The sequence below is a fragment of the Nomascus leucogenys genome, chromosome 8, assembly GCF_006542625.1.
Source record: "Nomascus leucogenys isolate Asia chromosome 8, Asia_NLE_v1, whole genome shotgun sequence".
In the NCBI taxonomy this organism is placed as follows: Eukaryota; Metazoa; Chordata; class Mammalia; order Primates; family Hylobatidae; genus Nomascus; species Nomascus leucogenys.
In genome coordinates this window covers 60988097-62011384 of record NC_044388.1, presented here as the reverse complement: position 1 = coordinate 62011384, position 1023288 = coordinate 60988097, and the positions used below count along the sequence as shown (strand labels likewise).

Genomic DNA, 1023288 nt, shown 5'->3' with positions numbered 1-1023288 from the left:
GTTCCCAGGCTAGGCCACCTAACCTCGAACGCAATGACGAGTGCACTCTGCTGAGCTGAGAGCCATCGTGGCTCTGGGACCCGGTGACTCACGTGGCTCTGCATGTCCCCGTTCCCTTAAAATCGGAGTCTTTCCTTTTCTTGGATTCCGGCTTGCCACCAGCACCACTTGGCAGAATGGAATTGCTTGCGGGCATGTCAGTGGACTGGAAAGGGAAGTAAGTGGTCTCAGAACTTGGGGGCCAAAAAGTTACATTAACATTTTTTGCCTACCTGAAATCTCAGCCACTTCCCACAGTTTGACTGGAAATTCAGCCCATATTGAGGCCCTTCTCACTCCTGCAGGTGTTACCAGCAACTCAGGGGTTTATGGAGTAACGAAATGGGGGAGGGCCTCACATCCGGCTGCTGTTTTTTCCCCTAACGTGTATGGTGCTTATTCTGAGCCAGACACTTTTAAGAACTTCACATTATCAACCAGTTTAAATTGTCCCCACCACCTGATGAAATAGGTACTGTTATCCCCACTTTCTGGGTGGGGAAACTGAGGCCCAGGGAGGTCAAGGAACTGCTCAAAGCACAAAACTGTTGAGTAGTAGTGTTACTAGGGCAGTCCTGGAGAAATCGCTCAAAGGGCAAAACTGAGAGCTCATTATTTTCCTAAACAGTAGACAGCTGAAAATGCTCATTGTTTCTTAAACCGTTGTGTTTGTGTGTTTGTTTTTTCTTAGTGTCTTTATGTATAGGGAACTTAGCTTAAAACAACTGCGGTTGGCCCTGGAGCTTCACTGCCCTTTGCCATGTACCAGAGAAAGATAAGGCCTACTAGGAACCAGAGAAAACCAGAACCAGCCACCCCTTGTTACTTATAGATCGTTAATATACCATTATATGCTCAACTCCCGACCCATAGAAGAGAATCGCCGCCATTTTCTGATAGTGCATTGTATGAAGAGGCATGTTTATGAAATGCACCTGTGCGTCTGGAGTTCCTCCCGGCATATGCTTGCATAGCTCCCCTCTCCACATCTAACGCCTTACAATTCCCCAGCTTCCCAAAGCTCTGGAAGAAGGGGGTCTTTAGAGTGAAAGTTTACTCCTTCTCTATTCTTGGCCAGGAATGAAACCCGCTTGCCTTTTTTTCCAGTTGGTGTTCTTTGCAACTGATACAGAATAGGAAAAGAACGCAATTTACCAGTAACAGTAGAGCTGGGATTTGAAACTAAGTGCTTTGACTTCAAAGACAAGGTTCCAAGCTGCTACACATACCAATTCTCATTAAAGTGTATTCCATTTCTTTTGTGTTTTCATATTGACCATTGTGTGTTAATCCTTTCAATTGGAAGAAGAGGGAGACAGTGCCAGTTATTGCAAACTTTCACAGTCCACAGGCCCGATATGTAGCCTTCACCACCCACAGGTTCTGCCATTTCTGGGGCATTGTATTCCATCAAGATCCAAGCATCCGCCATCCACATACCAGCCCTGGAACTCATCCCTTCTCCCAGACTTGGAAATGCCAACTCTCCCTGACCAGTGTCGAGCCACTTCCTCATCTTGATATATCAGCCACTATCCTTTCCATCTTTCAGGCAACTCCAGCTTAATGTCTCGATGGCCTTGCCCTTCTAAAACAAAGGCTATTCTCTTTTCCCAGATGACTTTTTCCTGTTCCCTCCACAGTAACTCCCCTCATCCTTCCAGTCTCAATTCAATTGTCCCTTGGTGGGGTGGGGCGGGGGGGCAAGCCTTCTTAAACCCTCCTCCCTCACAACTAGGTGAGGTCCCCTGTCTCTAATATAAGCTCCTGTAGCACCATGGCACTTATCCCAGTTGAGATTTTAAATATATTTCTGTGTATTTGATTAAAGTTTCTCTCCTCCACCAGGCTGTGAAGGTGGCTTCTTGTTTTGTTTTGCTCCCCGTGGTATTCCCAGTACCTCAGGATCCCTTATAGTAGATGCTGAATTAGTAAATACATATTAAATAAATGAATGAACAATCTCACAGGAAAAGCAGCCTCAAACTCAGAGGATAATGGCTTGGGCTATCTTTACTAAAATTTAAGAGGCGAATGACCTTTTCTTTCTGCTTATGAATCTGTCTATAGCAGCACAAAATTAAAAATAAACAAGCAAGATAGAGTTCATTGATAACTCATCCTATTTACGGAGGTTTTCCTGGGACATGTGGGTAGGTGATAGAAGAGTTTAGAAGCACCTACACTGGAAAATAATTTTGCCTATTTCCTTTGGTGAGATTCAGACATGTCAAGCTTTAGTTCTGGAAAGACAATCTCTCTCCATCCTGAGTTTTACATCCTCTTGGGATCTCTCACTTTACTGGTTATCACTACTGTCTCTCAGGGGTGAACTGTCATCTTTAAGCTTCTAGTGCAAATACAAATATGGAAATAAATGCCTAGGGATTTATTTCCTAGAATGACCCTGCCCTGAGATGGAGCGTCACACACAGCACCATGAGTTGTGACTCTAACCTCCATCAACTGGTCAGTGCATCTGCGTGTAACATGTAGCCACAGCATTCTCCCAACCCTGCTACACACAGCAACAGTGCACACAGCACATCTTAAGAAATAAAATTGACATAATAACTGAGAGGTGGCAGACAGGAAAATGGGGATTGCAGGTGTTTGCATGCTCTGCATTGAGGAAAGCTAGGTTGTCAGGACAAGTCTGCAACAGAAGGCAGTCTGGGGCCATGAGAGCAACACCCTGTCTTTGGATGGCTGGATGGTTGGATGATGAGCCCATATTCTTTTCTTTTTTTTTTTTTTTTTTTTTTTTGAGACAGAGTCTTGCTCTGTTGCCAGGCTGGAGTGCAGTGGTGTAATCTTGGTTCACTGCAACCTCTGCTTCCTGAGTTCAAGCAGTTCTCCTGCCTCAGCCTCCCAAGTAGCTGGAACTACAGGCGCCTGCCACCATGCCCAACTAATGTTTTTGTATTTTTAGTAGAGATGGGGTTTCACCTTGTTGGCCAGTCTGGTTTCGAACTCCTGACGTCAGGTGATCCGCTTGCCTCGGCCTCTCAAAGTGCTAGGATTACAGGCGTGAGCCACCACTGACCAGCCAATTAGCCCATATATATATATATATATATGTATATATATATATTTTTTTTGGCAGTCTTGCTCTGTCACCAGGCTGGAGTGCCGTGGTATAATCTCGGCTCACTGCAACCTCTGTCTCCCGGGTTCAAGCGATTCTTCTGCCTCAGCCTCCCGAGTAGCTGGGACTACAGGCGCCTGCCACCATGCCCAGCTAATGTTTTTGTATTTTTAGTGGAGACAGGGTTTCACCATGTCAGCCAGTCTGGTTTCGAACACCTGACCTCAAGTGATCAGCTCGCCTCAGCCTCTCAAAGTGATAGGATTACAGGCGTGAGCCACCACGCCCAGCCAATGAGCCCATATTCTTTTATTCTTTTCTTTCTTTCTTTCTTTTTTTTTTTTTTTTTGTGAGACGGAGTTTCACTCTTGTTGCCCAGGCTGGAGTGCAATGGCACGATCTCGGCTCACCGCAACCTCCGCCTCCTGGGTTCAAGCAATTCTCCTGCTTCAGTCTCCCTAGTAGCTGGGATTATAGGCATGTACCACTATGCCCAGCTAAATTGTTTTTGTATTTTTAGTAGAGACGGGGTTTCTCCATGTTGATCAAGCTGGTCTCGAACTCCCAACTTCAGGTGATCTGCCTGCCTCCGCCTTCCGAAGTGCTGAGATTACTGGCGTGAGCCACCGCACCTGGCCCCATATTCTTAATATCTAGGAGCTCTGTTCTTCCTTTTTCACATTTGTACCACCCAGTTTGTTGTTTATGTTTGTTTTGGTGGAGGCAACAACGTTGATCTTTTTGAAGATATTTAATGGAATAATGACAATGCGTCCCCCACTGCCCCAGTGGAAGAGAATATCTTAAGTGGTTGTTTTTGTTTCCACCTTTATCAGCAGATGTGGTTCTCCTTTCATATCTGCTGTGGTTTGAATGTGTCCGCTCCAAATTTATGTTGAAACTTAATCCCCATTGTGGTGGTATTGAGGTGGAGCCTTTTGGAAAGCGATTAAGTCGTCAGTGCCCTGCCCTTATGAATGGATTAATGCCCTTATAAAAGAGCCTTCAGAGAGAGTTCACTTCTCTTGCCCTTTTGCCTTCTGCCGGTGAGGATACAGTAAGGCACCATCCTGGAAGCAGAGAACATCCCTCATCAGACACCATTGTCAGTGCCTCCTTGATCTTGGACTCCCCAGGCCCCAGAAATGTAAGAAATTTCTGTTGTTGGTTTGTTTTTTGAGAAAGAGTCTTGCTCTGTCACCAGGCTGGAGTGCAGTGGCACGATCTCAGCTCACTGCAACCTCCACCTCCCAGGTTCAAGCGATTCTCCTGCCTCAGCCTCCTGAGTGGGTAGGACTACAGTGCCACCACACCCAGCTAATTTTTGTATTTTTACAGAGATGGGGTTTCACCATGTTGGCCAGGGTGGTCTCGATCTCTTGACCTCGTGATCCACCCTCCTCGGCCTCCCAAAGTGCTGGGATTACAGGTGTGAGCCACCACTCCTGGCTGAAATTTCTGTTCTTTATAAGTTACCCAGTCTGTGGTATTCTGTGACAGCAGCACAAATGGGCTAAGACAATACCCCAATCCATCTCCAATGAGGTGTCCAAGTTCTCTACTCTCCCAGTGTTTACCATTGGATGGAAGGTTGTCCACAGTTATTGGGTGGGGGTAGGAGGGAGTTTAGTGGGGAAGGTCCATGCTTGAGGACCTCTTGTCTCTGATACCTTTCCACCCTGGTCCTTGGTCTCTACAATAGTTCAAGGATAAGGATCAAAGTCCTAGCAGTTTCCAAATGCTGATTCTTTCTCTGATGAGAGACCTGTGTAGTTTGGGGGGATTCTTTTAACCTTAGCTCCCTTGACATCGTTTCCTTAGCTTCTGCATTCTGGTCGGTTTGGATCTTTTCCAGCAGAGGGCCCTTCTCTTGGCAGAAAGCTGGTAGAACAGGATTCTTTCCAAGAAAACTGAAAGCCAACTCCCTTTCCCATGGGGCCGCATCAAGTCCGTGGAAAACGTGCCTGAATCTTTTCACTGCTGAATCCTGGAAACAGAGGCATTCCTAACACAGCCCAAACTCTCTTGGGTCTGTTCCCTCAGGCCCACCTAGCCACATCTTTCCTGTGGGTTTTCACAGGTACATATTGGCTACCAGTCCCTGAGGTCCTCCAGCTCCAGGGACACAGGTCAAGCTCTCTGGGTGGCTTTCTGAAACCCTCCTCACTTGTCTTGAGGTATAGGGAAAAGCTCTGTTCTCCTCCCTGGTGAGAGATAAGAAACATACCTGCATTTTAACAACGATAGCCAGAGAATTATTTTCCTTTTACGTGTCTCTGGGTGAGTGAGGGACAAATAATGGCATAATGGTAACAATAGCTAATGTTTACTGAGCTCTAAGCACCAGCACTGTTCTGAACATTCCCCATGGGTTACTGTATTCTTCAATCCTCACAATGACCCAGTGAGGTAGAGGCTTTGATTTTCTTCATTTTACCATATGGACAGATGAACTAACCTGCCCCTGGTCACGGAGTTGCTAACTACAGAGTCAGAATTTGGACCTGGCCTTCTGGCTCCTGAGCCAACTATGAATAGTCTAGCACCTCTCTTTCAAAGGTGGGGTGCTTGTCACCTCTTTTCTTCTCAGCCTTCTGAACCTAAGCAACATTCTGAGGCAACCAGGGACATTGCGTATAATATCCTGATACATGAAAACATATATATATAATGTTGAACATTATATATAATACATAAAATGTGCATTTTTTTCTTTTGCTCCCTACATTGTCTCTATTTTCTCCTGCTTCCTTTTGTGTTTGTTTTGGTCTCTCATGTTGGAGGCTTTCCTCAAGTATCTGATGATCCTTGACTGTCTGTTTATAGCAAGACACCAAAAATGGATAGGATGATCCCGGGTCAGGGTGGGCGTTGAGGAATGGCCTCACTGTTGGGCAAGGATAGAGCTAGTTCATTGGAGGACACAAAAAATGTCAGTCTTTGAGGCTTTCAGGTATTTAAAGAAGCATCATACGTATCCTATTGGTGAAAGGTACGTGCCTGTTTGCCAGAGTTTTCCTGACTGAGTTGTGGAAGAGGGTTTGGGATGGGGTGGGAGGTCCTTAATATTAAAATGTGGACTTTCTTAGTCCTCTTTTTTTTTTTTTCCAGTGCAGCATCTCTCCCTCACTCTCCTCTGCTTGCTGTCCCCAGGTTGTCCCCAAGAGTGGTGCAGTTTTTCCAACGAAGAAAACTTTCGCTTTGTATAAGCATGTGGGAGGCGAAGGAGAGGAGAAGATGGGAGGGAGGGGAAAGGAAGCAGAATTTTTTTAAAAGCTATGCAGCTCTAGAAAATGAATCCTACTGATATTTTTGAAGGGAGCGAGTTAAATGTATAAATTGCTTTAAGGAGAATTAACAGATTTATGATAGTGAACTTTCCTATTTAAAAACAATGTTTACCTTTCCATTTATTCAAGTCATCTTGTAAATCTCTCAGGGATGTTTTCAACTTTCTTCATATGAATTTTCCACATTTTCCTATTTAATTTATTCCTAAATATTTTATAATTAAAATTAAGTTGTGGAAGTTAACCAAAGGATGTGTTCATTTTGAAAAGTCATCTTTACATGAAGAACTGAACAAAACAAAAGATAAGACAGTAGGTCGAAAGCTAAGAAACATGAGAATAAAATCCAATATTCTTCAGATTGACTGGGTAGATGCGGCTACCTCTAGTTTAATTTCATCCATCCCTCCATCTATACATCCATCACAGCATCCATCCATTTATATACTCATTCATCTATCCTTTATGTGCCAAAAACTGGCTAGGCCTTCAATGTAGGCTCTGTATGAGTACTGATAATATTAGCAGTGCATGGATGAAATAATAAAACTCTACCATAAAGCATACTCTTTTTATTTTTTTTCTTTAGCCCCTCCTCAAAACTTTAAATACTGAAATTTAGTCTTTGCTTTTTCTCCCTTCCTTTCTAATACAGAGCTCTCTACAGGGTACCTGTTGTAAATATTAACATTTTCCTTAGGCACATAAAGCATTTAAAAAATTTTTTTCATCGGAGTCTTTAAGAAGTTTAATATAATCTGGTGAGAGATCAAGGCAAAAGATTGAAGTTGAGGCAAAACTAGTGCATCGGCATTGTCTCTAATCACGACACTTTACTAGAGCGGTAGGAACAAAAAACGCCCTCAGGAAACACACAGAAGAGAGCTTGGGTTTTAGTCTACTTCAGTGGACATTTGTCCATTTTATTACATATTCGATCTGTATTTATTTCATAAACAGATTTGATCACTTACTCCACTGAGTGTGTGATAAACACTGGAGTGCACGTAGAAGTGTGTTGTAGGCAATGTTCTGTGGGATTGAAAAGCACAGGATTTAAGAATCCAGTCTTCACCAATTCTGTCTTAGCATCTTGAACCTCAGCTTTTTCACCTTTCAGATGGGGCTAATAATGCTCATTCTGAATGCATTGTTGTAAGGATTAAATGAAATCAGGTATGAAGAGTATTTAACATAGTGCCTAGCATACAGTACCACCCAATAGGCAGTTGCTGTTCATTTGCTACTTTCCAGGACTAGGTTATGAAATTACTTTATACATTTCACTTTGAAATAACATCTGAGTAGTTATTAGCAACTATCAACCCCCTCATCTTTGTACTGCTTCATCAATCTCCTTGAAAAAGAAACCATATATCAACCCTCTTGGAAAGGCATAAAATGAATATTAACCAGATTCTGAAATTTCCGTCATGTCAAACAGGTGTGATTCTGAAACAAGCAGCATCAGCAACACCTGGAAGTTTTTTAGAAATGCTGAATATAAATCCCTACTCTCAAATGCTCCATCAGGATCTGCATTTTCAGATCTAAGGTGACTATGCACTTTACAGTTTGAGAGTTACTGCCCTTGTTTACCTACCAGTGGAAGTTCAAGAGGGCATTCACCTGATGATTTTTGGAAGCAGAGGAGGAGAATTAGACATAAGATGAGAAAGAAGCAGTGGAAACTCTTGGGACTTTCCATACGTCCTGGCCTCACCCAGGTCCACAGGCCTTTGAACTTGCTTATCCTCCCCATGATGGATATGCGGGGTACAAGATACCACCAAGGCATATGTGGTGAACTGGCAGGGAAATGGGGAAGGGGCTCTCTAGAAGACAGAGCGTGGACTACAGAGACGCTGGAAGTGAATTCATCCTCAGGGAAGAAACAGGAAGGTGTGTTGAGCTGGTCCCAACAATAGGTCTAAGGTCTGAAGCCGGGCAGCAGGTCTAAGTAGACAGAGCATAGTGGTCATGACCCAAGCCTGCCCAAGCCAGTCCCCTTGACACCACCTGAGCTTTAGAGAGGAAAGAGCTTATGTAAAAGTAAAGCATTTGGCTCATTAAATTCTGTGATGCCTGGGGTCTAAGGATCTCTCCTAGGAACTCTAAGAATATAAACCAAGAAGAGCAGGATTCACAAGTCATTACCCATCACACAGCAAAAATGATCTGTAGGCAAAGGCCCAAGGAGACTGTTGAACAGTGGATGGGGATGAGTCATCCTGCTGACATGGGCACTGGCATAAGGGGTTTGAAGATGCCCCTTCACGACAAAAATCAAAGCAAAACAATACCTGGGATACTGTAGTGATGTAGGTATGGAATATTTGACCAATAAAATAAGTAAGTGGTAATGAGCTTATTTATACTCTTAGCAAGTGACATCTGTGGATGTTCCAGTTATAGAGGAATAGCCATTTGATTCTTAATTGCAAACAACAGAAACCAACAGGCTGACTGAACTATTAAAAAATGAATTCATTAAAAAAGACTAGGGCCAGGTGTGGTGGCTCACACCTGTAACCCAACATTTTGGGACGCCAAGGTAGGAGAATTCCTTGAGGCCAGAAGATCAAGACCAGCCTGAGCAATATAATGAGACTGTCTCTAGAAAACAATTTTAAAATTAGCCAGTTGTGGTGGCCTGTAGTCCCAGCCACTCAGGAGGCTGAGGCTGGAGGATGGCTCGGGCCCAGGAGATAGAGGCTGCAGTGAGCTATGATCACATCACTGCACTCAAGCCTGAGTGACAGAATGGGACTCAGTCTCATTAAAAAAAAAAAAAAAATTCTAGATAGCAACTCTATTCATAATCTCCCCAAAATGGAAACAGCCAAATGTCTATCAATAGGGGAATGGATGAGAAAACGGTAGTACATCATACAACATAATACTATTCAAAAAAAAGCAATGGACTACATGAAACAATTTGGATGAATCTCAAAGACACCATGCAGACATAAAAGGCTGCCTACTATATATTTCAATTTATATAACATTCTAAACAAGGTAAACTCTAGGGATGGAGAACAAATCAATAGTTGCCAGAAGTTAGGAGGGGGAAAGGGTGTGATTATAGACAGCAGAAGGGAGTTCTTTGGGGTGATTAAAATTGTCTGTATCCTCGTCATAATGGTACACAAATTTATGCATATGCCAAAATCCACTGAACTGTACACTAAAACAAAACAAAAATGTTTTGTTTCCGTCATGTCAAACAGGTGGGATTCTGAAACCAGCAGCATCAGCAACACCTGGAAGTTTTTTAGAACTGCTGAATATAAATCCCTACTCTCAAATGCTCCATCAGGATCGCATTTTCAGATCTAAGGTGACTCTATGCACTTTACAGTTTGAGAGTTACTGCCCTTGTTTACCTACCACTGGAAGTTCAAGAGGGCATTCACCTGATGATTTCTGGAAGCAGAGGAGGAGAATTAGACATAAGATGAGAAAGAAGCAGTGGAAACTCTTGGGACTTTCCATATGTCCTGGCTTCACCCAGGTCCACAGCCCTTTGAACTTGCTTATCCTCCCCATGATGGATGAACAACTGAGTTGTTCAACTACAATGTGTGAATGTTATGGTAAGTAAATTATACCAGGAGGAGTAGGGGATGAAGAGCTAGAGAATGGGTAAAGTGCATTCATTATACTATTCCTTCTACTTTTGTATATGTTTCAAAATGTTCATATTAAACAGTTAACAGCTGGGCGCAGTGATTCCTGCCTGTAACCTCGGCACTTTGAGAGGCTGAATGGGGAGGATCACTTGAGCCCAGGAGTTCAAGACCAGCCTGGACAACATAGGGAGACATTGTCTCTACAGAAAATTTTAAAAGTTAGCTGGGTGCTGTGGCATGTGCCTGTAGTCCCAGCCACACAGGAGGCTGAGGTGGGAAGATTGCTTGAGCTGGAAGGTTGAGGCTGCAGTGAGCCTTGGTCTCGCTACTGCACTCCAGCCTGGGTGACAGAGTGAGGCCCTGTCTCTAAATAAATAAATAAATAACAACGACAACAACAAAAGGAGGCTAGGTATCTCAGAGTCACTGAGGCCAGGTCTAGGACCACCTGGCAGGAGCAATGCTCAAAATTCCACTGCAGAACTGCTGCAGAAGGAACACCTCAGTGGCAACTACCAGGATCAGATCTGAGCTTGAACCATGGATGCGGTGCATTGTGGATATGGAGGTTACCCCAGGCACACTCTCTCTGCTGCCCGAGAAGCTGAATTTCTGAATTCTCTGCCATTGTCAGTGAGTTATTTTTGGTCCCTTCTTTTCGTCATTTTTCTAAGTCAGGGTGGATGCTTCTGCAGAACATCAGTCCTGTGGCTGTTACCTGGGAAAGCAAGCATCTTGCATTTTCACCTTCTGGAGTGGAAGACTGACTCTGCTTCCCACCAGAGCTCATAAGGTGGGAGAATTCCCCAAACATGGGAAAGAGGTACAGGTACTAAGCAGCCAAAAAGAAGGACAATGCCCATGGCAATCGCAAGTACAACCTTCTTACAAGTGTTGCCTTATATTGACCTCTTTGGGTCTGGAAATGCTTCATATTACAGCAGCAGACTTACATCTTTTCCAAAACATGAGGATGAGTGAGCAGGTATCCACTTGCCTGTGTGTCTCTTCTTTCACATACTCCACTACAGTTTCTAGATAGACCCTTACACACTCCAACCCTGTTAGCATTTTCTGCTCCAGCATGCTTCACAGCACAAGCCTTTCTTTCTGCCTCCTTGGCCAATAAAGGCCAGAGGCAATGAGGAGAGCTCAGGCTTTTTGACGCTTTATAAAGACAGATTTGAATCACACATCACGTCCTTACAGTACACCCAGAGGGAAGTGGGTAAAAGGTAAGTTTGCAAGTGTCCTTTACTTTGATGTATTTGTCACTTGGCAAAAGTTCCGTGGTGGAGGAAGGATATCCTTCATTGTCTTAAATTTCACTGAATGCCAAAATGGTACCTATACAGCTCATTTCCACCATGGCAGCTGGCTACCATGCTTCACTTAGGCTATCCATATATTATTGAAGGAGAGATTTTTATAGCACACTATAGGTCCTAAGTGCTTTCACATCATTAGTAAGATATTCTTCCCTGAATCTTCAGGTCAATGTTAACATCTTTTGTTTTAAGTGCAACTACTTGGACATAGAGGTTATGTGATGGGCCTAAGGTTAGGGAGTGAGGCACTGTCAAATCTGGGATTGTGTGATCTCAACATTGTATCATTCATTGGTAGAAGGCTGCACTAAATCCAGGCTACTTTAAAAGTCAAAAGCAAGAGAAGAATTAACTAAGCGCTGAGCTAATTCTTTTCGAAGCTTGGCTTAGGGAAGTGCTGGCTTGAGAAGGGTCTTAAACCTTGCTGCTGTAAGGCTTCTAAATCAGTCCAGCTCAGCGCCTTAACCACAGACACTAAAACTGTCACTAGAGATATCTCTCGCTGGGTTTTTGCGTATTCACACTCATGTTCCAACATGACCTTCTTAGGGGTTAATGGAAGAGGTGGTTTAGACCCAAAGTCACTAAACTTGATACAAAGAAAATATTTACCTAAATAAAGCAGTCATTTCTTGCCTGTTAGCCAAGCTATCAGTTATTCACAGTTGCTAGCTAATGTTTTATTATTCTTTTCTTCATAATCAGTTTAAAATATATTTTACAAAAATACTACACTTTTTTTTTTCTTTTTCTTTTTGAGACAGAATCTTGCTCTGTCGCCAGGCTGGAGCTGGAGTGCAGTGGTGCGATCTCGGCTCACTGCAACCTCCACCTCCTGGGTTCAAGCGATCCTCCTGCTTCAGCCTTCCAAGTAGTTGGGACTACAGGCGCGTGCCATCATGTCCAGCTAATTTTTGTATTTTTAGTAGAGACGGGGTTGCACCATGTTGGCCAGAATGGTCTTGATCTCTTGACCTCATGATCTGCCTGCCTCGGCCTCCCAAAGTGCTGAGATTACAGGCGTGAGCCACTGCGCCCAGCCAATACTACACCTTTTTTAGGACTCTCGGTCAAGGAAAGGTTAAAAGCACCGAAGTGAATCCTAGGGCATTGCCATGCAAAATCAATAGTTGCTACCTCTGGGCTTCAGCACTAGAAGAGTGCTTGTCTTTCAATTTTTAATTTTACCTTCCTCAAAAAGGCTGAAGGAAAGCTCTAGAAGGGAATTCAAATTCAGTTCTCCTTGCATTCTAGAAAACCCTACAATTAAGCAATAGTAATCTAATAAGAGAATCCAAGAGAGTCGATCATTCTTCAGCCTAGTAGAAAAAGCTTCTGCCTAAATGGTCTTTTTTGTTCACTCTTGCATTCTATCATCTCAGCATCAACTAATTTTCTGAGCTCTTCACTGTCAGCTATTTATTTCTGAGGCAGCATAATGCAATATTGTAGAGAAGGCAAGTATTTAGTTATTTGACCCGGCCCAGGTAGGAATGGAGTCTGTTGAGTGTGGAGTAACAAAACCCACCAGCCAAACTATTGAAATGTCATTTCCAAATCGACCATTGAGTCATCCTGCTGCTAGCTCAAAAAGAAAATGAGTGACTTTTGGGCCTGCCACATGTCAGTGTTCAGGTCACAAAAGGTCAGCAGAGGCGAATGTGGGAAAGAACACTTAGCTGGAAGTTCAGGCCGAGCACAGCGAACCAAGCTCACTGGCACATTTCCTGTTTGGTTAAACTGGGGGAGATTGGGTATATCATTTTCAAGCTTTTTTTTTTAAGATGCAGAATATTTTCTTCAAATGTACCCTTCACACAAATCTGATGGGCAAGATGTTCCAGATTTAATGATGTATGTAAACAGAAATGATTACAAAACAGAAGCCATGCAACATTAGCAATACAAGTTGAAGATTCCTTCTTTTAGGGGCTACGTTTAGCATGCAATGAAGCTGACATAGCTTCATTTAATTAGGCCATATAAGTGCTTTCCCTTTGACAAAATATTAAACTGGGAGGTGGTTGGAAATTGTGCTTTTCTTCAGGCCAAATAAGCAAAACAAAAACAAACAGTTCCGATTTTTTAAAATTTTGTGTACACTTTTGAGAACATTGTTTTGTTTTTTTTTTTGAGACCGAGTTTCCCTTTTGTTGCCCAGGGTGGCGTGCAGTGGCACGATCTCAGTTCACTGCAACCTCTGCCTTCTGGGTTCAAGCGATTCTCCTGCCTCAGCCTCCTGAGTATAGGATTACAGGCGCGTGCCATCACGCCTGGCTAATTTTTGTGTTTTTAGTAGAGACGGGGTTTAGCCATGTTGGCCAGGCTGGTTTCGAATTCCTAACCTCAGGTGATCCGCTCGCCTTGGCCACCTAAAGTGCTGGGATTACAGGCGTGAGCCCCCGCGCCTGGCTGAGAGCATATCTTAATAATAACAAACATTTATGGAAGACTTAACAGGTGTCAACCACTGTGCTAAGCATTTTACATATTGCTTTAATCAGAGCTTGTGTTGCAAGAGGCAGAAACCTACTCCACACTGGCTTACGGAAAAGAGAGAATGTATCACATACAGTTGAAAAGCCCAGAAGTATAAGAAACTTTAGAAATGCTGAAATGCAGAAACTTAAGCTCTTTTACTCTTTTTATTCCCAGGCAGACTCTCCCTAGGTGATGGTAAAATGGTTACCAGCAGTTCTAGGTTTACATTCCCTTTTCAGGAAGAGAATGCCTCTTTCCCACTGGGGATCCTAATAGGGGCTGAATCTCATTAACTTGACTTAGGTCATGTGACCACCTAAAACTAACCACTAAGCCAGGAGGCTGGACTATCCTGATTGGCCAGATTTGGGTCACATGCTCTTCCATGCAGCATGGAGAAGTCAGTCAGCTTCATCTGTGCTGCGTGTACTAAATAAGAATTGAAGAGAGTGATCATCCCAGAGAAAATTAATGTGCCATTAGAAGTCAAGGAAGAAATAGATTCTGGGCAACCAAAAACAACAGATGTCACTGCAAAAGTCTATTTTATACATCAGATAAACGAAGGCTCAGAATTTTTTTTTTTTTTAATACTTTAGGTTTTAGGGTACATGTGCACAATGTGCAGATTTGTTACATATGTGTCCATGTGCCATGTTGTTTTGCTGCACCCATTAACTCGTCATTTAGCATTAGGTATATCTCCTAATGCTGTCCCTCCCCCCTCCCCCCACCCCACAACAGTCCCCGGAGTGTGATGTTCCCCTTCCTGTGTCCATGAGTTCTCATTGTTCAATTCCCACCTATGAGTGAGAACATGCGGTGTTTGGTTTTTTGTCCTTGTGATAGTTTACTGAGAATGATGTTTTCCAGTTTCATCCGTGTCCCTACAAAGGACATGAACTCATCATTTTTTATGGCTGCATAGTATTCCATGGTGTATATGTGCCACATTTTCTTAATCCAGTCTATCGTTGTTGGACATTTGGGTTGGTTCCAACTCTTTGCTATTGTGAATAGTGCTGCAACAAACATACGTGTGCATGTGTCTTTATAGCAGCATGATTTATAGTCCTTTGGGTATATACCCAGTAATGGGATGGCTGGGTCAAATGGTATTTCTGGTTCTAGATCCCTGAGGAATCGCGAAGGCTCAGAATTTTTAAGTAATGTGGTTAAGGCCACATAGCTGGTGGTTCACTAGGCTTCACACAAACTTAAGTAAAGATTAACACCCTAAGCTTTGGGATCAGGCAAGTTTGAGTTTAAATCTTGCTCCCACTGCTTATTGGCTATATGGTCTTTGTTAAGTTATTTATTAATAGTTTCTCTGAGCCTTAGTTTCTTTATCTGTAAAATGGGAATAATAATAGTACTGTTAGTAATCAATGGGCTGCTTTTCCAACGCATGTAGAGGCCAATACCATGGCACTGACTTTTGAGAAAAGAAATGTTTAATTGTGAGTTGACTGGCAAGCAGACAGGAAGAAACATTCAAATCTGTGTCCTCAAGCTGGGGCTGGGTCAGGTTTTATAAGCATGAAATAATAAGATGTGATCTGATTGGATCTTGCAATGAGGTGACACCAGAGCTTGATCTGATTGGATCCTGGATCCTGCCATGCATTGTCTGCTTCTTAATTGAGACCCCACTCCTCTATCCCATCTCTTAGATTCCCCTGGTGGTTGCACACTTGGTTCACTGAGGCATGCTCAGATTATGTCACCTTCAACCTGGGAGTCTATGGCTATTGAAAAGCAATTTACAACATTGTTACATAAAAATTGAACTGGAGTGGTCTGATGTGATTACAATATCTGTTTCACAGAATTAAATAAAATAACATATAAAGCATTTGCTATGTTGTTCAGCACATAGTAAGCTTGTAGTTATAATAAAGTTATACTAACAGTAGTAATTTTAATATTATAACAACTCATTATTTTTGGCCTTGCTTCAAATCCCATAACTATCTAAAGGTATCAGTCTATTTTGGCAAGAATTATTAGTAAATTTAGACATGTATAACTAATTGATGTTTTAGGGTTATAAGACCCTACATAAGTGAAAATAAAGTTTAGAAGTTTCATTAATTCTGATTATATCCTTCCTACTATTTTCTGGTGGCCATCTTCCTGGTGGAAATACTATCTATCTTTTGCCCTATTCCACTTTTAAACCTTTAAAAAAAAAAAAAACTGGCATCTTCCTATTCTGTCGGTGAGTGGCCCTGACCCCAGAGCAAAGCTCTGGTCTCTGTTTGGCTTGTGTTGGTAACGATTTTCACCTGTGAGTGAGGATTTTTGGCACAGCCTCTGAGCCCTCATTTTACTCATTCTCAATTCAGTTTGAGTAACAACTAAGGTTGTCAGACACGGAAGGAGACACTTATGACGATTTAAAATTCAAACCACACACATTCAGTTTTGAAGCAAAACAATAGACATCAGTCAAGACTTTCCCCTTTTCCAAACTGTAGCTCTTTTATTCCAAAGTAATAACGATGACCTCTGTCATCAGATTACTCAGATATAAGGTAACCTAGAAGCCAGGCTTATAGCACTGTTATTTTTATTAGTCTGACTTTTCTTGGGAGTGTTTTAAGGACTGGGGAACGTATGCTGTTCTCAGAGAAAAAGGGAAATACCTTAATCATGTCGAGAGTTTACATATAGGACTGTCTGTTGGCTTTAATATATTGTCTTGTGATAATGATAGTTTCATTAATAAGAACAATATGTTATTGTTGAAACTGGCTAATCTTCAATCCAGTGTCAAGTTGTGAGCCAAATTAATTCCTCCCTGTGCCTGGCACTCCTGTGCCTGACAGCCCAGCTCTGTCCCAGCCCTGTTTCCTGCGGCCTGCTGTCTGCATCTCAGCCTGCATCTCTGCCAGAGGAAAGCAATGCCTAACAGTCGTCCACACCACTTCTCCCACTGCTTTTGGGTGGGCCAAACTGTTGCCAAGGGTGCTACCAGCCCACGTCTGGGAGGGTTCTGGGGCAGGGGTGATAGGACCAACTCTTGTGTGTCTCAGCTTGGAGACTATATACTTCAAGAGGACCTTGAGCACCTGGCAGCACCTGGAAGGAAATCAGAGAAATACAAGGATGATCAAAGGGTTAAAAAAAGAAATGGTAGGGTCAGGCGTGGTGGCTCACACCTGTAATCCCAGCACTTTGGGAGGCCGGGGCAGGCGGGTCACTTGAGGTTAGGAGTTCGAGACCAGCCTGGCCAACATGGTGAAACGCTGTCTCTACTAAAAATACAAAAATTAGCTGGGCGTGATGGCAGCTATTCAGGAAGCTGAAGCAAGAGAACGGCTTGAACCCGGGAGGCAGAGGTTGCAGTGAGTGGAGATTGTGTCACTGTACTCCAGCCTGGGCAACAGAGCGAGACTCTGTCTCAAAAATACATAAATAAATATATGGTTGTTAGCTCACTTAACTTGGAGAAAGGTAGCCCGAGAGTAGTTCTAACTAGATATTTTAAGTATCAACTTTAATAAAGAAATATTTATTAAGAGTCCACCATGTCCTGGGCAGGTGTTATACATGAAGAATCATCACCTGGAAAACAATGGCTAGCCACTCTGTCTCTGCTGAGGATGGAACAAAAGCCAATGGATTTGCATAGCAGAATAAGAGTTTCAAATTAGCTGTAATGAAGAATTTTCTACATCACATAATGAGAGCTATTAAATGCTGAATGGCTTGCCAAGGAAATGGAGCAGCCAGGAGGGGGCCTGGGGCTGGCTTTGCTAATCAGTTCTGGGTGGGTTGAGACCCACAGCTCACAGCAATCAATTGTCCAAGTAAAGCTGGGGTTGTGTTGTTTATCTCTCTGTGTTATTTTGAACCATAATTTTTATAAATATTACTGAGTAATCTCTCAGAAGTGTTAAAAACATGTTACTCAGAGAACAGAGAAATGAATATCTGAACTCTACATGTGAAATCTCACAATAAAAACAGCAAGAGGTTTCAGTAAACATTTTCAAATATGTAAAAAAAAAAAAATGTTAAAGGGAAATAGCAACCTGAGGACAATACTAAGTCTATAACAAATGACAAATATTTGCTATCAAATTATTCATTCAAATTGATTAGAAAAACATTAACTCCCCAATAGATAACTGGATTAAAACAAAAACAATCCATAAAAGGAGACTTATGTCTGGCCAACAAATGCATGGAAAAAAAAAATCCATAAAAGGAGACTTATGTCTGGCCAATAAACGAATGAAAAAAAATCGTTGGACCTGATTACTTATAAAATACAATTAAGTCCAAACAACTCACTAATTCTTGATTTTAAAAATTAACTATATTTTTAAGTAATAGTTTTTATTGCTGATGAAGATAGAAAGGGGTCTAGTTGGACATTAGTATGACTCTATATATAAAGCTACTTGAAACATTTATAGCAATTCTATTTTCAGTTTTGGAAATCCATCTATCCTAAAGAAAATCTAAATCTAACTATAGTTTTGCTCAAAGATGTTCATTGCATTATCCACAATCACAAGTTCAACATTATCTATAACCAGAAAAAATGGGAAGTAACCCAAATGTCCATTAATAGGTGAATGATCTTATAAATTGTGATAAAGCAACTCAAAACATTGGACAACAGCTACAATTATGTTTAAATAGAGTTAACATGGTAAAGGTCATGTTTAATATTAAGTGAAAAATGCATGATATGCCTGGTTGTGCCACTTTCTAGTTCTGTGGCTAGTAAGAGACTCCATTTCTCATCTGTAAAATGTGAAGTAACAAAACTGTCTTTCCATCAGTTTGTTTCGATCATTAGGTAAAATTATCCCAGCACTTTGGGAGGCCGAAGTAGGAGGGTTGTTTGAAGCCAGGATTTAGAGATCAGCCTGGGAAACATAGCAAGACCCTCTACGAAAAACAAACAAAAATACAAAAAAATTAGTAGAATTGGTGGTGCACGCCTGTAGTCCCAGCTACACAGGAGGCTGAGTTGGGAGGATCACTTGGGCCCAGCAGTTTGAGGCTGCAGGGGGCTATGATTGTGCCACTGTACTACAGCCTGGGACAGAGCGAGATACTGTCTCTAAAATATATATCTATATGGATATATAATTATGTACACAAAGTGCTTAGCAAAATGTCTGGAAAATATCAAATGCTCAATACATTATAGCTTTTTTTTTTTTTTTTTGAGATGGCGTCTCGCTCTGTTGCCAGGCTGGAGTGCAGTGGCACTATCTCGGCTCACTGCAACCTCCGCCTCCTGAGTTCAAGCGATTCTCCTGCCTCAGCCTCCCGAGTGAGTAGCTGGGACTGCAGGCATGCGCCACCACGGCCAGCTAATTTCTGTATTTTTAGTAGAGACGGGGCTTCACCATGTTGGCCAGGATGGTCTCGATCTCTTGACCTCGTGATCCACCTGCCTTGGCCTCCCAAAGTGCTGGGATTACAGGCGTGAGCCACTGTGCCCAGCCAGCTTTTTTTTTTTTTTAGAGTTAGATATAACCTTGCGTTTAAGGAGTCATCACAAGCATTTAAATTCAAAAACTAAGCCTACAGGACATCCTAGAAAGAAACAGGTCAAAGTCAGGGGTGGTGTCTGTAAGTGATTAACTATAGGTTCAAATATGTTTCAACTATTATATTCTCTACTTTTTACTTTTTTTGAACTTTCCAAGTTTTCTTCCCCCTTCTATATCTCCACTACTTTTACAATGGATGAAAAAAGCCAGGTTCTTTTCTTTCTTTTTTTAAAAACTTAGTTAAGTTTATAACAATAGTTTCCAAAGATGAGTGGCAGAAATAGATCGCCACTAAAGTTCAGGTAGACATTACAAACATTATTTGGCAGTAAACTCAGTGACTTCACTGGTCATGGAAAAGGGAGGGGTTGCCATCCTCATGCCCCCAGCTCCTCTTCCCCCACTCTGCTATCTAGGCCATGACAGGACACAGCTGAGCCTAAAAAGGGCTTTTCTAGTGTTTATAAAGCTGCCTCCACGGCCTGTCTTCTTGTGCTTCTTGAGTTCTTTTCTCCCGCAAGCAGAGAACTGCAAAGACAGATTTTCCATAAAAAGCCGAGCTTTTATATAACCAAAAGCCTGATTCATCTTGCTTTACTTAATGAACGCCCAAATGGATTTTTATTTTTACATTCTCAGAAAAACTCCCTTCTTTATCCTTGAGTTAGAGGTAAGTGGTATTTTTGTTTTTGTTTTTAAGTTGTCATATTCTTTACTGAGAAATAAAATATAGGGAAAAACTCTGCTAGTCATACTTTTCCCAAGGCCATCGTCTACAAATTTTGGGGATAAGGGTGCATGCTCACTCTGTTTGCACATATCCTCACAGGTGTGATGTGGAATACAGGGATCTGTGGGGAGGGAAGAAAATGGGGGCAAGTCATTGTAGAAAAGTCACGATTCTCCCTGAATTCTAATGTTCCAGTATTCATTTCAAGGACAACTGTGAATAAGGCTTGGGATAAATATCCTCAAATAACCTCCCATGAATTTATACACATCTCATAACCAGAAAACATTCAGAACTTTCTCCACCCATTGCTTCCTTCCTCTCCAGTCTTTTTAAAAGTTGTTTGATTCACAGCCATGTCATACGGTCCCCACCTAGCGCTGCCTGCTCCCCTCCACCCTGGCGCCTGCAAAGAAAGCAGCTCTTCATGGAAAGGCAGCTGCGTGTGGCTTCCCTCCCTCCCATGGGCTGGGAAGGTAGGACTCCCGCCTGGAGGAGCTGGGCAAGCCTGGCGCCAACCCCACCCCCAGGCCAGCTCTTCCCAGCTGCTTGGTGAGGCAGGCTCTGAGCCTGGGATTTACCAGGAAAAGGCTCAAGGAGCATAGGCAGGCTGGCCTTCATGCCCCTGAACTTGAGATAAATGCTGTCCCCTCTTGGCCAGCACGTCCTTGCAGTGCCTATTAGATAGAGAGGAAAACTAACAAGAAAGACTATTTCAGTCTTTGCTGTGACCATGGAAAAAAGATCATGCTGAGATTTAAAAAATAGATGAATGTGCCCCAACCCAGGCACAAGAGCTTTGCCTTAGAGTGGGGTTTCACAACCTCGGCACAACTGGCATTTAGGGCCAGATAATTATTTGTTTTAAGAGGCTGTTCTGTGTGTTGTGAGATATTTAGCAGCATCCCTGGTCTCTACCCACCGGATGCCAGTAGCAACCCCCACCCCAAGCCGTAACCACCAAAAACATCCCCAGACATTGCCAAATGTCTTCCGGGAGGAAGATAAAATACAACGTGCCCAATTAAATTTGTATTTCAGATAAATAATGTGATATTTGGAACGTACTTATGTAAACAAATTTTCTCTTGTTTTCTGAAAGTTAAATTTAACTGAGCACCATGTATTTTTGTGTGCTAAATCTGGCAACCTTACCTGGGGAACAAAATCATTCCCAGTTGAAAACCACTGCCTTAAAGATACCAGGAACTGGGGGGACAGTCTTGGGGCTTGGGTTTCTCATCAGCGGGATTGATCGTCTGCCCAATCTAATGATTCTGAAAGCTGGAGATTGGAATAGTCTGATCCCCGAGCCCCTCCATCTTGCATGCTCCCCAGCCACCCCTGCCCCAAGGCAGACCTGCAGTGAAGAATTTCTCTCTGGAGAAACTGACTGGGGACACAGAAACCACCTCAGCACATTGATATTTGGAATTCTGCAAAAAAAGAGGGCAGACCCTCTGGTCGATCATCCTAGCAAGAGGCCGGCCCTGCAATAAGCCTCACCCAGTGGAAGATTGCTTCCTACTAGCAATTTTTGATGCCTCACTGTTGGATAAAAATGGACAACCAGTGATTTAGGAGGGAAATCTCCCAATATGACAGAGATAGACTATAGCCTATCCTGCTGGTCTTGTTTCTTTCTTTTAACAAAGCCCTAAATGTATTCAAGGTAGTAATGCGCCCAGTTCTAGATGATGAATCATCATTGGACCATGCCAGAAATGGCTGGCATTCCCTTTTCCATTATTTTTTCTTGCTATGAATGCAGATGTGATGCTTGGAGCTATGGCAACAATCTTATGGTCATGAGGAAAAAGCCAAAAGAACTCTAGTGCTACCAGCCAATATCTGGTTGGCATTAACCAATGGCAATATCTACCTATTACTGTATTTCTTGTGATAAGAGAAAAATAAACTCCTTTTTGTTTAAGTTTTTTATAACTTGTAGCTGAAAGCATTCTTAACTGATACAAAGACCAAAGTAAATAATTCAGGACACAGAAAAACAAAAAACCCACAACTTATTCAAATCTATGTAACATCCTTAGAGAAATCAAATATTGATTAATCATTCCTCTGAAAGAGTATTTTTATGAGTTTCTCATTTCTAGTATTTCTTTAAGTACAATATATATTCTTATTTTTTTTTTTTTTTTGACACAGAGTCTTGCTCTGTCATCCAGGCTGGGGTGCAGTGGCACAATCTCAGCTCACTGCAGTCTTTGCCTCAGCAGTTCTCCTGCCTCAGCCACCCAAGTATCTGGGACCACAGGCATGCACCACCATGCTTGGCTATTTTTTTTTTTTTTTTGTATTTTTAGTACAGATGGGGTTTGGACATGTTAGCCAGGCTGGTCTTGAATTCCTGACCACAAGTGATCCACCCACCTTGGCCTCACAAAGTACTGGGAATACAGACGTGAGCCACCACACCCAGCCCAAATACGATATATATTCTTATTCCCTCCTTTTTACACTAAAGGTAGCATACTATATACATTCAATCAAATAATATTCTGTACACTGTTCTGAATTTCGCTTTCATCACTTAACAATACAGTCTGTGATCTCTCTGCATCAGCATGAGATCTACCATATTTCTTTTTACAGCTCCATCAAATTGGTGTACCCTAGTTTGTTCAGCCAGTATTTGACTGCTCAATGCCTGGGTTGTTTATAATCTTTAAATTTTACATATTATGCCACAGTGAACAGACTCATACATATGTTCTTTCATACTTATGTACAAGATTGTGTAGGATATATTCTCAGAGCAGAAAATATGTCTGTATTTTTGGTAGCTGTTGCCAGATTCCCCTCCATAAGGAGTTGTATGATTTTGCAATAAGAAAATACAAGACCAGCCTGGCCAACATGGTGAAATGCCATCTCTACTAAAAATACAAAAAGTAGCTGTCATGGTGGCAGGCACCTGTAATCCCAGCTACTCAGGAGGCTGAGGCAAGAGAATCGCTTGAACCCAGGAGGCAGAGGTTGCAGTGAGCCGCTAAGATCGCACCACTGAACTCCAGCCTGGGTGACAGAGCAAGATTCAGTCTCAAGAAAAGAAAAAAAGAAAGAAAGAAAGAGAGAGAGAGAAAGAAAGAAAGAAAGAAAGAAAGAAAGAGAAAGAAGGAAGGAAGGAAGGAAGGAAAAAGAAAAAGAAAGAAAGAAAGAAAGAAAGAAAGAAAGAAAGAAAGAAAGAAAGAAAGAAAGGAAGGAAGGAAAAGAAAATACAAGACTGCCTATTTCTCTTCAGCCTTCCCAACAAAATGTGATGTCAAATATTTAGGATTCTTTTCCCCTGCACCATATTAGGGGAAAAATGGCAGCTTGGTATAGTTTATATCTACATTTTTCTTATTATAAGTGAAATTGTTCATATTTTTATATGTTTAAGGGTCACTTGTAGTTCTTTCTTCCACGAACTCTCCATTGCTTCTGCTTTTTATTTTTGTCTTGATTTCTAGGAACACTATAAAGGGAGATTAGCCCTTTGTAATACGATTTACAAATATTTTCCTACTGTCTTTTGATTGCACTTTTGATGTTTTTGCCACGTAAAAGTCTTTGTTATTTTATGTGGTTATCAATCTTTTCTTTGCTGACTTCTGAATTCCAAATCATAATTAAAAATGCCTTCTCTGTCCCTTAAAGAGGAGTTTACCCTATTCTCTTTTATTAGGTATTCATACATTTTGCAGTTTAATTACTTACCTTTAAATCTTTGATCCATTTTGAGTCTACCTGGCCATGCCATATGGTGTGAAGTGTGGATCTAGCTCTATCTTATTTCAAATGGCTGACCAATAACCCCAATACCTTTTGCTAAAAAGTTGGTCTTTATTCCATGAATTGGAGATGACACCTTTGTCATATATTCAATTTCTCTGTAAGGTTCAATCTATCTCTGGGCCTTCTATTCTACTCCATGTTTTTATTACTAAGTCTTTGTGTGTTTTAATATCTGATAGGACTTGTCCTCTCTCAATGTGTTTCCTCTTAGAATTTCTCTGGCTTTTCTTGCTTATTTATTTTCCCATATGAATGTCAAAATCAACTTCAATATTTCCAGAAAAAAATGGTTATGTTTACTGAAATAGCATTAAAAACAAATTAAGAATGTTGGCTGAAATAAAAAAATTAATGACGAAGTTTGAAAATAACCAAATAAATCTTTCAGAAAAAAATGGACAAAAAGAAAATTTGAGAGAGAGAAAAAATATCTGAAAGCTCAATTCAGGAGGTCAAATGATCAACTAGTAGGCATTCCAGAAAGTGAACATAGAGAAAATGAAGGAAAGGAAATTATTAAGGAAATAATTTTTTAAATGGTTAACATGAGCTTCCTGACTAAAACAGCCCAGTATATTCCCAACACAATATGTAAACACATATTCTCTCTCCCTACTTATTCCCACCCTCTCCCCAGGAATAATTTGAAAACACCAGAGATAAAGATTATAAAACCTTCCAGAAAAAATAATAGGTCACAATCAAATTAATGAAAATTACAATGGCATTAGGCTTCTCAACAGCTCCACAGGGTTCTTGAAGAATCTCTAAGAACAACCCAGGATTCTTGAGCAACGCCTTAAAATTCTGAAGAATAATTATTTTCTACATAAACTTCTATGCACAGGCAAACTACTAGTCAAGAGTAAGAATCAAATAAAGACATTTTAGTTAGACATTTAAGGACTCAGAAAAATTTATATCTGATGCACACACCTTTCTGAGAGGGTTACGTGGAGGATGTTCTCTATCAAAATGAAGAAATAAACCAAGGATAGCGAAAGATAAGGAAGTCAGTGGCTGCAGCAGGCCTCAGCAGGCCTTATGGTTCTTAGATGTGGCTGTACATTAAAATTGACTGGGGAAACCTATTAAGCATATGACTATATCCCTCCACTTCACCCTCCCCATCTCCAAATTCCAAATTTAATTTCTCTGGAGTGGAGCCCAGGTATTAGTGTTTCTTCAAAGTTTCCCAGGTAATTCTATTGAGCAGCAAAGGTGAGAAACACCAAATTATGAAGAAAAGTATCTTTCTGTATACAGACTTTTAGTCATCATGGATGGAACAATCATTTGCTGCTTTTATTGTGTTTTTCAGCCAGATCTGCAGGTCAGAACTTTAAACCACAGGTGAATTCCATGTATGAGACAGAGTATTTATGTATTAACTACTAGCTTTAAATGGTTAATATTCACAGGGGAAATACAACAGGTTTCTAGAGTTTGTCAATATATCAGAGAAAAAACAAAAAAGATAAGAAGGCTGGGCGCAGTGGCTCATGTCTGTAATACCAGAACTTTGGGAGGCCGAGGTGGGCGGATCACGAGGTCAGGAGTTTGAGACCAGCCTGACCAACACAGTGAAACCCCATCTCTACTAAAAATACAAAAATGTTAGCTGGGTATGGTGGCGGGCACCTGTAATCCCAGCTATTTGGGAGGCTGAGGCAAGGAGAATCACTTGAACCTGGGAGGCAGAGGTTGCAGTGAGCCAAGATGGTGCCACTGCACTCCAGCCCAGGTGACAGTGCGAGATTCCATCTGAAAAGAAAAAAAAAGATAAGAATAAGATGCAATGATTGGGGGGCAGTTTGTAAATTTCTAACCTTTGTAAGAAAGTAGGGATGTCTTGAATGCTACTCTTTAATATTCTTTAAAAGAAACAACAGACATAAGTAACCCTCTCCCTTGGTAAATAGAGTGCTCTCATTAATTTCTTGGTAGGAAGAGTCTCCCAATTAAGCTAAAGGGCACAAGTCATAGATCCTGTATAACTAGGATTAACTAGCTTTTGCCTGGTGTGGCCAACACCAAGACTTTCTCTGCCTTCTCCTGCTCCACTCAGCTATCAGTGTCTTTGGCAACACCAAGGTATTGGTTTCTAGAGCATAATTTTTGCCTGGATGACTAAGGGCCAGAGCCTGACTTGGTTTTTTGTTTTTGTTTTGCCAATTAATAGATACAGGACCAGTGCCACCATAGCCTTGCCTCTTGTGAACACTTCAGATGTTCTGAAAAGTGATCGGATGAATGATGTTTTGGGGCATCCTGAAAGAACATGATCGTCCCAGGCCGGGCTTCTAGATGAGCACCTCCACCTGCCCAGTCACCCACAGCCCTCTGGTGGGAAATGAGTAGAAGAAATTGGGGAAGATTTTAATTTCTTTTCTTTCTGTGTTAGTTTGTTCTTGCACTGCTATAAAGAAATACCCGAGACTGGGTAATTTATTAAAAAAAGAGGTTTAATTGGCTCACAGTTCGGCAGGCTGTACAGGAAGCAGGCTGGGGAAGCCTCAGGAAACTTACAATTGTGGTGGAAGGCAAAGGGGAAGCAGGCACATCTGACATGGCTGGAGCAGGAGAAGAGAGTGAAGGAGGAGGTACTGCTACACACTTTTAAACAACCAGATCAAGTGAGAACTCACTCATTATCACGAGAGCAGCAAGGGGTCAGTTCACCCCCATGATCCAATCACCTCCCACTAGGCCCCTCCTCCAACATCCCACCAGGCCCCTCCTCCAACACTGGGGATTGCAATTCGACATGAGATTTGGGCGGGAACACAAATCCAAACTATATCTCTTTCTTTCTTTCCTTTTTTTAGAGAAAGAATCTTACTCTATTGCTCAGGCTGGTCTCAAATTCCTGGGCTCAAGTGATGCTCCTCTCTCAGCCTCCCAAATAGCTGGGAGAGCATGCGTGTGCCACCTTTAGTTTCTTTTTTAGTTAACCTGAGGGATTTGGACTTTACACTTTAATTCACAAGGGTAAACATATTGGATTAATTCCTTTGAACTGTAACATAAAATTCCTGGACTTTCACTTCTTTGAGATTTTAATCTTTGAACTTTGAATCCGTGGTGACTTCATGACAGGAGGCATGTGTTGTTGGCATTTTATTGTCATTATGATGTCATTTGAGCTCACTGCAGAACCTTTTGTAGGCTGTACTGAACAACATGATGAACTTAATTTGAGATGGAAAATAGAAGAGGAAGTAGATTTATAGCTTTTTAGTACCTCAGAGTTAATTTGATTAATGTGGGGGTGGGCGGATGGATCTAGGTTTTGTGAGGCCTGATGTGTATACAATATGAGGGAAACTTTTAAGAACAAAATTATGAATATCAAATTATATATGAAAGTGAATATTTGTTTAGACTGAAAAGAGAGGGCCATGCGCGGTAGTTCACGCTTGTAATCCCAGCACTTTCGGAGGCCGAGGCGGGCGGATCATGAGGTCAGGAGATCAAGACCACGGTGAAACTCCGTCTTTACTAAAAATACAAAAAAATTAGCCGGGCGTGGTGGCAGGCGCCTGTAGGTGGGAGAGGCTGAGGCAGGAGAATGGCATGGACCCGGGAGGCGGAGCTTGCAGTGAGCCGAGATCGTGCCACTGCACTCCAGCCTGGGTGACAGAGCGAGACTCCGTCTCAAAAAAAAAAAAAAAAAAAGAAAAGAGAAATCACAGCTGGGCACGGTGGCTCACGCCTGTAATCTCAGCACTTTGGGAGGCCGAGGCTGGCGGATCATGAGGTCAGGAGATCGAGACCATCCTGGCTAACACGATGAAACCCTGTCTCTACTAAATATACAAAAAATTAGCTGGGCGTGTTGGCAGGCGCCTGTAGTCCCAGCTACTCAGGAGGCTGAGGCAGGAGAATGGTGTGAACCAGGGAGGCAGAGCTTGCAGTGAGCTGAGATGGTGCCACTGCACTCCAGCCTGGGCAACAGAGTGAGACTCCGTCTCAAAAAAAAAAAAAAAAAAAAAAGAAAAGAGAAATCACAACAAGTTATGACTTTATAAAACTGACAAAGACCACAAATACTGCTCATCTAGAAATTAACATGTTAATATTATTTTAACCAAAAAATATATTTATTAAATACATATTAATAAATATTGTCGCTCTTCTACATTATTTTGAAAGCTTCTTTGAAGGTTCTAGCAGGGGAGCGCAGCTGCTTGTATACCCTTGACTGAAGACCAGTCCTCCTTTATCGGGGATGGTTGTCCTCTTCGACTGAGTGCGCAGCTTCAGGAGGGACACACACAGAGTGGTGAGGGAGGAAGGGGACACCCACCTAGCCAGCCAGATCAGCCGAATCAACCCTGGCGATTAGTGGGGTGACAGATGTCACAGCCAGATTGCCCTCACATCCTCTCTACATTATTTTGGCTGCATACTCTTTGATTACCCCTTCACAAAACAATGGTTTTATAATATCATTTTATGTAGAAAGAATAGAAGACAATTCAGTCTTCTAGCATGGTTAAATAAAATTTTCCTCAATTGCACAACATTTTTCATTAGCAACAAAACTTTACTTGGAGATCTTGAGCTTGATCTTAAACCAAATATAAAAGGGATGATGACTTCTGTGTAAATCATCTTCCCAAAGAAAAAGACACAAGGGGATTACTTGTATCAAATTCACCACTTTGCTGAATGACTTCCCTTTCCTGAGAGTCAATGAGGAAGGTGTGGCAAGACTGTTTGGGAAAAAAATCCCTCTTCACAGTACCAGAAAAATGGAGTTAAAGGATTGTCTCTCCTACTGTCGAAGAAAAAAATTAAACTCTGTAAAATATTTGATAAGATTTATTATGAGCCAAATATGAGTGATCAATGGCCTGTGACATAGCTGTCAGGAAATCCTGAGAACATGTGCCCAAGGGAGTCAGCCTACAACTTGGTTTTATACATTTTAGGGAGACATAAGACATTAATCAATACATATAAGACGTACATTGGTTTAGTCCAGAAAGGCAGGACAACTGAAGGTGGGGGCTTCCAGTCATAGGCAGATTCAAAGATTTTCTCATTGGAAATTGGTTGAGTTATTATCTAAAGGCCTGGAATCAGTAGAAAGGAATGTCTGGGTAAAGATAAGGGGTGGTGGAGACCAAGGTTTCATCATGCAGATGAAGCCTCCAGGTAGGAGGCTTCAGAGAGAATAGATTGTAACCATTTCTTACCAGACTCAGAGTCTCTTCTATCACCCTTAAGATGTGTTTTAATGTTACTGTTGATCAGATGTGTCTGAATTACAAAAGGGAGGAGGGAATAATGAGGCATGCCCAACTCCCGCTTCCTATCATGGCCTCAACTAGTTTTTCAGGTTAACTTTAGAATGCCCTTGGCTGAGAAGAAGGGTCCATTCAAATGGTTGGAGGGCTTAGAATTTTATTTTTGGTTTACATTACCTTCCCCAGCATTTTGCTCCAATAACTTGTTGGGCATAACCATTAAATCTAAGGTCAAAAGAATGCTGTTGGTCCCCATGGAGGAGAAGACCACAGTGGATCAGGGAGGTCCTGCTCCTACCTTTCTTCAAAACCAGGCCCTGCTGTTTTGCAGCAGCTGTTGGCTATATTGGTAGGCAGCATTGATTTTTGTCCTCAGAAAAGTTCTCAAAGTGGCTCAGAAGCCCAGAAGTACATTTACTTTAAAGCAAATGAAATTTAAATTCTAGAGCTCCTCCACTGTGCAGGCCTCTTCAGAGGCTCACTGTATTCCGTAGAGAAAAAAGCTAGGTCTTTATTGCCTTCTGCCACATCACCAAAGATCTGGGCCTCAGGTGGCTCAAGCCGTCTTTCTGCCTGGGGAGAAGTGAAATTTGTTAACACCAATAAGGCAAAGAGAAAGGTAATTCTCTGCTTCTGACATGGAAAACAGGATTATGCAGCAAGATTTCAGCCATGGGAGGCAGGCTATAGTGTTAAAAAGGGATTTTCTAAATGCCTTTATCCACCCTCCTTTTCTCTCACCCTGAGACCAAGCATGCCTTTTTCCCTGCTAAATCCCTAGTGCCTCCAGAGCTCCTGGGACAAAGTTGGCACTCAATTAATACAAGTTGAATAAGTCAGTGAATATATCCAGAATCTAATCCTGTTATGCATCAAAGGATACTGTCAATAGAGTGAAAAAGCAACCCACAGAATGAAAGAAAATATTTGCAAATCATATATCTGATAAGGGATTTATACCCAGGATATATAAACAACTCCTATAAAAAACAAAAAACCTAAATTTATAAAATGGGCAATGGACTTGAATAGGCATGTCTCCAAAGAAGATACATAAATGGTCAATAAGCTCATGAAAAGATGCTTAACATCACTAGCCATCAGGGAAACACAAATCAAAACCACAGTGAAATGCCACATCATACCCATTAGGAAGGCTATTATGAAAAAACAAAAAACAGAAAATAACAAATGTTGGCATGGATGTGGAAAAGCAGAAACCTTCCTGGGTTGCTGGTGGGAATGGAAAATGGTGAAGTGCTATGGAAAATAATTTGGCAGTTCAAAAAAATTTAACAGAATTAACATATGATCTAATGGTTCTACTCCTAGGTATATACACAAAGCAACTGAAAGCAGGGGCTGGAACAGATACTTGTACATTCATGTTTATAGCAGCACTATTTACAATAGCCAAAAGGTGAAAGCAATGCATGTCCAACAATAGATGATTGAATAATGATCATGTGGTATATGTATATATGTATATAACATCATGTGGTGTATGTGTATATATGTATATTGTAATATGTATATATGTATATAATAATATATATACGTGTGTATATATATACAACAAAATATTTTTCAGCCATAAAAAAGAATGGAGTTGTAATGTTAACAGTGGTGAATTCATACCAGTCTGCAGCAACCTCAATGCTTGCCTCCTCAGAAGAAAGAATTCGACCGAGGGGCATAAAGCAGAGGGAGAAACAGAGGCAAGTTTTAGCGCAGGAGTGAAAGTTTATTAAAAAGTTTTAGAGCCAGAACGAAAGGAAGTAAAGTATACTTGGAAGAGGGCCAAACAGGTGACTTGAGAGATTCAGGTGCGTGGTGTGACCTTTGACTTGGGATTTTATACATTGGCATTCCACATGTGCAGTGGCCTGCCAGCGCTTGGGAGGGGCCGCATGCACAGTGTGTTTACTGGAGTTGTACGCATGCTCACTTGAGGCGTTTTTCCCTTACCAGTTGAATGTTCCTAGAGGAAAGTCATACACCGGTTAAACTCTGCTATTTTGCCTCTTAGTGCAAATGCTTGAGTCCCATTTGCCTAACTCCTGAGATCTTACTGGGAAGCTGCTGATCACAGTTTCAGGTGTTTCTATCTATTGGGAGACTGCCTTTCCCTGGTACCGGCTGTGACCCATTATTGTTTTAGAGAAACAGTATGACAACTGCCTGGCCATTGTCTGCTGGCTCCCTGACATTCCTGATGGGGGTAGGGGAGCCCTCTCCTGCCCTGCTCATGTCTACCTAACAACCTACTCTAACAGTGACACATGCCACATGGATGAACTTTGAAGACATTATGCTAAGAAGCCAGACACAGAAAGATTGTATGATTCCACTTACATGAGGAACCTAGAATAAGTATATTCATAAAGACAGAGAGTAGAATAGAGGTCACCAGGGGCTTGGGGAGGGAGGAATAGGGGTTGTTGTTGAATATGGGTACAGAATTTGTTTGGATAGATGAAAAATTTCTGTGGATGAGTGGCACTGAGCACAATGGTGTCAATGTCCTTAATGCCACTCAACTGTACTCTTAAATATGGTTAAGATGGTAAATTTTATGCTATGTGTATTTTACCACAACAACAACAACAACAACAAAGAAAATTTGGGAGGCTGCTGGGGAGAAAGGTCTAATCCTATTGACTCGCCTTACCTATCTCTCAAAGAGCTGTGTGCTCTTTTCTGTTCTCATTGCTACTGGCATAGTGAGTCCAGCTCCCATGGCCTGTACCTAGATTGTTACAGTGGCCTCATCTGTCTTCTGTGTTCATTCTTGCCCTTTCTAATTGATTCTCCGCAGAGCAGCCCGAGGGGACCTTCAAAACATAAATGGATTGTGTCAGCCCTCTGCCTAGTAAGTGCAGAATGCTGGAAAGTTCAAGCCAGGAGTGCTATGATTAGATTGACCCTATTTTAAAAACTGTAGCTCCTGTAGGGACATCAGATTTATAAGAAACCAAGAGAAGTGGTTCTCAGACTTCAGTGCTATCAACTCGAGGGCTTAAGACCCAGATTTCTAGGTCCCAACCCTAGAGTTCCTGACTCAGTAGGTCCGGGGTGAGGCCTGGAAATGCGCATTTCTAACGAGCTCTCAGGTGATGCAGTTGCTTCTGATCCTGGAACCACAGGGTTTTTTTTTTATTTTAAATTTTTATTTCATTTTTTACTGCATATACTTAAGGCGTATCACGTTTTGATGTACACATACATGGCAAAATGATTACTAGTCAAGCAAATTAACATATCTATTTTCTCACATGTTCTTTTTTGTGTACATGTGGTTAGAACACCTAAAATCTGTTAGCAAATTTCCAGTATACAACACACCATTATTAACTATCATCCCGTGTGTGATAGATTTCAAAACTCATTCCTCCTAACTGAACCTTTTTTTTTTTTGAGACAGGGTTTTGCTCTGTCACCCAGGCTGGAGTGCAGCGGCATGATCTCGGCTTACTGCAAACTCTACCTCCTGGGTTCAGGTGATTCTCATGCCTCAGCCTCCTGAGCAGCTGGGATTACAGATGCCTGCCATGACACCCAACTAATTTTTTTATTTTTACTAGAGACGGGGTTTCACCATGTTGGTCAGGCTAGTCTCGAACTCCTGACCTCAAGTCATCTGCCCTCCTCAGCCTCCCAAAGAACTGGGATTACATGATGAGTGACCAGGACTGGCTTGAAACTTTGTGCCCTTAGACAAACATCCCATTACCACGTGCCCAACTTCGGGCCCCTGGTAACCACCTTTCTACTCTTGTGTTTCTATGTATTTAACTTTTTTTTTTTTTTTTTGAGACGGAGTCTTGCTCTGTCGCCCAGGCTGGAGTGCAGTGGTGCAGTCTCGGCTCACTGCAAGCTCCACCTCCCGGGTTCACGCCATTCTCCTGCCTCAGCCTCTCCGGGTAGCTGGGACTACAGGCGCCCGTCACCACACCCGGCTAATTTTTTTGTATTTTTAGTAGAGACGGGGTTTCACCGTGGCCTCGATCTCCTGACCTCGTGATCCGCCCGCCTCAGCCTCCCAAAGTGCTGGCATTACAAGCGTGAGCCACCGCACCCGGCATATTTAACTTTTTTAAATTCCTTATGTGGTGAGATCATGCAGTACTTGCCTTTCTGTGCTCAGCTTGTTTCAGTTAGTGTAATATTTTTTACGTTCATGTTTTTGCAAAGGACAGGACTGCCTTCTTTTCAAAGGCCAAATAGTGTGTGCAAAATCTCTGGGTTCTTGGTCTTACCGACTTTAAGAATGAAGCCACGGACCCTCGTAGTAAGTGTTACAATTCTTCAATGCGCCATGTTCGGAGTTTGTCCGTTTTGATGTTCAGATGTGTTTGGAGTTTTTTCCTGCTGGTGGGTTCATGGTCTTCCTAGCTCAGGAGTGAAGCTGGGGACCTTCATGGTGACTGTTACAGCTCTTAAATCGCTACATTTGGAGTTGTTTGTTGCTTCGGGTGGATTCGTAGTCTCGCTGACTTGAGAAATGAAACTGCACAGCTTTGTCACAGCCATTACAGCTCATAAGGGCAGTACGGACCCAAAGTGAGCAGCAGTACAACTTACTGCAAAAGGCATAATATCAAACCTTCCACAGCGTAAGAAAGAAGCCAAGCTAGTTACCACTGCTGGCTCGGGGAGCCTGCTTTTATTCTCTTATCGGGCCCCATCCACATCCTGCTGATTGGTCCATTTTACAGAGAGCCCAGTGGTCTGTTTTGACAGGGCGCTGATTGGTGCGTTCACAATCCCTGAGCTAGACACAAAGGTTCTCCACGTCCCCTCTAGATTAGCTGGATACAGAGTGTCGATTGGTGCATTCACAAACCCTGAGCTAGACACAGGGTGTTGATTGATGTGTTTACAAACCTTGAACTAGATACAGAGTGCCGATTGGTGTATTTACAATCCCTTAGCTAGACATAAAGGTTTTCCAAGTCCCCACCAGACTCAGGAACCCAGCTGGCTTCACCCAGTGGAGCCCGCATCAGGGCTGCAGGTGGAGCTGCCTGCCAGTCTGGCGCTGTGTGCCTGCACTCCACAGCCCTTGGGTGGTCGATGGGACTGGGCGCCGTGGAGCAGGGGGCGGCGCTCGACAGGGAGGCTCGGGCCGCACAGGTGCCCACGGAGAAGGGGGAGGGTCAGGTATGGCAGGCTGCAGTTCCCGAGCCCTGGCCCGCAGGGAGGCAGCTAAGGCCGGGCGAGAAATCGAGTGCAGCGCCTGTGGGCTGGCACTGCTCGGGGACCCAGCACACCCTTCGCAGCTGCTGGCCTGGTGCTAAGCCCCTCATTGCCCTTGCCGGCAGGGCCAGCCGGCCGCTCCGAGTGCAGGGCCTGCCAAGCCCACGCCCACCCGGAACTCCAGCTGGTCTGCAAGTGCCGCGCGCAGCGCCGGTTCCCGCTCGCGCCTCTCCCTCCAAGCTGAAGGAGCCGGCTCCGGCCTTGGCCAGCCCAGAAAGGGGCTCCCACAGTGCAGCAGTGGGCTGAAGGGCTCCTCAAGTGCGGCCAGAGTGGGCGCCAAGGCCGAGGAGGCGCCGAGAGCGAGCGAGGGCACATGCTGTCACCTCTCAATATGACATTAATGTACATACGACAATTTCTTTATTCATTTATCCAACGACAGACACTTAGGTTGATTCCATCTCTTGGCTGTTGTGAATAGTGCTGCAATGAAAATGGGAGTGTGGAGAGCTTTTCAATGCACTGATTTCAATTCCTCTGGATACAAATCCAGGAGTGGGATTGCTGCATCATATGGTAGTTCTAGTTCTGATCCTTTGAGGAACCTCCGGACCATTTTCTGTAGTGGCCAATTCACATTCTGGGACCACACTTTGAGAACTATTGTCCTTACATGTAAGCAGGGAGAGCACAGCTCTTTGGCCTGGTCTTACTGTCTTAATTCTTGCCCTTCTGTCCCTCAAATAGAATATTTGCCAACGTATCCATTTTTTTTCATGTTCCCCAGGCCGTCATCTAGTAAGTTCTGTCTCCTGGGAACACTCTTATTTCTCCATTCTTCCAATCTCTGTACCCCCGTGTTCTGCCTGGTTAATTATCATTCATCTTGCAGGTGTCTATTTGGGTGTATGTGCATCTATTTTTAAAAAGCAAATTTATTGAGATAGAATTCACATACCATACAATTCACCCATTTAAAGTACACAGTTCAGTGGTTTTCGTAGTCACAGATATGTGCAGCTATCACGATCGTCCATTTTAGATGATTTTCACTGCCCTGAAAATAAATCCCTTAGTTTTAAGCTATCACCTCTCTGCCTCTCCCTTTTCCACTCCCAACCCTAAGCAACCAGTAATCTACTGTCTGTCTCTATAACTTTCCCTGTTTAGGATATTCATACAGACTGAATCTTTTAGTATGTGGTCTTTTGTGACACTTCTTTCACTTGGCATAATATTTTTAAGGTTCATCCTTGTTGAAGCATGTATCAATATTTTATTCCTTTTTATAGTGGAATGATTTTCCATGCTTTATTTTGGTTCTCCATTTGTCCATGTGTAACCCTGGACAATTGGGTTGTTTTCGTCTTTTGGCTATTACAAATAATGCTGCTGTAAACATTCTTTTTTTGAGATGGAATTTCACCTTGTAGCCCATGCTGGAGTGCAGTGGCATGATCTCGGCTCACTGCAACCTCTGCCTCCTAGGTTCAGGCAATTCTCCTGCCTCAGCCTCCTGAGTAGCTGGAATTACAGTCGCCCGCCACCATGCCCGGCTAATTTTTGTATTTTTAGTAGAGACGGGGTTTCAGCATGTTGGCCAGGCTGGTCTTGAACCCTTGACCTCAGGTGATCCACCTGCCTCGGCCTCCCAAAGTGCTGGGATTACAGGCATGAGCCACTGTACCTGGCCCTGTAAACATTCTTGTACAAGTTTCTGTGTGGACAGATGGTTTTATTTCTCTTAGATATATATCTCGAAGTGGAATTGCTGGGTCATATAGTACCTCTGTTTAATCGGTTGAGGAACTGCCATCTGTTTTCTAAAGCAGCTGCACCATTTTACATTCCTACCAGCAGTGTGCAAATGTCTAATTTCTCTACATCTTGCTAACACTATCTGCCATTTTAAAAATCATAATCATCCTAGTGTGTGTGAAGGATTATCGTGGTTTTGGTTTGCATTTCCTTGGTGTCTAGTGATGCTGCGCATTTTGTCATGTGCTTTTTGGCCACTTGTATATCTTCTTTGAGGAAGAGTGTATTCAGATATTTTACCCATTTCTAATTGGATTGTCTTCTTAAGAGTTCGTTAAATATCCTAGATACAAGTCCCTTATCAGATGTATGATTTGCAAACATTTTCTCCCATTCTGTGGGTTATCTTTTCACTTTACTGGTGGTGTCCTTTGAAACATAAAAGCTTTTAATTTTGATGAAATTTATCTATTTTTTCTTTTGTTTTTCATAATTTTGTTGTCATATTTAAGAATCTTTTGCCAAATCTAAGGTCATGAAAATCTACCTCTATTTTCTTCCAAGGGTTTTATAACTCTTGCTCTTACATTTAGTTCTTCAACCCATTTTGAGTTAATTTTTTGGATATGGTTTGGGTAGAGGATCCAACTCCATTCTTTTGCATGTAGCTATCCTATTATCTCCACACCATTTGTTGAAAAGACTGCCCTTTTCCCATTGAACGATCTCAGCACCCTTGTCAAAAATCAATTAACCATGGGTATATGGATTTACTTCTGGACTCTATTCTATTCCATTGATTTATACATGTCTCCGTGTGCCAGCACCACATTGTCTTGATTACCCTTTCTGCTTAAATGTTGTTACAGTATTTCATCAAATGCATTGTGATCTTGGAGATGTTAAAGTGTAAAAAGGAAGGATCAGTGTTTATTGTATCCCAACGCCTGAGATGTTAAGGTCTTAGGATTGATTAAATGCATGTGTCTGGGAGAACTTTCTCTATCCCCATAGACTAGATTAATCCTTTGCTCTGTGCCCCTGTTTCACCCAGGACTCATCACAGCATTTATCATACTATTGTGACTGTTCCTCTTAAAGCCAGCGGTTCTCAAAGTGTGGCCCACAGACCAGTAGTATCACCCTCACTTGGGAACTTGTTAGACATGCAAATTCTCAGACCCCACCCCAGCCCACTGAATCAGATACTCTGGAGGTGGGGCCCAGCCATGTATATTTTATCAAGGCCTCTGAGTGAATCAGACACACACCGAGGTTTGAGAGCCCTTCGATTCAGAAGGTCGGTGAGGGTAGGAAGCACACCTATCTGCCCACCATTGTGTCCCTAGCACCTGGCATAGTGCCTGGTATAGACTAACAATCAATAAATGTTGAATAAATAAATAAATGAACAAAGTGCCGTGACTTGCCCAAGGTCACATGGACAGTAGGTGAAAGCTGAGAGCTACATCACCTCTTTCTGTCTTGGTTGCTGGGCTTATGGTGTGAGGTTGACAGGAATATCCTAACTCATTCAACAAGCATTTGTTAAAGAATTACTGTGTTCTCAACGTTTTGCAAAATTTGGCCAAATGCTCTAGCTTTGGTAATAAAATGTGAGGCATCAGTAGATAACTTCGTAGGATCATTAGACGCACTTCAGGTTCAGAAAGAATTGGGGAAAGTTAGACTTTATTAAACAGCAGGGGGAGCTTTGTGAAGAAGAAAGCAGCCCATGTTGTAGGGCAAGCCAACCCAGCATAAGGACACTTATTTATTTAAGAATAAATTGGTTCACAGCTGCTTTTACACTGAATTCCTATAGACAAACCTTTCTTCCTATTGGATTTCAGTATCTGGACATTCTCTTTACACAGGCTTAATAAAATCACTCTTAAGATAACAACAAACCTTTAAATAACATATTTGTGAAAAAACAACAATATTTTACTATTCTGAAATAATAAAAAATTCAGTTAATCACAAAATAAATGCATGTCACTAGGGTTATATATGTTTTGCCTAATAGTTTTAAGTTCTGATGAGGCAAAAAAGGTGAAAGGTTAACTAAACAAAGGACATTGTTCTCCTTGATTTTTGAATGGTTATATGGATGCTGAGGATGTGTTTTAATAATTATTAGAACATCGATGCTTTTCTTTTAAATCTTTGAGAGTATTTCAAGTGCATTCTAAACAATGTTTGGCACAGTAGTAGGAAACCACTCCTGTGAATTTTATCAGATTGCTTTGGGAAGGTACAGGTTATCAGAACAGAGGAAACCGAGTTACGCAGAAGACAAAACACACTGTTTACGGCCAACTTCTGCATCCCCACAGAGTCTCATTACTAAGCAAAAGCCTTCCTCAATCATCCAACTTTAATTTTATAATACTGTTTTAATAGAAATCCACATTGTATCCTGCTTTATTGGAAGTGGATCTCATTTTGATGGAGCCAGTACTTTGCACAACGTTTCCCCGAAACCTCCTGAGACTTTTATCAGTGTGCAAAGGCACAACCTACAGCTGTTTTGTGTGAATTGGCTGCTGTTAATACAAGACAGGCAATAAAAAGAGAAGGCAAATTTAAAGCTGTAAAGCAAAGACTTTGAAATCAGAGTGCAGTGCCAGCCAGTCATTCTGGATACATTTTAATCATTCAATAAGAAAAAAAGGTTTTCTCTAGAGTGGATGATTTTACAAAAATTTTCAACTATAAGCTTTCAACTTCAATGGAGATGGAACAAATGAGTGGATTTATTAGTCATATGACTTCGAACAAGTTATTTAGCCCATCCATGCCTCAGTTTCCTGATTTTTAGAATAGGGATAGTAATCAATAGCACTTACCTTGCAAGCTGGTTGCGAGGGCCGCACATGTACAGAGCTTTACAGAAAGCCTGGCAAACATTCACCGTCCAATAGATGTTTGCCACTATGTGCAATTGTTTTCTTTGATGCTCATGTTCACAATCCCTTATCTGCATTTCCCAAATCCAAAAAAAGCTCTTTAACCCCCAAACTTGCTGGTACGATCTGTTCTGAATTGACAGGAGGCTGATGGGAGGCTTTTTTTTTTTTTAAATCCCATTTGGGATAAATATTTATGTTTCGCAGTACAGATATTAATGTATTTACCCTTCTAAAATCCAAAATGTTCTAAATTCCAAGCCACTCTAGCCCCAGGGGTTTCAAATACCTGATTTAGGGCCTATTTCTACAAGATGCCAATGAGACTCAGAGAAAAATGAACAAACACTGGATTCATAGATACCTGGATTTGAATCCAGTTGTGGTCATCTACCTTGTGGCCTTGGGCAAGCTACTTAACTTCTGTAAAGCCTCGAGTGATTGATACACAATTCCTATTGCTGCACAGGGTGCAAACTTCATATTCTTGCACCTCCACTCACAAAGGTATCTTTCCCTTCATTCATCCTTACAACCAACCACTTTTGGGGATTGCCACATGCCTGGTTTGTTCAAGGCCACTCTCCCACTGCACCCTTAGCTAACTATACCACAAGCGAACTGCATATGAGCCAATGAGAAAGTTCTGTGGATTCCAAGAAGGGAGGGAATGATTCAGAGGAAGGAATTGGGTGGATACTTTTCTGATACCAGCTAACAATCAACTGGGATAAATTCCCAAAGGGCTGCTGCCCCACAGGTAATTTGCATCAAGGTAAAAATGGTTAACAGCTCAAGGTGGTGATGGGTTTAATTCACTTGCAAATTAGAGAGGGAAAAAGTAGTTTCACCTCACCCTATCATTGCTGGCTGCCAAAAGATTGGAGAATGTGGGAAACGCAAGATCCAGAGGTGATTCATTGGCCTGGACTGATTTATTAGAGAGGTCGCTTTAGGCCAGAGAACCTCAACCCTGACTGCACAGTAGACTCCTCAGCCAGCACCTTAAACAATGCCCATCCAAGGCGAGCAGATCGCTTGAGCCCAGGAGATCAAGGCCAGCCTGGGCAACATGATGGAACTCCATCTCTACAAAAAATACAAAAATTAGGCGGATGTGGTGGTAGGTGCCTGTGGTCCCAGCTCCTCAGGAGACTGAGGTGGGAAGATCGCCTGAACCCAGGGAAGTCAAGGCTGCAGTGAGCTGTGATTGTGCCACTGCACTCCAGCTGGGGTGACAGAGCGAGACCCTGTCTCAAAAAAAAAAACAAAAAACAAAAAACGAAAAGCCAGGTCCCTGTTCAGATCAACTGGATCAGAATCTCTAGTGTGGTGTGTGCGGGGGCGGCGGGGGCGGCGGGGGTAGGGGGTGGGCTGGGGGCGTGCAGGCAGATGTCAGTAGTGTAAAAAATCTCCAGGTGATTCTATATTCAGCTTGGTTGCCACCTGCTCACTGAAGACACCTGGGAGTTTTAGGAAATAAATACTGATGCCCAGGTCCTCACCCAGAGATGCTGAGCCAACTGGCTTGCATATAAATAGGCTGGAGTGTGATGGATCATCAGGATTTTTTTTTAAAGTCCAGAGGGATTCTCAGTGATCCAGGTTATCTCCCAATGTGCAGTATTCATTTTGCCTCACAACTAGGTTTCCTGGAATTTTTATCAAGAATTCCAGCTACCGTAACAATAATGTTCAGATAATACAATTTGAAAGTTTAGGCCGGGCACGGTGGCTCACGCTTGTAATCCCAGCACTTTGGGAAGCCGAGGCGGGCGGATCACGAGGTCTGGAGATCGAGACCACGGTGAAACCCCGTCTCTACTAAAAAATACAAAAAATTAGCCGGGCGTGGTGGAGGGCGCCTGTAGTCCTAGCTACTCGGAGAGGCTGAGGCAGGAGAATGGCGTGAACCCGGGAGGCGGAGCTTGCAGTGAGCCGAGATCGCGCCACTGCACTCCAGCCTGGGCGACAGAGCGAGACTACGTCTCAAAAAAAAAAAAAAAAAAAAAAAAAAAAGACAGTTTATTTGGTTCTTTACTAAAAATTCACCTTTTCAGGAAAAGATTTAATTTTTGAAGTGCCTTAAATAGGCTGGGCATAGTCTGGTGAAAATTGAAAACACAACTGACAGCCATTGAATTGATTACCTGCCTGGGTATTTTTCTCATTACCAAGAATTACTATTATCAGATGAAGGAATGGAGAATACAGAACATGATTCATGATTGTTTTAAGTAAGTCTGCAAGGTTAGTGTGTATCACATACATAATGTACCTTTACATACTATTATATGTTTCATGTTTGAGAATGTCTTATTTTTCACTGGCAGCTAAATAGTTTATTGACATTCCTGCCTTTATGGCACTTTGCCAGGTACCTGAGACTCTAGAAGTGAGGTGACAAACCCTGCCTCTCAGAGCTGAGCAGTGACTGAGCAGTGGAGACTGAGCTCACTTTCTCTGCACTTTCTCATCATTCCACGACTTTGCTTTGCATCTACTGTTGGCAGCTGGAAGGGCCAAGGGTCCTTGCGTTGCCCTGACCTTCAAGGGCTCCGGATTTCCTGTGAGAGATGTTCAAGCTCCTTATCTGGGCATGCATGGCCTCGTTGGATCATCAGCCTCTTCTCCTGCCCAGCCCCAACCATGCCAGCCACGTCGGACTGCTCCCTGCTCCTCCAAGGCCTCTCCTGGCCCCTGCACCTTTGCCACTCTCCACCTGTGGTGCGTATAAATACCTCTCTGGGGAAAATAAGAATTAAAGCCCTAGTCCCTCTATGATCCGACAGAAGTGTACTCAGTTTGCTTAAGAGAGCCCTGGTATGTATCAATATATGTCGGCACTTTAACTTTCCTAGCACAGGAGTGTTTTATATTTATTTTGAAAAAAACATAATTCAGAATATTAGGTGAGCCTTTTAGGAAGCTTCGATTTATTCAGTGCATTGGTGCATTGATTTATTCAATGCTTTGGTGAACTCCAGAGTTGACATAAATATGCTCTTTTGGGTGAGAACTCATCCTGCCTCTTGTTTACCGGACCTAATAAGATAGAATTATAATGTAATTTTTTTTTAAGACAGAGTCTTGCTCTTGTTGCCCAGGCTGGAGTGCAATGGCATGATTTCGGCTCACTGTAACCTCTGCCTCCTGTGTTCAAGCAATTCTTCTGCCTCAGCCTCCCAAGTAGCTGGGATTACAGGCACCTGCCAGCATTCCCGGCTAAGTTTTTGTATTTTTAGTAGAGACGGGGTTGGCCGGGCTGGTCTCAACTCCTGACCTCAGGTGATCCGCCCACCTCAGCCTCCCAGAATGCTGGGATTACAGGCGTGAGCCACTGCTCCTGGCCAGTGTTTTTTACATAAAAGAATCCTTTCCATCGGGTCAAAACTCTAACACTCACTGAATGGTCATTGCAGAGTTTGAGAAGGAAATCCACTTAGAGCATGAAGGACTGGCCTGATAACCTGGCCCTTCTGATTTCTGGTTTTGAGACATGTTCTTTGCAGTGAGTACTCACTCCTTCTTCCTCTGTCTTCTCCTTGACTTTATTTCTCTCTGTGGGCTTTATGTCCACTAGATCAGGCTCCAAAATCCCCAGATATTGCTTTATTTTAAAAATAAAACGTAATTGGTGGTACACATGAACATAAAGATGGAGAAAATAGACTCTGGGGACTCTAACGGGATGAGAGGCTGGGTTGAAAAATTACCTACTGGGTAAAATGTCCAATATGTGGGTGATGAAGACACTAGAAGCCCAACTCCCACCATTATGCATGTAATACCCATGTAATGAACAAGCACATGTACCTCCTGAATCTGAAATAAAAAAATAAAATGCAACTGGTATTTCACAGGCAGTGTGGTCAGAATACAACTGGTATTTGACAGGCAGCGTGATAGGCAGTGACAGGCGATGGTAAGCACACAGAGCTGAACTCAGCCAGTTTGGGTTCACAGCCTGGTTCTGCCACTGACTAGTTCTATGATTGTGGCAGTGAACTTAATTTCTTTTTGCTTCAATGTGTGTGCGTGCATGTGTGTGTGCGTATGTGTGTGTATGTAATGTAGGCTTCAAGCTCTAACGAATTGAAAGTTCCCAAGGTGGAGAGTGGCTAAAGGCTTGTCTTTCTGGGTTCTGAAATCGTGCCTGGTCTATCACTCACCTGTCCCAAGAGACACACCACCACCAGGTATTCACTCTTTATTCTGAAACCTAGCTCCTGCCCTGAAACTCGCTTTCTTTCTCATCTGGTAATTGAGTTGAAAAACTAGAGCAGCCTGAGATGTCCACTTACTGGTTCCTTATTGGGGGCCCCACCTGGATCCCTTTTGGTTCCTGAAAGTATAAGTCATTCTATACCTTGAAGTGGACCTCCACCCTAGAACAGTTTTCAAAAGACTATTGCCAAAAAATCCTTCCCTAATATCTATTAGCTGTTATCATATGTCTCTCCTTTCAAATGTCTTACCCTCAGCTCAATCATTAATTCATTCAACCAACCAACCAACCAACCCACCAACCCACCAACTAACCAGTATTTCCTGAGTTCTAGGCACTCTGTGGGAAGCCCATTCCCATTTGAAGTTAGGTATAAGTGATATATGATATGTTATAAGTTAGGAAGCTCTGGTGACCTGGGAGCCTGCAGGAGAGACAGACAGTCCAGCTGAAGGGTGAAGGCATAACCATGGCAGGCTTTCTAAAAGAGATCACACTTTGAGCTGAGTCCTAAGGGCAAGTGGGAATTAGCCCTGGGAGAGGCTGGGATATGCAAGAAAGGCTTTTCAGGTGGAAGACAAAACAACCAGGTTGGGAGAGGGTGCAGCAAGCCAACTCCCATGGCTCCTTCTGGGAGCTGCAGAGCCTGCAGAAACTGAGTTCAAAGCTTGGTTCCACTCCTTTCTTGCCATATGAGCTGAGGAGTGGAAGACAGAATAACGGCTCTCCAAAGATGCTGCCGTCCTCATCTCTGTATCTTGTGACTATGTTACCTTACCTAGCAAAGGGATTTTGCAGATGTGATTAAGTTAAGGATCTTGAGAAGGGAAGATTATCCTGGATTATCTGAGCGAGGCTAATGTAATCACAATGGCCCTTAAAAAAAGGAGGCAGAAAGTCAGAAAGGAGAGGAGGAAATGGATGATGGACTCATAGGTCGAGTGATTGTAGCCTTGTGGCGAGAATGCAGGCAGCCCTAGAAGATGGGAGCGGTAAGAAAATGGATTTGCCTCTAGAGCCTCCAGAATGAATGCAGCCCTGCAGGCACCTGCATTTTAGCTCAGGGAAACTGACTGTGGACTTCTGACTCCAGAACAGTAAGATAACAAATTCGTGTTATTTTAAAGCACTAGGTTTGGGCCGGGTGCGGTGGCTCACACCTGTAATCCCAGCACTTCGGGAGTCCGAGGTGACAGATCACTTGAGGCAAGGAATTTGAGACCAGCTTGGCCAACATGGCGAAACCCCATCTCTATTAAAAATACAAAAATCAGCTGGGTGTGGTGGTGCACACTTGTAATCCCAGCTACTCCAGAGGCTGAGGCAGGAGAATAGCTTGAACCTGGGAGACGGAGGTTGCAGCAAGCCAGGATCGTGCCACTGCACTCCAGCCTGGGCTACAGAGTGAGTCTCTGTCTCAAAAACAAACAAATAATAATAATACATAAATAAATCACTAGGTTTGTGGTAATGTGTCACAGCAGCAACAGGAAAGTCACATACGGACAAGTTGAACATCCCAGTGCCCGACTGCCTCTCGTATAATGGGGCTAGAATAGCATTTCCATGGGAGTGCTGTTCTGAGAGGTAAGTTAAATAACACAGTAGACAATGCTTAGAATAGTGCCCTGCATGTGGGAAGTACTAAATTATCATCTCTTGCTAAAAAGTTTGCCTTTTTATTCCACATGAAGTAACGCTACAGGAGCATTTTAAGCAAGAAAATAACGTGAGGAGATTTGCATTTTAGGCAGATCCAATGGGAGGGTGTGGAAAATGGGTGCAGGGGGTGAGAGAGAGCAGGAGAGAGCAGGCTAGTAGCTGGAAGACCAGTCAGGGTGCTCCTGCCATAGCCCCAGGCACTGGCAATGGGGACAAGATCTAGGGCAGCCTTTCCTGAGCCCTCTGTCTCATTACCCTATTGGGTTTTTAAATGCCCTCTTAGTGTTGTCAATACCGTTGGCTGCCAACCCAGAATTTGTTTCCCTCTTCTTCCTCCTTAAAGGAACCCTAATTCTGGTCAGATTTCATCTTCCTACATACCTCCTTGGGGCAGAGACTCCATCCTGTTTGATCAAAAGTTAATTCGATTCCCTCTGCCAGTTTTTGGTTCTGGGATGCGCAAGTGACCCAATTCTAGTTAAGGAGACATGAAAAGAAGTCTGTGAGATCTGTTAGCGAACAGTCCCTCTCTCCTTGGGGAGCCACAGGAAGAAAAGGCCTCTTCTCCCTCTGGCTGTGGTTATACCTGAATGGATGCCTGGAGCTGCTGCAGCCATCTTGCTTCTAATCTTAGGATACAGCAAAACAAGAGGTGGAAAGAACTCCAGTCCTTGATGACACTTTTGAACCACTAAGCATAACCCCTTGTAAGTCTTTTCCATAGCTAGAATTAAGCCAGTTTCTTTTACCTAACAGATAAGAGCAGGCTTATGTATAATTGGAGGGAATTTTATTTATTTATGTGCTTATTATTGTCTCCCCTGATAAGATTGGAAACTCTTTGACGGTGAGGCCCTCATGCCTGCAATCCCCCAGTATCTTTCTCTCTTTTTTTTTTGTTTTTTTGAGACGAAGTCTCGCTCTTGTCCCCTAGGCTGGAAAGCAATGGCGAAATCTCAGCTCACTGCAACCTCCGCCTCCTGGGTTCAAGCGATTCTCTTGCCTCAGCCTCCTGAGTAGCTGGGATTACAGGTGCGTACCACCATGCCCGGCTAATTTTTGTATTTGTAATAGAGACAGGGTTTCACCATGGTGGCCAGGCTGGTCTCAAACTCCTGACCTCAGGACATCCGCCTACCTCGGCCTCCCAAAGTGCTGAGATTATAGGCGTGAGCCACTGCACCCGGCTGCAATCCCTCAGTATCTTGATTCTTGCTGCACATTAAATTTTTTTTTTTTTTTGAGATGAAGTCTCACTCTGTCGCCCAGGCTGGAGTACAGTGGCATGTTCTTGGCTCACTGAAACCTCCGCCTCCCGGGTTCAAGCGATTCTCCTGCCTCAGCCTCCTGAGTAGCTGGGACTACAGGCGTGTGCCACCATGCCCTGTTAATTTTTGTATTTTTAGTAGAGACGGGATTTCACCATGTTGGTCAGGCTGGTCTCGCTACTCCAGACTTCAGGTGATCTGCCCGCCTCAGCCTCCCAAGGTGCTGGGATTATAGGCGTGAGCCACCACGCCCAGCTGTAAATATTTTTTATTTGACTTTTAAGACATATCTGATGATTTGGATGCGGAGTGGTGAGGAAAGGGAAGAGTCCAAGATGACTTCGTGGTTTGGGGCCTGAGTGAGCAACCAAGTTGAAGAGTGTGCCAATAGCAGAGGGAAATTAGAGGTGGGATGGCCCAGACCTATGACCCCACTGGGCATTTTTATGGTGATCTTTTTGACTTCTCTCTCTACTGAGTCCCTGGTTGTTACCATGGATGCTTTGTGAAAACAGTGAGTAAGGAAAAACATGTGGGACCCCAAAGACAAGTCTAAGAAACAAGGATTTGGCCATTTACAATTACTCATCCCACCTTTTCCCATACTCCAGTGTTTTGGGGACATGCTAGTCTTTAAATATGGGCCTCATCCTGATTTGGCACTTCGTGAAATCGTTCTTCACTTGAGAGAAGTTCTTGTCAAACAGTATCAGGATTTTGATGTTAAAGGTGCCTTGGGAGATGAAGCTGACTGACAAGTGATACAGGAAGCAGGAAAGCCCCCCCCCTCCAACCCCATTCAAGTTAAATAAAACCCATTTTTATTGCTAACTGTATATATAAATTCCTCTTCCAGTCAGCCCCCCTCCCTCGCCTGCCCAAACGTTATAGTCGTCACTTGGACTTTTGAGATTCTCAGTCTCCTAAATGGCCCAGCAGGCTGGGAGAGCCACCCCAGGTTGCTGCAGGCCTCACGGTTTGGCCATAAGCAGGCCCTCCATTGCCTTGGGGCCCTGGAAGTTGCTTTTTGTTTTCAAGCTTGCTTACCTCTACTCTCTCTGTTTTCCTGATTATCAGGAGAAAGCCCTTCCTCTCCCCCTTCCATGGTGACAGCCTGAGCTGTGTGTGCGTTTCCCGCCCTCTCCTTTCCTCCTTTCCCACTCTAAATGCTTGGCAGGCAGACACAACTCCCTATCAGAGGTGTTGGTGCAGTTGTCACCTCTGCCTACATTGACAACTAGACACTGTCTGCTCCAGGACTGTGTAAGCACAGCCAGTCTGGAAATTGATTTGCTCTGTGTTACTGCCTTCCTCTTGAATTACATTTTTTTTTAAAAAAAGTGAGAGAAGCTGAAAGTAAAAAGACAGATGCAGAAGAGAAACACAGCTCTCAGATCTTGCTTCGACTCATCTTTCTTTTGGGGAAGCGGATTTTTTTCCCTTGGCTTTATTGAAATATAATTGACAAAAAATATAAAGGCATACAACACAGTAATTTGATATAAATATATATTCTGAAATGACTACTAGCATCCAGTTAATCAACACAAATGTCACCTTAGTTACTGTTTCGTTCCTTGTGATGAAAACACTCCACTTGCTCTTAGCAAATTTCAAGTATATAATACAGGATTATTAAATATAACCACCAGGCTGTTTGTTAGAGCCTCAGAACTGATTCCTCTTACAACTGCAGGTTTCTATCCTTTGACCACGTCCCCATTTCCCCTCACTTCCCAGCCCCCCAACCCCATTCTACTGAGTTTGACATTTTTAGATTCCACATATAAGCAAGATCATGCAGTATTTGTCTGTGTCTGCCTTATTTCATTTAGCATAATGTTCTCATCTATGTTACATTTCCTTTTATGAATACTAATATATACACATATATATGCATAAAATGTGTGTCCCATTTTGTTTAACCATCCCCCTGTGAATAGGCACTTAGATTGTTTCTACATCTTAGCTACTGTGTGACTAATGCTGCAATGAACACAAAGGTGCAGATATCTCTTCCACGCACTGATTTCACTTTTTGTGGATATATACCTAGAAGTAGGAATGCTGGATCATTGTGTCCAGAATCTGTGGGTTCTCAGTCTCACTGACGTTAAGAATGAAGCTGCAAACCCTCATGGTATTACAGTTCTTAAAGGCGGCGTGTCTGTAGTTTATTTCTTATGATGTTCAAATATGTTTGGAGTTTCTCTCTTCTGGTGGGTTCATGGTGTCACTGGCTCAGGAATGAAGCTACAGACCTTCGTGGTGAGTGTTACAACTCTTAAGGTGGTGCATTTGGAGTTTTTCATTCCTCCCAGTTGTCTCCTGGTCTTGCAGACTTTAGGAGTGAAACTGCAAACCTTGCAAGTCAGGGCTATAGCTCATAAAAGCAGCGTGGACCCAGAGAGCAGTAACAACATTTATTGTAAAGGGCAAAAGAACAAAGCTTCCACACTGTGGAAGAGGACCCTGGCGGATTGGCCCACTGCCTCGGGCAGCCTGCTTTTATTCTCTTATCTGGCCCCACCCACATCCTGCTGATTGGTAGAACCAAGTGGTCTGTTTTGACAGGGTGCTGATTGGTGCGTTTACAATCCCTGAGCTAGACACAACGGTTCTCCACGTCCCTACCAGATTAGCTACATACAGAGTGTGGATTGGTGCATTCCCAAACCCTGAGCCAGACACAGGGTGCTGATTGATGGGTTTACAAACCTTGAGCTAGATACAGAGCGCCGATTGGTGTATTTACAATCCCCGAGCCAGACATAAAAGTTCTCCAAGGCCCCACCATAGTAGCTAGATACAGAGTGTCGATTGGTGCATTCACAAACCCTGAGCTAGACACAGGGTGCTGATTGGTGTGTTTACAAACCTTGAGCTAGATACAGAGTGCTGATTGGTGTATTTACAATCCCTGAGCTAGACATAAAGGTTCTCCACATCTCCACCAGACTCAGGAGCCCAGCTGGCTTCACCCAGTGGATCCTGCACCAGGGCTGCAGGTGGAGCTGCCTGCCAGTTCCGCGCCGCGTGTCCGCACTCCTCAGCCCTTGGGTGGTCGATGGGACTGGGCGCTGTGGAGCAGGGGGTGGTGCTCCTCAGGGAGGTTCGGACCGCACAGGAGCCCATGGAGGGGGTGGGAGGCTCAGGCATGGCGGGCTGCAGGTCCCGAGCCCTGCCCCGCGAGCTAAGGCCTGGTAAGAAATCGAGCGCAGCGCCGGTGGGCTGGCACTGCTGGGGGACCCAGTACACCCTCCGCAGCCGCTGGCCCGGGTGCTAAGTCTCTCATTGCCCGGGGCCTGCAGTGCCGGCCGGCTGCTCCGAGTGTGGGGCCCGCCAAGCCCACGCCCACCCGGAACTCCAGCTGGTCCACAAGCGCCACACGCAGCCCCGGTTCCCGCTCGCGCCTCTCCCTCCACACCTCCCTGCAAACTGAGGGAGCCGGCTCTGGCCTTGGCCAGCCCAGAAAGGGGCTCCCAGAGTGCAGAGGTAGGCTGAAGGGCTCCTCAAGTGCCACCAAAGTGGGAGCCCAGGCAGAGGAGGCGCCGAGAGTGAGCAAGGGCTGTGAGGACTGCCAGCATGCTATCACCTCTCAATATGGCGGTCCTATGATTATTTTTTGAGGAACCAACCCATTCTTGATCAAGGTGGAGGAACCAAGAAGGAAGTCCTGTTTAATATATGAGGCCAGGCAGTAAGGCCCTGCAGTCACTGATTGAACGCCACAAGAAAGGGAAGACGGCACAGCCTCTGGGAAGAGATATTGGTGCTCCTTTTAATGTTTGGTGTGCTTAACACATTTTTTTTTTTTTTTTTTGAGACGGAGTTTCGCTCTTGTTGCCCAGGCTGGAGTGCAATGGTGTGATCTCGGCTCACCGCAACCTCTGCCTCCCAGGTTCAAGCGATTCAGCCTTCTGGGTAGCTGGAATTACAGGCATGTGCCACCACGCCTGGCTAATTTTGTATTTTTAGTAGAGACGGTGTTTCTACGTGTTGGTCAGGCTGGTCTCGTACTCCTGACCTCAGGTGATCCACTCACCTCGGCCTCCCAAAGTGCTGGGATTAGAGGTGTGAGCCACCACGCCCGGCCCACAGTTTCATTTTTAGAGAAAACATGAGCCAGAGCATGTTGGTGCTGAAACAACTAGTGCTCAAACACCGTGTGGCTTCAGCTAAAGCCCTTGTGTGGGCAGGGTCAGGATGAGAGGGGTCATCCCCCTTCATTCTCCACCTCTCTCCACCCTGACTGTGGCCTAGGAGATGCATCTCTAGGGACAGCTTCACCAAAGCTCTTTGCCTGATAGCTTCTGGGCATTCCTGGCTAATGGGGGCACCTGGCAGGGATGGAAGGGAGGAAGGCCGCCCTGGCAGTGGCTTTGTCCCACAGCTCCTGGGAAGCAGTCCCTCTCCCAGCTCTGGTGGTCACTGGGCTGCGGTACCACATTCTGCCCCTTTGCCCCTGCAGTGCTAGAGGGGGTAACCACTCCCAGCGTTTGTTGTCTCTGGTGCCACACCGCCCCTGGTAAAGTCCTTTCATCCTGCCTGCACTTCCGTAAATAGTCCCCTCATTACATTTTTTTTTTTTTTTTTTTTTTCAGTTAAGCAATTTGGAGTGTGCCATCTGTTTCCTGCCCGGCTGTGGCTGATACTGTGACTAACCTTTTCACTGAGGCTTAAAATAAGTTGGTGACACCTGTTTACATGGATTTAGTAGCTAACACCTGCAGCTTGCTGTTTTAGGTCTGAGCTTGCAAATGAGCCCCTCTTGCCAGGGTCTTAACTGTTGACTCTGTACTTTCCAAATTTTCTGTTGGGGTGCTTATTATTTTGTTTCCTAGCCTGAGTTTGCAGTTTGCAGTGAAGTAGGAATAGCAAAAATTTAGGAAGCTACAGGATAGAGTGGTATAGCTGCGTTACCTCAGCAATTGCTTAACCTCCTTGTGCCTCAGTTTTCCTCATCCCTAAGATGGGCATCATAGTAGCACAACCTTATCTTATAGGGTTTTCCTGAGGGTTAACTAAATTTAAGTGTGTAAAGTACATAGCATAGGGCATGGCACATAGTAAATGCTCAAAACAGGTAGTTATTATTATTATTTTATTGGAGGAAGGATTTTACGCAGAACTGTATGATAAGGTTAGAATCCCAGCTCTGCCATTGAGTAGTTGGGTGACCTTGGAACTATTGCTTACACTCTTAAACTCTTTGAGCCTAAACATCTACATGGGATTAGTAATACTTGTCTCACTTAGTGGTTGTCAGACTAAAATGTGATCATGTGTGGGAAAGTTCTTTGTAAATATTTGTTTTGTTTTGTTTTGAGACAGGGTCTCACTCCAGCGCCCAGGCTGGAGTGCAGTAGCACGATCTCAGCTTACTGGGTTCAAGTGATTCTCTTGCCTCAGCCTCCCGAGTAGCTAGGATTACAGGCATCCGCCACCATGCCTGGCTAATTTTTATACTTTTAGTAGAGACGGGCTTTCACCATGTTGGACAGGCTGGTGTTGAACCCCTGTCCTCAAGTGATCTGCCTACCTCAGCCTCCCAGAGTGCTGGAATTACAGGTGTGAGCCACCATGCCCGGCTGGTCTTTGTAAATTCTAAAGCACAAATATGAAGTACAAATTGAAGATACTCTGATCTACACATTGTAGAAGATTCCTTTTTGTCCTGCATGGGTCTTTGCTCTGGTTCGTAAGTTAGGAGGGTTTTCTGAAGGAAAAATGGGTGTTTGTTTCTCATCTAACCATTATGGGGAATGTAGTTTAATACGGGGAAGAGAAGAGAAAGGCAGTGTGGTGATTTTGGAGGGAATTTGTCATGGGGATGGAGGAGGAGTGAGCATGTGTCAGGGAGGTATAATTTCCTTTTCAGCTTTCTGGAAGTGTGATGCTCTTCAGAAGCCTGAGGCCAGCACTCCCTGGCTAGGAAGCAGGTGTGCCTAGAAACCTAGGTGACAAGGAAGGATAAGGCAGGGGAAGACCTATGTTAAAACTGGCACCATGTTGGCCAGGCTGGTTTCGAACTCCTGGCCTCAAATGATCCACCTGCCTCCCAAAGTGTTGGGGTTACAGACGTGAGCCACCGTGTTAGCTGGGCATGGTGGTGGGCACCTGTAATCCCAGCTACTCGGGAGGCTGAGGCAGGAGAATCGCTTGAGCCCGGGAGGCGGAGGTTGCAGTGAGCAGAGATTGCGCCACTGCACTCCAGCCTGGGCAACAGAGCAAGACTCTGTCTCAAAAAAAAAAAAAAAAAAAAAAAAAAAAAAAAAAAAAAAAAAAGAAAAACTTTAGACAAGGTGAATTCAATGGAGTTTAATTAAGCAAAGAGTGATTTGCAAATCTGGCAGCCTCTGAAATCAGAAAATGTTTGGAGAAACTGGCAATTCCGCGTGGTCGGAGAGGATTTAGGGACAGAAAAATGAGAGGGACAGTGACTACTGAAACAGCCAGATTGGTTACCACCTGGCTTCTGCCTTATTTGCACACGGTGTGAACAGCTGGCTGCTTGTTGTGATTGGCTGAGACTCCACTACTTGTTCCTAGAGTAATTTACAGTCTGTTTATACCTCTATTGGGTTACAGTTCACTGTGTATGGAGACACCTCTAAGCTGAATATAAACTATGTAAGGAGGCAACTTCAGGCTAAACTAGAATATTCAGCCATGAGAATAGAGACAGTGCAGCTGGGCTGGAATGGACGGCGAGTTGAGGGGCTACAGAGACCACCACTGCTTATTTGAAGGGCCCAGCGTGGGAGTGCGACACTAGACTGCATGGGCACCTAAAGCTGTCCCAGGATGTTTGTGTTTGCATTTCCTCTTAAGTGGGCCTCCCTCTACGGGAGCCAGTATATGGGATGCTGCTTAGATAGATCGTGCTCCCCACTCCCAAAAGTGGTCCTTGTCCACAACTCCGGCTGTTTTTAGCACAGAGGTGCAGAAAAAAGGTTGCTGTTACAGTTTCTCACTCTGGGCTCCAACCACCCACATATAATTTGCTCTGGTCTTCTTGCCCTGGGTGATTTCTGGAAAATCCTGCCGGCTCAGCTCCTCTGTGATCTTGCTGACTTTTCACAGCATGGCCTGAGGCCCATAGCATGCTCAGAGCCCGCAGCCCTCCCTAAGCCTGGCCAGCTAGCAGCAGGGCCTTGATGGCCTGATGCAAATGCCACCACTACCCAAAGGCCATTTATGAGACTCTCCAAGCAGCTGCCTCCTAAAGGCCATCCTACCAGCATTTAAATGACCCTCATACAAGTTTTCTTCATCTCGGGGCTCTCCTGCCCGCTCTTGCTGCCTTTTTTGTTTGTTTGTTTTTTTTCTGGCAAACATATTCTTCTGTGACTTTCTCTTGATTGACATGGGGTGATGGGATGTTTCTATGCTCCTGTTTGGGTATTTTTAGAAGCTGACTGACTGACCTGCTCCTCCTTCCCAAAATGGTTTGGTTTTTTGTGTCACTTGGCAGAGACACTGCAGGGCACTGTGTGGTATCTGTCTGGTCTGTTTGTCAAACACCAGCTCGGGGTCACGGCTGTCAAGTCTGGAGGGCCCAGAGCGCAGGCGGCCTTTTCCTGCAGCACAGGTGAGTTGACATGGGACCTGGGCTCTCGCCGGGCTCAGCCCACACCTCTCAGAACAGAAGGCAGTTGGAGGAGTGGAATAGCAGCCTGAAATGTTAAATCAGGGAGCCCAGTGGTTCTCTACCAAAAAATTCATGCACCCTGATTCCCACTTCCACCTAGAAACAATTCTGCTTAGTCCCGTCTTTCAAGCTCACTGGGCACCACCTATGAATTATCAGGGGCACCAGACAGATGAGCAACTCTTTCTTTCTGTCCACTCCAACGTGTTCTCTGACCCAGCCCTGGCTGGGGTGACATTTTTAAATGATTTTTTCACTTGCATATTTCAATATGGCCTATGAGATTCCTGAAAATGCCTATGCTTAAAATAATGAAAATAAATAATTAAAAATAATTAAAATGCTTCAACCTTCAAGGGTGCATTTATTATTAGATAAAAAGGCTCCCGTTATTCTCAAGGAAAAAAAAATCAAAGATCCAAAATAACAACTTTGGTTCTGGTTGTTTTATAGATAGATAGATGATAGATAGATAGATAGATAGATAGATAGATAGATAGATAGATGATAGATAGATAGATAGATGATAGATAGATAGATTTTTGTTTGTTTGTTTTGTTTTTTTTAAATGGAGTTTCACTCTTATTGCCCAGGCTGGAGTGCAATGGCACAATCTCGGCTCACTGCAACCTCTGCCTCCCAGGTTCAAGTGATTCTCCTGCCTCAGCCTCCCAAGTAGTTGGGATTACAGGCATGTGCCACCATGCCTGGCTAATTTTTTTGTATTTTTAGTAGAGAAGGGATTTCACCATGTTGGTCAGGCTGGTCTCGAACTCCTGACCTCCTACCTCAGGTGATCCACCCTCCTCGGCCTTCCAAAGTGTTGGGATTACAGGCATGAGCCACCGTGCCTGGCCCGATAATAGTTTCTTTTTTGTTACGGGATGCATATGATAATGTTGTACACTATCAAGGTCTTTGGAAAACAAATCTCAAAACGGTTTCAGTTGCAGAAAACTGTGAATGACACACTCTGCCATAGGAAGGGAATTTTTTTTTTTACAGTGTTCTTCCCACTGTGTGATTTGATGATCATTGCAATGAACCGTATGTCCTTGAGTCATATCCTAATGAGAAATTGCTTGCTGACTAGGAAAAAGGAAGCTACAAATCAGAGCTGTACAAAAGTACTTTAAAATTTTTATCATGAAAACATTGATCTTCCAAGGATACTTGGAAGAGGATGTATGAATTCTTCCTGTCATTGTTGGGTTGGAACACGATGGTCTCATGAATGTTTATTTTAAGTGGTTTATGATAGATAATTTCAGATGATAATGTAATGAAACTCCACCAATCTGTTGGCCAATTTTAACAATTATCAACATTCTGCCAATCATGTTTCATCTACCCTCCTTGTTTTGGTGTGGTTTTTTTTTTCCAGTATTTTAAAGCAAATCTCAGCATATATAAATGCTTTGATACGTATCTCTAACAGACAAGGCCTCAGGAAAAAAAAAAAAAAGACCCATGCACAATTATACCTAACAAAATTAACAGTAACTTATAGTATCATCTAACGCAGATCATGGTCAATTTGTTACATTTTTTCAAAAAGTCTTTTTATCAGTTGCTGTGTTTTAATCGGGGTTTAACAAGAGCTACACATTGTGTACGGTCGAAATACTTCTTATTTCTTCCTTCCACTCCTTCTTGCATTAAAAAGATTTTTTATTATAATGAAAAATTTCAAACATACACAAATGTAGAGAGAATAGTGAAGTACAGCCCCAAGTGCCCATAACCCAATTTCAATTTTTTTTTTCTATTAATCATACCACATTATTTTTAATCACGTACAAAGATCTGACATGTCACGCAGGGACCATTTCACCCAGTGCTCTGTTTGGCCACCAGTCTTTTGTCTCTGTCTTCAGCAATGGTGAGGTGGATACCCTTTCCTCAGGGAAGAGAAATCCATGGTTTGTTGCCCTTGCCAATAACAAAAATATTGGAAAGTCGAGTGGCAAAGCTGTGGCCATTGGCATCTTTCACATGAACCATGTCAAAAGATCCAGGGTGCCTCTCTCTGTTGGTGATCACGCCAATTCTTCACAGGTTAGCACCTTCAGTCACCATACCCAGGTTACCAGTGTAACTTGATGAAATCAAGTAATCTTGCCAGTCTCCAAATCCATATGAATGGTATCATTCACCTTGATGAAGGGATCAGGGTAGCGGATGGTGTGAGCAACGTGAGTCACCAGATGAGGGATTCCTTTTGTGCCCACAAAGATTTTTCTCAATTTGCACAACTTGTACTTGGCTTCCTCAGGTGTAATACAATGTACAGCAAAGCGACCCTTGGTGTCATAGATCAGACAAAAATTCTCTCCCGTCTTGTCAATGCTGAGGACATCCATGAATCCAGCAGGGTAGATTTTATCAGTGCAGACCTTGCCATCAATCTTAATGAACTGCTGCATGCAAATAGTCTTCATTTCCTGTGAGTGATGAGGGGGAGACACTCTCTCAACTTGTGGGGACTGGTGGATGGACGAAGAGCAAACACACCGGTCAATTTATCCAGCATCCAATGCTTTGGAGCTGCTACCCGCTTTAGATGCTTCTTGGGACCATAAGCCATGGCTGTGTTAGGCAAGGAAAGATGGCCTCAGTCTTCTGGTGCATGTAGAAATTCGTTGTTTTTTTTTTGTTTTGTTTTGTTTTATTTTGTTTTTTTGAGACAGGTTCTCATTCTGTTGCCCAGGCTAGAGTGCAGTGGTACAATCACAGCTCACTGCAGCCTTGACTTCCCAGGGCTCAAGCAATCCTCCCAGCTCAGCCTCCTAAGTAGCTGTTTCTACAAGTGTGAGCCGCCACGCCCAACTAATTTTTATATATATAGTTTTTAGAGACTGGGCATCACTTTGTTGACCTGGCTGGTCTAGAACTCCTGGGCTCAAGTGATCCACCCACCTTGGCCTCCCAAAGTGCTAGGATTACAGACATAAGCCACAGTGCCTGGCCTTCAATAGTTATTGATAGATGGATGATCTAGTTTCATCTATACCTCCTTTCCAACCTCTACTCCTACCCCTAATATGTCATTTTAAAACAAATCCCAGGCTTTATATAATTTCAAAGGTAAATACTTCTGTATGTGTCCCTAAGAGATAAGGAATTTTAAGAAAGCAACCACAACATCTGTGGTATATCTACAAAAAATTAATGATTCCTTACTATCATCCAGTATCCAATAGGTGATGTTACCATTTCCCTGATGAGGCTAGGTGTAGTGGCTCACACCTGTAATACCAGCACTTTGGGAGGCCAAGGCAGGAGAATCACTTGAGCCCAAGAGTTTTAGACTAGCCTTGGCAACACATGGAGAACCCCTCTCTACAAAGAAAAAAAAAAAGAAAGAAATTAGCCAGGACTGATGGTGTGTACCTACAATTCCAGCAACTTGGGAGGCTGAGGTCGGAGGATCACTTGAGCCCAGGAGTTTGAGACTGCTGTGAGCCATGATTACACCACTGCCCTCCAGCCTGGATAACAGATGAGAGCCTATCTCAAACAACAACAACAACAACAACAACAATAATTTCCCTGATTGTCCCATAAATGTCTTTTTACAGTTGGTTTCTTACAAGCAGGATTCAAACAAGGTCCATACATGGCACATGGCTGATACATGCTATGGAATGAATTGTGTCCATGCTAAATTCATTATGTTGAAGTCCTAACCTCTAACGTGACTATATTTGGAGACAGGGCTTTTAGAAGGCAATTAAGTTTAAAATGAGGTCATAAGGGTCTTAATCCCATAGGATTGGTGGCCTTATAAGAAGAAGAGAGAGAGAGAGATCTTGCTCTGTCCACGAGCATGCACTGAGGAAAGGCCATGTGAGCACACATGAGAAGGCAACCGTCTATAAGCCAGAAAGAGAGCCCTCACCTGAACCCAACCCTGTTGTCACATTGAGCTCAGACTTCTAGTCTCCAGAACTATGAGAAATAAATTTTTGTTGTTTAAGCCACCCAGTCTGTTGTATTTTATTATGGCAGCCAAACCAATACAATATGCTTCTTAAGTCTCTTACATTCCCCCACTGTCATGTCCTTTTTATGCCATTCATTCATCAGAGAAACTGGTCCACTTGTCCTACAGAAATTCCCACATTCCAGATTTCACAGGTTGTATTCTCCCGGTGTCACTTGTTTCTCTATCCCTGTATTTCTTGTGAACAGATAGATAGACCTTGGTTTGATTTAGGTTCATTTTGGTAAGACTTAAAGGTGGTTTGTTATGCATTCTGATTGTATCATATCAGGAAAAATATGATGTCTGATTTTTCTACCTTTACAGGTTTAAGTTGATGGGTTAGTGCTAGGTGTTCTCAGCCTGATCCATCCATAATAAAGATCCTCATCAACCTATCATCTAATGGTTTTTGCAGCCATTGCAGTTCATTGCCAGAATCCATTAATTCAACAAGGACTTGAAAATGATAATTTTCTAGTTCTGTCATTTCTTTTTCTTAGCTGTGATCCTTCTATAAAGAAGAAATTTCTCATATCAACTACTCCGTTATACTGAAATACAGTTTATACAGAAAAAGGCAGGATAAGATCCTTTCCTTTTATTTATCAGCCTGTCAGGAGTTGGTGCCCTTCCAATCTCCATGGGTGACCACAGATTTGTTTTTAAATTATCATTATGTGAACGACTGGATTTTTATATATTTGATGTGTTTCACTCTATTATCTTTTTCCACGAAACTGACCCAACTATGGCCAGAGAGAACCCCTTCAAATTAGCCTCTGCATTCTTTTGCTGTCATCCCAGGATTCTTTCACAGTGCCTTTGCTTTGGGGCATAATAAGATGTTCTAGCTTTATATCGAAAAACTCCTGTTCCAGATCATGACTCAGTTGTTTTTCCAAGGATCCCTGGTGTCTTTTTAGTAAAAAGTAGTATTTAGAAATCATATCTGGTGCTAGAGTTGCTCGTTGCTGCTGAATTGTCATTGCTTCTAGGTCTGATGGACAGTGCTGAGGATTGCAAATATCTTCCATCACCAATGAAACTGTAAATATCTCTTTGAAACTTAGTAAATTGCTCAAAAACTTTTTTTTTTTTTGAGACGGAGTCTCGCCCTGTTGCCCAGGCTGGAGTGCAGTGGCACAATCTGGCCTCACTGCAAGCTCCGCCTCCCGGATTCACGCCATTCTCTTGCCTCAGCCTCCCAAGTAGCTGGGACTACAGGTGCCTGCCACCACGCCCAGCTAATTTTTTGTATTTTTAGTGGAAATGGGGTTTCACCGTGTTAGCCAGGATGGTCTCGATCTCCTGACCTCGTGATCCGCCCATCTCGGCCTCCCAAAGTGCTGAGATTACAGGTGTGAGCCACTGCGCCCAGCCAACTTTTCTGTTTTGACTCAGGGTCTTACTCTCTTGCTCAGGCTGAGTGCAGTGGTGTGATCACGGCACACTGCAGCCTTGAACTCCGGAGCTCAAGTGATCCTTCTGCCTCAGCCTCCCAAGGTAGCTGGGATACAGGAGTGTGCCACCATGCTTGGCTAATTTTTTATTTTTTGTAGAAATAGGCTCTCGATGTGTTGCCCAGGCTGGCCTCGAATTCCTGGACTCAAGTGATCCCCGTGCCTCTGCCTCCCAAAGTGCTAGGATTACAGGCGTGAGCCACAGTGCCCAATCAAAGACTTCTTAAGAGATTTTTCATTTTACTAAGAGAAGAGGGCCAGGCATGGTGGCTCACACCTGCAATCCCAGAACTTTGGGAGGCCAAGGTGGGCAGATCACCTGATGTCAGAAGTTCGAGACCAGCCTGACCAACATGGAAAAACCCCATTTCTACTAAAAAGACAAAATTAGCTGGGTGGAGGCGCATGCCTGTAATCCCAGCTACTCAGGAGGCTGAGGCAAGAGAATTGCTTGAACCCGGGAGGTAGAGGTTGCAGTGAGCTGAGATTGCACCATTGCACTCCAACCTGGGCAACAAGAGTGAAACTCCATCTAAAAAAAAAAGAGAGAGAGAGAGAGAAGAAATAAAGAAATAGTAATTGAGAAAACTGAGCACTGGTAGAAAATAAGTACTAAAAGAAAAAATCAAAGTATCAACTTGGACAGATAAATGTTGGATACAAATGATGGCACAAATATTAAATATATACATTGCTGAACATTGTGTTTTTCATGTTATTTTACTCTTTCTAATAATGGTGGTTTATTCAATATATAACAAAATGTTAATTATTTATACTTGTTAGTAAAGGCCCGAGAATGACAGTTAAATTCACAAACGACGCTCATAAATCAGGCTAAATTTCTTTGTCAAGCCGTGTGTTCTGATTTGGGGTTCAGACATATGCTTACCTCTAGTGGAGAATGGTGCATCAAAACGACCATAGCTGGATTATTTGACCAGTAGCCCTTGTTCCAATTCTTTACTCACACATTAACCTTTTGATCATCATTTGCGTTCCCCTACAGATTGCTTCATAGGGAAAGGAATGCATTGACCAACAGACGTGAATATTTCAATCTGCTAGGCAGTCGTATTTCCTGTGTCAAAACTATACATAGGCATTTTGATTTATACATCTGTTTTCTGTGACTTTGGTCAGGGTGAGTCAATCCTCTGAATCTAACTGATCAGATGAACTGGAAAAACTGGATTTTTGGACATTCTCAAATCAAACTCTGACAACCCCACCAAGATTCCACCATCCTGGGGAAGTCCTGCCTATGAAGCCAGCCTGCCTCTCTTTTTAAGGTAGTACATTATTTTGGTCCTTTTAGGAGAGGGCGCTGTCACCATTTAGAACAATGGATGGAGCATTAGCTTTGTTTTCTTTGTTTCCAGTGTGTTGACTGTAACTGCGTGTGCTGTGGTCCTGCATTCTTCTGCCTCATTCCTCCATGGTTCTGCCTCAGTCTTTGCTTTCTTTGGCCTGGAGCCATCCACGGCCACCTACAACATACACTCTAACACAGCCACCTCCTGGTCACTCTCCAGGTCTTGGCTCGATTATCCCTTCTTGGGGAAAACTTCCCCTACCCTCAGACTAGGCGATGTTCTATGTTCTCGTGGCATGCTGCACCTTTCCTTCCCACCACCTGTCACAGTTCATAATTAAACATTTATTTGTGTGATAATTAGATTAGGGTTGAGAGATAGGGACGCCCTCTGTTGTGTGCACCTTTTATCTTCTGTGCCTATCATAAAACCTGGGATGATAGTAGGTGCCCATTACCCATGTCAGTACCTGAATGAATGACTGACGTCTGCCCAAGAGAGGCCAGTGAGTGTGGCACACTGGGAAACCAGCTCATGGGGGCCCACAGGAGGGGCAAATTCGGCCTCACCCACATTCTCTTTTCCTCTCCTGTAGCTCAGCACCCCTTAAGCCTGGGCCAGAAGTTCATTAGCATCCTCAGACCTACCAGCTGGCTTATCCAGGGGGCGTAATCCTTCATCCTAGTTAGTCCTGTGCTGAGGCTGGGATCGAGTGTGTTCTTGGATGCTCATTACTCTTACCTCTGCCATGTTGGCCCCTGGTTTCTGACAGAGTTCCCTCCTTAAATCCAGTGTTCTTCTGTGACAGGCACCCTGCCCCAAATGTCAACCCACTCCATGCTCTGCTCAGCATCCTCTCTCCTGTCCCTCCAGGGGATTCCTCCACTATCATGTGACTTGGGTTTTAGTCTGTCCCTTATTTATTGTGTGATCTTGAACATACTGCATTGGCTCTTGAGCCTTCATTTCCTGAATTAGAATACTGTATAGGGCTTACCGCGTGCCACTCCACTACCATGCCCTGGCGCTTGAGGAGCTAACTAGATAATATAGCAGCTCTTCTTCACTGAAGGTGACAAAAGAGTGCCTGGCCAGTCTATATTTGGGGAAAGCATCTCTAAAGAGGGCACCTTGGAGGTGAGAGCTGAAGGACAAACAGGAGGTACTTTAAAAGGTGTGAGGTGGCTATGATGACAACTTAATCCATTTCAACAAGTATTTAATGGAGTAACGTCTGTTTCTGGAATTGGGTTATTATCCAATTTGGAGAAAACAAAAAGGCACATTATACTCCTGGGCTTCCTGCTGCTGACAACTGAGCTCTAGAGACCACATATACACACAGCTCCGTGGTTCTCAGCCACGGGGGGTTCTGCCCCACATAGGAAGAAAACTTGGAGACATTTTTGGTGGCAGGGGTGGCATGCCACTGGCGTCTGGGGGTGGAGGCCAAGGATGCTGTTAAACATCCTGCAATGTGCAGGACAACCCCCCCATGACAAATATTAAGTGTTGAGGCTGGGAAACCCTGACACAGCCAAAGCAATGAGCCAAAACCATAGCACTGAACATCAAGGGCCAAAATCAGGGCTGCAGACATTTCCACTCTTAAAAATTTTTACTCATTTTCAAAATTTGTCTCAAATACTCTCTCACCCTTGAAGCCATCCACCAGTGCCCCTAGTCAGCCTTCCTAGGACCCGTTGTTTAAGAGCACGGGGCTTGAAGGCAGACACAGCTGGGCTCACATCCCAGCTGCAGAACTGATTAGCTACATGGCTTTGGGTGAGTTTCCTCCCTCTAGAAACCTCTGCTTTCTCATCCATAAAACAGAGGCAATAGTGCGTCCGGAATTGGTGGGTTCTTGGCCTCACTGACTTCTAGAACAAAGCTGTGGACCCTCACAGTGAATGTTACAGTTCTAAAGGTGGCATGTCAGGGTTTGTTTCTTCTGACGTTCGGATGTGTTTGGAGTTTCTTCCTTCATGGTGGGTTCGTGGTCTACTGGCTTCAGGAGTGAAGCTGCAGACCTTTACAGTGAGTGTTGCCACTCATAAGAACAGTGCAGACCCAAAGAGTGAGCACTAGCAACATTTACTGCAAAAAGCGAAAGAACTAAGCTTCCACGGTGTGGAAAGTGACCGGAGTGGACTGCCACTACTGGCTCGGGCAGCCTGCTTTTATTTTCTTATCTGGCCCCACCCACATCCTGCTGATTGGTAGAGCCCAGTGGTCTGTTTTGACAGGGCGCTGATTGGTGTGTTTACCATCCCTGAGCTAGACATAAAAGTTCTCCACCTCCCCATCACATTAGTTAGATACAGAGTATCCACACAAAGGTTCTCCAAGGCCCCACCAGAGCAGCTGGATACAGAGTGTTGATCGGTGCATTCACAGACCCTGAGCTAGACACAGGGTGCTGATTGGTGTATTTACAATCCCTGAGCTAGACATAAAGGTTCTCCACATCTCCACCAGACTCAGGAGCCCAGCTGGCTTCACCCAGTGGATCCTGCACCGGGGCTGCAGGTGGAGCTGCCTGCCAGTCCCCCGCTGTGCGCTTGCACTCCTCAGCCCTTGGGTGGTCGGTGGGACTGGGCCCCATGGAGCAGGGGGTGGCGCTCGTCAGGGAGGCTTGGCCGCACAGGAGCCCATGGAGGGGGTGGGAGGCTCAGGCATGGTAGGCTGCAGGTTCTGAGCCCTGCCCCGCGGGGAGGCAGCTAAAGTCCGGTGAGAAATCGAGCGCAGTGCTGGTGGATCGGCACTGCTGGGGGACCCAGTACACCCTCTGCAGCCGCTGGCCTGGGTGCTAAGCCCCTCACTGCCCAGGGCTGGCAGGGCCGGCCAGCTGCACCGAGTGGGGGGGGGCCCGCCAAGCCCACACCCACCCGGAACTCCAGCCGGCCCGCAAGCGCCGCACGCAGCCCAGGTTCCCGGTCGCGCCTCCCCTTCCACATGCCCCTGCAAGCTGAGGGAGTCAGCTCCCACCTTGGGCAGCCCAGAAAGGGGCTCCCATAGTGCAGCGGTGGGCTGAAGGGCTCCTCAAGTGCCACCAAAGTGGGGGCCCAGGCAGAGGAGGCGCCGAGAGTGAGCGAGGGCTGTGAGGACTGCCAGCATGCTGTCACCTCTCAATAGCACTGGTAATACCACAGTGGTATTACCACACAGTGTTCGAGTGGTGATCACATGTAAATCACAGCATCTGACGTCCAGTGTGCATCCAAGAAAGGGGAGAATTCTTTCCTTTGTATTCCCACAGGGGCTTTGCCTGTAAGCTGCTGAGGTGACTTGGCTAATTTCACCCTGTACCGGGTATTGCTCCAGTGCTTAACATATTTTAATCCATTTAATTTTTATAACAACTGTGTGTTCCCCTCCAAATTCATATGTTGAAGCCCTACTCCCAATATGATAGTATTTGGAAATGGGGTCTTTGGGAGGTCATTAGGTTTACATTAGGTCATGAGAGTGGAGCCCCCATCATAGGATTAAGAAGACAAACAGACACTAGAACCCTCTCTCTCCTCTGTGAGGATTTGGCAAAAAGGTGGCCATCCTCAGACCAGGAAGAGAGCCCTCATCAGATATCAAATCTGCCAGCACCTTGATCTTGGTCTTTCAGTCTCCAGAACTGTGAGAAATAAACGTTTTTTAAAGCACCCACTCTACGGTATTTTTTTCATAGCAACATGGACTAAGACAACAGCCTCATGAAATGGGAAGCATTTTTATATGCTTTTTACAAATATAGAAACCGAGGGCAGGAGAGATCTCATGGTCTGTAACGTTCAGCTAAGAGAGATGCAGGATTATCGGTATGGCTCTTCCTTTCATTCTTTCAGGAGCCTTTTTTAGCATGTGCTATTTATCAAGGACTTTACTAAGGATTGGGATTTAAAATCAAAGGAGACCCTTCCAATTTTCACCATCTAGTCAGGGAGTCATGCAAATCAATGATTACAGGATCTTGTGACAATTCAAAGTTACAGTCACACAGGGGGCTGCTGGGGTAAAAGAGGATGGAGAGTTAGGTCATACGGCCACGGGATGGGTACAAGACAAAACCCGACTTTCAATCTCACCTCTGCCACTAATGTTTTAGCCTTCTGTGAACCGCTTAACCTCTCCAAATTTCGGTTTCCTCCCCTGAAGAAAGCGCACAGCACTTACTGGCACCTGGTGAAGATTAAATTGTGTATGTAGAAGGTCTCCCTAAAACACCAGAGTGAGCGCCCTGGGGCCTTGTGTAGCTGGGAAGGCTTCCTGAAAGAGGTGGTGTGTTTGGCTGGGAGAGGACGGATTGCTCTAGGACGTGAGGACAGCACCTGGGTAGAGGGTTGTGAGTCACCAGAATCCAATTGCTAGAGTAGTACTGAGTTGAAGTTGCCTCTATGAATGGACATGGTCTAATGTGGCCTCTTCACTGGCCCACAGCCAGGCCCACTCTGCATAGCGAATCGCCCTCTGCCTACTTCCCTTTGCCCAGCAGCTGTGGTGAGACCAAACGCCCCTTTAGCTGGCTAATGAGGAAAAGTAATAAACTGCTAGATGTGGTGAAAAAAAAAGCGGGGGCTAGGCCCGGTGGCTCATGCCTGTAATCATGTAATCTTAACTGAGAGACCGAGTTGAGTGGATCACTTGAGTTCAGGAGTTCAAGACCAGCCTAGCCAACATGGTGAAACCCCATCTCCACCACAGATGCAAAAGCCAGCCAGTTGTGGTGGCACATGCCTCTAAACCCAGCTACTCACTGAGGCAGAGAATTGCTTGAACCCAGAAAAGAGGAATAGCAGCAAGCCCAGATTGTCTGGAATTGGTGGGTTTAGTCTCATTGACTTAAATGAAGCCACAGACCCTCACAATGAGTGTTACAGTTCTAGAAGATACTGTGTCCGGAGTTTTTGTTTTTTGGTGAGTTCATGGAGTTACTGACTGCAAGAGCAAAACTGCTAATCTCCAGTGTTACAGCTCTTAAAGGTGGTGCATCTGGAGTTGTTCATCTTTCCCACTGGGTACGTGATCTGCCTTACCCTGTAAGAGTAAAGCTACAGGCCTTCCCAGTGATGGTCACAACTCAAAAACGTTGCCCATCTTAAACCGTTCGCACCCATCTATGCGAAGTCTCCTCCCTCCAAAACAGTTCATGGCCTCACTAGCTTCAGAACTCAAACCACAAACTTTCACAGCAACCACCACAGCCCATAAAGCCAGCACAGACCCAACACGCAAAACCAACACAACCGAGGCCTCCACAAACTGTGTAGTAGTATCCAACTGGGTTTGCCCTACTAGCGTGGGTGGCCTGCTTTTATTCCCTTCTCTGGCCCCACCCATATCCTGCTCATTGGTCCATTTTACAGAGAGCTGATTGGTCCGTTTTACAGAGAGCTGATTGGTCCATTTTTGACAGTGTGCTCATTGGTGTGTTTACAAACCTTTAGTTAGACACAGAGTGCTGACTGGTGCGTTTACAATCCTTTAGCTAGACACAAAAGTTCTCCAAGTCCCCACCAGATTAGCCAGACACAGAGCACTGATTGGTGAGTTTACAAACCTTTAGCTAGACACAGAGTGCTGATTGGTGCACTTACAATCCTTAAGCTACACAAAAAATTCTTCAAGTCCCCGCCCATCCCAACCCAGCGAGCTTCACTTCTCACTGGCACTCGCCAGGGAGCTTTGCAGCACCTAGCCCGGGCACTCCAGCAGCCCAGAGAGAGCTCATGCCAGACAACCAAGAGGGAAAGAGGGGAAGTGAAAAAGAGAGGGAGACACTCTCCATCGTGGCTAACGATCTGGTGAAGAGGGAGGGAATGGCAGTCCACGCACGCGACCCAGCCGCCAATCAAGCCCAGCAGGCACTGGCTGGCGAGCAACGCGTGCAGCCGCGGCTCTTGCCCGCGCCTTTCTCCATACCTCCTCGAGAGCAAAGGGAGGCGGCTCCGGCGTCGGCCAGCCCCAGAGAGGGGCCCCCACAGCGCAGCGGCGGGCTGAAAGTTTCCTTGAGTGCTGCCAGAGTGGACATCGAGGCGGAGAAGGCGCCGAGAGCGAGCAAGGGCTGCTAGCACGTTGTCATCTCTCAAGATCACGCCACTATACTCCAGCATGGAAGACAGAGCGAGACTCCATCCGGAAAAAAAAAAAAAAAAGGACCTAAGGTCTCTGCAGCACCAGTGAAGAAGGCAGCCTTGCCCCCCACCAGTCATCAGATAAGACATTGCCGTGGCATGCTTGGCCTTCTGAGTCCAGCCCTCTTCAAGATGGCCCTGGATGTTGAGTTTCTGCAGGAGGTTCCTCACAGTGGGAAATAAAGAGCGCTGGGCCCTCACAGTGGAATTTTGTCCCACTAGGACTTCAGGAAGGAGCCTGGGCTTTGGAGCAGATGTTGGCTAGCTGCCTAGCTCTGGGCAAAGGTTAAACATCTCTCAACTTTATTTATTTATTTTTTTTTGAGAGCTGGGGGCAGTATTAGCTATTTTGAGTGTCTGTTGTAAGGACTGGAGTTTATGTATTGGACCTAACAGCCCAATATACAGTTGTTATGCCATAAAACGGTAACCATTCTTGCTAAAGATTTGAGGATGCTTTGTGCTCCTGAGCAAGGAATGGAAATCTGTCCAGGCACAGTGGCTCACACCTATCCCAGCAGCTTGAGAGGCCGAGGCAGGCAAATCACCTGAGGTCAGGAGTTGGAGACCAGCCTGGCTAACATGGCGAAACTCGGTTTCTACTAAAAATACAAAAATTAGCTACTCAGGAGACTGAGGCAGAAGAATCGCTTGAATCTGATGAGAGGTGACAGCGTGCTGGCAGTCCTCGCAGCCCTTGCTCGCTTTCGGCGCCTCCTCTGCCTGGGCTCCTACTTTGGCGGCACTTGAGGAACCCTTCAGCCCACCGCTGCACTGTGGGAGCCCCTTTCTGAGCTGGCGAAGGCCGGAGCCGGCTCCCTCAGCTTGCGGCGAGGTGTGGAGGAAGAGGCGCGGGCGGGAGCCGGGACTGCGCCCGGTGCTTGCGGGCTAGCGCGAGTTCCGGGTGGGCATGAACTCGGCGGGCCCCACACTCGGAGCGGCCGGCCTGCCCACAAGCCCGGGGTAGTGAGGGGCTTAGCACCCAGGCCAGTGGCTGCGGAGGGTGTACTGGGTCCCCCAGCATGCCGGCCCACCGGCGTTGTGCTCGATTTCTCTCCCGGCTTTAGCTGCCTCCTCACGGAGCAAGGCTCGGGAGCTGCAGCCTGCCATGCCTGAGCCTCCCCCGACTCCGTGGGTTCCTGTGCGGCCCAACCTCCCCGGCGAGCGCTGCCCCTGTTCCACGCCGCCCAGTCTTATGGACCACCTAAGGGCTGAGGAGTGTGGGCGCACGGGGTGGGAGCGGCAGGCAGCTCCCCCTGTGACCCCGGTGGGGGATCCACAGGGTGAAGCCAGTTGGGCTCCTGAATCTGGTGGGGACTTGGAGAACCTTTATGTGTAGCTAAGGGATTGTAAATACATCAATTGGCACTCTGGATCTAGCTCAAGGTTTGTAAGCACACCAATCAGCACCCTGTGTCTAGCTCAGGGTTTGTGAATGCACCAATCGACACTCTGTATCTAGCTACTCTGGTGGGGACTTGGAGAACCTTTGTGTAGACACTCTATAACTAGCTAATCTAGTGGGGACATGGAGAACCTTTGTGTCTAGCTCAGGGATTGTAAATGCAGCAATCAGCGCGCTGTCAAAGCAGACCACTCGGCTCTCTGTAAAATGAACCAATCAGCAGGATGTGGGTGGGGCCAGATAAGAATAAAAGCAGGTTGCCGGAGCCAGCAGTAGCAACCCGCTCAGGTCATTTTCCACGCTGTGGAAACTTTGTTCTTTTGGTCTTTACAATAAATCTTGTTAAATCTTGTTACTGCTTACTCTTTGGGTCCGCACTACCTTTATGAGCTGTAACACTCATTGTAAAGGTCTGCAGCTTTGCTCCTGTAAGCCAGCGAGACCACGAGCCCGCCGGGAGAAATGAAACAACTCCAGAAGGGCCTCCTTAAGAGCTGTAACATCGCAATAGGTCTGCAGCTTCACTCCTGAGCCAGGGAGACCAAGCCCGCTAGAAGGAAAAAAACGACATATCTGAACATCAGAAGGAACAAACTCCGGGCACACCGCCTTTAAGAACTGAAACACTCACCGCAAGGGTCTGCAGCTTTATTCTTGAAGTCAGTGAGACCAAGAACCCACCAATTCCTAACACACTGGGAGGCGGAGGTTGCGGAGAGCTGAGATCACCCCACTGCACTCCACCCTGGACGACAGAGCGAGATTCTGTGTAAAACACATTTATATATATATATACATAACAGGAAAGTGCGCCAATCATCACACCTTGGCAAACTATTACAAAATAAATACACCTGTGTGACCAATATCCAGATGAAGAAACAACGTGACCAGCACCCCAGAAGAGCTCAAAACCCCTCCCAATCGGCCCTGCCTTTTAGCACGTGATTCTGACCCGAGTCGACATAAATTAGTTTCCTATAAATGAAATCACACAGTATACACTCTTTTGTGTTTGGCTTCTTTCACTGACTGTGAGATTTGTTTGTATGATTTCTAGTAGTTGTAGTTCATTCATTCTTGTTGCTATGTGGTATCCCACTGAGTGAATACACTTTAGTTTATCGCTTTTAATCACAACTCTTAAAATGTGAGGTATCAGGATAATTTTCTTAACTGGCTATTTAACTTTGTACTTGTACATACAAAAAAGTTAATATCTTAACCATGGGACCTTACTAAACTTGGTAAGAAATAGGTTAAGTAACCCAAGGGCGCTGGTGAGCCCATTCTCTCTCACGATCCTGCCAGAGAATAAATTCAAAGCTTTACGGGGGTGAGAAATACAGCCATACACGGAAAACTCAAGTTTCTGGCGGGGAACAGCCCCAGTGGGTATTTTAGTATCCTTTGGAAAACTTACCCACTCTGTTTCCAACTACAATTGCTTGTTTCATATCAGGAAGAAGGAAGCTTCCAACCTTAGATACTGTGGTGGTTTATTTTTTATTTTATTTTATCTTTTTAATCTTCAAACCTGTCCTACTTCTTGGTGGAACTATGGGAACTATGGTTATATTAAAAATGTTTGCTTATTTACTTAAGCTCCAGTGAGTGACATTGCTTGATAGTGTGAGTCTAGCTTCTCTCAGTATTTTGTTTGTTTTATTGAAATCCCCATGATACAAGAAAGTCAGAGGTTGTCCAGCCCTGCTGCGAATTATTTGAGCTTAGCATCTGGAATTCCTTTTCTGCTATTTTGGCAACAAGGAAATCCCCAATGTATTTTACCCCAAGCACTTTTGCACTTCTTTTTTTAAAAAGTCTGTAGTTTAGAAAGTAATTTAATCTCAAAACCCCTAATTATAGTGTTTTAAACTTACTCATTCAAATGGTGTTTGTAAAAAGATACTTGTTCCAAAAAACCTGTAAGACATTAAAAATCCTACTCACTCGACTTTCCCTTGCCAGAAATAAAAAGAGTGGCTGCCAAGAATAAATGAAGCTGTACAATCACTTTGTAAAACTATTTGGCATTATTTCTCAAAATTGAACATTCGTATAACCTATGACCCAGCAATTTCATTCCTGGGTATCCACCCAACAGAAATCCATGCAGAGATATGCACCAGAAGACATGTGCCAGAATGTTCATACCAGCACAATTTGTAACAACCTCCAACTGTAACCAAAGCCGAGTATCTCTGAATGGTAGAATCAATGAATAAATTGTGGCATAGTCATACGGTGGAATATTACACAGCAATCAAGTGAATGAAATGCAGCTGTGCATAGCACACTGAAATTTCCAAAACATCATGTTGAATAAAGGAAGTCATATGAAACAGAATACATATTATATCATTCCATTATATGATGTTAAAAAAAACCTTTGTCATTAGAGGTGAGAATAGTGGTTGCCTTTGGGGAGAGGAGAACAGATAATGATAGAGGGGCTAGAAGGGGACTTCTTGGGTGCTGATAATGTTCCATTTCTTGACCTGGAAGGTGGTTACACAGATGTGAGCACGTTGTGATAATTCACTAACATCACTTTTGGTTAGTGTACTTTTTAATAAACAAGTTTTTAAAAGTAAAACAGAGAATAAATGCATGCTAAACCTCATGAATTTTAATATTTTTGAACAGCAATCTAACTCTGAGAAAATGTATGTATTCCCAACCCCCCCATCTCATCTTCTTTACTTCATCTAATTAGAAGGTAGCCTCCATTATAAAGTACATAGTTATGCACCTTAATCATTTGCAATACCCAAATGCACCATCAGTATAACAGTTTAGTTATAACAAAAATATCTCATCAATTGGTCTCCTGATTGGAGCAGCTAAAGATCCTTACAGCTCTCTTTACAAATAAACTATGGTTTTCTTATAATTCATTAAAAATACTTCTCTATTAGTTAAAAAATAAAAACTAAAAAGAATTCCACTACAGACAGCTCATCTCTAGAGCAATATGGTTTTTTGAATCGTGACACAATTTTGACATGGGATTATATGTATAGAAATAGACATATAGAAACTTTCCACGTCTCCAGATGATAAAATATATTCTGTGCATATCATTTGCTTCCTGATGAGTTACATGCTCCTGCTAAGAGTAACTGTGAATTGAGTTCTTGAAGGATTAAAACCAACCACCCAGATTTTCCTTCAAAGCTCCTGGGTCTTTGGTCAGGTCATGAATATTAATGAGGTTGGCATAGTGCCCAGCATGGGTATATTTAGGTAGTTACGTCTCCATGTAGTGGATACAGTGATAAGTGCTTCCACTGTTCTCAGAGGAAAAAAAAAATGTGGCCACTGCATTTTGGAGCCAGCTTTCAGGGATCATTCTGCTTAACCACAAAGCCTGTGCACACACAGGTTTTATAAAGAATATGCGATGGTTAGAGGGAGTGAGAGGGAAGAAAAGCGAAGGCAGCCTTCTGCTTTCCGGAGCAACATCTAGACTGATCTGAACTTCCACTACAGACCACTTATTTCTGTGTATATATATATATATTTTTTTGAGACGGAGTTTCAGTCTTGTTGCCCAGACTGGAGTGTAGTGGCGCAATCTTGGCTCACTACAACCTCTGCCTTCTGGGTTCAAGTGATTCTCCTGCTTCAGCCTCCTGAGTAGCTGGGATTATAGGCGTCCGCCACCATGGCCAGCTAATTTTTGTATTTTTAGTAGAGACGGGGTTTCACCATGTTGGCCAGGCTGGTCTTGAACTCCTGACCTCAGATGATCTGCCTGCCTCAGCCTCCCAAAGTGCTGGGATTACAAGCATGAGCCACTACGTCCAGCCTTATTTCTTTTTACATTTTTTTTTTTTTTTTTTTTTGAGACGGAGTCTTGCTCTGTCGCCCAGGCTGGAGTGCAGTGGCGCAATCTCGGCTCACTGCAAGCTCCGCCTCCCGGGTTCACGCCATTCTCCTGCCTCAGCCTCTCCGAGTAGCTGGGACTACAGGCGCCCGCCACCACGCCCGGCTAATTTTTTTGTATTTTTTAGTAGAGACGGGGTTTCACCGTGGTCTCGATCTCCTGACCTCGTGATCCGCCCGCCTCGGCATCCCAAAGTGCTGGGATTACAAGCGTGAGCCACCGCGCCCGGCCTTTCTTTTTACATTTTTAAAAAATTGATTGAGTCAGTGACTTTTACAGTTTCTCTTTTCCCCTATGGCACAAGCTTGGATTTCCAAAATAGTCCAGCATGGTACCTGGCAGGTATTCACTGTTCATGGAATGAATGGATACAAGGCAGGGGATACTGGGACTGGACGGGACCTTGGGCACCCACTAGCACAATTCTCATTTTTCAGATAAGGAAACTGCGGCCAGAACAGCCTTGAGGATAACTGGACGTACAGGTGCAGAGAGGCTGTGGGTTTCCCTGCTTCTTGTCTACTTCTCTCGCTGACCCCCTGCCTGGAAGAGTTGGGCATGTGTCTGTTACACTATTTAGCAGAACTTTGGCTCGTGAAGCCGATCAAAGAACCAGGACTTTTCTCCCCAGCACTGGGCACTGTGCCCAGCCCGTACTAGGTTCTCAATAAACACTTGACTAATGAATATGTGTGGACTTAAGAAGTACATTCTTGGCCAGGCTTGAGGGCTCATGCCTGTAATCCCAGGGTTTTGGGAGGCAAAGGTGGAAGGATTACTTGAGGCCAGGAGTTTGAGACCGGCCTGGGCAACATAGCAAGACCCTGTCTCTACAGAAAGTTCAGAGAAAGCAACTGAAAAAAAACCCTCCAAAATACAACAACAAAAAAAACTTAGCGAGACGTGGTTGTGTGGGCCTGTAGTCCCTGCTACTTGGGAGGCTGAAGTGGGAGGGTCACTTGAGTTCAGGAATTTGAGGCTGCAGTGAGCTATGATTGTGCCATGGCACTCACTCCAGCCTCGGCAACAGAGTAAGACCAGGTTATATATATCTATGTATCTATATATCTATATATCTATATATATCTCATATATAATAGATATGTTCTAACAGGTTAAGGTCACAGCACAGGGATTCTCAGCCCTCGTCATCTGCCGCCCACTCATACTTGGTCTCCCTGCCTTTAGAAACCTCTCCTTTTTTTTTTCCTAACTTTTAAGTTCAGGGTACAAGTGCTGGTTTGTTACATAGGTAAGCTTGTGTCATGGGGGCTTGTTGTACAGATTATTTCATCACCCAGGTATTAAGCCAAGTACCCACTAGTTGTTTTTCTTGATCCTCTCCCTCTTCCCACCCTTTGTCCTCCGAAGGGTCCCAGTGTGTGTTGTTCCCCTCTATGTGTCCATGTGTTCTCCTCATTTAGCTCCCACTTATACGTGAGAGCATGCAGTATTCAGTATTCTGTTCCTGCACTAGTTTGCTAAGGATAATGGTCTTCAGCGCCATCCATGTCCCGGCAGAGGACACCATCTCGTTCTTTTTTATGAGAAGCCTGTCCCTTTGGTCTCACTCTTCCATCCCAGGGCTCTACTCTGTGCTTCTATTTCCAAAGCTTGGCTTTCAAGTCACTGTCTCAGATGTTGCCAGTAAAAGTCCTACACTCTTATCTCTACTGAACATTCTAAATAGATGCTGTGATTACCATTCGACTTTGTACCCGGTTTCATTCTAGTGAGTGTTTTTTCCCTGCTACGCTGAACTATTCCACTGACCCTTATACAATAAAACCGTGGCCTCATTGTGTTTCTGCAACCTGGGCAAGAAGAGACAGGTCACCTGCTTGACACTAAGTCTGAACAGAATCCTTCACAAGTTGAAAATCGAAAGCAAAACTTATCCAGAGAAGGAAGAGATTCTGTGCAGTTGAAGGGCCAACTAATTACAAATAAAACTGGTGCTTCTAATTCCGGAGTCCCTTGAATAAACAGCATGGAACGCCACCCCTGGGGCAAGCTCCTGCGTTTAGTCTGGGGGCTCAGTGGTCACTGGTGTACAGCCCTGGCAGGAGCCAGGCCAGGTAACTTACACAGAGGATGATGTGAACACCTGTATGTCCCGTGACCTCCACAAATGCAGGCCTCATTTCAAAAGGAGCCAGAATTTGGTTAGCAATTCTGAGTGCCTTCCAAGAGTGATTGAAATGAAAATATGTGGCTCCTAAACAAGAGGAAATTCTGTTAGGCTAAGGAGAAATGGGACGTTAGGACCATTGAGAATACATATAATTAATGCAATACACATTTACTCAATACACATCCATCCATTCTTGAAACATATGTGTATTAAAAATATAAATTAGTATTTTAAAGATTTTTCAGGTTGGTGTTGGTACAAACAAAAACTATGTTATTGGTTAAAGATTTGAGATTTTTATTAAGAATTCCAGGAAGTTAGATGCTTCCTAAAGGTAATACAAAAGCCACAGAGATGTCGGTCCAGACAGTGTTGAAAGGTCTAGCTTTCGGTGTTGGCGAGGGTGTGGGAAAGTATAAATTGGGACAACCTTTCTGGAAGGGAGGGTAGCTTGCCAGCGTGTTTCAAAAGTGATTAAAATGTAGATATTCTTTGACTAAGCAATTTCACTTTAAGAATCTGATCTTAAGGAAATAAAAAGATAAAAATGTGTATATTTGAGGATTTTCATTGCAATAATATTTATTAAAGAAAAACCCAACAAACAAATCTAGAAACAACTAAATTAGCTATAAATAAGAGATTGGTTAAATAAATTAGACTTTCAACCATTCTCTGAAAAACATTATTCAGTGTTTCAAAATATTGATGTGGAAAGATGTCTGTTAAGACTTTTTAAAAATTATTATTTTAAAATTATTATTATTTTTTAGAGACAGGGTTTCTCCATGTTGTCCAGACTAGTCTAGAACTCCTGGGCTCAAGCAATCCTCACATCTCGGCCTCCCAAAGTGTTGGGATTGCAGGCATGAGCCACCGTGCCTGGCCTTGTTAAGATTCTTGATTGATAAAAGCAGGCTATAAAACAGCTATTTTTATAAGTTGGAGGGAATATATATATATATATATATGCAGGTATGTCCTATGTGTGTGTAAAGAAAAGGTCTAGAAATATATACGCCAAAATGTCAACAATTGTGGAATCATGAGTAATTTTTACTTTCTGCATTATACTTTACTTTCTGAAGCAGTTGATTTCTTTTTGGAGAAATTTCAAAAATAGAGTGAAGTATGAAGAATGATATAACAACAGCTGTCAATCCACAACCCAGAAATGATTATCATTAGCACTTTGTTACATTTGTTTCAGCCTTTTTCAATAATAGAAATGAAATATTGAAGTTTAAGTAGCCATTCCCATTCCCCTTTCCTTATCTGAAGAACCAACTGCTACCGGGTGTTTAGTGTATGTACGGAGGACATACACTGAGATTGGTCAGGGTTTTACAGAGGGAAAAAACAAATAGAACTAATATAACAAATAGAACTAATAGAACTAATATAAACAAATAGAGCTAATATAACTAATATCATATATACATTATATATACTAAGGTATAGTGTACATGTAATTGTCTATAATAATGTGCAACGTTTATACATTATATATACTAATGTATACTACATATATACTATATATACTACATATATAATACTACTAATATGTACTACATATATACTACTAACATATGCATCTATAACTGTAGTATATTCTTTTACTCTGGTTTTATGTATACTAATGTATATATGTTGCACATTAGTATATATAATGTATATATACATTTCACATTTGTTAATTTTTGTCAATCTGATGGATGGGAAATAGAATCTCACCCTGGTTTGACTGGCATTGCTCTTGTTACTAAAGATGGCTTAATGGTCATTTAGGTTTCCTCTTCCATGGATTATCTATTTATTTATTTTACTTGTTTTTCTATTGGGCTGCTTATCTTTTACTTAATAATGGATTCTTTTTATGTTCTGGATGTTGTATGATGCAAATATACAATATACTAATGTATATATAGTACATATATGTTGCATTATAATGTATATACATATATAATATATATACTAATTTACTAATGTTATATGTATATTTTATATATAATATATATAATATCACATGATTATGCAGGTGGGAAAGTCCCAGGAACTGCAGGGTGAGTTGGCAAGCTGGAGACCCAGGAGAGCTGATGGTATAGTTCCAATCTGAACGTGGCAGGCTCTACACCCAGAAAGAGATGATGTTTCAGTTTGAGTCCAAAGGCAGGAAAAAAGCCAATGTCCCAGTTTGAAGGCAGTCAGGGAGGAGAAATTCTCTTTTACTCAGGGGAGAGCTGGCTTTTTTGTTTTAGTTAGGCCTTCAAGAGACTGGATGAGGCCAACCTCCACCTCTACCAGGGTGAAGGCAATCTGCTGAATTCAGTCTACAGATTCAAATGTTCATCTCATTAAATGTTATTCTTTTATTCAAACATCCACAATAATGTTTGACCAAATATCTGGACACTTTCTGGTCCAGCCATTTTTACATTTGACATATAAAATTAACCACATTTGACATATAAAATTAACCACTGCTGTCTTCCCAGTCTATTTTTTAAGCCATGTATTGAAGTTTAATTTACGTACAGTTTTAGCACACAGTCCTATGAGTTCTTCCAATTTACTTTAAACAGACAGACACACACACACATGCACACACACATATGTATTCATTAAAATGCAGAATTGTTTGCATGTGATTTTAACATCAATGTAAAAGTAATCACATTTTTATTTTAATCAATGTTATTTTTCTGAGACCAATACATATTGACACATATAACTGTGGTATATTCTTTTAGTCTGGTACAGTATTGGTTTAAATATACTATCTTTTTTTTTTAAGTTGTTCTTTTTTTGAGGCAGAGTCTTGCTCTGTTGCCCAGGCTGGAGTACAGTGGCGTGGTCTCAGCTCACTGCAACCTCTGCCTCCTGGGTTCAAGCGATTCTTCTGCCACAGCCTTCCAAGTAGTTGGGATTACAGGAATGCACCACCATACCCAGCTATTTTTTTGTATTTTTAGTAGAGACAGGGTTTCATCATGTTGGCCAGGCTGGTCTTGAACTCCTGACTTCAACTCATCCGCCCGTCTCGGCCTCCCAAAGTGCTGGGATGACAGGCGTGAGCCATTGTGCTCGGCCTTGAATATACTGTATTTTATTTATTCATTTTATAAATGGACATTTAGGTTGTTTCCAATATTTCCCTACTGCAGTCAATTCAGCAATAACTACCTTGTATGGGTCTTCTTGTGCTATTGTTCCAGAAATGCTCGATGGAATCTCTGGAACTGCTAAAAGTGGACTTGTCAGTTCACAGAGTATGTACATATTAGGTTTAACTACATACTGCCAAATTGCTTCCATAATGGCTATAACAATATGTATTCTCACCAGAAATGTCTGAGAATTCCCATTTTCCCACATCCTGATCAACCCTCGATATTTTTATATTTGTTAATTTTTGTCAATCTGATGGATGGGAAATAGAATCTCACCCTGGTTTAATTGACATTGCTCTTGTTACTACAGATGGCTTAATGGTCATTTAGATTTCCTCTTCCGTGGATTATCTATTTATTTTACTTGTTTTTCTATTGGGCTGCTTGTCTTTTACTTAATAATTGATTCTTTTTATGTTCTGGATACTGTAGGATGCAAATATCTTCGCCTTGTTTGTCATTCATCTTTTAACCTTGGTCATCTTGTCTTTTTCTTTATTTCATGTGTCTACGTGTATGTGGATATGTGTCTGATTTAAGGAACATTTTCTACAACCACAGATATTCTCTTACTTTATTTTCTAAGAAGTTCTAAAGTTTTTTGTGTAAGGTGTGATCCAATTTTACTTTGTTTTAGGGATAAGGCAGTATATTAGTTATCTACCGCTGCATAACAAACAATCCTCAAATTTAGCAACCTAGAAGCATAAACATTTATTATCTCATAGTGTCTGAGGGTCAGGAATCTGGGAACAACTTAGTGGGTGGTTCTGGCTCAGCAGTTAAGCTGTGGGGCAGAGCTGCAGTCATCTTGCTGTGGACTAAATGTTTGTGTCCCCCCAAATTCATGTGTTGAAGCCTTAATCCCCAGTGTGATGGTGTTTGGAGGTGGTGTCTTTGGGTGGTGATTAGGTTTAGATGAGGTCATGAGAATGGAGCCCTCATGATGAGATTAGTGCCCTTATGAAAAGAGAAAGAGACCAGAGCTCTTTCTTTCTCTGCCATGTGAGGACACAGCCAGTCAAGAGACAGGTCCTCACCAGTCACCAGATCTGCTGGCATCTTGATCTTGGACTTCCCAGTCTCCAGAACTGTGAGAAACAAACGTCTGTTGCTTAAGGCATCCAGTTTGTTGTTACTGTTGTTGTTGTTTTGTTTTGTTTTTGAGACGGAGTTTCACTCCATCTTTTTGCCCAGGCTGGAATGCAATGACATGATCTTGGCTCACTGCAACCTCTGCCTCCTGGGTTCAAGCGATTCTCCCGCCTTAGCCTCCTGAGTAGCTGGGATTACAGTTTGCTGCCACCACACTCAGCTAATTTTTTGTATTTTTAGTAGAGACGGGGTTTCGCCATGTTGGCCAGGCTGATCTTGAACTCCTGACCTCAGGTGATCCGCCCACCTCAGCCTCCCAAAGTGCTGGGATTACAGGCGTGAGCCACCACGCCCAGCCTGTAGTTTTTTTTTTGATAGCAACCTGAGCAGACAAAGACACATCTGAAGGCCATGCTGGAAGATCTACTTCCAAGATGGCACGTTCAGATGGTTGTTGGTGGAAGGCCTCAGTTCCTCCACGAGGTTGCCTGAAAGTCCTCATGACATGGCAGCTGGCTTCCCCCAGAGTGAGTGAGGCAAGACAGAGAGAAAGTGTGAGTAAGTAGGAAGCTGCAGTGCCTTTTATGACAGTTTCTAGAGCCACTCACTGTCCCTTCCACTTTATCCTGTTCATTAGAAGTGAGTCACCAAGTCTAGCCTACAGTCCATGGGAGGGGAATTACACTCCATATCTTAAAGGGAGGAGTATCAAAGAATTGTAGCAGTTGAAATTCATCATAGGTACAAAGTATCATTTATCCCACCCCTACTTTTAAAAGTCTATCCTTTCCTTACTGATGTATAATGACACTTCTTGCATCAAGTTTCCACATATGCAGACATGTTTCAGGGGTCTCTGTGCTGATCCACTGACTGACTTATCTAGTCTTGCACCAACACTACAATGTAACTTCACAAACACTACACTGTAACTTTACAAATCTTGGTGGGTGATAGGCCCCTGGTGGCAGATTCAATGATGAACACACCTCCTGTATACAAACCTTTGTGTAGTCCCCTCCCCTCAAATCTAGGTGGGCCTTGCGACTTGTTTTAATCTTAGGATGAACTAGAAGTAATACTATGTCAGTTCCTGATCTAAACCTTAGGCAAGGGGCCGGGCCTTGTGGCTCATGCCTGTAATCCCAGCACTTTGGGAGTCCGAGGGGGGCAGATCCACCTGAAGTCAGGAGTTTGAGACCAGCCTGGCCAACATGGCGAAACCCTGTCTCTACTAAAAAAACAAAAATAAATTGGCAGGGTGTGGTGTAACCTGTAATCCCAACTACTAGGGAGGCTGAGGCATGAGAATCGCTCGAACCCAGGAGGTGGAGGTTGCAGTGAGCCGAGATCGTGCCACTGTACTCCAGCCTGGGGGATAGAGCAAGACTCTATCTCCAAAAAATAAAAAAAAAAAATAATAATAATAATAATAAATAAATAAAAATAAAAAATAAACCTTAGGCAGGGCCTTGCATTCTTGGAGTCCTGAGCTAGCGTGTGAGCAGTCTGGCTACTCTGCTGGAGAGACCCACAGGAAGAGACCACAGGCCCTGAGATTTCCTAGGCAAAGAGAGGAGCGCCCCCATCTTAGCAACTCAGCTGACTGGTCCCCAGCTAAATGTGGCCACTTGAGTGACCGCCTGCAAGCACAACAGCACTGCAAAGCTGAGCCCATTCCAGACTGCAGAATCATGATGGTTGCTTCAAGCCATTAAGTTGCGGGAGGTTTGTTATGCACCAATAGATAATTGAAACAGCTTTTTTCCCATCCTTGTACTTCTTTTTCCAAATTACCTTTATTGAACTAATGACTCATCTGGGGAAAGAGTATTAAGTCTTTCTTTTTATTCATGTATTCAGCTTTTCTTTTTCCTTTTTCAGCAACTTTTGATATTTTCCCTATAAAGCCCTGAACGTAATTTGCTTAACTTATTCTCAGGATCAATATCATTTCTGTTGCTATCATGAATGAGAATATTTTCTTTACTATGTTTTCTAATTGGTATCAAGGAATGCTATTGATTTCTTTGTGTTGATCTTGTATCCAGAAACTTTGCTGAATCCTCTAATAGTTTGCCTGAAGATTCTCTTGGGTTTCAAGTAGACAATCTGGAAATAATGGCCATATCGGCTGGGCACGGTGGCTCATGCCTGTAATCCCTGCGCTTTGGGAGGCCGAGGTGGGTGGATCACCTGAGGTCAGGAGTTGAGGCCAGCCTGGCCAACATGGGAAACCCCGTCTCTACTTAAAATACAAAATTATCTGGGTGTGGTGGCGCGTGCTTGTAATCCCAGGTACTCAGGAGGCAGAGGTTGCAGTGAGCCGAGATCACGTCACTGCACTCCAGCCTGGGCGGAGTGAAACTCCGTCTTCAAAAAAAAAAGAAAAAAAAAAAATGGCCATATTATCTTTTCCTCCGTGATTCTTTTGCCTTTTCTTTTCTTGTCCCTTTTCATTGGGAAGAACCTCCAGTGTGATATCAGGTAGTAGATATGATAATGAGTACACTGGCTTAAGTAGAAATGTGTTTGAAGTTTCATCAGTTATTATGACATTATTACAGGTTTTAAAAAAATTTCCATCTATTCCAAGTTTGCTAAAAGTTTTACTATTTTTTAAATAAGTGAGTGTTGAATTTTATTGCCAACAATTTATGGCTGTCCTCCCTTTAATATCTTCATATTTTAAAGTAACTTAATACAGGTTTCTGATGTTGAGTTATGGATATTTTTACAGGATAAACCCCACTGAGTTATGATTACTTTTATATACTGCTAAATTAGATTTGTAAGGTTTTTATTTAGAATTCCTTATATTCATAAATGATATTGGCTTATTCTTTTCCTTTCTTTTCTTTTTTATTTTCTTTCTTTTTTTTTTGAGACAGTCTCACTCTGTCGCCCAGGCTGGAGTGCAGTGGCGCGATCTCGGCTCACTGCAAGCTCCACCTCCCGGGTTCATGCCATTCTCCTGCCTCAACCTCCCGATTAGCTGGGACTACAGACGCCCGCCACCTCACCTGGCTAATTTTTTGTATTTTTTAGTAGAGATGGGGTTTCACCGTGTTAGCCAGGATGGTGTCGATCTCCTGACTTCGTGATCTGCCTGCCTCGGCCTCCCAAAGAGCTGGGATTACAGGCGTGAGCCACCGCGCCCTGCCGTTTTGTTGCTTTTATTAAAAAATACATACTTTTATGTCTATAGTAACCTCAAAAAACGAGTTACATAGCTTTTCCCTTTTGTTCTATTATCTGGAACTGTTTGCCTAAAACAAAGTTGTCTGTTCTTTGAAAGTTTGGTTAAACTTGCCTGTAAAGTTGTCAGAACATACTGCCTTTCTTGAGGAGAGGTATTTGACTAGCCATTCAATTATTTTAATAGTTATTGGCATATTAAGATTTTCTATTTCCTTTTGAGTCAGTTTTATAATTTCTATGAAGTTGTCCATTTCAGGAAAGTTTTCAAAATTATAGGCAGAGATTTCTTTATAGTATTTTTATCCCAAATATTGTTTTTAGCCTTTTCTCTTTTTTCTAATTGGGTTTTCCAGAAATTTATCTACTTTATTAGTCTTTTTGTTAGCAACCTTTTGGTTTATTAATAATATTTATATTCTTGGTTTTAGATTCTTTTTATGCTTTTATCTTTATTTCTCTTCTAGTTTTTTCTTTCTAGATTCTTTATTATTGTTTCCTTCTAGATCATTAAGTTGAATGCTTAATTCCTTAAATTTCAAATCTCTTTTGTTATCTAAAAAAATGAATTTAAGCTCCAAATTTCCACTTGGGTACAATTTTAGCTGTACCTCATATGTTTTTATATGGGTGCTTTTATTGTGTTTCATTTCTAAATATTTTCCATTTTCATCATGGTTTATTTTCTAATCCAGAAATTGCTTAGAATAATATTTTTAATTGTCAAATTTATGGGGTGAGGGGATACATTCCTACTATTGGTTTCTATTTTCAGTGCCCTGTGGTGAAAGAACACGACCTAATGACCTCATTCCTTTGGAATTTGTTGTGATTTTCTTTGTGGCCCAACAAATTGTCAAGTGTGTAAATGTTCTGGGTGGGTTTATAAAAAATGTGTATTCTTCGTTGAGTAAAGATTTTTTTTTCTAAATATCTATTATTGTTTCTAAATATAATGTAAATTTATTGTTTGCAAAAGAGGAAGAGAAAGAGTCTACACCTCAGGAATCTAGTCTTATCAGAAAGGGAAGAAGGACTGCAGAAGCAGAACTTGAATAATATCCTGGGAAACCAAGAAAGCTAATGGTTTGCAGTGTGTGTGTGTGTGTGTGTGTGTGTGTGTGTGTGTGTGTGTGTGAAAGAGAAACAGAGAGGAAGCTCCCATAGAACTGTAGCTTACCTCTGTGATTGTACTTCTCACACACTATATTGCAGTTATCTGTTTGCTTGTTTGATGCACAAAGCCATGAGTTCCTTAAGGGACAGCTTAAGGATGGAGCTTTTAGCTCTGTATTCTCACTGAGCATCTCCAGGACTCAAACACAGCAGGCAGTAAATGAACAGAAGGGAAAGAAGGTAGGGCTGCTGGTCAGCTGGTATACAAGTACCAGGTATGATTATGCTGCTTGGTGAAATATTCAGCTGCTGCCCTGAGCTTTGAGTACAGCTTTGCCACCCACTGCCTTGACCTCTTCCCAAGATCCCCCAAGCCTTACTGTGATCTAGTGAACAAAAGTGTTGAGCCTTGATCTACCAAGGAACCTCCAGGACTCTGCTCCAGAAATATAGATATTTGTTCTGATTGGTCAGTGCCCATGGCATACCAGTTGTTAGATATTTTTTCTATAATCTCTGGTTGAAGAAATGAATATTTTTGGTTTCCCTCTACTCCTTTTTTACTGAGTTGTGTGATGTGTTCTCTCTGCCATCCTTCTCCTAGGCTGCACTTTGGCCCTGGTTACTTCTATCTAAAAACAGACCCAGTGTCTCTCAGCCTTTTGAGTGGCTTTCTTTCGGACCTTATAATTACAAGGCCACAGCCTACATATGGAGTTACTGCCTAGATACTTCTAGGTCAAGTGATCTATCTTGGATTCTGCATGTTGCATCTATTAATAAATAGGTGAGATGTTTGAAATGGAGCATGTATTGTTTTATACATCTACTCTTTAAACCAGAAACTAAGGGCATAAAATAGTGCTCTTAATTTGAATTGCAGATGCCATGTCATTCTCCTCTCTCAATTGGAAATTAAAAATTTAAATAGTATTTACTTTCTGCCAGCCTGTTATAAAGGTTATTTTTCTGGTGTGCTAAATCTGTGTGTATAAGCAGCGTGTTAATGATTTGGGATGCTAAATAGTTTTCCTATGTGCTTATTGATCTGCCTGGAAAGGGCACCATCCTTGCTGTCTGTTTATTTATAGCGCAATTATATCATCTGCCCTACACACCTTAATAGGCTGACAGAGGCAGCAGAAACATACACTGAACAGCATTACTCCAGAGAAGTTGTGTGCATGAAGACACCAAGCACCCTGAGACCTTCACACACCAAAAAGAAAAGTTCTGTATTTTGCACAGAAGCTTCTGTGATGCCTAAACTCCTATGCATTGACGTAAGGGCATTCCCACTCTCCAAGAGCCACGGATTGGCTGGTGGTAAGTCAGAGAGTGTCTAGGCTTCTCTTGGCCTGGTGGGTGACACAGATAAGGAATGTGTTGTAGTACAACCTACTTGAGTCAACTATTATTTTTGGCATTTCAGAAGACTGGTGACTAGCTAGACACTTTTAGATCTTGACAAGTTCATGTACTCAGAATGGGAGAGGAAAGAGATACTTAAGCATCTGACCAGAACTGTTAGTTCACTTACACATTTAAATGATTTCTTTTCCTTATTATGACTGTAAGAAAATAAAAGGAAAAACCAGAAATATAGACAAAGGTGTATTACTTTTCATTTTCTAGGCTATTTATTCTTAAAATTTTATAGTTGTATGCACGAAAATGTGAATTACTTAATGTCACTGTACAGTTAAAGTAATTAAGATGGTAGCTTTTGTATATTTTATCATATACATATGTATATTTTATCATAACACAAAGACAAAAATAGGTAGTCGTGATCATATTATATATACAGTACTGACTGGACTTGTAAACCCAACGTCATGCTATAAGCATTTTGTCATGCTATTACATGACATTAGAAAATGTTTTCATGGCCAGGTGCGGAGCTCACGCTTATAATCCCAGCACTTTGGGAGGCCGAGGCAGACAGATTACCTGAGGTCAGGAGTTCGAGACCAGCCTGGCCAACATGGTGAAAATCCTGTCTCTATTAAAAATACAAAAATTAGTAATCCCAGCTACTTGGGAGGCTGAGGCAGGAGAATTGCTTGAGCTCAGGAGGCAGAGGTTGCAGTGAGCCGAGATCGTACCACTCACTGCACTCCAGCCTGGCCGACAGAGCCAGACTCCGTCTCAAAAAAAAAAAAAGTTTTCATGCCTTTGTGGCTAATTTGTTCATTCAACAAGTATTTATTATGTATTAGTGAGGTACTGAGTACTGTTTTAGGCCCTGGGATATAGCAATAAATAAACCAATAATATTCCTTGCTCCAGTAGGCTTACATTCCAGCCGGGGCCAAAGAAGCGAACTCAAAGCAGACCGTGGTAAGTGCTGTGAATGGAATTAAACAGGGTGGTGTTGGAGAGAAGCAGCAGGGGTTTGGGAAGGATGGCTACCTCAATAGGGTGGGAAGGATGCAACATGCGAATTGAGCCCAAATGGCCTCTCCAGCCAGGAGAATGAAGGGCTGAGGGAAGAGCACTTCCCAGAAGAGAAAACAGAAAGCCCAAGTGTCCTGAGACAGGAAAGATCCAGGCAAGACCGAGGAACCAAGGGGAGGTGAGTGTGACTGAGGCAGAAGGGGCATCAGGTCAAGAGTGGGTGGCACTAGAAATGCAGAGGACAGAGCCACCTGGGTCATGCTGAGGGGTTTAGATGGCATTGTCAGTGCAGCGCAGGGAGCAGGGGAGGGCTCTAAACATGTCAGTTTCATGAGCAATGCTTTTGAAAGCTCTCTGATTACCTATGGATTGCAGAAGGCAAGAGAGTGACAGTGAGTCCTGTCAGAAGGCTACTGTGGTAGTCCAAGGCAGAGATTATGGTGGCCGATACTGTTCCATGCCTCTGTCCCCAAGGAGCAGCACCACAAACACAGTGTTGCTTTTCCTGACCTGGACGGCAGCTCTAGCAACCCCCTGCTTAGGGAGCCTGTTGACCTGTGTTAGAAGGGGAATTAAGTGTGCTTCCCTTCCCTACAGGGAAAATAGGCGCTGTGTACCCTATTGTACCACAATGTAAGTTCAAGGGCAGCATACTCAGTGGTCACATACTCTGATTTTGAAGTTAGGTGATTTAGTCCAAACGCTTGCCTTTGCGATCTCAGGAAAATTACTTAGCTTTAAAAAATCTATCAGTTTCTTTTGTAATAATGGGGATAATTGTATCTTCCTGAAAGAGCTAAATGTAAATATATGCAAAGTGCTTAGCTTAAAAACAAATTGGGCCCGGCTTGTTGGCTCGTGCTTGTAATCTCAGCACTTTGTGAGGCTGCAGTGGAAAGGTCACTTGAGCCCAGGAGTTCGAGACCAGCCTGGGCAACATAGTGAGATCCCACCTCTCAGAAAAAAGAAAGGTGCTTAGCTTAGTGCATCATGTATAATGAACACTTAGTAAGTGGCACCTATTATTAACAACAAAAAGAACAAACAGTTGAATATATAATGATGAATGGGTGCTTTTAAAACTCTCCTAATGAAAACTAGTTCTGGAACATATCTCAGTGCTATGAATATTAGACCTGTTTATAGACCTGCTGAAAGATCCTCAGCAGTCATAACTATTCAAGTTTTTCAACCTGGCAAAGCTATAATTCCACAAAAAACAAAAGTATTTCATTCCACAGATATTAAGATTTATAAGAACACTGGGCATTTATGGACAGTCAACTAAAAAGAATCAAAGCTGTTTCTACTTTGTGTCATAAAGAACAATAAACAAATCTAAATAAAGAGCAAAACTTTTCTATTTCATTGAAATAGTAACATATTTCCAATATTGTGGAAGCAAGTAAGCCAAACTATTTACAGTGGCTGTGTAAGGATAGAATGATTAAGGCTGACTTCATCTTATTTTCTAAAATGTCTGTAATATGTACAAATGACTCTTACGTGAAAAATACCTTAAATTATCATTAAATTAAATTAATATGAGAAGAAATTCCATTTTATCATCATCTTAGAGATACGAATAAAATTATTTCATTTATTTTATTTCATTTTATTATTACTATTATTATCATTTGAGACACGGTCTTGCTCTGTCTCCCAAGCTGGAGTGCAGTCAATCATAGCTCCTGCAACTTTCAACTCCTAGGATTATGCAATCCTCCTCCCTCAGCCTCTCAAGTAGCTGGGACTACAGGCATGCACACCATTCCTGGCTAATTTGAAAAAAAGTTTTTGTAAAGACAGGATCTTTTTATGTTGTCCAGGCTGGACATTTATTTTCAGTGACATTCAAGTGGGCCTAAAATCTTCACACAAATGCAAATAGTAGAGCCTGGCAGCTAAATCATGGATGGAGGGAAAGAAAATTTTAGGCTTATTTTCAGAACTGTCTTAAAATGTCAAAACCTCAGGTTGTGTTACAGGTTGGGATTCAGGATCCACGGTTTAAGAGGGTTTCACGTGCGCCGGGCACGGTGGCTCACGCCTGTAATCCCAGCACTTTGGGAGGCTGAGGCGGGCAGATCATGAGGTCAGGAGATCGAGACCATCCTGGCTAACACAGTGAAACCCCATCTCTACTAAAAACACAAAAAATTAGCCGGGCGTGGTGGCGGGCGCCTGTAGTCCCAGCTACTGGGGAGACTGAGGCAGGAGAATGGCGTGAACCCAGGAGGCGGAGCTCGCAGTGAGCTGAGATCGCACCACTGCACTCCAGTCTGGGCGACAGAGGGAGACTCCATCTCAAAATAAATAAATAAATAAATAATTAATTAATTAAAAAAAGAGGGTTTCACATGAAGAACTTGAAGAATAAGACTCGTCTGTGGGGACCATGTGCACAGGCACTGTGCGTGCAAAGGTCTGTATCATCAGAACCTCAGAATAGATGCATGCTCAGAGTAATCCTCCCATGCCCAGGATGGATGAAGCAAGACCTGCCTAACTAGTGAGGACACAAGTGCACGCCCAGCTTCTGCACTAGCCTCAAGCTGAGAAATCATGCCAACATTTTTTTACTCTCCTCCCATGTCCAATTAGCTGCCAGACCCAGGAGACTTCATTTCCTTTTTATCTCATGATATCTCTGCACTGGTATCTTCATTCCCATAGCTGCCACCTTTCTTAGTCCTCTTTCCCTCACTCTGGGGTCACTGCAGTGGGCTCCCTGCAGGGCTGGGTCTAGTGGCCCCTCACGAGACACCCTCCGTACTGGAAGTTGAGTAATGGCTCTAAAACACCAATCTAATTATTCATTCTCCCCATCATGTTCTGGCCTCCACATACACCTTTTCACCTTGAGTTAGCCTGTTCATAGCTTTCCTCTGTCTAGACTATTCACCTCTCTTTCTTCTGGCTAACTCCAGCAAGTCTTTCAAAACCTGGGCCCAGTCCACTTCTGTTAGTGCATGTCTTCACAGTCTTCCCATTCAGATTTCAGAACCCTCCTCTGCTCTCAAATCAACCCATGCAGACCAGTCTTATGGGTGTGTCATGCTGTGTTGCCATGGCCAATTCATGTCATCAACCAATGGGCTACCAGGCGTAAGCAACCTGGGGGCAGGGGCTCTGTCCTACTCCACTGTGCATCTCCATTGCATGCGCCATTCTTGCACATGGCACTTGGCACGGTTCTGATGACTTTATAAATATTAACTCATAACAACGCACGATTGTTAGAAGAATGCGCAAGCATTCATTCAACAAATGGGTACTGAATGTCTAGCAGGTGCCAGTACCATTTTAGGTGTTGGGGATTCAAAAGTGAATGAGACACCCAAACTTCTTGTCTCAGTGAGTTTGTAACCTGTCAAGGCAAATGGATGATAAACAGATAGGCAGGCATATAATATAATGTGAGGCAGTGACAGGAGGTATAAAGAAAAATAAAGCTGGACAAAGGGATGAAATATGACAGAGGTGTCATTTTAGATGAGATGGTCAGGCTAGGCAGTCTGAGCAGAGGCTTGAGCAAAGTGAGTAGAGAGCCCTGTGGATTTGTGTGTGTATGTGTGTGTGTGTTAGGGGGAATGGGGTGTCAGGCAAATGAAACAGCAAGTGCAAAGGCCCTGGGGCAAGAACAAACTCAGCCTGTAAAGAGCACAGCAAAGAGGCCAGAGCGCTGGAATGCAGGGTATGGGGCAGTATGCAATAGGCCTATGAGATGCAAGGCACTGTGGGTTAGGCCAGGTAGAGTCTTTCAGGCATGCTAAGGCCTTTGGAGTTGATTCGAAGTGTGATGGGTATTCACTGGCAGGTGCCAAGCATGACGGGTGATGATTCAACTTATCTTTTATGGGATTTATGGACTACGAGGGGCATCACTGGAAGCAGGTAGACCAGTAAGGACAGTGGTCCTGATAGTGATGACGGTGACTTGGACTCCCCAACCATGGCAGGGAGAGGTGGGCATACTCTGGATGCATTCTGCAAGTGGAGCAGACAGGATTTGCTGATGGTTGGCTATAAAGGATATGAGGACCAGATGACTCCAAGGCTTTTGGCCAACCGGTGAACTGGTGATTTTATTTATTGATGAGGCAGGAATGGCTTGAGAGTAAGGTTGGAAATGAAGTGTTCTGTTTTAAACCTTTAAATTGGACTTGCTAGCAGGATGTAGTTTTGCCTTCTATGAAATGGAGATAATAATGTTTATTTATAAATTTTAATGAGAATAAAATGTGATCATTTTCTTTGATATTATATAGATGGAAGGTCTCTTTTCTTTCTTTTTTAGAGAAAAGGTCTCTCTCTGTTGCCCGGGCTGGAGTGCAGCGGCATGATCAAGGCTAGGCCCACTGCAGCCTTGAACTCCCGGGCTCAATCCCACCTCAGTCTCCCAAGTAGCTGGGACTACAGACACACAACACACCACCACGTCCAGCTAATTTTTTAATTTTTTAGGAAATGAGGTCTTGCTATGTTGCCCAAGCTGGTCTAGAACTTCTGGCTTAAGCGATACTCCTGGTTAGGCCTCCCCAGTCAGTGGGATTATAGGTGTGAACCACCACAGCAGGCTTTAAGTTCCATTTTTTACTCACACTCAAGCTAGGGGTAGAGTTCCCTTTAAAATAACGCAAAATTCTGTCTTATTAGCTAGATATTGCTGCACTGTACAATGGTCTCTCTCATCAAGAAATGACATCCGTAACAGACCCATTCTCTATATTTATTTATTTAACATTTATATAACACTTGCTATGCACCATGCCTTATTCTCAGGACTTTGTAAATATTAATGAATACGATCCTCTAAAACCCCTTGTGGTATATACCATTATTACCTACCCATTTTACAGATGAAACTATGCCGCAGAGAAGTGATTTGCTCAAGGTCCCACAGCCAGTAAATGGCAGAGCCAGAAGCCAACGCCAGTGGGTCTGGCTGTGCTCCGACCACTACTGCACATCCTCTGCTCCCTGAGAGCCTGGCCATCTCTGACATGTGACAAGCCTGTGATGTATCCAGTCCCTTGGGTCTGACACCACTGCCTGCCCCTGTGCCCAGATAGGCGTTCCTGCCTTGGTTCTTACAAAACCCCTGCTCAAAAGAAGCCTGTTAGTGTTGAGGGCAACACCCCTCTTTGTCTCTCAGTCCTCCCCAGGCTGCTGCCAGCCACCCAGCACTGTGTCCTTTGTGCCTTTCTTCTAATGCCCTAGGTCAGCCTCCACCCTGCATTGCCACACACAGCTTTTTTGGTATCCTGCTTTCTCCACGCGCCCCGCCTCACTGCCAGTTGTTACAAGTTGTTTTAAACTCTTGCAAGTATCACGTTTTCCACTCGTGTTGCGGCAGACCATGTGCTACATTGAGCCCAGTGCTGAAGACAGGAGATGAACATGACCTGACCCATGACCTCTCCGGAGACCTTCAGCTAGAAGACGTGCCTTTCAATTTTTAGTCCCCTCTCCTGGCACCAAATGGGTGCGAAGCGGGCATTCGATGAATACGCATTCATTTATTTAGCAAATGTTTATTGAGCGCCTACTACATACAGGGCAGGCAGTGTGCCAGGTGCCAAGGATATGGCGGAAAACCAGACAGACGCAGAGTCCCCATGGCTCCAGAGTTGCGGGGCCAGCCTTGGCCAGTCACCCTCGGTGCCCCCTCGAGGGCCTGGGAAGGGTGCAGGGGGGTGGAGGTGGGGGCAAGCTGGGAGAAGTAAAGGCTGCGTTTAAGTGGCGACGGCAACAGGAGCCGAAGCAAGAGGCAGGCGTGGCATCTGGCCAGGGCGACATATCCGTCTGGAAACCTAGATACGAGACGCACGTGCCGCAGCAGCCTCGGAGAGCCCTGCCCCGCTGCGGCCGTGCACACCACAGCGTCTACGCGGGGGCGGGCACGGGCCTAGGGGCGGGGGAGGTGGGAGGCAGATGGGAGCCCGCCAAGACTGGACTGTCTTGGAAGAAGGCGGCCGAACCGTGCGTGCGCGGCCGGAGCGGGGGCGCGCGATTGGAGCAGGCTAGCTTGGAAGGAGACCGTAGAAGTCTGCGGTTCCGTGCCCAGACTCTGGGGCCTGGATTCCAATCGCGGGCCTGTTGCTTACATATGTCACCTTGCGCAAGTCCCTTAGCCTTCATTGGGGCTCATTCACATCACTGGTAAAATGGGTTTCCAATAACCTTAGGTTGCCGCGAGGACTAAAAGGGACAATGCCTGGAAAGGCGTTAGTATGATGCTCAGCACTCAGGAAACGCTCCCGGAGCCGAGGTTATTATTACCGGCTGTTCGCACCTCGCCGGGTCCCCTCACCTACCCCAGGCGAAGGCGCCCACTGCTCTCTTCCAAGGGACAGGCGACTAACCTATTAGGGCGCGCCCTGCCTAGATAGACGTATTTGCTTGCTTGGGGAGGGGTTTGGAGTGAAGCAGGGAGGAGAAGGAGATGGTGAGGGCAAAGAAAGGGAAGAAGCGGAGGGGCAGGAGGCGAGCGAGGCGGGGCCGGGGAGGAGCTGGGCTGGGCTCCCGGGGCCTGGCGCAGCGCGCACCCGGAGCTGGCGGCGGCGGGGGAGGGGGCGGCGAGCGGCGGCCAATGGCGCGCGGCGCTGTAGCGAGGGCGGTGCAGGAACACCGGCCGCTGACAGCCAAACTCGCCAACTCCGCCCTCGTCCCCGCGGGATCCCGGAGCCTGAGCCGGCCTGGGGCCGAGGCCGCCCGAGCCGCGAGGCGAGCGAACATGGCAGCAGAATGAGGAGGCTGGCGCCGGGTCGTGGCCGCCGCTGCCGCGCTGCAGCTCGGGATCCCAGTCCGGCGCGCTCCGAGCCGAATCCTTAGCCGGCCTCCTAGCGGCCACGGGATTATTTCATTCCCAACGGAGGGCGAGGGAGAAAGGAGACTCCCCAGCGGAGCGGTTCTGTGCTCTGGCAGGGTGTAGACGTTTGTGTGCGCGATTCGCCGGCTGCGCAAACGACGCGGGAGAGAGCCGGTCCCGGGCTGCGGCGGCGCGGCCGCGGGGATGAGCCGGCCATGGAGCGGCCTTGGCGGGGCGCACGCAGCGGACTGGCGCTGGCGCGGGAGCGCAGCCTGAGCCGGGGCTCCAGGGGGCTTCGAAGCCTCCGGCGGCGCCCTGGGGGGGTCCCTGCCGCCGACTCCGGGAAGGACGCGAGTCCCGCGTGGCGGACACTGCCGCAGTCACCGTTCTGAGGCGCCCCGAGCTTGCTCCGCCTGCAGCTCAGTGCGCTCTGGGCACCCGGGCGCCTTGCCCGGTGCACGGCGGCTGGCGCACCGCGGCTAGATTGGCTGCAGGAGCCCGGTGCAGGACTGGCTAGAGGTGGGTGTGTGCGCGTGTTGGACTGGAGATCCGAGTAGAAGCAGAACCAGGCGGCTCTGAGCAGCCATGCTTCCCGGGGTGGGCGTGTTCGGCACCAGCCTCACGGCCCGTGTCATCATCCCGCTGCTAAAAGACGAGGGCTTCGCGGTGAAGGCGCTGTGGGGCCGCACGCAGGAAGAAGCAGAGGAGCTGGCCAAGGAGATGAGTGTCCCCTTCTACACTAGCCGCATTGATGAGGTGCTGCTGCATCAGGACGTGGACTTAGTGTGCATTAACCTGCCGCCGCCCCTCACCAGACAGATCGCTGTCAAAACCCTAGGTGAGCGACCCCTACCCCACATCCTCGGTCCCACCCCCGCCCTTCAACCTTCTCTGGGTTCCTTCCCCGCTGCCTTTCCCTCTCCGCATCCCAGAAGTTTACCCTGCATCTACGCTGTTCCGGGGATCTGAGATCCCAGATCCGACTCAGAGCTCCCTCCTTCCTCGTCCCCGGCCTTCCCCACCTTTGCGCTTCCCTCCTGCCTCCTGGCACCACTTGGACGCGCTTCCCCACGTGTTTTGGCTTGCAGGCTGGAGAAGGCGTGTGCTCCGGGGATCCGAACTAGGAAGATCAGATGCCAATAACAGGGGATGGGGTGCTCCGCAAGAAAAGGAAAGTTAGTCCTCAGGTGTGTGTGTAGTGTCCAAGTGTGTGTGTGTGTGGAGGGGGGGGAGGGTTGTGTGCGCGCGCGCCTGGGAGAGGCGGGTGCGCGCCCAGAAACGCCTGAATAAAGGGCCGCACACGTGTCTCGGGTTTTCTTGGGTGCGATAGAGGACCTGCCCTTCAGCAGCTGTGGCGCCCTGCTAGGGTCGTTTGTTTCTTTCTGCTGTGAGTTAGTTTAGCGTGAGATTGAAGATGTGACCATCGGCAGGAATTATTTCGTCTGCGCTGGAGGCAAGGATGGTGGGAGTTGTCGGATGGGGGTGATGATGTATTAGAATGTTTTCGGAGGCGTCATAGGTTAGTAAAGACTGATTTGGTAAAACCAGGGGGTTTTAACTTTTGACAGCAGCCTCCCGGGAAATGTCTTCTGCCCCAGTTTGGAGTAATAGATTTTAAATTTTTAAGAGGATGGGCGCAGTAGCTCCAGAGGCATGGATGCTTTGCATCAGAAAAGGCCCTCCCTAATCGCCTTCAGGAATAGTTTCTGAAGGCACAGTGTTGACCCTCGGGGTGGAGATGAGTTCAGGGTGCCTCACCATCTGGTCCATGCGCCCCTCAACTCCCAGGCAGTCTGAACAATCTCTGAGGACAGAGTAGCAGCCTCTCAGCCTATGCTCAGGGGAAAGAGAAGGGCATGTTTTGTTCATCATCAGTTCTTACACATAACCTAAAACAATCCCAGGAAGCTTGCTTGATCTTACAATTCCAAGAAAATTAGCAGCTCATCTTTGAAAGCTGAAGTTTCTATTGGTGAGCAAAAACACAAAGCTTATAAAAAGAACAAAGCTTATAACCAGATGAAGCGAATAGTAGAACAGATTAGAAGGGAGGAGCTGCGAAGGAACAGAGACAACATCCAGAAACAAACCGGAAGTTATGTAGTCTTGGAAAGACTGTTTTATTTTTTTAAAATAGGTATGGATTCAGGGTAGGTGAAATATACGTGTGTGTTAATTCCGTCTTCGAAGAGCTATGAACAGAATATAAAACTCTCCCTAGAAAGGCATTTTTATCAGGCCGTTTGGCTATTGACTCAGATGCAACATCTAATAGAATACCTAAGTAGGCTGCCCACATTGTCAGTTTTGTCAGTTAATTTTATTAAGTGTCTGCCCTTTGTGGCCTGTTTCTTTGGCCTTGAACTGAATGCCATTGAGTCTGGCTAATATTTATTTTCTGTTTAATGGAACATTGTATGTTGGGTAGATAACTCCCTTGTTTACACTGGCTCTTTGCATATCAAATATTTTATAACCATCTTATGGTATAATTCTATTAGTGCAATTTGTACAAAACTGGTCCCTCATGAGCCCTGCGTATACTGGAGAGCTTAGGACTGGTCATATCTGAAAGACTATGTTGTAACATCGTTTCTCCACCATAAAGATGGCGGTTCCTGTCCTGGGTTCAGACCCACAGAGCAACCCTAGAGCAGGAGGGTGGCAATTTGGGGAACAAGGATGACCTTGTTTTCTGGCTGTCTCTGGGACCTTGGCCATGAAAGTGTCTGGGGGCTCTGGTTTCAAGAGATGTGACACAAATTAGACATTTCTGGATACTTCTTCTGTTCTTATTTTTCAAATATCCCTGTGACTTTAATTAATAAGACATGTCTGTTACCTCTTCAAAACCAACGATAAGAGGCATAATAGACCTAGTTTAATAATGATGATGACAGAATAGAGTTTTGTTCATGTTTTTAGGGTAAGTTTTGAGCTTCTTTCTTCTTTCTTTTTTTAACTCCTTCTTTTGCAGGGTGCCCCTGCGAGTGCACAGTGGGGTGGTCGTCTTGGTTTGCTTTACAGTCACTGTTGAAGGTTCAACACATACAACATAGGAAGTGAAAAACCCCAAACAGTCATCAGGCTGATCTGGCTGTTGGGAGTGTATAGATACGAGTGTTTGCCTGGAATTGAAACTAGCTACTCTGATTCGTCCTGGTAAATTGTCCTTTTAGCAAAGGCCTGGGCTTTGAATTACTTCCCAGTGAGGGTGACAGGTCTGTGGCCCTCGATCCACACTCATAACTGGTCACAGGCCTGTCAAAGTAAGGGGCTGGTCTAGGGACCACAGTGAAATGAAACTTCAGATCAATTGAATCACACACATCCTCCTTTGATTTTTAAAAATTTCCTCAAAATCCCTACCTTAGTGAATGAGGCATTCCTCTGTTGTAGAGACATTTCTACCAAGTGTACTTTCTGCACTGTCCAAGGCTGCCTCTTATTAAGTACATACTGTGTGCCAGGCAGCATGGTAAGTGCTGTGTATAAAGCATTTCATTTCATGACTAAAATAATCCTCTAAGATAGATATTAGCTCCATTTCACAAATGAAGCAACTGAGATTCGGAGACCTGAGTCACATTGCTCCTGGACCTACGGCTAGAGATTTGAACCCAGCACTCTACCTCCCCCAGAGTCATTTCTTCCTCTTCCATCAGCTGTACCTGTTCCTCTGCCATAGATCATGGCAGCCCAGGTCAGACTGTTGGAGTCGTCCTTTATTCCTTTTTCATCCCAGCCCTGGAATCGGTTCCCAAACCTGGTTGATGCCATCTGAAACTCTCTGTATCTGTTCCCCATAGAAGTCAGGTCCTTACGTAGTTTCTGAATTAGGTTCCAGTCCACCCCACCCAACCCTGCCTCTAGCCACTATCCACACTGCTGCCAGGTATGGAGTACCTGGCAGTGCTAGAGACCTGGTCATGTCATTGTTTCCCCTTTCAGGAAAAGCCCCAGCTGATTGGCATGACATGCCCAGCCTCACATCCTAAAGAAGTGAGCCCAGCCTCACGTCCTGGTGGCCATTCCCGAAGCCAAGAGCTTCAGCGAGCCCACGCTGCTGGGGTTTCCTTGAATGGGCCCTGTGGGCACGCATGTCCAGGTCTCTGTCAGGAAAGCCCTTGCCCCTTGAGGTCTCCTTCCATGTTCGCCCTTCAATACTCAGCCCAAGTGTTACCGCTTCCTCTCCCTCAAACCCCCCACCCTACATACCCTTCTGTTGTCTCAGCACTGTGTGCCCCCATCTTGCCTAGCACCTATTTTAAGGCATTCATTTAACATTTAAATTTTATTTAGTTATTTTGAATTGGCTATATATTCATGTAGTACAAATTTCAAATGCTATAAAAGTACACAGTGAAGACCGAATGTCCCCCAGTCCCTGTCTTTGGACAGGAGGCAATCATTATTACCAGTTGTTTATGTCTCCCATTCAAGGCCATATATATATGTATATATAACATATAATATATATACATATTTTACATATACACAAATATGTGAAACTCTGTGAAAGTATTAAAAATAATATGTATTTTTCAAGGTATATCCTGGCAAGTATATGTATGGGAATTTAATTTAATTTAATATAATTTTATTTTATTTTTTGAGACGGAGCCTTGCTCTGTTGCCCAGGCTGGAGTGCAGTGGCACGATCTTAGCTCACTGCAACCTCCACCTCCTGGGTTCAAGTGATTCTCCTGCTTCAGCCTCCCGAGTAGCCGGGGTTACAGGTGTGTGCTACCACAGCCAGCTGATTTTTGTATTTTTTAGTAGAGACGGAGTTTCGCTATGTTGGCCAGGCTGGTCTCAAACTCTTGACCTCAGGTGATCTGCCCGCCTTGGCCTCCCAAAGTGCTGGGATTACAGGTGTGAGCCACTACGCCTGGCCTGTGTGGGAATTTTAAAAACCTTTTACGCAGTTGGTAGCATGCCATTCATTCTTATGGACCTTGCTTTTGTCATGCAACAATATCAGCTTGAAATTTTATGTATGTTAAAATTTAAATATTTAAAAATATATTAAATTATTACATAAATTTAATATAATATAATCAATGTTAAGCAATATAAATATTAATATAAATTAATTATATTTAATCAGTTAATATGCATTATTAAATTTATGTATATTATTTTATATATACATATACAGCATATGCATATACAGATTTGCATATATACATATATTAACATATTTATAGATATACATGTATGCACATTTTTATATATATTATGATATATAACATATATACATATATTTTACATATATTCAAGTATATGAAACTCTGAATGTGAAAGTATTATTGTTCCTATTTTTGGCTACCTAGTATTTCATTGTATGGATACATCAAAATTTATTTAAGCAGTTCCCTGTTACTCAACATTTAGGTTGTTTCCAATTTTTGCTTATACAACCATGTAATGAATAATCTTGAGCATATGTCATTTTGCACACATGCCAGCTTGTTTGTGGGATAGATGCGTAAATTGCTGGTCAGAGAGTACATGCTGATTACATTTAACAAAGATATTGCCTAATTAACTGGCACCTAAAATGACACTGTATTTTTGTCAGTTTCCTTGTTGCCTCTCCCAGCAAGCGTCTTGACGGTCAGGACGCAGACAAGGCAAAGAAGCCTCACTCACCTTTGTGTCCCCAGCAGCACGGGGCTCCAGGCCAGCACAGGCCCAAAGCCAGCCTGCCTGGGTCCACTCTTGTTTCTTAGGCAGTCTACTCTGTACAATGGGGAAAGTGAGCACATGTGCACGTGTGTGTGTGTGTGTGTGTGTGTGTGTGTGTGTAAGGTATCACTCTCCACTTTCAGTGGCTCCCACAGCACCTAGAATAACATCCAAGCTCCTTGGCATGACTTTCTTGGCCTGAAATGGCCCTGCCTTGTCCATCTCTCCCACTTCTTGGATGGCTTCACACACTCCTGGACGCTATATTCCGGCCACCTGGCCTCTTTTCTATTCCTCACATGCCAGTCCCTTTCCTGACTCTTGGCCTTTGCACCAGCTCATCCCTTTGCCCAGAAGGTTCTTGCCTCACTTTTTGGAATGGCTAGCTCATTCTCACTTTCAAGTCTCAGCTTATATGTTACTTTGGGCGAGAGACCTTTCTGGATCCTCCCCTCCCAATTACAAGGTTCTCCTCCAACCTCAGTCCTGCCTCTGTCACCTTCTTTCTCTTCCTGGTAACACTCTTCATGGTGTGTGATGATCTCTTTCATTTGCTTGGTTGTTTTCTTGTGTGCTATTTGTTTCCCCAGCTAGAATGTGAGTTATCTGAAAGTAGGACCCTCGTCTGCTTGGTTCACCAGGGTACCCTTATCTCCCTTAGACAGTGCCAGACACTTAGTCACCTAGTAGACACACTATAAATATTTATTGAATGACAAATGAATGCATTTTCATTGAATACACGTATGCCTGGGGGAAGGCAAAAGGTTCTAAACAGAATGTGTCAGTTAACACATAGTATTCTTATCCTCCTGTATGCAGTAGCCAAGTGCCTCTCAAACTTTCATGTGTGGTTGCATCACCTGGGGATCTTATCAAAAAACAGATTCCAGGTCAGGCACAGTGGCTTACACCTATAATCCCAGCACTTCGGGAGATGGAGGCAGGAGGATTGCTTGAGCCCAGGACTTCCAGATCAGCCTGGGCAACATAGTGAGATCCTGTCTCTAGCCAGGCATGATGGGGCATGCCTGTAGTCCTAGCTACTTGGGAGACTGAGGTGGGAGGATCACCTGAGGCCTGGAGGTCAAGGCCGAGATCATACGACTACACTCTAGTCTGGGTGACAGAGTGAGACCCTGTCTCAAAATAAAATAAAAAACAGATTCCTGGGTGGGACCTGAGGTTCAGAATTTCTATCCAGCCCTCAGGCAGTGTAGATGCTGGAACAGTCAGACACTAGAGATGAGATAGCTCTCTGCCTTTGGGAACAGAAGACATACCCTCCTGTGAGTAATTAACCTGGCAGGGGAACCGTGCTAAAATACCTGTTGCCTTGTGTGGAATGTGATGACGTCTGTTTTCATGATCTCTGTATTTGGAGACAGCAGTGCAGACTCTCTTGGTGAAGTTTCTCCATGGGAGTGCAAGGCTCTTTTGGGGTGGTGAGTAAGGCCACAGGGTTTCCTTGAGCTTTGATCTTGTTGCACATTGATCTTGTCCCAACTTGTTTGGCGTCATGAGCTGAGGACCTGGAGCAATTGGCCCTTTTCTGTCCTTCTTCGTGGTGTCAGCAGTTGCTTCATGTTGAAGAGGGCTGCCAGGAGCAGAGGTGAGGGAGCGAGGAGGAAATGGGGTTGAGAGAGGACTTTGCTGGCCAGCATCGCCATGCCAGCAGAAATAAGGCTGCAGATAATGCTCACGATGCACTTGGACTTGACAGCAGCCATTCTGACATCCTAGCAAACCTTGCATTTCCAGTTCTTGCTTGAGGTCTCTTCTGGATATATGTGAAAAAGGTGATTGCATTTTTCTCTTTGGGTTCCTGCCCCTGAGCACTGAGTGAAATGATTTTTGGTCTATCAATTTGTTGTAGGGCCGAGGAAGCCCTTAGGCATTATGTAAATGAAAGAAATCACTCTCTTTATTGTTAGGAAAAGTCAAGCATCACCAATCTCATTTCATCTAACTGAAATTAGGTGCAGTTGAACGATTATTTTGTTGATGATATCTGGCCTTGATAATGTGCAATTCTGCAGAAGTTTCCATTGGAGGGAGAAGAAGCTAAATGAAGAAGTTGGACATTTTGATACCTTAAACTGGGGAAGAAGAAGAACAACAAAAAGTGGAAGTCAATAGCATGTTTTAAGGGTTTCACCAAGAATGAAATATACAGGCACTTAGTTATATATTTGATTCAGGGCAATCATAGCCCAGTAAAGAGCATCATTATCTAAGATGTTGTGCTTCATAACACTCATCAATGAAAGGAAAGGTTGACAGGTTACTACTGTTTGACTTTGGGAGTCGTAACCATCCTTCCTGAGCCTCAGTTTTCTTGCCAATAACACACAGCTAACACTATCATATAGGGTTGGTGTGATAACTAAAATGAGAGGGAAAATATAAAGACCTACCTGGTGGCTGCCCTCATCTCTCTGCATCAAGCTCAATAAACAGTAGTTTTTACTTTGCCCTAAGGCAGTTAGTTCTTTTTAAAAATTTTTAAAATTTTTAAGTGAGTAGTTCTTTAGCTCTTCCAAATGGTGCTTTTGAAGATTTTTTAAAAATATTTTTTGAAAAGATGATTCCTTCCTGTAAGACTCAGAGAATATATTTAAATTTTTTCTTTTTTTTGTAAAGGGACGGTACCTAAGCCAAGCTTCAGGTGTCATATTTGCTGCAAATCCAGTACTTGCTTCACAGCTACGTGATCACTCAAAGGTACTGATGGGGTTACCAAGAGCTCACCATGCTGCTGTGAAGACTTACTATCCCTTGCAGTGGGGGTGCTTAGTGGGGGTCCCACATGACGCAGGAACAGGGCTGCAGCAGGGCTTTGGTGGATACCTGGAAACCAGAAACCCTCTGAATTTTATTCTGCTTCTCTCTGTGTGTCTGCTTCCTCATTCACCCCGCTCTACACCAGCCTCCTCTGCTTCACAGGCTCATGTGCTGGGTGAAAAATTATCCACACGCAGCTCCTAAATATGAACATGACAGGTTCAGCCACCTGAAAGGTGCAGCCCTGCCCCCGCGCCCAGCTCTCTCTGTTTGTACCAGATGCTTTCTCCCTGCTCAGTCTTTCCTGTGGTTACCCACAGTGTGGGGGATACATCACCAAATGCTGCCGAGACCACCCTGCTGGAGGGGTGGAGGGATTGTTAAGAGCAGTCATTCTGATCTGGGCTGCACTGTCCAAAAAAAGTGCTGATTCTAAGAATATAGACGTGGAAGTTATTACAAATATAGACATTTTGGCCAGGCCTGGTGGCTCATGCCTGTAATCCCAGCACTTTGGGGGGCCGAGGTGGGTGGATCACCTGAGGTCAGGAGTTCGATACCAGCCTGGCCAACATGGTGAAATCCTGTCTCTACTAAAAATACAAAAATTAGCTGGGAGTGGTGTTGTGCACCTGTAATCCCAGCTACTCAGGAGGCTGAGACAGGAGAATCACTTGAACCCAGGAGGTGGAGGTTGCAGTGAGCCGAGATTGCACCATTGCACTCCAGCCTGGGCAACAAGAATGAAAAAAACTCCGTCTCAAAACAAAAACAACAAACCAAATATAGACATTTCTTGATTGTGTAGGTAGGTTTTTTTTGTTTCTTTGTTTTTTTTTTTTTTTTTTTTTTGAGATAGATTCTCACTCTGTTGCCCAGGCTGGAGTGCAGTGGCACGATCTCAGCTCACTACAACCTCCACCTCCCAGGTTCCAGCAATTCTTGTGCCTCAGTCTCCCAAGTAGCTGGGATTACAGGCATTTGCCACCACGCCTGGCTAATTTTTGTACTTTTGATAGAGATGGGGTCACCATGTTGGCCAGGCTGGTCTCAAACTCCTGGCCTCAAGTGAACCACCCGCCTCGGCCTCCCAAATTGTTGGGGTTACAGGCATGAGCCACCACGCCTGGCCTGATTGTGTTGGTTCTTTATCCACTTTGTGAAATACACATTTGGCATTTCACTGCGTTGATAATAACCATAGCAAAACAGTGAAAGAAATAATAGAGGTGATAATCTATTAATGCCAACCTTGTTATTATTATTAAATTATTATTAAATTTAAGACATATATATTTTGAAGAGTGTGATGGGAAAGTAGATAAACATGACCAACTGCATGGAGTTCTGTGGTCTTGGTAGGTTTGCAGACCTTTACCAAGAGCCTCCTGGGTAATGTGTGCAGCAGGTCACAGGAGTGCCACGAGACTTAGTCCCTTTCTGCTCAAGTATTGTCTTAGGAGCTTGAAGGAGCCAGGAGTCAGGAAAAGATTGAGGGAGAAGGATTTCTGCCTCCAGACTGCCTTTGTACTGGAAACTGCAACATCGACTCTTCCCTGGGTCTTCAGCCTGCCTGTCTGCCTGCCCGCCCTGCACATTTTAGACTTGCCAACCCCACAGTTGTGTAAGCCAATTCCTTAAAACAAATCTCTCATCTATATACACATGCACACACACACCCTATTGGTTCTGTTTCTCTGGAGAACCCTGACTAATACAGATTTTGCCCGGATCAAGGCCACCTGGCTAGGCAAGCTGAGCAAGGAGACACCTGGAAGACGCGTCAGTGGAGAAACAGCTCTGGTTAGTTCTGCTGGTGGGTGTGGGCCCTCTAGGAGAGCAGCAGACCTCTGAGCACTTGTCCTCAAAGCAGGAGACCTGGAAAGCCAGCGTTCTTTTGGGTTCAGACTTGAGCTAAGGAGAATGTTGGGAAAGAGGCTGTCACACTCACCACTGAGAGCCGCAGTGACACTTCACCCTGACCAATTCTATACCCGTCTATAGGTCTTTGACTTCTAGGGTTTGGGCAAGTGTGGGATGCCTTGGGGTTTAGACTTTCCTTGAGAATTGTTGATATCCTACTGTGGAGAATTAAAAAATGCAGGAAAAATAACTTTACATTAAAATGTTATGATTTAAAAAAATTTCGCAATCTCTAATTTTAATAGCCCTTAGAGTATTAAGATGCTTCTTTGATTAATGTCCTTAAACTGAAACTACAAATTTCTCCAAAAAAAATCTCTTTTTTTTTGAGACGGAGTCTCGCTCTGTCGCCCAGGTTGGAGTGCAGTGGCGCAATCTTGGCTCACTGCAAGCTCCGCCTCCTGGGTTCATGCCATCCTCCTGCCTCAGCCTCCCGAGTAGCTGGGACTACAGGCGCCCGCCACCAAGCCTGGCTAATTTTTTTGTATTTGTTGTAGAGACGGGGTTTCACTGTGTTAGCCAGGATGGTCTCGATCTCCTGACCTCATGATCCGCCCGCCTCGGCCTCCCAAAGTGCTGGGATTACAGGCGTGAGCCACCGCACCCGGCCAAAATTTTAAAGCTCCAATTAAGTTGGTTTGTAATTTTAACGCTACTTTTAAAAAAAATAGCTTTATTGAACTATATATATACCATAAAATTCTTCATTCTTTTTATTTCACAATATTCACCCATTGTGATTCCATTATTTTTAGTAAATTTATATATTTAGAACATTTTCAACACACTAAAACATTTCCTCATGCCAATTTGCAGTCAATCCTCACTCCCACTTCTGGCTCCAGGTAACTACTAATCTACTTTCTGTCTCTATAGTTTGCCTTTCCTAGAACTTTCCTATAAATGGAATCGTGAAGTACATAATCATTTGTGCTTGAGTTCTTTCACTTAGCATAATGTTTTTCATGTTCAGCCATGTTGTTGCACGGATCAGAAGTTCATTTATCTTTATTGCTGGGTGATACTCCATTGTGTGGATATACCGAATTTTGTTTATCCATTCACCGTCTGATGGATGTTTGTATTGTTTCCAGTGTTTAGTGATTGTGAATAATGCTGCTGTGAACATTTGCGTATAAGTCTTTTGTGGAGCCATGTTTTCGTTTCTTTGGTTAAATACCTAGGACTGAAATTGCTCAGTTGTATAGTGTGGATATACTTAACCTTTTAAGAAACTACCAAACTGTTTGCCAGAGCAGTGGCATCACGTTACATTCCCACTAGCAACATAGGGGAGTTCTAATTTTCTGATATCATCACCAACTCTTGGTATTGTCAGTCTTTTTTTTGAGACAGTCTCACTCCATTGCCCAGGCTGGAATGCAGTGGCATGATCTCAGGTCCCTGCAACCTCCGTCTCCTGGGTTCAAGTGATTCTCCTGCCTCAGCCTCCCAAGTAGCTGGGATTACAGGTGTGCACCACCATGCCTGGCTAATTTTTGTATTATTATTATTATTATTATTATTATTTTGAGATGGAGTCTTGCACTGTCACCCAGGCTAGAGTGCAATGGCATGATCTCGGCTTACTGCAGTCTCTGCCTCCAGGGTTCAAGCAATTCTCCTGCCTCAGCCTCCCGAGTAGCTCAGATTACAGGTGCCCACCACCACACCCAGCTGATTTTTTTTTTTTTTTTTTTTGTATTTTTAGTAGAGACGGGGTTTCACCATGTTGGTCAGGCTGATCTCGAACTCCTGACCTCATGATCTGCCCGCCTTGGCCTCCCAAAGTGCTGGGATTACAGGCGTGAGCCACTGCACCCAGCCTAATTTTTGTATTTTTAGTAGAGATGGGGTTTCGCCATGTTGGCCAGGGTGGTCTCGAACTCCTGATCTAAAGTGATCCGCCCACCTCAGCCTCCCAAAGTGCTGGGATTACAAGCGTGAGCCACCGTGCCCAGCCTTGTCAGTCTTTTTGATCATAGCCATTATAGCTGGTATGTAGAAGTGTCTTGTTAGGACTTTGATTTGCATTTTGTTAATAATAATTAATGATGTTGAACAGCTTTTCATGTGTTTATTAGAAAGTCACATTTTTCTTTCATAAAATGACTATTCAAATCTCATACCCATTTTTAAATTGGGTTGTTTGTCATTTATTGATTTGTAAGCATTGGTTTTGTGATTTTCTTATTTTGTTGAGGTAGCAGACTTCACTTGGGGGAAGGGGTAGAGTTTTTGTTTTTGTTTTTCGTGTACTTCCTCTTATTTTTGATTTTGGAACTAGTACAGCGGAACGAATTCTCCAACCCAAGTAAAATTAGTTTTGCCAAGTATTCATTGAAATCGTTCATAGAGTAGAAGAGCAAGACTACCAGGTGAAGGGTGCTCATGTTTGGGGCTCTGGCGTTGCCATGGGCTGTGAGAATGCACTGAACCCTCTGCCAGGGGGCGTTTCCAACTTGAAGATTGTCTTCCAGTAGGGTTTTCTAACCACCTGTTCTGCCCAGTGTCTGGAGGGTGTTTCTTTTTTTCCATTTATTTTTAGTTAGTAAATGCCTTTTGAATCCCTCTAGCACTATGTTAGCTGTGGTGAGAAATGCCCTATAAAGTAAGACATGGTCTTTGTCCTTGAAAGAAGAGCCCATAGGCAAACATGGAGCAATGCAATGAGATACATGACTAAGTGCAGAGTGAATGGTTATACTGCAATGCCAGGAAGAGCTTGCTTGAGGCAGTTGAGTAATCCCTAAAAAATCATTATTGGATTAAGAGTCGATCACCGGGGTGAGCTTCCCAGTGCCAGTCTACAAAAGGCACTAAGGCAAAGGGGAAAAAAAGGCATTCTTATTTTTATTTTATTTTATTTTATTTTTTCCCGAGATGGAATTTTGCTCTTGTTGCCCAGGCTGGAGTGCAGTGGCATGATCCCAGCTCACCGCAACCTCTGCCTCCCAGGTTCAAGCGATTCTCCAGCCTCAGCCTCCCCAGTAGCTGGAATTACAGGCATGCACCACTACAGCCAGCTAATTTTGTATTTTTAGTAGAGACGGGATTTCTCCATGTTGGTCAGGCTGATCTCGAACTCCTGACCTCAGGCGATCCACCCACCTCGCCCTCCCAAAGTACTGGGATTACAGGCTTGAGCCACTGCACCTGGCCGCAAAAATGTTTTAACAGGATCCCCCTCATAAAATGTGTTGTGTGTTTGAATGAGACACTCGCAGCACAAGGGGCCTGGAAGGGGCTTCCTCTAAGAGCTGGTGAATTATTGCTTCCAGTTTACTGCTGCACATTTGTTTTGTTGAGTGGGGAAGATGAGCTTGACATCAGAGATAAAATGAGTGGGGCCAGTGAGTGGGGCCCCACTTGTCCCGGGCACCCTTCCCCTCTTTGGTGGGTTGCTGAGAAGGTGGCACCGCAGAGAGTGGATGCTGCCTGAAAGCTGAGGAAAGGGGCATTCCTGAGAGCTGGAAGGGTCCCAGAAAACCTCTTGGAAAAGGTGGGTTGGTCTTCAACTGGGCCCAGAAGAGGGAGTAGGATTTAAATAATTGAAAGGAAGACATGGGAGGCTCTATGATGTAAAGTCCTCCTCAAGAAACCACTGGTTCTGCGAGATAAACTGTGTGGCTTGCAGTTGACCTCCTAGGGCAAAGTTAGAGTGGTTTAAGAATGTCTGAAATTCTACAAATACTTTTCTTCATCAGCAGTAAGTGTCACTTGCATCTTTCTCTCCCTTCATATCTCAAATGGTGACAGCCACAAATGACAGAGCTCTGGGGTCAGTCAAGGCAAACAGCTTGCTGAAGTGTTGGAAAGGACCCTGTTGAGAGGAGCCCAAATGGCCGCCTTGGAGGGCGTGGGAAGAACTGCAAAAGTTGATTCAGCTCGTAATGCTGTCAAGACAGCTCTGTGTCTGATGGAGTCAGGGGCATGCTATGGTAAACAGAGTCAGCTGTTGAGAGGATGCCTTGAAGGGTGCCCTGCGCCTGGTTTGGTGCTTACATCTGATGGTGGTGGGAGCGCATGTTCTCTTGTTATACAGTTGAGACCTGATGGTGCAAGGGTCAGGGCTGGCTGCAGCTATAATTTACTAGATGAGCAAGGATGCAATAATCTCTTTGGAAAAGGACATTTGCATATGACATGTGGACATGCCTCTCCCATCTTTCATGGTGGGTGGGGCTACAAACTCTAGATTTAGGTCACTGGTGTTTCAAATCCCTTTCTCACCACCCTTTCTCCTCCTTTCTCACCTCCCTTTCTCCTCCCTTTCTCACCTCTCAGCATTCAGAAGTGAGAGCTCATGGAAATGATGATTGTGACGCGCTCTCAGTGTAGTCTGCCATCTTGGGATGGTTTGAGGAAGAGGCCACAGTGGTGGAATGAATAGTTGACTCTTGACTTGGGATCCAGAAATCAGACAACAGAGCCTTGCAAAGTTACTACTCTGGCTAGGCTTTTAAAAGATCCCTAGATTTGACAAAAATTGTCTATCTTCATTTTTTCTATTTCAAAAGGAAAAGTTCCTTGGCTAATTTGATGTCATTCTGGTGAAAGTAAAGTGATGCTCCTGAAGGCTTTTTTTGGTCAATGGAAAAGGCAGTTTGAAGAAGCTGTCCCATCAGACTTCAGAAAGCTGGAGGCACTGCAGAAATGGGTGTGTGGGCACTGCCCGGGGTTGAGTCCTTGGCTGGCCATGTGCTATGTGGGTGTGGGCTCCTCACTTAACTCTTTGAAGCCCCAATTTCCTTATCTGTACAATGGGGATAATAAAAGTACCCATCTCAGAAGGTTGTTGACCTAAACAGGGCTTTGTTTAAAATGAGGACTCAATAAATATGAGAATCCTGCTTAATCAGAACTTATTATGGTGAACTACTGTCCATTTATGATTTTCCTTGAACAGAGATTTATTGAGTGCCAGCTACATACCAGACGCTCTCTGGGTCTGTGCTATGCAGTACGGTAGCCATTAGCCACATGTGGCTGCTTAAATTTACATAAAACTAAATAAAATGAAAAATGCAGTTTTGATGTGGTTTGGCTGTGTCCCTGCTAAAATCTCAACTTGAATTGTATCTCCCAGCATTCCCATGTGTTGTGGGAGGGACCCAGGGGAGTTAACTGAATCATGGGGGCTGGTCTTTCCTGTGCTATTCTGGTGATAGTGAATAAGTCTCACGAGATCTGATGGGTTTATCAGGGGTTTCCACTTTTCTGTCTTCCTCATTTTCTCTTGCCGCCACCATGTAAGAAGTGCTTTTTACCTCCTGCCATGATTCTGAGGCCTCCCTAGCCACATGGAACTGTAAGTCCAATTAAACGTCTTTTTCTTCCCACTCTTGGGTATGTCTTTATCAGCAGCTTGAAAACAGACTAATACAATTTCCTCAGTTGTCCTAGGCGCATTTCAAGCACTCAAAGGCCACATGTGGCTGGCTGGTAGCTACCATATTGGACCATGCAACATAGAACATTTCCATCATTGCAGAAAGTTCTACTGGACAGCATTAATGGATATAGCAATGGGCTAATCACTCACTTATGTGAGATCCAAACATGGATTTTCGAGCAACCCCAACTTGTGGGTATGTTTCATTTTCTCCTGGGAATGTGTTGATAGTCTCCACACTGGGCTATGGGTGTCTCAAAACTAATTAGTAGAGGTTTAACAAGGTCTGGGTTCTGCTTTCTGGATTTATTAGTAAGGACTCTATTATTAATGAGAAGAAGATGTGCCGTGGGAAGTTTCCTAAATTCTTTATTAGACGTAGGGACTGAGCAACGAGATAAATGACAGTGCCCCTCCCTGCTCCAGCCGCCTTCCCTCAGGTTTATTACAGGACTTTAGGTAGCAGATGGCACGGACCTGGGTAGGGTGATGCCAGGGCAGGAATTCTGCTTTTGCTCACAGGTAGCATCTTCCTTAACCCTCTCAGCCATCCTCTAGGGGAGGTAAGAAAGACGTTTTCCCTCCTCAAAGCACTAAGAAGCAAAAGGTCTTAGTAGATGGCTCAGGAAGGTGGTGAGGGGAAGGAAGTATATTCCAGGCCTCTTTGTCCTGCAAGAACCTTCGAGAACACCCGGAAGCTAGCTCCTGAGGACCTGGGCCAGGGGGAGGAATTTTGACTTCAGAGTAAGGTGCTTTCTGCTCTACTGCCAGCATGCTGTGCAGTTCCATGGGCAATGGGGTTTCCGACTTTATTCCTCCTCTCTCCACTCCCTCGTCCTTTCCTTCAGCCGAGGGAAGAGGCTACATAAATACTAAAGCATGAAACCTCAACTAATACGTTCTTACTGTTTTGCTAATTATTATGGCCTTTTTTTTTCTTTCGAGTCCCATTAACGTTGTGAAAGCCACATCCATCTGTGTGAGCAATCTTTAGGGAACTGGGGCTGCTAAGTTCCAGCTTGTGGGGGGTTGGAGGGAGAGGTGAGTGTGCATTTGTGAGAGTGTGAGTGCACACACACTACAGTGTGCTGCCCACTGAATGTCTCTTGACTGTAGTCAAGGGCAAAGTAATGATTTTAGAGTACTTGTTATTTAAATGTGTCCCTGGCAGGCTCTTCTTATCTCCCACATGAATATGAATAATCAAAAGTGGGTGGTGGAAAATGAGATGTGTTCCTCTTCTCTGTCTCTTCTCCCTTTCCAGCAGAACCGGGACATCAGAGGAAGAAAATCAGCAGGCAGAAAAATATTGGGGAAAAAAAATGCCACGTGGTTCTGTTCAGCTGAGCTTCTGCTCCCTCCAGCATCCCCACGTGGGACATTTGTTTACCCCCCACGATGCTGCTGTTGGAGAGTCCCAGGGGACAGGTTTCAAGCCCTTGGGGATGCAGCCTGTCTAACTTAATATGCACAGCCGTTCACATCCAGGGCACAGAGGCAGCCTGGCTTTCCCTGGAGGCCCACGGGAACCACAATGCTGCATTTGTCTGTGGAACTGAGATTTAGCTGCACATTCTTGCCTGAATGCAGCAGGCCTCCAGCCACAGCCTGCTGGCATGGGGGATTCCAGGAGGGATGTGCTTCATGAGCCGGCATTTGCTCTTCTTTCCAGTCTCCAGACCCAGCCAAGATTATAGATAGATGTGCTCGTTGCACACAGGTGCTGGGGAAGCCAGTGGGACATCACTGGTTACATTCACCAACAGGATTTTCCAACTTCAGTATTTATTGCTTTTTCAAACAAATTCAACATCTGTATTCCTCACCCATTTACTGAGTGGCTACAATGTGTAAGGCAATATTCTCAGTCATGGGGAGTTAGAAAAGGTCAAAGGCATATCAAATATGGCATGTACTCTGAGAGAACTCATAATCTATCCAGAACCTACTCATCACATGTGGAAAGAGAAGGGAAACTAACATTCTATGGAGTACTTACTATGTGCCAGATCTGGAGTGAGGCATAGTACAAGTGTTACTCATTTACATCTCATGGCCAACCTCCAACATGGACATTTAGCATCTCCATCTTACAAGTGAGAAATTTCACTGTAGAGAAGTTAAATATCACATGTCACTGATTCTGTGACATGTATTATTTTCACATTTGAACATCTGAAATATAGATATGTCTAAAAGGGCTTTTCTTTCTTGGTAGTAAGATAACTGTTGGTCTTTGCAGTAGTGTCTTAGATTCTGTGAAATATGGTATTTTGGCAAGTGTACATGGCTAAGAACAAGTGGAATCAGAATTCAACTTAAGTTTGCCTGACTCCAAAGCTTATGTGTTTTCCAGTATAATGTGCTGCAGTATCAATGGTCTGTATGAACAAAGGCCATATCATTTTTATTGACAAAGTATAAAAAGGGGGAAATGGTGACTGAACTGGAACTTGCGTCATCTAATTCCATAGCTGAGGAGACAATAGCCTGGGGACTGCATGTATCCCACAGGATGTTAAAAAATTGAGAAAATGTTATTTCATGATCTTCACTTCTCTGTTGATTATAACTTATTTTTGAAGAGGCCAAAATAAATGGCAAACTCTTGTATGGATAAGATATAAAAGGCGAGTGTGATGTATTCCTCCATCTGTTCTGGCATGCTCCAGGTTGAGTGTGGTGCTGTTACCAACAGGGATTCTTTAGGGGATGTGACCAGTGGCCTCTTTACTGTTCTGGAAGGCCGTAATAGGAGACACAGGCGGACTCCCTCTCCTACATAACTGAGTTCTGGGAAGTCCCCAAGAGCAGGCCCATGTGTGTTTATTATTGTCACAATGCCCTGTGGCCAGCACTTGCAGAGAAGAAGCAAGGTCTATTGAGTTCCACAAATGACCTGGATTCAGAAAGCGGTAGCAAGGGCTCCATAGGGGAGGAAACAGCCAATCCTGCTGCTGGCTTTTGCACACCATAGGCTTGATCTGCCTGGCTCCCATATGCTTAAACACATTTGGTTCCATAATGGGCTTTGATTAAGTCATTTTCCCGAGCAGCTGATGTGAAAAGCAGAGAACTGGAAGGGGGATTGGTCAGGGGCCTTGATATCTCAGATGGGAGGCTGTGGGGAATAGTGGAAAGAGAACACCACTGGTAATCAGAACACCCAGGACAGGCTGGAAGCTCCCTCTCTCCTAACACCGAGGGGAAACCAAGTCTCAGAGGAACTGAGTGGCTTATCCGGGTTGTCACAGCTGGTCACTGACAGCTAAGTCAGGACCAAACCGAGGTCTCTGGAGAGTGTGCCTATTATCTTATGAGGTTGTTTAATCACTGGGGAACTGTGCTTTTCCAACAATGAAGAAAATGAGGCAGTTGACTTCTTGCAAGTCTCTGAAGGAAATAACCTAAAATAACAACAATGAAAACACCTACATGCACAATAGTGTTCAGTGAAGCCTTATTTATGATTACTGAAACACTAGAAACAACATAAATGTTCCACAGTAGGAGAACAGTTAGATAAATATGATAAATATAATTGATAAAATACTAAATAGCCATTATAATTATGTGTAGGAAGACTAGCAATATAGGAAATTTTCTTATGATATAAGTAAAGAAAAAGGACACAGAAGCATTTGTATATTATGATAATAGCCTTGTTTAAAATCACACACACACACACACACACACACACACCCCTAGAAAATTAAAGTCTGGTAAAGGAGCCCAAATCCTAATGATGTTTGTTATCAAATAATGGGATTATAAATTTTTTTCTTCTCTAAATTTCTTGTTTTAAAAAATGTCATAATGAAAACATGTATTTTTCAAAAGAAAGAGACAATAAGATGGGAAAAAATGATTTGGTTGGGGTGACTCTCCAGTTCTTATATTCTGTGATCCTTTGGCTCTGGACTGGCTGTTCCCAGCTGCAGGTACGTGTTTTTCATAGGGCAAAAATAAGTTTAGCCTTGTCCAAAGGAAAAAGGCAGTCTTCTAGGAGGTGGAAGTGGTTGAATCAAGGTCTAGGGACTGTCCCGTTGTTTAGGAGAGTAATTAGGAATGACTCTGAATTTGGGGAGAAACCATAGACTCTTGGCTGCAGGGTAATTTATTTGTATTTCTAACCTTGTGTGCCAAAAACCCAAACATGGCAGAAACAGCTGGAAGAGTCCTATCATTTTTCTCTGCCTCCTGAATTTGCCCCAGGGTGGGAAGTGAAGCTCTTGTTGGCTTCATTCAGCCTTCCAAAGAAAATGTGCAATTCAGCCTTCCAAAGAAAATGTACAATTGCAACATTTCCATTTTTTATTTCCCCTTTTCTTTGCAGGCAGGTTTCTTTTCAGTCAAGCCTGTGTTGGTGTAAATGGTTAGCAGTTTTAGAACCCTGGGCCTGAGAAAATTCACCACCATCTGCTTGAATCTCTTTATGGGCTGCGTGTGTGGTGGTGTGCGGCCAAAAGGGTGTTGGCCAGAGAGCCTGGACAGGCGGTTCTTGTCCTGACACCATACTAATTAGTGGTGTGACCTTGGGCAAGTGACTTCACCCTGCTAGACTTTCATTTCGTTACCTATATAATGCAGGCACCAGAGTCAATTTTTAAGAGTTCCTTTTAGCTCCCACCTTTTATGTTTATTCTAATAACTCACTTTAAAAGCTTGGTATTGACTTAGCCAAATTATTTAATTTGGTAATTTGGTAAATATTTTTATGTGCTGTTTTATTACAACTGCTGTCATATGGTTGGTTCACTTGGCTTCTGCTATAGCTTCTTGTTTTTTTTTTTTTTTTGAAATCAGTTACACAAATATACACAGCTCTCCTTTATACCAGGAAGCATTCTTCCTTTTATCTGTAAGGGAGGAGATGTATTCCAGGGCAAAGTAGCATGGCTTATTGTGGGTTAGTGGGACGGCTGCTTGCCGGTAGTATGTGTGTATGTGTACGTGTGTGTATGTGTGCATATGTGTATGTGTGTGCCCATGGGTGTGTGTACACACCTGCCCAATGTGTCGTGCCTTGTTTTTTTCCCCTCTTTAATGGCACTGCTGAGAACACATCTGCATGAATAACTGCTAATACCAACTGTCAAGCTAGCAAAGCAGTGGGGTTGGGTATAATTTTCTAGCACAAATTTATCAGCACAGTGGGTGTTTGGGGTTAGCTCCTTCTGCAGATGCTTCATGAAGCAGGTTGTGGTCCACTGCACCAAGGAAAGATGTAGTTTTGCCAAAGAAGAAGTACTGCGCCATCAGCAGCAGATCAAGGGGATATCCATCCCAAGCAACTGCAGGTCAGAAATTGTATCATGGACAGTTCACAGGAGGCCACAAGGAGGGAGGCGATTGAGAATGTCACCCTGTCACACTTGAGTCACTGGCGGGTACAGCCACTTTTTATGTGGGTGCCTGCCACTGACAGGCTCCCTCGGCATGTAGTCATCCTTCTTCAAAGGCAGAGGATGTGACATTAATAATCTCTGTGGGTGGAAAGCCTGTTGTTACTGGTCATAACCCTGACGGAAGACTTAGTGGACCTCACCGGGCCAGTATAAATGTAAAACCCAGAGAGGGTCTTGAAAGGAAAAGAAATCTGTTTGCTTTACTTCTCTCATCTTTTCTATTATCTTCTAACTCAGATCAAAACTCCATGCCATATGGCAATAAAGAGAAGGCACTATATCATCATCTTGTACCTTCCAAAGAAGTGACATAACCAAAGCATCCCAGGATCAGCAGAGAATGAAGGAGCCAGTGGAGACTTGCCTGTATCCACATGGGACATTTTTGGGTCCTCCGAGATCAGAGGTGGCACCCATCTGCCCTAGCAGTAACTTTACCCTTGGTGTAAATTTGTCAAATTTGGTGTTTGACAGTCATTTTAAATGAGAAGTGTTCCTAAGATCCAACCTAGGCTGAGTCATTTCTTTTATTTCTAGAGAACCCTGCTGGTTCCTCCCTACAGAGGAGATATTTGGTATGATGACAGTTTCCTGTGTCAGCTGGGTGTTGGATGACCCAGGTTTCATTACAAATGTGCTGATAGTGCACATGGATCTTTTTCCTCTTTCCTTAAAACATTTTTAGGGGGACAGGAAACCTTGGTAGGATTCTCATTCCTGATACTAACTCACTTTATGACCTTAACAGGGGTCTCTCAGCTTCACCGGGCTCAATTCTCGTTCTAAGACAAGGGGTTTGTTACAATGGTTCTCAGGCTTGGCTGTGAGTTAGGAATACCTGGGAAGGTGTCAAACATCCTGAAGCCCAGGCCGCGCCCCAGACCAGTTACATCCGTGTCTCTGAGGGTAGGAACTAGGTATATCTATTTTTTAAATCTCCTCAATGTTAAGAAGCACTTGTTTACAGCAGTGCTGCTTAAATTTTAATGTGCGTGTGAATCACCTAGGCGTCTGTTGAAATGCAGATTCTGATTCTGTAGGTCTGGGGTGGAGCCTGAGATTCTGCATGTCTAGCAAGCTTCCAGGGCATACTGATGCTGCTGGTTCACAGAGCAAGCTTTGAGCAACAAGACTTAGAATCTAAGCTTTAGATCAAGCTTGTCCAACCCCTGCCCGTGGGATGCATGTGGCCCAGGACAGCTTTGAATGCAGCCCAACACACATTCCTAAACTTTCTTAAAACATTATGAAAATTTTTTGCATTTTTTTTTTTAGCTCGTCAGCTATCGTTAGTATATCTTATGTGTGGCCCAAGACAGTTCTTCCAATGTGGCCCAGGGAAGCCAAAAGATTGGACACCCCTGCTTTAGATGATCAATTAATGATAGTACAAAGCATAGTAATTGCAAAAATGTGGCACAAGAAATATACTATGAGAATGAGCACAGAAGAAGCAGCAATTATATCTGGCAGAGGAAATCAGGTGTGGCTGCACAGAGGAGGTAGCATTTGAGAGAGCCTTGAATGACAAGGAAGGTAGTAGTCAAGGAAACTTCTGTTTCTTCAGAGAAACAGAACCAAAAGGATACACACACACACACACACACACACACACCACACACACACACGCACGCACAGAAAGAGGAAGAGAGGGTGCAGGGAAGCCCTGCAGGGTAGACCTGGCCAGTGGGCTAGAGACCTAAAGAAGAGTTAATGTTGCAGTTCAAGTCCAAAGCAATCTGCTGGTGGAATTCCTCCTCTTCAGAAGAAATCAGTCTGTTTCTCATAAAGCCTTCAACTGATTGGATGAGGCCCAGCACATTATACAGGGTGTCTGCTTTACTTAGTATCTACTGATATAAATGTTAATCTCATTTAAAAAATACTTTCACAGAAGCATCCAGAAAAGTGTGTGACCCAATATCTGGCTGTTGTGGCTTAGCCAAGTTGACATATTGCAATTAACCATCACAATGAGGGAAAGAGTACTTCAGTTTCTTCTGACCTCTAAGAACTATAGAACTATAGCTGGACAGGGAGGGGCTTGTGGTCCCAGGGAGCAAGAATGATTTCTGGACACTGTTGACATTCTAACAAGTCTTTGTTCTGTGGTAAGGTCAGAAGAGCAGGACTTCACAAGCGCTAGCATGGACGCTGGCTCAGCTGTGGTCTCCCTGCCCACTGCCTTCTGCCCTTACTTGTGCTGGGGGCACTGGAACCCAGATGAGCGTCTGGAGCCTTCCACTTGCCTGGCTGTGTGTCCAGAGGAAATGGATTTACAGGGAAGAGTGCATGGAAAATCAGGTCTGCAGTAAAACCCATGTGTGGTACTGTGGAGCAGACACTTTGCCTCACTCTCTCGTGATCTGAGTCATTTGGGAAAGGGGAAAATGTGTGGGGGTGAAATTACCCAAACATCTGGGGGCCAGCAGAGTAACTTTTTCTAACCTGACTTACAGGGAGAACAAATTTTATATTATGATCCAGTATATACATATATATGGTTTGTTTTTTGTTGTATGTTGTTTGTAAAGCCAGTGATTAAGTTTGAGGTTTGGCAGATAGGATTTGTTTAAATTCCAGCAGATGGAACTAGAAAAGACCCATGATTTCACTGACCTCAGGACCCTGCTGGATAGATATATATTTATCTTTGTATTTATATACTGGATCATAATTAAAATTGTATATAGTATACATATATAGCATATATATACTGTATCAGCGTTAAAAATATTTACAGATAACCTACATATGTATGTATGAATATAAATAATAATGAACATAAGGTTTATGACATGATGCTTACCCTTGTTTCATTGGCACGTGAAATGCTATTGTATTTTCTTTCTTTCATTTTATTAACAAGAAGAGGAAAAGCTGGCTGTGACCCACTGAACTGATTTCACAATGCTTCATGGATGGATAACTGGGGGTTAAAAAAAAAAAGACCCACACCCTGATGACATGGAAAGAGCTTGTGATCTGGAGCAGTCTTGTCCATAGAAGTTTCCAAGACAATGAAAATATTCTGTTTTGCGCTGTCCAACATGGTAGCCACTGGTCCCGTATGGCTACTGAGCATGTGAACTGAGGCCAGTGTGAATGAGGAGCTGGATTTTAAATTGTCTTTCATTTTAATTAATTTGTGGCTCCTGTGATGGACAGCACAGATCTTGGTTGCTGCCCTGTGCCTGCCCCTAACTCGCTAATTGGCAGTGAGACCCCTTTTTCCAAGTGCAGCATCTGTAAACTGGGAGGCCAGACTCAGTCATCAACCCAGGGGCTGCCAGCCCCACCCTTCTGCATTCCGGTGGTCTGGAAAGCCAGGCTTTGGGCTTTCATCTGGGCATGGAGTTAATTAAGTACCCTGGGCGGTGTCACAGATAATGTGCTTTGCATTTTTAAATGCTCTTTAAGAAGCCAGGTCCTTCCCTTTCAGCTGACTTGCTGAGCTCTGGGATGGCATTTGCAACCTGAACAGGAGATGCTTCACTTTTATCTCTCTGTTGCTTTCTTCTCAAGGATAAGAACTCTCTTAGCAGAGAGGCGGAATGTTCCGAACGGAGATGACAGTGGGAGTTTGGTGCATAGGTTAACCATCGGGTTGGGTTTAGTTTGTTTTTGTTGTATGTTGTTTGTAAAGCCAGCAATTCTGTTGGAGGTTTGGCGGATAGGATTTGTTTAAATTCCAGCAGCTGGAACTAGAAAGGACCTATGATTTCACTGACCTCAGGACCCTGCTGGGAAAATTAAGGGGCCCAGGAAAGGATGGGGGAGGGGTGGTTTCTTCCTCACTGTCAGCAAGAGGAAAAGTAATGATAGTCAATTTTGACAGAGGAGGTGGGTTTGGCAGACTGTATCACTTGGCTTATTTGACTTCTCAGAAAGCAGTTCCTTCTCCCAGGTGCTCACAGTTGACCAGACTGAAGATGAATTGGGCGTGAGACTCACAGCCCATTGATTTGTGCTGAGCCCAGAAGTGATCTGAGACGTTCTGACAATTCCTTGTGGCTCTGATGGGTGGGGTACAAATAGGGGCAGAAATCCTAGGAAGAACCCTAATTTATGACACTGACAGATTGGGAACAAAAATATCCATTCCCTGATTAGAATGAAGCGGTCCAAGATCGCGAGGACCTTGTTTGCTTCTTATTCTCTCTGTATAGAGATAATGAGGGGCATTTTAAAAAACAGTGCAATAGCATTGAAGACATGCTATATCAGATCCTTCCTCACCCCCAGCATAAATGCAAACCTCATGGTATTTGCCATGTGCCAAGCATCTCACTTAATTCTTACCACTACAGTCTGAGGAAGTGACTCTTCACTTGTACAAGTTTAAGGACCTTGTCCAGCATTACACAACTGGGAGCTGGTGGTGTCAGAGCTTGGCTCCCAGCATTTGTGCTGTTGCGCTGCTGTGCTGCCTCTCAACTTGAGGCCTGACCAGCTGGAGGTGGCCTGCTCTGCCCCAGGGCATTGGTGACTCATTGCACCATGCTTGGTACACAGGGTGCAAGTGACGTTCTTGGCGCCCATCACTCTGAGAGGTGGGAACCCTGGTCCTCCACAATCCAGCTCTCTTGGTAGAGGCTGAGCCTGGCTAGTGTGTTTTCTGGAAAGAGCTGAGCCTGGATGAGGTGGGATGATGGAGAAAGAGCCTCCTTTCCCTCTGAAGTCAGAGGCAAGGAGTTCGTGTGAGGGAGAGAGTGAACCCTGGTACACACCAGCTTAAGGGAAAAACACCAGCACACCACTCACAGATGCAGCTGACAGCAGACAGTCACAGAGGCGACTGGGCAATGTGGGAGCAGAGTGCTGCCGCCCTGCTGCGGAGGGTGGAAGGTATGAGCTGACAGTGGATGTAACAACAAGCGGGGGCTGGTGGCTTGGGCTCAGCCAACTGAGGCCACGGTGATGGTGACAAGTCTGCACTGGAGGAATCCCAGCTGTGGTAGTTGACTTGGGAGCCCCAGCATGTTTCAGATGGCACTGGAGCAAGGGTCTGTGTGGGGCTGGGCCTGTAAAGGCTGGATGCCTCCCTTCCCCTTCAAACTCAGTGTCCCTCCTTCTCCCTAGCAGCTCTGGCTCAATGACACTACAAAGAGGGCCAAGGGCTGCTCCTGATCAAGAGAGCAGCACACTTACTGAGGACCCACCATGTACAAGATACTCCACCAAGGGCTGTGAAGGAGACTGCAAACATGGTGAGGTGGACTCTGGGCTTCTAGGGAGTCGGTGTGGAAGGTTAAAAGTAGACAGTACACACACTCATAACCCATGCCAATGGACAAAGGTACATCTTAGACAGTCTTGTGCTGCTGTAACAGAAGAGCACAGACCAGATAATTGATAGCAAACAGAAATGTATTTTTCACAGTTCTGGAGGACTGGAGTCCAGGACCAAGGTGCCAGCATCTGGTGTCTGCTGAGGGCCTTCTTGAGGTGTCCTCATGTGGCAGAATAGGGAAAAAATTGGCAAACTCTGTGTCCTCACACGGTGGAAGGGCAGAAGAGAGTGGAGTCACTCCTGCAAACCCTTTTTTAAAAAATGTTACTTCATTTTAAGTTCTGGGATATGTGTGCAGGACGTGCAGATTTGTTATATAGGTGAATGTGTGCCACGGTGGTTTGCTGTACCTATCAACCCGTCACCTAGGTATTAATATGCATTAGATATTTATCTTGCATGCATTAGATATTTATCCTGATGCTCTCCCTCTCCCCGCACCCCCGACAGGCCCCAGTGTGTGTCGTTCCCCTCCCTGTGTCCATGTGTTCTCATTATTCAGCTCCCACTTATAAGTGAGAACATGTAGTGTTTGGTTTTCTGTTCGCAGGAACAGAAGTTTGCTGAGAATGATGGCTTCCAGCTCCATCCATGTTTCTGTGAAGGACATGATCTTGATCCTTTTTATGGCTGCATAGTATTCCATGGTGTATATGTACCACATTTTCTTTATCCAGTCTATCACTAATGGGCATTTGGGTTGATTCCATGTCTTTGCTATTGTGAATAGTGTTGCAGTAAACATATGCATGCATGTACCTTTATAACGATGATTTATATGCCTTTCGGTATATACCTAGTAATGGGATTGCTGGGCCAAATGGTGTTTCTGGCTCTAGATTCTTGAGGAATCGCCACAGTGTCTTCCACAATGGTTGAACTAATTTACATTCCCATCAACAGTGTAAAAGTGTTCCTATTTCTCCACAGCCTTGCCAGCATCTGTTGTTTCTTGACTTTTTATTTTTATTTTTTGAGATGAAGTCTCACATTGTCTCCCAAGCTGGAGTGCAGTGGCACGATCTCGGCTCACTGTAACCTCTGCCTCCCTAGTTCAAGTGATTCTCCTGCCTCAGCCTCCCCAGTAGCTGGGATTACAGGCACACAACACCATGCCCAGTTAATTTTTATATTTTTAGTAGAGATGGGGTTTCAACATGTTGGCAAGGCTGATCTTGAACTCCTGACTTCAGGTGATCCGCCCACCTCAGCCTCCCAAATTGCTGGGATTATAGGCGTGAGCCACCATACCTGTAATGAGCCTCTTGACTTTTTAATAATCACCATACTGACTCACATGAGATGGTATCTCATTGTGGTTTTGATTTGCATTTCTCTAATAATCAATGATTTTGAGCTTTTTTTCATATGTTTGTTGGCTGCATAAATGTCCTCTCTTGAGAAGTGTCTGTTTATGTCCTTTGCCTGCTTTTTGATGGGGTTGTTTTTTTCTTATAAATTTAAGTTCTTTATAGGTTCTGGATATTAAACCTTTGTCAGATGGGTAGATTGCAAAAATTTTTTCCCATTCTGTAGGTTGTCTATGTGCTCTGATGATAGTTTCTTTTGCTGTGTAGAAGCTCGTCAGTTTAATTAGATCCCATTTGTCAACTTTTGCTTTCACTGCAATTGCTTTTGGCAGTTTCATCATAAAACCTTTGCCCATGCCTATGTCCTGAATGGTATTGCTTAGATTTTCTTCTAGGGCTTTTATGGTTTTGGGTTTTATATTTAAGTCTTTAATCCATCTTGAGTTAATTTTTATATAAGGTATAAGGAAGGGGTCCAGTTTCAGTTTTCTGCATATGGCTAGCTAGTTTTCCCAGCACCATTTATAAAATATGGAATCCTTTCCCCATTGCTTGTTTTTGTCAGGTTTTCAAAGATTAGATGGTTGGAAATGTGTGGTCTTACTTCTGAGATCTCTATTCTGTTCCATTGGTCTATGTGTCTATTTTGGTACCAGTACCACTGCAAGCTCTTTTGATAGCGGCATTAACCCATTCATCAGAGCACAGCGCTTGTGGCCCTAGCACCTACCATTAGACCTCACCTCCCAACACTTTTGCATTGGGGATTAAGTTTCCAATTCATGTATTTTGGAGGGCACACAAACATTCAAACCGCGGCAAGATAGGACAAAATCTCTGGATCCGTTCTGCATGTGCCTTTCTCCTTGCTGTCCACCTGCCTTTGATAAACACAGGCATTATCTATCAGTTACCATTCTGGCTGTTCTTTAGGCTTCTCTTCTCACTATTCCATCATCACTTCTTACAAGAAGTTATGCCCCAAATGCTCTTCATCCCCCTCTCACTTTTTTTTTTTTTTTTTGCCCAAGGGGAAATGGAGTCATTTTGCTGGCTGCCTTAGTGACAATACCACCTGCACAAAGCACTTTCATATCAGCTTATTTTTGTCCCTCTAAGGTCCCAACAACCTTATAATGCAGGTATTAGTACCATTTTGTAGAAAAGGAAAATGGGGCTTAGAGAGTTTAGGTCACTTGTTGAAGGTCACACAGATAGTACAGGAAGGGCTCTGGGACTGAAATCAAGGTCAGTGTGCCTCCTCCACCATGTGAGATCACCTGATGAGTTCAGTGGAGAGCATTATTGATTACATCTCCATTTCAAAGGGGTTTGGAAATAGTATATAAAACATTGTATAATACAAGCCGGACATGGGGGCTTATGCTTGTAATCCCAGCACTTCGGGAGGCCAAGGGGGGCGAATCACGAGGTCAGGAGTTCAAGACAAGCCTGGCCAACATGGTGAAACCCTGTCTCTACTAAAAATACAAAAATTAGCTGGGCATGGCGGCAGGCGCCTGTAATCCCAGCTACTCGGGAGGCTGAGGCAGGAGAATCACTTGAACCCGGGAGGCAGAGGTTGCAGTGAGCTGAGATTGCACCACTGCACTCCAGCCTGGACAACACAGCTAGACTCCGTCTCAAACAACAACAACAACAACAACAAAAATTGGATAATACAAAGAGGGTTTAAAATTATGGATGAGGAAAACAGGGCTAAGGGACTAGGAAACAGTACTTTTGCATTTTAATTGTCATTAGTTCAAACATGAGCTTTTGGATGAGGTGAGACTTCTGGGTTGATGAGAAGGAATGAAATAATCCTTTTGAGCCACTGCCTCCAGTCAGAGCTCCAGGCATCGCACTGGGACCTGTGCCGTTGGCTGGATAGAAAATGCTTCTTGATTTCAGCTGCAGGCTGCTGCTGGAACAGGTCAAGCGAATGATGAAGAGCACGCTGAGCCAGGCCAGTGGAAGCCCCCAAGTTCATGTTTCTTACAAAAAGAGGCCGGCAGCCACTTTCAAAGAACATTTGTCATAGAGTCCAGTTTAGAACTGCATTAAGGATGACCTGCTTACTCGGAATCACATCCAACTGCAGAACTTTGTTATAGATGGTTGTTGGCACTTAGAAATACCCCGTCTCTATCAATAATCAGTCATGCTCTGGCACAAGAGAAGCAGCACTGAGTGGGGCATTATCCGACCACGTTCTAATCCCAGCTCCATCATCCCTGGGTGTGTGACATGTCGGGATCAGTGTCTCTCAAAGGGTATCTGAGGACCACTTCACGAGGACCCTGGGTTGGGGGTAGGAGGGAGACTTTGGCTTCCTGCCCCAGAATATTGGGTGCTCCTGGTGCTGTGTGAGCCAAGTTTCTTGGTTGGCTCTCTGCTTATGGCAGGCTGATTTCTCATCATCCCCAAATGTTTATTGAGTGTGTGTTATCTACAGGGCACAGTTTGGGATATTGTAGAACTTTCTAGACACCATCCCTCCATTTTAGACTCTGAAAAATTTCGGAAAGTCCAGGTCACCTCTCAAATTCCTAGCCGGTGCCCATTTGCTTCTGGCAAGGTCTGACTCAGGATCCACAGGAGGGCTTGTTTTCTGGGAAGGCTGAGCTCCTTTTGCAGTCTGTTTTCACTTTCCATGTTGGGCAGTTGTGGACCTACTCTGCTAGCTGTGGGCTGTGGGCAGCATTGCCCATTTGCTTCCTGTTTATGAGAGAAAAGCCCCATCTTTGATTTTCCCAGGTGGGCCACTGAAATCACCCGAATGCTCTGAAATTGTCCCTGACCTCTTTGCTCAGGTGCCCCCAAGTTGCGGAGTGGCTTAGCTCAAAGCCTCCTGCAGGGCACCACAGTCTCTATGAGGTCTCTTGTTCTTATTTGAAAAGTTCACGTGAACTTTCTGTTCTACTCAATAACATCCCTGTGATTGTCTGAATAGGAAGGTTTTCATTCCCAGGAGCCTCAGACCTCCTGGCTCCCAAGACAGATCTGTGCAGGGCCAAGACGAGCAGTGTGCAGGCCGCCCACTCTATATGGTGCAGCTCCAGGAGGCTGTATGTCAGGACCTATCATCTGTTCAGGTTTAATCACCTGCAGTAAGAGAGCAGTCCAATCTGTCTATATATTTATTTAGATTCTTGCTTTAGTCTAGAAAGGATTAGAGGTGACCATGATGGGTAGTTCAAAAATTAACCTGAATTTAATGGGCAAAAGAAAGTGGAATAAGCTTGCATCTGTAGTCATGACAATATTCATGAGGAATTTTAAAAAGCTAAAGGAGGCCAAGTGTGGTGGCTCACACCTGTAATCCCAGCACTTTGGGAGGTCGAGGCAGGTGGATCACATGAGCTCAGGAGTTTGAGACCAGCCTGGGCAACATGGCAAAACCCTGTCTCTCCAAAAAACACAAAAATTAGCCGGGCGTGGTGGTGGATGCCTGTAGTCCCAGCTACTTGGGAGGCTGAGGTGGGAAGATTGCTTGAGCCCGGGAGGTGGACACTGCAGTGAGCCAAGATTTGCCACTGCACTCCAGCCTGGCATGAGAGAGGGTGACAGAGCCAGACCCTGTCTCAAAAAATAAAGAAAAAATAAAAACATTAAAAAGCTAAAGGAGTCTCTTGGAAGCCTCATTTCCTTTCAACCTTTTGAGATCTTGCTTTGAGATAGGGCTGTTGCACTTTAAAACCCACCTCTGAGACCCACGTCCTTCTTGGGATGATGGAGCTTAGCCAAATGAGGAGACAGCCCCCAGCCTGTTGCGCCTGCTATAGCAAAATCATGCCCCGCAATCTTGTCTGAATAAGCAGCAGTCAAGATAGAGGTGTACATCTAGTAAACTCCCATCCTGTCTATTGGACAATGCTGTCCCAAGAGGGCTGACGAGGCCAGTGTTAAAACGTGACCGGCTGGGAGTTGAGGATGCTCCAGGTAATGAGTCCCCCTCCCTGTTAGTAGAGTTCCAGTAGGTGGGTATTCCAGCACCTAAGTGCAGGCAGGTCACGGGGCAAGCTGACCTTCTGTGCCTGTCATGATCTAATAGAGCTCTTTGTGTGGGTGTCTGTGCTTAATTTGGCTGAAACATGTATTTGTCTTCTGAATGGGCTTCCTTGTTTCACACAGAAAGTTGGCCCATGTGGGGTGCTGCTGACAGGCAGTAGGAAGGTGTCTGGTGGGCTACCGTTTTGGCTTAATGTTACTCCGTTGCCTGCAGTTTTAGGCGTCCCTCTGTCAAACTGTCAACCCTTGGTGAATATCATAGGATTTTCTCTTTAGAATAACCTGTGTTCATGTCCCAGATGTTTCTATAACTCAATTCAAACCAGTGACAAGGTGGCTTTCCCATTCCTGGTAGCCACCCTGCTGGGGACCATTCCCCACGGTTTCTGTGAGTCCAGAGTTGGCTTCACTCTCAGGAAACAAAATCCCTGATGGGCGTCTGGAATTACCAAGGTGATTTAGTGATAGGGACTTCTCAAAGAACTAACCCCGAGCGTAAAACTCAGTTCGGGTTGGGTCAGAAACCTGACCCACCCCGCACCTCTCTGGGTGTATCGCTCACTGCCAGGCTTTGGAGCTCTCTCAGGAGGCTATGTTCTTGCAGGGACAGGAGCCAGTGTGTGTGTGTGTGTGTGTGTGTGTGTGTAGAGCCCTGGTGTGTCAGGCACACGTGCAGAGAGATTTAGATGAGGAGACCTCAGATGACGAAACCCTAAACTCTAGTGGAAGCAACTGCATCAGATGGTGGAAAATCTCATCCAAATGCCTTTACAGTCTATTTGAGGTTTTTGATATCAAGGCAACCAGAGATTTGCTGTGAGTGACAGCCAGGGAGTGATGCTAATATCCTGGGGTCTAAAGATTCCTCCCTTCCCTCTACGAAACTCTTGCTCTGGTGTCCATTTGCGGGGTCACCTCTCTCTCCCTCTTGCAGCCCACAGAAGGACTGGGAAGCATTGACAGTGGTCCCCAGCTGCCACCTGCCGTCTCTGACTCATGCACTGTCTGTGGGAGGGTGGAGAATATCATCAGTGGGTTGCAGGGCAGGGAGTGGGAAGTGTCTGCTTTGTGGCTGATGTGTGAGTGTGGGAACGTGTGTGCTCCTGGACGGGAGTGGTGGCATTGCTCATTCTGAGGAGCTGGTGGGTAGCATGGAAATGTGACTTCACTTGGTTTTTTGGGTTTCTAGTTTCCTTTTTTCTTTTTTCTTTTTTTTAAAGACATAGTTACTGAAAGGCCAGGAAGTAGGACTTGGGGGCATGGCAGTGAGTTAGAAGTCCCATTAATGTCCTGTATCTTTAGCTCTTCAGTCCAACAAGGGTGCGATTATTATGTTATGCACATGCCTTCTGCAGGATTATGTATTGGCATTGCTGATTCCAGCTAATGTCTTTTAGCAGTTTGATGGACTCATATTAGTTTCCAGGAGTTGCCATAACAAAGTACCATCAGCTTTGTGACTTAAACAACAGAAATTAATTTTTTCAGTTCTGGAGGCTGGAAGCTGGAGGTATCAAGGTATGGGCAGGGCTGGTTCCTTCTGAGGGCTGTAAGGGAGTCTGTTCCAGTCCTGTCCTGGCTTCTGCTGGCCTGCCGGCAGTCTTTGATGCTCGTTGGCCTGAGGATGCATCACCTCATCTCTGCTTTCATGTTCAGTGGGGTTCTGCCTGTGTGCATGCCTGTGTCTGAATTTTTCCTTTATATAGGTGGAAACACCAGTCATATTGGATTAGGGCCAACCCTCATGACTTCATCCTGACTAATTACATCTGCAACAACTCTGTTTCCAAATAAGGTCACATTCACAGGTACTGGAGGTGAAGACTGTGACATCTTTTGGGGAGACACAATTCAACCCATAATGAAAGCAAAAGGGGGTTTTTTGTTCCCCTTATGTGAGAGGTCACGTGATCATAGGTTATGGAGGCCGATGGCCTGGGATTGACAGCTGCCACTTACTAGCTGTGTGTCTTTAGGCAACTTGCCTGTCTTGTTTCCATATCAGTAAAATGAACAATTTTTAAACTATGGTTGACAGGTTATAATTTAATACACATAAAGTTCTTTAAAGAATACTTGGCATATTGTAGCTTTCACTAAATCTATGTTGCTTCTGTCACTTCTACTACCTCTATTTCACTTGCTTGTTTAAAGTTATGGGAATATAGTTTTATCGAGGATGTTTTAAAAAGGGTGAATTGAAAGGAATAAGGACATTGCCACCTGAATTTTTAGATTTATATATCTTCAAATGACTCAATAATTGCTCACTCTAGGAAATCTGCAACTATTCATTGTGTTTTGAATACTGAAAAGAAATTATCTTTGAAACCACATTTATTCATTTGATAAACATTTATTCAAGCCTCGCTGTACATGAAACACTTTGCTAGGTAGTGAGGTGCATACAAAAATGACTGTGATAATAGCTCTGGGTTTTAAAGAGCTTGCAGCCCAGTGAGAGACAGGGACATAAACTGATGCAATAATAGAAGGTAGCAGGCATTCTTCAAAATGCTGCACCTGGATCGACCTGGAAGCAGGATGGAAATTTCAAAAGAACCCAAGGAGATAAACACAGTTCCTTATCTTCAATTCTGAATTTGAAAAACAAAACGAAATGAACCTTTGAAAATTGAATTCTTTCTTTGATAGGTTTGGTGCAAACTCAATTGCTTACAAAACCTGAGCTGAACTGATGCAAGGCAATAGTTTTATCTTCTTTCCCAGCATGTGAATGTTCACAAAGTTTGCTGAAAAACACCAGGGATGATACGTAACATCCAGTAAATGCGTCACCAGATTCCCTTTCACATCTGGCCCAGAATCCCTGGAAAAGGGATGGTGGGACTGTCTAACTAGATATTTCACAGCCAAGGAACACTGAGCTTCAGAGGAGTTAGACGGTATGCTCCGGTCCCAAAGCTTGGGAGCAGTGCGATTGTGTCTTTAGTCTCCTTTCATCTGGAACACTTCCACAAGCTTTATTTGTCATAAAGAGTGAAGAAGCTAAGTCTGCCTGCTTGGCTCAGCCGATCCTAATGGTAAATGTTAGCGCTGCTTTGCTTACAAGTCACAGAAGCCTGCTTGAGGAGTAGACAAAAAGGGGGCAAGGTGGGTAAGGTATGATTAGGATATGGGGTGCTCTGGTTGGAAAGTTTGTATCCTCGCAAAATTTATATGTTGCCGTGAGGACACAGTGAGAAGGCGCCCCCTGTAAACAGGAAGGGAGCGAGCCCTCACCAGATGCCGAATCTGCGGGCGCCTTGATCTTAGACTTCCCAACTCCAGAACTGTGAGCTACAACTGCCTGTTGTTGATAAACCACCCAGTTTGTGGCATTTTGTTATAACAGCCAGGATGGATGCCATTAGTCCATCCATTAGTCTGAAATACTTCAAGTGTGTGGTTCCTAAGAACTGGGAGGTTTTCTTACATAACCACAGGAGAATGATCAACTTCAGTGATTTTTAATATCGATGCAATGCTTTTATCCAATTCACTGTCCATATGCCAGTGTCTCCAGCTGACCCACTGCAGCATCCTCCCCTTCTCAATATGATCCAGTCTCAGGTCAGGCATTGCATTTGGTTGGATCTCATGGAGGCCCAGACAGAGCCGTGGCTTAGCCTCAGGAAGGATCAGAATCAGAGACACAGGGAACCCGGGAGTTTTCTCCCTTTGCCTCTCACCTGAGCATCTCTCTTTGACGATTCACTTTTTCTGCTTCCCAGTCCATGTGATAGAAAACAGCTACTACCCGCCAAACCTGACTTTTTATCTCCTCAATTTAAGACAGTACTGAGCTGAACTGGAGTCTTTTAAATCCAATCCAAATCCCCATGTGTCTGCTTCCCTTTTGCATGAGGATGGAAAATTGTGGTGGTGAGTGGGGCCCTAGTAAAAAAAAAACATGACATGGAACACGCACATGAATGCAGTGGAAACCCTCCCTCCCGTGGTGCATTTGACCCAGGATCATTCATTTGCCGACCTTAACCTGGTGTCCAGCGTGTCTTTGGGGTGAGCATTCCCAACCCTGGTTCTTACCGCTCAGGCTGCCACCTTCTGCAATTGCTGACTTGCTCGCCTGCTCCCCTGAGATGACGGAGATGAGTTTGCCTGGGACCAAGGCAAGCTGCTTGGCCTTTGGCCGCCCCTCTCCCCCAAGCTACTGGTTTCAAATTGATGGACCCCTAGAGCACCCACGCCACCACCTGCTTGACAGCTACTCAGAGGGCTTTGCTGATGAAGTCTCAAGACACCTCAAGGTGACCCTGTGTTGATCAGAGTGGACTGGCCCTGAGCCTGTGTTCTCTACGAGCTCTCGACTATCATGACTGAACTGCGGGCAATTGCTCCCTGACCTCACCAGGCCTGATTGCACAGCCAGGCCACTCCCTAGGCTCGGGCCTCCGTGTTGCTGGTCTGTTTCCCTCCTCTCAGGCCTGTGGGTCATGGATGAAGGCCTCATCAATGTCAAAGCCCTTCCCATGTTTGGAGCCAGTGGAGTCTGGCAGAAGAGGAAGGTTTTCAAGGCCATACTTAGTCTGGGCAAGTCACTAAACCTCGCCACATCTGTATTCCAAGGGGAGTGAACCAAATGTTCTTTCAGGGCCCTGTGGCTCTAAGAAATTCTGTGATGTCACTAAAAACTCCGGCAGGAGTTGCCCAAAGTGTACAAAGAAGGAGCACCATTGCATCATATGGGCCAGCCCAGAGGTGAGGACTACTCTAAGGTCAAGGTGTGGTAGGAAACCTTGACAAGGACAACCAATCACACAGCAGCTGAGGCCTGGGATTTTCATACCTCACCGGAGTCTTGGTTTATTCATCGTGCAGGCCCTAGGCTGCTGTGCTTCTAAGGGCCTGCCTGCAAAGTTGACCCTTGGCTGGTGTCTGGCAACTTAACTGATAAACAGTTTCCTTCGCCAATATACAATTTCCCCTAAATCATAAGATGGGCTTACTGTGCTGAAGCTGTTTGTGCAAACAGTTTGATTTATACTGAACACTTGCTTTCCATTTGGGAGCCTGGAATTTTGGGACATGGTAGGCAGAGGCTGCCTACATCAGCAGCCCCATGATAAGGTCCCTGGGTGATGAGTTTCTACCGAACTTCTCTGGTTGACAACACTTCACGTCTGTAGCCACCGCTCTTTGCTGGGGGAGTTAAGCACGTCCAGTGTGATCCACCGGAAGAGGACTCTTGGGAGCTTGAGCCTGGTGTGCTCCGGTCTTCATCCCATGCACCTTCTCTTTGCTGGTTGTGCTTCATCCTCTTTCACTGTCATAACTCTTAGCCATAGGAACAGCTGTATGCTGAGTCCTGCTACCAGATCACCTCTTACCAAACCTGGGGGTGATAAGATTTGGAGACCCCAAACACACTCATGGATTTTCAAAGTGACTAAGCGCAAGTGAAGATAAGCCCCGTGTAATTCCCTGGTGCTAATTCATGCTACAGAGGATTGGGCCCCTCTGCCTGTGCTAAAAGGAGCTTTAGCTTAGTTAACATCTGCAACTGTGGCGTCATGATTACTTATGTCCCCCTTAGCGCCACCTAGAATCCAAATGTTGTGCTGTCCATTGAGAGGCCAGATCATTTGTGGTCTAGGAGTAAAAAATCACAGAAATCTTGGCCTGGTTTGACATTCTGGAATATGGAGGAAATTCTCAGGAACAGAATTTAGCTGGTGTGCCTTCTCACCTGGGCAGCTCTGGCAGCGTGCTTCGGGAAGAGCAGCAGCAGCATTCCGTAACTGAATGGTGGTGACAGTTCTCCAGAACCAAGTCAGGAAAGCCAGTTAGTCTTATTGAAGTTGGGAAAATTTACTGCTGGAGGAAATATTATTTGAGAGGAAGTACAAAGTCTTAACTTTAGTGTATTAGTATGCTTTCATGCTGTTGATAAAGACATATCCGAGACTAGGTAATTTATAAAGAAAAAGAAGTTTAATGGACTCACAGTTCCATGTGTCTGGGGAGGCCTCACAGTCATGGTGGAAGGCAAAAGGCATGTCTTACATGGTGGCAGGCAAAAGAGAATGAGAGCCAAGCAAAAGGAGAAACCTCTTATAAAACTATCAGATCTCGTGAGGCTTATTCACTACCACGAGAACAATATGGGGGAAACCGCCCCCATGATTCAATTATCTCCCACTGGGTCCCTCCCACAACACATGGGAATTATGGGAACTACAATTCAAGATGAGATTTGGGTGAGGACACAGCCAAACCATATCACTTAGCATACTTAGAGTTTCTATGAGCTTTGAATAGAAACCACATAACTTTTTCTGAATGCTTTAGGTACCAATAGAGTTCTGTTCTGTGAAGGCAGAGTTTTTGCACCCTTCATGGCAAGAACTCTGGGTCTGTAACTAAGGAGAGGAGAGTATGCACTGTCATGCTTGGCTGTCGCATCATTTATGGACCATGAGAATGCAGCAAAGGCTGTTGTTTGTTCTTCTTTGAGATAGGGTCTCCCTCTGTCACCTAGGCTGGAGTACACTGGCACAGTCATAGCTCACTGTAGCCCCAACCTCCTGGGCTCAAGCAATCCTCCTACCTCAGCCTCCCAAGTAGCTGGGACTGTAGGCATGTGCCACCATGCCTGGCTAATTTAAAAAATTTTTTTTGTAGAGACGGTGTCTCACTAGGTTGCCCAGGCTGGTCTCAAACCCCCGGTTTCAAGCGGTCCTCCCAAATCAGCCTCCCAAAGTGCTGGGATTACAGGCACCAAATCAGTTTTTGTTTTTTCGAGTAGCCCTTTCTTCTTCTTTCAGTTGCCCTGGGTTGCCCAGGTGGCTCTCCAAGGACAGAAGGAGTTACTCCACCTCTCTGTATTCCAGCATTAAAATTAGCCCCTGTTTTAGAGAGACTTTTGGTTCTGTCTCCAGAGCTAGGGCTGGAAGTCAGCAGCTTTAAGAACAGAGCATCTCAGGAGGTACAGCCAGATCTCTGTCCACCAGGTTTCTAGAAGGATGACCCTCAGAGGCTGTTTTGGAAAAGTTTATAAATTCCTTGGTGGTTTAATGGTGCGAGACACTGACTTTAGCTGTATGCCCAGGAGCTGCTGCAAACAACATGCAGGCAGTAGGCAGATATTGTGCCTCTCTTGACACTTATGAGGAAGACTGAGTGTTGCAATGGCATTTGGAAACTTCCATTTTCTATTCAAAATTGTTCACCAGATCCTTATCAGGTGGAAGACTAATAAGAGCACAAATAGTGAAGGGAACCTGAGGCCTACCCTTTCCTTGAGGCTAAAGCAAGAAAAGGAAACCATTAGCCAGCCACTTTTGTCAAGCACTTCCTTTGTGCAGAGAACGTGCTGTGCTCTGTGCCTTATAGGGGTGGAGGATAAACAATTGGAAGGAGGGGCTCCCTTCCAGAGCATCCCATGGGCTGCATGAGAGGGCAACACTGAAACCCTGACCATCACTTGCAATAAATGACTGATGGGCACTTACAAAACAACAGGTAAACGAACGAGTACATTAGCGTTCCATGTATAAGATGATTGTCCCCAGAGTCAGGTGTGGCCAATTAGAGAAGTTGCTAAGAATGAGGTTTTTGAAGGAACTGCTAAAGCCAGACCTTTATAACAAGCATCGTCTTGTTCCCTGCTGCGTCAGCTTGCTCCGCTCCTTTCTTCCCTGCCTCTGTTCAGGGCACCACGAGTGCCCCCTCCATCCCTCCACCCAGGCACACACCAGAGACTTGGAAGCCATGCTAGATGTCCATCTCCCTCCTCCCTCCAAATCCACCCCAAATTCTACCCCCTCCATTCTCTCCATTGTGGCCAGTAATGCCCAATGCTTCCGGTGGCTCCATTTCACCCTCAGGATAGAGTTCCAGCCCTCCTCAGCCCTCTATGCCTCTTTCATCCTCACCTCCTACCCTCAAATGTTTGAGGCTTTATACCTTTGTTCTCTTTACTTTTTTGATTGGTGCCTTTTCCCTAATGACTTTGACTGGAAAAATCCTATGCATTCTTTTTTTTTTTTTGAGACGGAGTCTTGCTCTGTCGCCCAGGCTAGAGTGCAGTTGCACAATCTCAGCTCTCTGCAACCTCCACCTCCTGGGTGCAAGTGATTCTCCTGCCTCAGCCTCCCAGGTAGCTGGGATTATAGGTGCTCGCCACCATGCCTGGCTAGCTTTTTTTCTATTTTTAGTAGAGATGGGGTTTCACCATGTTGAACAGGCTGGTCTCAAACTCCCTAACCTCAAGTAATCTGCCTGCCTCGGCCTCCCAAAGTGCTGGGATTACGGTCATGAGCCACTGCACCCAGCCTCAGACTATCTTAAGTTAATATTTTAATATCTTAAAGGTAAAATGAGTTCACTAGGATGGGCCCTGATCCACCCTGTCGGATGTTCTTATAAAAGGGGGGAAATTTGGACACAGACACACATAGAGAGCACCAGCACCTGGCTTGTAGGCTGATGCATCTCCCAGCCGAGGAATGCCAACGATTGCTAGCATACTACCAGGAGAGAGGAGAGAGGCCTGGAGCACATTTTCCTTTCCAACCTTAAGAAGCATCCAGCCCTGCCCACACCATGATCTCAAATTTCAGCCTCTAGAGCTAAGACAGTAACTCTGTTTTTTGAGCCACTTGTTTGTGGTCCTTTGTTACAGCAGTCCTAGGATACTAATAAGCCTTCCAACACTGATCTTCTCTGATCTTTTGGGATGGTGGTGAAATCAGTGGATTGTTTATTTTAACATCCAGGAGATCAGATAGGTTCCAAAAGCATCCCTTACAGATGAGCCCATTTTTGCCAATACTCTTGGTTACTTAGAGCTGGATGGACTCAGAACTGGGGAAACCATCTCTGTTTTGGACACCTAGAAGATGGGCAGAGAAATGTCTGGTGGGGATGAAGGATGTGTTGCTGCCAGTTGGTAAAAGGAGAAAAGGCTCAGATATGTGCTTCTCATCTCTAAAATTCCTTTCCACCATCAGCAGGACAGATGAGTGGGATCACATCGGCCCTTACCCTTTTTCTTGGGACCCCTGTTTCTGTGCAAGGCTCCCCTTGCTGTAGCTGACGGCCACTTGCATACGTGTGCTTGGGGCAGTGGATGTGGCCTACACATGTGATTCGCTGCCAGTGTCAGGGGTGTGTTTGCTGGCATTGCTTGATAGGCCACTTTAGGATTAGCGGGTGGCCAGAGTGGGCCTGGTGTAACCCTTGGCTGTTGCTTAGACTCACCCAGCTTCACCATGTCCTGTGTCTGAATCCCAGGCTCTTTCCAGGCTTTTCAGGATGTGGATCCTCCCCATGCTGTAACAACCTCCAACCTAGAGATCACAGCCACCAGTCGATATAATTAATGACCCCAGTGGTCCCCCGGGTTCTAACACATACAGTTCTCTGTCTTGATGCTTTCCTCCTCATTCTCCTGGGGCAGCCTGGGCATGGTGGTTCTTAGGATTCAGTTTTGGGAGTTGCAAGTGAACAGGCCAGTGTTTGGAGGTTTTAAAGGTGATTTGAAACAAATTCCATTTAATGATGTGGCTATTTCAAAAGCCTGTCCCTGTCACGTTGGAATCCCCAGAGCTGCAGCTTTGTTAACTTTCAGTTTGTTACTGGGCTAGGAATGGGCTGTGATTATTAGCAAAGTGGACAGAACGATTGGTTCAGACTCCAGCATGGTGGTTTTGAGATCCCGTCTCCCTCTGCTAGTCTATTTTTGACCCTGCCAGCATCATTTTTTTCCTTTTGAGGTTGAACAAACAGACATTCTCTAACCTTCCTCCTGCCACCCAGCACACTCCTTCTGATCAAGGTTGACACATTTAGCCCACTCTGTGGTGTGATGCTCTATGAAAAGATCAGACCTACATTGTGGCATCCACCCAAGAGGTGTAGGACAGCTGAGGTTGGATGTCTGGACGGTGCAACCCAGCAGGACAAGCCTGTGTCACACATGGCCAGAAGCTATTGATCTCTTAAAGATTAGTCCTGAGTTTTACCTGGTTTGTGTGTCTTCTAAGTGGCAGCATTAAGCTTTCTTGTTTTAGAGCAAACCTCTTGATTCTGCAGAAATAAGGGAAAAAATGTTGCCTTTCTTTTGAAAGCAAGCCTGTTAGGAAGAACAGAGATGCCAGACCCAGCTGTCTTTTCCTCCTGGTTCTTTGGCTGTAAGAATCTTCTTCCCACTTCAGAACCATACTCGGAGGGGAAAGAAGCCAGGCATTGCCAAATGATGAGATCTGTTTGTCCTTGGCTCTGGAAAATGTGAAACAAGAGCTTGTTTCCCTAAATAGTTTTAATTCTATGGCTATTCTGAAAGGGAAATGGTAGGATAGGATCTTGGTCTCTTCAGATTGAGGGCCCAGTACAAGTGCAGAACATTATTACTGTGATCAATAGGAGATTATAGCCATGGGCAGTCTCTGGAACTCATTTAGATGCATATTATTTCTTTAGTATTCAAATATGAATATGAGAAGTGGTGCTCAACGAGCATCAGGAAATCTGGCTCCTGATGAAGACAGGAGTTGGTGAACATCTGCAAGCTTGGAAGGCTGCCAGCCGACACCTTCACCGGAATGCTAACTCCTCCCTCCTCCCTGTTCAGCCTCGGCACCTGTGGCTGGCTGCTAAGCCCTCTTCCTTTGCCATGTTTAGTCCCCACCAGTGTACGCAGAAGTTGGTGTGTTACTGATTATTAATGTGGTGTTATTGCCAGACTGGTATTTGTATTCTCAATCAATTTCCTTTAGAAGGGGATTCATTTAATACTTAGAGGGGGTTGATTTTTATGGTGGAGCTGGGGAGATGAAAAGATACATATTTAATTTTTATGTTTTTAATTAACAAATAAAAATTGTATATATCGATCATGTACAATGTGTTGTTTTGCAATATGTATAGGCTTACTTTGGAGAATTGTGGGTGCGGTTCCAGGCCACTGCAATAAAGCAAGTCAGACACATTTTTATATTTCCCAGTGCATATAAAAGTTATGTTTACACTGCACTGTAATCTGTTAAGTGTGCAGTAGTATGATGTCTAAAAAATAATGTACATACTTCCATTAAATTTTTTTTATTTTTAAGTTTCTAGTTACTTAGACATAAAATGTTCTATATTAAATAATTGAAATTCAATTCCAATAAAAATATTGAACATAAGTATAAAGCACTATCTTAGATGTGAACATATATTTTCATTAGGGTAAAGAATTTTCCAGATTTTTTTTTAAACTCTAGGGAAATTTTTTTTTTAACAGGAGTATATGTATATTTGTTAGGTAAACTCATGTCACAAGGGTTTGTCATACAGATCATTTTGTCACCTAGATACTGAGCTTAGTACCCAGTAGTTATTTTTTCTGCTTCTCTCCCTCCTCCCACCCTCCACCCTCAAGGAGGCCCCAGTGTCTGTTGTTACCATCTTCGTGTCCATGAATTCTCATCGTTTAGCTTTCACTTTTAAGTAGGAACATGTGGTATTTGGTTTTCTGTTCCTGTGTTAGTTTGCTAAGGATAATAGCCTCCAACTCATCCATGTTCCCGCAAAATACACGATCTCATTCTTTTTTATGGCTGCATAGTATTCCATGGTGTTTATGTACCACATTTTCTTTACCCAGTCTGTCACTGATGAGCATTTAGATTGATTCCATGTCTTTGCTGTTGTGAATAGTGCTGCAGTGAACATTTGTGTGCATGTGTCTTTATGGTAGAATGATTTGTATTCCTCTGGGTATACCCATAATGGGATTGCTGGGTCCCAAATATTTTAATTTGCTCCAAAATGCTAATGATCATCTGAGCCTCGAGCAAGTTGTAATCCTTTTGCCGGCAGAGGGTCTTGTCTTGATGTTGATGGCTGCTGACTGGTTAGGGTGCTGACTGCTGAAGGTTGGGGTAGCTGTGACAATTTTTTTTTTTTAAGACAGCGTCTTGCTTTTGTCACCCAGGCTGGAGTGCAATGGTGCAATTTTGGCTCACTGCAACCTTCACCTCCTGGGTCCAAGCGATTCTCCTGCCTCAGCCTCCTGAGTAGCTGGGATTACAGGTGTGCGCCACCACGCCCAGCTAATTTTTGTATTTTTAGTCGAGACGGGGTTTCACCATGTTGGCCAGGCTGGTCTTGAACTCCTGACCTCAGATGATCCACCCACCTCGGCCTCCCAAAGTGCTGCGATTACAGGCATGAGCCACTGCGCCTGGCTGGCAATTTCTTAAAATAAGACAACAATGAAGTTTGCTGCATTGATTTCCTTTCAAGAAAGATTTCTCAATATCATGTGATACTGTTTGATAGCATTTTACCCACAGTAGAACTTCTTTCAAAATTGGAGTCACTCCTTTCAAACCCTGCTGCGCCTTTATCAACTAAGTTTATGTAATATTCTAAATCCTTTCTTGTCATTGCAACAATGTTCAGAGCATCTTCAACAGGAGTAGTTTCTATCTCAAGAAACCACTTTCGTTGCTCATCCATAAGAAGCAACTCCTCATCCATTCAAGCTTTATCATGAGATTGCAGCAATTCAGTCACATCTTCAGGCTCCACTTCTAATTCTAGTTCTTATGCTATTTCCATCACATCTGCAGTGACTTCTCCCACTGAAGTCTTGGATCCCTCAAAGTCATTCATGGGGATTTGAATCAGTTTCTTCTGAACTTCTGTCAATGTTGATATTTTGACCTCCTCCCTCGAATCACTAATGTTCTTAATGGCATCTAGAATAGGGAATTCTTTCCAGAAGGTTTTCAGTGTAGTTTGCACAGATCCTTCAGAGGAATCCCTATCTATGGCAGGTATCATTTGACAAAGTATATTTCTTAAATAATAAGATTTGAAAGTCAAAATTGCTCTTTGATCCATGGGCTACAGGCATGAAAATAACATTCACCTCCTTGGACATCTCCATGAAAGCTCTTGGGTGACCAGGTGGATTGTCAATAAGCAGTAATAGTTTGAGAGGAATTGTTTTTTCGGAGTACTAGCTCTCAACAGTTGGCTTAAAATATTGTGCTGTCATCCAAGCTTCGTTGTTCCATGTGTAGAGCACAGGTAGAGTAGATTTAGCATAATTATTAAGGACTCTAAGACTTTTGGAATGGTAAGTGAATTTTGGCTTCAAATTAAAGTCACCAGCTGCATTGGCCCCTAACAAGAAAGTCAGCCTGTCCTTTGAAGCTTTGAAGCCAGGTATTGACTTCTCTTTAGCTATGGAAGTCCTAGATGACATCTTTTTCCAAGAGAAGGCTGTTTCATCTACATTGAAAATCTGTTGCTTAGATCACTATGTTTCATAATACCAGTAATGAAAAAGTCTGAAATATTGTGAGAATTACCAAAATGTGATAGAGAGACATAAAGGGATCACATGCTATCGGAAAAATGATGCTGATAGACTTGTTTGATGCGGGGTCGTATAAACCTTCAATTTGTAAAAAAAAAAAAAAAAAAAAAAAAAAAAATGCAATAGCTGAAAAGTGCAGTAAAGCAAAGCACAATAAAGTGAGTTGTGCCTGTATGTACTGTGGAATGGCTAAGTCAAGCTAATTAACATAAGCAGTACTTCACATACAATGTTCAGCATCCTTTCATTATAACGATTAGAAAAAAAATTGATTCCCAGCTGTGGCCACTGTCTGTGTGGAGTTTGCATGCTCTCTCTGTGTCTGCCTGGGTTTTCCCCAGGTGCTCTAGTTTCCTCCTACATCCCAAAGCTGTGCTATTAGGAGAATTGGCGTGTCTACACGGTCCCCATCTGAGTGAATGTGGGGGTGTGTGTGTGGGTGTGTCTGGCCATGGAATGATATCCTGTCCAGGGCTGGTTCTCCCCTTGTATCCTGAGCAGCCAGGACAGCCACATGTCCTGCTCTGCATACATTCTCCACTGCTCTTCTCCTCCTACTGTTCCTCCCCACAGGCAGAAGGAACTGCTGCAATTAGCTGTGTATTCAGATGGATGGGAATAAAAAGAATAGGGTTTGGCCTATTACACTGATTACTTCATCTGCTAACCTAAAAGTCCATCAGATCATCGTGAAGAAGTCATCACACAGTCCACATCTATTAAGATTGATATAATTTGGTACAATAAGCATTTAACAGTAAGATCTCCTTCCCCAGCCCTTCCCACAGAAGCTAGGGTAGTGCGGTGCCCACACTGAGCCCAAGTTTATTTCTGGATTCTGAGACCTCCCTCCACCTCTGAAGGTGCTGCCACACATGCTCCTAAACTGGAATAACTGGGTAAATAATTATCTTACTTGTTTTTATTACTCTTTCTTAAATATGTGTCTATCTATCTATCACATTTACTTCAGTATTCAATATTATAAGTGTTTTGGGTGTTTATTTAGAAGTTTGGTGATATTTTTGTGACCAGAAATGTGCCATAGGAACTTAACTCTTGTTTGTATCAATTAGTCTGTGTGGAATTGGTTTCACATTGGTATGTTGTTATACCAATACAATATACTCAATATACTTTAAGTGCAAAGTTGCAGTTTCCAAGAACATATTGATGAAGGGAGAACTTACTATACGTACCATTTATTTTTGCAGTGAGAACAGTAAAAATCTACTATCTTACCAATTTTCAAGAAAAGATACATTTTTCAACACAACGTATGAAATCGGAGAGAACTCTAGATTCAGTTATTTTCTCCTTTTTGTTGAGTGTTTATCTATGTGATGCGTAAGTTACGTGTGCCACATTTCATTTGAAAGAGATTTATCACTTGCAATGATCTCAGATTTGTCATTTTATAGGGAGCTTTTCATCCCAAACCCCACTCATTTGGAAAGAAGAAAAGTCAGAGCCCGTAGGTGTGTGGTGGCAGCGTGGATGTGGGAGGATGAAGAAGGGCAGGCATCCATGGTGGGCCTCATGCACCTTCAGAGCTGGAGGGAGGTCTCAGAATCTAGAAATAAACTTGGGCTCAGTGTGGGCACCGCACTAGCCTAGCTTCTGTGGGAAGGGCTGGGGAAGGAGATCTTACTGTTAAATGCTTATTGTACCAAATTATATCAATCTTAATAGATGTGGACTGTGTGATGACTTCTTTACGATGATCTGACTTTTAGGTTAGCAGATGAAGTAATCAGTGTAATAGGCCAAACCCTATTCTTTTTATTCCCGTCCATCTGAATACACAGCTAATTGCAGCAGTTCCTTCTGCCTGTGGGGAGGAACAGTAGGAGGAGAAGAGCAGTGGAGAATGTATCCAGAGCAGGACAGACACACACCAGGGAAATTTTGGCAAAGCTGGGGCTTTAAAAATAACAAAATAAGCACTATTTTAAAGTATTTAAAGAGCTCTGCATTTCTTGAAGTGAACTAGGGATGTTAGGGTAATTACCCAAGTACTGTTTACATTGAAAGCTGTTCTCTGATTTAATAGGAAACATATCTGGTTTTGATTTCTGAAAACATTTGTTAGCAAAATTGCTGCCAGGAGACCCAGCCAGTCCTGAAATGGGAGGAAGTCCAAACTCTTGGTTTTCTAGAGATGAGGAGTGCTGCCCAAGGGTAGGGCTCTGAGAGCAGTTGTCGTAGATGGACTGATTACAGTCCAGGAGATGTACATGGTTCACAAATAAAGAATTCATGTTGGCCACACATGGTGGTTCATGCCTGTAATCCCAGCACTTTGGGAGGCTGAGGCTGGTGGATCACCTGAGGTCAGGAGTTCGAGACCAGCCTGGCCAACATAGTGAAAGCCTGTCTCTACTAAAAATGTATAAAAATTAGCTGAGCGTGGTGGCGGGTGCCTATAATCCCAGCTACTTGGGAGGCTGAGGCAGAAGAATTGCTTGAACCCGGGCAGTGGAGGTTGCAGCCAACTGAGATCGTGCCATTGCACTCCAGCCTGGGTAACAAAAGCAAAACTCCATCTCAAAACAACAACAACAACAAAACAAACAAACAAACAGAACTAATGTTAACCCTTAAATGGAAAGACCTGGCACTCCATGGAAGAACTGGGCAGCCTGGAATGCTAGGATTGGTCAAGCTTAGATTTCCTGTAACAATTATCATTGATTGCCAACATCCAATATTCTTAATTTCAGCTTTAGGGCAGTATAGGGCAAACAGTCAAGGTCTCAGGTTCTGGGATTAGAGAGGCCTGGGTTCAAATCCTGTCTCCTCTACTGACTTGCTTTTGTGCAGTGGTTCTTAGTCTTTGCTGCACATTAGAATCGCCCGTGAAATTCTTAAAACTCTGGATGCCGAGGCTGTATCCTAGAGCAAGGATGTAACAATCTCTAGATTGTCTCTAGACACCAATCAATAGACATTGGTGTCTTTGAAAGTATTCTCCCTTCTTCTCACCCTGGGTAAACATGTTGAGAGCCACTGTTTAAGTAAGACTTGAAAAGTTTCATAGCTCAATAGTGGAGTTTCATCATCTAGAAATTGGGGATAATATTATCTAACATACATGTTTCCCATGAAGGTTAAAAGAGATAATACATGCATGGTGATTAGTCCACTGCCAGGACATAGTAAATGCTCAATAAATGACAGCCAACATCCCTAGCTCAGCTTCTTGAACTCCTGGCCTCAAGCAATCTTCCTGCCTAAGCCTTCTGAGTAGCTGGGTTACAAGATGAGCTACTGTGCCCGGTGAGCTCAGTGTCTCTACCTGCAAAGAAAACTTCTGAAATGCAAATGTGGTGGTTCCCACATATGCTAGAAGGGAGGCAAGGGAATGCAATTCTTGCATTTGTTTGACAGAGACAGTCAGATACTCTAAGCCTATGGTGTTGCAGAGAAGCATTGAGGGAAATGGCTGAGCATCAGAGCCTCTTCTGACAACTGTGCCACTTTCTTAGACCTACAGGTACACCCAAATCCACTTGAAATTACAGAAACACATGATCTTCTTTCAATTTTCAATTGTTTGTTCCCAGATTCTCCTTCTTCTTATTGTGATAAGTTTTTAAAATGTGACTTTGTTGTAGTGTTAGACAAGGGGCAGTCTTGAGAAAATTAAATGTGAGGAAGGTTTGGGGAATGTATCTCTAACCTTCTATCTAGCTCATCTAGACCAGTTAATTCCTGAGTACCCTGATTGCAGAGATGAATGGTTCTAGAAGTCAATAATGCAAATTGGCTTTCATTTCTATGATTCTGTTCTCATTCACTGGTATAAAATCATGTCTACTTATGGGATATCAATTTCTGTCAATGTTTCATAAGCATTAATTATAAAATCCATTGTGTCTGGATTAACAATTCTGCTCTCAGAACATTACCAGCTAACACCTTCACCTAAGTACCAGCTCCAGTACAGATTCACTTATTCAGGGGTTTTTACTGGCATTTATTAGTGCTAGGATGTTCACCACTGGGCTGGAGTATGGACTTCAGACCTCAGAAAGTTTGGGTTGAATCCTAGAGTACTTCGTCACTGAACCTTGGTTTCTTTATCTATAAAATGTTAACAGTGGGTGTTCATTTTACAGGGTGATGGGTGATGACGATTAGAGATGATATAAATAATATATATGTCGGGTCCATTATAAGCACTCAGCAGTGTAGATGAATATATATTAATATTAATATATTACTAATTGAGAGACTAGTCATTCATGTTTTCAAATTTAATTTTTTTCATTCATTTTTGAGGAGGTATAATTTTACATTCAGAGATGGTACTGAATTTTCTGTGAGGCTTGGGAACTACTTTTGAGCAGTTACAGGCTGTAGTAAAAGTCTATGTGTGATTACAATTGGCTGTCTTTGTAAAGAGGGTAATTGCATCCTCAGTTCCTCAACAGTTTTGTTGCCTTCTTGCCTTCCATGTTGAAATGAACTTGCCTTTCTCTTCATTCTTATGTAAACACAATGCACACAGCTTTTGTATCCTAAGTTTTAACAGAATGATCACAACTGTGCACTGGGGGTATTCAGGGCTGGGTTCATCAATCCTAAATCTTCAAAATCTCACTTTGGAATGGAAGAGGAGGCTCAAATTAGTGTATGCCCTTCGATCCTCCCAGAGTTCTTTGTGTGTAGCCTACTAAACCCTTCATCACATAACATGGCCATTTAGCATTTATATGTCTCATCCACTAAATGAAATAAATGAAATAACATGTTAAAAAGTGCGCACCGAATGCTAACCACATAGTTTATATTTTTCTCTCTTTCTCTCTCTCTCCATATTTTATTTTTTATTTCATTTTTCTTCCTTCCTCCTTTACCCATTTTCTCCCTCAGCATTTTATTTCTCTGTAACCCCAGGGCCCAGCACAGCATAGCTGAAATAGGTGTTTGCTGAACAAAGAATGAGTAAAGTATCTTTACTCTTGCAAACTCAAGTGCACCAATAATGATTTCTGTCTGGTATACGGCAGTGTGCTGACCAGACATAGCAGTGACTGCCAAAGGTCATGATCAGTATTTTGGCCCATGGTGTATGCATTGCTGTATATCTGTACACATCCATCTGTTACATGATTGCTAGAGGGTGGGTTTGTCTTTTTGAATGGGCTGATTATAAGAGGTTTGAACTAAAAAGGCACCTGTACTTTAAAAACAATGATAGCTGTTCTGCCCAACACAGTAGCCACTAGTCACAAGCAATTATTTACATTTAAATTAATTAAAAGAAAATAAGATGAAAAATTCAGTTCCTCAGTTGCACTAACCACATTTCAAGTCCTCAGTGGTCACATGTGGCGAGTGGCTTCCATGTTGAACAGCACAGATAAAGAGCAATTCTAGCCTTGCAGAAAGTTCTATTGGCTGCATGTGAGGGAGTGTGAAGGGATTTCAGGTGACTTTTAGAGTTGAGAGGGTCCTACTCAAGCCTGTCTCCTGCATTTGCTGTGGTTAGAGAAAGGATGATTTCAAAGATAAAATCTTCAGCGAGGCTTGGTGTGTCATCAAGGGAACTTGATGATGGAGCAGGGAGAGGCAGAAACCCAATACCAATTCAGGGCTTTGAGGGTGGAACTTCCTGGCTTTTCATCATTACCTTCACCAAGACCCACCTCATTTGGGTCAGCCTTTCCCTTTCTCTCATACCTTACGCACACTTTCCCTCTGAAAGTGGTTTTAGGAGGTAAACACAACTTGGCCATGGGATATCCAGGCCCTGCTTTCCCAGGGCCTCTGAGGCTGGTGCTGTTGGACCAGCAGGTTGGCCTGGGGCTGTCCATATGAGCTGGCTCTGCACAAAGCTCTGAATTGGAGTTCTGAATGAACACAGTGCCTTTGACAGAATGTCACATGAAATGATCTCGCTTCATATTTCTCAGGCTAGCCAAGCCTTTTATAGGAGTAATTCGATAGCTCATCAATAATTTTCTGATATATGAAATGGAGAAAATAAAGCCACAGAGTGATTAAGTACGTGCCCAGCAATTCAGCAGTAGAGGTCAAGGTGAAAATCATCACCCTTCACCTTTGCAAATCTACTTGTGGGAATTCATTTAGCTATATTAGCACAACTATTTATTGCAGCATTGGTTATGATACTGAATAACTGGAAATACCATATGTGTCTATGTAAATAGGGGAATGGGTTAAGTGAATTGTGTCATATTAATACAACACACTATTATGCAGCCTATAAGACCATAATTTAGATTTGCATATGCTGATATGGAAAGATCTCTAAGATACAGTAAGTGAAAACTTAATATGTGAAATTGAATGCAGAGCATGATCCACTTGTGTTAATTGTGTTTAAAAGATAGATATTCCAGGAGAATATACAAGAAACTTTTACAACTATTTTATTTGGGGAATGGGCAGGAGTTGGCAAGGGAAAATCTTGATTTCATTTCCTACTATAGTGTCAGACTTTTTTTAACAAGGAACATATTCGTGTTTTACTTTCATTTTAAAATTAAATTTTATTTATGTACTTTCAAAATTTAATTTTTAAAAACATGTTTGTATACTTTTAGCCCAGGTAATACACACATGTGATTCAAAATTCAAAGGTACAAAAGAGTAAAGTATGAAATGTTAATCTTCCTGTTTCTCCATCCTCTGGTCACCCAACTCCCTTTCTTGGAGAAACCACTGTTACTCCCCGATAACAGAGATGAATGTTGCTAGAAGTCAGGAATGCAAATTGTGTTTCATTTCTGTGATTCTGGTATCTTGCAAATCCTTCCAGACATTCTACTCATGTAAGAGAAAGTTCCTTAAGTTAGTTTCTAATTATATTTGTAAACACGAATGTGTGCTAAAATCTCCTTTGACCATCACTCCTAACCCCTGTCTTCCATTCCTGTATTTATAATGTTAGGGCTTTAAAAACATAGCTAGCTGGAGAAGAAACCCAACTTTTCCAAGTTTATTAGTCAAGAACAGCAGGCAAAAGTTCAAAGTTCCCAGCTAGCATGTTACTTAGGGCCCACACTTTGTGCACAGGAAATGCTATGAAACCGTATTATAAAGAGTCATTGCATGGTTTGGATCGAGTCTAGCTTCTGGGGAAGGCATGCAGCAGGCTTGGAGCAGTAGCTGTTTACCAACCAGCACAGAAGTTTCTCAACCGTGCAACAACCTGCTTGGATGTACTGGGGGTCTTACTGGGGCAAACCCATCTGGAGGGATGGTGCCCATGACTGGTACAGGTTCTTTGGAGCTAACAGTCTAGTACAGGAAAACACACCATTGATTATTTAATTACAATTATAATAAGAGAGATGAAAGAGAAATAACAGCGTATGCCAGGGGTCTGAAGTAGTTCGTGAGTAAAGGAAGTCTTATTTGAGAGGAGAGTATGAATAGGAAATTAGAGAGGGAGAAAAAGTGTATTCCCAGCAGAAGGAACAGCATGTGCAAAGGTAACTTGTTCATGATGCAAGTAGGGAATTAGCACTCTACCACAACCAATATTTTACAAGTCAAAGATACATTCTTCAAGGGTTCTCTGCTGCTCTGTGTTTGAGTTCCATTGCTTGTTGTTTCTTTATTAGCACTCTATTCCCAGGTAGGTAAATAGAGACGAGACGGCAGTTGTAGCTCAAGGCTGCAGTCCCCAAACCCCCTTCTGTAAGGACATGAAGGCTGTGATGTTCGTGAGTATAGCACAGAATGCGCTTGGAGGTGCTCAGAAAGAGAAAGTTCTAGAAAGAAGCAGGTCTATGGTTGCCCTGGAGGTATTTGGTTTGAGACATGTGCCCCTCAAGATGTGTGAGTTTGTGCAGTGACCTTGCTGCTGCAAGTGGCCTGTTGAAGAGTCAGATGCTGGTTGAACATGTAGCAAATTCTCTAGGCCTCTGATTTTCCAACCACATTTTGCCTTGCTGTTTTTGGTTCTTCTGCTGTGTTCTGGCCTGTAGCCTGCTGTTCTGAAAACCTACTATGCTTCTATTTACTCTGTCTTCAAGGAGTACCTTCTGTGTTTCATTTGCCTGGCTGATTTTTACTGGTCTTTTATGTTTTGCTGTTCTGGATGTCTACTTCTTCTTCCAGTTCAAGAGTTAGGTGCTTGACTTCTGTGCTCCCATGTACCCTGCACTTAACTTTTGTATTCCCATAATGCTCTGCACTTGACTTCTGTATTCCCATAAAGCCTTGCACTTGACTTCTGTGTTCCCATAATGCCCTGCACTTGACTTCTGTGTTCCCATAATGCCCTGCACTTGACTTCTGTGTTCCCATAAAGCCCTGCACTTGACTTCTGTGTTCCCATAATGCCCTGCACTTGACTTCTGTGTTTCCATAATGCTCTGCACTTGATTTGTGTTCTCATAATGCCATGCACTTGATTCCTGTGTTCCCATAATACCCTGCACTTGACCTCTGTATTCCCCTAATGCCTTGCACCTGACTTCTGTGTTCCCATAATACCCTGTACTTGACTTCCCTCTTCCCATTTTGCCCTCCACTTGCCCCACACAGGCTGTAACACCGGCTGTGACTCTGATGCTCTCATAGGTTGTGGTGCTTCTCAGGACTATGTTTACTTCCTCTTAGTATTCAGGGGGCCTGGTGCAGGCCTTACAATAAGACTATGAAAATGTTTGTTGAGACAGTAGTCTGCAGATAAGTGCCTTTGGGAACTGGAGCAGGTGATCTGTACGGGCTGAGGGAGCCTTGATGGAAGAGTTGGCTCTCTAACTGACTCTCATAGTTTGGGCAGAGGAGAGAGGAAGTTGTAGGCATTCTGGGCGAAGGTGCTGGCAGTGCACTGAAGAGAGAGGGAATGCAATGTGGTGTGGTGGAGGACAAAAGAAAACTCCCCATCCCCCAACCCCACATGAAAACTCCCCTCAGGGCTTTCTTCCATGAAAGTCCTCCTTTAGCTTAACCCAGTGATGTTCAACTGGGGGATATTTTGCCCTCCAGGGAATATTTGGCAATGTCTGGAGACATTTTTGGTTTTCCCAATTGAGGAGCTATCCGCATCTAGGAGTAGAGGCTAGGGATGCTGCTAAATATCCTATGATGCACAGGACAGTCAGCTCCCTACAACAAAAAGTGACCCAAAGGTCAGGGGTGGTGGCTTACGCCTGTAATCCCAGCACTTTGGGAGGCTGAGGCAGGTAGATCACCCGAGGTCAAGAGTTTGAGAGTAGCCTGACCAACATGGTGAAACCCCATCTCTACTAAATACAAACAATTAGCCAGGCGTGGTGGCAGGTGCCTGTAATCCCAGCTACTTGAGAGGCTGAGGCAGGAGAAGTGCTTGAACCCTGGAGGTGGAGGTTGCAGTGAGCTGAGATTGTGCCATTGCACTCCAGCCTGGGCGACAAGAGCGAAACTCCATCTCAAAAAAAAAAAAAAAAAAAAAAAAAAAAAAAAGACCTAGCACAAAATGTCAGTCATGCTGCCATTAAGAAACCCTAAATTAGGCAGACTGTGGCTTAGCCACGTGTTAATCATGTAGACTAGGGCTGCACGAGTAGATGTTGGATGTTTCTAATTAACTTGTACATGTGACCAGTGATGTTCTATGGGCAGTGTCATATGACCAGAGATATAGGAGAGGAAGCTGGTTTGGGGCAAGTTGCTGCTTTGTTTATTGACACTCTGTCTTCTGTTACTGCATGGATGAAGGTTTGGTGGGATATGCAGTCGTGGTGTAGGAAGGGGCGATAGATGCACAGGAGACAGAGCAAGGTGTGAGGACAGGCTGCAATAGCCTCTGTGCTGCCTGCTCAGGGTTATATCAACCATAGTGATATGGCAGGATGTGCACAGGCCACAGGCTGGAACCTCAAGGGAAACTGTGTAGCTGGGTGTTGTGATAAGAGGAAGGTAAGGGACTGGATGGGGTTACTTTCTTTTTTGATGCCCTTTCCTGAAGTTTCCCTCTAGCAGAAGTGTCACCTTTGGCTGACATGGAAATAGGAAATTCACCCTGTCTCCCTCTTCTGTTTTCTTCCTAAGGTTCTTGTCTGTTTAGAATATCATTAAGCTGGGCATGGCAGCTCACACCATAATCCTAGCACTTTGGGAGGCCAAGGTGGGAAGATCGCATGAGCCAAGGAGTTTGAGACCAACCTAGTGAGACGCCATCTCTACAAATAATAATAATAATAATAATAATAATAATAATAACTAGCCAGGCATGGTGGTGCACGCCTGTGGTCCCAGCTACTTGGGAGGTTAAGGTGGGAGGATCACTGGAGCCCAAGAGGTCGAGGCTGCAGTGAGCCATGATCTCATGACTGCATTCCAGCCTGTGCCCACATCTCAAAAAAAAAAAAAAGAAAGAAAAGAATATTACTTAACCAGGAAGAAATCTGGTGATTAGTTGTGTGGAAAATGGCTGTCTTCTGTTTCTGAATGGACCTGTGCTGTTACACCTGTTGGTTTTTTGTTTTGATGTTTGCCTGCTCAGAGTGGGTTCAGAAGCCATGTGGTGTGTGACTTGGGCCATGCTGGGGCTGAGTCACTGGGGAATGAGAACCCTCTCCTCCCTGAACTATGTTAACAGAGCAGAGGCAGAATGCTGCTGAGGAAATGGTCTCTTAGTGATTTTGAATACCGAGGGTGGAGAGAATTGCTTTTTTCATGAAATCTGCCATTAGAGGCACAGGCTCTGAACAATCAACTGTTTCTGCCAAGCTTTGGACGTTGAAGGCAGACAAAAGGAAGGAGGGACTTTGGGAAAATGGCTTTAATTAGAGATTTTTAGCTGGTGACATTTCATACTTGGTGCAACCTGGGAACTAAATGTAAGTGGCCATTTAAGTTTGTATTGAGGTGCTGGGTCCTTTATTGCTTTGGGTTCTTTCTCATCACAGATGAAAAGCTTCATTCTTGAAATAAAATTTGCATAATGCTAATTAGAGTAGGGCAGTTCAGAGAAGAGAGTGGGTGCAGTTTTTTAGTTAGAAAAGTGCCACCAAGCTCTGTAGCTAAAAGGGCATTTGGCCCTATTGGTGAGTGTGGAATTATCTGGAGGGAAGGCTCTTTCAGCGTATGACTTTAAAGAAAGATCACAGAGAAAATGAAAGTCCAAATGAACCTGTGTGAAAGTGCAGCTAGTCAAGACAACGTGGGGCCATCATTCTCCTTTTGGACGAGGAGAGAATATGAGTGATAGAGTAGAAAGAATAGGAGGTCTAAGATGGAATCTTGACTCTGACTAAATGACCTTGGAACAATCGCTTAACATTTCTGAGCCTCAGTTTCTTCATCTGCAAAATGGGCAATAATAATAATCTTACTTGCCTAGAGTGGTGAAGATTGGACACCATGACCATGTGGTACACAGCACAGACCATGGCAGAGCAGGCGCTATCATCATAGTCCCCACCACCACTAACCTCAGGCCCATAGATTTCAGTTTCCCTTCTCCAACTCATTCTTCTTTGCAGAATATAGCATAGTGATTCAAAATAAGCAATGCAAAATTCAATGGCCCTAATTCAGTCCCAAACCCAGACTTATTAGCTGTTTGACCTGAGACGAATGCCTTCACTGCTTTCTTCATGCCTCGGTTTCCCGATGTATAAATATGGCTGTGAATGTCAAATGAGATGAAGCACATATAAGACATTTGTATGATGGCTGGACTGTAGAGAGGGCAGGAGAAGGTTACCTGAAAAGTTGGAGATGGAGTGTCCTCAGGTAGGTATCCTGATGGGAGGAGTCCTGGAGACAGAGAAGGTGAGGAGTAGAGTTTGGTAGCGAGCCTGACAGGAGGAGGAGGGAGTGGGGCAGGCCACCCGAGACCCACAGATAGCCCTGGTTTCCACTGTCTGGAGGCTGTGCTGGAGGCCACAAGGATACTTTTCCCTACCCGCTGTCCCACTACTCCTGCCATAGGTGGACTCCAAGAGCTTCTTTCATTAAGTCTTCCCCATTTTACACAGCTGCCTGTCTCTATGGGAACCCCATAATGGGAGTGTTGAGAATATGGACAACACTGTGGCCAATCCCTTCCCTCTGTTTATGCTTGATGCCATCCTGTATGTGGCTTTGGTTTCTTCACAGTGCAATGGCTGGATTTTATTTTTTAATATTTATTTATTTATTTATTTGGAGACGGAGTCTCATTCTGTCACCCAGGCTGGAGTGCAGTGGTGTGATCTCGGATCACTGCAACCTCTGCCTCCCAGGTTCAAGTGATTCTCCTGTCTCAGCTTCCTGAGTAGCTGGGGTTATAGATGTGTGCCACCATGCCCAGCTAATTTTTGTATTTTTAGTAGAGAGGGGGTTTCGTCACATTGCCAGGCTGGTCTCAAACTCCTGACCTCAAGTCATCCACCCGCCTCTGCTTCCCAAAGTGCTGGGGTTACAGGCATGAGCCACCACACCTGGCCTGGCTGGATTTTAAAAGCAAGCATTCCTACAGAGTGCAGCTACACGGAAGCTGTGATCACCTTTTATAGCTGACCCTTGGAAGTCACATGGTGCCATTTCCACTGCATATTTTTTCATTAAGCTGGTCCCAAAGACCCATCCAAATTCAAGGGGAAGGACATATATTTCACTTCTTCATCAGGAAGTGGCAAGGTTCTGGAAGAACATGTGAGATGAGAAGTAGTGTGATCACTTTTGAAAAATACAACCTGCCATACCACTCTATATATGCATGTGTGTGTATATATATGTATAGTAGCATATTTGTATAATAATGTATATATTACATATCTATCTGTATGTAATATTCATACATATGAATATATAAAACTTAAATGTTTTACAAAATAATACTTCCCTTATTACCTAGGGTACACTCTATGTCCTCTTCTATTCTTTTAAGAAAGATGCTCTTTGCCAACCCACCCAGTTGATTTCCTGCCACACTATTGTGTTGTGCCCTGTTGTATTTCTTCCAGATAGCCTTGGGCAAAGAGCTGTTTCTTAGAGCGCCAGTGTCTAAGCTGTGCTCAGGGCACTACCTGACTACATTTCTGGCCAAGCTTTATGACGTCAGCAGTTCCTGTTGCACTCCTGGTTTTTGGCTAGCAGTAAACCCAAACTTTTCTGTCTGAGAGGACCATGGAACTCACCCTCTCCCTGTGTCTGAAGTCCCCTGAGGTCTTTGCATTCGACAGGCATTCAATTGCATTCAATAGTTTGTCATTCTTAAAGCAGCAAGCTGGCAGAGCATCCTGGTTGATGGTATATAAACAAACCAATTTATAAGTACAGCCATTATTTCATGTTAGGGCCACACAACCCTTTGACAGCCAGTGTCTGCCGCACAGGGGACCAGCTCCTCCAGGCAGCCTGTGGCGCTGTTTCCCTTTACTGGCAGCTATGCTATGGCCAGCCAGGGCTTCTCAGCCCAAAATGAGATAGCTCCAGTCTTTTCACTCTCATGGAAAGAACAGATTCCCACCAATCTTGATTTCTGCTGGGGTCTTTCCTCTTTGTGCCATTTGAGAGCCACCTGGGAGCACATCTTAGTAAATATATGACCTGGGCTCATGTTTGTAGGGTCCTGTCTGAGCATCTAGCAAGCTGGCTCACGTGCTCAGGGACTTGGTACCAATTAAGATATTTATTTCCACTTTTCATATGGTCGAGAAGATGTATGTCCAACACAGTGCTTTTAACTAGGTCAGAGAAAAAGCAGGCGGGAAGCTATACATTTTACAATACTTAGTGGACCTTCTTACTAGAATTAGTGAATGGTCAGAATGTCCACTTCTGATGGAGGGCCAAAGGGAGTTCTTTCAGCTCACAGCTGGGCTGTGGTGTTTAGGGAGGGAAGTTTGAAAGTGGCCGCAGAAGTACAGATGATCAAAAGCAGTACTCCTGCCCCCTGCCCTAGGAGGGGGCCTGGACTCCCTCAGGGAAGGCTTTTTGGTGCTTTGGGTAGAGAAGCTGGAGACAGCAACTGTTGAATTTCCCCAGGCTTCGTGATTTAAAGCCCTTAGCCTTTTTCCATTGTTATTCTTGCAGGGGCCTTTAATGTGCTGGGTGTGAAAGGGAGTGGAAATGAAAAGCCAGCGCATCACACTGGGGCCTGAGATCAGAAGGCGATGGAAAATGGAAATGTCAAGTTTGCGTTTCCACTGCTGGCCGCAAGGGCCTCAGGCGGCACCCCCTCCTCCGGCCTCAGCTTTTGCATCCTTCTCACTTCCTCCCCAGCCCCCCAGTTTTCACACGGCCCAGTGATAAGTGTCACTCTGGGCTGAGTGAGGCTCGTGGCTTGTCAAAAGAGGCACTAGGACGAGAACAGAGAAATTCAGCATGGGCTTGAGAGGCACAGAAAGGAACTAGCCTTCTAAAGACACCGCAGAGAGACTGCAAAGTGGGTTGGTTTTCCTTTTCTAACACTGAGAAGAAAAGGAGTTCAGAATTCACACATGGTTGATAGAAAAGGCGATCTGTTTCCACATGGACTTTCCTATCTCTGTGGTGCCCAGGATGCTTAGACCTGTGAGTCTTTGAACCCAGCTTGTGTTGATGTAGCTCGGGGCACTGTCAGGCCTTTGTGCCCAGCCAGGCTTGGAGGTGTTTGAAAAGAGAGCCATCAACACCTTTCTGTTGGCGACTCGCCATTTTTCTCTTTTGGTTGAGTCAACTTTGAAGTTTAGTAGTTCCTTCCCACGCTTGGTGGCCACAATGTCACGAGGCTCAGCCTGGTGTCATGGGGCTGCTAAAGATTCCATAGAGGCTGGAAAGCTGCCTGTCAGGGGCACCAGGAATTATGTACAAGTCTAAGGAAGCTCCAGGCATAGGAAATAGTGGGATAAACCTTCCTTTATTATCGCATGGGATAATCACATTTGTGAAATGTAGATGTCTCAAATTTATACAAATTCAATTCTGAAAAACATCAGAAAAGTTTATTACAAAGCCTTTTTTTTTTTTTTTTTTTTTTGAGACAGGCTTTTACTCTGTCACCCAGGCTGGAATGCAGTGGTACAATCACAGCTCACTGTAGCGTTGAACTCCTGGGCTCTCGCGATCCTCCTGCCTCAGTCTGCTGAGTAGGCGGGACTAGAGGTGCACACCACCATGCCGGGCTAATTTTTTGTAGCGATGGGGTTTCACCGTATTGCCCAGGGTGGTTTCAAACTCCTGGGCTCAAGGGATTCGCCTGCCTTAGCCTCTCAAAGTGCTGGGATTACAGGCATGAGCCACCGCGCCTGGCTGACAAAGTCCTTTTTTATCATCATGTTTTTAACTCTTCACAGTTTTCTATGTCTGTTATCTCACTTGAGCCCAGTTGGATTTTTGACCATTTGGATAAGAGTTATTGGATTTTTCTGGAAGTCTCTACATGCATGTTCTCTGTTCAAAGGCTTGAGGTGGACAAATTATGCATGGCCTTCAGTTTTGGGAAGACTCTGTATGATCCTGATAAATGTAATTTCAAGATGATTATATCAAACTGAAAAAGGTGCATTGTGATCCTCTGTTACCTCAGTTTTGTCCCGTGAGGTCCAATCACACACAACATCAGAGCCACTGCCAGCTTCCTTGTAGTTTACAAAAAATGCTTTGCCACGCTCATCACAATAACTGTGAGATAGATATGATTATATTTCTGCTGTACAGAGGAGAAAACTGAGGCCCAGAGAAGTTAAGTAACCTCCCCCAAGACACAGATATGAGAAAGAGATGAGACTCAAACCCCAGCCTTCTGGCACCAGGGGCATGTTCTTCCACCAATAGACACTGACAGCCGTTGCCAGAACAAGAGAAAGCTGGGCAGAAGTTGAAACCTTTGGCAAAGGGTTCCCTGTCCTCTGGCCTTGCTGGTTCTTAGCCCCCCTTCTACTCAAAAGGTCCTGCATTATCCCTTGCTCAGGGGTTGCCTTGCAATGGGCCTGGTCACTCTGCTTCCGCATCCTCAGGGGGATTGTTCCTTCTGCTTGTCTCAGGCACTCCCTGGACCTCACCTATCTCGGGTGCCTTCAGAACACCAGCAGGGGATTCATTCACCTTCTTAGGGGGCAGAGGCCACCTCCTGGGCTTTTAAGGGATAGGCAGTGGAAGTGGGATCCTTGAGAGACCTAAGGACAGTGAAGGAGAGGTCATAGTTACTTTCCTGGGAACAGGGTAGGTTCATATCTGGTTCCTGGTCCAGCTCCACTTCACTGCTCCCATTTCCCTTGTGACCCAGATGACACAGTAAGAGCTGGAGTCTGATGAATCTGGGATTGTGTGTGGGACACCAAGCCCCATTGACGGCTGTTTCTGTGGCTTCCTGGCTCTCACATCTTCTGTATTGTAGGACCAGGCAGTCTGGGCTGTGGCCTGCCTGGGGGCGTGTGTGGCCTTCTTGGCCCAGAACTCCCTCCTAGGAGGCACAGCCAAGCCAGGGGAGAAGGGAGAGAGCTGGAGACTGAATCGTAGCCTGACTAACCTGCTTTCCATGTCTGCTGGCTGCCTAGAAAGCTCTGTGATGTTTGCATCTCGCATCGTATGCCCTGGAGACCTGGAGGTAGAGCTACTTTAGAAACCCAACTGGCACTCCCTGGCCGGAGCATGCTTCTGTGTGAGCAGCATGGCAGAAGACCAAACTTGTCCAACCTGCAGCCCAGCACGGCTTTGAATGTGGCTCAACACAAATTTGTAAACTTTCTTAAAATGTGAATTTTTTTCTTTTTGCGAGTTTCTTTTTCTTTCTTTCTTTCTTTTTTTTTTTTTGTCCTAGCTCATCAACTATCATTAGTATATTTCATGTGTGGCCCAAGACAATTTTTTCTTCTTCCAGTGTGGCCCAGGGAAGCCAAAAGATTGGACACCCCTGGCCTAGACCCTTTTCCTGAACCTGGCTGTCATCATCATTTCTGTCAGAGCCGGATGGGAGACTATTTTTAGTTGGCTTTCTGGGTGAGATTTGACAGAGGCCAGGGTGGGAGATGTCAGACTGTGTATACTGGTGAGGAAGCTGCATGGGATGAAGATCTTGAAGCTTTCAGATCTGAATGAGGACTGCCCATTCTGGTTTATCTCTCTGAGCAACCCCATGAGGGACTTTAACAAGCTCACAATTTTCAAATAGGTTTTTGAGCCATTTCCCAATCTTCCTAATCCTGTCTATTTTAGCTCTGGCATGGGGAACATCAACCCCAGGCTAGTGGCGAAGAACACAGGACACCTGGGGCCAGACTGCCTGGATTTAAGCCTGGGCTCTTCCTCTTACTAGTTCTGGGACCTGGAACAAGTGACTTAATCTTTTCGATCTCAGTTTTCTCATCTTTAAAATGGTGGCAACAATGGTAACTAACTCAACAGGTTGTGGTGAGAAATAAATGTGTTAGGCGAGGCTCAGTGGCTCATACTTGTAATCCTAGCACTTTGGAAAGCTGAGGTGGGAGGATTGCTTGAGCTCAGAAGTTTGAGACCAGCCTGGGCAACAGAGTGAGACCCCATCTCTACAAAAAACAAACAAAAAATTAGCCCAGTATTGTGGCATGTGCCTGTAGTCTCAACTGCTTGGAAAGCTGAGGTGGGAGAATAGCTTGAGCCCAGGAGGTCAAGGCTGCAACGAGCCTAGATTGCACCACTGCACTCCAGCCTGGGCTACAGAATGAGACCCTATCTCAAAAAAAAAAAAAAAAAGAATTAAATGTGTTAATATATATAAAGCCCTCAGAATACTGCTTGACATATGCTAGGTGCAATATAAATTTTGGAGCTGCTAATTATTGTTATTATTATAATGTTTATATGATTTGTCCTCTCATGAGAAGTTCTCTAGATTGGATGGATAATATCAAATTTGTTTTTAAAACCTTTGTAAAATTTCAAAATGATGCAAAAATATAAAAGGAAGACTTTTTGAAAGAAAAAAGCCCTTGTATCAATGAAGAATAACCACTATTAATATTTTTGCATTTCTTCCTATATTCTATACATTTTTATACACACATAGTTCTTAAAACAAAATAATGATTATTTTGTTTTTCCAATTTTCTCCTTAAGAGCGTGTGGGTATCTTTACATGGTATGGAGTCTTCTTTGAAACCTGATTTTAATAGTTTTATGATGTTCCATTATTTAGGATAAGTATTATTCTCTTGTTCACCTCCACATGCCCAATATGTACTCAATGGGGTAAGTTTGAGAGGGAACCCCTTGACATATGGCTTCTCTGTTTAAAGAGGATTTAAGATAAGCATTGATGTGATCACCGTGGTCACCATCATCATCATCATCATCATCTTCCTAACGTTTGGCAAATCTGTTAAAGAAATGAGCATACCCAGAACCAATGCATCAGGGTTATGTGAGGGCAGCCTCCAACCCAGTGTAGAGGCAAAATTTTTGGCCACTAGACCTGAGCTCAGCGATGGAGTGGTGACTCTCTGAGCCCATTATAATTATTTTTAAAAAGGGTGAATGACCAGGCCAGTCACAGTGGCTTATGCCTGTAATCGCAGCACTTCGGGAGGCCGAGGTGGGTGGATCACGTGAGGTCTGGAGTTCAAGACCAGCCTGACCAACATGGAGAAACCCTGTCTCTGCTAAAAATACAAAATTAGCCGGGCATGATGGCACATGCCTGTAATCCCAGCTACTCAGGAGGCTGAGGCAGGAGAATCACTTGAACCCAGGAGGCAGAGGTTGTGGTGAGCCACGATCACGCCATCACACTCTAGCCTGGGCAATAAGAGCAAAGCTGTGTCTCAAAAAAACAAAAAAAAAAAGAAAAAAGGAAGGGTGAATGACCATCTGCTGAGGATGCTCCTGCTTTGGGCGGGAGGTAGATCAAAAAGGATCTCTAAGGAAGGACTTATCTCTGAAATACTTCAAGTGAAGGAACTTCATGTAGGGCCATGTACTGGGAAGAGGATGCCTTCCATATCAAAGTGGGCCCAGCCCCCGTTCTGCTACTGACTCACTGAATGCCCTTGGCTCAGTAACCTGCATCCTAAACACGCTCCTCCTCTGTATGGTAAAGTGGACCTGACCACATTCTCAGGGCAACCTGTGACACTCGTGGAGAGCAGCTTGCCTCGAGCTTTGCGCATGGCAGGTCCTCAATGAACAGACCAACTATCATATATTTCAGGTGTGTCGGTGTGTGTGTGTCATGGTGCATGAGTTTCATCTGTCATTGGGAATCTGGCCTCAATGCTGGGGTGAGGAGTTTGGGTATTTATACGTTGCTTCCTGTGTGTCAGGTATGGTGTCAGGCATATTACACAGATAAATGCTCCTTGACCTAAGATGGGGTCAACATTCTAATAAACTCATTGTCAGTTAAAATATTGTTAAGTTGAAAATACATTTAGTATCCCCAATAAAACCATCTTAACATCAAAACGTTGTAAATCAAACTGTTCTTAAGTAGGGGACTGTCTATATTTATCTTGAAATCTAACGCTGTCTGGGGTTTCATTCCCTTATTGTCTTTTGGAAATGAGACAGACTTTCAAAGGCATTCACTTGGTTGGTTTTCAAGTAACCCAGCTGCAAGGGGGTGTCTCTGCCACCCTTGGACATGCAGCACTTTGTAAGTGCCCTGTTCATTCCTGGACTTGCTCTTCTACCTGGAGGATGTGTGTGTAAAATGAGGTACATGTAGGAGAAATAGCCAATTAAAGCAAGCTGGGTTTAAAATAGCTCCTTGGGTGAACCTGCTAGTCACACACATTCCCACAAAGCCTACCTCACCACACTGAATTTCCAGAATTGTCAAACCAGGCCAAGACATTCCCACCAGGACACTTCCTGTTTCACTAAGAGAAAATTCTTGCTAAGAATTCCTGCCCTCTGGTTCCCTGCAGCTTTCAGGAAAGCTTTTGTTTAAACAAAGGAACCAGCCTACTGGTATCTGGGTGAACACAGGCTTCCTACTTAGATGGAAATGATCTGAATGGAGGGGGACACAGGTTTCTTTTTTCTTTCCTTTTTTCCCTCTCATCCACATGAACGCTAGTGATCTACTTGCAAAGGATTGGAGTAGAGACACGTAAAAGACATCTTGACTTTTGGGGAAGTGACTTTCTGCTTCTGTCTTGTCAAGGCATTATTTTAAATAAATTGAGTAAGTAGGAAAGTGGAGGATGAAGGATTTGTTGAATGAGATTGAAGCTGGGGAGAAAATGGACACTCTCTGTGTAGCATCTTGGGGACACTAAGTGTCACTTGGTTGACCCTAGTTTCCTCCACGGGGTGGATGGGGTCTCAAGCCCCCTCCAGCTATGCCATTTTCTGCATTTGCAGAGTCAGATTTTCTCTCCTGAGAATCCGTTCGGGCAGCATGTGTTTTAGGGTTCTTTGACTCCACTTGGGGTTTTTGCAACACAACAAAACATACAAATGAGCTTCTTGTTCATTTTGTTGTCACCAGAACCTAAGGATTGAATGGCAGCCTTAATTGGAAAAGGGCACGATTAGAAGAAAGGGAGAGAGTGTGTGTTTGTGCATGTGTTCTTGTCCTGTGTGTGTGTGTTTGTGAGTGTGTGTGTGAATGAAGGTGAAAAAGGGGAGGGGACCCAACCAACCCCTAGTTTTCTGAAAGCCTGTTGATTTATTTTCTTCCTTCCCTGTGGATATATTTCTCCCCCAAAGGAATTATATAGCTCATGATTTCAGATTTTGGCTCAGTGGTGCTTTCCAGAGAAAAAACCCAGCCGTTGCTTTATTCATCACAGATTGTTGTGCCTGTTTGATTTGCAGCCCCCGGGAAAGGCCTTGCATGCCCGGCAAATCCTCTGCTCCCTCACTAGAGATCCTCCGTAGGTGGGAGGAGCTTCCGGCCTGATCTTCTCAACAGTCCCTTCTGTGATGTTCATCCTAGTCAGGCCTTAGAACATAATAGATCCTAAAAATGCTGATTGAATTACAGAAGGTTTTTTTTTTTTTCACTTGCCTCTGGGAGGGAAGGCTAATAAAGATTACAGTGGTAGGGTGGAGAGAGTATCTGGTGGGTGACATATGCCTTTTGTGCAGTTGTCAAATATAGAGGTTGGGATAGTATAGAAATATTGATGGTTTTTTTAAATATGGATGGATATCCTGCAGAAAGTATAATGTTTTAAGCTTTTCTTTCTTTTTTTGTTTTTGAGACAGGGTCTCACTTTGTCACCCAGGCTGGAGTGCAGTGGTGTGATCACAGCTCACTGCAGCTTTGATTTCCTGGGCTCGAGTGGTCTTCCAACCTCAGCCTCCAGAGTGGCTGGGACCACCAAGTGCATGCTACCATGCCTGGCTAATATTTGTTTTTAACTTTTTATAGAGATGGGATCTTGCTCTGTTGCCCAGGCTGGTCTCAAACTCCTGGGCTCAAGCAATCATGCTGCCTCCACCTCCCAAAGTGCTGGAATTACAAGCATGAGCCAGCATGCCTGGCCAGTTTATTTTTTACTCACATTTTTATATGCATATCATAACACCAACAGAGAAACAAAAGCTTCAAAAATATCCATCATATAAATGTACCATACTCTCTTTAATTATTCAAAATAACAATGTTATATCTACCCCTTATTGAATACTCACTGTGTGCCAGGCACTGGGCTAAGAATTTTACATGCATTATTATTATTATTTTTAGACATTTAGGTGGTTTGTGGCTCCCCCTCACCACTATAAATAGTGCTTAGATGCATATCTTTGCAGATAATATTTTGTCTGATGTATGACATCCTGTTTAGAGTGAATTCTTCTATGTATAATTACTGGGCATGGAATTTTTTTAAATACACTTGAAACACATCACAACCTGCTTTAGTGCCATGTTATACTCCCACACAAAGGAAGAACGTGCCTAGGCCTCTCAAAGACCCGAAAAAAATCGGTGCATTGTTGAAGTAGAGCCATTGGCCTGCTGGATAACTAGAAGTCTTGTTAATTTAAGATAAATACCTGGCAGTTTATTCTAGAGACTTAGGAAAAAAGACAGCAGCTCTTGACTGGGTTTTCCACTGGATGCATTTCGAGGTACTGCACAGGAAAGAGAAAATGTGCCTTTTGTCTCAGGGAGGTCAGGAGTTTTCAGGAAGGCTCTGGGATCCATCTCGATTGGTGACAGCTTTTCTCTTTCCCCTGCTTTTCTCTTCCGCTCCGAATTCCCTTAGTGTTCCACTCTCAAGCTAGCTGTGTCTAGGAAGTGGGTGGGATGAGCTCTTCCTTGGAAAGATGCCCACGAATTGGACTACACTTGGGATCTGAGAGTAGGATGCCCTCTTCCTGCCGGAATTCAACTGCTGTTCCCTCGCCCTCAGACCCCTGCCAGGCCTCCATGTGATGTGTCCTGAGGCTTGGTTGTCACTCTTTAAAACAGGGCTGCATGGATAGATGGGAGGATATCTATTTGGAAACAAATCTGTGTATACAAAGAAACTAGAGGGCCCACTGGCCTTGGGTTTTCCACTAGAAACTGTGTTTTCCCCATCCAGACCTCATTCAAAGGCATGGATCCCATGCGAGCCAGAAGATATGGACTGAGCCCCTTCTCTGTGCTGGCCATTGTCCCAGACACCGGAGGGAGACAGGGCAGTGAACAGGCAGACCACGTCCTGCCTGCATGAAGCTCACACACCTTCTCGGAGGGGAGAGAGATGACTGCATCCCCTCGGCAGGTGATAAGCACATTGCCCCAAAGCCCGGCCAGCGGGGTACAGGGGTGATGGGGTGAGGGGTGAGCAAAGTGCCAGCCTCCATGGGGTGGGCAGAGAAGGGCTGTCCGAAGAGGGGACGTTTAAGTAGAGATTTGGAGGAAGCAAGGGAGGGAGACATGAACATTTACGGACAGCGGGTTTCAGGTGGAAGCAACAGTGAGTGCGAAAGGGGTGGGAGTGGGTTTCTGTGTCCCGCAACGGTGAGGAGGCGGTGAGCTGGAAAGAAACGAGCGAGGGGAAGAAGTCAGAGGAGCGGCGGCGTGGGCACTGCAGAGGAGGAAGCAGATCGGGGAGGGCCCTGCAAACCACGGGAGTGACTCCCGGGGTTCTACATCAAATGTATTCAAAGCCATCGGAAGGCGGGTAGCAGGGGAGTCACAGGATCCAATGCCCTGTTTTAAGACGTTGGCTGTGGCTCTGGTTTAGCCATCGGCAGGGATAGAAGCAAGGAGACCAGCAGCTACTGCCACAGTCTGGGAGAGAGAGGATGGCGGTCTCTGTGGAGAGTGAGAAGTGGCCCATTTAAGAGCACATATTGTAGGGCGATCAATGTCATTTGCTTTCACTCATCCCTTGGGAGGAAATCTGTGGCCTTTAGAGGCCTCTGGCATCCTTCCTTCCCCCAGGGAAGAGTAGAAACTTTAAAAATAGTCTGTTCCCTCTTTGGAATCTTGATCTCCAGATCTCAGTCATAGTTTTTAATAATCCTTGCCTCCATCTCGTTTTGGAAAGACGCTCACCTCTCAAATGGGCATGCATCTTCCAAGTTCTTTCATCAACAGGAAATGCAGTGGAAGTCCAATATGGCAACCTGGACTTCAGCAAGAACCATCTGCTTCTCCTCCTCCATGCCAAGCCTTCTGGTTAATGGGAACTTGAGAAAAACACAAAGCCAGGAACCACCTGCTAGGGCTCCCAAACTCCATGATCTGACCAGGAAACACCGACCGGACAATTGGCAGGATGCATTTGAAATCTGTTAGCTCCAGCACCTGTTCGACTTCCTTCTAGGGCTTTGCATTATTGATTATATTCATGAAAAGGACTGAGAAACACTTCCCAGTGTGGCAGGAAGGCTCTCGCTGGACCAGTGCTCAGGAGACCTTCTGTTTTATTCCAATTCTGCCGTTGGCCAGGTGTGTGGCAACAGGCACCCATCCTTGCTGGGACTGCTGCTTTATCTTCAACATGAGTCCCAGACAGCTTGATTTCTAAGATGTGTGCCAGCTTTAACATCTCACAGTTCTAAGCTAAGAGTATGAATAAGAAATGAGGAGCAGAGGTGACAGATGACACCAATACGCTGGGCTTCGGGTGATTCCTTAAAGTGGTGTCTCAGGTTCAAGTTCAGAGCAAGCTCCTATGTGTCACCTTTTAGGCCTCTGCATTCATTATTTTCACAGGCTGCATAACTTGATTCATTCCGTTAAAGGAAACATGAGCAAACTGAAGGCTGAGATAAGAAAATAAGACTTCTTCATGTAAGGAGAATCATCCCTGATGGCTGCATATTCTGCAGACGGACCTAGTTTGATCAGTCATGTGTCAATCAGACCATGTGCCCAGATTGGATTTTTGCAGCTCCGGAGGGTGATTAATGAGAATGGGACAATTCCCCTTCCAAGAGGTGGCTGTTTCCTCCAGGTCCAGCCTTCATTTTTCTTTTGTCCCTTCTCCATCTTGTTATGATTTATAACCCTGCCTGTCCCCTGCAGTGGCTTCGGTGTAAGATTTTTACTAAGTAAGTGAATGGCTAGCTTCCAAAAATGACAACCTTTGTCCAGGTCTGGGGCTGAGGCCAGGTCAGATAAGCATGATACCTTTCTCTCTTCTTACCTGCAAGTTAACACATTCTTTCCAGGTACAGGAGGATGACAGACCCAAGGCATTCAGCTTTAGAAAGTGTTTTTCTCCTCTCACTTTGTTTGTGCTTTCTCACTTGGACTGCTGCATATTGTTTTGAAATTCACCCATGCATTGATGAAAATGGGCAAGGTTTTCAGAATGCCTGCATGAGCGTATGTGCTCTCCATGGTGAGGGGTGGGTTAGACCCTTTCAGCTTAATCTTTTCCCAACAGGTTCTGAACCCAGACATGCATTGTTGTTTCCACAAAAACATGGCAATTGATATTGTTACTCATGCTATGGTTGAAAGAATCCATGTTCCGGGAATTATTTTCCTGCTGCACTTATGAAAAGCCATTCCTGGGCTCAAGGCTCCGTGACTGTTTTGAGCCTGATGTTGTTCTGCGTCTGTGCCTGACAGGCTGTGTGACGCAGTAAGAAGCCCTTTGTGCTTGGTTATACCGATTGTACTAGCAGCACTGTTGTAGTTGGTAAATAGCACTAGGACTTTGGGTCTCTAGGTTAATTCTCTGGTTTTGTCCTTGGAGCTGATTTAAGTCCATTGGCTCATTTAGCAATTGTCAGATTCCTTTGGAAAATATTCCTAGACTCAGCCATTGGAAATAGGTTAATAAAAAGTCCCCAGCCTGTAATCCCAGCACTTTGGGAGGCCGAGACAGGCAGATCACGAGGTCAGGAGATCGAGACCATCCTGGCTAACACGGTGAAACCCCATCTCTGCTAAAAATACAAAAAACTAGCTGGGCGTGGTGGCGGGCACCTGTAGTCCCAGCTACTCAGGAGGCTGAGGCAGGAGAATGGTGTGAACCCGGGAGGCGGAGCTTGCAGTGAGCTGAGATCACATCACTGCACTCCAGCCTGGGCGACAGAGCAAGACTCTGAAGTCCCCAAGCACGGAGTACTAGAGTTCTCTAGAGTACAGAATAACCTAGCATGTGCTTCTTACTTAGCACATTGTGCAGTGTTTATAGTGGTTTTAAAGAAGTTGACTAATTGATTTAATCTTGTCTTGTTCTTTGGTTAAATGATAGTTCTGATAGGGATGTGATAAGAATGATGATGATGGGATAGCTTGAGAAGCCAGCGGCAGTGTCTGAGCCGGGCTCTACCCTGGGTCCTCTTTACTCTGTCAGCAAAGCCTGACCACTTTCTTTTCCTTTATTCACTTCTCAAATCTCTGCACTTTTCTCCATCCCCATCTCCATCACTCTAGTCCCCATTGCTACCATGCCCTGCCTGAATAATGCGTGCACAAATTTTAGCCTAGAGCCTAGCACACAATGAGTGCTCGATAGAAGTAAATAGGAATTTTTGTTGTGAATAATTAAAGAAAGTCTGGTACATCTATATGAGATACCCTCTCTTGGTTAAAACCTTTCAGAGACTTCCTGTTACCCTTAGGATAAAATTTAAGCTTCTTACCAAGGCCTACAGACCTAGCCCCTGCCCAGCTCTCCCCCTCACCAAATGACATTATCCCTTTTGTGATGGCACAGCAGCCATACTGACTTTTTCATTTCTTGGACCTATCAAGCCCCTCCTCTCCACATGGCTAGTCTTCTCATCGTTCCTTTTTAGCTTAAATTTCACCTCAGAGAGGCCTTCTTCGACTGCTGTTTCTAAAGTAAGTTCCTTCTTGTTATCCTCTGCCACAAACTCCACTGGTTTCTTTCATAGCATTTTCACAATCTGAAATGATGTTTCTTCCTTTCTTTGTTTTCTGGCTGTCTCCCTGTATTAGTCCATTTTCAAACTGCTATAAAGCACTACTTGAGACTGGGCAATTTATAAAGGAAAGAGTCCGTTTGTAATTGACTCACAGTTCTGCATGGCCAAGGAGGTCTCAGGAAACTTACAATCGTGGTGGAAGGCAAAGGGGAAGCAAGGACCTTCTTCACAAGGCGGCAGGAGAGCGAGAGCATGAAGGGAGAACAGCCAAACACTTTTAAACCATCAGAGCTCATGAGAATTCACTCACTATCATGAGAATGGCATGGGGGAAACCACCCCCTTTATCCAGTCACTTTCCACCAGGTCCCTCCCTTAATGCATGGAGATTACAGTTTGAGATGAGATTTGGGTGGGGACACAGAGCCAAACCATATACACTCCCCAGCTAGACCATAAATTCCTCGAGGGATGGGATCACGTTTGTCTGTTACCACTGTGTGCCAGAAACATGGTTGATGCTAGAAAAATATGTCAATGTTCGTTGAATGAATGAATAGAAAACTAGACGCCAATCACCATAGGCATATAGATAATAATGGTGGTCAGTTAGGCGGATGGCCATCATGGCTCAAACTCTATGTGCTTTGCATTCGTGATCTCATTTAACCATTTCTACATATCCATCTGATGAGTAAGTGGATGATCGAAGAGGTCAGCTTGCCCAGCTAGTGAATCCGGACACATAGAAGGTCTGCTGTCACTGGATGCCCTGTGGAACTTAACACAAACATCCCCCTGACCCAGGCAGATGCCTCCTCTTAAGGAAAAATGAGAGGTAGGAAGGCTTCTGAAATCTGCAGCCACCCCTAGGACTGGACTTTGCCCAGTAGCATCCACTTTTTGAGAGCTGTGTTGTGTTCTGAGCTGGAGAGGCCAAGGCAAGGTGGGTGGAGGAGGTGGAGGTGACTCAACGACCCCTACTTCATTCCCATGATGACAATGCCCTCCCTCAGAGGGGACATTGATGTTGAAAGGAAGGGGGCAGAAGGGCAGGCCAACTGGAAGGCAAAGAAAGACTGTGCTTCCCACAGTCAAGCATGTTCTAGAACTGTCCCATGTGCTCAAGTTCTGGAAAAAGTGGAAGAGGGGAGGGGATTGGCTTTAGGAGGACCTGAGAAAACTTGGGTGTTGGTGTCTAGTCTGTGAGGAATATTTTAAGTGTCCTCCCCACACAGGGCATGAGTGCTGGGGAGGAACCTGGATATAGCAGTGAAGGATGAAGAGGGGGCCCTGCCAGCAGGGAGTTGGGCTTGTGCCCTGCTGCTAGCTGTTCTGGGATATCATGGCTGATGTGCTTTCTCACTGGTGCCTAATTCCCTTCCCTGCTCGGATGCTACAGCTGCTGTTCCCTGGCAGGAAAAGCAGGCCTCATTCTGTTTCTAGCCCTTGCATTTGTTGGGATTACAATGGCCTTTACCTTGAGTCACAGTCTCTTTTGACTTATGCCATGTTCATAGGATTCTAAGGCCTCCCCCACTACCACCCAAGAAAATCTAATTTAACATGAAAATTACTTGGAGCTACATAATCTGTCTTGGACTCAGAGTGGATATTCTGATTCCTGCCATAAACAAAAGGGAACCCCTTTAGAAGTTTAGGTCCAGGATAATAGCCAACATTTATCAAGCATTTCCTACGTGCCAGGCACTGTGCTGACATTTTTCCCAACAAGCCTATGATATGCATGCTGTTTATTGGTCTCCATTTTACAGATGGGGCTATGGAGGCACAGAGAGATCACATGAGGGACCTAGGTGGCCATGCCAGGAATTGAACCCAAGCAGAGTAGCTCTTGGACTTGATCTCATCAACTCTGTGCTGTGCTACATGCCTGGCCAGAGATAGCTGTATTCACCCTGGGCTACCAAATGCATCACACTCCCGACATAAGACAAACAGCTCAGCTTCTCAGCCTCTTAAGCCTCTGCTGGCTAGTTTTGTTCTGTTGGTTGGATTTGCAGGGGGCTGGCTGACTCTGCCCAGTGCTTCCAGCACTCACAGACCTGCGTCACAAGCCTGGCACTCCAGCCAGTGTGACTGCACTGCCATCTCAAGTCATCTCCAAATATGCGCATCTTTTCTTGCCATCCACATTGCAAGATGCTAAGGAACAGGGCCCATGCTTTCTTTGTGTTCAGTTTCCCCAGGGTACCTAGCTTGTTAGTGGGTACTTAGAAGTGGTTTAATGCCAGTTAGCCTGACTGGGGAACACGATAGTCTCTGCTGAAGAGGCAGCCTACTAATAGTAGATAAAAACCTGCTTTTGATTGGTATGAGCAAGCCCTGATCTGTTTTTAGAATAAACGTGGTTTGCTTTGGCAACTGTAAAGCAGATGGAAAGCATCATCTGTAGAATCTAGAAACTGATTTCTGGGAGAGTCTTAGGGGCTTGGCCCTATTATGCGTTCTATATTGGCCTCTGTATATCAGGCATCTCTGTGCTGCATAATTCCTAAGGTGACTCTTGGTCCCATTAACCTGTGCAAGGGATGGAACCAAACTAAGCTTTGAGATTGAACCTGGTTTGCTTGGTAGAGCCTTGGGGTCTTATCTGCCAAGCTGTTTGTTTGGCTTTGCTGTGGGTTGCTTTGCACACATGCTTGTTTGGACAAGGCAGCACAGGCTGTCCCATGGTCCAGGGGGTGGTGGCTGGGGAAGCCTTGGAGGGCACGGTCAATTCTAGCTTCAGAGTGGTGCTTTTTTTCCCATCTTGGCCAGGGAATGCTCATACATTCTTTTCATCCTGCCTCACTCTTGGCTTACCTTGGGTAAGGAGAGTACAGAGCTAAACTACAGCCAGCTGGAAGTTCCCTGCCCTTCTAGAGCTGAATGCCACTGTGGGGACCATTCATTAGAGAGGATCACGTTGGCTTTTCTTGGATCGGACCTCTTCTTTTGATTATGCTTTGGACGAGGCATGTGTGCTCATTACTTGTCATTGTGCATGCTGACTCCAGCTGTGCTGATGTGCCTTGGTGGCAGGAGAGAAAACTGGAGGCCAATGACAGGCTGAACAACCCCTCACAAGTGGGTGGCCTACTCCCCATAGTGCCAGTCCCCAGGTAGATTTTTAAGACTGGCAGGTCACCTCTGTTCCTTCTTCCTGCTACCCAGGAGAGTGTGGAAGGGTCAAGGCCCTGCAGGCAGATGCAGTGACAAATTGTATGGCTGATAACTTAAAAAAGAGGGCAAAACATCAGGTACGAGTGGCCCCTCAGTCTAGGGTGCAGGCACTCTAGGGGAACATGTTGGCAAAGGCTGACTCAGTGGCAGAGTCAAGAGGGTGGGCCATCTGCCTGGGCAAAACTTCATTCCCGGTTCAGATTTCCTTGGGCCTCTTGTGTATACAGTACCTGCCACTGAGACCACTTGAAAGACTGAATGATGCTGGGCAAACAGGATCATGCTTATCGTCATAGCAACACACACACTCTGAGGCAGACAGGATCCCCAAGGCCTTCTCAGATGGGCATTTGCTAATAGCTTTGCTCAGAGGAGCCCCTCCACCTCATCACTACACTTGGTCATTACAACCTTTGTGCTTCAAAGGAGGGCGGGGGAAGTGCTCAGAGCACAGGGCATGCTGAGTTGTGTTGGCCCAGAAGGGAAGGCAAGAGGAGGGAGCAGAAGGCAGGCCTGTTGCCGCTGATTTCTGCAGCCCACGCTGGTTCTCCCACCCCAGGGTCGATACCCCTGGAGTAACACTAACAAGTGGGGGAAGGGAGTGGACATTAAAGACATTTGAAATATTTCATAACTGATACCGCCAACCAGAAATGACATTGGCTTTGCTTTCACACTGGTTGAACATCAGTTCTGCTAAAAATACCAGTCAACCTTTGTATTCGTTTGCTAAGGCTGTTTAGGCTGGGTGGCCTAAACAACAGAAATTTATCTTCTCATAGTTTTGGATGCCGGAAGTTCAAGATCAAGGTGTCAGCAGGGTTGGTTTCTCCTAAGGCCTCTCTCGTTGCCTTGCAGGTGGTGTCTTCTCTGTGTCCTCACAGGGTCTTGCCTCTGTTGTGTCTGCGTCATCTCCTCTTCTCCTAAGGACACCAGTCATAGTGGATTAGGGCCCACTCCAATGACCTCCTCTTAACCTAATTACCTCCATAAAGAACCTCTCTCCAAATATAGTCACATTCTGAGGTCCTGGGGATTTGAGCTTCAATATGTGAATTTTGGAGGGACACACTTCAGCTCATAGTACTTATAATGTGCTAAGTGGTAGTCTAACCCTCATAGCTAATATTGGAGCTCTTGCTAAGGCTGGAATTGCTCTTAGCACTTGCTGTGGATTATTTCCTTTAATCCCTGCAATAGCTCTAAAGTAGCTCTTCTTATTTCCCTCATGTTTCAGTTGAGGAAACAGAGGCACAAAGACGTTGAGTAATTTGACCGCAACAGCTAGAAAGAGGCAGAGCAAGAACTTGAACCAGGCTGTCCTGTTCCAAAGCTTGTGCTCTGGGCTTCCTCCTCTGGTCTCTGAAGTAAAGGCTCTCCTCGGGCTTCTCACTGGAAATGCCGTCAATGAGCGGGTTGTAGAAAGGGACCATCCTAATTCCTTGAAGAGAAGGAAAAGTTAAGGTGCTCCTTCCCGCTTCTGACTGGCTCCTATCACAGACTGGATGGCAGGCCTTCATCAGTGCAGCCACTGCACGGGAAGGAGGCCTTCCTGGTGACACAGTGTGACTGCATCTGAGGAAACCAGGCTGCAGGGTACAGCTGGATGAAAATGGACAGCTGAGGGCCAGGTGCGGTGGCTCACGCCTGTAATCCCAGCATTTTGGGAGGCTGAGGTGGGTGGATCACTTGAGGTCAGGAGATTGAGACCAGCCTGGCCAACATAGTGAAACCCCGACTCTACTAAAAATACAAAAATTAGCCAGGCATGGTGGCATGCACCTGTAATCCCAGCTACTCAGGAGGCTGAGGCAAGAGAATCACTTGAACACAGGAGGTAGAGGTTGCTGTGAGCCGGTATCGCGCCACTGCACTGCAGCCTGGGTGACAGAGTGAGACTCTGTCTCAAAAAAGAAAAGAAAAGAAAAGAAAATGGACAGCCGATGTCTTTGTGGATGCTTACTTGGTAATGAAGGAGGCAGGCCCTGGAGCCACAGGTTGGATTCAGTCAGGGTTTGGAGCCCTCTGTCTTCACAGATGGCTTCTCTGTTCTCCTCTGTGTTTCAAGGTGTCCTTTTGCCTGGAGCCTTCCTTCTGTTTTTCACCCTTCCTGCTGACAGTCTCATTTGTCCTATAACGCAATGACAGCATACTCAAAGGTTTGCATGCATGCTGGCTGTTTGCAGGAGCTGGACTCCTCCTAGTGAAAGCTCAAGTTTACCATACAATTATGTGAGGCTTCCTTGTTACTTTGAAAGCTTTCCTTCTGCATCCGTGAAATTAAACTCTGTATTGCTGTGTGGGTAATTATGTGGCCCTTCCGTGCTGAGGCAGAGGGCGAGGGGTAAGGTGTTAAGGGCAGGTAAGGTGTTGATTCTCAGCGTTAGTGTAGGGAGTCAGGTCTCTCTCCTCTACCCTCCTTCTTCCTCTTTCTCCTCACTTTTTCTCCTTCCATCCAAATTGGTCAGACCTATATTGGTCTGTCCTGGGATCCCATGACACTGATTCTGAGCTTACAAATTGTTCTCCACTTTTTTCTGCCAGCATATTGGGTAATTAATGCCCCTTCTTTCCTTCCTTCCTTCCTTCCTTCCTCCCTTCCTTCCTTCCTCCCTCCCTCCCTCCCTCCCTCCCTCCCTCCCTCTCTCTCTTTCTCTCTTTCTTTCTTTCTTTCTTTCTTTCTTTCTTTCTTTCTTTCTTTCTTTCTTTCTTTCTTTCTTTCTCTTTCTTTCTGATGGAGTCTCACTCTGTCACCCAGGCTGGAGGGCAATGGCACAATCTCAGCTCACTGCAACCTCCACCTCCCTGGTTCAAGCAATTTTCCTGCCTCAGCCTCCCAAGTACTTGGGATTACAGGCATATGCCACCATACCTGGCTAATTTTGTATTTTTAGTAGACAGAGGGTTTCACCGTGCTGGCCAGGCTGGTATCAAACTCCTGACCTCAAAGTGATCCACCCGCCTCCACCTCCCAAAGTGCTGTGATTACAGGTGTGAGCCACCATGCTGGCCTGTGTTAATTTTTAAAAACTGTCATTTTTCTAAAAACAATGGAGTCATTCCAAGATAAGTGACTATAGAAGTGAACAAATCCATCAGCCCGACTATTCCCTTAACAAAGCTGTGTTACCCGGGTGAGCACAGAGTACCTTCAGACATGAAATCGCTGAAGGCAGAGGGGCCCGGGCATCAGGTGATCTCCTGTTCATTAACTCTTTTGTTTGCTCGTGGCTGGATTTTATTTTGACCCACTGGCCTACTTTCCTCAGGTCCTGAGTTGTTCACCTGAGCTCCTCATTGTCTTTTCTCCCTGCCAGGTCACATGGGGAGGTCCTTGCAGGCAGACATTTTTATTAGAAAAGCAGCCATCAGTAGAAAAGCTATTCTCGCTTCACAATTAATGTTGTTTTTTAAGCAAAATGTGCCCCTCCTCAAAATTCCACTGGAAACCACAAGGAGGAACAAGGGGAAGCTTTTACCTCGCTGCCCAAGATAAGGAGCTTGCTATATTGTGCGGAAAATTGAGTTAGGCAAAGCGAGGCAGTTGGAACTAGGTCCTGCCCTAAGAAGGAAAGGAAATTAACCTTTGCCTGCCATAGTCTGGCCCAAGGCCACATTCAGTTGTGTTCTGATCAGGCAGCAGCTATTGCCTGAGCTGGAGAGAGAAGGTGTCAGTTCATAAAGAGTCTCTATGTGGAGGATAGATGCTACCGTGGCCGGGCTCCCAGCCACCTTCTTCTGCAGTGTGCAGTAGGGAAGGGCACATTTCTCACATGCCTTCACCAGATTATAGTTTTCTGGGAGCAAAGCCAAGTGCTCCCACCTTTGGGTGCTGACCCAAGAAGAGATATTCTGTGAACTTCTGCTCTTTGGTTGGGCAATCTCTCAGAGTCGGTTGGGTGAGTACCGGGAGGAGGGTGGTTGAGATGGAGTCACCCTATTTATTTCATCACTGTCTACATTAAACAAAGGGTTTGTGTTTGCAATTCTCTTCTGATGAAATCCAGTGGCTCAAGAAAAGCCATCTGACTGAGGCCTATTGTAATAGCTGATCCTCTGAGCCCCATTTGATCTTAACTTTACTCCAAGTTTGCTGCATAGAACCTCAGAACTGGGCAGAAGATGACGTTTGCACAAATCCCAATTCCCGCTTTTGATTCAAAGATAAGCCCTTTGAACTTGGCCATCTTAGGCAATTTTCTCGGCCATTGTAACAGGGTGTTTTGAAGACACTCCCTAGAGACATAACAAAGGGCTGTATTTTAATGTCATCCTTTATTCCAACTGTCTGGGCCATTCTGGTCAAAGAGTGCTGCTCTGTGCCAGCCTGAGAGTAGGCAGCATACAGAAGAAAATGGGGACAAAGAAAGGCGAGGAGGAAGATGTAGTCTCCAAGGCCCAGGAGCTGGTAGGGATGTAAGATTCTTCGTCAATAAGAAAGGTAGGAAGAGCTGAGGCTGGCTTTTCAATGTGAAAGCCAAATGGTGGGGTCATCTATTTTAAGGGTATCCTCCTTTCTTCTCTTCAGCAAATAGATCCCAAGCTTACAATTTCAGCTGCAGTAACCCAGATCCAAAATAAAAAGTTCTTCCTCCCATAGCAGTCCCTCTGTAAGCAGTCTGGCAGCTCTACAGTGTTTGGGATCCAGGATCCTCTGTCTTGCACCACCATCCCTAGAGTATTGTATTTGCCTACATGGCCCAATATGGTCTCATGCTTGTCACACAGGAAAAGGGAAATGGAGGGTGCACCATGGAAGGTTTACACAGCTCTTCCATTCACATCCCACTGGCCAGAACTTAGTCACATGGCCACACTTAATGGCAAGGGAGACTGGGAAATGGAGTTTTTTATTCTTGGCAACCATGGGTCCAGCTGAAATGAGTGGTTCTGCTGCTGGAGAAGGAGAGAACTGACAAGGGCAGAGGAAGGACAGCTAGAGGTCTTTATACTTGCTATCACGCTGTGTACCAAATGCCAACATGGGGATAAACACAGGCAGCCAACCAGAACACGACTGTCAAAGAAAGCTTCCCAGTCACCTACCATCAGACACTTTAAAGGCCCAATGGATGAGAGTCCACTTTCTTAAACCCCAGTTTCAGCTGGACCTATATTTCCCCTTCTTTGTCAGGGAAATTCAATTTGGAAGTTGAGGTTTGATGAGCTACTCTAGATCTTTGCACTTAGCATCAAGTAAGGAGATGGAAAATATTCCTGGAAGCATGAATTTAAAGCAAATAGAATTCTTCTCTTCTCGCTCTCGATTGTGCTCTCACTCTCTTCTTTCTGCCCTCCCCTCCCGTCTGTTTAGGATTAAGGAGTTGTACAGTCCTAACATGAATACAGGTGCCCTTTCTGAAGCCGTGTTGCCTTGTACTTGTAGAGCGCTTGCAGGCTTTGCACAAGCTGTCCTTCAGAGGGTTTCAGGGCAGGGACCAGGGGAGGAGGGGTGGTACAGAGAGCTCTTATGTAATGTGGTAAACAAACAGCAAACGGGCGTTTCATTTTCCATTAGCCAGAGAGGCATTTTATTTCCACTAGAAATGGGAGCAGACGTGAAAGCAATTAGTGTTAGTGGGTTTATAGTGACGTCCCTGGAGCCAGCAAAATCCTGGGGCCAGATGTCTGTACTTTACTGGTTCCTTGTTCTGAGAACATTCGTGGGTTCTTTCCACCCCTGCCCATCTCCACCTCCTGCCAAAAGGACCCAAAATATCACAGTTGGGAGAACATAATATTCCCTGAATAGCAGAGGCAGGAGGCCTGTTCTTTAGAGATAGAGGATGCTGCCTCAGAAGTTGGGGTGGGGAGGCCAAGAATCAAAGGAAAATCCTTGCCAGCGTCCCCAGGCTCCTCCTGGTCCTGGAACCCTTCAAGCCACTGATGAGTTGAGGCTAGGGCTTGCGAGTCTCTCTCAGGAGTGGCAATGTCTCAATCCTGTCTTTTATGCTTCTTTGTTCACTTTATCTTCAACTCTGCCCTATCCCACCCACAATACATATAGAGCGGGAAAGACAGAAGGAGAAACAGCAGCAAAAATAGAAGCCATGAATGTCCTCCCCTCCTCCTCTATGCTGAAATAATATGATCTAAAGTTTCATTCCATCTCAAACTTTACTATAGCCATGGTCACCAGCAAGACCACCAAAGCCCTGGAATCTGCCACTTACGTATTTTCTAATGCAGAGGTTCTTTTCCTGTGTAACCTCACATCTTCTTTCAAGGCCTCATATTGGATGATTGATCACTGGTCGTCTCAATCTGTGCTGTCCCATTCAGAGCCACTAGCCACTTGTTGGCTATCAGCACTTGAGCCAGTCCAAATTAAGATGTGCTGTAAATATTAAACATACACTGGATTTCAAATACTTTGTTTGAAAGAGAAATGTTTATACTGATTACATGTTAATAAAATTTTGGATATATTGGGTTAAGGAAAATATATTATTAAAATTAATTCCACCTGTTTTTTCCCCTTAATTAACGTAGCTGTTAGAAAATGTAGAACTCTGCAGGTGGCTTGTATTTGCAGCTTGTATTTTTCTCCTATTGGGAAAGTACTGGTCTATGTTATGTTTTAAAATACTGTAGCGCTTTTTTAAGTTATTGAAAATATTTAAATGAACTTTTAAAAACCTTCTAAAGCTTGAAAAGACTTCAAAAGAAAAGAAGAGGCTCTGCAAACCTTTATAAGAGGAAAGTTGGATAGCCAACAAGGAGAGTTCCTAGCATTTGAGATAGAGTCTAGAAACTTAATCGCCTTCAGGGACCAGCTACTGATGTGAGGTGAGATGGGGTTGAGGATAGACAACAGAGAATGGTGGGGCTTGTGGTGCACTGGGGAGAGAGGTGCCCTATATAGAGTCATTTAAATTCAAAAATTTTTAAACACTGGGTGCCCCATAAAGCAATGGTGGAATTTGACCCAAAGGTGGAATTTGGCACAGAGGACTCTAGCATGTTATTCTTGGAACCTTTGAAAACAAACTATTTTACATGGCAGATCCCATGAAAATTACTCATGCAGACAACTCCAACCAGGTTTTGTAAATGAGAATTTCCTCTTGACATCTTGAAATGACATTACTTTAAATTTTGCACCCAAGTCTGCATGCAGGCTCCACTGTGTAGTTCACATGTTCTTTTGCTAAGAACGTGGCTAACAGTTAACTCACACCGAGTTCCTGTTCTGGGAGATGCTGGGATAGTGTTGCCTCATTTATTTCTTGTAACACCCTTTTGAGGCTGCTGGTGTCTTCATTTTTATTGAGGCTCAAGGAAATTAAGCCACCAACTTGGCCGTAGCGAGAAAGCGGCAGAACTGAAGTTCAAGCTCATGTATTTCACATACTACAGTTGTAATCCAAAGGATTTATAAAACTTCATCATACACATTGTCTCATTTGATCCTTAAAAGAATTTTATGAAAGGCAGGAAGCTTAGGCAAGTTCCTTAGTCTTCCTGGCTGGCTGCAGTTTCTCTCAATTCTAAGAAGGGGCTGGACTAGATGACTACTTGATGAGTCCACGGCTTTGTGACTTCCTAGTGCCAGAAAAGGCTGAGCCTGGATCAGACTTGGACCCTTGGGACCACTTAAATGGTTCCCCATCTCAGAATATTTTGCACAGTCTTTTCCAGTAATTTTCTATGTGCATTAAAATGGTAGTCAATATTTTAGACATCACAGAAATGTATTCCAAGTTTCATTTAAAATTAGGCTGATTTCAAACTATTGTTGTTTACTTTTTAACTTTTAAAAATATATAAACATTCAAACATTTTGCTATTCATATTTCATCTATAACTTCCCACTTTTTTCCTGCCAAAAATGCCATGTATTCACAGAGTTGTACAACCATCTCCATAATCAAGTTTAGAACATTTCATCACCCCAGAAATAAACCATATATCCATTAGTAATCACTCTTCCAACATCCTTCCACTGCAACGTTAGGCAACCATTGATTTTTCTGTTTGTATAAATTTGCCTGTTCTAGAGATTTTATATAAATGAAACCATAAAATAAGGGGTCTTTTGTGAGACTTCTTTCACATGTCATAAAATTTTCTTTTTTTTTTTTTAGTGTCTTAAACATTTTTCACTCATTTGCCACACTGACAGTGCAAACACAAATCTGGACTAAATGTACAGACTCTCAAGCAACAATGTACAGCTTTCTTCGTCCTCCATGCTAAGAGATGTAAAAGTTTAAGGGTCAAACAATACCAAACGTATAGGCTTCAAAAACCATCTAAGTTAGGGCATTCTCTAGTTTTAGCTAAGATACACCTGGAACACTGACAAGTGATCACTTACATAGAATAATGTGAAATAAATATTTTAAAAAATAAATTTTAGTGCAACAATCCTGAAGGATAACACCAGAGGAAGAGCAGGTTACCAGTAAGGTGTCAGCCAATTTGTTCCAGCCACTTTTGAATCCATGTTCTATAATCTAAAATTTATTCTCTTTCCCGAAGCTGAGAGCTTCCTATCATGTCAGTATCTATGTTAACATGTTATAATATTTTCAAGGTTCATCCATGTTGTAGCATATATCAGTACTTCATTCCTTTTATGGCTGAATATATTTCATCGTATGGCTATACAGTCCTGCAACAAATAACAGTGTTTCAGTTAATGATGGACCACATATGTAATGGTGGTCTCATTTAATATAATTTTTACTGTACCTTTTTACAGATACACAAGTACTTACCCCTGTGTTATAATTGCCTGCAGTATTTAGTACAATAACATGCTATACAGCTTCGTAGCCTGGGAGCAATAGGCTGTACCATATAGCCTAGGTGTATGGTAAGCACATAAAAACCTATCATCAGGCTGGGCACGGTGGCTCACGCCTGTAATCCTAGCACTTTGGGAGGCTGAGGCAGGTGGATCACCTGAGGTCAGGAGTTTGAGACCAGCCTGGCCAACATGGCGAAACCCTGTCTCTACTAAAAATACAAAAATTAGCCAGGCGTGGTGGTGCATGCCTGTAATCCCAGCTACTTGGGAGGCTGAGGCAGGAGAATTGCTTGAATCCAGGAGGTAGAGGTAGCAGTGAGCTGAGGTCGTACCACTGCACTTCAGCCTGGGCGACGGAGCGAGACTCCGTCTCAAAACAAAACAAAACAAAAAAACACAAACAAAACAAAACAAAACAAAAAAACCCTACCATTTAGGTTTGTGTAAGTACACTGTATAATGTTTGCACAGCAAAATCGCCTAATGATGCATTTCTCAGAACATATTCCCATGAGAAAATGATGCATGACTGTACCACCTTTTGTTTATTCGTTCATCAGTTGATGGACATTTGGGTTCTTTCCACCTTTTGGCTATGGCGAATAGTGCTACTATGAATATTTATGTACAAGTATTTGTTTGAGTACCTTTCTTCATTTCTTTTGGCTATATACCTAGGATTGGAATTGCTGGGTCATATGGTCACTCTATGATTAACTTTTTGAGGAGTTGCCAGGATGTTTTTCAAAGTGGCTACACCATTGTACATTCTTATGAGCAGTGTTTGAGGGTTCCGATTACTGTACAACCATGCCAACACTTGTTATTTTCTGTCTTTTTTGTTATACTCATCCTAATGGGTATAAAGTAACATCTTATTGTGGTTTAGATTTGCATTTCCCTAAAGACTGATGATGTTGAGCATCTTTTCATGTGCTTATTGGCCATTTATATGCCCTCTTTGGAGAAATGTCCATTCAGATCCTTTCTCATTTTTTATTTGAGTTGTCTTCTTCTTACTGAATTGTTAAGTTATTTGCATGTTATAGATACCCTTTTTCTTCTCACATCTATCATTGGCAAATATATTCTGCCAGTCAGTCGGTGGTTTTATATCTTGATGATGTCCTTTAAAGTACAATTTTTTTGTTTTGATGAAGTTCAAGTTATGTATGTTATATATAGTCACTTGTCTTTTGGTATTATATCTAGAGAAGGCTTTGCCGAAACCCGAGATGTCAAAGTTTCACTCCTGTGTTTCCTTTGAAGAGTTTTATAGTTTTAGCTTTTACATTTAGGCTTTGATCCATATTGAGTTAATTTTTGCATATGATGTGAGATAGGCCTCCAACTTCATTTTTTTGCATGTGGATAGCCAGTTGTTCTAGCACCACTTGTTAAAAAGACTATTCTTTTCCCATTGAATTTTTTGGCACTTTTGTTGAAAATCGGTTGATCGTAAGATAAAATTTATTTCTGAACTCTTAATTAACTCTTCTCATTGATCTATTTGTTCATCCTTATGCCAGTGGTACCGTCATGATTACCGTAGCTTTGAGGTAAGTTTTGAAATCATGAAGTGTTCAAGTCGTCTTCCTACTACTTTTAAAGAGGATATTCTTTTAAGATTACGTTTGCTATTCTGGGATCCTGGCATTTTCATGGGAATTGTAGGACCAGCTTGTGAATTTCTACATAGAAAGCAGCTGGAATTTTGGTAGCAATTGTTTTGACTCTGTAGATCAATTTGGATAATATTACTGTCTTATCAATATTAGGTTTTCTGATCCATGGATGCAGGATGTCATTCCAGTTATTAAGATCTTCTTTGATTTTTTTTCAAATATATTTTTTAATTTTCATAGTACATATTTTATACTTCTTAAATATATTTCTAAGTATTCTGCTTGATACTGTTGTAAATGGACTTGTTTTCTTAATTCATATTCAGATTGTTCATTTTTCTGCAAAATTTTAAATAGTGCCCCATTATCCATAAATGCTTCTATGACATTCCATTTGTAAATACCATAGCTAGCATCTCTAACTAATAAGGACTGGTTCTTTCCCTTTCCCTTTTTCCCTTTTTCCCTTCCCTTCCCTTCCCTTTCCATTACTGGACCCATGACAATTAACAAGGATTCCCTGCTCTCATCTACTACACGCCTCAGATTCAGATATCCTGGATTATCTATAAAATGTCTTCTCATGATTGGCCTTCTGGAATAGGGATCCACACAGGCCCACATCTTATGCCTCGCAATTAGAACTTTCAAGTCTTCTTCATTTTCTAAGAGTCCCTCTTTTTTCCTTTTTGTGCTTAAAGGGTTTAAATTCATATTATTCAAGTGCAATAAGTCTGTCACCTCACATAGGCTAATATCTATAGTCAGACATCCTCCTTAAATGGGTCTCGGCTCTCTCGCACCTCACTTTATGGAAAGGAATTTGAAACATAGACTTATGGTCTTCACAAGTGTGTGATGCTGTTGTTGGCTCTCCAGGCACCTGTTGAGGGGAAGTAATCGTTGCTGAGGATATTGACAGAACATCATTGTTTCCTGTCCCCATCCCCTGTACTTGAGAGTCAATGACTAATAGTGATAAAGAATGGTGGAGAGGACTCTCATGCCTCTTTCTTCAATAGGGTGGAGAACCAGTCTCCCCTGCCCCACAGAACAGTTTCTCATTCAGGGCCTCCTGTGTTCCCTCCCCATCTTTAGTCACCAGATATGGTGTTCTCTCTGGTCTCCCAAGACTCTTCCCTCTTGCTTTGAAATGTTCATGTGCATGTGAGACATGAGTCTGTGACTAGGGTCCAAGCAGAGCTCAAAAGTGGAAAAAGATTCTCCCACTTTTATGTATTTTTCCATCAGCAGCACTTCATTCTGACGAAATGTGTGCTCTTTTGATCACTATCTGCTTCGAATTACTCTTAAATTAAATTGTTCTCAGGAGGAGTGGGACATCTGAAATATCTTTTTATTGAGTATGGCCAGGCACCAACCCATCAGCACAGAGTTGCCTTGGAGCTGGAGTGGGATCTTGGTGGCTCCCGCAGTGGTAGCCACCAACTCTTCAAGTTGCTGGGCTTTGGAGAGATGGGGAGGATTCCCAGATAATGGAGAGATATTCAGGCATCTCAGGGCAGTGGCTATTTACCAACTGATAAATAGGTATTTTAACATTTATCCCATCTTCAGTGTGACTGCCATTGTGTGCTGGCTGAATCCCTGCCCAGTCCTGCATATCTTCGTGTATTGGCCTGCACTATGTCTATTTTAGAGCTTTTCCCATCCAGGAAGTCTTTATTTTCTCTTCAATATGTCAGGAGGCCAGAGGCCTCTTAAAAAAAAAATAAAATCAGTATCCCCACAGTTTTATAGATTAAAACAGCTTCTCAGTGACTGTGTGACCACGTGGAGGATCTTAGGAGAAACAAATGATGTATTGGCTTCCACAAAAGGGAGCACCCCTCAGAGACATCAGATCACCCTTCTCCTCCCTGCTACTTTTGTTGAGGTAACTTACATGCAATAAAATGTACCTATTTTAAATGTATAGCTTTGTGAGTTTTGGTAAATGTATATACCTGTGCAATGCCACTGCAATTTCAAGATAAGGAAATTTCCATCATTCCGGATAGTTGCCTTACTTGACTTTTTGGTGCATTCTCTACCCTCCCAGCCTCAGCCCTGTCCCAGCCCTGGTAACCACTGCTGTGCTTTCTGCCCTGATAGCTCACTTTGCCTATTTTACAATTGCAGATAAATAGAGTGTCTACATCCTTTTGCCTCTGGCTTCTTTTCACTCTGCATACCGTTTTTGAGATTTCTCCATATTGTTGCATGTCTCAGCAGTTCATTTATCTTTACTGCTGAGTAGTATTCTATTTGATGAAGGTATCACAATTTATTTATCTATTCAGCTGCTGTTGGATGTTGAGTCGTTGCCAGTTTTTGGCAATTATAAATACAACTGCAATGAACATTGACATTTGGTTCTTTTGTGTAGATATATGTTTTCATTTCTCTTCGGTAAATTTCTAGAAGTGGAATTGCTGGGCTTTAGAGTAAGCCTTTGTTTTACTTTATTAAGAATCTGTCTTGCTGGGTGCCATGGCTTGCACCTGTAATCGCAGCACTTTAGGAGGCCGAGGCGGGTCAATCACTTGAGGCCAGGAGTTCAAGACCAGTCTGGGGAACATGGAAAAACTGTCTCTACATGCCACCCCCCACTCTCCCACCGCCGAAATTAATCCAGGCGTGGTGTTATGCTCCTGGAAGCTGAGGTGAGAGAACCACCTGAGTCCGGGAGGTTAAGGCTGAAGTGAGCTTTGATTGTGCCACTGCACTCCAGCCTGGGTGACAGTGAGACCCTGTCTCGGAACAAAACAAAACAAAAAAATCTGTTTTCCAAAGTAGTAAAGTGCTTGTCTAGCTCCTGCCTTTTAAACGCCCAGTGTTACTGTAACTGGCTCATGATTTGTGCTAGAAGAAATAACAACAAGTCAAATCAACTGGTGTCTGTGGCATCCTTGTCAATAGAGAGCTTTCAAAAGCAGCTGAGCCCCTGGATGTCCCTCCCTACCTCCTGTTCTGGGATGCTGCCCCGTGGTGGCCACTGACTGGTCTGAGCCCTGACCTGCAGGGAAGTGGAGTCACCATTTATTGAGAAGCCCAAGAGGCTGAGCAGGCGGCAGTGAGGTGCTGATGGCTCAACAGAGCCTCTTTCTGCCTGCAGGCAGCTGGGATCCTAAATTACTTCCTTTCCGAGTCCAGGAAAGCCCATTAATCAAAACTAGACGCCCGATGTGGGCTCCTTGGATGCTGCATTTGTGCACTGGGGTGCACATTCTGGGTTAAATATACAAAATAGGTGTTTAAGGACAGAGGAGCAATTTTTTTTAGAAACAATTTTTTATTCAGGTAAATTTACATACTGTGAAATAAGCAGATAGTAAGTGTATACTTTAATGAGCTTTGCTAAATGCATACACTCAAATCACCACCAATTAAGATTTGGAACATTTCAAAAGGATAAACTCAAAACGGAGGTTCTACCTGGTCTTGTATAAGCATTTTCCTGATCCCTGCTAAGGAAGTGAGCCTCGTAACAGATCCACGGTAGGTGTCTGTGAACGGTGTTAACAGTAATAACTGACTAATGCGCAAGGCATGTGCATCGCTGATCTCATTTAATCCTCAGAACAGCCCTATGAGGTAATAGTTCTCATTTCTATTTTGAAGATGAGGAAGCCAAGGCTCAGAGCAGTAATTGACGTTGTACATAACATAATATATGGCATAGTACAGTAACTGACATGAAACAGCTCATGCTGGGAGCCCCCGGAGTCAAACCCAGCAGCAGAGGCTCCAGGTTTGCACTTTCCCCTATACACAGCTTCTCAGACTTCCTTCTGCAATAGTGGTTAAGGACAGGGGAAAGAAGATGCATACTTTGGAAGATAGAGGGAGTATCTGGGGATGTGGCCTGTAGTCGGAAATGTCTTCTTTTAAAAATTAATGCAAAATTTGTTTTCAGTTCCAAATGTGCCAGTGTTTATTTTCATATAAAATATGTTTCATTTGCAAAGGCTTGCCCCTGCCCCCATTCAAATTGTTAGTAATAGATTGTGCCAGGATAATGCCACGTGGGCTGTGTGTTATTCCTGGTATGCCCACTGCAAGACACCACCATCTTCTGCTCATTCCTAAGACTGAATTGGTACTTGGCCAAATATTTGTCCTGTTCCCCACCCTGCTCTCCTGTTTTGCATTGGCTTCTAATGTGCAAGCAGGTGGAGGCAAATGTCTTCCCTCCCAGGTGGTATCAGGGCCTTCTGTTCTCCCCAGTGGGCCAGCCCCTGGGTTTTATGATACAAGGTTGGGCCTCCACCCTTCCAGGTTGTGGCAGAGGCTGCCCCAGAGATGATAGAGGGCCTGGAGGTAAAAGAGGGAGTGAAAAGTGAAAATGCAGATCACTTTCTCACGGCAGGCTCAGTCCTCAAATGGAGAGACAAGGGGCCTGAGCTGGACACCGCTTTTCATTTTGAGGGTGGCTTCACATTTGGATCTTTTGTGTAGATATTTGTTTTCATTTCTCTTTAGTAAATTTCTAGGAGTGGAATTCCTGGGCTTTAGAGTAAGCCTTTGTTTTGCTTTATTAAAAATCTGTCTTGCTGGGTGCCATGGCTTACATCTGTAATCTCAGCACTTTGGGAGGCCGAGGCGGGCCAGTCACTTGAGTTCAGGAGTTCGAGATCACTGTGGGCACCCACAATGGGTCTGCTCCTGCTCCCTAAGCAAAGGCTCTGGGTGCTCTTGTCCCTTCTCTGGGCACTGTCTCCAACATCTGGCCTCTCTGTGGCTCTGAAGGTGTCGGTCACTGCACACCTGTGATCACCACCACTCAGGAAGCCCTACCTTCCTCCTGGGAGGTGAATATCCCTTCCTCTGACTTGAAGCCTCGCCAGGTATATGAGTTTCCCTTGCTGTTGTAATAAATTGTCACAGATTTAATGGCTTAAAACAATACAGATTATTCTCTTCACAGTTGTAGAGGTAGAAAGTCTAAACTCAGTGCGCTGGCAGGGCTGTGTTCCTGCTGGAAGCTTCTGGAAAGAATCCATACCCTTGCCTTTTCCAGCTTCTAGAAGCTGCCTGTATACCTTGGCTCACGACCCCTTTCTCAAGTCCCTCCAACCTCTTGCTTCCAGGACACATCTCCCATGACCCATTCTGATCTCCTGCTTCCTTCTTGTAAGAGTGGTGCTTACATCCCACCCACCTGGCTAATCCAGGATAATCCTCCCAGTTCATGATCCTTAACTTCATCCCACCTACAAAGTCTCTTTTGCCATTCTATAAGAAAACATTCACAGGCTCTGGGGATCGGGATGTTGACATTCAGTCTGCCACACGGGGACTCAGAGTCCTTGGCACCAACTCCTAGGAAAAAGCCACCTGCCCTGTAGGTGATGATGCTATGGGCACAGCTCTCTGTAACTCAGTGTGGCACTCACTTTGAGAGGTGCATTGGAAAGCACATGGCCCCTCAGACCCAAGTTCAAATCCTGACCCAATTGTTAGCTCTGTTGACCTGGCACAGATTCAGTATGCTATCTCAGAGCCTCCATTTTCTGATCCATAAGATGGAGGTAGAGATCTGCAGGGAAGATTGAAGATAAAGCATCTAGTACTGTCGCTGGCAAAGAGTAGGTGCTCAACAAATGCTGGCTATAATTGTTTGGAGGATTTCTAGTGAGCTACATAGAAGCAGAAGCGACACTGTTCCTCAGCTTAGTTCGCATGGGTAATTACATGATTACTAAAAACAAACAAATGAAACATGTAAATGCATTCCCCAGGCCTCCAAATTCTAAAACCCAGAGCTACAAGTTTGGAAAGGGCAGATGATAGTGACATACAAGGATGACATTCCTGCATCCCCCTTCTGCCTGCCCTCTGCTCATCCCAGGCTCAGATCCCCCACGGAGTGAATAAAGCGCAGCTAGACTAGAATTGCCTCAGTTCCCTGGACCGGGGCTACCATGGCCTGAGTGGGACCCTCAGGGTCAGGTCCTCAGCTTCTGTGCTCATGGCTGGGAACTAACTGGTACACGGTGGAGTGGCTGTAGCGTTGATGCCAAGGAAGTTTCTTCAGTGGGAACAAAGACCAGGGAACTCATAAAGCCTCTGGGCTCTTTATCTCAAGTGGAAAAGGGCTAACATTTCTGACCGAGTCCTGGTAACCAGTTGCTTTACATAACTTATCTTTATTTGATCCATCAGGATATTGCTGTCTACATTTTACTGATGAAGAAGCTGGAGCCCCGAGAGTTTAACTCCCTTATCTGAGCTGACACAGCTAGGAAGGGGCTGGCATCTGTCCAACCTCTAAGCCAACCAGCCCATGACACAGCAGTATCTGGATTTCTGGCTAATTCATGAATCTCTATTGTATTGCAAGAAAGGAAAAACAAGATCCCCTTATCAGAGGGAAGGCAATGATATATGAGTTTTATCGGGTGGTTTATAGGCTCTTTATCGTGGATTCAGCCTCTTGGGAGACGGCCATGCCAAGGCCATGGCTGTCATGCTGATGGATGTGCCATTCCTTGTTTAATCCAGCCTGCCCCTCCCTCCTGAAACTTTAGCCCGCATTTCCCATCTAAGGGACATTGTGAGGGCAATTTTTTCATTTTTAAATACAAATTTTAATTTTATCTATGTATTTTTGAACTGGCAATGTAGTCACCTTGTTCAAAATTAAAAGAAGCCTGGGCAACATAGCAAAGCCACTGTCTCTATGAGAAAAAAGAAAGAAACCCAGCCAGGCACAGTGGCTCACACCTGTAATCCCAACACTTTGGGAGGCTAAAGTGGGGGGATTCCTTGAGGCTCAGAGTTCAAGACCAACCAAGGAAACACAGTGAGACCCTATCTCTACAAAAATTTTTTTTAATTAGCCAGGTATGAAAGGCCGAGCACGGTAGCTCATGCCTGTAATCCCAGCACTTTGGGAGACCCAGGCTGGTGGATCAGTTGAGGTCAGGAGTTCAAGACCAGCTGGGCCAATATGGGGAAACCCCATCTCTACTAAAAATTCAAATATTAGCCAGGCGTGGTGGCACATGCCTGTAATCCCAGCTACTTGGGAAGCTGAGGCAGGAGAATCACTTGAACCCAGGAGGTAGAGGTTGCAGTGAGCTGAGATCATGCCACTGCACTCCAGCCTAAGCAACAGAGTGAGACTGTCTCAAAAAGAAAAAAAAAAATTAGCCAGGTATGGTAGCATGCACCTGTAGTCCCAGTTACTTGGGAGGCTGAGGCAGAAGGATTGCTTGGGCCCAGGAGTTTGAGGCTGCAGTGAGCTATGATCACCTCACTGCACTCCAGTCTGGGCAAAAGAGCAAGACCCCATCTCAAAAAAAAAAAAAAATATTCAAAGAGTACAAAAGGCAGATATGCTGAAAAGCTCCTTCCATCCTTCCCCACCCAGACACCCATTCTCCTGCCCAGAGACAACCAAAGTTATCAGTGTTCCTTCCAAGAGATATTTTACATAAATTCAAGCAAATATGTATTTATTCTTTTTTCTGCACAGATGATAGTATACCATGCACATTCTTCTGCATCTTACCCATTTTTGTCTAACTTGTCATATAATACATGAAGAACTTTCTCGTTTTTTCATGTGAAGTACAAATTTTATATAAAATTATGAAAAAGATAATGTGTGACTAACAACAAGGTACATCTTTTTAAATGAGTCTATTTATCAGTTAGCTAGCTAGCACAATAACTATACATTATTTAACAAATTGGCCAAGGAGCCAGGCGCGGTGGCTCACACCTGTAATCCCAGCACTTTGGGAGGCCGAGGTGGGTGGATCACGAGGTCAGGAGATCGAGACCATCCTGGCTAACACAGTGAAACCCCATCTCTACTAAAAATACAAAAATTAGCCGGGCGTGGTGGCGGGCGCCTGCAGTCCCAGCTACTCGGGAGGCTGAGGCAGGAGAATGGCGTCAACCCGTGAGGCGGAGCTTGCAGTGAGCCGAGATTGCGCCACTGCACTCCAGCCTGGGCGACAGAGCGAGACTATGCCTAAAAAAAAAAAAAAAAAAAAAATTGGCCAAGGAAAATAATGTACTATTTTGTAGAGTCCATATCAATTGAATAGGTAACAACTCCCTCTCTGAAAAAAAAGTTGTTTGTAATCAATGATTTTTTAAAAAATTAAAAACTCAAGCACTGGTTGGCACTATTGAAAAGGAATAGTTCAGCAAGTGTTGTTATCACCAGACTTGAGAAATGAGAGGAGGAGACTCTGTTTTTAGGAACCTGTTATGGTACCATGATGGAGAGCTCTACAGGAGCTGCCCTGTTGCTGTGACTGCAGGGTCTCTCTGGACTGGCCTGTGGTCCTTTCTACAAGGATGGCAAGCAGGGGAAGGGGCGTGAGTACAAAGGCTTTTGTCACATCTTCTCACTTCTTTCCTTTTTTTTTTTTTTTTTTTTGGTTGTTGTTTTTGAGATGGGGTCTTGCTCTGTCACTCAAGCTAGAGTGCAGTGGCATGATCTCCACCCACTGCAACCTCTGCCTCTCAGGTTCCAGTGATTCTCCTCCCTCAGCCTCCTGAGTAGCTGGGATTACAGGCATGCACTAGCACACCCAGCTAATTTTTGTATTTTTAGTAGAAACGGAGCTTCACCATGTTGCCCAGGCTGGTCTTGAAATCCTGACCTCAAGTGATCTACCCACCTCGGCCTCCCAAAGTGCTGAGATTACAGGCATGAGCCACCACACCTGGCCCTTTTTCTTTTTTAGATAAGGTCTCACTCTGTTGTCCAGGGTGGAATGCAATGGCACAGTCATAGCTCACTGCAACCTTGAAGTCCTGGGCTCAAGCAATCCTCCTGCCTCAGCATCTCAAGTGGCTGGGGTTACAGGCACATGCCACCATGTCTGGCTAATTTTTATTTTTATTTTTTGTAGGGACAGCATCTTGCTATGTTGCCCAGGCTGGCCTCAAACTCCTGGCCTCAAATGATCCTCCCGCCTTGGCCTCTCAAAATGCTGGGATTATAGGTGCGAGCCATTGCACCTAGCCGTTCTTACTTCTCTTCTTCTCTGGAAATCTTCCTGACTTCTTTGTTTCTACCTACCTAGCTCATCTGCTTACCCCCTCTGTCCCAATATGAAATGACAAGAGTCAGTTATATGAGAGGATCTGCAGCAGCAGCTACAGGCCAGCTCCTGCAGGCTCTCTCTCCATCATGGTACAGCAACGGGGTCTGCTGAAGACAGGCTCCTCCTCTCTCATTTCTCCAGTGTGGTGATACAAAAACTTGCTGAAATATTTGAAATACCAAAACTCTTTTCAATACTGCCAACCAGTGCTTGAGTTTTTAAATTAAAAAAAATTTATTAAAAACAACTTTTAATTTTTTGGTAGAGGAGTTGTTACCTATTCGAAACACACTGACCAGAGGAAACAGATTTTCTTTTTTTTCTTTTCTTTTTTTCTTTTTTTGAGAGAGGGTCTGGCCTTGTCACCCAGACTGGCATGCAGCGCAACCTCCGCCTCCCATGCTCAAGTGATCCTCCCGTCTCAGCCTCCCTAGTCGCTGGGACTACAGGCATCCAGCACCACATCTGGCTAATGTTTTAATTTTTTGGTAGAGATGAGGTTTCACTGTGTTGCCCAGGTTGGTCTCAAACTCCTGGGTTCAAGGAATCCTCCTACCTCCGCTTCCAGAGTTGCTAGGACTACAGGTGCATGCCACAGCACCTGGCTATTTTTTGTATTTTTTTAGAGACAGGGTCTCACTATGTTGCCAAGGTGGGTCTCAAACTCCTGGGTTCAAGTGATCCTCCTGCCTTGGCCTCCCAAAGTGCTGGGATTACAGGCCTGAGCCACCATGCCTAGCCCCTATTTATATAAACAACAACAACAACAACAAAATGGAAGCCCAGAAGGTTTGGAGAAACTACCTCACTGTAATAGAGTTTACAAGTGGTTGGGGACCTCAGTATTCCACAGGAAAATATGCCTAAAAATTCCAGATGTCATATGATTAAGGCTCGGAAAGTCGTAACTGGCTCAGGCAGCAAATATTAAAGAAGGAGAGATACCCAAGGCTTGGGGTCCCCAGGGGGGATGTCCCAGAGGTGGTGGGACTTAAGTTGGACCTTGGAGAAGAGTGGCACAATGGGGACTGGAGAGGCAGGGAGCAAAGGAGGGAAGGTGGGAATGTGTACGGGGGGCTGAACTTGTTTGAACTTGATGACTGAGCAGAGGAAATGCAGGGAGTCCTTTTGGAGAGGTAAATCATGGTAAACGTGGGAAAGTAAAAAATGCATATCATGGGCAATGGCAAAGATTTAAGTTCTAAACAGAAGGGGTGTGTGTTTGTGTGTGCACGTGTCAGTATTTGGAAAATATTAATAACGTGGTAGTTTGGATGGGGCGTTAGATTTTTTATTGTCATTATACTTTAAGTTCTAGGGTACATGTACAGAACATGCAGGTTTGTTACATAGGTATACATGTGCCATGTTGGTTTGCTGCACCCATCAACTCATCATTTACATTAGGTATTTCTCCTAATGCTATCCCTTCCCCCACCCCGCACCCCCCAACAGGCCCCAGTGTGTGATGTTCCCTGCCCTGTGTCCATGTGTTCTCATTGTTCAACTCCCACCTATGAGTGAGATCATGTGGTGTTTGGTTTTCTGTCCTTGTGATAGTTTGCTGAGAATGATGGTTTCCAGCTTCATCCATGTCCCTGCAAAGGACATGAACTCATCCTTTTTTATGGCTGCATAGTATTCCATGGTGTATATGTGCCACAATTTCTAGTCTATCATTGATGGACATTTGGGTTGGTTCCAAGACTTTGCTATTGCGAATAGTACTGCAATAAACATATGTGTGCATGTGTCTTTATAGTAGCATGATTTATAATCCTTTGGGTATATACCTAGTAATGGGTTCACTGGGTCAAATGGTATTTCTAGTTCTAGATCCTTAAGGAATCGCCACACTGTCTTCCACAATGGTTGAACTAATTTACACTCCCACCAACAGTGTAAAAGTGTTCCTCTTTCTCCACATCCTCTCCAGCATTTGTTGTTTCCTGGCTTTTTAATGATCGCCATTCTAACTGGCATGAGATGGTATCTTACTGTGGTTTTGATTTGCATTTCTCTGATGACCAGTGATGATGAGCATTTTTTCGTGTGTCTGTTGGCTGCATAAATGTCTTCTTTTGAGAAGTGTCTGTTCATGTCCTTTGCCCACTTTTTGATGGGGTTGTTTGTTTTTTTCTTGTAAATTTGTTTAAGTTCTTTGTAGATTCTGGCTATTAGCCCTTTGTCAGACGGGTAGATCACAAAAATTTTTTCCCATTCTGTAGGTTGCCTGTTCATTCTGATGATAGTTTCTTTTGCTGTGCAGAAGCTCTTTAGTTAAATCCCATTTGTCTACTTTGGCTTTTGTTGCCATTGCTTTTGGTGTTTTAGTCATGAAATCTTTGCCCATGTCTATGTCCTGAATGGTATTGCCTAGGTCTTCTTCTAGGGTTTTTATGGTTTTAGGTCTTACATTGAAGTCTTTAATCCATCTTGAGTTAATTTTTGTGTAAGGTGTAAGGAAGAGATCCAGTTTTAGCTTTCTACATATGGCTAGCCAGTTTTCCCAGCACCATTTATTAAATAGGGAATTCTTTCCCCGTTGCTTGTTTTTGTCAGATTTGTCAAAGATCAGATGGTTGTAGATGTGTGGTGTTATTTCTGAGGCCTCTGTTCTATTCCATTGGTCTATGTATCTGTTTTGGTACCAGTACCGTGCTGTTTTGGTTACTGTAGACTTGTAGTATATTTGAAGTCAGGTAGCATGATGCCTTTGTTCTTTTTGCTTATGATTGTCTTGGCTATGCAGGCTCTTTTTTGTTTCCATATGAACTTTAAAGTAGTTTTTTCCAATTCTGTGAAGAAAGTCATTGGTAACTTGATGGAGATATCATTGAATCTATAAATTACCTTGGGCAGTATGGCCATTTTCACGACATTGATTCTTCCTATCCATGAGCATGGAATGGTCTTCCATTTGTTTGTGTCCTCTTTTATTTCGTTGAGCAGTGGTTTGTAGTTCTCCTTGAAGAGGTCCTTCACATCCCTTGTAAGCTGGATTCCTAGGTATTTTATTCTCTTTGTAGTGATTGTGAATGGGAGTTCACCCATGATTTAGCTCTCTGTCTGTTATTGTTGTATAGGAATGCTTGTGATTTTTGCACATTGATTTTGTATCCTGAGACTTTGCTGAAGTTGCTTATCAGCTTAAGGGGATTTGGGGCTGAGACGATGGGGTTTTCTAAATATACAATCATGTCACCTGCAAACAGAGACAATTTGACTTCCTCTTTTCCTAATAGAATATCCTTTATTTCTTCTTGTTGCCTGATTGCCCTGGCCAGAACTTCCAACACTGTGTTGAATAGGAGTGGTGAGAGGGCATCCTTGTCTTGTGCCAGTTTTCAAAGAGAATGCTTCCAGTTTTTGCCCATTCAGTATGATATTGGCTGTAGGTTTGTCATAGAAGCTCTTGTTATTTTGAGATACATTCCATCAATTCTTAGTTTATTGAGAGTTTTTAGCATGAAGGGCTGTTGAATTTTGTCAAAGGCCTTTTCTGCATCTATTGAGATAATCATGTGGTTTTTGTTGTTGGTTCTGTTTATGTGATGGATTACATTTATTGATTTGCGTATGTTGAACCAGCCTTGCATCCGAGGGATGAAGCTGACTTGATCGTGGTGGATAAGCTTTTGATGTGCTGCTGGATTTGGTTTGCCAGTATTTTATCGAGGATTTTTGCATCGACGTTCATCAGGGATATTGGCCTAAAATTCTCTTTTTTTGTTGTGTCTCTGCCAGGCTTTGGTATCAGGATGATGCTGGCCTCATAAAATGAGTTAGGGAGGATTCCATCTTTTTCTATTGATTGGAATAGTTTAGAAGGAATGATACCAACCCCTCTTTGTACATCTGGTAGAATTCGGCTGTGAATCCGTCTGGTCCTGGACTTTTTTTGGTTGGTAGGCTATTAATTATTGCCTCAATTTTAGAACCTGTTATTGGTCTATTCAAAGATTCCACTTCTTCCTGGTTTAGTCTTCCTGGGTGTATGTTTCCAGGAATTTATCCATTTCTTCTAGATTTTTTATTTTATTTTATTTTATTTTTTTGACAGGACGTTTTGCTCTTGTTGCCCAGGCTGGAGTACAATGGTGCGATCTTGGCTCACCGCAACCTCCGCCTCCAGGGTTCAAGCGATTCTCTTGCCTCAGCCTCTGGAGTAGCTGGGATTACAGGCATGGGCCACCATGCCTGGCTAGTTTTGTATCTTTAGTAGAGATGGGGGTTTCTCCATGTTGGTCAGGCTGGTCTTGAACTCCCAACCTCAGGTGATCTGCCTGCCTCGGCCTCTGAATTTGGGAACAGGCTATTTGCATGCCTGGGTGCTAAAGATTTTTCCTGAGCGGCTTACCACACTTCTCATTTCTACTTATTCAGCTTTAAGGTGTGTGGAATGGGGAGATGGGTGGCACCCGCTCCACAACATGTTCTTAAGGTGCTTTCATATCCCCACCTTCCTTGAACTGTAGCTTCTAGAATTGCTGGGAGTTCTAGATATAGAGTGCTATTCTCCCTTAAGGCCATGTGCAGGCCCAGCTGGTGGGACCACAGATAGCCCTAACTTAGCATCAAAACCTTGCTGGCCCTCCTGTCCCTTCTCTGCTCTCATGCCCCTGAAACAAATGCAGATTGACCATTTAGTTAACAAGGCATTGTATGGATAATAGATATCATGGGATGTTATACTTGGAGGGACCCCGTAGAACATCCAGTCCAATCATTATATGCCCTTTTCTCATGAGCATTCTCTCCAACATTCCCTTGACTATGAAAAGGAATGGTCAGATCATCTGGGCATTGCTCTATGTTGCTGCTTGGATGCTCATGTAAACATGAATGGCTCTGAGAAGTATTAATACTGTGCTGCATTAGAGAAGCCTCTTCCATGTGGGAAAGCTACTTGCAATTGCAATTTCTTGTGTGTATGCCTATGTAACTGAGTGTTTAAAATTGCCTCAAAAACTATCAAAACAGAAGCACACAGAAGTACACCTATGAAGCGAGGGTATCGTTGGTCTAATCATCTATCCTGGGACTGTGAGAAATGAGGTGGAGGCTGGTAATGGGGATGGAATGCAGAATTGATGCTTTTTAACATTTTTCACCAGCATTTCCCAAACTTCTTGACCCTAGCTTCTGTTTTTTATGCATGGCACAATCTTGAACCCTCTGTAGGGCCGCTTTTCCTCAGAAACGCTTTGGAACAGCTGTTGTAGTCCCGTCCCCTTGCTTTGCCAATGAGGAAATGGAGTCCAAGGCCACACAGATGGTGGCTGAGTTGGAACTGGGACATGGGACCAGGGGTGCACATGAAGTCTACACCTGCCACTTGCCCGTATATGCTGAATATTCAGCCTCTGAAAGTAAAGGTGTGTGTTGAGGTGGGCACCACCCATTGAAAGCCCCCAGGAAGAATGGCAGAATGAGGGTCGTTGGGGAGCAGAGCTTTGTGGGTAGCTGGTGCTCACTGGCACAGGAGCCAATGATGGCTGGGAAGAAGAGATTCTGCCCCAAACTCTAGCCCACCTGCCTGCCCACCTGCCTGCACTGGGCAGCACTTCTGCTGACTCTGGCTTCTGGCAGGGACAGCCGCATGTCCTCCCAGGTACGCGAGTTCCTGCTCAGTCAGGCCAGGTGCTGCCTGGAGTCAGCTTTCACCCATGTGGCGTGTATCCAGTGCACAGGTGTATCAGTTTGCTTGCTTATATATGATAAAGGGTATTTGGACCTGACGGATAGGAGGCTCCTTAGAACAACTCGACATCACGATCCTTTAGGATCTGGAAATACAAGGGAACTTAGGATTCTGAACACTGAGGCTGTTGTTTAAAAAAATAATTCAGGAAGCTGAGGCAGGAGAATCGCTTGAACCTGGGAGATAGAGTTTGTGGTGAGCCTAGATCGCACCATTGCACTCCAGCCTGGGTGACAAGAGCAAAACTCTGTCTCAAAAAAAAAAAAAAAAAAGGAATTACCCAAACTCCCTGGCCTGGGGCAACAGATAGGATAAAGGAATAGTCTTATAAGCTCGTGGTTGAGGGAAAGATGGAGTGAAAGGAAATCTAAAGAAGAGAATTGCTTAGACCTGAGTACTTTTTCTGTTCTGAGTACTTTTTTGTAGAGCAGAGAGTGAACTGAAGGGGAATAGTTCACTGGCTTTATCCTTAGAAGTTGGGATTTAATGTACTCTGTAAGTGCTTTGACTTCCACAGACTACAATCTGTGGGCTTTAAGCCCTTGAAGAAGGCAGGTAGGAAGAAGGCAGGTAGCTTTGTTTTAGTCACTGTGTTTTACCTATACCTCACCTATACTCTATTTAAATAAATACTTACATTTCTTTTTATTCTTCACATAGAAATTAACCTGCATGCAAAAGTTGTTCAATGAGCTAACAGAATAATTTGGCAAGTTCTACTCATAAAACCCTTGATAACTGGCTCGTCTTGCTGCACTGAGAAAGCAGAAAAATGATTCTGTGATTTTCTTCCCTGGTCTAGCAAAAATACAGGACAAGAGTTCTCTTTGGACCCACGTTCCTTCTTCTGTCCACAGCCCCAGCAGAGCAGCCAGTATTCCTTGTTGCAGATTGGTTGGTCTTTAAGGGAGGCTCCCACCGTAACTATTTGCCAATGTTGAATGATAGTTCCATTAACTGTGTCACATGGTTCCCAGTGGCACTTTTATGTTACGGATGTCATCTTGCAGTTTAGTAGGTCCAGAGCTCCATGGGAGCAGGTACCTGGGTGGAATCTCTCCTGCCTGTCCTGTCTTGAGATACCTACACGGAAGGCTGGCACATGCCCGAGATTAGACTGTCAACCTCACACTGGACACACACCTCCTCTGCTGGCCCCAGTATTGGATGGCAGTGGTTGCCAAGCAACCAAGTTATCTGCACTCTCCCGGTTAGTGAGCAGATACAGAAGACAGGCCTGCAACTCTCATTGGTAGAGTCCAGCTGTGAGATACCCCAGGGGGCTGGAACTTGAACTCTGCTGCCACAAGCTAATCCTCCCCTGTGACCTAAGGGCCTCTGCCTTCTGGATCTGTGGGTCTGCCTTTTGAGACTGGAAATAACCATCTAAATAGATGAAATGATAATAGATTCAAGCTTCAATAAAACGGAGCCCCAACCTCATAGGCAAGGAAGTCTCCTAAATCCAGAGGAGTTTAAACTGATTTATACCTAAATTTTCTATCTTCATTTGTATGCAAAAGCCCTTTAAGAGGCAATTGATTATTTTAGAGTGCATCAGAGAGCTCAGAAAAATGGATTTATTCTCGAGGTCAGAAAGGCACTGTGCACATCTCTGCCTCCCAGCCTGTGCAACCAGCAAATTAGTGTGTCAGTGGTCTCCCTGTAATCACTCACACCTCACTGTGCTGCTGTGGATCATTGAGGGCCTCTCATGGCCACACCCTATTGTAAATCATCAACGAGTACTAAAAAGTCTCTACAGCAAGTGAAATATGCAGAGGAGAAACCAAATTATTGACCAGTATGAGAAGGCTCCTGCCTTTCAGGAACTTATAATTATGGTTGGGAGTAGGAGGATGCAGACATTCTGGAATAGAGGTGCCCAAACATTTTCCATGCACAGTGCCTTTAATGTCTCAGTAATTTTTTTGATGGTGCTCCTAGGCCAAAAGAAAGACTTCATGAGTTCATACAGTAAGTGACTAAGTCCAAATAATAAGTATTAATCCTAATAACTTAGCAGGTGCTTTAAAAAATAACTCATAAATCAAAAGAGTAAAAATATGTTTATTTTATTTTATTTTCATTTAGTTTAGCTTAGTTTTTGAGATGGAGTCTCACTCTGTCACCCAGGCTGGAGTGAAGTGGCGCGATCTCGACTCACTGCAACCTCCACCCCCGGGTTTAAGTGATTCTCCTGCCTCAGCCTCCTGAGTAGCTAGCTAGCATGCCAGCACACTCAGCTAATTTTTGTATTTTTAGTAGAGATGGAGTTTTGCCATGTTGGCCAGGCTGCTCTTGAACTCCTGACCTCAGGTGATCCACCTGCCTCGGCCTCCCAAAGTGTTAGGATTTACAGACGTGAGCCACCGCACCCTACCAATATGTTTATTTTGTTCTTAATCACAGTGTTAATAGTGTTAAAAAATAAAGGTAGGCCCATTAACATTTTAAAGCGCTTACTTGAACATTCAGCAATTCATGAGTCCAGCAGTACCAGACCAAAAGTGGTTCAGTGCTCCACCCAGGGGTGTGAAGAAGCAAGTCAAACAAAACATTTGATTGGTTAAAGTGGAAAGTCCCTATTAGATGTTAGTTGGCATTTCTAATTGGTTAAGCTTAAGTTTCATTTTACTGTTTACATAGGGTTGGGTTTTGATTCGCTTACACAGGAACCCAAGGTGTGAGAGCCATCTCAGCCTAATGGCCTTCCCATTAATTATTTTAACAATGAGATGTGTATGCCTGTGGGGCACTGCACAACTTCTCAAACTTGGAATCAGATAGAACTCTGCCACCCACAGTTCCATCCCACACCTTGATTTTTTCCTGGTGTGTGTTTGTTCTAATCATAGCAACCGCCAAAAACTCAGCTTCACAGAGATAGGCTGTCACTGAAAGGAATCTCGTGTAACCCAGTGTTGAAACTGTGAACTTTCTCCAGTTAGCAGTTCCTGCAGTATCCAATAGATGTCAAGTAACAGAATGTTTCCCTCTAAATTTTAAAACACACTGCAGTTACCCTGAGTTCACCATGGGACCCCTGGATGCCTTAGGTTGGGAACCATGGTTTTAAAGCACAGAAAATAGTTGTGGAAAATACTAGATCTGATGGCAACCTGGGTGACCCCCCATCTCTTCTTCAATAGGCTCTTAATAAATGTTTGTGGGATTACAAAGAAATATAAATCATTATATTACAAAGATACATGCTCCCATATGTTCATTGCAGCACTGTTCACAATAGCAAAGACATGGAATCAACCCAAATACCCATCAATGATAAACTAGATAAAGAAAATGTGGTACATGTACACCATGGAATACTATGTAGCCATAAAAAGGAATGAGATCATGTCCTTTGCAGGAACATGGATGGAGCTGGAAGCCATTATCCTCAGCAAACTAACACAGGAACAGAAAACCAAACACCGCATGTTTTCACTTATAAGTGGGAGCTGAACAATGAGAACACATGGACACACTGGGGCCTGTTGGGGAGTAAGGTTGGGGGAGGGAGAGCATTAGGAAAAATAGCTAATGCATGCTGGGCTTAATACCTAGGTGATGGGTTGATAGGTTCAGCAAACCACCATGGCACACATTTACCTATGTAACAAACCTGCACATCCTGCACGTGTACCCTGGAACTTAAAATTTTTTTTAAAAAGTCTATGGGGTTGAATGGTTACATGAAAATCCACAATTCCAGCTTGTATTAGTCTGTTCTCACACTGCTAATAAAGACATACCTGAGACTGGGTAATTTATAAAGGAAAGAGGTTTATTGACTCACAGTATCATATTGCTGGGGAAGCCTCAAAATCATGGTGGAAGGTGAAGGAGAAGCAAAGTCACATCTTACATGGCGGCAGGCAAGAGAGTGAGTGCAAGAGAACTCCTTTTTATAAAACCATCAGATCTCATGAGATTTATTCACTATCACGAGAACAGCATGGAAAAGGACTACCCCCATGATTCAGTTACCTCCCACCAGGTCCCTCCCATGATACCTGGGAATTATGGGAGCTACAGTTTCAAGATGAGATTTGGGTGGGGACACAGCCAGACCCTATCACAACTTGATTTATTCGCCATCATATTTGACTGGCTGCCAGATTGCATTCAATATTGTAATATATTATAATCAAGATGAGCACAGATACACAGAGCCAGATTATGGGGGTTTAGATCCTGGCTCAACCACTTACAAGGATGTGAACTTGGGCCTCGACTCTGGAGGGTTTGGCTTTGTGTGTGAAATGGGAAGGACAATAACCTCTTCAGGTTTTGGGAGGATTCACTGAGATGATTCTTACAAAGCACTTCGCAGGTACTTGGTGGTAGTTACTGCTTCAATCAGCAAGTTGTGTGTGTGTGTGTGTGTGTGTGTGTGTGTGTGTGTTTTATTTCTCTTACTCCAGGGGGCACTTTTAGACTTCAGTGTGGTTGAGCATGGTGACCTGTCTCAGGAGGAGGTGTTCATGAGAGGAGGGTGGCTGAGGGCTGAGGGGGAGGAGGGGAGGGGATAAACCACCTGTCCACGCCCCTTCGCACTGGAGCACAAAGCAAGCCACACTTGGGCCTCTGTCCTTGTTCTCTGCATCTGACACACCTTTAGGGCATTGCTGTGTCTGAGACATCTAGACACCTCCCACATGCTCCACCCAAGTCCTGTGCAAGTGGGATGAGTGGCTGATTGTCCAGGAGCCCCAGGCCAGACTTGTTCCAGCACTGTGTCCATGCAGAACCCTTTCCTGGGAATCAGTGAGTCCTTTCCATATGGAAGCATCCCCAGGATGTAGAAGGGAACATTTTCAGCTCTGCTGGGACCCTTTTCTCAGGGGCTGGAGCCTTTATTACCTGTATCCTGGCCTCTTCTAGGGCCTCACAGTATTATGTGGAAGAGAAAATATGAAAACTTAACTCATAGCCCATTTCTTTGTCTGTAAAATGGGGCTGCTGCCACCTGACATCACCAAGCAGGCTGTGGGCTTCCAGCTTTCCAGATTTTGAACGAGTGTTGCTGGGGTCAACACAGATTCAGGTGCGCCCAGTTTTCTGGGAGTTCTTGCCAACTGAGTTTCTGTCTTCAAAAACAGTCTGCATTATTTTTGCATATTGTTGCAAAAGAAAACAAAGCACCAGGACTCAGCCCAGCCAGCACCAGGGGCAGCATGACTGCTCTCCACCCCCAGGAGTGAGTAGTATTTCAGCCTTTCAGCCTTGGATGGCTGGGCTTGCTGAAACCCCATCTCATTCAGCTCCGCGGTTGTCATTGGGTCCCTAGGTGAAACATTAAGCACTGTCCCTTGGAGATAAGAGGTTGTAGGAGGGAAGAAATCCGCTGGCTTCTGGGCTGCAGGAGGAAGCCTTGGCTCTCTGGGGTCAGATGCTTTGTAAACATTCCTTTACACTCCCCACTTCTGTGTCTCGCCTTGCCCATTTCTGAGGTTTCTGAGCTCTGTTGATAAGACGAATTTCCCAGCAATCCTCAGCCTAGTGAGGATGGTAGCCTAGACCTATGAAAATATCAGCTTGCAACCAAAAGTGAGGTTTTGTGATTTGGAAAGAGGAGTTTTAATCTACAGCCTTCCATAGCTAGCTAAGCCTTCCTTATTTCCTGGGAGCAGTTAATAATATGTGCAGCTAAGTGCTCAGGGAACTTCTACCCTCCATTTTTCCAGCCTTGACTCCCTGTGGCCACCCCAGCCAGCCAGCAGTGCCAACACAAGTCTCCGCCAGGGGTGTGTGTATATGGCATAAATTGAACTTGACATTCGCTAAGCTGCTCCCGCCAGCACCCCATCACGATATTCACGTGGGCAGATCTGGGGGCTGCAGTTTTGCATTTTGTTTTCATTCATAAGAGCATCTGCCCAGGGATCCCTGGCAGAGAACACTACAGTAAGTGTATTCTTCGGTTTTATTTGGAACTACGTCTCAGTAATAACTTTCTTCTTGCAGTAGGCTTATTCCTTCCAGCAAACTTCCCCATATACTATTCATTTCATACTGTCAGCAGTCTTAACAAAGCTGGCAGGACCAGAGATCAGCTCTGCTTCACAGACGGTTTTTGCACATGAAATGAGTGGCAAAGCCAGATCTAGAACCCACATAATTTTTGAGTCTGTATCTTTCCCACCCACTGTGCTGCCACACACTCACCTCCCTGCCACCAACTTGTTTTGAATTCTTGCAGCTCTAAGAGCTGACCTGTGTAGTTTTTATTTGGGTCTGTTATTGACTTGAGCAGACATTTATGAGCACTTTTCATGGGTCAGGACAGTGCCCATCTGTCCTTTCATCCTCAAAGCAGCCTTTTGAAGAAGGCGTTATTATTCCAATTTTATAGGTAAGTGAACTAAGCTTCTTTGGGCCACATGGCTTGCAAATGCCAGGTGAGAATTTCAATCCACGTCCCCTGACCCTCATTTCACTTCCCTGTCTGACAAATCACACTAGATCTTGGGCTGCTTTATTAATAGGCACTCAGAGCTTCCTCCATGTCCAAATCAATCTTTTCAGAAAGGGGTCCAGAAAGCTTGGAAACCTGTTGTGCTCAAGAGGCATTTAAATTGCCAACAACAGGAGCTACCTGGCTGATTTCAGCAGAAGGGAATTATTTGAAAGGACCTTAGTTCCTCATGGAAATGTATGAGAGGCTAGGGAAGTCGGCTTGCAAAACACAAGGAACAAAGAAAGGCTTGGCAGCTGGAACCACAGTCCAGATCACACCAGAGAACCCATCTGGTGTAGACAGACTCGGTTGCTTGCAGTGGTGCTGGCTCTGGGTGATAGAAGCTGTCATTGCATCACGGGCATCACAGCCCTAGAAACTAGATGCTGCTACCCCCACTGCCAGCACAGATCTCCACCTTCCTCCATTCTCATGTACCAGGCCAGAGTGGTGTCCTTGGTTGGCCAAACCTGGGTGTGTGCCCATGGCTTTGCTGCAAAGGCTTCTGGGAAAGCAAACAGCTGGTGTGCCTTTTATGGGAGGAGGCTGTACCGCCCACCAAGACTCTCAGGTGGGAAATTTCCCAATCACAGCAAGGAGATTCAGGGGCTGGGCAGCTCCCCAAAATCACACATCTCTACTATCTTTCCTCCCCCAAACACACAAACACTCAATTATTGCACTGTAGGTTACTTGTCAGTTTTTATGGTTACAATCTTACCACCACTCCCTGGGCCTTGGCACAGACTGTGTCTACCATGTGGAGGTGGTGCAGGTGAAAGTGCTCTGGGAAGTAGCATTTAATCATGCTCACCACCTGCTGTGGGTGGAGCCCTGGAGCTGGTTTGCCTCCTGGCTGCAGGAGGGGTTTATTGCCTCTGTTAGGCCACACCAGCAGCAGATGGGGTTCTCATAAGCTGATGGTTTCCCTCTGCTTCTGGCTGAAGCAGGAGGATCTCTTGTTTCTTGGGGAGGAAGCATGGAGCATTGGGCTGCTTTCCTTTCTTGGGCAGGCTTTGGCCACTCTAGGTGTTTTTATCCCTCCAAGGACGTGTGTTCCTAGGCTGCAGGAGGTGAGGTTAGTGTGGTCCCACAGTGGCTTTCCTGCTGGCACCTAGGTTCGTAGAAGTGGAGTATGTGGCATGCCCATCACTGCCTGGTTCCTTTGGCTGAGATGAGAGGTGCCCACTTGCAGAAGGCTGGGGCCCTGGGAGGGCTTCCTTTATTCAGCTGTGGGAATCCCATAGGAACCCCAGCACTATAATGGCTGGTTTCCCCAGCCTCTCTCTTTCTCGATAATAATCTTTCCATTGTCCCGGCAGGTTCACTGCCATGGATATGGAGTAACCAGCTATTCACCTTCAAAGAGCAGAACCACTGTGTTCTCCCATGTCAAGCCTCCAGCCCTTCTTGCTTTCCAGTTCTTTCATCTTCAAGCTCTAGACTCTGCCCTCCTTTCATTGATTTCCCAAATCTTCTCAATACAATGCTGGGGCCTGCTGGGGGCGGAGCCTGAGGGGTTGGCACTTCTTTTATTAACCCACCTGGTAGTTCTGAGGCTCAGTCGTTTCATCCTATCCCCCATTCCACTCATGTGAAAAATGGGAAACGCGGGGCTTTGGGACCACAGGACTGAATTTGCACCCTGGATCTGCCCATATCTCTGACCTTGGGCAATCATAATCTCTAAGCCTTAGTTCCCCATTTTCTACAAATGGGGGTGATGGCGCTGGAGTGGTGCTTAAGTGAGCCAAAGGGAAGCCCCTGATGCCAAGTGGATACATAAAGTTTTAGCTCCTCTTCTCTTACTTGTGCTCTTTTCTGCCCCAAGACTGAGGCTGTGGCCCTGTTCTGCACCTGTTTCTGTTGCTACTGCCTACAGGGAACCCAGAGCTGGGGACACAATCTCACTGATAACAAGGGACTAAAAATAGATTTTAAAAACCCTAGAGCACCTCACTGAGTCTTTCTTTTTGATGGAGTAAAAACTACTGAAGGAACTCAGAAACAAAGAGAGGTTTGGAAGGAAGGTAGGCATATGTCTGAGAATACTTGAGACTTTTCCTCTGTGGGGGTTTCTAGAGCTTGCAGGCAGGTAACACAATAAGTGGACAGGGCTGGAGGAACTGTGGGAGGTAGAATTCTAAGAGGACCTTTGCCACTTGGTGTTACTTCTGTGATTAGTTCTACAGCAAAAAGGGGATCATCTGGGTGGGCCTAATCTAATCACAGGAGCTCTGGAAAGGTGGCAAATTCTCTCTCACTGGTGGCAAAAGAGGAAGTCTGAGGGCTTCCAAGCATGAGAAGGATCCAACTTCCACATGCTATTGCTGGCTTGAAGATGGCAGGGCACACAGCAGGAAAGTGGGCACTGTAGAAGCTGACAGCCAGCGAGGAGATGGGGACCTCAGTCCTACAGCCACAAGGAACCAAGTTCAACCAACAGCCTGAATGAGCTTGGAAGCAGATGCTTCTCCAGAATGATTGTGTGAAACCCTAATCAGGGATCCAGCTGAGCCCACCTGGACTTCTGATCTAGAGAACCGAAAAACAGTAAATGGGTGTTGTTTTAAGCTGCTCAGTTTGTGCTGGTTTGTTATAGCAGCAATACAAAACTAATACAGGACAGCAATGCACTAGGGGCTGGTGAGGACTATGGTATACTGGAGATGTACATGCCGTCTAACTGTGGAAGCCACTAGATAGCTACAACTGAGTGTTGTCATGAAGGAGGCTCTGCAGAAGAAATCCAGTGTTTCTGGATTTTTGCATTTTTTGAGACCAAAACTTAGGACTGTGTGAAATATCTTGGCTTTAAAAAAAAAAAAAAAGTATCTGCTGGGTAAATGCACTTGTGATCCCTTCACTAAAGCAAAACCTGCCTTGAATAGAGAATTTCCTACATTTATTCTGAGATGTTGCCTAGTTTAAAGTATCTTGCCTTCCCACTGTACACACAGTGAGGATAGTGTTTCTCTTGAAGTATTGACTTGCAATCAACGAGGAGATTCTGAGGTTTTGTTGGGGACTACGTGGGGGCTTTGGGAGATGACAGGAGGTTCGCAGCCTTTTGGATGTGTGATGAGGTTTCACACCATACTCGTGAAGAGAAAGCATAGATTGCTTTATTTCTCAACAGCCAGGCTGACCGCCATTCTAGGCCTCCATCCTGTTCGGTGGGTGAGTAGGAAATGGAATTGTAGTTCAACCCGGCAATCTTACCCAATCCAATCATTTGTGTTTTCTTTTAAGTATCTCAGCCTCTTTTAAATGACTCTGGTGACCCAATGTTTGGCATTCTGCTTTTTCCTCTTCCACTCCAGAAATTGGCTCTTTCTATGGGGATAGTGTGGCTTATGAGACTCTGGCTATGTCCCTTGGATCCGGGGGGTATACTCTGAATCCTGGCTTGTCCAAGCGTGGAATGGTGGTGTAGGCTCAAGAATGGCTGTTCTAGGCCACTCTCTAGAATAGTGACCACTGAGGTACAGTGGTTGTCATTTGGCTATTTTGGACCAATTATAGCAGGACTCAACTGCTGGAGTTCATGGTCCTGGCCATTTTCCTCTGTCCGCAAGTCCCTGACCACTGTCACCACTGTATCCAACTCCAAGCCTCTGTTCTCCCATGGGCCCTCTTGCCCTCGTCCCACTTCCCTGCCCCCTCACACTCTGGTCTGTATGTGCCACCAACAGGAAGAGGAGGGCTGCCTCAGGCCTCCCTGCATGGGAAGCTGGCCACTAGCTTGGAAGGTCTCTTGGTTCTACATACCTACCTGTTGTTTCTAGACCTCTACCCTTGGTCTCCCTTGGGCTGGAAGTAGCAAGCTTTTCTTTTCTCTCCTGGGAAATGCGCCTGCTGGAAGGAGCTGGCTAGTGACTCCCCAATATCATATCTGCATTCTCAACTGTAGCCTCCAATATAAGCTGTAGAGATGGAGATGTATGGGATTTACCAATAACAGAACATTGGAAACAGAAGTTGGAAAGTGTTTCAGGAATAAATGCTCGTTACACATTGATAGTTTCCGTCATTAATGACCAAATGCACACGAAGCAATCTGAGAAAATCCCTGTGCTGATGGGGGTTCCTGGGCAATAAGAGGGCCCAGGCAACAGGCTTGAGTCATGGGGGAAGGTCCACAAAGGGGTTGGTGGGATACGGGCTTGGCCTTATGCAGGGATTGAATGTAGAAAGCACTTGAGCAATTAATTCAGTCCAACACCAAGTCCCATCACCATCAGCCATCCTGACTTCGTTTCATTGGCTGTGACCCTCTTTCAGAGCCCACTGACAGCCCCAGGAGCTTTGACACAGGAGCTGAATATGAGTCACTCTGACCCATTTCCATTTCAAGTGTGAAATTAGGATGGAAACTTAATCAAATTGCCCTGAGACTTCAGATGTCACCCAGCAGAACATCGGGCCTCCCATCCCCACCACCCTGGTTTCTGAAGCTCACTGCAGTCAGTCGCATGATTGTCTTCAGAGCCCTCCTTTTGTGCTATGTGCTGCAGACATTGCGCATATGTGCACAGGCACGTGTAGCCAGCAAGAATGGGAGCGTGTATCTCTGGGTGACATGGATGCAAAGAATAACCTAGCCAGCCTTAAGAGAAGGGTGGTCAGAAGGCAGTAAAAGTGCAAAAGTTCAGATCAGACCCAAAGTACAGCTTGATGGGAGGAATAAGTCCTAGCATTCTATAGCACTGTAGGGTGACTGTAATTAGCAATAATTTATTGTACATTTTCAAATAGCTATAAGGAGAATACTGAATGTTCCCAACACAAAGAAATCTTAAAGATTTGATTTCTTTGGCATGGGTGCGGTGGCTCACGCCTGTAATCCCAGCACTTTGGGAGGTCGAGGTGGGCATATCACCTGAGGTCAGGAGTTCAAGACCAGCCTGACCAACATGGAGAAACCCCGTCTCCACTAAAAAATACAAAATTAGCCGGGCTTGGTGGCACATGCCTGTAATCCCAGCTACTTGGGAGGGTGAGGCAGGAGAATTGCTTGAGCCCGGGAGGCAGAGGTTGCTGTGAGCTGAGATTGCACTATTGCACTCCAGCCTGGGCAACAAAAGACAAGAGTGAAACTCCATCTCAAAAAAAAAAAAAAAAAAAAAAAAGGTTTGAGATGATGAATATGCTAATTACCTTGATCTGATCACTATACATTATATGTATTGAAACATCACTATATACCCCAGAAATATGTATATTTATTATGAGTCAATTAAAAAAACTTATTTTTGGATGGGCATGGTGGCTCACACCTGTAACCCCAGCACTTTGGGAGGCCGAGACAGGTGGATCACTTGAGGTCAGGAGTTCAAGACCAGCCTGGCCAACATGGAGAAACTCTGTCTCTACTAAAATTACAAAAATTAGCCAGGTGCTTTACAGGTGCATGCCTGTAATCCCGGCTACTAAGGAGACTGAGTAGGAGAATGGCTTGAACCTGGGAGGCGGAGGTTGCAGTGAGTTGAGATTGTACCACTGCACTCCAGCCTAGGCGATAGAGTGAGACTCTGTCTCAAAAACACACACACACACACACACACACAAAACATATTTTTAAAAAGACTAGGCTGGCTTTGTAGCTACACAATCTGGGTTCAAATTCTAGATTTGACTCTACTACTATTGAGTTGTGGAATCAGAAGCAAGTTGCTTACCCCTCAGAGGCTCAGTTTCCACGTCTGTAAGATGGGAACAGGACAAGTACCTGGTTGTGTAGACTAAAACATGAAAATGCGTGCAAAATACTCAGGCTCCTCTGGCACAAAGTAAGTACTCAATAAATGACTGTTGTTGCTATTTGAAATTGTGCCATTTGTGCTATGAGCAGATCAGACTAGTCTTTTGAGTTGGGAAGTTGTATTGATGTTAAGAACTTTCATGGGGATTGAAAATCGGGGATTTAGTCTCTCCAGATGGCCTCTTTTAATGTATATGGAGGAAGGGACAGAGGGAAGAGTGGAATTTAGACAAGTCAACCCTGATGATACTTCTACTTCTCTTGCAGTTTCTAAGTTAAAAAAAAAAAACGCGTAGAGTGTGTGTGTGTGTTTGTGTGTGTGTGTGTGTGTGTGTGTTGGGGGAACAGGAAGGAGATTAGCAAGAAGAAAAATAAAAGGGGAAAAAGAGCTGAGCTAAATGGTGTGTTGCAGTAAGTGAGTGAGAGAGTGAAAGTGACTAAATGTCCCATGTCTCAGGGTGCAGGGATGGAGGGATTATAAATAGCTCTGTCTGTTCATATGCTTAGTTCTGTGGAAACCAGAGATTTGTCTTTGACCTGACTTTTTTCTTTTTCTTTACTCTAAACTCTAATTCTGCTTAATCTTTCTTGAATCACAGTTTATTTTAAGAATCTAATGAACCTCTCAGAAAATTGTGCATCAGGATATACACACAACTTTTTTTTTTTTTTTTTTTTTTTTGAGATGGAGTCTCGCTCCATTGCCCAGGCTGGAGTGCAGTGGTGCGATCTTGGCTCACTGCAAGCTCCACCCCCCAGGTTCACGCCATTCTCCTGCCTCAGCCTCCCGAGTAGCTGGGACTACAGGCACCCGCCACCACGCCCTGCTAATTTTTTGTATAGTAGGGACAGGGTTTCACCGTGTTACCCAGGATAGTCTTGATCTCCTGATCTCGTGATCTGCCCGCCTCGGCCTCCCAAAGTGCTGGGGTTACAGGTGTGAGCCACTGCGTCTGGCCATACACACAACAGTTTTTATAAACAGTCCAGTATTAGCAGTTTCCCAGATTCCACATTAAACACCATTAATCTTATTTTAGACCATTTTTTATACCTGACCCAAACTTCTGAATGATGAATAGGCAAGCTCCTATGCATGCTTCAGAACCCAGCTCAAACATTCCCTCTCCAGCAGAACTTTCTTCCGTGCCCAAATTGGTTGGGCAGCCCTTCCTTTATGGTTTCATCGTTTATCACTTTCTGAGATCTGCATTCCATAATCACGCCTTTCCTGATTGGTCTCCTCTACTAGACTGTGAGCTCTTATTCATCTTTCATACTCATTTTTTGGTCCCAGTGCCTAGCACAGAAATGTTGAAGGAACAGAGTATAAATGAAGATAATGAGTTCCCGACTTGAAATGCAAAGCAAGCCGTCTCTACCTTCTGCAAATGCGAGGAAAAAATAGGAAGCCGTATCTGATGAGACTTCTTTCGGGGACTCTGCCAATCTGCTGGGACAGCTGCAAGCTAGCCTGCAGAACTAGCATCCGTTTTGGCTTCGAGAAGATAAGGGGCTGTCAACACAAGTGGAATGATGGGGAGGAACTCGTGGAAAGTAGCATTGCCTCCGAGATTTCCACCATGATTAGATCAGGAAGTGTGTGATTGGAAACGTGCTCATGGGGAGGGATGCTTGAGGTTCCAGGCTGATTATGTTAGGGAACAGCCCTGGTCCCTGGGTGGCCAGGTGTCAGCCATCCTTCAGGTACCCAGGGATAACTTCCCCGATGAAGGACAGCAACAGGTACCTGCTCTGTGGGACAACAGAGCTCCATCTTTCCCTAGAGGTGTGAATGGGAAGCCCCTTGCGCAGACTCCCCGGGGTACCATTTGGATCAAGTGTCAGCCCCACCAAAGCTCTGATCTGTCCTGAGATAGGAGCAGAGACTCAGCCATAACTTGGAGACCCTGAGCTTGGAGGATATAAGGGGAGCAGCTGCCTGAAGGGCTTTAGGGTCTCTGGGCTGGAAACTCTTCCCTATAGCACGGATTTCTCAAGAGGGCCATGAATATTTTGGCTCGGTTACAGAGAACACATTCAGCAGGCTTCGGAGGGAGCTGATTTTCCATTTCCCCATGAGGGATCTCAGGAGGGCAGTAAAGCTCCTTCTGAAATTATTTAACTTAAAAGCTTCTGACGAAGAGCAGGCACACTGCCTTGCGCATAGCCCTCTAACCCGTCGGAAGTTTCCCACGGATCTCATTTTGCTCCTAACTGCAGCACAGCGACATAGGTTGGAAGGTATCTCTCAGCTCCATTTTAAGGACAGATAGCTTTGCTTTATTTGCTGCTGAGAGGATCTCGTCTTAAAATTTTAAGTTGGTTCAAGCCCCAAAGCCTCCAAAAGACCCAGCTTTAGCTCTTTGTTCTCACACAAAGGGCTGCCTGGTCTTTGTGGAGTGAGTTGTGAAGGCCTCCCCAAGACCCAGGCCAGTCCCCGTGTGCTCTCTGCCACTCACCCGTGGTCACACTGCATCACATTGACAAATGCGGCAACCCTCCAAGACAGCCATTTCTGGATGCAGGGACAGAGCCCTCAGTGGGGCAGGCTGAGCATGGAGCCGTGGCATGATGGCTCACAGTCCTGGATGGACACAGCGGAGTGACCCTCATCCATCATACCTGCATGTGCACAGAAAGCCCCTCCCGTTCCTCTGCCACCATTGTGAGCACCGGGGGACTTTGCCAGACCTCTCCCACCACTCGGGAAATGTTTGGGGCTTGGCAGAACACAAAACATACTTTCTCAGGCACTTCTTGTTTTCATGTTTTTCATTTTTCACTGCCTGTTAATCTGGAGTGAAATAGAATCCATATGTTCCAAGTCCCTTTGCCTAATTCTCTGCAGCATGATTTTTCTCTCTAAAATTGTTTGAAGTCCCAAAGTTTTTGATCTTTTTGCCTTAGAAAGAGGGCACCACATTTTGCCGCAGAGGATGTAAACCTGAGACCTAAAGAACGTGTGTTTGCCTGGTGCTCCCAGAGGTGTGTGGACGCAGCATGGGACAAGTGGCTCCCTCGTCCTTTCAGGGAAGTTGTTCACCCAGGAGTAAGAAAGTGCAGACGGCCTCCTTAGGCTGTGCAGAGTGACCTAGGGCAGTATTCTTTTCTCGTGGCAAAAGAGGGAAAGGCTTTGTAGGTTTCCCCATTAGGAAATTAGCCATGGCTGTAAAGGGCTTATAAAAAAAGGGCCTCTGCCTCTGCCTGAACCCCTCATTTTCTGTCTCCCCGGTAGAATCTACTTACCCTCAAGTCAAAGAAATGTCATAGCCACGTGCTTAGGGAAGACTGCAAGACTGCCTCTACTTATTTCCTACATTAAATGGAGAGAGAATGCTTTTCTCTAAAGAGCCATTTTGGTGCTGTCTCCTATGCTAAGACAGATGATTGTCATGAGAACATCAAAGACTTGTGGTGTTTGTTGGATAGCTGAGCCCAAAGCCCAGGCTGACAGACAGGCAGTTTGCAGAACAGGTATCTGTGTGCTTTCTTTGGGAGAAATCCCAGCATACAGTGAATGGCATCTGACACACCCAGGATTGTGGGGTACGTCAACCACACACTCAGACAATGCAAGTTCCCTTTACATTGCACGTGGTTTTAGGGATGAGGGGAATGCTCTGTGCCACACTAATCCACCTACACACACACACACACACACACACACACACACACACACACACACAGACACAGTGTCTGACTAGAAGTCTATACTTAGAATTGTGCTCCTTTAGCAAGAACCTTCTGATAGTGAAGATTTGGGTGGGGAAAAACTGGAAAAAGAAAAAACTTGAGGATCTTGAGGATCTCAGAGTGGGCTTCTCAGAAGCCCCCCGAGAGAGGTAGGGTAAGGGAAGACTGTCCAGAGTGCAGAGAAAACAAACCTTGCTTAGCAATTTGTGAAGGGTCTGCTAGCTCTGCCTTTTGGGTTCCTTTTAGAACTGGAAGGATTATCTTATTTTTAACAATATGTCCCAAAGCCTTTAAGAAGTTATTGTACAATGTGTGGTGATGCCTGGGCCTCAGAACCAGAGGGGATCCGTGCATGGGTTTCAGGCTGTGGCAGAGTTTTGTGCGTCTGTCTGAGTTGCATGTTTTGGAGAGAGAGTCTACAGCTTTCACTAAGAATCATAAAGAGGTCTTGAGCAAATGGAGCAAGAAGACCTGGCAACAGAGCCCGGGCCTCTGAAGCTTTCAAGATTCAGGGTCAGCAGAGCCTTCTACCAGCTCTCCAGGGCTCAGGAACTGGGATGGGTCCATGAGAGCTGGGACCTGCCAGCTCCCCTAGACTTTGGAGGACCCTTTTCCCAGTATTGTGAGTGCTGTCTTCAAAGCTCTTCCTGTCTCTTTGTGGATTTTTTTAGTTAGCTTTTTTTTTCTGACCATAAAAATACAAATTTAGAAAATGTGGAAAAATGTAGTGAAGAAAATAAAATTAATCATAATCCTACTAATCCAACCACTCCTGTTAATCAGAGTAAACCTCCTAGGGTTTTTCTTTTTCTTTTGTCATTTTAGAGAGGGTTGAGATCATATATGTCTATGAATAGAGCCCTTTTCATTTAACATTACATCATAATCATCTTACTTGCCACTGAAAAGTCTTCAGAAGCATCATTTTCTATGGTTGCACAATATTCTATTATATGGCTGCATGACAGTTGACTTACCCCTTTTTCTGTTGGGTATTTGCGTTGCTCACAGTTGTTTTGTTTTTTGTTTTGAGGCAGGGTCTCACTGTCACCTATGCTGGAGTGCAGTGACACAGTCATAGCTCACTGTAGCCTTAAACTCCTGGGCTTAAGTGATGCTCCCACCTCAGCCTCCTGAGTAGCTGGGACTACAGGCATGCACCACCACGCCTGGCTTTTTTTAAGAAATGGGATCTTGCTATGTTGCCCAGACTGGTCTCAAACTCCTGGCCTCAAGTGATCTTCCCAAAACTCTGGAATTACGGGCGTGAAGCCACTGCATCCAGCCTCTGTTCTCATTTTTTTGCTGTAATAAATAATGCAGTCAAAACTATCTTTGGGCAAGAAGCCATGCTTGCATATTGGATTAGTTCTTTACGATAAATTCCTAGAAGTCTCGTTTGACTTTTGAAGTTATTGTGTGATAAGATGTTGCTGAGACCCATCTGTAAAGCGTGAATATTGCAAAAGACTGTGGGCAAAAAGGTGGGGCAGGCAATAAGGTTTGCTGAGTTCCTGCTGCACATTGGATGCACCACAAGGTGCTGTGGGTATTAATGGAGACTTAAGCATTAAAAGACCCAGCCCTTATCCTCAAGGACCTTACTGTATAATGTGGAGCTGTATCATATATATTAGGTTGGTGCTAAAGTAATTGCAGTTTTACCATTAAAAAGAGGGCACCACAATTACTTTTAGTGGCAAAACCACAATTACATTTGCACCAACCTAATAAATAGCCTGAAGAGATGTCTGTATCTCAGATCCCTGGGGAATCCACACATGAGTCTCAGGATGGAGTTGCATTTTTGTGTGTCATGTCATGTTCATTTTACATCTTCTGGAGCTTTCATTGAAATCTCTTTATGGACCTGCAAAGAATTCCATGCAATCATTATTTTGGGTGTGTAGGGAAGGGGTGTGGATCATTTTTCTCTAATTATTCTTCTTTTATTATTTTGTACTTTTTATAATAGAAAAAAATAAAAAACTTTTCTTAAGTACCATTAATATGACCAATAGTGTATACTGAGGAGATGGCAGTCAGGATCCTGCTTTTGGGGACCTTGAAATAGGGTGTAGTAGAGGCCAGAGCCTACACCCAATGGGTGTGAGGCAGATTTTGGCAGTATTTGTCACCTGTCCCTTCAGTGACCTACCACTGCATTTACATATAAATCTGTTCCTGGTAGCATGAGCTGGTGTTTGATGAGCCTTATGCCTACAGGATCATATTGTCAGAACATAATGTTAAACAGGTGTGTTTAACATTTAACTTTTGGTGATACAAACCAATGTTATCTCATCTCTCTGCCGGAGCCTCAGTCCTCATCTGGTTGCTAAGCACTAAAAGAGCTTCTCACTGCTATTTCATGGCCATCAGGGGGACCAGCCCAGCTCTGCCAACACAGAAAAAAGAGCAAGGAGGTGTGGTCATTCTGTAGGCTCCGGGTTTTTCACTCAGGGCCAGAACTAGATGTGCACGTGGAAACTGACAGCCGTCGTTTGTATTTCCTTTCTCCTGTCTGCACTGACCAGTTCTAGGATTTGGCTAGCTCTTCCAATGGGAAAATGAGAAAGCCATGTGCCAGGCTGTGGCCCTGGACAGACATCTGCAATCGCACGACTTCTACAAAACCCCATCTTAGCTCACCATGTTGTAAGTGTTCGTGGATTTTGTCAATTGAGTGCCTGTAGTCAGGACAAGTGGGATAGGGTGGCATGTGTCTCATCACCCCATTTCTCTTGGGGTCTCTCCCACATCTGCGGCTGGAGTGCCTAGGTCTCCATTAGAAGGTCTATGGGTGAGCATGCGGAGACCACAGAGACCTGCCCCAGGACAGGTGCTTTGACTCCCAAGTCTTTTTGCCTAGCGTCTGTTTTATCTGACTTGCTAACAAATCTGTGTCATTCTTTTTTTTTTTTTTTTTTTTCTTGCCCTCCAGTTGGCTGTTTCTCCAGGTCCGGCTGAGTTGTTTTTCTTCTTCCCTGACTCTTGGCTTCCATGGAATAAATCCCTTTCTCATTCCCTGCCACTCTTCTTTCCTTTGATCTTTTGTTTTCCCCAGACCCAGAACCACTTAGTCTTCTAAAGGGCTCAGAGAGGCATTTTGGTCTCTGTGTAATTTATACACACATTAGAGTCATCACATAAGACTAAGTCTTATTTGGCCTGACCTCCACTGGCCAAAAGCAACATACCCCACCCTGAAGCAGATGGGGGTCGGGGAGGAAACAGGCACTGCCAACTCCTCAGATTTAGGTAATATCCGCTCTTTATAGGAAAAGAAAAACTTTAAACGAACACATCTGTGACCACTGCCAGCCCTAATCCGGAATGCAAAATAAACAAGCATGATAATGCTCAAAATAAAATCCTGGGGAATTGTGGTGGGTGGAGAGGGGAAGACGTCAGCCAAAAGCTTAGACCTTCAAAGGGTATCATTAAGAAATTCTTCACACTTAATTCGACTTACCTTGGCTAGGATTTAAGTTTATGTGTTCTGATTCTGTCCAAATACAGGCACTCTTCTCCTTTCACTATATGATTTTTAATAATAATACACTTTTACTAAAAATGATATTTTAAATATAAAATATAACATATAAAACATTTTATATATAAGATAACTGTAATAATATATTTTGTATGTAAAAAGATTATGTTGTGTACTTTAATAGTACTATCTTATATTTTGTATTTAAATAATATAAAAGCAAAATCTATTTCTGTTTAAAATGTTATAAATTTATATAAATAAAATATAAAATGAAGTATTTTATACTACCTTAGCAAATATTGTTAAACATTTCTAAAATATAGGTTACTTAAATATCTTAAAATAAACCTTACTATTTAAATGGCAATACCAGACATTTAACATTAAAATTAAGTAATTCATGGCCTTTTGGGACCAGGACACCTGTAATCCCAGCACTTTGGGGACTTAGAGGGTAGGGGACCACTTAAGACCAGGAATTCGAGACCAGCCTGAACAATATAAGGAGACCCCTGTCTCTTAAAAAAAAACTGGAGACCCCATCTCTTTAAAAAAAAAAAAAAAAAATGGCTGGGCGCGGTGGCTCACGCCTGTAATCCCAGAACTTTGGGAGGCTGAGGTGGGCGGATCATGAGGTCAGGAGATCCAGACTAGCCTGGCAAACATGGTGAAACCCCGTCTCTACTAAAAATAGAAAAATTAGCTGGGCATGATGGCGGGCACCTGTAATCTCAACTATTCGGGAGGCTGAGGCAGGAGAATCATTTGAACCCAGGAGGTGGAGGTTGCAGTGAGCCGAGATGGTGCCATTGCACTCCAGCCTGGGCGATAGGGTGAGAATCCGTCTCAAAAAAAAAAAAAAGTTTAGCTGGGTGTGGTGGCACCTACTGTCTTAGCTACTCAGGAGGCTGAGGCAGGAGGATTGCTTGAGCCCAGAGATTTAAGGCTGCAGTTAGCTATGATCACACCACTGCAATGCAGCCTGGGGAACAGTGAGATTCTGTCTCAAAAACAAACAAACTAAAAACAACAAATTAAGTAATGCAACATAAATATTTAAAGTAATATTGAAATATATAGAGTATCTTCTTTTTATTTTCATTATTTTTTATTTTTTGAGACAGAGTCTTGCTGTCCCCAGGCTGGAGTGCAGTGGCCAGAACATAGCTCACTGCAGCCTCGACCTCCTGGGCTCAAGTGATCCTCCCACTTTGGCCTCCTGAATAGCTGGGACCACAGGCGTGTACCACCACGCCCGCCTCATTATTATTATTATTATTATTATTATTATTATTATTGAGACAGGATCTCTCCATGTTACCCAGGCTGGCCTCCAACTCCTGGGCTCAAGGTCTCCTCTGGCCTTGGCCTCCCAAAGTGCTGGGACAACAGGCATGAGCCACCACATCTGACCTTCCTTTTCTATTAATGTGAAATATTTTAAGATATGACCCAGGGACGCGCGCTCGGACATGGTCGTGCCCCGCTGACCGCTGTCTTCCTCCCACCCGCAGGCATCGGCAAGAACGTCATCTGCGACCGTGCGGCCACGCCGCTGGACGCCTTCCGCATGACCTCTGCCGCCCACTACTACCCCAAGCTCATGAGCATCATGGGCAACGTGCTGCGCTTCCTGCCAGCTTTCGTGCGCATGAAGCAGCTGATCGAGGAGGGCTACGTGGGTGAGCCGCTGGTGTGCGAGGTGCAGGTGCACGGTGGCAGCCTGCTGGGCAAGAAGTACAACTGGAGCTGCGACGACCTGATGGGCGGCGGCGGCCTGCACTCCGTGGGCACCTACATCATCGACCTGCTCACCTTCCTCACCGGCCAGAAGGCCGTCAAGGTACACGGGCTGCTCAAGACCTTCGTGAAGCAGACTGACCACATCAAGGGCATCCGCCAGATCACCAGCGATGACTTCTGCACCTTCCAGATGGTGCTGGAGGGCGGGGTGTGCTGCACCGTCACCCTCAACTTCAACGTGCCCGGCGAGTTCAAGCAGGATGTCACTGTGGTGGGCTCAGCCGGGCGCCTGCTGGCCGTGGGCACCGACCTTTACGGGCAGCGCAACAGCGCCCCAGAGCAGGAGCTGCTGGTGCAGGACGCCACGCCGGTGAGCAACTCCCTGCTTCCGGAGAAGGCCTTCAGCGACATCCCCTCGCCCTACCTGCGCGGCACCATCCAGATGATGCAGGCGGTGCGCCAGGCCTTCCAGGACCAGGACGACCGGCGCACGTGGGACGGGCGGCCCCTCACCATGGCCGCCACCTTCGACGACTGCCTGTATGCCTTGTGCGTGGTGGACACCATCAAGAGGTCCAGCCAGACGGGCGAGTGGCAGAACATTGCCGTCATGACCGAGGAGCCGGAGCTGAGCCCCGCCTACCTGATCAGCGAGGCCATGCGCCGCAGCAGGGTGTCCCTCTACTGTTAGCACAGACTGAGAACCTCGGGGACTTGAGCCTTCTGCAGGGGGTGTCCACAGAGAGGGAAGGGCCGAGGGGAGAGGGTGGCCATGGGGAATGTGGGGATCAGGGAGGTGGAGGGACAGTGTGAGTAAATGGCATCTGGGAAGGTAAACTCCAGTCCCGGTGACCGACCCCAAACCAGACTGTTGGTGGGCTGAGCTCCTAGCCTGGAAGCATTCAGGAGAGCCTGCCATTCCTGGGGTGATCCCTGCTGGGTATTTGCACGAGAGTGGTTTGGTTTAGCTGCCTCTGCTGCCCTTTACTGTGACAAGCAAGGAGGGGTTGCTTCCCTCCCTACCTCATCCATCCCACACACCTTGGCCTTCTGCAAGCCAAGTGGTTCTGCGAGGTCAAGGAACTGGTATCAGATGGCAAGCTCAGTGCCCGGGACACCCACTGCTGGCAGGAGAAGGCCCATTTTCACAGTCTGCAGAAGCCTGTTAGGCTGGGGTTGGGGGTGGGATGGGCTGGTGAGAAAGTTCAAATTCCAGGAAGCCACTTTTTATTGGATGTGAGATATCTAAAGGCAAAAGTACTTAGTAGCAAAGTGGCCACCTTTTGATTGATTGGGCTTCCTCATAGGAAGCACTGGGGGTGTGTCTTTGTACTTGGTTCATTGCCCTTCACCTGGTGGAGAAAGAGAGGTCAGAAATAGCAAGCAGGACTCCTAGAAGCCACAAGGAAAGAGCACAGGCTGCACCAAAGCAGGGGCAGCAGAGAATAAAATATCTCTTTGAACTTGTCAACAATTAAAAAACTGCAAGGAGTCACCTTATAACACTGTTTCCAGTAAACGTGGAATTGAGTATCAGAGGGATTACTGAGGTGTTAAGGTAGCCCTGCCACATGGCTCTCCAGGCAGGGCCAAGAAGACAGCACAAAGTATGGGTTTGACCATAAGCTCATATGCTGCCCCCAAAGACTGGGGACAGCTGTGTGCCTCAGTGTTGCAGTGTGAATTCCTAAACAGAGGGTAAAGTGAGCCTAGCCAGGGAGGTGTTTGGGGCTCCATCACCCATCTCTCCTACCAAGCTGGGCAAGAGCTTTTAGGAGATTCATCCAGCTTTGTGGGTTTAAAAAGGAAGCCTTCAGTTCCAATCAGAATCCTCTTTCCTTAAAAAAAAAAAAAAAAAAAAAAGGTATTTTCCTTAGCTCCAGCATTTGCTTTCAGGATTCTGACACCTGAGAATTTGGGGGTAGGTACGAAACAAAACAAAACAAAAGGACAACAAGAAGCATTATTTCTAGTGTTTCTAAAATGGGGGTTTAGAACCCCCAAGGGGCCACACTTAGGCTTGAGAAGGCTAATGTTGGAAAAAACATGTTCTTCTAATTGGTCTCCTGTCTGTCTTGTCCTTGCACACTCTGCTTACAGAGTTTTGTTAGAGATGCTGAACTGCAGGCTGGGAGCAGGCAGTGCCAAAAGGGAACAGACACACACACACACACGCGCACACACACACACACACACAGATTTTTGAATGCTTGCTACCGACAAATGTCGCTGAAACCATTCTTAAAAAATTCAGATCTGGTCTTGAAAGAAAGATCCAATCAAGTGCATTCAGAGAACAGGGAATTATCCTGTTATCTTTGTTTAATTCTTCACCCCATGTAAGACATTTATCAAGGGTGGACGTGGAAGCCATTCCTCATAAGTCTATGTAGCTTTTGTTCACAGGCCCACTGAAGTCCAACAGGTGTCTTTACATGCAACTGAGGTTTAGAGTTCTTTTCAGATAGTTGCCATTAGAACTAGAAGGGAATCTAAGAGGCCTGGAGTCCACCCCCAGCCTGTGTAGGCAAAATCTGAGAATGAACAGTCCAATCAGTTGCATCCTTCATTGTCCTCCCTAGGGTCAATATTCTTTGAAGCCCAGGCTACTCATAGGTTTAAGTGTGGTGTGTCCAAACACGAGGGGAATGCTGGGCATTTTCTAGAACAGAGAAGTAAGTACTGCCTTCCTGCAAAGAGTCACCCTGCTTCCTGAGGCATTGCTACAGCACTGCAGGGTGGGTCAGCTGAAACTCCATGCGTGGTTCATTGTGGTCCCTGACCTGTTGCTGACAGACTTCATGGTCAGCATTCCAGCTCTTGCAGCTATCAGTTCCAAACCAGAGATTTGCTGGAATGGAAGTCTCCCAATAATAGTTTGAACAGAGGCCCATGTCATGGACTGCTTTGGTTCTCATTCTTCTTTTCTTTTTTTTTTTTTTGAAATGGAGTCTCGCTCTGTCACCCAGGCTGGAGTGCAGTGGTGTGATCTCTGCTCACTGCAACCTCTGCCTCCCAGGTTCAAGCGATTCTCCTGTCTCAGCCACCCGAGTAGCCGGGACTACGGGTGGCTGCCACCACAGCCGGCTAATTTTTTGTATTTTTAGTAGAGACGGGGTTTCACTGTATTAGCCAGCATGGTCTCGATCTCCTGACCTCGTGATCTGCCTGCCTCGGCCTCCCAAAGTGCTGGGATTGCAGGCGTGAGCCACCACACCCAGCTGGTTCTGGTTCTTCTAAATTGCTCCCTGGGAAAGTAGTTTTTGGGGAAACATTGGAATTTATTATTATTATTATTTTCTAGCTAGCCTGAAGGGCTCCGATTAAGGATGAAGGGAAAGCAAACAAAATGATTCAATGGGTTTCATTTTTCTAAGTCATTCATAACCTAAATAGGGATATTCCTGGGGTTTCAATTGTATGTTTCTGTACTATACCATAATACTTGGGAAATCTTTTCCCAATACTTGGGGTTTTGGAGAGAGGTCCCCACAAAGGCCTCTAAGCTCTGTAATAAATATTTAATGTCTAAAACAAAAACTCTCATTTGACGCTGGGGTATTAGAAAGAACATACATTCTTTAAAAGAGGCATGAAAAAATATTTTAGTGAGTGTACTCAAATTTTATCTACTGAAATGCATGTAGTAGGTAGATGAAGGAACAAGAGAAAGAAAAGAACTGGATAGTTCATTTTCTTTAAATATAAAATGTAGCAAATGGGTTTGAGATACTCCTTTAGTGCTCCATTTGCCCTTATCCCACCACATGCAAAGACTTGATTTGGGGTAGCTATATGAAGCTGAAATCTCTGGCCTTCAACAGCGTTCTGCAGAAGGACTTTGTTTCAGCCCAGCACCGTTCATCATGCCCTTAGGGGTCTGGGTACCCACAGCTGACTTTGACCTAGGACTAAAACCCAGCAATCTTTTGGCTCCTTTCTGCTTTGTTTAATGTACGTCAAGGGCCTTGATGTAAGGAGGCAGTGCTTTAGGAGTCTTCCCATTTAGTTCCTGCACGCCTGTTTCGTTCCCATCAATGTGCGAATGGCCTAGATTCCAAGTTCTGAGGGAGGGTGTGGGTCAGGGTTCTTAACTGGTATCTGAAAAATGTTTGGGAGTGCCCTGGGCCTATTTGAAAAGTTTGAATCTGTGATCACTGTCAGCTCCTCCAAGACTTCTCCTCTCAACAGACAATTGCACTGTAGGGCACCCCAGACTCCCCTTAGCCTACATGGCAGCAAATACCACTGTGCCAGGTATATCTGGACTCTAGGGTAGTCTTGGCCAACTCCAAGACTGGCCAACTCCAAGACTTGTCCACTGTGTGCAGAGTATTTTAAGTATGTTATCTCATACAATCCATAAAAAAACCCTATAGTGTTGGGTATTGCTATTTCTTTTATACACATGAGAAAATGGAGGCAGTAAGAGGAAGAGGAACTTGTTCAAAGTCACACAACTGTTAGGCAGAAGTGAGAGATCATTCAAATCCTTAATCTTCTCCTCCAGACCACACTGCCTCCCAGGAAGAGACGTGGGCACCTCCTGCTCTTGCCAGGCAGGAAACCGCTCCTTATCAACGTCTACAGGGGTCTGCTGTCACACCCAGGAAGGACTGTGACAAGCATGGACTGGCCTGCAGCTCCACTCAGCCTGCTGTCAGCACCCTCCAGTTCAGCAGGATGCAACCTCTGATGTTCTGCCAGGAGACTGTAGAGCTGCACATAGAAGTAGCCAGTGTTTCTTCCCCTTCCAAAATGGAAATATCACTCAGCCTCTTTTAAAATTGACTTCCTGTGTTGATTTTGATTGTAGGTGATGCAGCAGGCCTCAGGGCTGGGGATTTTCAAAATCTTGTTGGCTATTATAGATGGCCTTGGAATTTGCTCTTGGGGGTCTGAATATAACGTAGGTAAATGTCCTTTCTCAGGGAGTGGGGCTTTAAAGTTCATTTGTTTGTCACTCAAATGTTAGCTGTGCACTGCACCTTTACACCCTTACTCTCTTCATCTTGTCTCATAGCCACAGCTATTGAATTTGACCTGTGATCATAAGTTGGGTTTCTGATCTGATCTCTTGCATTCTGGTGGGTACTGGGGGCAGAATCAGCTTTGTTAATGATTTTCTGGGCAGAAGGTAAATTCAGCTGCATCTGAAGGGGCTTCACAGTCCAATAGCTGTCCCTTTGTTTTACATAACAGAGAGTGATGGTCAAGGCCACCCACATCTTTAGTGGTAGAGCCAGGACGAAAAGTCAGGTTTTCTGCCTCTTAAGTCTCATGCTGCCTCACACAGCACCTCCAGAGCTCTAGGGAAAGGAGGCTCAGAGAGATGAAGTGACTTGTCTGAAGTCCTGTGGCTAGTGGGTGGAGAAGTTGGAATTAGACCTGCATTGCACCTCGATTCGCTGAGCAGTTGCAGGGAAATCCGGAAATCCTTTTTCTTTGTTTGTTTGTTTGTTTGTTTTGAGACAGAGTCTCACTCTGTCACCCAGGCTGGAGTGCAATGGCATGATCTCAGTTCACTGCAACCTCTGCCTCCCGGGTTGAAGCGATTCTCCTGCCTCAGCCTCCTGAGTAGCTGGGATTACAGACACGGGCTACCACGCCCAGCTAATTTTTGTATTTTTAGTAGAGACAAGATTTCACCATATTGGTCAGGCTAGTCTTGAACTCCTGACCTTGTGATCTGCCCGCCTCGGCCTCCCAAAGTGCTGGGATGGCAGGCGTGATCCACCGTGCCCAGCCGGGAAATCCATTTTTTAAAATAAACTCAATTATGTCTTGAACCTACTCAGAAAACAAGCTGTTTAAAATGTCCCATTGTGACTGTAATGTGATAATGATCTCTAACTTGTATTTTATTTGGCAAGGATGGGGGATGTGCATCAAATCTTCACCTCTGGGATTTCCTGAGGCTTGCTCCACTTGGCTCACTCTCCACCTGTATCCCCACCCCACTCCTAGATATTAATACAAATCTAGCCCTGACCACCGCCTACTGCTCCACCACCGCCCACTTTCGTTGGCCTTCAGAGCCTTGGAGTTTACAGAGCAGAGGCCATGACATTGGGGAGCTTGTTTAAAAATCAATGATCAGAACCCCACATTTTAATTTCCTTTTGGGGAGAAAGAGGAGGGCCATGGAAGAAAAGGGGTGTGCAGCTGGAGCGTTATAACAGTCTTTCTCAGCGGCAGGCATGCCCGCCCCTCCATCTTCTCCCCACCAGGCACAGGAGCCAGCAGCTGGAGTGTGCTCTGAGTTTCAGGGGACCCCCACCCAGTCTGACTGGGGCTTCTGGGACTTCTCATAAGAGGAGTCAAGACCTCCTGCGCTTCTTTAAAAGGTGATGGGCTCAGTATTCCCATTGGCATCTGGAGGTGAAGCCAGTACTCTCTCAGGAGTGGAAGGAAATGGCCCACTGGCCTTTTTCTCCCCCACGTCACAGTCCCCATTTGCTGGAGCCCTTGAGGGGGCCACCGAAACTGTGGCTCTCATTCAGCCTCCTAAAGTGTTGCACTACTGAATCCTCCTTTCTGTTTACACCAGCAGTGAATAGAGTAATGAAAAGAACATATTATATGCAATGGCTTGATGCTTAGTGTGGCAATCAAAGCTTGCCTGGGCAGATGTAGGCAGGGGCTAGAAAATAGTCATGGAGTTGTCACCAGGTCACTGTCTCTCTCCTTCTCCTTCCAGGTCTCTACTGTCCCCTGCAGCCACCACAAGGGCTAAGCTGTTGAATGAGCTCCTTGGTTTTTCCTTATAAATGCAATGACTTATTTGTGATTCTTAGTCTAATCCCAGGCTAAGAAACAAACAAAATCTTGTGACCTGACCCATTCCTTTGCCGCCTTCCTTCTCTTTCAGGCACCTGGACGTATTTAGTATTCTGCCCTGTGCCTTGCCCAGGGGAGGGAGAAGTTTCTAGCAAACATGGCTTTCTGTCTGCTGCCTGGTGCTTTTATAGAACTTCATCTGCTTTGTATTGTTGTTGTTGTTTTTTAACCAAAACAGCATTTGTTTGGCTGTCATTGTCGAGTATATATTTATTGTGTTTTACAAACATGAGTATATATGTATGTATATGTATAAAACCAAACTTATATATATAAGAAGTCAAGGCATGTATACTAGATATTTTAAAGAGTTATTTATCAAGGGAAAAAGATGTGTGTTATAAAGTAAACAGAGTCTATATTTTCTATATAATGTAGATAGTCAAACATAGCTTATAAATTATAGGAGGTTTTGGTTTTCTTTTTTATTATTAAAGGAAAAAAAGAAGAAAAAAAAGACAATGAATGCAACTGTTCTTAGTGTTTTTAAGGCCAAACTACTGTGGAAGCTGGGAGGCGGCCCTCCCTGCGGGCCTCCAGCAGCCCTGTGTCCGCCGCTAGGAGCTCCAGAGCTGATGCCCATTGTGACCTCTGCGATGCTCAATGCTCGATGCTCGATGCTCGGAGCCAGCGGTCAGCATCACTCAGCCAGCTGGCCTGTGCCGCTCCGACGTGGCTTCCAGCTGTTCTCCGCAATTTGCATTGGTGGGATAAAGGAATGAAAAGGATAAATAAAGATTTAAAAGAAAATAAAATTCCAGCTCTCTGCCTGTTTTTTACACCCTGCTGCTCTCAGTATAGGCGCCTGATCAGTTTGTGGGATCTGAAGCATGAATGGGTGCATCCAAGGTAGAGGGGTGTGTGTGCCTGTGGTGTTTGTGCGTGTGCTGGGGGAGGCTGTTCATGAGTCAGCATCCATGAAGCTGAACAATAGAAATCAACAGACCTACAATTTTGATTGAAAACCAAAGCATGTGAGAACTGGAGGCACTTCAAAGCCATCTGCTTCAAACCCTCATTTTGGAAATGTGAAAATGAAAGGCAAGTAACCTACCTATGGCCTCTGGGTATGTGTTTGTGTGTCCAAAGCTAGTGTGGACAACCAAAGCTAGTGTAGACAAGAAGAGGATGAGAACATAGCTCTTAGATTGGGGGAGCAAATTTTAGAATTCTCTAGAATTCTCTAGTATTTTAACACTGTAACCTAATACTTCACACCAAGCACTGAAAGGCACTTTTTTTTTTTTTTTGAGACAGGATCTTACTCTGTCACCCAGGCTGGAGTGCAGTGGCACGATCACAGCTCACTGCACCCTCTACCTCCTGTGGCTCAAGCGATCCTACCACTTTAGGCTCTTGGGTTGCTGGGACTACAGGCACATGCCACCACGCCCAGCTAATTTTTTTTTCCTGTGTTTTGTAGAGATGGGGGTTTCATCATGTTGCCCAGGCTGGTCTCGAACTCCTGGACTCAAGCGATCTGCCTGCCTCAGCCTCCCAAAGTGCTGGGATTACAGGCATGAGCCACTGTGCCCAGCACTGACCATTTAAAAGAGCATCTTTGCTCACTTCCTTCTTAGCAGTGTTTAAGGGCAGCCGTCTCAGATTGAGCTCAGCCTAATTTCAAATTTGCATGACATAGAGTATTTTATGGAGGGGCTGACCTTTCCTTTCTATCTTTTGCTGAGTCTTAGAGAATGCTCATGAATGTTCCTTCTGGTCTATGGTTTCCCCTTCACTTAAAAATAAGAATTAATACTACAAAATCTGAAATCTCATTGACTCCTTCATGAGCAGGTCCTGATATAAATACATCCAGAATTCAGTCCATCTATTATGCTAAAATTGTAGCAACCCCCCTGTATCCACATAGATTATTATCTTGAACATATGACATTCTCATACCACATGATTCTGCAGTAAATCTAAGAGCAGTTCTAAATAAGGCCAAAAAGGAGAGTGCTTTGTCAAAACTAAAAGCACCATCCACCCGAATGTGAGGTGTCATCACGATGGCATCCATTCCCCTAAGTTTCTTTCAGCAACGTGACCTGAGAACCAACCCTCAATGAAAACTCGAATCTCCTCACCAGTTATATAAATTTTAAATCTAGGAGCTAGTTCTTCTTTCATGGGTTTTGGATTCTCTTTGTGATGGTTTGTCTCAATTTAGTCCCATTTCTTGCTTTGTAGATCTGGGATTATGTGTCTCCTAGTAAACCACATGATATGATCAGCGGTGCTTTCATAGTCTCTGAACTGTTGCTTAAAAAGAACAGATATAATGGCCGGGCGCGGTGGCTCACGCTTGTAATCCCAGCACTTTGGGAGGCCGAGGCGGGCGGATCACGAGGTCAGGAGATCGAGACCACGGTGAAACCCCGTCTCTACTAAAAAAATACAAAAAAATTAGCCGGGCGTGGTGGTGGGTGCCTGTAGTCCCAGCTACTCGGAGGGGCTGAAGCAGGAGAATGGCGTGAACCCGGGAGGCGGAGCTTGCAGTGAGCCGAGACTGCGCCACTGCACTCCAGCCTGGGTGACAGAGCGAGACTCCGTCTCAAAAAAAAAAAAAAGAACAGATAGAATTGCATGGTAAGTCATTCAGGTTGCTCTTTACTGGTGAAATGAAGAGAAACCTGGGTGTCCTCTGATGTCTGTCTACACACTCCACCTCCCAGATTCACAGAACCATTTTCCGGTTTCACTTCCTGCTTCTTTTATCTTGTGCATTTTTAGCACCTGTTGTGACAAGCCTGGGTGACTCGATCTAAAAAATGAAATGACTGTTACAGTTACTGTAAGAATGAATTACAGATACATGATGTATGCAGAATTCTGTATAGAAATGAAAACAAAAATAACTTCACCTCACTCTAATTCATAGGCTCCCATGTTATTGACTCTTATTTACCTAACTTTTGCTTAAGCAGGAAAGATCCCTCTGCCTAGATATCTCCTAGGCTTGGTGCCCTCACTCCCCCACCCCAGCCCTTATGCATTTGGCAGTAGCAATGACCCCTGCAGGGAATGTTGTCCAAGAAGTCTAGATGATAGAGATGAAGAAGGCACATCACTTCAGAGTTTGTGCCAAGTCACTGCCAGAAGCGCAGTGTTACAATTTACTTGAGCCAAGACTGCTACAAAAAGCTGAAGCAAATGGAAACTATTCAAAATCCTTTGCCTTGTGCATTCAAGTTGAGGCTCCCTTTTGAATCCTATCTCTGAGTCTACATCTGCTAGGTAAATTCCTGAGCGAGGACTTGAGCTGTGACAGCTTTCGTAGCATTGCTGTGGTCCAACCACAACTCTGTAAGATAAACTCCAGCATACCTAAGCTGTTGTTGGACTTCCTCTAAAGTGTCATTCTAATTATAGACACACCTTTCTCTCCTGATTTTATACAGATTCTAATCACCTTAACTGCTTCTCTTCAGCCATGAATGAAAGTGAAAGATTAAGTCACTTTTAGAAGCCTTCTTGGGCAATTATAGATTAATTCATTTCTCGCTCATTGAAGGGACTCAATCCTAGAACAATAGTCTGGAATACATGTGTATGTATGCCCCTTTGTCTCTGACCTACTCATCATTGGCCATCAATGCCCTGGGAAGGAGGGACCCTAGGAAGGCCTGAGGGGCTGCAGCTGATGTGCAGATCATGTGCACAGACCCCACAGGTTCAGGCTCAGTGTTGAACTTCCCCATGTCACTAACTCCCTTGTAGGAAGAACGAAAGGGTCTAAATCCGATTTAAGTCAGACGTAGGCTGTTTGAGGCGCCTATGGGAATGGCAAATCACTCCAGACTCCTCAGAAGCAAAGGCCAAGCAGGACTGAGAGCTAGTGAAACTCCAGGGAGAGGAGCAAGACCAGGATCTGCGCTTTCTCAGCTTCCCAAAGCTGCCTGTCTCGGAGCTAACAGATGAGGCTGACTCTTCAGAGTTCTAGGCCAAGGGATCTGGACTTGACAGTCAAGTTTCCGCCGTGAAGCAAAAGACAGAGCTAGCCTGGAAAGAGCAGCTCTGTATCACTCCGGCGGTGAAGTGCTAAAACTCGACATCTCCCTGAGGAAACAGGAGAGAGGAAAGGATGGGGAGAAAAAAAAGAGAGGAAGGAGCTGGCATGAATGGACCAGCAAGGGAAGGAGAGGGGAGCAGGAAAAGTGGTAGTTCACGTAGGGTAAATTAGATGAAGGGGAACAAACAGACGAAAGGTCAGAGGGCTCTGCACTTAAAATAAGGAAGGTTGTGAAGATAAGTAAATGTTGCCTGAGATATCTGAAGTATGGTTCCTCTTTGGCTGACAAGCCTTAATCTGCACTCTGGAAACAGCTTGTTTGAGGAGGAGGACGGCAGACAAGGAGGAATGAGGGAGGAATTCTTACAGGAACCATCTGGCTGAGTCACTTTTAGGGCTGTTCGAAGCTATCAAACTGTTGACATTTCCTGGAACTTCTTTAATGCCAGCAACTGTGTTAAATGAGCAACATCCCTAAGACCCCGAGTGCACCTTGGATCCCCTCCTCCTTTCTTGTTGCTTTTGTGATTTGCAAATCCCCCAAACCTGAAGTCTTCAAGGATTTAGCATCTGCCATTTCACCACCTTTAGAGGGACAGAAGCAATGGAATATGTGTGTGTGTGTGTGTGTGTGTGTGTGTGTGTATGTGTGACTATATATACATCTATATATATATATATATATACATATATAAAGGGGAGTTTATTAAGTATTAAGTTTTTATAAGTTTATATGTGGCCAGGTGCGGTGGCTCATGCCTGTAATCCCAGCAGTTTGGGAGGCCGACGCAGGTGGATCACGAGGTCAGGAGATCGAGACCATCCTGGCTAACACGGTGAAACCCCATCTCTACTAAAAAAAACATAAAAAACTAGCCAGGCATGGTGGCCGGTGCCTGTAGTCCCAGCTACTCGGGAGGCTGAGGCAGGAGACAGGCATGAACCGGGGAGGCGGAGCTTGCAGTGAGCCAAGATCGCGCTACTGCACTCCAGCCTGGGTGACAGAGCGAGACTCCGTCTCAAAAAAAAAAAAAAAAAAAGTTTATATATGTGTATATACATACACACACACATATATATTATATATATATATAAAGGGGAGTTTATTAAGTATAAACTCACATAATCACAAGGTCCCACAATAGTCTGTCTGCAGGCTGAGGAGCAAGAAGAGCCAGTCTGAGTTCCAAAACTGAAGAACTTGGAGTCTAATGTTCGAAGGCAGGAGGCATCCAGCACGGGAGAAAGATGTAGGCTGGGAGGTTAAGCCAGTCTCTCTTTTCACATTTTTCACCCTCCTGATTAGATTGTGCCTACCCAGATTAAGGGTGGGTCTGCCTTTCCCAGCCCACTGACTGAAATGTTAATCTTTTTGGGCAACAGCTTCACAGACACATCGAGGATCAATACTTTGTATCCTTCAATCCAATCAAGTTGACAGAATTATCCATCACAAAGGGCAAGAGCGTTTGTGCCAGCTCAGGGCTCTCTTCTTTGTCTCATAAAGCCACCAGTCCCAACATAAGGAGCCCACCCCGATGAACTTCTCTAATCCCAATTACTGTCCAAAGACCACAACTCCAATCAAAATATGAATTTGGGGATTAAGTTTTTAACAGATGAAATTTGGAGTACACATTCAAATCATAGCAGTAAACATGGCACACAAAAAGTTAAGAACCTCTGCGTACTGTAGAAATTGCCTTGTCTTGATCCTTACTCCCAACTATAAAATTTTTCCCATGCTTATTGATTATGATTTGAATAATGACATAATTCATTTAAAACAGATATTCTGACACCAAAGACTCCTCTGGGTATCCAAACCTTTGTCTGGAAGATCTTGTTCCAAAGCGGTGTTTCTAAACATAGCAGTGTGTCAGAATCAAAAAGGCATCCCAACATGAGCAGGTCCTGAGGCACTGCCCCATACTATCTGCATCGATTTCAGGCAGAATAGGTGGCTGGAAAACTTTTAAATGCAAACGCCACAGGCATCTATTAAAATGCCTAAACTGTACAAAAATAAAAGTATACAATGAAAGTTAAAATCCCTTCCACTCCAGAGCTTCATTCCCATTTCTAGAGGTTATCACCATCAACAATCTGTGTTCTCCTCCTAGTCATCTGAGTGCATACACACCCATTATATGTACTATACACACTGTTCTGTGGCTTGCTGTTTTTTTTTAAAAAAAATAAGGATTTTTAACATCTCTCCACATCAGCACAGAAAAACCTCATTCTTTTTCAGTGGCTTTACTGAATGAAATCTGCATTAAAAAATTATAATTTAAAATATGTACTGGGCCGGGCATGGTGACTCACACTTGTAATCCCAGCACTTTGGGAGGCCAAGGTGCACAGTCACATGAGGCCAGGAGTTCAAGACCAGCCTGGTCAACATGGTGAAACCCCATCTCTACTAAAATTACAAAAATTAAAAATTAGCCAGCTATGGTGGCACACACCTATAATCCTAGCTATTCGGGTGAGTGAGGCATGAGAATCACTTGAACCCAAGAGATAGAGGTTGCAGAGAGCCAAGATCACACCACTGCACTCCAGCCTGGGCAACAGAACAAGACCTATCTCAAAAAAAAAAAAATTCTGTGGTTCTGGTGATGGACAGTGGTCATGGTTGCACAATCATGTGAATGTACCAAACACTACTGAAATGTACACTTAAAATGGTTAAAATGGGCCACCTACACTGGCTCACATCTGTAATCCCTGCACAGATGTGAGGGATCCACAAGCTGAGGTGGGTGGGTCGCTTGAGCCCAGGAGTTCAAGACTAGCCCAGGAAATGGTGAAACCTCATCTCTACTAAAAATATGAAAATTAGCCAGGCATGGTGGTGCGCACTTGCAGTCCCAGCTGCTTGGGAGGCTGAGGTGGGAAGATCGCTTGAGCCTGGGGAGTGGAGGTTGAAGTGAGCCGAGATTGCACCACTGTACTCCAGCCTGGGCAACAGAGAGACCCTAGCTCCAAAAATATATAAATAAATAAAATGGTTAAATGGTAAATTTAATGTTACATACATTTTACCACAATTAAATAAACAAAAACAAAAACAAAAAACAAACTTTTTGAAGCTGCCCAGGTAATTGAGCTGCTTTGCTCCTCCTGCCGCTGGTCCAGTCACCAGCCTGACATTTTGGAGACGCCTACTCTCATTTTGCCTCTTTTGCCACCATTCTGAGTCCACTCCTTCTAGAGAAATTAAAAGCAAAAAGACGAGTTGTATTTCTTCATGGAAACAATTCCCTCCTCTCCACGGGCGGCTGCTGACACGGAGCTGCAGTGGTATGAAAGGGCCCCTCCCTAAGCCTGTCAGGAGTCGGCAGACGGCTGTTATGCTGTTGGTGCCACCGACAGCCCCAGTACTCTGGGAGGACAGAATCCCTTTCAGCTCCGGAATGCCTTTCATCCTCTGTGTTGAAAAGCGCTGTAGAAATCAGGCCAGGGCTTGTGAAGCGATTCAAGCCCAGGCCTAAACAGCCCAAAGAGTCCGCTGTGGCAGAAGTCTGCATGGAAACCTACCCTTCCCGTCCCTGCTAAAGCCTCCTTGTATTTTCTTTCACTTGCATTTCCACATGCTTGACCCAGCTACAGGGCTCAGAAAAAGCCTTTTCACACGTGATACGTTCAGATAAGTCAAACCCCCTGAAATTCTGCGTGACGTGGTGTATCTGTGCCGTTTAGTGTCATTCCATTGATCCACAGACTTGGGAGCAGTTCAGATCTGACGGAACAAAAGCTGGTCCAAGGACATCATTGTCAAATCTTCAATCCACAGGCAGCCTCTCCCAGCACCTCGGGAACTCTGAGTCCCAGAAGTCCATGAAGTATTGCCTTGGCTACAGGCAGACACTTCACAAAGAGGATTTTGTGACCTGGACAAGTTACTGTGGTATGCAAAATTCTTGCATCTGCCTGTTAAGGAATCACTGAATGTCTGGGCGGATCTGTCTTGATATTTTCCACATTCACGCAGCATGGCTGTAAGGTCTGTCTGAGTCTCATCAGTTGGGTCCTGGCAGGGAGACGACTCCACTGGAGGCCCAGGATTTTCCTCTCCCCGGCTGGTTTCTCCCAGGTCACTGCACATACCAACATTTCATCATTTCGTGGAAGTTTTCTTAGGTGTGGTGAGGCGTGGCTCTGACCTCATCTCACAGGTTCATTCGAGATTCTTCTCCATTTTCTCCTTCCTACACAACAGCCACTATACTAAGAGTCGCTTCCCTGGAGCCTCTCACCGTGCACCACTGCCACCCACTGCACTGCCAACACTGTGTCCACGCATTCAGGAACTGTCCCTTCGGTTAGGGTTTTACCTGCTCAAACATCATTCCTTTCAGCTATGGTGGCCTTGCCTGGCAGGCCTGGTTCATGTTTAAGAAATGGAATCCAGGGAGTGGTGAGACCTGGCTGTTCTCTTTGGAGAACTGGGGGCCGCCACTCTCAACGTGTTTTCGTTTTCCTGCTGCCTTTCTTCTGAGATCAGACATTCTCAGACCCCATCCTACGGCTGAAATCCTGGCAATTGCCCTATAGTGAGGTATGGGAGTTGGGAGCAAGCCCTGTGGAGGTCCAAACAGGCCCCCGAGCTCCTGGCAACTGGGTTTCCTAAGATAAAGGTCTTGCTCCTGGTTGCTGGTTTGCCATGGTGCCAAATAGGCCCTTTACAGCCTTATTATGGCATGGCTGTTTTCCAAAAATTAACCAGTTCTAGTGTGTGTTTCAAGAAACCTTACTTTCAGCACAGGAAACAAATACCAGCTTCTCATTCTGGTTTTCATGCTCTGGGTTGCTAGCTGGCAACTTTTGCCTGCCCTGAGACTCCTGAGAGATGTCACACCCTGCACCATCAGAGTCGTGTGTTCTGTAATCGGTTTTGCTTGGATTCTCAATCAGAGCTACCGTCTTCCCCACCTGTGCACCCCAAGTCCACCTGGGTGATACTGCAGTCTTTAAGGATGGGGACCAGACAGGTGTGGTGTGGAAAGTTACCTCTAGGTAACTTTCTCTAGGTCGGCACTTCTCCAAGTATAGCCCCAGGTCAGCAGCATCAGCATCACATAGGAAACTTGTTATAAATGCAAATCCTCAGTCCCACCCCAGCCATGTCGAATCTGAGGCTGGATCCAGCAACGCCCCCAGCTGAGTCTAATTCACGCTCACTGGGGCCACGGCTCTAGGTGAGGCTTGTTTGCCCTCCACCTGTCCCTTATCGCAGGAGTCCACAACCTCCAGGCCACGGACGGGTACTGGCATTATACTCTCACAGGAGTGCAAACCCTATTGTGAACTGTGCATGTGAGGGATCTAGGTGAACGCTTTTTATGAGAATCTAATGCCTGATGATCTGTCACTGTCTCCCATCACCCCCAGATGGGACCATCTAGTTGCAGGAAAAGAAGCTCAGAGCTCCTACTGATTCTACATTACGGTGAGTTGTATTATGATTTCATTATATATTACAATGTAATAATAATAGAAATAAAGTGCACAATAAGTGTAATGCACTTGAATCATCCTGAAACCATGCCCTGGACCCCTGGTCCATGGAAAAATTGTCTTCCACAAAACCTGTTCCTGATGCCAAAAAGGTTGCAGACTGCTGCCTTATAAGAATCACAGTTTTAGGCTGGGCGAGGTGGCTCATGCCTATAATCCTGGCACTTTGGGAGGCTGAGATGGGAGGATCACTTGAGGCCAGGAGTTTGAGACCAGCCTGGTAAACATATCGAGACCCCATCTCTAATTAAAAAAAAAATAAAGAGTCACAGTTTTAGAACAGTGGCTGCCAGCCCTGGCTGCATCTTAGGATCACCTGGCGAGCTTTTATAAAGTATGGATACCCTGACCTCATACCTAGAGGTTCTAATTGAATTCATCTGCTGGGTCACAGCTCTTCACGTGATTCTAATGTTCAGATAGGTCTTTAAGAACCATTCACAGCCAAGTGCGGTGGCCTACGCCTGTAATCCCAGCATTTTGGGAGGCTGAGGTGGGTGGATCACCTAAGGTCAGGAGTTGGAGACCAGCTGGGCCAACATGGTGAAACCCCGTCTCTACTGAAAATACAAAAATTAGCTGGGTGTGGTGGTGCACACCTGTAGTCCAAGCTTTTCTGGAAGCTGAGGCAGGGGAATTGCTTGAACCCGGGAGGCAGAGGTTGCAGTGAGCTCACACCATTGCACTCTAGACTGGGCTACAAGAGAAAAACTCCATCTCAAACAAACAAACAAACAAAAAACCACTCACAAGCTTCTCCATGCAGTTTGGCAGCCTTGCGAGTAACCACCCATTTGTTCCTCACCACCTCCTCCCAGCATAGAAGTAATTTATTTTTTTGCAGTTCTTCATGATCACTCGTCAGCCAGAGAGGTAACAAAATGTAGGACAGAGCATTGCCAGGTTCAGGAAGAGACTTGGATTTCTAACCCGACCCCTCACTGGCTGTAAGCCTTTGGGAAAATTAAATCAGCTAATCTTTCTAGGCCTCAGTGGCTTCCTCTACAAAATAGGAATTATATTAACATTTATTGGATAGTCTCTTAAGGTCTTTTCCAGGAAAAAAATAAATCTTTGGTTCTAAGAGCTTTTGAAAGGTCTGAACTTGTCTTCAGCATAGAATTGCTAATATTGAGTTTTCATCCTTCAGGATGAGCAGAAAATATTGTGAGCCAGTCCATTTTGTGTTTTTTCCAGTATTCACAAATATGGGCCAAGCCTAAAAGGGACTGGCACTCAGCACCCAGATGCCAAGAAGGAAGCCATGACAGTGGTATGTTTGTACTCCTGCTCCGTGCCCTAGAATGTTCCAGTGGGCACTCTGCGGCTGCTCAGGAGAAAGACTTCCATGCTTAGTGTGCCCCCCACTGCCACCCTCCGTATTCACAGACATCCTCGTCCTTTCACTGCCACTTAGCTACCCACCCTTCCTCCTGACTCCTCTTCACTTTCCTTTTATTTTTTTTGAGGCGGAGTCTCACTCTGTCAACCAGGCAGGAGTGCAGTGGTGTGATCTTGGCTCACTGCAACCTCCACCTCCCAGGTTTAAGTGATTCTCCTGCCTCAGCCTCCCGAGTAGCTGGGATTACATGTGTATGCCACCATGCCGGGCTTATTTTGTATTTTTAGTAGAGATGGTGTTTCGCCATGTTGGCCAGGCTGGTCTCGAACTCCTGACCTCAAGTGATCCGCCCACCTCGGCCTCCCAAAGTGCCAGGATTACAGGCGTGAGCCGCTGTGCCGGGCTTCTCTTTGCTTCTCTTTTTGGCCCTGCAAAGACTACAATAATCAGCCTGTGATTATCTTCACGGAGCTCATCCATCCAACCCTACTAACGTGAAGACTCCTATGAAAAACAAGTCGAGTGTTCCAGGAAGGAGAAGGTGAATAGGTCAAGTGTTTCCTGAGTCAATTGCTTAAATAAAAACAAAAAAAATTTTTTTTTGCATATTCACTTTCTTCCCTGAAAACAAAATAGTTTGGTATTCCCCTTCCTCCTATAGCCCCACCTGAGGAAGTCATGGGATTAGAAGGCTGAGAGGAAGTAATGGGATTAGAAGGCTGAGAGAAGCTGGTAAGTTGTTTCAAGCTGATAGTGTGTCCTCAATACTATGTTAAAAGTCAAGTAAACCTGTAATTTCTAGGAATCTCTTCACAGAGGGAAAAAAACTATATAAGGACCCCAGGAATTTGGCTAGAGGACACAGCCAAGCCTTCCCATTGTCGGGGTCACCACGGAGAGGCAGGGATGGGTTCCACATGCTGGTGTCCCAACTTCAGTTCTTCTGCCCACTCTGGACTCCATTTCTGTCATCAGGGAACACCCATCCCTTCTCTGGAGGAGAGGTGCAGGACAGGGCTTCAACAGGCACTGGGCTGTACAAGTTCTAATCCTTTTCCCCGCCTGAATTTGGGAGATTCAAGTGCAGTGGGCCAAGAATGACAGTCATGCTTTTTATCCACAGGGGATTAGGTGTGTTCTGATCAAGATGAGAGCCTTTTATTCTCTTTTCCGGATCCTTCCCTTGCTACTGGCAAGATTTATGCATATTCCGGATCCCAGGTCTGTTGTCCCTTTATGCCATGTGGAAGTTTCCCAGGACTATAGAGAAATGTCTAGATGTGCAGATGCCACACACTAATTCTTAGAGTTTCTACAGCCATTATGACTAAAGGGGTTTTTGTATACTGTTTAATTTTTTGGTTGGGTCTTTGTTTCATTTTTTCTAATTGAGGGGGAATTTTAAATTGTAACCATTGTTACATCCTGAGCAGACACAGTACCTTCAAGACAACTTCTCTATCCTTTTGGTTTTATAATATATGCATCCTAAGGCACCCTTTTCAACATTACTTAGGTGTCAACCTCAGTGTACAATTCTACAATGAGTAGAAACTGCATCACAGTGAAATAAACTGGTCCAGCTGGTATGATTCGATGGTTCTGGCACTTCCCGCACAATATTCCTCTCTCCCATTCTGTCATTCATACCTGAAACTCCACCCTACTGATTAATGACATATCCATCCTAAAGTACAAATATCTCAGGAGAAAGCAGCTTATTGATGTTGCCTGAGTGATACTTTATCAGATCCTTTTCAATATGGCATCCACTTGAGAGCTGGGTTACAAAGTGGGGAAAAGTGGGCAAGAGCATGATTTATGCAGAGATGGCCTGAGATAGGGCCCTATTCAGCCAGGGGAGTGTGACCATGCCCTCATGTAATCCTCACCACCATAGCAGCTATTGTTTAGTGCACCCCCACCCACCAGCCCCTGCTTTTGTTTTTTTGTTTTTTTCAAATTCAAAGCTCAGACAGGTTAATTAACTTACTAAGAGTAGCACAGATGGCAAATGATAGAGGTGGTGTCTAAACCCATATCTCAACAGGAAGCCAGATTCCACCGTGAAATGCCAATTAATTCTGAGACAATCCTACCTTTTTCTTATAACATCACTCATCTAATCAATTTCGAGAGTTTCCCACCGTCCTGGTGATGAGGCAAAGGGCCAAGAAACATGGAGCTTCATGCAGTACCTGAGAGATCACAGCCAAAGAAAAATTACTCCAGTGATCCAAAGAAAAGAAGCTTCTTCGGGATCTCCAACATGCAAACTGTAGTTTTGTATTGTTTGTTTAAAATAATTAATCAGGTCAGTTTGGCTTCCTGTTGAACTTACTTGAGGTCTGTAACACTGCTAATGAAAGGAAATAAGTGAATGTTTGAGGATGAAGAGTACGTGCTAGGGTACTAGCATGTAGATTTCCAGAAATGTTTTAAGTCCTAAATTAGTTTTCCTTGATGGATACCTGCCAACTACCTGTTTGAAATTAGACTTTAATTCTTTATATTGTGTTGAAGTTCTGATTCCATCCTATGAAGAAAGAGTTTTTCCCATGATCATTTATGCTTTGCACTTGCAGGGGCGGGTGTCTGCATAGGTTAGAACCTGGTATGATCCCTGGAAGAGAATAAATAAGAGCCTAATACATGTTTGTGGGGAGAGGAAGATAGGGTGAATGTGTATTAGGAAAAAAATGTCTGTCGGTTTAGGAAATAATTTCGGGGCCCTTCTGGGAACTCCGCACCAGAGGAATCCAAATCCAGAATAGTGAGAAGATGCAGAGGAGGAAATGAGTTGAAAGTTTTTCAGGAGACCAGAGTTGAGTTTCCTCTGATTTAAACTCAGGATAATTGAGTCAAGTATAAGAACGGAGGAATGGCTGGGCACGGTGTCTCATGCCTGTAATCCCAGCACTTTGGGAGGCTGAAGTGGGCAGATCACGAAGTCAAGAGATCGAGACCATCCTGGCCAACATGGTGAAACCCTGTCTCTACCAAAAATACAAAAAATTAGCTGGACGTGGTGACATGCGCCTGTAGTTGCAGCTACTAGGGAGGTTGAAGCAGGAGAATCACTTGAACCCAGGAGGCGGAAGTTGCAGTGAGCCGAGATTGCACCATTGCACTCCAGCCTGTCGAAAGACCAAGACTCCATCTCAAACAAACAAAGAACTGAGGAATTAGATTGTGTTGCTGGCATTCTGAAGGTGGGATGGCGGCAAGATAGCTTAGGCATGAGTAGAACAATGAAGAAAGTATACGTTTCTCAATGAAGAAGGGAGAGGAGGATGAGATCAAGAATGAACACAACAGTACCAGAAGGCCAAAGATGCCCAGGATTGGGGGAGCAGGGCCTCTCTTGAATTCTGTTTTTCTTAATTGGCAAAGAGCTGGGCTCTCTGCCCTCTGCAGCTGCACTTTCCTACGAATGTAAGATTGGCACCTTTACATCTGCTCACATCTCTGTTCTAGGGGTTTCATGGCATTCAAAGAAGTGGTCCTGCAAGCATATTTTTATGGAAATCAATTTTTTTTGGATTTAAGTTTGGTTGCATAAAACAGAGTCTCAAAGTAATAGAAACGTAATCAAGATGCAGGTCTCCTTCTCCTTCGTGCAGCAGGGGAAGCTAGAATGGCGGCTGTTCTGACGAGCTGCCGGGGGTTGGACTTATCTATCTGGTTGTCCCATTTTTCCTGTGGAGTCGTCTTTGTCTGGATGGTTCTGGATGGTTCTGGATGGCTCACCCCTGTGACTGTATTCCAGCCATCAGGAAAAAGGAAAAGGGAGTGTCCCTTCCCTTGAAGAGTATGACCCCAAAGTTTCACGTAAAACATCCCTTTCCCATCCTTTGACCAAGACTTAGTCTCATGGTCACAGCAACCTGCAGGGCAGGCCGAGAAAAGAGGTTGACCTGGCTCACGGTTCTGCAGGCTGTACAGGAGGCACAGGGGCATCTGCTTCTGGGGAGGCCTCAGGAAGCCTTTACCCATGGAGGAAGGCAAAGGGGGAGTGAGGCACTTCACAAGCCCGGGGTAGGAGGAAGAGAGGGAGTGGGGAAGTGCTACACACTTTTAAACAGCCAGATCTCACGATAACTCACTCACTCACTATCATGAGAACAGCATCGAGGGGATGGCGTAACCCATTCATGAGAAACTGCCCCCATGATCCAGTCACCTCCCACCAGGCCCCACCCCCCACACTGGGTGTGGACACAGATCCAAACCATGTCACCCTATTATACCCACAGGAGGTTTCCCCACTCTGGGCCACTTTGACCTAAACTTCCACGTTATCAGTTGCTACCATACTTGACTTTCCGTTTAGATCACTCCCTAAAGACCCAACTTCAGCTATCCTAGTATAGAAATGGATATATCCCACTTAAAAAAATTTTTTTAATTCAAATAAGACATTTTTGAAAAAAGAAACTAGGCCAGGTGCAGTGGCTCATGCCTGTAATCCCAGCATTTTGGGAGGCCGAGGCGGGTGGATCACTTGAGGTCAGGAGTTCGAGATCAGCCTGGCCAACATGATGAAACCCCATCTCCACTAAAAATACAAAAATTAGCCAGGTATTGCAGTGCACACCTGTAATCCCAGATACTCAGGAGGCTGAGGCAGGAGAATCGCTTGAACCCGGGAAGCAGAGGTTGCAGTGAGCCAAGATCGCACCACTGCACTCCAGCTTGAGTGGTAAGAGCAAGACTCCATCTCAAAAACAAAGCAAAACAAAACAAACAAACAAAAAACAAAGAAAAAGGAAACTAAAACTAAAGGAAAGGCAACATTAAAAATACTAACTGGTATGATCTAGTGCTCATTATTTATATAGTGTCAGCTACTGTTCTACGTGTTTTAGATACTTAACTCATTTAATCCTCACAACAGCCTGTAGTGCATGTATAATAATTATCAAGATCATTCTTTATAAGTGAAATAGAAAGAAATTTTGTTTTGTTTTGTTTTGATCCTTTGTCATAGAGCATGCGAGAACAGAGATGTGATTCAATCCCAGTGATCTGCTCTGGAGTCTGTACTCATTCTCCAGGTCTCCATTCTCTAGGTCTCATTCTCTCCCTGTTCACCAAAGCATGAAGACAGGCACTCACAGGGCATGCTCTCCTTGGCTAAGCTACCTGGTCAGTAGCTGTAGTTGGCTTGGAGGGCATGGCTTCCTGGCAATTCTGCTCCATTCCCAAGTCACACTTCCCTTTGTCTGGGCTGTCTCCATCTTTGGATAAGCCCAACTTTTTCTTTGGTTGTTTCAACCTGGCCTTTGGGCAGACCTCGAAGGCCCTGTGTATCATCCCTTCACTTGCACTCCTGATTCTAGGCCAACCATCCTCTACTAAAAATGAGGCTCCAGCATTTCTCCCCCTTCTTGCCAAATCAGCAATTATTCCTTCGCTACCAGACCGTTTTCATAATCTCAGAGACGTGCTGATTCTTCCTCTTGGCATTACCTCCTTATGCCCCCCACACCCAGCTACCACTCATTTATTTGCTTTTATTTGCAACAAAACTTCTCAAAAGAATTTCTAAAGGTCTCTGTCTCAATTCTTCCCCTTCCATTCTCTTTTAAAAACACCTCCATCAGTCTTCTTCCTCACTGATATTGTCAAGGTCACAATGGTGTCCCATTGTCGTCTCTCAGAACTTTTACTTGATGTATCAGCAGACTTTGACATGGTGGATCACTCCCTCCCTGATACACTTTTTAAACTTGGTTGCCAGAAAAATCTCTTGATTTTCCTCCTACCTTACAATTGCCCCTCCCCTGTCATTTATGCAAATTCCTCATTTTTTCCTTCATCTTTTAATGTTGGGGTCTATTTTTTCTCCTCCTCCATCTGTCCACTCCATTAGTGATCTCATGGCTCCATGTGCCTTTATTTGCTGACAGCTCCCAAGGATATACATACTGCCTGAAGCTCTCTGCTGAACCCCAGATATCAGCCAGGGTCCACTCAGGAGGCAAAAGCCACAGGGTAGTTTGCACAGGAACAGTTTAATATAATTATAATCAGAGACTGGAGTAATGGATGATGGGCTAGCAATCGGTAAAGAAAATGCCAAAGGATGCATAAATAGCAGATAAAGGGAGCTTCTGCCATCCATAAAGCTGAGATAGAGTGTTCAAGAAGAGAACAAATCTGGAAGAGGAGGACCTCCACTCATACTCTAGGGCTGAAATCCAGACCTTATTGGAAGGGGTGCAGCTGTGGCTCAGGGGAAGGTGGAAAGGTTTGCTGAAGTGCTACACTGATGGTACTGACAATCGGCCCTCTCTGGTGCTGGGGGAGCTGCCTGCTAGTTGGTGCTACACCTTGGAACTTGCTGCAAAGTCTGCTGATTGGTGCTGTGCTTCGGAACTTGCTGCAAAGGTATGGAGGGAAGCCATCCATAAGAGGTGTCTTATGCTGCCAGCTGCCAGGTACTGGCTGCAGCTCACTGTAGGACTTGGGTGCTGCACACACTATGCACACTGCAGGGGCCTGCCATGAAGCATTCACCAGGATTGGGAAGAGAATCCTTTCCTCCTGCTGCATCCCTCCAATGCACTCTGCTGAGAAACTTTCACATCATTCCAGAGGGCAAAGTCAAGATATTTACATGGCCCAGCTCCATTTCCACAGAGCAGATAATGAAAGGTGGATCTGGAGCTGAGAGGCAGTTAATTGATAACCGGTATACTCCAGAGTTGGGACCAGCCATCTACTCGACATTTCTACTGGATGTCTTATAATCTCAGAAGCACCAAGTCCAAGCCTGCTGTACATACACCTTTCCCCGTTCTTCTGGCTGCTTAGGTTTGATATAAGAGGTCACAGTTGACTCCCATCTTCTCTCACACCCCACCTGTAAATTGTGGGGAATGCCTATTGGCTCTACCTTAAACATATATCTATAATACCACTACTTGTGACTCCACCCACTGCTGTCCCCCTGGTCCTGGTCGTCGTCATTATCCATTGCTTGAATTGCAGGAATAGCTCTCTGTCTCTGTGTCTTCCCATGTGCCCTGACATCTATTTTCCACATAGCAACAAATGCAGTTCTTTGAAAATGAGTCATATTGTATCAATTCTCCGCTTAAAACTCCACATTTCACTTAAAGAAAAGGCCAAAGTGCTCACAGTGACCAAAGTGATCTAACTTCTCTCTCCCACCCTGTAACCCTTCTGCCACCACACATCTACTCTGTCCTTCTGTGGCTCCAGTTCAATACTGGTGCCCTTGTCATTCCTGAAATAAATAGACATGCAACCTCACCCCCAATCAGCATTTCCCTGATCAACTCTTTTCTTTCTGAAAAATAAATGTCCTTATTTATTATATCCATTGTTCATTGCCTGTTTGCCCCACTAGACTATATATCCCTACACTCCATAGGGCAGGGATGTTTTATGTATGCATTTGGACATACCCAAGCACTTAGAAAAGCCCCTGGAACATAGTGGGAGCTCAGGAAACATTAGGTGAATATTGAAGATCTAGCTGTGTATCCTCAACAGAGGATGGTGTCCTGTGGCCACACCTCCTGCCAGCTTCCTATATGCCTGAAGGAAGTTACTTTCTCTTCCTGTTAAAAGCTTGTGCTTCTACTGAAGCGTCTTCTCAAGTGCCTGCTTCTGATTTGGGAGCACCTTTGTTCCATCCCTCTGTCAGTGGCTCCAAGCTCTCTCTGTAGACCCATTCAGATGTTCACTTGCTACTTCTTCCCTTCAACCCTCTCATCCCAGCCCCTCTTATGCGCAGTGAAAAGAGGCCTTCCCACCCCAACAGCCCCTCAGGTCATCAAACCATCAGGCGTGAATTAGCAATCAAAGTAATCACAGGTGCTTTACGGGTTTATTTATTTTAATCCTCATGATAACCTTGTGAGGCAAATAGTGCCAATATGCCCATTCTACAGAATAGACAAGTGAGGCATTAAGAAGTTAGTATTTTGCTTAACTAGCACATTGAGTAGGTGGAATGTGTCTGTGCCCTGTTGCCAAAATGCAGTTTTATGTCATGAAAATCACAATGACTAATTTGAAGGGAGCTAAATCTGACTTGAACTTGAATTAAACATTGGTTTTGAGCTGAATTGTGAAGGGATAGAAGTCAAAATGTGATTTTCCAAAGTGAACAGTCCTTAATCAGTCTTAATAGGCTCCAATGGGAGCCCATCAGAACAGCCTGACATCATCCTGGGCTTCGTGTCCACACCCCCAAGACTAGCTGGTGTACAGGGTCTTAGGTTCCTATTTTTATTCCAGTTGTACCACCTCCTGGCATTATCTGAGCAATGGCTTCCCATTGCTCTGAAATCCCCCATGTATGCATTAGCGAGTTAATTCTTTCTCATTTTCTACTACCTCTCACAGTCTGAATGCATTCTTCTCTAACCCTTATGTAACCACCTACTGTGCACATAAAAGTGCTGGATGTTTGCATGGTTTTCTGGATTCACTCACCTCTCTTTCAGTAGATCACAAGCTCCTTGAGGGTAGGGGCATGAGTTCCCAGTGCCTGGCACTTAGGGACTCAAATGTTTGCTGAAGAAGAAATGTCCGGAGCCCCCTCCAGTCCCCTCTATCCCTCTTATCAAATGAAGCTCTCTGGAGAGGATCTGGTAAACTCATACCAAATGATCCATTTGGTTGAATGTATTACTCCTTCCTTCGGCTTTTTAATAGTGGAGAGAGCCTTAAGCCAAGGAAATGGTATTAAATACAGAGGAGGGGCAGGGAAGAAAGATTTGGGGGCAACTGGGGAAGACTGCCTGGCAAATCATATTATATAGTTGGACATCTCCTTTATCTCTGTGCACTGCTAAGCAAGTACTCCAGAGTCAAAACCGAGCCAGTCATTTTTCAGTTTATATCTTCAGAGACAGAAAGTGCCTGCATGTGAACAATGCTGCTTCCCCTGACTTCTTCACTCTAACAAACTCTCCCTCCCATTTTAAAATTTTTCATTTGCTGTGACAAGTTCCCTTATTGTTTTGATTTTTGTTTTTCCCTAAGACATGCTACTTCTCCTAAAAGAACTTTTTTTCTTTTTCATTCCTAAATGGTGACTTTTTTTTTCTTTCTTTGAGACAGGGTCTCACTCTGTTCCCCAAGTTGGAGTGCAGTGGCGCAATCACAGCTCATTGCAGCCTTGGCCACTTGGGCTCAAGCAATCCTCCCATCTCAGCCTCCTGAGTAGCTGGGACCACAGGAGTGCACCACCATGCTCAGCCAATTTTTTGTATTTTTTGTAGAGACTGGGTTTAGCTATGTTGCCCAGGCTGGTCTTGAACTCCTGAGCTCAAGTAATCTGCCTGCCTTGGCTTCCCAAAATGCTGGGATTACAGGTGTTAGCCACCTCACCGCACCCTCAATGGCGACTTCTGACTTGCAGCTTGTTGCAAATCAAGTATTGATTTGTATAAGTGAATGGAATAAATGATTGCAGAAGCTTGGCCTAGTACATGGACTTCAGGATCACTTGCTGTATCAAATGTATATGCAAAAGGTGCAGCAGTCATATCTAAGAGCAGGGTTTTCTTTTGGTTTTCATTTTAGAAAAAGTATTCCATATTCCATTTGCTTCTTTTTAATTTTGTGCTTTTCCTGTACTCATCACAGTGATGTGGCCCAAGTTCTCCTGCGAGAGTTGTCAAGACTGTCCCTCCTTGTGTCCCTCTTCTCCATTCCTCTCTCTCTGCCACTTTCTCTCTCTTTATTGTATTTTAATCTTGACAATCAGTGAAGCTGTTGGAGGATTTAGAGGAGCAACCCTCCATGTCTTAATAATGGTGCTGGGTTTCATTTCCCCTGTGAAAGGAACTATCTAAAATCCTCTAGACTTTTACATGTGTGTTATAAATTCAACTGCAGCGCTTCTCGAGCAATCCTGTGGGCAAGGAACTAGCCACAAATTACTAGAAAAACCAAATGAAAAAGATATATAAAATACAAGCCCATAATTGTTATTATGAGATTCAACAGACATAAAATGAATCTGTCAAATTGCTATCAAAGTATCTAAATGCTCTCGGTTTCTGTACTTACCTCACAGGCCCCTGACCAACAGCTCATAGACAGCACCAGAGAGGGGGCTGCGCTTGAAACCGCACTGTTCCAGCAAAGTATGTTGTTCACGCCTTACAGTGTTTTGGTTTAAAAGAAGAGATGAAGACTGGGCGCAGTGGCTCATGCCTGTAATCCCAGCACTTTGGGAGGCTGAGGCAGGTGGATCACCTGAGGTCAGGAGTTCAAGACCAGCCTGGCCAACATGGTGAAACTCCGTCTCTACTAAAAATACAAAAATTAGCTGGGCATGGTGGTGGGCACCTGTAATCCCAGCTACTCAGGAGGCTGAGGCAGGAGAATCACTTGAACCCAGGAGGCAGAGGTTGCAGTGAGCCAAGATTGCACCATTGCACTCCAGCGTGGGCGACAGAGCGAGACTCTGTCTCAAAAAAAAAAAGAAGAGATGAAAACATGCATAAATTCTTCACCTTTCCCCCAAATCTAAATAAGCTAACAAAAACTCTCCGTGCAGCAGAGAGCATGTATGCACATACACACACTGGAATAACAACACTTTGTAGACAAGTAATACAGTGGAAGGGATAATTATACAATGGACTCAGGAGTCGGATATCAACCATTTATAAGTTGCTTCCACTTAAACTCATTTACAATACAATGTAATAATAATGCCAGATTCTCAGGGTTAAGACAATTAAATGGCATAGTATGCATGCAGCTCTTAGAAGAATAGGCACTCAATACCTTGAACTATTCTTTTTTTTTTTTTTTTTTTTTTTGGAGACAAGTCTCACTCTGTCACCCAGGCTGGGAGTGCAGTGGCACCATGTCAGCTCACTGCAACCTCCGCCTCCTGGGTTCAGGCAATTCTCCTACCTCAGCCTCCGGAGCAGCTGGGACTACAGGCACACGCCGCAACGCCTGGCTAATTTTTTGCATTTTTAGTAGAGACGGGGTTTCACCATATTGCCCAGGTTGATCCTGAACTCCTGACCTCAGACAATCCGCCCACCTCGGCCTCCCAAAGTGCTAGGATTACAGGCGTGAGCCACCGTGCCAGGCCTATTATTATTCTTTTTGCTTCGTGGAATAAAGAGATCCCTCTTGCTTTGCTCAGTGTTTCCATCTGGAAAGTGTAGATTAAACTGCGGTTTACTTGGCAAGCCAGGGCCATTCGTCTCTTCCCCAGCATCTGGAAACAGCTACCGTCAGTGGGTGGAGGCAGAATCCCAAACCTCATTAAGGAATGAAGTTTCCCTTAATTCGGTGTGAGGAATATCCCAACCGTCTACTGCTGCTGCCCTCTGCTGCTGCCATTGAGAATTACACCAAGCCGAGTTTCTGCCACAAGACCAGCAAAATCTAACCTCATACGGAGGGAATTAGCAGTACAGGCTGAGTATCCCGTATCTAAAATGCTTGCGACAAGGTGTGTCTTCGATTTGGCATTTTTTAAGATTTTGGAATATTTGCGTATACACAATGAGGTATCTTGGGGAAGGGACCCAAGTCTAAAAATGAAACTCATTTATATGAGTTTCATATACATCTTGTCCACATAGCCTGAAGGTAATTTTATATAATATTTTAAATAATTTTGTACTTTTGGACTTTGTTTAGGATTTCATTGAATATCCCAGAATTCAGTTTTCACAGTGACTTTAACATAATAGCACTGCATTTTTATAACCTATAACTGTTTCTGGACATTTTCATAGAATACTTTCTATTTTCCATTTAAAAAACATTGCATTATTATTTTAGAGACAGTCTTGCTTTGTCACCAAGGCTGAAGTGTAGTGGCATAATCATAGCTCACTGTAACCTGGAACTCCTGGGCTCAAGCAATCCTCCTGCCTCAGCCTCCCAAGTAGCTGGGACTACAGCCATGCAACCACCATACCCAGCTAAATTTTTTATTTTTTGTAGAGACAGAGTCTCACTCTGTTGTTCAGGCTGATTTCAAACTCCTAGCTTCAAGTGATCCTCCTGCCTTGGCCTCCCAAAGCATGCTGGGATGAGCCACTGTGCCCGGACATCAAATGTTGCTCTATGTTACCTCAAGCAGGCTTCTGAACATGGCCAATTCTCAAAGCTACTTTTCTCTGACTTTCTCATTTTGGTTTTCTGTACCCTCGTATCCCAGAGACTTAAGGCCCCCAGTAGCTGTGACCTCTCTTTTTTCACATCCTCTCAGTGGCTCAAACCAATCCCTCCCTCCCTCCCTCCCTCTGCAAGAGCTTCTAGCACCTTGAGAGAGGCATTCCTGCCTCCAAACCTCTCCCTTTTACAGGTTATGGAGATCCATCGTTCAAAGGCTCTCTCTGCTTTGAGTCAGCTCTCCACAACCCGAGCTTGGCCCACGCTCCTTGGGCCTCCTGCAACCGACTTTGCCAGCTCCAAGCCTTATCTCCCATGACCCCACCACAGCTGCCAGGCCAGCTCCCATCATCCACACACACATTGTCATTTCCTGCCTTTGTATTTTAGTGATTGCTCTTTCTTGTGTTGAAAAGGCACTCTTTTCTATAAAAATTATTCACTGCTCAGCTCAAATGCTATTTCCTACATAGTGCCTTCTCTAAACACTCCTTAACTTCTGTGACATTTCTTGTGTCTTACCTGGGTTGCCCTTATCAAATGCATTGTTACTTAGGCACATTTCTTCTTAAAATTTTTTCTACTGTCATATGACCCAGCAATCCACTACTGGGTATATATCCACAGAAATTGAAACCAGTATGTTGAAGAGCTGTCTGCACTCCTATCTCCATTGCAGCATTAATTACAATAGCCAATGCATGAAACGACTCAAGTGTACAGCAACAGATTAATGGATAAACATCTACTGTCAGTTGGTGGAGGCAGAATCCCAACCACTGTTTAGGAATGAAGTTTTCCTAAGCTCACAGTGTGAGAAATATCCCAATCATGGGTATATTCGTGGGTAAAGAAAATGTGGTACATATATGTACAGCCTTTAAAAAGAAGGAAATCCTGCCATTTGCAGTAACATGGATAAACCTGGAGGACTTATTATGTTGAGTGAAATAAGCCAGGCCCAGAAAGAGAAATACTGCATGATCTCATTTATATGTGGAATCTTAAAACATTGAACTAATAGAAGCAGTGAGCAGAATGGAGGTTATCAGGGGCTGGGGTGGGCAGGTGTTAGAGAGATATTGGTCAAAGCGTAAAAAATTTTAAACAGCAGGAATAAATTTAAGAGTTCTATTGTCCATAATGGTGACTAAAGTTAATAACAATGTATTGTGTTCCTGAATTTAATGTAATACTCTTAGAAACTTAAATGAAATGGAAACATTTCTTCAGAGACCTAAACTACCAAATCTTTTTATTTATTTTATTTATTTATTTATTTTTGAGACGGAGTTTTGCTCTCGTCGCCCAGGCTGGAGGGCAATGGTGCCATCTCAGCTCACTGCAACCTCCGTCTCCTGGGTTCAAGCGATTCTCCCACCTCAACCTCCTGAGTAGCTGGGATTACAGGCAATTGCCATCATGCCTGGCTAACTTTTTAAATTTTTAGTATAGACAGGGTTTCACCATGTTGCCCAGGCTGGTCTCCAACTCCTGATCTCAGGTGATCCAACCACCTCGGCCTCCCAAAGTGCTAGGATTACAAGTGTGAGCCACCGTGCCCAGCCCTAAACTACTAAATCTTAAGAAAGAAGAAACAGATCTCCTGAATAGCCTCTATCTATTGAAGAAATTGCATATATAGTTTAAAACCTTCTCACAAAGAAAACTCTAGACCCAGATAGTTTCATTGGTGTATTCTACCAAACATTCAAGGAAGAGACAATACCAATCTCTACATACCGCTCCACAATACAGAAGAGGAGGGAATACGGAACCTGTTCACTTTCTACCAGTTCCATCGCCCTCCTTCTCCTCTTGCCTCCACCTCCATGACTGGGAGTTCCTGTGCATGTGTACAGGCACCCCAGACCGCAGGCCCAAGCTTCAGGCACAGCCCCTGCAAACAACCACCACATCCCCAGGGCCAAGGGGTGAGCCCACCGGTGGCTTTGAAAATGGGAAACTTACCTGGGGCTGTTCCATTCTTCCAAAGCTCAGCACCCCACAAGAATCTACCTGCTCTCGGTTACACTAAAACACCTGCAAGTACGTGTTTTTTATATTTTGTCCAGATTTTATCACTGTTATCTTCAGGAGAGTGACCTGTTTTTTGCATCACAGAATCTAACTTGGTTGTGAGATGCCCTCATCACCAGCCTGGTTGTTCCATTCCCAAGACGGCACACAACAGAAATACATATTGCTTCTCAAGGTAAACCCCTCACTTTTGAGAAGTGTGTGTGTTGCTGGCTATTTCTGAGATCTGCAGCTTTGGACCTCTCTCTTGTTCTCTGCCTTTTCCTACACATGCCCTGTTTGGTTTCCACTGCTTTTGGAAACTTCTCCACCTACTCGACATATTATTTTCTAGTTTCATTAAAAATAGAGCTTGCTTTTCTACCCCGCTGACTGTACCTACTGTTTTGACACTAGAACTATCAAAGATTCATGGAAAAGAGAAGACAGGGCTGAGGTCAGACAATTATCAGTGGTTAATGGAATCATTATTTGTTAAATGACCCCATACGCACTAGGAAACCTATGGCTGTAACCAGAGGTTTCTATATACGAGGACAGTATTGGAAATCTATAATCACATCTACATAACACATATGCCACCCGTTTTGACAGGTGAACCAATGTCTCCTCTCTGTAACAGGACATTTCTGGGGTACAGTTATGCATGCTCAGGAAGGGCCATGAAAACACACCACCGTGTTAAGTGATACAGGTAGAAGTTTGGGTTTATTAGAGGAAAAACATACAAGCAGAAAGTAGTAGAGTTCATGCCATCCCTGGAATCGAATTATCTCTCAGCTTAGGCCAGGCATAGAGGTTTACATGCGCTGTGACCAACATTCCAATAAAGGCTGATCTCCAAGCCCCAATATTGTAAAGATTTATAGCGATGAGGTGGTTCTGCCTATCTGACTGAGTTAACACAGACCTGCTGAGCCAGTTTTCTGCCAAATTACCAAAATGAGGGAGGAAATGAGTGTCCAGGACCATCCAGGTTTGTCTCTCTTCGGATGTTTTGGAGATGTGGTTTGACCCATGAACTATCTGAATGTATATGTTCACCAATTATGCTGTGATGGGATTTTTACTATATTCACTTTAATGGCTCCTCAACATGAAGACAGCTGTCCTACAGGCATAACCTCACTCCATCTCCATTTCCTTATCTCTAGAAAACGAGGCGCAAGGATTGAGGCCAGTGGTATGTGACAATTACTATTCTGCCAAAGTAAATTTAGAAGCTGAAAGACAGGATGCCACTTCCAAAGATAGGCGGCTGTTTTTATGCCCTGAAGCTTAGCTCTCTGCACCACATTTAATGGGACTGGCTGACCTTTAAGTTCCTTTCAACCTTGAGATTTGATTCTGTAACTAGCAGTACGGTGCATTTTTGTTTTTTTTTTAATAATTTAGCAAAAAAGGCTAACCACTAGAGGGCAGAAATATTACAAGTAAGAAAGGAGCGATGTCTGCTACAGTGAAGTACACCTGTGACTTTTACAATTCTTATTTCAATTAAATTCCACAAAATTTTATTGCCTGACAACTCCATTCTACAATCTGTGTTATGCTAAGAGTCCAGTGACCAATAATGCTATCAGTTCACAACTCAAATATGCAACCGTAAGAACGAATGGCCACCCATTCACATTGTGTGATAGCTCTTTTCATTTGTTTAGAAGTCTATATTAAGCACTTACTGTGTGCCAGGCGCTGTTCTACGGACTCAGGATATATCAGCTACCCAAGCAAAGATCCCTAACCTTGTGAAACTGACATTCTGGTGGGAGGACAGATCCAATAAAAACCAGAATAAATAAGTCAATGATGCAGTGTGTTAAAAAGTGATCGGTACTGGCTGGGCGCCGTGGCTCAGGCCTGTATCCCAGCATTTTGGGAGGCCGAGGCAGGTGGATCACCTGAGGTCAGGAGTTTGAGACCAGCCTGGCCAACATGGTGAAACCACATCTCTATTAAAAATACAAAAAATTAGCTGGGTGCAGTGGTGGGTGCCTATAATCCCAGCTACTACAGAGGCTGAGGCAGGAGAATCGCTCGAACCCGGGAGGCGAAGGTTGCAGTGAGCCGAGGTCGCACCATTGCACTCCAGCCTGGGCAACAAGAGCAAAACTGTCTCCAGAAAAAAAAAAAAAAGGATCATTGTTGTGGAAGAAGGAAAAAGTAGAACTGCATACAGGGGACTGAGATTCAGGTAAAGTGTTGCAATTTTAGGTAGGGTGGGGAGAGTAGCCTCAGGGATCCAGACGGAGGTGAGTGAGTGGGCCATGCCACTAGCAGAGGATAACGTGTTGCAGGCAGAGGGAACACGAGAAGGTCCCAAGGCAGGGGAGTCACTCATAGTAGTTGAGATTGAGGTAAGAGGAGGTAGACCATGAGGAAGTGTTGTAAGCTGTTGTGAGCACTTCAGTTTTTCCTTTGAGAGAAATGGGGAGCCACTGAAAGATTTTGTGTAGATGAGGGATATTTTTAGATTCATTCTGACTGCAGAGTTGACAAAAGTCTCAGAGTGTTATCTCTTAGGGAAGCTTCCACATATTCTGTTATCAGCTCATCAAAAAACAGAATGAAAGGCAGTTGAAGGCACCCATATTGCTGTCACCATTCAGTGAACAGCAGCCTTGAAAACTGATTATATGAATTGGAGTTATCTTGTCATACCCAGCTAAATTAGAGTCCAGAGATGAGGGAGAAGAGAAAGCAGTTGGGGCACGAAGTGCCTGCCCAGGAATTATATTGAAAGCCAGCTGCCAAGGTGACCTGCTATAACCTGAAGACCAGTTTCACCCAGTAGCTGCTGAAACGAATTCCTGCAACTCTAAGACTAGTTTTACTTACCACCTTCTCTCACAAATTAGAGCTTGCTCGCTCCTAAAAACTTTGCTTAGGGTCAATGAGCTATCTTTCAAGGCAATACATAACATTTCTCTAATGAAACCTCCAACCATCTCTTTGTTCTTCTGAAGACCACCCCAGTCTGTGTGTATGCCCTGAACTGCAATTCTGTTTTCCCGAATAAAATGATTCAGAGACTCATCTTTGCATTTTTAATTGATCTTGACACAGCCATTTCACATATATCCCTACTGTGCCACATGCTAGGCACTGTGCCATGCACTTTACATACTTTCTCATTTCACCCTTCCCACTTTCTATATAATCGCCACTATTGGTGATGATTTTATTTTATTATTATTTTTTGAGACAGAATTTTGCTCTTGTTGCCCAGACTGGAGTGCAGTGGCGCCATCTCGGCTCACTGCAACCTCTGCCTCCCGGGTTCAAGCCATTCTCCTGCCTCAGTCTTCTGAGTAGCTGGGATTACAGGTGTGTGCCATCACGCCCAGCTAATTTTGTATTTTTACTAGAGACGGGATTTCACTATGTTGGCCAGGCTGGTCTCGAACTCCTGACCTCAGGTGATCCGCCCGCCTCGGCCTCCCAAAGTGCTGGGATTACAGGCATGAGCCACGGCGCCCCGCCCTGGTTATTATTTTAAAGATAAGAAAAGGAAATTGTAAAAGTTAGTGACCGGCCCAAGGTTTAGATGAAGTAAATGGAACTTGTGTAAGGTAACTTGAAGAACTCTGCTTACTCATGTGAACGCTACCCAGGTAAGGTTTAGTACCCCAGTACTGAGGAACTAAAGATGGTGGTGGTAAGGGGGTGGGGAGGGACATCAGTGTTTGAGTTCAACCACCACACGTTTCTTCATTTTTAAGTTCTGTCTAGCCATTATACCACATATTTGTCTGCACTATAACTGGACTTCTGCACTGTTGATAGTCCTAAGTTTCCTTTAAAGCTTGGCATCTGTGTGGCTTATTTGGTAGAGATTTGGACTTTCAAAGGGACGATACCCATCACTGGGGATTTCTCTCAAACCCCGTCGGTTTAAAAACCTAGTTGGGCACTGCCGCTCAGCCGGCCCGAGGACCAGGGAGGCAAGCACAGAAATAGAAAGCATTTGTAAGCGTTAGTAGCTACTTTAAAGAGTAACTGTTCTGTTAGACCTACTAATAACAAATCGGGAGCTTGTATTTAGCACATCATTTTTAAAAAAAAAAAACCTTCATTTTTCTTCTATTTTAGTGTTTTACCTGAGAGGCTGAATATACTAAGACAATGGCCAAATCTAATATAAAAATAGACCTCTAATCCACAACCTGCAGCAACCTGCCCAGAACACCAGTCGGTCACCTACAATAACCAACCCAAGGAGCCTGCCTGCTCTAAATCAGACTTGCACTCCTCTGCCTGCATTTTTTCTTCTCGTTCGGATGGTCTTCATTTATTCCCACATACCTGCGGTGGGGAGGAAATTAGCAAAAGCAAAACCCGGGTCCTGCACGCAGGTAGCTGAACTACGTACGGCCCTAGGGCTCGGGTCTCCCCTAAGCAAGAACCTCGAGGGCCGGAGACAGGAGTGCAGCCCAGGCACGCGCGTTCGGATGGCCGGAGTAAATGATCGCGAGATTTTGCGGGGTAGCAAGGGGCCGGATGCCCATGGCGGGAGAAACTAGTCTGGAGACGAGCCTAGCTCTTCATCCCGTCGGGTTTCACAAACGAAGCCCGAGCTTCCCGGAGTGAGGGTGGAGCTTCCTGCCCGCGCCCTCTGCGCATGCGCCCGCCCGGTGCCCGCCCCCACGACCTGGAGTTGATGTCACGTCCGGCGGCGGCGGCAGCGGCGCTGAGTTTTGTCTCCCGGGGCGTCGGGGCGCGCGCCGGTGTCCCAGGTGTCCCGCCGCCTCCCTCCTTCCAGCAGGACTCGCCCCTCCTGGCCCTGGGCCCCAGGCCCCAACGGTGCCCGCCTGCCCGGCGGTCGGTCAGCGCACAGGGCACGGCTTCCTCTGCTTCTCCCGGACCACTTAGTCTCAACTCGGGTGTGTTTCCACTACTAGAGGTGAAGCATCCATCATAGAGAGAATGGGACCTGGGGTCTTGGACCAGGGTGTTTTTGCTTTTCCCATCAGGTGGTTGCGCGTGGGCAGGAGATATTATTTGCAGCATTTCCTCCTAGAGAACGCCTTTGTCATTGTAGTGCAATCTAAGAATGGGTGTCCTTAGACAACAGGGACCGACCAAATCGTCATGCAGCTGTTCGGATGCTTTAAAAAAATAAATCCCCACACTCATTACGCGTTTTATGCTGCTGACTTTTTTATTTTTAAGACATCTGCTCCCGAAAGCTCAGAGCCTTTAGCATTTCATTTTCTAAACGAATCCTAATCTTACCTGTGACTGAATCGGTTCAGAGGATATCTTTTCAGTAAGGAAGGAAGCCCTCCCCTGCTCCCTGGGAACGTCACAGGATTTTTAAACCTAAAGATTTACTCTTTTGTGCAAAAACACTGGAAGCATTTGGGTGAGGCAGTGCAGTGCTTTTTGGCAAATGCATCACATCTTTTCTGTTCTTGAAACGCCAAATCTAACTTGGTCTTTTTTTGGATGAATTACCGCCGGTATTATGAAGGTTACTGTGAAGGAACCTGAGACCACTGAACTTTTTGAGTTCTTGCGATAGATTTTAAATCGTTTTTCTGTCTTCAACTCTGACTTTGGGATCACTATCAATTGGTTACATTCTTTACCCTCTTCTAGTTATAATTTAACGCGATTTATTTGTTGTGGGTTTTGAATTTTGATAGCTACACTTAATAGAATTGTGTTTAGAAGAAAGATAAGTGAGGAACTCGTGGCTTTTTACTTTTATATAACTTAATTTTTCATTTTACAAAATGCCCATTTAAAAAAACGTAGCTAAGCAAAAGAAAGGAAATTAAAATCATCTAGAATCCTACTATCTAAAGATAACCATTGCTAACATTTTGGAATAGAGTGTTAAGTTTTAAAATACATGAAATTTGTAAAAAACAAAAAATGAAATCATAGTGTGTACTGTTCGAGTATAATTTGCTTGACGTATCTTGCCTGGCTTCCATTTCACTTATTTTTTTTCTTTGCGCATTTATAATAGCTACAGAATGTTCTATTGTGCTAGGCACTCGTAGGTATAGTGGGAAACCTAGTGCATAAACCTTGTGCCATCTATTTTAGCAGCTCAGAGAACTTTTAACTTATATCTTGGTTTTTAGCCAAGATGCATAGGTGAGATGGTTGTAGAACTGAGTAAAAGGAAAGATTTAATATTGGGTCCTATGCAAGGGTACATCACATTTATTGAAAAGGTGGAGAACATCATTGAAAATTATTCTAATTCTTGGCTGTTTGTTTCTAGACTCACTTTTCCCTTTCGTCTCTCTCTCTCTCTTTCTGTGTCTCCTCCAAGAACGAAATATGACTGAGGACTCTCAGAGAAACTTTCGTTCAGTATATTATGAGAAAGTGGGGTTTCGTGGAGTTGAAGAAAAGAAATCATTAGAAATTCTCCTAAAAGATGACCGTCTGGGTAAGTACTTTTTAAAATTAATCTCATTGGTTCTCAATCACTCCACATGTTCTGAAGTAAATATTTTCTTAAAAGACATCCAGAAGCATTGGTTACTTGCTGTATTTTTTAGTGATGTGGTGAAGCAGAATGGTGTATTTTGAGAAAAGTTAAGATTTTTCAAATTCATATTTCACTGAGCGTCAGAAGTTTTTGAAAGGTTTCTTAAGAAAGTCATTAGTATTTTTTTCTTTTATTGAACCCATATGTTTTCATGTATTATCTAGGTAAATTTGCTGCTGGGTAAATTTGTGATAACTCTGGTCATGATTTTCTTTTTTTTTTTTTTTTTTTTTTGAGACCAAGTCTGACTCTGTTGCCCAGGCTGTAGTGCAGTGGTGTGATCTCAGCTCACTGCAACCTACGCTTCCTGGGTTCAAGCAATTCTCCTGCCTCAGCCTTCCAAGTAGCTGGGATTACAGGCATGCACCATCATGCCTGGCTATTTTTTGTATTTTTAGTAGAGACAGGATTTCACCATGTTGGCCAGGCTGGTCTCAAATTCCTGACCTCAAGTGATTCACCCACCTCGGTCTCCCAAAGTGCTGGGATTACAGGCATGAGTCACCGTGCCCAGCCCATGATTTTCTTTTATGGAAATACTAAGAGTGCATTGTATATTGACATTTTAGTTTATTTTAAGCCAGTCTGAATAAGGTCTGTTGTTGACTAAAGTAAAATAAACTGAACCATAGTTAAAGATAATACTTTATTTGCATAGAGTCCTTTTAAAGTTTCTGAAACATTTCTCACCTTATCTTTGATCTTCAACTGTGCGATCTTTGCTTTAGTATGTCCGGTATTCTCCTTTGATAAGTAGAGGAACTGAGGGTCAGGGAAGTCACTAATTTATTGGAAAATGTAGGGATTTGAAGGTGGACTGTACCACTTAATAGCTATGTTACTTTGATCAAGTCATTTAACTGCTTTGAACTTCAGTTTCTGCATTTTTAGAACAAGAACTACCTAACAGGCTTGCAATGTGAATTAAATAAACCCTGTGATTAATAACTACCACTGTTATAGGGAATGTAGTAATATATGCAAAATGCATCTGCAATGCTGTAAAATGCAAATTGTTTTTAGTTTTGTTATTTTTAAGACAGAGTCTCACTCTGTTGCCCAGGCTGGAGTGCAGTGGCACGATCTTGGCTCACTGCAACCTCTGTCTCCTGGGTTCAGGCGATCCTTCTGTCTCAGCCTCTTGACTAGCTGGGATTACAGGTGTGTGCCACCATACCCAGCCAATTTTTGTATTTTTAGTAGAGATGGTGTTTCGCCATGTTGGCCAGGCTGGTCCCAAACTCCTGACCTCTAGTGATTTGCCCACCTCAGCCTCCCAGAGTGCCGGGATTACAGGCATGAGCCACCGTGCCTGGCCGCAAATTGTTTTTAAATAACTTAATTGGCAGAAGTCTTGGGCTAGAAATCAGACTAGTATTGCCTCTCCTAAACTTACTGACCATATGGTAGGCTTCCCCTGAAGAAATGTCTTAACTATTCTTTGAGTTTTAAAAAATGAAATGTGCTTTGACATACTGTGATCAGCATGAAAAGCTTCTAACAATTGTTTTCTTCTTCCTCTAGATACCGAGAAACTTTGTACTTTTAGTCAGAGGTTCCCTCTCCCGTCCATGTACCGTGCATTGGTATGGAAGGTGCTTCTAGGTATGAGACCCAGGAGTTGGAAGATTTATCTTAAAAAATATTGAATAAAGGGATCATTTGCTGTCTTATCAGTCAGAAAAAGGAGAATTTGTTTAGGCCTTTTACTGAATATTGGATCTTCCCCAGGAGGTTCAACTACCACTCATTATTTTCTGTTCTATTAATGATACTATAGAAGAGAAAATAGTGTGTGTTCCTGAGACAAGATCTGGGAAGAGCATTAGACTAGGAGAAATGAGAATTGATTTAGGCTTTGCTATCAGCTGGGTAACCTGGAGGAAGGCGACCCCTCTGGGACTCATTTTTTGCATCTATAAACTGAGGCTTTTGAGCTAAATTACTCCTAGTTTTTAGCTCTAAATTTGTAAGATTTTGTGATTCTCAGCTATAGAGGTATAACTTCCTAATCTGTCAAAGAGGAATTGGAGACTTATTATTCCCTAGAAGTGTGAATGACTAAATTCCAGTGGTGTGAGTGGCTGAATGAGAAGGAAAACTGATCTTACTTAGTTTCTATGGAAGAAAACGTGAATTAAGTGCCATGAGTAACTGGCAGCATCCCTTTTGAGCCCAAGATTTTCTTTCCCCTATCATTGCTGAGCCTGCTGGAGCATATAATTCCTATCCATTACCATCCTTCTTTTCTTTCTTAAAAAAAGTATTTTTGGCTGGGCGCAGTGGCTCACACCTGTAATCCCAGCACTTTGGGAGGCCAAGGCGGGCAGATCACGAAGTCAGGAGATTGAGCCCATCCTGGCCAACACGGTGAAACCCCCTCTCTACTAAAAATACAAAAAATCAGCTGGGCGTGGTGGCACGTGCCTGTAGTCCCAGCTACTCGGGAGGCTGAGGCAGGAGAATTGCTTGAACCTGGGAGGTGGAGGTTGCCTTGAGACGAGATGGCACCACTGCACTCCAGCCGGGGTGACAGAGCGAGACTCTGTCTCCAAAAAAAAAACAAAAAAAAACTTACAGTTTGTTAACTATGAGATAGTGGTAAGGACTAAATTCCCTGAAGAATATAAACTATGATTGCTCCTTATTGGGTATCCCTGTGTGCCTGTCAGTAGGCTGAGTAGTTTACATAGATTATACAGAGTAATCCTAGAATCCTGTGAGGCAGGTATTGGTATCCTAATTTTGCAGGTGGGGAAAAAGACTCTCTGAGGCTAAATAACTTGCCTAAGGCATTACAGCCTGTAAATGGCGGAGCTAGGATTTGAGCTTACGTTTGTGGAACTCATTTGAAGGTAAGATAGATTGTGGACCTCATTTTCTTTCCAAAATGTAGGATCTTTTCAGGGCTTGAGAAGCCTGCAGCCCCGTCTGGTTATGTAATATGGAGGCAGCGGTACTAGGAAGCCCTGCAGAATGACTTGTTTCTTGTTCATCCTGGCAGTCTCCGTGCACTTTTATGTCTGGTAGGTCAGTGTGCAGTTACAATCTGGAGAAGTAGTGACAACTATTTTAGTTTCTCCTAGAGTACTTTCTTTAAATGTTACTGTTCTCAGTGCCTTCTGGGGTACATTTTAAGTGGTAATGTCAACAGTGTCGATTTCTGGGAGGTGCTGTGTGTCTATTAATAATTCCAGTGGATTAATGGGAGTTGTACAGTTGTGTGTTCCCTCACTTCTTGAGTGCTACAGCCTATCTGGCTTATTCCTCACTTCTACTCTTCTTAACCTTTCTTTCTTTTTTTTTATTTTGAGACGGAGTTTTGCTCTGTCACCCAGGCTGGAGTGCGGTAGTGTGATCTTAGCGCTGCAGCCTCCGCCTTCCGAGTAGCTGGGACTACAGGCGTGCACCACCACGCCCGGCTAATTTTTTTATTTTAGTAGAGATGGGGTTTCACTGTGTTGCCCAGGCTGGTCACAAACTCCTGAGCTCAGGCAATCCACCTGCCTCGGCCTCCCAAAGTGCTGGGATTACAGGCCTGAGACACCCTGCCCGGCCCACCTTTCTTTATCATGTCATAGTTATTTTTTGAGGACAAGGCACTGGAAGTTTGGGGCTGTCGCGCTGTGTAGGACACAGCCTGACTCTTCTTAGCACAGAGTTTTGATTACTTAGGGATCTTTACTTCAAATGCCTACTTCCTGATGCTATTTTAGTTAAATATCAAAAAGAGACTTTTTAGGACCAGCTGTTAGAAAACAAGGGTTAACGTGCTGCCTCTAGCAGTGTGATGAGGGTTTGGTCACAGCTGTTTAATCTGTATTAGCCGAGGTGTAGGAGACACTTTAGTGTGTTCCCTTGGCTTTTCTGGAAGCCTGGCACACAGTCTCATAGCTACCATGAGTAAAGATTTATTTCAGGGAAAAGAACATTTAAGCAAGTTTTTTTTCTAACATTAACTGGTATCATGTTAGCTACTATTGTTTTTGTTTTCTGGGGTGTTCTTTAGAATACTAAACCTGTGGCATTTTGCACCAAAGAGGGATTCATAGTCAAATGTACTAGCTAACACTTATACTAGCTTAGTGTTTGCTGAGTACTCTTCTGAATGCTTTGTGTGTATTGATTTGTTTATTCATCTCAACAACTGTATAATATTAGGTATTATTATTCCCATTTGTCAGATGGGAAAGCTAAGACATAGGGAGATAAAGTAATTGCTAAAGGTCACCACCCAGCCAGTTAATTGTAGAGCTGGATTTAAACCCAGGAACTTTGTTCCAGAGTCTATGCTTCTGTAGAGCCTCATTAGGTTTAATGAGGCTTGAGCAAATAAAATGTGTTTTTGTTTTTTTTTTTTCTTTGAGACAGGGTCTTACTCTGTTTCCCAGGCTGGAGTGCAGTGGCACGATCACAGCTCACTATGGCCTTGACTTCCCAGGCTCAGGTGATCCTCCCACCTCAGCCTCCCAGGTAGCTGGGACTACAGGCATGTGCCACTGGACCTGGCTAATTTTTTGTAGAGACAGGGTTTCTCAGATACCTTCACCCAGTTGCCCAGCCTGGTCTCAAACTCCTGGGCTCAAGTGATCTGCCTGCCTTGGCCTCTCAAAGTGCTGGGATTACAGGCGTGAGCCACCATACCTGGCCTAAAATGTTTTTCTTTATGGCAAAATTTAGAGCCCTTAAAATTCATTGTCACCATTTCCCAAATCTGTTTGACGAGGGCATTTTTTTTTCTCTTGGGGTTAGCAGTCTGTAGAGAAGCATTTGGTGAAATGCTTATCCCATTTCCTGACTCTGACAGGTGGGGAAACAAGTGCCCAGAAAGACAAACACATTCAGAGTCCTAGTATTATCCAATCTGAGGCTAGAATCCAGGATGGCTGGCCTGTTTAGTGGTCTTTCCGCTATGTTTTCTCAGAGCCATTTGTTTGTAAAAAAGATATGACACCATGTTTAAATGGGTTAATGAGCTTAATATGTCATAGAAGTGTCCTGTAAGGTGACCTCACCAATGAAGATTAAGGACTTTTTGACCTGGAGGATAGGATACTTAGTGAGCAAGTTTTAACTGTTGAGGAAGAGAAGAATTCAGTGGGCTGTTGGTGGTTCTGAGATGTAGGGGCCAAATACAAAGACTAGGGTGAGACCTCTAGGAGCTAAAAGCAGCCTGAGGCTGCCATAAATTAAGTTAAACCATTGTTAGGATTGATGTGGTTGTTAATCTTGAATGTATGCAGCACACTTAATCAAGGGGTTTGCCAGTGTTGTTTCATTTCTCTCTCATATCAATGATGCATCAGCATTCAAACACTGATAATATTTCACATTTAAGATTGTTTTATAGTGAAAATTTCTAAAAGAGATTCTATATGGTACTTGAATATCTGTGTGAATTCTAGCCTAATTGTCTTGATCGATTCTTGCAGCATCCTCTTTCATAGATGAGGGATTTGGAGTGATGGCTCAGTATCTTGTCCTTTTTTCGTTTTTCCTGTTCTCTCTAGGAATCCTGCCTCCACACCATGAGTCCCATGCCAAGGTGATGATGTATCGTAGGGAGCAGTACTTGGATGTCCTTCATGCCCTGAAAGTCATTCGCTTTGTTAGTGATGCCACACCTCAGGCTGAAGTCTATCTCCGCATGTATCAGCTGGAGTCTGGGAAGTTACCTCGAAGTCCCTCTTTTCCACTGGTTAGTGGTCACTTTTGTCTGACACTAAGCTGAACTCTAGACTGTCCCATCTTGCCAGCCTTTGATTGTATCATGTTTTGCCTTAAAAACTTTTGGTGGCTCCCTATTGTTATTAGAATAAAAGTGACACATCTTTACTTGGCATTCATGGCCATGCACATTCTGACCCAACCTTCTTATTTTTTGTTTTTCTAAAATACGTTTTATTTTGAAGTAATTTCAAACTTCTAGAAAAGTTGCAAGAATACTACCAAGAATTTGCATATATTTTGACATTTTTGAAGGGCATAATCAGGTGCTTTGAAGAAAGCCCCTCCATTTAGGTTTGTCTGGTGTTTCCTCCTGATTAGATTCAGGTTATTCATTTTTGGCAGGGATACCAGGTAGGTGATGCTGTGTCCTTCTCAGTGTCTCCTATCAGGAGGCACATAGTGTGGATTTGCCCCATAAGAAGTAGTGTTAACTTCGATCAGTTGGCAAGGGTGGTGCCTACTGGAATTTTCCACTGGAAAGTTTTTATTTTTCCCTTTGTAATTACTATTTCTCTTTGTGGAGAGACACTTTAAAACTGCTATGTAAACATCCTATTCCTTATTAAACTTTTGCTCATGAGTATTCTCATTTGACGATTTCTAAAAAATTTTCATTTTTTAACTTTTTAAATAATGTTGGATGTAGAAGAAAGTTGCAAAAATAGTAGTGTTCTCAAATACCTTCACCCAGTGTCCTCAAATATTACATTTCATACAACCATAATGTAAAGATCAAAACCAGAGAATCACAATACTGAGAGCTACTCTAGGCCTCCCTGGGATTTTGCTGATGTCCCACTGATGCTCTTCTTCTGATCCAAGATCCAGTCCCAGATCACACATTACATTTAGCTGCCACGTCTTAGTCTTTCATCTGGAAGAGTTCTTTTTTTTTTTCGAGAGGGAGTTTTTCTCTTTTTGTCCAGGCTGGAGTGCAATGGTGCAATCTCGGCTCACCGCAACCTCTGCCTCCCGGGTTCAAGCAATTCTTGTGCCTCAGCCTCCGGAGTAGCTGGGATTACAGGTGTGCACCACCGCACCCGGCTAATTTTTTTTATTTTTAGTAGAGACGGGATTTCTCCATGTTGGTCAGGCTGGTTTTGAACTCCGGACCTCAGGTGATTCACCCACCTTGGCCTCCCAAAGTGTTGGGATTACAGGTGTGAGCCACTGTGCCCGGCCTGGAACAGTTCTTCAGTCTTTGTCTTTCATGACCTTGACACTTTTGAAGAGCCCTGGCCAGTAGAGCATTTCTCAATTTGGGTCTGTCTCATGTTTCTCCATGATTAAAGTCTGGTCACGCATTATTGGCAGGAATACCACAGAAGTATGGGACTCATTACTGTTGCTGCTAACTTTGATCACTTGGGTAAGATGGTGTCTGCAGAGTTTCTCCACTATAAGGTTACTATTTTCCTCTTTGTAATTAATAAGTAACTGTGGGGAAGTACTTTGAGACTTGTAAATAGCCATCCACTAATGATTCTTGCCTGAACCAAGTTTTACTATGCTGGGTGCCAAATGGTGATCTAACTTCCTCATTCTTTCTGCATGTATTAGTTGGCATTCTTCTCTAAGGAAGAATTTTCCCTTCTCCTTCTTTATCAGTATGAAATTAAAGTGTTATTTGTTTGGCTAAAACAGTGAATTGTTCAAATGGATTTGCTGGAACGTTCCTATTTCACAAAATTTATTTTTATTGCAGATCTTATTTTTTTTTGAAGTTAATGATGGGGTATCCATGGACAAACCTTAGAGCTAATAAAGATCATTTATATTTATTATGTTTATCGAGAGAGAAGATCCCTAAAAAATAATTGGAATAATTTAAGCAATCATCTTTAAATTTCACTTATTGGCAAAGTGAAGTTGATAGTACACACAAGTTCTTAAATTATATATAAAATTAAATTAGATAATTTGTTAGTTCAAAGAATTGAGATGTTAGGGTATAGGCTCCCCCTCACCACTACTCAGCTTGTCTGTGTTCCAAGCTGAGACACCTTTACTGCAGTGTCAGGCAAACGTGCTTCTGAGTGTGTGTTTTGGACTCTGCCACCCCATGTCTCCCCAGTCATGATCCTCATTATGTTAGTCTGTTTTTGGTTGCTTATAACAGAATACCTGAAATGGGATAATTTATTTAAAAAGGGAATTTATTTCTTACAATTCCAGAAGCTGGGAAGTCGAGGATTCAGGGGCTACATCTGGTGAGGGCCTTCTTGCTGATGACTCTCTGCAGGGTCCTGAGGTGGCACAGGCTATCACATGGCGAGGGGGCTGAACGTGCCAACGTGCTCACCCAGGACTCTCTTCCTCTTTGTAGGAAGCCACCAGTCCCATTCCTGTGATAACCCATTAATCTATGAATTGACCCACTGATGAGGGCAGAGCCCTCATGATCCAGTCACCTCTTAAAGGCCCCACTTCTCAATACTGCCACATTGGGGATTAAATTTCAACATAAGTTTCGGAGGAGACAGATAATTGAACCATAGCACCTACTTAGCGCCCACTCTGCCTCATTTTTTAATCCGTTAATAAGAGGGTGCAGCATTGCTCGGCACAGGGCCAGGAAGGACGATATGGGTCCTCTTCCCTTGACCTGTCAGTGGTCAGGAGCAGTCAGTGATATGCCACCTTTGGGGGTGCCAAGTACAGTGCACAGAACTGCACGGGAGTCCAAGAAAGGAGATTTTCCTTTCCCTTTTCTTCCTACTTATTTTCCATTCTCCTCTGACACATTAATAAAATGCTTAGAGAAAATTTATTCCCTTTTATTTGAATTCTGTTTTTCTTGACATTTTATAGAATATTAACAAGTTGAAAGAAGGGCTTAGAATGAAATAATACATTAAAATAACAATTTTGATTTAAGTCGGTACTTTTTAGGGGAAATTGTGATACTTCTTAGTTTCTTTTTAACATTAAAATCCTTCAGCTATTAAATCCTAGATGAAAATTTAAAGCTTTTTGTATATGATATGGTGTTTGAAAACAGAAGAGGTTTTCAAATAAGGTCCCGGTTTTTCTAAGATTTCTCTGTTGAAATTTACTTGAGAGTTTACTTTTGCATTCTGAGTATTGACACAAGGTTTGAGAAATGCCATTCTTTTGATTCCTAAAATTCTGATTCTAGGAACATTTTAACTTTTTTACTGCTTAAGATAGAACAAAATTCTGAAGGTATGCATGAATGCTTTGAAATAAAGCAAATGCTTTATTAGTCTTTTTGGAGCTCTTCAGTATTGCAAATTACTGTGCTGAAAAATGTCTCCAGTTACTGATGGTGCTGTTTATTACACCCTTTTCAAAGACTTTCTCACCTAGTACTGAGAATATTTTTGGGTGGAGAGAGTCAGTGACTTGCTTATGATTTATGTTGACTCTGTGAGGGGCTTAATGTTAGAAGCTGGAGAGTCTCTGTACACTCAGCCTGAAACCTCGTCATTCATAAGCAGCACTGACCCTGTAGTTACTCATCCTTTTCTCCCCCTTGCTCCCAGGGATGGACTCTGTGCTTTTTGATCCCACTTTGATTTATTAATGTAGCCTTTTCAAAATTTAGGGAGCAAGGTTTCATTTTTTATTAAAGAAATATGTATTCCTCTCTTTCACTGCCTTCCTCTTGAGATTTATTATTAATCTTTCAGGAGCCAGAAGATGAAGTATTTCTTGCCATAGCTAAAGCCATGGAGGAAATGGTGGAAGATAGTGTCGACTGTTACTGGATCACCCGACGCTTTGTGAACCAATTAAATACCAAGTACCGGGATTCTTTGCCCCAGTTGGTGAGGGCTTTTTTTTTTTTTTTTTGGCTATTGGAGAGTGAACAATGGTAGTGGGGGTCTTCAGGGAGTGCTCTTACCTCCTGGGGCTGCTACAATTATGAATAACCCTTTATAGTAGGACTCAGCCAGTGTTTTCTGTAAAAGTCTGTATAATCTAAATATTTCCAGCTTGGTGGGCCAGATGGTCTCTATTGTAACCACTCAACTCTGCTGTTGTTGCACAAAAGCAACCTTAGACAAAGCATAAAATAATGTTCCTGGCTGGATTTGCCCTGCTGCAGACTATAGGTGGCCAGTCCTGCTCTATAGTATTCCTTATTCTGGTCTAGAATCCGCTGGTCTAGAGTAATCCCTCTGTATAAGTTAAGGTTTTCATTTGGCTGCATATAATGGGAAGCCCAAATACCCAGAAGCTAAGAATCCAGTTAGTGCAGAGCTGGTGCTGCAGAACCACAGTATGGAGAGGGCTGCAGACTCCTGCCATTCTGCTCCAGTATTCATAGGAATGATCTTTCCTCTTGTGCTCACAAGGTGGCTCTTGGACCAGTGGCCATGACATCTGTGTTCTGGGCAGGAGGAAAGGGAAGGCAAAGGTAAACACAAAGGAATAAGAGGGACAAGCCAGCCACATCTGTGGCCCATTAGGCCTTCCCTCTGCATGTACAGCTGTACAGCTGAACTTTGAGTAGTGTAGGGTTAGGAGAACTGACCCAACCCCAGCATAGTTGATACTCTGCATATAACTTTTGACTCCCCCAAAACCTAACTACAAATAACCTACTGTTGACTGGAAGCCTTACTGATAACATAGATTGTCATTTAACACATATGCTGTACACATATTTTGTTTCCATTTTTGTTTTTTTGCGATGGAGTCTCATGCTGTCACCCAGGCTGGAGTGCAACGGAGTGGTCTCAGCTCACTGCAACCTCTGCCTCCTGGGTTCAAATGATTCTCCTGCTTTAGCCTCCCAAGTAACTGGGATTATAGATGCCTGCCACCACACCTGGCTAATTTTTGTATCTTTTTTAGTAGAGATGGGGTTTCATCGTGTTGGTCAGGCTGGTCTCGAACTCCTGACCTCAAGTTATCCGCCCACCTTGGCCTCCCAAAGTGCTGAGATTTACAGGCATGAGCCACCACACCCAGCCACATATTTTGTTATATGTGTATTCACTATATTCCTGTAATGAGGTAAGCTAGAGAAAAGAAAATGTTAAGAAAATCATAAGGAAAATAAAATATATTTTCTATTTATGAAGTGGAAGTGGATCATCACAAAGTCTTTATTCTCATTGTCTTCACGCTGAGTAGGCTGAGCAGGAGGAGGGAAGGAAGGATGGTCTTGCTGTCTCAGGGGTTGGCAGAGGTGGAAGAAAATCCATGTTTAAGGGGAACTTTGCAATTCAAACCCATGTTGCTCAAGGGTCAACTATTTGTTAGTGACCAGGACTGTGTCACTTGGCTGCCCTGTCTGCAGTAGAGGCTGGGAAAGGTATTCTTTTTTTAAAAAAAGCCTTGTGATCTCCTACTAAAACAGGGGCTCTGTGAGTGACATAGGAAGGGCACATGAGAGTGTGGCAGGCAGCAAGCTGTTTCTGTCATAGCCTGGCTTGGGAAGGCAGAGAACTGAATGGTACTTGCTGTGTTGCACAAGCTAGTCTTCCTTTGCCATTTTCTTTTCTTCTAGTTTTTTCCCCTTATTTAACTCATTTATAAAAATAAACCTTATTTTCTTAAATTATTGGGTTATTTCTTTTTAAAATTCTACTGAAAGTGGTAACTGCGGTACAGGGTGCAAAATCAGATGTGGGGGCAGTGATGATGGTTGGATGAGCATTGAGGATCACTGCAGTTAATTATTAATAAGGCAATGTGCAAGACCCTTCAGCTTCTGAGAACACTTATATAAGAGCAGTTTTTATATACTTCAACTAGGTAAAATTTGATTTTTAAGATTTTGAAATTTGATCCACTTTGTTGATTTCAATAAAAATAATTTAAGCCTAGAAATGGAGCTTAAGTAAATATGTCAGTTGCCTGATCAAATCAGGAGATCTCAGTTATATCATACCATGATCTAATTAGCTTTTCTTATTTAATATTCGAGTAAGTCAGTAGCATTTTGATAGTTTATGCTGTTCTTTAAAAATTCATCCTTTATTTTTCATAACATAAGCGGTGAGTGCATTCTCAAGAGAAATTAAGCAATTCAGATGAATCCATGTTTCCCTAGACCTGGACTAACCACACCCCATCCCTGCAATTCCCCACTTTCCCTTCTAAGAAGTAAACATTTGTCATTAGCTGGGTGTGTATTATTTAGGACTCTCTTATGTGCATGTATATATGATATGATTTTTCTTTCTTTTTTTTTTTTTTTTTTTGAGACGGAGTCTCGCTCTGTTGCCAAGGCGGGAGTGCAGTGATCCCATCTCGGCCCACTGCAAGCTCTGCCTCCTGGGTTCACGCCATTCTCCTGCCTCAGCCTCCCGAGTAGCTGGGACTACAGGCGCCCGCCACCACGCCCAGCTAATTTTTTGTATTTTTAGTAGAGATGGGGTTTCACTGTGTTAGCCAGGATGGCCTCGATCTCCTGACCTCGTGATCCGCCCACCTTGGCCTCCCAAAGTGCTGGGATTAATCACATTAAGTAGTAGTATACTGTACATATGGCTCTGTGGTTCTATTTTTGTTTTTAACTTACTGCCTTGGAGAACTTTCCAAGGCTATAGACAAATCGCTAGTTTTCAGTCCTGACTTCCTATTAGTACCACCTGGGAGCTTTTAAAAATTACCATCACCTTTCCTCCACCTAGACAAGTGAAATCTGAATCTCCGAAGGTAGGGCCCTGGAATTCTAATTTAAAAGCTCCAGGCAATTCTGAAGTGTAGTTAAGGGTTGAAAGGCATTCATTTAGAACCACCTTTTAAAAAATATTTACTCCTAGCATTTCCTGTTACGAATTTGCTGTGTTTAAACATAAGAGATCCATACTGAGAGTAAGCATGCCCTTGTACAGGCTCCCTGTGTGTATGCGTATCTCTCTAGGCTTGGTACCTACGAGCAGAGGCTCAAGCGGAGGGGAGACATATTTAACATCTATTCATTTATTTTTGACATATTTAAAATTTAAACTGCCTGGCTGCTCATCCCAAGGCCGTATCAATTTATGCTCCCACCAAACAGATGATGAGATTTCCCATTTTCCACCCCATTGCCAATACTTGATAGTAAAAAATGTCTTAAATTTTTATCCATCTGATAGTGAAATGGTATCTCATTTTAATTTACCTATCCTCAGTTTCTAGTGAAGTTGAGTATGTTTGCATATGGCTATTATTTTGTTGACCTTTTTTTCTTTGTAAGAGTTATTGGTATGTCATCACTCTTGGATCTGTAGGGGATTAGTTCTAGGACTCCTTGAGACAGTAAAATTCATGGGTGTTCAAGTCCCTTACATAAAATGGGACTTGCAAATAGTATTTGCATATAACCTACACATCTCTTCCTGTATACTTTAGATTACTTATAATATGTAATACAATGTAAATGCTATGTAAATAGTTGTTATACTGTATTATTTAGGGAATAATGACAAAAAAATCTGTGTCTGTTCAATACAGACACAACTATCCATTTTTTATTTCCCAAATATTTTTGGCCCATTTTTGGTTGAGTCCATGGATATGAGGGTCGACTGTACCCTGGATATTTATCCTTATCCCTTATGTTTGTTGAAAATAGTTTGTTGTACAAAATTTTAGGTTTTGATACAATGAGATTTGTCAGCATTTTTTTTTTTGCTTTTTTGTGTCTTACTGGTTAATTAGCCCTTTCCAACCCCAAGATTAAAAAATATATATCTTTTTATTTTCTCCTAACTTTTTTTTTTTCCTGAGATGGAGTCTTGCTCTGTCACCCAGGCTGGAGTGCAGTGGTGCGATCTCAGCTCACTGCAACCTCTGCCTCTTGGGTTCAAGGGATTCTCCTGCCTCAGCCTCCTGAGTAGCTGGGACTACAGGCATGAGTGTGGCACCATGCCTGGCTGATTTTTGTATTTTTAGTAGAGACGGGATTTCACCATTTTGGCCAGGCTGGTCTTGAACTCCTGACCTCAGGTGATCTGCCCCCATCAGCCTCCCAAAGTGCTGAGATTATAGGTGTGAGCCACCACGCCCGGCCTGTTTTCTCATAACTTTTAAAAATGCTTAAAGATTTTAAATTTAGCTCTTTGTCAGGGATTTATCTTTTGGATTGGCATCAGACACATACTGGATTTCACTCTTAGGTTACCTGCAACACCACTACTTCTACCAACACATCATTCCTCCGCCTGTTCCTCTTCACCCCATCTGGTTTGTGTGTTACGGAGAATGTACTTCATGTCAGGCAGTGCTAAATTTACATTGTTAGTGAGCTACTTCATTGAAGCATATTATCTTTGTTTTTACAGATGAGGATACTGAAGCACAGAGAAGTTAAGTAAGACCAAGGTCTCAGTTAGTAAGCAGTAGAACAGCACTTACATTGTGTATTTGTCAGTTCATCTTTTTCCACAGATTTGAAATGCCACCTTTATCATATACTGGATTTCCATATGTGTGTGTGTGTGTGTGTATGTGTGTGTGTATTTATATTTATATCTCTTTCTGGACTCCTTTTTATTCCATCGAGGTATTTGTCTATTCCTGGGCCAATATCACATGATTTATTTAATACAACATTCTAGCGTGTTTTGATAGCTGATAAGGAAAGTCTCTTATTGTTGCTCTTTTTCTTTATTTTATTTTATTTTATTTATTTTTTTTTTATTATTATACTTTAGGTTTTAGGGTACATGTGCACAATGTGCAGGTTTGTTACATATGTATCCATGTCCCATGTTGTTTTGCTGCACCCATTAACTCGTCATTTAGCATTAGGTATATCTCCTAATGCTGTCCCTCCTGCCTCCCCCCACCCCACAACAGTCCCCAGAGTGTGATGTTCCCCTTCCTGGGTCCATGAGTTCTCATTGTTCAATTCCCACCTATGAGTGAGAACATGCAGTGTTTGGTTTTTTGTCCTTGCGATAGTTTACTGAGAATGATGTTTTCCAGTTTCATCCATGTCCCTACAAAGGACATGAACTCATGCTTTTTTATGGCTGCGTAGTACTCCATGGTGTATATGTGCCACATTTTCTTAATCCAGTCTATTGTTGTTGGACATTTGGGTTGGTTCCAAGTCTTTGCTATTGTGAATAGTGCCGCAGTAAACATACGTGTGCATGTGTCTTTATAGCAGCATGATTTATAGTCCTTTGGGTATATACCCAGTAATGGGATGGCTGGGTCAAATGGTATTTCTAGTTCTAGATCCCTGAGGAATCGCCACACTGACTTCCACAGTGGTTGAACTAGTTTACAGTCCCACCAACAGTGTAAAAGTGTTCCTATTTCTCCACATCCTCTCCAGCACCTGTTGTTTCCTGACTTTTTAATGATGGCCATTCTAACTGGTGTGAGATGGTATCTCATTGTGGTTTTGATTTGCATTTCTCTGATGGCCAGTGATGATGAGCATTTTTTCATGTGTTTTTTGGCTGCATAAATGTCTTCTTTTGAAAAGCATCTGTTCATGTCCTTCACCCACTTTTTGATGGGGTTGTTTGTTTTTTTCTTGTAAATTTGTCTGAGTTCATTGTAGATTCTGGATATTAGCTCTTTGTCAGATGAGTAGGTTGCAAAAATTTTCTCCCATTCTGTAGGTTGCCTGTTCACTCTGATGGTAGTTTCTTTTGCTGTGCAGAAGCTCTTTAGTTTAATTAGATCCCATTTGTCAATTTTGGCTTTTGTTGCCATTGCTTTTGGTGTTTTAGACATGAAGTCCTTGCCCACGCCTATGTCCTGAATGGTATTGCCTAGGTTTTCTTCTAGGGTTTTTATGGTTTTAGGTCTAACATTTAAGTCTTTAATCCATCTTGAATTAATTTTTGTATAAGGTGTAAGGAAGGGATCCAGTTTCAGCTTTCTACATATGGCTAGTCACTTTTCCCAGCACCATTTATTAAATAGGGAATCCTTTCCCCATTTCTTGTTTCTGTCAGGTTTGTCTAAGATCAGATAGTTGTAAATATGCGGCATTATTTCTGAGGGCTCTGTTCTGTTCCATTGATCTATGTCTCTGTTGTGGTACCAGTACCATGCTGTTTTGGTTACTGTAGCCTTGTAGTATAGTTTGAAGTCAGGTAGCGTGGTGCCTCCAGCTTTGTTCTTTTGGCTTAGGATTGACTTGGCGATGTGGGCTCTTTTTTGGTTCCATATGAACTTTAAAGTAGTTTTTTCCAATTCTGTGAAGAAAGTCATTGGTAGCTTGATGGGGATGGCATTGAATCTATAAATTACCTTGGGCAGTATGGCCATTTTCACGATATTGATTCTTCCAACCCATGAGCATGGAATGTTCTTCCATTTGTTTGTATCCTCTTTGATTTCATTGAGCAGTGGTTTGTAGTTCTCCTTGAAGAGGTCCTTCACATCCCTTGTAAGTTGGATTCCTAGGTATTTGATTCTCTTTGAAGCAATTGTGAATGGGAGTTCACTCATGATTTGGCTCTCTGTTTGTCTGTGATTGGTGTACAAGAATGCTTGTGATTTTTGTAGATTGATTTTGTATCCTGAGACTTTGCTGAAGTTGCTAATCAGCTTAAGGAGATTTTGGGCTGAGACAATGGGGTTTTCTAGATATAGAATCATGTCATCTGCAAACAGGGACAATTTGACTTCCTCTTTTCCTAATTGAATACCCTTTATTTCCTTCTCCTGCCTGATTGCCCTGGCCAGAACTTCCAGCACTATGTTGAATAGGAGTGGTGAGAGAAGGCATCCCTGTCTTGTGCCAGTTTTCAAAGGGAATGCTTCCAGTTTTTGCCCATTCAGTATGATATTGGCTGTGGGTTTGTCATAGATAGCTCTTATTATTTTGAGATACGTCCCATCAATACCTAATTTATTGAGAGTTTTTAGCATGAAGGGTTGTTGAATTTTGTCAAAGGCCTTTTCTGCATCTATTGAGATAATCATGTGGTTTTTGTCTTTGGTTCTGTTTATATGCTGGATTACATTTATTGATTTGTGTATGTTGAACCAGCCTTGCATCCCAGGGATGAAGCCCACTTGATCATGGTATATAAGCTTTTTGATGTGCTGCTGGATTCTGTTTGCCAGTATTTTATTGAGGATTTTTGCATCAATGTTCATCAAGGATATTGGTCTGAAATGCTCTTTTTTGGTTATGTCTCTGCCAGGCTTTGGTATCAGGACAATGCTGGCCTCATAAAATGTGTTAGGGAGAATTCCCTCTTTTTCTATCGATTGGAATAGTTTCAGAAGGATGTTGCTCTTTTTCAAAAATGTCTTGGCTATTCTTGAACTTGCCTTTTTCTTTTCGGAAATGAATTTTAGAATCAGCAAGACATTTCATGTCCCTTAAACCTTAGTTTCCTCATCGTTAAAAATGGGGCTTGTTTTAGCGTATGCATTAGAGTTCCTAGCAAGTAGTTTTAAGTGGTTATGAAGTTCTCAAAAAAGTTATCCAGAATCTATACAAAACTTAAATTTTCTTGTGTTGCTTGCTGTTTGATTTAGGCATCAAGTGATTTGCTTAAACTTTTCTCTCTAGTGAAACCATCTTTAGTCTATCTTATAACACACAGTTTAGGTTGCTGCTTAGTTCTGTGGAAATGTGTGTATGATGGACAATGATGGGCTCAGAAGAAGATAATGATGCCCCTGAGTGGTGATATGTCTATTCTGCCATATTATCTTGATTCGTAGGATTGCATCATAGCCTCTCTCCTTACAAGCTTTTCAAATTGAATTCTGCTTTTTGACAAGGTCTCTCATTGTCAAGGAGAATAGAGGCCAACTTCAATTGTATGGCATGGAAGGTTTTTCTTAAACCATCTTAAACTTAATTGTGTTAATCATTAAAGTAAGTGGTCTTTGTTTTATTGCTATTGACACAGTTTTTTAAAGCTCTGCTAAAGAGGTTTTTTTTATAAGCACTATTAGCAGCTTCTTGCTAAGTTTAATATAAATTCCTCTCAGAGTGATTAAGTACATATTTTTGTCCTGTTTTGCCTTCTGTTGATGATGTATAGTTTAGTGTCTTCATGAAGTAAGAATATGGGGGTCATAGAAATATTGAAAATAACCAAAATGTTTAGAAGTAAAACCTAATTATGGTTTTAATAAATCACATCTGTCTACAATGAATCACATCTATGTTATCTATCATTTGCTAAGTATGAAAAAGGTCAGGCAATATAAATATTAGCTCCTTCCGTTAAAAAATATATATACACATATGTATTTGAATTCACCTTCTTTCTTAGATGAAGCAGTAGCATACAGTACACATTCTTCCCCTCTTGCTCTTTTTACCTGCTATGTGCTGGAGATCATGCCATATTAGTATACAGAGATACTCCTTATTCCCTGTCATGGTTTCATACTACTGTCCTGTGTATATTCTTACACAATATTCTTTTTTTTTTTTTGAGATGGAGTCTCGCTCTGTCACCCAGGCTGAAGTGCAGTGGTGCAATCTCAGCTCACTGCAACCTCTGCCTCCCAGGTTCAAGTGATTCTCCTGCCTCAGCCTCCCAAGTAGCTGGGATCACCGGCACATGCCACCATGCCCAGCTAATTTTTGTGTTTTTAGTAGAGATGGGGTTTCACCATGTTGGCCAGGCTGGTCTCGAACTCCTGACCTCAAGTGATCCACCCACCTCAGCCTCCCAAAGTGCTGGGATTACAGGCGTGAGCCACCATGCCTACCCTACAAAATATTCTGAGGTTAGTATATTCATGCTGTTCTCTTGTGAATGTAGTTTATTCAACCTGTCTGTATTGTTGGCTATTTGGGATGTTTTCAGCCTTTTGCTGTTATACACAGTGTTACAGGTAAATAGACTTGTGCATGCAGCTTCTCACGTGTTTACTAGTATATTTGAGTTGGATTCCCTAAAAATAGATTGGCTGGATCAAAGGGTAAATGCATAAATTACTTTGCTAAATATTGCCAAATTCCCCTTCATGGAGCTCATAGTCTTTTGCATTCTCACAACCAGTAGATTGTTTCCCTACAGCCTTGCCAACATGGTATGTCATCAGTCTTGAATTTTTGCCATTCTGATAGGTAGGCAGTGATACTTCAGTGTAATTTTATATTGCATTTATTTTGTTGTAAGTAAGGTTGAACATGTTTTTATATGGGTCAGAGGCAGGTGCATTTTTTTTCCCTATAGAGTTCTTGGCTTTTTTCCTTCTCCATTTTAAAAAGCTCTCTTTAGGTAGGGATATTAACATTTTAAGATTATTCATTAACCTGGGAAAATGTTCACAATTTGTTGAGTGCAAACAGCAAAATACTAAATCGTGTATTCAGTATGAGTTCAACTAATAAAAGAAAGAGAAGTGTGTCTGTATGTATGCAGGATAGACGCTCTATAACCTAAGTATTACCAGTAGTTATCATTGGGAGTGTGATTATACTTGCTGTCTATATCCTCTTTATTCTTTAATAGAGTTTCAAGATTTCTTATAATAGGCTATAATAAACCAGGAAGAAGGTTTAAAAATTAATTAGATGTTGGCAAAAAGATGTATATTGAGCGATTATTAAGATGTTGATTGATATATTCAAAACTTTATATTAATTCACAGTATTGATTTGCTCACTCAACAGTTATATATTGAGTACTTACCATGCCAAGTGATGTGCTAGGTATTGAAGAACCAGCAGTGAACAAAACAGATACAGTACCTTCCCCCCGTGAGCTTATTGTCTGATAAAGGAAAAAGACAATACATAGTTTTAAAATGTTCACACATCTCCATCTTGTTTATTATTTGTACTGACTTTTGGATGAAATTTTCTTTGCTCTGAGACATAGTATATAACTCTGTGTGTGTGTTTTCAACCAAGTCAATAGGAAAAAAGTGCATATATCCCCTTTGCAAAACCAACCAAAATTCCTTGTTTGGGAAGTTGTCTGCAGTGTTGCTGAGAAACTCTAGGAACCGTTGAGCAGTATAGGGAGGTTGGATAAACAGGAAAAGGAGATATCCTGAAACAGAAAGGGAAAAGCTGGACTGGATATTATGATGTAGGCCCCTCTTTGCCTGGCTAACTCCTGTCTGTTCTTCAGAGGTCAGCTCACATGTCACCTCTCCTGAGAAACTGCTTCTGCCTCCTGCAGCCCAGGTTAGGATTTTCTCCTGGATGTACCCAACATCTTGTGCTTGTTCCCATCATACATCACAGCGTTATAGTGTATTGTAATTACCTCTTTACTAGTATGTCTCAAGCTGTAAGCTCCTTGAAGGTAGGGATTTTCTCTTACCTTTCACTTCATTCATTGTATGTAGCACAGTCTCTGACTATAGTGGACACTGTAAAGGTGATGAATTTCCTCTTTGACAGAAGCAGGGAGTTACAGATATTGAGTAAAATAAACATTTACATTTGCTTAAGTGATGCGGGCTCTGGTTGTACTCCTGCAGATAGTGAGTGTGGACTGTAGGATTTGACTCTTAGAGCCCATTCTCAGCCAGTGGACCCTAAATATAGCAGCCAACCTAAATATAGCAGCCAATGCAAGATGGATTTGGCCAGGTTTGGGGAGCTGGCTTTATTAGCTCTCCAGTCTTCTAGTGTTGGCTGCCACCTGACCTCATGAGAGAGAGGCTACCAGGTGGAATCCACGTGCTTTGTTCCCTCTGAGTTATCCCTTGAATTCTAAGAAATTCTTGTGCACATTTATGTTGAATAGAGAGTTCACCCTCTGGACATCCCTGTTGTGTGAGCCTGCTTGGCACTGGTGCACAGTGGTGCTCAATCCAGGGCAGTGTATGTATGGTCAGTGACTGGTCAGCCCCTTCTCATCACCATCACTTTTTGGCTTACTCTTCCTAATGCCCTCTCCCCACTCTAATCCCACTCGATTTCTTTGGTTTAACCTTTCCTCTTTCCCCTTTTTTTCCTTAGTATATAATCTACTGCTCTAGATCAGCCAGTAATATAATGGGCCTTCCTTAGCTCCTCAGAACAATTGAATTTTGCTTTGGACTTTTGCCTTAGGCTGTTGAATCTGGCTAGTGAAGTTAGTATTAGGGTGACCAACCATTCCATTTTGCCTGGGACTGCCCCAGTTTTAGCACTGAAAGAGCCCTGTGTCCTGGGAAACTCCTCAGTCCTGGATAGTTTGTTACTTTAGTTAGGGCTGACCTAGGAAACTGCTGTGTCACAAGTGACTTGGATAATTCTGAAGTTTTGTTTTCGAATACTTCCTTGAATTCAGCATGTAACTTTTTTTCATCAGCGACTATAATATCAGATGATGTTATGACGCAGGAAATGAATAATCTCTGTTCTTCCTTAATCTTTAGCCAAAAGCATTTGAACAATACTTGAATCTGGAAGATGGCAGACTGCTGACTCATCTGAAGATGTGTTCCGCGGCGCCCAAACTTCCTTATGATCTCTGGTTCAAGAGGTGCTTTGCGGGATGTTTGCCTGAATCCAGTTTACAGAGGCAAGTATGTCTTTCGAAGACATATTGAAGGCTTGGCGTTAGAGCAGAGTTCTGCCCTTTCATGTGGTCATCCCTCAGAGTATAAATTTGCTTTAGAACAATACAGTAATTTGAAGCTCAGTCCTCCAGCAGCTACCATAACAGCACATGATTCTGCTTATTCTTGAATATACAATTAGAAAAATTAAGGGCCCTCAGTGCGTTAGATGCTATGAAGTAGTCACACCTCAAATGGTCTCCATAAGTTTATATAAGTGTCAGGTCCTTTTTTCCAGAAATGTGACAAATCCTCCTCTAGTAGAAATCTTAGTATTTAGTTTCATCATGATATCTTTAAAGAAGCTGAAGGCAGTCAAAGATCTGAGACTCAAACTAAGTTCTTCCCGTCAGTTTCAGACATGTCTGGGTATTTCGGAGTCCGGTGCCACCCGTTAAGACTTTGTGATGTAGTAAAATAGTAACTCTTAAAATAAGTTATGGCACTGAACAGTGCAGTACACAGAGAACATTATAAGATAATATGTAACGAAGTGTATGAAGTAGAATACCAACTTTTAGGAGTTATAGGAATGATCAGAATTATTATTTTAGAGTGGTTATAGATCAGTAACTGGCTCCTTAAGCCCTTAGAGAAGTTAAGGAGTCTGTCCCCAGAATCACTGGCAATGAAATTGAATTTATCTCATTTCATATACATCTTTTGTTGTCCCTTAGTAGGCTATAATTATATTAGCATTACGGAATATTAGCAGAATATAAACCATTAGTTTAGGGTTTTCTTTTTCTTCCTCAAAAATGTCAGGTTCACAACATGAGGGAATATGCTTTTGGTAGATTCCTCGTGGAGCAGTAATTTTTAGTGAACTTCCCTTTTTCCTTCTAGTGCTGATTGTATCTAGAATAGATTTCAGATGGCTTCTGTATTTTGTTGTTGTTTTGATGATTATTTCGTAAGAGTTGTTCTTTGAAGCTTTTACATAATATTGGAGCAATTTGATTTTATTTTGTAATTTGAGATGTCTAGGCTAAACATAATTCTCAAACTCATATAATTTGATTATATCTCCTTATTTTTGTAGGGTTTGGGATAAAGTTGTGAGTGGATCCTGTAAGATCCTGGTTTTTGTAGCTGTTGAAATTTTATTAACCTTTAAAATAAAAGTTATGGCACTGAACAGCGCAGAGAAGATAACAAAGTTTCTGGAAAATGTAAGTGTGCTTTGATTTGATTTTGAATCTGGAAATGAAGTTACCTTAGCAAGTCAGATTTTCCTGTTACATTAGATTATTTCAGAGAAATAATAATTACATTATTTCAGAGAAATAATACCTTAGAATGTTTCAGAGAATAATTATAATAATGATTATTTTAGGGAAGTTATTTGACAGAAATAATAATTTGATTTGATTTTGAATCTAGAAATGAAGTCACTTTAGCAAGTCAGATTTTCCTGTTACATTAGATTATTTCAGAGAAATCATACAGTATATTTTTACATTATAAGAAACATTTTTCCCAGAAAAAGTTTGGCCTAAAGTTGGCCTGAGGGTTAGTTTGCATCCTGTCTTTGCGAAATGATGGTCTGAGACCATCTCGTGAATGTGTCCACTTAGAACCAGAGTCTCATCCTCCATGTGACTATCAGCAGGCATGTCAGGAAAAGGAATAGGTGGGATCTGTCATTTTACAATGAATAATTTTTTTCAGTTCAAAAGGGGTTCTGTATTTTGGAGGATTTTGTAAGCCATTTCATTTCTGTTACTGTCTCTAGTGTAATCCCAGTTGGGTTTATTAATATACAGTATTAACCTAGTATATTGCTGAAAAAGGCAATGGTAAAGAAATTAACTTTTCTCTCGCTATGTATCTTGGAATACCCTTTACCAGGCAAGAAGTAGGATTAAAGAGACTTATGCCTGAATGATTTTCACAGAATCCCAAATCTATTCATTTTAAAAATACTATTAACATTTGAAAAATGGCCTGGTAAATTATAATAAAGTATTGAGTCAATATGTGTCAAATAAATGAATAATCATCATTATAACCAGAAGTGGCTAACAGTGCCAGGCCTGTGCTAAGTATTTTCCATGGGTTACCTCATGTCCTACTGTGAATAGCTCTGCGAAGTCAGTCTATCATTTGCCTCATTTTAGAGATGGGGATCTGAAACCCAGGTAGCTTAGGTAACCCGCCCGGGGGGTGCACAGTTAGTGAGCAGTGCAGGATTTGAACCCAGGCAGGCTGACACTGGAGCCCTTTCATGTCCTCAGGTAGCATGTGACGCAAGCCTTTTATGCTGTCACTTTCTGAAAAACAGTGAAAACTCCCATGGAAGTGGATTTCATGCCACAGCGAATGAGGGAAGACACTGAAGTTGTCAACACTGAAATTTCACAAAGACTGATTTGCTTGTCCACAGATTCCCCAGGACAGCTCAGACGCGATCGTGAGCAAGGCCATTGACTTGTGGCACAAACACTGTGGGACCCCGGTCCATTCAAGCTGAACGCACCCGCTGGTTGTGGACCGTCTGCCAGGCCCACCGTAAGCATTGTGTTCTTGGCATGTGATCTGGGAAACTGATTGAATAATACACTTTTCTTCCTTTGGTGCTCAAAGTGGTTTTTTTTCCCCAATGAAATTATTTAATTGAAATGCCTGGTGTTGCTGTGTTGGCGAGCAGCATCTTGCAGTTACATAGCAATGTAAAGTTCATCTCTGAATAGCATTTCAAAAGGGTTGTTAGAAAATAGCTCCCTGATTTTAAAGTGGTTTAGTCAGGGTGAGTGGGTGCGTTAACCAGCAGTGTGTAACTAAGCCTGCCCTGCCTGTCTCTAATTAGCACCAAGCTAGTTACTTTTAAGGTCTATTTCTAGAATAAGAGTGACTTCCTTTTGTTGACACCTCAGATTTGGCCTTTGTTGATGCAGTACGTGTTTAAATCCAAGCCAACTGCCTTCTGAGGCTTCATCGTGCTGAAAAGGCTTTAAACAATTACTACTCTTTTTTCTCTTTGGGCCAGTTGGAATGAAACCATTATTGAACAAAATGTGTTTGAATTGCTCCTAGGAGCAAGTACTTGTTGGATATTTTGCGGCACTCACATTTTTCTCGATGGGGCGTTAAATGTGGGATGTTAGGGAGCACTGTGCCACACACTAAAGAAGTGAGAGAAATGGCCGGTGAAGGTGAACAGCTCATCACCCCTGGGCCACCTTGTGCCACGTAAATGGCATGGCTACTCTTCACTGGATAGTTCTCGGCTTTGGGAGTAGTGAGTGAAAGGGGACCCTTTGTTTCACACTGGTTCAGCCTTCAGACCTGCAAGAGCCTGAGTGGTGAGTTGGATTTTCCACCCACTCCCTAAAAGAGGAGGCAGCTATGAACTTATAGAGGTACAATTCTGAGAATTCAGGCCCTCCCTCGTGTGTGAAATATCTGTTGAAAAAAATTTCAGAGAAAGTGTGGGTTGTTGAAATCTGCTGCTTCTGAATACTAACATATCCAAACAGTATTTAATTTTTTAAAATAAAAATGCACTCCAAAGAAAAACCTTTTAAAGCAAAATTGCTGCCTAGAGTTAAAATTTTAATAAAAAATGACTTATTGCCAACCATTTATGCCGGAGCCAGGCAGGAGCACTGGTACTCTTAGGGAGCAGGAAGGCTTAGGGGCTGAAGTTCCTCTTACTTCGCTGCTTTGGCTGGAGGCCAGCTGATCTGAAATGAAAGACTCTTACTGTACTGCTAAGAGATCTAAAAATAAATATTCTGCAAGTATATTCTGTCAAACCCAGTTTGGTAAAACCTTTCTGGCTGTAGGGTGTGGGGTGGCGATTTTTTCTTGAAGTTAGTCAATCTAAGAGTTTTTCCTTATTAAAACACTGATTGGCGGAATGATTTTTTTAAGGCCCACCCTGAGAAAGTGGTGGATGGAGAGGATGAGCATCCAGTTTCACTTCATAGCAGAATTTCACTTTGCTGAGAGCTAAGTGTTTTGAAAATGTTTGTGCCTGCTGTCTTGGGTGAGGAGCGCAGTTCCTGATAAAAATACATCCATATGCCTTTTCTTCAAAACATTTTGTCAGGATACTGCAGAATTTTTCCTTCATATATTACAACCCACGGTTCCTGTCACAAACTATTGCGGCTAAATTGTGGGATTCTTCATCGCCCTTGGAAAGCTGGAATTTAACATGATCAAATTTAGTTTCTGCTCTTTCCCTTCTAGAGATTTGCCTTAAACACAGATGAGAGAAGATCTCAGTCCTCTTGGCCAGGAGAAAGGAAGGCCAAGGAAGGTTGGAGAGTGTTTGTGTGTTGGGGGTGTGGCTTTGGCCTGCTGGCAAATCGAATGGATGGGTTGTGTAGAGGTACAATTGTGTAGAGGATTGTGTGTACACAGGCTTGTGTGTCAAGGCTGTTTCAGGAAATGAGGTCAGGGTTCATGAGAATGAAGCACTTTCTTTGTTAATGGAAAGTTCGGCTAAAAATTATGAGGCAACACTGAAATCATATGATGTGCTGAAGGAGCTCCGAGGACCTTCTTGCACTGTAGCTCTGGGTATGATGGGCACTTGCCCTGTCTTAAATTGCGTAATTTCCTGTCATGTGGTCATCACCTCCCCATGGTGACGCAAGGTTTCGATATTTTCCCTCTGAAAATGAAGAACCCGGAGGGAAGCCAGTGGGGATGAGGAGGGTGAGCAAAGAGCTTAGATGCCCAGGACCAGATCCTAAAATGAGTCACTGGCTCACATGGCCCAAGTGACAGCGCCTGCTCGAGCTCTGTGACCATAAGCAGCAGAGTGACATCCCCAAGTTCTCCAGCCAAGGCAGCCTTTGGGGAGCCTGGTGAGGGGTGTGTGGTGTAGACAGTGAATCTGCCCGGGTCACATAGGGTCAGCAGCTTTTGTCTTTAGCTGGGTGTTTTGGGTCTAGAAGGGCCAGAAGGTGCTTTCCTCTGCCCTTGACAGAGAGGGAAAGGAGTGTGGGAATTTGGGGAACAAGAGTTGGTGGCATTCCCTCTGTTGGTGGAAACAAAGAGCCATTTCTCTTTGAGACTGTGTGCCAAATGAAACTGTCCGTGGTTCTTGGCACAAGCCGTGGCCCCTAGATCAGCTGATGTTCCTCCAGAGCTGGCACCAGTTTGAGTAGGAGGGAGGGGTGAGGCATGGCGGCAAGGAGAACAGAGGGTGGTAGTGATTTCTGGGGGACCACGGTGGGAGTGCTGACCTTTCATGGCTTTCCTGACCAGTCGCCTTTTCCACTTTGGTCCCTTTGTCAGCCTTGCCTTGGGGAGGTTAAAAAGTGAGTGGACAGTTTCTAGATGAGGTGATAACTCCCTGTAAGGGGAGGCCCCTCCCAAGGGCTGATTTTACTCCAGGACAATGACAAAGGGAGTTGGAGAATGTCATCAGAGAAGGACACACAAGAATCCTGGAAGCTCATCCTAAGCACAACTCCAAATTGAATGTCGTAGCAAGCGCTTAAGGTTCACACCTCCAATTCATACCTAATACTGAGGCTTTCCTTTGCAGTTTACCAGGAACTTACAGGGCAGGCACTGGGGACTGCCAGAGCTCATGCTAAGCACTGGCTTTATCACAGAGTCACTTCTTGGTCTTCTCCATCATCCTTTCCTAGAGTCTTAATAAGTAGCAAGCTGGTACTTGCTGGAAATTTTAGCATCTCTCTTTTCCCTGCTTCTGCCTGCCCTCTGGACATAATACTAAGAAGATTTGAGAGGGGGGCAGCAAAGAGGAGAAGCTTTGGAAGATTCACTCCTAAACATTAGGTGGTTGCACGCTATACCACAGTGGGCCTGCATTCCCACCTCCCGTTTCTCCCTCTTCTGACCGATATGTTTGGTTCATTTGTCCTTTTATTTGTTTTCATTCAATCACGAAATTTATGTGAATACACTCTTAATTATGGGCCAGGTACTGAGCTTAATTGCTGAACAAGACATGGTATCTGCCCTCTTGGAGTGTACAAGCATGCAGGGAAGACATATTTAACAGATAGATGTTTTGTTCCAGACGTCTTTAGGAGAAACTCTCAACTCCTGTGCTGCCACACCAGGGAGAAGGTGGACTGAGTCTGTCCAGAAGCTCCAGAGGAAGGATAGAATTGCTCTGAGATGTGTGATTCTGTGTCCCCCTCCCTTATTAATGGAAGAGGTGACAGGAAGAGCCTTGGACCGGGGAGGGGGCATGAGCATCTGCCCCACTCACTAGTTTTGCGAACCAAGCCAGTCACTCAGTCTGTGTCTTGGTTTCCCTGTCATCAAACAGTGATTCTGTTACATCCCTTCCTCCCCAGCGTGCTTGTGAGCATCACATGAGTTGGCTGTGAAAGCACTTTTAGAAGCATGGAACTCTGTGGATATTTAATATTTTCAAGAGCATCATTTGCAAGAGTGTAGCTGGGCACTGTCTCTATTTGAATCTACTCTATGCTTGGAGGCCTAACTCAGCTCTACCTTCTCTGAAAATTTGTTAACTGCCAAGCTCAAAGTGCATTTTCCTAACTCTGAGCTTCTGTAACATTTCAGGGACCACTCATTTAGCAATAATTGTTTGGAAGTCTCTTGTTCGGTTGTCTTGAACTTTTATTAAGTGTTCCATGTGGTTTCCCTCTAAGATGCAAGATTCTTGAGGCCAGGGGCTGCCTTTAGCACACCCGAGGCACTGGCAGATTCAGTGTCTGGCGAGGGCCCTCTGTGTGGTTCATAGATGGTGCCTTCCTGCTGTGTCCTGGTGGAAGGAATGAACTCTGGTCTTTCAGCCCCTTATAAGTGTCCTAATCCCATGCATGAGGAACCACCCCAAGACCTCACCACCTTCCAAAGGCCCCACCTCCAAATACCATCACACTGGGGGCTAGGATTTCAGCACACACATTTTAGGGGAAGACAAAGATTGAGACTAATACATTGGTTTAGAATGATGTGTTTACATCCCAGATTTATGTGACCTCTTTTAGGTTAGTGATAATGACTTATTCTTTTTTTCGTTCCCCCAGTGTCAAGCACATCTCCCAGCCCACGTGGGCTCTTCATGAATATTTGTTGAATATGGGAAGGCCTGGTTCAGCATTAAGACACCTCCATTGACAAGTAATAGAGTTGTTCTGAAGCAAGCTTGCTTAAAGGAGATTTTTTTTTTTTTTTTTTTTTTTTTTTGAGACGGAGTATCCCTCTGTTGCCCAGGCTGGAGTGCAGTGGCACAATGTCGGCTCACTGCAAGCCCCGCCTCCCGGGTTCACGCCATTCTCCTGCCTCAGCCTCCCGAGTAGCTGGGACTACAGGCGCCCACCACCACGCCCGGCTAATTTTTTTTGTATTTTTAGTAGAGACGGGGTTTCACCGTGGTCTCGATCTCCTGACCTCGTGATCCGCCTGCCTCGGCCTCCCAAAGTGCTGGGATTACAAGCGTGAGCCACCACTCCCGGCTAAAGGAGATTTTATTATAGGATGCAGGGGTGAGGCTGAGAACCTAAAGAGGGAGGGCTTGGAGTCTGGGATGGGACTAAAGAGACCCTGGACCCTCTCGTCCTCTTATCTATGATCCACACAGTGTGTGGGCTGTGTCTAGAGTCTGTATCCCTGCAGTCTGGATCACTCTGGTAGAAGATGCCCCACCCTAAGACACTAAATGTATACGTTACAGGTCCAGCCTCTGGAGACAGAGTCTCGTGACGCAATTCCTAAATCCATGGGAAAGAGGCTGTGGTCTGGCTTGGGCTTGGGGCTGCCTATGGGCCAATCACGTAGAGCCGAGTGGGTGGAGGCATCCCACAGCAGATGCAGGGCCACTAGGAGCCTCCCTTGTGTCTACTGCAGTGCAGGGAGTGGTGAGCAAGGGGCATGGTGGACGGGTCCACTGTGAACTGGGAAGAGACTCTCAAAGACTCTCCGCTCCACTTAGATCTGTTGACCAGATAAATGCCCTGCAGAAGGGCCCGGGGGCAACAGGAAGCCTTCTGCCTCGACCAAGTCTCAGTGACTTTTCCTGCACCACTTCTTTCTGGTTTCTGCCAGCCAGGCAGGTGGATAGCCAGCCCTTTCTGATGGGGGCGGGCAGAGGGGTAGTATCACACCAGCAGCCTTTGTGAACTGACTCATGTGGCCAGGTGCTCCCTTTGCGAACTTTCATACCAAGTCTAATTCAGTCCGAAAATCTACAGGAAGTCGACTTTGCCCAGCTCCTTCCCCTCCACCTGGGTCAACTGTGGGGGCTTTGCTGGCAGCAGCTGTGTTTGTTTGTCTCCGATTGCTTGGGAGGGTGTATAGTTTCCCCACAGGGTGTCCAACATCTGGGTGTCCAGACCAAGTTGGGCTGTGGCCGGGCTGGGTGGCAGTTGAGTGAACCTAATAAAGGCAGTTAGGGGAGGCGGCTGCTAAGGCTGACTGATTTTCCGATCATACGGAAGGCACGTCCGGACCTGAGGGACGTCAGAGCTGGAGGGGAGCTTGCAGATCACGCCATACACAGATAAGAAAAGTGAGGTTACAGGTGGTCTAGTGAGTTACTTATACAAGGTCACAGTAGCTGAGCAAGCTCTGGAACCCAGGCATCACCAAGCTGCTCCCTCATTCGGAAACACTGACCCATCTTTCTCTGAGCCTTAAAATCTCTCCATCTGGGCAAAACATTCCAGAGTGGCAGCATCTGCTTGGACCTATTGCTGGCTGGCTGGCTGGGTAACTCAGCACCATGTCCTTATTTGTACCCCAGGGGAGGGGATGAGAGTAAGAGCTCCCACTTCACAGAGTGGTTAGAAGGATGAGCTACAGAAACAGACGTGAAATCCTTAGACCAGTGTCTGGCACAGAAGTTGGTAAATATTAGGTATTATAGTTCTGCAAGTGTTTTAATGTGCATTCTCCTCAGAGAGTGGCGCTGTGATGCAGAGTCTCACCAAAGACTAAGAGTCCTAGAGCACACTGCTTCCTGAGAAGAGGTTTTTAGGAGAGTGGAGGCCCATTGCAGACTCTTTAGGGCATTGCATTGGAACAGGGCTTCTCAAACTTGAATGTGCCTTGGGAGCCCCTGGGGTCTTGGTGAACTGCAGATTCTGTCTGTAGGTCTGGGGTGGGCCTGGCTTTCTCCATTTCTAACAAGTTCCGTGACGATGCTGATGCTGCTTGTCCAGGGGACCACAGTTAGTAGCAACGGCCCAGGCAATGCAGATTTCACCTAATGATGAAAGGTTTAATGCTGATTGCAAAAGAAAGAAATATGCCACTAGCCTGTGCCTTTTTCTCATTTTTAAACTAGTCTGACCTCGTTTCTAAGCTATTGCTAAAGTTTATAAAACAATGGAATAGTTTGTCAAATTTGGAATAAAATCTCAGTACTGAAATGTGAATGTTTTCCACAAATTGTTCCCTTTCTGTGCTAGGAAGTGGTGTCACTCTAACCTTATTACAAATCAGCTCATTACCAAGGACAGCTCTGTGGCAGCTCACCAACTACCAACTACCTTATAGTTGTCTACTCATTCTTCATCCTCTCTCTTCCTTACTGACAACACCCCAATTTTATTTGAGGCAGGAGTGTGTTAACATAACCTTATTCCCCAGGCCCTCATGCTGAAAGGAATGGCCAATAAGATGGAAGGTAAAGTCATTAGGTAGGACTTCCAGAAAAGGTTTTTAAAGAGAATTTATTCAGCTGGCAGGTAAATTTCCTCTTCCTGGTATTTCCTCTTACTTTCTGCCTGGAACACATACATAATGGCGGGAGCTTCAGCAGCTATCTTGGAATGTGAGGCAACATCAAGAATGGAAGCCACATGATAAGGATGGTGGGGCCGAAAAATAGAGCTACACATTGATGGTGTCACTACCACACAAGCTCTTTTCTGCTTCATTCCAGACTGCCTTTACATTTTAAAAAATCCCAATTTGTTTCAGTCACTATCATTTGAGTTTTTGGTTATGTGAAGACTGTTGGACCTAATGCTAACTGACACCACCAGAGCAGATGCAGTTTAGCAAGGCAGATATGGGTTTAAATCTATGTCTAAAACTATCATCTTTCTGACTGCCCTTTCTGGGATTCACTAGTGGTGTAGGGTCAAGGGAACTGGATTGAGAGTTCTTTGCTCATCTCTGCTATTTCCTAACTGTGTGACTGTTTTTTCTTGGCCTCAGCCCCTTCATCTGTAAAACGGGGATGAGAGATGAAAGTGACCAGCACAGTGCTGGGGTGCAAAACTCATTCCGCTGGTGCTGAGGGCAGGGGTATCTCAGGATGATGGTGTGGGGATGTGATGCAGTGGCCAGTGCTAATGCAGCAGGGAGGGGCCTCGTGGGGTGAAGCTTGGGTGCTGGCAGCAGTGCAGCTTCTAGTCCTTGCTTGCTTTAAAAAATTTTTTTTTGAGATAGGGTCTCACTGTGTCACCCAGGCTGGAGTGCATGGTATAATCACAGCTCACTGCAGCCTTGAGCTCCTGGGCTCAGGTGATCCTCTCACCTCAGCTTCCCTGGTAGCCGGTAGCTGGGACTACAGACACATGCCCAGCTAGTTTTTTGCATTTTTTGTAGAGATGGGGTTTCATCATGTTGCCCAGGCTGGTCTCGAACTCCTGGGCCCAAGAGATTCACCCACCTCGGCCTCCCAAAATGCTGAGATTACAGGTGTGAGCCACTGCACCCCACCTTCTAGTGCTTTCTTTAGGGGTGTCACCCCTTGGTGTGCTGAGAGCAGCAGAGCACCTTCCTCTGTTGTGACCAGAAGGATTGGACTAAGTGACCCTTTTAGCATGAATGGCCTTTGGTTTTGTTGGGAGGGAGCTGGGGGCAGCACAAGAAGCTTTCCACTGGGCTCGAGAAACCTGCCTTGGCATCTTCCTCCACCAGCTCCTAGGCGTGATGCTGAGGCCCGGGAGGCAGCCCAGGTAACATCTTGCCTCCCCGCACAGCTTTGCTGCTGAAATCTAAGTGACTCTACCCCAGCTGCTTGCTCTGAGCCAGCCGAATGTCCAGTCAACAAAGAGCGTTTGTGCTGTCCTATTGACTGGGGCCTATAGTAAGATTGAAACCACAGCAGAACTGTGCACACCTCTGCTGTCCAAATCAACTACTCTCCAAACCTGAAGCCATCATTCTTTGTCCTTCCCCTCCTCCCCACTCCAATCAGTTAAGTTCGGCACCTGCAGGGTTTCCGCTCATGCGTAGATAGCTGATTCCTGGAGGGCAAAAACCATGTCTTTACAGTGAACTAAAAATATGAAGAGATGTACTTACCTCCCCACACAGAGTGGGGTCGCTAGGGAGACCTGAACTAGGATGGCTCAATTGGAGCCTCTCACTGGCCCAGTGGGTCTCCGTTTTTCTGCCCAGCTGCTGGACAGCCAGAAACATGCCTTCCTTTCCTTACTGTGGCCAGTTCCTGGATTTTAAAATTGGATATGATTGAAATAAGGTCTGTCTGGGTGCGCATGTTACACACAAGTTAAATTTCCCTGTTCATGTTTTGTCCTGTAAAAGGCAGTCAGCCCTGTGTGCTCTTTCTGGTCTTCTTATTTTAAAAAAATAATTGTAACTAAATGTGTTGATGGAAAAGGAACATGTGCCAATAGAGGGGAAAGGCAGCCAGGACAAAAGGGTCTACAATGACTGGTGGCTGTTCTCCATGTCCCAGCCCCAAGGACCCTTCCTCAGCACCAACTCCTGGAGTCTAAAAATGAGTGTGTTATTTCAGGTACTTTTCTAGGAAGAAAGAAGGGGTTTGTCCTGCCTGCTTTGGGGCTGTCATCACCAAGTCAGTGAGATGGAATTGAGGAAAACCCAAGGTGGCTCAGCTGCCACAGGGGCTCCTGCTATGATTGCGTGGATGCTGACGAGTGGGCTGGGGGCATGGGGGAGTGGGGCTCACCCAGGTGACAGCTCACATTCTAATGGTGGCTTGGAAAATGTCCCCACCACCCCAGCAACAAAGCAGCACACAGTCTGAACAAAGCCAGTCTCTTGCCAGATGGCATTTTTGCTATTTTAACCCCAGGGCCTTGCAGAGCCAGTACGCTGGGGCTTCGGTGAGGCGGCCAAGGCCTTCCAGGAGGCTCAGGTGTTGAGCCATAAAGCCCCAGATGTGCTTCATGCATGACAGCCTCGGTCGGCACAGTGGCAGGCCTGCCGCACTGCGGGGACTGGCCACAGGGTTGCTGCGTGAGACCAAAGCCTTTACTCTGATTCCGTCCCTGGTCAGGACTGTCTGAGATAAGAAGTTCAATCCATGGGTGAAGTGTTTTTTTTACCTGTGTAGCTGGAGACTGGCTTGTCCTCTTCTGGGTGGGGGCTCTGAATGGACCCCAGGACCATGGACCCCAGGGACCCCCCTGCCACACTGGACAAGATGTCAGTGACCACTCCAGGTTGGTGATTAAGGAAGAGACAGCATTTTCCTCCCTCCCTCTGCCATTTCTGTTTTTCGTTTTTTTTTTTTTTTTTTTTTTTAATTAAAGGTAGAACAGCAATGGTATCTCCACATAGGAAACACCAAGCCTTTGTGACCACATGAGATGGCAATGTCTTCATCATGGATGAGGAAGGGAATGAGTTCTGGAATTCTGGCTCAGAGTAGATGCATCTTAATGGAAGAAGAATTAGTCAGTTCTGTTTGTGTGGTTTACTCTTCCTGTCTCTGCAGATGAATTCATTAGTTTAATTAATGAGAGCCCTTTGCCTTCCTCTGCAGTGTTGCCCATGGAAATAGTGGATGATCATGGCTCCCTATTATGAAATGTGGAGAGCATTATTTGATTAGGAGCAGAACCCTTTTTTCCCCCAGAAAATAGCTTCTAGGTAAGGGACTGGACACACACACGATGAAGTGTCTGGTGTTCTTGCCTCTCATTAGGTAGCATGCCCTTCTCTTCCTGCCTTTGCAACAGCTCTAGGTAGGACCCACACTGTACGAGTGCCTCATTCGTGACTTCTGCTTCCCTTGCAGGAAGTCATAAATGTTGGCTGACTGTCAAATGCTTGTGGGAGGTTCCCACAGAGTGGGGAAGGGGGAGACTCAGCTTAACCACAGACAAAGTTGTGCATGAGAGGCGAGAGGGAGGAGCTGGGAGCCGGGGCTTGGAGGCAGTCCATGATCTTTCCGTCTGTGATCCTCGGTGTCAGAAAACTATGTAATCGCTCAAGACAGGCAAATGGGATAACTGGATGGATGCTGAGGAAGTGTGAACTCAAGAAGGTAGAGGGAAAGCCACGACACGTCGGCGTAGCAAGGAGGTTAAGAGCATTGCCTTAAAGTCAGGCAGACCTGGGTTTGGAAGCTCCTTCGCCACTTACCATCTATGTGACTTTGCCCACGTTGTTGTTTGGGGACCTGAGTTTCCTCATCGGTGACCAAGGCGTCGTAAGGGTTAAGGAAAATGGTGCAAGAAGATGGCCTAACAGTGCCTGGGGTACGATAAGTGTTTACTGTGTGGGAGCTGTTAGCGGTGCTGTTGGTAGGAATCAAGTGACCAGCCAGCCAGAGTTAGAAATCAGGGCCGCCACCTGCCAGGTGTCAGAGGAGACAGCTATTTGTTCATACTTATTTTTTTTTTTTGTATGCTTCTCATTGAGTTCCAAGGTTGCCTACGTGAGACCTCTCTTGGACTCCTTTCAGGGAAGCTTAGTTGCTCAGTGCCCGAGGGCCCATGTTAAACCCTGGTTGTCCCTGAAGTGGTCACCACAACATGGCCACATCAATAGCATCCCTCACAGGACTCCCAGATCACACACACTAGAAGGGTCTGCTCGGGAAGCCTGAGCAGGGTGATGTAGCAGGGACAGGAGGTGAGGCTGGCGGAAGTGAGCAGGGGCCACATTGTCACTACGGATGCCACACTGCAGAGTGGGGCTTGATGGGTAAGACAGTGGGGGCCACTGCAGGTACCAAGAGGGAGGGTGGGGTGAGTCCATCTGAGTTTGGAGAGATGACTCTGGTGGCAGGACTGGATGCTGAGGCCACAGGCAGAAAGACCATGGCTGCCGTCATCCAGGTGGGAGAACCTTTTTCAAAAATTAGTATATCTGTATTTTATTTTATTATTTATTTATGTTTCAGTAGCTTTTGGGGTACAAGTGGCTTTTTATTTTTTATTTTTTGTAGACAGAGTTTCGCTCTTGTTGCCTAGGCTGGAGTGCAATGGCACGATCTCAGCTCACTGTAACCTCTCCCTCCTGGGTTCAAGTGATTCTCCTGCCTCAGCCTCCCAAGTAGCTGGGATTACAGGTACCCACCACCACACACAGCTAATTTTTTGTATTTTTAGTAGCGATGGGGTTTCACCATGTTGGCGAAGCTGGTCTCGAACTCCTGACCTCAGGTGAGCCACCTGCCTCAGCCTCCCAAAGTGTTGGGATTACAGGTGTGAGCCACTGTGTGCGGCCCCACAAGTGACTTTTTGTTACATGGATAAAGTATATAGTAGTTTATTCTGAGACGTTAGTGCTCCCATCACCCAAGTAGTGTACATTGTACCTAATGTATAATTTTTCATTCCTACCCTCCTCCCACCCTCCCCCTTCTGAGTCCCCAAAGTCCACTATATCATTTTTAGGCCTTTGTGTCCTCATAGCTTAGCTCCCACTTATGAGTGAGAACATACGATACTTGGTTTTCCACTCCTGTGTTGCTTCACTTAGAATAATGGCCTCTAGCTCCATCCAAGTTGCAGGACACTCCACGATTCCCTGCTGCTTTTTAGAAAACCTGGGCCAGGGGCTTGGGACAGATCTGAGCTACAGCCATAGACAGGGAGTCATCTGAAGCCACACCCGTGGAGGAGATCACTTAGGACCTGTAGAGAGTGAGCCAGGGAGCGTTTCCCAAGTCAAACGTGTCCTTTGGCTTAACAGGTTAAGTAGCTACATCCATAGAGCACCCTCAAGCCTGCGATGCTGTAGGGGACAACGCACTGTGTCGTAGACATCACCCGTCAAGACCCAAGAGCACTCCAGGGTGTTTTGCCCAAGGGCAGGGAGAGGCAGAAGGATGTCAGATAACCTGATTGATGGTGGCTTCGGGATGAGGCCCATGAGGGCACTTGGGAGGGTAGGTCCCAGGGCCACCCAGCTCTCCAGGAGGGCAGTGCATGGCAGGGAGGGACCGCAGGGACAGATGGCAGATTTGTGGTGACCTGAAGGAGAGGAATCTAAACTGTTAGAGAGACAGGCCTCAGCAGGACTTGCTTTAAAGTTAACTCTTTCCTAACGACTAAGTTGAATGATTTAAAAATTTCAGTATTCCCAAATCATGGACAAGTTGATGCTCCAAAGAATATTAGGAACATCTAATTCACTGTCTCTGTTTTCTATATGAGGAAATTGAGGCCCAGATAAACAGATGCGATAGACACACCAGGCTGCCCCTTCCTGCAGAGAATGTGTAGCCACAACCTTTGTTTCCTTGGGAAAGGGCTCCCTCCGTAGCAGAATTATGGCCAGTTTCCTTCCCTCTTGCCAGGCAGTCTGCTAGGAGTTTTATCGAAGCTGTTTCTTTCTAGTCCTTTCACTGCCCTAAAACTTGCAATCAAGTTCTCAGATTAATTTATCAAAAGTCAGAGAGTGGCCGGGCGCAGTGGCTCATGCCTGTAATCCCAGCACGTTGGGAGACCGAGGCGGGCAGATCATGAGGTCAGGAGTTCGAGACTGGCCTGACCAACATGGTGAAACCCTCTCTCTACTAAAATACAAAAATTAGCCAGGCATGGTGGTGGGCACCTGTAATCTCAGCTCTCAAGAGGCTGAGGCAGGAGAATCGTTTGAACCCAGGAGGCAGAGGTTGCAGTGAGCTGAGATCATTCCATGGCACTCCAGCCTGGGAGACAGAGCAAGACTCTGTCTCAAAAAAAAAAGCTCTGCAAGGGAGGCAAGGACAGAAAGAAAGAGAAACTGATGGATTTTTGAAATATGAAAACCTTTTTGTAAACTACTTGCCCCTTCTGTCACAGCCATTGCTGCTCCAGGGGCCCCCTGGCTGCACAGGTGAGAGCTCTGGGCACAGATACTCCAATGCAAACACTGCAGGACCTGAACATCCAGGAGGGCTTCACTGCTGCTTCCCAGCAAAAAGATATGAGCAGTACATGGGGGCACTCAGAGATGTCAGGCAAAGGAGAGGTGGCTCCCTTTGGGGATTCTTCTCCCAGCCTTTGGGACTCAGAAGTGGGATTCCTGGACCAGCAGCATCAGCAGGCCCTGAGAGCTTATTAGAAATGCAGACTCCCAGGCCCCATCCAGACCTACTGACTCAGTACTTGCATGTTAACAAAACCCCCAGGTGATTCCTCGGCAAGGTGGTTTGAGCAGCACGGTGCAAGGTTGCGCTTTCCCAGAACAGCCTTTCTACACTGCTGGACCAAGGATATGCTACCCAGCAACGTCCCCCACCTAAAATGCAGAGCTTCTGCTTCCGCTGAAAGCCTTCAAAGCGACAGGTTAGTAACCAGAAGGTTATGCAATGAAGTTCTTTGCTTTATAGATCAAATACTCAGGCTTCTCAAGAATGGACATAGAGGCCAGGCACGGTGGCTCACACCTGTAATCTCAGCACTTTGGGAGGCTGAGGTGGGCGGATAACGAGGTCAAGATCAAGACCATCCTGGCAAACATGGTGAAACCCCATCTCTACTAAAAATACAAAAATTAGCCAGGCATGGTGGCGCGTGCCTGTAATACCAGCTACTTGGGAGGCTGAGGCAGGAGAATCTCTTGAACCTGGGAGGCGGAGGTTGCAGTGAGCCAAGATGGCACCACTGCACTCCAGCCTGGCGATGGAGCAAGACTCAGTCTCAAAAAACAAAACAAAACAAAAAAAAGTTGAGGAAAAAAATCCTAGTACACAAAAGTCTTCTAGAAAGTTAATGTATCTGCTACAATACTTCCTTCTCCCAGTAATACCAGAGACACGCGGTTGTCCTGTATGTCCACTGACTCCCACTATGTAGTTTGCAGATGAGCTGACCTCTCCCATTCCTGCAACCTCCATTCCTGCAACCTCCCTTTCCCAGTCAAAGCATTTTTGGTGGTTTCTGCTGCTGGTTGATAACAAAACACGCAAGAGTCAAGAATTTTTTTTTTTTTTTTTAAACTTTTTTTTGGTTTGTTTGTTTTTAAAGAAACTGCATACATCATCAGAGACAAACAATAATTTAAATACCATGCAGTTTCTGTATGTACAAAACCTAGGCCACAGAGATCCAGTTTAATTTGTATTCTCTATTTACATCATTTTCCTCATACAGCCATCATCTGTTAAATTAGAACCTGGGAGATTAGGGGATTGACGGTCACCACACTCACTCCTATACAAAGACAAACTATGTACAGACACCCAGGAAGCAATTGGAAAATGCAACCGGTCTGGGAATTAACAGACAGGGAGGAAAAAGTCATTTAAGGTGACCTTTGCCCACCGGCTGTGCACAGGGAGAGCCTGAAATTCCATTCATCGAAGCAACACACCACGATTTTCATTCAGCAAATAAAAATACATGTTCATAAGCGGGAGAAAAATAAACTCAGAGCTTTTCATCACATTTACCGTCACGTTGTTTGGTTTCTCTAATCTGACATAAAGGCTAAAGTTTTAAAAGTTTTACAGGGCTTTGAGGGCCTTTGGAGATGAATATATCAGCCATTTAAAAAAAGCTAGTTGGCTGATGGCGGTCTCTTCTGTCATTGATTGGGGCAGGGGGCAGGGTCGGGCAATGTTTAATCTTTAGAAGGAAGCATTTGATTTGAGACATTTCACATTTTTCCTCTCACACTAATCCAAATGAAAAAATGCTCAACTGGGAATTTACACACATAAAATAAAACTTTGACTTGCCAGCTGCAGCTTTTTCAAAAAAGAGATGCATTTTAAGTCATCTAGCTCACCTTTTTATTTTTCCCTTAATTAATGTCAAATTGTCATCTTGGAAAGTAACACAGATTGCTGCAGTTGTCATGACATTGTAGCAAAAAAAAAAAAAAAAATTGAATAGGTCTCTAGAAAGACCTTAAGGTTTTAAGAAAGGAAAGAGACAGCAGAAGGCCCATCCTGCAGGCCACAGAGGTTGCTGAGCCTGTGTAAGAGCCACTTAAAACGGGCTTGAAATAGCCCATTCTGAAGGTGCAGGACCTGTCAATGGCAGGGGAGGTGCACCCCTCAGTGTGAACAAGTGACTGCTGGAAAAGAGGCCCTGCAGGAAGAGCAGTGGAAATTGTGTTCAATATCTCCATGCACAAAGTGGACTGCAACATGAGGGCACTTTGGGCGGAAACCCTGGGCTGTTTGCTGGCTGGCTGCAGGGAGATCCGCTTGGGCCTTATATCCCCAGGGAATCTGAAGGGCCAAGAACTAAGGCCAGCAGAGAAGCCATGGGCCTATCACGGGAGGAGTCCGGTCAATAGAATGAATTTCCTTAGGACTCCTCCTGGCCAGGGAGGACCATCATGCCAGGGCACCGCGTATGCCAGGAGCCCAGCTGCAGTTAGAGGAAGTTCAGACTCAAAGCCTGGCCGGCAGGCACCTCCACCTGGAACACGTGCCCGCCCGCCCGCCGTAGAGAAATTCAACGAAAGAACCCTACATCTTTCGTCATACCATTTGCACATTCAGACGTCAGTAAGCCTTTCGGGAAGACTGTGTTTACAGCCACACTAAAATCCCGGTCACATTTTCCCTGAACAATACCTCTCCCCACAGCAGGAACTATTCAGATTCAAGAGTTTAAAAAAAAAAAAGGATCTAGTGATGGCATCCTCCTTGGGTCGGGCAGAGGCGTGCTGGCTCCAGGTGGCAAGGCAAAGCTGCAGCTGGAGGCACCGCCCAAAGAGCTGCCCTGAACTCTCCCCAGCAGTTATCCGGCTCCTGGGTTAGTGCCTACATAGGAGCCGTTCATGCCTGCAAAAAAATGCAATGGCCTCGGTGACGGGTGTGCATCCTACGAGTAACCTGCTCCCACAGGGTTCGTGGTGGGGAGACTGGTTAACTTTTTGGAAAGGCCAAGCTGGCATCTTTCTAAATGGCATGTGTGGTGGAGAGTGTGCCACCACCTAGAAAGACTGGGCTAACGATGGAGTCACTCCAGAAGGTGAGCGAGCTCTGCGACGGAGGGCCTGCGAGCTCTGTGAGGAAGGAAAACGAAAGCTGCGATGGGCCTCGTTAGGATGCTTGTTAGGGTTTAGGAGGGTCCTGGCCTCATTGCACACCCTATCCTGGATGTCCCAGTCAGAGACAAACCCACAATCAAGCTCCCCGGCATCATGAGGGAAAGGGAGGAGCTCTCTGGATCAACTGGAGCAGGAAGGGGCACTGTGGGCAGGTGTGGCTGGTGTTGGCCTGATTCTGGCACATGCCCAACTCTGGGGCTCCTCCACAGAAACTCTTCAGTGCAAAAAAAAAAAGAGAAAAAAGAGAAGGCCATGGAGTGGTTCCAAGTCCCTCAGTGTCTGGAAAGCCAGTCCTACAGGAATGGTTTCTGGCCTGCATGCACTGGTCCTATACACAGAAGCTAGGAACTCCCAAGCCATATAATCACCGGCTTCGAGGCACACAGAGAAAATAAATGTCAGCCAAGCAGTTTCTGACCCCACAGGGTTCAATAGGGTCCTCCCACTCAGACTTATAAACAGCACAGGAGTACCTTAGCAGTGGCTGTGTGTGTGCGTGGGTCACTCATGACACTGGACTCTCTGAACACAGATGGGTTGATTATTTGAACTGAGCATATGACAACTTTCCCCTTCTAAACCAGAGCTTCCTGAAAGGCAGCTCAGCTCAGGCAGAGGGGGCAGGATGGGTGCTCAGTGCCAGCCTTCATAGCCAAGAGGCAGCCAGACTCCCCCAGAAATGGGCCCTTCCCTTTTGTTCACTGTGTGCGTGGTGGCTGCAGGGAGGGAAAAGCCAGGGGCAACTGAGAAGTGTTCCCTCCTTCCTGGCATCAACTTCAAAGGGCCCCAAACCAAATGTCATGTCTGGAGCCAGTATATTTGGCCAAGTGTAGAAGTCCAACCAGATCATTAGCTTTGCACAGTACCCCCCAAAACAAACCTACCCCTTCAGCTTTCTTTGGACTCAGGTGACAGACACTTGTGAGGAAGAGGTTTGCTGGAGATTTCATGAAGGCAGTGCCTGCTGGGCCTGGCTGGAGAGGACAAGGACCATTCCACCTGCCAGAAAGTCTTCAGTCAGGGCCCTGCCGGTGCCCTTGGCACTGCCGGGGGTTGGGATGCATTTTGGTGTTAGAAGTGGGACCAGCAGCTCGGACCGCCAAGCCATCACTTTTGCGTTTTCACACATAAAATCCTGATTGTGTTTCCTTGATTTTTCTTCTTCTTTTTTAAAAAAAGGCAGTTCAGAAGATTTACATAGTAATGGGGAAGTGAATAAATACCAGCACTTATGGTTCTTATAAATTTATGTTTTGAAGACAGCATAGCACTCAAGAGGAATTCGACTGTTAAGGTCGGTGAAACCTAAGGAAACAAATAATTACATCAAGACCAAGGGGCTGCCAAAGGTGCAGGATTCAACAGTCCAATCTCCCATCCTCAGGGAGGTTCTTGACCGTGAGAGGGAGGTGCGAGCTTCCCACCGTCATCCCCACAGGAGTGCCACTGAACACACACCTGGTTTTGAAAGTTTTATCTGGGGCAGCCCTGGTGGCCTCCACCTCCTGCCATCAGCCTGGATCCAGCAGCAAGGTGCAGAACCCAATCTGTGTCTCTGAGTCTCTAGACTAAATACTTGCTATATCCTATTTCTGTAAACGTTCCCCCCAAAAGAAAGTCAGAATTAAATCAATGGCTCTGTTGCTAACTAGCAATGAAACCTTATCCTCTTAATCACTCCATGCCTCAGTTTCCCCAAATATCATCACGATGCTGGACTGTCAGGGAGAATGTCAGGGAATAACAGAAGTGGTCCACTTTGGAAGTCCTGCGTGGACTTGGTATTTTGTTCAGGTTTGGCCTCTCCTGACTGGTTGCAAACTGGCAACAATCTTTCCTCCTTAAGTTTTCACAAAAACCCACCTTGGGGTCGTTGGTAGTCTGGTTCTTATCAGACCTTTAGTTTAAATGAGTGAAACTCAGACTTTGCAGAAAGTTGGTTTTAGCCCGGGCCATCTGTGTTCCACTTCCTTGTTTCAGTAACCTAAAGTGGAACCGCATGCCTACCTTCCTACTATCTTCCCTCCCATGGCACCTACCAACCCACTCATATCCCACAAGTGGGAGAGCTTCATCTGGAGATAAATATTGCAACTTGAGGGAAAAGAGGAAAAAAAAAACCCTTAATACTAACCTTGTTAAGTGTCTACTCAATTCATGAACTTCCATCTCAGTGCTTTTGAATTCATTGAGCTCCTTTCGGATGGCAGCCTGGAATCAACAGAAGCCCATCAATGCACAATGGGAGAGAGACAGAAAAAAACTCCCCTTTCAGTTCATTCCTAACACCATATTTCTCTTCTTCAACAAAGACAAACAAGTTTAAGATGAATTCTTTCATTGGGAGGAAGAAAAATCACCTGAGATGTCCTTTAAAACAAAGATTCCCCTTGTTCCCTAAATCTAAGTTGCAAATGATGACAGGCTATTGCCCAAAGTGTGTTTTTCTTCCTCTTTTCATAGAGCTGTGGCATTGAGGCATCAATGGTGGTGTACACCTACCCCACATTCAATGTCAGCCTCTCATCTTCCATAAACAAAGCTCAGCACAGGCACAGCGATGCCTCGAGGTGGAGACTTCCAGAAGGCATGGATCAAATTCTCCAACCAAATTAGGGGGACAGGTGATGGCCAGCTCCCTACCAACCCTTTGCTTTTGCTCTTTTACAACTTCCCTGACTCTTCAGTGATGTATTTCACCATGTGAGATACATTTTGAATAACCTCACGTGTTCTGAGATGATCCCGAATCACCCCATCCTTACAATACTGCCACTGAGGAGGCAGGGCCTGGAATCAGACAGCAAAGAGAGGGCATGAGAGGGCAGGGGAGGAGGAGGGGCTGGTAGAGGAGGCAGCTGGGGCCGGAGACAACCTCACTCCTTCCTCAAGGGTGGAAATTGCAAACGTGTGTCTTCTTGCACAGCAGCTCTGTCTACGGCCGATACTTGCTTTGATGGGAGTATCAAGGCCCCAGGAGTTTGAAGATTTCTAGAAAAGTCTTCATGTAGGATCAGAATGGCCCTCCCCAGGAAAAGAAGGCTGGCTTAGGTTTAAGTGCCTGGGTAGCAGCTTTGGGGGTGGGGGCAGGGGTCACCCCATGCTTCCTGTCTTCTGTCCCCAACAGCCATTGAGAAACTGGATATGTTTTCGGCCTAAGAGCTACTCAGAACTCTCTGAGGGTGCAAGTAGAGATGTCTGTGGTTTCCTTGCACACTTGCGAATATCCTTATCCTTGCAAGCATACCGCAGAGAGAGTGTGGACAGGAGAGGACAAGAGTGAAAGCCCCTTCCTCTTCGTATTCAGATGACACATTCCTGGGGAGCTGGGTTTGTCTGGGGCATGGCAGTGCCAGTTCCTGGGTTGCTCCCACAAATTCCCTTGCAGAGAAGATGTGAATGCTGTGTTTACAGAGGAGGGCATAGTCTTCCACACATTGTGTCTGTGGGTTACCCGCCACAGGCGAGGTCGTCTCTGGAAGTCTATCTGCCTCTTGCTGCTTCCGTCCCAGCCAAGTGTGGCAGTGTGCCTGCATACATGTTTCCTGCACCTCCTGGATCCAGGGTTGGTGATAATGTAGCCAGCCTGGGCCGTAGATGACTTCCTGCTGTATCATATAAGAAAACCCTGGGTCCCTGAAACGGACAGAGTGAAGGCAGGACTGTTGAGCAGAAGGCCCCTGACACACTCCATAGTTTCTATCGTTACCTACACATTGGGCAGAATCATTATTCCAGAATTTTATATATATATATATATATATTTTATTTTTTATTTTTTATTGAGACGGAGTTTCACTGTTGTCATCCAGGCTGGAATTCAATGGTGCGACTTCGGCTCACTGCAACCTCCGCCTCCTGGGTTCAAGCAATTCTCCTGTCTCAGCCTCCCAAGCAGCTGGGATTACAGGTGCGTGCCATCACGCCCGGCTAATTCTGTATTTTTAGTAGAGATGGGGTTTCATCATGTTGGGCAGGCTGGTCTTGAACTCCTAACCTCAAGTGATCTACCTGCCTCGGCCTCCCAAAGTGCTGGGATTACAGGCGTGAGCCACTGTGCCTGGCGCACAGACTACATTTTTAAAAAGGCCTTTAACCCTCCAGCTCCTCATGGTGACCAGACTAGAATCAGAGAGGATTACCAAACAGAGGTTCATTCTAATACCTTGTCTGGTGGACAGAGAAAATGATTTCTCATCGGCATCACTGCTTTTCCTAAAAAACAAACTGAACTTCAGATTATTCTTTTAGTTTTCTAAATCGGCGAGGGGCTAGTGCAGTGAGATATGTTTTGCGACGTCTCTTTGATTTGTGCCCTATTTCCCTCCATGCATCCACTTTGTCTTCTCTTGGTTTGGTGAATCCCCCGTTGGATGCCGGCAGCACCGTCCCCTATACGGAAGGTCTGTGATGAGCCTGGAGCCTCATGCCTTCATCTGTCTATGCCTATCCAGTGCTATTCTCTTTCTCTGGGCACAGCCTCCTAGGCTGCCGCTCCTCCTCCTGTAAAATGGGCACAGTATTATGTGCCTTGTGTTTTCTCCGATTCAGCAGCCTTTCCGCAGATTATCTGTGGCCCCTGGGGAAAGGTGTTGGGGTCCCAACACTCCATTATGGGGACCGCGGCTGAGGCCTGGCTGCAGGTCTCCCTACATGCTCCCCAGCAGTGAGCCCAGCGAGACACCCAGCAGACGGTCCTGCCTCCCACTCTCCAGCACTCCCCTCTGCTTACTTTGTCTGCAGCGGTGAGGCGGGTCCACGGCTTATCTGCCCTGCGGTCATAGTCCTGAGCGTCAGCCACCTCCACGTAGTCACTGAAGCGGATGAGGATCTTCCTTTCCCGAAGCTCTTCGACCGTGGGCCTTTGACTGAGCTGCAGGGAGGGAGAGAGATGGACCCAGTCAGCCAGAAGGGTGGACCATGGCACTTGGTCCTGTCTTTGAACTTGCAGGTGTGGAAAATAAGGTTCAGTGAGGCGATGGATGCATCGCATAGTGAGTGAGGGGCAGGGGCAGGGGGAGGGCTGGGGCAGGCAGACCCAAGTCTCCTGACTCTTGGGACTGGGACCTTTCTACGTCCTAAGAGAGAGCTTTGTTATCCCTTACATACCCTCTGGCCAAGCTCTATCTTTTTTTAAAAAAAAACTTAAAAAAAATCTTTTATTATGTAAATTTTCAAAAGAAGGAAGGAGACTAATATAATGAATTTGGTGTATTATCACCAACTTCAACAATGATCAACTCTTGACTACATCCACATGTAGATTTCTTTGAAACGAATTGCAGGCATCATATCATTTTATCTGTGTATATTTCAGTATAGAATATATAAAGATTAGGACTTCAAAGCATATTCACAATACTGTTTTTACACCTATACGAATCGATAGTAAACAGTCTCTATCTTCATAACATTGCTGAGTCCCAGTCATTACTAGAAGCTTGTCTTTCTGTTTGGCTGTGGGTGCCCGTTGTGGATTTCTTATCTGTCCTACTCCCACCAGGTGACAGGGACATTCTACAATGATTCTGTCTTATTTTGGATTTGTAAGTCCACATCCGTGTCACATCGAGTGCTTTCTGCAAGGGGGGTTTGCAGTACATTTTATGTGGGTTTTAGATGCAAAAAAGCGTATGTGCAAATGGTATGCAAACTCTGGGGTATGCAGGGATGGGAATCTGCTGGCCGAAGAGGTCAGCCCAAACACTGCTGACAGCCCTCTGCAAGAAGTTCAAGGTGAAGGTCAGTCAACAAATGCGGAGTTGAGTAAGTACAGAAAAAGGCCACATTTATGCCAAGGGAGACTCAGGACCAGCCCTTTGGATGGTCCATGATGAAGGACTGCAGGAATGAGGGATGAAGCAAGTAAAAGGAAGATTCATATGTATTTTGCCATCTGCTGATATTAGCCATGAGGACCCTTCCTCTACTTTAGCAACATAAGGCTGACATTTCTATTATCTCTTCCTGTCACCAGGTTTATTTCTCCTGGAGCAACACAGTTGCTGTCTTTAAGATGCTGTCAAATGATGTTCAACCAATGCTATTTAAAAGCAATTTTCCCTTTGAGCCCTAGACTCTGTGTAATTCTATTACTAGAAGGCACTGTCTCATAGAATCTTGCAACTCAGGCCCATAAAACAAACACAATGGAGTCCAAACCACCCTGGCAGTTGCGACTCTGCAACAGGCAGCTTCCAGACACCCTTGGCTGGTGCGAGAATTTTCCAACTTGCTCCCACGCTGGCAGAGCACAATTAGAGGATGGCTGGCAGGTATCAAATAGAGGGATAGCACACCCCGGACAGGGCCAAGGCAGGCCTGCGGCTCCCTCTCAGCCAAAGGCAGGAAGCTCTGGGGATCAGGGGCTCAGCTGCCTCTGGTGCCTAGACTGTATGTAGGCCTCCCTTGGCTTTCTTAGGCAGGACAACATTCTGGCACCAGTGTGGGCCTGTCGCGGGAACCCACAGGCTTCCCAGGCTGTTATGGCTGTGGTCACCATAAACAAAAACGGCGGTCATCCTGACTCCAAAACATGTTCTCCACAATGTGAGTGCAGGGAGATTTTGTGCCATAATTAAAATACATAAAGACATGCAACATTTGCCATATTTACTCCAGATAAACAGACTCCTACTCAGAATCCCGTCTGTGTTCCTCAGGACTTGCTGGGTTTACCCCAAGGGGCTGGACAAAGTGTTATTTTCTTTTCTTCATTTTTCTTTTTTTAGACGGAGTCTCACTTTGTTGCCCAGGCTGGAGTTCAGTGGTGCAATGATCTTGGCTCACTGCAACCTCCGCCTCTTGGGTTCAAGTAATTCTCCTGCCTCAGCCTCCCGAGTAGCTGGGATTACAGGTATGCGCCACCTTGTCCGGCTAATTTTTGTATTTTTAATAGAGAGAGGGTTTCGCCATATTGCCCAGACTGGTCTCGAACTCCTGATCTCAAAGATCTGCCGTTCTCAGCCTCCCAAAGTGCTGGGATTACAGGTATGAGCCACCGAGCCTGGCCCAAAGTGTTATTTTCTAAGTGCACCCATGATGTGAGAAAAGTTATTAAGCCCTGACTTTCAAATTTCTCTTCCTGGAAACTGACCTGGATTTTACTAGTATCCTATCTATGGCAGAGTCCGGAGTAAACCGAAGACTAAGCATAAACGCTGCAGGTCAGGGGCTGTTTCTTATGCCTGAACATCGTGGGGCCTTGGACACCGTCTTTCCAAATCAAGACGGCACAGAGCACAAGTGCTCAGAGGGAATGAGCGAGGATGCAGCTGGCTGCTGCCTCTGAGAGTCACAGTTGGTGCACGGACCCCAGCACTAACAAACGGCCACCAGGACGCTCCTCTGTGTGCATGGGCTCATGCCCCTGACCACGAAAGGCTCAGAAGATGCACCTTTGGCCCGGTGGGTGCTGGCTGTGGCCCTCGGGGCATCTGGAACCTGAAGTCCTTCCTTGAATGCTGCAAAAATAATCTTTGCAGCCAAAGTCAGGCCCGCCTCGGCCTCCCAAAGTGCTGGGATTACAGGCGTGAGCCACTGCGCCTGGCCGCAGGCATGTTTTTTTTTTTTTAAAGACAAAGCATGTAATTTTTATATTAGTCTCAGTTTGGTCAAAGAAAATGACTGGTCTGTGGCTATCAGCCTCAGTTACTACGTTTTATTTTTATTTTTTACTAGTGCATTACAATTAAATAGAACTTTATTGAAGAAGTTATTGGGCTGAAGGCAAGTCACTGTAAAGCAGCCACCATCACTGGCATCTGGTCTCAGTGTGATAAATACTCAAGAGGAGAAGAACCTACACAAGGCCAGGAAGTGATGATGTAGGTTCCCTACCTGCCGGAAGGCACCACATCTCTGCCCGCAAAAGCAGATGTGGAAGTTGCCCCTCTGTTCTTCCAGTCTCTCTGTCTTAGAAGCAGTTATCTCCTCTCAAGCTCCTTATTTCTAACCCCCGCCCCCCGCCCCCCGCCCCCCGCCGCCAGCCAGTCCCAGGGGAGGGCAAATGCTAAAATTCCAAGGCCATTTCCTTGGGAGAAGAAAGGAGAGGTGAGCAGGAACAAAGAGGCAATTATTTGATTGTGGAGACCTGCAAAAACTATGAACTATTTGGGGTCCCCATCCCTAGTGTTACCTACCCTAGGGAGATGGGTGTGGAAAGGAAGACTCTTTACTAGCTCATTGTCAAATCATGCAGTTAGTTAAGTTCTCCGCAAAATCATATCAACTTTTTTAAGAGATAGGAATTAAATAAATGTCTAAGTATTTCTCTATGACCATCTTTTAGCAAGCAACCTTAAAACTGGGGGAATTTTGGGAATCCAGCAACCAATTCTGAAAAATTTGATGAAAATCTGATTTAAACAACTTCTTTTTCTAAGTGTCTAGACCTTTCTGTATCAGAAATGAAGGTTTATCACAGTGTCTTTTTCAAGCCCCTGTCATTTCAAGGACACGATGAGAAAAAGCTAATGCATCTCTCCTGCTCTTCTCACTACTCAATCTGAGGAAAAACTGCACCCTGCATCCAAAGAGTGGGTGGGCTTAAGGATGTAAAGGGTCCAACCTTGACGGGTGGGACAGCGACTGGCTGGTGAAGTCACTTAGCTCTTGTTCTAGTCTCCACCAGGGTGACGCCAGCCAGTCATCTGGCCATTCAGGCACTTGTTTATCCTGCTCTTGCTAATTGTGTTGGCATTTGGCTTGTCACCAGGTATTTGGGATGCTCGCAGGGAAAATGTTGAGAAATACAAACCATCACCTTAATAATTGGTATGATATTTCAGGATCTCTGAATTTCTTCCTTTGTGTGATATTTCTGAAGAGAAAAATCCACTAATAAACCTTTTTAAAATTAATATTAATGGGCCTCTTAACTGTCGCTAAGATATGAGAGTATCTTTCTCTCAAGATGGTCACTGTAGGAGGCTGATTAAAAACACTTTGACTTCGTCAGACAGAAGGGAGTATTATATCTTGCATGTCATCAATTAATTAAACTTTTCAGCATCATCCAAGAATAGCCTTAACAATGCGTTTATTATTAAAGAGGACACTCGTGTGGAATGAGATGCATGCAAGGCTACAGTGCATTGCCAAACCATCTACTTTTGGTGTTAAGAATATATTAAAATTCCAGTTTTATGACTTTTATCTATGTGCTTCTCAAACATCTGCTTTAAATTTGTCAGTACTTTTGTAATTTAGCCTAATAAAGTTGCATAGTTCTTAATTCCTAGGGAAAGAATAGTGTCGAGGAAGCAAAAAAAAAAAAAAAAAAAAAGTCTATACTTTCCCAGGGTCATAGCAAATAATTGTGTAATATTTGAACTAGTAATTTTTTTTTTTTTTTTTTTTTTTGAGACAGAGTCTTGCTCTGTTGCCCAGGCTGGAGTGCCACTCGGCTGACTGCAACCTCTGCCTCCTGGGCTCAAGCAGTTCTCCAACCTCAGACTCCCATGTGTCTGGGACTACAGGTGCACATCACCATGCTCAGCTAGTTTTTGTATATTTACTTTGACAAAGACAGCATTTTAAAATGTTGCCCAGGCTGGTCTCGAACTCCTGGTTTCAAGCTATCTATTCACCTTGGCCTCCCAAAGTGCTGGGTTTATAGGCATAAGCCACTGAACCTGGCCTTTGAACTACTGATTTTGATGATGAATTTCCCATTGCTTAATGGGATTGTAGTGAATTTTTAAAAACAAAATATTTAGTATAATCAAAAATATAACACAATAGCCATCAAGTTGTTTGGGAGTAGGTGGGTGTCACAAAATCAAACAACATTGAATGTCACCAGCTGAAAGGACTGAGGGTCATGAAGCTGAGTGGAGAGGTCTTATAGAGTAAGAGAGTGGCGCTCTCTGACACAGGAGGAGAGGAACCAGGCAGTGGCGAGGCCACTGAGGCCAGCAGAGGGCAGAGGTGTGGCAGGCAGCCCACACTCTTCTGCCCCAGCTCTTGGCATGGAGAACCACCTACCTTTCGGGTTAGCCTCCTCTTGATCTCTCTCTTCTCCTCCTGTTCCTCTTGTTCATTCCGAGCTAAAAAAAAAAAATATTTAAAATGTTTTTTATTTCAGTAAACAGTGTTGTGTACAGGTGCATCCTTTGGACCTTGGCAGGCTCTAGGCCAAGCATCTCATTTTAATAAAGGGAAGAGAGTGCTCCTGTCCCCTCCCACAGCTGCCCTTCTCCTTATGGGGATTGCTTTCCAAACTACCTGCGTTGTTTCAAATTGCTACTGAGCAGGTTGACCTTGTCATCTTGCCTTCTTTACATCACATGGGGTTTCAGGTCTCCAGGCAGAGATGCTGGGTTGAGAAATGTGGCTACAAGGCAGGAAGGTAGGGTTTTTTTTTTTTTTTTTGACAGGGTCTCGTTCTGTCTCCCAGGCCAAAGTGCGGTGGCACAATCATAGCTTACTGTAGCCTGGAACTCTTGGGCTCAAGTGATTCTCCTACCTCAGCCTCCCGAGTAGCTAGGACTGCACATGCACGCCACGACAGCTGACTAATTTTAAAATTTTTTTGTTGAGATGGGGGTCTCATTATGTTGTTCAGGCCGGTCTTGAACTCCTGGCATCAAGCAATCCTCCTGCCTTGCCTCTCAAAGTGCTGGGATTACAGGTGCGAGCCACCGCACAGCCCAAGGAGGTGGGTAGGAATGTTGACACAGGGACACACAGGCATTTGGGGAGATGTGAGGCTCCTTTCTTTGGATAAGACTGGGGCTCACTCATTCTTTGTTGAGCCTCCCACACACTGAAGGAGACTCATTGTGGTGTAGTCCTTGTGTCTGGTGCCCTGTGGGGGGTAGAGAGAGCAGAAGACTGGCCTCAACCTGCTGCAGGAATAAGACAAGGCAGGAGGAATTTCAAAATGCTCACCTTTCACAAGCCTGATTCCATCGATTGTTTGAATCTTCCAAGAAGTCCACAGAGCATGTGTGAGGCCAGAGTGTGGGATACAATTGCCTGCATGTAGACTTTTTAGAAGTGGCTCAGAAGAGTAGACTGCAGAGCCTAAAAGCTCTTGGCTTAATATATGGGTGATTTACTCATCAGATTTTTAAATAGCTGTACATAGGAGAGTCTGGGGGAAGGGGGCAGATACTTGAAGGGCAGAGAATCTGGGCTTATTTCTCCTTTTAAGCTAACTGGATGACCTGGGGTAGACCATTTCCCTTCTGAACCTTGGAAGAATTCCTTGATATCTGTGGAAGCACAGATATCAGCGTAGCATTGTTAGACTTGAAAAAACTATGGAAGTCAGCTTGTATCAAAGAAGGCCTGTGATTCTCAGCCATTAAATTTCAAATGGTGTTAATAAAAGGAAACACGTTGATTTTGGCATAGGGTGCATCACGACTGCCTGGGACACTAGTTGGCTCATTTTGAAAATCACAGTTGTTGAATTCTATTTTGGTAACTTCATTAGTTTGTTGTATTGGTGCACACAGGCAATTCAGGTATGGTTGCTGATTGTCTCAGTGTGGGACAGGTCTTTAAAGGAAGGAAAACCCCTGTGCCTAGAAAGGGCTGGGGACCATCTGATAACTGTGTCACCTTTACACTGAAGGTAACTATACCTCCCACTAGCACAAGTGGTGTGAGGTCACAGCAGAACTCAGGCCCTTGAGGGCCACCCCCACGGGCCTGATTTGGCCCCCTGACTGCCTGTGGGCATAAGGCTTTGTAGAAAGGCAGCACAAGAAACAGCCACATCTTGCTGTGGGCTGAGGTCACCAGAGGTCCCTGCACCAGCCTACCCTACAGTGCCTGAAACTGTCACCATGAGTGTGCTTTCCTTGGGATTTAGAGATCCTATCTCCCTCCTGGAGTTTTGTTTTGTTTTTTAAATGCAAATTTCTCTTGAATAAAAGCCCATTAAACTAGTCAGCCATTAATAGCTCAGTATGAATTAATCTAGCAGAGATAAACTGGGGGCAGACAACAAAACCCAGAAGTAGGGAGCCCCCAGACAGTGACATTTGTACAAATGCAAATTTCAGTGGGATAAAACTAGTCAGCCATTACTATCTTAGTATGAATTAATCTAGCAGAGATAAATGGGGAGGCAGACAGCAAGAACCAGAAGGAGGGAACTCCCATTTGGAGATGCCTCAGGTGGGAAAACGGATGGAAGAAAAGGTGGTCTGGATGTTGGGTCACCAGGGACAGCTAGAGGGCACACAGTGAAAATTTACAGAAGCACAGAATACTAGGGTCATGAGGGGACCTAGTGACCACCTCGTGTCTACCACCCCTGGTTTATAACTGAGGATCTGAAGGCTCAGGGGTGTTACGTGGCTAGTCACACCCTACCTGGCTCAGTGGTTACACAGATAGGCTTTTTCCTGTGGTCATGTTTTGCTTGGGGCGGGCTCTCCTCCTCATTACTAGCCTCAGACGTCTGATCCTACAGGTCCCTTCGGAGCCTGAAGGCGGGCATCCTGTGACACAGCTGACACAGCATGGAGCCTTCATCTCCTATGTGCGTTTCTTAGGTCATTCTGAGGGGTGGGGCCACAAGCTACCACCTACGGAATCGATACCTTTAGTTCAAAGCCATTGACTGACCCAGATTCATGAATTTTCAGGCGGAAGGTACCAAGACAACCCCATTAGGCAACTGGGAAGATAGGCCAGGAAAGGCCTATGATGTCATCATTACAGCTGCCACCATCAGAGGGTTCATTATGTGCTCAGAGGTGCACAGGGCCTCACTGGCTGCTGGACAGAACAGGGGCCGCTCCCAGGACCAGGCAGGGTGGGGCTGGAAACCAACCCAAGGCTCTCAAAGCTCCAGGGCTGAACCATGGCGTCTCTGTGCCCTGTTCCCCACCACCCAACACCGAGCAGTTCCTCAAATGGCTGAAAGCTCAGAAAATCAGTTTTAAAACAAACTATTGGAGGATGTTTTCTTATACCACTAGACATTTTTTTGTTTAACAATCGCAATAGATTAAATTTAAAAAAATATTTAGGAGAACATAGTTCCAGAATACAGGGAAAAATAAGAACCCATGGGAAAACAAGTTGATTTCTGAAAAGTTTCAAAACTATGAAATGATCAACCTGTTAGAATTGGTCAAGTAGTTCTTTAATTTGCAACTATGCGGCCAGGACAAAAGGGATTAGGGAAAAGAATAAAAGAGAACCATGGGAACAATCTTTCACAACTCCTTTTTGGTCCCCTGAATCTAAGTTCCCTGCTTGATGGTGGTAAAAACCCAAGCTCAAAGGACCTGTACTCTCCCAGGGATCTGGACAAGCCACAGCGGGGATCTGATATCTTTGAGAGAACCGAGAGCTGAGCTAGGGGATTTTAGATCTCTTTCCAGAAACCGTACTCCTGGTGTGATAAGCACTATTTTCTGAAACCTAAATAATCCCCCGGAGGCTTTTAGCTTCTTTGAATTTAGGTCTCAGGTCAGAGGCCACAAAGCACAGCAGGGGGCCGTGAGTAAGCTGTCCAGGTTCACCTGGCTGTTTATCTTTCTCTCCTTTCTCTCCAACAATGGGAAGTTTATAATAGCTCAGGTACCAGACTGGGGCCGAAAGGAAGACATCCTACAAGCCAAATGCTTCCCTGACCTCGGAAATGCTTTGAAAAAGCTCTAAATTCATTATATAGAATATTCAGCTTGGAAACTTTTAAGGGTACCCCTGGGCAGAAAAAAGTAAACACACATTCCTAGAGACCTAGGCAATGCGTAGGGTTCCCCCAGGACTGAGGAAGGCTAATCCTGAAAATAACTTCTACTGAGAGTTGAGGAAGTGGTGGCTGGCGTGGGGACGGGAGGCAAGATGTTGATAAAGGCAGAGTTGACAAAAACGGACATGCAGGCGTGTCGGGCGGGGGTGGGTGCTCTAGGCAACAGGCCTCCCCATCAGAGCGGAACCCAGCACCCACCTTCAGCAGACTACGAAATGCCGACCAAGTCACAAGGCCACAGTGAGCACGGTAGAAAGGTAAAGTCAAGAATATTTTAGTGTGGTTACAGTGGAAATTCCCAGCAAACTCACACTACGGTTGCATGTGATTTACTGGGCACGGGGTGGGGCAGGGGGGCCGGGGGAGTCGAGGAGTCAGTCTGTACAACATAGCATTTCTAGAAAACTCTGCATAGGATGTATCTTTCTTTTCTGGAGAGAAATTAGAAGTGTGTTGTCGGGTAGGGGGAACAGGGTCATGAATTAAGCCAGAAATATTTGTTCACTATCTTGAGGCCAGTGTTGGTGAAAATGGTAGCAATGAATGAATAGAATGGTTTGATTTTTAAGTTATTTAATATCCACCACTAAACGGACGCATACTGGTGTCCATCAAATGCTTGATCTCTTTTAGCATTTTGTATCCTGTTTTCTCTCTTTTTTTTTTTTAAAGCACCAAGTGGATCCTCTGTACATATTCAAATATCTCTGTGTCCTAAACCAAACAAGGGGCTCATTTATTTTTTTCTGTCTGCAGCAATGGTGAAAGGCAGTTTTCCTCGAATGAGAGCATCAGACAGGCACGCCCGGGACCAACTGTGGGAATCCTGAGAGACAGACATGAAGCACTTCGCTTGGAAATGCTTTCTTAGTCTTTCAATTTAATGTTCAAAGGGATGAGGGATTTTTATCAACAGCAGCCAGCTGCAATGCAAAGTCATGCTTTCTAGTCTCAGTTCAAATGGACATTTCCCTTATTTTAGCCGCGCATATCACAGTCTCCATTTTCAAGCCAATTTTGGTTTAAAGGTGACCCTACTCTCAAAAATCATTAAATAATAAGTGGTCTCACTCTAATTTTTCAGCTTCTCTCTGACTTTACAACTCACTAAAAGGAAGGTTCTGCCTGCCGCCCGTGAGCTTCTAAAGAATAAAGTGGAATAAAATTTGCCTTCTCTTTGGGGAGGTCGTCTTTGGTGTTCTCACATGCACGGATGAAGCTTCAACCGTTAGAAAGGTTTTCAGTGTTTTCCGCAGAGGCGCAGGGTAGAAACCTTGTGGCCTACCATTAAATAATAACAAAAGCCGCCACAAACATCAGGGATTGCCATGGGCTTAGTCACTTACGTTTCAAAATGTTCCTCTGTTCCAGTTCCTCTGCAGTTGGCCTCTGGCTCAGCCGCCTACGGAAAAAATCCAGGAAAAGTTTTTGGACCATATCATAGCCTCCTTGGGTCATTAATCTCCTCGGCCCTTGCAGATACATGAGACAGTCAGTGGCTGGAGTTCTTGTTCCATCCTGTGCTCTGAAAGACTGACTCTCGCCACCACCGCCTCCTCAGTTCCTCAATTTCAAGCCCTGGAGAGGCACGTGCGTCATGTCACAGCCGCTGACCCCCGCCCTCCTCCCTGCAGCGGCCCCTCCCCAGCCCCGTCTCCTCCAGTGGCCCCAGGCAAGTGGACTGCAACTCAGACAGGACTCTTTTCTTCACAGAAGTCCTTTTCTTTCCTTGTGGCCTCCTAACTTGGGGACTGTGGCCTCTTGCCTCTCTCTCCCTCCCTTGAGGCTAAAGCCTGTCTCCTGCCTCTTCTGTGCAGACCCAGTTAGAACATAAAGAGGCCTGTGGCCCCGGGGACATGTGAGAGAGTGCGTCTGTCTACAGAGAACAACGGCTGCTCTTCTGGTCCTGCTCCTCTTATTTTGGAGGCTTAGAAGACATGAGTGGCAGAGGCACAGAAATGATACTCATGTGGCCAGGCATGAAATTTAGCCACTGTACGTGAAACATCATAGCCAGGGCATGAGCCTGCGATGACGCAATGGGTGGAGGTGGGACAGGCAGTGGATGGCATGTAGTGACAGAAGTAGCCAGGGAACGGGCATGGCATCCGAGGGGAGAATGCCTGCATTAGGTCCCAGGAATGACTGACACAGACTCAGGAGCCTGGGCAGGAACAGAGACATCTGTACCTTTGAAGCTTTTGGTAATTATTTAACAACACTGCAATTATCCAGTATTCCACTTCACCCATTGGGATGAGGTGTGTGAGAGGTTGAATCATTGTAGAGGAAATTTTAGGCTTCTCAGACTCCTCTGTTGGGATCTAAGGGGTAGAAATGATGCTGTCCTAGTTGTGGAAGTTGCAGTCCCTCCTTGGGTATTAGAAACTGGTGTCCATAGTTGGCAAGATGTTCACATCTTGAAATCTAAAGAGAGATCCTAGAGTGAAAATATCAAGTCAATGAAGTCTCCAAACCTAACTACAGTTGGTCCTCTGTATCCATGAGTTCCACATTCTTCGGTTCTACCAACTGCTGACGGAAAATATTAAAAAAATACAAACAAAAACCAATAGTCTAATAATTATTGATATGACATTTATCTTGTATTAGATATAAGTAATTTAGAGATGATTTAAAGGATATGGGAGGATACGCATAGTTTTTTGCAAATACTATGCCATTTTATACAAGGGACTTGAGCATCCTTAGATTTTGGTATCCAAGGGAGTTCTGGAATCAATCTCCCAGAAAGGACTATATTTTTAATTCAAAGCTTGTTGTCATTTGTGTTTTTCTTTATTGCGCTGGGCCAGAATCAATTGCTTCTGTGACATTCCCGTGGCACCACCACACATCCTATATAGAGAATGGGCTTCAATGTCTCATATAGTTTGGATATTTGTCCCTGCCCAAATCTCATGCTGAATGGTAATCCCCATTGCTCGGGGTGAGGCCTGGTGCAAGGTGCTTGGATGGGGAGTCCTCATGGCTTGGTTCTATCTTCTTGACAGTGAGTTCTTGCAAGATCTAGTCATTTAAAACTTTGTGGCAAAACCCCGTCTCTATTAAAAATACAAAAATTATCCGGGCACGGTGGCACATGCCTGTAATCCTAGCTACTTGGGAGACTGAGGCAGGAGAATCGCTTGAACCTGGGAGGTGGAGGTTGCAGTGAGCCGACATCGTGCCACTGCACTCCAGCCTGGGTGACAAAGTGAAACTGTTTCAAAAAAAAAAAAAAAGCATGTGGCAACTCCCTGCCCACTCTCTCTCTCTCTTGCTCCTGCTTTTGCCGTGTGATGTGCCTTCTTCTCCTTCACCTTCCTCCATGATTGGAAGTTTCCTGAGGCCTCCCTGGAAGTCAAGCAAATGCCAGGGCCGTGCTGCCTGTATAGCCTGCAGAACCATGAGCCAGTTAAACCTCTTTTATTTATAAATTACACAGTCTCAGGTATTCCTTTATAGTAATGCAAGAATGGCCTAATACAATGTCAGAGAAAGGATTTTTGGTTATATACCTGCTTATAAAGCCTATAGCACCCTGAAACTGTTGGAAATTGCATTCCAAAGTGTTTTTAAGAGTATAAGAACATTTTCATATCTATTATTCCTTTTCAAAATATCCCTGTGGTATAATATAAAACATATTTGTCTTTGACCCAGTTCCTATCACAGAGCACCTAAAACCCCTGGAATTTCTGGGGTGTCAGGAGTGTTTTTTTTTTGTTACTTGGAATGAGTCCCTTTGGATTACACCAGAGTTTATGCTAATTAGGTGACTTAGGGTGGGGCTGGCCACCAGAAAGACCACATAGCTAGAGGCCTGGAGCTTTCAGCTGGGAAGCAGGAGGGTGGGGGGCTGGAGGTAAAGTTCTATGGAAACTCTTAAACCACAAGATTAGATGAGCTTCCAGGTTGCTGACCATGGGGCTGAGGGGCACTGCTGGGAGGGTGGCACCTAGAGAGTGCACAGAAGCTCTGCCTCTCTCCCCCAGTACCTTGCCCTGTCCATCTCTTCATCTGGCTGTTTATCTGTAACCTCTGTAAGAAACTGGTAAAGTAAGTGTTTCCCTGAGTTCTGTGAGCTGTCTTAGCAAATTATTTGAACACAAAGAGGGAGTTGTGAGAACCCCAATTTACAGCTAGTGGGTCATAATATAGGTGACAACCTATGACTTGGTATTGGCATCTGAAGTGGGGGCAGTTCTGTGGGGCTGAGTCCTTTACCTGTGTGATCTGACACTGTCCCAGTAGAAAGGGTTGGAATCAAATTGAATTACAGGATGCCCAGTTCGTGTCTGCTGGAGAATTGCTTGGTGTGTGGGGAACTGCCTCACATGGGAGTGTGTGGGGTCACAGAAGTGTGTTAAGTGTGAGAGTAGAGTGAAAAAAGTTTGTTTTTTTCTTTTTTTGAGACAGAGTTTAGCTTTTGTTGCCCAGGCTGGAGTGCAGTGGTGCGATCTCAACTCACTGCAACCTCTGCCTCTTGGGTTCAAGCGATTCTCATGCCTCAGCCTCCTGAGTAGCTGGGATTACAGATGTGTGCCACCATGCCCTATGCTAATTTTTTGCATTTTCAGTAGAGACAGGGTATCACCACGTTGGCCAGGCTGGTCTTGAACTCCTGACCTTAGGTGATCCACCTGCTTCAGCCTCCCAAAGTGCTGGGATTACAGGCATGAGCCACTGCTCCCAGTCAAAAGTTTGTTTTTTTTTCTTTGCAATCCCATTAAGACATTTTTCATCCCCATTGACAAGGGCCAGCTGTGTATTTGGAAATTCACAATATTAGGGGGTCTAAATTTGGATGCAGTAGTCTTTGAATTCTTTCTAAAATAGCATTCTCACGCTGCAGGAGGAAAGTGATGATTATACAACTGAGTGAGCCGGTGTCAGAGGTCTGGAATGCAGCTTACCAACTCCATGTTGAAAGATCTTAACAGCTCTTTCTCACCTGCCAGTTAATTTTCCCTAAAAATACTTGCTTCTTTTATAAGAGATGCGCAGCCACTTTTATGGAATGGTTTGGTAATACCCAGGCTTTAAGTCAAGCTAAGTTTTGGGGGCAGAATGTTTTGAGAAAGCCTTGTAAATGTGGGTGGCGCCTACATCTTGGCGGTCAGGCCAGTGTTTTGGAGTCTCATGCAGTGTCTGCAGACTACATTGTTCCCTCATCAGCTTTGACGGTGCCATCCCATTGATCTCATTAGTGAACATGACAACTGTCTCTGTGGTGGCCCCCTTTTTTTCTTATGGGTGGTCATATTTGGAGGGGGCAAAACTGAGTGACTAGACTCTGATCAGAGAAAATTCTGTTATTAACTAGGCTGCTTTATAGTCAAACACTCATAATTTCAAATGAGTTCCTCTGTTTATGTTTCATTTCTCTGGAAAGTGACTGAGAACATCAAGACTAATCGTAGCTATAAAATGCAGCTGAGCGCGCCAGAAGGGCCTGTGCTATAGTTAGTTGTTTTGACCTTGAAAATGAGATTTGGGAGGAAAATGATATGGTAGCATTGTAAGGACAAAGCACTAAGTAGCTCAGGAGCTAGGAGGTTTGGGTTCCAGTCCTGGCTCTGCTCTGAACCTATTTACCTCGGACAAGGTATCAGATTCTGCTAGGCCTATGCTCTTTGCTCTGCAAATCATAAATACTAATTTAATAAGCTAAGGCTGATTTAATGCCTATAATGTAAGGGTATGGTTCCAAGCACTGTACATATGTTAGTTCATTTAATCTTTGTCTTAAGATGTTTAACTGAATTCCAGTTGCAAAGTCTCCTTTGCCCTGGGAGGTTACATATTCATAGATTTGGGGATGAGGATGTGGACATCTTGTGGAAGGGTGGTCAATATTTTGTTGGCTATAACCGTGATACTTTACTAGTCAAGAGGTTGTAAACTGACGCCTGGTGCACTGGATTTGACTCTATCAGTTCTCTTTGGCATGCCCAGAGGTTACACTTTTTTCTCTTTTTTGAGACAGAGTCTTGCCCTGTCGCCCATGCTGGAGAGCAGTGGCACAATCTCAGCTCACTGCAACCTCCACCTCCCAGGTTCAAGCAATTTCCTGCCTCAGCTTCCCGAGTAGCTGGGATTACAGGTGCATGCCACCAAGCACAGCTAATTTTTGTATTTTTAGTAGACATGGGGTTTCGCCACGTTGGCCAGGCTAGTCTCAAACTCCTGACCTCAGGTGATCCACCCACCTCGGCCTCCCAAAGTGCTGAGATTACAGGCATGAGCCACTGAGCCCAGCTGGTTACACTTTTTTTGAACCTGAATGCCTTTAGACAGAGTGTGTGTGATCTTATTAGCCCACTCCCCAGGCCTCACTTAGATAATACAGGTGAGCACGCTCACATCTGTCCTGCTTTTTTTTTTTTTTTTTCAGATAATTCCTGGACCCCGATGGCTTCTGAGTTTGAGATCGCTGGCTGAGATCATCAAATGATAAGAATTCCAATTTTTGTTTTCCTAAGTCTTTCATCTGCTAATCTACCCAACATGAGCCAGGGGCCATGTAGAGGGCCAGGCACGTTCTTAAGGGGCTCACAGCCTAGGGGTGCGCATCTGTGATTACAATGTGCAAGGTAAAACTGGATCAACAGTTTCCAAGGACTGGCATGTAATAAAATATCCTCAAAACAATAAGCAAGTTGGGCATGACTTAGACTTTCACTGCCCATGTAGAAGGCACTGTACATTCTTGCAGCATCTCAGTTGGCCATCAAGAGGTGAGTCAGAAAGAAACCATTCAGCAGCCATGTGGAAGTGGGGCTCACTGGGCACAAGGCAAAACTGTGAAGGAGATAAAAGTGTCTGTGGTTCTGCATTGACTGTATTCCGTGGAGTCCTCCCCTCTCGAGTTCCTAGAATTATGTTATCACTCTTGCTCTGTCTCATTCCTGTCAAGGCTTGTTTTAGAAATGGGTGCCAGAGACTCAGTTACATTCAAATGTAAACCCGTTCATTCATTTAGCAAGTCACTTGTTAGTGCCAGTGCTGTGTAAGGTTCTACATTAGGTACCAGAGTACAGTGATGAGCAAAACCAGTCCCTGCCCTTCTGGAACAGAGAAGATTGGAAGAGGATGGGGGGGTAGCCATTAATCAAACAGTCACAGAAATGAGTGCAAAATGTAGCTGGAGTAAGAGATTCCATGGTGAGGCACTTGGTGCAGGGATCTCTGGATCTGACCAAATCGGGAGGTCAGGAAAGGCTTCCAGGAGGAAGTGACCTGTGCCCAGAGCTCAGGGATGGAAGAAGGTGCTCCTTCTGGGCAGAGAGTAAGGAGAGAAGGTTGGTGGGAAGGAGGGCAGGGGCCAGATGCTGTGGGTATGATTTGGATCTGTGTCCCTGCCCAAATCACATGTTGAATTTTAGTCCCCAGTGTTGGAGGTGGAGCCTGGTGGGACGTGATTGGATCATGGGGGTAGTTTTTCATGAATGGTTTAGTCCCAACCCCTTGGTGCTGTTCTAGTGAGAGTGAGTGCATTCTCGTGAGATCTGGTTGTTTAAAAGTGCGTAGCACCCTTCCCTCTTGCTCCTGCTCCTCCAGTGTAAGACACCTTGCTTTCCCTTTGTTTTCCACCATGACTGGAAGTTTCCTGAGGCCTCACCAGAAGCAGATGCCAGCATCATGCTTCCTGAGCAGCCTGCAGAACTGTGAGCCAATTAAACCTCTTTTCTTTATAAACCACCCAGTCTCAGGTATTTCTTCATAGCAGTGCGGGAGTGGCCTAATACAGCTGCTTGCTTCTAGGACTTTGGTATTCTTTTTCTAGGAACAATGCGAGGCCACTGAAGAGTTTCAGTTTTAGGGTATGAGAGGGGAAGAGCAAATGAAATGATCAGACTTACAGTGGAAAAAGATCATGCTGGTTGTTATAGGAGAAGGGATTGGGGGAGGCAAGAGGAAACCTGAGGAGAGGCTTTGGGAGGCTTGGCACACCTGGTAAGAAATGGTGGAGGCTTGGGCGAGGCTGTGGCGGTGATGTGCAAGCTCTCAGGAAGTCATGTAGCCACAGCATACATGAATGGACAGGAAGAAGCAGGTGTACAGGATATCTCCTTAGGTCTTCTAACTCATGCAACTAGATGAATGGGAATGCTGTTCACTGAGGCAGGGACACTGCAAGAGAACCAGGGTGTTTGTGAAGGAAGAGTGGAAGAAAACCACGAACTTGAGTTCGGATCTGTTACGTTAGAATGCTCCTGAGACATATGAATGAAGCTGTCATGTAGGCAGCAGGATATGTTCAGCTCAATGGAGAGGAGAGGACTAGGCCAGTGATAGAAATCTGAGACTAGTCTGCAATATAGACAATATTTGAAGCCATGAGTATGGAGAGAGGAGAGAATGGGAAGAGGAGAGGGCTTAGGATGGAACTTTGCAGAATTCCAGTATTTAATGCATGGACTAAGGAGGATGACCCTGCCATGGATTCTGGGGAGGGGCAGTTCTTGGAGGTAGGATGAGGACTAAAATGTCATATCGTGGAAGCAACGTAATGGGAAAGAGAATACAGTAACTAATGCTAAGGCTTTCTGAAGTGGAGTCGAAGGTTGCAAGAGGATCGCACTCACACCTGCTGAACGTCAAACCAGGGGATGTTCCAATGGACTGGGTCAAACAACTGAAGTCAGCATCTGCTGGCCTTCAACACCTCTGCTGAGAGTACTCTCATTAACTAACCAATCACAACGGCTTTGTGATTTAGGATTTCTGCCTGGCCAATGAACTACTTCCGAAGATAACTTTTTATGACCATCCTCTATTTTAAAAATTCTCTCCTGCAGCCTGCCTTATGGGGCACTCTTCAGGGCTGCCCTGATCCGGTGTACCCCAGCTGCCATTTTTGTTTCCCAAATAAGTGCTATTTGCTTTGACCTGCGTGTCAATCTTTTCGTTAACAGTCAGATGATAGGTATGGCCCACAAAGAGTGCTGAGAGCTGCCGTAAGGTTAGATGAGGCCTGAAAAAAATGCCCACTGGGTTTAGCACCATGGAGGCTGTTACTGACAAGACCTAGAGCCCCTTCAGTGGTGTGGCAGGAAGAGAAGCCAGATTGGAGAGGGCTGAGGACAGGGGTGGAAAAATGGATGCACCGAAGGTGGAGGACTTAGCCACGAAGCCTGGCTTTGAAGGGGGTGAGAGAAGTAGAAGTGAAGGAGGCTGTGGTGGAATTTTATTTTATTTATTTATTTATTTTTCAGAGATGGGGCCTCACTCTGGTAACCCAAGCTGAAGTGCAGTGGCACCACCTTGGCTCACTGCAGCCTCAACCTCTCGGACTCAAGTAATCCTCTCACCTCAGCCTCCTGAGCAGCTGGGACTATAGGCATGCACCACCATACCTAGCTAATTTTTAATTTTTGGTAGAGACGAGGTCTTTCTATGTTGCCCAGGCCAGTCTCAAACTCCTGGGTTCAAGCTGTCCTCCTCCCTTGGCCTCCCAAAGTGCTGGGCTTACTGTTAGAAGCTCCCACACCTGGCCAAATTGTATTGTATTTTTTTTCTCAGACGAGGGCTCACTCTGGCCCAGGCTGGAGTGCAGTGGCGCAATCTTGGCTCACTGCAACCTCTGCCTCTCAGGTTCAAGTGATTCTCCTGCCTCAGCCTCCCGAGTAGCTGGGATTACAGGCACGTGCCACCACACCAGCTGATTTTTGTATTTTTAGTAGAGATGGGGTTTCACCATGTTGGCCAGGCTGGTCTCGAACTCCTGACCTCAGGTGATCTGCCCACCCTCAACCTCCCAAAGTGCTGGGATTATAGGTGTGAGCCACCACACCTGGCCCAAATTTTATTTTTTTAATGGAAGAAAATGGGCCATGTTTAATGGAAATAATCCAGATTAGATGGTGGGGGGTGGAGGGAGAAGCTGAATATATAAAAAGGGAGAGGCCCAGTTGATAGTGCATGAGTCTTGAGAAGGTGGGAGGGCTTGGGATCCAAGGGATGGAGGCGGCATTATTTTTGAGTAGAAGAGGAACAGCTCTTTACTGGGACAGCGGGGAAGCAGGACAGAGTGGGTTGCATGTAGATTTGCAATGTTCCATATTGGAATTATAGAGGAGTTCCCAATTGATAGCTTTTGCTTATTCTTTCAAGTTGAGATATACTGAAGATGACTTATTTTAGTTTAAAATTTTACCTTTCATTGGGAGATTTGTCTTTGAACAGAGACAAATTCACAGACCCAAAGCATAAAGCTCCAGCTTTGGAATTCTAGTCATCAAAATTTTCGGTGGACACCCAGGGCATCTTGCCATCTTCACCAAGCAAAGCAGCCATCTATCTGCTCGGCTCATTTTATGATCGATGTACCTGGTGCATCTATTAAGTATTGGTTAACATAGAAAGCTGAGCAGCAGAGCACGATGACGTGGTCACCTGTGTGAATCATCCCAAGGAGCTGCTAACTCCCAGAATCAAAGCCAAGATGCCTTCTGAATATACTGTATCTCCTTTGCTCCCACCTTGCCAGTAGATTTAACTAGTTGTATCTGATTAAAACTAACATTAAATTAAAAAAATTCCTGACTATATATCTAAATGTGATCACTTTGCTAGGTGTCAAAGGCAATAATTTTTGGAGATAAATTTTTACATATAATGAATCATCCAAAATTAAATGTTTAATGTACTTTCAAGAGATCTTAAGTAGCTTTGCTACTATATATGTGACCCTGGTTTATAAAATATGTCTGAGTGGCAAAATGGTTTCCATGCCTCAAATGGTTTTTTCTTTACCATGGACTATGGCTAAATGATTCTCCATTTACAGTGAACTGAAAAAATCTCTGGGTTCCTGTTTAAATGCCACATGCCATCAACTGCCATATGTGAGCCTTCTATTTTCTTTAAAAATTGAAGAATGGATCTTCCTTTTTTTCAGTCTGAACAATGCTGTCTCTACTGGTGACCATAAGAAATAATGAAATAAATTGAAGTTTTCTTTTTTGCATAGAAAGACTGAAAAAAACCAATAAAAGCCCAAAATAAAGGACACTTCAGTTTTGACCTTGGGAAAAGAAGACTGGTAGAGAATGTAGTGGCAAGATGCTTTAAATGTATGCAGAGCAGGCAGCACTGTCTTTGCACATTACAGCATCTCCCTAGAGAAGTGACAAAACCCTTGTAGGTTTGGTTGGTCTGACTTGTTGAGGCCAACAGAGATCAGTTCTGCTGTACAGAGCTAATGGGCTTTCTGCCGGTTCCAGAACACCAAGGTCACAGCTTTCATTAGCATTTACAACTGCTTATTGTTTTGAGGGCCTTGATTTTAAAGTCTGGATCTCTGAAACTGTATCTGCATTTCAGGACAAAGGAAAAACAGAATTAACTTGGGTTTTCTGCAACTCAGCACCAGAGAAAGGTAACTGCATTTTCAGACAGAAGGAAAGAGGAAATGCAAAAGTCCTCATAGAGAATGACAGGAAATAAGATCCTCTCTCCAAAAGTAGGATGAGATGGGGTTTTCTAACAGGTATCCTAGAAGGAAGACTGAACAAGTGTAGATGGGCTTGGTGGGATCAGGGGAAAGGGAGAAGCGCTGAATTCTATCCCCTCTACATCCTTTGGAAACTTCCTCCTGAGAACCTATGAGTTCCATGAGGATTGGGGCATTTCTCTCTGGCCTTGGTTATTACTATATCCCCAGTTCCTAAGAGAGCATAGAGAGCATAATAGATGCTCATTTAGTAACTATTTAACCCAGATCCCACCAGTTCAGATGCCACACATGCTCCTTGGATGATTCCATCAACACTCATGACTTCCAGTAGCATCAGTATGCTGATGATTCCAAAATCTAAATCTCCAGTCATATTTTTGAGTTCCTGGCCACCTTTCTAACTGCTGTCTTGTACTCCTATGGGCCATCAGACTTAAAGGGTCCCAGATAAATTAATTCATCTTCTTCCCCCACACATCTTCCCCTCCAAGTGGTCTTGCATGGAGTCCCAGTGAGATGTCCAGGCCATGAAACTGGGAATCATCCTGTCTGAACTTCACTCTTGATGGCCAATCAACCACCAAGAGTCTTATATCCAAACCATCTCTGATTCCATCTCCCACCACCTTGGGAAAGCAGTCCATCAGCATCTCTCCCAGTTGCTGCCAGCCTATCCCACTCTGGTCCTCCTCCAGCCTATACAGAATGATCTTCCTAAGGGACTGATTTGATCACACCACTCTGTGCTTGAAAAGTAAGTATGCCTTTACAGTGCTCACAGGGCAGAGTCAAAACACTCAATGTTCTGAAAGATTCTTCACGATCTGGCTACCTGCCTGTCAAGAATCTGCCCATTCTGTCCTTCACCCAGAATGATCTCTTCTTGGTTCCTTCCAGATTTGCATGCCCTTCCTCATAGCCTTACCATTCTTTTCCTTCCTCTTTGTCTGGCTAACTGACAATAATCCCTAACATTATACCTGAAAGCTTCAGTATCACTTCCTCTGTCTGCTAATCTCTTGGTTTAGGTGTCCTACAGTGTGGAACAATATTCCTGCATGTTCCATACCCCAGTGCTTGTTTTACTTTCTTTTATTGCCTGTCCTATTCACCAGACAACAAGGCTTATGCTCTGTGAGGCCAGGGCCACCTCTGCCTCACTCACAACCAGGGATAGCTTCCTGTGCATAGAAGCTGAACAGGTGCACAGAACACCCTCCTACTCCACCCCTGCACAGAAGGGCTTCGTGCTTGGGGTTTAATGCTCTGTTGCCATTTCGAACTTTTCAATATTTTTTGATCTTTTCAACAAGGAACCTCTAATTTGTTCACCATGACATCTGCAGAGCCTGGCACAGAGTCTGGTAACTGGAGATGCTTAATGTTTGTGAAATAATTAAATGGATGCTACTTAGTGACTTTCCCTTACCTTTAACCTTTACCTCTTTCTTGGTTCTTTCCTTAGGGCAAACAACTGTATTGTCCATTAGAAATAAAACTCATTAAAACAACAACAAACGAACAAAGCTGTCCTCCTACGCCAGCCTCTTCCTCCAGCTCACCCCTCTCACCTGTCTGCTTTTGGCTGCCAGACCTCTCGAAAGGGTGGTCCAGGCTCGAGGCCTCAATAACCCTCCAGTCTGGCTTCTGTTCACACAGCTCTACTGTGCTGGTTCTCAGCAGGGGTGATTTTGCCTCCTAGGATGCATTTGGTAATGTCTGAAGTTATTTTTGGTTGTTGCGATTGAGAGGGTGCTATTGGCATCCAGTAGATAGAGGCCAGGGTGCTAAACATCTTCCAATGCATGGGACAGCCCCCACCGCAAAGATCATTCAGTCCAAAGCATCAACAGTGCTTAGGTTGAGAAGCCCTGCTCTATTGAATCAATTCTTGATAAGGTCATCGATGATTTAATTGTCTAATCCAGTGGCCTTTTAGAGCCCTTGTTTTACTAAACCTTTCTCTATTATATGATACCTTTGACTAATAGTCTCATATTTTTCTCTTAATATTTCCTAGTTCCTGCTACTTAGCAGATCTCAGGTGTGATAAAAGCCCAGGGGTGCCCTATCCTTCCGAGTGGCTTTGGGCAGTATGATGCATGCCAGTCACCAGCTTGGGTCAGCCTGCTGTTTAACAAGTGGGAGATCTTGAATGAGATGGCATTCCTCTCTAAGCCTCAGCTTGTTCATCTCTGTGTGATGGAACAAAGAGAATACTTTAACTGCCAGTCCTGGTCAAAATTCCTAGTATTTTAGTGCTAAGAAAAGGGGCAGAGGAGAAGTTGGGAGGCGGGGAGGACATAGCTTGGTTGTTTTACTCCTCTGCTAACAGCCTTGCACCGCCTGACATTGCACTAAGAATAATGCTAGAATTCACTCCACACCACACCCTCGCCACTATGCCTCATTTACCTTCACTCCCTTATTCATAGTAGGACAACACAGTAGCACATTCACGGTTTAGGGAAGCTGAGATGCCTCCTCTGATTCTACCAGGCAGAGGTAGTAGTTCTGTCTATGGAGTTCCCCATTTTGACGATGGCCTTATCCATTACATTGATGATACCTGCGTACATGAAGATCTTCTCAGTTGGACGATGAATGCTCCAAAACCACCAATTACATCTTATTTATCTCTGTGTCCTTAGTGCTTAGTACAGCAGCTGGCACATAATAAGGGCTCATTTGATTTTTTATGTTAAACAAATGAATAATCTCTTACCCCTCGTGGTGTGCCCATGGGATGAATGAGAATGCTGGTTATATGAGAAGGCATTCCTGCCACAGAAGAGAGGCTGCTGGGAGGGCTGAACAGCAGTTTTGCTTTTATTCCTCAGTACTATGCCCTTTTCTCTCTGCAAACTGAGCAGAACAACTCATAATACCATTAATCCGCACGGCCAGCTCTTCCCAGTCATTTCTGTCAATGATTTTCAAATTTCTGTCATTCCCCTCAAGCTAAGAACAGTTAGCCTGGCTAGAGGAGAGAGCACAGAGAGGGGAAGATGAACTGGGGCCCTGAGGCCCACATCCTGGCCTGCCTGCACCACTCATCAGAAGGTCCCTTGAGCACATGACATCCCCTTACCCCTCCATGCCCAATTTCACTATATGACAAATGGTCATAATGACATCTAGCCCACCTGCTGTGTAGGACTGTCAGGAGGATCAAAGGAGAATTAGATGTGAAAGTCCCTTTTAAAAATAAGTACAAAGCATGAAATACTATTTTTGGTAACTTGAAAAAAAATCCCTTACCTGAAATAGATAAACAGGTTACGCTTAAAAGAATATTTTTGGCTTTATTCTCTGGAGGCTATGACCCCAGTGCAATGGCCTGTGGCTAAGATGAGATACTGTGAGATAATAACCCAAAAAAGTACTGTAATATTGCTGGTCATGTTGAGTGGAAATCACTTTTGGAGTAATGATGGGACTGTGTGTATTACTAGGCATCAAATCCATTAAAAAACAAAACAGTAAGACGGTTGAGAGCCTGCACGGTGAACATTTTCAGTATTATTAGGATTATTGGACATAAACCCCATGTCAGGATGATTGCACTTTGAAAGAGTATCTGAGTTGTTATAACAGAAATTAAGGTAGTTAATAATAACAGAAATTAAGACAGTCGTTTCAACAAGGCTATTTTTACAAGAAGAATCCATCAAAATGAGTGCCAAAACATTGTGATGCCAAAAAGCTAGGAAGTACAGAATAAAAGACAAATGTCCAGTGCTCCACCACTTTAAAGTGACTCAGGAGATTTGGTCACCTTTAGCTTAACTCCTCCAACCATCCCTGTGTGTATTATGTGCCAGAAATTGGGCTAGGCTTTCAGTTAGAGCTATATATAAAAACAACATCAGCAAGAATGACCATGCACAGATGATTTAAAAAGCTCTGCCATCAAATATAGACCATGTTTTATCTTTTGCTATTAGCTTCTCCTCACACCTTAAAAACTAAAATTTAGCCTTTGCTTTTCCCTGCTCCTTTCCAATAAAGAGCTCTACTAGGTACCTTTGGCAAAAAACTAACCTTCTTTCTAGGAGCACAAAGTATTTTGTAAATAACCCTCTGTCAGAGCCTTCAACAAGCTTAACATGATCTGATCAAGGGAAAAGACTGAGATTGAGGCAAAACTGGTGCAGGGCCACCACTGCTAATCATCACACTTCACTAGACTAGTGGGAACAAAAACCACACTGAACTTAGAACTGCAAGCCCATTGCTGGTCCTCTTCCTACAGCATTTTGTCTCTTTTCCTGATCTCTGCTGTTTCCCATGGTTTCTATGTTAGTAGTTCTCAATCCCATAGCACCTTAGAATAACCTGTGTTACCTTAAACCTGGGCCACATTCTTAAGCAATTGAAACAGAATGTATGAAAGTAGAGCTTAAGCACTGGTTTTTTTTTTTTTCTTTTAAGATGGTGTCTCTCTCTGTTGCCCAGGCTAGAGTGCAGTGGCACGATCTCAGCTCACTACAACCTCCGCCTCCCAGGTTCAAGCAATCCTCTTGCCTCCCCTAGAAGCTGGAATTACAGGCATGCACCACCATGCCCAGCTAATTTTTGTATTTTTAGTAGAGATGGGTTTTTGCCGTGTTGGCCCGGCTGGTCTCGAACTCCTGACCTCAGGTGATCCATCCGCCTCGGCCTCCCAAAGTGCTAGGATTACAGGCACGAGCCACTGCTCCCGGCCTGTTTTTTTTTTTTTTTTTTTTAAGCCTCCCAGGTAATTCAAACCTGCACTGAGGACTGTGAAGAATCCCAGGTCAGTGCTTCTCACAGTGTGGTCCCCAGCATCGGCATCACCTGGGTGCTCTTTAATCTGTAAACCACTGGGCTCTGGAGCTATTGAATCAGAAGGTCTGAGAGTGGGGCACAGCCATCTGTGCTGTTTTTACAAGCTCTCTCCAGGAGATGCACGTGCATGCTAAAGTTTGAGAACAACAGCTCCAGATGCTATCATAAAAGGTTGAAGGAGGCTGCTTCAATAGGTGGGTGGACATGTAAGCAGGTAAGGTTAGAGAGATGTGAAGATTTGGAGACAGCCTGCATATGACTCTACTGAAAAGACGGAGATCACTGAGCAATAAGGAAAGAAATAGCATGCGCAAAGTGTCAGCCTCCATCTACAAGGGAAAAAGTGAGATTTGTGTTCTATCCTGTGGAAATAAGAAGATCCCAGAGGAGTCAAGAGCTATGATTTAGACCAATGGGTTTAACCTTTATTTATTTTATTTCCATTTTACTTAATTCAATATGATTTAAGATATATCTGTTGAACCTTTTCCAGATAAGGTGCTGGATGGGTAGGAATTAGAAAGATGATTATGAGGTATAATAAAGCTCTATGAAGTTAGGGATTGATATGGTTTGGATCTGTGTCCCCACCCAAATCTCATGTTCAATTGTAACACCCAGTGTTGGAGGTGCAGCCTGGTGGGAGGTGACTGGATCATGGGGGTGGTTTCTCATGAATGGCTTAGGACCATTCGCTTGGTGCTGTTCTTCTGATAGTGAATGAGTTCTCATGAGATCTGGTTGTTGAAAAGTGTGTGGTACCTCCTCCTCTCTCTCTTGCTCCTGCCCCTGCCAGGTAAGATGCTTCACTCCCCCTTTGTTCTCTGCCATGACTGGCAGCTTCCTGAGGACTCCCCAGAAGCAGAAGCTGCTATGCTTCCTGTACCGCCTGCAGAACCAGGAACCAATTCAATCTCTTTTCTTTAAAAATTACCCAGTCTCAGGTATTTCTTTGTAAGCAGTTCAAGAAAAGACTAATACAGAAATTTGAAACTGAAGAGTAGGGTATTGCTACAAAGATACCTGGATATGTGGAATTGACTTTGGAGCTGGGTAATGGTCAGAGATTGGAAGAGTGTGTAGGGCTCAGAAGAAGAGAGGAAGATGAGGGAACATTTGGAACTTCCTAGAGACTGGTTGAATGGCTGTGACCAAAATGCTCATAGTGATATGGACAGTGAAGGCCAGGATGATGAAATCTCAAATGGAAATGAGAAACTTATTGGGAACTGGGGCAAAGGTCACTTTTGTTATGCTTTAGTAAAGAACTTGGCTGCACTGTGCCCCTGCCCTAGGGATCTGTGGAACTTTGAACTTGAGAGTGATGATTTAGAGTATCTGGCAGAAGAAATTTCTAAGCAGCCAAATTCAAAATGTAGCCTGGCTGCTTCTAACGATATATGCTGACATGCATGAGCAAAAAAATGACCTAAAACTGGAACTTATATTTAAAGGAGAAACAGGGTACAAGTAGAAACTTTGCAGCCTGGCCATGTGGTAGAAAAGAAAAGCCCATTTTCAGGGAGGAATTCAAGTAGGCTGCAGAAATTTGCATAAGTAAAAAGGAGCTAAGTCCTAATAGCCAAGACAATGGGGAAAATACCTGGAAGGCATTTCAGAGACCTTCACAGCAGCTCCTCCCATCACAGGCCCAGAGGCCTAGGAAGGAAGAATGGTTTCATGGGCCAGGCCTAGGGCCCCGCTGCCTTGTGCAGCCTTGGGACACTGCTCCCCGCATCTCAGTCACTCTAGCTCTAGCCATGGCTCAAAGGGGCCCAGGTACAGCTCAGGCTCCTGCTTCAGAGGGTGCAAACTGTATGCCTTGGTGGCTTCCATGTCATGGTAAGCCTGTGGGTGTGCAGAGTACAAGAATTGAGGCCTAGACTTTAGAGGATGTATGGAAAAGCCTGGTGTCCAGGCAGAAGCCTGCTGGAGGGGCAGAGCCCTCATGGAGAACCTCTACTAGGGCAGCGCAGAGGGAAAATGTGGGGTTGGAGCCCCCACACAGAATCCCCACTGGGGCACTGCCTAGTGGAGCTGTGAGAAGAGGGCCACTGTCCTCTAGGCCCCAGAAGATCCACTGGCAGCTTGCACCCTATGCCTAGAAAAGCTACAGGCACTCAACGTCAGTCCATGAGAGCAGCTGTGGAGACTAAACCATGAAAAGCCACAGAGGAAGCATTGGCCAAGGCTTCGGGAGCCCACTATCCACACCAGTGTGTCTGGGATGTGGGACATGGAGTCAAAAGAGATTTAGGAGCATTAAGATTTAATGACTGCCCTGCTGGGTTTAGGACTTACACGGAGCCTGTAGCCCCTTTCTTTTGGCTGATATCTCCCTTTTGGAATGGAAGTATTTACCCAATGCCTATACCCCCATGTATATCTTGGAAATAACTAAGTTGTTTTTGATTTTACAGGTTCATAGGCAGAAGGGACTAGCCTTGTCTCAGATGAGACTTTTGAGTTAATGTTGGAATGAATGAGGATGGGGATTGGTGGGAAGGAATGATTTTATTTTGCAATATGAGAAGGACATGAGATTTGGGAGGCACCAGGGGTAGAATGATAATTGTTTGGATCTGTGTCCCTACCCAAATCTCACGTTCAATTGTAATACCCAGTGTTGGAGGTGGGACTTGGTGGGAGGTGACTGAATGATGGGAGCAGTTTCTCATGAATGGGTTAGCACCATCCCCTTGGTGTTGTTCTCCTGATAGTGAATGAGTTCTCATGAGATCTGGTTGTTTAAAAGTGTGTGGCATCTTCCCCTCACTGCCTCTTGCTCCTGTTTCTACCATGTATGACACCTTGCACCCACTTTGTTTCCTGCCGTGATTGGAAATTTCCTGAGGCCTCCCCAGAAGCAGAAGCTGCTATGCTTCCTGTGCAGCCTGCAGAATCAGAAGCCAATTAAACCTCTTTTCTTTGTAAATTACCCAGTCTCAGGCATTTCTTTATAGCAGTGCAAGAATGGACTAATACAGAGATGTGTTGCTTTCCTGCCTTGGGGAGCTAAGAGGTGGGTCTTTCTCAGTTCAGAATTTATGTCTTCTCTTGACTTGTTGCATGTAAGAATTTCCTGCCTATCTATAATGTCTTTATATAAAAATAGATAAGTAGTCTATTGCTTTCTTGGCTCTTATGGAAGATGCAACTAACAGTAATCTACATGAGTCACACTGAAAAACAGGTACAGTTCATTTGTCAACTCTGGTTGGTTGGTAAAGGCAGCCTGGAGCTCTGTGTTGAGAAGGATTCTGAAGCCTGCCCACACCTTCATAATTAGTTCTGTTGTAAATAAACCCTCCTCAGGTTATAATTAGGAACCATCTGTTTCCTGCTGGAACCTTGACTGATGGGAAGATCATGATAGAGAACGTCTTCCTTTTTGATGAAGGTATTCAGATTTGAGACACTAAGGATATCCAAAGAGGAAGGAGACACGTGCTTTGATAGTCATATAACCATATCAATCCTGGTGATCAACAGTGACAGATAATGGCAATCAGATTAGATGATCTTTGCACCATTTCTCTTTAAGGATAGAGAGTTACACTGGGCCCAATACTCCAACTAAGAGGACTAAGCCAAAAAATATTCAGATGACTTATAAAAGTTTTCCATGTCACAAAAATACATAACCTCTAATGTTTGCAAATTACCTCAATTAATTCTGGGATACCCCAGTTGGGTTTTTTTAAAATTTATTTTATTTTTGAAATGGAGTCTTGCTCTGTTGCCCAGGCTGGAGTGTGGTGTTGCAATCTTAGCTCACTGCAACCTCCGCCTCCCAGGTTCAAGTGATTCTCCCACCTCAGCCTCCTGAGTAGCTGGGACTACAGGCATGCGCCACAACGCCTGGCTAATTTTTGTATTTTTAGTAGAGATAGACTTTCACCATGTTAGCCAGGCTGGTCTTGAACTTCAGACCTCAGGCAATCTACTTGCCTCGGCCTCCCAAAATGCTGGATTACAGGGGTGAGCCACTGCACCCAGCCACCCCAGTTGGTTTCTAATGTGTGTCCCAAATCAAGTCTGCAATTATCAAATGGCATTGGGCATTTTCCTCCTTTACTGTCTTAGCCCTTTAGTGAGGTCTCCCAGCAATGCCTAATCACTGCCACTGCCCAACGTGGAGGCACAGATGTCCACGTCCATGCAGCTGACCTCCCGCAGGAAAGGAGACTGCCAGTGGACCCAGGATACACCCACCAAACATGCCCACCACTGTGGGCATGCTTAGGCTCTGCTGAGTCTAAAGCAGGTCTTTTGCTGAGATTCAGATGGTGGTGGGCATCCAGATTTCCTTTTCTTAACTGAAGGCTTACCCTAGGTATCACTGTACTTATTGTCCTTACTTCTCTAAGCAGTGTTGCTTCTGATGGTTACAGAACTCTGGAGCAAGGACAGAGTGATCAAACAAAGAGAGGAAGTTCTGGCGTTCGCTATAGAGAGGGACTGTCATGGGCAATATTGTGGTTAGGTTGATATGCACAGCCCAGACAACAGAAAAATGTCATCATTCATTCATTTAGTCACAAAGTACCATGGTTCTAGATTTCTCCAATGCCTGTGCTTAGTTGGGACTCAGTAAACAACACATGCACCCACCAGTCATTTTTCAAAGATAAGCAAGGGATGAAACATTAAAAATAGGCAACAAGGTGCCTCCTTCCATGTCTTTCTCTGACTGCAACACGTGGATTCCTCCTAGGAGCTACAGAACATGTGCAGCACATGTTTTTTAAATGTCACCCGTAAAGGGCCAATCTCTCACTTTGGGGCGATCACACTTCCCAAGGAGAGGGCTGAGGATAGAGGGTGGGCAAGAAGCCAGGAGACGGGTGGCAGGAATCCCGATCCTTTCCCTCCTCATTCAATGGGGCCACAGCTATTTTCCTTCCAGCTGTCTCCCAAAGTCTCTTCTGAACTTCTGTTTCTGGAAACAATAAAACTCAAGTTCAGATGAGATCTCATGCTATTTAGAAACCTGGAAACGAAAACACAAAAACCCCAAGGAGTCTCAGATGCTCAAGTGGAGGGGAGTTTTGGCTGCATTATTTTGCTAAGTTTTCTATAATTCTCCTTTAATAAAAGTCTCATTTTCCCTACTCTTTCCTGACCCATGGTCCATAAATTTAAACATAAAGCTTCATTTTTAAGCCAATAGCCTTGTAGCCCAAAGGAATGGTATGAATATAGATACGCTCATTAATCTCTAAGTGTTTTCCTGCGGCCCGATACTCTTTCACAAAATACATTTTTCTGCAGATGTGACACAACAACAAAGAGACCCCTCTCCTGTCCCCCAAAACTTTTTTTTTTTAACAGCAGCATGGCAGATTTTAGGAATGTCTAACCAGTCTAGATTTGTATTTTTGCATTCTTTGAAAATTGGTTAATTATAATGAGATCAGGACAGATGGAATTTTAATAATGGGAATAATGGAGTGAGTTATTTATCCAGGAAAGTATCTATTTATATGGGAAAGGGAAAGAAGGAAAAGAATGGAAAATGGAGAGTCAAATGGAAGTTTCAAATAGACTTTATCCTTTTCTTTTTTGGACTTTTTTCTTTTCTTTCTTTTTTTTTCTTTTCTTTTTTTTTTTTTGAGACAGGATCTTGCTCTGTTGCTCAGGCTGGAGTGCAGTGGCACGATCTTGGTTCACTGCACCCTCTGTCTCCCAGGCGCCTGACTAATTTTTTTTTCTACTTTTTTGTAAAGGCAGGGGTTTGCCATGTTGCTCAGGCTGGTCTAAAACTCCTGGGCTCAGGTGATCCGCCCACCTCAGCCTTCCAAAGTGCTGGGATTATGGGCATAAATCACCGTGCCTGGCCTTTTCTTTCTTTTTTTTAAGAGGCAGGGTCTTGTTCTGTTGTTCAGGCTGGAGTACAGTGGTACAATCACAGCTCACTGCAGCCTCAAACGGCTGAGCTCAAGTGATCCTCCCACTTCAGCCTCCCCAGTAGCTGGGACTAAAGGTGTGTGCCACCATGCCCAGCTAATTTTTAAATTTTTGTAGAGATGGGGATCTTGCTATGTTGCTCAGGCTGCTCTTGAACTCCTGGCCTCAGGCAATCCTCCAGCCTCAGCCTCTCAATCCCCTTATTATGTATATAAATTTAAATTATTTTTCACTAATTCTTCAGCTAATCTACTCAATGGCTTGAGAGAGCCCTTGAGAGCAGAGATAACTGCTTTCAAATAGGAGATGCAAAGAGAGGCTGAATTTAGAGCTGGTATCTGCCATAGGACTGTTAGATCTCAGCCTGGCACACATTAGTCCATGTTCTCTTCCCTTCCTTATGGGTTTTTGTTTTGTTTCCTCACATTCTGGTCACATCAAATACACTCAACACACATATGCACCATGCATACATCCCCACCCTCCCCTATACGAGGTCAGACAGACATCAGAGACCACAGCACCCCCAGCACATGGGCAGGCAGTTTCTTGATGCTGAAATGCCCCAGCTGGAGGCCAGGGAGAATGTGGACAGATCCTATTTGCAGCCCTGCACCCGTGACTGTAATGTCCCTCTCAGGCAGCACCAGCCAAACCAACTCCTGCAGTGAAAATCAACACCCTCCTCCATCCTGAGGGAACGACTGACTGTGTAACGTTCCCCTCAGTCACAGGAGCCATCTCCTTCTAGGACAGCGCCCGCCTATGGCCAGCATCCCACCCGATGTGTCTCTAACAAGAGGTCACTGGGAGGCTGGGCATGCCTGGCAGGCAGAATCCTACACACAGCAGACAGGGACACACAGCCACTCGGGGGCCTGAAAGCTTGCCCTTCTCGGGTGGCTGCCACTCACGGGAGAGGCATGTGGACCACGCACAGGGACCACTGTCAGTAGCTCCTTTCACTGATCAGAAGATCGATATGTGTGTGTGTGTGTGTGTGTGTGTGTGTGTGTGTGTGTGTAAAATGGATATGTTTTCTTCATACAGTAAGTGTCATGTAGAGGATGTGTCAGCCTCTCTTCACCGCAGTGTTACATACATCCCAAGCATATTCCACGGGTTTGCAATTGGCCAGAGCTCTTGCCACATGTCTTCCTATCTGTGTGACACTCCATTTGTGCACCACCTGTCTTGAGGCTAGACCTGTCTTGCACCCAAGGAGTCATGTTGTAGTATCTGGCTCTTACTCGTTGGAGACCCTCCTTCTAGCCCCCACCTTTTCCTGCAGGACTTGGAATCTAGCTTCAGCTGCAAAAGCAGGAACACACTTTTCACGCCTGCTGATATTTATTTTCAAGCTAAGCCTGCCTGGCATGGCTGTGGCCTTCCTTTCTTAAGGACAACACACATTTTCTGCTTACACAGATTCCTTCTCTCAGTCTGTCTGTACAGCCAGTCCCTTCTTATCTGGCCGGCAGCTGAGCTGAGCTGCTTTCAATGATACCTGGTTGTCCTTGAAGTAGCTTTTCTAACTGCTCAGGTAATAGATCAAGTTTGAAAAACTGGACCATATTCCCAGCACAATCTGTATGCTATATGATGCTTCACAGGCAGATCTGGACTAAGAAGTAAAGGTAAATGGGATCATTCTGATGATTAGAGTAATGAGCACAAAGGAAATCCCTATGTGTGAGAGGATGAATTTAGTTTCTTTCTCTAATGGAGATATTTCAGGCACATGCACTTTCTGAATAGATCTAGGATAAACACTGTGAGAGCAAGGCCACATTCTCTAATGTCCTCAGTCTAGGTCCTTAAATGGCTCATTTCTTTTTTCTTCAAAGGGCCAGATAGTAAATACTTTGGGTTTGTGGGCCATACAGTTTCTGTTGCAGCTACTCAACTCTGCCATTATGGTGTGTAAGCAGCCACAGAGAGTAGGTAAATGAATGAGTGTAACTGTGTTCCAATAAAGCTTTATTGACAAAGACAGGCAGTGGGGTGGGTTCAGTCTGTGGGCCACAACTGGTGGGCCCCTACCATGGAGTGTCACCAATGTCTGAAAACTATTTCCTTGAAGCTTCAGCCAGTGGAGCAGAACCACATAAATGGCCATAACTTACAAGATGGAAATTATTTTGGTTCCCCAGTGAAAAATGAAATGGGTGATTCTTTAGTCACCATACTTTTTTTTTTTTTGAGACGGAGTTTTGCTCTGTTGCCCGGGCTAGAGTGCAGTGGTGCAATCTTGGCTCATTGCAACCTCCGCCTCCCAGGTTCAAGTGATTCTCCTGCCTCAGCCTCCTGAGTAGCTGGGATTACAGGTGCCTGCCACCACATCTGGCTAATTTTTGTAATTTTAGTAGAGATGAGGTTTCACCATGTTAGCCAGACTGGTCTTGAACTCCTGACCTTAGGTGATCCACCTGCCTTGGCCTCCCAAAGTGCTGGGATTACAGGCGTGAACCACCACGCCTGGCCTAGTCACCATACATTTTAGTGTAGTTCATAACCCTGACCAGAAAGATGTAATCTGCTGGGGCCTTTAACACACTAGACCACCTGTCCCCAACCTTTTTGGCACCAGGGACTGGTTTCATGGAAGACAATTTTTCTATGGATGGAGGTTTGGGGGCAAGGTGGTTTCAGGGGTTGGGGTGATTCCACCTCAGATCATCAGGCGTAAGTTAGAGTCTCATAAGGAACGTGCAACCTAGATCCCTCGCATGCACGGTTCACAACAGGGTTTGCGCTCCTATGAGAATCTAACGCCGCCACTGATCTGACAGGAGGCGGGGCTCAGGCAGTAATGCTCACTCCCGCCACTCATCTGCTGTGGGGCCTGTTTCCTAACAGGCCACAGACTGATACCAGCCCACAGCCTGGGGGTTGGGGACCCCTGCACGAGCATGGCCAAAAGGCTACAAAGAATAATGCTGATAGGCCACGAACAGTTAATCAAACCTTTAAAAATGGTACAGTTAGGAACTGTGGCTGGCAAGGGAGGACGGAAGACCTAACTTCTCCTCCCCTTGTTCTTCATCATCCTTATCCTCAATAAAATATCTAGAAGACATTATAGCTTATGCATTGGCTTTGCTTAGTTGGCACACGATTTTGATGTTTGCAGAGTGCTTTTTATGCCAACTTTCTCTCCGCTGTGGCTTCCAGTCTTCTGTCCCTTGCTTGTGCTTTAGTCCACACATGCGGATTAGATTTTTGGTAGCTCTGCAGTCAGATCAAGAGCTGCAGGGATGTGGCTGCAGCTGTGAGTTCCTCCACTTATGGCAGCTAAAGGCATGCTTCTCCCAATATGAGGTATTGCCCCGTCTACTAATTGGCCTTACAATGATGATTTATCTCCTCTAACACGGTCTCTCACTTTGGGGCTTTGCGATCACCTCAACATGAGGATAACCGTGATCACACACAAGAGAGCAGAATTTCCCCCTATATCAAGTTTATTTGCCAAACAGGCAGTTTGAAAGATTTTATAGAAATGACGAGTTTTCACGTTCAAAACATGTTCCATAGAATTTTACAAATACCTCGATGCTATATTATAAACAAATTAATGCATAGAGAACACTTAATATGTGATATATATTTATGATACATTTTAACTAATTTCTTAGGTAGCCTGCAGCTGACATGATACAATGTTTTTCATTGTTTTGTTTTGAATGAATGAGCTCATTTTACTTTTGCCTAGACAAAGCTATATGCATTCACGGTTTCCTCCCGGGAGCTGCCTGAGCATATCCCAGTGGCTCTGTTTGCTGACTGTGTGAAGAGAATCAGATTTCACAGGCTGTGGCCCCAGATGGCTCTGTTCATTAAGAACTGTGAAGAGAGAGGGAAACTTGACAGAGAACCACCACAGAGCGAGGGCCAAGGCTGCTCAGCAGAGATGCTTCAAGGATGTGCTGGACTGATAGATATGGCAGGCTTCAGGGAGAAGCTGCCTGCTCACAGTTCCATGAATATAAAGGCAGTGGCGAGTAACTGAAGGAGGATGTGCTGAGGGCTTCACCTGAAATGCCACATTAACCAGGCTGCTTTGGGTAGAATGGGCAGGTGGTAGATTCACTGGTTGAACCAAATTTGTAGATGGTAGCTCCTTCATAACGTCATTTAAAATTTTTGTTATTTTTTTAAAGAGGCAGGGTCTCGCTCTGTTGCCCAGGCTGGAGTGCAGTGGCTATTCACAGGTGTGATCATCGCAGACTGCAACCTCGAAGTCCTGACCTCAAGGGATTCTCTAGCCTCAGCCTCCCGAGCAGCATGCCTAGGTGCATGCCTAGCTTCCACAATGTCGTGCTAATATATAGGAAGATGCAATTATCTGTCTTGGCATCTTTTAAGAGGGAACTTGGGCTGGGCGCGGTGGCTCACGCCTGTAATCCCAGCACTTTGGGAGGCCAAGGCGGGCAGATCACCTGAGGTCAGGAGTTCGAGATCAGCCTGGCCAACGTGGTAAAACCCCATGTCTACTAAAAATACAAAAATTAGTCAGGCATGGTGGCCGGCGCCTGTAATCTCAGCTTCTTGGGAGGCTGAGGCAGGAGAATTTCTTTAACCCAGGAGACGGAGGATGCAGTGAGCTGAGATGGCGCCACTGCACTCCAGCCTGGGTGACAAAAATGAAACTCTGTCTCACACGTGTGTGAGACACACACACACACACGCGCGCACACACACACGAGGGAACTTGATAAGTTACACTGTGAAGATAAGCAAAATGAGGAAAATCCTAACAGTCAAAAGGACGGTTGGATTTACAGGAGAGGCAAACCTCTTTTCAATACACTGATGACCTGTCTACACCCACTGTTTATCTGTCTACCTATTTCTTTTCAAAGGAACTAAAGAGGCTGCCCATTTTGAATAACTATTGTTTTAATGAGTTGAAGGGCACAGAAGATCAAATTTTCATGAACACACTTCCTAAAATAGAAGTGTATTCACTTATATTTCAAAGGAATTGCTTTTAGAATTAGAGGAAAAGCGATTTTCCAGGGTTGTATCTTTGGATGCTTTTCCCTGTTTACATTCTGCCTCAAAATTACTATTTAGTTTGGCATGTATGCAATTTTTGAGGCCATTATAAAAGGCTTGGCATCCCAAGAGGAGTGAAATGAACATAATGAAGATAAATAAAATGAATTACTCCTATTAGCATTTTGCATGAGATTCGAGGTGTTTCGCCAGTAAACAAAGATACATGGGAACACGTGAAGAACCACTGTACTGCAGATTTCTCAGTTGTAATCTCATTCTGCTCTTTAAATATTCAGGTCCATGTGCAAGCTCTGTATAGGGGCTACAGAAAAATCATATCCCGTCAAGCCTGAAGCCAAATTTGGTGGGTGAGGGAGAAGGAGCACTATATGCAATGGAAATTATAGATTGGAAATGCCAACTTCACCACTGAAACAAAGAACAGATAATTCTTAATAAGTATAGATGATTAGAGTTTCATTTATCATTTGAAAGAATCACAAGAATAGGCCAACTCTAAATTAAGGTACCAGCAAAAAATTTTCCAGAGTACCTGCCTAGTTTTCAAAATGATGAATGAGACTTTGCTCAGCTGTAATGAACCATCAGCCATCCATGTAGGGAAACATCTTTTCCTCGCACATTTAACTTCAGTGTTCTTTTGGCTAAGTGGGATCAAGGAGATCATGGTGGCCGTGAAAGAACGTACCTATGGGAGAATTCAGTGATTCTTTTACATGGGCCTTTTGATAACTGAATATGTTTTTTAAAGATTTCACTCAAAACCTCCACATTATTTATTTATTTTTCTTTTGAGAAAATCAACTGAGATATATGAGTTGTTATGGTTGCTAACAAACAACTGGCCTGTTTCTTCCACTAAAACGTGATCTATTTCTCTCTCTTTTTTGAGAGATATTAATTTTAAGCACGGACTGGGTCAGAGGACTTTATTTTAAATCCTAGTTTGTCAGAAATTACTGTGTGAACTTGGCTAGTAGTGTAGCCTCTATCAACCGTTTAGCTGTAAAATTAAGGCTAGATGCAGTGATAGTAAATGTCCATTTCAGTTCTAAAATGTTCTATTACACTCTGAGATCCTAATGATACAGTTGTGAAGTGGGTGCAGAAACTCACCAAAGAACTGGGATACCTGGCTAGCTATATGCAGGAGATTGAAACTGGACCTCCTCCTTACACCATATACCAAAATCAACTCGAGATAGATTAAAAGACTTAAAACCTAAAACTAAAAAACCCTGGAAGATAATCTAGGAAATACCATTCTGAACACAAGACCTGGCAAAGATTTCATGAAGATGCCAAAAGCAATTGCAATGAAAACAAAAATTGACAAATGGCACCTAATTAAACCAAAGAGCTTCTGTACAGCAAAAGAAACTGTCAACAGAGTAAACAGACAAGCTACAGAATGGGAGAAAATATTTGCAAACTATACATCCAACAAAGGTCTAATATCCAGCATCTATAAGAAACTTAAATTTACAAGCAAAAAACAACCCCATTAAAAAGGACATGAACAGACACTTTTCAAAAACAGAAATCCATGTGGCCAACAAACATGAAAAAATGCTCAACATCATTAATTATTAGAGAAATGCAAATCAAAACCACATATCATCTCATACCAGTCGGAATGTCTATTATTAAAAAGTCAAAAAATAATAGATGCTGGCGAGGTTGTGGGGAAAAGAGAATGCTTACATGCTGCTGGTGGGATTGTAAACAGCCATTGTGGAAAGCAGTTGCTATTTCTCAAAGAACTTAAAACAGAATTACCCGTCAACCTTGCAATCCCGTTACTGGGTATATACCCAAAGGAATAGAAATCATTCTACTATAAAGACACATGCACATGTGTGTTCATCACAGCACTATTCACTGCCCGCAGTGATGACATGGAATCAACCTAAATGCCCATCAATGGCAGACTGGATAAAGAAAATGTGGTACATATACACCATGGAATACTATGCAGCCATAAAAAAGAATGAGATCGTGTTCTTTGCAGTAACATGGATGGAGCTGGAGGCCATTATCCTAAGCAAGCTAACACAGGAACAGAAAACCAAATACCACATGTTCTCACTTATGAGTAGGATCTAAACACTGAGTACACAAAGACAAAAAAGGAAGCAACAGGCACTGGGGCCTACATGAGGGTGGAGGGTAGGAGCAGGTTGAGGATCAAAAAACTACCAAACGGCGGGGTGCGGTGGCTCACGCTTATAATCCCAGCACTTTGGGAGGCCAAGGTGGGCGGATCACGAGGTCAGGAGATCGAGACCACGGTGAAACCCCGTCTCTACTAAAAATACAAAAAAAAATTAGCCGGGCGCGGTGGCGGGCGCCTGTAGTCCCAACTACTCAGAGAGGCTGAGGCAGGAGAACGGCATGAACCCGGGAGGCGGAGCTTGCAGTGAGCCGAGATCGCGCCACTGCACTCCAGCCTGGGCGACAGAGTGAGACTCCGTCTCAAAAAAAAAAAAAAAAAAAAAAAAAAAAAAAAAAACTACCAAACTACCTATCAGGTACTATGCTTATTACCTGGGTGACAAAATAACTTGTAAACCAAACCCCCACTATATGCAATTTATCTCTATAATAAACCTGCACACATACCCTTGAACCTAAGGTTTTTTTTCTTTTAAAAGAAACTCACTAAAGAGTTTCCAACAAGTCATAGGCCCAAGGTCCACACAGTGACAAAAATCTCTGAGCCAGTCTGAAAGGCCTAGACGAGATATTTGAATATTCCATGCAGTAAAATTGCCTTTTAGCCAAGGTTTAGGCCCTTATTTGAATGCTTCATAAAATGATTTAAATCAGAGTTTATTCATTGCCTCCTGGTAAGGTCACAAGTGACTGAGAAATCCTTTCACGGTAAAATTATGAGAGAAATGACACATCTCTGTGGCTGTTTTAAGCTTATAAGTGGTTAAAAGTTTGTAGAAAAGAAAAAAATAACATCTTGCAAAAAAAAAAAGTGGTCTGACAACTCAAGTTGCAGTTGTTCACATTAATGCACAAGTTTAAGAGGAAAAAAACCTCAGAATCAGATGTTTAAATTATTCAGTGTTTACATCATCAGAGCCCTGACTCATTCCCATTCTTTTGAGGGATATTTTAAAGGAAAAAAAAATGGCAAGAGAAATAATCTAAAATACATCCACACCCATAAAAGAATTTGCTACAGAGAGACCTTCACCTTCTTCACGGAACTTGCTGTGTCTTTTCCAGATGAAACCAGAAAACAGTAAGCATACCGTGACTCACTCATCTAAACCTTCTGAGAAGCATAATTATCTAGCTGCCTCTTAAATAACACCCATTACAGAGCTGTGCACACAGTTGGTGCTTAATCAGTAGTTTCCAATTGAATCAATTGGCTGAAGCTGAGGTTCCCATGTTCTCCCTTAGTAACTTGTTTCCCTGGAAATGTAACCTTAAACTCATATAAAACAAACTCACTTGAGCTCAAAGTCCACTGTTCCTTTTTGTGATTTCTCAGTTGTAGTTAAGCTAGTTTTTCCTTTAAGCAAAAGCAGTGTTGATTTTTTTGAGTCTGTTTTCTCAAATTGATATCATTTTGATTTCCATAAGTTGCTTTACTAAACTTAGCCTTAGGTGCAGATTCATTGATACAGACCATGGGCATTAGTGACCTCCATGTACTCGCCCCAAGACAGACCCCTCTGGCAATCTAGGTGATATGCTCCATTCAGATGTACCTGGTGCCCCTGAATTCCAACTGCTAAGTGTGGAAAGTCTTTCAATCAAGTCTCTTACAGCTGTGACAGTTCCTTTACACAACTGCAAGAATCGTGACCTAAAGACCTGTGTGGCAACTGTAGGCTCAGTGGAATTGTGGAAAAGGTCCTTTATGCTCATCCAACACTGCGTGTGCTTCTCTATGTTTTCCACACTCCCTTGAAGTGAGATTGGGTTCTGACAAATGGACTGTGAGCAGAAGTGATGTGTGTGCCTCCTCTACCTGCTCTTCCCTTGCTATTGAGATTGGAGCCATGTGTTCCAGAAGTATGTAATGGCTATCTGACGGATCAAGGCTCCCAGATGCACATTAGGTTTAACTGCAGTGAGAAATAAACCTTTGCTGCTTTAGGTGACTGGGATTTAGGATTTTCCTGTTAGGGCAACTAGCATTACTTATTCTTTTTTTTTTTTTTTTTTTTTTTTTTTTGAGACAGAATCTCACTCTGTTGCCCAGACTGGAGGAGTGCAGTGGTGCAAACTCAGCTCACTGCAACCTCCGTCTCCTGGGTTCAAGTGATTCTCCTGCCTCAGCTTCCCAAGTAGCTGGGACTACAGGCCTGTGCCACCACACCTGGCTAGTTTTTTTTTTTTGCATTTTTAGTAGAGATGGGGTTTTACCTTGTTGGCCAGGCTGGTCTTGAACTCCTGATATCAAGTGATCCACCTGCCTCGGCCTCCCAAAATGCTGCGATTGCAGGTGTGAGTCACTGTACCCACCCAGCATTACTTATTCTAATAAGAGTCTAGCATGATACAGTATTCAGACTCACCAGGAGAGGGAAGGAACTAGCATTCATTATCTACTACAATTGAAAGTCTTACTCATTTGGTGCTCTGGATGACCTTGTGTGGGAGGTCCATCTTACAGACGTGGAAACTAAGGCTTGACAGGGGCCCAGCTAGTAAGTGGTGAAGAGCTTTCAAGCTCAGGTCCAGCTCCAAAGTCTTTGATTTCTCTTCTTACTAGCCCATTGCTTCTCAAACTTTAGTGTGCATCAGAACCATGCTGGTTAAAATGCAGATTCCTGCACACCACCTCCCACTCAGCCCAAGAATTTCTGATTCTGAGTCTGGGGCGGGGCCTGAGGCTATGCATTTTCAACAAATTCCCAGGGGATGCTGATGCCGTTAGCCCAAGGGCCACACCAGGAGAACCACTGCATTGGACCTCTGTTCCCCACATTGCAACAGGCACAGGTATTACTGAAATGCAATAAAAAAGCCCAGTTAAGCCTGAGATAGAAGAACATCTCCTTTCCTCTTCTTCATTCCATGCCTTATCTCTCCCTTGAGGACATTTGCACGTACAAGCTTGACCCACTGCTCTAGAACTCTACAGTCCACCAAGATACCTACCAAACCACAGGTCCTTGGGAGGGAAGTTCTGTTCAACATAAAAACTCAACCAAACTAAACATTTTTTCCAGTGGGTTTGCCAGAAATAGGAAAACCCTGGGTTTAGAAGATGTGCTTCTCTTTGCCCTTTATCATCTCTAAGATCATTGGTTCAGTTTCCTCATCTGCAGAATGGGATTCCCTGTAGCGGCCGCCTTGCAGGGTTGCAAGGAGATTATTAGATAAGGTGCTGATGGGGAAACACTTTATCTATAGCAACAGGCTTTAAAGTTATATATGGCACGTATCAGGGACCTTCGCTCTGAGAGGTCTTTAAATGTAGATGGGTTGATTCTTCTTTCACTTAGCCAAACATCCTAGCCGGGTACAGTGGCTCATGCCTGTCATCTCAGCTCTTTAGGAGGCTGAGGTCGGTGGATCACTTGAGGCCAGGAGTTTGAGACCAGCCCAACCAACAGGTTGAAACCCCATTTCTACTAAAAATACAAAAATTAGCCAGGTGTTGGTGGCACACGCCTGTAGTCCCAGCTACTTGGGAGGCTGAGGCACGACAATCACTTGAACCTGGGGCGGGTGGAGGTTGCAGTGAGCCAAGATTGCGCCACTGCACTCCAGCCTGGGCAACAAAGTCAGACTCCATCTCAAAACAAAACAAAACAAAAACAAAAAAACCCACAACGAATATCCTAAGAAACACAGCCTGTCTTTCTGCCATCTGCTTAGATTAACAACAAACAAGAACAATCATTACAGATTAGGGGAAAATCACCTGAGAACAAAAAGGGGTTGTGAGTAATAAACAGCTCAGTCTTTGAAGCTTCCTCTTCATCTACCCTAAGAAGAGCTTCTTAAAATGTGACCATGCAGCCCAGAAGATTCATCCATTCCCTGCTTAGTCTGCAGTTGAGTATAGCTGTGCTCTCCCCACCCCCTGCACCCAAAATTTGAAATGCTGCTGGAATAATCAGTTGTTTAAAAAAGCTATGAAATATAAAACAAAGTAAGACTCACAACCTCCAAGAATGGCTTTTTTTTAAAAAAAAAAGAACCTTTGCAAGTTTAAACACTAAGATCGATTGTGTTCCCACTGGGTAAAAGGCAGATCTTTGTCCACCACACTTACTGTATCACTGAAAAATGTACAGACTGCCAGGGCAGCCGCAAGTCACAGATGCAGAGAACTAACGGTGCTCTCCAAGATGTGGCTCTGCTCCTCAACATGTAGTACTGGGCTTGCAGACTGGGCCTCCTCTCCTCCTGACACACAGGCATGCACAAACACACAGAGTCAAGGCTCAGAAACTCTGTCCTAGCAACAGGATGTCAAGAGTGCAGTCTTTGTTGCAGCTCTTAACAGCTAGAGGCTGGGGTGAGAGGGCAAGAGGCCGTGCACATCCCTGCAAGGGCTCTGAGACATGTTCAATGGCTATGGGTTCCTGTGATGGCCGTGACCCATGGCTCAATGCCAGAACCTCTACATGTGTGGTTTTGAAGTTTTATTCTACCTCCTTCCAATGTGTCTTGCTCAAATCTTCTTATCCAGACAGCTTTCTCACCTTCCATTGATTTTTTTTTTTTTAAATAAGCCCCAGTGAACATGTGGTTTCTTTAACTTTCTATCAAACACGTAGTGTTACAGCCTGAGCTCATCTGAGCACCTTTCAGAAGATGTCAGCATTCCCGAAGGGCTCTCAAAAAGGATTTTCTGTTGCGTGCAGTGAGTTCATAAAAGATGTCAAATTATCTGAAAGCAGCTTAGCTACACTAAGTCCATGCATTTGTGGTACAAATATTGTAGGACTCAATAAATACATTCAAGTCATGCTCACCCTGACCTGACTTGCTCCCAACACACAATTGCAGTTTGGTGACTGGCGTCTTCCTTCAGTTTTATGGAAGGTCTCAGAATCCTCCCAGTTTTATGGGAAGTCTCCCTGGCCTGAGCCACTCCCACGCAGGCTTCGTGGATCTGAAGATGAGCGAATACCAGCGCCATCTTTCCATTTCTCTCCTGCGCCCTCTAAGCTGTGCCCCACTCCCTGCTCCTCCACAGCCGAGATGAAGATGATGAGGAGGAGGATGATGATGATGGTGATGATAATGGCGCACAGCCGCAAGGGCTAGGCCTACAAGCATGGCCTCCAAAACTTCACTCCAGTCTATTTTCCTTCCTTTTTTCTTTGGAGTGGTAATTCACAGTCACATGTATCCAGGGACACTAAGTAAGTCCAAGTTGAATTGACATCATAGAGCCTTTTATTGTTATTCCCATTTTTAGAAAGTGTTTCTGCAGCAGAAGAAATTACCTAGCCCGGGGAGATGCCAGCTCACACTCAGCGTTAGTCCTTAGACTCCTGGGGAGACACTATTTGGCACTTTGGAGCTAGGTGTTGGTGTGTCACACTCACCGCACCAACCTTCCCCAGCCATAAACACTGCGCAAACTACATTTAGAAGTGAGCTAGGTGTCGATGTGTCACACTCACCGCACCAATCTTCCCCAGCCATAAACACTACGCAAACTACATTTAGAAGTCAAGATTACTGTATTTTATTGCCTGTGCTACAAGCATAAAAAATGGATTTCAATTTTCTCTCTTGAACACCGTACCATGATTTAAAGCAGCGCATAATCCTTGGTACATATTATTTCATATTCTGCTTATAGCAACAATGGTGTAAACTACTTAGGAGTATAAAATACAGATTTAGGATACTTTTTCTATCTAGCATATTATGAAATTCTAAATAAGAGTAACGTACTAGGTTTCATGGAGATGATCAGACTATTATCTCACTATCTCATTCACTATCTCCCCCTCCCCCCCCCCACCCCTTGCCAGCTTTTTAAGTCATGGTAATGATAAAGTAGTGAGGAGGAGAGAAAAGAGGAAGAATTTTGGTCCGTTACGAAGGAGAAAACTACATACCACATGGGGCTTAGTGCCAGTGGTTTCAAGCTGGTGATTCAAGCTATCAGCATCACTAGGTGCTTTAACCTTAAACCCTTCTGATTCCCAGGCTGTGGGTGTTAAGGAAAAGAAAGCAGTGAAGCTACTTCACCAGCTTCATCCAAATTAATGTGTTCTTCAGGAGTCACTTGTAGACATTCTGCAGCAACCTAACTAAATTCCTAAAACAAAGACCTGGAGCAAGTGCTCATTTTTAGGAACATGGCATACTGATTAACGATCAATCCACACAAATACGTAAAGTCACTCGCCTCATAACAACCTTTGGGTAATGGACTGCATATGGGACTGTGGTCCCAAAATATTATAATACTGTATTTTTATTCTACCTTTTCTATGTTTAGATGCAATTGCCACAGTATTCAGTACTGTAACATACCATACAGGTTTGTAGTCAAGGAGCAGTAGGCTCTGCCATCTAGCCTAGTGTGTAGTACACTCTACCATCTAGGTTTGTGTGAGTACACTTCATGATGGCCACACAATGACAAAATTGCCTGACACATTTCTCAGAATGTAATCCCATCGTTAAGCAATGTATGACTGTACATTCAAACTAATTTGGATTCTACAGATGCTAATTTTAAATTGCTACTGATACAGACATACACGTGCTCACATTTACGTTTACAACATACCTACTATTCCTGTCTCATTGTCTCCTCAGCATGTGCAGTGCACGCACAGAGACTTCGTGAATACACTATAAATAAACTACACCATCCAGGTCCAATATTTAAAACGGGTGGCCCAGGACTGAGATGGAGTCATTGGGCTGAATTCAGTCCACAAATATATATTTTTGCCTATCTCATATTTTTTTTAAAGTGGGGTCTCATTCTGTTGTTCAGGCTGGAGTGCAGTGGCACAATTACAGCTCACTGCAGCCTCAACCTCCTGGGCTCCAGGGATCCTCCTACCTTAGCCTCCCAAGTAGCTGGGACTACAGGTGGATGCCACCATGCCCAGTTAATTTTTAAGAATTTGTTTTGTCAACATGGGGTCTATGTTGCCCAGGCTGGTCTCAGACTCCTGGGCTCAAGTGATCCTTCTACTTTGGCCCCACAAAGTGCCGGGATTATAGGCATAAGCCACTGTGCCAGTCCTATAAAGTCTAAAAAAATTGAAATTGTCATTTTAAAAATCCAGATTCTATTTTTCAGAAGAGCTAACAAACTAGTCCTTCATTTTTGCAAAACAGGGGGTTGAAGCTGAACAGTGATGGCCTCTTGATGCAAGGGTGGACTTTTCATCTCGCCCCTGTTCCCAACACTCCCTATTCATCTCCTCACTGTCTGCTTCACTTCTGTGCAATATCTGTCTGTTCCCACATGCATTTGGGGTCATGGTCCCTTCTCTAGGTAAACCCACTTGACACTTCTCCAAGTGTTTTGGATTGAATTCTGTCTTCCTAAAACTTCTAGGTTGAAATCCTAATCCCAGAACCTCAGAATGTCCCCTTATTGAGACAGGGTCCTTACAGGGATAATCATGTTAAAATGAGGTCTTTAGGGTGGGGTGGTGGGCCCTAATCCAGCATAACTGGTGTCCTTATAGAAAGGGGAAATCTGAACACAGAGATACACACAGAGGGAGAGCATCATGCAGAGACGAAGGCAGAGATTGAGGTGATGCATCCACAAGCCAAGGAAGGCCAAAGATTCCCAGCAAACACCAGAGGCCAGGAGAGATGCCTGGAACAGATGCTCCCTCGCAGCCCTCAGAAGGAACCAACTCTGCTGACACCTGGATCTCGGACTTCCAGCCTCTAAAACTCTGAGACAATGCATTTCTGTTGTGTATGCCACTTGATTTGTGGGACTCTGTTATGGCAGCCCCAGCAAATGAATACACCAAGTAGCTTAAATAAAGTCAGTATCTTCCTCTGATCATTGGGAATAATCATAGGTGAGTGGTCTGCATTATTGGCTATGTCTAGCTTAGGAAAAGGACATCACAAGGAGAAATGTTCTTTCCCAAACCAAGTGGCCAGGCTTCCAAGAGCTTCTACATAGAGATGCATCCAACTAGAAGTGGGGAGTCTGCCTGCTCCAGCTCAGGTGATGAAAAAATTCTGGTCAACTCTGACTGCCGAAAAAAAAAAAAAAATGCCCATAGTTCATTCCTGAGTAGGAGGGTGATATTTTAAGTGTGAAGGGATATTTTAGGGGAAGGAGTATGTCAGGGAGGTAGATGGCCACAGTCCTCATTTACTCCCGAGCTCACTTTAGATAATAAACTCCTGTGTATATGGTGAGGCACTTTCCATTTTATTTTTCTTTTGCAGGCTTTTTCTCTCATCTGGTCCAAACAACAAAGAGGGTATGGGTGGGGACAGAGGACTTCAGTTGGAGAGGACTGGGCCACTTGATCCTCTGTTGGGTTTGAAGAGCTAGCTGTTCCCTAGGTGAGGTCCCAGGTAGACTGGCGGTTGACTGACCACAAATAGGTCATGTTTTGGAGTCTTAGTCCCTTCCTTTAAAAATGAGTAGCCCTATCAACTTACTGAATGACTCACTTTTTATAGGATGTTTCAGAATCAAAAGCACAACTTGTTAGGCACTAGGTTACTCTTTAGTTCCAGAACACCCCATACCTAGTGATCCGAAGCTCCAACCTCTGGGGGTTTCACTTCACCGATCTGTCAGTGACACAGGCTGGAACATGAGGAAGTGCCAGAGCATGCTGTCTCTGGCAGATCACCAGGTCGCCTTGACAGGGCACCCAAACTATGAACTTTGAGGAGCATGGCTCTGTGTCTAATTATTTTTGATACCGATTTTTTGGAGGAGTATGTTCAATTATATTTCAAATAAACAAAATGGAGTCCTGAGGGAATATTACTCTTGTGGGAATAAAAAGCTTGGCAAATGAACAGAACTAGAAGTAGATCTGATGGCTAAGATCCCATAGTCAGGGCACCTCCTAGGGTTCAGGATGTGGAATCCCAAGAGGAGATCTAGAGAGAATGCAGAATGGTTTCGCATGGGGCAGGGTAGGTGGGGCGAGGGATTGCCCTGAGGTCTCTGTGTGTCCACTGGAGATGAAAACTGCTCCTCATGTAGCACTGAGAAGTGACCCTCAAACCAGTGGACTCTAAGAGAACTTCATCAATACGAATCTAAGCACATGTCCCCATATGTACCATTTCTTTATGTATAAGACACAGGTACTACTGCAGTGATACACCATGCACATTACAATTCAGGCACAAATAACCATGTTAAAAAGGATGATATGAAATGAATGTAAATAGAAGCTCTATGATTTTCGCCTGGCACCCCAGTGGATGGCATCATTCACCACCCCATGGTCCTCTGTGCCATCCTGAAGTTCAAAGTCTGTATACACATGGAGGAGGAGCCATGTGAACCCTGTTGACCAACGTTCATGTCCCTAGGGCAGTCCACACGTCTCCAATGGCAGTTGACTGAAATAGTTATTTATTAAAAAATCCAGATGACTTGCTGATTGAGACTTAGTAGAGTCTGCCCAATAGCCTCAACAAGTAAACATTTTTGGAAGCACAGTAATTTTGGCATTTTTATGTAGAAACTCTGCCTTAATGCTGGGAGGTTCTGCAGAAGTTGACATCATTTTACAGAAATGGTGTTTCTGTTTCCCATTCCCCACCCTCAATTTGGGATTATTCTTAGAATGCTACACATTGTGGTCTTTTTTTTTCTTCTTATGTTATTGGAACTGTCAGGCTAAAATTATGTTTTCTATCTTGCTGACTCCATGAGGACCACAGACTTGGCCACATGCTTTTCAAAGAGCCTACGATTTCCAGTACGTTAATAGCCAGAGAATGCTGCAGCCTTGTAGCTTCAGAAATGCCAACTCTACAGCACACGTCTACATTCTTTTAGTTACTTTTTGTGATTGTAAAGCACATATTTTGCACACAGTAATCAGATGACCTAGTCTAATGCCCTCAGGGAAAATGACTAGGGAATGAAAGAATCAGAGCCAGAACCCAAACTCTTGACTCCAGAGTAGCTCACTCTCTACCACAGTCACTTTTTGGTTCTCAGATTTCCCCTTCATTCTGCCCTGGCTTCAGGATGAATGGGTGGCTAGAAGCACAGAGTTGAGCTCTCAATTCTAAAGGGAATAGTCCCTAAAACTCTTTGGGTCTGCATTAATGGCTGTGCTACCTCAAAAATGACCTTGAGGTATAGATATGGCCCATCTGCCTGATGTGCTGAACTCTGTACAACTTTGCCAATTTGCTAGGCATGCCCTGACAGTCTGTCCTTTAGGTACAGTCCCTGCAATCTGGTTAGAGCTTCCAAGAGTCTTGCCACAAAGAAAGAAACTCCCTAGTGGAAAGAGTGAAGGACAAAGTGGATTCAGAGGAAGGATGCAGGCCATCTCAACGGCTTGAATATGCTGCCTTCTCTACTTTGTCTTTCTGTCCCTAGTTGATGTGTCTTCTCCTGCTGGTAGGGTTTGGTTCTGTGTCCCCACCCAAATCTCACCTTGAATTGTAATCTCCATAAGCCCCATGTGTCAAGGGCGGGACCAGGTGGAGGTAACTGAATCATGGGGGCAGTTTCCCTCATGCTGTTCTTGTGATAATGAGTGGGTCTCACGAGATCTGATGGTTTTATAAGCGTCTGGCATTTCCCCTGCTTGCACTCATTCTCTCTCCAGCCACACTGTGAAGAGGTGCCTTCTGCCATGATTGTAAGTTTCCTGAGACCTCCCCAGCCATGGGGAACTGTGAGTCAATTAAACCTCTTTTCTTTATAAATTAGCCAGTCTCAGGTATTTCTTCATAGCAGCGAACTGAATAATACACCTGCCATCCGCCATAATGAAAGAGGGCTGGGAACGATGTATACTATGGTAAACCTTCAGTGGATGTTACAAATTCCAAGCAGTATTTAAGCATCCTTATAAGGGGAAGAGTTGGGAAAGGGCTGATTTACCAGGATAAGATTTCAGATGCAGATAACTTCTTTCAGGGCATGGATGGTTTATGTCTCTTCCCACCTCTGGGTTTTGGGCTACCTTTGCTAGCTAATCATGGTGGTGGCTCGTGGATATGTATTCAGGCAGGAGAGGCTGGGCTTGTCTCTCTTTTTAGGAGTATGCTCTGGGACAATGGTGCCCTTTTTTTACTGTGTTAGTCTAAACCAGGTGCAAGGACCCCACAGTGAACAAGCAGGTGGCCAGCCTCACAGGCCGACTTCTTATGCTTCCCATCTCTCTCTCACACTTGCCACAGAAGAGGTCACTGGGGCAGCCAGATGCTCTGACATCTCATTCCCATCTGCAGATAAATCTTCATTTGCCCCTCACATACCTGGGGCTCTCCTTGTACTGTAGCAGAGGTGGAGGAATGGGAAATAAGGGGAAGGAGCTATGATAAAAGATCTGCTCCTTCTCTTTTTTCTAATTCCCTAGAGGATAATGTGTAAACTTGAACAAGCTGGGTCAGGAGTAGCCCAGAACCACACTCACCCACCCCAACCACCCTCAGAACTGAGATCTGGTTCTATGTAACCTGAGAGAGATTGCGGAAGCCAGGATCATTGTCTTCAAGTATGCTAAAGCATGCCATGTTTTGGGGGATGAGGGTGCAGAAAACACAGAATAAGACCAATGGGTGGGAGTGGCATGGACAGATTTCAGTTCAATATTGGAAGAATGTCTAAGAATAAGGCTCTCCAACAATGGGACAGGCTCTCTAGAGAGCTGTAACTATTACTGAGGTATTAAAAGAGAAGCCCGTGTTACTTCAATCAATGACAGGAAGTATGTATGTGTGTGTGGCAGGTGGTTAGGTGTTTTCATTCTATGACTCTAAAGACTGCATAACACTAGGTCCAATCATCCATCAGTGTTGACCATTTTACAAAGCCCTGTACCATTACAACATCCTCCAAGAGGAAACCAAGTAAATTTTGAAAAAGAAGCTGCCCTTAGGTAACAAAATAAATCAGGTGGGAGGGAAGAATACTGGCATACTGTTGGATGACGCCTATGTCTACAAAACCTCTAGGCACCACCTTTCTCACTTGTACAATGCAAAGGTGATGGTGAAAACAGGTAACTGATTGCTTGCTATGGGCCAGATACCGTTTTAAATACTTCTATTAACTTGCTTAATTTTCACAACTCACTCTTTTACATATGCAGAAACACAGGTAAGGAGAATAAGTGACTTACTTAAGGCTCTACAGCTAGTAAGAGGGAGAATGAGAATTAAGCCCTGGTAGACTTCCACACATTATGTCCAGGCACTCACAACAGTATCTGGTACAAAGTAAGGGCTCAAGAGAGAGAATTGCAGAGCTGTGCTGTGTGACATTATGCAAAGTAACCAAAGTTCTCTATGCCTGGTGTTCTCATCTGTAAAATGGGTATACAAATGTGTATCTTATAGACAGGCTCAAAGACAAATGATTTAATACATATAAAATGTTTAGAGAATGGTGGCAAATAATAAGTACTCAACAAAGGTTGCCTAATGTCACATAAACATGCCCTTGATTACAAATACATACATGGGTGGCTAATATCTTAATATAACATAAAGCTATGCCTATGTCTGTAATATCCATACATAAAGGGCAATCACTCAAAAAGAGTCCCAGTGGAGTAATGAAGCATCACTACCAACCACTTAACCGTATAGCAGAGAGTGTGTTTATCTGATTGCTTTTTGCTTAATCAAACCACACCTTATCTCTCCATAGGTCCTCAATTCTATTACATGATGGAGGCTTTTCTTCCTTCCTTCCTTCCTTCCTTTCTTCCTTCCTTCCTTCTTTCCTTCCTCCCTCCCTTCCTTTCACTCTCTCTTTCTCTCTTTCCTTCTTTCTTTCTCTTTCCTTCTTTCTTTCTCTCTTTCCTTCTTTCTTTTCTTTTCTTTCTCTCTCTCTCTCTCTCTCTGTCACCTGGGCTGGAGTGCAGTGGCACAATAATGGCTCACTGCAGCCTTGACCTCCTGTGCTCAAGCCATCCTCTTGCCTCAACCTCCCATGTAGCCGGGACCACAGGCATGTGCCACCACATCTGGCTAATTTTTGATTTTATGTAGAGATGGGGTTTTACTTTGTTGCTCAGGCTGGCCTCAAACTCCTGGGCTCAAACAATCTGCCTGCCTTGGCCACCCAATGTATTAGGACTACAGGTGTGAGCCACTGTGCCTGGCCAGATGATGGAGGCTTTTCTACAGATGATTATTCTTCCTGGAAACCTGCTTCTCAATTTCTCCCTGAACCTTGAATCAAGTGAATTTTCCAAGATTTGGATAAATGAAGGAGAGGGCACTATAGAAACAACCTTGGAGACAAAATGGGATGTTTTCCATTTCTCTTTCTTTTTTTTAGTTTGAGACAGAGTCTTGCTCTGTCACACAGGTTGGGGTGCAATGGCGTGATCTCAGCTCACTGGAACCTACACCTCCCGGATTCAAGCAATCCTCCTGCCTCAGCCTCCTGAGTAGCTGGGACTACAGGCCACTATGCCTGACTAATTTTTGCATTTTTAGTAGAGATGGGGTTTCACCATGTTGGCCAGGCTGGTCTTGAACTCCTGACCTCATGTGATCCACCTGCCCTGGCCTCCCAAAGTGCTGGGATTACAGGCATAAGCTACTGCGCCCAGCTGAGACTGAATTCTTTTGCTAGAACCTGGAGAGCTAAAGGCCCACTGCCAGGGAGGCAGAGGGTGCCGCTGTCCTACCTGGTGAGCTTGGTGCCAATCTGTTGCCTCAGCTCCAGCCGCTCCTCATCCGTCTGCCTGGGAAGGATGTTCTTTTCTTCCAGCTCTCGCTTGGAGGGCCTGTTGCTGAGTTTGATGGCTAAGGAGTCCTTCCTGCAGACCTTCATGGCCAGGGAGCCTGTAGGAGACAGAAATGAGTCAATTAAGGCTTACATATCTGCCTGGGCTCCCACAGGGCCAACCCTGCGCCATAAGATACAAGGCAGGAAGGAAGTCATCAAGGTTTTAACACCTGAAAGTGGTTAATGCCTCAGTTCCTAGAGTTCCTGCCATTGCCACACACTCTACCCCTAGCACGGTGTGGGGCACACGGACAGCACACGGGGGAACCTGTGATTGGGTCTCTGCTCTCCAGGAACATCTAGCATGCAGGCGACATCACAAAGGAGGGCAGGACTGGCTGTGGGGTGCAGTGGACTGCAAAGGGGGAGACAGGACAGAGGCCTTTAGCAACTAGGGGAAGTTTCACGAGGAGGAGGGGCTGACGCCTGAAGCAGAGAGAGTCCAACAGGCAGCAGGTGGGCGGGGATCTGTCTGCAGAAGTTCAGTGGTGAAGGATACACCAGGAAGTCTCAAGAGACAGAAAAGATCAACTACACTGGAGCTGGGGGGACGTGAAGGAGAAAAAAGGTAGGTAGACAAAGTGGGGCTGGTTGGGGGTGGGAGTGAAGGTGAGGGCTTTGAAACACACAATATCCTGGGATGGGTTTTTTCTTTTCAACTCCAGGGTTTCTGAGCAGCTGAGGCAGGGCTTCCCTACATCTGGTATAAATCAGTGGTTCTCAACCAGTGGTGATTTTGCTCCCCAGGGGATACCTGGCAAAATCTCAAGGCATTTTTGTTGTCAAAACTAAGGTGGCAGGCAGAGGGTGCTACTGGCATCTAGCGGACAGAGGCCAGGGATGCCTGTAAACATCCCACAATGTACAGGACGGCCCCACACCAAAGAATTCTCTGGTCCCAAATGCCGGGAGTACTGAGGTTGAGAAACCCCTGTATAAAATATTTAATTCTCTGGCTACTGAACAGCAAACAGGGGCTGAGCAGCTTCTCCTTCCATTCATGGATCACTGAGGTCTCTGGCTGCCCTGTGTGGTTCTTTCCTTGACATCACTTGGATCCCTTCATAGCTCGCCAGGTCTCACTTGGAGGCAGCTATCTGAAGCCTGGTAAGTAGAGAGCAAGAGAAAACGCCAGCAGGCAACAAGTCTGAGGATGGCTTTGGGCTTTATTGAGTAGTGCTTTTCTTCTTTCTTCCTCCGCTAGTTTTAGAACATGGGCTTCAGAATGTGACAGAGCCTGCATCAAACCCCAGCCTTGCCCCTTAGCAGACGTGAGGCCCTGGGCCAGCGCCTTGCTGCTCCATTTTCTGCCCTTGTCTGTAAAATGAGGCAATAGCGTCCATGCCTCAGGGTTGTTGTGAGATGTAGGTGAGAGATTAAAACCGTAGCCCATTGTCAGGCACACAGTACATGTTCAATGCATGGTTGCTGTTCTCATAAGTTCATTTATTAAAAAGTTGGCCAAATATCAGGCTGTACTCACATAACTAAAATTTATTTACTGTTCATGGCCAGAGTGATAAGTTTTGAACTTGGCTTTCTTCATTTCTTCTCTTGTCTCTTAGCACATTTAAAGGTCATAAATAAGAAATTTAAATTGAGGCCTTCTAAAGTTGCTGAGGTATACTTAAAAAGTGAATTTGTTGCATACGCAGTGGGTAGTATTTGAGTGTTTGCTAGACAGGGACAGAGTTTTAAACTTCTTAAAGTTTTTTTTTGGGTGGGGGAGAAGTTGCATCCTAAGAGAAGCAACAAAGAAGCCATTTAAAGAGGCAGGAGGTGGCAGTAATTTTTAGAGCTAGGAGGGAATTTAAGGAGGGCATTTAGAGGACATTTACCCTCTCCTCTTACTGATGTAGGAACTGAGGCCCCAAGAGGTAGACTAAGCTGCCCTATGACCCAGGACCAGTCAACGCCAGAGTGGGGATTAGAACCCAGACTGCTGGGCTGCTGGGCTGCTGGGTCCGCTCTCTGCTCTCTTTCCACAATAGCATGCTTCCCCACCCCTGGTGACGAGTTAAGATGAACGCACTGGTGTATAATGAGCTGTCGTCGTCTTCGTCCTCCTCCTCTTCCTCCTCTTCTCTTGTGTACAGGCAAGAAGAGTCTTCGTAGTCTGACTCATGAGGCACATTTTCTTTATTGTCATCACATTCAATCACAACAGTTGGCACTTGTCTTATTTCTGGAAGGCCCATAGGTCCTGCTTTGGTGACTCCGTCACCCGAGTGCAACCCAGAGCTGTGGTAAGAAGTGGAACAGGGGACCCGCTGCTCAGAGCTGTTTAAAGACAAGGAGGAAAGAGGAAATTCACTTTGGCTAACATGCTATATAAATGCATCAAAACCATTTTAAAACTCAGTTGTCCAGTCCTAAGAGACAAAGGGTCTACTGGGCAAATAAAGTTCCATTGCTCATCTTACAGGGAATCATTTTAAGATGGCACGGTTTCCTGATGGGAATAGTGGTGTGGGATACGAAATAATAAATCCAGCTCCTCGTGGGTGGTGTGATGGTTGCACAATGATGTGAATGTACTTAATACCATTGAACTGTATGTATGCTTTAGAATGGTTAAGATGGCAAATTTTATGTTATCTGTATTTACCATAATTTAAAAAAAATTAAAAGCAAGGGTAAAGGATTAATTTGAGAGTGAAGCTACAGATTCAGGAAGAAAGATAATAATTGAGGTTCTAGTTTTCTAAAGCTACACAGGGCGACTAATAGGGACTGAGTGTGTGAAAGACTGAAATGCTGTGGCTGGAGACGCTGAGATAGGGAAGAGGGGGATGGACACAAGGCGGAAGACCCATGCATGACATTGTTAGCGATGACCTAGAGAAAGTTCTCCCCCACAGGGAGCCACAGGTAATGCCAGTCTGGATATTTTGCAGGTCAGTTTTCTAAGAGGTATCGAGGATGATGTTTTGGTTCTACCTCTTAAGTTGAACCAACTTGGACCAAATATCTTTGTTAACCAAAAAAGCTATACTGCTGGGAGTGGTGGCTCATGCCTGTAATCTCAGCACTTTGGGAGGCCGAGGCAGGCAGATCACGGGGTCAAGAGATCGAGACCATCCTGGCCAACATGGTGAAACCCCGTCTCTACTAAAAATACAAAAATTAGCTGGGCGTGGTGGCATGCACCTGTAGTCTCAGCTACTTGGGAGGCTGAGGCAGGAGAATCGCTTGAGCCTGGGAGGCAGAGGTTGCAGTGAGCCAAGATCGTGTCACTGCACTCCAGCCTGGCAACAGAGTGAGACTCCATCTCAAAAAGAAAAAAAAAATCTATAGAAGTTTGTTGTTCAAAAGTTACTAAATGCATGTCATCAAAAATAAAGAAAATAATTATTTTCTTAATCCTCTAGCTGAGGATTATGTAGTAACTTAGAACGCTTTTTTATGACAGGCTTTGCATGAAATCTAGTAAGAATCATAAGAATATGAAGCCAGAAACCACAGTTAAATTTTGTAATTCTTTTTCAGATTAACTGGAAGTGGAATTTATTTCATTTAAGGAATTTCTAAACACAGGAAACTCAATGCATTTTACCATCCAAAAGTGTTTGACATGCATAAGGAAATGGAGCATGAGGTTATATTATATATCAGTAAGTTCTACATTTGAACATTTTATCCAAAAGAAATCTGACTTATGACATATGAATGCATGCCTCTCCTTTGAAACTTTCAATTATGCTTTAAATTACTGCTATGCCTAATGTAAATTCAATTAACTTCCTTCCTTCCATTGTTTCCAAAGAGCTGTTTTTCTCTTTGTATTTTTCACATAACTCTTCAGTGACACAAATGGAAAAATCTAGTTAACACATTATGAGCTATGATGTTCAAGGCAATGAACTAAATCAACTTAAAAAAAGCCAACTACTGAATAGGATTAAATCACATATTTACAAAATGCAGCATCTTATTAGTGGTTTACCACATTAGTGGTTTACGCTGGTCCATTTCCCACCTAATTTAATACAAATGACAATGGGAGCAGGGAGGTGAAGTACACGATAGATGGCCTCCAGGGTGGCGAAGGGTGATGAAAGTGGGGCTGGGGACTTGGTGCCCACCCTGCAAAGCAGCCCTTTTATTAGTGACAGCCACTCCATTCCAACTGTGCTTGGATTTCCACACTGGGTGTTATAGGAAGTAAGGATGGAAGAAGCCAAAAAATGTAATTCCACGGCTCGTGTTTTGCCTGAATCCTGTCTTTTCCTCTCTCCACTTTGTGGTTAATTAGCAATGGTTCCTATAAAGGCACAGAGCTGGGGATGAAAGCAGTCAATAGATATTCTTGTTTGGTGGGAAGAATCTTTTAAGGAAAAAAGTTGGAAACCAGAGAGCATGAGTTCCTTAAGGTAGAAGGCTCCAAGTTGATTCAAGAAGATAAAGAAGAGAGAAAAATGCAAAGGAAGATAAGAAACTCCACCTCATAGGTAGTGTGTGATCAACAAGAGGCTGTGGTTTCTTCTCTTTCAAAGATACACGGGCAGCGTGAGACCTCCTTGCATAGGATGGGATTAAATGTAGGACAGCTGGCTACTTTGAAAGGTACCAGGTACCATGCTACTGGGTTTGTCAAATAGGGATTGGTCAGGTGGCCAATGACTGCCTGTTGGGGCACTAGAGAAACAGCTAAAGACTTCTGGGGCCAATCAGGTCATCTTCTTGATGTGTGAACCCTAGCATGTGCTTGAATGCCTAATTTTCCTTAAGAATGAAGGAGGTAGTTTTCCAGGAAGCTAGGTGAATCCACCAAAAGAATTGTAAAACATTCTATTAATAAATATCCACTGAATGCCAACTATGCATCAGGAAGAGTCCTGAGAAGAAGACCAACGCCCCGATAAACCCACCCCTTTTTTAACTATGGAGAACCACAAGAGAGCAAGAAAAGAAAGGAGAGTATAGAAGTTAACTGAAAAGGAGGCTGGGAAGGTTAATATGCGGCCTCAGTTTGGGGAGTCCAGACAGATATGAGTCCACGTTTTGCCACTTACTCTCTTCTTGACATTGGCCAAATTGTAGGGCTGGTGCATGTGAAGTCGCCTGTTGGCATGGCCTCAAATGAGACCCTCACTGGTTATTGACAGACATGGCCTTCCAAGTGGTTTCACAGCAGGCTCAGTTTCAGTCCAGTCTCCAGAGTTGTCGGAGTGGCTTTCTAAAACTCGGATCTAAGAGCCTCACCCATGAGAATTTTGAATACCTCTCAAGTCTACAAAACTACTGCTCTGGGAGTGATGCAAATGAAAATTCAGTTAACGCATCATGAACTGTAGTATTTGAGGCAAAGAACCAAATCAACTCAAATGCAGCATCTTATGACACGTGGCCTGTGCCCTGCTGGTGACAGACACCCAGCAGAACATCAGTCTCTGTAGCATGAGTTTTTTTTATAATATAGTTATCACCTAGATCTGCTCTAAATACAGGCTCTCATTCCAAAAGGAAGGTGAAAACCATTAGCCTGCAAAGAGTAGCTTAAACATAATGTCACGTGCCTGCCACAGCCTACCTAATTTGGCCCAAATTATTAAGCCAGACTCATTCCCACTTCTTTACTTCTGTCTCCAAACAACTGACCCCTTGATCACCTGCAACTATGCATTCAGTGCTCTTGGCCTGGAATGTGTTCCCAAACCATCTTCACCTCATTCATTCCTATTTCGCTGTCAATACTTGTCTCAGTCAATGCCTTGCCTGTGTTTACGGGAGAGTCCTCAAGTGTGAAAACCATGATCATCTGTTTACTTACTATCTTTTCTTCACCACCCAAGGCTGTAGGCTCCTTGTGGGGCAGAAGCCACATCTTCTGTTTGTATCTGGTTCCTATTACTATGCTTAGTGCCTAGTATCATGCCTGACAACAAAGTAGATGCTCAGTAATTGTCTATTGCTTCAGCCGAATGAAAGAAATACGGGCTGGAATGAGTGACATTTAGATATATTTGTAAGCAGTCAGCAAAACATATTCAAAAGGCATTAACTAAGGGATGGTTTTTTAATTTTCAGGGAGGCATCTAGTGGTGTGCTGCAGGGATGTGGTGCTCCGGACTTGGTTAGCATCTTTATCAGTGGCAATGACAAAAAGGGCATCCTCAATGAATAAGTGGAAGAATTGAAGGAGAGAAGGAAAGAAGGGAGAGTGAATAGAGAGAACATTTACTAAATGTGTAATTTTCACACACAGTGTTGCATTTCACCTTTCCAGCAACTGTACGGGACAGGTGCTGTTCTCCCCATTTTATGAAGCGGGAAATTGAAGCTCTGAAAGGGTAATGAATAGGCCCACAAGGATACAGTTGGTAAAGGAAGGGCTTGAAATTTGAACCTACTCTATTACAAATTCTGCATGCAAAAGTTGAACTGTGATACTTATGAGATGTGCCTTTTGATAAAACACAAACCCGACTAAATGTACCCAGGCAAGATGGAGGAAATATCATACCTTGTCAACAATGTGTGTAAAAAATGGGCATCATTACTTTGTAAATATTTTAAGTCCTACTAACTAGGGTAGGTAATAGTATTCTACCCTGCCATGACCAGGCCACTCCTGGGGCAGAGTTTAATACTCAGGGCGTTCAGGAGACCCATCCCTTCACCGATCACTTTGGCTACTTTTGCACCAAAATAGAAGAGTGGAGTAGTTGCAACACAGCTGAAAATATTTACTATCTATCTGGTTCTTTACAGAAAAAATTTTCTGGGCCCTGATCTGAACCAATGTTTTCTAAACCTTGATTATACTCCCACCTCCTTAATCTTTTTTGTGTATGGCATCTTTGAAGTCCATTTACACTATTATTTACTTTGTAATTTTTTAAGTCAGTATGATACTTTTTAAAAAATTTAAACACTATTGTAACCTCATCCTAAGCAAATGATATCTTTGTAATAACAGGTTTTATATGTCAATCATATAGGTTAATAACATGTTAAGATATATTTTTGTATTTGTAATACATATATTTTCAATATTGATATTATGCATAAGTAATACAATATTTGATAAAATATTAAAACTAATAAAAGGTTGTCCTAAACTCATTTTCTGTACCACCAGTGATGCAGATATCACATTTTGGTTAAATGCTGGTCAAGACCAGGCTTTTTCAACACAGGCATGACTGACATTTTGGGCCAGATGATTCATTGCTTTGAAGGTTGTCCTGTGCATTGTAGAACACTTAGCAGTACCCCTGGCCTCTGCCCACCAGATGCCAGCAGCACTTCCTCCAACTGTGACAGCCAAAACAATCTTCAGACATTGCCAAATGTCCTCTGGGGGACAGAAATCATCCCAGATTAGGAGCCACTGGCCTAGAGCATCCACAGTGGCTTTGCTGCTTGCTGCATTCTCAGCACTGTACCATGCGAGTCTCTTCAAAAGCCATTTAGGTATTATCAGGAATCTGCAGCATTCACTGAATGACGAAGAACTGTCCAGATCCTCTCATGTGAGTTCCTGACTTGTCAGGTCTGAGGCTGGCATTCTGGGGGCTGCACCAAGATGCTGATGCTCGTGGGGTTCTACTCACTCAGTTACTTGCACTCCTGCCTTCAGTTCCTAAGCTGTTACCTCATGAATGCAAGAGCTCCAGGCTGACGCTTGAGTGAAATAGTTTTTCTCATTCTGTTGCCCAGATCAGTGATTTACTGAATGACACTCAGTGGCCTGAGAAAGTCACATCTTGCAGAGTACCTGTCAACCTCCCTGAGGAATTGCTGACTTGTGTAATAAAATCTATTATAGACCATTCATGTCAAAATTCTTTGGCATTAAGCATTTAGGTGGCTTCAGATTCAAGTGGACTTCATTGCACATGGGTTGTGTTCATCCTCCCTCTTCCTAAGGGCTAACTAGCTTCTAAAACCACAAGTAAAACGTGAGGAATCTCATCCTAACCTCCGAGATGGAGCCTTTGTTCGTTCTTTTTTTTTTTTTTTTTGAGACGGAGTCTCGTTCTGTCACCCAGGCTGGAGTGCAGTGGTGCGATCTCAGCTCACTGCAACCTCTGCCTCCCAGGTTCAAGCAATTCTCTGCCTCAGCCTCCCAAGTAGCTGGGATTATAGGCGCCCACCACCATGCCTGGCTAAATTTTGTATTTTTAGTAGAGACGGGGTTTCACCATCTTGGCCAGGCTGGTCTTGAATTCCCGACCTTGTGATCCACCTGCCTTGGCCTCCCAAAGTGCTGGGATTACAGGCGTGAGCCACCTCGCCCGGCCACCTTTGTTCATTCTAACTGTATTATTGCAGATGGTGATGGAAGTTAACATTTCTAAATGCTCATGCTGTCCCATGTTTTGATTCACTTAAGCCTCACAAGGATCCTAAGAGATAGGTACTATTGTGATCTTCCTGTTTTAGATGGGAAAACGCAAAGGCACGTGGCCAAGATCACACAACCAGAGGGGTGCAGACATTGAATTCAGGCCATCAGACTACAGGACCTGATCTACTGATGTCACTATACCACTGCCGATGTAGAAGTAGTGGTCCCCCAATGGCTGCAAACTTTAATCTTCTTCCAGACCCTCCCCCTCCCCACCCACCCAGTCTACCCTCTATTCTGCTGTCAAACTGGTCTGATCATGTAATTCTCCTAATCAAAAGAGCCAGGAAAGGCCTCATTGTAAACTGGATCAACTCCACCCTTTACAGCATGGACTAAGAGGTGCCTCACAATCTGACCCCCCAACTCCTTTCAATCTCATTTGTTATTATTCCTTACCATCTCCCCAGTGTTCCAGCCATATCAGACCACTTGCCATTGCCCAAGTACACTGTGGACTTCCCTGCCTCCTCCCTCTGCTCCTGCAGTTGCTCCGCCCCAGAATTCACCCTTCAGATTTTGGCCTAGAGAGAGTATCCTGCCTATCTTTCAAGGATGACTCAAATCTCATTTCATTTGAGCATACTTTTCTGATTTTTCCAATGGAAATCAGTCCCTTCTCTGCACATCCATAGCCTCTGTTCCCAGCTTTGTTACAGCATCTGCCACATTATGTTATAATTACAGGCTAGGCATTTACCTCCACCCCAATCAACTGTGAGCCTCTCCAAGACAGAGGCTGATGATCTTCCTGCCTCTACCTCCTCATTGCACATGTGTTTGGAACTGATGGATAAGTTGATCAAATATTTGAATTGAAGTCACACAATCAGAGTACACCACATTACATTTCCAATTACTTAATTTGCTAAAATTAGGATCCCTGACCCTTAGATAGAGTCTTGCTGTTGTAGGGAAATTATCTTTGTGAAAGGAGCATTAGGATTTTTGGAAATAGTGCTCCAGAGTTCTTTTTCCTAAGAAGACAACTTGAGGAGCTAAGGCACAGAGATCCATGCAAGCAAGAGCACATTGGTACCATGTGGCCTTCATTCCAGGACTGTGTGTGCACAGAAGAGGTAACAGAGAGAGCTTATGATATTCCAATTTCCAATTCTATACTCACAGGCTGTCAGCCCACTTCAATTCAGACTGTCCAAAGTTAGGTTGCTTTGTTAGGTGATGTCATTGAGCTTGATGATATCTATACGGTTTCCTCTTATAGTAACATTCTATAATGAATTTAAACAAAGACCAAAGGCCTTAAATTATTTTCCAGGGGAAAAACAGATGAATTTCTGCTCCCTATCATCTAGGTAGCACCAAATAATGTCATTTTCTTGACAAATGTAAGAGGGATGAACATGCAGAAACCAAACAGCATTCCATGATGTTCACAAGATGTTGGACAGATGTACCATTTCGGAATATTTCCACACAATGTCTTAAAGATACCAGCGGGTTCCACAGCTCAGGATGAAGGAGCAGGAGCATCTTTCAGAACAACCACATGGCTACCACAGATGGTCCTTTAGTGCCCTATGAAAACGTGTTGTAAATGTTCATCATCTCATTTAATCGCCACAAAAACTTGCAGAGTTAAGAAGGGTATTGTTATTATCTTGATTTTTACGAATGGGGACATGAAGTTTCTGAGAACACAGTGATCACTCGGCGGTGATCACAGCAGGATGTGAACTCAGGTCTTCCCACCCAGGGCCTGTGTTCTTTCCATGAACCATGTTGCTTTCTCCTGGAGAATCAGCAAAGCCCATCATTTTTTCTGTAGATGTATATGCTGACTATGAAGTGCAATTTATACTGCAAATTTTAAAAACCATGGACTATAATATTTTTATAACAAAAAGCAAGGATAACAGATGTTCACACAATCCAGCTACTCTCTTGCTATGAATTTTGCTGTGAAGAGTCCCATGATGAGGGCTATTATGGAACACATAGGGAGGGGGTTTGAATTCTAGACTTGGGGATACAAGTTTTGTGTGAGTAGCACATGGCTGGGGCTGAGTAGGTGTGCAGAGAGAATAGGCGACAAGAATAAGGACAGAATAATTACCAGGCTGGATAATCCAGCCTTGCACAATGGAGCGCTGCTGATAAAAAGGGGGCATGCAGTGGGTTTCGTATCTATTGTGGCCACTTTAATGACACATCTCCTTGAGGATAGAGAGGCATCACCACCACGCTCCTCCCATGACCCTGCGTGATGGTTCTTCAGTGCCCCGTCCCTGCGCGACATCACATTACACACTCATAGGCTTATTACCTGTCGCTCCCCCTAACGAATAAGCTCACAAGGATGAAGACTTTGTTTCGTCCTCATTTTCCCCTAGAGGATGGAACAGCTTAAATGAACAGAAAATAATGAACAGAAGTATCCCTAAAACAGAAGACTTGCTATTTACACAAGAAACACTGAAAAGAGACATATTTGGAAAGCTTGAGAGGAAAATGGCAGTCCCAAGTCGATAAAAGGCACACATTTAAAACTGCCTTCCCCTCATCACATCTACAGGATGCCTTAGGGAGGTGAAAAGCTGTACTCTATTCCCTTGATCTTGTTCCCACCAAGAATGACCTTTACCAAGCCTTCTTTTTGGAAAACTCAACTCTTCTCTTTAACTCTGTTAAACTAAGTAGGAGATGCATAGGTTGAGAGCCTGGGTAGATCACCATTTCTGCCTCCCTTCCCTTTTTCTACCTTTTCTCTTCTCTTTCCCCCTCCTCCCCCTCCTCCTCCTCCTCCTCCTCCTCTTCCTCCTCCTCCTCCTTCTCCTCCTCCTCCCCCTCCCCCCCCCCTTCTCCTCCTCCTTTTTGCATAGCTCATTGCAGCCTTGGACCTTTGGGCTCAAGCAATCCTCCCGCCTCAGCCTCCTGAGTAGCTGGTACTAACAGGTGTCACTGCACCTGGCTAATTTTTTTATTTTTTTTGTAGAGACGGGGTCTCGCTATGTTGCCCAGACTGGTCTCAAACTCCTGGGCTCCTGAAGTTGTTAGGATTACAGGAGTGAGCCACCGTGACTGGCCTTTTCCTACCATTTCAATGGCCGAATGTTTTTAAGGGATCTCTATACTTCAAAAATGAAGACACTGACTTACCTTTCATGTTCATTACTGGATAAGGGTAAGGCCCAGACCTTACTTTCAGTCTTTCATACAGGAATGAATGCCAAGACATCTACAGTGAGTCCGGGTCATTATAAGAGTCACTCCCTTTTCAAGGGAGCTTTGTAATCATCACTTTATCTCCATTCCATGGTACAGGCTGATGAGTAGGAAACACTGTGACCCATTCATGAGAGGGGAATTACTGGCTGGCAAACACCTTTGAAACTCTTGTAGGGAATCAAGGGCAGGTCATACAATTGAAAATCACTGTCTCTTTTAAATCCTTAATCTTTCTCTAAAATAGGTGGGATCCATTTCACCATCATTTCTAAAGAAAAACATGTAATAAAGGGAATATTGCTTTCTGGTATCTGATTTTAAATGCATCCACTATTAAAAAAAAGAAAGACATTAATCTCCTCAAAGGACAGATAAAATTTATTATCTACAAATATGACACTGAAAACCAAATTAAACTTCAACAGGAACAGCTTTTGTAATTTAGTCTGCATAGTTATGAAGAGAGTTTTCAGAGGGGAGAGAGAACAATCAGCCACTTTCCTCTTGGAGACCAAAAATGTGTGAGAAATTATGCTGCAAATTGCAGTGCCTGAAGCTGAAAAATAGCAGAAATAACCAATGTAGCCTAAGAAAATAGTTAATCAGCTTCTTTTTAAGAAAGCAGGCATACATTATGTGGTTTATCATGGCCTAGGATTAGCCTTCTAAGATAAGACATGTAACATTAAAGCTTTTGTTTTTTGTTGAACTTTAGTCAGCAGGAAACTATGCTGTTCTATATATAGATGAGGGTACTGAGCCTTCCTGAATAGAAAATGTATTTTGAGGGTTTTTTTTTTTCAGCAGTGGTAATGGATTTAAATTAATTTGTTCACAGCCTCTGTCCTTTCAGGGACCAATGACCCACATTTCGGAAATATTATCTGGGATTGGGATGTGATGAACAAAACCATAAGACACACAGAGTCTGACCAAGAGCCCATACCTCCCAGCACTCTCTATTTCTGATGGAGAAACCAGTTGTGGCTTTTCTACTTGACTTTGTCCCTAGACACTGGTGAGTGTTCTAGCATGCTTGGCTGAGCATGGGTACTAAAAATGCAGGACACAGAGTCAGCAGAACGGTGCGAGTCCCAGCTGGGCCATTGCTAACCTTGTCTATTGGTGTTTGGCTCCTTATCAGTTAAATGGAGAAACCTAGGTGCCCACCTCCCAGGCAGCTGAGAAATTAGAAGGCAGTGCTGGTGCAATGTGCTTCCTGGACAACAATGCTGAGAGTTGCTGTTTTAACTAGGAGTGCATGTCAACACCAACAATTTATCATAAATTAGCCATTATAGATATTACCCACTAATTTATTAAAATATTTCCTTTAGTGTTTTAATATTTTTGATCTGCAAAACTTTCTGGACAATGGTTTCCAAGAAGATCAAAGAGTCAATATTTGTGCATTGGAAAAGGGCAGGATTTCTATTGAAGCAAAAAAAAAAAAAATCAAAAGCAGATTCCCTTTCTTTTGAAAATATACTTCCTTTTTTTAATCCTCTTAAGCCTTAAAAAGGTGTTAATGGTTTGTACAGTCTCATTTTAACTTCCTTAAAGTTAAACAACTTAGGAAATTGGTTAGACAATTTCCTTGCCAACCTTATAGGGAAAGATGGGTCTTGCTCATAATGACATTACTTTGCACTAAAACCACATCATGTACCTTGGAGTAGCAGTTAAATCTGAAAAACAACATGCACATGTCGTCAATTAAAGATGATAAATATAGGCTTTAAAATCAAAGAACTGATCTAAAGTAAGAGATTGACAGTGCTGGCTTCAAAGGGGCAAGGACAAATGTCTAACTGGAATTGCGTGAGATTTTGAAGAGATGATCATCACCATAAGAAGAGAATCTTTCCCTGGAAACATATTTCATTTAACAATGTAGGCCATTTGTTACGTCATGAAGAAACACGGAACTACAAAGCAACACCACTTCACAAGCAAATAACACCTAGGTGTTCAGAGTTTCATTCTTGCTGAGGCACTGATTCATAACTGTGTATTGTCAGGGAACACCCTAATTAGCAGGTGAAACATTGCAGACATAAGCCAATACAATAATTATTTAGACTTTTAAGGCTAAAAGAAACCCTAGGGATCATCTAGTTTAGGAGGAAGAATTATTCTTTAGAATTTCCTGTGACCCTTGAGGCAACATGAAGAAAAGTGATTGTAACCATGAAATGTATTTATCCAAGGATTATAAATTGTATTGTGCTCTTTGAAAGGTCTAAAAATAATCATGGGATAATAGAATTCTAGAGCTTGGAGGGATTTGAGGGTCTACTGATTTCAGTTTCTTCTGTCCAATGCAAAAATGATTCCTTTTTCAATATTCTTGGCAAATTCATCTCTAGCTAATATGTACATGTAAAAGGGGGACATCATAAGAAATAATAAACTATTTGTATAAACTTATCAATGTTACTGTTTTAAAGGAAAGATTGCTTTGTTGTTCTGTGCCTATCACAATGCTTGGCATGCAGTGATCAGTGGGTGTTGCTAAGAGTTCAAGACGATTCTGGAACTTTTCTGCATCTAGTTGACCATCCAGACTGGACTGGCGTATCCATGTTAACACAGATGTACATCGACTATGCCAGCAGAGGTAAAGCCATTCTACTTCTCCAAAATTTCACATTACAGTTAACCTACTTCAATATATCTAATCTGCAGTTAGAGTTGGATATGTCCTTAGCAGCTGATCTGACCTGTATGGTTTTTCTTTACATAAGTACATGAGTAAATTTGGGACTCATGTACATTTGGGATGACATAAGTACATTTGGGACTCCTGCTGGCCTGATTTTTCTTAAAAATCTTCAGTGTCCTCTCTGTTGGCTCTTGGGTTCTTCCTTATATCTGATTACAATGTTACATCATCCATCTCATTCTCTATGTTATGTCTTCTAAAAACCTGGAGAATAAATGCCAACTCCCTTTTCTTATGAAAAACCTCATTCTCTATCTGGAGACAGTATATCACCCCTTCCTCTAATCTGCCTAAATGTTCTCTCATTCCCATTTTCCTCTTCATCTGGTTATTCCTTTCTTTTAGCTTTTAGTTTAAATGCAGTTCTTCAGAGAAGACAACTCCGAATTTCACAGACCAGTTGACATTCCTGTTACACATTCTTCTCCCTCCCTGCACTCTCATTAGTACTGATCTGCCCACTCTGTACTCTCAGCAGGTTCTAAGCTGCACTGAGGGTATCTTCTTTATTTTGTTCACTGTTACATCCCCAGTGCCAAGCATGGAGCCTGGTCTAGAAAATGCACTCAGCAAAGAATTGGTGGATCTTCCGTTTGCTAGGCAAACATAGGTACCATCCTTTCTTTTTGCAGGGCCTGTTTTCATTCAAGGTTTACAAGTCAGTAATTGCCTGAAATTTTTTCCTGGCAAATGTCAGAGTTTTCTTCATTTAGCTGCTCAGGGACTTTGGGACAGGAAGAGGTAGATAAAGAATGAATTTATTAGAAACGTATTTATTTTTTTCATTTTTAAGGCCCATAGGTGGCAATTTCCATCAGAACTAAATGTATGGTACTTAAAATTTTCCTAAACTAAAACTCACTGGGTGTAAATAAGGCATCATTAAAAATATCTATTGATATTTTGCATCAGTTGATAGCATGTATGAATGATACTAGTAACAAAAACTCATTCATATTTTGCCTTTTTAGATCAAACTCAGAGATTTCAATTATTCTTCCCATGTGAACTCACCTGATCTACCAACACACTCCTTCCTCTAATCCGTCTAGAATGTACCCGCATTGCCTTCTCCTTACATGATTGCTCCTCTTTTTCAGGTCTCAGCATAAAATTCTGGAAGTTAACTTTCAGGTTTAATCTGAGGACACTGGATAGAGCCGAACTATCAAATACGATTCCCTACACCTTAGCAATCTTAGCATCTCTACCTTAGCTAAGGATGATGACCCCTCTCCCATTTTATCATTCATGAAGGATTTGCTCCAAGAGAATTAATAAGAAGGGACAATGTACTTCAATGATGGCTAAGGTTCATAATCGAAATTATAGTATCTGGAGCTCTAGTTTGATATTATCAGGCAAAGATCTAGATTTAATTTTAAGGGAGGAACTTTGTACGTTGCTTCTAACATCAAACCCAACACAACACAACAGGAATGGCCCAACAGGGGAAGCAGGCGTGGATCCACAGCAGAAGCCTGTATCTTTTCTTCCTTTTTTTTTTTTTTTCAGGGGAAAGCGCAAGCACAGTCCCCCACTACCACAAATTATGCAATCGAGTTTCCCACATTTGGGAAAATCACAGGGATCAGCACATCTGGAGTGCGATGCATAAGCCTCGCTCTGGGAAAACCACCTTCGTCATCAGGGTATCTCCACTGCCAGGTAAGTATGCAAAAGCCTATTTCTATAATGGAGACAGTTTGTAACAAAACACTGATCATAAAAGTAAGATACTTTTCTATTTCAAAGATTAGAGTAACTTTTAATGAAACCCACTCCATAAATAGTTTCAGAATACCTCCTACATGACAGGTACTATGGCAGATTGTGGCCCATTTATGCTGCTATAATAAAATACCCAAGACTGGGTAATTTAAAAAGAACAGAAATGTATTTCCTCACAGTTCTGGGGGCTGGAAAGTCCAAGATCAAGGCGCTGGCAGGTTTGGCTGTCTGGTGAGGGCTGCATCCTCAGGCTGGGAGAAACGCAGCACCCTCACATGGTGGAAGGCCAAGAGAGCTTTATGCTGCCATGTGAAGTCCTGTTCACAAGGGTCTTAATGTCATTCATGAGGGAGGAGTCCTCATGGCCTAATCACCTTTTAAAGACCCCACTTGTTAATACTATCACATTGGCCATTAAGTTTCAACTTCTGAATTTTGGAGGAGGTTCACTCAAACCATAGCAAATGGGGAGACAAGGATGGTTCCCATCCACATTAAAGAGAGAATATACAGAGAAACACATAACCTGATGCAAGTATGCAAAACGGGTGTGTGCAGGAGGGCAGAGCTCTGTATGGGAATCTGAGAAGGGATCACAGAGGACCTGGTATTTTAATAACGTCTTGAAGAACAAGAATTTTTCTTTGTGAAAGAAGCTGCCATGGGTGGTAGAGGACAGGATGGAAGAGAGTGCATTCCAAACAGAGGGAACAGTTCAAATTGTTAGAATAAAGAAAATATAAAAGGTTAAAGACCACAAATACTGCTTAATATTTATATAACATATGCCTTGTGAGAACTCAATCCATCAATAGGAAGCAGATTAATAAGCGAAAGAATATCACTGCAGCTATGGGAGGCTCTCCATTCATTCAGTTATTCTTTCACTCACTCACTCACTCACTCACTCACTCAAACCTATAAGCCAGGCCCTGTTGTAGGCACTCTGGATATAGCCATGAACAAAACGGTTCCTGCCCTTGTGGACTGTATGTTCTATTAGGTGAGAAGAGCAACAAACCAAATGAGAGGCAAATGACACAAAAGGTTAGATGGTGAAAAATGCTTTGATAAGAATAAAAGGAGCTGGGGAACAGGCTGTGTTGCGAGGAGGGTTGCAATATTGAACACGAAGGGCCTCACTGAGGATGTGACATTTGAGTAGAGACACGAGGCAGGTGAGTGTAGGAGCCCTGAGGATATTTGAGGGAAGGGCAGTCTGTCCAGGGGAACAGCCAGTGCCAAGGCCCCATCAGGAGGTGTCCGGCATGTCCGAGAATGTGCGAGAATGGTGGGAAGGCCGCTGTGTGAGGGAGGAGGCAGCAACACAGAGGGGAGCCGATGAAGCGAGGGAGACCACAGGGGCAGTCCGTTAATACTCAGGTTTCAACCCCTGAATTTTGGAGAAGAGACGCTCAAACCTCATAGCAGATGAGGAGACAAGGATGGTTCCTGTCCACATTAAAGAGAAAATATAGAGAGAAACACATAACCTGATGCAAGTATGCAAAAGGGGTGTGTGCAGGAAGACAGAGATCTGTACCAGAATCTGAGAAGGAGTCACAGAGGACCTGGTATTTTAATAATGTCTTGAAGAGTAAGTAGATTTTTCTTTGCAAAAGAACTTGGAGTGGGTGTGGGCTTCTGGGCCATGGGGAGGATTTTGCTTTTTACTCAGCGACAGGAGCATTTTGGGCACAGCCATTGTTAAGAGCTGAGCTGTGTCCCCAGATAAATTCATATGTTGAAGTCCTAAGTCCCAGTGCCTCAGAATGTGACTGTATTTGGAAGTAGGGTCTTTAAAGAGGTGAGGGAGTTACAATGATGTCAGTGGTATGGGCCCTAATCCACCATCACTGGTGTCCTTATAAACACAGATGAGGAACAGCCACACACAGAGCGAAGACCACATGAGGACACAGAGAGAAGACACCACCTACAAGCCAAGAAGAGAGGCCCCGGGAGAAACCAACCCTGTTGGAACCTTGATCTTGGACTTCTAGCCTCCAGAACTGAAAGACAATAAATTTCTGTCATCTAAGTCACACGTTCTGTGTGTGTGTGTGTGTGGTTTTTTTAACGGCAGTCCTAGCAGACAAAGACAGTCACGATCTGACTTTCCTCACACCCTGTCTCTTGGGCTGTCGTGGTGGGGATGGGTTGCAGAGCAGGTGTGGACGCAGAAGAACAGGTGGGAGAAACTGCAACAAGCCAGGCAAGGCCAACTGAGGCTCGGCGGGGGAAGAAGGAGCACGTGGAAGTGTTGATCTTATCCCTGTGTATGTACGGTGTGGACCAGATAGGATTTGCGGACGGTCAGATGTGGGGAATCAGAGAAAGGAAGGGGACAAGGGTGACTCCGGGTTTTTGGCATGAGCGACTGCAAGTGTGAAGTTGCCTTTAATTGAGAAGGGAAAGACTTCTTTAAAGTGCATTCCATTAAGAGTCTTCCTAAAATTCCTTCAGGGTCAACATGGGTCCACTTTCCACCTTCGTTTTACTAATAGGAGACTGGAACACAGAGATCAGCCAAATTAAGATCAGAAAGAAAAGGAGTCCTGATTAGGACTTTACATCTGACTTCTAGGATTGATGCCAACTAGATCATGGAGCTTACTGCAGATATTAAAAATAAAAACACTGCATCATCTTTGAAATGATAACAAAGGCATAAAAATGATATAATGGACTTTGGGGACTCAGGAGGAGGGATGAGAGGCTGGTGAGGGATAAAAGACTACACACTTGGTTGGCATTTCCCCATTATGTAAAATGGGGTGTTGGGGTGGGGCAGACTCTGCTTGGGTTTGGTTGTAAGATAAACCTGGAGGAGAAGCACAGTTGTCCCATTGAATTATTTGAGCAAAAACTACTGTAAATAACTTTTTTGTCTTTTGTCAAATAAAATTGTTTTTTTTGTTTTTTTAAGCAGAAAAAAAAAAAAAAGACTACACACTAGGTACAGTGTACACTGCTCGGGTGATAGGTGCACCCAAACCTCAGAAATCACCACTAAAGAACTTATCCATGTAACCAAAAACCACCTGTTCCCCCAAAACTATTGAAATAAAAATAACAATAAACAAATAAAAAGTTGTTCCACAACTTGGTTAGAACAAGAATGAAATCATGTTGACAGGCAACAGGGAGAATTTTTAGGCAGTAAAAATCCGGGGGAAATTACCCAAGACAGCTGGTGATTCCCTTCCCACACTGAAAAGTGTGGCCTGTGACCTTGGCCTACTCTGAGATTCTTCCTGGAGATGACTGGGGACACTCAGAAAAATCTCTCCTATCTTTGTTTGGGAAGAGGGCCTCTGGGATGGTCTTTGTTTGGGAAGAGGGCCTCTCTTTTTCTGGGGTGGTGATCTTGTCAAACTGATGCATGCATTAATCTCTGCATCCTGGTTGATCTGTTAGGACAACCCTATGCTTTGACCTTGAGTGGGAAGTGAAGGACAAAGAAGGAGGAAAAAAATCTGCGTTGGGACAAAGCACAGAGACTGCCTTGGCTCTGCTGCCGAGATCATGCTGCATACCTTGCCCCTCCACAAAAATTCCCATATCCCACTAGATCTACCCATTGGTCTAAATTAAACTGAAATATCCTGCAAATACCCACAGATGTTATAAAACTTGCCAGTTAGCATCTTTAATTGAACCTTTTAATATGGTGTTTAAGTGGAAGCATATTTAGCCATATCCTATTTATATGCTATCCAAGTATCTTTTCTGATTATTGAAGCTCAAGAGAGATATGAAAACTTAGTGGGTGCATGTAGACATGGGGTAGGGATGGGGGCGGCAATGATGTTGGCTGCTACTTGTCCTTAGGAAGCAGCTGTGTGTTAGTACAAAGAGCTCTGGACTTGGAGAGGGAAGACCAGGCTGGAGGCTTGGCCTCTCAACTTACTACCTAGGGTAGTGTTTTCCAAATGTCTACAGGGACAAAACAGTTCTTACTGTTTACTTCTTTCTATTTTCAATCCGTCACAAACCGATGCTTTTGTAAAATATAATACAAATGTAAAAATAATGAAGCCCTTTTTAATGACAAGATTCAACAGGCATGAAATTATTCTGTCATATTGCTGTAAGAGTATCTAAAAGCTTGTTCTCAATGTCTGCACTTATGTGGTTGCAGATGTGAGATAAGCAATTTGTGGGCCACCCTTTGAGAAGGTGGCTTTGGGGAACTTAGTGAACCTCCCTTAGTTTCTCCATCTACTCAGTTTCTGTAGGTGATGTGAGGATTCAATAAGATGACAATGACAGTGACGACAATGTGTATGTGTAATAGATTAAAAGGTGCCACCCACATTTTAAATTATTATTGTTCTAATTAACAACAAGAATAGTTGCAAATGATAGCAAGGGGCCAAATTAAGTTTTGTTTTTTTCCTTTTGCAGCAAGGGCAGATGTTAACACCAAGAAATCAAGTCAGAATTCCTAGACACAGCAACCTCCCAGTGAATCATTCCTTTCCCAAATGCAGAATACTCAGCTGAGAGGCAGGAGCAGAGAAAGCCACCGAGAGTCAGGAAAACACAACCCGAAGCTCCCACCTGTGCACCTCGCCTTTGGCTCTGGTGATTCGCTGGGACCTTCGGACTGCCATTTTCCATCCGTAGGACCCAGTGACCAGCAGCCACTACTATGGGACAAGCCTTCAGCTCCCAGTCCGACACACGCTTTGCACCTCATAGACACACTTTCTGCTTGTCACACCAGGGCACCCAGTCAAGCAATGTGCCTCAGAGCCCCAGTGGAAAATCCCAGTGCCTTCTTGGATGTGAGGTAGGTGGTGGTGTTTGAATACACACACACGCATGATCAAGCGTGCACACACAAGAGTAACTGAGAACCAGTTTGAGAGATCTCCCTAGGTGGTGAGGAGTTAGGGTCGTGGCTGCAGGCCTGCCTGTGGGGTCATCTTGGCAGCTCTCCCTGAAGAGCGACTGGAGGCCTACTCTGGTGAAAGAGGGAGCTGCCTTGGTAGTGGCCAAATATTAGCGGCACATGTGCATATAATCAGAGCCTGGGACTCTGTTTCCTCCATCAGCAAGAACCGAGTATATCTTCCCACCTTCCCCAGCCCTCTTACTTCCCTCCAACACCTGCCAGCCCTCATCTTTTCTTATTTTACATTTTAATTCTTTTGAGTTTCATAAAAGTAATATACACAGAATTAAAAAGTACTATAGAAAGATATGAAATATAAAAGTATTTTCTCCCCATTTCACCACCCCAGGAATAAACGCTATTAATGACTACGTATACATTTTTTCACAAAACGTTAATGCTTATAGAGACACCATATGTGCGTGCATGTGCGTGTGTGTGTGTGCATGTGTGTGTGCACGTGTGTATGTGTGTACATCCACATGTATGCAAAGATGGATATAGAGCAGGTCCTTGAATAAGGTCATTTCAATGTCATTTTGCCATAACACTTATGAGAAAAAAAAAAACTGATTCCCAGCTGGGGCCATGACCTGTGTGGAGTTTGCATGTTCTCCCCACGACTGCATGGGTTTTCTCCAGGTACTCAGGTTTCCTCTCACATCCCTAAGATGTACATGTCAGGTGAAATGGCGTGTCTACACTGTCCTAGGTCTGAGTGAGTGTGGGTGTGGGTGTGGGTGTGAGTGCGCCCTGCGAGGGGATGATGTCTGACCAGGGCCAGATCTCACCTTGTGCCTTGGGCTGCTGGGACACGCACCGGCTAGCCACCACCCTGAACTGGAATAATTGGGTAATTACCTTCTTTGTTTTTATTAATCTTTCTTTTTTTTGTTGTTGTTTTTTTTTTTTTTTTTTTTTTGGAGACGGAGTCTCGCTCTGTCGCCCAGGCTGGAGTGCAGTAGCACAATCTCGGCTCACTGCAAGCTCCGCCTCCCGGGTTCACACCATTCTCCTGCCTCTTTCTTAAACGTATGTACAGCTCACATTTATTTCAATGTTTAATATTAGAAGTGTTGTGGTCTTTATTTAGAATATTTTTCTGACCAGAAATATGCTATAGGAACTTAAGTCTTGTTTATATCAATCAGTCTATGGTTAAGTTGGTTTTGTTAGATTTTATTTTACTGAAGTTGCGATTTTCATGCACCTACTGATGACACTGATACATGTTAGTTTTTCTTTCTGATAAATGTGATTATTCTAGAGCTTTTCAATTGGCAACATTGTTTTTCTTCCATGCTTTGACCTTCAGTTTTTTGTCTCATTTTACTTTCAATGTGACCCCCTGTTCACATTCCTAAGTCATGGTCCAAATCCCTAAGCCCCCCTCCCCAGCCAACCCCTCTCCTCCCGCCTTCCCTCCTGGTGCCCACCTTTACCTTTCCAGCCTCTGCATGGTCATGGCCAGCGTTTTGTTGAGCTCGTCTATCATCCTGCAGCCCGAGGGGTGCATGGGGAGGGAGCCGGTGGTGGAGGGGAGGTGCTGGCCGTGGCTGCCGTACTGCAGCTGGTGCTGGATCTGGGAGGGCAGGACAGTGTGGTGGTGCTGAGCCACACCCTGCTGGCCACTCTTCTGGGCTGTGTAGGACACCAGTGAGAGGTCTGGCCCCCCAACAGGCATACAGATCATGACTTTCTTTGGAGGTAGCGGAGGCGACAGTTTCACTGGCAGACAAGGCAATTTCACAGGGGCGCCAGGATCTGTGGCAGAAAGAGGGCGAGAGGCAGATGTGAGTTTGGGGGCATCAGAAGAAACCCAGAACACCAGATGTGCTCACCTGGAGACTGTGGCCAATGAGTTGAGCCTCTTAGGTAAAATGTGTCAATTGGAGACACCAGCGTGATGAGTGCTACTCAGCAAGTATCCATTGACTCTTGTTTCCTACTCCAAGTGCACTTGCACTGGCCATAAGGGCCTTCAGGAACCCAGACATTAGTGGTGTCTAATGCACAGTATGCCAGAGACTTGGGTGCAGCCCAGAGAGTAAGGCAGGAGGAAGGAGGCATGTGACGAGCTCTTCTGCTCATGGACACCCATGGACCGTCAAGGAAACCTTTGCTAGGATATGCCAAACTTTGGTTTGGATGCAGTTTGTCCCTGCAAAAACTCATGGTGAAATTTAATTGTCAATGTAAGGATGTCAGGAGGTGGAACCTTTAACAGGTGGGGCCTAGTGGGAGGTGCTTGGGTCACGGGTGTGGATCCCTCATGAATAGATCAGTGGTGGGTGTGAGCGAGTTCTAGCTCTCCCAGGAATAGATTAGTTCCCAAGGGAGAGTGGGTTGTTAAAAAGAGTCTGGGTTCCTCAGTTTCTCTCCTTTGCTTCCTCTCTTGCTATGTGCTCTCTGCACACACCAGCTCCCCTTCCGCTTTCCTCCATAGGTGGAAGCAGCCAGAGGCCCTCACCAGAAGCACCATGTTTCTCATACTTTCTAGTCTGCAGAACTGTGAGCTAAAGAAATCTCTTTTCTTCACAAATTACCTGGCCTCAGGTATTGTTACAGCAACACAAAACAGACCAAGACATGCCAGTCTACAATACATGTCTACAATTTTGCAATTATGATGTGAACAGATCTTTCAAAGTTGGAACTTCCCAACAGGCATGAGATTTAAAGCCAGCCCTAGGGTCAAGTCCACCAATACCATGTCACTCTGCAAGTGCCTTTACTGCTGCCAACCTTAATTCCCTCTTCCGTCACCTAGGGACGACCATCCTGCCTTGAGAGGATGCTTTGTGAAGATTAGTTTTTGCAGACCCTGGCTTGGGTGCACGAGTGGGGCAGGAGTGAGAGTGACTGCTGGACTGGTGGGCCCACTCAAGTGTGGGCTGCTGAAACAGTAAGGAGGCTCCCACAGGGGACTCCAGGCTGCTAGAACCTACCTAGGACCAACTGCTGGGTTCCATGACAATGCCATTGAGCTTCCTAGAGATGCTCCACATTTGAGGGGCTCAGGGTCAGACTAGACCCCAGGGCATTTCTGGGGAGATGTAGTCTGTTGCTGTACCCCACATTTCTGGAAATCACCTAGCACTGGAGGGGAACCTGGTTGAACCCTGTGGGTTGCAGGCTTGCCTGGGAGAAGCATGGTCTGGAACAGCACAGCAGGGAGGAGTAGGGAGTCTCAATGCCCCACTGGCACCCCCTGTTGGGGAGCACCACACAGTTCTGACTCTCCATCTCGGAGGCCATAGATTCTTCTCTAATGATCTATCTGCCTCGAACGTGGCCTTCCTCCCGTCTAACTTAGAGTCCTGCCAAAATGACATTCCTAGAGCACAAATCTGATCACGTTGTTCCCCAGTTTAAAACCCATCCATGGACTAAACCTTCCTGATACATCATTCAAGGCCTTCCATGGGCTGGCTGCTGCTTGGTTCATGTCTTCATGTCCACATTGTACCTCTATGAAGTCTGCTCTTATTCCCCCAGTTGGAAATAACCTTACCTGCGGCACCTGAAAAGCCAGAGCAGAACCTCTCCTATGGCCCAGATCACTTTTCTCCTGTGGATTCTACTTATTTGGTGGCCCACGGATTCAGGGTCTCCACCCTCAACAAAGTTGACCAGGTGGCCTTGGCCATTCTCCCAAGAGCTGCTGCAGTCTTCCCCAGCCTCCTCCAGGATCCTCACCTTCCACAGATGCCTCTTCCTATCCCAGTAAGGAACTGAAGAGGAGCACTCATGGCTTCCCCACCTCCCTTTTAGTTCCAGCCCACTTTTCTCACCATTACCCACTCCATCCACCCTCACTCCTGAACTGCTGAGTTTCCTAAACTGCCTGATGTTTCCATAACCCTAGGCCTTTGCATGTCACTTTCCCTCAGTTTGGAATATTCTCTGTTTTGTCTTCTTGGTCAATTACTAGTTGCCCTTCAAGATCCAACTCACAAACAATCCCCCCTGAAAATATTCCTTGATCATTACATCCCTCTTCCCACTCTGTGGAAAGAGAGTGGGAACGTGGATGCACGTTATGTCCGTGTTAACCGTGTTAATGATGATAGCAGGAATGACGACAGTCCTGATAATCAAGACTTCTATCGTGCTTACCATGTGCCAGACACTGTTCTAAGGGCTCTTTGTATTCTAACTAGTTTAATCCTTACAGTAAGTCTGAGGGAGATGCCATTATTATCTCATGTTTGCAGATGATGAAACAGGGTCTCTGAAGACACAATGCTGCACTTCCTGTTTACATAACTGTCTCCTCTCCCATTGAAGAGTGATGGTGTGTAATTTATTATTGTATCTTAAACCTCAGCATCTTGTTCAGTGCCCAGCTCACATCACAAGAGATGCAAATCGTGTTTACAGAATGAGCCAAAGTTATGATGATCTGCTGTGGGATGAATTCACACCTTCCCCAGAAATAGATACTCTAGGAGGGAGATGTGAGCTTGAAATGGATTATAATTTTAGGATCACACAGTTGTGGCGTATGGACACTAAACTTCTGATCCTACTGCTAAGACACAGAAAATTCTAATCATTTCAGGGGGCCTGATAAGATTGCTCCCCAACACCAGAATGCAAACCAGTCATAACCACAGGCTTCCACATGTTCATTCCCGAGGGCTTGTCCTGTTCATTGTGACCCCTCATGCACATGGTGCAATGTCACCACATTCAGGAACTTAACTAGTGCTAGCTAGTTCCAAAGTGCTCAGACACAGAAAAACTCAACACCGTTGTCCAGCTCCTCTTAGTGAAGGGTCCACTTACACAGCTCTTAGAAGCTTCAGTGCAGGCGGGCGCGCTGGCCCATGCCTGTAAATCCCAGCACTTTGCGAGGCTGAGGCGGGTGGATTACTTGAGGCCAGGAGTTCAAGACTAGCCTGACCAACATGGTGAAACCCCGTCTCTACTAAAAATACAAAATTAGCTGGGCATGGTGGCAGGTGCCTGTAATCCCAGCTACTTGGGAGGCTGAGGCAGGAGAATCACTTAAACCCAAGAGATGGACTTTGTAGTGAGCTGAGATTGTACCATTGCACTCTAGCCTGGGCGAGTGAAACTCTGTCTCAAAAAAAAAGCCTCAGTGCAAACCTAGCAAATGCAGTATGTCCTGATGTGTTAAGGATTTTGCTCCAGGACCCTTAACCCAAAGTCCTTCATTTGAAGACTCTGGTTCTCTAAGGCAAGTAGGTGCTCATTTGCTTGGTCAGGAGAAAGAACCAGGAGGGCAGAGTGGAATTCTCTGCCTAGGAAGGGGCAGTGATTATATTGAGTTCTGCCCATCTTGTTAATCAATAGCTTCTTGTAACATTCCACCACTTCTTGTGACTACTTCCATAGCAAAACCTACTTGGTTTCATCAATAGAAAATTGGCCAAGTGAGCCCCAGCAATTCTATGAAAACAGGCAAGGAAAAAACGGCCAGCTGAACCAAGTTAGTGGAGACGGTTATTCTTACTGTTCCAGGAAAGGCATGCTGGGGTCGTGGGGAACCCCAGGCCTTCTTTCCTGCTACATTTCCTTTCTGGTTGTTTTGATGCACATAGCTATGAATTAAAGAAGGACAGAGAATAAAAGTGAATCATTTAAAATCATTTTTGGCGCAGTGGATTTCATAAAAGTGAACGAAAGTAAGAAAAGGGCTAAAATCAGGTGGAATTACCTGCTTTCTGTGAATTAGCCATGCAGTCTCTATCTTTCCCCAACATTGTGGATAACTGAGGAGAGGCTGGGCAGCTCATGTCTTTGTTGGAGTGGCAATGCCTATTTGTATATTTTTACATCTTAACACTAAGTCATTCCCCATAACACAACTAGAGGCACGATTTGCAACCAGCTGCATATTATCTGTCATTCTGAACTTCCATCTAAGCTTTTAATCTTCCTTTTCCCACTCAAACTTCTGTATTCTCCAGCTTCTTGACCACTACACCAGCCTAGGACACTCATCTCCTCTTATCATGTGGATAATGGCATCCCAGCCCTCTGATCTGTCCCCTCTGTACCAGATATCTATCTCCCTACAGCACCTGCTGCGCATGTGTGAGGTCCATGATGGCTCCATGCTCAGTCCATGCTGCAAGTCCAAGTATGACTCTGTCTGGACTCTACTACGAGTCTCCCACTTACATCTCTCTCGTCCACTCTGGCCTCTGGGTTTCCCAATAACTACGCTCCTTCTCTCTTCAGGGCCTTTGTTGTACTCACCTCCTGAAATGCCTTCCTGTTCCTTGATAATAAAAATTGCATTCACCCTTCAAGCAGCAAATGAAGACCCGCTTTCCTCTGGCAGCCTTTCCTCCCTTAACTCCTACAACCCTGGTGGTCAGCAGTTCCAGTGAATTTGGCTCTGTTTTGTGCTGGTTACTGCTGGCTCCATTTGGGTCAGCCCTGTCTTCCCAACTAGTTCCCAGATGGCTCCTCCTATACGTGCTGCAGCAGGACTCTGAGGCTGGGCAGTGATGGAATGTGCTCACTGCCCTGTGGTCCTCAGGCCCAGGGCTGGGGGTGCATCAGAATCACAATGATGCTCATTCCTCTTCTCAGGGATTCTAGGTTGGGGTCCAGCATTATATTTCTTTTTTTTTTTAAATTTTTTTTTTTTTTTTTTTTTTTTTTTTTTTGAGATAGAATTTCGTTCTTGTTGCCCAGGCAAGAGTGCAATGGTGTGACCTCGGCTCACTGCAACCTCCCCCGTCCTGGGTTGTTCAAGTGATTTTCCTGCCTCAGCCTCTGAGTAGCTGGGACTACAGGTGCCCACCACGACGCCTGGCTAATTTTTTTTTGTATTTTTGGTAGAGACAGGGTTTCACCATGTTGGCCACGCTGGTCTCAAACTCCTGACCTCAGGTGATCCACCCACCTCGGCCTCCCAAAGTGGGTGGCCACCCAGTGCTGGCCACCTGGCCCAGCATTGCATTTGTAAAAAGCCACAGTCAAAAATAACTCTTGGCCTCTTACTTTTGTCCTTTTCTCCTAACAAAAGGGCACTATTTCTTAGCACAGAGTCCTTGGAACACCTCCAATAGTTGCCTGATGCAACTTCATGTTCCTGGGCTTTACTTTGGACCTGCTGAACCAGAATCTTTGGGCCAGACATTTGGATTTAAGACGCTTCCTGGCTGGGTGCAGTGGCACATGCCTGTAATCCCAGCACTTTGACCCCGTCTCTACTAAAAATATAAAAATTAACTGGGCGTGGTGGCACGTGCCTGCAATCCCAGCTACTCGGGAGGCTGAGGCAGGAGAATCACTTGAACCCGGGAGGTGGAGGTTGCAGTGAGCTGAGATTGTGCCACTACACTCCAGTCTGGGTGACAGAGTGAGACCCCATCTCAAAAAAAAAAAAAAATTCTTCCCAAATGCTCAGCATATACAAGGAGCTGAGAATCACTGGCTCAGGGTGCTAAATCGCTTGGTGTATGCTGCTGCCTGAGGCAGGGATACTGCAGCACTCGAGGCCAGGATGCACCAATTCCATCCAGCATCTGGACCAATGTCCATCCTGGGGGGTCACTGGGATAATTTCCAGATTCTATTTCTATGCCCCCAACATGTAAAAAGTAAAAGACCAATTTTCCCTAAACCAATTTACTAAAAGCTAATTTGCCTAAAATCTATTCACCTAATGATTATCTTGTCCACATTTAGAATGTGCAATTAAAGGATACTTCTTAAACCAATTTGTCTAATGGCACTTCCAATTGAGTTTTATAAAAATCATTTGTCATTAAGCCTTTTATAAATGATGTCTTATATCGTTGTGGGTGAATTTTTCTATTTTATTTCTACCTATAGAAATAAAATCTTTTATTCTAGTTCTATCTATATCTTGTCTAAACTTTAAGGATGTTTTAGACAAGTTTGCATAAAGAGCCTTTCTTCAAAATTTTGTGTCAAGCAAGAAGTACTTCACCAAACGATTAGCTTTTCCTACGTAGTTGATTCAAAGCATTTAGGTTCTTCTGCCTTCTTGCTGATTTTTTATTTACCCTATGTGCACTCTGTAAATTTACTAAACAAACCAAGAAATATATATCTAGTACCCATTTCTGTTTAGTGAGGTGATTACATTTTTATAGTGAGGATGACAAAGGGAATTGGATAGATCAGGATTCTACTGCATGGCATCCACTTTTCAAGATGCCAATTTTTTTTTTTTTTTTGAGATGGAGTCTCACTTTATCGCCTAGGCTGGAGTGCAGTGGTGTGATCTTGGCTCACTGCAACCTCCGCCTCCCAGGTTCAAGCAATTCTGCTTCAGCCTCCTGAGTAGCTGGGATTCTAGGTGCACGCCACCATGCCCGGCTAATTTTTTGTATTTTTAGTAGAGATGGGGTTTCACCATGCTGGCCAGGCTGGTCTCGAACTCCTGACCTCGTGATCCTCCTGCCTCGGCCTCCCAAAGTGCTGGGATTACAGGTGTGAGTCACTGCTCCCAGCAGCCAACTTCTTAAAGTAGTGTTTCCATCAGCCTCATTAGGGAAGCTTGGGAGAGGCAGATTCCTGGGCCTCACTTTCAGAGTTCAGATTCAAAAAGTCCACAGTGGTGCCCAGGAATCTGCTTTGTAAACAAACTCCCAGATCACTCTGATCTACCTGGATGGAAATGACACCTGGTGCTGCAAGTTCTTATTGGGTAAAGAGGCGCAAAATCATTACCAACATTTGTTGGGCTAAAAAGTGTAAGATAAACTATAAAATCATTCACTGATTCAGTTCTGCTGGTTTCAGAAAATTGCTTAATCTCTTTGATGTTCAGTTTTCCAATCTGTGAAATAATGTGTCATGGCAAGGTTGTCCAACCGGCGGCCTGCATGCGATCCAGGACGGCTTTGAATGTGGCCCGACACAAAATTGTAAACTTTCTTAAAACATGACGAGATTTATGCATGGATCTTTTTCTTTTCTTTCCTTTTTTTTCTTTTTTGCTCATCAGGTATCGTTAGTGTTTGTGTATTTTATGTGTAGCCCAAGACAATTCTTCTTCCAATGTGGCCCAGGGAAGCCAAAAGGTTGGACACCCCTGTGTTACAGGACAATTGTAAAATTAAATAAAGTACATAAACTGTGTGGCATAGTGTCTGACACTCCAGACAGTTATTCCACAGAGAGTAACCATAATTCTTGATGCTATCACCATCCTCATTATTAATTGCCTCCTTCAGGAAGCCCATCCTCCCGAGGCTGGCTGAGGCGCCTGCCCATGGGACCCCCAAAGCCTCGTGCTTCCCTGTGTCACAGCATTGCCTATTGAGTCAATTCAATCCCTTTCATTTTTCTTAACTTGTTGCTGATTTTTCCTTGCAAGGGGTATATGTGATGTAGTATTTATTAAATTTCACTAAGTGTGGCTATTTCCTCCCGTTTTACCTGCTAGAATGAACTGAGCCTAGTGCATAGTAGATGCCCAATAAACATTTGTTTACCTTTTCATCATGTCTTCAGGGCATCAGGAAAAGGTGGAACTCAGTAACTGGTTTCTGCTATATTAAGGGTCTGCTAGTCAAAGTGTGGTCAATGGACTAGCAGGAGCCACATGGCCTGGGACCTTATCAGAAAGGCAGATGCTCAGGGCCCAGCCCAGACCCTCTGGCAAGATCTCTAGGGGACGCTGATCTATCAAGTCTGAGAAGCACCCCTGAAAGAGGGATTCCTTTCGGAAGAGGCTACTCCCTCCATAGGCAAAATGACAAATTCCCAGAGCCTTCTGGAGGAGGAGATTATCCCAGCACTGCTCTGGGAGGGCTGGGAAGGAGGTGCAAAGGCTTCTGCTGTGGGCCGAGGGCAGAATGTCCTGGTGAAACCACCACTGGCTTAGAACTCAGAAGAATGATTCTAGATCCTTGAGGGATAGCATTAGGAGATATAACTAATGTAAATGATGAGTTAATGGGTGCAGCACACCAACATGGCACATGTATACATATGTAACAAACCTGCACGTTGTGCACATGTACCCTAGAGCTTAAATTAAAAAAAAAAAAAAAGGAACTCAGAAGAGCTGGGGTTTAAGTACAGCTCCAAGACCAACAAACTTTGTTACTCTTCCTAAGACATTTAGCTTTCCTGAGTCTCAGTTTTCTCATCTGTAGAAAGGGAGTATTGCCCAGAGTATAGATCTGTAATGAGAAGTAAATAGATTAATAACTACACAGCTCCATGCAAGGTGCTGAGGGGAACTTAGGGTTGAAATCTAGCTTGAGGCCTGACCTGGCATGGGGCTGAGTCACTCTAGAGGAAGGGGCATCCTCTACAGGGCACTTTTTCTAATTTTACGAAGTCTCCATATAGGTCAGCAGAAGGCCTGAGTATAAAATACCCCCAGTACAGTCCTTGATGCATCACAGGAGATCAACAAATGTAGTCTTGATTCTGAGACAAACATCATAATACATTCCCCACCTCTGCCATAGGTTATTTGGAGGGTCAGACAGGATCACGTGAACATGCTTTGTAAATTGCAAAGTACCTTATATAGCTGCAGTGTTGCTAATAGGGCTTTCACCACACTTCTGAAAATCCACCTATCCTGATGCTTTCCAGCCTGGGGTGGGAAGGTAGAAGCCAAAAAAACAACAGAGAGTGTTTAATATGTGGTGGTACTATCATAAGAAAACAGTGGAAAAGAGCAGAGGCGATTGGAAAGTAAATCAAGTAATAGAGCAGAGAGGCTTGCAAAGGACTTCCATGGTGGTTCTCCATGCTTGCAACAAAACACCACCACAAAACGCTCCAGGAGAGATTTCTAGGTTTCAGTGTATTGTTCTGATGCACACTGCACTACATCAGTATTGAAAACTAGTGGATGGGGTCGGGTGCAGTGGGTCAAGCCTGTAATCCCAGTACTTTGGGAGGCCTAGGCGGGCGGATCACAAGGTTAGGAGTTCGAGACCAGCCTGACCGACATGGTGAAACCCCGTCTCTAAAAAAAGTACAAAAATTAGCTGGGTGCAGTGGCACGTGCCTGTAGCCCCAGCTACTCGGGAGGCCGAGGCAGGAGAATCGCTTGAACCTGGGAAGCGGAGGTTGCACTGAGCCGAGATTGTACACTGCACACCACCCTGGGCAACAGAGTGAGACTCTGTCTCAAAAAAAAAAAAAAAAAAAAAAAAAGAAAACCAGTGGATGACCTAGGAGTCTGAAAACCTGCGTGCTTTGCTTTTAACTGCCTGAGGAAGACATCTAACCTTCCTGGGATTTCGTCTCTTTACCTCTAAATATCCTGGAATAAAAATGCCTCCTTTCCCTTGATTCCTGGGATAAAAATGCCTCCTTTCCCTTGACAGCACCTCACTGAATAAATGGTTTTGCATCTATCTGATGCGTGATATTTATTAATTGTTGGAGGATACACGCTACCTCTTCCCTTTCTAATGATGATGGTGGCTGCTCCTGCTGGGACACACACAGAGCTCTCTGCTTGCTGACTTATTTCTGCAGCCAGACTGATTGAGATGCAGTGTATTCATAAAACTGTCTCTGTTGATGGAGTGGAAGAAGCAAAAACGACCAGTTCCAGAGAACAAGGAAAATAAACCCAAACCGTGAATGTCACAGAGCCATAAAACCCAAGAGGGCTGTATTTCCAAACACGACACAGCCCTGGCTTATGACTTCAGACAAGGAAAGAAAAAGCAAAGATGACTTCTAAAGTTGGTCCTCGTGCTGTATGGCTGTAGTCTACACACGGAATAAGTGTGGGCTAAATAAATACACCTCTAGCCTCTCTTCTTACCACCACAAATGACCTTTTATTTATTTATTTATTTTTTTGTGAGATGGTGTCTCTGTCTGTCACCCAGGCTGGAGTATAGTAGCACGATCTCGGCCCACTGCAACCTCCGCCTTCTGGGTTCAAGCAATTTTCATGCTTCAGCCTCCTGAGTAGCTGGGATTACAGGTGCTCGCCACCACGCCCAGCTGATTTTTGTAGTTTCAGTAGAGATGGGGGGGGGGTTTCACCATGTTGGCCAGGCTGGTCTCAAACTCCCAACCTCAAGTGATCCATTCATCTTGGCCTCCCGAAGTGCTGGGATTATAGGCATGAGCCACCGCACCCGGCCACAAATGAACTTTTTAATCAGCACCTGCCATAGAGGCCCATTTGTAACTGCTGCTGTATCGGCAGTTACTTGTCAATGAGCACAGCACTTAGTGCCTAATGAATAAAGGTGTTGCAAAATTTTCTCAGTCATTTGCCAACTGGTTGCAGTGAGTTGGAATTACTTATCTCCTTTAATTACTTAATCTTAGATATAGGTACTCCACCTGAAGATGGTGGACTATATTAAAGGGCCTACTGGCAGTGTATTTAGAACAGAAATGAGAGTCCAGCATCACTAATCTACTAAATCAGATTCCCCTTGGTGCAAGAAAGAGGTCAACAGGAGCTCCATCAGTTCCTTCAGAACACCAGGCCCGCCTAGGGATGATCACTCGCCTGGCGTTTTGCCTTGGTCAAAGGCAAAATGTGCTGACTGACCCCTTGTGGTGAGAGGGATGATGTTGAGAGAAACAAGAATAATGAAAAAATGTTATTTTTGTGAAATGCCCCAAACCTGGCTTTCCCTTCCAAGCCAGGTCAGCATGTGAAAACCACAGCAGACATCTGGCCTCCGTGAGGACCGTCCTCAGATCTGGAATCATAACCTCAAGGGCCATGATAACATACACAACCCTGGCACCCTCAGCTGACTTAGTTTCAGAGCCACTTTCCACAAAGAAACATTAAATTAAAAAAAAAATTTTACTAGACAAATAATAATTGCAGATATTCATGGGATGACATTTTGATACATATTTGTAATGTGGGATGATTAAATCAGGCTAATTAACAAATCCATCACCTTACATACTTATCATGTTTTGGCGGTGAAAACATTTAAAATCTTCTGTCTTGGCAATTTTGAAATATACAATGCATTATTAAATGTACCCTGGGAAGATGGCCATGAGTAGGGAAGGATTGGAGATGAGAGTCACTCTCCAGCTAACTGAGTCACTTAGGCACGTCACCCTTGCAGGGCATGTAACTCAGTTTTTTTTTCTTCAATAAAATTACACATTATTCGTTGCCAGAGAACTGCTCTCTTTTCTTTTTTCTTTCTTTCTTTTTTTTTTTTTTGAGACAGAGTCTTGCTCTGTCACCAGGCTGGAGTGCAGTGGTGTGATCTTGGCTCATTGCAACCTTCATCTCCTGAGTTCAAGCAATTCTCCTGCCTCAGCCTCCTGAGTAGCTGGGACTACAGGCACACGCCACCACGCCCAGCTAATTTTTGTATTTTTAGTAAAGACGGGGTTTCACTATATTGGCCAGGATGGTCTCAATCTCTTGACCTCGTGATCTGCCCACCTTGGCCTCCCAAAGTACTGGGATTACAGGCGTGAGACACCGCGCCCAGCCCAGGGAACTGTTCTCAGAGAGTCAAAATGGTAGATGTCCTTCTAATCATGGAACAAACACCTGTTGAGAGGATCGGTAAGTATTTTGTGAGAAATTATAAATCACCTACATAAAAACACATCATATTGTTTATGTCTGCAGCCATGAACTGGTGCTGCTGCTCCTAGAGAGACCGGAAGAGAAGAATGCCCTTCAATTGATCACTGTGCTGTTGAACCTGGGCCTTCTGCAGGACAGGCATAAAGGAGGGTGAGAAATGCAGAGATGGAGAGATGAAAGGAGCATTCATTCATCCAAGCGGATAGGGAATCAAATCAAAGTCACCACGTCATCAGGGTGAGCATCGACACATTCATCTGCTCTCAAAACACGCAAAACAGGAGATATACGTATGAAGTTTGAAAGTAAATTGAGATCATATAAAAGAAAATACTGAGCTGGATGTGGCAGATCTCGCCTGTAGTCCCAGTTACTTGGGAGGCTAAGGCAGGAGGATTGCTTGAGCCCAGGAGTTGGAGATCAGCCTGGGCAACATGGAGAAACCTTGTCTCTAAAAAAATTTTTAAAAATTAGCTGGGAGTCGTGGTGCATGCCTATAGTCCCAGCTACTTGGGAGGCTGAGGCGGGATGATCATTTCAGCCGAGAAATTTGAAGATGCAGTAAGCTATGATTGTGCCACTGCACTCCAAGCTGGACAACATAGTGAGACCGCATCTCAACATACACTCCCCAAAACCATATATATATATATATATATATATATATATATATATATATATATATATATATATATATATATATATATATATACAAACACACACACACAGAGCTCTTAAGAGGTAGAATATTCATGGTGACAGTGTAAGTTCAAGCTATATCCATAAATACTTCAAAGGAAAAACAAGATGGCTGCAGCTCATCTCTTACCTTGCATCTCTTGGATGTCAGATGATATTTATTCACTGTTGGAGGTCACACTCGTATTTTTTGCATTTACAATGATGTTAATGGCTGGTCTAACTGTCTGTAGTTGGTGTGTGTAAGAGCATGCCTGTTTCCTTCCAAAATTCTTAGTGCACGGCCTGAGACCTACGGCTGGACCATGAGTTTGACCAATATGGGTGACTGTCATGTTCTAACTGCTACTCTTTAAAGGGGTTGCTTTTACATCTAGGTTATCATGTTTCCTTAAAACACTACAGAATACAGGGGAATCAGGGTTCATTCATGGCAGAACTTAGAACTGGAGAACATTTTGCTAACTTCCCTAAAATGCAAGTATCCTGCTATGAAGATGCAGGCAAAAGATCATCAAACTCCTCCTTCAGCAACAGGGCTTCTCTCCCTCACAAAGCCTCCTGTCCAGCATTAGCTAAGGACTCAGCAGGAAACACATCAGATTAAATCCCTGCCCTCATGAAACTTACCCCTGGGATGTTTAGAAAATATCCAAAAGGAAGGAAGCCTGGTGCCCTTTGCAATTTCATGTTGATGTTGGACGTGCCCCAGTGAATTTATACATCCAGTTATAAATCCATTGAACAGCATTACTGTCCATCTTATTCACAGGAACAATTGAGGAGACATGCTTGGCTGAAATCAAGCAATTGCTGCTAAAAAGTGCACAAAAGATGCTAACTTCCTCCTACAAAGTTAAATCCTTCCTCGTGACATTCACGGCTCTCCACAGTTTCACCACAATCCACTTTTCAGCCCCAATTTTCCTTACTACACCACAAGAATCCTACATCCCTGCTGATTGGACTAGTTGCTATTTCTTGAACATCATAAGCCTTGTACCCATGTGCCTGTGTGTCCTTTGCATCTTGTTTAAGAACAACCTCCTTCTCCAATCCTACCTGTCAAAATCCTACTCATCTTTAAGGCTTGTCTTAAATAAATCCTCCTCAATAATGCTTTTTCTTGATTCCTCCAAAAGGATTTGACTTGTTATACTTGAATTTTTTTAGAGCTATGTTTACATCTCCTCCTATTAAACATTTTCTGTAGCTTATCACAGCCTGCAGCTCCTCCCGCTGATGGCCTTAGCCATTTTTGTACGTTGTATGAGGGCTGGCAGAACACCTTGCACATAGCAGGCATTGAAAACATAAGCGCTGAGTGAATTAAATCTCCAACCTAACAGTGCTACAAAAAAGACAGGTATTTTGCTACGATCTTTGCCCTGGTTATAGAAATCAGAGCGGAAAGCATCCTTCAAAACTGTTTTAATCAATAGATGGTCCTTGTATGCACTACAGAAAAAAACTTCTGCATTTTGAGAATAGAAACAAGACTGGAAAAACATGGAGAAATGGGTAGAAAAGTGAGTATAAAAAGTAAATTCAGCTAACTCCCCCATTCTTTCTGTGTTGTTTCCATTTTTTATTTTTTGTATGAGTTTTGCCATCTTAAAAACCCTTCTGCCTGGGGAGACTGTCCCTCCTGGGGCTGGCCAATTCTCAGAGTTAGCAAGGGCCGAGCCAGGAGCAGCCCTTTGACATGCAAACGAACCAGTCCAGAGCCAGACTTCCTCTATCAGGCCTGTCCACCCAAGGATGCATTACTCCTCTGCCTTAATCATCCCATGGCCAGGTACCAGGCAGCTATAGAACACTTGTATAGCTTAGAGCCTGCTGACACCATGCAAACTAGCCAGTCCTAAAGTGCTCTGTCTGCCCTGCTTTGCCTTTCTGTAGAAACCCCAATAAAGGCTCTGGCCTCGGCTCTCCCCTCTCCTTGCTTCCTGACTCCTGACCACCCTGAGGCTTCCCCATGTGCCCTGTGTGGTGAACCGTGCCTCCAGTCTCTAGGGCCCATGATTATAATAAACCTTATGGCTGCACTTGACTGACCATCTCATAAAGAACACAGAGCACCTTCAAAGTATCAGTTACCAAGAGAGTGTAAAACTTAAACCTCTGAGACTTCTATGCAAACATTCCTTTTTCTCTATTTAAAGGCATAGATAAAATCCAAGTTCACAGTGGTCTAATCTTTGGTTTTACTGCACAGGGATTACTGGGAGGGAAGGGAGGGACAGAGGCAGAAGTAGCCAGGTGGTTCTGGAGGGTTGGAGAAGAGGACATGGAGGGTGGGGAATGTGGGGATCAATGGGGGAGAGAGAGCATCAGAGAAAAACAGAGACACATAATGAAATTACGCAGCAGCATGTGACTGTAGAACAGTGAAAAAGTCCGCAAAACTAGAGAGACAGCTATAACCAGGAATATTGGTCAAGCATGGAGAGAGGATTCTCATTACACAGGTACACATGCTGGGGCTGAGAATAACACAGGGCATGGACACCATTTGTCAGGCAAAGCTGTAGTAGCGAATACTTTGGTAACATTGAAATGAGCAATCAACTAAGTTCTGAGAATATATTAAGTTTCTTTGTATTTTGAATTCTAACCACTGTGCAAATAAGTCCTGGGTAGGTGTGTATTATCAGTAGGACTTGTTTTCAAGGATAAGCCTCGGTTTCCTTTCTTTGCTGAAGTGTCAATAATCTCTAACTGTGGTCAGATGCTTCCCATGTGGTCTGCCCCTGCTCCTGACTCTTACACAAACTGTCTCCTTTGGGTCTGTTCTTTGAAAGCCGACACAACTGAACTCAGATCCTCCTCTTTATAACCAAGTGCCTTGAGTATATGACTAATTTTTGAAGAACTAGATAATTTTTGTCCTTGAGTCATGCTGTGGACTGAATTGTGTCCCCCCACCCCCTAAATTCATCTGTTGAAACTCTCACCCCCAATGTCACTGTATTTGGAGTAAGGAAGTAATCAAGGTCAAATGAGGTCATGAAGATGGAACCCTAATATGATAAGATTAATGTCCTTATAAGAAGAGACATCAGGCCGGGCTTGGTGGCTCACGCCTGTAATCCCAGCATTTTGGGAGGCCGAGGCGGGCAGATCACTTCAGGCCAGGAGTTCGAGACCAGCCTGGCCAACATGGTGAAACCCTACCTCTACTAAAAAAAAAAAAAAAATACAAAAATTAGCTAAGCATAGTGGCACAAGCCTGTAATTCCAGCTACTCGGGAGGCTGAGGCAGGAGAATTGCTTGAACCCAGGAGGCGGAGGTTGCAGGGAGCCAAGATCATGCCACTGCACTCCAGCCTGGGCAACAGAGTAGAAACTGTTTTTTAAAAAAAAAAAAAAAGCAGAAGAGATATCAGAGATCTCTTTCTCTCTCCCTGTTATGTGAGAACATAGAGAGAAGGAAGCTGTCTACAAGCCAGTAAAAGAGATGTCACTAGAAACCAAACCCTATGGACCTTGATCTTGGACTTTCCAGCCTCCAGAACTAAGAGAAATACATTTCTGTTGTGTAAACTACCCAATCTACATTCTTTTGTTGTGGCAGCTCAAGCAGAATAATACAACTTATAAAAACAAAGGAGCTGATTTTCTAACTTCTTAAGCAGATTAAAACATACGATGCTAAAACACAAAGAATGCTGATTTTTTTTAAGATTTGGGAATAGGCTGGGGAAGGTGGCTCATTCCTGTAATCCCAGCACTTTGGGAGGCAGAGGTGGGTGGATCACTTGAGCCCAGGAGTTCCAGACCAGCCTGGGCAACTTGGTGAAATTCCTTCTCTACAAAAAATACAAAAATTAGCCAGGCGTGGTGGCATATGCCTGTAGTTCCAGCTACTCAGGAGGCTGAGGCGGGAGGATCACTTGTGCCTGGGAGGTGAAGGCTGCAGTGAGCTGTGACTGCACTACTGCACTCTAGCCTGGAAGACACAGTGAGATCCTGTCTCAAAAAAAGAAAAAAAAAGGGAATCTTGGTGGAGAGAGTATAAACAAATGGTTATAAATGAGGATTCTGGAGTCAAACAAAATAGGTTCATGCTTATCTGTCACTTAATAGCTAAGTAACTACGATGAAGTCCTTTAATTTCTCCAAATTTCATGTTCATCTGTGAAAAGAGGTAATAATGATAACAGTATCAAAGAGTATGTGGTAAAGTTCTCAAAAAAGGCTGACATTATTATTACCCATATGTGAACATCTGACTGTGAAGTCCAACTAAATTGATTTATGCTTCATTCAACTGGCATGCCGGGGGCACCTGCCACAGGTATCTTATGCAGAAGGCATAGGTTATTCATGCGGCAGGGCATTGAACATCTGACTTCTGGAGCCAGGATGCCGTGGAGAAGTGATTGATGATGACTTAGAGAGGTAGGAGACAGGGGCTTTTGCCTTCATCACCCTTTTGGGGTCATCCATCGCCCCAAGGATTCCAAGAAGGATGCATTTCACTTCAGATCACATTCATTACACAACAAGCTCTGTCGGACACTGTACTTCTGGAAACAAAGGAGACTGATGCAACTCCTGGCCCTGTATCACATGCTGTTGCACGGTTGATGTTGGAGGAGGTGAGATGGAAGGAGATTTTAACAAGAAACGAAGCAAGACAGACAGGGAGAATGAGAGAACTTCTCCCCACCTGGCTGATGAACAGAAGAAATTTGCAAGACAAATACTCTCCAAATTAATTACATTTTCCTGATAAAGCGGAAGCAAATGCCACAGTAGAGGTATTTCTGCATGACTTTCCTTGACTGTGAATTTGGAAGTAGTTCCAGTTCAGCCTCACATTTCCTCCAGCATTCTACCAGACCATTAGCCACTGTCACTCCCCATTCATCACGCTTGGTGTCTTTCAATTGTCCTGTGTTTCCTTTCAAACATGTCAACAGAGCAGCAGACACTGAGAACAGACTAAAACTCATAAATCTCAATTTAGAGTTCTAGAATTCTTAGTTTATTAATTCCTTCTGACATGGCCCAGATGTCTTCAGAGCAATTAGTAACAGAACAGGGTTAATGTAGCTACCTCATGGTGATGCAGATTCATTATAACTGATTGCTCACTTATAAAAATTAAGCAAGTCTAATTGAGTTTAAGCCCAAAAGGATAGCACTAGATTTGCAGACCACAGACTTCTCCACCTGTCTTGCTTTATCATGTTTAAGAGGTTACCAGGTACTACATAGTAAGGATATAAGCTTTTTGTGTATTTTTATTCATTTGATCCAAGCCGTATAGAGGTGAGGCATATAAATAGAGTCTACTCTCTCAGGAAAGGACCAGGGAAGCCAGAGAGATGGGACCAATTGGATACAAGGCCACCTGAGCTCCTGGGCTCATAGATGAAACTCAAGTTTGCCTCCATTAATGAGATAACTAGATAAATCAGAGGTGTCGTTAGTTCAGAAATTCTGCTGACTCTTCTTTTTACAATGGTTTGCTCTCTCTCTTCTCACTGATAATCAGTCAGATACTTGTTAGCCCATATTTCAATGACTGGAGAAGCCTCTTCAATGGTATCCCTGGCTCAGATCAGTACATTTAACTGATCTGACTTTGGAGTGCGTGGCCTAGAGCTAGCCTCGGTGGTGGCTTCTCTGATAGGCCTTCAACCTGCTCCTCTTTCTGCTCCTTCTACATGGTGATCCAAGAAGATCTCTTAAAGGCTAGTTTTCATCATATCACTCCTCTGCTCAAAAACCTCCAAAGTCTTTTCACTGCCTAGAGATTAAAATCTAAATCTTTTTATGCCTTTTTCTAGTGAGTGCTGTCTCTCAGTATACCTCAGAATGAAGCTTCCATCCCTGCTCAGCCAACTCTCCAATGACCCAAAATGTTGCCACCTCTGAGGCTTTGTCTAGGGTCTTCTTTCCTGGAATACTCTTCTCTCATTTTCTTTTTTTTTTTTTTTTGAGACGGAGTCTCGCTCTGTCGCCCAGGCTGGAGTGCAGTGGCGCAATCTCGGTTCACTGCAAGCTCCGCCTCCCGGGTTCACGCCATTCTCCTGCCTCAGCCTCTCCGAGTAGCTGGGACTACAGGCGCCCGCCACCACGCCCGGCTAATTTTTTGTGTTTTTAGTAGAGACGGGGTTTCACCGTGGTCTCGATCTCCTGACCTCATGATCCGCCCGCCTCGGCCTCCCAAAGTGCTGGGATTACAAGCGTGAGCCACCGTGCCCGGCCACTCTTCCCTCATTTTCTATAAATGTCCTTCATGCTTGAAAAGTCACTTCAAGCTTCAGCCTTCTCTTTATCAGACTGCATTGAACTGCAAGTGTTACTGCTAACAGTAGTTATGTTAGTACTCTCTCTCTCTCTCTCTCTATATATATATACATGCATTCATTAAACCAGTGGTCCCCAACCCCTGGGGCCATGAACCTGTACTAGTCCGTGGCCTATTAGGAACCGGGCTGCACAGCAGGAGGTGAGTGGCGGGTGAGTGAGCAAAGCTTCATTTATATTTACAGCCACTCCCCATTGCTCACCATTATCTCCTGAGCTCCACCTCCTGTCAGATCAGCAGCAGCATCAGATTCTTAGAGGAGCGCGAACCCTATTGTGAACTGCGCATGCGAGGAATCCAGGTTGCGTGCTGCTTATGAAAATCTACTGCCTGAGGACCGGGCACGGTGGCTCATGCCTGTAATCCCAGCACTTCGGGAGGCCGAGGCAGGCGGATCACGAGGTCAGGAGATGGAGATCATCCTGGATAACACGGTGAAACCCCGTCTCTACTAAAAATACAAAAAAAATTAGCCAGGCGTGGTGGCGGGGGCCTGTAGTCCCAGCTACTCGGGAGGCTGAGGCAGGAGAATGGCATGAACCCGGGAGGCAGAGCTTGCAGTGAACCGAGATTGCGCCACTGCACTCCAGCCTGGGCGACAGAGCAAGACTCCATCTCAAAAAAAAAAAAAAAAAAAATCTACTGCCTGAGGATCTGTCAGTGTCTTCCATCACCCTTAGATGGGACTGTCTAGTTGCAGGAAAACAAGCTCAGGGCTCCCACGGATTCTACATTATGGTGAGCTATATAATGATTTAATTATATATTACAATGTAATAATAATAGAAATAAAGTGTACAATAAATGTAATGCACTTGAATCATCCTCAATCTTTCCCGCCCCACCTCTGGTCCGTGGAAAAATGGTCTTCCACAAAACTGGTCCTTGGTGCCAGAAAGGTTGAGGACAGCTGCATTACTTAGTACAGTATTCTGCCTATTGTAGATGTGTTGAATAAATATGTACTACATGTAGGGGTTTATTTTGTACAATGTTTAATCTTTCTTAAGGGAAATTTGACATCAAAGCCTTAAAAGGTGAGTAATCTTTGACTCAACAGTTCTAATTTTAGAAATAAATTAGAGAAAACTCAGAAGTGCTTATGAAGATATATGCAGGCTGTTGCAGTTGTTTGCTTCTGTGATTTAACAATAAGAAAAATAGAAAAACTTTAAGGGGTCAGTCAAGTAAACCCTGATCCATCCAAGCAGCTAATAAAGTCATGTTGTGGAACGCTTACTAACACGAGAATCAGTTTACAACATATCACCAAGTGCAAAAAGCAGGTGACAATACGTACAGCAACATTCAATTTTTATTCAATAGATAGACAGATGGACAGTGGATATTGCCTAGAAGGAGGCTTATGGGACCTTTTCTCCTTTGTAGTTTTCTGTGAATTTCAATTTTTGGACACCAAACTAAAGTGTTATTGATATGTTAGATGGTTCCATTAGATGGAAATTTGCTCTTTCAAGCCATACACATCTGACTTGGATGGACATACACATTAATAGATTAGTTTGACTTGAGCCCATATCTAAGATGGACTCTTATAGAACTCAGTATCACGTGAAAGACAGCCTGCTATGGAAACAACATTAGCTGAACTAGGAGTTGAGAAACATGGCATCGATTGTGCCTCTATTACAGAATTCCTGTCAGCCCTGGAAGTCACTTATTTTTCTTGAACCTCAGTGTTTCTCCTATAAGATAGGTGAATATTTTTCCCTAATTCCACCCCCATTACATGTTACAAAATGTTATAATGATTACCTAGGTATTATTTGTCAAAATACCAAGTGCTTTTCAAAAAGGCAGTTGATCAGCATCAGGTGAAACTATTATCAAAGTTGGAGAAATGACCCTCTGAAATATTTTAATCTCTGATTATACCACAGCCTTAAATCACAAAGTGGTATCTAATTCATGTGCCAAAGTGCAGTGAAGTACAATTTCACTGAGTGCTCAATTTAATACCTGTGGCTACATTCATTAAGTAACACTTCAGAAACACTGCAAAGTACGTGCACAATCATTTTAGGACAACATTGCTAAGCTTACTCTTTTTTTTAAAAGTATTTACCACATAATTTACAGATTGTCTTTTTTTTTTTTTCCCTAAGAGAACAGACAGCACTGACATGAATTTTAATCAGCGAAATACACTGGGCTTCAGATCAATAACATAAAGACAAAAAAATTAAAACCTTGACAAACTCGTATGAAGAAGGCACTATTCTTTATCTTTGCAAAAATGTTGACATTGAATCGATTTCACCTAGATGAGCAAATAATCTTGAATTAGTCACTTAAATACAATGTACACATGTACAGATACACATGACTGAAAGCTCTTAGCATATGGCTGGTAGGTGGATATCAAATGCTGCTTGACACAAAAACACAAACCTTGGTCATGACTGCAGATATCAAGACACACACAGAAACACCCAAACATCCCACAGGGCAACCTCCCCAGAGAGCTGCCTTCAGGCCTCAGTTAAAAGAACAAGAGAAAAAGAAAATCCCTTGAAGGGAAGGAGGGACTGCTTGCCCCAGATGTCTGCACTCACCTGTTAAGTGGTTGGCAATCCTGGTAGTGGGTTTGGGAGGCAGGGCCGGGGGCTGCTTGAGAAGGGGCAGCTGCTTCACTGGGGTCTCTTCATGGTCTCCAGGGAAAGCAGCAGGTTTTTTGGGGGGCAGTAGCAGGACTGGTTTGGCTGAAGGATCTTGGGACAGGAGGACTCCAGACTCACTGGCAGAGGGACTCTCTTCAGACACTGAGGGGACAACCACATGATACACAGGAGACATTACACAAACGCAGTGCAGGCGGGGCCAGCGGGGAACACAGGACAGGGACTCGGGTTGGCAACACGGCGGAGCATCGATGCTTTAGGCCGCCACGCATGTGTAGAGAGCTACAGTGAGGACACCAGAAATCCAGTGAAGCAGGAGGACAGAGAGAGGAGGCAGAGGAAGACAGAGAGTGGAGGGGGGAAGAGCAACAGGGAGAAAGAGGAGGAGGACGTTTTCTCAAAACCGTCAAACACTTGACCATTTCAAACTCAGCTTTGGTCATGCAAACCCTACACATGCTCTAAGATGGGACTCATGGGGCACAGTGGGAATCACCAGGGTGGCCAGTGCAGAAGACCCAGGGTGCAAAGCCCCTCTAAACCAAACCAGAACTGAATGCCAGCAGCCTCGCTGGGGCCTGCTTGCCCTTTGCTGAGGGGCAAGAGGGAGTGGATTCAAACAAGTGGAGGGGCTCAGTTTTGTCCACTGGGTCCGCTCTGTCTCTGCTCTCAGACCTGCGACACTGGGTACAGATGACAGCCCGGAATGCTGACACCACATAGACTGCACCCCCAGGCACTGGACGGTTGCTCCTCCAGGTTCTGGAGTGCCCGGTGCTGAGCAGCAGCCTCTCAGCCCAAATTCTGTAGTTTTAGCAACAGCATCCTGCCCCCACCAGCTCCTGTAAATTTTGACGAGGCAAAGGATGCTTTAAATCAACCTTTTAATCTTCCCCTTTCCTCTCTCTTCTTGATCACCACAACTATAGTTTTCTTTTGTCAATTCCTCCATTTCTCTTTGCACTGCACTGGACCCGCCTCTTCCTTTCCTTCATGGGGGAACCCCTGACTGGCTTTCATGAAGAGCTGTCATTGGGTGGTGGCACACATCTTCCTACCATGCCGGTAGCTTGGCTGATGACAGATTGAAACTCTGTGATTCTGCTGGAATGACAGATTTTTACTATAACAATCAAATCTATCTGACTTCAATGTCACAAGGAAGTCTGGATTCTTTTAAAAAAGCACTGCTTTCATTGGGAAACCCTCCCCGGGATGGGAGGGTGTAACCACACTGCATGTCCTCTCACCTCCTGCCACCGCCTCCGTGAGAAAGTCTGTAAGGGACTCCTCCCTTCCCCACCCTCCTTCCTCCTCCCTGATCAGGTGTTCTGTGCAGCACCAAAGCCCTGTAGAAAATCCTCATGAGCACTACATTCTCCTGTCTCAGGGACACTATTATTGTCAATGTGGCACACAGTGATGGAGCAATGACTCACCAGGTCCCATAATGAAGCATGGGAATTAACCCTGTGAAACCCTATCCCTGCTACCGTCCCACGTGACTGCCTGTGGATGTGGACTTTGCACATGATGGGCAGGAACGCCTTTCTATCTATACTCTGGATATTGCAAGAGGTTCCTTCTCCCAGACTCATCTCCTGACAAGTACCACTGCTCACTAGCTGTCAGGAGGGACCTATTTTGGGGCAAATTAGGACCACTCTGCAAACCTTCTGAGAGGATGAGTATTGGCCACTCAGCCACCTTTGGACCAAAGAAGGAGATGACAGTCAGATGGCATCAAAAATCAGCTATCAGCAGGATACAATTCAATCAGTAAATTATATACAATTTAAGAGACAATTAAATTAATTGACTCTATCCAGTAAATTGAGACAACTATTAACTGGCATACTGGGACTAAGACTAAACGACCTTTCAGACAGATGAATTAGATAGGTATCATATAAAAATGTAGGACTCCTCAGCTTTATCTTAACAGAGACGAATGTTAAAAAACAAAATAATAATATTTTAAATCATTAACGTTACAAAAATAAGCCATATCGCCTTTAAAGAGATTAAGGTAGTAAAGAGTTTTCTAAACACTGTAGGATAATAAGCGTAAGTATATTCCATTTTTAAAAGTACTCAGTATGTACTAAAAACTAATCTGTTTCACTAAATTTCCAGATCCTTATGCTCAGGATAGTCCAAAATAGAATTCCAAGTCCAGCCAGGCCAAAGATCCCTGGTGCCTGGCTGGACTTGGTGTCTGGGACCTGCTCTACAATCCTGCTGGGGCATTACCTGGCCCATCCATGATGTCTGACGGTTGGAGCACCTCATATGAACAGGGATCCCTGGGCATTGGGACTGGCTCCATTTCGGACAGGGCAGGCAGAGACAGCTGGCTGGAGCTCAGGGACTGCCCATTTTCTAGGGAGTCCTCTTCATTGGATATAGAGAGTTCCCCATCTGTCAGAGAGAAAAGGAGATTGCAGAGTTAGACAATGTCTGCCTTTCAAGAAAGAGTGGCACTTACCATCTGCTGAGTCTAGATGCTGCTGAACAATCTTTATCAAGGTCACCCTCTAAAACCAACAACTGTTCTTTTGTTTTTAAGACACTTATTTGATCGTTAGAGATATGTTGTCTAATCATCAGGGCAACCATTTCCAATGATCTTCAGCATTTTGCCTGTTTTCTCTCTGTCTTTCTATCCCAAATCCATCACATTTTCTATGTATTATTATTATCATTATTATTATTATTATTTTTGAGACAGACTTTCACTCTTGTTGCCCAGGCTGGAGTGCAATGGCATGATCTTGGCTCACTGCAACCTCTGCCTCCCGGGTTCAAGAGATTCTCCTGCCTCAGCCTCCTGAGTAGCTGGGATTACAGGCACGTGCCACCACGCCCGGCCAATTTTGTATTTTTATTAGAGACGGAGTTTCTCCATGTTGGTCAGGCTGGTCTCAAACTCCCAACCTCAGGTGATCCACCCACCTGGCCTCCCAAAGTGCTGGGATTACAGGCATAAGCCACCGTACCCAGCCATTTTCTATGTATTTTTAAAAATAAAAAGTAAATTAAAATTATTTTTTTCTCATAATTTCTAAAAACTTGGGAAAAAACTCAGCAAGCCTCAGAGATTGGAAGACCAGGATTGGGAATTCCGACTTTAGGGAGCAAAGGGCTTCATGTCACTCAACAGGCACCAAGGTCCTGTTTTCTGTTTGCCTCCACCCTCGTCCAATTTCTCTACTTTGATAAAGGATTAGGACAGCTCTCATCTGCACCTAACAGGCTGCAGCCACTCAGCGATGCTGGGAAGTGCCAGAATTCTCATGGTGCCGACCACCAATCATGCCACATAGTGCAGACTTTGATGTTGCTTAAAGCTCAGCAAAACAAGGACCACGGTGCGGGATCAAAGGCTCCCATACAATGGCCATTTGTCAAATCAAAATTCCCCCTGTGTGATTTCATCCTAGCCCAGGGGAGTCTTAGATAACTATACATTAAAGTCAAATTAATTTTTAAAGAGAACTGAAAGCTGTTCCAGTGAGATGAATAAACACCAGATGAAAGACTAAGTTCTGCCGAGTCAGAAACAGAAACCAGCAGAGCAATTACCTGACTTAAAACCAGAAGCAAGATGACGACTCATAGAAAAGAAACAGTGAAATGACTCCAAGGTGATTCTTGGGTAAATAATGCTTTCCTTTTGCTATGTGCCACCTCTAGTTTAATTTTATAAATCAGTGATCTATGGTGGCACAGAATCCCTCCATGGCCCACCCCCAATTAGAGTCCGTCCAGTGAATACCTGTTTAACAGAGTAATCAACAAACCAACAGGCCTGAAATAGCATATGATTCAAGGGCATATGGTGTTTGACCTGAATCTTCTATAAGCATAGAAAAAATATGATGAATGCCAAAAAAAATCATCTGAAGCAGACAGTGTAAAACACCAGCATTTGAAGAGTGTGTTGTTTTTTTTTTCTTTTTTAAATTCCGCTTTTTTATATGCCCAAAATGGTAGTAAAAGTTATTATACTTGGGAACAACAATATGACGATTACTCATTAATAAGAAAGCAAAAGCAGTGCAGACTGTAAGCCCACGCAATGGAAATCACACAGATGAACTGGGAGTCTTTGAGATGGGAAGGGCTGAGCATCAGTATGTCGCTATCCCATCATGGATGCTCCCCAGTCTTCTTAACGTGCCTTTACTTAGCATGTTCAAACAGATGCCGTGGGAAGTAGCTCTGTTTCAGTTTCCCAGCTGGTGGACTAATGATGCAGCTGCCATTCAGCCTAACACATCTCTAGGAAACCACTTTGATTCTTGATGTTCCAAAGTATAATAAAAGTGCTGGATGAAACAACCAGAGGGGATGGAGGTCTCAGGGCTCTTGCCAAGTTCTGCTTCTTTGGGGGAAGGATGCAATCAAATGATTGCCATATATTTTAACAGTTAAGAGTACCATAGAAGCAACATTAGAAAGAAGAGATGCAACTGTGGTTGGATGACTCTAGACTCTCTCCATGAGTCCTGGGCTTGGCTGGTAACAGAGAAGCAATATTGCTTGCTCCTCTTGGGACATATTAACTATTGAAAAATTGGGCTGTCTATAGATTAAAAGTAATGTGGCTAAATCACAAAGGCCCAAACTACTTTGGAGAGGAAATAATCTTGGGAACTCCATTGTTATAATTGCTAAATACACATTTCCTTTGAAAAAGTAAAAACAGGAGAAGAAGGTGTGAGACACTGATCATACCACCACCCAACCTAACAGAAAGGGTTTCCTCTTTTTGAACATGTTTTTCAAGATTGTAATCTTACTGTGTGCCAAATTTTGTGTCTTGCTTCCCCCATACTATTATAAGCATAACTATCATCTTAATGATTATACTGGATGACTATATATTGATATTTACTTGGCTAGCTCCCATTTGGTTGGTCACAAAGGGATAGACTTATGCTATTATGAAAAAAATGCAATGAGGACCATCATCTTGCATACAATTTTTCTGCAATTAGAATTCTCCCCCTTTAGGATAAATTCCAGTAAATGAAATTTTCATGTATTAATATTCCAATGTCTAGTGACACACATATGGATCCTGTGAAATTGTTTTATTAAAAGATTTTCCAATTTACACAATTAGAAGAAATGTACAGACCATACACATATTTTAGCTTTTGGCAATTTCTTCAACATTAATATTGATAACCATGTTCTGTCTATCTATCCATCTATCTATCTCTATCTACTTATCTGTCTACCTACCTACCTACCTATCTTCCCATCAACCACCCATTCGTCCATATATGTATATATGTATTTAGTAGAAATGAAAACCATTCAATAAGTACAAATTCATTATTAATATCATTTATGACCAAGATGGGTAGCAACAAAAGTAAAAACTATTTGACTTGGATTCATTTAAGGATGGAATAATACTGCCACTTTTAAGTAATATTTTAAATTTTTTATTATGACATTTTCAAACAAACACACACACACACGAAACATTAATGTAATGGGCCGTATATACCCATCATTAATTAAGGAATTATCTGGGAATTCCTAATGCTTGGTAATTCCAAGTGTTACGAATTTGAAGACTAGTCTCTCCATGTCCTGCTAGTATTTATCAGTACTGGGTTTTTTGTTGTTGTTGCTGCTGTTTGAGACAGGGTCTCATTCTGTTGCCCAGGCTGGAGTGCAGTGGCATGAACATGGCTCACTGCAGCTTCCATCTCCCCAGCTCAAGTGATACTCTCACCTCAGCCCCCAGAGTAGCTGGGACCACAGGCCCACACCACCATGCCCCACTAATTTTTATATTTTTTGTAGAGACAGGGTTTTGCCATGTTGCGCTGCCCAGCCTGGTCTGGAACTCCTTGACTCAAGTGATCCACCCACCTCGGCCTCCCAAAGTGCTGGGATTACAGGTGTGAGCCACTGTGCCCAGCCTATCGATAATGTTTATTAGCATCTTTACCAGCATTAAAAAATTCACATTATTAAAAAAATCTCCCCAGGGAGAATGTAACTTGCCTCACCAAGGTGGGGCGTAGGCATTATCTGTATCCCCATCTAGCTAGGTCATCGCTATCTTGTTAGTGGGGATGAGACAGTGTTCACTGAGTGTTGGAAATTATGCTGATGTTTTACATAAACTTCTGAAGTTATCTGTGATAATGGCTTTGAAAAATGGTACACAATAACCTCCAATCATGAGCTGCTTCCTATTACAATTAGTAAAATGCAAACAGCAGGAAGAAAGAAGGCAGGACGAGACATGGGTTAAGACAGTGGTTCTCAAACTGTAGCCGGCATAGCAACCCGCCGGAAGCTATTAAAACACAGATTGCTGGGCTCCACCCCCAGAGCTTCTGACCCAGTAGTTTCTGGGTGAGACCCAAGAATGTGCACATCTAACAAGTCCTTGGGTGATGTTAGTGCTCCTTTTGCTGGTCAGGGTTCCACACTTTGAGAAAACACTGAATTAAGGATAAAGAGTAAAGGAGCCAAGAGAAACTGCAGTGTAATTGTGCCTCATCCTGGTGAGGTTTAGGGCAGGAAATGCTGGCTGTGTGGCTAACGTGGGACAGAGAGCATGAGGAAGCAGGAAGTTGCATTGTCTAACCGTGAATCAGGAATATGAATTTGACACAAAGGACAATGGGGCTGGAGAGAGCAGAAGGATGAAGTGGAAAAGAAAAATGTGTTTCGGAGGCAGACACATCTAACAAGGTAGAAGCGGGTTACAGAAGCAGCAGAGAATAGTATGCAGACGTCAGTTTAGGTCAATGTCATGAGTCTTAAATCATGAGACATAGAAAGCAATGGATCTAAGATATAGAACTGGCCACCAAGATTGTGCCAGCCTTACTCGCCTCTTCTGGTGAAGCATAAGAAACAAAGATGTTAGGAGAGTCAAAGTTAACACCAAATCAGAGAGAATGAACAAACTCATTCAATAGACAAACACCTGTTGATGACAACACGCATCATCTACCAGAAACCTCCAATCCCTCACAATGACCTCATGGAGAAGCCAGAGGTTTGTTGTGAGCTCATTATGATACTTTTAGAAACAACTGCCCAGTAGGCTGCTGCCAGGGCCCTGGGGCTTACCCACACCCCAGCCTGCCACTCCTCCCATAAGTGAGGCATGAGCCAAACACCTCAAATGGATCTTGTCCAAGTGGCTTAAAAAAATGGTTTGTTGCTACATTATTGTTCTTTGTTTGGCTTTAGGGACACCCCCTGGTTTTGGGGTGATCACTATCAACTTCTGCTCAATTACATTTTCTCAAAGCTCATGGTTAACCGAAGTTGTTTTTTATAGATGACTGTCATTATGGAGAATGGGTGACAGGAATTCTTTCAGGCTCTCATGGGTACCTATGTAACAAGAGTTTTTGTTTAGAAATAGATATAAAAATCTGGTATGTGTATATATATATACACACACACACACACACACATACATACATCTATGTATGTGCATGTCTGTGTGTGTGTGTGTATATATATATATATATATATATATATATATAGAAAGAGAGAGAGAGAGAGAGAGAGAGAACACGAGACAGACAGACAGACAGCAGACAGAGAGTGTCTCGCTCTCAGGGTCTTGCTCCATCACCCAGCTGGAGTGCAGACTTTACCTCCTAGATTCAAGTGATCCTCTCACTTCAGCCTCCCAAGTAGCTGGGACTACAGGTGCACACTACCATGCCTGGCTTTTTTTTTTTTTTTTTTAAGAGATAAGGGCTTGCTATTTTGCCAAGGCTGGTCTTGAACTCCTAGGCTCAAGTGATCCTCCTGCCTCAGCCTCCCAAAGTGCTGAAATTACAGGAATGAGCCACCATATCTGGTAAAATACTGTATGAAGGAAGGACATTTTGTTCTGAAAAGGCTCAGGGTTCAGGACCCTCCGGAATTTAGGATTTTTAAAAGTGTCAACTCTAATTCTGAAACACAAAAGTACATTAATAAATGTAAGCTCACCACTAAATCTGATTTTCTATGATATGAATTATGGTTCATATTTTTGAAAACCCATGTTTAAAATGTATCTCTAGTGAGCTAAGAAATCCTTACTTAATAAATAACCATTGACTATGACTATGAAGAATTGCTTTATATCTATATATTGAACCAATATGGCAATACATTTCACGCAGATCCAAAAACTAAAAATAAAACTTTAAAACCAGAATAAAAATGCACAAAAAACAGTAGAAACAAATATATATTTATTTATTTATTCAGGTTGTTCAAGAGGGAAGCCAGATGGACAGTTCTGACTTCCTTATAAAACTTTCTGATTTTTAATTTGCAAAAGGAAATGTTGTGCACCAAACAGAAGAACAAAAGCAGCACAATGGAAACATATGTGCTACACAGAACTAATAAAAGAACAAACTCTTCCAAGTAGGAAGAGTGTTTGTTCTGGTAAAGAAAAAAATCAAGTCCCAGGTGCCACTTGTAAAATGCATAACCTTGCTAGGAATTAGAGAAATGCAAATGAAATGACCACATGAGTGACGTGGATGCATGAAATGTGTTTGAAATAATGTCAAGTACAAAAGCAGGAATGGAGGACAGTATGCACATGTGGATTACAATGACAGGAAAATGAAATATGTGTGCAGGTTGGCAAAACTCTGAACTGAATCTGGCATGATATAGAACTTAATGATCATTCACTTTTTTTCCCCTGCAAGATGCTTACATTTATTTTAAAAAATACAAAAAAATTGCATGCTGCCATGTTACATTAAAACAATAATAGTTTGGTTAGAGGGGAAACCCATTCCTCATTCCTCTGGTTTCTACATGGAGACATTTTCCTCAGGGCTCCTGATGCTTGCCTACCCTCTTGCCCCTCTTAACTGCTGCCTCATTGCTGGGGTATAAGCACTGGCCCCTGTGTCTCCACTGGGGGAGCCAATCCATCCTTTCCCTCCTGCCCTGGACCCGTGTTGATTCCAGACTCAGACTTTCCCAGTTGGTGGGCTGATTTGAGGTCAAGGCTAGGGGAGGAGCATGATCAGACCCATCAATGACTTCCTCCAGCCCAGCTTTTGCCAGTGATAAAGGAGATCCCCTACTTCGATCTCCCATTTGTCTTATTTCTCACATGGTTCAGAAACTCAGAGACAGAAGATGGTTCAGCAATTCAGAGACAGAAGAAGAGTGCTAATAGAGGGTCCCTCAAATCCTTAACAGTCTGGAGACTCAAGGGAAGAGAATGCTTTTTCCGCCTCAGGTAAAAAGAAATTGAAGGAGGCATTGACAGGTGATAGAAAGGACGGTGTTAGAAACCATGCTCTCCTGGGGGGCCTGCTAACCTCAGTTAACAGAGATGTGCTGGTGAAAGCCTCTAATTTATTCTCAGGAGAGACAGGTGGGGTGAAGCGCAGCTGCAGTGGAAAGGAGCCCTGACTCAGAGCACAGGGAGAGCCCTGTTATCCTGGCCATCACTAGCTCACAACAAGCCACTTAGCTTCTGGGGACCTTAGTGTCTGCCCCTTGAAAAGAAAAGGACTGTGTTGGATGATGCCTGGCTTCCTTGCAGATCAAAGTATTCTCTGCATGAGGGCTGGAAGAGATGAGAAAAAATGCCCCCACCCAAACTTGCAAATCATCCTGAAATATCAGATGAGCCAACACAGCACAGCATTTTATATTCAGGTTTTCTTTTTCTTGTCTGGCATACTGTTTAGACCTATTACAGCAAGAATTAGAAAGTAAATGAATGAATTTCTGCTTTATTGTTGGCTAAATAAAATTTTATATTTTTATTTTTAAAAAACTTGTAAGTAAAGTTTTCACATAGATCTAGAAATCTGTGCTCTGCACAAAAAGCCTCTGTACACAGCAGAGAGACAGGGAGGAAGAAATGAAAGGAGAAAGAAACATTTCTGGAGTGTCTTTGGTGTCCAGCATTATGTTAGACTTTTTATATATGAGAGTAATAACAACAACCTCTGGAACAATATTTCAGAGAACTTACTATGTGCCAGGCTGTGTTTATTTTTCCCTCCCTCCCTCCCTTCCTCCCTCCCTTCCTTCCTTCCTTTCCTTCCTTCCTTCCATCCACCCTATGAAGTTAGTACCAAAATCACTCTCATTGTTTAGAGAAAAGTGAACATTAGAAAGTTAAACAACTTGTGTGAAGTCCCCAGCTCAGTAGATGCTGAGCTAGTACTATAAGGTAAGAGAGAGGGAGGGGGAGACAGAGAGAGAGAGAGTGTATGTGATTTAATTTAAAACGGCTTATTTGGAAATTTTAATTTCTTAAGGATGGCAAGAACAATATAGAATCCTTTATAAATAAGACATGTACTTGCCATTAACAAAACTCAAACTCTCTTAACTGTTAGTCCTTGTAGCAGAGAATAATGAACATCATGAAACCATGGCTACATTTATGCTTCCACTGTAAAGAAACATTATGTAAGTGAAGTGCCATGCGACATTTTTAGACCAAAAATGATAAGAAGAATTAGCTACACTGCTTCTTTGTTGGTAAGGCAAATGTGTTGAGTTTACACATGCATGCTTGCAAAAATTCAAACACATTTTAATTTACTGATGATCACCTATGGCTATAGATAGCAAAATAAAGAAGTCGAGCCACCCTGCATTAAAGCAAATAATTATCCTTGTGAAGACACAGAAGAGGAGCCTAATGCAAGCATATGCTAATTGCCTTTTCTCTCTGAGACAAGAGCTGCTGTTCAGCATGTTCTGTGTTCCCATTTTAGCTTCCCAGACATGCCCTTTGTGCATCTCAAATGGAGAGTCTAAGGTGCTTCCCACACAAGTGTCATTCTGGTGTTAGTGGTCCTAACATTAGTGAGGCTGAAATAGAGACTTCGTCTTATGTACTTTTTTGACATTGATATGTTTTCTATGTGAATAGAAAAAAAAATCCACTCATTAAGGGGGCATAGCCATTGTTTTGTATCTCAGAGAGGTGTCATTTTAGCCACAAGATGCAGAGCTTTGAAAAAGCTTAATCCCAACAACCTTTTAAATCACAGCAATCGAAGCTACCAGTTGCCCTGATAGTCAGTAAAATGATGTAAAATGATGTGTTGAGTAACAGTTAAGTAAGTAATAACTTATCTAAGGATTTCCTCGATGGATTAAAAGCTCTAAGCCTAAGAAGCTGGAAATGTTTCTGTGGCATTTGTCAATCTCTGTCGGAGATATTTTCTCCAGTTTGCCTGAGTTTAGGGAGTTGGTGTCATTACATGGTGCCATAGTTGTCATTTTAAAGAATTTTAAATGTGGAGCATAGAAAGCAATATATTTTTATTAAATGTTGCCTATTTACTAATGAGTGTTACTATCTTTCGATGCTTGGGCGTTTAAAAAGACTTGACAGTCTTACTTGGAAGAAGAAAAAAACAAAAAACTATTTAAGTTGGTACAAAAGTAATTGCAATTTTTGTCATTACTTTTCATTAAAGCTGCAATTACATTTGTACCAACCGAATACATTAGTTCTTTGGCACTTTTGGACTTTTCCAAGGGAGGAAAAGTCATTTTGTTTGTGTGTGTGTGTGTGTGTTTAAAAGTCTCTGTGCACTATCAGGATTTGAGGCAGACACTGCAGCGGTCTGTAGGACCAGGGAACCTATATTTTCAGAATCCACAAGTCAGAGAATCTTCCAGTTTTTTTTACCCCTACCTGCAGCCAAGTCTTTGGATTAAGAATAAACCAGTATATATGCAAGAACAATCTTGCAAAAGCCGTGATGTTCTTTTCTGTCTCATGCAGGCATCTCACAAAATCCTTCTGAATCCAACTACCTTGAAAATCTGCAAAATTTATTTTCATTCTCAGAATTTAATTGATTCTGTGTTACTTGGAGTGGATATTTTCACACAAGGAATGAAATGGTACCTGTTTTTGTACTCAAAGAATCATCTTGCTTTTTGTTATTGTGGTTATTGTTCTGAGTTTAATATCCTATTTTGATTTTAACAGGCTTTTCCTTCTTGCTGAGAAGCCTTTGCCTAAAACATTAAATAGGTGAGATGCAATGACTTTCCACCACAAGAGTGGCAAAGACACTGACCCTGGGTAGCTTGTTTCAGCTGCACTTCCCTGGAGCTGTTTCCTGCTGGATTTATTAGTATTTGCTGCCTCTGACTGCACCTCATGGTCAATAAACCATGGCTCATGTGGAGTCTGGGCTGCTTCCCCCGCCTTCAGCCTCCTGGTAACCTGAGCGCCTCATTACATGGAATTGTGTGGTGCCTGTCTCCCGGGTATGGTTATGGCTCCACAGCAGTCTGCACGCCAAGTGCACTGGTTCTCAGATGATGTATCCTCATGAACTATCAGGGCTCTGACCACTATTTCCAAATAATGACTCTGGCTCCAAGGTTTGTAGCTGAAAGAGGAGTTACCATCTTGCTATTTCTCGGCATTTTGATATAAAAAATGCAACTGGGGCAGAGATTGAATATAAAATGAACAGAATGTCACAGTTTCTCTCCTATGGAATATGATCGTCTGAATCTCACAGAGTCAATCATTGTGCAAGGGGCCTCTTTCATCATTAATAGGGTAGCCCAACTGAGCCTAGCATCCAAGATTTTAGAAAAGGCTAGAGTTGGCCAGGCGTGGTGGCTCACAACTGTAACCCAAGCACTTTGGGAGGCCGAGGTGAGCAGATCACCTGAGGTCAGGAGTTCAAGACCAGCCTGGCCAACATGGTGAAACCCCATCTCTACTAAAAATACAAAAAATTAGCTGGGTGTGTTGGCGCATGCCTGTAATCCCAGCTACTTGGGAGGCTGAGGCAGGAGAATCGCTTGAACCCTGGAGGCAGAAGTTGCAGTGAGCCGAGATTGCGCCATTGCACTCCAGCCTGGGCAGCAAGAGTGAAACTCCATCTAAAAAAAAAAAAAAGGCTAGTGTTGGGAGAGGGAAGTTATAGGGGATGGCCATTTCAAAATTTGCACAGCTCTGTTTCTCTAGCTGGGCTCTCAAATAGGGCATTCACTAGACACATGTAGTGGTGTTCAAGTTCATTAAAATTGAATAAAATTCACAAAGCAGTTCCTCAATCAGAGTAACCACATTTTAAGTGCTCCACCACCACACGTAGCTAGAGGATACTGCATTGGCCGATGCAGATGACAGAACATTTCTGTTACTGTTGAAAGTTCTACCGTACAGCACCGCTCAAGGTAGACTTGAAAATCACAACCATGAGCCTTACATGTATGCAAAAGTCAATCCATTTCTGGAACAGAGAGGTTAAAATGATGCTGCTACACTGATCTCCACCATAATGAGTGTCTGGCTTAGTGTACTGTAGTCCTATTGGAGAAATTGCAGTTGTGGGAAACCTGGAGTGCTGGGATGGGGGATGAGCTCCAGGGCACACATGGACAGTGAGAGCAGTGAGACAGAACTACAGAGGCAGATATGGCCCTTGGAGGAGTCCTGAGCCTTCAGTGGATCTCGGCTCTACCTGGGGTAGAGTGGGGACTGTGAAGAGGACTTGAGAAAAGCATGAAAAGAGAGCAGAAGAGCAGGAAGAGCAGGGAGAGCAGGTGGCATGTGGAGACCATAGCTAACCTTGATCGAGTACCTGCCCTAAGCAGGTGATGACCTAACTTCCCACATTGGATTATGTCCTTTAAGCCGAAATAGGATTATGTCCTTTATGAGATGACAGGCAACGGCCAGAATGGAGTTGAAGAGTTCATCATTCCATGGGAGGATGGGATGATTCCCAGACTCTAGGAGGATCACCTGGTTGGTAACAGACTGCCTTCAATCAAGCAGGCTGGGGCCTGGGAATAGTGAGAAGGGATCAAAGGAACGCATGGCCTTGCTGGCAGCAGCAGTCTAGGGTCCTGGGGTTATATTCAATCAGAAACCAGAGTCTAGAGAGATGAAAAGATGCCCTGTATCATCCGTCGACAGAACATGAGGGAGCCAGAACTGGAACCCCTGGCTCAGGACTCCTACAAGAGTACTGTTCTTTTAGACATTATGAAAGGGGTGGCGTGCCCCATTGACTTGTATAACTTTACGCAAGTCTTGGGCAAAAGTATGAAATCTGGAACATTTTTCTAAGATATTTCCAGCTTTTCCTTCATCAGCTACTAGACTCCCAAAGTTTGGCTGGCTTTCCAGTTATAAAGGTCAATGCACGTCAGCGGCTGGGGAGTAATAGAGCATTGGAAGGCCGGGGACACGTGGATGAGGCATTGATGCCCACCATGCCCCACGTACCCTGCCCTGCCATGAGTTCACAGGAGGAGTCCAGGTAAGCAGTTAGAAAGGGTGGTTTCATGGTGGATATTCCAATATGAATTTACATTATGCAGCAGCACTCAGGGAGTTGACTGTACTTGCGATACTTAAGTTTATGGAAACATTTGTCAAAATTAGGGGAAAATATCTGATGGTTATCTGCCCCAGTTTTCATCTATGAGACATGAGGGTAATCCTGAAAAACCTTTGGTGCAAAATTTTCTTGCTGTCATCAAGACACCAAGAAGACATAGCCTTCGTTTGTTCCCTGTACACTGTGGTATACGCACGTGATGCAGGAATTACTGTAGCCATCTTGTCACCACGAGGAGTTACAGCCAGAGGATGGCATTCATTAGCCACGGTATACAGCTGATGAATGAACCAGCCCTGGAGCTGCCCTACAATTGGACTTTATTATGTGAGTTTCATTCTTTCATGCAATAAATATGAAATGAGCACCAACAAACGCTAAGATTGTTCGAGGCATTTGGGATATCTTAGAGGACAAACATACAAAAATTATTAGCCTGCGGACTTTCTAAATTTGCTTATTGTTTCAGGCTCTTTAACCTTTTTATTACCTGCATCCTGAGCATCTTAACTTACACCCTGCTGCCTGCATATTGGCTTCACAGGTAACTGAAGAATGTATATAACAGCATAAATGTAATCAAAAGGGCACTTTTATTCCTGATCTTTTTCTCATCCCTCGTCCTATTTAATGTGTCTGCATTTGACAGTGTGGGCCATTTTGTCCCCAGCTGAGCAACAGTCTCTTGCCTTGGCTTCCATAATGCTACACATTTTCGGTTGACCTCCTATTTTTTGACCATTTCTTAGTTTTTGAGGGTCCTTCTTACTCCTAGATCATTTTTGTACTCCCCAAACATTAAATGTGGGGTTCCATGGAGTTTTCTATCAGGGCCACCTTATTTTCCTACTCTACATTCTCTCTGAGAAATACCATCAATTTACATGACTGCAGGATGTATACACTGACCAGTCCAAACCATCCCCGGCCCAGCCCAGATCTCCCTTGAGTTTCATGTCTGTATATTTAGTGGTCTACTTAGATATTTGGATATCTGAGACTCAATGGGGACACATCATCACAATGCTTTGTGTCCTAAACTCACTTCTCTTGGGATCCCAGCTCAGAGAATGGTCTACCCAGTCGCCCACGCCCAAGTCCTGAGTCTCAGCACTGCCTACTCCCTTTCCTCACTTCCCCAAATCTAAGTGGTCACAGGGCCCTTTCGACCTCATCTCCTAGAACTCTCCAGTCTGTCCTCTCTTTTTCCCCATGCTTACTACCCTTTTCCCCACTACCCACCATCACAACATCTGAATCCCAGCAACAGTCAGCTAGGTGGTATCCCTGCTTCATATCTTGCTCTCCTTGCAAGTCAGTCTCCCTGCAGGCAGTGTGATGAGGCTGCAAATCTGATTATGTGGAAAACCCTCCCAAAGCACCTCACTGTTCTCAAGATGAAGAATAAACAATGAACATAATTTTCCAGGCTGCATGATCTGCCCTGACTCCCCCTTTCCTTACAGACATGCTGGGCACTCTTACCCCTTCTCTTCATTTATTCCTGACTCCATGCCTCCAACTGTACTGGTCCTTTGGCTTGTAACATTCCCTTACCCCTCCTATCTTCTCTAGCATGATTCTTACCCTGCAGGGTTCCTCTAAGATACCGCTCCTTCCAAGATGTCTTCCCTAAGTCCCCAGACCTGGGTGGGTGATGCGTCCATGTGCATCGGAAAATCCTATCCTTTCTCCATGGTAACTGCCAAGCAGCCTAAACCCGTCACCAGGACTGTAAGTTCTATTAGCCAGAGATGCCTGGTTTGGCCTTCCTAGTATTCCTGGTGCCCGGGATGGTGCCTGAAACACAACAGGTACTCACAGATATATAATGAATGAATACATTTATGTGGAATGCTTATTACAATAATAATTATTATTTCATGAATTCTTTAGGCTTGGGATAGTGGTTTTCTGAGAGAACAGTGTTGCTTAAGAGAATTGTTATCACAATTGCTCTTTATTCTTATTGTTTAAACCACTTTCCATTTGTCTGAATTTAACACCTTTACATTTTAAAAGGTGGATTTTGTTTAAAGAGCAAGTCCAAGTAAATGTATTGTATTAAGTGCTTAGGTGCCACACAAATGATTATAGGTTGTTGATGCTGAAAGTAAACACTCTTTTCATTTTCACATGGTTACTCCAAATCACAGCTTTCAGAAAATGCCATTTCTAGGTGAGACATCAGAAAGAGCTAAAAATGTGACAAACAACAGTGCCTGGTAAAGGTTGTGAAAAGCATTTCCTATAAACGTCAAGATTTAAAAGTCTATGCACCTGGAATACCAGATAAACTATGGCATTTAAGAAGGCTCGAGTCTACATTTGTCTCCTCTAATACAGAGAAGTTTTATTTTTATTTTTAAAATATGATGACCTTTTAATTTAAATATTGGGCTTTTTCATCTTGAATGTCAGAAGAGGAAAAATGCGACCCCTGTGTAGAACAGTTGTCCATTTCAGGAAGCTTCTGTTTGTGTTTATAATTAAAAATAACACCTTCCAACCTGATTAAGGTTGCTCCAACCTGATTAAGGAAAAAAACATACCTCAATGCACTTTATTACTTGCTGTGGCATGTTATCTCTAATTTCCAGCACACAATGGAAAGCAATGGTGCTCACTGGCATACTGTCAGTTTTCTTCTTTCCTTGCAGGATACGTGCCCTCCTTATCTCTTTTCCCCTCCCTGTGGGATTACCTCTTCCCCCAGGTCTAGGTAGGACTGCAGTGGAAACTACTAGGTGAGCTGTGGCAGCTTCAATGATCTCACGGCAGGCTGCCACATTTAGGGTGTGGAATTGTCTAACATGCAGGGAAAATGTCATTTCATCGGATGGTAGAGAAGTGGTCTTCTTTTCCCTCCCCATCCTCCCAATAAAAGATACATCCACGTGAATTAAACATACCCATTACCACACAAAGCGAGTGACACTGTGATAGAATTGAGGCTTCATAGAGAAATTCAGTGATGGAAACAGCACAATCACCACTGTTATCCCTAACATTCTACAAATACAGCATCATGTTTATTTGTAGAGATTACTTGCAACAGCCAGTAATAGGAATATTTATTAAGATTCTCAGACAACCAATGTGCATAGCTTTCCTGTGTCCCTGTAAATCCCACATGAAGAACATATGATCTCAGCAGGGGTTTTAAGAGTTCACACTCACCGGCTGTGACTTAGGTTACATCAATAACCTTTCTGGGCTTCAGCTGCTTCCTGCCTACATTGGAATAATCAGTAGCTAGCCAGGTGACTGCTTGAGATCCTCGCCAAGTGTGAGAAATATTATCACTATTTTACTAATGGCCAAACAATATACAGTTGCCCCTTGAATGACACGGGTTTGAGCTGCATAGGTCCATTCATATGTGAATTTTTTTTCAACCAAAACAGAATGAAAAACCTGTGTTTGGAGGGCTGATGTTCTGTATACATGGGTTTCACAGGGCTGACTCTGAGACTGGAGGATGTGCGAAATTTGGTATAGGAGGTGGTTCTGGAACCAGTCCCTTGCGTATACCTCGGGACGACTCTACTATTGACTGACATTGCTATATTTTTCCCATACCACTTAAAGACACTATCTGAAAGTAGGGCATTTGGCATCCATGTATACAAATATATACATAATATAATATTACCTATTTAACTGGCAATAAAGTTTTATGGACCATAAAACTGAATAACTAAGGGGGATCAGTGTTCTTAGTATTCTGGATTTCGCCGGTGCAGTGAATAAACCAAGTCATGTGAACATGCAGAAATTACCTCATGCCTGCATTCACTGCTTTCTATTAGCATTTGCTGAACATCAGTTTTGTCCCAGGCACTGCTATAGACACTTGGGCTACAACAGGGAACAAATTAGATGAAGACCCCTGCCCTGCTTGGTGGAGCTTACGAATTGAGGAGAGATGGGCAAGAAAAAATTAACATGATAAATACATAATTTACAGGCGTCTGAAGGTGGAAGGTGATAAGAGAGAGAAGAAAAAAGGAAGAAGGAGGGTAAGGGGTCTAAGAACTTAGAGAAGGCGGCAGCAATTTTAAACTTGGTGGTTGCAGAGTAAGCTTCACTGAGAAGGTGACACCTCAGCCAAGGCTGGAAAGAGGAGCTAGCCAACTGGATATCTGGGGGAAGAGGCTTCTGGAAGACGGTGCAGCCAACGCAAACCTCAAGGGCCAGGAAGCAGGGCTGAAGTGGCACCAGGGAAAGGGAGTTTGTAGGAGGGATGAAGAGAGTAAAAACAAAAGTTAGGGGTTGGAGGGCAGATCATGCAGGGCTTTAGGCTGTTGTAGAAGCCTGGAATTTCTGAGTGAAATGTGGAGCCACTGCAGGCTTTGAGCAGGCAGTGACATGCTCGGATTTACTGGGTAATGAGAGAGAAGCAAACGCCACAGAGAGGCCTTCATTGAAAAGAAACATCCCAGGGCAATCTGAAGAACTTAAGGGCTCATGAATGAAGTTACAAGTTGCCTTAAAGTCGTAGTAGGACCAAGTTTCAGAACCTGGGTGCCCATGCCCCTGTTTGAGCCACTCGGTCACTTCATTTAGGTCTCTGTGAAAATATCACCTCCTGCAAGAGGTCCTCCATGATTGCACTGACCTAAAATCACAACCCCCTCCCCTTCGCTTGACTTTATTTCCTTATCCTGCTGCTTCGTTTTTCTTCAGAGCGCTCATCACTCCTTGGCAATAAATACTATATGTATTATTTCCTATTACTGAGTAGAAGGTAAGCTCTGAAATGGTAAGATTTTGCAATTTTGGTTATCGCTGTAGCTCCACACCAAGGCAACTCCTTGGCACCGAGGGAGCACCTGGTGCCAATTTGTCGAATGAATAAATACATGCATAGCCCAGGAGCCAAGGAGAACTTTGTTTAATTAAACTTTGTTTAGTTTGTTTAAATTAAGTTCAAATTTAAGCAAATAGGTCATAAGATTGAGGAATAAATAAAAATAAACTGTTGAACTATAGATTATTTTACACCATTAATTGTTTTAACATTTTTACTGTTCATAGTGTTGGCAGAGTTCATCTTAACATTTAAGTTGTGTTCTTTATAAAACAATCATATTGTAGAAAATCGGGAAAATGGGGAAAAAAGAACCTACAGTTTTCTGTCTGTGCTACCATCACAACTAACATAATTTAAAATTTCTTTTTATGTGGTTTTCAAAGTGTGCTGCATTCTTACCTGGCCTCAATATATCTAGAGATCAAACTATTTCCTTTGATTTTAAAACTTTTATCTAAATCTGTGGATTGTAAAATTATGTGATTCAATATGGAAGCCAATAATAAAAAAAAGCTGTTGAATAACTATGCTCTTCTTGTCTAACACACTCTGTTAAATGAGGAATCTCTGTGCCGGTTCAGTCGACATTTGAGATTATTTTTCTTAGACCCAAGCTCTCATTTTGCCTGAATTAAATTCATTGACCAGTTTGGGATTTTAACCCACGAAGAAAAATGGAAGGAACTTTGAGCACTGTCAGAGTAATAAACCTCATTAATTTTGTGTGTACTCTGCCCAAATAATTATGACTCTCAAATCACTAGTTTATTTTCATGGTTTCTATGAACAAGTGGGGCATTATCAGGCAAAATCAATAATGTAAGAAGCACTGGAAGGGAAAATCCTGCCTACTAAAGATAAATTATCTTCCACCACATTAGTAGTATCATGCACACAAACAGCACAACTGCAGCACAAACAGAGGTGGGGCCTGCAGGCTGCATGCAGGTGGACGGGCTGACATAGTCATCACAAATCAGTGCGGCAGCTGTCAGGGTCCATGCATCTCTGGTGGAAACGATTTTGCTGCCGGTAACTAGCTAGAGTCATGTGTGCTAACACAAGGAGATGGTGCAAAATGAGGAATTAGCAGCCAGGCAATATGGAATGATTGCTCCAAATCTATGAGATTTATCCTTGAAATGAACAACTTAAAAAAACAAAGTCTCTTTGCCATTTGCTGTTCATCAGGTTGTGGCAATAATTTGCTTTACCCCCCGGAATCTCAGATACAGGAAGAAGAATGATATTATAGAAAGGGAAGAACAAATGACAGGAAAATGACTTGCTTAGAGGCTAAGAGGAAAGCCAGGTGGAACCGAATTCGGGTACAGAAGACTGGGTTCTCGGTGGACACTGACACGAAGGCCATTCTGAGGAGGTCATAGATCTTTGTACTTTTTAAATCCTCAGACAAAAGGGGACAGTGATGTCCACCCTTCTGAATTCTTGGGCCTGTTGATAGGGTCACCTAGGGTGAGGCACATAAAGGGTTTGAAGAAAATATAAAGGACAATGATGACGATGATGAGACTAATAACAATCACAGCATGTTAACCCTTATTGAGAATTTATAGATTGCTATAAAGTCACTGTTATAAAAAAGTCACTGTTCTACTTCATATGTGCTATCTCCTGTAATCCTTAGCACAACATCACCCCTACCTTCAGATAAAGAAAGAGAAGCACAGAGAAGTTAAGCAACTTGACTAAAGTTGCACAGCTAGTCAACAGTGGAACTAGAATTGAATCTGATTCCAGGGCTCATGCTCCTAACTCTAGATATTCTATAACATGAGGCAACGAGATTAAAATCCACAGAGATACAAAATGAACACTTTTATCAGAAAATCCCATAGAAAACAAAAACCTATACACTACTATGTGCAATGAAGTTTTCATTTTAGCCTGTCTCTTCTCCTCTTCCCATCATCCAAACAGCAAACATTTTTGAGCATCTAAACTATATCAGACATGACTTGGGGCTTGGGGAATCACAGCCTCTGAGGCCCCTGCCCTCCTACAGTTTATGTGCTAGTGAGCAAAGTCAGTCAACAAACAACAGAAAGAACAGTGATAAGTGCAAGGATCAAAGTAAAACAGGAAGTTGTGGTGACATGTGACAGGTGGGGACTAGACTGGTCCCTCCCTCTGCAATCACTTATTTATGTATGTATGTACAGATTTATTTATTTATTTCCTTTGTTGAGACAGAGTCCTGCTCTGTTGCCCAGGCCAGAGTACAGAGCGCAATCTTGGCTCACTGCAACCTCCACCTCCTGTGTTCAAGTGATTCTCCTGCCTCAGCCTCCCAAGTAGCTGGGGCTACAGGCACATGCCACCATACCTGACAAATTTTTGTATTTTTAGTAGAGACGGGGTTTCACCATGTTGGCCAGGCTGGTCTCGAACTCCTGACCGCAAGTGATCCACCACCTTGGCCTCCCAAAGTGCTGGGATTACATGCATGAGACACTGCGCCCGGCCTGCAGCCACTTACTGAGTGCAGGTCCTGTGTCAGCTCCATGTGTGCTGATGGAGAAAGAAGCAAGTGTGACAGAGGCACATCACCTGCTCTCAGGGGACTCCTAACTGTTGGTGAGGACTTGGGGCACCAACAGTCAAGAGTTCCTTGAGAGCAGCCTCAGGGGCCCTCCTGTCTCAGGGATCCTGTGTCTTTCCCCATCAAATGAGGCTTTTGCTCCAACAGTTTGTGACTTCTTTTTATAAGTCAGGAAGCCACTTAGGCAATTCTTATCTTAACCCAGTTATTAGATGTAACAGAAATAATAAATGCTCCAGAACATGCATTCTCTACTTCAGAATATTCCTGAGGGAGAAGAGGGATTGTTTAACTGGATCTGAACAAGTTTTGGCTGTAACAATAATATTTGTTTAAGCACTCGGGTGCTTATTATATAATATTATACCTTTAGTTAAACATTTTCCATCTCTCCTGGGGGGTGAATATGGGGAAAGGAGCTTATGATGAAGCATGGAGATTTAAAGTCAGAACAAGGGAGGGGCCGGGTGCAGTAGCTCACACCTGTAATCCCAGCACTTTGGGAGGCCGAGGCGGGTGGATCACCTGAGGTCAGGAGTTTGAGACCAGCCTGGCCAACATGGTGAACCTCCATCTCTACTTAAAAAAAAAAAAAATACAAAAGTAGCCGTGTGTGGTGGTGTGCACCTGTGGTCCCAGCTACTCAGGAGGCTGAGGCAGGAGAACCACTGGAACCCAGGAGGCGGAGGTTGCAGTGAGCTGAGATCGTGCCATTGCACTCCAGCCTGGGTGACAGAGGGAGGCTCTGTCTCAACAACAACAACAACAAGAACAACAACAAAACAAGGGAGGGTTGGGGGATCAGACAAGCAGCAAGACATTGAAGAAATGCAACAAAACTATGGATTCTTTTCCCGGAGAGCTTAATCCATCAAAAAAGTGGTATGCTGGTCTGGTCGTACACAGAAGTCGATGGTTAAAGCTGGCTTACCATAGGGCTTCCTTGACCCCAGGAGGTTCTGATAAATGACAGAACGTAGTTTGGAATCATGCACCTTCACATTCTGCCTCCATTATGCCTTGCCACCAGGGCAGGGCAAGAGATAGGCCACTTTTCGCTTGCATTTCAGGCCAGTAACTTGTGCTAAGAGAAAATACTTCAAAAGTACCACGGGGAAGGCCCATGACAAGAATGAAGGCGGTCAGGTTCACCAGAGGAATAAGAACCAACTCACAAAACAGTGGAGTTTGAAAGATGCGCCAGAACCCAGAAATACCACCTGCCTTCTTGTAGTGGAACACACATGAGGCATGTAGAAGACCTACAAAAACACAGTAAATGGACTGCATCGGCAGATTACAGGAGCACTTTGGCTGTCAGGATGGATCGTTAAAGCAGAATATTATGTGATTTAATAATCTGGCCCACCAGATAACACCTGCCTGAAACAATCAGAAGACCTGACATAGACAATCACTGTTGATGATTGTAACAAGATTGGAAGTGACAGTCTGTTATTTCACTTAAAGCGCTAACAGAGGGAGTGTAGTCCTCAGAGTGAGAGACAGAGATAAGAGGGAGAGGAGGGAGGAGGAAGAAGAGGAGGGAGGAGCAAGAAGAGAAGGTGCATGCATGCAAGTTCAACTGAAAATTGCAAAGGCCAGGTGTGGTGGCTCACGCCTGTAATCCCAGCACTTTGGGAGGCTGAGGTGGGAGATTCCAATTGAGCCTGGAAAGGATTGCAATAGGCCAGGTTGGTGGCACACCTGTTCCAGCACTGGAGGCTGAGGTGGGAGGATCCCTTGAGCCTGGGAGGTCAAGGCTGCAATGAGCTGTGATTGCATCACTGCACTCCAGCCTGGGCAAAAGAGCAAGAACCTATCTCCAAAATATATATATATATAAAATAAAATAAAATAAAATACCACAAAGCTCTTAGAAAAGAGGAGTGAAGGATACTTGATATGCCATGTAGATCACTGCATACATTCATATTCAAAGGCAATAATTCAATAAGCAAAGGACATGTGGTATTCACCAACAAATATCTGTGGACACATTCACAGAGCATTTGAAGCACCATAATATTATCATTTACAATATCTTAAATGTATAGTCATACATCACACATTTATCTCCTTCAATTTATTCTATTGTGGCGAGATGGACAACCAAAAAAAAAAAAAACATGTTAAGGAAATCCTAGGTGATTATGGATTTCTCGAATTTGTCTAGGGAATTCCTAGTTGCTGAAAGGGCCTAAACAGGTGACTGCACCCTGGTCGTGTGTATTTGCACACCAACAGACTCACAACCAGTGCCTGCATCATTCCTGGGGGCCACATCATTTTGCTTAGCCTCCTGTGGTTTGATTCCAATGCTCAGAAAAGGGAGTTTTATTTCCTTCGTCTCATATAATGTTGACAGCTTCAGCACTGTCTGCTATGTTCTCTTTTCTCTCCAGAACTGTCTGGAGTTTTAACGGTTCAAATCCTGATATCTGGTGATGCAGAAAATGAAATGGAACTCCAAGCAATATGCATGCAGATCCCAGACATGACTCTTTGGTCCAGGGACGGCAGACCAATCCTCCTTACCTTTATCATAGATTTCCTTCAGGACTCCTCGCTTTATCAGCTCTTCTCTGCTTTGCCTCATAGATATTTTCCTTTCCAGGGCTACAAACAAAAGACAAACAGGGAGGCAGATGTGAGTAGGTAACAAAGCTGTCTTCTAAAGGATCCTATGTTAACACATATGGCAATGTAATGTACGAGAAAGCTTCTGTAAATTGTGCTTTGCTAATGTGAGCTAATGAGACATACCAGTTAATATATTTTGATACTATCATAATAAGCCTTTTAATCAGATTATGTCATTTAAGCTTCCAATAATCTTCAAATTACCACCTATGACAGGGTAGGCATTTTTTTTTTTTTTTGAGACGGAGTCTCACTCTGTCACCCAGGCTGGAGTACAGTGGGGCGATCTCAGCTCACTGCAACCCCTGCCTCCCAGGTTCAAGCGATTCTCCTGCCTTAGCCTCTTGAGTAGCTGGGACTACAGGTGCATGCCATCACGCACAGCTAATTTTTGTATTTTTAGTAGAGACGGGGTTTTATTGTTTTAGCCAGCATGGTCTTGATCTCCTGACCTCGTGATCCACTTGCCTTGGCCTCCCTAAGTGCTGGGATTACAGGCGTAAGCCACCGTGCCCAGCCGAGGTAGGCGTTCTTATTTAATTGAACCCCAATTTACGGTTGAACCTGTAGCACAGAAAAGCTCAACAATTTGTCAGAGTCACATTGCTATTGAGTAAAGGAACTGGGATTCAATGCTAGAAACGCCACCTGGGATGTCAGCCAAACCTCACGTCTTACTGCACTTTCCTGAACATGGTACTTCCTCCCAGGAGGGACTGCTGTTTCAATGATCCAGTTCACAGAGATCACGCCTCACTGAGGATTCCGTTGCTTTCCAACTATTTTAAAAAATGGTGTGAAAATGTCTTCTGAGAAGCTCTCTGGTGTGGCCTCCCAGGGTCCGGAGGCAATACTGTCTAAAGGTAGGGTGGCTTCCATGGCGCGGCCCCTCCACTGCCTTTTTCTCTTAGGCTCCAAGCTGGAACAGCCGAGTGGAGAAGGAACTATTCAGTTACCCAATGCACCTCTGCCATGGCCCGCCATGCCCCTAGGTCAAGTGCTTGGGAAGGTGGCAGCGGGGATGGAGGAAGGAAGAGGGAACAGTGGGTGCACTGGGGGGCAAATCAAGTAGAAACAGCCCGGGAGTGGGGAAGTGGGGGGCGGCCCAAGAGGCAGGCCTGTGGCTCGAAGGAGGGACACGGGCAAACATGGGGAGGAAAGAAGGCTATTCCAGCAGCTGGCGCAGTCTCTGGTACACACTGACTCAACCTCCACAGGCTTTGAAACCATATTCATGGGAAAATCATCAGCTATAAAATAAGGAAACTACTTTATGCAGACAAATTCAGATACAGATTAATTAAACACACACTGTCCTCAACGGAATTTAGTCCAAAGAATATGAAGAACTAGGAAGAAAGCAAGCAACAAGGATTGTGGTTCTAACTCTGCCACCCTCTAAGCTATGGGACATGAGTCGAGTGACCTTAGTCAAGTCACTTTGCCACACTGGGAAAACACTGATGCCTCAGCCCAGCCACTCCAATTTCATAGGTCCGGGGTGGGACCAGGACATCTCCATTTTGATAAAAAAGCTCTCTGGGTTATTTTCAGGCATGACTCGGCTGAGAATCACTTATTATATATTTTGGAACTTACTATTTTAAAAACGTTACGTTCTAGCTCCCTCTCTTAAATTATAATGAATTAAGTGGTATGAGGGAGAAAAATAAATGTTAGGTTAGGATGCACTCACATAGAGCTGACGGAGAACATATTAATCCTAAAATAGAGACATAAATCTGTTCCCCCAGAAGTGATGGCAGGAGGGCTGTATGGGAGGACAAGGGGGAAAGCTGGGTGCAGGAAACATGGAAACAGTGTTTGTGTGGGGGTTCGAGAGTTTTGTCAAACCAGATGACATTATATGATGGCAGGAAGGCAGAAAGATGTTCCATTCAGAGCTTAGGGAAGGGCTGGAGAAGGGATGGGGAATTGCATGCAGTTAGGTTAGAAAGTTCTGCCTGACTTGGAAGGATCTGCTAAGCAGCCGGGCGCGGGGGTTCACACCTGTAAATGTCAGCACTTTGGGAGGCTGAGGTGGGTGGATCATTTGAGGTCAGGAGTTTGAGACCAGCCTGGTCAACATGGTGAAACTCCATCTCTACTAAAAATACAAAAATTAGTTGGGCGTGGTGGCGCATGCTTGTAGTCCCAGCTACTTGGGAGGCTGAGACAGGAGGATTGCTTGAACCCGGGAGGCAGAGGTTGCAGTGAGCGAGATTGCGCCACTGCACTCCAGCCTGGGCAACCCATGGAGACTCTGTCTCAAAAAAAAAAAAAAAAAAAAAAAGAAAAGAAAAGAAAAGATCTACTAAGCAGCACAGGAGCACAGTGGAAGAAGACTGGACAGGTAAGGTGAAGCAGGGGGGCTTTAAGTACGGGGTTTGTTACAGATGTTTGGGTGACAAAAAACCATCTGAATATAAACAGATGCTTTCTGCTTCTGTACTTAACCACATAAATAAAACAGATTTCTCTTAAACAAAATGAGGTTTCCTAGGTGTTCTAAACCACAGACTAAAGTGGAGAGACCTGGTCTACAGCACTAAAGGAAGATCTGCAGTGAGGTGAGCAGAACCCTGGACTTGGAGGTCCAAGATCCTGAGCTATTAAGAGAAATGTGGATGTTCTCAGGCTAAGCACTCAGTCATCTGGACATCAGCTGTCACTCAACAACTGTGGATCCGCTGTCCACAGTCAAAGGCACCGGCTGGGGCTGGAAATAATGGTAACCAAAGAGACAGCCGTTGCCGTGATAGAGTTTACAGACTCATGTGACATTCAGACCAACATCAAATGATGATATTACTTAATGTGTGACCACAAGTTGAGATCAGTCCTCCTTAAGAAAAGGGACAAGTTCCTATCAGAGCATATGGTAAATATTGTCCCTGATGGGGGTGTTGGAAACGGCTTTTCTGAAGAAGAGATCTTTGAGCTGAGAGGGGCTGGGTAGGGGCTGAGGGATATGCTCCAGATAGAGCAGCCCCCTCCAGACGGAGAAATCATGGTGCCAGGAAGGAACAGAAAGAAAGCTGGTGTGGCTGCAGCTGCCAGCATCAGATGAAGAATGTTTGAGATGGGGTAGGAGGCTGGGCCATGAAAGGCCTCATGGACCATGTTATTCTAAGAGCAATGGGAAGAAATGATCAGCTTTGAGGATACGAAAGATGAACATTCACTTTAATACAGAGAATGGATTGGAAAGAGGCCAATGACTGGGTGATTACAGGCATCTAGGCAGGGGATGATGGCAGCTGAGATGAAGATGCTGTTGACAGTGACAAAAGATGCACCCAAGACATGTGAAGGTGGCAATGTAGACACGACTAGATGTTAAAGCTTGGACAGGGATATGCAGGAAAGAGAAAAGCCAAGGAGGATGCCTTGGTTCTTGATCTGCATAACTCAATGGACAGTGCTGTCCATGACTAAGGCAGGGAATACGGGGTGAGAATCGGGGGTGGAGGATGCATGACAAGTTCAATGCTAGCCACATCCAAGAGACGTTATCAAGCATGTGCTAGGGAAATGCAGTTGGATACTTTATTAAACAGACATGGGAAGTTAAATGAGAATGTGCTACGTGGCACAGACTATGCCAGATGCTTGCGTGCACCAGTGCTTCTCAAACTTTTCCATGGAAACATTCCTTATGGCAAAGGGAGAATACTAGGGGCTCCAGGGTATGACTCAAAGTTGCCCATGCCAAGGATTAAAGAAAGTACGTTTCTTTAATGTACTAAGTTTCCTTTAAAAGTACATGTAGAAATCACATAATATATCTGTTTTAATTTAAATAAGAAAATACTCCTGCTCCATCACCACCAATTTCCCAGTTAAAGTGACATGCTAGAAAGAGATGGCTGATTTCTTCTATGGCTTTGTCCATTCCTGGTATAGAACCCTGAGCCCACAGCGAATGCACAGATCATTTTGAGAAGTGTGAGAAATTATGTTACTTAACTTAATCTTCACCACAATCCTGTAAAGTGTGATCATTCCCATTTTACAATGAGGTACCTGAGGCCCAGCCAAACGAACTTGCTCAGAGTCCCACAGCAGTAAGTGGAAGAGCAGAAAGAGATTTTAATGTTCTTCCCTTTTTCTCCATGATGCAACATCGTTGTGAGAATGATTATAATGTATAGGAAAACAGCAAGGCTCTAAAAACAGAAGGCAATCTGATTGTTAGTTCACTTGGGGTTGAAAGTCACGGTAAAGTGACATAATTCCACTTTACTCTCAGGAGCTTCTTCCTTGTAAGGAACTCTTCAGTTTTTTTTTTTTTTTTTTTTGAGATGGAGTCTCACTCTGTTGCCCAGCTGGAGTGTAGTGGTGCAATCTCAGCTCACTCCAACCTCCGCCTCCCGGGTTCAAGCAATTCTCCTGCCTCAGCCTCTCGAGTAGCTGGGATTACAGGCACCCGCCACCATGCCGGGCTAATTTTTGTATTTTTAGTAGAGATGGGGTTTCACCATGTTGGCCAGGCTGGTCTCGAACTCCTGACCTTGTGATCCGCCCGCCTTGGCCTCCCAGAGTGCTGGGATTACAGGCGTGAGCCACTGCGCCCAGCCAGGAACTATTCTCTTCTTATCATCTCTCTTAACAAGGTATGCACGATGCCTCTCTTCTGGTTTTACTTTCAGCAGCTCTTCCAAAGTCAGAGCTAAGTTTAAGTGGGGTCAAAGTGTTCTGCAGCAGGCAGGTGTATGCACACCTACCCCCCATGTCTGAGGAAGCTGAGAGGACAAAGAAAGGCTGACAAATTCATCTTCTGAATTTGTAGTAGGGACTCACAAACAGAAGCCACGGCTGGGTCTTGGGCAGCAGTGCGATGAGATAGTGGATCCCCAGGCCATTATTCTCCCAGACCCAGGGCTTATATACTATATGGAAAGGGTGTGCATGATTGAAAAGAAAGTGTAGGACAACCGAAGCATGGTAACATCAAGGTTGTTTTGACCTAAGGGCAGCACTTACGGTAAGTACATGCTCTTGCACAAAGAACAGTAGATAAATTGGAAATCTCAGAGGCCTTCTAAGACCTGGGGTTAATCAGAAGCCAATATGGTGGATGAGTATCCAACATGAAGTTGCTTTAACTTTTACACTATGACAAGCTCACCACTGCTCCAGGAAGTAAAATACTGTGGGCTGTCTGCTGCAAAGGGACAACCATTGGACCTGGTTTATGACTGACCCGTAAAACACAGGGGGAATTGGGGTTAATATGGGGAAAAAAGAAAATACAATGGTTTCCCTTTTCACAGACTGGGTATGGTCTGACCCTCCTTCCTCGATAATTTTGGCTTTGGGTAGAACAACATGAAAAAAGAAGAAAAAAGAAGGAATTATGAAAAGTTAAAGAATTTAGAAGAAGAGGAGTGAGTCACTGAGAAAGAAAGAAGGTATGATGTGTTGTGGACCAGCCCGACGGATGGCAGGGATAAGATAAATCAGCTAAAATGAGAACCGAGGTGTGAGGGTGAGCTGACTGCCTGGGAGTGTCTGGTCTTTGGGAGGTAGAAAATGAAAGCGAACAGAACAAAGAAATCCATCCCTTTAAGCAAAAATCTGTATTGCTAGAGGTGCTGGAAAAGCATGAGAGCAGATATTATTTTTATATAAAAAAATAAAGTCAGAAGGACTTATTTTAAAACAAGAAAACCTATTCTCAAATCCAAAAATCACTCTGATATTATACAGTTATTAAAATACACGGCAGTTTGGGAACGATGACTCAAGCTTGTAATCTCAGCACTTTGGGAGGTTGAGGTGGGCCTCACTTGAGGTCAGGAGTTCAAGACCAGCCTGGCCAACATGGTGAAACCCCATTTCTACTAAAAATACAAAAATTAGCCAGGCATGGTGGCCTGTAATCACAGCTTACTCAGGAGAGTGAGGCAGGAAAATTGCTTGAACCCAGTAGGTGGAGGTTGCTGTGAGCTGAGATTGCATCACCACACTCCAGCCTGGGCAACAGGGTGAGACTCCATCTCAAAAAACAAAATAAAATAAAATAAAAAATAAAATAAAATACAGGGCAGTATAAAATCCAAGTGTCCACACAAGGCGATGTTTCGGTGTAAACCACTTGGTTATAAAACTGGACTGCAGTGATGGCTGCACAACCCTTTAAATTTACTGAAATCATTGAGTTGTATACTTACAGTGGGTTCATTTTATGGTATGTAAGTTATACCTCAATAAAGTTGTTAAAGAAAAATGCCTGTAATAGCAAATGCATTAGTTAAAAAAATGAAAATAGTAAATCTAAGCAGACAATTAAGAAATTAATAAACTTTAGGCCACAGAAAGCTAGGAGGCCAACATTAAAATTTAAAAATTAGAAATATAGCATATAAAGGTAAATTTCTTTTCAGCAATGTTTTAAACCTCTAACACCTAATTGATCAGTAGAACCAAAATAGAAAAATCAGGAATCTGGTTCTCCCCAAAATGAATATGCGGCTTAGAAGGTGGCCAATGCAATTTCCTGATCTTTAGAAAATAACCAAATTTCCAGCCTGCAGTCAATGCAGAAAACCATCAGATGCTTTACAATGTGATGCTGGCAACTGAAACACCAAAACAAAACTACATAAACCAGCAAAGATGCAAAGACTACTTCTAGAAACATCTAATCTACAATTCAAAACCAACATATAAGATAGCCTGAAGAGAGAAAGGAAGAAAACAAACTGTACTTTGCTTTTATAGACCAACAATGGTAGCTGAGAAGATCCAGACATGTAAAAAAAGATATTTCGCATATCTCCCTTGCCTGAAATACGACTGGGAGAATGATTTCTCAATTACAGTGCCAAAAATGGCCCCAAGAAACTGTATTTAAAGGTTGGCATGTCCAAGGAAGGCTCTCTAAACTTGCCTTCAAACTCTGCCTTAATATAAAAACTAGGCATGAAACCTCAAAAGGCATGGCTATTCTTGCATCTTTACCACTGTGTATTCACCATGCACTTTTATTCTGTATTACTGATGCCCTGACATCTCGGAGCCTTTGCCGACCCTGGATGGACTGCCTCTCCTGTGGCTGGCTGATTCCCAGAGAGAGTGAATGGAATTCTTTGAATGTGCCTTTCACATCCAAATGAATCTATTCAGGGCCCACAGTCCTGACCACCTCCTTTAATGAGCTCGTACATTCCCAGCCACTGTGCACCTGTCCTCAGCACCCCAGGGCTGGTACTAGATGACTAGAGACCACCCCTATGTGACAGAGCCCACTGAAAGTATTCCCGCTGGCCAGTCCTAAGCCTGCTTATTCTGTCTTGCCTGTTCCTTCCCATGGAAACCACAAAAAAGGCTCATGCCCACATTTTCCTCCCATACCTCCCCCTGTGTGGCCCTGCTTGGGTGGCATGCCCCTTGCTCTTGGGATTTGGGAGTAAAACAATCTTTTCAATGGCAGTTGTCTTCTTATCTGTTGGACTCACCATACCTGAAGAATAATCAAATCTCCGGTTTAAAACACACCAATCTTTGCACTGGTTTGTAAAGGAAGGAAAAAACAGGAAGACTAGGGCAATTCTCACAGCTTTCTCTTCCACTTTGTTGTTCTGAAATCTGTCTGCATGTGAGCCAGTACTTCAGAAACGAGGAGTCTGGAGATAAAAGACCAAAGACCACCTCTACTAATAGTGACGGTAGTTCCAGTTTAGTCATTTTTTAAACTCCTCTTCTGAGCCACCATATCAGTCTATGCTGTATTTACTGAAAGCCAGTTCCCCATGATACCTCCTTAATGTATTTTCCCAGTCTCCCTCTCCACATGAATTTGTGATGACCCAGGGAATCCTACGCCTCTTTGACATTGATGAATTTTTTTTTTTTTGAGACAGAGTCTTGCTCTGTTGCCCAGGCTGTAGTGCAATGGCTCGATCTTGACACACTGCCACCTCCGCCTCCTGGGTTTAAGCCTTTCTCCTGCCTCAGCCTCCCAAGTAGCTGGGACTACAGGCGCCCGCCACCATGCCTGGCTAATTTTTTGTATTTTTAGTACAGACATGGTTTCACCATGTTGGCTAGGCTGGTCTTGAACTCCTGACTTCAGGTGATCCACCCACCTCCACCTCCCAGAGTGCTCGGATTACAGGTGTGAGCCACTGCGCCCAGCCTGACATTGATGAATTTAAAATAAGCATCTTGGATGGGCTCATTCTCCTTGGTGGAATATCTAGGTTAGATGAATTTGTTAAAAATAGGGCATTTTAAAAAATTTCTTGCACATACACACACACACTTATTTATAAAAATAATACGTGAAAATATTTTACTGTAAAAAATTCGAGAAATAAAGAGAAAACAGTCCTTTTCACTCTCTCTCCCTCCATAGCCTAACTGATCAAATCCACTACTGCCTACATCTTTTTCCCCGCCTCTCCCCTGCAACAGTCATACCTTCCCACACCATATACAAATACCATTTTAAAAACAATAATGAAATCATTCTATGCATGTTGTTCTACAAGTCTTTTTCTTCCTCTAACTTATCAAATGGTTCCATAGCTCTTCCCACCTCATTCTTTTTGGGTACTACATGCCATTTCATGGGATGTAGGCACTATGATTCATTTAACCAGCCTGCAGCTGAAGGCAAGTTAAGTTGTTCCCACATTGTGGCATACAAACATCGCTACTGTGTTCATACTTGTTCAGGCTCTCATGTAAACACATATAAGGATTTTTCTAGAATATATAGATAGATGTACAATTTCTGGGCCGGGTATTTTCTGTGTGCTCCCAGTACTGATGGAAGAAAGAAACTCTTATGTTCCATAACTTTTAAGTATTGCTTTTTTTATTAAAAAAAAAAAAGATGAAGAAGTTGGAGAAAAAACAATATTGATGTTAGAACAAGTCATTTGGTCCTGCTCAGATTACCAGAGCAGAAACTTATTTAGATTTCTCTCCAGGATAATCTATCTCTGTTGAATTCTCTGCTCAACTGCCTTTAAATTACATTCTGAAGGGAATAGAAAGTTGAAGGGGGAAAAGCTATTGAGAAATGATGAAATTTGTGGTAGCTTACTGCTGAGTAGTTTACTTGCAAGTAAAATCTATAGCTTTTATCCTTTGTAAATCTTACAACTCCAGTGAAAGGAAATTTTTAGGCTAGAAATCTACAAGTGACAAATGCAATGAGACTCCAGAATCTAGAACGTGCCTCCACTTCCCATCTGGCTTCATGAGTAATGGGAATTATTTATATGATACAATAACTGCAGCCTAGAAAGACTCAAAACATAATAATCAACCCACGTATTAGTATGATGCAACAACTATAGCCTAGAAGGATTCCAAATGAAACAATCAACCCCCATTTAGGCTATCTCTAGGGAAAAATGCTTTCTTAAGATAAAGAGATGTTTCAAAATTAAGTTTATATAAACAATATATAAAAGAGGAGAAAGGGGAGCAATGAGAAAAACCTAGTGGTCTTCCATTTCAAAAGACCAGGTGGCAAATATCAGTTAATCTTTTATTTCATAAGGAAGTTAATGAGAAAAGAAACAAGGTTGTCAATCTAATGATATGTTGAAAATGGAAAGGAATGTAAAAAAGAAAAAAGAATGCAACTCTGAATGTCTAATTTTAGACAACATGATATGCTAAACATATTCAATAAAAAGTCACATTAATCTAGAGGCAATTTGTATGAGTACCACATATTGGGTCTTTTACTACCTCAGGTATCATGAATATCTAAACATTTTGCCAGTAACCCAGTTATTACTAGGTAAGAAGGTTTTTAATTACTTGATAATCCAAGGAAAGCTTATCGAATCGCTAATTCAAAATGAAAGAAAATTTATTATTATTACTATTATTATTATTATTATTTTCTGAGGCAGAGTCTCACTCTGTTGCCAAGGCTGGAATGCAGTGGTGCAATCTTGGCTCACTGGAAACTCCACCTGCCAGGCTTAAGTGATTCTCCCACCTCAGTCTCCCAAGTTGCTAGGACAGGCGTACGGCACCACACCGGGCTAACATGTATTTTCTGTAGAGGTGGGGTTTCGCCATGTTGCCCAGGCTAGTCTCGAACTCCTGGGCTCAAATGATCTGCCTGCCTCGGCCTTCCAAACTGTTGGGATTACAGGTGTGAGCCACTGTGCCCAGCCAGAAAATTCTTTTTATATTTGGCAACTAAGGCCAAGTGATCCTCAAAAGCAGAGAGAGGCAGGTCAGTTTAGAATTTTTTTCCCCTCTAAAAATCCAAACCACATGGAACTTTTATCTAAATCAGGGATGTCCAATCTTTTGGCTTCCCTGGGTCACATTACAAGAATTGTCTTGAGCCACACATAAAATACACTAACACTAACAATAGTTGATGAGCTAAAAAAAAAATCGCAACAAAAAATCTCATAACTTTTTAAGAAAGTTTACGAATTTGGGTTGGGCTGCATTCAAAGCTGTCCTGGGCTGCATGTGGCCCAGGGGCTGCAGGCTGGACAAGCTTGAAATCTGAGGGCTCACTGTCCTTGTTGCAAGACAATAAGCATAGATCCTGATCTCTGCTCTATGTTAGCCCCTCCCCCATGATCACAGTAAGAACTTTAGCAGAGTCTACGTGAACAAAATTCTTCATTTCCAACACAGACACCCAACCACTCTACTTGAGTAAAGCTACATAGTGAGCCTGGATAAATTCTTCATGGCCCATGAGGTAGGAGAAGAGACTTTATTTACTATGGTTTGCAATTATATCCAAGTCATCTACATCAGCACTTTCTAAAGTCTGTTTTTGCAGAACAGTAACCCACAGAGATGCTCTGAGAAAAGGGTTCTGTGCACAAATAATTTTGGGAAATGCCATGTACTGCTGGAGAATCACAGTGTTCATTACCACACTGAAGGCCCTGAGAAGACTTGGAATAAAGGAAGCAGTGTAACTCAGTTTCACCATTTCTCCCCAGTTCGTTGGACAATATGACCCTTTTATGGAGTACCATGGGGCTGGTACTCTGAGAAAAAGCCTCTGGGAGATGCTGATCTAAATACCAGATTGCAGAAAGCAAATGAGGTGTTCTGTTGCAAGAAGGCACCAGGGAGGTCAGCTCGCCCAGCAGGGGCCATGCTCTTTCATCAAGAGCTTTCTGGTAAACATTTGAAACAAACAGAACCGAAAACCCTAAGTCCAGCAATATCAAGTTAGGAAGACATGATGACCTGGAAGATCCTAATAGATCAGAATGACCAACCATCTATCTACCTACACTCCTGTGGTCTTGGTAGAAACTTTGGTCAGTAGAGACCTGCATTCCAATGAGCTCCCTTGGCTGGGCCGGCCCTCATGTGCATTCCCCTAATAAAGCAAAGCTATAGACTTCCTGAAGAAGCTCAAGCAGCCCAGTACTACGGAGTTATCTCCTCAAGATAACAATTTTGGTTTTGATTTCATTTCTATTAGGCTTGTCTTCTGAAAGTAATTCAGATAGCATACTTTCCTGTGGAGTGATACAGTATGAGGTAGACCATGTCATTAACAGAGGGGGCTGCTTGTTTTCCTCTTGACTATGGGATAAGTACCTGAAGCCAGGTCCTATGGGAGCTGTGTTAACTGAGTAGATATATGTGAAAAAAAAAGGAAGGGAAACAGCCTCATTTTCAGCATGCTGTCAAAAGTGCATTCTTCATGAATTCTGATTGGATCTTAGTTTGAACAAACAAGCTGTTGAAGCATTTTGGGGTCAGCTAGGTAAATATGAATATGAACTGGGTATTACATCATATTAGGGAATTATAATTAGTTTTGCTACATATGATAATGGTCTTGGATTATACAGAACACTTTCCTTATTTTTTTTGGAGACATATGATTACAGATGTCTGTAATTTACATTAAAACACTTCAGAAGGAAAAAGCAATAGATACAGGCAAATCTTAGTTGTGTGATGGCAATGCAATTAGAGAATATATAGTTATATCATTATACAATTCTCTCAACTTCTCTTATGTTTGCAAATTTTCAAAAAAAACCAGTAAACACACGAATCTTACAAGCCATGTTGAGTGAAAAAAAAAAACTAGGCAAAAGAACACATATACTATGGTTCCATTTATATAAAGTTCAAAAACCAGAAAAACTCAATATATGGTTTAGAGCAATGTATCTCTAAGCTTTAGACCTACAAAGAAAAGGAAGGCTATGATTACAATAAAATATCAGGACAGTGGCTACCTCTGGTGGGGAGGGGAATTACAATTAGAAAGGTACATTAAGGGGCTTCCAGGTGCTGGCAATATTTAATATTTTTGACTTGGGCAGCGGTTACACGGTGTTCACTTTATGACCAACTGTTAAACTGTATATTGATGCTTAACTCATTTTCTCAATTTATATTTTATTTCCCACATAAAAAAATTAAATGACATTGTTACTAACTCTGCTTCTTTGTACTATTGCAATAGTTTCTGAGGGGGAATAAAACACTCAGTCATCATATAATAAAATCATGCAGCTGGCCAGTAAACTAACTCCTGTTAATGAAAGAAAGAGTGGTTATAAGGCAATAAATGCCACAGTAAGCCTTTTCCTGGTCATTCCTTCAAATAGGTCAGACAAGAGTGTAGAAGGGTTGCTCTTAACAAACACTTGCTTAGTCTCTTTCCAAGTCTCCAGAGAGCAAGACGGAAACTTGAAGTATTGGGGGAAGAAAGCCAACAGAAAGTTTTAGAGGTGAGTAATTTTACAGAAGTAAGGATTCTGAATTTGGAAAATAGGATTGACTATCCTTGAAGACCATGCTTAAAGTGACAAGTCAGAAGCAACTGGGAGAAGATAGCTTTTCAAGGACCAGGCTGCACATTCTTGGGAGTGCACCGAGGAAAATTTATGTTACAACTTACAGATTCCATTTTCTATCTCTCTGCACCAACCTGCACAGGGAACTTCAAATCAAATTCGAACAGAATAAATATCAGTTGTCTTTTCTGAGAACGATGAGACACAAGAGAAATAATTCCTTCTCCATTTATTGGTCCCTTGTTACGGGAACATGGTAAAACATGACTTGATAAAACTAAGATCTGAAAAATAAACTATGTTAAGCCCCATGTACAACCTTCACTTTGTCCTTTCACCTATATATCACCTATTAGGACAGACTGTTTCATTAAATGTGAAACAGGTGACCCTGCGGTGAAAGAGAATGTCATGTGATGAAAGTGTTGATGTTAGACACAAACGCTCGATGCTCTGGGGTTTGCTTCTATTACTCGTAAGAGGGTGTATCATAACATCTAATATTTTGTGATTGCGCTCAGATCCACAATTCCCATTTCCACCCTGTTCTCTGCTGCCTTTAACACTCCCCCCAGGAATAAAAAGAAAATTCATTGATTCAGAGCTAGTGAAGTGGGTTTCTCCTTCCAGATGTAGGAAGTATAATGGTGTACTGTATTTCATTCCAGACACCTAATTATTATTGATCGCTTTATGATAGAAGTGTATTGCCCAAAGCACTGAAGAATGGAAATCTGAAATCCTGCCCAGAACGGCTTAATACCCCAGCTACCACCTGTTACCTAAAAGATAATAGCGCCCTTGTTCAAAGTGTTTTGTGGTGCCAAGTTAATGGAAATAAGCTTGCCTGCTTGGCAGCTTGCTTTTCGACTCATGGTTGGATCAACCCTGCTGCAGTGAAGTCTTCAGAAGACAGTGTTAAGATAGTCAGGTTTTACATTCTTACTGCTTTGACTTTTTATCAGAGAAAGACAGCAGTGTTAGACTGAGGGTTTTTTGGTTCTTAGTATCTATGGTTAGAAGAATGTTAGCTAATATTTTTTTTTTTTTTTTTTTTTTTTGAGATGGAGTCTCGCTCTGTCGCCCAGGCTGGAGTGCAGTGGCGCAATCTCGGCTCACTGCAAGCTCCGCCTCCCGGGTTCACGCCATTCTCCTGCCTCAGCCTCTCCGAGTAGCTGGGACTACAGGCGCCCGCCACCCCGCCCGGCTAATTTTTTTTTGTATTTTTAGTAGAGACAGGGTTTCACCATGGTCTCGATCTCCTGACCTCGTGATCCGCCCGCCTTGGCCTCTCGAAGTGCTGGGATTACAAGCGTGAGCCACCGCGCCTGGCCCAGTTAGCTAATAATTTTGAACCAAAATTTAAAAAATCGTAACTATGCATAGCTATGTCAGATGTCTATCCAGACAAATATTTTGCCTGAAGGGGACATTTTGTGTGAAGACTTGATTTCTCCCCCATCATCACCATGGTAACACTTATTATGTATTAGGAACCATGCACTCTGTGCTTTCCACATAGTACTTTATGTAAGTGTTACAACAACTCTGAGAGGTTGGCACTATTATCTACACATGACAGATGAAGAAGATGTTACATGACCTGCACAAGGTGCAGAGCTGCACTTGAACCCAAGCCATGGGATTCCAGTGTGAGAACACTTAAGGATGACATTATCACTGCCTTTTTAAGCCTCACAAGTTAGGGATATGGCCCATAGTTTGTCAAGCTGATCTGCAAATGAACAAACTTGTACAGATAGGCTTTCGTGTATATACAGAAGAACTAAAGATACAATATTTTGCTCTCTGCTAGGCAGAATTTTGGCTCGATATATTAGTCTGCTAGGGCTGCCATGACAAAATACTATAGACTGGCTTAAACAACAGAAATTTATTTTCTCACAGTTTTAAAGACCAGAGGTCCAAGATAAAGATCTTGACCCTTTTGGCTTCTGATGAGGGCTCACTTCCTGGCTTGCAGATGGCTGCCTTCTTGCTGTGTGCTCACGAGGCCTTTCCTTGGTTTGTGTGCTCAGAGAAAGAGAGCTCTCTGGTGTCTCTTCTTGCAAAGACATTAATTCTACCAGATCAGGGATCCACATTTATAACCTCGTTTAACTTTTGTTACTTCCTTGCACCAAATACAGCCACGTGTGGGTTAGGGCTCCAACATATGAATTTGGTGGTGGGGTGGGCACAAACATTCAGTCTATAACATTTATAAACTGTGATCACTTCTTAAATCATTTTTATTAAGTTTAGCAGTTAATTGTCATTGAATGAGATTTCACATATGAAGACCAAGCACATTGCCTTAAACATAAAACTCAATCAGCTGTGACGGTTATTATTAACACTCTCCTACTTTAGGAAAAAATTAAACTATTCAGAGGAAAGAAGTCACAAAGGTATAATTTAACTTTCTTCTTGTATATGTATATGATAAGGTAATATCCATACTTAGGAAGGCAAATATTTTCTCAGCTACTTCTCAAGAGTCATTTCAGGTGGTGAGAACTACACAGGGAAGAAACGTGCAGATTTTCTGTTGATTCTGATGCCTATCCTTGAAATACTGAGCTATAACAAGACTTTTATACCAAAGCAGAATAGACATGCTCATGGAGGATATGCATAATAACTGCTTCTTAAAAATCGATAACCAATTGATTAAGCATCATTTATTTTACAGAGCCTATTTCACTGCAACAGTAATTTTCCCTTGAATTAGATGGTTATATATGTTTGAATTGAAATCTAGGCACTCTCTTATTTTCTACTGGTATCTTTGCCTATCCTGCACCTGTACTACATTGTTCTAATCACTGTAGCCTCATCATTAGACTGAACATCTAGTAGTATACATCCTTTAACTTGGTTCTTCAATTGCTCTTACTATTTCTGGTCTTTTGAATTTCCACACATACTTTTTTTTTTTTTTTTTTTTTTGAGACAGGGTCTCACTCTGTTGCCCAGGCTGGAGTACAGTAGAGTGGCACGATCACGGCTCACTGCAGCCTCCACTTCCCGGGCTCAGGCAATCTTCCCACCTCAGCCTCCCGAGCAGCTGGGACTACAGGCATGTGCCACCACATTTGGCTAATTCACACATATTTTAGAATCAGTTTGTCAATTTCCATAATAAAACCTATTGGGGTTTTTATTAGAATTACACTGAATCTTGAGATCAATTTAGGGATGACTGACAACTTTACAGTATTGAATCTCCTAGTCCATGAATATGCTCCATCTCTTCATTTTATTTTTATGTGGCTAAAAATAGGATTTAAAAGTTATTTTCAATATGTGTTGCTGGTATAGAGCAATACAATTTATTTTTATATATTGACCTTGTATCCAGAGATCTTGCTAAATTCATTTAGTTCTAGTAGTTTATGAGTAGATCTTATTGTATCTTGTAGGTACATAATTATGTCATTCACAAATAATGGTTTTATTTATTGCTTTCAATCTTTAAACCTTTATTACCTTCTCGTCCTTTATTGCTCTGGCTAGGTCCTCTAGTGTCATGTTGAACAGAAGAGGTGAAAACAGTCCATCTTTTCTTATTCTAATTTCAGGAGAATATCCTTCACTATTTCACAACTAAGTTTGTTATCTACTGTGAGTTTTCTTCTTAGTTTTTGTAAATAACTTATATCAGAATTTAGAAGTTCCCTTCTATTCCTACCTTGCTTCAAGTTTTAAGAATGAATGTAAAATTTTATTAAATTTTATCTGCACCTCTGAATTGATCATAAGATATTCCCCTTTATTCTGCTAACAGTATAAATAATATTGGTTGAGTTTGAATATTAAAAAAACTACGCATTCACAGGACCAATCCAAATTTAACTGTGACATATTATCCTTTTAAATATATCATCAGATTCAATTTCCTAATATTTTATATAAACTTTTTGTGTTTATATAATGAGAGATATTGGCCTATAATTTTTCTGTCTTATGGTATCATTACCATGTTATGGAACCCAATTTATGCTAGTCTTTTAAAACAAGTTGAGAAGTCTTTCCTCATTTTATTTTTTAATTTATATTCATTTTTATCACTCAAGTGTTTGAGCACCAGGGGTATCAGTATCACTTGATGGTTTATTTTAAAATGCAAATTTCCACAATTGAAAATGTAAAAACATTTTTTAAAATGCAGAATCTCAGGCCCCAGCCCGGAACTACTGAATCAGTATCTGTGTTTCAACAAGATCCCCAGGAGATACCTGCACACATAGTTTGAGAAGAAAAGGATTTACACATCTTTTTAAATTTTAAGTTTTTGTGGATAAATAGTAGGTGTATATATTTACGGGGTATGGGGGATGTTTTGATATAGGCATGCAATGTGTAATGATCACATCAGAGTAAATGGGTATCTATCACCTCAAGCATCTATCCTTTGAGTTACAAACCATCCAATTATACTTTTAGTTATTTTAAAATGTACGATTAAATAATTATTGACTACAGTCACCCTGTTGTGCTAGCAAATGCTAGTTCTTATTCATTTTCAACTATTTTTTTGTACCCATTAACCATGTCCACTTCCCTTCCTTTCTACCCTCAACTACCCTTCCCAGCCTCTGGTAACCATCATTCTATTATCTAACTCCATGAGTTCAATTGTTGAAATTTTTAGCTCTCCAAAATAAGTGAGAACATGTGAAGTGTGTCTTTCTGTGCTGGGCACTTTCCTCTTTTTATATTATCTAGAGTTAGTTTATGTAAAACTAATATTATTTCATTATTAAATATCCGGGAGACTTCGTTAATGAAGCAAGCTAGGCCTAAAGTTTTCTTTTGGCAAGGTTTTTAATTACCAATACAATTTGTTCAATAGATATAGTAGTCTTTTTTTCTTTTTTTCACACTTCTCAATTTTAATATTTACTGCAAAGCCACAGTAATCAAGACAGTATGGTACTGGCATAAAAACAGGCATAGAATGGCATGAATGGAATAGAATTGAGAATCCAGAAATAAACTCTTATATTACGGTCAATTGATTTTTGACAAGGGTACTGAGAAAATTCAAAGGGGAAAAATAGGACTTTTTAAACAAATGGTAACAGGACAACTGAATATCCTCATGCAAAATAATGAAATTGGACCCCTACCTTACATTATATTAGAAAATCAAGTGAAAATGAATCACAGACCTGAACAGTAGAGCAAAAACTATAAACTTCTCACAAGAAACAGGTGTAAATCTTCATGACTCTGGATTAGGCAATGGCTTTTTAGATATGACACCTAAAGGACAAGTACATACACATACCCAAAGTAAAACTATTGGATTCTCGGCCAGATGCGGTGGCTCACACCTGTAATCTTAGTACTTTGGGAGGCTGAGGCAGGTGGATCACTTGAGGTCAGGAGTTCAAGACCAGCCTGGCCAACTTGGTGAAACCCTGTCTGTACCAAAAAATACAAAAATTAGCCAGGTGTGGTGGCGCATGCCTGTAGTCCCAGCTACTGGGGAGGTTGAGTCAGGAGAATCGCTTGAACCCAGGAGGCAGAGAGTAGTCATGTTTTCTATTTCTTCTTAAATTTCTTTAAACTGCTTTTATTTTAATTGAATAATGAAACCTTCAACCTTAATGTCCAAGTAATTTAGAAATGTGCTTTCCCATTCTGCACACTAAGCATATTGTGTTTTGTTCAGCCTCAGCCCTCTCCCCTTGCATGGCAAGGCGTTTCAACCAGAAGCAGGGTCTGGGTTTAGCTGGATTGCACCCAAGCATTTGTCACCTAATGATAAAAAATAGTGTGGAAAATATCCATTATCTTCAAATAGGGGCAATGAATTATTCTTCCGTATGTGGGAAAAATCAACCTTTAGTAACTGCATACTATTATGGAAAAAAAAATCCCAGAATATTTAAGCAGCAGGTTTGAGAATCAAATGTTTACCGTAACTGCAATTGAAAAAAACTGAAGCCGGGCGCGGTGGCTCACGCTTGTAATCCCAGCACTTTGGGAGGCCCAGGCGGGCAGATCACGAGGTCAGGAGATCAAGACCACGGTGAAACCCCGTCTCTACTAAAAATACAAAAAATTAGCCGGGCGTGGTGGTGGGCGCCTGTAGTCCCAGCTACTCGGAGAGGCTGAGGCAGGAGAATGGCGTGAACCCGGGAGGCGGAGCTTGCAGTGAGCCGAGATTGCGCCACTGCACTCCAGCCTGGGCGACAGAGCAAGACTCCGTCTCAAAAAAAAAAAAAAAAAAAAGAAAAAAAAATAAAAAAACTGAAAAACAAAAACAACAAAAAAAAAAAAAAAGAAAGAAGAAATCTCAAACTGTGTGGAATAAAGAAAATAGAGAAGAAAGGTCTAACAGCTACTCAAAGGTCTGGTTGAAGCGTTCTTGATCTTACAGAACGCCATCATCCTCACGGTGATGACAAGGCAGCGAGACAGGGCAGGAAGCACACTGCTCCCTTAAATGAGCACCCAGACTTCTCCGCTCATTTTTTGTGACTGCAACTGATTTTGTTTTCGACGAGTATTTTTACACTTATTTTGAAATAAATGTCACATGCATAGTGGAAGCTGACAAACAGGCAATCCTTAATTCACAAATAAAAATAGCAGACATCATTTTCTTTCATTTGCTTGAGTCAGGTTCTTTAGGACATCATGAATGGAGCTTTGTTCCATAATATTGTCCAGCAGTTTCTTAGTTCTAGAGACTGACCCCCAGTTGATTTGAGTTGGGTTGATCTGAGTAAAGGTCTGAGCCAAGGCAGCAATTTAGAATTCAAATTCTGCTTCTTAGTACAATCTTGGCTGGAGTTAGGGAGGGGATAAAGGATTTGGCCATGGGGCTGATGGGAACCCAGCTGATCTCAATGCTGTTCAAAGGCAAATGCAAACCGTCAAACGCATTTTCTTTTTCTTCCTGGCATACTTATAAAAGGGACTCTGCTGGTCCTCACCATTGGGTTACTGGAAACTCTTGCCCGAGGTTATATTCTACACAATATTACAGGAACAAGTGATGAAAACAGATCAATCAACTTGATTTGATTTCTCACCTCATTAAAACATTCTGTCACCTGACAGAGCTAAACAGATAAATTAATTTCTGTGAAACCATGAAGATAGAGGCTAAACAGAAAGTTTGTCTGGACTCTGTCATGCATTATATCAAAACTATTAGTTCCGTGGTACTGACAGCTTCATTTTTTTACAAACATTTTCGTAGACTATAAATAACAAAATTTATCATCTTAACCATTTATAAGTGCACAGTTCAGTAGTGTCAAATAGATTCACATCATTGTGCAACCATCTCCAGAACTTTTTCAACTTGTAAAACGAAAACTTTGTATTCACCAAACAGTAACTCCTCATTCCCCTACAACCCAATCCCTGGCAAACACCATTCTACATCCTGTCTCCATGAGCTTGGCTATGCTAGGCATCTCATTAAATGGAACCATACAGTACTTGTCTATTTTTGTGACTGGCTTATTTCATTTAATACAATGTCCTCGAGGTTCATCCATGCTATACAATGTGTCAGAATTTCCTTTCTTTTTTAATGATGAGTAATACTCCATTGCACGTATAGACCACTTTTTAAAATCAATTCATCTGTCAACAGACACTTGGGTTGCTTCCACCTCTTGGCTTTTGTGAACAATGCTGCTATGTACATGGATATGCAACTCTCTCTCCGAGATACTGTTTTCAATTATTTTGGATATATACCCAGAAGTGGAATTGCTGGGTTATACGGTAATTCCATTTTTAATTTTTTGAGGAAATGCCACACTGCTTTCCAGAGCAGCTGCACCATTTTAATTTGATTAGCAACAGTGTACAAGGGTTCAAATTTCTCCACATCCTCATCAATATTTATTATCTGTGTTTTTAACCATCCTAGGCATAGGAAGTGATCACTTAGTTTTAATATGTCAAAATTCAGAGAGAGGAAGATCATGAGAATCTAACATTACATATATTTGGCTGTGAGCTTAAATACTTTTAAAAGTTGCCCTTTCTTCACCTCAGAGCACAGAAACAATAATATTACAAACTAAAGTCCTCCTTTCACCCTTTTGGATTATAAGAGTTTTGAATTCTCTGCAGAGGGAAAGTGGAGATTAATTTTGTCAAAAGCATGAGTAAGTTAGGAGGAAGGGTTACATTTTCTTTTCCAGAAAAGGAAATGAAGGTTTTTATTATTGTGGTTTTATTTTTAATTTCAAAATAGAGACTTAGCCACAAATTTCTTTATAATTAATGAAGAACAGTAGCTTTGCTGAAATTATTTGTATCTTCCTCTGCTGTGTGTGATGAATGTCTTTAATTATGTGAGCCAATAAAAGTTTCTAGTTTATGAGGAAACCTGCTTAGCTTAGCTTGGTATGTAACTTGACTTGACCTCTGTCTTTGAAGCTTCACTGGGGCTTGAAACAATGCTGTTCTTTCAAGTTCAGTTCCTCAGATTAAAGTTTTTTGGGAATACAAATGTGCAATATGGGTTCTGTAACCCTTCCAGTTCAAGCAGATTCAAATAGATAGAAAATACAAATATAATGGAAAAAACAATTTGTGAATAAATAGAGCAGGTGTTGGTAAACTTTTTGTGAAGAGGACCAAATAGCTGCTACTTAAGGCTTTGCAGGTCACACTGTCTCTGTGGAAATGACTCAATTCATCTGTCGCAGCTGCAGACAGTATGCAAATGGATGTATGTGGCTGTGTTCCAATAAAACTTTATTTACAAAAATAGGCGGTGGGATGGATTTGGACTATGGGTCATAGTTTGTTAACCCCTGTTGTAGAAGACCCAAAGGAAAGAACTTTGAAAACTGGGATCTTTTTTCAAAAGTAGAAGGAAGAGGAACAAGCTTTCAAACTCTGGGGCAAAAAAAAAAAAAAAAAAAAGGCAAATGGCAAAATTAACCCTCTTGATATGATTTCTCTAAGTATAAAACTGTGGCTTTCACGTAAAAAAAAATTATTTCATGGCTCCATGTCATGTTCAAGCTTCTGATCCTTGATCTAAAGAAGCTCAAGATGGATGGAAATCAACATAAGCTTATATGTGAAACCCTAAGTCCTAACTCTTCCTTGCAAGATCATATTTAACTTGACAAACAAGAAAATGTCAGGGGACAGCCAGGAAGTGCATCCTTAAACAGAAGTCACTCAACGAATGCTTTTTGGTATATAAGGAAACAACATTTTCCTCATAAACATACAATCGAAGGCTCCAAGGTCACCACTGGAAGGAAATGCACCTAGTTAGTGGGTGGCTGGGCCAAGGTGCCTCTGACAACCATCTCATTTTCCCCTTTGAGTTTCTCCCAAGGTGGTGACAAAGACTCTCACCTTGAACAAACTTGAGTCAGTCCCTCTGAGGTCTCTTTCCAACTAGGCTTCAACCTTGGCCTGTAAGAACTACAACATTCAGTACAAATGATTTCACCCACTTTTCAACACTAAGGGACTTAAACAAACACTACCACAGTTTCTAGCAGCTCAAAGCCATGTCCCTAGGAAGATAATCCCAGTAACCTTAAAATGCCTGCCTGAAAAGTTTCAACACCACCAAAAATATTTGCTGTTTGTTCTAATCAACACTTGAAAATAGACCCCTAAATTCCCTTTTCTTGGAGCATTTACTTTAGAAAGCTTACAATTGTAAATCCTTTCTCTGTGCCTTTGAGATGTACATGTATCTTCTACAACCCAGGAGCGTCTTTCCAGAGACCTGGGAGCCATCTCTTTGACATGTAATCATCGAGAAGTATTAAGTCCCCATCTTCCAGTCTCTGGGGGAGGCTAGGAACCTAATTTCAATAAGCACCAGTTAGCACACACAGATGGCCTCATCACATCCCTTAAGGCCCTTCAGTACATTTCTTTTAGTAGCTCCCAGTGCTTATGAGGACTCCTACATTTTAGTTTCCATAGAGTTGAGCTCAGTATACACTGGAGTCTCTCTCCTACTGCAGTAGTACTGGAGAAAATCCATCTCACTGCCTTTAATTAGCATCTGGCTTTCCTTCTCTTTGATAATGGTTGCTGCTCCATGCTGCCTTCAGGGGAAACTGCTCTATCTTTAATGCTCAGGACACAAGAGGGTGAGAATTCTCTCCCCTTATTTTCCTTAGCATGTCTTGAGTTATAGCATGATTCCTATTCCAGGAGGCCCAAGCCGACTTTCTGAATGAGGTTTTACAGGTGAGCCCAACAGACATATTTTTCTCTTCTACCAAGAGCTTGTCCTCTCAGTTTTGTATTTCTGGAGAAACAAGACTTTCTCCCTAGTGAGTGATGCCAGCAATGGCCTCAATCATTTCCATTCCCAGCGCACAAATGCATGGGTCACCTGTGCAGCATAAAGACATCTTAGCATGAAAGCAGTTGCATGGGATTCAAGCAATAGGAACTGCTAAACATAGAAACTTGAATGTTATTTAATCTTTATTTTAGATAACAGAGGACAGAAAACAGCACATAGATGAATTAATTCAAATAGTTTAACTTTCAAAAATTCCATTTTGAATGCAGAATTTCTGAATTAAGTTGACATTTCCAAAACCAGTTCAGTTATTCATTTATTCCGTCACCACATACTGAGTTTCTTCATAGTTAAGACATTGGAATAGGTTTAGGTAATAGGCACATTCCATTAACTCAATGCCTAGGTACATCTTGAAAAATTACGTTTTATGTTCTATAAAAAGAAAAACAGAGCAGAAACAACCAAACCAAAATCAAATGCCTCCTGTTTCTAGGCTTTGAAAAGATCCTTGCATATTCTGGGAAGAAAAGACTGTTCATTGATTAATTCAAGCTGCCTTAGTGACTAATTTGCCCCAATGCTCTCCAAACATAGCTTTCCCCCATAACAAAATACAAGCATACCTTGTCTTAGTGCTTAGAAGACAGCATTTTATACAAATTGAAAGCTGAAAGCTGGTGACAACTCTGGATTGAGCAAGTCTATCAGCACCATTTGTTCAACAGCATGTGCTTACTTTGGGTCTCTGTGTCACATTTTGGTAATTCTTGCAATTTTTCACACTTGTCATCATTAGGTCTGTGATTATGGCGATCTGATCTTTGATGTTACTATTGTAATTGTTTTGAGGTGCCACAAATCACACCCATATAAGACAGTGAACTTAATTGATAAATGAAGTGTGTGTTCTGACTGTTCCATCGAGCAGCCATTTCCCGTCTTTCTCCCTCTCCTCACGCCTTCCTATTCCCTGAGACACAACAATATTGAAACTGGGCCAATTAACAACCCTACAAAGATCTCTAAATGCTCAAGTGAAAGGAGGAGTCGCATAACTTTCATATTAAATCAAAAGCTAGAAATGATTAAGCTTAGTGAGGAAGGCATGTTGAAAGTTGAGATAGGCCAAAAGCCAGGGCTTCTTTCACCAGTTGGCTAACTGGCCAAAGTGCTACTTCGGTGAATACATGAATGATAAACAAGTAAAACAGCCTTATTGCTGATATGGAGAAAGTCAAAATAGTTTGGATAGAAGATCAAACCCAGCCACAATATTCCCTTAAGCCAAAGACTAATCCGGAGCAAAGCCTAACTCTCTTCAATTCTACGAAGGCTGAGAGAGGTGAGGAAGCTGTGGAAGAAAAGTCTAAAACCAGCAGAGTTTGGTTCATGAGGTTTAAGGAACGAAGCTGTCTCCATAACATAAAACTGAAAGGTGAAGCAGCAAGTGTTGGTAGAGAAGCTGCAGCAAGTTATTCAGAAGACCTAGCTAAGAGCATTGAGGTGGCTACACCAAGTAGATTTTCAATGGAGACAAAATAACCTTCCGTTGGAAGATGCCATCTAGGATTTCTTACGGGGGAGCAAAGAAAGTAGTTTCTTGAGATGGGAGTCTACTTCTGATAAAGATGCTGTGAACATTCTTAAAATGACAAAAAAGGATTGAGAATATTATATTAACTTAGTCGAGAAAGCAGCATCAGGGTTTGAGAAGACTGACTCCAATTTTGAAAGAAGTTCTATTGTGGGTAAAATGCTATCAAACAGCATCACATAGTGCCAAAAAATCTTTCATGAAAGGAACAGTCAATCAATGCTACAAGCTCCAATGTTGTCTTATTTCAAGAAACTGCCACAGCCACCCCAACCTTTAGCAACCCTGATCAGTCAGTAGCCATCAACACAGAAGCAAGGCCCTCCATCAGCAAGAAGATTATGACTTGCTGAAGGCTCAGATGATCATTAGCATTTTTTTTAGCAATATGGTATTTTTAAATTAAGGTATGTACATTGCTTTTTGGACGTAATGCTTAATAGCTACAGTATAGCATAAACATAACTGTTATATGCACTGGGAAACACCAAAATTCATGTGGCTTGCTTTACTGAAATACTCACTTTATTTCAGTGGTCTGGAACCAAGCCTGCAACAACTCAGTGGTCTCTCTAAAAACAGTAATCACCATCACTATGTCACAAACCATGACATCGTGAATAGACACTTGCTAAGCATCTGCTATGGGCAAGACATAGAGGACAGTGGGAGAGCACGGGCGTCTGCAGAACATGCAGTCTAACTAGGGCACAGTCTCTAGAGAAAGCTGATAAGCTGAGGGCCATATGATGAGGAGAGAGACTAGGGGCTGCTGTGGGCTTAGAGGAGGGAGCAGTCCCCACAGGCAGGTGCCAGTAGGTGAGACTTGCGCTGGAACTGGAAGGGAAAGGTTTGGCTCCACGATGACCTGAGCCAGGAAGTTCCACTAGTTGATCAGAACTAGAACAAAGACCTCAACGAGTTCTCCCACTGAGTTACTGTAACTCCTCTGAGTTACTAAATCTGAAAGATTCTTTTGAGTGGGGTAGTACTTAAAACTCTACTGTAATAGATGAATTTGATGCCTGAGATGAGAGTCAATTGTTTACAGTCATGGAGTGGGTGACTATTTGAATTTCTTCAAATTTAAAGGGGTCTAGTGCACTGTTTTACTTACAGTGGTTCTTGGAAAGGATGCTGGAAAAAAGGAGATTACGAAATATGAAGGTCAGATTTTGAATGACAGCTGAGTTTAGCTTATTTTTCTAAACTTCCAGCTTTGTAAATTCCCTTTCTACATTAATAAAATAACAGGAAAGGATTAAGGGAGGTTATGTTTGTGTTTGAGGTACAGTCAAAGGAGTGAAATGTATCCTCTAAAATGGTCTACCCAACCATTCTGAGCAAGCTCTAAAAATATTTTAACCATTTTCAAAGCAGAATGCCACATGTTATCAAATTAAAGGAAGATAAAATCTCTCAAAAATTTAAACAGGATTTTGAACTGAAGGAATTTAAAAATAAACATTGCTCTTAACTTATTGAGAGTTACAGAAATTTTTTTATTTCAATTGTTTTTGGGGAACAGGTGGCTTTTGGTTACATGGATAAGTTCTTCAGTGATAATTACTGAGATTTTGGTGTACCCATTCATCCGAACAGTGTATGCTGTACTCAATGTGTAGTTTTTTACCCCTCATCACCCTCCAACCCTTCCCCGCAAGTCCCCAAAGCCCATTATATCATTCTTATGCCTTTGCATCCTCATAGCTTAGCTCCCACGTATAAATAAGAACATACAATATTTGGTTTTTCATTCCTGAGTTACTTCACTTAGAATAATGGTCTCCAACTCCATCCAGGTAATTGTGAATGCCATTATTTCATTCCTTTTTATGGCTGAGTAGTATTCCATGGTGTCTGTGTGTGTGTGTGTGTGTGTGTGTGTGTGTATGTGTGTGTGTGTATATATATACACACATATATATACATATATATATGGTAGTTTTAATCATAAAGGGATGCTGGAATTTGTAAAATGTTTTTTCTGAACCTATTGAGATGATCATATGATTTTTGTTTTTAATTCTGTTGATGTGCTGTATCACATTTATTGACTTAAGGATTTTTGCATCTCTATTCATCAGGGATATTGGTCTGTAGTTTTCCTTTTTTGTTATGTCCTTTCCTGATTTTGGAATTAGAGTGATACTGGCTTCACAGAATGATTTAGGAGGATTCCCTCTTTCTCTATCTTTTGGAATAGTTTCAGTAAGATTGGTACCAATTCTCCTTTGAATGTCTGATAGAATTCAGCTGTGAATCCATCTGGTCCTGGACCTTTTTTTTTGGCAATTTTTAAATTACCTTTTCAATCTCACTGCTTGTTATTTGTCTGTTCAGAGTTTCTATTTCTAATTTAATCTGGGAGGGTTGTATATTTCCAGGAATTTACCCATCTCCTCTAAATTTTCTCGTTTGTGTGTGTAAAGGTGTTCACAGTAGCCTTGAATAATCTTTTGTATTTCTGTGGTATTGGTTGTGTAAAGGTGTTCATAGTAGCCTTGAATAATCTTTTTTATTTCTGTGGTATTGGTTGTAATATCTCCTGTTTAATTTCTAATTGAGCTTATTTGGATCTTGGATCTTTTCTTTTCTTGGTTAATCTCACTAGAGGTCTATCAAATTTGTTTATCTTTTCAAAGAACCAGTTTTTTGTTTCATTTATCCTTCGTAATTTTTTTTTGTTTCTATTTCATTTAGTTCTGCTCTGACCTTTGTTTTTTTTTTTTTTCTGCTGGGTTTGGGTTTGGTTTGTTCTTGTTTTTCTAGTTCCTTGTGGTGTGACATTAGATTGTCTATTTGCACTCTTTCAGACTTTTTGACGTAGGCTATGAACTGTCCTCTTTGTACCACTTTTGCTGAAGCCTAGAGGTTTTGGTAAATTGTGTCACTATTATCGTTCAGCTCAAAGAATTTTTAAATTTCCATCTTGATTTCATTGTTGACCCAAAGAGCATTTAAGAGCAGATTATTTAATTTCCATGCATTTGTAGTTTTAGGGGTTCCATGTGGAGCTAATTTCCAGCTTTATTCCATTGTGGTTTGAGAGGATACTTGGGGTACTTTCAATTTTCTTAAATTTATTGAGGCTTGTGTTGTGACCTATCATATGGTCTATCTTGGAGAATGCTCCATGTATTAAAAAAAATGTATATTCTACAGTTGTTGGGTAGAATGTTCTGTAAATATCTGTTAACTCCACTTGTTTCAGTGTATAATTTAAGTCCATTGTTTCTTTGTTGACTTTCTGTTGTGATGACCTGTCTAGTGTTGTCAGTGGAGTATTGAAGCCCCTCCACTATTATTGTGTTGCTGTCTCATTTCTTAGGTCTAGTAGTAATTGTTTTATAAATTTGGGAGCTCCAGTATTAGGTGCATATATATTTAGGATTGTGATACTTTCCTGCTGGATGATTTCTTTTATCATTATTTAAGTCCCTATTTTTTTTTAACTGTTGTTGCTTTAAAGTCTGTTTTGTCTGATAAAAGAATAGCTACTCCTGATCACTTTTGACTTCCATTTGCATGGAATATATTTTTCTACTCCTTGACCTTAAGTTTACATAAGTCCTTATGTATTAGATAAGTCTCTGGAAGACAATAGATATTTGGTTGGTGGATTTTTATTCATTCTGCCATTATATTTTAAGTGGAGCATTTAGGCCATTTACATTCAATGTTAGTATTAAGATGTCAGGTACTGTTCTATTCATCATGTTAGTTGGTGCCTTAATACCTTGTGTTTTTTTTCCATTGTGTTATTGTTTTATAGGCCCTATGAGATTTGTGCTTTAAGGAGGTTCTATTTTGCTGTATTTTGAGGTTTTATTTCAAGATTTAGAACTCTTTTTAGCATTTCTTGTAGTGCCGGCTTAGTAGTGGCAAATTCGCTCAACATTTGTTTGTCTGAAAAAAGGCTTTATCTCTCCTTCATTTATGAAGCTTAGTTTCACTGAATACAAAATCCTTGGCTGACAATTATTTTATTTCAGGAGGGTGAAGATGGGACCCTGATCCCAAATGACTTGTAAGGTTTCTGTTGAGAAATCTGCTGTTAATCTGATGGGTTTTTCCTTTATAGGCTACCTGATACTTTTGTCTCACAGCTCTTAAGATTCTTCCCTTCATCTTGACTTTAGATACCTTGATGAATATGTGCCTAGGTGATAATCTTTTTGCAATGAATTTTCCAGGTGTTCTTTGAGCTTTTTGCATTTGGATGTCTAGATCTCTAGCAAGACCAGGGAAGTTTTCCTCAATTATTCCCTCAAATAAGTTTTCCAGACTTGTAGATTTCTCTTCTTCCTCAGGAACGCCAATTATTCTTAGGTTTGGTGATTTAACATAATCTCAATTTTCTTGGAGGCTTTGTTCACTTAAAATTTTTTTTCATTCCCTTTGTCTGATTGGGTTAATTCAAAAGCCTTGTCTTCAGGCTCTGAAATGCTTTCTTCTACTTCTTCTAGAAGATTGTTGACACTTTCCACTGCATTTTGTATCTAAGTATATCTTTCACTTCCAGAAGCTGTGATTGTTTTTTCTTTATGATACCTGTTTCTCTGGGGCATTTTTCATCCATATCCTGCATTTAAAAAAAATATTTATTTAAATTGGTTTTCGCCATTTTCTCCTTGAGTAGCTTAATATTAAAAATTAAATTTCTAAATTATTTATCTGACAATTCAGATATTTTTTTGGTTTGGATCCATTGCTGGGAAGCTGGTGTGATCAGGGGGTATTACAGAACCCTGTTTTATCATACTACTGGAACTACTTTTCTGGCTTCTTCTCATTTGGGTAGACTAATTCCATGGAGAAGTCTGAAACTCAACGGCTGCTGTTCAGATTTTCTTGTCCCAAGGGGTGATCCCTTGATGTTGTGCTCTCCCCCTTCCCCTAGGGATGGGGCTTCCTGAGACGTGGACTGCAGTGACTGTTATTGCTCTTCTGGGTCTAGCCACTCAGCAGGGCAACAGGCTCTGTCTGAGCTGGTGCTGGAGGATGTCTGCAAAGAGTCCTATGATGTGATTTGTCTTCAGGTCTCCCAGCATCTGCTCTGGTAGAGGTGGCAGGGAAGTAAATTACACTCTATGAGAGTCTTTGGTTATAAATATGTCTGGTATGCTGGCTTTCTTGAATGCTGGTTATGCTAGTGGTGAAGTTGTCAAGTGTACACCCACAGGACCTCTAGTTAGCCAGGATATTGCAGGCAGTGGAATTAGATGTTGTCTTCTCCCTCCTGGAATCAGAGTAATTTTGTTCTGAGTTGCTGTAATGGCCTAAGTTGGCTGGCCTCTAGTCAGGAGGTGGTACTTTCAAAAGACTACCAACTGCAGTAGTAGTAGGGGGCTCTAAGCTTGCCCTAAGATGGCCAGGGTAAGTATTTTGGTTTCTCAGATGATGGGTGGGGCCATAAAGCTCCCAAGAGTTTCCCTGCTTTGTGTTCAGCTACCAGGGCCAGTAGGGAAATACCATCAGGTGGGGGCAGGGTTAGGCGAGTCTGGGCTCAAACTCTTCTTGGGTGGGGCTTGCCAAGGCCACTGTGGGGGATAGGGGAGTGGTTCTCAAGCCAATGGGGTTACGTTCCAGAGGGGATCTTGGCCATCTCTGCTGTGTCATATAGTTTGCCAGGGGCATGGGGGATAGCTGGTAGCAAGAGGCATCAAGAAGCCTCACTCAGCTCCCATGCAGTTGGTGAGGCCGGTCTCGCTCCCACAGTGTTCCCTTGGCACTGTGCTGTGCCATTTCTTTCAAAGCCTCTGTGAATTATTTTGGTTTTCCTGGTACATTCCTGCAGTGGTTCTTGGAGCAAAAGATGACGCGTGAGTCTCCACATGCTGTTCTGTCTATTAATGTGAGAGCTACACATTAGCCCTGTTTCCTATCTGTGATCTTCCCCTTCCTGAGAGTCATAGAAATTAAATGCAGTACCCACGTCTCTTCTCTTGTGACTTAAGTTAATTTTACAGGAATATCAGGGGCTGGTCTCGCTAGTTGTGCTTTACTTCCGTTAAGATTCAGCCCAAACAGGAGGCTGATCCTGCCCTGGTTCCAGGACTTCACATCACCCAGGAAGGGCAACCAGACCTCAACTCTCCATTCTGCTTGAAGTCAGTGAGCACATTTTGAATGAGTTGCCTTTGAATTTCATTCATTCTTTTGACAATTTTTGTCTTGTTTTTAGCACATCCTATGTCCTAGCACAGACCTAGTCCTGGAGATTGAGTGGTGAATAAGACACCTATTCTGGTATTTAAAATGCAGAGCAAATCAGGGCTAATATTGCTCTGTTCAAATATTCTGATTCTGGTACCACAGTTTCAGTAACTCAGTGTTTTTCTTAGTTTCATTCTTGAACTCCCTATTCTTAGGGACTAAGATCCTCCTATTTCTTCTATGTTTGCCAGAGATTTTTTTTTTCCTAAGGATTTTGCTTGAGAATGCAACCATGTACTTGAAGCCAAAGGCCTGTGGCTGAGTCTTTACTGGGTATCTCCCCAACCCTGACTACCCACCCACCTATATTATACTCTAATTGTTTGCATTCAGGCAACTGTCCATAATTTTTCCATTTCCCTAATCATGTAAGCACATAATTTTCTAAATTTCAATCCCTTACTGCACTGACATTGAGTGATACCCCAACCATGATGGGGAGGTTGAAAAGAGGTCTGCTTTGGGCTAGAGGTGAGATGAAGGAGGTCATATTATCTTTTGGATGAATTGGGATTTTCAAATGAAAATTTTTTATGGTCAACTGAATATATTTGAAGAAATGGCAAGAAATCAGAAGAAAAGAGACAACCAAACAGAGCTCAGTATCAAATCAGGGGAAGGAAATTAGAGAAAGAAATTAGATGAGAAACAACCAACGGGCAATGACTGAGTCTTAGAGGCAACCACAGTGATGAGGCTGGTCGAAAAACATTCAGCAGAAAGTATAGGGGAAAAAAGCTGTTGCTTTAACATATTTTAGGTTAGAATGTTATGTGTAAGGAATACTACTAACAAGGGTTGTGTAACTACTTTGAACACCTTTAGTGGGATTTACTATATCACCAGTAAAAGTATAATTTTTAGATTTTTAAATGTTCATTTTAAAGTTACTGTTACTTTCTAATTTGTGTAGTTAAGAAAAGGCACTTTAATTTTCCAAATAAGGAATTTTCACACTTAAAAACATGTATGGAGACTCCATTTATGAAAACTGCCTGCAACGAACTTATTCTGATATAGGGAAAACACAATTTTCTTCTACTACCAAGACTCCAAAGATAAGAAACAGATTTGTAGAAGAAAAGGGGGTTAAAAAAATTTTAAGACTCAGGTTATAAACCTGAGGTGGGGATTTGACAGAACTGGCTTTATTTAAAGGCATATCAGTCTTTGTTAATTTAGAATGCACCTAAAAAGTTATTTTAAAATGCACCTGTGCAAAACTACAGGTTTGATGAGTTTTTAAACAAGGTCATGAAACTATTTTCAAGCCTCATATTGTTAGTTTATGAGAAAGTTCAGTTAAAATTTTAATTTGCCTCAATGGAGTTATAAAATGTATACTGAGCTCATAATTGCTTAACAAAAATATGCAAGAAAAAAAATCCTCCACAATGTGAGCTGAAGTGAATGGAAGAAAAGGTCTTCCCTACTGAGTCCATTTTTTCCCGATTCAAAGAAACCACTGGAATAGGTGATCCAATTAATTTTGAGAATGATTTTGAAACTCAGTTAATATTTTTTCTTTTTTATTGTTGTATTTTAAATTATAGCAACTTCACTGTTATTAATAATTTGAAATGGATTTAACAAATTTTTTTCCTCTATGTGAACCCAGGAATTACTTCAGAACGCTTTCAGGAGCTTTAAGTCACCGTAGCATTCACTTGTCTAATCACATAGTCAAGTTGCTAGCTAGCAGAAAGTCAAGAAGCAAAGGAGCTGGCAGCACAAATTATGCATTAAAACTCACCTAGTTAAAGCATTTTGAGCATTTCCCCAGCTCCCAGTCTTAGCTAGTTTATTTTAATTTTAGGTGCAATTTAAATGGGCTTTGTAGTCTGGTTTCCCAGCCCATATCTACTTAGAAACGTAAATTAGAAAGCAAGAGGCTGGCTGAAAGGAGAAGCAGCAGCTTGCAGATATGAAAACGGGAGAGGCGCTTTTAAAGCAAAAAAGACAAAATCCTCTTACACCATTTATTAGTGCCTGTGAGCATCATTATTCTGGGCATGGCATGGTAAGAAACATTTTAATAAGGACCCCGAAGCATTAGGAAAATATAAAACTAGGTTTATTTTACACTAAGGAGAAATGGGAAATTCCATATTTTAAAGAGATGTCTATTGAAGATTGGAAATTTAAAAATTCTTTAATGCATTTAAAAAAGATAGTCCTTTGGTAAAAACAGAACTTCTAATTTCCTAATGCTTAATGAAGCATTATATTTCCATAATGATGTAAACTAACATAAATCATAGGGAGACATGATTATCCATAAAGCTATAAAACTGTGCTTGATGAAGTCATCAAAGAAATTAACAATTTAATAAAGGCAGATTTATGCTACTATTTTCAAAGCACTTCAACAATTTTAACACATATTCTCAGAAATTCAGAATGATGACTTTTTCAAAGTGATGAGGCCAGAACACAGTTCTCTTAATTTTATAACATTATGCCCTTCAAACCTACTTCATTTAAATCTAGATTCCTAAAGGCCAGTGGCTAAAATTTCTGGCTGCTGTCATTAGAGCATTCTACTATTTAGAGAAGAAGAGGATACTCTGGTGGGTCTCACATGGTCTCTTAATTCTTAGTCATATCTTCTTTGGTCAAACACAAGAGAATGTAAATATAGCTCCAATTAAGCCAAGATTTGTATAAACCATCCAACCCAAAGACAGGGCAAAATCTAGTACAAAAAAAAATGTCATGGCTTTCAAGCATAATATATCATCTACCCACAATACAGCATTAAAGAAACATATATGTTTATATTCTTGTATAAAAAAGTCACTTTCAATTCTTTTTGTACTTCATGTAGTGCACATCTTCATACTATATGAATATATGGTAAATATCAAAGAGATATGAAATCAAATGTTTTTCAAATAAGTGAGAAGTCAAGGATTTTCTATTCCAACCTTCTGAGCCACAAAGGCTGCGAGAGGTTTCAGTAAAGCACACACTTAAGGTTAACACTTAGCAAAGTGTGCAACTAAGACCAAAAGCTAAACTCTAGTAACCACACTGTGAATCAATCCTATCAATGTCAGATGCACACTAACATGCTGGACACAAAATTCTCTCTCTTTGCATTTTATTCTTTGAATCTTATTCCCTCAAAATAACCTGATAGATATTTCATATGGACGTTACATCATGGAGTCAGGTGGGAGAAATGGAAAAGGGAAAAGGAAATTTCCCATAGTCAGTGGTTAAAAATTTCTGCAGGTGATGGGGGTGGAGCCAAGATGGCCAAATAGGAACAGCTCTGGTCTACAGCTCCCAGCCTGAGCGACAGAGAAGACGGGTGATTTCTGCATTTCCGTTTGAGATAGCGGGTTCATCTCACTAGGGAGTGCCAAACAGTGGGTACAGGACAGTCGGTGCAGTGCACTGTGCATGAAAATCCGCTGTTCTGCAGCCACCGCTGCTGACACCCAGCCAAACAGGGTCTGGAGTGGACCTCTAGCAAACTCCAACAGACCTGCAGCTGAGGGTCCTGTCTGGGAGAAGGAAAACTAACAAACAAAAAGGACATCCACACCAAAAACCCACCTGTACATCACCATCATCAAAGACAAAAAGTAGATAACACCACAAAGATGGGGAAAAAACAGAGCAGAAAAACTGGAAACTCTAAAAAGCAGAGCACCTCTCCTCCTCCAAAGGAACGCAGTTCCTCACCAGCAATGGAACAAAGTTGGATGGAGAATGACTTTGACAAGTTGAGAGAAGAAGGCTTCAGATGATCAAACTACTCCGAGCTACAGGAGGAAATTCAAAACAATAGCAAAGAAGTTAAAAACTTTGGAAAAAATTAGACTAATGGATAACTAGAATAACCAATGGAGAGAAGGGCTTAAAGGAGCTGATGGAGCTGAAAGCCAAGTTTCAAGAACTACGCGAAGATTGCAGAAGCCTCGGGAGACAATGCGATCAACTGGAAGAAAGGGTATCAGTGATGGAAGATGAAATGAATGAAATGAAGTGAGAAGGGAAGTTTAGAGTAAAAATAATAAAAAGAAACGAACAAAGCCTCCAAGAAATTTGGGACTATGTGAAAAGACCAAACCTACGTCTGATTGGTGTACCTGAAAATGACAGGGAGAATGGAACCAAGTTGGGAAACACTCTGCAAGATATTATCCAGGAGAACTTCCCCAATCTAGCAAGGCAGGCCAACATTCAGATTTAGGAAATACAGAGAACGCCACAAAGATACTCCTCGAGAAGGGCAACTGCAAGACACATAATTGTCAGATTCACCAAAGTTGAAATGAAGGAAAAAATGTTACGGGAGGCCAGAGAGAAAGGTCGGGTTACCCACAAAGGGAAGCCCATCAGACTAACAGCTGATCTCTCAGCAGAAACTCTACAAGCCAGAAGAGAGTGGGGGCCGAAATTCAACATTCTTAAAGAAAAGAATTTTCAACCCAGAATTTCATATCCAGACAAATTAAGCTTCATAAGTGAAGGAGAAATAAAATACTTTACAGACAAGCAAATGCTGAGTGATTTTGTCACCACCAGGCCTGCCCTAAAAGAGCTCCTGAAGGAAGCACTAAACATGGAATGGAACAACCAGTACCAGCAACTGCAAAAACATGCCAAATTGTAAAGACCATCGAGGCTAGGAAGAAACTGCATCAACTAACGAGCAAAATAACCAACTAACATCATAATGATAAGATCACATTCACACATAACAATATTAACTTTAAATGTAAATGGGCTAAATGCTCCAATTAAAAAACACAGACTGGCAAACTGGATAAGGAGTCAAGACCCATCAGTGTGCTGTATTCAGGAAACCCATCTCGTGTGCAGAGACACACACAGACTCAAAATAAAGGGACGGAGGAAGATCTATCAAGCAAATGGAAAACAGAAAAAGGAAGGGGTTGCAATCCTAGTCTCTGATAAAATAGACTTTAAACCAACAAAGATCAAAAGAGACTAAGAAGGCCATCACATAATGGTAAAGGGATCAATTCAACAAGAAGAGCTAACTATCCTAAATATATATGCACCCAACACAGGAGCACCCAGATTCATAAAGGAAGTCCTGAGTGACCTACAAAGGGACTTAAACTCCCACACAATAATAATGGGAGATTTTAACACCCCACTGTCAGCATTAGACAGATCAACGAGAAGAAAGTTAACAAGGATATCCAGGAATTGAACTCAGCTCTGCACAAAGTGGACCTAATAGACATCTACAGAACTCTCCACCCCAAATCAACAGAATATACATTTTTTTCAGCACCACACCACACCTATTCCAAAATTGACCACATAGTTGGAAGTAAAGCTCTCCTCAGCAAATGTAAAAGAACAGAAATTATAACAAACTGTCTCTCAGACCACAGTGCAATCAAACTAGAACTCAGGATTAAGAAACTCACTCAAAACCACTCAACTACATGGAAACTGAACAGCCTTCTCCTGAATGACTACTGGGTACATAATGAAATGAAGGCAGAAATAAAGATGTTCTTGAAACCAACGAGAACAAAGACACAACATACCAGAATCTCTGGGACACATTCAAAGCACTGTGTAGAGGCAAATTTATAGCACTAAATGCCCACAAGAGAAAGCAGGAAAGATCTAAAATTGATACTGTAACACCACAATTAAAAGAACTAGAGAAGCAAGAGCAAACACATTCAAAAGCTAGCAGAAGGCTAGAAATAACTAAAATCAGAGCAGAACTGAAGGAAATAGAGACACAAGAAACCCTTCAAAAAATTAATGAATCCAGGAGCTGGTTTTTTGAAAAGATCAACAAAATTGATAGACTGCTAGCAAGACTAATAAAGAAGAAAAGAGAGAAGAATCAAATAGATGCAATAAAAAATGAAAAAGGGGATATCACCACCGATCCCACAGAAATACAATCTATCATCAGAGAATACTACAAACACCTCTATGCAAATAAACTAGAAAATCTAGAAGAGATGGATAAATTCCTCGACAAATACACCCTCCCAACACTAAACCAGGAAGAAGTTGAATCTCTGAATAGACCAATAACAGGCTCTGAAATTGTGGCAATAATCAATAGCTTACCAACCAAAAAGAGTCCAGGACCTGATGGATTCGCAGCCGAATTCTACCAGAGGTACAAGGAGGAACTGGTACCATTCTTCTGAAACTATTCCAATCGATAGAAAAAGAGGGAATCCTCCCTAACACATTTTATGAGGCCAGCATCGTCCTGATACCAAAGCCTGGCAGAGACATAACCAAAAAAGAGAATTTCAGACCAATATCCTTGATGAACATTGATGCAAAAATCCTCAATAAAATACTGGCAAACCAATCCAGCAGCACATCAAAAAGCTTATCACCATGATCAAGTGGGCTTCATCCCTGGGATGCAAGGCTGGTTCAACATACCAAATCAATAAATGTAATCCAGCATAAAACAGAACAAAGACAAAAACCACACGATTATCTCAATAGATGCAGAAAAGGCCTTTGACAAAATTGAACAACGCTTCATGCTAAAAACTCTCAATAAATTAGGTATTGATGGGACGTATCTCAAAATAATAAGAGCTATCTATGACAAACCCACAGCCAGTATCATACTGAATGGGCAAAAACTGGAAGCATTCCCTTTGAAAACTGGCACAAGACAGGGATGCCCTCTCTCACCACTCCTATTCAACATAGTGCTGGAAGTTCTGGCCAGGGCAATCAGGCAGGAGAAGGAAATAAAGGGTATTCAATTAGGAAAAGAGGAAGTCAAATTGTCCCTGTTTGCAGATGACATGATTGTATATCTAGAAAACCCCATGTCTCAGCCCAAAATCTCCTTAAGCTGATTAGCAACTTCAGCAAAGTCTCAGGATACAAAATCAATGTACAAAAATCACAAGCATTCTTGTAAACCAATCACAGACAAACAGAGAGCCAACTCATGAGTGAACTCCCATTCACAATTGCTTCAAAGAGAATCAAATACCTAGGAATCCAACTTACAAGGGATGTGAAGGACCTCTTCAAGGAGAACTACAAACCACTGCTCAATGAAATCAAAGAGGATACAAACAAATGGAAGAACATTCCATGCTCATGGGTTGGAAGAATCAATATTGTGAAAATGGCCATACTGCCCAAGGTAATTTATAGATTCAATGCCATCCCCATCAAGCTACCAATGACTTTCTTCACAGAATTGGAAAAAACTACTTTAAAGTTCATATGGAACCAAAAAAGAGCCCGCATCGCCAAGTCAATCCTAAGCCAAAAGAACAAAGCTGGAGGCATCACGCTACCTGACTTCAAACTATACTACAAGGCTACAGTAACCAAAACAGCATGGTACTGGTACCACAACAGAGACATAGATCAATGGAACAGAACAGAGCCCTCAGAAATAATGGTGCATATTTACAACTATCTGATCTTTGACAAACCTGACAAAAACAAGCAATGGGGAAAGGATTCCCTATTTAATAAATGGTGCTGGGAAAACTGGCTAGCCATATGTAGAAAGCTGAAACTGGATCCCTTCCTTACACCTTATACAAAACTTAATTCAAGATGGATTAAAGACTTACATGTTAGACCTAAAACCATTAAAACCCTACAAGAAAACCTAGGCAATACCATTCAGGACATAGGCGTGGGCAAGGAGTTCATGTCTAAAACACCAAAAGCAATGGCAACAAAAGCCAAAATTGACAAATGGGATCTAATTAAACTAAAGAGCTTCTGCACAGGAAAAGAAACTACCATCAGAGTGAACAGGCAACCTACAGAATGGGAGAAAATTTTTGCAACCTACTCATCTGACAAAGGGCTAATATCCAGAATCTACAATGAACTCAAACCAATTTACAAGAAAAAAGAAACAACCCCATCAAAAAGTGGGCAAAGGACATGAACAGACACTTCTCAAAAGAAGACATTTATGCAGCCAAAAAACACATGAAAAAATGCTCATCATCACTGGCCATCAGAGAAATGCAAATCAAAACCACAGTGAGATACCATCTCACACCAGTTAGAATGGCCATCATTAAAAAGTCAGGAACAACAGGTGCTGGAGAGGATGTGGAGAAATAGGAACACTTTTACACTGTTGGTGGGACTGGAAACTAGTTCAACCATTGTGGAAGTCAGTGTGGCGATTCCTCAGGGATCTAGAACTAGAAATACCATTTGACCCAGCCATCCCATTACTGGGTATATACCCAAAGGACTATAAATCATGCTGCTATAAAGACACATGCACACGTATGTTTGTTGCGGCACTATTCACAATAGCAAAGACTTGGAACCAACCCAAATGTCCAACAACAATAGATTGGATTAAGAAAATGTGGCACATATACACCATGGAATACTATGCAGCCATAAAAAATGATGAGTTCATGTCCTTTGTAGGGACATGGATGAATCTGGAAAACATCATTCTCAGTAAACTATCACAAGGACAAAAAACCAAACACCGCATGTTCTCACTCATAGGTGGGAATTGAACAATGAGAACTCATGGACACAGGAAGGGGAACATCACACTCCGGGGACTGTTGTGGGTTGGGGGGAGGGGGGAGGGACAGCATTAGGAGATATACCTAATGCTAAATGACGAGTTAATGGGTGCAGCAAAACAACATGGCACATGGATACATATGTAACAAACCTGCACATTGTGCACATGTACCCTAAAACCTAAAGTATAATAATAAAAAAAAAAAATTTCTGCAGGTAGTCAGTATTGCCAAAACCTAAAAAACCTCTAGTCAGATGGTTTACTTCTGCAGCCAACTTCCATACGATTCATTAGAAATAGTGTCAGTTGTTTTCATGATATGGTTTGGTTTTGTCCCCACCCAAATCTCATCTTGAATTGTAATTCCCATAATTACCCCCATGCTGCTGTTCTCATGACAGTGAGTGACTTTTCACAAGATTTTATGGTTTTTAAGGGGCTTTTCCTCCTTTTGCTCATACTTCTCCCTCCGGCCACCATGTGGAGAAGGATGTGTTTGCTTCCCCTTCTGCCATGATTGTAAGTTTGCTGAGGCCTCCCTAGCCATGCAGAACTGAGTCAATTAAACTTCTTTGCTTTATAAATTACCTAGTCTCGGGCAGTCCCTTATAGCTGTGTGAGAATGGACTAATACAATGCATATGTTTGAAACACTGAAAAAATACATTATGTTATGCTGCCAACTACAGCTTCCACTACAGATAGAAAGGGCAAAGAAGAATATTGAAGCACTGTGAATCAAATGGGCATCCAGAAAAACGTGTGGGTGCTGAAGGGCTTAAGAACATACCACCCCCAAAATATACCACTCTGACATATTGACTATTTTGAGTTAAAGGCACTTAAAAACCAGTAGGTACACAAAGACCATTGGTGACCTTCCTTCTATTTTCCTGTCTTTCTTTTTCACAGGGTCTCTCTCTGTCACGCAGCCCAGAGTGCAGTGGCATGACCATAGCTCACTGCAACCTCAACCTCCTGGGCTCAAGTGATCCTCCTGCCTCGGCCTCCTGAGTAGCTGAGACTACAGGCATGTGCCACCATACCCAGCTAATTTTTTTTTTTTTTTTTGGTAGAGATGGGGTCTCACTCTCTTGCCCAGGCTGGTCTCAAGCCCCTGGCCTCAAGCAATTCTCCCACCTCTGCCTCCCAAAGTGTTGGGATTACAGGCATGAGCTACCAGTCCTGGCTTCTTCCTTCTGTTTCTTAAAAGCAGGTGATAATTTCCATGTGAAAGATGTCCTTCTTACACCAGAAGGAAAGTATTCTTATCGTCAAGCAAAGGAGATCCAGGCCCAGAGAAATCTATTTAAACCAACCTTGTTAAATGAACCCTTATCTTCCTAGCCACTTCTCCACCCAATTAACTACCTTAGCCCAATCTGCTTTACCTTGTTATATTTTCATAATTTACTGCTCTGTCCAGTTCAGCATATAAGTGTTCATTTCTGTGTCTTAATTTTCATTTCTTCACGAAGGCTCCCATTGTAAAACTTGCATTAAATACATTTCTATGCTTTTCTCCTGTTGATTCTGTCTTATATCAATGTAACTCTCAGTCCCAGCCAAAAAACTTGAAAAGAATAGAGGTAAAAATTTGCCTCTCCTACGATGAATATAGTAATGTTTTGACAATTGATTAGAAGTACAGATTTCTGTAGTCCAATAGACCTGAGCACAAATTCCATATCTACCATTTACTAATTGTGTAATCCTGGGCAAGTTACTGAACCTCTTTGCATTTTAGTTTCCTTGTTTGTAGAGTAGAAAAATACTTATCACATAAGGTGGTGTGATGTTTAAATGAGCCCAGATATGCACTTAACACATGGTGGATATTTAGCTTGGATACCATGGTGGGTCACCTTTTTAAATAAGCCAAGAAATGCACTTAATATACGGTAGATATTTAGCTTGGATACCACTGTGGGCCTCCTTTTTGGTTCTAGGGCTAAGAGGCTTGTTCAAGGCCATTCTTTAGTGGGAAGAGTTTGGTCTCTTGATGCAAACCATCTCTCCATTCTGCTAAGTTGCAGAGGTTCAGCTAGCATTTAGTACACTTTCAATAGCAAGTAATATTTTATGGGCATCTGGGTTTGTCCTTGCAAATTTTAAGAAGTAAATAGTGAAATTCTTTCTTCCTTCCTTTCCTCCCCTTCTCTTTCTCCCTGCCCCTCCAGACATTTATTTGGCACTCACTAGGTTCCAGATACACTGATGTTTATTGTTACTTAAATGTGAATGCAGTACTTTTGCCAATTAGTGAACTGACTAACATAAATTCTAATTTACACACACTCACATCCAGCCAATTCAGTTGTATGATTTGAACCATTTTTCTTTCTTCTTGCATCACCATTTGGTCTGAGTCCCGAGAAGGAAATCTCACTTGAATAACATAAATGTTTTTAAATATTATTAAATTCTTAATATCAAATATTAACCAAGCACAGATGCACAATCTGGACATCTTCCATGTGGAAATATCTTCATACAAAAGGCATTTATTTAATTTGGACTATGTTTAACATTATTATTTTTTGAGACAGGGTCTCACTCCTGCTGCCCAGGATGGAGTGCAGTGTCATGATCATGGCTCTCTGCAGCCTCAACTTCCCAGGCTCAGGCAATCCTCCCACCTCAGCCTCCCAAGTAGCTGGGACTATAGGTGTGCAACACCAAGTCTGGCTAATTTTTTGTATTTTTAGTAAAGATGGGGTCTTGCCATGTTGCCCAGGCTGGTCTCAAACTCCTGGGCTCAAGTGATTTGCCTGCATTGGCCTCCCAAAGTGCCAGGATTACAGGCATGAGCCGCCATGCCCAGAAACATAATATTTTTTAAAGCACAAGGAATATACCACTAGATATTGGGGATTTTTAAATTAAATTCTTTAATTTTTTATGAATTTTTAAGAGTGACATATTTTTTTCCTTTGCTGGAGGGAGACAGAAGATAAAGTCATAGGAGTAGAAATTATAAATAACTTTTCAATAGGTTTCTTCCATTGAAGCTAGCATAAAAAACGACTAAAAGGTAAACGAGAACAACTTCAAAAAGCTGCTGGTCTTAAAAACAGATAAAATCAAGCTACATACAAAAAAAAATCCAGTGCAATAGAAAGACTACCATTGTATTTACAAATCAGAATACAAATACAAATTAGAGCAGAGCAGATATTTGAGAATTTTCAGGAAAAATCCCTTCTAAAACCATCTAAGACTGCCACTATAGCAGGAAATTATTACAGTTGATTCTTGTTACTCTTCATCTGTCCCTGGCTTCTCCACTCCTCAGCAGTTGGTTTTCAACTTTCTCTGGTTTGCTCAGTCAATTCACCTGCTTCCCAGCCGTGAAAGTTTGAAGACTTTTCTCTTTCCTTTTGCCTCTTCCACTGTTCTCATTGTCCTGTGGATTCATGCCTCTATGCCCCTTTATCATTTTACTGGTGCTTCAGGAGTAGATGGAGACAAAGTTCTGTGTTCAACACCCTACCTGGACATCTTTAGCTTGAATCTCAAGATTTGGGTCATATTAAGGACTGGCCATTTGTGTCCTCTCAAATTCCTATATTTAATATCTAACCTCCAATGGGTGATGGGATTATAAGAAAAGACATCATGTAAGACATAGAGATACTTATAAGAAGAGACACCAGAGAGCTTGCTGGCTTTCTCCACTACCTGAGCACACAGTGAGAAGGTGGCCATTTGCAAGCCAAAGAGAGAGCCCTCACCTGAACGCCACCATGTGGGCACCCTCATCTCAGACTTCAAGCCTCTAAAACTGTGAGAAATAAATTTCTGTTGTTTAAGCCTCCTATACTGTGGTATTTTGTTATGGCAGCCCAAGCTAACCAATATGGGTTTGTGTCTTTAATCAAAAGGCCTTTAGAGATAGGAATGAAACAATATTTGACTAAGGATAAAGGCAATTTTGAACTTAGTGGCCAAAATGTCCACAGGTGAGGGGGGTACCAAGGAACAATCAAACGACCAAATGACTGAGTCATGTGAGCCTGTTCATTGGACACCAACTACTGCATGTGCACACCTAAATGCTCTCGGATGATTTTGTATTATAGGGAACACACACAGTTATTTTATTGACTCATTTCAGAAAATAAATGGAAACAGATGTTATTATAGCCTTCAGTGACATGAGCCCCAGGAACACAATTTACTGGAAACTCCATGGTATGGGAAGCTGTGCTCTGTGGCATCCCAAGTTGGGTGGGATGCATCCCTCTCCTAGCATCAACAAGAGGTCCCAATGGTAGCTTCTGGTTAAAATGCTGTGGGGAGGGAGACCTGCTTAGATTTTGGAGCAGTGCTCATAACCCAGCTCTCTGCAGTTCATACTCCCACGTCCCTTGGATTCTTTTGATGAGGATCTTGGCTCAGCCTTTTGGATAGTGGGGGCATTCTATTTGCTTGGATCATCTGCACATGGGAGGACCTGCATCCCCCACCCAGCTAAGATGGCAAGCTCCCTGACTCCTTTGAGACTTGGGCTGTCTGATTTCGGGTGCAGGGTTCTTCATCCTCAAATCTGCCATTTGAAACACTGCCCCTCAGGACTGCCTGTGTCCCCAGCCTCTGCCTCAGACCACACACCACTGTGAAGCCTGAAAGCATGCAACTCCTACCTGGCCCGGGGCACAGGTAACGCAAGGGATGTGATGGGAGCCTCTAGTGTGTATGAGTGACAACAGATACAAACACAATTCATCATGGTTTTGATTTCAACCTGCTGTTCTTTTTTCTGTTTCAGAAGAATGGTTATGCACATTGGCATTCTTGTCACAACAACAACAAAACACCCCAACTATACCCCTCCACCCTCAAATCGGCAAGAATGAAAGATAGCTGCTAATTTCATGGAGGATATTAATGACTTTCATTTTCCCTCATCAAGGCTGGCTGTAGAATCTAAATTTAGGTGGCCTTCCTGTTCCCATTTTAATATACACACCCATTATAAGCCTTTAAATGTTTAATGCTTTGCACCTGGGTGAGAGAAAGGGCCAAGCTGTTAAGCTTTTTGCTCTCCTTCTTGTCCTTCATTTATACTTCTATGACAGCCCCATTCAATGCTAACTCTGCTCCTCACTGTAAGAATATACAGATTTGGAGATTCCCTCAAAACCCTTAAAATGTTCCCACTGCTAAATCTGATCCCTGGGGAGCTCAGCTGGGATCTCCCCACGCAGAGGGGAGAAAGGCAATGGGATTCTCTCCTAAGTCATTACCTACACCCAGGAGCTGGATACAGGCTGAGCTGGCTTTAGGTGAAATCAAATAAGAATGTTTATCTTCATATCCAAGCTACTTATTCTTTCACTTTTCTTCGGGGGGCCCTTTTCTCCTCCCAAGTTCTGAGAGCCACACCCTGGGAAGTTTGCTACATTCTTGATTTTTCTTTATGTTACTTCCAAATTCATCTTGTGAGCACTTCCTGAGACACTTCCTCCCTGGTTTCTAAGAAGCCAGGTAATTCAACAAAATGAAAGAAACAAAAAACACTGAATATGTGCTGCCTCGAACGAATATTTCTGTGGCACTGTGCAAGCTCATAGGTAGTAACCCTTGTTTGTCTTTAAAAGAACTAAAGACAGTAACTTTAACTCACAGAGTTGATCTGATGCTGATAGCATCAGGCTAGACTGGATAAGTGGTCCTTCCGATGGCCCTAAAATCATGCCATGTACTCTCTAAGGGAATTATACCTAAAGTATCTTCCAATTTCCAAAAGTTGAATTCTCTTTAAAAATAAAAAAGTACACATACAAAATATTTTAAGTATTTAAAAGTAGAGAGATCAGTACAATGAACCCCCATCTACTCATCCCCCATTTCAACAACTGTCACTAAAATTCTTACAAGTTTGACAAACAAATTGCCCTCGTTCTAGTGGGAAAGTCCTGTATTGGGTAAGCCAATATATCAATAGCTTGACATTGTCAGGACATGTTAACCTACAAACACTGTGCTGATGTGCACACATATTTTTAAAGCTTTACTTCTTCTGACAATTACGAAGCTCTTCTGAGATCAGGTGTGGAGGAAGCTCACCACATCTCTTCCTTTGGGAGGGTTCGACTTCACCTAATTACAGACACAAGCTGAATATGAATTTGGGGAATTAATCAGTAGCAGGTTATGCAATACCAATTAAAAATAACCTTTGAAAATGCAAGATACCTAGATGTAAAACACAAAGTCCTTACATACTGAAACTCTTAAAAATGTTTTTTTAAAACAGTTATTTCAATCCTCATTGGATTGCCTACCATTTGGAAAGTGCGGGCAAGTATTCCATTACGGAGGATGAGTCTTTATTGAAGAGTGGTGGCTGTCGGGCTCAGGAACAGACTGCCTCAGTATCACACAGAAGCAAAGGCAGTCACACCATAAATACGTGGCATGTCATAATACTGCCTATAATACTTATTATAAGACTTTATATATATATTTACACCTTCATACTTATATATGCATATGCACATGTATATATTTAAAACTCATGCAGTCCTGAACTTCACATTGCATGACGCACTTTCTGAACTCAGTAAGTCCCTCTTCCCAAGATTCCCAAACTGATTCACTGTGAAGCCTTGCTCATATGATCACCATCATTTCATGCACAGCCTGCTTTCCATGAAGATTGCTGCAGCCCTGGGTGAGGCCCTGTCTAGATTGAAAGAGACATCTGACGTGTCTTCCTACAGCCAGCCTTACTCGTTCCCACCTAGCCTTCATACAGCTGCCAGATCTATTTGCTGGAAACCATGTCAGATCATATAAAATGTACCTTGAGTCCCTTTCATGTCTCTCTGTTGCTTAAAGAATAAATTCACATTTATCAAATTGGCACGTGAGACCCCACACAAACAATGTCTCAAATAATAATAGCTACGATAATATCCTACATAGTATAATCATTAACTCCTGTTTAATAGCTAACTATACAGACTTATATGTTATAATTATATAATTAGTATATATGGTCAATAATATGAGAAGACATGACCTATCTGAAGGAAGTACTATATTACCATTTTACAGAGGGCAAAACTGAGGCAGAAAGTGATTGGGTAGCTTTCCCAAGGTCACCTATCTATTAAGTGACAGAACTGGGAGTTGGACCCAGGCAGCCTGGCTCTGGAGTCTGTGCCTCTCACCATTCCGTCTCCTCCCAGACCTCCCTTCTAAGTGCCTCCATCGCCAACCCATCCACATTCTAGTGATTCCCTCCAGGCACACTGTACTTCTTTGCTGACATCGCTTCCCCTAGCTGGAAAACGCATCCATCTCCAGCTAGTGAAAGTTCCTTCTGCAGACCACCCAAGACCTAAGTTAACATCACTCCCTCCACATGGTGGGTGACCATGCCTCCTTTACACCCTTATCTGGTTCTGTCTTGTGTAGCTGGCTGTCAGCTGCACCTGTCTGAATGCCCTGCAGACCTCATGTTCTTTAGACTAGGGTGCCAGGCTTGTTCTTTGTCATCTGGGGGTTGGCACAGAGCTCCCAATCACCCTGTCACTGAGTTTAATGATACAAATGTGAAGACATACAGAGGCATCGCACACTGCAATGCTGGGTAAAAGTTTTCTCTACAAGAGGCAAACATATGCTTTAAAATGACAACAATAATGAGGACTGCATGGAGTCCTTGCTGATGATGTCTTGCCTTTCCCCATGCCCCCGGTTTCTCCTACAAGTGGGGGTGGGGTAGAGAAGAGAGGAAGGGCAGCATGCCCTCTGCAGCCACAGCCATCCAGGCTTGCAGGATTACATAAAAGGGATGAGCCTAACAGTCTGTCAAGGAAGCAAGGAGGTCCCACACTCAAGGGCTAGCGAGAAGAAAAGAGAAAACCAGCCATCCCCACCTTCAGTCTCCTCTAAATTGCTACCATCCCAAACCACTCCCACACTTTCTCCTCCCCACCCTGTGAAGACAGAAGCGGCCAGCAGCGTGCTTCGATGACAGTCAGCCTTCCTGGACTCTGTCCTTAACTCATTTAAGATAATCATCTTCCTATTAACTCTCCATGCCAAGAAGTCCTATCTCAGCAGTGTGGGTTTAGGATGTCACAGTGGGGCCCCTTGTTATTCAATTTCACCGGGTCTTCTGTTGTCCTACTTTGTTTAAATGGAATGTTTTCCTCCAGGAAAAAAAAGGTGGGGAGGAAGAGAAGGAGAGAGGGAGGAGCAGGGAGGGAGAAGAAAGGAAGAAGGAGGAAAGGAAAAGTTAGTTTGCAAAGCTAGATTGTAGACGAGGAGGGAAGTCCTTCATATGTGGCAAGAATGAATAAAATATTTGTAAACTCTTGAGACACTGGCAAGGGAAAGCGTTTTCTCCACAGAGAAGAGGAGGCACCAGGAGAGGCATTTCCAGAACTAACGGACCATGTGTCCATGGGCCCCTTCACCACGTATTTCATCCAGCAGGTCGATTTGATGTGACAGGCAGGGTGCATATCCAGGAAGCAACTCCCTAATAAATAAAGGTGGGTTTGAGTTGGGTGTTTCCATACAAGGGAAAAACTGTGGCACACACTCTTACCACTCAGACTTTGTCTCTACAAGTTTGGATTCCTGGGAAATGACACAGGGAAGGGTGAGTGGGGAAAAAGAACAGCCGTCGGCTTCTCATGGAAACATCTGTTCTGCTGGAAGTGTTCCCGGAGCTGAAGGTGAGCTGTTGAGACCCCAGGCGCTAAAGCTTTAGCAGAAGCATTTATCCGCTCAGCCTCTCTCAGGCCCTGCCCTTCAGGGATGACCTGCTGGAGCACAGGCAGAGGTCTGAACCTCCTCCTCAGTAGGAAGCAGAGATGCAAAAACAACAAACCTGGGATATAAGTTGTAGCTGCAGGGGCTGGGAGCTCTGGGGGCCTCTTCCCCCAGCGTCTGTTCTGGGCTAGTGGGTCCCTGAGAGGCCTTCTTAGGGAACACCCTCAGCACTCCCCATACATCACAGAGCCTCACCTTCCTCTAATGTGGAGAAAATTTATTTTCCCACTAATGAGGTCAGTATGTGTAGGACTGTATGGTAGCTTTCTGACATTATGAGAAAAGTGACCAAATTATCATGAAATTGGTAAACTTTATACATGAAAAATCTCGAGTCAATTCTGAAGCCAAATGCTCTTTTCCAACTAGTGTTAGAAGCTTAAATTAATCCCAGTGGGTTTTCCAAAGTGTATTACATGACGCTAGCCTGTTTGGGTATTGCTCTGGAAGAGAAGCTTCTCTTACCATGCACAAGGCCTAATTTGCTATCTTCCACCATGGGAGAAATATGCTTGGGGAGAAACAGAAATGAAGTTTAAAAAAACTATTTTTTTATGAGGTAGAAAAACAGAGAGGCTGAAAAGAGAAGACAAGGAGAGGAGGTTTTTCGTAAGCCCTCTAATAAGGCGAGATGAAACCTTTGTTCAGGGTCTATTATTTGCTAGGTACTTTTTGACTCATAGGAACTCTCAATAGTTCCTAGCATTAGAAGTAGTATCATTCCCATTTTACAGATGAGGCAACTGAGGCTCATAGCACCGCAAGAATCATCCAAAAGTGAGTCTAGTATGTAGCTAAGTAGAGTTGCAAACCCAGTTAGTTCTAGCTGCAGTGCCTGGGCTCTTTCCACTGCACCATACTGCCCTTCTTAGAAAGGGCCCTGGGCCAGGCATAGTGGCTCACGCCTGTAATCCCAGCACTTTGGGAGGCCGAGGCGGGTGGATCACGAGATCAGGAGTTCGAGACCAACCTGGACAACATGGTGAAATCCCATCTCTACTAAAAATACAAAAATTAGCTGGGCATGGTGGTGCGCACCTGTAGTCTCAGCTACTTGGGAAGCTGAGGCAGAAGAATAGCTGGAACCTGAGAGGTGGAGGTTGCAGTGAGCCGAGATCATGCCACTGCACTCCAGCCTGGGTGACAGAGCGAGACTCCGTCTCAAAAAAAAAAAAAAAAAAAAAAAAAGGCCCTGGTTGGGCAAGCTTCAGAGCAATGAACTCACAGAGAAGCTTCACGAGGATGTTATCTGATAAGCCAGCGGGACTTGGGTAAAACTCCCAGGCAAGTGGCTTCTTGATTCCTGCTTCCCTGAGGCCAGTACAGTTCTGGCCTTTCTGAGGATGTGAAGGGATCCCAAGCATAACTGGGGAACAAGTGCCGTCTTCACATACATCCATGAAACCTAGGTGCTTCTGGATGTATGTGAACAATGGCGCATGTTCAAGCCCAGGTGCTTCTGGCAGGAACGGTGGAGGAAGCAGAAGACCCATCAACACATTCAGCTTACATTCCATTTCCATTTTGGAAAAGTTTAAAATATTTCTCGGAAGCTTTAATTCATCGGTAGAAACAGATCAAATGTTGAATTTCTTATTTGATTCCATCTAGCTTCTAGGACCAGCATTGAGCACTAAATATTGGTTTAAGGGGGAAAGTAATATGAGATTCTGTATGCAACATGAATATTTAAAATTATGCTCCGGCTTGTAAAAATCAAAAGTTGAGTGGAGAGGGTATGGTTGCATTAATTTATTTGAGACATCTGTTGCATGCTTAGCACATGCAGAGCTCTGTGTTAGGTGGGATAAAAGTGTAGGAAAGGAGACGGCTAAGGAAGGAGATTACAGTCGCCGGGGGATGATGGATTGATATGGCGCTACTATCACTGATGAACATAACGGAGACAGAAAGTGATGTGATCTGTGCAGGCTAAAATTATAAGGTGAATTACTGCAAATTATGTTACATGCCATTTTAAAAGTGTGTCTCAGTGGGATTTAAAATATGCACACATTCACATATATCCCAGCTCCTTGACTAGAGATCACATTTTTTGTGAAACTTACAGTGTGTACTAACCGGTTACACAACAGGTGCGAAATAAAAACTTGTTTGGTTGAATTAAGCAGGTCAGATGGCGATGGAAATTCAAATTTTAGCCCTTTACAAGCCAAGGATGTATTTTAATTTGACATTTCATGCCCTTTATTAATAGTCCTCTGAGATTATTCAAAGATACCCATTTCCCAAACAAATCCATGTGACATCAATACTGTCAAAGAGCCCAAGTTTCAAAAAACGACCAGATATGACAAACAATGAAAAGGATATCAACTGAAACCAAACTCTAAACTCACTAAACATGGCATCTTGCCTAGGTCAAGTCTGCAGAAACGAAACCAAGTGGTCTCTTGTCTTTACTGCTACAAATAACCAGTGACTTCTAATTTAAAGGAGAATCCAAGAGACTGGGGAAAAGAGGCAGGTTTCCAAAGAAAAGTGTCAGTGGCTCTGAAACAACATGGTGGCTGACTTCTTCCCATGGGACACCTTGTCTTTGGCATTTCTGGGCTTCAGTTTTCTGCGGATCTAAGGGTGGGTCTGAGTGACTAAGTCAGCTCAGACCTCACTCAGGTTTCGAATAAACCAAGATGCTATTGAGCACCTCACTTCAATAGGCAAACTTTCGACACTTTAAAAAGTGAAAATAACATGTCTACATATCAAGCCTTACCACCTACTAGCAGTGTCACCTGGGACAAGTAATTTAATCTATATGCCTCAATTTCCTCATCTGACGAGGATAATAATATTGTCATGTACTTCACAGGGTACTGTGAAGATGAAATGAGATCACTCAAATAAAAGGCTCAACAATTTCTCACCATTATTATTCTCTCTCCAGCAGTTATTTTTCCATTTAGTCATTAAACTTAATAATTTAACCTTCTTTAAATTGCAAAATATTACACACTTACAAAAAAGTATATAGCAAGTGGATGTATGTTTATTTAAAAGGGCATACCTCTGTATCCATCACCAGGAAATAAGAAATAGAACCCTGCCAGTTCCCCAGAAGAGCCTCACACAGCCCCTCCCCACCAATTTCCTCCATCCTCCCTAAAAGTAAACACTGTTATGTCTTCTAAAATACTTCAATAGTTTTTCAAGGCAGCCTTAAATGACTTAATGCATGGGAATGGTAAGTGCTCAACAAATGTTGGCTACTTTTTAAAAAAGACAATATAAGGTACACTCAAGAAGTTTACCACTTTCTCATTTGACATTGCTGTCACTTCATAATTGCACTTACATGCAATGCTTCTCACTTTTAGCCTGTCTCAGGGCATAAGCAGTTTGCATTTATCACTCTGCATAGGGTTGTGGGACTTTACACGATGCTGGATTTGTAATGCTGGCTTTTGTTAATTTAATGCATGTTCCTCCAATTTCAGTTCAGTTATCTGCCTACTGGTAGCCTCCTCAATAGTGTCCACGAGGACTGGAGCCATAATGACTGCATCTTGTTGATTGAATTCATCTAGAACTTTTACAGGAAAACCAGATAGTTCCAGTATAATTTTGGGAGAAAAAAGTGGAGAACTGGTGTGTCAAGAGTCAGTCTGCAGCACACTAAGCATCCCAGGGCCACTTGGTCACATACATGGCAGATCCCTGTCACACCAGCACATCTTTGTCTAGTCATCTGAAGCAGAAGATTGACAGCTTAGTTGAGAAATCCCCTACGAACCTGCTGTTCTGTCACTGGGCTTGGTGAACTTTTTTTTTTTTTTAGAAGAAATGCGTTCTCATCCCTTAGGCTTAACTCTGAATTCAGCTGAAGCTGCAGTGGACAGTTCTGTGTGAGCGCAGACACAACCTCACTGAAAGCACCCCTTCTCAAGCATGCAGTGCTCACGTGCATTTTTCCATTATCTGCCCCAAGCCCTTTATACAACCTAAGTGGAGCCTGGTAACGCATGAGTTTAAAGCCATGAGGACGAGAGCTTCGACCGTGGCAACCTTAGTAACTAAACACATCTTGATAGTGGCTTTTCTTCCTCCCTGGCTTTGCCTCATTCCTGTTTCCTGAGACCACCTCCCAAATAAACTATCTGCATACCAACCCTCATCTCAGGCTCTGTTTTCAGGCCAGTGCTAAGTAAGACATGGGTAGAAGGGAGAAGAAGGTGTAGCTTAAAAAGGAACCCCTTTAGGAGGCAGAATCAAGTTCAATGAAGACTGAAAACTGGTGTGAGAGAGAGAGAGAGAGAAAGGGAGAGAGAGTGTGTATGTTGAAGGTTTGAGAGAGGGGGTTTTTGTCAGTTCTTCCTGAACGTACTGTGTGGCCATAGGTTGGTCATTTTATGTTGAGTTGGATTGCAGTAAAATAAGAGATATACAAGTCTTCAACCAAACAGTTCTCTGGCAGTGTAAAAATAATTCTGGGCTGAGCCTGTCCCAAGTCATAGCATTTAACTGTAAGGACAGAAAGAGAAACAAACCTACGTTAAGATCTCATACAGTTCTCTTATCTATAAAATGAGGGCATCGGTCCCAACTTGGGAGGCAGTTTAGCCTAGTTAAAATTTCAGGTCCTGGAGTCAGAGCAGTTTGAATTCCAGCTTTATGCATCAGTCATTAAGTGACCTTACATAATTATTTTTAACCTCCCTAAGGCTGTTTTCTTATACGTAAAATAGGTATAAGACTAGCTCTGTGAGAATATGTATGCAGTTTACTTAGCACCAAGTCTGGGATATACTAAGTGCTCAAAAAATGTGCACTGTTATTATTGTGATGATGGTTTAGATTTATAACTTTTAAACCAGGGCTTTTCAGTCTCAGCACTATCGACATTTTGGGCCAGATATTTCTTTGTTGTTGGGGGGCAGGTCTCTCCCATGTAGTGTACGCTGTTGAGCTGTATCCCTGGCTTCTATCTACTATTTGCCAGTAGCACATCCCCTACAAGTAATGACAACAAGTAGTACCTCCAGATATTGGCAAATGTCTGGCGGGGCGGGGGAGTAGGTGGCAAAAATGTCCTGGATTGAGAACTGCTGAGCTAGAGAAATTACGTTTTTAACTCTAAATCTGTTGATTACTGATTGTTTTGAAATTTAACTTGTCACATGGTATATGTGTATATTTGTTACTTTACATTTATGCTATGTTGAAGCTCTCATCCTCTAATAGAAGAACACTTCCCGGGGGGAAGACTGGAGAGACTATCCGTTATTCCTGAGAATGTACCAAGAATATGAGCGCTAGGGATGAACTCAGACCGGATAACTTCTCTCTCCACTCCAGAGAATTAAACTCTGAGAGGTAACCAGGAAATATGGAGTTTTTAGAAAGGAAAAAAAAAAATAACTGTATTCTTTTCTGATCTTGAGCCAACTAGTGAGAGCAGCTAGAGCAGGTCTTGGCAGAGGAGAGGGAGGGAAAGTAAAAGCCATCAGAGCGTGTCTGCTTCCGGGAGGCTGGGAACTGGGGGAGCAGGGAAGCCACAGATGAAGGGGCACCAGCAATCTGTGTGCATTCAGCTACTTTTAGGACCAGAAATCTGCCCTGTGCATGGCTGTTAGTGAAATATTTTTGCAGACTTTTGTATTTTCTTTCTGGATTTTCTTAGGATTTTATGTTGCTAAAATTAATATAGTTTTATTGCTTTGTCTCTGGTTGGAATCTGGTTTTTGATACTTGCAGGTTACCTTGCTCAATACTTTTCAATATGTCTAACAACCAGCCTTACAACTTTAGCCTTATAACTATCATGGAGTCTGCAAATAATAGTAGTTGGTTCCTTCCTTTCCAGTCATCATAATTGTAAAATAGTTTTCTTGACTTACTACACCGGACAGGGCCATGGGTACATCGGTGAGACAGAAGCCCGATTAGTTGGCAGCCTTGTCTTGTTTTAAATGCTGAAAAGCATTAAAAATGATGCTTGCTCCCATTTTGTGTAGTATCTGGTTTTGTTTCTATTGTTATCAGGACGCTTTATTAAGATAAGGAATCTCCCTTTCTACTTCTGCTGCATTGGTTGGTAATCATGAGCAGGTGTTAAATTCTGTAACATAATTTTTCTGTGTCTACTGAAATGAACATATCTATGTTCTCTTTTGTTAATGTGAATTATTAATCGAGTCTAATGGAATGAGGCAGGGCGCGTCCCTTGCTTTTCCTTTCCCTGGAAGAGATTGCTTGAAATTGTAATGATCTGTTGCTTGGAAGTCTGGTAAAACTTGCTTTAAAATCTTTGATGTATTCTCCCTTGAAAGAATTCTATCTAATGATTCAATTTATTTAATGGTTACAGACTTACTCAGATTCCTATTTCTTCTTGGATCAGTTTTGACCAGTTGTCTTTTACTAAAAATTTATTTCATCTAAGTTTTTTTGTTTTGTTTTGAGACAGGATCTTGCTCGGCCACTCAGGCTGGAGTGCAGTGACACGATCATAGCTCACTGCACCCTCAAACTCTTGGGCTCAAGTGATCCTCACACTTCAGGGCACTTCATATGCAGATGACTGAAATTGGACCCCTTCCTTACACCACGAACAAAAATTAACTCAAGATGGATTAAAGACTTAAACGTAAAATCCAAGACCATAAAAACCCAGGAAAGCAACCTAGGTAATACCATTCTCGATACAAGAATGGGCAAAGATTTCATGACGAAGACACCAAAAACAATTGCAACACATGTAAAAATTGACAAATGGGATCTAATTATACTTAAGAGCTTCTGAACAGCAAAAGAAACTATCAGCAGAGTGAACAGACAACCTACAGAATTAGAGAAAAATTTTGCAACTATGCATCTGACAAAGGTCTAACATACAGCATCTATAAGAAACTTAAATTTACAAGAAAAAAACAAAACAACCCCATAAAAAGTGGACAAAGGACATGAAAAGACACTTCAAAAAATGACAAGTGGCCAACATATGTTTTATATGAAAAAAGCTCAACATCACTGATCATTAGAGAAATGCAAATCAAAACCACAATGAGATACCATCTCACACCAGTCAGACTGACTATCATTAAAAAGTCAAAAAATATCAGATGCTGGTGAAGTTGCAGAGAAAATGAAACACTTATACACTACTGGTGGGAATGCAAATTATCTAATAGGTTCGACCATTGTGGGAGACAGTTTGGCAATTCCTCAAAGACCTAAAAGCAGAACTACCATTTGACTCAATCCCATTAGTGGGTGTATACCCAAAGGAATTTAAATTATTTTATTATAAAGACATATGGACATGTATGTTCACCGCAGCACTATTCACAATAGCAAAGACATGGAATCAACCTAAACGCTCATCAATGATAGACTGGATAAAAAACATGTGGCACATATATACCATGGAATACTATGCAGCCACAAAACAGAAAGAGATCATGTCTTTTTCAGGAACATGGATGAAAGTGGAGGCCATTATCCTTAGCAAACTAATGCAGGAACTGAAAACCAAATACGGCATGTTCTCACTTATAAGTGGGTGCTAAATGATGAGAATACATGGACACATAGAGGGGAGCAACACACACTTGGGCCTATTGGAGGATGAAGGATGGGAAGGGAGAGAGGATCAGGAAAAGTAACTAACAGGTACTAGGCTTAATACCTGGGTGATGAAATAATCTGTACAAAGAACCCGCATGACACAAGTTTACCTACATAACAAATCTGTACATATACCCTGAACTTAACAGTTAAAAAAAATGAAGGCACTTAGTAAATATCCTAGAGCTAAAAAAGAAAATCATAGGGAAATATTGCAGGAAGAAAAGACAAACTATTAAACACTTCTGGAAAGAAAAAACCATGCAAGAATAGAACTGTAATGAGATGATTATTAGCTCTGTAGAGAATATCATCACACAGGCACAATGATGTGAACACTCATTATTGATTTAACTATATGCCTATATTGAGAGGATGGGGAAAGGAACACAGAGAATTGGAGTAACAGTCTAACCTAAGAGTAGGAAGTAAACATCTCAAATTAATAACCGAGGTTATGACATTATAAGATCTAATTTAGAAATCTGTAAAGAGTTAAAATTGGTTTCCTTTGAGCAATAGGTCTAAAATAATGAGGTGTGCGATAGGGAATGGCTGTTTTCATTGTAAGATTTTCTCTACTTTTGATATTAAAAAACACATACATATTTTAACTTGACAGAATTTAAATTAACAAATGCAAATAACCAGAAGACACATGCAAATTCAAGCATAGCAATAAAAATAAATGGAGTTCCAAATAAAGTTCCAACAATAAGATACAAATTTTTACTTACATTGGAAATTTTAAAAAAATGGAATATCCACTACTAAAGAGATCATTGTGGTATGCACACTGTCATATAGTGACCCTTTGAGTTTAAAATAATCTGTCTAGATGGCAATATGGTAATTTGTACAAAGAGCTAGTCAAATATCTACTTCCTTTGACACAGTAATTTCATTTTACCCTATGGATATAACAAAAATGTACATTAATACTAATGCAGTGTAACTGAGGGTCTATGTTCTTATTTGAATTGTGGGGATTCTTATGTAAATTGTGGTATATCCATTCAAAGGACTATTCTCCAGTCATTAACATGAGAATTCCTGAATATTATAGAAAAGACTTAAAATATAAAAAGACAGAGGGAAAAGGAAAAAAAAAAAAACAAAAAAAAAAACCCCAGGGCACAAAACTCTGCAGGAGGAGCAGAATTTCAGCTTCCAGCCATGACACAGTAGCCAGACCTGACCTTCGACTGTAAAAAAGTAGGAACCTGGACAAAACTTAAAAACCAACTATTTTCAGATAGTTCAGACACGCAGAACAGTTCTGTGAGACATAAGAAAAGAAAACAAATGAAGCGAGCCCTATGATCTCCCCAGTTTTCTGTCTGGAGACACTTTCCAGTCTGTGGTACAGGAACGACAATACCAAAGAGCTTAGCAGTCCTACTGAGTTCAAGAGATGGAGGTTGTAGTTCACAAGGAGACCAAGGTAACTGGAATATGAGAAACAGAGTACTAGAGAGGAGAGAGCTGCACAGAGCAGAACTACAGAAATCCTCCTGAGTTTTTAGCTGAGATTCAAAACTGTTGAGCACGTCACAACCTTTGGGGAAAGAAAAACTACCAGAAAGCTGAAGTCATTCAAATTCTGACCATTAAAAGTGAAGAAAACTCAGTGAACACATGCAGCATTCTGCACAGACCCCAGAATGCCTTTATAGAAGGGTTAAACTACGCATAGAGGAAAAGCTACCTTATATCCATCCAAAACAAACTTAAAAGCAAGCTTTGGAGGGATCATGCAAATTATTGCTAGCCAGAACAAAACTTAATACTCTATACAGAACTAAAATAAATGCTTGGATGCCTGTAATCCCAGCACTTTGGGAGGCCGAGGTGGGTGGATCACGAGGTCAGGAGATCGAGACCACGGTGAACCACAACCAGGAAAAACAATCAGTCCATAGAAACAGATGCAGAAATAACAGAGATAATGAAATCTGCAAATGAGGACTTAAAAACAGCTGTTTTATTTATGCCCAAGGATTTAAAATATAAATGTAAGAGAAACTGAGAGAAGCTTAAGATATTTAAAAAAAAATCAACAAAGAAATATAGAACTGAAAAATACAGTATCTAAATTAAAAGTTTCTCTGGATGAGATTAACAGATTAGACAGTATGAAAGAAAAGATAGCGAACTTGAAGACACAGGAATAGAAACTATCCAAACTGAAACACACACACACACACACACACACACACACACACACACTGAAAAAATTGAACAGAGGCTAAGTGATCTCTGAAACAATATGAATGGTCGTAACATACATACAATTTTCATTCCAAAAGAAAAGGAGAGACAGGGACGAGCAGAAAACTTTTGTAAAAATAATGGTTAAAATTTATAAAATTTGATAAAAACTATGTAAGTATAAATCTACATATCCAAAAAGCATAACAAACCTAAAGCAGGATAAATGTAAAGAAAATGACTCCAATGCATACCTTAATCAAACTATTCCAAATTAGTGATAAGAAGAAAATTTTAAGAGTAGCCAGAGAGAGAAAATATTAAATACTGGTGAAAAAACATAAGAATCATCTTTGACTTCTTATTAGAAATAATGTAATCCAGAAGGCAATGAATAAATAAGTTTATATTATAGAAAAAAAATCACCTATAATTCTATACTCAGAGAAAATATCCCACAAAATTAAGGTAAAATCAATAACTTTTCAGATAACAAAAGTTATAACAATTTATCATTAGTAGGTCTGCACTGTAAGACATGTTAGAGGAAGTTTTTTAGGGCTGAAGAAAATAATATCAGATAAAACTCAGATTTACATAAAAATAAAAAGTAGGATGGAAAAATACCTTTTACTCAGTTTTATATTTATTTAAAAGATAATTACCTGTATAAAAAAGTAATAATGCATTGTGAGGTTTACATGTTGAAATAAAGTGCATTTCCATAATAGCACAAGGAGTAAGGAGGAAAATGGAGGTTTACTGTTTTAAGGCACTGATATTACACATACAGTAGTATATTATCTGAAGGTAGACTGCGATAAAATTAAGGTGAATATAGTAAATCCCAGAGCAATCAATAAAATAACAAAGGAATAGAGCTACTAAGCAAACAGAGTACATAAAATGTTTTTAAAAAAACTAAAAACTCAAATCAAAAGATGGCAAAAGGGGGGAAGGAACAAAGAAGAGATGAGACAAATGGAAAATAAGTAGCAAGAATGGTAGATGAGATCCAACCATATTGATAATTGCACAAAAATAAAATCCTGAACACTATATGCTATCTACTGGAAACCAAACATAATTTAAATGTAAAGACACAGATTGGTTAAAAGTAAAAGAATGGAACAAAGGTATATTATTTAGACACTAACAGGAGAAATCTGGAATGCTATATTAACGTCAGATAAAATAACCTTCGTGACAAGAAATAGTGCCAGATATGAAGAATATCATTACATAACAATATGAGTCAATTTTTAAAGACAACATACATAATAATCCTAAACAACAGAATTCGAAAATACATTAATCAAAAACTGACAGTATGAAAGGAGGAAAAAACAAAGTCCATAATTATACTGAGAAATTTTCAGTATTTTCTAGAAAAGTAGACAAAAACACAGTAATGACATGGAAAGCTTGAAGAATACTTTAAACCAGCTTGATCTAATTGTCATTTATCAGATACTTTACTCCAAATTGCAACATGCACATTCTTTTTAAGGACACATAAAACATTCACCAAGTTATTTTATACACCGGGCCATAAAAAAAGTCTTGTTAAATTTAAAATATCTGCAATCATATGGAATACGTTCTATGACTACAATGAAATTAACTTAGAAATCAAAACAAAAAATATTTGAAAAAGAGTTATATATTACAAAATTAAACAACACTAGCATACATAACCAATGAGTCCAAGAAGAAATCATAAAAGAAACTAGAAAATATTCAGAAGTGGATAATAATGAAAATGTAAACTACTAAATTTATGAGATGCAGCTGAAGCAGTGCTTAAAGTGAAAATCTGAAAACATTAAGTCCTTTTATAATAAAGAAAATCAATGATACAAACATCCCACTTTAAAGAAATGGAAGAGGCAAAATCAAATTGCATTCCAATAGAGGAAAAGGAAATAATAAAGACTGGAAATCAATGAGAAAGGAAATGAACAACCACTAGAAAGAAAAATGAATGAAACTAAAGGCTGTGTCTTTGAAAAGAGGAGAAAAAGTAATAACTTCTAGGAAAACTGATTATGAATAAAAGATAATTTTAAAAATTATGAATATCAGGAATGGAAGAAGACCTAAGGGACATCACTACAGATACCATAGACATTGAAAGGATAATAATGGAATATTGTAAAAAACTTTTGGTTAATAAACTCAACAACTAACATGACATGAAGAGATTGTTTGAAAGACATAAATTATCAAAAGTAACACAAGAAGAAAGACAGCAAATAGTTCTGTAGCTATTAAAGATAGTGACTTTGAAATTGAAACCCTTCCCACAAAGAACACTCCAGGTCCAGATGGCTTCTTTGCTGAATTCTACATTAAAGAATAAATAATAACTAATTTACATAAACTTATTTAGATAAAAAAAGAAAGAGACCAAGGATGGTGGCTCACACCTATAATCCCAGCACTTTGGGAGGCCAAAGTGGGAGGATTCCATGAGCCCAAGAGTTCAAGCCCAGCCCTGGCAACATAGCGAGACCCTGTCTCTACCAAAAACTTTAAAAATTAGCCAGGCATGGTTGCACGTGCCTATAATCCCAGCTACTCAGGAAACTGAGGATTGCTTGAACCTCGGAAGTCCGGGCTGCAGTGAGCTGTGAGTGTAGCCCTGCACTCCAGCCTGGGCAACAGAGCAAGAGTCTGTCTGGAAAGAGCGAGAGAGGGGCGAGAGGGTAAGAGAGAGAGAGAGAAGGAAACATCTAACTCATTTTATAATGTCAACTTTCCTCTGATAACAAAACCTAACAAAGACATTACAAGAAAACTACAGGCCATTATCTCTCATGTCCGTAAACATGAAAATCCTTAACAAAATATTATCAAATTCAATCCAGTAATATATAAAGAAAGTATAATACAGTATAAACCAAAATATTTAAACTGACTGATGTTTATCTTGGTGAAACATTCAAAAGGCACTGAATTGCAATTCGTCTTTTCGATAGAAAAAAGGAGAAAAATAATCTGATTATCCCAAAAGATGAAAAAAATTGGACAATATTCAACATCCATTCATGATTTTTAAAGAAAACTAGAGATGAAAAAAATTCCTTAACTTAACAAAGGCAGCCTGAGCAACAAAGTGAGACCCCATCTCTACAAAAATAAAATAATTAGCCAGGCATGGTGGTACATGCCTGTAGTCCCAGCTCCTCAGGAGGCTGAGGTGGGAGGACTGCTTGAGCCTGGAGGTCAAGGCTGCAGTGAGCTACGATTGCATCATTGCACTCCAGCCCAGGTGACAGAGGAAGACCTTGTTTTTTAAGAAATAAAAGAATAAAAAATAAACAAAGGGCACCTGCAAATAACTTGTAGCTAACATCATACTTAATGATGAAAGACTGAACAACTCTCCTCTAAGAACAGCAACAGGGCAAGGATGTCCCCACTCACTACTTCTATTTAACACTGTGCTGTATAATAAAATGCTCTTAGAAATATCCTCAGTAGCCAGCACAATCAAGCAAGATAAAAATAAATAAATAAAAGGAATCCAGATTGGAAAGGAAGAAATAAATATTTATTTGCAGGCAATATGATTGTTTATATAGAATATCCTAAAAACAATGTCAATGGGAAAAGAAAAGAACTTTTATCTGAGGAATGTGAGACCTTTTAAATTATCAGGCCCATAGAAATGTTAAAATGAGACAGCAATCATATCCTACTTCCTCCTTTAACTATATATTCATCCTTAAAACTGTTTGCTGTTGCCACAAGTAGTCATAAATCAACCTACTAATGCTGCACCAGACACTATAACTCACGCCCTATAGCTTAACAACAGATAGCCAATCACTAATCAATGTTATTTCTGTAAACCACTGAGAATTCCTGATAAACAACTTTGTATCAGCCCACTCCCTGTCACCCTTTTATTCTTTAAAAATCCACTTGTAACTGCTGCTAATGGAGTCCATGTTCAGAGCAACTTGAATCTATGCTCCTTGTTGCAATCCTCAAGCTTGGCCCAAATAAACTCTCTATTTACATTAATTTTGTCTCAGCTTTTTCCTTTAATTAGGTGTAAGTGCTTCCCTGAGTTCTGTGAGTCCTTCTGGAGAATTACTGAGCCAAAGGTAGAAACCCTTAGATTTGTAGGCAGTCAGTCAGAAGCATGGGTGCCTGGGGGACCACTTGTGGCCGGCATGTTCAGTAAGGGCAGTCTTGTTGGGGACCACAACCATGCCTTACAACTTGTGGGGTTTGCACTAACTGGATGGTTAGTGTCAGAATTGAACTGCTGTATACTCAGTGCCAGAACTGTTGAAACAGAATTAAAGGGGGGAAAAAACCTTTTTGGAACTGGGGCATTTGTATCTCCATTTAATAGGCATACTTCCCTCCACCACCACCCCCCGCCCCCCGCCACCGACAACACACACGCCAGAGACAGTGTCTCACTCTGTCACCCAGGGTGGAATGCAGTGGCATAATCATGGCTCACTGTAGCCTCAACCCTCTGGGCACAAGTGATCCCCCCCAGATCAGCCACCAGAGTAGCTGGGACTACAGGTGTGCACCACCATGCTCGGCTAATTTTTAAAATTTTTTCGTACATACAAGGTCTCCCTATGTTGCCCAGGCTGGTCTCAAACTCCTGGGCTGAAGCAATCTTCCCTCCTTGGCCTCTCAAAGTGGTTGAATTACAGGTGTAAGCCACCATGCTGCACCAACAGTCATTCTTAAAGACAGGTGAAGTTTTGAGAATTACTGCCACATTTTCCTACCAGACCATGCTCCTGATCTTCTTGCATACACATGACTGTGGTGGTGGAAAAAGGACAGAGGATAATGTACTAAGAGTAGATTAGTTTATAAATAGTTCAAATGCTCTCCAAAATCATATTCTAGTAACAAAACTTGAAGATTCTGATACATTAAAAATCTGTTAATTTGAATATTAATTTGAAATTTATAGAATATAGGTAAGATTCAGGCTTTGGTTTATCTTTGCATAGCCAATACCTTTTTATAGTGGAATAAAAAAGATAAGATCCTTCTTAGGGAGAATATTTAAGGAAGAAAATTACTTTTTGAAGTGGACATAATCTACCACATACAACTAATACTTATGCTAATTCTAAATTGGCCTTATATATTCAATGGATCTCCTAGACAACAATGAGAATGAAAGGCTGTATCAATTAAGAGTTTTGTAAGTTAATGGAATAAAACTTCATCTATTTGCAAAATATAATTTAAAGTAAAATTCAGACTCTTTTAAAAAAACTAAATTTAGTGGCTTTTTTCAAGTAATCTGAATTAGTAAAGTTTGATGAATTAGGCTAAGTTGTCATATATCATTAACATATTGGCAAGCTCCCTGTCATATTTCTCTTAAAGCAAACAAGGATTTCAAATGTTTCCTGTTCAGTCACCATGTGTACCCCTCAACACACACACACGTATGATCTTGCATATATATTTCACCAGATAGGCCGGGTGCGGTGGCTCACGCTTGTAATCCCAGCACTTTGGGAGGCCGAGGCGGGCGAATCACGAGGTCAGGAGATCGAGACCACGGTGAAACCCTGTCTCTACTAAAAATACAAAAAATTAGCCGGGCGTGGTGGCAGGTGCCTGTAGTCCCAGCTACTTGGAGAGGCTGAAGCAGGAGAATGGTGTGAACCCGGGAGGCGGAGCTTGCAGTGAGCCGAGATTGCACCACTGCGCTCCAGCCTGGGCGACAGAGCGAGACTCCGTCTCAAAAATAAAAAATATATATATATATATATATATATATATATATATATTTCAGCAGATTACATAAAACATTTGCTTTAATAAATTTTTTTTCTTTTTTACCTTTCCTATGGTGCTGAAGGAAATTTTTTTATGAAAGAGAAAGACTGGTAAGTTGTTACAGACTACAGGAGACTAAAGAGAACGAGAAATATTAACTAAATTCAATTTGAAGTCCTGGATAGGATCTAGGAAAGAAAATAAACTTTAATGGACAAAATAGGTGAAATTCTTTTCGAAAAAAATTTATTTTTTATTTTTTTGAGACGGAGTCTCACTCTGTCGCCCAGGCTGGAGTGCAGTAGTGCGATCTCAGCTCACTGCAACCTTCACCTCCCGGGTTCAGGCGATTTTCCTGCCTCAACCTCCCGAGCAGCTGAGACTACAGGTGCGTGCCACCATGCCCAACTATTTTTTGTATTTTTAGTAGAGGTGTGGTTTTGCCATGTTGGCCAGGCTGGTTTCGGCCTCCTGATCTTAAGTGATCTGCCCACCTTGGCCTCCCAAAGTGCTGGGATTACAGGCATGCGCCACTGCACCTTGCCAATATAGGTGACATTTTAATGAATGCTGTAGTTGATAATACGGCACCAGTGTTAAGATCCTGCTCTTGATCACTTTACTATGGTTTTGTCAAATGCCAACAATGGGTGTCACAAGGTATGGGGTATAAGGATGCTATGTGCTATTTTCACAACTTTTCTGTAAGTTTAAAATTAGTTCAAAATTAAAAGTTCAGAACAAAGAAACACTTCTATCCCATATTAACAATTATATATACTTTTTGTTTTGGAAAGAGAAAAGCTCATCTCAAGAAGCTACTTCCGGTACTGGGAGATGAATTGAAATAATAGTAGTCCTGAAAATTTTAACATCTGTTATTTCAAGAATAATTTCTTCTTATAAAAGTAACATAATCACCATGCAAACACTACAGAAAGTATTTGCAAATTCTCACAACAATAACAAACCACAGTCAGCATTTTTTTTTAGCAACTTTCCTGTTTCTCCTTGGAAAAGAATTCAGATACCACCCTATATCCAAAGCTATTAGAGATCTCATGCTTAGGAGCGGTCATCTCATCTCTAATTTATAATGTGCCTCCAATTATATCTACTACTGAACACTAATATGCTTGCCAGAAAAGCAATGCAATTAACAGCATGGCATTTTTTTCCCAACAGGATGAAGTAATTTATTTTGCATGTTTCCAAGCCACATTTGTAACAAACCTTAATAGGTGGAAATAAGTAGAAAAATTTCTCTCTTTTGTTTTGATAGTATCATAAAATGAATTCCAATCAATTCAAGCCGAGGCAAACTGAGCCTGTTAAGTTCCAGAAAGAAAGAAAATAGCATGGCTTGGACTGCCTCACACTACAAAGAACGAAGCAAAGGTCGTGAGCTCCTTTTACAAGCTGGCTTCTTGGACCAAGGTTGGCTGGCCATAAAGGAAGCAATGGGGGTCTGTCTGTCACGTTAGAGATTATTTTTAAAGGTGTGATTTGCATATGAATAACATACTGCAACATCAACTACATTTTCAAAATAGTACACACTGCTATCACACCAGGATGTTTTGTGAGCTTTTCAAAATAAGAACAGTTTTCACTACTAATGTAGACATTTAGAAACTGGAAACAATGGCAACATTTTTTTCTTCCGGGGTGATTTTGTACGTTCTTGAGGTCCCACACAGTCTACCTAGGTACCTAAAAGGGATGTGGCAACAGGCTTGGTTGCTCTATGTTACCGAGCCAAAAGAAACCACACCAAAATTGACACCAAAATATGCACAATTCATAGTGGAATTGCTGTGAATGGACTGGCTATGATGTTAAATGCTAAAGTTCTCCCTGTCTTTCATTTATAATTATAAAACCTACTGTGGGGATTTACAATTTTTATTCATTGTGTTTTTGGTTCCTTGAGAGTAAGAAAATATTCCAAATTTCAGAACCATGGTTTTTCATAAGGCCAATGACCTTCTCCAAAAACCCAGAAACTCCCTTACTCCGAGCCAAAGAGAGGGGTTTTAATGAGTCTCCAGGACAACTTGGTCAATGTTGAATTCTGACGATTAGTCTGAAACTTGATTGTACTTGTTTCTCCTCCAGCCCAATCAATAGTTCCTTCCATGGGGCTTGTTAGATGCTGATTGCTAAATACTTGGCAACTCCTTTGCCCTCTGGGAAAACAAAGAAAAGTGCTATTCTAATTACAGAGGTGAAGCTCTGGGTCAGTAAGCAATGCAAGTGTTTTTTAAGTTAGCCAAATTTTGACAAGCATCCTCTGGCTAGGGAGGAAAGCCTTTTCAGATAATTTTGGGGTATCTAGAGAATGGATGTTCAGCAAGACCTCTTTGAAACCTAGTGGTATTAACCCTTAAGCAGCAAGCATGCTGTAGGGAAACCCAGTATTCTATGCATCTGGCTTTACCCACGAGGCTCCCTCCCTGAATAGGTGGGTCTCCCCTGAGTTAAGAGCTCTTCACTGATTATGAGCAGCACCACTGAGACGTACCATTGAGTTTGTGACTGGCATTCTTATTGCAAAAGTTAAGCTCCTTTTTATCTTTTCAGAAATGTCTTGTCCTTTCCTACTTATTCAGTTTCTGGCAACATACTTTTTTGCACCTGGTCAGCCCACGTGCTGCTTGTACCAATGGTGAAATACTGTCCACCACTCAATATACTGTTTTAAGTATATATCGACCACATTCTGACCACATCACTCTGTGAGTTACATAACTAGAGGTTCTTCTATATTTTTTCAGCTATTTCTTTCATTTCTTACAACACAGGTTTATTGCAAAAGTGGTAGACGGAAATCACGTGAGTCAGCTGCTCCTGTTGTTGGCTAGACTAAACCAGGTCTACTTGGTGTGGTCAGACCAGCAACATCCATATCTCTTGGAAGCATACTGCTATGGTCTAAATGTGTCCCCCAAAGTTCATGTGTTGGGAACTTAATCCCTAGTGCAATGGTCTTGGGAAGTGGGGTTAATAAGAAGGGATCAGGTCATGAGGACTCTGCTCTCATGAATGGACTGATGTGGTTATTGTGAGAGTGGACTGTTATAGAAGTGAGTTCCACTCTCTCTTGCTCTTGCCCTTACTTGCCCTTTGGCCTTTCACCATGGGCTGACACAGCATGAAGGCCCTCAAAAGATGCCAGCACCTTGCTCTTGAAATTCCCAGCCTCCAGAACCATAAGCCAAATACATTTTTGTTCATTATAAATCACTTACGGTCTGTGGTATTCTGGTATTCTGTTATAACAACATAAAATGTACTAAGACACTTAGAAAAATGAAAGTTTATGGGACTATTCAAGATTTACTAAATCAGGATCTCTGGAGGGTTGGGGGAGTTGAGCCCAGGAACATCAGTTTTAACAAAATCTTTAAGAAATTCTAATGTACTGTATACTACTATCTGAGAACTAGCTTAAACAAGCTAGTCATTGAAATTGCAATCTGGAACACCTGATCACCTCTTCTCTTTACTCTTTCCTTATTATCAGCATTATCTTAGCCTCCTTAAGTAACTGAGGAGGTATAAACAGGGCACAAGCATCAATCCTCTTACATTCTGCAGAATCCTTCCTCTAATTCATAGTTAAATAAATGCTTGTTGATTGATTAATTCAACTCCACAGAGGATTTCCTAAAGTTAATAATCACACAATTTGGTGAGAGTAATCATGCTAAAACACAACCATTCAGCTAGCTTACAATTTGGGAATTTAAGAAGCCAAGAGATGGAAATACCAAGATTTCCATTGCGAGGTAAAAGAGGAATAACTGAATAAATATAACAGTGGTACTCAGGTATGGAGACAGTGTGTGGTACTCAGGTATGGAGACAGAGAATTCTGGAGGTGAGTGAGTGGAGAGCTGGAAAAAGAAAATTTTTCCTCCACTCTTTTACTGAATGGTGTGTCTTCGTAGTTTTGTGACATACCTACTACAGGCTGAAAATCTATCAAGTTTAAGGGTTGGGTTTTATACACATGTACAAACAGTTCTTTTTTGCAAATACTAGAAAAAATCACTACAGACCCTTTTGCCTCCAGTCATATTTCCCTACAGCTATCCACTTCTTCATCAAACCTAAGCATAAAAATAACAAGTTTACCTGTTTCTTGGGGACTTTATCCCCCAAAGCTTATACTAAACTTAACATTAAATAAATTTGTATGTTCTTTTGCTTGTGAATCTATCTTTTGACTGATATAGGAGCATCAGCCATAAATCTAGTGATGGTTGAGGACTAGATATTTTCCTCTCCTACAGTATTTGGCTTCCTTTTCTAGTTTTATTGTTATTCTTTCCCTCACCACCAGGGTTTCATAACACACTCAATATTTGCTTGTTTGAATATTGTTGATTATTATGCAGTCAAGCAGACTAAAACTAGCCCTTGTTGTGACATTAAATCAACAACCCTTCCTGATTTACTATCATCCATAAGGCTTACAAGTTACAGAAGAATTTGACTGAGGCAAGTGCTAATTTTTAAATGTGTGTCTTGTTTGTTTCTCAATTGAAAAAACAAGCAAACAAACTATAAACAATCTTGGTAAAGAGAAAGCTGAAAAGTGTGTTTATGCATTAATATCTCTTGTTGAAACATTCCAAGTTAATGTAATTTTATTGGGTCAATGTAGTTATGTTTGGATTTTACCTAAGTTATCTTTCATGTTCATGTAGAATTCTTCAAGATTAAACACTCTTTAGAGGTAAAAGGGTATACACCCACATCCACACCCACACCCACAGAGTATCTCCACTAGGAGTGATTTTTGATGGAAAACAGGAACACTCTACCTCACAAGCAAGATGCACCCCATGGGAGTGGGAGCCTGTCCCATCACCAGTGGCTCTAAAAGAGCCAGTCTGCGTGACCAGCGAATTCAGTCCATTCCAGAGGATGTTCCTATTCATCATTCATTCACTGATTCACTTGACTACTATCAGTGGGCATCCACCACAGGCCAGGAATATGTGAGACTGAACAGACCAACAGCCTACAACTTGCAGTCTACTGGAGGTGACAAATATTAGATCATCAGAAGAGGAGACATATGATGGTGAATGGAGACAAGTTCGAGGGAAACTAAAAGGCATGATGAACAACTGTGATAATTGTGCCTGATTTAATTCAGAGGATGTCTGAGCAAGTTACATTTAGACAGACATGGAAGGGATAACTAAGACTTTACCCAGGTGAAGACTGGGAGGTCACGTGCAGAGGCCACAGAGCCGGAAACACAGAGCATTGAGGTGGCTGTGTGGCTGGAGTGACCAAGCCAGGGAAGCAGGCAGGGCCTCATAGGCCACATCAGGGACTTCATGTGTTGTAAGTTACTGAAGTGTATTAAAGAGGAAATGATATGACTATGTTTTTGCTTTCATACCGTTACCATGGCTACAGGGCAGAGACTTGATTGCAGGTTGCCCACGTGGATGTAGGAAGACGACAGGAGGCTGTTGTGATGGCTCAGGCAAGAGACCTTAGTGGACAGCCTTGGAAGGAGTCACTGGAATTAGAAAAAAGTGAACACATCCCAGAAATAATTAAGAGCTATGATCAGCAGGATTTAGAGACTGATTGGATGTGAGAGATGGTAGACAGGGAGGTGTTCAGAATTACTGTTTTCATCCTGAGTGAAAGAGTGGACGTCAGGCCATTTATGGAGGAAGGAGACACAGAAGGTGGATCAGGTCTGGGAAGTGAATGATGAGTTTCGTTTTGGCCATCTTGAATCTGAGGCCCTCACAACACAGACCAGGGATATCGAGTAGGGGTCTGGCGCTTAGAAGGAAATCCAGTTGGAAATATAAACTTGGGTTCTATCAGCGGGTAGACGATACTTGAAGCCAAGTGTGTGATGAAAATCCTCAAAAGAGGGAGTCCCAAAGCAAATGCCTAGAAAGCAACCCACAGGGATGTAACAGGTAGAGGTTGGGGAGAGGTGGAGGTGTAGCTAGGGAGAGAGGAGGAAAAACAGGAAGGCACAGTGAAACAGAAGCCAAGAGAAGAGGGCCTTAAATAAGAAGGACTGTTCAATTGGGTAAATATTCCTGGGATGCTAAGTAAGAGGAAATCTTTCAAGTAGCAACATGGAGGGTGCGGGCCTTACATGAGCAGTTCAGTAAAGCAGTGAGCAACTTGAGAAGTTCCATGATGAGAGGTGAAGCTACTAGTAGCCAGAGGAAAATATGAAGTCAAAGGAGTGTTTTCTAACATGGGAGGTGCTTCAGTATGTTTGACTGAGTAGAGGAAGGATCCAGTAATAAATGAAAACTGAGATCCATAAGAGAGAGGAGAGGACGTGGGATTCTGAGTAGGTGGGAGAACAGGACGCACGCTAATCTTTAAAAAGCAGCGGGACATTTCTTCTACTTCAACAGGATGAGCAACCCAGAGAAAAGGTACATTAGACGGTGGGAAGTTGGGGGCATTCCTGTCTGAGGGCTGCTGTTTTCTATATTAGGCTCCTAAGGCAAAATCATATAGTGGGGATGGGAGTAGGAAATTGAAAATGGAAAGGAGGAGATCTGGGGATACTAGAGAAGGAATAAGTCTCTGGGTACAAAAGGAAAGTGAATATTCTAGAGAAACACAGTAGGATAGCTAAGGTGGTATGGAGGCCCCACTGAGGCTGCCAAGTTTGCAGTAGGGCAATGTGCCATGGCTGAATGGGAATCTGGTTATTAACTATTCTATGCCAGGCTAGATGGTGAGCCAGGGCAAGAGGGGCATTCTTCAGCTTTAAATTAGTTTCCTTGCATGAAGTTAAATGGCTTTGTAAGGCTCAAAAGTAAAATAACTTTTCCTCTGCTCTTACAATGAAGAAAATGTCAGACTACTACTACAAATCACTCATGATCAGTGTAACAACAACAATGAATTACCACAATGAATTATTTTAGAATACAAGCATTCCTTTATACTATTTCTGGTGGAACTAGGGGCAGGAGGTGAAGAGGGGTGAGGGCAGGAGGCCAAGACATGGATTGATTTGCATCAACAAGAATAATGTTTTTTTAAGAAATATATCCACCTTAAATAAGTACAATGCTTTCCATTTTCCATAGAAAACATAAAAACCAGTAGACCATTTGAAGATCTAGAAGTAGTATTCCTTAGCTAGAATGCCAGAGCCTCAAGGGAATTCAAACTGACCCGGTCTATAACTGTGTGGGTTACAAGGAGTTAACTTTGTTCTGGAACAAGAGTGTAAACCTGACTTGTCAAAATTTGCCTTTATGTTTCCAATTATTTATCCTCTACCTTATTAATGTTTATAGTAACAGAGAGCTTGAGTCCTCTTCTTTTTTAATATCAGATTAATTATTCACTATACATTTAAAAACTTATGCTATGCTGCCTTTCTATGTCACCTTTGTTTTTTCTTATTGTACACAGATGCAATTAAAGGCTCTTTCTGTATTCCAGAAGTCACGCATGATAGGAGGGAGAAGCTACATGCGTCTTGAAACTATTCATAGAATAGATCCAATCTCTCCTTGTTATTTTTCCTGGCATCTCTAGACACACAGACTTTCCTTAAAAATGACACTTGTGAAAGCTATGCTTAATAAATAAATTTGTCACTATGCTGACATATCCAAATCAGAATGCTTTAAAGACAAACAGAAAACTAAGACCATTGGAATTTCTTCACGAGTTTCAATTCCCTGAGTCTCATCACCTCCTCAGTCTTTGCACTTGTTCTTTTCCCTACAGGACAAAATGACATATTTTTCAAGTGTCCACAGCCTCCCAAGTGTAATTACTAATATTATATTAATCTGTACTCACAGTGTCACCAACACTTGATTTGCTTTCCTAAGAAGATTCCCAAGTATGATTTCCCCAAGGTTAAAGAGTGGAAGAGAAGACATAAATGTAAGAAGCTTTGCCCGCTATGGCTGCCCAACGATTTCTAATTAGCATGTGTATTTGAAAGATCTGAAGCATTGGTTTAATCTCTAATCAGAGAAGGAATTTCTCTTGTACCTTTAGAGAGGCTTGTGAATGAGCCAATCACTTGTTTGGCTCCTAGGATACCAGAACTAACACCAGGGGGTGGAAAAGAAATGGTCAAATTTATTGCCTTTAGCTATCAATTTGATTTCTATCCAGAAAAGTCTGTTGTTTAAAAAAGGAGGGGTGAGGGGAACTGTGGTTTGGAAAGATTCTCATTTTAACCTCTGTAGGCTGTCTATGTAGACTGACATAAAACTCAAAAGTTAACAACATTTGCGGGGATGTGGTTAAAAAAACAGGGAGCTCAAAGGAAAGGAAGGTCATTCCCAGTTGCAATAATTTCAGACTCTAACTACTGGAAAGCACACAGTTAAAAGAAACGGCACACAGATCAAAAGGGACCACCCTGCTACCTTTTGGGTTTCAAAACCTGCAATTGTTCCTATCCACTTGTTTCCTTGTACTTCATGACTTAACACATAAAACGTGAAATGTGATAAGCCAATGGGTCAAAGCCCAGTTCTTCCTCTTGATAGGTTACCCAGTAAACTTTACAAGCCTGGTCTAACAAAAAAAACCCTTCACAATAATTCACTTTAAAGTTTAGTATCAATTTACATTTCTAAAGTTCAAGGTCACGTCCCTTCCTCCATCCTTTGCCTGCATCCTCCATTCACTTTAATCTTTGTATGACCTCCCAGCTGTGAGCACATTTATGCTTTGAGTCTGCCTGTTCCTATTTAGGCATGCCAGAATAAAGTTAGGAGAGTGGGAGGATCCCACAATACACATTTTTTTTTTTTTCTGGTTAAAAGAGAAACTATCAAACCTAGAATGGCTCAACAGAGGACTCTGCAAGGCAGAGACCACGTCTATTTTACTTGCATCCTGCAGACCTAGCAGAACATCACCCAAAAGTGAACAAAAGTGAGCGCTGAGGATGGTGATGCAGCCTGCCATTTACTCAAAATTTAAATCACTCACCCTGAAAAGTAATATGCTCTGTTCTCTATTTGTTTATTTTATAAATTAATAGCCCATTAACAGTGCCACATCTTCTACAGGGCTTCCTCTCATAGGGGTGACACTGGAAATGGTGTATCAGTCTGCTCAGGCTGCTGTAACAAAACACCACAGATTAGGCTGCTTCAAAAACAGAAATTTATTTCTCACAGTTCTGGAGACTGGGAATTCCAAGATCAAGTTGCTGGCAAGGTAAGTTTCATTCTGATCAGAGCCTCTTCTCTTGGCTTGCAGGTGGCAGCCACCGTGCTGTGTGTTCATATGACCTCTTTTTTAAGAGAGAAAGACACTAGGCTAGCAAGCTCTCTGGTGACTTTTCTTATCTAATCCTTCCACATCAGCGCCCTGCTTTGACCTCATTTAGCCTTAATAACTTCTTTAGAGGTACCATGTCCAAATACAGCCACACTGGTAGAAAGAGCTTCCATGTATGAATTTGTGGGAAGACACAATCAGTTCATAAAAGGGAGAAAGAAGGGGTGAGTGATGAAATAATGCTGCATATTTTTTCTCCAAACTTTGTATTATATTAGTGTAATATATATAGGTAGTAATGAAATGTACTTAATCTTATGCTCTCTTCTGCATTAAAAGTTTGTAGAATAATTGTGCCGTCAAACACACCTATCAACTTTATGCTCCCATCTCTGTCGCCTTCAGCCTCGTTGCTGGGCTCCTTAGCTGTCTCCTGCTTCCTTCTCTAAACCAGAAAGATACTTTATCACTGGGTGTGGTGGCTCATGCCTGTAATCTCAGCACTTTGGGAGGCTGAAGCGGGAGGACTGCTTGAGCCCTTGAGCCCAGGAGTTTGAGACCAGCCTGGGCAACATACTGAGACCCTGTCTCTATAAAAACAAAAATAAATTAACCAGGTGTGGTGGCACGCATCTGGGGCCCCAGATACTTGGGAGGCTGAGGAGGGAGAATCGCTTGAACCTAGGAGTTTAAGGCTTCCGTGAGTTGTGACTGCACCACTGCACCCCAGCCTGGGTGACAGAGCAAAACCTTGTCTCAAAATAAAAAGAAAATCATAATATCTGACCTTGGTGAAAGAATGGCTCTTCAAAATCAGATTCTGTCCAGCACTCAAGGCTATCTACTTACTGGACTACTTTAACTTTCACTCCTCGTGTTTGATACTCCTCCTTCTTGATACTTTTTGTCTTTGCTGAACAGAAGTGAATAAATATAATATTAATAAAGAACTGGACTAAAACCCAATATGGAGGACAAGGACTGGAACACATTTTATTCAAAACCTACAAGGAATTCGCTTGAGGCAAGGAGGCCCGGCTATCAGTCTCCTGAATACCTGATTTGTACTGAGTTGCCTATGTTAGTGCGGAGGGTATAACCACTAACTAAATTGGCCTGAAATGTGTAACACAACTGCGATTTTGCTGACACGGTGTTAGAGTGGCATGCTGGGTGGAACAGTAATAACTGTGATAAGGAGAATGATGATGGCTGTGGGAGGCTGATTGTTTCTAATAATCGGAATGATCTTTCTTACAGAACATTTGGCTCAACTCTCAATTTATGGACTTGGATACATTTGGTATTCTTCTGGCTACATACAGCTGAATGCTAACATATTTTTAAGTTGTTGCAATATATGCAAAACTACATGGCTGGCTCGGAAGATGCCTCTTTGTAATTCATATTAATGCATTAAAAACGAAATTCGATAACATTTGACTTACTTGTATCTTGCCTATAGTTCATAAAACCTAATATCAGTTTCAAATATTGTAATACCTGTTTCTAAATAACAAAGTAGATACATATCGCCCAAGATCACTAAGAATTCTGTCAACAATATGAGTACAAATCACGCTTGGACTGACCCTGAAGAGTTCCCCCAATTTGTCACTCACAGACACAAAGAAGATTATGGCTAGACCACCCTACGCCTGTGGGTCTACTGTAAAGATTATCAGACAATATTCGATAATCTCCTCTAGATGCCTGTTTTCTATTACAAAAACTTTCAAAAAATATAGAAATGTTGCTTTCCTGCCGAAATCCCTCAGGCTGGAGTTACTTTGTTCTCAGTGAAGGCAAAAAGCATCTGTCTTCATCCATGTTCTATAGCAAAGCATGTATTCTGGCATCTCTGCCAGTGTGCTAATGGGTAGAGCTCCCTTCTGCTTTTTTACTTCATCAGGGGCTTCCTACATTCTTGGTTTAGCTCTTTTCCACGTTCCCATTCCCTCACTGCCTCCCATCACTGCCAGATGGGACTGACTAGTTGTAGAAAAATAAGCTCAGGACTCCCACTGATTCCATATTATGGTGAGTTGTATCATTATTTCATTATATATTACAATGTAATAATAATAGCAATAAAGTGTACAATAAATGTAATGTGCTTAAATCATCCTAAAGCCATCTGCTGTCCCCGGTCCACAGAAAAATTGTCTGGCTTCTGACATTGAGATCTTGACGATCTCCCATTAGACTGGAAGGTACTTAACAGCAGGAATGACATCTGCCTGATTCACCTCTATATTCTTAGTACCCAGCACAAGACTTACTAAATGGCAACTGTTCAATAAATATTTGTTAAAAGAACAAATACTATACAAAAGAATGAAAATTGGGACGCCCTAAGCCAGGAGTACCCAACCCCCAGGCCCCAGGACTAGTCCGTGGCCTGTTAGGAACCGTGTGCCGCACAGCGGAAGATGAGCGGCAGCTGAGCGAAGCTTCATCTGTATTTACAGCCACTGCCCATCGCTTGCATTACCGCCTGAGCTCCGCCTCCTGTCAGGTCAGCGGCATTAGATTCTCATAGAAGTGCAAACCAGCTGGGCGCGGTGGCTCACGCCTGTAATCCCAACACTTTGGGAGGCTGAGGTGGGTGGATCATGAGGTCAGGAGATCGAGACTAACCTGGGTAACACAGTGAAACCCCGTCTCTACTAAAGATACAAAAAAATTAGCCAGGAGTGGTCGTACGCGCCTGTAGTCCCAGCTACTCAGGAGGCCGAGGCAGGAGAACCACTTGAACCCAGGAAGCAGAGGTTGCAGTGAATGGAGATAGCGCCAGTGCACTCCAGCCTAGGTGACAGAGCAAGACTCCGTCTCAAAAAAAGAAGGGCAAACCCTATTGTGAACTGCACATGCAAGGGATCTAGGTTGCCCACTTCTTATGAGAATCTAATTCCTGATGATCTGTCACTGTCTCCCATTACTGCCAGATGGGACTGACTAGTTGTAGAAAAACAAGCTCAGGGCTCCCACTGATTCTACATTATGGTGAGTTGTGTAATTATTTCATTATATATTACAATGTAATAATAATAGAAATAAAGTGTACAATAGATGTAATGTGCTTAAATCATCCTAAAACCATCTGCTGCCCCCAGTCAGCAGAAAAATTGTCTTCCACACAACTGGTCCCTAGTACCAAAAAAGCTGGGGACCACTGCCCTAAGCTATGTTCTCATTTTTGTCTCTCGTCACTAAAGAACAAACTCAGTGAATTACAGCTGTAGTATTCAAGGCCAAATGCTGGCTGACCTAAGAGGCCAAGTTTGGTCCAATATAGTCATCTTGGGGACGTTACTCTGAAGGGAAACTTGCAGGGATAAAAATGAACAACTTTAGTAGTAGTCAACAGTGCAGTGCTGGCCAGGCACCGTAGCTCATGCCTGTAATCCCAACACTTTGGAAGGCTGAGGTGGGTGGATCACCCAAGGTCAGGAGTTCAAGACCAGCCTGGGCAACATGGTAAAACCCCGTCTCTACTAAAAATACAAAAAATTAGCTGGGTGTGGTAGCATGCAACTGTAATCAGTTACTCAGGAGGCTGAGGCAGGAGAATTGCTTGAACCTGGGAGGCAGAGGTTGCAGTGAGCCAAGTTGGCGCCATTGCACTCCATCCTGGTCAACAAGAGCAAAACTCCGTCTCAAAAAAAAAAAACAAAAAACAATGCAATGCTGTTCTTCCCTTCTATTATATTACTTAGCTTCTGGCATTTCAGCTTACCTGATAGCCCGTTGTTGTCCACTTCTGATTCTAAATGACATTTCCTATTCATTTCAGGAAAATTATGTCACAAGAAAGACAAATCCAAGTGATGCAGATGCTGCAGGGCATGTGGCTGCATTTTCTCTGGCCTCCTCTCCCCAGTTTTTTCCACTGTGGTTACCATTTGTCAGTTTTATTCACTAGCAACAAAATTGGCAACATAAATTTGTCAACCCTTTCAGGAACTCCAGTGATAGGTGCTGTGAATATATAGCTAGTAGGACGCGAACCAGAAGCATCATCCGGACTCCAGAAATCTGGTTTTCTATTAACTGTCTAATGCTGACCCTGTCACATGACCATTAGTAAATGAGTTCATTATTTTTTGGCCTTGGTTTCCCCACTTAATGAACACTCTGGATGAGGCAATTTCTAAGGTCTCTTCAAGCTCTCAAATGCTACAGTTCTACCTAAAAAATGATGATAGCATATTGAGTCAGAATTTTTCAGGAAACAAGCTGACATATTCCTGGATGCACACTGAGACCCAAGAAAGCCTGCCCTGAGCCAGGCACCTAAGAAGACCTCTCCCCAGATCTGCCCTTCTATACTAAGTGAGATGTCTGGGCCAATGGAGTGCATCCCCCTGGAGCCTGCACTCTCTCAGAAATCCCACTCTGTGTACTCGTGACCCCTGGGTTCTCTGCCCAGATGGCCAAGAGCTTCCAGGGGATGGAGCTTGAGCAGATGTACTGGTAAGTGTCCCCACCTGTGCCCCAGGGGCTTCTTGCGGTGGAGGGATGGGCCCAGGGCAGGAAGAGACGGGGGCAAACCAAAAGCTAAGGGGGAGGGGACTGTGTTTGTAATCTTGTCCAGTTTGTCCTCTTCTTAGTGGAGGACCTGTAGGAGGTCGCTGTATGATTGCACGGTGACAGAGAAGGTAAAGGAGACAGAGGAGATGAAGCAGCCCCTTCCTATCACCTCTTGGCAAATCTAAAATAAATTGCTCTGTTTTCTGGATGTTTGAAGTTTTGTATAATCCATTTCTAAACATAACTGGCACCCTCTTTTTGCAAGACTGTCTATTAGGCTCAGAGGATACAAAGCTGAACAGCAGATTGTCCGTACTCTTGAAAGCCCAGGAGGAAATATTTCCATGTGCATTGCATTGTATCACTGTTTTCCTGCAGACAAGGGTCATTTAAATGTCAAAGCTGACCTTAGAAGGGCTCTTCAAGGTGACTATGGGGACAATTTGTGACATCCAAAAGGCTGAGAATCAAAGGTGAGCAAAAATAAGGAGAAAGGAACATCTTATACAGAAACTAGGGTCAAAACAAAGCCTATCTGAGCTGTGTTTAGGGGGCTCTGGAGAGCAACTGTTGCGAACAAATTTTCCAGATCTAAAAAAGAAAACCTGCTAAATAGGTGCTGGCCAAAAGAAAATGCCTGAAATATAGTCATTACTCGAAAAAAGTTTGGGAATATAATTAAATGGATCAATCAACACTCGGAGTACAGAACCACCTAGCTAGATATTTGAAGTTAGAAGGTACAAGGAGAATCCAATTTCTCCCAGGTGGCAGGATAAAGAGCCAGGTCCAGGGTGAAATGGAGAATCAGCTACAGAAACCAGAAGCACAGCTCTGAGTACTGAGGGTTTTTTTTTTTTTTTTGGAGGGGGGGTGTGGGGAGTGGTGAGGGGAAATAGAACTGTCAGGAATACAGTCTTTTAAAAAAATTATGTTTTGTTATTACTTGTAGCTGTTACATATGAATTCAATTGTTTTTAAAATTATATTTTATTCATAGCAAACTTGCCAAGTCCTACATATTAGTTCTAAATTTGTTTAGATTCTCCTGCACTCTCTGTGCAGGAATTGTGTCTCATTTTTCTGGGTCGGACCTCAAGAACAACGTTAAATAGAGGTGGTAAGGATGAACACTCTTCTCTTTTAACTGTCATCAAAGAGAAGGTTTCTAGTGTTTTGTCCTTCAATACGGTGCTTTTTTGTAGGGACACACTACCAGGTTAAAGATGTCTGCTTTTGGCTGGGTGCAGTGCCTCATGCCTGTAATCCTAGAACCTTGGGAGGCCAAGGTGGGAGGATTGTTTGAGCCCAGGACTTCGAGATTAGCCTGGGCAGCATGGTGAAATCCCACCTCTACAAAAAATACAAAATATTAGCCAGGCATGGTGGCATGCACCTATAGTCCCAGCTACTAGGGAGGCTCAGGTGGGAGGATCACCTGAGCCCAGGAGGTCAAAGCTGCAGTGAGCTGTGATCACACCACTGCACACCACCTGTACAACAGGGTGAAACCCTGTTTCAAAAAAAAAAAAAAAAAGTCTGCTTTTATTTGTAATTTGCTAATATTGTTTCTTTCTTTAAATCATGAATATTAGATATCCTCAGTGCTTTTTCTTCTTTTGAGATAACTATATGATTTTCTTCTTAATATGGTCAGGCAGTAAGTTATATTAATAAATTGTCTAATGTTAACCTATCATTGGATGCAAAAAACTCACTTGAACATGAATTTAGTTTGATAATAGTTCATCTATGTTGCAAGTAAAATTGCTCTACAAATTTTCCTTTCTTATACTATGTGCTTTCGTATCATGGTTATACAATAAAATGATTGAGGAGCTTTATTTCATTTTCTACAATAATTTGTAGTTTTTCCTCGATGGTTTGGTAGAATGGTTAAATCATCACCACCTAAGTCTTCATTTTTTAAAAAGAAGGATGATTTTAAGCTACTGTATGTAATTTTTACCCAGAACATATAGATATTTTAGATATCTAAAATATATTCATATACTGTATACATGTTATATGTAAAACATATATGTTATATATATATAACATATATATATAAAACAGTCTGAAAACTCAATAAGAAAATGAACAACCCAGTTTAAAAAATGGTCAAAATATTTAAACAAAGATATAAAAATGGCAAATAAGAATATGAAAAGATGCTCATTAGTCATTATGAAAATGCAAATTTGAATTACAGTGAGACTCATACTGATTAAAATGGCTAAAATAAGTGAATGGATAATACCAAGTGTTGCCAAGAATACAGAGCCACTGAAACTCTATCACCTTGTTGATGGGAATGCAAAGTGGTATGAACACAGTGTGACAATTTCTTATAAAGTTAAACATACCCTTACCACATAACCCAGAAATCTTACTCTTAGTTATTTACCTAGGTGAAATAAAAACATGTATGTACATAATAACCTAAACCTAGAAACAACCCAAAAGTCTTTCAACTGGTCAAATGGGTAAACTATGGGAAATCCATGTAATGAAATACTACTCAGCAAGAAAAAGGAATAAATGACAGATACACACCATAACACAGATGAAGCTGAAATGCATTCTCAAAATGCTATGTACTATATAATTCCATTCTTACCACATTCTGGAAAGCACAAAATCATAGTGGCAGAAAAGAGAGCACTGGTTACTGGGGCCTACAGGCAAGGAAAAGTTGTCTACAATGCTGAATGAAGGAATTTTTTAGGGCAATAAAACTGTTCTGTATCTTGATTGTGGAGCGGGTTACATGTCTGTATGTATCTGCCAAACCCCTAAAACTGTACATGAAAATGGGTTAATTTTGCTGAGTGTAAATTACATCTCAACAAAAAATGTTTTAAAAGAAAATAAAGATTTTTAAACTACTAATTTCATTGCACACTGGCTGGAGTTTAGTTGCCTTTTCTATTTCTACTAGCATGCATTTAGGCAATTTATATTATGTTATAGAAACTCCTTTTAACCTAGGTTTTCAAATTTTGGCATAAAGTTGTTCTCAGTTTTCCCTTTTGTTTAAAAACTCTGAGTTCTATCTGTAGCTATGTTCTTTTCCTTTTAGTTTTTTTTTTTTTTTTTTTTTTTAGAAACGTGTATCTTCTTTATTTTTAGGCAATTACTTTGCCTAGATTTTTAGCCAATTTAGAAATATTTTCAAATAACTGTTTTTAGGCTTTATGGATCTTATTTTTTAAATTGTTTTTGATTAATTAATTTTGGCTCTTTTCAATCTTTCTACTTTTCTAAGGTATACATTTAAGGTTATAAATTTACCTCTACATACTGCTTTATGCTATATCTCACATGTGTTTGACACATAATATATTTTCAGTCAGTTCTAAATATTTGTTTAATGATGAATGTATATTCTTTAATCCATAAAACATTTTAATGTTCATTTTTAAATTTCCAAACCTATGATAAGTTTTGGCTGTCTTACAGCTTGTTAACCATGCATTTTAGCTTTCTATATCCTCACTTCTTTTTGTCTGCCTGATCTGCCAATTCTTCAGAGGTATAAGTTAATAGATTTGTTCATTTATCTTTGTATTCTGCCAACTTATGCTCTATATATTTTAAGACTATAAAGTTAGATACATACGTATTTTGAATTGTTGCATCTTCCTAATAAACTGTTCCTTTTATCAACTGTATAGCTGCTTTTTTCCCGAAAATATATTTAATATTTATGTAGATAAATTAGCATTCTTCTAAAAAATATTAGTTTATCCTTTTATGACCGCCTTCTAAACTTTTCTATGTCCTTATGTTTAAAGTATGTTTTATAAACAGGATATATTTGAATTTTGTTGTATACTTTTTAATATCCAGCTTTTAATTGGTATATATTGAACACTTATATGTTTTGCAATTGCTGATATATTTGGATTTATTAATATTTCTACCCTTTTATTCTATGCTAATTACCATAATTTTCTTAGAGTTTTCATTACTTTCTATTAGAATGATAAAGTTTTCCTTATCCTGTTCCCTCTTCACTGGTTTAAGTTACATGCTCTACTTCTATTCTTTGAGTAGTTAGCCTTAAAGGTTTAATATGCTTACTTGACTCAGAAAGTTCAAAATGAATCCCTATCACCAACTTCCTCCAGAATAATACAGTGAGCTTAGAATGTCATTATTCACGCCACCTCCTCTTCTTATACGTTGTTACGTAGGATACTGGTTCTTCCTTTTAAAATTGCTCATAATAATTATTTTTACTATTTTTAAACAAGGAGCACTTATTTGCATTGATAAAAGAATGTTGCCAATTTATTTGCTCATTATTGCTTCCTCCATTCTAGTCCTTTATTACGGGTTCATTTTTCTTCTTCCTGAACTGTTTCTTCCACATTTATTTTGGGGACTATCTCTTCATGGTCAGCTCTTTCAGATTCCTATGGCTAACACATCTTTATTTTACCCGAATGCTGGCTTACCTAGGCACAAAACTGCTGGCTAATGGTATTTGCCTTCAGCACACTGAAGATATAATAATATTCATGGCCAGCCATCTCCAGCGTGTTGACTTTGAGCAAAGTGATACCCATTGGAGCCACTGGTGACTCAGTGGAGGAGAAGGAAACTTTACAGAGACCAGCACACACTCCTAAGGGTGGAAGGAAAAAGGATGAAGGCATCACGATGAGTGGAAGTAGGAGGCAGAATAACATGGAGTGAATGGGGTGGGGGGGACCAGTGAAATCCCCAAAGTCTGCACCTAGACCTATGATCCCACCTAGGCCCCTAATTGTTCTTTCTTTTAAGTATTAACATCTGTTCTTTCTCAAAAGAAAGTGTGGCAAGATTGATCTTACCTGTAATTCTTTGTGAATTGTTAACCTAGGAAAGAAACAGCAATGATGAAAGAGACACCATTTGTTCTAGTAATCCTAAATTCCCATAAATGAACTCTATTGCTGTAGCATTTACACAGGGCAAACCACGCTTCCCTTTGACTTCTTATTTTTATTGTTTTAGAGACAGGGTCTTACTCCATCGTCTAAGCTGAAGTGCAGTGGTACAATCATAGCCTACTGCAGTCTCAAACTCCCAGGCTGAAGTGATCCTCCTGCTTCAGCTTCCCAAGTGGCTGGGATTACAGGTGCACATCCGTACGCCTGGCTAATTAATTAATTAATTTTTTTTTTTTTTTAGAGATGGGGTCTCACTATGTTGCCCAAGCTAGTCTCAAACTTCTAGCCTAAAGTGATCCTCCTGCTTTGGCCTCCCAAAGAGCTGGGATTACAGGCATGACCCCAGCCTGGCTGCTTCCTTAAGTAAGCTTTTAGATAACATCATACAGTGCTTTCAAATAGTTGTAACCAGGAGCAGTGATTGGGAAGGGCATTGTGCAAAGAGATATTTTGCTAACAGAACAGATACAGGTTGCATCTATCATTTCTGCTGCTACTATATTTAAATGCAACTGAAAACATAAAATTTGACCTGTTTTTCTTAAATTTGTTGTTTTAAAATCCAAGAATATTAGGGTTGTCAGGAGCCTCAGGAGACCATCTATTCTAAACCCATCACTTCACACATGAGGAAACAGCTCTAGGGGAGTTCATCTTCTAGTAAAACCCAGTTCAGAAAGTGCAATGGAGTTATGCCAAGAACTTCAAACACTAGCAGAGCCCTGCTCAAAGCAATTACTACTATAACCCAGTGTTTTATTTTTCAACTTTTGGGGTACATGAAAAGACTGACACTTTCAGGGTTTTTATGCTCGGTGTTTTAAATACTGCGCTCTGGACTACTCTCTATTCTTATGAAGAAAAAATCCATTGGTTATTCAACATGTTCTGATTTAATGTTGATGTAACAAATTGTCTGTACTCCAAGTGCTTGCTGTGTTTTTCCAAAAGTATTCTCCTTTTTAGCTTAGCCTGAAAATTCCTCTAGTTTTCTATTAGTCATGGAAGCAAGCCATTAAAAACTTTTTTTTTCTTTTACAAAAAGTTCCTTCCTAGGATGACATAAAATTTGGGTGGAGAAAGCTCTATCATTACTGTAGTACTTAATTCCTAACACATACTTATTGTGTTTTCTACCAGGTTTTCTTTTTATATTTTCCTTCTTGTGACATCATTTATTATCCTCAAGGACAATGTAAGGGAATTTATTTGTCACAGACAGCATTCCTGGCTGCTGATCAAATGAATTCATTCCCAAGATAATTACTTCTAGACAGCAAATACAGGCCACAGAAGGTGACAAAACCCGGCTTTTATCCTATTTTGTTCACTGGTTATTTGAATTATTAGTTCTTGGAAGACCGTGTATACATTCAGAAGGTTATTTCACTTTAGAAGACTTTGCCGAAGCAAATCACATGCACCGTTGGTTTAGTTGGTTAATGAACTAATCAATGAAAAGTCTTATCCATTTTGACCCTTACACACCCCAGTTCCAATTAAACCAGCTGGGTAAAAACTTCAATAGGGTTAATTTTGCCACCGAGACGCTAGGCTTATTACAGAGCTCTGTAGACAGACTCGTCCTACAAAATCCTAAACTCCAGCACTTGAAATGACTTTTTTAAGGCTCCTAAAGAAATGCATTCAAATCTTCTAAATCAGGGTAGTTGTGCTGGGTGGGGGTCAGGGGTCAGGTGGAAAGGAGGGGCAGTGACGTTCAGAGGCAGCATCCGATGTCACAACACTGGATGACGGGGTTGCCCTAAGTGGAAGACACAGGTCCAATGTAGCATGTTTCTTATACAAAACTGGGTGTGGGTGAATTTTTTAGCCTTCCAACACACAAATCCTGTTCATGGCTAGAGAAACAGACATCAAGGGAGACTGGTTACATGCCGTTTCTCTGTATCTGTAGAAAAGAATGCTCGGTGGCTGTCAAAACGAGAGGAAGGTTAGATGTGATAAAATCTTGGAGGTGGTTTAGCCTAGGATACTTATTTCGAGGATGAAGTGAGAAGTTTCGAAGAGGTGAACTCACTTGTTCAAGGTCATATGGCTAGTTATAGCCAGAGTGGTGATCTTGCTAGTATATCACACTGCTACTTTTAATTTAACATCCAATTAAAAAAGAATGAGCAAATCACTGCACACCCTGAGATTGGTACATAATGCAACCTTCTCAGGGTCTCATGGGAACCCCATAATTAGAATGCAAGCAGGTACTGGGCATTTTATTTGTCAAAATCCCTTGAGGTATGTTTCTGTAACTTATTGCTGGATGCAGCAGTGGCCTGCCAAGCATTCTTTGGCCTGCAATACCAGTGCCGTCTATCTGTGAGTCTCCTGCAGCGAGAGGAGTGAAAAATTAATGAGAAGCTCAGAAAAGCTCATTTTCAAGGCTATAGAGATTGGGAGGGCAATGAAAACTGGAAGGGAAGGGAAAGGTTTTAAGCTATCAGCCTCAAGCTCTGACAAATCGCATAAATGGAGTGTAAATGTAAATATGCCCACATGGAAATGGAATATCGCCTAAGAGCTATTTAGGGAAGGGCTGGATCTGAATTATAAACACCCAGGGCAGAGCTCCTTGTGATTCACTCATGGGTATCTGTCCATCTCTGCAATGCCCAAACCTCCAGCCATCGCATGTAAGCAGTAAGGCCCGTGTCTCCATGAGTTGGCATTGCCTCTTCATGAGGAAGGGCCGTGATCATGATTCAAATGTGTTTTTCTCTGATCCTGCTTGGGCACAACAGCCAATATGCCTTATGAGGATGAAGGTGGATCTGGAAAAATCAAATATCTTTAAAAAATTTGCTCTTGGAAAAGTTTTTTTCTTTTCAACAAGGCAATAAAATTCATTTTCCAATAAGAAAAAACTTGAGTTTGGGTTAAAGACTGTAAACTACTTTATTGACAAAGCTAGACACCCCCCAAACAGCAAAATGGGCACAGATCTATTCCTAATAGGAACTGAATGTGGTAGGACTTTATTTGCACCTGAATGCCCTGGTCACCCACAGCTCAGGTTTTCACCTTTACTTGCTCTTTCTCTTAAGCAGTTCTCTAGCCACTGGGCATGTGCTCCTGGCTATACAACTGTTCTGGAATATGATCTCTGGGGGAAGGATTACTATTACTCAGAAGAACTCTTGAGCTGGAAAACCAGGAGGATACTAATCATAGGAACAATCCTTTTGCTGATTAAACGTATCTGCCAGTCTGGTAATGAGTTGCTAATAGACCACAGCTCTTGATAATATTTTTAAGATAATAATGAACTGCTTGCAAACCTCCAGAAAATCCCTAAGGAAACTAGAAACCTGGCTATCTTTTGAGAGCAATAGTCCTTCATCTCATTCACTGCTGTTATGGTTAGAACTACATTCCTCCAAAATTCACATGTTGATGTCTTAATCCCTAGTGTTTAGAATGCAACCTTATTTTGAATGGGGTCGTTGAAGATGTCACCAGTTGGATTAAGATAAGGTCATGTTGGAATAGTATAAGTCCCTAATCCAATATGACTGGTGTCTTTACAAAAAAGGGAAATTTGGAGACAGACAGGCACACAGGGAGAATGCCATGTGAAGCCGAAGGCAGAGGTCAGGGTGATGCTTCTACAAGCCAAGGAATGACCAAGATGGTGAACAAACCACCAGAAGCTAGGGGAGATACATGGAACAGATTCTTCCTCACAGCCCTAAAAAACAAAACAAAACAAAACCAAAAAACAGCTCTAGGAAACTGATACAACTGCCACATAGGGTTAAGAGTGTTCCCGTCCTTTCTGAGACATGGTGGAATCCAGCCTTGGCGTCCTGCACTCCCAGTAGATGACCTCTCCTTCATTGTGTGATGGGGGCCCCCTGGATCCTCTTTGGCCATGAGAGTTCCTTGTCATAAGCAGATTCCCCTTCTCTTCTCATCTTAATTCAACTCTTATCCATGGCTGTTAAAAAGGCACCCAGTCACCCAGGGTCAGAACCTCTGCGCTATCTTTAATTTCTCCTTCTCCCTCACCCCCACATTTTGTCTTGCAAGTCTTGTTATTTTTTCCTCCTCTGTGCCTCTTTTTCTTGGCTTCCTTTCATTCTGGATGCCACCACCTCATGCTGGCTCCAATGTCTCTTGCCTAGACTGTTACAATAGCCTCCTAACTAGCCTTCACGGCCAGGCTCCCACTGTTCCTGTTGGTTGTATCTGTAACTGCCAGTGAGTCACCCAAAGGCCAGCTGTGATCATGTCACCTCCTTGCTCAAAAGCCTCCAGTGGAATGAAAGCCCAACTCTGTAGCTGTTACTGCTTTCCATGATCTAAACCCAACTTATGTCTCCCAGCAGTTGCCTGTTATAACCCCTGATCTAACTGAGTCAAACTTCCAAAACACACTTCTGATCTGTGCCTTTGTTTATCCCACTGGCTGTGTTTGAATATCCTCTCCCCTAATTCTGCTGTTCAAAATCCTGGCCATTCTGCAAGGACTGTAGCTGTGGTGGTGCCACGGTTAGGTGTGCAGGCCCTGGAGCGCAATGAACCAGATCAACTCACTGAGATACGAGCTTGGCAAGTTATCAAACCTCCATGTGTTTCAGTTTCCACAAATGCAAGATGGGAGTACATAATCCCTCGTCGGGCTACAGTGAGAATTAAACAAGTCAATGCATAAACCACACTTAGACACATAAGCATGCAATCACTTTCAACTATTATTATTGAAAGCAATGACCCTCTGCCCTGACCTCTCAGAGCATTCCAACTAATCTGCTCTTATGGCACTTAAGTTCCTTCTATCATTCCTTTTGGACATGCTTCTCCTTAACTCTATGACTTTGCAGCATTTCTTCCTGCATCTGGAATGTCCCTTCTCCCTTTCCAACCTTGAACACCAGTTTCAAAAGCCCCAGGGAATCTCACTCCATCTTCTTTGCTTCGTCAGTGCTCTGTTGCCATCTCCACTCCAGCTCCAACTGGGCCACACTCAAGTCTCTCAGAGGAAGGAATTGCATTTTTTCTTCTTTGTAACCAAGGGCCTAATTAAGGGTTTAGCACTTAGTATGTACAAAATGAATACTTGCAAAACATGCAGAAAATCAAATGTTGGTGTGAATACCCCAATGAACGTAACTCTATCACATTTTTCTCTATGCAGCCACCAGGGCCAGTGTTGCTAGGTGTTCCGAGTTTGTTGCATGCATGAACAGGTGAACGGCTGAAATAACCCAAGGCATTCGTATTTCCCAATGGAGACTGAGGCCATTTCCCTGGAAAATAATTATCAATTGGGACTAAATTAAGACAATTAAAGGATTACTCACTTTGTGCTTCCAGAGCACTTTTTATATGCTTCATAATCACTTATCTTGCAGCCTCGTAATTATTGGCTGCCAGTTCTATTTCTTCCATTAGTGTGTGCTCAGTGTGGGTGACTGTATCTTATTTAGCTCTCTACTTTTTGTACCTGGCATTAAGGAGATCTTAGGTAAGTGTTTGTTGAACAAAGGAATTTGCTTAGAAAACTGAGCCAAACAATGGGGCACTATGAGCCGTTAAGTAACATCAGCCAATCAGGAAAAAAAAAAAAAAAGATGCTCCCTTGCATTGTTTTTTTCAAATAATTCATTGCTAAGAAGGTATTTCTGATCAAATCCTATTGTCAGTTCCATGACATAACTCTGAAAAGAGAAAAATTCTTAGCTGTATTAGTCTAGTTATCCTGGCCTTGGACGTAGCTTGACTTACAGTATTTTGTTTTCCAAGCTTGCTGCAAGGAGTAGGAGGGCAGAAAGATCCCTTGGCATATGACCTTGAGCTATAAAGCATTCTGCTAAGGGGTATTCAGGGAGCCCAGGCTGGGAGTCTAGAAGACTTGAACATAGCCTGGCCAACTGCTGGGCTCTCAGCATGCCTGGAAGGGATAAATCCTCTGTGTATTTCCCTTTCAGAAAGCAAAACTAGGACTGAGAAAGAAGGAGGGCTGCAAGGGGCACCTGTGGCCTTTATGTATTGGACTCATTGCCTTCAGATGAAAGCTGAGCAACTTCTGCATGGAGAAAAGAGGCACTTGTTGGAGCAGGTGCCAGAAGCAACTTTAATCCCTTACTAAATACAACTACTCACTGACCGAACTTAAAGAACCTCAAGTCAGTAACAAGTAACAGTACCAGGGTCATTACGAAGACCTTACTCAAGGGATCATCTTCCAGTTTCAATGGTGGCAAATCAAAATCATTGAGGGAAGCTGTAGTGGGCTGGGGTGCCTGGCTACTAGAGTTCAAATCCTGGATTTGTTCTTTAAGAGCCACGTGACCTTGGGGCAAGTTGCTTAACCTGTCTGTCTCAGTTCCTTCTTCCACAAAATGAGACTATATGAATAGTTCTTATCTCATATGGGTTTGTGATAATAGGAGTTAAGATATGTGACGAACTTGGAAGAGTGAATGACACGTAAGTAATATATATGTTGATAAACCAAGATTAAATTAGGCAAAGGTGATGTGTGGCTAATAGTCTGTGAAAACGTCTTTTGTACTTACTTTTTATAAAAGCAATGCAGACATATGACAATGATTCAAATAATTCTAATCTCAATACCCAATTCTATTTCCCAATGATCACCACACTCTTAAATGTTTCTTTCATGTTTTTGCAGAAAAAAATTATTCAGAAATCGACAGGTGGATATATACAATCTATCCCTTCAAATGAATAGGATCACAATATTCATACTGTTCTCCACCTCATCTTGCTTTTTCCATTAACTGTGTATCCCAAAGTCCTCTCCGTATCTGAAGATATACGTCTTCTTCATACTTTTCTATGACTCATTGGTACTCCACTGTGTAGAAAGATCATGATTTGTATAACCAGCCCCCATTGATGGCATTTACCTTGCTTCCAGCTTTTTTGTGTGTGATTATAAACATTCTGTAACAAACAACCTTGTACATCCTTCTTATTATATTTCTGCAACTATATATATGTAGGTTAAATTCCTGGCAATTTACCATTTCTTCTGGGCATGGCCTCCCTCAAATCTGAAACTTTGCAGCATCTCTTTTTCCTGCATGTGGAATGCTCTTCCTGTCTTACCATCCTTTGCCGGTGATGAATTACAAGGTCAAGGGTAAGTGCATCTAAAATTTTGATTATTTTTGCCACATCGTATTCCAAAAATCTTGCACTGACTCCTCTTTCCAACAGTGCTGTATGAGTAGCTGTTTCCCAGTCTACTTTAACACCAGCTGACAGAGTGTAGTTATCGATTTCTTATCTTTGCCAAAGTCATAAGTGACAAATGCTATCTCAGTAGTTTCAATTTGTATTTCCTTAATTATATAATGAGTGAGGGTAAGATCTTTTTTATATTTATGGGACATTTGCATTTTTCTTTGACTTGCTGGTTCATATCCTTTGCCCAGACAATTTGTCTTGAATTGAAAATATGGGCCAGGTGCAGTGGCTCATGCCTGTAATCCCAGCACTTTGGGAGGCCAAGGCAGGTGGATCATGAGGTCAGGAGTTCGAGACCAGCCTGACCAACATGGTGAAACCTCGTCTCTACTAAAAATACAAAAATTAGCTGGGCATGGTGGCGTATGCCCGTAATCCCAGCTACTCGGGAGGCTGAGGCAGGAGAATCACTTGCACCTGGGAGGCTGAGGTTGCAGTAAGCCGAGATCATACCACTTCACTCCAGCCTGGGTGACACAGCAAGACTCCATCTCAGAAAAAAAAAAAAAAAGAAAGAAAAGAAAGAAAAATAAGAAAATGTGAACTCTACTACTTCCCTGCTTAAAGCCTTTCACAGTGACCTACTGCCTATGGGATAGTCTGGAATCCCTAATATGAAAACAAGGGGCTTGTGTGTGATCTGGTCCCATCTATGCCACCTCTCTCAATGGTTTATTCCTCTTGTCTCAAGCTTGATGGCACAGAAACACCTGGCCACCTGTGGTCCCAGATCTCTTTGTCAATAAAAATTCATAGAATGGGTCAGGTGCGGTGGCTTATGCCAGTAATCCCAGCACTTTGGGAGGCTGAGGCAGGCAGATCACAAGGTCAGAAGTTCGAGACCAGCCTGGACAACATGGTGAAACCCCTTCTCTACTAAAAATACAAAAATTGGCCAGGCGTGGTGGCATGCACCTGTAGTCTCAGCTACTCGGGAGGCTAAGGCAGACGAATCACTTGGACCCAAGAGGCAGAGATTGCAGTGAGCCAAGATTGTACCACTGCACTCCAGCCTGGGTGATAGAGTGAGACTGTCTCAAAAAAAAAAAAAAAATTCATGGAATGATTGGTTGAAGGAATTCCAATTTTCATACAATTAATCTTAAGGAATTACCTAAGAAACATTCAACTATTTTCCCTCAAGTATTTTCTTTTTTTTTTTTTTTTTTTTTGTTAATCCTGTTATCAGATACCATTTGTAAATATTATGTCTTTTCAGGTTTCTGCTTGTTTATGATCCAGAGATCTTCCAGCTGGCTCTTACTAAAGTTCTCACATACTAAACTTCAGTTATTCTGATAGGGAAAATGTGGGACTACGGTGGATTGGTCCTTTGCAACATTCACAGCAGGAGTATAATAAACTACAAAACAAGAAATCAGTCTAAATAAAGGCCAGTGATCACGGCTTCCCTGAGGCCACTCCAGACAGACTGTCTAATGCTGGAACATCCTACTTCCCTACTTGATTTCTCACTAACCACCTTAACTTCACACCATTATAAATCTCTATCTTCCAGCCCTGCTGAGTGTGAAGTCATTACTCTCCATATCACAGGAGGTGTAAATTGTTACAACCTTTTTGGAAAGCAAGGGCCCATAAAACCATAAAACTATTCACACCCAGTGCACCCCAGAACCAGATCTCTATCCCAAAGAAAAAAGTACAAATAAAGGAGAAATGCATAAAGAAAAAATAAAGAAAAGAAACACATACATGTCTGTGGCAAGGTTATTTATAATGGCACACAACCAAGGGAATGTTTTAGAATTAGGAGGGTGACTACTCAACAGTGAGCTAGAGTTTCTACTATGACATAAGGTCAACTTTAAAAAACAAAAAAGAGGGGCCGGGCGCGGTGGCTCAAGCCTGTAATCCCAGCACTTTGGGAGGCCGAGGCAGGCGGATCACGAGGTCAGGAGATCGACACCATCCTGGCTAACACGGTGAAACCCCATCTCTACTAAAAATACAAAAAATTAGCCAGGCATGTTGGCGGGCGCCTGTAGTCCCAGCTACTCGGGAGGCTGAGGCAGGAGAACGGCGTGAACCCAGGAGGCGGAGCTTGCAGTGAGCCGAGATCGCGCCACTGCACTCCAGCCTGGGGGACAGAGCAAGACTCCATCTCAAAAAAAAAAAATAATAAAATAAACAAATAAATAAATAAAAATAAAAAAACAAAAAAGAGAGAGGTAAAATTAGATCTATATTTTGATTTCAACTATGTGGAATTATTAAGAAAAAATGAAAGCAAGTATGTATAAATGATCATAATGTATAAGACTGTCAGAATTAAGGGTGCATTTTTGTCTCGCTTTCAAACTTTAATATCGATTATTTATATTTTTAAAAGATTCTCAAGTTTTCCTCTAGTCAGAATCTACATACCAAATTATGACAGTAAAGACCTTCTATAGGCATGCTGTTGGTGACAAACAAGTTAAATGACTGATTTAAAGGCATTTAATTAATGTATCCACGATTAGGATTCAACATTACAAGAGCCCAGTCTTTTCAGAACTACTGGAAACGGATGTGATAATGGGCACTGGGGAATGGCACGTTACTATGGGTATCCTTGTAAATATCTGACCTACTTCTATCAAGTGATGTTTCAGCTATTCATCAGGAAAACAAAGATCATCCTTGTTGTAACAACAGATTTGCTAATGAATCTTTTCAGTTGTCCACGGATGAAATAGAGTTTTGTGCTACAACGGATAAACTGTATAACCTTTTTTTCATATAAACATATTATTATAAAATGATGCTGCTGAATTACAGTTCATAGTTGCTTCGTATAATCTTCATAGAAACATCTGGAAATATAATTAACATGAGGCTCAAACTACAGCATTAAACAACCCCTTCCTGTACGCTGGGAAGCATTTAGAAGCCCTTTTTCCCCACAATGACATGCAGTGGTAGCAGGCAGCTTCCTATATTTTAACAGAGGTTTTCAGAGAAGGTAAACCCCAACAATATGGAACTTTTGTTCCACTATTTAGAGGACCTAAAAATGTTGCTATGCCATAGAAGAGATTTTTTATTTTAGAAACTACCATTTGGTTAATTTGAGGACCAAAATAGACTGAACATTACAATAGTCTTCTACGGCCAAATCACATCTGCATCTGAACATCATTAGCGCTCTGACTTCTACTCCACACAGACCTCTCCGAGCTTCGTGCTAATTTGATTCGACAGGAAAAGTCCTCAGAGGCATTTGAGGTTATCAACCTATCCTCCTAACTCAGGTCAGAATACCACGCAATGTGGGTTCTTGGTATGCAACTTTCTTTTTTTTTTTTTTTTGAGATGGAGTTTCACTCTGTCACCCAGGTTGGAGTGTAGTAGCGTGATCTTGGCTCACTGCAACCTCCGCCTCCCAGATTCAAGCAGTTCTCCTGCCTCAGCCTCCCCTGTAGCTGGGAGTACAGGTGCACACCGCCACGCCTGGCTAATTTTTTGCATTTTTAGTAGAGACGGGGTTTTACCATATTGGTCAGGCTGGTCTCGAACTCCTGACCTCAGGTGATCTTCTTGCCTCGGCCTCCCAAAGTGCTGGGATTATAGGCACAAGCCACTGCACTCAGCACAACTTTCTTTGATTCATGTGATGTCATTAATATTCTACACGTTTTATATTCACAAATTGCCCTCACCCAACTCTCCTTCAGGGTAACAAAAAGAAGAAAGACCTTTAAACCTGACCTTCCAGAACTATTTGATTCAGTCTTTTTTTTTTTTTTAAATTATTAAGGTTACTTTATATTTGTTTTAGTCAAACAAGTTCCAAATCCTCATTAATTCATTGCCTGATGTTATTTCTCTATCTCCTTCAACTTAACAAGGAAACCACAATCAAAAAACCAACCAACAAAAACCTTGTGTGTTTTTTTGTTGTCGTTTTTTGTTTTTTTTTTAAAGCAGGCAAGTTCATATACATCATATAGGTATCTTTCTCTGCCTTGGGAATCCAGAATTAGTCACCAAAATCACCAAGTCCTATTTCCAATAGTTTGTTTTCTTAATGAGATTAGATTTCTGAATTCAAGTATGTTTAAAACTTACATACCCAGATATGCATACATCTTAACCTTTTCACTCTGTGTGTTTTCAAGTCATGGGTAACTGTGATATTTCCAAGTAAAGCCTAGAAGACTTTGGGGTGAGACAGCCTTTCAATTCCAATCCTCTAGGGCTATATCATTAACCAGCCCTGTGACCCTGGGCAAGTTACGGGCCCCTCCTAAGCCTCATTACCCTCACCTATCAAACAGGTATTAGGAATAACTAAGTAACTGCCTCAGAGGACTGCTGGGGCACTGAGAGCCAGACTGCAGCTAGTTCACACTTGTCAGGTGGGCACTCAAGCACTAGCTATTACCATTGTTACTATAGTGCTGATGTATATTAATAACATAATTATTAAGTTTTTAGTGAATAAAAGTCAAAGGGAAAAGGTCAAAGAATTCTGGGGAAACCCAAAAGACACCAATGAATAGCTAGATTAAACTGACAGTGAAGAAACGAAAGGGCACATCTGTAATTCGACTAGATATGGAAATGAAATTGAGGCTTAATTCAGAAGTGTCCTCAAAGGCAATGATAATCATCTCATAGAGTCAGGGTGCTATTGGAGGGGAAGCCTGCTAAGGTGAAAATGAGGCATTTGGTGTACACGTACTTATTTGAGGTTCTGCAGAGGGCTGGTCTCAGGGAAGAAGCTGGACCTGCCAACAGAGATCTGGGTCCAGTGCGGCCATGAAGCTGGAAACCAGCACTGTGGCCTTAGACTACAGGCTAAGTTCAAATTCCAGCTTGGTCATTTCTAACTGGCAATTATTTAGTCTCCCTAAGCTTCAATTTCCTCACTTGTGAAATAGAGTTAATAATACTATATAGGTCTGTTGCAAGATTCAAGTCCATAAGGCATGGAAAGGGTCACGTGTATTTCTTCTTCTTCTTCTTCTTTTTTGAGACGGAGTCTCGCTTTTTCACCGAGGCTGGAGTGCAGTGGCTCAACTCGGCTCACTGCAAGCTCCGCCTCCCGGGTTCATGCCATTCTCCTGCCTCAGCCTCTCTGAGTAGCTGGGACTACATGCGCCCGCCACCACGCCTGGCTAATTTTTTGTATTTTTAGTAGAGACGGGGTTTCACCATGGTCTCGATCTCCTGACCTAGTGATCCGCCCGCCTCGGCCTCCCAAAGTGCTGGGATTACAAGTGCGAGCCACCGCGCCCGGCCGTATTATTATTATTTTTTTTGAGATGGAGTCTCGCTCCGTCGCCCAGGCTGGAGTGCAGTGGCGCAATCTCGGCTCACTGCAAGCTCCGCCTCCCGGGTTCACGCCATTCTCCTGCCTCAGCCTCCCGAGTAGCTGGGACCACAGGCACCTGCCACCTCGCCCGGCTAATTTTTTGTATTTTTAGTAGAGACTTTCATATTATTAATACATAGTAATATGAGCAGAGCACAACAGAAGATTGCTCCTGCTACAGTCAATCGATATGACATTGTTGAAGCACATTCTACCTGGGAAGAAGGAAACCAAAGGAACTTAGGAGACATCTAAGCTTTAGGTGGAATAAATGAGTGTTCGAAGAAGAAAAGGAGAGGGAAAGAATGGAAAGAAAATTAGAGCAGAGGAACAGGAAGAAAGAAAGAACAATGTGTAGAACATGAAGAGAAGTACTCCAGGAGAGTCAGACATGACTCCCAGGCCTGGTCCAAGGAGAGGCAGTGGTAAGACGTGTGTGTCATGCATGTCTAGAGGGCCTGGAAGTGGGGCAGAGGCACTACACCTGGTGGCATGGGAGCTGATGACAGGAGCCATCAGAACTTTGGAGAGAAAAAGAAGTGTTAAAGGAATAGAAAATAAATTATTGGTGAAAGAAACGGCACTGGGACAGAATTTCCAGACAAGACATTCAGCAGGAGAGGTGGCAGAAACTGCGAGGACTGGGAACGAAGAAATTCAATTCTGTGCAGAAGCAAAGATACTCGACCTCCATTAATTAAGTTAATTGAGATGGTAGACAGTGGAGGGCCATGTTAATGTTCCTGTGTCTGGGGTGCAGTGATCCCTTCTGTTTTCTTTTGAAAGTTAACCGGCACTTCTTTTCTCTTTGTAAAACAGCACTGGCCTCAGGGCCTGCACTTCTGTCTCTGTGGTTTTGTACAGGGTGACCATATTCTCCCTGCTTTGCTTAGCGCAGGCTTGGTTTAGATTATTGTTCAGCCTAAGTAGTTATAGCACCCCATTTCACTCTCAGAAATGCCCAGGTTTGGAACATAAAGTAGAAGGTCGCTCCATTTAAGTACCTTCTATTTTCAAGCCTTCTGACTTGCCATCAATTTCTGCTTTTCAAAAGGATACTGTGCTCACCTTCCCTCCCAAGAACATCTCTTCCTCTATCGTGCATATTTCTGCCCGTGACATAGCAAAGGAGAAACAGGATAAAGCATTTCCTCAGTGGCCATTGTGTTTGCTCACTTAATTGTAAATTCACAGAGAAAAGGAAATACTTTAGTGAAGAAACTTGCTGGTACCCAAGAAACTACGGAACAAAACTCCAGCTTTGTGGAATTGTACAACGTGTCTAAAGGCAGGCTCCTAAACTCAGCACTGAAATGAACACTGCCTAGATCTAAGAGAAGCTTATCAGAATTGTGAAGTTATCCATACACCATCCACAGACTGAAAACAGGAAATAAACCTTTCCTTACTCTTAGATGTCTGTTCTGTTTTTCAAATGCATGTATAGAAGAAAAAACAATGGTAGATAAAACATACGTGCAAGGTACTATTCTAAGAGCTTTCCATCAATTAACTTCTTTTTGAATCCTTAAAACAAATTTATAGGATGCCAGGTTTTTTTTGTTGTTGTTGTTGTTTGTTTGTCTTTGAAGCAGAGTCTCACTCTGTCACCCAGGCTGGAGTGCAGTGGTACAATCTTGGCTCACTGCAATCTCTGCCTCTTGGGTCCAAGTGATTCTCATGCCTCAGCCTTCGGAGTAGGTGGGACTACAGGCGCATGCCAGTATGCTCAGCTAATTTTTGTAGTTTTAGTAGAGGTGGGGTTTCGCCATGTTGGTCAGGCTGGTCTCAAACTCCTGACCTCAGGTGATCCGCCTGCCTCGGCCTCCCAAAGTGCTGGGATTACAGGTGTGAGCCACCGTGCCTGGCCTAAGGTGCCAGTTTTATCCCTATGTTAAAGATGAAGGAACTGAGGCAGAGAGAATACAAAAAACTTGGCCAAGGTAACTCAGCAGTCAGGCTCCAGAGTTTGACCCCTAACCACTAGTCTATACCATCTCTCCCATAAAACTCCTTATCTTAGAAGTAAGTAGCCACACATACATTATACAATAAAAAGTTTGTATCTTTTTATAGAAATAGTTCTGTGCCTATCTAGCCCCAAATCTAGCAACCACTGAGGCCTGTGTGATTACTGTCTGATTACCTAATCTATGCATATTTTGTTCCTATATATCATACAGCAGAAAGAGATAGTTATATTGAAAACATAAATGGAATGATTTTGAAGGTTTGTTTCATGACAGTATCAATTTACTCTTTCTTAGCCATTCAACAAATAGAGTGCATCCTCCAAGTACATGGAATTGAACTAGATACTGTGGGGTTCATACGAAGATGAGTATGCTACACCTTGACTTTCCTCTTTAAAGGCTTTCAGTAAAGACTTGTATCATGGCTTCCAGTGTCAGTTTTTATTGATGAGCTTCTCTTCCTTCACATTTCTTTATAGAGATATGTCAAAAAAGGAAAGCATCTTGTAATATCACTGTTATGTGTAGAAGAATTATGTTTTAAAGCATCTGAATAATCGATTTCCACCCTCATGGATCTGAAATGCAATATAGTTGAGAAGACTGCAGGCTAAGTTCAAATTCCAGCTCTTATTTCTAACTGGCAATTATTTAGTCTCCCTAAGCTTCAGTTTCCTCGCCTGTCAAGTGAAGTTAATAATACTATATGGGTCTGATGATGCAAGATTCAAGTCCATAAGGCGAGGAAAGGGTCAAGTATATTTCATATTACATAGTAATATGAGCAGAGCACAACAGGAGATTGCTCCTGCTGTTGTCATCAGTGTAACATTGTTGAAGCACATTCTACCTGGGAAGAAGGAAACAAGGAGCAGCTGTTGTCTTGCCACACTTTGAATAATGGTAGTAGCTGGCTTCCAAAGATGGGCCCCGCTGAACCTTGTTCTGGCATCCACACCCTTGTTTAGTCCACCCAACAATGAATCTGGGCTGGTCCCATGGCTTGCTTTATCCATTAGAATAATGTGACTATAATACTAAGCCAATGTTGTACCTAAGCCTTTAAAAGGCGTGGAAGCATCTTACTTTGTGCTTTTTTTTTTTTATTATACTTTAAGTATTAGGGTACATGTGCACAACGTGCAGGTTTGTTACATATGTATACATGTGCCATGTTGGTGTGCTGCACCCATTAACTCGTCATTTAGCATTAGGTATATCTCCTAATGCCATCCCTCCCCCCTCCCCCCACCCCACAACAGTCCCCCGTGTGTGATGTTCCCCTTCCTGTGTCCATGTGTTCTCATTGTTCAATTCCCACCTATGAGTGAGAACATGCAGTGTTTGGTTTTTTGTCCGGTTTTCTGTCCTTGCCATAGTTTGCTGAGAATGATGGCTTCCAGCTTCATCCATGTCCCTACAAAGGATATGAACTCATCATTTTTATGGCTGCAGAGTATTCCATGGTGTGTATGTGCCACATTTTCTTAATCCAGTCTATCATTGTTGGACATTTGGGTTGGTTCCAAGTCTTTGTGCTCTTAGGGGCCCTCAGCTCCCTGCTGGAGAGAACATAGGAAGAAAGCACATGGAAAAGCCCTGAGACTACATAAATAGGGAAAGGGGCCCAGCTTTCCTCGCACCTTTGTGAGCCTCCAGATGACTCCAGTGCAATCTACCTGAAAATGCATGACAGACCCCAAGAGAGACCAGCAGAGGAACAATCTCACTGATCCCAGTCAATCCCCAAGCCATAAGAGATAATACAGAGGTTGCTGTTTTTAAGCCATTATGTTTTAGGGGGTTTTGTAATACAGCAATAGATAACCCAAACAATAATGCTGTCCAAACAACCTGAGCTTTTAATACACGCAGTCATTTAGCCTAACCTGTGCATAACTATGAAAAACTGAAAAACAATCATGAATGATGGCAAATTCTTCAAAGTCTGGGATCTTCCATCTTATGCATCCATAAGTACCCTAACTCCTCTCGTCTTTCAGATCTTAGTAAAGAGAGAAACTTAAAAATATATATCTGGCTGACTGTCTTATTGACTTTCAGTTCAATATGTACTTATCCGGTACCTATTCTGTACCAGGTGCTCTGCTCAACACTAGAAGACAAAAGGATATCAGCAGAGTCAATGCTATTAAGGATTTTATAGCCTGGACTTACAAGCAGAGAGTGCTGGATAAAGTTCACTTTGAGAAGAAACAATTACATCTTTTATGCAGCCCTAGAAGGTAACAGGTTTCCACAGTCTTTAGTCTGTACCTGTTAGAGATTTTTTAAAAACATAAAACAGGACCATTAAGTCTGCTTTGCTTTCTAACCACTAGATGTTCCCTTTGTGGGTCATGATGAATATACAACTAAAAATATTCCCTGCTTATCTATGCTGGATCTTTTTTTTTTTTTTTTTTAAGAAGAAATGAAATGCTCCAATCATTCACCCAAAGGGAATATGTGATCTGGCCAGATGCTGAAGGCTACTCAACTTGGTTTGATAGTTTCTTATTAAAATCAGATGCTAACTAGTGCTCTGATTATTTGCATGTTTTTCCTAGTCACGGTAATTGTCATTGCTGAAAAATGTGTGCAAATATATTTATTTGGCTTAACAGTCACTTTGCTGATGTTTCAATTTCCCTGAGAATGCCACAGCCATGTTAAGGCAAATTTTGCAGCTTGACACAATCTAACCAATCTTAAAAAACATCCCCCTCAAGCTCACATCCCCTTTTGGTGTTTACTATATATTTCTCATTTTCCCTCTCAACCAAACTTCTTAAAAGAAGACGACTACTTCCTCTCCTCTCATTTACTCCTCAACCATATGCTATCTAAATCCCAGCCATGTGGCTTCCCTAAAGTCATAATCCCAAAGGACACCAATGATGAGTTGTCTATGCCCACCGGACACCATCTTGTCAAGATCTGCCAGGGTGGACTCCTCTTTCTGGAACTCTCTCCTCCTCTGGTTCACCGAGACCACTAGTCCCTCCTGGTTTTCCTCCAAACTCTAGTGGGCCATCTGTCTTCTCTGTAGGCTCTGCTGCCTCTGTTCAGAACTCGCAGGCTGGTGGCCCTCAGGGTGTTACTGTACCCTCGACTTTGCTTCACACTTTACTTTCTCTCTTTGGAGTTTTCATCCCAGGGCTTCCATGATCATCCAGGTGCTGATGACTTCCAATCTGCATTTCTTAGACCTCTCCTGACCCCAGTTATCTGTACCCAAGGAGCCCTCCATCTGAATGTCTCAGAAGCACACGAAAGCTGGCATGCCCCCAAATAAATTCATCTTTTCCCCTCACAAATCTGCTCCTCTTCAGTGTCCCTGACTTAGTCAATGGTACAATGTGGAGGAAAAGTTAAATATTAAATTTGAACTCAATTGAACATGGACACAAACAATGGTCACCAAGTCCTGGAACAGATGAGTTGAGACATTCATCCAGCACTGTTTTGGAGAAATCTGTATTTCAATCTATTCCTATATATTAGTTATTGAAAAACAATAGAGAATTGCAAAAATCAAGTTGACTTTTTGTGTTCCTTGAGCCCAGTCGCGAAGGGCCTTCGTGACTGGGCCTCATGCCAAACAACTTGTTACAAAAAGACCTAGGGTCCCAGACCACGCTGAAGCTTCATGAGACCTCTCCTCATCTGTGCAGAAACAAGTGGCTGACTCTGGAGCCCAGGCTGTTGCTTCCCGGTCTGGTGGTGAACCCTCCATGGTCTGGCAAGTGTGGATATATATATATATATATATATATATATATATATATATATATATATATCTCTTTTCACTTCTCCCCTTCCCGTTGCAATTTATTATATTAATTTGCTTATTATACCATTTGCTTAATATATCATTTGCTTATTATATCTGCATTGCCATTTATGTGGGATAAAGCTTGTTTAGCCTTAAAGGTATTGTGTGTGTGTCTTTTCTTCTCCCCTCGTGCATCTCCTGCACAGAACATACCTCCATCCATTTAATTGCTCAGTGAGAAACCCGAGTGGTTTTTTATTCTTCTCCCCACTTCCACATCCAATCTGTAATCAAGTCTTGCTCATTCTGTCTCCTAAATATCTCTTGGATCTGTTCACAGTCTTCAGTTCCTAATGTCACTATTTTAGTCTAGGCTATCTCCCTCTCTCCCCAACATTATAATCAACCACCTGCTAACCAGTCTCCTTGTTACCAGAATCAATAAGGACACAATATGCCATTTGATGTGATAGGAATGAGGTATCATCTTAATTCTATCACAAGTAAATTTTCTCTCATTACCAACACAACATTTATAGAAGTTGTTATATTATAAACTTGTAAACACCACTTGGTGCCACTCCAAGCTTTTCCCATAATATAGAGAATAATCTTTTTAAAATGCCAAGTCCTCTCATAATTTCCTATTGCATTAGGGTAACACCCAGACTCCTTAACATACCTCATAAGACCCTTCATGAGCAGATTCTTGTCCATCTCTTCAGCCTCATCTCTCACTACTCTCTGTCCCTTCCCCCAACAATCCTTTTCAAGTCATAATTTTGTTTTTTTTTTTAGGCAGGGTCTCACTCCATTGCCCAGGCTGGAGTACAGTAGTGCAAACATGACTCACTGCAGCCTTAATCTCCTGGGCTCATGTGATCCTCCTACCTTAGCCTACCCAGTAGCTGGGACTACAGGCATGTGCCATCACACTCAGCTAATTTTTAATTTTTTTTTTTTTTTTTTTTGTGGTAATGGGGTCTTGCCATGTTGCCAAGGCTGGTCTCAAACTCCTGGGCTCAAGTAATTCTCCCGCTTTGGCCTCCCAAAGTGCTAGGATTACAGGCATGAGTCACCGTGACCGGCCATAATTTCTTTTTAAGCTGTAGACTGTTAACCTGTCCTCTCTTCCCTGGCTCTCCTACATTCTGTTCTGCCCACCAGGAGAGATTTCCTCACATGCATTGCTAACCCCTTGGTTAAACATCCCTTTCTCTAGCAAACCTTTCCTGGTAACTTGCCACTCAGTTGGGTTTGTCTCCTTCAAGCTCTCAAAGCCCCTTTGATCTCTTATCACTTCACTTCTACTTTATTGTAATTGCTGGCTTTATTGTCTGTTTTCCATTTAAGACATAACCTTTGGGAGGTAGGAGCCATGTCCGTCCTCCCTGTTGCAATGGTATGGATTTCCTATGAACAATGACAGCATCTGGCACATAAATACATTCAATATGGTAAGCTGGTATCCTTTATGAACTTCCTATAGTTTACAGAAGGCCAACAGCCTAGGCTCTGAACAAGTAGACTATATTACTCTGTTAGACTGAGAAATGGAACACCAAGGGAGCACTTAAGTTAGAGTGCAAGGCCTGTAACCCTCCATCTTTCAAGCACATAAGAGCCTATTCAAAACCATCCATTTTTTCAACCTATCAATTTTGTCTCTTTGCTTTAAGCTTCCAGCTCAAGAGCTATGCCAGTGATGGGCCATAGAGTCTTCATGGTGGACACAGCTAGTCTTATGCTGGATAAGAAGCCATGTTTCCCTTTATTAACAATGATCTTCCAGACCACACTACAAAGATGTCAAGAAAAAATGTGATGTAACTAAGGGTTTATTCCCCTACTCCAAGAATTGCAAATGTACTCTGTCAATGACATGGCATGCTAGGGTTTCCTGATAGAGAAATGAGAAATCTGGGGTTAGCATGGAAGGCAACCATCTTGGACACCAGGGACAGACTCTTCCAGAACAGCCCAGAAGACTATCACCATCAGGTCCAAAGGCAGAATCCAATGTAGACTGCCTTGACTATCCAAGGAGTTTTATTTAAAGAAGAATAATTCTAGATCCACGGGCTTCCATGGAAGTGATTCCTGGGACATAGTGGTTGTTAAAGTCATAAGCAACTCTGGGTGAATTGATGGAAGAAATAAAGGAACCCTGTGGGAAAGGGGAAACCAGGAAACTAGGCGAAGTGGTTGGCTAACAGCCCAGGGTTAAGGGCTGGCTCTTGTTGGATTGGGGGATTTCAGGGTAAGTGGAACCTATAGCAGAATAACAATTAGGCAGAGGGGGCTTAGGGAGAGGGCTGGAGACCTATGCTCACCTGAGTACCTAAGACTGTCCTGTGCATAGATACTATTATATCAGTCTTGTGTTGCAAATAAAATACATGGCAAAAGCAAGTTTCTGGGTGCTGTCATGAGTATCAGGAGAGTTTCCAGCATATTTCCTGCCCAGCCCTTCATTATTATCATCATTTAGGTGAGGCTGACACAAGCAGACTAAGGCTATGTTTCACAGGTTCCCAACTGCATGGAAGACGAACAAGCAATCAATTATTTGTATCTGAAGCTGCTGCCTGATTATCATACTACTTTACCTATATTAGGTGGGCCTGCTAATAGCTGGAGCGAAACATTCAAAAGCAAATTTTGGTTTTGATTTTCTATGAATCAATTGAACTGCAGTACTTTATTGCTTAAAAATATGATGGACCAAAACATCTCAATTTGGAAAAGGAAAAACAAAATTTTTCCAAGAAAATATCAACTCAAAATTAGTTTAATGCAAAAATCAAAGAGGAAATTTCCTTTTTTTCCTCGATTGAAAATGGCAAATTAAGTCAGTACAAAATTCAGCAAATAAGACATATAGTTGTTAGTCTACTAGTAAGTAGGATCATTTACCATGTTTTGAATAAGGCAATTTCCAGTTTCCTAACTTATTCCTCCACCTCAGCTGGTTTGAGTTTGTATCTTGTCTCCATAACTGTACCACCTTAAAAACCACTAATTCAAGAATGCAGCTGTTTACCCATAAGCTCATCATCTTCTGTATTGCTTCTGCAATTGTTCCCACTGACCAATTTAAACTTCTTTGACCTCTTTGGAACTTAATATTTATTGATTTTTCTAATTCCTCTGAACCCTCTGGACCTTTCCTTTCCTATCTAAAATTCAGTACTGCAGTAGGTCCCCTGCCAAATTTTGTCCCCCAAAAGATACATCCAAGTCCCAATCCTTGGTTCCAATGAATGTGATCTTATTTGGAAATAAGGTCTTTGCAGATACAACAAATTGAAGGATATCTGAAAGAGATTATCCTGGATATATAGGTGGTCCCTAAATCCAATGTCTGTTATCCTTATAAGAGAAAAAGAGAAAGAGAGAGACTTGAGACCCAGAGAGATGCCATGTGAAGGTACTGGCAGAGATTCCAATTATGCAGCTGCCAGCCAAGGAACACCAAGGATTGCCAGTGGCCACTGGCAGGGAGGAGAGAGGCATGAACAGATTCTCCCTCAGTCTCCAGAAGGAACCCACCCTGCCAACACCTTGACTTCAGATTTCTGGAACTGCAGGAGAAGCTCTGTTGTTTTAAGCCACCAAGTTTATAGTAATTTGTTATAGCAGCTTAGGAAACTAACCCAATCTCCCTTGCCCTCCTTTTCTTTCTACTCATCTGGCAAAACTCCAGTTCTGGATGGACCCAACTATTAGCTGTACCAGGACAGCCAAAAGCCAATGAAAAAAAGTCACCAGTACCATGTAGAGTCATAATCATCAATCTGGAATGGACTTCACCCTGTACGTTCTTCTCCTCCTCTCCCTGTTAGGAGATAACCTTGCTCATTACCTAGACAAACTCAGTCACCATTGGATGAGGTCACCAAATGTGTTATTCTATCTACTGCTGCAGCTTCCCTCTGATTGCAGTAGAGTTCATTCCTTTTCTGATACTAGCCCTTCTTTCTGTGCCTTGTAACCTGCCTACTCTTCACCTCTCAGCACCTTACCCTATCTCTTCCGTCTCATATTTTCTAACTCCTTCTACTGCCTCTTTCACATTTGCTTTTCCTATTGATCTCTCGTGCATCATAAAACAATGGTGACAAATCAGAAGGCACACATACAACCCCCTATAGACACACATAGATTTCCTCCATCACCTATCTTGTCCTATCTCTTACCCACTTAGCTGCCAAATTTCTCAAAAATTTAACCCCATCTTACCCCAGTTCCCACTAACTTCTCACTCTACACTAATCTGACATCTGCCCCAAACAATCCACCCAGGCAGCTCTTGCTAAGTCAGCAATGATCTCCAGTTGAGTGGAGCCACTAGTGTCAATGGACATTTTTCTGTACTTCTTCCACTTGACTTTATGGTATTAAACATGGTTAACTGTAGCCTCCTGGATGCCTTCTGTTCTTGGTGTCCACCACATCTTAGGCTTCTAGTTTTCCTCCTACCTCTCTGGCCACTGCCTCTCCATCTCCTTTACAGCCTCCTCCTCCTCTATCTAGTCTTAGGGACAATAATCATCCCTTGTCTATAAGACCGTCCTTGGCCCTCTTTTCTTTCCATTCTGTTCTTGTTTCCTAGCCAATCTTATATGTAGTCATCACTCTAATTATTATATATATGCAAATGACTTGAAATTTACATAGCCAGCCCAGACCTCTCTTTTTCGTTCCACATATTCAACTGCCAACTCTGGATATCACAAAGTTGACTCAAACATATCTACACATCTAAAATTGGAATCATACCCCCAAACCTGTCACTCTTCCAAAGTACTCATCTCAGGTAAAGCCACCACCATAAACCAACATTAGGGTGTCAAACTTTACACTTTAAAACCAATTTTTTTTATTTTAAAAATTGTCAACTTTACTGAGGTATAATTGTGTACAAACTACATATGTAAATATACAAGTAGATGAGTTGGACATATGCATACAACCATGATGTCATCACCACCATCAAGGTAATAAACACATCCATCACCTTCAAAAGTTTCCTTGTGCTCCTCTGTGGGGTGTGTGTGTGTATGTGTGTGTGATAAGAACATTTAACATAAAATCTACCGTCTTAAGTTTTTAAGTGCACAATACTGGATTGTTAATTAGAGGCACTGTATTATACAGTAGATCTCTAGAACTTATTCATCTTGCATAACTGAGCTTTTATGGCCATTAAGAAACAACTCCCCATTTCCCCCTCCCCTGGCAACCACCCTTCTACTTGACTCTTCAGATACCTCATGGAAGTGGGCTCATGCCACATTTGTCCATCTGTACCCGGTATGTTTCACCTGGCATGGTGTCCTCCAGGTTCACCCATTTTGTCACAAATGGTAGGATTTCCTTCTTAAGACTAAATAATATTGCCCCCAAATGTCAAAACGGAACATTCCATGCCAAAGGCGACACTGCTTCTATCTCTCCTTCTCATGTTCGACCCATTACTAAGTCATTTGTTCCTTATACAATCTCCCAAATCCATCCTTTTCTACCACCAGACATTAGTTCAGGCTACTATCATCTGCATAATGCCTCCCACTGGTCTGTCTGCAGCCACTCACACTCCTGAATTTGCTCTAAACAAGGCAGAATCAGTGGGGAGCTGGTCTTTGGTTACCTCGCCAGCCTCAGCCCGCACCACACTCAGCTCTCCGTTCTCCAGCCACTGATCTTTCTCGCTCTCCCAGACTGCTCACCTCTTCTTCTTCTACCACAGGGCCTTTGCACAAGCTCTTTCTGCTGCTCATTTTCTACATTTCTACACTTTCCTCAGACTCCAGCCCAAACCTCTCTTCCTTAGGAAAGTTTCCCTGACCCCTCAAGACTAAGTGAAGTCCCCCCTCTCCTTCTCCCAAGTACCTTTCCTTCATTGCCCTTATCACAGGTGAGATTTTACCTTTATTTTTGTAATTTCAACGTTTGACCAGCTGTCTCTCCATTATATCATGCATGCCAGGAGGTCACCGACTAGGTCTGGTTTGGCTCACGGCTGTATACCCAGAGCCAGGTGACATTCTGGCATGTGGTAGACACTCAGTAAAAGTTTTTCATGTTTTTCTCTCCCTTCCAATGACCAAGACCCTAGGTGTGCAGAAAATCTTAGAAGCACAAAGGGAATTCTGACACATTGTAGATTTCCATGGCCGACCCTGCAGCTTATGATTTTCTGTCAAAGGAAATAAAAGCATAACTCAGTGGTGTCTTCACAGTTGCTGCCTGCCAGTTCTACTTTTCTATAAGTACAGTCCTCATTTTCAAGGAATTTGGATAAGATCGCTGCAGTTGACTATTTTGGGGAGGCACTGCCTGTTCTATTTCAGAGGGGATGTTATCATCTGTCTTCATTCCTGGGGCAGGTGTGGAGATGCATTGTGGACCCCATTGCAGATTCACATAAGAAGCTGAATGTATCAGGCTCATCGGTTCACAAGCCCTGGGCAGGGCCTCGGAGGGCAGACTGAAAGGCATGTGAGGATTGTCTTCCCTGAGGACCCATTATTTTATGTTCCATCCATTCCTGTTTTCTTCCTGCCATCCTGTGATGCAGGACATCTGCTGAGAGCTACTCCATGTCTTAATAGTGCATTTACCACCATTTGGAGCTCAACCCCTGGGTCTTAATGCTCAGGGCCTTTTAAGGATGGCAGCCTTCAGCTTAGAATAGGAAGGATGTAAGAGTAGCATTCGAAGTGGAGGTCTACATTCAAAACATCCATGTAATCATTGATGTCAAAATTGAGGGAAACGTTGAAATCATAATTTTCCAATGTAGTTTTCTTATTGCTACACAACTGGTAAATAAAATTTGAGTGTCCCCTTGTATAAGGTACACCATCTACTATCAAATATTGTAATTTATTCCTTGTATAAAGGTATACCCAGAAATTTAATTACAAAGAGACACATAAGCCCCTGTAACAAGTTACAGTTAAACCACAGTATACCTAATCATGGCAAATTATAAATGTAACCCAGTCTGTAAACAATAACAAGCAAAGTAAACATTGTATTGACGTCTGTCTGTGTGTTCAAAGAAGGATATAATTTTAAATACAAGTAAATAATAAGAATATATGGGCTTATTCTTTCTTTTTAAAATGGTGGATAATATTGTACATATGAAAGGATATGATATAGACTGAGCAGGATTTTCTCATTAACCAAGCTCTACTCAGGCTCCCCTGAACTTCTTTTTCCTTTTTTTAAAAATTAATACACAATAGTTGTATATATTTTGGGGGTGCATGTGATATTTTGATGCATGTATACAATGTGTAGTGATCAAATCAGGGTAACTGGAAATATCCGTCATCTCAAACAGTTATCTTGTCTTTGTTGGAACATTCCAATTCTTCTCTTCTAGCTATTTGATATGTATAAAAAATTCTTAACTATAGTCCACTCTATTATCAAATATTATACTTTATTCCTTCTATCTAACTCTGGTTTTGTACTCATTAACCAACTTCTCTTCGTTCTCCCTTCCCCCACCCTGAACTCCTTTTCAACTGAGCCTGACTTTGGCCTTCCATGTTCTTCTTTCCATTGTCCAATTTTAGCAAGGATCCTGGTAAGTCAGTTTAACCAGAATCTCCCCATCCTCAATATCAGATAATTCTCATTATCTAATCATTAGGTTCCTCAGTCCCCACCATCTCCTAGGTGATATCTGATCACCCTGGCCTGTCTTCAGCGAGAATCCTGTTAGATTGGCTTAGCCAGAATCCCCCTTATTCCTGATGTTTCCTTTCAGTAATTTCCCACCTAGGGACCCTCACTCTGCTCCTTGATTGTAAATTCCCACTTGCCCATGCTGTATCAGAGTTGAGTCCTGACCATTTCTCCCACTGCAAGACCCTATATTGCAGTGGTCCCTATACTTCTCTCAGTGGTGTTGAATAAAGACTGCCTTATCTTCAACAAGTGTCAATGAATAACTTTTCCTTTAACAACACATACATACAAGACAAAGATAGGTATACTAGCTAAAATTGGGTAACCAATGAACATTCCCTCAATCAACCAATTCTCACATATATTTACTTAGATATGACTCTTACACACACATGGAAAAGTTTGCTTTGTGTATGTGTGAGATTGAGTCTCAGCTGGTCACCCAAGCTGGAGTACAGTGGCACGATCACAGCTCACTGAAGTCTTGAACTCCTGGGTTCAAGCAATCCTCTCACCTCAGCTTCCTGAGTACCTGGGACTACAGACATGTGTCCCCATGTTAATTTTGTTTTATAGAGATGAGGTCTCACTATGTTGCCCAGGGTGGTTTTTAACTCCTGGGCTCAAGGGATCCTCTTACCTGGGCTGCCCAAAATGTTGAGATTGCAAGAGTGAGCTACTGTGCCTGGCCAACTTTTTTAAAACTAGCATACCTTTAGTTATATCATGCACCCATCCATCTATCATGATATAAAGATATTCTGTGGTGTATTCTCTACTTTCTCTAATTCAGGAGCGGAATGTCTCTAAGAAAACAAAACAAAACTGCATACAAATGTCACATTCAACTGCCACGTTAATCAGTCTGGTCACAGAGGTCACAAGAACTTGCTATGATCATTAATGATAAGAATGATTTAAGGTTAGCAACTCTGCTTGTCACGTGTTTTCATTCTTTCTCTCAAACAAGCTTAAAACAAAACTTTTGAAGATGTTTAATAATTCATGAGTAATCTGATGCCATTGTATTTGCACCTATCAGGTGATATGTTTTCCAATGTCTTGAAGAAGTTGGTATAATCGGTCCTGTGAGAAGCCTCAGGGCTTTGCCTTGTGGCCTTGTCAAATGAACTAAACAAAGCCCTTGACTTGCCAAGAGGAAATGCATCCATCACTCCATCATTCAGGGATTCATGGTGACAAATGACAATTACCGAGATGTGTGTACAAACTATTTTGCTTAGCAAAGTCAGGAAGAGACCTTATGGCATCTTTGTTTTATATATACATACGTTTTCAATGGTTACAAAACACTCCCATTTTCTTTCTTGTTTCACTGTCTTACATCTTACTTTACCTAAAGAATATATTTCATTTAGATTTCTTCTCTCTGAGACAATGACCTAAGTGCCCTTTTCTGTCTCAGTGGAGGATACACATTTGGAGTTTTGCTCACTTGTAAATCACTCAGTTGTTTTTAAGGATGTACAAATGACCTACAGGTTTTGTGACACCTTAAGGAACCAGCACAATGACTGAGAGAGTAGAGAATGCAGAGTCAGAGTGGTGGGACTTATATGGGTAATGATTTAGAAATTTATGAAATTCAGAGATTCATTCTTATCTCAGGAATTAACAAATATAACATCAGGATAGTGGGGCTTCCATCTAAGAAACAGAGTCAGAAAACATGGCTATCATGAGAATTAAGATTTCAAGACTCTGCAGCTTTTCTATGTTATTCTCTTTCTTTCCCAAAAGTGATTAGCATTAAGATTCTCAGATCTGTGGACTGATATTCAGGTACAAGAAGCCCATCTCCTATTTCAAGGTTAGTTTGGGGGTGAGGCAAAGAGGGAGGAAACCCAAGAAATGGAAGAGGTGATGATTCTGAGCAGGCGAGCAGGCAGGTTGAGTTTTTGAGGATGTAGAGGGAAGAAGGAAATGAAAACCTTGGGGTAGCCCTGGCAATGACTGGACACGTGATTAGAAAAATCAAAACAAAGTGCCATGGAATTAGTTGTGTCCCTCCCAAATTCATATGTTGAAACTCTCACTCCCCATGTGCTGGTATTTGGAGAAAGGGGACTTTGGGAAGTGATTAGGATTAGATGAGGTCAGGCAGATAGGGCACTCATGATGGAATTAGTGTCTTTATAAGGAGAGACTCTCGACAGCCTGCTCACACTCGCTTACCTACATGCTCTCTCTGTGCACACAAAAATGAAGAGGTGATGTGAGTGTACAGCAAGATGGCTGCCACCTACAAGCCAAGAGAAGAGGCCTCAAAAGAAAACCTATCTTGCCAACAACTTGATCTTGGACTTACAGCCTCCAGAACTGTGAGAAACACATTTCTGTTGTTTAAGCCACCCAGTCTATGGTATTTTGTTATGGCAGCCCAAACAGACCAAAACCAAAGAGAATCTGTATAGCTCTTCCACTATCTGATCACAGACCCAATGGGGCAAAGTCAAAACTCTGTGTCTTTCCCTGTAGCACGTTTCCCTCTGCACACCCTTACTTATTTAAAAAATATCCACCTAAGACGCCACACAAACTCTCCACAAATATTAACACATGTAAGGTATTAGTCATACTTCTATTTTATACATGAGGAAGCTGAGGCACAGCATTAATAAACTGACCAAGATCATATAACCAGCAAGTATCAGATTTGGGATTCAAATCCAGGAAGTCTGGCTCCAGGATCTGTGCTCTTAACCCCTCAGCTGTCCTCATTTCCCCCACATTTCTCTGCTGTCCATTGAGCCACAAACCATACAGTTATCTTTGCCACTACAATGATTCATTTGTATTCTTTGTTTTCCTGCTATGTCCAAGAATCACTTATTCAAGGCTTTTCCTCCATGAAATAACCTATTCTTATCTGCCAGTAACCATATAACTTGTTTTCTGCTATGTGTTCACTTTTACTGGAATAGTGAAAATAACAATGAATATAATAAACGCATCATCAATGCCAGAATGAAAGCATTCAATTATAGCAAAGGCGGAGTTCTAAATTCAGATTATTCATAGATCAAATTAAAAGGGTGGTTCTTTAATTTAAAAACAAACAAAAAACCATGAGATAGAAGAAAACACATAGGATATAAAAGTCATTCTTGGGGGTGGAGCCAAGATGGCCGAATAGGAAGAGCTCAGGTCTACAGCTCCCAGCGTGAGCGGCACAGAAGACGGGTGATTTCTGCATTTCCGTTTGAGGTACGGGGTTCATCTCACTAGGGAGTGCCTAACAGTGGGTGCAGGACAGTCGGTGAAGCGCACTGTGCGCGAGCCGAAGCAGGGCAAGGCATTGCCTCACTCGGGAAGCGCAAGGGGTCAGGGAGTTCCCTTTTCTAGTCAAAGAAAGGGGTAACAGACGGCACCTGGAAAATCGGGTCAGTCCCACCCTAATACTGCGCTTTTCCAACGGGCCTGGCAAACGGCACACCAGGAGATTGTGTCCCGCACCTGGCTCGGAGGGTCCTATGCCCATGGAGTCTCGCTGATTGCTAGCACAGCAGTCTGAGATCAAACTGCAAGGCGGTAGTGAGGCTTGGGGAGGGGCGCCCACCATTGCCCAGGCTTGCTTAGGTAAACAAAGCAGCCAGGAAGCTCAAACTGGGTGGAACCCATCACAGCTCAAGGAGGCCTGCCTGCCTCTATAGGCTCCACCTCTGGGGGCAGGGCACAGAAAAACAAAAATTCAGCAGGAACCTCTGCAGACTTAAATGTCCCTGTCTGACAGCCTTGAAGAGAGTAGTGGTTCTCCCAGCACGCAGCTGGATATCTAAGAACCGACAGACTGCCTCCTAAAGTGGGTCCCTGACCCCTGAGCAGCCTAACTGGGAGGCACCCCCCAGTGGGACAGATTGACACCTCACTCCGCCAGGTACTCCTCTGAGACAAAACCTCCAGAGGAACTATCAGACAGCCGAATTTGTGGTCTCATGAAAATCCACTGTTCTGCAGCCACCGCAGCTGACACTCAGCCAAACAGGGTCTGGAGTGGACCTCTAGCAAACTCCAATAGACCTGTAGCTGAGGGTCCTGTCTGGGAGAAGGAAAACTAACAAACAGAAAGGACATCCACACCAAAAATCCATCTATACATCACCATCATGAAAGACCAAAAGTAGATGAAACCACAAAGATGGGAAAAAAACAGAGCAGAAAAACTGGAAACTCTAAAAAGCAGAGCACCTCTCCTCCTCCAAAGGAACATAGTTCTTCACCAGCAACAGAACAAAGCTGGATGGAGAATGACTTTGACGAGTTGAGAGAAGAAGGCTTCTGACGATCAAACTACTCCAAGCTATGGGAGGAAATTCAAAACAATAGCAAAGAAGTTAAAAACTTTGAAAAAAAATTAGACGAATGGATAACTAGAATAACCAATGGAGAGAAGGGCTTAGAGGAGCTGATGGAGCTGAAAGCCAAGTTTCGAGAACTACGCAAAGATTGCAAAAGCCTCGGGAGCCGATGCGATCAACTGGAAGAAAAGGTATCAGTGATGGAAGATGAAATGAATGAAATGAAGCGAGAAGGGAAGTTTAGAGAAAAAAGAATGAAAAGAAACAAACAAAGCCTCCAAGAAATTTGGGACTACGTGAAAAGACCGAATCCACATCTGATTGGTGTACCTGAAAATGACGGGGAGAATGGAACCAAGTTGGAAAACAACTCTGCAAGATATTATCCAGGAGAATTTCCCCAATCTAGCAAGGCAGGCCAACATTCAGATTCAGGAAATGCAGAGAACGCCACAAAGACACTCCTCGAGAAGAGCAATCCAAGACACATAATTGTCAGATTCACCAAAGTTGAAATGAAGGAAAAAATGTTACGGGAGGCCAGAGAGAAAGGTCGGGTTACCCACAAAGGGAAGCCCATCAGACTAACAGCTGATCTCTCGGCAGAAACTCTACAAGCCAGAAGAGAGTGGGGGCTGATATTCAACATTCTTAAAGAAAAGAATTTTCAACCCAGAATTTCATATCCAGCCAAACTAAGCTTCATAAGTGAAGGAGAAATAAAATACTTTACAGAGAAGCAAATGCTGAGTGATTTTGTCACCACCAGGCCTGCCCTAAAAGAGCTCCTGAAGGAAGCACTAAACATGGAAAGGAACAACCGGCACCAGCAACTGCAAAAACATGCCAAACTGTAAAGACCATCGAGGCTAGGAAGAAACTGCATCAACTAACGAGCAACATAACCAACTAACATCATAATGACAGGATCAAATTCACACATAACAATATTAACTTTAAATGTAAATGGGCTAAATGCTCCAATTAAAAGACACAGACTGGCAAATTAGATAAGGAGTCAAGACCCATCAGTGTGCTGTATTCAGGAAACCTAACTCACGTGCAGAGACACACATAGACTCAAAATAAAGGGATGGAGGAAGATCTATCAAGCAAATGGAAAACGAAAAAAGGCAGGGGTTGCAACCTTAGTCTTTGATAAAATAGACTTTAAACCAACAAAGATCAAAAGAGACAAAGAAGGCCATTACATAATGGTAAAGGGATCAATTCAACAAGAAGAGCTAACTATCCTAAATATATATGCACCCAACACAGGAGCACCCAGATTCATAAAGCAAGTCCTCAGTGACCTACAAAGGGACTTAAACTCCCACACAATAATAATGGGAGATTTTAACACCCCACTGTCAACATTAGACAGATCAACGAGACAGAAAGTTAACAAGGATATCCAGGAATTGAACTCAGCTCTGCACAAAGTGGACCTAATAGACATCTACAGAACTCTCCACCCCAAATCAACAGAATATACATTTTTTTCAGCACCACACCACACCTATTCCAAAATTGACCACATAGTTGGAAGTAAAGCTCTCCTCAGCAAATGTAAAAGAACAGAAATTATAACAAACTGTCTCTCAGACCACAGTGCAATCAAACTAGAACTCAGGATTAAGAAACTCACTCAAAACCGCTCAACTACATGGAAACTGAACAACCTGCTCCTGAATGACTACTGGGTACATAATGAAATGAAGGCAGAAATGAAGATGTTCTTTGAAACCAATGAGAACAAAGACACAACATACCAGAATCTCTGGGACACGTTCAAAGCACTGTGTAGATGGAAATTTATAGCACTAAATGCCCACAAGAGAAAGCAGGAAAGATCCAAAACTGACACCCTAACATCACAATTAAAAGAACTAGAAAAGCAAGAGCAAACACATTCGAAAGCTAGCAGAAGGGCTAGAAATAACTAAAATCAGAGCAGAACTGAAGGAAATAGAGACACAAAAAACCCTTCAAAAAATTAATGAATCCAGGAGCTGGTTTTTTGAAAAGATCAACAAAATTGAGAGACCGCTAGCAAGACTAATAAAGAAGAAAAGAGAGAAGAATCAAATAGATGCAATAAAAAATGAAAAAGGGGATATCACCACCAATCCCACAGAAATATAATCTACCATCAGAGAATACTACAAACACCTCTATGCAAATAAACTAGAAAATCTAGAAGAAATGGATAAATTCCTCGACAAATACACCCTCCCAACACTAAACCAGGAAGAAGTTGAATCTCTGAATAGACCAATAACAGGCTCTGAAATTGTGGCAATAATCAATAGCTTACCAACCAAAAAGAGTCCAGGACCTGATGGATTCACAGCTGAATTCTACCAGAGGTACAAGGAGGAACTGGTACCATTCCTTCTGAAACTATTCCAATCGATAGAAAAAGAGGGAATCCTCCCTAACACATTTTATGAGGCCAGCATTGTCCTGATACCAAAGCCTGGCAGAGACATAACCAAAAAAGAGAATTTCAGACCAATATCCTTGATGAACATTGATGCAAAAATCCTTGATAAAATACTGGCAAACCGAATCCAGCAGCACATCAAAAAGCTTATATACCATGATCAAGTGGGCTTCATCCCTGGGATGCAAGGCTGGTTCAACATATGCAAATCCATAAATGTAATCCAGCATATAAACAGAACCAAAGACAAAAACCACACGATTATCTCAATAGATGCAGAAAAGGCCTTTGACAAAATTCAACAACCCTTCATGCTAAAAACTCTCAATAAATTAGGTATTGATGGGACGTATCTCGAAATAATAAGAGCCATCTATGACAAACCCACAGCCAATATCATACTGAATAGGCAAAAACTGGAAACATTCCCTTTGAAAACTGGCACAAGACAGGGATGCCCTCTCTCACCACTCCTATTCAACACAGTGCTGGAAGTTCTGGCCAGGGCAATCAGGCAGGAGAAGGAAATAAAGGGTATTCAATTAGGAAAAGAAGAAGTCAAATTGTCCCTGTTTGCAGATGACATGATTGTATATCTAGAAATCCCCATTGTCTCAGCCCCAAATCTCCTTAAGCTAATTAGCAACTTCAGCAAAGTCTCAGGATACAAAATCAATGTACAAAAATCACAAGCATTCTTGTACACCAATCACAGACAAACAGAGAGCCAACTCATGAGTGAACTCCCATTCACAATTGCTTCAAAGAGAATCAAATACCTAGGAATCCAACTTACAAGGGATGTGAAGGACCTCTTCAAGGAGAACTACAAACCACTGCTCAATGAAATCAAAGAGGATACAAACAAATGGAAGAACATTCCATGCTCATGGGTTGGAAGAATCAATATCATGAAAATGGCCATACTGCCCAAGGTAATTTATAGATACAATGCCATCCCCATCAAGCTACCAATGACTTTCTTCACAGAATTGGAAAAAACTACTTTAAAGTTCATATGGAACCAAAAAAGAGCCCACATCACCAAGTCAATCCTAAGCCAAAAGAACAAAGCTGGAGGCATCACGCTACCTGACTTTAAACTATAGTACAAGGCTACAGTAACCACAACAGCATGGTACTGGTACCACAACAGAGACATAGATCAATGGAACAGAACAGAGCCCTCAGAAATGATGCTGCATATCTACAACTATCTGATCTTTGACAAACCTGACAAAAACAAGCAGTGGGGAAAGGATTCCCTATTTAATAAATGGTGCTGGGAAAACTGGCTAGCCATATGTAGAAAGCTGAAACTGGATCCCTTCCTTACACCTTATACAAAAATTAATTCAAGATGGATTAAAGACTTACATGTTAGACCTAAAACCATAAAAACTCTAGAAGAAAGCCTAGGCAATACCATTCAGGACATAGGCATGGGCAAGGACTTCATGTCTAAAACACCAAAAGCAATGGCAACAAAAGCCAAAATTGACAAATGGGATGTCATTAAACTAAAGAGCTTCTGCACAGCAAAAGAAACTACCATCAGAGTGAACAGGCAACCTACAGAATGGGAGAAAATTTTTGCAAGCTACTCATGTGACAAAGGGCTAGTATCCAGAATCTACAATGAACTCAAACAAATTTACAAGAAAAAAACAAACAACCCCATCAAAAAGGGGGCGAAGGACATGAACAGACACTTCTCAAAAGAAGATATTTATGCAGCCAAAAAACACATGAAAAAATGCTCATCATCACTGGCCATCAGAGAAATGCAAATCAAAACCACAGTGAGATACCATATCACACCAGTTAGAATGGCCATCATTAAAAAGTCAGGAAACAACAGGTGCTGGAGAGGATGTGGAGAAATAGGAACACTTTTACACTGTTGGTGGGACTGTAAACTAGTTCAACCATTGTGGAAGTCAGTGTGGTGAGTCCTCAGGGATCTAGAACTAGAAATACCATTTGACCCAGCCATCCCATTACTGGGTATATACCCAAAGGACTATAAATCATGCTGCTATAAAGACACATGCACACGTATGTTTGTTGCGGCACTATTCACAATAGCAAAGACTTGGAACCAACCCAAATGTCCAACAACGATAGACTGGATTAAGAAAATGTGGCACATATACACCATGGAATACTATGCAGCCATAAAAAATGATGAGTTCATGTCCTTTGTAGGGACATGGATGAAACTGGAAAACATCATTCTCAGTAAACTATCACAAGGACAAAAAACCAAACACCGCATGTTCTCACTCATAGGTGGGAATTGAACAATGAGAACTCATGGACACAGGAAGGGGAACATCACACTCTGGGGACTGTTGTGGGTTGGGGGGACGGGGGAGGGACAGCATTAGGAGATATACCTAATGCTAAATGACGAGTTAATGGGTGCAGCAAACCAACATGGCACATGGATACATATGTAACAAACCTGCACACTGTGCACATGTACCCTAAAACCTAAAGTATAATAATATAAAAAAAAGTCATTTTTGATGATATTGAAAAAATTTTAAAGACAAGAGCAATTCCAAGGCTTGATATTTTTTCTCCATTGGTTCAAACAGCCTATTGCAATTAAATTCTATTAAGATAATAGAGTTGAAGGCAACAAACACCAAATGGGAAATGAAAAAACAAATCATCTAACCTGCTGACGTGTGTTTGAACTTTTCACTTTTCTTCTTCCTCCATTTCCAAGGCTTGAAAATCCTTCCCAGGTTGGCAAACTTACTTCTCCTGCGGATGGGTGGGGTGTGGGTGCCTGGGACGAGGGAGTCAGAACGCATTGCCGCCAGCCTCTCCACTTCCTCAGCTTGTTATTTCCAAGAAAGAGATGAAAATAAAGAGAGAAAAAAAGTGTTAAAATGGGAGCCTCACAGATGGCCAACGTTTTCCATGGTTACAGGTAACAGAAACCACGTGACTAGAGTTTCTCTTTGCCTTTTGGAATGGAAGTCATACCATTGTGTTCTGAAGGCTGAGGACAGTTGGCCAAGCCCTAGAAATTCAAAACACCCCAACCAAATTTGCTCAACTTCTACATAGGCTGGAGGAGGAAGAGAAAGAGGAGGAGAGCTCTCTGGACAAACCAGGGACTACCACCCAAAACAGGGAGAGGCCACCAGAAGATTCAAATGAGAGTCAGTGTAACTACTGGTTCGGCAATTTCTCAAATAAGACTTGGCAGACGTAATCACTACAGCACTGTCTACTGAGCAAAAAGAAGGGAGAAAACATTTATCAACTGTCTATTCCAAAGCCAACGCCTCCAATACCCACTGCTGTCTACTTCCCACTACCTGGCTTTACCTAGACCTTCAGCAGCACTGAAATCTGTTAAGCAAGTGACTGTACTTTAGGATTACTGATCGATTTTAGAGTCTCTCACACTTCCATTAGATTTTACAATTGTCTTAATTTCACTAGTTTTTCTTTTCCTGGAGTCTTTCTTAAAAAAAAATTATTAGAAATTGAGAGCTGGGGGTATCTTTAGGGAAAATCTATGCTAATCCCAATAATGAAACACTTGAGCATATTCAGACTTTCAATCTCATAATGCCTAGTGGACCCTTCCTTAAAGGCCACAATCATCCCACCCTCTTTTTACCACATGAAATAAACAAACTCTTTTCCATATTTACAGATTCCAATACCCCAACTTGAATTTTTAAGAAAGGAATAATCAGAGAAAATAAGCTCTTTGGCAAAATTGAGGGCGTGGAAGGAATTCAACTTCCCAGAAAGCAAAATGTTATCTGAAGCCGTGGCAAATCCCAAACCACTTTGTTCCCTCAAAAAAATCATCCAGACTTCTGCAACCTATGCATTCCTTGCAAGTTCAACCTGCCAATGACCATATAAAAATGATAGTCTGCTTGTTGTGGTCTGAACATAGTTTTAACTCAGGAGATCCATTCATTCAATACGTATGGAATTTTGAGTGTGTGCTGTGGCAGTTGTATTGGTGACAGATGTGATAAGCTACTAAGAGCTCCTCACAGCAGGACTGAAAGAAAGTAGATGGAATTGAGAGACACGTCGGAAGCAAAGTCAAAAGAACTTAGTGACTGAGTGACCAGAAGGACTGGAGGCATATCATTGGCAATTCCCAGATTCAGGTCAGCAGAGTGGTATCCTTCATTCATAGAGACAAGGAAGACAGGGGAGGGCACAGGTTTAGGGGTGAGGGTAGTGATGATTTGGACATGCTGCAATGAAGAGGGCACTTAAACCTTTACTACCTGGTTCAATGCACTGGGAGCTCCTCTTTTCAATCATTTAATTAAGTGGCCACTTAAATCTCTGACAGATACTCTGATCATTTCTGGGGAAGACACACAGGAAAACTGGTCTTGAGCACAGAGTCCCAAGGAGGACATAGAGGGATCAGTGTGTAAGAACATACCACAACAGAGCTACAATGTAAAACTCAGTGTAAGCGAAGAGCAGAGAGCAACTAATTATGCTTCACAGCATTGGAGAAGACCTCGAGGGAGGTCACTTTCAGCTTAAGTTTTGAAAGAGGAGGGACTGTTCTCCTGGCAAGGGGAAGAAGGAGAAGTGGATCCCTGGGAGGAGAAACAGACCCAACAGGAACAGAGAGGGAAGAAGGCATGGAACGTCTAGGGACTTCAAGGAACTCAGTCAACTGTCAGCCTGTGACGTTAGGTGAGATGAAGCACTAGTGGAGAGAGACAGGGGTTGGAGGGTCTGAAACCAGATCATGTAAGCCCTTGAAATGAATTGGCATTTGGGGTTTGAGCAGAGGGACAAGGAGAATTTGAAAATGGGAAACTGGTATTATCACATTCAACCAAAATGTATTGCATGTCCACTCTGTACCAGATGCTTAGGCTATGATGGTAAACAAAACAGATAAAAATACCAACTCATAGAGCTCACAAGCAGAGGTAGGGTGAAGGGCAGACAGCAAACACTGAAGCCAAATAAATTATAGAGTATGCCAGAAGATACTTGCTTTGGGGAAAAAAATAATGAGTGGAACCTGGTAAAATAGTTCAAGAGTAACTTGGGTGGAATGGGGGTGGTCAGCCTGATCGAGACGGTACATGATGAGGATGCAATTAGATTTGTTTCTTAGGAAGATTGTTGCAGCAGCAAACGTAACCTGACTTGGAATATGGGGAAATCCTTGACAGAGAGAACAATCAGGAGGACACTGCAATCACGGTAACTAGGATTCAAGCAGGGGCATGACAGAAGGATAGGAAGAAAAGATGGGATTCAGCCAGGTGGGAGAATCAGCAGATTTGGTAACTCTCTGGATAAACATGAGGAAGTACCAGGAGGTAAGAATGGCTAACATTTTTAGTTTTCATGACTATGTCAATGTGATGATTTTACATGATTTAAAGAATTTGATGACAAAGGAAGAAGCAGAATAGGATGGCAGCTCAATGGGGACAAGAACTTTGCAGCCAGATAATTCAGTATTTTTGCAAAGGCTTTTTAGGGGTTAGAACTTTATTTCCTGAGGTAACGAAGAACTATTGAGAGGAAATTTGCCAAGGTAGGAAGGAGAGACTTGATTTGGGGGTCAGTAGGCTGAGCTGCCAGAGCCAGGGGAAAGTGAGAGATCGAAGATGTAGACAAAAGGCTGAGAAATGTATGAAACATGGTTCTTAGGAAGGAGAAGAAGTGGGATCAAAAGAGCACAAAAGTATTACTGATCAGGAGATTTTATGCTGAGTGATTGAAAGTTTGAACTGAGGTCTCTGATCACAAACGGCGTAGATCAGATGTGGGCCTCAGGGAGATTAATCTAGCAGCAGTGGTAAAAGAACAGATTATTGGAGGCTAAAGGAGGAAGATAAAAGATTCAGAAGGTTTTAAGTATGGGTCATGGAACGGCTGAGAAGAGTGGTAACAACAACAACAACAACACAGCTACGACAAGGAATAAAAAAGGAAATCAAATCAGGCAAGTAAATGGCCTCAGAAGTAACACTGAATTTGAGCATTCTGCTTTTTAAATGGCATCAGCTGCTCGAGTTGGTGCTTCTTCAACAATGTCAGCAGAGCCACCCAAGTAGTGATAATTGCGGGAAACCACAGCAAAGAGGTGTTGAGTCCAGGACAGAAGCAAAGTCACCAGAGTCCAGAGGTCTGATTCTCACAGGTCACTTCCTCTTTCATACTCATCACTTTCCCCTCATTTCTTACCTTGGTGTATAGTCTTGTTGTTGTTTTTGTCCAGATTTTACAAGTCTCCAAACCTATATTCCCAGACTTACTCTCCTACCTTCAAACCTGTATTGGATACTTTTACTAGAAGCCTGTTCCTTGTAGGAACTGCAGGTGGCTCCCCACAGCATACAGTAGGAAGTTCTAATTTCCTGTATTGGCCTTCAGACAAGGCCAAGAATCACTTATTCAAGTTTTTTCTTCCATGAAATAACCTATTTTTTATATTAAAACAACCTGACTTATTACTCTCAACCTGAGTAAACTGCTCAGAATGATTTTCTAGTACTTCTCTAAACACGTGTTATAGCCAAAATGAAATACTCCCTGTAGAAGCACTCATGCCGGGATCTCTGGATCCCAGTGGGCTTCAAGGGGATGGGTATCTGCGTTTGGTTGGAAGATTTCCTATCATTCTTTGATTCTCAAAACAGCCTAAGACACAAAATGTGAAGTTTTTAAAATATTCAGTTTGAGAATTCTCTGAGTTCAGCCAACATAAAACATCTGCTAAAAGTTAAAGAGAGATTATATACAGAATCCTTTAAAAAATCAAGATAGCAATTATTCAGGGTTGATACTGAGTTTGCTTCTTATAGTTGGCACTCAATAATGACTTATTAAACTGATAACTGGATAACTGCATTTGATTCAGTTCATTCCCTCACATCTTCAGAGGTATGAAAATATGTATCGTTATTTGTCTTTAAAAAAATGTGCCATGAGAACCAAAAGGCTTTTCCATAATCACATCTTTAAGAAATGGATACAAACTATTCTGAAATTGCCCCATTAAAATAATGATATGAAATTAGAAGTGCCTTTGAAAAACCAAGAGTGGCAAGGAACAGAGGGTATTATAAAGGTATAATTATAACTCAATAATTAAATGAATCCTTAATAAGTATTATTATGAAATTCATGATGTTTAGCTCTTAAATTCAGTAGATTATTGAGCAGACTGGATCACATTAGGTTTAGTTGATTTATATTTTAATCACCCCATTACATTTTTCTCCAATTCATTTGATGATGGGGGCTAGCTTTGCCATCAGATAATGATATTGGAGGGCTTAAGTGTGAGGATGGCTCAAGAGTGAGCCAACTTATGAACACAGTTTGAAAAGGAAGGGAAGGCTTGGTGCGGTGGCTCATCCCTATAATCCCAGCACTTTGGGAGGCCAAGGCAGGTGGATCACCTGAGGTCAGGAGTTCAAGACCAGCCTGGCCAACATGGTGAAACCCTGTCTCTACTAAAAATACAAAAATAAGCTGGGTGTGGTGGCGTGTGCCTGTAATCCCAGCTACCGAGGCTGAGGCAGGAGAATCGCTTGAACCCAGGAGGCAGAGGTTGCAGTGAGCCAAGATTGCACCATTACACTCCAGCATAGGTGACAAAAGTGAAACTCCATCAGACACATACACACACACACACACACACACACACACACACACACACAAAGACGTGAAACAAAAAAACAGGGCTCAGAATAAAGTGGTCTCCCACTGCAGGAACCAGAGAAAGAAAGGGATGAAGGCAAGTGGGAGAGCAGGGCGCAGCCTGCCATGTTTTGAAATCACAAACAGCCTTTTTCGGAAATGGAGCATGTAAAGACAGCTTCACTTTGGCCTGCTCAACGGTGGCTACCTCATGCTGTCTGGAGAAAATGCTGAGCCACACATGAATCGGCTTGAATGTCAACTGCCAGGACTAAGCATGCTGAATCAAAACGTTGGAAGCTGGGCAGCTGAGCTCCTTCAGAAGGCTGAAGTGAGGAGCGAGCCATGGGCAAGCAAACTCCTGGGGTCTTTCCTGCCCTACCATCCAAGAGAACACTCTTAAAGGACCACACAGTTTGGGCTCCCACTTATGCCAAAACTGGGTTTTGTTTTATCCACAGGGTGGAAATTATTGGGAGATGATTTTTCTTTCTCCTTAGAAAGGCCAGTAAGAAAATGTATGCATGATTTTAATGAACAAGAACCAAAGTACCCAGGCCTGATGGTGTTCTGAACCCCAGCCCTTGTGGCAGCCTGGGATTACTCTTGGTGGGCTCCTAGGTCACGCAGTGGGAGGAGCTGGGCCGGGGCTTGGGGCGCTCCTCAGGTGCACCATATTTCTCCTGGTGGTTTGGCTTTCAAAAGGCATGTGCAAGGATGGCACCACCTTGGCTTCCTGCTGGCCTAGAAAGTGCTAGTCATACAGTATCCCAGTGAGCAACCTGGAATGAAGGCAGCATGGTGTCTGTGCCATCTGATGTCTAGTCAGAGTCAGCACCAGAGGCAGGAGTGCAGACCATTTGGGATCCCAGTGGAGATCTCTCCATGTGCTAAATGCTCCTAGGGTTTTTGGAAGACCTAAGATTCTCATAGATTGGATTGTTTCTTAACCCTAAGTGAACCCAATAACAGAACGTTTATGTTGCAGGATCTGATAACCTTCACTTTTGCTTGTGATTAGAAGGGGTTATATACCCCCCTTATTTCACCATCCTAGGAATGGGAACCAAAGATCAGAGTGGAGGTAAGGTAGGCTGTCAGCTCAGTACGCTGAAGCAGCACTGCTTTTTTTTTTTTTTTTTTTTTGAGACAGGGTTTTGCTCTGTCACCCATGCTGGAGTGCAGTGACGTGATCTCAGTTCACTGCAACCTCCACCTCCCAGATTCAAGCCATTCTCATGCCTCAGCCTCCCGAGTAGCCGGGACTACAGGCGCGCACTACCACACTCGGCTAATTTTTGTATTTTTAGCAGAGACAAGGTTTCACCATGTTGTCCAGGCTGGTCTTGAACTCCTGGCCTCATGTGATCCGCCCACCTTGGCCTCCCAAAGTGCTAGGACTACAGGTGTGAGCCACCACAGCCAGCCTGCGCTGCCTTCTCCTGCCCTGCAAAATGATGCCACACAGGTGCCCAGCCATTTAGAAAGGTCCCTTTTATAAATGTACTGTCACTTTCAGAGCTACCTTATCATAAATAAATGAAGGGTTGATGTGAATTATCAGGCATATGAGGACACTATTTTTCCTTTTTCACTCTAGAAGAAGTCATGCCATACACTTAGAGAGGCTGGATCTCTTGGAAGAGTTTCTGACAACCTAGAATTGATTAACTAGAATTTTTTTGTTGTTGTTTTTTGATTTTTTTTTTTTAAAGAGTAAAACATGTTTATTCTAAAAATCGAGTGCCTACCTGGTTTCATTAGGAATGGGATGGGGACGTAAAGTGGGGAGTGGATGGGACAAGGATTGGGCATTAAAGAGGGAAAACGATGGGGACAACAGAGACTCTTTTAGCACAGAGAGGTTGCCTGGTTAAAGGAAAAATATACACCATGAACGAGTTGGGAGATAAATCAACAAGGCCATGTTGTCCAAGAGCTATTAAACACCGACACGATGCCTGAGAGAGTACTCATGTTAATATCGGTGAGTACGAGGATCACTGACCTTCACTGCCCTCACTTCCTCCTTTCAGGCTCTTCTGCGCCTCTGTGCACCACCCTCCTCCTCCCCATCCCTTAGCATCCAGTCAAAGAGGGATCCAATTTATGTATTATCACGAAGCTGTGGACACTGATACTGGCTGAGCATATGGTAATGAGACAGCAACATTTAACTAAGGGTTTATCAGTCTGAATCCAAAGACTGGATGACTTGAGTAATGCAAGTCCCGGTGGGGATGGGTAGGGGGGAGCTCTGGTGCCCCTCAGCTGCTTGGACACACAGGTGGCTATCTTTTCTACCTAGGAACCATCAGAGGAAATGCCACTTACATTCCATACAAAACAACACCCACACCCCAGACGCAACCATTCTGCCACATCATGACATTTGGCAGTCTTCCCCACTACATCTCTGGAGGGAGAGGTCAATGTTTACATTGAGAGAGTTGCTTATCAATCTTACTGCTTACAAGAATGGCAGTGCTCATGGGGGAAGAACCAATAGTGTGTGCATGCCTATATGATAGTCCTGTGGGCTGGGAGTGGTGGGAGAAGGGAGGGAGGCTGCACATACCTGGACCCAAACTTGTCAGCGGATTTGCTCAGGCTCCTGGCCAACTTCCTCCTTTGTCTCTGGCTTCTACAGAGTTCTGCCTGGTAAAGGCAGCTCTCCTCACTGCCGGGAGCAAGTCCCTAGGGATGCTTTCATCATAGGTGTACTGCTGCCTCCTGCACTGTGAACAGGCAGAGCTGCCCTTTAGTGGCCCCCTGGGAAAACACTGTGCTGACACACAATGCGGGGAGATGGGAAGGAAGGGAAACTCAGGGATCCACAGATCCAAAGATGGCCCAAGTCATGTTTCTGTTAATTTGTTCCTGAAGCATGAATTGACAGTCAAGAAGAATACAAGAGCATCCATAAATCCTGGTGCCCTAAGATGTACTAATTTTAAAGAAAGCAAGAGGGTAGCTCTATTGGTTTTGGAATCATAGGCCATTTTATCAGAAAGAGGCCACATGACTAATGTGGTCTATGGGACTCTGCGTTTCCTCCTAACAGGAGGGGGGATTGTAAACAGTACAGTGCTTCCTTAGGTATCGGTGCTGATGACTATTATGACGGTAAAGATGATCATTGATGATGACGATGACGATAACAGCATCCATAACAGCTAACATTTTTCAGTCACTAAGTCTATTCCAGACACTGATCTAAGCACTTAAAATGTGTTACCTTACATAATCCTCAAATTAAACTTGTGAGCGAGGGCTATATATTATCCCCATTTTAGAGCTGGAGAAATTGAGAAGGGACTAATGAATAGGAAAAAGTGATTCTGGAAAGAAGAGAAACACACGCTTTTAATTAAGACATTGCAAGAATGTCTCCTCGATGTGCGAGAGTCTGGCTTTTTGAATCTTTGTATTACTCACTAAAGTCATAGGAGGGCTTCAGGGATGAGGGAGGAAATGAGCTGCTGTTTTGAAAAGGCTGCAAAACAGATGCCAATTATAAATTGAACCTACTGTAGCAAGAGAAAAGAGGAGCTGTCTTACCATAAAATGTCATAATATAGATGTACACCTGTCTGTAGGTGCCCTGGAGAATACCCGCCCTAGATCACTAGGACAAGAAGAACCGGTAGGACATTATCTACTAAGGACCTGTGCTCAAGCTACAATTATGAACTCAGCGGGTGCCAGTCAGGCCTGGAATAGGCTCAGATCTGCTTCACTTAGAAAATGCTAACCATCGTGTATAGGGGAAAAATATTATGAAACCAGGACGATGTGGGTCCAGATCCGGAATCTACCACCTAATAGCTGCTGGTGGAGGTGAGTTCTTTCTGACCCCCACTAGGTGGCAAGGGCTTCCTAATTCTCCTCTGGAGAGTCATTCCTCCTCTCCTCGCACTCTGGGTGGTTCAGGAAGTTCATCTCCGTCCTGACGCCAGAGGTGGGCATGTGACCCAGTGCTGGCCAATCAGAGCATTGCATCTCCACCCTCCACCCACAGTAATTAATTCAGGGATGAGCCATTGAGCTTGGCCAGGCAATGAGACTCAATGCTGGAATTTGTTGGAACTACTGATAAACATGCTCTTTCAACTGGGATTGCAGATTACATAGGCTCTAAGCCTAGTCAAAGTAGGGGTCACAAACTAAAACATCTTCATTTAGCCTTGGTTAATATTAAAAGAATCTGCAGGTCACAATGATGATTCATAAGCGTTGAGAAGAAACGGTCCTATTATGTCAAATACTTCATATTTCCTAAGAACTGTGTTGGAAGGATGAAGATACTTCTATTCCATGAACACAAAGCAATGAAGAGAGCACATTGTGAACGGACCAGACAGGTAGGGAGGAAAGTTCCTATTTAAATTTAAAATTATAAAATTTAAAATATTAAATTTAAAATTATAAAATTTAAAATATTAAATTTAAAATTATAAAATTTAAAATATTAAATTTAAAATTATACAGGTTCTATATTGTTAGACTTATTGAGCTAATAGATGTTATTATCAAAATTCTTCCATAGATAGTCAGTACAAAATTCTTGTTTTATCTACCAGGAATGTGTCCTTCAACCACTAACATATATAATGACTACAAAAACTTATAAAACATTCTGTTGTTCATTTAATCTATAGAATACATTTGTGTTGGCAACAGAACTTATTTAAATTGTAAATAAACTCCCAAGTCTTGTGTTAATCCAAAGCAACAATCTTTAAATAACGTAGACCCTTTTTTCATCTTAAATCCTTAGACCCTAGGGTCTGATATTCTTCTTGCAGTTAAATAAATAGTGCCTTTCACAGACTCAAATCCCACCTCAACAAAGCCTGGTTTCCCCTGCAGGGGTGAGCAGACTCTTTCTGTTAAGCCAAATAGTAAGTACTTTAGGCTTTATGGACCATATAGTCTCTGTTGAAGTACTCTACTCTGCTGACGCACTGTAAAAGCAGCAGTAGACTAATATGCCCAAACGGGCATGTGTGTATTCCAATAAAACTTTATTTATAAAAATAAGCATCTGGCCTGCATGGCCATAGCTTGTCAACCCCTGTCCTATAGAGCTGCAGATAATCTTTCAGCCTCCCCAACCCCCCCACCTTTTTTTTTTTTTGAGACGTAATCTCACTTTGTCACCAAGGCTGGAGCGCAGTGGCTCCATCTTGGTTCACTGCAACCTCCACCTCCCAGGTTAAAGCGGTTCTTGTGTCTCCACCTCCCAAGTAGCTGGGATTACAGGCACGTGCCACCACCCCAGCTAATTTGAGCTTTGAGAAGAAAGCTCAAATTATTTTTAGTAGAGACAGGGTTTTGCCATGTTGGCCAGGCTGGTCTCGAACCCCTGACCTCAAGTGATCCACCAACCTCGGCCTCTCAAAGTGCTGGGATTACAGGCGTGAGCCACCATGCCCACTCCTTTCAGCCACTTTAGTGGCAGAGCCTGCCTGAGAATTGAGCCACAACAGAGACAAAGAGAACAGAGACGACTCAATGAAACTGAAACCTCATTACATCACTTGGTCTTCTGGATCCAGCCCTGCCTGAAACCATTACACCCTGAATATTTTCCTTACACGAAGTAATAAATTCTCTTTTTTATTTACACTAGGTTGAGTGGGGTTCTCTTTTACTTGCAACTAAAAGGTTTCTAACAAATTCACTGTGTGACCTTAGGAAAGTCCCATCAGCTTCCTGTCTGTAAAATGGGGATAATACAGACTTATAAAGATTAATAGGCATATACTAATAGCACTCTTTTGGGGCACAGAAAATGGGCTCAACTAAAGTTTTCTAAAAGTGAAAAGTCTCCTCTGGTATCAGTCAGACCACCTGGCTAATAAGCCTTCCACTAGGGGTGAAATTCGTTACCACTTCACCACTAGAATATCCCTTAAGGACTTACATGAATTTGAAAAGTTTTGGAGGCTCTCAACTGTGCTGTCTCTTCAGACTAGTGGATCTCAAAATTTAGCGCATATAAGAATCAACTGAAGTACCTGTTAAGAATTTTAATCCATCTCAGATCTAGTGAACCAGGAATATGAATGCATAAATAAGCAGCCCAGGTAATTTTGACGGCAGTGTTCTGAGAATCACTCTTTGAGACCTGCAGCATTCCTAATGAACCCTAGCATCCTACTCCCTTCTTCCCAACTATATCCATTGCCTTCAGGTGGCTGGCTAAGAAGAAAGATCCTTAGTGTAGAAAATTCCATTATACTCAGTGCTGCCTGGCAGTCCCTAAAACCTGAAATCACTGGGAATAATTTTAAAATGCCTAATGTTCATGTAGTGCTTCATTCTAAATGCTTTTAGATCTATTATCTCATTAGCTATCTTCACAACACCCCCATTATGTAGGCGGGGTATAACATTTCATTTGTTTCTGTATATATGACTATGGTACTATTTTCTCAAAGAATCGAATTACAATGTAGCCTTTTAATGGCTCTGAGAAGGTCTACAATAAACTTTTTAAACTCTGTTGAACCCTTTACTTTCCAAACTTAATTTAATCACAAATATGGTTGGCTGGTGTTTTTTTGTGGGACACCATTAAGGTCTCATAGACTTGTGTTCCATGAAACACAATTTATCAAATGTTGAGTATCTTTTTGTACCATTCTATAGTTAAAGGAACCGAGACACAGAGGAGTCAGGGGATTTGCCTAGAACGTGGCAACTCACACAAAGTTCCCGTGGTCCAGGACTGAGTCTAGAGACTTGTCATTCATACATCTTTTCCTGTGGATGGTTTGAGGATGCTCAAGACCAGGCAGTGCAGGCTTTTTGATTCAACCTTTGCAATGTCCTTCCCTCCATTAATACTGTCAAGGTTAATACACTCCTGGACATTTTTTCTGTCTTGAACTCATTCCAAAATCTCATGATAACAGCCACTCTGTTACCTATTAAGTGTAGGATGATAGAGAACCTGATGAAACTTGACATTCCATTTGAGAATCATTTCTTGAGTCTACTTCCTTTTAAGCTCAGATTTCTCATTTTCTCTCTCTGATGACATGACCCTGTTTCCTTATGTAGCTCCCATTACCTCCCAGACGAGTTTTTCAGTGCCATTTGTCATTTGTGTAGTGACGAGGTGAAATCCAAATAGTACTTCTGAAGTGAATATTTTTGCAAGGGTGTTGATCCTTGCTAAAACATTCTTTTCTTCTTCTCTTCTCTCTCTCTCTCTCTCTCTGTGTGTGTGTGTGTGTGTGTGTGTGTGTGTGTCTTTTAATTACCACCAGTGGCTCTAACTTGGACCTGTTTTAATTATTACTCAGAAAGTAAGGAACCCTGCTCATATCTTTGTCAAGACTTTCACAAGGAATTCTTAATTTTCCTCATCTCAGAACACAGAAATTGACTTCCATTAGTCTTTTTTCAGAGGTAAATGTCATATTATTTTTGTCCTGTTAATTCCTTTGGGGACTTTTTGTTATTCTTCTGCATGAAAGATGTTAAATTTTTAAAGAGGTCTCAACAGAGAAAGTCACCTGTTAATTTTGCCCCATAGGAAGCTCTGAATTCACATTTGATTTAGTGTCTATTTTTAAATTATTATTTTCCTTATTTTTAAGTTCTTTTCTCCAAATGTCTGGATATGTTGAGCTCAGAGCCTAGAACTGGAACTTTGAACATCAGGTTTAAATGCATTTAATCATGACTTGCTATGTAACCACAGGCAAGTTAATCAGCCTCTCAAAACTACATTTCCTTAACTACAAGAAATGGGAATAGCAATATCTAGCTCTCTGATTGCATATATAACCATTATATTAATACATGGAAACTCTAGTATAATAAGTGGCATTTTGTGGGTGCTCATTAAAGATTTCCTGACTCCAAATTTAGAGTGTTGATTGCTTATAACCGTTTCGGTCTGTACACACTCTTGATTTTTCTTGAATCTCACAGGAAGGTGGTGGCTGGTGGGCAGGGTCTTGTGTGTCAGCTGGAGGGTATTAGAAAGAGCAGCTAATGACTATCCAATAAGACTCATCAATGAAACTAACCAAGCCACCAGATCTCAGTGGGAATTTTCCCCAGGTTGAATTGTTGGCTACAATTTGGGCTTATCATCTGTCAAACATGTTTTCCTGCATTACTTGCAATATGGTTTTTTTAACGTATATAGTATCTTTTCAGTTTTCCTTTAGGCCACATAATGAAACTCATCTTAATTAAATTAGCTCTGTTTGTGCTTGTCCCTTCTTCCCTTTTCAAAATTTAAGCATTAAATTATAAAGCAACAGGTCAAGGAAAGAAAAAAGGGCAGTCACAAGAAATAGAGAAATAGGCTGACGTCAAGGGTCCTGCTCTCAGCCCTGTCCCTTCAGGACCTTTTGGGAAATACTAAGGCCCATGAGTGCAGGAGGTTATGATGTACTCATGTGGCAAAAATTAGTTAAGCATTTATTGTACATACAACTCAAATTATGAGGGTAGGGATTTTGAAGAAAGAGAAGAGGAAATTTCTACTCTTTAAAATCCTAAGATGCAAAGTACCATACAAAGGAAAATGTTATTTTATTTTTAGAGGAATTAACACATAAAGCATGTATATAATGAAAGATAATAGAAACTGCCCCGTGTGGTGAAATAATCTTAAAGGTCATTATTTAATGCAAAAGCATCATCTGTTTCTGGGGTCACGCTCAAAAGTTAAAAATATTATCAGTATTCACAGATAATTCCTGACTACCCCAGATTTATTTTAATTGGAAAAGAAACTTCATTTACTTTTATCCATGCCTGGGAATCTCTAAGCACAATAAGTAGCTACAGTTTCCAGAGTGCCCTGCTATCTTTGCATTCTGTTTCTTAATGATCATTTCAACTGGTTTCTGAATTAAGAGCCATTCCCTTAAAAACAGTCACCACAAGGGACCTTGGTCTGGAATCCTTGTTTGTTGCCAGTAAGTCAGAATTGTGAGGACCAGGTGGGTTAATGACATGAGCTGCAATCCCCACAAATAATTCTTCTACCTTATCTACCAGAAAAACTCAGGAGAGTGCCTGAGTTCAGCAGAGAGTAGGCAATATTGATGGGACTTTACTGCAGAGCTAATCAAATATCAATCTTGGCTGTCCTGAAATTGATTCTGAAGGCAAAGAAAGGCTTTGTCACTGAAATGCAAGATCTGCAGAAAAAAATTCTTATCAATCCACATTTCCTGCTTTAGACCCTACAAATAGAAAATATTTTTTAAGGTTTTCTCACTGAAAACATATTTAAGTGCTTACTGTGTGCAAGAGGAGTAAACGGTCATCCTCACAGCAACTATTTGAATAGTGTTCTATCATTTATCAAGCACTTGCCTAGTTATTATATAATTTAACCAATAAGAAAGGTGAAGTGAATATTTCAAACCCTATTTTACAAAAGAGCGAATTGACAATGGCAGAGAAAACTGGCCGCCTGCCAAATCCATTCTTCTATTTAGTGAATACATCTTGATTTTTTTGCCCTACTAAAAGAATGTTTCCCAGCCTCCTCTGAGGGTAGGTGTGGCCTATTATAAAGCTTTTACCAATGAGATATGAACTAAAGTGTTCCAAGTGACTTCTGGGAAATCTGCTTAAAGATAAGAGGTGTGCCATTTCTTTGGTTTGCTTTTCCCTTCATCCAGTTTTCTAGATCAGAGAAGTGATGGCTGGAACACGGCCGGCACTGTGAGAACAAGGGCCACTTCATAGTAATAATGGAGTTGTAAGCTAGGAGGCATCTTGGTCTTTAAGAACTTTGTGGAGCCATCAGACATAGCAGCCTTAAACTGACCGCCTCTGTGCTTCTCTTATATGAGAGAAAAATTCATCCCTATCTTGCGTTAGTTATTACTATTTTGAGTTGGTTTTATGCAGCTGAACCTAATCCTAATGCAAAGAAGTAACTTGCCTGAGTTTATACAAACTCTATAGTTTGTAAGTGGCAGAACATCAAGTGCTAACATACATGTCCATATTTCACACTCTCTCTCTCTCTCTCTGGCAGAATTTCAGAACCTTTTATAAGCTGCTTTTTAGTTTGTAAAGGAGCCAAGTCCTTCCATTTTCTTTTTTTTAACACTTGAACACTCATGCAAAAGTAGCTGATCCCCAGGGAGCCTTCCTCCCTTTCCTTTTCCTCTAGAGTACTTTTGTACCTCTCAGGCTTTGAGTTAAATTATGGAATGTCCCATGGTTCAGTTCTCCCTAGACCATTTCATTTGCACCTATGGCTCTAATTACCATTGATAATCTTAATATTTTTAAATTTATATTTCCAGCCCAGAAGGCTCTTCTCATTGACACAGTTCTTACTAGCTGTGTAACACCAGCCAAGTTTTTAACTTCTCTGGGTCTCAGTTACCACATCTGGAATATGGGGATAATAACAGCATCTGCTTCATGGGTTATTGTGAGAATTATATTATTTCATACAAAATAATATTTGGAAAAATATCTGAATTACTACTAGTCTCATCATGACTCTGCATCTCCGAATAATATTTCGTAGGCACCTCATCTTCACTTTATCTAAAATGAATTATTCTTACCCTTAACTGGATCATTCTTCAGTAATGGCAATGCCAGTGATGTAATTGCTCAGAGGGAAACCCATGAGTTGTCCTTGATACCACCTTTTCCCTTATGCCCACCAGCTCTAACTCATCATCAAAACTGGTCAAAGGTAACTCTTAACTATTTGCCAACTCTTCCCACTTCTCTCTTCATGTAGACCAGTTACCCATATCATCAGTTTCTGTGTTCTGACTTTTGTTACTTGCCCTCAAGTCTTCCACACAGCAGCCGGGAACATCTTTTCTAAAGATGAATCAAAGTATGCCATGGTTCCTCTATGAATCCCCCAATAGGTCCTCCTTGCTCTTAAGGCCCTGGAGTCTTCACATCAGCTGAGAAGGACATGTTCTGTCCCATCTCCAGTCACTCACTGGCTCCAATTCTACTCCTCATTCTAGTCTTCAAATACAAGAAACCCATCATTTCTGCCTCAAGGCCATTCAGTCTGCCTGGCTAATTAATTAGCCAGTCACTGCTGCATGCTAGTTTCCTCTGTAAAAGACAATGCTGCACCCTTATCTGTCCATCTTCCTTTTTAATATAACCCAGACTGTGCTCCAACATTTAGCTTCTTCACCAGACCATGAGCTTCCTAGAGGTTGATCCCACCCAAGCTCTAGTGGGTGGATCTCTGGTTAGGAATTGGTTAACAGGTAGGTTAACGGGGGGTTGGGGGGGTGCCTGTAGGTAGTGAGGCTTCTAAGAATGGCTTCCTCACACTTAAGAGAGAGACACCTATTCTGTATCTCTAAGTCCTACTTCTGCCTCTGATCACTATGGTGTCAGGATGTGAGGCCTGAACTATTGTAGCCACTTTGCAACTGGCCTGAGGATAGAGTCCTGAAGCAAAGGTGGGCAGAGCAGAGAATCACGGGGTAATCAGGTCTGGAGCCTGCCTCATTGACACATTTGCTATATAAGATAATAAGTGACCTTACTTTTTGGGCCAAGATGCAGGAGAACTTCTGTGACTGCAGCCAAAAGCATCCTAACTGACATGACCCTACCCTCCATGTTTGCTGTGGAGGGCAAGGACCGTTTATGACACATAGGAAGTAATCAGTGATTATTTTTTGAATAGATAAATGAATGAATGTTTCTCAGAGAAAGGATAGGCTCTGGTTTCAGTATGTATATTATTTCCCATCTCCTGGAATATTCATGGTTAGGACAAACCACTGTAGTTAAGATTTATCCTTTATTTATTTCCAGGCAGAGCCATGGCTGGAGGTGGGGCTATGGAATAAGAGACAGCATCTACCTCCAAACCAGAGGTAAGAAATGACATGTAGAGAATTTTCTCGCATGACAGGATAAGATTAGAGGCTACCATGTTTCCTTAGAAATTTGTCTTGGTTATAAGTTTATCTCGAGTTTGAACTGAGGCTGTTGTTTCAAGGTGACCATTGGCTTTTCACATGAGTTTGTCCCGTATGCCACAAGAAGATTTGCTAATTTTGGTCAAGTTTGACATATTATTGAAGAGTGACATCACAAATTAAGCTCTATTTGTATTTAATACTGTAAAAAGATAATGACCCCTATGTTCAACCATGACAGATTGATTAAATTAAGGAACAACTATTTAATGCGTGTTTATGTGGCCATTAAAAATTATAAACAGCTCTCATTATTGACATGAAAAATTGCCATAGTTTGTTGCTTAGTTTTGCCAAATATTATGTATAATTCTATTTTTCTACAAGAATAGCTTACTTGCCTATCTTCATATCTATTTATGCATAGGGATAGGATTTGGAAGAAGAAACTCAGCTGATAGTAGTTCTATTTGGGTGATAAAGTTATAGACAATTTTAAGCTTCTCTATAATTTTCTTTTCTTCGGTCTTTTTTTTTTTGGAATGTGGAGGTGGATTTAATCCCATCACTGTCAGCTACTAGCCATATGCTAAGCCTCAGTAGCCACCTTTGTATAATAGAGAAAATATGAGAACCTATCTCTTAAATTGCTATGAGGAATGAATATATGTAAACATTTAGCAATGGATTTAGCATGTTGTAGGCACTAATAAATATTAGCTATATGAAAAGTATATATCATCATTGTAATATAAATATTACGTTTGTGTTTAAGCCTAACAAATCTACAGATGGTACTTAGTGGAAGTTGTGGTCAAATGTGCAGGGCATAAAGGAATGACCAATGACCTTGAATGTGACCTTTCCTTCCCAAGGCTATCACTGAAGTATGTGCAATGCAGCATGTAAAAGCACGGCTTTGGCATGGAGAGTCATGAGTCCCATGACCTAAGGCAAATTTCATCACTTTACAATGAGAATAATAATAGTTTCTTCATAGGGCTCTTGTATTCCAAAAGATAATGTACTTAAATACTGAACACAGTTCCTGGACATAGTTAAGTGCCCAGCAAATATTAGTATTATAATTCATCATAAAATCATACTTTAAATATAACAAATTTTGCCTTGACATTCCACTAGTTTTATTTTTACCTAAAGAAGGGCTTGCATTTTAAAATAAGGTTGTAGGAATTATTTAAACAGAAACTAGAACAATGCAGTAAAATGGGTTGTTAGGTTTAAAAAAAAATCATATAGAACTTTTCTGGAATATTTATATTTTGAAAAGATAAACCCCTACCTAAAAAATGGGAGGGGGGAATAAGGAGATTCTGAGAGGACAGTATATAATAAAATAAGTTCAGGCTTAATTGGATGCCAAATTCATTTTTATCTGTTAGGATTTAATTTATGTGAAAATGGCAGTCTAATGAAAAATGGAAGTATTTATAGATTAATAACAACAACAGAGCCCATTAGCTGGTGTAATAAGACATATCTATGATTAATTTTTGTCTTGGGAATATAAAATAATTTGGGTTTTAATCTTATAGCTAAATTGACTAACAAAGCCAAGAGTAACTCAAATACATTCACAATATTATCATGCCAGGCACAAAGCAAACACCCTATGAATACTTTGAAGGCTTTAGGGCATTTATTTAAATAGAAATTGCCTGAGATCTGGTGTAGATCCACTAAGCAGAAAGAAATTAGACAACATGAAGTCAATATTTTCATAGGTCTTCTAACAGCATTTGATATTTGTTGAACTATCCTTCAAGAAACATTGAAAGTAATTTATCTATTTCCTGGCTTTTCACTACCAGAAAAGGACTTTTTCTGTGTGCCATTTATACTGCCTCAAATGCAAATACAATTGTTCACTTTGATACTTATAAAAATTAGTTGCACCTACAGGATTGAGCTGGTTCAAGAAAGATTCAATTCAGGAAGACGAGCCAGGCTACGGAAATCTTTATTTGCAAACACGGAAGCCACAGTCAGAAAATTTAAGTCTGGCAAACAAGTCCTCTCTATAACACTCAGATAACAACCCAGCCCCAACCGTAAAACCAGTAACAGGAATTTTTCTTTTAATTATCTGCAGAACTCAGCCACATGTCCACTGGGGGAGAAACAGTAGCTTTTCATCTTGAGCTCTTTCTCAGCTCACCAAGAGAGTAATAACTGAACCTCCCAGATAAAATATGAGAGGAAGTGGTTTGGAGGGGAAAAATCTATATTAAGCACTTTAACAAAAGTTGGTTTCTCCAGCAAACTGCCTTTTATGAATTTAATTCAACAACCATTTATTGAGCATCTGCTCTGTATGCAGCTTTGTGGATTAGAAAAGTCCTGTCCTTCAGAAGTACTCAAAATATTGTGGGACACACACTCATTTATTGGCTTAGACAAGACAACAATTTCAGATTTTCTTGAAGATAAGTTCGTACGGAGGTTTTAAAAGAATTATTTCTTAGGACCATTTTGCTTTATTATATTTGGTGTAAAGTATGAACAATTTTATTAAAAATCATAAACTAGCTCTTTGTTTAGGGCACTCTATGGGACAGGAAGAAAGTAAGTCAGCTCTATCTTTATAGCACTGAGAAAGTTCTTTTCTAGAATAGTTCATACTATAAAAGTTGAAACAACTTTTATGCCAGTAGCCATGTTTGCATGAATTAAGTTTCAAAATTCTGACAGATTGAATCAATCCTGTATATAGCATTTTCCTTTCTGGTTCTCAGGCTGACCAGCTAGGATAAACGGCTAGAAATAAACAGCATTATACGGTTGCCTTAAATTCTTTTTTCTTTATCTAATTGCCAATAACTGCTAAGTATGGCTGTTTATCGAAGGAATCAATGATATAATGGTGCATTTTAACAAAGCATGGCCATATAAGACAACTTGTCCATAAAACAGGCAGTAATACTCTCATGTATAATAGTAGGATGATAACCTGGTAGCTAGAATATGTCAAGTGTATGCAGTCATTGCACAGTGAAAATGAAAAGTCACTTCAAACAGTTGCATGTCTATAGTTTGGTTAGGGCTGGAAACAGGTGCAGAGGGGAAAGTAGTCTCATTTCATTCTTCCAAATCATAGCCCTGCCAAAAAGCAATGAGGAGAATTTTGTTGACATTAAAAATCTAAAGTTTAAATAAGAGAGTTTAAAGGCAATTTTGTGTAATTCCTAATTTTGGGGGGTCTGGCTGGGGTATTCTTCATAGAGTTGCCTCTTTATGTATGTAGTTGCAAGTTAGGATGAATGCCTTAGCACTCTGGAAAAACAATGAAATCATAAGAGTGGGAAAAGAGAAGTCAGGTTCATTTTTATGACTTTCAGAAATAGAGACAGAACTTTTTTTAATTTCACAAAATCGAGACTTCCTCTAACAGGAAATTCTGACCAAAACTAAAGATAACAACATAAAAGAATAACAAAACATCTCTCATATCACTGGGCACAGTAGCTCATACCAGTAATCCCAGCACTTTGGGAGGCCATGGTGAGTGGATTGCGTGAGTTCAAGACCAACCTGGGTAACATGGTGAGACCCTGTCTCTACAAAAAATAAAAATTAGGCAGGGCATGGTGGTGCATGCCTATAGTCTTCAAGAGGCTGAGGCGGGAGGATCACCTAAGCCCAGAGTTCAAGGCTGCAGTGAGCCATGTTCGTGCCACTACATTCCAGCCTGGGCAACAGAGCTAGATCCCATGTCAAAAAAAAAATCTTTCATAACATCTTCCATATTCTCAAACAATAAAAATTTTATGACAAAGTAAATATCACATAAATATATAAAGCACAGGGATATCCTGTATGCACAAATAAAAAGAATCTGGAAAACACTGCTGTAAACATAGCAACAATAGGATTTATTCTACTGCATAATCATGACCTCACAAGGACTAAGGGCTCAAAGCTAACAGAGATGCTTTGTCATTTGTTTATATAGGTCCTCTGTTACAGTAAAATGGTATAAAATAAAATAGAGAGGAGAATGAAAGCACATTATTACATATAAACAGACTCCGAATAAAATAAATAAGCTGAACTTAATGTTTTAGGATAGTCAACATTTAAAATACTATGGGCCACAATTATCTTTCAAGGTACTGATGTTTAGTATATAATGTGTCTCTTTAACAAATGGTACATATAGAATAGACTAAGGAATGAGTTGGCAAAATTATTCACAGGCTATATAATATCTGAAATATATCTCCATGGGTAATTATTCTGCAGCATTAGGTAAAATATTATATTCTAGAATTGATCTTCCTGATGCTGAAATTTGGGTGTTTCATTACACTAGTAAATTCCATAAGGGTAAGAATAGTGATACAGAAAACTACGTATGTTCTTACTGTAAATATCTTCAAGATAATTTAAATACTGACATCTTTCTGCATATCTTCTGTAAGTGACCATCTTAATACAGGTTAAACAGACATTTCCATTTAGCACTTGGTGTCAATCTAGTAAGAAATGCAAACTTTGATTTCATTTTTCTTACTACTATTGTATTCCTTGGGCAAAGGTGAGTCAAAAAGAAAAGTGGCAATTTTTAATACTTGTTTTAAAGACATTAGTAATGTCGATCTTATTTTACAAAGGAAATGCATCCTAAAAATAAATGAACTTGTTTCAGGGAATATAACCAATGTGCCAGAATTTACCTGGAAAGGTGTCCTGGTAGACAGGTAGAACAATACCTCCCTCATGCACCTAAAAACTCATCCCTTCCCAGCCACATGTAATGTGGCATATTACTGAAAACAATCAATGACCATGCTTTCATATGAGAAGAATCAGACCAAAAAACTGTATCACCCTGCATCTTAAAGTTTTAATAGAATCCGTTTCAATTAAACTAGTGGTAGACTTACATCACTCTTGGGATATAACCACATTCAATGTTGCTAACCAATATGAAGTACATCAACTATTTGTCTAAGCAAAATTCACAAAGTCTAAAAGTGAATGGTGGCACAATAAACATATTCCATCTAAGTATTCCAACTGAGTCCTGAAATAGACAAACACTGCATAGGGATGGTCACTCTATTTCCAAACTGAAAAAATATCAGAACACATGGGGTTCCAATTACATTAGATCAGTGGGGCAGAATACCCAAAATTAAGACTATCCTGAGAAACCAGGCATATATTCCAATATGAATAAGTTATTATTGCTGGGATATGTTGGACATAATGTCTCCAGGCACTGTTAAACATCAATCTACATCAGTGGTTCTGGACCAGGGGTAATCTTGCCTCCCATGAGACATTTGGCCAAATATCTGGGAATATTTTTGATTGTCACCACTGGGGTGGGGTGGGGGACATCTGCTACTGGCATCTAGTGGGTGGAGGCCAGGATGCTGCTGAACATCCTGCAATGCACCAGACAGTCTTCCATAATAAAGAATGATCTGGCCCAAAATGTCAACAGTGCTCAGGCTAATAAATCCTGCTCTCTGTATCCTCTGAACACATGATCCTAAAGAAACTAGACCTAGTTGAGTGAGTTCTGCTTTCACCTCTTCCATACATTACTGAATGATCATTGTCTCAGCACATGAATGAGTGTTTGTAATGAGTATTCTCAAGATGTAGAACAGAAACTATTCTTCACTACCAACAGACAGCTGTTTCACATGTGTGATTTATCTTGTTTCAGCTATAATACAAACAGATCATTATGAAAAGCAAATGCCTTGACTGGCTTTAACATTCCTAGCTTATGAGCAATGGATTCTACTTCAGGGAATCCCTAATTAACAAAGCCAAGCAATTAATTGATTCCAAACATGAAAAACTAAACTGTTTATGTACACTGAATGCTAAAATCTCCCCCATCAGATTTCCTATTTAATTGAAATTCCACAAGATTTCTAAGTAATTAATTTTTTTATGTTTTGCATTTTAATACATTATTTTTCAACATCTTCTCTTCCTCCCCGTTAGCTATAATATATTGAGTGCTAAGTGACAGGAAACTCTGTGTAAGTTTCTTCACATGAATTTTATACTTACAACAATCCTCATTGGTAGGAACTACAGATATTTTCCATATTATTCTTCAAACTCAAGAAATCTAGAGATAACAAGTGGAAATAAAACATCTCTTGCGCTCACAAGCATAAATTCAGTGTGAATTCATTTAATACAATGAAAATCAAGAAGGAAAAAAGGCCAGGAGTATAAAAATAATACTTGTAACCACAATAACAATAAAAGCCACCATTTATTCAGCACTTACTATATGCTAGGATCAGGGCCAAGCACTTCACATTATCTCACTTAATCCTACCACCAGCTCTAAATGTGGATGCTATCAGATTCACCATTTTACAGACGCAGAAACTGAGGCTTACTCTGAGAAGGTCACACAACTAGCAAGTGGCACATCCGGGGTCTGTGCCTGTTCTGTCTGTCACACTTGAGAGTCCACCAGGGGTGCACAAATCTGACCTTCATTTCAAATCTGGCCTGCTGCCTCTCCTTATAAATAAAGTTTTATTGGAACACAGCCATTCTTATTTACATAGGCACTGCTTCTCACTGCATTTGCACTAGAACAGCAGAGTAGAGTCGTTGCAACAGAGACCATATGGTGAAAGCCTAAAATATTTACTATCTGACCCTTTACAGAAAAAGTTTGCCAACACCTGTTGAAACTCTTCAATAATACGCAATGTCAACTCAACACTGTACTCCTAGCTACGTAGCTTCATTTCATTTCAGTATGCTCCTCCATCTATTTTTGTAGCCATCTTGAGAGCTAGTAATTACCTTTTCTTTGTATTTTGCCTGCTGAATGACGGCAATACTATTTGAGTGAAGCCCATTAAATTCTGCCATCACTAGCCATGCCAAGCCTCACTCCTCCACACCTGTACTGTAGCTTGCTTAGCCCCACATCATCTCAGTCCACTTCCCATCAATTCCCCATTCCTTCTGCACGGCTGATGCTGAGAGATGAATCCAATATGCCCTTTTCACCAAACCATTCCTCTGCTGAAGACTCTGCCATTACTTTATGCAGCGCATCCCCTGAAGTCCGGACATTTCTGTCTACAATTTAACATTCTTTAATCTTACCTGATGTTCTTTCAAATTCATATCATTTTAATACAATCTTGTAATTAAAAGAAACCTGGTTTCAAACTCTAACCCCAACACTTGCTGCCAGTGAGACTCAGGCATACTGTCTAGTTCCACTGAGCCTCATTTTCCTTTTCTACCAAATTGAGATAAATAGTATCTATCCCGGAAAGATTAGATTAATTCTCATAATTGGCACATAATAAGTGAATAAGCGATGTTATTACTGCTAATATCCAAAAAGCCAGTACACTTACTCTTCCTTCCTTCCCTCTGCTAGTGTTCATGTTATTTCCCCCACTTAGCATTTCTCCCTTCCTCACTCTACTAATCCAAACCAGCCTCTTCACCCAAAGCCTTCTCCTAGACACTAGTCCACACTGAACTCTTGCTTTGGTGAACTCACTCGTGGTCAGCAGTACCCACCTTGCTCCTTAATCAGTGGCTCTCAACTCAGGAGCAATCTTGTCTCCAAGGTGACATTTGGCAAGGTCTAGAGACACTTATGGTTGCCACAAATGGGAGGTGGGTGCTACTGGCATCTAGTGGGTAGAGTCCAGGGATGCTGCTAAACATCCTACAATGTATAGGACGCACCTGACACTCCTCAATAGTAAAGAATTATCCAGCATAAAATGTCAACAGTCCTCAGCCTGAAAAACCCTGACCTGAAATATTCCACGCATTGCAATCACAAGGTCTCCAGAAGCATCACCCTGCCCTATCATTCTGTGATACTGCCTGCTACGGAAAAGAGGAAGCTTCTGATTCCTGGATTAATTGAAGCAAAAGTATGATTGATATAATATTTTAATTTGCATTTATATCTCTGTTAACTAAAAATCACTGAAAAAGTATGTCCAGCAACAGTGGAAACATTTCTTCTCAATTACTATGCTATAGTTTCAAGCTCATAGCTTCTGGTAGAAAAGAACAAATCACAAAGGAATCTCAGTGTTGTGTGTGCTTCTTTATCTCTCACAAGTGGGAACACAGTCAATACAGTACTTTCCGTTGGAAGATTCTAACGCAGCACATTAATTTTCCTCTAGGACATTAGTCACCTGTGACACTCCGCAAAACAAACAAACAAACAAACAAAAAACAAGACATATGTGTGATAAAATACATTTGGGTAAAGAAGCATCTATACCCTGTTCTTAGAGATTTACAATGCACATTTTCACACCAGGGGTTCTGAGATAAAAACATTTGCTTAACTTTGTTCCACTCAGTTTTCCACCCTAGTGTGATCTTGAAATTTTCTATACATCAGGCCGGGCACGGTGGCTCACACCTGTAATCCCAGCACTTTGGGAGGCCGAGACGGGTGGATCACCTGAGGTCAGGATTTCGAGACCAGTCTGGCCAACGTGGTGAAACCCCATCTGTATTAAAAATACAAAAAATTAGCTGGGCGTGGTGGCAGGCACCTGTAATCCCAGCTGCTTGGGAGACTGAGGAAGGAGAATCGTTTGAACCCAGGAGGCGGAGTTTGCAGTGAGCCTAGATTGCACCACTGCACTCCAGCCTGGGTGACAGAGTGAGGCTCTGTCTCAAAAACAAAAACAAAAAATTCCACATATTATTGTTACCATCTTGTGCAGCAAGTGTTAGGTGGAACACATTTAGGAAAACATCTCATTGAAGTTGGCAAAAACCTCAACACTGAACCATAGAACTTGAATTATAGTTTCTCACAGTGTAATCAGAGCTGCTCTGGGACACTAAATAGCAAAGAAGCACAACGTAGCCCCCTTAACTTCAGAAGTGTTGGTAGGAAGAGCACTGCTTCTGCTGGTTTCTGTTGCAGTAACATGGACCCGAGGACTAGCCAGACCACACTTCCCATTGGCTTAAAAGACAAATGAAGGAACTTGTCTTTTCTGCCTTATCACCTTGGACTGGATACAACTGTACTGACGTCAATATATTTAAACACTAGGCAGAAAATTATTATTTACTCACAAGCAATAACGCTAATTTAAACTTTTGCAGGACAAAGAAAGAAGAAACTCCAACAAATAGTGACTCTGAATATCCTTAAGCAAGCAAAGTAAGAGAGCATTTGCAAGAGACTAAAGGAGCAGGTACTCGGTACCCTATTTCTCCCCACTCGCTTCCCACCCAGTCCCTAATCCTCTCTAATTCCTTATATCCCTAAGTCATAGACCCAATTGTTCATTTTTAAAATTCTGTGGTATCTATGGATTTAGCTGTATTGCAGAGGACTGAATTCTGAAGAGGATCTGCACTTCCTAGAAGACCTCAGCCCAACCACCTTTGCTTAAGACCGTGTAGACTGTTTTTTTTTTTGTTTGTTTGTTTGTTTGTTTTTTTGACAGGGGACTGGCCATCAGCAAGGTACCCTGGTGTCTAGAGCAGCCTTCAGGACATTGATCTTTAGAGCTGGCCATTACTCTGTGACCTGCACAGTCTGAAGAGGCTTGGCTGGGCACGGGGTGAGGACATGCACAGCTAGAAGCAATGTAGCAGCAACAACGCTGCCATCTGTTCCTCTAGCTCTGGGGCTCCCTCTGTGCTTTCACCTTGAGATGAAAGGGCTACCATCCTCCCACCCTGTGAATCACACATACAAGCCTGTTTGGCCCTCCATTCTCCCACCCACCACCACCATGAACAGAGAGGAGAAGATGGGAAGAAAAGAGAAATCCATCTCCTTCCTCCCTCTCTACAAGCCAGCACTATGGATATCAAAGCACAGGACTCCCTGTGTTTTTTGTTTGTGAAAAATCTCCAGATACCTCCTACATATTTTCAAGACCCTCTGGAAAAAAAGCTTGACCCTCCTATACTTGGGCCGCGTTTGCAAGAAGGAAAACAATGAATTTTAAAATATGACAGAATTTTAAAATTCAGGGAGACTGAATGACCTGTCTGAGCCCAGTTGGTTTGGAGGCTACTGGAACTGAAACTTAAGAGCCTGATTCCCAGGGCGCTCTGTTTTCCTAACCCTCCCCAGAGGCTGCTAATTCCTTCTCTCTGGTAAACACTGCCAGGAATTGCACTCTTAGATTTCTGCAATAAAAATAAGCCATACTTGCTTTCTAAAATCATGGTGGAAATTCTCCCAGTTAAATCTGACTGCGATTTAGGCTATGACATTTTCAAAGTCGATTTGTACCATTTTATTATGGCTAATTATGTATTTGGAGTTAGCAATGCACACTGACCCATCTGTCATAATTATGGCTTAAAAGCGAAATGTCATTCCTGTCTGATCCTCAACTCTTGTTTATAAAACCAGTGGTGCATTTTGGAAGCATCAACAATGGTAAGAGAGCACAGGGACTATACAACTGCTCCAACTTCATTCTGAGCAGTTGCTTTTTTTAAAGAGGTGATTATTCATGTTGGCATGAGATTAAACATTCTTTTGGAAATAATTTGAATCTAAAAATGTTATATTCCTACCAATTTCTATATGATGTAATGCAATTCTTTAGCCAATACATACGTTTCCAAAACTAACTCTGCCCTAGGACATTCCATACACACCCATATACACAGATACACACACACACACACAGGAATAACATATGACTTATCTGGTTATACCTGACTTACATCACAGGTTATTCTATTAGATGTCGTCTTCCTAGAATTAAATTTGGGATATCATGTCCACTGTTATGAGGTGATGCTTATATTCTAGAGATGCAGGTGTTTCACCCTACAATACAGTGTATCTCATCTAAATGGAGGACAGCAGGGAACAACTTTTAAACTATAGTTCTGAAAAATTCCAGGACTCTATGGCACTATGTCAGGGCAGGCCCGCCAATCTGGCCTAAACCAGAGCAATCTCCCTTTTATCTGGTTTGTATATGGGCGTCTTCCAAGATGCTTGTTAAGTTTTCTTTTTCCAAAGAATAACTCTTCTATTATGTGTTTCTTTACTTTTTATTTCTTGACTATAGATACTCTTTTTTGCTTTTTTTTTTTTTTTGAGACGGAGTGTTGCTCTGTCACCCAGGCTAGAGCGTAGGGGCACAATCTTGGCTCACTGCAGCCTCAACCTCCCCAGCTCAAGCAATCCTACCTCAGCCTCCCAAGCAGCTGGGACTATAGGCACGCACCACCATGCCCGGCTAATTTTTGTATTTTTGTAGTGATGGGGTTTCACTATGTTGCCCAGGCTGGTCTTGAACTCTTGGGCTCAAGTGATCCACCAGCTTGGGCCTGGCCTGATACTCCTTTTTGTATGAGTTCTCCTTCTTTTCCCCTCTAGAAAAACTAAAAAAATTAACCTAGGCATGCAGCCCAATGACTACTACACTTTTCAGGTATTCCAAGCCATTTCTAGTGTCTTAACACAGGAATCTGCATTGATATTCACAGATTCAACCTCAAGGACCTGGGACAAGGATGGGAGGGGTCCAGTAGCCCATCGTTTCTACTCCCATGGCAAAGGGCATTTTCAGCTGCAGATATTAAAGCCTCTTCTTTTGTATTCAGTTTTACTTTGGGTAGTGGTGTTCCGACCACAGGCTGCTTAATAGTGCATGAATAATTCATATCATGACTAGTAGAAAACAGCCACATACTATTTGTTCTGGATATGAGCACATTCAGACTTTGGGCAGGCAAAAAAGGTTCACTGTATGTTCATTTTGAGGATGATGAGCTCCTGTCTGGTGGCCTGTTTGACTTTTCAGGGGGATGGTAAAGGGATGCATAAATCAGTGAGTTACTGAAATTTGCAGATGTGATTCTTGAAAATGTAGCAGATCAGCAATGTCCCTGCAGCCAAGATCTGCTTCTCTACACATCCTCTCATCATGTGGATTAGGTTAGCTCATCAGACCGGTGACAGTTTCCAAACATAAATAAACACAATCTATAGTATCCGCTGGATATGTCAGACAAACAGTTGCCCATAAACAGACTTCAAGTCTTTCAAGAAAGAACCTAATTCTGGTAGATGCCCAGCCTGTCAGAGAGGGATGATCCCTAATTGTGCAGCAGATTTCAGCCTTCAAGTTGTGTGAGGACATACTGGTGCCAAATCTTACTGAGAACACCTTCAGAATCAGCAACATCTCCCTATAATGCATCTATCAATAATTCGAACTAATATGCAATTGAGTCTGGTAGGCTGTTATTCCCGTTTTTTTTTCTTTGAGACAGAGTCTCGCTCTGTCACCCAGGCTGGAGTGCAGTGGCTCGATCTCAGCTCATTCCAACCTCTGCCTCCGGGATTCAAGCGATTCTCCAGCCTCAGCCTCCCAAGTAGCTGGAATTATAGGCAAGTGCCACCATGCCCGGCTAATTTTTGTATTTTTAGTAGAGACAGGGTTTTGCCATCTTGGCCAGGCTGGTCTCAAACTCCTGGCCTCAAGTAATCTGCCTGCCTCGGCCTCTCAAAGTGCTGGGATTACAAGCATGAGCCATTGTGCCCGGCCCCATTTTTTTCTTTTACTTTCCATGGCCAGAAGAATTCCATTCACTTTTGCTTTCCCCTTCTGTTACTTGTTCCTCACTCTTTCCACTCATAGACATGGAGCAGTGCTACTGTTTCGAGGAGACTGCATCAAAAGAAGATGGTGCTTCACTACAGATTGCTATTGTACTTGAAATAACCTCAGAACCGAGGTAAGAGGACAAGGGAAGCAGAATGTTACAGCCCTAAAAATGAGAATGAAAGAACGGGAACTTTTTCCCCCCAAGAGCCTCTGCTGAGGTTACAGCTTGTTTAGAAGATAATTATTTGATTTTATAATTACTTTTGTGGGTTGCAAAATAATTACTGAGGAAGCAAATCTCCATGTGCCAAAATAGCAGAGGCAATTGTTCTAAAGTTCACATCGAAACAATAACAGAATCAAGATGGTTAACTCTTAGGTGGGGATTAGAAAAGCCATCCCTCTTTGTAACATGTGCCAGTCTGAAGCCCACATAAAGGTCAGGGTGGGAGTGGGAACACTAAAGATACTCCCCAAACTGAATTAAGATCAGTTATTTCTTTGTAGGCTGATTTTCATTTTAAATCTGTGCCTCTGAGTACACCACAACATCAAATAGCTTTTGAAAAGACCAACACTGCAATTCAGGTGAACGACACAGATATGTAATTGGACACTGGATAATCTACAGGGTCCTTTTCAATTCTAAAATCAGACTATGATGCTAAAATATTCAGGAGTGGTACTTTGTTTATTTATTAATTATTTTGAGACAGGATCTCCCTCTGTGGCCCAGCCTGGAGTGCAGTGTTGTGATCTCAGCTCACTGCAACTTTTGCCTCCTGGGCTCAGGTGATCTTCCCACCTCAGTCACCCAAGTAGCTGGGATTACAGGCATGCACCACCATGCCTGGCTAATTTTAGTATTTTTTTGTAGAGAGAGAGGGGTTTCACCACGTTGCCCAGGCTGGTCTTGAACTCCTGGGCTGAAGTGATCCACCCACCTCAGCCTCACAAGGTGCTGGATTACAAGTGTGAGCCACCGCACCCAGCCAGGAGAGATACTTTACAGCAACTTCGATGTCACCAGGAGGTGGCAAAGTTTTTTTTTTTTTTTTTAAGGCCAGAGAATAAATATCTTCGGCTTTGAGAGTCTCTGTGACAGCAACTTAAGTCTGCAGTTGTAACTTGAAAGGTGCCATAGTGTGCAAACAATTGTGCATGGTTGTTTCCCAATAAGACTGTATTTACAGACACTAAAATCTGAATTTCGTGTAAGTATCTTGTGTCATGAATTATTATTCTTTGTTTGGTTTTTCTCCAGCCATTTAAAATCACAAACAACATTCTCAACCTACAAACATAGGCAGAGGGCCCATGGGCCATAGTTTACTAACCCCTGATCTAGATAGGTTTTAGGCACCTCCAGCGGAATGGAAGTAAATTCATTTTACAGGTGGAAAAAACTCAAAAGCAGGTAGAGGCATTGGAGGTCCTCTTGGCCTCCTCATTCTAACCAAACACCTTCTTCATCAGATAATTTCCACCTCAACTTTTCAATGAATTGACAGTTTGCTTTGGGTGTTCATCTTTGCCCAAATTTCCCTGAATGATCATATCCACATTTAATTAATTGCTTTAAGAAGTTAAACTTCATTGGCCAAAATAAACAGTCCCTCCTTAGAGGTTCAGTAAAGTGTGAATCTCCAGGCAGCTGAAAGTGGCTTGATGGCCCGAAGGTGGAAGCCAGAGCCGGAGAGACAGCTCAGCTGCAGCAGCATGGGCAGGTGACATTCAGGAAGCCATAAGCTACTCTGACTCTCTGACCCTCTTCTCTTAAATGGTCACAAGAGTAATTCCAACTGTAAAAGGTTGTTCTGATGACCACAAGGAAATAAGATATGCAAGCTATAAAGTGTAATATAAATACATTTATGTAAGGTGTCTAAAATCACTAGTTTTCTTAAGTGGACTGAATTAACTCTTTTTCTTGACCACCAACTCAGTTAGAACCTTCTGACTTTCTTTCTTAAACAGTCCTGCAGGGTGGCTATCATCGTAAGAGATAATAACAAGTGTCGGGAAAATTGTAGAGAAACTGAACTTTTATATATTATTCATTGCTGCGGGGATGTAAAATGGGGCAGCCAGTTTGGAAAAGAGTCTGGCAGACCCTCAAATGGTTAAACATGGAGTTACAATGTGATCTAGCAATTCTACTCCCAGGTGCATACATAAGAGAGATGAAAAGCTGTGTCCATGCTAAAGCTCACGCATGAATGTTTATAGTGGCATATTCAGCAAAGCCAAAGAGTGGAAACAACCCAAATGTCTATCAACAGATGCATGGGTGAATAAATGTGGTATATCTGTACAATGAAATATTATTCAGCCATAAAAAGCAATGAAATTCTGATACATGCTACAGCATGAATACATTTTGAAAACACTGTGCTAAGTGAAAGAAGCCATATATTGCCTGGCTACCATATATAAGGTACCATATATTGCATGGTTCCATTTATGTGAAATGTCTAGAATAGGGAAACCTATAGATTAGTGGCTACCTGGGATTTGGGGACGGAGTATAGGGAATGGAATAATGAATGGATAGGTTAAGGGGAACAGAGTTGCTTTTTAGGTGTAATGAAAATATTCTAAAATTGATTGAGGTGATGGATGACAATTCCATGACTTAAACACTATTAAATTACATACCTTAAGTTAGTGAACCCTATGGTGCATGAATTATATCTCAATAAAAATGCTTTTTAAAAAATCCTCCAGGGAATACTACAACCCCCGTCATGGAGCAAGTCCCAGCTCCTTAGCGTGGTATCCCAGGCCCTTGGTATGTGGCCTGTGTCCATCTCCCCAGGCGCCCTTCTCACCATCCCCCAGCCACATCACACCACTGTCCTTACAGCCACTGTAATAAAGGGACACACATTCATCGACTAGATCCGTAATAAACGAACATGTACATTCATGTATTGAACATATCTTAAGTGGATAATACCTGTGCACTGTTCTCAGCACTAGAAACACAGCAGTCATGAGAAGATAGGACAGACCCTTGCTGGAAGAGCAGCATTCAATGCCCTCCTCTGGCCTCTTGACCTTTCTCTACCCTTGCTTTTTGTCCTGCTTCCAGTGACTCTTTCCCTCAGGTATCTGCCAGCCCAACCCTATTCATCCCACTCAATTCAGCCCAAGTACCATCTCCTCCTACATGACCTGCTGGCCTTCTCCCCCAGGGAGGAGATGGGTTCCCCACCTGTGTGTCCATGACGTCCTGAGTCTACCTGTCACAGCAACGTCCCTGGCTGGACTGTTTCTCTCAGGGCAGGAACTCATTCTTTACCTCTCTACTCACACGTTAAGTTCACTGTAGGCATCAATGCTTGATACATGAATAAACAAATGACCATGTTCTATCCTTCCTCTGGCCTTGGGTATAAAAACAGTACAACACTAAAAGCAATCATCATATGACTTCTCTCGAATGGTCTACTGCTAACCTTCTGGCTGATTTTTTCCCCTGGGCTGAAAATCTCTATAATTCATTTCTTCTTTTCCAAGCCAACAACTGGATTCTTGTTTAGTTTCTGGTTCTACTGCAACTTTTGCCTCGTGGGACTTACCTTTTCTCCCTTACAACCTGTGCGGTGAAGTAAGGTCACCTCTGCCCCTCTCTCTGGCTACCTGGCCTTCAACAAACTCACCTTTATCTCTTGGCTTTCAGCTCAGCTGTACCCCTGGCACAGGTAGCCTGTCCACCAGCAGTACCACATTGAACATCATCAATGGTGGCTCCTAACTGGCTCAATGGACCACCACCCTTCAGGCTTTTAGACACTTCTAGAAGGCCCCACAGCCTAGTCAAGTCCAAAAAGTTCTCACCATTCATATATAAGTTAGTGAACCAAAGAAATTGAAGTTTAGGGCTAGGAAACAAGTACTGATCCTTTCCACCCACCCCAATTAAAGTTTTATGGATATATTTTATCTATTACCTTTTTCAATGTGAATGTTTTTATCTCCTTTAGACAAATAAGGATATTTCAAGCTATAGATTTCACAAATTGCTTAAGTATGTCTTCTCCTACACTAAGTGACTATTTACAGATGTCTGTAAAGTGTCAGAGCAATATTAGAACAGAAGGGGAAATTATTAGTAAAATTATATGTGAGCTCAAAGTTATGTTAAAAATAAGACAAGATGACTTTGAATCGCTGGTGATTGAAAGTGTATTATTGGACACACTCTGAGCCTGAAACAGATATTGCAGAATCTTGGTCTTTTGGCTGCTCAAGGTCTTGAAACATCCTTTGTTGAGCTATGAGCAGCATGGAGCTGGGTCCTTGTCTTGTCTGGTCCTTGCCTAGGCACTAACAGCAACACCATTGTAAAAACTCACTCAAATTTGCTTTAACATGATACAAGAGTAGGGGAATCTGAGTGATATGTCTATGGGGATTAATTATCCTATTATGTCTACTTTTGCGTATGTGTACATTTTTTCATAATAAACGTTTATAAAGGGCATCTTGGGCCAGGCACTGCGGCTCACGCTTGTAATCCCAGCACTTTGGGAGGCTGAGGTGGGTGGACTGCTTGAGCCCAGGAGTTCAAGATCAGCCTGGGCAATATGGGGGAAATCCTGTCTCTAAAAAAAGAAAAAAAAAATAATACACACACACACACACACACACACACACACACACACACACACACAAATTAGCCAGATGTGGTGGTACATGCCTGTAGTCCCAGCTACCAGGTGGGAGGATAGCCGGAACCATGATTTTGCCTCTGCACTCCAACCTGGGCAACAGAGTGAGACGCTATCTCAAATAAACAAACAAACAAACAAACAAACAACAGATAGATGAGTTGATCACATCACCTCTGCTTAAAAACCCTGTGCCATCTTTGGTGCCATCTGAATTCCTTTGGAAGTGGATGCAATCTGAACTGCTTCTGCAACTGTAAGAGGCTTTTCCTGACCTTCCTTCTCTTGCCCAAGGTGGAACCTACCACTCTGTCCTCAGTCTGATCCTTACCTTATTTGTCTTGTTAGAAATATATGTTTAAATATAGAGAAGAAGTGGGTGCTCTCATCTTGGACTCAATCCAAGGAAGTTTAATTACAGAAGAGGCAAAGCAGCACAGTATAGCAGGGGGAAATGCCCAAGGCAAAATTGGACTTGGGGGGTAACAATACAAACGCTAGCAATCGCAGCTAATATTTCTCAAGCACTTTCTCTTGCAAGGCACCATGCTAAATGCTTTGTACCAAATATCTCATTTAATCCCCACAACTAATATAGTAATATTCCCAAATCACCCAGCCAGCAAGCAAAGGAGACACTGAAAACAGGCAGTACGTTTCCAGAATCCAGCTGTGAACCCCAGTTGAAAACTGCTTCCCTCTTCAAGGACAGGTTCTGTTCGCAGCCCTGACACCAAATGGTGGTTTGACCTCTGTAGACTGCTCACTTAATCCTTATGCATCTTCATTTTCTCACCTGCAAAATGAGGGATGTGACCCATAGAAACTCACAGGGCATTCTCTCCTAAAAGGCTGTCTTGATAGATGAACTCTACGATCCGTACAGCAGAGAATTAGTATGACAAATTGTTATTCCTAAAGTTCACATTGGAATCCATTAGAAAATATGCTAAATATTTCTAATCCCTAAAACCAAACTCGGGAAAACATCTAGCAAGTCCATGGATTAGTAAATTTCTATATAAATGTTTAAAAAATAGGAATCATATATAGTAAAATGAAGACAGAAGTGATCTACTGATTAATTACATGTAAAAGGCACTGAGTAGCAGTTGCAATCAATACGTCTTGTTTCTAAATCCATCATTTTATTACTTTTTAAGTATCACTATAAAATAAGACTGAGAAGCTTCAAGATATTTTTAAAAACTGTTAAAATATTTCTATTGAAATTACATCTTAATACATAATTATTAAATATATTATAATTCTTAAAATTATTCCTATTAATGGACTCAAAAGGAGTTCAAATGAAAATAGAAATGTGTTTAAAATTAAATACAGAATACTTCACTTTCTAGAATAGATTTTCTCTAAATTTGATTTTTAACTATTTGTAAATTAAATCATATTCTCCTATTAACTTCTAATATAAGTTCGGTGATGACTTGGCTGTGTTTCTTATGGCTTTACGATGTCCATAACTTCTAATCTACCAGGTTGTAAATTACTCTCCTTCTATCCCCACTAAAGTCAGCCTCTCTATCAAGTAGGTAAGGAGGGAAAAAAAAATTAAATGCAGCAGAAAATTCTGCAATTCCTTCTCATTCTTTACCATAATAAACCTAGCTTATTGAGACTGCACATGTATACATCACACATGCACACAGATATAAACAGACACCACAATACCTAATGTTCCACATTCAGTGTAGGTGGCAGAGATAAATGGCCATTAAAAAAAATCAACTTCATAGTACAGTTGAAAGCGTCTCGGTTGTTGTCGTTGCTTTTTTTTTTTTTTTTTCTTTTTGAGACAGAGTCTTGCTTCTTCACCCAGGCTGCAGTGCAATGGCACGATCTTGGCTCACTGCAACCTCTGCCTCCTGGGTTCAAGCAATTCTCCTGCCTCAGCCTCCCCAGTAGCTGGGATTACAGGCATGTGCCACCATGCTGGCTAATTTTTGTATTTTTAGTAGAGACAGGGTTTCACTCTGTTGGCCATGCTGGTCTCAAACTCTTGACCCCAAGTGATCCACAGGCTTTGGCCTCCCAAAGTGCTGGGATTACAAGCGTGAGCCACCGCGCCCAGCTGCGTCTTGGTTTTAAAGTGAAATAGATGAGGGTGTGAGTCTTTGTTCTACCCTGTATTTACTCTGTGGCTTTCCTATGTAAGCTTGTTTCCTCACCTGATAATAGATTTAGTATTGAACCAAAACAGCAAAGATGGAAGGAAACACAAACTGTCTTTGGCCATTAATGGTGAATTGTGTTCTATGGTTTCTTAACAATAGAGAATTACTTAAAATAAGTTTAGCAAAACATCTTTAATACTAGTTAGTAGATACCAGGAAAAAAAAAAAAAAACTCTTGAGTAAAAAGATAATTGCTAAAATGTAATTTCACCTTTTATATACCTCTCAATAGCCAGAAATATTTTATCCTTTAAAGTTTATTCTTTAGTTATAGATTGTCTTACACTGCAAGTTATTAAAATATGCTTAAATAACTATTTCATATGCAAAGAAATTAAGTGTGAAAGAAACTCAGTGAACAATACCTTTGTAAAATTTCATCTGTGTAAAATTTCTAGAAGGGCTTTCAAGCTGTATCAGAATTTTCTGTGGGTGCCACCAAGTGGCCTCCTCAGTGATGAATCAGGAACCAGGCACACTTATGGTACTGGACATAATACAGGTGTGCCCCACCTTAAGAAGCACCTTCCTCTACAGAGCCTGACCAAACAGGACATTGGGGAAATCTGTTTGGCTCATTATGATCTTGAGAATACAAATGTTTTAAAATAGCTGGTGCTCCTGGCATGTAGAAAACATGACTCAAATTGCAAATCGCTTCCAGAGAATTTCTCTAAAAGAACATCTACTCCCTACAGACTATCATGGGGAGGGCAATCTTGCCCAAAGTGAAATTTTATTGGAACTTCCACAGTGGGCAGTGCTGCTTTGGTTTCTGCCAGTAAAAGAAGAAGGGTTAAACTCCTGACCTCATTCCATTTTGGTGATTAAATGAGTGCACCACACAATAGATTGGCAGGATTAGCAGCACGAAATTAGGCAAAAATGAGGCACTATAACATTCGGTCTCCCCTATTTAAGAATCCTTTGAGGGTAAATAATCCTATCAGGTGATATGTGAGCATCCATACATAGCTCCTTGGAAGTGTGTGAGGCTGTGGAGATGACGCACGTTTCAAGAACTCTGTGCTGTAGGTTAAAATACGCACCTGTCTCCATTGACAGGGTATACCGCATTTACCAGTGACAGCACTCATGATGACATTTGTAAACACACTTCCTTGAGTATGGACATACACCTTTCCTTACTGTAGCAGCATTTACAGACACTAATTTAAATAAACTCCCAGTGTTGTGGAAGCAGCCCATTTGGGCAGCAATTCAGTCAAGAGAGCAACTGACATTTAATAACCATTTTAGCCTGCATCTCAAGCTCTGTTGCGTTACATGGGAAAGGTCTGGCTTCGGGTCATCTGATTAATTCATTTGTATTCCATAGGTCTCGATGTTATCAGCTGATGTAGTAACCAACACATGTCAGTCAGTGTGTGCTTCTCAGAAACGTATATCCCCACTACACCTAACAGCAGGGGCGTTCATGTGTTTTGTATGTGCGCCTTCCTCCAGTGCCGTCCCAGTTTTCCTCTTGGATGCCTGGTGGTGTCCTGCACAGCCTCTGTTGCAGTTTAATCAAAGAAAACGATAATGACGCTAGCAGGACTCTAATTTTGAAAAGACATTAGCCAAGCCAGAGTCATTTCATTACTCTGCACTTCGGAGGCCGAATAAGAACGGGAGGGATCCTAAGTAATGTTTGTTCTTCCAAAAGGAACAGCAAAACCTGCCTAGCTGATAGGAAAAACCTGCCTGCCCAAGCAGGTGTGCGTGTCAGGCATGGAGATGAGCTTCAGGCCGGCCAGTAGCTAAGGCTTTCAATGTAAAATCTGCTTCCTAAAACTTTTCCATGACCTCCAGCGGCCCTGCAGAGCCTGTTTGGTGAGCTGCTCGGGAATCGCCTGGAGGCTCGCGCGAATGCACAGCCACACAGGGGCGTCCACAGCTGCAGAGGCTTCTGCCTGGTCCGCGCCGGCGATCCCTCGCTCTGGGCTCCTCCTGCCCAGAGTCGCTGGCAGCCCGGCACCCCTTCACTGCTCTGCTTCAGACTGGATTGCGGGAGCTCTGGCTCGCACGCGCCCAGGCTCACCTGGAAGATGCCGCTGCGCGCCCCCTCCCCCACCTCTCCACATTTTGGCCTTTGGGCATCATTCCAGCAGAGACCAGCAGCGGCACTCCAAAAATCACAGCCATGTTTTACTCTAAGCAGGCGTCATTCAACAACTCCACAAGTCTCTAGGGCTCTGGGCGCCGCCGCCAAACCGCCTCTCCAAACTGATGCCACCCGAAGGAACTCCATGTCCGTAACGCAGTCCAGCAAACCCTGTATCCCATCATAATACGAGGACTGGGCAACAGTTAAGAAGCCCATGGTAGGAAAAAGCAGGAGTCAGCGCTTTTGCCACCGACAAATCCCCTAAGCCTCGGCTTCGCAAATGAAAATCCCAGACTTGCTCTTTTAACTGTTTCAAAACCCTCATTTTGGGGACCATAGACGTCAATGGGATGTGCAGGGTTGCGAGCCCGGGTTGGGCTGTGGGTGGCACTCTGCAAAGTGCCCGGCGGGCGGCTGTCATGTCTGGGTGGAGTGCGGATGTCCCCGCAGTTCTCCAGGCGACAGACACCGGTGGTGCTCCCAAACTGAAACAGCCCGAGCCACCTCCCCGCCTCCCGCGCTCACCGCCGCCGCCCCGACGGACCCCGGCACTCACCGTCCCGGGCGTCCTCCCCCCGACTGCAGTTGCTGCAAATGTGTTTGATCTCCTTGCCTAGTTGACAGTGGATCACAAAGGACACGTTGTTGTTGTTGTTGGGGGCGGGCTCCTTCAGGGGCTTCATCCTCAGCAAATAAAAACCTTTCTTTTTGGGTCTCTCGGCGCTCGCGCCTGGCACTGCGCCCTCCCTGCAGCGCGGCGAACGGAACGCAAACCTCCCCGGCTTCGCTGAGCGCGTGGGCTCCGCCATCCGGCCCCCGGGCGCCCGGGGCCGGGCGCTGCTCCGGCCCCCGCGCGCTGCCACTCGCGCCCCTCGGCCTCGCCAGCATGCCCCCGCCCCGCCCGCGCCGGCCGCTCTACATAAGCACCGCCGCGGCGGGGCGGGTCGGGGAGGGCGCGGAAAGGGTCTTGACCTCGCCGACCTCGCTGCCCGAGCCAATCCGGATCCCGAAGCTGGAGGAGGGAGTACGCAGGGCGCTCCTCGGTCCTACCTGAGAAGCTCCACTCCCACCTCTCTCGGGGTCTCACGTGCACATCCTCCTCTGGCAGCCCCACCCCTCCGGAAATCTCAGCACCAGCTACTGAGCGCCAGCTGGGTTTGCAGCTACCATCACTCTCAAGAGCTCCAGGGCGGAACGCCAACCCCCTCCCCCTTTTCTTCACGCCTAAAGCTGCCGAATGAAAGCAAAACGTTTCACACGGAAAGCGCTGCACTGGGAACCCTCGGGTGCAAGCGCCCCTCCAGGGCCACAGCAAATTACCCTCTCCGGCGGGTCCAACCCGTAGCCCTTGACTTTCACTGGAGCAGACAACCTGTTACAACATAATTGATGTTTTCACCACCCATAGAAATTCTCCGACCCGAAGGAGATTGTTTAACGGCAGGGTCATTAAAAAGGAAAAGAAAACGCTGATTTTATCAAAACTCAGAAACAATTTGCGACTTTGGGATTGTCAGCTAATTTGGCCAAATAACTCTCCAGCAGTTTTAGCACAGTGACGAAGGCTTAGCAAAGCGAGTGACATCTACCAGGATTTCCAAAGGGAGAACAGGGTCTTTTCTTTAAAAAAAAAAACAACAACAACAACAACAACAAAAAAATGGTTTTTAGAGATGGGCTGTCACTCTATCGCTAGAGTGCTGTGGCACAATCACAATTCACTGCGGCCTCGAACTCCTGGGCCCAAGCGATCCTCCTGCCTCAGTTTCCTGAGTAGCTGGCATTGCAGGGAGAACAGTGCCTTTAACAAACCATGCAGAACAAATCAAAGCTCAATAACTTGTAATTATTATTCTTCAGCCGTGGATTTGCCTTATTAAAATCATGCTGTTTCTAATAAACCACCAATTCACACAACAATCCCAAGACTCAGATATCGCGAGTTCTATATCACCTTTTAGAGAACTAAGGCTTAGAGAAGCCCTATATCACAATCATCTTGTGTGCTTATTTTAAAAATAGAGATTACAGAGCCCCAAATCCAGATATTCTGGCTTAATAGGTCAGTGCAGGGTTCAGGAACCTGTACCTTTAACAAGCTCCCCAGGTGACTTTGATGCAAAGCCTAAATGGAGAAACAGGTGTTTACAGCCAGGTGTGTCTGCCCCCAAGCCTGTGTTCTTTCCACTCTACTGCATTCACTCTGAGTCACGCCCTTGTCCTCTTTTCCAACCTACCGGAATAGTGTCAGTTAAAGAATGCACTGTCACTACCAGTTGTTTCTAGGAACTTCCTCAAAGCTAATTTCACAATTCCCTGTCACTGCCTCTTCCACAAAAGGCAGATCTTTGCTAGTCTGTCCTCCAACTGGGCGAATTCTACACAAACAGTTGCCTCACAGGTAACAGGGTCAACGATCCACTGAGGATATTAAATTACTGTATTATAATAGGCTTCTGATCACTCCCATTCTACCACTCTATCGTTTCTACTACTTCTCATCTGCAAATAGTCTGCACAAATCAGCACAATAAGAGCTTCATCTTCATTCTGCAGTTACGAAAGTCAGGTGTCCAGCTGCCATCGCCTCCCCTAGAGGGGGGATGGACTTAGAATGAAGGTCTCTGTAATTAGATCTCGATCCCTCTTGGTGCCCATTGAGGGCTTCAGCAACTGCCCCCCTTTCACTGGATTACTAGCCAGGCCAACCACAGGTGAATCCACTATGTCTGCTCATGTCAAATTCATATCACTTGGTCCCTGGCTAATTATAAGCCTTATCTTAGAGATTACAAAGGACCTGTTTGTTATACTGGTTGAGTGCACCAGGGAATTTACTGCATTGTGTTCTGAGCAAACACTTGTTATTCTCTTTTGTAATTCCTTGGGTACCTCCTCCAAACCATCACCCCTTAACTTCCTTCTGAAAAGAGGAGGTTGTGTATTTACCAGCAAATTACATGTTTCCTTAAATGTGTATTTTAAATTGCATGCCTTTTCCGCCTTACTCTCTGCCCCACAGGTTAGAACAGTGGACCTGCAGAAACCCCATCTGACCTCATTAAAGCAACTAAGACTGAAGCAATCTTTTATTCCCTTGCAGAATACTAAAGGGCTCTGTATGTTTCTATCTTAATTGGCCAACGGGCATTGTGATTGTATCATACCAAACACTGACACAGCCACCAGCTTAGCCTCAAATATTAAAGGATGTGCCCTGGGTTGTAGAGGCCCTTTGTTCAACTTAAGAGTATAAAAGGCATAAAGTTTACCTGGGAGAGTCATTTCCCTTGTTTGAGGATCCATCTTTCTGAACTGTCCTCCCTGAGTTTGCAGCTGCTAATGGTGCTGTGCAATATAGTATCCACTAGCAACATGTGGATGTTTACATTTAAATGAATTAAAATTCAATAAAATTCAAATTTAGTTCCTCAGTTGCACTAACCACAATTCACATGCTCAATGGCCGCATGTGGCTAGTGGCTACTGCATTGGGTAAGGCAGATTATAGAGTATTTCCATCACCATTGAAAGTTGTATGAGACCATGCTGTTCTTAGCAGATGTGTGCATTTTAGTATCTCAGACTGAATTCGAGAATTATTAGTTTAAGTTTCAGAAGCTAAGAAGTGCCATCTCTTATTGTTACAACAGAAGGTGCGTGAAGAAGCGCCCAGGATGGAATATAGCTTAGTATGGGCAGCGGTTTGGAAGGTGGCCGAATCTGGCAGCTTCTAGCACCACCTCCTTGCCTCAGCAGGCAGCAGGGCTGATGTGCACACTGTCCTGCATTTCCTCTTGACCCTGCTCTGTACCCTGAATGCTGCCTCGGTGAAGAATTACTACTGGTGTCCATTATTATTATTTCCTTGTAGCTTTTTTTTTTTTTAACCAAGTTGATCTAAATGAGGACAAGCTCCTGTGATCACGCTCAGTGTCACTTAGCTGTATGACAGTCTCCTTCCCATCCCTTATTTAGGATACACTTAACTTGCAGATCCCCTTCTGAAACTTGTTTGGTGCCCTAAGACCCCAAAATATGACCCCAAGGACCAGCAGATCCCAGGTACCTGAGAGCTTGTTAGAAATGCAGCACTTCAAGCTCTAGCCCAGAATCTGCATTTTAACAAGACCTCCGGGTGATTTGGATGCATATTGAGGTTTCAGATGCACACTCTAGAAATCAGCCTACCAGAGAAACACATATTTTCACTCCAAAGTAAGTCATGGATAGGACTCTTGATCTCATGGAACTTGAAACTTAATGGGAAGGGCCAGGTGTGGTGGCTCACATCTGTAATCCCAGCACTTTGGGACACCGAGGCTGGTGGATCACCTGAGGTCAGGAGTTTGAGACCAGCCTGGCCAACCTGGTGAAACCCTGTGTCTACTAAAAATACAAAAATCAGCTGGGTGTGGTGGCGTGCACCTGTAATCCCAGCTACTTGGGAGTTTGAGGCAGGAGAATCACTTGAACCCGTGAGTCAGACGTTGCAGTGAGCCAAGATCACACCATTGCACTCCTGCCTGCGCAACAAGAGCAAAACACCGTCTCAAAAAAAAAAAAAATTAGTGGGAAAGAGGGTGCACTCAATACAAGGACATATAAGAATCACAGAAGACAGCCAGCTGAAAACGTGTGGAAGTTTGTAACCAAGAGTAGCCACAGAGATCTATGCATTTAACATCAGGGGTGTGGGGTGGGGTGGGCCATGTGTAAAGGGAGTTCTGCAGTGATTATTGTGGAACAGATGGCATATATGCAGGAGGAGTCCTCTGGGAAAGTTGATCTGAAGCAGTAGGGGGCAGAGGGTGGTGGTAGTGGTGGTGGTGGCAGTGTAGGGAGACTGCAAGCTTGCAGACTAGGAGTTCATGGGGTGGGGAGGTCAAGGATGGGCAGCCATTGGCCTGGCAGGACCTGTTACAGCCAGCAAATGGAGTTTTCCAGAAGATCCCACCATTAGGGTGATGTGAGGGCAACTGCAGACCTTGAAATCCCCCAAGTCTGAATGTGAGAAGCAGTGTGTGATCTCCTGTGAACTGAGGCTTTGTTCTGCTTTCTGCTTGCCTATGCTCCTCCCCATTTTTAATGCCCAGCTGTTATGAGACTTTAAAGAAACCTACAATCAAAATTAAGGGTAGAAATTTAAAAATGCTCACAAAAGTGCTTTAACTCTTATGGAAGAAGACACAGTAGAAATACAAAATATTAAGGTCAACACAGGGCAAAGCAATGGAAGTGTACTCAAATAGAAATTACCACACCTATTTAATGTAAGAAAAGATTTTTACAAAAATCTTCTTTTCCTCCCCCAGTATTTTTTCTTTGATTTGAACTCAAGCTATTCGTTCAATTTCCGCCCTGCTTCTATGTCTCCTTTCGTGTTCCTATCCACCCTGCAGTGGGTTGAATGGTGTCCGCCTCTCCCATAGTTATGTCCCTGTCAAATCCCTGGAACATGTGAGTGTGACCTTATTTGGAAAAAGTGTCTTTGCAGGTTTAATTAAGTTAAGGATCTTGAGATGAGGAGATCATCCTAGATTCTCTGGATGGGTTCTAAATCCAGTGAGAAGTGCTTTTTATAAAAGGCACACAGAGGAGAGACACACAGACGGAGGAGAAGACAATGTGAAGATGGACTCGGAGATGGGAGTGACACCGCTGCCACAGGAATGCCAAAAGTCACCAGAAGCTGGAGGAAGGGGAGGAACGGACTCTCCCCAAGAGCCTCTGGAGGGATTTGGCCCACCTTGAACTTCAACTTCTGGTGTCCAGAACTGAGTGAGAGAATAAATATCTGTTGTTTTAAGCCGCTAACTTTGTGATAATTTGTTACACCATCCCCAGGAAACAATACACTCACTAAACATCAAAAATATGTGATATTCTTATTACGAGAATAGCATCTATCTTTTTCCAGGTTTGCTCTGGAGGGATCTTGGCCCACCTTGAACTTGAACTTCTGGTCTCCAGAACTGAGAGAATAAATATCTGTTGTTTTAAGCCGCTTTGTGATAATTTGTTACACCATCCCTAGAAAACAATACACTCCCTAAGCATCAAAAATATGTGATATTCTTATTACAAGAATAGTATCTATTTTTTTCCAGGTTTGCTCTAAATGTGCAGTATGTTAAAGCCAGAACTGCAAGCTCATCTACAAAGTGTAGATTAAGAACAAGGTTAAAAAGTACTTCTAAATGGTTCATGGACACAGAATGGTGCAGCACTGCTGCTATGCGTGTGTGTGTGTGTGTGTGTGTGTGTGTGTGTGTGTGTTGTTCTTGTTGTTGTTGTTTTGGAGGTACTTTTTGGTTTGAGGTTTTTGCTTCTTTTTTGCAGATGCTAGACTGGAAGTATGGAATGGAATAGAAGAGAAGACTGTGATTAAGAGGAGACATAGCTTCCAGGCTGTCTCATATTTGATATAATACATTTATATTTCGAGCAAGGAGATGTGATCCGAGCTTGTTGTGAATGGCTAGTGAAAATTCTTTAGGAAATCCGGGGGTTTGTTAGTGGAGGTCATATTCAGGGCCTGAGCACTGGTCCAGCTGTATGAATTGTTTATGGCTGGCGACTGTTCTAACAGATTGAATATTCTTTCTGACTCTTGCACATCCAGTTATTAAATATTTCGAAAGTCACTCCTGCATATGATTGACAAGCTTTGATTGCCCCACAAGTGAGGCTTTTCCACCGCAGTGTTTTTCTGCCAATTGTGTTTTGAAGCCTAAAGCAAAAGTTCCTTTGGCTTTAGCTTTTCCCTTATTATGTCTTGATCAAATCTGACAGACTTTTGATATAAGCTCCAGGGAGAGGTTAGTGGACAAGGAGTTTACTGAAACAATTCCGTAAAACAATCTAGTTGAAACATCTAAATGTGTGAGCAGTTTTTTTTGTGTTTTGTGGGGTTTTGTTTTTTATTTTTTATTTGTTTATTTTAGCTGAGGGTTGTTTCCCTAAAACTTTGAATGGAAAGTAGTTTTACTTCTAGACTTGTGATAATTATGCTTACTAAGGGGATTGCTCTGTGAAAATTATTCTGTGAACACTTAGCAGATAGCAACATGATGAGAAGGAAGATTGAAATCATTTTAGATAAAACAGGTGGAGAAAGAGGTGATTGAAGGAGAACTCTCCAGAATATGATTCCTGTAGTTTTTTGATTGCGGCATTATTTTGGAAGACTGCTTTCTCTTTCTGCATTACCATTGATGAGAAGAGGGCTGGGGTAGTCTACCTCTTAAGTTCAAAAAAAAAAAAAAAAACGATCTCCAAAATAGGCCATGTTTTCAGAGTGAATATCATTGTTGTGGACACGATGGAAAGAAGATCAGATCTGGTGGAAATTTTTCTGCAAAGTCTTGTAACATTAAGCATTTCTAAAGCCTGTATTGCTAATATCCAAGGAAGACTTATTCTAAGTCAAAAAAATTTAGGATCAGGTATTGCTGCTCATGTCTGGGGATAAACAGGGGATAGATTAGGTAGAGGTTGAGAATTATCAGAGATCAGTGAGACTTCTAGTTGTTCCAAAGTATTCAGTTTTTTTACATTTTGCTCCAGACTATAAATCCCATTCTAAATGAGATTTATAGACTGATAAACATAGCCTTATGTTTTCTTTTTAAAATCATTCTTCTTTTTGGCAGATTTAGACATTTCTAGATATTTGTCTTATAGACATAAAAGTACCAGAACATAAAGGTGCTATTAAGTGTGTTTACATTACAGTAAAATAAAATAAAGCAGCGGGGAAGTCCAGCAATAAAGGAATGACGGCATAAATTGTGGTATATTTATAGCATGGTGCCACTAAAAAGAATGAGTTAGACCTAAATAAGTGGACCTGGAAGGATTTCCACAATATATTGTTAAATGAGAAAATTGAAGTTCACAAAACTGACTATAATATGATCTCACTTTTGTGAAACAAATATTGTAGACATTACTAGTGCCCTCCAAATATTTCTGACTTGCTGTCTTCAGGCACATGGTAGGATTGCAGTTGGCACAGCCAGAACCCTTTGTGAGTGGGGCCATTCTGACCTATAAAAGATAACTGAAGTTCAAGATAGCAGCTATGGCTTCCCTTTGGGTTCTGAAGTGACGCGGTGATGAGCTCAGCCTATCTAACGACCCACAACAGTCCTGTACTATGAGACACGAACTTGTGTTGTGTCATGCTGCTGAAATTTGGGAGTTGTTTTCACTGCAACACAATCTAGCCTGTCAAGACTAATAAAACAATGAGAAGTGTGTGTGTGTGTGTATCATATATCACCTTATTTAATATAAGTTGCGTATGTATCACCTTATTTAATATAAGTTGTGTATATATCACCTTATTTAATATAAGGTGTGTTTGTATCACCTTATTTAAACATCGTACTAACATCATAAGATAGAAGTAGTATTTCCATTTTTTATACTTCACAAAACAGAAGTTCGGTGAGATTAAATGAATTTCCCAGGTCACACAATTAGCATTTGGCCAAGTAGAACTCTGAGTCAAAATGAGTTTACAGCAAAGCTCACCTTTCTGTTTCTAAACATTCCACTGGCATTCAGAAAGCGGCTAGGTAGTTTTTCTTCAGAGGACCCTCAGCACTATTTTAGGACAGAGCATATGGCATCATAAAACACAATCAAGAAAGGTTATCGGACTACAGGCACAGGACACAGAAACCTTGGCTGCCATGCCGAGCATCGCTGCTGGTAGTAAATAGAACAGGGATAAAAATAGGATGCATAGGTTCTTATCTATCATCTGTATTGGCAGATCCTGCTCTTTTAATCTTTAAAACACACTGCAGTTGTGTACTGGCTGATGCGATCCTTTTAGGGCTGGGATTGTATCTACATTGTGGTGAGTCCCTCAGGGCTGTTTGACAAAAGCTCACCATCAGCTAACGATAATTGGCCTTTAGGACAGAATCCTAATTGTTTGTACTGAGCAGGTGCTGGAACAAGGTAATAGGATAATGTAACACTGGCGAGAAATGGAGAGTGGAGTGGCCCTTTTTCCAAGTGTGAGAACTTTAGTTACACATCCAACATAATTGTGGGGGGTGGGGTGGGGCAGGGAGTTGTAGGTAGATTTTAAGTGGATGTCACTGGTGTATTAAAGTGGGACATACAATTGATTTCTTCCATGGAAAATACGATGTCTAATTCACCGAGGAAAACAATGGAATATGCTCTAAGACTTGTGAAGTGAATGATCAAAGGAACACCTCTACTTCTAACAAGGCAGGTTGTATCTTGATTCCAGCACTCCAGGGTCCTGTGATCCCTGAGCTTCCAAACCAGTTTTTTACAGTACAGAAGCCATGCTGAAGAGAAAGGATGTTTAGATTTATACATTATATTTCAATAGAGCTTATCCTCTGTGATACATATTATATCCACACAAATTAATATAACAGTTTGTAGCCATTTTAAATGTAAAAGCAATGTTGTCTGCAAGAATCAAAGGGTAAATCAAAAGCTAAGAGGAGTCTAAAGAGAGCTCATATAAAGGGAGCTTAAGGGTAGGACAGCAACACATGCGTGTTGTATGTATGTTGTATAGATGCATGTGGATATATATAGAGAGATATATACTGTATGTATAGAGACAGTATATGTATATACTCTATATACTCCATACTCCATAGAGATATAGTCTAAGTTCAAGGTCAGCCTAGGCAACAGTGAGACCCTGTCTAAAAAGAAAAAGAAAAAAGAGACACAGAGAGAGAGAGAGAGAGAGAGAGATTTTAAAAACCCATTCAGGTTCACAGCAATGAGTTTGCAGGGAAAGAAAGACCATTAGCAGGGAAGAAAGGGAAGGATGTAAAGGATGTATCATTTAGTGAGCTTCTGGCCTATCTGAGAAACTGCTGGGCTTTTTATTAATAAAAAATTTAAAGATTTTCATTTGTAAAATATATTTAAAGAATAAGAAATATATTAAATATATATTACCAACAAATGTTATACAGTATTGTATATTTTACATAGATTTTATATTTTTAACTGAAAATTTTATCACTTAATGCTCACAGTGGTTACAAGGTTTGAGGTGTTTCCCTTATAAGGAAAAAGCTGGCAAGAGGAAGTTGCACAAAGCTATACTGCACAGATGTGCCAAAGCCCAGATCTGAAATGAACGCAGGCCAGACATATCCACTCTCCAACACATCATGCTGCTGCCCAGAACTTTGCACATAAGAAAGAGGCAAGGGGAGGGAGAGCATTAGGACAAATACCCAATGCATGTGGGGCTTAAAACCTAGATGAGAGGTTGAGAGGTGCAGCAAACCACCATTGCACATGTATACCTATGTAACAAACCTGCACGTTCTGCACATGTATCCCAGAACTTAAAGTAAAATAAAAAAAAGAGGCTATATCAACAAAGGACTAATATTCAGAATCTACAAAGAACTCAAATAACTCAACAATAACAACAAAAAAAAATAAATAAGCCCATTAAAAATTTGGCAAAGGACACAAACAGACGTTTTCAAAAGAAAACATACAAAGGGCCAACAAAGATACGAAAAATGCTCAACTTCACTAATCAGAGAAATGCTAACTAAAATCACAGTGAGATACCATCCCACACCAGTCAGAATGGCTATTATTAATATGAAAATGTAAAAAAATTAACAGATGTTGGTGAGGATGTAGAGAAAGGGGAGTACTTATACACCGTTGATGGGAATGTAAATTAATAAACCTCTATGGAAAACAGATAGAGTTGTCTTAAGGAACTAAAAATAGATCTACCATTCAATCCAGCAATCCTACTACTGGGTGTATACACAAAGGAAAATAAATCATTAATATTAAAAAGATACCTGCACCCATATGTTTATTACAGCACTATTCACAATAGCAAAGATATGGAATCAACCTAAATGTTCATCAACAGATGACTGGATAAAGAAAATGTGATATATATATATATATATATATGAATACTACTGAGCCATAAAAATAAGAATGAAACCATGTCTTTTGCAGCAACCTGGATGGAACTGCAGGCCATTCTCATAAGTGAAATAACTCAGAGACAGAAAGTCAAATACCACATGTTCTCACTTATAAGTAGGAGCTCAACAGTGGCTACCCATGGACACGGACATAGAGAGTGGAATCACAGAGACTCAGAAGGGTGGGAGGATGTGGGAATGAGAAATGAGAAGTTATTTAGTGGGTACTATGTACTCTTAGGGTGATGGCTACACTCAAAGGCCAGGCTTCACCTCTCCATAATATATCCATGTAATAAAAAATGACACTTGTACTTCCTAAATCTATTAAAAATTTTTTTAAAAGAAGCAATAATGAAGCCAAAAATATCTTTCCAAGGCACTCTAGAAAAAAAAATTCCTGGAAGACTTTCTAAAGATGAAGGATCTATCTATCCATCTATCTATTTACACTGGAAGTAAATCTATCTTTTCAGTTTATAGACTATTTTTAAAGTACTGAAACAAATACTCTATCTCAAATCTTGTAATTTATTTTCAAAAGCATTTTAAAGCGTGCTATTTTTCTTGGCAGTCAGCAGGTGAAAAAACAGAATTATTAAACTTTGACAAAAAGAATCAATCCTTAGAGAAAGTCTGAGTTATGATAAAAAATGAATGAAACATTCTGACTCTATAGATAATAAATCAACATATATTTATATTTTACCAAGTCTAATGCACAGAAATAGTTTAAAGGAAGCTTGCAAAAATTTTAACTATGTGAAGTCCTTCCAGTTTCTCTTTTTTTAGTTCTCTTTCTCTTTCTTTTCCCAAATTGGCAATATATCAGGGAGACCTGAGCTCTCAGGTTAAAATCTTCTGATTTCATGAAGATAAACCTTCAAATCTGTCCATTTCTTAAAGGCAAAGAAGCCCTATCATTTCCACTTAACTAAATCCTACACTCAAATGTACCTTAAAAATGAAACACACTTGTTTTGCATGCAAGGTAAATGTATAGACACTGCTCATTACCTAAACCTGATGTTCAAAAGTTTAAGTTCTCAGACATACTTCAGGGCATTAATGCATATGACTTACCAGCATAACTCCTCAAGTTTTCTGTTAATACATTCATGAGCACATAGAGGGCATATTATCATGTTTGCATATTCAGATTAGCTAATTTTTCTTAAATGGTGCATATTAAGACAACTGGGAACTGTTTAGAACACTTTATACACAGTTTGGGAACTATTACTCATTATTACATCCATTTAGAGTTGACTCTCGAGGCAGGCATTGGTACAGCCAAGTTTGGTTTTTGACAGTTGCACATGATCAACCAATAGATCACACTGCTTCGATCTTATGTATATTTTCCAACAGAGAAAGAGTTTGGCCTTTTCCTCATGGTGCTTTGAAGCCTGAGGGTAATATAGAAGACACATGATAACCATAGGAAATGCTTTCTCCTAAAATTTTTCCTAGGTTTTGTTAACAAATAACGAGAGAGAGAGAGGTATTTCCACGCAGAGTACTGAAATAAAAAAAATAGAGCTGAGACATGTTCCTGTGAATAAATATTTGTAACTCCTAACCAAAAAAAAAGTGGACATGTATATAATGCTTTATAATACATACTGACATTTTGCCAGGCCGTGAAAGAAATAGGATAGCTGAGCTAACAGAGCAGGCATTTTTGCCTTTACCTGAGACAGAGTGTTGTTTGCTGAAAGAAATGAGCAATGCACCACTGTGCTCTCCAAAATGATCTTAGCTCAAACTGTATAAAAGAGGGAAAAGACAGGTGGCTCATGAAGGAAAGGGCTCATTCCTTGCAAATGCATAGTTCAATGTTAATTGTAAATACCAGCATATGCTTGGTAACATAAACAGACTGCTGAGAACTGTTTAGACCACCAAGTATTGCGGGGAGGAATGAACGAGTCAACAAAATCTTCACAGTTCAAATCCAAATCAATTTGAATCCAGGTTGATACTACTATCCATATTGCTACCCGCAGTAATCACTTGTCAGTCACCCAGACTGAAACTTCCAGTGATGACAGCCTTAGAAATTAGGGAAATTCCTCATGGATAGTCTATTAAAATCTACTTATCACTCAAGCATGATCAGGAGGATTAGGAAACACAAAGGTTTCACGCCAAAGTGAGAAGGAGGAGGGAAGACCAGAAACAAGACAGTACTTCCCCAAACTGGGGGGCACACTATTTATTGGATGTCACATTCTAGGCTGCCAGGTTTCTGTGGAGAGGTGGCACTGAATCAAGAAAAGGGAGAGATTGACCTTTTCTGTGAGAAACTGAATTTCAGAATGCTACAGAGAAGCCTTGAGAAAGACTTCTGGGCTATTGCAGGTCATGGTGGGGAGAGGACAATGAAAAAACTAGAGTTGGAATCTGTAGTCATATGCTGAATTTCAAGTCCAGCCCCAAACCATGCACGCTGTCCTCTTGTGCAAACCATCCTCCTTTCAAGGTCACCCTTTCTTCTCTGCACTTGAACCCTCTGCACTATCTTTTGGTCACTTCTTCTGAATACAGTGCCAAGACTTATTAATTTTTCTTCCCAATTGTTCTCTTATTTATGATGAAAAAACACTCAAAAGCTGAGAGTGGGATGAGATGGCATCCTTATTTCATTCTTTAGAAAATGAATTAAAGTAACAACCACTTTCATTATTGATTTTCGCAACTAAAAATCCATCAACATCATTTGTAATTTATTAAGCACCTGTCTTTCTTTATCACAACATTACTTGCATAAAATTTCCCACCAATGGAACCACTTCTGACACAGTCTAACCCCTGATTCCATCATAAACCTTTCCTAGGAATCAATTATTCCAGAAAGCCAACTAAGTTAGCTTTGATTACAAAGACAAAACCTTTCAGAGGGGTTAATCCTCAAAGTGATCAATACATTCTTCGGTTGGTAAAATGAGGGCATTGGACTAGTAGAAGATTGCTAAGGCCTTTCCAAAAATGTAATTCTTTGACTCTAACAGATGCTAAATTGCAACTGGAAGATTATCTTGGGGAAGAAAGAAACATAAATAACCTTGTTGGAAGAGGAAAAATGACACTCTAGATTGAAGTGAGAGCTTGCCGTGAGCATTTACCTTTCTAAGATATCAAATGGTGACCTGCAATCAAGACAGGCTTAATCTTCCTCTATAGCTGCGTCTTACACCACCTTTGTTTTTCTCTCCTTCCTTCCTTCCTTCCTTCCTTCCTTCCTTCCTTCCTTCCTTCCTTCCTTCCTCTTTCTTTCCTTCCTTCCTTCCTCTTTCCTTCCTTCCTTCCCTCTTTCCTTCCTTCCTTCCCTCTTTCCTTCCTTCCTTCCCTTCCTTCCTTCCTTCCTTCCTTCCTTCCTTCCTTCCCTTTCCTTCCTTCCTTCCTTCCTTCCTTCTCTTCTCTTCTCTTTCTCCCCCTCCCCCTCTCTCTTTGTCTCTCTCTTCCCCACTTTTTTTTTGGAGACTCTGCCGCTGAGGCTGGAGTGCAGTGGTACAATCATGGCTAACTGCAGCCTGAACCTCCTGAGCTCGACAGATCCTCTCACCTCAGCCTCCTGTGTAGCTGGGACCACAGATGTGCACCACCACACCTAGCTAAGTTTTAAATTTTTTATAGAGACGAGGTCTCACGATGTTGCCCAGGCTAGTCTTGAACTCCTGGGCTCAAGAGATCCTCTGGCCTCGGCCTCCCAAAGTGCTGGGATTCCAGGTGTGAGCCACAGCACAGGACCATCCGGCACCTTTGGTACCTGCCACCGCTTCAAGCTTAGCTGCTCCACAACACCATGCCTTGTCATGGATTCCCACATGCCCTTTCTTCACATCTTTCTGGAGCCTCTTTCTTGTTCTTCTGATCATAGCAGTGAGGGTGCCATTTTGGAAGACACCTGCAGCACACCCTGACCGACAGAGTACCCTGCTCAGTCCTTTGTGCCACCTTGGAACTTACTGCTAACTGAACATTTATTGTAACATCCTGTAAGTATTTAAGTTTTTCTTCATGAAATATTTCAAATACAAGACAAAAAATGATGAATATAATACTCTCCACCTGGGCATTATTTAGGTTTAGAAATGTTAACATTATGTTCTAGCTTCTTTAGTGTTTCAAAAATAATGTAAAGGAATACAAATTACAGATATAGCCAAACATCACGGATGCTCACTTTTCCCACACCTTTTCCTGGAGGCGACTAGTACCCTGAAGTTAATGTTTGTGTGTCCTGTTGTACTTTTACCATATAGGTAAGCATTTGCAAGCATTAATATAAAATATTGCTTCATCGGCTTCCAATGTCCATACATGGTATCACACTTTAAGAATCATTTGTAACATTCTATATTTAATACAACACTATGTTTTTGTTTTTTGTTTTCTGAGACAGAGTCTCGCTCTGTCACCCAGGCTGGAGTGCAGTGGTGCCATCTCAGCTCTCCGCAACCTCCGCCTCCTGGATTCAAGCAATTCTCTGTGTCTCAGCCTCCTGAGTAGCTGGGATTACAGGGACCTGCCACCACACCTGGCTAATTTTTGTATTTTGTTAGTACAGACAGGGTTTCACCATCTTGGCCAGGCTGGTCTTGAACTCCTGATCTCGTGATCCACCCACCTTGGCCTCCCAAAGTGCTGGGATTACAGGCGTGAGCCACTGCGCCCAGCCTCAACATATTTTAAGATTATTGCATGTTGGTTCATGTAAATCTAGTTCATTCATATTTCCTGTTGCATTAGTATTCCAATAGATGATTATATCACAAGATTCTTCAACCCTTACAGAGGGTTTTATATATATATATAAAAATAACCCCCTTACAGAGGGTTATTTAGTTCAACCCTTACAGAGGGTTATTTAGTTGGTATGTAAATTTTTGGCAATGACAATCCTCCAGTGAGCATCCTAATCAATTCTCTTTTGTACCCTTGTGCAAAGGTTTCTCTAAAGAATATAAGTAGAACTGCTGTGTCATGGGGTATGTGCAACTTTAGCTTAACTAGATATTGACAGATAGCTCTTAAAGTGATCATAACAATTACCCTCTCATCAACAGTGTGTGAAAGTTTTTCTTTCCACTTCATCATTACTTGGTATTACCATTATTTCATTTGGGTTTTCAGAATGCTGGGTGATTTAATTGCTGTATCTTGATTACCTTTTAGGTATTAAGGTTTCTGTGTCTACAAATTACTTGCTCATATTTTGTCCACTTGTTTATTGAGTTTTTTTTCTCATTGATTTATATAGACTCTTTTTTCTTCTAGTATATTGTTTTTGGCTTTATGCGTAGTACCAGTCTTTCAGTCATAATTTTGTTTGTGAATCCTTTGTCATATAAAGATATTTTTTAAAGTTAAACTTACCGCTTGTTGACTTGCTGTTTTGTGCTGTCTTGGGACTTTTACTTTTTCTTTTCTTTTCTTTTTTTTTTTTTTTTTTTTTTTTTTTTTTTTTTTTTTTTTTGACCAGGTCTTGCTCTGTCGCCCAGGCCAGAGTGCAGTGGCAATATCATAGCTCATGGCAACCCTGAACTCCAGGGTTCAGACAATCCTCTTGCCTTAGCTTCTTGAGTAAGTGGGGACCAGAGGTGTGCACCATCACACCTGGCTAATTTTTCTTTAAGTAGAGGTGAGATCTCACTATGTTGTCCAGGCTGGTCTCTAACTCCTGAGCTCAAGGGATTCTTCTGTCTCAGCCTCCCACAGTGCTGAGATTACAGGCATGAGCCACTGTGCCTAGACTATTTTTGGACTTTTAGATAAATTATTTTCTATGATGAGGTTATGCAATCTTCACCTATATACTCTTTTTAAAGTTTCAAGGCTTTGCTTTACATATTTAGGTTGTTAATCCATCTGGAATTTGTTTTTATATATGATGTGAACCAGGAAGCCAATTTATTTTTTACAATATGGAGGATAATTTTTTTTCCTGAGTGCTGCATATTGCAGTTTATATTTCCTATACTGATTTATAAAGCTACTTTTGTGATGTACCAATGGACTGAGTTATACTGAATATTTTAAATATATTTTTATGTATAAGTCCTGGCGTTCTTTGCACACTAGGGTAACTGTAGTTAATAATAATGTGTTGTATATTTCTTTTTTTTCTTTTTTTTTTTTGAGACGGAGTCTGGCTCTGTCGCCCAGGCTGGAGTGCAGTGGTGCGATCTCGGCTCACTGCAAGCTCTGCCTTCCGGGTTCACGCCATTCTCCTGCCTCAGCCTCCTGAGTAGCTGGAACTACAGGCACCTGCCACCAGGCCCGGCTTATTTTTCTATTTTTAGTAGAGACGGGTTTCACCTTGTTAGCCAGGATGGTCTCCATCTCCTGACCTTGTGATCCGCCCACCTCGGCCTCTCAAAGTGTGAGATTACAGGCATGAGCCACCGTTCCCGGCCAATGTGTTGTATATTTTAAAATAGCTAGAAGAGAGGATTTTGAATATTCTCGCCACAAAAAATGATAAATGTTTGAGGTGATGGATATGCTAACTATCCTGATTTAATCATCATGCAATGTATAAATGTACTGAAACATCTCATTTGTACCCCATAAATATATGCTATGATATGTGTCAATTAAAAATAGAATAAAACTTGAAAAAATGGCAGGCAGAAGAATAAAAAGACTCTCTTCTCCCCATCCCCCATATATTTATTTATATATAAATATATACAATATATATTTACTTTAAATATATATTTACTTATATATAATATAGATTTACTTATATATAAAATATATTTACCTATATATAAATATATAATATACATTTACTTATATATAGATTTACTTATATACTAATATATATTTACTTATATATAAATATATAATTTATATTATATAATAAATCATATATACATGTATTATAAGTTTATAATACATTTATAATTTTTTTTTTTCAGATGGAATTTCGCTCTCGTTGCCCGGGCTAGAGTGCAATGGTGGGTGATCTCAGCCCACTGCAACTTCCACCTCCCAGGTTCAAGCGATTCTCCTGCCTCAGCCTCCCGAGTAGCTGGGATTACAGGCATGCACCACCATGCCTGGCTAATTTTGTGCTTTTGGTAGAGATGGGGTTTCTCCATGTTGGTCAGGCCGGTCTCAAACTCCTGACCTCAGGTGATCTGCCTGCCTTGGCCTCCCAAAGTGCTGAGATTACAGGGGTGAGCCATCGCACCCAGCCATTAAAAATTTATCAAATAGTTTGCTGGCTTGGGTTAAAATATTATATTTAGAATTTCTGCATTTAATTTATGTTCATAAATTAGATTGATCGGTACGTTTTCTCTCTTATGTGGTCCTTCTCCAGTTTTTAGATCAAGGGTTGTATTACTCTAATAAAAAGATTTGTTAAACATTCCTTCTCTTCCTATTGTCTTGAAAAGTTTATATAAAATAGAGGTCACATATTTAGTCTCTGGAATAGCTTATATAAGGGTAACCCTTCTTAAATGTTTATTAAAACTCATCAGCCTAACTGATTTTTACTGTAGATCTGATTTCTTCAGTGATTGTAGTGATTTATTTTCTATTGCTTCTTCAGTCTATATTGGTAGTTTATAGTTTATCTAGAAAATTTTCCATTTTATTTAAGTGTTCCAATTTACTTGCATGAAGTTGATCATAATATTTCCTTCAGATATTTTAAAATTATCTATTAACTGGGTCCTTCTAATAGCCTATGTTTGTGCCATCTTTTGTTTTGTTTTTAATGGCTCTTGCCAGAGATTTGCCTATTTTATTAACATTTTCAAAACAAGAAACTTTGTTTTCTTTGATTTTTGAGTGTCCATTGTATCTTGGATTTTCTTTCCATGAATTTCACCTCTTATTTCTATAATTTCTTTTTTCAGTCTTTGGGATAGTGCTGCTATATCTTTTCTTATTTATTGAGTTGACAGTGTGGCGAATTCACTTTAAAATATTATCTATTTCCTAACACACACATGCAAGGCTACAGGTTTCCCTCAAAGCACTATTTGCAAATCTCATGTATTTTGTAAGTAGTTTTAAATTATTGTTCAGTTCAAAATATTTCATATTTAGAAACGATTTACTTTTGATGTATGAATTTCTTAGGTATTTATTTAATTCCAAACATATGTTTTAAGCAATATCTTTGACATATATATAGCTTTATTGCATTTTAGAGAAAATACTTTGTATATTAATAGTTTGAGTTGTTCAAATCTCCACTAAAATTACTAAGCTAACTAATGCATAAGTTACTGTGAAAAATGTGTTTTAAAAAATATTCGTTTATAATTTTGGATTAGTTTTCCCTTGTAATTTTAATCATTTATGCATTTTATATTTGGAGGCTATTTTGTTAAATTTTTACATCTTTCTATGAAATATTCCCTTTGTCATTAAGTATTAATGAAATCATTATTAATCATTTACCACTAAGTATTAATACATAATTATTTATAATCATTTACCATTAAGTATTAATATGTAATTAAGTATTAACGAGTATCATTAAGTAACAATTTTCCTTATCTTTAATAACGTTGTTAGCTTTAAAATCTATTTTATTTAATAGTAATATTGGCATGCTAGTTTGGTTTACTTTCGGTTAATATTTGCCTATTGTTTCATTGGTGCATCATTTTTTTTTCTACTTTTAGCAGAGAAGTTTAATCTATTTATAGTTGTTGTGAATCATTTGTTTCATATTATTTTGGTTTTCCATTTAACTTTGCACCTCTTGATCTCTGACTGATGGGGTTTTCTTTATTCTTTGTTTTCCTTTCCTCTAATTTGGAAGTTACATATTCTGTTTCTGTTTTTTTTTTAAATAGTTGTCATTACAACTTTAACATATTCTTATGTTTCTGGCCAGTATATCCTGAACAAGCCCAGAATGCTGAAATCTGATCACCCCTCTTTGTTACTTAGGTTTGCTTTCAGTTCTACCTTGTCTGTAATCCCACCCCTTTAGAAAATATTCCATCATTGTTTTATGTTGTTTTACTTTTGCAAACATATTTATCAACTTCACATCTGCTTCTTCAATCTCACTCCTTCCTTCTTGGTTCAATTTTCTTCTTTCTGAATAACAGGCGATTCCTTTGTTTAGCGAGGGTCTATGATTAACAAACTCAGACTCTGAGTTTACTAGCACGAATCTTTGTATATTTTAATTATTATTATCTAATAAATGTATGTAAGTAGTTAAAAATTTAAATAGTGCTAAAAGTAGTAGTCTTTTGTTCCTCACTTCCCCAGACATAACAATTTCCAACTGTTTTTTCTTTCTGAGTTATTCCGTATGGTATTTAGCTCCAAGTTTCTAAATAATATCCTTATAATACTCTCTTAATTCACTAATTTACAATACTATTCATTAACTGTATATTATAGTAGCAGACTGAGCTCTCTTAAGCCTTCCCATTCCCCTTTTCCTCCTCCATTTTTATACCATATTTTGTAAAATATTCAATTTTTACATATTTCAATTTTGTTAAAAATGGTTCTTTGGAATTCTATGATTACATTTCCTATTTTAAACAACTTTTCATTTTTCCTGGAGTTAGTAATCACTTAATTTTTTTCCTGAGTCTTCTTTGAACTGATCTTTAATTTTTTCCACACCCTTCAACAGCTTCTCAGTATAGCACCCCAGTCAGCCAAATATTTCAGACAGGGTGCCTCATTTTGGAGCTACGATTATGTGCCTAAATCCAGATGCTTTTGGATTTAACTTCTCCAAGGGGGGAAAAATCCCATCTCTTGAGGGAGTGACAGAGAAGTTGCTTTACACCATCCTCTTTTACTATCTTTTGTGTCACCTAATATATCATATTTTTCATCTCATTTCTCAGGGCTTCATTCTGACTGATTTTCTTTGATCTTCCAGTTTATTAATTCTTTCTTTGGCTATGTCCACTGTGCTATTTAATTAGTGTTTAATTTCAAAGACTATATTTTTCATTTCTAGTCTGTCTTTTTTTACTGTTGTTTTTCATAGTGGTTTCTTTTTCACTATGGTTCCTATTTATTCTCTATTTTTTTCTTATTGTAAGCATATGTATTTGATAGAAACCTTTATATTTATATCTTATTTCTAGTTCTTCATTTGTTGAATCTGCTGACTTTATTCTAATCTATTTCTTCATGTGATCTGGAGTTTTTTCATTGTGAGTTTATACTTAACAGGATGCTTTTCCACTCCTCATAGAGTGATTTTTTATTTGCGTCTATCAATATTCCAATGACTCTAACGGCCTGGAGAGGGAAAAATATGTTTGCTTTTAGCTCCAGGATTCCCAAATCCTCTGGGTACTAAAAATTTGGATCACATAGGCTTTCAGTTTCAATTTCTCATAGGGACTTTCCTGCCTCTACAGAGATCCCCTGGGCTTACAGCTCCTTCCTATTTTCCTGACTTTACAGGCAAAGTTATTGTTTTGTCCTTTTTCCCAATTTCCAGGTTTATCTATGGGCAGGACTTTGAGGAGGCTTCCCTTAATCAGAGTCTTAGCTCCGGCCTTAAGCAAATGCAACCCTGTTACATCTCTGCCCCTAAATTGAGAATTGAAACTCCAGCCCTCCGTGTCTTAGGTATGTATCCAGGTCAGACACCCGACAGTAAAGTCAGTTCAGTCTATTATGCTGCTGAAAGTTCTTCTGATTATTTCTTTACGTGTTTGTCTCTCTCAACTAATGAATGAGCATTTCAAAGGCAAGAAACAATTTATTAACCATTATTTCTCTCTGCTCTACTATCCCAACTCCTAGCAAAAAACCTGGCAGAGAGTAAACAAGAGCATGGCTAATATTGATAGAAGAGCTAGAAATAAATTGTTTAGGCAGATAATGAGGGTAAGAGAGTCCTCAGTAAGATTTCCTTTTAATAAAAAGCAGCCCCAAAATCATTTCTTTTCTAACAAAAAACAGCCTGAAAAATCAAGCTGCAAGCATAGATAAGCAAGCTAGAAGCTTACACAGGTGAATGCTGGCAGCTGTGCCAACAAGAAAAGGCCACCTGGGGGCTAGGCATATTCAACATGGAGGCTCTGTCTTCCTTTTTCTTTGTCAACCATGTGTGCAGTAAAGAAGCAGGCAACACGGCACCAGCCAGGTAAAGAACCAATTTGCATAATAAAAGATTAAGGTGGGGAGGCCAACTTCTTCACGCACTATGTAAATGGCATACCTGGTCTGACCAATATTTTGTGCCCTATGTAAATCAGAAGTTGCCTTCTCAAGCTCGTCTATAAACCGCCCTCCTCCCCACCCCGTACATTTCACCACAGAACCGGAAGACCCACTCGGGAGCCCCTCTGCCTCTGTAGGAGAGAGAGCTTTTTTCTTTTCTCTTTGTTTTGCCTATCATACCTCTGCTCTTAAACGCATTCCTTGTGTGCATCTGCGTCCTCAATTTCCTTGGCATAAGGCAATGAAAAACAGCACCGCTTCAATATTTGGTAAATGAATGAATTTAATTTAGGTGAGTTTGACATCTACTAAAAAGTTCTGTACACCTTGTCACTTGCAACATGGTGTCCAAGACACAGATAAGAGATACGTCAGAGAATAAAGAGAATTGGATAGCAATAATTGGGAGATGTCCATGGAACCTGATCACTCTGACTTCTTCTTCAACTGGTTTTCTTCCTCGCTGTTTGAAATATTGTTTAAATTAAATAATTAACACTACATTAAGAGCCAAGAATAGCATTCAGAGGCTATATTTAGCTTCTGGCTACCTGGTTATGCCGTGCAGTGAAATGAGGCAAGAAGCTTTCTGACAATTTAATGAACATCTTTCTAGATTTTCAATTTTTAAAATATGAAGCCCCATGAAGGGGCTTCATTTTCAATTTATTTACAGTGTAAGAGGAGGAAACTCTGATTTCTCCTTCAACATTTATCACTGGGGATTTGACCAGGGGACTGGAGAAGGGAGAAAGAAGGAAGAAAGGCCTTGTCTTCTATTAACCTAGTGCTCATCCTTCTCTGCAGCTTCCTTTAAGTCAGTGGTTTAACTTCGGGACATGGTAAAATAACAATGTGTGTGTTGTCAGTGGATTTGGGGTGTGAGAAAATAGCAGATACTAATTAGGATTTTGAAAGACCTTTCATAATGGAAAAAAAAAAAAGACACAGAAACATACTAATGTCAGTGCCATAATTGAGTAAGGCTGTGCATTCTGATTGGAAATTTGCAAGGCTTATCACATTGAATACTTGACATTTTCATTATCTGAGGTCTTGAGCAAGCTTTAAATGAAGTCTGTTTAGAAAGTACTGTGCACATGATCTCCTCCTCCACAAACACAAAACATTATAGTTTTATCTAATTAAACTACTTCCATTTCTTCCTCAGTGCCTACCATAAGAGTGCTGGCCTCTGTCAATAGTGGTCCTCATCATCCAGCTTATTTCTCCATATGGCAACAAAATGCTGATGAGGAAGTTTCAGTTCAGTTATAGTTATTTTTTTCTTAAGAAGAAAATGATATAGGACAGACTTGTAAGAGAAGAACAAACCAAAAAGTAGAAGGGAATATTTTTAATGACATCAGAGAAACTGCATAAGACCACTTTTCTGTATTGCTGGCCTCTTTAGAAAGTATTTAGTTGGCAGGTAACGGAATGACCTGTTGTAATCACCAAGCACTGACATATTGATCAGCTCCGTGAGGGGAAAATTTTCCAGTATGGGGCAGTCCTGTGGAGACACAAGCTAAACATGCCCATCTACTGCCCTGCAAACCAGGGCCACCCCTTGGGTGCCAGGAGAAGCAATTTGTGTCACCCTGGGTCAGTGTGTTAGCACCGATCTCACCTGATTTATAGAAAAAATGGCATCCTGGTCAGCAGGGGTAAACTGCTTGGCAGGCTACCCTCCTGGAACAAGGGACAGGTAATAACGATATGGACAGGAGGCAGGAAAATACTGGGCAGAAGAGGGTTGTTCCCTGGCAAAGGCCCCACCCTCAAGCCTGGAAACTATGGCCCTAAATGAGAAAAGTTATCCCTGTTTCCAAATGTTGCCTTTTTGGCCTGCCTTGCCCTGCTATCCTGTGCCCATATAAACCCCAGACCCCAGCTGGCAAAGAGAAAAGTGGCTGAACATCAAGAGAAGAAGCAACAGAGCATTGGAGACTATAGATAGATGTGGCTTAACTTTAGATGGATTGACTTCAGAGAGGAGCCTGGTCGTCTCTGGGAAAGATCACCTTCATCCTATAGCATCCCCTTTCCAGCTCCTGATTCTCTGAGGGCCACTTCCACTGCTTAATAAAATCCTCTGCATTTGTCATCTTTCAAACAGTTCATGTGATCTGATTCTTCTGGACACCAAACAAGAACTTGGGTATCAAAGGGGCAGGTGCAGAAGGCTGTCACCCTGACCTATCACTGAGCTGTCAACACTTAGCCATCCATAGACAGCAAAGCTAAAATTGTAGCTAAAACTGTAACACACCCATAGAATGCTGCCATGGGGCTGGAGCCCAAAAGCGCTTGGCCCGGCCTTGGCACCCACTCTCCTGTGTGCTCCCTCTTGTGAGGGTTTCAGCCTAGCGAGTTCGAGCGAGTGAAATTCATTCCTGTTGGTGTTGAAGTGGTCGGCTGGAGTGGTCGGCTGGTCCCAGAGCTGGTGCACTCCAGTTCCTGCCCACGAAAAGGTCAAGGGTACTCTTCAGTCTCAACAGGGCCCAAGGCCAACCACAGGTGGGAGTGCTGAGCTCCTTGGGACATCTGATCAACTCTCAAGGCTGGGGGTGGGTGGATGGAATTGGAAGGTTGAAGAGTATCCCAAAAAGGAGAAATGGGTGTAAGGGTGGCAGAGATCTGGTCTGGGCCCAGGGCTCCTAGCTAAGACAACTACTGCTTTGCCATCCAGGCATCTCATAAGAACTTAGAAAACTGTTGGGAAAAGGGCTTGTGGGGTGCCTGTATAAACCGGCCATAAAAATATGGGACAATAAGTTGTGGAAAGCCACAAGAGTCCTCTGAGGAGGAGAGCCTTCCAATTGCCATCATGTTCCCATGCTCAGAGTGAGACCTGCTCTCTTACCTGTAAACACTGTGTTCAAGGAGAAAGACACTCCTTTAAAACACCGAAATGTGGACAGACATACAGCCTCCTAGTTAAGTCCGCTCCCACTAGCTACTCCCCGATAAGTTAAAGATATGCTGTTTGAGCACAAAGGAGGTTCATTTAAACCACTATTGCTATAGATTACGCCTATGACACATTGCCTCCCTTTCATTGTTTCATCCTGAACATCTGCTTCTTAGATCTAAGTGATTGTACTCAATAAATACTGTGGAGACCAAAACTCTGGGCCTTTTGCAGCCTCCATTTTGCAACTGGCCCCCTGGCTCCCACCTTTATAAACTCTTAACTTGTCTCTTCTCAATCCTTTGTCGCCACCGGACTTTGGATACCCTATGGGCAGTGTTGAGACTGGTCCCCAACATAAAACATCAAGAGAAACTCTCCAAAACGGGAGTTGCAGGGGTGAGGTGCTTCTCGCCTGGGTCAGAAACTCTGAAGTTGCATTGGAATGAACAACAAACCCAACATCTATCTTGCTGGCCTCCCAGACTATATGTTGGTATAACCTGTGACTCAGATAGCACCTCCTGGATGAAACTTTCTTGACTACCCAGACAAAGTTATTCATTCTACCCTCAGTGACCCTGAAGCATTTTCTTCATGCCTCCCCTCTCACTTGGCTTTGTGAATATATGTTTATATCTCTATCTCCCCCTGTAGACTTTGCGACTCTGTGGAAAGCAATTATATATTCTTTATATTTGTGCCTTTAGTTCCTGGACACATGAATAGCAGTGATGTTTGGAAAATTAGTGTATAGATGGCTTGCCCACCTGAAAGTCACCTTTTGTATTAGTATTTCATAGGCAGATTACTAATTACCATGTATAGGATTCAAAGTTATAAGATAGGCATTATGATGCCAGGGTAAATATTCATCTTGAGTGGTTAATACAGTAATTTCCTTCTTGAATCTTTGTTGCAGCAACAGGTGGATTGAGACACACATTGTTCTAGGAGATCTGTATTCCTTGGAGGACTTTGCCAAGTTCAAAAATGTATAGGAGATTTACCTTCTAGTCACACTGATGGTACCTTGCACCTAAATCCTGCTTTCACATCTATTATCTCTTTGATCCTCTCAAAACCCCTGTGAGATGAGTGGGCTCTTACTGTGATCACCATTTTACAGCAGGAGACAGCAAGGCGGACTGGTTAAGTGATGCATCTCTGGTTCCACATATGAGGGCGGTGCTGAAATTCGAACATGACTGTTTTGGCCAACCAGTGTTTTTCCCACTATCTATTCACCACCATGATGCTGGCCAAATTGCTTAACCTCTCAGCTTCAGGTTTCTTATCTGAAAAGAGGAATAATATGCTCTACACACTGGGGAGGTAATATCAAGGAATTTAAAGGATGCTTAGATACTTTGCAAACATTATACTTTTGCATCTGGTGGTTTTCCATGATTGCCTGATGGACATATCTTCATTCATAATGCATCACCTCTATTAGCGTCGCTGATAACTTTGTAGCCAAGGATCAAAGGGGAGCCTCCGCTTCAATACTTCATTATGAATATTTAGCATGGCATCCAGACAGTTTTCACACACTTCTGCTACCTACCCATGGTAATTGGTGATCAGTGTGATGTGGCTTCGTGCCACATAACACTTTGAGATGATTTCTAGGTCAGCTCCAGCAATCAGTCTGGATGAAGACTATTTAATTTGTAATTGTTTATGACAATTCTTCCATCTTTTAAAAAGCTCTGACGGAAATGGTACTCTTATTCCTCTATGTCTTTTACCTGCCCATATGTACTGCAAATGGACCCTCAGGCATTCAATTTCCAATATTAATTCACATTGATGACCTTAGTTGGCTGCCACATGATATGTTCAAGATTAGAGTTGAAGGCCCACCTCTGCGATCAGCTAAGTTGACTTGTTCCCACAGCCACAGGTGAGCCAACCCTCTTAGAAATGTGCACCAGTGGCTGCCAAGGGGCCCCAGCAGGAGAGTGTAAGTGGTTAGTCCCATCTAGCACAAGTGCTGCAAAATTCACAACATCCAAGCAGTCATAGTGGGGACCGGTGTTGCCATTTTCATGTGTGTGAGATTCTCTGGCAATTTATAGTTATCATCAGGACTTTAGAATTCTGCTCTACAGTAGAAACACCATTAACCCTTCCCTCTTATTCTAGCAAATCTTCACCCTTCTACTGATTTTTCCATTTTAAAATGGGTTACCTCTGCTGTTCTATTCCTACTGCTTCCACTGTCAGCACCCCACATACAGACAAGTGCCTCTCCTGCTGCATCTCCCTAAACACTGCTGCTGAATGAGCTTTATTTGCTCAAGAACTATCTTTATCCCATCATTCTCCTTGAAGATCTCCACTGGATTACACAATCAAGTCCAAAGCCATCCTTTTGGAACCAGAAGCGGCCTTAATCTCCCATGGTTTCACCTGTGCATCCCCAGATCTCATTATTTCCAAACAGAAACATTTGTCTTCAGCACTTTGCTTTTGCTCATGCTTTGCTTCAGCTAAAATGCCTTATCCTTCTACCTATTACAGATTGTTCCAAGTTGAACTCTGATCTCATGTCTTTCTACAAAGCCTTTCATTAACGTTCTGGTCCGCAATGCTATTTTTCTCTGACCTGTTGCATATGTTGATGTAACATATTTTGGAGCTGAATCAAATACTCTTTTGAGCTGTTCTCTAAGTGTTTTTCAACGGATAATGTCATTCTGCTGTAAAAAGGCCTTTCTTATCTCCCACTCACCTGCAGAATAAAATGAAAATCCTTAATATTCTGTATCTTTCTAAACCTAGTCATAATAAATTATTGACTATAATCATAATCGTCCATATTACATTTCTTTTAAAATCATGTACACTTATATGTGTATACATATATAGATGTGTGGATATATATATTCAATTGTGAATACAGTACATTCCTATCGTAAAAAATGCACAGATGACAGTCTTATATAAAGAAGGAAAAATCATTTACAAATCAACCACTCTGAGGCAGCCCCTATTAGCATCTTGATAGGTGTCTTTCAGATGCGTTTCTTAGCAAACCATAGGCTTTCACTTCTCTAAACCTTTGCTTACCTTGTTCTCTCTGAACTATATTGCCCTTCTGAGTCCTCTCTGATAAGCCTATTGATGGATCAAGGACTGCTCAAATACTGCCTCCCCTTCGAAACTCTCCATACACCCGTCCTCACAAGTAAGATGGATCCTCCTCCCCACCAATCTTCCGTAGGTGTCTTCTATGCTGGCATTGTGGGGTCTGGCATGCATGGGCACATCTATCTGGCATGCACACATATCTGTCACCCAAACGAGACTGGAAGCTCTCTGATGGCAAAGCGTGTTTTATCCATCCCTTTCTTTAGCATGCTGCCTAGCATAGAGCTGGCATCAAACAAACACTGGGGGAATAATGAATGCAAGAGCATTATGTATGGTTTCTCATCTAGTGAGCTGAAGACTGAAACCATACAGTAATGGGCCCATAGCACTCCGTGAATACTTGTCAGCTGTGTTTCTAGCACATCAGATCTTTTATGTTAGAACTATTGTCTATTTAGGAATGAAAGGTCTGAAAAGACTCTAGACGATACTTTTTCAGCTCCACAATACACAACTACGTGCGTCACCAGTGCAAGGTCCTGGGATGCCCATGCAGACATCACCCAGATCAAGAAAACAAACTGCCAGCATCACTGAAGCCCCCACTGATGCCTCATCCCAATCTCTACCCACCCCCACTCCTGAAAGCTCAGGGCAAGTTGTTTCTAACATTATAGTTTAATTTAGCATGTTTTTAGGCCGGGCGCAGTGGCTCATGCCTGTAATACCAGCACTTTGAGAGGCCGAAGCAGGTGGATCACCTGAGATCAGGAGTTTGAAACCAGCCTGGCTAACATGGTGAAATCCCCTCTCTACTAGAAATACAAAAATTAGCCGGGCATGGTGGCAGGCGTCTGTAATCCCAGCCACTCGGGAGGCCGAGACAGGAGAATCACTTGAACCTGGGAGGCGGAGGTTGCAGTGAGCCGAGATAGTGCCATTGCACTCCAGCCTGGGCAACAAGAGTGAAACTCCATCTCAAAAAAAAAAAAAAAAAAAAAAAAATTAGCATGTTTTTGAACTTAATATAAATTGAATTATACAATACATGTTCTAGCTTCTTTCCCTTAATATTATGTTTAAGGGATTAATCTATATAATTGTGATTTTGTTACTTCTATTTCTTTGAACTATACCATTGCATGATTACACTATAATTAATTTATGCATTCTACTCTTAATGGACATTGAGTTGTTTCCAGGTTTTAGCCTTTATAAAAAATACTATTAACTTTCATATTCGTGTTTGTATAAGTGTGTGTGCATAACTCTCTCCCTCTCTGTATATATATATATATATATGTATATTTTATTTTGTAGTACTTTACAAACTTCTGATGATATAGTATGGTCAATATAAACAGTAGCCACATTTAAATACATTAAAGCACATAAGAATTTGGTTTTTCATTGGGAAGAAAATTACAGGAGGCACTTACTGGAATACAGGGGATACAACTGCATCTACCTTCAATCAATTTTAAACCTATGCCTGCTATTTGAGCCCATGCAAAATCTAGTCTCTACAGGTTAATTTCTCAACTGGAGTAAGACCTTAGGCTTATATTTTTCCTATGGTTTAAGAAAATTGAACCATAGAAAATTTGGATTATTGAGATAATTTATGGAGATGAGGTGTGAAATAGAGAAATTATAAACAGCACTTTTCAAAGTGCATCTTAAAGTATCAACTCAGAATGATGACGATGCCTATGAACCTCATATTCTATTAATAAAAAATAAATTTTAGTTGGTTTCAGCTGGATGAAATTGTATCTATATATACTAGTGGAATATTGTGGTTTAGATGATTTTAACTTAAGGGACAACCCGGCTTTTGCCAAGTATAGAAGCAGTTCCAAAACTTGTAAGTGAGAAGTTTCAAACTCAAAATAACTATTTTAGTCATTTGGTCTTGCTCAAATTTTGTTCTTACATTTCCATGAATGTGCTATAAAAATCTCCTGGGCTTCCTGTTTATTAAGAGCATGTTCTGAAATTGTGATTGATGAATACTCCAGTATTACAGATTCATCATTAGATGGTTTGCTTTTTCCTTATGAAACAAACTGCTCAGTTGGGGAAGGTGCAGACAACATGACCCATCCTCTCCCCAGTAATGATCCCAAAATTATTTAAAAACTAGTTTTAGCTAATATCCTATAAATGAAAGGTGTAACCAGGTTAGTACCCACGGAATGACAAAATCGAAAGTGGTGACCATATTAAAAGGGATTCTTTCTTGGAACACCAGAGGGGATAACTTAGAAATGAACAATGATATAAGTTCCTAAGGTTAGAATTGTTTATTTAAATCCAGCCCTGACGTGGCACCTTTCTAGAACCAGCCTTTCTTTCTGTTCCCACTATCTATGCCCTCTGGCTCTTCAATCTATCCAAACATCAGTTCTGGAAGGAGCTACTTTGTTGAAAGATTACATTATCTCACATCGCCTGCCTCCTTAAATACCTCCAATGGCTATCAATATACAAAAAACAAAAAAAAAAAAACAAAAAAAAACAAAGGCCACACTCTTGACTATATGGCCCCAGACTAGTAATGTTTTAATCTGAATTCTAAATACATCTCCTTACCATCTCATACCAGTTAGAATGGCAATCATTAAAAAGTCAGGAAACAACAGGTGCTGGAGAGGATGTGGAGAAATAGGAACACTTTTACACTGTTGGTGGGACTATAAACTAGTCCAACCATTGTGGAAGACAGTGTGGCAATTCCTCAAGGATCTAGAACTAGAAATACCATTTGACCTAGCCATCCCATTACTGGGTATATACCCAAAGGATTATAAATCATGCTGCTATAAAAACACATGCACACGTATGTTTATTGTGGCACTATTCACAATAGCAAACACTTGGAACCAACTCAAATGTCCATCAATGACAGACTGGATTAAGAAAATGTGGCAGATATACACCATGGAATACTATGCAGCCATAAGAAAGGATGATTTCATGTCCTTTGTAGGGACATGGATGAAGCTGGAAACCATCATTCTCAGCAAACTATTGCAAGGACAGAAAAACAAACACCGCATGTGCTCACTCATAGGTGGGAATTGAACAATGAGAACACTTGGATACAGGAAAGGGAATATCACACTGTCGTGGGGTGGGGGGAGAGGGGAGGGATAGCATTAGAAGATATACCTAATGTAAATGATGAGTTAATAGGTGCAGCACACCAACATGGCACATGTATACATATGTAACAAAGCTGCACGTTGTGCACATGTACCCTAGAACTTAAAGTATAACAATAAAAATAAATAAATAAATAAATACATCTCCTTAGAATTCCTACCCTCTACTTAACATTAACCTCTTCTATATTCCAAGTCGTCACCATGTACCTTCAAGACTCTTTCGTTTTACTTTTGTAATTATTTCTGTCTGGAGTGCTCTTCTTGCCCTCTACTTCTCCATGTCTTCAAATCTTTCATAACTGTCAAGGCCCAGGTTAAATGCCACCTCCTTTTTTGAATTAGATAAATTACAATCCGATTTTGCTTTATTTAGCATTTACTTCACTCTGCCCTGTATTAATTAGTTAGTGACCTATTTTTACCCTCTACTTGTTCATAATCTTTTTGAGAACAGAAACTAGGCTTTCTTTTTGTATTTTCAGTGCTATCCACAGTTCCTTGCAGCAAGCACCAAATTAATTTGTATTTACTTGAGTTTGCAAATTCAACATGTTATACAGGAAAAACAAATCAAGGGACTGGAAATCTCAAGCATGGGTTTTGTTCTCAGCTTTTCTACTAACTAAATGATGGTGGTATGGAGGAGCACTTTCTTCATATGTAAAATCAAGAAATTGGTCTTCGTATCTTTAGGGGTCTCAGCCTTAATGATCAAAGAAGAAATTCAAAAATTATCTCATTTACACCAGATGTAACATCTCTAATTGCATAGTTATTGTGAATATACATCTCATTAATTATAGCTAGAAAAGAACATTTTTTGAGAGTCAGGAACTGATCCACTGGATGGATGGGAAAACAGAGGCTCTAAAAGTGATAAAAACAGGAGTTTGGACCCCAGTTGTTCAATTTCAAGTCTAGTGATTTTTGGGAAAGTAAACTGACTCTTGAGAGCAAGCCTGGAAAGGGAATTTAGATAGGTTTGTTTGTTTATTCATGTATTTATTTTGAGACGGAGTCTTGCTCTGTCACTCAGGCTGGAGTGCAGTGGCACAATCTAGGCTCACTGCAACCTCCACCTCCCGGGTTCAAGCAATTCTCTGCCTCAGCCTTCCGAGTAGCTGGGATTACAGGGGCCCACCACCACGCCTGGCTGCTTTTTGTATTTTTAATAGAGATGGGGTTTGACCATGTTGGCCAGGCTGGTTTTGAACTCCTGACCTCGTGATCCATCTGCCTCGGCCTCCCAAAGTATTGGGATTACAGGCATGAGCCACCATGTCCGGCTGATAGGTTAATTTTAACAATGAGTAAACAACTGACAAGCAGTAGAAAAGTCATTCATGTCTCAGAGGAAAGGACTAAACAGGGTTTTAAGCAGTAGCTGGAAAAAGTTGCTTTGGGGACTAGAACCTGTGCAGTTCTAGCTAGAGGACTATTAGGGGTTGTCGGGAGCTGCAGAGGCCTGCCAGGAGGGGCCAGCTAACTTGGTGGAAGTCACATGAGGAAAGCCTAAGAATGAGGATGTTAAGACCTGTTGATAAAGTGAAAAGCAACCTTACAATTTACCTGTTTCAGTTCTGGAATTTCAAGTCAACATGCAAACATCTAATCTCCTCTCAAAGATCATTAGTAAAAGAGGCTCACTGGGATTTGGGAACGGAGAGAGTAAGCAAAAAAGATGTAGAAAAGTCTAACAAGAAATCAAACTGGTGGCAGAGAGGGGCATAGAGAAAGCAAGCAAGCCCAGGTCGATTCAGAAGATACAAATAATTTGGTGGGGTTCAAGCAACTGCCAACTCGTTTGGACCTGATCTAGACCCTGTGAATAAAGCAGAAAATATTGAAAATACATATAAAAATATATATGTCAAGATGCGCTGAAGCATACATTTAAGCTACCTACTACAAACTGCCCACTTATACATGGTTTGTACCCAGAAGTTTTCTTCCTTGTACTTCAGAGACTTCCTGGTTCAACCATTTCGCTGGTCACGTCATGCCCAATAGAGGATGGGAAATGAATATGAGTCAAGACAGTGATCCCGTGATAAAATTCTGAATGGGAAAACTCCTAACCTCTTAACCTGGAAAAAAGATTTGGCAATTCAAATAACAGGTAAAGAAAAGTGCCTACATCTCGGGATGCTTTGTGGAATTTTTCCTATGTAAGCATGATAAAAATCTTTCCAATGTGAGATTTTCTCAGATTGTTCACTTTCTAATAGGAGAAAGAAGGGAAATACTATTTTATTTAATTTAAAGGTTTTCTTCCTATTCATGGTAGTAATCAGAAAATGCCAAGGCACACAATCATATCGGTAACAAGACATTTGGCTGGACACTTCCGATGAGCTTGCTTTGCAAGGGAGGCAGGGATGGGGAACAGTTTTTATGCTATTGTCTTTAGCATCCTTTTTCAGATTACTTTTTTCACCAATATTTTATACTATTACATTTATGAAATCAGCTCTGAAAAAATTATGAAGTAATTGGCGATTCTAGTCACATTCATCTATTGAAAAGGCCAGTTTCCTAAATGCAGCACTCATGCAAGAAGATAGATTAAATGCAGTGTTGCAGGAATAAGCCGACTGTTGCAGGCTGCATAGCTGAGGACTTCTGATCTGTAATCCTGTTTGGCGAGCATTCCCACCAGTTATCCTGAGGGAAGCTGACCAGGTTTATGTCAAGGAGAATGGAAGCACATCCCCAGGCATCTGTATAACCCGCACACACCTCAAAAATGGGAGGAAGAGTAGGTGGAGCTATGAATACTGATGCACAAGTTTAATTTTAAAGACATCGTGTAGGCAGAGTCAGTCCTACTTGGGGATTTCTGAAAAGTGAAAATATGACTAAGGAGAGACTTCATAAAAATATATAAATAACAGCAAGGATATATCTCTTCCGGGCTGTCTTTGTCTTTGGTCTGCACCAGTGTCTCTAGAATGGAGTAAAAAGAATTTATCTAAGACTTAGTACATGGGAGTCTCAAATAGTTTTCATAGACTTTTTTAAAAAACTGCCCACTTCATCCTATCCTCCTTGCCACAATCACACATAGAAGTCATTCTGTTTGTGACTCAAAAATAGTGAATCTAAATTCACCACAATTTTAACCCCTAACTCTCCTATGGGTTCATTCCAATGACTATTGGGCACTATTGTGTAAGTGCAAGTCACCATGCTATTTGACAAAACACATTTGGCTCTCTGGGAGCATGTAATGTCACTTGTACAGGACATGCTTGACACGCCAGATCCTGGTGCCCTGAGTCTAGGTCTGGGAGGGTGATGAGAGGAGATAATGAATCCTTCTCTCATCCTGGTCACTTTAAGGCCAGTTGGCAGCTGGATTTGCAAGAGCAAATAGAAATGAACAGGCCAAATAATAAAACTTTTAGCATCTGTCATTCGTCACACACGTGCGCACATGCACACGCACACACACACATACACACGCACACACTTCATGCTTCTTTTTCTGTATGCACTTAGAATGATACGTTTTCACTATTAGATGAAAACTGTTATCTTGAGGACTTATGCCACCCTCCTTTTGCTATGACACAAAACAAAATAATTTGACCAGGATCTCATAATTATGTCATCAGCTTTTCCATCAGTAGATTGAACATTTCTATATACCATGAAGAGAACTATCTCCACCTGTGGCTAACAAAGCATGCTAATTGTGAAAGTGATTTCATCCTTATGCAAACAAAAAAGAACATTTTGGAGAGCCATTTTCTGGATGAAAAGCAGGTCTTCTTAAATTAGTTATTCCAAATAAACTGTGTTATTTACCAAGTATTCAACAACGAAAGGATGAAACAACCTTTTAGCGTTTGATTTTGTTCTAGAAAGAATCACAGTGGCTTACAAAATTCCCCAAATACACTGTAACACTTGTTGTGTGCGGTGAGGGGGTGTCATTTTCTTTAAAGAAAAACTCACTGCATTGGAGGTCCTCCACATACAAACATAGAAAGGGAATGTTTCTCTAAACAATAATGCCTGTGTGTGAGGCTCACAATGCTACAAAGTTACACCAAAACAACACAATGCAAGCAATGAAAACGTGCAGGTGCATTCTAATTGGGTATGCCACCGTTCTGTGGATGAGAGTAGGGTCTCTTTAGAATGTCAGACTACCACAGACGCACTGCAACTGCAAAACAGAGCTCAGGAGGGGTCGCTGGGCCTCGCCAACTATTCTCTCATAGCTACATGTGCACTGTGAACTCCTGATCTCTCATAGCTACATGTGCACTGTGATCTGCTGGCTGACTTGCATCCTTTGTTCAATGCCTGGTGCAGCACCGCCATGTTTGGAGATGCACCTAATGGATTCAGAGACATGCTTAATGATTATGATAATGATTAGAGGGAATCTGCCCAAAGTGAAGAATAAGGGGCCAGGCGAACTTTTCAAGCAGCAAAAAGAAAGCAGAATTCACTCTTCCGCCTCCTCCACCTGAAGAAAGGTTAAATATGACAGTCTCTGGCCAACACAGATCCTGGTCCACCAGGGACAATGCACTCAGTGGCTGGGTTGGAGGTGGGAGGGGAGTGGTCTCCTGGCCACTCTCTTCTTCAGCTTCTTCTAAAGAAAGGGCCTTAAAATCAACAATAATTTTGAGCATATTAAGGACAAAACAGTGCTAGGAGCATCTCCCTCCTCTTTTCACCAGCCGCCCTTTCTTATTCCTGCTGCAAAGGTCTACAAAAGCAGAAGACCAAGCCCAGTAATCACTAGGAATATTCCAGTTAAAATCTATAATGATCCTGGTGGTCAAACAACTCAGACAGAGGCATTTTGAGTTTCATAACTTGTTAGTACTTAATTTCAGTCTGAAAAGCTGGAAAACACTTCTTTCCCTTGAGACTTGATACTGCTGTGGTAAGTAACAGTTAATATGAAGTCGACCCCATGCAACAAACATGTGTCATCAACTATGAGCCAGCACCGTCCTAGCAGGCACTGCAAATACAAAGAAGACATATGTGACTATTGTCAAGCTTTGTAGGCAAGAGAAGCTCATCAGAGCAACAACGTATCCCAGATGTTAAGACATAGGGTGCAGGGAGGGAAAGAATGCTTATTTTTATTGGGGTGCCCAGAGAGACTTCACTATTGGGTGTCTTGGGAGCAAAGTCTTAAAAGAGAGATATGGCAGCCAGAGTGCTGAGGAGGCAGAGCAGGACAGCAGGCATGGAGGTAGGCGAGCCCTGACTGCGTGGAACGGCAGACAGCATGAGTGGCTGGGGTGTGGACGTGGTCCTGAGAGCCTGGCAAGAACAAGTATTGGAAGGGTAAGGACTGGACCCTCCTAGAAGGCCTTGGATGCCTTTCTAAGGAATTAGTGATTATTCTTAAGATGATGGAAAACCAGGGAGAGAAGATTTGCACAAGGCCGGGGGGTGACACGATGAGATTCAGATTTTGAACACTGACTCTGGTGGCCAGTGGGAGATGGAGCAGTGGAGTGGATGGGACTCAGGGGCCTAGCCAAGGGCGCTGCTGCAAACCAGGCCAGGCAGGATGTGGTTGGATTTCTAGAGATGGAAGGAAATATCATGCAGGATGCTGAAACATACAGGCAGATTTGCCTTGAAGATACGGGAGCTGAAATTAGGCCTGGGCCCCTTTCCAAAGGCCTTGGGAGAGGACCTAGCCATGTGTTCACATGCACATATGTTTTTCCTAAATTTTCAAAATCAGATATTTCTATATTTTTCCTTAGGAAGACCTCCTCTAAAACAAGATCTACCCCAGCCAAGAAATGCCCTTATTTCAACAGGGGGAGGCTGAGGTTCAGAGATGTTAAATGACAAAGACATTGGAACAGATCAGGCGAAGAGAAGCTGAGAGAAACAGGACAGAGCCACACTTTTAAAAGCCTCACTTTTAAAAGCTAAATGGCCCACTATGTTTGTCAAGATAGAGATCTAGAAAAAGGTCTAGAGAAGGACTTTCCATGAAAACATTACCTTTCCCCATTAGTGGCATGCTCATTTAACTTCGATCCTTACATTACACTAATTACTGAGCTCTCAATGCTAAACAAATGATTCACACAAATCCTTGCAGACCTTGTGTGAATGGAGGATTCCAGTGTTTTACTTCCATCCTTGTAAAGCCAAGGATAACTTTATAAGTTTTAGGGGGAGAGAATGTGTGAAGCTATTACATATAGGGGTAAGCTAAAAGAAATGGGTCCTAGATAGTTGTCCTTTCAAGTTGAACGTCTTGTTTAAATGTGTTGTGTGTGTGTGTGTGAAAGAGAGAGAGAGAGAGAGAAGTAGAAGGAAGAGGAAGAAGAGGAACAGCACCAATATATAGCAGTCCCCCCTTATCTGCAGGGAGGTACATTCCAATACCCTCAATGGATGCCTAAAACTGCAGGTCTTTTTTGGCCGGGTGAGGTAGTTCAAGCCAGTAATCCTAGAAATTTGGGAGGCCAAGGCAGGTGGATCACCTGAGGTCAAGAGATCAAGACCAGCCTGGCCAACTTGGTGAAACCCCATCTCTACTAAAATACAAAATTAGATGGGTTAGATGGGCGCCTCTAATCCCAGCTACTTAGGAGGCTGAGGCAGGAGAATAGCTTGAACCCAGGAGGCAGAGGTTGCAGTGAGCCGAGATTGCACCATTGCACTCCAGCCTGGGCAACAGAGCGAGACTCTGTCTCAAAACAAACAAACAAACAAACAAACAAACACTGCAGATCATAGCGAACCCTATACATACTATGTTTTTCCTATACATACATATCTATAATAAAATTTAACATAAATTATACACAGTAAGAGATTAGCAATAATTACTTATAATAAAATAGAGCAATTAAGTAAAATCAGTTACACGAACACAAGCACTGTGACACCAGGACAGTTGATCTGATGACTGAGATGGCTACTAAGTGGCTCACAGGTGGGAAGCATCTTCAGGAGAGACAACAGATAAAGGAATGATCCACGACCCAGGCAGGACAGAGTAGACGGAGCAAGATTTCATCACAATATCAGAACGGTGTGAAATTTAAAACTTACGAATTGTTCATTTCTGGAATTTCCCATTTAATATTTTCATATCATGGTTGACTATGAGTAACGAAAACCACAGAAAGTAAAATTGCTGATAAGCGGGAAAGACTATAGCAATGGGATAGGGCAGAAGGAGCCCTGGACACATATGAGAACACTTTAGTCCACAAGTTCTGGAGTCCTGGTGGCCAAATCTCTGAAACTTTCAAGGTCCTGGTTTCTTCTTGAGTCAAATGGAAGGGTTGAATCAGATGCTCTACAAAGTCCCTTTTTATTCTAAGATCCCAGGTTACACATAAGTCAAATCTTATTTAAAATTCACCCAAACACTCACGTTTTACCTGTTTGATTGTTTCCTAAAGGAGTTAAACCTATACTTGACTTTTTTAGAATATTCCATATGCCGCTCACACACCACCTCTCAAAAGAAATCTAAAAGTCAGCAATCCTGCTCTCTTGTTCTGAACTACAAAATGATTGAAGCTTAGAATTCCTTGGCCAGCTGTCTCCTTCCCCTTCCATCACCCCCTCCCCCAGTGATTGATTGCTAAGCCTCTTCTATTTTTCATAGATGTTGGTAAGTTGAGTTCTCAGAAATAAAGTTCAGAAGGGGTAAAAGGAATTGAATTATCCCATTCCTCCCACCCCATATATTTCTAAAAGCATATCTAAATGCCAAATCTTTTCAATGGATGATCATAAGACCAATCGGCCCATTTTACCTATAGCACTGGCTATGCATTTAAAGAAAGATTCAGCCTACCAAGGTAGCTCATGCCTGTAATCCCAGCACTTTGGGAGGCTGAGGCAGGAGGATTACTTGAGCCCAGAAATTAGACCAACCTGGGCAACAGCGTTTAGTGAGATTCTGTCTCTACAAAAAAATTTACAAATAGCCAGGCATTTTAGCGTGTTCTTATAGTCCCAGCTACTCAGGAGGCTGGGGTGGGAGGGTTGCTTGAGCCTGGCAGGTCGAGGTTGCAATGAGCAGTTGATCACACCACTGCACTCCAGCCTGGGTGACAGAGTGAGACCCTGTCTCATAAAAGAAAAGAAAGACCCAAAATACATAAAGAAAGGCTTTTGGCCAAACTGAACCTTCTATACCAAGCAATTGAAAATGAGCTCCTTAATAGTTAAAATGTCTTAGCACTCTAACATTTTAATGTCATTTCTGAAGAATGGATATAGAGAAAAAAATTCATTGCAGATTTTTGCAGAGTGAAGTTTTAAGAGTATTTTCATATAAATAATACAGAGCACCCGTAATTTATTAACATATCACTCTTTTCACTCTGGTCAGGATCTTTGTGAGCTCTTCTTTAACGGGTAGCTGCAAATTAATTTTCTGGTCCATGTCCATCATGGAGGTAGCATGTTTATGCTGCTAAACATTGCAGAACAATGCCTTGTAATCTCTAGAAATGTCATAGCAAGTTTAAAAGAATGCAAAACACAGGCCATGGGCCTTCCTATGTCCTAATTTATTATTCATTTCCCATACTTCCCCCACACCTCTCACACTCCTTGTGACAGATAGAGTCAGCACTCCCTCGGTTCATAACCCAGTAGCACTTACTTTTCTAATTAGAAGCTTACTGGGAACATCTACAACTGTGCAGAGGGCTTTTTTCCCTGACCATAGGAGTATGGGAGACAATGCTCAATGAAGCAGTGATCATCCAGTGATGGAGAGGAAGTACGTAAATACATGCCCCAATTTCTACACACTCAAATTGGAATAACTTGGAGGTATGTTTCACACAGTGGTCACTGGCTTGAAAATAACACCTTTTACTGACTTTCTTCTCTTTTCTGTCGTACTTCCCCAAATCCCTGCTGGTATTTTCTGTGTGCACCTCTCAAAATATCACTTGCACTCAAAATCTTATCTCTGGGTCAGCCTTTTGGAAACCCCAAACCCCAGGACCCAGCACATACTTCCTGTATCCACCAAATGTTCTGAGTTTATGAGACTGGAATTGAAAGGCACTGCAATTGAGTTGTCACCCAATTGAGTTTTCACCCAATTAGACAATGTTGGTGAATAGATTTTTATTTGGAAAAACTGAGATCTTGACAAACTGATCTCATGAGTAGTTAATGTCAGAGAGCAGCTAACCTGAGTCCACCAGTTTTTTACTCTGTGAGTGAGACAAATCTGGTTAATGGGCCGGGACATTTGTGAGCTAAAATACTACTTCTAGCAGAAGCCTGTCATGAGATTTGAATTGAAGGATAGAAAAAGTCCATGGTGATATGCTGAGTGTAAGAAGAGAACAAAAGTTTAAGAGGATGATACAGTGTGTGAAGGTGACAGGAGTTACAGAGAATGGCATTGCTTGCCTTGGTCAAGGAGAAATGAGAATATACAGGGAAACTCTGAAAAGGAGCTTAAAACATCTCACACTCCTGGCCGGGTGCGGTGGCTCACACCTGCAATCCCAGCACTTTGCGAGGCTGAGGTGGGTGGATCACAATGTCAGGAGTTTGAGACCAGCCTGGCCAATATGGTGAAACCCCATCACTACTAAAAATACAAAAATTAGCCGGGCATGGTGGCGCATGCCTGTTGTTCCAGTTACTCGGGAGGCTGAGGCAGGAGAGTCGCTTGAACCCTGGAGGTGGAGGTTGCAGTGAGCTGAGATCATGCCACTGCACTCCAGCCTGGGTGAGAGAGCAAGACTCCAACTCAAAAAAAAAAAAAAAAAAAAAATCCCAGCCTCTTCAACCCCTAATATATATGTTTGTTTGTTTGTTTAAAGATGGTTAGTTCTCCCACCTTGAAAAAACAACCCCTTAGAACCCAGGACCCTTGAATAACAATCAATAAGCTCCTTTCTTCGCAGCGTGCCTTTGGTCAGAACAGTCAAGGCTGTCTCATGGCCTCTGGTTTTGTTCCTCTTCTGTTGGTGCCTTGACATTGACAATTTACAGCTCTGGCAGTAAGTGAGCAACCCTAGAGCAAAATAGATAACACAGATCCTTTAAAAAACAACACACTGACCTGTTGAAAAAGAGCTTTATGAAGCTTATATTTGTCTCGAATGAAATGGTAGAAGAGAAAGTATGCCTCAAAACAGTTTATGATGCAGTGTAAACATTATTCTACGTGCCTGTTTGTTCTCATTTGTCCACATTTCCACATTCCTTTGTCATGAGACCTCTCTGAGGGCTGAACATATGAAAGTTATTCTGTAATTTATTAACTAATAATAATAATACTTTCCAAGGAAAATGATATTCTTCATGGCACATGATCAAGTCTTTATTCCTCTAAAATTTCGAGTGAAGGAGATTTAAAATTGGAGGCAAATAAATAATAGTATTATTTAATCTAGTCTTGCTTTTGTTGTTATAAATAAAGAAAAAATTTTGAGCTTATGTTCATGGTCAAAATGTGGAAGACTACATTTATTCTCAGACTCCTTTTAAACAAAAGGTTTCTAGAGCAAGGTGGTGGCCTAATCCCGACCCTGTGAATATGGTACCTTACATGGCAGAGGGACTTTGCAGCTGTAATTAAATTAAAGGTCCTGAGAAAAGGTTATCCTGGATCATCCAAATGGGCCCAGTGTAATCACAATGGTCCCTATAAGAGGAATGCAAGAGGCCCAAAGTCAGAGAAAAAGGAGTTGTGATGGCAGAAGCAGAAGTTAGAGTGATATAGGCCGGGCGCGGTGGCTCACACCTGTAATCTCAACATTTTGGGAGGCTGAAGCAGGTGGATCACCTGAGGTCAGGAGTTCAAGACCAGCCTGATCAATATGGTGAAACCCCATCTCTACTGAAAATACAAACATTAGCCGGATGTGGTGGCATGCGCCTATAGTTTCAGCAACTTTGGAGGCTGAGACAGGAGAATCGCTTGAACCCGGGAGGTGGAGGTTGCAGTGAGCCGAGATTGCACCACTGCACTCCAGCCTGGGCGACAGAGCGAGACTCTGTCTCAAAAAAAAAAAAAAAAAAAAAAAAGAAAGAAAGAACGGAGTTAGTTAGAGTGATACCAGTGCAAGGAAAGGGCCATGACTCACGGAACGCAGGCAGGCCAGAGAAGCTGAAAAAGACACAAAAATGGATTCTCTCCTAGAGCCTCCAGGATGATCCAGCTATGCCTATACCTTGACTTAATTCCAGTGAGATTGATTTTGGTCTTCTGACCTCCAGATCTGTGAATAAATCTAGTGTTGCTTTAGGTCACCAAGTTTGTGGTAATTTATTATAACAGCAACAGAAAACTAAAACAAGGGGTATGTGTAGGAATTAATGCTGGGCAATCTACCAAACAGTTCAACCTCATGCTATGCACGGGAATTCACCCAATTTCAAGGCAGCAGAGTGGAGTAGAAAGAGCAAAGCTTTAGATGAGACATCCCCTGAGTTCCAATCCTGGTTCTGCCACTTCCCGTCTGGTCTGCGTGCCTCTGGGCTATTTTCTTCTCTGAGTCCTAATTACCTCACAGGTAAAGCAGTAGTTGTTTATACTATATCACATCCAATAGAATCACAACCCTACTGCAATGGCAACAAACCATCCAGATACAGTAAAAGGCATCAGTAGGTTGTTGTGAAGTTTAAATGAGATAATCTGTGTAAGGAGTCTCTACACAGTGTTTCTTATACAGTTAGGTGCTCAACAGAAGTCAGTTCTCTTCCTCTCACCTCAACCTTACATAGCAGGGGCTGTGTATAATACCCCAGGGAGCTTTCTAAAATGTAAAGGCTTGTATCTGCATCATTAATACCTTCCTGCCTCAACTGGGATAACAACAAAACTCCTTAGCAGGGTTTGTGAAATGCTTTTTGGATTTTAACAGCTTATTAAGACATAATTTACATATCATAAAATTCACCTGTATGTGATTCACAATAATTTCACGGGTTTTTTTTTAGCATATTTGCAAAATTTTATTATGTATAGTGCAGAATTGCCATCACTACAGTCTAATTTTCGAACAGTTCCATCATCCTAAAAAGGAATCGGGTGGTGATTTACCACCATTCCTTATTCCCATCCTACCCCTCAGTAACTACTCATCCATGTTCTGTCCCTGTGGATTTGTCTTTTTGGACATTTCATATACATGGAATCATACAATATGCAGACTTTTGTCCTGGGTCATATTTACCTTTCCAGGCTTACTTTACCAATTTCCCATCCCTCAATGATAGGACAGCAAAACTGTAATTACTTTTAGTTGTTTGAGTTTTCACAGTTCCCACCCTTCTGCCTTCAGCCCTATCTATGTGCATGTGCCTTTGCCTGGAACAACCTTTGCATCCTTCAAGTATCAAACAAGACAGCTAAGTATGACGTGCAAAGAGCCCAAGAAAGATGGTGCAAAGAGGCCAAGAAAGAAAGGCTAACCCTAGGGCTAGTGTCGGGTGAAGATGGAATCGGAGAAGAAACAAACAAGAGGGACCCTGATTTGTTTCGTCCAGTCCTAGCTGGTTTGTGCTGCTCAGCCCTGGGACATGAATGGGTTACGTTAATTCAAAGGGCCAGGTCAGAGCACACAAGGTCTCAAAACAGCGTACTGCAATGAATAACAGGAAACACTTCTTCATGACTATCCTGGCCATGTCTATTCTATTAATGATCATTCTACTACTCATCACTACTACACGGTTTCAGCTTATGGAGAAAATGGTTAAGAAGACATTGGCAATGATGATTGTTTTTGGTCAGCCTTTGGTTCATGCACATGAGCTACCCATGGCATAAAATGGGAAATGTTTATACGGCATCAACCTCTTTCACTCTAATTTTTTATTAATTGTAATGTTTAATTAACGCCTGTCATCATAATACTACTGGCAAAAAGATGGGGTAAATAAGAATGGCTGTTTGTTTGTTTGTTTGTTTGAGATAGAGTCTTGCTCTGTCGCCCAGGCTGGAGTGCAGTGGCGAGATCTCGGCTCACTGCCACCTCTGCTTCCCAGGTTCAAACGATGCTCGTGCCTCAGCCTCCCGAGTAGCTGGGACTATAGGCACACACCACCACGCCTGGCTAATTTTTGTGTTTTTAGTAGAGACAGGGTTTTACCATGTTGGCCAGGATGGTCTCGATCTCCTGACCTTCCACCTCGGCCTCACGAAGTGCTGAGATTACAGGCGTGAGCCACCATGCCCGGCCAAGAATGGCTTTTTGGTGGATTAAATTTAAATTCTAAAATACTGCTGTGCACTGAAGTCTTCTCCCTTTGGGTTTAATATTTAAATAAGTTGATGTGTTTATTAGCTAAATTGGGTCTGCATCCATCTGCCAGAATAAACAGGGACACATTCTTTTCTATGTTGCCATAGTTTTATTATCAGAAATTAGGAATGGCCTTAAAATAACTGCTCCTGTTGGCTAATTATTGTGAGGAAGAGAAGTTTAGTCTCAATTAAGCTAAACTGACATAATTGCCTTTGGCAGGCATTCTCTAATGTTTACGTCCACAGTATTTAATTACCCTAACCACAGACAGCACATTCAGCTTCTTAGAGGTGCACTTTGCAGGTGACTCATCCAAGAAGATCCATCAGGATGCAGTTAAAAGCAGAATCAGATGTTCTGCAGAAGCAATATTACATTTATTTTATGCTAGAGACAAGTGGATTGTAACATTTGTTCTTAACATTTGTGTGTGTGTGTGTGTGTGTGTGTGTGTGTTTTGAGATGGAGTCTCACTTTATCGCCCAGGCTGGAGTGCAGTGGCATAATCTCGGCTCACTGCAACCTCCACCTCCCGGGTTCAAGCAATTCTCCTGCCTCAGCCTCCTGAGTAGCTGGGATTACAGACGCATGCCACCATGCCCAGCTAATTTTTTGTATTTTTAGTAGAGACAGAGTTTCACCATGTTGGCCAGGCTGGTCTCCAATTCCTGACCTCAAGTGATCCAGCTGTCTTGGCCTCCCCAAGTGCTGGGATTACAGGCGTGAGTCACTGCACCTGTCCTGTTCTTAACATTTTTAAAATAACACTTTCTCTTGATTTTTTGTTTTTTTTTGTGCAAGATTCTGAGTTCTCAATTATGTGTCTAAGTATTTGAGCATATATTTTTATATATGCTCAATATATTTAGAGATGGGGTTTCACCACATTGCCTGGCCTGGTCTCAAACTCCTGGGATCAAGTGATCCTCCCACCTCGGCCTCCCGAAGTGCTGGGATTACAAGCATGAGTCACCATATCCAGCCTAGGAATACCCTCTGCAGAGGTGAAAATACAAGACAGGTTGCTAGATTTTCATAGCTGAATGTCAACTCTGTAGTTAGTGTATTTGGAATCTAAGGCATTTGGCTCTTTCTTTTATCAGGAAGACAGAAATAGCCACTTAAGGCTCTTACTAGAGAAGTCAAGTATGAATTCCCTGCAATCTAATACCCAGCGACTCAGATGAGATATCTGATTTTAAGAGAGGCAGACTAAAAATATTAGCTCAATTTCTCCAGGTCAGAGGTTCTCAGTGCTAGCTATACTTTAGGATTGCTTGAGGTACTTTAAAAATACCTATGCCCAAGTCCCACCCAGAATATCTGAGTTAGAATTTTTAAAAGGCTGTCAAGGGTCATGAACCACTCTTCTAGAACCTTGTTTCTCCAAGTGTGGTGCATGGACTAGCAGCATTACCATCACCTGGGAGGTTGTTAGAAATGTAATATCTTGAGCCCCACTTCAGACCTGCTGAATCAGAATCTGCGGATTAACAGGATCCCAGGAGATTCTAATGCATTTGAAAGTTTGACAACCACTTTCTTTCTTTTTATTTTTAAAGAAGATTCTATACATTTTTACTATCAGATCATCAAAAAGCAGCACAGCGACAGAACTCCCTGGTGAAATGCCTTCACTGAACTCTAGTTTCATGATTTGCCTGGGGATCAGTGGAGTCCATTTGTGTCAATTATACAATTCTCATCAAATCATCAAACACATTTTCCTACTATATATCCAATATCCCTTGTACAAGAATCCACACAACAAAAGTCCTTTCGCATTTTAGTGACAAAAAAAGCTCACGTCACCAGATGAATTTAGTTACTCCTTAATTCAGACAGAAAGTAGAATGATGTTTTCAAGGGGCTTGGGGGAGAGGGAATGAAAAGTTATTGTTTAACGGGCAAATGTTTCACTCTTGCAAATGAAGAGTTCTGGAGAGGGATGGATGGTGGTGATGGTTGCACGATACTGTGAATGTACTTTATGCCACAAGCCTGAAGACTTAAATATAGTCACGATGCTAAATTTCATGTTATGTGTATTTTGCCATGAAAAAAAATTAAAGAAACTCAGGAAGAAAGAGAATTTTTCTTTTCCTTTTCCTGGAGTCAATAGCTCCTTTGAAGCTGCTGTTTTCCAAGCTCCTTTGTGAAATTTTACCTTAGGCTTTTAACGGCTACAATGCCAACATGATTTCAGTAGAGAAGTTATCTCTGAACCATCATTTAGAAAATGGAATGTGGGGAAGGGGACATGCGATTCCAGGAAGGGCGATGAGTTTGAGTGGAAATCATGGAAGCCCGTGATCACCCTTCCCTTGGGTTCTTTTCCCTGAAAGAGTTCTATAATTCTGGTGAGTGGAGAGGGCACACAACACAGACTCCCTGAAGGAATTATAAAGCCAGCTCTGCCATGTTGGAAACCTCGGTATCCAGGGCTTCTGCCCCGACAACCAAATCCAGAGCCTCTGCTCAGGCGTCTGTCAGCTCTTGGCAAAATGGAACTTCCTGTTTTCAAGATAGTGTTTTAAAATGGCTCATAAAAGCTTTCTTGGACAAAACTAGTCCTTGCAAAACAATATTTTGATGATTAAACTATAAATGAATCAGAAACATATGGAGTGAATTTCCCTTGGGTTTGGCAAAGCACACTTTGGACTTGATTCCGTCCAGGATACTTGAAAGATGGTTGCAAGTGTTTGTGGAATCAAATGCGGCTTCACTTTTCCCAGTTCCAATTCTAGGGAATGAAAGTTTAAGAAGAGATCAAAGATTTCTTAGGTTTCTTTGTCACAGCCTTTGTTTCTACACTACCAGATCTCTACACACATGCGGAATTTACTCACCTAAGAGTTACAGTTGACTGAGTATATAGCACAGTTGCCAGCAACATTGCTTTTCTCTCTCTCCCTGGTTTCAGTATAGTTCAGCAGGTTTCTTCTTTAATTTATAAATGAAGGGTTTCTGACTTGGGTTATTTCAAAGAATAGAGACTCCCTTGCAGGAGAACTCTTTTCCACTTACCTACAAAGATTCAAGCTTACTTTTCTTCTTGCAACCCTCAGCATTTGAACTCTGTGGGCAGAGTTTTTTTAATGGAGTCCCACAGCTCTGGAGAGGGCACCTTCCATGTGGTCAGAAAGAATGCTCACCTCCTTGGACATCTTGGAGGGCCATTTGAGAAACAAGGAAGGAGCCCGATATTCTGATCAGAGTTTTTCCCTATTATGTATTGTCCACGCTTTTTAATATATGAAGATGAAACATTTGCTGTATTTGGAAACACTTTTATCCATAAAAACAGTACTAAGAGGGCTGTGGGAACAGCCCTTCATACCTAAGTATTGAGGATTATTTAATTTTGTAATATCTCAGGAACATGGGCAAATAATTCTCAGCAATACAAATTTGGGAAACGTAAAGAGAGACTTCAGGTCTTTAAAAAGGTTCAGAGATAATTCATATCAGAGATGAAGTGTAAAATGAGGACCATATCTTTTTATTCCAGATTATCCAAATCTAGTAGAAAAATAGCATAACCATGCTTCTCCTCTGTTCATGACACATCTATAAGTCACCTGTAGCTCCACTAATATGAAATGCAAGAGTAACTTCTCAGTAATATATATCATATTCTAGGAAACACTGAAATGTTCACATATTTTTACTAAACAGCACAATATAACATAACACAAATAAAATGTCCAATTTTTTCAGCTACCAGATAATTTTAACCACCCTTTTGCAATATCAACAAAACAAAACAAGAAAACCTAAAGGCCAGGAGAGAAGAACAACCTTCCTGTGGGAGAAAAGAATTTGAACAAAAACATGAAGGTAGAAAAATATGTGGTGTAAGGAGAATGTTGGAAACAGTAAAAATAAAAACAAGAAACTAGAGAACAAGGTCAGGTATCATTAACATTAGTGCTTCTCTTCCTCCAAGATCTGAAACTCCAAAATGTCTCACTGTGATCACAACCAGCCAGGGTCCCCTTGCCTGGGTTTGCATTCCCTTTTCTGTGCTTTATCAGCAGGATGTCCAGGGACAAGTTACTTTACTTCTTTGAGCCTCACTGTCCTCATCTGTAACATGGGTATAATAGTCCCTCTTTCTCTCTCATAGGGTCGTGAGGATTCAATGACATCATTTAGCAAGAGTCTCTCAGCAGCATCTAGAACATAGTGAGTGCTCAGGAAGTAACAGCTGGCCCGTCTGCCCCCAGCCTGAGCCCTTACTCGCTGCTGGAGCTGCTTCCTACCCTCCCTGCAACCTTGACTCTCAGGACCTCCAGACTCGACCTTCCATCACCTTCACCTGACTTCAGGGTCCTCCTGCACCCCCTCCTCCTTGTAGCCCTCCACTCGTGCAGTCAGTGGCCAGAGCCTATTGATTCTACTCCCTCAATCATTTATACTTTGCCTCCTCTCTTCCATTCCTTGCCATTGCCATGTCCGGGCCCTTTAATGTCTTTAGAATTGTGTGCCATTTATGACATTCCAGTCTGAGTTCGTGCTAGCAGTGCAGCTTCCGACAAGTGTCTTATTTCTCCAAGCCTCAGTTTACTTTTCTGTGGGAAGGAAATAACTAGTGGATCACTATTTATGGCAGTTTTGTCTCATAAAGTTACTGTGAACATTGAATTAGTGAATACTGAACCATTGCTACTGGAGGAAATGTAAGGTGACGTCTCCGTAAGCACGTTTTCTTCAGCCCACCTGTACATACCTTTGGTTTTCTGTTTGTTTCTGTTGAACCACGCCGGATTTAACACATACTGTTGATTCATCAACATTGAAGCCACACGGCCAACTGCACTGTCACTCATGCTTGAGCCATGCTCATTGTATGTTCTCCATAAAGCTCGTCACAGCTTCCCTGAAGTTAAAAGCACTGCATGGCAATTCAGCATGACGCTTGGCGCCATTTGAAACAGCAAAACCACCAACAAAATCACCAAAATGCAAAAAAAAATGCACAAAATAGACTGCAAAAAGGATGCATCCACAGGATGAGAGCTCAAACAGGGAGGCAGAGCCTCGCTTTGTTCCATCTCAGCTCAAATTTTCGCTGCTCTGCACATGTCTGTGAATGGCTGTGAAAATGCCACAAGGACTGATTTTTGGGGTTACAAATACATTCTAGTGAGTAGGCAAATTTTGCAAAAGCAGACTCCAAGAAAAATGAGGATTGACTGTACAGTCAGCCCTCTGTTCAATCAATGGGAGGATTAAAAATGTGAGGAAAAAATAAAAAATAACAATACAGCTGTAAAAATAACACAAATGTAATAATACAGTATAACAACTATTTACATAGCATCTACATTCTACTAGGTATTATACGTAAGCTAGAGATGATTTAAACTATGTGTGAGGATGTGCATAGATTATATGCAAATTCTACACTATTTTATGTCAGGAACTTGAGCATGGGGGGGTAGGGAGGCTGCGGGACAGAGTGGAAGTGTCCAGGAAACTGCACTGTGGTTCCCTGTGGATATCAAGGGAAGACTGTGTTTGTACCTAAACAGATCTTGGTAAAATGAGGAACAGCTGTATTTGTACCTACCATGCAGGCTTGCTGTGCAGATTAAGGACATAATCTAAGAAGCAACTACTAGGCAATTAAGAAGTGAGAGCTATTACTATTATTTATTATCATTATTATTTATTACCATTATGTTCCCCACTGCTGCAGTTGCATTTGTAACTGATGGTGCCCCCATCAACTTCCATTCACTCCACCTGACACATAGACTTAAATTCTGACCATGTCACTTCTGGGCTTGGTATTGAAATTCTTTTCAATGCATCTACCGTCGGTCCCTTTCTCTCTACCCTCTCGTTCAACAAAACTGGCCTGGCCACCATGCCTCATGTGCACTCCAGGCGTGCCTTCCCCTATGAATTGGCATTCCACTTACTCTCCTTCCTTTGCTGAAAATGTCTCCTGCCTCCCTCCTTCCATCCCCCATTCTCCTATATTGAAATATACCTATTCAGCTCTCAAGACTCTTAGGTTGAAAACATCCCTAAAGCCTTTTCTAGCCAGAATTAATATCTCCCTCTTATCATCCTCAATAATCTTTTTTTTCTGTTCTCATGGAAGCTGTCATTTTCTATATTTTGTTAAAACTTTTATGTACATGTTTTATTTCCCTGAATAGGTATGAGTAGATTTGATTCCTTTTCTCATATACTGCGGAACTCTCTGCACAATACCTTGTCTTTAGTACAGTAGATAATAAATGCTTACCGATTAAATACAATAACAAAAATACTCACAAGGTAGTTGGTTTTGCTTTACTGAAAAAGACATGATATTTATAAAAACACATTTTTTTTTTACTTGAGAAATTCTGCATATGAACAAACCAACTTTAAATTAAAAAGAGAGTTCGTAATTTCTATGGAAGCCAAAGGGAGCCAATACCAACTAGTTTTCTTAAAGTCTGGTGTCTTGTTTCTGAACGTTTGCCCTAAACATTTTCAGCCTCCAGGCCCTTTTCTGGGCAAGTCATGAACCTTGAAATCAGAGCTAAATAATACAGGTGCCAACATACTCCGAATTACATCACAGGGTCTTTCAACAGCCTCATTCTAATGACAACAAGAGCACTTCACACTTGGTGAGTTCACTGCATCTAAATAGCTTGAAGCTTGGGCAAACTAATTTTGTACACTAACCTGTTGCTTCTCTGCCTCTGAAATGGAGCCTGGTAGAGGGTAAGTCTGTCTACTCCTGACTGAGTGTGTTCCTGTTTGTGAGAATCGGGAGGTGGGAATCAAAACGCCCAGATCATAACGCCCAGGGAATGAATACTTCCTTCTCGGGCACTGGAGGCATACTGTATTTTTAATGAAGAAAGACACGGCAGGGTGTTTTACAAGTTACTAAATGTGTGCTCCTTTGTTCCTCCTAATATATTTTTTCACCATCATCAGTTGATTTTTTTTTAAAGAAAATCAAAGTACATGTCTTGTCTGAATGATTTCCCCCTTTATGTTGCATTTTCCTGTTTGAATGGAGAATCCAGGCTGCTACCAGGGAACTGGTCTATGCCTTACCAAAGTGTGCAAATGGTCCCGGTAATGGTGCAGCTGTGGAGGGGAAGAGGAAGCAGTGAGCAGGCTCACCCTCATCTGTGGGTGCCTGCAAATCACCTGCTCTACTCTTGTTATTACTTTCTTGTCCATGCCTTTTCATGTCTGTTAATTTGGAAGAGGCGTCAGTTCCCCCGCACTTCCCATATTTGTGAGAATACCTCAGCTATGAGCTGGACTTCCTGTCTCTTTCTCTGAATTCTGAGATCCAACATTTAGAAAGGAAGTGACTTGTAAATACCACTTGCAAATCGTCTTCCTCTGTACTGACCAATTCTGTTTCAAAAATAGATAAATCAATGTGTATGTGTGTGTGTGTGCATGCATGTGCTGAGGTGTGTGTATTTCAAGTAACCATATCCTTGAATATCACTGTTCATGCTGAATGGAGACAGGGAGAGCTGGGGACTGACTGAAGAAACGGAGAAGGCCATGCATGATTCTGCAGAACGTGGCAGGAACCTGGATGACAGGATCAATCTTCCTTTAAGTGATGAAACAGTGAAAGGAAGTGGGAAATTATCCAGAGACATGCCGTAATCCTTTTGACCTCAAAGGAACATCTAATTCAAAACTATGTTAAATTCATTCTCCAAGAACAGCTGTCACCACAGAGCTGCAAAACTTGTTAGGTACAATCTACCAGTGCTTTGACAGAATGCCCAGGTGGAAGTCAATAAAACAAGGTCCTCCCTTTCCATTGAGATTAATATACTCTAGAGAGTCAAGCTTCTCTGGAAGCTTGGCCCAGGTCTACCAGGCTGCCTTTCCTGGAGTCTCCTCACAGCAGTTTGGCGATACCATTTTCTTCTAAGGCGGTACCATGTTCCCTAATGGATCTGATCAATTCCTAAAACAAGAAGAATGCATTTTTAATGAGTTTTCTTCATTAACTTGATAGCTGCTGGGAGCCAAATTGTGCTCTCTCCTAAATTCATATGTTGAGGCCCTGACCACTAGTATGTGACCTCAGAATGTGACTATATTTGGAGAAGGGCCTTGAAAGAGATGATTAAGGTTAAATGGGGTCATAAGGGTGGGGGCTAATCCAATATGACTGGTGTCTTTATAGGAGAGATTAGGGTCAGGAACAGTGGCTCATCCCAGCATTTTGGGAGGCCAAGGAAGGAGATCACTTGAGCCCAGGAGTTGGAGACCAGCCTGTACAACACAGCGAGACTCTGTCACTACAAAAAATTAAAAAATAAAGAAATTAGCTGGGGTGGTGTCACACCCCTGTGGTCCTAGCTATACAGAAGGCTGAGGCGGAAGGTTCACTTGAGCCCGGGAGATCAAGGCTGCAGAGAGCTGAGATCACACCACTGCACCCAAGCCGGGGTGACAGAGACAGATCCTGACTCAAAACCAAAACCAAAAACAACAAAAAAAAGAGAAGGAGATTATGGCACAGACACACACAGACCAAGGGGCAACTATGTGGGAGGATGAGGTGAGAACGTGGCCATCTACAAGCCAAGGGGCAAGACCTCAGGAAAAATCAACCTTACCAGTACCTCCATCTTGGAACTCCAGCCTCCTAAACTGTGAGAAAATAAATTTCTATTGTTTAAGCTATCCAGTAGTATTTTGTTATGGCAGCTTTAGCCAACTAATACATTGGCTATGGACTATCCAAGGTGATTTTCTTCATTACTATCTTTAAGAAAATCCTGGTTTTCAGTAACACACATATTCCTTTTTTGGGAGGTCAATTTCTTTAATCCCAAATAGTTATTAACACAAGTTTGTACTTTAGGTTCTTGTCTTCCTTTCAGTTTGGACACAGGATATCATATGTTCCTCTTTGATACTCTGACAGTAGGGTAGCAATTATTTTTACTATTTTATAAGTGAAGAAACTGACTCAATGGCACGATTTACCCAGGGCACATGAATTTAGAACCAAGTCTTTCAATACCACTTTCTCTGTGGCTTCTCCAACATTCCACTCCTTCTTTTTCCCTAGCATTAGAATATACCCAAGTTTGGGTGTTTTTCCATCTCAATTGTTTTTGAAACTTATGTCTCATCTTTCTGTATTCTGTTGGATTGTTTTTTTCTGTTTCTCTTAATTTTAGACATTTGTGTTATCTTTGTGATGGATTTCTTAGAAGAAGACACCCTACACTATTTTTCACTCTGCCTTCTTTAGGACAAGTTCCAGGAGAGATTTTTTTATCCAGTTAGTTTCCTAGAGAAGCTCAAGCTATACCTAGAGAACCTTTTATGAAACGCTTTCCCTGCAACCGTGGATCCTGAACTTTGTAGGAAACTGAATACTCATGGAATGCCAAACTTAAGGGCCTTTGGCATCTTTACCCTTTAGAGTAATTGTGCTACTGTCTTTGGACTTTACGGTATACAGTCAGGAGTTTGCTTTATGGGAGGCATTAAATCCCCATGTTAGGAGACTGCAAAAAGAAAATAAAAACACAGTCATTAAGGTGCCATACAAGGGTAGCAGATTCTGTGTTGTCCCTAGTGGAGGCTTGGAGTTGTATAGTCATGGATCACTATAGCCCATCTGCAGGAATTTTCCAAGTGGGGTAAAAGCCTACAGGAGCCCTGAGCCCATCAGATTCAGGATGAGAAAAAGGCAGAATCACAACTTACAGCATGGCTGAGGCAGGAAAAATCAAACCTACTACATCCATTAGAAGGTGTTTGGGGCTGTCCGGAGACAAGGGCTACTTTGTCCTTGTTGGACCCTCCCTGCTGTAGGGTCGCTGTGACCCAGTGGTAGAGTGCAGGGAGTCGGGGGACAAATGTTGTTTATCTGGTGCTGCCACTGATGCCCTCTGTGGCTTAAACCAGTTCAATTGACCCTTCCGTCCAAAACACGCAGACACTTGTGCCTTCTCATCTACAGAAACACAAGTGTTATTGAATTAATTCCAAAATATTTGTAGGAGCACAAATGTGAGCTAAAGTTTCACACATATTCTTTACTCACTGGCACATTCAAGGGAAAAAGTGACCTGGTTTTTCAAGTACTTTGTGGTCACTAGATACCATAAATGATAACAACAGTAATAGCAGGTACTTTTTCAGGCACTAAGTATGCCAGGCAGAGCACTATGCGATGTTCTGTATAATTTACTTCCCATACAGCCTGTGAGGTAAAGCAATGTTACTCTCCAATTTTATGGATGAGGAAACTGAGCCTTAGAAAGGTCAACAAACTTGCTCAATGTCACTCACTGAAAAGGTAGCAGAATTGGAATGGAAACCTCAGTCAACCTAACTAAAAAAAAACTTAAGCTTTTAATCAAAGCACCTTGACTTCCATAAAGACTGAATTTTCAAAATCTGTCCTATTTCACCAGTTGTCCCATAAACTGTTGGACTATCCCAGAAATGAACAAAACCTGGCATCCAAACTGCATTTCTCAGACTGTTTCTCACGCTGAAAGCAACATAAAAGTCCTCTGTAAGATCACAAGTCCTGGTCCTTGATATAGAAAATGTGGGCACCATGATCTATGCAGAGGAGCAAATTTTAGAGAATTAGAGTGGAAGGCAATGCACTCAAAACCAAAACTATTTTGAGCATCTTGTTATCTTCTGTGATTTGGGAGGCACCAAAGAGCCTTGTAGTACCTGGAGGTCACCCTCATGGATCTCAGTCCTCATGATATTATTGAAGTGTAGAAAGGTAGGTTTCCAGCAAGTTTCAACAGATGGAAATCCAGATAAAAGGAACTCACTCTGCTGATATTAATTATTTAAGCAATGTTTTCTCGAGGGACTGCCATGGCCTTAAAAAGGGGCTCTATGAGCTGTTCTTTTATATTATGAATATTTGTAATGCTATAGCATCTACATTTCAAGTATGGGCTTTAGTGAAAAACTGTTATGCTTTTTTAGCTTTGTTGTTTAGTTTTGTTTGCTGAGCATCAGAAGAGATGGGAGTGATAGGGCCACAGTAGAGAAAAGACTAGAAATTCATGATCCACAGTCTTTTTGCTTCCCAAATGTGGACCATGGTTTTGAAGATTTAAGAACACAGATTTAAGATCATTTTTTAATTCCGATATTCAAATATCCTCTTAAAAGATAATTGTACCACTTTAAAGAGTTGTTTCTGTTTTCTTTTCTTTCTTTCTTTTTTTTTTTTTTTTTGAGATAAAGTCTCACTCCATCACCCAGGCTAGAGTGCAGTGGTGAGATCTGGGCTCACTGCAGCCTCCACCTCCTGGGTTCAAGCTATTTTTGGGCCACAGCCTCCCCAGTAGCTGGGACTACATGTGTGTGCCACCACGCCCAGCTAATTTTTGTATTTTTAGTAGAGACAGGGTTTCACCATGTTGGCCAGGCTGGTCTTGAACTCCTGACCTCAAGTGATCCACCCGCCTCGGCCTCCCACAGTGCTGGGATTATAGGCGTGAGCCACCGCACCCGACCCCTCTTTAAAGAGTTGTTTCTATCAGATACATTCAACTCATATAATTTGCCCAAACTGAGAGAAAGGCAGAAAAAGAAGGAAAGGCAGTGAAAACTTGAATGCCTCTTTGTAGATACTATTCTAAAGACACTTTCCTTTTGGTGCTAACATCACCATATTTTATTTAGAGCAGCTCATGGGGCCAAACAATAAAAAAGAAATAACAATTAGAAAGGAACTCTTCCAAACTAACACCTTGCCTATTTCTCAGGCTTTTTAGAAATCAGCGTTAAAAGAATCCATGTAGCATTTCTTACTCATGCTGAGTGAGCTGTTATCAGTTCCCATATTGATTTTTATCTCCACGCAGCAAGCCTCAAAATGCCACTGCCCCAAGCTGGAATCCCACCAAGCCTATCCCTTATGTTTCCGTTTACTTTCCAAGTCCTCTTTCCTTTTTCTTCAGCCACAAATTCTCCCTGAACCCACTTTCCCCAAAATAACAGCTGCGGATTCAATTTTTCCTTTCCTGTCTCTTTAAGTCAGAAACTTCCTGAGGTTCCTAAGAGCTGCCTGCCTCAGCAGGCACCAGGACTCCCAGCAAGTCTCCATTGCAGTGAGATTTGCAAGTGAATCTCCTTTGAAAATCATCACCAGTTTTGTATCGTATCCACCTCCTCTGACTTGGGGGCATCTACACTAACACTGTGGGCTCCAGGATATCCTATGAACCCGGTCTGAGGATTTCAAAACCAAATCTGTTGATATTGGCAGCTCCATCAAAGGAAAATTCTCTAAACCGAACAAAGCATAAAACCAATACAAAATCCATCTAACAAATAAACAAAAGGCAGTAACGATTTCAGATGCCAATGCCTACCTTAAAGGCTGCCCAAAGCTCTTTGCTCCCACATGCATCCGCCTCTCTGGGTCTGTTTCCTGGCTTTCCAATAGCTGTGCTTTCTTAAATTGAGCAACAGTCTCCTCAAGTGTCGGGCTCTGAAAATACACATGCTACACACGCCCATGCAGCCTCTCAGTGCCAGGCAGCCCCTTCGCCTTCCTTCCCGGCCGTGCCAATTCCCTGGCCGCTGACCAGCTCCCACGTGGGATGGAATGGAGAAGGGGAGGGTGTCAACCAAAGTCTGGGGATGGATTCAACTCACCGTGGACTAGGTGGCCACCCATCTGGCAGGAAGGGTCCATTTTATCCCTTTCCTAACCTGAAACCGCCTCCACGATGGTCTCTCCTGCCTCATTCAGAGCCTAGAACAGTTAGCAGACACACCAACCCCTCCTGGGTGTGACCTGCGGGTACTCAGACCTCTCTAAAGTGGCAGCCTCCAGCCGGTGGGGCACAGCCTGCCTCTTACCTTCACAGAGCCCCAGCCCTTAGAAGCCCAGCTGGCGTCTCCAAGGAGTCCTGCGTTTTACTTGACATCGGAGGCAACCGGTTTCAGAAACAGGGAACATTTCAAAATGAAACAGAAAGTAACTGGGGATCCAAACCAGACCCCCGACCTGCCTCGGCCGTCTCCAATCTCTGGGAGTCTTCTGACTCAGCAAGCCCGTACAGCTGTTTCAGCCTGGAGAGGATTCAGAGGAAACTGCAGCTTGGAAGTCTGGAACTCACAGCCTGGGCTTTTTTTTTTTTTTTTTTTTTTAGAGTATTTGTTGAGCTTTTTAACATGCAGTTTGTCTCCTTCTGCAGGGAATTACTCAGTGATCCCGTCACCTGACTCAGGGCAGTTCCATTATATAATTCTAACTGCTATTAGATCTCTGATCGGAAAACCACACTTGCCTCCCCTTTCCCCCACCCCCCAGCATCATCCACCCCACCCTGCCCGCTAGGAAGGGAAGAGGGAGAGAGACCTCAAAACGTGACACAATGACAGTTAACTTTCCTTGAACCTTCCCTGGAAGGACTGCATTTTTGCAATGCACTTTAGTTCCCTTCGGTTCAATTCTTGAGTAGAGGACCTCCCAAATGCCATGAGGAGTGAGTGGGAATTTCTCAGGATGGGACGGTAGCAGCTTTCTAGATTTTCTTTAAGGATGGTTCTCTGTAGGTGGGATAAGTCGCTGAATGGATTTTCAAATGATCGAGTGCATCATCAGTTGAAAAGCTTCAGGTAGATTTATAAAACATGTGCAAATAAAACCTAAACTGAGAATCTTTTATTATTTTTTTTGCCACATTTCCATGAAATGCCAAAGGGGTGGCTTGGGTTGAGGGGTCTTGGGCCAAAACCCCCGCCCTGACCTTGATCCTCATAAACCCTCTCCAGCCACCTCAAATAAGCATAATGCCCAAGGGACAACATCTTGCTTTGCTAGGCAAACACCTCTGAAAGGGCAAGCCCCCAGTCTCCACTTTCAACCATATTGTAACCCCTAAGGCCACACTATATAGACATTTTGAAGCCACGCCTGTCCTAGGTGAAGGTAATTGTAATAATTCCTCAATGCCCCCAGTCCCCGTCTTAGCATCTGTTATCTCTGTCCAGATGATACCCACTAAGGAGCAAGCATGTTCAAACAGAATCGACCCATGAGTGGAACTTAAGTGGCAATCAATGAGGGTAACACCTAAAGCATCACACAATATGATGATCAAGTTAAAAAACACTCCAACCCATTTGCTTTTTCCATGTCAAAGCCAGGATGAACTATCTGCATAGCTCTGGGCTTCCAATCTTCTCCCAGCCAGTGGAGCCTTGTTGCTGAATACAGGAAAAGAACTATTTATGTTGATAAGAACAAATGCTAATGTTGGTCAGCCTTCTATGGGTTTTTCTAGTCTCACTCCTTTTCTCTCTCCTGGATCTTCCCAACCCATAATCACCAGAGGAAACTACTTTCTCCCTCCTGCCTTCCTCCATTATTGTAAATAATGTTAGATACTATTTTCATGTTAAAATATGTGACATTAGACAGATACTGTACCCTAAGAATCACTTCCAAATACTTTGTAACTATCTATCCACGTACCCCGCTGAGGTCAGCATGGGGTAGTGACTGTTCTTATGGAGACCCAGAGAAGCCAGTGTCATAGGTGGGAGTTAGAAGACGGGTCTGCTACTCTTGGTGTTCCGCTTTGCAGAGGAAAACCCAGATAGACATGAGAAAAATATAAATGTGTAAACCTGAAAACCTGAATGACAGATTGATGTCTGTTTATGTCTCTCCCTCCAGGTGTAGTAAATACAAGGTATTGTGGCAGTTGCTATGGTAACTTCTTTCTTAATAAGAATAAAGGACACATAAGAAGGTGTCAGAAAACATCAGGTGGTGAGACATTCCTCAGTAACGGGAAGAGGATGCACTAATTAAAAATATACCCTTGGCCTGTACATAGTCATTAAATACTGGCACTGCAAAACTGAAATTTCTTAGACCAGCAGCGTTCAACAGAAATATAATGTGGGGCCAGGCATGGTGGCTCAATCCTTTAATCCCAGCGCTTTGGAGGCCAGGCGAGAATAGGAGTTTGAGAACAGTCTGGGCAACATAGCAAGACCTCATTGCTACAAAATTTTTTTTTTAATTAAAAAATTAGCTGGTTGTGTGCACCTGTAATTCCAGCTACTGGGGAGGTTGAGGTGGGAGGATCCCTTGAGCCCAGGAGGTCAAAGCTGCAACAGTACTACTGCACTCCAGCCTGGGCAGCAAAGCAAGACGCTGTCTCTCTCTCCAAAAAAAAAAAAAAAAAAAAAAAGGAATATAGTGTGAGCCATAGATGTAATTTTCAATTTTCTAGTAGTTATATTAACATTTTTTAAGGGAAATTATTTCTGTAATATAGCTTATTTAATCCCATGTACCCAAAACATTATTTCAATATGTAATCAATATAAAAATTAATGAAATATTATGTATTATTTTCATACTGAATATCTGAATATTGGTAAGTGTTTTATACCCTCATCACATCTCAAATAAGACTAGCCACATTTCAAGTGCCCAGTAGCCACATGTGGTTAGTGGTTATCACATTAGATGGCCAAGCCCTGGATTATATATGGCCATTTTGAGGTTATAATTTATTTTAGGGGAACCAATTTGTCTATCTCTACTTGCACATTTTAGAAAAATAAGTTGCATTAATTTGGTTCTAGCCCTATGGCATAATTCAAGTGGTAATCTCTTGGGTGGAACAAGAAAACATCAAATAAGCCTGGAATTGAAATGGTATTAAAGATTCAGCTCCTTTCTTGCCACTAGAGGATCATGAAGATTAAAACATCAATCTCGGGTTTGTAAAAAGTTATTTCCTTGTGTTGCCCCAGTTGCCCAAGCTCAGGCCCCTAAAGTCTTATCATGACTTGACTCTACTTTCTACACATCCTCTCTCTCTGCCCATTTCCCTTAGCCCTCCTAATAGACCCCCTCAATCTTATCCAGTCTACCTGTCACCTTTTCTCAAGTGGCAGGGCCTCAGCCAGTACCCAAACTATCACAAGCACCTCTACCTGGCCCTCCTGACTCCACTTTCTGACCACTTGAGTTCATTTTCTACCCTGCCTTCAGCGTGAGCATGTGTCAAAGCAGACATTTAATCATACAGCTTCTCAGCTTAAAACTTTTAATAGCAACCTACTGCCTTTCAAATGAAATCCACACTCCTTGCAGTGATATGCTAGGCAATCATAAACCGGCCCTGGGAGCATTTCCAGCTCACCTCTTTGCTGCACATTCTTTGAATTTACCCTAGTCTACATGCTTAAGTATGGCATGGCTTCTTGGTCTCCCTGCCTTTATTAAAGTCTGTTTCGTCTGCCTGGAATGTTCTTCCTTGAAATGCCTACCCCTTAACCAAATAGCAAAATCTTTCAAGCCTAGCTTAACTGTTTCCTGTAGTTTCTCTTAATCTTGTGGTCAAAATGAACAGCTTCCTCACCTATGTCATCACGCCACTTTTGTAAGTCAATGTATTATAACTTTTATCACATTCAACTATAATCTTATAATATGCTCTACAAGGACCTTTCCAAGAATAGGAATTGTGTGGCATTTACCTGTGAATTCACCTTGGGACATAAGAGTATTTCAATAAATGTCTGAGAATTCCAATACTCTTCCTTTCTACTCCTCCTTCTGATTCTCTAATCCCTTGGTGTATCATCGTTATCACCATCATCATTCTCGTCATTACACAGCAGCCAATATGATCAGCACTTACTAGGTATCAAACACTGTACTAAGCATTTTACACAGATTTCATTTAATTCTAACAAAAAATCTGTAAGTCAGGGACTTATAATATCCCCAATTTCTAATAGCTGTGGCATCTTAAATACAGTTTCATTCTTTCAGCTAGTGTTTTTAGGTCATTCTTATAACACCAGTTTAGACAAGTTGATGCGTAGTTATGTCTCCAAAGTGCACAGGGTTACATATTTGTTAACTTATTTGTAAACAGACTAAAGCATGTATTTTTGTTTTATATTTTTAGTGTCTCTTACTCTTTAAAGCTTCCAAATTTTAGTGGGCTGGGAAAATAGAAAACTAGCTTACTAGTGTTTTGTGTAGAATGAGAATATCATAGCTTTGATTTTATTTTTATGTATTTATTTATTTTTGAGATGGAGTCTTGCACTGTTGCCCAGGCTGGAGTACAGTGCCGCGATCTCGGCTCACTGCAATCTTCACCTCCCAGGTTCAAGAGATTCTCCTGCTGCAGCCTCTCACGTAGCTGGGATTACAGGTGCCAGCCACCAAGCCCGGCTAATTCTTATGCTTTTTGTAGAGACGCAGTTTCACCACATTGGCCAGGCTAGTCTCTGACTCCTGACCTCAGGTGATCCACGTGCCTCAGCCTCCCAAAGTGCTGGGATTACAGGCATGAGCCACCACGCCCAGCAAGAATATTGTAGCTTTGAGTAAGAGCACAAGGCGCACTGCCATGTGGATGTCACAGGACCTGACATTCAGCCTTTTTCTCAGAGTCATTTTTGGCACTATTTTTGGCTCTCTAGTAGTTTCTACCATAATTCAGTTTATTGGTGCTTTAAAAAATGGACAGACCAACCAACCAATGCTGGCTGGGACAGGAAGGAACCCTCATTTATTGCTGGTGGGGACTCAAAATGGTACAGACACTTTGGAAGACAATTTGGAAATTTCTTACAAAACTAAACATATTCTTATCATATGATACAGACATCCTGTTCCTTGGTATCTACACAAAGGAGCTGAAAACTTCATATCCACACAAAAATCTGCACAAGGATAGCGGCTTTATGCATAATTGCCAAAAGTTGGAAGCAATCAAGATGTCCTTCAGGAGGCGTATGGATAAATAAACTGGTACATCTGGACAATAGAGTATTATTTAACATTAAAAGCAAATGAGCTCTCAAGCCGTGAAAAGACATGGAGGAAATCTAAATGCCTCCATGGAAAAAAGCCAGCCTGGAAAGGCCACACACTGTTTGAGTCTGACTACGTGATACTCTGGACAAGGTAAACACTACGGAGACAGTGAAAAGATCAGGGTTGGGGGAGGGAGTGATGAACGAGTGGAGCACAGAGGATTTTTAGGGCAGGGAAACTACTCTGCTCAGTTGATACTATAGTGGTGAGAACACATCATTAAGCATCTATCCAAACCCACAGAACGTTCAGCACCAAGAGTGAACCCTAATGCAGGCTGTGGACTCTGGGTGATGATGACGTAGGTTCATCGATTGTAACAAAGGGACCACTCTGCTGGGGGCTATCGACAGGGAGGCTGTGCACTCGTAGGGTAGGAGGTATATGAGAAATCTCTGTTCCTTCTTCTCAACTTTGCTGTGAACCTAAAACTGCTCTAAAGCATATGCCTTTTTTTAAAAAATATGAAGGGACCAGAGAACGTCTTGCTCACGGGTGCGCAGGGCTGTACTCACTGGCTCGAGTGCAATGCACCAATTGTTTTTCACTGGATTGTCAGTTACTCAAGAGTATTCATTGCTTTCTGCATTTTGTTTCCACAATGCCACTACATAAACGGCAGTGCATGTGCTAAAGGTTTAACAAACTCTTGTTGAAATGAAGAGAAAATACACTTGGTGCTTCACATCATAAATACGTATTTTCACCTACTTAAACAGAATCATAGCCTTGATGTCAACAGAAAACTATTACCAAAGGGGTTTCTGGAGGCTCTGGAGCCCGGGATAGCCTCAGACTTGCACAGGGCATGGTGCTAGGAGGCCAGGCTCAGGGCTAGAGGAGAAGCTGAGTTCTGAAAAACCCTAACTCCCTCAGGGACCTGATCCAGGAAGAGGCTTTTTGCTCTGTGTGCTCCAAGGGTCAGCCCTTGGCCACCACTGCCTGGCTTTACAACACATTGCACAGAGCAGAGCTGTCTCTGCTGGACAAAGTACTTTACCCTCTGAGAGTCTCAGTTTCCTCATCTGTCAAAAGGGAATGAGGATATTGCAGATTACTCTGGGCATTACATGAGATCACGTCTATAAAGTACTTGGTAGAGTGAGTGGCTAATGTGAGTGTCAATGAATGGAAATTGTTTATTCTCAATATTAAATATTAGGAAATATTTCATGATCATAATAAAGTGTTGGAGATGGAATTAGGGTATGAACTCCTATCTCACCCCACCTTCTCTCTATCCCACTTGCTGTTGGCACATATTAAGACGGTGAATTTATTGACCTCCACAACCTGTCTTCCTTCTTTCCCTCTTTCTTCATTCTACCTCTTTCTCCCCTCTTCTTTATTTTCCTTTACCTCTCTCTCTTTTTCTTTAACTCCCCGCTTTTCTTTTATTATCTTAAAAATGAGTTTATTTTGTCTCCTTGCTATCCCTGGCTGACTAACTAAGGGTCTTTGTACGGAGATCTTTTTGCCAAGGCCATATTAAGCTCACCAGCTTGCTAAACTTAGACTAGCCTGTTTCTGCTCTCCCTTGGAAGGTCTGTGATACCATAAACAAGAAAGGTATGAGGCCAAAGGATTCTTGTTCTGAGCAAAGGGGACAGTTTCACATAGAGCTTCCCAGAATGAAGGCAGGGCCTGACAGGAATGAGATCGGAGGCCTCCGGCATAATCTATAACAGAGCAGTTATTACCTTCCTCCCTGCCAAGTCAATGCCACTGCCAATCTCGGAAGCCATTTTTCAAATTGCTTTTGGGCCAGCTCAGCACAAAATCTATACGACAGCTTTACTTAGGGAGATCAACAGAAAAAGGCAGTTTCCTGCAGGATCAGGCCCTTTTGTTGGTCCCTCTAATTCTCTCCAAGGCACCATGTGGAATTTTTGTCATGACTTGTGCCCAAATAGGACCAAGACCCAGGGAAGATACAAGAACTCAGAGGCCCAGGTAATGGCGCAAATTAATGAGGTGTTACAAGGTAGCAACTGCAGTAGGAAGAGGCCTGGGATGGAATTCTAGTTCTGCCACTTGCTCACTGGGGGCGGGTGAGTTAGCCTCTGTTTCGTAAACTGGGGGGAAGTTCTAAGGTGATGTTTGTAAAGCACCTGTTAGGGGCCTAGGGCAGAGCAGGAGCTGAATGATCCCAGCCAGGTTGGTTTCTTAGCCTCCTTTTTCTCATGTATAAAACGGAGAAAGACAACAATGCCCCTTTTGTAGAGTTATTTGAGGGAAATTAAATGAGCTCTCCAGCAAATGGTGAGTACCACATGTGTGTGCCTCTCCTCCTCCCTTCTCCTGGAAAACCTCCAAGTTGCAGATTGTATTTTCCAAAGATGAACACAATCATATCTCCAATCCTACGTGTTCTTCTAGAATCCTACCACTCCCCCATCAAGTGGTGGAATCTAATTCCTCTCTCTGAATCTGAGTAGGCTGGGAACTTGCTTACACACAGTATGGCAGAAGTAATTCTGTGGGACTGCAGAGATGCCATCATAAAAGGCAATGTAGCTTCTCTCAAATTAGTTGGGATCCTTGCTTTTGAAGCCTTCAGATGACAGGTAAGCAGTTAACTGCTTTGAGGCTGCCATGCTATGAGGAAGCCCAACTTAGCCTGCATGGAGAGACAAGAGAGTTCCAAGATGCTCCAGTCCCACCCTTCAACAGTTGCTGCCTGAACTGCAACCTCATGAGAGACTGAAACAAGAACCACTCAGGTGAGTCTTCCCAAATCCTGGCTCACAGAAACATGAGAAATTATCAAAATGATTATTGTTTTAAACAGCTAAATATTGGGGTGATTTGTTATGCAGTGAAAGAGACTTGGGACACTCCAGTAGCTATTTAATAAAAATCCTAAGCAGCCCAGGATTGGAGCATTAGGTGTGAGACAGCAGGGGTGTATATAAGGCTTGGCCTCTTAGTCATTCTGTCAGCCGTGGGGATGGGAAACTCCATTTTCAAGTAGTAATCTAATCCTTCTCTTCCTCAGAGCACTGTGTACTTGTGTGTGTGTAGTGATCTGAGAAAATCCCACCATTGATCCAGATTGATTCGTGATTTTTTTTCAAACCACAGAAGCTGTTTACTTTTATATTAAATCTTAAAGTTACCAAACCATTTTTGATTTAAAAGGACATTAATACTAAACAGTTTTCAAAGTGTTTTATATTAGGGTTTATATGTTCTTTAAATTTATTTTAAATAAACCACTATAGGACTATATTCAGACTCCCTTCCTGGTTGGAATATCCTCTCCAACTCCCATGCCTTTTTGGCCAATGTATGTCTATACCACATTTGCCTCCAGAGACTCACCTCCTCCAGGAAGCTCCCCAAACAACCACGCTGGATTTGGGTCATTTACTTAATCTTCCTTCCCAATGAGCACTTATACTAAGAGAGTGGTGTCTGTGCTGGAAGATGTTGCCTTGAGTTACTGTTTACTGGGCTTTCCTAGGTGTTTCATTGACATAGGTTGTACCTCCACTGTGGTGAAAATTCCTGGAGAATGTGGACCATTTTTCTTTTCTTTTCTTTTTTTTTTGAGACGAAGTTTCACTCTTGTTGCCCAGGCTGGAGGGCAATGGCACGATCTGGGTCACCTCAATCTCCGCCTCCTGGGTTCAAGCGATTCTCTTGCCTCAGTCTCCCAAGTAGCTGGGATTACAGGCATGCACCGCTATGCCAGGCTAATTTTGTATTTTTAGTAGATATGGGGTTTCTCCATGTTGGTCAGACTGGCCTCGCACTCCCGACTTCAGGTGATCCGCCCGCCTCGGCCTCCCAAAGTGCTGGGATTACAGGCATGAGCCATTGCGCACGGCCCCATTTTTCTATTTCTTTGTACCCCATTGTCACAAGGATTCCTTGATCTGATCTTCAAGCACGTCTGTTACAAAAATTTATTTTGAAATGCTCTTATGACTTTCCACACAAACAAAGAAAAACAGCTATAAATTGCTTGGAAGTAAAATTTAATATATTACTAAACTGTCAAATATTCAAATATTTCAGAATGTGAGAGCAACTTTGAATAAGGGCATGTGAATGAAGTGTAGATGATGAACACATAAAAAAACTTAATTGAAAGATAAATATGGCCTCAATTACCTCTTCCTAGAGGAAAATAACATAGGGTTCAAAGCTTAGATACCGGAATTTGGCAGGGTCAGGGTTTAAATCTTGACCATTATTACTTTAACTGTGTGACCTTTGACAAGTTCACAAGTCTTGAAAGGGGACAAAAATAAAGCCTAGATGATAGGATTATTGTCAAGATAAATGTGGTTTGTGTTAAATACTTAGCATCATAACTGGCACAGAGGAGGCATACATCTTACAGTTTACTGTCATCATCAGCATCACCACCATGACCACCACCAACAACCCTATCCTAGTCACCACGATGGGTTTTGCTCTTAAGGCCTTAGAGCTGGCTGGGGTATATCCCTTTCTTTAATCACCTTTCCTTCCACTGAGACATTTTCCCTTCAACGCAAGTATATTTCTCAGCTTTTATGTTAATGTCATGATCATGATTGTTTCAAACAATCCAAATAATCTCAGGGGCTCTGTACAGCTTACCAACACCCAGCCATGACTTGACACTAGGTGTTTTCACCTGTCTCAGTCAGCATCACCTACTGGCCAGATTACCCTAGAACAGGAAGTCTGTTTTGACTAATGACGCAGAACCATCCAACTCCTAAGTCTGTTGCCAATCAGCTCGGCCTTTCCTTTAGGGATATGGAAAGGTTCATGGCGCACCTACAATGAGCCAACAGAGGAGAACATTAGGGTTGAAAAAGATAAAGTCTATTGGAAATAACATTATAGATTAGTTGTTCATTCACTTATTCATTTATATATTAATTCATCCATTCAACAAATAGTTATTAACAGCCTGCTATGGATCTGTAGGATATACAAATATGAAGAAAACAGAAGTGATTTCTGCCTCATAAAGTTTTCAGACTGGTGGAGAATAACTGCTTTGTCATCAAATGACCCTGGCTTTGAATCTGACTCTGTCACTTACTATGTATTTAAATTGCTTAGACCTTTCTGAGCCTCACTTTTCCTTAGGGTGATAGTGAGGATTAAATAATTCACAGAAGTCTACTGCTTACCAGAGCCCCTGGCAAGATCTACCATTTCTTTCCCCAAAGGTCATATAATTTATAGCCACTAGAGTCAGGATGCAAACCCAGGAGCATCTGGCTCCCACATTTATGCTTTCAAAGAAATGTTCTAAATATTTCCTTTAAGTCTCACTACTTTTGATTTAGTTTTTTCCTCCCAAGTCACTCATTCAATTCATCATCCATTCAAAAATAAGAATGTTGTTTTTTCAGATATTTTTCCCATGTCTTCTTTATTTCTCATTGAACCCTCTGCAGTAAAACACTTCCCTCGCATTAACTGATGTGAAAATCATGAGGCAACTGGTGTCATCACAGAAAAAAAAAAAAGGCAGAATAGTTATGTTTCTTCAGGTTATATTTGGGAAGCCAGATAAAGTGCTGGGTTATGCAGACCATCCTATCTCAACAGTGCAGTAGAAAGAGGCATAGTAAGCATCTAGCAGAAAGAACTTGGCTTGCCACGCAGTAATTTATGGGGATTCCTTTTTTTTAATCTAGAAGTTGGAATGTTACAAAATTATATGAATGATCTAGGGGACCTCCACTAAAAATCCAGCACCATCGGCTGGGCGTGGTACCTCACGCCTGTAATCCCAGCACTTTCGGAGGCCGAGGTGGGCGGATCACGACATCAGGAGTTTGAGACCAGGCTGACCAACACGGTGAAACCCCATCTTTACTAAAAATACAAAAATTAGTCAGGCATGGTGGCAGGTGCCTGTAATTCCATCTACTCAGGAGGCTAAGGCAGGAGAATTGCTTGGACCGGGGAGGTGGAGGTTGCAGTGAGCCGAGATCGTGCCACTGCACTCCAGCCTGAGTGACAAAGCAAGACTCCGCCTCAAAAAAAAAAAAAAAAAAAAATCCAGCACCATCATTGCATTGTATGTGTAATGCTTTTTTAGACTCTGAGCGCTCTACCATATTGGATACCACACTGCAACTCTTTTCTCGCTTTCTGCAATACCACTTACTCTAAGCTACTTTTTCATTTGTTTGCTTAAACTGTACTTCTTATTTCTTTGTTTTTTCTCCATTTATCTACTTCTTAAACGTTGGGTTCTCTCTCAAGCCATTTTTTGGTCTTACTTTTCCCTGGATGATCTCACTTCTGATCTTTTAATCTATTTTTCTAGAGCCTTCTCTTCTACACCACTTGCCATTTTCCTAATTCACATCCTTACCCTCTCTTACCAGGTCTACTGCAATAATCTAACTGGTTTCCCATTTGCAAATTGCTCATATCTCGGAGTTTTGTTTTTCACACTGCCACCAGAATTGGCTTCCTAAAACCAGGTTAGTATATGACATCTTTTCTCAAAGGTTAATATCACTCCCTTGACAGAGTAATGTTCAAGTTGTTTAGCATGGCACTCAACTTCCTTCACTACATTCCTGTTCATTTTTCATTCCATCCTTCCCTGATGCCACATTTTCTGCTATTATAGTCTACTTAGCATTCTACACACTTTTCCTCTTTCCCTACCCACCTTCTCACTGGACAATGCATTTCTTCATTCTTTATCTTTTGTGGCATTTCCCAATATATGCTCCTCAGAATACTGGTCTTGTGAGATGTCTACTGAAGAAAAGGAATCTGGACATCTGGTGTAATACTGTATACTAGATCCACTTCCACCCCCGCCTTGGAGGTTTCATGAACTTTAGCATTTATTTATTTATTTATTTTTGAGACAGAGTCCTGCTCTGTTACCCAGGCTGGAGTGCGGTGGCACGATCTTGGCCACTGCAACTTCTACCTCCTGGCTTCAAGCAATTCTCCTGCCTCAACCTCCTGAGTAGCTGGGACTGCAGGCACCCACCACCACTCCCGGCTAATTTTTGAATTTTTAGTAGAGTTGGGGTTTTGCCCTCTTGGCTGGGCTGGTCTCGAACTCCTGACCTGAGGTGATCTGCCCACCTCTGCCTCCCAAAATGCTGGGATTACAGTCATGAGCCACTGTACCCGGCTGAACTTTAGCATTTAAAATGCTCTGAGAAGTCCCACAGTAAGTAAATCAGGTTAGCTTTGCTACCCAGTGTTTCCTAAACACCAGATTCCTCTTTTTCTAGAAACCCGTAAGAATTAGCATTTAATGACCATACTTTGGGAATCCCTGATTTATTCAAATCTTCTTCATTCATTCACATTTCATTTCACCTGTCCTTATTCACTGACTTGGAAAATATTTATTTGGCACCATGCTAGGCACTGGAGAATGTACTGAGAAAATATTCTCTTCACAGCAAGATGAACATAATTCCTGCTTTCATGAAACTTACAGTTTTGACAGAACAGTGGATAAGTAAACATGCAATGACCACAAATTGCGGTAAGAGCTATCATAGGGGAAACAGAGACAGTTATGACAGCGCATAGCAGAAAGACAATGAATCTGGGGGAGTGATTAGGGAGGGCTTCCTGGAGGAAGTGGTTTTATATAGGGACCTAAAAGAGAAGTAGGAGTTAGTCAGATGGGAATAAGGGGTGCAAAAGGGGAAGAGTGTAGTCAGGGGCAACTGCTCGTATGAAGCTGCTAAAACCAGAGACAGCACACGGCATGTTTGAGGGACTGAAAGAAATCTTAACTCTCACGCCTGTAATCCCTGCACTTTGGGAGGTGAGGCGGGCAGATCACGAGGTCAGGAGATCGAGACCATCCTGGCTAACACGGTGAAACCCCGTCTCTACTAAAAATACAAAAAATTAGCTGGGCATGGTGGCGGGTGTCTGTAGTCCCAGCTACTCAGGAGGCTGAGGCAGGAGAATGGCATGAACCCTGGAGGCGGAGCTTGCAGTGAGCCCAGATCGCACCACTGCACTCCAGCCTGGGCGACAGAGCGAGACTCCATCAGAAAAAAAAAAACAAAACTTAATTCAAAAGGTGACGACGTCTTCACCGCTCCTTTCATCCCCATTCACGGGAACTTCCTCTGTCTTCTCTACGTTATCTAGCTTGCAAAGTGGATGTTCAGAACACGCTTGGGCATTACAGTAATCTGATCAATTATTTTAGGGGGACAGATAAGATCTTTTGAAGCACAGAGCTACACACATACCCACTTCCCAACTCTTTCAAGAAAGTCAGAATAAGGAAGTTTATTTTGTAAAAGGTTTACTGTTAAAGGGCACTTGTAGATGTTGTATTAATTTTGTTTCTAATTTATTTTTTAAATGAAAGGTTTAGCAGAGGTATGTAATTGTGGATGGTGAGGGATTTTCTTAATCAACCCCATTGTTATTTTATCCTCCTTAGTATGTTTTACATTTTTAGGCAGCTTGTTCTTGTCAACTAGCAAACAGACAGGCCAAACTGTAATTGGGCAGATTGAACTAGAAGCTTAGAATTAAGCATACTCAACAGCCCAGGAGTTGGACTCAGTGTCTCTCTCGGTAGCCACCATACTGAAATGCATGCCCTCGATCATTGCCTTAATTCTCAGACACACTGTGCCTCCTGCCTTTCCTTCCATGGCTGCTGTCTGGTAATAAAAGAGTCATCCCTTTTGCTATCAGTAGAACAGAGGGTAATGTCTCTTAATTAACAAAAGGAAGTGGTGCAATGTAGTAAGAACATTGCAATTGTTTCCAATTAATCCCACATGCAGTTTGGCAAAGTTAATAATCCATAAAATGACCTGAGACCTAAATATGCAGAAGAGTCATCTTTTGTCTATTATTTTTCTATTGTTCCAGCAAAAGCAAGAAAATTCCAAGACTACAGATTTAGAATATCATAAATTCTTAAGTATTATCTCAAATATAAAATAAATTTACCTGTGCCATTCAGATCTTATGAATTTCTAAATGTTTTACAACCTTTATAAATCATTACATGTTGACAGGTGTCCATTCAACCACAGTGAAGCAATTATTTACTCAGATATTCCATTTGTCACCAAAGCAACGGCACCTTCCCATTCATATAAAAGCAAGAAGGACATTTGCATTTTAATTTCATCATCAGTGTATTTCTAAATTATGTGAGGATAGAGAATGTGTCTTACACATCTATGAACCCCTAAAAATGCCACATGGAACATACTATCCCAGGTCCATAACAACCTTTTCTTTCCATTGTGGCAGAATACACATATGTAAAATTCGCCATTGTAACCATTTTAAGGTGTATAATTCAGTGCCATTTAGTACATTCACAGTGTTGTGCAGCCATCAACACTACATGGTGCTATAATATTTTCATCAACCCAAAAGGAAACCCTGTAGGCAAGAAACAATCATACCTCATTCTCCCATTTTCCTTAGCCCCTGGTAAGGGGCTTCTGTCTCTGTGAATTTGCCTATTCTGGACATTTCATATAAATGGAATCAGACATATGTGGCTTCTTTCTCTTGACATAGTATTTTCAAGGTTCATTCATAAAGCACACATGTCAGTACTTTTTCTTTCTATGGCTGAGTAATATTTCATTATATGGATATGCCACATATTGTTTGTCCACACTTTGTTCACTGATGAACATTTGTGGGTGTTTCTACCTTTTGGCTATTGTGAGTAACGCTGCTATGAACATTCCTGTACAAGTTTTTGTTTGAACATCTGTTTCTAATTCTTTAGGATATCTGTCTAGGAGTGGAATTGCTGAGTCATATGGTAATTCCATGTTCAACCTATTGAGGAATGAATAATACTTTTTTATTGAATATTACCAGGATTCTGCAAAGATTAGATGTGGTTGGTAGGGCAAATCTATACCTGCTGAAATGCCTGGGTGAAAGAGCTATGGAGCTTTGGGATATGTGTGCTTGTATCAGCACGAGTCAGGAAGATTGACTTGTATGATTCATTTCTCCACTAGCTCATAAGCTACTTTCTTCAGTGGAACTGCGTTGTCAAACACTCGGGCATTGGAGTTGGACTGTATGAATTCCAATCCCAGGCTTGTCATGTATCAGGGTGATCTTATTTACATTTATTTATTTATTTATTTGTTTGAGACAGAGTCTCGTTCTGTCGCCCAGGCTGGAGTGCAGTGGTATGATCTTGGCTCACTGCACCTGCCGCCTCCTGGGTTCAAGTGATTCTCCTGTCTCGGCCTCCCAAGTGACTGGGATTACAGGTGTAAACCACTGCGCCTGGCCACTGTGTGACCTTAAACTAGTTGTTTGACTTCTAAGACTGAGTTTCATCACTTGTAAAAGAAAGAACTAGTTCTAACGACAACATGAAGTTGTGGTTACTTTAAATAGGGCAGGGTATTTCAAAAGTGTAGTATACCACTTGGCAATAAATACTCAAAAAGTATTAGATTGTATTGTGTTTCTACTACTTGATATCCCTGTGGTGTTTAAGTAGCACAGTGCTAGGCACCCTAAAAGGCACGTAATCGTATGGAAATAATGACATATTTAACGGGAAATGACTTAGATCATTTTGAGGATTATCAATTTTTTCTCTTTTTTCCTTCTTTTTTTGTTGTTGCATGTCTGTTGGAATATTCTGTTTCCTGAAGGGTGGGCAAAAGATGGGATGTGGCATTGGAAAGTCAACGTCAATGAATGTAGGCAGAGATTTTCTTATGGGTACCTTTCCTTTAATCCCACTCTGGATGAGGTCAGTTGCTGGAAGAATGGGGGAATTGATGAGCCATTTATTTCCTGCTCAAAGTTTTTCACACCTTGGGGAGGAGCTTCTCCAAAACGAAATATCAAAGAACTCTCTGTCTGTATTAGAAAATGCATTTTAGTTAATTCTGCTACACTCATGATGTTGTGATTGCAAGCCCCATAAACTGACCTTTGAGTTCACGTTACATATTTTTCTATGCCAGTGCAAGCCTTCAGCGTTACAAACATCAGGTTGCATATACTTTTGCTTGTATGCTTGCTTCTGGCTGAGAATCTGCCCTGGGCTCTGACTATGCTGTATCTGTGACTCACGCTGCTTCGAGGCTCGCCTATCCTGACGTATGCCCATAATTCACAACTCTGCAGCTTCCCAGAACCCCAGTGCTACACTTCAAGGACGTTTGGCTCCTACTCACTGAAGGTAGGAGCAGATTCAAGTGGAGAGGCAGGAAGTGGCGAGTGAGAGGTAATGACATCCGGTCATGAACTCTCCCTGCTGAGGAAAGGTCTTAGAGCAATGTGCTGAGTGATGAGACGCCTCCACCTCTTCTTTACTTACCATCGGCCTGATACTACTGTGGTTTTCTACTTGCTTCTCTTCACAGTTGTGACTTGTAAGAAAGACAGAGGTGATTTATGCCATAACAAACGGCCATAAAGAGTGCCACAACTGCAGTGGGCCAAGCGCCAGATGTGACACAGAATATGTGATGTAGGTTAAATATCAAGTACCTGTCAGTAATTTACTACGACTCTGAGGATACTTCTTAAAGAAGACTTTACTGCTGGTCTGGTTTAGCCTTTCACCAGCTGAAGAAAGTTTACCCAAATATATTGGGACTCAAGGGTTTTCCGTAGGTGAACTACAAGGGTGAGTGCCCTTGATCCTGAGCCTCACTGGTAGGTAGAAACAGATTGCTCATATGAGATTGGTGCCATAAAAAGCCCAGGAAACATAATGTCCAAGTGAAAATCATATGCTTACCATGCAAGCACCTCTTTAAGGGCAAGCCCCCAGGCTCTCCTTCGAATAATCTTGTAATTACTAAGGACAATCTATACAGACACCTTGAAGCCATTGCTACATGGGGTGACAGTAGTAAGAATCATTTCTGTCTGTCCCGATTTTTCTGTCTTAGCATCTGTCATGAGGAGACAGTAAGTGTCTCTGTCCAAATGATACATATTAAGGGACAAGTGTGTTCAAACATTAGAATAGTCCCACTAACGGGAGTCTGAGAAACGTAGATGGCACAGATGAGCAGCACAGCACTCAGAGAGTCATTAAACGTGAAGAGCAACATAAAAATCTCCAACCTGCTTGCTTTACGCATGTCAAAGCCAGGATGAGGTGTACGTAGGACATGACACACGGAGGCAAGAATGTATATTTCCATCACTTCTGAGCAACTTCCTAGCAAAAAGTTCCGTGAGGACTTCCACCTCCTTAAAGTCAAGGCTTTTCATCTATTATGAATTCTCAACTGACTTCTGGGGCAAATGTCATAAAGCAATTTTATCTCCACTGAATATTTCACCATTCTAAATAGAAACTCTTCCAGCCTTTTACCCTGTTGCTGAAGTTGCCCTAAAGAAAACTAACTCTAAACCAACATATGCAGGCTCTCATGAGTTAAAACACAAACCACTTACAACTGCGTTATATATACAAAATTCATCTTTTAACACCAAAAGCTGAAAAGCAGTTTTAAGAAGCCTTCACAATGCCATCCCACACTGTGAGTTATTTAACTGCAATAGGAATACATGTACCAAAAATCATTCCCTAATTAGCTTAAACCTAAAACAGCAGTTGTTAAATGTGTGATTGGTGCTGTTGCGAGAGGGTGTGCTTTTGCAATTGTGTGGCAGAGGCTGTGACGGTGTTCAGGTTTTATTTTTAAAGTTTGGGTAATTATAACTTAAACTAACAGTAGGAGGGGAATGAATCATTTATTTGTCTCTCTTATTACAGCTTCTCTCCCCAAAAGTGTTTCCTTTCTTGCAGCATTTACCTAGCTAGCAAGGTGTTACTCTGGGTCCTGAGGACGGAAGCATCTGGGATTTGATCACAAATTGTATAGCAAACATTCTGAGACAGGTGACTGCCACCCAAATTTATTATAAAGTGGAAAAAATGCACTCAATTAATTCAGTACATTTGCTGGATATAAAACTTGAACAATCAACAAGAAACAGTCTGGCATAGGAGGTAAAGTTCTGGACTGGATATCAGAAAACCTGGATTTGAGCCCACCTCTGCCAGTGACTAGTGGGGCACGTCTGGTGCCCCCTAGCTCCCTGGGTCTTGGTTCTCTTTTATGCTCGCTTAGGTTGCTTGCAGCTCTGAGATGTAGAATTCCACATCAATAAAGAAGAGTGGAATGGTGTGAATATCATGAATATACAGCTACTTGTATAATCTACTGCTTTTCTCCAATTAGTACGAGCCATGCGTCAGCCTTAGACTTGGCTGGGATTTTGGCTGATGAGGAAAGAGTTCTAGATAGGAGAAGTGACTGGTTAACAGTCACACTGTTGGTAAATGTGGGAGAGAGAGTACAAACCAGGGATTTCTATGATAGGTGGGCTCAAATCCAGGTTTTCTGACATCTAGTCCAGAACTTTTCCTCCTATGCCAAACTGCTTCTTGTTGATTGTTCAAGTTTTATATCAAACAAATGTACTGAATTAATTGATGCTAAGGCATCAATTACCTAAGGCATCAGTTACCTAAGGCAATCTCTCCTTAGATTATGGACAGACCAAGTGACATCTGAATTAAAGGCTTTACCATTGTATTTTCCAATGGCTACTCATTATTCGTAGACTAGGGGACAGCATCTGGAATCCAGCAGTCTTAGTTCTGGTTCAGCATGATTTTGCCACACAATACAGCATCTATATGTCCTAGGTTTGTCTTTGTTCAGAAAAGCTGTATTATGTAATAATCAAGAGTATGGGCTTGATACCAAGATTTGTATATGACTGTTCATGGCAGCTTAATTTGTAATAGTCAAAAACTGGAAACTTCCCCACTGTTCATTAACAGGTAAATGGACAAATTATGGTATATCCATACAATAAAACACTACTCAGTGATTAAAAACACATGAACTGTTGAGATCTGCAACAACATGAATAAATCAGAAAATAATTATGCCAAGTGAAAGAAGCCAAACAGAAAAAAAAGTTCATCCTTTAGTGTTCCATTTACATAAAATTGTAGAAGATGTAGGCTAGTCAATAGCAACAGAATGCAGATCCTTGTTGCTTGGAGATGGGAGTCTGGGGAGGGATGAAAAAGAAGCAGGAGTAAGCTTTTGGGAGTGAGGGATATGTTCATTATCTTGATTGTGATGGTTTCATGGGTGTATATACATGTTAAAAGCTTTCAAATTATATGCCTGAAATATGTGCAGTTCATTATATACCAAAATTATACCTTATTTTAGCTGTTCCAAAAAATAAAAACTAGAAACACCAGATAGGGCTTGGTGTTGAAAAACCAGATGGGGCCATGCTGTGTTATTGTCGTTATTATTGTCATCATGTGGTGCTACTGCTGATGGTGTGTACGGGTTTATGCTCCCCTATGATTCCATGCAGGTAGCCTAACATAGAGAAGTGGCTGGGCAGAAAGAAGAGCTGGAATCAGTTAGCCCGGTGAAGGAAAATCTCATTTTCTCCTGGCTCTGTAGGTTTCACTATGCACTATCTGTGTAACCTTTGGTGAGTTATAAACATCATCTGAAAAACAGTAGGATGGGAAATAACAATTCTTACCTCTTGAAGTTGCCTTGAGGATGAAATAAGTTAATGTTTGTTAGGTGCTTAATAAAAGTTAACTTATTATTTTCCCAGAACACCAAGAAAGAATTCTGTTTTTGTTTGTTTGTTTGTTTTTTAGACGGAGTCTCACTCTGTTTCCCAGGCTGGAGTGCAGTGGCGTGACCTCGGCCCACTGCAACCTCCACCTCCTAGGTTCGAGCAATTCTCATGCATCAGCCTCCCGAGTAGCTGGGATTCCAGGCGTGTGCTACCACGCCTGGCTACTTTTTGTGTTTTTAGTGGGGATGGGATTTCACATGTTGGCCGTGCTGCTCTTGAACTCCTGACCTCAAGTGATCAGCATGCCTCAGCCTCCCAAAGTGCTGGGATTATAGGCATGAGCCACGGAGCCCAGACAGGATTCTGTTTTATCTTTTGCGTTGCACTGTGTTTTCATAAAATTTAAGTTCATCAGTCTATTTAAAGAATATTAACATAAAGTAATTCATACAGGTTTCCAGATTGCTACTCAGCACCCTCTCTGGGAACTTTTGTTCTGCCCACACTCTCTAAACTAGTAGCCCTTTCCCAGTCACTCTTTAGACCTTGCCCCTGTTTTATCTTTCTTCATAACACTTACCACCACCTGACATATTATATATTTGCTTGTTGATTTGTTTGATCTCTATATCCCTCCACTGGAACATAAGCCCTCTGAGGCTAGGGACTGTGTCTTTTTGGCTCACTGAAATATGAAATTCACTCAGTTAGAGGCAGGAGAATCACTTGAACCCAGGAGGTGGAGGTTGCAGTGAGCTGAGATTGCACCATCGCACTCCAGCCTGGGCAACAAAAGTGAAACTCCATCAAAAAAAAAAAAAAAATCCACTCAATTAGTATGTGTTGGGTGTTGAATAAATGAATGACTGCATTATCTTCAAGGGCCTTCCTTTGAGATGGTGGCAGTGTGGTTGTGGCCGTTTTTATTATTGTCTTTGTGTGGTGCTGTTGCTGAAGGTGTCCACGTGTTTATGCACCCCTATGATTCCATGCAGCTAGCCTAACACAGAAAGGTGGCTGGGCAGAAAAAGAGACCTGAAATCGGTTAGATCAGTGAAGTCCTAATCTCATTTTATTCCTGGCTCTGTGGGAGTAAGAGACTGCATAGGCTGAATAAGATATTTGAGAAAATAAGATCGGGGCCTGAAACTGTTCCTTAAATGATAAACAAAGAACAGAAATCTTAAGTTTTGGAAACTTGGAAACATGTTGGCTCTGATGTGACTCGTCCTCAGACCCTTTAAAAAATAGTCAATGAGAAAAAAGACTGAAAGGAAGTTAAGTCCAGGGCAAAAACTCATCCCAGGCCTCCAGTGGCCCTCGAAACTGCAGCCAATTTGTTCTGTTTTGGGTTACTCAAGACTTACCACAGCTGTCTTTTTTCCTTCTTTTTAATTTTGTGAACGCAAATTACATGCCTAAATCTCAAAGGAGCTAATTCTTGACCTGCTTCCAGTTGCCTGCCTTGCCTCCTGCTGGTGCGTTTCCTATAGATGCTATTTCTTCAAGTTTGTTGCTTTAGGAAAAATGTGAAAAGCGCATTAATGCATCAAACAATATTCTATGGAACATGTGCTTGGATCTAAAATTGTACTGCCATCAATCCTCATGTGAGTGTAACACACTCAGATGTAAACAGTCGCTTAAATTATTCTACCTTGAACCTTCTCCTTAGCAATCTGCAAACAACGCCACATAAATGAGTGGCAAATGTTTCAGTGCATACAAAAGACTTCCTGAGTTAGCATTTGTCATCTTTTATGTTTTAATTATCTCATTTGATTTCTTTATTGTTGCAATTACATTCTAATTTTGTGTGCAGACACTTCAGTGCCTCAGGCTAGATTAATCAATTAATATTAAAATTATTGTTATACTGGTATAGATAAGTGAAAAGGTGGCTAGCACAGCTCCAGATCCATGTTTGATTCTGAATAAAGAAATTCTAGTTGTGGAAAATTACTTTAGATTACTTTGAAGTGAAAAATGAGACTCTTCCTAAAATCCTAAGGTAACATAAGGGATTTGGACGGATTTTGTTTGTTTTGGTGCTATATCAACACTCTTTGTTTGTTGCAAATACGTATATATCTTCAAGAGGGCAACAAGATTATCTGTTTTTTTTAAATGGCACTTTTGAAATCATTAGGCAGTAGCCTTGATCAAAAGCTCTAAGTGAGCAGGGAGTTTTAGTAGGTTGTGAGAACATTAGGTTTCAGACAAAATGAGAAAACATACCTCCCAGCCATGAGATGACTTCCCGGTTCAATGCACAGGACTAACAGATTTTTCAGGAGTCTACGCATGCAATGCACACAGGCTCACAGCTCCCATGAGTGAAGGGCCAAACACAGAACCGGAGCTAGTCCTTGGGGCTTTGCAAAAACCATGTGGTTAGATGGAAATACAATAAGAAAGAAAGGGCCCTAGGTTCTTTATCAGTCTCAGGAAAGAATCCCTTCCTCCAGGTTACTGCTCCCCTACCACACTACCCCAAAACGCCAAAACATACATTTACACACACACACACATACACACACATACACACACACACGTGGGCATACCATAAATAACATACTATGTCACTGTCTGAGATGCTATTTTCTTTGTCTGAGCTTCTTTGTTATAGCATCAGTGTAGGCCAGGTGCAGTAGCTCATGCCTATAATCCCAGCACTTTGGGAGGCCAAGGCAGGCAGATCACTTGAGGTCAAAAGTTTGAGATCAGCCTGGTCAATATGGTGAAACCCCGTTTCTACTAAAAATACAAAAATTAGCTGGGTGTGGTGGTGGGCGCCTGTAATCCCAGCTACTCGGGAGGCTGAGGCAGGAGAATTGCTTGAACCGGGGAGGGAGAGGTTGCAGTGAGCCGAGATTGTACTACCGCACTCCAGTCTGGGCGACGGAGTGAGACTCAATCTTAAAAAAATAAAAATAAAAATAAAATAACATCAGTGTATAAGTTACATCATACTTTTGGTCATTGTTTGTTCTTCAAACCATGGAGGTGTTTGGTTCACACATTAAATTATAGGCTCTTAGAATATAGTAATAGCAACTGGTAATATTTATTGAGCTTTGCTATGGCCCCCCACAGTGTCTATTATCTCATTTAATCCTCACAGCAACCATATGAGGAAAGTGCCACAGCTATCACCATTTTAAAGATAGAGAAAGTGAGGCACAGAGAGTTGATGGTACATGACCTGGTAAGGGATAGAGCTGGGATTGAAAATAGAGACAAGGTCTTGTACATCTTGAGCAATCTCTTATAGTACAGTACAAACAGCTACCAGGTTATCAGCTGGTAAGTAATCATTGAAGTTTTTTTTTTTTTTTGAGACAGGGTCTCATTCTGTCACCCAGACTGGAGTGCAGTGGCATGATCTTGGCTCACTGCAACCTCTGCTTCCCAAGCTCAAGTGATTCTCCTGCCTCAGTCTCCTGAATAGCTGGGATTACAGGTGCATGCTACCATACCCGACTAATTTGTATATTTTTAGTAGAGATGGGGTTTCACCATGGTGGCCAGGCTAGTCTCGAACTCCTGAATGCAAATGATCCACCTGCCTTGGCCTCCCAAAGTGTTGGGATTACAGGCGTGAGCCACCACACCTGGCCCTACTAATTGGAGTTTTAACATATCTGGTGAGTAAATGCATGCTCTGTTACGGTCCTGGGAGAGTTGATGCAGATCTGATAGCTCCTCAAAACCATCACTCCAGAGCCATGGAGTAAATTTTACACACTGACATGGGTGGAATTGTGTTCTCCTAAAAGATATGTTGACATTCTAACATCCGGTACTTGTGAATGTGACTTTATTTGGAAATAGCGTCTTTACAGATACAGTCAAGTTAAAACAACGTCATTAGGTTAGGTTCTTATAATTCTATAAGAGAAGAGCCCCAGAGACTGACCTGGACAAAGGAAAGACAATGTGAACACATAGAGAGAGACAGCCATGGGATGACGGGGTCAGAGATTGGAGTGATGCATTTTTGAGCCCAGTTAACACCAAGGATTGCCAACTGCTGCCAGAATCTGGAAGACACAAGAAGGTTCTTCCCTAGAGCCTGCAAAAGGAGCGTGGCCCCATCAACACCTTGATTTGGGACTTCAAGACTCCAGAACCATCAGAGAACAAATTGACATTGTTTTATGTCATGTAGTTTGTGGTACTTTGTTAAAGCAACTCTAGGAAATGAATACACATGCCAACCCTCATTTTCCCTTCCCATATGGACCAAAGAGTAAATGTCCTCTCAGCCAAACTCTTCCCCCTCTAAAGGCAGCCAAACCACCCTCCTTCTCTTAGCTCCTTGAACAGGGCTCATACCCTGAGTAGAGAATTGTCCACCTGTACTGGGGCCTGAGCAGATGTGGGCTGATGTAGTGTATGTTGGGGCTGTCTTCAGGAGGCTGTGGTTTTCCAGGGAACACAGCTCGAGCCCAAGAGGATGCCCAAGAGCTGGCACTGCTGGTCCCATTCTTGCTTCATCCATATCCCCAAAGAGGGAAACGCCTGGACATTGTGGGAACATGAAGACATTAAGGTGTGAGCCCAGGTCAGATAACAAAGAGATAACAAGAAGAATCACCCTGCTGAGATGCACTATGTTAAATAGTCATCAGTCCTAACTGATCTGTTTGCTACCTTTGTGTCCATCTTCTAATTTCTCCTCGTTTTGGTGTCATTTGGATCCTTATGTTACGATTATATGGAGATTGTTTTTAAAATTATCCCTTTAAACATCTAGTTTCTTAAATATGTCATTTTCCATGAACATTTTAATTTACATAGTTATTATTCTGTATGCAGTTATTTGTAGGATATTTAAAGCATATAACTTACCATTGAATTTCCTACACTAAGAAAAATATGAAACCATTACTTCACCAAGATTTGGAATAAGGCTGGGTGCAGTGGCTCATGCCTGTAATCCCAGCACTTTGGGAGACGGCAAGGCAGGGGGATAACCTGAGGTCCAGGGTTCAAGAACAGCCTGACCAATATGACTAAACCCCATATCTACTAAAAATAAAAAAATTAGCCGGGCTTGGTGGCACATGCCTGTAATCCCAGCTACTTGGGAGGCTGAAGCAGTAGAATCACTTGAACTCGGGTGGCGGCCATTGCAGTAAGCCAAGATGGTGCCACTGCACTCCAGCTTACATGACAGAGTGAGACTCAATCTCAAAAAAAAAAAAAAAGATTTGGAATAAATTAAATGCTGGCTATATAGTTAGATACATAACAGCAAAGGTAGAGACTCTCTGCTTGTGAATTTTGGCCCAGTCATTTCTAAGCTCCATAACCAAGGTCAGTTGTTTAACTTACTGAACCTCAGTTTCCTCATGTATAAAATGGGGTAAAGTAGCAGCTTCTACTTCTTAGGGTTACTCTATGGATTAATGAGATAATGCAGACAAAAGCTTAGGAAACCACTGGGATCATTCGGAATTAAAAGAAAGATATTGTTTAAGGGGTCAGAATTGTTTAGCTTAAGAGAGAAGAATAGACATTGATTTAATGTGTCTTTGTGTATATGACAATGATTTAACGCATCTTTGTGTATACAAACAATAACCAGAATGATCTAAGATTGAGGATTTCTTGACAAAATTATTCAAGAATAAGTAGACTTATATTACAAGTAGAAGGAGTTTGGTTATTTTTTAAAAAGGCCTATATATTGACTAGACATTGGAAGTAGATAACAAGGAACACTTAATGATTTTTATCCTTGGAGATATTTGGGAATAGCATTGGCCATACTTGCTATCTTGGAGGGCTTACCTATTTACTGGCATAGAGACAGGCTGATGAATGAGAAATTTTTTTTTCCAAATTCCTTCCTAGACTAGGATTCTACGACTGAATCTGTCAGTCTCTTCTTGTGAGATCCAGGCGAAACCAAGCTACATTCATGGAAACCAAGAAACCAAGAAACATTTACTGTTTCTCTCTGAAGATATAAAGTGGCAATGGCCTCAGTAGCAGGCAGGAGAAACAGGTTATTGAAGCAAAGTCACTGTCCAGAGTTGTGGTCCTCAGAACTGAATGTGCATCAGAATAATCTGGAAGACTTATTTAACACAGATTTTGGGTCCTACCTCCAGAGTTTCTGATTCAGTAGGTCTTGGGTGGGCCTGAGAATCTGCTTTTCTAATACATTACTAGATAATGCTGATACAGCTGGTCTGGGACCATACTCTTGGAACCACCGGTCTATAGAGGTAGAGATGCTGAGAGTGGAAGATTCTTACTATTTGAGTGAAATCTGAATGCCAAGGTATTGGCCTGGGTCTCAGCTGGCTGAGCCTCCCAGCTGTGAGATGTTGAGACCACAATTGAAATGCCTGTTAAGCCCTTTCCTCAGCACACATTTGCCATCCTCTGCTTGCCTGCACTAACAGAAAGAATATGAGGGCAATTCAGGGCATACACTCCCCTCCTTTTTTACTTATGTGAATGTTCATGTGATTCTGCTTTGTGACTATCACCACTGTTTAATTAAAGTCCCCGGATGCTGACGTGAGCAGTCATCCCATTTATCATCTACTCATTCACCCATCAATCCAGACTTAAAAAATGTATTTGCCGTTTACATATGCAATGCCCCATGGTATGAGCTTACTTAGACTGCACTTCCAGTTTTCTCCTGGATTTATTTTGGGTCTCTGGACATTTATATTAACTTGTCATGGTAGCGACTGCTGACCTCTTTCTTTGCATAACAGAGCCCCCTGAATTTAGCTGGACACATAGCTATTGTGCTTATAACTACAGTTGCCAACCTTCCCTGCAGGTAGGTATGACCGTGAGACTAAATTTAGGCTAAAAGATGAACCAAAATAATGTATGTAACTTTTGGGTTATCTTCTTGAAGGAGAAAGATACTTCGTCAAACTTCCTTTACCTCCTTCCCACTCTCTGAAAAGTCAAAATAGTTGGAGAAATACCAGAAGCCACTTGTTAAGGATGGCACTGGACCACTCTCTTCCAGGCTATTATGTGACAGAAAAGCAAATTTCTATCTTAAGCCACTCTATTTTAAAGCCTCTTTGTTATAGAAGCTTAGCCTTTACCTTGACCACTAAAATTGTCTACATGGCTGTCCTGTGCATTTGTCACCATTTTTTTTTTTTTTTTGAGACAGAGTTTTGCTCTTGTTGCCCCAGGTTCAAGTGATTCTCCTGCCAAAGCTTCCCTGAGTAGCTGGGATTACAGGCATGTGCTACCATGCCCAGCTAATTTTTGTATTTGTAATAGAGATGGGGTTTCACCATGTTGGTCAGGCTGGTCTCAAACTCCTAACCTCAGGTGATCTGCCCACCTCGGCCTCCCAAAGTGTTGAGATTACAGGCGTGAGCCACTGCACCCGGCCCGTTTGTCACCTTTCTGGACTCAATATCCAGCTGAAACTTCTAGATTCGTGGTATTCATACACCCTTTTAGATTCATGGTACCCATACACCCTTTCTCCTACTGAATTACTTGCCAACTGGCCTTGAATTGATGTTTATTTCCACCCCTTCCAATCAGTGAGAGTCTTGGATTCAGGCTCCTGTGCTCTTTTCTGCAGTGACTCATCACCTAGGATAAGATGGGATAACTTTCTGGGGAACAAGTTAACACTGGGGGGCAGATGTGGCTGGCAACGCTGTACACAATTCTGTTATAACAGTACAAAGATAATGATTACCCAAGTACTGGTGTAATTGTTTGAGGACCTAGCCTCAGCTCTTCGGAACTTCTCTTTCTTTCCATATATCCCCAAAGAGGTTCTCCACACACCCAAAAGAGTTCTCTTGGCCAGCACAGTGGCTCACGCCTCTAATCTCAGCATTTCAGGAGGCCAAGGCAGGAGGGCTGCTTGAGCCCAGGAGTTGGAGACCAGCCTGGGTAATAGACCAAGACCCCATCTCCATAATAATCCCCCTAAATCAGCCAGTTGTTGGGGCACACACCTATAGTCCCAGCTACTCAGAAGGCCTGGGTGGGAGGATTGCTTGAGCCAAGGAGGTCAAGGCTGCAGTGTGCCATGATTGCACCAGGTTTACTCCAGCCTGGGTGACAGAGCAAGATCCCCATCTAAAAAAAAAAAAAAAAAAGTTCTTTCTGTTTACAGGCAGTGTTTGGAGATTAACTAAGATATTGCAGTATTTAGGGGATAAAATATTTTCTTTTTTAAAAAAGTGGTGCAAAAAATTGTGTAGGCAATAGCCATGCTGGTGTCTCAAAAGACTGTCATTTGCAATAACATCTTAAAACAATGGTTACGCAAGCAGGAAGTGCCATGAAGGCATTCACAGAAAATTAAAATAATTATTTCTGACAAGCTTGAATGAAGGAGCAATCTCAGTAGACGCTGATCAGTTAGAAACTATTCCAAAATATTATCTGGGGATGCTGGGTGTATTTTTCTAAACCAAGATAACACAGTGAAGAAGTTCCAGGCTTTGGCTGTGAATAAATAGTCCTCAAAAGAGGTGAGATTGGCAGCTATTGCAGTGGTGTGACTGAGGAACAATGAGTCATTTGTTCTTTGCATTTGTCTGTTTCAAGCCTGAGAGTCACCTTGTTGTTGTGTCTTCCTTGGATTAAACCATGGTCCTTCAAGTGGACCAATGCATCAGCTGAGGATAACATTTGAGAGCTTATAGTTCCTCCCTCTGGGAAATTTAACCATCACTGCCAATAAATCCACATCAGATTTCTGTAATGAACAGTTTGAAGGACTGCGGTCTCTGGAGTCAGGTGCTCCAAAGCAGAGGACAGAACAGAGATTCGGGTGAATGTGACTTACTAGATAAATGCTGTCGAAGCAAGGGAGTAGGTAGGAGGCGTAGGTTAGGGCAGGAGAAGGGGCTACACCAAGGATGAGATCTTAGCTGGATTCTAGCTGCGGCCTAACCACGTGGGGAAGCTCTGAAGCACCAATTGCCTCTCAGAGTTGGTCCCAGCTTTAGGCAAGGGGTCCCTCCTTTTGTTCCTCTGTGCCAGTTGATCATGCATTGGCTGTGAGCCATCCCGGGTGAGGGGGATTGGAGGTAAAGGGTGGACCATGAACTCCCAAATGGAGCTGATACTGCTTTGCTTGGCATAGTTCTCTAAAGCAGTATTTCTCCAACTTTGCTGCACATTGGAATTGCCTGGAGATCTTTGAAAAAACACCAATCCCTTGCTCTGACACTCAGACATTCTGGTTTAAGGAGCTTTTGCCTGAACCACCTCACTTTCCTCTCTTCTCCTTCGAGACTCATGTATCCTTCCTCAGTGTAACCTTTCTTTAGTCCTGCCTTGGGGGATGAACATAGCACCTTTGCCTGTCTTTGTTATAGAATCAAACACCCTCTATTGAATTTTCCTGTCCACCCATCTGCCTTGCCCAGGGGGCTGGGCTCTCCCTTTTAGAATATGAGTAGAGCTTTAATTTTCTCTCTGTCCTGCCCCCTACCACACTGCCTGCCACATAGGACAACTTCAGGACTCATCACATGAATGGATGGATGGATGGATGGATGGATGGATGGATGGATGGATGGGTGGATGGAAGGACGGATGGAATGAATTGCAATTTTCAAGTAAGTTGCACAGATGCAAATACTCTGTGAACTCGGAAGAGGAAGCAATCTTTCAGGGCTGGAGCAGGCTTTGAGGGAAAGGTAGAAACCAGGATTCTGAAGATAAAAGAAAGACAATTCCTTGTCTTGCCCTATTTCTAGGACTACCTAGAACCCTAGGGGTTAATTTCAAGCCAGTCCTGTTCATAGGTAGTAGGATGAATGTTGAACGCGCTGGGCAGTTTGAGGGGTTTCGTTCAGCAGCCTGCCATAAGGACCAACCATGGTTTCTAACACATGTAGTGAAAACAGCTTTGGAAAGAGATCTTGCCCTTCTCCCACGGTTGTTTGAAGCTGATTGCTCATCCTTCAGCAGGCCTTTCTCTCAGAAGGTGTGTGCCGCATCTCCTGTTCTATGTGTTAATGAGCCCTGGGTGAAATCGGGGGGCATGCTGGGACTGGCATGATCACCCTTGGATGATGGATAGCTGTGCTGCCCCTCCTATTCGGAGTCTGACAGAGGGGCTCCATGGCTTATTCAGAGTGGCTATGTCAGAAATTGAATGGGAGCCAAAAACCTGGCTGCCGTTCAAAACAGGTGAGAGAGAAACAATGCTGGTGGCAGAGCAAGAGACACCCACGGTCAGCAGTCGGAGGTGCAGCCTTCTTAACTCTGTGCAGTGCTAACCTGCCAGGAGGATAATTCCTCTTAGACTCTCATGAGACAGCAGGGGCTGAGCTCATCCTCTTCCTGTGCAGAAAGGTTATGTCTCTCTTTTTATAGGTGGACATCAGGATGCCTCTGGGTTTGCTCTTCAGCAAACTGCATTCTATAAAAACACTTTAGATTCTCAAGTGGTCCTGAGCCCCAGGCATTGTCATCACGGGCATGTGAATTCTTTTTTGATGTATGCATGCATGGTACCTACGCTGTTTGCTATAGTGTTTAAGGGCCCAGATTCTGGAATTAGGCTTGGATTCGAATCCTGGCTGTGTGACTTTAAGCAAATAACTGAGTTTCCTCAAGCATCAGTTTTATAATCCACAAAATGGGAATACTAATAGCACCTTCTTGATAGGCTTAATGTGGCAACTGAGATGATCCATGCAAAGCACTTAGAGTTGTTCCTACAATATGAGATTTTTTAATGCTTATACAGTATTATTATTGTTGTTGTTAATCTTCCAAAATTGATCATCTTTGCAAGCCTATGCAAGAAAGTGCGCTAGACATTGAATATATAAAGACAAAGAAGACCTAGCCCCGAAGAGTTTCTGGTCTAGAGAGGCAGATGTCCTCAGGGAGCACTAAACGGAAGTCCCTTTTGAAGTACTGGGTCACCATACTCTATATTGCACCTTTATGTGAATTAGAAAAATAGATGCTCCCTTCTGCCACTCGCCTGGATTTTAGACCCTTGCCCTCCAGGCTAGGTGTCCTTGTTCAGCAAACAATCTGAATAACTGTACATGATGACCCGGTGTGATATGTGCTAGGCCAGCAGCATTAGCAAAGTTGTGATTACTGTATTGCTTGTGGAAAAGTGAAATAAATCTTTACAGAGAAGGTGACATCTGAGCTGGATCTTAAGCAATTGACTAGATTTAACAAGGCTTGCAGGAGCTGGCCGAAATGAGAGCTAAACAAAGGCACAGAGGCATGAAAAGACTTGGTGACTTCAAAGATGAGAAGGCCAGGCAGGACCAGCACATGTAGGGACTTAAATGCTGCACAAAAGAGATTGGTCTTTTGTCTGTAAGTACTGTGAGCTCATGATCAGCTCTGCTGGAGCACAGCATCTGCTAGGTATTTGTAAGACGGATTTGTAAACAGAGAATCAGAAGAGAAAGTCACTCTATAAATCCTGTTGGGAAGAACGAGGGTCCATACCAGATTGTGATGGAGAAGCTGCCAAAGCCAGAAATGCTACAAAGGCAGAATCTTCAGGACTTGATGGGCAGCTTTCTATGGGGACAAGGATATGAGTCAGGAGGCTTGGTGAATGTTGATGTCGTGAGACAGGGTGGAGCAGGTGGAGCCTGGACTGTGGACAAGTAACACAAGTTGGGAGAATAAGGAATTCGAAGTACCTGTAGGGTATCCAAACATAGATATGGATCTAGAATTCATGTGAGGAATCAAGTTATAGGTTTGGAAGTCATTGGTTAACAGGGTAGAACTGAAGCCATGGGAATTGACAAGATTCCCCAGAGAGGGTATGTAACCAGAGGAGAAGAGGATCTAAGACAAAATCTTAGGAAACATAAATAAAGGGCTGAGAGAAAAGACGAGAGTCAAAGGGAAAAAATGTAAAACCCAAATGGTGGAGAAGATCCAAGAGAGAGACTGGAAAGAATGAAGGCATCAATGGTAGCCATAATTCTAGAAGAGGAAGAAGTCAGGGCATTGGGTCATTAGCTGCACAGAGTTCTATCAAGTAGTAAGAGGTCTGAGAGGCAGCATTTAGGAGTTCAGAGGGGACATAACCAAAGAAGCTTCAGTAGCGAGGTAAAGGCAAAAGCCACACTGCAGAGGGGATGGCATGTGAATTTAAAGGAAGAACGTGGAAGAAGGAATATAGACTATTTTCAAAGATATTAGTGAAGAAAGTAAAAGAGATAGGTGATAATGGCTTGAGGGCCAGGCAGGGCTCATGTTAGGATGGACAGTGGAGTGGCGGAGTTTGAAGATACATGAGAGAGAGGCCCCTGAAATTTTTTTTTCCTATTTCTGCTTTGGGTTGCAGGGAAATGGGAGGCTGTTTTTGGGGGAGCAGAGAAATGGAAGCTCCCAGGCCATTTTGTTCTCTGATACTTCATGTTATTCACCTTTGGAGTTGAATTCTGGGCTTTCTGTAGTATCAATGTAAATTGCAAGATAGGAAACTATTTTTAAGTTTTACTAGTGGAATTGCATTCAGTCACCAGCCAAATCCGGGACCTTTGAAATAAAATATGAATTCTGAATAACAAGAGGAATGGGGAAAATGTACCAATATTTATTGCAAATCTGCTAAATCCCACTCTATGGGCTAGAAGTTTTATGCACATCATCTAATATAATCTTCACAATTGCTATATGATATAGAAAGTATTCTCTTAGAACAGTTTCTTACCTTAGAAAGACATTAAGTTATTAAAATTTTATCCAACTTTGTGTGTGTGTGTCATATGAAAGAGTGTTCATAGATTTAACGAGATGATGAACAGGGTCCAAAATATTAAGACTTGTTGACCTAGATGACCAATATATTCATAACCTAGAGGAAAAAGATGGCAGAAAAAACTTTACTTTGAACCTATAGGTAATATCACAACATAACCATGTTGAATCAACAAGTCAGTTGAGCCCTCAACAGAAAGGTGATAAAGTTGTTGGAGTTGTTGGGAGATGTTTGTTCTTGCAGTTTGTATTGCACATTTCCTATGAAACATTTGATTGTATATAAAATACAAATGACATCTGCTGTGTGTGTATTTTAGCAGCTACTGCTAGGAAAGCATATGCCAGGATAAATAAGAAACTTAGGTGATGGATCTGAATGTGAATCAAAACCAGAAAAACAATCCATGCTGGCATAATGAGCTTCTCACAGACGATTTCGATCATAAATGGTATGTATTGAGGGGTAATCCTAATGAAATGACTTGAAAATATGTCTATTTGCATGATGATCATCAATTTGCAATACAAATACATAAGAAAAACCACTTTTTCATTTTAAAGATGGGTCCAAATGAGTGTAAGCAACTGCTAAAAATGATTACTGACTATAGTTTTAAAATTTTTTTGTTTGTTTGTTTTTTGAGACAGAGTCTCGCTCTATCGCCCAGGCTGGAGTGCAGTGGTGCGATCTCGGCTCACTGCAAGCTCTGCCTCCCAGGTTCACACCATTCTCCTACCTCAGCCTCCCGAGTAGCTGCGACTACAGGTGCCTGCCACCCATGCCCAGCTAATTTTTTGTATTTTTAGTAGAGACAGGGTTTCACCATGTTAGCCAGGATGGTCTCGATCTCCTGACCTTGTGATCCGCCCACCTCAGCCTCCCAAAGTGCTGGTATTACAGGCATGAGCCACCACGCCCGGCCTATAGTTTAAAATTTTAAATCTCATTGTATATCTCATTAAGAGTTCATGGAAATTAGTGCATTGCCAAAAGATTGGCAAATCAGTGTCAATAGAAAATTTAACCAGTTTGGGATGGTTGCTTGTAGAAACACACATAAGACCAATAATAAAGCTTGAATTGTTGTTTGCATTTACTTTAAATAACCTAAATATAATTACAAATTAACACATGTTGGCATATGTGTGGACACACACGTTTATCTGTACCTATATGTAATTTTTTTAACATACATACACATGTATTATCTAGAAACACATAGTCTCAGCAGTTTATAAAGTACGTCAATTTAGCTTTAGGGGCAAATATTTTATATCATCTAAACTACTGCCTCCAAAACTTACTCCAATACAACAGCAACAAAAAGCACAGTTTGTATTTGGAGATTATGTCTTTCAAGATTGAATTAGTAAATTAAAGTGTTTGATGTTCAGTTTAATTTAGAATATTACCTTATTACCACGAACAGAAGCTCTTCATTATCCAAACCTCCACCTTTATGGTGGTGTTTAGAGAGGCAAACAATCATTGTAATATCAACATGTGACACATGAACCTACTGCTTATAAAATTAGTCATCATCTCTCTCACTTCCTTACACTACTGCCTCTTTAGGCCTATCCTGTCTTTGAAGATCAGTTTCTCATTCGTGTCTAATGTTATCTGACAACACAATTAAAATCAATTGCAAAGGGAAAGAGTAAATCTGGTAAAGGATGCACGGTTTCTTGAAGTTAGTGAAAATGATGGGGGAGAACTGCAAAACTAGTGAATCATGAGCTTCTGAAAGAGATTCATTTGTAACTGAGAAGGAAAAAAAGAATTAGCTAGGATAATGATAAGATAGATGTTTCCATGGAAATAATTTCAATATCAAAGTATTGGTATTGGCCAGGCACGGTGGCTCACGCTTGTAATCCCAGCACTTTGGGAGGCCGAGGCGGGTGGATCACGAGGTCAGGAGATCAAGACCACGGTGAAACCCCATCTCTACTAAAAATACAAAAAAATTAGCCAGGCGTGGTGGCGGGCGCCTGTAGTCTCAGCTACTCGGAGAGGCTGAGGCAGGAGAATGGCGTGAACCCGGGAGCCGGAGCTTGCAGTGAGCCAAGATCGTGCCACTGCACTCCAGCCTGGGCGACAGAGCGAGACTCCGTCTCAAAAAAAAAAAAAAAAAAAAAAAAAAAGAGAGAACAAAGTATTGGTATTAAGAAAATGGAGGGGGTTCTCAAAAAATTTAGCCAATGCGATTCTCTTTTGGATCATGCTGCAGAAGTCATACATGATGTCAAGGATATTGCATTGTGCTATCATAATATTTGTTGCAAAATTATTTTTAGTGAATATTATTTTGTGTTCTATAAATTATAGCATAGTAATATTTTATCCTAAATTTCATTAGAGGATGAGATTAACTTACATAGATTCATTTTTCAAAGCAAATTCTCAATCATACATCTTTTTTACTATTTATTATTAAAGCATAGGTCCTTTGGAGTAGATTCATTTCCATGACCTTTGATAAGGACTTGTCTGTCATATCTAGACCCCTGTCTCCTCTCATCTTTTCTAGTTTGGGCACATCCTTAGTCTCCTTTGCATTAACTTTTGAGTTACTGGAAGTCTCTGTAACTATTCGTAGCTGCACAGGCAATAGATTTATGGAGGAAGGCTCTGTTTCTGATTCTATTTTTGTAATCAAAATTGCATGGGGGATTTTTGCAATCAGAATTATGGCAGATTACATAGCTCCTGACACAGTGTCTTGTAGAAAACATTCAGTAAGTATTTACTAAAGGAATATAGTTCTTTCAATTTACTCCAGGGTCCGATGCAGAGTTCTAGGAATAGGGTGGGTTGTGGGAGGAGGTGCTATTCCTTTTAATTCCTGTACCCTGACTCCAAAGGCAATGCCAGTCTTAACAGACAATGGTCTCAGTGGATAATGTATGCCCCGTCAGAGCTGCAGATAATTTCTTCAAAGAATTAGTGAATTAGTAAGCAACTAGTAAGTCCATCAGATCTACTTAGAAGGTATTTACTTCCATACTCCTTTTTACCACCCACTGACTAGGAATGCACGTTATTGAAAATGAATGGGTAAAGGATGGTAGGAGGAGTGAAACGGGAAGTTGAAATCAATGCATGGAGAATCAGCTAGGAGATATATGTTCTTGTTTCCATCTCCATGTTTATGGATGTGACTTCTAAACACCATCTAGCTGCTCCATGCATATTCAGACTCTCACTTTAGGTTAGGATGAGAACTTTGCTTTATTCCTTTATGGATGCTGATGGCTTTGCACAAGCTAACTCACATGGCCTTGCTTTATTTTCCCTGGGCTCCAGCACCATACACTGCATGCAGTTCTCTAAAGCCAATATTATTAATGTGTACTGATCTATGTAAAATAAGACAGAGCTATGAATAATTTTACACGCTTTTACTAAACATTACCCTCAATACTTTAGTCACAATTATGAAGTCTTAGAGTCATTTTTTATTCCAATTTTCCCATTTAATGAATGAGGAAGCAAGATCTTGCAAGGGAGAAGAGTCCTTTGTGAGGTCATACTGCCAATAAAAGGCAACCCAGAAATTAGAACCCAGGGATCCCAACTCCCCATTCAATGTTCTGCAAATGACATGGGGTATTCCTTATAAAAGTAGCTCACAGATGTTCTCTGCTTTATAGTGCCACAAAACAAAGTGTATCATCTCTTTTTGATACTTGTTTTTACTGTGACTTTGTGATGTGGATAGCACAGGCGCCATCATTCTTATTTGCAGATAGAGCCAGACAACACTGAGATGCAATACACAGCAACGCATGGACCAGCCTGCTTGCCTGCCTCCCTCCGTCCCTCCCTCCATCTCTCCCTCCCTTCCTTCCTTCCTTCTCCCTTGCTCCCTCCCTTCCTTCCTTCTTTCCTTCGTTTCTTCCTCCCTCCCTTCCTTCTTTCCTTCCTTCTCCCTTGCTCCCTCCCTCCCTTCCTTCTTCCCTCCCTCCCTCTTTCTCTCCCTTTCTTCCTTCCTTCCTTCCTTCCTTCCTTCCTTCCTTCCCCCTCCCTTCTTTCCTTCCCTCCTTCCTTCCTTCTTTCCTTCCTTCCTTCTCCCTCCCTTCCTTCCTTTCTTCCCTCCTTCCTTCCTTCTTTCCTTCCTTCCTTCCTTCCTTCCTTCCTTCCTCCTTTCCCTCCTCCCTCCCTCCTTCCCTCCCTCCCTCCCTTTCTTCCTTCCTCCCTCCCTTCCTTCTTCTCCTTCCTTCCTTCCCCCTCCCTTCCTTCCTTCCTTCCCTTCCTTCTTCCTTCCTCCTTCCTTCCCCTTCCTTCTTCCCCTTCCTTCCTTCCTTCCCTCCCTCCCTCCAGCACGGGTAGGATGTCAGTGATTCACAGTGCACTAGCATTTTAGTCTTGAAGACAAGGACTGTCTTTTTCATTTCTGTGTGCCCTGCACATCCAGCCCTGTGCCCAGCATTGGTAGATACTCATTAGTTATCGAATTTATTCTCCAGAAAGCTGAGTGTGAATGCTTGTGCTGGTTCCTAACAAAGTGGTCAAGACCATGAACTTCGGACCTGATCTAAAAAATTAATTGGCCATTTTCTTTCTAGTTGTGTGATCATGGCAGGGCAGGGATAGAGTGAAGCAAGTGACAAGCTTAGGGTGCTTGGTTTAAGGAGGTGCCCATTCCCAGGTGCACTGCACCAACCTGAGAACGGGCACATCCTGAAAGTCTGCACCCTAAGTGCCTCATTTGTCTCACCCTAGTCCTGGCTCTGAACTGGGGACAAGTGCCTTAATTTGTCTAAATTTCATGTATCAAGCAAGGATAGTATTATCAAACTCAAATGCCAAACCGAGTATCCAACTCAAAAGGCTGACTTATAGCTAAATGAGATGTTTTGTACAGTGTTTGAAACATGATTAATCACTCAAAACTGGTAGCAGTTATTATTAGGGGTTCTATTTTCCAGTCTCTTGAATTTCACAGCATAATCCCCACCCATCCCCCAAAGCTGCTTGACATAGAAATGCACACCTTCTTACAGCTACTTTCTTTCTTTTGTTTATTTTGCTCCTACTTCACCTTGGCCTGGCTTTAGCCTTGTTCAAAGGGGCACTTTGATAATGACAGTACTTTTACATTCACCATAATTCTACAATTTATTAATTATAATGTAGATACAAATTTATTTCAATATTGCATTCTGCCTCACTCCTTATAGTGCCTGGCAGGGAAAATAGGAACAGGAAGAGAAGCAAAAACTTAATAATGAATGGATTACCATTAATGAAGAGATAATGAAAAACATTCATTAACATCACTGCAAAGTCAGACTCCTTGACAGTTTATTTCAGATGACAGATTTTTAAAAGTTCTTAATCTGCTCTGTTAAACTGATGAGTGATTCACATCGGGGAAGAAAGAAGTAGCTTAAGTTTCACAATGCTAAAGGTACGAAATGTTCCACCCATGTGGATTTTGAGCCTTCTCCAATTTATTGGAAATTTTCACAGGTTTATGAGTATAAAACACTTTACGCTTCACTGTACTCATTGTCAGGTAAATTGGAGGCAGGACAAAAACAAGTTTAGTTATTCTCTTAATCTCTCCTCTCTTTGTTCACCATCCATTAAGTTTATTTGGAAACTTTCAGCAAATTTGAGCAGATATTTATCTGTTAACAATAACAACAGCATAATAATACCAATATTTCTTGAGCAAAGAATGTGTTTCAGGCAAAATATTTACATATTAGTTTCTCTGTCTCTTTTTGATAATTATCCTCCAAGGTAGATATTACAATGTTTTGAAGATGGAAAAACTAATATAGACTGAGGTCAAAAAGTGATTTTGTCAATGTTACACAGGCAGTGATGTGTGTGAATTGAGTTTAGGCCCCTACGACAATAAAACCATTGCTCTTTCCATTGTACTCCAGGGCTCCTAGAGTCCCAGGCACAGTGCGGGACTCCGGGAATAAAAACAAAAGATGCAAAAGATGTAGGGCTCTCTCCTTAAGATCAGGGTCCAGCAGGGATAAAAACACTGACTACAGGCATAATACATATTTAACTCTCTACACATAAAATGATGGATTAACTTGACTTCAGAATTAGATTGCAGTGAGGAATGCCAAGTGCACCAGAGACCAAAGTCATGGGAAGCATCACAGTGGAAAAACTCTCCAGAACCTTTTGCATGAGAAAGTTAATTCTAAGTTTTGGAAGGCAGTTGGGTAAAACATTGATCATATTTCCTTGATTCTGAAACATGACTTCTAGATTGTAGGGATCCTGTAGGATCTTAGTACCAGTGTGCACATCCGATGTGATTGTGTTTCTTTTTTTCCTTTAAAGTCTTTACAGGCCTGGCACGGTGGCTCATGCCTGTAATCCCAGCACTTTGGGAGGCCAAGGCAGGCAGATCACAAGATCAGGAGTTTGAGACCAGCCTGGCCAACATGGTGAAACCCCGTCTCTCCTAAAACTACAAAAATTAGCTGGACATGGTGGTGCGTGCCTGTAGTCCCAGCTACTCGGGAGGCTGAGGCAGGAGAATCACTTGAACCTGGAAGGCAGAGGTTGCAGTGAGCCAAGATTGCACCATTGCACTCCAGCCTGGGCAATAGAGTGAGACTCCATCTCAAAAAATAAAAATAAAAAAATATCTTTACAGGCTGGGTGCATGCAGTAGCTCACGCCTGTAATCCCAGCACTTTGGGAGGCTGAGGCAAGTGGATCACTTGAGCTCAGGAGTTCAAGACCAGCCTGGGCAACATGGCAAAACTCCGTCTCCGTCTCTATTTCAAAAAAATTAAAAATAAAAAGTCTTTACAAAGCCAGTGGTGAGCCCTATAAAACAACGGCATTTTAAAAATCAAAGAAATTTCGCAACTTTTTCTTGTTCCTGGACTACCACTAAAAGGTCAAAGTTAAAGCTCAGGTGATCTGAACGAATGGTTGTTTCCATCTGAGTGCAAATTATATTCAAATGGTCTCTTTCACCAATAGACACCCGGTCCACTTCTAGGGGTCTTGCTGGGATTGTGCTTTTTGATTCTATCTTTGGATTTATAATGTGTTGCAATGGTTTTAGGCATTGGCTAGTGATTTTATATGGTAAGGCAAGATTTAGGGAGCTTAATCACCTATGACATATAACACATTGTTTTATGCTCAGAATGACATCACATCAAATTAATGAATGTTTAAAAATACAACCAGACAACCTCTATATGCTAATGAAGCAATGATAACGATGGCATCTCTCACAACACATGGCTAATTTTATGTACAACAGAAGTAATGTCAACAAACACGATTATAAATGCACTGCCAAAATTTGTTCTCAAGTCCTTTCACTAGGTAGAGATGCAATTAAGTGTAAAACAAAATCGCATTTGCAATTTGAAGTACGGAAATGTGTGCGTGATTACAATGGCTACAGCACAAAAATTAACCCTAGGCTGTTCAAAAAGAGTAATGAAAATTTTAAAATGTCAGCCTAGTGTTTCCCCAGAACTCTCTGATAATTCCTAGATGAGGAGGAAAGTGTCAAGGAGATTTGCAAATGGGCCAGATAGCCATCCCTCAACCTAAGCGAGTCCTGTCTGGTGGAAATATATTTGTGGCTCTTTATAGGGATGGTTACCTGGAATGACTTATAAAGGTGATCCATGGTGCAATGCTTTTGTTTGCCCGGGAATAACACAGCATGGGAGAGCACAGGATGAAAGCTAAGAGTGACACGCCATTCCTGTTGTCATTGTATCTGTTTCATATCACTATGAATGGTGCCAAAGCTCCACACCATAGAAGGCGGGATAGCGTTTTTGTGGTTCTTTTTAGTTACCATTGAACACAAATTGCATTCCATGTTTAGTGCATCATCAGAATAGTGGTGCCTGAATTGCCAGTCACCCTAAATTCCTGAGTTCTGAGTTCCTGAATACAACTCAGTGAGGGTCAGTATTGACATGAGGGGCGATATCCACCTCTTGGTTTGAGCTGCTTTTCCTTTGTTTTTTCATTTGTTCATTTTTATTTAGTTATGGATGGGGTCTTGCTGTTGCCCAGGCTGGAGTGTAGTGGCACAGTCGTAATTCACTGTAATCTCAAAACTCTTGGGCTCAAGCAAACCTCCTACCTCTGTCTCCGGAATAGCTGGGACAATAGGCTCATGATGCCACCTGGCTAATTTTTATTTTTAATTTGTTTACAGACAGGGCCTCACTCTGTTGCCTAGGCTTGTCTCAAACTCCTGGCTTCAGGTAATCCTCCCACCTCAGACTCCCAAAGCACTGGGATTATAGGTATGAGCCACTGAGCCTGGCCTGCTTGTCATTTATGACTCTACTTGGGGTTGACCAAAGGGAGCAAGCACAACATGAACATGAATGCTGCCGGGATGGCATGATCCCTCTTGAGGGTCAACCTAAACTGAAGGTCTGGAGCTAGGCTCCAACCCATCCCAAGCAAGGCCATCCTGAGATGTTGACTGGCTAGAGAAAAATTCCAGGCTATGTTAGAAGTCTTGTGACAACTTCACTCAACAACACTTATTAGCACCCTCGCTAATAGAGTCTGATCTGAAAAACATAAACCGGTGTACAACTTGAAAAACTGTCCCCAGCCATGGAAAACACAATTGATTAAGCCAACATGAAGACTAAGTGAAGAATCCAAGTGCAGCATTGAACTTGGAGCCTAGCACACTTGCTTTCGAAGCCACAATTATAATCACAGCTCACCTCTGCTACAACTAACCTTGAAAAGGTAATAGTATCCTTCAACTAGAAGTCGTTTGGATTTCTGAGTGAGCATGAGTGAAGCACTACAGTATCCTTGAATGCTGATATGTTCAAAGTAAAAAACATTAGTCATTCATCACTTTGACAATTTATTCTACTCAAGAGCCCAGGCCCAGGAATATCCAATTCTCCCGAGATTTATTAGTTATTAATCATTTTGAGTTAGCCAATGAAAATTTAGTGAGTGTCAACATTATGCTCTATATTAAGGGTGCATATATTGGAAGATCTAGCATTTTAATTTTGATCTATTTTTGTCTCCTACAAGATGGGTATCCTGACCATCTAAATGATATTGCTCTCCCAACTGCAGAGACACGGCAATAAATTTGTCATATGGGCTGCTGGTGCTCTTTTCATCATTCATCCATTCATCATTCAACAAACATATACAGAGTGCCTACTCTGTACCAGGTGCTGGGGATAAATTGTCAAAAAAGAAACAGTCCGTGCCCTCTAGTGTATAAACACGTGACAAAGTCTGACATGTAAACAAGTCATTTAAAATATTCCATGTTAAGACATAAAATGAGAGCAGAGAGAGAAAAATAACCAGCTGGCTGGGAAGATTTTAATAAGAATTGACATCTGAGCTGGAAATTGAAGGACGAATAGAAGTTTTTCACTGAAGAAAAGCGAGGAAGGGTATTCCACACAAGGGGGTGACTTGGTTTGAAGTAGAGCTGTGGAAATTCAGGGTTTTATATGAGAAATTCAGTCTGATGGGAACTGGAAGATGAGGCTGCACAGACATGAAGATTGTGAGTAACCTGTTGCCAAGATGAGGAGTTTAGAAAAGGAAAGTCATAGAGGGAGGGTGGTTTTGTTTTGTTTTAAGTTAATAAACTAGTTTTTGGAGCAGTTTTAGGCTTATGGAAAACTGAGCAAGCAGAGAAACCGATGTATTACCTTTTCCCCACACATTACAGAGATACCCATGTATTACCCTTTTCTCCATGCGCACTTTTTCCTGGTATTAACATCTCGCACTAGCCGATCAGGTACCAGAGGTTTTCAATCAAGGGCCTAATAAAGATAATTTTGTTATTTTAGGAAGCTACCTGGTAGTCATGCAGGTATGGGGCTGGAGTGAGAATGTACTGGTGGCAGGACAACCAGTTATGAGGCTGTGGTCAAAGTCCATGTGACAGCAAAGAAGAGGATGAACTAACTTAGAGGTGGTAGAGGTGATGAAGCAGATGGGTTCCATTCTAGAGACATTTATCTGCTAAGTTCTTAGCAAGATTTGGCAACTAACTGTGAGGAGTGAGTAGGAAGGAGTTTAGTTTGGGCAACTGTGCTGGTCAGATTTATTATAGCTCAGCTCCAAATTCACCTTTTAGTACCTGCTCTGTCATAATAAACTGGACTCTAGGCATTTCTCTTCTACTATGTCCATGGAAGGTACTGGAGGGACATTGCAGGAAGAAGGGCACTTCTCCTCCTGGATTTTTTTTTTTTTTTTTTTTTTTGAGAAAGAGTTTTACTCTATAGCCCAGGCTGGAGTGTAGCGGAGTGATCTCACCCCAATGCAACCTCTACCTCCTGGGTTCAAGCGATTCTCCTGCCTCAGCCTCTCAAGTATCTGAGATTACAGGTGTGCATCACCTCGCCCTACTAATTTTTGTATTTTTAGTAGAGACAGGGTTTTGCCATGTTGCCCAGGCTAATCTCAAACTCCTGAGCTCAAAGTGATCCACCTGCCTCGGCCTCCCAAAGTGCTGGGATTACAGGCGTGAGCCACTGCCCCTGGCTCCTCCTGGTTTTGATGCTGAGTTTTGCATTTTCTGGCTCTTGCTCTGGTGGTGCAGACGTGTGTGTGTGGACCTCCAAAGGCTCCCTACCCCAGCTGCACACCCAGAATTTGCAGTCCCTTAGTCACCTCGCTGCTCTGGCTTGGCCTGGCATCACATTGCCGAAGCCGTCTTTATGCAGACAAGACATACTCCAGGACTTGAGCTCCAACTCCCTTGTGAACTGCCCATCAACCTAGGCTCACCTTCATCACAGAGGGCCAGTTCCTGCTGCCGAGTGACTGTTGATCAGCTCTGGTGTGGACAACGTAGCCAAATTCTCCATCATCCAGTGGACTGCAAGTACACTTTCTCCAGTGGACCTGAACCTCGGTCCTTAGGAGGGGACTCAGTTCCAAATTTGTCCTGACTTGCGTACTTTTCCTTAGCTCTAGTCTGCCCTTGAGAGTCCTCTTTATAGTTACTCCATTGTCATAGTTTAATGATTTTTTTATATTGTTCCTTTTTTTCAATTGACTGTGTGATTTCTGTCTCCTAATTGCTTCCCCTGAGAGAGCAACTGAGTGGATGGTGGTCCTTACTGAGACAGAGAAGGAGGAAAACCTTTTGGTGGTAAAGATAATGAATTCTTATTTGCAATTGCTACATTTAAGGTTTGTGTGGGACCTCCAGGCGGAGAAATCAAGTAAGTGATTAGGGCAAGAATGTAGAACTCAGGTTAGTGATACAGATGTCTTCAGCACATCTGTAGTAGTTGAAGTGAAGTGCCCTGGGGAAGACATACAGAGTTTCAGAGCTAAGCAAGGTCAAGAATGGAATCCTTAGGATTCCTCAAGTTTAAGGACGAGGCAGAGTGAAGGAGCGAGCAAAAGAGGTGAGAAAGAGCAGTCTCAGAGGTAGGAGGAGACCTAGCAGAAGCTGGAAGAAGAAGTTGTCTCTGTCGGGCACAGTGGCTCATACCTGTAATCCCAGCACTTTGGGAGGCTGAGGCAGGCAGATCACAAGGTCAAGAGATTGAGACCATCCTGGCCAACACGGTGAAACCCCGTCTCCACTACAAATACAAAAATTAGCTGGGCGTAGTGGCATGTGCTTGTAATCCCAGCCACCTGGGAGGCCTGTGCCAGTAATCCCAGCTACCTGGGAGGCTGAGGTAGGAGAATTGCTTGAATCTGGGCGGCGGAGGTAGCAGTAAGCTGAAATTGCGCCACTGCACTCCAGCCTGGCGACACAGCAAGACTCCTTATCCAAAAAAAAAAGGAAAAGAAGTTGTCTCAGACCACTCAGTGGAACTGAGTGTCTTCAGAGTCTGCTTCAAGATGTTCCCAGAAACATCTTCAAAATTGTCAACAATGAGTAGGGTGTAAACAGGTCACCTCTGTGACCACCTCCTGTTTGTGAACAGTGACATGTTATTCAGGAACATCTGGGATATCGCTTCCTCTTCTTCATCATGAAACATGCCCAAAGGTTTGCAGCTCAGCTGCTGATGATTCTGGGCCACAAAAATCATCAGACCCCTCAGGATTTGAGGCTCTGAGATCCTCTCTGATTTTGAGAGGGGCTGAGATAAATGTGCGATGCATTATGCTACTCCAGAGCTGAAGTTTGATAAGGATACCAGAAAAATCATCCCACTTCTAAGGAGTTCTCTCATACTAGAGGGCATGAGGGTGGGCCTCTGGAGTCAGCTGGGAGCCCCTGATATGACTTGAGAACAGTTTTATCCATTCAGACATTTCCTGGGGAGACATGGTCTCAGATGGAAGCTGTTAGCGTTTAATCAGTCCTACCAAGTTCAAGGTTGCCTAGTGCTTAACTGCCGTATGGCTCTTTGGATTTGCAGCAACAGGGTCGTGGGACTTTGTGTGCTAAAATTTGAGTGAAGGTTTTGACATTTTAAGTGCTCTTGGGACACAGTGAGAGCTCAGGGCCAATTTGCCCTGACAGCCCAGCCTCACAGGCTAGTCACCTGATGACCTCTGGAGCCAGTGCTGTTCCATATTCTGCATGATCTCTTTCCAAGGAGACATCATCCTTTGTGCTTTTATCAGAAGGGAGCAATTTAAAATGTTTTGGTTGTATGTCTACCTTGGGTTTTTCTGTAGGAAACTTGGTTTCTGATCTGATATTGCTAAAGTATGCGTGCTGGGAGATAGGGGAACAGGTATGAGGCTTTTCCAGGCATGACAAATCCCTCCTACAAAACATATTTATGACGGCTTTAAAAGCCAGGTTTTTGTTTGTTGTTTTTTTGTTTGTTTGTTTTGAGACAGGGTCTCATTCCAGTTGCCCAGGCTGGAGTGCAGTGGCGCAATCTCGGCTCACTGCAAGCTCCGCCTCCCGGGTTCAAGCCATTCTCCTGCCTCAGCCTCTCCGAGTAGCTGGGACTACAGGCGCCCGCCGCCACGCCCGGCTAATTTTTTGTATTTTTAGTAGAGACGGGGTTTCACCGTGGTCTCGATATCCTGACCTCGTGATCCGCCCGCCTCGGCCTCCCAAAGTGCTGGGATTACAAGCGTGAGCCACCGCGCCCGGCCAGAGATGGGGTTTTGCCATATTGCCCTGGCTAATTTCGAACTCCTGGGCTCAAGCAATCTGCCTGCCTCAGCCTCCCAAAGTAATAGGATTACAGGCATGAGCCATCGCGCCCAGCCTACAAGCCAATTTTTTAGAACTTTCATTTCTTAGATAAATGAGGATGAAACAAACCTATGCTATCAGGGTGGGGGGTGGAAGGCGTGGGGGAGACAGGCCCAACGCGAGTAACATCTACATCCCTCGCATGTTTACCTTTATACCAGGCATAGCCTCCCTTTAGAGGTATGCACCAAAATTAGCAGCCAGAAAAACCTTTTCCAAACTGGACAATGGAGTCTCTCGTTGGATAACACGATGTGGGCACCACAGATAATGGAAAAAATTACCAACATAGGCCCTCTGATTAGTGTTACAAATGGGGTCCTCTGGGAGCCTACCCTTGTCTGCTCTTGAGATTAAATGCTGTTTGGGGCCAAGCACAGTGGCTCATGCCTGTAATCCCAGCACTTTGGGAGGCCAAGGTGGGTGGATCACCTGAGGTCAGGAGTTCAAGACCAGCCTGGCCAACATGGCGAAATCCTATCTCTATTAAAAATACAAAAAAATTAGCCGGGCATGGTGGTGCATGCCTGTAATTCCATCTACTCGAGAGGCTGAGGCTGGAGAATCACTTGAACCCGGGAGGTGGAGGTTGAGGTGAGCCAAGGTCTCGCCACTGCACTCCAGCCTGGGCAACAGAGTGAGATTCTGTCTCAAATAAATAAATAAATAAATAAATAAAATGCTGTTTTGAGGTACAACACTCATCACATGTCTCTGTCCTAGATGATGTATTTTCCTTTCACCTTCCTCTTTGATTGGTGATAAAGTTAATAGAGCTTTCTGGAGAGGATTTCACAGTTGGTGGTGGAGAAGACTTAGCCTCTTTAAATGACAATGAGATTATTTTGTAAAGGTGTTTGGAAAGGGTACAAAGGCACTTATAAAGGTATCCATTATAAACCCCTTGAAAGGTAGCAAAACTGCAAAGGCCGCTGGTTTTCAGCTGAGATGCCAGTGGTCACCCTGGATTTTTTTTTTTTTTTAAACAAAAAATCATTTGAGTATCATAGGCTCTGGACTTTGCTTTTGAACTAGATAAACTGCCATCCTGCAGAAAAACAGCCACATTATTATTTAACATATGTTGCCCTCTAGCAGACACCTCAGTATTGCAAGCATTTTATTCAGAAATTGTTTTTACTTCCCAGCTCTCTGGCAAGTTCACGGAAAGGCTAGACTTTCTCACCAACTAAGAGTAAGGATATGCAATATTTTTAGAAGTGTATTTTCCTCTGGGGGGTCTTTTCCAAAGTAAGATACGGTGTGATATATATTCTAATTCTCTTTCTTTGTTTCTTTTTTTTTGGAAGACACAAAGCTCCAGTGTTGATTTCTGAGACACAAAGCCCCCAGTGTCGATTTCTGCAGAGACTAGAAGAAACACAGAAAATTGAAATGAACCTACAAAGAGTTTGGAAATCACATATGGCCATGAGATCTAACAACGTGGGAAGTTAGGAAATGAAAGGTAGTGAGCCTTCTAAGTCAACAGGGATTTCCTGAGCACCAGTTTTGCACAGCTTTGTTAAGTGTCGTGGGGGACTGGCTTGCAAACTGTGAGGTTGTGATTGGACACCTTGGGGACTGTTCCTCACCATCTCCATGCAGCCCCTTTGCCAGTCAAACTGAGCTTTCATGCCAGTCAGAAATGGTGTTTCCCTCTGAGCTCCTGTGCCACTTTGCCACCCTTGGGATGCCTGCCACATGACACCATGCGCCACAGTTTTATGTGTACATGTCCCATCTTCCCATCTCTAAGGTTCCCAGAGACTCACTTGCTCAACTGCCATAGTGCAGCACAGCCAGCCAGATCTGATTCAGATCCAGGCCTTGCCACTTAACCTGTCTTTGCACCTTAGTTTTCTCATCTGCAAAATGGGAAAATGCCCATCTTCACGACTATGTGGAAGATTAGAGAATGGCCTGCTCATAGTGGGCATCCAGTAGACGGCGGGTATTACTGACAAAAGGGGACTTCTGTCAATAATAATATGTACGTGCTCATGGTGCTGATGAACAAAGCTGAAACTGGATCCTTGGTTACTGTTTCCTAATTTACTTAAAGAGGAAAAAGTTGAAGGTATTTATTTTCACGTGGTAAAGCCTGTTTGTTTTTCTTAGCAATACATTTTCCTAGAGAAAGAAAGAATTTGATCAAGCAGATTTTCTTTTCCTATTTTTCAAAACAAGTACTATATACATTTTGTTAGTGCGTGAGTCTGCCAATTCTCATTGGCCTGGTATCCTCCTATGATTATGCTTAGGCACCTATCACTAGACACCTAAGGTTTTATAAGACATGAACTGGCAAGTGGGAGACAAATGCATCCTGGGGGACCATTATTAGAGTTTCAGTGGTTATGGCACGTTGCTGCTGATGGATACACTAAAGGGCCTGTTATAATCCTTGGTCTATCAGCTTATACAGTAGAGCTCGTCTAGGAAGATGTGCAGCAGAAAACCTGCCTACTCCTCCCTCTTGGCTGGTCTGGGGCCCCAGGTGTTTTACACAAAGCCTGGACTTGGCTCTGATCTACACAGAATTGAAGAGCAGATGGGCTCATATAAAGGAGCTGAGCCAAGGGAGATTAAGCAGCTCTGTTCACTAGAACTCACTGCCACCACCAGGCGAAGGCTGCAGAGTTTGCCAGGGCAGGGCTGGACAGATACTGAAGGCAACTGGGATCTTAGGATGTGGGACTTGGAGAGATCACCAATGGTTGTTTGTTAGAAGCTGAAGAATAGTGGGAATTGTAAGCCCTGGGTATGCAAGAGTGATGAGCTTAGACGCTACTGGGCATGTCTTCTAGGGAAACTTCAAATATTCATGGGGGAGGTCCAAGGGAATGCTGCCGGTCTTAAGTCACAGCAGCAGCCAGGATGCTCTCCCATGGATTTGGGCATTGGTCCAGTTTCAAATGAACTCTCATGAAGACTCCACATGGCAACCGTACTACACTGGCATTCAACCTGGAGGGGATACATGGGTCATTGTATTTACACTGCACTTTTACAAATGAGCGAGGTTCATTTTCACCTACTCATAACAATCTTTTCTTTCATCTACCTCTTATGAAGACATTGCATCAGGCTCAATGCCATGCCCTTCATATTTTTAAATTCACATCCATGTTCAATTAGTATAATTACAAAAATAAATGTAAAACTAATTACTCCCGCATATAATTATATATCTCACAACTCAGCATTTGCAGATAAAGGAAGCCATAGCTGTTATGACAATAGTTCCTAATAGCCTGGAACTGTGAATTAATTGCAGTTTAAGATGTCCCCACAATGTAAATAGTGACATCGTGATTATTGCAAGATCACTGCACCATGAGGAAGAATAGGTTGCAGTGAAATTGTGGGAGAAGGGTCACTAGTTTCTATCAATATGTAACCAAATGGTGAGGAGATGGGCAAGAGTATGACATGAAATGACTGAAAAAGTTGGAGTCTTTAAGAAAAAAAAAATTTTTTTTAAATCTTCCTGACCATTTGTTTCACTCACATCCACTCAAGTACTAAGGAGTCCTGGAGACTTTACCTGTGTGACAGTGTGGGTCTTCACCTTGCCCCTCCACCTCCATTGCCCAAGTACTGCTATGCACTGATCATTTTTGTTTTTCCCCATGTCTCCTCATGCCATCTTCTTCTCTCTATGCAGCCACCTGATGCATTTTACTAAATTGAAATTTGACGGTGCCATTTCTAGGCTTAAAATCATCCGGTGGGTCTTTATGGCTAGCAGGATAGCGGTTCTCATGTTGTCAAGCAAACCTACGAGGACCTACAAGATGTGCGGCTTCCTGCCTGCCATGGGTCATCTCCTTCCTCCTGTTCCTCCTACCACTTGGGCATCCAGCACCTGGCTGACCTGCAGTTCTGTGAGCACACTGTTCTTAAACTTTGCATATGCCTGTGCTCCCTCTTTGTGAAGGACCACACAGAGGCTGGCCCCACTTCCCCGCCCAGCTCCATGCCATAGTCACCTGCCCCATTCTTATCTGCCTTTCAAGATTCAGCTCACACTTCACCTCCTTTGCCAGACATTCCTTGACTGCTGCAGGCAGAATTGTCTCCTCCATCATATTTGCACGGCATCCTTTTTTTTAATCTCTGCAACTGCACTTAGCACATTTTATTATTCTTTCCACTTATGCACTGGCTTCTTCACTAGACTGTGAATGCGTTAAAGACAGCCACCAAGCTTTCTGTCCTATTTATCCCTGGAACTGAGCTCACTGCTTCATCTATAATAGGCAGTCTCCATATTATTGTCCAATTCTATTTTTAATTTCAGTTTATTTTCTTTAAACTCATAAAGTAAAACAGGAAAAGTTTGGTCTGGAGAAGGAAAGATGAAGGGGAATTCGATAACAATCTTGAAGAATTTGAAGGGTTGTCCTATGAGAAAGGATTTGGGCTTGTTCTGCCAGGCCCAGGTGCGATTCTTGGTCGATGGATGGAAGGCATAGTGAGATAGATATTAGATCAATATAAAGAAGAACATGCTGAATGTCAACTGTTCAGAAAAAGAATCATCTGTCTCTTGAGTTAGTTAGTGAAAGTCTCATAGCTACATAGGCTAAGCTGGAGATTTTGTGGGAATTATTTAAGAATCACTTAGATAGACACATAGGTTGTCCTTTTATATTGTGAAATAATAATTAAAACACGACATTGATGTTCCATTATACTACCTCTCTGCATCGTAAGAAAAGGCCTCAAGGAGCCTCTAACAAGGTAGAACGAAACTCATAGAAGGAACCTGGACATCTTTCTTGAAAGCTCACAAACTTTAATAGTGACCAAGCCCTCCCAATTCTATCTTCTTAACACCTTCCATTCTCATCCTCTCTTATTTAACCCCTTTGCCTCTGGTGTATAGAGGCCCTCACAATCTCCAACCTAGACTATGGTTCTACTCTTCTAATATCCTGAATGAGTACCCACTCCTTCTTCTTCAAGAAAGATGTCCAGGTTCCTTCTGTGAGTTTGGTACCAGGCCGATTTGGAGATAGTGATCATGTTTGAATGTACTGGGGAAAAATCCATGAAATTTCTAGATCTTCAAAACTGAGGACCAACCTTAGATCAAAATGACCTCCACAAGTAGTTCTACCTTGTTAGAGGCCCCTTGAGTGGAAATGAATGCTTTCAAATTGCAATAACTACACAGAAATAAAAGACACTAGCAACTATTCATAGAAGTCTTATATAGTGGAGAGCACATAAGTGAAATTGCTCATAATTTTCAAACTTCTCTACTTCACCTATCTGGTTCTCTGGAGAAATAAAAAACTCAAACTGATTAGGTTTGGTTAACTTACTTCTACTTTAAACTATAATTATTTTTCTGATGTACTAGTAATATGAGCTTCTAAGAGTTGCCTCACACAGTTGACTAACCAAAGAGAATTTTGTAATGTAATAGAAAAAGCCAATTGTTCATTGAAGGGAAATATGTCAGTAGTTGAAAGGACTTTAAAAAGAGGAAAAGCCAACTATAGAATCTAGTTCATATTTTAAATTAGATCTTCATTTTTATCTAGTGGAAATATTAAAATTTTGAAGGAGGAAATAGAGAAACCTTATAATAACATGATTACCAGTATTGGCCAACTCTTAGTTTATCTGACTCAATTCTTTTCTCAGGGAACTATTCTGTGCCTCCTCATGTGGTTCTGATGGGCCCATCCTTCAAGTGTGCTGTCCAATCACGGTGGTCGAGCCAAGTGTCAATCAGAAAGCCTAATTTCTCTAAACGTAATGATTGATCCAGAGTGGGCACATGACCCAACCAGAGCCAAATAGAGTTCTTCTGGGGGACTGGAAAGCTTCACTGAGAGTGGGTTTCCCATTCAAAGGTCATTAAATGTATTCAGTTTCCTCTGTGTAGAAAGATCCTGCTACAAAACGAAGACAACAGAACCAAGAGATAGAGATACACAGAAAGGGTCATGATGACATTTGAGGGTCTGTGTTCATCCTTGCCTGAGCTAGTACTATCCCTAGAGCCAAAAAATTCTCCTTTTATGTATTTATTTATTTTTAGTTAATTTTGGATTTTAAAGGAGAGAATACTGACTGATTTCATACCCTGCATTGAATAGTGCTTTTTAGTTCTCAAAGCTAAAAACATACAGATGATCTGAGAGAAGGAAATATTTTAGTTTATTATCAAGAGTGCTTTTCATTGAAAGCTCTGAAAGCATCTTTAAACATGAGGTTTTTGGAGGGAGAAAAGGCTGACCCCTTGAGCACTCTAGCTCTATGATCATAGGAAATGAGAAAATAGAAACACATAATTTATGTGTATTGTAAGCCAAGTATCAATTCTGAAATGTTTTGATATCCCTCCCAAATCCCTAGATTGCAATAATTCTATAGTCGAATGCCACTGAGCATAAGAAGTAATATATTTTTAAGTCATTCTGTCTAACTGGTTAAAACCAGAGCTGTCAATAGGTCAACTACCAGAGATTTAATTTTACACTCAGACCACAAGTGACATTTCCATGGATCTGACTATCTCATATATAGACAATGAGAGACACACAAAATGTGCCTTAATTAGTCTATTATACAAATAGAAAAGCAGAAATAAAGTGAGAGAAAGGCAACTTGCAAAACCATTCCACTTCTGTTCTAGAACTTTAAAATAGTTAGAAGCAATTCTAAAAGTTATTCATTCAACCCCTTTAATATGCTGTGTTGGGACATTGTCACACATGCATCCCAGGAAATTTAATTAATGAGATGTTGCCATGTAGGAATATTCTAAGCCCCTATTATCCTAATATCATCTTAAATGTACCAAAGGTGCCCACTGACTTAAACTGATAAGTTAAATATAAAGCAATATTAATTTATGGTTGTTATATGAAACTGGCAAACACTCCTCACTCAAGCCACCAAAATCCTGTCTTTAGACCTCTCTTCTCTGCCTGGTTAATTCCTTGTCATCACCTTCTCTGGATGTGCTGTCATGCCCTCTCCCTCCTGAGCCTGTTTTAGTTATCCCTCTCCTGCTGTCTGTCACATAGAACTGTCACTCTCCTCTATCTCCTTCACTAGACCAGATATGATGGCAAAGACCATGTTACCCTCAGTTCTGGACCCCATAAGAATAGCACAGTTCCTAGCATATAGGATGTGTTCGACAAATTTTGTACTTAAATGAATATATGGCTGCTGATTAGACACATAGTATGGGAACAGGCAGCTCTAGAACCAGCGCTGAAGGTCTTATTAAAAGATACCCATCACTTTAAACTAGATTGAGTTTAAGGACAGGAATATACATTCCAGTGGGTCTTGCCTTGAAAATGTGCTTCAGTGGTTGTTTATCACCAAACCTTTGACTTCCTACGAGGACACTCGTCCTGCACCCCGTTAGCTCCATGCTTTTCCACGCTGGGTGGTCATTAGAATCCCCTGGAGAAACTTTAAAAATCTCTAGCTGTCTTGTCCCCATTTAAACCAGGCTCCATGGGGTTGGGACCAGGCATCATAATTTTTCAGGTGATTTTGACATTCAGTGCAGGGTTGAGAAACATGGAATTAGTTGGTGGGTAGAAGCCTCCCCTACCATCAAGTCGGCTTTCTATTTGACTTTCTTGCTATTTTTATGAAAGTAGTTGGAACCCTGGCCCAATAAATAGCACTTATTGTTGAGTGCTCACTGCATGCCAGGGACTTTGCATACCTCATCTCAACAAAATCACTATTGTTCCTCTTTTATACAAAAAGAAATTGAGGCTCAAAGGGGTTAAGAAGCAGCAGCGATGAGAATGAGATCCATCTCTCTCAGAAGCCAGACCGTGCCCTTTACACGACATATTAGGCTGGTTGGATGGGGTTCTGATGATGCTAGACTGAGTCCGGATCAGTGCCTCGGGGAATGTAGCTGGTTCACCCTGCAGGTAAAGAGTCATTTATCCTTCCCCAAGTCAAAGAGGTGTTAGGAAAATGAAGGTGGAAAGGTTTAATGTTCGATGTGATTCTTACGGCAGGTAAACTACTGTAATGAGTAGTTTCTTTTCTTTCTTTACTCTTTATTATTATTATTATTATTTTGAGATGGAGTTTGGCTCTTGCTGCCCAGGCTGGAGTGCAGTGGCAAGATCTCAGCTCACCGCAACCTCCGCCTCCCAGGTTCAAGCGATTCTCCTGACTCAGGCTCCCGAGTAGCTGGGATTACAGGCACCCGCCACCACGCCTGGCTAATTTTTTTGTATTTTTAGTAGAGACGGGGTTTCACCATGTTGGGCAGGCTGGTGTCGAACTCCTGACCTCAGGTGAGCCACCCGCCTGGGCCTCCTAAATTGCTGGGATTACAGGCGTGAGCCACTGCACCCGGCCGTAATGAGTAGTTTCTATAAAAGAAACTAGTTTAAAGACAGAAGGAAATGCTAAAAGAAAGCCCTAACTATTGCCTTTACATATAGTTTATTTGTTAATTCATATGTATGTTTTGGTTATTTAATAAACATAAATGAAAATGTCTTCTCTGTTCCAGATGCTGCATGATATGCTGCAGATATGTAAAAGAATAGCTCAATAATCCCCTAAATCTTAAAATGAATGTAGGTATTCTGTCAAAATAATAATAACCAAACTCTCCACTAAAAATTATTTTTAATAGTTAAAAACAGGAATCTACTTTAAAAATTTTAAGGCTCTTACCTCCTTAATAAGATGCTAAATTATAAAACATATGGCATTATCAGGAAATAAGAAGAAACAAAAAAACCATAGATATTCCAGTTGAATTCCTGACCCACTTAGAATGGTCTGGGAATTGTTAGTAGGCTGAAATCTCTCTTAATTTACCACAGACTTTATACATATTTTAAAACTCAGCTCGTGGAGAATATAACTATGGCCAATGATTTTTAAACTATTTTTATATGATCTCAAGGGCATAGACATATTTATTACCTTTAATAAAGTAATTAAAATCCCATTTTACTCATGCTTCTTAATGATTATGTACTGAGTTATTAGGGAGAAGGCTATAAACCTTTCTAAGGGCAAAGGCCAGGAGGGCAGAATAAACCAGTGGGGAGCCTTGGAGAACTGCACCCAATGTGCTCATTCTTAAATAGGAAAGAGGAAACAACCCACGTCAAGAAGGATGGAGTCCAGTCCTGTTGCCCTAGTAAGGAAGTGAAATTTGTTTAGCTTCTTCTTTAACCTTGCAGTGAGGCAACCTTTGGCTATGCTGACCACGTGCGTGACACATTTGGACTAATGCTATTTTAGGTTGGTATTAGTGATGGGAACATTTGCTTCTTGGCTCCTACTTGAAGACATGTCTCCCTTTAATAATATCCAGCGCTTACCACACAGTTGCTTTATGCCTTATACTGTTCTAAGTGCTTTCCTTATCCTTATTCATTTGATCCTCTCAGGAACCCTTGATGGCATTCCCACCTTATAAATAAGGAAACTGAGGCACATAGTGGTTAAGGAAGGTGGCCAAGTCTCCCAGGTAATGCATGGCAGAGCTGGGAGCCGAATGCAGGTGTCTGGCTGCAGCACCCTCACTCTTCACCACCACACTTTGTCACCTCCCATGAAGACGTTTGCTTTTCCCTTCACCTCAAATTCGTAAGTTGAAAGAGCCACCAGGCATGTTTGGAACTCATGGAGGAAGGCAGTCACAAGGGGTCTGTTGGGTCTGGACAAACGGTGTCACTGCCCTAAGGAAGCTGAGTGTCATCTGGGGATTGGGCTGCTGGGGGCTTAAGTGGCCTGTTGAGATGGACCGTGTGGGTTTGTTCAGCTCTATCAAAATATGGATAGTTCATCCTGCTTTGAGAGAGTAGTGAGTGAGTCTGCACATTCTCCAGGCCAGTTATACGTTCTTCATGACAGTTGACTGATGGAGTGATCAAACATTCAAGAGGAAGAAAATGAATGCTGGGAAAAGAAAATCCAGGTCTACGCCCCTCAGCCTAGGAAAGATGTGGAGAAAAGTGATACCACAGAGGTGAACTGGGACAGTGTTGGTTGATGGAGCTGACACTATGTTTACCCGAGATGTTGTATGTTCATCCAATGGAAGAACCTAGAAGTATTGGAAGGTAAGGGGAAGATAGTTGGGAAAATTCATTATAGTAGGTTCTTTATTTTTGGAGACAGGATCTTGCTCTGTCGCCCAGGCTGGAGTGCAGTGGTGTGCTCTCAGGTCACTGCAACTTATGCCTCCTGAGTTCAAGTGACTCTCCTGCCTCAGCCTCTTGAGTAGCTGGGATTACAGGTACATGCCACCATATCCAGCTAATTTTTGTATTTTTAATAGAGACAGGGTTTTGCCATTTTGGCCAGGCTGGTCTCAAACTCCTGACCTCAGTTGATCCACCCCGCTCCGTCCCCCAAAGTGCTGGGATTATAGGCATGAGCCACCATGCCTGGCCTATAGCAGGTTCTTAATCTCAGCTCTACTGACCTTGAGGGCTGGATCATTTGCATTGTCTGTGAGGGGCTGTCCTGTGCATGTAGGGGGCTTAGCAACTCCCTGGCTACACCATTAGATGCCAGTAGCATTCTCCAGCCCCTCCCAAGTTATGACAACCAAAAATGTCCCAGACATTCCCAAATGTCCCTTGGAGAGCAAAATTCCCCCCACTTCCCTTGTTGAGAAACCACTGTCAAGCATAGACACTGGAGTTTATTTTTCAGGGATTCCAGACTGTCTAGGGTGGTTGATTCTTTTTTCTGTCTTAGTCTGTACAATAAGAAAACTTATATTAAAACGCTTGGGCCAGGTGCGGTGGCTCACCCCTGTAATCTCAGCACTTTGAGAGGCTAAGGGGGGGTGGATCACCTGAGGTCAGGAGTTCGACACCAGCCTGACCAACATGGTGAAACCCCGTTTCTACTAAAAAATACAAAAATTAGCCAGGCATGGTGGTGGGCGCCGGTAATCCCAGCTACTCAGGAGGCTGAGGCAGGAGAATCGCTTGAACCTAGGAGGTGGAGGTTGCAGTGAGCCAAGACTGTGCCATTGCACTCCAGCCTGGGCAACATAGCAGGACTCCATCTCAAAACAAACAAACCAAAAAATGTGTGAAATCCATTTTATTTTCTCTGCCCTCTCTCCCTCCCTCTTTCCTCCTTTCCTCCAACCTTTCTTTCCTTCCTTTCTCTCTCTGCTTTCTTCCTTTGCATTAGCTTTTTGGATCACATTACCATCTTTGGGGAGGATTACAAGAGGAGCCTCTTGTTCTTAGGTCTCCTCTACTTTCTTCACTTACAATGAAGGCCAAGAAGCAGCTGTCTATGCAGAAATAGGCTGCAGTAATGTTTTTGGTACTGGTATGTAGATACTGTTGCAAAATCACTGTTATAAGCAGAAAATAGAATCCTTATTCTCCAGTAGCCCCACAGGGCCTCCATCAGCCCATGGTTTGCCTCACTTCCTGACTCAGTGCTCATTTCTTTACTTACAAAGAAACAAAGTGAAGGAACGTGCCTGGAATGGGCTCCTGATCGCTTTACCCTCTCCCCTAGGAGGTACCCTCAGCAAGAAAACACACATTCCTCCCAAGAGCAGGGCCGCCTTCAGATTGTCCCTTTATCAACATGCTTCCTCAACTGCCCTTCGTAAAAAAGAAAAAGATAACATTTAAACATAAAAATGGAAGGTAACACTTACCTGAGCAATAAAAGAAAAAACAAGCAAAAGAGATTTAAACATCAAGCAAAACGTCGAGTTAAAATGAAAACACACACACAAGAGTTAAGAATGATTAGTGAAAAGTAGATAAAGTAAAAATGAGGCAAAGAATAATTCATATACAAGGCAGACACTGAACAGGGACTTTAATATAAAAATTGATATATATGTATTTTGAGACAGGGTCTCACTGTGTTGCCCAGGCTGGAGTACAATGGCACAATCTCTGCTCACTGCAGCCTCTACCTCCCGGGCTCAGGTAATCCTCCCCTGTCAGCCACCCAAGTAGCTGGGACTACAGGCGCGCACCACTACGCCTGGCTAATTTTTGTATTTTTTGTAAAGACAGGGTTTCTCCATGTTACCCAGGCTGGTCTCAAACTCCTGGACTTAAGCAATCCACTCACCTCAGCTTCCATGATAAAATATTAAAATAAGCCAAGACAATGCAAAAGAAAAAAAATTTTAGAGACCAGAAACTATAAAGCTTGAAAGCCTCTCAGCACAAGATGAGTGGGGGTTAAAGTAAGACAAAAGTAATAATAAATCACAAGATAAAGGTATCCGCTTAGAAAAAAAATGACGAGCTAAATGGAAGTTGTTTAAAAACAACAGAAAGAGGAGGAGGGAGGGATTCAGACATGTTAAAAATAATAAAGAAACAAATCTTAAGTTCAAGCAATTTAAGAGGCTAATCTTGAAAAGGAAGAACAAATGGTTTGAAGAAGTGAAGCAAGGAGACCAGAAGGTGATACAGTGGGTGAAGTATGTCAGGGTGAGGTAAGTCAGAGATAGGGTTGCCAGATAAAGTATTTGTTAAATATTTGCGAAATCTGGCCAATGTGCTTTAGGGTGGGTCCACTGGACACAGGAGGTCCCCTAGCTTGGTTTTCTGGCTGCCAGGGCAGGGGCCACTGGTGGTGTAAGGGGGCAAGCTGTGTCCCCAGTGATGATGACCCTTTTGTGACCACCATGGAGTCCATCCTTCTCAGTGGGATGGACACAGGGAGGCACCACACAGCACAGACGTGGGTGTGCAGTCTCTTGCGCAGTGAGCCCATGCCATGCTGGAAAAAAGCAGTTTCCTGATCAATCATAATGTCATACACTTTCCTCAATGATTCCTTCTCATTTAGAAAGACAGAGTTGATCTGAATGTGAAACCACACTGCCGGGTTTATCCTAAGCATAAAGACATCCTTTGGGAGTCGTTTCAATGCTGAAGCTATTCTCAGTCAACCCAGAAGAGGGTGCAGGCAAACACACAGTGACCCCAGTACCTGGAAATTGCAGCTTGCCTCTCTTGTTGCTGGCTGCTTTATTACTTTAGTGTCTGATTTTTATGAATATTTGCAAGTAACTACAAGGCACACCCTTTTAATTATAGTTTTATTCATCCACTCAGACAAATTAAAGGAACCATATTAGCTGGGCTATTTTAACAGTTTATGGCATACAGATATGTCTAAAAATTATATTAACAGGTAAAAGGCTGATCTGTCATCTTTCTCTGGGGGTGTTTTTATTACTTTAATGCCTTTAAAATGATTATTTCCATCACTATTCCCCATAACAACCCTGCATTAGGAAAGTAAAACCTTGCTGCAATGAATATTTCTTGATCCCTTACTGCATGTCAGGCATGTGATAGGTGTGGGCAAATCATGAAGAAGATTTGGCCCCTACTGTAAGGAAGGTACAGCCCTATTAAAGTGGGGAAACCACAGACAAGCAGCAATTTCAGTCCAATGTAAGAAGCGATGTGAGGGAAGCATGCACAGGTGCTCTGGGAGAATGCTGGGAGGCCACTGTCACAGATATTGGGGACCAAAGGAAGCTTTACCAGGGTAGCTGCATATGAGGAGGCATAGGCCAGAAGTGGAGTGGGGTAGCTGGTGGAAGCACATTTCAGACAGGCCCGGGGGAACAGCATGTGCTAAGGGCAAGGGGTAGGATACAGCAAGGCAAGCTGAAGGAACTGCAAGTACTGGGAACAGGGCTGCAGTGCGGTGCCGGGGAGCTGATCAACATATAGAAGGGTAGAAGGCAAGCGGTTAGATTACAGATAACCTCACAGAGCATAAGCTAAGGAATTTGCATTCTGACATCGATGGGGAAGTCCTGACAACAAGGACAGATTGCGGCCGAGAGAGAGAGAGAGAGAGAGAGAGAGTGTTCTGGCTGCAGCACGAGACTGGATCCGAAAGAAAGGAAGCAATGAGTCCTGCCAGGAGCTGGCCAAGGTGGTCCCAGTGCGAGTCAATGTCAGTAGCCTGGATTAAAAGTAGCAGCGGCCAAGATAAAAGGAGGCAGATATGTCTGAGACATTTAGGAAGTTGACTTGACAGGAGTTGGCCATTTGGTCATGAAGGAGGATTGCCAGGTTTCTGGTTTGGCAAATAGGCTCTTGGCATTGCTGCTGATGGAGATAGGAGCTATAGAAGTGGGCTGAGGGTGAGTGGAGGCTGAGTCGGGTACATGTTGGGGTTGTGGGTTCTGTTGGACACCTGGTTTTAGGATTGAGGAGGGCAATCTCGAATGAAGTGGAGCTTTTAGAGTCATCAGCTCCCAGTTGGTATTTGGAGATGAAGGAGTGGACGGATCCCTTGGGCAGGGAAGCTTTCTGGAGAAGAGAAAATGGTAGAGGGCAGGACAGTGTGTAAACATAAGGTTTAGGAGAACAAAAGGAAGGAGAAGTGGCAAAAATGGACAGAGAGGTAGGAAGAAGAGAAACCCTAAGAAAATGAGGTGGCCTGAGGTCAAATAAAATGAGTGATTCAAGGAGACAGTGGTCCATAGTGCTCAATGCTGCCCCAGAAGTTCAGTAGAATAAAGATTTCAGTTCATGTCCTTTGCAGGCACATGGATGAAGCTGGAAACCATTATTCTCAGCAAACTAACACAAGAACAGAAAACCAAACACCACATGTTCTCACTTATAAATGGGAGTTGAACAATGAGAACACATGGACACAAGGAGGGGAACATCACGTACCAGGGCCTGTCGGAGGGTTGGGGGGCTAGAGGAGGGAGCACATTAGGAGAAATACCTAATGTAGGTGATGGGTTGATGAGTGCAGTAAACCACCAAGGCACGTGTATACCTATGTAACAAAACTGCATGTTCTGCACATGTACCCCAGAACTTAAAGTATAATAATAATAATAATAATAATAAAAGATTACAAAGTGCCTGTTGCATGTTAGAACAAAGACACAATAAGTCATTTTGGCTGGAGAAGGCTTAGTGGAATGAGAGACGCTACAGCCAAATTCAGGATATAAATAAAAGAGAGGAAGTGGATGCTACAAATTAGGCGAAGTCTGTGTGTGCCAGAGTAGGGGGAGTTAGGGTGATAGCCTATGGCAATAATGAGAGGATGCAGGATTGGTGGAGGCTTTATTTTGTAGCATGGGAGAGAATGGGCATGTTTAATGTCAATGGAAAACACTAGTAGAAGCAGAGGGATGATAGAGGAGGTCCCCAAAAGAGGCAGGATGGGTGGAGTCTGTGGCCAGAGGGGTGGGATTGGCTTAAAGCGGGAGGATGAACCTCTTGCACTGCAAGAATGAGTATTTTCTATGGGATTATTTGACTAATGACATAGACATCACTAAATCTCCTCCTCACATGGAGATGAAGTGAAAATAAGAGACAAGGTTATGACATATTTTCCACGTCCACTATGCAACAGAGGGACACCGAAGCCAAGGGTGGTGAGGATTCTCATTATTATCCAGTTTAATTACGTGTTGTTTTCAGAAATGGCCCCTTTAAAAAGGATGTGTGTGATCATCCCTGCTAGGGAACTTTTATTTTGGTCCAACATTTCCATGTCTGTTCTTGATCCAAGTGATGGATTTAGGTGGAACTCTTTGTGACAGTGAACTGCTCAAGAAGGCATACTGGGAGCTTAAACTTCACTATCAAGAAGGGATCAATAGCATTTCCAGCTACCTTACTTTGAATTCTACCCTTAGTACATTGGAGATAACTGACCTTTCCAGTTCTCTAGAGAGACCCATCGACCCTCCAAAAAAATATGAGAAGGACACTTAAAAGGCAACAAAGAACCACACGGATCAAAACCAATTGTGTGGGAAGAAAAACATATAACAAACCGTCAATTCACTGTAGTTTTCTAAAGGAGACACTTTATTCCCTAAAGAAATATGTTTAGAATGGCTTTTCAGCACTGGAGAATGTTTCTCTGCTGTTTACTTTTATTATTAACTAGAATCTCCCAGGGAACAGGGATCCCATCCAATGCCCTATGGTGTTTTCTGTCCCATGGGACTGTCTGGCATTTCAATCCCCTGTGAAGCACTTAATTGTACCTTAGGGTTGGGTTGGTGCTTCGTGATCCGGGCATGCTCAGTTCAGAGGGGATCGCTCAGAAGTCTGATAAAACATAAAATGAGAGCTGAGAGTAAGCAGGCAAAGGCAATTGTCAAGGGTCTATGTTTCTGAAGAATCTGTGAGAAGAAACACCCTAACAAATCTATCAAATGGTGCAATTACAGCACATGTATGCAGTTTCCAAGTTAATTTCTCCTACCCTACAATTGAAGCCTATTCTGATACTCATGTTGAGTGACAAGGGTAATGCCTGCTAATGGGTTTACCGTATTACCATAGCAATGTGTAGTTTATGTCTTTACATACACAAGGGCTATGCCTGATGTACATAAAGTCATTGTGGTATTGGCATGTTATCTACTAGGCATTTGCTCCGTTTGCATTAATTCTGTTGTTAACTCCCTAAAGTAGGTTTGAAGGGTTCCAGTCGGCATTAGCATGCAGAACTTGCAGCACTGGATCTGAGAAGCTACAATACACATGACACCGTGTGTTTATCTTGAGCTGCACACACTCAGAGGGCTTCTTCACTAGGAAACGAGTACTTTAATGAGGTCCCCTGACATGATCCCTGTGGATCATTCTATTTAAAGCAGAGTTTCTCAGTCCTGGCTGCACATTAGAGTTACCCAGGAGTTCTGGAAAAATCCTTGTGGGTGAGACCCACCCAGACCAATGAAGGCAGAATCTCTGGGGCATCCCTAGTTCTGAAATTCCCGCAGGCAATGCTAATTTGCAGCTAGGCTCGAGAATCAATATGTAGAGTCCTGAAGAAGATGATGTCACTTTGGTTTCATTTTGTTGGATAAAAGTTGTGGAGTATGCAATCCTCCGTAGCAGAGCTTGTTATTTTGTTTAGAAAGCAGTTACCACCATTGCTGTACCTGGTCTCATAATCACAAGGTTGACTGAGTGACCCCTTTACCATGCTACTATCTAGTAAAACTCATCAAATTCTACTACCTTTGCTTATTATAGTTTTGTTAACAGTAAAAATAGAAAGAATTGGCTGGGCACGGTGGCTCATGCCTATAATCCCAGCACTTTGGGAGGCCGAGGCGGGTAGATCACCTGAGATCAGGAGTTCGAGACCAGCCTGGCCAACATGGCAAAACCCCCATCTCTACTAAAAATACAAAAAATTAGCCAGGTGTGGTGGCAGGCACCTGTAATCCCAGCTACTTGGGAGGTTGAGGCAGGAGAATCGCTTGAACCTGGGAGGCAGAGGTTGCAGTACGCCGAGATCATGCCATTGCACTCCAGCCTGGGCAACAAGAGGGAAACTTCATCTCAAAAACAAACAAACAAACAAAACAAAAAAAAGAAAGAGGGTCATAATATCAGACAAGAGTAGATTAGTTAAATATATATAGAATATCCTAAGAGTAGAATATTATACAGATATTAAAAGCAATTCTGCAGGTTGGTTTATTTACATTCATTCATTCATTTAACAAGCATTTATAGAGAAACCCTGGTGTGCCAAACAGTGTTCTAGGCTCTAGGGATATAGAGATATAGTAGTGAACAAGAAAGAGACATTCACATTTTTTAAAGAGAAGGTTTAAAAACAGCATGCATATTATTTTATAACATATAAGCATAAAAATATGGAATGATCTACATTAAAATATTAATCAAGATCTCTGTGTGATGAAATTAACATGATTTTAATTGTTTCCTTTATGGATATTTTTTTCTATGCTGGGCATTTATTCCTCATATAATTCCAGGTATATAAAATAGACATTCGATTCCATTTCTCAGATGTCTTACAGCTCTAATGGAAACATGTTAAGTGACTTATCATGTAGCAGGACCTGTCTAACTCTAGTATGTGGTTAGGGGTGACAGCATGGCTGGGCAGAAAAGTAAATGAAAAATTTTTTTCTTTCTTTTTTCAGAAGGAGTCTCGCTCTGTTACCCAGGCTGGAGTGCAGTGGCATGACCTTGGCTCACTGCAACATTCGCCTCGCAAGTTCAAATGATTCTCATGCCTCAGCCTCCCAAGTAGGTGGGATTATAGGCATGTGCCACCACACCCGGCTAATTTTTGTGTTTTTAGTAGAGATGGGGTATTGCCATGTTGGCCAGGCTGGTCTCAAACTCCTGACCTAAAGTGATCTGCCTGCCTTGGCCTCCCAGAGTGCTGGGATTATATGCGTGAGCCACTGCGCCCCGCCCAAATGAAAAGTTTTGATGGCCTCTAGAAACCTGGCAGCGACAAGCCTGGCTACTGAGGTTTAAAGTGTAGTGAAAAATAATTACATTAATTCTCCTAGGCTTTTCTTATTATTTGCTTTTATCCGCTTGCTTTTCTGTGTAAGTACTTGAGATATTAGAGTCTCAAAAAGTACTTGAATAGATGAGTTAATGATTTGCAAGGTGGTTGAATCTGTGCCCAATCATTCAACTGCAATATTGAAAGTAGCCACAAGATGGCGAGAACGCTTAAAAAGTAAAGAGACCAATAACAATCCCACAGTCAGCCAGCGGGTGATGTGTTCCCTTGCAAATTGCCATTAATGTGAGCTCACTGACAGACATGTAATCGTCAGCCTAAGGTGTCTTGTCTCCTTTACCCCTGCTCAGCAGACAGTGCAGCTGACATCAGTTAAATAGAGGGGTTCCAGAATCTTCTCTCCCTGCAGCAACAGGGCTGCCTTGCTAAACATGGAAGCCCATATGACACTTGACTTGGCAAAAGGCTTTAGCCTTGCGTGAGCTGCCTGTATGGAGAGCTGCTTGCCCCTGAGGGAGCAGTAGCATCTGCAGTCATGCTGGAAGAAGAGAAAAGGAAACCAAACTGTATATATATACATATTTTTTTTCTTGCCTTTGGTCAGTCTGAGGGCTGGAAAAGAAGGGCTGACAGATTGGTTGAAAGATAATAATAGTGTGATCAGCCTGCAGGCTTCAGAGGCTGGGGGTACAGCAGGTCACAAGGGAGGAGGAAGAAGGGGCCCCCAAAAATACAAGTTGTGAAAAAATCATATAGTATGTAATAATGAAGGATTCACAGGGTCATCTTGCATATATCTACAACCTGTCCAGGGATTCGCTTTCCAGTTGATGAATGAAAGCAAGTGAACCTTAAAGCAGCATTTAAAAAAATCGTTGATGGATGAAGACTTATTAGAAGATATAAATATAAAAATCTTCCTCTTGTTAACTTTCCTTTTTGGATTTCTGTGCCCCAGCCTACCTAGCATGTGTGTGCCTGATGTGAAGTGCTTAGGCTCTGGAGCTGCACAGCTGTGTTTGGCTTCAGCTTTACACGCGTCTGTCTATGTGACCCTTTTGACCTCTCAGAGCCCTGGTTTTCGTGCCTGTAAGATATGGCTTACAGGAAGAATCAGAGAATCATGTTTGTAAAGTGCCTGGCATGGCCCAGCACATAGTAGGGGTTCAAATAAAATGATTTTTCTTTCTTTCCAATCTCACCTTCAGCCACTTTACTTTCGAGTGTTGCCTGGACACTCTATATTGTCAAGACTGTGTACTTTCTCTCTCTCTCTCTTCCTTCTCTGGAGGTCTCTATCTTCCTCTTTGTCCTGGAAATCCTACCATTACTTCAAAGTCTGGTTCAAGTAAAGGTGTTCCTCAGAGCCCCATTGCCCCAATGCCAAAGAGCATTCTGATGAAGTCTATTCTCCCTATCAATGATGATATCTCTTGTGGAGCTTATGCTGCTTAATCAGAGATGAAAGTTTCCATGTCTGCCATCCTCCTTTACTCCACATTGTGTGTTCCTGGAGCATGAGCTATGACAATGTCTTACATGTCTTCATATCTCAGAATAAATGGAAGAATGGACTTCAGTTACAGTCCTGTTCCTTTTTTTCCATGGGGGAAAAAAAGACGTCTATAAATGTGTCTGAAACAGTAACTGCCATTGTTTCTGCTCTGCTTGACCATTAACGCAAGTTATAGTCAAAGAAAACCAAGTTATACTCAAAGAAAACCAAACATAATAAGACCATATTATTATGTCAACAACCAAACTGGGTCCTTCACTTGAAGATTTTGCAGTTGAGTCTGCAAAACTCTAACTAGCTATAAATCCATATGGGAGCGTATGTTTCATGACTTCCCTCTGACAGACCCAGATGCAGCTCTGTATTAATTAAATCCAGGTCTGAAGAGCCACTATCCAAGCAAAAGAAGTTATGCATGTGTAGCTTATTACTTACATAAAGTGAAACCCTTCCTCACTAAATGCATTGTATGATAAATGAGCTGGACACTGTCCCAAGCCTTTCAGTTTTTACAAAGAGGATAATTTTCTTTAATGTCCTCTTTTGGCAAAGACTACTAATTTTGACAAGAAAATTCAAACTGAGTGAAACTGCTTGCTGTCTCATATCATTGGGTCTCCCAAGACAAGAGGAGCTCAAAGCTTTTAGTAACATATTTGGAAAGGTTGAGAGTTCATGAGGAGCACAATATCACTAATGTATTAAATATGGATTTTTAGCATAAGCTAGTGGCTTCCTAGGGAAAGCATGTTTCTTTAATGTAGAACCTTTACATTTTACTTGGGAATGATCGATGGAATTGTAAATAGCAGCCTTACAAGTATTATCTTATTCAATCATCCTGAGCACCCTTTTTGGTGGCCCTATTATTATCCCCATTTTACAGATAAGGAAACTGGAGCTTGTGAGTTTAAAAAACTTGCTGAGAGTTACACAGCATGTAGGTGAAATGAATTCAAGGCTGGTTTGATCTAAGAGTAAACTGTTACTATGTACAAAACCTTGTAAAGTGTAAAGCTGTTGGTAAAACTGAGTTATTCCAGTTTGCTGTTCATAATGTAAACAAGGATAGATTACATGTTCATAAAATACAGACTCTGAAAAATGCTGCCACAGGGCACAAATACTGTAATGGGAGCACCAAGCATTGTGGAACTTGGTCAGAGGAGGAGGGGGATCATAAAGGCTTTTTGACAGGAGCATAAGTGAGGTCATGAAAACCAGGAGTAATCTGGAGTAGCCATTGGTAAGGTTTATCCATCTTGAGGCTTTGATTCATGTAGCATCTTCAAACTTCATTTCTTTGTTTCCTCATGATAAAAATGCAAACATGTCTCAATCTAAGTAATGACAGCACCATATTTATAAGAAAGTCAGAACATTTAGGGAGGTCTCCTTTGTATGTTTGACTTTCAACTCACATTTGAATAACTCATGGAAAGGGGGCAGTCAGGGACAAGATATGGGTTAAACTACAACATCATGTTACCCACTTTAGCACGTTAACAAAATTTGTAAAAAAAAATGGTAAGAGTACTGACTAGCTTTTCACACTGATCACCCAAATGTTACATGATCATATTTAAAATGGTGATATTTTCCCCCCAAGAAAAATTGATACTACTTTGCAAATTACTACCTCCTCAAACATGATGAATTAGCAAAAAAAAAAAAAAATTAACTTTCATTTGAAATACAAGTAAAATGATAAAGGAAGTAGCCTAGTGACCTACAAAATTTTTTTTTTACAAGTTTGTATTTCAAGGAATGAAGATCAGGGCTCAACTGGTCATTTAAGGAATGATTATTGAGCATTAATTTGTCCCAAGCATTATTATCAGCAATTAGGATACATCAGTGAACAAAATAGACAAAGATATCTGGTCTCATCAAACTTACATCAGTGAGGGGAAAATAGATATTACATAGTAAATATAATAGGCAAATTATTAGGAAGGTTAAAAGGTAATATACAGCCACTGAAAAAAGAACAAGTAAAACAGAGTTGGAAGGACCAGAAGTGTGGTGGGGCAGTGTTCATTTTTAAAAATGGTGATCCACATGTATATCCCCGAGAAGGGGAGATCTAAGTAAACACTCAAATGAAGTGAGAGATTTAACCAAGCAGATATCTGAACAAAGATCACTCCAGGCAAAGGGAAACCCAATGCTTAGAGCAAAGGCCCTAAGAAGGGAATGTGTTTGATGTGTTTGTGTTCAGGAACAAGGTGGCCCATGAGTCTGGGTCAAGAGAGTCAGGGGTGGACGAAGGACAGAAATATGGGGAATCAGGACCCAGAACAGGTATGACCTGCACATAATGGGGGCGGGTTGGCTTTTCTCTGAGTGAAATGGAAGCCATTTCAGGGTTTTGAAGAGAGGAGGCTCATAGTCCGCCTTGCAACTGAAAAGGCTCCCTCTGGCTGCAGTACTGGGGACTGCAGGGAATGAAAGCATAGCAGGAGGCCTGTTAGCACAGCGGGCCCCAACCTTTTTGGCACCAGGGACCGGTTTCCTGGAAGACAATTTTTCCATGGACTTGGGGGTGGGGATGTTTTCGGCATGAAACTGCTCCACCTCAGATCATCAGGCATTAGTCAAATTCTCATAAGGAGAGTGCAACTTAGATCCCTCACATGCACAGTTCACAACAGGGTTCACATTCGTATGAGAATCTAATGCTGCTGCTGATGTGACAGGAGGTCGAGCTCAGGTGGGAATGCTCACTTGCCCTTGCTCACCTCCTGCTGCCCCACCCACTTCCTAACAGGCCATGGCTCAGTACAGGTCCACGACCTGGGGTTTGGGGACCCCTGTGTTAGGGGACCATGGAAGAACACCGGTGATTTGATGGTGCCCTGGACCAGGTAGTAGCAGTGAAGGTAAACTGGCAGGATGTGGTTTCCCAGGTGGGATTACATGTTTACAAGCCCCCAGATAGCTTGACTCCAATCTTTCTCTGCCAGTTTGGGAGTAGTTAAAAAAAAAAAAAAAAAAGGAAGAAGAAGAAGGGGAAGGAGAAGGAGGAGGAGGAGGAGGAGGAGAAAGAAGAAAGAAAGAAGAAGAAGAAGGAGAAGAAGAAGAAGAAAGAAGAAGAGGAAGAAGAAGAAAGAAGAAAGAAGAAAGAAGAAGAGAAGAAGAAGAAGAAGAAGAGGAAGAAGAAGAGGAGGAAGAAGAGGAAGAGGAAGAGGAAGAAGAAGAAGAGAAGAAGAAGAAGAAGAAGAAGAAGAAGAAAGAAGAAGAAGAAGAAGAAGAAGAAGAAGAAGAAGAAGAAGAAAGAAGAAAGAGAAGGAGAAGAAGAAGAAGAAGAGAAGAAGAGGAGGAAGAAGAGAAGAGAAGAGGAAGAAGAAGAAGAAGAAGAAGAAGAAGAAGAAGAAGAAGAAGAAGAAGAAGAAGAAGAAGAAGAAAGAAGAAAGAGAAGGAGAAGAAGAAGAAGAAGAGGAAGAAGAGGAGGAAGAAGAGGAAGAGGAAGAGGAAGAAGAAGAAGAAGAAGAAGAAGAAGAAGAAGAAGAAGAAGAAGAAGGAGGAGGAGGAGGAGGAGGAGGAGGAGGAGGAAGAGAAGAAGAAGAAAATTGAACTTTGGAAGATTTTTGCTCTAATCAAATTTCAAGTCCATCTTTCAGTTACATCATTTGTTAAATGAGTGAATCTATGAACATAAAAACTTGAAATGCATCAAAATGGCAAAAAAAAAAAAAAAACACTGAAACACTAGCTAAAGAAAGATTGGTTAGCTCATTGGTAGATCTTTCTTGCTGCCAAACTACTCCCAAATGTCACTGAAATTTGAGAGAAGGCCGACAAAATCATTTTAAATCCTTTCCAAGCCTATACATTACCAAATAACATATTTTCTTTACATTTGTAATTCTCCCAGCACGCATTGATTAGGACATGTTGAATCATTCTATGTCTTTGAGACAGGCAGAGATAGAGGCTCATTCATCTTACTGAAGTAAACATTCGCTTTCCTCTCTCACCCCTTGTCTGTGGGAAGAGTGTTCTCCATCCCACTGATTTTATCTGTTGTTTTAGGGATTGGGTCTCACTCTGTAGCCCCAGCTGGAGTACAGTGCCATAAACACAGCTAATTGCAAATTTGATCTCCTGGCTGAAACCGTCCTCCTGCCTCAGCCTCCCACCTCATCCTCCCAAGGCTCAAGCCACCATGCTTGGCTCATTATTTTGATTTTTTGTAGAGACAGGGTCTCATTATGTTGCCCAGACTGGTCTTGAACTCCTCAGTTCAAGTTATCATTCCACCTTGGCCTCCCAAAGTGCTGGGATTACAGGTGTGAGCCACCATGCCCGGCCTTACCCCATTGACTTTGACCTTGATCTTGTAACCTGCTTTTGACAATGAAACATAACTGGGTCTGACATACATCTCATCAAAGAAGAAACTTCAAGAAGCATTATACATTGCCATCAGTTTTCTTATTCTTTCCCTCTCAGATACCTTTGGCAGCCGTTCTGAAATCAGAAGACCCATGGGACTGAGCCACAGGTGACCACCAAGCCCACATATACCATGAGAGAGAAATACATATTGCAAGTTACTGAGATTTTGGAGTTGTTTGTACTGCAGCAAATCTGATGAATATGAAGTCATTTTGGATGGGCGCATTCTCTAGATAGCTGAATGGCTTCTTTCTTAGAGTGCAAAACATTTAAAAACACATATTTTATTTAGAAAATCCAAAAGTTATTCCATTAATGGGCATTTAAAAGAGTTAAATATAACTGATTTTCATGACTTGAGGTTTTAAAAAATTATTATTAGTTATAAATGCTAACATAGGCATAGTTTATTAAAATTTGGATTTCCATTCAAAACTTTTCTGTTAAATGATACATGTCTTAGTCTATTTGTGCTGCTATAACAAAATACCTGAAACTAGGTAATTTATAAAGAACGTAAATATATTTCTCAGTGTTCTGGAGGCTGGGAAGTCCAAAATCAAGGCACCCACAGGTTTGGTGTCTGGTGAGGGCCCATTCCTAATAGATGGCACCAGCTAGGCATGCTCATGTCGTAGAAGGAGCAAAAGGGCAAAAGGGGATGAATGAATGTTGTATCCCCATATGGCAGAAGAGCAAAAATGGCCTCGGCTGCTTCCCTCCAGCCCCATTCTAAGGCATTAATCCATTTATGGAAGCAGAGCCCTCATGACTTAATCACTTCCCCAAAGCCCCCACCCAGCCATTTTTTTTTCTTTTTTTTTTTTTTTTTTTGAGACGGAGTGTCACTCTGTCGCCCAGGGTGGAGTGCAGTAGCTCAGTCTTGGCTCACTGCAACTTCTGCTTCCTGGGTTCAAGCAATTCTCTTGCTTCAGCCTCCCAAGTAGCTGGGACTACAGGTGCCCATCACCATGCCCAGCTAATTGTTTTTTTGTATTTTAGTAGAGACAGGGTTTCATCATGTTGCCCAGGCTGGTCTTGAACTCCTGAGCTCAGGCAATCCGCCCACCTTGGCCTCCCAAAGTGCTGGGATTATAGGTGTGAGCCACCGTGCCTGGACAAGATATCACCTCTTAATACTACTATGATAGAGATTAAGTTTCAACGCATAACTTTGGGGGACATTCAGACCATAACAATATGCGTCTTGAGATTAGAGATGGTGTTGTGCCCATCTGAGTATCCTGAGCACCTAGAGTCATGCCTGGCACATAGTGGACTCTATAAATTGTTTGTTGAAAGCATTTGGCAAATGAGGGCATGAGTAAGAAAACAACAAAGAGCCAATATCATGCTCTGTTTTGGGGGTTTCCAACTTTTCTGACTGAGAAGGTGATGTTCCGTGGATAGATGCTGCTAGATGACAAGGGTCAGTGATAGGATGGAGGAAGGAGGCTATGAGTTCTTAGCTTAGCTGGCAGGTTTGCCGTTTGCCAGGAAGATTTGGAGAAACGAAGAACAGGGGCATGTGAGCTGCATTCCATGCTTATAAGGACTCAGCAGAAAGCTGCAACATATTAAGCCTGTTATAAGGTTAAGCCTCCCTTTACTGTCTTCAGGTGCCTGGTATTTTAGCATGAAAGTCCCTCCATTCTTCCTTTTGGTGCATGTTCAAAGGAGCAGAGGATTCCCCGAGGAGAAGAACAATTGGAGTGGAACCTGAGGAGCACAGGAAGGGGCCTTGATTCTCCCAAACTTGGGAAGGACTGGCTGAAGTAAAGTAAAAGGAGGCCCCTTGGTGCTGGCCAACTGAGTGGAACAGCACATGGCTGGCTGGGAAAGTCTCCAGCTCATTAAAAAGAAAAGGAGGAGGAGGGGGCGGAGGACAAGGGGAAGAGGAGGAAGAGGGGGAGAAGGAGCCATTTTATCACATTGGAGCTGCACGCTGCTGCTCTGAAACCGACCACCACCTTCTGTTGGGATCCCATGCTTGGAATCAAACTTTTTTGCTTCATGATTCACACCTCCCATCCCTCTTGCTACTGTTTTTTGAAGTGACGGCTAAGGCATTTTTTTTTTTGGATCTGCATTCCTAATCATGCCGCCTAATCATGAGAGTCCCTGCAGAAAGGAAGTACCAGACACAAAAAAAGAAAGAGCACTTCTCCCCAGTCTTCTCTCCTTTCAGCATCAGGTGTCTCCATGAGCTGTGAATGGGTTTCCTTCGGAAGGTTCTCTGTTGGGTCCTGTGTTGTTGGGTTGTGGTGTTTCCTTTTCTTCCCCAACCATGCACCGATGTGGGAATAGCAGATGTGACATTTGAGAGTTCAAGTTCAGCTAATCCTTTGGGTGCATGTCCTTGGGGAACTTATCTAATCTCTCTACTTGTCTCAAGTAACTCTTCTGTAAAATGGGCATAAAATATGACTCCAAAGAGTTGTTTCAAACATTTAATATGAAAAAATATTAAAAGCGGTTAGTAGAAACAAGAATGTGTATAATAATAAAAAGTATCATGGAAATGCTTTTCTCTGATACGGGAATTGCTCTCATTGAGAGTGACCTTTTAACTTTTAAAAGTTTTCCTTCATTTTCAGGGAAGTGTAAGTCTGTGACCTTTGGATGTTTTTTCTTAAGTTGCTTTTTTTTTTTTAACAATCAGACAACAACATTAACATGAGGATTATATGCACTTGTGGTTTGCTTCATAACAAGGCAACAATGAGCCAATATATTGAGGTAAAGGTAGAGTCAGTTATGAAGCTTCCTTGGACACGTTTTTTTTGTTTTGTTTTGTTTTTTTTGTTTGTTTGTTTTCTTGAGATGGAGTCTCGCCCTGTCGCCCATGCTGGAGTGCAATGGTGTGATCTCAGCTCACTGAAACCTCTGCCTCCCGGGTTCAAGCCATTCTCCTGCCTCAGCCTCCCCAGTAGCTGGGATTACAAGCGCCATCCACCAGGCCTGGCTAATTTTTGTATTTTTAGTAGAGACAAGGTTTCACCATGTTAGCCAGGCTGGTCTTGAACTCCTGACCTCAGGTGATACGCCCGCCTCGGCCTCCCAAAGTGCCAGGATTACCGGCGTGGGCCACTGTGTCCAGCCTCTTGGACAGGGTTTTAAATGGCCAATTGTGTTCCCAGATCTTATTCCCTGTGCCTGCCATCGCTAGCATCAGATGAGAACTGCCCCCTTGATTTACACGTTTGTAAGGGTGTAAATAAAGAACGGTATTTTTTTCTAGGAATAAAGCTACATGCAAGTGGCTGTGTCATTGTGAGGATACTTTCAAACTATAATCCTTCTGGTGAAATGGTTCATTAAACAAACCCTGTAAGAGGACGGCCAGAGAGACAGAAAGAAAATGCATCTTTGCTATTTCTAAAGCCAGACTACAATTTCCAACTTCAAAGGGGGAAAAAATAGCCAAAGCCTCAAACATCCATTATCCCTACTTACTAGAAAACCAATTTTCCAGATAATAGGAATTCTTTGATCAAAGGCATGCAGGCATTTCCCTTTAAATGGGTCAAATGATAATTGCCTATAGCAACACCGACGTTAATAAATTCATCAGTATTCTGACAGCCTGCAAGGGACGTGGACAGATGCTTGAGGACAGCCTTCCCCCAGTTTTCTCGAACAGATGCACATGGGAAGGCCACTCTGGAGCTGGATGAAAGCATTTCTTTATCATGGCGCTGTCTGGGTCCGATGCAAGGCAGTTCCACGGGACCTTCCCTGCATTCCGCAGGGATGTGTGGCAACCTTACTCTAGGCTGTAGGCAGAAGCAAGCATCAGTGGTGCCCTCAGCTCTGCACTGTCTCTGAGTGGGTCGAAGAAGGATGGTGTTAGCATTACTAGGCACAAAGAAGGCTTTCCACAAGGTAGATGGTCCTGTTCATCCTCTAGGACTCGACTCCAATAATTTAGCAACCCCAGTGGTTCCTTTATCCAGCTCTCCTATTAAAGTAAGCCATCTCGTAATTGTTTATGATTAGTCTTTTTCAAAATTGAGTTACTAGAGAGCAAGGATTTGTGTGTGTGTATGTGTTTGTGTGTGTGTATAGTGTACACAGTACCCGGTATTCAGTGGTGTTTAATGAGTGAATGAATAAATGAATGAATGAATGAATGATGCATTGATGCCTGTGATGATTTTGACGTATACAAAATTCCAAAGGCTGGGCGTGGTGGCTCACGCCTGTAACCCCAGCACTTTGGGAGGCTGAGGCGGGTGGATCATGAGGTCAGGAGATTGAGACCATCCTGGCTAACATGGTGAAACCCTGTCTCTACTGAAAATACAAAAAAAATTAGCCAGGTGTGTTGGCAGGCGCCTGTAGTCCCAGCTACTTAGGAGGCTGAGGCAAGGGAGTGGCATGAACCCGGGAGGTGGAGCTTGCAGTGAGCCGAGATTGCACCACTGCACTCCAGCCTCCAGCCTGGGTGACAGAGCAAGACTCTGTCTAAAAAAAAAAAAAAAAAAAAAATTCAAAAAATGCAGTAAACCAATTATGTACTTGTCTGGACTGAACCACGATGCCCATCTCTGCGTGTATATGATCCCTTTAACCAAAGTTTGTGCTAAGTTACAAATGTACAGAGAGACATGAAAAATGAAATAAAAACCATAAATATTGACTGAGCATAGTAGTGAGACAGATATTGGGAAATAAAAATGTATGGGTCAGGTCCCTGCCCTTAAGTGCTTATGGTACGCTGGAGAACATGTATGTATGTATGTATATGTGTTTGCATAGGTATGTGTGTGCATGTGTGTATGTGGTTACATGTGTGTGGTTATGTGTGTATATTTGTGTATGTGTGTGTATGTGGTTATATGTGACTGTGTATATATGTATGCATGTGTGTATGTGGGTACACGTGTGTGGTTATGTGTGTATATTTGTGTATGTGTGTGTATGTGGGTACATGTGTGACTGTGTGTATATGTATGTGTATGTATGTGCATGCACGTGTGTGTGCATGTGAGTGGGCAGATGAAGAAATACATATACTGGAATCTTATAAGACAATACCTAATAAGGCCAAAGGACTGGTACTAGTGAAAAGAGAATTATGATATGTATGCAGGAGGAAAAGAAAAAGAGTAGGAGAAGATAAAGAATGGGATGTGAGCACTATCAAGATGCCAGTACCCTTCAGTCCCAGAGTCAGATCTTATCAGCTTGTTCCAGCTCTCAGACCCGCAGGGAGAAGGAGAAAACAGGACCTGAGCCATCCCCAGACAGCACAGGACTCAGGACTCCTGGGGCCTGGAGTTGGGGTATTTCTTTTTCTCTTCTGTGTGGTTTTGTTTTTTCAGACTTTCTACCTTTTTTTAAAAAAAAAAAGCTTGGCCGGGCGCAGTGGCTCACACCTGTAATCCTAGCACTTTGGGAGCCTGAGGAGGACAGATCACCTGAGGTCAGGAGTTTGAGACCTGCCTGGCATATATGGCAAAACTCTCTCTCTCTGCTACAAATACAAAAATTAGCTGGGCGTGGTGGCGGGCGCCTATAATCCTAGGTACTTGGGAGGCTGAGGCAGGGAGAATTGCTTGAATCCAGGAGGCAGAGGTTGCAGTGAGCCGAGATGGCACCACTGCACTCCAGCCTGGGTGATAGAACGCGACTCTGTCTCAAAAAAAAAAAAAAGCCTGACATTCTTGTTTTGATATACCTGAGAATGCTACAATCCAGCTGGCTCTCCCTCAGGCAGGGGCTGGGTTGGGGTGGGGGGTCCTCTTGTCAAGCTCCCAACTCCATAACTCTGACTTATCTCAGCCTACCTGTGGGGACCATGCTGCTGGCAGCCTCTGATTACTTCCCCCAGGGCAGCAGCATCACTAGAGTCATTAAACTTCCTGCTGGCCTAACACCTCCTCCAAACAGGTGCTTTTAAAGACCTTTGCAGGAGGGTGCTGGGGCCCCATTAATCACTTCTCCATGGGTGCACATAAAGCTGTCCTGTTATATCTGAGATAATAAAATCACTTTCAAGCATTACTACACCAGCTCACACTCATTTATAACATAATTCTAAGTGCTTTACAGAATATTATTTTTTCTACTGAACCCACACAACTACCTCACAAGGAGGGTAAGAAGCCAGGAAACTATCCAATTTTCCAGAGTAGAGAGCCACCCTTCCAGAAGGGCGATACGGTTTGCTCCAACCTGGGGGCTAGTCTCTATGGTGACGACAGTACTCATACATTGCTTTTCTTTCTTTGTTTTTATTTTATTTTTTAAAATTTTAACCATTTTCATCTCTCTGATTATTTTCACATTCTGCCTCAGATGCTCTTATTTTGCCCCTAAATTGATTTTAAACAGATGAAAACATTTATTTCCATACTGCCAAGGCATTAGTTAGCATTCTTTTTTTTTTTTTTTTTTTTTGTATTTTCATATTTCTTTTCATAAGTCTGAAGTTGTGACTGTATGGTAATGAGATAAATTGCCACAAGTCATAAAAAGTCACTATGTGGATCTGGGAGTCAATTTCATGGATCTGCTGAATCCGCCTTCCCTCTTCTTGGGGGCAAAGTCCTCTTATTATCATCATCCCTATTTCTTAATCATCTCCAATCTCTCCCTTCTCAGGCCAAGTTCTCTCCAATCGAGGAGCCACTTTCACCTTCATTCTTCCCTCCTTAAGCTACTATCCTATTTTTCACCCTGTTTCCCATGCGAAGACTCCTAACGATGGGAGATAGGTGGGTAGTAGCACCTGCTTCCCTCCATCCCCGTCCCTCTCAGCCTCGGGTATGTCCTTACTGTCAACGAAGCCCCGGCCCCTAGTCAAATGCCCTGTTCTTATCATTCATTCTCTTTAATTCTCCTGCAGCATTTGACCATATTGAATTTGTCTTAACATACCTTCTGCTGTTGGTCTTCAGGACACTTCTGTACCCTGGTTCCTTTCCCACCTCTCTGACTTCATTTTTACTCTTCCTTTATCCCACTCCTGCCTCCTGCATCAGGGAGATTTCCAAGGGGTTGGGTCCTCACCTTTTGCCCTGCTTTCTCACTCTCTGCCTACATGTGACATCATAGCTTTATTTATTCATGTATTCAAGAGTATGTCTATTTACTGAGTTTAATAGTGTTCAGTACCATTTACTTAGGACATCGCGAGTCCTACTGTGTTCCAGACACTTTTCTGGGCCCTAGAGATTCCGTGGGGAACAGGACCAAGCTCCTGCCTGCTTGCAGCTCACACTGTCCTGGGGGAAGACGAGTGATGACATTATGACGTAAACTAATTGGGGTGATGAAATGGAGAGGGAAGAGGGTCGTTCCCTCTTAAGAGGTGACATTAGAGCTAATCCCTGAATGATAAGAAAAGCCAATCATGGGCATGTCTGGGGGAAGAGTATTCCAGGGAGTGGAGCAAGGAGGTATGTGACATCTGTATAGATGACTCCAAACTCAGGACCACACGTAGTGACATTTTAAAGAGCTCTTCTTATCTCCACTCGCCTCCTAGCTATCACCATTGTCCCTGCAGGTTCAGCCCCAAATGCAACCCTTCCACAAAAATCGGCTTACTCTATCTTAAATTCTCCACCTCTTCCATGAGTGCCAGTTAGGCTGGAAACTTAAGAGTCACTCAGCATATAGCATCTCCCTCTTCCTTAATATTCACCATGGCAACAAGAGCCCCCACTGTCCTTCCTTTTTCACATCTGCCGCCTTCCACGCAGCTCCCTGTTTTCAAGTTCTTCCCTACACAATTCAGCTCTTAGTCCACAGTCAAATAACTACCATTTATTGCAAACTTACACTATTCCTGGCACTGTGCTTGGTACTTTACACACCTTCACCCAGACTACCTGTCAGGTACTCTTAATAGCTCCATTTTACAGATGAAGAAACTGAGGCTCAATATCCCCCTTAGATAATGACCTTCACTACGCCATTTCATTTCTTTTTTAAAAATCTACCTGAAAAAAGATCACATTTCGTAGCCTGATAATCAAAAGCTCCAAATTTCCTTTTGAGCCACAGCTTGCCTGTTCCGCCAACATGAAACCTCTGACCCTGCCAATCAATGAATCAATTTGCTTTTACTCATTGTCTTTTCTCATGCTGACCTCCATACCTGGAGTGCTTTTCTTTTTTTTTCTTTTCCTTTGTTCAAATCTTGCCTAATCTTTGCACTTCAATTCAACATTTGCTTAGGTCATAAAAACCCATATTATATATTTTGGGATCCATTCTGGGGCTCTTATTTATGCATAAATTTCCTTTATACGACTATGAACTCCTTGTGGGCACACCTGTATTACAGCAGAGAATGGTGGTTAAAAGTATGAATTCTAGGCCAGGTGCGGTGGCTCACGCCTATAATCCCAGCATTTTGGGATGCCAATGTGGACAGATCACTTGAGCTGAGAAGTTCCAGATAAGCCTGGGCAACATGGCGAAACCCCTTCTCCACAAAAACATACAAGAATTAGCCAGGTAGTGTGTGCCTGTATCAAGTCTCTGACAGGGACACAAAGGTCCTGTAGTTCTAGCTACTCAGGAGGCTGAAGTGGGAGGATCGTTTGACCCAGGAAGGTCAAGGCTGCAGTAAGCTGAGATCATATCTCTGCACTCTAGCCTAAGTGACAGAGTGAGATCCTGTCAAAAAAAAAAAAAAAAAAGAAAAAAAAAGTATGAGTTCTAGAGACAATCTGAGAGTACGAATCCCCAAATCTGTCCCTGAATTGGCATGCGATCTCTGGAGTTCCATTTCCTCATTTATGAAATAGAGTTGGTGATCATAGTACCTACCTCAAAGGGTTGCTGTGAAGTTTAGGTGAATGCATGCACATAAGCACGTGGTGATCCTGGAGCATAATAAACACTCAATAGATGTTAGCTCTTTGCGCCTCATATTCTGGGAATAACGTGGCCTTAATGAGTATCTTTTTACTAGTGAGCTATTCAAATTATTAGATATGTGTATAACAGTGTCCTAGCTACTACAAGGATAGAGGAAAGTGCTCATATGAGAGTAGAATAATGGACATTGTGGATCTGATTCATCCCTTGTTGTTTGTGGAAGAGGTGAGGTAGCGAAGTAAAGGTTATGAAGTCAAACTATCTAGGTTCAAATCTTGACACTTCATTTTTGTGTTGCTGATTTTACCATCTGAAAAAAATGGGAATAATAACATTATCTGTTTCAGAGAGTTCTTGTTAAGGACCAAATAGGAAAACACTTAATATTCAATATGTGTTGGCTATTGATATCATCACAAGTTAGTGTTGACCTAGCTCTGCATCAAGTCTCTGACAGGGACACAAAGCTCCTGAGAAAAAGGTCACAAATTAGGTCTAAGAAAGCCAGAGAAAAAAAAGAATAAGACAAGACCTGCTACTTCTGGTGGCTCCTAGCAAATACTGGGTACCTGGGGAAGGTGAGTGTAAATGCAGAAAAAAAGCCAAGGGGTCTCCGGGGGTCCCCCAGTTGCCTGACCCACAAGGCTTCCCTACTTAGGGTGACATTTAAATGGGTCGAGTGGTCTTGGGCAATGGTATTATTTTTTGTTCCACCCTCGTTCTCAATTTCCACACTCAACTGGGCAAGACAGACCCACGTTCTTTCTTCAAAGAGATTAATCTTCTCTCAGGTCTATGCTTTCCCTGTCTGCACCACTGTCTCTCCCTTGGTTCACACTCAAGGTTCAAATTTCTTGCTCAGATGACTGTCACAGCCTCCTAACATTTTCATCACCTCCAGCAGTAGCCTCTGTAATACACTCCACAGGAGCAAAACCAACCTGCTTGAGAAACATGACTGTAAGCAAGAACTGTATTAAAATATTGAAAGCCATCACACTACATCTCCAGACTATTAACAACCCCCTGCTGCTCCACGTGCCATTTCAATGCTGTTGATAGAAGCAGAGGCAGAGGTGAAATTTTAAACGGGTGATGACTTCATGGAGCCATAAATTCCAAATGAGTCCACTGAAAAGAGTGCATCTAAATCTGTCTCACGCCTCTTTATCTACCTCCTCCTGTTTTAGACAACAGTTTCAAAGTATAATATAAACACTTTCAGGACCCAAGGAAATTTAAAGGGAGACAAGGCAACTTAATGACACTGAGCTGCTCACTGGTGCTCTAAATATTTCAAAAGTGAAATATTCACTTTTCAATATTTGTCAGAAGCCCACTAAAAAATCCCCAAAGCAACCACTCTATTACCAGCCTGAGCTGCAACTTCATTTGTCGATTTTTGGCTCACCACTCAGCTCTTGGTAATAGAGAGCTTTATGTTTCTTCCAAAGTATCTGATATGTGAGCTAGCTGGGGTTCCCCTGTAAGATGATAAGCTCCCTGAAAGCAAGGGCGAGGGCTTCAAGAGACTTACTTTCTTGTTATGACTCTACAGTCACTTGGTTCTGTGACCTAAGAAATACTCAATTTCAATGTTGATGTTTTTCTACCTTTAAAGTACAGGAGTTGAATTAGATGTGTGGCCCCAAGCTGGGGATTGTAAGCCCCTGGTGGGTAGCAGAGATTTTTTTCAAAAGTTCACCAAATCCACAGCAGCTTATTATATTCTCAGTCCACAGATATTAAAAATAGCTATAATTTTGTGGGGACCATCAAATTATATGTTTGAAATGGGTCCTTGTACTCATGGCAAAACATCAGCTAAGAGCCCCTGTAAGGTTCTTGGCTGCTCTAATGTTTATTCATTCCTTTGTTTAATACATATTCACTGAAGGCTTCTCCTAATCAGGTACTTTGCTAAGTGTGCTGGAATCTGAGGTGGAAAAAGTATGATTTTGGCCTCAAAGAGCAACGAACACTTAGCTGACAACTGCAACCCAGCATGATATGAGTGGAAACGCACACCGGAGCCTTTCTGAGCTTTTAAGTGAGTGTATCATTTGATCTTCCCCACTGTGAGAGGGGGACTCTGATCATCTTCATCTGAGGAAGAGTCAGCTGATGCCAGAGAGTCAAGAAGCCCAGGAGGGAGAAAATTCCATTAAACTCCAAAGCCTGAATTATGGACACTGAGCCTAAATTGCTGTTATGACGGTGAGCACACAGTGCAGTTGAGAACTTATGTTGGAAGGAAGATCTTGGGGGAATTAGAGAAAGCGTCACAGCGTGGGGACATGAGTCCTCTGATAAAGGAGGAGTAGCTTGCCAGATGGACAATCAAGAAGATCATTCCAAGAACAGGTGGGAGCAAACGCAGAGCCACACAAATGGGGAACCCTGGGGCACACCTAGGGACCCTTCAGAGTTCTGTAGGCAAGGGCAGGATGATGGGGGTGGAACAGGCTCAGGAGTAAACGGAAGGCTGTGATTGGGCACATTCCAGTTCTGTATGCTGGATGCTCCGGTACACAGTAGGCGGTCTCTATTCTCAGTTGATTAGGGCTGGATGGTGTGCATCCAGTTCACTGACATAGTGTTTACCAGTATTTTCTTCCAGGAGATGCATTATCTCAAAAACTACTCTACTGTCACCCTAGATGGCCATCAAAGCCTTTGTTGATCATATACTGACCTTCAGAAGGCAATGGCTTCATATACCCTGAAGCACCCACATTACAGGTGTGATAATCACACAACAAGCATCCATACAAGTCATTCTACTGCAACCCTTTCAGCGGTCACCCCGATGGCTTTGCTTTGTTGTGAACCTTATCATGATGGTTAATTCTATGTGTCAACTTGACTGGGCCACAGGGTGCCCAGATTAAACACTGTTTCTACATGTGTCTGTGAGGGTGCATTGGGACGAGATTAGCATTTGAGTGGATTCTGTAAAGTAGATTTCTTTCCTCAACATGGAAGAGCATCATCCAATCTGTTTGGGGCCTGAGAAGAACAAAAGGTGAAGGAAGGAGGAATTTGCATCCCCTCTTTACTCCCTGCACAACTGCTAGAAACATCTCATCTCATCTTCTCTTGACTTCGTACTGGGATTTATACCATCAGCACCCCTGGTTCTCAGGCCTTTGGACTCAGACTGAATTACACCACCAGCTTTCCTATGTCTCCAGCTTACAGATGCAAATTATGGGACTTCTCAGCCTCCATATCCTATGAGCCAATTCCTCATAATAAACCTACCTATATCTAATCTATATCTACATCTATCCTATTGGTTCTGTTTCTCTGGAGAACCTTGACTAATATACTTACCTAAGGATGATGCAAGTTTAGGAAATTTTTTGTTGTTGATGTGTATTTTGGAATCAATGCTTCTTAGTCTGCTTACAGTCTTTTAAGTCAGACAATACAGATTAAATATCTGCATGCTTGGCCTTGCAGGAGAAGTCCTCCCTGAGAAGACAGTGATGTGTTTTTATGCTCCAAAGGCAGGAGTAAGCTGAAGTTTAGAAGATCATTTTCTCATTAGAGCAGATTTCTAACTCTGCAGTTTACTAGCTGTGTGACCTTGGATAAGTCTCTTAACTGCTTCTTGTCTCAGCTTCTTTATCTGTAAACTGGGAATGATAATGATATTGATATTAACCTGAGTATCGTTACTTTTGTACATAATAATCAGGTCATTGGATCATTATGAAGATTACGTAATTAATATATATGCTTACATTTAGAACAGTCTCAGGCACATCGTAAGCAGGGTATAAATATTTGTTCCTTGTATCAGGAGGCTCTGCAGAAGGTGTGACTGAAATCCAGCCTATGCTTTGCTCACTAAGCCCTGTGTCCTGCAGAGAGGCACCTTTTCCTAAGTGGTACAAAGGTGTTCGATGGGCTACAGTAGCCCTTCTTCTAGAGGAGATGAATCTGCCCTTACCTGCTCACAGCCTTTTGTTCTCTTTATTTTGAGTTAATTGAGAAATATTTGTAAAAGCTTCAATAGATTGATTATAGTGTCCCCATCTTCCCGTTCATGTTCCTAACCTCCCTAGCTTTATTATAACATTGGGCCAAGAATGCTGGAGCAGACCTTCTTGGTTTTTCCACACAGCGCCCCTGGTCCTCCTCTTTACACACTTGTAAAGAGCATGGTGGAGATTCATAAGCAACACAGAAGGCATGTGTTGTCACATGGTCACATTTAGTTTCTGCAGTCCCTCTCAGGAAAGCTCGAAAAATATTGACAACACAAGCCAGGTTTATCTAGCAAATTCTCCATTAACTCGAAGGAACTACAAATGTTCAGCACTGCCTGGGAGGTCACACAAATCTCTACAATAGTGATTTCCAAATGTTACGGCAGAAAACAGCATAGCAACTGAACAATGTTTGGGGTTATAGGTTTAGGTCAAATTGGACTGGGTACCTTTTTTTACTAGTCTTTCAAGAACAAGATAATAAAGAAATGGTTTTTACTTATAGGGGCAGCTCAAAAAATTGCAAAAAGCCTTTCACTTGGGATCAAAAGGCCAAGGCTGACTCTTGGTTCTGCTCGGCTCTGGGTGGTCTTGGGCAAATACACCTTATTCTGCTTTTCAGAGCTAGCATGGGCCTTACTGGGCATGACGCAAATATTGAGGTGATGAGTTTAAGTGACTTGAGAAACGTCGCTGAGTTAGCAGAGCAGGGACTTTCAGTCTTGACTCCTGGTCCAGTGCTCATGGAGCACTGAGAACCCTGTGGAGTCACGATGAGTAATAAATGATTTTTCCAGATAAATTGTAACAGGTACGCCATTTTATACATTAAGTACAATGTCCATGTGTAAAGTTTCTGTGGGAATTCAATCCTTATGTTTCTGAGTCATTTGGCGTTAATTCATGTAAATGTTACTCTTTTGAGAGCTATTTGATGTCCAATGTGCCCTGTAAGCTTGGTTCTTTTTACATAAGCCTCATTTATTTATTTGTTCATTTATTTATTTGGTGCAAAATCAGGAAATTCTTCTTTGCCAAGGATAAACACATTTGCATACCAGATGATTCATTTTCTCTCAAACTCAAAGTCTGCCAGATGAATTAGTTCTAATCCTCTAAATAATAAATAAAAGGAGGGGTGGGGGCATTCCCAACTCCAACCTTCAAAATGACAAGCTGACATAAGCAAAGCATACCTTAAGTCACTCAAGTGAGTTTTCTTATTTTCCAGCAATGTTATAAGGATTTGGGAAGGGGGAGGAGGAAATTGGCATTATTATTATAATTGTTGGTTCAAGGCAGAGACCCCCTGAATTTGCTCTTCTTGTGTTTTGCAAGAGGTTCTTTCAGTTTGATACCACATTTGGAAATGTGTTTGATCACATTTAATTGCAGATAGGAGGAGGATGTAGATGGTGGTGGCTTGATGGGGATTAGGAACTTGTGGGAGCCTTATGTAGCCTACCAATTAGATCTTTAGCTAAAAGGAATAGAAATGGAGACGCAAAGAATAGAGGCAAGTCCTAGGGTGTCTATGGTATAACCCTTGTTTTGAGGAAGAAGAAAGATATGACGAATAGCCATTTGGTATTTACACAGCTGTTCTAAAAAACTAAACTGTAATTACTGAAATGAAGCTTTTCATCTCTGAATTTTAGTAAGCCAAGTTATGTCTAGCCATGAGTTCAGCTCTCCCCTTATTCTCAACACTCAGATGCCCCTTACTGGATTGCTATTCTGGAGGAACAAGCCCTGAGGATCCAGAGTTTCTCTAGATCCTTGCTACTGAAAGTGTGTCAAGCCATCTAGCAACACTGACATTACCTGGATCATCACAAAAGGTGAAGGAAGGAGGAATCTTAGAACTTCAGAACTCTTAGAACTTCAGACCTTTAGGCCCACCCAGTCCTACTGAATCACAATCTGCATTTAAACAAGATTCCTAAGTGATTTATATGCACACTAAAGTTTGAGAACTATTGCTTTAGAGAGAGAGAGAGAGTTGGCAAACATTTTCTGTAAAGTGCTAGATAGTACATATACCAGCCTTGTAAGACCAAAAGGTCTCTGTTGCAACTACGCAACTCTGCCTTTTAGTGCAAAAGTAGCCATGAACAATCTGCACACCCACAGGCATGGCAGTGTTCCAGTAAATGTTATTTACAAAAACCAAGTAGAGGCTGCATTTGGCCTACAGGGCCCAGAGTTACAGGCATATGTTGTTACTGTACAAAGCAGAAAACCAAATCCTCTCCCTTACATCCTTCTCTGCCCATTCACACTCTTTGGCCTTTGTATATCTACTTTTTCCTGTCCCTAAATATCTCCTCCCTCTCTTCCCTTGATTCCAGGCCCCTTCATTGTCTGGGGAATTCACATGCTACCTCTTCTCTCTAGGCTTCCTCTTCTGGGTTTCCCCAGAATTGACTGATCCTTTTTTGTGGCTTGAAATCCCTGTACATGAACATCTGATGTAAAACGTATACTTACCTGTATTGAAACTTTTTTTCTCTTCCACTGACTTCTGAGGGACTTAAAGGCTCGGTAATGCACTTATGTGTTTATATCGTTCTCTCCCACTATAACGTCCTTGAGAGCAGGCATTGAGTTTTATTTATGTTTGCATATCTAGTGGCCAGCACAGTGACACAGCATATATTGATAAACGTTTATTGCTTTTTTCATCTCTGATCCAGAGTGGTCTTATCTTAAGAAAGATATTAGGCCAGGCAAGTTGGCTTATGACTGTATTCCCAGCATTTTGGGAGGCTAATGTGGGAAGATCACTTGAGCCCAGGGGTTTGAGACCAGCCTGGGCAACATGGCAAGATCCTATCTCTACAAAAGAATTTTTTAAAAAGTTAGCTGGGTGTGGTGGTGTGCACCTATAGTCCCAGCTACTCAGGAGGCTGAGGTGAGAGGATCACTTGAGCCCAGGAGTTGAGGCTGCAGTGAGACATGACTGTGCCACACTGCACTCCAGTCTAGGTGACAAAACAAGACCCTGTTGAAAGTAAAGAAAGACGAAGGAAGGAAGGAAGGAAGGAAGGAGAAACAGAAAGAAAGAAAGAAAAGAAAGAAAGAAGGGAGTAAGGAAAGAAAGAATGGATGTAAGGAAGGAACTAAGAAATATATTTAGAATTACAGAGAAAAATGGACCTGGAAGAGCTGTACAACCACAGGAGTGCCGGGGGTTGATGGCACAAGGATTTGGGCCCTGCCCCCTTGAGGAGGATGTACCTGGATGTAGCGTGTCTAAAGGACTGTGGTGATGAACACGAATGATGAGAAACTTCAGGGGGCATTTGATGTCATAGGGGGAAGAAGGTGAACTACAAACTACAGGACTGAATGGAGCCAGGCTCACAATTGATTAACGTAATAGGGATTTCTCCTTTTTGAAATTTAAATAGTCACATCCTATATCCTCTATATTCTTTCTTGTTACATGGAGAGTTGAGTCATTAAGTGGTTATGTACATAAAATCAAAGAGCAAAGAAGTGAAAAGGCAGGTGCATATTTGCATGTATATGTGTGTGTGTCTGTATGTGTGTGTGTGTCTGTGTGTTTGTGAGATATTAACCCTTTCTTAAGCTTTTTATCATGGAGATTTTCAAACATCCAGTAAGAGTAGAGTTAATAGTATAATAAACTTCCATGCATCCATCATCCATCTTTAACATTTTCCAAGTTTATTTTTTTTTCATTCTTCTACTTCTAGTTTTTAGTTAGGATATTTAAAAACAAATCCATGCTCTTGTTCCGTATATCACTAATAGTTATTGCAGTATGTACCACTAACAGATAAAAGTCTTCTTTTAACATAGCCACAATACACTTATGTATTTCTAGCTTGGACCTAACTGATAAGGCTTAGAGGCAATGGAAATCCAGCAGCAATTAGAACCCTTAGCATCTACATTATGGGCAACAGAGTGAGATTCTGTCTCAAAATAAATAACTAAACAAATAAATAAAACTCACGTTCATAATGGTAAAAAACTCATTGGTCACTAACTCATTCTGAAAATTGGTAGATAAAAGGAAAAAAAATCAATCACATGTCCTCTCTTTCACATACAAACTATTTCAGGGTAACCAAATGTTTGATGAGGGAATGTTTTTCTTTGTAGAATAATACCAGCTAATCAATGCAGAGGAAATGGGAGAATTATTAAATAACCATTTCTAACTGCTTATAAAATAGTGAATCTAGGTGACAATCATCAACAGCTGTGAAAATGTTTAGGTGAAAGATTGGTGAGGAACTTCAGAATGGATGGATCGGGCTGACACTACCTAACTAAGCCCATTAATCAACCTTCACATCACCAAACAGGGGAAAATCAGACCTTAGATGACTACCCATGAAGTATTCTCGGCAAAGAACTGAACCTGAATCTTATCAGGCCAGTTTTCAGAAAATATCGGGTATAGAGAAGCATGGTAAATGACACTGTGGGGATGAAACAAGCTAAATCCAGAATGCAGGAAATGCTGCAGATTAAAGGATCCAATTTTTCCATAATAAATCACATAATCAAAGGGGGAACTCTCATACATTGAGACTTAAAAAGCTTATAAGTCAAATGCAATGTGAGCATCTCTTTTAGGATCATGATTATGAGAAACCAATTGTAAAAAGCCATTTGTAAGATTATTAGAACACTTGGACACAGGGAAGGGTTTTGAGGCATTTTTAGGGTGGGCTGGGACATGTAAATGTCTAGTGAATCAGGTGTGTGATCCATACTTATGTTCCAAAGTCCAATAGCACATAGTGGTGAGCAAATACCAACACATTCTTTTCATCTGGCCTCCTTTCCTTGAATCAATGAAGTCCATTTTCTGTTAGGAAGTCTTTCTTCTTCGTCAGTTTTCCACTTTCTTAGTTGCTGTCATATGCCTTTCATCCCTTCCTAGATAAATTAGATTTGGGTCTTTCCATAAAGTTGCAGCCACACATTTGCTAAGAGTCTCTTAGATTACTTCTACACAAGCCTAAACTCATTGATTACAGATAATTACTCAAGTCTTAGTCCCAAGACAGTCATTTTATTTCCTGAGTATGAGGATTAACTACTTTCCTCATGTACTGATATTAGCTCTTGTTTTTGTAGGGTTAGTTTATAAAAAACAAAAACAAAGCTGCTTTGGTGAAACCTTTTAGAAGCTGATAAAATCAGCCTCCCAACTCACCAGTCCAAGGCAATCCTGTCACTGAGTGTATGTGGCTGTTGACTCTTAGCTGGAAATGGAAGTGTGAGGATGGGCTTAGGAGGTTTTGATGTACCGAGATGGAGAGGCTTAATGTACTTCAGCATGCAAGGTGGAGAAAGAGAAAAACGCGCGTGGTTGTGTGTACCTGTGTATCTGTATATGTGCAATTATAGATATGCAATTAGATGTATATGTGCAATTATAGATGTGCCTGATGTAGAGACACAGACCCTTCAAATAAAATTCCCAAGGAATCAGGCTCCAGCGTGTTTTCTAGATGATTGTAATATTAAATGTTTCACAGGCTGACATTTTCTAGTAAAAATCATTCTATCAAATCCCTTTCCAAATGGGGAGTTGATAAAATCTCCTTGATGAAACATGTAATCATACATTAATGAATCTTCCATTTAAAAGAATTGAATTAGATTACATAGCAATAGTCTAAAAAAAAAGAAAGAAAAAGAAAAGCATTCTAAGCAAGATACGCATTTCTTTGCCTGAAATGAGAGTGTCAAAGAATGTCTTTGAATGACAGAGCACTGTGTTATTACACCTACATGTACTGTTGCATTCTCTGACATCTTATTGAAGAAAATGTGCATGTTTGCCTTGAGCCAATTAGAGATGTTGTTGATACAGGGGAAGCATTGGAGTTTTTTTTTTTTTTTTTCCATGCCGTTATTCAGCCACAGTGATCATTCAGCCAGCTAATTTGCTTCTCCTCTTTCACTCGATCCAACAAAATGTATGAGGGCTTGTTACAGGCACTTAGCCAGGTGCTGCAGGGGAATATAAATAATCAGACTATCACATAAGGTCATCTAAGGTTATGGTTTAGTTACCTTATAACCCTAGCACCAGGGACGATGCCTGACACAGAGGAAGAGCTCAGGAACTATTGCTAAAAAGATCTGTGGCACTGTACTCAAGTTAATTGACTTTACACTCTCGTATGTGTGAAAGATACACTCAAATGTATAGAACTACAAAATAGAATGTGCTAAGTACTCAAAGAGAGGTGGCTAAAAAGAGCCACAGACAGAGAAGATAGAGAAATTCTGATCCAAAAGAATCTCATGTAGGTGGGGAGATTTCAAGAATAGAGACTGTGAAGGACATTCAGGCAGAGTGAATGTGATTACCAAAAGCACTATGGTCAGCAGGAAGGAGGAGGACTAGTTTGCAATGCGGTAAAGAACCCAGTTTAGTTGGAGTGTCAAGCATAGGGCTGGATCATCAGGGGAAGGTGCAAGGGTGGTAGATAGGGCTGGTCCATCAGCGGAAGGTGCAGGGGCTGGTAGATAGGGCTGGACCATCAGGGAGAGCTGCAGGAGGACCAGTATTGTGGTACAAAGTGGGGGCTAGGGCTAGACAGGAAGGTGGAGGTGCAGAAGATGGACTATTAGGAAGAGGCACAGGTGGTTGAGGCTAGGACTGGATCGCCAGGAGGAGGTGCAAGGGATTGGGATAGGGCTGGACTCTTAGGTAGAGGTGCATGGAGTGTGAGACAGGACTGGATTAGTAGGCAGGTGGTGCTAGGGGTGGGAAATAGGGTTGGACTATGAAGTGGAGGTGGGTGATAGAGGAATCTACATGTTCTACTAAATTTGTCCCTCATTCTGTATATCTTGGGGAACCACTGTCAGCCACAGGCTGGGAATATATCAATGCCCTGTGAGTCTCTCGTGGCCCAGGGTTGTTCTACCTGAAGCACAGTCAGCTCTGAGGGGCATGCAGATTAGGAGGAGGATGTGGGTGGCAGTAGAAAGAGGCTTGGGTGAAGAGAAGAGTATGTTGAACTTTGCTACTGATTGTAAAGCAGAATTCATAAGGACCTGCTACTAAAGACCTGGAACCGACTACTGGGCAAGTTTTAAGATATTCTTACCTAAAAGGGGTTCTCCAAAGTGGAGACTCCAAGCAGAATTGAGGTTCTTATATTTTCCTGGCTTTTGGTGAAAAGACAATATGAAGCTATTATTTTCTTTTTGTTCTAAATGAATAGAATGCCTGCCTGGGGTCTAGGTCCTGGCCATGTTTTAAACTGTCCTTAAGTTTTCATAAACTGTTGCTACACTCTTTCTATGATCCTCTGGGAAAAGGCCAGGACATATGCCTCTTGCTATTTTCAGAGTAGTAAGAAAGAATTTGACACCTTTCTTCTCTTTCCCCTCTCCTCACCCTTTCCCATTGCTCCTTTCTTTCTCTGTCTGCTATTATGTGTTTCTCTGCAATATCTCCATCTTCTTCCCCAAGTGCTATTTTGGTGAAATCGATGAAAGAGTCTTGATTCACTCATCTTGATAGACTGTGGACTGTCTCCCACCCAATCCTGGCTTCACGTGTCCTCTCCCCTTTCTCTGCTGGGGTTGACATCTCCAGAATATGTATTTTCATGCCAAATGCATTTTTAGAAATGCACATCATCTCATCATGAACAACAAGAAAAAAAAGATGGTTATCATCCCTTAAGAAACTTCAGAAATATGGAAGGGTTAGAAGGGTTGACATGTGCACTGGTCAGCACCTGAACTTCTTTTTTTTTTTCTTTTTGAGATGGAGTCTCACCCTGTCGCCAGGCTGGAGTGCAGTGGCGCGATCTTGGTTCACTGCAACCTCTGACTCCCTGGTTCAAGCGATTCTCCTGCTTCAGCCTCCTGAGTAGCTAGGATTATAGGTATGTGCCACCATGCCTAGCTAATTTTTGTATTTTTAGTAGAGACGGGGTTTCCCCATTTGGCCAGGATGGTCTCCATTTCCTGACCTCATGATCTGCCCACCTTGGCCTCCCAAAGTGCTGGGATTACAGGCGTGAGCCACCGCACCTGGCCTTAGCACCTGAACTTCTTATTCCCAGCAAATATATCTATGGATTGGTGTGGAACTGTGGCAATGTTAGTCTAAAAATAGAGGGGTCTAGGCATACAGACTGTCTTATATGTCTACCTACATACAGACAATAGGCCAGTTCCTCCCTTCTGCTTGCTTCATTTCTCTGGTAATCTAGTTAAATCATGCAAGGAACAAAAGGAGGAAAAAAACTCAACAAATACCTCTTGATATTTCACCATCTTGCAATGTAGTCACTTGACTTTAAAATTCTTAATACTGATAATGACAGCGAATTTGTATTTTGTGAAGTGCTGCTGTGTGTTAGGCACTGGGAGAGGGCTCTGATAATGAACTGGGTTTCTCCAGCAAGAGGGCTAATGTTAAAATTCTAATTCCTCCATTCATCAGTGCCTTGTCAAACATCGAATTAATTAACCTCTGGGGCAAGTCAGTTGCCGTCTCTGTACCCCACTCTCCCTTTCAATGAAGTGGTGATAATAACTGAGCTGGAATTCATCATGGTTACTAATAAAGGAATTGGTGCATGTTAAGAATTTAGAAAAGAGAATAACAAATAGGAATAACTTGTATGTTATGTAATTCAATTGTTGGAAGAACTTGATCACTTAGGTATTGTTATTTCCAGTTTGCAATGAGCCTAGTGAGGTTCAACTCTCCCTTGCCTCCTAGACGCAGCCACCACAGAAGATGCAGAAGACAGTCAAGTGCCTAGTGTGAAGGCTAGAGTGCTAGGGTGGGGATCAAGTGACCTGGGTTTTGGTCTTGACCTCTGAAGAGACCAGTACAAATACCCAGGCTGGAGGTCCAAAACTGAGCCTTTGCCTAAGTATGCTGCAAACCCCCCTTTGCTAGAGGCCTGAATTTTTTTCCTTTCACCAGTGCCTGATGCAGCTGGTAGCCTGGCAAACTCCTCTCTCAATTAGCTGTGTGACCTCAGACAAACCATGAAATCTCTCCAAGATCTCTTCTCATTTCTGCTTTAAAAGCCATTGTTAAATTGGATTACTGACCTTTAAATTCTGTGGTTCTTTGTTGCCCAGGCTGGAGTGCAGTGGCATAATCTTGGCTTATTGCAACCTCTGCCTCCCGGGTTCAAGCGATTCTCCTGCCTCAGCCTCCTGAGTAGCTGTGACTACAGGTGCGCGCCACCACACCTGGCTAATTTTTTGTATTTTTACTAGAGACGGGGTTTTACTGTGGTAGCCCGGATGGTCTCAATCTCCTGACCTCGTGATCCACCCGCCTTGGCCTCCCAAAGTGCTGGGACTACAGGCTTGAGCCACTGCGCCCCGCCAGTGCTGTGCTTCTTTAGTCTAGTAATTACGTAAGTCAGATTCAGTGCTTCCTGGTTGACTTCCCACCTACTCTCCCTAGAGGACTGTTTCCATAGAGGTCAGCCCTCATCCCCAGGACAGAAGAAACTCATGTCCAGTTCTCCCCCACCTCCCTATCTCCACCTCTACCTCTGCCTCTATGTCTCTATCTCTCTATCTTATCTCTATCTCTCTCTCATCTCTACTTCTATCTTTCTATATCTTTATCTCCTATCTCACTTTCCCTCTGTCTATTCTTTCTGTTTCCCTAGTTCTCTTTCTCTCTACTCTCTCCCTGTATCTATCTCTATGTCTTCCTCTCTTCTTTATATCTATATCTCTGTCTGTCTCTCCACAACTCTCTCTGTATCTCTATTTCTTCTCTCTCTCTCTTCACTACAGGTTCCAAACTATTAACTAAGCTTAAAACTTAGCAAACACAACAGGCAACTGAGGGGAGGGAGAGAGGAGGATGAAAAAGCATTTTGCAAAATGGCATTATAGCCCTGTCATCCATAAGGTACCATGTATTTCCTTTGAAAGCTTTGTTTCAGTTCAACAGCAGTGACAAACAGAAAGCTAGTTTAGCACCTACGGACCACTTGGTTTCCTAGCAAACAAGCCTGCTGAAAACACCTCCCATCTATTGTTCGTATTTCTTTTCTGTCACCAAAGCACAGAGTCCCTTCTCAGCAAGGCAACTTGCATAACATTTTATTTGCAGAGGGAAGTTGGGCACCCTGCAGAGCCTCCTTAACCATTGTGAATATAAATGGTACGTTGTGAATATGACTTCTCAATTACCCCAAATCAGCCTACAAAGACATGGCATGTGTGTGGGAGGAAAGAAGATTGAGTGGGCGGGGTCTTGTAGGTACCAATTCTTTCTGACATAAAAAAAAATAGCAGTCCTGGGGTGCAGGGGGAAAATGCTTGAAACTTTTCCATTCTTTTACAGGGAGAGAGAAACGAATGAGAGAATTTCAGAGTTGCCTGGAATCAGTCCTCTACCAGGGATGTGGGTGGAAGGGTGGGGAGAGAGGAAGAGGTTAAATAGCCCATAGGTTAAGTTTAAAATGCAACCCCAATATTTTTCTCTCTTTTTCTTTACCAGGAAAAGCTCAGGTCCTATAATATGTGCAATCTGCTTGCTTGATATACCATTTGTTCTGGATGAGAGTAAGTGAAAAGCTTTCAGTCTGTAATCACAAACACCACCATCAGCTTGAATTACTTAGGCACAGGGAAAGAATAAATTCTGGCATTATTATCATTATGGTTCTTCCCCAGAACTGTTGCTTGGGCTGAAATTTGCTGAGTGCCATGCCTATCCCCATACAATATAAAACATAATTGAAAGAGCTGTAAATCTCCATCCGGAATCACTCTCTCAGGCAGAAAGTGGGTAACTCTGAGCCTCCCTTAGCTGTTCCTGTTGGAGGCGGTGCCTTTCTTAGGGTGGGGAGGGAGGAGGGAAAAGACAAAAAACAAAGGATGGAACCTGGGGCCAAGCAGTGCTCTCCCACTGAACTTCATCATTGAGCCATCTGCATTCCCTAGGGGAAGAGAATCATTAGGTTTTATAGCTGGAAGAAAACATACCAAACTCCTCATGCAAGAAATGAATCCCCCACATCCAACAAGATCAAGGACATTTGTGGGAACAACATAGCAGGCTGTCTAGAAGTGGGACTGTCCCAGAACATCAAGAAGTTTAAACCCGTCATTTTACAGCTTTGCAAACTATTATATTTGAATGGTTCTAATAAGCAGAGGATGACAGAGCTTTCACATAAGAAAGTGAAAAGACCAGAGAATTGAAGATTAAAAGAGCCTGGGGATGAAGGATTGTCTACACACACGCTCACACACACACACACACACACACACATTAAACAATTATATGGTATCTCAGCAATAACCTCATATTGGAATCTAGACAGAAGGCAGCAGGTATGACCTTGCTGGTATTTGTCAAATTAGTGCATCAGTATTGAAGGATATTTTTCTGCTCCCATGGTACCATCATTGTCAAGGCATTTCGCTAGTCTGAAGCAGAGATGTCAAGATGTCAGTATAAATAACATCAGTGGCCTTTATCCTTCCGCCCTCTGCCTAGTCCTCCCAGTGCCCACAGTGTCCCCCCGGTGCCACAGAAGCTGTGCCTCTGCTACGGTGGCTATCCATCATATTCGTCTGGGACTGGGGGTTTTCCTGGGATGAGGAACTTCCCATTTTAAAAGTTGGGGTAGTCCCAGGAAAACCGGGAAGGGTTGGTCACCCTGTCTCTTGCCTTTTCTTCCCTACCCTCCACTTCTTGCCCTTCACTAGCGCTCACCAGCACTAACACAGTGGCGCTAACACACCACACTTCGTTGTGTAGATAGAGATGAAGAACAGTCGATTTGGGCCACAAACAAGAAAATCAAGAAGAGAATGAAGTGGATTATAAATGCTGGGCTGTATAAGTCAACCATGAAATCCTTTAAGCTACTGAAGAAATCCACACTGGAAACTAAGCTCCAGTCCATGGAGGTCTCCATGTTTATCTCATGGATTTTCATCGAATCTGTTCAAAAGGACAAATAAACTGAAGCAATTATTTCTTAGAATTTAAGACAGTGTGGGGGTGTGATTTCCTTCCTTTTTTTTTTTTTTTTTTTTGAGACGGAGTCTCACTCTGTCGTCCAGGCTGGAGTGCAATGGCATGATCTCAGCTCACTGCAAGCTTCGCCTCCTGGGTTCATGCCATTCTCCTGCCTCAGCCTCCCGAGTAGCTGAGACTACAGGCGCCCACCACCATACCTGGCTAATTTTTTTGTATTTTTAGTAGAGACGGGGTTTCACCGTGTTAGCCAGGATGGTCTCGATCTCCTAACCTCGTGATCCACCCACCTTGGCCTCCCAAAGCGTTGAGATTACAGGCGTGAGCCACCACGCCCAGTCTGATTTCCCTCTTAATTACATGGAGTTCGCAAACAGCAACACCCTTTTGAATCAGCAGCATCAATATCACCTGGGAACATGTTAAAAATGGAAATTCCCAGGCCCCACATCTATCAACTGAATTCGACACTGTGGGGATGGGGCCCAGCAATCTGTTTGTACAACCCCTTCAGGCAATTCACATACATGCAGTAAAACTTTGAGAACCACTGAATTTGTGTACCCACATCCTGGCTTCCTTATTTGTGATTGACACTCGGTGGATTAGTAAGACAGTCCAATAAATCAGGTGTTGAGTCTAGCTTTTCTATTACCACTCTATGCCAGAACAGGAAATTAAAGGTATTGAATACCACCAGCAATGGTAATTATTTCACATGGTACCAGATTCACAACACCTTCGTGTCAGTGCATGAAACTCGAACAACAGTATCCTCTCTACTACCCATTTACCTTTCCTACGTCTGCTATAAGTTAATCTCATGAATCATGAATTGGTACAGAATTTACCTTCACTGAACTGACCCTCAGCAATTGTTGCTCCTGTGGCTCTACAAAAAAAAAAAAAAAAAAAAAAAATCACCTGGGCCTTTTTATTTTATTTTCAAAGATGTTTTATTACTTGAAATGCTGGGCAAACATAACAAATACATTTTATGAAGAAGGTAAGCATCAAATCAATTATCATCCTATTTTGTAGCATGAAATTGTGATTACCCAAACCTGATTTTCTTAACTTTTAAAAAACACATTTTTTCCTGAGAATGTCCTCCCAGGACTGCACTTCTGTGATCAGATCCTGGCCTTTGAATGGGAAAAGCTCATTCAGGGCATCTCATAATCTCACCTCCTTATCTGTTTTCCGCTGGCTTAATACAAACAATGGTCATCTCGATATTACAGTATTATGGACTGAATGTTTGTGTCTCCCTCAAAAGTCCTAACCCCAATATGACAGTATTTAGAGGCGGGGTCTTTGGGAAGTAATCAGGTTTATAGGAGGTCATGAAAGTGGAATCCCCCTGATGGTATTGGTGCCTTATAGAAAAAGAACAGAGCTTACTCAATCTCCATCACATGAGGATACAATGAAAAGGCAGCAGTCTGCAAGCCAGGAAGAGGGTCCTCAACGGGTCTGGCACCTTGATCTTAGACATCTAGCCTTCAGAACTGTGAGAAATAAATATCTGTTCTTTGAGTTACCCAGTCTGTGGTACTTTGTTGCAGCAGCCTGAGCAGACTAATCCATACAGTAAAGACTCCAACTTCATAACTTCTCTGCATACTGTATATGTTAGCAAATGCTGCTGACAATCATACAGCTGTAGATTTCATAAAGCCCTTTAATGGATTATTGTGATGTATTTATCAGAGTCCCCATTTAAAGGTGAAAAACTATGGTTCTGAGAGTTTCAATGACTTGCTCAAGGACACAGGTGGTAAGGAGTAGCTCTGGGGTGGAACCCATGTCTTCCAAAGCAGAGGTCACTGTTCTGTCCATGCAACACAGTTGCTTCAATTGCACAGGGGTCTTCCTGGCCACTTCTAGACTCTTACATATAGAATCTGGTACAAGGTTATTTATAGATTGTAGGTTGCTCTAATTAATTCGTAGTAGAAGGTGCATGGAGATATATTTTTGGTTCCAAAAGTTTCTCAGTTGTGCACACACATCAGAGAAGATGTGTTTTTTTTTTCAGTTTCCTTTCTTCCTTGTCCTAGGCCCTGCTGACCACGAAAAGCATGGTGCATCATGATCCCTGTGGTGTATGAAAAAGCAGAAGTATTCGCTGAAACTCTGTTGGACTTTTTAATGGCTGCATGAGTAGTAACTTACCACTGATCATTCTCCTCTTGTCTGGGGCTTGTAAGGGAGGGGGATGTAGCCCTAAGCAGTAAGCATCTCTGTGATAAGAGCCATCCCTCAGTGTATGCCGGTGACCCTGAGATGGAGAGTAGAGATGTGTTTCCTCCTTCCTCATAGTCCCCCAGATCTAGTGCTTTCCAATTGACCTAGACTGTGACTCCAGGGGCATTATTTCTTCCTGATGTCTCAGTAGGATCCCCTGTACTCAAGGTCAGGCCATTCTGGCTCCAGATCTCCACAGGACTCACCAACATTGGCCACCCATGCAACCTGTGCTGAATTTACAAGTGCTTTTGCTGCCTATACCCCAATACTGGTGTTTTCTTATGGAATATTGAGGTTGGCTGCTTTATAGTCAGTTCACACACAAGTCTTTCTCCTTCCATCTGCTCTCTCCTTTCACACTTCCATATTATATTAGAATTCATGTTGGGTCTCTCTTCCTAGAATATAAGCTTCTTTGAAAGCACAGACAATATTTATCTGTAGATCCCTCACCTTTACTTCCACTAACATAAATTATTGGCATAGTACCTTACATATAGTAATCATAGTTTTATGATACACACACACACACATTTTGTAATACATACATGGTACTTTACATATCCTAATATATATGCCCACATCCATTCATATATATTTACATATATGTGTGTTTTTGTGTACATGTATGTATTTATTTCCAATGTTAATTTTTTTTTTAAAAAAACGAACCGATTAAAATGAGCTATTCTGGTATAGAGCCAAGTTTTTGGCTCTGGTCAGAATGTGTACTTCTTGCCAGAAATGATACGGTTAGATGTCCTACATATTATTTATACATTGGAGAGTATGGTTAATTGCAGTCTAAAGGCAAGAATTGAAAAGACAAACTTTTGTAAATTACATGTTCATAACTGACTTACTTAAAACAAAGAAGACAACTGCTCCTCCTTTACTTACAGCACAGAGCCCCTATCCTGTTTCAATGAGCTATTATTCTTCTAACAGCAGAAGAGCAATACATTGATGGGAAATCATTGGTAAAGGAGTTTAGCTTCTCTGTTTCCTCTTTTCAATTCAGTATATATTTCATTACAACACATGGCTAAAATGCCTGTTTTAACTTGAGGTTTATGCATGGGATGTCCTAGTCTAAGGAAGACTATGGAATTAGCATTTTGTTGTTGTTGTTGTTTGGTTAACAGGAACTGTGTATAGTCTAAAGAATATCCAGATTGGCAAACCACAGTGCAAACTCCCTTTTGTTTTCTGAATATAACAGTAGTGTTGGGTGACTTGCTAAGCCTTTTTATGGAACCTTCCTTTTAAGAAATTAGAACCATCACAATTGCCTAACAGGCAAGTCCCTGAAGCTCAAGAGAAGTCCCTGAACAAACAAAGTGTGTTCTCTATTAAATGTCAACACAACCAAAAATGTTTACATTTTGGTAGTTCATTACTAATTTATTTAGGAAATACTGATCAGTCAATAACACATCAAAAATTGTGTGTGAGTGTTTTGGGAAGAAAGGCATGGCCACTATGATGGCACTGTCTATGGACCACATGTCCAGGGCAATGACATTTTGAGGGTGGTCTGAAATTATAAAACCAATTTATAATGTTGCCTTACTTGCCCATAAAAATTAGTAGAGTTTGTATAATACATCAGCAAAGAATTTTGTAATTGTCAAGCAATCCTTATATCATAACCTTGGAAGAACAGTACACTTAAGAGATCCTTGTTATATGAACAGACACCTTTCAAAAGAAGACATTTAAGTGGCCAACGAACATATGAAAAAAAAAGCTCATCATCACTGGTCATTAGAGAAATGCAGATCAAAACCACAATGAGATACCATCTCATACCAGTTAGAATGGTGATCATTAAAAAATCAGGAAACAACAGATGCTGGAAAGGATGTGGAGAAACAGGAACGCTTTTACACTGTTGGTGGGAGTGTAAATTAGTTCAACCATTGTGGAAGACAGTGTGGCAATTCCTCAAGGATCTAGCACCAGAAATACCATTTGACCCAGCAATTCCCTTACTGGGTATATACCCAAAGGATTATAAATCATTCTACTATAAAGACACATGCACATGTATGTTTATTGCAGCACTATTCACAATAGCAAAGACTTGGAACCAACCCGAATGCCCATCAATGATAGACTGGATAAAGAAAATGTGGCACATACACCATGGAATACTATGCAACCATAAAAAAGAATGAGTTCATGTCCTTTGCAGCATCATGGATGAAGCTGGAAACCATAATTCTCAGCAAACTAACATAGGAACAAAAAACGAAACACCGCATAAATGTTCATAAGTGGCAGTTGAACAATGGGAACATATGGGCACAGAGGGGAATATCACACACGGGGGCCTGTCAGGGAGTGGGGGGTAAGGGGAGGGATAGCAATAGGAGAAATACCTAATGTAGATGACAGGTTGATGGGTGCAGCAAACCACCATGGCACATGTATACCTATGTAACAAACCTGCACATTCTGCACATGTATCCCAGAACTTAATAATAATAATAATGATGAAGATGTCCTTCTTAAGCCATTAGTTTACAATTTTTACAGGAAGCGCAATGGTACCTTAGTGGGGTTGGTGCTGCCTAGCTTGAAAAACCCTCTGCAGAATATCAGCACCATTTTACAGGTTTTCTCTGGAGAATTTCTTGTGCATTTGGAATTAACATCTGTTGTTCTCATGTATTAGAGCCCATGTTAATTAATGATGTTGAACACACTGGTTTTTGGCAGGGGTACAAAGATGAGGTATCATCCCTAAACAAGAAGAGAGCTCAGTGAGCATTTGAGGGACAGGCAGGCTACTTGGTGATGGCCTAGTTCCTAGCCCTGCTCTCAAAGACTCAACCTTGAACACATGGTTCTTGAGATGTGTTTGCTGCTGCTACTTAAAAAACCCTTCAAATCCTCGACTGCTATCTTTTCTCATTGCCTCTGGACTTTTACCTGCATAAAACCCATCATGAGTGTCAAATTTAGATATCACTTAGCATATTATCATTGGTGCAATATTCAGTTCATGAACTATGCTTGAAACATTCAAGCCATGGTGAAAACTACCAATACGTATAGGAAAGAAGAACTATAAAGTGCTACATAGACAGAGTGTATATACGCTATATTTATAACACACACATTAGCTGTAAGTATCATTTGCTGATGTGGAGCACGTTGGCCAGCTCTTTTATGGTTATATCCCAAGTGCTGTACATTTCATTAGGAAAAAAAGTATGTGTAGGGTATTAAAAAGAACAGCCAGTAACTTGTGATAGTAGGGTTTAAAACCAGCCATTATTTTCATTGGCTTACCCTTGTTTCTTGCCACGTCCTATTAAGCCATGTTTGTAAAGGTCTTTGCAGCTCCTTTCAGATTTATTTTTATCATTTCATGAGAAATTGTATATTTAGGGTCCAACACCACAGGTTTTGGAATAAGGCAGCCAGGTTCAAATCTTGGATGTGAATCTTAATTGTCTGGTCTTGATGAAGCTATTTAAATTCTCCAAGCTTTAGTTTTTTCCCTTATGAAACTGACATCATAATATCCACATCTTAACGTTGAAGAACATTGAACATCTTAACGATAGAAAAAATGCAAATTAAACACTCAATGAATAGTTGATGTTTTGATAGCTGCACTTTGTGTGTGTGTGTGTGTGGTGTGTGTGTGTGTGTGTGTGTATGTGTTAGCTTTTTTAAAGAAAAATAAAAGCAGTCGAGTACAGTGGCATGATCATAACTCCCTGAATACTGAAACTCTTAGGCAAAAGGGATCCTCCCACCTCAGCCTACCAAGTAGCTGGGACTATAGGCACACACCACCATGTCCTGCCATTTTTAATTTTTTTTTTGTAGAGATGGGGGTCCCACTATGTTACCCAGGCTGGTTTTGAACTCCTGGCCTCAAGTAATCCTCCCACCTAGGCCTTCCAACGTGCAGGGATTACAGGTGTGAGCCACTGCACCCCAGCCTATAGCTAGACTTTATCTCCAAACTTAGCCACATTCTTACGAAATATACAGCAAATGTGCCATTATTATCATTATTGCTATGTTGACAGATGAGAAATTAAAGCTGGAAGTGTAAATAACTAGGGCACTGGACAGTTATATATTTACCTCTAAATTAACAAATTGGTTTTATGATTTGTATATTTCACCTTTTGAGATTATAATCAGCAAGTGTCAGCCCCCGCAAGCCTGATGTGCACTGGGACCCTGACCAGAAAGAATTTCTGTGCCTCTAACAACAAGGGTCAGATATGGACTGCTGGAGACTTTGTCAATATAAATGTCACCTCGCGAGGTCCCTTAAAGGCCTTCCCAGCCTTCTGCCAAACTCACTGTGTGCCTTGCACTCCAACTTCTGCAATTTACATTATTTTAACCTTCATATTGCAGGGAGATTGCATATCTGTTTCTCCGCTCTACTGAGAACAGGCTATATCTGTTAATCTTTACCTCTCAAATGCCTGAAACAGTATCTGGCATGGATGAAGCATTCAATACATGTTTGCTGAATGACTGAAATGACCTCACTAAGATGACTGTGAATAAGTGGTAAATTCCTGACTCTAAACCCAGATCTTGTGACTACAAATCCCTTGTTTGGTTTCTGTAGACTTTGGTTGAAGCAAGGCGATTGTGTCTCATTTCTTTACCTAAGGCTGGGAGAATCATTACTAGTCCTGGGAGACATTAATCCTGATGAAGTGCCGAAAAGTACAGTCCAAGGCTTTGGTGACAGAAAACAACAACAACAGCAGCAACAACAAAAGAACCCAAATTCATATTGTTAGTTCATTCAGTAAGATCGTCTTCATCACCAATGAGTGCTATTTCTGCCTGGGAGAATTTTTTTTTTTTTGAGATGGAGTCTCACTTTGTCACCAGGCTGGAGTGCAGTGGCATGATCTCAGCTCACTGCAACCTCCGCCTCTGGGGTTCAAGCAATTCTCTTGCCTCAGCCTCCCTAGTAGCTGGGAATACAGGCACACGCCACCACACACAGCTAAATTTTGTATTTTTAGTAGAGACGGCCATGTTGGCCAGGATGGTCTCCATCTCCTGACCTGGTGATCCTCCAGCCTCGGCCTCCCAAAGTGCCGGGTCTACAGGCATGAACCACCGTGCCGGGCGAGAATGTTGATTTTTTTCTAATGAGCATGCAAGTATATTAATCTCACTTTAAGTGTAAATTTTAGATCCTTCTTGTAGAATAACATTTGACCTAATTTTTATCTAAGGAATGAATTCCCATCACATTGTGGCCCGCAGGCAGAAAATAGCTCATAGGAAAAATAAAGACAAACAACCCTGTGAAGAAAATGGACATTTGATCTACTACATACACAGAGGTCCTTATTAAGAAGAGGAAATTTTTTTTCCAGGTTCTGTGTTCAGGAGTCATACTTTCTTTAGTTGGTTGTTTGAATCTATCTGAAACACAGTATTCCTCAAACAGAACAACCCTCCGTTTCAAAAGAGAATGGAAATGACCAAGGCCTCAATTTTCTTTTCTTTTTTTTTTCTTGAGACGGAGTCTCGCTGTCACCCAGGCTGCAGTGCAATGGCGTGATCTCAGCTCGCTGCAAGCTCCACCTCCCTGGTTCACGCCATTCTCCTGCCTCAGCCTCCCAAGTAGCTGGGACTACAGGCGCCCGCTACCAAGCCCAGCTAATTTTTTGTATTTTTAGTAGAGACGGGGGTTTCACTGTGTTAGCCAGGATGGTCTCGATCTCCTGACCTCATGATCCGCCCGCCTCGGCCTCCCAAAGTGCTGGGATTACAGGTGTGAGCCACCGCGCCCGGCCCCGAGGCCTCAATTTTCAAAGGTTGACGATTCTGAGATTTTTCTTGCCGCTGCAGGGTCCTTTTCTGCAGGCAAATTGTTCAGGAAAACAAGGTCTCTGTCTCTGGTCATTAGTGAAGATGACAATCCTCTGGGTACTTCTGATTTATTTCTCAAATAAATACCAGCATTTTGTTTAGATTGGCCAAGGGCATATCACTGTTCTTTCACCACAGCTGCGGAGAGTTGGTTGAAGTGAACAGCCAATTGGGGGAACGTAGGATCTTGAAAGCCTTAGTGCTGGCGATGGTTACAGTAAAAACCCAGCAGGAAGTGGGATTCGCCGTCATCACAGGACTCCTGTATATTTGGTTGATCATAGATTTGCATTTTGTCCTGCAATTATTTTTCAGATAATTTAAGAAAGGATGAATTTGGGCCGGGCACAGTGGCTCATTCCTGTAATCCCAGCACTTTGGGAGGCCGAGGCAGGTGGATCACGAGGTCAGGAGATCGAGAAGACCATCTTGGCTAACATGGTGAAACACCGCGTCTACTAAAAATACAAAAAATTAGCGTGGCGTGGTGGCGGGCGCCTGCAGTCCCAGCTACTCGGGAGGCTGAGGCAGGAGAATCGCTTGAACCCGGGAGGCGGAGCTTGCAGTGAGCCGAGATCGCGCCACTGCACTCCAGCCTGGGCGACAGAGCGAGACCCGTGTCTCAGAGAAAAAAAAAAAAAAAAAAAAAATGGGTGAATTTTAGATTTAAGCTTAAGTAGACAGTGACTTAATGAGTCGAATGGACCAAACAATTCTACTCCCCTAGGGTCCCAAGAAGATAGGGCTGTAATTGAATTTAGATTCACTGAGCTTTTCCACTGCTTGCCTCTCTTAAAACCATCATTATTAAAGATATATGTTACCTTTAGTCACAGTCTTCTTCCAATTTAGCAGCTTTTGTTTGTGACTATTAATTTTAAAGTTTACATGCCCTGGGCTGTAAGGCTCTGGAATTAAAAGAACCAGGAATCACTCTAAGCCATTTTGCCAGGAAGTAACCAAAGTAAGAAATCTTTAATTAATGTTTTTATTCTCAGATAATACTGTTCTTATGACATTTTCAGATTCTGAGCCAATTTTTTTATTTTAATTTTTTTAAACTTTTCATTTTATTTTAGATTCAGGGGGTACACGTCCAGGCTTGTTACAAGGGTACATTGTATTATGCCGAGGTTTGGGCTTCTATTAACCCCATTCCCCTGATAGTGAACATAGTACCCAATAGGAAGCTTTTCAGCCACTACCTCCCTTCCTCCCTCCCTTCTTCTGGAGTTCCCAGTGTCTGTTGTTCCCATCTTTATGACCCTGTGAACCCAAAATTTAGCTCCCACTTATAAATGAGAACATGCGATATTTTATTTTCTGTTTCTGTGTTAATTCGCTTAGGATAATGGCCTCCAACCACATCAATATTGCTGCAAAAGACATAATTTTAGGGTTTGTTTTTTGTCTCATAGAGACAGGGTCTCTTCCTGTCTCCCAGGCTAGGGTGCACTGATATAATCATAACTCACTGCAGCCTCAAACTTCTGGGCTGAAGAGATCCTCTAGCCTCAGCCTCCTGAAAAGCTGGAACTACAGACATGCACCACCACACCCAGCTAGTCTCAAACTCCTGGAGTCAAGCCATCCTCCTGCCTAGGCCTCCCAGCATGCCGGAATTACAGGCATGGGCTATGGCACCCGGCCAATTTTGTTTTTTATGGCTGTGTAGTATTTCATGGTGTATGTATACCACATTTTCTTTATCCAGTTCACCATTGATAGGCACCTAGGTTGATTACATGTCTTTACTATTGTGAATAATGTTGCGATAAACATGAGTACACGTGTCCTTTTGGTAGAATGATTAATTTCCTTTGAGTGTATACGCAGTAACGGGATTGCTGGGTCAAATGGTAGTTCTATGTATTTTTAGTTCTTTGAGAAATTTGCAAACTGCTTTCCACAGGGGCTGTACTAATTTGCATTCCCACCACAATGTATATTCCCTTTTCTCTACAACCTTGCCAACAGCTGATATTTTTTGACTTTTTAATAACAGCGATTCTGACTGGTGTGAGATACTATTCCATTGCAGTTTTGGCTTGCGTCTCTCTGATGCAAGTCAAAATGTTGAGCATTGTTTCATACGTTTCTTGCCTCTTGTATGTCTTTTGAGAAGTGTTTGTTCCCATCCTTTGCCCACTTTTTAACAGGCCTATTTTATTTTTTCTTGTTAATTAGTTTAAGTTCCTTACAGATTCTGGATATTAGACCCTTGTTGGATGCATAGTTTGCAAATATTTTCTTCCATTCTGTAGGTTGTCTGTTTACTCAGTTGAGTTTCTTTTGCTGTGTAGAAACAGAGCAAAATTTTTAAAAGTTAGGTATTCAGGAAGTCCCTGGACAAAAATTCATGCATCTAACAGTGATATTTCCTTAGGTACACAACAAAGCATTCTATCCTGATTTGATAGAAATAAGGGAAAATGCTAACAAGGTACAAACATCCTCTGAGACAAGTTGTTCAACCAAAAATACATCCTATTAGCCTGGCCTACTACCCTACATCTGAGGGAATGAAATAAAAAAGAAACATACACATTTCCATGACAAAGCTTTAAGCAGATTTTGGAGAAATGGGTACTTTGGGCATTTATTGTTCCATTTTAAATGAATCGATCAAAGTAGTACATTGCTACTTTCCCTCAAAAGGATTTCCGTCGTCTTAGAATAAAAAGTTAAATTTCCTAAGACATTGAAGGTTTTTCACGGCATAACTCTAGGTTACATTTTGCTTCCCACTATAGTCTTATATACACCCATAACCCAGTCACCTGGGGTTGTCAATACATGTAGTTCCACCTATACGTATTGACAACTCCTGTATGTCATTTTTTTTTTTTTTTTTTGAGACAGTCTCGCTCTGTCTCCCAGGCTGGAGTACAGGGGCACAATCTCGGCTCAGTGCAAGTTCCGCCTCCCAGGTTCATGCCATTCTCCTGCCTCAGCCTCCTGAGTAGCTGGGATTACAGGAGCCCGCCACCACGCCTGGCTAATTTTTTTGTATTTTTTTAGTAGAGACAGGATTTCACTGTGTTAGCAAGGATGGTCCTATATGTCTTCGTTCCTGCTGTTGCCCCAGTCAGGAATATTCATGCCCTAAACATCTACCTATTGACATCATATTAATTTTGTAAAGTCTCTTGTAAGTACCTTCTCATCCACGAAGCCCTCTGATATGGTTTGGCTGTGTCCCCACCCAAATCTTATCTTGAATTGTATACAGCTCCCATAATCCCCGCATGTCGTGGGAGGGACCAGGTAGAGAGAACTGAATCATGGGGGCAGTTTTCCCCATCCTATTCTCATGATAGTGAGTTAGTTCTCACAAGATCTCATGGCTTTATAAGGGGCTTCCCCCTTCACTGGGCACTCATTCTCCCTCCTGCCACCCTGTGAAGAGGAGCCTTCCACCACGATTGTAAGTTTCCTGAGGCTTCCCCAGAAATGAGGAACCATGAGTCAATCAAACCTCTTTCCTTTATAAATTACCCAGTCTTGGGTATATCTTTATTAGCAGTGTGAGAACGGACTAATACACCCTCTCTGTTCCTTTCATTCAGAATAAATTGTCCTTATTTTCACTCTCTCAGCACATTATTTGAATCCCTACTTAGCATTTAAAAAAATTGTCTTGTCTCATGACATGACATGCCAACCAGAGTTAACAAATAGATCTTATCTCCTGTGCCAAATCCAGCTTCTTCTGCCTGTCTAGGTGTTTTGTTGGAGATTCTGAAGCTGCATCCATGAATAGGAAAGAAAAAAAAGTCTGCAAGGGACCCTGGAGCAGGGCAGTGGCAGCACATGTGACGTAGGTTTACCATTTCTGCAAGAGACTACACTTTTTGAGCCCAGGATTGTTTTTTATTCAATTTTATACATTTTACAATGTTTGTTTCTTGATAGTAGGTACTTAATATGTGCCTTTTGAACAAATTGAATTGAAATAGGCAGTGCTGGAGACTTAGGTTAGAAGTAAGGCTGGACTATTGATGCTTCAGGTTGCAATAAGATAGCAAAGGTTCTCATAGGAGCGGAGGCACCTAGAGATTTTAGGACCTAGGTTACAATTTCTTCACATAGGATGCATTATGCCCAGTGCTGACAAAGGAAGGTGATGAATTTGGGTACTCAACAGATCCGAGAGTCAATGACTTCCAGAGATTGCCATGATTTCAGCATGCTTGGATAAGGAGTTTGTATCCTAAAAGCAAGTTCTATAAGCTTTGCTGTCATAAACTATCAGATTGAGGAATGATATTTTTGTAACATCAGTGCCCTCTTTGAATACTTTCTGAGCAACGTTTACTTTTTTCATTTCCTACCAGCAATGATTGTATGCTTTTGTGATCCACTGAGAAGCATATATCCCAGAAAGCTTTCCAGGATATTGGAAGGCTTTAGGCCACAGACCTAGGGGGCTTTTCAGGGTTTTTGTATGCTGCCTAGAAATATATCAGTAAATATAAATATAAAAAGATATCAGAGATCATCTGGTCTGACTCTGTTTTGACAGGTGAAAGAAACAGAGTCCAGGAAAGCGAGCTGTCTTGCCCAATTCTGCCACTTTGAGTAATGGCAGATTCAGAATCTGGTTCCTGACTTCTGCTGTACCATCCCATTCTGCCTTCCTCCATATTTCTATGTCTGGTATTATTATTTCTTAAGTTGGATTCTTCTGATTGAGACTATGACTTTCTTTGGTAAGATTTTTGTTGTTTTATGTTGTTAGATGTGTTTGTTTTTACAGGATAGGGAGGAAGAAAAGGAGGAAGGCATGGGTCACCCCCAGCTCTGGGCCATTGCTTGGCCCTCGTCAATTTACTGGTACTTTAAATTGGCTTCACAATTATTTCTCTTAGGGCCTCAATACCTCTTACCACATATTAGAACATAATAAAAATGTTTTTTGACCTAGTATGGTGGCTCACGCCTGTAATCCTAGCACTGTGGGAGGCCGAGGAGGGGGAATCACCTGAGGTCAGGAGTTTGAGACCAGCCTGGCCAACATGGCAAAACCCTGTCTCTACTAAAAATACAAAAGTTAGCTGGGCGTGTTGGCGCGTACCTGTAATCTCAGCTAGTCAGGAAGCTGAGGTAGGAGAATCGCTTGAACCCAGGAGGTGGAGGTTGCAGTGAGCCGAAATCACACCACTGCACTCCAGTCTGGGTAACAGAGTGAGACTCTGCCTTAAATTATAATAAAAAATAAAACAAAATAATAAAATAATAAAATAAAAACATTGTTTTTCAGTGGTAGTACCAAAGATCTGGAATACATGACAAAAGAAAACATTCGGCAGAGCAATGCCTGATTATGTAAGATTTTTATTTTTTAAAGGAAAATTCAGAGTTTAAAATTCCAACCGCTTTAGAATATGTAGAATCTATTAGATTATTAAGGATTTTGGAAATCAAAGTAGAAGCATGTGAAGTCTGTGTAATTACATATATGCCGGACTCTATTCCAACCCAGCTTTCCTATTGCTGTGCATGATGAGTTACTGGCTGCTTGTGTAATTAAGGATAAAATGGAACCTTTTATTGCATTAGACAGTTATTTCTCATGTCTGTTTCTCTCAGGAAATTTGTAGGCTGTTGGCTGATTGAAAGGCAAAATCTGAGTATTGTTGGATTCCCTTGTGGTAACATTTTCTAATGCCATCAAAACCCACTGCTATTCTCAACAGCACTGCATTTCCTTGCATTCCCTTATTAATGTCCTAGATTGTTATTTAAATGTTCGCCTGTGTATTGTTTCCCAAGCCTCCCTTGAACTAGGCTATTTAAAGTTCAAAGCCTCACTTTATACTTGTTTCATTCGTTGCTCAGCACCCACTTCCCTGGTACAATTCTTGTTGATCGGTCTGGCCAAGGACATGTCTGATTTTCTAAATCTATTGCCTTTTTATGAGTTTGCAATAATTATGTCCAGTTTATGGAATCAGGGTGAGGCAGAATTTTTCAGATGTGTGAACACATGAACTCTCTTAAAATGGGGAAGACTTAGATATACTACATAGGTGTATGAAAACGTTGGAATATAGTTATGGGTTTAATTATGTCCCCCACTCTAAGAAGACATATTGAAGTCCTGAATTCCAGTACCTTGGAATGTGATCTTATTTGGAAACAGGGTCTTCACAGACTTAAGGGAGTTAAGTTGAGGTCATGAAGGTGGGACCTAATCCAATACAATTGGAGTTCTTATAAGGAGAGAAGAAGAGACACAGAGGCATGTGCAGGAAGAGGGTGTGAAGACACACAGGGAAAAGACAGCCATGTAACTGGGATGATGCATTTATAAGCCCAGAAATGCCAAGGACTGCCAAACATCAGAAGCTGGAAGAGGCAAGGGAGGCTCCTCCCCTAGAGCCATTAGATAGAGCATGGCCCTTCTGACACCTTGGTTTCAGACTGAGACAATACATTTCTATGATTTTAAGCCACTCAGATTTTGCTACTTTGTTACAGCAGTCCTGGGAAACAAATATCAAGACTGAATGAGGCCAAAGGCCACTGGAGACCCAACTGGGAAAGAGTGATCTTCTGCTAAAGTTGGAACAAATGATGAAGAAGTAAAGTTTCCCTTCCCCAGGCAATGCCATACAGAAGGGATGGCAAAAAATTTCATCTTGTGTGCAAAGTTGATTAACTAGCAGTGGCTCCCTGGAGCAAGACTGAAGGAGGACTTTGCATCTGCAGGTGGGCCTGATGGGCAAGAGTGCAGGCATTGATCAGCAGTATCTGTGGTGAATGTAGATGAGGTAGGAGTTAGACTGTAGGCTAGAGCAGCAGTAACCACTGTTATTCTGGTGGCTTCTTGGAAGTTGTGACGGAAGAAGGAGAGCCAATATCTGGCATAGTCTTTGGGATAAGAATACGGAGTAGAGATGAAGAGGTAAAATTTGAATGGGGCAAGAGGGAAAAAAGAATTCATGACGATTCTAAGTTTCAGTCCATGCAGTCAAATACCATGACATGACAGGAGAAAGGACATAGAAGACAAGAAATCCTATAAGATCTCAAAGCCAGAGCAGGAAAAAGAAGCAGGCATTAATTTTTGTAGCATGGAGTCACCCAGGAAATCTCAGTGATGAAGCAATGTATGACTCACCTAATTTTGAATAAATATGGCTTTATTTATTTCCTGGAAATTAAAACCTCCTACCGTAAGGTTTAATAAATAATTAATGGTTTAATTAATATAATTCTTGGGGCTATGAATTGTGCACTTTTGTTTTATATTTCAAATATTCCTAGGAATTCCGGGGGGAAAAGAAGAAACACATTTCCCTCATTATTATTTCATTATCTGGAGGATGGGAAAACTACTAAATGTTGCACAGACGATGGTTTATGACATCATAGTTCATGGGACCCGAACTATGCCAGGCCTCATCGGTTCTGCAAAGCAATGAAATCATAACATCAGCAAAATCTCAAAATTCCCTAGCTCCTGCACTTCCTGCCCATATGGACTCTGTGCCAGCCCCAGGCTGTCTGACCTACATGCTCACAGTCTGTCCACTACCATTACTGTGTGCTATCTAGACTATTTTTTCTCTTCCAATGAGACCCATCATCCATGTCTCCAAAGAGTTCGGCCTGAAGCTCCTTTCCACAGGGGGTTGCAGACCTCTCAGCATCCTCTCATTCCCCGACTAGGATACCTTCTCTTCCTGGCAAGTACATGTGTTCATACAAGGAAATGAAGGTCTGGCTGACCGAATCACCAACGTGGGACCTCACCACACTGAAGCCTAAGCGCTTTATTGTTAATTGTGAGGGCTCTGTTGTTAAGTCTTCCAGAACTACTGGCGATGTGCCAAGGCCTTCCTAATTGGCTCATTCTTTCACACGCTCCTAGGGAGCTTCTGTCGTTGCTCTTATGTTGGGAAAACTGCAGCCTGTAACTCAGAGCAGTCTCCTCATGCCACACTGGAGACTTCCTGCTGGGCAGAGGGGGCATCCATGTCACCTTTAGAGAACTTGCACTGTGAGATGAATCAGGTAACATCTGCAAAGTCATTTGACTTCTGTTTAAGAAGAATAGTGCCTGTCTTTGAAATTCAAGAAAGAACAATCATTGATACTGGGAGGCAATAAGATTAAATGTGCTTTGAGAAATGAAAAAAAAAAACTCTGATTTCCTTGGCATTTTAGTAGTTCTAACGAATGTCCTTTGATTGTCAGCCATCAATCCAAGAATTTACAACCCTTTCTTAAAAAAAGAAAAAAAAATTGCTTCCTTTAAATTGAGGTAGATTTCTTTCTCAGGGGAGTTCATTTAGTGTTCTCTGACAGCAGAAAGCCATTTGAAAAAACATTCAGAACCAGAAACCTAGCTATTTTCCTCATTTTTGTTCAAGTTCCCAAGTCTTATTTTCAAAGTGATCAGTAACACTGAAATGTTTATCAGGATGTGGAAGAAAAACCTATTAAATGTCATTTAAAGTGAGATAATCTTCAGGCATGTTGCAAACCAACTGTCTTGAGAAACCTTTTATCAAATGCCCCTCCCCCCCCTTTCTAAATGAAATGCTATTAAATCTCCAAATAAAAGTCTCTATGAGTTACATTAGATTTTTAATAGAAATGAGATTGGCACCTTGATTCAGTCTAATGGAGCCTAAAGAAGCTTGGGAAAAAATGATAGGAGAAAAGAAAAATGAGCAAGTACTCTTATGTGTATTTGTGTTTATAGAAAATCTTGTAGTTTAACATATGTATATGCACATATATGTATATTGGTAAGAGTATGTCAAAGAAAATGGACAAATCTTGATCTTCCATTAGCGAGTGATCATTTCTGATGGTTAAGATAAAAATGTTAGCCCACAGGTTTGATTTCTTGTGTGGGTTGGTTAGTTACTCTGCTTATAACCAATATGTGCTATTGATCTAGCCTAGTTATGGATGGATTAATGAAAATCCTGGTGCACTGCATCGAGGATAATATTTGGTTATCATGGATCATTTATTATCCTTTTCTTCTTCATCATGTTCAATTCTAGCACTGCCCAATGATCAGCTGTTGTCTCAGGAAAGGTTGTTCTTCTAACCACATCGAGTTGGTGAGATATATCAAAGTTCAAATAAAAGATAATATACAGGAAATAGTGAATATTTTCAAAACCTCAGTTAACTGGTATCAGTGAGATAGAAATTGTTTCAAAGGGGCAAATTTTGAGGAGTTTTGTTCCTTTAAGCCTTAGCTTTAATTTTTTAAAATTAATTTTGGATGGAAACATCTCAAAATTCCTGCCTTTGGAAACACAGCATCTTGAATGTAAAGCAGCACTTTTTAAATAGTTTATTACCATGAATCTTAATTAGGATACTGTGCCACTGAAATATCTTGGGATGTATTCAGCAATTTTTTTCTTATACTAGATGGCTGCAAGCTGCTGTTCTCATTGAGGTAGTATGATTGTTTTCATTGTTTTTCTGTTTTCTTTGGGCTAACAGTTTCTAGCCACTGCAAATATTAATACTAATACTAAAATCAATACTAATAACGAAATGTGTTGGATTTACATGTAAATTAACATTCATAGATTCTCAGTAAGTATTGAGAAGTACTGTGCTTAAGATTAATGAGCTTTGTGTCATATAATTTGACTACTCAAAGACCTTTGGGGTTTGTTTCTTGGTTTTTTGACTCTTTTGTCATAGATGAGATTGCTGAATCTTTAGTTTACAAATAGTGAGTGGCTATTATTTATCCGTATCTATCTACCTACCTACCTATCTACATCTGTATATTTATACATATATGTATATAATGCTGGTGTTAAAAATGACATCTATGAATGTGATTATGCCAGGTGTGGTCGAATTACCTACAACTATGAAGACCATGCAGCAACATAAAATGCTTGTAAGAGAACATTATCTTTAACAAAAGAAAAAAAAAGCAAGTTGCTGCAGGGAGCAGTGGCTCACGCCTATAATCCCAGCTCTTTGGGAGGCCAACGCGGGCAGATCCCTTGAGTTCAGGAGTTTGAGACCAGCCTGGGCTGCATGGCGAAACACCATCTCTACAAAAAAAAACAAAGAAAAAAATTAGCATAGTGTGTGGCGTGTGTCCTAGCTGTGGTCCTAGCTACTCAGGAAGCTGAGGTGGGAAGATTGCTTGAGCATGGGAGGCGGAAGCTGCAGTGAGCTGAGATTGGGCCACTGCACTCCAGCCTGGGTGGCAGAGTGAGACCCTGTCTCAATAAAAACAAAAATAAAAATAAAAAGCAAGTTGTTCAGTGGTATACAAACTGTAGTTGCAATAATCACAAATCTCCTAAGGCTACAAAAAAAAAAAGGACGAAATAAGCATTAATTATTAAGGTGATGATGTTATACATTCCTATATTTCCAAAATTCCTGTAAGATTAATATTACTTCAAAAGTTAACAAGCAAATATATGACTAAAAAGCTCAGTAAGAGCCAAGTGTTCCTACCACATCTTACACGTAAGAAATCTGGTTTGGTTTGTAGGTAACATCAGTGCATGCCTTGCAGCTCTGAATCTTAGACTCAAGGTCTACTCAGTTTTGTTAGGAAACATCTGCCCACAAAGTTTATTACCTAACAGTAAGGATCCTTAAGATGCTGAAAGGAAATTGGGTTTATTAGAACACAGAGACCTTAAAACTGTCACTATTTTGAAGGAAATTTGCAGTATTATCTCAAGAAAAGTATCTGACATGTGTTGGTACCAACTTAAAATTTTCCATTTACAGAATAGTTAAGATTATATTCTCTATATCAGCCATCAACATTTATCAATCCATTCATTGATAACTATTGATAAATGCACATTCTTACTAAGCTCTCATTATGTGCCAAGCAGTCCACTGGGCACACTGACCAACAATTTAATATCAACATGTGGCTAAAGTCATCCTTCCAAGTGGAGAGTGAAAGTCTTCATGTTATGTGTCTGGAACTCTGTTTGTTTGTTTTTAAAGAAATGGCTTCAGTATCGTTATCAGTTCCCTCCTCTCCAGTTTTGCTAACTGCAAACAAATTACATTTAAACTATTCACCTTGCCAGTTTGGTTTAGGAATTGGCAGGGAAGAGAGATGCATACTTTCAGCAGGTGCATGAAATCTGCACCCAATTAAATTGCTTACTTTGTCAGATGAAATGTTAAGGACAGTAAGGGAGCGATTTTAAACAAGTCAAAGTTACTCCTGCCGAACCTAAGAGAATACTGCCTTCTGGTGAGACAAATCCCCTTTTAAAAGGAATAAGATAACGTACATTGCAGAGACACATGTGCACAATTCCGTATCGGAGCCCACAAAAGGAACTTAATAAAGCACAGAATTCTGGCACTCAGATGTGCAGGGAGCACACTAAAGAGATGCGTTAACGTCAGTCTATCTTCCTTTCGGAGGTATTTTTTTGGTAAACAGTACACAAATGCCTTATATATGATAATAATCTCAGCACATTAGACTGTCTCAGTGCTGAACAGAAATAGTAATCCCTGAGGGGAAATACCTGCTGTGCTATGGATGATAATGCTGCCATCTGATGCTGCAAAGCAGCAGAAAGAATGCCCAGCACGGAGGTTGGCGGGGGGGGGGGGGCGTTCACAATGACATCTTGGCACTCTTCTCCTTTCTCTCTGCAAAAGAATGAGCAAGCACCTAGCAGTGGAGACTGAAATGCAAAGGAGAGAGTGGGGAAGGATTTACAAAAGATCTGCTGGCCTGTGTGATGGGTAACACTTATGCATCAAACGATCTGATGAGGAAGAAAAGAGACCAAAATAACTGAGGGCACTTCTCCACTTTCCCTCTTATAAATCATGCATTGATATATAAGCAGCCCAAACACATAATCACGCTGTAAGTTTTGTAAAAACCCACGATTTTGAAAAATGTGGGTCCAACACTCAGATGCAGATGTGCATAAATATACACACAAACCCACACATGTTACATGTATACCATTATGGTTTTATTTAACTTTTTTTCTTCAAAATCTTATACCAGAGGAGAATGGAAACATAATAGGTGGCCTTTCTGTAACCAGTTAATTTGTGGTTATCTGTTGCTGCTCAAGTATTTATGTTGTTATTTGTTCCCACCACTAGAGGGCTAAGCAGAGGGGACAGGTTTTTCTTCTACGCCCGGGGATTGCTTTTAACAGTAGCCCAATTTCCTCCCCAAGCCACTTTCCCATCGTTTCTTTAGTGGTACCTTCTGCTGCTGGCTTGCTCGCTTTTCTTTTTTCCTTTCACCTTTAATTCTTTCCTTCTACCTCAAATACTTCTTGAAACATTGCAGGCTCGAAGGCGGATGTTCCATCTTGTATTTCTCCATGCTTTATAATGCAGTGTTTGCAGAGAGTAATAAACTCTAACAGTTATTGAACACTTGCCTACCAAAATACAAACTCCCTAGAGTAAGGAACTGGTCTGTGTGCTTTACCTCAGTGTCCCGTATGCATAGAACTTTGCCCAGTACATCATAAAAGGCATCAGGACCTGGGTGCCTTAACCTACATTTTCTCTGAGCCTCACAGTGCGGTAGTTGCTTCTCGTTAATGTTTTATTTTATTTATTTATTTGTGTTTTTTTTGTGGGGGGGATAGAGTCTTGCTCTGTCACTCAGGCTGGAGTGCGGTGGTGTGATCACAGCTCATTGCAGTCTCAACTTCCTGGGCTCAAGGGGTTCTCCTGCTTCAGCCTCCCAAGTAGCTGGGAGGACAGGTGTGTACTGCTACATCCCGCTAACGTTTTAAAATTTTTTGTAGAGATGGAATCTTGCTATGTTGCCCAGGCTGATCTCAAACTCCTGGCCTCAAGTGATTATCCTGCCTCAGCTACTCAATGTGCTGGGATTACAGGTACGAGCCACTGTGCTTGGCCTGATTCTTGTTAAATCTTAAATCTCATTTAATGTAAGAGGAACCTGGGGTTCAGAGACACCAACTAAGAAATAACTTTTATTTTCATGTCTTCAAAGATTGACTCAAAGTGATTATTGCTGAAGGTCACGTAGCAAGTAAGGATAGAACTGAAATTTATACCTATGTCTGTTTGACTTTAAAACTTATTTTGTTTCTACTGCACTGCATCGATGCAAAGAAACGAACGACTTTTATGACCAGCTAAAACATCATATACAAATATTAATACAGACTTAACCTGTTTTCAGTGAAGAGCAAAGGGAACTTTATTGATTGATAGTCTACCACATGTCATACCTACAGATATGAAGTCTGTTACTCATGCCATCTCCTTCATTTAATGTCAGTTTACCATCTTTGAATACTCAAAGTTAACCATCTTTGAATATCTGCAAAGCTCAAGTTGCCCATGTGGGTCTGAAATCCTTCATCTTATTCTCATTGGCATTGAGAAGAAGTTGTCAATTTGTGATGCATGGTTTAACACATTATTTATGAGGAATCAATGGTTTCCAAGCAACTGGTTTGCTCATCAGCTTCAAAAGAAATAGGTATTTCTAGGTAAAGCAATCTTTCTATCTGTTTATCTGTTTATCTGTCTATATACACACACACGTGCATAACTGCTATTTTCTACTCTCTGGGCTCTGCTCTCCCGACCTGCCACCCCCAACCTTCAAGCTTCTACACCAGATTCTAGACCTCCTCATTTGTGTCTCCTTTTTTCCTTCTAGGCTGTCATAAAATTGTCACTGAAATGGGAAGCAATGAAAAGAAAGTGAACCAAAAGGCTAGACAGTTCAGGCACCTGCTGTCCAAACATCCGGAGCTAAAGTCCTTATTGGAGCTACAGAAATAACTTTTATTTTCATGTCTTCAAAGATCGACTCAAAGTGATTATTGATCTTAAGTAATAATAGAAAAGTTTTGAATATTCTCCTTGCTGTAGGGAATTTTAACAAGAGAAAGGAGTCCTAGTTCCCATATTAAGATACTTGGATGATTGAAACATCAACTCAAAGTCTTCCTACATTCCAATGACAAAAAGAAACTGCTAAGAAAATGTTTAATTTAGCTAGCATATAAAGGGGAGATAAGTCAAATTGCAACCTCCAGAACAATTATAATTATGTGCTTGATGTCCACCTAATGGTTACATTGACATTCTTTAAATAATCAATAGGTACATTATATTAATGTTGATTTTGCAAGATTTAGAAAAAAACACCTTTAGGCCAGGTGTGGTAGCTCACACCTGTAATCTCAGCACTTTGGAAGCCAAGGTGTGGGACTGCTTGAGGCCAAGAGTTTGAGACCAGCCTTGGCAACAGAGTGAGACCCTGTCTCTAACAACAGCAACAAAAAATCAGCTGGGCATGATGGTATTTGCCTACAGTCCCAGCTACTCAGGGAGCTGAGGTGGGAGGATCACCTAGGCCCAGGAGGTGGAGGCTGCAGTGAGCCTTGATCACACCACTGCACTCCAGCCTGAGTGAGAGAGTGAGACCGTGTCTCAAAATAAAAAAAAAAACACAAAAAAACTTTTACTATTTAAATGCATTGATTAAAATGTGTTTTACTATTTAAAATAATTTCAAAATTATAAATTACATCATTTCAACAGTTCATCAGTAATTTATGACATTGATCCATTGGGCAAAATTACACAGCCTCCGACTTACAACATTGTCCTTACAGGAAAATACGACACCCTTACTATCATATGTTTTCCCCAGTAACATTGGCAAAGTTGAAGACTGTCTATGTAGTGTGTCACACTGAGAGAAGTGACACTCATGAGTCATGAAATTATGCTTTAAATAATCAAGTTAACTGTATCTGAATAATGCAAATTACTCATTGGGATGTTTTCAGAAATTTTTCAATAGAAGTTTTAAGGGTAGAACATAAAACAGACATCATTTGTTCTCATTAAATATAGATTTTTTTCCGATGTTATTTTGCAGTTATTTTTATTTTATTTATATATGCCTTATATTAAAAGGTAGAAAAACAGTTGTCTTAGAATGAATCTCCTTATTACTAGTGGCATAAAAATAACATGATTATTTTCAGTGACGCCACAAACTTTTGATCTCAAGATGAGATCAAAAGATTCTAAAGGGCATTCTTTAATTTTTTTTTAAATAAAGGTGTAAGAAGCCCTTGGACAACTGAAATAAGCTGCTTAATTAAATGATAATATCATAGAAAAGAACATTGTCAGAGGTTAAGGTTCCCACAACAGATACTCCAGATAAAGCAGGATAATTATCAGAATGATTTTTGGTATAAACTTGAAATGTTTACTGTACTCGTTCTTGGCCAACTCTTTTAATTCTTTAAATAGAACACTGATTTTTGAAACTATCATTTCTAGTCTCCCTTTTTGATAGCTAGATAGCTACAGTAAACATTGAAATGCTGAATTATTCCGTTTGACTAATATTTCTTCCTGAGCATGCTGGAAATTTGATTTTCCATTTAGTCATCAGCATTTAAAAAATAATTCTTATCTTCCTAGTGATGTAACAAAAAAGAAAATCTTGATATCTAATGCTCAATTCATTAGTATAATGCTCTTCTCTTCTGCATTACAAGTACATGGAGCTGAGATATTGTGAAGCCCCACTCATTTTAATCTTAATGAGTTTCCTAGAATTTCACAGGTTCGAGCTGGTGGCCTCTCAAATCATCCTAGTGCAACTATGGTAGGGGCACACTCTTTAAGTAGAATGATGTGATTCTGCACAGCAAACAACAAAAAGGAGGAAGCAACACATTAGTCTAATGGAAAGAACAGGGTCTTAGGGTCAGGGCTCCATCTGACAACTTATTAAATGTGTGACCTCGGATGTGTCATTTAACTTCTCCAAATCTCAGTTTTCTTATCTCATACCATAAGGAATTGCTGTGAGGATTAAGTAAAGTAACTCTATCCAAAGAGCTTAATGCACTGCCTACTATGCAACAGACAGTAAAAAAACAAAGTTAGTTCTTATATTTCTCACTGCTTTAATGCAGCCAGGAGACCCTGTTTTAACGCAGCCAGGAGACCCTGTCCTGCGGAGTGCCACTTTTGTGAGTTCCATGTTCCCACTTAGACTCCTATTTAAGGTTGTGCCTCAGCATGGCTGAGAGAGTGACCATGACATCCACAAAATCAACTCAACTGCTGAGGCTGTAGCAGTATGTCCTTATCAGCTCAATGCAACAAGCATCGCTTAAACACTTCCTTCATGCATAGTACTCTCCTTTAAAGCAGTGATAATATCCCTGGAAATCTGAAGAAAAAGAGCAAGAGAAAATGGTCACTGCCTTTGAATAGACATAAATTTGGGGGTGGAGGTGTAGACCTATGCACTTTCCTTTTGGTAGAGATAGTAAGAATTGTGCTGATGTATGGGTATAGGAAACTTATGTCTAAATTACCCATTTCTATCTAGGATTTTACTGAGAGCTGCATCATAAGGTCCCAGAAAGTTCCACTGCTGTGATACATTGCTGTTGCTTTTCCTGGATGAGAGAGTGGGTCCAGGCAGCAATACACAAAAGAGCTCCTGGCAGGCTCTGCTGTCTGGACTCTTTTTCTACAAGTCGATCCCTGGACACAGGCTCCACTAGCCCCTTTCTCATGGACACAAGCTTCATTTCTGTTATGTTTAGGTTGTGAGCATGATGGAGCAAGTTAACAGAACAAACGGGCAGTATTTATTTATTTATTTATTTATTTATTTTTACTTTATTTTATTTTTTAAAAGATGTATATTCTTTTATTTTCTTTTTTTTTATTTTTTTATTATACTTTCGGTTTTAGGGTACATGTGCACAATGTGCAGGTTTGTTACATATGTATCCATGTGCCATGTTGTTTTCCTGCACCCATTAACTTGTCATTTAGCATTAGGTATATCTCCTAATGCTGTCCCTCCCCCCTCCCCCCACCCCACAACAGTCCCCGGAGTGTGATGTTCCCCTTCCTGTGTCCACGAGTTCTCATAGTTCAATTCCCACCTATGAGTGAGAACATGCGGTGTTTGGTTTTTTGTCCTTGCGATAGTTTACTGAGAATGATGTTTTCCAGTTTCATCCATGTCCTTACAAAGGACACGAACTCATCATTTTTTATGGCTGCATAGTATTCCATGGTGTATATGTGCCACATTTTCTTAATCCAGTCTATCGTTGTTGGACATTTGGGTTGGTTCCAACTCTTTGCTATTGTGAATAGTGCCGCAACAAACATATGTGTGCATGTGTCTTTATAGCAGCATGATTTATAGTCCTTTGGATATATACCTAGTAATGGGATGGCTGGGTCAAATGGTATTTCTAGTTCTAGATCCCTGAGGAATCGCCACACTGACTTCCACAATGGTTGAACTAGTTTACAGTCCCACCAACAGTGTAAAAGTGTTCCTATTTCTCCACATCCTCTCTAGCACCTGTTGTTTCCTGACTTTTTAATGATGGCCGTTCTAACTGGTGTGAGATGGTATCTCACTGTGGTTTTGATTTGCATTTCTCTGATGGCCAGTGATGATGAGCATTTTTTCATGTGTTTTTTGGCTGCATAAATGTCTTCTTTTGAGAAGTGTCTGTTCACCACCGATCCCACAGAAATACAATCTACCATCAGAGAATACTACAAACACCTCTACGCAAATAAACTAGAAAATCTAGAAGAAATGGATAAATTCCTCGACAAATACACCCTCCCAAGACTAAACCAGGAAGAAGTTGAATCTCTGAACAGACCAATAACAGGCTCTGAAATTGTGGCAATAATCAATAGCTTACCAACCAAAAAGAGTCCAGGACCTGATGGATTCACAGCCGAATTCTACCAGAGGTACAAGGAGGAACTGGTACCATTCCTTCTGAAACTATTCCAATCGATAGAAAAAGAGGGAATCCTCCCTAACACATTTTATGAAGCCAGCATTGTCCTGATACCAAAGCCTGGCAGAGACATAACCAAAAAAGAGAATTTCAGACCAATATCCTTGATGAACATTGATGCAAAAATCCTCAATAAAATACTGGCAAACCGAATCCAGCAGCACATCAAAAAGCTTATCCACCATGATCAAGTGGGCTTCATCCCTGGGATGCAAGGCTGGTTCAACATATGCAAATCAATAAATGTAATCCAGCATATAAACAGAACCAAAGACAAAAACCACACGATTATCTCAATAGATGCAAAAAAGGCCTTTGACAAAATTCAACAACCCTTCATGCTAAAAACTCTCAATAAATTAGGTATTGATGGGATGTATCTCGAAATAATAAGAGCTATCTATGACAAACCCACAGCCAATATCATACTGAATGGGCAAAAACTGGAAGCATTCCCTTTGAAAACTGGCACAAGACAGGGATGCTTGCTTTCTTAGAACAATTCTTTCCTCTTTGTTACTAAAAGACAGTAATTTTAAAAGTATATAATTTATATCTCTAGCAATATTATACAGATAGTATTTCAACTATCATTTCTAGAAATGAATCTTTAAGCTAAACGAGTCCAACTCTGGTATTTGTAATTTTTTTTTTTTTTTTTTGAGACAGAGTCTCGCTCTGTCACCCAGGCTGGAGTGCAGTGGTGCGATCTCGGCTCACTGCAAGCTCCGCCTCCCGGGTTCATGCCATTCTCCTGCCTCAGCCTCTCCGAGTAGCTGGGACTACAGGCGCCTGCCACCACGCTCAGCTAATTTTTTTGTATTTTTAGTAGAGACGGGGTTTCACTGTGGTCTCGATCTCCTGACCTCATGATCTGCCCGCCTCGGCCTCCCAAAGTGCTGGGATTACAAGCATGAGCCACCGCACCCGGCCTGGTATTTGTAATTTTTTATTATCATTCTTTACTGCATTGGTTCTGGAAAATCTGCAAAGACGCCATTATAGGACCAACAGGTTTGTGTGCCTGCTGCACTGTAACAGACCAATTACACTGAGACAGCAGGGTTTGTAGCAGAGAAAGACTTTAATGATTGCAGGACACTGAGCAAAGAGATGAGAGGAAGCTCTCAAATCCATCTCCTCAAGGAGTTCTGGGCTGGTGTTTTAAAGAGGAACATAGACGGGGAGGGGCTGGAAAATTGAGGTCATTGATTGGTTGGGGTAAGAGGGATGCAATCATCAGAATGTGGAGACTGCATTCCTTGATGAGCCAGCTTCTGGTGGGGTCCTTTAAACCAGCTGATGTCAGTAGTTTTACTCGCATGTAGGACCTAAAAGAACATCTCAAAGGGAAAACTTAACATTTCATGATGTTCAGGTTGTTATCTAGGGAGCAGTTAAAGGAAACTATATAATTTTGTAGCTGGGTCTACATGATGCTAGGACAATGGGCACCAAACAACTGTGAGGAAGCAGATCAGGGAGCAGCTGACCTAGTGATTAATGCTGAATGTGCTGCAGGCTTGGATTATGTTTATTTTTTCTTTCTCTCTTCTTCTCTGATTAATTTAATAAAGTTTACAGGGACAGTTTCAATGACAGTCTGATTAACACTTGAAGATGCCTCTTCACTTTCCAGTTCTCTAAATATTGCTGGAGGTGTTCCATTCTTCTATTTAGCCTAGTATCCTTTGTGCTATTGACATCAATAAAAGGATACAACAAGGGAATAATCCTGATAACAAATACTCAAAAGAATCCAAGTTTTTGACCTTGGTTTCTTTAGGTTTACCAAACGGTGCCACCAAAAGAATTCAGGTAAATTGCTTGTCCAATGGAAAAAGAAAATCTTGTTCCATCATTTGTCCTGAAATTGAAACTGAAAAAAGAAACAGAGTTGGCAGGAGAGAGAAGAGGGAGACAGCAGTTGAAACTCAGTACCAGGCTGATACTTCATATTTTAAGGCTCTGTGGGTGCACTTTCTGATGCCTTTAGAAGTCAGGTGAGGCTGATGGCTTCCTTACAGGTTTCAGAAAGTAATTCAAGCTGAAACAAAGGCCTCGGTACTTAATTCAAAAGCATTGCAACCATTATTATTGTTGCTTTTGTGGTTTTAAATAAAAGGCCATTATGTTTTACAGGATTTTATAAAGAAACAATGTGGGCACACTGAGGATTTAAATTTTTTTTATTTTTGTTTCAAAAAGAATTTAAAACTTTGTGCTTTGTAGCTATTCAAAAACTGAGGATGAAATTAGTATATGTGAAATTTCATTTGCAGTTATCTTTAAGTATTTTCTTTTGTGTGTGTCCCAAAAACCTGAATCTTAATTTAGATATTTCCACTAAAAAGTTACTAACTTTTTATGTTACTTAACTTTTCTGATCCTCTTTCCTTGTCAGCAAAATAGAAATAAAACATCCCTCCTATCTACCCTAAAGGGTGTTGATAACAGAAAACTATGGTGAAGAATAAACTATTGTATAAAACATAGCAAATTATTAATATTTAGTCAGTCCCTATTCAAACTTTCTTCTCTAAAATATGTCTTAAAATGGGTATCCAAAAAAATGTGTGACATTAGTTGGTGGGAGGGAGATTTATTTCTCCTGAATACCGTTTTAAAACTACTGAATTTTGAATGATAATGTACAGTCTAAAAAGTAAGGAAAGAAAATTAAAGCCAATAAATAAGTGTTTACAAGTATTTCCTCAACTGGCCTTTCTTCTCAAGGTCAAATCCTTCAGGCCTGTCACACTGCAATAGTCGTCTCCTTGATTAAGGGTTAGGCCAGGGAGCAGTCCAACCCTCCTCTGTCCTATCCACACCTGCTCCCCAAGCCTCACACTCTGACACAGATGTCCCCAGAAATACCTCATTTTCCTCTGCCCACATTTTTCTCTCTGCTGGAAAGGAAGAAATGTCTTTATAATGTGACCCCACCCAAGGTTCCCCACCTGACTTCTCACCTCTTACTCCAGGCTTGTCCACACTCAGTTCTACGTTCCACAAGAGGTCTGCACTCTCCTCAGGTTCTCTCCATTTGGGATGCCTGCCTTTGCCCTGCTAGCTCTTCGCATCCCATCCAGGTCAACTCTCACCTCTTCTCTACCTTTTCATCCTAAGCTCATTGCTCCCTTTTTCTGAATTCTCTTCACTGCTAATTGGTTGTGAGGCACAAATAAATCATTTTGCCTTTCAAGCATACATTTTTACAAAGGGGGTATTTGAAGAGGTACAGATGCTTCCACCACTGATAGTAATCATTGTGTTCTAGGAGGTTCTAGAATGTTCTACGTTGTTCTAGCAACCTATCAAAAACAAGTCACTTGAATCAATCCATATGCCTATTTAAGCAGAATATATTGTATGGTGTTCTGAAGACAATATTGAGAGAAATATTTATTTGGATGTATACACTCTGAGTTTTGTTTTTATCTCATTACCTTATGACTCTGACTACTACATCTCGAAAATAGGGTAAACTATTTTTGGTATTAGGTTTTGCTTGTATTACTCAAGCTTTTGTTTCCACCCACTGCTATAGTTATCTGGACTTGTGTGCACCTGGCCATAGCTACATCTATATAAATTTTATTCATGGATGCACATTTTACATATACCTTTGTGTAATTTAAAAATGTAAGTTATGTACTGACACCCTTCATTCTCTATTTTAACTTCTTGGATAACACTGCCACTTCACTTTATCAAGTTAAACCTACTTACCTCTACCCAATCTGCAGAAATGTCAACCTAGAGAATCAGACTTCACAAGCTCAAACTCCCCAGGGAAGAAGGTTGAGACATTTCTACTCATATCTATAGATGTATTATGCCAATCAGGCCCCAAGGCTGACAAAATCCAATCACTTCAGCCAAAGGGAACATATTTTTATTATCTTCCAGAATCTTTTGAAAAATAGTTATTGAGTACGTACGTGCTAGACATCGTTGTAGTGATACACATCAATGGAAAGAATAAGCAAAGTCTTGTCAAATATTTTAGGGGAACAGGTGGGAATAAAAGCAGTGGACAAGTATAAAATTATGATTTCAGAGAACAATAAGTGCTATTGCAGAACTACAGCTGGTTGGTCAGAGCCAAGAGTGACCATAGCCTACTGTCAGGATGGGGTTCAGGAAGGTCTCTCTAAGGGGGGCAGCTCCAAACTGAGACATTGAGTGACGAAAATGACCCAGCTACAGGATAAACAGGGAAGATCATTCCAGCTGGAGGGAGTTATTGGAGCAAACGTCAGAGTGCCCAAGCATGGTAAGTACGGGCAGGAGTAGAAGGAGAGTGAGGCTGGGCCAGCCCAGGCACTGTCCATGGCAGGCTAGGGGATGGGACTTTATTCCAATGTATTAGGAGGCCATTAGAGGAGGTGGAGGTTGCAGTGAGCCGAGATTGCGCCACTGAACTCCAGCCTGGGCAACAAGAGTGAAACTGTCTCAAAAAAAAAATTTTTTTTTTTGAAAATTAAAAATATGTATTACTCAGAAGAAATGAGTCTTCAGTTAGCATATTCTGCCCCTAGGTGATAATAGACTGGTGGGAAGGCTCTTCAGTTTCCCTCCCCTTCTCTCTCTCTAGTCATCATTTCTATTAACATGTTCAATATAGCATTCATCAAGGTGAGCTTAAATATGTGGATTCCATAAAGCAGAAATTGAAAGAAACAAGTACCTTACCATCAATGCCTTTTTCACAGGTTTTTTTTTTTTTTTTTTGTAAAGCCCTTGAATCTTATCTTAAGGGCAATCCACTAAGGGATTAGAGAAAGAGTCTGGGAACCCAGGTCCACTGTGTATCAAACTTGACTGGAGTTTTTAGTTCATTTCCAATTTTCAGCCTTCACTTAGTTGTGAATTAAATACATGGAGTGTCTTAAGTAAAGTGAAGATGGCTTTCTTTCTTTCTTTTTTTTTAGACGGAGTCTTGCTCTGTTTCCCAGACTGGAGTGCAGTGGCACAATCTTGGCTCACTGCAACCTTCGCCTCCTGGGTTCAAGCGATTCTCCTGTCTCTGCCTCCCCAGTAGCTGGGATTACAGGTGCCAGTCACCACACCTGGCTTTTGTTTTGTTTGGTTTGGTTTTGTATTTTTAGTAGAGACGGGGTTTCACCAGGTTGGCCAGCCTGATCTTGAACTCCAGGCCTCAAGTGATCCTCCCATTTCAGCCTCCCAAAGTGCTGGGATTACACGCATGAGCCACCGCGCCTGGCCTCTTTTTCTTATCTTTTTTTCATCTTACCCACTCCACTCATAAAATTGGAGCCTAATTTAAGATCTCTTCTGGGCTATTTTAAAAAGTTTCAACTACTAAACTCTTTCTACTGTTATTCCATACTCCAAGCCACTAATCCAGGTTGCCAGTCAACATTTCTAAAGCATAGTAGTAATCTGATCACTCACCTACTCAAATACTTTCAAACGAGTTTTCATTACCTCTTAAGTCAAGCACAAAACTCCTTTGTCTTGTACTTGAGGCAACAATTTGGTCCCAAACTGCTCCTCTATGAAACCTAAGAGTCCCTCAAGGCTACACTAGGCTGAGATACAACTTCATGTAAATAGCTGTTTCTGCTACTAGAAAGAGCATTTTCCCTAGCCTCTATGCTGTTGTTTTTCTCTCTTTTTCCGTTACAGAAATCCCACTCATGTGCACGGTGATCAGGCATTGCCTTGCTATGATAATAACTCCCCTGGGCCAAGAGCTACAATGTATGTCTTGCTTCTATTCCAAATTGCTTTTTTGTTGTTGCTTTGTTTTGGTTTGGTTTCATTATTTTCCTTTTATTTTTAGTTGACACATAATAATGGCACACATTTATGGAGTACGGAGTGATATTTCAATACATGTGTATAATGTGTAATGAACAAATCAGGGTAACTAGGATATCCATCGCCTCGAACATTCACGATTTCTTTCAAAATCCTCTCTTCTAGATTTTTGAACACATACAATAAATTATTGTTTGCTATATTCACTCTACAGTGCTATACAACCCCAAAACTTATTCCTCCTATCCAGCTGTAATTTTGTATTCATTAACCAATCTCTCTGTACCCACCCCACCCCACTTCCTAGCCTCTAAAAACCATACAAATTGCTTTCTAAAAAAGCTTGTGTTTTTTTTTTTTACAACGAAGCATTGTTTTTCCCCCAAAATAATTTTTTGGTTGGTTTTTGTTTATTATAAAAGCAATACATTTTCATTCCAGAAAAAGAAAACAAAGATAAAGAAACAGAAGGAAACAGAAATCATCTATAATCCTACTCCTTCAAAGACAGCTACAGTCAAATTCTCATGTAACTCCTTCTCTTTTTGCGAGAATATTATACCCTACAAAGGTCTCTAGTGTGGATTTAAAATACAAGTCACCCAATATCACAAATAAAAGAAACAAAAAGAATAGAAATTCCGCCACAGAGTATACTTGACATCGACTTCTGATGATTATTTTCTTATAAAAAGAACATATCCACATAATTTTACATCCTGCTATACAATCGAAATTTACTTTAATCTCTGCGTTTTCATGTGTAGTTTTTTATATTGAATACATAAAAACATGCTATAGGAAATGTACTGTATAAGAATCAATGCTATTTAAGTAGGTAACTGCAAAAGTCAGTGACAATTCCTAATTAGTGGGAAGAATAGAGAAGCAAAATGTCCCACTTTAAGCTGAGAATTTTATGATCTTCTATAAATAAATCCTTTTGACGCACTGGCATCATATGCAGCAAAATCACAGAGTGACAACTCTATTGCCTACCCACTCAGCCAACTGGGATTGGTTAAGGTTAGGTAGGTAATCAAAGCCCACAGCTACTTCTTTGTATAGATAATTCTAGCTCTGATAAACCTGACAATCACATTCCAAAATTAAGTTTTTTACTGAAAAAGAAGGATGTTAAACAATTGCTGAAAACCAAAGTGACTAATGAGTATCAAAAAAGCCCAACTAACAAGCCATAATTTATCCAAATATTCTATTTATTGCAAGCCCCACCCCCCTCACCCTCACATAAGACAGAAAAGAAAGCTCTTTTTGTTATTTTCATATTATCATGTAATGCGGTTGAAGGAAGTTACATTAAAATTCACTTCCGCTTTCTTTATATCATCAGTATGCTTGCCAAGGGCCAGTCTTTTCAGGAAAAGTGGACAATTTGAAGCTGGTATGTGTTTCCACAAAAATACTAGATTTTGTCAGCTCCAAGAATACCTGTTGTAAACATCAGGTTCTGCCAATCCTAGTAAATCGGATTTGCATCTGTGTGAGGATTTATGTTGCCTTTTTCATGAATGAAATACCTCTCTTGACTCTGTCTATTGACACTGCCAGAGGTAGATTCTCCATACACAGGCTTTCATTCACATGGATATATCTTAAAATAAGCAGAGCTGTATTACTTAAGTTAGAATGAATGGCATCTTTGGGTTAGAAGGCCTTTGTGTAAGCTCTAAGAGGTCTACAAAATCCTTGAAATGGTACATAAAATGTAATGTTATGAATCAGTGCATTTTTCTAGGGATGGAGTCTATAGTTTTCAACATTTTCTCAATGGATTTGTGACCCCAAAATGCCCAAGAATACTTGCCCTACATTAAATACAATTGAGCGAATTTGCTTTCTTATCTATGTGGTGAAATTACAGCGGCTATTTGGGAAGTCCTTATCTCTAAAGTAATTAAGTAAAAGATAGAAAAAGTCCTTTCAAGAAAACTCTGGGAATGTTAGCCAACAACATTATTTCAAGATGGGTTGTTTTCTTAAATAATCAATAGCATAATGACTATCAGCTTTATGCATAGAAACAACCAAGAAGGACGATAACGAGTGAGGGAAAGTGGGTATCCCACCGAATAAATAAAATTTAGGTGGTTATTAGGATGTTCTTAGCATTCAATTCTTAAGACTGTTAAAATTAGTCCAATGGAACTTGTTGGTCCTTCTACAGTCAGTCAGGGTGTCGTGGAGAAAGTGATTCATTGAATAAAGCGTGCCCATAATGAGTCCCAGGAGAAATCCCTGCTTGATCTTCATTTTAAGATTAATTGTCCTTAATCTGAGTTATTATTTCCTTTATATTGATTTATGGACATTGTGAATTGTGCAAACCTGCAAGTTCTCTAGCACAGTATACTTCAGATGCACCGCAAGGGATTTTTATTATTACTATTAAAGTAATGAAGTTTGTAAATTACATACTTAAGACATAAATTAGAAAAGATTCAAGGACACCCTATAACAATGTCACAGTAATTGGAACTCCTGTATGCTTTCTTCCTAAGAGTCAGAAAAATAGAATAACAAAAGGCAAACTGGCTACAGCTATTTACCCATGGAGATGATAATCTCACAGGCAAAAGTCATCTGTTCTACAAGTTGAAGTAGGGAAAACATTGGGAATTGTTGCTAAATTTGATCAAGTTTTTAAATTTTCCTAGCCAATTATGTAACCGCATCTAAAAAAGACATGTGGGTCATCATGATATAAATGTTTAGTCTCCCTGGCTCTACTTTGCCCAATACTTTATTTTTACTTTTTTGTGTAGGGGGAGACACACTTTAAATTCACATTATCTTATTGGGGAGTATATATCCTTGTAAGCTCTCAATTCCTTTCCAGAAAAAAAGTGGTAAGTACGTGAATGGAAATACTGCATTAAATACACCCTGTATTGGCTTTCTTGGTTCTAAGTCACTCAGCAAAATGTCTGCATTTTTGGAGTTAGCCATGGGGAAAAATTACTTTCAGTCTCTACGTTAGAGAACCTTGTCATCTATGTGCACGCACAAAATCATACTGAAAAAAACACTCCCAACCTATTAAAATGATTAATTAAAATACAAACAAAACTGTAATCTAGGAAAAACACATGGAGTTGTGAAAAGTCTCCTCCTAAATGTTTCTTTTCTTTTCTTTTTTTTCTTTTCGTGTGTTATTTGTAATGTTTATCTCCTCGTGAGTGGAGAGTTTACCAAGAGTAAAGGTGAGTTTGGGAAACCTGAATTTCATGAGATGAAGATAGGAAAGGCAGTACCCTAGCAGATGAGAATGAGACAACCAGACCTGCAGAGGAATTGATGGTGAAGGAAAAAGCAAAAATGGAGACAGAAGGACACTCTAGAAAGAAATTGCATAGGAGAATGTGGTAGAGGCAAATGACTGGGAAAGGAAAAAGGCAGGAAACAGGCCTTTGAGATTCACTGCTTCTTTGGGTACAACTTCCACAATCCGAACATAAAAACAAGAATGATGAGATTGATTATCACAACCCGCACTTGACCTTCAAAATACAAATTGGCTGTATTAACACAAACTTAGGTTTTTAAATTAACTTATTCTGTTCATTTGTAATATGCTGGTATGTCTCCAAATAACATGGAGAAACCACACTAAACAAGAAGCTGTCCTTTCATTCAGAAATGAGCAGAAAAATAAATAGTAAGAGCTAAGATTTATTAAGTGTCACCATGTGCCCCTCACTCTTCTAAACACTTTTTTTTTTTTTTTGAGACAGGGTTTTTTTCTATTGCCCAGGCTGGAGTACAGAGGCACACTCTTAGCCCTCTGCAGCCTTGAACTCTGGGGCTCAAGCAATCCTCCTGATTCAGCCTCTTGAGTAGCTAGGACTACAGGTGCACACCACCACACTCAGCTAACCTTTAAATTAAATTAAATGTGTGTGTGTGTGTGTGTGTGTGTGTGTGTGTGGAGATGGGAGTCTTGCTATGTTGCTCAGGCTGGTCTTGAACTTCTGACCTCAAGTTATCCTCCCGCCTTGGCCCCTCAAATTGCTGGGATTACAGGTGTGAGCTACTGCTCCTTGCCCTTTTCTAAGCACTTTAAATATATGAACTTAATACCTTTTCCATTCATTTTACAGATGTGGAAACCCCAGCACAGAGAGCACAAGTCACCTGCCCAAGGTCACTGTGGTGGTGAGCCAGGATACAGCCTCTTTCAGACCCAAGTACTTTGGTTGCAGAATCCTTGCTGTTCACCAGTACACTCTGTGTTAGACTGAAACATACATGGACAGAACTACAGATACTAAAGTTAATTTCCTGAAATATCAGGACCCAAGAACTAATATATTAATAGATCCCATTATGACATGGTTGAGAATAAATGAAGTGTGCAATGAAAATAGTGCTAGGAAAAGAACAACATTATCTACTTTATTTCTCGCCTCCATACCTTTTTTCACTACCCCCTCTAAACGTTCTGAATTCCATTCTTAAGTCATCTTCTTTCAGAAAGGTAAACTAAAAAGTCTTTATATGGCTTTTCTTTTCTTTAATAGTATGCAGATTTATAATGTCATTAGGGACATTAGGTAGGCCAGCGGTCCCCAACCTTTTTGGCACCAGGGACCAGTTTCATGGAAGACAATTTTTCCACGGACCAGGGTAGGGGGATGATTTTGGGATGATTCTGGGATGATTCAAGTGCATTACATTTATGGAGCATTTTATTTCTATATTAGTATGTTGTAATATATAATGAAATAATGGTACAGCTCATCATAATGCAGAATCAGTGAGGGCACTGAGCTTGCTTTCTTGAAACAAGATGGTCCCATCTGGGGCTGATGGGAGACAGTGACAGCTCATCACACATAGATTCTCATTAGGAGCATGCAACCTAGATCCCTTGCATGTGCCATTTATGATAGGATTCTCGCTTCTATGAAAATCTAATGCCGCCACTGATCTGACAGGAGGCGGAGCTCAGGCAGTAATGCAAGCGATGGGGAGCGGCTGTGAACACAGATGAAGTTCCGCCTGCTTGCCCACTGCTCACCTCCTGCTATGCAGCTCACTTCCTAACACATCACAGACCAGTACCAGTCCCTGGCCCGGGGGTTGGGGACCTCTGAGGTAGGCAATAGAATTTTCCTTCTAAAGGAAGGAAAACTATAATTCAGGAATGTATGAAATCAATATGTGGTCACACCCCGACGAAGCAGTGAATAATCCCAGTAGCTAATGAACTTGAGTTTGTATTTGTTTGCAGAATAAAGGAAATGAATATGATGAATTAACACTAAGTAGAAGCTTCTAAAATGGCAGCAAATGACTTCTGCCCCATTATAAAAACAGACCAACCGACAGAATCAAAATGTAGGGTGAACGTGAAGCTCCAACTGATAATGAGATTTTATAAAAATCAATCAGCATAATTCAATACAAAACTGTGTTCTGAAACTGTAACAGGGTCATTTGGTTCCAGGACTTTCACATTCCATATGGATCTCCAATTGCTATGAAAATCTACAAGACAGATCTGTCCAAGTCCAGAGATGGGCTTGCTATGTTTGTAATAACCAAGAAAATACAGTTAACCTTTAATTTTTTTCACTTCACTCAAAGAATTCCACGAGTCTTATTAGTTTTTGAACTATTGGAATATTTCTTATATTTTATTGTTTTAAAACTCACTATTCACTTAATGAATGGGTGCTTTCAAATTAACTGCTTGAATTCACTGTGTTGATTTTAATAAAGCTCATTTAAAATATCAAATTAAGCACTCACTATGTGCCATTTCTTCTTCTAAACACTTTAAATGTATTGACTTTTTTACTTCCTTCCCAAAATCTTAGGTCAAAGTGACTTATTCTTCCCATTTTGCAGATGTAGAAATCTAAGCATGTAGAATGTAAGTAATTTGCCCCTGGTTACATGGGTGGTAGGTGACAAAGGCCCCATAATTAAGTGATGTCTGCAGATAATTAGGTTTTGCAATTTTGCCTCAATATATAATCCTTTTCTAATCAGAAGCCAAGGTACCCATTGCCACAATATTGTTCAGTAAATCTATTAACGAGGCACCATGGGGTTTATTTGTTGTTACTGCTAAACCCATTCATATCCCTGACCCAGATGTCATTGTTAAAGGAGAACTTGAAGAGTAAAATCAAAAGGCATTGTCTGCTGCCCTCTCTCTTGCAAACTTTCTCTGTGGCCTTATGGCTCATCTACCTTCTCAGAGGTAACAAAACAAAACAAAAATCCTTCTCTCACTTTTGACCTCAGTCTCCATGCATGTTAAATGATGTTAAAGCTGTGGTTTTGGGCTGCTGCTGGCTAGAAGCCTATTCTGGGAAAGAAAGCAGGTCTAGTTCTGTTCTTTCCTGATGGGCTTCTGTCCCTCTGTCCTGCCCTTGCCCTCAACCTCCAGCCATACCCTTGCTAGATGCCCCGGCTCCTCTAACACTTGAAAGAGCAGGGAAGGGAGAGGAGGCCTGGGGCGAGGAACGTATTAGTTGCTTAGAACTTTTAGGAGCCGGCTGTGGTTTCTTCTGACCATGGCAGACACTTATAGTCAACTCCGTCTCATGGAGGGCTTGGTGGATTGTCAGGCGTCCCCTAGCACCTGGCTGGCTCCCAGCCCTCATTCACATGGTATCGCTCCCTTGTGCTTCCCTGACTAGAAAGTCTGGCTGGCTCCTTGTGGCCTCCCCTTAGGTCTCTGGTTCTTAGAAGTCCATCATCACACAGGTTCTCCCTGTTGGGGACTCTGCCCTTCCAGGTGGCTCTCTCTAGCAGAGACCACGTAGAACAGCTCCAGGCCAGTTTCTATTTCTGCCAACATCTCCTCCTCTCAAAACACACACCTCTGACCTTTAGTCAACAGGAGTCCAGTGACTCCAAAACCTCTGTCGTGCTACCAAAGCCAGATTCTTGTCCCTTATATTTCCAGACCTGTGTCCTCCAGCAGCCCAGAGTGTTCTACCAACACTACAGGTCACATGATAAACTCCCCTGGGGGTTTCTTAAAGCTCCTCATACTTGGTACCAGGCTGAGGGGATGTGTTTGAACTACGGTCTCCTCATGGGGCTTACAATTAAAATGATTTTCCCCAAAGTTTCCTCTCGAGGAGTTTTCAGGACACTGAACAATATTTACAAACACGCAGTCAAGCCTGCGACCCAAAGTCATTTGCTCACAGATCTGGGCTGGAATCTGGACCAGTCTGTGTGACCCTTGTCAACTTATTTAGCCTCCCTTCTTATTTCTAAATCCAGTGTGCTAATAATATCTAGAGATGTTTTAGAAGTTGACAAAATCATTTATAAAGACTTTAACCCAATATCCTGGCCCAGAGTAGGCAGTCAACAGATAACATATATTATCGTTTTAAGAAACCTTAATTTTTTCCCCACAAAATATCCTGTGAGGCCTTTCCATTCATACAGAGACACTGAAAGACTAAATGACTGACTACACATTGGAGAGTAGGATGATAGAGGTATGAAGCTTCCCAGGGTTTCAGCCTGTGGTTCAGGAGCTAAGCCACCTTCATTGATGCTTAACTTCTCTCTCTCTCTCTTTTATTATTATTATTATTTTTTGACATGGAGTCTCACTCTGTCACCCAGGCTGGAGTGCAGTGGCGCAATCTCAGCTCACTGCAACCTCCGCCTCCTGGGTTCAAGCAATTCTCCTGCCTCAGCCTCCTGAATAGCTCGGATTACAGACGTGTGCCACTATGCCCGGCTAATTTTTGTATTTTTCAGTAGAGACAGGGTTTCATCATGATGGCCAGGATGGTCTCCAACTCCTGACCTCAGGTGATCAACTGCCTCGGCCTCACAAAGTGCTAGGATTACAGGTGTGAGCCACTGCGCCTGGCCCATGGTCAACTTCTCATGCACTTCTCCTTTATATTTGAGTATCGAAGACACAAATACATTCAACAACCACATTGGTAGACCTCAGAAAGATTTTGCGTCTAGCCTACACAAATACAAATAAACTAAAGGTCCTTCTTGAAAATCTCAGATCTCCATACCAGGTTTTTCAGTAAGAAAATATTTGGAAGTAGTTTGAAAAGGTGAAAGTGACAAACAAAAATAAAGGCATTGTTCTCATTTCTCAACAGCACATAGGGCAGGTTTCTTTTTGTCTACTTTTTCCTTTCCTGGGGGGCTCGGTTTTGGTGATGGTAATGATGATATTTTATAAAGAGTTTATATAAACAGTTCTCATATCTTAGCATCTCAGCTTCTGTTCTTAATCAGAAGAGGCACACTTGAATATGTTAAGTTTGAAACAATAACAAATTCAAGTTTTAAATTAAATGTCTCATACTTTGATTTCCAATTAATTTCTGTTTTCTTTTCCCAAAGTAGAACCTGTGCATTTGTAAATCTCCTGGTTGAGTAACCCTTATGTAAAGACACTCAAAGTATACAAGGCACTCCAAGATAAGAGAGGATGAGAGGAGAAAGCAGAGAAGGGAATGGAGGAGAGGGATGTTATATAAAGCATCTCTTTGCTGTGAAACAAGTTTTCATTGTACTTAGACCATTAGAAATACTAGTTGGCTAGGTGCGGTGGCTCACACCTGCAATCCCAGCATTTTGGGAGGCCGAGGTGGGCAGATCATGAGGTCAGGAGATTGAGACCATCCTGGCCAACATGGTGAAACCCCATCTCTACTAAAAATGCAAAAAATTAGCCAGACGTGGTGGCACATGCCTGTAGTCCCAGCTCCTTGGGAGGCTGAGGCAGGAGAATCTCTTGAACCTGGAGGCAGAGGTTGCAGTTAATCGAGATCCCACCACTGCACTCCAGCCTGGGCAACAGAGCAAGACTCCATCTCAAAAAAAAAAAAAAAAAAGAAAGAAAGAAAGAAAAAAGAAAAAACTTGTTTATTGATGAGTGAACACTCAATATTTATGCTGAAGAAGTTAGGGAGGTAATAAATGATTTACACTTGTATGCAATAATCACCCCCATCCCATTCCTCCAAATAGTTAAGTTCTCAGTTTTTACTTTCTCTCCCATGCTTGAATCAAGTGCTGCTAGAGTGTAGAGTTGTTTCCTAGGAAATGAGTTGCTACATATTTAGGCAGCAGCAGAAAGGAAGTAATCCACGCTTGGGGTGATTAGTCTCTAAATAACTGTAAATTCTGGTACCTTGATAATCCCAAGAATAAGCTAGAATGAGGATGGTTGCTGAACTGGAATCGAGGATACCTGACCTATAGAAGTGGCTTTCTGCTCGCATTTGATGTTAGAGTAATTACTTATCCTAAACTCAAATCGGTGAAATAGACCTGCATCCCTCACTACTTTGAATGATTATGGACGTGGCCTTTTTGAGGCTAAAAATAATATCATCTCTATACAGAATTTTTTAAATTACAAATCACTTTCGCAAACATGATTTCATTTGGTCATCAGAACAACACTTCTTGGGATAGACAAGAATTCATATTTCCATTTTATAGAAGAAAAAATTGAGACACAGTGAAGTTGTTTTTATTGCCCAAATTCACAACCAATAAGGGGTGCATTGAGAAGAAGAACCCACAGCTTTTCCTAACTTCTGCCTTACTGTATTAAGCGTGATGTTATCATCTATATCAAATAAACATCCTGTGTGGTTGAAATACATGAGAGACTCAGACCAGCTGTTTGAGCTGCTCTAGTGTTCACCACAAGAGCTACTGTAGAACAAAAGAGCAAACTGAGTAACTCCATGAAATATTTTGGTTGCAGAAAATAAAGCAACACATTGTAATTGCAGAGAATTTTCCTGTCAAAATTACGTAATGCCCATTATCTCATTGTCACTCTAGGATATTAAATGAGGAGCCCCAAAAGACCTATAAAAATCCGTAAAATTCAACAAAAGAAAAGCACTATGGTATGGAAATAGAGTGGCAGATGAGACACACTGATCAGTTGGAAGATGCTGAGGTTTTGGCGGTGGAATGCCCAGTGTTCACGGTCTTCAAGTCATCATGAGCCAATGCTTAGACTGAGAAGTTGCAAAAGGTGCAGTTATAGTGTTGTTTTGTTTGCTTCAAATGTTTTCCAAACTCTGTGCTTTATTTCCAGCTCATATCTCCTGCAAAGGCACTTCTGGCATTTCCTATGCCTGCATTTTCTTGAATAAACATGGAAATACAGAACTGCTCTACTTCCAAAAGATTTCCAAATAGGAAAAAGGAAGCTGACTTGTATGGAGAGTTCTGGACCAATCTGTTTTGGCTACAATCACCTTGGAAATTTTACACCTATGTTGGTATGGGTGAGAGGCCAAGAATCAGATGCAGATAATGACTCTATTCTAAGAAGTGATGAACTTTTTCCTAAAGGTTTTGATTTTTTTATTGGAACTAAGCTGCCATCTCATTAGAAAATATTGTAAAGAATTTTTTTCACAGCTGTGTATGAACATGAGGAGGACTGGCCGATGTAAACTCCTCATATTGTAGAATCTGAGTGACCACAAATTCTTTGCAGCAACTCCCATCACGTGGAATCTACTTCCCACTCCTTGTATCTGGGTTGGTCATGTGACTGACTTTGGCTGATTAGCAAACCAAGACTTGAAATGTACTTACCTACTGGAGTTTGCCCTCTGTAGCTGCTAGAACTCTTTTGCCATCATATGAACAACCTGGGTTGGCCTCCTGGAAGATTAAATACTACCTGGATACAAGCCCAAGCTAGCCCAGACATCTCAGCTGACCCAGCAGAGTCCCCAGACACGTGAGTGAGGCCATCTTTGACCATTAAGCCCCAAAACTGGAAGAACCACCCAGCCAAGTCACAGATGCCTGAGAAATAATAAACATTGTTTTAGGCTAACTTCTGGATAGGTTTGTTACACAGCAAACACTAACTGATACACACCTGGCTCCCCTAAAAAAACACAATTTAAGGCCAGGCGCGGTGGCTCACACCTGTAATCCCAGCACTTTGGGAGGCTGAGGCAGGCGGATCACGAGGTCAGGAGATCAAGACCATCCTGGCTAACATGGTGAAACCCTGTCTCTATTAAAAATACAAAAAATTAGCTGGGCACGGTGGTGGGCACCTGTAGTACCAGCTACTCAGGAGGCTGAGGCAGGAGAATGACATGAACCCGGGAGGCAGAGCTTGCAGTGAGCTGAGATCATGCCACTGCACTCCAGGCTGGGTGACACTGCAAGACGCCGTCTCAAAAAAAAAAAAAAAAAAAAAAAAATTTAAAGTAAACATGCGCTTACCTTTAATTGGTGGTGATCTTCCACAATATATAGTTTACCTTACTGATAGAGGGTAAAATTATTTCAGTACTCACCTTTCCTGAAAAATATAACCCACATCTTCCACCTTACTGTTAGAAAAAGTCCAAAGATTTGAGCTCTTTTCTCTCACTTCAGGAAGATATATCAGTAATAGACACTATCATTTATATAAGAAGTTACTCCATCCCAGCTACTGTGCTCAGTGTTTTAGATGCATTAACTCACTCAACTGTAGCAATAGCACTAAGATGATTTCATTATTCCTATTTTCCCATTTAAAAAACTGAAGATCAGAAAGATAAACTTGTCCAAGGTCCCACAGTATATGGCAGAGTCCGGTTTCAATCTCAGATCTTTCTGACTGTCAACCACTTTAACTTATGGGTTTCCCAAGCCACTTATTATTTCTAAGAATATGTTTATAACTTTCCTTGGTTTTGATGGGTATGGGTAGAAAGGTCTGGAAAAGGTACAGAGAGGAGTAAAAGTTACCAGAAAAGGGATACATGGGGGATGTGATGATACATTTCACCTGCTTCGTAATTTTACCTTTTATCACTTTCCTTGGTTAAAGTCCCCTTTGAAAAAAAGTCTACTCTCCCAAAATTCACTAAACATAAGAAAAGGCAGCCAAGGTTTACAAACAATCATCATCTTTAGGCAACTTCACAAGTATGATCCTAATCCTATCTTCCCGACAATCAAAGAAGCCATATTACCATCATAAAAATCCTGTCATTACAGGCATGCACGTATATTTAATAGATTCACACAGAGGCAGGCACACACACGTACCCCCCACACACAACCCTGTGTCTTCTTCCTCTCCCTTCTGTAGTAAAAATTATGAGTGTCCTTCCAGGTTGGCAAAGTGTTTTTTTTCCTTTCTTTGTGGCTAGACCCAGTGTGGATGCTCACTGCAAAGACAAGCCATAATTCTACTGCACATCCTTCTGTAACCTTAATATTGTCCTGATAATTTGGTCATCTGCCTCAAAATGGGACTCCTAAATTCTTTTGACACTTGTCAACACATCTTTCTGATGCCGTCTAGCTTGTTACTGGGATAGGGAAGATTTTTAAAACAAAGGAAACAAAAATCAAAGCCTGTCTTCCAGGCTGTGTCTATTGCCATTTTTATAGACAAAAACAAGATTTATTGCTTCTGAAAAACTGTATGATACCCTAAAGTTGTGAGAATAGAAGAAAGGTATAAGCTGTGATTTCACTGGACAATGACACACTGACAAATGTCTCCCAATCATGATGCAGTGTAATGCAGGGCCCTCAAGAACAAAGAGTAACATGTCTCAGAGTAATGATTCTTCCCCCTAGAGAGCAAACCTAATAAGACTTTATCTCTCCCTGACATGAAACCCTAGATACACACCCACAGAGTTTAATTACATAAGACTAAAAGGCTAAGGGGAATAACTGAATTTACCTTAGAGAGAACTTCAGATTAAGAGGGGGATAAAATGTTTAAGAGATGACATCATTCTTTGAAACTCAAAAAGCATGGGGCTTCCCATAAGAGGGTAAGTAGTTCACATCACTTTTGCATATATCAGGTATCATCAAGTACATTAAGGAGATACATTAATAGCTCGTTTACATTAATGCCAATGTTCATGAATCTCTAAATTGAGAGCCTTTTATGCAGTTCCAATTCAGAGTTAGCCATTTAAAGTAGCATTGGTGGAAAGTTCCAGAATCTGGTAATATTGTGCAACTGTTGTTTGCTTCTCCAATATGATCCACCCGCAGGAGTGAAGAGGTGTGCTGAGTTAACTTTCTCTTGCCTTGCCCATATTGGAGGGATCCTTCTCTTTGGAAGCTGAGTATATGCCCAGGAAATACTGAGTCTTTCACTTGGAAACGGAGCATAAGCCCACGGCAACCTGCCCTGCTCCCCTAGAAGATGGACATACACCAGGAGAAGAAAAAGGACTTTTCTTCATGAAAACCTTTAGTTTCTTGTGGAAAGGCACTACCTACTATTTGGTGTTCAGTTAAGTAATAAAAGTAAGCTAGACTGGGGAAAAGGACAAAGGGTTTACATAGAGAGAAGAAGAAAATAACTGAAGACAAGGAAACAGATCAACCCTCTACCGCTTTTTCCAGAGAACTGTATTTTCCCCATTTTGGATGTGAGCTGTAGTTTCACAAATATGACTTAATTTGGGAGAAGGTGAAGGAGTTAAGTGGCATCATGCCCTGCCAACCTACACTCAGTAAAAAGGGGAGGATGATTATTTTCTTCCTGTCCCATTTCTAAAGGACAAAGTAAGAGTAAGCTTCATTAGCAATCACTGAGTACACGGAAACAGATTAATTTGTCATATTTGCTGTTTAGTAGCAGTGATCTGGCTTCAGAGGGAATGATCAAAACAGGTAAGTTTGGTGTAGGGAGATGCAAGTAGAGAAAATTCCAGAATATGAGGTTCTCAACAGAGATAGGAATCTTGGGAAGCAAATTTGGTACTGGGGAGGGGCAGTTCTAGGGTCTAGAAATAGAGGGAAAAGAAATAGAGGCACTATCAAAACAAAGCAATCATTTGCATTGCTTCAGTTTTAAGAGGCCTTTTGAAATGTTTTAGAGTGAAAAAGCAGTATCTACAGGTTGTTAAATTTTTTTCCAAAACTGCAAACAGTGTGGTGGCCCTCCTTATGGCATGGGGGTGTTTCTATATTGAACTGTAACTCAAAGCAAAGCAGTTAGAACAGATTCTTGAGCATGATTTTTAATTGTCTGCATGAGAGACTGTATCATTACAATGACAGTTGGCACCATGATGGATAAACACAAAGTACTGAAGCTCAAAATTAATCTTCATTTTGTCACAGAGGAATTTGCAACTGTGCTCAATTCACTTGAAGCATGTTGTGTTTTGAGACAGACTTAATGGAGGATCTCTCAAAAAGGACCAAGGATTTGGGCTCTTGCTTGCATAACGCAGCCTCAGCAACTCAGAATCACTAATGGTGGGGGATTAATGTCCACAGAAGTGGAACAATTAAAACATATTGTCTCAAGGGATACCCTTCAAGTGTTAGACTAACTGTATCAAGTATAGCTTTTTTTTTTCTTCCATTTGTAGAACATCTGGTGCGTGATGGCTTTCTCTAGGAGGCAATATATAATATGGTAGAGGTATAATACAGAATGTTAGTAAGTCCTGTGGTCAAAGCCGTATTTTACAGGTTGGGAAACTGAGGGGCAAGGGACTTACTCAAGTTCACACAAAACTAGGCAAAGCCTGATCAGGTGCAAGAAGAGCAGATTGGCTAGCTCCCAATTCAGTGCGCTTTCCAGAGAGTATCTGCGGCCTTTGCCAAATGACTAAAACAGCAAAGAGACATTTTTGGAGCCTCTATTCTGTGCCAGGCACACAGCACTTTTCATAAATATCTTTGTTTAATTCTTGCCACAAGCTAATGAAGATCGGGACATTGAGGCACAGGAGGCGGTAACTTGCTCATGACTGTATGGCTCGTGAGGAAGGTGACTGGAAAACCCTGATCTTTGGATTCCTTCTACTTTCATCACAACTGCATCAACATAGTGCAGCAAGAGGAGTTTGTACTCCAGAAATGGGCTGGAGCTCAGATCATGGGGCCAAAACAGGAAACATGCACTAGAAATTGCCGCTTCCTTAGGGGACACGAGAGAACAGAAATTCCACCTGACACCCAGGAGCTAAAACCAGGGTAAAGTTAAAGGAGGGATGTGTTTTCACAGGGAATATGGAACAGAAGGAGCTGGACTGAGAATGAACAGCAGTGCTCAGAACTGGGCATCCACTGATGCTTCTTAAACTAAGGTGTTTATGAATCCCCTGGGCAGCTTGTCAAAATGCAGATTCTGATTCAGTAGGTCTGGGGTGAGGTCCTGAGATCCTGTGTTCCTAGCAAGCTCCCCAAGGATGCTGATGCTGCTGGCCTGTGGGCCACACTCGGAGTGGCAAGGCTCTGATAATTTTCTTCTTCTGAACCTCTAGAGCACTAGTTCCAGTGGTGACTTGCGCCTAGTGTTGGCCTTCATCTAGCTGCTCTTAGTTTTTGATGCAGTCTCTGGCCTGATTGTACAGTTTAGTTTACTAGTAAGAGAGGGACAGGCGGAAACTACAGAATGACTTTTCCAAGGCTATTATCACAGGAAGCGCTCTGAGCCTCTGCTAAGGGGCTGGTTGGTCATTAGCGGTTTGGGATGGCAGGAGCAAACTCACACACTCTGTATGCAACCTTGTCTAATGGGAGAGGGACTTGGTGTCTCTAAACTGTCAGACTGTGGTCTGCTGATGAGTCAGATAATTGGAAAGAATGCAGTAGAGTAGTGGTTCCTAAACCATGAGAATCTGGCAAAAGCTCTGCCCGCTCAGCCTAGAAAACTGCACACATATGTAAAGTTTTCCAGACAATTTGAAGGCGTTCATAGACCCCCCTAAAGCTGGTTCATGAAGCTAAGGTTAAGTATAAGGCCCTTCAACTCTAAAAGAGCTCTCAGAACTTGTGTGTGAAACCAGTATCCTAGCACACGTTTAGACAACATACATTTATAAAAACAAAAATGAGTTTCAGTAAAGTGCAATTTGTAAATATTTAAACACTTGTTGAAGAGATGATTGGGGCTTGCTGTCTGTTTTTTTCTCTCTCTGTGCATCCTTAATACCTAAGATTCACCAAGTTGTAAAAAATAATTTGAATTTTTAATTGTTTTTACTATCTCCTAGTTGACAAAGCTTCACAACCAATTAGAGAAATAAATTGGCCTAATGAATTAATTATTAAAATCCACCTCTGCTGTTGCTGCCTGGGTCACGCTCATGCATATTCAAGGTACTCCCTCTCCGCAATGGTTTAAACACAGCTGAAGAGGCCTTCTTCTCTGAGGATTGCCAGGCCATGAAAGAAAATTGCTTATGGGCTTCAATTTGATGAAAGTCCAATTACACACCGCTGAAGTGCGAAGGGAATTTCTGTCATAAGTCTCTCTTTTGAGTCCTAACAAACATGCGATTTCAAACACAGGAAACCACGAGCAAGGGTCTGTTTGGCCTACTCTGAAATGCTGTGCTCGAATCACTAACATATCAGCAGAGAATGGAGAAAGGCATGAGGATGAGAAGTAAGGAGCCTGCAGACAGCAGGGCTGAATAAGCTAGGGGCGTTCACGAGCTTTCCGAGAGACAACTCAGTGTAGTGCAGAAACACTGGGCTTGGGGTCAGGAATTTGGATCCTAGACCTTGTTGGGTGGTTTATTGGCTTTATAAACTTAGGCTAGACACTTCGCTTCTTTTAACCTTAATTTTCAGATCAGTAGCATAGGGTTAATAATTCCTTTATCTTAGCGCTGTTACAAGGACTCCATGCAATCACACACTTAAAATATCAAACCTGGTGCTTTGTTCCTGTTTAAAAAAATGTTAGCACTTTAGCCACAAAAAGAAATGAAGCACTGAGAACATGCTACAATGTGGATGAACCTAGGAAACATTATGCTAAGTGAAAGAAGTCAGACACAAAAGTCACATACTGTATGATTCCATTTATATAAAATATCCGGAATAGGTAATCTGCAGAGACAGAAAGGGGAGTGGTCGTTGCTAGGACTGGGGTGAGGGACAACAGGCAGTGACTGCTAAGTGGACACATGGTTTTCTTTTGGGGTAACGAAAACATTTTGGGACTAGATAGAGCTGGTGTCTGCACAACACTGTGAACGGACAAAATGCTATTGAATTGCACAGTTTAAAATGGTTAATTTTATGTTATGTGCATTTGCCTCATTAAAAAAAAGAAAAAAAGTAGCTCTTGCTTGTCTCTTCCCCAGGCACTCTGTAGATCAACTTCCTCTTTCTGAGAAAACAAAGGACCATGAATCTCTTTGACATCCTTAATGAAATCTTACCATGAGCTAAGCCCTGTGTTGGCTGCCACAGAGACATAAAGGAAATGGAGTATGGTGCCTGCCTTCAGAAAGTCTACTACTAAGTAGGCAGTCAGAGGCAGAACACCGAGTCATTTAAACAACGGTACCTGATGAAGACAGGCCCAGACCACAGCTGCTTCAGAAAGGGTGATCCGTGTGGGGTAGAATAAAAAGGCAAAAAACAACACAGCGTGGGATGTATTTGGGCTAACAGCCTCAAACTGGAGAAGATTTGGTCAAGATAAGAACAGAAAGTAAGAAATAAATCAAACCATATCTTTCTAAATTGAAAGATAGCAAACATAAAATAAAATACATTACGTACACTAATCTGAAGTGCACAGTTCAATGGTTTTACATTTTTATATACCCTAGTAACCACCACCATGTCAAGATATATAGCATTTCCAGTAAGAAAAACGTGTATACTTTCAACAAGTCAAATTACTAAAACCCACAAGTTATTTTCAGCAATGAAACTATATTCTCCAGTGTAGCCTTATATAATCAAGGATTCATTTTATGTAATGGTTTTAAATAAACCCAGTGCTACATCTTGCCCATTTTCAATTGCATTTACTTAGGAGGTTTACGTGACCAGGAAAATTGTAATCTACTACATTTTTCAGTGTTGTCTTCAAACTGTCACACTTCCTTCCTCCTGTGATTTCTGAAACTCCCTCATGTAATCTATGACTGATAATAAAACAAGCTAACGGAGCATCTTCCTCTATCATGCTAAATCCCATGTCACTTTAAAGCCCACGAAATAACCTAAGAAATCAATCTTGTATTGGACAGGCTATGGAAGAAGTCCTCAGAGCACCCACTGAATCTACACATGAGGCAAAGAAACATCTAAGAGGAGTGAAGACAGGCAACTGACACAAAGCCCGCCCATGAAGAAATGGACTGCTCCCCAAGTGTGCCCTGCCTGATACTCATGGGCAACTGGGTGACCAAGCAGGCTCTTTCTTGAGGAGTTAGAATGTGAGAGACATAGGGAGAAGACATAAAATAGCATAGTGCAGGGGCAAAGAAGCACAGAGAAAAGGAAGTGAGCAGAAAGGAGCCGAAGCAGAAAGGAGATAGATACATGGAGGTAGTTGGTGGGAGAGGAGGAAGAAGACACATGAGTGGTGAGAAGAGCAGAGTCAACCACCCCAGCTATGAGCAGGGCATACCTCGGCAGTCACTACCTGGTCACTATGGGGAGGATGCCGGAACAGAAGCCTTTGTTGTCACTTTCCAGCACATGGAGCAGCCTCCCTGTCCTGCAGCTGCTGAGACCTCCCAGGTATGAAGTCTCAGGATGGGGTCTCATGTTGGAGTCCCAGGATGGGGTACCAGAAACCCCATCCACTGAGAGAACACAGTGCATCTCTGCATCTGGAAACCTGAAGAGCTTCACACAATTCTGCCTTATATACAATTCAAAGAGAGCGTTTTTCTAGATGCCAGGGGATGTAGAGGGATGGAAGAGCAGCATAAATTATCTTAGGCAAAAACAAACAAACAACAAGCCAACCAACCACAATGCAGAAACAAGAATACTTTGGCACGAAGCCAGGAGCAATTTTGGCCCCTTTGTCTCTTATTATCAGTGAGAAAAAAATGAGTTGAAAAATACCTAACTTTGAAATGTGTATATTATATGAAGAGAAAAATAATCCAAAGGTGACATTTCATTTTCAACCTACATAGATTTCATTTGATTAATTTCGTTCTGTAACCACCAAAACTGAATGTGAATAAGACCTAAAAGACTTGTTGGGAAGCAAATGTAACTATCCAGGCAATGGATCTATCTACACACAGATTTTAAGAAAATTTGGTTCATTTATTCCATAGTTTCATCTCCTAGTATTAGAGTCCTGGATACCTTCCTTTTGAGTATGAGGCCTTAAACTTTAATATCAAGATGATAAGAATTATTTTAAAATGTATTTATTGTTTTAGCCATTAGTTAGAATAACAGAATCATACATTTTGCTGTCCAAAAAAGATAATTTTTGATACAATTTATTTTTTATTGTTTTGGATGGAGGGAAAGTTCCAATCCATAGGCCTTCCATATGTATCTGATCTTTTAAGGACAATTGAACTATAGAGCTTACTTAAAGCATCATTTTTTTTCTCTAAGTAAGACACCTGTGCTCACATCTACCATTTTATTAGTGGGCATAATATTCCCTAGAAGTAAATAGAAGTTTTTATAAATGGAGAAACTGAAATGCTTGTTAGAGGAAAAGCTGAATGAAAGAAGATCCTTAAATCTAAATTCCTGGGAACAGAGTTGTGTTTTGTTTTATCTGATAGAGTAGGGTTGATAAACAGGTTTCATCTCTCATGCCAGTTTGGATAAATGGATAGTGGCTGCCAAGAGCAATGCTATGAATAACTGAGGTTTCACTGGGGCCTCTCAGGGCAGAGTACTAGGATTGATGAGTGATATCTGTTATGGGCACAGGAGTGGGACTAGATGTGGAATATCTATATTCCTGCACTAGGGTGAATGATTTTTTCAATGTCATAATAAAAGTACCTATGTAAATATCAACAATAGCTTTTATTTTCCATATTACCAAAGCAATAACTTTCACTGTAGAAAGTTAGAAAACACAGATAGCTTAAAAATAAGACAGTACATGGCTGGGCATGGTGGCTCACTCCTGTAACATCAGCACTTTGGGATGCTGAGGCAAGAGGATGGCTTCACCCCGGGAGTTTGAGACAGCCTGGGCAACACGGTGTAACTCCACGTCTACAAAAAAATACACACAAAAAAACTTGGCTGGGAGTGGCGGCACATGCCTATAGTCCCAGCTACTCAGCAGGCTGAAGTGAGGATCACTTGAGCCCGGGAAGTGAAGGTTGCAGTGAGCCAAGATTGCACCACTGCACTCCAGCCTGGGCAACAGAGTGAGCGAGAGACCCTGTCACACCCCCGCCCCTAAAGAAAGAAGAAAAGAAGAAGAAGAAGGAGGAGGAGGAGGGGGAGTGGGAAGGCGGAGGAGAAAGAAGAGAAGAAGGAGGAGAAGGAGAAGAAGAAGAAGAAGAAGAAGAAGAAGAAGAAGAGGAGGAGGAGGAGGAGGAGGAGGAGGAAGAGGAGGAGGAGGAGGAAAAAACAAAAAATCACTACTATTTTATCACCTAGAGATGTGGCAACAACACTGATAGGTATTCTCTTTTCTCACTGAATTATTATTTTCTAGAAGTGGGATACTCATGTAGTTTTATAACCTGATTTTTTAAATCTTCATCTCATCTCATGAAAACCTTTCTATGTCACTTACAATATATTGCTTGTATTCCTTTGTATAAGTTTTATGTAGTTTTACCACTATTCTCGTACATTATGATGGGTTCTAATTTTTACTCTTTCAATTACCCCAATTCCATAAAACATCTGTAGCCAAATCTTCTGGCAACATTATTAAATTGGGATAAATTTTTATGGGTGGATTTGTTGGAACAAAGTGAATGCAAATTACTTTCAATATGTACTGATGAATAGCACTCCTGAAATGTTTCAAAAATTTATTCTCCACTAACTTTTTAAAAGTTAAAATATATATTTTTAAATCTATCCAAGACTGAAAAATAGTGCCCAAAGACTGAATAAGATTTAAGAGACTGATAAAGAATCCCGTTGTATAGATTAGTAATCAGTGCTCCAAAAACTGGTTTCTGTTCATCTGCTTACAATGAATCATATTAATGTCATATTAAGAACTATATAGGTGACAAAATACTTTTTTAAACATGAAGATATAATGGAAAAGTTACCTGCTTGTCATGAGTATACTGACTCATTAGGTGGACTCATTAGGTCCATTAGACTAAGTGGAAAATTCAGTCTCTAGATTACACTTGTTGACTGTAAATCTGCCTAAAATAACCAAAGCTGAGGTGTGAGTATCTAAATCTTTACTCTCTTCAAAGCAAATTCAACACACTTTATTGGGCAATGACATTATATGAGACACAGTGATGCAAAGAATATTGAAATGTGATTTCAGCCTTTTAAAGCTATGACAATGCTATTGGGTATTCAGGGTAACAAATACTAGAATAGATGTAAGGAAGCTCAAGATCTAGGGAGAAGAAGAAGCAACGAGCTATGCCTGTGATGCTCAGTGAAGGTTTATAAAGGAAGGACAATTTAAGATGGGTTCATTGGGCAGACTGGGTGGTACGAGAGTTTCGATCAGAGTTCTTATCTGCTCTTTGTAAGAATTTCACATGCTTCTGTTCTAAACAAAACAGTCTGCTGACAAACTAAACTATCTGAAGTAAGCACTGATCAGCAGGATCCTTCTATCTACTCTCTGCCTTATCTTTCTCAGGTCCTTATATTTCCTGGGGTTGGCACAATAATTAACATGGAGAATCAACTCCTCAATGTACACTAGCATCCCTCTTGGTGTAAAATTCTCGAAAGTAGCACTATCTACCTCTTCAATGCCATCAGCCTGCTGGAGAATAAAAGGAAATGGAGTAATTAAATATTTTATTTTTTTCTCTTCCAGTTGCTATCAACATACACAAAAAAATCCATTTTAGAAAGATATGATTAAATAATCCAAATAATATTCATTCCCACATCCATTTATGAACTACTCATCGGGTACCCACTCTGTACTAAGTACTGTGTGAGATTTTTTTTAAAAGCCCGTCTCTATGAGATAATTAAGCACTGAAAAATCTATGAAAGCACACATGTGTTGCAACATCATCTTTCAGAATCAGGCTCTTTATGTTTTGGGAAACAGAGATTTGTTTGCCAAAATACTGTAGCATGGAAGGAAAAAATAAGAATCTTTGTGTTTTTAACCACAACAGCTGCTTTGAAAAAAATGTCATCATAAAAATAGTTATGCATGAAATGGTAATTGCTCAACTTGTCATCTGATTGCTAGATTAAAAACTCCAGATTTGTAATTGCAGCTATCATGCAAACAAATTCACAATTCTGAAAATATATGTCCTGCTGGCTGTGTTTTTTAAGGACAGCCATTTTGCCCACGGATTTTGATGTAAAGTATTTTAATCACCCTAAAGATTGAAATTTATAGCTATTACTGGTGAAAATGTATAATGCAGATCTGTTTTATAAAAAAATTATTGCTTCACTAAATAATATTGTATAAAAGATAATTTTCTAGCATTAAAACATGCTAGGAATGGCAGAAGTTATACTCTCTAAAAAAGGCTCTAAAACATTTGATCATAGCTGGGCGATGTGGCCGAGCCTGTAATCCCAGCTAGGAGGGAGGCTGAGGCAGGAGGTCATTTGATCCCAGGATTTTGAGGCCAGCCTGGGCAACATAACAAGACTCCCTCTCTAACAGATTATAAAAGAGAAAATTAGGGAGGTGCTTAGTCCATAAGAGAGGGAATAAGGGCCTGAATTAGGATTATGTGACCGAAAAGGAAGGGAAGTGAAATTAGAGTCTTTACAAAAGTGCCTCATACATGATTGGCAACTGATACAATGTACAGTAGGAGAGAAAAAGAGAAATGAAAGTTTTCCTCCAGATTGAAAGTCCATGTGATGACAAAGATGGTGCTGATGTCACGGGACCAGAATAGAGGGAAAATAAATATATTTAAATGAGAGGATGGTAGACTGGCAGACATTGCGGTTGAAAATGGAGTCCCATCTAGGTTATGAAATGCAGATGAGGATCGCAGAAGGTGTCGATTTTGGAGGCAGGTATTAAAGCCTTGAGACTGGAGAGGATTTCTACAAAAGACAGTGTAGAGAGAGAACTGAATCAAATACAGAATACTGAGCTATATTTGGGAAAAAGGGGTAGGAGAGTGTAAAACTGGGATTTGGGAAGTGGGAGAATAACAAGAATGCAGCATTATGATACCAAGGAATGAAAGCTTCATGATAGAAGTTGTAGTCAACATTGTCAAATGCTGTTAGAAATTTGAAGATAAGAAAACAGGCCAGGTGTGGTGGCTCACGCCTGTAGTCCCAGCACTTTGGGAACCTGAGGCAGGTAGATCACCTGAAGTCAGGAGTTCGAGACCATCTCGGCCAACATGGTGAAACCCCGTCTCTACTAAAAATACAAAAATTAGCTAGGAGTGGTGGTGGGTGCCTGTAATCCCAGCTACTCAGGAAACTGAGGCAGGAGAATTGCTTGAGCCTAGGAGGTGGAAGTTGCAGTGAGCCGAGATCCTGCCATTGCACTCCAGCCTGGGCAACAGAGCAAGACTCCATCAAAAAAAAAAAAAGAAAGAAAGAGAGAGAGAAAGAAAAAGAAAGAAAGAGAAAGAAAGAAAGAAAGAAAGAAAGAAAGAAAGAAAGAAAGAAAGAAAGAAAGAAAGAAAGAAAGGGAAGGAGGCAATTCAAGTTGACAATTAGTAGGTCATCGTTATCTTTCAGAGAATAGCCATTCCAGGAGTATTGTGGGGCAGACGTCAGAGATGGAAGTACAATGAAAGGGAGGTGACTAAGTGGAGGCTGCTGAGTGGTGACGAGGATTGTTTGAGACTGGGAGAAGTGAGACAGAATTTAAAGCTACACAAATGTGTCGCACTCCTAGAAAAGTGAGATAGGGAACTGACAATTATTTGAAGAATTATGACCTCAAGTAAACCAGATTATTTTAGAAGACATTTATTTTAAGGAGAAGTTAAAGAGTTTGGCACCTAAAAATGTATTGTTAAATGAATTCCATACAATGTGTTAATTGATGAATTTCAAGTGTGATATTTTCAACGCACAGATGAGTCATTTCCTTCGTGGTAAGAATTTCTAACTCAGCTAACAAGATAACTTGATAGATTTTAGCCCCAAACTTCACCAAAAAATGTTAAAAAGCCAAATCCCAGCAACCCACGTATAACCCAAAAGGCAAATTCCTTTGCAACGCATACATTGAGGATAAAAGAGGGGTAAAATTCTGAATAGTATATGAAGCAGTGATTGCTGTTTTGTACAATTTTGTAGTGGTAATCAGTAGTATACAATGTTTTGAATAGATGTCTATAGATTAATTCTTGTCCATTTTTGGAGTATTTATTTTCACATATGTAAGTTACTAGTATGCTCAATTGAGGTCTATTCAAAGTTTGACAAAATGATTTAATAAAATATTGATTTATTTATTTTGAAACAGGGTGCCACTCTGTCACCCAGGCTGGACTGCAGTGGTATGATTTCAGCTCACTGCAACCTCACCCTCCCAGGCTCAAGCAGTTGCTGGGACTACAGACACATGCCACCACATCTGGCTAATTTTTATACTTTTTGTAGAGACGGGGTTTCACCATGTTTCCCAGGCTCATCTCGAACTCCTGGGCTCAAGGGATCCACCCGCTTCCCAAAGTGCTGGGGTTACAGGTGTGAGCCACTGGGCCCAGCCTGATAAAATAATATTTAATAAAATTTCTATAAGAAAATGTTTTATATTTCAAATAATCATTCTGTAATGGGACCAGCCATCTTCTTTCAGTGAATTGTTCCCTTTCAGGTGGTTAAGCCCAAACACTCTGTTTTAATACATCTCTGAGGTTATCACCCGCTGGGCCATTCCAAGTAAGAAAGAACATATGAGAAGAAATTAGAAAAATTTATGGGACAAAAGCCATCTAACATAAGTCAACAATGAAAAGAGCCTCCCACAAGTCACTGAATAAGAGGCAGAGTTGTTGTCTTCGATCCAAATATAAGGATGATTAGATGATTCAATGAGCAGATAATTCCACGGGCATTCGGGTTTAAACTAAAAAGGCAAACGAAGTCTAATAGCCACAAGATGGTACCAGATAATGTTTTGTAGGTGGTGTTGATCTTCTCTGAAATAGAGTGAATTTAGTCATGCTAAGGTCAGAGGAATGGTATAAAACACCTCTAAGCCGAAGTTTTCTCTCTATGCATGGTCTTGGAGAATTCTAGAAAAATGAATCCTATTTAGCCCTTTACCGAGGACCAATTGATAATTTGTTACTATTTGGAATTTTCTTCTTTTCCCTGGAGATTTTCTTTCTGAAGAGATTAGAGCACAGGTTTTCAAATGGGGTGGGGTTGAGGGGCAACTTTGTCTCCCGGGGACACTTATCAATGTCTGAAGAAATTTTTTTGTTTGTCACAACTGGGAAAGCCCTGCTACTGGCATCTGGTCTGTAGAGGCCAGAGATGCTGCTAAATAACCTGCAAGGCACGAGGCAGCTCCACTCCTTCACCAAATAATTATCGCGCCCAAACTGTCAATAGTGCCAAAGTTGAGAAGCTCTAGATTACAGCACAGTTCAGAGGAATTCAGAAAAAAGAAATAGTTGCATTCCTGATATGTGTCGCTTTGTTTGGTAAGAATAAACAGGAATATTTCTTTGTCCTATTTATTCAAGCACATTTTACACTCTAAGAGTGCAAGAAGTATAGTGTAAGGTGAGGCTGCTTGAGAGTAGCATGGTTTTGGCACATTTTTGTGACCCTTAATTTCCTCTTCTTCCTTTTGGGAGGCCCAACCTGCTCTAGAGTGTAGTTTAGTCTTCCTCACCTTCCCTACTGTGTCTCCTCCTCCTTCTCTGTGAGGGGCTGTGGACTCAGTCAGAGGAATGGAGCAGGTGCAAGGATGAGAGGGGAAGAAGTGAAAAAGAGAGACCACCAGTCTCAGTCCTGCCACAGCCTCCTCTCAGCTTTTGGCTCAAGGGTGCCAGAGATCTGTAAATTATTGAATGCAGCGGGGTTGACACATAGAACTTTCAAACAAGAGAACCTGTCGAGAAGTGACACAATAATAGGACCAAGTAGAAGCAGTGTGCAGTGCTTGAGCAGTGCACAGATAAGACAGTGTGGCTTGTCAGCAGATCACAGTTTAACACACAAGCTTTGAAAGGGGAAAAGTTATGGCAGCCTGGAATTTTAACACACGTGTTCACCTTCATCACATCATGGAAGGTGGCTCCTCTACAAAGCCACATACATTAGCTATCTTCACATAGGGTTTTTATCTTGCCACTTTTGTCATTCAAGAGTAAGGAATACACTGAATTCATTTTCTTTTAAAATGGGAAACCAAACTCAAAACTTGCAGTCACTTTTAAAACGTCTTCTCTCGGAATAAAATGATGGAGATGAGAATCTTGGGTGCCAAGGGGCTTTCCATCAAGATTGTAAACACTGAGCTTAGAGAGGTAATCCATTCCTACGGAGTTAAGCTTAAAATTTTATATTTTATAGATTCCAAATTCACAGTTGTAAAAACATTTTAGCATTTAAGAAATCAGAATGTATCCTGTACCTGATGGGATAAAAAAGCATTGCGTCATAGTTTAATTGGTTTTCTCTTTTTTGGTGGCAGAGAAAATAATGGTACATCCTACAATTGATGGCATTTTAGATTCAGTGCAATAAAGAAAATGCATTCCACATTTATTAGAATCCCTCTGATCTGGCAGGTCATCTCTAATTGCTCTTCTTCTGATACTTGTGTATACATCATTTTTTCTTGTTTTAATTTGTTCCTGTTCTGCTTTTATTTTAGCCTAATTATATATTCCATTTGCCTGCACACAAAAATGACTAATTTTGTGTGTAGCTTTTTGTTCCTAAGACTGTTCCTTTTCCTTTTATGTTATGGTAAATTGCTAATGAGGAGTATGAACTTATAAGAACTAAGAAATAATTGTTTTATTCAATAAGTTATTATGTTGGAAAAAGAAAAGCATAGGTGGAAGTCAGATCTACTCATCACCTTTGGCATTAACTGGCTATTAATGCCAGTTATATTTATATGCCCTTTAAGTCATAGGAAAATTGAGCTACATATTTTTTATATAAAAAAGTACATTTACTATATAAAATAAAATTACTTTATATAATATGTAGCTCAATTTTTCCTACGACTTAAAGGGTATATAAATTCAAAGGGTTCTGTAAGGTTTAATTATCACACCAAACCTATGTAATTTTCTAAATTTGAATCAGATGAGGCTACCAATATAAGTAATGGTAAACAAGGTCATCAGAAGACAATGTCTGACAATTTATTTAGTCACTCCTCAGAAACCTAATTCCTGATTCCTATGAGTAAAGGCATTAGCTGAAATGTTGCAAGAGGACCTCAAATTCTAGGAATCTAACATACTGGAGAAGAACTGAGGCAGAGTTTCTTCTTTGCTCAATAAAGCTATATTAAATAATTCTCATTTGCAGACAGTTTTTCTTGCTTTTTATGTCAAGCTTTCTCAGCTTAATTTAGCCTCATTAATTCCAACCAAATCTCCAGATGATCTCTAAGATGCCTTACAGCTTTAAAATCCCAAGATTCTACTAAATGCTTCCTTCCTAAACTTCTACAGACTTCTTAGCTCCTTCTCTGCAATTAATTCCTCCCCCTTCTGCCATCCATACCCCGTCATAGTCTATCAGCCAAGCAGTGAGAATATTCTGTTCTTTTTTATTTTTATTCTTATGCGTGAACCCTTATAATCACTTTCATGGCCCCTTCTGAACTTGCTCTAGTTTGCCTACATTCTTTTGATAATGAGATGGTCCAGCCATACATAGTTGGGTAGTGAAGTACTGACAACATTTTGCTCAAGAGAGTATGTGGCAACAATGCTGCTGGGCAGACTAGGAAGCATGTGGCCACTGTTGACCATCTCACTAACTTAACATGCACAATGAGGCTTTATCAGCAAGTTAGACTGTGTTCTTCTATGATTCATTTGCAATGACCTTTTCAGCCTTTTTATAATACATTCCCCCTTCTACATTATTATCAAAATATATTTACATGCTCTAAATCTTTGTCCAAGTTACTTCACCAATACAAATGATTAATTTAAGGCACATATCATTACATCTATTTTCAGCGTTAGTATCTTGAGAACAAAAATCAAAGGCCCTAAAGAATCCCAGTAAATAATTACCATATCCTGTACTGTTTTCCCAATAACTTCATGTTATTTAAAAAATTATTAAACTCAAAAATGTATTGGCATAATTCACCATTTAGAAAATGAACTACTCAAATTGGCTTTTTACCTTCCTTCCTTTTTTTCTTTTGAGACAGGGTCTCACTCCGACACCCAGGCTGGAGTACAGTGGCATGACCAGGGCTCACTGTAGCCTTGGATCTCCAGGGCTCAGGTGATCCTCCAACCTCAGCCTCCCAAAGAGCTGGGACTACAGGCACATGCTACCAGGCTGTGCTAAATTTTATTTTACTTTTGTAGAGCTGGGGTTTCACTATGTTGCCCAGGCTGATCTTGAACTCCTGGCCTCAAGCAATCTGTCCTCCTTGGCCTCCCAAAGTACTGGGATTACAGGTGTGAGGCACGGCACCTGGCTTCAACTTCCAACCTTTCTTAACTCAATATTTTCTAGATCGAATAGCTCACTCTCTTCATTATGACTTCCCTAATGAACTCTACACATATTAAAATTAGGAGTCACTCTGCTAACTTTAAGAGAAAAAACAATGGCATACAATGAGACATAAAATCAATTTGTTTAACTGGAGTCTAGGAAAAAGTTTGTAATAGGGAGAAAATACTGAAAAAATAAAGTTATTCTCCCTGCATGTGTTGCCCACTCACTCTTCATCTTCTTGGGTTGTAGCCTTTTGGTGAAGTGCCCAGACTTTGAGATTTTTCTCTTGCACATATGGAATGATAATCGTTATATTTTAAAAATGAACTCTAGAGATTTACATCCTTTGAAACTCATTCTAACCAAAGAAAAGACTAAACATCTAGCCTAGAAAATGGTTGGATTTGAGATTTTTCTTTGCCATTGCTTCTTGCATATATGACTGTTCTATTTCATTTTTCTATGGGGTAATGAAATACACATGGAGTTTGAGATAAGAAGACCTGGGTTTGCTGTGCCTGTCATTTATTTATTTGGGTTTCAATGTTTTTAACAATATAATGGAAATAAGAATAATGAAAAGCTATCACACAGTGTTGATGGAAAAATTAAAGTAAATAATGTCTGTCAAAATTTTTTGTAATTGCAAAAGAGTATAACATGCTATAGCGTTAGTGCAAAATTAGTTCTGGGTTATACCAGCGTCATCTTTCACCGCATTTTTTCTATGTCTATTCATAGTTGTGAATATATCTGTAACAGTTTGCCCAGCAAAAATTCTATAAGAATCCACCTTTATTTCATTATATTCAAGGTCATACTTGAATATATGTCAGGTTAAAACATCACTGACACTAGATTATCATAAAGTCTAACCACATGGCTGTACAGCTTGGCCAGACTACCAAGGTTATTGACACATCAGAAATTTGTAATATGTCAGTTTCTAGCAATGGTGTCTGGGTTAGGTGAGGCAGGTGCCCTTTTCACTGGTCTCTTGTCCAACCCAAAAGAAATGTAATTTGTTTTTTCATTTCCTGTGAAATTACTTTGAATGTTGGTAAGTATCAGAGCACCTGGTATTGTGAATGCCTTTTTTTTTTTCATTTTAGCAGGAAGACAATATAGTTCTTTTTCATGAAGAAAAGTAATTTGAAAAAAATCTTGTATTTTGAAAACCTAGTAACTGGCTCTAGCTTTGAAAGCTAATGATGTCTCATTGACATATTCATCTTGATTCTGGTGGCATTACACACCAGACCCCAGCTGGTTCCTGACCACCTATTGTGACCCAGCTTGATGTATGACCTCGCCTTGCATCCATCCTATCCGTAGATCATGATGACATATCCGATGGGTAAAGATCCTTTTATAAATCTTATGACTTGAGCAAAACTGATTTGAATCACATGTACCAAACACGCTCCGCAGAAAGGTCAAATTAAAAAATAGATATTCCTTTTCCCAAAAGTGACTAAGGTAGAATATGACATTTAGAAGTTGTCACTTAGCCTTTTCACTATTTGACATAATCTTAACTCAGTGAAATGCTTTCATTTGCTACCTAGAGATCTTCACAAAGGAAAGAAAAGAGAACAACTTCAGAGAAGAAAGAATCTGAATATACTTTTGGGTGCAACTAGTGGAATTTGGTTCTTGGAGAAAAACAATCAACTATAATGAAAGAATAGAGAGAATGTTCCGTTCCACTATATAGATTCAGGCAAGGGCCATAAGCTGTTTGCATTTTGAAACCATATGAATTTATTCTAAACACTAAGTCATGGTATGCATCTTGATTATGCATCAAAAATTAAAAGCCAATTGAAAGCTATACTCCGAAAGATAATCCAGCATGAAAAACAGCTTCCTTTGTGATACCCTGACCTCTTCAGTGACCATCCAAAGCATACAGGACAAGTCACCACACCCCACTTAGAAAGCAGGATGTGCACCCTTTCTGACAAACCTTCAGAAGTAAAAAGCCGGTGGCATCACCCAGGCACTGACTTTAAATTGGTCATTCGTTACTCAGTCTGTTGTTCTATCATGCTTTATTTACTTAAGACTTAAGTAGTGCTGTCTAGGCTGTTCCTTGAGTCTGGAATGCCTTTCCAATATCCACTACCTTTTTGAGTCATTAATCCCTTCAAATCTTAAATCACTTCTTACCTCTTTCCCTAGGTTTCTCCTACCATCTCATGCAGTTGTAATCTCCACCCCCCAAGTTCAATTTCACCTACACTATTCTATCACTGCCATCCCTTATATTGGACGGCTCTCCCCCTGTGCTCATGTAATTAAACAAATATCCACTCAAACATCCAGATTTCTGAAGTGAAAGCTTCCTTTCTTTTTCTTTCTTCCTTCCCTCCTTTCCTTTCTCCTTTCCTTTCTCCTTCCCTCATTCACTTAGTGAATATTTATTGACAGGTGACTCTGTGCTAACCACAGTATGGTACCAGAAGATACAGTAATTAACCAAAGTCCCTCCTCTTATAGAGCTTATGTAGGGGTGTGTGTGTGTGTGTGTGTGTGTCTAGGAAATGGTGATACATTGACAGTCCAAGAAAATAACCATGGAAATATAAAGAAATGATACTGTGTTAAATAGCGGTAGATATCATAAATCTGTAATGCAAACTGAGAAGAGAGGGAGGCTACTTTCAATATGGTGGTTTGAAATGGCCTCTTTGATGAAGTGACATTTGAGATGAGACCTAAATCATAGAAAGAAGCCATTCCAACTCCTGTGATCATCCAAGAAACAAGTGTTCTATGTAGAGGGAACAGGTGGCACAAAACCCCCAAGGAAGAATGAGCTTGATGCGTTGACAGACAAAAAGGACAGTGTGGCTGGAGTGTGACGAGTGAGAAAGAGAGGCGTCCAGGAATAGGTTGGTGTGGCAGGTGGGTGAGGCAGTCCAGAGTCTCCACCGGCCATGGGAGGGTGCAACTTACACGTGCTTTCCCCTATGCTCCCACTGTACTGGCTACCTCCTCCAGCAAAGCAGCTATCCTCCTGCATTATTGTTTATTTCATTTTCCTCCTAGTCTGTAGGCTCCAAAATACTATGGAGAAGGTGCACAGGAATGACTGCTGGAAATAAGTAATGGATGAGTTACCTTCCACTTGCATGTCCCATAGGTAGAGCCACTGCAATTATCAAACTCTGCAGGGTCAGTCAGTGACAAATGTACGGATGACCAGATTGAAAACTCAGTGGAAGTACTTGCCTTTGAATCACTGCACAATACGCAGCCCATGAATGTATGCCTTTTGGTTGTTGATCTTTGTTATACAGTCTTTTTCCTGGAGCCACTGGAAGCACTTGGCTGCCCTTTAGCTGCTTGCAAGTGGACTGCTACAGAATTTGCAGTGGGTTTTTCATGTTATCAATCTGTCCTGCTTCATCTATTGTGCACACCTAGACTAGGCATCTCCATTACTCCTGGAAGGCCTTAGGTTTTGCAGGATAAGTTCTCTTCTCTCCAACTGGAGTCCTACATTATTCACATCTCTCTCTCTCTCTCTCTCACACACACACACACACACACAAACACACACACACACACACACACACACTCCTAGGCTTTGGAGTTGGACACCCTGGGCCTAATGTCTGGCTCTTCCACTGACAAACTTTGTGTCCTTGAGCAAGTTTGTTAGCACATTTCTGAGTCTCAATTTTCTCTTCTGTAAAACGGAGGCGATAATAACTGCTCTTCAGTGTCTGCACACAGAGTAAGTGAGAATTTTACAAAAGTGGCCAGCACTTCCTCTGGAAATTAATGGGAAAAGATAGATATTAGTTGCCACTTTGTGTATCTGCTTATCCGTTGCTATGGACTCTAGCTTTGGGGTTCTCCATCGTTCATCTGCCGCGTGGTCCAACAAAAGCTCTTTTCTGTGTGATGCTACCTTCATTTACTGCAAACCACATCTCCCACCTTACTTCTCTCCTTAAGTGTCTGCAGAGACACTGCACACCAATGCCTAGTAGATATGTGGGGAATCTGACCTTAAAATCAAAGATTAGAAATCAAATTGGTTATCAATTAAAGACTGCAAGTCAAAAAATCAAAACATCCAAACTCAAGCATTCATTTTGCAGAGGCATCTTAAAGATCCATCTTGCTGTGCATAGCATTACTATGCTGATACTCAGTTAACAGTCAGGATAAATACTGCTGCTGGTTCAGAGTCTGAACTGGGAACAAGGTCTCATGAAATACATAGCAACATAGCAGACAGTCTGAGGCATCAAGTGGTCTTCCAAGTAGCACGCCCTGGGAGAAATATTATGTTTTATTTCTCAAATTGTTTTCATTCAAATTGGGCATTATACATAATTGCTATAAAACAAACAGCATGCCCATGCTTACGTAAGTCAAAGGGCACTCAAATATTGTAAAGGCAAATGCATATTTAGAAATGACAGCAATTAAATCTTCCTACCCTATATACCCCCAAATGTTATTCTTTTTCCTTCTTTCCCAAGTCCTTTCAACTTAACCTAGAAAAAAATAAATCAACTTCGTTGGTTTTGGCAAAGTTTCAGTATGCTACAGAGTTAAAATCTTTGGGTTCTAAAGGAACACAGATGTATACGTTGAAAATTTTCTAACTTAGAATATTAATTCTTTATTTACTTAAATTTACTGAATGGCCAAGAGTCTAATAAATTTTAAGAAAAGGAATTGATTCTTTTCTTAAAATGTAAGGTCTGGCTAAGAGGAGACAGTATTCTATCAAGACTTCGCCTGAAGAAAATTTTCACTCTGTTCCAAAAAAAGGTTAATACATTTGGCTAAGTTACCTAAGTATTTAAAAAGGGGAAGAATTTAAAAAAAAAAAACACCTCAAAAACCACGATGTTGTTCCTTATATAGATCAACTGACCTCTCTCAAATTGTTTAATATGTATGGGCACAACGAAAAATTCACTGATTCTGTTTCCATACCCTTCTCGCCCTCTCCTCTTCCCACATTGCTTGGTTGGATGTTACCTGACTCAAACAGTAGCACCTATTAATCATACATCCAACCTTCAGATGGCCAATTTTGTTACAGTCCTGTGGTTCCCAACTCATTTCTGAATCAAAATGTTCTTCCCTGGAGCATTAAATCACATGCACTTTGTGCTCAAAATGTCTTTATCCTTTTAACATAAATTAATGAGTTTCCTGGAAAGGTTAAAAAAATTAAAATGCAAGATAATGGTTGTCATTCACATCCTTAATTGACACAGCTAGTTACCTGAGAAGGGCAACTTCAATGTGGGGCTCCTTGCCAAGAGTAGTTTACCTCTAGACTGCAAAGTACGCATGTCATTTGTTTTCAGTGGGATTATTAACTAGAATTTCTCCCTTCTCTCTCTAGGAAATATCATCTTGTAAATTATTTCTTGGTTTTTATTCTAGATCCTTGCTACTCTAAGTGTGTGGTCCACGGGTCAGTGGCATGAGCATCACCCAGGAGCTTTTTAGAAATATAGAACCCCTGGCTCCACCCCAGGCCTAGAAAATCAGAATCTGCATTTTAACAAGATCCTCAGATGAGTGATGTACACAGTAAAGTTTAAGAAGAAGCAAGAGTCTGTCTAGGTCATTTGTGACAACCTCCTGAGTGATGGCCCCCTTCTCTCTTCACAGCCCCCTAGAGTGATCTCTGTCAAAAGCAGATCTGGTCATCCATAACTCTTCCTACAATGCCCTCTGTCATCTGGCCCCTGCCTCCCCTCTACGTTCCCCACTCTCTCTAATCCCTATGCTGCTCACACTCATGCCACTTACTCTACCTGTGCTGAGCATCATGGCAGCCACCAGACAAACAGTAGACACCACATGTGTCTGCTGAGCACTTGAAAGGGGGCTAGCACGAATTGAGACATGCTGGAGGTGGAAGACGCACACTGGATTTCAAAGACTTAGTATGGGGAAAAGAATGTAAAATACCTCTTGAAGTTTTTATGCCGATGACATGTTGAAATGATACTATTTTAGATATATATCAGGCTAAGTAAAATGTAGTATCAAAATTAATTCCAACTGTTCTCTTTTACTTTTTCTAATGTGGCTAGTTGAAAAGGTAAAGTTTCATGAATTTCGATTGCATAGGGCTGCTCTATGCCCAGCATATTCAGGCTCGTGATCTGCTTGGGCAGTTCCCTTGGTTTGGAATTATCCTCCTTACCCTGTCTGCCTGACAAATTTCTTCCCCATCCAAGTACTTCCTCTGCTTTCCCTGGCACCTCCTTTCAGGAGAAAGCAAGGATGCACTTAACACTTCAGCAGTAACTCCACTGTATTTTTATAAAATGGTATCATAGTCACCTGTTCATAGTTTGATCTCTCTTCCTAGATTAATTAATCTATGACTTAAAGGAAGAAGAAGGGGGTCTCATATTTGAGGGTCTACTATGTGTGCAAAGTGCTAAGAATTTTACAGTGGATTATGTTCCATTTTGTTCTCATAAGTAGGCCAAGTGGGTTGAGGCTCAGAAAGATTAACTTATTTTTCTAAGATCACCCAGCTGCTAAGTGATTGAACCAGGATTTCAACTGAAAGCTCTCTGACTTTAAACTCTGCACCCATTGCATTTTATTTCTCTTTATAGTTCCAGGACTTAGCAGAGTGCCTGGCATTTTGTTGGTGCATAATAAATGCTTTTTGGATTAAATTTCTTTCTAGTTCACATGAATTCACACTATACTCTCACTCAGATTAGTAGCTGCCATTGGGTAGTTTGAGAGGATGCTTTTGGAAAGTGATATTGATTACATTGGAAATCTGATGACTCATTAAAGAAAACAGAAACATGAGTCTGTTTCAAAAGGCTGATTCAGAACATATATTTATCTATAGCCTTTGGAAAACAGAGTGTTATGGTTAAAACACCACTAATTTGAGAAACATAAATCCTGGATTCTGATGTGCATCTCACCACTAAATTCTACCACTAACTTTTAAAAGTCATTCTTCTTTTCTGAGTTTGGTTTCTTAATACAATCAGAGCTTACAGCACTAGGCATCTTCCAATTCAGAATTTCACAAAAATTATATTTTCTCTGTGATTTTGCATTTCCTTTCAAATCCTGAAGCATAAAGAACAACATCATTTATTAAATTTTCCTTTTGTTCACTTGATATACAAAATGATGGAGAAAAAGGCACTAGGACAGAAATCTTGCAATATCCCATTCAGTTAAGACTTGTTCCTTGCCAAATAGCGTTCTTCAAAAAATGCCAGTTGGGAAAAAAATAACAAATCTGAATAAAGAAAAAATATGCAAAGCTTTGCAGTTACAAGATTTTATAACCCAATAAAAGTCAAGAATCGCTACTAGCGGGAGTGGTTGCCAACTCTCACATAAGGGAAACACTCGACATTTGCTCAATTTTAATTCTGAAACACTCATAAAATACTGACTTAATAACTTCCCATTCAGAGCACTTGAGAAATACCACAGCAAAGAATAAAAACATTAATGTGAACGCTACTAATAATTTTCCTTTTATTTAATTCTAACAGGTGGTGAGGGTTGATCATGTCTTTAGGGGGAAAATATAGCTTTGAAGATAAAATTAAAATGGCAAATCTCACGAACTTGACTGGGAGCAAGCAAAATGTAAAATCTAAGCAATGTCTCTGACTAGGAGGGAGCTTGCTGAAAATAGCAAGCCTGTAGGTGTAGTCAAGACAGAAATGCTTCAGAATTCCTTTGATGATTATTCCAAAAATAAAAAAGCTTCTCTTTAAAGCACAAACATAGTGGGAAACATCAAGCTTGAAGAATCTACAGCTCTATTTAATATCACTTAATCTTGAATTCCATTTTAAGGAAATCTAAAAAGCCTCAGAGTCCAAAAGACATACTAGGCCAAGTTAAATTTTCAGGATTTTGAGCAAAAATTGGAAGATCATGATCACAGTGGAGTAGTTTCTAAGACACAAATAGCACTGAAATTTTCGCAACACTGGACAGCTTAAAATGCATGGGCATGATTGTGAGGTCTATAGCATTGCATTTGAGTTTTTAGCAATAAAACCACTCTATATATTTTTATTTTTTCAGGATGATGTCAGAAATCTTCTTCTTTTTTTTTTTTTTTTTTGACATGGAGTTTTGCTCTTGTTGCCCAGGCTGGAGTGCAATGGCGCGATCTCTGCTCACTGCAACCTCCGCCTCCTGGGTTAAAGTGATTCTCCTGTCTCAGCCTCCCAAGTAGCTGGGATTACAGGCATGCACCACCAGGCCCGGCTAATTTTGTATTTTTAGTAGAGATGGGGTTTCTCCATGTTGGTCAGGCTGGTCTCGAACTCCCGACCTCAGGTGATCCGCCCTCCTCGGCCTCCCAAAGTGGTGGGATTACAGGCGTGAGCCACCACGCCCGGCCCATTTTCTTGTTTCTAACCACAAACTGTGGTGCAATTGCATTGATATATAATCATATACATATGAAAATACACACACACATATGCTTATGTCTACTTTCATATCCATACATATGTACCTGCATGTATACTAACATCTTCTTTGGGACGCTGTTCAAATGTCACATTGTCGGGGCTGCCTTCCTTGACACCCTTTATTAGATATCACCCACTACTTTATATCCCTCTTGCTTTGCTTTATTTTCCTCCATGACTCTTAACATCAACTGCATATTATGAAACACATTATGTATTTACTGTCTGCTTTCCCCACTACGGTGCAACCCTCAGGCAAGCAGGGATTTTTTTCTGTCTTATTCGTTGCTACACCTAGAACAAGATCCGGACGCAGAGGTGATCAGCAAGCATTCACTGAAAGAACAAACACTTAACGGCTGTTTATTTTGTGGTGGAACTGTGCTATTAATTCTACACACAGTCATTCATGGTCTCATATAATCTTCTGAATAAAAGTTGGTGCATTACTATATCCTTTTTAGAGGTGAGTCGTAGAGCAGTGAAGAAACTCTCTCAAGCATGAGGCTTCAAAGCCAAACTGCCAGTGCATTTCACCACGCATCACTTCTGCCTCATTTCTCTGTCCTTTGCTAGGGTTACTGAGTGTGCATCTCCTTTTGCTGAAGGACTGGCTTCTTCACTCTGAGGACACCACGCTCATACTTCACTGTAAGGCTTTGTTCCAGTTGCTTCATTGTGGAGTGGGATCAGTGACAAGTTCCTGGGGTATTATTTATCTCTCAACAATTGGAATGATCTATTTCCTCCAGTATATTCCTCCATCCCAGGGCAGGAAATAGGAGCAAGGACCTCAGATGGGCTCCTTAGCAACTATAGATGAGAACGCTGAAGGTTGAGATTGCTAAGATCCTCATTCAAAAAACATCTCCCTGTCCTCTAAAAACTTCTACCTGCTTCCTTCTCCTTCTGCAGACGGAAGCAGTCACACACTTTTCTGTGTTCCCACAGCATTTTGTGTAAATCTCTGGGACATTTGTCTTTTCTATTATACAAAATTGCTTACATGACTGTCCTCATCCTGCCACCTCCTCTGTGTATCCCAATGTATGACATATAATTAGTGCTCAATGAATGTGGGTTGCTTGATGACTGAATAGGATGCCTATTGTGTCTGCCTTCTCATTATTCATTCTGCCTTCTTTTAATAACAGCACACCGATTTTAAAGGGGGGAATTAGTCTTTCCCTATTTGATCCAATCTTGACAGAACTGTCAATCAAGCTGTCCCACCCACCCATGGCCAAGGATCAGGCAGGTGACCAAGCTAGACCAGCAAGGCTCTCTTCCTGGAATTTCAACATTGAGCTGGATAAACCTCCTGATTCAGCCTGATGGCAGGGACCTACAGAGATGGATTCTAATCCTTTCCCAAACCTAGTTCTTCACTTTCCTTAAGATTCTCTGATCCATCCTATGTACTTCCAATAATATCCTCTTTTCCATAAATTGGCCATGATCAGTCTCTCTCCATTCACCAGCAAATATTTACTGAGCACACACTATGTCATCTTGGTTACTGAACAAAACAGACAAGGATCATTGGTCTAAAAGAGCTTACATTTTATTAGGGAGACAGACAATGAACAATGCAAAAGCAAGAGGGCTGGGAATGGGTCAGTCTGCAATTTTAAATAGGGTGGTCAGAGGAGGCCTTACTTCAGCAAGAACTTGAGGGAGGAGAAGGAGTGAGCTACATGATACCTGGAAAAGAGCATTCCAGGCAGAAGGAACAAAAGTGAAAAGCCTCTAAGGCACCAGTGTCCCTGATGTGCTGGAGAAAAGGAAACAGGTCATTGTGGCCCATTAGGGTGAGCGAGCAGGGCAATTCTAGGGAATGCCATCAGAGAGGTTAATAAGCTCCTAGATTATGAAGGGCCTTGAGGTCATGTGAGGATTTTGCCTTTTACTCTAAGTGAAAGTAGGAATTGACCAAGGGGTTTTGCACAGAGAAGTGATATGACCTGCCTTTCATTTAAAAAGGATAGCTCTGGTTTCTGTTTTGAGAATAGATGTTAAGAAAAAAAAATGGAATGGAAAAAAGTAGAAACAGGGACTTATTCAGAGGTTATCAGAGTAAACCAGGTTAGTGGCAATGGAAGTGGTAAGATGAGGTCAGATACCGGAAATATTCTTAAGGAATAGCCAACAGAATTTCCAGATGTAGGCAGTGAAAGAAAAAGAATAGTAGGGAAAGATTCCAAGTTTGTCGTCCATGTATGCAGAAAGATGGAGTAGCCATCGACTGCGATGGGAAACCTAAGGGTGGGACAAATTTTGGTGGGAATGAAGAGTCCAGGTTAGGATGAATGTTGACCATTTGAGTGAGGATGTCAAAAAGGAGTCAGATGTGTGAGTATAGAGTCTGGAAGAGTGTTATGGGCTCAGAATATATATTTTGGAGTTGTCTCTTCATATATAGTATTTAAAAATCATAATAGCAATTGAGATCATCAAAGGAGTTGGTGTGGATGGAGGAGATGAGAGAACCACAGACCTGGCCTTGAGATAATCCAATGCTAAAAAAAAAAAATCAGGGATAGGAATGAGGACTGTGAGAGAGGACTTGGAATAAGTAATCGATGGCTTGAGAGAATCTAACAGAGGGGGCTGTCCTGGAAACCAGGCACATGAGGAAGGTTTACCAATGGGGTAGAGGGAGGGTCTGTAGTACAAAATGTTGCTGACCTGTCAAGTAAGACGAGGTGTGAAAATTTCACTTTAGATTTAATAGCATGGAAGTAAGTCATCAGTGATCTCGGCAAAATCATTGTCAGGGAAGTGGGAAGACAAAAACCTAAACCTGGGTGATTTAAGAGGAAATGAGAGCAGAGGCATTGTGCGCAAAACTGACATACAAAAGAAGAACAAAGAAATGGTGGTTATATCATCCAAATGACCTCAGCTGATGCAAATGCCATACATTCATTTCTCCTTGAATGATTTCTTCCTTTCTTCTCCAAATACTCTCTCTACTTCAGCTCCTACCTTCCTTTCAAAGTCTAACACACATTATTCCTCTCATCTTGCAATGTTTGCATTGGCATTTATTTCCTATGCCTTCAAGTCTTCAATGCAGAATTTAATCAAATCTTCCTCCTCCTGTTACTCTACTGTTCTCTTATGTGTCTCATCTCCCTCCAGAATTATTAGCTCCTAGAAGGCAGAGGCAATGATTTAGATTTCTTTTGTGTTCTTAGAAATGATCACTAGAATATTATGGGCACAATGGGCACCCAGACAAGGCCTTGGCCACTTTTCTCTGTCAGATTTATTGATATCCTTAAATAAATTAACTAATTTCTCACTTTACTAATATTTTGATAGGTAAGGATAATAACTATTGCAACATTAATGTTGGAATCTTTTTCCATCTAAAAATCAAAACAGTGAATCAAGGTGAAATAAAATTTTACAGCCCAATATATTCTCAGTGTCCTGATGAATTTATTCTCATTTATTATATTTCTTTCCTCTCCATCACCTATGAGGTCCTCATTAAAAATAGGTGATTTTGTATATCATCACTAAGTCATTCAAAATCCTTAGAAATAACTCTGATAAGACAATATTTCTCTCCTGACCATGGCCTCTAGATTTTCATTTCTGCAAAGCAAAGCCCTCATCTCCCTAAGTGGTACAAATTGGAAATATCACCATTAGTTACATCAGCTGATGAGGTAGGGAACTTGGGAAGGGAAGCGTGGGTCTGTGGTGCTCCGTTTCCTTTGTCGAGGTGTTTTTTTTTTTTTTTTTTTTTAATTTGAGATGGAGTCTCATTCTGTCACCCAGGCTGGAGTGCAGTGGCGTGATCTTGGCTCACTGCAACCTCCACTGCCCAGGCTCACGCTATCCTCCTGCCTCAGCCTACCGAGTGGCTGGGATTACAGGCGAGTGCTCCAACGCCTGGTGGATTTTTCAATTTTTTACTAGAGACAGAGTTTCACCATGTTGGCCAGGCTGGTCTTGAACTCCTGACCTCAGGTGATCTGCCCGCCTCATCCTCCCAAAGTGCTGGGATTATAGGCATAAGCCAAAGTGCCTGGCCTCCTTCGTTGAGTTTGCCTAAGGCTGTTGGGCATGGCCCCAAGTGCCCTCTTGAATACCAGAGCTTGGGTTGGGGCAGAAGTTGCTGCCATGGTCTCTACAATTTGCCACCATACTCATCCTGAGAGGCTGGTTCAGAATCTAGGAGGGTCACTCTGGACAGGTAGCACAATTAAGAAAGGTCCTGGGAACCCATTGGGTCAGCACACCAGCTCTGGTTTTCCAGAATCCCTCCAAGAGCAGGAGCCGAACTGCAAATTAGAGCCACGCTGAGCTTTCCCTCATAGTCTCCCTAAGTTTTGTCAAAAGGCAAGTTGGAATAAACTCCCAGAATCTATCTCTGACTGTTCTTTTCATCAGCATCCTGGGAAACCATTTGCTCAGCACACATCAGAACTTTTCCAATCTTGGCCTCGAAGATACAAGATTGGCCACACAAAAGAGCCTTCTGCCTTTCACACTCAAGTCATGGAAAGATATTGTTTTTTTCTAAGGAAATATTTTTCTATGGATAAAGTTTAACTGTGTAGCACTGAAGTAAATATTCAAAATGCCTATGCTTTATACTTGCTTTTAATCTCATACCTACTTGGCTCTAACCTGAAATAACAGTAATAAGTTCTAACTCTAAAACGGCAACCTTATTAGTGGAAAGAAACCGGCATTAAAGGTTAGCAGCAAACCCTGATTCAGCCTCACACATTGTCCTAATTTCACCAGCTGTTTAAGGATGGGGTGCTCTCTAAACTCCCTTCGATTCTAACATTTTATAAGAACTTTCCATTCAAATCATCTCTTTTTCAGTAGGTTGGAAAATAGTCCTGACTTTCCATTGCTTCAGTGATTGAAATATTTTCCTTGGCAGTATTTTGCTCTGGCTTTAACAGTGTATTTCCTAGCTGCTCTGAATTTATACAAAACTTATAATTTTCCCACAGTAATAGAAGGTAGGGAATAGTGTCCTTGCTGCTCTCTGTTTCCCAATATTCACTACTATCAGTGATCTAACCAGGAGTTATGAAATATGTAATTTTATAGATGGAATATTTTTATACATGACTATGGTTTCAAGCATGCCTTGTTCTGCCACAAGGGGTCAGTTAAGTGGTTTTGAAGTAGAAGAAACAAAATGACTGCTTTTACCAAGGCTGATGATGACGGACCATGAAGGGCTTTGCTCTTGTACGCCTGAACCAGCTGTCATTTTGAACTCAACTTTAGAACAACAATTTCCAGGTCTCTAGCTTCTGTGATACTTAAATTCTTCAAACAGTGTGGGAAGAACCTGTCAGTTAATTCTGATTACAAGCAAACCTGAAGCACATACGCACAACCATTAACAATTCGCACTTTCCAGAAACTCAGAGAGTTCAATTTTTCCTCTTCTGCTTCCTCTTACTTGAGTACTGATTTCTGAATCTCAGGCAGACATTCCACTCTGGACTGTATTAATCTGCATATTTGATGCTTTGAAATTGATTGTTAACAAAAGATCAGAATTTGTATTAAGAATTATTTTCCTATTCAAGAGTCATCTTAGAAAGCTATGAATTTGTAATGCTGGATGTATACCTGCACACGCATGAATGTGCAAGAAACAGGAGATAAAAGAGAAGCTCCTGGTGTGGGGTTGCCATTAGTTCATGAGTAGCATGACAAACCCAATTACATTCCTTTATATTTGAACGTTGTATTATGTTTAAAGCCACAAAAAGCTATCTAGCCAGGCCATTACTACAAAGTTCCCATTCACTGGGGAAGAATATGCAGTCTTTCTAATCACTATGTTGATATTTTTGAGTATCCAAGGGCAGAGGGAGAAAACGCATTGGGAAGAAGTTCTTATTTTCCCTTTGACTAATGGGTTTAATATCTCAAAATGATGTTATTAGCACAATATAACCCTTGGAATTTGACAGGTCGGCTTTTCAAGAAAGAATTCCCTTGAGGAACGTCAGAATAAATCTCAGCAATAGAGTGAGTACATTCAGTGGACACACCCCACTAAATAAATAAATAAAGCTATGATGAGTGAATAATATAATGAATATAATGTGAGTAATGTAATACATATTGTATATGGTACATATAACATAAACAAATGAATAAGCCATATTAGCAAAGCAAAAACACTTTATTCTAACAAAATGTGTTAGAGGGCACCTTTTACCTGGGAGATCAGGCCTGCTTTAATGATCTATTTTCTACCATGTCCAGTTTCTAAGAAACCTCTAACTAGTTTTGGAATGCCAGAGAGCCTTGACCCAACACATTGCAAAACTACTTTTGCTTCAACACAAGAGAAGAAATCTGAATTTTCCTTCTGGTTTTCTGCTCCCTTCAGCAACTGGCCTGGCAGGTTTGTGGTGATTAGTCAACCTTTGCACTACTTCAGTATGTTGCTTTAAGACATCCAGGCAAAAGACTTAACTACGTCTAAGGTTTCCTTCCCGAGCAAAACAGGAAAAAGCTCTGCCTATCCATATGTGTCAACCTAAAACATGTACCTCCATTTATTATCTTCCATCACAGCTCTGCCATGGAGTGGAAATCGGACCGGTGGTGGATACAGCCAACTTTTCTATGACAATACAAAATAAAAACTACAATGACAGTTATTGTTGGTGAGGTTCAGTATTTGTCTGCGTGGCAGCTCTGATGAATTGCATTTTTCACATAGGTATGTTCTACATTTCTTCTTAGACTATACACTCCTAGGAGGAGTCCAATCTTCCTTTTCTCTTTCTTTTGCTGTAGTATATGTGTGTATGTGTATAAATATACAAGCATAATATATGTATATGTGTGTATGTATATGGATATATATGTATAAATATATATGTATAATATAAAATATGGCCCAGCGCGGTGGCTGACGCCTGTAATCCCAGCACTTTGGGAGGCTGAGTTGGGCGGATCATCTGAGGTTGGGAGTTCGAGACTAGCCTGACCAACATGGAGAAACCCTGTCTCTACTAAAAAAATTAGCTGGGCATGGTGGTGCATGCCTGTAATCCCAGCTACTTAGGAGGCTGAGGCAGGAGAATCGCTTGAATCCAGGAGGTGGAGGTTGTGGTGAGCCAAGATCATGCCATCGCACTCCCGCCTGGGCAACAAGAGTGAAACTCAAAAAATAAAATAAAAATAAAATATGTACAAATACATATATATATATATATATATATACGTGTGGATGTGTATGTATATATCATTACATATATGTATATATATGTATATATGCATATTTATCATCATATATGTGTATAGATATACATGTAAGTGTATGTATGTATATATCATGTATACGTGTATAGATATATATGTGTGTATATGTACATATCATGTATATGTGTGTCTAGATACATATGCATATGTGTGTACATGTATATGTGTATGTGTGTAGGTATGTGTATATATGTATAGATATATATGTATGCATATATGTATATATCATCATGTATATGTGTTTATATATGTATATCTGTGTGTGCATGTATATATTATGTATCTGTGAGTGTGTAAAGATATATATGTATGTGTATATGTATATATCATCATGTATATGTGTGTACAGATATATATGTATATCTGTGTGTATATGTATATTCATCAAGTATATGTGTATAGATACATATGTATATGTGTATATGTATATATCATCATGTATGTGTAGATATATGTGTATGTGTATGCATATATCATGTATATGTGCATATGTGTATAGATATGTGTGTGCATATGTACATATCATCATGTGTATGTGTGTATGTGTATATATATGTGTGTGTATATGTATATATCATCATGTATACATGTGAGTGCATATGTCTACCAAGCAAGCATAAAACTAATTGGTCTCTTGTGTTGATCTTCCCTTTCTCTGAATTTCTACAGCAATTACCTATAGTGCTGATATTTATTATTTCACTATTTTATTTATTTAACATGATACAGTAGAAAAATGTGGATTTGAAGTCAGTTACCTAAATTTGAGTGCTATGTCTAGTTACTTGCACTTAAGCCTGCTAACCTTTAATTTCTTCCTTTGTGAAAAGGAGTTAATAATTTCCAAGATTTTTGTATAATGTTTGAAATATGTGTAAAAGACCTACCATGCAATAAATGTTAACTGTTACAGAAGCTGCTGTGGTTTTATCATTGTCTTTCTTCACAATTTGATCAAAAGCTCCCTGAGGCTGAAAACTGCTAAATTGGAGTCCACCATGAATTTGCTCATCAGAGCGGCAAGCGTCTGACGGCACTCTAGAAATATATGGTTACTTGCCTTGAAAAATCCATATTGTTTGGACTGGAACTAAGTAAGTTTAAAGTTGAGGTAAACAGTTATCTCATAAGGACATAGGTGAAACCCATTCATGTTCCTTGTGCCCTCGTCACCTAAACATTGCACCTCAGCTGTCATTGAGCCTCATGTATTGCTATGCACAAAAGAGCAAAGAAATGTGTCTTTAAAAGAGCAAATTAATAAATGAATGTTATTAAATGTTGTTATTATACTTTGAACCAACATTAATCCAATTTTTTTTTAATGAAAGGCATTTGACCCTCATATAGATTCTGATCAGTGTATTCCTATACATCTGCCAGGATGCACAGCAAAAACAGTATGTGCCTTTGCACATCAAAAAGAGTATGTGCCTTTCATGCAATCTACCTGGGCAATGGATGCAGGGAGATGACAATATAACATGATGACTTGTGACTTGAAAACAGGGTTCTGACATTAGGCAAGTCATACACAAGCAAAGCAACAGGCTGTTGACAGCCTTTCACTTTCTGTCAACAGCTCAGATATTCTCCTAAATCATGTAAACTGAAAGTGTTTCATTTGTCTTACTTAAATCACGATTAAACTAAACATACGGGGCCATAGTTCACAAGGAAGATTCATAACTGAACATGGTAAATGTTTGAGTCCAGGAATAATATAGGTTGAACACAAATATTTATCTTTTTTTCGCCCCTCTAAATTTCCCAACTGAGTTTCCAGTGGCTATATATTTCATAACAGGATAGGCAATAAGGTAATTACTAGATCTACTTGAATAATTCTTTTTGATAGCTACATGGCCCCTCATTTCCCATAATCAGGTTGCCATCCAGAACCTATATTTTCTGTTTCTCTGTTACTTTGCCTGTCTAATTAATAGTAGTCCTCTTTTTTAATTCTATGGCTGGCCATTATCCAGCTTTATCTAACATTCCCTAAAGCCTAAACACATCTCGTTTTATTTCTTGTAAGTTGTTATTAGTTCTTTTCCTATAATTATGCCATGTGCCACCACAATCCAAGCTCATAAAATGTAAAATAATAGATTTAAAGACTTAGGTGGGAAAATTTACATTTTCAAGCCAATATTTCTATGGAAAACATTAATCATATCCCAAGTATTTGCAGATCTATATGCAAACATGAGAAACGCAAGCTGATTACAGCCTGTCCCTGTGAATACAGCCTCCTTATGGCCTGACATTATACTGGAAGGGTCAGTTAAGGTAACTGACACGTCGAATGTGTCCTCTCGAGACACTGGCCCAACCTGCTTGTCCTGCTGAAGAAAGTAGTCAGATCTAGTATGCTATGTAAGGTGTCACGTTCCGTGTCACGTTTTAAACCTGCAGATCTAATGAATTTGATCCAGAAGCGGCACCTGACTGCCAACCTTTGGGTTGACCAGAAACCCATGAGATGCCTTGATACAAAAGCTCGGCCTCCATTTTTTTTTTAAGTTTATCCCTGATGGACTGGGAAATGTTCTTTGTTGAAAACATTGAGCCAGACCAAGAAACATCTAGGTCCCTCAGAAACATGGCAGACAGAGCAAGAGGGAGCACAGAGCAGAGGCCAGAGCCCAGGCAGGAGACAGCACAATTCCACTGCCATGGGCATTCACGAATGAGTGTCAAATGGGTGACTTGGCCAGACAGGCCATCGTTTGGGTGACAGAGATCCTTGCCACACCATGTTCCCAGCTTCTTCTCCGTCACCGTGTCATGGTGTGGCTAAATGCATTTTTTTACTTGGGATTTTTAAAGGAAAATTTTAAAATAAGCAGTCAGTTGGTAGTGAGAGAAGAGTACACATTTACCACCCTCCCTCCCTCCAGGAGAAGGTCAAGACAGTCAGAAGCGGAACACCAAAGAAAAGATTCGGGAACACTCTTGCCTCTAACATGGTGATGTGATGGGTCCTGGAGCCCATGTTAAAGGTGTGTAGACAGTGGCTGATCTCTGCCATGTGACATCTCCCTCCCCGTGGCTAGGCTTTTCATTAAGCACCCGTGGATTAGGATGACAATATTGAGCCTCTGTTCCTTCCCAGTGGAAAGCCTATCTAACAGTGTACATGCTTAATGAAAATATTCTTTCAAAGTGGAAAACCCTAAAGCCCGTGTAGGCCCATTTGGAAAATAGTTTGCTAAGCATTTGAGGGCAGCAAACACTTCCTTATGACCATAGGCATGGATTTGAAAATGGCTCCAGTGCTAGAGATTCAGGTCCTGGGTGGAATGAGTATTTAGTAGTGAAGGAGCAATCACAGACCTTATCACTGACAGTAGGTGCACAAGTGGTCTGGATTCTGTACTGTAAAGTCATCACAGAACAGGGGACTTACAGTGAAGCCAGAATCATCCCAGATCCAGCATGTGGGCGAAAGGAGAAGCTTAGCAGGGGATGCCTCTAGGTCTGTGCGCAGAACACAGTAGGGACTCAAAACTACTTAAAGAATTTATTGATTTTTCATTCTTCAAGTTCCATAGGACCAGAGTGGGGAGTGACAAGGAATGGGCAGGCTCTGCTTCCTGAGTTGAAAAGAAGAATTTCAGTTTTTCACAAATGACTACTAGTAATTTGCCTGAGAATAGTATGACTGCCAAATTGTGCAAAAGGTCCTTCAGCAGCCTCTTCTGGTAGCTGAAGGGGAAAGAGAGAGGAAAGGAGAGCTGAGGGGGAAGCACTAATATGTCTCTCCCCATTCCTTCCCCCACTTCATCTGTCCTCCAAAGCCATCCAGCACAGAGGGGCTGACAGAGATGAAACATGAGTGGGGTCAGTTTGCACTCTAGTATTTCAGAAATCGCCCATTTAAGCTTTGTGTGTGTTTTTAGAGTTTTGGGATCACATTCCAAAACAGTACCTGGATGCCTTTTTCAGGTGACCATCGGGCAGCTTGAATGCATGCCCTCAAATACAGGGCAGGCAGTTTACAAAAGCACCTGGTTTGAGCATGTCGCTGTTTACGCTGAGTTGGTCATTATGCAGGCAAATTGAGAGAGGTATTAGGGATGTGTACTAGGCTTTGATTCTTTAGGTAGACGGCAGCCCCTAGTGCTCTATTCCTTTCACAAGGATCTGGCAAAGATTTACTCTGTGATAAATGGCTTTAATCCACCAAGTAAAATTGCCTCTGCATAATTTTGCTGGATATGAAGTTTAGAGGAGAGTGGATTTACAATTTAAGCTCATAATTGCATAACAGTAATTACTTGTTTCTGTATGTCAGGCCCTGATTCTTTTATATGAAGGTGTGTCTGCAGAATACTTAGGTATGTACATGCACAAACACACACACACAATGGAATGGCTTCTCTCTCTCTCTCTCTGTCACACACACACACACACACACACACACAGAGAGAGAGAGAGAGAGAGAGGAGAGAGAGAGAGAGAGATATATGTTTCCACTACTCTATCTTCTAGATATTGGGCTTTTATTAAGCACATACCTGCCAAATATTTGAAATTTTAAACAACAATAACAATAATACTAAAATATAATCAGGTTCTTGAGTCCCTAAATTCTCCTAAACTTCCTGGTTTCCACCTCCAGCATCATCCAGTTTCCTGCCACAGGTTCTTAATACATTTCTCTCCTCTTTCCTTTTCTCTAGGCTAGAGCAGGGTGAGCACACACATGGACCTCATCAAGGACTTGCACATTCAGAAATAAACTCTAACTAGCATTTAAAGCTCAGTGAGTAATATTCATGAAAACGGCATTACATAATTCACCATCACGTATTCCTACTTGAGATGCTCTATCTATATGGAAAGGGCTTTGCTTAAATTAAGCTACATATATATATATATAGCACCTACATATATATATATATATATATAGCACTATATATATATATATATATATATATATATATATATATAGTAAGCAAATGAGAATGTGAGTATATATAGCTGCATTGCTGCTGGGCAGGCCTGCCACAGAAGATGCCAAAAATATTTCTTTCTAGACCCCACGGCATAACAAGAAAATAGCCTTTTTGATAAACAGAAACTGATCAAGAAGGGGTCAGGAAACTTGAAATTAGGGTTTGATTACTTGGTCAATTACACCAAATGGGTTAGAATGGGAAGATTGCCATGAAATTAGGGAAATAAGTGGAAATGGAACTAATGGGTTAGAAGGTGTTATTTATTTATTTAAGAAGAGGTCATTGGGAATATTTTCCCAAGGGAAATATCTCCCAAAGCTTTTGCCTTAATTAATAGAAGTAAATAGGACATTACAAAAAAGTTTAACTTAGCTAATGAGTCAATTTGAGAGTCTGGATTTCTTTTTTTGAAAAATTAAATGACTGGTGACTTTGCTAGTGCTGGAAGCCACTGGGTATGCTGTCCCGTGGTGCTTTTGGCATGTCTGTGAACTCCTTAGCCACCCCGCTTTTGACCTTTGCTTCTCCGACTTTTTTATTTTTTTTATTTTTTTATTTTTTTTGAGACGGAGTCTCTCTCTGTCGCCCAGGCTGGGGTGCTGTGGCGCAATCTCGGCTCACTGCAAGCTCCGCCTCCCGGGTTCACGCCATTCTCCTGCCTCAGACTCTCCGAGTAGCTGGGACTACAGGCGCCCGCCACCGCGCCCGGCTAATTTTTTGAATTTTTTTAGTAGAGACGGGGTTTCACCGTGGTCTCGATCTCCTGATCTCGTGATCCGCCCGCCTCGGCCTCCCAAAGTGCTGGGATTACAAGCGTGAGCCACCGCGCCCGGCCCGACTTTTTTATTTTTGAGACAGAGTTTTGCTCTTGTTGCCCAGGCTGGAGTGCAATGGCGTGATCTCAGCTCACCGCAACCTCTGCTTCCCAGGTTCAAGCAATTCTCCTGCCTCAGCCTCGCAAGTAGCTGGGATTACAGGCATGTGCTACCACACCCAGCTAATTTTGTATTTTTAGTAGAGACGGGGTTTCTCCATGTTGGTCAGGCTAGTCTCGAACTCCTGACCTCAGGTGACCCGCCAGCCTCGGCCTCTCAAAGTGCTGGGATTACAGGCATGAGCCACCGCGCCCGGCCGCTTCTCTGACTTTTTAATATAAAGTGTCTTCCATGTACAGTTATGCAGGATGTCATACCTGACACTGAGCCAAGGGCAAGTAGGGCTGAAATCCTGCCTGGCCCCTGTGGCTTAAGCCATGAGCCCTGGCTTGGGGCTGTGTCTGCAGGGGATGGGGGACCCTTTTCTAATTTGCACAAAGGCACAATGAAGGTTAGTAGTGACCCTGTAATATACTATATAGAAAAATCAAACTGCATTTTAAGTGTTTTATGGCATTGAATTTCAAAAATTTGTGCTATTATGTAGAGACTACTCTTTCATACAGTACAGGTTCATAATAAGTTTTACTATCTTCCAAGGTACTCTTTTCAAACTGGTGTCCATGGTCATCAGAAATGGGAGAGAGGAAGTGCTTGGACATGTTTTTAAGATTCTGCACATTTTCTAAGGGATTTGATTTATAATACCTTTATGACTTTATTTTGATGATAAAATAAACAATCCTTTTGTGTGTAGTAGCAACAAGTAGTACAGGCAAGAATTAAAAAGTGGACTTAATAGATGATTTATATGCACCAAGTAAATCTAAAGAATAAATGAAGACTTCACCGTGTTCTTCCAGAAAACTATCCCTCCAAACTTGAAATATATAGGCACGCTGAGCTCAAAAGCACCGTTGCCACAGCAGTCAGTACCATATTCACATTTTAAGCAGTAATTTAATTTCAGCCAAACAACATCTTCTGCCACATTTAATTAGTTTTGTTAACTTGATTTTAAGTGATTTTGTAGCCTATATTTGATTTTAATTTGTTTGGATTTTATGGTTTCACAAGGGCTCTCAGAATCAGTTTATAACCAGGTTTGTATATGTACATGCTTAACATGTTTGTTACGTCACATATGTGTATAACAAAAATAATTAAGTCAATGCCAGAGATACAATAATTCATTTTTTTTCTTTTAAAAGGATCCACACCTGACTCAACCTTGAAACTTCCCCTTGTACCTCCCGCACCACACCTGCAGCTTGTGAGCTTCTGTGGGGCCAATACAGTCACTGAGAGAAGTCATCCCATTCATATGCTCATACCAGTCAATAACTGTAGTCTAGATAAAGAAAAGGTGGGGCTGGGCGCGGTGGCTCATGCCTGTGATCCCAGAACTTTGGGAGGCCAAGGCAGGTGGATCACCTGAGGTCAGGAGTTGGAGACCAGCCTGATCAACATGGTGAAACCCCGTCTCTACTAAAAATAGAAAAATTAGCCAGGCACGGTGGCAGGCACCTGTAATCCCAGCTACTTGGGAGGCTGAGGCAGGAGAATCACTTGAACCTGGGAGGCAGAGGTTGCAGTGAGCTGAGATCACACCACTGTACTCCAGCCTGGGTGACAGAGCGAGATTCTGTCTCAAAAAAAAAAAAAAAAAAGAAGAAGAAAAGGTGGTATATATACACCATGGAATATTATGCAGCCATAAAAAAGAATAAGGTCATGTCCTTTGCAGCAACATGGATAAAGATGAAGGCCATCATCCTCAGCAAACTAACTCAGGAACAGAAAACCAAATACACATGTTCTCACTTGTAAGTAAGAGCTAAACACTGAGTACACATGGACACAAAGAAAGACACCTGGGCCTACTTGAGAGCTGAGGTTGAGAGGAGGCTGAGGGTTTTAAAACTACCTATTGGGTACTATACCTATTACCTGGGCGATGAAATAATCTGTACACCAAACCCCTGTGACACACAATGTACCTACATAACAAACCTGCACATATACCCCGAACCTAAAATAAAAATTAAAAAAATATATATATATAACTGTAGTCTGAATAAACCTCAAATGTGTCTACACTGTAGTTCTTCAGAAGTATGCAAGTGCTGATGTATTGAATAAAGTGCAAAATGTTTGTGTATTACCCAATTCTTCATCATTTCCAGCAATCAATGGATATTAAACACAGATGCTATGAGCACACCACACACATTTTTGTGGGACAATTGAAAATTTCTAACCTTGAACATGAGTGTATTTTAAAATGAATGAAAATTACTGCTGTTGGAGCCTTCTATACACCACTATTATTTTGACTCAACGGAAAAAGGATTGTATTAAAGGTGGTATTTTGTAACGAGCTATATCATGTAAAGAGTCCTAACTAGTTTTCTATGTTTGCTAAAGAATTGAAGACTCGTCCATGTTATTCTATCATTGAACGTCTTATTTCCTCAATCTATAAGTGAGCAGTAAGAAGAACATAAGGATCCATTTGGTTACATAACTAGTACTCGAGGTTTCTTATATTCTTAAGTTAGGGAAGATACATATAAATGATTAATGAAGATAAAAACAAACTTTAAAATAATACATCCATTCTGCTTAATCGTTAAGTGGGATTTTACTTAGGATATGTGAAATTCCAAATATTAAAATGGAGTACTAGAACTAATTCTAAACAACACAAGGCATTTCTGAGTTCCCCTTAGAAGCTGAGCTCACATCTGCCCAATGACAATGGCCGTGGAACGCTCTGCAAAGCCGAGTGGAAGTCTTTGCAGGATGGTGGCATTAAGATCACCACGGACAGGAGCGTCAGCTGCTGCGAGTGATTAAGTTCCTGGTTTACCAGAGGCTGCTGAAAGTACTGATTCCAACTCTCCAGAGTAAGCTTTTTCAGCGGAAGTAAAAAGATTATTTTCTTATTTTGGACCAAATTAAATTTGTAAATGGTAATGAGGAGTGTGTTAAGACAACAGAAAAAAATTCTCACGTTTTTCTTCTATCGACAAGGAAAAGGAAAATAAAGACAGTGTTGGCTACGTAATCAGCACTTTCTAGGCTGATGTGGATTTGTATATTTTTAAAAATATACCATTTAAAGCCGAAAGATACAGAAATAAACTCAGGTTTGCTTAAATATTATATGCATTTTAAAGAGAAAACATCTTTAGACAGTAGTTTGTTTATTTCTTTAAATTTTCAAACATCACTTAAGCGTTCAGACTGAGGGGCCTCTTAAGACTGGAAAATCTCTTAGAACAAAGAACATGACTACATCGTTCACCATTATCTTCACATTTCCTGGCAGAATGCCTGGTATAACGTAAGCATTTAATAAATCATTATTAAATAAAGTAACTATTTTTATTAATTTATGTATATAATTAACGAATGGTTTCTCATCCATAGAATCAATGAAAATGGTTGGTAATTTATCTTCTGTCTGGAGGTAGGTAAGCCTGGTTGTACAGTATGTTCCAGGCAAAACTATTGGCGGGAGAGAATCTTGGAATGTGAGATCCTCAAATACCAAGCTTCTAAAAAATATCCTAGAGTTAGAGCAAAAGAAGACCACCTGCTCCGAGATTCCCATATGTACCAATTGCATTTCATCCCATTATGTATCTCATATAAATTTGCATATTTTCTCCACCACAATGGGTTTTTTATAAAGCACAATATTCAATTTTATTTTCATTTGTTGCTTGGCAATCAAAAATAAATGAAATATCCCAGGATTAGCCTTTGCCACCATGGTACAAATTTAAAATGTGAGTGGCACTGTGCAGTCACATTAGGCCACATGATTAATGAGTTCAGTGAGTGGAAACAGATGTATATTCTCATACTGTATTTACTACATTACTAGTTAACTATGTGGCAACAGATGGCCAGATCCAACTTTGTCTAAATAAATATTTTTTAAAAACAATTAAGATATTTATTTTAACTTTAAAAAATAAGAAGTGTTATTTCATTGGGGTATTTTTTGAGAGTAGAACATTGATTTATCATAGAGTTACAAGTATTAAGGACCTTTTTACTTGAAAAAGTGAATAAAATGTGGTACAGCGTGTATGTCTCTGAGTGATAATGTGTCAAAAAGATGAAGGAAGACTAGGTTCATCCTGGAAGGATGACACAGTGAGGGCACTGAAACTTTCCCTGCTCACCCTCTTCACAGGCCACTCCAGCTAGTGAGGCCCTGAGAGGCTCCTGCCCGACATCCTCATCCCCTGGACACTTCACAAGTTGGACACCTCCTTGGAAAGAAAATAAAATGTTTCTGGTCCCTCAGTTCTAGCCATGTTCTAGAAGTGACTCAGGAACTTCATAGGAACATCTTACTTCATTTTATTTGGAAATGGCTTTGCCTTTTAAAAACTTAACTGGATCTGACACCAAGGCCTGTACCTCTTGCTTCTATACCCTTTCCTGAAAACTGACTATCAGAAGTAATGTGTCTGTGTCTATGGATGTGATACTGCATTTAAACATCCTACAGATAGTTAGAGCCTTGACGAGGTATTGCTTTGAATATATTCAAATATGTTGAATATGTTCAAATATTGGTCAGGTATGGTGGCTCACATCTGTAACCCCAGCACTTTGGGTGGACGAGACAGGTGGGTCAGGAGGTCAGGAGTTCGAGACCAGCCTGGCCAACATGGTGAAACCCCGCCTCTACTAAAAATACAAAAGAATTAGCCAGGTGTGGTGGTGGGCGCCTATAATCCCAGCTACTTGGGAGGCTGAAGCAGAATTGCTTGAACCCTGGAGGCAGGGGGTGCAGTGAGCCAAGATTGTGGCTTTGCACTCCAGCCTGGGCAACAAGGGCAAAATGCCATCTCAAAAAAACAAAACAAAACAAAACAAAACAACAACAACAAAACCAAATATGTTCAAATTATTGATTTGAACATATTTCCTTTGAAGTATTGGGGAAATGAAATACCTGCCTCTAGGTTTCAAGGAGTTTATCCTGCTGTTGAGAAGACATGATCTGAGAGCACTTTACAAACTGTAGTGTTAAGCAAACACTAATCATGAATATTATATACAAAGATAGCTACTAATACCAAAAATATATGAAAGGCTAAAACAAAGAATATTTCCAATACAAACTATGTATCTGTCTCATCTGGACAAAACACTACTACCAATATTTTAAATTTGATTAACTCTTTGACCTTCCAGTTGAACACCTTTATTTTTACCCATCTTACTCTCTCTTGTTCTTTTTCCTTCCAGATGTACTCTTTAGATTCCCAGAGTGAAACCCTTAAGAACAAATCCTAAGAGGAAACTGCTGTTGGAGTTTAGAATATACTTTCTGGAGAGTAATTTTTATTACCAAATCGATTAACCAATCAATCCAAAGTGAGTGACAAGTATGTTCTAGCCTAGAAACGAAATAAAGAAAAGATGAGCTCACCAAACGAAGTGATTTCTGACTTGTAGAATGGGAAAAAAAATCAGGTATTTTTGTCAAAGTTTGGTATTTTTAAGCACAATATGAGAAGTAGATATTCTGGCAAAGTGAAATATCCATGTGGTTTTAAATATTTTTTTTAAATGCCAAGTTGATGCCTGAAGCAAATATTCACAGCTCAGATATTACGAGATCTTTGAAATCTTAGGTTTTATATTAGAATTGGGCCATGAGATTAACTGACAGCCTTCTGGTTCTATTACACGTGATTATTGGGGATAGTTTAAAGTGTGTTTTTCAAGTATGACTTAAAACTAATTAACAGAATAAGTAAAATTGCATTTCTTATACCTTCAGGAAAGCAATAAATTGTTTAAACTCGGAAAAATACACTAGTGAATCAGGTGAGGCTAGATGGTATAAGTTACAGTAACTGGAAGTTAATTGGGGAAAATATACCATTTGTCACATTATTGTTAAAATATTGAGTTGACGCAGGGTGTGAACATCCCTTGGTTCACACAAGGGGCAACTCCCAAATGTGAAACTTCAGTTGTTGCATGTCCATTAAGAAATCCTGGCATCAAATAAAATTAAGCTGAAATTACCAGTCTTTTTATCTGGAGATACAAACATTTTTTTAAAAAACTCTGTGCAAAATTTTATTTCAGAAAAATGTGAACAGAAATCATTGAACACCAATGACTGGCTGCCACTTCTACAAAAGAGATACTTCTGCTGTGTGCTCAATCAATTCACCAGAATTATTTTATTCCTTTCATTATTTTAAAAGGCATATTTTCTTATTTAAAGGTCTCGTTATTATCACATCCATATTGTATCTTCATATAAATGTCTGGAAATCCTTCTGGATTTGCTAGAAGTTTAAATTAAAAATGGGAGTTGAAAATAGAGTCCATTTGTTATGATCTGTAATCACTTCTAACACTTTTCTGCGATTCAACGACACATCCTAGTGCAAACAGAAACTTTAAACATGGACTATCATGTTTTATTTGGCATGCTTTATGCAATATAAATTAACATAGACCTTTCCACTTAAGTGCAATGGTAAGGGTGGTATTTTTGATCAATAAGTTGTCGGAAGAGCTGATCTTACACTTAAGCTCAATTAGTATATTTGCTCAGTATTTGAGAATGATGAGACCCACCCCCAAGTACCATTTACCTCACAAAAAAAGTCAAAAACACTGCAGAAGGGGACCATATGGTCTGAGTACTATGGGAGAGAAAATGTTACTTAACAGATGAATGCAGGAGAAAGGCCATTGTGCAGAGTAAAGTAGGCACAAAATATCTTTAAAATAAATCTAGGCAAAAGAAAATCTCCACAGAAAGAGGATAATTGTCCATTGAATCTAGATATTTTTAATAGATTCCTTATTGCTATCTAAAATTATCAAATCTGTTCTCTCCCCTTATGAAAAGTGTATATGTAACATATATATAAACATATCAAGAAATTACATTTGGAATTGGTGCACACATAATTAATGCTGTTTGAATAATTCTGTGACAAAAATCAATATGTGAACCTGCATGTCCTGATTTAGCATCTGAATATGCCCAGAACCTTAGAAAACAGGATCTCATTTGCAGAGCAGGTAACCTAAGTGGGGAAATCAGATTAGCCACACCTCTGTGAAAACAGAAAAACAAAATCAAACCTCTCTTGACATCTGTCTCCCTCTAAACTAGGGCACTTGTTCTCACCTTTCACTCACAGCCAATGTCCTGGAATAGGAAATCAACTTTTACTGCCTCTGCTTTCTCGCCTCTCTTGATTCTTCCACCCACGGAAACTGGGCGTCTATAGCTTGGCTGAAAGAACATCTGATAGAGTCACTAGCCATTTTTTCTCTGCCAAGGGACAGGAACATGGTCTCCCTGGTCTTTCTGCTGCATTTGAACCTGCTGTTTCTTCCATTTCCCCAGAACATCCCATCCCCCAGCCTTGCCCTTGTCCACCTTCTATCCCTCCCCAGCAGTTGTGCTAGCTCCTATTTTTCTGCACTCCTTTAAAATTGATGTTCCGTGGGAGTCTGATCCCAATTCCCTTCCATCTCTCCCCATGGTTTCCCTAGCATAGAGCTTCCTTAACTTTTTGCCATGTCATGGCAAATATAGGAAAGGGTGGTATTTTTAGGGTACACTAGGGTAAAGCAATAGCCTGATTGTATATGGCAGACCCTGGTGTGGGAACTTGAGCTGGTCCTACTGGAGCATCCCGGATCCATACTTTGAAGGGATGCACACTTTGACACAATTCAATCCACTGAGCAAGAATCTTTCACCCAGATCTTACCTGCTTATGATTTTAGTGAGGATGAATATTTCTCCTGAGTTCCCAATACATGTATTCACTGCCTGCTTGAATCCTTCACAACGATGTCACCCCAAGACTCCCCTGTGTAAGTGTGAGCTCATTAACCAGTCCTGTGAGCATCTGCCCCCTTCTCGGATTTTGGAACTGGTAAGTAGAACCACTAGTCTACCTAAGGTGGAAACTTAGAGGTCATCTACCCCTCTCCTTAATCCTTCATGGTCATTGTTTACTAGGTCCTGGGTATCTCACCTCTTAAAAATGTCTTAACCCTAAATTAATTTTCCATTCCTATGACTGCTCTAACTCAAGCCTTTATCATGTCTTGCCAAATGGTTAAGATCAACCCAGTACCTCCCTGCTTCTAGTTTCGGGCTGCTCTGATCCATCTTCCTCATGTTGCTATCATGAGCTTTTTGGAGCAAAAGCCTCTGGGGCCCTGCCTTGTCCAGCTCCCTCTCCAGTCTCATCCTCTGCATGTCCTTGCTCCCACGACAGGTTCCAGTCCTACCAGCTTTCTTGTTCTTTGCAATGTGTGCATGCGATTTGCACTCATGCCTTTACACACACTCTCCTCTTCCTTTCTAGGGTTAAATGTTCTTTCCTGAAGCCCTGCTCAAGCATAACCTTCACCAAGAAGCCACACTGGGTCCCCAGGCTCTGCTGGAGAGGCTCCCCGTTTTCTGTTGCTCCCTCTAACCCCCAAGTACAGAGGCTGCTCAAGCTCCTATGCTACATCACATTCACCTTGCACACCTGTCTTTACTCTCACATGTGCTCCTCGATGGCAGAGATGTGTTTGTCTTGCCACGGCCAGTTCAGTGCACTGCAGATAATCTATGAACGTTTTTGAAGGAATACATATACAATCTTGTGAACCAGGGGGCCTTAAATGCCAAATGAGTTTTGTGCAGACTGTCTTCTCTGATTAGAATGCCCCTCAACTCTTGAAGCTCCTCCTCCATGTCCCTCCACACATGGCTTCATCCCTGGGAAATATCCTCTCATCCTTTGAGGACCAACCTCAGTGCCTTCGTCTCTGAAGATCCCTCGCTCTCCCAGACAGGGCCAGCCTCTTCATTTCCTGTGTCCAGTGATGCTTTGTCTGTGTCTCAACTATGTCACCATCTGTTTACAATCCCTCTACCCAGCCAGATTCATGTTCCCAAAAACGAGGGTCATGCTTACCTATCTTTGTACCCACAGTGTCTACGCAGGGTCTGGGCATAGGAGATGCTAAATAGATGACTGTTGTAAAAACAGATGTATTAATACCTGGAGTGCTAGTCCTGCTATCCCCACTCTGGAATAATTGTAAAATCAGTTTAAGAGTCCCCATAATGGGAGGGCACAGCAAGGAGGCTTTCCAAAGGAAAGGGCAAGAGGACCTGAAGTCTTCACTGACTCATACCCTGCTTCCCACATCCTGTGACATTTCAAATCGCATCAGCATCCCAAACAGAATTATAAGTGACTAAACACTGGTATAGCACATCTTTTATGTGCCTCCTGAGTTAAATGATTTACCCCCTAAGTTGAGTTACCTAAAAGAGATTCGAATCTCCCCAAACACAGCCTGAACTATGGCGTGGGACAAGTTGCTTCAGCCAAGGCTCGACTTGGGGGGTTAAAGAGATTTTCCTCTGAGCCTGTACACAGATCTGTACAGAAGGAGAAGCAACGCAAAAACATCGCCTCACAGAGGGATCTCACAGCTGAGCCAGCTGGCTCTGCTCAGCCCGAGTCTGTCTGTGACTCTTCTCCCAGCAGGTGCTGAGTCTCTAAAGCTTATTAGCATCCTGGGCTGACTGGGCCAGTGAACATTTCCTCAGTGCTCTCTATGTACCCACGACCATTCTAAGACCTTTATTCATATTGCCTTATCATAATCCTCACAACTGTGAAATAGATGCTATTATAATATTATCCCCAGTTTATCCCAGAAGAAGTAAAACACAGAGGGTTCATCAATTAACTCTAGGTCCCATACATAGTGAGGCTGTAGGTGGGATTCAAACCCAGTGGGCTAGACTCTGTAAAACCCACAGACCCCAACTCAAATCAAGACTGGAATTCATTCCTTTCTCAAAAAGAGAAAGAAGGTGAAAATGTTTTAACATTTAAATTTATACTTGACACATAATAATTGTGCATATTTATGAGATGTGATGTTTCAATGCATGTATACATAGCATGAATGATCAAATCAGGGCAACTACCATATCCACCACTTTAAACACTTATTTTTTTGTGGTGACAACATTCAAAATCTTCTCTTTCAGCTGTCTTAAAATACACAATACATTGTTATTTGCGATAGTCACCCTACTGTGTATATCCTCCTGTTTAACTGTAACTGTACTGATTGACCAACCTCTCCCAGTCCTCCCCAATGACAATCCTTGTCTCCTCTATGCTCCTCAGCCTCTGGTAACCACCATTTCACTCTCTGCTAATATGAAATCAACTTTTTAAGATTCTATATATGAGTGAGATCATGTTGATACTTGTCTTCTGTGCCTGGTATATTTCACTTAATATAATGTCCTCTGAGTTTGCCCATCTTGCTGCAAATGGCAGGATTTCATTCTGTTTTATGCTCAGTAGTATTCCATTGTGTGTGTGTGTGTGTGTTTGTGTGTGTGGATAGCACATTTTCTTTATCCATTCGTCTGTAGATGGGCCACTATGGAAAACAGTATGGAGGTTCCTTTAAAAATTAAAAATATAACTACCATATGATCCAGCATTCCCCTTCTGGGTATATGCCAAAGAAATGAAATCAATATATGAAATAAATATCTGTACCCCATGTTTACTGCAGTGGTAACCACAATAGCTGAGATATGGAGTCAACCTAAATGCCCAGCTACAGATGAAAAAAAATGTTGCCCCTTCATACTAATTCAACCACCCAAACCCCTAAGGAAAGTAAAATCCAATCTCCATTCTAAAGGTCTCTCTTCGCAGGATCTGTTACACCACAGGGGTTTGATGGTGATAACTGTCTCTTCCAGGATCTGTTTCTTAAAAAGGATTTGGGCCGGGCGCAGTGGCTCACGCCTGTAATCCCAACACTTGGGGAGGCCGAGGAGGGCGGATCACGACGTCAGGAGATCGAGAGCATCCTGGCTAACACGGTGAAACCCCGTCTCTACTAAAAATACAAAAAATTAGCTGGGCGTGGTGGCAGGCACCTGTAGCCCCAGCTACTTGGGAGGCTGAGGCAGGAGAATGGTGTGAACCCGGGAGGCGGAGCTTGCAGTGAACCAAGATTGCACCACTGCACTCCAGCCTGGGCAACGGAGCGAGACTCCATTTCAAAAAAAAAAAAAAAAAAGGATTTGATAGTGTTCTAAGAGATTGTCCCCACAGAGAGAGATGCTATTGTACCTACTCATATCAAACTTGTCAAAATCAGGTAATTCTAGTTCCCAGTTGACAAACCTAATTATCCTAATGCGCTAGGTCTCACTTTCTACATCAAAGAAAAATGCCAAGCCCATTATGCAATAATATTTAAGCCAAGTACCACTAAAAATTTCTGCTTGATTCATTTGTTCAGGTAGAATATGCTACAGTAACTTAAACAAGATTTATCAATGTCTTTTAATTAAGTTTGGCTTGTCATTTTTCCTGGAATTCTCCATCCTTTGGCTATTTTCTTCATCAGTGATCTCCCACTCTGAATCATTTTCCTCTGTATGTCAGAATGCCCGAAAATGTCCCGGAGAGCTTTAAAACACACCAAGAGGGCAAATAGTCTCATGTATTACCCTACGCCATCTTTGGGCATAAATGTAAAATTCTAATCTGGTTTCTTGGTGTATGCACAGGTAGTCCTTTATGGTCATCATCAAGTCACATTTTTTAAAAAAGAAAGTGTAAAGGAGATTTCTCATGTCTCCTTGCAGCAAGTCAGGTGCTCACCTGGAACCCCCATTTCATCTACAGCTGCATTTACTCTAAGTTAGCAACGATTTGGAAAGCAAATCAATGAAGGAAACCTTTCTCTCCATTGCTTAAAAAACACATGTGTCTTGCAGAAACTGAAACATGATTTATAGAGGCTTCCTTTGGAAGGCCTACATATAATGACTTTCTTAAAGTTCTGATGTAGTCAAGAAATGGTGCTGAGGAAAGTGAGGCTGGGGGAATTCTGAACAGTTGTTGACTTCTTGCTTCCAGATGCACCTTGCCAGCTGGCAAGCCTTGTGTGGGGGCGCTGCAAATGACTCACCATTTGTTTGATTGAAACTGGATTGCAAACAGAGTTAACGTATTACAGTGACATTAGCTGGGAAATGTGGAAATTCTGCATAATATGTTGGGATGCTGACCCACATGACTTATTATTGAATGGACTGCAAAAGGCAATCCATTTTCATCTTCATACATGACCAAAATACAATGTGAGGGGATAAAATATCTCCTATGAAAAATTGTTTGAATATGCCTATATCATATAGATTTATATGTATTCTAAACATGGAAGCCTATTTTCAATAGACATGCTTACAGTCTTTCGCCTTAGCCATACTGATTTTTCCATATTAAAATCGCAGTAAAGCAATAATAAAGTTACCTATCAACATGCTTCTAGATCCTCTGAAATAAACATTTGAACATTAAGTTGCCGCATTAAATTGGTGGAGCAAAACCATTCTGATACTTTTCTTTCAATATTTTTAGCAGCAAATAAAACATGCCTAAACTATTTGTATGTGTACTTAGATAGTGCTGACAGTGTGTCTACTAAATATCATACTCAACTCTGTGAACTGAGCACTGGTGTGCTGGTAAATGTTTAACAACCAACTCCCTAATTTATAGTTGTTTTTGCTGACTTCCACAGTGTACGTGTTGCCTCTGTGACCAATTTCAAGCTACCAATATGACATCACTAATCTTGAAATTGGGAAGAGATGTGCACAGTCAGCTCTCATGAACCTAAAGAGTCAGCCCAACATACCCCTGGAACTAAGTTACTATGAAATTTCTAGATTCCAGGGGTTTTTCCTTTTCACTTTGTTTTTCTCCTCTTATGGACCTCAGAGTTCTGTAGGCCACAATTTCCTCACCTGCAAGACATGTTCACTGGAATAGGTAATCTCTCAGCTTTCTTTCTGCTCAACTCTTCAAATATCTTAATAATAATTTTCCTTCCATTCATTGTAAGGCAGTCTGAGCATGACAACAGAATGAAAGAAAAATTCCATTTCATCCAAGTTTATATTCTCAGGACATGGAGATGAAGGACAGCCTCTGAGGTGGAGCACATCATTTCCATTTCAGTAAGGTTTGTTTTTAAAAGTTCAGGTATCGTTTTCAGAAATATATAAAATGGGAGGCACCCATGATTTTTGTCACAGTGATGATAGTTCCTAGGGTCCAGGTCAAAAAGAAAAAAATTTCTGAGTCAATGAGGAGAAACACACTATGGTCAGGCTGTACCTGCTTCATTTCCACTCTGCATTTTCAAAATTGGCAAAATCAAAGGCATCCTTATTTTTGAAGTGTAGGGGAAGTAACATCTGGTGTTCTTTGCAAGAATTGCATGTTAAATCTTGCTTCTTGTCTAGGAAGTCACTTGGGAGGAGGCCATGAGTTGAATATTGATGAGGAAAAGCTAATGGTATGTATCATTGCAAATGATATTGCAACCATAATATAACATGAGTAAAAATCAAAATAACCCTTTCTTTCCATATGACCTAAACACAAACTCTGTAGAGAACATCAGGTCTCTACATTATTCCAGGGGCTGAAGGAGTGGAAACAGAAATGCTAAGAGGCCTGATGGGCTTGTAGGCAGCTCTGAGGGGACAAGTTTGCCTCTTTGCTCTAGAGCTTCTGCATACAGAAATTGCCAGAATAAATCAAGGACCAGATATATGAAGATGTTTGTAGATATTACTAGATAATGAAGAAGAAATCCTATAAGTTTGGTCTAAAGATGGACTCATGGGGAAGTGGTCATTACCCTCATGCATTCTTTCATTCAATGAATACTCTTTGAGCACCTATTACAGGCTATGCCCTCTGCTAGCCACTGAGGATTTACAGGTGAATTAGGCGGACGTTGTCCCTTGCCTCGGAAAGGAAATCTCTCTTATGGATGTTGATATTTCTACTGATAGATTTAGTTGTTGATGAAATTGTTAACCTGTATTGCATACATAGCAAGCTTCTGATGAATGTTTGTTAGATTAATATTTCATGCAATAAGTCAAAATAAAAGATAGCAAGTCATCTTTCCTTATCACGGTGATACAACATCAAGGTTTTATGTTGATAAACAAAACTGAGCCTCCTTCTTGCCTGAGTTGTTTGAAAGGTGCTTATAAAGCATTGACTATGCCAGGTACTTCATTTCCTATCCCCCTTTAACTAAATTCTCATAACTCTGAAATATGAATATTTCCATTGTATAAGTAAGCAAGCTACCATTCGGAAAGATAATAAACTTGCTCTACAATTGCCCAACAGTGTCAGAATTCAAACCCACGTCTGTGCCTCAAATCCACACTTATCTTCTTCTGCTACTGCAATGCTTCCCAGCACCACCAAGAGCACTCAGACCATCATTTCATCTTTACCTGACCAGAGCACCTCCCATATGTATCCATGAACTCTAGACATTTTCTCCTTCTATGCATGATGATAGATTGCAAATCGGTGGGAGCTGCACTTCCCAAGGAAGGTTAGAGCTCTACCTTTTACTTTCAATGCCACTATTTTCATCTGGTCCTGACAGTAGAGCCCTAAACCTTCACCACCATAAGGAATTTTATCCATATCCTAGGCAGGGCCAGGAAAGTAATGAAAGAAGTTTATGAGAACCCAAGCCTTGAAACCGTGGTCTCCCACTCAGGGGAGAAAAATAATTGAACCTCAGCAAGAGGTTTACAGAAATGAAGGACTTCAGGGAAAAAATAATAATGTTTTTATGAACCCACATAAATAACATGATTATTTTCTCTTAAGTCACCAAGAAAAACCACAAGATAAATGAAACTAGCTATAATTTAGAAAAGACACTAGACTGTGCTCAAGATTCATTGTGACTATTGGGTTCTATTTGAGCTTTTCAGAGGTTGACAGAGAATAAAGACGTGTGGCAACCAGCAACTAGAAAGAAAATTGCACTAGCCTTAAAACACAGTAATACCAGCTTTAATACACATTTGCTCCACAATACTTTGTGTGCAGCAAATGCATTAAAAACTTGAATCAATGCACTAGTATTCATAGCAAGATTCTCATTTCCTTCTAGTTCTGAAGGATGAATCTTGGCAGCAGAAAAGTTTTCATTTGTACATTAACATCTACTTCTCTACTTAGTCCCCTTCTGTGCCTTTTTATTATAACATGTGATTTTTTTTTTCAAGTTAGTGTTACCATTTCAACTCTGTGTGGAACAACAAATTTGGTATGAATGCCTTCTGCTTTGAGCTTTGGTATAAGGTTAAAAGAAATCACATATTTCTCAGTTGGGCTTTTTTTCCAAACAATATATTTTTATTAATTATTAATTAATAATATGTTTTATTAATCACTATTCTTATTTTCCTTCTGCGCCTTGCCACCAAAGGTCTTAGTTAACAAAGTACTGTGATGGTTAAATTTAAACTAAATAACCAGTTGATTTTTTAATGAATCATGCATAATTTTGTGCAAATAAATTGGTGAGATATTGACATTACATTCATATTTGTGTATAAAGGGGCTGCTTATAGCTTTTACTTAGGATGAAACATCTATAATACATGAATCTGGCAACACAGCAAAAGGAGGGAACTAAAGTTATGCCTGACTGAGTAATTATGCCGGCCTTGTCTGTGTTGGCTAAATTCAGTCACTGTTTCTCTCCCACCTCAATATTTTCACTTCACTGTCTTTAATAAGCAGAACCATGGAGGAGACAGAACACAGATCCCAGTAGCTATAACTCTGCTGAATTGTTCCTATAATTGGGTTTATAAAAGGACTCCATAGATGATATATTTCTTTATGAGGTAGCTTTACAACAGAAATTGTTCATACAGATCATATTATATGAGCCGTAACCCAGAGGCCAATGAAGTGAGTGTAAGGCTGATTTGAGCTTACTTTGTGTTGACCTGGTATTATTTTTGTGGATGGTTTCAGTTGGTCTTAGACTTAACACATGTTGCCATTTATTTGGCTGCTGTTTTTTTTTGTTTTTTTTTGTTTTTTTTTTTTTTTTGAGATGGAGTTTCACCTTGTTGCCCAGGCTGGAGTGCAATGGCACGATCTTAGCTCACTGCAACCTCTGCTTCCCAGGTTCAAGCGATTCTCCTGCCTCAGTCTCCCAAGTAGCTGGGATTACAGGCATGCACCACCACGTCCAGCTAATTTTGTATTTTTAGTAGGGATGGGGTTTCTCCATGTTGGTCAGGCTGGTCTCCAACTCCTGACCTCAGGTGATCCACCCACCTCAGCCTCCCAAAGTGCTGGGATTACAGGCGTGAGTCATCGCGCCTTGCCTGACTGCTGTTCTATGAAACAAGTGGTGACATGGTTTGACTCAGATTTTGGCAGTCAAGAAAAACAAGGGCAGATCTTTTATTTCTAGAAATTTAAATGTTCTTAAGATACCTGAAAGGACCTGACCTATAGATGCAAACGTATATATCAACTTTTAAAAACAAAGAAGAATTTTCTAATCCACTAGACAGCAAACCAAGTGTCATTTACAGTAATTGTTGTCAAGGCTGCCTGGTTGCTTCATGGCACAGGGAGGAGTTCTGAGGTGAGGATAGAGTGGTATCTGGAATGTAGGGACCATCTTTGGCTAAGATTTCAGAAACCACACTAATGATTTATTCCTGCATATTTAAAATGAACTTCTTACATGATAGGTTAAAAGAAAACTACGTCAGGCATTTTACAGCTTGAAAAAAGATTTAGCCATTGTGAAATTTTGCACAATTATAATAATGTATCAAGCATCTAATTTGCTCAAAGCCTATTAACCAAGTGTTATTTATGTCAAATGCAGTAAAATACAGCCATGGAAATCATGTGGAATCACAAATCATGGATAACAGAGAAGCAGTGACTAACCGAAATTTGGTGTGGTCTGCATTATCCGTCACAGCTCCAGCCCCAGACAATTGGCTGAAACATTTTACTTTTTTTAATGAATAAAATTCATAGTTTAGGAGGGTCTTCTAAACTGTAAAACTCAAAGACCAAATAAATAAATACATAAATAAATATGTAAAAACCCAGTCAGTCATAAATTTGCTTCTGTCTGTTCTAGTCCAACTGAATAACTTTAACCTGGACAAACTGTTTCTACAACTAAGTCTCCTTACACCCGGAAGGCATTTATAGGTCCCGCACCAAAACTGTTGGGAGAAATCACTTTTGTTATTGAAAGAGTTGCTTCTTCTCTGATTACAGCCAGGGTCATGAGCAGCTAGAGCAAGGATGTTGCTGGAAGGCAGCGTGGCGCGAGGTCTGGAAGAAATGCAGGGCAGCTGGCTTCACAGCTGTGCGAACTGTGTCATTCTATGGTTTGAGTGGGAGGAAGTGAACAGCCCTAGACTTCCGCAGATTCACAGGGGATCTTTAAGTCTCCCCACTTCAGAAAGGAAGGTTTGCCTTGAACCTTGGGTTGTGTTTTTGTAATGTCAAAACAAATAATTAGGGCATTCAGTTGGGGAAAGAGGGAGAGGGTGAAGAAAAGGGGAGAGGTGACTGAAAAAGAAGAATACTCCCTGGTTCCTTGGCTGAGCGTCTGCCTTGGGCTAAGCTGGACTAGCAGCCTACGTGGCAAATCACATGGTCCTAGCAGGAAGTACAGTTGCTTCTACAGTTGCTTCATGCCAAGTGCCTTTTTGATGACTGTTATCAAGTGAAAAGATGAAGTGAGGTCAGGACCACACTAAGAAGTTAAAAATGTCTGTGACTCAAAAACACTTGTAAAATTCAAGCACTTTGTCTCTTACTAATGGAACATAATATCCTGAGACCATATTTCATATAATGATGAGAGTTGACAGTGGAAGCATGGAAATGGCTTAAATGTACAAATTGTTAAATGCTGGAGTCAGTGTTTCTGGTCTATTAGGCTGTATTTAGTTTTTGGCCATGGCAAAGGCAATGCTTTAGGGGAAATCAGTCTATGTTTCACATTTTAATTTTAGTGCCTTAGTTTTGCCAGAGCTAGATATCTAAAGCTGTCCCATTCACCCAGACCACATCTGTTTCTTGCCTTTGTATGGCACTTGGCTGTTGGCAAAGCATTTTCACATTTGGTTTTCAAAGTAGCAATGAAAATTAGGCAGAAAGTGTTATCCACACGTTACAAGTTTTAGAGGTTCAGAGAGATGATTCAGCTCACAAGTAGCAGACCTGGGTTTTGGAACCAGCAGGTCTCCAAACCCATTCACAGAATGCTTGTGTCCATTATTCAGACAGGAGAAGATGCTCCACTGGACTTTAGAAAGCTAAGATTCTGTTGTTTGTTTGTTTGTTTTGAGATGGAGTTTCACTCTTGTTGCCCATGCTGGAGTGCAATGGCATGATCTCAGCTCACTGCAACTTCCGCCTCCCAGATTCAAGCGATTCTCCTGCCTCAGCCTCCCGAGTAGCTGGGATTACAGGTGTGCACCCTCACGCCCAGCTAATTTTTGTATTTTTAGTAGAGATGGGGTTTCACCATGTTGGCCAGGCTGGTCTCGAACTGCTGACCTCAGGTGATCCACCCGCCTCGACCTCCCAAAGTGCTGGGATTATAGGCGTGAGCCACCGCACTTGGCCTCTGTGGTTTTTGATGTGATCTTCTGACCAATATGTATGGCCTCCCAAACTGGAAGGTTGTGTTCTATTTCTCCTCCCCTTTTTCTTTGCCTCCCTCTTTTCTTCTCCCTGTGTCTCTTTCTCTGCTCTTCTTTTGTTTCCCTCCCCACACGACACTTCCTCTAAGTTCAGAGGATTATTGAATTTCCAGTAGGTCCTTCTCATTTCCACGTGGCCATTTGTAAGAGGTATTTCAAGGTTGATTCATTCAACTTTACTCAGAGGATGACCTATTCTTAATGTAAATTTTCCTAACTTTCTAAGTCTGGGGGTGACTTCCTTTCTCATTTGGGGCTACTCATATTCATTCTGTTGTCTAAGTAAGAAGGATTGAATAGGGGTAAAATATAATGGCAGGAAAATTTTCTCCTTCTGTGAGTGTTTCTGAATTTGTAACTCATTTGGTCTGCTCTGAAGAGTAACATGTGGTCATCAGAAAAGAATCATTTTTTAAAGTTTTGGTAGAATCCTGGAGGAACAGAACAAGCATGAGGCAGAAGGAGAAACATAATGGACCTCATTCTCCACTTTGTGCTAACGAACGCTCACTATGTCTCAGGCATTATTCTAAGTGCTTTACACTTCTTTATTTGCTCTTTAGAACAACTCTCTAAGATGATTACTATCACTAGTCCTATTTTACAAGTGAGAGAACTGAGGAAGGGAGAGGTTAAATGCCTTGCTCAAGGTCATACAGCCAGTAAGCGGCAGAGTGAGGATCAGAACCCAGGAAGTCTGGCTCTAGGGTATATCCTCATAACCACTGTGCTACCTCTGAAAAGAATGGTCTTTGTCACTGCTCCTCTTTCCCTCTTTGCAGGGCCCATGATGACTTCCATGGTCCTAGGTCCTTTTGCCTTTGTGGGTCCCTTTCACTACACAAAGTATCAAAAACTATATTTTATCACTGTGTGGGTAAAAAGACAAATATAATCCATGCGTTGGATTATATTCATTTTTTCCTTCTGACTGTAAAAGAAATTAAAACGTTTTTCTTAGCCCCTAAACTTATCATCAGTGTGGCCCCATGCCCACTGTGCTCAAGGGCTAGGTCAGTACTTACTCTTTGGGAGTTTTCTTTTTCACCTTGACTCATCTCCAGGTAAGAGAATAAATTTACCACACTCTCAGCCATTCAGTACCAAAGTAGGAGTTTTTTTTTTTTTTTTTTTTTTTTTTTGCAAATGCCTTTTCTGAGTTTAGAATTAGCCTCGAGAAATCCACCAATTAAGTAAATGTTTTTCAAATTGTAGGTTGCAAAGTTATTTAGGTAGGTCATAATTAGCATTTTTATAATAAAAATATATTAAAGTGGAGTGGAGTGGCAAGGGATGGGATAGGATAACATAGAAAACATCAGAGTAATTTGCACCTTAAGGGTATTTTGGAGAATATTTTATTTCAATTATAATAAATATGTATGTGTGTCATGTGGGGTGCCATAAAGTGCATTTCTCACAGTGAATTCCAGTCATTTTTTTTTTTTTTTTTTTTTTGAGGTGGAGTCTCGCTTCTTCACCCAGGCTGGAGTACAATGGTGTGATCTTGGCTCACTGCAACCTCTGCCTCCCAGGTTCAAGCAATTCTCCTGCCTCAGCCTCCCCAGTAGCTGGGATTACAGGCACGTGCCACCACGCCTGGCTAATTTTTTGTATTTTTAGTAGAGACAGGGTTTCACCATGTTGGCCAGGCTGGTCTCGAACTCCTGACCTCAAGTGATCCACCCGCCTCAGCCTCCCAAAATGCAGGGATCACAGGCGTGAGCCACTGCGCCTGGCCCCAATTTTCTCTTTTCAATACTAGAGTAGGATACATTCCTAGTTCCATCTCTTCTTTCCTTTAGCAATGTCCAGCTTTAAATGTGACCCCATAGAAAAGCTGGTAATATAAGCTTGCTGTCTTGTGGTAAATCATGTCTATTAAGTATACAGGTTTTGAAGTCATATGAAACAGAATCCAAATTCCAGTTCTTTCTCTTATTAGCTGTAGTACCTTCACTACGTCATGTAACTTCTCTGTGATTTATTTCCACATGGATAAAATTAGGATAATAACAATAATATCAATCTCAGGGGGTCATTGTGAGAAATAAATGAGAAAATGCTTACAATGTCAACTTAAATATTTATTTCTGGGCCTTTTTTTTATTTTTTATTTTTTTGGAGAGGGTCTCGCTCTTTCACCCAGGTTGGAGTGCAATGGCATGGTCTCTGCTCACTGCAACCTCCGCCTCCTGGGTTCAAGCAATTCTCCTGCCTCAGCCTCCCGAGTAGCTGCGACTACAGGTGCATGCCACCACACCGGCTAACTTTTGGATTTTTAGTACAGACTGGGTTTCACTATGTTGATCAGGCTGGTCTCGAACTCCTGACCTTGTGATCTGCCTGCCTCAGCCTCCCAAAGTGCTTGGATTACAGGCGTGAGCCACTGCCCCTTGCCTAGATCTCATTTTTAACCTGAGACTTGCATAACTGCTTTTTAATTTTTTTTTTTTTTTTTTTTTTTTGAGACAGAGTTTTGCTTTGTCTCCCAGGCTGGAGTGCAGTGTCTTGACCTCGGCTCACTGCAACCTCCGCCTCTCGGGTTCAAGCAATTATCCTGCCTCAGCCTCCAGAGGAGCTGGGACTACAGGTACACACCACCACACCAGACTGATTTTTTGTATTTTAGTAGAGACAGGGTTTCACCATGTTGGCCAGGCTGGTCTTGAACTCCTGACCTCAGGTGATCCGCCCACCTCGGCCTCCCAAAGTGCTAGAATTAGAGGTGTGAGCCACTGCACCTGGCCATAACTGCTTTTTAAATGTAGCCACTTGGATGTCTGATAGAGGTCTTACACTTGACACGTCTGTCTCTGAGCTCCTGACCAATCCTCCATGCCCCCAAATGATCGTTCCATCCTTCCTATTGCTCAGGTGAAACCTGTGAATTACTGCTTGCTCTTCTCCTTCTCTCACAACCTACAATCAATCCATCATGAACACATACTGGCTATATCTTCAAATACACAAGGACCCTTACCATTTTTCACTGCTTCTGCTGTACCACGCTGATGAGCCGCCACTGTTTCTCTGGCTTGCCATCACAGCCTCCAAACTGGCTTCTCTGCTTCTTCGGTGCCCCTCTCTAGTCTGTTCTGAACTCAACAGCCCCAATGATCCTTTAAAAAATCTGTCAGACGGTGTTACTCCTATGCGCAAATCCCTGCAGTGCTCCACACTTCACTGAGGGTAAAGTCAAAGTCTTCGCAAGGTCCACCAAATTTTGTCTGGTCCCCATTCCTTCTTAATCCCCCTCTTCGTCTCCCTTCCTTACTCCTCTCCAGCCACACTGGTCTCCTTGCCATGCCAGGAACACTCTAGTTTAGGTCCTTTTCACTTGCTTGTCCTCAGCTGTCTCTCAGTCTGCTCCCCACCCCATATTGGCATTGTTCATTCTTTTACCTGCACTGAAGAACTGTGTTCAAAGCCCTTCTCCTCCATGTTGCCTATCTTGAAATCCTCTCCTCTTCCTGCTCCCATATGCTATACCCTCTTAGCCTGCCTTATTCATTTTTGTCTTAACACATCGACTTATAACATACAATACAATTTACTGATATATTCTAATGTTTTTTGCTCATAACCCACTTTTGGTAGTAAAAATATATGAAAGTAAGATGCTATTTGTTTTGATCACTGATGTATCCCAAGTGTCTAAAAAATGGTCTAAAAAAGGGCCCAGGTGGAATAAGAGAGAAACTCACGAATAATACAGGTTTTTCTGTACCTTTGATTAAACCATGATTTTAATATTCGACCACCTAGTGGTTTGGTTGATAGAGATCTGGCAATAATGGCCTTTCCATGTCTACAAATGGCCAATGAACATATTGAAAAAGTTCAGAATTATCTCAAAACCAAGATGTATATTAAAGTCTCATCTACAGTTACAGCCCAAATATTTGCTATCAAAGATTCTGCTGCTGAATTGCTAGTTTAATGTATACAAATGTGACAAAAAGGATCAATAGACAGCCTACAGGCTTTTACATCGCACTTAGATTCACAAATGTTAAACATCTACTAGTGTGATATTATTCCTGTTGTCCTTCAGTAACTGTGTAGAAAGTTATGCTAATCTGTCATCATTCAACAAGGCCATAAAATTGATTTTGTCTTTTATTTAACTACCCTTCATTATATAGAAGACTTGTAAATTAAAGCAATTAAAATGTCAACATTGCCCACTCCCCCACCCCGAAATCACATCCACTTTAGCACCTACCAAAGTGGGTAAGGAAAGTGAGGAACAAAATATGAAATATTAGAGTTTCTCTTGTACCATACAATGAAGAAAATGTTATATCAACTGTTCTTTCAGGCCCTTACAAGACACTGGCTGTAATGTATGTCCCCTTTTTCACCCCATGAACTTAAGGAGAAAAAAAAAAAAAAGTTCTACAAATTGTCTTCTGTTCCCACCTGAATTTTAATTCTTATACACTAAATAATGATCATGAATTCAAGTTGCATATGTCAAAAAGCGACTCCATAAATAACTTTACACTTTTTTTTGCTTTAGTGTTAGAATCTATGTATGAAAATGTATCAATGTGCCTCTGCTGCATTTATTATGACTGGTAGGTGATGAACCTGTCAGTTTATATGCCTGTGAAGAAAAAGGGAAAGAAGTTTCTTTGTAGTTCATGGCTAGGTCGGTGCTTAGAGGTTAGGATCCTTCTTTCTGTGAATTCCAAAGACATACTTTGTTGCTTTGTAGGATTCTGCCATTTAGCTGGTCTGCCCACATGTTTACCTTCCCTGGTAATCTAAAAGGGTAAAGGGGAAATATAGATCTTACATACCCATTTAAATTAGTTATAAAGGAGAACGGGTTATAAGACTTGAAATGCCAATTAGGAGCCGAATTAGTATTTAGTGTCCTCACTCTCCATTTATTGCTAAAATTTCTTTGATATCTTATTCTATTATACAACAAATATCTAGAGATCATCAACTGTATTAAGACTCTAATCCCTGAATATTCAAATTAAAAATATTTTAACTACTATTTTGTATATAAATGTGCCTATATAATAGAGATTCATTCTTCTTTTAACTCAAAAATTTCCATAACTTTGCTGTGATCAAATATTTTCATTCTTATTGTAATGAGGCTATTTTATATGTTTTATACAACAAATAAGACTATCTATAAAATCAGGTATAGGACGTATCCAGTAATACAGCTAGAGTTAGAACTATCAGTTATTTTTAGATTGAATGGGACTTCAGAAACTTTAAATCTAAAACCCTCATCTTAGAGCTGAGTGAATCAAACCCCAAAAGGTTAAACGGCTTGCCCATGGTCTTAGGAAAGTGATGCATTAGAATCAAATTCTTCTGACTCTTGACTCACATATTTCCTATAAAACACGCCTCTGTGGGATTTTATAGAATTAAATTATATAGACATATATAGACAAACCAAAAAAGTAATTTACCATGTAGCCATAAGATAATTGTAAATACCAACATGTTTAAAAATAATAATGATGCTCAGACCAAAGATTCTAAGAAAATTTAATTACCCAACATAGATTCTGTGTTCAAGTTGTTTCACAAATTAAATATTTATGGGAAAGGGCTTCCCATTTACTCATAGTGTTAATTACAGCCATCCCTTGGTAACCATGAGATTGGTTCCAAGATCCCCTGCGAATAACAAAATGCGTGGATACTCAAATCCCTTACATAAAATGGTGTAGTATTTGCATATAACCTACACACATCCTCCTGTATGCTTTAAATTATCTCTAGATTACTTATAATACCTAATACAGTGTAAATGTTAGGTAAATAGTTGTTATATTGTATCAGTTAGGAAATAATGAAATAACACTTTACATGTTCAGTACAATGCAGCCATTCATTTTTTAAAAATATGTCCCGTCCCTGGTTAGTTGAATCCACAGATGTGGAACCCATGAATGCTGAAGGCCAACTGTACTTACTTTCTTGTACCTTTTAAATATTCATTAAACTATCTGGGATGATCTTCACTGGTACCATCTTAATGCATGACACAATGAGATTATCAGGTTAGCTAGCTCTAACTATATACAGCACAGAAGGAAGGAAGGCTTCCACACTAGAGGCTCCTGGTGAGCTGTGAGATCTACCATTTGAATTCTGCCTACCAAATACAGGAAGCAATACTTAAAAGAAGAGTTTGGGCCACCAAATAAAAGCCAGACCTACATGGTCTGCCTTCAATTTACAATCAGTAACAAAAAATACAGTGAGGAACACATTGGCATTCTTCAGTAAAAGGGTGAAGGAGGATGCCTATCAAAACCTTTAGGTTGGTGAAGCAATCTCAGATCAGGATGGCAATAATATTTACAATTTGCCAGGCCGGGTGCAGTGGCTCACGCCTGTAATCCCAGCACTTTGGGAGGCCAAGGCAGGTGGATCACGAGGTCAGGAGATCGAGACCATCTTGGCTAATACAGTGAAACCCCGTCTCCACTAAAAATAAAAAAATAAAAAAAAAAAATAGCCAGGCGTGGTGGCGGGCACCTGTAGTCCCAGCTACTCGGGAGGCTGAGGCAGGAGAATGGCGTGAACCTGGGAGGTGGAACTTGCAGTGAGCCAAGATGGCACCACTGCACTCCAGCCTGGGTGACAGAGTGAGACCCTGTCTCAAAAATATATATATATATATATATTTACAATTTGCCTAGGGACAGTTCTCATTGCTAAGTGATGATGGCACATTCTGAGCTGCCACTTCTCTATATCATGGGCCTCCATTATTTAGCTAAGCGATAAGGGTGGAAGAGAGGTACCCCGGGACCTAGTTTATAACTTCTTTTTGTAGACCCATCCAACCTTATAGGAAACCATAGCAAGCCAGTTCCGACTGCCATTGTCCTCTGGGCCTGAAAGGGGGAAAGAGACCAGTGAAGGCCAGACACAGCTGTCCTTGGTAGACATCCAGAACCAAAACAGATCTCAGCTTTCCAAAGAGAATAATTATGCTGGTGTTGACCATACTGTTAATTTAAAATCTCCCCCATACAAAGCAATTCTGATATATCAACAGAAGTTAAACCTCCTTATGATTAGAAAAGGACACATTTTTCTCAATAGTGCCTAATATTGGTTTTGTGTTTTAAACTATCCTAAATCATCACGATGACTTGCTTTCCTTCTTTTGATACCCCTTTAAGAAATATAAGATATGCTTAATTTTTCTACTTACTTTCATTCACTTCAGTGCGTAATTATAGAGTTTTTCAGTTTCAGCAACTTCTATGTATCAGGTAATCCTCCATATACTGTCAATATAAAGATAAATAGAGTACACTAGCCCATGGGAAAGTACCTGCCAGATGAGCTGCAACTCTTCATTGCACTGACTGCAGTGCAGTGAATGAATGACCTCATAAGGCAGGCTACACTCTTACAAGATAAATGTCAGTGATGGGTTCATTCTAAGTGAGAATACAATTAGAAACACTTGCTACTAATAGTGTGAACAGACTCTTCTGTTCCAGGATATCCTTTTAACACATTTGAATTCCTTAGGGGAAAAATCCCTTTTTGAATGTTTTAATCTTTGATGTGTCTGCGTAACCTTTAACAGATATATTGACTTAATTTTCTTTTGCACTCATACCATCTTCAATCATCTATCAATGTTTGTGTCTACTAAATGCTGAACAGAAGTTAAAAAACTAGAAAAAGGACTCTTAGAAAAATAAAAGTCATGGTTCAGAAAATTTCTGTTATCTATGCTCTCATTTTAGCTGAAACTTGAAATTAACATCTTCATACATTGATGAAAGACCCACATTTTGGTGCTATTCTTTGACTGACTTGCCACTGTAGGTGAAGAAGTATATCCTTCACTCAAGCTGCAGAGTTATTTCTGAAATGATATTATTAAGTAGTGTTGGAGATAGGGTGTAGTTGAAAAATCCTTAAGTGTTTAATTAGTATTCAAAATGCCCAGTCCACTTTATTTGGCAACTGGGCGATTAGTTTAATGATTTAGTGATAGCCAAGTAAAAGGAATATATGTATAGGTATTCCTTGAAGCATTGCTAAACCTCTAAAATATCAAACATGGGTTTATGTATAATTAGTGGTGTGGGAAAGCCAATATTAAACATAAATAGTTTAAGCCAATAAAAAATTTCTCTGGAAAGAGTAAACAATAAGTAATTGGGGGCAGGAGTGGAAAGAAAGGGCACAGGACTGCTTCCGTGCTTAAGTGTTCATAAATTGTGGTTAAGACGTAAACAAAATTATCTCTATGCCCAGATTATGTAATTTATTGGGAGTGTGCATGCTTCTCTGTTCAGCAATGCTGATAACAACACTAATAGTTTAATTACAACTTGCTGCTTAAGGAGATAAACAAGGCTGTTTGCTTTTAAAACCAGGGGTTACAATTACTCTTAAATGCGGGGGAAAGGCACATCTGTGGGTGGATCTTACTTTGTTAGGGAAGCAACCAGAAACCAGCTGGAAATAAGCCCCAGGAGTGAGCAGTTGGCGCAAAATTAGAGCATAAACGCCTGATTTGAGCAGCGGAGCAGTAGGCGTGATGCGTAGTAAATAGGCAGCAAATGTAGGTGGAGAGGGATGAAAAAGTTTTTGGTAGCCTGATCTTATGCATTTTCTTTGGGATTCCATCACAGGAGGGAAAGAATACCCATCCCTCCACTGTCCACCTTAGTCACTTCTCTGTCTCGCTTCAGCACCACCAAGGGAGGACAGCTCCCCTGACTGAAGTACAGAGCAGGCTGCTAATGCCCTTCCTCCTTTAACAATATCCTCTGCATTTCTCTCTTACTGGTGTCTTTCTTGACACTTTACATTAGGAGTATTTTAAGGGACAGACAGAAGGGACTGAGTGCTTGTCTGGCTTATTTATTTCCAGATGAAACAGAGATAAGTCCTGTCTGAGCCAATCTTTAAACTGGACTCCAGAGCAATTTAACAGAATAAAAGATTGCAAGTCACTAGGTTTAATCTGGTGACAAAGTGGCTCAATGTAATTAAGTAGTCGCTGAAACTTGAAACTCTTGTTTAGCACTTTATTTTATTGTTATGTTCGAAAAGTACTAGTAGAAAGTAAACATTTACTAACTGCTGCTTTGGCTCTGTTCCTCCTGGGCTAAGCAAAGGGGTCAACAGACTAATTTCCAATATCACTTGGTTGGGAAAACAACCTTGCTCCTAAAAGAAACTATCGGTCCTTTGTGAGACCCCTCACAACCATATGCTGAATCTGGAACACAGAAGTAGGGGATTAATAATTCCCAAGTGGGAACCATGGACTACTACAGCATGCCATAGAAAATGCCAAATCTTCCTAAATAAACTTGTCGTCAGCTCCAAAGTCAGAGGCAAACATTTAAGAAGTGACAAGATATACATGATTAAAACAACAAATCATCAAGACAGGAAAATTATATTCCAAGTCAGTTGGCCACTCTGGCACATTCAGTTACCATTCTTACAGCCATAAGGGTGGAAGGGTTGCTTAGTCAGTGCATCTTGTTTATCTATGCAGAGTTTTCTCTTTTGTCGAAACTTCTCAACAGGGCATAAACACCCATCATCTGAAGGTTCTCTTTGCTCCAACACATGCACCATGCGCGAGCACACACACACACACACACACACACACACACATTTTGTTGTAGTCCCATTTCCAAGAGTTTAGTTTCCTAAAGCAAAAGGTATAATCTGCTTTTTAAACTTATTTTGAAAGGCAGTCTTCAGGAAAATGCCCTCACTTTTATTGTAGTTTCTAGAATAATAAGGGACCTTGGACAGGAAGAGAAAACAAACTAGGATGGAAGCTTAGGAGTCATTCAGAAAAGGCAGAGCTATGAAGTTAGTGGTGAACAACTTCTTCCCAGTGATAGTGACCACACACGAGTAAGGCACTCTAGAGGCGAGTTGGGAGCAGCAGCAGCAGAGGGAACAGTAGGTGCTGGGCTTTTCTCATTGAGTAACCTTCAGTGGACTCAACTGAGGCATTTTTTGACTCTGAATCCCTCTGTCCTCCTTCTGTTGCTTTCCTCCCCCCTCCCCCCTCCCCCCTCCCTCCTTCCCTTCCTTCCTTCCTTCCCTGGCACCCCATTGCCTTCCCTCCTTGTTTCCTTCCTTTCCTCTCTATCTTCCTTTCTCATTTCTTCTCTCCTTCATGTACCTCAGTTACCCTTTTCACTTAATTCGATCTGGGCCACTTTGGGCACCAGTTCCAGGGACAGCATCAAGTTACCTAACGTGTATTCTCCAGACCATGCTATTATGACCAGCACGGTAGCTTCCCAGCTGCTTGGTGCAAGGAAAAGGTTCCGTTCCTGACGGCCAGCCCCGCCCCCTCTCCCCACTCCAACACCGCAGCGGCGGCGTCAACCCGTCAAAGCCAACAGAGTCTGAATGTCACCAACAAGTTCCACCCCGTAGTAGCCGCGCCAGCCAACCTCGCCCGGGGAGCCTCGCCAGACCCCGCGCCCGCAGCCTGCGCATGGGCGCGCGGCCCGGGCTCCGGGTTATTCCCGGGATCACTGTGGTCACTGACAGCACTTCCTCCTCCCCGTGCCGGGGAAGCCCGCATGGGACTCGGGCGGATGCGGGGCTGCACGCGCCGCCCTCCCCCACCCCGTAGCTCGCACACACGCCCTCTGCGCACCGGAGACACAAAGAGCGCGAGTGCTGAGCGCCCGACTGCGGGGGGCGGCGGGGAGGGCGCCCGGGAGGGGCGGGAGGGAGCAGGGCGGGGGCGGGGGCGCGGCGCCAGGGGCGTTCTTACCTGCCCCCAGGTTAAAGGAGATCCTGGCCTCCGCGAGGTACGGCGTGTCGCTCTTGGAGCGCACTCTCCGGATGGGCCGCCGGTCTATATCATCCTCCGAGGATGCCGCCATTAATGTGGGAGGCAGGAGCAGGGTCGCCCGGCGAGCTGAGAGGGAGAAGGAGACGGAGGGAGAGGGAGAGAGGCGGAAGGGGGAGGAGGGGAGAGGAAGAGGCTCGCACACGGGGGAGGGGGAGGGGAGGGAGGAGGGGAAGGGGAGGGGAGAGGAAGGGAAGGGGTGGGGAGGGAGTGGGAAAGAGAGGGAAAAAGGAAAAAAAAGAGGGAGAGAGAAAGAAAGAGAGCAAAGGAGAGAGAGAAAGGGGTGAAGGGAGAGAAAGAAAATCCGTTAAGGATCTGTGGACTGGAGCAGAGATCAGGCTATCCCTGGCTGGCGCCCGGGGCTCCCCCAGACTCCTCTCCCAGCCACAGGGCCAAGGGGCCAGTGCTCTCGGCTGACACCCCGCCTCCCGCCTGCAGCCCCAGTTTCCAGCCCTTGGCACAGATAGGCTCATGCGAAAGGGACGACTCCAACGCAGAGATGCCCAGTCAGCACTGTGCCCTCTCCCGCCAAACGCGCTTACTCTGCCCAAGTGCACACTACGGTCTCCTTCACCCACAGGCTGCTCTATTTGAGCGTGCCGCGCCAGCGGTCCCAGCTCCCTGCGTGGAGTTACCACTTCTGGGGTGCAAGCCCTGGTCCCGCTGGTCATAGAGGAGGGCATTGTACCCAGCCCAGCCCTCTCTACTCCCTTACTGCCAGCCAAGAGCTCAAATAGAGATAGAACTAGATCTGAAATCCTCAGAAGTTTTCGTATCTGCCCCCTTACAACTTAGAGGTGGGGAGTGGAGGAAAAATGTCTACAAGTTTGGGAGCAGTTTGGCAGTAAGGTTTCTAGAGTTGGTATTTTGAATGTAAAGTAGGCATATGCATGCAGAATTGAGTGGCCTTTTCTAACCACTAACTTCTGGGATGTGTTTATCTCTAGGTAAGTACTCATTCATTTTAACTGAATTCCTCTTTATTTGGTCACTTAGAGCACAAATAATAGTGTTTGGGTTGGACTTGTAGCCTCTACAACCTGGCACCATTGTTTCTGCAGGAGAGGTGATCAAGGGGACTTTACATTTCTTTGAACGCCTGCACTGCCCCCTGCAACCCTCCCCGTAACACAGCAGAAGAACCTAGAAAGGTTTCTAGGGTGTGAATAAGAATGGCTTGATGCTCCTGCTGAACCTATTGATGGGCTAAACCCTTTAATGTTTGTCTTTCTGCAGCTGTAGGTACTTAGTCTTTTTGTGGCCTGAGTTTACCACGCTTCTATCTAATAAGTGCCCACCTGGAGTACACAGATTAAATCTTACCTTGGTTCCCTCCCTGCTACAAAGGGCGTCTCAGTGTGGACTCAGGGGAAGTGCTGATCTGACTGTGCAAGCCCTCCCTCTCCACTTCAGCGGTCAGTTCTAACTCTCCACTTGCCTTTTCTCATTCTAGAATCTTCTTCTCTCTTCATTGGTCTTTTACCTTCACACATGCATAATAACTACTCATTTTAGGAAAAATATACCTGCCTTTGGCCTTCTGCTTCCTCTATGTACCATAATGTTTCCTTCCCATTCCGTTTAACCTTCCCGTGGAACTCCTGGCCATCAGTCTCTGCTTTTACACTCCAATCTCGTCCTTTCATCCCCGTCCTCTCGTGGTTTCTGTCCTCATCACGCAACTAAAGTTATTTTAAAAGCCTTCTATCCGTCTCCTTCTAATAGTCAAAACTAATTCTTTCTTGGCTTCTCTGAAATACTTAGTAATCCATCATTCTTGAAATAATCCCATCTTTTGCTAGGCTATCTCCCTAATCTGATTTCTAATTGTTGGCCAGTTCTCTGTGTTAATCTGAATCTGCTTCTCTGGCATTCAGAGCCCTCTGCAACCTGTCTTTCCCATCCTCATCTCCCATTATTATTTTTTTTTTCTTTTTTTTTGAGACAGAGTCTCGCCCTTTCGCCCAGCCCAGAGTGCAGTGGCGCAATCTCGGCTCACTGCAAGCTCCGCCTCCCGGGTTCACGCCATTCTCCTGCCTCAGCCTCTCCGAGTAGCTAGGACTACAGGCACCCGCCACCGCGCCCGGCTAATTTTTTGTATTTTTAGTAGAGACGGGGTTTCATCGTGGTCTCGATCTCCTGACCTCGTGATCCGCCCACCTCGGCCTCCCAAAGTGCCGGGATTACAAGCGTGAGCCACCGCGCCCAGCCCTCATCTCCCATTATTTACCTCCAGTCTGCTTGGAGCCACCCCAACATATCTGGCTCATTTTTGCTCTGCACCTTTGCTTAAGTGACGCACCACAAATTTCTTAACTATAAACATTTCGTGTTCTCTCTCAAAAATGTGAAGTGACTAGCTCATTAGTTTATGGCATGAACCCAGCATATAGTAATTCAATTTTCAGCAAGTTTTTTTGTGTTTGTTTTGAGACAAGGTCTCTCTCTGTCTCCCAGGCTGGAGTGCAATGGCATGACCTTAACTTACTACAGCCCTGACCTCCTTAGGCTCAAGCAATCCTCCCGGCCAAGCCTCCCGAGTAGCTAGGATTACAGGCATGCACCACCATGCCTAACTACTTTTTTTTTTTCTTTTTTGTAGAGATGCCGTCTCAATATGTTGTCCAGGCTGATCTCACATCGTTGGCCTCAAAGGATCCTCCTGCCTGGGTCTCTCAAAGTGCTGGGAATACAAGCATGAGCCACCACGCTGACCAACAGCTATTTTTGAATAAAGTAAACGAAGAGAGGGAGAGAGAGAAGAAGGAAGAAGAAAAAAAAGAAAAGAAGTGAAGGAGGGTTGTGAGTACTCATAACTAATGAGTGGCTGAACTGGGGACCAAATCCATGTATGCCTGATTTCAAATCCTGTGCCCTTAACTAGTATTTGGATTTGCTAAGTATATATATTTGACTGATGAGCCACCTTTCAGATTCACTTTTCTATGACATATGTTTCATTATTATGTCCCATTTATCACTGTTAAACATAGTTTTAAAGTGAAGGCCTCCTCTTCCAAGAGGTGCAACGGAGTCCTATGGCTCATCAAATGAATTATGAAAGTTAATACTTTTAAAGGACTAACAGGCTGTAAACCAATCTATTGGTTACAGCTTTTGGGTTCAGGTTCTTAAGGAAGTGCAAAATGTAAGAAAATAGACAATTCTAAATACTGTATAAATGGTGCCTCCTGTGAATTAATGCAATCTATTTGATTGTTCAAAATTTGGAATTCCCCATTCCTTTGTATTCTCATTCATCAGCCATGTCTCTGGAAAAATGATGAAGTCATCTGGAGGAATATCTACACTTAGCTCTGCCATTTCAGAGAAGTACATCTTTGAATTTCTGTTTCTTATTCACTTAACATTCTAGAGGATTAGGAACTTAATATTGCTACCACTTTAGCTTTATCCTTCTTCAAAGGAGTTTAAATGCACTTTTGTATTATTTCATTATAGGCTATTTTATTATTGAAATAATTCCAGATAGCTAAACTTTTGACAAAAATTGGCATAGAAATACTACATTTATCTCTGTGTTATTGAATTCTTTTTGAGACAGGCTCTCACTCTGTCGCCCAGGTTGGAGTGCAGTGATGCAGTCTCAACTCACTGCAGCCTCCACCTCCCCGGGCTCAAGCAGTCCTTCCACCTCAACCTCGTAAGTAGCTGGGACCACAGCTACATGCCTCCACCAAGTCTGGCTAATTTTTATATTTTTTGTAGAGATAGAGTTTCACTATGTTGACATAGCTGGTCTCAAACTCCTGGTTTCAAGCAATCCGCCCAACTCAGCCTCCCAAAGTGTTGGCATTACAGGCCTGAGCCATTGTGTCCAGCCTTGAATTCTTTTGTCACATTTTTATTTCTAATTGTTATCTTCCATTTCTTGACTTGCGTGATTTACTTTCTTTTTCTTTGTCTTTCATCTAATTTTTTCTATTCTCTTTTTACTTTCCCTTTCTTTTCTCACACCCTTCCTTAGTCTTCGTAACAGTTCCACACAAAATCAGTCAGTGCCTTTTTATGTATCCCCTGCTACCCTATACAAAGGACTCACTTTTATGGGCTTGTCCCAATATTTCCACATTCTTTAATCTCTGGGACTCCTTTCATATTCATGACCTCTTTTCATAATACATCTGGCTGCATGACATCAGTGGAAGAGCCCTGGGGGTAGGCATTAAGATGATGGGTGCCACTGCCCCACCCAAGTGACACTGGGCAAGTCACTCTACCAGCATGGGTCCCATTCACCTCCACTATAAAAATGCAAGGGTCAGATAACATGATCTTAAAGGCACTGCCTAACTCCAATACTCTAGTGTTATTTGTAGCTATTCTTGTATCTCTGCTTTCCATAAATATCTGTGGTGTATTTTGTCTCTTAATCTAAGAAAATACATTGGTCCTTTGAATGAATTATATTTAGAAAACCACATGGCATCCGTACTTCTACCCAGGTGATTTCCTATTTTTTAAGTCTATTTTATGTAACTCTGCTCCTTGAGAATCTATTTTTCTCCCTCATGCTGTTTCCATCGTGTGGCAACACCCTCATGATTGTTTATATGTGTGCATATGTGGATATAGGTGTCTGTACAGAAGCACTGAATTCAATTGTGACCTCAATGACTTCTAAATGTAGTTTTTACGTACCCTCCCCACCTCACTGCCACCCATGATTGCTTCTTTCTAAATATGACTCCGGACTTGGGAAGAAGGCATTTTCTCTTTTTCTTTTCCTAAAACCAGTCAACATTTTAACACTGTAGACTCTTAAATGTGTGTTATATCCAGAACTACAGCCAAAGAAAAAGAAGCAGCCCAACAGAGTGCTCAGGAAGATTACACTTCATACATCCATCTGCTATGGAAGAGGATGGAGGTGAGAAGGGGAGGGAGAGAGAAGGATGTGATATTCCATCCCCATTAAGAAAATTTTTCAAGTGAGTAAACCTTACCCTTTAAAAATATTACTCAAAATGTGTTTCCAGGACACCCCTACATCAGAATCACTTGCAATACTTGTTAAAATGTCTATTTTGCAGGCCCCCAATCTGAACCTACTGAATCAGAATTTGAGGAGATGAGACCTGTATACCTAGATTTTCAAAAGACTCTCAACTCTATCCATTCTCATCATTCTATTTAACATTATACTGGAGGTCCTGGCCAGGGAAGTAAGGCAAGTAAAAAAAAAAAAAAAAAAAAAAAAAAAACTTCAGAGATATAATGATTGGAAGGCAAGAATAAAGTTGTTATTAGTCATATATGTTATGATTTTATACCTATGGAATTCATAAGAATCCACAGACTGTTAGAAATAAGTAATTTTCACAATGTCACTGGATATAATGTCAGTATAAAACATCATTTTTTTGCTGCTCTGCCTATGGAGTAGCCATTCTTTTATTCCTTTGGATTCTTAACAAACTTGCTTTTACTTAACTCTATGGATTTGCCTCAAATTCTTTCTTGGGTGAAATCCAAGAACTCTCTCTTGGGGTCTGGATCAGGACCTTTTCTGGTAACATATTCCTTATGAACCGTGAAGGGATGATATTGAGGAGACTCCAGACCCAAAGGAAATAGATTGCAGCACTGATTGGCCGATTTTGGAGTCAAGGAAACTTTTCTTTTTATTGACAGCTTTTAACAATTGAGTAAAGTATACTCCTGTGAACAAAATTTGGAGCACATTTCTTTCTCTCTTCCTGATTTCTCCAAAATTTGGAAACTACTTGTGAATATTCTTAACTTATGGCAATATAGTTGTTAGCATAAGTGCAATAAGAATCTGCTTTCTTTTGCAACAGGACACAATTGGAGAAACTGGTTATTTTACCAAGGCTTTGATGGGAATGGCATGGTTTCCTTTAAGGAAGCAAATTTGACTTATAGAGCCAATAAAAGCCCCTTGGGAAAACTTGCCTCATACCTTGTCTACACAGTACCTGTACAGGGCTCCTGACCTATGGTAAGTAAAGAATACTTTTATTTCTGCCTTCATTTTGTTATGTACCCAGTAGTCATTCAGGAGCAGGTTGTTCAGTTTCCATGTAGTTGAGTGGTTTTGAGTGAGTTTCTTCATCCTGAGTTCTAGTTTGATTGCACTATGGTCTGAGAGACAGTTTGTTGTCATTTCTGTTCTTTTACATTTGCTGAGGAGTGCTTTACTTCCAACTATGTGGTCAATTTTGGAATAAGTGCGATGTGGTGCTGAGAAGAATGTATATTCTGTTGATTTGGGGTGGAGAGTTCTGTAGATGTCTATTAGGTCCGCTTGGTGCAGAGCTGAGTTCAATTCCTGGATATCCTTGTTAACTTTCTGTCTCATTGATATGTCTAATGTTGACAGTGGGGTGTTAAAGTCTCCCATTATTATTGTGTGGGAGTCTAAGTCTCTGTAGGTCTCTAAGGACTTGCTTTATAAATCTGGGTGCTCCTATATTGGGTGCATATATATTTAAGATAGTTAGCTCTTCTTGTTGAATTGATCCCAAAGAATAACACTTTCTGACAGGCCCAGCAGCCCAGGTTATCTAGGGACCTCAAGAGGAGAGGGATCATATAGATATTTAATGGTACAAAGCCATGGCTGGGCTTGGCTTTAGAAAACTCTTATCTAAGTTTCTTTGTGGAATAAATTTCTATCAAAGCTAATTTAAAAGCCTATTGAAAAGTAATTATTCTGCTGCACTTTATACAAATAATCAGGGCAAGTATAAGACTAAGGTTTACTTTTGCAAACAAATTGGTTCTATTATGATTTGTCTTTAGCAAAAGTGGGAGACTGGAGAGAGAAAAATTATGTTTCAAGAACTATGGTTCACCTGTTATTAGATTCTAGTCTCATCAGTTGTTTTTACTTTTTTTTTTTTTTCCTGCAAATTAGACTAACCCGGCTTATTCTTGTGAACTAACAAGTGATCTCTGGGTGCTGCTCAGAAGAAACAAAAGGGATGGGTAATGCAATAATCTGGATCAATACTCTTAATTCTGGGCACATATTGGAATCAGCTAGTGACTCCATATCAGGTTGGTTCCAACAATTGCCCAGTTCATGGAAAGCCTTCTTATTTAGTTTACTTGGAATAATTTTCATTTACTGTTGTGGAATATATTTGCTGTTGTACTCTTTGTGTGGGAATGCAGGATAAGCTTACTGAATATTTTCTTAAATTGAACACTTATGATTCTTCCAGATATCATCTTTTGCCAGATCTGAGAGTTATGAATGGCCCTTGCCATATGTATGCTTTGTAACTGAGCCCCTCTCTACCCTGAGTACCAGAGACCCTAATAATTAGGAATATCATCACCCCTATTCAACCTGAAGAAGTTATGGAAGCTGGATCTTTGTCCTTCTACAACCCTTAGGATTAAGTGTTCCCTTGTAAAAAGGAAGAGGGGAATGTCAGAGGCATTGAACCAGAGCGAATCCATCTTGAATAAGGGCTAGGTAAAATAAGGCTGAGGCCTACCAGGCTGCATTCCCAGAAAATTAGGCATTCTAAGTCACAGGAAGAGATATGAGGCTGGCACAAGATACAAGTCACAAAGACCTTGCTGATAAAACAGGTTGTGGTAAAGAAGTCAGCCAGAACCCACTGAAACCAAGATGGCAACCAGATTGACCTCTGGTTGTCCTCACTCCTCATTATATGCTAATTATAATGAATTAGCATGCTAAAAGACACTCCCATCAGAGCCATGACAGTTTACAGATGCCGTACCAACATCCGGAAGTCACTCTATATGGTCTAAAAACGGGAGGAACCCAAAGCTCTGGGAGCCACCCACCTCTTTCCCCAAAAGCTTGTGAATAATCCACCCTTTATTTAGCATATAATCAGGAAGTAAGTATAAGCAGCTGAGTGGCCCATGCCTCTGCCGATATAGCGTAGCCATTCTTTTATTCCTTTGCTTTCTTAACAAACTTGCTTTCGCTTTATAAAAACAGACAAAAAATCCCCCCTAAAATCATTTATTTTCTATATATTAGCAAAATTAGAAAATGAAAAATTTAAAGTACCATTTACAATAGCATCAAAACCATCAAATATCTATCAATAAATTTTTAAAAAGATGAGCAAGTCCTCTGCATGAAAAACTATAAAACATTACTGAAAAAAATTAAGAAGACCTAAGTAAGTGAAAAGTGAGATAATATGCAATAATCGTGCTCATGGATTGAAAGACACAATATTATCAAGGCATCAATCTTGTCAAATTGACCTATGGGTTCAATGTAATTCCAATCGAAATCTCAGTGAGTTTTTTTTTTTGGAATTTGACAAGCAGATTCTAACACGTATGTGAAAATGCAGAGGGAGAAGACCAGCACAATCTTGACAAATAAGAGTAAGGTTGGAGGATTACAGTAGAAGATATCAAGACTTATTATAAAGACATAGAACACAAAAAGAAAGTAAGATAAATAGATCAACAGAAAAGCAAACAGAACCTACAAACAGACCTAGATATGAACAGTCACTTGACTATGACAAGGGTCCCACTACAAGATAGTGGGGAAAGGATGGACTTTTCAAGAAATAGTTTGTGGTTACACAAGTATATATATGGTGGAAGAAAATAAACCTTGATCCCTGCCTCACACAAAATTAAATTCCAAGTGGATCATGGACTTAAATATGAAAGGTCAATAAGAAAATTAAAGCTTAATAATAAAATATTATTAAATATTAATAATAAAATAATATTTCTAAAAGAAAAATTTTTCATAAAAGAATATTTTTGTGACCTTCAAAAAATTTTTAAGCAGGGCATAAAAATCACTAATCACAAAAGAATAGATAGACATGTTGATGCCATTAAAATTAAGAACTTCTGTTCATCATAAGACGCCACTAAAAAGGTAACATATTAAAGTATGTGAGATAAACAGTGCTGGTTGGGACATTTATTGCACTAAATGTTTATTTAGATAAGAGAAAATATTTCAAATCAGTAATGTAAGTTTCTATCTTAGAAACTTAAAAGAAGAAGAAAAAATAAATCTAAAGCAAATGGGAGGTAAGAGTTAATAAAGATAAAAGCAGGTCAAGGAAATTAAAAATTTTAGGAGTTGAAAAATAAATGAAACAAAAATATCATTTTACCAAAGAAAAAAATCGATGATTAAGCTCCAGCAAGACTTGTAAAATTAAAAAAAGATATGAATCATCAATATCAGGAATTAAATAGGGGTTATCACTATGGATCTTAAAACTATTAAAAGGATATAAGAGAATAAGAGAATATTACAAGCATCTTTCTGTTTATGTATTCAAGAACTTGGTAAAAATAAACTATATGCCTACTTAAAAAAAAGAAAAAAAAATAAGAAAGACACTATTAGGAGACTGGAAAAGCAAGCCACAGACTGGGAGAAGATATTTTCAATACATATTTAACAAAGGACTTATAACCAGAATATGTAAAAGATCTCCTTAAACAGCAACAAAATGATAGCTCAACTCAATTTTTTTTAAATGGACCAAAAACTTGAACAGACACTTCATACAAAAAATGATTTTCAAGTGTTCAGATAAGCATATGAAAAGATACTCAGCGACATTACTTAGAGGTAGATTCAAATTATAGCCTCAGTGAGGCTATAATCTGGCTAAAATTTTAAAATCACTTAATGCGAGTGTTGGTGAGAATAAGAGGAACTGGAGCATCCATGCAATGCTGATGGGAACATCACTTGTAAAGATCACCTTGGAAGACTTTGTTTACATAAACATGGGTAAACATACTAGAACCATGACATGGACCAGCATGTCCACAGCAGATTTATTCATAATGGCCCCACACTGGGAACAATCCATCAACAAGAAAATGTATAAACATAATTGTAATGTCTTCATACAGTGTCAGACATTAAAAAAAAAAACAAAACTACTGCTACAGGCAGCAACATGGACGAATCTCTTAGATATGATGTCGAACAACAGATGCCAGACCTGAAAGACTACATATCACATGATTCCATTTACATGAAGTTCAAGAATAAGCAAATCTCATATACTACAATAGAAGGTTGGTGAGAGAGATGTCTTGGAAGGAGCACAAAGAAATCTTTTGAAATGTAGGGAATTGTATGTTGATTTGGGTCGTGGTTGTACTTTTTAGAAAAGGTGATAACTTTTGTAAAAGTTCAAGTAACAGATTTTATATTTGTGCACGTGGCTCTACACATGTTATATATCACTAAAAATTAAGGCCCGGTAATGTGGCCCACGCCTGTAATCCCTTTGGATTTACTTTGGGAGGCTATGGCAGGATGATTGCTTGAGCCCAAGAGTTTGAGACCTGCTTGGGCAACATTGCAACACTCCATCTCTACAAAATTTAAACATTAGCTGGGCATGGTGGTACATGCCTGTGGTGAAGTTACTGGTGAGGCTGAGACAGGAGGATTGCTTGTACCAAGAGGTTGAGTCTGCAGTGAGCCATTTTCGTGCCACTGCACTCTAGCCTGGGCAACAGAGTGAGACCCTGTCTCATAAATAAATAAATTTATTTATTTATTTATAAAAAGCTTCTAGCTTATTAAGATGCAGAAATCAGTTTGAGAATTACTGCATTTAAGATAAGTACTAATACTTAGAAAACCACAGTATTAATAAATATGAAATTTAATTAATCAATTAAAATAATGTATTGATGACTTGGGCTATCTTTATACATATCAGCATTTCACTATTTCAAAATTCTGTCTTTTTGTGGTGTGTCTCACTCTTATTTTTAGGCTATCATCATATCTATTTCTGATAATGATGATCTTTTAAAGATTCAGGTCCCAGCATTTTGTGCTGCATTAAAAATAACAACAGAACAGCAGATAACTGAATTGGAAGTATATGTAAGGCATAAGAAAAGAATGATGACAATGGGCTTCTTGCTGTGGACAGTTAAGCCTTACTATGTCTTGTTAAACAGCATTCCCCAAAATGCCAGAGGACGTGTCACAAGAACGCAGCAGTCAGCTTGAAGGGGCTTATATGGGCCAAATCTGGGACAATTTGAACACAAAAATAATGAAGTCCACTAGTGAATAATAAACCATTATATAAGGGTACTCATTAGTTTTGATAAAAAATGGGTAGATTAAAACTGGTTTAAAAAACATAAAATAATAAATTCAGGATGGGGAAGGCTCTTGGTTTTGTTTGTTTGTTTTTGTTTTGGTTTTTGAGACGGAGTTTCACTCTTGTCACCCAGGCTGGAGTGCAGTGGCGTGATCTCGGCTCACTGCAACTTCCGCCTCCCGGGTTCAAGGGGATTCTCCTGCCTCAGCCCACTTGAGTAGCTGGGACTACAAGTGCGCACCATGACATCTGGCTAATTTTTGCATTTTTGGTAGAGACAGGGTTTCACCATGTTGGCCAGGCTGGTCTCCAACTCCTGACCTCAAGTGATCAGCCTGCCTCGGCCTCCCAAAGTGCTAGGATTACAGGAGTGAGCCAACGCGCCCAGCCTGGCCCCTGCTTATACTAGAATACTGAGAGCTGGCTTGTCAACGTGGAGGAAGTGCCAGAAGTTGAAAAATCATCATTTTGCAGCCATCATAGTAAAGATCAAGCACGAACCGATAAGAGATGCTAACTCTAGGGGAACATTTTTAATGATGGGTGGGATATTTTCATGGCCTTAAAGTTTCCCCCCATACACTTATTAGTTTCAAACTAGAAACAGGACAGCACCTTCACTGAGCAATTAAAATTATCATCACCAATGAGGGAGAGATGGACGTTGGATTCCTCTAGAAGTGATGTCTAGGGAAATATATAACCACCTTCGGAGCACCCCAGACTAGAATGCATAAACGTAAGTCTAATCAGGAGAAAATGTTAGACAAAATTAAAGGGAAAGGGAACTATATTTTTCACAATTGCCAATGTTTTTAAAGACAAATTAAGGGTGTGAAAGTATTCCAGGTTAAAGAAGGCAAAAGAAGACTGCCCCTAGAACAGTACTGGATTCTAACCTTAGACTGAATTGACTCTAGACTAGTTCCTGTCCTGGAGGAGGAAAGTGCTTTAAAGGACATTATTGGGTCAACTGACAACATTGAAATACAAGGAGCATGTTAAATTAAAGTATCAATGTGAAATTTATTTCAGGTGATAGGTGTGCTGTGGTTATGGAAGACACTATTCCTATTCTTTTTTTTTTTTTTTTTTTTTTTTTTTTGAGACGGAGTCTTGCTCTGTCGCCCAGGCTGGAGTGCAGTGGCGCAATCTCGGCTCACTGCAAGCTCCGCCTCCTGGGCTCACGCCATTCTCCTGCCTCAGCCTCTCCGAGTAGCTGGGACTACAGGCGCCCGCCACCACGCCCGGCTAATTTTTTGTATTTTTAGTAGAGACGGGGTTTCACCGTGGTCTCGATCTCCCGACCTTGTGATCCACCCGCCTCGGCCTCCCAAAGTGCTGGGATTACAAGTATGAGCCACCGCGCCCGGCCTATTCCTATTCTTAAGAAATGGGTCGGGCATGGTGACTCACACCTATAATCTCAGCATTTTGAGGGAGGATCACTTAAGGCCAGGAGTTTGAGACCAGCCTCTACAACATAATGAAACTTTGTTTCTATAAAAAAACTTAGGCCGGGTGTGGTGGCTCACGCCCCAGCACTTTGGGAGGCCGAGATGGGCAGATCACGAGGTCAGGAGATTGAGACCATCTTGGCTAACACGGTGAAACCCTGTCTCTATTAAAAATACAAAAAATTAGCCAGGTGCAGTAGCGGGCGCCTGTAGTCCCAGCTACTCAGGCGCCTGTAGTCCCAGCTACTCAGGAGGCTGAGGCAGGAGAATGGCGTGAACCCGGGAGGCGGAGCTTGCAGGGAGCGGAGCTCGGGCCATTGCACTCCAGCTGGGCAACAGAGCGAGACTCTGTCTCAAAAAAAAAAAAAAAATTTAAAACATTAGCTGGGCTTGGTGGCACTTGCCTGTAGTCTCAGCTACTTAGGAAACTGAGACAAGAGGATCACTTGAGCCCAGAACTTTGAGGCTGCAGTGAGCCATCATCATACCACTGCACTCCAGCCTGAGTGACAGAGACCCTGTCTCTTAAAAAGAAAAAAAAAAGGAAAGAAAGAAAGAAATACACAGTGAAGTATTAGGAATAAAGGATTATGATGGTTCAGAAAAAATCAGATGTGTATATATATATAAAGTTGTATATAAAATCACATATAAAAATACACACAATCATACATATATATTTCCTCCCTCATCTCTCTCGACACATATGTGTGCGTGTGTGTGTGTGTGTGTGTGTGTATAAAACAATATCTCCTCTGTATATATACAGTTATGTGCCACATAATGGCATTTTGGTCAATGATGGATCACATATACAATGGTGGTCCTATAAGATTATGATACCGTAGTTTTACAGTACCTTTTCTATATTTAGATACACAAATACCATTGTGCTGCAGTTGTCTAAAATATTCAATACAAAAACGTGCTGTGCAAGTTAGTAGCCTAGAGCAATAGGCTGTACCATACAGCCTAGGTGTGTAGTAGTCTATATCATCTAGGTTTGTGTAAGTACACTGTGATGTTCATACAATGACAAAATTGCCTAATGACACATTTTTCAGAATATATCCCCATTGTTAAACACGTGACTGTGTGTGTATATATGTGTATATGTACGTATACATACATATACACATATATATACATATATGTATATATACACACACATACATATGTACGTGTATATGTATATATACATATATACACACGTACATGTACATATATACACACAGTATAAAAATGTGTGTATGTGTGTATATATTTTGTGTGTGTATGTACACATACAGAGACAAGCGAGAGCAAATGGAGTAAAACGTTATTAATAGGTGAATCTACACTTGACCTTAACCAAAAGGCCTAGAAACAATTTTTAATAGGTAAATCTGAGAAAAGAGTACATATCTATTCTTTGTACTATATCATTTTTGCAAATTTCTGTATTGTTAAATTATTATTTTTTAAGTTAGAAAGTGATTGTAAGAAAAAAGTTTATTCTTTTCTATTTAGGAGAGTTTCCAAAGGTTAGAGATGATGCCGCATCCTTACTTTTAAGTTTTTCTGAAATATTATCATTGTCAGATAGTCCCACAGGCTGTGGACAAATACAGTATTGATATTAAGGGTAAAATGTCCTAGACTTACTGGCAGTCTTTGAATTTTTATATTGATTCTGGTATATTATAGTCAGGCAGATTTAGAATCTGGGCTATATAGATGAAGTATATTTCACCATTTTGCACATCTAACATGAGTTAGAAATATAAGAACTTTTACACCTCACAATTAAATCTAGTACAGTATCACTAATTATAGTGGCAATACTGAAAATCATTCATGAAAAGCTACAAAATGTAAATGATGGGGATGAATATCATTAACTATAATAACCCAACTTTCGGTAATAACTTGCTAATCTTAAATAGGTTTCACAAAAACATACCAAAAAGCTTTTTGGACTTTTTATTACAACTAAATTTAGTACATAGATCCTGGAACATTTTTCTTTTTCTATGCATATGAATACTTTGCTAGAAAACAAAACATCTGAGGAAATGTTATTGGTACATCTCAGTTCTCTCTGCTTAAACTTGTCATTAAAGGAGCTGTCCACTACACAAAGTTCTGATATTTGTTCCCTTTTGTATGTATGTGGCTGATTCTGTGGGCTACGCAGGGAGAGGAGGTGGCTGCCTTGTTTCTACTATTGCAGCTCAGGGTTCCAGCTCTACTGTGTTCCTCTGGGCCCCAACTTAGGTCTTTAATGTTGCACAGCTTCAGGGATACATCATTCACTTCATAGGAAGAATCAAGTCCACAACTTGTGCAGCCATATCTTGAAGGACTTAAGTCCCAAAGAGATGGAAGCCAGCCCTGTTTCCTATAACAATATGGGTCTAAATATTGACCTTGCTCTTACACTTCTTTAAAGTGTGAATACCTAGCTTTTCTTGTTGCCTGTATATAGATGAATGAAAGACAATTCAATAGCTACCCTAACATTGGTATGGTGACTTCTCTCCCAGACAGCCTATATAATTATGCAATATTGTGCCTAGTTTTGAAACCACTTGATGATGTGAGACATATTAACAAAAACTGTTTAAGGGTATGAGCTATGTTCCCTCTTTCTTTTGAAATTGTCCTGCCCCTGTCAAAACATGTGTATTGAGGTAGCCAGCTTCCAAAACGGCCCTTGATGAACCCCGACTCTTGGCACTCATGCCCTTGTGTAATCTCTTCCTACAGTGAATTAGGCTTGGTCTCTGTGACCACAAGAATATGCTATAAGTGATAGTATATCACTTCTGAGGTTAGGTCATAAAATGTCTTGTGGCTTTTGCCTTGCTTCCTCTTTGGGATCTTGTTTTGGGGAAGGTCAGCTGCAACGAGATGGGACACACCAGCAGCCTACGGAGAGGCTCATGTAGCAAGGCATCAAAGCCTCCTGCTAGATGTCATGGGCATGAGCCACCTTGAAAGCCTCAGTTAAATTTTCAGCTAACTACGGCCCCAGCCAACCTTGTGACTGTCACCTCAGACCCTAAACCCGAACAGCCCGGCTAAGACTCTCCTTAATTCTTGACCCACAGAAACTGTCAGATAGTGTGTTTGTTGTTTTAAGTCACTAAATTTTGGGGTAATTTGATACACAGCAAGAGAAAAGTAATAACTGCGGGTTCACAATGGACTCAGAGCATCAATTGTTAATGCCTAATACTATCTATGTCTATCAGAAAACTGGAATCTTAACCAGTTTGATTGAACTATTAGCAAATTTTAAGACAGAAAACAAAAATTAAATGACGGCACAAATCTTTACAGTGGAAAACCTTTCTTTTCCTTCTCCCCATGTGAACATGTCTAAACTCTGCCCATCCTCTATGGCTGAAATGTTTTTATTCCTGTCTCCAGTACCACCATGAGACTACAGTAACTTTCTCTTCCTTTGTCTCTGCTCATCTTGCGGCACTTTATAATTTTCACTTGTATGAATATATTAACAAAATAATGTGGATATTATTTTTCTTCCAGACAATAGGAAGTAATGGTTAACAGTACGGTCTTTGAGCTTCCTGAGTTTGTATCCAAATGTCGTGCTTAATAGTTGCATGACTTCATGCAGGTCACTTACCTCTTATACATCTATAAGATGGGACTAACATAGTACCCACAACTTGGGGCCATTACAAGGATTCAGACATACAATTCACATAGTCTCTGGCAAAGGAAATTCCTGATAAACATTTATTATGTTAAGACTATTATTACTAGCCAGCTCCAAGCAAGGCTGTGGCTGAGAAATTAAACCTTGGCATAATTCCCAAGCTTATTAGACCTTATAAAAAAGTTAGTGAGCTCTCCAAGCTTTGGTTTCCTTATATGTAAACTAGAAATAAAATAAACTCTCTCACTGGGCCTTGGGAGGATAAAACATTATATAATAAATGCAAAACACCTAACATAGAGCCTGACAAATGGTAGGCGGGAAACAAATGTTCATTGCTTCCTTTCCTCCCAGTTTCTTAAAGTAGACACTGTGCAGAGGGGCTGGGGGCTGGCTGCTAAATCATGCTAGATGCAGAAAAAGAAAATGTGCTTCAGGCTTTGTATGTTGAACTGAGTTGGGCAGAGACCCAAGCAGATTTCTATTATTTAAATGTTGAGCATTCCTCGTTTAGATATAGAAGTCACTTTTCCAATCTTATTTCATAGTACAGGTAACATTAAGACTCATATATTTTGATTTTATATCTTCCACGTGGCTGATTTTCAATATAGTTGCTGTAATTAATGACATCATTTGAAATCTAAAGGTTCTAGTATTTCTAATTCATATTCAGTGTACACACAAGTGATATATACTTGGACATATGTTTGTGTGGCAAACTTCTGGGCTTGGTTACTTGCAAAATAACTTCAGAGGCAAAGGCTGCAGGGGCTTTAATCCTATTTGAGCCCCATATACAAGAAGACAACAGGATGTAGAGATATGGGCACGGATGAGACATTGAGAAACTGGGTTCTGGCTCCTGCTGTGCTACCATCTACCTCCATCTGGTTTAGCTAAGCTATTTCTCTCCAGAAAGGCAGGATGTTGTAGGGTAAAACTGTGAAGCCAGAAAGACTCATGTTTGAATCCTGGCTTCACCTCTTCATAGTTGTGTGGTATTAGGTCAATTTTTGATCATTCTGAGGTTTAATTTCTTATAAATTAGGGGCAATAATATCTAACTCATAGGTTTGCAGTTTCGAATGAAACAAATCTGCATAGTTTCTGTTATATGTTAGGTATTTAATAAACAGTGTTTGCTTTTCCTGTCTTCCCTAAGCCTCAGTTTTACCACCTGTAAAATGAGCTAATTAAATTAAGTCCCTTCCAGCTCTGATGTCCTATTATTGTAGTAATTATACTGTTAAATGAAACATTACAAATATCCTGTTAAATGAAACATTACAAATATCTGGCATTTGCTCATGATACATAATAAAATGCATCCGTCTATAATAAGGAGAAGACATTGTGTTTGTAGAGGGGAAAGAACATAAAAATTTCTAAATGTATGAATCTAAGAAGGAAGAACCACCCAATATAGATTACATAGATATTTTATTTGCATTCTGTTGTGTCTACAGATGGGCTGATGACAGTGATTAGATCACGAGGTATTAGTCAGAGACTCTGTCTAGTAAATAATGGCAGGACAGATCCAGGGACATCAACCCAGCTGGCAAAGTCACCCACTGGGAAAAAGCAAAGCATGGTTGACCTTTCCATCATAGCCCAAACTGTGTCTGATTATTTCATAATTCAGTTAGAATGAACTACTTCAAGGTAAAAAGAATTATTTTATTGTTTACTAAGATATAGAAAAATTAAAAGCAATAAATCTGAGGAGCTTGATTTAAGTTAGAAAAATCTGTGTGTGCCATGGAATACTACACAGCCATAAAAAGGAATGATATCATGTCCTTTGCAGGGACATGGATGAAGCTGGAAGCCATCATCCTCAGCAAACTAACACAGGAACAGAAAACCAAACACTGCATGTTCTTACTCATAAGTGAGAGTTGAACAATGAGAACACATGGACACAGGGAGGGGAACAAAACACACCAGGGCCTGTTTTGGGGTGAGGGGTGAGGGAAGGGAACTTAGAGGATGGGTCAATAGGTGCAGCAAACCACCACGACACACGTATACCTATGTAACAAACCTGCACGTTCTGCACATGTACCCCATTTTTTTAGAACTAAAGAAAAATAAATAAATAATAAAAATGTCTTAAAATAAACAACACCAAAAAAAAAAAAAATCTGTGTGTGCCCATTCGTATAAAAAGAATATAAGAATATTCACCAGGTTGTAAAGTATACCTATTTTTAGATGGTGGGGCTAGTTGAGTTTTGTTTTGTTGTTTGCCTATATATTTTAAAATTTTCTATAATTACTATATGTTGCATTGGTAGTGAGAGGGAAAAACAAGTTATGTGTATCGTAAGAAACTCCCGTGGAGACTCGGGCAGGTTGCCCTTCTCCCCCACCTCCCAGGAACTGCAAGCAAATCACATATTCTGCAACTCAGTTTAAGGGTCAGAGGCCCCACCATTCCATTTTGATAGTTTCCCAAATAAAAAAAAAAAAAAGGTAAAACTTTCCTTTAAGAAGTTGAACCTGAGTATAATGACATAAAATGGCTCCATTGCCACATTTGTATCGCACAACATTGAGACATTCTACCTTTGAATGTGTGGCGACACATGAGCATCTGTCCGTCCCCACATGCCCGTACATGGATGTCTTTGCCAGTATTTCCATGGTCGCCAAAATAATGTAGGACCACCAGTTGCAGTGGGAAGAATCCAAAAGCTCAAGATTATAATTCTGGCTCCATTACGAATAGCTGTGACCTTGGGAAGTCACTTGATTATTAGAAACATAGATTACTTCATCTGTAAAATGGGGTCAACATCATGTGCCCAATAAATTTCCTTTTTATAGATAAAATGAGATAATAAATACAAAGCCCTTGGCACATAGTATGAGTCTGCTTACTCTCGTTTTCTGTTGCAGTTTCAGTGTACATATCCAGATAATTAAGCCAGCATCAGATATAAGGCTAATGTAAAAATATCTCTTGCAGTGTGATGTTTGGAATGTGGTCTTGCTTTTCAGAGACAAGAATTCAATTGGGCTAAGCCAAGCAGTTTCTTCTCTGCCTGTCACCTATCAGATTTAGTCACCAAACAGTGCATAATCAACTAAATAAAACAGAATATATTACTGCATGGGTTTTAAAAAGGTAATATGGCCGGGCATGGTGGCTCACACCTGTAATCCCAGCACTTTGGGAGGCCAAGGCGGGCAGATCATGAGGTCAGGAGCTCAAGACCAGCCTGGCCAACATGGTGAAACCCCGTCTCTACAGAAAATACAAAAATTAGCCAGGCATGGTGGCAGGCACCTGTAATCCCAGCTACTCGGGAGGCTGAGGCAGGAGAATTGCTTGAACCCGGGAGGCAGAGGTTGCAGTGAGACAATATCATGCCACTGCACTCCAGCCCGGGCAACAGAGCAAGACTCCGTCTCAAATAAATAAATAAATGAATAAATAAATAAATAAATAAAAGATAATATTCTGCACAGTATTCCATGGTGTATATGTACCGCAGCCATAAGAAAGAAAAAGATCATGTCCTTTGCAAGGACATAGATGGAACTAGAGGCCATTATCCTTACCAAACTAATGCAGCACCAAATACCACGTTATCACTTATAAGTGGGAGCTAAATGATGAGAACACATGGACACATAAAGGGGAACAACACACACTGGGGCCTATTGGAGGCCGGAGGGTAGGAGGAAGGAGAGGGTCAGGAAAAATAACAAATGGGTACTAGACTTAATACCTGGGTAATGAAATAATCTGTACAACAAACACTCATGACACAAGTTTACCTATGTAACAAACCTGCACATGTATCCCTGAACTTAAAATAAATGTTTTTAAAAAGGAAGGTCTATTTTTAACCAGCTCTAGCTGAATTCCCTTTTTCCTCTTCCTTTGCAGCATTTTGGAACAAGCTATAGTTATATACAATGATTGAGCTGCATTGAGTTTTTTTTTAAAACAAAACACATGTGTTTTTTTAATGACCTTATAAGTGTTAACTGATAATTTTGCTTATTATAAAATACAAACCAGAATTTGCAATATTCTTAATGACTTCAAACATTTGGCTCATGTAAATATTTCAAATAGAGTATTAATTGTAAGTACTGGTGCTAGGAACAAAATTTTGTATTTATAGAAAAAACTTTTCATTTAGAAAATATGTTTCTTTAAACAATCTCGCAATCTTCTAAATAATGTGAAAGGAAAATTAAAGGCCCAGTAGAACCACATATTCAGAGGCCAATGTAAAACATGTTAGTGAAATTATTTTAGGAGTTACTGAGGAACATAGAATATTTTGGATGGTTTTCCAAGATCTCCATACCAAGCTTTAGATCCATGGAACTTACTCCATACTGGTAATCTAGGCTTGGCTATTCCATAGGATCTCCAAACTCAGTATGCTTTAAATGGAATTTCTTTTTCCTGCCTTCATCTTGGTCATCCCCCTGTATTCTCCCTCTCAGGGAAGGGCTGCATCATTCATCGAGCAGGCCCAAATATAACATGTGGGGAGCATTCAAAGAACCTCTCTCTCACTTTCTGTCTACCTACTTTGTCATCACATAATCAGGAAAAAAAGCTAATGTTTCTAGAATCCTCTCCCCTTTTGAATTCTCTCAGTCAGTTCCCTCTTTAGGCTTTCTTCTTGTTTGAGTCACTGCAGTAGCCTCCTGATGCCTCTCCTTGCCTCTGGTCTTCCTCCCCACTGTGTCCTCTATAATAATGATCTCTATAAAAGCAGACCTGATAACATCTCCTCTGTATTCGCTGCTTTAGTGGATTCAGTATCAGCTTTGGGATTCCTTGGTCTGGCATGGCACAGCCTCATGTGCCATGACCCCTGCCTGCTGTTCTAGTCTTCTCTTATGCCATTCTCCATCTCTACAATATAACCTGTCAGCCTAGGCAGAGTCTAACACGTGCAATTCTCCAGATTGTTCACCCTCTTCCCATGCCTATTCATGCCTTATCACAGGCCACTTCACACAGCCCAGAGTCTTCTTTTTTGTCCTCCCTCAAATGCAAGCGAATTGTCTTCTCACCTTGAAGCCAACTTAGAAACAAAGCTGCATCGATGATAAACTATAGAGTTTGCTCTGATTTCAGAGGAAATCAATACAGTTTAGCTAATGTTACCCAGAGGCAGAATGATACAGAGGATACTTTTGGAATTTGTTAGTAATTTTATTTTAAAATCAAAGTTGCGCTGCTTTGTTCTTGTTCTTGTGTTTTAAGGCTGTTTCGTGTCTCCAAAGGGCTTAGAAATTTGAATCGGAAAGAAATGGCGTCAGAGAAAAGAAGTGATGGGGTGGGTGGGGGTCTCTCTTGGGAAGCAGAAGCCCTGCCTATTTCCTCTGAGGCTTGACAAAATTAAAGCACAATTATCATAAGAGCTGACATTTATTAAACATGTATCAGGTGCTTGACATCTTGCTTCATGCTTTATATTTGTCTGTTTCTAAACTTTAGTCATTCCTATGTGACTTTTTATGTATTTTGCTGTAGCTGAGTGCCATCTAGCCTATTATTTACTTAATATTACTCCTTAAATGGACTTAATCAGCCTATTTTTCTTGTACTGCTTGCTCTAAGCAGTGGTCTGTAAGTGTGCAGTGCTGGCTATATATTCTTATATTTTAATTAGTTTTTCTATTTACGTTTTTCTAAAACACCATAAAATAAATACGTGATTATTATGAAAGAGTTACGTATTACCTGAAAATTATATATCGTACCACAGTTTGTGAAACTATGGTTCATTTAATCCTCAAAATAACCTGTTGGGTTAAGAATTCTTATTACTGTCATTTGCATTCAAAAGGGAAAGGTGAGGCAGAGAGAGATTAAATAACTTGCCTAAAGTCACAAGCTAGGAAGTGAAAATCATCCTTTGAACTCAGAGCTGTGCAATTCTAAAGCTCAAGTCCTAAACACTATGATATTCTTAAGCCAATATGGGAAACTATTTTATGCATACCCCCAGTTTTATAGGTGCCATAAATATAACCTTGTAAAATTCCAAAGGTATGTGAAAGAAATTAAAAGTAAATACAAAAAAATTAAATAGTTGTGTAGGGTTGATTTTATTCTTCTTGATTTTTTAAAGACAGAATCTCACTCCGTTGCCCAGGCTGGTGCAGTGGCGTGATCATAGCTCACTACAACCTGGAAGTCCAGGGTTCAAGCAATCTGCCCGCCTCAGCCTCCTGAGTAGCTGGGACTACAGGTGTCCACTACCATGCCTAGCTAATTAAATATATATATATATATATATATACACATACATAGTAGAGATGGCATCTTGTTATCTTGCCCAGGCTAGTCTGTAACTCCTGGCCTCAAGCCATCCACCAGCCTCGGCCTCCCAAAGTGCTGGAATTACAAGTGTGAGCCACTGTGCCTGGCCCTCTCCTTTTTTTTCCCCTTTTGGCCAAAGGCATTAACACTCCCCTTGCTTTGCTTTTATGATTGAAAAAGGATATGTAGATCTTGAAGATAACTTTGTTGAGTCCTAGTACTTCAGAAGTCCAATTTAACACAAATATTCATTCCATGGTTTTGCATAAGTGTGTGTCTAACTGCTTACTGAGAAATTCTTAAAAATATTACAAATGATGTTGGCATGGGCTGATTTTGAAGTGTTAGGCTCTCTATCCTTTCCTCTGCTAGCACAGGCACAAAGGGTGGTACCAACATTTTTGAGGAAACAGATTTGTTTGGGCAAATGAGGAGGGAGAATGATTTCCCCAGCACCTGGTGAATTGTTTATGCTAACTGGGTCATGGCTGGCGCTGGGTGAGTGTGGGCTGCCTCTCATGTGTGGTATGTGAGAGCAGGAATGATTAATTGATTGAAATTAGTTCATTGTATTTTCACATCATTTTCTTCTTCTCTGGCTCTCATTTTCTCTCCCTCTTCCTCTCATCCCCATGCCCTACTTTATGTATGAGTCCTAGATCACAATACATGGCAAAGCAGATTCTTGCTGGGGGCAAAGGCACTAAGAGCATCAAAAGGCTGTGTACAGTTAAATTGTGAGCACCAAGAATGAGACTTTGCGTACAGAGAATCGTCCTGTTCCCAGGGCACACTCCAGAACAGGAGGGTTGGATTCAATGGTCATCTATGTATCTATTGGAGTTGACAGGCTGGCTAGCTCCACGATATTTTTTGTCTTGATCTACCTTCACTGTCTTTTTCACACATCATGTTCCCTGTATTAAACACAGGTTTGGAAAGCCTGGGTGTGAACAATTAGAGGTCTGAAATGGAATGAGTGGGCAGTTAGGAGGGTAGGCTTGGTAGTTAGTTTGTCAGCTGTGAGTGAAGTGCCATGTACTGCTTCCTGACTAGAGTGATGGAGAAAAACAACAACAACGAAAAACAAAAACAAAATAAAACAAGTATTTGTTGAGGGCGATGGCTCAAACACCAAGACTGGAAACAACAAAAAATAAATTCTCATCTGAAGCACTTCTCAGAGACAAAGGTCTGGAAAACAGTATGATTACATATCAACTATTTGGATAGCAAACCAACAAAAATATAGGATATTGCCTAGCAGGACTCTGAGGGGAAGGTGGGAGGACATTAGAAGGGAGACTGGAAAAAGTTATAACCCAGTTGATTAATCGTGTCCAGGTGAGGATTGGGTTGCAAGCACTGTTCCTGCCCCAGGCCTTCTGAAGCAAATCAGACCTGCAGGTCCACATATGAGCCATATGTAAGGTCAGGACATGAAGGGCTCAGGAGGAGACAGGCATGGAGGAAGAAGACAACCTGACTTCCACTATGCAAGACCCCTAAAACACCATGGCCAGACTTCTAGTGAGTGGTTCTCAGCTTGTGTGTTTCCAATGTGTGGTTTTAGGTGGGTGTCTACACCCGCCTTCCTTCGAGTCTGGTTAGAAGCATGAGTGGGATGGTAACTAGTTTGAGGATTAATCAGCCAAAAAGTATAAAAACTAGACAGTAAACGTCTAACAAGGAAGGGAAAAGGGGATCTCAAGTTGCAGCTCAGAGCTGGCTTTCTGGACATGTTCAGAGCAGCTTTTAAACTCAACTCAATCAAGCTCACCGCAGTAAAAGTTGGGCGTTTGCCTATTCCATAATTCTGCTTTTAGGCAGAATGAAAACTCCATCATCCCAGACTATTCTGTATCAAAAAGCCCTTTTCAGAAGGATACTACTCAGGGATCCCTGGAAGTCTATTTTAAAAGATTGATTTTTTTCAGTAATAGACCTAAATTTCCCCACTGTATATTCTTACTTTTGTTTAATTTCTTCTGTCTTATACGAGATGCAGCAGAGTTGATGACTTGCTTCCATTACTTATATCTCTATGTATTTGAATGTTATTTTTGCATGTCCTTCCCTTCCGTCTTATGCAGCCTCCTTTTTCAACTAAAGATTTTAATTCTTTAAAAGACTTAGGAGGTTCTATTTTCTAAATCTTGAATAATCACACCCTTTCCTGGAGTCTAAAATGTATCTTTATACTATGTACCCATAAAAATGTTAAAAACATTACAATTTTTTAAAAAATTCTTTTTATAGTATAGATTTAAGCATTCTCACCCTATCAGTTCAACAGAGACATTTAATAAATGTTAATGCTTCTACTGTATAAGAAGGATGATATTAAGCACCAAGAAAATGCTATTTAAGGAGATCACTGTGATTGAGGTAAGTCACATACACTTAAGTAATCGTAAAACAAGAGTATCAATAACTAATCAATAACAATAGACAAGGTACTAGACACTTTATAGGCGTGCTTCACTTAATTCCCAAAGTCTCCTACGGATTCAGAGCTAGCATTATATCTATTTTGATGAGGAATCTGAGGTTTAAAGAAGTAAAGCCATTTATATGAGCTCATGCATCTAGCAGGTGGTGGAGGCAGAATCATAGATGATGACAATGGCTGTAGTGTAGGCGTGAACAGCTGTAGTATAGGCAATGGGAGGAAGGCCTGGGAAAGTCAAGCAAAGTTTCACAGGGGAGGTGACAATGGGGCTGGGTCTCCCTGTAAGCACAGCAAAGGAAATAGTATGAGCACGTTCTGTGTTTGTTACTACTGTTCCTGATTTTGAACTAATGGAGTGCTACCAAATGTCTTTGTCTCTTGGGGCCATGTTTAGAAGTCCCAGAGGTTTAGAGTCAGGTTTAGAGTATATTTAACTCAAAGCTAAAGACTCAAAAGTCAGCTGTTCTGACCGATTTCACAGAGTGGGCAAAGAGTGGAGGTGGGTGGAGGTGTGAGGGGAGAGGGGGGTTTGGATGAATTCCTCTCTATTTCCAAAAACAACCTAAAGAGACTCTTAGCTGCTCACTGTGGCATTCATCAGTTGTCAAAACTGGCATTTCCCTTTGTTGAACAAGACAATGTAGACGACAGAAAAGGTGCATTATGACAAGTAACAGTGACGACTGCGCCTGGTTCTAATGCCGTGTTATTTTAAATGATAAAAGAGGGGAATCATTAGCAGGAGTCACTAGGATTGCCTAGTGACTTTTGTCATTTGGCTGCCTTTTAATATATTTTCCCTTTAGAAGGTAATTTATATGTCCAAGGATATTGATGGTTTTTAGAAAAGAAACCTCACACAGTGGACAGGGCATGGATGTGGTAAAATGAGATCCGGTTCTGTCTCTGCTGTCTTCTTTTAAGCTGTGTGATTTGAGCTCCCAGCAGAATGACTCTGAGCCACAGCCTGACCATCCCTGGAAGTGTGATTTGGTCAGGGAAGTTACCTTCGCTGATCTGCGGGGTTGATTTGATCAGTCTAACTAGATGAGAGGTTGCCTCTGCCTGGCAAGCAGCATGAGATAGCTTAAACAAAATAGCTTGGGCTTTGGAGTCGGATATGTGTGAATGAAAACTCTGACTCTGCTGTTGTCTAAATGTACAGCCCTTTCAAGATACTTCACCTCATTAATCTTCAGTTTTCTAGTCTGCAACGTGAGCATAGGATTCCCGCTTCCCAAAGTTCCTTTGAGGATTAACAGATACAATGAATATACAAGGGGCAGCCCTTGATACATAGTCCTTTGTATTTTTATTTATTTATTTATTTTTTGAGATGGAGTCTCGCTCTGTCACCCAGGCTGGAGTGTAATGGTGCGATCTCGGTTCACTGCAACCTCCGCCTCCTGGGTCCAAGTGATTCTCCTGCCTCACTCTCCTGAGTAGCTGGGATTACAGGTGCCCACCACCACGCCCAGCTAACTTTTGTATTTTTAGTAGGGACGGGTTTCACCGTGTTGGCTAGACTGGTCTTGAACTCCTGACCTCAGGTCATCTGCCTGCCTCGGCCTCCCAAAGTGCTGGGATTACAGGCGTGAGCCACTGCGCCAGCCAGTAGTCCTTTTTAAAAGTCCATTTGCATCTTCCCCATGGTTCGAATTCATTTAAAGGGGAAGACCTAGATGGAGAAAGTTATTCAGGCAAGAATAGCTGCATGATGCTAAAACCTTTTACTATGAAACAATGGTCAGCAGTTCTCAGCCCTGGCTCACATTTGAATCTCGTGGGGGCAGTTTAAAAGATTTCCATGGGGGTTATCCCCAGAGATTCTGATTTAATTGGTCCACAGTGGACTCTAGCATTTAGGTTGTGAAAGCTCCCAGGTGTGGCCTATAATCCCAGCATTTTGGGAGGCCGAGGTGGGAGGACTGCTTGAGGCCAGGAGTTTAAGACCAGCCTGGGAAACATAGCAAGATTCTGTCTGTAAAACTTAAGAAATTAGCCAGGCATGGTGGCATGTGCCTACAGGTACTTGGGAGAATGAGGCTGGAGGATTACTTGAGCCCAGGAGTTTGAGGCTGCAGTGAGCTATGATCCTGTCACTGTACTTTAGCCTGAGATAACAGAGCCAGCTCTCTCAAAAAAAAAAAAAAAAAAAAAAAAAAAAAAAAGACCAAAACAAGGATTCCAGGTGGTGTTTGTAATGTGCACTGAATTCAATTGTTTCTTCTCAAACTTTAATATAAATTACCTGGAGACTTTGTTAAAATGCAGATTCTGATTCTCTAGGTCTAGGGCGGGGCCTGAGATTCTACATTCCTAACAAGCCCCAGATGAATGAAGCTGGTGCTGTCTGGGATCACACTCTGGGTAGCAAGTGACTGATGATCCATAACGGTGGTTCTCAACCTCCAGTATTCATCATAAAAACCTATGGGCTAGTTGAAAAAATAGCACTACAGCCTGGGGCTGGCCCTCCCAGGGTCTGTTTCTCTTGGTTTAGGAAGAGACCTAAGACAGTCCCTGGCTTATAATGTCCATTTTAACCTAAAAATCTCACTATGTTAGTTTTGTGATTTTATAATATGTCTTCTCTTCAAGTTCAATTGTTCACTACAAAATTACAGAGTCTGAAGTTGAGTATATGGGGTAGCATTGTCAGAAACCTGAAACATAGATGAGCTCAAATTATGTGATGCCAAGACATGTTGATATTTGAAGCCATGTGTATCTCTAACCTCTGGAGTTCTCCTTTTCAGTTAAAGGGGACTTTCGCAGAACTCCCTTCGTATTAGGATTTACCATTGGCAAACGACTCACTAGTTAATCAAAAGAGCCTCCTTCACTGACAGGAGGCAAGCAGGAGGACCCTTCACTGACAGGCGGCAAGCAGGAGGACCTCTGCAACACATCATACCTTCTAATGCAGAATCATGAGAGAGGCAGCTGATCTCCCCCACCTTGAGGTCCAACCAGGGGAAAATGGAGGTGGGAGAAGATAACAGGTTCTTTATTCAAAAGAATAGATCAGGCACCTTTGAAAATCTCAGGGACTTCCAAAAGAATTTGTCTCATGATAAATTGCCTTTTTCCTTCTTTTTCTTCTCACCCTCCTGGATTCCTCTTGCTTTAACTAGCTAAAACATCCTCTATTCAAGGGAAGACTATTGCCACTTTCCAAGAAAAATCTAAAAAAACAACTCTGTGGGGATCAAAAACATAATTCTGGCATTGTTGCTTTGGATAAATATTTTGCGCATGACTAATACAAAAGGTGTTATCTTCCTGGAACTTTATGAGTTTGTAAATAAATTGATATGAGGCTGTCATGTGGGAAATGAGAGAGGGGAACTCAGATTTTCTTGCTTTCCCCTTTAAAAACATTTACATCTGTAAGAACATTTGAACAGTCTATAGAAATTTCTGCATGACAGTGAGAATAGACTACTCAAAAATGCAATAATCACACAACAGTTTAGCCAACCAAGCCTTAGGTCACCCAAGTTTTAGGTACTTAACTCCATACTGTACTTTCAAGTTGGCCTTCTTTTTAGAAGTTATCAAATTGGGGCTACTTGGCCTTACTAATATCCTCTGCACTGGCTGGACTGGCTGAATACAGAACTGCCATGTGGTGGAGTGATTCAGCAACAACATGAGACCCTAATTGTCTCAAATGTGTTTCTCAAGAGCTGGCCCCCAACTTGCCGTCCTTCACTGGTCCTCGGAGCCTTGCCATTGGTTAGATACAAGCTAGGCCAATGTGTGCATCTGGTTTGGATGGGAAGGGTGCCGGCCATGGTACTCAGGCCTTCACCTATTCACTGTTCCTTTATTAGACCTAAGGGGTGCTGGTTGTCCAGAACAGACTGTGGAGTCTGTGCAAAGGGGAGGGAAGCTACAGTGGAGGAACCCATGCAATGCAGTGCCAAGCCCCAAGTAATGGTAAAAGCAGAACTTGAGAAAGGAGCCTCCCAAGGTGATAGGTCCTGTGTGCTGGGGATCTAGGGAAGGTGTTGGAGGGAGAGGGACTCTCATCTTTAAAATGAAATGAAGGACAAGACAGATGGGGAGCAGCAAGATGAGCTATTTTTCAGTTTTGCCCTGAGTTGGGTTTTGACAGGACAAGAAATGAATCACTGCATTTTAAACTGTATTTAAAATTTCTATTTTTTGTTGTTGTTGCTAGAAATAGGTTTAACTTTTTAGCTTTTATCAGGCCACATTTCTGGTTTGCAAGGCAGTGGCTTCATTGTGAAGTTTTTTTTTTGACAGAATCTCACTCTGTCACCCAGGCTGGAATGCAGTGGTGCCACCCCCACTCACTGCAACCTCTGCCTCCCAGGTTCAAGCGATCCTCCTACCTTAGCCTCCCAAGTAGCTGGGATTACAGGCGTGCCACTGCACCTGGCTAATTTTTGTATTTTTAGTAGAGACAGTATTTCACCATGTTGGTCAGGCTGGTCTCGAACTCCTGACCTCCAGTGATCCACCCGCCTCGGCTTCCCAAAGTGTTGGGATTACAGGCGTGAGCTACTGTGCCTGGCCTATTATGAAGTTTTAAACAGAAGAGGATGGCCTTTTGCCTGGGATTTTTACTTTATTGATTTGCTCGTGTGTAGCATTTCTTATGTGGCAGACACTGTTTTAAGCACTTTAAAATCTTACCTCATTAATGCTCTTAACAACCTATGAATTAGGAACTATTACAGTTTTCATTTTGCAGAGGAGCCTGCAACCACTATGTCATCCTGCCTCTAGTGATGAGGACAATGTTCCCGTTCTGAGGTGGAAGAGGAGAAAACGGGATTAGGTGGACTGGTTCTTAAATGCTGTCCCTAGACTGATGAACTGGTGAGGTAGCCATCCCTGGAGCTCTTGCTTAAAATGCAAATTCACAGGCCTTACCCCAGGATATCTGATTCAGGAAGACTGGGGGTTTTGAAACACTGACCTAGACAAGGTGTGCGGGAACCCCCGCCCCTCCTGCAAATCCAGGAATCCTTGATTGAAACATCATCTGATTACTCTAATACGAACATGACTCGAGGGAGCAACAGTAGCTTATGCTGCCACCTCCCATGCATTTGCTAGTCCTTCCAGCTCCGGTGTCTAAACCACAGTCACTGATGGTGACAATTCTGACCACTCCACCCCCAGCTCCATCTGCTGAAAACCAGAAGGCTGCCTTGAGTCCTCCGAGCCTCCCACGCCCTGCCTGCTTTCCTTCCGTAAGAGCTTGGAGCCCACGGTCTTCTTGAAGGCTTAAACCATCCCCACAGCAAGACAAAGTGGGAATCTTTATTCTCTATAATTAACTGCTGCCCCCCTTTCTGTTTTGCCAACAGCCATGCGGTTCAGCGGGATGACCCCGCCACAGAGCATAATTGTCTCATTCCAGTCGAATGGACCAATGATGTGGCAATGTGTGACCTTGAGACTGGAGAAGGGATTGAGCCTAACTTCATCCCCCACCCCCTTCCAGCCTCCGTTCTACATCTACTTCCAGCATTTTCTTACTTGCAGACCCAGAAGAGGTTGGAGGTCCTGGCCAGTCTCTCACTCTTTTCCTTCTTCACTCACATTTTTATTTCTCTTTAAGTGGCTGAGAACAGCCATGTTGACTCCATACACCCAGAAGGTTGAGGAGAGTTTGCTATTATATCACTTTTGCTAATTTCAGCTCTGCTGATGAGCACACGGACCTCAGCAAATCAACCAGACCATTTCCAACCCCTCTTGGCTTTAAGAAGACTGGGTCATGCTCTGGGAAATGGAAGCAGAGAAGGAGAAGGTTTGCAAGCCCCCTGAGGTTACCACGATAAGTTGGCTTGAGAGGGAGGTAAAAAGCACTTCAGAGGACCACTTGGGAAAGCCCAGACAGGATATTATCAGTGGCCTGTGTGAAGTTCTCATCACCATGTAAAGTGAAAGATGCCAGAATTATAAAAACTGACTGCATTCTCTTCTCAGCTCTTCTTTGTGACTTCTAAGAATTCAACTGCTTTTCTATTTTAAAATAGTGATATTGTCCTCCTTCTCGATGCATCACCTGTATCCTTTGGGACATGCCCATCATCAAGTTGCTTTGACTGAACACCTTAAACATTTCATGGAAAACAGAAAATATGTGAAAAAAAAAATCTCCTCCTTGTCACGAGATCCCATGTAACACTCCAGCTTCTTCTTTAATGTGGTGGAAAAACATTCTAAATACCCCAACAGAAGGGCAAGAAAACTGGAACCTAATTGACCATCTTGAAACATGTAATAAAAACAGACACGTCAGCCACACTTCCCAACAGGCTTGCTCCCCGAATGTACACTAGTAATTATCTGAGGCAGTAACTGAATTCAGCTAAAATAGAGAAGGCAGCTATAGAGAAGCTCAGTGCTTCTCTCAGGAACCCCTAATTCTGCTGGATTCCAGCCCACTGGGTCATGATGCCCTAAGATTTCAAGTGCAGTGGCTGCAAACTGGAAATTCTCCAAGAGGAAGAGCATTCTTGTTTCTTTTTGGACATAAGTGTTGGACACAAGGTGGTAGGAAATCACTTCTAACATAGCTTTCTGAGGGGCACTTGCACCAAAAGTTGGGTATTTAACCACATCCAAGAAGTGTGGATTTATTTATTCTATTATATACCTGCCTCAATTCCAGCAGAAATTTGGTAGAGGTTATCAACTTAGAAATACCGGTTATTAAACTTTCAGAGCAAAGCTTTAACAGCTACAGCCTACGTGGCTGTTCATATAAAACCGACGTGCAAATAAGAGGAGTTTCTTTTTCTTATTTTATTACCTTGAGCTCCTTGACTGTAGAAGAATCTTTGAGCTGACTCAACATCCAAGAGTCTATGAGCAGACTCCACATCCAGAAAATAATCCATTTTGGGATAATCCATCCTTGATGTTCCAAACACAGAGTTTTGAGAGAAAACGTTCACTGGAACACCTATAAAGAGGAAAAAAATCCACAATATTTTAGATGTTAAGTATAAAGTGTACATATAGATGTACTTTAAAATGTTTGAATAAGAATATCCCATTATAATATTCTACTACTTGATTGACATTTCCAATTCTAAAGCCACCCCCCAGCATAGCTTTCCTACCGTATGAGAAAATGCCGCATTTAGCCAACATTCATTAAAAGTAATATATTCTACCCAGGAAAAACAGATGATCTGATCTAAAGAGAGATAACATACCAGCCTTTCCTTGCTTTATATTCTCTGGAACATATACTGTTAAATTCACATGCTGTCAGTTTTCAAAAGGTCTATTTGATAAATAGCATCATTAAGTGTCAGCCGTTGTGAGTGTTGATCCTCAGTGGATCCTGGGACTTTCGGATTTCCCTGGAGCAGGGAAAATTGCCTGGAAATCTGAGCCTCCACTCATAGATGCCTTGCGTTTATGACACACACTGACATATTTGCTGTACAAATGCTTTGAATTCCTTCCTTTCCGGCGATTCCCTTCGGCATATTTTATAAAGTGCTAGAGGATCGTCACCTGCCTGTGCCTGGCAGGGGCTGATTTTCAGAAACAATTGTGGTTGGTAGAGCAGCAACAATGATTGCAGCATTGCAATGATCCCTATGATATTATCATACACTAGCCTGTCACAAAGCTAATATACTTCCCCAGAAAACATTCAGCCTGTTGGGTTCTTTTTTCAAGCCTATGTAGCCTTTCCCCGATACTTGCACAAATGAATTATCTCTATTTGTGCAGAATATTTTTTTTGGAAAGAACAAGACAAAGTCATTAAAACCAAGCTTGGAAGTCTAATCCAATTGGTTTTTCTTTCTAACAGTATGTATTTTAATTTAAGAAATCAAGTCTGGTAAGACAAAACTTTTAAAAATACCCAAAGGTACCCCGATAGCAAATATACTTACTGCAAAAAATAAAAATCAAAGGCTATCTGTCAGCGGTAAAACAAGAGCCGTTCCAGCCAGAGTGTCTTTGATCTTGCTAAATATTCCCGGTGAAAGTAAACGATTTTGATTGTTTGATTAGAACAGCGATGAATAATGCATACAGTCCACTGGACTTCCTTTATCAGATAAAATGGCCAGAGCACGTTACCTTAGCAACGGAAGGTGACGCCAGCCTCAGCCTCTGCACCCTCCCCTGCGAAGGAAGAAAATTACCAGTTTCCCGTGTAAAACTTTGGCAGAAAATCATCAAATCCACATGCATACTTCATGCAGGGCTATTCCCCAGCCCCCTATCTCTTAGGCAGAGAAGTGTCATAGTCATTAAAAAAAAAAAACAAAACAGATTTATGTCTTCATTGTTTATTTTTATAATCCCAAATCTTAGTTCGATTTGCAGCTACAAAAGAATAGAATATGAAATGATTAAAAATTTAATATATAGGAAAGTTTTCTAGAAATTTTTGTGGGGGCACCGGTTATTACCCTAATGCTGGCGTAAGAGTGGCAGGCAATGGGGGAGTTTAGGGAAAGGCCATTTTAGCTTAGCATATGTTAGACATTCCCCTGTTATAATTAATACACAGAAAAGCCACCGGCATCTAGGCTGAAAATAACTCTTCCCTTCTGCAAATCAGTCACTGAAAGAAGCTTAAAAAGCTGTCTGAAATTTCCCAGATTCTGAAAGATGCATTATAGCATAGATTTTGTGGGAGATTCCCCCCCACAACCCCCATCCCCGGCAAAGGAAAATTAGCCAAAAAGATATTTGAAAGCAAGAGTCTGGAAGTTAGCGGATACTCACCGGCACTTGTTGACCCCTTTCAACAGGACACGGTAGAGTACAAAACAAAGCGGTGCGACGCTTCTGAGCCCGCAAGCCCAAATGAACAGCTTCTAATTTTCCCTTCAATCTCGCTTCAAGAGCACTGAGCAGAGGGAAGTGATGGATTTGCCCATTTATACTGTGATGAAATGCAACCCTTAAGAAGAGATCTGAGTGGAGCTGCTCTTTAGAACACATTAGACTGCTAATTTAAGAAAATTGAAAGGTTTTGTTTTACTGTCTTTTATGTGTTCTTCTCTGCTACCCCCTCAATTTAATTTGCATTTAAAATTATTCTCATGTCTCCTCAGCTCTCCAAGGTGTGGAGTACTTTCTAATCATGAAGGCTGCTCCAGTAGAGTTTGGTGCAACACCACTTTTATTCTGAGCTGCAACACAAGGCAGGTAGTCATAACTGTGAGCTGTTTTCTGGAGCGAAATACAGAGGGCACGTTTGATGCCACCCCTTCCCTCTTGCCTGGCTTTCTTCCTTTCCTTGCTTCTGATTGCCTGGTCAAATATCCAGTGCAGATCATGCCCGTCTGCCTAAATGCATTTCTCTCTGTCTGAATGTAACAAAATAATCCCAACAACAAAAATAAACCTTGGCTAGTATCTCAAGTTATTCTGGTTTAATATCCTTCCTACCAAACCTCAGTAATGACTTTTAGGCACAATACTTTGAGATCTTCATGCAGGGCATAGTGATAGCCAAATGCAAGCCCTACTGTGGGTTTTCCACAACCTCTTGCACCCTTTGTTGACCAAGCAGAATTGCTAATTAGTATGGTGTGGTGTGCAGTGGGTCAGCTTGTTAAGAAAAGAGCATTTACATTTGAGAAGCCTTGGAAGGAAGACCATCAACACCACCCCTGTCCCCCCACTCCCTATACACAGCTGGGCTGGCTGCCCTTGAAACAAACCTGAAAATCCTCTGCTGTTTGTCTTGTGGGGTATCCCTCTCCCACCCGATCAGAACAAATCAGACACCAAGCTGGTGCTGCAGACAGTTAAGCCTCATGAAAAAGGAAGCTGAAACTACCAATCATGTGCCCTTGTAGGAAAGTCAACTATGGACTCTGAATTCCCAAAGCTTTGCTCCAACCCAGGGACTGACTTCTTTGAGGTTACTTTTCTATTCAGCACCCACTGGAGACATGCTGAACACTTGACATTTACAAGAGGAGAAAGCTGTCTTCTGGTTCCTTTTACTTACTGTGAGGTGTGGGCGACAGGTTCTGAACTCGTTATTGTAATTCTACTGAAATTGTAGTGACTCATAGGTGAGAGAAAGAGAGAGAGAGAGTATAAGTCTATGCTGCTGACCAAACCTTTAGGTGAGTGCAGATGAATGTGTGATTGAGGAAAGAGATGCTAAACTGGAAATGTGAAAAATAGAGTTGATTCCCAGGGGGTAGGTGGTGGATTTGGAAGTCAATCATTTCTGGAGAGTTGACCAAGAAAGGGAAATTTAAAATACAAAGTGAACAAATAATATGAAAGGGTCATAATTTAAGAAAACTCAGGAGGGAAAATTTCAACTTAAAGAAATGTATTTGGGGCCAGGCGCAGAGGCTCACGTCTGTAATCCCAGCACTATGGGAGGTCAAGGCGGGTGGATCACCTGAGGTTAGGAGTTCAAGACCAGCCTGGCCAACATGGTGAAACCCCATCTCTACTAAAAATACAAAAAATTAGCCAGGCGTGGTGGTGGGCACCTGTAATTCCAGCTACTTGGGAGGCTGAGCAGGAGAATCGCTTGCACCTGGGAGGTGGAGTTTGCAGTGAACTGAGATCATGCCATTGCACTCCAGCCTGGGTGACAGAGCAAGACTCTAGCTCAAAAAAAAAAAAAAGAAAGAAATGTATTTGGGAAGGGGATGATTATTCATTTGCAAACAGGGACTTACTTTTACTAAATAATTATCACTGTGTTCTGTAGCATCATATGACCAACTTCTGAAACAGATTTTCAAAAAAAATGGTCTCACTCTCTGGGGAATATAGCTATAGATTACATATAGGTGTGTGTGTGTGTTCAAAAATTATTTTTAAAGATGGTAAAGCATAGTAATGTTCAAAATCCAATGTCAAAATCTGATGAGCTCAATTCTGTTTTGTAACTTTAAACTGCTCCAAAACAACACTTATAATGGTCTATTGTTCTGAGAAATAATCAGAGAGGAAGGCAAGGTTACATCAAGTATTCAAACTAACACGTATTCGGCACTGAACAATTCAGCCCAAAACATCCTCAAGATTTCAGCTCTGCAAAACTTAATTCAGTGTTAACATATCTCTATGACCTAGAAATAAAATATTATTTTGAAAAATTCCAAAATCGAGTCATATGTTTTACATTGATGGCATTAAAATATGAAAGTGTAGAACTGTAAGGTTGAAACAAATAATCTAGAATTATTAAAAATATGTGAGATGGTAGAGAGATACATACTTTTCTGTTTTTAGTTTGGTTGGAAGAGGATACGTATGTGAGTATTCTATACACAAGCAGACGTATTCAATTAATTCAAAATAGAGGTATGCTTCATGTTGGAATCTAGAGGCAAGTAAAGATATAAGCTTGTATTTATTTTGGGGGTGTGCTTATTTATTGTGTTAGATGGCAAAAGACCCAAACATTCTGGGAGACATCACATGATTTGTAAGTAGATAACTTACTCTTTTTATATTATGCTGTTGACTTCCGTTGGAATCAGCCTGGGTTTATCCTCTTTGCTAAGAGATAAAGCAGTTCTTGTTTATAATTTTACAATGAATTTTCCTTGTTTAATTGCCTTATATTCCAGAGCTCCCTAGAAGACCATGTTTTATATTTGTGTTGGACTATTGAGGTCTGGCCCTCTACCTAAATGACATCCTAGAGAAGATTCTTTTTCTGCTAATAAACCCAACTAACTTTAACTTTAAAATATTAGAGACTTTCTTAAAGTGCAATGATATTTTGGATCTGTTGGTTTGGTACCTAGATTAATAATCTTTGTTGAAGTGCCAGCGTGCTAGACAACCACGGAAAACAATATTCATTCATTTTTGCAAAGACCTGACCCCAGAATATTTCAATAGCAGTGGCTCCTTCTGCTTGATAAGTCACTTTACCTCCCAACCCCTCCCTCGAAAGAAATTTCTTTCCTTTTTTTTTCTTTCATTAAAAAAATTAATAGTGATGGGGTCTTGCTATATTGCCCAGGCCGGTCTAGAAGCCCTGACCTCAATTGATTCTCCTATCTCAGCCTCCCAAAGTGCTGGGATTACAGGTGTAGCCTCCTTTCCTTTCTTTTTAAAGCTTGTCATTAATTGATAGGGGTACTGCAAGTATTTTATCTAAGGCTTTATTCATATTGAAATCTTGATGGCAGAGAAAACATGTTAAGCCATCATCAGTTCTTTTTGCTTTAGAGTAATTGAACTTCCAGTTCTTTCTTGTGAATAAGTTTTGATGATACTTAGAAAGCTAAAGAAGGCTGGGAGGATTGGGAAAGTGTGTGGGGAAAGAAGTCTCAGGGAAGAGACCTTAATTCTATTCCGTATAAGCCTACAGTCATGTTTTGAGGGCTTCCTTAAGTTTAAGATACCTGGTACTCTGCTGTTAGAAAAGGGCATTGAATTTGTTAGCATCTTCATTTGAACCAGGGCCTAAGCTGCCTTATAGATTCAGAGGTGGGTTCATTAATTCTATTCAAGAACGTTATGCCAAAGGAGCTTCCCCTTGGGCCATCCTCAGTTAGCAGGAAAAGTCTTCACACCAAAACCACAAAGCCCTCTGCTCTTGAAACTGCCCTGGAGACAGCCACACTGGATGAGGCGCACACTGGACAATATGGTGGGGCCAGGACCAGGCAGAGGACATCCATTGGCTTCACTCGCTGCCCACTTCTGAAGATATCCTTTCCCTTCTGTTAATACTTTTTAGAAAGGTCAGTTGAGAGAGGAAAGAACAAGAGTTCACATGTCATCTTACCCTTCTGCCAACTGGATTCTAGTAAGTTGATCTTACTTATAATATGAAAATCTTTTTGTTTCAAAGAAAAAATAGTCAGATTCAGTCCCCATCTCAGTGCCCAGGTCATTCATCTGGAAATAGGGGAAGGGGGAAATGTTGAGTAAGGAAACAAGAAGTTCTCTAGCAACTCTCTACTTACTGTAACTGTCAAATATCTAAATATGCAGATGTTAAAATGACCACCTAATGATGGAGAAGTACATTGACAATAGTAATTTTTTTACATGAATTTTAGGATACATAATAATGATATTTGACTTATTCCCTCTGGCAAGAAAATCACATTGCCCTCAATTCTTTCATCCTCTCTCTCTCTCTCTCTGTCTTACTTTCCCCCTCTCTGTGTGTGTGATTTATTTTCAACTCTCCTGGAGAAGGCTGACAAATTAGTCACAAGTTCCCTAGTGGGAGGACTAGCCCTTTCCTAGTCCCCCTAAAAATCCAGATAGCAACCTGAAAATATCCAAACACGTATTCAAGAAAGAAAGAACAATAATCTCTAAGAGCCACAAGTCTAATAGACCCTACGTTGATGATATGGCCTTTGAGCCTCCAAAGCACATTGAACAAATAGGACTGAACATAGCAGTGAGAGCTCACAGGCAGGGAGGCAGTGTGGGTCATATCTAAATAGTAATGGACATAGGTGACTCATTCCTTTTAGCTTTAAAATACACTGACACATTCTACAGCAAAGCTGTATGCTTAAATATTAACATTTTATGTTTTTCTTATGTATATGTGCAAGGACATTTGATGCATATCTTTGTATAACAAACAATTATTATTATTCATGACATAGTCCCCAGTTTAATTTGTTGTTCAAAGGTAAATACTTTTAGGATCTGTCACCTGAAGGCATTGAAGGGTACCATATCACAGGAATTAAGTTTCCAAATAAGAATTCTCTGCTCCTCGTGGATTAAAGATAACAGAAGACTCAAGTCCTCTCTCGTAAGAGGAATGCCTTTATTTGTCTTTTCTGAAACAAAGAGAACCTTGTTGGTATTCATTGCATTTTAATATATCATAAACATTATCGCTAAATGAAAGAAAAATAATCTGTCATATTTAGCCTCAAAACACTCATTGCTGTATAATGAGCACCAAAGAAATGTTAGCTAATCATTCAGGAGACAATGCAGTGAAGTAGTTAAAAATATCATCTAGAGGATCCTAGTTCTGTAGCAGAACCTTGCATGCTAATCTCCTTGGGTCTCAGTTTCCATCTCTAGCAGAGGAATAAAAATCAGGGCCAAATGAGACAACGCAGAGCCTGAACACAGGAAATATATAGGTTAGGTAGTATTTAACAATATTTTTTGAACAGCCTACATGTATGCAAGGAGTTGAGAGAATAGAGCACCCCTTCCCATCCACCCCAACTGTATCCATCTAATATGTTGAGACATTGCCTCCATCACTCCAATTGGAAATAAGCTCTTAGTCCTCTGAAATTCGGTAGTATTTTGTCTATATCTCTAACGTATGTTGTAGTTAACTATGTATGTATACATGAAGATTAAATGAGTTAATATGTGTGAAGCAGCTGGAGTGGTGCCTGGCTCCTCATACACACCCAAGGAGTGTTAGATATTATCATTATTTTTCTTCACAGAGAGTGCTTCAAGGCACATTTTTTTTTTCCTGGTGGGCCATATAAAGTAGGAAAGCATTGAGGACCCATGCCAAGACATCTTCACCAAAAGGACATCTGTTATTCTTTTTACTACCCTGCTTTCGTGAGAGAAGTTTGCAACAGTGAATGACAAACTAGAGCAGAATTTTCATGAGTTCATCTTCTCTTTCGTCAGCCAAATTAAATGACATGATATATGTAGATGCTTGGCACAGAGTGGGCACTTTATACACTGGGTAATTGCTCCACAACCGATGTTCCGGCAGGGTGCAGTGGCTCATGTCTGTAATCCCAGCACTATGGGAGACTGAGGTGAGAGGTGAGAGGATCGATTGAGCGCAGGAGGTTGGGTCTGCAGTGAGCTGTGATCGCGCCACTGCACTCTAGCCTGGGCGACAGAGCAAGACTGTGTCTCAAAACGAACAAACAAAACAACTGAAGTTTCTATTCTTCCAGGGATTGGTCCACAGATCTTGCCCATTGTAAATGTTCAGGTATTATTCATTTGTTCATCATTGTTTCATTAGCAGATGATAGTTTATCACTCAATATGTGCCAGACACTGTAAATAGTTGCTGGGAATACAACAATAAGCTAGTTTGATTCCTTCCTCAGGAGATTACAGTTTAGCCTGAACTTTGATTCTCCTTTTTTCCATGTGAAAGCATACACTGAAAACAATCCTATCTGTAAATGAGCAGAGATGTCTAGAAGCAGTCAGCTCCAGGGTCTCAGCCACCAACGACCAAGAGAGAGGCATTTTGGTATGCTGGTTGGGAGCCTTTGTGTAGTGTTCAACCTTTAATGTGTTTAATTTCTCCTTAGCTTTTCAAATTAGATGGGAATACAGTACTTAGTTGGTGGTAGGGGAGGAAGGAGTAGACACTCAAACCTGGCACTCTGTTTAATGCTGATATTGTAGGGTGGCACTCTCACGTCTGAACTTTGAATAGCAACAAAAAGGATTAGCGGGCTGACTGATGAAAAAAAAAAACAACAAAACAAAAACATGTACCACCATGTTTTAAACGAATAATCTTTAAAAATGGTTTCAAGAGCTGTTGGTTTTAAATCAATTGATTTTTAAATGTGCTTTCACAGTACTATGATGATAATTGCCTTGAGTGAGTTACCATCCGTCACAGGCTCTTTTGTATATTTCACAGATCTCTCCTGGGAGGAAAAATAATAGAACTGCATTGTATTTCACTAGCCTGGGAATTGTGGGACCCAAGGTACTTGGGAGAAGTTCATGTTCTTTAGCCCTTAGAGCGTTGGGAGTAACATTTTTCAGGTTAGCATAACCTCCTCTGGCAGGGTAAACATTTGGGCTGCATTTTTTTAAAGAGCCCTCGATTTAAAAAGCTGGTAGCGGTAAATAGCAAGAGTCTACCATCACATTTTTAACATAGCTCTGGAGGAACTATGATTTAAAATCAAAAGTCTTCTCATTCCTATGGCAACCAAAGAAGTATTCAACTAATGTAACATGCTGTGTCCATTAAGTGCTGTGTTCCTCCCCCACCTTCTGCTGCCTCCCTCTCTCTGGATCAACCTGAACCTCACTAAACTGTATACCTGGAAAAAGGCTCTTTTCCAGATGCAGAATTGGCTTGCAATATGCAAGCCATCAAACCCATGAATGTAAAAGGGAAGAGTCCTCCCAGAGGAAACCTTTACAAACCCAAAGGGAAAAAGCACCCCAAAATAGAGATGCCGTCTGCTTCCCTCATTTGACATGTTTGAGAGCTCCTTGTTTTAAAGCCAGACACAAATCTGTGAAGAGATTCCCTTGAGTTACAACCCTTTTTGGGAGCAGCTACCATGAAGATAACATATGTGGTGAGACAGAGCCAATAGCACCCACTGTGCTGCAGCACAGCCATGGGAACATTTATCACACATTCCCAGGAAGCTGGAGTGGTTACTCATGCTTATAGAGAAATACCCGCCCTGAGCCACTGTCTCATGGGTGGTGGGGGTTGGCTGCCACCATTACTGCCTACATTTCGAGGAGGACTCCAGTGGCTTTATGCTCTCCTAGAGGGCTCCTTTTTTTTAGTCAGAAGCTGAAGCCTGAGATTCAAAGACCCCCAAATCAAGGACAAGCAGAGTCTGAATTCTGGCTGTTTTTGAGATTTACAAGAAAATAATTTTCAGGGTGGAGATGGCCAGGGATGCTTTACATAAAGTCTTGCATAGATTCCAATGTGGATGGACTAGTTGTTTGCTTCTGGTTCTTTGGAAAGGTTCAGAGGAACATTCTGAATCACAGAGAAGCATCATACCCCCATTGGCTTCTCTTTGGACTCCAATCCCTGTCCTTCTGTCCCTGGGCTTCCTCAGTGAGGGTGTATGTTTGAGAGGAAATTGGGTGAAGACTGTCCTCAATCATTGTATTTGTGGCAAGTGTAAGGACTGAGAGTTCTGTTGCTCTGTGACTTTAGGCACAGTGCTTCCCAGCTCTGGGCTTTTCCCCCATCATTTGTACGACAGTGATGTTAAACTCTTTTAAGTTTAAAGTAAGTCCAAGACTAAGGTATCTATTGCTCAAAAAGTTTAGAACTGAAGTTAATAGAATTGAGACCTGATTAATACTTTCTATTTCTTTCTTTTTATAAAACAAAACTAGGATATGTACAAGCAGACTCTACCGTGAGACCCACGGTGCGGGGTCTTGCTGCTCAAAATGTGTACTGACATGGGCAGCATCACTGGGACCCGGGAGCTTGGGAACTGCAGAAGCTTGATCCCTAGGCCAGACCTCCTGTTTCAGAATCTGCATTTTAATAAGATCTTCAGGAAATTCATGGGCACATTAAAATGTGAAAACTACTAACAGAGAGTTCTTACAGAGGCTGTGTTTCTCTAAATTTGTTGGCACCAAGGTCAACTGTTTCAAGCTCCCTGACTTACTTTCCCCCTATCCCTGGTGATGTTATTACTGATCATTTTTTCCCATCTAACAGGGTGAGAAAACCTAAACTCATAGAGATTAGGTAACTTGCCTATAGTCACACAATAGATTATTAGATGTTGGGCTGAGGTGGATTTAAGACAGACTTCCTTGTATGACCAGTTAGGTAAGAGGGAGAAGAAACCAGGTCTTCTTCAGAATGTCCACCATAAACCTCCCTTGTTTATTAACAATAGCATCTCCTGGTATAAAACCCTTTATCTAGCCTTCCCCACCTCCCCGCCAACTTGACATTGTACTTTTCATGATCATTGGATTCTCAAGACAGTCTCACATGAAAATTGAGGGAGGCATTCTCCATTTTACTCAATTCTGCTTCATTCTACAGAAGAGGACAGAAAGTCTAGAGAACCTAATGGACTAGTTGGAGCTAGTACGTGCCAGAACAAAAGCTAAAGCCCAGATGTTTTGGAGTCAAGCCCATTGTGACAGCACCATCTCCACATTGTGTCTGATTCAGAGTGTTTATCCTGCTGGCTGCTCTGTGCCCACGCTTACCTTAAAGACCAGGACAACTGGTGATACCTTCTTGGTGATTCTTTTTTATTTTTTTATTACAAAAATTTTATTGTGGTAAAACACACATAATACAAAACTTACCATCTTAACCATTTTTTAGTGTATGGATCAATGGTATTAAGTACTACACATGAGTATACAAATATCTCTTTGAAACTCTGCTTTCCATTCTTTTGAGTAGTCCAGAAGTGGAATTGCTGAACCATATGGCAATTGTGCTTTTAATTTTTTGAGAAACAGTCACACTGTTTTCCACAGAGGCTGCACCATTTTACATTTCCACCAAGAATGCAGAAGTGTTCCAGATTTTCTACATCTTTGCCAACACTTGTTATTTTCTCTTTTTTAAAAAAAATCCAAGTGGGTATGAAGTTCTTTGTGATTCTTGAAGGAGCATTGCTCTTTGAATGGCCCCACTTGCACACTGGGTAGGCCAATGAGTGTCTGACACAAAGGCCAAAGCACTTTGATTTGAGCTTGTTATAGGGTCAAGATCACAAGCATAGTGTTAAGAGAGTGAAAAGACAAGCCACATACTAGGAGAAAATATTTGCAAATCATATATTTGAGAAAGGAATTGTATCTGGTAAGAAAAACTCTCAAGCCTTAAAAATAAGAATACAAAAATGCAATAAAAATATGGGCAAGACATTTGAATAGACACATTGCCAAAGGAGACACGCGATGACAAATAAGCACATAAAAAGATGTCCAACATCATCACTCATTAGGGAAGTGCAAATTAAAATGTATTAGAATGTCTAAGGCAAAAAAGAGTGACCATACCGGTTGCTGGCAAGGATGTAGAGCAACTGGAACTCTTACATTGCTTGTGGAAAGGTAAAATTATTACAAGTATGTTGGAAACATTTTGACAGCTTCTTGAATAAATGTTCACCTACCATATGATCCAGCCACTCAACTCCTAGAGGTTACCTAAGAGAAATGAAGGCATATGTCTTGTAAAAAGATTGTTCATAGCAGCTTTATTTGTAACAGTCCCTAACTGGAAATAAGCCAAACGTCCCTCAACAGGTGAATGGATAAAATAATTGTGGTATATTCATACAATGAGATACTACTCAGCAATAATAGGGAATGGACCACTGATACCTGCAACAACATGGATGAATCTCAGAAACATTTTGCTGATTGAAAGAAGCCATACAAAGAAAAAAGGAGTACATACTGTATGATTCAATTTATATAAAATTGTAGAAAATGCAAACTAATACATACTGACAGGAGATTAGTGGCTGCCTGAGAATGAAGTTGGGTAGAACAGGGGAGATGAGATTATAAAGGGCATAAGGAAATTTTGGGGGATAATGGATGTGTTCATTATCTTGATTGTGGTGATGGTCTCAACAGTGTATGTAGTTCAAGAGTGAATTAACCATATTACACACTTTAAATATATAGCATTTGTTGTAAGTCAGTAATAGCTTCCAGAAAAGCTATTTTTAAGAATTGAAGGAAACTGTAATACCATAATGGATGTTTTCTCTCTTATTATTTCAATTTTTATTTTAGATTTAGGAGGTGCATGTGCAGGTTTGTTACAAGGATATATTGCATGATGTTGAGGTTTGGGGTATGATTGACCCTGTCACCCAGGTACTAAGCATAGTACCCAATAGTTAGTTTTTCAGCCTCCTCCACCCATTTGTCCCCAGTGTCTATTGTTGTCTATGTGTTCTCAATGTTTAGCTGTCACTCATAAGTAAGAACATGTCATATTTTGTTTTGTTCCTGTATTAACTGTCTTAGGATAATGGCCTCCAGCAGCATCCATGTTGGATGCAGCCACAGTTTATGGCTGTGTAGTATTCCATGTAGTATTCCATATACCACATTTTCTTTATCCAGTCCACCATTGATGGTCACCTATGTTGATTCCATGTCTTTGCTATTGTGAATAGTGCTCCAACGAATATACGAGTGCATGTATCTTTTTGGTGGAACAATTTCTTTTGGATAAATACTCAGTAATGGGATTGCTGGATCAAATAATAGTTCTAAGTTCTTTGAGAAGTCTCTAAACTGCATTCCACAGTGGCCAAATTAATTTACATTCACACCAATGGTGTATAAGCGTTCCCTATTCTCTGCAGCCTTAATAGTATCTGTTGTTTTTTGACTTTTAGTAGTAGCTATTCTGACTGGTGTGAAATGGTATCTCATTGTGATTTTGATTTGCATTTCTCTGATGATTAGTGATGTTGAACATTTTTTCATGTTTGTTGACTGCTTGTATGTCTTCATTTGAGAAGTGTCTATTAATGTCTTTTGCCCATTTTTTAACGGGGTTGTTTTTTGTTTGTTCAGTTTTTAAGTTTCTTATAGATTCTGGATATTAGACCTTAGTTGGAGGCATAGTTTGCAAATATTTTCTCTCATTCTATAGGTTGTCTGTTTATTCTGTTTCTCTGTTGATTGTTTATTTACTCCTTCCTTCCCTCCCTCCCTCCCTCCTTCCTTCCTGTTCTTCCCTTCCTCCCTCCCTCCCTCCCTTTTCTCCTCCTTTCCTTTCCTTTCCTTTCCTTTCCTTTCCTTTCCTTTCCTTTCCTTCCTCCCTTCCTTCCTTCCTTCCTTCCTTCCTTCCTTCCTTCCTTCCTTCCCTCCTTCCTTCCTTCCTCTTTCTTTCTTTTTCCTCTTTTCTTTCTTTCAACAGGATCTCACTCTGTGTCACCCAGGCTGGAATGCAGTGGTGCAAACATGGCTCACTGCAGCCTGGACCCTCCTGGGACCAAGCAATCCTCCTACCTCAGCTTCCCAAGTAGCTGGGACTACAGATGCATCACCATATCCGGCTAATTTTTTTTTTATCTTTTGTAGAGATGGGGGATAGTTTCTTTTGCTGTGCAGAAGCTCTTTAGTTCCAATCTGTCAATTTTTATTTTTGTTACAATTGCTTTTGAGGACTTAGTCATAAATTATTTCCCAAGGCTGATATTCAGAATGGTGTTTCCTAGGTTTTCCTCAAAGATTCTTATAGTTTGAAGTCTTACATTTAAATCTTTAACCCATCTTGAGTTAATTTTTGTATTTGGTGAACGGTAGGGGTCCAGTTTCCTTCTTCTGCATATGACTAGCCATCTATTACAGCACCATTTATTGAATATGGAGTACTTTCCCCATTGCTTATTTTTGTCAACTTTGTCTAAGATAAGATGGCTGTAGATGTGTGGGTTTATTTCTGGGTTCTCTGTTCTGTTTCATTGGTCTATGTGTCTGTTTTTGTACTGGTACCATGCTCTTTTGGTTATTACAGCCTTTTAGTATAGTTTTAAGTCTGGTAATTTGATGTCTCCAGCTTTGTGCTTTTTGCTTATGATTGCTTTGGCTATTTGGGCTCCTTTTTGATTCCTTATGAATTTTAGAATAGCTTTTTTAGTTCTGTGAAAAATGACATTGGTAGTTTGATAGGAATAGCATTGAAACTGTAAATTGCTTTGGGCGGTATGGCCATTTTAATGATATTGATTCTTTTAATCTATGTGTATGAAGTATTTTTCCATTTGTTTGTGTCATCTGTGATTTCTTTCAGCAGTGTTTTGTTGTTCTCCTTATAGAGATCTTTTACTGCCTTGGTTAAATGTATTCTCAAGTATTTATTTTATTTTATTTTTTGCAGTTATTGTAAATGGGATTGCATTATTGATTTGACTCTCAGCTTGAATATTATTAGTGTATAGAAATAGATACTTTGATATTGTATCCTGAAACTTCACTGAAGTCATTTATCAATTCCAGGAGCCTTTTGGCAGAGTCTTTAGAGTTCTCTATATATAGAATCATATTGCCCACAAAGAAAAATAGACTTCTTCTTTTCCTATTTGGATGCCTTTGATTTCTTTCTTTTGCCTGATTGCTTGACTAGGACTGCCCCATAATTGATCTTAATGTCCATTTTTCTATTTTATTTCTTTTAGTTAATGTTATGAGAAATTGGAAAGGTGATTTTTGAAGATTTAATTCAGCCTACAAGTATTTTCTCCATTCAGAAAGTAGTTATACCATATATTTCTTATTTTTAAACATGTACAAATGATTGTGAAGCTTCTGCATTAGACATGAAACAATTCTTCTGTAATTATTATTTTTCATAACATCAAGCCATCTTGACCACTGATGCTAGAAGTAAACTGGCCTTAGTGCAGTAGTGGAAGTCAAATAGTACACCCACGAGTGGCTTAACACTAAGCAAACTCAAATAAGGTATTTCTCAGAGAGAGGGAAATATAACAAGGAAAGTACATTTTTGAGATTTTAGATTAAAATACAGTGGTTTCAAAGCCAAATTTTATTGAAATGAGATAGAAGCATACATCAAACAGGGAAAATGGGTCTTTGGAATGGTTATAGGGTTATTTTGTGTCACCAAATGAGCTATTGTTGAAACAAGTTGTTGAATGGTAGTAAGAATTTCTCATATGATCACTTGAGCAACACAATTAAAAAATATATCTCTATCCAGTTTGATTTTGACTCCAGTATCCTTTAGCTTACTGGCTGGTCTGAACTTCTCTGAAGTTGTCTTCAGAAGGAGGCGTCTTCTCCAAAGCTCACTTAAACATAGAAGAAAATCTCATATCTTTTAGAGATCGGCAGAATGACATGTTTTCCCATTTTAGTTTCTTGTTTATCTTTAAGAAATATTGAGAAAAGCCAAAAGCTATGTATATATATATATAACATACAAGCATGAACACACAATGAAAAACTGTTCTTAGAACATTTTCATATTCAACAGAGATATAAAAATTTAATTTATCAGAAAAAATGAAGCACAGAGTTCTTATTTGATATCTATGAGAACTGAATTGTTTTTGCCATAAAAACTGGGCCAATCGCTATAGTATCAAGCTGGCTACATTTGATTAATTGACTAATTGACGTTTGTTATTGATTCATAAACATGATAAAACACGAAAGTCATGGAATAAATGCTGACTTTTTTCTTGAAAAGTTCAATTCTGATAAATGGAATGAAGTAATTGAGCATTGTTTATTAAATATTGAACAGTTATTAGATTAAACAATATGAAATCGCTGGTATTAAACCACTTTTGGCCTACAAAAGCGTCAGGCACTGGTGCGGTGCTAAACGTTAAAATATGATTAAAAATAAAATTATTACATTCAAATAACTCAGTCTACTGAAGAAAACAGACTCAAAATCTGATAAGCGTGAGTGTTCTATAACACAGGTGTGTGCGTAGAGGCAGGGAAGGTGGAAAAACTAACTTTGCTTCAGCAGACATTTTACTAACTGCTATTCACCAGTAGTGGTACTATATTTTAATAGAATAATCTACATGTTCTTTTCTGGACTCACAAATTCATTCTGAAGTTTATAACACCAACAACTGTATGCAGAATGATAGAGAATAATTGCCTGGGAATGTTTTCAGCTTTTGTGTTCAAAAACTTTAAATCAATCTGTTCTTCTGTCCTCTTAAGAAATCCATTTGGAAAATTTTTGGATATCAGCAAGGAGACTGTCATCAAATGATTTATGCAGAACCGAGCAGTGATGCAGTTCCCTGCCAGTCTGTTTTGTTGACAGTCATGAAGAGATCAACACTCCAGGGGCCTCTTCTATATACTTGGGATTATTATCATAATCCCCAAATTATAAGATCTTTTGGGAGATAGCTACCATCTTTCTTGAGATCCCTGTTTTTAGCCATAAACACATTTTAAATTCATTGGTACTCACGTGGCTTTTAATCCTTATAGAGAACTTCTTTCATGTTAAAAACATTATATTTAAAAAAAAAACCAAGCTGAACCATTTTCTAAACATTTAAAAGTTTTAAAACACCCACTCACCTTAAAAAAAAAAAAAAGTAATAGCACACCAAAACTTCTGATGTCACTTTCCATGGATGTTGACGCATTTAGGTTGTCAGTTCTATTTCTGTTCACTTAACTGTAGCCTCCAATTTCCACTTATAGCATTTAGCTTGGAAATTTGGCATTGTTCAAACTTCAATGGCTGCAAAGCCATGTAAAACATGGTACAATAAAAATACGCCTGAAACTGCCACACCTTTTTTGGACAAATCTCAGTTGGTTTTATAATGGTGAACACGATGCCTTTTTTCCGCCCCCCCCCACCACCCCCACCCAGGGCTAAACTGTGGAATGAAGGATACAGAAACAGCTATCACATTGCTTAATAAAAACTATCATTTATACATTTGAATTCATCCTAATACGTGACTATTTGTTTTTTCTGTTGGCTAAATCGACATCTCTTAATTCTGTTGCTCTCTAGGGCAGCTAAGCAATCAATTTGAGGTTAAACAAATAAATGTTTATTGAGCAAGCTGAATTGTTATAGAGAGTCAAAGATGGCAACATTAGGGATCATTTAGTGCAAGCCATTCATTCTGCAATTCCTTTAGTGATGCTAACAATCAAAACAAAAAAGAAATAATAGAGTTCCTCTTCTAGGGGAGGGGTAGAGGGGGGGTTTTAGTTTTGTGGAAGGAGAGACTTGTAAGACAAATAATTGCAATTCAGTTTAAAGTGCTGTTTTTAACAGAGGCATGGAGGAGGGAATTTAACCCACTCATCTTGGACTTTAGAGAGTGTTTGACTTAAATTTTGAGGAACTGAGTTTAACAGGAAGATAAAGTGGGGAAGAGAATCTTTGATAGATCCTGAGTAAAGTTGTGGAAGCTAGGGAGAGTCCAGCTTATCTCAGGAGGAAGAAGAAGTTGGACAGATTCTTGTACAGGAGAGGTTCAGATATTGGCAGAAGAGGATAAAAAGGCAAGCAGGAATCATGCTGTGAAGGATATAGTCTGGCTTCCTTCTCTAGAGTCAAGACTGAGGCAGGTAATCTTGTTAAGAGGCAACTGACAGAGTCCAGGCATAATATGAGGAGGATTTAACTTAAGACGGTGAAATCCAATTTGAATCATTTTTAATTTCAAGTCCCTCAGAAACATTCTAGAGTAGATGTTTTAAAGACAGTAGGAAATTTAGGTGTAAAGGGAGAGGTCACACCCAAAGATATGGATTCTCAATCAGCATATTTGGAAGTCGAAGCACTGAGAATGAATGTGATCTCATCTTTAATCGTTTACAGATGGACCCTTGAAGGAAGAAAACACTGAAGGAGGAAAGAGAAGGCTTTGACATAAATTGAGAGGAACAAGGAGAAAGAGGTTGGTTGCTCTGGAAACCAAGGAAGAATCGAAGAGGAGAATGGAAGATGTCACATATCTAAGAATTCTTTATTGGATTGGGCAATTGAGGATTCACAGATGATCAGAGGAGCCAGAGACAAATCAGCGTGGTCAGTCTCTGCCTACCAAATTCAGAATCTCTTGACAGGGTTCTGGTTTGGGTATGGCTACATTAGTAGCTAGGGTTATCCTACCGTGTAAAAATACTTTGATGATGATTATTCTTTTAATGCCAGTAGTCAGTGAAGCATTTTTCAATGTCTTCTTCCTGAATTCCTCCCACCTTTTGATCTGAAATGAAACCTTAGGGGAACTCACCCAATTAGCCTCAATACCACAGTCTAAGCCTCCAAATTCTAGCAACTGAGTATTTTATAGCAGCAAATGCAACTCGTTTACCCAAGATAGGTTACGTAAGGTAGGCTAGAACATTCTGGTTTCAGTCACTTGTTGTCCTTTGGACTTAGCTGAGGAGCTTCTTGAGCCTATGCCCTGCCCCAGAGATTCTGATTCTGACTAATCAGTCCAGTTAAATTTGCATAGGGGTTAGGCCCAGTCATCGTTATTTTTTAGGATCTCAGAATACAGAAGGAGTTAAGAAACAGTAAGTGGAATATTCGAATGCATTACATCCTTGGCAGTCAAAGTGATCCATACAGCATAATTTGTATCATTCACCTGCAGCTTGTTAGACATGCAGAATCCCAGTCACCACCCAGACCTACTGAATCTGAATCTGCATTTTAATGAAATTTTTAAAAATTTTGTAATTGTTTTCTATTAAAACAATTTTTATGGAGAGGGTCTTGCTCTGTTGCCCAGGCTGGAGTGCAATGGTGCAATCACGGCTCACTGGAGCCTCAAACTCATGGGCTCAAGTGGTCCTCCTGCCTCACCCTCCTGAGGAGCTGGGACTACAGTCGTGTTAGTTCTCAGCTAATTTTTTAGAAACAGTTTTTGTAAAGATGAGATCTGGCTATGTTGCCTGGCTGGTCTGAGATTTAAAGAAAGTTTAAAATCCTACATTATATGTTAGACTTGACCAAGGTCTTGCCTTTGTATTGCCCTGAAGATAATTGGGCAGACCTGGCTAGACTCAACTTAAGTACCCTCTAAATTGCTAAAACACTAGGTGAAACCCTTGCTGCACCTTTCAAGCACCTTCAGACCTTTAACAATATATTGAAGCTCAGACTTTCCCCCTAGAGATTCTGATTTATTTGTTCAGGGGTGAGGAACAAGCATTAGTATTTTAAAAGCTCCTCCAGATGGATTCTATTGTATAGCTAGGGAAAAAAATTCATTGTACTAAGAAGTCGTAAAGGGAAGCAGAAATCTAAATTCAATTTAAATATAATAGAATTTTTTAATATAATGAGAGCATAATGCTAGGAGTGTATTCGTAATTGGAGCCTCAGCTGCTGTGCAGCAGGATGGTGTGAGAGCAATTTCTGAAGGTCTCACTGAGGAATGAATGATGGCATATTCTTTAAGAAACATTCGAGGCCAGGCGCAGAGGCTCACTCCTGTAATCCCAGCACTTTGGGAGGCCAAGGCATGCAGATCACGAGGTCAGGAGACTGAGACCATCCTGGCTGACACAGTGAAACTCCATCTCTACTAAAAATACAAAAAATTAGCCAGGTGTGGTGGCACACACCTGTAATTCCAGCTACTCAGGAGGCTGAGGCAGGAGAATCGTTTGAACCTGGGAGGTGGAGGTTGCAGTGAGCCAAAATCGCGCCACTACACTCCAGCCTGGGTGACAGAGCAAGACTCCATCTCAAAAAAAAAATAAAAGAAACATTCAAGTTTTTAGTGAGCTCTTGCGAGAGTTTCAATCAATTAACTTAAAACACTTATAACAACAATTTTTAAAAGTTAGTAGAGACAGCACTAGGATAAAAACTTGTCTTATGTTGAAGTAGTTTGAGGGAGCAGGAAGGAGCAAGAAGTCGGGAGAGGTACTTTTCTCCTAGCGGGAAAGATCTGTAGGCCTACATTTGCTAAACCCTGAAACAGTGGCATTTTGCAAGACTGAAAGACTTTGTGTAGGTGTACACAGAATGTCAAGGATGAGTCAAAGATTAATACCTAAATTATAGAGTATGAAATGGGAATTTTATGCCTGTGACTTGGAAAGTTGGAAAGAAGGAAATATTGATGGATTCTAAAGTACAGTTGACCATTGAGCAACATGGGGGTTAGGGGCACCAACCCCCTGCAAAGTTGAAAATCTGTGTATAACTTTTGAATCCCCCAAAACGTAATTACTAATAGCCTACTGATGACCAGAAGCCTTACCAATAACATAAAGTCAGTTAATACATATTTCCTATGCTATATGTATTATGTACTCTATTCTTACAATAAAGTAAGCTAGAGAAAGAAAATGTTATTTTAAAAATATTAAGGGAGAGAAAATATATTTACTATTCATTAAGTAGAAAAGGATCATCATGAAGTTCTTCATCCTTATCATCTTCACATTGAGTGGCTGAGGAGGAGGAGAAAAAGGAGGGATTGGTCTTGCTGTCTCAAGGGTGACAGAGGCAGAGGAAACCCCATACATAAAGGGACCCTGGCAGTTTAAACTGTTATTCAAGAATCAACATACTACATATTATAGTTTAATCAAGTGGATTATAACCAACTTCAAGAATGGAGAAAGACTGAAGCCATGCATTTAAAAATAGTTTAAAATTTTAAACTATTTAAAAATATTTCTGCCAAATTTATCAAAGCTTATTCACTGGCAAGTTTTCCCAAATGCCCAAATCATGCTACAATTTAAGTACAGCAGTGATCCCAAAAGTGAACTTCTAGCAGAATGATTCTTTATGAAATGTGTATAGAATGTATTTTTGTATTCAATAACTACTTGTTAAGTTTTCCAAACTGTCCTGGGTACCTAAGGATGGTATTAAATAATTGCAAGACATTCTCTCTGTACTTGAGAGACTTAAGCCTTTGTTCAATAAAAACAATTAGAGAGTTGTGTATTTAGGGAAAATATTCTATTTGCAAGATACAATAAAGCTGCACTTAAATTGAGAAAAACTGTAAAGTCATAAAGCTCAAGGTTTTAAAAATTAAATGACAGCAATAATACTCTTGATATGAGAACTCAAAATAGCTGCAGATGTTTTAATATACAACATTTTAAATAAATTACACTTAGCTCTCCATATCCAGGGGTTCTGAATCAGTAGATTCAACCGACTGCAGATCAAAAATATTTGAAAAGAAAACCAAAAAGTAATAATACAACAATAAAAAATAATACAAATAAAATATCAATATAGTATAACAGATACTTCCACAGCATTTATATTGTATTAGGTATTATAAGTAATCTAAAGATGATTCAAAATATAAGGGAGAATGTATGTAGGTTATATACAAATACCATACTTTTTTTTTTTTTTTTTTTGAGATGGAGTCTCGCTCTGTCACCCAGGCTGGAGTGCAGTGGCGTGATCTCGGCTCACTGCAAGCTCCGCCTCCCGGGTTCACGCCATTCTTCTGCCTCAGCCTCTCTGAGTAGCTGGGACTACAGGCGCCCGCCACCACGCCCGGCTAATTTTTTTATATTTTTAGTAGAGACGGGGTTTCACCATGTTAGCCAGGATGGTCTCGATCTCCTGACCTCGTGATCCGCCTGCCTCGGCCTCCCAAAGTGCTGGGATTACAAGCGTGAGCCACCGCGCCCGGCCATACCATACTATTTTACATTAAGGGGTTGAGCATCCTAGATTTTGGTGCCTGCAGGGGTCCTGGAAGCAATCCTGGTGGATACTGAGGGATGACTATATTATGTAGCTATAGTACACAGAGTCAGTACTGGCCTGAGAAGTTTTAACACTTCATAATTCTCCTTTCTCTAAGATAGAGACAAAATCACCTACTCACTCCGATTCTTGAAATAGGGTGGATAAAAATATTACTTTCTTACCTGAACGTGTTAATTTTGAAAATGAAAAAAAAAAAGACATAAAAGGAGAGCAGTTTGCAATCCCATCTTTCCCCCACTTTCTGTTCTCTGTATTTTGTGACAGTGGTTACTTTCAGAAGAGAATAGGCTATTGGAGACTGAGGAGAGTTGAATTTATGATAGACTTTTAGAGAGTGCTCACTATGTGCTGCACTTTCAAATAAATTCATGTTATTTCATTCTTGAAAAGTTCTTTTGGGTGATTTTATGCAACTTTGACAGATGAAGAGGAAAAATGGAAGCTCACAAAGATAAATGTACTTGTCTAAAATCACACAAAGGAAAATTTCAAACCCAGTTTTTAAAACTAAATTCCCTACAGGACATGACATTTGCTCCCTGGGTTGTAGAATATCAGTACACAATTGAAAATGCCATAGAGTGAATCTACTGTTAAAGGAGCCCCGGTGTGGTCCAGGGCTCTTACTTTGGCTACTTTCTTTGAGTCTTCAACCTCAAGGTTGAGGAATTAAGAATATGATCCCTGATTCAGATTCTGGCTCAGCTGTACACTAGCTCTGTGACCCTGGCAAGCCAGTTAACATTCATTATTGAACCTCTTTTTCCTATTTCATGAAAAAAAATTAATGATTCATAATGAATTCATTCCTATCTCCTATGGGTGTTGTGAGAATTAAACGGGTAAATTACATAAGTGCTTAGAACAGTGCCAGGCATGTGGTAAGCATTCAATACATGTTAGCTATTCTTATCGTCAGGACTCTAAAAGTTTGATTCCAAACCAACCAGCTCTTCTAAGCTGCAGGCTCATATATCCTATGTGCCGATGGTGAGGATGTTGACCTGGATAGTTGTGGGCCTCTCAAACTCATCATGCCCCAAATCGAACTCGATTTGGACATAAGATAATACAAAGCGTTTAGCACAGTGAATGATCAAGAAGCATGCAATAAATTTAGCTGTTATCACTATAGATTTCAAAACTGTTCTTTGTCCTGTATTCTTTTTTTGTAGAATCCGCTTTATCACCCAGAGGATACAATGAAGGAAGCTTGGGGTCATCCTAAATTCCTGAGTTTTCTCTATTTTGCAAGATCCAGCCAATAATCAAGTCTAGTCACTTTTTCCTCCTCGTAAGTATCTTCTGGACCTTCAATTCCCACTGCCTCATCGTTCTTTGTTCTGGGTATTTGAATAGGCTTCTCGTGGTCTCCAGAATCCAAGGAATGCTCTCTTCAATCCATTCTCTTCAATAATACAGGAATGAATCCTTAAAATTCAAATTGAGCACATCATTGACTTACCCTGAAGTCCTTCATTCACACCCATCTGCTTCCAGAAAGTGCCCCTCAGCCCCGTCTTTCTGTGGTGTATGAGACCACCTCCTGCTGGAGGCTTACCTCTCAGATATACCAGTCGTTGTGGCCACAGTGGCCTTCTGGAATTGTCTGTACACTCTCATTCCTGAGAGTCATTGCTTATGCTCTTTTTCAGATCTGGAATGGTTTTTCCCATCTCTGTAAAGAAACATTTTCATCTGAAAAATTGGGAAACACCATGATTATTTGACACATTTAAAAAATGCCAAGTATGTGAAATTAAATTAGATAGAATGATTTTTGGGGGGAGCTAAAGAATTGCCAATTAGTGAATACACAGAATACCCAGAAGAGAAGTTTTGCAAAAATTGTTAGAGTAGAAACTGTTATTATTAACAGTTTTCTGTGTAGAAACTAGTATAATCTTTTGGATGCTAAAGAAGCTGTAATTTGGAATTACAAACCAAAGACAAAACCAAACTTCAGACATTGCTGGTGCTACCACCATGGAGAAGGAGAGAGATTCATACGTAATTGAAATGAATCAATCTCTTTCTATGGCTTACGTGTCTTAATGGGGCGAGGTGTCAGTTTTTACACTGCTTACTGGCATTGTTTCAAACTACAAGGGCCTCTGTGCACCACCTGATCTGGGAACTTATCCCCTGGTACCTGGAGAGGGACAGGTGACTTGGATTTGATCCTAAATGGGACTATTAGAGAAAAGTGGCAGTTAATACATCAACAGAAGAAAAGATTAATTGTTTAGTAATCTGGAAAGGGATAATTATGCCATCAATTTCAAGGAAGAGAAGAAGCTTTTCAGTAAGTGGTTAAGATAAATATTTTGCACACTAAAATTCTGCCAGTCATTTTCCTTGGGTCAAGCTGACTTTCACACACAGCTTGTTGATATAAAAACAGGTCATTTAAAATGTATTTCCTTTTAAAATCTTCTATCTCAAACAATCATAAATTTAAAAATCAGCCTAAAACCTTCAAAACAGGCAGATGTCTGCTCTGCCTAGCAGCAGTGGTCTTTGGCGATTTCTTATTTCTCTGTGATGCAGTTCAGATTCCCTAGCATGACATTCAGAAGCCCCAGATTTTTCCCATTCTGCAATTGCCCTCCATCATCCCATTTCCACAAGCATCACCCCTTCTAGTCAGACCACTCTTGCTGGCCTCTAATGACATTTTGCTTTCTGTCACCTCCTCGTTGTGCATGCTCTTCTTTCTGCCTAGTAAGTTCTTCTTTTCCCTGTAGAAGTCTCTTTCATCCTTCAATATTCTCACACCAACTCCTAAAGACTGACTTCATAGCCTTGTTATATTTCTTTCCCTGACACTCCCATAATGCCAGGTCCACGCTTCCATTGTAATCACGATGATGATAACAAGTATTTCCTTCTAGGCTATGAGCTTCTTTTCCTTATCCCCAGTTTCTAACACAGGGCCTCAAACATAATACTGCCTATAGATAAAATGAATAAAGTGTCACAGTATTTGCGGGTTGACTTTTAGGCTGTTCATAGTAAGTGCTATCTATAAAATGAATGAGTAAAGCATCACAGTACTTGCTAGGTATTTGACATTTAGTTGAGTGGCTCCTACTAAGAACTGTCTAAATGTATGGCTGGCTTTTAAGATGGTCCAGTTATAATTGTCATAAATCTACAATATGTCTGACACATTGTTTTGTATCTGTTGTGTGCAATTTGTGCTCGATATCAGGATTTGAGTAAACCTCCTCTCCTCCACCTTTCATCTAGCCCATGCCCTGTGGATAAAATGAACTGTATGTGAACTCCAAATGTCACTTTTGCTTTGACATCTAAATTGGTGTAATATCCATTTATTCATCATCCATCAGTCACTCATACATATTTATCGGGCACTTTCTTTTAGAATTGGGCACCAATTCTAAAATCAACTGTGTTCTGATTACGTGTTGTATTACATCTTCTTATGTGATATTATATTATAGTTATTTGTGAGTGTTTTTGTTTTTGTCCTCTAGTACAGTTCCTGATATACAGGCATTCAATAAATGTTAGGTGAATAATTAAATTGAACAATTCATAATCCAATGGCTAAATTTGGTTATCTATTCACTAGTTTAAATTCCAGATTTAATTATCAAACTCAATAGGTAGCTTAGATTTATTTTCCAATTCAAATGCTCTCTGTTCACACATTATCTGAGATGATAAGGGGCCATATAATTAGGTTGGTGGCTTTCAAATATGTTTTTAAAGCAGCAGAACTTTATTTTCAGATGTAGTTAAAATACAGAAGATTGTATAGAGAAAGTTAAAAAAAAAAAAGACACAGTTCTATCACCCAAAAGCAATGTTTGAATTTCAGTGATGTGTATATTACCTGCAGATCTACAGTTTTGTAAAACACCAGGATGCACCATTTACATAGAATTCAGTGTGAATTCACCATTTACATAGAATTCAACATCTAGAGTTGTCCAACCTGGTATCCCTCATTACCTTACTACCTTTTATATATGTACATCTATGTATATAGCTCAGTGAAGCATTCTGCTTTTCTAGTTTTTATTAGTATGTTCCATATTATTAAAGTCATTATACTAGTTAACCTTTTATTTAATTTATCATCGCTCTGATCGAAAAATTTATACATGTGGCATTTGTAGAGCTCCCAGAGAGATGAGTTCATGCTTTCTGTTAGTTTTGGGTAGCTCCCATTAGGAACCTGGCATATAGAAGTATTTCGTGTGACATCATGACCCTATCAAAACAGTCTTGTTTCCCATGAATAAAATCATATCCATCTCTCATAGCAGATCTCAGAATAGGGAGTGAAAAGGTACACAAAACAAAGCCTTACAAATCTACCTGCTAACAACATTCATTACAAGTTACATTTCAGTTAATACAATTCTTCTAGAAAATAGAGTTAAGAGCCAAAGACATCTTTGACTAGTGATACTAAGAATTCATCAGAAGGAACCTTTTCAGCAGTAGCAAAAATATGCTAATGGTCTTTATTACTTTATTATTTATAAGAGGCTGATGTAACCTTTCTCTACATCTATCTATCTATCTATCTATCTATCTATCTATCTATCTATCTATCATCTATCTATATAAAATAAAAAAATCTGCATGGACTTAACAAACTTGCACATTCTGCACATGTATCCCAGAACTTAAAGTATAATAAAAAAAAAATTAAAAATTAAAAAAAGAGAAATGCATGTAAAAAAATGAAACCACCAAAAACAACAGAAAATTTTATGAGACGATTTAATAAATCTGTAGGTGGTGAAAACTTTTTATACGTCAAAATGACAGAAATAATAACTAATGACAATGCTAGAATATTTGGGGCTATATAAAAAACAAAAACTTCTATAAACAGGAAACATCTTAGAGTGGGACAGTAAGGATTAACATCCCTTCTGTATAAGAACGATTGTAACTCAATAGAAGAATTGGCAAAGGGCACGAAACAAGCAGAAATACAAATGACGTAGCCAATTAGTAAGTGGCTACTAAGTGACTAACAGAAGTGGGACTCAAGGACTGCCACCTAAGCCAGGATTCCTAGATTCCTCTGTCCTAATGTGACTTATCCAAGCAGAAAAAAATGGAATATTTTTTCATCATTGCATATAATGTTATTATAACCATATGAAGTTATAATATATGAAGTTTTTTATATCAGTGCATATAATGTTATAACTGTATGAAAAATGTAAGTGGCTAATAGAAGTGACTTTAACAAATGGAAATCTCTACTCTATGCCTCTCTTTCTCTTTTTCCAGTGACTGTCTTAATAGTTTTGACAGTCATGCATAAACCCATTTGCTTTTAGCCCTATATCAAATATAAATTCATTTGTCCCAGATCATGGTGCAGATTTTCCTGTGCTTTGTGAGTCCTTCCCCATCTCTCCACCAGCATTGTATACAAGAATGCATACATAGCTTTCCCTCCTCAGCCTGCTGCCGGCGCCATCTTTGGGGAGCCCAAGGTCCAGCTATTTGGGGCCAGCAGTCCTAGTATTCAATGTCACTTGTCCAGCTTTCTGAGTAATCTCATCAGAGGACTGAAAGTAAGAAGGACTCATGGACTGCCTCCCAAGCCAGGATTCCTAGATTCCTCTATCCTAATATGACTGATACAAGCAGGAAAAAAATATTGAAAAATATGGTGCTTGTGATGTTATTATAACTATATGAAAAATATATTTTCATGAAGAAGAAAATATACATAAAGGAAAACAGCCATGCCACAATGACAGAGTTATAAGTTATTTATATATAGTTTACTGTAAAACAATATTTTTTAAGTTGGTTGTTTTTAACTTTTAATAGAAAGTTAAGAAACGTATTCACAGGTGTAGCATCACATAATAAACTTGAACTTCCAAGGGGTGGATGTAGCCTGCCCCTTTCTGAGGCTCACTAAGCCCCCTCTCCTGTTCATCTCTTCATCCCGAGCTTAAAAAAAACTCTCCTTGAAGGGCAGGGTAATGAAAGAGTTAGCCATTCTGGTCCAGTACATCTTAAGATATTTTAAGCCATAAAATCAAGTTATTCAAAATCTTTAAAGAGTACTAAGAGACATCAGGAGGAAACTAATGAACTATTGGTGAGAAGTTTATTTTATTCTGTATTTTACTTTAGATGTCAGCTAAACAGTAAAAAGTATTTTGGGTAACATGTGAATAAATGATTTTTTTTGTTTGAAAAATTAACATTAGCTGCTGAGAGGTTTTTACTTGTTAATTCCATGAGTAACCTTACAAAACTGTGCTTCACAAGTTGATGGCTTCTCTATATTTTCTGATTGTTCAGTTCAGACCGAGAGAGGACATATACGTAATTCTTCTCCACACATTTATTTCTCCCAAAAGGGTTATTTCAAAGACATATGTCATAGTAATTCTTTGAACAATATGCTTGATTATTTTGCTTCCCGTCAGAAAGACCCACCAAATATGAGATTTTGAAAATGTTAGTCTAGACCCTAGCCTGGGAAGAACTTGTACAAACCTCTTTCTCTTATGGAGTCCGGGGTGAATCTACCCATCTGTTTCAGTAAAATTTGTTGGGAGGAACAGGATCTAGAAATATCCAGTTAATAAATTTTCAAACTTCTAAAATTAAAGGAACAGGTTTTTACTTCATTTAAATGGGTAGACACTCTCATTTATCAAAAAAAAAAAAAAACCCAATAGCATTATCTTTTCCCATGTGTAGAGAACAGTATATTTAAACTTTGTATTTGAACAGTCTTACCATTATAAGGATAAAGATGTCTCTGGTGGTCATATTTTTATTTATTTTTAAGTCTTTGTAGTGCGTCTTGCCATTGATCGAATCATTGCTATAACAAGCTGTAAAGAGGTAACGGTGAAAATTTTGAGCGATCAGAAGGAAGAAAAGCCCACTTTTCAGTGAAAGAGCAATGCATCTATCTTGGTTATTGGTCTCTTTGGGGCATTATGATAGAAAACCATGAAAGCAATGCTGTTCTGTACTTACAGAGACCAGGTTTATAACCTGAATATTTCACCATTTGTTGTAAGATTTCATCTTTCCACAAACAGGTTTTCAATTTGAGCAATGACTAAGCAAACAGTTTTACAAACAATTTGCAGGTGAAGCACGTTTTATGCCTTAGTTTCGAAAGAGTCCAAAAGCTCATTCTATGCAAACTGACAAGGGAAACTCAGAAGCAGTACCAAAACTGGGCATGCTTACTTGGGCATTAATGGTCTGAACCACTCTCTCCCCAATAACAGCGAGCGGGGGGACCCTCCTGCATGATTGATGCTCTCCTTCTCCTCCCAGTCTCTCTCCCCACATACAAAGGAGGAGGCTTATGGGCTCACACAGTCCACTTAAACCTCTCCTTTACATATCCTAAGACTCAGTGTTCCATCTGCTCCAAGCTCATGCTTACTCCTTTTTTCATGGATTTTCAGAAGTGGAAGTGACCAATATAGAGGTTAATTTCCTTGCTGATAAAATGATAAAACCAACTCTTTCCTCCCCCAACTCAACCAATACAGAAAACGGACATCAGAACCCATCTACCCCCCTTTCCTCCTTTCACAATGGTCAAAGGAATTCTCCTCCAATCTCAGGTTTTTCCTTCTGCATGAACTCTAAATCCTGTCATCTTTCATCTCCTCACTGACCGCAATCCATCAGTCATCCCTCTTCTCTCCCTTAACTTTCTATTTTGATGTTATTTCAAACCTATAAAACTGGTGCAGCCATAGTACAAGAAAATCCCATTTACCCAAATTCACCAATTATTTTCATTTTGCCTCATCTACTTTAGCACCCCCTCTCTCTCCATGAGGAATTATTTCAGATCCATTGGAGAGACACAGCTTAGCTCTTAACTCCTAAATACTTCACGTTTCTTTTCTAAGAACAATGAAATTCTCCTCCATAACCATTGGGCAATGATCAAAATCACAAAGTTTAACATTGACATAATGCTATTTTTTAATCTAGGGTTCATATTCAAATTCCATCAGTTTTCCTATTACTGTCCTTTACAGTTATTTTCTTTATTAAAGAAAACATTTATTTTAGGTTTAGGGAAACATGTGAAGGTTTGTTATATAGGCAAAGTCATGCCACGGGGATTTGTTTTACAGATTATTTTATCACTCAGGCACTAAGCTGAATACCCAATAGTTATTTTTTTCTGCTCCTCTCTCGCCTCCTTCCCTCCACCCTCAAGTAGGCCAGAGTGACTGTTTATGTCTCACTTTGTGTCTCACTTTGTGTCTATGAGTTATCATCATTTAGTTCACATTTATCAGTGAGAACATTAGGTATTTGGTTTTATCTTTCTACGATAGTTTGCTAAGGTTGATGGCCTCCAGCTCCATTCATGTCCCTGCAAAGGACATGATCTCATTCTTTTTTATGGCTGCATAGTATTCCATGGTGTTTATGTACCACGTTTTCTTTATCAAATCTGCCATTGATGAGCATTTAAGTTGATTCCATGTCTTTGCTATTGTGAATAGTGCTGCAATGCATATACATATGCATGTGTCTTTATGATAAAATGATTTATATTCCTTTGGGTATATACCCAGTAATGGGATTGCTGGGTTGAATGGTAGTTCTGCTTTTAGCTCTTCGAGGAATTACCACACCTTTATAGTTATTTTCTTTTCTTGCTGTAGGATCCAGTCTGGGAGGACTCTTGCATTTAATTGTCATATAGCTTTAGTTTCCTTAATCTGAAATAGTTCCTCAATAGTTCTTCACCCTTTCTTTTGTCTTTCTTGACTTTAACAATTTTATAGAGTAAATACCAATTATTTTTTAGGATGTCCTTTAATTTGGGTTTGTCTGGCTTCTTCATGATCTGAATTTAAGTTTTTCATTTTTGGCAGCGATATCACCAGTATGATTTTGTGTCTCTTTCAGTATATTTTACAGAAGGTACTTGATACTGGTTTGCTCCAGTCCAATATTGGTAATATTCACTTGGTTAAAGTGATGTCTGCCATATTACTATACTGTAAAGTTATTATTTTCCCCATTGTAATTAATAAGGTATTTGTTGGGGGACAATTTGAGACTGTATTAATATTCTGTTCTTCATAAATCTTTCACTCACTACCTTCCAACTCTACCATTCCTTCCACATTTATTAGTTGACATTTTACTGGAAGGAAGAGCTTTCCCTTCTCCTCCTCTATTGAGTGAATGAATGAATGACATTACTATAGACTTATGGGTTTTACTTTTTAAAAAAATGGATTATCTAGTTCTATGATACTTAATTTTAGTCGTCAAATTTCTTAAGTTTTGGCCATTGAGTCTCTCCCCTATATCCTTTTACCTCTCTGCTGGCTGCTTCCCACAGCATTTAAACACTTCTCTCTCCTTTCTAGACATAACTCTCTATGTGTTGCCATATCTCTCAGTTTCCTTCACAGCTCTGTTTCTTGAAAGAGTTATCTATACTTGTGCTTTCCTCTTTCTCCTTTCCCATTCACACTTCACCCTACTTATGTCTATTTTACAGCTATATTGCTCCACCAAAACTGACCAAAATCACCAAAACCAAAACTGATCAAAACCATGAAAAAAAATGACCACTCTGTCACTAGTTGAGTAGATATAGAAACATTCTTTTTGATAACAACTTCTCCCTCTCTCTGTTTCAGTCTTTACATTATCAAATAAAAACAGGCTGGGCAGCATGACGCAAACCTGTAGTCCCAGCTACTAGGGAGGCTGAGGCTGGAGGATCCCTTGAGCCCAGGAGTTAGAGGGTGCAGTGAGCTATGGTCATGCCACTGCCTTCTGGCCTGGGTGACAGAGCAAGACCTTGTCTCTACAAAAATAAAATAAAATAAAAGCAGATATAGAAAATCACAGAGAACAAATGTATAACAGTGATTATTACAAATTAGACATCCTGGTAAACATCACTTAGGCCAAGAAATAGAACTATGCCTGCCACTGCAGAAAACTTTTCTTCCACAAGTAGCCACTAACCTGACATTTCTTTGTTTTTGTCCCACATATTTCTAAGCATCCATCCTGACGTTTCTGTAAGGTTTTGTCACACATGAATATACCCCTAGATACTATAGCTTAGTCTTGCCCACTAAAAAAAAGCAATGTATCATTTAGGTCTCTTTTCATCTTCAGACTATTCATCACTTTCATCTCTTCCACACCTTTCTGTCCTTAACAATTTCACTGTGGAAGAACTGGGGCCCCTTTATTGTAGAGTTTTCTCACAATCTGAATTTTGTTAATTGCATATTCCTGGTGCAGTTTAGCATGTTACTCCATCCTCCTTATTTCCTCCAAATTGCCAGCTGGGCCTAAAACACTTGGTCAGACTTGGGTATGATTTCTTTGGCAAGACCATAGGTGGTGGTGTGTTCTTTCATCAGGAGGCATATTATGTCTGGTTGTTTATCTTTTTGTACTATTAACAGCCATTGATTCTTAACACCTATATGCATTAGATCACTGGGGTCTGCAAAATGGTTATATTCTAATCTGTCATTTCTTTTTTATTTATGCATTTGAAAGGTTTTTAAAAGAGACACTTTCACCCATCTACCATTTGGTTAGTAGAGGAAAAGCTGGATAAATTCTTGATTCATTTCTTTATGTTTTCAAGGTAATGACTTAGTTCCCTATCATCCTCTGAAGATAATCAACTGTTTGAAAAAATATTATTATGAACTCATGAATTTAAACATATTTAGTTCGTTTCAATATGTTATAAATCTTATATTTATTGAATATCAGGTTGCTCCACCTCTGACTAGTTTGAGCCTTCTTAGGTTAGATCCTGAGTGTTTTTAACATGGCTAGTGGTCTTTAATTTCTTTCTTGCTATCTGGCAGACCAAGATATTCCAGGAACATCTTTATAGTTCCTGCGCCATACCTGAAGCCCAGCATTTTCCCAACAAGCTCTGGATTTTTATTTCTTACTTTTTTTAGAGAAAGGGTCTCCCTCTGTTGCCCAGGCTGGAGTGCAATTATGTGAGCATAGCTCACTGCAGCCTCAACTTCTTGGGTCCCACCTCAGCCTCCCAAGTAGCTGGTATTACAAGTGTGTGCTACCATGCCTGGCTAATTTATTTTTTTAATTTTAGTAGAGATGGGGGTCTCGCTATGCTGCCCAAAATGGTCTTGAACTCCTGAGCTCAAGTCATCTTCCCATCTCAGCCTTCCAAAGTGCTGGGAATACAAGCATGAGCCACTGTGCCTGGGCTGATTTCTTTCTTTCTCTTTCTTTCTTTCTTTCTTTCCTTCTTTCTTTCTTTCTTTCTTTCTTTCTTTCTTTCTTCTTTCTTTCTTTCTTTCTTTCTCTTTCTTTCTTTCTTTCTCTTTCTCCTTCCTTCCTTCCTCTTTCCTTCTTTCTTTCTCCTTCCTTCCTTTTTCTTTCTTTCTTTCTCTTTCTTTCTTCTTTCTTTCTTTCCTTCCTTTCTTTCTCTTTCTTTCTTTCTTTCTTTCTTTCTTTCTTTCTTTCTTTCTCTTTCTTTCTCTCTCTCTTTCTTTCCCTTCCTTCCGTCCTTCCTTCTTTCTTTCTTTCTCTCTCTCTCCTTTCTTTCTTTCTTTCTTTCTTTTTCTTTCTTTCTTTCTTTTTTCTTTTGGCAGAGTCTAGCTCTGTCGCCCAGGCTGGAGTACAGTGGCCCCATCTCAGCTCACTGCAACCTCCACCTCCCGGGTTCAAGCAATTCTCCTGTCTCAGCCTCCCGAGTAGCTGTGACTACAGGCACATGCCACAATGCCAGAATAATTTTTTTGTATTTTTAGTAGAGACGGGGTTTCACCATATTGTTCAGGCTGGTCTCAAACTCCTGACCTCAGGTGATCTGCCCATCTTGGCCTCCCAACGTGCTGGGATTACAGGCGTGAGCCACTGCGCTGAGCCAGTCTGGTTTCTCTTTAATGGGAACTAATATTTCGAGTACTAATATAACCTAGTACTATAGATGCTCTGTGTTACTGGGTTGGTCACTGTTTTCAGGCCTTTTTTTTTGAGATGGAGTCTCGCTCTGTTGCCCAGGCTGGAGTGCAATGGTGCAATCTCGGCTCACTGCAAACTCTGCATTCTGGTTTCAAGTGATTCTCCTGCCTCAGCCTCCCAAGTAGCTGAGATTACAGACATGCACTACCACGCCCTGCTAATTTTTGTATTTTTAGTAGAGATGGGGTTTCACCATGTTAGCCAGGCTGGTCTCAAACTCCTGACCTAAAGTGACCCACCTGCCTCAGCCTCCCAAAGTGCTGGGATTACAGGCATCAGGCCTATACTGATGAGGGGAATTTTATATATATATATATATATATAATACTTTATATATATATATAATATATGTATATACTTAATACTATATATATAAATTTATATATAGTATTAAGTATATACATGGATGTGTATATATAGGTGAGTGTAAATATGTATATATATGGGTGCATGTATATATATATGTGAGTACATATAGGTGAGTATATACTCACCTATATATGTATGTACACCTATATATATGCAATACAATATATAGGTATGTATATTACATATATCTTCTAGTGTATATACTAGATATTGAGATGATATTGAGAGATATATATAGGTATATATGTATGTGTGTGTGTGTGTGTATATATATATACACACACCTCAATGCTTTATCTAAGTGATTCTCAATTAGGACTGAGTTTCCTCCCAAGGGGATGTTTAGCAATTTTTAGATACTGTATTAGTCCCTTTATATATATATATATCCTTTTAGTCCTATGTATATATATATATATATATATGCCATATATATATAAAGATATATATGCCTTATATATATAAAGATATATATATGCCTTATATATATAAAGGTATATATATGCGTTATATATATAAAGATACATATATATATATATATATAAAGCTGATTTTATTAAGTACTAACTTACACGATCACAAGGTCTCAGAATAGGCTGTCTGCAAGCTGAGGAGCAACAAGAGCCAGTCTGAGTCCCAAAACTTGGAGTCCAATGTTCGAGGGCAGGAAGCATCCAGCACGGGAGAAAGATGTAGGCTGGGAGCCTGGGCCCGTCTCATCATTTCACATTTTTCTGCCTGCTTTATATTCACTGTTGGCTGATTAGATGGTGCCTAGCTGATTAACTCAAATGTTGATCTCCTTTGGCAACACCCTCACAGACACACCCAGGATCAATACTGCATTCTTCAATCCAATCAAGTTGACACTCAGTGTTAACCATCACAGATACATTTGAGGTTGTCATAACTGTGTGGAGGAGATGTTACTGGTGTCTAGGAGGCAGGGGCCAGGGTTGCCGCTGGACATCCTAAATGCACAGGACAACCTCCCATCACAAAATGTTAATCATGGTTGGTCTGATGTGTGCCTATAATCCTAGCTACTCGGGAAGCTGAAGTGGGGGGATTGCTTGAGCTCAGGAGGTCTAGGCTTCAGTGAACTATGTCCGTCACACCCCTGCATTCCAGCCTGGGTGACAGAGGGGGACCCTGTCTCTGAAAAAAAAAATAGTCATGCCAAGATAGAGAACCCCTACTATCCCATAGTATTCACATATAATAGTCTCAGAGTAATAATATTGACGCTACAACCATTAGTGAGTGATGTTTACCAGAATGTCTCATTTATAATTATAATTACCAGGATGTCTAATTTATAATTATCACCAAAGCAGTTTAAAGATGTGTTTTCTTATGCCAATCTGCCCATCCCCATCCCATAATGACTGTATCATGTCTACATTGTCAAATCATACTGCTATTACATATTATACACCCTCTCTCTTTTAACTCCATTTTGGTTCTACAAGTTGCTGTATATTTCATGCTGTATATTTCACTTGTCCTTGTGTCAATGTCTCTGTAGTCATCTTTGTTGTTCAAAGCTTGCTTTTTTGGAAGAAATCATAAGAGCACTGTTTCCTTAGTCCTTTGCTAGTGATCACAGTTTTTCTGTGCCCTTTGCCCTTGATGGTCTGTTTTGCTAGATATAAAATATCTCGTTCACAATCATTTTATCTGAAAATCTAAAGTATTTTATTCCATATTTATCTGGTAAAATGCATTGCTGCCAACAAATCTTATAATGACCTGATTTCATTTCTTTTATAAATTCCTTTAAAGTTCAACAATTTTACTAGATTACATCTTAACATTAGTTGTTTTGGGTTAATATCCTCAGGTGGATTTGTGCTCTTTTAATATGTAACCTCAAATCTTTCTAAAAAAAATTTTAGAACCATCCTCTGAAATTGTAGATTTGAGTATTTGTTTGGCTTTTTTGCTTTTGGTTTTATTTCTCTTCTTTGGAACTGTCTGTTTGTTGGATCATCTTTGGCTATCTCCAATATTTGTCACTTTCTCCTGAGTCCCTTTTGAATGTCTTTGTTTCCTTTGGAATTTAAAAAATATTTTAATATTTTATTCTATTAAGGCATTATTTGGTGTGTTATTCCTCTTGTGTTCCTTCTAGTTTGGTCCTCATTTCTAAAATGACTTTCTTCTTTTGTTTCTAACTCTTCTTGAGTTCTATTATCCCATGTAAGTTTTTCTAATTCTGATATATGTTGATCTTTTATGTCTTGTGTCATTTTCTTAATGTCTTTTAGCTCATTTCACGTATGTAACCATTTTCATTTATTTATTTTTTAATCATTTTGAGATGAAGGCTCACTCTGTTGCCCAGGCTGGAGTGCAGTGGCTTGATCTCGTCTCACTGTAGCCTCTGCCTCCCAGGTTCAAGTGATCCTCCCACTTCAGCCTCCTAAGTAGGTGGGATTACAAGCATGTGTCACTGTGCCTGGCTAACTTTTGTATTTTTAGTAGAGACAGGGTTTCACCATGTTGGCCTGGCTGGTCTTGAACTCCTGACCTCAAGTGATCCACCCTCCTTGGCTCCCAAAGTGGTGGGATTGCAGACGTGAGCCATCGCGCCTAGCCCCATTTTGATTTATTTTTGGGACATATCTTTTGGCATGTTTTTACTCTCTACAGGATACTATTCTGCTTATTATTCTCTTTTGTCTTATAGGAACATTGTAAGAAATTTGAACTTGATCATTCTCTGTTGCTTGTTTTTGTGAAAAATTTAGTTTTTCTGAACTTTTAGAAAGAGTCATTGTTCTGGTAACTTTTCTAATGTTATAAAGCACCTTTGGTTATTCTCATACAATGTTAAACGTTTTTGGTGGCATGATTTAAAATATTTCTTGTCTCTATTCCTTTCTCCTAATTTGAGCTAGACCTTTCTTTCCTATGCTCAATTTTGATTTCATTTGTCCAGTGTGGAGGCCTTTCCTATGAGGAGCTCTGAAGCTTCAGCTTCAGGAGTTCAGATGGGTAAAGCCACTCCAGCCCCTTGAGACCTTCCTACTGTGGGCTTCGCTCTTTTAGAAATGAAGAGCATTAGAGTGAGGAAACCCTTGTTAGTTTCAGCTGCTGTTCTCCAATTGCCCCACAGTACCTTCCAGTGAATTCCTTGGGCTAAATTGGGGTTCTGTTCTCAGGTGTGTCAAGGACATTGTTGTTCCCATCTGCTTTCTCCCACACAGAAGCTGAAACCATGTAGCGTTTGTGACCATTGATGGCTTGTCGTCACCACCCTTGGGTTTTGGGGGGCCTTTAGGGTATCTTGTGATTGAATCTCATTCTCCATACATTTTGTTTTGTGGTTTCATTTCTCTCTCTCCCTTTACGTGGGAAATTTGGGAAGATCCAAATACTGTTCCGCTGTGTGCCCTGCCACCATCTGCTAGGCATTCTTGAAACATTCTATTACCTTAAATTTTATTCCAGCAATTTCTTCTGGTCTTTCTTCTTCTTCTCTTACCACCCCCTTTCAGTTTTCTTTCCAGGCTCTTCCTTCTACCAGTCTCCTAAATGTTGGGGTTCCCTGTAGCCCTTTTGTTTTTCTGACTCTGCAATTTATTTGTGGTCTCTCTGGGAGTTTGGATATAATCCACAGATTTCATTGCCACCTAAATTCTGATAACTCCAAAAACCTGTATTTACAGGGATGACTTGTAAATACAGATCATTCTGCCTTCTGAGCCTCAGATATATATACATATATGTGTGAATGTATATACATATATGTGTGTGTATATGTATACACACACATATACACATATACACACAGATATAGATATATAATCTGTGTATATATATCTGTATACATGTGCATATATATACATATTTATGTATTGTATATATGTATCTGTATATATGTGTGTGTGTGTGTGTATATATATATATATATATATCACAATTGCCTATGGGATTGTCTTATTTGGACTTCTTTTAGGCCCCTCAAACTCGACATATTCAGAACTGAATTAATCATCTCACCCCAAAATCTCCTTCTCGTTTTTCCCCTATGTCAGTAACAAGCACCATATGCATCCATTTACTCAAGCCATACATCGCTTGCTTTTTCTTTCTCATCCTAACCCAATTAATTCTTATCCTTACCTTCTAAGTAGTTTCCAAATTTGTCACTTTGTCTCTGTTCCATCCTGGAATACCACAATATTTTCCCACTTGACATCCTGGGTTCCAAAACTGCCTCTAGCAACATTCATTGGAGTTGCGATGGGTGATATGGAAGCGTTTCCTCCTGTTTCCCTGCCTTCTCCCACTTACTCTTGCCCTCTGGAACCCAGGACAAGACAGGTTGAAAGAAGTGCAACAAGCAGGTGGAGCTGGGGCCCTGTGGGATGGTGTCACCCACACGCCACATCTAGGCTGAGTTAGGCAAATCAGCCTAACTCAAAAAATCTCAGTCTGGATGCGGTGCCTCACGCCTGTCATCCCAGCACTTTGGGAAGCTGAGGTGGGAGGATCACTTGAAGCCAGAAGTGGAGACCAGCCTGGGCAACGGAGCAAGTCACCATCTCTACAAAAATAAATAAATAAATAAATATATATATATATATATATGAATGAATAAATAAAGAAATTAGCTGGACATGACCATGTGCACCTGTAGTCCTAGCAACTTGGGAGGCTGAAGCAGGAAGATTGCCAGAGCCTGGTAAGTTGAGGCTGCAGTGAGCTGTGATGTGTCACTGCACTCTAGCTTGGGTAACAGAGGAGACCCTCTCTCAAAAAAAGAAAAAAAAAGAAAACAAAAGAAAAGAAAGGAAAAAAGAAAAACATTCTGTGCTCAGAAGCTGTGGAGGAGAAAATAACATAAATCATCTCTGTTATATAATGGCCTAATTGCTTCTTATGACATAGAATTAAATCTGTTCAAGTCTTAAACTGATGACTAATAGAAATAAAGCAGTAGCAGTTTACTTGAGGAGCTGGTTGACATTTGGGAGACAAGAGCTTGAAGCAAGATAAGATAGTAGTATATTTACCATTACTGACGTTTATCTGATCACTTTCAGTGATTGGAAGTTACCTTTTTTTCTGCTAGTAATCTCTGCCTTTAAATTTTTTTTTAAGGATAGTATTACAATGAGTTAATATCCATCACTAATTTATTAACCAGGTTTATGTGATTTGACTATCATTTGTCTCATGTGTTTCTTTCCAACTCCTTTTTATGGAGACTGGGTCTCACAGTGTTGCCCAAGCTATTCTTAAACTCCTGGACTCAAGCGATCCGATCCCCGCCTCAGCCTCCCAAATAGCTGGGATTACAGGCAAGCAGAACCGAAACTGACTGTTTCCTTCCAACTCTTGCACTTCCTCCATGCCTGCCCTTCCATGCACAACTTTCTTGTCTTTTGCTGTCTCTTCCTGTCCTTGTTTTCATCCCACCTGGCTGTCCCTTTTTTCTTGTCATCTCCAATCCCTTCCCAATCCCAGTTTTTATTCTCTCCTTCCCTGGTGTTCCATTAAAGCCATCCTTATTGGCTTCTCTGTGGAAGTTGTATTTGTCACTTGACCACTCTCCGGTTGGTTTTCACTCTCATGTCTTCACTCCATTTCTGGGTGCATTTTCTTTAATTAATTAATTTATTTATTTATTTATTTTTGAGCTGGAGTCTCGCTCTGTCGCCCAGGCTGGAGTGCAGTGGCCCGATCTTGGCTCACTGCAACCTCCACCTCCCAGGTTCAAGCAATTCTCCTGCCTCAGCCTCCTGAGTAGCTCGGATTACACACCACCAGGGCTGGCTAATTTTTACATTTTTGGTAATGACAGGGTCTCACCATGTTGGCCAGACTGGTATCGAACTACTGGCCTCAGGTGATCTGCCCGCCTTGGCCTCCCAAAATGCTGGGATTACAGGCATGAACCACTGTGCCCATCCTCTGGGTGCATTTTCTATGGTGGCTGCATTGTTCTGACTGTGGTGGCTGCATTACTTCCTCAATGGATACTCACACGAAGGCCTCATTATGTCAGACCCTCACTCTTTAGCGTATTCTTTCTGCCCTCTCATGCTTGTGTGCCAGGTAAGGAAAATGGTCTTCAAAGTAGGGCTGCATTTGCAATTTTGCAAAGGAAGAAAAAATTATACTCATCCTCTTAAATGTGTGTAGAATTATATTCCATTAGAATTTCCTTATTGGACTTTCTTTTCAACAGTGCATTTCTAGCCTTTCTTAAGCCAGTTCTGGTCCCTCGGAGCTATACCAGAATTCACTGTTGAGCAGGAGACCTGTCCCCCTTTCCTAAACTGGACTCTGGGGGCCAGGAATCTGTGACTACTGGTACCGTGGGTGGAAACTAACTCTGTACACATAGCAATCCAACCTGGGCTGCCGGTTGTTGGAAGACAGCTGGGGTTTGGCGTGTAATGGGTGTTTGTGTGTTGGGGGAAAACAATCACAGTTTAGTCTCTGCCTTGAACACATCTGTCGGTGGCAGGATTGGCTCTGTTGATCGCCTGGTGAGGAGTCTCTCCACAGCATGAGCTTGTTGTGCCAGGACCTCCTGCTGGGCACCTTGCTGCTCTTTGCTGCTCCAGCAAAGAAAACCAGAGGGATTGACATTTCTTCTTAAACACGCAAGGACCTGAGCCAAGTGAAGAAAAAAAGACATCAACAAATTTCAAAGTGTCCTCTCTTGATGCACAAGGTCTGTTAGTTTTATAGGCAACATTTTCAGTTTTTCTTAATCAGTATTTCTTAATCAGGTAACACATCATGGCCATCCACAGTTACCACTCGCCCAGTCTGAGATCTCTGCAGTGATGGGATGTGGGCTACTGAGAAGTCAATGAATCCCCGTCAATTCCTGACAGGTGAGAAGGGTGAGCCTACAAACCAAATGGAGATGTGGAGACTGCATTCCTGAAATAGGAGGGTGTGCTGAGCATGGAGAAGGTAACTTTAGAGATGGAAGTAAAGGACTTTGAGAAACTGTCCAGGCTTCCAGTAGAGAACAGCCTTCCCCCTCACATTGTGCCTCATACTGGTTCATTTCCAGCCTCCAGGGAGCAAACAAGCAAGGTCTATGATAGACAGTACAATGGAGTCCCCAGAATTCACATCCAGGTGGCCCAGCACTCAGAGTAGTGAAAGAGAAGAAACTGTTCTGCTTAAGTCAGAGTGGACTTTTAATCCCACCTAGATCTTCATGTAGGCTCTCAACCTAGGCTGAGTACGGAGGCTTATACCTGTAATCCCAGCAAAAGTGAGGTTGAGGCAGGAGGATCACTTGAGGCTAGGAGTTCAAGGCCAGGACCAGCCTGGGCAACATAGTGAGACCTCATCTCTACAAAAAATAAAAAATAAAATATAGCTATGGATGGTGGTACACACCTATAGTCCTAGCTACTCAGGAGGTTGAGGAGGGAGGACCGCTTGAGTCCAGGATGTTAAGGCTGCAGTGAGCCATGATGATGCCACTGCACTCCAGCCTGGGTGACAGAGTGAGACCCTGTATCAAGGGAGGAAGGAAGGAAGGAAGGGAGGGAGGGAGGGAGGAAGGAAGGAAGGAAGGAAAAGGAGGAAAGAAATAAACAACTTTTCAGGGCTTTAAAGTCCTGCATTTCAAAGTGTATTAGTCTGTTTTCATGCTGCTGATGAAGACATACCTGAGACTGGGCAATTTACAAAAGAAAGAGGTTTAATTGGACTTACACTTCCACATGGCTGGGGAAGCCTCACGATGGTGGTGGAAGGCGAGGAGGAGCCAGTCACGTCTTATGCGGACGGCAGCAGGCAAAAAAAGAGATGTTGTGCAGGGAAACTCCCGTTTTTAAAACCATCAGATCTCGTGAGACTTATTCACTATCATGAGAACAGCACGGGAATGACCTGCCCCCATGATTCAATCACCTCCCACCAGGTTTCTCCCATGGCACGTGGGAATTGTGGGAGTTAAAATTCAAGGTGAGATTTGGCTGGGGACACAGCGAAACCATATCACAAGGTCGATGAAATACAGTCCTAGTGACCCAAAAGTATTTCAAATCTGGCAATGGAAAACAAAAAACTATCAGTCCCCTAGGACTGGTTTCTTCAGGCTAATATCTAAAATTCCAATCTGTCTTTTTCAATATTGAAAGACATCTCAATGTTCATTATAAATGCTTATCAGAGAAAGCATTATCTGGAAGAAAACAGAGAAAACGACTTTTACCATTGGACATCAGTTGGTGTGAGAGCACCTGTAAATATGTCTCAAAATAGGATCATGAGACAATGACAGCAATGTGAGGCCAGGACGGGGCAAAGTTAGTCTGAGGACATGAGAAGGCAGCAAAAATGGCACAGGCTAGGATATGAATCAAAAAGCCTTTTTATATGGCTGGTCTTTTCTTTAATTGACTGTTTGCCTGGTTTTCATGGCAAAGTGTGTCTGTGGGAAATACCTGAGCAGAGAACCAAGACCTAATGATTCAGCTTGACAGCAATGCTGACTGCAGAAAACTGCAAATGCACACACGGCCTGTCTATCTATTTTAATCATCTGTGCTAGACAGTTGCCTAACCATCCACATCTATGTGCCAGTTTGATCCATCTTAAGAGCACCTGCTACGGGCCGTGTCCCATTATCTGAGTGATGGCCAGAGGTCTAGGGTTAATGGATGGCTCTGAGCATTGTGGTCAGGTGCTGTTACAGGTGATTTGCACACATGGCAGTTTAAACTTTGCAGAGCTGATTCGTATGAACTCCCGATCATCTTTCACCATCCATTTGCCCTCCATCCCTCACCAACTAAGCTTCTTGGAAGAATTGACTTCACATGGCTTCTCACTTCCTCACTTCACATAGACTGCTCAGCACCCTAGGGTTTGGCTTTAGCCCCCACCACGTGGACTTGTTGCCATATTTAGCAGATGCTCCTCAGCTCTTATCAGATCTGACATGACAGTTCACTTCCTCACTTGATATCTTAGCTCTTTTGGTTCTCCTCATACATCTGTGAGCATTTTAGCTCCATGTCCTGTGTGGCCCCTTTATTTGCCCCATTGTGATTGGTATCCCTGTGTTAGCTTCAGCCCAGCGGTTTTTCTCTCATCGGATAATCTCTGTACCCATATGCCCATTCTCATGTGCTCAACCACATCCTAGATAATGATGAGTCCCACATCTGCCCAGCACAGAATTCTCTCCTGAAATTCAGATTGTTTACCTAATTCCTGATAAACCTAATGACTCAGTCTCCATCTACGCACTAGCTCCACTTCAGGTAAACTCAACTGATCCATGCTGATGGCATCATCTTTGGCTCTGTATTTACTCTAGGTTGATTCTATATCCCAGTCAACAAACTGCGAAAGCATCTGTGAATGCTTACTGCCATCCTTCTTACTCTCTCACAAAAACATATCCCCAAAAGCCATCAATTTTTACTTTATAATTATCTCTATAATTATTTCTTCAAGCCATCACTGCCTCTTTCATCTTACGCTATCCTAGAACAGATACTCTCTGGTGGGGAATATTGTACCAGCCCCTGATTATTTTACCATTCTTTGATTGTTTTCCCATCACATTCATTTTTCACAAAGCAAATTGTGAAAAATGCCTTAAAATCCTTCACTGGCTTTCCAGGACCGGCAGAATAAACCCCAAGCTCTTTGACATGGTGTATATATATCTGACTCTGACCTGGCCTCTGCCTTCCCTCAAATTTCATCTTTTGTATTTTATACTCTAACAACACTAAACACTGAACATAGACCATTGTTTACTTCCCTGCCATTGCTCATGCCATTCCTCTACTGGGAAGGTCTCCTCCACCATTTTTATTTTTTATTTTTTTATTTTAATTTTTGATTTTTTTAATTTTTTTCTATGCATTTTGATTTTTTTTATGCATTTTTTTTTTTTGAGACAAAGTGTTGCTCTGCCACCCAGGCTGGAGTGCAGTGACACGATCTCAGCTCAGTGCAACCTCCACCTCCCCAGTGCAAGTGATTCTTCTGCCTCAGCCTCCCAAGTAGCTGGGACTACAGGTGCATGCCACTGTGCCCGGCTAATTTTTCTATTTTTAGTAGAGACGGGGTTTCGCCATGTTGGCCAGGCTGGTCTCGAACTCCTGACTTTGTGATCCGCTCCCCTCAGCCTCTCAAAGTGCTGGGATTACAGGCTTGAGCCACCATGCCCAGCCTTTTCTATGCATCTTCTAAAAATGACTTCAAGTTCGACCTCCTTAGGAAGTCTTTGCAGTTCCATCCTCCCCACTCCCCAAAGCCACTCTGGTGGATTATGGGATCTCCTGTAATCCCATAACTTGCACATTTCTCCTTGCTTGAACTTACAATAACGCGTTGCAATGTTAATGCCTCTCTCTCCCACTAGGCTTCGAATTTCTTGAAGTCAAAGTCTGATCCCTTCGTCATTGTGTGTTCAAATCCAAGCACAATTCTTGACCAAGTGAGTACTCAACTAGTGATTGTTGAATGACTGACTGAGTCTGTGAACAGCTCTGGTTCTTAGTTTCCTTTGGTAAATTAAAGTATAGGAAGGGGTAAAGAATGGGATCACTAGAAAAGGAGTACACATCATTTGTAATTGTTACACCTAATTTTAAATGCAATTACTTTAAGAGAAACACTAATGGATGTGGAATTAAAAAGAAAAGAAGAGATTGCATGCAGTAGGGGATGAGAAATGAGCAGGAGAGGGGTCAGAAAATACACTGAAGAGGGCCTGGAATTTAAATGGGAGGTTGAGGAGCACAGCAAGAGGTCTGGCTAGTAAAAATGGGCTCTGGAGCCCCATCTAATTAGGGCCCTTTTTGATGTGTAACAAAAGAAACAGCAGTAACAAATATACTGGGGGAAAAAGCTAACTCCTTTTCCCATTCCAGCAGGGCTGGTGCATCAGCTGATGAAGTACAAGGTTCTTATTTAGGGTGGCACTTGGGAGACAGAATCTCCATGAGGAGAAAGAGAAAAGTGGTAGGGAAGTACCTAGGAGGAGATTCACACGCTTGGATGGCAAGATGCCCTCTCCTTTTGATTGCTAGGAAGGGAGGAAGTTCACTTGGTTTAAGCCATGAGCCAGCCCGCCTTGCTCTCTGGGGAGATGGTCAGTGCTCTGCTACCTAGGAATCAGCAGAGAGCTGCCACTCATCAGAAACACAAATTAGTTTCTCTCCCGACCCACCTGTGCAGCCCTTTTAGGGTCCAAGGACTCAGACGCAACCAGCGCCTTTGGCTTATTTGTCAAAGGAGGGTAAGTTTTCGAAAAGCAGAAGTCACTGGAGAGAAAAGGAGATTTTATCCCAGGCAAGAGGAGCAGGAATACTAGGAACCTGAAAGTGGAAAAGTGTAGGGTACAAGTTATCTAATCTGTATAGTAAAATTGGGAGCTACAACTGAAAAGCTATATTAAGTGAAATGGTATATTTGAGTTCTAGAATTTTCCTTTTGTGCTATGTGAATACATATATATGCATCTATTCTGCAGACTTGTCTGTGAATTTCCAGAGACCACAGTGGTGGATAAATGGGTGGCTGGACAGGGAGCCAGCATGAGAATCACTGCTACAATCACACTGCAGTTGTCAGGAGAAGACACTGCAAATGTCACCACTAAACAATCGATGCCACAAGTTGGGCCACCACTGCCCAGCACTGGCTTTCATGCGCGTCCGTGTGAAGAGACCACCAAACACGCTTTGTGTGAGCAACATGGCTGTTTATTTCACCTGGGTGCAGGCGGGCTGAGTCCACAAAGAGAGTCAGCGAAGGGAGGTAAGAGTGGGGCCATTTTATAGGATTTGGGTAGGTAAAGGAAAATTACAGTCAAAGGGGGGTTGTTCTCTGGCGGGCAGAGTGGGGGTCACAAGGTGCTCAGTAGGGGAGCTTTTGAGCTGGGATGAGCTAGGAGAAGGAATTTCACAAGACAATGTCATCAGTTAAGGCAGAAACAGGCCATTTTCACTTCTTTTGTGGTGGAGTGTCATGAGTTAAGGCAGGAACCGGCCATCTGGATGTGTACGTGCAGGTCACAGGGGATATGATGGCTTAGCTTGAGCTCAGAGGCCTGACATTCCTGTCTTCTTATATTAATAAGAAAAATAAAATGAAATAGTGGTAATGTGTTTGGACGGTGAAAATTTTTTGGCGTGGTAGGGAGAGATAATGGGCGATGTTTCTCAGGGCTGCTTCGAGCGGGATTGGGGCGGCGTAGGAACCTATAATGGGAGAGATTAAGCTGAAGGAAGATTTCGTGGTAAGGGGTGATATTGTGGGGTTGTTAGAAGAAACATTTGTCATGTAGAATGATTGGTGATGGCCTGGATACGGTTTTATATGAATTGAAAAACTAAATGGAATAAGAGAAGGAGAAAAACAGGTATAAAAGGTCTAAGAATTGGGAGGACCTAGGACATCTGATTAGAGAGTGCCTAAGGAGATTCAGCATAGTCCTGCCAGCAGAGATTATTTATTTACTTCAAGAGTTTAGAGTGGCAGTTTGGGGATAGCACCAGGAGATATCAGCTGTGATGGCTTGGAGAAACAGTGTAAACCGCAGTGTAAACAAGAGCAGGGCCTATATGAGTAGTTGAGAATGCTGAATAGGAGTATCACTAGACAGAAGATAGTAGGGATGACAAGTTTTTTGGGGGCACAGTCTAAGTTGGTCTGGTGTCTGGAATGAGACTGGGGCCTAATAAAAAGGAGCGTCTATACAGGAGCTCAAATGGGCTGTACCCTGTAGCATTCCGAGGACAGTCCTGAATTCTGAGAAGGGAAAGTGGTAAAAGTGTTGTCCAGTCCTTTTTAAGTTGGTGGCTGAGCTTGGTGAGGTGTGTTTTTAAAAGACTTTTAGTCCGTTCTACTTTTCCTGAAGACGGAGGACCGTGAGGGATATAAAGGTTTCACTGAATACTAAGAGCCTGAAAAACTGCTTGGCTGATTTGACTAATAAAGGCTGGTCTGTTATCAGACTGTATAGGTAGGAAGGCTAAACTGAGGAATTATGTCTGACAGAAGGGAAGAAATGACTGCGGTGGCCTTCTCAGACCCTGTAGGAAAGGACTCTACTTATTCAGTGAAAGTGTCTACCTAGACTAAGAGGTATTTTAGTTTTCTGACTCGGGGCATGTTGAGTAAAGCTAATTTGCCAGTCCTGGGTGGGGGCAAATCCTCTAGCTTGATGTGTAGGGAAGGGAGGGGGCCTGAATAATCCCTGAGGAGTAGTAGAATAGCAGATGGAACACTGAGAAGTTATTTCCTTGAGGATAGATTTCCACGATGGAAAGGAAATGAGAGGTTCTAAGAGGCAGGCTAGTGGCTTGTACTATAGCATAGCCTGCCTTTGCTGGTGTGTGGCGATTAGGCCTGGTGGAACTGCCATCAATAAATCAAGCATGATCAGGGTGAGGAACAGGAAAGAAGGAAATATGGGGAAATGGGATGAATGTCAGGTGGATCAGAGAAATACAGTCATGGAGGTCAGGTGTGGTACCAGGAATAATGTGGGAGGACGGATTGAAGTCCGGGCCAGGAACAATGGTAATTGTGGGACTTAACAAAGAGTGAGTACAGCTGAAGGAGCCTGGGAGCAGAAAGTGTATGTGTCGGGTATGAGGAAGAAAATAGATTTTGGAAGTTATGAGAAATGTAGAGAGTGAGTTGAGCACAGTTTGTGATTTTTAGAGCCTCTAAAAGTATTAAAGCAGCGGCAGCCGCTGCACGGAGACATGATGGCTAGGCTAAAACAGTAAGGTCAAGTTGTTTGGACAGAAAGGCTACAGGGTGCAGTCCTGGCTCTTGTGTAAGAATTCTGACCACACTAACCATGCCTAGGAAGGAAAGGAGTTGTTGTTTTGTAAGGGATTGAGGTTTGGGAGATTAATCAGACACGCTCAGCAGGGAGAGCACGTGTGTTTTTATGAGAATTATGCCGAGATAGGTAACAGATGAGGATGAAATTTGGGCTTGACTGAAGTAATGGGGGCTATCTGTGAAGCCTTGTGGCAGTACAGCCCAGGTAATTTGCTGAGCCTAACGGGCGTCAGGGTCAGTCTAAGTGAAAGCAAAGAGAGGCTGGGATGAAGGGTGCAAAGGAATAGTAAAGAAAGCATGTTTGAGATCCAGAACAGAATAATGGGTTGTAGAGGGAGGTATTGAGGATAGGAGAGTATATGGGTTTGGCACCATGGGGTGGATAAGCAAAGCAATTTGGTTGATAAGGCGCAGATTCTGAACTCACCTGTAAGCCTTGTCTGGTTTTAGGACAGGTAAAATGGGGGAATGGTAAGAAGAGTTTATAGGCTTTAAAAGCCCATGCTGTAACAGGCGAGTGATAACAGGCTTTAATCCTTTCAAAGCATGCTGTGGGATGGGATATTGGCATTGAGTGGGGTAAGAGTGATTAGGTTCTAATGGGATAGTAAGGGGTGCATGATTGGTCACTAAGGAGGGAGTAGAGGTGTCTTATACTTGTAGGTTAAGGTGGGGAGATACAAGGGGAGGATGTGAAGGAGGCTTTGAACTGGGGGAAAAGGTGGCAATGAGGTGTGGCTGTAGCCCAGGAATAGTCAGGCAAGTAGATAATTTAGTTAAAGTGTCTCAGCCTAATAAGGGAACTGGGCAGGTGGGGATAACTAAAAAGGAGTGCTTAAAAGAGTATTGTTTAAGTTGGCACCAGAGTTAGGGAGTTTTAAGAGGTTTAGAAGCCTGGCTGTCAATACGCACAACAGTTATGGAAGCAAGGGAAACAGGCCCTTGAAAAGAAGGTAATGTGGAGTGAGTAGCCTCCATATTGATTAAGAAGGGGACGAACTTACCCTCCACTGTGAGAGTTACCTAGAACATCTGTGATGGTCCTGTAGGCTTCTGAGGCAATCGAGCAGTGTCAGTCTTCAGCTGCTAAGCCAAGAAGATCTGGGAAGGAGTCAGAGAACCTTGGGCCAGAGTTCCAGGGTCTCTGGAAGTGGCTGCTAGGTGAGTTGAAAAGTCCAATTTTCACTGAGGTCCCGCACAGATGGGACACGGCTTAGGAGGAATCCTGGCCGTGGACATTCCTTGGCCCAGTGGCCAGATTTCCGGGACTTGTAGCAAGCTCCTGGGGGAGGAGGTTCTGGAGGAACCCCTGGCAGCTGCGGTTCAGGCGTTTGGAGTTCTTGTGTGCTGGAGATGTGGCTGGGGTTTGTCTCACAGTGGAGGCAAAGAATTGCAACTTTTTTATATTATTGTACACCTTGAAGGCGAGGTTAATTAAATCCTGTTGTGGGGTTTGAGGGCCGGAATGTAATTTTTGGAGTTTTATTTAATGTCGGGAGCAGATTGGGTAATAAAATGTATATTGAGAATAAGACGGCCTTTTGACCTTTTAGGGTCTAGGGCTGTAAAGCGTCTCAGGGTTGCTGCCGAATGAGTCACGAACTGGGCTGGGTTTTTCATATTTTATGAAACATCCTAAACGCCCACTGATTTGGGAGATGTCTGATAAAGAAAAATGAGCATTAACCTTGACTATGCCTTTAGCTTCAGCCACCTTTTTAAAAGGAAATTGCTGGGCAGGTAGGGGAGGGCTACTCACGGAATAAAACTGTAAACCGGACCTGGTGTGAGGAGGGGAGGTGATAGAAAGATTATAGGGTGGAGGAGCAGAGGCTGAGGAAGAATTGGGACCTAGCTCGGCCTGGCGAGGAGCAGCCTGGGGAGGAGGGGAGAGTTCAGATGGGTCTGTAGAAAAGGAAGATTAGAAAGACTCGGCGACACTTGGGGTTGGGACTGAGGGGACAGGTGGGAGGGAAAGAAGATTTGGGACGAGTTGCACTGGGCACAGACTAGGGAGGGACTGATGTGTAGAAGAGTGCCTGGACGTCAGGCACCTCAGACCATTTTCCTATTTTTCGACAAAAATTATTTAGGTCTTGTAGGATGGAGAAATCGAAAGTGCCGTTTTCTGGTCATTTAGAACCACTGTTGAGTTTGTATTGGGGTGAAGCGGCATTGCAGAAGAAAATAAGGCAGTTAGGTTTTAGGTCAGGTGAGAGTTGAAGAGGTTTTATGTTCTTAAGAACACAGGCTAAGGGAGAAGGAGGAATGGAGGGTGGAAGATTGCCCATAGTGAAGGAGGCAAGTTTAAAGAAAAGGGAGAGTAGAGACACAGAGGGAAGCGGTGTAAAAGAAACAGTGTAAAAGTGTTCCTGTTTCTCCACATCCTCTCTTGTTGTTTCCTGACTTTTTAATGATCGCCATTCTAACTGGTGTGAGATGGTATCTCATTGTGGTTTTGATTTGCATTTCGCTGATGGCCAGTGATGATGAGCATTTTTTCATGTGTTTTTTGGCTGCATAAATGTCTTCTTTTGAGAAGTGTCTGTTCATATCCTTCGCCCACTTTTTGATGGGGTTGTTTGTTTTTTTCTTGTAAATTTGTTTGAGTTCATAATTTTCACTTCTTTTGTGGTGGAATGTCATCAGTTAAGGCAGGAACTGGCCATGTGGATGTGTATGTGCAGGTCACAGGGGATATGATGGCTTAGCTTGGGCTCAGAGACCTGACACTGGCTGTGAGACCTCCTCTGTACTTTTGCCACTGTGGTCCCTGGAAACTCAATGCAACTGCTGCTACTGAGGTTGCCCACAATCACCAAAGCTTCCCTGTAGATTTCCTCTTTTCATCATGAACTCCTAAGTCATTCTCGACTTGGTACAGTTGATGGGCCAAACCTCAGTTAGGTGCCCAAGCTGTCTTCAAGGGAGCCTGGCAAACAAGCATTTGGGAAGTGATGGTCTCTCAGCAAAGCTCATCAGGTGGAGATTTTTCCAAACATAGAAGGCACAAGACAGTTACCATAAAAATAAAATAAAAAATTTTAAAAACGGCAAATTCCTACATATGGTCATTTAAGTCAGACTGTTAAAGTTGTAATCACTCATTCCTTCACTAACAGTAATGTTAGAAATTGAAGTAATGCACTGTATCAATCACGTGATAACTCAGTAATATTATAAGCTCTTTGTGTTTTTTACAGTAAAGGTAGTTTTCCACCTTTGAATAAATTTGTTTCACAAATTCTACTTAAACATCAATTTGAAACTCATTTTATTGTCCAAAGGAATGAAATATTTCACATGTAGTTTGTTTTCTTGGCCATGACACTTCATTTAACTCCAAATGTTATCTGAAGTATAGGAGAAAAAGGAAGGGGTATTTACATATGTGTTAATTGCTTTTCAAACACAGTTTTCTCTCTCTCCCCTCTTTTGCAATTGCCTCTTAATTCTTTTTTATGCAGTATAGCTGGCGTGTATAGTCACTGGGTCTTCTGCATCTTCCAAACTATTTGTCTGCTGTCATTACACGTGACAGACAGCTTGAATGGATGGTCCATTTGTAGGTCATGCTCTCTTTCTTTGAGGACTTGGGGGCAGAACTCCAACTGGTTCTCACATTATGCAGAGTCTGAGACCAGTCTGGATCTTTTTCTCTTGATATTTTTACTTGCAGGTTCAATGATTCTTTATCTTTGAAGTTCAGTTATATTAACTGATACATTATCTAATGTCTGCTGCTTCAACTTCTCCATCCTCAAATTAACTTCCCTGTTTTCTTCTCCTCTCCAAGAAGAAGAGTGAAGCCCAGCCTGGGACGAGTGCTCCCACCCCATCACTTGTGCCTGCTCTTGGGCTGCACTTTTCCATCCTCCTCTCTCCTACCTGACTTGTCTTGCCTTCTTGTGGGCATCTTTTCTCTGAATAATCATGCCTGCATCCTCTCTCTCATTAAAAACAATAGATTTTTGTCTGTCCCTGCTAAACCTGAAAGCTACTACCTTTCCCCACTTGGCATCGCCAACTTTGCACACCTCCAATCTTGCTTTTCCCCTTTTTCCCCTATAGAATTGAAAGTTTATTCACTAAACTGGAGGTTCCTTCAAGCTCAGGTTCCCCATGTATTCCAGCTTCTAACACAATGCCTGGAATACTTTGTGTGTGTGTGTGTGTGTGTGTGTGTGTGTTTGTGTGTGTGTATCTTCAAAAGATTTATTTAAATTCAGACCTACCCCATAATTCTCTGTGGCCATCCACTTCAATGAGCTTGAAATGAGCTAAACTAATAGGCAAAGAATAAAAAACAAATGTATGGGGAGGGAGACGAAGGGCCTGTTTTGCTACAAAAGCATTCTTCAGAGACTAAATTTATGAAGTCTGTTGGAGTTTATGGAAGAGAGCTCAAAGAGGAACTAGTTATTAATAAATGAAGACTCCCAGCACCATCGCACCTTATCTTTGTTTTCTTTTCTATTTTTCCTTAAAGGCAAATAAATCCCCAGAGCTTCCGTTGTCACCTCTGTCTGGCCCCATGACTCCTGACCCTGGGATTGCAGCTGCACTACACACCTTCTCCTCTACTTGTATGACATCCTCAACTGGGGTTCTTAAATCTCAGTATATTGAAATCCCAACCTCAAACTCCCACCGAAACAGTTTCTATTTTCCTCTTGAGGCCTCAATTTTCCCGGCTGATTTCATTGGCTTCTTGATTGCCCAAGCTCAAGACCTAACTGCTCTCTGACTTCTTCCAACTTGTCCCTCCATGCAATCCCATGCCCGGTTATTTTATCCTACTTTTGTAATATCCATGGATTCCTCCTTTCTATTCCCACGTGCATGGTGTTGCTTTAGTTCCTTTTTTTACTTGGCTCACATATTAAAACAGGCTTCTACTGCACCTCTTGTCTATTCATCTTCCCAGCCATTGTATGCACACTGCTGCCAGAATTAATATTCTGCTCAAACCCATTCGGTCCTCTCAATTGCCACCAAGTATAGAAGAAGGAAAAAGAAAACAAAAACATCAACAAAATAAACACTTCCTTCTGTGTCCAAAGGGATTCTGCAATATGATCTCATCTTATTTTTCTGTCCACTACTCTACTAAAGCAAACTGTATTCAGTATTCCTGCCCTTCCCCTGGGCACAGTGTCTGTGCTGGGAATGCACCTTATAGAACGTTCATTTCTGATAAAACATAACTCAGTGCTTAATACAGACATCACCCCCTTAGCGAAACCTTTCATGCTCCCCACACCTGGTTATGACACCTTTTGCTATAAGCTGCTTTAGACCATTGTCAGAACTCTTCTTGGGACATTTCTCTTCAGAGAGTATTGTGGTAACTAATGAACCTGTGATATCTCCCATAGGCTGCTAGCATGTTAACACCACATCTGATGTATACCTGTATCTGTCGTGGTACTAATCCTAGAGATTCACACCAGGGGTCTACTTTTTTTAGATTGTATCCTTCCATTATATTTAAAAAACATGTTCTAGCAAATATCACTGTCATGGGTTGAATATGGTGAAATCCTGAACCCCATTACTTGTGACCATGACCTTCATTGGAAACAGGGTTTTTGCAAATACATTCAAGTTAAGAAGTCATGCTGGATGAGGGCAGGTTATAAATCCAATGACTGTTGTCCTCATCATGAGGAGGAGATTTGGAGGCCCAGAGACACGCAAGGGAAGAGGCCTTATGAAGATGGAGGCAGGGATTGGAGTGATGCAGCTGCAATGCAAGCCAAGGACCACCATGAATTGCTGGCAAACACTAGAAGCTAGGAAGAGGAGAGGAAGTGTTCTTCCCTGGGGCCTTCTGAGGGTGTGTAGCCCAGCTGACACCTTTGGGTTTGAACTTCTAGCCCCTTGAATTTTGAGAATATATTTCTGCTGTTTTAAGCCATCCAGTTTATGGCAATTTGTTATGGCAGCCCTAGGAAATTAATATAACCACCTCTATGGAAATTAATATAACCACATATATAGGTATATATACATATATACCTATATATACACATATATATGTGTGTGTATAATTTATATACATGTGTGTGTATAATTTTATGTATATATTATATGCTTGAGATACTATACTAATATATACATTATAAAGCACATAAAAACACAGAGGTTTTTAAAGTACAAGATAAAAATAAATAAATTATGATTGTTTTGTGTTCGATGGGCATCATTGAGTACTCTGAGTGTATTCAAGGACAGCAGCTTAGTAGATGCCTAATAAAGGTCTGTTGCATTTAATGAGCCTGTGAAAACTAGATATAACTATTTGGACCTTTCAGATCAAACTTCCTTTAGATTTTGCTTTCTAATTTTATGGCATTATAATCTGAAAATATAATCTGTATGATATTGATTTTGTAGAATTTTTAAAATTTTCGTTTTTGCCTAACTCATGTCAATTACTATGACTATTGACATGTGTTTGAAAGGAATGTGTATTTTCTGATATGTTAGTACCTGTCTATGTCTACATCTGCATCTGTACCTCTATCTGCCTATCTGTATTTATAAGTTGTGTTGTTAAGTCTTTCTTGTGTGTGTGTGCATCATCTATCTAATCTATTTTGGAGCGGGGCCATTAAAATCTTCAACTCCAAGCAGATGAATCTATATTAAGTTTTCCTTTATGTATTTAAGGCTATATTGTTGTATGCAATTACATTCCAGATCAGTTTGGGGCCTCACTGAATTTTTTTTTTTTTTTTTTTTTTTTTTGAGATGGATTCTCGCTCTGTCACCCAGGCTGGAGTGCAGTGGCATGATCTTGGCTCACTGCAACCTCCACCTCCTGGGTTCAAGCGATACTCCTACCTCAGCCTCCTGAGTAGCTGGGACTACAGGTGCCCACCAGCACACCTGGTTAATTTTTGTATTTTTAGTAGAGACGGGGTTTCACCATGTTGGTCAGGCTGGCCTCGAACTCCTGACCTCTTGATTCTCCTGTCTCGACCTCCCAAAGTGCTGGGATTACAGGCATGAGCCACCACACCTGGCCAAATTATCCTTCTTATAGTAAATGATGCATCTCTTTGATCCTTAATTTTTTGTCTTAAATTTTATTTTGACTAGTGATAAAATAGTTACAATATGTTATTTTAACTTGTATTTATCTGATATTCCCATATTTTAAATCTTAGATACCCTTTTGTGGCCGGAATTGGTGGGTTCTTGGTCTCACTGACTACAAGAATGAAGCCGCGGACCCTCGCAGTGAGTGTTACAGCTCTTAAGGTGGCGCGTCTGGAGTTGTTCGTTCCTTCTGGTGTTGGGATGTGTTAGGAGTTTCTTCCTTCTCGTGGGTTCGTGGTCTCGCTGGCTCAGGAGTGAAGCTGCAGACCTTCGTGGTGAGTGTTACAGCCCTTAAGGTGGCGCGTCTGGAGTTGTTTGTTCCTCCCGCTGGGCTCGTGGTCTCCCTAGCTTCAGGACTGAAGCTGCAGACCTTCACGGTGAGTGTTACAGCTCATAAAAGCAGTGTGGACCCAAAGAGTGAGCAGTAGCAAGATTTATTGCAAAGAGCGAAAGAACAAAGCTTCCACAGTGTGCAAGGGGACCTGAGCGGGTTGCCACTGCTGGCTCGGGCAGCCTGCTTTTATTCTCTTATTTGGCCCCACCTATGTCCTGTTGATTAGTAGAGCTGAATGGTCTGTTTTGACAGGGCGCTGATTGGTGTGTTTACAATCTCTGAGCTAGACACAAAGGTTCTCCAAGGCCCCACCAGAGTAGCTAGATACAGAGTGTGGATTGGTGCATTCACAAACCCTGAGCTAGACACAGGGTGCTGATTGGTGTGTTTACAAACCTTGAGCTAGATACAGAGTGACGATTGGTGTATTTACAATCCCTGAGCTAGACACAGAGGTTCTCCACGTCCCACCAGAGTAGCTAGATACAGAGTGTTGATTGGTGTATTCACAAACCCTGAGCTAGACACAGGGTGCTGATTGGTGTGTTTACAAACCTGGAGCTAGATACAGAGTGCCGATTGGTGTATTTACAATCCTTGAGCTAGACATAAAGGTTCTCCAAATCCCCACCAGACTCAGGAGCCCAGCTGGCTTCACCCAGTGGATCCCAAACCAGGGCTGCAGGTGGAGCTGCCTGCCAGTCCTGTGCCGTGCGTCCGCACTCCTCAGCCCTTGGGTGGTCGATGGGACTGGGTGCTGTGGAGCAGGGGGCGGCGCTCGTCAGGGAGGCTTGGGCTGCACAGGAGCCCATGGAGGGGGTGGGAAGCTCAGGCATGGCGGGCTGCAGGTCCTGAGCCCTGCCCTGCGGGAAGGCAGCTAAGGCCCGGCGAGAAATCGAGCACAGCGCCAGTGGGCTGGCACTGCTAGGGGACCCAGTACACCCTTTGCAGCCGCTGGCCTGGGTGCTAAGCCCCTTGTTGCCCGGAGCCGGCAGTGCCGGCTGGCTGCTCCGAGTGCGGGGCCCGCCAAGCCCACGCCCACCCGGAACTCCAGCTGGCCCGCAAGCGCCACACGCAGCCCTGGTTCCCGCTCGCGCCTCTCCCTCCACACCTCCCTGCAAGCTGAGGGAGCCAGCTCCGGCCTTGGCCAGCCCAGAAAGGGGCTCCCACAGTGCAGCGGTGGGCTGAAGGGCTCCTCAAGTGCCGCCAAAGTGGGAGCCCAGGCAGAGGAGGCGCCGACAGCAAGCGAGGGCTGTGAGGACTGCCAGCACGCTGTCACCTCTCACTTTTATTATAAATATGTCTCACAGACTATATCGTTGGCTTATATTATTTTGTTTGTATTGTTTTTAATCCAGTCTAAGATGCTTTATTCTTTGATCTTCATTTACACCACTTACGCTCATTGTGAATACTTCTTCCTGTCATTTTTTTATTTACTGTATTTATTTATTAAAAATATTCTCATTTCTACTTTCCCTCCATTAAATTATATGTATTTTTTCTTCTCCCTCTGGGACTTCTGTATTATACAGATGTTTATATTTTTCTACTTCTTGCATACATTAAATTTTTCCTCCCTCTCTAGGACTCATATTAAATAGGCTTTTTTCACTTTGTCCTTTTCTCTATATCTCTTAACTTTTCTACTTTTTATCTCTTATTCATGTCTTCTTGAAGAGTTTCTGGACCTAATATTACAATTTAGTAATTGTTTTTCACTCTACCCGTTTTGCAAATTCACCACCTTTTAAAGTCTTTACATAGCTATAAAATTTTTCATGTCCGTTTTCACCAAATGCTGCTTAATTATAATTGCTGACCTCAGCTCTATGTTTGCGATATTCTCCCTTATGGAAAATACAATGGAAAATTGTCATTATGCTTATTTTAAATTATTGTTCTCTGTGCTTGTTAATTCTGCTGACTTTAGCATAGGTTTTCCATATGCGATCTAAATTCTGTGCTGCTTGTGTTTGCCAGATACCTCCTTATTTTCCCTGGGAGCTCATATCCTTTTGGATCTATTAACCCATATTGGCTGGTGCTGTGTACACAGTGGGAGGGACAAATGCCTCAGCCCTAGCTTCTACCCCCTGGTTGGTTAGGAAAAGGAGCATATGCTCAGATTGGAGAGCCTCTGATGGCACAGTCCGAGTTACTCCACGCCCATCCCATACCAGGAAGCGACTTTGCCTCTTAAGAATTCCCCTCCCTGAGCACCTCTGTTCCAGAAATCACTTATTTTGAAAAGCCTTCAAATTCTCAGTTATATTTATCTAGCCAAGGGGGGGATTGGGGTGAGAGGGGGGCAGAGGGAATGTATAGAGGGCTGGCCAGTTTATCGCCCCTGTTTTTATACTCTTTCCTCCCAAAGCCTGTTTCAGAGATTCTCTGATGTTACCATTCCTCTCCCTGACAATGAGCTGGAACTGTAGTTTTTCCACTCCGTAGTGACAGCAGATAAAATAATGGAGAAGAGGCCGGGTGCGGTGGCTCAAGCCTGTAATCCAAAACTTTGGGAGGCCGAGGCAGGTGGATCACCTAAGGCCAGGAGTTCAAGACCAGCCTGGCCAACATGGTGAAACCCCGTCTCCACTAAAAATACAAAAAGTAGCCAGGCGTGATGGCGGGCACCTGTAATCCCAGCTACTCGGCAGGCTGTGGCAGGAGAATCGCTTGAACCCGGGAGGAGGAGGTTGCAGTGAGCGAGATCGTGCCCCGCTGCACTCCAGCCTGGGCGACAGAGCGAGACTCCGTCTGAAAAAAAAAAAAAAGGAGAGAAAAGGATACCGCTAACATATGCTCCCCACCTGGCTCCCATTCTCCCTCCTCTCCTGACTCCTCAGTGCCACTTCCGCCACGTGCACCGCAACAAAGACAGGGCAACTTCTCTCTCCGCGGGGATTTCCTCTGCTTCTTTGTTAGGTTCTAGGATCTATCAGCCTCCCCTCTCCTGTGGCATCTACCTCTTTGGGCACGTGGGAAGGAGCCAGCAGCCTTTATTAGCTCTTGCCTTTAATATTTGTATGATTGAAAGATGCCAATATCCTGGACATCCCCCCAGAAAAATCAGCTCTGTCACAATACATGCATCTTCCACAGTTGCTATTCAATAGTTGAGTAAAGGATCTCACAAATAAGCTTGGGTTGCTTAAAACTTCAATAAAACCATCTGAAGAGAATCTATATATAAAGAGGTCATTAAAACTGGGGTTAGATCTCACCACGAGGTGACATTAAGGCAGATAGCCTGGTGAAGCATTTGAAAAATCAGAAAAATCCTCAAGTGGAAACTAAACATTAACAAAGTATCGCGGCCTGGCGTGGTGGCTCACGCCTGTAATCCCAGAACTTTGGGAGGCCAAGACGGGTGGATCATGAGGTCAGGAGATCGAGACCATCCTGGCTAACACGGTGAAAACCCGTCTCTACTAAAAATACAAAAAAAAATTAACCGGGCGTGGTGGCGGGCGCCTGTAGTCCCAGCTACTCTGGAGATTGAGGTAGGAGAATGGCGTGAACCCGGGAGGCAGAGCTTGCAGTGAGCCGAGATCGCGCCACTGCGGTACAGCCTGGGCGACAGAGCGAGACTCCATCTCAAAACAAAAACAAAGTGTTGCTAGTGAGCTTTAATATCTCCAACAAACAGGCAAGCCCGCCTCACATCATCTGTAGCAGGGAAAACACAGCAAAGGCAAATGTTCTGGGAGCCCAGTTTCAAGGAAGAATGAAGTACAGTGAAGACATGCCTCAGTGAAGCTTGTACATGTGTGTGGGTGCCAGAGCCAAAGAGAGAAAACATATATTTTTCCTCAATCCCCTTTTCGAAAAATGAAACTGCTGCATTAGCAAGGTCATTTGAAAACGATTATTACCTATTCTATTTTTTTTTTTTTTTTGAGACCTAATCTCACTGTGTTGCCCAGGCTGGAGTGCAGTGGTGCGGTCTCAGCTCGCTGCAACCTCCGCCACCTGGGTTCAAGTGATTCTCCTGCCTCAGCCTCCTGAGTAGTTGGGATTGCAGGAGTTTGCTACCATGCTTAGCTAATTTTTGTGTTTTTAGTAGAGACGGGGTTACACTGTGTTGGCCAGGCTGGTCTCAAACTCCTGACCTCAAGTGATCTGCCCGCCTTGGCCTCCCAAAGTGCTGGCATTACAGGCCAGAGCCACCACGCCTGGCCTGTTACCTATTCTTTTAAGAAGGTTGTCCCAAATAGTTTTCTTTGAGAGTTACTCTGCTTATTTAAGGCTGATTTGTTTGTTTTTACCTTCTTCTCCTTGAACTGTGAAACCAAAAGACGAGTGGAATGGAGAAAACCAACGCAAGGTAACTCAGCCAACACTGACAGCTGTCGGTCACTGGAGTTCTTGAAAGAGGAAGCACTTGTTTTCCATTGCAGCCGAAAAGAAAGTAATATAAGCAAGCTTGATGGCAAGGTTCTGCTACCTTACTAAAAACGGAAATGTTGCCTGGGCGTGGTGGCTCAGGCCTGTAATCCCAGCACTTTGGGAGGCTGAGTTGGGCAGATTGCCTGAGGTCAGGAGTTCCAGACCAGCCCGGGCAACATGGTGAAACCCTGTATCTACTAAAAATACAAAAAATTAGCCTGGCATGGTGGCGGGTGCCTGTAATCACAGCTACTCGGGAGGCTGAGGCAAGAGAATCGCTTGAGCCCAGGAGGCAGAGGTTGCAGTGATCCGAGATTGCACTACTGCACTCCAGCCTGGGTGACAGAGTAAGACTCTGTCTCAAAAAAAAAAAAGGGAAATGTTTTTTCTTTGCTTTATTTCAAGATTGTCTTAAGAATAGTGAGGTCATTTGAAAAGAAAATGAACAAAAAAGTCTATAATTGTTTGAAAATAAAATAATTTAGAAATGTTTATTTAGTTATTGATATTAAGGATAGTAAGGGAATTCATCAACAATCAGTTGCCCTGAAAATAAATATGCTTCTCACATATTCAGAAAAGAGCAAATACTCTCAGTTTTCATTTTAGTAAAATTAGAGTACCATTTGGATAAATAAAAAATTGTTCTAAGAAAAATACAGTGAGGTGCTAAGTGCTTCCCCTGAGTATAATTTTTATGCACATTCATTCACATTGTGTTTATTAAGCAGGCACAGGTGATTTATATGCATACTTAAGGGTTTTCTAATCTATATTGGGTAAAAACTCTATTTAAACAAATGTATCTTTTTTTACAATATTTTATTATTTAGTATAGTATGTTTGATATTATAACATAACAGAAAATTTTACACATACAGAAAAATTAAAAGAATTTTAGAGCAAACACTGAATATACACCAAGATTCTACCATTACCATTTTGCTATACTCACTTTATCGCAGAGGTATCCACCCCACTAACCATGTAGAAATTACCATCCTTACAGAAGCCCTCTCATGCCTTTCTCCACCAATCCCCACCCTTTCCTCCCAAAGGCAAAGACTCTAGATTGTCATCCACCTTAGATTTAAAACTCAAATTTAAATGACTTCCCAAATGCTTATATCATTTTGAAATAGTTGGAAATTTACATAATCCTTTTAATTTGTAAAGTAATCTATCTAATGGGTGTTGTCCTTTCTGGTCAAACAAATCGGAGCCCACAGTTCAGGAAGAATCATCGGTCCTTTAAGTACAGCATCACTTTGGGTGACAGTTGATCTGTGGGACTCAGTTCTTCATTTGTAAAATGGAGATATCTATACTGGCCTCAGACTCACCTCTGGCATGTTGTAGGTAAGAAAAAGAAGAAGGAGTTAAAGCTTCTACGAAAATGCAAAATGTTTTCCTTAGATGTAGTGATTAGGCAAATTGAATTATTAATGGTACATTGCAGGTACAGCCTTGGCAATCACACGTTTTGCTAAATAAACATTGTGAGCTTTATTTCCTGGAAAATTTGGTAGAATTACGTAACTGGCTCAGTGTGCTATAGTTCCACTTTTCTCATTAAAGACATTTAAATTCTTGCTCTAACAAAGCATGTAAGAACACTCTTTGCAATAGTGGTATGTAATCATAATATGCTTATTTTCTGTCCACTCTAATAATTCAAATACATTTTATTTATTTCATCTTTGTTATTTATTAAATAAGCATTTAAGTATAAAATAAAAGAACATTGAGGCCTTTTCTCTACATACTAATGGTAGATCATTTTTAAATTGTTGCCTAAACCACTGCAAAAAAAAAAAAAATTGACAGCTGATCATTGTGAACCAAAGAAATTTCTAGCTAAATTACTCCAGGTCTCAAGCACATGAAACATTTCAGATATAAGTCAATTTGAAAATGAGGTTGAAAATCAGTACCCTGAAGAGGCAACGCAGAACATTTAAATCACATGGCCTTTGGTTTCCAAATTTGATGTGTAAATGTTACTGCCTTTAGATGTGGCTTTAGAGAAGTCAGTTTCCATCTCTGAATTGTGGCTTTGTAGGTTCTGGAACATTTATTTGTCCAGGGTATGGTTTGTGGTGAGGAGTGTGGGTGAGTTCTTCCTGTGAATCTATTTGCTTCTCAGCCCAGGGCACTCCTTTGTGGTATGTGGGGTCTTTTCCATTGAACGTGTGTGATTCTCTACCTTTGATACAGTTCTCATTTAACCCCAGCAGAGCACAGAGAGATAGGATCGTGATGTTCTCAAGTCAGTGATTCTCATGCTTTAATGCACTGAAGGATCCCCTAGGATGTTGATAAAAGTAAGGCTGATGTGGGATTCCAGCTTCTGCATTTCTAATAAGCTTCCTGGTGAGATCTATGCTGCTGTTCCCCAAACCCACTTAGAGTAGCAAGGTCTTTAGAGAAGGATCAAGAATGACGTGTTCCCTAAGTAGACTAGTCCATGAAAACAATCTTGCCACAGCTGGTCAAATTCATCTAATTGAGCAGCAACAAGTCAAAATATAATCAATTCCTTTCTTGTCGTTCAACTTGCCCTAGAGCATTATTTTTCCCTCTCAGGCAAAATGACTCAGTGCTGAAAGGCTTCTGCTGTCTTAAATCTCAAAGTGAATAATCAAAGCCAGGTTTTAGGCAGTCATCAGCAAAGAAAAAAATATAGTGGAAAAAACCCAAACACTCACACATCTGCCAACACCATGAGTGGAGTAATCAGGGTACCTCTCTGAGGGACAAGTAAAAATGCATCTTTCACCTTTACTATTCCCTAATTGAATATACAAATTCTAATTAAGTTAATAAAGTGCTTATGGTTAATAATTGAATCAGCCCTAAAAGCAATAAAGAATAGAGTGAAAATTATCTAAACTCCCAGCATTCAGATATAACCACTGCCAATAGTTACAGAAAGCATGCTTCTACGTCTGTCTCTAAATATACACACACATAAAACATATTTAATTTTACATAATTAAAATGCACTTTTAATGTTGTATCAAAAAGTGGCTGTTTTTACAAAAATAAGGTTACCCATCAGTAAGTCTTACCAACAATGTTACTTTAAATAGCTGCTTAAAATTTCATGGCATAGGTGGAAGAGCACCACTTTTTTTTCCTAAAAATTTGAAGACATGCATTTAATATTTTATTAATTTTATATATTATACAATTATAAAAGTTAAAACAGCATAGATAATTACAGAGCAGAGAGCAAAAACCTCACCCCCAATTTTAACTCTCAGAAGTACATTGTAATGTTAGCTGAGCCGCATTCCTGACATTTTCCTATGCATATATATAGTTGGAAATATAACTAGACAAAAGAAATCATTTTTATAAAAATGAATTTTTGCCATATATATTATTTTAAGTAAAATGTTTCAAATTTAAGTATAATTGAACATAATAGAGAGGGAAATAAAGTCAAATTTTGTAGAATTGTTTCTGTACATGAAAAAGTACCACCTCCAGGATCCATCACTTAAACTTTCTATGGGAACTTGAGCAAATTACTTAACATTTCTGTGCTTTGGAATTCTGATCTGTAAAATGAGATTTAAAATATCTAAATCATAGGGTGTTGTGAGGAGTAAAAAGATATAAGGTAGAGCATTGAGAATAGCACCTGGAATACAATGATTCATGCATGCTATTTCTTTTTATATTAGCTCAATTATATAGATTCATTTTAAAGAAAATGAATTATGAAAAACAACAGAGGTGGGAATCATGTTTTTGGGTTGAGTCTATTTTTGAAAAAAAATTAGACAGTTTTATTTGGTTTTCTGCTATGAAAGGTGGAGAAATTTATCATGGTTTCTCTCCCTCCCTCCTACTTCCTTCCCAATCACATCCTGACTTCTATTTTATTATTTTTATTTAGCTAAGAATATTAACATTTGCATTCTGCTCTCTACCTATAATTCTGATAGTTGTTTCATCATGATTTCACATTGAAATTAATGCAATACTCAATACTCATTGTTTGAGGTCAGTGTCCACTTTTCTGAGACCTTTTTTTGACTCATCTTTTGACTGATTTCACATGGATTTCACTTTGGAGTCACTGCTTTCATCAAAGGCTCATGGGTACGCTCTCCTCTGATTGTTTCCTGACCAAGAATGTCTGTTAATTTAGTACCTGAGCAATAATTTAAGCTGAATATTACACTCTTCAGTAATACGTTTCCGCAGATTTTTATATATATTTTTGTATTACTTCCTGGAATTTAATGGCAGTTATTTTTCCTTTCTGTAAGTGAATTGCATTTCCTTTGGATAAGTAAAGATTTCTTTTCTCTCATTACACTTAATGTTCAGCAACCTCTTTATGACATGTCTTCATGCAGATCTTCTATTAATAGAAATCTTCCACAGAACACAAAATGTCCTTGTGTTCTGTAGATTTAGTGCTACCTATATTTAGGTGAATTTTCTTCTGTTAGATCTTTTCAAAAATTAATTGTGAAAGATATATACAGCTGCAGTTTAGGGGTCTCTAAGGCCACCTTCAGGTTCAGTGATTCACCGGAAGGACTAACAGAAAGAACTCAACAGAGCTGTTATACTCACAATTACAGTTTATTATGGCAAAAGGATACAGACTGAATTCAGCAAAAGGAAGGGGCATGTGAGGCAGCGTTGCAGACACCAGGGGTGGGCTTCCAGTTGTCTTCCTCTATGGGAGCTTTGCAGACACGGCTCACCTGTCCCAACAATGACGTGTGTCAACATGCATGGGTACTGCTAAACAGGCAGTTCAACCCGGCTCTGCTGCCCAGGGTTTATGCGCTTGTGTCCAGAGACATACACAGGCATGGTCGACCCCCACATGGCTGACCTTCAGCTCCAGCTCCTCCAGAGGTCAAGCTGCTATCTCCAGCCCTGGGCCACCACCATAAATCACATTGTTAGCATGGACTGTCTAGTCTGGGCCTAGGCCTGGGTAGAGAAACATATTCTTCCCAGGCAGGACATTTTAAGGATTAGAGGTTACCTACCTCTCGGGAGCTGCTCAAGGGCCAGGCCTTTTTAGGAGCAAGGTTAGTAAAGCACAACAGGAAACTGCATAAAAAACACACGTAGATTAGATAGATCGGTAGATAGGTAGATAGATAGATAGATGATAGGTAGATAGGTAGGTAGATAGATGATAGGTAGGTAGGTACATAGATAAATAGATCATAGGTAGATAGATATATGATAGGTGTGTAGGTAGATAGGTAGGTAGATAAATGATTGAGAGGTAGATAGATGACAGGCAAGTGGATAGGTAGGTAGGTAGGTACATAGATAGGTAGGTAGATGACAGATAGATTTCAGAACATTTGTAGAAAAAACAACCCTCCATTCATTCCCTACTACCAAGGTTAAGAAATAGACTCTGTTACCAGAACTTTTCCCAGTTGTATCATTTCCCCTCTCCACCAGAGGCAACCACTGCTCTGACTTTTGTGTTAGCCTTTCTTTGCTTTTAAAAACAGTTTTTTAATCCATGTATGAATTTCCAGTCCCTCTCTCTCCCTTTTTCTTCTCTGTCTCCTATCTGCCCTTAGTTTAAAAAATCTAAGTAGCAAGTACAAGCCTAGTTATGTTAGGAAAGGCCCACACTGCATGAAGGAAACATAGCTGAATATTCTCTGGGTCATATTCTGGCTTCAGCTTCCCTTGGAATTAACAGCAGCCTCCTCTGAGGAAGTAAGTGGGCGAGATCATCACTGAGTCCTGGGAAACTCAGGGCTTGCCAAGGTAGGGCGTCTGGCAGAGATGAACTGTGGGCCACATTCTGGGTATCTGACAAAAATATGAGGAATTGGGCTGCTCGGTATTTTCTGCTTCTCAGCTTGTGCAGCAGAGATATAGATTGCTCACCATATGTTCATGTGGTCTGCCACATTTCCTAGAGCCCTTGCAGTTAGTTCGGGCCGTGTTTCTGGTTCTTGCTGTTGTGCTGGGAGTGCAGGAGATGTATTGTCAATTCTGAGTAAAAGATCACAAGTTGATGCTAGGCTAACTCTCTCTCTCTCTTTTTCTTTGTTGGGGAACAAGATCTTGCTCTGTCTCTCAGGCTGGAGTGCAGTGGCGTGATCATGGCTCACTACAGCCTCAACCTCCTGGGCTCAAGCATTCCTCCCACCTCAACCCCCCAAGTAGCTAGGACTACAGGTACATCATTACGCCCAGCTACTGTTTTTTTTTTTTTTTTTTTTTTTTAATAGAGATGGTGTTTCACCATGTTGCTTTGCCATGTTGCCCAGGCTGGGCTCGAACTCCTGAGTTCAAGCAATCCACCTGCTTCAGCCTCCCAAAGTGCTAGGATTACAGGCCTGAGCCACTGTGCCTGGTCCACTGGCTAACTCTCTACTAAACTGCCACAGCAGTCGTGGAAACAGCACATTAAGAATAAGCATGCTTGGCCTGCTGCGGTGGCTCACTTCTCTATTCCCAGAACTTTGAGAGGCTGAGGCTGGCAGATCGCTTGAGCTCAGGAGTTTGAGACCAGCCTGGGCAACATGGCGAGACCCCATCTCTACAACAAGATACAAAAAATTAGCCAGCCATGCACCCCAGCCTGGGCGACAGAGCAAGAACCTGTTTCCAAAAAACAAAAAAGAAGAAGAAGAATTAGCATGCTCATCAGCCTGGGTGCCTCAGAGACTTTGGATGTGCAGTGTGAGTGAAAGGTCGCTGAGGTTTCGAGTTAATTTGTCACACAGCATAAGCATGGATACTCTGGTGAAAACACCTCATCATGGCATACTTTTAGCTCCCAGGTAAAGGTGAGTGAAGCTCCCTTTTGTGGTTTGAAATGAGAGTCTTTAGATGTGTCAAAACATGACTCAGCATTGAGCTTGGAGGAGACAGCAGGAATTTATGCAGCATGTGGGGAAACAACCCAAGGCACAGAATCTGGCGCGGGCTCACCCAGGTGTTCTGGGTTGAAGGCCGTAGAGATCTTGGTGAAGAAAGATTTCTGTATATTTGTTTGGGACATACTACTTCAGACTGGACTGTTGCTTTCTAATCTAGAGCGTAACTATCATTCTGAGATTTTCCCTCTTCCTTGGAATTCCCTGGGAATTCTCTCTGTCTCTCTCCTGCATTGGATGATCTATTTTCCATGTCCCTATGTCCTCCTCTTTCTTGGTTTATGCACTCACTTCAAGGAGCACATCCTCCTGCAGCTTCTTGTCAAAGGGTGCACAAAGTTAATTTTTTAAGACTTTACATACCTGAAATGTCTTCATCTTACTCTCTCATACTGGATTTACAGCTTGGCTAATAATTGAATTCTAGATTAGAGATATTTTTATTCAGGTTATTGATGGAATTGCCGTATTTTCTTCATGCTTATAATTGCTGTTGGAAAGTCTGATGCCATTCAGATTTCCGATTCAAAACAGATGTTGAACCTGCTTTTCTCCCCTTGGAAGTCTACCAAATCTAGTCTTTGTCTTTGGTATTTTGAAATGGGGACAACAATGAAGGTTGGTTGCATCTGTTTTCATCCATTATTCCGGAAAATCAACAAATCATTTTTTTTCTTCTAATAGTTTTTAAAATTTTTTTAAAATTATGCTTTAAGTTCTGGGATACATGCGCAGAACCTGCTGGTTTGTTACATAGGTATACGTGTGCCATGGTGGTTTAAAAAAGAACAACTTAAATGAAATATAATTCACATGCTATACAATTCACTTAAAGTACAATGAGATGATTTTTAATACGTTCAAACGGTTGTGAAACTGTCACCACTATTAAATTTGGAATATTTTCATGGCCACAAAAAGAAAGCCCATACCTATTAGCACTAAGTTCTTATTTTCCCAACCCCTACCCCCACCACAACCTCCAGCCCTAAGAACCCACTAATCTACCTTCTGTTTCTATGGATTTGTCTATTCTGGCCATTTCATATAAATGGAAACGTACAATCTGTAACCTTTTGTGGCTGGCTTCTTTTACAAGCATGACACTTTCTAGGTTTATCCATGTTGTAGCATGTACCAGTACTTTATTCCTTTTTCTTGCCATTACCACATTTTGCTTATCCATTTATCAGTTGATGGACATTGGGTTTCCATATTTTGAGTATTGTGAATAATGTATTATTTGTGTACAAGTTTTGTGTGGACATATACTTTCAATTTTCTTGGATATATACCTAGGAATGGAATTGCTGGGTCATAAAATAACTATGTTTAACTTTTGATGAACTGCCAGACTGTTTTCCAAAGCAGCTGTACTATTTTACATTCCCATCAACAATGTATAAGGGTTCCAATTTCTTTATATCCTCTTGGACGCCTGGTATTGTCTGTCTTTTCGACTATATACATCTAAGTGGTGTGAAGTGGTATCTAATTGTGGTTTTTGATTTGCATTTCCCTGACGGCTGCTAATGTTGAGTCTCTTTTCTTGTGATTGTTGACCATTTGTGTATGTTCCTTGCAAACAACTCTGTCAGTCATCCTCTTGATTTTGGCACCTCTTCCATTTTGCCTCCAATTCTAGAGGGATGTGAGGCTGCCACTTCATGCACCTTGTGGGAATTTTGTGAAGTAAACTGTGTTGAACCTCACCTCTGCCAGTTGCAGCCTTAAGTTCTGTATTTCTGGTACTTGCCAAATTAGTTATCATTGATCCATTTGCTTTTCAGCTTCTGAAATTTTGTTTCATTTTTCTCATCTTTGTTCCCTCTGGCATAGCATTATTATTACTGAATAATAATACTAATAGTTGTTATTATTCTGTGATTATAGTGGGGCATTAGGATGAAAAAAATTATTTGCGTGTATTCAAAAAATTATTTGCATGTATTTAAATACACCTTTAAACATACTTTTGTTGTATTTTGTTTGTTGTTTTCTACCTAGGGATAGGAACTATCTTGATGATAGATTGTATTTGTCTGTCTTTTATATCTCTTATCATTTTTCTAGTTCTTGCCTTATCTGTTTGCCTGTTTCCTTAGCATTCATTATGTTCAAAGGCTTTCCCCTTCACCAGGAATTTAATTTGCAGTCAAACGTAATCTATTCCTTAACATTTTTAATTTATTTATTTATTTGCCAGGTAAGGGTAAACTTTTTGGCTCTCAATTTGTTATCGGGGAAAGAGCATTCATATTTCCTCTTACTATATGGTGTTATTATTTTAACTCTGAGTACTTCACATATTAAATGCATATTCTTCTAGAACTTTTCTATGGCATGAGGCACCCACTAGGAATTTTTGTCTGTTCTTTGTTTTGTGCTTTCTTTTCTTGTTGTTCTTTCCTTTCCTTTTCTTTTCTTTTCTTTTGTTCATGTTAAGGTGGGCCACTCTGTCTATGCTTGAATTTTTCTAATACAGTATGAATTAACACTTACTAATGATACTTCTAATTTATCTGATAGCAGTGTAAGAATGTGTCTTCCCCTTGACTCACACTTTGAAGCAGGGGGATTTTGGTTTGATTTCCTTTTCTGAGTTTGTGGACACTAGATGGGGGACAAACATTGGAAGTGATGGAGACACTTCTACTGCAGACTTTATTAAATGGCAAAGACTCTCTTCTCACTTCTAAGATTGTCTCAAGTGTCCTGTTTCAGAGTTTACTCCTTCTATGTGGGGGATGTTCTCAGTTATCTTCATAGGTTCTCAGGGATACTTCATTAAGCATGTAGCGCCCACAGATAAGTGATGATGATTTTTCTTGTCTTTGTAGAGATCCTGTTATCTTAGATGGTTTCATTTATGATTGTTTTTCCTTGAATTTTTTTGAGTTGAAGATTTGTCAGAAGAAAATATCCAGACCAAAGCACAAAAAACTAAAAGGATAGAAAACACAGAAAAGAGTAAGACACATGGAACATGGTGAAAAAGTCTAAAATATGTGTAATCACTGTGACAGAGGAGAAAGAAAGAGACAGGGATGATAGTTGAAGAGGTAATGGTTGAGAATTTTCCAAAATTGATGAAAGACATCAAGCTACAGATTCAAGAACTGCTAAGATCTCTAAGCAGATGAAATACAAAACACATTATACCTAGGCCTGTCATACTAAAACTATCGAAAACAAAGAGGAAATGTAAAATCATGCCAGAAAAACAAAAAAGTAATTCTTGCTTGTTTAAAAAAGATGACAATATTGAAACGCAAAATCTTTTTTCCAAGTATGTTCCTCAGCTTTACTTTTCCTTAATTTTTAAAAGAAAAATAAGATGATGCTACATATACCATTAAGAAACTTGCATTTTCTTTTTGGAACAATATATCTTTTAATGTCAGCAAATGTAAACCTAGATTGTTCTTTTTGATTGCTGAAGGGTGTTCTGATATATCAATGTCCACAATTGATTGAACAAATCTTCTATTGAAGGAGATAAAAAAAAAGAACAAAATAAATTTCACCAATAACAAAACACTACATATTAATTTAACACTTACTATAGTTGGCACTGTTCAGTTCAGCAAGTATCAATTGTTATTTAAGTTAAAGGTTATTTGTAATTTTTTATTAATAATGCTGGTATGAATATATGTATTTCCAGAGAAGTGTGCAAAGATATACAAATGCACATATATATGCACACATAGAAATACTTCCATAAGTACTTACACAGACAGGAATATCTTTGCATAGTATTTCTAGAAGTATTTTATGGCCTAAATTCCTAGAGGAAATATTACACTGTGTTAGACTTTTGCATTTAAGTTTTGGCAGATACTCATCATCATTGGTGAGGTGGATCTGCTTCTCATATACTTATGCTATTTTTGTTTGTGACTTAATGATTGATATCTGTTATTTATTTTCTACCTGCTTGCCTTTAGGGTCTAGCAAACACTTGAGCTTTCGGGAATACCCAATCTCTGTTTCTTTTCTCTTTATGTATTTCTGAACTGCGCTAAGCATATGGTCATTTCACTGTTCATTAACACCTCTACCAGACAGTAGGTTGAAGAAGGAAGAGAAGATGAACCCCTAGCCATCCATCTGTGGTTTTGACGCACGAATCTTACCTCCCTCGCATATATTGCTAGAGCATTGTTGAATTCATGGTGTAAAGTAGAATTGCTTTTCACTGAGAAATCATTCTTACACAACTCAAGAATCAAACTCATGGGAAGAGAATAGAGACCAGAAGTAAAATAACATTCCTCTGCAAAGTAAACAAAAAGAGTGTGCACAGTGTGTTTATCATAGCTACAGGCATGTTTAAAACCTGTTCAGTGTTTTATCATGGTGTTTTCTAGTACCACTAGCTATTTGAAATAATTATATAAGATTTGTACAATCACAGAGACAAATTACTTTGCAATCAGTATAAATTGTAATGTTGATAACTGTTATATATTTACAGCTCTTTTTTGTTTTCTATCAATTAGTTGATGATATGCATGATATATGGTGCATAGTACTAAGTTACAATTTAAAACCCAACTTTTTACTTAGTAGTGCTTGTTCTGTGCCCTGCCTAGATTCTACTAGTCTTCTTAGCACCAACCAGCAGAAGACCAGCCCTCGGTCTGGGCACAGTGGCTCATGTCTATAATCCCAGCATTTGGGAGGTTAAAGCAGGGGGATTGCTTGAGCTCAGTAATTTGAGACCAGCCTGGGAAACAGTGAGATCTTATCTCTACTGAAAAAACAAAAAACAACAACAACAAAAAAACTAGCCAGGTGTGGTGGTGTGCACCTGTAGTCTCAGCTACTTGGGAGGCTAAGGTGGGAAGATCACTTGAGCCTGGGAGGTTGAGGCTGGAGTGAGCCGTGATAGCACCACTGCACCCCAGCATGGGAGACAGAGTGAGATCCTGTCTAAAATAAATAAAAATACAAATAAAAAAAACACTAGGCTTCAAGCAAGTCTTAATTTATCCCAAGGTTTTCTCCACACCTATTTTCAACATTCTCTCAACAGTGTTTCCTTATTATAAAAATTAATTTTAGTTGTTAAAAAAATCTATATTCACATCTATATTCATCTATCTGTCCATCTGACAGTCATTTATTATTTGTTCTGATAAACAGACTATTTTTCCTATTACATGTATAAGAATATGGTTGTTTGAAGTTGCATAAATATCTATAAGCTGGTATATATAAATATATAAAATAAATATATGTTTTTATTATATGTATTACATATATAATTTTATATATATTATATATCTCCAAATATTAAATAACAATTCTCCCAAATTATCACCCAATAAAAAGGGCATTGCCTTATATTCAAGTCCTTTCAAATTTATCTACTAAATATCATTTCTTCATATTGTGAATACCAAAGTGTTGGTTGGGTAAAGGTGTATTTTTTCCAGATGATTTCAATCAATTCCTAATTATATATATTGAAATGCTGTGCTGGATGTCTGATGTCAACTGATTTTCGTGTATGGTTTAATCAGCTACCTTATATAACTTTTTAAAACTTTGAATAATTTTATTGATATTCTTGAATACCTTACATTGAAAATTGTATTACTTTCAAATAGTGATAAACGTATTTTTTCTGATATCTTTCTTCTTTTGTTTATCATGTGATTTCTCACTTCTAGATGATTGATAAATAATGGTGCTATCATTATACATTTTGCTTATCTATTTCTGATCTAAGTGTGACAGAAGAAGTGTTTCCTCATGAAGTATGATGTGGCTTCTGGTTTCAGACTAAAAGCTCTTCGTTGATGAAATATAGTGTTAAGCCTAGCTCACTAAGAGTTTTTGAGAATTATTTTCTGTTTGACATAATATTTTAAAAGTAATTTGATGCTTTTGGTTTAACCTTTTTATACATTTCTGGTGTTAATGTGTAAGATAGGAGAAAACAGCGTGTATAATTTAATTTCTTAAAATGTATTGATTCATTTTCTTTGCAGACTAGTGTATTAGCCTTTTAAAAGTATTTCAAGGGCATATACACACACATATATACACATGCCTACACACATATTAATGAATCCAAGTTTATTGGATGAATGGATTTCACTTAGAAATTTATTTTAGAGACTCTAAAAATAAGCCTGACAGCATTTGAAGGTAGCCATGTCTGCTTTGTGTTTTATAGACTCACACCTGACAGATTGTGCAGTCTATTTGTAACAATCGTTGTGATCACACTTACAGAAGAAGTCTGTTTGCAAGCTAGGGCACCCAAGGTTCTAATGACATGCAAAGAAACAAAAGCAGTTCAGGGAGTATTTTCAATGTGTTTAAAAGTGTGATGGGTATATTACATCATCTGCAGGAAAGCTCACAAGAAAATTGTACCAGTTACTTATTGTCAAACAGCCACATCACAACAAACAACCATCTAGCTCTGTTATTTCATAGAGATGTGTTTACCCTATGGAGTCAGCCTTAGGTTAACCAGGAGTCTTGCTCATCTTGTCCGAGCTCACTCATGCATTGGGAGTTGGCTGGTCAAGGCTTGCCGTGACTGAGATAATGGGCAACTCAGGTGTGGTGGATAGGTCTCTTATCTTCCAGAGGACTAGCATGGGTGTATTAGTCCATTACTGTATTGCTATAAAGAACTGCCTGAGGCTGGGTAATTTATAAAGATAAGAGGTTTAATTGACTGGCAGTTCCATACGCTGTATTGGTAGCATGGCTGGGGAGGCCTCAGGAAACTTACAATCATGGTGGAAGGCAAAAGGGAAACAAGGACATTTTACGTGGCAGGAGCTGGAGAAAGAGAGAAAGCTAAGAGGGAGGTGCTACACGCTTTCAAAAAACCAGATCTCCTGAGAACTCTATTAGGAGACAGCACTGGGGAATGCTGCTAAACCATCAGAAACTAACCCCATGATCCGATCACCTCCAACCAGGCCCCAACTCCAACACTAGGGATCACAATTCAACGTGAAATTTGACTGTGGACACAGAGCCAAACCGTATCAGTGGGCATGTTCTTATATTGATGGCAGGGATACAAGAGACAGCAAGCAAACACTTGCAAAGCCCCTGCAGTACCAGGCATAGAACTAGCCCACTGCCATGTCCACTTATTCCAGAGGTCAAAGCAAGGCACATGGGATGGAGAAATACTCCATCTTTACAGGAGGAGGTCCAAAGTCACTTGACAAAGTGTGTGGTTTCAAGGAGAGGTAAAGAATTGGGGTCATAGTGCAATTAATTGCATTGTTCTTAGTTATGAACTAAGATATGAGCTAGGAGGAATTCTATCAATTTAACCTCTGAAGCCAATCAGAAGCTCTGACCATCACTTATAAAGGTCCTTGATGCATACAAAATGGTGTAATAAATTATTATTTAATATTTTGCGTTGTATTGATATATTATTTCAAAATACAGTGAGAACACATGATAAAAGAGGAGCTTCACTGTGAAGAGCTTGTGTGCAATGGATGCATTTGATGCTAATTAATATGCATCAGGCTACAAAGTAATAAATACAGTGATGCTATAGTTTTTCTGTATTTTAAAGTTTCTATTTGTAATCTGATTTCCTATACCATGGCCTAATTTCCCTCCAGCCTTGGACCTGTGGGACCTAGTTAATTCTGTTTGCAGGGGAAAAAATGTACCTCTTTTCTTCAAGCGATTTTATCTCTTTATTTGTATTATTCTGGAGCAAGGCACTTAGTGCCTCTGGAGTTGGAAGATTGTTTTTTTCACTTGCAGAGATGACAAAAAAAAGTAAACTTTGATTCTCCTTTTATTTTGGTATTTAAATTCATGATCTATTCATAGGCTATTTTGGCTTGAGAAGCTGTGAATTTTTTTGTGATGTAAGTTTTCAAGTGTTCTACTGAGTTCTTGCAAGCTTTCCACAGAATCACGAACCTGCAGAGCTAGAAGGGATTTTGCAGCCCCTCTAGACAAGTTACCCGTTGCAGGAATCTTTTATTATTATTATTATTGCTATACTTTAAGTTCTGGGATACGTGTGCAGAACATGCAGGTTTGTTACATAGGTATGCATGTACCATGGTGGTTTGCTGTGCCCATCAACTTCTCATCTACATTACATATTTCTCCTAATGCTGTCCCTCCCCTAGCCCCCTACTCCCTGACAGGCCCTGATGTATGATGTTTCCGTCCCTGTGTCTGTGTGTTCTCTCTGTTCAACTCCCACTTATGAGTGAGAACATGCAGTGTTTGGTTTTCTGTTCCTATGTTAGTTTGCTGAGAATGATGGTTTCCAGCTTCATCCATGTCCCTGCAAAGGACATGAACTCATCCTTTTTATGACTGCATAGTATTCCACGGTGTTTATGCACCACATTTTCTTTATCCAGTCTATCATTGATGGGCATTTGGGTTGGTTCCAAGTCTTTGCTATTGTGAACAGCACTGCCGTAAACATACCTGTGCATGTGTCTTTATAGTAGAATGATTTATAATCCTTTGGGTATATACCCAGTAATGGGATTGCTTGGTCAAGTGGTATTTCTGGTGCTAGATCCTTGAGGAATTGCCACACTGTCTTTCACAATAGTTGAACTAATTTACACTCCCTCCAACAGTGTAAAAGCGTTCCTGTTTCTCTACATCCTCTCCAGCATCTGTTGTTTCTTGACTTTTTAATGATCACCATTCTAACTGGCATGAGATGGTATCTCATTGTGGCTATGATTTGCATTTTTCTAATGATCAGTGATGATGAGCATGTTTTCATATGTTTGTTGGCTGCATAAATGTCTTCTTTTGAGAAGTGTCTGTTCATATCCTTTGCCCACTTTTTGATGGGGTTGTTTTTTATTTGCAGATTTGTTTAAGTTCTTTGTAGATTCTGGATATTAGCCCTTTGTCAGATGGATAGATTGCAAAAATTTCCTCCCATTCTGTTCACTCTGATGACAGTTTCTTTTGCTGTGTAGAAGCTCTTTAGTTTAATTGGATCCCATTTGTCAATTTTGGCTTTTGTTGCCATTGCTTTTGGTGTTTTAGTCATGAAGTCTTTGCCCATGCCTATGTCCTGAATGGTATTGCCTAGGTTTTCTTCTAGGGTTTTTATGGTTTGGGGTTTGACATTTAAGTCTTTAATCCATCTCGAGTTAATTTTTGTATTAGGTGTAAGGAAGGGGTCCAGTTTCAGTTTTCTGCATATGGATAGCTAGTTTTCCCAACACAATTTATTAAATAGGGAATCCTTTCCCCATTGCTTGTTTTTGTCAGGTTTCTTGAAGATCAGATGGTTGTAGATGTGCAGCTTTATTTCTGAGGTCTCTGTTCTGTTCCATTGGTCTATATATCTGTTATGATACCAGTACCATGCTGTTTTGGTTACTGTAGCCTTGTGGTATAGTTTGAAGTCAGGTAGCTTGATGCCTCCAGCTTTGTTCTTTTTGCTTAGGATTGTCTTGGCTATACGGGCTCTTTTTTCATTCCATATGAAATTTAAAGTAGTTTTTTGTAATTCTGTGAAGAGAGTCAATGGTAGCTTGATGGGCATAGCATTGAATCTATAAATTACTTTGGGCAATATGGTCATTTTCATGATATTGTTTCTTCCTATCCATGAACATGGAATGTTCTTCCATTTGTTTGTGTCCTCTTTTATTTCATTGAGCAGTGGTTTGTAGTTCTCTTTGAAGAGGTTCTTCACATCCCTTGTAAGTTGTATTCCCACATTTATTTTATTCTCTCTGTAGCAATTATGAATGGGAGTTCACTCATGATATGGCTCTCTGTTTGTCTATTATTGGTGTATAGGAATGCTTGTGATTTTTGCCCACTGATTTTGTATCCTGAGACTTCACTGAAGTTGCTTATCAGGTTAAGGAGATTTTGGGCTGAGATGATGGGGTTTTCTAAATATACAATCATGTCATCTGCAAATAGAGACATGTCATCTGCAAACAGAGACAAGGACTCTTTTACAGAACATTATTGCTAAATGATGATCTGACATTGGCTTGAACACTTCCAGTGATGGGAGCTCACTGCTGTAAAGAGAGGACTATTCCATAAATACAGTCAATAGATGAATGTGCATTACAACAATCTGTCCCTTCCTCCAATAATATTCTCTGCTTGATTCTAATAGTATCATCTGGAGCAAGTAATCTGTTCACTTTTCCAATGTGACAGCCAAAATTTGAAGCTCATTAGAGTTGATGATTCCTTCTGTAAGGATAGACATATAGGTCAATACAACAAAATAGCCAATCAAGAAGTGGACTGTTCAGGAAACAACAGATGCTGGAGAGTATGTGGAGGAATAGGAATGCGTTTAAACTGTTGGTGGGAGTGTAAATTAGTTCAACTGTGGAAGACAGTGTGGTGATTCCTCAAGGATCTAGAACTAAAAATACCATTTCACCCAGCAATCCCATTACTGGGTATATACCAAAAGGATTATAAATCATTCTACTGTAAAGACACATGCATACGTATGTTTATTGCAGCACTGTTCACAATAGCAAAGACTTAGAACCAACCCAAATGCCCATCAATAATAGACTGGATAAAGAAAATGTGGTGCGTGAACACCGTGGAATACTATGCAGTCATAAAAAGGATGAGTTCGTGTCCTTTGCAGGGACATGGATGAAGCCGGAAACCATCATTCTCAGCAAACTAACACAAGAACAGAAAACCAAAAATGGCATGTTCTCACTCATAAGTGGGAGTTGAACAATGAGAACTCATGGACACAGGCAGGGGAACATCACACACCAGGGCTTGTCGGGGGGTGGGGGTGGTGGGTGGAGGAATGGATAGCAATAGGAGAAATATCTGATGTAAATGGCAGGTTGATGGGTGCAGCAAACCACCATGGCATATGTATACCTATGTAACAAACTGGCACAATCTGCACATGTGCCCCAGAACTTGAAGTATAATTTAAAAAAATGAAAAACTCTTGTTCAATAAAATGTAAAAATTCAAAAAAAAAAAAAAAGAAAGAAAAAGAAAAAAAGAAGTGGACTGTTACATTTACAGGTGGTTTTTTGTTTTTGTTTTTTTTTTTTTTTTTTTTTTTTAAACGGAATCTCACTCTGTCACCAGGCTGGAGTGCAGTGGTGCAGTCTCGGGTCACTGCAACCTCTGACTCCCGGGTTCATGCCATTCTGCTGCCTCAGCCTCCCAAGTAGTTGGGATTACAGGCATGCGCCACCACGCCCAGCTAATTTTGTATTTTTTTTAGTAGAGACGGAGTTTCACCACGTTGGCCAGAATGGTCTCGATCTCCTGACCTCATGATCCACTCACCTTGGCCTCCCAAAATGCTGGGATTATAGGCATGAGCCACTGTGCCCTGCCAGGTGGTTGACTTCTAACAAACATTTCAAGATAATTAACTGATGAAAAACTTGTCTTTTCAACAAATGGTGCCAGAACAGTTAGATATCCACATAAAAAATTGAATCTTCAAGTCACCTCACAATATGTATATAAAAATGAACAGAAATAGACATTCACATAAACATAAAAGCTGAAAGTATGATACTTTAAAAAGAAAGCATAGAAGTATATTTTCTTCCCTTGTAGGAAGAAGATATTTCTTAAAATGATACCAAAAACATAAACTATAAAAGAAAAAATTAATAAATTACGTGACATTAAAGTTCAAAAATGCTCTTCAAAAAACGACTGTTAAGAAAATGAAAAGTCAAGTCATATACTAGGAAAAAATTCACAATACATATATCTGACAAAGGACTTTAGAACTTACGATGTACTCTTACAACTCAATAAAAAGTTTTTGAACATACTAGGTACAAATAGGGAAAAGATTTGAGCAGACTCTTCACCAAAAAAAAGTGTATACAGATGGTCAATAAGCACATGAAAAGATGCTCAACATCATTAGTCATCAGGGAAATAAAAATTAAGAGATCCCATTCCTCACCACCAGGATAGCTAAAATTAAAAAGACTGACAATACCAAGTGTTGGTGAGAATGTGGAACATCTGAAACTCTCATGCATTGCTGTTGGGAAGGTAAATTGGTATAATTACATTGGAACACAATTTGATGCTTTGTTATAAATTTAAATATTGTCTTACAGTGCTAGCCAGAAATTTTACTCCACTGTATGTACTAAGACAAACTAAAGCATAAGTTTACAGGAAGGATTTTACACAAATGTAATTAGAAGCTTTATTTATAATTACTCCAAACAGCAAACAACCCAAATGTCCATCATCAGTTGATTAGGTAAACAAATTGTTACTTATGATAAAATCAACACTTCTCAACAATAAAAAGGAACAAACTATTAACCTATGCATCATCCTATTTAAATCTCAAAAACATTATGCTGAGGGAAAGAAGATAAGCAAAAAAGATGACATATTGTATAATTTCATTTACATTAAATTTTAGGAAAATCTAAACTGGTCTATAGTGACAGAATATTGCCCATGTGTTGACGGGGTTTGAAGTGCTGAAATTTGACTGCAAATATTCTATATCTCGATTGTGATGGGTGCTACATGATTGTTACATCAGGATATCATTTGTCAAAAGTCACTAAATTCTACACTTAGATTGTATAGATTTTGTTGTAAGATAATTATGACTCAAGTTGATTTTTGAAATGTTTTTTTCTGATTGTAAAAGTAATACAATCTTTTTTACAAAGTATGAGAAACAAAATGTAAAATTAAAAACAAAAACAAAAACTGTAACCCAATACCCAGAGAAAACAAATACAGAAGATGTATTTTCATTTCCTTTTCCTTCTGATACATATGTACATTAAAGATTATGTGGCATTTTTGCATATTCGGTGGCATATAATTTATTGTTAGAATAAAGAATGCCAGAATAAACTTTTCGTATATATTCTTTGACTAAGATTCCAATAATTTCCAGAGCCATATTGCTAGTCAAAGGGTATTAAATTTTTTTTATTATACTTTAAGTTCTGGGGTACATGTGCAGTACATGCAGGTTTGTTACATAGGTATATACGTGCCATGATGGTTTGCTGCACCCATCAACCCGTCATTTACATTAGGTATTTCTCCTAATGCTATCCCTCCCCTAGACCCCCACCCCCCGACAGGCCCTGGTGTGCGATGTTCCCCTCCCTGTCTCCTTGCTGTGGTTTGTAAAAATTTTTTCCTAGAATGATGATCTATTTCTACTAACTATATGTAAAGCGCTACTTTGATCTTTGCCATATCCTAAGCATAATTGCTAATTACTGAATTAGTCTGTGCTAATTAGAGCAAAGGTCTTTTTTAATTTGCATTTTTTTCTATAAGTAATTAGATTACATTTTTTTCTTAAAATATGTTTATAGTTACTTATGTTTCTGTAAATTCTGTTCAGGCACCATGTCCATTTTTTTTCTGTTATAATTTTATTTATTTTGAGACAGAATCTGGGTCTGTCACCCAAGGTGGAGTGCAGTGGCACAGTCAGGGTCCACTGTAGCCTTGACCTTCTGGGTTCAAGAGATCCTCCCATTTGTGCCTCCCAAAGTGCTGGGATTACAAGCATGAGCCACCATGCCTGACCCAGTATTTTATTTTTAATAGATATATGCGCTACCTTATCTGTTAAGGACATCACTTTTTGTGGGTCATATTGGTTTTAAATATTGTTGTCAGATTTTTTTTCCTGGTATTTTGGTTGTTCAGACCAAATTTAACAATTAAAATACTGAAAATTTCTATTTTTGGATAGTTGATTTTTAATTTGAATTCTGTTTTCAAGATGTTAGCAACCAAACTATACGGGAATTTGAAAATTTTCTGTGTTAAGCACAAGAGAGTATGATTATTCCACATATGAAACCATAAAAGAAAAATAGACTGGACTCTACTAGAAAGGAAAACATGGAGAAACTTTTACCTGCCTCAGCCTGGCGACAAATAACATATATTATCTACCTTAAAATAAGAAATACGTAATAGTTGAAGGAAGGTAAAATACAGAAAAGAGAGAGCATGAGGTCGTGTTTTGGCCTATGCCACTTGTTATAGGCAAGGAGTATAGATATGAAGTTGGTGTTTAAGGTTGTGATACATGTTTAAGATTGGATACTTAAAAACTTACCTGCCTGGGTCCTGGGGAGCTATTGGTAGTGTGTATACATGGACCTCACTCATAGTCAAGAATATTTGGACATTGCTCACATGACTCTTCCTAAGATATTGGTATAAGAATAAGAACCTGAATTTCAGAGCGTATTGACTAAACCATAATGTAAGGTTCGAGCAATCAGGCGGTTTTCACAGGCCACGTAGTGTTGTCCAAGGATTTGAGGTGATGTGAATGAAGTTTTTTGCGTTAGAGAATCAGTGACCACAGTGGTCTTTCTAATCTGTGTGTGAGCACCGCCTGCTGGCCACCATAGGGAAAATTGACCCTGGGAAGCTGTTTTGCAGAGAAGCATTGGTGCCTAGAAAGGGTATCATAGTATTTAAAGAAGTTTGGCTATATGGAAATTACAGTGATGACTCACTATGGAAAGAGATTTTTTGCTTTCAAAGTGTCTTGGAATGTGAGACTTTAAGAATTATCTTTCTAAAGGGAACGAGTGTGGAAAAGTTATTCTAATGTACTATTTGTAGAGTAGGTTGGTTTAATCTTCAGGAAGTGCATTTTGGCAGTGTGTGTCAAAAAATTAAATTGAACTCCCAAATCCCACTTTTAGGAATTTATCCTAAACAAGTAGTAAAAAAATTAGCGAAGATAATTGCAAAGGTTCTTTGTTTTTTCCAAAGTAATATTATAGTGGCAAAAAAAATGTATTCCATTATGAAGAAACTGTTTATGTAAATTATGGTTTGGCCACCTAATGGAATACTATGTTGCCATAAAAAGGATATATGTATTTTGATATATATCACTATGGAAACATATCTATAGTATATTGTTAGGTGATAAATGCATGTCCATTAAACCGCATGTAGTGTATCATGAGCTCTGGAGTCAAATGGCCTTGTTTCAAATTCTGGCTTCTCCACTTGCTATCATATGAGTTTGGGCAATCTGACCTTTTCTGTCCTCAATTTTTTTTATCTCTAAATAGGAAATTTATTGATAGTACATACTTTATAAAGTGGCTTTAAATATGAAAAAGGAATTCAAATAAAGGGCTAAAGCTCACTATACCTAAAAAAAAGTCAATTCTTTTGATTGTATCTTTGTGCTCATAAAATATATTCCCACTTATGTTTCTATCCAGGAACAGAAGTAAAGAATATATCAACATAATGGGGCTATTTTTCTCATAGTGTTGTAATTAAAGGTAATTTTAAAAATATTTTTTATACCATTTTATATATTTTAGTTTATACTTTTAATATGCATTGCATATGAAACTTAAAGCTATTTTCTATACAAAAAAGAAAAGCAGCAGGAACAGTAGGGCATCAGTAACAACATACCTTTTGAACTGAAAATGAATTGAATTTGAAATTTCATATCATAATCAGTTTGGCCAGGTGGTGTTAGTAGTCACTGAAATTTACAGATGAAAGCATGAATCCTGAATACCCAGATAGAGTTCAAATTTTTCTCAGATGAAATATCTATAAAAGCTGGGAAACAAACTAAATTCCCCAAAGGAATGCTTTTCTCATAATCTCCATGATTTAAGCAAAAGTAGGGCATGTACTATTGATGTGCATATAATCATAATAATGAGTATGAAATCTCATTTAATGCTACAGAATGTTCCTCTGTTGTCATATATCATCCATGGAGAGGAAAAGATAAAGGGAGAGAAGGAAAGGGGCCATATATGATCGTTTTCAAAGTGCTACCTAAATTATCTGATTTTTATTCTTAATGGATTCTTATTTGAAGTTTGATGTCAGTGAATGTTGAAATAAGAAATTATCTTAAAGTGACATTTCCAAATTTCCATTTGTGTTTCTCTACAGGGTTCTATTTCATGATACTTGTTTGCAAATCTCAGTGTATGCACATTGCCCCATACTCAAAATAGATAGCAGGGGGCAATTTCTTTCAGGATTGCCCTTTCTAAAATATTTGTGTTGTTACAACCAGAAGAACAACCCAGCCATAAAAATATTGACCAACTGATGTATAAGTTTCACAGTTGGGCTTATATGAGTATTAAAGTTCATGGTGGAACATGGACATGTAACCACGTGCAAGGATTTATTTTGTTTCAGATCAAGAAAATTATCTTGACTTTTCAGATTAGATGGCAAGATGACTACAACACTGACATCTAATACTCTTTTTCCCCAAATTCCTTCAAAATAAGGAAGAGAAAACCCTCATGGCCATTGGAAAGTAGGAAAGGCACTATCGAATTTGCACTAGCTTTGGAGAATTTATTGGAGAGGTGTTGAGATGAACCCAGATTGATGAAAGTTCTAGAGTGACTCACAGCACTCCTCCTATATAAGAGCTGTGCTCCTGGAAAGGAGGGGAGGAGATTTTGCCAGACCCAGGCTCACATCCAAAACTAATCAAGCAAGAGCTGGAGATAAGCAAGGCCTGTTTTGTAAGATTTGGACCCCACTAGTTAAGCTCCATTGTGGAATGTGAAATGTCAAAGAGACATCAACTCACATGTCAACAGCAGTTGATTTATACTGACTAAATGCTTGTGTTGAGAAGAATTTAATGCTGTGACTGGGCTGAGCAGTAGGGTTGCCAGATAAAATACAAAATGCCCAGACAAATTTGAATTTCAAATAAACAACCATACTTGTTTAAGTATATGTTATGTCCCAAGTATTACACAGGACATGCTAAAATTAAAAACCTATTTGTTGTTTCTTCAACTTTAACTAGGTACCTTGTATTTTTATTTATCAAATTTGGCAATCATGTGTAGCAGTGAAGAATATGCTGACTATTGGTTTTGTCTGCCATGATTACTGAAAAGAGAAATGGCTCCACAGTCCCAAGGAGAAATGGAGTCAATTCTACTGTCCAGCATCCACAATCTCATGTGAAAATGACAGGTGCAATATTCACCACAGAGAATATTTATAGCTCTGCCTTCTTCCCCACTGCCCAGTATTCAGAGATGCTCAAATAACAATGTAAATTTATCTCAAGAAAAACACTCTCTCACACCTCCCTAACTCATTTTATGAAACCCGCATCATCCTGATACCAAAACTGGGAAGAGACACAACAAAAGAAGAAAACTTCAGGCTAATATCCCTGATGAACATTGATGTGGAAATCCTCAATAAAATACAGGCAAACCGAATCTAGTAGCATGTCAATAAACTTATCCACCACGATCAAGTTGGCTTTATCCCTGGGATGCAAGGCTGGTTCAACATACACAGATCAATAAATGTAATCCATCACAGAAACAGAACCACATGATTATCGCAATAGATACATAAAAAGCCTTTGATAAAATTCAACATCCCTTCATGTTAAAAACTCTCAATAGACTAGGTATTGATGGATCATATCACAAAATAATAAGAGCTATTTATGACAAACCCACAGCCAATATCATATTGAATGGGCAAAAGCTGGAAGCATTTCCTTTGAAAACCCATACAAGACAAGGGCGCCCTCTCTCACCACTCCTATTCAACATAGTATTGGAAGTTCTGCCCAGGACAATCAGGCAAGAGAAAGAAATAAAGGGTATTCAAACAGGAAGAGAGGAAGTCAAGTTGTCTGCATATGACAGGATTTTATATTTAGAAAACCCCATCATCTAAGCCCCAAAACTCCATAAGCTGATAAGCAACTTCAGCAAAGTCTCAGGATACAAAATCAATGTGCAAAAATCACAAGCATTCCTTTACACCAACAATAGACAAGCAGAGAGCCATATCATGAATGAACTCCCACTCACAATCGTTACAAAGAGAATAGAATACCTAGGAATACAGCTAACAAGGAGTGTGAAGGACCTCATCAAGGAGAACTACAAACCACTGCTCCAGGAAATAAGAGAGGATGCAAACAAAGGGAAAAACATTCCATGCTCATGGATAGGAAGAATCAATATTGTGAAAATGGCCATACTGCCCAAAGCAATTTATAGATTCAATGCTATTCCCATCAAACTACCATTGACATTCTTCAGAGAATTAGAAAAATCTATTTTAAATTTCATGTGGAATCAACAAAGACCGCGCATAGCCAAGACAATCCTAAGCAAAAAGATAAAAGCCAGAGGCATCATGCTACTTGACTTCAAACTATACTACAAGGCTACAGTAACCAAAACAGCATGGCACTGGTACCAAAATAGATATACACACCAATGCAGCAGAACAGAAACCTCAGAAATAACACCACATCTACAACCGTCTGATCTTCAACAATCCTGACAAAAACAAGCAATGGGGAAAGGATCTCCTATTCAGTAAATGATGCTGGGAAAACTGGCTAGCCATATGTAGAAAACTAAAACTGGACCCCTTCCTTATACCTTATACAAAAATTAACTCGAAATGGATGGAAGACTTAGATGTCAAGCCCAAAATAAAAACGCTGGAAGAAAACCTAGGCAATACCATTCAGGACATAGACATGGGCAAAGAGTTCATGACAAAAACACCAAAAGGAAGTGCAACAAAAGCCAAAATTGAGAAGTGGGATCTAATTAAACCAAAGAGCTTCTGCACAGCAAAAAGAAACTATCATCAGAGTGAACAGGCAACCTACAGAATGGGAGAAAAATTTTGCAATCTACCCATTTGACAAAGGTCTAATATCCAGAATTTACGAGGAACTCAAATAAATTTACAAGAAAAAACAAACAACCCCGTCAAAAAGTGGGCAAAGCATATGAACAGACACTTCTCAAAAGAAGATATTTATGTGGCCAACAAACATATGAAAAAAAGCTCATCATCACTGGTCATTAGAGAAATGCAAATAAAACCACAATGAGATGCCATCTCATGCCAGTCAGAATGGCAATTATTAATAAGTCAGGAAACAATAGATGCTGGCAAGGCTGTGGAGAAATAGGAATGCTTTTACACTGTTGGTGGGAATGTAAATTAGTTCAACCACTGTGTAAGACAGTATGGTGATTCCTCAAGGATCTAGAACCAGAAATACCATTTAACCGAGCAATCCCATTATTTGGGCATATACCCAAAGCAATATAATTCATTCTACTGTAAAGACACATGCACATGTATGTTGATTGCAGCACTATTTACAATAGCAAAGACTTAGAACCTACACAAATTACCATCAATGGTAGACAGGATAAAGAAAAGATGGTACAAATACACTGTGGAATACCATGCAGCCACAAAAAAGTAGTGAGATTATGTCCTTTGCAGAGATATGGATGAAGCTGGAAGTAATCATCCTCAGCAAACTAACACAGGAACAGAAAACCAAATACTGTATGTTCTCACTCACAAGCAGGAGTTGAACAATGAGAACACATGGGCACAGGGGGGAACAACACACACCAGGGCCTGTTGGGGGGTGGTGGGTGAGAGGAGGGAACTTAGAGGATGGGTCAATAGGTGCAGCAAACCACCATGGCACATGTATATCTATGTGACAAATCTGCACGTTCTGCACGTGGATCCTGTTTTTTGTTTTTTGTTTTAAGAAGGAATTAAAACAAAAAGAAAGAAAAAGGAAAACATTCCCTCTCCCGATGCACCTGGACTTGAAGAATTAGCAACAAAACCACAAACAAATCCCACAAACTCACCTTAATTTCAACTTGCCTATAAGCCAATCTGGGCAGCAGAGACTTGCTTCTGAAAGGATGAGTAAGTTACACATCTTAGAAAAGATAAAGCATTTCTTTTAGGTTAAATCTTGTAAAATTGCCACGTTTGTAAGTAAAAACTTGTTGAAATACTGGCAACTTTGTATGCTTCAACCTAACGTAAGAACTGCTCTGAAGAATGAAAGCAAGAGCTTCCCTTTGAAACAGATTTACCTCAAGAAGCAGTAGGGAAAAAGTTTAATGGCTTTGACTATGTTATCAATATGCCTTAAAAGAATTTGCATACATGAATCCAAAATAAGGAGCCATGAAGTTCTAAAATCAGAGTTGTATATAAAGAGATTAAAGACACAAGTATTCGGATAAAAAACCATGATGTATGCAATGCATACTAGATATGATACTGAAAATATGAAATTTTTTAAGTAGAAAAAAACCCCTCAAAACTGTTCCTGAGATTAAGACAGAAAATATAGAGATAAAAATGAAAGAAGGAAGAAAAGAAATGCTGAGCCACACAGAACATAATGAGGAGCTCACGTGTATGACTTCCAGAAGAAGAGTGTTTCTGATGGACCCAAGGCGATAATGAAAGGAAGAAGAAAGTTTTCCTAAACACCAGATTCTAGATGAAAAGGGCTCATCAGGTGCTGAGGAAAAGAGTGTGATGCCACATACCTGTATGCCATGCACAGGGGTGACGGGACATAAACTTGGGTCTCCACCAGTTGGTCCATGTAACTGAGCAAGAAATCAAAATAGACAACTGAAAAATGTGTGGGTTATGGCAACAGAAGGAACAGCAATGAGCGGGAGCATTGAAACTAATTTAATATGAGACAAATACCCAATTTACATAAATATGCACCTACAACATGATAAAAATATCAGTAGGCCTTGACAGAGAAGCTTTCTATAATAAAACACAAATAATTAGTTAACACAAATAATTAGTAACACAAATAATTAGTAAAACACAAATAATTAGTTAATTTAATAATAATGACATAATCATAATTGAGTTCTAAAATTCCAGATTAGATCAAGCTGAGGAAAGGTTAGGAGGTAATGCTACCTTTTATCATCTTACACAAGAGGAATTGAAAGATAATTCTTTTCAGTTTTGACATTAAAAAGCAGAGAAAAAAAATTAAGTATAAAGGAAAATGTGGGCCGGGTGTGGTGGCTCACGCCTGTAATCCAAGCAAGTTGTAATTCTTACAACTTAGTTGTAAGACATGATTTCTTTTTGTTTGTTTGTTTGTTTAGGCCAAGGTAGGAGGATTGCCTGAGTCTAGGAGTTTGAGACCAGTCTGAGCAACATAGTAAGACCCCTGTCTCTACAAAAAATAAAAATAGAAAATTAGCCAGGTATAGTGGCACAGGCCTGTAATCCCAGCTACTTGGGAGGCTGAGGTGGGAGGATGGCTTGAGTCCAAGAGGTTGAGGCTGCGGTGACCCGTGATTGCACTGCCACACTCCAGCTTGGGAGACAGAGTGAGATTTTGTCTCACAAGAAAAAAAAAAGAGAGAAGAAAATGTGATTAATAGGCCGGGCGCGGTGGCTCACGCTTGTAATCCCAGCACTTTGGGAGGCCGAGGCGGGCGGATCACGAGGTCAGGAGATCGAGACCACGGTGAAACCCCGTCTCTACTAAAAATACAAAAAAGTTAGCCGGGCGTGGTGGCGGACGCCTGTAGTCCCAGCTACTCGGAGAGGCTGAGGCAGGAGAATGGCGTGAACCCGGGAGGCGGAGCTTGCAGTGAGCCGAGATTGTGCCACTGCACTCCAGCCTGGGCGACAGAGCGAGACTCCGTCTCAAAAAAAAAAAAAAAAAAAAAAAAAAAAAAAAAAAAAAAAAAGAAAATGTGATTAATAATAAAACAAAAAAGGCTGTATATCAAAATAAAATACAGAGAAAGAGAGGCAAAGATGAGAGGGAGAGACAAAGTCTTTTTGGCCAAAGACTGAAACAAAGAAATTGAAAGGGAGAAAACTCGTTAGAAGAGTACATGGATTTAACTGCCTGTTAAGTCTCTCAAATAGGAGAAAAAAAAACCCACAATTGAATTATGTGGAGATTTTAATTCATAGACCTGAAGTAAAAGGGCATAGCTAAGTGCAAAATAAAAAAGAGTGAGCAACGATTCTCAAGTAACCATAGTCAAGAGAAATATGTGCACATGTAGGTGAAAGCATCAGGAAAGATGTATTTTCTAATTCTTAGTTGCTAGGTATTAATAGTGGTTATCTCTAGGTGCAGGTTAATGTGAACTTTTCTTTTTAAACGAGCTCTATTCGCTTACTGATATTTGCTATTTCTTTTTTGCAGTGATACCTTTTGCTTTTGTCATTCAAAAAAATTATAGTTACTTTTACTTTTTAAAAACCTAATAAATTAAAAGACCAAGAACAAACCAGACACAAAGTCACTACATCTATGATAAGATGTTACTATCCTTAATGGACAATTAGGGTTTGCAATTCAATCAGAAAAAGATGAATTCCTGCTTAAAAATTTGGGCAGAGGATTGTTGCTAGCATAAAAGCTAAATAAGTAAATAACGAAGCACCAATCCATTTGATATTCATGTGGACATTCAGCAACTGGATTTAGATTATTAACCTATTTAGTTATTCACATAGATTCCATTTGTGAATGTGATTGACTTTCTCTTAGATTGTATTTTCAAAGTAAAGATTGTTTTAAAAGTTAATGGGTCTAAATAGCAGTCAGAAACTTTTCTAACAGTTCAGAAAACTGGAATATCACTATAAATCTTTTTGGAAAACTTGGTTGTAAGACATGATTTCTTTTCGTTTATTTGTTTGTTTTGTTTTGTTCTGAGATGGAGTCTTGCTGTGTCACCCAGGCTGGAGTGCAGTAGTGCAATCTTGGCTCACTGCAACCTCTGCCTCCCAGGTTCAAGCGATTCTCCTGCCTCAGCCTCCCGAGTAGCTGGGACTACAGGAGAGTGCCACTACGCCTGGTTAATTTTTGTATTTTTAGTAGAGATGAGGTATTACCATATTGGCCAGGGTGGTCTCGAACTCCTGACCTTGTGATCTGCCTGCTTCGGCCTCAAAGTGCTAGAATTACAGGCGTAAGCCACTAAGTCTGCCCTTCTTGCTGTTTTAATTAATACAGTTTAGGGGCAGAGAATTTGTTGGTACTTTTATCAAAACTTGCTAGAAGCAGAACATTGCCATCAATATATTTGTCAAAATAGAAAATTAGAATAGTTTGTATAGGTGACTTAAGATAAAAAATAATGAATATAAAAATATCAAGTCCAGTTTAAAAGGCATTCAAAATTATTGTGAAGTACTATTAAGTCTTCTCTTGGCTTTCTCTTAAGTCATCTCAAGGCTGTCCTTCGGCTTTCCTGAAACATTGATATACGTCCATCCACCACAGGCTATAGCAGACATTCTTACAATATCAACCTAAAATTAAAAGACTCCAGAAAATGTACTTGTACTGAATTTATCATCAGTAAGTGTTATATCTCTATTGGTTTATAACTGATACAAAAAATTTGCCTTGTAAGTTCTTTTGAATTAATTAGAACATATTTAGCCAATAGTTTTTAAAATCAAGTACATTATGCCATCACTATAAGTAAATCAATTATTCAATAATTGCTTCATCAGGAAGAAGAATTAAGTTTTACGGTTAGGGTGAAAGTTTCTGACAAGAAGGATATCTTATCTCTGTAATGAGAAGCATGGTAATTTATGAATTCTGCAAAATTTGAAGTTATTAATCAGTATTTTGTGTACCCTTTTAATAAAGATTTAAAATGTTCCCCCTGTCAAAAAATAAAATTGGTCAAAGGACATGAACCGTTTAGAGAAGACATGCCAGTGTTCAATGACTCTGTGTTAGGATTTTGATTTCGATTTTTAAATTTTATATTTATTTATTTATTTTGAGATGGAGTCTTGCTCTGTCACCCAGGCTGGAGTGCAAGTGGCATGATCTCAGCTCACTGCAACCTCTGCCTCCCAGGTTCAAGTGATTCTCCTGCCTCAGCCTCCTGAGTGGCTGGGATTACAGGCGCCCACCACCACGCTAGGCTAATTTTTGTATTTTTAGCAGAGACGGGGTTTCGCCATGTTGGCCAGACTGGTCTCGAACTCCTGGCCTTAGGTGATCCACCCATCTCGGTTTCTCAAAGTGCTGGGATTACAGGCGTAAGCCACAATGACTGGCTAGAATTCTGATTTTTAAATACACACACATGCATAGCTAAAAGTCATGAAAGGTGACTTTTAAAATGTTCACAAAGGTTATTTTTATTATCCTCTTTGTGTCTACCTTTTTTCTCTGGAAATGAGCATGTATTACCTGTGTAATTGTGAGATAATATGAAAATAATCATCTCTCTTAACAGAAAAGAAAGTGACGTGTCATGGCACACACCTGTAGTCTCTGCCACTTGGAGGCTAAGGCAGGAGGATCTCTTGCAACCAGTGTGTGCTATGATCATGCCCATGGATAGCCACTGCACTCCAGCCTGGCCAACATAGTGAGATCCCATGGATGGATGGAAGGAAGGAAGGAAGGACGGAAGGAAGGAAGGAAGGAAGCAGCAGGAAGGAAGGAAGGAAGGAGCAGGAAGGAAGGAGAAGGAAGGAGAAGGAAGGAAGGAGGGAGGGAGGGAGGAAGGAAGGAAGGAAGGAAGGAAACAGCAGGAAGGAAGGAAGGAGAAGGAAGGAGGGAGGGAGGGAGGAAGGAAGGAAGGAAGGAAGGAAGGAAGGAAGGAAGGAAGGGGAATGTGCCCTAAAATGTGAAAGTGAACAAACTCGCTCAAAGCTAAAGGAAAGATTAGAACTGAGACTGATCTCATCTCCTTAGAATATTTATCCATCTTTTCCATCTCTACCTAAGTTTCCTTGAATACCGCAGGGCAGGAGGCTGGTCTACCAGTTGTAAAGTCAATGGTAGGCCTGGGATCAGAGGCCACATGTGTGAACTCTCAAACTGGAGCAGAATGTATCAGAACACATTATCTAGAATAATCTCTAGGAAAACACACTTTTAATGCCTGTTTGCCAACATACCCTTTCCTGAGAGATACTATTCTTGGAGCCTTAGAGTGGTCATGCATTCTGTGTCTCCAACTTGACAATTCCTATGCCCAAGGTTGATTCAGGTTCCCCAGTTGTCCACACGACAAGGAGAATGCAGTAGCAATTTAAAGGAAAACTGTCTGTATCAAACAGCTGCAAGAAAAAAAAAAAAAAAAAACGAAAAAAGACAATTTCGGGTACTTTTTAGGGGTGGAAGACTGCATGATTCATCTATATGCAGTGCATGGCTTACCTTTCTACAATGGAAGTGGCATTTCTACATCCAAACCTACGAGAGTTTCAAGTTCAGATGAAGGCATTATTTTCTATTTTTATAAATAGCCCATTGAGGACCTAAAATCTAGAGCTGAATGTTTGTCTCTCCCCAGAAGATTTACCAGCACAGATGGCAAACAAACCAAAGATAGAGGTAATCTTTGTCCCAAATGAAAGGAATGTAATTACTTGAGCTACTTCCAGCTCTCAAGTAGTCATCACTAGAGCTAACCCTGCATTTCTTGCAAGCTCCTGCACATCCTCCAGGTGGAAGAGGGAAGTGAACCAGAACTGAGCACACAGATTCTCTAAAATGTACACGTTTTTGTATTTCTGTGTAAGATCTTACTATGCAAAATGGATAACTATTTTTGATCAGATTTTGACACTCCTCCATGGACAATTTGTAACTTGAGTTTAAAAATCCAGAAGTATGTCCACAAGAAAATAGGAGACCAGCAGTCAAGTCAGTAGGCAGGATGGGGCTCCACTGTACCGTGAGATTCCAGGGTTCAGAGAAGGCCTTCAGACATTTCCACAAAACTAGTGATTGAGCAACAACAGAAACCAGAGAATATTACTTTTATATGGCATTTTATAGTGTATGAAGTGTATTCACAATTGTTTTCCTTCAGCTTCAACAGTGTTTGTGAAGCCTTCATTCCCAATTCACAGATTTGCAGATTTACTCAGAGAGGTTAAGTGATTTGCCCAAGATCACACAGCCAGTCAATATTGGAACTTCCACTTCTTTTTGCTATATGAAAGTCATCATCCTCTTTCCAATTTATGATACCTTACCAGCTGGATGATACAGCAATTACACATTAGGGCTTCATCCCTTTAACTTGAGATAGTGCTCCTAAAATGTTTCTGCAGATGCCTGTCTGGTAGCAGAGGGTCATGACATCAGTGGTAGAGGAATGGGTGGCTTTGAGGGCCTTGGCTCAAATAGCCTATCACAAATATAAGCTTTCTTTTTGCAGTTGTGTGTTTTATCTTTAAAATTGTGGGGTACTTTGCCATCCCCACTTATAATGTAGCGATGCTTATTTTAGAATACAAATATTTAAAATGAGGTACCATTAATCTTTATATTCAAGAAGATGTACGGTGTTTATCTGGCAGCCAAATGTACCACAGGATTAAAGATACCCTGATGTGAGAAGCTCAAGCATTGCTTCTTATTAAATTTCAGTATGGGGAAAAATCACCAAAATAAAAAGACATGATGGTATGTTAATTTCAGTTGCTTCTTCTACGAAGTTTTGATGGGTTAAATCAGGTAGGTGGTGTAGACACAGTTTGCTCTGGAGGACAGGGAAGAAAGTGGAAGGTGGGGGTTGAGGAAGGTTAAGAAAACAGATTGGGTAAACTGGGGCCGTAAAACCAAATGCTGTCTTTTTACAGTTTTATCTAAAGCCAACCCTGAGTCTGTGTCCTTGGTAAGCATGACTCAAGAAAAAGCTACTTAAACACCTTGATTAAGGTAAAAATAGTTTGATTAATAAGTTTTTAGAAATGAAAAATTAAAATCATATCCTCAAGCATTAAACAAATTCTAATTCAAGATATATAGAAAATGTACTAGCTGTAGTAACAAATATGAGAGGTAAGACTTGTAAGGATTTCATTATTTATACTGTAAATATTCCCCTGACTTGAACTGGTTATTGGTTACCTGTTTGAAATAGTCATCATAGCAAAAACAAACAAATAAAAGATCAGGCTATTTATAATTCTACCATATAAAAGCTACTTAATTTTTTATTGTTGAAATTTCAACTTTTAGATTCTGGGGTACATGTGTAGGTTGGTTACATAAATTTTTGTGTGATGTGGAGGTTTGGGGCCTGCATGATCCCGTCGCCCAGGTAACAAGCAGTACACCCAACCTGAAGTTTTTCAGCCCTGTCCCCCTCCCTCCCTCCCTCACTCTTGCAGCGGTCCCCAGCATGTGTTATTCCCGTCTTTATGTCCATGTGTACTCAATTTTTAGCTCGTACTTATAAGTGAGAACATGTGGTATTTGGTTTTCTGTTTCTGCATCAGTTCGCTTAGGATAATGGCCTCCAGCTGCGTCCATGTCACTGCAAAGGACATGATTTCATTCTTTTTTATGGCTCTGTATATGGTTTCCATAGTGTATATGTACCACATTTTCTTTATTCTGTCCACTGTTGATGGGCATCTAAGTTGATTCTGTGTCTTTTCTACTGTGAATATTGCTGCAAGGAACATAGGAGTACATGTGCTCTTTTTGGTAGAACAATTTATTTTCCCTTGGGTATACCCAGCAAGGGGATGGCTGGGTTGAATGGTGGTTAAGTTCTTTGAGAACTCTTTGGGATCCTTTCCACAGTAGCTGGACTAATTTACATTCCCACCAACAACATATAAGCATCCCCTTTTCTCCACAACCTCACCAATATCTCTTATTTTTGACTTTTGAATAACAGTAAAGCTGTTTTAAAAATTACAATTTCAGTATCACTTAGAAGCCTACAGAAAACTTTGTTACAATGAATTTGGAGGTTTTATTTCACTTGCTGGCACTCCGGGATTAGTATAACACAACATTATATTTTCTTCTTTTTTAAGCTTTATTGAGGTATAATTGACAAGTAAGAATGGTATATATGGCTGGGTGCGGTGGCTCACACTTGTAATCCCAGTACTTTGGGAGGCCGAGGCGGGCAGATCATGAGGTCAGGAGATCGAGATCATCCTGGCCAACATGGTGAAACCTGTCTCTACTAAAAATACAAAAATTAGCTGGGTATGGTGGCACACGCCTGTTATCCCAGCTACTTGGGAGGCTGAGGCAGGAGAATCGCTTGAACCCGGGAGGTGGAGGTTGCAGTGAGCTGAGATCGCACCACTGCACTCCAGCCTGGTGACAGAGCGAGACTTCGTCTCAAACAAACAAACGAACAAAAAAGAATGGTATATGTTCGAGGTGTACAGCATGATTTTTAACTGACACATTATAATTGAACATATTTATGGGGTGTGCTTTGATGTTTTTATTCATATCTATGTTGTATAATGATCAAATCAGGGTTGTGTATCTGTCACTTTATCCATTTATCATTTCTTTGTGGTGAGAATATTCAAGTCTCTCTTTTAGCTATTTTGTAATATACAATACTTTACCATTAACTGTAGTCATCCTACTGTGCATTAGAACACCAGAACTTATTCCTCTGGGCTAATCTTAATTTTGTATCCTTTGACCAAACTCTGTCTTCTCTTCCTGCCCCCACACACCCCAGCCTTTGGTAACCACTGTTCTACTCTCTGCTTCTATGTAACATGATGTTTTGATATACATATTCATTGCAAAACGATTTCCATATGTTAATCAGTCAAGCTGATTAACATATCCATCGCCTCACATTGTTACTGATTTTGTGTGCGAATACTTAAAATCTACTCTCTTAGCAAATTTCAAGTATGCAATACGTTATTATTACTGTAGTCATCATGCTGTACAGTAAGTCTCCAGAACTTATTCATCTTATAGCTGAGAGCTTGTGCCTTTGACTAACATCTCCCCTTTTCCCCCAACCCTCAGTTCCTGGTCATCACTTTTCTACTCTCTGATTTTGTGAGTTCAACGTTTTTCGATTTCACATATAAGTGAGCTCATGCAGTATTTTCTTTCTGCGTCTGGCTTGTTTCACTTAGCATAATGTCCTCTAGGCTCATCCAATTTGTCACAAATGACAGGATTTCCTTCTTTTTTAAAAGTTGGATAATACCCCATTGTGTGTGTGTGTGTGTGTGTGTGTGTTTTATATATATATATACACCACATTTTCATTTCCATTCCTCTGATGATGGACACCTAGCAACAACCACAACAGCAATAACAGAGACAACCAGCACTTATAAAGCACATGCTATACTGGGCACTGGAATATGTGCTTTTGGTTATTAACTCATTTAATTCTTATATAACCCAATGAGGTAAATGATATTATTAGCCTCATTTTGCAGATGAGGAAACTGAGGCATATGGAGAGTCAATAACTTGGCCAAGTTCACATAGTTAGAGAGTGGGTTATTTACTAATTTTTTACCATTTTAATGAATAACTTAGTAAAAATGTTCAGTCACAGAGATCAGTTGATAAAGAATTGTTTTAATTCAAACTCTAATAAGTCGTTTGTACTTTTCATTCATTATGTTTATTTCAGCATATATACACCTATACTATGTATATGTAAGTGCTAGTTTACACACACACGTGCACACACATGCACACATGTGTATGTTAAAATACATACATAGATGTATGTAACAGCTGTATATACATACCTCCCAAGTCCTGCTATGGGAGGATGCAATCTAAATTCATAGTAAGTGACTTCATGGGGTCTACATCTCCTTATTAAGGTCACAGTGGCAATTATTGTAGACACTGTCTTATGTATCTTCTTGCTTATAGCAGTTATTCTATTTTTATGCCAAGAATCACTATCACATTTTCCAAAATCAATTTAACACTGCTTTATCAAGAGCCCATTAGGTTTAAGGCACTGTCAGGCAGTTTCCTATGAGCAAAGGGCTATTTGCAATGCCTGAATCTGGGTGGATTGGATGGCTACCATTTAAGCAGAATACGCCCAAGCACTGTGGGCTGTGTTAGCCATTGTCCATAGGCAGGAGGCAAATTCATCCTCAAATTATTTCTTGGACAGTTTGCCTCTAGTAATTAAGTGGTTAAAATTTTCTCACATTTCCTTTGGAAAGTTTCTGTTTATTTGATTCTCCCAGCTGTGAAATAATTTAATACTAGTCTCTATCTCCAAGCCTCTCTGCTGGGGTTCTGAGCTCAGTCAGATAATATTTGGAAAGCACTTTGTTCTCAGAAGAAAGGTCGCACTTAGAAGGGTTTGTATCATCCACCTGACTGCACCAGGGGCAAATGTCCCTAGCTAAGCTTCTGCCTTCAGATGCTGTATACCAAAAGCATACGTAATGAAGAGAAACTCACTTTTCAAGCTTGAATACAAAAGAATAAAGCAACTCCTGTGCCTGAGGGAGTCTTGGAAGCCACGTGAAATAAAGCAGAAAGCAGTGGTTATCTTGCAAATCAGTGGAAAACCCATCAGACCACAATATCCATGATAGCCCAGAACCTTGCATTGGCCTTACCCAGGCTTACAAACGACACTCAGTACTCTCTATATGCTGCCTTTGCAAATCGCTTTCTTTTTCTGCTTTCTTCAGCTGGAGATTAAAAGAATCAATAAAACAACTATTTGGTGGCACTTTGGATTTTAATGAACTACACAGTCACAATGCAATCGTAGTGCTAAATCATTAATTGCCTTTGAGAGTCCAACAAATGTTTATCACATCTACTATATTTTGATCATTGTTAGTGGAGGAGGTTCTTGAATTACAGTAATGAAGAAGAAATGAATGAGTTTATATATGAAATACATGAAAGTTAACTGAACCATTTAATGATTTCAATTTTCTTGTAGCCAACTAATATTAACTGCAGTGTGATAAAAGGTTTTTCAATTGACTATTGTTACAACTTAAACCCCATGTACAATACCTGGCACAGTGTCTGGGACATAGAATGTGTTCAACAAATATTATCTCGTTCATTTTTGATATTGTTTGACTCAGCATCCCCAGCCAAATCTCATCTCTTATAATCCCCATGTGTCAAAAGAGGGACCTGCAATCCCTATGTGTCTAGGGAGGGAGGTGATTGGGTCATGGGGGGTTTCCCCCCATGCTTTTCTCGTGATAGTGAGTTCTCCTGAGGTCTGATGGTTTTATAAGTGTTTGGAAGTTCCTCCTTTTCTCTTCTGTCTCCTGCTGCCTTGTGAAGAAGTTGATTGCTTCCCCCTTTGACTTCTTTTTGTTTATTATTATACTTTAAGTTTTAGGGTATATGTGCACAACGTGCAGGTTAGTTACATATGTATACATGTGCCATATTGGTGTGCTGCACCCAGTAACTCGTCATTTAACATTAGGTATATCTCCAAATGCTATCCCTCCCCATTCCCCCCACCCCACAACAGGCCCCGGTGTGTGATGTTCCCCTTCCTGTGTCCATCATTCTCAGCAAACTATCGCAAGGACAAAAAACCAAACACCGCATGTTCTCACTCATAGGTGGGAATTGAGCAAGGAGAACACATGGACCCCCTTTGACTTCTGCCATGATTGTAAGTTTCCTGAGGCTTCCCCAGCCATCTGGAACTGTGAGTCAATTAAACTTCTTTCCCTTATAAATTACCCAGTGTCAGGTATTTCTTTATAGCAGTTTGAAAACGGACTAATATAATTGTCTTCTAAAAAACTGGAAATTTGTGCAATTAACTCCCTGAGTGAATTTTACATTTTGGTTTATCATTCTATCTCTAGTAGCCAGTGCAATTTTCATCATCAAGTAGATGGTCCATAATGTTTGCAGATGTAGTGAGCCTATCCCAGTGTTAAACTGACATTAAAATTATTTCCTAGCAGAGTCTACAGCGATGATCTAGTAAATAAGGTAAAGAGCAGGAAATAAAGATAGATTCAGTTTATTCTACTTCTGAGCCACCTTGCTATTTTTTTGGCCATTTATCTAGACTACTGATAGTTATTTCATCTCATCATAGTAATTGATGATGTAACTCTAAATTTTCTTTACAATGAGCGCCAACAGAGGCATATTTTAACAGTTTTATTGAGATATAGGTAGTATGCCATAAAGTTCACACACAATGTACAATTCAATGGCTTTTAGTATATTTATAGCATGTGAATCTATTGCCACAATCAGTTATAAAACATTTTCCTCAGCCCAAAAGGAAATCACACACCCTTTAGTCATCACTTCTCCATTACGTCCTCCCTCCACCCTGCCCATTTCCGCCAGCCATAGGCATCTATGAATCTACTTTCTGCCTCTTAGAGTTACCTATTCTGGACATCTCATGTAAATTAAATCATACAATATATGGACTTTTGTGCCTGGCTTCTTTCACTTAGCACAGTGTTTTCAACATTCATCCATGTGGTAGCATATATCAGTACTTTGTTCCTTTTTCCTGCTGAATAATATTCCATTGTATATGCATAGCACATGCTGTTTATCCATCCATCAATGGATGAACATTTGGGCTGTTTACACTTTTTGGCTTTCATGAATAGTGCTGCTGTAAACATTTGTGTAGAAGTTTGTTGTGGATTCATGTTTAATTTCTCACCTAGGACAAGAGGAGCCTATTTTTAAATATAAAAAATATATACTCCTCATATCAGAAGAAATGGTGGGAGAATCTTCAACATAGTGGAAAGAGCATTGAATAGGAGTCTGTAGGAAGACCAGGTCACAGGGTATCCTCTCAGTTCTGGTACTAACTGAACATGTGACCTTGAGCAAGGGGCTTTTCCTCTGCCTTCTTGTACATAAGTGAGTTGGCGCCCTCACTTGAAGGTCAGCCTGCAACATGTGCATTCTGAGAATTTGATGTAATATAGTGACTCAGAGTTAGTTCTAGTGAAAATTTAAGCCTAAATCCAAAAGCAGTATGTCAATTAGGCCAAGGAAATGGACATACATCCAGTTTAAAAAAAAAACCTGAAGATCCAATAACAAATAAAAATAACCCTCAGTTGACTTTAGGAATAATTAAAGGTTGCACCAGAAAGAAAGAAAAAGTGTATTCTCGTCATCCTTACATCAATGTCTATTCATAAAAAGAAAACATAGGCTTATTAGGTAGACTTTTTTATACTTTCTAAGAAATGCAAAGAGAAATTGGAGTTGCAAACCTACCTTTTTATAATCTAAGGAAAAGCTCTTACTAATTACCAACTGTTTTATGAAAACAGTTAAAGATGTACTATTTCTAAAAGGGAACTCTATTCAAGAAAGTTCTTATACTTTCATGATAAAATGTTAAAAATTTTTAAATGTCCTTTGCAATTTATCTTTTGTATTTGTGAAAACACACACACACACACACACAGAACTTAAGTCTGTTGTACCTACTGAAGAAAAAACTAGAAATAACAGTGAATATCTGGCAATTTTTTTTACATGTTAGGAGGTAAAAATCAATGCAAATGACATAAAAAATCACAAAATGAATAGAGTAATAAAAGGCTTTAAAAAATTCTGAAATCCAATTAATGTGATCAACATTAAAGGTTTTCCTTTAGCAATCAAAATCCAGTCCATTTAGATTTATTTGACAAATGCCAACTCTCTCCCTAGTTAATGTTAGTTAGGAAAAAAAAAGCCATCCTGCCCTGGATTCCTGGTTTGGTATTAACTTATATTTCCTCATGATTTTATTAGCTAGTGGCCAAAGGAAAGTCACATATATATATATATATATATTTGAGACATAGTCTCACTATGCCACCCTGGCTGGAGGGCAGTGGTGTGATCTCAGCTCACTGCAACCTCTGCCTTCTAGGTTCAAGCGATTCCCCTCCGTCAGTTTCCAGAGTAGCTGAGATTACAGACACTTGCCACCATGCCCAGCTAGGAAAGTTGCGTATTTTATTACTGTTTTCTTAATCTAACGACTAGAAAGAACGATAATTTCACCTTTACTAGTTTCTTTTATTATTATTTATTATATTAGATAATGTAAACTAAAATAGTGCAAAGTAACAACAACAACAAAAAAAAACAACAGTCATCTACCCTATCCTCTCCCCAGAGGTAATCATTGTCAATTCTTTTGAGATTTCCTTTGGCATTTACCTTCGTATTCCTAAATGCCATTTTTGTGCTATCATTTGTTTAAGCTCTGTTGGACACTGTGGATTTCCTACATGCTAGATGAAAACTTTTTCTTGTTTCCTTTCCTCTCCCTCCATCCTCTCAATAGAATCTTATCTAATTTTTAGTTTAATCTGTAACATTGAATTCAACTCATGAAAATTGAAAAATTAACCGTGTATGTTAGGCAGCTTCTAAGATGGCCCCACTTATGTTCACCTCCTGGTTTTCATGGCCTTGTGTAATGTCATCTCCTGGAGTAACTTGCTTCTCATCAATAAAATAGGGGAATATCTCAAAGAATGCTGCATCTGTGATTATGTGACAGAAGATTGTATACCTTCTGGCTTTCTAGCAGACTGGCTTTGCTTTCTTGGCTTTGCTGAATCACACTGCCATATTGGAGAGGCCCACATGGCTAGGATTTGAAGGTGGCCTCTGGCCAACATCCAGTGAGGGCCTGGAGCTCTTTGTAATAGCCTGTGAGAATCCAAATGCTGCCAACAACTATTGAGTGAGTGTGGAAGCGCTTCCTTCCCCAGTCAATTCTTTAGCTGAGATGATAGTATTTGAGCTGACACCTTGACTGTAGCCCGTGAGAAACTTACGAAGCTTAAGATCCAGTTAAATCATGCTCCAATTCCATTAGGAACCAAATTAGGATAACTAAAAGTCTATGTAAATATTGTTTACTCTATCTTGTTGTATACTGTGATTATATTTCTTCTTGTATAAGTTTTCTTTCTGTAATTAATAATTTTATTTTTCCATTTGCTTAGTTTTCTTTTTTAATTTCAATAATTTTTGGAGAACAGGTGGTTTTTAGTTATGTGGATGAGTTCTTTAGTAGTGAATTCTGAGATTTTAGTGCACCCATCACCTGAGCAGTGTACTCTTTAGCCAATATGTAGTCTTTTTTTTTTTTTTTTTTTTTTTTGAGGTGGAGTCTCGCTCTGTTCCCCAGGCTGGAGTGCAGTGGCGTGATCTTGGCTCACCACAACCTCCACCTCCTGGTTTCAAGTGATTCTCCTGCCTCAGCCTCCCAAGTAGCTGGGACTACAGGCATGTGCCACCATGCCCATCTAATTTTTGTATTTTTAGTAGAGATGGGGTTTCACTGTGTTAGGCTAGTCTCATACTCCTGACCTCGTGATCCGCCTGCCTCGGCCTCCCAAAGTGCTGGGATTACAGGGCAATATGTAGTCTGTTATCCTTCACCTCTCTGCTCAGTTTTCTCTGACCTTGTAGTTTTGCCATATTACCCACTAATTATGTTAAACACTTCTCAATAAAAATTTTTCATATGGTAAACTCTGTTTTGATAATCAGCTCCACTTTCCTTTTCTCTGAAGACAACCACTCTTATTGACTTCTGTTCAATTTTTCAATATGTATTTGTTTGTCTGTGGGCCTGCTACATAACTCTTATACTGAGACATCTCTTTGCCATCCTTCTAAGACTTTTCTACACCTCTTTCTTCCGGTTTTGGGTGCCCTGTTTCTTGAATCCTGTGTTTACCTCCTTCTCTTGTTTTGCTTGTTTTTGTTTCTTGTCTTTGTTATTGGCTTCCTAAGTAAGGACTGACGGAAGATCAATGTTTTGAAGCTTTGCATGTCTGCCATTTTCTTTATTTTGTCCTCACACTTGATTAATCATTTGGCTGGGTGGATACCTTTACTCAAAGTTTTGAGGATACTGATCTCTTGCTTCTAACTTCCAGTGCTGATGTTAAAATGGTCTTTACATCCCTTCATATAATTTTTTCTTTTCTTTCTTTTTATTATTCTCATCTCTGTTTATTCCCACTCCTGGGAGATTTCTTTAGTTTAATTTTTCAACATTTTAATTGAACGTTTTATTTTGGCTTTAATACTTTTAATTTCCAAAAATCCTTTCTAGTTATTCTATTTGTATTGTGTCCTACTCTTGTTTCACGGATGCTTGTTTATATTTGACCAGATGTGAGCACTAAAAGCCTCTCTGCAGAGACAGGGCTTACTGAGTGGAGGGCTGTGTCAAGTCATTAGTCACAGAACTAGCTGTTTGGTTGAGTGTGGCAAAAAACTTCCAGCTGCTCACCAAAATCCATTCCCAGCCTCCTTGTAGTTAAGAATGCCTTTATGGGCCTGGCACAGTAGCTCACGCCTGTAATCCCAGCACTCTGGGAGGCCGAGGTGGGTGGATCACTTGAGATCAGGAGTTCGAGACCAGCCTGGCCAACATGGCGAAATCCTGTCTCTACTAAAAATACAAAAAAAATTAGCCAAGCATGGTGGCACATGCCTGTAATTCCAGCTACTCAGGAGGCTGAGGCAGGAGAATCACTTGAACCCGGGAGGCAGAGGTTGCAGTGAGCCAAGATCATGCCACTGTACTCCAGCCTGGGCAACAGAGTGAGACCTTTTCTCAAAAAAAAAAAAAAAAAAAAAAGTGCCTTTATGACTGACTTCTGTGCAATGGAATATTAGCAGAAGTGATTTTTGCCACTTCCAGACCTGGCCCTTTAAAATACCCTAATCTACTCCTTTATGGCTGGAATAAAACAGAGCTTCAGAAAATGACCTTAGAAATCATATGTCGAAGATGGTAGAGATTCTATCAGCTCAGGTGCCTCCATGATGGCATGGCTCTTACACAGCAAGAATTAAACATAAATGTGTTTGCACCATCAGGCTTTTTTTGAGTCTATTTGTGATGGCAGTTAACCATCTCTGATATGTTGAGTGAGGCCCCAAAATGTCAGTATCTGGGTTTCGTTTCTGGCTTGATTCACTTTCTCCAGAGATGGATCCTCTCATCTCTCGTCTGGAAGGATGTATAAGCCTGACTACTGGCATTCTGTCAGTTGGGAACTGACAGAGGTAGGTATGTAGTATACAGACTTTTCTTCTGATTGCAGTGTAGTGATTTACTACCGCCTTCCTCTGTGCTTGGTGTTTCAGAATATTGAGCCTCTTTAATTTTCTTTCCCTAAATAAGTTACCTCTTATATTCAGTAGCAGAAGTGGAAGAAAAGTGGCCTGCTTGTTTGGAAGGGATGAAACACTGGTATCTAACTGCTTTTGAAACAGATTTCCAGTAAAACCGTTGTGTTTAGTCCCTCTCCCTGACCTTCACCTTTCAAAGTATCCAGTGCCTCCAATTCCTAAGCCTTTCCCTGGGTCTGTAAAGCAAATTGGCTTGTTGCTTGCTGGCATCACCTTCTGCAAAATTTAGATTTGACCTTTCACTCTCCTGTTAAGTTATACTATCCCAGCCACTGTTTTCTCTCTTCCTACTTTGTGGATGGGGGTTGAAAATGTCACCAAAACAGGAGTTTGTGTTTCTTGTTCTGGTTAATATGAAGTGGTTGTCGAGAGGAAAGACATAAAGAAATGTCTCTGCTTGACCATCCTAAAGCCAGAAGTCTCTTATAATTTTAGTGAATCTAAATTAACTACCCAAAGAATTATTTTAAAAAGACAAAGAGATCCAAAGTGAGTTATTTCCAAATAAATTAACAGAATACTTTATTATTTATTTATTTATTTATTTATTTATTTAAGACAGGGTCTCGCTCTGTTGCCCAGGCTGGAGAATGGTGTGATCTCGGCTCACTGCAGCCTCTACCTCCTGGGTTCAAGTGATTCTCTTGCCTCAGCCTCCCAAGTAGCTGGGATTACAGGTGCCTGCCACCACGCCAGGCTAATTTTTGTATTTTTGGTAGAGATGGGGTTTCACCATGTTGGTCAGGCTGGTCTCGAACTCCTGAAGTCAAATGATCCACCCGCCTTGCCCTCCCAAAGTGCTGGAATTACAGGTGTGAGCCACCATGCCTAGCCTTTAAGTTCTTTTTGCTCATTTAACTGCTTAGTAGAACAATAAGTCAGATGTCACAGAAAAGGAATGGAAACTGCATTCCATCACAAACTCAGAGTTCTCACAATCTAACATGGACATTTTGCAATCTTGAGACTTGCTGTCTTGCAGTCTTGTGGTCTCAACGTCTCATCATTGCCTTGTCCCACTTTGTCATGGTCTTTAGTCTCACAGGCTCACGGTCTGTGGATGTGCCTAGTACTGTAGTCTCATGGTCTCACGGTGTTGTGGTATTGCAGAGTTGAGGGCTTATTGTTTAAACAAATTTTGATTATGTTTTAGATTTACTCTGGAAATAATTTTCTTAATATAAAGCACCCTGCATTAATGGATGAGCCTTTTGGAGTTACTTGTATGTTTTGATTAGCAATTGAACATATATCTCTTTTTATCAGTAGCTAGGTCTTTGTTTTAATTTTTTCCAATATTGCCTGACATTATCTCTTTGCCGTCAAAAAGAAATAGTCAAAGATTAGTGTAATATTTCTAATAATAATACTTGTTATATTTCTGTATTCGTGATTAATGGAAAGCAGCCCTCTTCTGGGCACACTGACAACAGTAATAATATCAAACGCCCAAGAAAGAAACTACCAAACACAATTTAATTGCCTCTAACACCACAGCTGAATTTGGGTGCCAATAATCTCTTTTGGAACTGTAGCTCTTTTTATAATAAAAAAGTACTTTAGCAATAACAAGTTTCAACAGAAGCAGTAGATACGTGGGAGGACGTTGAAAACAGGCACAGGCATAACATTTTATTGTAGGTGGTTTTTTTTTCCTTTCCCCCTACATGATGTCAGTTCTGTACGAACTGAATCCTAGCACAAGACTTTTTCTTTGGGGATTTTTGTATCTTTTAAAACCCACTTGATTGTTAACGTCAATTCCCTTTTTTGAAGAAAGAACAATTGTTAATAGTTTGGGATGCTTACTTGAAAATGTTCAAATCTGCTGGGTTCAAATGGGGTCAGCTGAAACTGTGTTCTTGACTTTGGCCAGAGATTGTCTCGAGCTAACTTGGTGTTCACCCTGCATCACAGATGATTCCCCAGAATTACAGAATTATTATTATCCTTTTCTGAAGAGTCCAGTGATGACCACAAATATTAGACATGAGAGGGGCTTGAGGGAGCAATTCTTTTTTTGCCTTTATGTACTGTAGAGAAGAAATGGGGTTCCCAGTCAATCTAGGAGTTTATTTATAGTCATGTAAGTAGTTAATGACAAAGGTAGGGCATTAACCTTCTCAACTGTATTCTTTGTCATCATATACCTACATACAGGGTTGAAAGGGTGGGCTTTCCAACTGATTGTTTTTATGCACGCACAGGTGACCAACAGCCCAGTGGGAGAAAGCTGTGCATGGCATTGTTTTGTCACTCATCTTTCTTTCCTTGGTCTTTCAAAACCTCTTGGTTAGATGTGTATAGTTATCCATGAGACAAATTCAAGAGCTTTTACTGAATGACATGAGAATTGATGAGTGAGCAGAGGATTTGGGAACAAAGCCATCTCCAACAATGCCAATCACCCACCCCCTCTCCCATGGGCTACAATTTACCTATGTTAAGCAGGAATCAAAAAGGTGAGAAATATTGTACCTTCCAGTTAATGCCTGAAGCTTGAATATCCACCGAATACATTCTATAATTAGATTAGTTACTTAAAGAAATTGAGATATAATCAACATAAAAAATATGCACATCTTAGGTGTTTGTTTTGATGAGTTTTTATATTATTTGTAAACATTTGTATTATGAAAAATTTTAAATGGAGAAAAATGGAAAGATTTGTATGGTGAACATTCACATCTGATCACCTAGATTCAGGGTTGGCTGAGATTCTTGAGTCTACGAATTTTGTGTTTCACCAAATATGGAAATATTTCAGCCATTATTCCTTCAAATATTTTTCTGGTTATGGGGACGCTCATTCTCTCTTTCCTCTCGTTCTTGAACTCTAAAGATCCTGTGTATGTTACATCTTTTAATATTGCCCTGTAGGTCTCTAAGATTTTATTCATTCTTTGCAATATTTTTTCCACTCTTTTTTCTTCAGATTAAATCATTACTGTTTTTCTGTTTTAAAAGTCAATAACTCTTTTCTTTTAAAATTTCCAATCTGCTATTAAGCCCATCCATTGAATTTGTGTTGCAGGTATTTTCAGATATAGAATTTCCACTTCATTCTTTTTATCTAGTGTTGAATTCTTGGCTGCATTTATTATCTTTTTCTTCATTCTGACCACTGTCCTTTACATCCTATAGCATAGTTGTAATAGGTGCTTTAAATTCCTTGCCTGCTGGTTCCAATATCTGGAACACCTCAGGGTCAGTCTCCATTGATTGCCTTTTCTCTTGAGTATGGGTAATGCTTTCCTCTTTCTTCATTGAATAATTTTGGATTATATTCTGGGCAAATGATATGTTGTAGAGACATGCTAGCCGGCAGATGTCTAGACTCAAACTGCAAACCGTGTGCCCTGCAGCTGAAGGCAGCTAAGAGTTCAGCTGTTTCTTTGGCCTCAGCTAGATGGCTGGAAGTCTGCAGGTGTGGTCTGGGAGCTAAGAGACAGTTTGAGCAGAGTGTACACATAGTATTTGAGGCTCCCTGTGTCTGTCTGTCTTTTCTGGGGAATGATTTCCTCATTTCTAGCCGTAGAAGTCAACCCAACTTCTGATATCATGTTCTCCAAGCCAGTGAGGCAGCACACGTCCAAGCTGTAGCTGCTCTGCGTGGTATAGACTGTGGTGCGCCCTCAGGCTAAAGCCATACAAATACCAAATTGTCTCAGTTGTATTCTGTCTATCCAAACAATACTCGCCTTCCAGTATTTGTCTGATTTCCTCACTCTCTAGGAGTTTCAGATAGTTTTTTTTTTTTTAACATTTTCCCCAGAGTTTATAGTTATTATTAGAGGGTAGAATAACCTGGTAGGAGCTACTTGGCTATTAGCAGAAGTGGAGCCCTTTCAGTCATTGAGATTTAACATTCGTATACACCCTTGTAACCTCCCTCCAAAGCAAGATGAGAGCATCTTCATCCCCACTAAAAATGTCTCTGTGCTTTTTTCCAGCCACGTTCTCCTCTCAACACTAGCTGATTTTTAGAACCATACATTCGTTTTGTCTGAATCTGGATTTCACAGAAGTGGAGTCATACCCTCTAGCCTTTTGTACCCAGCTTCTCCCATTCTGTGTGATGCTTTTGAGATGCATCCAGGTGGACATGTGTGTCAGCAGTGCTTTTGTTTTTATTACTAAACAGTGTTCCATTATGGGAAAATACCACAATGTGTGTACTATTTTCCTGTTAAGGGACACTGGAGCTATTTTTAGTTTGGGACTATTATAAATAAAACTGCTATGAATATGCTTGTACAAGTCAATTTTTTTTTTGTGGACATGGATTATCATTCCTCTTTTGTAAATAGGTAGGAGAGGAATTGCTGGAAGTCAAATAGTTCTCCAAAGTGGTTTACTGTGTGACATCACCACCAGCAAGGTCCGAGAGCTCCAGATGCTGCGTGTCCTTGCTGACACTTGGTGTTGTCATTGCTTTCAATTTTTGCCATTCTAGTGAATATAAATGGTATTTTATTTATTTTAAATTGCATTTTACTGGCCAGGCACGCTGGCTCACTCCTGTAATCCCAGCACTTTGGAAGGCTGAGGTGGGTGGATTGCTTGAGCCCAGGAGTTCGAGACCAGCCTGGGTAACATAGCAAAACCCAGTCTCTGCAAAAAAATACAAAAATTAGCTGGGCATGGTGGTGTGCACCTGCAGTCCCAGCTACTCGGGAGGCTGAGGTGGGAGGATTGCTTGAGCCAGGGAGGTCAAGGCTTCAGTGAGCTGAGATTGCACCACTGTACTCCAGCCTAGGAGAGAGAGCAAGGCCCTGTCTCAATAAATAAAGAAATTGCATTTTGTGGATGACTAATGATGTTGAAAACTCTTTCATGTGGTTATTGGCTACTTGTATATCTTCTTGTGGAATGTGTCTATTCAAAACTTTTGCTAATATTTATTGCACTTTTAAAATTGGAGACTTGTAGCAATTTTTAAATATGCTCTGGATATGTGTCCATCTTCAAATATGTATTACGAACATTTTCTCTGATTCTGTGGTATGTCTATTTATTTTCTTAATGGAGTCTTTTGATAATCAGACATTTTTAGTTTTGATAAAGTCTAATTCATCAACTTTTTTCTTTTTGGGGGTGCTTTTACTGTGCAGTTGAAGAAATCTTTGCCTATCTAAGATTTACTTCTAATCAAACCATAGTAAATACTGGTAGGTTTCTGGAATTTTTTTCTTTCTTTGAAGCTTTGAAACTTTGTATGTATTCTCTTTATCCAGCAGAAAATGCTTTTTGGGGTAAAATAAAATATTTTCTGCAGCTTTTTTGGGCTCTGGGCAAGATAGCTGAAAAGTTAAATAATATTTATACAGTGACTTACATGAAAAGATGCTTAATAGATGTTTGCAAAAGTAAATCAACTTACAGATCTGGTAGCAAACTTTGTTCAGTAGATTTGAAATTTCTGATTTATGGTTGCAAATCTATGTGGTGATGTGCTTGGAACAAGCCCCGGAGCACTGATCTGTGCAGCTGCTATGCCAAGGCATGGAGGGCTTAGCGCTAAATCTTACAGATGCACCAATTCTGCCAAAACATATGGGAGGAACTCACTTCAGCTCTTGCTTAAAAGATAACAACACTTTTGGATCAATGGCAATAATGCCAAATTAACACAAAAGTCCTTAATTGTATACTTCTGATGAATGATTAGTCTCCTAATTCAAAAAGGCAGTGAAACAACCTCCAATTAAAAGTAATGTACTTTACTTAGATTGAATAATAGACAGCATTCTCAATATTCCAACTTGGCATCTAGCAAAGGGGTGATGGAAATTCGTATTTGCCAAGACTGCATGGCAGTTCAGAAAGTTGATTTTAAGCAGGATGATTTCAGAATAATACTTTCCCCATGAGCACTACTTTTTACAGAACCTCTTATGAAAGGGCCTTTCAAAAACATATCTGAGATGAGACAGACTATGGTAGAGTGACTTCAATTTAGGACAGCTCTACTTTCACAAAGACTTAACAAAGCTCAACTCCCATAATGCCCTTTATAATGTTTAAAGATGTGCTCTAGGTACTTTTTTTGCATATCATCTCTAGTTCCTCACACAACATAATTAGGTATAGATTTTATACTCATTTTACAATGAAGAAGTTCAGACTCATTAAAAAATTGTAGAAACCATCCACCTGGTAAGTAGATTTTGGAGGATTCAAACCTAGGTTTGTTTATCAGCAAAGCCTATGTTCCCCCAACCACCCCCAGCCCCCGCACAGCACACTGCTTCCCTGGTTCAAGGGCACCATAAAACTTACTACAGTGGAAGGAAATTCCAGAGTTTAAGCTATTGTCAAGGTAAGTCATATATGTGGTCTTCCATTGGTCATCTTGACAAGCTGTGAACAGCTTCATAGATATTTCCTGTTGTTTCTCTATGGTAAAGCTTGACTGGCAGGTTTATAATTAGTCTTTCTGGCCAACCCCATTTCTCTTCTCCAGTGAAAGGTTTAGCTATGACACTAAGTCCCTTTTCAGTGAAACAAGGAATAAGGTCACTTCTAGTTTGATTTACGCAGGTCAATCAGAAAGATTGGGCAAAAGCTGGCTTTGGCTTTCTTTGTTTAGGCTATCTTTGGTTGAGAAAGTAGAAGGGAAGGTTCAAAGATCCAGAAATGGTAAGAAGAAACAAGAAAGCCATCAAGTTTGGTTTGTTTTCTCAAGTTGATTATTTATGGCTAGTAGTCCACAGATGAAGAATTTTAATGATCAAAACCTAGAAATATGTGTTGTGCTATTTTGAGCCTGTTTCATTAAAATGTAAGACTGCTAGAGGTATGAAGAGAAACTTTGGTTGGTTAAAAATAGCATTTGATATTGACAATCTTTTCAAAGTTGCTCATAATCACCATTTAACTGAGTGGATTTTATTTCTGGATACCAAAAGATATGATGATGCTTTTGTTTCTTTTTTTGTTCCTCTTTTTACAGATAAAGCACACCCTGTCTACATGCACTTTCATTATGCTCTGTTGCAGGAAATTAACTAACATTTGTTGAATGTGTCATCTTTTACTGCTCACGGGCTTTGTTTTTCATCCTTTTACAGAAAGGATTGTTTTTAGCACCTTACCAAGAGCACATCAATATAGTCACTGCCACAACTGATGGGTATTGTCTGTTATATTCATAAAACAGTGTGCAAAAGGATTCTCAGCCTTCTTTACATAATACAGGGAGTGTCAATAAACCGAGTTTTTTTTTTTTTTTTTTTTTCCAACAAGCATAGACATTTTATTGGCCAGGTGCGGTGATTCACACCTGTAATCCAAGTATTTTGGCAGGAGGATGGTTTGAGGCCAGGAGTTTGAGACCAGCCTGGGCAACATAATGAGACTCATCTCTATGGAAAAAAAAAAGTAAAAAGTAAAAAATTAGCTGGGTGTGTCTCATGTGCCTGTGATCCAAGCTACTCGGGAGGCTGAGGCAGAAGGCTTGAGCCCAGGAGTTTGAGGTTACAGTAAGCTATGATTGTGCCACTGTACTCCAGCCTGGGTGACAGAGTGAGACTCTGTCTCTAAAAGACACAAAATAGACATTTTATTGTCATCAGGCTTACTATGAAGACTAGCAATTGGTAACTCAAGTTCTGCACTGAAAATTTATATTTTAAGATGGTTTTATTTTTCACAAAAGGAGCTTTTCTTTGTCTAATATTTAAGTCAAGATTCTTGTTCCTGGCTTCAGTATCTCTGCAGTATGTTCATGTATTTTTTTCCTCTGTGTGTGTGTGCGTGTGTATGTATATATACATATGCATATACACATATATACTCATACCTGCATGCGGGTTGCATTGCTGTTTATCATGTAGGAATTTTTTTTCTCATCAGTGACATAGGTTTAGTGACCCATCTTCATTAATGATATCATGAACATTCAGGGACACAACAAAACTAACACAATCAGAATAGATTATTCATCCAAAATCCGGTTTTCCTTCTGGTAACCAAGTACTTAATGATCAGAACAGAGAAGGAGTCTTGCCTTTGCTAGAGGGTAAACTTAATAAATGAAACTGTTTAAATGAAAATATTCAGGACTGTAAAGATAAATGTTATGTTTGCTGTATTTACGGCTCCTGCGTATGATGCTGTAGCATTTAAAGCCCGAAATCCACGTAGGAAATGATGAGGAAGATTGGCAATCAATTGGGAAATTGAATGGGGATGGGTAAACTTTACAGCTGTGGGTTTTAACCGAACTCAATGGTTGTTTTACTACCAGAAGAGTGATTCTGTGGCATATATTTCTTGCAGGAAAGAAAGAGGAGGGATAAACATGTGAGTGCATGTGTCTGTGTATGACAGGGACAGAGAATAGGGAAGCATAAGAATTTTGAGATAATCAGTAGGGAGGGAAAGGGAGAGATGAGCAGGGAGGGAGATGTTACATTGGCTGTCACAGTGAGGCCGATATTTTTAATTTCTCTTTTTTATTCCCTGTGCTCATTTTGGCTCCAAGTTGCTGAGGCCATTTCTTCATGAGTTCTAGTATTCTAGTCTAGTGAGACACACAGGGAGACGAGCAAACAAGACTTCAGTGTGAGCCCATCGATTGCTAAAGGGACCTCCGTCTGGCAACATCATTCCTGCATTTTGAGGTCAGCAGTTCTCAGGAAGCTAGGCTGGCTTAGTGCTTAGGATCCACAGTGGAGGCTGATGCTCCCCACCAATCATCCAGTTAGCACAGGCAATTCCATCTTCCCACTGCTCTAATGATAATGCATTCCTTCCCTTTCAAACACTTAATTTTCAGATTTTGGTAACTTCTGCCCACCTTAACTCCTATCAATCAGACTTTATGTAACAGCACTGTGTTTGGTTCCTGAAATGAAATACATTCTTCAGAACAGCTATAAGTGGAACAGGCTCAGAAAGAAGAGTGGATGTCAAATACTGTTTGTCATATCCTAGTAACAAGTAGACTTTCATATGTAACACATGATCCCACTGTAGCTTGATATAAATGGAAGATTTAAGTGAAAGAGGTCTATAATTTTGTTGGCAAAATAGAGAGAAATTTCCCTTGTGGTAAGACCAAGTAGCCAAAAGTATCTCTGAAAATGGTAGACCTAATTCAATGTAAATCCCTCTGAAATTCTACCAGAGCTTTCGTGATTGTGTTAGTGAAACTCATCAGATAAGGCTGGAGCTATGAGGATTCTCATCATTAACCTAATGGGGTTTGAGACTGAGATGCTTGGAAATGTGTTTGCTGATTTAATGTGAAACTGGAACTGTTGCCACCAGCCCCTCCTACCCACCTCATGTCCTGCCGTTCCCATTGTAAGACATGTGTTAATGAGAACTGAATATCATGTGATGGCATCATTGGATCAGTTTGGGAGCCATTATCATACCACCCATGTGTGCTTTCTTTTGTAGTTATGTATTTTCTGGTGAGCAGTTGGAGTTCTTCCTTCAGTTACCAAGTGTGGGTTAATAGATGACACTCTATCCTAGACACTAGGTGGCAGCAGACTGCTGAGATAAACCATTAGCCAAGGGACCGAGAGGCTCAAACCTGTTCCCCAATACTCAAAAGGCAGATGAAAATGGCAGGTGGATAAAACTGAATGGTATGAAACAACACACGCAAGATTGCAAATTTTCAAAGGCATGAATCACTATTGCATCCCCCAAAATCGTGTGAAGCTGCTTAAAGCTAACTTTACTTTCTTTAAAACGTCCTGGAGTATTTATTGCCCAATGGCCCTAACACCGTATCCAGTTTTGTTTCTTCTCTGGAGTCAAAGGTAGACACCCAGATATCAAAGCTTCTCTCATTTATCGTGAAGGGCTAACTCTAAATCTGTATTGTCAACCAATCTCTTTTTTTGTTTTAAACATGTTTATAGTTGTTTTAAGTGGTAATATTTAAGTTCAAATAATTAATAGCAATATTTATTAATACTGTCAGCCCAAGGCTTGAGTAAAAATGCTGAAAAAAGTATAAGATGTTCAACTGTGTACAAAGCACCACTCAATGTTTGCTAAGAATATTAATTTCTTATGAAAGACTAATAGATTGTCAATATAGTTTTAAATATTAAATATAGAACCAAATAAGATTTGACAATGAGAATTTAAAGACCATCATACTGTATTGATACACATGACATTCTAATTTTCATTTTTTTTCCTATAAATGTTTCCTGTAATATGTCTTTGTGAATTGTTTTTTCCACTCAGTTTTAACTCCTAATCAGACCCAGCCCCACCTTGGAGAAGTCAACATCTTTAAGATGTGGAACATTTTAAGGTTTATTTCAACTGATGACCAGCTAAAGATAAATAAGATAAATCATAACTATAATAAAAATAAAGAAGAATAAGAAAGCAAATAAAGAAATAAATAATTTTAAAAGAATAAAAACACATTTAAAAATAAGTTTTAAAAACAGGACATTTTATATACTCTCAACTGGCTATTTCTGTACTCCCAGGGCATAAGCTGAACATAAATGACACTAAATAGAAACTCTAAAAAGAAATGGAACAGAATTCCCAATGATGAAACCTGGTGCTTCAGGAAAATTCCAGCGTTAGAAGACATTGTGTTTGGAATGAATCCCCCTACACCCTATTACCAAATAAAGTTGTGCCAGGGCAGAATTTGAAGTTTTGTGAATTTGTTTTTAGGTTTATAAATTGATTTAGGCTTCAGGAATTTCTAAATTTCTGCCAAGTCTAAATAGCTCTTTGTGGTAAGGCTATTAGCCTGTCAACTAGATATCACCAAAGGTCTTCATGAAGTACAAGTGGAAAAATAAGAGACAATTGCACTTTGCATGGATAGCTAAAAATATTTTCCAGTCTCAAATACTCATCAAGTAAAAAAAAAAAAATCAGAGTATGGGCCTTATATCAGGACACTAGTATTTTCTTTGGGACTCTTACTTTTTTATATACAGGCCATATGTACTTTGCTAATATTCTACAATATATAATAGAATTTGGCAATATAAATAACTTGTGGACTTACTTATATAAAAATTATATAAAGGTATAAAAAGTTTTCATTTTCACTTGCATATTTAATGCATTGCTTTTGTAAAAAGGAGTATATTTATTTGAAGATAGAATTACCTAGAACATAAACGATGTATGGTTGCAGAATAAACACACTTGAAATGACTTCTTTAATTAATTTTTGAATTTTGAATTTTGCTTTATTTAATGTTGATTTTTTTTTAAACCATAGCAGGGTACGTTTTTCTTTTGCTACCCGGCTCTACTCTTGGCCAAACCTCCCAGCCCATGGATGAGAATTCTGCTGTGTATCAATGGATATGCATGCTTTGTTTTGCTTTATTCTGAGGGGATCTGTTTCTTCCCATAGCAGAAAAAGCAAAGTTGCCTACAAAGCCATAAGGCATAAGATGATGGTAATTCTTTGTGTCGACATCTATTTTAGGACGTTTTAAAAGTAGGTACTTTTTTAGTATTTTCAAAGGGGTCTGTCCATATTTCATCTTGATACGTTCTTTTCTGCCTAGCACAGTGTCTTGCCTATGGGAAGCATCATATACGTTTTAAATATATCTATACATTTTAATTGAATGCTAATAAATTACTCCCCCAACTCAGTAATAATGGACAGAAGGCCAAATGGAAGTGAGGGTGTGGTCATACTCGGAAGGGATTCTTGAAACTATCCGGTAGAAATAAGGCTTCTATTAATAAATCAGTCAATTCAGTTAAACACTAGACTAGTTTCCATTTAATCAGCTTCTGAATTTTGGGTGTACAAGAAAAATAGTGTACGGTTTGGGTGAGTCTGGTTTGTTTTGTGTTTTCCACTATGAAAAAAATCAGAACCACTAGAGGTCACTCCAGTTATTAGCAAGAACTGGTTAGACTAGTCTTTGTCTTAAAGGACAAGGCAGCTCTTGCAAGCCTGCCTAAATTTTGCCATCAGCAGAAGCAGAATAAAAGTTAACTTAAATGCTCATAAATGGTCAGTACAAGTCTATGGTTTGCTCTGTCCCATTACGCCATCCTGATTTACCTTCCTCCGTACCACTTCTTTCCGCTGTACCATTTCAATAATAACCTCAGCAGCTGTGTCTACTGTGTGTTTATTATGCATCAGGCAACATTCCAAGGATTTTGCATCATCATCATCTTTACTTTGCACAGCAACCCTATGAGGGCTGTACCATTACTGCTACCATTTTACAGAAGATAAAATCAAGGCTCAGAGAATTCACAGAGCTGAGTGACAAGGCTGAGATTCAAACCCAGAGCCCACACTGGTAAACACAAATCGGATCCCATTAACAACAGTGGGGTATGTTTGACTCTTATTTTCTATTTAAACAACAGGTTTAAATGTTGTAACAGGAGAAAAATTTAGGAATTCATATATGTGGCAACAGGAAGCACTTTGGCATCCCTCAAATCATACTCTACAGGTCAGGCAAATGCAGAGGTGTGTGTGTGTGTGTGTGTGTGTGTGTGTGTGTGTGTATTTGGGAGGAGAGAGAGAATAGAGGGGAGTATGGAAAATGAATCTTAACAAGTTAAAGGTGGGATTGCTGTTTGACATAGTCAAATGGCCAGGCCAGCAGACCCATAAGTCTATCACTTCCAAGTGACCTATCCAAAAGAAAAATAAAACACACCTTCCCAACCCTGCCATTAAAAAGATAGTACTCTATCTGAGCAGCGGTTGTGTACTGTGTCTAAAGCCATGAAAGCACCTTTTCTACAGCATCTCAGAACATCTTCAACAATTTGGTGAAAGACCCAGGAACTCTTATTCACACCCTGCTTTAAGCATAGAGAGCTCTGCTGGCTCAACAAAGCATTTTTTCCCCCCAAGGAATGATAGTATCTATGTATTTACCTAATACCTGTGCCTGTGGCAAGCCTGACTTAGATGAAGAAGTGGAGGCTGAGGGAATTTAAAGACACTTGCCTCAGGTTACAAAGCAAGTCAACACAGATGGAGTTTAGCATCCCCAGCCCTGGAGTTTCCACTCAGTTCTTGGGCTGCTAGGACCCTGCATTGTGCTTGTTGGTATTAAACCTGAAGATCTCCCTTGTAGAATGTTCTCACAGGATCCCGCTCACCAAAAGGTGATGGAGGATTACAGTTCACCCTAACAAGGCCAACATCTTAATCTCATAATGAAACCTTCTGAGGATCCCCTCTGCCTTCACTCTGAGCCCCCATAAAAACCAGTCACCCTGTATACCCCTCCACCACCAAATGGTCGCTGCGATTGGCACCTGTCCTGGCCTGTGCCTTTGGAATGGAAAGTCAGGATAGTTTCAAAGTTTCATATACAATAACAGGAAAAAAAAATGAAACAAAGGAACATTTTAAGCAGCAGTCCCCACCTCTGAGCTGTTTCTTTCCAATCTCAGCCAAAGCTTTGCATACCTCAAATCCCTTGAGAGCAGAGAAGACTATAAAACCAACAGTTAAGATTTGTTTTTGGTGGGGGCAGAGGGGGGCCACAACAGAGGAAATAAAAATTGTTATAAGCTTTATCTTCTAGCATAGCTTGCTGCCTTTCACAGTGTTCTAAAATGACAGAGAGAGTTGAGAAGAAGGAAAAATTGAACTCCGATTTATTTATCTCACACTCTCTAGCATTAGTACAAGAAGTAGTATTTGCTGGAAAGATGTTAAAGTAGCATTTGCATTTCAAGTCAATCTTCACATTTTAGCTTATATATAAGGAACAATAAAAATCATAGATTAAAGACTCTTTTCAACTTGAAAGGTGGGAAAACAGGATTTAAAGGAAAAGAAAGAGGAAAACTGGTAATAGATTGTGTCCTATATGACAATCAATATTCTCTAGTTGATGGGTTCATTAGCTATTAAAACCAAGAGCCTTTCTGGAGAAAAATCATTATAAAAAGTACCATGCATGGGGCTTACTGTTGTCAGAGAGGTAATGGTTATGCTAGAAAGTTTTCTGAAGAAGAAATCTGAAGAACTGCATCTTAGTGCATGTCAATTTCTCAGGACCTCAGTTTCTTCACTTAGAAAACCTGAGTAATAATATTCTATCGTTTCTTTCTTGTTAATCTTTCTTGTAGACATGCTTTATATCATAGATATTTTATTAGAATCAAACAAGCCTTTTAATGTAATAGACGCAAGAAAAAATTTTATTAGATAGCATCTTTCAATTAGGGTCTCAAAAAATTCTCAGTTGAGTATTCCCATTTTATGATTTAGAAAGATACATAACAAAGGCAGATAAAGAGATCATGTTAAATTATTTGCTTTAAGTTCCCCTTAAATTTAGCGAGTGTCACCAATGGAGTTGTAATGGCCAGTACATTCTTCCACTTGCCAGGACAAACACCTTGCTGTCAATCTTGGCTTCTTTCTTTCTCTGACGCTCCCAATTCATTCCAATAGGAAGTCCTGTGTGGTCTCTATTTGTGACATATATCCAGCGTCTGACTACTCATTGCTTCCATTGTCACCTCCCTGGTCCGGGGCACTAACTGCACTACTGCAACTGCCTCCTAACTGCTTCCACCTGGGCATCTCCCCACAAATCTATTCTCAAAACAGCAACCAGAGGGATACTTCAAGATGCAAGTTAGACCATTTTCCTCCTCTGCATCAAATGCTCCAATGGCTCTCATCTCCCTCAGAGAAGCAAATCCTTTCAATAGGCTCCAAGGTTGTATACGTCTCACCCCCTGCTAACTCACTATTTTCCATCATGCACCCACGCCAGCCTTTGCACTGTTCCCTGAACACAGTTACATTTGCATCTCAAGACTCCCATGCCTTTGTTCTCTCTGCCTGGGTTGCTCTTTCTCCAGATATCCTCATGTTCTCACCTCATCTCACTCACCTTCTGAAAAGTGCTTCTGAAAAGTCACTCTCTCCCTGAGGTCCTTTCTCAGCTTTATATTTAAAATTGAAATCCACAACAACCCGCAAGATTGCCCGGCCCCCTTCCCTTTTTATTGTTCTCCACACTATCTCCCATCTTCCCATCTTCTAATACCTACTTTACTTAGTTCTTTGTTGCTTGCTTTTCTCCTCCCCCATTAAATAACTCTTTTTAAAATTATAATTGCCACTTTTGTTTTAGATTCAGGGGGTACGTGTGCAGGTTTGTTACATGGGTACATTGCATGATGCTGAGGTTTGAAGTATGAATGATCTTGTCCCCCAGGTAGTGAGTATAGTACCCAGTAGGTAGTTTCTCAGCTTTTGCCTTCCTCCCCTTCTCCTCCCTCTAGGAGTCCCCAGAATTTTTGTCTCTTTAGTTGTCTGTTCATCCCCAGAGCTTAGAATAGTGCTTGGCATATAACAGGTGCTCAATGACTATTTGCTCAATGAGTACATGATACAATAGAGACCCAGACACCTCAGCCTTAGAATGTTTGACTTCTCCTAGGAACCCAGGAAAATTCTATTTCACTTATCATATCTAATTCACAGTCTCTTTGTAAGGCAGGTGTTTTAAACCCATATTTTACTGGGGGAAAATGACATACCAGGTTGTTGTCTTCCTTTAAGTCATATAAGCAGTTAAAGAGGAACTTCATGAGAGGCCTACGCTTTTGGACCCAAAATTTTCGCATCCTTCACTCCCCCAGGTCCCCCAAAGAGCAGGGTAAATTTTCAAAGCTGAAGTGCTATCATGTTTTGTGGATCATATCTTTTGCACATGATGCCCAGAACCTCCATTCTATATTATAAAACTATTGCTTGAAGTAATTATTTATCCAAGGAACTTAAATTCTTTACAAACAGTTCTATTTGCACAGGTAAGTGTGTCTTTTTATAGTTTACTTACAATTGGGTTTTCCAGTATCTGCAATTAGATTAAAATACATAAGTTCACTAGATTTGTAACCACGTCTCCATCCCAATTTCCATTTTAGAAAAGAAAAAAGTTCTTTAGACTTTAGAAGGACTTTGATATTGGATTGATCTTCAGAAAGATCTTTGAACTAATAGCTCAATTTAGCACAATTAATTCATTCAACTACCCCATAAGCCACAGTAAATCATCACTCAGAAAGCCCAACCACTTGGGCCACTGGGGCACTTTTCAAAATGATTCGGTTTATGGGGCAGTCCTAAAAATGTCATTCTGTTTATCCAGGCATCTAGGAATGATGGCAAGTCTGAACACTACCAAGATATCACCTTCACTAATGATGCCTATGATGTGGTGAGAGAGATGCTGTTTTTCCTGCTACTGTTCCCAGGGTAGCCTTTAGAAAACAAAGGCCTCAGCTATGTAGATTCTGTGGTGAAGCAATGTTTAAAGAGGTTATTCCTAGAATCATGGCAGTAGCAGACAGAGACTTACAGAGGTTATCAGATCTATGTCTTTCCCTTCCGGCAGGATGATATCAACCACACAGCATGGCCTAAGAGATGGCTAACTGGCTTATGCACTCTAGATCATTGTTGTTCTGGTTGTGACATTAACTGTCCATGTCATGCTGGATTAAGTCTTTAATTTCCCAGGAGGAACACAGCGATCATAGAGCCATAAAACAATCTGGTATGAGTGATAAGTAGTGGAAAGAATTAAATATGATGTGGTATAGAGGAAATAATAACTAACTTTGGTTGGGAGATGTGTATTTGCACAGTGGAAAGAGTAAGGAGGAATATCAAGAAATGCTTCAGAGAGGAAGTACTTTATTTGTATTTTGAAGAATAAACGCAATTTTTTCAAGTAAGTAAATTTAAGGTATTCCAGGCTCAACTTTAAGCAGAAGCAAAAGCATGAGGTTTGAAAATCAAGGCATGATTGAAAAATCATGATGAAAAATCTTTCCAAGTGTATGTTTGGTGGGTAAGGAAGAGGAGGAGACATCAGAAAAGTACATTGTGAAAAGTCTTAAATAATTTGCTGCATCACAATGAGAATTTTGATAAAGGATATGGACTTCCTTCTGAAAGCATTGAGGAGCCGCTCAAGTGTTTTAAGAAGGATAGCAGAGAGATAAGATTTATCACTTAGAAACATCACTCTTGCACAGCTTTAAAGAATTGGAGGGTAGCCAGAAGAGGCAGAGAGATGCATTAGGAGGCTTTTATTCTAAAGCAGGTGGGAGATGAGGATGGCCAAAGCTGAGTAATGACAGTAGATGGGAAGTAGAGAGGAGGTTAGAATTGATTAATGTTAGGAAGGAAGATCTAACATAAATTGCTGTTGGTTTAGTGTGAGAAGTCAGAGAAAGAAAGCCCTACAAGTGAATAAAATTGCTTGGGAAAGGTAATGGAGTGAGAATTGGGTCAAGGTCTGAACCCTGGAGACTACGAACGTTTAAGGGATAAGGAATAATAAGTCAGGAGGAGATAGCTAAAAGGTAACTGGTAAAGAGTCAATATTTCAGAAAGGAGAGTATTCCATGAGTATATTACTTAGAAAGGAGAGCATTCTAAGGAGGAAGAAAAGATCAGCAATATACAATGGTGCAGAAAGATCAATTAGAATGAGAATTAAGATGAGTTCATTGAGTTTTCAATGAGGAGATTAAATCAAACAATCTAAGTACTGGTAGGGGAAAAACAGATTGAGATTATTTTAATAAGAGTTTCTCTGTGTGTGTGTGTGCATGTGAGCACATGCATGTTTGCTTTTTGAAATGGAGAGGAGTTGAGCTTTTGTTCATGCTGAACCTAAGGAAGAGGATAAAGATGCAAAGATAATGGAGATGATGATTTTATAGCTTCCAGGTGAGATGTGAAAGGTCCAGGTCTCAGTGACTTGAAGAAAGGCTGGGTTTTATCAAGGAGGAAGAGGGAATACATTTTCCTATGAGACCAGGTGATGGGGTGGAGGGAGATACGGATGGATAGGTGACGGCAAAAAGAAATGGAAGATTTTCATGAACGGTGGTCTCTCTTTTTTCGAGAAACAGAAAATTAGTTTATTTCCTGACAGTAGATAGATATAGGGCAGTGTTGAAGGCTCAACACTACAAAGTATAGAGTTAGTGACTCTAAGGAAGAGTTGAAAAAAGTGCAAGCAATGTTTGAGTGTTCATTTGAGTTGGGAATCACAAATGGCCATGTCCTGCTCCATGCTACCGCCTCCTTTGTGAATGCTTATTCACTCTTTAAAGCTCACGTTAGATACCATTTCCTCTAGCGTGTTATCTGTTATAGAAGCCATCCCTGTAACTTACTCACTTTTGAATTGCTAGGTTTGAGTAAAGTGCCTGGAACATTGCAGGTGGTCAATAAATGTCTGCCCCAGGAACACACATTGCAAGGAAGAGCATGAGCAAATTCCCAAAAGAATGGCCAGAATTAATTTAGATAAAATGTTTTAATCAGTGAAATTCATCTTCATCTTCTTCCCACTTCTCTTCTCTTCCATCATTTTCTGTCTCCTGATGTCTCTGCCGTCTCTCTTCAGCTCCACTTCCCGTACCCGTCAATAGCCTTCCCCTTCTGAAAGAGTCATCTTTGCCCTTAGCTGACTATATTCTAATTTGTCCCAAACACCACCTTAATAATTAATCCAAAAGTCAACAGCACTTAAAAAAAGACTCTTCCCAAGTGTATTTGTTTTAAAAAGGAGAGACACTACTATTTGTCTGGAGAAGCAAATGAGCTCAAATATTAAAGAGAAAGAATCCATCCTGACACGTGGAAGCCTTCCTTCTGGGTTTCTTCCCTGCTAATAGGCTCAGCTAGTTTCTCAGGGAGGAAGCCACCATCACCACATTTTTCATTCTGGGAAAGAGATGACCTTGCTCATTATTTGGAGGAGTGGGAAAAAAATAAACACTTGGTACACTGCCTTAATAAAAATTGAACAAGCATGTATGTGAGGGACAGCCATGCTCTAAAACACAAATTGTGTGTCTCTCTTCCCTGCTCCATGCTAATCTCTGTCAATACCTTGCACCTCTGTAGATGCTCCACTCTACTATGACCTTTGCTGGAGTCTGTGTTGATAGGGAGAGATTTTTGTAGGCTTCCCTGCCATTCTCTTTTATGTGTATTATTAATGTCAATACTGGGTTAATATTCCTTTTGCCATGAAATGTCCAGTGAAAGTCTAACATATCAATTGATTACTCTTGTATGAAGCAACTAAAAGGGAGAAATGAAGTGCTTATATAGAAGAAAGACATCCTTAAAACCAAGAAAAATTAAGGCATCACTGATAGTATTTACTGAGCCATCAGAGTGGGCATCCATCAGTTTAAACCTCTGGTGTGAGTCTTTTTGCTGACAAATACCTCTTGGATATGATGCAACTTTTTACAATAATTCTAGGTGATCCTCCTGCACCCAGGAAATCGGTGTGCAGAGCTTAGCATGCCTGGGACCAGTAAATGAAGTTTTCCTCTGTGTAACTAAACCGATTGCTGTTATTTATCTTGACCACCATGAATAAATTTACAAATAGCAGGTTGTTTTTTTTCTCCTAGGGTGTCTGATTTTCTACCCATTCTCTTGAGTCAAATTACATTGTTTATCTCCTAGTGACTCCATCATTTACGTTTTTCCTGGGATCTCCAAAGCCTGAGAAATACTCAAGGCTGGGTTTGCCTGAAGGATACTGAAATCTGCTCATTTGAATCTCCTTCCTCCACGAGTTGCTTATCTGGTCCCATCCACAAATTCATAAAGATGTTGCATCTCGGGGGAATCCCAGTTAGATCTTACCCATCCCAATTTAGCCCGTTTCGAAATCCCAGACGCAGGAAGAAAACGGAACCATCACTATTATAACTTGTAGTTTCCTAGTTTCTGTGTGACCTGTTACTTTTTCCGCTTACTCCTTCCTCTGTTTAACTCTCCATCGCTTCCCCTTTTTCCTATAGATTGTTATTTACCATATGGTTATAGGCAAATTGATATTTCAAAAGAAAGGAAAAGAGAAACAAAAGTTCTGCACCTTGTTCCTCCTTTAAGGACAACGTTTGCAAAAACAATGACTTCTGAGCTGAGACCACGTGTTGGAGCAACTACCTCACGGGACCACTTGCAGAACCGCAACATCTGCTTGGGATGGTCTGGGTTCAGCCTTATGTGATCATCGTTCCTAAAAATAGTTTCTTTTGTTAATAAAATTAGAGAATGCTGCTAAAGTTCTCTTAAAGGGTCGAAAGAGGAAAGCTCGTAAATTACAGCATTCCATTAATGAACAAAGCCACAAGAATGCAGATTGAGAAATAGCAAAAATTACAGGTCACAAGCTCTGTGATGTGAAAGAGTAGGAAGCTTCCAGCCTTTCCTCCACAGGCAAGATGAAGAGCTGGAAATGAACTCACCCTAATCTCTAAATCAACTTAGATAATGCCAGTTTCCATATATCTTTTACTCAACTCGGATGAAAACGAAATTGAGGTGAAAGAAAGCCCAGGCATGCTCTTCAGAAGCTCAAAGCAGAAGAAAAGTTGGTCAAAGAAATAACTACTTCCATTGTGTTTTTCTTTTTTTTGGTATAGATCGAAATAAACACAAAAATAATTCTCCTCCTCCGTCTCTCCTTCTTTTCCTCTCTTTAATATATTTTTAAAAGTTTTACCACACTTCTTTGCCAATTAGAGCCACAGCATCTAAGCCCTAGATAGTCCCTTTTTAAGAGATCTTCCTAGATGAGCCCTTCTCCTCCCACAGCACATTACATTTCTTCCTTTATGTACAGGTTAACCACGTTATTTATGGTCAAATTGGGACACTTTTGAAAGTGACAGAAGTGTTACAGTAGGTAGTCAGGCAGAGATGAGCAGAGCAAGAGAGGCTTCCCCACTCCCCTGCATGGGAAAGTCAGACAACCGTCAGGTGATGGTCAGGTAGTTGTTAATTGTCTTTCTAAAACAATAATAGGTTGCAACCCACACAGGGAAAGGCAGTCTCTCAATGGAAACTGCTGATCAGCAGCTTCCCAGTAAGATCTCAGGAGCTGGGCAAGTGGGCTCACACCTGTAAACTAAGAGGCAAAATGGCAGAGTTTAACTGGATATGACCTTATGGGAACGCTCGACTGATAAGGGAAGAATGCTTCAGGTGAGCATGAGCACAGCTCCAGTAAACGCACTGCACCTGTGGTTCCTCCCGCGCGCTGGCAGGTCACACTGCTCATGCAGACAGCCTGCCCTAAGGAAAGGCTCAGGGGAGAAGAGGCACAACTCCTCAGAAACGTGCCAAGTCAGAAGTCAAATAGTGCACTTGATCTCTCAAGTTGCCCACTTGGCCCTCTCGCAAGGGTGCTTTATTTCCTTTTGTTCCTGTTCTGAAGCTGTTTAATAAACTTTCACTCGCTCTCAAACTTGCCTCAGTCTCTCACTCTGCTATAGGCCCCTCAGTCGAATGCTTTCTTCTGAGGAGGCGAGAGCTGAGGTTGCTGCAGACCCATACGAATTTGCTGCCACTAACAGGAGTGCTGTTAATAATTGCTCTGGGACAGGAATACATAGCGGGGGCAATTGCAGGCAAACTGGCACTTAACATTCTCCCCACTTCCAGGTACCCATTCAGCTGATTCAATGCTGGTTTCCACTTGCTGACCTGCTGCTTTTGGAGTCCTTCTCAAGTTGCTTCTTATGCGTCAACTGGGTGGCAAACTCAGTGGCCTCTCCTCTAGGATTCCCCTCCCTTTCACTCAATAGGCAACATCTCAGCAAATGCTTTTCTTTCTCAAGGTCAAGGGAAAACATTCAAAACATCTCTTGAAAGTTATGTATTTGAAAGTCTGAAACCTGAAGAGTACTGGTGTACATGAAAAATCTCTCTCCGGATAAATGCTTGAGGAGACGGATACCCCATTCTCTGTGATTTGCTGGTGTCACATTGCATGCCTGTATCAAAACACCTCTTGGAACCTAGAAATATATACAGCTACTATATACCCACAAAAATTAGAAATTAAAAATTAAAAAAAAGAAAAATCTCTCTCCTACTGGTCTACTTCGTTCTGATCCTGGTTCTTTGGGAACACTTTTTTTTACTTCTGCTTTTTTTTTTTTTTGCAACTAGATAGAACTTCAGGCAAAATAAAACAAAAATGTATTGTGAAATATACAATATATACAAAGGAGACTATAAAGCGTTTATGTGCCATTTAAAGAATAACACTTAAGCACTAGAATATTGCCAGTATTTCAGAACCACCTTCCTCGCCTGGTAAATCTCCATGATCATGTCCTCCTCCCTCCCCTTGCCAGAGGTGACAGCTTTCTTTAATTTTCTGTCCATTATTACCAGTTCTGCTTTTCAGTTTTCCACACTTGTGTGTATCCCTACAAAAGATCTCTGCTTTTTAGGGGGTCAGAGGCTGATTTCATGTAATAAGGGAAGAAAACTGTCATTCTTCTAAGAGCGAATTGTTCTTTTTAGAGAAAAAAAAATTACTAAAACCTGATGTGCTTTCCAAATACTTAACCAACACATCACACATCAACACATGTGGAAGGGAAGAGGCTTAGGAAAATCCTCAGCACTCACACTCCACTTCTAGGGCTCTGTTTTTGTGTTCCATTTCCGTATGGATTAAAAGCCAGCTTCCATTGTTCGGAATTTACATGAACAACTAATGTCCCCGAGGAAGTGGTGACTGATGTGGGATTTCCAACTTGTGGCAATTCTGCCGGCAGAGACCATGTTAGGCAAAACTGCCAACTATGTGAAGTATGTTGACAGTGGCGCTCACTAAATTCCTATCCTCTGAGCCTCTGTGCCCACCTGGGCAGCCAGTGTGCTCATTTTCTATCATCTTGTTCGCTCAAATCTTAAAACTAATCCTTCACATTGATGAAGCTTAAGATAGGGCTTTGTAAACATTTCCCACCCAAATGGTCCAGCGGTAAAAGATAAGGGTATTTCGAGGGGTTTCTGGACATGAGAAGGCCATGGTAAGTATTTTATTTTCATTGTGGAGTATATCACACATACACAGAAGAATCTAAAATACAACTGCACTCTAAGGAATAGTGATAGGCCGGGCACGGTGGCTGACACCTGTAATCCCAGCACTTTGGGAGGCTGAGGTGGGTGGATCACAAAGTCAGGAGATCGAGACCATCCTGGCTAACATGGTGAAACCCTGTCTCTACTAAAAAAAATACAAAAAATTAGCCAGGTGTGGTGGCGGGCACCTGTAGTCCCAGCTACTCAGGAGGCTGAGGCAGGAGAATGGCGTGAACCCGGGAGGCGGAGCTTGCAGTGAGCCGATATCTTGCCATTGCACTCCAGCCTGAGCGAGAGAGTGAGACTCTGTCTCAAAAAAAAAAAAAAAAAAAAAAAAAAAAGAATATTGATAGAATATTGATAGAATGAACACCCACATGCCCACACCAAGCTTTAGAAATGGAATATATGCCACACCTTAAATCTTTCTGGGTAAACCTCAAAGACTGCTTCTCTCGCCCCTCATCAGAGGTAACCACTCTCCTGAAGTTTGTGTTCATCATTTCCTGCTTTTCTTTATGGTTTTAACACACGTGTATATAACCCAAAACAAAATATAGTTTAGTTTTTTCTTTGGGGGGAATTTATATAACTTGAAATTTTTTATTTATATTTTCCTGGGACTTGCTCCTCTTGCTCAAAATTATGTTTTGGGAAGTCATCCTGCTGATGCCTGTGCCTGTAGCTCACTAAATTTTCACTGTTGCACAATAATCCTTCCTATGAATTTATTTACTCTCCTTTTTTGTCTTTGAGACAGAGTCTGACTTGTCACTGGGCTGGAGTGCTGCGATGCTGCTATCACGGCTCACTGCAGCCTTGACTTCTTGGGCTCAAGCCATCCTCCCACCTCAGCCTCCCCAGTAGCTGGGATTACAGGTGCATGTTAACACGCCTGGCTAATTTTTTTTTTTTTTTTTTTTGAGACGGAGTCTCGCTCTGTCGCCCAGGCTGGAGTGCAGTGGCACCATCTCTGCTCACTGCAAGCTCCGCCTCCCGGGTTCACGCCATTCTCCTTCCTCAGCCTCCCCAGTAGCTGGGACTACAGGTGCCCGCCACTACACCCGGCTAATTTTTGTATTTTTAGTAGAGACGGGGTTTCACTGTGTTAGCCAGGATGGTCTCGATTTCCTGACCTCGTGATCTGCCCACCTCGGCCTCCCAAAGTGCTGGGATTACAGGCGTGAGCCACCGCGCCCGGCCACGCCTGGCTAATCTTTGTATTTTTTGTAAATGGGGTTTTTTTGCAACATTTGTAAATGTTGACCAGGCTGATCTTGAACTCTTGGCCTCAAATGATCCGCTGGCCTCGGCCTTCCAAAGTGCTAGGATTACAGGTATGAGCCACCACACCCGGCCAGTTGTAGTACATATTTAAACTCCCACCAGATGTAGATGACAATTCTCATTGCTCAACATCCTCTTAACATGTGCTTCTGTCTGGTTTTACTCCCAATCCGGTGGGTGTGAATTGCAATATCACAAAACTTCACTGTGATTTGTATTTGTACTTCTGTGATTAATGATGAAGCTGAGTTTCTTTCCATGTATTTATGGGCCATATATGTTTCCTTTTCTTTGGAATTCCTTTTTTGGGTCTTTTGCCCATTTTTCTATTGGGTCATTTCTCTTTTTCTTAATAATTGCTTGGAGCTCTTTAGTCAAATTAGAAGTAGTGATAGATAAAAATATTAACTAAATTTTATTTACTTTTATATATGTGATTTGTTTATATTTGCTGCTCCATAGTTAATTATTTCACCCTTTTGACAAAGAAGACTTTTTAAAGTCATTGAATTCTTCGATTTTCTTCTACAGAGTTGTGCATTTTAAGTTTTGTTTATAGGTACTATCCTACATTCTTTTTTGGGGATTATATGGTTTTGGCTTTTACATTTATGCCTTAATCCTCTTTGAATTTGGTGTTTGTGTATTGTGCATTAGTTGAATAGTTTATCATTTTCTCATTGATCTCAAATACTACCCCTGCCATAAACCAAATTTTCATATATCTGTGAATTTGTTTCTAAATGTCCCATTCTGTTGCTTTGGCCTATTTCTTTATTAATGTGCAATATCCCATTGTTAATAATAACTATAGTTTTACAATGTTTCAATATGTAATGGGACAAACTCCTTGTTTTTCTTCCTTAGGAACATGTTGGCCATCCATTACCCTTTACCCTTTATAGAAATTTCAAAATCAACCTGCCACATGTTCCATGAAAAAACCTGTTGGAGTTGTTATGATAATTACATTTACGTTTATGTCCATTAGAAGAGGATGGACAACTTTATGATGTGAATCGTTTTATCCAAGAACATGGTATATTTTTCCATAAATGAGTTCTTTACTGAACTTGAAAAAGCTCTCTCCTTCTCTATAGGTGTCTTGCATGCCTTTCTTAGATTTATTCCTGTGTGTTTATGTATTTTATATAATATATTACTTTCGTAAAAGATATTTTAAATTACATTTTCTATCTGAATTTTTTGATATATGTATAAATTGCTTTTGTTTATTCATTAATTTGTCAATTTTCTTAATTTAAATAATTTATTTGCTGATATTTATCTGTTTAAACAATATCACCTGTTAATAATGAGAGGTTGAGCAGGGTGTGATGGCTCGTGCTTGTAATCCCAGCACTCTGGGAGGCTGAGGTGGAAGGACTGCTTGAGTCCAGGAGTTTGAGACCAGCCTGGGTAACATATGGAGAGCCCTGTCCTTGCAAAAATAAAGAAACAGTAGCCAGGCATGGTGGCATTTGCCTGTGGTCCCAGCTACTTGGGAAGCTGAGATGGGAGAATTGCTTGAGCTTAGGAGCAAGGCTGCAGTAAGCTACGATGGCACCACTCCATTCCAGCCTGGGCCACAGAGCGAGATCTTGTCTCAAATAATAATAACAACAAGAAGTTGATTTCTTTCCTTGTAATTCTTAGAACTTCTCTTTTTCTTGTTTTGTCTTGATAGTTGAGACTTCAACTGCAGTGTGAAAAAGAAGTTGTAAGACTGGTTATCCTTGTCCTGTTCATAATCTTAAAAATAATACTTGTAACTTTTACTATTATATATCATATTTGCCCTGGATTTTGTGGGTCTTCTTTATGAAGTTAAAGACATTTCCTTTCTAAGTCTTTTTACTCATTTTCTTTCTACTTTTATGAAAGTGTAATCATTAATGTTTATTGCTTTTATTGAACATCTTTTTTGCAACTATAGATGTAATTATATGGTTTAATCTCTTTTAACTTGTTAAAGTAGTGAATTAGAATTATCCTGATCTGTAGTTTTCCTATTTTGTTCTGTCCTTGGCTAGCGTTTATATCAAGGTTATGCAACTCTCATAAAATATGCTGGGAAGTGTTCTTTTTTTTCTGTTCTTGAATTTATGTAAGAGATATTTGGTAGCATGAGTAAACTCTTCTGGCACAGCATTTCCTGTGTGACAAGATTTTTAACTACAGATTGAATTAGATTTTACTATACAGGGGATTTCTAGTTTTTCTTAAGTTATTTTTATGTCATATTTTCTACAAATACATATATTTCATCTGTGCACAACTTGTTGGCCTAAAGTTGTTCATAATATTCTTTTATTTTTCCTTTCTAATATCTATGGAAAGAATAAGTATCTTCTCTCTTTTATGCCTAATGCTTTTTGTTTTCATATTCTTTCCTTTTTGGGGGGTAAATATCACCAAACATTTATTGCTTTAAGGGACAATTTTTAGCTTTTTGAAATTTTACTTTCTGTGTTATTGGTTTTTGTGCTTATTTCTATTATCTTTTTTTTCCCTTTCTTTGGGTTGATTGTGCTGTTCTTTTTCAATTTTTTTAGGTTGAGTATTTAGTTCACTCAATTTTAAGACTTTCCTCTTTTCCAATGTAAGAACTATCAACAATTTTTTTCTCTGATAACTGCTTTTGTTGCGTCCTATAATTTTTAAATACAGCTTTTTGTCAAGTGAGAGAGATGGGGTCTTGCTATGTCACTCAAGCTGGACATGAACCTCTGGGCTCAGGCAATCCTCCTGTCACAGCCACCTGCGTAGTTGGGACTACAGGCATGCGCCACCATGCCAAGCCTAAAGATAGCATTTTTCTTAACTCTACCTGCATAAACATTGAATAAATAAAGCAGTTTGCCCAGGTATTTATTTACATAATCTGAAAATGTATTGAGAGCATTAGGGCATAGAGTACAGTTTTCATAATTTCTAACGTACTTTTAAAAAAAACTTAGATACACCTCAAATAAATAACTCCATAATTTCCTTTCCCTCTCATGTATACATACCTTAATAGGGTAAAAAATAAAATTAGCACGTTTAAAATCAGAAAACGTTCTTACGCAAGGCCCATGGCCTTTTGTATTTATGCTACCTAAAACATAAAGAAGACTGAACATTATATGTATAGCTAGAAAAACCAAGACTGAATGTGCTTTTAGTTCATCCTCTTTCCAATTAGACACTTCCTCCCTGCAGGTGGATCCTTTTAGGGGCCCTAGTTTTGGAGCCCAAGAGCTTGGTTTGTTTTAGACTCAATTTCTTAATCAAACGTATCTTTGGCATGTCATTTAAAGACTTTACAAGCCGGGCGCGGTGGCTCACATCTGTAATCCCAGCACTCTGGGAGGCCGAGGTGGGTGGATCACCTGAGGTCAGGAGTTCGAGACCAGTCTGACCAATATGGTGAAACCCCATCTCTACTAAAAATACAAAAATTAGCTGGGTGTGGTGGTGGGTGCCTGTAATCCCAGCTACTCGGGAGGCTGAGGCAGGAGAATCACTTGAACCCAGGAGGTGGAGTTTGCAGTGAGCTGAGATCATGCCACTGCACTCCAGGCTGGGCAACAGAGCAAGACTCCGTCTCAAAAAAAAAAAAAAAAAAAAGACTTTACAAACTTCAGTTTCCTTATTTGTTCATTAAAAAATCATAATATCAAATTCCTAGGATTTTTCTAAGGATTTAATAAATGTGAAAAAATTATTAAAAATAATACTTTATATTTACAAAGTAAATAATTATTAATTATTTTTCTCCCTATAGCAGTATTTCTCCTCAAATTTTCATACCTTGTTTTTTTTTTTTTTTTTTCCTCATTTGTTTCTCTACTTTCCTACTTCCTGTAGGAAGCTTTCACTTTCCCTCTCTAAATGTTACCGGAAAGGGGTAACAGACCACAAGACGGGTTCTTGGATCTTGCACAAGAAAGAATTTGAGGCAAATCCATAGAGTAAAGTGAAAGCAAGTTTATTAAAAAAGTAAACGAATAAAAGAATGGCGTACAGAAGCAGAGCAGCTCTGAGAGCTACTGGTTGTCCATTTTTATGGTTATATCTTGGTGATATGCTAAGCAAGGCATGTATTATTCATGCCTCCCCTTTTTAAACCCTATAGGGTAACTTCATGACTTTGCCATGGCATTTGTAAACTATCATGGTGCTGGTAGGAGTGTAGCAGTGAGGACAACCAGAAGTCACTCTTGTCTTGACTGGGTGGGTTTTGGCAGGCTTTTTTTTTTACTGCAACCTGTTTTATCAGCAATGTCTTTATGACCTGTATTTTGTGCGACCTCCTACCTCATCCTATGAGTTAGAATGCCTAACTTACTAGGAATGCAGCCCAGCAAGTATCAGCCTTATTTTACCCAGCTCCTATTCAAGGTGGAGTTTCTCTGGTTCAAACACCTCTGAGTCTTCTGACTTAAAGGCCAAGTGTTAGAGATTCAATCTTCATAGATGGGAAATCCCCTAGACATCAATTACATATTTATAGCACCTCTTTTTGCAGAGGAAAAACAAAGGGGCAGGGAACGATTATCCCAATGTCTGTAACTGGGGGAGGTAAAATTTCCTAGGAGTTAATGGGACAGTCAAGACCAAAACAGAGGTTTCAGGACTCTTCTTACCTGATGAGTGGCACTTTTAATTTTTATTTAGTTAAGTGTTTTGGCCAGTAATTAGCAACCCTTTATGAGGTAGTTATGCCTATAAGACATCCAACAATGGTCCTCTATGAGTCTACTAGAAAAAAATAACAGTTTTATTAAAAGGCTTGATGATAACTATGTGATGTTAGTCCACAGAGTACCTATTAAGTGATGAACCTCAAGATGCCTATGAATTTAGAAATAAAATAAAATTCAGTCAATAAAATACAATGCTACATTGCAAAACCAGACCTTCAAAAACCAGTATGGGGCACAGAACGTGGCAACTGGATAAAAAGTATTTCATTGTTGTTATTTATTTTGTTATCCTTGAGGAAACAGTTCCTAATGGCAAGTCATTTGACTTATAAACTAAGAGACTTCATTAAATCTATATTGATTGATTTGACATCAGCAGTCACTCACTGAGGTTCATTCAGTCCATGCATCTGAAAACATTGGAGATATCATGCTTGCCCGTAAGGTGCCATGACTTTGGTACACAACACCTAAATGTCTCCAGAAAGTTCACAGATGCCTGGCTAGCAGCCATCACTCCTAGTGGAAAGGATGCCCAGTGCCCAGCTGATTCCATCACGACAGCGTCCTTAACAGTCCTTAACAATAGCTATGGACTATTGCTTGTTTAACCTAGCTTCAGGGACCAACATCATTCATGAAGAGGGAGCAAGCAGGGGTCTGGTCAGTCACGTCCAGCCTTGGCGCCTAAAATTAGGCAGGGCTGTGGAGTAACGTGAGCAGTTTGGGCGTCCACTGTCCGGCTCCAGTATCCCCGAGTCCAGAGGCAACAGGAGTCTCTAGTCATTATGCACTGTAGAGAAATCAAAGAATTCGAGAGCAAGGCCCTGGAATGCCTGGCTGCCTCCCAGCTCTCTTACGAAGAAATAAATTCCATTGTTGTCTCACTCTCCTTTCCGTACTCTCAGAATCAGCAGTTACTGTACGCCAGCACCTTTCACTCTCCAAGGAGACTGCTCAGCCACAGCAGGAAGCACAGGGATCTTAAAACATAAACTCACAGTGCTCCCCACATTGATCTCCCACACAAACCCATCTCTCCTGTTAGGAACTGTGGGCTTCGTGACTTTCTCCATGTGCTGGACTGTCGCGTGGTCACTGTTGCCAGGGACTCTTTGAACTAATCCCAAGCCTGTGTCAGAAAAGCCTGTGATCAATTCCCAGTGCCATCCTGAACCACAAGATTGGAATATCGCACCTTTCAACTGCCTGGGCTGATAAACAATACAGCATGTACTCAGCTTCATAAACACTCTGCCTTGTTACAAAGGGCATTGCAAACTCGCCGTGATAGGACTTGACCTTAAAAGCTATAGACAATCTAGTGGAGCACAGACGGTTTCATAAAGTACAATCACTTCCTGGAATTCTTGGGCCAGTGCAGTCGGAGCCGTGCAAATCCTGTTTTCCTTGCATTGTTTCCTGCATGTGAATATCATCAGTCTAGCAGGTCTGTAACCATGGCACTTGTAAATAGCCGAGGGGCGACTTCTGATAAAGGCATACAGTTTTAAGAAGGTTTTTTTTTTTAAGACAAGCCTAAGTCAAGCTCTACAAATGCCATATAGTAACAACCAAGTTGACGAATTGCAGTTTCTAAAGCACATATATCCAGATCCAGATTTGTTTTTAAATGACCAAAGGAAGCAGAATCGATGCCCATTGTATTGAGGTTACCGTGAGTTGTTTTTCACTTGTTGTAATGTAAATTTCCACACCAAATCCGTAGAGATGGACACTGACTACAATTGCTAGCAATTCTTTCCACAGTATGTTTCCTTTTCCACTGAATGGGGTTGGGAAATTTTAATTGCTCCATCCTTCAGTTTCTCCAATCAGCAAGAGGAAGAGAAAACACCAGTTATTTCTTGGAATGCTCAGTTTAAAACTTACTATTCAAAAGTTTGACATCACTCTTCCTACTCCAACTTTATTTGGGGCTTGACAGGCTCTTATTTAAGCTTTGAGATGATATGGTGAATGAAACGTGTGGTCTCAGCTACTCAGGAGGCTGAGGTAGGAGGATCACTTGAGCCCGGGAGGCGGAGGCTGTTGTGAGCTATGATTGCACCACTGCACTCCAGCCTGGGCAACAGAGCGAGACCCCACCTCAAAAACAAACAAACAAACAACAACAAAAAACAAACAGGGAGACACAAACAAATAGACTGCTTTAAGTTTTTGGAAAATCCAAAGATGTTTACTAGATTTGCTGCAAATGCCTCAGTATGTAAAGTTTGAATTGGCTGAATCAATCCTGATTCTTCCACCTTGTATATTATTGAAATGTTGGTTGAACTGACGATATCAGTTAAAATTCTTAGCAGATGTAAAATGTGGTGGATATTGGGCGAAGTGTCGACAAAAGTGTTTTAGGCTGAGAAGGATATCCTTGGGAGAGAAAGAAAAGAAGAGACCACTCATACAATAGTATGAGACTATTGCTTATGTATTCATAGACTTACGTTTAATTTTTTAAGGTTCAGAAGTCTTTTTGAAACTTTAAATTATTTCTTTTCTCTCTCTCTATTTTTTTGAGATGGGGTCTCTCTCTCTCTCTCTCTCATGAGTGCAATCATGACTCACTTCAGCCTCAATCTTCCAGGCTCAAGTGATCTTCCCGCCTTGCGTCCTAAAGTGCTGGGATTATAGGCGTTAGCCACAGTGCCTGGCATATTTCTGTTTCTGAATTTTAAGTTAAAATCAGTAACATCTGACCAATATCTTCACTTGAGTATCAAGGACAAGTTTGATGCCTTTGGGAAAAATTATGTCTTCTATTATGCCAACATGTTACACGTGGTAAGCACTAAAAGTTTTAGGATAGTAATTAACAAAATATACCTCAGTTTAATGCTTTCTCTTAAAATAATGCTTTCTCTTAAAATATTTTTGATGAGTTGTTTTTCTCATGACATATCTTAGAATGATGATCTGCTTTCAAATCTTCACTTTCCATGAAACTACTCTGTGTTTCAGGTGTCATCTAACTTTTTTCTTTTTTTTTTTTTTTTTTTTTTTTTTTTTTTGACAGAGTCTCTCTCTGTCACCAGGCTGGAGTGCAGTGGGGCAATCTCGGCTCACTGCAACCTCTGCCTCCTGGGTTCAAGCGATTCTCCTGCCTCAGCCTCCTGAGTAGCTGGGACTATAGGTGCACGCCACCATGAGCAGTTAATTTTTGTCTTTTTAGTAGCGACGAGGTTTCACCATGTTGGCCAGGCTGGTCTCGATCTCTTGACCTCATGATCTGCGGGCCTCGGCCTTCCAAAGTGCTGGGATTACAGGCGTGAGCCACCGTGCCAGGCCCATCTAACTTTTTAATATAGATTGTATGATGTTTTCATAAAACAAGCAGGGCTCAGAAAGGCTGTATAAAGCCACACAGCCAGCAAGCAGCAGAGTCTGCATTTTAATCCAGATGTTCATGGCTTCAAAGCAGTGTTATTTAACTCTAACAATGCAATTGAGCTAACAACTGACATCAGACACAAATATTCTGAAGAACCTGGAGAAATAGAAAAGAATTGGATAGAACTGATGGCTCATGGGCAGAAGCTGTGCCTCAGAAAGAGGAAATAAATGGCATTGTTCAGCCATGAAGCCATATAATTTCAACCTGACTTTCCTTCTCTATTGTCCTGTCTCATTGTCTTGCTTGTAATGTGGCCGCAGTCATGTCAAGTGGCTAACTTCCTGCATATTTGGTTTCCTCATGGGAGCTTAGTAATTCCTGATTGATTTAGAGCAATAAAGTAAAATAAACTCTAGTTTTTCCAACTTCCATGCCATAGAAGTGAAAATGTATTTTCACATTGATGAATTTAACCACTTCCCCTGCACGAACTAGTGATATGATGCCAATTCTCAAAGGATCTGACTTCTCTTTACATTTATATAAGTTCTCCGAGCTCAAGGGTAAGGTAATGTACACTTTCCCTGGCAGCCAGCAGGCTCAGAGGCATTCTCTGTTGTTTAAAATCACTTCTCTGGGTCCCGTTACCATATTGCCTGCAACCTAATAATGCCACGCCAAATTTGGCCTTCTGGATAAACAAGAGTAACTTCCTCTATAGCCAGAGGGAGGCACATAGCATGACTCTGGAGCCAGACTTGGCTTATATATTACATTTACTTTAGGGGGCAATTCATTTACGGGCACAGGCAGGGACATAAATATGTCCTTTTCATGAGGGTCCCAGAGGGACAGCAGGCATACAATGTCGCTTCATACCACACAAACAATACAACATAGAAGACTCCTCCTAGCATAATAAACAAGCCACAGTCACCGTGTTCTTGACACTGACAATGCTTTTTAAAGTTAGATCAAAAAGGTGCTTGGGCTTTTTAAAAATGTTTTTAAACTTGGTGTCTGTCTGGACAGGGCAAAAAGTCCTCTCCATCTGTTGGATGCAATAGACCTGGAAGTCGCGTGATTGAAATAAATTGTGCTTGCAGCATTTTGAAGGCATTTTTCCTTAGGAGCTGCATGGTAAGAAGAAATTATTTGGGGTTTTCGTTCTGTCCACAATGTTTAATCAATTATAGTTTATATTACTTTTCTTTTGATAATTAGACTAAGCCTGGTAGAATAGAGAGCAATGCAATAAAGAAGTGAAATTTCAGCTTACATTTTTCAGAGGGTCACTGAATACATCTAAGATTTACAATTTTAATTATTGACTATAATTAACTATTAACTTGTAATTAATTATACAAAGTATTTTGATAGGTTTCTTGGAGTTTTATTTTTCTTTTTTAAGGGAGGCAGTAACTAACTTCTCTTTTAAGAGAAAATTAGCTTAAACATCAATTGGAAGTTAAGGCTAATATTAGAGAAACATCAAACTACTTCCAAAAATCAACCAGTCTGTCTCACTCTTTGTGTCTGTCCTGCGTTTTGAAAGTTTGGAAAACCAATAATAGAAATTTTTCTCCAAAATAAATTAAATATCATTTACCCAGGAACAGGAACAAAAAGTTTCTCAGTCCTAAGAATGTAGTCATCAACATATGTCTCTCTGTATAAATGTGTGCCTTTCTGTTTAGAAGAAACGAAATATTCTTCAGACAATGTCTACTTATACTCATTAACAATTTATTGACCAAGAGTAGGCACTCTTTCTTACTAGAGTAATCCTGAGTAAGGAAAAGGAATTCAGACCTGTATCCAGCCAACATGGGTATTACTGTCTCCAACCAGTCATATCCATGTTAGAGATTGTCTGGTTAGAGTTAGAACAGGGACTCATATATGACTGGGACACAACTGAGATAGATAAATCGCAAAGACAGACAGGGATAAATTGCTAAGGGAGGCCCTATTTGAATTTCAGTAGACTCAGATGTTAACTCCTGCCATCACAAGCAGAACAAAACATTGTATGCTCAGGTACCAGAGTGTTTAATTCATCAGCGGCTCTGTTGATCCATGCGTTGTATGGGATCTCCAAGATGTTCACTTTAGTAACCTACCTGCTCATGGAAACAACCAAACTTCAGTTTAAGCATGGCTTATCTCTTTGTTCATGATTGGCATTTGGGACTTTTTTTTTTTTTTGAGACGGAATCTTGTTCTGTCGCCCAAGATGAAGTGCAGTGGCACAATCTCTGCTCACTGCAGCCTCCACCTTCCTGGTTCAAGCGATTCTCCTGCCTCAGCCTCCCGAGTAGCTGGGATTACAGGCACGCACCAGCACGCCCAGCTAATTTCTGTATTTTTAGTAGGGATGGGGGTTTCACCGTGTTGGCCAAGCTGGTCTCCAACTCCTGACCTCAATTGATAACACCCGCCTCAGCCTCCCAAAGTGCTGGCATTGCAGGCATGAGCCACTGTGCCTGGCCTCATTTGGAGCTTCTTATAGACTTCTGAGAAATGATTTACCTCAGTTGAAGGAAGATGGATTGCATGTCACAGGCAAAGTGTGTTTGGACAAGCTGTGTGAGAGTTTTCATGGCTAGCAAATACATTGTCCCACAAAAGGTCATAAAAAAAAAAATCTCACTCTAACACTAAGAAATACCACAATTGATGTCATAGTTTTTAAATAACAATTTGTATAGCTGTGGTCTTGACCCACAACAGTCGGTTCTATCCAAATACCTTGCAAGACTTGTTTCCAACCGTCTCTATAAACAGTGAGAGCATCATCCAGTGTCCTGAGGTAGTTGATTTAAGCTCAGAGGCAGGCCTCGCCCTCTTGAAAGAAGCTAAGGGATATTTCTCCTAATACAGGCAGGGAAGAAGAATTATCAGGTTACTCCACAACATTGACCAGCTCAAATCACACAAAAACAGAAACTTTCCACGGTTTCCAAGCTGTGGCACTTTCTAACAGACTTTTCTGTCTGTCATTTATTCTTTCCAAGAGGTTGGAAAGATTCTTTTTAAACTTATCTTTAAAGCAAAGGTAGAGCACCCTTTGAATATCATAGGTTGTTTGTGGTGTCCTTGTTGTACTGTGAAATAGTCAGGGGCAGTAAGTTTCGGTTGTGGCTGGGGAAGAGTCTGTCTCCTCACCATCCCCCATCCCCCATACCCATCTGCCCTTCTTAGGGATTTTACTCCATCAGTGGTGAGAAGGATCATCTTCAAAGTCAGTGAGAAAAATGGCATTCACTAGAGATGTTAGAATTTGGAAAGAGTGGCCAGGCCCTGTGGCTCATGCCTATAATCCGAGCACTTTGGGAGGCCGAGGCGAGTGGATCGCTTAAGGCCAGGAGTTTGAGACTAGCCTAGGTAACATAAGGAGACCCCCACCTTAACAAAAAAATTTTAAAAATTAGCCAAGCTTGGTGGCGCCTGTGATCTCAGCTACTCAGGAGGGTGAGGTGGGAAGATCTCTTGAGCCTGGGAGGTTGAGACTGCAGTGAGCAGTGTTTGCACAACTGTACTCCAGTGTGGGTGACACAGCGAGACCCTGTCTCAAAAAAAAAATTGCAAAGAGTTACTGGTGGGACCCCAACACCCAATTTGTCAATGGGACCACTTCCAGAGTTTCAGGATCTACTACTCCCAGAATAGAGTTGCAGTTGAATGATACAATATGTGGTAATTTATCAATAATATGATTAGTACCATTTCAACCAAGGTCCAAAAAATTCAATGGAGATTTATATGAGACAGATGTTCCCTGAGATAATTCCTGCCAATAAACACAAATGGGGCTCCAAAGAGCGCCCATAAACAGAGTAGGAATTAAATAACAAAAACCGGGGACAATGGATTATGAATATTCTGATGTACCATCTTTTTTTTCTAAAGGCTTCGTATATTCATTTTTTTCTTTAAGAACAATAAATAATATTGATGACTTGTTTCTGGTTCTCTTGGTCAAGTAAAAGAAGTCAAAAGAATTCTAGTAGTGGCAGGATGACCAAGTCTGTTCTACATAGTGTCATTAAAATAATTGCTATTTGCAAGCTGACAAATTGTACCCAGATTCCCTAGGTTTTGTTTTTCTTTGAACCACATTTGGAACAAGAATAAACAAATCTCATTGCAAAGTGATGAATTGGATTTAGTCCTGGTTGATTCAGGCCTGGGCGATGGTTCTGAAATTCTTGTCTATGAGTCTGAACTTGTTGAGTCATTGAAAATCAGCAGTACTAGGGTGCGCTATGCCGGTGTAGTGAAAACCCAAAGCCATTAAAGGACCTAACACAGTAAAATATTATGCTCTGGGTTGCCCAGGGGATGAGCAAACCTCAAAATGCCCAGACATGCACCTAAAATTAGGAGGGGTCTTCACATTCTTTAACAATGCCAATTCTCCTATTGTTGAGTAATGCAAGGTGGTGAATATTTCTGGATGGGTTTTCTCAAGCTGACAAGTGATTTTCTGGCTCTTTGTTAGAGAGAGAGAAAAAAAGGAGAGAGAGAGAGAGAGAATTGCCCTAAGGATAATGTATTGGGCTCAAAATCCAAAGTAGAGTTAAGATAATTAATGTAAATTTTCTTGACTTCATTTATTTATTTGCAATAATGTTGTCATCTTTGTTCAATGGAATTCTTAGAAGTTGGTGGTATATGGCTTAAGTTACTCTTGAATAACCTGACCTATACCTTCAAAATCTTGCACATGCACATTTTGGAAATTTTAATGAGTCAAATGTCAATGATTTTTTTTTTAGCAGCCAGTCCTTAACATGAAACACATAAAACACAAAATTTACTTCCAAAAAGTCAATTTCATACTCATCTGCAGCTTGGGATTAAATCACTCATGTGAGGCAAGTAAACTCATAGAATGATTCACTTTACAAGGGTTCTGCAGGAGGAAGCCTAAGACATGTTTGCCTTGAAAAAATAATACATCTCAGTTGTTTATCAACCTAAAATTCTGGGCACATTTTACACTAAAATAGAGAGGAGTAGGATTTCATTTTTTCTCTAATCAATTTCTTTCACAGAAGCAATAAAAATCAGACCCAAATATGCAAGGAGACTCAACAGTTGATGTCATTCAGTGCCTCTTTTCACTGTGAAATAGATAATATTTTGTTACCTTAAGGAGATTACAGTGATATCTGCTTCTTCTCCTGTTCCTCTTTCTCCTCCTCTTTCCTTTTTCTGGGGATGGGGATGTGAGATTTGGGAGAAGGTTAACTGAATGGCATACGATGAGGGACAATTTTAAGACATTTCAAGCCCTTGTGTCTCTCAGGCAAATAAACAGCCCTATTTTTGTCTAAAGAATGTGGGTTAGGGTCTGCAATCTACCCTTGGGCAGGAGTGAAGGGACAGGAGAATGGCAGTTTCAGGGAGCTCAGCTCACCTAGGAGGGGCAAAACATTCTTTGTGAATTCCTTCAAATCACTGAAGCTGCCTGTCAGATTGCATCTGACACTTTAGAGTGTTCTAGCATATCCCTGGGAGCCGCAGGCCATCCCTCGCTGCGAGGGTCCTGCGTCATTCTGAGCAGCAGTGCCTGGAATGCAGGCCCGCTGACTTTGAGGAGTGTCAGTAGGCTTCTTTCCCCAGAAGCCACACATGCCCTGGGGCAGACAGCCTCTGAAAGCTAAGACTGGGAGCTGCTGGACATAGAAGAAGAATAAGATAGAAAGGAAGGAGGGAGGGAAAAGAGAAAGGAGGAACATAGGGTAATAAGCAGAAGGAGATTAAGGAATAACAGAACATTGTGTCGTCAGGAATGAAACCTATTTCCATGCCAGTCCCCTAAGATTTGTTTACCCAGGTATTACTCCATACCTATAGCTATACACATACCCAGACACATGGCCATACCTGCACATTTATGCATAACTATAGCTATACACGTACACACAGACACACACACACCCATACCTACACATATACATATACGTATACATATACATATACATATATATACATATACCTGTAGCCATGCACATGCACAGACATATAGCCATAAACATGCCAATAAACATACACACAGCCATACACATACATACATGCATGTCCATACCCATGCATATACACAAACACATACCTGTCCATGTGCACACACACATATGCATAGCTGTAGATGTACACACGTACACACTCATACTCATACATATACACATACCAGTACACATCCCCATACCTGTACACACGCATAGCTATGTACATATATGCATATTAACCAGAATCATGATATTGTTCTTCTTATCAAAATAGATGAATATCATTACTTTCCAATCATTATATATATATCATTACTTTCAGATCCTCATGCATCATAACTGGAAACTAATAACTCTGTAAACTATAAACTGTGTAACCAGACATGTTTTTCTCAGCACGCATGCCTTCCATTCCCATTTAGTAGTAAAAGCAGATCAGGGCTAAGTCCTTGTTAGCAAATCATGCTGATTTCTTTTTATTTATGTGTTGCACGTACCAATTGGAAAGGTATTAAGCCTGTGGGACATTTAGTAGAATATTCTTCAAAATTCTTGAAATTGCTAATTCAGTTAGAGAATTCCACAGGCATGAGTTCTTACATAAACACTGCAGTACAAAGATTAATGACCTAAGCATTTCAGTTTTAGCTTCAAGTCTAAAGGTGGAAAGGGACCCACTCATAATTAATAAAGTGATGTTGACTTATATAGGCTGGTAGGCTTTTTGCCACAAACAGAATAACTGTATCAGCTTTAAAAACAAAATTTAGGTCTTGTCTGTTCCAGTTAACTTGGTATACATGAGTTCCATCAATCTCTATTTACTGTGTTAGACATTACAACTCAGGCATTTAAAACTATTTATTTATTCATTCATTTTAAAATAACAATAAGCAATTCTATTATATGTTAACCTAAGTAACATATTTTTATAAAAAGCTATATTTTCCAAAACAAGAAACAAATTTAGTGAGAAGGGTGGCATCGCTTTATATTTTTGCAAGTCTCTTTAATGTCTGGCTTAACAGAAGACAGCTGGGTTCTCAAATCTGTTTCTGCATTCAATCTGCTGTGTTATATTGATTTCGTTGAAATGTCTGAAAAAATCCAGTCTCACAGAGATAAGTAGTTGAAAAAGTGAAGAATCTGTAGCCTACCTGAAAGAGCACTGCTGCTGGAGACAGTAGCCTACCAGAATCTCACACCAGTTTCTAGCAAGATTTATATTTTCGGTAGATTATTCTAACAGGCCAATGAATTAGAATAAGTGAGACCACCGTTCAGAGGCTGTTCTGTACGGCAAGGTGATAGAACTGAAAGGGTTAAGTGACCCATTCATGTTGAAGGTGACAGAAAGAAGAGAGAAGAAGGTGACAGAGTGGAGGTGGAACACAGGTTTCTGTAGGGGATGACAAAGACTATGATGTTGCCATCAACTGTGGTAAGGATTACCCTTTGGAAGAGTAAATCTTTGTGAGGTAGGAGGAAGGAATAAAGAATTCTATTTTGAATATATTGAGTGTGAGCTCCTGTGATGCATCCAGATTAAGGTGTTGGGGAGACATTTGATTCCAGGAGTCTGAGATACAGGGGAGATGCCCATGCTAAAGACTGGCAATTGCCAGTCACCAGCAAACAAAAGGAGGCTAAATATTTGAGAATGGAATAAGTTCTCCAGAAAGAACAAGTAGAGGGAGGAGTGTGAACAAGAACAGACACCAGGAAACACCAAAGTTAAGGTTGGATGGACAGAGAGAATCTCATGAAGTGACCGAGAATGAGAATAACCAAGAAACTGTGGTATAACTAAAACCATGAGAGTATAGAATTCACGAAGACTCTGGCTAATGGATCTACAGCAGCAGGAAAATCAAGCAGGATGATGACAGAGATATGGTTATTGGTGTTCGTAGAACAATACCAGTAGAGTGGGTTGGAGAAGCATGTGGTATAAACTAGATTGTAGGGGACTGAAGCATAAATTGGAGGTATAAGTAGAAAGAGTAAAAATAACTTTTTCCTAGAAATTTGGCCAAAAATAGAATGAGAAGAACAATGCTATAACCAAGCAGAGTCAAGAGAGTTTGATTTAGCACAAAGGAGACTTGAACATGTTTATGGGGTAAGGCAATGAAGGTAGTTGCAGGAAGAACTTGAAGACATGGGTTATTAATCATCACAAAATATTCTAGGGGATAAAGGGAAAAAACTATCAAGAGAGCAGATATTATGTCTGTTTCATTCTCTCTCAAATATCACAGAATATTGATCTTGCGGAGAGAACACAGACAAGTTGAAAGGATTAACAGATTCAACAATAAGCAACAATTCATTTCTGTGGTTATTAAAGGACATATTAATAATTTGTTGACATTTAGTAATATGGGATGAGAATCTGGAAATGAGTACTCCACTTCAAAAAAGGACAGGCAAGATTGGTAAGTGTGGGGGAGAAGGGGAAAAGATAAAAATTAGCCTAGAAACTACTCCCTTACCCTCCTGCTTACAGGTTGGTGTCTGCTTCTCAGGAAGGAGAGACAGTGTACCAATGACACAGGCAGAGTAAACTGCATGTAGTTCTCATTACAGAAAGCAGCTGTGGTTTTCCCCAACAAGCCCCTTTGTTGTCATCAAAAAGAATTGATATAAAGAATAAACTCCTTAGGGAAACTTTTCCAAATTGTGCTCCTTGGAACATGAGTGCCCTTTGAAAAATTCCTAAGTCATTAAAAATTAAAGCGGGGTGGCCTTCAAGAATACATGGAGTTAAACAAAGTTAAGCAGATTTCTTAACAGAAGGACTTGACAGAATCATTACTATAATTACACACATTGAGAAGTTTTCATATGAGTGATATAATAGGCACCATTTCCCAAACCCAGTCATTCAAACATTGTGTGCATTGAACACTTACTGATTTACTGACTTATGCTGTAACTGTTGTACCAAAGAGGGCAGTTTGGGAAACACTGCTCTAAGGTATTGTTAAACTCAATAATGCCTCCCTGATTATTACTGTCATGATTCTTGTGTCTTGTGAATAGTTAAATTAGTAGGTACCCCACTTAAATAACCCAATCTTAAGGCTTATTTCCAAATAAGTATAATACAAACCATATTCACAAGCCAGTTTTGGTGTTATGTTATGACAGTCTGTTTTTTATTTTATAACAACTGTCACCTCTGAAAAAATAGTCCATGGACATCAGAGACTCTTAGTAATAATGTTTTGGTTGAAAAGATGATAATAAGACGCTGTGGGGGATCACAAAAGAGTAAAAAGCACGATCGCTGCTCTTAATGAGCTTAACAGTTGGCTTAGGTAGATAAGAGAATTACATGAAAAATTAAATGATATAAAAGTTACATTGTATTATACAGTAAATAAGAAGCATCATAATTAATCATGATGCATGATTAACTGAGATTAAAAGGTAATAGACAAGGTGGTATTTGTCACATCTAAGTGCATATATTTGTATGAATTGAATCACTACCCACACTCCCAGAAATATATGCACTTCCAAAAATGTGCTGCATCAACTTGGAGCCCCACCAAGACACTAGGCAGGGCTGCTTCCATTGTTTCAGGATGCAGACAAGAGTGTTGAGACAAATCTGCTCCTTCCAAATTCAACCAACAGCTGAGAGCACAGCACCCTCCAACTCCCCTTGGAAGACCACAGTCTCCATCCCTAAATTGGACTGGATCTCAGCAAGTTTACAGCAAGGTCTCTTCTGAAGGAGAGACACTATCCCCTCAACCTGGATCTCAAGAAGCTGGTCTGACACCCCAACCAGCCATCTGCTAACAGCCAGGCATTCCTGACATGATTGCTTGATGAGTCATTTTCAGAACTCTCAAATTTGTGAAGTGCATTGCTTTATTTCCATCCTCATTTTTTTCCCCCAGCTAGAAAAGCTTCCTGATGTCGTTCTTCCTGTAAAAATATGATTAATTTTTAGCCCTTGATTAGATTCAAATTTATGTAGAGGGCAGTGAACAGGTTGCTTTGTTCTGTCTCCAGCTAAGAACTCAAGGAAAGAAAGCCATTTAATGTCTTTTCTACCTTCGGGAGAATTCTGTGGACTTTGTCCACTGTACCATAGCATTGTAGTCACAGGGATGTGCCCTCGGCTTTCAACACAAACTTGCAACTCTTTGGAAATGGGCCAGTAAGAATGTGTACTAAAGAGATGGGCTAGGGAGCATTGAAAGATTGTAGACTTTGACTAGCAACTCCATTCTGATAGCTCTTTATCCACATTTTTAACATTTATAAAAATGTATAAAAATATAAAATGGCATTGTTTCTCATTGGGCTAGAAATTATAGATATCCTACAACTACCGTGGCATCAACATATATTTAAGACATGATAGGTCTAGACAAAACTGATTAAACTAAAAGCCATTGGCATATGTAAGCATATGGTTCACTGATCATAATCTAAGAATCTAATTTTAATAAAATATTATCAGTTGTGGTTTCAGTAGTCTGTATCATCTCCTGAACATGGTAAAGCCTCCTAAACATATGCCATAAATATCTTTTCCACACTGTTTTTTGATTCATATTTTATTTATTAGATTTATTTGTCTCTCATTCTTTTCAAAAAGTATTTGTAGTTGACATTACAAATGACACTGTAGGTAGTACAATAAGGAAGTGATAAGCAAATCAGTAAATGCATGCAATTATCAGCAAACAATAGTCATGGAAACCTCAAATGAAATGGACAGCTATGGGAAAATAGAGTGACATAGATCAATAATATTTTATATTTTTATAATTGGATAAAAACATATAATGATAATATACAGTGGTTGAAATATATATGTCTACATAGATGCATGGACAGAGCTTTTATAGTCTATTGTAAATATGTATATTAATACACAAAATAAACACACACATATGTGAGGAAAGAAGGATATAAAAATTATTAGAACTATAGGAAAATAGGAACTAATCGTTTAGCTTTAGTTCATGTTGAGCACAGTAGCACAGAAAGCCAATAAGAATTTTGAGGGCATTTTATTTCCCTAATTAGCTTCTCCTGAAGATAGAAAATAAAGTGCTCTAATTTTAAAGAACAAGAAGTAAAGCAAAGAGTTAGCAATGACCCATGTAAATGTGGATAACAAAACCACTCTTTTCCATTCTTCTCAGGTTTCAATAATTATTATTATTATTATTTTGAAATTAGAAGACGTTTCAAAAGATACTGACAGGGGTAGGTCCTGAGTGAACAGGAGACAAAAATATGTGAGTTGCTATTATTGCTATTATGTTTCATGTATATGCCAGGTTATTGAGTTTTGAAAGGGAATCCATTATCAGGAATGGCAGATAATAGCTTAGCACTAAGCATATCCTCTGGAACATGGTACTGCTCATGGGGAGACATTTGGAGCATCTAGATATCATAATACTAAGAGAGTAATAGCATTTACATAAAGCTGAAAATGCACATATCCAATAATGTAAATTGGTTTTATACGTCATGGGCAGAAAATTAATAATAGATCTTTGAGAGCCCCAGAATTAATTATTGCCTCCTTGAAAAACCAGATTCATTTTGCCATTATTAAGAGGCAGATGATATGGGACTGGAAGGTAGGAACTTACAATCATTGGCTATCTTCTGACATTTAGTACCATGTTTGAAATATTTATGTGCTTATATGATAATTTCTTGAATTTTATTTATATTTAATTTTATTGTTATTTATTTTTATTTTATTTTGTATATTTTATTTTATTATAAGGATCTCCCTCTGTTGCCCAGGCTGAGGTGCAGTGGTGTAATCTCAGCTCACTGCAACCTTGACCTCCTGGGCTCAAGCAATCCTCCCACCTCAGCCACTCGAGTAGCTGGGATTACAGGCACATGCCACCACCGTAGGCTAATTTTGTTTAATTTTTTGTAGAGATAGTTCTCACTATGTTGCCCAGCCTAGTCTCTAACTCCTGGCCTTAAATGATTCTCCCACCTTGGCCTCCCAAAGTGCTGGAATTACAGGCATAAGCCTCCGCACCCAGCATTTCTCGATTTTAAAGTTGTTAATTATTTATTGACATTTTGCTCAGAAATTGAGTGTTTAACATTCTTACATGCTTCTTCATTCCTACCCTAATTATTAATAATTGAATCATGTAGGATACTATGATTTCGTTTACCCCTTTTGTATAGCTGATCATTTTTCCTGGAGTCAATTATTGCCCTGATTTTTAGTTTGCTTGGTTTTCTATGCAGCTAACACAAATTCTTCCTCAAACTCACCAATAATCAGTAAAACTCCCTTTCATGTAGTTAAATACAGCAGTTAAACCTATCAGTTTCATCTTTTTCCTAAAGTCAATTATTCCAGAAGCTTCCTCCTCCTGCTCTCACACCAGTTGATTGCCTTCCAACCCTGCTGCACGGTATCCTCCTGGAGCAAGCATTTCTTCTCTTCCACTAGGGAATTTCTTTCATTTCTCTCATGTGTTAGATTGCCTGTTACCTGGATCCCACATCTTCCTCTTTCCTGGTGTACTTACTCCTTTGAAAGCTCCTTTAATTAATTTCTGGGAATCCTTCCAGAATGTTCAGCCTAGAGCAGGACTTGGCAAACTGCAGCTTGCAGCACTGATTCATAGCATGTTTTTATATAACCCTTGAGTTAAAAATGGTTTTTATATTTTTAAGGGGTTGTTAAAAATCAAAAACAAAAATAAAAACAAACAAAAGCAGAATAGTATGTGACAGAGGTTGTAGATGACCCATAAAGCCTGAAAAATTTACGATTTTTTCCTTTACAGAAAATGTTTGCCAACTCCTGGCCTCGAGTCTGCTCTTCAGCCCTAGCAGAGATTTTATAAAGATGAATACCCTACACCAAATCCTTTTCTTTGTAAATTAGACTGATTTACATTAGCTACACTGATGTGCCTAGTGTTTTTTCTTTCTTTTTATAATTTTAAATTAATGATTTACTGCCATAAAAGGCTAGTTTTCTATTAAAACTTTTCTGGAGCCAATTTTGATAATATAGTTTTTTAAAAATGTGTCTTTTTGTCTTGATCAGTTCTGCCATGATGCTGTCAATTTTATTAGCATTTATACAGAATAATAATGGCTCTGATAATTTCTCTAATTCATTTTTGCCTTCTATTTTAGTAATTTCAAATTCAGCTTTATCGTTTTATTCTTCTCCTTTCTTCCTTGCTGTTCTTTTTTAACTTCCTAACTTGGTTGCTATTTAAATTTTAGCTTTAAAAATTTTCTAATGTAAAGATTTCAGCTCTATCTCCTAAGCATTGATTTTTTTCAGTGTCTCATGTAATGACATGTTTTTGATGTTGAATCATTCTTTTGAGTACTCACATTCTATTTCTTTGTAGCCATTACCATTTTCTTAAATGCTATTATTAATCTTTTTATTTGTTTAGTTAATGTCTTTCCCCATTAAAATGTAAGCTTCTTAAGAGCAATTTTCTCACCTGCCTTGCTCACTGATACATGCATAGGCTGCAGAACCCAGTAGACCCTCTAAGATATACAGGAATGATGACCAATTGCTCTCTTTTCCTTCAAGAGCCAGTCACGATTACTTTCAGATGCTTTTTTTTTTTTTTTTTCAGACGGAGTTTCGCTTTTGTCACCCAGGCTGGAGTGCAGTGGCAGGATCTCTGCTCACTGCAACCTCCGTCTCCTGAGTTCAAGCGATTCTTCTGCCTCAGCCTCCTGAGTAGCTGGGATTACAGGCACACCATACCCAGCTAATTTTTGTAGTTTTAGTAGAGACAGGGTTTCACCATGTTGGCCACGCTGGTCTTGAACTCCTGACCTCAGGTGATCTGCCTGCCTCAGCCTCCCAAAGTGCTGGGATTACAGGCATACGCCACCGTGCCTGGCCTCTTTCAGATGCTTTATTCACGTTGAGACATTAATCTATAAATGAGGATAAATTATTACATCAAACTTCCTTTTATTGGGGAGGAGATTAAATACAGTAAAGTGTAGTTACTGCAACATATATTATAATATATAATAGAGGACATATTATTAACTATAGGGCAGCAAACAAACAATCAGCAATCTGATTTTTAAATTCTGCCATAACAATAGAATGTGTAGAAAGAAGCTTAGCGAGGCAATGTATATAGTGTACTAGAAATGTAGTTTGGATTTACTTATTCTGACTTTAGGTGAGTTACTTCATTGCTATGCTTCAGTTGGCAATGGTAATAATAATGATAACATGCACATTAGGAATTTTATTAAATTAAATAAGTCATTTTAATAGACACTTGATTCAAAATGTCAGTTCCAATTACCTTCCATTCCTTAACATGCTTCAGTCTTTGGGAACTGATGAATTCTGAGACTCAGAAGAATTCATGGCTTTAGCTATATTAATAGTTATAAATGGAGTCACAGTAGATACCTGGCTAATAATATCTTCATGTGTTATTGATTTCCAGAGGTATTTACAATCTATAAGAAAGTGCAATGTTAAGATGAATAATTGGATAATTTATTATAAGATTTAGGCTTTGATCATTGAAGAGAAGAAGGACTTAGAGAGGTCAAGACTTATTTCCCAAGGCCTTGGATTGGATTCAGTTTTCTTTGTACCAAAGTGGAAGTGCAAAATTGGGTACCAAACCCACAAACGTGCCGGAATGCAATTATAAATTCTTCAGGGAGACGTTTTCTCCCGTTTATCCAATGACAAATCCAAGACAGGCAAATTTCCTCAATGTCTTCTTCTATAGGGGAGTTCTATTTCTAGTTCGTCTTGATATGTCAGTTTCCAGTACTTTTTAGCAGATTATTAGCTATTTCATTCATGTTTAAAAAACAAGAAAGCTGGTCTGAGCCACATGTAGATGAGGAAAGTATTAGGTCTGCAGGACAACATTCAGTCACATCCTTCCCCATGGCAATGACCTTCCTTTTCTTCATCGGTTGCCTGACCAAGGAGATGTAAAATAACAGGATTGCATGGATGGTTTTTGAGAGCACTGTCATCAAGTTTGACTATCATTATTGAAACAGCTTCCAACTACTAACATCTTTGAGGTGAGACGTGTGAGGGAGAGTGGGTCAGGCTTTCCTTTTTTCCTGCTGGTATTTGTTTTTGCCTCAGATGGTATTCCCTGCTTGGTAATATATGCCTTGACTTTGTGACCTGTCTTCCTGCAATAATTCTTTGGTGGAAAAATCCAGCAATACAGCCAAGAGTTAGTTCTTCCTCTGGCTTCATGTGCCTGTCCCAGAGATAACAGCTTGTAGGGTTAGCAAACACATGTAGCCCAGGTTACGGTGTTAGCCACTCAGGACTCCTTCTCCAGCACTAGGCCAATGGGGCATCATTCTGTTTCCAAGTTCAAGACTTCAGTTAATTTATGAATAGTGGGGAGGGACTGTAACTTGGCATGGATAACAATCAATGGGCTGGTGTACCTATCTTCTATATTTTTGGAATGTAAGACAGAGTGGTGGTGCTGGAAGTGAACAGTAGCAGAATTGAGAAAGAAGGGGAAGGATTTAAACTCTCAAAATGTAGACAAACCCATTCACTGAAATTCTCACAGAGACTCTGACAGAGATAATCACACTTAGCCATGACAGAAAATAACATTTGTATCATTTACACCACTGAGAATTTTGCTGCAGTAAATAGAATAATTCAAGGCACTAAATTGTGTTAACACCTGGGGCATGTTTCAATTCCACCCTGTATTATCTGTAAGGCTGCAGCATATGTCTTGGTTTCTGCATCTATAATATTGCCAACTTCGTGGTATTTAAGAATCAAGTTTGACCCTTTGTGCAATGTGGATGCAAAGGTAAAATGGTGCAACTGCTATGGAAAATAGTATGGCAGGTCCTCAGAAAATGAAAGATAGAATTACTGTATGATCCAGCAATTCCACTTCTGAGTGTCCTGTAGCCAAAAGAATGAAAGCAGAGTAACAAAGTCACATTTACACGTCTATGTTCATAGCCTCATTATTAACAATAGCCAGGAAGAGGCAGAAGCAAGTCACATGTTCATAGACAAATGAATGAATAAACAAAATATGGTACAAAGGTAGAGTGGAGTACTATGCAGCCTTAAAAAGAAGGAAATCCTGTCACATGTTAAAATATAGATGAATCTTGAGGACATTATGCTAGGTGGAATAAGCCAGACACAAAAAGACAATTACTCTATGATCCCATTTATATGAGGCAAAGTAGTCAAATTCATAGAAATAGAAAATAGAAAGGTGGTTTCCAGAGGTTGCTAGGAGAAAGGGGAATTTGTTGTTTAACTGGTATAAAATTTCAGTTCTGCAAGAGGAAAAACTTCCAAAAATCAGTTTCATAATGATGGAAATATACTTTTTAAATAATTTCAGTAGTTTTGGGGGAAGAGGTGGTGTTTGGTTATGTTGATAAGTTCTTGAGAATTTGGTTCACCCATCACCCAAGCAGTGTACACTGTACCCAATGTGTAGTCTTTTATCTCTCACCACCATCCCATTCTTCCCTCTGAGTCTCCAAAGTCCATTTTATCATTCTTGTGCCTTTGCATCCTCACAGTTTAGCTCCTACTTATAAGTGAGAACATACAATGTTTGGTTTGCCATTTCTGAGTTACTTCACTCAGAATAATGGTCTCCAACTCCATCCAGGTTGCTGCAAATGCCATTATTTTATTTTTCATGGCTGCATAGTATTCCATGGTGTGTGTGTATGTGTGTGTGTGTGTGTGTGTATCTCACATTTTTTAAATCCACTTGTTGATTAATGGGCGTTTTGGCTGGTTCCATATTTTTTCAATTGCAAATTGTGCTGCTATAAACATGCATGTGCAAGTGTCTTTTTCATATAATGACTTCCTCTGGGGAGACACCCAGCAGTGGGATTGCTGGATCAAATGGTAGATGTACTTTCAGTTCTTTAAGGAATCTCTGTACTGTTTTTTCATTCCTACTAGCAGTGTAAAAGTGTTCCCGTTTCACCACATCCATGCCAACATCTATAATTTTTTGATTTTTAAGTTATGGCCATCTTGCAGAAGTAAGGTGGTATTGCATTGTGGTTTTGATTTACATTTCCCTGATAGTTAGTGATGTTGAGCATTTTTTCATATGTTTGTTGGCCATTTGTATATCTTCTTTTGAGAATTTTCTATTTATGTCCTTAGCCCACATTTTGATGAGATTATTTGGTTTTTTCTTGCAGATTTGAGTTCCTTGTAGATTCTGGATATTAGTCCTTTGTCAGTTGCATAGTTTGAGAAAATTTTCTTCCTCTCTCTGTGTTGTCTGTTTACTCTGCTGATCATTTCTTCTGCTGTGCAGAAGCTTTTTGGTTTAATTAAGTCCCATCTATTTATCTTTGTTTCTGTTGCATTTGCTTGTGGGTTCTTGGTCATGAACTCCTTGCCTAAGCCAATGTCTTAGAAGAGTTTTTCCAGTGTCATCTTCTAGAATGTTTATGGTTTCAGGTCTTAGATTTAAGTCTTTGATCCATCTTGACTTGATTTTTGTATAAGATGAGAGATGAGAATCCAATTTCATTCTTCTATATGTGGCTTGCCAATTATTTCAGCAGCATTTGTTGAAAAGGATGTCCTTTCCCCACTTTATGTTTTTGTTTGCTTTGTCAAAGATCAGTTGGCTGTAAGTATTTGGCTTTATTTGTAGGTTCTCAATTCTGTTCCATTGGTCTATATGCCTATTTTTATACCAGTCCCATGCCGTTTTGGTGACTATAGCCTTGTATAATTTGAAGTCAGGTAATGTAATGTCTCCAGATTCGTTCTTTCTGCTTAGTCTTGCTTTGGCTATGCAGGCTCTTTTTTGGTTCCATATGAGTTTTAGGATGTTTTTTCCAGTTCTGTGAAGAATGATGATGGTATTTTGATGAAAATTTCATTGAATTCATAGATTACTTTTGGCAGTGTGATCATTTTTATGGTATTGATTCTACCCATCCATGAACATGGGGTGTGTTTCCATTTGTTTGTGTCATCTATGATTTCTTTCAGCAGTGTTTTGTCGTTTTCGTTGTAGAGTTCTTTCACCTCCTTGGTTAGGTATATTCCTAAGTTTTTTTGTTTTGTTTTGTTTTGTTTGTTGTTGTTGTTTGTTGTTGTTTTTTGTTTGTCTTTTTTTTTGTAGCTATTGTAAAAGGAATTGAGTTTTTTATTTGATTCCCAGTTTGGTTGCTGTTGGTGTATAGCAGTGCTACTGATTTGTGTACATCGATTTTGTATCCTGAAATTTTGCTGTATTCATTTATCAGATCTGGAAGTTCTTCAGATGAGTCTTGAAGGTTTTCTAGATATACGATTGTATCATTGGCCAAAAAAGACAGTTTGACTTCCTCTTTTCTGATTTGGATGCCCTTTATTTCTTTCTCTTATCCGATTGCTCTGTCTAGGACTTCCAGTACCATGTTGAATAGGATTGGTGAAAGTGGGCATCCTTGTCTTGTTCCAGTTCTTAGGGGGAATGCTTTCAAATTTTCCCCATTTAGTATAGTGTTGTCTGTGGATTTGTCATAGATGGCTTTTATTACCTTAAGCTATGTCCCTTTTATGCCAATTTTGCTGAGGATTTTAATCATAAAGGAATGCTGGA

At 41.7% G+C, this 1023288-nt stretch overlaps 3 protein-coding genes, 3 long non-coding RNA genes, 1 other non-coding gene and 1 pseudogene across 27 annotated transcripts; 5 read left to right on the top strand and 3 right to left on the bottom strand.

Annotated features, from left to right (window-relative positions):
• Positions 1 to 55674: 55674 nt before the first annotated feature.
• Positions 55675 to 56434, bottom strand: LOC100582480 (annotated as a pseudogene).
• Positions 56435 to 91877: 35443 nt separating this feature from the next.
• GFOD1 (glucose-fructose oxidoreductase domain containing 1) lies at positions 91878 to 220375 on the top strand. 4 transcript variants are annotated; one of them, XR_004031365.1, is made up of 3 exons: positions 91878 to 92798; positions 212552 to 215459; positions 215989 to 220375. XR_004031365.1 is itself a non-coding variant. In XM_012508788.2 (2 exons), the coding sequence occupies exons 1-2, from the start codon at positions 92546 to 92548 to the stop codon at positions 213469 to 213471; spliced, it is 1173 nt and encodes a 390-aa protein (XP_012364242.2). In that variant the 5' UTR covers positions 91878 to 92545; the 3' UTR covers positions 213472 to 220375. The 4 variants fall into 4 exon arrangements, 3 of the variants coding, with proteins under 3 accessions (XP_012364242.2, XP_030673174.1, XP_030673173.1); XM_012508788.2 differs by having other exon boundaries at positions 212552 to 220375; XM_030817314.1 differs by lacking the exon at positions 91878 to 92798 and adding an exon at positions 92966 to 93147 and having other exon boundaries at positions 212552 to 220375.
• A 28931-nt stretch (positions 220376 to 249306) lies between these two features.
• On the top strand, positions 249307 to 314407 carry LOC100580823 (TBC1 domain family member 7). 4 transcript variants are annotated; one of them, XM_030817311.1, is made up of 9 exons: positions 249307 to 249564; positions 250971 to 251090; positions 252717 to 252797; positions 256703 to 256890; positions 260576 to 260713; positions 272154 to 272299; positions 273379 to 273508; positions 274723 to 274847; positions 311594 to 314407. In XM_030817311.1, the coding sequence occupies exons 1-8, from the start codon at positions 249342 to 249344 to the stop codon at positions 274807 to 274809; spliced, it is 1113 nt and encodes a 370-aa protein (XP_030673171.1). In that variant the 5' UTR covers positions 249307 to 249341; the 3' UTR covers positions 274810 to 274847; positions 311594 to 314407. The 4 variants fall into 4 exon arrangements, with proteins under 4 accessions (XP_030673171.1, XP_003263568.1, XP_003263569.1 ...); XM_003263520.3 differs by lacking the exon at positions 311594 to 314407 and having other exon boundaries at positions 274723 to 274958; XM_003263521.4 differs by lacking the exon at positions 311594 to 314407 and having other exon boundaries at positions 249341 to 249584; positions 274723 to 274958.
• PHACTR1 (phosphatase and actin regulator 1) lies at positions 289401 to 870776 on the bottom strand. Of its 14 annotated transcripts, none has more exons than XM_030817298.1 (16): positions 870485 to 870776; positions 869641 to 869875; positions 868536 to 868688; positions 836665 to 836811; positions 534797 to 534961; positions 416702 to 416782; positions 394663 to 394830; positions 392344 to 392550; positions 370658 to 370979; positions 350344 to 350591; positions 348211 to 348367; positions 306540 to 306595; positions 301458 to 301519; positions 296203 to 296343; positions 293605 to 293681; positions 289401 to 292775 (listed from the first exon to the last, which is right to left on the bottom strand). In XM_030817298.1, exons 3-16 carry the CDS (start codon positions 868636 to 868638, stop codon positions 292760 to 292762), a joined length of 1950 nt encoding a protein of 649 aa, XP_030673158.1. In that variant the 5' UTR covers positions 868639 to 868688; positions 869641 to 869875; positions 870485 to 870776; the 3' UTR covers positions 289401 to 292759. The 14 variants fall into 14 exon arrangements, with proteins under 14 accessions (XP_030673158.1, XP_012364604.1, XP_030673160.1 ...); XM_012509150.2 differs by having other exon boundaries at positions 869831 to 869875; XM_030817300.1 differs by lacking the exon at positions 869641 to 869875.
• LOC115836348 lies at positions 348382 to 350483 on the top strand. Its single transcript, XR_004031364.1, has 3 exons — positions 348382 to 348879; positions 349279 to 349418; positions 350408 to 350483. It is a non-coding gene; the product is annotated as an uncharacterized LOC115836348 (long non-coding RNA).
• Positions 350473 to 366275, top strand: LOC115836347. 2 transcript variants are annotated; one of them, XR_004031363.1, is made up of 5 exons: positions 350473 to 350557; positions 351801 to 351925; positions 360695 to 362476; positions 364097 to 364249; positions 366190 to 366275. It is a non-coding gene; the product is annotated as an uncharacterized LOC115836347 (long non-coding RNA). The 2 variants fall into 2 exon arrangements; XR_004031362.1 differs by having other exon boundaries at positions 360695 to 364249.
• On the bottom strand, positions 364094 to 364257 carry LOC115836535. Its single transcript, XR_004031604.1, has one exon. It is a non-coding gene; the product is annotated as a U1 spliceosomal RNA (small nuclear RNA).
• A 131660-nt stretch (positions 870777 to 1002436) lies between the features above and the next one.
• LOC105740243 lies at positions 1002437 to 1005064 on the top strand. The gene is made up of 2 exons (XR_001116265.2): positions 1002437 to 1002737; positions 1004324 to 1005064. It is a non-coding gene; the product is annotated as an uncharacterized LOC105740243 (long non-coding RNA).
• The last annotated feature ends 18224 nt before the right edge of the window (positions 1005065 to 1023288 follow it).

Excerpts from the sequence above, each read along its gene's own strand:
- GFOD1 (XM_012508788.2), top strand. The coding sequence starts at position 92,546 with ATGCTTCCCGGGGTGGGCGTGTTCGGCACCAGCCTCACGGCCCGTGTC. Across the intron at positions 92,799-212,551 it reads GATCGCTGTCAAAACCCTAG|GCATCGGCAAGAACGTCATC; the intron begins GTGAGCGACCCC and ends TCCCACCCGCAG.
- LOC100580823 (XM_030817311.1), top strand. The coding sequence starts at position 249,342 with ATGTCACGTCCGGCGGCGGCGGCAGCGGCGCTGAGTTTTGTCTCCCGG. Across the intron at positions 252,798-256,702 it reads GGTATGGAAGGTGCTTCTAG|GAATCCTGCCTCCACACCAT; the intron begins GTATGAGACCCA and ends TGTTCTCTCTAG. Across the intron at positions 256,891-260,575 it reads GAAGTCCCTCTTTTCCACTG|GAGCCAGAAGATGAAGTATT; the intron begins GTTAGTGGTCAC and ends TTAATCTTTCAG.
- PHACTR1 (XM_030817297.1), bottom strand. The coding sequence starts at position 574,112 with ATGGCGGAGCCCACGCGCTCAGCGAAGCCGGGGAGGTTTGCGTTCCGT. Across the intron at positions 350,592-370,657 it reads ACCATGCAGAGGCTGGAAAG|CTCTGAGCAGCGGGTCCCCT; the intron begins GTAAAGGTGGGC and ends GTCTTTAAACAG. Across the intron at positions 348,368-350,343 it reads CGACAGCTCATTATACACCA|GCTCCCTGGCCATGAAGGTC; the intron begins GTGCGTTCATCT and ends TGTCTCCTACAG.